A 1,153,433-nucleotide genomic window follows, 5' to 3' on the forward strand; every position below is an offset into this window, starting at 1 on the left:
CATAAAAAAACAGTGGGAGAGTAATATTGCCCTTTCAGCTTGTGTGTCAGTCTTGACTCCTGGGTGTGCCACCTCTCTCCCTCTCATTCAGTGGGCCATAGAAAGCCTATTTATTTTTTTTTTAAATATTATTGGGTTTCTAAAGTCTCCCTTAAAAAACAAAAAATACATAAAAAAACAGTGGGAGAGTAATATTGCCCTTTCAGCTTGTGTGCCAGTCTTGACTCCTGGGTGTGCCACCTCTCTCCCTCTCATTCAGTGGGCCATAGAAAGCCTATTTATTTTTTTTTTTAACCCCTTAAGCCCCGAGGGTGGTTTGCACGTTAATGACCGGGCCAATTTTTACAATTCTGACCACTGTCCCTTTATGAGGTTATAACTCTGGAACGCTTCAACGGATCTTGGCGATTCTGACATTGTTTTCTCGTGACATATTGTACTTCATGATAGTGGTAAAATTTCTTCGATATAACTTGAGTTTATTTGTGAAAAAAATGAATATTTGGCAAAAATTTTGAAAATTTTGCAATTTTCCAACTTTTAATTTTTATGCCCTTAAATCACAGACATATGTCATGCAAAATACTTAATAAGTAACATTTCCCACATGTCTACTTTACATCAGCACAATTTTGGAACCAAAATTTTTTTTTGTGACGGAGTTATAAGGGTTAAAAGTTGACCAGCAATTTCTCATTTTTACAACACCATTTTTTTTTAGGGACCACATCTCATTTGAAGTCATTTTGACGGGTCTATATGATAGAAAATACCCAAGTATGACACCATTCTAAAAACTGCACCCCTCAAGGTACTCAAAACCAATTTCAAGAAGTTTATTAACCCTTCAGGTGTTTCACAGGAATTTTTGGAATGTTTAAATAAAAATGAACATTTAACTTTTTTTCACACAAAATTTATTTCAGATCCAATTTGTTTTATTTTACCAAGGGTAACAGGAGAAAATAGACCCCCCAATTTGTTGTACAATTTGTCCTGAGTACGCTGATACCCCATATGTGGGGGTAATCCACTGTTTGGGCGCATGGCAGAGCTCGGAAGGAAAGGAGCGCCATTTGACTTTTCAATGCAAAATTGACTGGAATTGAGATGGGACGCCAAGTTGCATTTGGAGAGCCCCTGATGTGCCTAAACATTGAAACCCCCCACAAGTGACACCATTTTGGAAAGTAGACCCCCTAAGGAACTTATCTAGATGTGTGGTGAGCACTTTGACCCAACAAGTGCTTCACAGAAGTTTATAATGCAGAGCGGTAAAAATAAAAAATCATATTTTTTCACAAAAATGATCTTTTCGCCCCCAATTTTTTATTTTCCCAAGAGTAAGAGAAGAAATTGGACCTCAAAAATTGTTGTGCAATTTGTCCTGAGTACGCTGATACCCCATATGTGGGTGTAAACCATTGTTTGGGCGCAGGGCAGAGCTCGGAAGGGAAGGAGCGCCATTTGACTTTTCAATGCAAAATTGACTGGAATTGAGATGGGACGCCATGTTGCATTTGGAGAGCCCCTGATGTGCTTAAACATTGAAACCCCCCACAAGTGACACCATTTTGGAAAGTAGACCCCCTAAGGAACTTATCTAGATGTGTGGTGTGCACTTTGACCCAACAAGTGCTTCACAGAAGTTTATAATGCAGAGCCGTAAAAATAAAAAAAATCATATTTTTTCACAAAAATGATCTTTTCGCCCCTATGTTTTTATTTCCCCAAGGGTAAGAGAAGAAATTAGACCACAAAAGTTGTTGTGCAATTTGTCCTGAGTACGACGATACCCCATATGTGGGGGTAAACCACTGTTTGGGCGCATAGAAGAGCTCGGAAGGGAAGGAGCGCTATTTTACTTTTCAATGCAAAATTGACTGGAATTAAGATGGGATGCCATGTTGCGTTTGCAGAGCCCCTGATGTGCCTAAACATTGAAACCCCCCACAAGTGACACCATTTTGGAAAGTAGACCCCCTAAGGAACTTATCTAGATGTGTGGTGAGCACTTTGACCCAACAAGTGCTTCACAGAAGTTTATAATGCAGAGCCGTAAAAATAAAAATTCTTTTTTTTTTCACAAAAATGATTTTTAGCCCCCAGTTTTGTATTTTCACAAGGGTATCAGGATAAATTGGACCTCAAAAGTTGTTGTCCAATTTGTCCTGAGTATGCTGATACCCCATATGTGGGGGGGAACCACTGTTTGGGCGCATGACAGAGCTCAGAAGGGAAGGAGCGCCATTTGGAATGCAGACTTAAATGGATTGGTCTGCAGGCGTCACGTTGCATTTGCAGAGCCCCTGATGTACCCAAACAGTACAAACCCCCCACAAGTGACCCCATATTGGAAACTAGACCCCCCAAGGAACTTATCTAGATGTGTTGTGAGAACTTTGAACCCCCAAGTGTTTCACTACAGTTTGTAACGCAGAGCCGTGAAAATAAAAATTCTTTTTTTTTTTCACAAAAATGATTTTTTAGCCCCCAGTTTTGTATTTTTACAAGGGTATCAGGATAAATTGGACCCCAAAAGTTGTTGTCCAATTTGTCCTGAGTATGCTGATACCCCATATGTGGGGGGGAACCACTGTTTGGGCGCATGACAGAGCTCGGAAGGGAAGGAGCGCCATTTGGAATGCAGACTTAAATGGATTGGTCTGCAGGCGTCACGTTGCATTTGCAGAGCCCCTGATGTACCCAAATAGTACAAACCCCCCACAAGTGACCCCATATCGGAAACTAGACCCCCCAAGGAACTTATCTAGATGTGTTGTGAGAACTTTGAACCCCCAAGTGTTTCACTACAGTTTACAACGCAGAGCCGTGAAAATAAAAAATCTTTTTTTTCCCACAAAACTTATTTTTTGGCCTCCAGTTTTGTATTTTTCCAAGGGTAGCAGGAGAAATTGGACCCCAAAAGTTGTTGTACAATTTGTCCTGAGTACGCTGATACCCCATATGTGGGGGTAAACCACTGTTTGGGCGCATGGGAGAGCTCGGAAAGGAAGTAGCACCGTTTGACTTTTCAATGCAAAATTGACAGGAATTGAGATGGGACGCCATGTTGCGTTTGGAGAGCCACTGATGTGCCTAAACATTGAAACCCCCCACAAGTGACACCATTTTGGAAAGTAGACCCCCTAAGGAACTTATCTAGATGTGTTTTGAGCGCTTTGACCCACCAAGGGCTTCACAGAAGTTAATAATGCAGAGCCGTAAAAATAAAACAAATTTTTTCCCACAAAAATTATTTTTTTAGCCCCCAGTTTTGTATTTTCCCGAGGGTAGCAGGAGAAATTGGACCCCAAAATTTGTTGTCCAAGTTGTCCTGAGTGCGATGATACACCATATGTGGGGAGAACGACTGTTTGGGCGCATGGGAGGGCTCGGAAAGGAAGGAGCGCCATTTGGAATGCAGACTTAGATGGAATGGTCTGCAGGCGTCACATTGCGTTTGCAGAGCCCCTAATGTATCTAAACAGTAGAAACCCCCCACAAGTGACACCATGTTGGAAAGTAGACCGCCTAAGGAACTTATCTAGATGTTTGGTGAGCGCTTTGACCCACCAAGGGCTTCACAGAAGTTTATAATGCAGAGCCGTAAAAATAAAACTAAAAATTTTTCCCACATAAAATATTTTTCAGCCCCCGGTTTTGTATTTTCCCGAGGGTAACAGGAGAAATTGGACCCCAAAAGTTGTTGTCCAATTTGTCCTGAGTGCGCTGATACCACATATGTGGGGGGAACCACCGTTTGGATGCATGGGAGGGCTCGGAAGGGAAGGAGCGCCATTTGGAATGCAGACTTAGATGGAATGGTCTGCAGGCGTCACATTGCGTTTGCAGAGCCCCTAATGTACCTAAACAGTAGAAGCCCCACACAAGTGACCCCATTTTGGAAACTAGACCCCCCAAGGAACTTATCTAGATGTGTTGTAAGAACTTTGAACCCCCAAGTGTTTCACTACAGTTTATAACGCAGAGCCGTGAAAATAAAAAATCTTTGTTTTTCCCACAAAAATTATTTTTTAGCCCCCAGTTTTGTATTTTCCCAGGGGTAACAGGAGAAATTGGACCCCAAAGGTTGTTGTCCTATTTGTCCTGAGTACGCTGATACCCCATATGTTGGGGTAAACCCCTGTTTGGGCACACGGGAGAGCTCGGAAGGGAAGGAGCACTGTTTTACTTTTTCAACGCAGAATTGGCTGGAATTGAGATCGGACGCCATGTTGCGTTTGGAGAGCCCCTGATGTGCCGAAACAGTGGAAACCCCCCAATTATAACTGAAACCCTAATCCAAACACACCCCTAACCCTAATCCCAACAGTAACCCTAACCACACCTCTAACCCTGACACACCCCTAACCCTAATCCCAACCCTATTCCCAACCGTAAATGTAATCCAAACCCTAACCCTAACTTTAGCCCCAACCCTAACTGTAGCCTTAACCCTAGCCCCAACCCTAGCCCTAATGGGAAAATGGAAATAAATACTTTTTTTTTATTTTTCCCTAACTAAGGGGGTGATGAAGGGGGGTTTGATTTACTTTTATAGCGAGTTTTTTAGCGGATTTTTATGATTGGCAGCCGTCACACACTGAAAGACGCTTTTTATTGCAAAAAATATTTTTTGCGTTACCATATTTTGAGAGCTATAATTTTTCCATATTTGAGTCCACAGAGTCATGTGAGATCTTGTTTTTTGCGGGACGAGTTGACGTTTTTATTGGTAACATTTTTGGGCACGTCACATTTTTTGATCGCTTTTTATTCCGATTTTTGTGAGGCAGAATGACCAAAAACCAGCTATTCATGAATTTCTTTTGGGGGAGGCGTTTATACCTTTCCGCGTTTGGTAAAATTGATAAAGCAGTTTTATTCTTCGGGTCAGTACGCTTACAGCGATACCGCATTTATCTCATTTTTTTATGTTTTGGCGCTTTTATACGATAAAAACTATTTTATTGAAAAAATAATTATTTTTGCATCGCTTAATTCTCAGGACTATAACTTTTTTATTTTTTTGCTGATCATGCTGTATGGCGGCTCGTTATTTGCGAGACAAGATGACGCTTTCAGCGGTACCATGGTCATTTATATCAGTCTTTTTGATCGCGTGTTATTCCACTTTTTGTTCGGCGGTATGATAATAAACCGTTGTTTTTTGCCTCGTTTTTTTTTTTTTTTTCTTACGGTGTTTACTGAAGGGGTTAACTAGTGGGCCAGTTTTATAGGTCGGGTCGTTACGGACGCGGCGATACTAAATATGTGTACTTTTATTGTTTTTTTTATATATTTAGATAAAGAAATGTATTTATGGGAATAATATTTATTTTTTTTTTTTCATTATTTTGGAATATTTTTTTTTATTTTTTTTTACACATTTGGAAATTTTTTTTTTAACTTTTTTACTTTGCCCCAGGGGGGGACAATACAGATCGGTGATCTGTCAGTTTGCATAGCACTCTGACAGATCACCGATCTGAGAGAAGTGCAGGCTGCTTCACAGTGCCTGCTCTGAGCAGGCGTCTGTGAAGCCACCTCCCTCCCTGCAGGACCCGGATCCGCGGCCATCTTGGATCCGGGTCTGGAGCAGGCAGGGAGGGAGGTAAGACCCTCGCAGCAACGCGATCACATCGCGTTGCTGCGGGGGGCTCAGGGAAGCCCGCAGGGAGCCCCCTCCCTGCGCGATGCTTCCCTGCACCGCCGGCACATCGCGATCATGTTTGATCGCGGTGTGCCGGGGGTTAATGTGCCGGGGGCGGTCCGTGACCGCTCCTGGCACATAGTGCCGGATGTCAGCTGCGATAGGCAGCTGACACCCGGCCGCGATCGGCCGCGCTCCCCCCGTGAGCGCGGCCGATCGCGTATGACGTACTATCCCGTCACCAGGAATTAAGTCCCAGGTCACCTTGACGGGATAGTACGTCATACGGGATTAAGGGGTTAAATATTATTGGGTTTCTAAAGTCTCCCTTAAAAAACAAAAAATACATAAAAAAACAGTGGGAGAGTAATATTGCCCTTTCAGCTTGTGTGCCAGTCTTGACTCCTGGGTGTGCCACCTCTCTCTCTCATTCAGTGGGCCATAGAAAGGCTATTTATTTTTTTGTTTTTTTTAATATTATTTGGTTTCTAAAGTCTCCCTGAAAAAAAAACAAAACATAAAAAACAGTGGGAGAGTAATATTGCCCTTTCAGCTTGTGCGCCAGTCTTGACTCCTGGGTGTGCCACCTCTCTCTCTCTAATTGTGGGCCATAGAAAGCCTTTTTTTTTTTGTTTTTTTTTTTATATTATTTGGTTTCTAAAGTCTCCCTGAGAAAAAAAAAAAAATAAATTAGGTGGGAGATTAATATTGACATTAGTGCTTGAGTGACAGTCCTGCGTGTGTGTCATCTCTGTGATTTTGTGCCACAGAAAACAGAGTGTGTAACATTGTGCCTGATTTTCCTTGTGGTCTCACCAACCTGTTAAGGGATATTGAAATCATACTGAAGTTATAGCTCACCGTGTAAGTTGTTTGACAGCAACAAATAAAGTTACTTTGGTTAAGATTTTAAAACAATGAGGAAGTCTGGTGCAAGAGGTCGTCGTGGGCGTTCATTGTCAGCTGGTAATGATGGTAGTGGTAGTGGAGCATCAGGTGGTCGTGGGGATAAAAATATTCCACCTAAGTCTGGAGCTGTGGAGCCAGTTTCGTCGTCAGGCTACACAAGGCCTCGAACGCTCTCTTTTCTGGGAGTAGGAAAACCGCTTTTAAAGGCGGAGCAGCAACAGCAAATTTTGGCTTACATTGCAGACTCAGCCTCTAGCTCTTTTGCCTCCTCTTCCGAAACTGGTAAATGTAAAAGCAGCGCGTCGCTTGTGGATGTTCACGGTCAGGGACAAGTCGCTTCCTTGTCCTCCTCAGCAAAAACTACAACAAGAGAGAAGGATGCAGCAGGCGACACAACGGGTCACTCCATGGAGCTCTTTACACATACCGTCCCTGGCTTAGAAAGTGAAACATTTAACAGGCCATGCCCGTTACAAGTAGATTCTGACATGGAGTGCACTGATGCACAGCCACAGCCAGAGTACTATGCTGCTCCTTTGACTCAGACCACCACATTGCCCTCTCAGGGTACAGATCCACAATCAGACCCTGATGAGACTATGTTGCCCCGCCACGAACGCTATACCACCGACCGACACAGTGACACAGACGAAGTTGCACACGAGCTTGAAGAGGAGGTAATAGATGACCCAGTTATTGACCCCGATTGGCAGCCATTGGGGGAACAGGGTGCAGGCGGCAGTAGTTCAGAAGCGGAGGTGGAGGAGGGGCCGCAGCAGGCATCAACATCGCAACAGGTTCCATCTGCCGGGCCCGTATCTGTCCCAAAATGCGTGTCAAAGCCAAAACCTGTTGGAGGACAGCGTGGCCATCCGGTTAAAGCTCAGTCTGCAATCCCTGAAAAGGGATCCGAGTCTAGGAAGAGTGCAGTCTGGCATTTTTTTAAACAACATCCAACTGATCAGCGCAAAGTCATCTGTCAAAAATGTTCAACTAGCTTAAGCAGAGGTCAGAATCTGAAAAGTCTAAATACTAGTTGCATGCATAGACACTTAACCACCATGCATTTTCAAGCCTGGACTAACTACCAAACGTCCCTTAAGGTTGTAGCACCCTCGGCCAATGAAGCTAGTCAGCAACGCAACATCCCTTCCGTCACTGTAAGGCCACCATTTTCCGCACCACCGGCAGTATCTGTGCAGGTTTCTTTGCCAGCCAAAAGCAGTCAGGGTCAGGGAACCACCAGTTTTGTAGGAGGAAATATTGCATCGAGGGCACCGGCGGAAACAATACCGTCTCCAACCGTCTCTCAGTCTGCCATGTACACCGGCACACCCGAAAGTTCCACGATCTCCAGCTCTCCAGTCCAGCTCACCCTACATGAGACTCTGGTTAGAAAAAGGAAGTACTTATCCTCGCATCCGCGTACACAGGGTTTTAACGCCCACATAGCTAGACTAATCTCGTTAGAGATGATGCCCTACCGGTTAGTTGAAAGCGAAGCTTTCAAAGCCCTGATGGAGTACGCTGAACCACGATACGAGCTACCCAGTCGACACTTTTTTTCCAGAAAAGCCATCCCAGCCCTGCACCAGCATGTTAAACAGCGCATCGTCCATGCACTCAGGCAATCTGTGAGTACAAAGGTGCACCTGACTACAGATGCATGGACCAGTAGGCATGGCCAGGGACGTTATGTGTCCATCACGGCACACTGGGTGAATGTGGTGGATGCAGGGTCCACAGGCGACATCAATTTAGGGACAGTTGTGCCTAGCCCACGGTCTAGGAAACAGTTGGCTGTAGGCGTTCGCACCCCCTCCTCCTCCTCCTCCTCGTCCTCCTGCAGAAGCTACAGCTCTTCCACAGAACGCAGTCTGCCAACCACTCCATCGGCAGATGACACTGTTGCACACCAGTTGTCCCATTATGGGCCAGCTACTGCCAAGCGTCAGCAGGCTGTATTGGCTATGAAGTGTTTGGGCGACAACAGACACACCGCGGAAGTTCTGTCCGAGTTCTTGCAACAAGAAACGCAGTCGTGGCTGGGCACAGTAGATCTTGAGGCAGGCAAGGTAGTGAGTGATAACGGAAGGAATTTCATGGCTGCCATCTCCCTTTCCCAACTGAAACACATTCCTTGCCTGGCTCACACCTTAAACCTGGTGGTGCAGTGCTTATTGAAAACTTATCCTGGGTTCTCCGACCTGCTCCTCAAAGTGCGTGCACTTTGCTCACATATCCGACGTTCGCCTGTACACGCCAGCCGTATGCAGACCTATCAGCGGTCTTTGAACCTTCCCCAGCATCGCCTAATCATAGACGTTGCAACAAGGTGGAACTCACCACTGCACATGCTTCAGAGACTGTGCGAACAGAGGCGTGCTGTTATTTATTTGTGGGAGGATACACGGGCAGGCAGTAGGATGGCAGACATGGAGTTGTCAGGTGTGCAGTGGTCTAAGATACAAGACATGTGTCAAGTCCTTCAGTGTTTTGAGGAATGCACACGGCTGGTTAGTGCAGACAACGCCGTAATAAGCATGAGCATCCCCCTAATGCGTCTGCTGATGCAAAGTTTGACGCACATAAAGGAGCAGGCGTCTGCACCAGAGGAAGAGGAAAGCCTTGATGACAGTCAGCCATTGTCTGGTCAGGGCAGTGTACAGGACGAGGTAGCGGGCGAAGAGGAGGTGGAGGACGAGGAGGATGATGGGGATGAGTATATTTTTAATGCCGAACCTTTCCCGGGGGCACAGGAAATTGGTTGCGTGTCACGGCCGGGTTCTGGTTTTTTGAGGGACACAAGTGACGTAGATTTGCCTGCAACTGCCCCTCAACCAATCACAACCGGAGATTTGACAACTGGAACTTTGGCCCACATGGCGGATTATGCCTTACGTATCCTAAAAAGGGACACACGCATTACGAAAATGATGAACGATGACGATTACTGGTTGGCCTGCCTCCTTGATCCACGCTATAAAGGCAAATTGCAAAATATTATGCCACATGAGAACTTGGAACTAATATTAGCAACCAAACAATCAACTCTTGTTGACCGTTTGCTTCAGGCATTCCCAGCACACAGCGCACGTGATCGTTCTCACACGAGCTCCAGGGGGCAGCAGACTAGGAGTGTTAGGGGTGCACACATCAGAAGTGGCGTTGGACAGAGGGGTTTTCTGACCAGGTTGTGGAGTGATTTTGCTATGACCGCAGACAGGACAGGTACTGCTGCATCAATTGAAAGTGACAGGAGACAACATTTGTCCAGTATGGTTACTAACTATTTTTCATCCCTTATCGATGTTCTCCCTCAACCGTCATTCCCATTTGATTACTGGGCCTCCAAATTAGACACCTGGCCAGAATTGGCAGAATATGCATTGCAGGAGCTTGCTTGCCCGGCAGCAAGTGTCCTATCAGAAAGAGTATTCAGTGCTGCAGGTTCAATATTAACCGAAAAAAGGACTCGTCTGGCTACCCAAAATGTTGACGATCTAACATTCATTAAAATGAACCACAACTGGATTTCGAAATCTTTTGCCCCACCTTGCCCGGCCGACACCTAGCTTTCCTATGAAAAGCTCTTGCCTGTGAATTACTTTTCTAATGTCTAATTTGCTGCAGCTGATTGTACAGCATACGACATGTTTACACCTCCCTAAATGGCCAAACTCCCCACACGGGGCCGTGGTATCGCGACTTGGCGCAAGCACCCGTGAGACTGCTGTTTGTCTGAAGAGGTGGGTGTGCTCGCTTTTGGTTGACGGCATTGCTACTGGGTCCCTCATAGTACAATGTAGTGTCTCTGGCGGTGGTGGTGCGCACCCAACGTCAGACACACCGTTGTAACATGAGGGGCCCTGGGGCGGTCCCGCCGGCCTCAAGAGAGTTCCCCCCTACCCCAGCTCAAAATGTGCTCTACCACGTGCAAAATTATGTCGCACAGCTCCACCAATCTTTAGTCTATTCGCTGACATCATTCAATGTCTGGCACTGACAATACAAATTTGTAGACATCTATGATGCAACTTAAAGTAGTCTGTGTCTGTGTCCTATATTGGCACCATTAAATAGTTACTGCCAAATTACTATGTCAGAAACTCAGTAGATGAGCCCACCCCTGTACCTAAGTATGCCACCTTTTTTTTTGTTTTGGTTGTTTTGCGAGACATTAACATCTATTTATATTTTGGGAGTACTGGGACAGACACTCCTTGCACTACTCCTCCACTCACCACCAAGCTGCCTGTGTATCCATGTAACCGCTGTAAAGCTGCCATGAGCCTATTGTTTGTTATTTTAGGCCTTTGATAGCCTGTCTGCGGTCCCTACTTTAAATACTCCTCCACTCACCACCAGCTGCCTGCCCGTGTATCCATGTAACCGCTGTAAAACTGCCATGAGCCTATTGTTTGTTATTTTAGGCCTTTGATAGCCTGTCTGCGGTCCCTACTTTAAATACTCCTCCACTCACCACCAGCTGCCTGCCCGTGTATCCATGTAACCGCTGTAAAACTGCCATGAGCCTATTGTTTGTTATTTTAGGCCTTTGATAGCCTGTCTGCGGTCCCTACTTTAAATACTCCTCCACTCACCACCAGCTGCCTGCCCGTGTATCCATGTAACCGCTGTAAAACTGCCATGAGCCTATTGTTTGTTATTTTAGGCCTTTGGTAGCCTGTCTGCGGTCCCTACTTTAAATACTCCTCCACTCACCACCAGCTGCCTGCCCGTGTATCCATGTAACCGCTGTAAAACTGCCATGAGCCTATTGTTTGTTATTTTAGGCCTTTGATAGCCTGTCTGCGGTCCCTACTTTAAATACTCCTCCACTCACCACCAGCTGCCTGCCCGTGTATCCATGTAACTGCTGTAAAACTGCCATGAGCCTATTGTTTGTTATTTTAGGCCTTTGATAGCCTGTCTGCGGTCCCTACTTTAAATACTCCTCCACTCACCACCAAGCTGCCTGCCCGTGTATCCATGTAACCGCTGTAAAACTGCCATGAGCCTATTGTTTGTTATTTTAGGCCTTTGATAGCCTGTCTGCGGTCCCTACTTTAAATACTCCTCCACTCACCACCAGCTGCCTGCCCGTGTATCCATGTAACCGCTGTAAAACTGCCATGAGCCTATTGTTTGTTATTTTAGGCCTTTGATAGCCTGTCTGCGGTCCCTACTTTAAATACTCCTCCACTCACCACCAGCTGCCTGCCCGTGTATCCATGTAACCGCTGTAAAACTGCCATGAGCCTATTGTTTGTTATTTTAGGCCTTTGATAGCCTGTCTGCGGTCCCTACTTTAAATACTCCTCCACTCACCACCAGCTGCCTGCCCGTGTATCCATGTAACCGCTGTAAAACTGCCATGAGCCTATTGTTTGTTATTTTAGGCCTTTGATAGCCTGTCTGCGGTCCCTACTTTAAATACTCCTCCACTCACCACCAGCTGCCTGCCCGTGTATCCATGTAACCGCTGTAAAACTGCCATGAGCCTATTGTTTGTTATTTTAGGCCTTTGATAGCCTGTCTGCGGTCCCTACTTTAAATACTCCTCCACTCACCACCAAGCTGCCTGTGTATCCATGTAACCGCTGTAAAACTGCCATGAGCCTATTGTTTGTTATTTTAGGCCTTTGATAGCCTGTCTGCGGTCCCTACTTTAAATACTCCTCCACTCACCACCAAGCTGCCTGCCCGTGTATCCATGTAACCGCTGTAAAACTGCCATGAGCCTATTGTTTGTTATTTTAGGCCTTTGATAGCCTGTCTGCGGTCCCTACTTTAAATACTCCTCCACTCACCACCAGCTGCCTGCCCGTGTATCCATGTAACCGCTGTAAAACTGCCATGAGCCTATTGTTTGTTATTTTAGGCCTTTGATAGCCTGTCTGCGGTCCCTACTTTAAATACTCCTCCACTCACCACCAGCTGCCTGCCCGTGTATCCATGTAACCGCTGTAAAACTGCCATGAGCCTATTGTTTGTTATTTTAGGCCTTTGATAGCCTGTCTGCGGTCCCTACTTTAAATACTCCTCCACTCACCACCAGCTGCCTGCCCGTGTATCCATGTAACCGCTGTAAAACTGCCATGAGCCTATTGTTTGTTATTTTAGGCCTTTGATAGCCTGTCTGCGGTCCCTACTTTAAATACTCCTCCACTCACCACCAGCTGCCTGCCCGTGTATCCATGTAACCGCTGTAAAACTGCCATGAGCCTATTGTTTGTTATTTTAGGCCTTTGGTAGCCTGTCTGCGGTCCCTACTTTAAATACTCCTCCACTCACCACCAGCTGCCTGCCCGTGTATCCATGTAACCGCTGTAAAACTGCCATGAGCCTATTGTTTGTTATTTTAGGCCTTTGATAGCCTGTCTGCGGTCCCTACTTTAAATACTCCTCCACTCACCACCAGCTGCCTGCCCGTGTATCCATGTAACCGCTGTAAAACTGCCATGAGCCTATTGTTTGTTATTTTAGGCCTTTGATAGCCTGTCTGCGGTCCCTACTTTAAATACTCCTCCACTCACCACCAGCTGCCTGCCCGTGTATCCATGTAACCGCTGTAAAACTGCCATGAGCCTATTGTTTGTTATTTTAGGCCTTTGATAGCCTGTCTGCGGTCCCTACTTTAAATACTCCTCCACTCACCACCAAGCTGCCTGTGTATCCATGTAACCGCTGTAAAACTGCCATGAGCCTATTGTTTGTTATTTTAGGCCTTTGATAGCCTGTCTGCGGTCCCTACTTTAAATACTCCTCCACTCACCACCAGCTGCCTGCCCGTGTATCCATGTAACCGCTGTAAAACTGCCATGAGCCTATTGTTTGTTATTTTAGGCCTTTGATAGCCTGTCTGCGGTCCCTACTTTAAATACTCCTCCACTCACCACCAGCTGCCTGCCCGTGTATCCATGTAACCGCTGTAAAACTGCCATGAGCCTATTGTTTGTTATTTTAGGCCTTTGATAGCCTGTCTGCGGTCCCTACTTTAAATACTCCTCCACTCACCACCAGCTGCCTGCCCGTGTATCCATGTAACCGCTGTAAAACTGCCATGAGCCTATTGTTTGTTATTTTAGGCCTTTGGTAGCCTGTCTGCGGTCCCTACTTTAAATACTCCTCCACTCACCACCAGCTGCCTGCCCGTGTATCCATGTAACCGCTGTAAAACTGCCATGAGCCTATTGTTTGTTATTTTAGGCCTTTGATAGCCTGTCTGCGGTCCCTACTTTAAATACTCCTCCACTCACCACCAGCTGCCTGCCCGTGTATCCATGTAACCGCTGTAAAACTGCCATGAGCCTATTGTTTGTTATTTTAGGCCTTTGATAGCCTGTCTGCGGTCCCTACTTTAAATACTCCTCCACTCACCACCAAGCTGCCTGCCCGTGTATCCATGTAACCACTGTAAAACTGCCATGAGCCTATTGTTTGTTATTTTAGGCCTTTGATAGCCTGTCTGCGGTCCCTACTTTAAATACTCCTCCACTCACCACCAGCTGCCTGCCCGTGTATCCATGTAACCGCTGTAAAACTGCCATGAGCCTATTGTTTGTTATTTTAGGCCTTTGATAGCCTGTCTGCGGTCCCTACTTTAAATACTCCTCCACTCACCACCAGCTGCCTGCCCGTGTATCCATGTAACCGCTGTAAAACTGCCATGAGCCTATTGTTTGTTATTTTAGGCCTTTGATAGCCTGTCTGCGGTCCCTACTTTAAATACTCCTCCACTCACCACCAAGCTGCCTGTGTATCCATGTAACCGCTGTAAAACTGCCATGAGCCTATTGTTTGTTATTTTAGGCCTTTGATAGCCTGTCTGCGGTCCCTACTTTAAATACTCCTCCACTCACCACCAGCTGCCTGCCCGTGTATCCATGTAACCGCTGTAAAACTGCCATGAGCCTATTGTTTGTTATTTTAGGCCTTTGATAGCCTGTCTGCGGTCCCTACTTTAAATACTCCTCCACTCACCACCAGCTGCCTGCCCGTGTATCCATGTAACCGCTGTAAAACTGCCATGAGCCTATTGTTTGTTATTTTAGGCCTTTGATAGCCTGTCTGCGGTCCCTACTTTAAATACTCCTCCACTCACCACCAGCTGCCTGCCCGTGTATCCATGTAACCGCTGTAAAACTGCCATGAGCCTATTGTTTGTTATTTTAGGCCTTTGGTAGCCTGTCTGCGGTCCCTACTTTAAATACTCCTCCACTCACCACCAGCTGCCTGCCCGTGTATCCATGTAACCGCTGTAAAACTGCCATGAGCCTATTGTTTGTTATTTTAGGCCTTTGATAGCCTGTCTGCGGTCCCTACTTTAAATACTCCTCCACTCACCACCAGCTGCCTGCCCGTGTATCCATGTAACCGCTGTAAAACTGCCATGAGCCTATTGTTTGTTATTTTAGGCCTTTGATAGCCTGTCTGCGGTCCCTACTTTAAATACTCCTCCACTCACCACCAAGCTGCCTGCCCGTGTATCCATGTAACCGCTGTAAAACTGCCATGAGCCTATTGTTTGTTATTTTAGGCCTTTGATAGCCTGTCTGCGGTCCCTACTTTAAATACTCCTCCACTCACCACCAAGCTGCCTGCCCGTGTATCCATGTAACCGCTGTAAAACTGCCATGAGCCTATTGTTTGTTATTTTAGGCCTTTGATAGCCTGTCTGCGGTCCCTACTTTAAATACTCCTCCACTCACCACCAGCTGCCTGCCCGTGTATCCATGTAACCGCTGTAAAACTGCCATGAGCCTATTGTTTGTTATTTTAGGCCTTTGATAGCCTGTCTGCGGTCCCTACTTTAAATACTCCTCCACTCACCACCAGCTGCCTGCCCGTGTATCCATGTAACCGCTGTAAAACTGCCATGAGCCTATTTTTTGTTATTTTAGGCCTTTGATAGCCTGTCTGCGGTCCCTACTTTAAATACTCCTCCACTCACCACCAAGCTGCCTGTGTATCCATGTAACCGCTGTAAAACTGCCATGAGCCTATTGTTTGTTATTTTAGGCCTTTGATAGCCTGTCTGCGGTCCCTACTTTAAATACTCCTCCACTCACCACCAGCTGCCTGCCCGTGTATCCATTTAACCGCTGTAAAACTGCCATGAGCCTATTGTTTGTTATTTTAGGCCTTTGATAGCCTGTCTGCGGTCCCTACTTTAAATACTCCTCCACTCACCACCAGCTGCCTGCCCGTGTATCCATGTAACCGCTGTAAAACTGCCATGAGCCTATTGTTTGTTATTTTAGGCCTTCGAAGCCTGTCTGCGGTCCCTCCTTCCACTAGGCCTACACTGACCAGACCACTGCTGCCCGTGTACCCCTGGAACCAATTTTAAAGTGCCTACAGCCTGCCCATTTTATTGTGTTAGGCCTTCGAAGCCTGTCTGCGGTCCCTCCTTCCACTAGGCCTCCACTGACCAGACCACTGCTGCCCGTGTACCCCTGGAACCAATTTTAAAGTGCCTACAGCCAGCCCATTTTATTGTGTTAGGCCTTCGAAGCCTGTCTGCGGTCCCTCCTTCCACTAGGCCTCCACTGACCAGACCACTGCTGCCCGTGTACCCCTGGAACCAATTTTAAAGTGCCTACAGCCAGCCCATTTTATTGTGTTAGGCCTTCGAAGCCTGTCTGCGGTCCCTCCTTCCAATAGGCCTACACTGACAAAGGTACACCTGACAACAGACACATGGACCTGTAGGCATGGCCACGGAAGGTTACGTGTCCTTTGTGGCTCAATGGGTTAATGTATTGGATGCATGGTCCACACAGGGGACAGCCTGCTAAGTCTGTATGCAGTCCCTAATTCGTGTTGCCCTCAACTGAATAAAGCTGAGCTTCTACCTTCCGGCTCTGATTAACTGCTGTTTTTAAACACATTGGTGGTTCCGGCCTACTAACGGTGTCTGCCCCTGCCTGGTGTTGCCCTCAACTGAATAAAGCTGAGCTTCAACCTTCTGGCTCTCATTAAGTGTTTTTTAAAAAACAAAATGGTGGTTAGGGCCTACTAACGGCTTCTGCCCCTCCCTGGTGTTGCCCTCAACTCACTAAAGCTGAGCTTCTACCTTCCGGCTCTGATTAACTGCTGTTTTTAAACACATTGGTGGTTCCGGCCTACTAACGGTGTCTGCCCCTGCCTGGTGTTGCCCTCAACTGAATAAAGCTGAGCTTCAACCTTCTGGCTCTCATTAAGTGTTTTTTAAAAAACAAAATGGTGGTTAGGGCCTACTAACGGCTTCTGCCCCTCCCTGGTGTTGCCCTCAACTGAATAAAGCTGAGCTTCAACCTTCTGGCTCTCATTAAGTGTTTTTTAAAAAACAAAATGGTGGTTAGGGCCTACTAACGGCTTCTGCCCCTCCCTGGTGTTGCCCTCAACTCACTAAAGCTGAGCTTCTACCTTCCGGCTCTGATTAACTGCTGTTTTTAAACACATTGGTGGTTCCGGCCTACTAACGGTGTCTGCCCCTGCCTGGTGTTGCCCTCAACTGAATAAAGCTGAGCTTCAACCTTCTGGCTCTCATTAAGTGTTTTTTAAAAAACAAAATGGTGGTTAGGGCCTACTAACGGCTTCTGCCCCTCCCTGGTGTTGCCCTCAACTCACTAAAGCTGAGCTTCTACCTTCCGGCTCTGATTAACTGCTGTTTTTAAACACATTGGTGGTTCCGGCCTACTAACGGTGTCTGCCCCTCCCTGGTGTTGCCCTCAACTGAATAAAGCTGAGCTTCAACCTTCTGGCTCTCATTAAGTGTTTTTTAAAAAACAAAATGGTGGTTAGGGCCTACTAACGGCTTCTGCCCCTCCCTGGTGTTGCCCTCAACTCACTAAAGCTGAGCTTCTACCTTCCGGCTCTGATTAACTGCTGTTTTTAAACACATTGGTGGTTAGGGCCTACTAACGGCTTCTGCCCCTCCCTGGTGTTGCCCTCAACTGAATAAAGCTGAGCTTCAACCTTCTGGCTCTCATTAAGTGTTTTTTAAAAAACAAAATGGTGTTTAGGGCCTACTAACGGTGTCTGCCCCTCCCTGGTGTTGCCCTCAACTGAATAAAGCTGAGCTTCAACCTTCTGGCTCTCATTAAGTGTTTTTTAAAAAACAAAATGGTGGTTAGGGCCTACTAACGGTGTCTGCCCCTCCCTGGTGTTGTCCTCAACTGAACAAAGCTGAGCTTCCACATTCTGGCTTTTGGCCTATACTATCAGATATTAAACTGCATTTGGCCTACTAGTGTGGTTAGGCCCTTGAAACAGTGTCTGCTGCTCTTGGGTTTGCTACTCCACTGAACAAAGCAATGCCGCCTGTTTAGTCCTGTTACCAATTTTGATTTGCATTTAGCCTACTTTATTCTTTGGCCCTATATCTGTTTCCTCATCATCCTGCCCATTGCCCAGCCACTGCTAGATGAGTCTGCTGGTACATTGACCTAGACCACTACATTCCCCTTGTACTCTACACAGCCAGAATCTGACCCTGCTGAAAGTAAGGTTCCCCATTCGCACATATTATACCACCTTACACAGGGACAAAGAGGAAGGTGCAGATGAAAGTGCAGGTTCCTTCATCAGGTGGGGGGGCATACTCGTTGGCGACGTCACTGGCACAGGGCCACTCAGAGTACGCAAAAGTGTCGCTGCTGGTGGGAGGCGCCCCCGCCATGCAAACACACCGTCGTACTTTGAGGGGCCCTGTGCCAGTGCCAATGCGAACGAGTGGGCCCCCCCTGCTTGCTCAGGATCACAGCATTTGCAACGTTGAAATACTTACCTCTCCCTGCTCCACCGCCATGACGTAGTCCATGTTTCCTGGGCCCACTAAAACCTTGAACCAGCCCTACCCCCACAACTTTTGCCAAATGACCCCCAATTTCCAGTGCCCAACTATTATTATAAAGTTAATTAAGATTGACAAGCTTCAGAAAACAAGAATGGATGTTTTTGGCAGTAAAATGTGCACTGTAGGTGTTTTCCTGGCCTCCACTCACTGCCGGCTATGCTTCCCCATTGACTTGCATTGGGTTTCGTGTTTCGGTCGATCCCCGACTTTTAGCGATAATCGGCCGACTTCACTCGACTCGACTCTGGACTAAATCGGGTTTCACAAAACCAGACTCGATCTTAAAAAAATGAAAGTCGCTCAACCCTAATTATACATAATATGTCCAGAATATACTGTGCTTGTCTGAAAGTTTCACACTGGTCGCTAGCAGTATTGCTCTGGTTGCAGAATGCACTCTCAGCACAAATACATATAGAAGCACTATTCACTATATGTGAACACTGTGTATAAAATACACTGCTCTGATTACAGAGGCAAGTTCATTTCAGCTGCCTTAGTAAATATCACGCCTGTCTGATACATACTTTAATAAAGTCTATTGCCTTGTATTGTATATCTACCCTTGATTATTGTCGAGTTATGTGTAAGCCGGTCACTGTTGGTGAATTGGCATATTATATCTGTATTTTATCTATTAACCACATGAGCATGTAGCCCCTTATCACACATAACACGACCTCTTAAAACTCATCAAAATGAGAAACTGCGTTATAAGCTGAAAAATATGCTGTTTCATTCTAAATGTGCAGTGGCCAGTTGTTTCTAAAATACATGTTACAGAGGCACAAACAAATGTTTTAATTTCGCAGCTCCATATAATGTTGTTATAAAAGAAATACGACACATCAATGCCTCCTCACTACCTACTTCCTTTAATTCTCTAAATGCTTTCTTTTTGTCACTTATTGCGCCCCTTACAGCTCTATTTAGCCATATTGGTTTCCTCCTACTTCTAGTATGTTTATTCCCATGCGGTATATACTGTGCACAGGTCCTATCCAGGATGCTAATAAACGTCTCCCATTTTCTTTGTGTATTTTTATGTCTCAGGATATCGTCCCAGTTAATTGCACCAAGATCCTCTCTCATCCGTTGGAAATTTGCCCTCCTGAAGTTTAGTGTTCTTGTAACCCCTCTACTACACATCTTATTAAAGGATACACGAAAACTTATTATTTTGTGATCACTATTCCCCAAGTGACCCCCAACCCTTATATTTGCTATGTGGTCTGGCCTGTTGGTTAATATTAGGTCTAGCAGTGCCCCCCTCCTTGTTGGGTCCTGAACCAGTTGTGAAAGGTAATTGTCTCTCATAGTTGTCAAAAACCGATTACCTTTGCTGGAACTGCAGGTTTCTGTTCCCCAATCTATTTCAGGGTAGTTGAAGTCCCCCATAATAATGACTTCTCCTTGAGTCGCAGCTTCATCTATTTGCTTTACGAGGATATTCTCCATTGATTCCATTATTTTTGGAGATTTATAACAAACCCCTATCAGTAATTTATTATTTTTTCCCCCTCCCCTTATCTCCACCCACAGGGACTCTACATTTTCATTAAATTCACCTATATTATCACGCCGGATGGGTTTTAAGGACAATTTTACATACAGACACACCCCTCCCCCTCGCTTATCTGTATGGTCATTTCTGAAAAGGCTATAGCCCTGCAAGTTAACAGCCCAGTCATGGCTCTCATCCAGCCATGTTTCAGATATCCCCACCATGTCATAATTATGCTCCAACAACATTAATTCTAATTCGTCCATTTTGTTGGCGAGGCTTCTGGCATTAGTATACATGCACTTGATGTTCCTCTCTGTACCTCTATTCTTTCTTAAATTATTAACCCCACCCCCCATGCCACCGCCACCCCCCAACTTCCTTATTTGTGCCCAGGTCTCTATCTGCCCTATCTTCCCCTCCTATAAATTGAATACCCTCCCCGCCAATCCCTAGTTTAAACACTCCTCCAACCTTCTAGCCATTTTCTCCCCCAGCACAGCTGCACCTTCCCCATTGAGGTGCAGCCCGTCCCTAGCGTAAAGCCTGTAGCCCACTGAGAAGTTGGCCCAGTTCTGCAGGAACCCAAACCCCTCCTTCCTACACCACTTCTTGAGCCACTTATTAACCTCCCTAATCTCCCGTTGCCTCTCTGGCGTGGCACGTGGTACAGGCAGTATTTCGGAAAATACCACGTTGGAGGTCCTTGCTTTCAGCTTGCAGCCTAATTCCCTGAAATCATCTTTAAGGACCTTCCATCTACCTATAACTTTGTCATTTGTGCCAATGTGCACCATGACCACTGGGTCCTCACCAGCCCCTCCCAGTAATCTGTCCACCCGATCAGCGATGTGTTGGACTCGAGCGCCAGGCAGGCAGCACACCGTCCGATGATCCCTGTCTTTGTGACAGATTGCCCTATCTGTTACCCTAATAATTGAGTCCCCCACTACCAGCACCTGTCTGGCCTGTACTGCTCTCCTATTTCCCTCCTTACTGCAGCAGTCACTCCGGCGTTCAGAGGACATGCCTGGCTGCAGCAGTGCTACCCCTGTACTGGCACCCCCCTCATCTGCCAACTTAGCAAACTTATTGGGTTGTGCCAGATCAGGACTAGCCTCCCTGGCACTCTTCCCTCTACCCTGCTTTCTGAATGTCACCCAGGTAGCTACTTCACTGTCCTGCAGCTCCATCCTACTATCCCCCCCTCATCTATCCCATTGAGCGTCTGCTCAGTGAGCAGAAGACTCCTCTCCATATTGTCTATGTATCTCAGTGTTGCCAGCTGCATATTTAGATCCAGAATCTGGGCTTCCAAATGCTCAATGTGCTCACATCTCGCACAGCAGTATGCACCCTCGACCGGCTGATCAAGGATTGCATACATGTGGCAAGATGTGCACTGGATGGCATTAACAATAGTGGAGCACATTGGGGATTGCACCACACAGAAATGTTAAATAAAAAATAGATACAAAGTATTAATAAAAAACAGACAGCAATTCCTCCTTTGGAAACTCCCTGATTCCAAAGTCACTGAATCACAAGTCACACTTACCGCCGTCCACACTTAGGCTCAGGTCACACTCAGCTTGTTCACACTCGCTAAGCTGAAGATTTAAAGATTTGTTTTTTTGTTTTTTTTCCCCCCTCAGCAACAATCCACCTTGCTGTTCAATGCTCTACCAAAAAGGTATGTTGCTTGTCACTTGTCACATGTGGTATGTTGCATGGCACATGTCATATGTTGCATGTCGCATGTTGCATGTAGTATGTCTCATGTCGTATGTCACATGTTGTATGTCACATGTCATATGTTGCCTGTCGCAAGTTGTAGGTTGAATGCCACATGACACATGTGGTATGCAGCATGTCGCATGTGGCATGTCGCATGTAGTGTGTCTCATGCTGCATGTAGCGTGTCCCATGTAGCGTGTCGCATGTGGTATGTTGCATGCAGCATGTCGTATGTCGCCTGTCACATGTGGTATGTTGCATGTGGTATGTTGCATGTCGCATGTCGCATGTCACATGTCATATGTCGCATGTGGTATGTTGCATGTCATATGTCGCATGTCATATGTCGCATGGTGTAAGTCGCATGGTGTATGTCGCATGGTGTATGTCACATGGTGTATGTCGCATGGTGTATGTTGTATGGTGCATGGTGTATGTTGCATGGTGTATGTTGTATGGTGCATGGTGCATGTTGCATGGTGTATGTTGTATGGTGCATGGTGTATGTTGTATGGTGCATGGTGTATGTTGTAGGGTGTATGTTGTAGGGTGTATGTTGGATGTACTCTACTCTTAGATAGATGAGTTAGATAAATAGATAGAAGGAAGGAATCAGAAAGTTAGAAGGAATAACAGATATAATGAGATAGACAGATGTAAAGAAATAGAGAGATAGATAAATGAAAAGAGATAGAAAGATAGAAAAATAGATAGATAGATAGAAATTGTCACAAAACTTACGCTAGCAGTGGGTTACGGCGTTATGTCCTTGATGGGAAAAGTTTTACTGTGTCTAGGACAACACAATTTGCATATACAGACTTCCGGGGCACAGAGTTTAGCGTCAAAAGCCGGTGCATGCGCAATAATGTGTTGCATGCTTTGCCCACAGTTGGTCAAAGCATACTGCGCAGGCGCGAGATGACACTTGAATGCGCAGGCTCAAAATACAACGCCGGGAAGAAGATTCGTAGTGAAAAGCCGGAGGTGGGGAGAATCGGCGATTAGGCCCCACCCATCGGATCGGACCGGACCGGGGTGATTGACAGACGAAAACGGTGAGATTTCTAAGGTATTTTCTCTGCAATGGTGGGGAATCGGGGGATATAAAAGGTACTAATGTAAAGCAGAGCTCAGGCCCTATTGAATGATATTTTTATCTAATATCGAAAAAATGGGGTGACAGGTTCCCTTTAACCATTTTGTGTAGTATGACAATCTGCTTTTAATGATATACTCATTTGCAATTAAGTTCTCATAAAATTTTCATTATGCAAATTTTCTCTTCAGAGAGGAAGAGAACTAGAACTCTAGTGCCACCTATACTTCATAAAATTTTAGTAATTTTCCCCCAAAACTAAAAGCTTTTCAACCTAAATTTACCACTAACAAAATATAATGTATCATGAAAAAACAACTATTAATAATACATAGAAACATTCCAGAGTTATTGCCACATAAAATGACTGGTCAGATTTTAAAACTAGCACTTGGTCATTAAGCTAAAAAATGGGCTTTATCACTCAGAGTTTAAGGCACCGTTGCTGTTATATATCACAGATATAGTAATTCAGAGTCACAGTGGTGATGGTGAGACCCTATAACAGTTCACTGTATATCACTTAAATCTTGGAATTCTATTCACAGAATGAGACTATCACTCACATTTTCAATCTAGTACATCAACCCTGAGGTATTATAACATGATTGATTTAGGCATTTTTCTGTTCCTCAGGTTTTAATAACATTTTAGTATTTTTGATCAGTATTTCATCAGTATTTGTAAAACTAAACCAGGAGTGTCTCTAAAACACAGAACAGGTTTTCATTTTCAGCTATAGTTTTTCTCTGTAAGTTCGACTCCTTGTTTTGGCATACCAACACGTGACAAAAAACTGACCAGATGCTGACGTGTGAATTTGGCCTTATGCTGTGTACTCTGTGAGCTCCTACCCCTATACATTGCAAGTATAAAATGTCATTCCTTGGTCGACCCCTATGTTTTATACTATCTGTGAAAAGCACTCTGATTGGCTGTGCTATACCACGTGATCGGATTGGGGAATAATGTATTGTTATGCTTGATGCTATTAGCCCTCTCTCTGAGTGTAGCCTGTATAGAATGTCATTGGGCAATTTTTTTTGCCCCTCCTCGCAAATCAAATTGCAGATTGTTCGAATTCACGTGGAACTCTGGTTTTTTAGGATATTCGAGTCAAATTTGATTCTCTGTTGATCGATCCGCTCATCTCTACTGCTATGCAATGTAGGCTAGGACATTATGCTGAGGTTGTATGTGTGAAGCTGAGGGAGGAGTAAGAGGGGTTAAGGTAGATTCACAGGGGCTGTAGTCACTGCTGGCTTGTAGCCCAGCACAAGCGATAATGGGACATGTAGTTAGGTGAGAGCAGAGGATCCTGATGAAGAAGTGATGGCTGTGAGTATCAGAGCTGGTTACAGGTGACAGGAAGTGAAGCTAAAAAGGTATAAACCAATATGAAAATTGGCAGAAAAAGTATATGAGGATCTTTGGGACATTATCCTTAGGCATTTTTTGGCAAATACAGTTACTGAGTTAGGGTAGTTGAGAACCTCTTTAAGTCTTCCTCATCTTTTCTTTCTAGTCAGAACTTTTGAGGAATTATCAAACTTATCAATGAGAAACTATCAACTAACTATGAGGTAAAACTAGAATGTGAACCTGAGCTAGGCCTCCACCTTTAAATGTAACCATGACCCCTTCCTATATAATAAGTACACCATTGGTTATATTTTCATTTCTTCTCAGTTTTTTATTATCTTATCTATTAGTATGCTTCACAACAACCTAGTGGCCTCAATTATAGGATTCCAAATTCAAGATGTGAAGTAGAATAGAAAATAATTGGATTTTTTACTAGTAAAATTAACAAATGTATGTAAGGAGCAAATCTATCTGGCTCTTGACTATATGTTCTGGAGGATGAACATCATGTGTATTGTGAGCAACAGTCATGTCCCAAGCATCAACCACAGCAACAGGAAGATTTCTGAAGACATCTTTCAAAATCAGGTTGTGGATATACCCATGGAAGTCACTGAATCTCTCTGAATTAAGATCATCATTTCTTGTATTTTCAGTTTTGATGATGACTTTGGTATCGGGACTCCTCAAAAAGAGACGAATCAAAGATTTTTGCACCAGAATAACTCTTCTAATAAAAAGTTGGACCGGGAAAGGCCTGAAGTGCTGACCCAAACAAATGACAATCACATAATTGGAACCTCCAGCTAGTCGATCTATCTGCTCATGGACATAAGCATCATCTTTGACCATGTAAATGCGACTTGCAACAATTGGATGACTGTGCTTTTTCCACTGTAAATTAATATTTCTTTTTTGATCTACTGCTACCATCAAAGTATCCATTCCGGCTCTATGCAGATCAAATGTCTTGAGACCTGTTCAAAAAGACAAAGAAAAACATATACTTTAAAAACATCAAGACTACGTAATGCTACAATCAAAATCATGGGGCTATTGCAATGGTTCTGCTACAGCCTATGGATCATGACACATGCAAATAGGTAATTACCTTGGGCCCTTAAACACTTATAGGCCGTTTATATGCTTGATGCTTACATTACAGAGCTGGCTGTGTTATTATTTAGTAGCTTCATAGTGTTTTTGGATACTACAATATTGTATCTGCATTTACCTCTGGAGTGATTAAATATTCCATTGGATGGTGTATGTATTGAGATATTTTCCCTTAGAGGGATTGGTTTGAGAGTTTCCATTTAAATCCTACTAACCTTTCACCATTACAAAGCACATAACTCTGGGTCATTCATATTACCCTACCAATAATATATTGTTTGTAGAGCAAATACGATTTGACCAATTTAGAAAATATGTCAGTGGCACTTAGTGTTGGACTTGGAATTAAGGATTTGGGTTTAGAAACTGCTAGTATCAAAAAGACAAGGTTGACAAAACTTTCACTTTTCAAAAGTGTAAAAGCTTTTATATAATAGTAAAATTAATATTTAATAAAACTTAAAATTAATGTTCCACTAATCATCAATAGAAACAAATCTTATCACTGTACTGTTAATGCTTAAAATAACCTAGACTAAGGTGAAATATTAAATGAAAATGACCTGATATTCAACAGAAAGAAAGAACAGGTATAGTATTCACAAAAATAGAAAGTATTACTTGGATTTTATCAACAAAGAAATGATGACAAAATAGATTGTAATATATACATTATAGTGAACTTATGGTCAGCTACTGTGATATAAACTACTGTATTGCCAGCATGGTCGGTGTTAGAATTTGGGGCCCCACTTTATCTAACATATTACATCATTATATGGAAACATTTAGGGTACATTTATACAAGCTGATTTCTGACTATTAAGCGAGAATGATGGGTGTAGATCAATCACTAATAAATCATTCTGTCCCCATATAGTATCATGCTTTCAGCAACATGTATCCTGCTTCCAACAATCAATGTGCTGCCTAGAACAATTTTTTTTCCAGCATAAATAATACACTTACCCGATATATGATCATCCTTCTGTTCGATGGGGTGATTATTGACATATTTACATCTATGAACTCACATCTGGGCTGCTGGCATTTAGAAATGTACTACTGAATACTATGCATATCACAAGTGACACAAACATTATATATTATACATACATCAGTATTAAATAAAAAAAACAATACAGGCAACAAATGTAAATGCAAATTGATCTAAGACTTATTTTTAATTAATAAAAAGAACATCATAATATAAAATTAGGAGAAACATGAAGGAAACCACTAAAGGGTTGTATAGGATAAATAGTGCAAATGTAGAAGTTTACATTACATTGCAAATCATTACTAACTACCTGATAACATTATGTGCATGCATAAGCAAGATGGTGGAAGACTGGTAAAGCTGACAAATAACCATCCTAATGCTCAATAACATAATTAATTATCAAACCCGCTCTTATCAGATACTAAACAGTATACAAAATCTTACAAGCACATAAGATGGTCAAAGCGATAGCAAAATAAATCAGAAATATATCACACATATGTATACAAAGAACACATACATATGCACATATATGCTGAACACATGTGGAGCGCCCCCATTGGGCCGTGGGGTACTCGGTACCGGGTCCTTCGGTTCACAGTGGGATGTCACTGTGGCAGACCCGGTCCGTGGCCCTGGGACGTCCGTGTAAAAGGGAAAGGTCTTTAAAGGGATATGTTCTACATTCTACATTTGCACTATTTATCCTATACAACCCTTTAGTGGTTTCCTTCATGTTTCTCCTAATTTTATATTATGATGTTCTTTTTATTAATTAAAAATAAGTCTTAGATCAATTTGCATTTACATTTGTTGCCTGTATTGTTTTTTTTATTTAATACTGATGTATGTATAATATATAATGTTTGTGTCACTTGTGATATGCATAGTATTCAGTAGTACATTTCTAAATGCCAGCAGCCCAGATGTGAGTTCATAGATGTAAATATGTCAATAATCACCCCATCGAACAGAAGGATGATCATATATCGGGTAAGTGTATTATTTATGCTGGAAAAAAAATTGTTCTAGGCAGCCATGGGCCATGTGTAAGGAGGAAGACCAAGCTGAGTCCGGAACTGTCAAGGCTGCGTTCCAGGTTGTCCGGGGAAAAGAATAGTGAACCGGATAGCCCCGGTGATTTGGAAGCAGGTGGTGTGGCAAAGGAGAAGCGCGTGTGGAAGCACTCAGTTTTGGCACGAACAAGCAGCGCACAGCAGGGTGAGAAGCGTACTCTGTCCCCTGAGTACCGGCTCTGCATCGGGCTGTATTTGCTGGCTCCCATCACCACAAGCGGGACCATAAGGGAGAGGGGTGCTGTGCACTCAGTAACCATGAGTACCACGCTAGGATGGAGAAGGGAAAGCCGAGAACCAGACATATGCTTGCAGCCCTCCCTGCCAGTTGCTGTACACCAGCCCACGTTTGATTCTATAAGTGCTGCAGCCTTGTTTGATTTGGCTGCACAGGTTTATGGACAAGGGGCTCAGCAGACATACCGACTGACTGCTGCTGCCAGAAGATGGACCCTTGAAGATGGACTCTTGAAGGACCCCATTTGTTGACATCTTCCTGGCCGCCGACACTGCAACTTATGTGGGATCATCTCTGCGGTGGAGGAACATAAAGGATATGATTAGTTTGATAATTTGACTGCTGTTATTCTGCATTTGTTGCTCATTTCATTTCCTTTTTAACCATTCATCTCCCTACGAGGAGTTCACTATCCTGTTAGATTAAACTGTTAAATTTGTTAACTCTTGCTCTGCCTATAGTCCGTCACTGCATCCCGCAACCTGCTTACACTTGGCTTAGTCAGCAAGATGTAGTCCACGGGTGCAGAGATGGCAGACCAAGTGGCCATAGGTGTCCCAAGGGCTAGCTTGCCACTGGGGGCTATGCTCATCAATCTCCAAAAGTTTGCAGAGCCCAATTCACTGCTATGAGACTGGTCCGAGTGGGTTAAAGGCATGCTAAGAATGCACCCCATGACCCCCGCCATGCAGACAGAGATTGCTGCGATGGCCCTGAACAGGGAAAGCTACGTGCTCTGTCATGTTCCGGCCCCTGTATGAGCAGAGCACTTTCACCAAGGTGTTGCAGATCTTGCAAGAGATACATGGGGACCCCATGGATATTGGAGTATTGCAGATATGCTTGTTGAGCCGTGTCCAAAGGGAGGGGGAGTGTGTGACCCAATATATGAACGCACTGCAGGAGATCAACACCGCGATCGCTAAGCAGGATGGTGTGGACATCGTACCTTCTGATGTAATTTTGAGAGACCAACTACAGTAGTGGCAGGCCTCAGGGATGCGCTGCTTAAACAGGCCTTGCAGAAGAGCTTGCGGGTGAATCCGCACATGTCTTTTCTGGAAATCGGGGCAAAAGCGCACGAGCAGGAAATTCAGTTGACCTGAGTATGTAGCTGAGTTGGTCTCCATCTGGTGGGTTGCCTGTGAAAGTAGGGCTTACAGACAGACAGGCCTGCACTTACTTTCTGCCAACTACCTGTGGTACTTCCCTTACATTTTTCTACCAATATTACTGTATGAAACTGATGTTTGTGCCATCGGAGTGTGGCTGGAGTAAAAAATTTTGAAATTGGAAGTGTTGCATGAGGTTTCAGGTCTCCCAGCTAAGAAGGCTTACACTGCTCCTTTAGCCACCAGGTCCTCATTGAAACTTCAATTCCAAGCTGTAAATTCTGGGCCATACTCTGATGCCTCATGCATGTGTAAGCAGGTTGTGGGATGCAGTGACAGACAGGAGGCAAAGCAAGAGTTAATAAATTTAACAGTTTAATCTAATAGAGCAGTAAACTCCTCACAGGGAAATTAAATGAGGAACAAATGCAGAATAACAGCAGTCCAATTATCAAACTTAACATGTCCTTCATGTTCCTCCTCTGCAGATGATCCCGCAGGGGTTGCAGTGCTGGCAGCGGCTGGGAATATGTCCACAAATGGTGCCCTTTAAATTAGGGGCCATGTTCTGGCGGCTCGGTCATTCTCCGGTACCTTCTGCTGAGCTCCTAGTCCATAAACCTGTACGGCCAGAGGCAAACGTGGGCTGGCGTACAGCAACTGGCATGGAGGGCTGCAAACATATGTCTCTCCTCCACGCACTCCTCTCTCTTACAGTCCCTCTTGTGGTGATGGGAGCCAGCAAATACAGCCCGACGCAGTGCAGGTGCTCAGGGGACAGAGCATGCCTCTCACCTTGCTGCGCGCTGCTATTCGTGCCAAAACTGACTGCCACCTTGCACGCTTCTCCTTTGCTACACCCCCTGCTTCTGGATCACCAGGTCTGTCCAGTTAACTATTCTTTCCCCTGAACAACCTGGGATGCAGCCTCGACAGCTCCGGATCCAGCTCAGCACAGGCACCCGCGGCCCGGTCTTCCTCCTTACACACCCCCTCACCTTTAGCTCACCATTCCACGGACGAGAGTTCTTTCAGTAGGCGTTATCTTCCTCCATATCTTGTGTAATCCACTGCCAAATAAATTGGTTTTGTTCATAACGATTGGGAGGTTTTCCAGCTGTCGTTCATTCTGTGCGGAATAGGTCAGGTTGAGTGGTCGAGTCAGGCTGGGTAGTCGAGGACGGGGATGCATCATAGTCAAATGGAGCAGCCATTTTAGGAGTCTCAGGTCCTGACTCTTCCCCTGGGCTGATGGGTAGCAGACTCTCCAGGTCAGAGGATGAGGCAGATGATTTTTCTTCATCACATTCGAAAGTCACTGTATTGGGCATTTCGGGGACACTCGACACTCTCTCTTCCTTCTTGGGATCTCGTGACAGGCAAGGACACAGCATACTCTGGAGAACTACTCGGGTAGGGGCCCCTTCTTCCCCTTCAGCCTGAACTTCATAGATGGGACCATTGGATCCGATTCGGTGTTTCACAAAATAGAGAGTTTTTCCCATCGAAGCTCTAACTTGCCTTGTTGTCGCTTGTCTTCGAAAAATCAAGAAACAACCCTTATGAATTTTATGATAACATAGATAAAAACTACATTTATTTATATTAATTTTAAAACCATGAAACAGCCACAAACAGTTCGCTTCTCTCAGACCAGCACCCAGTCTCCAGCCTTGAGAGCTGTCCCTCACAGAGGCGTTGCCTCATGGTCCTCAAGTTCTTGAAACTTAGTCTACACCAATCGATGTAGAGTCTGCAAATGATGCTGATGTTCATGGACCCAGGTTGACATCCCCGTCCATCAGTAGTCCTCCTCTGGGTCCAACTCCAGCTCGGTAATCTCTCGTCCCTTTTGCTTGAACAGCAGGGTGTATGGCGTGTATCCTGTTGTACGGTCTGTGTGCCCTGCAGCTGCGCTCAGGGACGAGACAACCAATCAGAAGTGGTTTGGGGCTGTAATCCACAACTCAGTCAATGTGACTGTTTACTTATACTCAGGTTAAATGTTACAGAATTTTATTATATGCCAGCATTCGGTGGTGTAACCCAAGGACGTGCTATCTGGGGGGGAATGTGGCACCCTGTGTCTGCGTCACCACAAAATAGTCACATATGTACTTTTTTATATGTGTATTGCAAATGATGGGAGTTATGCTTTCTCTGCTGGGGACAACTGCAAACACAATTTACCTTACCCTGCTCCCTTACTCTGCCTGAAGCTTAGAGCTTTGCACAGATACCCTAACTGGGAGTGGAGGGGCGTAGTTAGTCTGTGAAGGGATAGTAGAAAAAGAAAATGGAGAATGTTCAGGGAGGAGAGACATGTGCTTCATCCAGGGACCGTGCTGAGGAGGATCAGGGTATCAGCTCCTAGTCCATACAGACTTCTAGAGTTGGGTGGTAAGCTGAGATGCTGTGTGGTTTTCATAACCAGCAGTGAAGTGTTTTTCCCAGGAGCTCTGTAGCAACAGAGAATCAGTGAGAGATTGTGCAAGAACAAACACGTTCTTCACATAGGATTCTCTCTGCACGTTGCTGGGGGAGAAAACGCCGTGAGTACTTGGCTGTACTGGAAGTTTCAGACTCCAGGAAACCTGTGTCCCAGAAAGTATTAGAGCAGCAGGGTGTTTATACTGAATCACTGCAGAGAGAGATAATTCCCATCGTGCAGAGGAGACTGGATGCCTGGTGAGAGTTGTATTCCATCCTCTGAAACTGTATTTGAACTTCAGTAAATGGTAAAGTGACTTTCCTTGTTTCCTGACTTATTACTCTGCACCATCTACTTTTATCACCATCCCTGGGGGCCAGCCCTAGTTGGAGGGGAGTTAAACACCTGCACAGCCATCATCACCTACCCCCCAGGGATCATTTGCAGTGCTGGCCATATTACAGCCAAACACTCCAACCTGCATCACAAACTCTTTTTTTTCTAATTTTTGCTTTCCTTTTTCTTTTTAATCCCTGTTTCACTGTCCCCAGAGCACAGGCAATGGGAACGGCCACCATCCATATGACCCCCAGAATCCAATGTTGCCCAGCGATCTGAATACCCCGCTCTCAGTGATAAACATAACCCTACATTTATCGACATTGAACCTCATCTGCCAAGTGAATACCAAAACACTCATTTTATCTAAGTCAGTCTGCAATTTATGAACATTTTCCATACACTACACCATGGTGCAAAATTAAAAAAAAAACCTCTATTAATCCTGTTTTACACATCATTAATAAATAAGTTAAATAACAGCAGACTCATGGCTGAATCATGGACATGCAGTGAGAAAAAAAAGTATTTAGTCAGCCACGAATTGTGCAAGTTCTACCACTTAAAAAGATGAGAGAGGCCTGTAATTGACATCATAGGTAGACCACAACTATTGAGTAAAGATGAGAAAACAAATCCAGAAAATTACCTTGTCTGATTTAGCAAGATTTATTTTGCAAATTATGTTGGAAAATAAGTATTTGGTCACCTAAAAACATGCAAGAATTCTGGCTCTATCAGACCTGTAACTTCTTCTTGATGAGACTCCTATGTCCTCTACTCATGACATGTAGTAATGGCACCTGTTGAACGTGCTATCAGTATAAAAGACACCTATCCACAACCTCAAACAGTCACACTCCAAACTCCACTATGGTGAAGACCAAAGAGCTGTCAAAGGACACCAGAAACAAAATTGTAGCCCTGCACCAGGCTGAGAAGATTGAATCTGCAATAGGCAAGCAGCTTGATATGATGAAATCAACTGTGGAAGCAATAATAACAAAATGGAAGACATACAACACCACTGATAATATCCCTCGATCTGGGACTCCACGCAAGATCTCATCCCATGGGGTCAAAATAATCAGAAGGATGGTGAGAAAACATCCCAGAACCACACAGGGGGACCTAGTGAATGACCTGCATAGAGCTGGGGCCACTGTAACAAAGGCTGCCATCAGTAACACACTACGCCGCCAGGGACTCAGATCCTGCAGTGCCAGACATGTCCCCCTACTTAAGCCAGTACATGTCCGGGCCTGTCTGAAGTTTGTTAGAGAGCATTTGAATTATCCAGAAGAGCATTGGGAGGATGTCATATGGTCTGATGAAACCAAAGTATAACTGTTTTTGTAGAAACAAAACTCGTCGTGTTTGGAGGAGACAGAATGCTGAGTTGCATACAAAGAACACCATACCTACTGTGAAACATGAGGGTGACAACATCATGCATTGGGGCTGTTTCTCTGCAAAGGGACCAGGATGACTGATCCATGTACATGAAAGAATGAATGGGGCCATTTATCGTGAGATTTTGAGTGCAAACCTCCTTCCATCAGCAAGGGCATTGAAGATGAAACGTGGATGGGTCTTTCATAGTGTTGAGCATTCCAATACCGCAAGTATCGGGTATCGGCCGATACTTGCGGGTATCGGAATTCCGATACTGAGATCCAATAGTTTTGTGATATCGGGAATCGGTATCGGGATTAATATCAATGTGTAAAAGAAAGAATTAAAATAAAAAATAGGGATATACTCACCTCTCCGACGCAGCCTGCATTGGTCGCGTGCCGCCCATGTGACCGTGACGCGACCAATCACAACAAGCCGTGACGTAATTTTCAGGTCCTAAATGCCTAATTCTAGGCATTCAGGACCTGAAAATTACGTCACGGCTTCTGATTGGTCGCGTGCCGCCCATGTGACCGCGACGCGACCAATCACAACAAGCCGTGACGTAATTTTCAGGTCCTGAATGCCTAATTCTAGAATTAGGCATTCAGGACCTGAAAATTACGTCACGGCTTGTTGTGATTGGTCGCGTCGCGGTCACATGGGCGGCACGCGACCAAACAGAAGCCATGACGTCACGGAAGGCAGTAAACGCGCGCATTTTAAGCAAAGAAGGCTGCCGGTTCCCTCGATAAGGTGCAGGCTGCGTCGGAGAGGTGAGTATATCAATATTTTTTAATTCTTTATTTTACACATTAATATGGATCCCAGGGCCTGAAGGAGAGTTTCCTCTCCTTCAGACCCTGGGAACCATCAGGGATACCGTCCGATACTTGAGTCCCATTGACTTGTATTGGTATCGGGTATCGGTATCGGATTAGATCCGATACTTTGCCGGTATCGGCCGATACTTTCCGATACCGATACTTTCAAGTATCGGACGGTATCGTTCAACACTAGTCTTTCAGCATGATAATGATCCCAAGCACACCGCCAGGGCAATGAAGGAGTGGCTTCATAAGAAGCATATGAAGTTACTGGAGTGGCCTAGCCAGTCTCCAGATCTCAGCCCTATAAAAAACCTTTGGAGGGAGTTGAAAGTCTGTGTTGCCCACCGACAGGCTGCTCTAGAGATCTGCATGGAAGAATGGACCAAAATATTACCAACAGTGTGTGCTAACCTTGAGAAGACTTACAGAAGAAGTTTGACCTCTGTCATTGCCAAACAAAGGATATATATATATATTTATATATATATATATATATATATATATATATATATATATATATATATATATATATATATATATATATATATATATATATCTTGCCAAATCAGACAAGGTGATTTTCTGGATTTGTTTTCTCATTTTGACTCTCATAGCTGTGGTCTACTTATGATGTCAATTACAGGCCACTCTCATCTTTTTAAGTTGGAGATCTTGCCCAATTGGTGGCTGACTAAATACTTTTTTCCCCACTGTATAACTTATAACTGAAGGCCATTCAGATTAGCAGTCATTCAGCAAAACTTTCTGGATGTGGTCTTTGAACCAGTTTTCACTCCAATTGCAAACCTTACTTTCTAATCATATTGGCTTTAATTTACCCATTAGGTATCTATGTGGGACAATGTCAAATATGTTTCTAAAGTCCTAATTTACCATATCCACATCTACCCCTCTGTCCAAGATTACACTCACCTCTTCATAAATATTAATTAGGTTGGCTTACAAACCCCTCAAGATTATTTCTCATAACTGATTTGAAGCTTACTGGTGTATTAACTGTGAAAGAACTAAAGAAATATTGATAGGGAATTTAGATTGCGAGCCCCATTGGGGACAGTGTTGATAATATCTGTAAAGTCCTGCTTAATAAGATAGCTCTGTATAAGCAAAGAATATTTTTTTTAAAATGGGCACCATATTAACTTTGTGCCTGTCACTTGGCACCGTTCTAATCACTAGAAAGTCTCTAAAATTTATACGTACAGGGCAAAGAAATAACTGAGCTAAGTTCCTTGAAAATGAGGTTGGAGTGGGGGCGGTGCTGTCACAAGGCTCATCTTTGGGCGAGTTGCGTCCATGCACCTACTTTTCCAAGAAGCTGTCGCCCGCCGAACGTAACTACGATATCGGCAACAGGGAATTGTTGGCTATCAAGTTGGCTTTTGAGGAATAGCGACACTTCTTGGAGGGGTCGGTCCACCAGGTTACAGTTATCACCGAGCATAAAAACCTGCTTTATCTGGAGTCAGCCAAGCGTCTGTCCCCCGGGCAGGCTCGCTAGGCATTGTTTTTCACGCGGTTTAACTTTTTTGTTACTTACCGACCGGGGTCCAAGAACACTAAAGCGGATGCTTTATCCAGGTGTTTTCCGGGGGGAGAGTCTCGGGAAGATCCGGTAAGCAACCTCTAAAAAGGTGTAGTGGTCTCGGCTCTCACGACAGAGGTTGAGGCTGAGATTGCCTAGGCTCAGGACGAAGTACCACCAGAGCTTCCCATTAACAAATCGTTTGTACCACTCCATCTTTGCCTAAAGGTGTTGGGTGAGCATCATGATGCTGTCCCGGCTGGCCATCCAGGGGTTAGAGGTACCTTGGATTTGTTTTGGTGGCCCAAAATCCGACAGGATGTGGTCTCGTACGTGTGAGCATGTAGCACGTGTGCTAGGCATAAGACACCCCGTCCTCGCTCCCGTCCTGCTGGCACTTTACATCCGCTAGGGGTACCCAGTAGGCCATGGACGGAGATCTCCATGGATTTTATTACAGATTTGCCCTCTTCAGCTGGGAACACGGTCATCTTGGTGGTTGTTGATCGATTCTCAAAAATGTCTCACTTTGTGTCCTTACCTTCGTTGCCTAACGCTAAGACTCTGGCTCAGGTATTTGTACAGGAGGTGGTCAGACTTCACGGGGTTCCGTCTGACATCGTGTCTGATAGAGGTACTCAGTTTGTGGCAAAATTTTGGAAAGCATTTTGCTCACGGCTTGGGATCAAGTTATCACATTCTTCGGTGTTTCATCCTCAGTCAAATGGTCAGACCGAGCGTATGAACCAGAATTTAGAGCAATATTTACGCTGCTTTGTTTCTGACAATCAGGAGGAGTGGTCGAAGTTCCTTCCTTTGGCGGAGTTTGCGATAAATAATCACCGCCAGGAATCGTCTGGGGAGTCCCCGTTCTTTTGTGTTTACGGGCATCATCCTAAATTTTCTACTCTGCGTCAGGGGGGCTCTGCTGGCATCCCGGAGGAGGACCAGCTAGGAGCACAACTGTCATCTGTCTGGAGGAGAGTGTTGGTGCTAGGTACAAACGTGTGGCTGACAGTAGACGAGTGCCTGGTCCGGACCTGAGTGTGGGTGACTGGGTGTGGTTGTCCACAAAAAACATCAAACTCAAAATACCATCCCTGAAATTAGGTCCTGGGTTTATTGGTCCATTTAGGGTCGCCGCCATCATTAACCCAGTAGCCTACCGATTGGAGCTTCCTACGGTTTATAAGATACACAACGTGTTCCACAGATCGTTGTTAAAAAAGGTGGTGGGTTCCGTGGACACGATGCCGACGCCATCTCCAGTTTTGGTGGATGGCAATTTGGAATTTGAAGTCTCCAAGGTGGTTGACTCTCGAGTAGTGCGCCGCACATTACATTATGGGCCAGAGCAGAGGTCTTGGGTACCAGCCTCGGACATTCATGCAGACCGGCTGGTCAGTATGTTTCACCGCCGCCATCCGGACAAGCTGGGTCCTATAAGTCGTGAGGGCCCTTTGGTCCCTCGTAGAAGGCGGGGTACTGTCATGTCGGATGCTATTCACACTAGGGCGTCCGACAGACAGCGGTAATTCCGTATTCGTCCACTATGCGCTCAGTGGCGCTGGCTAGATTTCTTCTAGGTTGTCCAGGGTTAATCTAGCTGGTACTCGGATTGGAGGCTGGGTCTCGCCCACTGCCTTTAAATAGTTCTGCTGAACTTTGGGCGTTGCCGATTATAGCTTGTGTCTTGTGCCTGGTGATCTCGGTCTGGAGTGGTGGTCTAGGAGAGGAAATATCGTATCTGGCGGTGTATTATCCTTCGTCATATTTCTCCTTCCTATATTTATACTTGTTTTGCCCTGTGCACATTATAGTGTTTTCCTGTGTGTCTGCGGCGTGGTGCATTTTTAGTTTTCCCTTTCTGTGCTTTCTGTAGGGGTTGGTGTGAGGTTTTATCACTGGGTGGCGGGTGGAGGTTTCAGCTTAGTACTGAAACAGGAGTCAGGGTCAGGCCTGGCGGCCCAGACATGCACACCTTCAGTGTAAACTCTGGGAGAGGGACAGACAGGGTTTCCCTAGTCTGAGGGATATTGCAGGGGCCCGGGTAATCAGCTGTAGTCTACCCAGTACCTCCGTGACGGCCAAATGCAGTTTAATATCTGATATAGGCTGAAAGCCTGAAAATTGAAGCTCAGCTTTGTTCAGTGGAGGAGAAAAGCAAGGAGCAGCAGACACCGTTAGTAGGCCCAACCAAACAAATAGGCCAAATGCAGTTTAAAATTTCCTATAGGCTGAAAGCCTGAAAATCTAAGCTCAGCATTGTTCAGTGGAGGACAACTGTACTGAGTGGCGCAGACAGACACAGGTAGTAGGCCTAAAATAAAACAGTTGGCTCAATGCAGTGCAAAATTGGTTACAGGGGTACACAGGCGGCATTGGTTTGTTCAGCGGAGGACGATTGTAAGGACTCGGAGTGACGCAGACAGACTTTGTAGGTCTAAAATAAAAAAGTAGGCTCTATGCAGTGTAAAATAAGTTATAGGGGTACACAGGTGGCATTGGTTTGTTCAGCGGAGGACGATTGAAAGGAGTGACACAGACAGACTTTGTAGGCCTAAAATAAAAAAGTAGGCTCAATGCAGTTCAAAACTGGTAACAGGAGTAAACTGGCGGCATAGGTTTTGTTCAGTGTAGGACAACTGTAAGGAGTGGATGACTGTTATGAACTGGTGGCCTAGGAGCAGCATGGACGGCCGGAGGACTAATTACCCCTAAAGAAAGAAACAGGAATACTATCTTGCCTCAGAGAAAATTCCCAAAAGAAAGGCAGCCCCCAACAAATAATGACTGTGAGAGGAGAGGGAAATTACAAACGCAGACTGAAAACAGAATTTAGCAAAGGAGGCCACGCTACCTAGAAAGGAAAGACAGGACAGAGTACTGTGCGGTCAGTATAAAAAATACTACAAAATCCACCACAGAGAATACAAAAATCTCCACACCTAACTAAAGGCATGGAGAGTAACTCTGTGACTCCAGAGCTTCCAACTTGGCTGAATAAATCTTTACACAGACAAAGCTGGACAAGAAAAAACATAGCAATTCACAGAACTATTAAGTCCACCGCATGTGGACTGCAAAAACTGAGCCAGGACTTATCTTTGATGATTTGGACAATCCAGAAGGAGAAACCAAGCAGAGATGTGGATCCCTAGAAAACAATGGACAACTGGCACTTACTAAAGGAAGGAGCCAGACTAAATAGCCCCGTCCAAAGTGGAAGCAGCTGATGACTGTTGTGAAGGACAAACAGCAGCTCTACCACTTATAACCACCGGAGGGAGCCCAAGAGCAGAACCCACAACAGAATTCACAACAGTACCCCCCCCTTGAGGAGGGGTCACCGAACCCTCACCAGAGCCCCCTGGCCGATCCGGACAAGCCAAATGGAAGGCACAAACCAAATCGTCAGCATGAACATCGGAGGCAACAACCCAAGAATTATCCTCCTGGCCATAACCCTTCCACTTGACAAGATACTGAAGCCTCCGTCTAGAAAAACGAGAATCCAAGATCTTCTCCACAACATACTCCAACTCCCCATCAATCAACACCGGGGCAGGAGGATCAACAGAGGGAACCACGGGCACCACATATTTCCGCAACAAAGATCTATGAAAAACATTATGGATGGAAAAAGAGGCTGGAAGGGCCAAACGAAAAGACACTGGATTGATAATCTCAGAAATCCTATAAGGACCAATGAACCGAGGCTTGAACTTCGGGGAAGAAACCTTCATAGGAACATGACGAGAAGACAACCAGACCAAATCCCCAACCCAAAGCCGGGAACCCACACGCCGACGACGGTTGGCAAAACGCTGAGCCTCCTCCTGAGACAACACCAAATTGTCCACAATATGAGCCCAAATCTGCTGCAACCTGTCAACCACAGAGTCCACCCCAGGACAATCAGAAGACTCAACCTGCCCTGAAGAAAAACGAGGATGAAACCCAGAATTACAAAAGAATGGTGACACCAAGGTAGCATAACTAGCCCGATTATTAAGGGCAAACTCGGCCAATGGCAAGAAAGCCACCCAATCATCCTGATCGGCAGACACAAAGCATCTCAAATAGGTTTCCAAAGTCTGGTTAGTTCGCTCGGTTTGGCCGTTTGTCTGAGGATGAAATGCGGAAGAAAAAGACAAATCAATGCCCAGCTTAGCACAAAAGGACCGCCAAAACCTAGAAACAAACTGGGAACCTCTATCGGACACAATATTCTCCGGAATGCCATGCAAAGGAACCACATGCTGAACAGACATCCTCTGGGAAACAGGAAGATCCGAAATAAAATCCATAGAAATATGCGTCCAAGGCCTCTCAGGGACCGGCAAAGCAAAAGCAACCCACTGGCGCGGGAGCAGCAAGGTTTGGCCCGCGCACAAGTCCCACAGGACTGCACAAAAGAACGCACATCCCATGACAAAGAAGGTCACCAAAAGGACCTACTAACCAAATCTCTGGTACCAAAAATCCCAGGATGGCCAGCCAGCACCGAACAGTGAACCTCAGAAATCACTTTACTAGTCCATCTGTCAGGAACAAACAGTTTCCCCGCTGGACAGCGATCAGGTTTATCAGACTGAAACTCCTGAAGAGCCCGTCGCAAATCAGGGGAGATGGCAGAAAGAATCACCCCCTCCTTAAGAATACCAACCGGCTCAAGAATCCCAGGGGAATCAGGCAAGAAACTCCTAGAGAGGGCATAAGCCTTAACATTCTTAGAACCTGGAAGATACGAGACAACAAAATCAAAACAGGAGAAAAACAGGGACCATCGGGCCTGTCTAGGATTCAGCTGTTTGGCAGACTCGAGGTAAATCAGATTCTTATGATCAGTCAAGACCACAATACGGTGCTTGGCCCCCTCAAGCCAATGTCGCCACTCCTCAAATGCCCACTTCATAGCCAACAACTCACAATTGCCGACATCATAATTGCGTTCCGCAGGCGAAAACTTTCGAGAAAAGAAGGCACACGGTTTCATCAAGGAACCATCAGAATTCCTCTGAGACAAAACGGCCCCTGCCCCAATCTCAGAAGCGTCAACCTCAACCTGAAAAGGAAGAGAAACATCCGGCTGACGCAACACAGGGGCAGAAGTAAATCGGCGCTTAAGCTCCTGAAAGGCAGAAACGGCCTTAGAGGACCAATTAGCTACATCAGCGCCCTTCCTCGTCAAATCGGTCAGGGGTTTAACCACACTGGAGAAGTTGGCAATGAAACGGCGATAAAAATTAGCAAAGCCCCAAAATTTCTGAAGGCTCTTCACGGATGTGGGCTGGATCCAATCATGAATGGCCTGAACCTTAGCCGGATCCATTTCTATAGATGATGGAGAAAAAATGAAGCCCAAAAAATAAACTTTCTGTACTCCAAAGAGGCACTTAGACCCCTTCACAAACAAGGCATTGTCACGAAGGATCTGAAATACCATCCTAACTTGTTTCACATGAGACTCCCAATCATCTGAAAAAATCAAAATATCATCCAAATATACAATCATGAATTTATCAAGATAATTCCGAAAAATATCATGCATGAAGGACTGAAACACAGATGGGGCATTAGAGAGTCCGAATGGCATCACAAGATACTCAAAATGGCCCTCGGGCGTATTAAACGCAGTTTTCCATTCGTCACCCTGCTTAATACGAACCAGATTATATGCCCCTCGAAGGTCAATCTTAGTAAACCAATTAGCCCCCTTAATTCTGGCAAACAAATCAGAAAGCAAAGGCAAAGGGTATTGGAAATTGACCGTGATCTTATTCAAGAGGCGATAATCAATACAGGGTCTCAAGGAGCCATCCTTCTTGGCAACAAAAAAGAAACCTGCTCCCAATGGAGAAGAAGATGGCCGAATATGCCCCTTCTCCAAAGACTCCTTTACATAGCTCCGCATGGTGGCATGTTCAGGCACAGACAGATTGAAAAGTCGGCCCTTAGGAAACTTACAGCCTGGAATCAAATCAATAGCACAATCACAGTCCCTATGCGGTGGAAGGGAACTGGACTTGGGCTCATCGAAAACATCCTGGAAATCTGACAGAAACTCAGGAATTTCAGAAGAGGGGGAGGAGGAAATTGACATCAGAGGAACGTCATCGTGAACCCCCTGACAACCCCAACTAGTCACAGACATAGATTTCCAATCCAACACCGGATTATGTACCTGTAACCATGGAAACCCCAGCACAACAGCATCATGCAAATTATGTAACACCAGGAAGTGACAATCTTCCTGATGGGCTGGCGCCATGCACATGGTTAACTGTGTCCAAAACTGAGGTTTATTTTTAGCCAATGGTGTAGTATCAATCCCCCTCAAAGGGATAGGATGCCGCAAAGGCTGTAAGGAAAAACCACAACGTCTGGCAAATTCTATGTCCATTAAATTTAAAGTGGCGCCTGAATCCACAAATGCCATGACAGAGAATGACGATAATGAGCAGATCAGGGTCACAGATAACAGAAATTTAGGTTGTACAGTACTGATTGTAACGGAATTAGCAATTCTCTTGGCACGCTTAGGGCAATCAGAAATAACATGAGCAGAATCGCCGCAGTAAAAGCACAACCCATTCTGACATCTGAATCCTTGGCGTTCCGCTCTAGACACAATCCTATCACACTGCATAGGCTCAGGACTCCGCTCGGAAGACAACGCCATAGTGTGCACAACTCTGCGCGCACGCAAGCGCCGATCAATTTGAATGGCCAGAGACATAGAATCACTCAGACCTGCAGGTGTGGGGAACCCCACCATAACATCTTTAACAGATTCAGAAAGACCCTTTCTGAAAATTGCCGCCAAAGCATCCTCATTCCACTTAGTAAGCACAGACCATTTTCTGAATTTCTGGCAATATGACTCTGCCGCTTCTTGACCCTGACACAAGGCCAAAAGTGTTTTCTCAGCATGCTCTACAGAGTTAGGTTCATCATAAAATAACCCAAGCGCCTGAAAGAAGGTGTCTACATTAAGCAAGGCCTGTCACTCCCTAGACACCTCGTCACGGCCGGAGGACTAATTACCCCTAAAGAAACAGGAATACTATCTTGCCTCAGAGAAAATTCCCAAAGGAAAGGCAGCCCCCAACAAATAATGACTGTGAGAGGAGAGGGAAATTACAAACGCAGACTGAAAACAGAATTTAGCAAAGGAGGCCACGCTACCTAGAAAGGAAAGACAAGACAGAGTACTGTGCGGTCAGTATAAAAAATACTACAAAATCCACCACAGAGAATACAAAAATCTCCACACCTAACTAAAGGCATGGAGAGTAACTCTGTGACTCCAGAGCTTCCAACTTGGCTGAATAAATCTTTACACAGACAAAGCTGGACAAGAAAAAACATAGCAATTCACAGAACTATTAAGTCCACCGCATGTGGACTGCAAAAACTGAGCCAGGACTTATCTTTGATGATTTGGACAATCCAGAAGGAGAAACCAAGCAGAGATGTGGATCCCTAGAAAACAATGGACAACTGGCACTTACTAAAGGAAGGAGCCAGACTAAATAGCCCCGTCCAAAGTGGAAGCAGCTGATGACTGTTGTGAAGGACAAACAGCCGCTCTACCACTTATAACCACCGGAGGGAGCCCAAGAGCAGAACCCACAACAGAATCCACAACAGATGACACAATTAGTAGGCCAAAATCATAAAGTGAGGTAAATGTCTGCCAAACAAATTTTCATAAATAAACAGGTGGCCTAGCTATGTACAGGGGTGGGCTCCTCTGCTGAGTAGCAGACATTGGTAGTTGGCGCAAAGTATTAACTGGTCTAAATGGAGGCCACGGCCCCTGTATATTTTTACAATCATCTCAACACATTTTTATTGGCAGTGCCATTGAAGGATTTAACAGCACAGACTACACAATGGTGGAGCCGGGAGAGGTAAGTTTTGCAAGTGGTAGAGCGCTGTTCGAGCTTGGGGGGACACTCTCTCGTGGGCAGCGACACTGGCCCAGGGCCCCTCAAATTACGACGGTGTGTCTGACGTTGGTTGTGCACCACCACTGTCAGAGACACTTCATTGTATTATGAGGGACCCTGTGCCAGTGCCGTCGCCCAAGAGTGGGCACACCCACCTGTCCAGGCAAACGGCACTCACACAGGTGCTTGCGCTAGGTGGTGACCACGGCCCTGTGGAGGTAAAAAAATGGCCTATGGTGGACATTCAGCAGCTGCAAATGGAGGAATTGGAGCAGTCAGTAAGAGGAGGCCAAAAGCAAGACATTTTTCAGGCAAGCTACGTGTCAGCAGGGGAAGGTGGGACAAAATAATTAGAAATCCATGATTGGTTCATTTTAATGAAGGTTAGATCATCAACATTTTGGGTAGCCAGATGAGTCCTTTTTTTGGTCAGTATTGAACCAGCAGCACTGAAGACTCTTTCTGATAGCACACTAGCAGCTGGGCAAGCAAGCTCCTGTAATGCATATTCTGCCAATTCAGGCCAGGTGTCTATTTTAGATGCCCAGTAATCAAAGGGGAATGATGTGTGAGGGAGAACATCGATAAAGGAGGAAAAATAGTTCGTAACCATACTGGACAAATGTTGTCTCCTGTCACTTTGAATTGATGCAGCAGTACCTGTCGTGTCTGCGGTCATTGCAAAATCACTCCACAACCTGGTCATAAAACCCCTCTGTCCAATGCCACTTCTGATTTGTGCACCTCTAACACCTCTGCCATGTTGCCCCCTGCAGGTTGTGTGAGAACCATCACTGCTGCTGTGTGCTGGGAATGCCTGAACCAAACGGTCTACAAGAGTTGCTTGTTTGGTAGCCAATATTTGCTCAAGGTTCTCATGTGGAATGATATTTTGCAATTTCCCTTTATAGCGTGGATCCAGGAGGGAGGCCAACCAGTAATCGTCACCGGTCATCATTTTGATAATGCGGGGGTCCCTTTATAAGATACGCAAGGCATAAACAGCCATGTGGGCCAATGTTCCAGGTGTCAATTCACTGCTTGTGCTGGGTTGAGGAGCACTTTCTGGCAAAACAACATCACTTGTCTCCCGCAAAAACCCTGTACCTGAACTTGCAACGCCACCAGTTTCTATTGCCCCTTGAGAAGCATCCTCCTCCCATAAATATTCATCCCCATCATCCTCCTCCTCCTCTTCGTCCGCCACCTCGTCCAGGAGAGTTCCCTGAGCAGACAATGGCTGACTGTCATCAAGGCTTCCCTCCTCCTCGGCTGCAGACGCCTGCTCCTTAATGTGCGTCAAACTTTGCATCAGCAGATGCATTAGTGGGATGCTCATGCTTATGATGGCGTCGTCTGCACTTACCAGCCGTGTGCATTCCTAAAAACACTGAAGGACTTGACAGAGGTCTAGTAGCTTTGACCACTGCACACCTGACAACTCCATGTCTGCCATCCAACTGCCTGCCCGTGTATGTGTATCCTCCCACAAATACATTACAGCACGCCTCTGTTCGCACAGCCTCTGAAGCATGTGCAGTGTGGAGTTCCACCTTGTTGCAACGTTGATTATTAGGTGGTGCTGGGGAAGCTTCAACAATCGCTGATGGTTCTGCATACGGCTGGAGTGTACGGGCGACCGGCGGATGTGCGAGCAAAGTCTTTGCACCTTCAGGAGCAGGGCTGGTAACCCCGGATAACTTTTCAGGAAGCACTGAATCACCAGGTTCAAGGTGTGAGCCAGGCAAGGTATGTGTTTCAGTTCTGAAAGGGCTATGGCAGCCATAAAATTCCTTCCGTTATCACTGACTACCTTGCCTGCCTCAAGATCTACAATGCCCAGCCATGACTGGGTTTCTTGCTGTAAGAACTCGGCCAGAACTTCCGCGGTGTGTCTGTTGTCGCCCAAACACTTCATTTCCAACACAGCCTGCTGATGCTTACCACTAGCTGTTCCATAATGGGACACCTCGTGTGCAACACTGGCAGCTGCGGATGGAGTGGTCGTGCGACCGCGCTCTGTGGACGAGCTTTCGCTTCTGCTGGAGGAGGAGGAGGGGTGGCGAACGATTACAGCCAACTGTTTCCTAGACCGTGGGCTAGGCAGAACTGTCCCACTATGGCTGTCCCCTGTGGACCCTGCATCCACCACATTAACCCAGTGTGCCGTGATGGACACGTAACGTCCCTGGCCATGCCTACTGGTCCATGCATCTGTTGTGAGGTGCACCTTTCTGCTGACTGATTGCCTGAGTGCATGGACAATGTGGTCTTTGACATTCTGGTGGAGGGCTGGGATGGCTTTTCTCACAAAGAAGTGTCGACTGGGTAGGTCATAGTGTGGTACTGCATAGGCCATCAGGGCTTCGAAAGCTTCGCTTTCAACCAACCGGTAGGGAATCATCTCTAATGAGATTAGTCTAGCAATGTGGGCGTTCAAACCCTGTGTACGCGGATGAGAGGATGAGTACTTCCTTTTCCTAACGAGAGTCTCTTGTAGGGCGAGCTGGACTGGAGAGCTGCATATGGTGGAACTAGCGGGGGTGGTGGTGGACATGGCAGATTGAGAGAGGGTTGGTGATGGTATTCTGGATGTTGGCCTACATACAGTGTTTCCTACCAAGAACCTGGTGATTCCCTGACTGCTTTGGCCTTGCCACGATATCTCCACATTTGCTGCAGGTGGTGTCCTAAACGGTGGGCTTACATTGAGGGAAGCAATGTAGCGTTGCTGACTACCTTCATTCTGAGCGGGTGCACCAACATTACGGGACGTTTAGTAGTTAGTGCAGGCTTGCAAGTGCATGCTGGTTAAATGTCTACGCATGCACGTTGTATTTAAATTTAGTGCATTCTTCCCTCTGCTAAAGGTCTTTAATAGTGTTGAGCATTCCGATACCGCAAGTATCGGGTATCGGCCGATACTTGCGGTATCGGAATTCCGATACCGGGATTCCGATACTTGTCGCGTATCAGATACCGGAATCGGAAGTTCACAGATTCAATCTGCACAAATTCATCCAATGAGAATGATTCCAAGTGTGGGCACATCCTGTTCAGCATGGAGGGCATGAAACTACTGGCATGGCTGTGATTGGCTGCTGAAATGATGTCATGATGCAGTTTAAAAGTCGCTGGCGCCATTTTGCGCTCACTCTGCTGTGAATTCAGTTAGTGACAGGACGCTGTTTGCTGACTGAGGGCCAGTTTAGAGATAGCGATTTGCTTCCTTGTGCTTTCCAAAGGCTAATTTAGCAACCGCTGTGTTCACCTACTATTCACCTTGCTTTTGCCTTGTAGCGCTGTTTTCACAGCGATCTGCAAGGTCGAAAAAAAAGTGTGTGTGTGTGTGTGAGTGCAGCCCACTCTCTAGTCTGAGTGCAGCCACATAGGCCATCCATAGCTGGTTGTATTCAGTTCAGGGAGGGTGGTTCATTGCCTCATACTGTTCTTTTTTTTTTTTTTCTAAGTAGTGTAGTCTGCTGCTAATTTTTTCAAAAAAATCCTATTAGTGTCTTTCCACCCGTCTCCAGCTAATTTGTGGAAAAACACTACATAGGATAACGTAGAGGAGGGTTTTTGGGCCTTGCAGCGCCGTTTACGGCTGTCTGCACGGTCTCCGTGTGACTGCAGCTCGCCCTGTAGTCTGTGAGCAGCCATAGCCTGGTTGTCTCCAGCTCAGGGTTCTTCACTGCGTCATACCGCAAAATCAATTTTCATTTTGTTTTAAGTAGTGCAGGCTGCTGCACATTTTTTCAAAAAATTCCTATTAGTGTCTTTCCACCCGTCTCCAGCTAATTTGTGGAAAAACACTACATAGGATAACGTAGAGGAGGGTTTTTTGGCCTTGCAGCGCCGTTTACGGCTGTCTGCACGGTCTCCGTGTGACTGCAGCTCGCCCTGTAGTCTGTGAGCAGCCATAGCCTGGTTGTCTCCAGCTCAGGGTTCTTCACTGCGTCATACCGCAAAATCAATTTTCATTTTGTTTTAAGTAGTGCAGGCTGCTGCACATTTTTTCAAAAAATTCCTATTAGTGTCTTTCCACCCGTCTCCAGCTAACTTGTGGAAAAACACTACATAGGATAACGTAGAGGAGGGTTTTTGGGCCTTGCAGCGCCGTTTACGGCTGTCTGTACGGTCTCCGTGTGACTGCAGCTCTATCTGTTGTCAGTTCAGCCCCCAAAAAATAAATAAATAATAAAGTTCACCAAACACACCAGTGACACCACTTTACATTTGTGTAGGCCACATTAGCTCATATTAAAGTCTAGTCCACACTTTAGAAAATTAGTGTTTCTTATACCTGTTAGGAGGAGTTGTTCAGGAATAAGCACACAAATCCGTTAGTACTTTTCTGCTTATCTTTATCAGTCAACCAAGATGAAGAAGGCAGTGAGTAAGGGTACTGTCACACAGTGCCATTTTGATCGCTACGACGGCACGATCCGTGACGTCGCAGCGATCGTATGATTATCGCTCCAGCGTCGTAGACTGCGGTCACACGTTGCAATCACGGCGCTGGAGCGATGCCGAAGTCCCCGGGTAACCAGGGTAAACATCGGGTTACTAAGCGCAGGGCCGCATTTAGTAACCCGATGTTTACCCTGGTTACCAGCGTAAACGTAAAAAAACCAAACAGTACATACTCACATTCCGGTGTCTGTCCCCCGGCGTTCTGCTTCTCTCCACTGTGTAAGCACAGCGGCCGGAAAGCAGAGCGGTGACGTCAGACGTCACCGCTGTGATCGCTTTCTGGCTGGCCGGCGCTCACAGTGCAGAGAAGCTGAGACGCCGGAGGACAGACACCGGAATGTGAGTATGTAGTGTTTGTTTTTTTTACGTTTACGCTGGTAACCAGGGTAAACATCGGGTTACTAAGCGCGGCCCTGCGCATAGTAACCCGATGTTTACCCTGGTTACAAGCGAACGCATCGTTGGATCGGTGTCACACACACCGATCCAACGATGACAGCGAGAGATCCAGCGACCAGGGCCGGTTTTAGGCAAAGTGGGGCCCTAGGCAAAAGTTTAAAATGGGGCCCCAAATGCTAACATATTGCACCAACAGAAACATTTTGGTTGTAGCTACATGCGCTGATTTCAGGCCACTAAACGAGCGTGATCAACAATATTGAAGTCATTCGCCACTTGTTTCCAGCATCTTTACACTGGCTGGGGACAGAATGATCACTAGTAAATCAATCTGTCCCCATACAGTATCATCTTAGCAGAATATCTGCAGTTTTAACTGGGCGATGTGCTGATGAGAATAATGATTTTTGTTCCGGCATATACTGTACATACACCGTACATACACACAGATACACATACCGTACATACACAGACATACACCTTACATGCATACACACATACAGTTATATACACAGATAGTATACACATACCGTACATACATATACCATACATACACACAAATACATACATACACCGTACGTACACACAGATACACATACAAATACAATATATGCAAACACATACATATACCATACATACACACAGATACACATACATATACCGTCATACATACACATACCGTACATACACACATGCATATACCGTACACTCACACAAATGCCGTACACACATATACCGTACATACACACAGATACACACACATATACCGTACATACACAGATACAGTTATATACATATAGTACACACATACCGTACATACATATAAAATACACCCAAATGCACATACCGTACATACATACATATACCGTACATGCATACACACACATATACCGAACATACAGATACACATACACGTACCGTACATACACACATACAGTATATACACATACCGTACACACATATACATACACATATACTGTATGTACATGCACATAAACATACATATATACCATATAGCCATACAAATTTATTTCACATACACAGATACACACATACTGTACATGCATACACACACAGCCATACAACTATACCATACATACACACATATACTGTACATACACAGATACACACACACACACACACACACACACACACACACACACAGAAACATACACATAGATACACACAGATGCACACATACATATACAAGCATATACATACATACATACTAATCTTGTACAGGTGATCAGATGAGCCCTGCAGGTCAGCTCAGCTGGAGAGGGCTGCAGACCCCACTGTGGGGGATGGGGCACAGAGCAGACAGCACCTGATGATAAATTCCCAGTAAGGGAGGAAAAGACTCAACTTCAAAAAGTTCCATGACTAAAATTATAAAGAGATAAGTTATAAAGAGCACTATAACTGCACATTACTTTTCAGGTCACTTCACAGCATACATTTTGCTGCCGTGCTGCCCCTGCAGTGAGCTCCTCCCCCATCTCTTCTCTGTGAGGAGACGCTGCAGCCTGCTCTGAACAGAACAGTGGAGGGAGCAGAAGACCTCCTGTAAGTCCTGCTCTTCCTCCACTGCTGTCCCTATTTGCTGTGCAGCCGGGGCCCCTAACTGTAGGCGAGCACTCACCATTGGGACGCTCCATGCAGCAGGACAGATGGCAGCCAGTGAACGCTCTCCTCAGTCTGGTCACTGTGAGGTAAGGAAAGCGTTCATTGGCCAGCGTCTCTCCCTGCATGACACGCCCCTTTTTGATCTCCTGCACTTCGCGCCCCGCTCTCTCCCCGACACTTGGTGTTCCATGATTACAGGAGGGAGTGAGAGGGGCCCGATCCTGCATGATACCGGGCCTGCCTGCAGGGGCCCCCGTCCACCTCTGGGCCCTGGAGCAGTGCCATCAACAGTATGTCTGCCCCTGGCTGGGGGCCCCTAGGGCAGCGGGGGCCCCAGGCAGCTGCCTAGTCTGCCTGCCCCTAACGCCGGCCCTGCCAGCGACGAAAGAAAGTTCCAAACGATCTGCTACAACGTACGATTCTCAGCAGGGTAACTGATCGCTGCTGCGTGTCAGACACAGCGATATCGTATGGATAACGCTGGAACGTCACGGATCGTACCGTCGTAGCGACAAAAGTGCCACTGTGAGACGGTACCCTTAGGAATACTTGCTCTCAATAATTTGTGTATATTCAGCCTAAGACTTACATTAGATACCATTTCTTAAAGTCGAAAACCTTAACCTACTATAAAGTCAGTGAAGTATTGGGATTTATCAGGGATCTACCTTAATAAAGCTCTGACATGGGCAGAACATACTGTATATGGGTGATAAAGGACCTGAGTAAGATTTAGCGCTGAGTGAACATTTTGTTGAATCTCAGTGGACAAGCTATCTGGACAGTGGCATTTACCAATTTTAATTTATCATCTGGGTAAATGAAGTTTTACAATACAAATACAATTTATTGACACCAAACATACTTCTAGAAGCAACCAGAAATGGATATAAAAAAGCACTAGAGAGTTCTGAAGTGGCCATTGTATCCCATTGAACACTTGTGGAGAGATCTTATAATTGCTGTTGGGAGAAGGCACACTGGAGCAGTGGTCCAGACTTCCAATTGAAAGGTATAAGAAGCTTGTTGATGGTTATAGGAAGCGATTGCAGTTATTTATTCCAAAGTGTGTGCAACCAAATATTAAGTTGATGATGTCAACAATTGTGTCCGCCCTATTTTTGTGGTATTATGTGAAATTATGTCCAATTTGCCTTTTTACTCTGTTTTTTTGGTGATGTTCGTATACACACTGTTAGGGCTGGCGGAACGCACCGAGTAAATAGTGAGATGATATTTGGTGCACTCCCAACCCGGGGTCCACCGTGCAGGAAAGAACCTGCTGCTGGCAAATGGCAGCACTATATGGAGGTGGAAGTGAACTCTGTTACTTCACAGAGTCGCCTATAAAGAAAGCACTGTGTCCTGTTTAGCTCACAGGAGTACACGGCAACTGCCGAGCAGATAGCAGTTTGTGGTCACGCAGTCAGAGAGGCAATCATACAATCTCCTCACCGGAGGAGCCGGTATTCTAGTGGCTTATTTCAGCCGAGGCCCTGAATGCATACACACAATCTCCTCACCGGTGGTGCCGGTATTCTAGTGGCTTATTTCAGCCAGGGCCCTGAATACACAAATGAATGAACACATTGGCGCAAAACTCATGACATGAATTGATACTAGCGCATGGCCGTGCGGTCATGCGAACCTTTTATAGCTGCAGGAAGTACAGGACCTTCCCAGAAGGACCAATGGGAGGCTGCCGCAGAAGTTGAGCACCTTCAGGACCTTCCTAGAGGACAAATGGGATTTGCTTCAGTATCTAAGCTTGTGACCCTTGATCTCCAACGAGAGATCTTACCCTGGGCATGCTCAGAAGGGGAAAAGTAGGACTTAGTCCCAAAAACGTCTGCTCGCCGCTGCCCAGTACTGGCTACAATGGCAGAAGCTGGAAAGGCAGCAGTAACCCTTTGCACAGTCAGACTGAGCGAGACGCTGGGACCGATGTCTCTGCTGAGCAGACTCCACTGTGGCAGGAGAAGAATGGGAGACCACAGCGGAGATGGCCCGAGATTCCCCCTGTGCAGAGGTGGGAACTCGACCCCTAACACACACAAAGGAAACAAACATGTGCATAACAAAACATGTGTAATTGGAATAATTTTTTGGGAGAAGTGCTTCATTTTCTGGAGCAACACTTACGGCCATAACTGTATGGAGATCCTGGTGGGGCAGGATTAGCTTTGCTGTATGGCTAAATCTATAAACTCTGTGCTAGAACTGCTGCACCCAGTAAACTAAGTGATACATTATAGGATTCAGAATCTCTTTTCCTACATTATGCTGCTTTCAGATGAGGTAGCAAAAATCTGCTGACAGATTCCCTTTAACTAGATGTAGAAATAATTTGTTAGTCTTACAATCACATATACATTTTATTTTAAATATAATACTGACATTAATCTAGGATATCATTCTTTTATGCAATCACTTTTGCATGTCCATTTTTATGTCTTGTATTTTCCAGTTTCTGTTTAGTATTATTTATATGAAAATTTCTTAAGTAATATCAAATAAAATGTTTTTTGACATTTAAAGTGTGACCCATCTTTTATAGGGATATTACACATGCAAAAAGAATCTGCAAAAACCCTAGTCCATGCCCTCATCATCTCTCGCCTTGACTACTGCAACCTCCTGCTCTGTGGCCTCCCCTCAAACACTCTCGCACCCCTCCAATCTATTCTAAACTCTGCTGCCCGACTAATCCACCTGTCCCCCTGCTATTCCCTGGCCTCTCCCCTCTGTCAATACCTTCACTGGCTCCCCATTGCCCAGAGACTCCAGTACAAAACCCTAACCATGACGTACAAAGCCATCCACAACCTGTCTCCACCATACATCTGTGACCTCGTCTCCCGGTACTTACCTACACGCAACCTCCGATCCTCACAAGATCTCCTTCTCTACTCCCCTCTTATCTCCTCTTCCCACAATCGTATACAAGATTTCTCTCGCGTATCGCCTCTACTCTGGAACTCTCTACCGCAACATATCAGACTCTCACCTACCATCGAAACCTTCAAAAAGAACCTGAAGACCCACCTCTTCCGACAAGCCTACAACCTGTAGTAACCACCGATCGACCAAACCGCTGCATGACCAGCTCTATCCTCACCTACTGAATCCTCACCCATCCCTTGTAGATTGTGAGCCTTCACGGGCAGGGTCCTCTCTCCTACTGTACCAGTTATGACTTGTATTGTTCAAGATTATTGTACTTGTTTTTATTATGTATACCCCTCCTCACTTGTAAAGCGCCATGGAATAAATGGCGCTATAACAATAAATAATAATAATAATAATAATAATATCAAACTCTCTAACGCTCTAAGGAAATGAGGGATAAATGAACTTATATATTGTGTGATCCAGTTACAAAAAGTTCAACACTATAATGTAATAAACTTCATCCACGCTGAAGATTCCAGTGGACATTGTAGTCATTTAGCTAAGACCCTTTTAGATTGTGGACACTTCAAAATATACCTTTATTTGACAATTTGGTTTACTATGCAAACCGATAGCCCTCCACATCATCTTACCTTTAAAAGTGTGCACTAGATATGTAAACCATTGTCGTACGGTTGAGTCTCCCATGAAGAAGATCATTTTGTCATTTAAACAATTGTACCTCTGCTCTTGGTTCGTGAAATTGGAAATGCTACAAAACACAGGTTTCCAGCTATTTTCTAGCACAAAACCACTGGGAAATGGAGACTCCATTCCAATCTTACATTGTTCCAAAGTCAACAGAGAGGAAGCTGAAGGAGACAAGGAAAAACATCAATTGACAATCACCCTTGGAGGTCCATGACATACATTCTTTAGGGCATAGATGATATATCTGTGTGATTGACAGAGCGAGCTCTGTAATTATTATTATTATTATTATTTATTGTTATAGCACCATTTATTCCATGGCGCTTTACATGTGAGGAGGGGTACGCATAATAAAAACAAGTACAATATTCTTAAACAATACAAGTCATAACTGGTACAGGAGGAGAGAGGACCCTGCCCGCGAAGGCTCACAATCTACAATGTTTGCAATGTGTGACAGAGCGAGCTCTGTTATTTTTGCAATGTTTGTTTTCAGATCTCTGGCATCTAACCCCTTACATGTTTCAGTCAACACCAACAGGGACATCTGAGTTTGACAGAAGGAGTGGGGTATTGCTGAGTTAAAAATTTCACAGTAAAATCCACCTAATATAATCATATTATTTATTAGATATGCATTCAAAGGGATCAATTAATAATAATTCAAACACACAAAAAAGTGTGGGTAAAAAAAGCCCTGAATAATTATAACACACCTTTGTTAAAATGCCATGTTTTTGTCATGTAAAAAAATCATACCAAGAAGAATAATTTCTAAACTTTTTCCACTTTTACAGTCACCTATAAACTACGCAATTCAATTAAAAAAATTAGAATCTATTTCAGACGAAAAAGGAAAATAGAGGTGGGAGAGAGAGAAGAATTGTGGCAGAAGAGGCATGTAAATACACTTGGAGCGCCCCCACCGCCGCAGGGCCGAGGGGCTCCTGGTACCGGGCCTCTGTGTCTCGGTTCTGGGATTGTCACGGTGGCTAGGCCCGGTCCGTGACCCTGCTGAGGGGCGTCCAGTGAAAGTGTAGAGTAATGATGGTGTGGTGCAGATCGCGAGGAATAACGAGGACACCAGGTTGCAGTCTCTTTACCTCTTTACTGAAGGCTTCAGGATCCTCAGTCCGGAATATGGTCAACCGGGCTACCTGAGTCCGGCCGGTCTGATGGCAATGGCACCTCCAGAGTTCCCTTTGCAGGTGGAAATCTGTGCCTACCTTCTAGCGCTTGTGTGTTGCAGTCCTTCCCTGCTGTGCTTACGGGATAGTCCTCACAACTGTTGTGTCTGTTTCTGAAGTTCCCTCACAACTCGATTATGATGTTCTTATTCGCCCCCCAGATGCTATGGCTAGGACGCACCCGTATGACGGGTAGGCTCGGAGGTCTTCCGGGACCCTAGAGTCACCCCTCTCCAAATGTTGCCCCCTGTGTCTGCTTAGGTGATGTTGGGTGAGACAGCCTGCCTATAACTGACTGTCCTGCCGTAGGTTCGAAGTAAGGCCTGGAGCTCAATACTTCCTCGGCGTTTCCGGCCACCGGCTGCGCGCCTCAGTAGGATGTTGCCTCGTCTTACAGCACGACTCCTACTGGTGTTTCTCCTTGTTGCGTTGATCTTGTTTCTCACTCAGCACAATAAACCTCGCTTCTTGTCTTTTCTTGGCGTACTGCCGCGATGAAGTGCAGGCGCGGTCCCGTAACGTTCTTTCTGTTCGCTAGGTCTCTGTAAGGATCCCACCCCTGACAGGGACCCCCCTGAATCTTCCCCTGCAACACCCTCTGCCACAGGATGTTGCCTGGTTCCAACCCAGTCAGCTTCTGTCTAACCTCCTATCTAACCCCCAGTTTTACCAGACTGTGAGGAGTGGCCTAATACATAGCACCCTTAGCTCCCCCTGGAGGCCAGACTGTGAAGTGTATTGGTGTCTGTGATACCTGGTCAGGTGAACTCCTTTAGTGCCATCAGACGTACCATAGCACCCCTTAGCAGCGGAGCATCAGTACTGCAACAACCAGGACTCTGGGGCGCTGCACTACCCCCCGGTTAAATCCAGTACTCCTGGACTGGGAAGAAAACAACAATACATGTCAGCAAAAAGACATACAATTTTTGAAATTCAATAACAAGTAAACTTTAACAAGGCTTCCCTTTATGGGAGGTGAGGACACTTGAACGTTACAAACATGGCTAAATATTTTAAATAACATACTATAAATAACTTCTCTTACCCAACCGGGTATTCTACTTAGTGCAATTTCTGAACAGTAATTTAACGTTGCCTTTAAGGACGTACACACTGAATCCACTAAAGACCTTCTTATAAAACACTATAAGGCTGATCAACTTTTCTTCATTTTCCATCTTTACATCTGCAGGACCGTCTGTCTATCTGCCCCAGGCCTACTGCCTCTCGCTCTGTTGCAGGACCGCCCCATCTCTCATCCGGGCCTACTGCCTTTCTGCTACTATACACAGTATAGAACTTATCATCCTTCTCTTAGTTCAAGATCACTGAGCCATCTGTCATGGTTCCCAATGGCAAGGGAACGTAAAAAACATATAAGTAACGAACGAGCTCTCGGGTGATGGAAACTCGAGTTGACCGTGAGCTAAATCTACCACACAACTAACAGTAGCCAGGGAGCATACCTACGGCTACCTATATGCCACGCGCCAGCCGGAGGACTAACTACACCTGGTAGAGGAAGAAACAGACCTGGCTTACCTCTAGGGAAATACCCCAAAAGATGATAGCAGCCCCCCACATGTAATAACGGTGAATTAAGAGGAAAAGACATACACAGTATGAAAGTAGATTTAGCAAAGAGAGGTCCACTTACTAGATAGCAGAAGGATACAAAAGAGGACTTCACGGTCAACTGAAAACCCTTTCAAAAACCATCCTGAAATTACTTTAAGACTCCTGTGTCAACTCATGACACAGGAGTGGCAATTTCAGCCCGGAAGAGCTTCCAGCTACAGAGAAATACAAAAACTGCAAACTGGACAAAAGGTACAAAACAAAAGGACAAAGTCCACTTAGCTGATCAGCAGACTAGTAGCAGGAACATGCAACCGAAGGCTCTGGTTACAATGATGACCGGCAAGGAAATGACTGGAGAGCAAGGCTAAATAGGAAACTCCCAAACACTGATGGAAGCAGGTGAACAGAAGCAGCAAAGTGCAAACAAGTCACCAGTACCACCAGCAACCACCAGGGGAGCCCAAAAAGCGGATACACAACAGTACCCTCCCCTTAAGGAGGGGGCACCGAACCCTCACAAGAACCGCCAGGGCGATCTGGATGAGCCCTATGAAAGGCACGAACCAAATCCGAGGCATGAACATCAGAGGCAGTTACCCAAGAATTATCTTCCTGACCATAGCCTTTCCATTTAACCAGATATTGAAGTCTCCGTCTGGAAATACGGGAGTCCAAGATCTTCTCTACGACGTACTCCAATTCACCCTCCACCAGCACAGGAGCAGGAGGTTCAGTAGAAGGAACCACCGGTACCTCATATCTCCGCAACAACGACCGATGGAACACATTATGGATAGCGAAAGATGCCGGAGGTCCAAACGAAAGGAAACAGGGTTAAGAATCTCCAAAATCCTATAAGGACCGATGAACCGAGGCTTAAATTTGGGAGAAGAAACCCTCATAGGGACAAAACGGGAAGACAACCACACCAAGTCCCCAACGCGAAGGTGGGGACCAACACGACGACGACGGTTAGCAAACTGCTGAGTCCTCTCCTGGGACAATTCCAAATTATCCACCACTTGTCCCCAAATCCGATGCAACCGATCCACCACCGCATCCACTCCAGGACAATCCGAAGATTCAACCTGACCAGATGAAAAACGCGGATGAAACCCTGAATTGCAAAAGAAAGGAGAAACCAAAGTGGCAGAACTAGCCCGATTATTAAGAGCAAACTCCGCCAACGGCAGAAAGGCAACCCAATCATCCTGATCCGCAGACAGAAAACACCTCAAATAAGTCTCCAAAGTTTGATTAGTTCGCTCCGTCTGGCCATTGGTCTGAGGATGGAATGCAGACGAAAAGGACAAATCAATGCCCAACCTGGCACAGACTGCCCGCCAAAATCTAGACACGAACTGGGTACCCCTGTCAGAAACGATGTTTTCCGGAATACCATGCAAGCGAACCACATTTTGAAAAAACAGAGGGACCAACTCAGATGAGGAAGGCAACTTAGGCAATGGCACCAAATGAACCATTTTAGAAAAACGGTCACACACCACCCAGATGACAGACATCTTCTGAGAAACAGGGAGATCCGAGATAAAGTCCATAGAGATGTGCGTCCAAGGCCTCTTCGGAATAGGCAAGGGCAACAACAACCCACTAGCCCTAGAACAACAAGGCTTGGCCCGAGCACACACATCGCAAGACTGCACAAAAACACGCACATCTCGAGACAGGGAAGGCCACCAGAAGGATCTAGCCACCAAATCTCTGGTGCCAAAAATTCCCGGATGACCTGCCAGAGTAGAAGAATGAACTTCCGAGATGACTCTAGTGGTCCACTCGTCAGGAACAAACAGTCTACCAGACGGACAACGATCAGGTCTATCCGCCTGAAATTCTTGCAAAGCACGTCGCAAATCTGGAGAGACAGCAGACAAAACCACTCCATCCTTAAGGACACCAGCAGGTTCAGAATTCCCAGGAGAGTCAGGCTCAAAACTCCTAGAAAGAGCATCTGCTTTCACATTCCTAGAACCCGGTAAGTACAAGACCACAAAATTAAACCGGGAAAAGAACAACGACCAACGTGCCTGTCTAGGATTCAGGCGCCTGGCAGACTCCAAATAAATTAAATTCTTGTGATCAGTCAAAACTACCACCTGATGCCTGGCACCCTCAAGCCAATGACGCCACTCCTCAAATGCCCACTTCATGGCCAAAAGCTCCCGATTACCAACATCATAGTTTCGCTCGGCGGCCGAAAATTTTCGCGAAAAGAACGCACAAGGTCTCATCACTGAGCAGTCGGAACTTTTCTGCAACAAAACCGCCCCCGCTCCGATCTCGGAAGCATCGACCTCAACCTGAAAGGGAAGAGAAACATCAGGCTGGCGCAACACAGGGGCAGACAAAAAGCGGCGCTTAAGCTCCCGAAAGGCCTCCACGGCAGCAGGGGACCAATTGGCAACATCAGCACCCTTTTTAGTCAAATCCGTCAGAGGTTTAGCAACGCCAGAAAAACCAGCTATAAATCGACGATAAAAATTAGCAAAGCCCAAGAATTTCTGGAGACTCTTCAGAGAAGTAGGCTGCGTCCAGTCGTAAATAGCCCGAACCTTGACAGGGTCCATCTCAATAGAAGAAGGGGAAAAAATATACCTCAAAAATGAAATTTTTTGAACCCCAAAAACACACTTTGAACCCTTTACACACAAAGAATTCTCCCGCAAAACCTGAAAAACCCTCCTGACCTGCTGAACATGAGACTCCCAGTCATCAGAAAAAATCAAAATATCATCCAAGTACACAATCATAAATTTATCCAAATATTCACGGAAAATATCATGCATTAAGGACTGAAAGACAGAAGGTGCATTAGAAAGGCCGAAAGGCATTACCAAATACTCAAAATGGCCCTCAGGCGTATTAAATGCGGTCTTCCACTCATCCCCCTGCTTAATTCGCACCAAATTATACGCCCCACGAAGATCAATCTTAGAGAACCACTTAGCCCCCCTTATGCGAGCAAACAAATCAGTCAGCAAAGGCAACGGATACTGATATTTGACTGTAATTTTATTCAGGAGACGATAATCAATACAAGGCCTCAGAGAGCCATCCTTTTTAGAGACAAAGAAAAAACCGGCTCCTAAAGGTGATGAAGAAGGACAAATATGTCCCTTTTCCAGGGACTCCTTAATATACTCGCGCATAGCAGCATGTTCAGGTACAGATAGGTTAAACAAACGACCCTTTGGAAATTTACTGCCAGGAATCAGATCTATGGCGCAATCACAATCCCTGTGAGGAGGGAGTGAACCAATCTTAGGCTCTTCAAAAATATCACGATAATCAGACAAAAATGCCGGAATCTCAGATGGAATAGATGACGAAATGGACACCATAGGAGTGTCCCCATGAGCCCCCCGACATCCCCAGCTTAACACAGACATAGCCTTCCAGTCAAGGACTGGGTTATGAGACTGTAACCATGGTAATCCAAGCACCAAAACATCATGTAAATTGTACAACACAAGGAAGCGAATCACCTCCTGATGGTCTGGAGTCATACGCATAGTCACTTGCGTCCAGAACTGTGGTTTATTACAAGCCAAAGGTGTAGAATCAATACCCTTCAGAGGTATAGGGACTTCCAGAGGCTCTAAATCAAACCCACAGCACCTGGCAAAGGACCAGTCCATAAGACTCAGAGCGGCGCCAGAGTCCACATAGGCATCCACGGTAATAACTGATAATGAACAAATCAAGGTTACAGACAAAATAAATTTGGACTGTAAAGTGCCAATTGAAATGGACTTGTCAACCTTCCTAGTACGCTTAGAGCATGCTGATATAACATGAGCAGAATCACCACAATAGAAGCATAACCCATTTTTACGCCTATAATTCTGCCGCTCGCTTCTGGACATAACTCTGTCACATTGCATTTTCTCTGGCGTCTCTTCAGAAGATACCGCCAAATGGTGCACGGGTTTGCGCTCCCGCAAACGCCGATCAATCTGAATTGCCATTGTCATGGACTCATTCAGACCTGTAGGCGCAGGGAATCCGACCATAACATCTTTAACGGCATCAGTAAGGCCCTCTCTGAAATTTGCCGCTAAGGCGCACTCATTCCACTGAGTAAGCACAGACCACCTACGAAATTTTTGGCAGTATATCTCCGCTTCATCTTGCCCTTGAGATAGGGCTATCAAAGCTTTTTCAGCTTGAATCTCCAAATTAGGTTCCTCATAAAGCAACCCTAAAGCCAGGAAAAACGCATCCACATTGAGCAACGCAGGATCCCCTGGTGCCAATGAAAATGCCCAATTTTGAGGGTCACCTCGCAGCAAAGAGATTACAATCTTAACCTGCTGGACAGGATCTCCTGAGGAGTGAGGTCTGAGAGAAAGGAATAACTTACAATTATATTTGAAATTCAAAAACCGAGATCTATCTCCGGAAAACACCTCTGGTGTAGGGATTTTAGGTTCAGAAATAGGAGCATGTATAACAAAATCTTGTAAATTTTGAACCTTCGTAGCAAGATTATTTAAACCTGCAGCCAAACTCTGAGGATCCATCTTTAAACCGGTGAGCTCAGAGCCATTCAAGGATTATAAGGAGAGAAAGGCAAAGGCTGTAATTAAAGCTGAAATACAACTGATCCAACTATGGAGCAAGCATAGAGGAAAAAGGGGAAAAAAAAAAAATTTACAGACTTCTCTTTTCTCTCTTTTCTTCTGCCAATAAGTTTAACACTGGCCGGTCATACTGTCATGGTTCCCAATGGCAAGGGAACGTAAAAAACATATAAGTAACGAACGAGCTCTCGGGTGATGGAAACTCGAGTTGACCGTGAGCTAAATCTACCACACAACTAACAGTAGCCAGGGAGCATACCTACGGCTTCCTATATGCCACGCGCCAGCCGGAGGACTAACTACGCCTGGTAGAGGAAGAAACAGACCTGGCTTACCTCTAGGGAAATACCCCAAAAGATGATAGCAGCCCCCCACATGTAATAACGGTGAATTAAGAGGAAAAGACATACACAGTATGAAAGTAGATTTAGCAAAGAGAGATCCACTTACTAGATAGCAGAAGGATACAAAAGAGGACTTCACGGTCAACTGAAAACCCTTTCAAAAACCATCCTGAAATTACTTTAAGACTCCTGTGTCAACTCATGACACAGGAGTGGCAATTTCAGCCCGCAAGAGCTTCCAGCTACAGAGAAATACAAAAACTGCAAACTGGACAAAAGGTACAAAACAAAAGGACAAAGTCCACTTAGCTGATCAGCAGACTAGTAGCAGGAACATGCAACCGAAGGCTCTGGTTACAATGATGACCGGCAAGGAAATGACTGGAGAGCAAGGCTAAATAGGAAACTCCCAAAAACTGATGGAAGCAGGTGAACAGAAGCAGCAAAGTGCAAACAAGTCACCAGTACCACCAGCAACCACCAGGGGAGCCCAAAAAGCGGATACACAACAGCCATCTCTGTATGGCTCCTAGGAGGACTCACCAACTAACCCCATACGGGTTCACTTCCTGTCCTCATTCTCTAACATATTATTAAACATTTCTTACAACTAACTAGCTGTCTACATATAACTCTGACATATAAGCATTATTCGACTTTAAGTGCTATTGGTGAACGTCCCCTTTAAGAAGGGACCAAGTCTCTCGGAGGTAGTGCAACTTATCAAGCTGCAAGTTCGTATACAGCAAGGACTCTGGTGCTGTTTCCAAGAACAGTTTCTTCGCAAAGAGTCCTTTTCTTTGTAAAACCAGTAGAGGGCACCTTTAAGAAGGTGCAAACTATTTACAATAAGTTTGTAATCATGCAGTGTTCATGATCCAGCAGTTCTTTTCAACAGTGATGAACGAGGAACAAAAACAAAAGCAAAAAGGCAAAAATAGGGATCCCGGGTAAACTAAGGGATCTCTTTAAGAGTTAACCCTAGTCGGGTTGTAGCAGCAGAAAGACACATAGAAAGACAAACAGTTAACTATATACAGATGAAGCTTTCTTTCTTACTCAGTTTCTGGCTGAGCAGGAGGCGGCCTCCTGCCGGGTCTCACCTGGCAAACGGGTCGTGGTGGCTCTCCAATTTCTTGTATAACTCCCCGTCCTTGCCGGGAGTTGAAGAACACCACCACACCCCAGTGTGACGGGGGAACCTACTCAGCATCCGTCAGGTCGATCTGGACCGCAGGCTGAGGTCTATTCCTCCACGCCATCATCAGGCGCCGCAGATGTTCTGCCTCCGGCAGGATACTCAGGCCCTGTGCCTGCAGCTCGCACTCTACCGTGGACGGGATAGAGGAAGCAGGGGACACCGGAGTTAGGCGGACCTCCGTAGGCTGGCCCAGCCGAGCGGTTACACGAGCATCAGCCTCCCGGCGTCGTGCTATCTGCCGGGCCTCGGCTGCGGCCACACACTCCTCAGACGGTGACCAGTTGGGTCTGCCCATCGGTAGCTCCATAAGGGCCAGTCCCTGCAATGATGGCACATCTGGGGCTGTGTCGGGTGGTGCAGCCTCATGCTGGGTCGGGTCGTCCCCACGCGGTGCTCCCGGCGTCGCCATCTTTGCTTCCTTCCCAGTGTCTTCTTCCCGCGGTCTCTTTCGTGGTCGGCCCCGTCTCCATGGTCTCCACCCTCCAAAGAGGATCAGAAGGCAGACCTCGACTGCTGATGGACATGTCCTCAGGATGCAAAAATGTTTAGACTGGGTGGCCATTGTCTTTCGCGCCCTTCAGCTTGTCTACGCCCACTTCCACGCCCTTCTTCTTCTCCTGCGCTCTCCTTAGCGCTGTAATGGCGGCGGTTCTTGGCGGGAACTTTTGGCGGCAAGTGGCAATGCACAGTCCTTGCAATAAGTCACAGTCCAAGCACAATGCATCACAGTTCCAAGGCACACATGACCTGATTCTTCAGGCTTAAGTAGATCCTGTTCGTGACGCCAAGTTGGAGCGCCCCCACCGCCGCAGGCCAGAGGGGCACCCGGTACCGGGCCTCTGTGTCTCGGTTCTGGGATTGTCACGGTGGCTAGGCCCGGTCCGTGACCCTGCTGAGGGGCGTCCAGTGAAAGTGTAGAGTGATGATGGTGTGATGCAGATCGCAAGGAATGACGAGGACACCAGGTTGCAGTCTCTTTACCTCTTTACTGAAGGCTTCAGGATCCTCAGTCCGGAATATGGTCAACCGGGCTACCTGAGTCCGGCCGGTCCGATGGCACCTCCAGAGTTCCCTTTGCAGGTGGAAATTTGTGCCTACCTTCCAGCGCTTGTGTGTTGCAGTCCTTTCCTGCTGTGCTTATGGGATAGTACTCACAACTGTTGTGTCTGTTTCTGAAGTTCCCTCACAACTCGATTATGATGTTCTTATTCGTCCCCCCAGATGCTATGGCTAGGACGCACCCGTATGACGGGTAGGCTCGGAGGTCTTCCGGGACCCTAGAGTCGCCCCTCTCCAAATGTTGCCCCCTGTGTCTGCTTAGGTGATGTTGGGTGAGACAGCCCGCCTATAACTGACTGTCCTGCCATAGGTTTGAAGTAAGGCCTGGAGCTCAATACTTCCTCGGCGTTTCCGGCCATCAGCTGCGCGCCTCAGTAGGATGTTGCCTCGTCTTACAGCACAACTTCTAGAGGTGTTTCTCCTTGTTGCGTTGATCTCCTTTCTCACTCAGCACAATAAACCTCGCTTCTTGTCCTTTCTTGGGGTACCGCCGCGATGAAGTGCAGGCGCGGTCCCGTAATGTTCTTTCTGTTCGCTAGGCCTCTGTCAGGATCTCACCCCTGACAGGGACCCCCCTGAATTTTCCCCTGCAACACCCTCTGCCACAGGATGTTGCCTGGTTCCAACCCAGTCAGCTTCTGTCTAACTTCCTATCTAACCCCCAGTTTTACCAGACTGTGAGGAGTGGCCTAATACATAGCACCCTTAGCTCCCCCTGGAGGCCAGACTGTGAAGTGTATTGGTGTCTGTGATACCTGGTCAGGTGAACTCCTTTAGTGCCATCAGACGTACCATAGCCCCCCTTAGCGGCGGAGCATCAGTACTGCAATGACCAGGACTCTGGGGCGCTGCACACTGTGTTCCAAATTATTATGCAAATTGGATTTAAGTGTCTTAAAGGTTTAATTGTTTTGTTTTTCAAATAAACTTGTGCATGGTATTGTGTCTCGGGGCTCAATGAATCACTGAAATCAATCTTAAACACATGTGATAATTAGTTTTCCAGGTAATTCTAATTAAAGGAAAACTACTCAAAAATGATGTTCCACATTATTATGCAGGTCACAGGTTTCAAGCAATATGGGAAATAAAAAGGATCTCTCTGCTGCTGAAAAGCGTTAAATAGTGCAATGCCTTGGACAAGGTATGAAAAAATTAGATATTTCACGAAAACTTAAGAGTGATCATCATACTCTGATGAGATTTGTGACTGAAACAGAGCACAGACAGAGTTCATGCAAATAAAGGCATAATGAGGAAGTTTTCTGCCAGACAAATTCATTGGATCAAGAGAGCAGCTGCCAAAATACCATTACAAAGCAGCAAACAGTTATTTGAAGCTGCTGGTGCATCTGGAGTCCCTCGAACCTCAAGGTGTAGGATCCTTCAAAGGATTGCTGTGGTGCATAAACCTACTATTTGGCCACCCTTAAACAGTGTTCACAAGCAGAAATGGTTGCATTGGTCCCAGACATACATGAAGACTAATTTTCAAACAGTCTTGTTTACTGATGAGTAGTGTTGAGCATTCCGATACCGCAAGTATCGGGTATCGGCCGATACTTGCGGGTATCGGAATTCCGATACCGAGATCCGATACTTTTGTGGTATCGGGTATCGGTATCGAAACAACATTAATGTAAAAATGTGTAAAAGAGAGAATTAAAATAAAAAATATTGCTATACTCACCTCTCCGACGCAGCCTGCACCTTACCGACGGAAGCGGCAGCGTTCTTTGTTTAAAATTCGCGCTTTTCTTTCCTTACGTGAAGTCCCGGCTTGTGATTGGTCACTGTCATGAATCCCCAATGGCTAGGGATAGCACAGGACAAGCAAAGTATAACAAATATCGGACGAGCTCTAGGGTGATGGAACCTGGGCTGACCGCTGCCCTAAGCCTGACAAACGCAACTAGAGATAGCCAGGGAGCGTGCCTACGTTGGTTCTAGACGCCACGCACCAGCCTAAGAGCTAACTAGTACTGCAGAGAAAAGAAAGACCTCACTTGCCTCCAGAGGAATTAACCCCAAAAGGTATAGTTGCCCCCCACATGTATTGACGGTGAAATGAGAGGAAGGCACACACATAGAGATGATGTATATAGCTTTAGCAAATAGAGGCCCGCTGAAAACTAGAAAGCAGAATGACACAAAAGGGGACTGAGCGGTCAGCAAAAAACCCTAATCAAAAAACCATCCTGAGATTACAAGAACCCATGTGCCAACTCATGGCACATGGGGAGAACCTCAGTCCACTAGAGCAACCAGCTAGCATAGAGACATTCTAAGCAAGCTGGACCAAAAACCAAACAACTGAAAATCAGCACTTAGCTTATCCTGAAAGATCTGGGAGCAGGTAGGCAGGAACCAAACAGAGCACATCTGAACACATTGATAGCCGGCAAGGGAAATGACAGAAAGGCCAGGTAAAATAGGAAACACCCAGCCTCTGATGGACAGGTGGAAACCAAAGGCCGCAACCCACCAAAGTCACCCAGTACCAGCAGTAACCACCAGAGGGAGCCCACAAACAGAATCCACAACAGTACCCCCCCCTTGAGGAGGGGTCACCGAACCCTCACGAGAACCCCCAGGGCGATCAGGGTGAGCTCTATGGAAGGCGCGGACCAAATCAGTCGCATGAACATCGGAGGCGACCACCCAGGAATTATCCTCCTGACCATAACCCTTCCACTTAACCAAATACTGGAGTTTGCGTCTGGAAACACGAGAATCCAAGATCTTTTCAACAACATACTCCAATTCTCCCTCCACCAGCACCGGAGCAGGAGGCTCGACCGAAGGAACAACGGGCACCTCATACCTCCGCAACAACGACCGATGGAACACATTATGAATAGCAAACGATGCTGGGAGATCCAAACGAAAAGATACAGGGTTAAGAATCTCCGAGATCCTATAAGGACCGATGAACCGAGGCTTGAACTTAGGAGAAGAGACCTTCATAGGGACAAAACGAGAAGACAACCACACCAAGTCCCCAACAAGAAGTCGGGGACCCACGCGGCGACGGCGATTAGCAAACTGCTGAGTCTTCTCCTGAGATAACTTCAAATTGTCCACCACCTGATTCCAAATCTGATGTAGCCTGTCCACCACCACGTCCACTCCAGGACAATCCGAAGATTCCCCCTGACCAGAGGAAAAACGAGGATGAAACCCCGAATTACAAAAAAAAGGAGAGACCAACGTGGCAGAACTAGCCCGATTATTAAGAGCAAATTCGGCCAGTGGCAAAAAAGCAACCCAGTCATCCTGATCAGCAGAAACAAAACACCTCAAATAAGTTTCCAAGGTCTGATTAGTTCGCTCCGTCTGGCCATTCGTCTGAGGATGGAATGCAGATGAGAAAGACAAATCAATGCCCATCTTGGCACAAAACGTCCGCCAAAATCTAGACACAAACTGGGATCCCCTGTCAGAAACGATATTCTCCGGAATCCCATGCAAACGAACCACGTTCTGAAAAAACAAAGGAACCAACTCAGAGGAGGAGGGCAACTTAGGCAAGGGCGCCAAATGAACCATCTTAGAAAAGCGGTCACACACAACCCAGATAACGGACATTGTCTGTGAAACCGGGAGATCAGAAATAAAATCCATGGAAATGTGCATCCAAGGCCTCTTCGGGATGGGCAATGATAACAACAACCCACTAGCCCGTGAACAGCAAGGCTTAGCTCGAGCACACACTTCACAAGACTGCACAAAGGTACGCACATCCCTAGACAAGGAAGGCCACCAAAAAGACCTGGCCACCAAGTCTCTTGTACCAAATATTCCAGGATGACCAGCCAACACAGAAGAATGGACCTCGGAGATGACTCTACTGGTCCAATCATCCGGAACAAACAGTCTTTCTGGTGGACATCGATCCGGTTTATCCACCTGAAACTCCTGCAATGCGCGTCGCAAGTCTGGGGATACGACGGACAATATTACCCCATCCCTAAGGATACCAGCAGGCCCAGTGTCTCCAGGAGAGTCAGGCACAAAACTCCTGGAAAGAGCATCTGCCTTCACATTCTTTGAACCTGGCAGGTATGAAACCACGAAATTGAAACGAGAAATAAATAACGACCAACGAGCCTGTCTAGGATTCAAACGCCTGGCAGACTCAAGGTAAATGAGATTCTTGTGATCAGTCAAGACCACCACGCGATGTTTAGCACCCTCAAGCCAATGATGCCACTCCTCAAATGCCCACTTCATGGCCAAAAGCTCCCGATTACCCACATCATAATTGCGCTCGGCGGGCGAGAATTTTCTAGAGAAGAAAGCACATGGCTTCATCACCGAGCCATTAGAACTTCTCTGTGACAAAACCGCCCCCGCTCCAATCTCGGAAGCATCAACCTCCACCTGAAAAGGAAGTGAAACATCTGGTTGACACAACACAGGAGCAGAAGAAAACCGGCGCTTAAGTTCCCGAAAGGCCTCCACGGCCGCAGGAGACCAATCAGCAACATCAGCACCCTTTTTAGTCAAATCAGTCAAAGGTTTAACAATACTGGAAAAATTAGCAATGAACCGACGATAAAAATTAGCAAACCCCAAGAACTTCTGAAGGCTCTTAACAGATGTAGGTTGTGTCCAGTCACAAATAGCCTGAACCTTAACGGGATCCATCTCAATAGTAGAAGGAGAAAAAATGTACCCCAAAAAAGAAATCTTCTGGACTCCGAAGAGACACTTTGAGCCCTTCACAAACAGAGAATTGGCCCGCAAAACCTGAAACACCTTCCTGACCTGTAGAACATGAGACTCCCAGTCATCAGAAAACACCAAAATATCATCCAAATACACAATCATAAACTTATCCAGATATTCACGGAAAATATTGTGCATAAAGGACTGAAAGACTGACGGAGCATTGGAGAGTCCAAAAGGCATTACCAAATACTCAAAATGGCCCTCAGGCGTATTAAATGCGGTTTTCCACTCATCACCCTGTTTTATCCGCACCAGATTATACGCACCACGAAGATCTATTTTAGTGAACCACCTAGCCCCCTTAATGCGAGCAAACAAATCAGTAAATAATGGCAATGGATACTGGTATTTGACTGTAATCTTATTCAGAAGGCGATAATCTATACAAGGCCTCAGGGAACCATCTTTTTTTGGCACGAAAAAAAAACCTGCTCCCAGAGGGGACGAAGATGGACGAATATGTCCCTTTTCCAAGGACTCCTTAATATAATTCCGCATAGCAGTATGCTCTGGCAGTGACAGATTAAATAAACGACCCTTAGGGAACTTACTGCCAGGAATCAATTCTATAGCACAGTCACACTCTCTATGAGGAGGGAGCGAATTGAGCTTAGGCTCCTCAAAAACATCCCTATAATCCGACAAAAACGCAGGGATCTCCGAAGGAGTAGATGAAGCGATAGAAATCGGAGGTGCATCATTATGAACCCCCTGACATCCCCAGCTTAGCACAGACATTGTTTTCCAGTCCAGGACAGGATTATGAGTTTGTAACCATGGCAGACCAAGCACTAGTACATCATGTAAATTATACAGTACAAGGAAGCGAATCACCTCCTGATGAACGGGAGTCATGCGCATGGTCACTTGTGTCCAATACTGCGGTTTATTCATAGCCAATGGTGTAGAATCAATTCCCTTCAGAGGAATAGGAACTTCCAGAGGCTCTAGACTAAAACCGCAGCGTTTAGCAAATGACCAATCCATAAGACTCAGGGCAGCGCCTGAATCCACATAGGCATCGACGGAAATGGAAGACAGTGAAAAAATCAGAGTCACAGACAAAATGAACTTAGACTGCAGAGTATCAATGGCAAAAGATTTATCAACCCTTTTTGTGCGTTTAGAGCATGCTGATATAACATGAGCTGAATCACCACAATAAAAACACAAACCATTTTTCCGCCTATAATTTTGCCGTTCACTTCTGGACTGAATTCTATCACATTGCATAGTCTCAGGTGCCTGTTCAGAAGACACCGCCAACTGGTGCACGGGTTTGCGCTCCCGTAAACTCATTCAGACCTGTAGGTGCAGGGAACCCCACCATAATATCCTTAATGGCCTCAGAAAGACCATTTCTGAAATTTGCAGCCAGGGCGCACTCATTCCACTGAGTAAGCACCGACCATTTCCGAAATTTCTGACAATATATTTCCGCTTCATCATGCCCCTGAGAGAGGGCTAATAAAGCCTTTTCAGCCTGAATCTCTAGGTTAGGTTCCTCATAGAGCAATCCCAATGCCAGAAAAAACGCATCCACACTGAGCAATGCAGGATCCCCTGGTGCCAATGCAAATGCCCAATTCTGAGGGTCGCCCCGTAGGAACGATATAACAATCTTGACCTGTTGAGCAGGGTCTCCAGAGGAGCGAGATTTCAAAGAGAGAAACAATTTACAATTGTTCCTGAAATTCAGGAAGGTAGATCTATCTCCAGAAAAAACCTCTGGAATAGGAATTCTAGGTTCAGACATGGGAGAGTGAACAACGAAATCCTGTATGTTTTGAACCTTTGCCGCGAGATTACTCAGGCTGGAAGCCAAACTCTGGACATCCATGATAAACAGCTAAGATCAGAGCCATTCAAGGGTTAAGAGGAGGTAAGAAGCAGCTAGACAGCAATTAAGGGCTAGGCAGCAAAACTCTGAAGGAACAAAAAAAAAAAATTTCCCTTGAACACTTCTTTTTCTCCTGCTTCAGCCCAAACAATTAACACTTTGAGGCCGGCTATACTGTCATGAATCCCCAATGGCTAGGGATAGCACAGGACAAGCAAAGTATAACAAATATCGGACGAGCTCTAGGGTGATGGAACCTGGGCTGACCGCTGCCCTAAGCCTGACAAACGCAACTAGAGATAGCCAGGGAGCGTGCCTACGTTGGTTCTAGACGCCACGCACCAGCCTAAGAGCTAACTAGTACTGCAGAGAAAAGAAAGACCTCACTTGCCTCCAGAGGAATTAACCCCAAAAGGTATAGTTGGCCCCCACATGTATTGACGGTGAAATGAGAGGAAGGCACACACATAGAGATGATGTATATAGCTTTAGCAAATAGAGGCCCGCTGAAAACTAGAAAGCAGAATGACACAAAAGGGGACTGAGCGGTCAGCAAAAAACCCTAATCAAAAAAACCATCCTGAGATTACAAGAACCCATGTGCCAACTCATGGCACATGGGGAGAACCTCAGTCCACTAGAGCAACCAGCTAGCATAGAGACATTCTAAGCAAGCTGGACCAAAAACCAAACAACTGAAAATCAGCACTTAGCTTATCCTGAAAGATCTGGGAGCAGGTAGGCAGGAACCAAACAGAGCACATCTGAACACATTGATAGCCGGCAAGGGAAATGACAGAAAGGCCAGGTAAAATAGGAAACACCCAGCCTCTGATGGACAGGTGGAAACCAAAGGCCGCAACCCACCAAAGTCACCCAGTACCAGCAGTAACCACCAGAGGGAGCCCACAAACAGAATCCACAACAGGTCGCATGCGGCCCATGTGGCGGCGACGCAACCAATCACAGCAAGCCGTGACGTAATTTCAGGTCATTCAGTATTTTAAAATTACGCTCCGGCTTTGTGATTGGTTGCGTCGCAGTCACATGGGTGACGCAACCAATCACAGCAAGCCGTGACGTAATTTCAGGTCCTTAAGGATTTTAAAATTACGTCCCGGCTTTGTGATTGGTTGCGTCGCAGTCACATGGGCGCCGCAACCAATCACAAGCCGTGACGTCACGGGAATCTGGACACGCGCGCATTTTAAAATGGGCGCGTGTCCAGCCTCCCGGCTTGTGATTGGTTGACCGCGCCGCAACCAATCACAAGCCGGGACGTCACGGGAGGCTGGACACGCGCCCATTTTAAAATGCGCGCGTGTCCAGCCTCCCGGCTTGTGATTGGTTGACCGCGCCGCAACCAATCACAAGCCGGGACGTCACGGGAGGCTGGACACGCGCCCATTTTAAAATGCGCGCGTGTCCAGCCTCCCGGCTTGTGATTGGTTGACCGCGCCGCAACCAATCACAAGCCGGGACGTCACGGGAGGCTGGACACGCGCCCATTTTAAAATGCGCGCGTGTCCAGCCTCCAGGCTTGTGATTGGTTGACCGCGCCGCAACCAATCACAAGCCGGGACGTCACGGGAGGCTGGACACGCGCCCATTTTTAAAATCACGGCTTGTGATTGGTTGCGGCGCCCATGTGACTGCGACGCAACCAATCACAAAGCCGGGACGTAATTTTAAAATCCTTAAGGACCTGAAATTACGTCACGGCTTGCTGTGATTGGCTGCGTCGCCCATGTGACTGCGACGCAACCAATCACAAAGCCGGAGCGTAATTTTAAAATACTGAATGACCTGAAATTACGTCACGGCTTGCTGTGATTGGTTGCGTCGCCGCCACATGGGCGGCATGCGACCAATCACAAGCCGGGACTTCACGTAAGGAAAGAAAAGCGCAAATTTTAAACAAAGAACGCTGCCGCTTCCCTCGGTAAGGTGCAGGCTGCGTCGGAGAGGTGAGTATAGCAATATTTTTTATTTTAATTCTTTCTTTTACACATTAATATGGATCCCAGGGCCTGAAGGAGAGTTTCCTCTCCTTCAGACCCTGAGAACCATCAGGAATACCGTCCGATACTTGAGTCCCATTGACTTGTATTGGTATCGGGTATCGGTATCGGATTGGATCCGATACTTTGCCGGTATCGGCCGATACTTTCCGATACCAATACTTTCAAGTATCGGACGGTATCGCTCAACACTACTGATGAGTGTTGAGCAACCCTGGATGGTCCAGATGGATGGAGTAGTGGATGGTTGGTGGATGGCCACCATGTCCCAACAAGGCTGCGACGTCAGCAAGGAGGTGGAGGAGTCATGTTTTGGGCTGGAATCATGGGGAACCAGCTGGTAGGGCCCATTAAGGTTCTTGAAGGTGTGAAAATGACCACAGCAAAGTAAATAGAGTTTCTGACTGACAACTTTCTTTCATGGTCTAAAAAGCAGAATCGTGCCTTCAGGAACAAAATCATCTTCATGCATGACAATGAATACCTCTGAGTAATTGGCTGCTATGGGCATAAAAGGAGATAAACTCATGGTGTGGCCACCATCTTCCCCTGACCTCAACCCTATGGAGAACCTTTGGAGTATCATCAAACAAAAGATCTATGAGGGTGGGAGGCAGATCACATCAAAACAGCAGCTCTGGGAGGCAAAGAAATACAAGCAGAAACTCTCCATAAACTCACAAGATCAATGGATGCAAGAATTGTGAAGGTGATATCAAAGAAGGGTTCCTATGTTAACATGTATCTTGGCCTGTTAGGAGGTTTTGGAGTTAAATAGCTTTTTTGTTCAGTGAATGCTGACCTCCTAATGCTGCAAATTCCACAAATGAGAATTTTCAGTTCTTTAAAACATGTCAAATGTTTAGAAATTCTACTGTGCCTAATAATTTGGAACAGTGCATTTTGAGTTTTTATTCATTTTGGAGATTATACTGTTATCATTGGGAGGTTTCTTCAATAAAATTCGATGTATACTCTAACGGGTGATGACTTTTATTAGACTGTCATTTGCACCGACCATTCAGGAAAATCCGAGAAAAATGTCATTTGCATAATAATTTGGAACATAGTGTAGAGTGAATCAGGGGATTGAGAGGTAAATAGTGAGGGGCATTGAGGATGCAGTGACTGGTAATGAATTAGGGAAAAGTACAGGGGTTAATTAATTTATATATATTTATTAGGTATATATTTATTAGGTGGGAAAAGGGACTATTTATAGTTGTTGGGACAACAGTAGCGGATTATAATTTTATATTTCTAATGGTGGGTTGCATAATAACTAATGATAAATTAATGGTTTGTGCAAGTCTGTATTCACCTGTGCAGTGTAGAAGAAAGGAAAAAAGTGGGGAAAGTGCTTTGGAAGCGGTGCTCTAATTGACTATGTTATTTTATACAGAAAAGAGTCCTGGCTGGAGTAATTGATGGAGGTCTGCACTGGATGAAGAAGACAAGAAGAATCAAGGACCTCAACTAGAGATTTCACTGGTAAGTCAGTGTATTCCCTGTACACTTACACTATATACTGTATACTATGTACAGAACTCCTGTGTGTAATTTGACCGGAGATCACTGTATTACCTGAACAATGATGCTATGTACAGAACTCCTTAGTATAATGTCAATGGTGATCACTGTATTACCTGTACGCTAACACTATATGCAGAGCTTCTGTGTATAATGCCACCGGTGATCACTCTATCGCCTGTGCACCATACACTCTATACAGAGCTCCTGTGTATAATGTCACTTGTGATCACTCTATTATCTGTACACTGACAGTATATACAGAGCTGTGTATAATGGCACTTAGTATTGTGTACTTTTAATTATTGATCATTATTGTAGTATTTGGTCACTATGTGGTGGTAATATGTGGTCTGGTCATGGTGTAGTGGTATTTGTACCTTGCATGTTGTATTATTCGATCACTATGTGGTTGTAATATGTGGTCCAAGCATGGTGTGGTGGTATTTGTCCCTAGTATGTGGTATTATTTGGTCACTACGTAGTGGTAATATGTGGTCTGGTCATGGTGTGGTGGTATTTGTGCCTTGTATTTGGTATTAGATGGGTAGTGTGGCGAGCACTCTAGCCTGGAGAGTTCCGAGGTGCTGGTGAAGTGGGATGGCAATCCCCATAGTAGACTAATGTTCAATCACCGCACACTCTTGATAGATGCTGGTATGAATTTTGTTGTACAGATACAGATGCAGCAATAACACAATTCAGGTGCAGGGATACAGAAAATGGTGAGGCGACAAGAACATAACCTTTTGACCCTCACAGGGTCTTATTCATATAGTCTCTGTTGGCAAGGTTCACTGAACAGTCTAAAGGATATTCTAATTGCAAAGGACACCTGGGTCCAGGGGAGCACCTGCATCTTCTACTATATATTTGTCTAAGGGTCACTTCCGTCTGTCTGTCCTTCTGTCTTTCTGTCTGTCACGGGTATTCATTGGTCGCGGCCTCTGTCTGTCATGGAATCCAAGTCGCTGATTGGTCTCGGCAGCTGCCTGTCATGGCTGCCGCGACCAATCAGCGATGGGCACAGTCCGATTAGTCCCTCCCCTACAGTCACTGCCCGGTGCCTGCTCCATAAACCCCTTCCCCTCCAGTCACCGCTCACACAGGGTTAATGGCAACGGTAACAGGCCATGGTGTAACGCACTCCATTACCATTGCTATTAACCCTGTGTGTCCCCAACTATTTACTATTGAGGCTGCCTATGCAGAATCAATAGTAAAAATGTCATGTTAAAAATAATAATAAAAAAAAAACCTGCTATACTCACCATCTGCTGCCTTTTGCGCTCCTAGCGATGCTACGGTGACCGCTCCATGCAAGCGGCAGGTTCCGGTCCCAAGGATGGTCTGCCAGAAGGCCCTTCCATGACGTCATGGTCATGTGACCGTGACGTGATCACAGGCCCTGCGAGAAGGACCTTCCATGACGTCGCTGTCACATGACCGTGACGCCATGGAAGGTCCTTCTCGCAGGGCCTGTGATCACATCGCGGTCACATGACCGTGACGTCATGGAAGGTCCTTCTGGCATACCATCCTGGGACTGGAATCTGCCGCCTGCGGTCGTCACGGTCATGTGACCGTGACGTCATCACAGGTCCTGCGCGAGAAGGACCTGCCACGACGTCATGGTCATGTGACCGCGACGTCATCACACCCTGGGACTGGAAGCTGATGCCTGCACCACGCACAGGGCCAGGACTTCAACAGGCCTTCGGAGGGTGAGTATATGTTTATTTTTTATTTTAACTCTGTATACTACATGGCTCTGTGCTGTATACTCCATCGCTGTGCAATATACTACGTGGCTGGGCAATATACTACGTACGTGGCTGGCCAATATACTACGTGGCTGGGCAATATACTACATCACTGGGCAATATACTACGTGACTGGGCAATATACTACGTGACTGGGCAATATACTACATCACTGGCCAATATACTACGTCACTGGGCAATATACTACGTGGCTGTGCAATATACTGCGTGGCTGGGCAATATACTACGTGGCTGGGCAATATACTACGTCACCAGGCAATATACTATGTGGGCTGTGCAATATACTACGTCACTGGGCAATATACTACGTGGGCTGTGCAATATACTACGTGGCTGGGCAATATACTACATGGCTGGGCAATATACTACGTAGCTGGGCAATATACTACGTGGACATGCATATTCTAGAATACCCGGTGCGTTAGAATCGGGCCACCATCTAGTAGATTATAGGCTGCAATGAACCTTGCCAACAGCGACTATATGAATAAGATCCTGTGAGGGTCGAAACATTATGTTCTTGTCGACTGACCATTTTCTCTATCCCTGCACCTGAATTGTGTTATTGCTGCATCTGAACAATAAAATTCTCACAAGCATCTATCAAGAGTGTGCGCGATGATTGAACATTACTCTTGTATTTGGTATTATTCGGTAACTATGTGTAATAATTATAGGGGATAATTCAGGAGACTCTTTGCGTGGAACAAGACAACAGGACACAGTTTTATAAGTGGTAAAGTTTATATTATCACACGGTGATTCAAACAGGTGCAGAGAGAAACTCAAGTCCACAACACTTGGTACAAATAATAAATGCAGCTTAGCAGTCAATAGGAAACTTCAGAGGTAGATGCAAACAAACAGAAAGTCTATGAGGCACAGTTATACTTGAGGAAACTTGACACGAATAGATCCTTGACTTAGTCCAGACACAGATAGATATGCTATTAGGCAGTTCAAATCATATCTTAGCTCAACCAGGGAGGCCTGGTTAATAGTTTCTGGTTTTGCAGAGCAGAAACAGCTTACATGTCCAGCAAATGCAGATGGGAGTAACACGAGCAGCAGATGAAGGAGGATTACTGAACACTGGTGTATGCAGCAGGAACTCAGAGCAGAGTGGCAGGATCTCCAACACAGGTTCACAGGAGCAGGTGCAGGTGCAAGGCCAGGGAGTAATCAGGAGCTGGATGCAAAGCAGAATAATCTAGCACAGACTGAAGGCTGGGGTGGAGTTTTATAGCAGGAAGACAAGTGCACATGAGACCAAAGATGCCATGTTGGAAAAGGGCAGTAATGCACAAAAGGTAAAAAATGTTCAGAGTCCTGACACTATGTGGTGGTAATATGTGGTCTGATCATGGTTTGACAGTATTTGTGCCTTGTATGTGGTATTAATGGGCATTTTAAAATTTTTTTAATGTGAACCATTCCCTTAAAGGAAAATAAATAAAAATATAACTTAAAAGAGTGTAGGATATTTTAAGACATGTTTAATAAGTTACAGTAGAGTAGGGCATGGCCAAAAGAGTCTTCCTTGCCATGGTGTGGCTGTTAGAATCTGTTTTGTTTTTGACCATCCGCCATCTTGAAGTGGTTTTCTGGCTGCTGGTCTTTTTCCCTGGTGCTGGGTTGTCTTAAGTCAGGTGATTGTATCCCCCTTTATTACACAGCACCTGCCTCCCATTCCTTGCTGGACAACAGTGTTAATCTGCTAGAGTTTTGGCTATGTGCTCAAAAGTGTAAGTGTGTAAGTGGTAAGTGTGCTCAAAATTCTGCCATTTCTGGCCTCCATTTAAATTTTGTTGCAGTGTGTTAGCGACATTATTAACACCAGTTTGCTGTTAAAAATAGTTACCTACAGGCCAGCTATTTAAAACTGTGGTTTGTCCGTCACATGGATCACATGTAAGTGCGCTCAAAACTCAGCCATTTGTACTGAAAGTAGAAAATATTGTCATCCATTTAAAATGGGCAAGGCGTGTGGCAAGGGATGGGGAACTGGATGTGATGGTGTATGCAGAGTCCAAGGCCGAGGCCGTGGGCAAGCTAAAATTGTTGCCACAACAAACACCCACATATTCTCACCCAACCTTCCTGTCCCAATTACTAGGGGACCACAGCACTACTACTACTACTATTGAACCCAGAGCAGTGTTAAAAGGTTGTTGGTTGGATAGCGGATAATGCTTCCAGTCACTTTGCCACCACCACCACCCTGTCTTCCACACAGTCAAGTATCAGTAGCTGTGAGTCTGGATCGCATATTTCTCACCTTGATCCTCCTTCCTCCCACCATGCCAAGTGCCCAGAGACAACTCATCCCACACTTGGACACTCTAAAGAGCTGTTCACTTTTCCATTCATAGATTCGGGCCTCTTGAAGTGGGGCAAGAGGAGATCACATGTTGCGATGTCCAAATATTTGAGCAGCCACGGTCGCAGGAAGGCAACGGTGGGAAAGTGTCACAAGAGGAAGATGATGATGAGACATAATTTCCAGAAAGTCAGAAGGAGGATCAGGGTGCAGAAGTGGAAGACAAGGAGGTGGATAATATAGTACCTGACCCAATATGGCAAGAGGACATGCAAAACAAGAACAGCAGCACACAGGGGGAGGAAGGTGTAGCACCCCAACAGGCATTATAAAGCAGTGTGGTGGCCTCAGACAGAAGGCAGGCAACCATTCCCTGTAACACCAACATGACGGAAGTTGCCAGTCCAACTGTTAGATCTTCCCGAGTCTGTTTTTTAAAGGCTCTGCAGATAACCCAAAAAAAAGGACATTTGCACCACGTGTGAGGCCAGCATCAGGAGGGGCAGCAAAACTACCAACCTGACCACCACCCACATAATCAGGCACATGGCAGCAAAGCACCCGACTTTGGGGGCCGAACCCGAGTCCAGGAAAAGTGTCTTTGGGTGACACCACTGCTTCTTCCGCTGTTGTGCGTACAAGCCAATCCCCTGTCCATGGTGCATGCAAAGATGCCTCCTGCCATGCACCTGTCATTGCAAACACTCAACTAGCACCCTCAGAAAGCACATTCTTGTCCATGTCCCAGTGCAGCATTCAGTTGTCCATACCCTAGTGCTTGGAATGCAAGCACAAATACACAGCCAATGCCCCACAAGCCACACTACTAAAATCCCATATTTTGCGACTGCTTGGACTCAAAATCTTGCCTTTAGGCTCATGGAGATGGAAGCTTTCTGCAACCTTATGTTGGCTGCTGTCCCTTAGTACTCAGTCCCCAGCCGCCACTATTTCTCCCAGTGTGCCGCCCCCACATTACACAAGCACATGTCCCACAGCATTAGCCATGCCCTAAAACAATGCAGTTACTAAGAAAGTCCACCTAACAATGGACACATGGACAAGTGCATGTGGGCAGGGACAGTTCATCTTGCTGATGGCACACTGGGTTAACATAGTGGAGGACAGGACCCAGTCGGGCCTTGGGATGGAGCATGTCCTCCCGATGCCGAGGATTGCGGGCTCTAGGTCAATCAGGGTTGCCTTCACAGTCTACCGCTCCTGCACCTCATCCTCCTCTTCCTTCTCCTCTTCTTCAGTCTCCATCTCTGAAATGACCACATCAGTCACAAGCTAGAAGGACTGAACACTGCCTCAGCCAAGAGGCAACAGGCTGTGCTGAAGCTAATATGCTTAGGTGACAAACTGCACAATGCTGAACAGTTGTGGACAGCTCTGAAAGAGCCGGCAGATCTGCGGATGACACCGCTGAACCTACAGCCAGGCATGGTTATGTGTGACAATGGCCAGAAGCTGGTGGTGGCTCTGAGGCGAGGCGAGCTCACACACGTACCATGCCTGGCCCATGTGCTTAACCTCATGGTTCGGAGGCCTAATTAATGAAGATGTAGTCATATGCAGCGATGCTCTGTGCATTAGAGTGCGAACATCCAAGTGCGATCCCACTGGTAGGGGCACATGGGTCACTCTGCAGATGACACCAGTATGCCTGCTAAAAATGCTAGACATGCGGGCAGATTTTTTTCTCACTCATACAGACGGGTCCCCTCTGACCAGGTACCAATTACAGGCAATTTTAAAGCTATGCTTGGAAGAAAACGGCACTAATCCAAAGGACTACAGATCACATTCGTTCCGAAGCAGCTAGGGCAGGAGTATCGGAGGCTGAGGTGCAGGAAATGGGTCATTGGAAATCTGCATGCTTCACCAGATACATAAAACCTTATTTGCTGAATTAATATATGTTATCTCTTACAGGAGTATAAGTTTGTGTTGTAGGACATTCCTATGTCTAATGGGTGGAAAAAAGGGCCAAGCTGCAGCCGAGAGGAAGAAATCTAGGCTTCCCTGGTCTAGAAGTCAACTGGATGGGTATTAGAGGCCTCCAATGGCAACAGGTGTTCAAAAAGATAGTTGACTTCTCAAGGAGGGTGAAACGCCCGGTGATAACAATGTTACACGTGGGTGGCAATGATCTCAGCAAGAGAAAGGTCGCTGATCTGTGTAAATGGATGACAACAGACATGGAACGTTTCAGTTGTTTATTCTCGAATATGGCACTGGTGTGGCCAGACATTATACCATGGGCAGTCTGGCATGGCGCAAGGGATACAAAAGCCATAGAGTGCACAAGGAAAAAATTCAATGCTTGGATTGGAAAATTTATGAGAAGAAAATGAGGTATCAGAGTTCATCACCGCCAGCTGGAAGGGGATAACACAGCACTATTAAGACTGGACAGAGTTCACCTGACAGACATTGGCCTCTGGCTTAGAGGATGGAGTTGAACAGGCCCTAATGTTGATGGGTTGGGGGTTGGAGTCCCGTGTAGGTCGTACACAGGATCCTTCATGGCTGAAGAAGTGGAGGAGGGCAAAGGTTCTTAACCGCTCATTGGCTAAAATGCCTGTCAATTGCGGACAGGAGCTCGGCGATGAGCCACCCGTTACGAAATGCAATTGCCTTTCTCTGCTGATGTAATTATTAAACTGTGACCGAACTGTTCAAGCCATCTAGTACTGTCTGTGTTTCATTGCAGGATTGGTTGGAGGGGGAATGCACTGTTTACGACACACAGGTCTCCACAGTTTGGCAGGCACGGAATTGCATAAGGAACGTGCCTCTGACTGTGGAGCCCATGTGACTAAAGCCAATAAAATACCATCAGTGCCCAATTCCCCCGTTGCACCACTCCCATTGTTGATGCACTAATTGGGATACCTCTGCTGGTCAATGGTTCTTAAAGGGGAAGGCTCCTACCGCCACACCTACAAGGGTTAAATCCAGGTGTATGGGTCAGTAACTTCCCCTTTCCCCCTTGGCGGACACCTGGAAGCATTTTTCCCACTTTCCCTCCCTTATAGATGTCAATGAGGTATGAATTGCTATACTAACTGGCGGATAGATGTAAATGTGTAAAAAAAATGATTATGTATATATAACTAACCATTGTTAGCGATACTAAGTCACAGCAGAAGAAGCAGAGGAGGGCAAAGGTTCGTAACCCCTCATTGGCCAAATTGTCTGTCAATTGCGGACAGGAGCTCAGTGATGAGCCGCCCATTATGAAACGTAATTGCCTTTCTCTGCTGATGTAATTAACCCCTTAATCCCATTGGACGTACTATCCCAACAAGGTGACCAGGGACTTAATTCCCAGTGATGGGATAGTACGTCCAGTGCGATCAGCCACGCTCACGGGGGGAGCGTGACCAATCGCGGCTGGGTGTCAGCTGACTATCGCAGCTGACATCTGGCACTATGTGCCAGGAGCGGTCACAGACCGCCCCCGGCACATTATCCCCCGGCACACTGCGATCAAACATGATCGCAGTGTTCCAGCGGTATAGGGAAGCATCGCACAGGGAGGGGGCTCCCTGTGTGCTTCCATGAGACCCTCGGAGCAACGCGATGTGATCTCGTTGCTCCGAGGGTCTCTTACCTCCTCCTCCCTGCAAGCCCGGATTCAAAATGGCCACGGAGCTACATCCAGGTCCTGCAGGGAGGTGGCTTACCAGCTCCTGCTCAGAGCAGGCGCCAGGAAGCCTCCCTGCTGTGCCTGTGTGATCGCTGATCTGACACAGTGCACAGCAAAGTGTCAGATTAGCGATCTGTCAATATAATGTGATATATATATATATTGTTCCAATAAATACATTCCATTATCTAAATTAAAAAAAACAATAAAAGTACACATATTTAGTATCGCTGCATCCGTAACGACTCGACCTATAAAACTGTCCCACTAGTTAACCCCTTCAGTGAACACCGTAAAAAAAAAATAAAAAACACGAGGCAAAAAAACCCTTTATTATCATACCGCCAAACAAAAAGTGGAATAGCACACGATCAAAAAGACAGATATAAATAACCATGGTACTGCTGATAACGTCATCTTGTCCCGCAAAAAACGAGCCGCCATACAGCATCGTCAGTGAAAAAATAAAAAAGTTATAGTCCTCAGAATAAAGCGATGCAAAAATAATTCTTTTTTCTATAAAATAGTTTTTATCGTATAAAAGCGCAAAAAATAAAAAAATGTAAATGAGTTATGGCTGTAATGGTATTGACCCAAAGAATAAAACTGCTTTATCCATTTTACCAAACGCGGAACGGTATAAACATCCCCCCCAAAAGAAATTAATGAATAGCTGGTTTTTGGTCATACTGCCTCACAAAAATCGGAATAAAAAGCGATCAAAAAATGTCACATGCCCAAAAATGTTACCAATAAAAACATCAACTTGTCCCGCAAAAAACAAGACCTCACGTGACTCTGTGGACCAAAATATGGAAAAATTATAGCTCTCAAAATATTTTTTGCGATGAAAAGCGTCTTTTAGTGTGTGACAGCTGCCAATCATAAAAATCAGCTAAAAAACCCGCTATAAAAGTAAATCAAACCCCTCTTCATCACCCCCTTAGGGAAAAATAAAAAAAAATAAAAAATGTATTTATTTCCATTTTCCCATTAGGGTTAGGGCTAGGGTTAGGGCTATGGTTAGGGCTAGGGTTAGGGCTAGGATTAGGGTTAGGGCTAGGGTTAGGGTTGGGGTTAGGGTTGGGGTTAGGGTTAGGGTTTGGATTACATTTACGGTTGGGATTAGGGTTAGGGGTGTGTCAGGGTTAAGGGTGTGGTCAGGGTTATGGTTTTGATTAGGGTTAGGGGTGAGTTGGAGTTAGGGGTGTAGTTAGGGTTGGGGTTAGGGGTGTGGTTGGGATTAGGGGTGTGTTTGGGTTAGAGTTTCAGTTAGAATTGGGGGTTTCCATTGTTTAGGCACATCAGGGGCTCTCCAAACGCGACATGGAGTCCGATCTCAATTCCAGCCAATTCTGCATTGAAAAAGTAAAACACTGCTCCTTCCGAACTCTCCCGTGCACCCAAACAGGGGTTTACCCCAACATATGGTGTATCAGCATACTCAGAACAAATTGGACAACAACTTCTGTGGTCTAATTTCTCTTGTTACCCTTGGGAAAATACAAATTTGGGGAGCTAAAAAACATTTTTGTGGGACAAAAATTATTTTTTATTTTCACAGCTCTGCGTTAAAAACTGTAGTGAAATACTTGGGGGTTCAAAGTTCTCACAACACATCTAGATAAGTTCCTTGGGGGGTCTAGGTTCCAATATGGGGTCACTTGTGGGGGGTTTCCACTGTTTAGGTACACCAGGGGCTCTGCAAATGCAACGTGACGCCTGCAGACCAATCCATCGAAGTCTGCATTCCAAATGGCACTCCATCCCTTCTGAGCTCAGCCATTCACCTAAACGGTGGTTCCCCCACACATATGGGGTATCCCCATACTCAGGACAAATTGGACAACAACTTTTGGGGTCCAATTTCTCTTGTTACCCTTGGGAAAATTAAAATTTGGGGGGCTAAAAAACCATTTTTGTAGGAAAAAAATGATTTTTTATTTTCACGGCTCTGCGTTATAAACTGTAGTGAAATACTTGGGGGTTCAAAGTTCTCACAACACATCTAGATAAGTTCCTTGGGAGGTCTAGGTTCCAAAATGGTGTTACTTGTGGTGAGTTTCAATGTTTAGGCACATCAGGGGCTCACCAACGCAACTTGGCATCCCATCACAATTCCAGCCAATTTTGCATTGAAATGTCAAACGGCGCTCCTTCCCTTCCGAGCTCTGCCATGCACCCAAACAGTGGTTTACCCCCACATATGGGGTATCGTCGTACTCAGGACAAATTGCACAACAAAGTTAGGGGTACAATTTCTTCTGGTACACTTGGGAAAATAACAAATTGGGGGCAAAAATTTCATTTTTGTGAAAAAATATATATATTTTTTTACGGCTCTACATTATAAACTTTGGTGAAGCACTTGGTGGGTCAAAGTGCTCACCACACTAAGTTCCTTAGGGGGTCTACTTTCCAAAATGGTGTCACTTGTGGGGGGTTTCAATGTTTAGGCACATTAGTGGCTCTCTAAAGCAACATGGAATCCCATCTCAATTCCAGCCAATTTCGCATTGAAAAGTCAAATGGCGCTCCTTCCCTTCCGAGCTCTGCCATGCGCCCAAACAGTGGTTTACCCCCACATATGGGGTATCGGGGTACTCAGGATAAATTGGACAACAACTTTTGTTGTCCACTTTCTCCTGTTACCCTTTGTAAAATTAAACAAATTGGAGCTGAAGTAAATTTTTTGTGAAAAAAAATTAAATGTTCATTTTTTTTAAACATTCCAAAAATTCCTGTAAAGCACCAGAAGGGTTAATAAACTTCTTGAATGTGGTTTTGAGCACCTTGAGGGGTGCAGTTTTTAGAATGGTGTCACACTTGGTTATTTTCTATCATATAGACCCCGCAAAATGACTTCAAATATGATGTGGTCCCTAAATAAAAATGGTGTTGTAAAAATGAGAAATTTCTGGTCAAATTTTAACCCTTATAACTCCCTAACAAAAAAAAAATTGTTTCCAAAATTGTGCTGATGTAAAGTAGACATGTGGGAAATGTTACTTATTAAGTATTTTGTGTGACATATCTCTGTGATTTAAGGGCATAAAAATTCAAAGTTGGAAAATTGCAAAATCTTCTCCAAATTTCCGTTTTTTTCACAAATAAGGGCAGGTAATATCAAAGAAATTTTACCACGATCAAGAAGTACAATATGTCTTGAGAAAATATTGTCAGAATCACCGGGATCCGTTGAAGAGTTCCAGAGTTATAACCTCAAAAAGGGACAGTGGTCAGAATTGTAAAAATTGGCCCGGTCATTAACGTGCAAACCACCCTCGGGGCTTAAGGGGTTAATAAACTGAGACCGACCTGTTCAATTCACATAGGACTGTCTGTGTTTCATTGTGGGATTGGTGTGAGGGGGGAAGGAACTGTATACGACACACAGGTCTCCACAGTCTTGTGATAGCAGCTGTCCGTAGGCTAAATGCAGGATGTATCACATAGATACAGCAAAGCGCAAGGTTAACCCTTTGAAGGATTTTTAGTATGGTGGTTCAGCAACTGTATCATCTCTAGAGGACTCTGATTGCTAGACTGGTCACACATACCTGGGCAACTACTCTCTCCCTCCAATCAGATCTGACACTGAGTTATGTAATGGCATCAGTGTGCCTAGCGTGGCGGCGCAAGTCTTTTTATAACCTCTGATGAATTAATGCAGCCAACCAATCAAAGTAATGCTACTACCGAGATGGCTGGCAGGCAATCCCTACATGTTTATTGACTGTATAACAGGCGCCAGCCAAACATGCGGGGAAGGAATTCGAGCATTACATCTAAGCAGCAGACAATGTACACCAAATGCCAAGCACATCATAGCACCCAGATACTCAAGTGATATCCGAGTATCACCGATCACATTCACTCATCACTATTGAACACCAACTCAATAGTTTTAATATTTACCTATGAAATTAAAGAACAAAAACTGTCTTTTCTGGATCTTTTGTTCACTAAAACAAAGAATGAGGCACTACAAACAACCATATTCTGAAAACCAACTGCCACAAATGCACTCCTCAAATGGGATAACTATCATCTGCTTCCGCTAAAAAAGCTACCCCAAGTGACAATATTATGATTAAGATGTAATCGTTCAGAAAAGGGTGAGGGTAGTGTTTCAACAATCTCTTTGTTCTAAAAGTAAGCACCTTCTTCCAGCAGCAGGAGAAAAATTGAGGACAAAACTGTTCGTCTAATAACCACCTTTGACCTTTGACAATGGGGCACTACTGTAGATGTGAGGAATATCCTAATTAAACACTAGATATAAAGATGGATAAGGATATAGTAAGCCCCTACCCAGAATTAAGTGCTGAAAGAATCGATCTATTGGTGACCGTATAGTACATTTTCCCTTTCCTGTTTTACCAACTACTGAAACCTGGCTCCCCAATAGACCGAAAGACTGTTATTTATGTCAGGGATATGTAGCGTGTCCTTTTATAGAGACAGGTAACACTTTTACAAGTAAGATTGCACAAAGAAATTATCAATGACTTAATATCCTGTTAAAAAGGCACCTGTAGTTGTGGCAAAGAATACATTGAAAGATTATCTATTATTTCAGGAGGAGAATGGGGGAACACATCAGTGATATTTCCAACTGCCGAGATATATCTTTGGCTATGCACATAAATGTGGTGTGTGGTCGAGAGTGGCACCGGGTCTGAAATTTATGGACTGGGTGAGAATGGAACCTTTAATACTTCCATCTAGCACTTTATTATCATTATTTTATTTCTTGCATATACTTTTGTTGTGGGTGTTTTATATAAGTTAGAGCTCTTGTAATGAATCCTATTAAAAGTTAGATTTTAAATCTTTTCTTCTGCATACCTATTAGACTACTTTGAGGAGTACTACAGTGTGTCCGTAAAGTCATGGTGCACTTTTATAGTTCACATTTTGGCGCCCTTTCTCTGGCCCAATCATATCAGACCTGTTCATGAGGAGAGATAACAAGAACCTATCAAACAATACAAACTCATTTAACTGTTGCTGAGCCCCCAGTCAGATTAACCCCTGATAAACTGAACTCTGATTAACACATTGCCAGGTCTGTGACATCATGCAACCACAAGCTTATGCTATCGTTTGGATGTGTGTAGGGCAATAAAATGGAGCCCAAATCAAACTGCAATTAATAGGTATGAAACTGGGAGAGTTTTTCTTTTATTTGGAACAGATTTCACATTTCTATCATTTTTTGCTGCTTTCCATTGACTGGTCAAAAGTGCACCATGACTTTACGGGCACACTGTATTTAGCCATCCTCATTGGATGCCTTGCTTGCTTGAATACTTACTGTGGACACCTCCATGATGTATCTCTAATTGTCAGTGATTTATATTGAACAGATACCATGAATTCTGGGGACTTTATAAAGGCCACCATAGGAAAATCAAAAGTCATCGTTCATTATTCATTAAAATTAAAAAAAAAAGATAAGATGTTCCTTCAAAAAATATATAAAACATTTGTAAAGAAAAAAAATGGGGCATGATATATCTGAAATTATTTAACTAGAATAAAGCAAAATGAAAAGAAAACAATGAGGCTTTACAACTTTTTTTTTTACTATTATGTGATGAGAAATTCCCTGTAGATCAGAAGGGGTCTGCTAAAAATATTTTTCCCATGTGCTGGAAGGAGTGCTCTACTTCTGCATGAGCTCACAAATATATTGCACCAATTTGCAGGTTAATACTGAACACCCTCTGTCCTAGATCAATATATTTTCATAGTGTGGGCGTAGACTGTCTAGTCATCTGATTAGATAGTAACATCAGGGTAACAATATATGATCACCAGAAAATTAAAAATGATGTAAAAATAATTTTTTTGTTACAAATTTTCAAAATATAAGCCTAACATTTCTAAAAACCTGTAAACTATGTGTTAAAAAATGATGCCTGCATTAGCAACTAAAACAAAACATATTCTTATCCCAACAAACAAAATTAAAGTCATTAAAGCATTATGCGCATGAATTAATTGAAACCACATATAGCAATTGACGGAATTTACAAAACGCTAAATACTTACTGTTACATTTCTCTACATCAACATATTCAGGGTTTTTGGGAATTTCTATTGCAATGTTCTCTCTGAGAAGAAAATGATAAAGCAAGGGTATTAAAAATATTGCTGAACTACTGGACAAAGAAAAGTAAAAAAAGCCTTTTTTTAATACTATGTTCCAATCCGAGCTATAATGAAGGCATTCTTATGGAATTACAATACCAAAGTTCCCACAACAAAAATCGTAACAGTGACAATAAAATTAAAACGCAACACAAAAAAGCATGCAATCCAATACTGACATTTATGCCTCTAAAATGTCCAGATGCACAACTGCAAAGATGTTGCAAAACACAGGTGCAAAATACTAAATAGACAGCAACTCACAACCTATCAGTTCATGGATGGGGTGACTGCTTAGTATACATTTGCACAATAGAGGCCTGCAGATAGTGATGGGCAAGCACTAAAATGCTCGGGTGCTCGTTGATCGGGTCGGGCAAATTGGAATACTCGGGTACTCGGCCAGAACAACAAGCCCAATGTAAGTCTTTGGGAGACCTGAGTATTTTTACCGCGGTCCGCGATCCTCCCAGGGGTCCTTTTAAGGTCTAAAAAGTCTGAAAATCATGGAATCACTGCTCAAATGACACAGGGATCGCCCCTGGAAGCATTCCTGACTCCTAGTTCACAGACTTAAACATTTTTATTCGAGATTCATGCCATTTTTCCAGGTGCCACAAAAAACACATGAAAACGAAACCAAAATGGGTTTTGCTTGGAAATATGTCAAGATACATCCTTTGCAGGTTAATGACTTGCCTGTAAGGCCAAATATTTAACCCCAGACCGAAAACTTCCTCCCCCACTTAGTCTTAGTTCAGACGCTACGTTTTTTAAGCGTTTTTCAACTTTAACATTGCTTTCAACCACTACAAATGCATTCACTGAGAAAATGTCATTGTAACATTTAACAACCCTAGCTGGCCATGTGGTGTGTGACACATAAGCAGATCCATTTTGTTTCATTTACGAAGGAGGGACTCTTAATGTCACAGAGCCTATTTTTACTGGTGCATCAGGTGTCATTAATATTCTTAAAGGGCCATTATTAAACAGTGGGTCTCCTAAGCTGTTGCAGCTGCGAGTGGATGTGCTGCCAACAATTATGACGCACCACAATACCCCTGTCATAAGATGTCCAGGGGGGACTCCAGGAAAAGTGTTCTATTGAATTCAAGAGGTGCCTTGCTACCAATTCATATGCATCCCAATAAGCCTTTGAACCCACATACTGGATGGGCCCAGGAAAATCCACTTCACAATATGCATTTTGTGCTCCATACTCCTTTGTTTTATACATTGGCAGGAAGGTGAGCCCTGCTGCATAGTCATATGCACCCCATTAGGCTTTGGAACCCACATAGTAGATGGGCCCAGGAAAATCCACTTCACAATATGCATTTTATACTGAGTACTCCTTTGTTTTATATATTGGCAGGAAGGTGAGCCCTGCTGCATAGTCATATGCACCCCATTAGGCCTTGGAACCTACATACTGGATGGGCCCAGGAAAATTCACTCATATTTTTTAATGGTATGATGGTTCCCTCTTTGCACAATTATTTACTGGAGAATTTTGCTATTTCATTTGACATGTTTTTAACACTAAAGTTCAGATACGGCTTTAAAAAAGGCAAATACTTGCAATACAAGGCAATTGTATTGCAAACTACAAAATTCAAGGATTAGTATGATTGAATAGGGGGCGTGGCCTGAGCAGCAAAGAGGCAAGATGTCTGATCTGTGAGCTCCAAGGCCCCAACTCACTAATCTGCTAACATCAGACCAGGATCGCTTTTTTTTTACTCAGCTGATAGCAGCAATCATATTTAAGAGACATTAGACCCCATATGAGACCAAAATCACCCGGATTAAACTCCCTCTTCTTCTCCACTGAGTCGGGCCGCATGGTCTGGGCCTAGACGCAGGCCCCAAGCCGCAGACGCCATTACACCTGGACTATTAACTAGGCGCCTTCATCCAAGATACCGGCGGCCGCTTAACCCAGCCTGCGGGTGTTTACCGCTGCTCATACCCTCCTTGCCGACGCTAAATCCCAGGGGTCGGAGCGGTGAGCTGAGTGCCCGTTCCTCCCCCTCAGAGATCCGGTCGGCGATAAGAGACGCGCCCCCCCCACCCACGGCAGCTGCAGTGAAGGAGCTGGAGGAGATACCAGAGAACGCCGAACGACAAGACCTGAGACGCCTCTATGTCAGATCTTACCCCCGCTGCAGCTGGACCTCAGGGGTAACGAACGGAGCAGCGACACCCTCTTCTCTCCAGCGTGGTGGAGGAGCGGCGAGACCCGGGGACGCACCGGAGGACCGGATCACCTGGGCAGCGTCTGGAGTTGCAGAGGAAGGATTGTGGAGGTGCACCACAGGGGTTTCCTTCACATCGGAGGTAAGAGACCCTGTGACCAGCGCTTGAGAAACTGTCTCCCTGCTGCAGAGAGTATAGAGAGGTGCGCCTGGGGCTGCGGCTTGGCCCCTCCATGCTTCGGCTCCTCTCTCCCAGGCCATCACTTGGTCTCATTTGGGGCCCCCACACTTCCCTAGAAGAGGCAACTGAGATTACATTGAAGCATCTAACCCCACTTAACCTCATTGTGCCATATTACTGTTGTGAATAGAGACAGTGGTGCCTCCCACATAAGGAGAACAGAGGTTAATCACACTTACCCCACTAGGCTGAGATCTAGAGGAGCCCTTTTATCCTCTGAGTAAAGTTTCCCTCCAGAAACAGAGAAATAAACTTACAAAGCTTTGATAGAAGCTGTCAACACCAAGAAACTGCTCACATCTATTACTTTCAGCCCCTTCAACAATCCAACCCAGAACCAGTAGTATTAATAAACAAGAAATTTAGGAGACCTTATCACAAACAAAGAAGTGCCGTCTTATATCCTATACTTTATAGGGCCTTCGCAAGTCTCGCAGAACGAAGGGATATCAACCTACCCTGTACAACAGAAACCCAGAAATCCATAGATTCCAACCTCAAGAGAATTAGATCCATCCACAGAGTTTAGATGGTCCTATACTGACATCTAGTGGCCACACAAAAGACTACCTGCTCAATGTATATTTCAACTCACAATTCTAAAACACCCCCAATACCCTCCAAACCTTCAACTAGCTAATTTTTAAATCAAAACGAACCTTGTTGATATTTCATAATTAACAAAATGCTTATTTAGTAACCTATTCCTGCAAATAGGAGGAGGAAACAGCAGCTTATTTTACTCTTATTAACATATCACACAATGGTGAGATCCAACACAAAAACACCTAAGCAGATCAAAGTAAGTGGTTTAAACACCCAATCAGACCTGGATAAATACTTAAAGAAACGCCTCATTACCCCAGGTGCGACCAAAACAAATTACGCACCCAACACAGCACAAGAAGGAGAAACAGACACAGAAATGGAGAGCGACTCGGACATTGGTTCTAGTGGCAAAGACCAAATGGTGACACGCTCCTTTATCAAACGCATTCTATCTGAAGCCCTGGGTCCCATAGGTAAAGAACTATCAGACATTAAACAGGAAATAACTCAGCAAGGACATAGATTAGAGACCTTGGAAAATACACAGACCAACTACACTGAGCACTCCAACGCTATTCTAGCATGCATTAAAACTCAAGAAGAACAAATGCACATCATACACTCCACCCTTGAGGACCACGAGAACAGAGAACGCAGGAACAACATTAGAATAAAAGGATTGCCTGAGACAGTAGCTTTTGAAGCTTTGAATAAGGCTGCAACTGAAACGTTCCGCTCTCTCCTCCTAGACCAAGACCCTCAAGACATGGAAATTGTTAGAATACATAGGGCGCTGCGCCCTAAACCCAAACAAGGAGACCCGCCTCGTGACGTTTTATGTCGATTCCTCGATTTCCGCGTTAAGGACTTGATATTAAAGCGCGCTAGAGAAGCACAAGAGATCACCTTTGAGGGATCACACCTAAAACTATTTCAAGATCTATCATCTATCACTCTCAGGAAACGACAGCTCCTTAAACCACTCACTGAGGCTCTTCTTCAGAAAAAACTCCAATACCGATGGCTCTTTCCATTCGGTATACAAGTTATCACAGAGGGGAAAAGACTACAGGCTAGGTCCTCAGCTGAGATACGATCATTATGCAAAGACCTAAACATATCCTTGAGCCAGTTTCCTGATATTGAGACTTTTCACGCAGCCTCCGCTATACAACCTCTCCTCCCACCTCCCCTGTGGCAACAGGTCTCCACTCCAAGGTCTCAAAAAACAAAACGTAAAGGCTCAAGACTGACTCCCTCTAAAGATCCAGACTCATGAGGAAGGCTCCGGCCATTTAATGTGATATTCTACATGGATCTACTTGATCATATTCCTTCTGTTCGACATGGTTATTACTTCCAGAAAGCCTGAGTTTATACTAGAAACTTCTCTAGAAACAATATTGTTGGATGTTCACTTGTGTGCTTAATGCTCAAGTATTTGACTGTTTAAATATTTTTCCTTATTCTATTCTCTTTTCTCAACAAGAGTAATGTAATGTCTAATAAGAATTAACTTACCTCCTCCATTGCAGGTAATGCCTGACCTTTTCCAGGTATTTGATTCAATACAAAATGTATTCAGTTCAAAGAATGCTATGTTTTTGTTTTTGTTTTTTTTTCTACTTGTTAACTCATATTCCTAACGCTTCTATACCCTTTCCTTTTACCCCTATCACCCTTGCTTCCTCTCCCTCCTTTCTCCCCCTCCAGGCACCTTGGTGGGATTGTCACAAATGGACCAAACCTCCAGATGACTAATACACAAAAGGTATTTAAATTACTCACCTACAACACAAATGGGTTCAATTCCCCGATCCCCAGAGGCCAAACCCTTTCAAGATTTAAAAAAAATAACTATGACCTATTACTCCTTCAAGAGACCCACTTCACTAAGAACAAACTCCCCTCCTTTGACAAAGCTCATTATAACAGATGGTACCACGCTACGTCACCCCAAGTTAAATCAAAGGGAGTGTCTATAGCAATAGCTAGAGACATCCCTTTCCTTCTACACGACCAATTGATAGATGAGAATGGCCGTTATATTCTAATTAAGGGTATTCTAGCAGGTGAAGCGGTTACCATTTGTAACATCTATGCGCCAAATAAAAAACATCTAAAGTGGCTGCGATCTATATTTAAGAAAATAAGAGAATTCAGGGAAGGTATACTCATAATGGGAGGAGACTTTAATCTAGCTCTTGAACCATCAATAGACACGTCCAAAGGGACAAGTACAATTTCCAAGAGAGATTTGACAAGAATTAAGTCTGCCCTACATTCTCTCAACCTCATAGATCTTTGGCGCTATTTTAACCCGTCCAAACGTGATTACACATTCTTCTCACATCCACACAATTCGTATCACCGAATTGATTACTTTCTTGCCCCTAGATCATTACTACCAAATGTCCAACAAGTAGACATAGTTCCCTCAATATTCTCGGACCACTCGTTCGTGTCAATTGAATTAATCCTCTCTAAACAGTATGCACCGTGCAGATCGTGGCAACTAAATGATACACTCTTAGATGACCCTACCTTAAAAACTCGCATTAACAAAGCCATCCGAACATATTTTGACCTCAACGATAACTCGGAAACCTCTCCTTTAATATTATGGGAAGCCCACAAATCAGTGTTAAGAGGTGAACTTATTTCATTAGCTTCCTACCTTAATAAAACAAAAAATAAAGAAATTGAACTCCTTCATAAGAAAATAATCCTATTAGAAAAACAACATAAGTCAACACTTCTCCCACAAACGCTTATTGAACTCATAGCCGAAAGACAAAAACTAAAGGACTTACTTAGAGAGCAATCGTCCAAATTATATATGTCTTGGAAAAATCGTATATTTGTCCACGGGGACAAAGCCTCAAAATTAACGATGTCATTGTTAAAAAAAAGACAGGCCCGCACTTTTATACATACCATTAAAACCAGGGAAGGTACTAGAACCCAAAACTATTCTCAGATAGAAAAGGAATTTTTGCATTACTACAAATCTCTATATCAATTACGTCCAAGAGAGGAGGAGAGTGAGGTAGAAAAAAGAAGACAAGATATTCAAACCTTCTTGAGAGATCTGAACCTTCCATCCCTAAATGACACACAACAACGCCTACTATCCAAACCGTTCACACTCTCAGAGCTCCGGTCCGCCCTGTCGAGTTGCCCCAAAGGTAAAGCACCAGGACCAGATGGTTTTTCAACCTACTACTATAAATCTAACTCTGAAGTATTGCTTCCCCATCTCCTTAACATGTGCAACTTTCTTCAAACAGGTGGCGACGTCCCCCGCCAATTTCTAGAAGCCAGAATTTCTTTGATTCATAAAGAGGGGAAAGATCCAGAACAATGTGGGAGTTATCGCCCCATATCTTTGTTAAACACGGATCTTAAATTATATGCAAGAATGCTGGCTGATAGAGTGGCCAAGGTTCTACCATCCTTAATCTCACCAAACCAAACTGGTTTTGTAAAAGGACGAGAGGGGAAGGATAATACTCACAAAATACTACATCTCATGCAATATGCGAAAATAAGAGGTACACCACTGGCACTAATGAGTATGGATGCAGAAAAGGCATTCGACAGGGTGGACTGGCTCTTTTTACGGGAAACTTTAGTAAAATTTGGCCTCCCTCCCTCAACAATTACAGCAATTATGAGCATGTATACCTCCCCCACAGCACGAATTAAACTAAACGGCTCACTCACAGACTCATTCCAAATACTTAATGGAACGAGGCAGGGGTGCCCCCTCTCCCCACTACTTTTCGTCATGACTATCGAACCCTTAATACAGGCTATACAACAAAACCCAGAAATTATAGGCATACAAATTCGAGATATTCACTACAAGACTGCTGCATTTGCGGATGATCTTTTGCTGGTGATCTCTCAGCCCTTAAGAAGTATCCCTGCAATAATAAAAACCGTGGAGAGTTACAGTAAACTATCTAACTTCAAAATAAATGAGGCTAAATCGGAAATGTTAAATCTAGGTATACCAAACGATATAATGAGGAAACTTAAATCTACATTCCCCTTCCCGTGGCAACCCAAAAGTTTAACCTACCTAGGAATTCAAATAAGTGCGTCTCACAAAGATTTATTTGAACTCAATCTTAATAAACTATACCAAGCTACAGCCACTAATCTCAGATCTTGGAAGGACCCCTTTCTTTCCTGGATTGGAAGGAAAAATATACTAAAAAGCCTTATTCTCCCCAAATTTATATACGTCTTCAATATGCTTCCAATCCATATACCCATCTCCTTTCTAACCAAAGTCCACTCATTATTTTTTAAATATATATGGCAAAAATGTAAACCTCGCATTAATTCCCGAACCCTCACCCTACCGAAAGACAAAGGTGGCATGGGTGCCCCAGACATTGTCAAGTACTATCAAGCCTCTCACCTAGCTAGAACGATCCACTGGATCAGAAATGAAGGAAAACAACAATGGCTTCAAGTGGAAGAAGCAATGTCTACCGTGCCACTGCGCTCTATCTTATTAAACCGCAATAAAATACCTAATCTTAAGGACCATAAAAATAATTTTACGCTAGCTACCTTAAAAATATGGAAGAAATGGGGTGAAACCCTGGCTCCATCCTTCTCCCCATTGACCAGAGTCTCCGATTTGATAGACACCCTCCCTCCATCCGCTGCCCGTATATCAATCGAGCAATTGTTTGAAGACGGGTCACTTCTCCCATTACACGACCTACGTAAAATCCCGGGCCTATCGCACCTCACCTTTCTTCAACATGGGAAATTAGCCCATCTTTTCTCCCCACCAAACCGGCCAATTGATTTGAACAGAATACTAACTCCCTTTGAGGTCCTCTGTGCCAGATTCGAACCCCCTCGAAAAATTCTTTCAACGATTTACCAAACCTTACTAACTCTAAATACACCCCTGAAACGAGCGTACTTAGCCCACTGGGAAAAGGACATAGGGATTCCTTTAACTGAGCAACACATCAAGTATATCTATAAAAACTCCCATGGTCCCTCAAATTGTGTCCGCATACAAGAGAACTCTTATAAAATTATCACAAGATGGTATATCACGCCCAAACAGATACATAATTGGCACAGAGCCTCATCTAATAACTGCTGGAGATGTGGGACCAATGAAGGAAACTATTTTCATATCTGGTGGACATGCCCACAGATCTGTCCTTTCTGGAAAGAAGTATCCCAAGTCATATTCACACTGTTAGGTAAACATGTAACACTGAAGCCAGAGAACCTTTTCTTGAATCTTCCGATTTGGCCTCAAGACAGCAAAGCTTCAAAACTAGCTCAATTTGTTCTAGCAGCCGGGAAAACGCTAATCCCATCTAAATGGAACTCAACTATTATGCCCACCACCCAACAACTTTACCTTAAAATAGATCAACTATACTACGTTGAGAAATTAGCGGCAAGAGTCAATAATACTTATAGAAGATTTCTTACCATCTGGTCTCCATGGGCTCAATTCAGAACTCAATTATCCTTCTTAAGTTCAATATCAACTAAATGAACTCACCCTTGGTGCTCTCCCTCCTATTCCACTCCCTCCACCCCTCCTTGCTCTACACCCATTTCCTCCCCCCACCTTTCATCCTCTTAGCCTACGTCATCTTTCTGTCATTTACTAGACACAGTTCTTCTTTTAATGTCTGTTATTCTTATGATGTCCGTGAATGGATGTACTCATAATCCTTGTTATGTCAATTTTTCTATTCGCTCAAAAGTACATTTGTAATATTGCATACTATTTAATAAAAAGATCATTGAAAAGAAAAAGTATGATTGAATAGTGTGAGTGCGTACACTTTTGTATGTGTTAACATACACAGGTTAATAAGTACATATAAAGATTAAATAAATATAGTGATTACGTATATATGAAGATTGACTACAGACATTATAGTTAGATCATCACCAAGAGGCTTTTAAACATCATTCATCTGGAATATCAGAAAAGCAACACCAAGACACAGGATCCCTGGGAGATTGCCTACACTGCATGGGCATCCCCAATTATGCCGTTATCAGCACACTGTTCATGTACAGGTACCCCAGTTTTGGCATCTGTCTTAGTCATGTTTCTCTGGTCTTATACAGTGAATAGCACTATGTAGTAACTCTAGTTTCACCCGTACCTTCAAGTGGCCACTTTTCAAGGTCAAGGCTCACAAGGAGAGAAACAAATATAGTGGACAAAGGTATATTTTTAATGAACCACTGAGGCAAAGTAACAGCATTGCTTTATCAAATTTATATGAAGTGTATTGTGTCCAATGTTAGCAACCAGGCAACACAAAAAGGAGCTTTTCAAGTGAGCTCTTTAAGGTACACATATGTTATGATTATGAAGTGTTTGCCAACAAGGATGTGGTTTCACCAATGGGGGGTATCTTTTGTAAAAATAGACTAGTGCCATCACAACCCCCTTGACCAAACTTCACCGGCCTATAACAGTACAAAGCACGTTCAGCCTGGTGATCTAGTGGCAGTTAAACAAGAGACATTGCAGGAGACAGAATTAAGAAGTAGGCCCAATGGAATACCATCCCCAATTCCCCAATGTGGTGTCCTTTTTGAACTGATTAAAGTAGTGCCATTACAGCCCCCTTGGCCAAAATGAACCGTACAGAGCACGTTCACCCTGGTGATCTAGTGGCAGGTACAGGACAGATTGCAGGAGACCGAGTTAAGAAGTAGGCCCAAAGAAATGTCATGCCCAATTCCCCAATGTGTTGTCCTTTTTGGACATAAAAATATAGTGCCATCACAGCCCCTGTGCCCAAAAATTACCGGCCTATAACAGTACTGAGCACATGCACCCTGGTCATCTAGTGGCAGTTAAAGGACACATTGCAGGAGACAGACTTAAGAAGTAGGCCCAATGTAATGTAATACCCAATTCCCCAATGTAGGGCCCTGTTTTTACAAAATGAAATAGTGCCTTCACAGCCCCCGTGACAAAAAATCACCGGCCTATAACAGTACTGAGCACGTGCACCCTGGTCATCTAGTGGCAGTTAAAGGACACATTGCAGGAGACAGACTTATGAAGTAGGCCCAATGTAATGTAATGCCCAATTCCCCAATGTGGGGTCCTGTTTTTACAAAATGAAATAGTGCCTTCACAGCCCCCGTGCCCAAAAATCACCGGCCTATAACATTACTGAGCACGTGCACCCAGGTCATCTAGTGGCAGTTAAAGGACACATTGCAGGAGACAGAGTTATGAAGTCAGCCCAATAGAATGTCATGCCCAATTCCCCAATGTAAAATCCTTTTTTTTTTAAAGAAAAGAGTGCCATCACAGACCCCTTGGCTAACATGCACCCTACAGAGCACATTCACCCTGGTGATCTACTGGCAGGTACAGGACAGATTGCAGGTGACAGAGTTAAAAAGTAGGCCCAATGTAATGTCGTGCCCAATTCCCCAATGTAAAATCCTTTTTTTTTTTAAAGGAAAGAGTGCCATCACAGACCCCTTTGCCAACATGCACCCTACAGAGCACGTTCACCCTGGTGATCTAGTGACAGGTACAGAACAGATTGCAGGAGACCGAGTTAAGAAGTAGGCCCAAAGAAATATCATGCCCAATTCCCCAATGTGTTGTCCTTTTTAAAAAATAAAAGAGTGCCATCACAGCGCCCTTGGCCAAAATGCACCGTACAGACCACGTTCACCCTGGTGATATAGTGGTTCTGGATGAGGAGGATGAGGATAAGGATAAAAACAAACAGACCAAATCTGGAAGCGTACACCCATGTGTGGTTGTGAAGAGGTGCAGGAGAATACACCTCCCCAAAACAGAGAATGTATTTGAGGTTATGTTTCGCTGGTTTCACTTGGTGGTGTACAGAAGTCTTTCCCAATCCAGGACTTGTTCATTTTGATAAAAGTCAGCCTGTCAGCATTTTCAGTTGACAGGCGGATGCGCTTTCTGTTATAATTCCACCAGCGGCACTAAAAACCCTCTCTGACAGAACGCTAGCAGCAGGGCAGGCTAGGACCTCCATGGCGTAGAGAGCCAGTTCATGCCACGTGTCCAGCTTGGATACCCAATAATTAAAAGGCACAGGGGAATCACGGAGGATGTTTGTACAATCTGCAAGGTACTCCCTCACCATCTTCCCAAACATTGCACTTCTTGTAACAGCACCCCTTGCCTCTGTGCCACCACGATGAGAGGGTCTGAGAAAACTATCCCAGAACTTGCCCATTGTTCCACTGCTTGAGCTGGATTGTACTTCTGTCTCTCTCCCTTGGAGTCCTTGGTTGTACAACAAGCTCTGATGTCTGCTGCCAGCATTCTCACATGGGAATTGTATAACTAATTCTGCTACAAGGGCCTTGTGGTACTGCAACATTTTTGTACACCTCTCTGCCTCAGGCAGAAGAGATTAAAAGTTCTCCTTGTAGCATGGGTCTAGAAGTGTCACCAACCAGTAATGAGTGTCACCCAAAATTTTGATAATCCGAGGATCATTTGAAATGCAGAGCAACATAAAGTCAGCCATGCGTGCCAAACTGCTAACAGGCAAGACTTCTGTGTCCTCACCAAGAAGATGACTGACCATGCTGTCGTCCTCCTCCTCATCCTCCTCCTCCCCCCTGTCCTCAGGCCATCCCTGCTAAACAGAAGCTAATACAGATGTGTTTGTAGTACCATCTATAGCACATGAAAGTAGCTCCTGTTCTTCTTCCTCCTCTTCTTCATTGCCTACCAATCCATGTTGAGAAGACATAAGGCTGGGCTGAGTGTAATCCACCTGTATGTTTCCTTGTTCCATGTCCTTGTGCTCTGCCTTCAATGCATCCTCTTTGATTGTGAGCAGAGAGTTTTTCAGAATGCTGAGAAGCGGGATGTTGATGCTAATTATGGCGTCATTGACGCTCACCATCTTGGTGCAGTCCTCAAAGTTTTGGAGGATGTTACATATGTCTGACATCCATGTCCACTCCCGAGGTCTTATGTGTGGGGTTTGACCTGAAATTCGATGGCCTTCTTGATGTTGGAATTCAACAACGGCAATCTTCTGCTCACAAATCCTTTCCAACATACTGTATGCAGCATAGAGTTCCAACGCGTGGGGACATCACACAACAGTCGGTGAGCTGAAAGCTGAAACCGCTGCTGAAGCACGGCAAGGGCAGCTGAAGTGGTAGCTGACTTTCTGAAATGAGCAGACAGACAGCGTACTTGTACTAGCAGATCCGGCAGCTCCGGGTAGCTTTTCAGAAAACGATGAACCACGAGGATAAGCACATGGGCCAAGCAAGTTACGTGTGTGAGCTCACCTTGCCTCAGAGCCGCCACCAGGTTATGGCCATTGTCACACACGACCATGCCTGGCTTTAGGTTCAGCCGTGTCATCCAAACATCTGACTGCTCTTTCAGCACTGTCCACAACTCTTCTGCATTGTGCGGTTTGTCACCTATGCAGATTAGCTTCAGAACAGCCTGTAGCCGCTTGGCTGAGGCAGTGCTGCAGTGCTTCCAGGTTCTGACTGATGTGTTGATTTCAGACATGGAGGATGAAGAGGAGGAGGAGGAGGTGCAGGAGCTGTAGACTGTGGGGGCAACCCTGATTGACATAGGGCCAGCAATCCTCAGCGTGGGGAAGATGTGTTCCATCCCTAGGTCCGACTGGGTCCCGGCTTCCACTATGTTAACCCAGTGTGCCATCAGCGAGATGTACCGTCCCTGCCCTCAAGCACTTGTCCACTTGTCCGTGGTTAGGTGGACTTTCCCGGTAACAGCATTGTTGAGGGCTCAGGTAATGTTGTGGAACACATGCTGGTGTAATGTCGGTACGGCACACCGGGAGAAATAGTGGCGACTGGGGCCCAAGTACCTTGGGACGGCCGCCGCCACCAGGTTGCGGAAAGCTTCCATCTCAACAAGCCTAAAAGGCAGCATTTCTAGCGCAAGCAGAAGAGAAATATTAGAATTGAGGACTGTGGCCTGTCGGGTGTTGGCTGGGTATTTCCGCTTGCGTTCCAAAGACTGGGTTATAGATAACTGAACGCTGTGCTGGGTGTTGTGAACTCTGTTTTTGGGCTCCCTCTTGTGGTCACAAGTAGGGTTGAGCGACCTTTACTTTTATAGGATCGGGTCGGGTTTCACGAAACCCGACTTTTTCAAAAGTCGGGTCGAGTGAAATCGGCCGATCCTATAAAAAAGTCGGGGTCGGGGTCGGCCGAAACTCGAAACCCAATGCAGTGCATTGGGTTTCCAATGGTTCCCAGGGTCTGAAGGAGCGGAAACTCTCCTTCAGGCCCTGGGATCCATATTTAAGTGTAAAATAAAGAATTAAAATAAAAAATATCGCCATACTTACCATCTGACGGGCCCTGGTACTAACCGGGAACCTTCCTTCCTTAGAATCAGTCTTCCAGGACCTCGCGGTGACGTCGCGGTGACGTCGCGGCTTGTGATTGGTCGCGCGGCCGCCCATGTGACCGCTCGCGCGACCAATTAGAAGCCGCGACGTCACCGTGACGTCACCGAAGGTCCTGGAAGGGCTGATTCTTAGGAAGGAAGGCTGCCGGAAAGAAGCAGGGCATGTCCGAGGGTGAGTATATACCTAATAGGAATATACTCACCCTCGGCTTCGTTCCGGCAGCCTTCCTTCCTAAGAATCAACCCTTCCAGGACCTTCGGTGACGTCACAGTGACGTCGCAGCTTCTGATTGGTCGCGCGAGCGGTCACATGGGCGGCCGCGCGACCAATCACAAGCCGCGACGTCACCGCGACGTCACCGCGAGGTCCTGGAAGGCTGATTCTAAGGAAGGAAGGTTCCCGGTTAGTACCAGGGCCCGTCAGATGGTAAGTATAGCGATATTTTTTATTTTAATTCTTTATTTTACACTTAAATCTGAATTCCGATACCAATTCCCGATATCTTAAACATATCGGAAATCGGTATCGGAATTCCGATTCCAGATTCAGAAGATCGCCGACTTCATGGCCGACCCCACACAGGGGTCGGGTTTCATGAAACCCGACTTTGCCAAAAGTCGGCGACTTCTGAAAATTGCCGACCCGTTTCGCTCAACCCTAGTCACAAGTAGTGTTGAGCGATACCTTCCGATATCGGAAAGTATCGGTATTCGAAAGTATCGGCCGATACCGTCAAAGTATCGGATCTAATCCGATACCGATACCCGATCCCAATGCAAGTCAATGGGACGAAAATATCGGAATTAAAAAAAACCCTTTCTTTCCTTGTAGGTTCATTCAACATGAAGGAAAACAACTAAGAATAATGTTGGATGTATTGGGGTAGGTGGCGGAGACATTTAAGGCACAGAGGTTTATCCCAATCAAATAGAATAGCAGGATTTTGTTTTTTTTTATGACGTTCGGCGTTAGAAAGATTTTGACTATGTTATTTTTTTTTAAAATTTTGTCAGATATTGATGTTTCACTACTTCCACGCCCTTCACCTTCTTTTTTACATCTCCCACACTTTCTTCTTCATTATCCTCATCATCAGCTTCTTTGACATCAACTATCTTCACCTTATTCATCTTCTTCTTCATCTTCTACCTATAATTTTTTTTTTTACATTGTTCATATTCTTTTTATTTAACTATTATCTTCTTCATATTCAACTTCTTCATCATATTCTTATTTGTGACAGGCATTCCCGTAGTTGTTATCTATAAAAGTTTGAAGATTACACCTTCTGTTCTGCCTGTCACAAAAGAGTTACATTTGTCCGTGTTCAGTTTGGCCTGCAGCATCAGGCTTTATCCAGGGGCACCACGAGGAGGAACGGACTCACCCCCATACACTGCTTAGTCTTCTTCTGCTTATAATTTAGATAATATATTTTGCTCTGATATTTAGTGTTATGCTTAATGTTCTTCTGCTCTTTGTTCTGCAGCCTCTTGTTCTTCTGCTTCTCGGTCTCCCATGTCGTCGTCGTCTCCAGGGTCGTCGTCTCCAGGGTCGTCGTCTCCGGGGTTGTCGTCATCGGGGTGGTCTTCAGGGTCATCGTCTCCAGGGTCGTCGTCATCTCAGTGGTTGTCGTCTCTGGTGTCGTCGTCATCTTAGGGGTGGTCTTCCGGGTCGTCGTCTTTAGGGTCTTGAACTTGGAACTGTAGCAGAAGGTACAAGAAGGCTGAGAAAATGCCGAGAAACAGCTGATGGAACTGGAACTCGGATGGCTACCCAAAGGTCCAAGAGCCAATGGAACTACCGAGGACCAGCTGACGTTACTGGAACCCGGTTACTAAGCAGGAGGTACCCGTGCCTGAAAGCACTACCAAGGACCACCTGACGTTGGTGGAACTCGGATACCCAGAGGGAGGCACCTAAGCCAAAGGCTCTGCCCGGAACCAGCTGACGGTACTGGAACCAGGATGGGGAGCAGAAGGTACAAGAGCAAAAGACACTGCCGAGAACCAGCTGACGGTACTGGAACCCGGATGGGTAGCCGAAGGTCCAAGAGCCAATGGAACTACCGAGGACCAGCTGACGTAACTGGAACCCGGTTACTAAGCAGGAGGTACCCGTGCCTGAAAGCACTACCAAGGACCACCTGACGTTGGTGGAACTCGGATACCCAGAGGGAGGCACCTAAGCCAAAGGATCTGCCTGGAACCAGCTGACGGTACAGGAACCAGGATGGGGAGCAGAAGGTACAAGAGCAAAAGACACTGCCGAGAACCAGCTGACGGTACTGGAACCCGGATGGGTAGCCGAAGGTCCAAAAGCCAATGGAACTACCGAGGACCAGCTGATGTTACTGGAACCCGGTTACTAAGCAGGAGGTACCCGTGCCTGAAAGCACTACCAAGGACCACCTGACGTTGGTGGAACTCGGATACCCAGAAGGAGGCACCTAAGCCAAAGGCTCTGCCCGGAACCAGCTGACGGTGCTGGAACCAGGATGGGGACCTATTCAAGCTTGTCTTCCTAGAGCCCCAACTAGCGGTGTTGGAGCAAAGGGTCAGCAGGGGGAGCAGAGTGTAGGCCGAAGCCTGCACTGGCGGCAGCTTTGTGTCTGTGTGGCTGTTGCAGGACATGTTGCCGGCTACATAGCAGGGGAACAGCTGGCGGTGCTGAACCCCACTGACACATTGGCGAGGTGTTTTTCTCTGTGCAGCTAGCAGTACCGGGCACCAACTGGCGGTGTTAGAGCCCAGGCTCTGCAGGGGGAGCAGAGTGTAGGCCGAAGCCTAATTGAACCAATTTTAAAGGTAACCTTTAACCCCCCCTCAGGTGTTACAAACTAGAAGAGCCACGCCTTATGCAGCAGTAGTGCTGCACAAGTCAAAGGTTGCTCTTTTAATTTTGTTCCTTGCACAAGCTGAATGAAACACGTACAACATTTTGGCCCTTATACAGTCAATCTGTCTTGGAGGCGGGAGTTCCCTTCGTAATGAGACGCAGCACAGCTGGCAAAAATACCACCTTGGTGCTTGGCGCGGCCTCCTGAGCATCGCATTTTGATGTACAGGAGTCTGCGTTGTTGCGTTATCCCTTGGCCATGCGCTGCCCGTCTTCTGACATCATTTGATGTTGGCTGGTGCGGTTCGCGATGCCCATGAATCCCAGCCCCGCAGTGTCTTTACAGTGTTTCACACTGCGGGGCTGGGATTCATGGCCTGGCGAAGTACATATGTTCGCCTCTCGCTCGTGTCCTTACACCTGCTACAGACTGTGCGGCGTCAGCTGATCCCTTATCGCATGCCATGGCCATGAAGCCGCACAGTCTGAAGAAGGCGGAAGGAGCTGAGTGACAGCCTGGCGAAGATATGCACTGCTCATGCCCGTCAATCACACCCTCGCAGTCAAAATAAATGAGACACCGAGGGGCGTTGTGTGGGGCAGGGCGGCCGCAGAGGCGCAGCCAGCCAAACAATGATGTCAGAAGAAGGGCTGTGCTACCAAGGGGGTCGTTGTGTGTCATTACAAAGGAAAGTCACACCTCAGGGACGTTTTAATGGTCTCAGGGGACACATTGTAGACGTGTTCTGTTCCACGGGTGCAAGGAGAATAAGTTTATGAGCCACCTTGCACACATGCAGCATTACTGCTGTACAAGGTGGCTGTAAAACATACAAACACCTGGGGGTGGGGCAACAGGATCCCTTCAATTTCAGTTCTTGTGTCTGCGTGGCTTTTGCAGGACACGATGCCGGCTACACAGCAGGGGAACAGCTGGCGGTGCTGAACCCCACTGACACATTGGCTGGTGTTTTTCTCTGTGCAGCTAGCAGTACCGGGCACCAACTGGCGGTGTTAGAGCCCAGGGTCAGCAGGAGGAGGAGAGGGAGCAGAGTGTAGGCCGAAGCCTGCACTGGCGGCAGCTTTGTGTCTGCGTGGCTGTTGCAGGACACGTTGCCGGCTACACAGCAGGGGAACAGCTGGCGGTGCTGAACCCCACTGACACATTGGCTGGTGTTTTTCTCTGTGCAGCTAGCAGTACCGGGCACCAACTGGCGGTGTTAGAGCCCAGGCTCTGCAGGGGGAGCAGAGTTTAGGCCGAAGCCTAATTGAACCAATTTTAAAGGTAACCTTTAACCCCCCCTCAGGTGTTACAAACTAGAAGAGCCACGCCTTATGCAGCAGTAGTGCTGCACAAGTCAAAGGTTGCTCTTTTAATTTTGTTCCTTGCACAAGCTGAATGAAACACGTACAACATTTTGGCCCTTATACAGTCAATCTGTCTTGGAGGCGGGAGTTCCCTTCGTAATGAGACGCAGCACAGCTGGCAAAAATACCACCTTGGTGCTTGGCGCGGCCTCCTGAGCATCGCATTTTGATGTACAGGAGTCTGCATTGTTGCGTTATCCCTTGGCCATGCGCTGCCCGTCTTCTGACATCATTTCATGTCGGCTGGTGCGGTTCGCGATGCCCATGAATCCCAGCCCCGCAGTGTCTTTACAGTGTTTCACACTGCGGGGCTGGGATTCATGGCCTGGTGCAGTACATATGTTCGCCTCTCGCTCGTGTCCTTACACCTGCTACAGACTGTGCGACGTCAGCTGATCCCTTATCGCATGCCACGGCCATGAAGCCGCACAGTCTAAAGAAGGCAGAAGGAGCTGAGTGACAGCCTGGCGAAGATATGCACTGCTCATGCCCGTCAATCACACCCTCGCAGTCAAAATAAATAAGACACCGAGGGGCGTTGTGTGGGTCAGGGCGGCCGCAGAGGCGCAGCCAGCCAAACAATGATGTCAGAAGAAGGGCTGTGCTACCAAGGGGGTCGTTGTGTGTCATTACAAAGGAAAGTCACACCTCAGGGACATTTTAATGGTCTCAGGGGACACATTGTAGACGTGTTCTGTTCCACGGGTGCAAGGAGAATAAGTTTATGAGCCACCTTGCACACATGCAGCATTACTGCTGTACAAGGTGGCTGTAAAACATACAAACACCTGGGGGTGGGGCGACAGGATCCCTTCAATTTCAGTTCTTGTGTCTGCGTGGCTTTTGCAGGACACGATGCCGGCTACACAGCAGGGGATCAGCTGGCGGTGCTGAACCCCACTGACACATTGGCTGGTGTTTTACTCTGTGCAGCCAGCACTTCCGGACAGCAACTAGCGGTGTTGGAGCCCGGGCTCTGCAGGTGGAGCAGAGTGTAGGCCGAAGCCTAATTGAACCGATTTTAAAGTTAACCTTTAACCCCCCCTCAGGTGTTACAAACTACAAGAGCCACAGCTTGGGCAGCAGTAATGCTGCACAAGTCAAAGGTTGCTCTTTTAATTTTGCTCCTTGCACACGCAGAAAGAAACACGTATAACATTTAGGCCCTTAAGCAGTCAAACTGTTTTGGAGGCGTGAGTTCCCTTCGTAATGAGACGCAGCACAGCTGTCAAAAATCCCACCTTGGTGCTGGGTGTGGCCTCCTGAGCATCGTTATTTGCTGCACAGGAGTCTGCGCTGTCGTGTTATCCCTTGGCCTTGCGCTGTTAGCGCTGCCCATCTTCTGACATCATTTAATGTTGGCCGGTGCGGTTTGCGATGACCATGAATCCCAGCCCCGCAGTGTCTTTACATTGTTAAAACACTGCGGGGCTGGGATTCATGGCCTGGCGCAGTACATATGTTCGCCTCTCACACTCGGGTCCTTACACCTGCTTCAGACTGTGCGGCGTCAGCTGATCCCTTGTCGCATGCCACGGCCATGAAGCCGCACAGTCTGAAGAAGGCCGAAGGAGATGAGGGACAGGTGAACATATGCACTGCTCATGCCCATCAATCACACCCTCGCAGTCAAAATAAATAAGACACCGAGGGGCGTTGTGTGGGTCAGGGCGGCCGCAGAGGCGCAGCCAGCCAAACAATGACGCCAGAAGATGGGCAGCGCTACCAAGGGGGTTGCAGCGTGTAATTACAAAGGAAAGTCACACCTCTGGGACGGTTTAATGGTCACAGAGGACACATTTTAGACGTGTTCAGTTCCAAGTGTGCAAAGTTTCTGAGCCACCTTGCACACATGCAGCATTACTGCTGTACAAGGTGGCTGTGAAACATACAAACGCCTGGGGGAGGGGGGACAAGTTCCCTTCAATTTCAGTTCTTGTGTCTGCGTGGCTGTTGCAGGACACGATGCCGGCTACACAGCAGGGGAACAGCTGGCGGTGCTGAACCCCACTGACACATTGGCTGGTGTTTTTCTCTGTGCAGCTAGCAGTACCGGGCCCCAACTGGCGTTGTTAGAGCCCAGGGTCAGCAGGAGGAGAGGGAGCAGAGTGTAGGCCGAAGCCTGCACTGGCGGCAGCTTTGTGTCTGCGTGGCTGTTGCAGGACACGTTGCCGGCTACACAGCAGGGGTATAGCTGGCGTTGCTGAACCCCACTGACACATTGGCTGGTGTTTTTCTCTGTGCAGCTAGCACATCTGGGCGCCAACTGGCGGTGTTAGAGCCCAGGGTCAGCAGGAGGAGCATAGTGTAGGCCGAAGCCTGCACTGGAGCAAGTTGAAAGGGAACCTTTAACCCCCCCCCCCAGGGGTTTGTAGCTGAAAGAGCCATATTGTACAGCACTAATGCTGGAAAAGGTAAACTTAGCTCTTTTAATTATGGTCCTTGCAAACGCTGAACTTGACACTTATGAAATGTGTCCCCTCACACCGTTAAACCGTCAGGTCGGAGGGACTTTCCTTTGTCATGTGACGCAGCACAGCTGTCATTCTTACCCCCTTGACACCGTGTGCCGCCTCCTCAGTGTTGTTTGAATCTGTCCCGGAGCCTGCGCTGTTATGTTAGCCCTTGTCAATGCACACATTTTGCACTGCCCATCTTCTGACATCATTTGGTGTCAGGCTGGCTGCGCCTGTGCGGCTGCGCTGGCCAAGATCCCGCCTCGCTGTGTCATCTAATGTAATCACTCTGCGGACCTGTGATCCATGGGCATGCACAGTGCATATCCTTGCCTCTCACTCCCCTCCTTCCAGCTTCTTCAGACTTTGCGGCGTCATGGCCGTGGCATGCTATTAGGGATCAGCTGACGGCGCACAGTCTGAAGAAGGCTGAGGGAGATGAGAGAGAGGCGGATGTTAAGATATGCACTGCGCATGTCCATGGATCACAGGCCCGCAGTGGGATTAAATCAGAAGACACTAGGAGGCGGGATCTCATCCAGCGCGGCCGCACAGGCGCAGCCAGCCTGACACCAAATGATGTCAGAAGATGGGCAGCGCAAAATGTGTGCATGTACAAGGGCTAACATAACAGCGCAGGCTCCGGGACAGATTCAAACAACGCTGAGGAGGCGGCGCACGGCGCCAAGGGGGTAAGAATGACAGCTGTGCTGCGTCACATGACAAAGGAAAGTCCCTCCAACCGGACGGTTTAACGGTGTGAGGGGACACATTTCATAAGTGTCAAGTTCAGCGTGTGCAAGGAGCACCACAAAAAGAGCCACTTTTTCCTTTTGCATCATTACTGCTGCAGAAGGTGGCTCTTTCAGTAACAAATGCCTGGGGGGGGGGACAGGTTCCCTTAAATTTAAGTTGTTGTGCCTGCGTGGCGGTCGCATGACACGTTGCCGTATACACAGCAGGGGAGCAGCAGGCATTACTGAACCCCACTAACACATTGGCGAGGTGTTTGGCTCTGTGCAGACAGCACTTCTGGACAACAACTAGTGGTGTTGTAGCCCAGGGACATCCGGAGGAGGAGGTGGAGGAGATAGGAGGGATTGCCACACACACAGCTGGGGAACAGCTGACTTTACTGAACCCCAATAACAGAGGAGCGACTGTTGACTGTGCGTACAGCACTACCAGGCAACAAATAGCGGTGTTGGAGCCCAGGGACGGCAGGAGGAGGAGGTGGAGGAGATAGGAGGGATTGCCACACACACAGCTGGGGAACAGCTGACGATACTGAACCCCAATAACAGAGGAGCGACTGTTGACTGTGCGTACAGCACTACCAGGCAACAAATAGCGGTTTTGGAGCCCAGGGACGGCAGGAGGAGGAGGTGGAGGAGATAGGAGGGATTGCCACACACACAGCTGGGGAACAGCTGACGTTACTGAACCCCAATAACAGAGGAGCGACTGTTGACTGTGCGTACAGCACTACCAGGCAACAAATAGCGGTGTTGGAGCCCAGGGACGGCAGGAGGAGGAGGTGGAGGAGATAGGAGGGATTGCCACACACACAGCTGGGGAACAGCTGACGTTACTGAACCCCAATAACAGAGGAGCAACTGTTGACTGTGCGTACAGCACTACCAGGCAACAACTAGCGGTGTTGGAGCCCAGGGACGGCAGGAGGAGGAGGTGGAGGAGATAGGAGGGATTGCCACACACACAGCTGGGGAACAGCTGACGTTACTGAACCCCAATAACAGAGGAGCGACTGTTGACTGTGCGTACAGCACTACCAGGCAACAAATAGCGGTGTTGGAGCCCAGGGACGGCAGGAGGAGGAGGTGGAGGAGATAGGAGGGATTGCCACTCACACAGCTGGGGAACAGCTGACGTTACTGAACCCCAATAACAGAGGAGCGACTGTTGACTGTGCGTACAGCACTACCAGGCAACAACTAGCGGTGTTGGAGCCCAGGGACGGCAGGAGGAGGAGGTGGAGGAGATAGGAGGGATTGCCACACACACAGCTAGGGAACAGCTGACGTTACTGAACCCCAATAACAGAGGAGCGACTGTTGACTGTGCGTACAGCACTACCAGGCAACAAATAGCGGTGTTGGAGCCCAGGGACGGCAGGAGGAGGAGGAGATAGGAGGGATTGCCACACACACAGCTGGGGAACAGCTGACGTTACTGAACCCCAATAACAGAGGAGCGACTGTTGACTGTGCGTACAGCACTACCAGGCAACAAATAGCGGTGTTGGAGCCCAGGGACAGCAGGAGGAGCAGAGGAACACAGTGTAGGCCGAAGCCTGTTTGGAGTAAGTCGAAAGGGAACCTTTAACCCCCCCCCAAGGCGTTTGTAGCTGAAAGAGCCAGCTTGTGCAGCACAAAGGATGCAATAGGAAAAGGTGGCTCTTTTCATTATGCTCCTTGCAAACACAGAACTAAACACTTATAAAATGTGTCCCCTGATACCGTGAGACCGTCCCGGAGGTGGGACTTTCCTTCGTAATATGACGCAGCACAGCTGTCATTCCTACCCCCTTGGCGCCATGCCCCGGCTCCTTAGCGTTGTTTGATTCCGTCCCGGAGCCTGCGCTGTTATGTTATCCCTTGGCCATGTCAGAAGAGGGGCAGCGCTAAGTGTGCCTGGCCAAGGGATAACATAACAGCACAGGCTCCGGGACGGAATCAAACAACGCTGAGGAGCCGGGGCACGGTTCCAAGGGGGTAGGAATGACAGCTGTGCTGCGTCATATTACGAAGGAAATTCCCACCTCCGGGACGGTTTTACGGTATCAGTGGACACATTTTATAAGTGTTAAGTTCTGCATGTGCAAGGAGCTAAACAAAAATAGCTACCTTTTCCTTGTGCAGTATTACTGCTGCACAAGGTGGCTCTTTCAGTAACAAACGCCTTGTGGGGGGGACAGGTTCCCTTACATTTCAGTTGTTGTGTCAGCGTGGCGGTCGCAGGACACATTGCCGGCTACACAGCTGGGGATCAGCTGACGTTACTGAAACCCAATAACACTGGGTCGTATGTTTTGACTGTGCAGACGGCACTTCTGAGCCTCAACTGGCAGTGTTGGAGCCCAGGAATTAAAGTTCAGGTGGTAGAAAGATGAACACAACAGGAGACCTGGATACTGTAGACAGTCACCCAATTATTTAATCAGGAAGAGGAGTGGCAAATTCCTGCGAGATCCAGGCCTTGTTCATTTTCAGGAAAGTAAGCCGGTCAACGTTATCGGAGGATAGTCGCATGCGACAGTCAGTTAGTACACCACCTGCAGCACTAAAGACGCGTTCCGATAATACACTAGCCGCAGGGCAAGCCAGCACCTCCAATGCATACTGGCTTAGCTCTGGCCATGTATCCAGCTTTGAGACCCAAAACTTGAAAGGGGAAGAGCCGTCTGGGAGTACAGCAAGAGGGCAAGACATGTAGTCTGTCACCATCTGACGGAACCGTTGCCTCCTGCTGACTGGAGCCGTCTGTGATGGTGTAGACTTTTGTGGCAGGCACAAAAAACTGTGCCACAGTTGGGCCATACTTGTTGTGAATTTGGATTCTGGGCTCCCCCGGTGGCTACTGGTGGAATTGAACTTGTGACATCATCTTCCCTGTTCACCTGTTCTGATTAGATCTGGGTGTCGCTATATAACCTGGCTTCTCTGTTAGATGCTTGCCGGTCAACAATGTTATCAGAAGCCCCTCTGTGCTTGTTCCTGCTCCCAGACATCTACTAGATAAGTTGGACATTCGTTCATGTTTTGTTTTTGTATTTTGGTTCCAGTTCACAGCTGCAGTTTCGTTACTGTGTCTGGAAAGCTCTTGTTGATCAGGAATTGCCACTCTGGTATTATGAGTTAATGCCAGAGTCCTAAAGTAATTTCTGGATGTGTTTTGTTAGGGTTTTCTACTGACCATGAAAGTATGCTTTCTGTCTTCTGCTATCTAGAAAGCAGACCTCAAATTTGCTAAAACTATTTTCCTGCTGCGTTTGTTGTTTCATCTCATATCACCGCCAATATATGTGGGGGGCTTCTGTCTCCTTTTGGGCATTTCTCTAGAGGTGAGTCAGGTCTTATATTTCCCTCTGCTAGCATTATTTAGTTCTCCGGCCGGCGCTGGGCATATAGGGATAAAAAGTAGGACATGCTACCTGGCTACTTCTAGATGATGCGGTAGGTTTAGTTCATGGTCAGTACAGTTACATCTTCCAAGAGCTTGTTCCTATAGAGGCTTATGCTAGTTCTCTGGCCATGGAGATCATGACAGTTTGACCGGCCCACTAAAGGGTTAAAATCCTTGGCTGAGAAAGGAGAGAAATAAGAAGTCTGCTGAGAGTTTTTTTTTTTTTTTTTTCCTCTGTGCTCTTAATTGGATCACTTGCCAGTCTGTCTATGCTGCAGTCTTTCTTTTTTTTCTCTCTCCTTATAATCTTTGAATGGCTTTGTGTTCACCTGTTAATAATGGATCTTCAGAGTGTAACTGCAGGTTTGAATAATCTCACCACGAAAGTACAAAATTTGCAAGATTTTATTATTCATGCTCCGGTATCTGAGCCGAGAATTCCTTTGCCGGAATTCTTCTCAGGGAATAGATCTAGCTTTCAGAATTTTAGAAATAATTGTAAGCTATTTTTGTCCCTGAAATCTCGTTCTGCTGGAGACTCTGCACAGCAGGTTGGGATTGTGATTTCCTTGCTCCGCGGCGACCCTCAAGACTGGGCTTTTGCATTGGCACCAGGGGATCCTGCGTTGCGCAATGTGGATGCGTTTTTTTTGGCCTTGGGCTTGCTGTATGAGGAACCTCATTTGGAACTTCAGGCAGAAAAAACTTTGATGTCCCTATCGCAGGGGCAAGATGAAGCTGAAATTTACTGCCAAAGATTCCGTAAATGGTCTGTGCTTACTCAGTGGAATGAGTGTGCCTTGGCGGCTACTTTCAGAGAGGGTCTCTCTGATGCCATTAAGGATGTTATGGTGGGGTTCCCTGTGCCTGCGGGTCTGAATGAGTCCATGACAATGGCCATTCAGATCGATAGGCGTCTGCGGGAGCGCAAACCTGTGCACCATCTGGCGGTGTCCACTGAGAAGACGCCAGAAAGCATGCAGTGTGATAGAATTCTGTCCAGAAGCGAGCGGCAGAATTTTAGACGGAAAAATGGGTTGTGTTTCTATTGTGGGGATTCTACTCATGTTATATCAGCGTGCTCTAAGCGTACTAAAAAGCTTGATAAATCCGTTTCCATTGGCACTTTACAGTCTAAATTTATTTTGTCTGTGACCCTGATTTGCTCTTTGTCATCTATTACTACTGACGCCTATATCGACTCTGGCGCCGCTTTGAGTCTTATGGATTGGTCCTTTGCCAATCGTTGTGGGTATGATTTAGAGCCTTTGGAAACTCTTATTCCTCTGAAGGGGATTGACTCCACCCCATTGGCTAATAATAAACCACAATACTGGACACAAGTGACTATGTGTATTAATCCGGATCACCAGGAGACTATTCGTTTTCTAGTGCTGTATAATCTACATGAGGATTTGGTGCTGGGATTGCCATGGCTGCAGTCTCACAACCCAGTCCTTGACTGGAGAGCTATGTCTGTGTTGAGCTGGGGATGTAAGGGGACTCATGGGGACGTACCTTTGGTGTCCATTTCATCATCTATTCCCTCTGAAATCCCTGAGTTCCTGTCTGATTATCGTGACGTCTTTGAAGAACCCAAGCTGGGTTCACTACCTCCGCACCGTGAGTGCGATTGTGCTATAGATTTAATTCCGGGTAGTAAATACCCAAAGGGTCGTTTATTTAATCTGTCTGTGCCTGAACATACTGCTATGCGAGAATATATAAAGGAGTCCTTGGAAAAGGGACATATTCGTCCATCGTCATCTCCCTTAGGAGCCGGTTTTTTCTTTGTGTCAAAAAAAGACGGCTCTTTGAGACCATGTATTGATTATCGGCTTTTGAATAAAATCACGGTTAAATATCAATACCCATTGCCGTTGCTGACTGATTTGTTTGCTCGCATAAAGGGGGCCAAGTGGTTCTCTAAGATTGATCTCCGTGGGGCGTATAATTTGGTGCGGATCAGGCAGGGGGATGAGTGGAAAACCGCATTTAATACGCCCGAGGGCCACTTTGAGTATTTGGTGATGCCTTTTGGTCTTTCTAATGCCCCTTCAGTCTTCCAGTCCTTTATGCATGATATTTTCCGCGATTTTTTGGATAAATTTATGATAGTGTATCTGGATGATATTCTGATTTTTTCGGATGACTGGGACTCTCATGTCCGGCAAGTTAAGAGGGTTTTTCAGGTTTTGCGGTCTAATTCTCTGTGTGTCAAGGGTTCTAAGTGCGTTTTTGGGGTTCAGAGAATTTCCTTTTTGGGATATATTTTTTCTCCCTCTTCCATTGAGATGGATCCTGTCAAGGTTCAAGCTATTTGTGATTGGACGCAGCCCTCTTCTCTTAAAAGTCTTCAGAAATTTTTGGGCTTTGCCAACTTTTATCGTCGATTTATTTCTGGTTTTTCGGATGTCGTTAAGCCATTGACCGATTTGACTAGACAGGGTGCTGATGTTGCTAATTGGTCCCCTGATGCTGTGGAGGCCTTTCAGGAGCTTAAGCGCCGTTTTTCTTCTGCCCCTGTGTTGCGTCAGCCTGATGTGACTCTTCCTTTTCAGGTTGAGGTCGACGCTTCTGAGATCGGAGCTGGGGCAGTGTTGTCGCAGAAAAGTTCTGACTGCGCCGTGATGAGGCCTTGTGCCTTCTTTTCCCGTAAATTTTCGCCCGCTGAGCGGAATTATGATGTTGGGAATCGGGAGCTTTTGGCCATGAAGTGGGCGTTTGAGGAGTGGCGCCATTGGCTCGAGGGGGCCAGACATCAGGTGGTGGTATTGACTGACCACAAAAATTTGATTTATCTTGAGACCGCCAGGCGCCTGAATCCTAGACAGGCGCGCTGGTCATTATTTTTTTCTCGGTTTAATTTTGTGGTATCGTACCTACCAGGTTCTAAGAATGTTAAGGCGGATGCCCTTTCTAGGAGTTTTGAGCCTGATTCACCTGGCAACTCTGACCCCACAGGTATTCTTAAGGAGGGAGTTATCTTGTCAGCTGTTTCTCCAGACCTGCGGCGGGCCTTGCAGGAGTTTCAGGCGGATAGACCGGATCGTTGTCCGCCTGATAGGCTGTTTGTTCCTGATGATTGGACCAGTAAAGTCATCTCTGAGGTGCATTCTTCTGCGTTGGCAGGTCATCCTGGAATTTTTGGTACCAGGGATTTGGTGGCAAGATCCTTCTGGTGGCCTTCCCTGTCACGAGATGTGCGAGGCTTTGTGCAGTCTTGTGACGTTTGTGCTCGGGCCAAGCCTTGTTGTTCTCGGGCTAGTGGATTATTGTTGCCCTTGCCTATTCCTAAGAGGCCTTGGACACACATCTCGATGGATTTTATTTCAGATCTGCCTGTTTCTCAGAAGATGTCTGTCATCTGGGTGGTGTGTGACCGTTTTTCTAAGATGGTTCATTTGGTTCCCCTGCCCAAATTGCCTTCTTCTTCCGAGTTGGTGCCCCTGTTTTTTCAAAATGTTGTTCGTTTGCATGGTATTCCTGAGAATATCGTTTCTGACAGAGGAACCCAATTTGTGTCTAGATTTTGGCGGGCATTTTGTGCTAGGATGGGCATAGATTTGTCTTTTTCGTCTGCTTTTCACCCTCAGACTAATGGCCAGACCGAGCGGACTAATCAGACCCTGGAGACATATCTGAGGTGTTTTGTGTCTGCTGACCAGGATGATTGGGTTGCTTTTTTGCCACTGGCGGAGTTCGCCCTCAATAATCGGGCCAGCTCTGCCACCTTGGTTTCCCCGTTTTTCTGTAATTCGGGGTTCCATCCTCGATTTTCCTCCGGTCAGATGGAATCCTCGGATTGTCCTGGAGTGGATGCGGTGGTGGAGAGATTGCATCATATCTGGGGGCAGGTGATGGACAATTTAAAGTTGTCCCAGGAGAAGACTCAGCTTTTTGCCAACCGTCACCGTCGTGTTGGTCCTCGGCTTTGTGTTGGAGATTTGGTGTGGTTGTCTTCTCGTTTTGTCCCTATGAGGGTCTCATCTCCTAAGTTTAAGCCTCGGTTCATCGGTCCGTATAAAATATTGGAGATTCTTAACCCTGTTTCCTTCCGTTTGGACCTCCCTGCATCCTTTTCTATTCATAACGTTTTTCATCGGTCGTTATTGCGCAGGTATGAGGCACCGGTTGTGCCTTCCGTTGAGCCTCCTGCTCCGGTGTTGGTTGAGGGTGAGTTGGAGTACGTTGTGGAAAGAATCCTGGACTCCCGTGTTTCCAGACGGAGACTCCAGTATCTGGTCAAGTGGAAGGGATACGGCCAGGAGGATAATTCTTGGGTCACTGCATCTGATGTTCATGCCTCTGATCTGGTTCGTGCCTTTCATAGGGCCCATTCTGATCGCCCTGGTGGTTCTGGTGAGGGTTCGGTGCCCCCTCCTTGAGGGGGGGGTACTGTTGTGAATTTGGATTCTGGGCTCCCCCGGTGGCTACTGGTGGAATTGAACTTGTGACATCATCTTCCCTGTTCACCTGTTCTGATTAGATCTGGGTGTCGCTATATAACCTGGCTTCTCTGTTAGATGCTTGCCGGTCAACAATGTTATCAGAAGCCCCTCTGTGCTTGTTCCTGCTCCCAGACATCTACTAGATAAGTTGGACATTCGTTCATGTTTTGTTTTTGTATTTTGGTTCCAGTTCACAGCTGCAGTTTCGTTACTGTGTCTGGAAAGCTCTTGTTGATCAGGAATTGCCACTCTGGTATTATGAGTTAATGCCAGAGTCCTAAAGTAATTTCTGGATGTGTTTTGTTAGGGTTTTCTACTGACCATGAAAGTATGCTTTCTGTCTTCTGCTATCTAGAAAGCGGACCTCAAATTTGCTAAAACTATTTTCCTGCTGCGTTTGTTGTTTCATCTCATATCACCGCCAATATATGTGGGGGGCTTCTGTCTCCTTTTGGGCATTTCTCTAGAGGTGAGTCAGGTCTTATATTTCCCTCTGCTAGCATTATTTAGTTCTCCGGCCGGCGCTGGGCATATAGGGATAAAAAGTAGGACATGCTACCTGGCTACTTCTAGATGATGCGGTAGGTTTAGTTCATGGTCAGTACAGTTACATCTTCCAAGAGCTTGTTCCTATAGAGGCTTATGCTAGTTCTCTGGCCATGGAGATCATGACACATACTGGTCTTGCCTTGGGCAGAGGCACTGCTTCTGCTCCCTCTTTGTGCAGAGCCTCCTCCACTGCCTGGACGCACTGAGCTGCTTTGTAATGCACTAGCAGCACTTCTCTCAGTTGGAATGGAGAAGATGATGGAATTCACCAGTGTGTCTTGGTACTCCCGCATTTTTCGCTCCTGGTTCAACGGTGTGATGAGGCTTTCTACGTTGTCCCGGTAGCGAGGATCGAGGAGGGTGAACACCCAATAATCAGACATGTTGAGAATGTGGGCGATGCGGCGGTTGTTTCTCAGGCACTGCAGCATGTAATCCACCATGTGCTGCAGACTGCCAACTGGCCAAGAAACGCTGTCCCCTGCTGGAGGTGTGATCTCTGCCTGCTCGTCATCACCCCACCCTCGCTGTACACACTGAGTACTGGACAATTGTGTAACTCCCTCCTCTGGACGGATGTCTTCCTCCTCCATTGACTCCTCCTCATCCTCCTCACAAAGTGTCCCCTGCCTACGCGTTTGTGAGGAACCACGTGGCGCTGACTGTCCAGAAGATGATGGAAATGGTGAATCCTCATCCTCCACCTCTTGGAATTACAGTGGGTCTCTGGACAACAGGGCCAGAGGTTCTTCCACGGCGATCCTGGGAGGAAGCCGAACCAGCTGCGTGTGAGCTGGAGGAAGAGGCAACACGAGCTGAAGGGGTGGTAGCTGCTGCTGTTGGTTGGCCTGGCTCTTCAGTGTGTTTTTCTAACTCCGCCACGTGCCTGTTGCGCGCATGTTTCCACATGTTGGAGGTATTGAGGTTGCTGACATTTCAACCTCTTTTGACTTTGTGATGACACACCTTGCAATTGACATAGCAAATGTCATCTGCAACTGTGTCAAAAAAGGGCCAGACACTGCAAGTCTTGGGAGCGCCCTTTTTGGCTTTTGGAACAGACATTCTCCTAACGGGTGCCAAAGTGGAGGCTACAGGCTGCGCAGTCTCTCCCTCTACCTCTTTGGCCCGTTCTAGGAAACTCTTCCTCGGAGCTGCTCCCACCACCTTCCTGTCCCTCACGCCACGATGGGTCAAGGACCTCATCATCTACACTACCCTCTGCCACCAACTGCTCCTCCTGGGTAGTCTCAGCAGCAGAGCACGCACCAGAAATTGGCACCTGAGTGTCATCATCAGCGGATGCGGCCTGCGATGTGGTGACCGGAGGCACTGGCCCATCCGCCTCTTCAGACTCAGAGAGAAAAAGCTGTTGGGCATCACTGCACCCTGCCTCTTCTTCCATTTCTCCAATGCTGCTTGGCTGGCCCCCTGTTTCCAAGCCAAGAGATTCAGAGAACAGAAGTAGAGATGGCTCCTGTCCTGGGCTCTCTGTTTGCCTGGCCAATTTGGCAGGTGGTGAAGAGACAGATGGCTGCTCTCCAGTGCTCTGTGTGTGAGAGGATGTGGCACTAATTGAAGTCGAAGCGTTAGCTGCCATCCATCCGACAACGGCTTCAATTTGGTCTTCACTCAGCAGCGGTGTACGGCGCTCTGCGACAAAGCTGCGCATGAAGGACTGTTCCCTGGTGAAACTGGGTGCTGAGGAGTCACCGGTGCCCGCAGCAGGCACAGAATCCCCACGTCCTCTCCCTGCTCCGTGCCCACGTGCCTTACTCACTGCCTTCTTCATCTTGGTTGACTGATAAAGATAAGCAGAAAAGTACTAACGGCTTTGTGTGCTTATTCCTGAAAAGCTCCGAGTCCTAACATGTATAGGAAACACTAATTTTCTAAAGTGTGGACTAGACTTTAATATGAGCTAATGTGGCCTACACAAATGTAAAGTGGTGTGTTTGGTGAACTTTATTATTTATTTATTTTTGGGGGGGCTGAACTGACAACAGAGAGAGCTGCAATCACACGGAGACCGTGCAGACAGCCGTAAACGGCGCTGCAAGGCCCAAAAAACCTCCTCTACTTTATCCTATGTAGTGTTTTTCCACAAGTTAGCTGGATACGGGTGGAAAAACACTAATAGGAATTTTTTTAAAAAATGTGCAGCAGCCTGCACTACTTAAAACAAAAGGAAAATTGATTTTACGGTATGACGCAGTGAAGAACCCTGAGCTGGATACAACCAGGCTATGGCTGCTCACAGACTACAGGGCAAGCTGCATTCACACGGAGACCGTGCAGACAGCCGTTAACGGCGCTGCAAGGCCCAAAAAACCTCCTCTACTTTATCCTATGTAGTGTTTTTCCACAAGTTAGCTGGATACGGGTGGAAAGACACTAATAGGAATTTTTTGAAAAAATGTGCAGCAGCCTGCACTACTTAAAACAAAAGGAAAATTGATTTTACGGTATGACGCAGTGAACAACCCTGAGCTGGAGACAACCAGGCTATGGCTGCTCACAGACTACAGGGCGAGCTGCAGTCACACGGAGACCGTGCAGACAGCCGTAAACGGCGCTGCAAGGCCCAAAAAACCTCCTCTACTTTATCCTATGTAGTGTTTTTCCACAAGTTAGCTGGATACGGGTGGAAAGTCACTAATAGGAATTATTAGAAAAAATGAGCAGCAGACTACACTACTTGAAAAAAAAAAAGAACAGTATGAGGCAATGAACCACCCTCCCTGAACTGAATACAACCAGCTATGGATGGCCTATGCCTGCACACAGACTAGAGAGTGGGCTGCACTAACACACACACACACACAGACCTTGCAGATCGCTGTGAAAACAGCGCTGCAAGGCAAAAGCAAGGTGATTAGTAGGTGAACACAGCGGTTGCTAAATTAGCCTTGGAAAAGCACAAAGAAGCAAATCGCTATCTCTAAACTGGCCCTCAGTCAGCAAACAGCGTCCTGTCACTAACTGAATTCACAGCAGAGTGAGCGAAAAATGGCACCAGCGACTTTTAAACTGCATCATGACATCATTTCAGCAGCCAATCACAGCCTTGCCAGTAGTTTCATGCCCTCCATGCTGAACAGGATGTGCCCACACTTGGAATCATTCTCATTGGCTGAATTCGTGCAGTTTGAATCTGGGAACTTCCGATTCCGGTATTCGATACGCGGCAAGTATCGGAATCCCGGTATCGGAATTCCGATACCGCAAGTATCGGCCGATACCCGATACTTGCGGTATCGGAATGCTCAACACTAGTCACAAGTGGGCTGGCTTCAGCTGTCTCGTTATCTGTTAGCTGGTTTCCTATTTAGCTCACCTGGACTTTCAGTTGTCGCCTGCTGTCGATGTATTCAGTGCTATTATGATCGCTCCTGAATTCCTTTGTTATCAGTCTCTCCAAGAGAAGCTAAGTTTCTGTTTGGTTATTTTTTGCTCATCAGTGTTCAATATGTTTCTTGGTTATTTATTTGTCCTTGTCCAGCTTGCTAATATGTGATTTCCTTGCTTGCTGGTAGCTCTAGGGGGCTGAGTTTCTCCCCTCACACCATTAGTTGGTGTGGGGGTTCTTGAATTCTCAGCGTGGATATTTTGTATAGGGTTTTTTACTGACCGCACAGTTCCCTGCCTGTCTTCTGCTATCTAGTATTAGTGGGCCTCATTTGCTGAATCTGTTTTCATTTCTACGTTTTGTATTTTCCCCTTACCTCACCGTTATTATTTGTTGGGGGCTTCCTATATCTTTGGGGTCATTTCTCTGAGGCAAGTGAGGTCTTACTTTCTCTATAGGGGTAGCAAGTTTCTCAGGCTTCGTCGAGACGTCCAGGAATTTAGGCACGTTCACCGGCTGCCTTTAGTGTGTTTGGTTAGGATCAGGTTTTGCGGTCAGTCCAGTTACCACTTCCCTAGAGCTCGTTCTATGTTCAGTAACTAAGCTAGTCCATTCTGTGATCCTCAGCCACTAAGGATCATAACAGTACAGCAGGCCCAAAAGTGTTTAATGCATCGCAGAAGTGGAATAAGAGAAGTCCTGAGTACAATTTTTTTTTTTTTCCTCTCCCTTTGCTGCAGTCTGTCCAGCTTCTCTCATCCCCTTAATCTCTGGGTGGCTTTGAGTTCAGCTGCAGACATGGATATTCAGAGTCTGACTTCTAGTGTGGATCATCTTGCTGCAAGGGTGCAAAGCATTCAGGATTTTGTTGTTCACAGTCCTATGTCTGAGCCAAAAGTACCTATTCCTGAGTTTTTTTTCTGGAGATAGATCTAGGTTTCTGAATTTTAAGAATAATTGTAAATTGTTTCTTTCTTTGAGACCTCGTTCCTCTGGTGATTCCGCTAAGCAAGTTAGAATTGTTATCTCCCTGTTACGTGGCGACCCTCAAGATTGGGCTTTCTCCCTGGCGCCAGGAGATCCTGCATTGCTGAATGTGGATGCGTTTTTTCTGGCGCTTGGATTGCTTTATGAGGAACCTAATCTTGAGAACCAGGCAGAAAAAGGCCTTGTTGGCTCTCTTTCAGGGTCAGGATGAAGCTGAGGTGTATTGTCAAAAATTTCGGAAATGGTCGGTGCTTACTCAATGGAATGAGTGTGCCCTGGCTGCAAATTTCAGAGAAGGTCTTTCTGAAGCCATTAAGAATGTTATGATGGGGTTCCCCACGTCTGCAAGTCTGAATGACTCAATGGCTTTGGCCATTCAGATTGATCGGCGTTTGCGGGAGCGCAAATCTGCGCACCATCTGGCGGTGTATTCTGAACAGAGACCTGAGTCTATGCAATGTGACCGAATTCTGATCAGAATTGAGCGGCAAGGTCATAGACGTCAAAATGGGTTGTGCTTTTACTGTGGTGATTCAACTCATGTTATCTCAGCATGCTCTAAGCGCTTAAAAAAAATCGCTAAAACTGTCACCGTTGGTACTCTACAGCCTAAATTCATTTTGTCTGTTACTTTAATTTGTTCTTTGTCATCCTACTCGGTTAAGGCTTTTGTGGATTCAGGTGCTGCCCTGAACCTGATGGATTTGTCGTTTGCCAGGCGCTGTGGTTTGGTCCTGGAGCCGTTAGAATTCCCTATTCCACTGAGGGGAATTGATGCTACACCATTGGCTGAGAATAAGCCTCAGTATTGGACTCAAGTGACCATGTGCATGACTCCTGTACATCAGGAGGTGATTTGCTTTCTTGTGCTGCATAATTTGCATGATGTTGTCGTTTTGGGTCTGCCATGGTTGCAGGCCCATAATCCAGTACTGGATTGGAAAGCTATGTCTGTTTCAAGTTGGGGTTGCCAGGGAATTCATGGCGATGCTCCTTTGGTGTCAATTGCTTCTTCCACTCTTTCTGAGGTCCCTGAGTTTTTGTCGGACTACCAGGATGTATTTGATGAGCCCAGATCCGGTGCCCTGCCTCCTCACAGGGATTGTGATTGTGCCATAAATTTGATTCCTGGTAGTAAGTTCCCTAAGGGACGACTTTTTAATTTGTCTGTACCAGAACATGCCGCGATGCGGAGTTATATAAAGGAGTCTTTAGAGAAGGGACATATTCGCCCGTCCTCCTCCCCTCTTGGTGCAGGATTCTTTTTTGTGGCCAAGAAGGATGGTTCTCTGAGACCTTGTATAGATTATCGTCTTCTAAATAAAATCACGGTCAAATTTCAGTATCCTTTGCCATTATTATCTGATCTGTTTGCTCGGATTAAGGGGTCCAGTTGGTTCACCAAGATAGATCTTTGTGGTGCGTATAACCTTGTGCGTATTAAGCAGGGGGATGAATGGAAAACAGCATTTAATACGCCCGAAGGCCATTTTGAGTACTTGGTGATGCCTTTTGGACTCTCTAATGCTCCTTCTGTGTTCCAGTCCTTCATGCATGACATTTTCCGAGAATATCTGGATAAATTTATGATTGTGTATCTGGATGACATTTTGGTCTTTTTTGAGGATTGGGAGTCCCATGTGAAGCAGGTCAGGATGGTATTTCAGGTCCTGCGTGCTAATGCCTTATTTGTGAAGGGCTCAAAATGTCTCTTCGGAGTACAGAAGGTTTCCTTTTTGGGTTTTATTTTTTCCCCTTCTACTATTGAGATGGACCCAGTCAAGGTCCAGGCTATTCATGACTGGACTCAGCCTACATCTGTTAAGAGTCTTCAGAAGTTCTTGGGTTTTGCTAATTTTTACCGTCGCTTCATTGCTAATTTTTCTGGCGTTGTTAAACCCTTGACGGATTTGACCAAGAAGGGTTCTGATGTGACTAATTGGTCTCCTGCGGCCATGGAAGCCTTTCGGGAGCTGAAGCGCCGGTTTTCTTCGGCTCCAGTTTTGTGTCAGCCTGATGTCTCTCTTCCTTTCCAGGTCGAGGTTGATGCTTCTGAGATTGGAGCAGGGGCTGTTTTGTCGCAGAGAAGCTCTGATTGCTCTGTGATGAAGAATTGTGCTTTCTTTTCAAGAAGGTTTTCGCCTGCCGAGCGGAATTATGATGTTGGTAATCGGGAGTTGTTGGCTATGAAGTGGGCATTTGAGGAGTGGTGACATTGGCTCGAGGGAGCTAAGCATCGTGTGGTGGTCTTGACTGATCACAAAAATCTGATTTATCTCGAGTCTGCCAAGCGGCTGAATCCTAGACAGGCTTGTTGGTCGTTGTTTTTCTCCCGTTTCGATTTCGTGGTCTCGTACCTGCCTGGGTCGAAGAATGTGAAGGCTGATGCTCTTTCTAGGAGTTTTGTGCCTGACTCTCCGGGAGTTTCAGAGCCGGCTGGTATCCTCAGAGAGGGAGTGATTTTGTCTGCCATTTCCCCAGATTTGCGACGAGTGCTGCAGAAATTTCAGGCGGATAGACCTGACCGTTGCCCACCAGAGAGACTGTTTGTCCCAGATAGATGGACAGAATAAGCAATGTAATCACCCAGAAGATCTACTCTGAATGTCTCTGACTAAATATCAAACAATTAACAGCAAAGTCAGCCCTTTAAATCCTAGTAAAACTTAGCATTTATTAATACACCTAAAAATAAAAACATAATTCAAAATTGTATACATAAAGTGCTCATGATTAACAGTGCACTAGATAAAAAATGGCACAATCTCACCCAAATTGTTAGCTGGCCCTCAGATACTGCTCCATATACCAAGAGACCAGATGATGGGGAGAAAGGACATCAAGACCAAATAAACGACATAGGGGGGGGGAGTGGGGAACACGGGGGCCTCTTTTACCCTGTCGTGCCCTCTGCAATCAGCTCCCGCCCTTACAAGGGCAGTACCGAAGTGTGAGCCTATTTTTCAGTGCCCCTGGTCAGATATAGCCTCCCTGAATAAAAGTGTGTATCTTCCCTACACGTTTCCCCACCCGTTTGGGGGGTTCATCAGGGGAAGTTTAACCGGGCTAAAGAAAACCGAACGAAGTCACCTGCAGTGGCAGGGTATGACCTCTCTGTATGCCGAGATACTGTGTATAAGAAAAAATGGTCTCAGACCATTTTTTCTTATACACAGTATCTCGGCATACAGAGAGGTCATACCCTGCCACTGCAGGTGACTTCGTTCGGTTTTCTTTAGCCCGGTTAAACTTCCCCTGATGAACCCCCCAAACGGGTGGGGAAACGCGTAGGGAAGATACACACTTTTATTCAGGGAGGCTATATCTGACCAGGGGCACTGAAAAATAGGCTCACACTTGGGTACTGCCCTTGTAAGGGCGGGAGCTGATTGCAGAGGGCACGACAGGGTAAAAGAGGCCCCTGTGTTCCCCACTCCCCCCCCCTATGTCGTTTATTTGGTCTTGATGTCCTTTCTCCCCATCATCTGGTCTCTTGGTATATGGAGCAGTATCTGAGGGCCAGCTAACAATTTGGGTGAGATTGTGCCATTTTTTATCTAGTGCACTGTTAATCATGAGCACTTTATGTATACAATTTTGAATTATGTTTTTATTTTTAGGTGTATTAATAAATGCTAAGCATTCCCAGATAGATGGACCAGCAGAGTTATTTCCGAGATTCATTCTTCGGTGTTGGCAGGCCATCCTGGGATTTTTGGTACCAGAGGTTTGGTTGCTATGTCCTTCTGGTGGCCTTCCTTGTCGCGGGATGTGCGGTCATTTGTGCAGTCCTGTGGGATTTGTGCTCGGGCTAAGCCTTGCTGTTCTCGTGCCAGCGGTTTGCTTTTGCCTTTGCCTGTCCCGAAGAGGCCTTGGACGCACATTTCCATGGATTTTATTTCGGATCTTCCAGTCTCTCAGAGAATGTCTGTCATCTGGGTGGTGTGTGATCGTTTTTCCAAAATGGTCCATTTGGTGCCCTTGCCTAAGTTGCCTTCCTCCTCCGATTTGGTTCCTCTATTTTTTCAGAATGTGGTTCGCTTGCACGGCATCCCTGAGAATATTGTGTCTGACAGAGGATCCCAGTTTGTGTCCAGATTTTGGTGGATCTTTTGTGCTAAGATGGGCATTGATTTGTCTTTTTCGTCGGCCTTCCATCCTCAGACGAATGGCCAAACCGAGCGAACTAATCAGACCTTGGAAACTTATTTAAGATGTTTTGTTTCTGCTGATCAGGATGATTGGGTGACTTTTTTGCCATTGGCCGAGTTTGCCCTTAATAATCGGGCTAGTTCTGCTACTTTGGTTTCGCCTTTTTTCTGCAATTCTGGTTTTCATCCTCGATTTTCCTCGGGTCAGGTTGAGCTTTCTGACTGTCCTGGGGTGGATTCTGTGGTGGATAGGTTGCAGCAGATTTGGAACCATGTGGTGGACAATTTGAAGTTGTCACAGGAGAAGGCTCAGCGCTTTGCCAACCTCCGTCGCGGTGTGGGTCCCCGACTTCGTGTTGGGGATTTGGTATGGCTGTCTTCTCGGTAAGTTCCTATGAAGGTCTCCTCTCCTAAATTCAAGCCTCGCTTCATTGGTCCTTATAAGATTTTGGAAATCCTTAACCCGGTGTCATTTCGTTTGGACCTCCCAGCGTCGTTTGCCATTCATAACGTGTTCCATAGGTCTTTGTTGCGGAGGTATGTGGTGCCTGTGGTTCCTTCTGTTGAGCCCCCTGCCCCGGTGCTGGTTGAGGGCGAATTGGAGTACGTGGTGGAGAAGATCTTGGATTCTCGTATTTCTAGACGGAGGCTTCAGTGTTTGGTTAAGTGGAAGGGCTATGACCAGGAGGATAATTCCTGGGTTGTCGCCTCTGATGTTCATGCGGCCGATCTGGTTCATGCCTTCCTTGTGGCTCATCCTGATCGCCCTGGGGTTTTTGATGAGGATTCGGTGACCCCTCCTCAAGATGGGGGGTACTGTTGTGAACTCTGTTTTTGGGCTCCCTCTTGTGGTCACAAGTGGTACTGTGTGAGTGCTGTCTTTGGGCTCCCTCTGGTGGTTCCTTGTGTCATTCTGCAGGTCTGGGGCTGGCTTCAGCTGTCTCGTTATCTGTTAGCTGGTTTCCTATTTAGCTCACCTGGACTTTCAGTGGTTGCCTGCAGTCGATGTATTCAGTGCTATTTTGATCGCTCCTGAATTCCTTTGTTATCAGTCTCTCCAAGAGAAGCTTAGTTTCTGTTTGGTTATTTTTTGCTCATCAGTGTTCAATATGTTTCTTGGTTATTTATTTGTCCTTGTCCAGCTTGCTAATATGTGATTTCCTTGCTTGCTGGTAGCTCTAGGGGGCTGAGTTTCTCCCCTCACACCGTTAGTTGGTGTGGGGGTTCTTGAATTCTCAGCGTGGATATTTTGTATAGGGTTTTTTACTGACCGCACAGTTCCCTGCCTGTCTTCTGCTATCTAGTATTAGTGGGCCTCATTTGCTGAATCTGTTTTCATTTCTACGTTTTGTATTTTCCCCTTACCTCACCGTTATTATTTGTTGGGGGCTTCCTATATCTTTGGGGTCATTTCTCTGAGGCAAGTGAGGTCTTACTTTCTCTATAGGGGTAGCAAGTTTCTCAGGCTGCGTCGAGACGTCCAGGAATTTAGGCACGTTCACCGGCTGCCTTTAGTGTGTTTGGTTAGGATCAGGTTTTGCGGTCAGTCCAGTTACCACTTCCCTAGAGCTCGTTCTATGTTCAGTAACTAAGCTAGTCCATTCTGTGATCCTCAGCCACTAAGGATCATAACAGCTGGGACAAGGACGTGGACAGGCTTGCTGATCATGCTGTTTGACTGTGGGCCACAACAGGTGCAGGGCTAGAGGCATCTTCACATGCACGGTGTACTGGGGATTGGCTTCTATGCAAAACAGTGGAAGAAGCAGTGGTGTGACCAGCAGGCAGTGGTCCTGGAGCCTGGGGTTTGGCCCACAAAGTCAGGTGCTTTTCTTGCATGTGCCTGATCATGCTGGTGAGGTCAGAGTGGTTGTTTTGCTACCCCTGCTGATGCGGGCATGGCAGGTGCTGCAAATGGCCTGTTTGGGGTTATCGGCAGAGTCTTGAAAAAATAGCTAGACTCGGGAAGATCTCACAGGTGGAATGGCAACTTCACTCATGTTGGTGTTACGGGGAACGGATGCACGCCTTCTGTCTGTGGCCACCACACTGCTTCATCCTGCCTGTTGGGGGGGGGGATATGCCTCTTCCCCATATGTGCTGCTGCCCTCGCTCTGCATGTCCTCCTGTCAGGTTGGGTCAGTCACTATGTCATCCACCACCTTGTCTTCCACATCCGCACCCTGCTCCTCCTCCTGACTTTCTGGCAATTGTGTCTCTTCATCGCCTTCGTGTGACCGGGGATAGACAAAGCTTTGGGCAGCTCTACATGTGATATCATCTGTCCCCACTTCAAGTTGACCAGCCGAGAGTTCAGAATCTTGAAATGGAAAACTGAACAGCTCTTCAGAGTGTCCAAGTGTGTGATCAGTTGTCTCAGGGCACTCGGCATGGTAAGAGGAAGGAGGATCAGGGTGAGGAATATCCTGGCCACACTCACGGCTACTCAGACTTGACCATTTGGAAGACAAGGTGGTGGTGGTGGCTAAGTGACTTGAAGCATTATCCGCTATCCAACCAACAACCATTTCACACTGCTCTGGCTTCTGGCTTTAATAATGGTGTGGTGCGGTCCCCTAGAAACTGGGACAGGAAGGTCGAGCAAGAAGATGTGGGTCTTTGTTGTTGCCCATCTTCACCTTGCCCCTGCCTCGTCCTTTGGATGCACCATCAGCATCACGTCCACTTCCCCATCCCTTGCCCCTTGCCTTAACCATTTTAACCCCTTCCCGACATTTGACGTACTATCCCGTCGAGGTGGGGTGGGCCCGTATGACCGCCGACGGGATAGTACGTCATCACCGATCAGCGGCGCTCACGGGGGGAGCGCGGCCGATCGCGGCCGGGTGTCAGCTGCATATCGCAGCTGACATCCGGCACTATGTGCCAGGAGTGGTCATGGACCGCCCCCGGCACATTAACCCCCGGCACACCGCGATCAAACATGATCGCAGTATACCGGCGGTATAGGGAAGCATCGCGCAGGGAGGGGGCTCCCTGCGGGCTTCCCTGAGACCCCCGGAGCAACGCGATGTGATCGCGTTGCTGCGAGGTTCTCCTACCTCCTTCCTGGCTGCAGGTCCCGGATCCAAGATGGCTGCGGCATCCGGGTCCTGCAGGGAAGGAGGTGGCTTACCGAGTGTCTGCTCAGAGCAGACACTTGGTAAGCCTGCAGCCCTGCACAGCAGATCGTCGATCTGGCAGAGTGCTGTGCACACTGCCAGATCAATGATCTGTGATGTCCCCCCCTGGGACAAAGTAAAAAAGTAAAAAAAAAAATTTTCCACATGTGTAAAAAAAAAAAAAAAAAAATCCTAAATAAATAATAAAAAAATATATATATTATTCCCATAAATACATTTCTTTATCTAAATAAAAAAAACAAAACAATAAAAGTACACATATTTAGTATCGCCGCGTCCGTAACGACCCGACCTATAAAACTGCCCCACTAGTTAACCCCTTCAGTAAACACCGTAAGAAAAAAAAAAAAAAAACGAGGCAAAAAACAACGCTTTATTACCATACCGCCGAACAAAAAGTGGAATAACACGCGATCAAAAAGACTGATATAAATATCCATGGTACCGCTGAAAACGTCGTCTTGTCCCGCAAAAAAAAAGCCGCCATACAGCATCATCAGCAAAAAAATAAAAAAGTTATAGTCCTGAGAATAAAGCGATACCAAAATAATTATTTTTTCTATATTTTAGTTTTTATCGTATAAAAGCGCCAAAACATAAAAAAATGATATAAATGAGATATCGCTGTAATCGTACTGACCCGAAGAATAAAACTGCTTTATCAATTTTACCAAACGCCGAACGGTATAAACGCCTCCCCCAAAAGAAATTCATGAATAGCTGGTTTTTGGTCATTCTGCCTCACAAAAATCGGAATAAAAAGCGATCAAAAATGGTCACGTGTCCGAAAATGTTACCAATAAAAACGTCAACTCGTCCCGCAAAAAACAAGACCTCACATGACTCTGTGGAGCAAAATGTGGAAAAATTATAGGTCTCAAAATGTGGAGACGCAAAAACTTTTTTGCTATAAAAAGCGTCGCTGGTTTGACACTTGCGTTTTTGTCTGCAGCGTTTTTTGCACAAAAAAACGCATGCGTTTTTTCCCTATATTTAACATTGAAAATGCATGCGGTTTTTTTGTACGCATTTGGTCGCGTTTTCAAACGCATGCGTTTTTTTTCTGCATGCGTTCATTTTCAGAAATACAACCTGCAGTATTTTCTTGCTTTTTTAAGCACATGCGTTTGTTTGCGTTAAAAACGCATGCATTTTTTCGAAAAAAAACAGAAAACACACTGAAAAGCCACCCACCACCATCAACGTGATAAAGGGATCCAAACCCTAACCCTAACTCTACCCCTAACCTCACCCCTAACCGTTTAATGAACATTTTCTGACAGTCATAGTGCCACGTATTTCAGTGCCACGTATTTCAGTGCCACGTATTTCAGTGCCACGTATTTCAGTGCCACGTGTTTCAATGCCACGTATTTCAGTGCCACGTATCACGTATTTCAGTGCCACGTATCACGTATTTCAGTGCCACGTATCACGTATTTCAGTGCCACATATTTTAGTACCACGTAATTCAGTTGCACGTATTTCAGTTGCACGTATTTCAGTGACACGTATTTCAGTGCCACGTATTTCAGTGCCACGTATCACGTATTTCAGTGCCACGTATTTCAGTGCCACGTATTTCAGTGCCACGTATTTCAGTGCCACGTATTTCAGTGCCACGTATCACATATTTCAGTGCCACGTATTTAAGTGCCACGTATCACTTATTTCAGTGCCACGTATTTCAGTGCCACGTATTTCAGTGCCACGTATTTCAGTCACGTTTAGGGTTAGGGTTAGGGTTAGGGCTAGGGTTGGAGGTAAAGTTAGGGTTGGGGCTAAAGTTAGGGTTGGGGCTAAAGTTAGGGTTAGGGTTTGGATTACATTTATGTTTGGATTAGGGTTGGGATTAGAATTATGGGTGTGTCAGGGCTAGGGGTGTGGTTAGGGTTACCGTTGGGATTAGGGTTAGGGGTGTGTTTGGGTTAGGGTTTCAGGTAGAATTGGGGAGTTTCCACTGTCCAGGCACATCAGGGGCTCTCCAAGCGCGACATGGCATCCAATCTCAATTCCAGCCAATTCTGCGTTGAAAAAGTAAAACAGTGCTCCTTCCCTTCCGAGCTCTCCCGTGCGCCCAAAAAGGGGTTTACCCCAACATATGTGTTATCAGCGTACTCGGGACAAATTGAACAACAACTTCTGGGGTCCAAGTTCTCTTGTTATCCTTAGGAAAATAAAAATTTGTGGGGCTAAAAATCATTTTTGTGGGAAAAAAAAGATGTTTTATTTTCACGGCTCTGCGTTATAAACTGTAGTGAAACACTTGGGGGTTCAAAGTTCTCACAACACATCTAGATAAGTTCCTTGGGAGGTCTAGTTTCCAATATGGGGTCACTTGTGGGGGGTTTGTACTGTTTGGGTACATCAGGGGCTCTGCAAATGCAACGTGACGCCTGCAGACCAATCCATTTAAGGCTGCATTCCAAATGGCGCTCCTTCCCTTCCGAGCTCTGTCATGCACCCAAACAGTGGTTCCCCCCCACATATGGGGTATCAGCGTACTCAGGACAAATTGGACAACAACTTTTGGGGTCTAATTTATCCTGTTACCCTTGTGAAAATACAAAACTGGGGGCTAAAAAATCATTTTTGTGAAAAAAAAAAGGAATTTTTATTTTCACGGCTTTGCGCTATAAACTTTAGTGAAACACTTGGGGGTTCAAAGTTCTCAAAACACATCTAGATAAGTTCCTTGGGAGGTCTAGTTTCCAATATGGGGTCACTTGTGGGGGGTTTGTACTGTTTGGGTACATCAGGGGCTCTGCAAATGCAACGTGACGGCTGCTGACCAATCCATTTAAGTCTGCATTCCAAATGGCGCTCCTTCCCTTCCGAGCTCTGTCATGCGCCCAAACAGTGGTTCCCCCCCACATATGGGGTATCAGCGTACTGAGGACAAATTGGAAAACAAATTTTGGGGTCCAATTTATTCTGTTACCCTTGTAAAAATACAAAGCTGGGTGCTAAAAAATCATTTTTGAGAAAAAAAATAAAAATTATTTTCACGGCTCTGCGCTATAATCTGTAGTGAAACACTTGGGGGTTCAAAGCTCTCAAAACACATCTAGATAAGTTCCTTAGGGGGTCTACTTTCCAAAATGGTGTCACTTGTAGGGAGTTTCAATGTTTAGGCACATCAGGGGCTCTCCAAACGCAACATGGCGTCCCATCTCAATTCCAGTCAATTTTGCATTGAAAAGTCAAATGGCGCTCCTTCCCTTCCAAGCTCTGCCATGCGCCCAAACAATGGTTTACACCCACATATGGGGTATCAGCGTACTCAGGACAAATTGCAGAACATTTTTTGGGGTCCAATTTCTTCTCTTACCCTTGGGAAAATAAAAAATTGGGGGCAAAAAGATAATTTTTGTGAAAAAATATGATTTTTTATTTTTACGGCTCTGCATTATAAACTTCTGTGAAGCACTTGGTGGGTCAAAGTGCTCACCACACATCTAGATAAGTTCCTTAGGGGGTCTACTTTCCAAAATGGTGTCACTTGTAGGGAGTTTCAATGTTTAGGCACATCAGGGGCTCTCCAAACGCAACATGGCGTCCCATCTCAATTCCAGTCAATTTTGCATTGAAAAGTCAAATGGCGCTCCTTCCCTTCCAAGCTCTGCCATGCGCCCAAACAATGGTTTACACCCACATATGGGGTATCAGCGTACTCAGGACAAATTGCACAACATTTTTTGGGGTCCAATTTCTTCTCTTACCCTTGGGAAAATAAAAAATTGGGGGCAAAAAGATCATTTTTGTGAAAAAATATGATTTTTTATTTTTACGGCTCTGCATTATAAACTTCTGTGAAGCACTTGGTGGGTCAAAGTGCTCACCACACATCTAGATAAGTTCCTTAGGGGGTCTACTTTCCAAAATGGTGTCACTTGTAGGGAGTTTCAATGTTTAGGCACATCAGGGGCTCTCCAAACGCAACATGGCGTCCCATCTCAATTCCAGTCAATTTTGCATTGAAAAGTCAAATGGCGCTCCTTCCCTTCCAAGCTCTGCCATGCGCCCAAACAATGGTTTACACCCACATATGGGGTATCAGCGTACTCAGGACAAATTGCACAACATTTTTTGGTGTCCAATTTCTTCTCTTACCCTTGGGAAAATAAAAAATTGGGGGCGAAAAGATCATTTTTGTGAAAAAATATGATTTTTTATTTTTACGGCTCTGCATTATAAACTTCTGTGAAGCACTTGGTGGGTCAAAGTGCTCACCACACATCAAGATAAGTTCCTTAGGGGGTCTACTTTCCAAAATGGTGTCACTTGTAGGGGGTTTCAGTGTTTAGGCACATCAGGGGCTCTCCAAACGCAACATGGCGTCCCATCTCAATTCCAGTCAATTTTGCATTGAAAAGTCAAATGGCGCTCCTTTCATTCCGAGCTCTGCCATACGCCCAAACAGTGGTTTACCCTCACATATGGGGTATCAGCGTACTCAGGACAAATTGTACAACAACTTTGGGGGTCCATTTTCTCCTGTTACCCTTGGTAAAATAAAACAAATTGGAGCTGAAATAAATTGTGTGTGAAAAAAAGTTAAATGTTCATTTTTATTTAAACATTCCAAAAATTCCTGTGAAACACCTGAAGGGTTAATAAACTTCTTGAATGTGGTTTTGAGCACCTTGAGGGGTGCAGTTTTTAGAATGGTGTCACACTTGAGTATTTTCTATCATATAGACCCCTCAAAATGACTTCAAATGAGATGTGGTCCCTAAAAAAAAATGGTGTTGTAAAAATGAGAAATTGCTGGTCAACTTTTAACCCTTATAACTCCGTCACAAAAAAAAATGTTGGTTCCAAAATTGTACTGATGTAAAGTAGACATGTGGGAAATGTTACTTATTAAGTATTTTCCGTGACATATGTCTGTGATTTAAGGGCATAAAAATTCAAAGTTGGAAAATTGCAAAATTTTCAAATTTTTCGCCAAATTTCCATTTTTTTCACAAATAAACGCAAGTTATATCGAATAAATTTTACCACTACCATGAAGTACAATATGTCACGAGAAAACAATGTCAGAATCGCCAAGATCCGTCAAAGCGTTCCAGAGTTATAGCCTCATAAAGGGACAGTGGTCAGAATTGTAAAAATTGGCCCGGTCATTAACGTGCAAACCACCCTTGGGGGTGAAGGGGTTAAATCAACTACTGCACTATTTCAAATGCTCAACACAAATGTCTTTATTAGTAACTAAATAATATGTGATCAGTATACCGGCAAATCTACAATTTTTCAAACCCAAACACGAGGCAAGCCTCAGCCTGACCTAACAGACTGTATTCAATTTTTTATATATATTTTTTAAAGTTAATTTATGCGAAATAGCGATGTATAGGATTTGAGTATCTCACAGCCAAAAAATAAGTACACAAGCCTCCAATGGCAAAACTTGGAGCAGAGATATATGATGGCTGTAACGGAAATACCACACTGGCAAATCTGTGGCCTTTTAATTTTTTTTATGCTAAATAGCGCTGTATAGAATTTGAGTATCACACAACCGGCCTCCAATGACCAAACTTGGAGCTCAGAGATATATGAGGCCTTTTTCGGTGAATTTAAAACACAAAAAAGGTACACAAGGGTAGCACACACAACTTTGCTCTGTATGCCTGACAAACTATCACTTTTCAACAGGCCTCAGTCTGACAGAATAAACTGTATATTTTTTTTTGAGGGGGGTGGAATTTGTGGAAAAAAAAGGTATATAGACAGTAAATAAGCTACAGCAGCAGGCAGTTATGGAGCTTTGGGAAGGATGCAGTGGGAGCTATATACGCACATAGGCTGTGTGAACACGATGCGGATTTAGTGCGGATCCGCAGCGGAATTTTCCGTGCAGAAACGCTGCAGTCTCGCACTGTAATTTACAGTACAATGTAAATCAATTGGAAAAAAAGGCTGTGCTAATGGTACGGAAAAATCCGCTGCGGATCAAAAGAAGTAGCATGTCACTTCTTTTGTGTGGAACTGCAGCATTTCTGAAACCTTCCATTATATAAATCTGCAGGGGTAAAAAAAAGCAGAAAATCCGCACAAAATCCGCATAAATTCCGCATCAAAAATGCACAAAATCCGCATAAAATTCGCAGCGAATCCGCACCTGTGTTTTCTGCCAGGAGATGCGGATTTTGTGCGGAAAATTCTACACCCCAATCTGCAACGTGTGCACATAGCCATACAGTGCCTTCAGCCCTTGCTCTGATGTGGATATGCTGTGCCCTGCCTGCCTAGCGGTGCAATATCGGGACCCATGAATTAGCCCTAAAAAAGGACTGTTGGTTTCTCAGGAGTTGTGGATGTAAGAGTTGCAGACCTACACTAACTCTAAAACCACGATTCTGACCCTATCTCAGCACCAGCTTTCCCTACTCTTGCTGAAACAGGAACAGAATGCGGCGAGCAGGGCGGCGCCAGGTCTCTTGTACTCGGGATGATGCTGTATGGTCCAGCCAATCACTGCATGACTACAACAAAGATGGCTGCAGCATTTCATGGCATGGCAGACAATCCCTGCACCTTGATTGTGTCTCTAAAGTCCGCCAATAACGCGGGGTGGAGACTGCAGTTACCGCCGAATAATCCCGGAAATGCTCACTGCTCGGTGAGTACCCCGAGTACCCCGATACTCGGGAGAGTACGTTCGCTCAGCACTACATGTAGGTAATGCATAGTGTCTGGTTCTCAGCCTATTAGTCATGCCCATACTATTCGATTAGGCGGGCTGGCCAGAACTCTCTTAATGCATCCCATGTGAACACCACTGTATACAAGACCCAACGTGCTGGGCTTGGCTGCACCTTGAAAAATAATGTGCACAAAATACATATAAATATGCATTGGTGGATTGGATTTTATTTTATATTCTATTTTGCAATGTTAAAATTAACAAACCCTTAAAATCATAGACTATTCATGTCTTTGTCAGTGGGCAAACTTACAAAATCAGCAAGGGATCAAATAATTATTTCCTTCACTGTATGTACCATAATTTCTAATAATGGTTCATACCAGTATGAATTTCATCCACTGTTTCATATGAATTGTCCATAGATTTATTTTTCTCTCTTCTATCTGTATTATACCTATGTGATTGAGTATCATTTAGTTTATCAATATAAAACATGTCATCTCTCATCCACAGCTTTATATGAATTGTCTATAAATGTATTTTATGTCGTCTATCTGCATTATACCTATGTGATTATCATTTAGTTTATCAATATAAGGAATTTCATCTCTCGTGAACTTGGACAATTTTTCCCCCTAATTTCTTGCTCTTTATTATACAAACGTTTCTGAATATTCATAGATAATGCATTCACCTGTAGATGATTTTTATGGTCCTTAATTGATTAAAAATTTTCAACAATTTCATCATTTAGTCTTTTCAATGTTTGCTGCCTTTTGCTAATGATAAATTGAACTGCTTGTTTGAGAATTTGTGAAGCATAAGGGTGCGTGTCCACGGTCAGGATGGCCGGCGGTATCTAAGCCGGTCTAAGCCCCACCCCCTTTCTGGGACGCGATGATGCCGGATGTGTACTGTACACTGTTGTGTATCCACTTTTTGGGCTCTCCTGGTGGTTGCTGGTGGTACTGGTGACTTGTTTGCACTTTGCTGCTTCTGTTCACCTGCTTCCATCAGCGTTTGGGAGTTTCCTATTTAGCCTTGCTCTCCAGTCATTTCCTTGCCGGTCATCATTGTAACCAGAGCCTTCGGTTGCATGTTCCTGCTACTAGTCTGCTGATCAGCTAAGTGGACTTTGTCCTTTTGTTTTGTATCTTTTGTCCAGTTTGCAGTTTTTGTTATTCTCTGTAGCTGGAAGCTCTTGCGGGCTGAAATTGCCACTCCTGTGTCATGAGTTGACTCAGGAGTCTTAAAGTAATTTCAGGATGGTTTTTGAAAGGGTTTTCAGTTGACCGTGAAGTCCTCTTTTGTATCTTTCTGCTATCTAGTAAGTGGACCTCTCTTTGCTAAATCTACTTTCATACTGTGTATGTCTTTTCCTCTTAACTCACCGTTATTACATGTGGGGGGCTGCTATCATCTTTCGGGGTATTTCCCTAGAGGTAAGCCAGGTCTGTTCCTTCCTCTACCAGGCGTAGTTAGTCCTCCGGCTGGCGCGTGGCATTTAGGAAGCCGTAGGTATGCTCCCTGGCTACTGTTAGTTGTGTGGTAGATTTAGCTCACGGTCAGCTCTAGATTCCATCACCCAGAGCTCATCCGTTATTTTTGTGTTCTGATGTTTCCCTGCCATTGGGAACCATGACAGTATGACCGGCCTGTGTTAAACTTATTGGCAGAAGAAAGGAGAGAAAAAAGAAGTCTGTAAATTTTTTTTTTTCTTTTTCCCCTATGCTTGCTCCATAGTTGGATCAGTTGTATTTCAGCTTTAATTACAGCCTTTGCCTTTCTCTCCTTATAATCCTTGAATGGCTCTGAGCTCACCTGTTTAAAGATGGATCCTCAGAGTTTGGCTGCAGGTTTAAATAATCTTGCTACGAAGGTTCAAAATTTACAAGATTTTGTTATACATGCTCCTATTTCTGAACCTAAAATCCCTACACCAGAGGTGTTTTCCGGAGATAGATCTCGGTTTTTGAATTTCAAATATAATTGTAAATTATTCCTTTCTCTCAGACCTCACTCCTCAGGAGATCCTGTCCAGCAGGTTAAGATTGTAATCTCTTTGCTGCGAGGTGACCCTCAAAATTGGGCATTTTCATTGGCACCAGGGGATCCTGCGTTGCTCAATGTGGATGCGTTTTTCCTGGCTTTAGGGTTGCTTTATGAGGAACCTAATTTGGAGATTCAAGCTGAAAAAGCTTTGATAGCCCTATCTCAAGGGCAAGATGAAGCGGAGATATACTGCCAAAAATTTCGTAGGTGGTCTGTGCTTACTCAGTGGAATGAGTGCGCCTTAGCGGCAAATTTCAGAGAGGGCCATTCTGATGCCGTTAAAGATGTTATGGTCGGGTTCCCTGCGCCTACAGGTCTGAATGAGTCCATGACAATGGCAATTCAGATTGATCGGCGTTTGCGGGAGCGCAAACCCGTGCACCATTTGGCGGTATCTTCTGAAGAGACGCCAGAGAAAATGCAATGTGACAGAGTTATGTCCAGAAGCGAGCGGCAGAATTATAGGCGTAAAAATGGGTTATGCTTCTATTGTGGTGATTCTGCTCATGTTATATCGGCATGCTCTAAGCGTACTAGGAAGGTTGACAAGTCCATTTCAATTGGCACTTTACAGTCCAAATTTATTTTGTCTGTAACCTTGATTTGTTCATTATCAGTTATTACCGTGGATGCCTATGTGGACTCTGGCGCCGCTCTGAGTCTTATGGACTGGTCCTTTGCCAGGCGCTGTGGGTTTGATTTAGAGCCTCTGGAAGTCCCTATACCTCTGAAGGGTATTGACACCTTTGGCTTGTAATAAACCACAGTTCTGGACGCAAGTGACTATGCGTATGACTCCAGACCATCAGGAGGTGATTCGCTTCCTTGTGTTGTACAATTTACATGATGTTTTGGTGCTTGGATTACCATGGTTACAGTCTCATAACCCAGTCCTTGACTGGAAAGCTATGTCTGTGTTAAGCTGGAGATGTCGGGGGGCTCATGGGGACACTCCTATGGTGTCCATTTCGTCATCTATTCCATCTGAGATTCCGGCATTTTTGTCTGATTATCGTGATATTTTTGAAGAGCCTAAGATTGGTTCACTCCCTCCTCACAGGGATTGTGATTGCACCATAGATCTGATTCCTGGCAGTAAATTTCCAAAGGGTCGTTTGTTTAACCTATCTGTACCTGAACATGCTGCTATGCGCGAGTATATTAAGGAGTCCCTGGAAAAGGGACATATTCGTCCTTCTTCATCACCTTTAGGAGCCGGTTTTTTCTTTGTCTCTAAAAAGGATGGCTCTCTGAGGCCTTGTATTGATTATCGACTCCTGAATAAAATTACAGTCAAATATCAGTATCCGTTGCCTTTGCTGACTGATTTGTTTGCTCGCATAATGGGGGCTAAGTGGTTCTCTAAGATTGATCTTCGTGGGGCGTATAATTTGGTGCGAATTAAGCAGGGGGATGAGTGGAAGACCGCATTTAATACGCCTGAGGGCCATTTTGAGTATTTGGTAATGCCTTTCGGCCTTTCTAATGCACCTTCTGTCTTTCAGTCCTTAATGCATGATATTTTCCGTGAATATTTGGATAAATTTATGATTGTGTACTTGGATGATATTTTGATTTTTTCTGATGACTGGGAGTCTCATGTTCAGCAGGTCAGGAGGGTTTTTTCAGGTTTTGCGGGAGAATTCTTTGTGTGTAAAGGGTTCAAAGTGTGTTTTTGGGGTTCAAAAATTTTCATTTTTGGGGTATATTTTTTCCCCTTCTTCTACTGAGATGGACCCTGTCAAGGTTCGGGCTATTTACGACTGGACGCAGCCTACTTCTCTGAAGAGTCTCCAGAAATTCTTGGGCTTTGCTAATTTTCATCGTCGATTTATAGCTGGTTTTTCTGGCGTTGCTAAACCTCTGACGGATTTGACTAAAAAGGGTGCTGATGTTGCCAATTGGTCCCCTGCTGCCGTGAAGGCCTTTCGGGAGCTTAAGCGCCGCTTTTTGTCTGCCCCTGTGTTGCGCTAGCCTGATGTTTCTCTTCCCTTTCAGGTTGAGGTCGATGCTTCCGAGATCGGAGCGGGGGCGGTTTTGTCGCAGAAAAGTTCCGACTGCTCAGTGATGAGACCTTGTGCGTTCTATTCGCGAAAATTTTCGGCCGCCGAGCAAAACTATGATGTTGGTAATCGGGAGCTTTTGGCCATGAAGTGGGCATTTGAGGAGTGGCGTCATTGGCTTGAGGGTGCCAGACATCAGGTGGTAGTTTTGACTGATCACAAGAATTTAATTTATTTGAAGTCTGCCAGGCGCCTGAATCCTAGACAGGCACGTTGGTCGTTGTTCTTTTCCCGGTTTAATTTTGTGGTCTCGTACTTACCGGGTTCTAGGAATGTGAAAGCAGATGCTCTTTCTAGGAGTTTTGAGCCTGCCTCTCCTGGGAATTCTGAACCTGCTGGTGTCCTTAAGGATGGAGTGGTTTTGTCTGCTGTCTCTCCAGATTTGCGACGTGCTTTGCAAGAATTTCAGGCGGATAGACCTGATCGTTGTCCGTCTGGTAGACTGTTTGTTCCTGACGAGTGGACCACTAGAGTCATCTCGGAAGTTCATTCTTCTACTCTGGCAGGTCATCCGGGAATTTTTGGCACCAGAGATTTGGTGGCTAGATTCTTCTGGTGGCCTTCCCTGTCTCGAGATGTGCGTGTTTTTGTGCAGTCTTGCGATGTGTGTGCTCGGGCCAAGCCTTGTTGTTCTAGGGCTAGTGGGTTGTTGTTGCCCTTGCCTATTCCGAAGAGGCCTTGGACGCACATCTCTATGGACTTTATCTCGGACCTCCCTGTTTCTCAGAAGATGTCTGTCATCTGGGTGGTGTGTGAACGTTTTTCTAAAATGGTTCATTTGGTGCCATTGCCTAAGTTGCCTTCCTCATCTGAGTTGGTCCCTCTGTTTTTTCAAAATGTGGTTCGCTTGCATGGTATTCCGGAAAACATCGTTTCTGACAGGGGTACCCAGTTCGTGTCTAGATTTTGGCGGGCAGTCTGTGCCAGGTTGGGCATTGATTTGTCTTTTTCGTCTGCATTCCATCCTCAGACCAATGGCCAGACGGAACGAACTAATCAAACTTTGGAGACTTATTTGAGGTGTTTTGTGTCTGCGGATCAGGATGATTGGGTTGCCTTTCTGCCGTTGGCGGAGTTTGCTCTTAATAATCGGGCTAGTTCTGCCACTTTGGTTTCTCCTTTCTTTTGCAATTCAGGGTTTCATCCGCGTTTTTCATCTGGTCAGGTTGAATCTTCGGATTGTCCTGGAGTGGATGCGGTAGTGGATCGGTTGCATCAGATTTGGGGACAAGTGGTGGATAATTTGGAATTGTCCCAGGAGAGGACTCAGCAGTTTGCTAACCGCCGTCGTCGTGTTGGCCCCCACCTTCGTGTTGGGGACTTGGTGTGGTTGTCTTCCCGTTTTGTCCCTATGAGGGTTTCTTCTCCTAAATTTAAGCCTCGGTTCATCGGTCCTTATAGGATTTTGGAGATTCTTAACCCTGTCTCCTTTCGTTTGGACCTCCCGGCATCTTTTGCTATCCATAATGTGTTCCATCGGTCGTTGTTGCGGAGATATGAGGTACCGGTGGTTCCTTCTACTGAACCTCCTGCTCCTGTGCTGGTGGAGGGTGAATTGGAGTACGTGGTAGAAAAGATCTTGGACTCCCGTATTTCCAGACGGAGACTTCAATATCTGGTTAAATGGAAGGGCTATGGTCAGGAAGATAATTCTTGGGTAACTGCCTCTGATGTTCATGCCTCGGATTTGGTTCGTGCCTTTCATAGGGCTCATCCAGATCGCCCTGGCGGTTCTTGTGAGGGTTCGGTGCCCCCTCCTTAAGGGGAGGGTACTGTTGTGTATCCACTTTTTGGGCTCTCCTGGTGGTTGCTGGTGGTACTGGTGACTTGTTTGCACTTTGCTGCTTCTGTTCACCTGCTTCCATCAGCGTTTGGGAGTTTCCTATTTAGCCTTGCTCTCCAGTCATTTCCTTGCCGGTCATCATTGTAACCAGAGCCTTCGGTTGCATGTTCCTGCTACTAGTCTGCTGATCAGCTAAGTGGACTTTGTCCTTTTGTTTTGTATCTTTTGTCCAGTTTGCAGTTTTTGTTATTCTCTGTAGCTGGAAGCTCTTGCGGGCTGAAATTGCCACTCCTGTGTCATGAGTTGACTCAGGAGTCTTAAAGTAATTTCAGGATGGTTTTTGAAAGGGTTTTCAGTTGACCGTGAAGTCCTCTTTTGTATCTTTCTGCTATCTAGTAAGTGGACCTCTCTTTGCTAAATCTACTTTCATACTGTGTATGTCTTTTCCTCTTAACTCACCGTTATTACATGTGGGGGGCTGCTATCATCTTTCGGGGTATTTCCCTAGAGGTAAGCCAGGTCTGTTCCTTCCTCTACCAGGCGTAGTTAGTCCTCCGGCTGGCGCGTGGCATTTAGGAAGCCGTAGGTATGCTCCCTGGCTACTGTTAGTTGTGTGGTAGATTTAGCTCACGGTCAGCTCTAGATTCCATCACCCAGAGCTCGTCTGTTATTTTTGTGTTCTGATGTTTCCCTGCCATTGGGAACCATGACAGTACACATCCGGGATCATCGCACCCCTCGCCATAGGGCCCTGTGATATTACTTGCGGCGACGCAGCGTCGCCGCAGGTAGCACGGACATGCTGCGATCTGAAAAGATGCGCAGCATGTCCGGATTCGCAGGGCCGCCGCGTGCGGGTTTCCACGGATAGTGGACACGGGATTTCAAAAAATCCCCTCCACTATGCTGGAACATCTGGACGCTGCGTGTTTGACGCTGTAGCTCTGCGCAGCGTCAAACACGCAGCGTTTACTTACCGTGGACACTCACCCTAAGGTTCCATTCCTTAACCCCTTCATGACCTTGGGATTTTCCATTTTTCCGTGTTCGTTTTTCGCTCCCCTCCTTCCCAGAGCCATAACTTTTTTATTTTTCTGTCAATATGGCCATGTGAGGGCTTATTTTTTGCGAAATAAGTTGTACTTTTGAACGACATCATTGGTTTTAGCATGTCGTGTACTAAAAAACAGGAAAAAAATTCTAAGTGCGGTGAAATTGCAAAAAAAGTGCTGTCCCACACTTGTTTTTTGTTTGGCTTTTTTGCTAGGTTCACTAAATGCTAAAACTGACCTACCATTATGATTCTCCAGGTCAGTACGAGATCATAGACACCAAACATGACTAGGTTGGGGTGTAAAGTTAGTCCGCCTCCACGTGGTGCACCCTGGGTAACGCTAAAGGACTAACAACCTTGACGACCAAACAATCAAACTACATCTAGATCTCCTGGTCAATATATTTTACATCATATTTGATGACTAGGTTATTTTTTATCTAAGTGGTGAAAAAAAATTCTAAACTTTGCAAAAAAAAAAAAAATGTGCCATTTTCCGATACTCGTAGCGTCTCCATTTCTCATGATCTGGGGTCGGTTGAGGGCTTATTTTTTGCGTGCCAAGCTGGCGTTTTTAATGATACCATTTTGGTGCAGATACGTTCTTTTGGTCGCCCGTTATTGCATTTTAATGCAATGTTCAAGGCGACCAAAAAAAGTAATTCTAGCGTTTAGAATTTTTTTCTCGCTACGCCGTTTAGCGATCAGGTTAATGCTTTGTTTTGTTGATAGATCGGGCGATTCTGAATGCAGTGATACCAAATATGTGTAGGTTTGATTTTTTTTTATTGATTTATTTTGAATGGGGTCAAAGGGGGGTGATTTAAACTTTTATGTTTTTTTTTTATTTTTTCAAATTTTTTTTAACTTTTTTTTTACTTTTGCCATGCTTCAATAGCCTCCATAGGAGGCTAGAAGCTGGCACCACTCGATCGCCTTTGCTACATAGCAGCGATCATCAGATCGCTGCTATGCAGCAGAAATGCAGGTGTGCTATGAGTGCCGACCACAGGGTGGCACTCACAGCTACCGGCGATCAGTAATCATAGAGGTCTCAAGAACCTCTATGGTTACTCTGCAGAAGCATCGCCGACCCCCGATCATGTGACGGGGGTCGGCGATGCGCTCATTTCAGGCCGCCCAGCCGGAAGCGCCGGTTAAATGCCACTGTCTACGTTTGACAGCGGCATTTAACTAGTTAATAGCGGCTGGTGAATCGCGATTTCACCTGCCGCTATTGCGGGCACATGTCAGCTGTTCAAAACAGCTGACATGTCCCAGCTTTGATGCGGGCTCACCGCCGGAGCCCTGCATCAAAGTGGGGGATCTGACCTCAGATGTACTATCCCGTCCGAGGTCAGAAAGGGGTTAATGCATTCAGAATCCTCCATATCACTGGCTAAGGTCTTATTTATTTGTAATCCTTTGGGGATATTGTTATGGGCAAGATACCTCTCCAACGACATCACCTGTCCTCCCATAATCCTTTTATTTGTTTTGTTAACAAATGTTGTTATCTTTTTAATACCTGTGTAGCATGAAGATATCTTCTTCTAGTGTTAATCAATTATATTGATAATACTGGGAATGAGACAGCATGTGAGTGAGTCTTTGCTTTCATACCATAGATTGGTCATGTTTAAAAAAAGGAGAAGGGGTATAAAATGTGTAAGGCTAGTTTCACATTTGCGTTTAAATCTGCAGCATTAAAACGCATCCGCAAGTGGTGGAAAAAACGCATGTAAACGGGTACAAACACAGCGTTTTTTTGACGCATGCGTTGACGCATGCGGTTAAAAAAACGCCGCGTTTGTACGCGTTTACATGCGTTTTTTTCCTGCGTTTGAGTTTTTGGTGCGCATGATGAGAAATTTCACAAGAGAAGAATCAAGATAACCAGACACCGCCAATGGGACTACAGAGGACGTGTATTATGGGATCTCTATATATAGACCCTAGGGCTACTGTATCATGTGTCATGATGGATCTTCGCATGGAGAGCTTTTATTTCAACCTGGATTTCAGCTTCAAGCTGTTTCTTGCCTGTGCTTTCGCTTGGGAGCAAGACAGAAATCGCCAAAGATGGAGAAGGAGACAATGTAGACATTTTTGGAGGCACCCCATTATCAAACTACGTGAGAGCCGTGGAGCCTACCACACGCTCTATGCCGAGCTTAATGCCAACCTGGAGAAATTCCAGGAATACACACCAATGTCGCAAGATTCATTCCTGGATTTGCTGTCTCATGTCCAAGGAGCCATACGGTGACAGGACACCCAGCTCCGTAAGCGATTCCACCCGAGGAACGTCTGCTGGTTACATTAAGGTACGTTCCAAATCTAAACCAATGATAGTCCAAATTTACTGTTTTCTGACATGTATTTTTGGGGTATTTTCCTTTTGTTTCTTTAGCGTAACCACACCATAAAAAGAATAGATTGTAATGGTTTTTGTGTTTGTTTTTCTTACAGATTTCTGGCCACCGGAGAGAGTTTATCATCACTCCACTTCCAATACCGGCTTGAAATATCCACCCTGTCCAGAATAGTTGCAGACACCTGCCGGGCTTTGTGGAATGTACTCCGGGATGAGTTTATACCCCTACCCACCTTGGACATGTGCCTAGAAATTGCGGAGAAATTCTGGAGTGTGTGTGATTTCCCCAACTGTTTAGGAGCGGTGGATGGAAAGCACATTCGCATTATCAAACCAGCCAGAACAGGTTCGGAGTACTTCAATTACAAAAAATATTTTTCTGTTGTGCTCATGGCAATGATTCGCAGACTTTCAAGAACTCGGATATGGGCCGCCATGTGTATGGCAAAAAATTCAATTTTCCCCCGCCACAACCTCTTCCCAACACTCAAGGACCACCGATGCCATTTGTTATGGTTGGGGATGGGGCCTTTTAGATGTGTGAAAACCTACTGAAGCCCTATTCCAGTCGGGACTTGAACCACACTAGAAGGATCTTTAACTACAGACTGACCAGGGCCCGAAGAACTGTAGAGTGTACCTTTGGCATTCTGGTCACTAAATGGCGCATTCTTGCATCAGCCATAAATCTAACAGTGGAAACAGTCGACGAGGTGGTCAAAGCCTGTGTGGTTCTGCATAATTATATAATGGTTAAGGAGCAACCCAACATTGAACTGGATGAACCAGTTGCATACCCACTGCCCGATTTCCAGCATCACCCGCTGTGGTCAACTGCAGCAGTTGGCCACATGCGGGACCAATTTGTGGTCTTTTTTGATTCAGATATTGGACGTGTGTCATGGCAGGACAATGTTGTGTAAATGTCCTGTTGTAATTCGATATGTACCAGTTATTTTCTAAATATATAGAAATATTATACAAGGCAGTTCTCTACTCAACAGGTCAGGTGTCATAACTAGTGTTGAGCATTCCGATACCGCAAGTATCGGGTATCGGCCGATACTTGCGGGTATCGGAATTCCGATACCGAGATCCGATACTTTTGTGGTATCGGGTATCGGTATCGAAACAACATTAATGTAAAAATGTGTAAAAGAGAGAATTAAAATAAAAAATATTGCTATACTCACCTCTCCGACGCAGCCTGCACCTTACCGAGGGAAGCGGCAGCGTTCTTTGTTTAAAATTCGCGCTTTTCTTTCCTTTACGTGAAGTCCCGGCTTGTGATTGGTTGCGTCGCAGTCACATGGGCGACGCAACCAATCACAGCAAGCCGTGACGTAATTTCAGGTCCTTAAGGATTTTAAAATTACGTCCCGGCTTTGTGATTGGTTGCGTCGCAGTCACATGGGCGACGCAACCAATCACAGCAAGCCGTGACGTAATTTCAGGCCCTTAAGGATTTTAAAATTACGTCCCGGCTTTGTGATTGGTTGCGTCGCAGTCACATGGGCGACGCAACCAATCACAAGCCGTGACGTCACGGGAGGCTGGACACGCGCGCATTTTAAAATGCGCGCTTGTCCAGCCTCCCGTGACATCCCGGCTTGTGATTGGTTGCGTCGCGGTCAACCAATCACAAGCCGGGAGGCTGGACACGCGCGCATTTTAAAATGCGCGCTTGTCCAGCCTCCCATGACGTCCCGGCTTGTGATTGGTTGCGTCGCGGTCAACCAATCACAAGCCGGGAGGCTGGACACGCGCGCATTTTAAAATGCGCGCTTGTCCAGCCTCCCGCGACGTCCCGGCTTGTGATTGGTTGCGTCGCGGTCAACCAATCACAAGCCGGGAGGCTGGACACGCGCGCATTTTAAAAATTTTAAAATGCGCGCGTGTCCAGCCTCCCAGCTTGTGATTGGTTGACCGCGACGCAACCAATCACAAGCCGGGACGTCACGGGAGGCTGGACAAGCGCGCATTTTAAAATGCGCGCGTGTCCAGCCTCCCGTGACGTCACGGCTTATGATTGGTTGCGTCGCCCATGTGACTGCGACGCAACCAATCACAAAGCCGGGACGTAATTTTAAAATCCTTAAGGGCCTGAAATTACGTCACGGCTTGCTGTGATTGGTTGCGTCGCCCATGTGACTGCGACGCAACCAATCACAAAGCCGGGACGTAATTTTAAAATCCTTAAGGACCTGAAATTACGTCACGGCTTGCTGTGATTGGTTGCTTCACCCATGTGACTGCGACGCAACCAATCACAAAGCCGGGACTTCACGTAAGGAAAGAAAAGCGCGAATTTTAAGCAAACAACGCTGCCAGTTCCCTCGGAGAGGTGAGTATAGCAATATTTTTTTATTTTAATTCTTTCTTTTACACATTAATATGGTTCCCAGGGCCTGAAGGAGAGTTTCCTCTCCTTCAGACCCTGGGAACCATCAGGAATACCGTCCGATACTTGAGTCCCATTGACTTGTATTGGTATCGGGTATCGGTATCGGATTGGATCCGATACTTTGCCGGTATCGGCCGATACTTTCCGATACCGATACTTTCAAGTATCGGACGGTATCGCTCAACACTAGTCATAACTAATGAGTTTTTTGACACCTGACCTGTTCAGTAGAGGTCTGCACTGTATTTCCACCATTTTGTCTTCAGACTGGCACACTAAGCACAGACCAAAAGAGATTCTGGAGATACATGTAATATTTTTTGTGTCACCTCATATCTGTATACTAAAGACACATAAAGCTGTCGTCTTTTTATTTTTAACTAGAGGAGATATGATGTGGCCCAAAAAATTAGTGTGTGGCGAAGTTTCATGGAGCACGGTGTGTGTTGCCGGCGGCAGAAGACACAATAAACCAAACATAATTGTGGCAAATCAAACTTTTTTTATTTTGTTAACAACTGGAAAAAATTATTTTTTACTGCGCTGGCTTGGGGTAGAGTGATGTAAATGGGGGGTGTGAAGTACTGAGGCCTGGCTAACTGTGGACAACGCAGAGGTGGCAGGAGAAGGGGCAATGAAACTAGAAGGGTCTGGAAGTTCGGGGATGGGGCTTGACACATGAGAGGCTTCAGACGCACTGGAAGGGTGAGACAAACCTGACATTACAGACACATTGGGAGGTGAAGGGGGAAGAATGCTAAGAGTCCTCGTTTTTTTTGTTTTTTGCAATTTTTTTTGTTTGCCTGGTTGTGGGAGGTCTTGGTGGGCTCATATGGCGTGGCGCGGTGGCGGGTGACCTGTCAGGGTCTGGCTGCACTGTGCCAGAGTCCATAGTGGTCGTAGAGCATGCAGCCATGCCAGAGTCCATAGTGCTCGTAGAGCATGCAGCCATGCCAGAGTCCATAGCGCTGGTAGAGCGTGCAGCCATGCCAGAGTCCTGCTGCATCGTGGAGGTGGCGGTACGGAAGGCCATGCCAGGGTCCTGCTGCATCGTGGAGGTGGCGGCACGGAAGGCCATGCCAGGGTCCTGCTGCATCGTGGAGGAGGCGGTATGGAAGGCCATGCCAGGGTCCTGCTGCATCGTGGAGGAGGTGGTATGGAAGGCCATGCCAGGGTCCTACTGCCTCGTGGAGGAGGCGGTATGGAAGGCCATGCCAGGGTCCTGCTGCATCATGGAGAAGGCGGTACGAAAGGCCATGCCAGGGTCCTGCTGCATCGTCGAGGAGGCTGCACTGTGCCAGAGTCCATAGTGGTCGTAGCGCATGCAGCCATGCCAGAGTCCATAGTGCTCGTAGAACATGCAGCCATGCCAGAGTCCATAGCGCTGGTAGAGCGTGCAGCCATGCCAGAGTCCTGCTGCATCGTGGAGGTGGCGGTACGGAAGGCCATGCCAGGGTCCTGCTGCATCGTGGAAGTGGCGGTATGGAAGGCCATGCCAGGGTCCTGCTGCATCGTGGAGGAGGCGGTACGGAAGGCCATGCCAGGGTCCTGCTGCATCGTGGAGGAGGCGGTATGGAAGGCCATGCCAGGGTCCTGCTGCATTGTGGTGTCAGTGGAGGAGGTCCAAGCAGGAGCAGCGGATGTCATGGTGGTGGCAGTGGGATGTCCAACTGCACTCGGCATGGTGGTGGTACTGTAGTGGTGTCCGGCTGTGGAAGGAATTGAGGTGGTCGTGCAGTGGGATGCAGCAGAGGTCGACATCAAGCGTGACAGTGAAGGCACAGGTGGATATGCCCCCACTGTCTGCTGAAAATACCGACTCTGCTGCATAGCCTGCACATAAGCAGCATTGCAGGCCTGCATGACACTCAGCTGGAGATCAGGAGTAAGGTGTTCCGACATGCCCTGCTCAATTTGATAAAAAAAATGATGTGCTGGCCTCTTAAGATCGGCTTTCACTTGATCAAGGCTTTTGCTGACCTCCTGGATACATGCATTTAAGAGGTTATGCGAAGCATCCATTTGGTCACCCAAAGCCTTGATCGCATCGTGTAAAACTGAGCTCAAGTGCAAAAACTCGGGCATGAGTGACCTGTCCAAAGCCCTTTGCCGCTGCCGGGATGAACCCAAAAAAAAGGGGGCAGTGGAAGAAGACTGCGAAAGGGGAAGACCTGATGGACCAGCTCCCTGGTCTCCAGTTAGTGTGGAAGGCCCACTTGCTGCTGCGCTGCTGGATGGCTGGGATGGGTCCGTGGCTGTCGGATGAAGGACCGCTCCAGAACCTGGGTCGACAGTCGTGCTGTATGTGCTGTAAAAAAAGGAAAAAGAAAATTAATATCAAAAATTTACCAGACGCAAAATCCTGTGGAATTTAAAAATACAGATTAGGCAATACAATTGCACCTAATGCAAGTGATAAATACTTACGCTCTCTGGGCAAGGACCGGTCTTAAGAATAACAGTACTCGATGGTATTTGTAGCGTCAGATCCTTGCTCCTGAACCACTGGGAACACGGCTCTCTTGACGCAGGTCCTTGTTGAAGCGGTCCTTCATCGAACGCCAACGTGTATTGACTTTGGATACTGTTAAAAAAAAAATTGTGGTCAGAAAAAGGACCTTTGGCCGTGCTCACACAACTGTGTGTGATGAGAGAAACTCCTGAGAGTTTCTTTCATCACACACAGTCGAGTGAGCACGACCAAAGTCTCTGCTGCTTCACACTGCAGTGCAATACTTACCAAATGCAGCTCGGACCCGTGTCGGGGCGTTGTCCCAGCCATCCCACATCGCTTGGGCCACCTCATTCCATAACCGCCGGATCATGATGTTGTTCGAGTGCAGTGGATCCCGGGTGTCCCACAACGGGACTCGCTCCTGGACCAGGGTGATAAGGAGGTCATTTTCGATTAGGTCATCCTCCCGTTGTGAAACCTAAAAATTAAAGAAGGTCATTAAAGTTTGCTCAATTTACATAAGGAAAAGAAAGAAAAAAGATGCTGAGAAATGGCATGAATAGGAAAGTCAACATACAAAAGGATTCCAGAAGAAAAAAGTAAAGAAATTTGAGTGTAAAGAAAGGAAGATTCAAGAATAATACACGGAGGACAGACAGCCTTGTACACATACCCGCTGCCGCCTTTCCACCGGACCTTGACTCCGCTGCTCCTGCCCTGTCTCAGCCGCACTAGAAGAGCTCTAAAAAACAGAAAAAATCAAATTGTCACATGTGTCGATGTGACAGTCAATACTTACCAATCTGACGAGGCAAGTATTCACCTCACTGAGGACATGCTCCACTTCCGACTGTCCTGGCCGAAACTCCTCACCAGATGAAGAATCCGAAGAAGACATTCTGATGCATGTAGAAAGAAAGAAATGGCAGAAATTAGAACATGTAGAGACAGAAAATAGAAAACAAAGGCATTGGCTAGGATATACTCACATTGTTCAGGGTCTTATTTTCCTCCAAGATGTAGCCTGTCTGTGTCTCGTCGCCAAGCCGCAAACGTGTTTTGGCTTAAATATAGGAAAACACAACGCATACGTTTATATGCGGTACAAACGCTGTGGCAACAAACGCAAATGTGAAACCAGCCTAAAGGTATGCTGCTAATGCACTAGGCAAAAGTAAATTAACTTTGTTGAAATGCTAAATTATGTGCATGAGCACAACCTTTCTTAAATTGTTAAAATAAATGCTTACAAACGGACTTTTTCCACCATGTGTTACATAAACCAATAAAGTAAAAAAAGAGGGTATGTATGCACTACAATTAACTAGCGCTGAAGGAAGCCTACTTTTGCTTCTGTGAATCCAAGATCTGACGTAACCTCCTTGGTTTTTCCTTTGTATGGGGTGGGAGATAGTTTGGCTTATCCTGAATCCACCCAAGGTAGTGTATCAGCTATCCTGGGTTTGTACTTGATCCTCCACCGATAGTGTAGACAGCGAGCCGGCCATTCACATCTGTCCTCACACTGGCTTACCTGGTTTCTATACACAAAGCTAGGTTTTGCTAGAATAAGTTCTCCTAAGTTCCAAGAGAATCATTATTAATGGCTCCCACAAAAAAGAGTGGAATGGATAGAACGGATAGATATTTCATCTGAATTAAAAATCCCCATAACTTAATATAATCAGGAATGTGTCATAAGCTGCATGTAGGTAGAACATACCGTGAATTGAGATGTGAGAATGAAGAAACACCTTTATAACATCAAACAACAGTTAAGTAGACATCGATTGTCTTATCATATAAAACAGCACATAATGGACAACTAACAGGGTGTGAATTTTGGGGTACAGAATATGTTATAGAACATTGGAGAGGGGGACATTTCATTTCTAGCTTGTTAAGACGAGAAAGCAGATAGATTTTTCTACTAAACTCATTAAGACTATATGGTCTAAACAGTGAAATTGAACTCTTTGCCTTCTAATTGCATTGCTTGTTTTTCCACCAATAACTGGATATACGGACCTATAAAATATCTGTCTGCTCCTCTGCATCTAATCCATGATGAAGGTGGTTGCAACCTCTGAAACGCATTGGATAATTAGCTGCACTCTTCTCTTCCTATGTAAAGGAAAGCTTGCGTCTTGAGTGACATCACCCAGGCACAGGACGGCAGACTCCAACAAAGCAGTGTGAGGACAGATGTTAATGGCCGGCTCACTGTCTGCACAATCGGTGGAGGATCAAGCAAGAAACCAGGAATACTGATACCTTGGGTGGATCCAGGATAAGCCAAACTATTTCCTCTTCCTATGCGTAGGAAAAACTAAAGAAGGCACATAAGATCTTGGATACACAGAAACAAAGGTAGGTTTTTTTTAGCATTAGTTAATTGTAGTGCATATAATACCCTTTTTTAGATTATGATATTTTTCAAATATTTTGATAAAGCATACTTTTATGAATGCAGTGATAACACATAAGAGTATCTTCTTATTGTTGCTCTTTTTAATGGGTGAAAAGGGGATTAATTTGAAATTTTACGTATTTTATTTCATTTTTATTTTACTTTTTGCTGTATTTATTATTCCCCTTAGGGGGCTTGAGACTGCATTAATTTAATAAGCAGAAAAAAGTGAAAAAATGTCAGCTCACCTGGCAGAAATATAGATTCCTGAAGTCCAGAACTCACACGGATAGTTGCTGAGCAACCGACGTATTAACATGCAAGTCGAAACGCGTTGGTCCTAACACTGCAATGTTCCATTCTGTGGAGCACTAGTGGTGATGTTCTTATTTTAAATGGCTCATTAAAAGCTATATTTTATTACCAAGCCACAGTCTCTCACTAGATTCTACTTACCTTCCATTGCATTAATTTGATCTCTTGTACATTACACAGCTAAACCACAGTTTTGCTGCATATAGTAGAAATCATGGCCCTCTTTTCAAAGGAATAATGATGACAGGCACAGAGGTCTACAACAGACCGTCGGTTCTTGTTGGAATAAGTTTAAATGCAACAACTCCATTCCTGTTGTAGTCTGCATTGAATGTCTATGAGTGTTCATTTGTCAGCTATGCTGTGATTGTTAAAGTTTATAAAAAAAAAAAAAAAAGGTCACAGGACACTCACTGATTGCATCATTCTGCTGCTGTTTCCTTCACAGAGAGACATGTGTTACATGGACTAGATTATATCGGTAGTTACTGTCAAAGCTTTCTTATTTTGTTCCAGTTCAAGCTGCATATATTAAACACAGTTTGCCTTACGTTGGATTCTGCTGCTTATATGAAGTAACACGCGCTGCTGTGGTAATACTCCGGCTAACAGGTTATGGGCCCAGCCACCGGAAAGTAAATGGTAAAAAGCCCAGTCACCGGAATAAGCAGCGAGCCAAGCGCAGACAGCACAGAGGAACCCCCGGAATACAAGGACACCGGAACGCAAAGGTACCGCAGTGTACAGAGCACCGGACAGCGCAGCTTAAAGGGCCAGTAACAAACAAAAAAAGAGGTACAAGAGACAAGAATGTCTACAGAAAGGAATGCAGTGAAGTACACAGTGCCAAGTCTCACAAATCACAATTACAGCTCCTGGAAATTCAAGGTAAAGATGTTACTTATAAGAGAGGGTACATGGAAATGTATTGAACAGCCTGTGCCTGACCCAGTACCGGGTGATTGGCTAGAGACTGATCAGAAAGCACAAAGCACTATTTCCCTCAGCATAGATGATAACCAGATTGTACATGTATGCAAATGTGATACTGCAAAGAAAATGTGGGAAGAATTACAGAAAGTGCATGAAAGGTCAAATCTCAGCAATAAGCTATATCTTATGAGAAAGCTGTATCAGTCTAAATTAAGTGATGGCCAGCATATGCAGGACTATATCAGAAACACCCTAGAGATTGTGGAGCGCCTAAGGGGTATTGGTGAAGAAATTAAAGATTTTCATGTTGCTGCATTACTATTAAGTGGTCTTCCAGAAAGTTATGACACGCTTGTGACTGCATTAGATGCCAGACCAGATGATGAACTCACACTAGAATATGTGAAAGGGAAACTTGCAGATGAATACAAGAGAAAGTCAGAGACTATTAGCAATAATATATGCAAAGCAGAAACAGCATTAAAGACACAGTACTTTTCTAAAGCTCAGAGTCATTTAAAGGAAACTCGTGAATGTTTTGTCTGTAAAAAGCCTGGTCACCTTAAAGCAGACTGCAGAGTGTGGAAAGCAAGAATGAATCAGTTTAAAAAGCAGGACAGTCATCAAAAGGTTAAAACAGCTGTAAAGAAGGAAGATGCATGTATTGCGACTGCATTTGGGGTCAGCACAAGCCCATATGCAAACCATGTTTGGTGTATTGACTCTGGAGCGACTGCTCACATGACACGTGATAAGGATTTCTTCATTAATCTAGATGAAAGCAAGTCTGAAAAGGTAATTTTAGCTAATGGTCACTATATGACATCAGAAGGAATAGGAGATGGTTATTTCCATTGTCAAGTTCAATCCTCAGCACAAGTCAGAAAAATCCCAGTTAAAGACGTGCTGTATGTTCCCAAACTTGAAAGTAACCTTTTATCTGTAAAGAAGCTTGCACAACAAGGAAATATAGTTACATTTAAGGATGACAGATGCATCATTTCAAAGAAGGGTCATACCCTTGCCGAAGGAAAAATCAAAGATGAACTTTATCAGCTGAAATGCAATGAAACTGTTTACAGTGCTAGACAAGATTTTCATAAGGACTGTATTCATGTGTGGCATAGACGCCTAGGCCACAGAGATCCAGAAGCAGTAAAGAAACTAGCTCAACTTGCAAATGGTATTGCAATCAACCAGTGTAATCAAACAATGAAGTGCACAAGTTGCCTAAAAGGGAAAATGTCCAGAAAATCGTTTCCTAAAGTAAGCACTACTAAATCTGCACAGATACTGGATTTGATACATACAGATGTGTGTGGTCCAATGAGTGTTCTTACTCCCAGCAAGAAGAGATATTTTCTCACATTCATTGATGATTATTCCAGATATACTGTTACTTACCTACTTCAAAGTAAAGATGAAGTTCCACAGAAACTTGAAGAATATCTTGCTGCAGTTCTTAACAAATTTGGAAGAATACCAAAGGTACTGCGAGCAGATAATGGAACTGAATATACAAGTGGTAAAGTGCAAACCATCCTGAAAAAGAATGGAATCGTGTTCCAGACAACCGTTCCATACAACCCAGAGCAGAATGGCACAGCAGAGAGAAAGAACCGAACTCTTTGTGAAAGTGGAAGAAGTATGCTATTTGATGGAAACCTACCTACAACATATTGGGGAGAAGCCATCATGACTGCTACCTATCTTCAAAATCGACTGCCAAGTAAAGCTACAAGTAAAACTCCATATGAGTTATGGAACTGTGAGAAGCCCAACCTGAAGCATCTCAGGATATTCGGAAGCAAAACTTTTGTGCATGTTCCCAAAGAAAAACGTTCTAAGTGGGAATCTCATGCAAAGGAAGGAGTTCTTGTGGGGTACAGTGAAACTCAGAAAGGATACAGAATCCTGCATCCACAGACCAACACAGTAACAATCAGCAGAGATGTAGTGATTGATGAAAACTCAGTATCGCTCAAATTTCATGAGGTTACGCAAATAATTCAACCTAAGGAACAAGAATTTCAGTCAGTGATTCCAGACATTGAAGAGAATCTCAAAGAAAATACTGAAGTCTGGATATGCTCTGAAAGTACTGAAAAAGAAACAGAAGAACCAAGCCAACCTCAGGAGATCAGAAGATCAGAAAGATCAAATAAAGGAATTCCAGCTAAACGCCTTTCTTATATGGTCAGATCAATTCCAGAAGAAGAGCCACAGTCATGGCAGGAAATGCAAAAACTGCCTATTCATAAGAAGCAAAAATGGATAAAAGCTGCTGATGAAGAAATGGAATCCCTTCATAAGCTCAAAACATGGGAGCTCACAGAGCTACCTCAAGGCAAGAAAGCAATTGGATGTAAGTGGGTCTTTAAGAACAAATATGACTCCGAAGGTAATATTCACCGTTTTAAAGCAAGATTGGTCGCAAAAGGATATTCACAAAAATATGGTGAAGATTATGATGCTACTTTTGCTCCAGTTGCCAAGCAAACTACATTCAGAACTTTATTATCCATAGCTGCTGTTCAGCAGATGAAAGTAAGACATTTTGACATCAAAACAGCCTTTCTACATGGAGACATTGAAGAAGAGCTGTACATGACTCAACCAGAAGGCTATGTTAAAAGGGGTAAAGAGAACCTTGTTTGCAGAATGCAAAAATCTCTCTACGGCCTTAAGCAATCAGCAAGAGCATGGAACACTAAGATGAACAAAGTGTTAATCGACGAAGGATTTAAAAGGTCTCAAGCGGATCCATGTTTGTATACAAAAGGTGTATCACAAGATTGGATGTATGTTATTCTATATGTGGATGATGTAATAATAGCGCATCAAGAAGAGAGAGAAATTTCAAAACTAGGTCAAATTCTGAACAAGCATTTCGAGACCAAGGACCTTGGAGATGTGACATACTATTTGGGAATCCAAATCCAGAGAGAGGAAGATGGAAGTTTTCTTCTTAATCAAAATTCTAAAATCTCCACAGTTCTAAACCAGTTTGGAATGTCAGAAGCCAAAGGCATATCAACTCCAATGGATCCATCTTACCTAAAATTGGAAGGAGAAGAAGATCTGCTACCCACAAATGACAGTTACAGACAAGCAGTGGGGGCACTTCTATACATAGCAACCACAACCCGTCCAGATATCTCAGCCACAGTGGGAATTCTCTGCCGACGTGTAAGCAAGCCACGCCAAAGAGATTGGAATGCAATTAAGAGACTTCTTCAGTATCTTAAGGCAACCCAAGAGTTAAGTCTAAAGATTTCTGCATCAGGAGATCTAATTCTCAGAGGATATGTAGATGCAGATTGGGCTGGAGACTCAAGTGATCGAAGATCAACAAGTGGTTACTTGTTCAAGTTAGGACACACTTCAATCTCATGGTCGAGTAGAAAACAAGTGTCAGTTGCATTGTCTTCTACAGAAGCAGAATATACATCAGCTGCTCATGCAAGTCAAGAGTTAATTTGGTTGAAGCAACTTTTGGAAGAATTCGGCAAACCACTAGCTGAACCAACTGTTATCTATGAGGACAACCAAGGATGTATCAAGCTCGCCAGCAGTGAAAGGATAAGTGCAAGAACAAAGCACATTGATGTTAAACATCATCACTTGCGTGACTTAGTAGAGCGTGAAGTTCTAAAGTTTGTTTACTGTGAATCTGACAAGATGTTAGCAGATGTTTTGACAAAGCCATTGTCAAGAGCCAAGTTTGAAGAATTCAGAACTGCAATGGGACTAACAGGATAAGCAGTTGTTGAGTGGGGGTGTTGGAATAAGTTTAAATGCAACAACTCCATTCCTGTTGTAGTCTGCATTGAATGTCTATGAGTGTTCATTTGTCAGCTATGCTGTGATTGTTAAAGTTTATAAAAAAAAAAAAAAAAGGTCACAGGACACTCACTGATTGCATCATTCTGCTGCTGTTTCCTTCACAGAGAGACATGTGTTACATGGACTAGATTATATCGGTAGTTACTGTCAAAGCTTTCTTATTTTGTTCCAGTTCAAGCTGCATATATTAAACACAGTTTGCCTTACGTTGGATTCTGCTGCTTATATGAAGTAACACGCGCTGCTGTGGTAATACTCCGGCTAACAGTTCTCATAGCTACCCCTTCATGTCATACAATCGCCTCAAGGGGTGCCAATGGAAAGTAGAATGATGTACACCCATGCAGTCGTCCTGTTAGTGCTACTGTCAAAGTTTGCTAACAGCATTTATCATGTAAATATTCACAAGTGAAGCTATCCTCTACTTGTGGCTGTTAGAGGCAGGTCCTTGCTGTGTGTCACAGTCATTATCCTGATGAGTATAGGTCCATACATCCGCTACCGACTTGCACCATACATTTACGGCCGATGACAGCAAGTAGATATAAACTTGCCGAATCTATAATCGCAGTAGGGAAATTCTTGATACCTGGTCACTGGCAGACATCTGTTGTACCTACGACACAGCAACTTTATCGCAAAATAGACCAAATCTATCATATTGCGGAATTAGTGGCTAGAGTAAACCATGGTGTTAATAAATTCTATGAGACCTGGCAGCCTTGGATTCTTTTTTGATCCAAACCATTGTATTACATTACAATCTCATCTTAACTAAACAATATCCACATCACCCGAGATGCTCCACATCTCCCCCCCTTCCTCCTACCCCAGGCCCTTCCCCCATTCCTCACCCTCTCCACCTCTCTAAACCTTCCCTTCCTTTGGTTTGTTACTTCCTCTCCCTTAGCGAATCCTCTTTAATTTCTAAATTTAAGTTTGTAAAAGGGAACATAACTTTGATAAAATTTAATTCTACTTAATTATAAAAAATAATTCTAAAGTAACACTACTTTAATAGATTTTGCCATGTTAGGTTAATTTGCTACATTAAGTTATACTATGTAAAGCGAATATCTCCAAGGGTTTACCCGCTTTATATTATTGTAATAATTTTCTTTACCTGTTTATATTCTTCTATATGCTTTGCAATACATATATGGTCATAATAATTTTTTTTTTGATCGTATGTTCCATTTCGAAACATGGATTATTGTTCATGATATGTTTATCATTCATTGTATATTCTACTACCGTTAAAGAAAAAGAACATTGAAAGAAAGACAGCAAGTAGTTATAGGGAAGATTGTTTTTCTCCAGTTTACTTAATAAGCTGTTAGTCTAACAACGTGTTTGGGAGAACCAGATCAATACAGTGCCTTGCGAAAGTATTCGGCCCCCTGGAACTTTTCAACCTTTTCCCACATATCATGCTTCAAACATAAAGATGTAAAATGTAAATTTTTGGTGAAGAATTAACAACAAGTGGAACACAATTGTGAAGTTGAACGAAATTTATTGGTTATTTAAAATTTTTGTGGAAATTCAAAAACTGAAAAGTGATTCCCATCTCTGCTGCGGTCTCCTATTCTCCTCCAGCCACAGTGGAGCCTGCTTAGCAGAGATGTCGGTCCCAGCGTCTGGCTCAAGCTGATACTGTGCGGCTGATTACTGCTGTCCTTCCAGGCTCAGCCTTTGTGACCAGTACTGATCAGCGGCGAGCAGGCGTCGCTGGGACTAAGTCCTGCTTTTCTTCTTCTGAGCTTGCCCAAGGGATGACCTCTCATTGGAGGTCGGGGGTCACATGCTCAGGTCCTGTAGCAACTTCTATTGGACCACTAGGAAGGTCCTGGAGAGCTTCCGCTATAAAAGGTTCCCATGGCCGCACGGCCATGCGCAAGTATAAACTTATTATTATGTGTGTGGATTTACGCCTGTCAATGGATGAAAGCTCCGAATCATTCCCATCCCTGGTGTTGTTGACTGTTCGCGAATGGTGGAAGCTACCTAGCGCCTGACAGTGCTATCCCGCACAGCTAGCACACGATACAGCGTCTGATAGCAGTGACCGCCAGTGCGGCGCCGTGTGCTAATAGAGTGCTTTCCTGACCCAAGTCTGGGTGGTTAGTGGCGTCCGCCAGAGTGGCACTGCACGCACTCTTGTGCAATAAATTATTAGTTCTGTTAATCTCTGACACCCCAGTAGCAGTGTCAAGCACAAGAGGTCTAGAGGAACTCTTTCCCTGAGTCTTGGGACAGAGTTCTGTGACTCTTTGCTTGCACTCTTTGTGCGGTACTGTGGCCCTGTGACGCAACAGGGTTCGCTTCCTTCATACCTGGTGAAGCTAACCCGTGTGTCCACATTATACCGCCATATAGTCCGTCATTACTCAGCAACAGATTCCATCTCTGTACGGTGGACCCCGGGCTGCGAACGCCTTTTATACCATCCTTTTAATTATTTGGTGCGTTCCACTGGCCCTAACATTATACTAGCACCAGGGTTTGGCTAGTAATGTCGGACGAACAGCGACTGCAGTGGTACATCCAGCAGCTGGAGGGCAGGTTGGCGGCTGTCGAGCGCACAACTTCATCTGTGGATGTTACCGCAGAGCTGTTCAGGCTGCTAGCGTGGCTGCAGCTAGTTTGTCCACTACCACCCCTGTTCTGACCTTATCCCACCTCCCGCTGCCAGATAAGTACTCTGGCAATAGCAGGTCATGCAGGGGATTCGTGAACCAGTGTGCGATACATCTTGAGCTTCTGGCTGCACGTTTCCCTTCAGAGCGGGCTAAAGTGGGATTCATAATATCTCTCTTGTCGGACAGGGCGTTGGAGTGGGCTACACCGCTGTGGGAGCGTGACGATCATGTGGTGCAGAGTGCTCTGCGGTTCCTGAGCACTCTGAAACAGGTCTTTTGGGGACCTCAAGTCACCCATGATACAGCGCTCCAACTGCTGGCACTGACACAGGGCTCATCCTTGGTCAGCCATTTTTCCATCCACTTCTGGACTTTAGCATCTGAGCTGGAGTGGCCGGATAAAGCCCTCATCCCTGCATTTTGGAAGGGGCTGGCTGACCATGTGAAGGACGCTTTGGCCACTAGGGAGTTCCCGCCACACTGGAGGAGTAAATAGATGTATCAACTTGCATCGACCTTCGTTTTAATGAGCGAAGGTTGGAGAGAGCCCAGTGTAGGCAGAGGTTTCGGCTGATTCCCACCTTTGCCATACCTCTGGAATCTCCGGTCCAGGCGTCCGAGCCACATGAGGCAATGGAGATGTCACGAGCGGGATCTAAGTCTCGGATCGCTCGTGCACTCAAGGTCTGTCTTGTCTGCTGGCGGTCAGGACATTTTGCCTCCAGATGTTCCCAGCAGTCGGGAAAACGTCAGCATCTAATGGATATAGGAGGAGGTACACTAGACACGGCGACGTTTTCCTCCAAACTGTCCTTCAAAGGGACAATCACCTTTGGCCTGTTCACTCTTACAGTCGAGTTGTGTGTGGATTCCGGGGCAGAGGGGAATTTTATGTCCTCTGCCTTCGCCCAACGCCACGCAATACCCCTGGGGATGACTGTACGATTGGTGAATGGGTCAACTCTGCCCTCACAAATAACACACCAGACCATCCCATTTACTTTATCCATGTCTCTATCCCATCAGGAGATTTTCTCCCTGCTAGTCATTCCCGAGTGAATTGATGAGTTTCTTTTAAGGATACCATGGCTACTCTAGCACTCTCGTCATATAAAGTGGTCTTCTCTGAGAATTCTGGGATGGAGTGAATCTTGAGAGGGTAGATGTCTGAGGGAGTGCATTCAGGTTGCTACTACTGAAGTACCCGCAGATCTTTCTTCTCTCCCCAAGCACTATTGGCCCTATGCGGATGTGTTCTCCAAGAACCCCACCGCCCCATGACTGTCCTATTGACCTCTTGCCTGGTGCAGAGCCTCCCCGGGGTCGAGTCTATCCCCTATCTCTCCCGGAGATGAGGCGATGACCCAATATATTCAGGAGAATCTGGCAAGAGGATTCATTAGGAAGTCAGTGTCACCTGCAGGGGCGGGGTTATTCTTCGTGCAAAAGAAGAACAGAGAACTACGTCCATGCATAGATTACAGGGGTCTTAACGCAATCAGCGTAAGGAACAAATACCCTCTGCCTCTGATATCTCAACTCTTCGATATGTTGCGGGGAGCGAGGGTATTTACTAAGCTTGATCTGCGGGGTGCTTACAACCTGATTCGCATCCATGAAGGGGACAAATAGAAGATGGCATTTAACACCAGGGACGGGCACTATGAATACCTGGTGATGCCCTTCGGGCTCTGTAATGCTCCTGCCGTTTTCCAAGACTTTGTGAATGATATCTTCCAGGATATGCTCACCACCTCAGTCGTAGTCTATCTGGATGATATTCTCATCTACTCTCTAGATATAGACTCCCACCGGAGAGATGTTTGCAACGTCTTCAACCTCCTACGGGCAAACTCCCTCTATGTCAAGTTGGAGAAGTGTGTGTTTGAGCAGGAGTCCTTGTATTTCCTTGGCTATATCATCTCAGCCCAGGGATTGGCTATGGATCCTGAAAAGCTACAGGCTGTGATGGACTGGCAGGAACCCCATTCTCTCAAAGCAGTGCAGCGCTTTATGGGGTTCATTAACTATAATCGCCAGTTCATTCACCACTTCTCAACTTTGGTAGCTCCCTTGGTAGCCCTCACCAAGAAGGGAGCAAATCCCAAATTGTGGTCGGAGGAGGTCTCCAAGGCTTTCCTCTCTATTAAGTCTCATTTTGCTAGCGCTCCTATCCTACATCGCCCCGATGTAAATAAACCATTTATAATGGAGTTGGATGCCTCATCCATCGGTGCTGGAGCAGTCCTCTTCCAAAAGGATGCTCAAGGTCGGAAGCATCCTTGATTCTTTTTCTTCAAGACCTTCACACCAGTGGAGAGGAATTATTCCACCGGGGAAAGGGAGTTTCTAGCTATGAAGTTGGCCTTCTCGGAGTGGAGACACCTCCTGGAGGGGGCTCATTTTCCCTTCCAAATGTATACCGACCACAAAAATTTGCTTTATTTACAGACTGTCCAGCGGCTAAACTCTCGCCTGGCTAGATGGTCCTTGTTCTTCTCCCACTTCCACTTCACCCTCCATTATCTTTCTGTGGAGAAGAACATCCATGCCAATTCTCTCTCCCGCTCAGTAGGGTCATCAGTAGGGGAGGAGGAGCCTCAGTTAATTGTCCCTTCAGAGAGCCTGAGGACCATGGCCCCTGTTTCACTAGAGTCTCTGCCCCCGGGCAAGACCTTTGTGCCATCTAATTTGGGACTGGAGGTTGCCTCTTGGGCTCACTCATCCAGGGTGGTTGGACATTTTGGGACCAAGAGGACATCTGTTATGATCCTTAGTGGCTGAGGATCATAGAATGAACAAGCTAAGTTACTGAACATAGAACGAGCTCTAGGGAGGTGGTAACTGGACTGACCGCAAACCTGATCCTAACCAAACACACTGAAGGTAGCCGGTGAACGTGCCTAAATTCCTGGACGTCTCGACGAAGCCTGAGAAACTTGCTACCGCTACAGAGAAAGTAAGACCTCACTTGCCTCAGAGAAATGACCCCAAAGATATAGGAAGCCCCCAACAAATAATAAAGGTGACAACTTCAAATTGTCCACCACATGGTTCCAAATCTGCTGCAACCTATCCACCACAGAATCCACCCCAGGACAGTCAGAAGGCTCAACCTGACCCGAGGAAAAACGAGGATGAAAACCAGAATTGCAGAAAAAAGGCGAAACCAAAGTAGCAGAACTAGCCCGATTATTAAGGGCAAACTCGGCCAATGGCAAAAAAGTCACCCAATCATCCTGATCAGCAGAAACAAAACATCTTAAATAAGTTTCCAAGGTCTGATTAGTTCGCTCGGTTTGGCCATTCATCTAAGGATGGAAGGCCGACGAAAAAGACAAATCAATGCCCATCTTAGCACAAAAGATCCGCCAAAATCTGGACACAAACTGGGATCCTCTGTCAGACACAATATTTTCAGGGATGCCGTGCAAGCGAACCACATTCTGAAAAAATAGAGGAACCAAATCGGAGGAGGAAGGCAACGTAGGCAAGGGCACCAAATGGACCATTTTGGAAAAATGATCACACACCACCCAGATGACAGACATTCTCTGAGAGACTGGAAGATCTGAAATAAAATCAATGGAAATGTGCGTCCAAGGCCTCTTTGGGACAGGCAAAGGCAAAAGCAAACCGCTGGCACGAGAACAGCAAGGCTTAGCCCGAGCACAAATCCCACAGGACTGCACAAAGGAACGCACATCCCGCGACAAGGAAGGCCACCAGAAGGACATAGCCACCAAATCTCTGGTACCAAAAATCCCAGGATGGCCTGCCAACACCGAAGAATGAACCTTGGAAATAACTCTGCTGGTCCATCTATCTGGGACAAACAGTCTCTCTGGTGGGCAACGGTCAGGTCTATCTGCCTGAAATTTCTGCAGCACTCGTCGCAAATCTGGGGAAATGGCAGACAAAATCACTCCCTCCCTGAGGATACCAGCTGGCTCTGAAACTCCCGGAGAGTCAGGCACAAAACTCCTAGAAAGAGCATCAGCCTTCACGTTCTTCGAACCAGGCAGGTACGAGACCACAAAATCGAAACGGGAGAAAAACAACGACCAACGAGCCTGTCTAGGATTCAGCCGCTTGGCAGACTCGAGATAAATCAGATTTTTGTGATCAGTCAAGACCACCACACGATGCTTAGCTCCCTCGAGCCAATGTCGCCACTCCTCAAATGCCCACTTCATAGCCAACAACTCCCGATTACCAACATCATAATTCCGCTCGGCAGGCGAAATCTTTCTTGAAAAGAAAGCACAAGGTTTCATCACAGAGCAATCAGAGCTTCTCTGTGACAAAACAGCCCCTGCTCCAATCTCAGAAGCATCAACCTCGACCTGGAAAGGAAGAGAGACATCAGGCTGACACAAAACTGGAGCCGAAGAAAACCGGCGTTTCAGCTCCCGAAAGGCTTCCACGGCCGCAGGAGACCAATTAGTCACATCAGAACCCTTCTTGGTCAAATCCGTCAAGGGTTTAACCACGCCAGAAAAATTAGCAATGAAGCGACGGTAAAAATTAGCAAAACCCAAGAACTTCTGAAGAATCTTAACAGATGTAGGCTGAGTCCAGTCATGAATAGCCTGGACCTTGATTGGGTCCATCTCAATAGTAGAAGGAGAAAAAATAAAACCCAAAAAGGAAACCTTCTGTACTCCGAAGAGACATATTGAGCCCTTCACAAATAAGGCATTAGCACGCAGGACCTGAAACACCATCCTGACCTGCTTCACATGGGACTCCCAGTCCTCAGAAAAGACCAAAATGTCATCCAGATACACAATCATAAATTTATCCAGATATTCGCGGAAGATGTCATGCATGAAGGACTGGAACACAGAAGGAGCATTAGAGAGTCCAAAAGGCATCACCAAGTACTCAAAATGGCCTTCGGGCGTATTAAATGCTGTTTTCCATTCACCCCCCTGCTTAATACGCACCAGGTTATACGCACCACGAAGATCTATCTTGGTGAACCAACTGGACCCCTTAATCCGAGCAAACAGATCAGATAATAATGGCAAAGGATACTGAAATTCGACCGTAATTTTATTTAGAAGACGATAATCTATACAAGGTCTCAGAGAACCATCCTTTTTGGCCACAAAAAAGAATCCTGCACCAAGAGGGGAGGAGGACGGGCGAATATGTCCCTTCTCTAAAGACTCCTTTATATAACTCCGCATCACGGCATGTTCTGGTACAGACAAATTAAAAAGTCGTCCCTTAGGGAACTTACTACCAGGAATCAAATTTATAGCGCAATCACAATCCCTGTAAGGAGGCAGGGCACCGGATCTGGGCTCATCAAATACATCCTGGTAGTCCGACAAAAACTCAGGGACCTCAGAAGGAGTGGAAGAAGCAATTGACACCAAAGGAGCATCGCCATGAATTCCCTGGCAACCCCAACTTGAAACAGACATAGCTTTCCAATCCAGAACTGGATTATGAGCCTGCAGCCATGGCAGACCCAAAACGACAACATCATGCAAATTATGCAGCACAAGAAAGCGAATCACCTCCTGATGTACAGGAGTCATGCACATGGTCACTTGAGTCCAATACTGAGGCTTATTCTCAGCCAATGGTGTAGCATCAATTCCCCTCAGTGGAATAGGAAATTCTAACGGCTCCAGAACAAAACCACAGCGCCTGGCAAACGACAAATCCATCAGGTTCAGGGCAGCACCTGAATCCACAAAAGCCATAACCGAGTAGGATGACAAAGAACAAATTAAAGTAACAGACAAAATGAATTTAGGCTGTATAGTACCAACGGTGACAGATTTAGCGATTTTTGTAACGTGCTTAGAGCATGCTGAGATAACATGAGTTGAATCACCACAGTAAAAGCACAACCCATTTTGACGTCTATGATTTTGCCGCTCAGTTCTGGTCAGAATTCGGTCACATTGCATCGACTCAGGTTTCTGTTCAGAAAACACCGCCAGATGGTGCGCAGATTTGCGCTCCCGCAAACGCCGATCAATCTGAATGGCCAAAGCCATTGAGTCATTCAGAACCCCACCATAACATTCTTAATGGCTTCAGAAAGACCTTCTCTGAAATTTGCAGCCAGGGCACACTCATTCCATTGAGTAAGCACCGACCATTTCCGAAATTTTTGAAAATACACCTCAGCTTCATCCTGGCCCTGAGAGAGAGCCAGCAAGGCCTTTTCTGCCTGGTTCTCAAGATTAGGTTCCTCATAAAGCAATCCAAGCGCCAGAAAAAACGCATCCACATTCAGCAATGCAGGATCTCCTGGCACCAGGGAGAAAGCCCCATCCTGAGGGTCGCCACTTAACAGGGAGATAACAATTCTAACTTGCTGATCGGAATCACCAGAGGAACGAGGTCTCAAAGAAAGAAATAATTTACAATTATTCTTAAAATTCAGAAATCTAGATCTATCTCCAGAAAACAACTCAGGAATAGATACTTTTGGCTCAGACATAGGACTGTGAACAACAAAATCCTGAATGCTTTGCACCCTTGCAGCAAGATGATCCACACTAGAAGTCAGACTCTGAATATCCATGTCTGCAGCTGAACTCAAAGCCATCCAGAGATTAAGGGGATGAGAGAAGCTGGACAGACTGCAGCAAAGGGAGAGGAAAAAAAAAATTGTACTCAGGACTTCTCTTATCCCACTTCTGCGAAGCATTAAACACTTTTATGGCCTGCTGTACTGTTATGATCCTTAGTGGCTGAGGATCACAGAATGAACTAGCTAAGTTACTGAACATAGAACGAGCTCTAGGGAGGTGGTAACTGGACTGACCTCAAACCTGATCCTAACCAAACACACTGAAGGTAGCCGGTGAACGTGCCTAAATTCCTGGACGTCTCAGAGCAGCCTGAGAAACTTGCTACCCCTATAGAGAAAGTAAGACCTCACTTGCCTCAGAGAAATGACCCCAAAGATATAGGAAGCCCCCAACAAATAATAACGGTGAGGTAAGGGGAAAATACAAAATGTAGAAATGAAAACAGATTCAGCAAATGAGGCCCACTAATACTAGATAGCAGAAGACAGGCAGGGAACTGTGCGGTCAGTAAAAAACCCTATACAAAATATCCACACTGAGAATTCAAGAACCCCCACACCAACTAACGGTGTGAGTTGAGAAACTCAGCCCCCTAGAGCTACCAGCAAGCAAGGAAATCACATATTAGCAAGCTGGACAAGGACAAGTAAATAACCAAGAAACATAATGAACACTGATGAGCAAAAAATAACCAAACAGAAAACTTCGCTTCTCTTGGAGAGACTGATAGTGAAGGAATTCAGGAGAGATCAAAATAGCACTGAATACATCGACAGCAGGCGACAACTGAAAGTCCAGGTGAGCTAAATAGGAAACCAGCTAACAGATAACGAGACAGCTGAAGCCAGCCCCAGACCTGCAGAATGACACAAAGAGCCACCAGAGGGAGCCCAAAGACAGCACTCACACAGTACCACTTGTGACCACAAGAGGGAGCCCAAAAACAGAGTTCACAACAGACATCTGAGCTTCTGGTGAGGACGTACTGGTGGCCGCGTAAGGCCCATGACTATATTCGGGCGTGTATCTCCTGCGCCAAGAATAAGTCTCCTCGACAACGGCCTGCTGGGCTACTTTACCTCCTGACGATGGCAGACAGGCCCTGAGAAATGGTCTGGATGGACTTTGTGGTTGGCTTACCCAAGTCCCATAGCTGCACCAATATTTGGGTAGTCACCGACCATTTTTCCAAAATGGTGCACTTGGTGCCTCTTCCACGACTACCTTCTGCACGGGCCTTGGCGGCGTTGTTTATTAAGCACGTTTTCCACCTACACGGTGTGCCAGACAAAATTGTCAGTGACCGGGGTCCCCTTTTTGCATCTCAGTTCTGGAGAGAGCTTTGTCGTCTTTTCAGCATCAAGCTGAATCTCTCTTCAGCATACCATCCCGAGACGAATGGGTTGGTAGAGAGGGCCAACCAAACCCTGGTCACATACCTGCGACACTTTGTCTCAGGCAGGATGATTGGGCATCCTTGCTACCATGGGCGGAGTTTGCGCTGAACAACGCCGTAGCCGACTCTACTGGGCAGACCCCATTTCTCCTTAATTACGGCCATCATCCGTGGGTTCCTGTACACATGCCTGTGTCTTCCGCTGACTCGAGGGTGGCAGACTGGGCTTTTGAGGCACGTGACATTTGGGACTGCACACAGGATGCTATCCGGGCCTCCAAGGAGAGAATGAGGGTCTCTGCCGATGCACATCGGCGCCCCACTCCGACCTTTGCTCCTGACGAATTAGTGTGGCTTACCGCCCATAACATCAGGCTGCAAGTTGAGTCCACTAAGTTTGCACCTCACTACCTAGGTCCCTTCAAGGTCCTGGAACAGGTTAATCGTGTGGTCTACTGTCTAGCCCTTCCTCCTTACCCAGGCATCACCGACACCTTTCATGTGTCCCTCCTAAAGCCCATCCACATGTCCCGGTTTTCTGAGTCATCTGCCGGCACATCGGGCTCATCCACGGACGAATACAAGGTGAATGTCATCATGGGGTGTAAGGTGGTACATGGCAAAAAATTCTATTTGGTGGATTGGAAGGGTCATGCCTGAGAGGACAGGTCCTGGGAGCCTGTTGAGCACATTCGGGCTCTGCAGCTCATTGCTGTCTTCAAGTGTAGCAAGGTCCAAGGAGGGGGGCCCTAGGAGGGTTGTAATGTTAGGTGTCGAGTTCCCACCGCTGCACAGGGGAATCTTGAACCGTCTCCGCTACGGTCTCCCATTCTCCACCAGCCGCAGTGGAGCCTGCTCAGCAGAGATGTCAGTCCCAGCGTCTGGCTCAAGCTGATACTGTGTGGTTGGTTACTGCCGTCCTTCTAGGCTCAGCCATTGTAACCAGTACTGATCAGCAGCGAGCAGGCATCCCTGGGACTAAGTCCTGCTTTTCTTCTTCTGAGCATGCCCAAGGGACGACCTCTCATTGGAGGTTGGGGATCACATGCTCAGGTCCTGTAGCAGCTCCTATTGGACCACTAGGAAGGTCCTGGAGAGCTTCCGCTTTAAAAGGTTTGCATGGCTGCACGGCCATGTGCTAGTATAAACTTATAATTGAGTGTGTGGATGTATGTCTGTTGATGGATGAAAGCTCTGAATCATTCCCATCCCTAGTGTTGTTGACTGTTGCAAATGGTAGAAGCTACCTAGCACCTGATACTGCTATCCCTCACAGCTAGCACACGATACAGCGTCTGATAGCAGTGACCGCCAGTGCAGCGCTTTCCTGACCCAAGTCTGGGTGGTTAGTGGCATCCTCCAGAGCGGCACTGCACGCACACTTGTGCAATAAAATATTAGTTCTGTTAATCTCTGACACCCCAGCAGCAGTGTCGAGCGCAAGAGGTCTAGAGGAACTCTTTCCCTGAGTCTTGAGACAGAGTTCTGTGACTCTTTGTGTGCGCTCTTTGTGCGGTACCACGGCCCTGTGACGCAACAAGGTTCACTTCCTTCATACCGGGTGAAGCTAACCCGTGTGTGTATCCACAGTATACCACCATATAGTCCATCATTAGTCAGCAGCAGGCTCCATCTCTGCACGGTGGACCCCGGGCTGTGAACGCACCTTATACCATCCTTATAATTATTTGGGGCGTTCCGCTAGCCCTAACAAACAATACTTTCGCAAGGCACTGTAGTTCCCCTAGAAACAGGTCACGCTTCTCCTCCAATGATGCAGAAACCACCATCTTCAGCAAAATATAATCTAATGCATACAAGGCTAGCTGTATTCCAAATAGATTAAAAATAAAAATGAGGAAAAAGCATATTACATCCGTACCTTTTTAATAACTTGTTTCCAAGTGGATTTAGGAATGAGAGATCCCTATTGAAGGATTGGAGGAAGGCTATTGACCCACAGCTCAGAGATTCTGGTTTATAGCAATAAAATACTTCATTGCTTTCCTCATTTCCATATTCACAAATGTTTTTATCAGAGTCCAGCTGGAATCCACATTCACTTTTAATTTGTTGATCACCATTCACAAAGGTTCCTATGAAGTATACAAGACCATAATTCTTGTTCCTTGCTCTCCATAGAGCTGTAACTGCTTCACTTGGGTGGTAGAGTACAATAGAAATATAAACTCTCCCCTCCCATAACAAGGAGAAATGAACATTATAAGTTCCATTATTGAAATCTACAACTTTACCAGATGCCGCTGCCTTGAGATCAGGTGTGGAGATTCTTACTTTCATGAAGTCTCCTCCATAAGTTTTCTTTTTACCTAAGTTGTCAAACATGTCAATTCGGACAATTAAGTTGTCTCCGACACAGTATCTCTGTTTGGGATAGACTATGGTGGCTCTGCTCCTCCTCGCATTTGATGTTTTGTCAAGGTCAGACAAAGTAAGGTTTGGCATCATGGCGGATATCATGTTGTACATTTCAGTACTTTTAAGTTCATCTTCTGACGGTGTTGGGACAGCAACTGACAGATGTCTCACTTCATCTCTTTCAGTTTTTTTCTTTTGAGTAAATTTGGTTTTCAGCTGAAAAAAGGTAATTCAAAATAATTAGAAAGATCATGAGTCATATGGAATAATTCAAAGTTACTATTCACTATTGTATTACTGTGCATAAACTCCAAATGTAATTAGCTGTGAACACCCATACATATTTATTGGCCTCTTCTGAATGTGTCTGAGAAAAAAATTCTAAGAATGAAACAAAATGAACAAATACCCTGCTATAAGTAGGTAAAAAGCAGGTATATAAGCTGCTCATTCAGTAATTTGGGGCAAAGGGATTCCATCCAAAATATCCAATGTGTTTTTCACTGGATTATATTTCTGTCCCAATCCACCATGACTGATGGATGGTTGTATAGTCTCAATTACACAAAAGGAGATACAACTACAATCCCCCCATGTTTAAGGTTCACATGACGTGCCAATGGAATGCAAGTACAAAAATAAATTACACCAGAAGTTTTACAATTTGCAAAGCATTTTACTTGGTAAGTACTGTTGGTTACAGCTCTTACAATGCTTTTTGAGGGGGGAATATATTGGCAAAAGCTGCCTATAGAAGGTGCCAATAGATCTATTTTTTTCAGCCAGGCCACTTCCTTTTTGGGTGGATTAAAATTGCTTTGCACCACATGGTCTTTTATTTATTTACCCCTTCTGTATGTAATCAATAGTTTAGGGGAGATATCCTGTTGTGCTTTAAGTATACCCCAGTGCTTTTTTAAGACTTCAATTATTTTATTCTACTGATAATCGTATGTTCCTATCAGTATATACTCTCCCCTGATGACTCCCAAAAAATCCAAAAATCTTGGTAGCTTACTGGTTAGGAGCCACTACGTTCCGGCTCTGTGCAATCCCTTTGGCACTAGTGGTCCTCAGGTTGGATCTTTTTCATACGGGCACTGTCTTGCCTGCGCCAATGTTCTACGCTGCTCTTCCTTTGTCTCATCAGATGGGTCGAAGGAATTTAAAATCAGACAACGTATTTCTTGTGGTACTTCTAATGTTGTATATTACGCCACTTGTTCGTGCCCCGAGATATACGTGGGTCTTACCACAAGAGGACTGAGAATACGGGTGCGTGAGCATGTGCGGGACATTGACGCGGCCAAGACAGTGTCCTATATTTCGGAGTTGAAAACAATCCTCCGTCACTTTAAGTTATATCACAATAGTGACGCAAGAATTTTGAAGGTGAGGGGGATCGATGCCCCTCACTTGGGCATAAGAGGAGGTGACAATAAAAAACTCCTCGCCCAAATTGAGACAAGGTGGATCGTCCAACTAGATACCATGACACCAAAAGGTCTCAATGAATCTTTGAGTTTTTCCCTTTTTTTTATAGTGTTCCCAATACATATCTCTTGGCTCTTCAGCCTCCTGTTCCCACATGCCCCCATGTTTATTAACCCCTTTCTGCCAGCTGACGGAATAGTACGTCAGCTGGCAGATCCCCTGCTTTAAGGTGGGCTCCGGCGGTGAATCCACCTTAAAGCCGCGACATGTCAGCTGTTTTGTACGGCTGACATGTGCGCGCAATGAGCGCGAGTGGAATCGCGATCCACCCGCGCCCATTAACTAGTTAAATGCCGCCATCAAGCGCTGACAGCGGCATTTAACTAGCGCTCCCGGCCGCGCGGCCGGAAGTGCTCGCACCGCTGACCCCCGTCACATGATCGGGGGTCAGCGGTGCATTGCCATAACAACCAGAGGTCTCCTTGAGACCTCTATGGTTGTTGATGGCCGATTGCTTTGAGCGCTACCCTGTGGTCGGCGCTCAAAGTACACCTGCATTTCTGCTACATAGAGGTGATCTGTACTTCACCTCTATGTAGCAGAGCCGATCGTGTAGTGCATGCTTCTAGCCTCCTATGGAGGCTATTGAAGCATGCCAAAATTTAAAAAAAAAAGTGTTTAAAACTATAAAAAAAATAAAAAGAATATAAAAGTTCAAATCACCCCCCTTTCGCCCTAATCAAAATAAAACAATTTAAAAAAAATTAAACATACACATATTTGGTATCGCCGTGTTCAGAATCGCCCGATTTATCAATAAAAACAAAGGATTAACCTGAACGCTAAATGGCGTAGCGAGAAAAAAAATCAAAACGCCAAAATTACGTTTTTTTGGTCACTGCAACATTGCATTAAAATGCAATAACGGGCAATCAAAAGAATGTATCTACATTAAAATGGTATCATTAAAAACGCCAGCTCGGCACGCAAAAAATAAGCTCTCACCCGACCCCAGATCATGAAAATTGGAGACGCTACGGGTATCGGAAAATCGCGCAATTTTTTTTTTTTTTTTTTTTTTAGCAAACTTTGGAATTTTTTTCACCACTTAGATAAAAAATAACTTAGACATGTTAGGTGTCTATGAACTCGTAATGACCTGGAGAATCATAATGGCAGGTTATTTTAGCATTTAGTGAACCTAGCAAAAAAGCCAAACAAAAAATTGCAAATTGCACTTTTTTTGCAATTTCATCACACTTGGAATTTTTTTCCCGTTTTCTGTTACATGGCATGGTAAAACCAATGGTATAATTCAAAAGTACATCTCGTCCTGCAAAAAATAAGCCCTCACATGGCCATATTGATGGAAAAATAAAAAAGTTATGGCTCTGGGAAGGAGGGGAGCGAAAAACGAAAACGAAAAAACGGAAAAAGCTCTGGTGGTGAAGGGGTTAACCCCGCGGATGTGTTTTCGTGTTTTTATTTTATTTTAATATGATTCTTTTTTTTATCTAGTGGTTGTGACTCTGCTGATCTATAGCGCTTTCTTATACTTCTTTATCCGGCCCTTCCTTTGGACCAGAAAATGATCCTGGACTTCCATTACGTTATATGGGAAAAGCACAGCCACCACAGCGATTGCGAATGAACTGAATATTTGCCATCTGTTAACCCCTTCCTGACATCAGACGTACTATCCCGTCGAGGTGGGGTGGGCCCGTATGACCGCCGACGGGATAGTACGTCATCATCCATCAGCGGCGCTCACGGGGGGAGCGCGGCCGATCGCGGCCGGGTGTCAGCTGCATATCGCAGCTGACATCCGGCACTATGTGCCAGGAGGGGTCACGGACCGCCCCCGGCACATTAACCCCCGGCACACCGCGATCAAACATGATCGCAGTGTACCGGCGGTATAGGGAAGCATCGCGCAGGGAGGGGGCTCCCTGCAGGCTTCCCTGAGACCCCCGGAGCAACGCGATGTGATCGCGTTGCTCTGAGGGTCTCCTACCTCCCTCCTCGCCGCAGGTCCCGGATCCAAGATGGCCGCGGCATCCGGGTCCTGCAGGGAGGGAGGTGGCTTACCGAGTGTCTGCTCAGAGCAGACACTTCGTAAGCCTGCAGCCCTGCACAGCAGATCGTCGATCTGGCAGAGTGCTGTGCACACTGCCAGATCAATGATCTGTGATGTCCCCCCCTGGGACAAAGTAAAAAAGTAAAAAAAAAAATTTTCCACATGTGTAAAAAAAAAAAAAAAAAAAAAAATTCCTAAATAAATAATAATAAAAAAAAATATATTATTCCCATAAATACATTTCTTTATCTAAATAAAAAAAACAAAACAATAAAAGTACACATATTTAGTATCGCCGCGTCCGTAACGACCCAACCTATAAAACTGCCCCACTAGTTAACCCCTTCAGTAAACACCGTAAGAAAAAAAAAAAAAACGAGGCAAAAAACAACGCTTTATTACCATACCGCCGAACAAAAAGTGGAATAACACGCGATCAAAAAGACTGATATAAATAACCATGGCACCGCTGAAAACGTCATCTTGTCCCGCAAAAAACAAGCTGCCATACAGCATCATCAGCAAAAAATAAAAAAGTTATAGTCCTGAGAATAAAGCGATACCAAAATAATTATTTTTTCTATATTTTAGTTTTTATCGTATAAAAGCGCCAAAACATAAAAAAATGATATAAATGAGATATCGCTGTAATCATACTGACCCGACGAATAAAACTGCTTTATCAATTTTACCAAACGCGGAACGGTATAAACGCCTCTCCCAAAAGAAATTCATGAATAGCAGGTTTTTGGTCATTCTGCCTCACAAAAATCGGAATAAAAAGCGATCAAAAATGGTCACGTGTCCGAAAATGTTACCAATAAAAACGTCAACTCGTCCCGCAAAAAACAAGACCTCACATGACTCTGTGGAGCAAAATGTGGAAAAATTATAGGTCTCAAAATGTGGAGACGCAAAAACTTTTTTGCTATAAAAAGCGTCGCTGGTTTCACACTTGCGTTTTTGTCTGCAGCGTTTTTTGCACAAAAAAACGCATGCGTTTTTTCCCTATATTTAACATTGAAAACGCATGCGGTTTTTTTGTACGCGTTTGGTCGCGTTTTCAAACGCATGCGTTTTTTTTCTGCATGCGTTCATTTTCAGAAATACAACCTGCAGTATTTTCTTGCGTTTTTAAGCACATGCGTTTGCGTTAAAAACGCATGCATTTTTATTGAAAAAAAACAGAAAACACACTGAAAAGCCACCCACCACCATCAAGGTGATAAAGGGATCCAAACCCTAACCCTAACTCTACCCCTAACCTCACCCCTAACCGTTTAATGAACATTTTCTGACAGTCATAGTGCCACGTATTTCAGTGCCACGTATTTCAGTGCCACGTATTTCAGTGCCACGTATTTCAGTGCCACGTATCACGTATTTCAGTGCCACGTGTTTCAGTGCCACGTATTTCAGTGCCACGTATCACGTATTTCAGTGCCACGTATTTCAGTGCCACGTATTTCAGTGCCACGTGTTTCAGTGCCACGTATTTAAGTGCCACGTATCACATATTTCAGTGCCACGTATTTAAGTGCCACGTATTTAAGTGCCACGTATTTAAGTGCCTCGTATTTCAGTGCCACGTATTTCAGTGCCACGTATTTAAGTGCCACGTATCACATATTTCAGTGCCACGTATTTAAGTGCCACGTATTTCAGTGCCACGTATTTCAGTGCCACGTATTTCAGTGCCACGTATTTCAGTGCCACGTATTTCAGTGCCACGTATCACATATTTCAGTGCCACGTATTTCAGTGCCACGTATCACGTATTTCAGTGCCACGTGTTTCAGTGCCACGTATTTAAGTGCCACGTATCACGTATTTCAGTGCCACGTATTTCAGTGCCACGTATTTCAGTGCCACGTATTTCAGTGCCACGTATTTCAGTGCCACGTATTTCAGTCACGTTTAGGGTTAGGGGTAGGGTTAGGGTTAGGGTTAGGGTTGGAGGTAAAGTTAGGGTTAGGGTTTGGATTACATTTACGTTTGGATTAGGGTTGGGATTAGAATTATGGGTGTGTCAGGGCTAGGGGTGTGGTTAGGGTTACCGTTGGGATTAGGGTTAGGGGTGTGTTTGGGTTAGGGTTTCAGGTAGAATTGGGAAGTTTCCACTGTCCAGGCACATCAGGGGCTCTCCAAGCGCGACATGGCGTCCAATCTCAATTCCAGCCAATTCTGCGTTGAAAAAGTAAAACAGTGCTCCTTCCCTTCCGAGCTCTCCCGTGCGCCCAAAAAGGGGTTTACCCCAACATATGTGTTATCAGCGTACTCGGGACAAATTGAACAACAACTTCTGGGGTCCAAGTTCTCTTGTTATCCTTAGGAAAATAAAAATTTGTGGGGCTAAAAATCATTTTTGTGGGAAAAAAAAGATGTTTTATTTTCACGGCTCTGCGTTATAAACTGTAGTGAAACACTTGGGGGTTCAAAGTTCTCACAACACATCTAGATAAGTTCCTTGGGAGGTCTAGTTTCCAATATGGGGTCACTTGTGGGGGGTTTGTACTGTTTGGGTACATCAGGGGCTCTGCAAATGCAACGTGACGCCTGCAGACCAATCCATTTAAGGCTGCATTCCAAATGGCGCTCCTTCCCTTCCGAGCTCTGTCATGCACCCAAACAGTGGTTCCCCCCCACATATGGGGTATCAGCGTACTCAGGACAAATTGGACAACAACTTTTGGGGTCTAATTTATCCTGTTACCCTTGTGAAAATACAAAACTGGGGGCTAAAAAATCATTTTTGTGAAAAAAAAAGAATTTTTATTTTCACGGCTTTGCGCTATAAACTTTAGTGAAACACTTGGGGGTTCAAAGTTCTCAAAACACATCTAGATAAGTTCCTTGGGAGGTCTAGTTTCCAATATGGGGTCACTTGTGGGGGGTTTGTACTGTTTGGGTACATCAGGGGCTCTGCAAATGCAACGTGACGGCTGCTGACCAATCCATTTAAGTCTGCATTCCAAATGGCGCTCCTTCCCTTCCGAGCTCTGTCATGCGCCCAAACAGTGGTTCCCCCCCACATATGGGGTATCAGCGTACTCAAGACAAATTGGACAACAACTTTTGGGGTCTAATTTATCCTGTTACCCTTGTGAAAATACAAAACTGGGGGCTAAAAAATCATTTTTGTGAAAAAAAAAAAGAATTTTTATTTTCACGGCTTTGCGCTATAAACTTTAGTGAAACACTTGGGGGTTCAAAGTTCTCAAAACACATCTAGATAAGTTCCTTTGGAGGTCTAGTTTCCAATATGGGGTCACTTGTGGGGGGTTTGTACTGTTTGGGTACATCAGGGGCTCTGCAAATGCAACGTGACGGCTGCTGACCAATCCATTTAAGTCTGCATTCCAAATGGCGCTCCTTCCCTTCCGAGCTCTGTCATGCGCCCAAACAGTGGTTCCCCCCCACATATGGGGTATCAGCGTACTCAGGACAAATTGGAAAACAAATTTTGGGGTCCAATTTATTCTGTTACCCTTGTAAAAATACAAAGCTGGGTGCTAAAAAATCATTTTTGAGAAAAAAAATAAAAATTATTTTCACGGCTCTGCGTTATAATCTGTAGTGAAACACTTGGGGGTTCAAAGCTCTCAAAACACATCTAGATAAGTTCCTTAGGGGGTCTACTTTCCAAAATGGTGTCACTTGTAGGGAGTTTCAATGTTTAGGCACATCAGGGGCTCTCCAAACGCAACATGGCGTCCCATCTCAATTCCAGTCAATTTTGCATTGAAAAGTCAAATGGCGCTCCTTCCCTTCCAAGCTCTGCCATGCGCCCAAACAATGGTTTACACCCACATATGGGGTATCAGCGTACTCAGGACAAATTGGCCAACATTTTTTGGGGTCTAATTTCTTCTCTTACCCTTGGGAAAATAAAAAATTGGGGGCGAAAAGATCATTTTTGTGAAAAAATATGATTTTTTATTTTTACGGCTCTGCATTATAAACTTCTGTGAAGCACTTGGTGGGTCAAAGTGCTCACCACACATCAAGATAAGTTCCTTAGGGGGTCTACTTTCCAAAATGGTGTCACTTGTAGGGGGTTTCAGTGTTTAGGCACATCAGGGGCTCTCCAAACGCAACATGGCGTCCCATCTCAATTCCAGTCAATTTTGCATTGAAAAGTCAAATGGCGCTCCTTCCCTTCCAAGCTCTGCCATGCGCCCAAACAATGGTTTACACCCACATATGGGGTATCATCGTACTCAGGACAAATTGCACAACATTTTTTGGGGTCCAATTTCTTCTCTTACCCTTGGGAAAATAAAAAATTGGGGGCGAAAAGATCATTTTTGTGAAAAAATATGATTTTTTATTTTTACGGCTCTGCATTATAAACTTCTGTGAAGCACTTGGTGGGTCAAAGTGCTCACCACACATCAAGATAAGTTCCTTAGGGGGTCTACTTTCCAAAATGGTGTCACTTGTAGGGGGTTTCAGTGTTTAGGCACATCAGGGGCTCTCCAAACGCAACATGGCGTCCCATCTCAATTCCAGTCAATTTTGCATTGAAAAGTCAAATGGCGCTCCTTTCCTTCCGAGCTCTGCCATACGCCCAAACAGTGGTTTACCCCCACATATGGGGTATCAGCGTACTCAGGACAAATTGTACAACAACTTTGGGGGTCCATTTTCTCCTGTTACCCTTGGTAAAATAAAACAAATTGGAGCTGAAATAAATTTTGTGTGAAAAAAAGTTAAATGTTCATTTTTATTTAAACATTCCAAAAATTCCTGTGAAACACCTGAAGGGTTAATAAACTTCTTGAATGTGGTTTTGAGCACCTTGAGGGGTGCAGTTTTTAGAATGGTGTCACACTTGAGTATTTTCTATCATATAGACCCCTCAAAATGACTTCAAATGAGATGTGGTCCCTAAAAAAAAATGGTGCTGTAAAAATGAGAAATTGCTGGTCAACTTTTAACCCTTATAACTCCGTCACAAAAAAAAATTTTGGTTCCAAAATTGTACTGATGTAAAGTAGACATGTGGGAAATGTTACTTATTAAGTATTTTGCGTGACATATGTCTGTGATTTAAGGGCATAAAAATTCAAAGTTGGAAAATTGCAAAATTTTCAAAATTTTCGCCAAATTTCCATTTTTTTCACAAATAAACGCAAGTTATATCGAATAAATTTTACCACTAACATGAAGTACAATATGTCACGAGAAAACAGTGTCATAATCGCCAAGATCCGTCAAAGCGTTCCAGAGTTATAGCCTCATAAAGGGACAGTGGTCAGAATTGTAAAAATTGGCCCGGTCATTAACGTGCAAACCACCCTTGGGGGTGAAGGGGTTAATGTTATCTGTGATGCCATATTATGTGTGGTGGTTCCTCTGTTTGCTATTCTGGCTGTTGCTCACTTGCATGCTTGGATGGTTGTGCGCATCGCGCTGTGACCTGCCGCTTCCTGTCTGCAGGTGGGCGTCTTTATGGTGTGCGCATCACTCCGTGGATCTTTCCCCGGTGCGTGCGCACTTTCCATGACACCTTACCCGCACTCCAGGACCTGGCGGCCGCAGTGCGCATGTGTCGACGAAAGCCATCCTGATAGGCCACATTTGGTCATGTGACCAAGTTCACCAGGTTATTTGAAGGTCCTGTAAGGGCCTGAGGTATACTCCATTGAGAAAGCGGCCCCAAGTAGACGCGAAACGTGCGTCGGGACCATCCATCCGACCTCCTTGTTCCCACTCATCTGCTGGTAAGCATTGCACCTTTTGCTAGTTACTTCCGCACTTTATATGAAAGATAGACATGTGTTACTTTATCCTTAGTCACTTTATGGATGCATGCTGACCTCCAGGTGTCCACTTTTGGATGCACTGCTCCCTCAGGGTTATGGTCTTTGGACCTTTATGTTATTTTTTCAGGGACTCATGTGCAATGTGAGGTGGTGATAGGTGGGGGGTGGGGTATATAGCAATCTGCATTGTTTATGGCTCTTTATGTACTGTTGAGATGTTTTATCTTTTCTACGAATTAATAAAGTTATATGACTATTTTTACCTGATGTAATCAGTTTGCTCCTTTTTCTCCTATTTTTGTCTGTGTTCCTTCCTTTGTCTGACTGATTCAGAACTGTTTTGCTGTTACTGTTTAAACCATCAAGAGCTCTCTCTTCCATAACAGATAGGTTAGGTCAGATAGGCTCATGTCTAGGATTGATATTACATATTTCCTCTGTGATTAATTTAAGAGCGATGTCAATACTTCCTATGTCACCAGTGGGGGTCATCATTGTGCTTTATAGTTTTAGATCTGAAAAGGGACCTTCTCCACTTCCTCTTTGACCTTCCTTTGAGAGTTCTGTGAACAGCATAACATCCGGAAGGTCATTTGAGGAGATGCCCAGTTGCTGACATTTCAGCCTATCATTGTGCATAAAGAATCTTTGTAATTTTATTTTTCTTGTGAACAAATTAATATCCTTAATCCATGTAAATGGATCAAACCTGGATGTGTGGATAAATCATAATCCTTTCATCAACACAGATATTTCTGAATCCGATAGTAAATGTAAGGACAGATTGATTATTTGTATTCTTCTCCTGGCATGAATCATCATTATCTCTACTTACTGTTTGTTGTCCCATAGGGTGGTACAATCCCGTAGCTTGTATGGGACCATACCCCTTGCTTCAAGCAAAGAAGAAGAATTAGAGGGTGAAGCTGAACCAAAGGATGATGCTTGATTATTTGAATGAAACTTTTGCATCATCCAATCAGCTCCTTGTCCCTGCCATAGAATCATAGAATCATAGAATGGTAGAGTTGGAAGGGACCTCCTTCGTCATCTGGTCCAACCCCCTGATCAAAGCAGGATTCACTAAATTATCCCAGACATATGTCTATCCAGCCTCTGTTTGAAGACTTCCATGGAAGGAGAACTCACCACCTCTCGTGGCAGCCTGCTCCACTCATTGATCACCTTAACTGTCAAAAAGTTTATTCTAATATTTAATCTGTGTCTCCTCCCATTCAGTTTCATCCCATTGTTTCTAGTCTTTCCTTGTTCAAATGAGAATAAAGATGGTCCTTCTACATTGTGACAGCCCTTGAGATATTTGTAGACAGCTATTAAGTCTTCTCTCAGTCTTAGTTACATAGTTACATAGTTAGTAAGGCCGAAAAAAGACATTTGTCCATCCAGTTCAGCCTATATTCCATCATAATAAATCCCCAGATCTACGTCCTTCTACAGAACCTAATAATTGTATGATACAATATTGTTCTGCTCCAGGAAGACATCCAGGCCTCTCTTGAACCCCGTCTTCTTTTTAGCAAGCTAAACATTCCCAAATCCTGTAATCGTTCCTCATGAGACATGGTTTGCCGACCTGACACCATTTTGGTCCCTCTTCTCTGAACTTGCTCCAGTTTGCTGATGTATTTTTTAAAATGTGGTGCCCAAAACTGGACTCAGTATTCCAGATGAAGTCTGAACAAAGAGGAGTAGAGGGCAATAATGACTTCTCGTGATCTAGACTTTGTGCTTCCGTTAATAGGAGTGAGTAGGTCATCCCTACTTAACCCCAATCAAAAATCTGACTCTGGTTACCTGACAAGACTGATAGTGGCATATAATGATCAGTGGAATAAAATCAGGGATGTCTTAAAAAGGCACCGGAATAAACTTAAAGCAGACCCGGATATTTGTAGGTTAATTTCCCTAAACTGCCGATTACATACTGAAGGGGAAAATCAATAAAAGACCACATGCTGCATAGCAATTTTATTCCACTAAAAAAGAAAGGGAATTGGCAGCAAAATAGATCTATTATGCACCTTTAGATTTGGCCACTGCAGCTTTTGCCAATACATTTCCTTTCAAAAAGCTTTGTAATCATTGTAACCAACAGCACTTACCAAATAAAATGCCTTGCCAATTGTAAAACCTTGAGGGTAGTTTATCTTTGTACTTTCACATGCCCTATGGATTACATTGGGAAAACCAAACGGAAATTGCATATGCGCATAAGTGAACATCTTGGGGCATGGCAGGGACACCCCAATGTCATTTTGCATGTCATGTTAACCTTAAACATGGAGGTGATTGTAGTTATATCTCCTTTCGTGTAATTGAGAATATATATAACCATCCATCAGACATGATGATTGGGACAGAAAAAAAATCCAGCGAGAAACACACTTGATATATTGGATGGAATCCTTTAGCCCAAAAGGACTGACTGAACAGCTGAGCTTCTCAAGTTTCATCTGACAGATACAGAAAAAATTATGGTCATATAGGACCAGCCTTTTTCTTTACATGCCTTCTGTTTGGCCACGTTTTCAAATAAACATGATGAATTTGGTTGACTTCATCTAATTTACATTTTATCATTTTGGGTGTTTTGTTTATAAATATTGTATAGGACATCTGTATCAATCTGCCATAAGACCCAAATTGAGCACAATAATTTATACTATACTGTAGGCAGTAAGAAGCAGTGTGGTGGCCGCAGACAGAAAACGTGCATTCGTTCCCCGTAAAACCAACATGGCGGAAGTTGCCATTCCAAATGTTAGATCTTCCCGAGTCTGGTTATTTTTTAATGACTCTGCTGATAACCCCAAACAGGGCATTTGCAGCACCTGCCATGCTCGCATCAGCAGGGGTAGCACAACTACCAGCTTTACCACCACCAGCATGATTAGGCACATGGCAGAAAAGCACCCGACTTTGTGGGCCGAACCCCAGGCTCCAGAAACACTGTCTGCAGGTGACAACGCTGCTTCTTCCACTGTTTGCGTATGAGCCAATCCCCAGTTCACCTTGCCTGTGAAGATGCCTCTGGCCCTTCACCTGTTGTTGCCCACAGTCAACCAGCACCATCATCAAGCCCATCCACATCCTTGTCCCAGCCCAGCCTTTAGTGGTCTATACCCCAGTCATTGGAACGCAAGCGGAAATACCCAGCCAGTGCCCCACAGGCGACAGTACTAAATTCTAACATTTCTTGCCTGCTTGCGCTCGAAATGTTGCCTTTCAGGCTCATTGAGATGCAAGCTTTCCACAACCTGATGGCTGCGGCCGTCCCAAGTTACTCGGTCCCCAGTTGCCACTATTTCTCCCGGTGTACCATACCGGCAATACTCCAGCATGCATCCCACAACATTACCCTTGCCCTCAACAATGCTGTTACTGGGAAAGTCAACCTAACCACGGACAAGTGGACAAGTGCTTGTGGGCAGGGACAGTACATCTCACTGATGGTACATCTCACTGGGTTAACATAATGGAAGCCAGGACCCAGTCGGACCTTGGGATGGAACACATCATCCCCACGCAGAGAGTTGCTGGCCCTACTGTTGTGAACTCTATTTTTGGGCTCCCTCTAGTGGTCACGAGCGGTACTGTGTAGTGTTGTCTTTCTGCAGGTTGGCAGCATCAGCTGGTTCGTTATCCTTGGCTGGTTTCCTATTTGGCTCACCTGGATACTCAGTTCCTTGCCTGCTATCAATGTATTCAGTGCTCTTCAGATTCCTTGTTACTACCTTGCTCCCAGTCTCTCCAAGACAAGCTAAGTTTTTGTTTGTTCATTTTTTGATTATCAGCATTCATCATGTTTCTTGTCCAGCTTGCTAAAATGTGATTTCCTCGCTTGCTGGTTGCTCTAGGGGACTGAGGTTCTCCCCCCACACTGTTAGTTGGTGCGGGGGTTCTTGAAATCTCAGTGTGGATATTTTGTAAGGGTTTTTTACTGACCGCACAGACCCCTTTTCTATTTTCTGCTATCTAGTATTAGTGGGCCTCATTTGCTGAATCTGCTTTCACCCCTGTGTATGTGCCTTCCTCTTACCTCACCGTTATTATTTGTTGGGGGCTTCTATATCTTTGGGGATTATTTCTCTGGAGGCAAGTGAGGTCTTTCTCTCTCTCTAGGGGTAGTTAGTTCCTCAGGCTGGCTCGAGACGTCTAGGATTTTAGACACGTTCACCGGCTACTTCTAGTGTGTTTGGATAGGTTCAGATTTGCGGTCAGTCCAGTTTGCCACCTCCCTAGAGCTTGTCCTATGTTTGTTACTTAGCTGGAGTAATTTGTGATCCTCAACCACTAAGGATCATAACAGTATAGCAGGCCAAAAAGTGTTTAATGCATCGCAGAAGTGGGATAAAAAGAAGACCTGAGTACATTTTTTTTTTTCCTCCCGCTTTTCCTTTGCTGCAGTCTGTTTAGCTTCTTTCATCCCCTTGAACTCTGGGTGGTTTTGAGCTCAGCTGCAGACATGAATGTTCAGACTCTGACTTCTAGTGTGGATCATCTTACTGCACGGGTGCAAAGTATTCAGGATTTTGTTATTCATAGCCCTATGTCAGAACCAAAGATACCCATTCCTGAGTTCTTTTCTGGAGATAGATCTAGGTTTCTAAATTTTAAGAATAATTGTAAGTTATTTCTATCTCTGAGACCTCGTTCCTCTGGTGATTCCGCTCAGCAAGTTAAAATTGTTATCTCCTTGTTGCGTGGTGACCCTCAAGATTGGGCTTTCTCTCTGGCGCCAGGAGATCCTGCATTGCTTAATGTAGATGCATTTTTTCTGGCTCTTGGACTGCTTTATGAGGAGCCGAATCTTGAGAATAAGGCAGAAAAAGCGTTGCTGTCTATCTCTCAAGGTCAGGATGAAGCAGAGGTGTATTGTTAAAAATTTTGGAAATGGTCGGTGCTTACTCAATGGAATGAGTGTGCCCTGGCTGCAAATTTCAGAGAAGGTCTTTCTGAGGTCGTTAAGAATGTTATGGTGGGGTTTCCCACCCCTACAAGTCTGAGTGATTCTATGGCTTTAGCCATTCAGGTTGATCGGCGTTTGCGGGAGCGCAAATCTGCTCATCCTTTGGCGGTATTTTCTGAACAGAGACCTGAGTCTATGCAATGTGACCGAACTCTGACCAGAATTGAGCGACAAAGTCATAGACGTCAAAATGGGTTGTGGTGATTCTACTCATGTTATCTCAGCATGCTCTAAACGCTTAAAAAAATTCGCTAAACCTGTCACCATTTGTACTATACAGCCTAAATTTATTTTGTCTGTTACTTTGATTTGTTCTTTGTCGTCCTACCCGGTTATGGCTTTTGTGGATTCGGGTGCTGCCCTGAATCTGATGGATTTGTCGTTTGCCAGGCGCTGTGGTTTTGTCCTGGAGCCTTTGGAATTTCCTATTCCTCTGAGGGGAATTGGTGCTACGCCATTGGCTGAGAATAAGCCTCAGTATTGGATGCAAATGACCATGTGCATGACTCCCATACATCAGGAGGTGATTCGCTTTCTTGTTTTGTATAATTTGCATGATGTTGTCGTTTTGGGTCTGCCATGGCTGCAGGCTCATAATCCAGTTTTTGATTGGAAAGCTATGTCTGTGTCAAGTTGGGGTTGTCAGGGAATTCATGGCGATACTCCGTTGGTGTCTATTGCTTCTTCCACTCCTTCTGAGGTCCCTGAGTTTTTGTCTGACTACCAGGATGTATTTGATGAGCCCGGGTCCAGTGCCCTGCCCCCTCATAGGGATTGTGACTGTGCTCTAAATTTAATTCCTGGTAGTAAATTTCCTAAGGGACGACTTTTTAATTTGTCTATACCAGAGCATGCCGCGATGCGGAGTTATATAAAGGAGTCTTTGGAGAAGGGACATATTCGCCCATCCTCTTCCCCTCTTGGTGCAGGATTTTTTTGGGGGGCCAAGAAGGACGGTTCTTTGAGACCTTGTATAGATTATCGTCTTCTGAATAAAATCACAGTCAAATTTCAGTATCCTTTGCCACTATTGTCTGATTTGTTTGCTCGGATTAAGGGTGCCAGTTGGTTCACCAAGATAGATCTCCGTGGTGCGTATAATCTTGTGCGCATTAAGCAGGGAGATGAATGGAAAACAGCATTTCATACGCCCGAAGGCCATTTTGAGTATTTGGTGATGCCTTTTGGACTTTCTAATGCTCCTTCTGTGTTTCAGTCCTTCATGCATGACATCTTCCGAGAATATCTGGATAAATTTATGATTGTTTATCTGGATGACATTTTGGTCTTTTCTGATGATTGGGAGTCCCATGTGAAGCAGGTCAGGATGGTGTTTCAGGTCTTGCGTGCTAATGCTTTATTTGTGAAGGGCTCAAAATGTCTCTTCGGAGTACAGAAGGTCTCCTTTTTGGGTTTTATTTTTTCTCCTTCTACTGTGGATATGGACCCAGTCAAGGTCCAGGCTATTCATGACTGGACTCAACCCACGTCTGTTAAGAGTCTTCAGAAGTTCTTGGGTTTTGCTAATTTTTACTGTCGTTTCATCGCTAATTTTTCTAGCGTGGTTAAACCTTTGACGGATTTGACCAAGAAGGGTTCTGATGTGACTAATTGGTCTCCTGCGGCCGTGGAGGCCTTTCGGGAGCTGAAGCACCGGTTTTCTTCAGCTCCAGTCTTATGTCAGCCAGATGTCTCTCTCCCCTTCCAGGTCGAGGTTGATGCTTCTGAGATTGGAGCAGGGGCTGTTTTGTCGCAGAGAAGCTCTGATGGCTCTGTGATGAAGCCATGTGCTTTCTTTTCAAGAAAGTTTTCGCCTGCCGAGCGAAATTATGATGTTGGTAATCGGGAGTTGTTGGCTATGAAGTGGGCATTTGAGGAGTGGCGACATTGGCTCGAAGGAGCTAAACATCGTGTGGTGGTCTTGACTGATCACAAAAATCTGATTTATCTTCAATCTGCCAAGCGCCTGAATCCTAGACAGGCTCGTTGGTCGTTGTTTTTCTCCCGTTTCAACTTCGTGGTCTCATACCTGCCTGGTTCGAAGAACGTGAAAGCTGATGCACTTTCTAGGAGTTTTGTGCCTGACTCTCTGGGAGTTTCTGAGCCGGCTGGTATTCTCAGAGAGGGAGTGATTTTGTCTGCCATTTCCCCAGATTTGCGACAAGTGCTGCAGAAATTTCAGGCGGATAGACCTGACCGTTGTCCACCAGAGAGACTGTTTGTCCCGGATAGATGGACCAGCAGAGTTATTTCCGAGGTCCATTCTTCGGTGTTGGTGGGTCATCCTGGGATTTTTGGTACCAGAGATTTGGTGGCTAGGTCCTTCTGGTGGCCTTCCTTGTCACGGGATGTGCGTTCCTTTGTGCAGTCTTGTGGGATTTGTGCTCGGGCAAAGCCTTGCTGTTCTCGTGCCAGCGGTTTGCTTTTGCCTTTGCCTGTTCCGAAAAGGCCTTGGACGCACATTTCCATGGATTTTATTTCGGATCTTCCAGTATCTCAGAAAATGTCTGTCATCTGGGTGGTGTGTGATCGTTTTTCCAAGATGGTCCATTTGGTGCCCTTGCCTAAGTTGCCTTCTTCCTCCGATTTGGTTCCTCTATTTTTTCAGAATGTGGTTCGCTTGCACGGCATTCCTGAAAATATTGTGTCTGATAGAGGATCCCAGTTTGTGTCCAGGTTTTGGCGGACTTTTTGTGCTAAGATGGGCATTGATTTGTCTTTTTCGTCGGCCTTAAATCCTCAGACTAATGGCCAAACCGAGCGAACTAATTAGACATTGGAAACTTATTTGAGATGTTTTGTTTCTGCTGATCAGGATGATTGGGTGACTTTTTTGCCATTGGCCGAGTTTGCCCTTAATAATCGGGCTAGTTCTGCTACTTTGGTTTCGCCTTTTTTCTGCAATTCTGGTTTCCATCCTCGTTTTTCCTCGGGTCAGGTTGAGTCTTCTGACTGTCCTGGGGTGGATTCTGTGGTGGATAGGTTGCAGCAGATTTGGAACCATGTGGTGGACAATTTGAGGTTGTCACAGGAGAAGGCTCAGCGCTTTGCCAACCGCCGCCACGGTGTGGGTCCCCGACTTCGTGTTGGGGATTTGGTGTGGCTGTCTTCTCGGTATGTTCCTATGAAGGTCTCCTCTCCTAAATTCAAGCCTCGCTTCATCGGTCCTTATAAGATCTTGGAAATCCTTAACCCGGTGTCTTTTCGTTTGGATCTCCCAGCATCGTTTGCCGTTCATAATGTGTTCCATAGGTCTTTGTTGCGGAGGTATGTGGTACCTGTGGTTCCTTCTGTTGAGCCTCCTGCTCCGGTGCTGGTCGAGGGCGAATTGGAGTACGTGGTGGAGAAGATTTTGGATTCTCGTATCTCTAGACGGAGGCTTCAGTATTTGGTTAAGTGGAAGGGCTATGGTCAGGAAGATAATTCCTGGGTTGTCACCTCTGATGTTCATGCGGCCGATTTGGTTCGTGCCTTCCACGCGGCTCATCCTGATCGCCCTGGGGGTCTTGATGAGGGTTCGGTGACCCCTCCTCAAGGGGGGGGTACTGTTGTGAGCTCTATTTTTGGGCTCCCTCTAGTGGTCACGAGCGGTACTGTGTAGTGTTGTCTTTCTGCAGGTTGGCAGCATCAGCTGGTTCGTTATCCTTGGCTGGTTTCCTATTTAGCTCACCTGGATACTCAGTTCCTTGCCTGCTATCAATGTATTCAGTGCTCTTCAGATTCCTTGTGACTACCTTGCTCCCAGTCTCTCCAAGACAAGCTAAGTTTTTGTTTGTTCATTTTTTGATTATCAGCATTCATCATGTTTCTTGTCCAGCTTGCTAAAATGTGATTTCCTCGCTTGCTGGTTGCTCTAGGGGACTGAGGTTCTCCCCCCACACCGTTAGTTGGTGCGGGGGTTCTTGAAATCTCAGTGTGGATATTTTGTAAGGGTTTTTTACTGACCGCACAGACCCCTTTTCTATTTTCTGCTATCTAGTATTAGTGGGCCTCATTTGCTGAATCTGCTTTCACCCCTGTGTATGTGCCTTCCTCTTACCTCACCGTTATTATTTGTTGGGGGCTTCTATATCTTTGGGGATTATTTCTCTGGAGGCAAGTGAGGTCTTTCTCTCTCTCTAGGGGTAGTTAGTTCCTCAGGCTGGCTCAAGACGTCTAGGATTTTAGACACGTTCACCGGCTACTTCTAGTGTGTTTGGATAGGTTCAGATTTGCGGTCAGTCCAGTTTGCCACCTCCCTAGAGCTTGTCCTATGTTTGTTACTTAGCTGGAGTAATTTGTGATCCTCAACCACTAAGGATCAAAACACCCTACGTAAATCAGGGTTGCCTGTTGTGAAATTGGATTTTGGGCTCCCCCTGTGGCCACTGGTGGAATTGAACTGGTGTGCATCATCCTCTCTGTTCACCTGTTTCCATCAGGATGTGGGAGTCGCTATTTAGCCTTGCTCCTCTGTCACTTCCATGCCGGTCAACATTGTAATCAGAAGCCTTTCTGTGCATGTTCCTGCTGCTAGACAACTCCCAGCTAAGTTGGACTTTAGTCCTTGTTTGTTTTTGCATTTTGTTCCAGTTCACAGCTGTAGTTTTGTTTCTGTGTCTGGAAAGCTCTTGTGATCTGAAATTGCCACTCTGATGTTATGAGTTAATACTAGAGTCTTAAAGTAATTTCAGGATGGTGTTTTGATAGGGTTTTCAGCTGACCATGAAAGTGCCCTTTCTGTCTTCCTGCTATCTAGTAAGCGGACCTCAATTTTGCTAAACCTATTTTCATACTACGTTTGTCATTTCATCTAAAATCACCGCCAATATTTGTGGGGGCCTCTGTCTGCCTTTCAGGGAAATTTCTCTAGAGGTGAGCCAGGACTATATTTTCCTCTGCCAGGATTAGTTAGTCCTCCGGCCGGCGCTGGGCGTCTAGGGATAAAACGCAGGCTACGCTACCCGGCTACTGTTAGTTGTGCGGCAGGTTTAGTTCATGGTCAGTTTAGTTTCCATCCTTCCAAGAGCTAGTTCTTATGTTTGCTGGGGCTATGTTCTCTTGCCATTGAGAACCATAACAGTTTGACCGGACCTAAAAGGGTTAAATTAATTAACAGAGAAAGGAGAGAAAAGAGAAGTCTGCTGAAGATTTTTTTTTTTTTTTTCCTCAGTTCTGAGTGTGCTTGTAATTGAATCTCTTGCAAGTCTGCCTATATTGCAGCCTTTCTCTCTCTCTCTCCTTCTAATCCTGGAATGGCTCTGTGTTCACCTGTTTAAAATGGATATTCAGAGTTTAGCTGCAGGTTTGAATAATCTCACCATGAAAGTTCAAAATTTACAAGATTTTGTTGTTCATGTTCCTATATCTGAACCTAGAATTCCTTTGCCTGAATTTTACTCAGTGGAATGAGTGCGCCCTGGCGGCGAATTTCAGAGAGGGTCTCTCTGATGCCATTAAGGATGTTATGGTGGGGTTCCCTGTGCCTGCGGGTCTGAATGAGTCCATGACAATGGCTATCCAGATCGATAGGCGTCTGCGGGAGCGCAAACCTGTGCACCATTTGGCGGTATCTACTGAGAAGACGCCAGAGAATATGCAATGTGATAGAATTCTGTCCAGAAGTGAACGGCAGAATTTTAGACGAAAAAATGGGTTGTGCTTCTATTGCGGTGATTCAACTCATGTTATATCAGCATGCTCTAAGCGTACTAAGAAGCTTGATAAGTCTGTTTCAATTGGCACTTTACAGTCTAAGTTTATTCTTTCTGTGACCCTGATTTGTTCTTTATCATCTATTACCGCGGACGCATATGTCGACTCTGGCGCCGCTTTGAGTCTTATGGATTGGTCCTTTGCCAAACGCTGTGGGTATGATTTGGAGCCTCTTGAAACTCCTATACCCCTGAAGGGGATTGACTCCACCCCATTGGCTAGCAATAAACCACAATACTGGACACAAGTAACTATGCGGATTAATCCGGATCACCAGGAGATTATTCGCTTTCTTGTGCTGTATAACCTACATGATGTGTTGGTGCTTGGATTGCCATGGCTGCAATCTCATAACCCAGTCCTTGACTGGAAAGCTATGTCTGTGTTAAGCTGGGGATGTAAGGGGACGCATGGGGACGTACCTGTGGTTTCCATTTCATCATCTATTCCCTCTGAGATTCCTGAATTCTTGACTGAATATCGTGACGTTTTTGAAGAACCTAAGCTTGGTTCATTACCTCCGCACCGGGAGTGCGATTGTGCCATAGATTTGATTCCGGGTAGTAAATACCCTAAGGGTCGTTTATTTAATCTGTCTGTGCCTGAGCATGCTGCTATGCGAGAATATATAAAGGAGTCCTTGGAAAAGGGACATATTCGTCCTTCGTCATCTCCCTTAGGAGCCGTTTTTTTCTTTGTGGCTAAGAAAGATGGCTCTTTGAGGCCGTGCATTGATTATCGGCTTTTGAATAAAATCACGGTTAAATATCAATATCCGTTGCCACTGCTGACTGATTTGTTTGCTCGCATAAAGGGGGCCAAGTGGTTCTCTAAGATAGATCTCCGTGGGGCGTATAATTTGGTGCGAATTAAGCAGGGGGATGAGTGGAAAACCGCATTTAATACGCCCGAGGGCCACTTTGAGTATTTGGTGATGCCTTTTGGTCTTTCAAATGCCCCTTCAGTCTTTCAGTCCTTTATGCATGACATTTTCCGTGATTATTTGGATAAATTTATGATTGTGTATCTGGATGATATTTTGATTTTTTCGGATGACTGGGACTCTCATGTCCAGCAGGTCAGGAGGGTTTTTCAGGTTTTGCGGTCTAATTCCTTGTGTGTGAAGGGTTCTAAGTGTGTTTTTGGGGTTCAAAGGATTTCCTTTTTGGGATATATTTTTTCCCCCTCTTCCATCGAGATGGATCCTGTCAAGGTTCAGGCTATTTGTGATTGGACGCAACCCTCTTCTCTTAAGAGTCTTCAGAAATGTTTGGGCTTTGCTAACTTTTATCGTCGATTTATTGCTGGTTTTTCTGATGTTGTTAAGCCATTGACTGATTTGACTAAGAAGGGTGCTGATGTTGCTGATTGGTCCCCTGCTGCTGTGGGGGCCTTTCGGGAGCTTAAGCGCCGCTTTTCTTCCGCCCCTGTGTTGCGTCAGCCTGATGTTGCTCTTCCTTTTCAGGTTGAGGTCGACGCTTCTGAAATCGGAGCTGGGGTGGTTTTGTCGCAGAGAAGTTCCGATTGCTCCGTGATGAGACCTTGTGCTTTTTTCTCGCGTAAATTTTCGCCCGCCGAGCGGAATTATGATGTAGGGAATCGGGAGCTTTTGGCCATGAAGTGGGCTTTTGAGGAGTGGCGTCATTGGCTTGAGGGGGCTAGACATCAGGTGGTGGTATTGACTGACCACAAAAATCTAATTTATCTTGAGTCCGCCAGACGCCTGAATCCTAGACAGGCGCGCTGGTCGTTGTTTTTCTCTCGGTTTAATTTTGTGGTGTCCTACCTGCCGGGTTCTAAGAATGTTAAGGCGGATGCCCTTTCTAGGAGTTTTGAGCCTGACTCCCCTGGTAATTCTGAGCCTACAGGTATCCTTAAGGATGGAGTGATATTGTCTGCCGTTTCTCCAGACCTGCGGCGGGCCTTGCAGGAGTTTCAGGCGGATAGACCTGATCGTTGCCCACCTGGTAGACTGTTTGTTCCTGATGATTGGACCAGTAAAGTCATTTCTGAGGTTCATTCTTCTGCGTTGGCAGGTCATCCTGGAATCTTTGGTACCAGGGATTTGGTGGCAAGGTCCTTCTGGTGGCCTTCCCTGTCTCGAGATGTGCGAGGCTTCGTGCAGTCTTGTGACGTTTGCGCTCGGGCCAAGCCTTGTTGTTCTCGGGCTAGTGGATTGTTGTTGCCCTTGCCTATCCCGAAGAGGCCCTGGACGCACATCTCGATGGATTTTATTTCGGATCTTCCTGTTTCTCAGAAGATGTCTGTCATCTGGGTGGTGTGTGATCGTTTCTCTAAGATGGTCCATTTGGTTCCCCTGCCTAAGTTGCCTTCTTCTTCCGAGTTGGTTCCTCTGTTTTTTCAAAATGTGGTCCGTTTGCATGGTATTCCGGAGAATATCGTTTCTGACAGAGGTACCCAATTCGTGTCTAGATTTTGGCGAGCATTCTGTGCTAGGATGGGCATAGACTTGTCTTTCTCGTCTGCTTTCCATCCTCAGACTAATGGCCAGACCGAGCGGACGAATCAGACCTTGGAGACATATTTGAGGTGTTTTGTGTCTGCAGATCAGGATGATTGGGTTGCTTTTTTGCCTTTAGCGGAGTTTGCCCTCAATAATCGGGCCAGCTCTGCCACCTTGGTGTCTCCCTTTTTCTGTAATTCGGGGTTTCATCCTCGATTTTCTTCTGGTCAGGTGGAATCTTCGGATTGTCCTGGAGTGGATGCTGTGGTGGAGAGGTTGCATCAGATTTGGGGGCAGGTAGTGGACAATTTGAAGTTGTCCCAGGAGAAGACTCAGCTTTTTGCCAACCGCCGGCGTCGGGTTGGTCCTCGGCTTTGTGTTGGGGACTTGGTGTGGTTGTCTTCTCGTTTTGTCCCTATGAGGGTTTCTTCTCCCAAGTTTAAGCCTCGGTTCATCGGCCCGTACAAGATATTGGAGATTCTTAACCCTGTGTCCTTCCGTTTGGACCTCCCTGCATCTTTTTCTATTCATAATGTTTTTCATCGGTCGTTATTGCGCAGGTATGAGGTACCGGTTGTGCCTTCCGTTGAGCCTCCTGCTCCGGTGTTGGTTGAGGGCGAGTTGGAGTACGTTGTGGAAAAAATCTTGGACTCCCGTGTTTCCAGACGGAAACTCCAGTATCTGGTCAAATGGAAGGGATACGGTCAGGAGGATAATTCTTGGGTGACTGCCTCTGATGTTCATGCCTCCGATTTGGTCCGTGCCTTTCATAGGGCTCATCCTGATCGCCCTGGTGGTTCTGGTGAGGGTTCGGTGACCCCTCCTTGAGGGGGGGGTACTGTTGTGAAATTGGATTTTGGGCTCCCCCTGTGGCCACTGGTGGAATTGAACTGGTGTGCATCATCCTCTCTGTTCACCTGTTTCCATCAGGATGTGGGAGTCGCTATTTAGCCTTGCTCCTCTGTCACTTCCATGCCGGTCAACATTGTAATCAGAAGCCTTTCTGTGCATGTTCCTGCTGCTAGACAACTCCCAGCTAAGTTGGACTTTAGTCCTTGTTTGTTTTTGCATTTTGTTCCAGTTCACAGCTGTAGTTTTGTTTCTGTGTCTGGAAAGCTCTTGTGATCTGAAATTGCCACTCTGATGTTATGAGTTAATACTAGAGTCTTAAAGTAATTTCAGGATGGTGTTTTGATAGGGTTTTCAGCTGACCATGAAAGTGCCCTTTCTGTCTTCCTGCTATCTAGTAAGCGGACCTCAATTTTGCTAAACCTATTTTCATACTACGTTTGTCATTTCATCTAAAATCACCGCCAATATTTGTGGGGGCCTCTGTCTGCCTTTCGGGGAAATTTCTCTAGAGGTGAGCCAGGACTATATTTTCCTCTGCCAGGATTAGTTAGTCCTCCGGCCGGCGCTGGGCGTCTAGGGATAAAACGCAGGCTACGCTACCCGGCTACTGTTAGTTGTGCGGCAGGTTTAGTTCATGGTCAGTTTAGTTTCCATCCTTCCAAGAGCTAGTTCTTATGTTTGCTGGGGCTATGTTCTCTTGCCATTGAGAACCATAACAGTTGCCCCACAGTCTACAGCTTCTGCACCTCCTCCTCTTCAGTCTCCATCTCTGAAATGAACACATCAGTCAAAAGCTGGAAGCACTGCAACACTGCGTCAGCCAAAAGGTAACAGGCTGCTGAAGCTAATCTGCTTAGGTGACAAACTACACAATGCTGAAGAGTTGTGGACAGTGCTGAAAGAGCAGTCAGTTATTTTGATGACGCTGCTGACCTACAGCCAGGCATGGTCATGTGTGACAATGGCCAGAACCTGGTGGTGGCTCTGATGCAAGGTGAGCTCACACACGTACCTTGCCCGGCCCATATGCTTAACCTTGTGGTTTTCTAAAAAGCTACCCGGAGCTGCCGGATCTGCTAGTGAAAGTACGCCATCTGTCTGCCCATTTTAGAAAGTCAGCTACAGCTTCAGCCGCCCTTGCTGTGCTTCAGCAATGTTTGCAGCTTCCGGCTCATCGACTCGTGTGTGATGTCCCCATGCATTGGAACTCTAAACTGCCTATGTTGGAAAGGATTTGTGAGCTAACTACCAGCATCAACAAGGCCATTGATATTCAGTTCAGACTGTACACATAAGACCTCAGCAGTGGACATGGATGTCAGACATATGTAGCATCCTTCAAAATTTTGAGGACTGCACCAAGATGGTGAGCAGCTATGACGCCATAATTAGCATCACCATCACACTTCTCTGCATTCTGAAAACATCTCTGCTCACAATTGAAGAGGATGCATTGCAGGGAGAGCACAAGGACATGAAGCAAGCAACCTTACAGGGTGATTACACTGAGCACAGTCTCATGTCGTCCCAAGGTGGATTGGTACACAATGAGGAGGAGGAGGAAGAACAGGAGCTACTTTTATGTGCTATAGATGGTACAACAAGCACAGCTGTCATACCGTCTGTTCAGCGGGGATGGCCTAAGGACAGGAAGGAGGATGGCACCATGGTCAGTCATCCTGTTGGTGAGGACATGGAAGTCTTGCCTGTTAGCAGTCTGTCATGCAAGGCTGACTTTATGTTGTGCTGTGATTCCCGTGACCCTCGCATTATTAAAATTTTCAGTGACACTTATTACTGGTTGGTTACACTTCTAGACCCACGCTACAAGGAGAACTTTCAATGTCTTCTTCCGGAGGCAGACAGGTGTAATAAAATGTTGCTGTACCAGAGGGCCCTTGTAGCGGAATTACTTAAAAAATTCCCATGTGAGAACGCTGGCAGCAGATGTCAGAGTTTGTTGAACAACAAGGAGTCCAAGCGAGAGAGATAGAAATACAATCCAGCTCAGGCAGGGGAACAATGACAAAGTTCTGGGACAGTTTTCTCAGACCCTCCCATTGTGCCAGCACACAGGCAAGGGGTTCTGTCACAAGAAGTGCAATGTTTGGGAAGATGCTGAGGGAGTACCTTGCAGATTGTACAAATGTCCTCGGGGATTCCTGTGTGCCTTTTAATTATTCAGTATCCAAGCTGGACACGTGGCATGAACTGGCTCTCTATGCCTTGGAGGTACTGGCCTGCCATGCTGCTAGCGTTCTGTCAGAGCGGGTTTTTAGTGGCGCTGGTGGAATTATAACAGATAGGTGCATTTGCCTGTCAACTGACAATGCTGACAGGCTGACTCTTACAAAATGAACAAGGGCTGGATTGGGCAAGACTTCTGTACACCACCGAATAAAAACAGCAAAACATAAAAATATTGAAATACCATTATATTATACTTTTATTTATATCCTTGTCTCTGAGTTGTTTCTAGGGACCAACATATCTTGGACACATTCTGGCTTCATATTTATGAACCTGTGATAGCCCCTCCCTTTTGTTATTTTATTGAAACAGTCTGTTATCTCAGTCACACGTTTGGTCTTTCTGTGGTCTACAAATCTTGGCTTTTCAGCCATACATTGCAGTTTTTGGTCTGACACCCTTGGTGTATACAGTATTTTGTTTAAAAAATTTGTAAAAATACAGCCGCATATTGAAACAATCTGTTATCTCCGTCCCACGCCCGTTCTATGTGTTGTCTAAAAATGGTTGTTTTTCATGCATACATTCCAATTTTTGGTCTGTCTAATACCCTAGGTCTACACACTATCTTGCTTAAAAAACAAAAAAAAACAAACATATATTACAGTACGGTAGTTCCGTGACACACCTCATCTATCTGTGGGCTACAACGCGTGCTTTTGAGGCCTCCATTCTCCTTTTTTTGCGGTGTGTTACTCTAGCTCTAAACACTGTTTTGCATTAAAAAATATATACAGGCCACTTATTGAAGAGTCTGGTATCTCAGTCAAGTGCCAGATATATCTGTGGCCTACAAATTGTGGTATTTCAGGGCTACATTCCACGGTATTTGATGTCTTTGACCTGATTTCTATATAGTATTTGTGGGGCAAAAATAAAAATGTGCTGCTACAGTCAGGGTGTCTATGATCCCCATAAAACATTGTTTAAAAATGTACCCCCCATGGGGAAATGTTTATCAGCCCACACACTTAGTGTATGGGCATTACGAGTCTAGGAGACCAGCTCCTTTGTAATGGGACATTTTTTTTATGAGGCCTTTCTCCATGTTTCTTCCAAAAGGGGATTGGGGTGCATGCAAATTTGGGTCAAGACGGCCCTTGCATTCAATGCATAAGGAAACTGTATGGAAGGACCAACTGAAGACTGTGAAGTGGGTTTTCCTGTGGCCATCCAGTAGCTGGGTTCAAAAGGCTTATTGGGGTGCATATGACTTGATAGCAGGGCAGGCCTTGCATTCAATTCAACATTTTTTCAGGAAGACCTCCTGTACCTCTCGTGAAAGGAGTATTGGGGTGCATTGTAATTCTTGGTAGCTCAGCCACTCACTGCATAGGCAATAACAGCATAGGAGACCCACTGTTTAATAATGGCCCTTTAAGAATATTAATGCCACCTGATGCCCCTCTAAAAATAGGCTTTGTGACTTTAAGAGTCCCTCCTTCATAAATGAAACAAGATGTGTCTCCTTATGTGTCACACACCACATGACCAGCTAGGTTTGTTAAATGTTACAATGACATTTCCCAGTGAATGCATTTGCATTGGTTGAAAGCAATGTTAAGTTGAAAAACGTATAAAAAATGCTGCGTGCGAATATAGCTCAAGTGGTGGAGGAACATTTTGGTCGGGGCTAAATTCCATTTTTTTTTTGTTTTTGGGTGTACCTGTAACAATAGCGTGAAACTCTGACAACATTGCTTACAGCTGTGACCTAGGAGTCAGAAATGCTTCCAGGGGCGATGCCCATGATGTTCCTGTGTCATGTGAGCAGTGTTCCCATCATTTTCAGATGTTTTTAGACCTTAAAAGAACCCTCGGGGGGATCGCGGTAGAAATTCTCGGGTTTCCCATAGACTTACATTGGGGTTGTTGCTCGGGTCGAGTACCCGAGTATTCCAATTTGCTTGACCCGAGCAATGAGTACCCGAGCATTTTAGTGCTCGCTCATCACTAGCTTTGATGTCTGTGCCCTCTTTTTTCTGAGGTTTTCCATTGTGGATATGTTATTATAACATACTAGATGGCAGCCCGATTCTAAAGAATCGGGAGTCTAGAATCCATATATACTTTATTTATTCAAATGTAAGAATAATACAATTAATAAATAATAGTAAGAAAGAACAAAAAATGGCTGCACTCACCAGCTCTTGACAATTCTTGACAGTACGGCACATTTCTGATTGGTCGCTCGCGGCAGGCGGCAACCAATCAGAAAAGTGCCGCGCACCACGAAGGCAAATATCTTTGTCCACCCTGAGCGGGTGTAGGACGCTGGTGACGTCACTTATCTCCGGACATTATCTCCGGACAAAGCCACGGAAGTTGGCACAAATTGCCGGAAGTAGTATTCTAGGCAATTATATATTAGATTTTAATGTTATCAGTGTTTACCTTTGAACGTTTATATTGTATTGTCCTGTCACCAGCCATGTGTACGATTATCGGCCGAAAGCCTCTCTGGAACCAATAATCACCCCATGTAAAGGTATCTTTATAAGTTAAAGATTCCGAATACTATGACTTTTATCATATCCTGAACAGTCAAGTTTTTTATGAACCGTTAAGGTTTTCTGGTTGAAGTAAAAAAAACTCTGAGTGTTTACAGTTTGAAACCATAAAATGTTGAAAAATTATGTCATTCTTGAGTATATCACTCAATGGTGCTCATAAACGTGTCAAATTTGATCTATAATATACTTTAATATACGTTACTTTAATCTTTAATATACTTAAGAACAGGGCCCCAGACATCACACAGGGGGTCTGAAACACCGCACAGTGGTCCAAAATATCCCTGTGCTCTGCCTGGGGCCCCTGTGCTCTGCCTGGGGCCCCTGTGCTCTGCCTGGGGCCACTGTGCTCTGCCTGGGGCCCCATATGCTGCCTGGGGCCCCTGTGCTCTGCCTGGGGCCCCATAGGCTGCCTGGGGCCCCTGTGCTCTACCTGGGACCACTGTGCTCTGCCTGGGGCCCCATATGCTGCCTGGGGCCCCTGTGCTCTGCCTGGGGCCCCTGTGCTCTGCCTGGGGCCCCATGTTCTGCCTGGGGCCACTGTGCTCTGCCTGGGGCCCCATAGGCTGCCTGGGGCCCCTGTGCTCTGCCTGGGACCACTGTGCTCTGCCTGGGGCCCCATATGCTGCCTGGGGCCCCTGTGCTCTGCCTGGGGCCACTGTGTTCTGCCTGGGGCCCCATATGCTGCCTGGGGCCCCTGTGCTCTGCCTGGGGCCCCATATGCTGCCTGGGGCCCCTGTGCTCTGCCTGGAGCCCCTGTGCTCTGCCTGGGGCCCCATGTTCTGCCTGGGGCCCCTGTGCTCTGCCTGGGGCCACTGTGCTCTGCCTGGGGCCCCATGCTCTGCCTGGGACCACTGTGCTCTGCCTGGGGCCCCATATGCTGCCTGGGGCCCCTGTGCTCTGCCTGAAGCCACTGTGCTCTGCCTGGGGCCCCATATGCTGCCTGGGGCCACTGTGCTCTGCCTGGGGCCCCATATGCTGCCTGGGGCCCCTGTGCTCTGCCTGGGGCCCCATATGCTGCCTGGGGCCCCTGTGCTCTGCCTGGGGCCCCTGTGCTCTGCCTGGGGCCCCATGTTCTGCCTGGGGCCCCTGTGCTCTGCCTGGGGCCACTGTGCTCTGCCTGGGGCCCCATATGCTGCCTGGGGCCCCTGTGCTCTGCCTGGGGCCCCATATGCTGCCTGGGGCCCCTGTGCTCTGCCTGGGGCCCCTGTGCTCTGCCTGGGGCCCCTGTGCTCTGCCTGGGGCCCCATATGCTGCCTGGGGCCCCTGTGCTCTGCCTGGGGCCCCTGTGCTCTGCCTGGGGCCCCTGTGCTCTGCCTGGGGCCACTGTGCTCTGCCTGGGGCCCCATATGCTGCCTTGGGCCCCTGTGCTCTGCCTGGGGCCCATATGCTGCCTGGGGCCCCTGTGCTCTGCCTGGGGCCACTGTGCTCTGCCTGGGGCCCCATATGCTGCCTGGGGCCCCTGTGCTCTGCCTGGGTGTAGGACACTGGTGACGTCACTTATCTCCGGACATTAGCTCCGGACATTAGCTCCGGACATTAGCTCCGGACATTAGCTCCGGACATTATCTCCGGACATTAGCTCCGGACAAAACCACGGAAGTTGGCACAAATTGCAGGAAGTAGTATTCTAGGCAATTATAAATTAGATGGGCATTTCCTGAAGGAAATACATGGTGCTTGAACAGCGCTACCAGCTTTACAGCAGCACTTTTCACACACGGGACTGGGGGGCGCGCTTACTTTTTCACCCGGGGCGCGCTTACTTTTGCACCTGGGGGCGCACTTACTTTTGCACCCGGAGGCGCACTTACTTTTGCACCCGGGGGCGCACTTACTTTTGCACCCGGGGGCGCACTTACTTTTGCACCCGGGGGCGCACTTACTTTTGCACCCGGGGGCGCACTTACTTTTGCACCCGGGGGCGCACTTACTTTTGGGGCCGCACTTACTTTTGGTGGGCGGGGCTCCTCGGCCTCCGATTTGGTTGGTGGGGCCCCTCGTCCTCTGATTTGGTGGGTGGGGACCCTCGGCCTCCGATTTGGTGGGTGGGGACCCTCGGCCTCCGATTTGGTGGGCGGGGACCCTCGGCCTCCGATTTGGTGGGCGGGGACCCTCGACCTCCGATTTGGTGGGCGGGGACCCTCGGCCTCCGCTTTGGTGGGCGGGGACCCTCGGCCTCCAATTTGGTGGGCGGGGACCCTCGGCCTCCGATTTGGTGGGCGGGGACCCTCGGCCTCCGATTTGGTGGGCGGGGCCCCTCGGCCTCCGATTTGGTGGGCGGGGCCCCTCGGCCTCCGATGTGGTGGTCGGGGCCCCTCGGCCTCCGCTTTGGTGGGCGGGGCCCCTCGGCCTCCGCTTTGGTGGGCGGGGCCGCTCGGCCTTCGATTTGTTGGGCGGGGCTCCTCGGCCTTCGATTTGGTTGGCGGGGCCCCTCGGCCTCCGATTTGGTTGGTGGGGCCCCTTATCCTCCGATTTGGTGGGCGGGGACTCTCGGCCTCCGATTTGGTGGGCGGGGACCCTCGGCCTCCGATTTGGTGGGCGGGGCCCCTCGGCCTCCGATTTGGTTGGCGGGGCCCCTCGGCCTCCGATTTGGTGGGCAGGGACCCTCGGCCTCCGATTTGGTGGGCGGGGCCCCTCGGCCTCCGATTTGGTGGGCGGGGCCCCTCGGCCTCCGATTTGGTGGGCGGGGCCCCTCGGCCTCCGATTTGGTGGGCGGGGCCCCTCGGCCTCCGATTTGGTGTGTGCTCTGCCTGGGGCCACTGTGCTCTGCCTGGGGCCCCATATGCTGCCTGGGGCCCCTGTGCTCTGCCTGGGGCCCCATATGCTGCCTGGGGCCCCTGTGCTCTGCCTGGGGCCCCTGTGCTCTGCCTGGGGCCCCATGTTCTGCCTGGGGCCCCTGTGCTCTGCCTGGGGCCACTGTGCTCTGCCTGGGTGTAGGACACTGGTGACGTCACTTAGCTCCGGACATTAGCTCCGGACATTAGCTCCGGACATTAGCTCCGGACATTAGCTCCGGACAAAGCCACGGAAGTTGGCACAAATTGCAGGAAGTAGTATTCTAGGCAATTATATATTAGATTTTCTTTGGAAGGTTATGGTGAGCCACTGTGGCGTTGCTATTCTCTGGTTTCTGCACAGCTCCCTCTTTTGAGATATGTCTTGCATGTTTATTCAGTAAGATAGGGTTTCCCTTTATTTCTTGAAAAGTGTTCTTATGCCCTGAGATACTATGTCTATGTGTCAAACTCATGTGCGCTCCATGTCCTCGCTTGGCAGACATAATTTCCGGTGCATCATTTTGGAATGCAGAATGCGTTCCACGCATCTTTGTTGGTGATTCATGCCTTGTTTTGAAATCGGAACTGTCCGCGGATAACCTCTATAAGATGGCAGCACCCATAGGTGAATGACGCACACAGCATCCTTGTGGTCTGCTGGAGGGATATTTCTACGTTCCACGAGTCTCCTAAGGAATGCTGACAATCAAGGGGGGAAATGCAGTGGGACAAGGGATAAAGACCCTTATGTCATCATGGTTGATAAGTATCAGTATATTTTTTAACTGACTTTCTGTGATTCTCATATGGATGGGTTCTCTGCTATACGTTAATGACTATGGGGTGTGGAGGGTTGTGTTTACTATTTGAATCAGGCAGAAAACAGTGTATATATCTGCATGCTGATTGTGTCATTGAGGATTAGTTTAGGGAATATGCTATAAGAAATATCTTGTTGCTTGGGTTGTAAGTTAGTGTAACAATTTATGCTAATAAATCTGCATACCTTGAAGAAAGGTCGAGTAAAAGAGTAAACCTCTACATTTTGGGGATATAATATTTTCCCTAGTTGATAGATTCATGTATTTTCTCTCTCTTTATGCACATGTTTATGCTATCTTATCAAGATTTTTTCATTAGTCTTAATATAGTGTAGATGTTTAATTGGACATTCAGGGACACAATTGTTGAGCGGGGGCACCATATCACCAACATTAGTGTGCCAACCTCCGCAGTCAAGTAGGGTGACTAGCAACGATTATTAGGGATTCAATAGCCCCTTGCATGCTCTATTTCAATATTCCTGTACCTTATGTTTCCACCTGAATGTTTTTCACTGAACACACCTAACACATTATCTATTTTCAGAGTGTGTTTTCTATTCTTTTTGAGAGTGTTTAATAATATTAATAAAAGGTATTTTTTAGGGGGTCTATATTCTTACGGTTCCTATGACCATTGCAACCAACTGTCAGAGACATGTTGAAATCGCTGATGCAACCGATGTGGTCACAGGCTAAGATATGGGCGCATGTTATAGTTTAGCTCAACACTCAAAGATATGATTTTTCTACAGACCATATGGCTATATTAAAAGGGACACTGAAGGGCAAGTTTTAGACTGAAACACTAAACATTAATTCTAAATGTGGTTGTGCTAGAGTTGTGAGAAGCTGGCCTAAAGTTGGGTAGAAAATGTACCCCACCCACTTAAAAACAAGACTGGATATAAAACTCTGAATGTGAAAAAAAGCAAAATAGTTCTGTGAAATTATGCAGAATATAACTAATCACTAGAGATAAGTGAATAAATTGGATTGTAACATAGTTCTACTCTAATTCACAAAAATCTGCATTAGCCAAGATGTGGATTTATTTTGTAATTCGCCGGTTCCTATTTTTTTCTGAAACATAAAGAGCAATCAAAAGGTTAAAAAACCTAAAAAATTCTAAAATCACCTTACTGCTCACCTCTCTGGTCCCTCTGCTCCTCATCATCACCTTTCCAGTCATTTGTCACATCTTCTAATCCCAGGCGTTCCAGCAGAAACCCCCCCCCCCCAGGTCTCTCACACTGAGAAAAAAAATTCTAGCTCCCAGAAAGACCGGGGTGGTTCTGCACATGCACGTGCAAGGTCGCAGTGCGCATTGTGACATTATGACGTTGTGAGCTTTTGCTCACTTGCTATTTACCCTAGGTTGGGCCCTCCAGCTGGGCTCAGGTCCCAGAGGTCACTGCACATTGCATGTCTGTCAAGCCATGATGTGTGGCACACAGTAACCTTAGATTCCTGGTCACAGCCACAGATGCAATTTGCGACAGGGAAAGAAGAGACGGCTTTGAGAATCAAATGGTGTGCGGCAAGCAATGGAGCTGACGGACAGGTTAGCAGTGAGTATAACTTTTTTGCCATTTAAACTGTTGCCAACCAACTATGTTTGTGCATATTGGTGGTTTGCAATATGACTGCAAGATTTAATCAACATATCTGATTACAGAAGCATTTTAACACCTTTGAACATAATTTTGCAGTTTGTCAATGTGTAATTAATATACATTTATTCTAGGAATCTAAATACATTAATACTAAACAGCAGAACAAAAATAATAAGCACTATCTACTAAGAATACATTTAAAAACCTGAAATATTAAACTAAATGAATTTTTTTAAGGCATGCACAAATCTTTGAACATGTCAGTCCTTTTTCTAGTAAGAAGAATGATTGTCCTTATAATTTTTTTTCTAATAAAATATCCAAAAAGACTAACCTTTTCTAAATGTATCTTTGTCCAAAAAAAAGTAACACATACATTAATATAATTAACAGATGTAAGAAAGAAACAGATTGATTTGATTTTTAATGACTATTTCTGATGGGTGGACATTATATGATCCATAGGCTATGGTCATGTCCCAAGCATCAATTAAACCTATGTTAAGTCCCCTGAAGATGTCCTTCACCAAGAGATATTGAATGTATCCATGAAAATCACTAAATCGTTCAACATCATTATTTATATCTCTGGTGTTTCCTGTCTTTACGATGACTTTTGTATCCGGGCTTCTTACAAATAAATTTTCAATTGCTTTGCGAATATTAAGAACTCTCCTGATAAACAGGTCAAGAGGAAAAGGTCGGAAATGATGTCCTATAGAAATGACTATTATAATGTTAGCACCTCCACCAATTCTGTCTATTTCATTAGTGATATAGGCATGGTCCTTCATTGAAAAGAAGCTCCGAGTAACGAAGGGGTGTCCATGCTTCTTCCACTGGATGAAAATATGATTGGTCAAATCGAATTCTAAATATGTCTTATGCCAACCAATTCCATGATTATTAAACAACTTAAGTGCTGAAAACAAGAGAAAAAAAATGAATTGCTTTTAAAGCCAAAATAGTTCATTAAACTACATTTTATTAAACATTGAATAAAATTTAAAGTAGTTTGCGTAGATTGATATTAACATAATTAAGTAAAATATTGCATATAAAATGTTATAAAACAGATATCAAATGAATTACAATTCCAAAACTCATTTTATTATATAGTCATGTTCATATTATATCATTTATATAGAGAATGTCTATCTAGTTGTGTCAATTTCAATTTAATTGGACTTACTTAACTTGCAGAGTTGGGATAATCCTTATATTATCTGATCCCAAGATAAGCAATTACTTGTTAATCTTTGGGGGTCTAACCAGGAGCGTAAGGAGCGCGGGTGCAGAGGGTGCGACTGTGACCAGGTCAATGCAAGAGGGGAGCCAGCTATTTAAAGCTGGATGTTCAACCAGGGATAGAAAAATATTTAGAATTGAGAGAGTCCTCAGTGGTTGATACCTTTTAATGGCTAATTGAAAAGATGGTAACAAATTGCAAGCTTTCGAGACTAGGGTTGAGCTAAACGGATCGGACAAATTCAAAAATCTCCGACTTTCGGCAAAGTTGGGTTTCATGAAACCCGACCCGATCCTAGTGTGGGATCGGCCATGAGGTCAGCGATCTGCGCACAAAAGTCGCGTCGTATGACGCTTTCAGCGCCATTTTTCAGCCAATGAAGGAGGACACAGAGTGTGGGCAGCGTGATGACACAGGTCTCGGTCCCCACCATCTTAGAGAAGGGCATGACAGTGATTGGCTTGCTTTCTGCGGCGTCACAGGGGCTATAAAGGGGCATGCAGGCCGACGGCCATCTTACTTCTGCCGATCTTAGCATAGGGAGAGTTTGCTGCAGCTTCATCAGAAGAAGGGATATAGTTAGGGAGGGAAGATTAACCCCCAAACTGCTTGTTCTGTAGCGATTTCCACTGTCCAACACCACCTTTTCTTTGCAGGGACAGTGGAGGCTATATTTTTGTGCATCAGCTCTGTAGCTTATTAGGCTGCCTTATAAGGCTCCCTGATAGCTGCATTGCTGTTTGCACGCTGCTGTGCAAACCAACTGCTTTTTTAAAAGCAAAAATCCTGTTGCTCCTTTCTGCACAGTTATTTTGTGTATTTGTCCACACTTTTGTGTGCAGCAGTCCTTTTTATTGCTGGCTGCCATACTTGTCCTGAGATCATTGTAGGGAGATTGAAATTGTACTACAATCCTTGTATTTTTTCATATATTTTCCAGCCACTTTCTGCCACTTACATTGTGTTGTTTTATACACTGGGCCTGAGTTTTGGTTCAGTCTCCCCCCAAAAAAGTGAGATTCAAATTCTCACAAAGTGGATATACTTCAGTCCTGTTAGTTTGTCGTATAGCAGGCAGCCACTTTCTGCCACTTACATTGTGTTGTTTTATGCACTGGGCCTGAGTTTTGGTTCAGTCTCCCCCCCAAAAAAGTGAGATTCAAATTCTCACAAAGTGGATATACTTCAGTCCTGTTAGTTTGTCGTATAGCAGCCAGCCACTTTCTGCCACTTAGATTGTGTTGTTTTATGCACAGGGCCTGAGTTTTGGTTCAGTCTCCCAAAAAAAAGGGAGATTTAAATTCTCAACAAGTTTATATACACCTCCTACCTTGTTTTACAGTACCATTTACAAGTACTAGTGTGCCATCAGAAAGAGTCTTCAGTGCTGCTGGTTCAATACTGACCGAAAAAAGGACACGTCTAGCTACCCAAAAAAAAAAAGCCAGTGCCAACGAGTGGGCCCCCCCTGCTTGCTAAGGATCACAGCACTTGCAAAGTTGAAATACTTACCTCTCCCTGCTCCACCGCCATGACATATTTCACGTTTCCTGGGCCTATGAAAATCTTGAGCCAGCCCTACCCCCCACAACTTTAGCCAAATGACCCCTAGTTTTCAATGCCTAACTATTATTAAAATGTAAATTAATATTGTCAAGCTTAAGTAATAAGAATTGATGTTTTTGGCATTAAAATGGGCACTGTAGGTGTTATCCTGTCCTCCACTCACTGCTGACTTTGATTCCCCATTGACTTTCATTGGGTTTCGTGTTTCAGGAGGCCCCCGACTTTTTGCAATAATCGTCCGATTTCACCCGACCTGACTCTTGACAAAGTCTTGTTTCGCGAAACCCGACTCGATCCAAAAAAAGTAAAAGTCGTTCAACTCTATTCGAGACTACTGAGGTCTCTTCATCAGGCATAGACTAAAAGAAATTCTGGAGAATTACATATTTATGCACATCACATCACAGAAAAAAAACCCTGGATAAGACAGGTAACATGAAGCAGAATTACCATGAGTGATAAACAGTTATGTCCATAAATATTGGACCAGTTCTATGATAAGGAATGTTTTATTGTCCTCTGATTTGGGTCTGGTTCTGTTGTGATGACCCCACATAGTCTGAGGGGCAAATTCCTTAGTTGATGTAAAAAGACATAAATCCATGCGATACATTCATTCCTGCACTAAGACTGTCAACGGTCATTATCAGTTTATATTTCCATATTCTTCTGTCTCTTTGAGATTTGAACTTACCTTTTAATACAAGTAATTCCATGTCCATAATGTTATGATTGGGGAGACAAAAATGTATTGCCACAGGTAGATCCATTCTTTTTTCTCTTATTGTATGGTGATGAGAGTTCATTCTTGTTCTCAGTTTCTGCCCTGTCTCCCCTACATACAGACCCCCAGTTGAACATTTTGTGCAAATAATTAGGTACACCACATTAGAAGTGACGCAGCTGAAAGTACCTGGTATCTTGTAGTCCTGATGTGAATTGGGGATCTTTATCTTGTCCGTAGTCATTATAAATGGACAGGTTTTAAATTTTTTCTGATTGCAAGGAAAGGTACCTGCAGCTGTTGGAGAGGACAGGGAGCTTTTGACAATGATGCATCTTAGATTTGGGGGCTGCCTAAAACACAGTAGTGGGGGTTCTGGGAAAATGGATTGTAAGTGGGCATCTTTTTGCAGTAAAGGATGTAATTTCTGTGCAGCTCCCCTTAGCACCTCCAGACTTGGATTGTAGGTAACTACTAGAGATACTCGGTTATTTTCTTCTTTAGCTTTGTAATGTAGCAGGTGATTCTTTAAAGGGAACGGCCATCTTCCTGTGGCCGAGATGCGAACTCTGCTTCAGGAAAATGGCCGCCGCGATCTCCATCTGTGCACGTGCGGCAGCTCGCGGCCATTTTCCTGAAGCCCCGGGCAGCAGAGCGCTCCAACTGCGCACGCGCGGCCACAGGAAGATGGCCGCCCCCACCGATCACCAGGGATATAGCACAGATCGCGCTGTTTTTCGTCACCTGCGCAGTCGCAAACCACTACGCCACCAACGGAAACCTAAGCAAGATCTGGGGGAAGAAACAGCTTTGTCACCACGCCCATCAGACCAGACCAGCATGATTGACAAGCGAAAATGGCGACTTTGGTAAGTAATTTCGGCAGCTTAGGTGGGGAATCAGGGTAGAAAAAAAACACTTTTGTAAAGCACAGCTCATGCCCTATGTAGCGGTATTTTTATCTCCGAGTGAAAAATCGGGGTGACAGGTTCCCTTTAATATTCTTGTGGCTCTCATTTTGTCCTACTAAGGCCCTGGAAAAAACTGAACTCTGCAGTGATATGGAACATTTTTTCAGGAGACTGCGCCTGAGGGAATATTTGAATGATACAGAAGATTCAAAACCCACCTGGACTGAAGGAAAAGGGATCCTAACAACAAAGAAGAGGTCAGACTGGACAGCTCCACCTGGACGCAACCCCCATTTGGATAAATATATAGACTCCTTCAGACATTTGGTCAAATCCACCATCATAGATACTAACAGGAGACAAGCATCCAACATCAGTGCCCAGGAAAGAAAGGCCATACAGTCTCTAAAAAACAAACAAAGAAATCATCATCAAACCTGCTGACAAGGGAGGTGCAATAGTCATGATGAACACATCAGACTATATGAAGGAAGCAAACAGACAACTTATGGACATACACTACTACAAAAAATTGAAGTCGGATCCTACACAGGACTATTACAAGGATCTAAACAAGTTATTATCTTGTCCACAAGAGCCGATGACATGATACCAAAAAGTCCAAGAACAGGGATATACTACATGCTTCCCAAAATCCACAAATCTTGAAATCCAGGAAGACCAATTATTTCATGTGTGGCCACCCTTACTGAGCAGGTATCTGGATGGGTAGAGGGTATTCTTAAACTCCTGGTAAAGGACACCCAGCTACATTCAGGACACAACTGACCTATTGAATAAACGATCAGCAATAGGTCCTCTACCAGAAGGAATCATCCTGGCCAACATGGATGGGGAATCTTTGTACTCTAATATCCCACACCAGGATGGATTTAATGCCTGCAAATTCTTCCTGAAAAACACAGGGACTGATGTGGATTCTGTGGTGAAACTTATAAAATTCATCCTCCCCCACAATTACTTTGAATTTGACAACAAGATCTATCTACAGGAGACTGGCACAGCAATGGGAAGTAAAATGGCTCACAGTATGCAAATCTTTTCAATGCCAAGCTTGAAAGTGACACTTTGCTCTCATGTCCCATCAGGCCTCTGGCCAACTACCGTTACATTGATGACATTTTAATAATCTGGACGGGGTCTGAGCCACAGCTAAAGACGTTCCATGAACACTTTAATCAATTTCATCCCACCATCAACTTGACACTCAACTACTCCTGTACTGAAATTAACTTTTTGGACACCATCATTAAGCTGCAGATCAATAAAATAGAGACATCCCTGTATCAGAAGCCAATCGACCATCCAACATACCTTAAATAGGACAGTTTCCATCCATCCAAAACACCTTAAAAAAACTATTGTCTACAGCCAAGCCATCAGATACAATCGTATATGTTCCAACCCCATGGATAGGGATGAACACCTTGGTCACCTCAGAAAGACCTTTTTGTATCAGGGCTACCATAAAAGAACAATTGAAAACCAGATTACAAGAGCCACCAGAATATCAAGGAATCACCTGCTACATTACAAAGCTAAAGAAGAAAAAAACCGGGTACCTCTAGTAGTTACCTACAATCCAAATCTGGAGGTGCTAAGGGGAGCTGCAGATGCCCACTTACAATCCATTTTCCCAGACCCCCCACTACTGTGTTTTAGGCAGCCCCCAAATCTAAGATGCATCATTGTCAAAAGCTCCCTGTCCTCTCCAACAGCTGCAGGTACCTTTCCTTGCAATCTGAAAAAAATGTAAAACCTGTCTATTTATAATGATCATGGACAAGATAAAGAACCCTAATTCACATCAGGACTACAAGATACCAGGTACTTTCAGCTGCGTCACTTCTAATGTGGTGTACCTAATTATTTGTACTAAATGTCCAACTGGGGTCTGTATGTAGGGGAGACAGGGCAAAAGCTTAGAACAAGAATGAATTCTCACCGCCACACAATAAGAGAAAAAAGAATGGATCTACCTGTGGCAATACATTTTTGTCTCCCAAATCATAACATTATGGACATGAAATTACTTATATTAAGAGGTAAGTTCAAATCTCAAAGAGACAGAAGAATATGGGAATATAAACTGATGATGACCTTTGACAGTCTTAGTGCAGGAATGAATGTGTCACATGGATTTATGTCTTTTTACATCAACTAAGGAACTAAGGAATTTGCCCGTCAGACCATGTGGGGTCATCACAACAGAACCAGACCCCAATCAGAGGACAATAAAACATTCCTTATCTAAAAACTGGTCCAATATTTATGGACATAACTGTTTATCACTCATGGTAATTGTCACGATACCCGGGTATTAATGCTGCAGGGGAAACTGCACCCACCAGCAATGGAGCTGGATCAGAAATCAGGTAACTAACATGAACACCAACGGGACCTTTCACATGAGGCAGAGTGACCAGGTAAAGCAAAAGGACCTACAATCATGTGACAGAGTGGGAGGCGGTCAGGGGCGGAGCCAGATGCCAGGAAAACAGGGAAGGGACAAGCATAAAAGAATAGTGAAACAAACAGAGGTCTTAGCCAGGAGATAACAAGATACCAACAGGGAGAGTCAGAGAATAGTCAGAAGCCAAACCAGAAGTCAGTTATCCAGGAAAACGAATAAAGCAGGTGACAGCAAGACAATATGTAAGCCAGCACACACTTCAGAGGTCAAGCATACAGACTGCAGAAAACCTATAGCTGACAAGGTTACCAGGTTAGGAGCGAGTATAAATAGCCCTCCCATCTTGAAAGAGAGGCTAAAACATTAACCCTAGAGAACACAGGACAACCTTGTCCTAACCATGACAGTAATTCTGCTACATGTCACCTGTCTTATCCAGGGTTTTTTTTTCTGTGATGTGTTGTGCATAAATATGTGATTCTCCAGAATTTATTTTAGTCTATGCCTGATGAAGAGACCTGAGTAGTCTCGAAAGCTTGCAATTTGTTACCATCTTTTCAGTTAGCCATTAAACTGTATTAACCACTGAAGACCTCAATTCTAAATATTTTTCTATCTACTGGCTAACATGGTACCAAGATGTACATCTTTCCTGTATCCAGGGATAGACTTCAGGCTGATATGTATCACCGGGTCTCTGCACTGCAATACATGTGTGACGCCCGGGAGACCGAGGTACCCAGCACCAGATCAATGAAGTCCATCTCTTGAGGGGGATGTCACTAGTGGCTTGACCCGGTGCTGTGGCCTCAGGCGATGCACAATGTAAGGGATATCATGAAGGAACAGACACTTACTTGATCAGCAGCAGGTCCTCTCAGCTGTGATGACCCCGATCCTGGATCGATGGCCAAATGAAAGACTGAGGCGCTGAAACGTTTAACCAGTTTACTTCAACCAAAAAGGGATTTGCCACCAATACTGTCACCGGAGTCTGTTTAAGAACTCTGAATTACTTTGACCCTGTCAGGATTTCCACCTCTTATTATGCGCAGTTTCTGTATGGCCCTGCTGCTGTTTGTGAACTGGCTGCCGACCCAATCTGTCTCTTCTGTGCTCTGGTTTGACGGACAACCCGAGTCCTTTTTGTCGGCTTACCCCCTCTGGGAGTACCGCTGAACTCTGTGTCTGTTGCTGCGTCTTACCCTGGTGAAGCTGATATCACCTCACTTCCTTCCGGTTGCTGTATTATATATAATGAATATAGCCACGGATCCGGTATCCGTCTCTGCGCCTATTCTGGGTAGAGGTTATTGCTACCCGGTTCTCACAATGTCCTTTTTCTCTATTCCTCTTTTCCTACTATGGGTATTACGGGCCTATAATCCGTCATAGGGCTGTTAGGAGTTCAGTTATACGACCTCTCACTTTCAGCTCCTCAACCCAACTGCCAGTCCTTTTCTCAGACCAGAATAGATCAAGGGGAGTCTCTGGAGCTCCCCCTTCTGGCCGGAGATGATAGTGCAGTCTTGCTATTTTAGTATTTGTATTTATTTGGTGTCAATAACTATTTTTGTGGCAAATACCCCTAGGGGCGCCACAAATGCTGACTATGGTCAGAGGCCAACAGCTGACATTGGAAGGCAGCACATGGCAGTGACATCAAACGTTGCCCTCAGCAGGCACGCCGATGTCATCTGTTGGCCTCTATGCCAGCTACAGTCAAGGACACTGTGTGACAGGAGCCAGGAATGGCAGTAGAATGTGTTTTTCATGTGTTAGAGAAGAGTGGAAGAACAAGGACATACAGTGGGGAATATAAATATAAAATACACTGCCGATTTTGCAAGTTTTCCGACCTACAAATAATGGAGAGGTCTTGTAATTTTTATTGTAGGTACACTTCAATTGTTAAAGACAGAATTTAAAAATAAGAAAACAGAAAATGATTTTTACATAATTAATTTGCATTATATTGCATGAAATAAGTATTTTCTCACTTAAAAACCAGCAAGAATTCTAGCTCTCACAGACCTGTTAATTTTTCTTAAAGAAGCACCCCTACTCTGCACTCATTACCTGTATTAATTGCACCTATTTAAACTCGTTACCTGTATAAAAGATACCTGTCCACACACTCAATCATACTCCAACCTCTCCCCCATAGAAATATAGAATGTTAAGAGTTAGAAAGGACCTCAAGCATCATCGTGTCCAACCCATACTATGTGCAGGATTCACTAAACCATCTCTGACAGATGTCTGTTCAGCCTCTCTTTGAAGACTTCCATTGAAGGAGAATTCACCACCTCTTGTGGCAGCAAATGAGAATAATGATGATCCCTCTACACTGTGACATGCCTTCAGATATTTGAAGAGAGTATGTCCCCTCTTCACCTTTTTTTTGCAAGCTAAACATTCCCAAATCCTTTAACCATTCCTTATAGGACATATTTTGCAGTAAGCTCACCATCCTGGTAGCTCGTCTCTGAACTTGTTCCAGTTTTTCAATGTATTTTTTAAAATGTGATGCTCAGAACTGCACACAGTATTCCAAGTGAGGCCTGACCAAGGAGAAGTAGAGAGGAAAAATTACTTCACGTAGGACTTTATTTGCCTTTTTTGCTGCTGCATCACACTGCTAACTCATGTGCAGTCTGTGATCTATTAGTGTACCCAAGTCTTTTTCACATGTGCAGTTGCCCATATCTGAGCTCTCGGCAGGAGTCCAAGAAGGCCGGGTCATATATATGGGTTTCAACAAAGACACATGGAAGGTGTCGGTGATGTTCAGATGTGGTAGAAGACTGAGGCAGCAGACTACAGGGTTCACCTGTTCTAGGACAATGAAAAGACCTAGATAGCAGGGAGCAAATTTAGTGAACTCTACACACAGCCTGATGTTACGAGCCAAGAGCCACACTAAATCGCCAGGAGCAAAGAACAGAGCAGGACGATGATGTGTGTCAGTGGAGATCCTCATTCTCTCCTTAGAAGCCCTAACAGCATCCTGCATGCGGTCCTAGATGTGACGAGCCTCCACTGCCCAGTCCACCACCCTAAGGTTGGAAGATGAGACAGGCATGGGCATGGGAACGTGCAGATGCTGACTGTAGTTAAGGAGAAACGGCATCTGCCCTGTGGAATTGGAGACATTGTTATTTAGAGCAATCTACACCCAAGGCAGTAAGGATGCCCAGTCCTCATGCCTGGCAGAGACAAAATGCCATAGGTATGTGACCAGAGTATGCATAGCCCTCTCCATGAGCTCATTTGTCTCAGGATGATACGCAGAAGAGAGATTGAGCTCAATACCTGGCAACCAACAAAGCTGTCTCCAGAACCGAAAGGTGAACTAGGGACCCCGGTTACTGACAATCTTGTCAGGCATGCCGTGAAGGTGGAAAATATGCTTCACAAAAAGTACTGCCAAGGCCTGTGCTGATGGTACACGCGCAAGGGGAACCACATATACAGTACCATCTTGGAGAAATGGTTGGTGACTACCCAAATGACTGTGTTGTTACGGGACTTGGGCAAGTCCACAATAAAATCCATCCTGACCATCTCCCAGGACCCATCCGCCACCGGCAAGTGATGAAGCTAGCCCATGAGTCTAAGCCAGGAAGGCTGATTCCTGGCACAAGAGACACAAGCTTGAACGTAGTCACTCACGTCACGTGCCATCCACGGCCACCAATAAGTCCTCATCAAAAGCTCAATGGTCCTCTTGATGCTTAAATGCCCATCTAACTTGGAAGTGTGAGCCAAAAAGAGGACCTCCGGCTGTAGGTTAGATGGTACATAAGATTTTCCCGGAGGCACCTGCTTGAGTGAGACTGGAGCCACTGTTCGAAGACTCTCTGAAGGGACAATTAGCCATGGCTCGTCCCCCTCCTCGGATGAGACTATGGAACAAGATAGGGCGTCAGCATGTAAATTATTCTCCTCAGAGAGAAAATGAATAGTGAGATTAAATCAGGAGAAGAATAAAGACCACCTGGCCTGCCTAGCGAGAATTCAGCCTTTGGGCCGTCTGCAGATAGAGCAGATTTTTGTGGTCTGTAAATACTTGGAAGGGATGCCGAGCTCTCTATAGGCGATATCTCCACTCTGAGATGGCCAACTTCATAGCCAGTAACTCCCTGTCCCCAATAGAATAATTCCTCTCCAATGGTGAGAAAAAGAAATAAGGATGTTTCTGACCTTGAGCATCCTTCCGATATAGGACAGCTCCCGCACTGACGGAAAAGGCATCCACCTCCAGGATGAAGGGCTTATCCACATCTGGCCAATGTAGTGCAGGAGCCCTAGCGAAGTGGGACTTCAAGGAAGCAAAGGCCTTAGAAACATCCTCAGTCCATTGCTTAGGGTTAGCTCCCTTCTTGGTGAGGGCTACCAAGGGAGCTCCCAAAGGAGAGAAGTGGGGGATGAACTGAGGTAGCAGTTAATAAATCCCAAAAAGCGCTGCCTTTAAGGGAATGTGGCTCCTACCAGTTCAACACCAATTCCACCTTGTCAGGATCCATTGCCAAACCCTTGGCTGAAATGATGTACCCAAGGAATGGTAGGGACTCCTGCTCAAACACACACTTCTCTAGTTTGGCATAGAGAAAGTTGGCATGCAAGAGATGAAAGACTCTTGCCACCTTTCTATGATGAGTATCCAGATCGGGAGAAAAAATAAGTATGTCATCCATGTAGATGACTCCCAGAAAATGTCATTGACGAAGCCTGGAGCGTTACAGAGACCGAAAGGCATTACCAAGTACTCATAATGACTGCCCCGAGTATTAACCCCTTCGCCACATGTGCCGTACTAGTACGGCGCTGCCGGCACTGCATTAGTGCCAGCCGCAGTACTAGTGCGGCGCATCGATCACCGCGGTCTCGCGCTGAGCGCCACGGTGATCGGGTGCGGGTGTCAGCTGTATATGACAGCTGACACCCCGCAGCAATGCCCACGATCGGCGCTATCGCCGATCGCGGGCATTTAACCCCTCTGATGCCGCTGTCAATAGTGACAGCGGCATAGAGGGGGATCGCGCAGGGACGGGGGCTCCCTGCGCTCTCCCACCGGAGCAACGCGATGAGATCGCGCTGCTCTGGTGACCTGGAAGGAGTCCCTGGATCCAAGATGGCCGCGGGACTCCTTCCGGGTCATGAGATGACCCTGCTTGCCGGCGTCTGCTGAGAATTGCTCATAGCAGGCGCCGGCAAGCCTCTGCAATGTGCCTGTCACATCGGTGATCTGACAGAGTGCTGTGCACACTGTCAGATCATCGATCTGTGATGTCCCCCCCTGGAACAAAGTAAAAAAGTAAAAAAAAAAATTTTCCACATGTGTAAAAAAAAAAAAAAAAAAAAATTCCTAAATAAAGAAAAAAAAATATTCCCATAAATACATTTCTTTATCTAAATTAAAAAAAATCACACAATAAAAGTACACATATTTAGTATCGCCGCGTCCGTAACGACCCCACCTATAAAACTATATCACTAGTTAACCCCTTCAGTGAACACCGTAAAAAAAAAAAAAACGAGGCAAAAAACAACGCTTTATTCTCATACCGCCAAACAAAAAGTGGAATAACACGCGATCAAAAAGATGGATATAAATAACCATGGTACCACTGAAAACGTCATCTTGTCCCGCATAAAAAAAGCCACCATACAGCATTATCAGTAGAAAAATAAAAAAGTTATAGTCCTCAGAATAAAGCGATGCAAAAACAATTATTTTTTTATATAAAATAGTTTTTATTGTGTAAAAGCGCCAAAACATAAAAAAATTACATAAATGAGGTATCGCTGTAATCGTACTGACCCGAAGAATAAAACTGCTTTATCCTTTTTACCAAACGCGGAACGGTACAAACGCCCCCCCTAAAAGAATTTCAGGAATTGCTGGTTTTTGTTCATTCCGCCTCCCAAAAATCGGAATAAAAAGCGATCAAAAAATGTCATGTACCCGAAAATGGTACCAATAAAAACTTCAACTCGTCTCGCAAAAAACAAGATCTCACATGACTCTGTGGACCAAAATATGGAAAAATTATAGCTCTCAAAATGTGGTGATGCAAAAACTATTTTTTGCAATAAAAAGCGTCTTTTAGTGTGTGATGGCTGCCAGTGCCAACCATAAAAATCCGCCCAAAAAACGCTATAAAAGTAAATCAAATCCCCCTTCATCACCCCCTTAGTTAGGGAAAAATAATAAAATGTAAAAAAATATATTTATTTCCATTTTCCCGTTAGGCTACTTTCACACTAGCGTCGGTACGGGGCCGTCGCGCTGCGTCGGCCCGACATACCGACGCATACTGTGCAAGCGCCGCACAACGGGGGCAGCGGATGCTGTTTTTCCACGCATCCGCTGCCCCATTGTGAGGTGCGGGGAGGTGGGGGCGGAGTTCCAGCCGCGCATGCGCGGTCGGAAATTGTGGACCGTCGGCACAAAAAAAGTTACATGTAACGTTTTTTGCTGCCGGCGGTCCACCACAACACAACGCAACCGTCGCACGACGCTTGCGACGTGTGTCAATACGTCGCTAATGTTAGTCTATGGGGAACAAACGCATCCTGCAGATGACTTTGCAGGATGCGTTTTTTCACCAAAACGACGCATTGCGACGTATGCAAAAAAAACGCTAGTGTGAAAGTAGCGCTAGGGTTAGGACTAGGGTTAGGGCTAGGGTTAGGGTTGGGGTTAGGGCTAGGGTTAGGGCTGGGGTTAGGGCTAGGGTTAGGGCTGGGGTTAGGGTTGGGGTTAGGGTTTCAGTTAGAATTGGGGAGTTTTCACTGTTTAGGCACATCAGGGGCTCTCCAAACACGACATGGCGTCCGATCTCAATTCCAGCCAATTCTGCTTTGAAAAACTAAAACAGTGCTCCTTCCCTTCCGAGTTCTCCTGTGCGCCCAAACAGTGGTTCCCCCCAACATATGGGGTATCAGCGTTCTCAGGACAAGTTGGACAACAACTTTTGGGGTCCAATTTGTCCTGTTACCCTTGGGAAAATAAAAACGTGGGGGCTAAAATATAATTTTCGTGGAAAAAAATATATTTTTTATTTTCGCGGCTCTGCGTTATAAACTGTAGTGAAACACTTGGGGGTTCAAAGTTCTCACAACACATCTAGATAAGTTCCGTGGGGGGTCTAGTTTCCAACATGGGGTCACTTGTGGGGGGTTTCTACTGTTTAGGTGCATCAGGGGCTCTGCAAATGCAACATGACACCTGCAGACCAATCCATCTAAGTCTGCATTTCAAACGGCGCTCCTTCCCTTCCGAGCTCTGCCGTGCGCCCAAACAGTGGTTCCCCCCAATGTATGGGGTATCAGCGTACTCAGGACAAATTGGACAATAACCTTTGTGGTCCAATTTCTCCTGTTACCCTTGGGGAAAAAAAATTGCGGGCTAAAACATCATTTTGTGGAAAGAAAAAATGATTTTTTAATTTTCACAGCGCTACATTCTAAACTTTAGTGAAACAATTGGGGGTTAAAAGTGCTCACCACACATCTAGATAAGTTCCTTAGGGGGTCTTCTTTCCAAAATGCTGTCACTTGTGGGGGTTTCCACTGTTTAGGCACGTCAGGGGCTCTCCAAACACGACATGGGTTCCGATCTCAATTCCAGCCAATTTTGCATTGAAAAGTCAAATGGCGCTCCTTCCCTTCCGAGCTCTGCCATGTGCCCAATCAATGGTTTACTCCAACATGTGGGGTATCGGCGTACTCAGGACAAATTGTACAACGACTTTTGTGGTCCAATTTCTCCTGTTACCCTTGGTAAAATAAAACAAATTAGATCTGAAGTAAAAATTTTGTGAAAAAAAAGTTAAATGTTCAATTTTTTTTAAACATTCCAAAAATTCCTGTGAAGCAGCTGAGGAGTTAATAAACTTTTTGAATGTGGTTTTGAGTACCTTGAGGGGTGCAGTTTTTAGAATGGTGTCACTTTTTGGCATTTTCTGTCATATAGACCCCTCAAAGTCACTTCAAGTGTGAGGTGGTCCGTAAAAAAAATGGTTTTGCAAATTTTGTTGCAAAAATGAGAAATCGCTGGTCAACTTTTAACCCTTATAACTCCCTAACAAAAAAAAATTATGTTTCCAAAATTGTGCTGATGTAAAGCAGACATGTGGGAAATGTTGTTTATTAACTATATTATGTGATATAGCTCTCTAATTTAAGGGCATAAAAATGAAAAATTTGAGAATTGCTAAATTTTCATAATTTTCGACAAATTTCTGTTTTTTTCACAAATAAATGCAAGTCATATCGAAGAAGTTTTACCACTATCATAAAGTACAATATGTCACGAGAAAACAATCTCAGAATCACCAGGATCCGTTGAAGCGTTTCAGAGTTATGACCTCATAAAGTGACAGTGGTCAGAATTGTAAAAATTGGCCGTGTCACTTAGGTGAAAACAGGCTTTGGGGTGAAGGGGTTAAACACAGTATTCCATTCGTCGCCTTCTCAAATGCGAATTAAGTTATAGGCGCCACAAAGATGCAATTTAGAAAATATTCTAGCACCCCACAGTCTGTCAAAGAGCTCAGAGATGAGTGGCAAAGGGTATTTGTTCTTAATGGTCATGGCATTCAAACCCCCGTAATCAATGCAAGGACGAAATTCCCCACTCTTATTCTGGACAAAGAAGAACCCAGCAGGAGACACTGACTTCCTAATAAACCCTCTTGCCAGATTTTCCTTGACATACTCTGCCATGGCCTCAGTCGGGTAGACAAACCCACGAGGAGACTCTGCCCAAGAATAAGGTCTATAGGGAAATCATAAGGGCAATGAGGAGGTTGTCTCCACAACCCTTTTTTGAAAACACGTCCGCATATTGCCAGTAGTGCTTAGGAAGAGAGGTTAGATCTGAAATGACCTCAGACAACACAACCTGGACTTGGGCCCTAAGACACTGTCCCTCATATGACCTACTCCATCCCAGTATTCTCGCAGTAGACCAATCAATGTGAGGTGAGTGGTGAAGCAACCAAGGTATGCCTAGCAGTAACTCATCAATACCCTCGGGGATGACCAACAAAGAGATTATTTCCTGTTGTCTTGGAGAAAATATGAGAGTAAGCGAAATGTTCTGATGAGTGATTTGAGAGGATAGTGTGGAACCATTAACCACCCGGATGGTAACTGGCATAGAGAGCATCACTAGGGGTATTGTGTGCCATTGAGCGAATGTGGAAGACATAAAATTACCCTCAGCCCCGGAATCCACGCATGCCTCTGTTGTGTGAGAGGTCAACTCATCGGACAGAGTTACCTTAAAGGTTAATTTGGAGGACACTTCTGCTGTGTCTAGTCTGCATCCTCCGATAGCCACTAGACATGGTTGTTTCCCTGATGCCTGGGACACTTATTAGCGTAATGACCTGCCTGCCTACAAACATAAGCAGGTCGGGTGTGGACAAATGGAACAAGACCTAGTTTCCGCTCGAGATACCTCAATCTACTTCACAGGCTTGCTAGTCTGAGCCGGAAACTCCAAAGGATTGGAAAAATTTGGGGCCAGCCGAATCCTTTGTCTACACTGAGCTCGCTCCAAACTTTGTTCGACATGCAGAAGATTGATGCAAGTGGACAGCGATATTAAGTTCTCCAATGTAGCAGGAATCTCCCTAGTCGCCAGAGCATCTTTTTTTGGTCAGCAAGACACCTCCAAAATACAGGGATCAGTACCTTATCGGGCCTCTCCAGCTCGGTTGCTATAGTTCAAAACTGGATGGTGAACTGGCTGACCATGGAAGAGCCCAGGGTTAAAGCCAAGAGTTGGAGCACGGCGTCATGGGTAACTCAAGGTCCTAAAAAGACCTGTTTCAAAGCGCTCAGAAAGCTAGAGGTGCTATGAACCACCTGGTCATTAGAATCCCACAGTGGCGTGGCCCACTCCAACGCCCTGTCCTTCAATAGAGAGACCACAAATCCCACTTTGGCTTGCTCAGATGAGAATCATGAAGCCAGTAGCTCCAACTGAATAACGCACTGATTCATGAATCCCCTGCAAACCTTGCTGTCCCCTAAGAACTTATTGGGTAGTGGGAAATGCGAGAAAGATGGAACAGGGGTTGCAGCAGAAACCCTGGTGGAAACCTCACTGACTCCTTGTGATGCTTCTGCTGCAGCATCCACTGTTGCAGTCGCCCGCTCAAGAGCAGACAACCTGCCCTCCAGCTGCTGGATGTTTCTCTGTAGATGTTGCTCATATGCCATTGCCAGCCAGACCCTGGCGCTAGTATACAGTTAGGGTTGGCAGATTGCACCACATAAGTTTAATAGTAAAGTGCAATCGCAACCCGGGGTCCACCATGCAGAGATGTTAAACTGCTGCTAATGTGAACAATGATGGAACACACAGCAAGCGATTTCTTGCACACACTGAATTAAAAGGCACTCAGTGTGAACAGCACATGAACTGCACTCGCAAGCTGAAATAAAACAAGCTCTGCAAAAGAGCTGTGTCACTCGCACAAAGAAGCGGAACGGATGTTTTGCAACTGAGCTGTGTCACTCAGACACAGAAACAGAACAGGTATGGCGCTAGACACGACCCCTGTTAACCATGAGAGGCTGCATTAGCAGGCTCCTGGTTATAAATGTATTTAACCCCTTCAGATGGATTTACAGCGTGGGACATGACTGTACGGCGGACAGGCATGGGATATTGTTGCTCTTTTATTTTCCTTTTTTTCAGAAGAACGAGGTTCTTTAGGTGGATTGAGCGTACAATAAAGATATTAAAAACCCATGTGTTTATTTCATTAAAATACTGTACTTTATTCATAATGTGTGTGCATCTTACAGATGTGTCTTTTCTGGGGTGGCTGGGGGAAGATGTTTAGCCAGGGGGGGCAATAGTCATGGTCCCTCTCTAGGCTATTAATATCTGCCCTCAGTCACTGGCTTTCCCACTCTGGTAGAGAAAATTGCGAAGAAGCACATGCCAGATTTTTCTATAATTTAACTCTTTATTTTAACACCTAGAGCTCCCAACATTTTTAGTGAGTAGTGTTGAGCATTCCGATACCGCAAGTATCGGGTATCGGCCGATATTTGAGGTATCGGAAGTCCGATACCGAGATCCGATACTTGCCGCATATCGAATACCGGAATCGGAAGTTCTCAATTCAAACAGCACGAATTCAGCCAATGAGGAATGATTACAAGTGTGGGCACATCCTGTTCAGCATGGTGGGCATGAAACTACTGGCAAGGCTGTGATTGGCTGCTGAAATGATATCATGCTGCAGTTTAAAAGTCGCTGGCGCCATTTTGGGCTCACTCTGCTGTGAATTCAGTTAGTGACAGGACGCTGTGTTCTGACTGAGGGCCAGTTGAGATAGCGATTTGCTTCTTTGTGCTTTTCCCAGGCTAATTTAGCAACCGCTGTGTGTTCACCTTGCTTTTGCCTTGCAGCGCTGTTTTCACGGCGATCTGCAAGGTTTCTGTGTGTGTGTGTGTGTGTGACTGCAGCCCACTCTCTAGTCTGTGTGCAGCCATAGCTGGTTGTATTCAGGTCAGGGTGGTTCACTGCCTCATACTGTTCTATCCATTCCATTGTCCTTTTTTGCAAGTAGTGCAGGCTGCTGCACATTTTTTTCAAATAATTCCTATTAGTGACTTTCCACCCGTATCCAGCTAAATTGTGGAAAAACACTACATAGGATAACCTAGAGTAGTTTTTTTGGGCCTTGCAGCGCCGTTTACGGCTGTCTGCACGGTCTCCGTGTGAGTGCAGCTCACCCTGTAGTCTGTGTGCAGCCACAGCCGGTTGTATCCAGCTCAGGGGGGTTCACTGACTCATACAGTTCTATCCATTCCATTGTCCTTTTTTGCAAATAGTGCAGCCCGCTGCACATTTTTTCAAATAATTCCTATTAGTGGCTTTCCACCCGTATCCAGCTAAATTGTGGAAAAACACTACATAGGATAACGTAGAGGAGGTTTTTGGGGCATTGCAGCGCCGTTTACGGCTGTCTGCACGGTCTCCGTGTGAGTGCAGCACTCCTGTCATGATCTCCATGGCTAGAGAACATAGCATAAGCCTATATAGGAACAAGCTCTTGGAAGATGGGAACTGTACTGACCATGAACTAAACCTACCGCACAACTAGAAGTAGCCAGGTAGCATGTCCTACTTTTTATCCCTATATGCCCAGCGCCGGCCGGAGAACTAAATAATGCTAGCAGAGGGAAATATAAGACCTGGCTCACCTCTAGAGAAATGCCCAAAAAGGAGACAGAGGCCCCCCACATATATTGGCGGTGATTTCAGATGAAATAACAAACACAGCAGGAAAATAGTTTTAGCAAATTTGAGGTCCGCTTTCTAGATAGCAGAAGACAGAAAGAACACTTTCATGGTCAGCAGAAAACCCTAACAAAACACCATCCAGAAATTACTTTAGGACTCTGGCATTAACTCATAATACCAGAGTGGCAATTCCTGATCAACAAGAGCTTTCCAGACACAGTAACGAAACTGCAGCTGTGAACTGGAACCAAAAAGCAAAAACAAACATGGACGAAAGTCCAACTTATCTAGTAGATGTCTGGGAGCAGGAACAAGCACAGAGAGGCTTCTGATAACATTGTTGACCGGCAAGCAACTAACAGAGAAGCCAGATTATATAGCGACACCCAGATCTGATGAGAACAGGTGAACAGGAAAGATGATGACACAAGTTCAATTCCACCAGTGGCCACCGGGGGAGCCCAAAATCCAAATTCACAACAGTACCCCCCCCTCAAGGAGGGGGCACCGAACCCTCACCAGAACCACCAGGGCGATCAGGATGGGCCCTATGAAAGGCACGAACCAGATCGGAGGCATGAACATCAGATGCAGTGACCCAAGAATTATCCTCCTGGCCGTATCCCTTCCACTTGACCAGATACTGGAGTCTCCGTCTGGAAACACGGGAGTCTAGGATTTTCTCCACAACGTACTCCAACTCACCCTCAACCAACACCGGAGCAGGAGGCTCAACGGAAGGCACAACAGGTACCTCATACCTGCGCAATAACGACCGATGAAAAACGTTATGAATGGAAAAGGATGCAGGGAGGTCTAAACGGAAGGAAACAGGGTTAAGAATCTCCAATATTTTATACGGACCGATGAACCGAGGCTTAAACTTAGGAGAAGAGACCCTCATAGGGACAAAACGAGAAGACAACCACACCAAATCTCCAACACAAAGCCGAGGACCAACACGACGGTAACGGTTGGCAAAAAGCTGAGTCTTCTCCTGGGACAACTTCAAATTGTCCATCACCTGCCCCCAAATATGATGCAATCTCTCCACCACCGCATCCACTCCAGGACAATCCGAGGACTCCACCTGACCGGAGGAAAATCGAGGATGGAACCCCGAATTACAGAAAAACGGGGACACCAAGGTGGCAGAGCTGGCCCGATTATTGAGGGCGAACTCCGCCAATGGCAAAAAAGCAACCCAATCATCCTGGTCAGCAGACACAAAACACCTCAGATATGTCTCCAGGGTCTGATTAGTCCGCTCGGTCTGGCCATTAGTCTGAGGGTGAAAAGCAGACGAAAAAGACAAATCTATGCCCATCCTAGCACAGAATGCCCGCCAAAATCTAGACACAAATTGGGTTCCTCTGTCAGAAACGATATTCTCAGGAATACCATGCAAACGAACAACATTTTGAAAAAACAGGGGAACCAACTCGGAAGAAGAAGGCAATTTGGGCAGGGGAACCAAATGGACCATCTTAGAAAAACGGTCACACACCACCCAGATGACAGACATTTTCTGGGAAACAGGCAGATCTGAAATAAAATCCATCGAGATGTGCGTCCAAGGCCTCTTAGGAATAGGCAAGGGCAACAATAATCCACTAGCCCGAGAACAACAAGGCTTGGCCCGAGCACAAACGTCACAAGACTGCACAAAGCCTCGCACATCTCGTGACAGGGAAGGCCACCAGAAGGATCTTGCCACCAAATCCCTGGTACCGAAAATTCCAGGATGACCTGCCAATGCAGAAGAATGCACCTCAGAGATGACTCTACTGGTCCAATCATCAGGAACAAACAGCCTATCAGGCGGACAACGATCCGGTCTATCCGCCTGAAACTCCTGCAAGGCCCGCCGCAGGTCTGGAGAAACGGCTGACAAAATAACTCCATCCTTAAGGATACCTGTGGGCTCAGAGTTGCCGGGTGAATCAGGCTCAAAACTCCTAGAAAGGGCATCCGCCTTAACATTCTTAGAACCCGGTAGGTATGACACCACAAAATTAAACCGAGAAAAAAATAATGACCAGCGCGCCTGTCTAGGATTCAGGCGCCTGGCGGTCTCAAGATAAATCAAATTTTTGTGGTCAGTCAATACCACCACCTGATGTCTGGACCCCTCAAGCCAATGGCGCCACTCCTCAAACGCCCACTTCATGGCCAAAAGCTCCCGATTCCCAACATCATAATTCCGCTCAGCGGGCGAAAATTTACGGGAAAAGAAGGCACAAGGCCTCATCACGGAGCAGTCAGAACTTTTCTGCGACAACACTGCCCCAGCTCCGATCTCAGAAGCGTCGACCTCAACCTGAAAAGGAAGAGCCACATCAGGCTGACGCAACACAGGGGCAGAAGAAAAACGGCGCTTAAGCTCCTGAAAAGCCTCCACAGCATCAGGGGACCAATTAGCAACATCAGCACCCTGTCTAGTCAAATCGGTCAATGGCTTAACGACATCCGAAAAACCAGCAATAAATCGACGATAAAAGTTGGCAAAGCCCAAAAATTTCTGAAGACTTTTAAGAGAAGAGGGCTGCGTCCAATCACAAATAGCTTGAACCTTGACAGGATCCATCTCAATGGAAGAGGGAGAAAAAATATATCCCAAAAAGGAAATTCTCTGAACCCCAAAAACGCACTTAGAACCCTTGACACACAGAGAATTAGACCGCAAAACCTGAAAAACCCTCTTGACTTGCTGGACATGAGAGTCCCAGTCATCCGAAAAAATCAGAATATCATCCAGATACACTATCATAAATTTATCCAAAAAATCGCGGAAAATATCATGCATAAAGGACTGGAAGACTGAAGGGGCATTAGAAAGACCAAAAGGCATCACCAAATACTCAAAGTGGCCCTCGGGCGTATTAAATGCGGTTTTCCACTCATCCCCCTGCCTGATCCGCACCAAATTATACGCCCCACGGAGATCAATCTTAGAGAACCACTTGGCCCCCTTTATGCGAGCAAACAAATCAGTCAGCAACGGCAATGGGTATTGATATTTAACCGTGATTTTATTCAAAAGCCGATAATCAATACATGGTCTCAAAGAGCCGTCTTTCTTTGACACAAAGAAAAAGCCGGCTCCTAAGGGAGATGACGATGGACGAATATGTCCCTTTTCCAAGGACTCCTTTATATATTCTCGCATAGCAGCATGTTCAGGCACAGACAGATTAAATAAACGACCCTTTGGGTATTTACTACCCGGAATTAAATCTATAGCACAATCGCACTCACGGTGCGGAGGTAGTGAACCCAGCTTGGGTTCTTCAAAGACGTCACGATAATCAGACAGGAACTCAGGGATTTCAGAGGGAATAGATGATGAAATGGAAACCAAAGGTACGTCCCCATGAGTCCCCTTACATCCCCAGCTCAACACAGACATAGCTCTCCAGTCAAGGACTGGGTTGTGAGACTGCAGCCATGGCAATCCTAGCACCAAATCATCATGTAGATTATACAGCACCAGAAAACGAATAATCTCCTGGTGATCCGGATTAATACGCATAGTTACTTGTGTCCAGTATTGTGGTTTATTATTAGCCAATGGGGTGGAGTCAATCCCCTTCAGAGGAATAAGAGTCTCCAAAGGCTCTAAATCATACCCACAACGATTGGCAAAGGACCAATCCATAAGACTCAAAGCGGCGCCAGAGTCGATATAGGCGTCCGTGGTAATAGATGACAAAGAGCAAATCAGGGTCACAGACAAAATAAACTTAGACTGTAAAATGGAAACAGACTTATCAAGCTTTTTAGTACGCTTAGAGCATGCTGATATAACATGAGTAGAATCCCCACAATAGAAACACAACCCATTTTTCCGTCTAAAATTCTGCCGCTCGCTTCTGGACAGAATTCTATCACACTGCATACTTTCTGGCGTCTTCTCAGTGGACACCGCCAGATGGTGCACTGGTTTGCGCTCCCGCAGACGCCTATCGATCTGAATAGCCATTGTCATGGACTCATTCAGACCCGCAGGCACAGGGAACCCCACCATAACATCCTTAATGGCATCAGAGAGACCCTCTCTGAAAGTAGCCGCCAAGGCACACTCATTCCACTGAGTAAGCACAGACCATTTACGGAATCTCTGGCAGTAAATTTCAGCTTCATCTTGCCCCTGAGATAGGGACATCAAAGTTTTTTCTGCCTGAAGTTCCAAATGAGGTTCGTCATAAAGCAACCCCAAGGCCAGAAAAAACGCATCTACATTGCGCAACGCAGGATCCCCTGGTGCCAATGAAAAAGCCCAGTCTTGAGGGTCGCCACGGAGCAGAGAAATCACAATCCGAACCTGCTGTGCAGGGTCCCCGGCAGAACGAGATTTCAGGGACAAAAATAACTTGCAATTATTTCTAAAATTCTGAAAACCAGATCTATTCCCCGAGAAAAATTCCGGCAGAGGAATTCTCGGTTCAGATACCGGAGCATAAACAACAAAATCTTGCAAATTTTGTACTTTCGTGGTGAGATTATTCAAACCTGCAGTTACACTCTGAAGATCCATAATAAACAGGTGAACACAGAGCCATTCAAAGATTAGAAGGAGAGAGAAAAAAAAGAAAGACTGCAGCATAGACAGACTAGCAAATGATCCAATTAAGAGCACAAAAAAAAAAAAAAAAAACTCTCAGCAGACTTCTTATTTCACTCCTTTCTCAGCCTAGGAATTAACCCTTTAGTAGGCCGGTCAAACTGTCATGATCTCCATGGCTAGAGAACATAGCATAAGCCTATATAGGAACAAGCTCTTGGAAGATGGGAACTGTACTGACCATGAACTAAACCTACCGCACAACTAGAAGTAGCCAGGTAGCATGTCCTACTTTTTATCCCTATATGCCCAGCGCCGGCCGGAGAACTAAATAATGCTAGCAGAGGGAAATATAAGACCTGGCTCACCTCTAGAGAAATGCCCAAAAAGGAGACAGAGGCCCCCCACATATATTGGCGGTGATTTCAGATGAAATAACAAACACAGCAGGAAAATAGTTTTAGCAAATTTGAGGTCCGCTTTCTAGATAGCAGAAGACAGAAAGAACACTTTCATGGTCAGCAGAAAACCCTAACAAAACACCATCCAGAAATTACTTTAGGACTCTGGCATTAACTCATAATACCAGAGTGGCAATTCCTGATCAACAAGAGCTTTCCAGACACAGTAACGAAACTGCAGCTGTGAACTGGAACCAAAAAGCAAAAACAAACATGGACGAAAGTCCAACTTATCTAGTAGATGTCTGGGAGCAGGAACAAGCACAGAGAGGCTTCTGATAACATTGTTGACCGGCAAGCAACTAACAGAGAAGCCAGATTATATAGCGACACCCAGATCTGATGAGAACAGGTGAACAGGAAAGATGATGACACAAGTTCAATTCCACCAGTGGCCACCGGGGGAGCCCAAAATCCAAATTCACAACACACTCCCTGTTGTCAGTTCAGCCCCCAAAAAATAAATAAGTTCACCAAACACACCACTTTACAGTTGTGTAGGCCACATTAGCTCATATTAAAGTCTAGTCCACACTTTAGAAAATTAGTGTTTCTTATACCTGTTAGGAGCTGTTCAGGAATAAGCACACTAAGCCGTTAGTACTTTTCTGCTTATCTTTATCAGTCAACCAAGATGAAGAAGGCAGGAAGTAAGGCACGTGGACGTGGGCGCTGAGCAGGGAGAGGACGTGGGGATTCTGTGCCTGCTGTGGGCACCGGTGACTCATCATCACCCAGTTTCAGCAGGGAACAGTCCTTCATGCGCAGCTTTGTCGGAGAGCGCCGTACACCGCTGCTGCGTGAAGACCAAATTGAAGCCGTTGTCGGATGGATGGCAGCTAACACATCGACTTCAATTAGTGCCACATCCTCTCAGACACAGAGCACTGGAGAGCACCCATCTGTCTCTTCACCACCTGCCAAATTGCCCAGGCAGACAGAGAGCCCAGGACAGGAGCCGTCTCTACTTCTGTTCTCTGAATCTCTTGGCTTGGAAACAGGGGGCCAGCCAAGCAGCATTGGAGAAATGGAAGAAGAGGCAGTGTGCAGTGATGCCCAACTGCTTTTTCTCTCTGAGTCTGAAGAGGCGGGTGGACCAGTGCCTCCGGTCACCACACCGCAGAGCGCATCCGCTGATGACACTCAGGTGCCACTTTCTGGTGTGTGCTCTGCTGCTGAGACTACCCAGGAGGAGCAGTTGGTGGCAGAGGGTAGTGTAGATGATGAGGTCCTTGACCCATCGTGGCGTGAGGGACAGGAAGGTGGTGGGAGCAGCTCTGAGGAAGAGATTCCCTGAATGGGCCAAAGAGGGAGAGGGAGGGGGAAGACTGCGGATCCTGTAGCCTCCACTTTGGCACCCGTTAGCAGCATGTCTCTTACAAAAGCCAAAAAGGGCACTCCCAAGACTTGCAGTGCCTGGTCCTTTTTTGACACAGTTGCAGATTACATTTGCTATGTCAAATGCAAGGTGTGTCATCACAAAGTTAAAAGAGGGAGAAATGTCAGCAACCTCAATACCTCCAACATGTGGAAACATGTGCGGACCAGGCACGCGGCGGAGTTACAAAAACACACTGAAGAGCTAGGCCAACCAACAGCGGCAGCTACCACCGCTTCAGCTCGTGTTGCCTCTTCCTCCAGCTCACACACAGCTGGTTCAGCTTCCTCCCAGGATCGCCATGGAAGAACCTCTGGCACTGTTGTCCAGAGACCCACTGTAATTCCACCCGCAGCACCACGTTCCCAGTCATCCTCACACTCCCAGACCAGTCTACAGTCATCGGTAGTACAGGCATGGGAGAAAAGGTGGCCTTTCTCGGCAAACCACCCACGAGCACAGGCTCTGACTGCAGGCATTGCCAAACTTCTGTCACTGGAAATGCTGTCATTCAGGCTGGTGGAGACTGACAGCTTCCGTGACTTGATGTCATTGGCAGTCCCACAGTACAATGTGCCCAGCCGCTTTTATTTCAGCAGGCAAGCCGTCCCTGCCCTGCAGAAGCATGTGGAGGGACACATAAAACACGCGCTACTGAACGCCGTCAGTAGCAAGGTCCACCTCACCACCGATGCGTGGACCAGACAACATGGACAGGGGCAATAACTTTCCCTCACTGCCCATTGGGTTAATGTTGTTGAGCAGGGTACAGATCGTGCGAGTGGCGCAGGACGTGTCCTGCCCACTCCAAGGATTGCAGGAATCCAGTCTGTACGCATTGACTCCTCCTCTTACACAAGTTTCTCAGAATCATCGCTGCAGGAGCCATCACAGTCCACCTCCACATGGACCCGTGAACGTTTACCTGTTATGACCGACATGAGCACAGCCGTGGAAAAACGTCAACAGGCCGTCTTGAAATTAATTTCTTTGGGGAATCGAAGCCACACAGCGCAGGGGCTCTGGAATGCCATCAAGCAGGAGAGCGATGTGTGGTTTGTGGCAGCGAATCTCCAGCCAGGCATGGTAGTGTGTGATAATGGCCGAAATCTGGTGGCAGCTCTGGCCCTTGGCAACCTCACTCACATCCCATGTCTGGCACATGTGCTCAAATTGGTCGTGCAGAGTTTTTTGAGGGACTATCCGGATCTTGATGCACTGCTGCACAAGGTCCGCCTAGAGTGTGCTCACTTGCGGCGTTCCAGCAAGGCAAAATCGCGCATTGCGGCTCTGCAGCGCCGATTCCACCTTCGGGAACATCGCATCATATGTGACCTACCTACCAGGTGGAATTCCACGTTACATATGTTGGAGCGGTTGTGTGAGCAGCAGCAAGCAGTAATGGAGTACCAGCTGCATCAGGCGCAAAGAAGTCGCACTCCGCGCCGTTCAGACTTCACAACCACAGAGTGGGCCACTATGAAGGACGTCTGCCAGGTTTTGCGTTCCTTCGATTATTCCACGCGGATGGCGAGTGCAGATGATGCATTAGTCAGCATGACTGTCCCCCTTATCTGCCTGCTTGAAAAATCACTGCAAGCGCTAAGGGATGATGTTGTGGAAGACGTGGAGGATGAGGATTCACCATTTCCATCATCTTCTGGACAGTCAGCACCACGTGGTTCCTCACAAACACGTAGGCAGGGGACACTTTGTGAGGAGGATGAGGAGGAGTCAATGGAGGAGGAAGGCATCTGTCCAGAGGAGGGAGTTACACAATTGTCCAGTAGTCAATGTGTACAGCGAGGGTGGGGTGATGACGAGCGGGCAGAGATCATGCCTCAAGCAGGGGACAGCGTTTCTTGGCCAGTTGGCAGTCTGCAGCACATGGTTGATTACATGCTGCAGTGCCTGAGAAACGACCGCCGCATCGCCCACATTCTCAACATGTCTGATTATTGGGTGTTCACCCTCCTCGATCCTCGCTACCGGGACAACGTACAAAGCCTCATCACACCGTTTAAACGGGAGCGTAAAATGCGGGAGTACCAAGACACACTGGTGAATTCCATCATCTTCTCCAGTCCAACTGAGAGAAGTGCTGCTAGTGGTTTACAAAGCAGCTCAGTGCGTCCAGGCAGTGGAGGAGGCTCTGCACAAAGAGGGAGCAGAAGCAGTGCCTCTGCCCAAGGCAAGACCAGTATGGCCCAACTGTGGCACAGTTTTATGTGCCCGCCACAAATGTCTACACCATCACTGACGGCTCCAGTCAGCAGGAGGCAACGGTTCCGTCAGATGGTGACAGACTACATGTCTTGCCCTCTTGCTGTACTCCTAGACGGCTCTTCGCCTTTCAAGTTTTGGGTCTCTAAGCTGGATACATGGCCAGAGCTAAGCCAGTATGCATTGGAGGTGCTGGCTTGCCCTGCGGCTAGTGTATTATCGGAACGCGTCTTTAGTGCTGCAGGTGGTGTACTAAATGACCGTCACATGCGACTATCCTCCGATAACGTTGACCGGCTTACTTTCCTGAAAATGAACCAGGCCTGGATCTCGCAGGAATTTGCCACTCCTCTTCCTGATTAAATAATTGGGTGACTGTCTACAGTATCCAGGTCTCCTGTTGTGTTCATCTTTCTACCACCTGTACTGTAATTCCTGGGCTCCAACACCACCAGTTGAGGCTCAGAAGTGCCGTCTGCACAGTCAAAACATACGACCCAGTGTTATTGGGTGTCAGTAACGTCAGCTGATCCCCAGCTGTGTAGCCGGCAATGTGTCCTGTGACCGCCACACTGACATAACAACTGAAATGTTAGCGAACCTGTCCCCCCCCCAGGCGTTTGTTATTGAAATAGCCACCCTGTGCAGCAGTAGTGCTGCACAAGGAAAAGGTAACTATTTTTGTTTAGCTCCTTGCACACGCAGAACTTAACACTTTTAAAGTGTGTCCACTGATACCGTAAAACCATCCCGGAGGTGGGACTTTCCTTTGTAATGTGACGCAGCACAGCCGTCATTCCTACCCCCTTGGCGACGTGCGCCGCCTCCTCCGCGTTGTTTAATTCTGTCCCGGAGCCAGCGCTGTTATGTTATCCCTTGGCCAGGCACACTTTGCGGTGCCTGTCTTCTGACATCATTTGGTGTCAGGCTGGCTGCGCCTGTGCAGCCGCACTGGACGAGATCCCACCTCGCAGTGTCTTCTGATTTAATCACACTGCGGGCCTGGGATCCATGGGCATGCGCAGTGCATATCTTCACCTCAGGCTGTCACTCATCTCCCTCCACCTTCTTCAGACTGTGCGCCGTCAGCTGATCCCTAATAGCATGCCACGGCCATGACACCGCACAGTCTGAAGAAGCCGGAGGGAGGGGAGTGAGAGGCGAGGATATGCACTGCGCATGGCCACGGATCCCAGGCCAGCGGTGGGATTACATTAGAAGACACTCGGCCAGCGCAACCGCACAGGCGCAGCCAGCCTGACACCAAATGATGTCAGAAGATGGGCAGCGCTAAGTTTGCCTGGCCAAGGGATAACATAACAGCGCAGGCTCCGGGACAGAATCAAACAACGCTGAGGAGGCGGCGCACGGCGCCAAGGGGGTAGGAATGATGGCTGTGCTGCGTCACATTACAAAGGAAAGTCCCACCTCCGGGATGGTTTAACGGTGTGAGGGGACACATTTCATAAGTGTCTAGTTCAGCCTTTGAAAGGAGCATAATTAAAAGAGCCACCTTTTCCTTCTGCATCATTAGTGCTGTACAAGATGGCTCTTTCAGCAACAAACGCCTGGGGTGGGGGTTAAAGATTCCCTTTCAACTTGCTCCAGTGCAGGCTTCAGCCTACACTCTGCTCCTTATGCTGACCCCGGGCTCTAACACCGCCAGTTGGTGCCTGGAAGTGCTGGCTGCACAGAGCCAAACACCTCGCCAATGTGTCAGTGGGGTTCAGCAATGCCAGCTGTGCCCCTGCTGTGTAGCCGGCAACGTGTCCTGCAAAAGCCACGCAGACACAAGAACTGAAATTGAAGGGAACCTGTCCCCCCCAGGCGTTTGTATGTATTACAGCCACCTTGTACAGCAGTCATGCTGCATTTGTGCAAGGTGGCTCATAAACTTATTCTCCTTACACACGTGGAACTGAACACGTCTAAAATGTGTCCCCTGAGACCATTAACACGTCCCTCAGGTGTGACTTTCCTTTGTAATGACACGCAGCAACCCCGTTGGTAGCGCTACCCGTCTTCTCACATCATTGTTTGGCTGGCTGCGCCTCTGCGGCAGCCCTGCCCGACACAACGCCCCTCGGTGTCTAATTTCTTAAGACTGCGAGGGTGTGATTGATGGGCATGAGCAGTGCCTATCTTCGCCTGGCACTTATCTCCTTCCGCCTTCTTCACACTGTGCGGCTTCATGGCCGTTGCATGCCATAAGGGATCAGCTGGCGCCGCACAGTCTGAAGCAGGTGTAAGGACCCAAGTGAGAGGCGAACATATGTACTGCGCAAGGCCATTAATCCCAGCCCCGCAGTGTGAAACAATGTAAAGACACTGCGGGGCTGGGATTCATGGGCATCGAGAACCGCACCGGCCGACATCAAATGATGTCAGAAGACAGACAGCGCATGGCCAAGGGATAACGCAACATCGCAGACTCCTGTACAGCAAAATGCGATGCTCAGGAGGCCGCGCCAAGCACCAAGGTGGTATTTTTGCCAGCTGTGCTGCGTCTCATTACGAAGGGAACTCCCGCCTCCAAGACAGTTTGACTGTATAAGGGCCTAAATGTTGTACGTGTTTCATTCAGCGTGTGCAAGGAACAAAATTAAAAGAGCAACCTTTGACTTGGGCAGCATTACTGCTGCCCAAGGTGTGGCTCTTCTAGTTTGTAACACCTGAGGAGGGGTTAAAGGTTACCTTTAAAATTGGTTCAATTAGGCTTCAGTCTACACTCTGCTCCTCCCGCAGAGCCTGGGCTCTAACACCGCCAGTTGGTGCCCGGAAGTGCTGGCTGCACAGAGAAAAACACCCGCCAATGTGTCAGTGGGGTTCAGCAACACCAGCTGTTCCCCTGCTGTGTAGCTGGCAACGTGTCCTGCAAAAGACACGCAGACACAAAGCTGCCACCAGTGCAGGCTTTGGCCTACACTCCGCTCCCTCTGCTCCTCCTGCTGACCCTGGGCTCTAACACCGCCAGTTGGTGCCCGGAAGTGCTGGCTGCACAGAGAAAAACACCCGCCACTCTGTCAGTGGGGTTCAGCACCGCCAGCTGTTCCCCTGCTGTGTAGCTGGCAACATGTCCTGCAAAAGCCACGCAGACACAAAGCTGCCGCCAGTGCAGGCTTCGGCCTACGCTCTGCTCCCTCTGCTCCTCCTGCTGACCCTGGGCTCTAACACCGCCAGTTGGCGCCCGGAAGTGCTAGCTGCACAGAGAAAAACACCAGCCAATGTGTCAGTGGGGTTTAGTAACGCAAGCTGTTCCCCTGCTGTGTAGCTGGCATCGTGTCCTGCAAATGCCACGCAGACACAACAGACCTCCAAATGCCTCCAGTGCAGGCTTCGGCCTACACTCTGCTCCCCCTGCTGACCCTTTGCTCCAACACCACTAGTTGGGGCTCTAAGAAGACAAGCTTGAATAGGTCCCCATCCTGGTTCCAGTACCGTCAGCTGGTTCCGGGCAGAGCCTTTGGCTTAGGTGCCTCCCACTGGGTATCCGAGTTCCACCAACATCAGGTGGTCCTTGGTAGTGCTTTCAGGCATGGGTACCTCCTGCTTAGTAACCGGGTTCCAGTACCATCATCTGGTTCTCGGCAGTGTCTTTTGCTCTCGTACCTTCTGCTCCCCATCCTGGTTCCAGTACCGTCAGCTGGTTCCGGGCAGAGCCTTTGGCTTAGGTGCCTCCCTCTGGGTATCCGAGTTCCACCAACGTCAGGTGGTCCTTGGTAGTGCTTACAGGCACGGGTACCTCCTGCTTAGTAACCGGGTTCCAGTAACATCAGCTGGTCCTCGGTAGTTCCATTGGCTCTTGGACCTTCGGGTAGCCATCCGAGTTCCAGTTCCATCAGCTGTTTCTCGGCATTTTCTCAGCCTTCTTTTACCTTCTGCTACATTTCCAAGTTCAAGACCCTAAAGACGATGACCCGGAAGACCACCCCTAAGATGACAATGACACCAGAGACGACAACCACTGAGATGACGACGACCCTGGAGACGATGACCCTGAAGACCACCCCGATGACGACGACCCTGGAGACGACGATGACATGGGAGACCGAGAAGCAGAAGAACAAGAGGCTGCACAACAAAGGGCAGAAGAACATTAAGCATAACACTAAATATCAGAGCAAAAGATATTATCTAAATTATAAGCAGAAGAAGACTAAGCAGTGTATGGGGGTGAGTCCGTTCCTCCTCGTGGTGCTTCTGGATAAAGCCTGATGCTGCAGGCTAAACTGAACGCGGACAAATGTAACTCTTTTGTGACAGGCAGAATGGAAGGTGTAATCTTCAAACTTTTATAGATAACAACTACGGGAATGCCTGTCACAAATAAGAATATGATGAAGAAGTTGAATATGAAGAAGAATAATAGTTAAATAAAAAGAATATGAACAATGTAACAAAAAAAATAATAGGTAGAAGATGAAGAAGAAGATGAATAAGGTGAAGAAGAAGTTGATGTCAAAGATGCTGATGATGATGAAGAAGAAAGTGTGGGAGAAGTAAAAAAAAAAGGTGAAGGGCGTGGAAGTAGTGAAACATCAATATCTGACAAAATAAAAAAAATCTTAACATAGTCAATATCTTTGTAACTCCGAACGTCTTAAAAAAAAATTTAAATTCCTGCTATTCTATTTGATTGGGCTAAACCTCTATGCCTTTAATGTCTCCGCCACCTCCCCCAATACATACTACATTATTCTTAGTTGTTTTCCTTCATGTAGAATGAACCTACAAGGAAAGAAAGGGTTTATTTTAATTCCGATATTTTCGTCCCATTGACTTGCATTGGTATCGGGTATCGGGTATCGGTATCGGCGAGATCTGATATTTTGCCGGTATCGGCCGATACTTTGCAATACCGATACTTTCCGATATCGGAAGGTATCGCTCAACACTATTAGTGAGGAATATGTAAAAAAATAACGGATATGAAATGGTTTACTGTATGTAAACCATGTCTCATATCCTGTCGGGTTTGGTAAGGAGTTATCAAAAGCTGGCAATTGAATTACCGGCTTTTATGCAATCTAGCTCTGTATTAAATATATATATATATCTCAATGACATATATACAGTATATATACAATATATATTAGTGATGAGAGAATATACTCGTTACTCGAGATTTCCCGAGCACACTCGGGTGTCCTCTGAGTATTTTTTAGTGCTCGGAGTTTTAGTTTTTAGCGCCGCAGTTGAATGATTTACATCTGTTAGCCAGCATAAGTACATGTGGGGATTTCCTAGCAATCAGGTAATCACCACATGTAATTATGCTGGCTAACAGATGTAAATCATTCAGCTGCAGCGCTAAAAACTAAAACTCCGAGCACTAAAAAATACTCGGAGGACACCCAAGCGTGCTTGGGAAATCTCGAGTAACGAATATATTCGCTCATCACTAATATATATATACTAATATATATATATACAGTATATATATATATATATATATATATATACACCTATTCTATGTGTAGACATTTATTTTATCTATTCTAACCTGTCAGTGTGATTTTACTGTACACTGCACTGAATTACCAGCTTTTCTATAGCACACACGTGTGGTCCGTGTGTAATACGTATTTTTATCGCCCCCATAGACTTTCATTGGTGTATTTTTGGAGGAATACGCTGTCAATCATAGCATGCTGCGATTTTCTCAGCCCGTAAAATACAGCAGAGAAATATATGGCTGATGGAAGCTTCCCCATAGAGAAACATTGGTCCGTGTGCAATGCGTTGTTTTTTCTCCCTCGTCCGTATTTCTCTCTAGTGTGACGCCAGCCTAAAAGGCAAACAGTGGTCACACAATACATATATACACATACAATGCATAGATAAATAGATGTCAGTGACATGTGATATATATATATATATATATATATATATATATATATATATATATATATATATATATATACAGTGGGGCAAAAAAGTATTTAGTCATTCAGCAATAGTGCAAGTTCCACCACTTAAAAAGATGAGAGGCGTCTGTAATTTACATCATAGGTAGACCTCAACTATGGGAGACAAACTGAGAAAAAAAAATCCAGAAAATCACATTGTCTGTTTTTTTATCATTTTATTTGCATATTATGGTGGAAAATAAGTATTTGGTCAGAAACAAAATTTCATCTCAATACTTTGTAATATATCCTTTGTTGGCAATGACAGAGGTCAAACGTTTTCTGTAAGTCTTCACAAGGTTGCCACACACAGTTGTTGGTATGTTGGCCCATTCCTCCATGCAGATCTCCTCTAGAGCAGTGATGTTTTTGGCTTTTCGCTTGGCAACACGGACTTTCAACTCCCTCCAAAGGTTTTCTATAGGGTTGAGATCTGGAGACTGGCTAGGCCACTCCAGGACCTTGAAATGCTTCTTACGAAGCCACTCCTTCGTTGCCCTGGCGGTGTGCTTTGGATCATTGTCATGTTGAAAGACCCAGCCACGTTTCATCTTCAATGCCCTTGCTGATGGAAGGAGGTTTGCACTCAAAATCTCACGATACATGGCCCCATTCATTCTTTCATGTACCCGGATCAGTCGTCCTGGCCCCTTTGCAGAGAAACAGCCCCAAAGCATGATGTTTCCACCACCATGCTTTACAGTAGGTATGGTGTTTGATGGATGCAACTCAGTATTCTTTTTCCTCCAAACACGGCAAGTTGTGTTTCTACCAAACAGTTCCAGTTTGGTTTCATCAGACCATAGGACATTCTCCCAAAACTCCTCTGGATCATCCAAATGCTCTCTAGCAAACTTCAGACGGGCCCGGACATGTACTGGCTTAAGCAGTGGGACACGTCTGGCACTGCAGGATCTGAGTCCATGGTGGCGTAGTGTGTTACTTATGGTAGGCCTTGTTACATTGGTCCCAGCTCTCTGCAGTTCATTCACTAGGTCCCCCCGCGTGGTTCTGGGATTTTTGCTCACCGTTCTTGTGATCATTCTGACCCCACGGGGTGGGATTTTGCGTGGAGACCCAGATCGAGGGAGATTATCAGTGGTCTTGAATGTCTTCCATTTTCTAATTATTGCTCCCACTGTTGATTTCTTCACTCCAAGCTGGTTGGCTATTGCAGATTCAGTCTTCCCAGCCTGGTGCAGGGCTACAATTTTGTTTCTGGTGTCCTTTGACAGCTCTTTGGTCTTCACCATAGTGGAGTTTGGAGTCAGACTGTTTGAGGGTGTGCACAGGTGTCTTTTTATACTGATAACAAGTTTAAACAGGTGCCATTACTACAGGTAATAGTGGAGGAAAGAGGAGACTCTTAAAGAAGAAATTACAGGTCTGTGAGAGCCAGAAATCTTGATTGTTTGTTTCTGACCAAATACTTATTTTCCACCATAATATGCAAATAAAATGATAAAAAAACAGACAATGTGATTTTCTGGATTTTTTTTTCTCAGTTTGTCTCCCATAGTTGAGGTCTACCTATGATTTAAATTACAGACGCCTCTCATCTTTTTAAGTGGTGGAACTTGCACTATTGCTGAATGACTAAATACTTTTTTGCCCCACTGTATATATACACATGCATATATATGTATATATACAGTTAGGTCCATATATATTTGGACAGAGACAACATTTTTCTAATTTTGAGAAACCCAGATAACGGTGCAGCTGCGGGACTTAGGTAAGCCAACCAAAAATTCCATCCTGACCATTTCCCAGGGCCTATCTGCCACCGGCAGGGGGTAAAGTAGCCCAGCAGGTCGTTGACGGGGAGACCAGTTCTTGGCGCAGGAGACACGCCTGGATATAGTCTCTGACATCACGGGCCATATGCGGCCACCAGTACGTTCTCGCTAGGAGCTCAGGTGTCGTCTTGGTTCCAAATTGTCAACCCACACTGGATGAGTGAGTGCAAGAGAGAACCTCTGGTCACAAATTAGGTGGTACAAAAGTCTTGCCCGTAGGCATGGACTCAATTGAGCCAGGGCCACAGTTCTCAGGCTCTCTGAGGGGATAATTAGCCAAGGCTCTTCCTCCTCTATGGATGACACTACAGAGTGAGAGAGTGTGTTGGCACGGATGTTCTTCTCCCCAGAAAGATAATGGAGGGTGAAGTGGAAGTGGGAGAAGAACAAAGAACATCTAGGCTGGCGACAGTTTAGCCGCTGGGCAGTCTGTAAATAACCCAAATTTTTGAGGCTGGTATACAATTGGAAGGGAAAACGAGCCCCCTCCAGGAGGTGTCTCCACTCCGAGAAGGCCATTTTTATAGCTAGCAACTCCCTGTCCCCGATGGAATAATTCCTCTCCGCCAGTGTGAAGGTCTTGTAGAAAAAGAAGCAAGTATGCTTCTGACCTTGAGCATCCTTTTGGAAGAGGACTGCTCCAGCACCAATGGATGAGGCATCCACCTCCATTATAAATGGTTTATTTACATCGGGGCGATGTAGGATGGGAGCACTAGTTAAATGAGACTTAATAGAGAGGAAGGCCTTGGAGACCTCCTCCGACCACAATTTGGGATTTGCTCCCTTTTTGGTGAGGGCTACTAAGGGAACTACCAAAGTTGAGAAGTGGAGAATGAACAGGCGATAATAGTTAATGAACCCTATAAAGTGCTGCACCACTTTGAGAAAATAGGGTTCCTGCCAGTCCATAACAGCCTGTAGCTTGGCAGGATCATTTCAAATCCCTGGGCAGAGATGATATAGCCCAGGAAAGGCAAAGACTCCTGATCAAACACAAACTTCTCCATCTTGGCATAGAGGGAGTTTGTGTCATGGTTAGGACAAGGTTAATGTCCTGTGCTCTCAGGGTTAATGTTCTTAGCCTCTCTTTCAAGATGGGAAGGCTATTTATACTCGCTCCTAACCTGGTATCCTTGTCAGCTATAGGTTTTTCTGCAGTCTATATCGACCTCTGAAGTGTGTGCTGGCTTGCTTAGTGTCTTGCTATCATGTGCTTAATTCATTTTCCTGGATTACTGACCCCTGGCTTGGCTTCTGACTATTCACCGAATCTCCCTGTTGGTATCTTGTAATCTCCGGGCTAAGACCTCTGCTTGTTTCACTTTTCTTTTATGTTTGTTCCTTCTCTGTTTCCCTGGCGTCTGGCTCCGCCCCCTGACCGTCTCCCACTCTGTCACATGATCTAAGGTCCTATTGCTTTACCTTATCACTCTGTCTCATATGGAAGGTCCTGTTGGTGTTCTTGCTAGTTACCCGGTTTCTGGTCCTGCTCCGGTGCTGCTGGGTGCAGTTTCCCCTGCAGCATTAATACCCGGGTATCGTGACAGTTTGCCCGTAGGAGTCAAAGACTTTGCAAACATCTCTCCTGTGGGAGCCTATATCTAGAGAGTAGATGAGAATATCATCCAGATAGACTATGAGTGAGGTGGAGAGTATGTCCCAGAAGATGTCATTTACAAAGTTCTGGAAAACAGCAGGGGCCCTACAGAGCTCGAAGGGCATCACCAGGTACTCGTAATGGCCGTCTCTGGTTCTAGTATAGTGTTAGATGGTGATGTATAATCTGTAGATGGTGCGAGACATGATGTCCCAGATGTGTTCAGCCGGCTTCAGGTCTGGGGAACGGGCGGGCCAGTCCATAGCTTCAATGCCTTCATCTTGCAGGTACTGCTGACACATTCCAGCCACATGAGGTCTGGCATTGTCCTGTATTAGGAGGAACCCAGGGCAAATCGCACCAGCATATTGTCTCACAAGGTGTCTGAGGATCTCATCTCGGTACCTAATGGCAGCCAGACTACCTCTGGCGAGCACATGGAGGGCTGTGCGACCCTCCAAAGAAATGCCACCCCACACCATTACTGACCTAGTGCCAAACTGGTCATGCTGAAGGATATTGAAGGCAGCAGATCGCTTTCCATGGTGTCTCCAGTCTCTGTCATGTCTGTCACATGTGCTCTGTATGAACCTGCTTTCATCTGTGAAGAGCACAGTGTGCCAGTGGCGAATTTGCAAATCCTGGTGTTCTGTGGCAAATGCCAAGCTTCCTGCACATTGTTGGGCTGTGAGCACAACCCCCATCTGTGGATGTCGGGCACTCATACCATCCTCATGGAGTCAGTTTCTAACCATTTGTGCAGATACATGCACATTTGTGGCCTGCTGGAGGTCATTTTGCAGGGCTCTGGCAGTGCTCCTCCTGTTCCTCCTTGCACAAAGGCTGAGGTAGCTGTCCTGCTGCTGGGTTGTTGCCCTCCTACGGCCCCCTTCACATCTCTTGGTGTATTTCCCTTTCTCCTGGTAGCGCCTCCAGCCTCTGGACACTACGCTGACAGACACAGCAAACCTTCTTGCCACAGCTCGCATTGATGCGCCATCTTTGATGAACTGCATTACCTGAGACACTTGTGTGGGTTGTAGAGTCCATCTCATGCTACCACTAGTGCGAAAGCACAACCAACATTCAAAAGTGACCAAAACATCAGCCAGAAAGCATTTGTACTGATGTTGTCTGTAGTCCCCACCTGCAGAACCACTCCTTTACTGAGTGTGTCTTGATAATTGCCAATAATTTCCATCTGTTATCTATTCCATTTGCACAATAGCATGTGAAATTGATTGTCAAACAGTGTTGCTTCTTCAGTGGACAGTTTGAGCTCGGGTGCTTGTTGCTCGGGTCAAACAAATTGGAATACTCGGGTACTCAACCCGAGCAACAAGCCCAATGTAAGTCTATAGGAAACTAGAGTATTTTTACCGCAATCCCCCCAGGGGTCCTTTTCAGGTCTAAAAATGTCTGAAAATGATGGAAACACTGCTCAAATGACATGGTAACATCACGGGGATTGACCTTGGAAGCATTTCTGACTCTAAGGTCACAGCTGTAAGCAATGTTGTCAGAGTTTCATGCCATTTTTACAGGTGCACCACAAAACATACAAAAAGGAAACCAAAATGAATTTTGCTGGGAAATACAGTATGTTAAGGTACATCCTTTCCAGGGTAATGACTTGTATAGAAGGCAAAATAATTAACCCCAGACCAAAATATTCCTTCATCACTTGGGCTATGTTCACATGCAGCATTTTTGATGCGTTTTTCAACTTTTACATTGCTTTCAACCAATAGAATGCATTCACTGGGAAATGTCATTGTAAGATTTAACAACCCTAGTTGGCTATGTGGTGTGTGACACATAAGGAGACACATCTTGTTTCATTTATGAAAGATGGACTCAGTCTTAAAGTCTCAAAGCCTATTTTTAGAGGGGCATCAGGCGACATTAATATTGTTAAAGGGACATTATTAAACAGTGGGTCTCCTTTGCTGTTATTGCCTATGTAGTGAGTGGCTGGGCTGCCAACAATTATAATGCACCCCACTACCTTTTTCACAAGAGGTACAGGAGGCTTCCTGACAAAATATTGCATTGAATTCAAGGCCTTCCCTGCTATCAAGTTATATGCACCCCAATAAGCCTTTGAAACCAGGTACTGGATGGCCACAGGAAAACCCACTTCACATTCTTCAATTGGTCCTGCCATACTGTTTTCTTATGTATTAACTGCAAGGCCTGCCCTGCTATCACGTCATATGCACCCCGCTAAGCCTTTGAACTCAGGTACTGGATGGCCACAGAAAAACCCACTTCACATTCTTCAGTTGGTCCTGCCATAGTGTTTTCTTATGTATTACCTGCAAGGCCTGCCCTGTTATCAAGTCATATGCACCCCAATAAGCCTTTGAAACCAGGTATAGGATGGCCACAGAAAAACCCACTTCAGATTCTTCAGTTGGCCCTGCCATACTGTTTCCTTATGCATTGAATGCAAGTTCCGCCTTGACCCAAATTTGCACGCACCCCAATCCATCTTGGAAGAAACATGGAGGAGGGCCTCATAAAAAAAACTGTCCCATTACAAAGGAGCGTGTCTCATAGACTTGCAATGCCCATAGACTAAGTGCATGAGCTAACAAAAATTTCCCCAGGGGGGTTACATTTTTAAAACATTGTTTATGGGGATCATAAACGCCCTTGGTCAAAAATTGAATGGCTGTAGCAGCACAGAAAATGTTCACCATGGTGTTCTAGTGGCGGAGAATAATGATATGTGGAGGAAGTCATTATTAAAAACTAGGCCCAATGTTAAGGGCCTCATAAAAAAACTGTCCCATTACAAAGGAGCATGTCTCCTAGACTTGTAATGCCCATAAACTAAGTGCATGGGCCGACAAACATTTCCCCATGGGGGTTACATTTTTAAAAAATTATTCGTAGGGATCATAGACGCCCTTAGCCAAAAATTGAATGGCTGTAGCAGCAGAGAACACGTTCACCATGATCTTCTAGTAGTGGAGAATGATGACATGTGGAGGAAGGTATTATTAAAAACTAGGCCCAATCTTAATGAGAATGTCTCCTAGACTTGCAATGCCCATACATTAAGTGCATGGGCTGACAAACATTTCCCCATGGGGGGTACATTTAAAAAAAATATTTTATGGGCATCGTAGACACCCTTGCCAAAAATTGGACTGGCTGTAACAGCACAGAATACGTTAACCCTGGTGATCTAGTGGTGGAGAATGATGAGACGTTGATGAAGACCTCATTAAAAAGTAGGCCCAATGTAAAGGAGCGGGTCTCCTAGACTTGTAATGCCCATACATTAAGTTCATGGGCTGAAAAACATTTCCCCATTGGGGGGGTCAATTTTTTTTTTAATTGTTTACTGGCATCATAAACACCTTTCAAAACTGTAAAGTGGTTTCCTACACAGTTGCTGCTGGGAAGGTGTAGGTTTTTAGTAAAAATATGGTGGACAAATCGTTGGATGAAGTGATCAGGAAAAGGGGCATGTTGATGACAGGAATGGGAATGTACATGATTAATAACAGCGGTGGCAATGGGAGGTATGAGATCCAGGATACAGCCTACAATGATTAGTCGTTTAGCCACCACCAATTACCAGAATGTGTTTCATGCCCGTCAGAAGATTGGTGTAACAGATGCGCGTGGTAGACTCAGCCTAAAAAATGCCTGTCAAAATTATGTTGCCAAAGACGTACGTGTCTGTCTAAAGGGCACAGTGCAACATGTTCGTGATATGCTGAATTAGAGAAAGCAGATCAGTGTTGGAGGAAAACCAAACAAACTGATGGATGCTTGTGAAAAACTAAATTTAAAGAGGAGTGCACCGTCCAAAAATATAAACACACCCCTGGCACAAGCTTCTTCATCTTCACCCATGCATATTACCAATAATATCCAAATGTCACAGTCGAAAATGATTTGTTCTAGTGTAACGAACACTGTTGCAGGAATGCAACTAAACGTAGATAACCACGACCCTGGGAAACACCAGATTTCCTCTTTACAAGATATGGACGATGATGGTATTGATGATGACTTTGAAATTTACCATATCCACACCAAGAAGATGCAGATCACACCTGCAAAAAATGTGCAAAAAAGGCTGTGAATGTCTGTAAAATCATTTTCTCTTGGGCAAACTTTCCCTGTTACTAAAGTGGTACCGAATGATGCATACACAGCTCTCATGTCTATTTAGCGTGAGATGGTTGAAAGATGATGTATTCTGTTTTGTCCATATCCACTTTTTGAAAGCGAGCAGAAAAGAAGGATGAAATAGCGGGAAGACGTGTGATTTTGGTCAGTAAGGAGGTGATGTCAGGTACAGATAGGTAGATCTGCATGTCATCGGCGTACTGATGATATTGCAAACCATGCCATTACATTAGCTGTCCCAGGCCGAAGGTGTAGCTGGAGAAGAGTAGGAGTCCTAGAACTGAGCTTTGAGGAACACCAAAAAACCGGAGTCGAGATGAGGAGGTGGTGTGGTAGAGGGAGACACTGAATGTCCCCATAACAGTGTGGTTGTTTTTTAAAGACTCTGCTGATAACCCCAAAAAGGCCATTTGTACCACCGGCCATTCCCGCATCAGCAGGGGTAGCAAAACTCCCATCCTAAACACCACAAGTATGATCAGGCACATGACAGCAAAGCACCCGAGTTTGTTGGTTGAACACAATGCTCCATGAACAGTGTCTGCGGGTGATACCACTACTTCTTCCGATGTTGTGCGTGCAAGCCAATCCCCTGTCCATGGTGCATGCAAAGATGCCTCATGCCCTGCATCTTCAGTTGCACACAAACTCAACTAACACTATCAACAAGCACGTCCACATTCTTGTCCCAGTGCAGCGTTCAGTTGTCCATACTCTAGTCCTTGGAACGCAAGCAGACATATGCATCCAACGCCACGTACTAAATTCACACATTTCTCATCTGCTTGCGCTTGAAATGTTGCATTTTAGGCCCATTGGAGACGTAAGCTTTCTGCAACCTGATGGCGGTGACATCACAAGGTACTCGTTACCCAGCCACCACAATTTTTCCCGGTCTGCCTTCACGAGATTACACAAGAAAGCACGTGTTCCACAACATTACCTGGGAGCTCAACAGTGCTGTTACAGGGAAAGTGCACCTAACCATGGACACGTGGACAAATGCTTGTGGTCACTAACGGCACACTGGGATAACATTGTAGAAGCTGGGACCCAGTCCACCCTTGGGATGGTGCACTTCCTCCCAACCCCGAGTATTGCGGGCCTTACATAATATAACAAACTTGGCACTCGGTATGTGAACAATAGGAGTTCCTTTTATTATGCATCCAGACACAAAATTGTTTTTGAAAATTTTTGGTCCATCACTAGTGTTGAGCATTCCGATACTGCAAGTATCGGGTATCGGCCGATACTTGCTGTATCGGAATTCCGATACCGAGATCCGATATTTTTGTGATATCGGGTATCGGTATCGAAACAACATTAATGTAAAAATGTGTAAAAGAGAGAATCAAAATAAAAAATATTGCTATACTCACCTCTCCGACGCAGCCTGCACCTTACCGAGGGAAGCGGCAGCGTTCTTTGTTTAAAATTCGCGCTTTTCTTTCCTTTACGTGAGTCCCGGCTTGTGATTGGTTGCGTGCCGCCCATGTGACCGGGACGCAACCAATCACAGCAAGCCGTGACGTAATTTCAGGTCCTTCAGGATTTTAAAATTACGTTCCGGCATTGTGATTAGTTGCGTCGCAGTCACATGGGCGACGCAACCAATCACAGCAAGCCGTGACGTAATTTCAGGTCCTTAAGGATTTTAAAATTACGTCCCGTGTTGTGAATTTGGATTCTGGGCTCCCCCGGTGGCCGCTTGTGGAATTGGACTTGTCATCCTCTTTCCTGTTTCACCTGATTCCATCAGTAGTGGGTGTCGCTATTTAAGCTCATTTCTCTGGTGGTTTCTTGCCGGTCAACAATGTTATCTGATGCCTCTCAGTGCTTGTTCCTGCTTCTAGACAACTACTAGATAAGTTGGACTTTTGTCCATGTTTTGTTTTGCCTATTTGTTCCAGTTCACAGCTGAAGTTTTGTTACTGTGTCTGGAAAGCTCTCGTTGATCAGGGATTGCTACTCTGGCGTTATGAGTTAATGCCAGAGTTTAAGGTAATCTCTGGATGGCGTTTTGTTAGTGTTTTTCTGCTGACCATGAAAGTATACTATCTGTCTTCTGCTATCTAGTAAGCGGACCTCAAATTTGCTAAGACTATTTTCCTGCTGCGTTTGTTGTTTCATCTGAACTCACCGTCATTATACGTGGGGGGCTACTGTCTTCTTTGGAATATTTCTCTAGAGGTGAGCCAGGTCTTATATTTCCCTCTGCTAGCTATTTAGGTCTTAGGCCAGAGCTGGGCATCTAGCGATAAATAGGAAATGCTACCTGGCTATTTCTAGTTGCGCGGCAGGCTTAGTTCATGGTCAGTATAGTTCCATCTTCCGAGAGCTTGTCCCTCTATAGGCTTGCTATGATCTCTGCCTGCAGAGATCATGACAGTTTGACCGGCCAATAAAGTGTTAAAGACCCAGGTTGAGAAAGGAGAGTTATAAGTAGTCTGCTGGAATTTTTTTTTTTTTTTTTCCCTCCAGTCTGCCTTGCTGCAGTCTTTTTTCTCTCTCTCCTCCTAATCTCTGTATGCTCTGTGTGCACCTGACAATAATGGATCTCCAGAGTGTAACTGCGGGTTTGAATAATCTCATCACGAAAGTACAAAATTTACAAGATTTTGTGGTACATGCTCCGGTATCTGAGCCGAGAATTCCTTTGCCTGAGTTCTTCACAGGGAATAGAGCTAGCTTCCAGAATTTCCAAAATAATTGTAAGCTTTATTTGTCCCTGAAGTCTCGTTCAGCTGGAGACCCTGCTCAGCAGGTTAGGATTGTGATTTCCTTGCTCAGGGGTGACCCTCAAGATTGGGCCTTCTCATTGCCAGCAGGGGATCCTGCGTTACGCGATGTGGATGCGTTTTTTCTGGCCTTGGGCTTGCTTTATGAGGAACCTCATTTGGAACTTCAGGCAGAAAAAACTTTGATGGCACTATCTCAGGGGCAAGACGAAGCTGAAGTTTTCTGCCAAAAATTCCGTAAATGGTCTGTGCTTACTCAGTGGAATGAGTGCGCCTTGGCGGCAACTTTCAGAGAAGGTCTCTCTGATGCCGTTAAGGATGTTATGGTGGGGTTCCCTTTGCCTGCAGGTCTGAATGAGTCCATGACAATGGCTATTCAGATTGATAGGCGTCTGCGGGAGCGCAAACCGGTGCACCATCTGGCGGTGTCTATGGAAAAGACGCCAGAAAGTATGCAGTGTGATAGAATTCTGTCCAGGAGCGAGCGACAGAATTTTAGACGGAAGAATGGATTGTGTTTCTATTGTGGGGATTCTACTCATGTTATATCGGCATGCTCTAGGCGTACAAAGAAGCTTGATAAGTCTGTTTCCATTGGCACCATTCAGTCTAAGTTTATTTTGTCTGTAACCCTGATTTGCTCTTTGTCATCCATTGCCACGGACGCCTATGTTGACTCTGGCGCCGCTCTGAGTCTTATGGATTGGTCCTTTGCCACTCGTTGTGGTTTTGATTTAGAGCCTTTGGAGACTCTTATTCCTCTGAAGGGGATTGACTCCACCCCATTGGCTAATAATAAACCACAATACTGGACACAAGTAACCATGCGTATCAATCCGGATCACCAGGAGATTATTCGTTTCCTGGTGCTGTATAATTTACATGACGATTTGGTACTGGGATTGCCATGGTTGCAGTCTCACAACCCAGTCTTGGACTGGAGAGCAATGTCTGTGTTGAGCTGGGGATGTAAGGGTATTCATGGGGACGTACCTTTGGTTTCTATTTCGTCGTCCATTCCCTCTGAAGTCCCTGAGTTCCTCTCTGATTATCAAGACGTCTTTGACGAACCCAAGCTTGGGTCGTTACCTCCGCACCGTGAGTGCGATTGTGCCATAGATTTGATACCGGGTTGTAAATATCCAAAGGGTCGTCTGTTTAATTTGTCGGTGCCGGAACATGCTGCTATGCGGGAATATATAAAGGAGTCTTTGGAAAAGGGACATATTCGTCCATCTTCTTCTCCCTTGGGAGCTGGGTTTTTCTTTGTCTCAAAAAAAGACGGCTCTTTGAGACCATGTATTGATTATCGGCTTCTGAATAAGATCACTGTTAAGTATCAATACCCATTGCCATTGCTTACTGATTTGTTTGCTCGTATAGAGGGTGCTAAGTGGTTCTCTAAAATTGATCTTCGTGGGGCGTATAATTTGGTGCGGATCAGGCAGGGGGATGAGTGGAAGACCGCATTTAATACGCCCGAGGGCCACTTTGAGTATTTGGTCATGCCTTTTGGTCTTTCTAATGCCCCTTCAGTTTTCCAGTCTTTCATGCATGATATTTTCCGCGATTTTCTGGATAAATTTATGATAATATATCTGGATGATATTCTGATTTTTTCTGATGACTGGGACTCTCATGTCCAGCAGGTCAGGAGAGTTTTTCAGGTTCTGCGGTCTAATTCTTTATGTGTGAAGGGGTCTAAGTGCGTTTTTGGGGTCCAGAAAGTTTCCTTTTTGGGGTATATTTTTTCTCCCTCTTCCATTGAGATGGATCCCGTCAAGGTGCAAGCTATTTGTGACTGGACTCAGCCCTCCTCTCTTAAGGGTCTTCAGAGATTTTTGGGCTTTGCCAACTTTTACCGCCGATTTATTGCTGGTTTTTCGGATGTCGTTAAACCACTGACTGATTTGACCAGACAAGGCGCTGATGTTGCTAATTGGTCCCCTCATGCTGTAGAGGCCTTTCAGGAGCTTAAGCGCCGTTTTGCCTCTGCCCCTGTGTTGCGTCAGCCTGATGTGAATCTGCCTTTTCAGGTTGAGGTTGACGCTTCGGAGATCGGAGCTGGGGCAGTGTTGTCGCAGAAAGGTTCCGACTGCTCCGTCATTAGGCCTTGTGCCTTCTTTTCTCGCAAATTTTCGCCCGCAGAGCGGAATTATGATGTTGGGAATCGGGAGCTTTTGGCCATGAAGTGGGCGTTTGAGGAGTGGCGCCATTGGCTCGAGGGGGCTAGGCATCAGGTGGTGGTATTGACTGACCACAAAAATTTGATTTATCTTGAGACTGCCAGACGCCTGAATCCTAGACAGGCGCGCTGGTCTTTATTTTTTTCTCGCTTTAATTTTGTGGTGTCATACCTACCGGGTTCTAAGAATGTTAAGGCAGATGCCCTTTCTAGGAGTTTTGACCCGGACTCTCCTGGTAATTCTGAACCCACAGGTATCCTTAGGGAGGGAGTAATTTTGTCGGCCGTTTCTCCTGATCTGCGGCGGTCCTTGCAAGAGTTTCAGGCGGATAGACCGGATCGTTGTCCGCCTGATAGACTGTTTGTTCCGGATGATTGGACCAGCAGAGTCATCTCTGAGGTACATTCTTCTGCATTGGCAGGTCATCCCGGAATTTTTGGTACCAGGGATTTGGTGGCAAGATCCTTCTGGTGGCCTTCTCTGTCACGAGATGTGCGAGTCTTTGTGCAGTCATGTGACGTTTGTGCTCGGGCCAAGTCTTGTAGTTCTCGGGCTAGCGGACTGCTGTTGCCCTTGCCTATTCCTAAGAGGCCTTGGACACACATCTCGATGGATTTTATTTCAGATCTGCCTGTTTCCCAGAAGATGTCTGTCATCTGGGTGGTCTGTGACCGTTTCTCTAAAATGGTCCATTTGGTTCCTCTGCCCAAGTTGCCTTCTTCTTCTGAGTTGGTTCCTCTGTTTTTTCAGAATGTTGTCCGATTGCACGGTATTCCTGAGAATATTGTTTCTGACAGAGGTACCCAATTTGTGTCTAGATTTTGGCGGGCATTCTGTGCTAGGATGGGCATAGATTTGTCTTTTTCATCTGCTTTTCACCCTCAGACTAATGGCCAGACCGAGCGGACTAATCAGACCCTTGAGACATATCTGAGGTGTTTTGTCTCTGCTGACCAGGATGATTGGGTTGCTTTTTTGCCATTGGCAGAGTTCGCCCTCAATAATCGGGCCAGTTCTTCCACCTTGGTGTCCCCGTTTTTCTGTAATTCGGGGTTTCACCCTCGATTTTCCTCCGGTCAGGTGGAATCCTCGGATTGTCCTGGAGTGGATGCGGTGGTGGAGAGATTGCATCACATCTGGGGGCAGGTTATGGACAATTTGAAGTTGTCCCAGGAGAAGACTCAGCGTTTTGCCAACCGTCATCGTCGTGTTGGTTCTCGGCTTTGTGTTGGAGATTTAGTGTGGTTGTCTTCTCGTTTTGTCCCTATGAGGGTCTCTTCTCCTAAGTTTAAACCTCGGTTCATCGGCCCTTATAGTATATTGGAGATTCTTAATCCTGTTTCTTTCCGTTTGGACCTCCCTGCGTCCTTTTCCATTCATAACGTTTTTCATCGGTCGTTATTGCGCAGGTATGAGGTACCTGTTGTACCTTCAGTTGAGCCTCCTGCTCCGGTGTTGGTTGAGGGTGAGTTGGAGTACGTTGTGGAGAAAATTTTGGACTCTCGTGTTTCCAGACGGAAACTCCAGTATCTGGTCAACTGGAAGGGTTACGGCCAGGAGGATAATTCTTGGGTCAATGCATCTGATGTTCATGCTTCTGATCTTGTTCGTGCCTTCCATAGGGCTCATCCTGGTCGCCCTGGTGGATCTGGTGAGGGTTCGGTGCCCCCTCCTTGAGGGGGGGGTACTGTTGTGAATTTGGATTCTGGGCTCCCCCGGTGGCCGCTTGTGGAATTGGACTTGTCATCCTCTTTCCTGTTTCACCTGATTCCATCAGTAGTGGGTGTCGCTATTTAAGCTCATTTCTCTGGTGGTTTCTTGCCGGTCAACAATGTTATCTGATGCCTCTCAGTGCTTGTTCCTGCTTCTAGACAACTACTAGATAAGTTGGACTTTTGTCCATGTTTTGTTTTGCCTATTTGTTCCAGTTCACAGCTGAAGTTTTGTTACTGTGTCTGGAAAGCTCTCGTTGATCAGGGATTGCTACTCTGGCGTTATGAGTTAATGCCAGAGTTTAAGGTAATCTCTGGATGGCGTTTTGTTAGTGTTTTTCTGCTGACCATGAAAGTATACTATCTGTCTTCTGCTATCTAGTAAGCGGACCTCAAATTTGCTAAGACTATTTTCCTGCTGCGTTTGTTGTTTCATCTGAACTCACCGTCATTATATGTGGGGGGCTACTGTCTTCTTTGGAATATTTCTCTAGAGGTGAGCCAGGTCTTATATTTCCCTCTGCTAGCTATTTAGGTCTTAGGCCAGAGCTGGGCATCTAGCGATAAATAGGAAATGCTACCTGGCTATTTCTAGTTGCGCGGCAGGCTTAGTTCATGGTCAGTATAGTTCCATCTTCCGAGAGCTTGTCCCTCTATAGGCTTGCTATGATCTCTGCCTGCAGAGATCATGACAGTCCCGGCTTTGTGATTGGTTGCGTCGCAGTCACATGGGAGACGCAACCAATCACAAGCCGTGACGTCACGGGAGGCTGGACACGCGCGCATTTTAAAATGGGCGCGTGTCCAGCCTCCCGTGACGTCCCGGCTTGTGATTGGTTGCGCCGCGATCAACCAATCACAAGCCGGGAGGCTGGACACGCGCGCATTTTAAAATTTTAAAATGCGCGCGTGTCCAGCCTCCCGGCTTGTGATTGGTTGACCGCGGCGCAACCAATCACAAGCCGGGACGTCACGGGAGGCTGGACACGCGCCCATTTTAAAAAGCGCGCGTGTCCAGCCTCCCGTGACGTCACGGCTTGTGATTGGTTAATGGCGGCCATGTTGCCGGGACGCGGACCAATCACAGCAAGCCGTGACGTAATTTCGTCACGGCTTGCTGTGATTGGTCCGCGTCCCGGCAACATGGCGCCGTGACCAATCATAAGCCGGGACGTCACTGGAGGCTGGACACGCGCCCATTTTAAAAAGCGCGCGTGTCCAGCCTCCCGTGACGTCACAGCTTGTGATTGGTTAATGGCGGCCATGTTGCCGGGACGCGGACCAATCACAGCAAGCCGTGACGTAATTTCGTCACGGCTTGCTGTGATTGGTCCGCGTCCCGGCAACATGGCCGCCCTGACCAATCACAAGCCGGGACTTCACGTAACCAAGTAAAAGCGCGAATTTTTAACAAACAACGCTGCCGGTTCCCTCGCTGAGGTCCAGGCTGCGTCGGACAGGTGAGTATAGCGATATTTTTTATTTTAATTCTTTCTTTTACACATTTATATGGATCCCAGGGCCTGAAGGAGAGTTTCCTCTCCTTCAGACCCTGGGAACCATCAGGAATACCGTCCGATACTTGAGTCCATTGACTTGTATTGGTATCGGGTATCGGTATCGGATTGGATCCGATACTTTGCCGGTATCGGCCGATACTTTCCGATACCGATACTTTCAAGTATCGGACGGTATCGCTCAACACTATCCATCACAGGACCTTCATCAGAACATTCTTTAACATTAACTGGATTTGAAGGAACACTAATATACGCAAAAAGTGCTTCCGAATAGTGAGCCTGTTGTAACGGGTATAAGCTGAATGGCTGCTGGGTACCATGAGGCGGGAAAAAGCGCATAGGATTGGAGCAACTTAGTTGCAAATGGAAGGCGCTGACTGCCACGGTCAGTGGTACAGAGAAGGAGGTGTGGGAACACTCAGCGGACCGTGGCTGTCAGCGCCTTCCATTTGCAACTAAGTTGCCCCAATCCTATGCGCTTTTCCCTGCCTCACAGCACCCAGCAGCCATTCAGCTTATACCCATTACAACAGGCTCACTATTCGGACGCACTTTTTGAAGTGTTCCTTCAAATCCAGTTCATGTTAAAGAATGTTCTGATGAAGGTCCTGTGACGGACCGAACACATTCAACAACAATTTTGTGTCTGGTGCATAATAAAAGGAACTCCTATTGTTCAGATGCCGAGTGCCAAGTTTGTTATATTATATACTGAAAGGTCGGATACCTGACTTGGGCACCTACAGCGGCAAAGACCAAGAGTGCTATGTTCCTCTTAACTATTGTGGGCTCTACGTCAATCTGGGTTGCCCCCACAGTCTACAGCTCCTGCACCTACTCCTTCTTCGCGTCTTCTTCAGCCTCCATCTCTGAAAGTAACACATCAGTCACAAGCTGGAAGCACTGAAGCACTGCCTTAGCCAAGTGGCAACAGGCTCTACTGAACCTAATACGCTTAGGTGACAAACCGCACAATGATGAGTTGTGGACAGCTCTGAAAGAGCAGGCAGATGTGTGGCTGATACCGCTGAACCTACAGCCATGCATGGTCATGTGTGGCAAGGGTTGGAACCTGGTTGCTGCTCTGTGTCGAGGGGAGCTCACACATGTGCTATGCCTGGCCCATGTGCTTAACCTCATTGTTCAACGTTTTCTGAAAAGCGACACAGAGGTGCCAGATCTGCTAGGAAAAGTACGAGACTCTGCGTACCCAATTTTAGAAAGTCAGCTAGAGCTTCATCCGCCCTTGCCATGCTTCTGCAGCAGTTGCAGCTTCTGGCTCACTGACTGGTGTGTGATGTCCTCCCCATGCATTGAAACTCTACACTGCACTTTTTTGGAAAGAATTTGTGAGCAGAAGAGGGCAGTTTTTGACTACCAGCATCAACAAGGTCGACAGTATTCAGTTCTGACTTTACACATAAGATCTCAGGAGTGGACAAGGATGTCAGACATATGTACCATCCTCTAAAACTTTGAGGAATTCACCAAGATGGTGAGCGGCAATGACGCAAAAATTAACATCTCCATCCTGCTTCTCTGTGTTCTAATATTAATATTTATAGTTATTTATATAGCGTCAACATATTTACAGTTTCAAACACAACAGTCCTAAGTAACAACATTAACAATAATACAATTAAACTGAAATAAAACTACCCTGCTCATGACAGCTTACAATCTACACTAAGTAACAACGATAATAATTAACCCAAAAAAAAGATCCTGCTCGTGACAACTTACAATCTACAATGAGGTGGGGGAGATAAAAACTACAGGTGAATGGAGTTACAATGATGTATTTACAATAATATTACTGAGGTTTGTCGAAAAGTGTGGAGGCCTGAGGACAAGGAGGAGGAGGAGACCATGGTCAGTTGTCCTCTTGGTGAGGACACGGAAGTATCGACTGTTAGCAGTCTTGTACGCTAACCCTTACATTCTCAAAATTTTGGGTGACAGGCAATACTGATTGGTGACACTTCTAGACCCGCACTACAAGGAGAACTTTATATGTCTTATTCCAGAGGCAGACAGGTATGCTACAATGTTGGAGGACCATAGGGCCCTTCTTGCTGAGTTTTTTAAAAAATTCCCATCTGAAAATGCTGGCAGAAGAGGTCACAGTTTGTTGGCCAAGCAAGGAGTACAGGTTAGAGACACACAACTCCAATCCAGCAGAGGCAGTGGAATACTGGCCAAGTTCGGGGAGAGTTTTCTCAGACCCTCCCATCGGCCTTGCCCTGAGGCATTGGGGACTCTCGCAAGGAGTGCAAAGTTTGGGAAAATGCTGAGGGGTACCTTGCTGACCGTACCAACATCCTCTGTCATTCCTCTGTGCCCTTTAATTATTGTTTAGCAAAGCTGAGCACGGAGCATGAACTGGCTCTCTACTGTGCACGTGCGCTGTACTCACTGTCAGCATCAAACACGCAGCGTTTCCTGAACGTGGAAACATACCCTTATTGAGTTTCTTTGGCAAGAAAACAACAGCTCCATCAATACCACAGGCTTTTACTATTAATTCATCATGCTGGTAAAGAAGAGGTGAGATTAGGGATCTAGATAACATCTGTGGACTGTAGTCAACATGACACTGTGACAAGATCCACTGGGATCTAGCTACCAATTTGACATAGTATGTGCACAGCTGAACAGAGTTGTCAGAAAAACAAGATTTTGATTCAATAACATGTTGGATGGATTGTCTGGTGGAAACACCCATATAGTATTATTATTATTATGATGTATTTATATAGCGCCATTTATTCCATGGTGCTGTACATGAGAAGGGGTTACATACAAAGTAATAGATATCGTTTACATTAAAAAAAATGTGCAATTACAGATTGTTACAGAGGGGAGAGGACCCTATCCTTGTGGACTTGCATTCTTCTGCTCTGGCTCTTCCAGTCATGATTTAATCTAGAAGATTTTGCCTTCGTAATGCAGAGTACAACACCGCCCAAGCGTTCACTCTCTGTTCCTCAGACTTTCTATGTGCGCAGTGACCGCCTCTAGGCAGAAGATGATGATGGTGGTAGTGATAGTTGGATCATTTAAGACAGTCATGAAGCAGCCATAACATCTTGAAACAGAAGTATTTTTACCGAGATACCACACTGTTTGATATGTAGCCTGTATTTTTTAATTTTTTAAACTAAAATAGTGTACTGAACTAGGGTAACAGACAGAAAATACAGCAGAATGTGGGCCTGAATTTCCACAATTTGTAGGCCACAAATACATCAGACGTCTGACAGCGATACCACACTGCCAAATATGTGGCCTGAATTTTTTCTTTTTTTCAATGCAAAATAGTGCTGTATATAAGTAGAGTAACAGACAGGAAAAAAATGGGAATACCGGCCTAAAATGCCCAAACTTGGAGAACGCAGATATAAGAGGCCTGTCATGGAAAGACCACACTGCCAAATATGTGGCCTGTGTTTTTTGGGGTTCTGCAAAATAGTGCTGTATATAACAAGAGTATCAGACAGCAAAAACAGTGGAAAACCAGCCTAAAATGCCCAAACTTGGAGCACGCAGATATATGAGGCCTGTCACAGAAATACCACACTGCCAAATATGTGGCCTGTATTTTTTATTCTTTTCAATGTAAAATAGTGCTGTATATAGGTAGAATACCACACTGTTTCTTCCTGCCTGTTGGGGTGATATGCCTCCTTCCCCATGTATGCTGCTGTCCTCGCTCTGCATGTCCTCCTGCCAGGTTGGGTCAGTCACTATGTCATCCACCACCTCGTCTTCCACATCTGCACCCTGCTCCTCATCCTGACTTTCTGGCAATTGTGTCTCATCATCGTCCACCTCTTGTGACAGTTTCCCACCATCGCCTTCATGTGACCGTGGCTGTTCAAATGTTTGGGCATCGCTACATGCAATCTCATCTGGCCCCACTTCAAGTTGACCAGCCGAGTGTCCAGAATCTTTAAACAGAAAACTAAACAGCTCTTCGGAGTGTCCAAGTGTGGGATCAGTTGTCTCATGGCACTCGGCATGGTGGGAGGAAGGAGAATCAGGGTGAGTAATATTCGGTCCACAATCACGGCTACTCAGACTTGACCATGTGGAAGACATGGTGGTGGTGATAGTGGCTAAGTGACTGGAAGCATTATCCGCTATCCAACCAACAACCGTTTTACACTGGTCTGGCTTCAATAGTGGTGTGCTGCGGTCCCCTAGAAACTGGGACAGGAAGGTCAAGCACGAACATGTAGGTCTTTGCTGTGGACCACTTTCAGCTTGGCCACGGCCTTGTCCTCTGCATGCACCATCAGCTTCACATCCACTTCCCCATCCCTTGCCCATTTTAAATGGACTACTGAACTATTTCAAAAGCTCAACAGAAATGCATTTATTTGGGGAAAAATTATATCTGATCAGTATGCCTTCAAAGCTATGATTTTTCCACCACAGATAAAACAGGCATCAGTCTGACATAACAGACCGTATACATTTTTTTTGTTTTTTAAGAGATTTAAAAAAAGAAAGATTTGGAACAAGGCTAGCAGACCGAACAATGAAACTTATGCCTGCAAAGCTTCAATTTTTCCACCACAGATACACAAGGCCTCAGCCTGACATAACAGACTATCATTTTTTTTGGGGGGGTTGGAAAATTAAAAAAAAAAAATAAGAGGGGAACAAAGCTAGCAGACAGAACTATGAAACTTATGCCTGCGAAGCTTTGATTTTTCCACCACCGATACACCAAGCCGCAGGCACAGATAGCAGACTGTATAACTTTTTTTTCTCTTGTATGTGAAATTTGGCAAAAAATTAAAAACGAGTACAACAAGGTTAGCAGACAGAACTATGAAACTTGTGCCTGCGAGGCTACGATTTTTCCAACACAGATAAACCAGGCCTCAGCCTGACATAACAGGCTGTATAAAATATAATTTTTTGGGAGGTGAATTTTTGAAAATAAAAAAAAAGAACAAGGCAAGCAGACAGAACTATGATGCATATGCCTGGGAAGCTTCGATTTTTCCACCACAGATACAACAGGCCTCAGCCTGATATAACAGACTGTATAAAATATTTTTTTTGGGGGGGTGGGTGAATTGTTGAAAAAAAACAACAACAAAAAACAACAAGGCTAGCACACAGAACTATGAAAGGTATGCCTGAAAAGCTAGGATTTTTCCACCACAGATACACCAGAAGTCAGCCTCAGATAACAGACTGATCTAAATGTGGCCTTGATTTATTTGGGCACAACTAAATTGTGTGAACAAGTTGGTTATGACACAAAATATATATATATATATATATATATATATATATATATATATATATATACTGTATATATATATATATATATATATATATATATATATATATATACAGTATATATATATATATATATATATTTTGGTGCACTCACATCTGGTGTCTGGGACAAAAAATAATTGCTGTAAATAAAATGAGCAGGTATGGGCTGAAAAAAAAATTGCCGCCGATAACTGCAGTTATATATAAAACTAGCTGAAGAGCCCGGCGTTGCCTGGGCATAGTAAATATCTGTGGTTAGTTATAGCACCTCACTTCTCTTATTTTCCCATCACGCCTCTCATTTTCCCCATCACATCTTTCATTTTCCCCCTCACATCTCTCATTTTCTCCCTCACACCTCTCATTTTCCCCCTCACTCCTCTTATTTTCCCCCTCACTCCTCTCATTCCCCCCTAACACTTGTCATTTCGACCTCACATCTGTCATTTTCCGATCACTCCACTATTTTCCCTCACTCCTCTCATTTTGCACTCACACCTTTTCATTTTCACCTCACACCTCTCATTTTCACCTCAGTATATACATGTTTGTCATCTCCCTTATATATAGTATACACCTGTATGTCATCTCCTGTATATAGTATATACCTGTATGTCATCTCCCCTGTATATAGTATATACCTGCTGTGTGTCATGTCCCCTGTATATAGTATATACCTGTATGTCATCTCCTCCTATATATAGTATATACCTGTATGTAATCTCCTCCTGTATATAGTATATACCTGTGTGTCATCTCACCTATATACAGTATATATCTGTGTGTCATCTCCTCCTGTATATAGTATATACCTGTATGTCATCTCCTCCTGTATATACTATATACCTGTAGGTAATCTGCTACTGTATATAGTATATACCTGTGTGTCATCTCCTCCTGTATATAGTATATACCTGTATGTCATCTCCTGCTGTATGTAGTATGTACCTGTATGTCATCTCCTCCTCTATATAGTATATACCTGTGTGTCATCTCTCCTGTATATAGTATATATCTGTGTATCATCTCCTCCTGTATATAGTATATACCTGTGTGTCATCTCCCCTGTAAATAGTATATACCTGTGTGTCATCTCCTGTATATAGTATATATCTGTATGTCATCTCCTCCTGTATTAGACCTCGTTCACACGTTATTTGGTCAGTATTTTTACCTCAGTATTTGTAAGTTAAATTGGCAGCCTGATAAATCCCCAGCCAACAGTAAGCCCACCCCCTGGCAGTATATATTAGCTCACACATACACATAATAGACAATGGTCATGTGACTGACAGCTGCCGGATTCCTATATGGTACATTTGTTGCTCTTGTAGTTTGTCTGCTTATTAATCAGATTTTTATTTTTGAAGGATAATACCAGACTTGTGTGTGTTTTAGGGCGAGTTTCGTGTGTCAAGTTGTGTGTGTTGAGTTGCGTGTGGCGACATGAATGTAGCGACTTTTGTGAGATGAGTTTTGTGTGGCGACATGCGTGTAGCAACTTTTTGTGTGTCGAGTTGCATGTGATAGGTTAGTATAGCAAATTGTGTGCAGCAAGTTTTGCTCATGGCGAGTTTTGCGCATGGCGAGTTTTATGTGTGGTGCCTTTTGAGTATGTGCAAGTTTTGTGTGGGGCAACTTTTGCATGTGTTGCAACTTTTGTGCATGTGGCAATTTTTCCGCGTGTGCAAGTTTTGCGTGTGGCGAGTTTTCCATGAGGTGAGTTTTGCACGTGTGGCGAGTTTTGCATGTGGAGAGTTTTGCGCGTGGCGAGTTTTGAGCGGCGACTTTTGTGTTTCGACTTTTATGTGGCGAGGTTGGTGTATGTGTGGTGAAATGTGCGCTGAGGGTGGTATATGTATTCGAGCACGTGGTAGTGTGTGGCGCATTTTGTGTGTGTGTTCATATCCCCGTGGTGGTGTGGTGATTATCCCATGTCGAGGCCCCACCTTAGCAACTGTACAGTATATACTCTTTGGCGCCATCGCTCTCATTCTTTAAGTCCCCCTTGTTCACATCTGGCAGCTGTTAATTTGCCTCCAACACTTTTCTTTTTATTTTTTCCCCATTATGTAGATAGGTGCAAAATTGTTTGGTGAATTGGAAAGCGCGGGGTTAAAATTTCACCTCACAACATAGCCTATGACGCTCTCGGGGTCCAGACGTGTGACTGTGCAAAATGTTGTGCCTGTAGCTGCGACGGTTCAGATGCCAATCCCGGACATACACACATACACACATACACACTTTCAGCTTTATATATTAGATAAGCTGCAGCAGCATACAGTAATGCAGCTTTTTGAGGTATTCATTGAGAGCTATGTGCACACATACAGTGCCTGCAGGTCTTGCACTGATGTGGACATGCGCACATAGATTTTCCTGCCTACCTAGCGTTGCAATCTCAGGACCCCCGAATTAGCCCTAAAATGGACTGTTGGTTTCACAGGAGCTGTGGACTGAGCAGTTGCAGACCTACACTAACTATTAAAAGCACGAATCTGATCCTATGTCAGCAGCAGCTCTCGCTACACTCGCTAAGTCCGGAGCAGAATGCAGAATGATGATGATATGCAGCCAGCCAATCACTGTAATACCACAACAAAGATGGCTGCGGCATTACGGTGCATGGCTGATGATCCCTGCACTGTTATTAGCACCAGAATTGCAGGGACCCAAACTGCCACCGAATAATCCCGGAAATACCCCGTGCTCGCCAAGTACTCCAAGCAAAGTGATACTCGGGCGAGTGCCGAGTAGTGGCGAGCACGTTCGCTCATCACTAGTTATATTCTGTTTAAGTGTTCCCTTTATTTTTTTGAGCAGTGTATATGTATATATAAATATATGTGTGTGTTTTGATGAATATTTCCTTTGAAAGCAATATGCAAATGACATAGGGAATTGATCCATGTGAACGCTAATGTTAAAATTGCATTGCAATCGGATAACAATCGCACTAGTGCTAGTTGAGAAAAATCGGATTGTACTCGCATGACACTCGCATTACACTTGTGCGACTCTCAGCAGGTAAACTCGGACCGATTTTCCATACGTTTAGTGTGACGCCGGCCTTAAATGTGTGCTGAATTGTCACTGTTATATGTGCTGCTTCATAGAATTTTATGAACATTTCTGTATTCGCTTAATGTTATTATATAGTGATTAAATGTCATTTATGCATAGTGATTAGGGAAAGATATAAAGGATAAGATAAGGGGTAGCTATAAATTAGGATTGGTTTTAGTATAGTGGGGCACAACAGAGTCAGGAAACTAGGGTGCCAGTATAAGAATGGGTAAAATTGGGGATTTCCAAGTTGGGAGGGGCAAAAGTGAGTGAGTGAGTGAGTTTTTCTAGGGCAGACTTCCTAATTCTCAGTCAGTGAGTGGGAGCAGTGTACAGTAGTGTAATATAGTTGTAATGTTAAGAAAGTGCTGGAGAGCGATTCAGGAGAAGGCAGAACAGTCCAGAGGGCCACACAGTATGGAAAGGCACAGAACGCTTGGGAAAGCAGAAAGCCATCAGCCGCCACTTGGTACGATGGTATCCCTTAGAGAGTCCGGGGCCTATGGCTCGAATAAGGACAGAGGAACCTTTTTCATGTTCTAGTGAAGGAGAGTTGGAGTGGGAAACAGTACAGGAAAGAGGGCACAAGAATATGGAGACCCCAGAGCCAGGACGAGCAACTCAGAGGCTAGAGGAGCCAGCATTGAGAAGTAAAGCTCAGGCTGAAAACATGAACTTGTGCTGTACTGAAACTGCCATGGATTGTTTGTTGTCAAGTAAATTTGCACTGTTAAGGTAGAATACATCATCTGTTCCTGAGTGTGTGATATCGTCCGGAGACAGGACTATGGGATCAGCAGGATCTGCAAACGTGAATTTTGTGCAATACTCCCACACCACACATTAAGCAGGACATTGTTTTCTTTGAGGGGTGTCTGTTGTGAATTCCGTTCTCGGACTCCCTCCTGTGGTCATGAATGGTACTTTGGTGAGTTCTGTTCTTGGACTCCCTCTGGTGGCTTTGAGTGGTACTGCTGGTCCTTGAGGTTGGCTTTCTCAGCTGCCCTCGTTTATTGCTATGCTGGCTTCCCTGTTGTGAATTCCGTTCTCGGGCTCCCTCCTGTGGTCATGAGTGGTACTTTGTGAGTTCAGTTCATGGGCTCCCTCTGGTGGCTTTGGCTTTGAGTGTTACGGCTGGTCTTAGCTGGGCCCCAGCTGCCTCGTTTTCTGCTATGCTGGCTGACTATTTAACTCCACCTGGACCTTTACTTGTTGCCTGCTGTCGTTGTATTCAGTACTGGTTCTTATCTCTCTGGGACTTCCCTTGTGACCTGTCTCCTCTTGGAGAAGCTAAGTTCATGCTAGTTCATTTTTGCTCATTGCTTTTTTGAATATGTTTCTCAGTATATGATGTTTTCAGTCCAGCTTGCTTATATGCTATTTTCCTGCTAGCTGGAAGCTCTGGGTTGCAGAGTTACGCCCCTCACATCGTGAGTCGGTGTGGGGGTCTTTTGTATTCTCTGCGTGGATAATTTTTGTAGTATTTTATACTGACCGCACAGATTCCTTGCTATCTTCTGACTATTTAGTAATTAGCGGTAGGGTTGAGCGACTTTCATTTTTTTAAGGTCGAGTCGGGTTTTGTGAAACCCGACTTTGTCCAGTGTCGAGTCGAGTGCAGTCGGCCGATTATCGCTAAAAGTCGGGGATCGACCGAAACACGAAACCCAATGCAAGTCAATGGGGAAGCATAGTCGGCAGTGAGTGGAGGCCAGGAAAACACCTACAGTGCCCATTTTAATGCCAAAAACATCCACTCTTGTTTCTGAAGCTTGTCAATCTTAATTAACTTTATAATAATAGTTGGGCATTGGAACTTGGGGGTCATTTTGCAAAAGTTGTGGAGGGTAGGGCTGGTTCAAGCTTTTAGTGGGCCCAGGAAACGTGGACTACGTCACGGCGGTGGAGCAGTGAGAGGTATGTCAAGTTTGCAAGTGCTGTGATCCTAAGCAAGCAGGGAGGCCCCCTCGTTGGCATTGGCACTGGCACAGGGCCCCTCAAAGTACAGCGGTGTGTTTGCACGGCGGGGGCGCCTCCCACCAGCAGCGACACTTTTGTGTACTCTGAGGGGCCCTGTGCCAGTGACATCGCCAATGAGTATGCCCCCCCACCTGATGAAGGAACCTGCACTTTCATCTGCACCTTCCTCTTTGTCCCTGTGTAAGGTGGTATAACATGCGGGAAGGGGAACCTTACTTTCAGCAGGGTCAGATTCTGGCTGTGTAGAGTGCAAGGGGAATGTAGTGGTCTAGGTCAATGTACCAGCAGACTCATCTAGCAGTGGCTGGGGAATGGGCAGGATGAGGAGGAAACAGATATAAGGCCAAAGAATAAAGTAGGCTAAATGCAGTTCAAAATTGGTAACAGGACTAAACAGGCGGCATTGCTTTGTTGAGTGGAGTAGCAAACCCAGGAGCAGCAGACACTGTTTTAAGTGCCCAAACACACTAATAGGCCAAATGCAGTTTAATATTTGCTACTGTAGGCCAAAAGCCAGAAGGTAGAAGCTCAGCTTTATTCAGTTGAGGACAACACCAGGCAGGGGCAGACACCGTTAGTAGGCCGGAACCACCAATCTTTTAAAAAACAGCACTTAATGAGAGCCAGAAGGTAGAAGCTCAGCTTTATTCAGTTGAGGACAACACCAGGCAGGGGCAGACACCGTTAGTAGGCCGGAACCACCAACCTTTTAAAAAACAGCACTTAATGAGAGCCAGAAGGTAGAAGCTCAGCTTTATTCAGTTGAGGACAACACCAGGCAGGGGCAGACACCGTTAGTAGGCCGGAACCACCAATCTTTTAAAAAACAGCACTTAATGAGAGCCAGAAGGTGGGAGCTCAGATTTATTCATTTGAGGACAACTTGAATTAGGGACTGCAGACAGACTTACCAGGCTGTCCCCTGTGTGAACCATGCATCCAATACATTAACCCATTGCGCCACAAAGGACACGTAACCTTCCGTGGCCATGCCTACCGCTCCATGTGTCTGTTGTCAGGTGTACCTTTGGACTCACAGATTGACAGAATGAAAGGACAATGTGGTCTTTAACATGCTGGTGGAGGGGTGGGATGGCTTTTCTCGCAAAAGAATTGTCAACTGGGTAGCTCATAGCGTGGTACAGCGTAGTCCATCATGGCTTTATTAATATTAAATAAAATAAAAAAATAGGCTCTATGCACTGTAAAATAGGTTCCAGGGGTACACGGGCAGCATGTTGTGAAATTGGATTCTGGGCTCCCCCGGTGGCCACTTGTGGAATTGAACTTGTGTGCATCATCCCCTCTGTTCACCTGCTCCTATCAGGATGTGGGAGTCACTATATAATCTTGCTCCTCTGTCAGTTTCTTGCCGGTCAACAATGTAATCAGAAGCCTTCTGTGCTTGTTCCTGCTACTAGACAACTCCCAGCTAAGTTGGACTTTTGTCCTTGTGTGTTTTTGCATTTTGTTCCTGTTCACAGCTGCTGTTTCGTTACTGTGTCTGGAAAGCTCTAGTGATCGGAAATTGCCACTCTGGTGTTATGAGTTAATGCTAGAGTCTTAAAGGAATTTCTGGATGGTGTTTTGATAGGGTTTTCTGCTGACCATGAAAGTGTCCTTTCTGTATTCCTGCTATCTAGAAAGCGGACCTCGATTTTGCTAAACCTATTTTCATACTACGTTTGTCATTTCATCTAAAATCACCGCCAATATATGTGGGGGCCTCTGTCTGCCTTTTGGGAAAATTTCTCTAGAGGTGAGCCAGGACTGTCTTTTCCTCTGCTAGGATTAGGTAGTTCTCCGGCTGGCGCTGGGCATCTAGGGTTAAAAAACGTAGGCATGCTACCCGGCTACTTCTAGTTGTGCGGCAGGTTTAGTTCATGGTCAGTATAGTTTCCATCTTCCAAGAGCTAGTTCTCATATATGCTGGGCTATGTTCTCTCGCCATTGAGAATCATGACAGTTTGACCGGCCTGAAAAAGGGTTAAATTACTGGCTGAGAAAGGAGAGAAAAAAAGAAGTCTGCTACAATTTTTTTTTTTTTTTTTTTTTTCCCTCTAGTTCTGAGTGTGCTCTTAATTGAATCACTTGCTAGTCTGCCTATACTGCAGCCTTCCTCTCTTTCTCTCCTTCTAATCCTTGAATGGCTCTGTGTTCACCTGTTTCAAATGGATCTTCAGAGTGTAGCTACAGGTTTGAATAATCTCGCCACAAAGGTACAAAATTTGCAAGATTTTGTTGTTCATGCACCTGTGTCTGAGCCTAGAATTCCTTTGCCTGAATTCTTCTCGGGGAATAGATCTCACTTTCAAAATTTTAAAAATAATTGCAAATTGTTTTTGTCCCTGAAGTCTCGCTCTGCCGGAGACCCTGCACAGCAGGTCAGGATTGTAATTTCCTTGCTCCGGGGCGACCCTCAAGACTGGGCTTTTGCATTGGCACCAGGGGATCCTGCGTTGCTCAATGTGGATGCGTTTTTTCTGGCCTTGGGGTTGCTTTATGAGGAACCTCATTTAGAGCTTCAGGCGGAAAAGGCCTTGATGTCCTTGTCTCAGGGGCAAGATGAAGCTGAAATATACTGCCAAAAATTCCGCAAATGGTCTGTGCTTACTCAGTGGAATGAGTGCGCCCTGGCGGCGATTTTCAGAGAAGGTCTCTCTGATGCCATTAAGGATGTTATGGTGGGGTTCCCTGTGCCTGCGAGTCTGAATGAGTCCATGACAATGGCTATTCAGATCGATAGGCGTCTGCGGGAGCGCAAACCTGTGCACCATTTGGCGGTGTCTACTGAGAAAACGCCAGAAAATATGCAATGTGATAGAATTCTGTCCAGAAGCGAGCGGCAGAATTTTAGACAAAAAAATGGGTTGTGCTTCTATTGTGGTGATTCAACTCATGTTATATCAGCATGCTTTAAGCGTACTAAGAAGCCTGACAAGTCTGTTTCAATTAGCACTTTACAGTCTAAGTTTATTCTATCTGTGACCCTGATTTGTTCTTTGTCATCTATTACCGCGGACGCCTATGTCGACTCTGGCGCTGCTTTGAGTCTTATGGATTGGTCCTTTGCCAAACGCTGTGGGTATGATTTGGAGCCACTGGAGGCTCCGATACCTCTGAAAGGGATTGACTCCACCCCATTGGCTAGTAATAAACCACAATACTGGACACAAGTGACTATGCGTGTTAATCCGGATCACCAGGAGGTTATTCGCTTTCTGGTGCTGTATAATCTACATGATGTTTTGGTGCTGGGATTGCCATGGCTGCAATCTCATAACCCAGTCCTCGACTGGAGAGCTATGTCTGTGTTAAGCTGGGGATGTAAAGGAACTCATGGGGACGTACCTTTGGTTTCCATTTCATCATCTATTCCCTCTTAGATTCCTGAATTCTTGTCTGACTTTCGTGACGTTTTTGAAGAACCCAAGGTTGGTTCACTACCTCCGCACCGGGAGTGCGATTGTGCCATAGACTTGATTCCGGGTAGTAAATACCCTAAGGGTCGTTTATTTAATCTGTCTGTGCCTGAACACGCTGCTATGTGAGAATATATAAAGGAGTCCTTGGAAAAGGGACATATTCGTCCTTCGTCATCTCCCTTAGGAGCCGGTTTTTTCTTTGTGTCTAAGAAAGACGGCTCTTTGAGGCCGTGTATTGATTATCGACTTTTGAATAAAATCACGGTTAAATATCAATATCCGTTACCACTGCTTACTGATTTGTTTGCTCGTATAAAGGGGGCCAAGTGGTTCTCTAAGATTGATCTCCGTGGGGCGTATAATTTGGTGCGAATCAAGCAGGGGGATGAGTGGAAAACCGCATTTAATACGCCCGAGGGCCATTTTGAGTATTTGGTGATGCCTTTTGGTCTTTCAAATGCCCCTTCAGTCTTCCAGTCCTTTATGCATGACATTTTCCGCGATTATTTGGATAAATTTATGATTGTGTATCTGGATGATATTCTGATTTTTTCGGATGACTGGGACTCTCATGTCCAGCAGGTCAGGAGGGTTTTTCAGGTTTTGCGGTCTAATTCCTTGTGTGTGAAGGGTTCTAAGTGTGTTTTTGGGGTTCAAAAGATTTCTTTCTTGGGATACATTTTTTCCCCCTCTTCCATCGAGATGGATCCTGTCAAGGTTCAGGCTATTGGTGATTGGACGCAACCCTCTTCTCTTAAGAGTCTTCAGAAATTTTTGGGCTTTGCTAACTTTTATCGTCGATTTATTGCTGGTTTTTCTGATGTTGTAAAACCATTGACTGATTTGACTAAGAAGGGTGCTGATGTTGCTGATTGGTCCCCTGATGCTGTGGAGGCCTTTCGGGAGCTCAAGCGCCGCTTTTCTTCCGCCCCAGTGTTGCGTCAGCCTGATGTTGCTCTTCCTTTTCAGGTTGAGGTCGACGCTTCTGAAATCGGAGCTGGGGCGGTGTTGTCGCAGAGAAGTTCCGACTGCTCCGTGATGAGACCTTGTGCTTTTTTTTCCCGTAAATTTTCGCCCGCCGAGCGGAATTATGATATTGGGAATCGGGAGCTTTTGGCCATGAAGTGGGCTTTTGAGGAGTGGCGTCACTGGCTTGAGGGGGCCAGACATCAGGTGGTGGTATTGACTGACCACAAAAATTTAATTTACCTTGAGTCTGCCAGGCGCCTGAATCCTAGACAGGCGCGCTGGTCGTTGTTTTTCTCTCGGTTTAATTTTGTGGTGTCGTACCTACCGGGTTCTAAGAATGTTAAGGCGGATGCCCTTTCTAGGAGTTTTGAGCCTGACTCCCCTGGTAATTCTGAGCCCACAGGTATCCTTAAAGATGGAGTGATATTGTCTGCCGTTTCTCCAGACCTGCGGCGGGCCTTGCAGGAGTTTCAGGCGGATAGACCTGATCGTTGCCCACCTGGTAGACTGTTTGTTCCTGATGATTGGACCAGTAGAGTCATCTCTGAGGTTCATTCTTCTGCGTTGGCAGGTCATCCTGGAATCTTTGGTACCAGGGATTTGGTGGCAAGGTCCTTCTGGTGGCCTTCCCTGTCACGAGATGTGCGAGGCTTTGTGCAGTCTTGTGACGTTTGTGCTCGGGCAAAGCCTTGTTGTTCTCGGGCTAGTGGATTGTTGTTGCCCTTGCCTATCCCAAAGAGGCCTTGGACGCACATCTCGATGGATTTTATTTCGGATCTGCCTGTTTCTCAGAAGATGTCTGTCATCTGGGTGGTGTGTGACCGTTTCTCTAAGATGGTCCATCTGGTTCCCTTGCCTAAGTTGCCTTCTTCTTCCGAGTTGGTTCCTCTGTTTTTTCAAAATGTTGTTCGTTTGCATGGTATTCCTGAGAATATCGTTTCTGACAGAGGGACCCAATTCGTGTCTAGATTTTGGCGGGCATTCTGTGCTAGGATGGGCATAGATTTGTCTTTTTCGTCTGCTTTCCATCCTCAGACTAATGGCCAGACCGAGCGGACTAATCAGACCTTGGAGACATATTTGAGGTGTTTTGTGTCTGCGGATCAGGATGATTGGGTTGCTTTTTTGCCTTTGGCGGAGTTCGCCCTCAATAATCGGGCCAGCTCTGCCACCTTGGTGTCCCCGTTTTTCTGTAATTTGGGGTTTCATCCTCGATTTTCCTCCGGTCAAGTGGAATCTTCGGATTGTCCTGGAGTGGATGCTGTGGTGGAGAGGTTGCATCAGATTTGGGGGCAGGTGGTGGACAATTTGAAGTTGTCCCAGGAGAAGACTCAGCTTTTTGCCAACCGCCGTCGTCGTGTTGGTCCTCGGCTTTGTGTTGGGGACTTGGTGTGGTTGTCTTCTCGTTTTGTCCCTATGAGGGTTTCTTCTCCTAAGTTTAAGCCTCGGTTCATCGGCCCGTACAAGATATTGGAGATTCTTAACCCTGTGTCCTTCCGTTTGGACCTCCCTGCATCCTTTTCGATTCATAATGTTTTTCATCGGTCATTGTTGTGCAGGTATGAGGTACCGGTTGTGCCTTCCGTTGAGCCTCCTGCTCCGGTGTTGGTTGAGGGTGAGTTGGAGTACGTTGTGGAAAAGATCTTAGACTCTCGTGTTTCCAGACGGAGACTCCAGTATCTGGTCAAATGGAAGGGATACGGTCAGGAGGATAATTCTTGGGTCACTGCCTCTGATGTTCATGCCTCCGATCTTGTCCGTGCCTTTCATAGGGCTCATCCTGATCGCCCTGGTGGTTCTGGTGAGGGTTCGGTGCCCCCTCCTTGAGGGGGGGGTACTGTTGTGAAATTGGATTCTGGGCTCCCCCGGTGGCCACTTGTGGAATTGAACTTGTGTGCATCATCCCCTCTGTTCACCTGCTCCTATCAGGATGTGGGAGTCGCTATATAATCTTGCTCCTCTGTCAGTTTCTTGCCGGTCAACAATGTAATCAGAAGCCTTCTGTGCTTGTTCCTGCTACTAGACAACTCCCAGCTAAGTTGGACTTTTGTCCTTGTGTGTTTTTGCATTTTGTTCCTGTTCACAGCTGCTGTTTCGTTACTGTGTCTGGAAAGCTCTAGTGATCGGAAATTGCCACTCTGGTGTTATGAGTTAATGCTAGAGTCTTAAAGGAATTTCTGGATGGTGTTTTGATAGGGTTTTCTGCTGACCATGAAAGTGTCCTTTCTGTCTTCCTGCTATCTAGAAAGCGGACCTCGATTTTGCTAAACCTATTTTCATACTACGTTTGTCATTTCATCTAAAATCACCGCCAATATATGTGGGGGCCTCTGTCTGCCTTTTGGGAAAATTTCTCTAGAGGTGAGCCAGGACTGTCTTTTCCTCTGCTAGGATTAGGTAGTTCTCCGGCTGGCGCTGGGCATCTAGGGTTAAAAAACGTAGGCATGCTACCCGGCTACTTCTAGTTGTGCGGCAGGTTTAGTTCATGGTCAGTATAGTTTCCATCTTCCAAGAGCTAGTTCTCATATATGCTGGGCTATGTTCTCTCGCCATTGAGAATCATGACAGCAGCAGTGGTCAGGTCAGTGGAGGCCTAGTGGAAGGAGGGACCGCAGACAGGCTTCCAAGGCCTAACATAATAAAATGGGCTGGCTGTAGGCACTTTATAATTGGTTCCAGGGGTACACGGGCAGCAGTGGTCTGGTCAGTGGAGGCCTAGTGGAAGGAGGGACCGCAGACAGGCTTCGAAGGCCTAACATAATAAAATGGGCTGGCTGTAGGCACTGTAAAATATATTCCAGGGGTACACGGGCAGCAGTGGTCTGGTCAGTGGAGGCCTAGTGGAAGGAGGGACCGCAGACAGGCTTCGAAGGCCTAACATAATAAAATGGGCTGGCTGTAGGCACTGTAAAATATGTTCCAGGGGTACACGGGCAGCAGTGGTCTGGTCAACGGAGGCCGATTGTAATGAGTGTCTGCCAGTTAGTAGTCAAAAACAACAAATAAATGTGAATGTCTCGCATTAAAACAAAACAAAAACACTAAAGGGTGCAATCATTAGGTTCAGGGGTGGGATCCTCTGCGTTGTTTCAGACCTACTAATTTAGCGCAAAGTATTTACTGTGGTAAATAGAGGACACTGCCCCTGACTATGTTAAGTACCATCATACATGTCAACACAATGGTATTGTCAGTGGCAGGTATGGAAGGATGTCAGCGCATAGACTAAACATTGGTGGAAGTGTGAGAGATAACTGTGGAAGTGGTAGAGCAATGTTTGACCTGGGGGTGGGTGAACTCTCTTGTGGCCGGCGGTACAGGCCCAGGGCCCCTCATGTTACAACAGTGTGTCTGACGTTGGGTGCGCACCACCACCGCCAGAGACACTTTATTGTACTATGAGGGACCCAGTAGCAATGCCGTCGACCAAAAGCGAGCACACCCACCTCTTCAGACAAACAGCAGTCTCACGGGTGCTTGCGCCAAGTCGCGATACCACGGCCCCGTGTGGGGAGTTTGGCCATTTAGGGAGGTGTAAACATGTCGTATGCTGGACAATCAGCTGCAGCAAATTAGACATTAGAAAAGTAATTCACAGTAGTCCACAGGCAAGAGCTTTTCATAGGAAAGCTACGTGTCGGCCGGGCAAGGTGGGGCAAAAGATTTTGAAATCCAGTTGTGGTTCATTTTAATGAATGTTAGATCATCAACATTTTGGGTAGCCAGACGAGTCCTTTTTTCGGTTAATATTGAACCTGCAGCACTGAATACTCTTTCTGATAGGACACTTGCTGCCGGGCAAGCAAGCTCCTGCAATGCATATTCTGCCAATTCTGACCAGGTGTCTAATTTTGATGCCCAGTAATCAAATGGGAATGACGGTTGAGGGAGAACATCGATAAGGGATGAAAAATAGTTAGTAACCATACTGGGCAAATGTTGTCTCCTGTCACTTTCAATTGATGCAGCAGTACCTGTCCTGTCTGCGGTCATAGCAAAATCACTCCACAACCTGGTCAGAAAACCCCTCTGTCCAACACCACTTCTGATGTGTGCACCCCTAACACTCCTAGTCTGCTGCCCCCTGGAGCTCGTGTGAGAACGATCACGTACGCTGTGTGCTGGGAATGCCTGAAGCAAACGGTCAACAAGAGTTGATTGTTTGGTTGCTAATATTAGTTCCAAGTTCTCATGTGGCATAATATTTTGCAATTTGCCTTTATAGCGTGGATCAAGGAGGCAGGCCAACCAGTAATCGTCATCGTTCATCATTTTCGTAATGCGTGTGTCCCTTTTTAGGATACGTAAGGCATAATCCGCCATGTGGGCCAAAGTTCCAGTTGTCAAATCTCCGGTTGTGATTGGTGGAGGGGCAGTTTCAGGCAAATCTACATCACTTGTGTCCCTCAAAAAACCAGAACCCGGCCTTGCCACGCAACCAATTTCCAGTGCCCCCGGGAAAGCTTCTGCATTCAAAATATACTCATCCCCATCATCCTCCTCGTCCTCCACCTCCTCTTCGCCCGCTACCTCGTCCTGTACACTGCCCTGACCAGACAATGGCTGACTGTCATCAAGGCTTTCCTCTTCATCTGGTGCAGACGCCTGATCCTTTACGTGCGTCAAACTTTGCATCAGCAGACACATTAGGGGGATGCTCATGCTTATTATGGCGTTGTCTGCACTAACCAGCCGTGTGCATTCCTCAAAACACTGAAGGACTTGACACATGTCTTGTATCTTCGACCACTGCACACCTGACAACTCCATGTCTGCCATCCTACTGCCTGCCCGTGTATGTGTATCCTCCCACAAAAACATAACAGCCCACCTCTGTTGGCACAGTCTCTGAAGCATGTGCAGTGTTGAGTTCCACCTTGTTGCAACGTCTATGATTAGGCGATGCTGGGGAAGGTTCAAAGACCGCTGATAGGTCTGCATACGGCTGGAGTGTACAGGCGAACGTCGGATATGTGAGCAAAGTCCACGCACTTTGAGGAGCAGGTCGGAGAACCCAGGATAAGTTTTCAATAAGCACTGCACCACCAGGTTTAAGGTGTGAGCCAGGCAAGGAATGTGTTTCAGTTGGGAAAGGGAGATGGCAGCCATGAAATTCCTTCCGTTATCACTCACTACCTTGCCTGCCTCAAGATCTACTGTGTCCAGCCACGACTGCGTTTCTTGTTGCAAGAACTTGGACAGAACTTCCGCGGTGTGTCTGTTGTCGCCCAAACACTTCATAGCCAATACAGCCTGCTGACGCTTGCCAGTAGCTGGCCCATAATGGGACAACTGGTGTGCAACAGTGTCATCTGCCGATGGAGTGGTTGGCCGACTGCGGTCTGTGGAAGAGCTGTAGCTTCTGCAGGAGGACGAGGAGGAGGAGGAGGGGGTGCGAACGCCTACAGCCAACTGTTTCCTAGACCGTGGGCTAGGCACAACTGTCCCGAAATTTATGTCCCCTGTGGACCCTGCATCCAACACATTCACCCAGTGTGCCGTGATGGACACATAACGTCCCTGGCCATGCCTACTGGTCCATGCATCTGTAGTCAGGTGCACCTTTGTACTCACAGATTGCCTGAGTGCATGGACGATGCGCTGTTTAACATGCTGGTGCAGGGCTGGGATGGCTTTTCTGGAAAAAAAGTGTCGACTGGGTAGCTCGTATCGTGGTTCAGCATACTCCATCAGGGCTTTGAAAGCTTCGCTTTCAACTAACCGGTAGGGCATCATCTCTAACGAGATTAGTCTAGCTATGTGGGCGTTAAAACCCTGTGTACGCGGATGCGAGGATAAGTACTTCCTTTTTCTAACCAGAGTATCATGTAGTGTGAGCTGGACTGGAGAGCTGGAGATCGTGGAACTTTCGGGTGTGCCGGTGGACATGGCAGACTGAGAGACGGTTGGAGACGGTATTGTTTCCGCCGGTGCCCTAGATGCAATATTTCCTCCTACAAAACTGGTGATTCCCTGACCCTGACTGCTTTTGGCTGGCAAAGAAACCTGCACAGATACTGCCGGTGGTGCGGAAAATGGTGGCCTTACAGTGACGGAAGGGATGTTGCGTTGCTGACTAGCTTCATTGGCCGAGGGTGCTACAACCTTAAGGGACGTTTGGTAGTTAGTCCAGGCTTGAAAATGCATGGTGGTTAAGTGTCTATGCATGCAACTAGTATTTAGACTTTTCAGATTCTGACCTCTGCTTAAGCTAGTTGAACATTTTTGACAGATGACTTTGCGCTGATCAATTGGATGTTGTTTAAAAAAATGCCAGAATGCACTCTTCCTAGCATCGGATCCCTTTTCAGGATTGCAGACTGAGCTTTAACTGGATGGCCACGCTGTCCTCCAACAGGTTTTGGCTTTGACACGCGTTTTGGGCCAGATACGGGCCCGGCAGATGGAACCGGTTGCGATGTTGATGACTGCTGCGGCCCCTCCTCCACCTCCGCTTCTGAACTACTGCCGCCTGCACCCTGTTCCCCCAATGGCTGCCAATCGGGGTCAACAACTGGGTCATCTATTACCTCCTCTTCGAGCTCGTGTGCAACTTTGTCTGTGTCACCGTGTCGGTCGGTGGTATAGCATTCGTGGTGGGGCAACATAGTCTCATCAGGGTCTGATTGTGGATCAGTACCCTGAGAGGGCAATGTTGTGGTCTGAGTCAAAGGAGCAGCATAGTACTCTGGCTGTGGCTGTGCATCAGTGCACTCCATGTCAGAATCTACTTGTAATGGGCATGGCCTGTTAAGTGTTTCACTTTCTAAGCCAGGGACGGTATGTGTAAAGAGCTCCATGGAGTAACCCGTTGTGTCGCCTGCTGCATCCTTCTCTCTTGTTGTAGTTTTTGCTGAAGAGGACAAGGAAGCGACTTGTCCCTGACCGTGAACATCCACAAGCGACGCGCTGCTTTTACATTTACCAGTTTCAGAAGAGGAGGCAAAAGAGCTAGAGGCTGAGTCTGCAATGTAAGCCAAAACTTGCTGTTGCTGCTCCGGCTTTAAAAGCGGTTTTCCTACTCCCAGAAAAGAGAGCGTTCGAGGCCTTGTGTAGCCAGACGACGAAACTGGCTCCACAGCTCCAGACTTAGGTGGAATATTTTTATCCCCACGACCACCTGATGCTCCCCTACCACTACCATCATTACCAGCTGACAATGAACGCCCACGGCCACGACCTCTTGCACCAGACTTCCTCATTGTTTTAAAAACTTAACCAAAGTAACTTTATTTGTTGCTGTCAAACAACTTACACGGTGAGCTATAACTTCAGTATGATTTCAATATCCCTTAACAGGTTGGTGAGACCACAAGGAAAATCAGGCACAATGTTACACACTCTGTTTTATGTGGCACCAAATCACAGAGATGCCACACACGCAGGACTGTCACTCAAGCACAAATGTCAATATTAATCTCCCACCTATTTTTTTTTTTTCTCAGGGAGACTTTAGAAACCGAATAAGATAAAATGATTTTTTCAGGGACAATTTAGAAACCAATTAATAAAAAAAAAAAGGCTTTCTATGGCCCACTGAGTGAGAGATGGCACACACAGGAGTCAGGAGTGGCACACAAGCCCTGAGGCCAATATTTTTCTCCCACTGATTGATGTAGTGATTTTTTTTCAGGTAGATTTTAGAACCCAAATCAAGCAAAAAAATAAATAGGCTTTCTATGGCCCACTGAGTGAGAGATGGCACACACAGGAGTCAGGAGTGGCACACAAGCCCTGAGGCCAATATTTTTCTCCCACTGATTGATGTAGTGATTTTTTTTCAGGTAGATTTTAGAACCCAAATCAAGCAAAAAAATAAATAGGCTTTCTATGGCCCACTGAGTGAGAGATGGCACACACAGAGATGGCACTCTAGCAGAAATGCCAATCTTAATCTCCCACAAAAAAAAAAAAAAAAACAGGGACTGTCCTACAATTACTATCTCCCTGCAGTAATCTCAGCCAGGTATGGCAGGCAGCAATAAGGAGTGGACTGATGCACAAATTAAATAAAAAGTGAGGACAAACAAAAAAGATAGCTGTGCAGAAAGGAAGGAACAAGAGGATTTGTGCTTTGAAAAAAGCAGTTGGTTTGCACAGTGGCGTACACACAGCAATGCAGCTATCAGAGAGCCTTCTAGGGCAGCCCAATGAGCTACAGCGCTGAGGAAAAAAAAAAAAAACGTAGCTTCCACTGTCCCTGCACACCGAAGGTGGTGTTGGACAGTGGAAATCGCTACAGCACAAGCGGTTTGGTGGTTAATGGACCCTGCCTAACGCTATCCCTGCTTCTGACGAAGCGGCAGCAACCTCTCCCTAAGCTCAGATCAGCAGCAGTGAGATGGCGGTCGGCGGGAACGCCCCTTTATAGCCCCTGTGACGCCGCAGACAGCAAGCCAATCACTGCAATGCCCTTCTCTAAGATGGTGGGGACCAGGACCTATGTCATCACGCTGCCCACACTCTGCGTTCACCTTCATTGGCTGAGAAATGGCGCTTTTCGCGTCATTGAAAGTCGCGTACCGCATGGCCGACCCCGCACAGGGGTCGGATCGGGTTTCATGAAACTCGACTTTGCCAAAAGTCGGCGACTTTTGAAAATGAACGACCCATTTCGCTCAACCCTAATTAGCGGGCCTCATTTGCTAAAACCTGTTTTCATTTCTATGTTTGTGTTTTCCCCTTAACTCACCGTTAGTATTTGTGGGGGGCTGTCTACACTTTTGGGGAAATTACTCTGAGGCAAGTGAGGCTTTGTTTCTCTCTAGGGATAGCTAGTTCTCAGGCTGTGATGAGGCATCTAGGCAGAGTCAGGAACGCTCCACAGCTGCCTATAGTGGGTGTTGATAGGATCAGTGTTGCGGTCAGTAAAGTTCCCACATTCCCAGAGCTTGTCCTTTATTTATAGTTTACCTATCAGGTCATTTCATGTGTCCTAACCACCAGGACCATAACACTTCCCTATTTAACTCCACTCAGATCGTTACTTCATGCCAGCTGTCAATGTTTCAGTATTGGTTCAGATCTCTCTTGGACTTCTCTGATGACCTGTCTACTCTAGCAGAAGCTAAGTCCCTGATAGTTCATTTGTTGTTACTGCTTTCTGAATATATTTCTTAGTACTGATATATTCTAGTCCAGCTTGCTATCATGATATTTCCTTGCTAGCTGGAAGCTCTGGGGGTGCAGAGTTGCACCTCCACACCGTGAGTCGGTGTGGAGGTCTTTTTGCATACTCTGCATGGCTTTTGTAGTTTTTTGTGCTGACCGCATAGTTCCCTTTTCTATCCTCTCACTATTTAGTGAAGACTGGCCTCCTTTGCTTAAACCTGTTTCATTCCTGTGTTTGTGACTTTCCTCTTAACTCACAGTCAATATATGTGGGGGGCTGCCTTTTCCTTTGGGGAATTTCTCTGAGGCAAGGTAAGGCTTCTATTTCTATCTTTAGGGGTAGTTAGCTCTTAGGCTGTGAAGAGGCGTCTAGGGAGAGTTAGGTACGCTCCACGGCTATTTCTAGTGTGTGTGATAGGAGTAGGGTTTGCGGTCAGCAGAGTTCCCACTTCCCCAGAGCTTGTCCCTATTTCTAGTTAAATCATCAGGTCATTCCGGGTGCTCCTAACCACCAGGTCCATAACAGGTGTCAAGGTGTGGGAAGACAACAGGCCTTCTCCATGACTACCACCCTGATCACTTCACAAAATTGGCAAAGTCGGCAAGATTTAGAGTTCTCGCTTTTGAAAAACGGAGGAACCCTTGGGATGACAATGATGGCGGCCATTAGAGACACTAAAATGGCAAGTTATGGCTCCGATGCAGGTGAAAATTCTACCCATTATGGGCTTCCCTCAAGAAAAACGGCGTGAAAATCTGCCTGGCAGAGGCAATGGCATTACCCCAGGTCACATGCCCTTGTAAGTGGTGCCCGCACGCAGTGAGCATGGCAAAGAAAGAAGCCCCGTCCCCTGCAGCAGATTCCTGAAGAATGAGAGGAGTCAGAAGCTGAACGGGCTGAGCAACCGGAACTGGCTCCACCAATGGAAGGGCAGTGCTTGAAAGAAGGCATCTGCATGGAGGACTGCGTGGCGCCATTGCTGAGCACGCGGTCTACACGAATGCAGCAAAAGGAGGAAAAAGCGGTCGGGATATACGGATCGAGTGGCCATGTAGCGGTCACAGCTGTGGCCCCTGAATCACCTCTATGGAGAATAGGATCATCCCGGTCAGACGCATCATGGGTGATGAGTCCAACATCCGCCTTAGCCCCTGCTCTTGACCCACTACCCATCAGATACCCAGGAGAGTCCCAGATCCCCACGGCTGAGGAAGCTAAGTGGATATCGGGGATTATGGAAGGGAAGAAGCGGCAGGAGCATCACATTAGACAAGAGCTGTAGCATCCTGGAGGTGGAGCCATGGCCGGCTGGATGACATGTAGCCTGATAAAATACTTCAACTCCTCTAAAGGATATGGATTAATCCAAGAGGCCAGGACCGGTGAAAAGGTTTATGTGAATGCAGAGTCCATTTGGTTTGAAGGTCCGCTGCAGGAGTGAGACAGGGTGGGCTTTATAAGTCCCTATGGACTTATAGGAGTCCCAATACCATCGCGGTCACAATGATGTCCAGCCTAGAAGAGAGATGGGAATGAGAGACCAGGCATATTGTGTGGCCACCTAATACGGTTGTGGCTCCAGTGACAATACAGGTAGCAGAGGATCTCACAATCCCAAGAGCGGTGATGCCTCAAAAAGTAACGGTGACCGCAGTCAGGCCACAAGAGTGATGGCTCCAGGCTCGCAGAGTGAACTGTCTGCTGGAGTGAGGAGTAGCAGAAGGTCTTCCTCCAGCAGATCCTTGGGCAACACCTTTATATATGTGCAGTGGCACGGAGATGCTCAATATGCCAGCTGCAAGGACAATGCTGGGTAAAGGCGGCCCCTTTTAAAGTTTACAATATACAGTATATGATGTGCTACTTGAACTTGGAAAATATGTGAGAGACTGTTCTGCATCTCTTAAAGAGGAAGGAAACCTGAATGCGCCAGAATAATTCAGGTGCAGGCCATTGTGGTCAAAGCTTCCTTAAAAGGTTTTATATTGTTTCCCCCCCTCCAAGTTCTTTAGCACACATTTGTGCATTCCCCCTGCAGGATTACGGGACCCTAACAGGATCAATCATCCTTTGAGAAAAAGGACTGAGTGTAGCTGCTCTCTAGACTGTGCTCTGTGATTGTGAACTTTCTTCCCAGGAGTCATGCACTTGTTTTGAAGGAGTCGTACTCTGTGAAAAGGAGGAAGGGGAAAACCTAAACAGGAAGACCCCAGGAGTGAGCCGGGTCAGGACCACATGGACTGTGAACACACCTGGACTGTCAGAGCAGTTTTAAAATGACTTTCTGTGCTTGGTTACCTGGCCAACTGGCCTGGTATGTTTTCATGTTGGCACGATGTGTCTGGGTCTCAGGAGCAAGGGGACTAGGGTTCAGTCGGATCCAGGTTTAAGGAAAGAAATTCGGACGCTCTGAGTCGAGGTCCCTATGGAAAGGGACCAGGATCAGTTGGACACATGTTTAAACAATAACTCGGACACTCTGTGTTGGTGTCCCTAGGAAAAGAGATCGGGGACATGTGGGCCAGTGTTTCCAAAGGTACTTAAACATGCTGTGTTGGGGTCTCCATGGTGGTGGGACCAGGATCAAGCAGATCCGTAGTACTAAATGGACAACCCGAGGGTCATGCCGGGTTATAAGGGACTTTTCCCATGTGTCTTCGGGCAAATATGTATTGTTGGCCAAAGGGCCGGGTTAATATAGAGACTTAGACTCTATGTTCCAGGGGTCCAACTGAGCGGAACCAGGGTCATGGTTGACCGACAAAAAGAACTGGATGAAAAGTGTATTAAATTTTATGTGTTTTAAAAGTAGATAAGTATGGTAAATGTTTTAAGTGTAAATTGGTGTCTCACAGGTGCTATTATGGTCCAGGATGACCATATTTTAGGAGGGAGGTATGTAAGGGTGTGAAAGAGGCTGTCATGTGCCTTTCCCTCTCTAAAGATTGTTGGAATTAAATGGGTGCTGAATTGCCACTGTTACAGTGCCTTGCAAAAGTATTCGGCTCCCTGGAACTTTTCAACCTTTTCCCACATATCATGCTTCAAACATAAAGATACCAAATGTAAATTTTTGTTGAAGAATCAACAACAGGTGGAACACAATTGTGAAGTTGAATGAAATTTATTGGTCATTTTAAATTTTTGTGGAAATTCAAAAACTGAAAAGTGCGGCGTGCAATATTATTCAGCCCCTTTACTTTCAGTGCAGTTCATTGTGGATCTCTGAATGATTCAATGTGGTCCTAAATGCCTAATGGAGATAAATATAATTCACCTGTGTGAAATCAAGTCTCTGTATAAAGGGACCTGCTCTGTGATAGTCTCAGGGTTCTGTTTGAAGCATCATGACGACCAAGGAATGCAACAGGCAGGTCCATGATACTGTTGTGGAGAAGATTAAAGCCGGATTTGGATACAAAATGATTTCCAAAACTTTAAACGTCCCAAGGAGCACTGTGCAAGTGATCATATTGAAATGGAAGGAGTATCATGCCACTGCAAATCTACCAAAACTCGGCCATCCCTCTAAACTTTCATCTCAAACAAGGAGAAGGCTGATCAGAGATGCAACCAAGAGGCCCATGATCACTATGGATGAACTGCAGAGATCTACAGCTGAGGTGGGTGTTGTGAATTCTCCTCTTGGGCTCCCTCCGGTGGTTGTAAGTGGTAGTGCTGCCTTGGATCGCAGCATGTCATCAGGTGTGTCCGCTGAGTGCAAGCCTGACTGGGCTATTTAGTCTCGCTTGATTCTCTAGTCAGTGCCAGTTGTCCATTGTTTTTGGAGGATTCACATCTCTGCCTGTTTTCTCCTGCTATGCAGTCCAAATCATCAAAGATAAGTCCTGGCTTTGTTTCTGCAGTCCACATGCTGTGGGCCTAATAGTTCAGTGCATTTCTATGTTTTTTCTTGTCCAGCTTTGTCTGTGTAAGGATTTATTCAGCCAAACTGGAATCTCTGGAGATGCAGATTTACCCCTCCATATCTTTAGTAGATGTGGAGATTTTGGTATTTTCTGTGGTGGATATTTTCTAGTATTTTAATACTGACCGCACAGTACTCTGTCCTGTCGTTTCTATTTAGCTAGAAGTGGCCTCCTTTGCTAAATCCTGTTTTCAGTCTGCGTATGTTATTTCCCTCTCCTCTCACAGTCAATATTTGTGGGGGGCTGTCTATACTTTGGGGATTTTCTCTGAGGCAAGATAGTTTTCCCGTTTCTATCTTTAGGGTACTTTAGTCCCCCGGCTGTGTCGAGATTTCTAGGCCGTGTTAGGTACATTCCACGGCTACTTCTAGTTGCGGTGTCAAGTTCAGGGTCTGCGGTCAGTACAGGTACCACCTTCTCCAGAGTACGTCTCACGCTGCTCCTAGGCCACCAGATCATAACAGTACAACTGGCCAACAATGAGTTAATTGCTTCTCAAAAGAAGGGAAGGAAAGTGCTGAGCCATTTTTTTTTCTGTAGTCTGTTGTGTCTTTTTTTCCCTCTTTACCTCTGGGTGGCTCAGGAGTTTGGCGCTGGCATGGATGTTCAGGGTTTGGCTTCTCGTGTGGATCAGCTTGCTGCTAGAGTACAGGGTATTTCCGATTATATCGTTCAGACTCCGGTTTTAGAGCCTAGAATTCCAACTCCTGATTTGTTTTTTGGGGACAGGTCCAAATTTTTGAGCTTTAAAAATAACTGTAAACTATTGTTTGCTCTGAAACCACGTTCCTCTGGTGATCCCATACAGCAGGTTAAAATTGTCATTGCTCTGCTGCGCGGTGATCCTCAGGATTGGGCATTTTCCCTGGAATCTGGGAATCCGGCTTTGCTTAATGTAGACACCTTTTTTCAGGCGCTAGGGTTATTGTATGATGAACCTAATTCAGTGGATCATGCTGAAAAGACCTTGTTGGCCCTGTGTCAGGGTCAAGAAGCGGCAGAATCTTATTGCCAGAAATTTAGAAAATGGTCTGTGCTGACTAAAAGGAATGAGGATGCCTTGGTGGCAATTTTCAGAAAGGGTCTTTCTGAGTCGGTTAAAGATGTTATGGTGGGGTTCCCCACGCCTGCTGGCCTGAGTGATTCTATGTCTCTGGCCATTCAGATTGATTGGCACTTGCGCAGGCGCAGAGTTGCGCACACTATGGCGTTATCCTCCGAGTGGAATACTGAGCCTATGCAGTGTGATAGGATTTTGTCTAGAGCTGAACGACAAGGATTCAGACGTCAGAATAGGTTGTGTTTTTACTGCAGCGATTCTGCTCATGTTATTTCTGATTGCCCTAAGCGTACAAAGAGAATCGCTAGTTCCGTTACCATCAGTACTGTACAACCTAAATTTCTGTTATCTGTGACCCTGATCTGCTCATTATCATCATTTTCTGTCATGGCATTTGTGGATTCTGGCGCCGCTTTTAACTTAATGGACTTGGAATTTGCCAAACGTTGTGTTTTCCCCGTGCAGCCTTTACAGAACCCTATTCCTTTGAGGGGTATTGATGCTACACCGTTGGCTAAAAATAAACCTCAGTTTTGGACACAGCTGACCATGTGCATGGCGCCAGCCCATCAGGAAGATTGTCGCTTTCTGGTGTTGCAGAATTTGCATGATGCTATTGTGCTGGGTTTCCCATGGTTACAGGTACATAATCCGGTGTTAGATTGGAAATCTATGTCTGTGACTAGTTGGGGTTGTCAGGGGGTTCATGGTGACATTCCTTTGATGTCAATTTCCTCTTCCCCTTCTTCTGAAATTCCTGAGTTTTTGTGAGATTTCCAGGATGTATTCGATGAACCCAAATCCAGTTCCCTTCCACTGCATAGGGACTGTGATTGTGCTATTGACTTGGTTCCAGGCTGTAAGTTCCCTAAAGGCCGACTTTTTAGCCTGTCTGTGCCAGAACATGCCGCCATGCGGAGTTATGTTAAGGAGTCTTTGGAGAAGGGGCATATTTGGCCATCTTCTTCACCATTTGGAGCAGGTTTCTTTTTTGTTGCCAAGAAGGATGGCTCCTTGAGACCCTGTATTGATTATCGCCTCTTGAATAAGATCACGGTCAAATTCCAATACCCTTTGCCTTTGCTTTCTGATTTGTTTGCTAGGATTAAGGGGGCTAGTTGGTTTACTAAGATTGATCTTCGTATTAAGCAGGGTGACGAATGGAAAACTGCGTTTAATACGCCCGAAGGCCATTTTGAATACCTTGTGATGCCATTCGGGCTCTCTAATGCTCCATCTGTGTTTCAGTCCTTCATGCATGATATCTTTCGGAGTTATCTTGATAAATTCATGATTGTATATTTGGATGATATTTTGATTTTTTCCGATGATTGGGAGTCTCATGTGAAACAGGTCAGGATGGTATTTCAGATCCTTCGTAATAATGCTTTATTTGTGAAGGGGTCTAAGTGCCTCTTTGGAGTGCAGAAGGTTTCTTTTTTGGGCTTCATTTTTTCTCCATCATCTATAGAAATTGATCCAGTTAAGGTTCAGGCCATTCATGATTGGATTCAGCTCACATCCATGAAGAGCCTTCAGAAATTTTTGGGCTTTGCTAATTTTTATCGCCGTTTCATTGCCAACTTCTCCAGTGTGGTTAAACCCCTGACCGATTTGACGAAGAAAGGCGCAGATGTGACGAATTGGTCCTCTGCGGCTGTTTCTGCCTTTCAGGATCTTAAACGCCGATTTACTTCTGCCCCTGTGTTATGTCAGCCGGATGTTTCTCTTCCTTTTCAGGTTGAGGTTGACGCTTCTGAGATTGGGGCAGGGGCTGTTTTGTCTCAGAGGAATTCTGATGGTTCCTTGATGAAACCGTGTGCCTTCTTCTCTCAAAAGTTTTTGTCTGCAGAACGCAATTATGATGTCGGCAATCGTGAGTTGTTGGCTATGAAGTGGGCATTTGAGGAGTGGTGACATTGGCTCGAGGGGGCCAAGCACCGTATTGTGGTCTTGACCGATCATAAGAATCTGATTTACCTCGAGTCTGCCAAGCGGCTGAATCCTAGACAGGCTCGATGGTCCCTGTTTTTCTCCCCTTTTGATTCTGTGGTCTCGTATCTTCCGGGTTCTAAGAATGTTAAGGCGAATGCCCTCTCTAGGAGCTTTTTGCCCGATTCTCCTGCAGTCCTTGAGCCGGTCGGTATTCTGAAGGAAGGGGTGATTCTTTCTGCCATCTCCCCTGATTTACGATGGGTTCTTCAGGAATTTCAGGCTGATAAACCTGACCGCTGTCCAGCGGGGAAACTTTTTGTTCCTGATAGATGGACTAGTAAGGTGATTTCTGAGGTTCATTGTTCTGTGTTGGCTGGCCATCCTGGGATTTTTGGAACCAGAGATTTGGTTGGTAGGTCCTTTTGGTGGCCTTCTTTGTCACGGGATGTGCATTCTTTTGTGCAGTCCTGTAGGACTTGTGCACGGGCTAAGCCCTGCTGTTCCCACGCTAGTGGGTTGCTTTTGCCTTTGCGGTCCCTGAGAGGCCTTGGACGCATATTTCTATGGATTTTATTTCAGATCTTCCGGTTTCCAAGAAGATGTCGGTTATCTGGGTGGTTTGTGATCGGTTTTCTAAGATGGTTCATTTGGTACCTTTGCCTAAGTTGCCTTCCTCTTCTGATTTGGTTCCCTTGTTTTTTCAGCATGTGGTTCGTTTGCATGGCATTCCTGAGAATATTGGGTCTGACAGAGGTTCCCAGTTTGTTTCTAGGTTTTGGCGGGCCTTTTGTGCTAGGCTGGGCATTGATTTGTCTTTTTCTTCCGCGTTTCATCCTCAGACAAATGGCCAGACTGAGCGAACTAATCAGACCTTGGAGACTTATTTGAGATGCTTTGTGTCTGCTGATCAGGATGATTGGGTGACCTTTTTGCCATTGGCCGAGTTTGCCCTTAATAATCGGGCTAGTTCGGCTACTTTGGTTTCGCCTTTTTTTTGCAATTTTGGTTTTCATCCTCGTTTTTCTTCTGGGCAGGTTGAGCCTTCTGACTGTCCTGGTGTGGATTCTGTGGTTGACAGGTTGCAGCAGATTTGGACCCATGTGGTGGACAATTTGGTGTTGTCTCAGGAGAGGGCTCAGCGTTTTGCTAACCGTCGTTGGGGTGTTGGTTCCCGGCTTCAGGTCGGGGATTTGGTCTGGTTGTCTTCCCGTCATGTTCCTATGAAGGTTTCTTCCCCTAAGTTCAAGCCTCGGTTTATTGGTCCCTATAAGGTTTCTGAGATTATTAATCCAGTGTCTTTTCGTTTGGCCCTTCCAGCCTCCTTTTCCATCCATAATGTTTTCCATAGATCTTTGTTGCGGAAATATGTGGTGCCCGTTGTTCCCTCTGTTGAGCCTCCTGCCCCGGTGTTGGTTGATGGGGAGTTGGAATATGTGGTTGAGAAGATTTTGGATTCTCGTTTTTCGAGGCGGAGGCTTCAGTATCTTGTCAAGTGGAAGGGTTATGGCCAGGAGGATAATTCTTGGGTTGCTGCCTCTGATGTTCATGCTGACAATTTGGTTCGTGCTTTTCATTTGGCTCGTCCTGATCGGCCTGGGGGCTCTGGTGAGGGTTCGGTGACCCCTCCTCAAGGGGGGGTACTGTTGTGAATTCTGCTCTTGGGCTCCCTCCGGTGGTTGTAAGTGGTAGTGCTGCCTTGGATTGCAGCATGTCATCAGGTGTGTCCGCTGAGTGCAAGCCTGACTGGGCTATTTAGTCTCTCTTGATTCTCTAGTCAGTGCCAGTTGTCCATTGTTTTTGGAGGATTCACATCTCTGCCTGTTTTCTCCTGCTATGCAGTCCAAATCATCAAAAATAAGACCTGGCTTTGTTTCTGCAGTCCACATGCTGTGGGCCTAATAGTTCAGTGCATTTCTATGTTTGTCTTGTCCAGCTTTGTCTGTGTAAGGATTTATTCAGCCAAACTGGTATCTCTGGAGATGCAGATTTACCCCTCCATATCTTTAGTAGATATGGAGATTTTGGTATTTTCTGTGGTGGATATTTTCTAGTATTTTAATACTGACCACACAGTACTCTGTCCTGTCCTTTCTATTTAGCTAGAAGTGGCCTCCTTTGCTAAATCCTGTTTTCAGTCTGCGTATGTTATTTCCCTCTCCTCTCACAGTCAATATTTGTGGGGGGCTGTCTATACTTTGGGGATTTTCTCTGAGGCAAGATAGTTTTCCCGTTTCTATCTTTAGGGTAATTTAGTCCTCCGGCTGTGTCGAGATGTCTAGGCCGTGTTAGGTACATTCCACGGCTACTTCTAGTTGCGGTGTCAAGTTCAGGGTCTGCGGTCAGTACAGGTACCACCTTCTCCAGAGTACGTCTCATGCTGCTCCTAGGCCACCAGATCATAACAGGTGGGACAATCTGTCCATAGGGCAACAATTAGTTGTACACTGCACAAATCTGGCCTTTATGGAAGAGTGGCAAGAAGAAAGCCATTTCTCAAAGATATCCATAAAAGTGTCGTTTAAAGCTGGCAACAAGCCACCTGGGAGACACACCAAACATGTGGAAGAATGTTCTCTGGTCAGATTAAACCAAAATCAAACTTTTTGGCAACAATGCCAAATGATATGTTTGATGTAAAGGCAAGACAGCTCATCACCCTGAACACACCATCCCTACTGTCAAACATGGTGGTGGCAGCATCATGGTTTGGGCCTGTATTTCTTCAGCAGGGACAGGGAAGATGGTTAAAATTGATGGGAAGATGGATGGAGCCAAATACAGGACCATTCTTGAAGAAAACCTGTTGGAATCTGCAAAAGACCTAAGACTGTTACAGAGATTTGTCTTCCAACAGGACAATGATCCCAAACATAAAGCAAAATCTACAATGAAATGGTTCACAAATAAATGTATCTAGGTGTTAGAAAGGCCAAGTCAAAGTCCAGACCTCAATCCAATTGAATCTGTGGAAAGAGCTGAAAACTGCCATTCACAAACGATCTCCATCAGACCTCACTGAGCTCGAGCTGTTTGCCAAGGAAGAATGGGCAAGAATTTCAGTCTCTCGATGTACAAAACTGTTAGAGACATACCCCAAGTGACTTGCAGCTGTAATCGCAGCAAAAGGTAGCGCAACAAAGTATTAAGTTAAAGGGGCCGAATAAGATTGCACGCCCCACTTTTCAGTTTTTGAATTTCCACAAAAATTTAAAATAACCAATAAATTTTGATCAACTTCACAATTGTGTTCCACTTGTTGTTGATTCTTCACCAAAAATTTACATTTGGTATCTTTTTGTTTGAAGCATGATATGTGGGAAAAGGTTGAAAAGTTCAAGGGAGCCGAATACTTTCGCAAGGCACTGTATATGTGCTGCTTGATAGAATTTTATGAACATTACTGTATTCACTTAATGTTTTTATATAGTGATAAAATTAAATGTATGCATAGTGATTAGGGGAATATAAAAATGATAAGATAAGAGGGTATATATAAATTAGAATAGGATTGGGTGTAGTAGAGTCGTCAGGAATTAGGGTGCCCGTATAAGAATAGTTAAAATAGGGGATTTCCAAGTTGGGATGGGCAGGAGTGAGTGAGTTTTTCTATGGCAGACTTCCTGATTCTCAGTCAGTCAGCGGGATCAGTGTACAGTAGTGAATTATAGTTCACACGGGACACATTACAGTTAGCAGTGGGCAGCCCGCCACAGGGCGTTACTAATAGGCTATGATCAAGATGCTTTGCAATCCCTGATTGTAGGCTGACTGTTTCATTTGGTATTACTGCACCTGTGCAGTCGCCATCTTTACTTGGGCCCGCTGCACCATGATAGTGCATTTGATTTGAGGCCTGGACAGGTAAGCACCTTTCCTGTTTTTTCTGTGGTGTTTTCTCTAGAATAGTGGAGTTTTTTTTCCTCCTTTTTTCCTCCTGTTGTGGTTTTTGTTGTTAGAGTAGGACTGGCAAGCATTAGGACCCGTGTCGTGGGTTGCCAGCTTACATATTGTGGCCATAATATTAACTAATACCTTAAATATTTTGAAATGTTCTTGTGCACTTTTTTATTTTTACTTTTTGAGGTGCAGTTGGGCCCTGATGGCTTTGTAAATTGCGGCCTCTGTTCACACGGGATACATTACAGTTAGCACTGGGCAGCCCACCACAGGGCATTACTAATAGGCTATGCATACTCTGTGTGAACACTGCTGCGGATTATTTATTTGCACTGGTGTGCCAAGTGGCTAATCCCTGATTGTAGGCTGTCTGTTTCATTTGGTATTACCGCACCTGTGCAGTCGCCATCTTTACTTGGTCCGGCTGTACCATGATAGTACATTTGATGTGAGGCTCTGGCGTTTACCCTAGATCTATACAGTATTTTGGGGTAAAAAAAAAAATGTTAAAACTCAAGGCCACACATTGAAACAGTCTGTTATTTCAGTCAGACACCCGGTCTATCTCTGCTCTGCAAAAACTTACTTTTCAGGCATACATTCCATTTTTTTGGCATTGTGTTAGCCTACTTTGTGAAAGTAAGTTTCTTTTCAAAAAATAAAAAAAGGCCACATATTGAACATGGTGGATTCTCTGTCAGACGCCTCCTCTCACTGTGGGTTAAAAATTGTTGCATTTGAGTGCGCCTTTGAACTTATTTTGGTGTGTCTTACCCTAGTTAGTAATAAAATTTGTTAAAAGCAAAATCAAAAAGTTACCAACATTCCATTAAATTAACAGTGTGTTTTTTCAGCACACTGATCCCATATAAGTTTTTTCAAAATTGATAAATTTGTATTGAACTTTTAAAATATTTCAGCAGTCCATTTAAAATGGGCAAAGCAATGGGCAAGGGACAGGGAAGTGGACGTGATGCTGATGGTGCATGCGGAGGACGAGACCGTGGCCAAGCTGAAAGCGGGCCACAACAAAGACCTACATCTTCTCGCTCAACCTTCCAGTTCCAGTTCTAGGGGTCCGCAGCACACCACTATTGAAGCCAGAGCAGTGTGAAACGGTTATTGGTTGGATAGCGGATAATGCTTCTAGCCACTTTACAACCACCACGTCTTTCACATGGTTAAGTCTGAGTAGCCGTGAGTCTAGACCGCATATTACTCACCCTGACTCTCCTTCCTCCCACCATGCCAAGTGCCCTGAGACAACTGAACACACACTTAGACACTTGGACACTCCGAAGAGCTGTTCACTTTTCCTTTTAAAGATTCCAGACTCTTCTCCAGTCAACTTGAAGTGGGGCAAGACGAGATCACATGTAGTGATGCCCAAAGATTTGAGCTGCCGCGGTCACACAAAGGTGATGGTGGGAAAGTTTCGTAAGAGGTGGATGATGATGAGGCACAATTGCCAGAAAGTCAGGAAGAGGAGCAGGGTGCGGATATGGAAGATGAGGTGGTGGATGATATAGTAACTGACCCAACCTGGCAGGAGGACATGCAGAGTGAGGACAGCAGCACACATGGGGAAGGAGGCATAGCACCCCAACAAGCAGGAAGAAGCAGTGTGTTGGCCGCAGACAGAAGACGTGCGTCCATTCCCCATAACAGCACCATGACCGAAGTTGCCATTCCAACTGTTAGATCTTCCCGAATCTGATTATTTTTTTAAAGACTCTGATGATAACCCCAAACAGGCCATTTGCAGCACCTGCCATGCTCACATCATCAGGGTTAGCAAAACTACCATCCTGGCCACCACCAGCATGATTAGATACATGGCAGAAAAGCACCCAACTTTGTGAGCCGATCCCCAGGCTCCCGGAACACTTTTCTTCAGTTGACACCACTGCTTCTTCCACTGTTTTGCGTAGAAGCCAATCTCCAGGGCACCGTGCATGTGAAGATGCCACTGGCCCTGCACCTGTTGTTGCCCACAGTCAAGCAGCACCATCATCAAGCCCGTCCACATCCTTGTCCCAGCACAGCCTTCAGTTGTCTATACCCCAGTCATTGGAACACAAGGGAAATACCCAGCCAACGCCCCACAGGCCACAGTACTAAATTCTAACATCTCTCATCTGCTTGCACTCAAAATGTTGCCTTTTGGGCTCATTGAGATGGAAGCTTTCTTCAACCTGATGGCGGCAGCCGTCCAAAGGTACTTGGTCCCCAGTTGCCACTATTTCTTCCGGTATGCCGTACCGGCATTACACCAGCACATGTCCCACAACATTACCCGTGCCCTCAACAATGCTGTTACTGGGAAAGTCCAACTAACCATGGACTAGTGGACAAGTACTTGTGGGCAGGGATGGTACATCTCACTGATGGCACACTGGGTTAACATGGTAGAAGTTGGGATGGTGCACGCCCCCACGACTCCGAGGATTGCGGGCCCTATGACAATCAGGTTTGCCCCCACAGTCTACAGCTCCTGCACCTCCTCCTCTTCAGCCTCCATCTCTGAAATATGCACATCATTCAGAAGCTGGAAGCACTGCAGCACTTCATCAGCTAAGCGGCAACAGGCTTTGCTGAAGCTAATCTGCTTAGGTGACAAACCACAAAATGCTGAAGAGTTGTGGACAGCGCTTAAAGAGCCAGTAGTAGAAAAGACAGTGCCTCAAATGTTGGTGAAAAAAAATCACATTTTATTCCGCCTCCTGTGGCAACATTTCGATCCAAAAGATCTTTCTCAAGATCTTTTGGATTGAACAATTTGGTATGGACTTTTTTCCAAGATGAACTCCCTGGTTCTGACGTGCTTCTTAAATAGTGTACTGTTGGACCCTTGATATATGAGGTGCGGTTTAACTTATAATTTTTAATTAGCACTGAAAGAGCAGTCAGATTTTTGGCTGACACCACTGAACCTACATCCAGGCATAGTCATGTGTGACAATGCCTGGAACCTGATGCCGGCTCTGAGGCAAGGTGAGCTCACACACGTACCTTGCCTGGCCCATATGCTTAACCTCGTCATTGAATGTTTTCTCAAAACCTACACGGAGCTGCCAGATCTGCTCTAGTGAGAGTAGGCCATCTGTCTGCCCATTTTAAAAAGTCAGCTACAGCTTCAGCCACACTTGCCATGCTTCAGCAGCATTTGCAGCTTCTGGCATTGGAACTCTACAATGCATATGTTTGAAAGAATTTATGAGCAGAAGAGGGCAGTTTTTGACTACGAGCATCAACAAGGCCGTCATTATTCAGTTCAAACTCCACACATAAGACCTCAGGAGTGGACATGGATGTCAGACATATGTACCATCCTCCAAAACGTTGAGGACTGCACCAAGATGGTGAGCGGCGATGACGCGATAATTAGCGTCATCATCCCCCTTCTCTGCATTCTGAAAACCTCTCTGCTCACAATTAAAAAGAATGCATTGCAGGCGGAGCAAGGAACCATACAGGGTGATTACACGCAGCCTAGCCTCATGTTGTCCCAATGTGGATCGGTAGACAATAAGGAAGAAGAGGAGGAGGAAGAACAGGAGCTACTTTCATGCACTATAGATGGTACTACAAGCACAACTGTCATACCTTCTGTTCAGCAAGGATAGCCTGAGGACAGGGAGGAGGAGGAGGAGGAGGACAGCATGGTCATTCGTCCTGTTGGTGAGGACACAGAAGTCTTGCCAATTAGCAATCTGGCACGCATGGCTGACTTTATGTTGAGCTGCGTTTCCCATAACCCTGGCATTATTAAAAATTTTTGTGACACTTATTACTGGTTGGTGACACTTCTAGACCCACGCTACAAGGAGAACTTTCAAGCTCTTCTACCAGAGGCAGACATTTGTACTAAAATGGTGCAGTACCAGAGGGTCCTTCTAGCAAAATTACTATAAAAATTCCCATGTGAGAACGCTGGCAGCAGATGTCAGTTTGTTGTACAGGTGAGAGAGAGACAGAAGTACAATCCAGCTCAGGCAGGGAAACAATGGCAAAGTTCTGGGATAGTTTTCTCAGACCCTCCCATCGCGCCGGCACACAGGCAAGGGGTGCTGTCACAAGAAGTCCAATGTTTGGGAAGATGCTGAGGGAGTATCTTGCTGATTGTACAAACGTCCTTTGTGATTCCCCTGTGACTTTTAATTATTGGTTATCCAAGCTGGACACATGGCATGAACTGGCTCTCTACACCTTGGAGGTCCTGGCCTGCCCTGCTGCTAGCGTTCTGTCAGCGCAGGTTTTTAGTGCCACTGGTGGAATTATAACTGGTAAGCGCATCCACCTGCCAAATGAAAATGCTGACAGGCTGACTCTTATAACAATGAACAAGGGCTGGATTGGGCAAGACTTGTGTACACCACCGAATGAAAACAGCAAAACATAACCTCAAATACATTGTCTTTTTTGGGGAGGTGTATTGTCACGCACTTCTTCACAACCACACATGGGTATATGCTTCCTGATTTTGTCTATTTGGTGTTATACTCCTCCACATCCTCATCCTCATCATCCCTAAACACTAGAATACCAGAGTGAACTTATTCCGTGATGCAAAAGTCATTCAATTTTTGTGCAAGGGTGTTTCTATGATGCCTGTTACTAATTTGATACCAAAAAATGTTTACTCCCCTTGGGGGAAATGTTTGTCAGCTCATACACTTAGTGTATGGGCATTCAAAATGTAGGAGACCAGCTCCTTTATATTGGGAATAGAGACATATTAGGATATCCTCCTTGTCTCTTCAGGCACCACCACTAGAACACGAGGCTGACGGTATTCCGTGATGCAACAGTCACTCAACTTTTGGGCAAGGGTATTATGATGCCCCGTAAATACTTACCAAAAATAAAAAATTTGTACCCCCCAAGTATAGGTGAAGCGCTCCTTTTTAATGTGACAATTTTTTTATGAGAGCCTCCTCCATGTTTCTTCCAAGGGGGATTGTGGTGCATGCAAATTACGGAAAGGCCTTGCATTCACTTGACATTCACTTCATGGACAAAATATATGGCAATAAAAAAAATAATAATAATAATGTGAACTTTTGTTTCATGTGTCCATCCAGTATGTGGGTTCAAAGGGTTATTGGAGTACATGTAACATTGGTGCAGGGCAGACCTTGCATTCAGTGCATAAGTAAACAATATGGGAGACAATCTTTCTTCTAATGGGAACAATTTTGTCCTGAGGCCCCCAAGTACGTCTGTTGAAACAGTTATTGGGGTGCATATAACTTTGGGGCAGGCCAAGAATGCAGTCAATGCATAAGAAAACAGTATGGGACACACTTTCTTCTATTGGGAACAATTTTGTCATGAGTCGGTAAAGTACAACTGCTGAAAGGCTTATTGGGGTGCATATAACTTCGGGACAGGCAAGGCCTTGCATTCAATGCATAAGAAAACAGTATGGGAGATACACTTTCTTCTAATGGGAACAATTTTGACATGAGGCCCTTAAGTACATCTGCAGAAACAAATATTGGGGTGCATGTAACTTTGGGGCAGGCCAGGTCTTGCATTCAATGCAACATTTTTTCAGGAGGCCCTTCTGTACATCTCGGAAAGGGGCATTGGAGTGCGTCATAATTTTTGGCAGCCCAGCCACTCACTGCATGGGCAATAGCAGCATAGGAGACCAACTGTTTAATGGCTTTAAGAACATTAATGCCATCTGATGCCCCTCGAAAAATAGGCTCTGTGACTTTAAGAGTTCCTCCTTTATAAATTCATAAATGAAACAAGATGTGTCTGCTTATGTGTCACACAACACATGGCCAGTTAGGGTTGTTAACCCCTTTCTGAGATATGACGTACTATCCCGTCGAGGTGGTATGGGCCCGTATGACCACCAATGGGATAGTACGTCATTACCGATCAGCTGCGCTCACGGGGGAGCACGGCCGATCGGGGCAGGGTGTCAGCTGACTATCACAGCTGACATCCAGCACTATGTGCCAGGATCAGTCACGGACCGCTCCCTGCACATTAACCCCCGGCATACTGCAATCAAACATGATCGCAGTGTTCCAGCGGCATAGGGAAGCATCACGCAGGGAGCCCTGCGTGCTTCCCTGAGACCCTCGGAGCAACACGATGTGATCGTGTTGCTCCGAGGGTCTCCTACCTCCTCCTCCCTGCTCAGAGCAGGCGCCGGGAAGCCTCCCTGCTGTTCCTGTGTGATCGCTCATCTGACACAGTGCACAGCAAAGTGTCAGATCAGCGATCTGATAATATATACTGATGTTCCCCCTGGGGCAAAGTAAAAGAGTAAAAAAAATAAAATATTTACATGTGCAAAAAAAAAATTCCTAAATAAAGAAAAAAAAATTGTTCCAATAAATACATTTCTTTATCTAAATAAAAAAAAAACAATAAAAGTACACATGTTTACTATCGCTGCGTCCGTAACGACCCAACCTATAAAACTGTCCCACTAGTTAACCCCTTCAGTGAACACTGTAAAAAAAAAAAACGAGGCAAAAAAAGCCGGATTACTTACCGGTAATGCTCTTTTAATGAGTCCACGACAGCACCCCACATGAGAGAGAGGGATCCGCCCCATAGGAACAGGAAACCTACAGAATAAAAGGAGGCGGTCCCCTCTCCTCCTCAGTTTAGTTTACAGAGTACAAAAAGGGAACCGCAAAAGCTTTAGAATTAATTCTTATTCAGCAACATAAATATCTTTAAACTCTATACAACCATTATTTGTGAACTTAAAAGAAAGAGCTGTGCATAATTTTAGGGAGGGTAGTAAATGGGTGCTGTCGTGGACTCATTAAAAGAGCATTGCCGGTAAGTAATCCAGCCTTTTACCCTTCGCCACGACAGCACCCCACATGAGAGATTTTCAGAGACTCATTGTTTGGGTGGGATTACTGTACTAAGAACAGCTCTACCAAAGGTCTGATCAGAAGATGTAGATAGATCGAGTCTATGATGGTTGTAAAAGGTAGAAGGTGTAGACCAAGTTGCGGCCTTACATATTAAATGGATCGGTACATCTGCTTGTTCCGCCCAGGAGGAAGCCATGGCTCGTGTTGAGTGCGCTTTAATACCCACTGGAGGAATCTCGCCTCTTGACGCATAGGCCAAGCAGATAGCATCTCTGATCCATCGAGATATGGTAGCTCTCGTGACCCCATGTCCTTTCTTGTGGCCCTGAAAGGAAATAAACAGAGCCCTACTCTCCCTCCATGTCTGAGACCTTTCTATATAAGTCAGGATGGCTCTTCTGACATCTAAGGTGTGGAACTTTTGTTGTTCTGGAGTTATAGGTGAATCAAAAAAGGAAGGGAGAAATATCTCTTGTGACCTGTGGTAGGTGGACGCTACCTTAGGGAGGTATGAGGGGTCTGGTTTTAGGACTATCCGATCATGAAATATCAGTAAGAAGGGTGGGTCTACTGATAGGGCCTGGATGTCACTAACCCTTCTAGCTGAGGTTAGAGCTACCAATAGGGCTACTTTATATGTCAGGACTTTTAAAGGTATTGAATCTAGTGGCTCAAATGGGGAGCTGGTTAAGGCCTCTAGTACTAGATTTAAATCCCACGGAGGTAGACGGGGAATATGGACTGGTTTACTACGTTCACAAGATTTTATAAATCTGGAGATCCACCTATTAGCTGCTATATTGCATCCATATAGGGCTCCTAATGCCGAGACCTGAACTCTTAAGGTATATACAGATAATCCTAACTCTCTGCCTTTTTGCAAGAACTCTAGAATAGGTGTGACTGGAACTTGCTTAGTGAACTTTACCGTGTAAAAGTCTAAAAATTTATTCCATATCCTACTATATATTAGGGTGGTAGATCTTTTTCTGCTCAATAAGAGGGTGTTTACTAGTTCTACTGAGAACCCTCTTGAACTTAATAGTTGCCTCTCAAATTCCACGCCGTCAAGTGAAGACCTTTCACTTGCGGGTGGAAAAAGGGGCCTTGGGACAGCAGCTCCTTGTCTGATGGGAGAATCCATGGATCGCATAGGCACATGGTCTGGAGACAAGAGAACCATGGTCTTTTCGGCCAGAATGGTGCAATGAGGATCACTCTTGCTTGTTCCCTCCTGATTTTTCTGATCACCAGTGGAATCAGAGACATCGGAGGAAAGGCGTATGCCAGTTTAAACCTCCAAGGATGGTGGAGAGAGTCCAACATATCTGGGTGATCCATGACGTTCAGGGAAGCGAACCTTTTTACTTGCCGGTTGTCTCTTGTGGCAAATAGGTCTATTTGTGGCATCCCCCATGATTCTGTTATCATTCTGAATATGGATTTGTTTAAGGTCCATTCCCCTTGACGTAACTCGTTTCGGCTGAGGTAGTCTGCCCTGATGTTCTCTACACCTCTGATGTGCAGGGCTGTTAGGGATGTTAGATGAGTCTCTGCCAGCTGGAAGATGTCTGCTGCTATGGTCATTAGACTTTCTGACCTTGTACCACCCTGACGGTTCACATATGCCACTGTGGTGGAATTGTCCGAGTAAACTCTTACATTTGCTCCTTAAATCTGCGGAAGAAAATGATTTAAGGCATATTCTACCGCTTTTACCTCCTTCCAATTGGAGGAACACGTCAATTCTGCCTGGTCCCAAGTATCTTGGGCCAGACTGTCTTCCATATGTGCTCCCCACCCAATAGGGCTGGCGTCGGTGGTAATTATTTTAGACGGGTCTATTATCCATGGCACACCCCCTGAGAGGTGGTCCATGTCTAGCCACCAGGATAGAGATTCTAAGACATCTTTGGAAAGAGTTATTTTACTTTCTAGATATCCATCTTTTCCCTGAGCCGACAATACTTCATACTGTAATTGACGAGTATGAAATTGTGCCCATGGTACAGCTGGGATACATGATGATAAAGACATGGCTTTTCTTAGTGTCATGTGGGGGTTGCTTATTGCCTCTGATACCCTTGATTGTATAGTCAGTCTTTTTGACTGAGGAAGGAAGCATCTCTGACTTACGAAGTCTAGCTGGATTCGTAGAAATGTCTGAACGGTTTCTGGATTCAGCCGGGATTTTTCGAAGTTGACGATCCAACCTAACTCCTGTAGGGACGAGATCGTATTAGATAAACGAGTTTTACACTGAAGTATAGAGTTTCCTACTACTAGAAAATCATCTAGGTAGGGTATTATCCAAGTATCCCGTTGGCGTAGATGAGCCATCACTTCTAATATCACCTTAGTGAAGATGCGGGGAGCCATAGAAAGCCCAAATGGCATTGCTACATTCTGAAAGTGACAAACCTGTCCCTCCAGGGTGACTGCTACCCTTAGGTACTGCTGATGTTCGGCATGTATGGGAAGATGATAATAGGTATAAACATCCAAGAAAAATAAGCACCAAATGGGAAATCAAAACGTGTAACATATAATCCCCTTAAAAAACATAAATTTTTATTAGATATATTAAAAATACCACTTCCCAGTGAAAACAGAAAAAATATTTAGGAATACAAATCAGAGTGCACCTGTCCTGATAAATTGCCCTACGCTGACCTGCTGTCCCTGCCTGACAGTGGAGGTTGGCACCCTGATAGATTATTTGGCGCCCCCACTCCGCGACGGCTATATCCTGCTGGCCCTATTAAGTAACTTGCCAACTAAAGGAGGGAAAACAATGAGCAATAAAAAGAGATGAAGCAAGGGCAAAAAAAACAAAAACTAAGGTGCACACTAGATATATGCTAACAACCTCCCTAATTGAGGTCCCAATATGGACAGTATGCTAGGAGCATATAAAATGACTAATAGAATTATAGTGTAGTTGTCCTTGTATACACTCACAAAAAGATATACTAAAGTGCATAAATAATGAGACCTCGGTAGGAGGAAGAACATAGATACAAATGACCTGGTTCAGTCCGGATAAAAAACTGTGCATAGCCACACCGCCTGGCAATATTCAGAAGAGATTATAATAAATGCACACAAAAAGTGTCTAGACAATATTATACCACCACTGCACATAAGATAGAATAACATGCAACTACCTGGCAATATTCAAAAATGATTATAGTAAATACATACACAGATGTCTAGACAGTGTTGTACCACCACTGCACATAAGATAAAATAACATGCAGATGCCAATAGTTGATAATAACCAGTAATCAGTGTCTATACTCATGCATATTACGATGGACCAAAAAATGAATGCTATCAAAGGCAGCCAGTGAGGGGGGTATTCTCCCCAAGACAAAACACTTAGCTGTCAGTATAACGCCCCATATACATATACTGACAGCTAAGTGTTTTGTCTTGGGGAGAATACCCCCCTCACTGGCTGCCTTTGATAGCATTCATTTTTTGGTCCATCGTACTATGCATGAGTATAGACACTGATTACTGGTTATTATCAACTATTGGCATCTGCATGTTATTTTATCTTATGTGCAGTGGTGGTACAACACTGTCTAGACATCTTTGTATGTATTTACTATAATCATTTTTGAATATTGCCAGGTAGTTGCATGTTATTCTATCTTATGTGCAGTGGTGGTATAATATTGTCTAGACACTTTTTGTGTGCATTTATTATAATCTCTTCTGAATATTGCCAGGCAGTGTGGCTATGCACAGTTTTTTATCCGGACTGAACCAGGTCATTTGTATCTATGTTCTTCCTCCTACCGAGGTCTCATTATTTATGCACTTTAGTATATCTTTTTGTGAGTGTATACAAGGACAACTACACTATAATTCTATTAGTCATTTTATATGCTCCTAGCATACTGTCCATATTGGGACCTCAATTAGGGAGGTTGTTAGCATATATCTAGTGTGCACCTTAGTTTTTGTTTTTTTTGCCCTTGCTTCATCTCTTTTTATTGCTCATTGTTTTCCCTCCTTTAGTTGGCAAGTTACTTAATAGGGCCAGCAGGATATAGCCGTCGCGGAGTGGGGGCGCCAAATAATCTATCAGGGTGCCAACCTCCACTGTCAGGCAGGGACAGCAGGTCAGCGTAGGGCAATTTATCAGGACAGGTGCACTCTGATTTGTATTCCTAAATATTTTTTCTGTTTTCACTGGGAAGTGGTATTTTTAATATATCTAATAAAAATTTATGTTTTTTAAGGGGATTATATGTTACACGAAGATGATAATAGGCATCTTTTAAGTCTATTCTGGCCATGACACACCTAGGAAATAAGAGTTTTATGGTAGAACTAATGGATTCCATTTTGAAGTTATGATTACGCAGGAAGGAATTTAATCTTTTGAGATTTATGATGGTTCTAAATGAACCATCTGGCTTATTGATCAAGAATAAAGGGGAATAGAACCCTTTCCCTTCTTGATCCTGGGGAACTTCTATCAGGACTTTCTTAGATAGAAGAGATAGGATCTCTGATTCCAGAGCCCTTTGTTGATCTCGTCCTTTTGGTGATGTTACTATAAAAGAATCCCAAGGGATTCGATCAAATTCCAATTTTAGGCCGTATTGCACAATGTCCAGAATCCATTGACTAGATGTAATTTGTTCCCATTTGGGAAGAAAAATTTTTAATCTGCCGCCCACTTTCTGGTTAGCGGTATTTGCGTTTTGGATTATGGGACCCGCTAAAAAAGGCACCTTTTTGCTTCGGGTCTTTCGTCTCCCATCGCTCCCTTTGTTCGAACTGTTTGTTCCTGGTAAAGGGGCGTCTTCTGAAGGCTCTCCTGTAAGACGGAAGATATTGGTTAGGGAAGCCTTTCTTCCTTTCTCCTGCTTTATTCAGGAGTTCATCCAGCGTCTTTCCAAAAAGGAACTCACCCTGGCAGGGGATCGCACAAAGTTTTGCTTTGGCCTGTGCGTCCCCTTTCCAGTTTTTTAGCCAGAGTGCTCGCCGGGCTGTGTTCACTAGGCCGGCTGACCTGGCTGCTAGGCGGAGCGAATCCACGGAGGCATCAGCCAGGAATGCTACAGCTTCTTTAATTAGAGGGAATTTCTGCAGGATTGACTCTCTCGAAGTTCTACCTCTAATCTGTTCCTCCAGTTGCTCCATCCACACTAGTAGCGACCTTGCCGTGCAGGTACTAGATATGGCGGGCCTGAACGCCCCCGTGTTGGCTTCCCACGATCTTTTTAGGAAAGCTTCTGCTTTACGGTCCAGCGGGTCTGTCAGGACCCCTGAATCCTCCACTGGTAAGACCGACTGCTTGGTTGTGGAGGCTACTGCGGTATCAACCTTCGGCACCTTTGACCAGGAATTCAGCTCCTCATCACTGAAGGGATAGCGTCTCTTAGAGGATGATGGTAGGAAACCTCTTGTGTTTTGCTTATCCCATTCTTTTTTAATAAGTTCTTTAATAGTTGGTATGACGGGGAAGGATCTACATTTTCTCTGTCCTAACCCCGCAAACATTATGTCCTGAGCCGATTTCTTTTCCTTCTCATCTGAGCACCCCATCGTGCTCCTGACAGATTTCACTAAGTTATCCACACTGCTATTGGGTAGACAAAGCCCCCCTTCAGTTTCGGATGAGCTCGGCTGAGATCCCGCTTCGCCCAAGGATATATGTACATCCTCTGACTCTGAACTAACTGGAGACCGGGACCTGCTAGGCTGACGGGTACTGGTGCTACTTGTCTGCGCCAAACCCTGCATTTCTTCCCGGATTATGGCTCTGACATCTGATGGAGTCATTATATTCTCCTGCCGCAAGGTTTGTATGATACATTCTGCACAGTTTTTTAGCATAATCATCCGGGAGGGGCTGCGTGCATAAAGCACATTCCTTGTGCTTGGACTTGTGTGTCCTTTTCTTAGTCTAAAGGAAGGGAGGAGGAACATATATCAGCATATAGGAAGAGATTCTTTCAAAAACTCACCCAGTGAAGCTGACAGGTAGTGTTGAGCATTCCGATACCGCAAGTATTGGGTATCGGCCGATACTTGCCGTATCGGAATTCCGATACCGAGATCCGATACTTTTGTGGTATCGGGAATCGGTATCGGGATTAATATCAATGTGTAAAAGAAAGAATTAAAATAAAAAATAGGGATATACTCACCTCTCCGGCGGCCCCTGGACTTTACCGCCGTAACCGGGAGCCGTTGTACCTAAGAATGCGCGCTTGAAGGGCCTTAGATGATGTCACGGCGCTCTGATTGGTCGCGTAGCGGTCGCGTGACCGCTACGCGACCAATCACAAAGCCGTGACGTCACCTAAGGTCTTTCAAGCGCTTGAAAGACCTTAGGTGACGTCACGGCTTTGTGATTGGTCGCGTAGCGGTCATGCGACCGCTACGCGACCAATCAGAGCGCCGTGACGTCATCTAAGGCCCTTCAAGCGCGCATTCTTAGGTACAACGGCTCCCGGTTATGGCAGTAAAGTCCAGGGGCCGCCGGAGAGGTGAGTATATCCCTATTTTTTATTTTAATTCTTTCTTTTACACATTGATATGGATCCCAGGGCCTGAAGGAGAGTTTCCTCTCCTTCAGACCCTGGGAACCATCAGGGATACCTTCCGATACTTGGTGTCCCATTGACTTGTATGGGTATCGGGTATCGGTATCGGATTAGATCCGATACTTTCCGATACCGATACTTTCAAGTATCGGACGGTACCGCTCAACACTACTGACAGGTACCGGTTCTGGAGGAGGATTTCGTTTGGTGGTAGATCCCTTTTCTGGAGGTCGACCACCACTTTTTGTGCTGCTCCTAGCGCTTCTCTCCTTGCTGGGAGAACGCTGTTCTGCTGCGGGCAGGTGCACTTCCTCGGCCGGTGAAGCCATCTTACACACACTGGTCCGACGCCAGCGCTGCTTTTTTAAATCTGCCGCCAAATCTCCTGCCTCCCCGGACCAACCCGGAAGTGCTCCAGCGACTTCCGGGTTAGACGCGCCGCTCTCACTCACCATGCGGCGGCTAGAAGTATTAAGCCGGCCGCTGCAGCGCGCGCGTCCTCATGGTGCCGGGCGGACCCATGGTGACCGGAACGGACCATGGATGTTCGGCCAGACAAGGGGGGAGGCTGCAATCAGGGGCTCCCCCGCCGCTGCTTCTGGAACCGCAGCCCCTGCCATTCCCTCGGACACCGGCGCAGGCGGGTGCATGGCCCAGGGATCCTCTTCATCTGTAGGTAAGCCGGGTCCCTATAGGAACAGGAAACCTAAACTGAGGAGGAGAGGGGACCGCCTCCTTTTATTCTGTAGGTTTCCTGTTCCTATGGGGCGGATCCCTCTCTCTCATGTGGGGTGCTGTTGTGGCGAAGGGTAAAACTACGCTTTATTATCATACCGCCAAACAAAAAGTGGAATAACATGCGATCAAAAAGACATATAAATAACCATGGTACTGCTAAAAAGTCATCTTGTCCCGCAAAATACGAGCCGCCATACAGCATCATCAATGAAAAAATTAAAAATTTGTAGTCCTCAGAATAAAGCGATGCAAAAATAATTATTTTTTTATATAAAATAGCTTTTATCGTATAAAAGCGCCAAAACATAAAAAATTATATAAAGGATGTATCACTGTAATTGTGCTGACCTGAAGAATAAAACTAATTTATCAATTTTACCAAACGTGAAATGGTATAAGCGCCCCCCCCAAAGGAAATTCATGAATAGCTGGTTTATGTTGGTTTATGTTCATTCTACCTCACAAAAATCAGAATAAAAAGCGATAAAAAAAGTAATGTGCCCAAAAATTGTACCAATAAAAACGTCAACTCGTCCCGCAAAAAAAAAAGACCTCACATGACTCTGTGAACCAAAATATGGAGAAATTATAGCTCTCAAAATGTGGAGACGCAAAAACTATTTTTTGCAATAAAAAGCATCTTTTAGTGTGTGACGGCTGCCAATCATAAAAATCTGCAAAAAAACACGCTAAAAAAGTAAAACAAACCCCCCTCATCACCCCATTAGTTAGGGAAAATAATAAAATTTTTAAAAATGTATTTATTTCCATTTTCCCATTAGGGTTAAGGATAGGGTTGGGGCTAAAGTTAGGGTTAGGTTTGGGGCTAAAGTTAGGGTTGGGGCCAAAGTTAGGGTTAGAGTTGGGGCTAAAGTTTGGGTTAGTGTTGGGGCTAAAGTTTGGGTTAGTGTTGGGGCTAAAGTTAGGGTTTGGATTACATTTACGGTTGGGATTAGGGTTGGGATTAGGGTTAGGGGTGTGGTTAGGGTTATGGTTGGGATTAGGGTTAGGGGTGTGTTTGGGTTAGGGTTTCAGTTAGAATTGGGGGGTTTCCACTGTTTGGGTACATCAGGGGCTCTTCAAACGCGACATGGCGTCCAATCTCAATTCCAGCCAATTCTGCGTTGAAAAAGTAAAACAGTGCTCCTTCCCTTCCGAGCTCTCCCGTGCGCCCAAAAAGGGGTTTACCCCAACATATGGGGTATCAGCGTACTCAGGACAAATTGGACAACAATTTTTATTTTCACGGCTCTGCGTTATAAACTGTACTGAAACACTTGGGGGTGCAAAATTCTCACAACATATCTAGATAAGTTTCTTGGGGGGTCTAGTTTCCAATATGGGGTCACTTGCGGGGATTTCTACTGTTTAGGTACATCAGGGGCTCTGCAAATGCAACGTGATGCCTGCAGACCAATCCATCTAAGTCTGCATTCTAAAAGTCGCGCCTTCCCTTCCGAGCTCTGACATGCACTCAAACGGTGGTTCCCCCCACATATGGGGTATCAGCGTACTCAGGACAAATTGGACAACAACTTTTGGGGTCTAATTTCTTCTGATACTCTTGGGAAAATACAAAACTGGGGGCTAAAAAATAATTTTGTGGAAAAAAAAAGAATTTTTATTTTCAAGGCTCTGCGTTATAAACTGTAGTGAAACACTTGGAGGTTCAAAGTTTTCGCAACACATCTAGATAAGTTCCTTAGGGGGTCTACTTTCCAAAATGGTGTCACTTGTGGGGGGTTTCAATATTTAGGCACATCAGGGGCTCTCCAAAGGCAACATGGAATCCCATCTCAATTCCAGCCAATTTTGCATTGAAAAGTCAAATGGCGCTCCTTCCCTTCTGAGCTCTGCCATGTGCCCAAACAGTGCTTTATCCCCACATATGTGGTATCAGCGTACTCAGAACAAATTGCTCATCAACTTTTTGCATCCAGTTTCTTCTGTTACCCTTAGGAAAATAAAAAAATGGCGGCGAAAGATAATTTTTGTGAAAAAATATGATTTTTTATTTTTATGGCTCTACATTATAAACTTCTGTGAAGCACTTGGTGGGTCAAGGTGCTCACCACACACCTAGATAAGTTCCTTAGGGGGTCTACTTTCCAAAATGGTGTCAATTGTGGGGGGTTTCAATGTTTAGGCACATCAGGGGCTCTCCAAATGCAACATGGCGTCCCATCTCAATTCCAGTCAATTTTGCATTGAAAAGTCAAATGGCGCTCTTTCCCTTCCGAGCTCTGCCATGCGCCCAAACAGTGGTTTACCCCCACATATGGGGTATCGGCGTACTCAAGACAAATTGAGCAACAACTTTTGTGGTCCAGATTCTTCTGTTACCCTTGGTAAAATAAAACAAAATTGGAGCCGAATTAATTTCTTTGTGACAAAAAGTTAAATGTTCATTTTTTTTAAACATTCCCAAAATTCCTGTGAAATACTTGAAGGGTTAATAAACTTATTGAATGTGGTTTTGAGTACCTTGAGATGTGCAGTTTTTAGAATTGTGTCACTTTTGGGCATTTGCTATCATATAGAACCCTCAAAGTGACTTCAAATGTGATGTGGTCCCTAAAAAAAAAAATGGTGTTGTAAAAATTAGAAATTGCTGGTCAACTTTTAACCCTTATAACTCCCTAACAAAAAAAAATTGGTTCCATAATTGTGCTGATGTAAAGTAGACATGTGGGAAATGTTACATATTAAGTATTTTGTGTGACATACTGTATCTCTGTGATTTAAGGGCATAAAAATTCAGCGGCACCCCTCCCCATGTAGTAAAATCAGTACAAATAAATCTGGTTTACTCTTTACTCGCCTAACCTGACGCACGTGTAAAATATATTACTATATACATTTGAATGTATTTGAAACATCGATCTTTACACTTGTTACATTTCTGATTATGTAGTAATGCAAGTTGCATGTTGTCGCATGTCATCGCAGCTTGTTGCATGTTGCATGTTGTTGCATGGTGTATGGTGTATGTGCACACAGTGTAGATAGACGAGTCTGGCTCTGCTACATCTGGATGCCTGACGTGACATCTAGATGTAGCAGAGCCAGTAGATGATCGCCAGAGAACTCTCCAGCGATCACCTACACTCAGGGCCGGACTGAGCATCGGGCACTTCGGGCAAATGCCAGAAGGGGCGATGCGTGTAGTGGGCCGCTCGATCGGCGCATGCTGGCTGAGTGGCAAGTACCAGCGTCAGAGAACAGTGGCAGAGAACAGCAACATGCGAGCTGAAAGGTAATAACTGCCTGCGAAACTGCTTCCCTAGCTCTCACTGGAAGCACGCAGTCAACGCGGTGACATTATCTCCTGCTCTGATCTCTCTGCTTTCATTCCCGGCAGAGAAGGAGAGACCGGGGGAGGTGCCGGGACAGAGCTGCTGTAAGCGGGAGAACCTGAAGAGCTGCGCATGGATATCGGCCTGCTCTGCACCACAGAAGTGTGTGTGTAGTCTGTGAGTGTGTAAAACATGAGTGTATGGTATCTGTAGTGTGTGTGTAATGTGTGCGGTATCTGTAGTGTGTGTAATGTGTGTGCGGTATCTGTAGCGTAATGCTTGTGTGTGCAGTATCTGTAGTGTGTGTGTGTGTGGTATCTGTAGTGTGTGTGAGTTATCTGTAGTGTGTTAGTGTGTAATGTGTGTGCGGTATCTGTAGTGTGTGTGTGTGTGTGTGTGGTATCTGTAGTGTGTGTGCGGTATCTAGTGTGTGTGAGTTATCTGTAGTGTGTAATATGTGTGTGGTATCTGTAGTGTGTGTGCGGTATCTAGTGTGTGTGAGTGTGTAATGTGTGTGTGGTATCTGTAGTGTGTGTGTGTGTGGTAGTGTGTGTGCAGTATCTAGTGTGTGTGTGTGTGTAATGGGTGTGCGGTATCTGTAGTGTGTGTGCGGTATCTAGTGTGTGTGAGTGTGTAATGTGTGTGCGGTATCTGTAGTGTGTGTGTGTGTGGTAGTGTGTGTGCGGTATCTAGTGTGTGTGTGTGTGTGTGTGTGTAATGTGTGTGCGGTATCTGTAGTGTGTGTGTGTGTGTGTGGTATCTGTAGTGTGTGTGCGGTATCTAGTGTGTGTGTGTGTAATGTGTGTGCGGTATCTGTAGTGTGTGTGTGGTAGTGTGTGTGCGGTATCTAGTGTGTGTGTGTGTAATGTGTGTGCGGTATCTGTAGTGTGTGTGTGTGTGTGTGGTATCTGTAGTGTGTGTGCGGTATCTAGTGTGTGAGTGTAATGTGTGTGCGGTATCTGTAGTGTGTGTGTGTGGTATCTGTAGTGTGTGTGCGGTATCTAGTGTGTGTGTGTGTGTAATGTGTGTGCGGTATCTGTAGTGTGTGTGTGCGGTATCTAGTGTGTGTGTGTGTGTGTGTGTAAGGTATCTGTAGTGTGTGTGTGTGGTATCTGTAGTGTGTGCGGTATCTAGTGTGTGTGAGTGTGTAATGTGTGTGCGGTATCTGTAGTGTGTGTGTGTAATGTGTGCGGTATCTGTAGTATAATACTTGTGTGTGCAGTATCTGTAGTGTGTGTGTGTAATGTGTGCGGTATCTGTAGTGTGTGTAATGTGTGTGAGTTATCTGTAGTGTGTAATGTGTGTGTGGTATCTGTAGTGTGTGTGCGCTATCTGTAGTGTGTGTGTGTGTGTGTGTGTGTGTGTGTAATGTGTGTGCGGTATCTAGTGTAATACTTGTGTGTGCAGTATCTGTAGTGTGTGTGTAATGCGTGCGGTATCTGTAGTGTGTATGTGTAATGTGTGCGGTATCTGTAGTGTGTGTAATGTGTGTGTTATCTGTAGTGTGTTAGTGTGTAATGTGTGTGCGGTATCTAGTGTGTGTGGTATCTGTAGTGTGTGTGTGAGTGTAATGTGTGTGCGGCATCTGTAGTGTAATACTTGTGTGTGCGGTATCTGTAGTGTGTGTGCGCTATCTGTAGTGTGTGAGTGTGTAATGTGTGTGCGGTATCTAGTGTAATACTTGTGTGTGCAGTATCTGTAGTGTGTGTGTAATGCGTGCGGTATCTGTAGTGTGTATGTGTAATGTGTGCGGTATCTGTAGTGTGTGTGTGAGTGTAATGTGTGTGCAGCATCTGTAGTGTAATACTTGTGTGTGCGGTATCTGTAGTGTGTGTGTGTAATGTGTGTGCGTTATCTGTAGTGTGTGTAATGTGTGTGCGGTATCTGTAGTGTGTGTGTGTAATGTGTGTGCGGTATCTAGTGTGTGTAATGTGTGTGCGGTATCTGTAGTGTGTGTGTAATGTGTGTGGTATCTGTAGTGTTAGCGTGTGTGTAATACTTGTGTGTGTGTGTGTGTGTGTGTGTGTAATACTTGCGTGTGTGTGTAATAATGAGTAATGGGTACGTAATGAGCCTGTGTTGTCCACCATGTGTGCTGTGTACATGTATGTGTGTGTCTGTGTGACTATTTGATGTGTATATAATGAGGTTGTGTTGTCCAGCATGTGTGCGGTGTACTTCATATATGAAGTGTATGTAACTCATTGTATGTGGGCTGGTGAATTTTTTTTGTGCCAGGGCTGCTTTTTGGTCCCAGTCCGGCCCTGCCTACACTGCAGCGTTCTCACAATCAGCTGATCAGCTGTTTGCGAGAACCAGACTAGTGACCGGAGATAAGTCCTGGTCACGTGCACGGCAGTTCTCACAAAAAGTTATTGCAAGAACTGCAGTGGACGAGTGACTTCCGGCGGCGGGACAGGTGAGCTGGCAGGCATGCGTAGTAAGCTGCATTTATGCAGTATCTACGCATGTGACTAATCATTAGATGCGATTTTATCGCATCTAATGATAGTCTATGGTACTTTTATTCCTCGGCGATGGAGCGTCGCCGCATTGTAAACAGACATGCTGCGTTCTGAAAAGACGCGCCGCATGTCCGTTTACGTGGGTCTGCCGCCTGCGTGTTTTACCGCATAGTGGAGACGGGATGTCATGAAATCCCCTCCACTATGCTGCAACATGTGGACATTGCGTGTTTTACGCTGCGGCTCTAACGCAGCGTCAAACACGCAGCGTTTCCTGAACGTGGAAAACATATCCTAATGCTTGCAGTCTGTGGGCACTTAAGGGTTAACAATAGGAAGCATTTACTTTCTTTTCCCATCCACCCTGTCCTGTCCTGTCCTTGTCTGCACCATTTCTCCAGACAGTGCTCACAAACAGTCCACAGCTACTTCTCTCCTTCCACATGAGTCACAGAGTCTGACAAGCTGCAAGCACGAGCACCAGAAAGGAAAAAAAAAAAAACTCGGCTCACTCACGCTGCAGAGCCGACTCCTTTGATTCACAGCAGCAGTGAGCCGGCTCTATCAGCTCGTTCATGGAACGACACTCACTAGCATGTGGGGGGAGGGGGTGGGGAATGATGTTTTTTATAGTTATTACTAGCCTGCCTGCCGCCGGTTACTGCTACAAGTACAGCAGCCAGCAGCTCAGGAGACAGGGCACCGCTTCTGACTGCACCTCAGCCCGACCAGGTGGTAACAGTGAGTCACCTCACCTGCCGCTAGGCAAGCCGCACCGCACATTACCTTGTTTCAGTTGTTTGTGACACTGCACTGTCAGCAAGTGTCAGAGAGCGCAGGGATTGCATTTGCAGGGAGAGTCGGCACCACCTGTTCTAACTTCTGACTGCCGCTCTGCCGCCCCCTGTCTTTAGGAATACTCTGCCGCTTGAGGCAAAGTATTTAACTCGCCTCATGATAGCAGCGTCGGTGGGTTAAAGATTACAATTGCATTACCCAGTGAATGCATTTGTTTTGGTTGAAAGCAATGCTAAAGTTAAAAAATGCCTCAAAACGCTGCGGGTGAACATAGCTAAAGTGGTGGAAGAACATTTTTGGTTGAGGTTAGTTATTTTGCTTTATATAATTCATTACCCTGGAAAAGATGTTTCTTAATAATATTTCCCAGCAAAATCCATTTTGCTTTAGTTTTGGTATGTTTTTTGGTGTGCCTGTAAAAATGGCGTGAGACTCTGACAGCATTGTTTACAGCTGTGAAATAATAGTCAGACATGCTTCCAGGGGCGATCCCATGATGATCCCGTGTCATTTGAGCAGTGTTTCCATCATTTTCAGACATTTTTCAGACCTTAAAAGGACCCCCGGGGGGATCGCGGTAAAAATGCTCTGGCTTCCCATAGACATACATTGGGCTCGGTGCTCGGGTTGAGTACCCGAGCATTCCAATTTGCTCGACCCAAGCAACGAGCACCCGAGCATTTTAGTGCTCACTCATCACTAATAGTCACCTTTATAAAACACTCCTGTTCACAGACTCAATTGATCAGTCAGACTCTAATGTCTACAACATGGACAAGACCAAAGAGCTTTATAAGGATTTCAGAGACAAGATCATAGACCTGCACAAAGCTGGAATTTGCTACAAAACCATAACTAAGATGCTGAGTGAGAAGGAGACTACTGATGGTGCAATAGTAATAAAATGGAAGAAATACAAAAAGACTATCAATCGACATCGATCTGCGGCACAATGCAAAATTTCACCTCATGAGGTATCCTTGATCATAAGAAAGGTGAGAGATCAGCCTAAAACTACACGGGGGGAACTTTTTAATGTTCTCAAGGCAGCTAAGACTACAGTCACCAAGAAAACAATTGGTAGCACATTACGCCGTAAAAGTTTAAAATCCTGCAGTGCCAGCAAGGTCCCCGTGCTCAATTAGGCACATGTGCAGGCCCGACTGAAGTTTGCCAATGAACACCTGCATGATTCTGTGAGTGATTGGGAGAATTGTGGTCAAATGAGAAAAAAATTGTGTTCTTTGGCATTATCTCAAAACGCTGTGTTTGAAGGAAGAGAAATGCTGCCTATGACCCAAAGAACACAGTCTCCTGTTAGGGCTGGCGGAAAGCACCAAATAATATAAAGAAAGAAATATGGTGCGTTCGCAGCCCGGGGTCTACTGTGCAGAGATGACACCTGCTGCTCGGTAATGGCGGACTATATGGCGGTATAATGTGATCACACATGGGTTAACAACTTCACCAGGTATGTTGGAGGCGAACCCTGTTGCGTCACAGGACGGCAATACCGCGGAGTGAACGCTAGTGTTTTGGTCACAGGAACCTTCCCCAAGGTCACGGGGTTAAAGTCCCTCTAGACCCACTAGCGTTCGGAGCCGCAACTGCGGTGCCAGGGAAGAAACTAAATAAAGATTTACTGCACTATGTGCATACAGCGCCTCTCTGGTGGATGCCACTAACCACCCTAACTAGGGCTTGGAAAGCGCACTAGTTGTGCATGGCTCCCTACTGGCATGATGCAGTATTATTGTGCCTTGTGCAGGATGGCACAGACTGGCGCTAGTCAGCTCCAAACACCCAACCACATACAACAACACTAGGGAAGGGGATCATTAGGAGCTTTCACCAGATTGTATACACACATTCACACATACACGATTTAGTTTTATACTAACGCATGGCTGAGCAGCCATGCAAACCTTTTATAGTGGTGTCCTTCTGGGATCTTCTCAGTGGTCCACTCAGGGCTGCTTCAGGATCTGGGCATTGACCCTTGACCTCCAATGGGAGGTCGTCCCACAGGCATGCTCAGTTGAGAAAAAGCAGGACTTAGTCCCAGGAACATCAGTTCGCCGCTGACCACTGTTGGTTATAATAGCAGAACCAGGAATAACAATGGTAACCAGATGTACAGCATCACCCTGCGGGAACTTAACAAAGGCTAAGTGCACACATTGCAGATTTTGCTGCAGATCTGCAGCAGTTTCCCATGAGTTTACAGTACAATGTAAACCTATGGAATACAGAAAATGCTGTGCCCATGCTGTGGAAGAAAGCGCGTGGAAACGCAAGGGTTTACATTCCTCAGCATGTCAATTTTTTTGTGCTGATTCCGCAGCGGTTTACACCTGCTCCACAATAGAAATCCACAGGTGTAAAACCGCAGGGGAATCCGCATAAAAACCGCTGTAAATCCACAGGTAAAACGCAGTGCCATTTACCTGTGGATTTCTAAAATCCGCTGCGAAAAAATCCACAGAGATTCATTCTACGTGTGCACATAGCCTAACAGTTTACACTATCAAGCATGGAGGTGGAACCTGTTGTGAATTCCGTTCTCGGGCTCCCTCCTGTGGTCATGAGTGGTACTTTGTGAGTTCTGTTCATGGGCTCCCTCTGGTGGCTTTGAGTGTTACGGCTGGTCTGTAGCTGGACCCCAGCTGCCTCGTTTCCTGCTAGGCTTGCTGCCTATTTAACTCCATCTGGACCTTTACTTGTTGCCTGCTGTCGTTGTATTCAGTACTGGTTCAGATCTCTCTGGAACTTCCCTTGTGACCTGTCTCTTCGTGGAGAAGCTAAGTTCATGCTAGTCCATTTTTGCTCATTGCTTTCTGAAAATGTTTCTCAGTATATGATTAGTTCAGTCCAGCTTGCTTATATGCTATTTGATTGCTAGCTGGAAGCTCTGGGGTGCGGAGTTGCGCCCCTCACATCGTGAGTCGGTGTGGGGGTTGTTGTGAATCCGCTTTTTGGGCTCCCCTGGTGGTTGCTGGTGGTACTGGTGACTTGTGTGTGCTTTGCTGTCTCAGTTCACCTGCTCCCATCAGTGTTTGGGAGTTTCCTATTTAGCCTTGCTCTCCAGTCATTTCCTTGCCGGTCATCATTGTAACCAGAGCCTTCGGTTGCATGTTCCTGCTACTAGTCTGCTGATCAGCTAAGTGGACTTTGTCCTTTTGTTTTGTATCTTTTGTCCAGTTTGCAGTTTTTGTTATTCTCTGTAGCTGGAAGCTCTTGCGGGCTGAAATTGCCACTCCTGTGTCATGAGTTGACACAGGAGTCTTAAAGTAATTTCAGGATGGTTTTTTGAAAGGGTTTTCAGTTGACCGTGAAGTCCTCTTTTGTATCCTTCTGCTATCTAGTAAGTGGACCTCTCTTTGCTAAATCTACTTTCATACTGTGTATGTCTTTTCCTCTTAAACTCACCGTTATTACATGTGGGGGGCTGCTATCATCTTTTGGGGTATTTCCCTAGAGGTAAGCCAGGTCTGTTCCTTCCTCTACCAGGCGTAGTTAGTCCTCCGGCTGGCGCGTGGCATTTAGGAAGTCGTAGGTATGCTCCCTGGCTACTATTAGTTGTGTGGTAGATTTAGCTCACGGTCAGCTCGAGATTCCATCACCCAGAGCTCATCCGTTATTTTTGTGTATTGATGTTTCCCTGCCATTGGGAATCATGACAGTATGACCGGCCCATTTTAAAGTTATTGGCAGAAGAAAGGAGAGAAAAAAGAAGTCTGTAGAATTTTTTTTTTTTTTCCCCTATGCTTGCTCCATAGTTGGATCAGTTGCATTTCAGCTCTTATTACAGCCTTTGCCTTTCTCTCCTTCTAATCCTTGAATGGCTCTGATCTCACCTGTTTAAAGATGGACCCTCAGAGTTTGGCTGTAGGTTTAAATAATCTTGCTACCAAGGTTAAAAATTTACAAGATTTTGTTATACATACTCCGATGTCTGAACCTAAAATTCCTACACCAGAGGTGTTTTCCGGAGATAGATCTCGGTTCCTGAATTTCAAATATAATTGTAAATTGTTCCTTTCTCTCAGACCTCTCTCCTCTGGAGATCCTGTCCAGCAGGTTAAGATTGTAATCTCTTTGCTGCGAGGTGACCCTCAAAATTGGGCATTTTCATTGACACCAGGGGATCCTGCGTTGCTCAATGTGGATGCGTTTTTTCTGGCTTTAGGGTTGCTTTATGAGGAACCTAATTTGGAGATTCAAGCTGAAAAAGCTTTGATAGCCCTATCTCAAGGGCAAGATGAAGCTGAGATATACTGCCAAAAATTTCGTAGATGGTCTGTGCTTACTCAGTGGAATGAGTGCGCCCTAGCGGCAAATTTCAGAGAGGGCCTTTCTGATGCCGTTAAAGATGTTATGGTCGGGTTCCCTGAGCCCTCAGGTCTGAATGAGTCCATGACAATGGCTATTCAGATTGATCGGCGTTTGCGGGAGCGCAAACCCGTGCACCATTTGGCGGTATCTTCTGAAGAGACGCCAGAGAAAATGCAATGTGACAGAATTCTGTCCAGAAGCGAGCGGCAGAATTATAGGCGTAAAAATGGGTTATGCTTCTATTGTGGTGATTCTGCTCATGTTATATCAGCATGCTCTAAACGTACAAGGAAGGTTGACAAGTCTATTTCAATTGGCACTTTACAGTCTAAATTTATTCTGTCTGTAACCTTGATTTGTTCATTATCAGTTATTACCGTGGATGCCTATGTGGACTCTGGCGCCGCTCTGAGTCTTATGGATTGGTCCTTTGCCAGGCGCTGTGGGTTTGATTTAGAGCCTCTGGAAGTCCCTATACCTTTGAAGGGTATTGATTCTACGCCTTTGGCTTGTAATAAACCACAATTCTGGACGCAAGTGACTATGTGTATGACTCCAGACCATCAGGAGGTGATTCGCTTCCTTGTGTTGTACAATTTGCATGATGTTTTGGTGCTTGGATTACCATGGTTACAATCTCATAACCCAGTCCTTGACTGGAAAACAATGTCTGTGTTAAGCTGGGGATGTCGGGGGGCTCATGGGGACATACCTTTGGTTTCCATTTCGTCATCTATTCCCTCTGAGATTCCGGCATTTTTGTCTGATTATCGTGATATTTTTGAGGAGCCAAAAATTGGTTCACTCCCTCCCCACAGAGATTGTGATTGCGCCATAGATCTGATTCCTGGCAGTAAATTTCCAAAGGGTCGTTTGTTTAACTTATCTGTACCTGAACATGCTGCTATGCGAGAGTATATTAAGGAGTCCCTGGAAAAGGGACATATTCGTCCTTCTTCATCTGCTTTAGGAGCTGGTTTTTTCTTTGTATCTAAAAAGGATGGCTCTCTGAGGCCTTGTATTGATTATCGACTCCTGAATAAAATTACAGTCAAATATCAGTATCCGTTGCCTTTGCTGACTGATTTGTTTGCTCGCATAAGGGGGGCTAAGTGGTTCTCTAAGATTGATCTTCGTGGGGCGTATAATTTGGTGCGAATTAAGCAGGGGGATGAGTGGAAAACCGCATTTAATACGCCTGAGGGCCATTTTGAGTATTTAGTAATGCCTTTCGGCCTTTCTAATGCACCTTCAGTCTTTCAGTCCTTAATGCATGATATTTTCCGTGAATATTTGGATAAATTTATGATTGTGTATTTGGATGATATTTTGATTTTTTCTGATGACTGGGAGTCTCATGTTCAACAGGTCAGGAGGGTTTTTCAGGTTTTGCGGGAGAATTCTTTGTGTGTAAAGGGTTCAAAGTGTGTTTTTGGGGTTCAAAAGATTTCCTTTTTGGGGTACATTTTTCCCCTTCTTCTATTGAGATGGACCCTGTCAAGGTTCGGGCTATTTGTGACTGGACGCAACCTACTTCTCTTAAGAGTCTTCAGAAATTCTTGGGCTTTGCTAATTTTTATCGTCGATTTATAACTGGTTTTTCTGGCATTGCTAAACCTCTGACGGATTTGACCAAGAAGGGTGCTGATGTTGCCAATTGGTCCCCTGCTGCTGTGGAGGCCTTTCGGGAGCTTAAGCGCCGCTTTTTGTCTGCCCCTGTGTTGCGCCGGCCTGATGTTTCTCTTCCCTTTCAGGTTGAGGTCGATGCTTCCGAGATCGGAGCGGGGGCGGTTTTGTCGCAGAAAATGTTAAGGCAGATGCTCTTTCTAGGAGTTTTGAGCCTGACTCTCCTGGGGATTCTGAACCTGCTGGTGTCCTTAAGGATGGGGTTGTTTTGTCTGCTGTCTCCCCAGATCTGCGACGTGCTTTGCAAGAATTTCAGGCGGATAGACCTGATCGTTGTCCGCCTGGTAGACTGTTTGTTCCTGATGATTGGACCAGTAGAGTCGTCTTGGAAGTTCATTCTTTTTTGCTGGCAGGTCATCCTGGAATTTTTGGTACCAGAGATTTGGTGGCTAGATCCTTCTGGTGGCCTTCCCTGTCTCGGGATGTGCGTGTTTTTGTGCAGTCTTGTGATGTGTGTGCTCGGGCCAAGCCTTGTTGTTCTAGGGCTAGTGGGTTATTGTTGCCCTTGCCTGTTCCGAAGAGGCCTTGGACGCACATCTCTATGGACTTTATTTCTGATCTCCCTGTTTCTCAGAAGATGTCTGTCATCTGGGTGGTGTGTGACCGTTTTTCTAAAATGGTTCATTTGGTACCATTGCCTAAGTTGCCTTCCTCATCTGAGTTGGTTCCTTTATTTTTTCAAAATGTGGTTCGCTTGCATGGTATTCCGGAAAACATCGTTTCTGACAGGGGAACCCAGTTCGTGTCTAGATTTTGGCGGGCATTCTGTGCCAGGTTGGGCATTGATTTGTCTTTTTCGTCTGCATTCCATCCTCAGACTAATGGCCAGACGGAGCGAACTAATCAAACTTTGGAGACTTATTTGAGGTGTTTTGTGTCTGCGGATCAGGATGACTGGGTTGCCTTTTTGCCGTTGGCAGAATTTGCTCTTAATAATCGGGCTAGTTCTGCCACTTTGGTTTCTCCTTTCTTTTGCAATTCAGGGTTTCATCCTCGTTTTTCATCTGGTCAGGTGGAATCTTCGGATTGTCCTGGAGTGGATGCGGTGGTGAATCGGTTGCATCGGATTTGGGGACAGGTGGTGGCCAATTTGAAGTTGTCCCAGGAGAGGACTCAGCAGTTTGCTAACCGCCGTCGTCGTGTTGGTCCTTGTCTTCGTGTTGGGGACTTGGTGTGGTTGTCTTCCCGTTTTGTCCCTATGAGGGTTTCTTCTCCTAAGTTTAAGCCTCGGTTCATCGGTCCTTATAGGATTTTGGAGATACTTAACCCTGTGTCCTTTCGTTTGGACCTCCCGGCATCTTTCGCTATCCATAATGTATTCCATCGGTCGTTGTTGCGGAGATATGAGGTACCGGTGGTTCCTTCTACTGAACCTCCTGCTCCTGTGCTGGTGGAGGGTGAATTGGAGTACGTTGTAGAGAAGATCTTGGATTCCCGTATTTCCAGACGGAGACTTCAATATCTGGTTAAATGGAAGGGCTATGGTCAGGAAGATAATTCTTGGGTAACTGCCTCTGATGTTCATGCCTCGGATTTGGTTCGTGCCTTTCATAGGGCTCATCCAGATCGCCCTGGCGGTTCTCGTGAGGGTTCGGTGCCCCCTCCTTAAGGGGGGGGTACTGTTGTGAATCCGCTTTTTGGGCTCCCCTGGTGGTTGCTGGTGGTACTGGTGACTTGTGTGTGCTTTGCTGTCTCAGTTCACCTGCTCCCATCAGTGTTTGGGAGTTTCCTATTTAGCCTTGCTCTCCAGTCATTTCCTTGCCAGTCATCATTGTAACCAGAGCCTTCGGTTGCATGTTCCTGCTACTAGTCTGCTGATCAGCTAAGTGGACTTTGTCCTTTTGTTTTGTATCTTTTGTCCAGTTTGCAGTTTTTGTTATTCTCTGTAGCTGGAAGCTCTTGCGGGCTGAAATTGCCACTCCTGTGTTATGAGCTGACACAGGAGTCTTAAAGTAATTTCAGGATGGTTTTTTGAAAGGGTTTTCAGTTGACCGTGAAGTCCTCTTTTGTATCCTTCTGCTATCTAGTAAGTGGACCTCTCTTTGCTAAATCTACTTTCATACTGTGTATGTCTTTTCCTCTTAAACTCACCGTTATTACATGTGGGGGGCTGCTATCATCTTTTGGGGTATTTCCCTAGAGGTAAGCCAGGTCTGTTCCTTCCTCTACCAGGCGTAGTTAGTCCTCCGGCTGGCGCGTGGCATTTAGGAAGTCGTAGGTATGCTCCCTGGCTACTATTAGTTGTGTGGTAGATTTAGCTCACGGTCAGCTCGAGATTCCATCACCCAGAGCTCGTCCGTTATTTTTGTGTATTGATGTTTCCCTGCCATTGGGAATCATGACAGGGGGTCTTTTGTATTCTCTGTGTGGATAATTTTTGTAGTATTTTATACTGACCGCACAGATTCCTTGCTATCTTCTGACTAGTAAGTTATTAGCGGGCCTCATTTGCTAAAACCTTTTTCATTTCTATGTATGTGTTTTCCCCTTACCTCACTGTTATTATTTGTGGGGGGCTGCTCTCACTTTGGGGAAAATTTCTCTGAGGCAAGTGAGGCTTTGTTTCTCTCTAGGGGTAGCTAGTTTCTCAGGCTGTGAAGAGGCGTCTAGGCCGAGTCAGGTACTCTCCACGGCTGCCTATAGTGTGTGTTTGATAGGATCAGGATTGCGGTCAGTAAATTTCCCACATTCCCAGAGCTTGTCCTTATTTTTGGTTTACTTATCTGGTCAGTTCATGTGTTCCTAACCACCAGAACCATAACAGTACAGCAGGCCCGTAAAGTGTTAATGCATCGCAAAAATGGACTAGCATGAACTTAGCTTCTCCACGAGGAGACAGGTCACAAGGGAAGTCCCCGAGAGATCTGAACCAGTACTGAATACAACGACAGCAGGCAACAAGTAAAGGTCCAGATGGAGTTAAATAGGCAGCAAGCCTAGCAGGAAACGAGGCAGCTGGGGTCCAGCTACAGACCAGCCGTAACACTCAAAGCCACCAGAGGGAGCCCATGAACAGAACTCACAAAGTACCACTCATGACCACAGGAGGGAGCTCGAGAACGGAATTCACAACAGGAACCATTATGTTTTGGGAGTGTTTCTCTGCTAAGGGCACAGAACTACTTCACTGAATCAATGGGAGAATTGATGGAGCCATGTACAATAAAATCCTCAGTGACAACCTCCTTCCCTCTGCCAGGACATTAAAAATGGGCCATGGCTGGGTTTTCCAGCAAGACAATTACTCAAAACATACAGCCAAGACAACAAAGAAGTAGCTCAAAAAGAAGCACATTACGGTCATTGAGTTGCCTAGCCAGTCTGAAAACCTTAATCCCATTGAAAACTTATAGAGGGAGGTGAAAATCCGAGTTGCCAAGCAACAGCCTCTAAATCTTAATGATTTAGAGATGATCTGCAAGAGGAGTGGACCAAAATTCCTCCTGTCATGTGCGCAAACCTTGTCTTCAACTACAATAATTATCTGACTGCTGTGCTTGCCAACAAGGGTTTTGCCACCAAGTATCAAGTCTTGTTTGACAAAGGGATCAAATACTTATTTCACACTGCAAAATGCAAATAAATTTATATAACTTATACAACATGATTTTCTGGATTTTATTTTTCATATTTTATCTCTGAATGTTAAAATTACCCTACCCTTAAAATTATAGACTGTTCATGTCTTTGTCAGTGGGCAAACTTACAAAATCATCAAGGAATCAAATAGTTATTTCCCCACTGTATGTACCAGGATGGGGGACAAATTTTGCAGCGGGACCCATCAAACTCAAATTACACCACTGGTTCTGACTACTGGAAGCTCACTGATTCTATAAACAGGTTTCAAAAAAGGCCCCATTAGAATGTAGTAATGTCCTCAGAGGCACATCAAACATTCTATTCATTATCTATTGGACTGAAAGAGATAATCAAGTGCTCCACTTGGCTATTTATTTGGGATCATTGGTGGTGGTGGGTTTGTCCTAATGGCTGGTTCTCCAGCAAACAACAAGTTATTATGAATGTTATTATGAATGTTCAAGAAAAAATAAATAAAAATATTGAACATATTTTGGGATGATTACAAAAATTAATAAATCATGAAAACACATACACCTGTGGTCAAAATTGTTGGTACCCCTTGTTTAATGACAGAAAAACCGACAAAGGTCACATAAATAACTTGAATCTGACAAAAGTAATAATAAATAAAAGATCTATGAAAATGAACAAATGAAAGTCAGACATTGATTTTCAACCATGCTTCCACAGAATTAATAAAAATAAATAAATAACATTCATGAAATAGGCGTGGACAGAAATTATGGTACCCTTAACCCCTTAATCCCATTGGACGTACTATCCCGTCAAGGCGACCTGGGACTTAATTCCCAGTGATGGGACATCCAGCGTGATCAGCTGCGCTCAAGGGGGGAGCGCAGCCGATCGCGGCCGGGTGTCAGCTGACTATCGCAGCTGACATCCGGCACTATGTGCCAGGAGCGGTCCCGGACCGACCCTGGCACATTAACCCCCGGCACACTGCGATCAAACATGATCGCAGTGTTCCGGCGGCATAGGGAAGCATCGTGCAGGGAGGGGGCTCCCTGCGAGCTTCCCTGAGACCCTCGGTACAGGACGATTTGCTCGCCTTGTACCGAGCATCTCCTCCCTGCAGGGCCCGGATCCAAAATGGCCACGGAGCTGCATCCTAGTCCTGCAGGGAGTTGGCTTACCAGTGCCTGCTCAGAGCAAGCGCTGGTAAGCCTGCAGCCCTGCTTGTCAGATCGCAGTGCTCTGCAAAGTGTCAGATCAGCAATCTGATCCTATAACATGATGCCCCCCTGGGGCAATGTTATGAAGTAAAAAAAAATATTCACCTGTGTAAAAAAAAACAACATTCCTAAGTAAGGAAAAAAAATATTGTTCCCATAAATACATTCCTTTAAATAAAATAAAAAAACAATAAAAGTACACTTATTTAGTATCGCCGCGTCCGTAACGACCTAACCTGTAAAACTGTCCCACTAGTTAACTCCTTCAGTGAACACTGTTTAAAAAAAACTAAAAAAACGAGGCAAAAAACAACCCTTTATTATACTGCCGAACAAAAAGTAGAATAGCACGCGATCAAAAAGACAGATATAAATAACCATGGTACCGCTGAAAACGTCATCTTGTATCGCAAAAATTGAGCTGCCATACAGCATTATCAGTGAAAAAATAAAAAACTTATAGTCCTCAGAATAAAGCGATGCAAAAATAATGATTTTTTCTATAAAATAGTATTTATCGTATAAAAGCGCCAAAACATACGTGGAATGGTATAAGCGCCCCCCCCCCCCCAATGGAAATTAATGAATAGCTGGTTTTTGTTCATTCTACCTCACAAAAATCAGAATAAAAAGCGATAAAAAAAATCACGTCACGTGCCCAAAAATGGTACCAATAAAAACGTCAACTCATCCCGCAAAAAACAAGACCTCACATGACTCTGTGAACCAAAATATGGAGAAATTATAGCTCTCAAAATGTGGAGACGCAAAAACTATTTTTTGCAATAAAAAGCATCTTTTAGTGTGTGACGGCTGCCAATCATAAAAATCTGCAAAAAAACACGCTAAAAAAGTAAAACAAACCCCCCTCATCACCCCATTAGTTAGGGAAAATAATAAAATTTTTAAAAATGTATTTATTTCCATTTTCCCATTAGGGTTAAGGATAGGGTTGGGGCTAAAGTTAGGGTTAGGTTTGGGGCTAAAGTTAGGGTTGGGGCCAAAGTTAGGGTTAGAGTGGACCAAAATATGGGAAAATTATAGCTCTCAAAATGTGGTAATGCAAAAAAATATATTTTTTGCAATAAAAAGCGTCTTTAATGTGTGAGAGCTGCCAACCATAAAAATCATCCGCTAAAAAACCCGCTATAAAAGTAAATCAAACCCCCTTTCATCACCCCCTTAGTTAGGGAAAAATAAAAGAATAAAAAAATGTATTTATTTCCATTTCCCATTAGGGTTAGGGCTAGGGTTAGGGCTAGGGTTAGGATTAGGGATAGGTTTAGGGTTAGGGCTAGGGTTAGGGTTAGGGCTATGGTTGGGGCTAGGGTTGGGGCTAGGGTTAGGGCTAGGGTTAGGGTTGGGACTAGGGTTGGGGATAGGGTTGGGGCTAGGGTTAGGGTTAGGGTTGGAGTTAGATTTAAGGTTACAGTTGTGGCTAGGGTTATGGTTGGGGCTAGGGTTAGGGTTTGGATTACATTTATGGTTGGGATTACGGTTAGGGGTGTGGTTAGGGTTATGGTTACCATTGGGGTTAAGGGTGTGTTGGAGTTAGGGGTGTGGTTAGAGGGGTGTGGTTAGGGTTGGGCTTAGGGGTGTGGTTGGAATTAGGGGTGTGTTTGGATTAGGATTTCAGTTAGAAATGGGGGTTTCCACTATTTAGGCATATCAGGCACATGGCATCCGATCTCAATTCCAGCCAATTCTGCGTTGAAAAAGTAAAACAGTGCTCCTTCCCTTCCGAGCTCTCCCGTGTGCCCAAACAGGGGTTTACCCCAACATATGGGGTATCAGCGTACTCAGGACAAATTGGACAACAACTTCTGGGGTCCAATTTCTCTTGCTACCCTTGGGAAAATAAAAATTTGGGGGGCTAAAAAAACATTTTTGTCATCAATTTTCCTCCTGTGGCCATGTCCAGGTAGGTTGGCTACAGTCCCATGGATCTTAAATTTCTGAATAATATGTGAAATGGAACATCAAGCTGCTTGGATAAGGTCTTATGACTTTTACCTTTAACATGTTTGTGTATAATTTCCTTTCTAATCTCCTGAGTCAACTCTTTCCTTCGCTTCCTCTGGTTCATGTTGCGTGTGATACACACCATGTCACCAAACAGCATAGTGAGAATCTATAGCCCTACATACAGGCCCACTGACTGATTCCAAGATTGTAGACACCTGTGATGCTAGTTAGTGGACACACCTTGATTTAACATGTCCCTTTTGTCACATTATTTTCAGGGGTACCATTATTTCTGTCCAGGTCTATTTCATGAGTTTTATTTTTTTTAAATTCCGTGGAAGCATGGTTGAAAAGCAATGTCTGACTTTAATTTGTTCATTTTCATAGATCTTTTATTATTACTGTTGTCAGATTCAAGTTATTTCTGTGACTATTGTGTGTTTTTCTGTCATTAAACGAGGGGTGCCAACAATTTTGACCATGTGTGCATACTAAATTGATTACTCATTAAAACTGTCAGAAAAGCAGGCATAGCAACTTTGACTTTAAAATCAAAATGACTCAATAATGAAGTTTATGTATCACTAATAATTACAAGACATTTCCTTGAGGCAAGGCAATGTCCATCTCTGTCATTGAAGGTAAGTGCAAACTTGTTTTCAGAAGTACTAGGAACCCTGATAAAGCAGTAGAGTCTTACACATCTCATTTATAATATTTAATTGACTGGACATAGGAAGATTTTCTTGTAAAACCCTATTGCTTTCTAAACTTCATCTGGATGTACAGTATATAAAGGATAAACAGGAGATGAAAGAATATAGTAACACCATACATACTCTTTATGAATTTTGGGATATATTCTATCCACTGACGAATAGTTGAATCTCCCATTAGATGTATCATTTTGTTAGCCAGACACGATCTCATATGATTGAAAGGTTCATACGTTGATAAGTTACAGTATATCGGAAACCACTGATTTTTAAGAACATATCCACTGGGAAAAGAAGGATGCATCCCAACTTGGCATTTTGTTAACATTTTCCTTGGGCGGTCTGTAAAATGCATTTACCAGAAATAAGATTTAGCATTATTTCCTAAAATTCCATTCTCAAAAATAAAAATGTATCCACTGTAACATTACTTCAAGTAGATTAAATGTTTAACTTGATGGACCCAGGTCTTATTTCAACCTATGTAACTATATGCAATTACCAAATATAAGAATGAGTATAATAAAGGTCTGGTTTTGTAGTCAAGACAATAATTTACTAGAGTGACCAGTGGGTAATTCCTATGACTAACAGACTTCTTTCGTAATAGGTAAGTACTGTAATAGATGCTACTGTTCAGGTGCAGCCAGAACCATCTAAGTGGAGAACATTTTTTTTCTCTAGCAAGATGGCATCTGTGCAGCAGCAGCTATCAGATTGCTGATAGCTGCTACTGCGCAGGTTGAGTCTGGTGTTATTTTCAAACTGATTTTTTATTTTTAATGAATTTATGGATACCATCAAAGAAAAGTATTAAATACACATCATAGATGCGATCATGCTGCAGGGCAGGCACAGCTGCCGACTGACTGCAGAAGGTGATTTATTTTTTCAATATACAGCTCTGGCAAAAATTAAGAGACCACCACATCAAAACCCTGTCATGGGCAGCACTACCTCCAGACCTGAACCCCATTGAAAACCCCTGGAATGTAATCAAGAGGATGATGGATAGTCACAAGCCATCAAATAAGAAGAACTGCTTACATTTTTGCACCAGAAGCAGTGTGAAAGACTGGTGGAAAGCATGCCAAGACGCATGAAAGCTGTGATTAAAAATCATGGTTATTCCTGAGTCAAAAACATTAGTATTGTTGTTTGTAAATGATTATGAACTTGATTTCTTTGCATTATTTGGGGTCTGTAAGCACTGTTGTTTTGTTTTGTTTTTTATAATTTTTCTGTGTCAGAAAAAAATACTAAATTTATTGCTTGGAAATTCAGAGACATGTTGTCAGAAGTTTATAGAATAATAGAATAATTTACATTTAACTAATATACCTATAAAGAGAAACATCAGTCAAACCGAACATTTTGCAGTGGTCTCTTAATTTTACCAGAGCTGTATATATATTATTCACTATGTAAAATAGGGGGCAGGTTACTAAGGGACTAAAGACCTGTTTGAAATCATATTGATGAATATCTAATGAGAGCACCACATGAAAACCCCCCCAGAGACCCACCCCGGAGCATGAGTATATCACTTACTCAAAACTGAAAATAAACATTATACAACAACCACAAGATGGATTTCATCAACCAAGGTATCATTTTAACCAGTATAATGGTGCCAGCCTGGCACTGTCTGTAGGTTACTCAGCACAATCATGCTGACAGGTTCCCTTTAAACACATTAACAAATTTCTAAGCAAATACATTTCTAAAAGTGCAATTGACATAAAATTCTCACCAGATGTCAGTAGCAACCAATCAAGTTCAGAAAGGAAAATAAAAATTCATATATTAATCTGTGCATAATAATGAGAAATGACAGGGAAAAAGTATTGAAACCATGAGGAAAGAAAGGCACAAAAAGCCATGGAAAGTCATGACACAAGCTGAAATCAATCATTAATTAGAAAACAATCATGCCACATAGTAAAAAATAATATCAGCTAGTTCAACTGATGGCCTATGAAAAGGTGTCTCATCAACAAGGAGCCAAACAAGAAACATCTCATGATGGGTAAAACCAGTGAGCTGTCTCAAGACCTTTGCAACATTATTGTAAAACATACTAATTGCATTTGTTACAGAAGAATCTTTACACTACAGTGAGTCCTGTTGGGGTCATAAACCGGAGGAAAGAACATAATTTCACCATAAACCAGCCATGACCAGATACTCCCCACAAGATTTTAGACAGAGGAATTAAAAGAATTATCAGAAGTCTTGTCAAAGAGCAAAGGACCACGTGTGGAGAGTTACAGACCCAGAATCAGCAAGTACAATTGTTTAAAAGAAAACAATATGTAATGCAATCAACCTCCATGGTCTGTATTCTCTTTCACCATGCAAGGCTCCATTACTGAACAAAAAGCATGTTCAAGAACGTTTACAGTTTGCTCAACAAAATTTATACTTGAAATGCTGGGAGAAAATAGTATCATTAGATGAGGCTAAAATTGAACTCTTTGGATGCCATAAAACATACCAAGTTTTGTTAAAAGACACTGCACGTCATCTCCTAAACACCATACCATAAATGAAGTTTGGAGGAGGGAACATCATGGTGAGAGGCTATTTTTCAATACTCGGCACTGGCAAACTCCATGTGATTGAAGGAAGGATGAATGGGCAAATGTGCGAAGACATTTTTGATGAATATCTGCTGCCATCTACCAGGATGACGAAGTGAGGGTGGACATTTCAACAATAATCGTAAGCACATAGTCAATTAAACTGTCAACTGGCTTCAAAGAAAGAAAATAAAGCTGCAAGAACGGCCTGTATCTGACAGAAAGTTTATGGAATGGACAGAGTTCATAGAAAGAGCCCACGGAACCTTAAAGATTTGTAGAGTGTTCAGGTGGAAGAATGGCCATATCACACCTGAGCAATGCACATGACTTGTTCCTCCATACAGGAGGTGTTTTGAAGCTGTCATCACTAACACAGGTTTTTGTACAATATATTAATTAGATTTCAGTAAGTACATTCAATACTTTTTACCTGTTTTATTTCTCATTATTACAGATAACTTAATTTTTGGACATCTATGGTTTGATCTCTTTGCCCGTGTGGATTTGATGGGATGTTATCAACATTTGGCAAGAATTTCATGTCTATGTCACCTTTAGAAATATATTTACCAGAACACGTCACCAGAAAACTGGTGACATGTTCAACACTTACTTCACCCGGTGTATATAAGTAATATGTAATAAAGCTGGTATGTACAGTACGTGTGGAATGGTTTCAACTCTTGATCCCCACTTGCACTCCCCTGACCAGGACATTTATTAACATCCTAATGTGTAAAGGGGTTAATAATATTCTCCTTATATACAGTTTTGTACTTGGTTATTAGAAACTAGCCAGAAATTCAATAGTAATGAAAAAGAATAATAAGTAGATGAAAGCACTTACTTGAACACTTCTGAACTTCAATATTTTCTACTATTTTGGAAATCTCTGCTCCAAAGTTAAATAGTCTTTCATGATAAAAAAAAAGTGAAAGAAAACATTAACCAATTTAAGGATGCAGCTAAATTTTCTATTTTTGGTTTCATTTTCTCCTCCTTTTCTTAAAAGCGCCTTAACTTCATTTTTCAATCAATGTAGCTGTATGAAGGCTTCCTTTTTGTTGCACAAATTTTCATTTTGATTGATACCATTCAATTTACTATATAACATACTGAAAAACGATTTAGTGAAATTGTGAAAAAAAAATGGAATTTTTCCATTTTTTTTTTCTTAGTTTAGCTTCTCCATTATTCAATGTGCAGTAAAATGACATGGCAACATAAGTTTTCAGGTCAGTACAATTAATTTAATTCCAAACATGTATATGTTTTTCCAGTTTTAGTGGTTTAAAAAAAATTGGTTTGGTTCGCCAATTTCCACGATCCATAATTTCCATGTTTCTATCGAAAGTCCTGCGTGATTGTTTTTTTTCCCAAGCTATAGTTGTTAATAGTGATGAGCAAGCACTAAAATGCTTGGTTAAATGGTAAAAGAAAAAACGGTATGCACTCACCAAGCCCGGTGAAAACACTCCTTTATTGGGACATGTGCGGTTCCACAGGTCCTGTGGAAGCGCATTCAGCGCGAAACAGCTGTCGTCCATTTCATTCACACGTTCTCCCTGTCTGAACCGCACATGTCCCAATAAAGGAGTGTTTTTACCGGGCTTGGGGAATGCATACCGTTTTTTCTTTTACCATTGAACTTTGAATATATCTATTGCTGTTGCACCCGAATCGCCCGATTTTTATGAGGCATTATAAGCATCAAACAGCACTGTATGGCACAGGAACAGGGGGTCGCAGTGAAACAGCAGTGCGGATAAATTTGTCTTTCCTCTTTCTTGGACACTAAAATGCTCAGGTCAAGCAAATTGAAATGCTCGGGTGCTCAACCCAAGCAATGAGCTGAATGTAAGTATATGGGAAACCCGAGCATTTTTGCCGGCACCTTCCCCCCGGGGTCTTTTAAGGGTATAAAAACGTCGGAAATCGATGGGAACAGTACTCAATGACATGGGAACATCATGGGGAAGACCCCTGGTAGCATTCCTGACTCCTAGTTCACAGTTGTAAACAATGTTGTCACAGTCTTTTCCAGGCGTACAATAAAACATACAAAAAGAAAACCAAAATTGATTTTCCTGGAAAATATGTTAAGGTACATCCTTTGCAGGGTAATGATTTGTATGTAAGGCAAAATAAATAACCCAAAAGAAACTGTTCCTCCATCACTTGGACTATGTTCACATGTAGCGTTTTTGATGCGTTTTTCAACTTTAGCATTGCTTTCAACCAAAACAAATGCATTCACTGGGAAATGTCATTTAACATTTTACAACCTTATCTGGCCATGTGATGTGTGACACATCATTAAACACATCCTGTTTCATTTATGAAGGAGGGACTGTTAAAGGAGGCGGGCCATCAGGCAGACTTTAATATTCTTAAAGGAACAGCAATTGGTCCTCACTATTCTTAGAGACCAATTGTGCAAGTTCTCCCACTTAAAAGATGAAAGAGGCCGGTAATTAACATCATAGTTAGACCACAACCAAGGCCGTATTTGTCACTAGGCACTTGGGGGCAGCTGCCTGGGGCCACGGGTTGCGGGGGGCGGCACCTGAGGAAGGTTTTTTATTTTTTTATTATAAGAACCGGTGTCACCGCCAGCCACCCGCCTACCTCCTCGCCTCCTTGAACTCATCATACTCACCCTCCTCAGCTCCAGCGGTGCTTGCAACTCCAATGGTCTCAGCGCAGGCAGCTTCTTCCTCTGCTGAGCAGTCACATGGTACCGCTCATTAAGGTCATGAATATGAATGCATATTCATGACCTTCATGAGCGATACCATGTGACCGCTCACTCAGGGAGAAGATGCAGCGCTGGGACCAAGATGCAGGGACTTTCGGCGTGATGCGCAGGTGTGAGAAAGGTGAGTATGACAGGGAAGGAGGATGAGGAAGGATGGGGGCTGCAGAGGCACGCATACAAGATGGGAGAGGGGGGGCTGCAGAGCCACGCATACAAGATGGGATGGGGGCTGCAGAGGCATGTATGCAAGATGGGAGAGGGGGGCTGTAGAGCCACGCATACAAGATGGGAGAGGGGGGCTGCAGAGGCATGCATGCAAGATGGGAGATGGGGGGCTGCAGAGCCACGCATACAAGATGGGAGAAGGGTGGCTGCAGAGGCATGCATACAAGATGGGAGAGGGTGGCTGTAGAGCCAAGCATACAAGATGGGAGAGGGGGGCTGCAGAGCCACGCATACAAGATGGGAGAGGGGGGCTGCAGAGACATGCATACAAGATGGGAGAGGGTGGCTGCAGAGCCAAGCATACAAGATGGGAGAGGGGGGCTGCAGAGGCATGCATAGAAGATGGGAGAGGGGGCTGCAGAGCCACGCATACAAGATTGGAGAGGGGGGCTGCAGAGGCACGCATACAAGATGAGAGAGGGGGGCTGCAGAGTCACGCATACAAGATGGGAGAGGAGGGGCTGCAGAGCCACGCATACAAGATGGGAGAGGGGGGCTGCAGAGCCACATATACAAGATGGGAGAGTGGGGCTGCAGAGGCACGCATACAAGATGGGAGAGGGGGGCTGCAGAGGCACACATACAAGATGGGAGAGGGGAGGCTGCAAAGGCACACATGCAAGATGGGAGGGGGGCTGCAGAGGCACGCATACAAGATGGGAGAGGAGGGGCTGCAGAGGACGCATACAAGATGGGAGAGGGGGGCTGCAGAGGCATGCATACAAGATGGGAGAGGGGGGCTGCAGAGGCATGCATACAAGATGGGAGAGGGGGGCTGCAGAGGCATGCATACAAGATGGGAGAGGGGGGCTGCAGAGGCACGCATACAAGATGGGAGAGGGGGGCTGCAGAGGCCCGCATACGAGATGGGAGAGGGGGGCTGCAGAGCGACGCATACAAGATGGGAGGGGGGAGCAGAACCACGCATACAAGATGGGAGGGGGGAGCAGAGTCACGCATACAAGATGGGAGAGGGGGGGCTGAAGAGCCACGCATACAAGATGGGAGGGGGGAGCAGAGCCATGCATACAAGATGGGAGGGGGGAGCAGAGCCAGTGTCCCCTGTTATGACCCCAATGGCAGAGGGTCTCAGGAATAAAAACCAAGTCTGCAAGCACAAAAAACCAGCTCATAGGGCAGTGGTATCTGGGCTGACCATATATCTAATCCTAGCACCACAAATAGAAGTAGCCGGGGAACGTGCCTACGTTGGTTCTAGACGTCTCGCGCCAGCCGGAGAACTAACTAACCCTAGAAGGGAAAAGAAAGACCTTTCTTGCCTCCAGAGAAAAGACCCCAAAAGTTGGATACAAGCCCCCAACAAATAATAACGATGAGGTAAGAGGAAAAGACAAACATAAGAATGAGCTAGGTATTTAGCAAAGAGAGGCCCACTAGCTAATAGCAGAATATAGTAAGATGACTTATATGGTCAGCAAAAACCCTATTAAAATATCCACGCTGGATATTCAAGAACCCCCGAACCGACTAACGGCCGGGGGGAGAACACAAGCCCCCTAGAGCTTCCAGCAAGGTCAGAAATCACATTTAGTACAAGCTGGACAAAAATAGGAGCAAAGCAAATAACTCAAAATACAAAGAAGCAGGACTTAGCTTAATTTTGCAAGAGCCAGGACCAGTAGACAGGAGCAACAGCAGGATCTGAATACAACGATGCCAGGCACTGGACTAAGGATCCAGGAAGTTTATATAGCGACACCCCTGGACTAATGGCCCAGGTGAGTGCCAAACTGAAGAAAGAAAATCCCAGAGTCATATCACTAGTGACCACAAGAGGGAGCCAAAAAAGTCTAATTCACAACAGTACCCCCCCCTTAAGGAGGGGTCACCGAACCCTCACCAAGACCACCAGGGCGATCAGGATGAGCAGCGTGAAAGGCACGAACTAAATCGGCCGCATGCACATCAGAGGCAACCACCCAGGAATTATCCTCCTGACCATAGCCCTTCCACTTGACCAGATACTGAAGCCTCCGCCTGGAGAGACGAGAATCCAAGATCTTCTCCACCACGTACTCCAACTCGCCCTCAACCAACACCGGAGCAGGAGGCTCAACAGAAGGAACCACAGGTACAACGTACCGCCGCAACAAAGACCTATGGAACACGTTGTGAATGGCAAACGACACCGGAAGATCCAAGCGAAAGGACACAGGATTAAGGATTTCCAATATCCTGTAAGGACCGATGAAGCGAGGCTTAAATTCAGGAGAGGAGACCTTCATAGGAACAAATCGAGAAGACAGCCACACCAAATCCCCAACACGAAGTCGGGGACCCACACCGCGGCGGCGGTTGGCAAAACGCTGAGCCTTCTCCTGTGACAACTTTAAGTTGTCCACCACATGATTCCAGATCTGCCGCAACCTATCCACCACAGAATCTACCCCAGAACAGTCAGAAGGCTCCACATGTCCCGAGGAAAAACGAGGATGGAAACCAGAGTTGCAGAAAAATGGCGAAACCAATGTAGCGGAACTAGCCCGATTATTAAGGGCAAATTCAGCCAACGGCAAGAAGGTCACCCAATCATCCTGATCCGCAGAAACAAAACATCTCAAATAAGCCTCCAGTGTCTGATTAGTTCGCTCCGTTTGTCCATTAGTCTGAGGATGAAAGGCAGATGAAAACGACAGATCAATGCCCATCCTAGCACAAAAAGATCGCCAGAACCTGGAAACAAACTGGGATCCTCTGTCAGACACAATATTCTCAGGAATGCCGTGTAAACGAACCACATTCTGAAAGAACACAGGAACCAGATCGGAAGAGGAAGGCAGCTTAGGCAAGGGTACCAAATGGACCATCTTAGAAAAGCGATCACATACCACCCAGATGACAGACATGCCCTGAGACACCGGGAGATCTGAAATGAAATCCATGGAAATGTGCGTCCAAGGCCTCTTCGGGACAGGCAAGGGCAAGAGCAACCCGCTGGCACGAGAACAGCAAGGCTTAGCTCGAGCACAAGTCCCACAGGACTGCACAAACGACCGCACATCCCGTGACAAGGAAGGCCACCAAAAGGACCTAGCCACCAGATCTCTGGTGCCAAAAATTCCCGGATGCCCTGCCAACACCGAGGAATGAACCTCGGAAATGACTCTGCTGGTCCACTTATCAGGAACAAACAGTCTGTCAGGTGGACAAGAGTCAGGTCTACCAGCCTGAAATCTCTTCAACACACGTCGCAAATCCGGAGAAATGTCTGACAAGATAACTCCCTCTTTAAGAATACCAACTGGTTCTGCGACTCCCGGAGAGTCAGGCACAAAGCTTCTTGAAAGAGCATCAGCCTTCACATTCTTTGAACCTGGTAAATACGAGACCACAAAGTCAAAACGGGAGAAAAATAATGACCAGCGGGCCTGTCTAGGATTCAGGCGTTTAGCAGACTCGAGATACATCAAATTTTTGTGATCAGTCAAGACCACCACACGATGCTGAGCACCCTCGAGCCAATGACGCCACTCCTCAAATGCCCACTTCATGGCCAACAACTCTCGATTTCCAACAGCATAATTCCGCTCAGCAGGCAAAAACTTCCTAGAGAAAAAGGCACAAGGTCTCATCACAGAGCAACCAGGGCCTCTCTGCGACAAAACGGCCCCTGCCCCAATCTCAGAAGCATCCACTTCAACCTGAAAGGGAAGTGAGACATCAGGCTGGCACAAAACAGGCGCTGAAGTAAACCGGCGCTTCAACTCCTGGAAAGCCTCCACGGCTGCAGGAGCCCAGTTAGCAACATCAGAACCTTTCTTGGTCATATCCGTCAAAGGTTTAACAATGCTAGAAAAATTAGCAATAAAACGACGGTAGAAGTTAGCAAAACCCAAGAACTTCTGAAGACTCTTAACTGACGTGGGTTGAGTCCAATCATGAATAGCTCGGACCTTGACTGGGTCCATCTCCACCGCAGAAGGGGAAAAAATAAACCCCAAAAAGGGATCTTTCTGTACTCCAAAGAGACACTTTGAGCCCTTAACAAACAAAGCGTTCTCACGCAAAACCTGAAACACCATCCTGACCTGCTCTACATGCGAGTCCCAGTCATCAGAAAAAAAACAGAATATCATCCAGATAAACGATCATAAATTTATCCAGATACTTCCGGAAAATATCATGCATAAAGGACTGAAACACTGAAGGAGCATTAGAGAGCCCAAAAGGCATCACCAAATACTCAAAATGACCTTCGGGCGTATTAAACGCGGTTTTCCATTCATCTCCTCGCTTAATGCGCACAAGGTTGTACGCACCACGAAGATCTATCTTGGTGAACCACTTGGCACCTTTAATTTGGGCAAACAAGTCTGACAACAGAGGCAAAGGATACTGAAATTTAACAGTGATTTTATTCAAAAGCCGATAGTCAATACAAGGTCTCAAAGATCCGTCCTTCTTGGCCACAAAAAAGAATCCCGCACCAAGAGGGGAAGAGGATGGACGAATATGCCCCTTCTCCAGAGATTCCTTGATATACGAACGCATTGCGGTATGCTCAGGTACAGACAGATTAAATAGTCTTCCCTTAGGAAATTTGCTACCTGGAATCAAATCTATGGCACAGTCACAGTCCCTATGAGGAGGAAGAGCACTGGACCTGGACTCGCTGAACACGTCCTGATAATCAGACAAATACTCCGGAACTTCCGAAGGAGTAGAGGAAGCAATAGACACCGGTGGGGAGTCACCATGAATACCCTGACAGCCCCAACTTGACACAGACATTGCCTTCCAATCCAAGACTGGATTATGAGTCTGTAACCATGGCAAACCCAAAACGACCAAATCATGCATTTTATGCAGAACAAGAAAACGAATCACCTCCCGATGTTCAGGAGTCATGCACATGGTTACCTGTGTCCAAAACTGCGGTTTATTTTCCGCCAATGGCGTAGCATCAATAACCCTCAGAGGGATAGGATTTACCAACGGCTCAAGAACAAAACCACAGCGCTTGGCAAATGACAGATCCATAAGACTCAGGGCAGCACCTGAATCCACAAACGCCATAACAGGGTAAGAGGACAATGAGCAAATTAAAGTCACAGACAAAATAAATTTAGGTTGCAAATTACCAATGGCGACAGGACTAACAACCCTTGTTAGGCGTTTAGAGCATGCTGATATAACATGTGTAGAATCACCACAGTAAAAACACAACCCATTCTGACGTCTATGATTTTTCCGCTCATTTCTGGTCTGAATTCTATCACATTGCATCAAATCAGGTGCTTGTTTAGACAACACCACCAGAGGATTAGCGGTTTTGCGCTCCTGCAAACGCCAGTCAAATAGTCAAATAGCCAGCGCCATGGAATCATTCAGACTTGTAGGAATGGAGAAACCCACCATCACATTCTTAATGGCTTCAGAAAGGCCATTTCTGAAATTTGCGGCCAGAGCACACTCATTCCACTGAGTCAGCACGGACCATTTCTGAAATTTTTGGCAATACACTTCAGCTTCATCCGGGCCCTGAGAAATAGCTAGCAAGGCTTTTTCTGCCTGAACCTCAAGATTGGGTTCCTCGTAAAGCAATCCGAGCGCCAGAAAAAACGCATCAATATTTGCCAATGCCGGATCTCCTGGCGCTAGCGAGAAGGCCCAATCCTGAGGGTCGCCCCGTAAAAAAGAGATAACAATTTTAACTTGCTGAGATGAGTCTCCAGATGAACGGGGTCTCAGAGATAGAAACAATTTACAATTATTCCTGAAATTTCTAAACTTAAATCGATCTCCAGAAAACAGTTCAGGAATAGGTATTTTAGGTTCAGACATAGGACTACTGGTAACAAAATTTTGTATGCCTTGCACACGAGCAGCAAGCTGGTCCACACTTGTAATCAAGGTCTGGACATCCATGTCTGCAGCAAGCTCAAGCCACTCAGAGGTAAAGGGGAGGAAGAGAGGAAAAAAAAAAAAAAAAAACTCAGAATTTCCTTTCTTATAATCCCACTTCTGCAATGCATTAAACATTCAATGTTGGCCTGGCATACTGTTATGACCCCAATGGCAGAGGGTCTCAGGAATAAAAACCAAGTCTGCAAACACAAAAAACCAGCTCATAGGGCAGTGGTAACTGGGCTGACCATATATCTAATCCTAGCACCACAAATAGAAGTAGCCGGGGAACGTGCCTACGTTGGTTCTAGACGTCTAGCGCCAGCCGGAGAACTAACTAACCCTAGAAGGGAAAAGAAAGACCTTTCTTGCCTCCAGAGAAAAGACCCCAAAAGTTGGATACAAGCCCCCAACAAATAATAACGGTGAGGTAAGAGGAAAAGACAAACATAAGAATGAGCTAGGTATTTAGCAAAGAGAGGCCCACTAGCTAATAGCAGAATATAGTAAGATGACTTATATGGTCAGCAAAAACCCTATTAAAATATCCACGCTGGATATTCAAGAACCCCCGAACCGACTAACGGCCGGGGGGAGAACACAAGCCCCCTAGAGCTTCCAGCAAGGTCAGAAATCACATTTAGTACAAGCTGGACAAAAATAGGAGCAAAGCAAGTAACTCAAAAACAAAGAAGAAGGACTTAGCTTAATTTTGCAAGAGCCAGGACCAGTAGACAGGAGCAACAGCAGGATCTGAATACAACGATGCCAGGCACTGGACTAAGGATCCAGGAAGTTTATATAGCGACACCCCTGGACTAATGGCCCAGGTGAGTGCCAAACTGAAGAAAGAAAATCCCAGAGTCATATCACTAGTGACCACAAGAGGGAGCCAAAAAAGTCTAATTCACAACAGTCCCCCCCTGCCCAGGGATCAATTGTACTCGCATCTTACAGAAGTGAGTACAATTGAGGCTCTGACTGCCGGGTCAGATCGACGTGAGCAGCATGATCAGATCATGTGATCACGCTGCCGACGTCGCTCACTCGCACTGCAGAGGTGAACACTGGTGGTAAGTGCTCCACTAGAGCTGAAGACACCGAAGATTAAGTGCACGGGGGGATAATTGGAGTGGGGATGGAGGGATTTATTGTGTGTGGGGACAATTTGAGTGAGGATAGGGGGATTTATTATGTGTGGGGAGAATTGGAGTGGGGATGGGGGAGTTAATGTGTGTGGGGAAATTTGTAGCGGGGATGGGGGGATTTAATGTGTGCGGGAGATTTGAAGAGTAAAGGGGGAGATGGGGAAACAATACAGGGGAATGAGGGCCATGTATGAGGAAACAGTACTGGGGAATGAGGGGCATGTATGAGGAAACTGTACAGGGAATGGGGGGTATGTATGAGGAAACAGTATGGGGGAATGGGGGCATGTATGAGGAAACAGTACTGGGGAATGGGGGGTATGTATGAGGAAACAGTATGGGGGAATGGGGGGCATGTATGAGGAAACAGTATGGGGGATGGGTGCAGACAGTATGAGGAGCGAACGGGGGAATGTATGTTGACACAGTATGAGTAGAGATGTGAAAAATGTATGTAAATAGAGTATGGGGAGTGAAGGTGATGGGATGTGGGCAGACACAGTATGTGGTGTCAGATGAGCAGGCAGTATAGAAAGTGAGGGGGTAAATATATGAGGAGACATTATGGTGAACAGGAGTGATGTGAGAGGAGACAGTATGAGGAGGGAGGGGAATAGTGTGATGAGATAGTATGGGGGGAGTGAGTGGGCACAGAATGGAAACTGGATAGTGGGGGCATAGCATGCAGGGACAGTGTAAGGGCACAGCCAGGAGGGGACAGTATACCCACGAAGTTGAGTGTGATGAGAGAGTACAGTATAAATACTGGGCCCTATAGAGGGGACACAGTGTGAGAGGACAGTGTGAAGAGGCCAGGTATGGAAAGGAGAAGTCAGTGTAAAGAACATGAATCACAAGAGGGACCGTGTGGGGGTCATATTTTGTGCAGAAAATATAGTGAGGGGCAATTTTTTATTCAGGAGCATTATAATGACACTTGTATGTTTAAGAGCATCATGTGGAAATTTTCTGCAAAAAAGCGGAGAAGATGGAAGTCTGCAGAGACGGCTATGGATGAGAAAACTCATCATGGGGTCTGGACAAGATGAAGAAAAGAAGGAGAAGGACTCCAGAGACGACATCATCTATAAGGTACCTGGATGTAAATGTTACTTGTGATACTGTCTAACTCTCATGTTTTTGTTTATGTTAGGAGCTTTAAAGGGGATGTCCAGGTTTGTAATGAGTCTGCAGTCATTCTTTGTGACTGCAGACTTCTGAGTTCTCACAGTGTGCACTGCACGCTGTCAGAATTCACTCATGCTGGCGATTTACATACATGCATTCACGTGCTGACTAGACTAGTGAGGCCAGGCACGTCTACTCGGAATGTGGCCACAGGTATACAAATCACATGCTTGTGCTGACATGACTGTCCACCGGCAAGGGAGAATCCTAAAAATGTGCAGTGCATGAGTTGTGAGAATTCAGAAGCTGCGATGTCAGGATTCAGCTCTGTAGGTTCCAGTAGTCGTCACATGGACACCTCACTCATATGTGACTTTCATACTTATGGTCCTGTGACAACGAGCTTCTCTTCCTGCTTCTCTCAGTTTTTCACTGAACATTAAGAGCATTAGGAAGAGGAACTCATGGGCACATGACTAAGTGTGCAAATCACATATGTCCTTGGTGGGGGGGGGGGCGCCAAAATGAATTCTTGCCCCTGGTGCCAGAAATCCCAGATACACCTCTGCCATTAGGCTACTGTGAGCTGCGATTACCGGGTCCGGTGGAGGGATGTCTGTGCACAGGCAGTGAGGCAGGGACTGAGGGTGTGCCCTGAGAGAATGGAGACCCGGGGACTGCCCGTCCCTGTCTACACCATAGCCTGGAGCCCTCATTATCGTAGGAATATGTCAGGCAATAAATTGTTTTTCTAAAGCTTTATAGTGTAGTTTTAGGTCAAAGGGATGGTTAGGGATGAGCTAGCAAGGTGCAGGGACAGGTAGTGATGGCAACTTGCAGACATGTGCGGCAGTTGCAGTTTTGCACTTGCGGTGAGACAAAAAAAACACTGCTATTTTTTCTATTTCTGCAAGTACCGCATTTGCCGGATCGCCACAAAACCGCAAGTGCCGCACATGTTTGCAAGTCCTATAAGGAATGAATGAGGCCGTAAGTGTTCCGTTACACAGTAGATGCAGAAAATCTGCTGCAAAAGGCTACTTTCACATCAGCGATTTCCGCCAAAGTCACTGCCAATAGTGTCATATTCACCAAAGGGGGAGGCAGCACTAAGGCTATGTGCACACTTTGCGGTGTGCTCGGCGGGTTCTCCCGCAGCGGATTTGATAAATCTGCAGGGCAAAACCGCTGCGGTCATCCCTGCAGATTTATTGAGGTTTGTCTTCCAGTTTCCGCTGCGGGTTTTACTCCTATACTATTGATGCTGCATATGCAGCAATATCCAGCATCAATAGTAATGTTAAAAATAATAAAAAATGGTTTATACTCACCCTCTGACGTCCCGATCTCCTCGGCGCTGCACGCGGCGATCCGGTTCCAAAGATGCTGTGCGAGAAGGACCTTCGTGACGTCACGGTCATGTGACGGCGGCGTCATCACGGTCATGTGACCACGACGTCACCGCAGGTCCTGCTCGCACAGCAACCCTGAGACCGGACAGCCGCGTGCAGCGCTGAGAGGTGAGTATATCATTATTTTTTATTTTAATTCTTTTTTTTTTACACTAATATGGTTCCCAGGGCCTGGAAGAGAGTCTCCTCTCCTCCACCCCGGGTACCATCTGCACATTAACCGCTTACTTCCCGCATCGTGGGCACAGCCCCATGCGGGAAGTAAGCGGATCAATGCATTCCAGAGTGCGCAGAAAGAAGTGACATGCTGCGGAATGTAAACCACTGCGTTTCTGCGCGGTTTTTCCCGCAGCATGTGCACAGCGGATTGCTGTTTCCATAGGGTTTACATGTAAATGTAAATGCAATGGAAACTGCTGCGGACCCGCAGCTGCAAAAACGCTGCGGATCCGTGGTAAAACCCGCAAAGTGTGAACATGGCCTAAAAGTGCCTAGGGCAGCAGAAGCTCTAAATACGGCCCTGACCACAACTATGAGAGTCAAAATTGAGAAAACAAATCCAGAAAATCACCTTGTCTAATTTGGCAAGATTTATTTTGCAAAATATAGTGGAAAATAAGTATGTGGTCACCTAAAAACTTGCAAGATTTCAGGCTCTCACAGACCTGTAACTTCTTCTTTAAGAGGCTACTCTGTCCTCCACTCATTTCCTGTATCAATGGCTTCTGTTTGAACTTGTCAGCATAAAAGACACCTGTCCACAACCTCAAACAGTCACACTCCAAACTCCACTATGGTGAAGACCAAAGAGCTGTCAAAGGACACCAGAAACAAAATTGTATCCCTGCACCAGGCTGTGAAGACTGAATCTGCAATAGGCAAGCAGCTTGGTGTGGTGAAATCAACTGTGGGAGCAATAGTAAGAAAATGGAAAATATACAAGACCACTGATAATATCCCTCGATCTGGGGCTCCACACAAGATCTCACACCGTGGGGTCAAAATGATCACAAGAACGGTGAGCAAAAATCCCAGAACCACACAGGGGGACCTAGTGAATTACCTGCATAGAGCTGGGACCACCATAACAAAGGCTATCATCAGTAACACACTACGCTGCCAGGGACTCATATCCTGCAGTGTCAGACATGTCCCCCTGCTTAAACCACTATATGTCAGGGCCCGTCTGAAGTTTGCTAGAGAGCATTTGGATTATCCAGAATAGTATTGGGAGAATGTCATATGGTTTGATGAAACCAAAGTAGAACTGTTTGGTAGAAACAAAACTCCTTGTGTTTGGAGGAGACAGAATGCTGAGTTGCATCCAAAGAGCACCATACCTACTGTGAAGCATGGGGGTGGCAACATTATGCTTTGGGGCTGTTTCTCTGCATAGGGACCAGGACAACTGATCCATGTACATGAAAGAATGAATGGGGCCATGTATCGTGAAATTTTGAGTGCAAACCTCCTTCTATCAGCAAGGGCATTGAAGGTGAAATGGTTAAATAACCAAGCACATGTGTAAGATGCTGGGACTCCACCTAGTGGTTATGAAGAACAATAGCATGCTATTAAAGAGATATCCCGAAATTTGCCCTAGTGGATCAATATAATCTTGATATATATGCACAACAATCAGTACGCTATATTCGTGGAAGACAAGGTAAGTAAAATAATAATTAATAATGGGCATAAAGTACATATTAGTGCTAAATAGAGTGTTCAATAAATGATGTGCAACTGGTGGTTGGCATCAATGTGTTGTGTATTCAATGGAAAGACACAGAGCAAAAAAACAATATAAATTCCTATTCAAAATAATGGACAAATACCACAGTTAATAGAAAGGCACATATATCAGATGCTAAGGTTCTACCTAGAGGTTGTGGAGAGAAATAGCATTCTAATAAAGGGGATATCAATATAATCAAAATAGATATACAAAACAACCAGTACACCGTATTCATGAAGACAAGGTAAGTAGAATACTACTTAATGAAGGATATAAAGTGCAAACACGTGCTTCCTTTCTGAGGAAGCCATTTGGCGAAATGCACGTAAGAAGGAATCGTGGTAACTCTCTGTTTTCAATCTACATGCATCTGATATGATTGTGTTAGTATTATACTCAGTCTGGAGCTCAAGTTAAGTGTTTAACTCTTTATTGCACCACCAGTTGCACAGCATTTATTGAACACTCCATTTAGCACTAATTTGCATTTTATACCCTTCATTAACTATTACTTTACTTACCTTGTCTACCATTAATATAGTGTACTGGTTGTTGTGCATACAGTTGTGCTTAAATGTTTACATACCCAGGTAGAATTTTTGCTTTCTTGGCCTTTTTTGAAAGAATATGAATGATAACACCAAAACATTTTCTCCACTCATGGTTAGTGGTTGGGTGAAGCCATTTATTGTCAAACTACTGTGTTTTCGCTTTGTAAATCATAATGACAACCCAAAACATCCAAATGACCCTGATCAAAAGTTCACATATCCTGGTGATTTTGGCCTGACTCAAATGACTTTGTATGGCTACTAAAGGTGACATCCTCACCTGTGACTTGTTTTCTTGTAATCAGTGTGGGCATAAAAGCTGAGTAAGTTTCTTGGATACAGACAGACTCTTGCATCTTTTATCCAGCCACTGACATTTCTGGATTGTGAGTCATGGGAAAAACAAAATGATTGTCAACAGATCTACTGGAAAAGTTAGTTGAACTGTATGAACCAGATACAAAAATATATCCAAGGAATTGATAATGCCTGTAAGCAGCATTCAAACTGTGATTAACAAATGGAAAACCAGGGGTTTTGTAAAAACAAAACCACGGTCAGGTAGACCAACAAAAATGTCATCCACAACTGACAGGAAATTTTTTGGGGATGCAAAGAAAAACCCACAAATAACATCAGCTGAAATACAGTACTCTCTGAAAACTAGCGGTGTGGCTGTTTCAAGAAGCAAAGTAAGGAGGCACAGGAAGGAAAATGGGTTGCATGGTTGAGACACCAGAAGAAAGCCAGTACTGCACAAATGCCACAAAGTATCTCACGTACAACATGCAAAACAGCACAGAGACAAGCCTCAAAACTTCTGGAACAACGTAATTTGGAATGATGAGACCAAAATTGTATTTTATGGCCTCAACCGTAAACGTTACATTTGGAGAGATGTCAACAAGGCATATGATGAATGAAACATCATTCCTACTATAAAGCATGGAGGTGGATCGCTGATGTTTTGGGGGGATGTGTCAGCTACAAACGCACAGGAAGCTTGGTCAAAGTTGAAGGAAAGATGAACGCACCATGTTATCAGTAGGGTTGATCTAATAGCTTTGGATAAGTACTTATCCGAATAGCTATAGCACTTCCCGAATAGTTGCCTCGGCAACCTGGATATCTGGAGTTCTAACGATAATCAGGTGTCCGGCGCCACAGCTGCATGTGTCATGGTTGTGTGACAGTCACAGCAAGCAAGCTGTCCATGCATGTGTCATGACTGTCATACAGCCGCGACACATGCAGCTGTGGCACCGAACAGCTGATTTTTGGGAGAGCTCTAGGTATCTGGGTTCCCGATGCTGCTATTCAGGAAGCGCTATAGCTATTTGGATAAGTACTTATCCAAAGCTATTTGATCATCACTAGTTATCAGCAAATGCTGGAGGCAAATTTGCAATTATCAGCCCAGAAGCTGTGCATGGGATGTACTTGGAAGTTCCAACATGACAATGATCCAAAGCACAAGGCCAAGTCGAACTGTCATTAGCTACAGCAGAACACAGTAAAGGTTCTGGATTGGCCATCTCAGTCTTCTGACCTCAATATCATTGAGCCACTCTGGGGAGATCTCAAGCACTCAGTTCATGCTAGACAGCCAGGAATTTACAAAAACTGGAGGCTTTTTCCCTAGAAGAGTGGGCAGCTTTACCATCTGAGAAAATAAAGAACCTCATCCAAAACTACCACAAAAGACTTTAAGCTGTCATTGATGTTAGAAGGGGCAATACACAATACTAAGAAATGTGGTATGTGAACTTTTGATCAGGGTCATTTGGATGTTTCAGAGTGTCATTACGATAAAAAGGAGAAAACACAGTGGTTTGGAAATAAATGGCTTCACTCCACCACTACCAATGAGTGGAGAAAAAGTTTTGGCATTATTATTCATATTCTCTGATAAAAAGGCCAAGAAAGCAAAAATTCTGCAGGGGTATGTAAACTATTGACCACAACTGTTTATACAGTGGGGCAAAAAAGTATTTAGTCAGTCAGCAATAGTGCAAGTTCCACCACTTAAAAATATGAGAGGCGTCTGTAATTTACATCATAGTTAGACCTCAACTATGGGAGACAAACTGAGAAAAAAAAATCCAGAAAATCACATTGTCTGTTTTTTTATCATTTTATTTGTATATTATGGTGGAAAATAAGTATTTGGTCAGAAACAAACAATCAAGATTTCTGGCTCTCACAGACCTGTAACTTCTTCTTTAAGAGTCTCCTCTTTCCTCCACTCATTACCTGTAGTAATTGCACCTGTTTAAACTTGTTATCAGTATAAAAAGACACCTGTGCACACCCTCAAACAGTCTGACTCCAAACTCCACTATGGTGAAGACCAAAGAGCTGTCAAAGGACACCAGAAACAAAATTGTAGCCCTGCACCAGGCTGGGAAGACTGAATCTGCAATAGCCAACCAGCTTGGAGTGAAGAAATCAACAGTGGGAGCAATAATTAGAAAATGGAAGACATTCAAGACCACTGATAATCTCCCTCGATCTGGGGCTCCACGCAAAATCCCACCCCGTGGGGTCAGAATGATCACAAGAACGGTGAGCAAAAATCCCAGAACCACGCGGGGGGACCTAGTGAATGAACCGCAGAGAGCTGGGACCAATGTAACAAGGCCTACCATAAGTAACACACTACGCCACCATGGACTCAGATCCTGCAGTGCCAGACGTGTCCCACTGCTTAAGCCAGTACATGTCCGGGCCCGTCTGAAGTTTGCTAGAGAGCATTTGGATGATCCAGAGGAGTTTTGGGAGAATGTCCTATGGTCTAACGAAACCAAACTGGAACTGTTTGGTAGAAACACAACTTGTCGTGTTTGGAGGAAAAAGAATACTGAGTTGCATCCATCAAACACCATACCTACTGTAAAGCATGGTGGTGGAAACATCATGCTTTGGGGCTGTTTCTCTGCAAAGGGGCCAGGACGACTGATCCGGGTACATGAAAGAATGAATGGGGCCATGTATCGTGAGATTTTGAGTGCAAACCTCCTTCCATCAGCAAGGGCATTGAAGATGAAACGTGGCTGGGTCTTTCAACATGACAATGATCCAAAGCACACCGCCAGGGCAACGAAGGAGTGGCTTCGTAAGAAGCATTTCAAGGTCCTGGAGTGGCCTAGCCAGTCTCCAGATCTCAACCCTATAGAAAACCTTTGGAGGGAGTTGAAAGTCCGTGTTGCCAAGCGAAAAGCCAAAAACATCACTGCTCTAGAGGAGATCTGCATGGAGGAATGGGCCAACATACCAACAACAGTGTGTGGCAACCTTGTGAAGACTTACAGAAAACGTTTGTAATATATCCTTTGTTGGCAATGACAGAGGTCAAAGTATTGAGATGAAATTTTGTTTCTGACCAAATACTTATTTTCCACCATAATATACAAATAAAATGATAAAAAAACAGACAATGTGATTTTCTGGATTTTGTTTTCTCAGTTTGTCTCCCATAGTTGAGGTCTACCTATGATGTAAATTACAGACGCCTCTCATCTTTTTAAGTGGTGGAACTTGCACTATTGCTGAATGACTAAATACTTTTTTGCCCCACTGTATCTAGATTATGTTGATCTTACTAGGGCACATTTTGGGATATCTCTTTAATAGCATGCTATTGTTCTCCAACACCACTAGGTGGAGTCCCAGCATCTTAGGCTAAGTTCACACTAGCGTTGTGCGCCGCTGCGTCGGCGACGCAACGCACAACGCACGCAAAAACGCGGCAAAACGCACGCAAAAACGCTGCGTTTTGCGACGCATGCGTCGGTTTTTGCCGAAAATCGGACGCAAGAAAAATGCAACTTGCTGCGTTTTCTTGGTCCGACGCTTGCGGCAAAAAAGACGCAAGTGTCGCACAACGCAACACAAAAAAACGCATGCGTCCCCCATGTTAAGTATAGGGGCGCATGACGCATGCGTCGCCGCTGCGTCGCCGACGCAAACCCGACGCAAATTAGCTTAACGCTAATGTGAACGTAGCCTTACACATGTGCTTGGTTATTTAACCGTTTATTAATTATTCTGTACATGAATTTTTATTCTCTTTTTTGCACTGTGTTTCTTCATGGAAAACACAACACTTTGATACTAATTTTTGTGATGTATTGTATCCATTGAAATGTAAATATGATTGATTACCACTTCTCTGTAAAAATATTTCCCCTTAATTCTAGTTTTTAACTGTATGTTTTATCATGTTATACCTAATAAAAATTTGTTTTTTAATTGATTATTTGGGTAGTTTATTTCTTGTTGGTATTTTGTATGCATTTTCTTAAACACATTTTTAGTTTATCTTTCTCTTTATTTTTTTTGTCCCTGTTGGGAACTTGAACCTGCTATTGTCCGTTCCCTAGTACTATATACTGCAATGCCACAGTACTGCAATATATAGCACAGGTCAACAAAAAAAAATTTTTTTTCTGGTGTCCAAAATATTTTAATGAATTTGGGGTATTTTTGGGGTGCTGATTCTGAATATGCTATCAGTTTTGCCAGATTGGCTCAAGTTTTTGACATTTTTGGTATCTTATTTATAGCACTTGTTGGTAAATGCGACGCATCATCTCATTAATTTCTTTGGATTAGTACTTGAACTGAGCAGTTCTCAATATAGTTTTGTGTTAATTAGTGTTCTAAAAGTTTGTTCATAGCTTGATTTTTGCACTAACTTTATGTTGTTGTCTGTTTTCCAGTGAAAAGCATGAACTCATCAAGAAGAAGTTGTCTTAACGATCCAGACTCATTCTGTTACATTTGTGGTGAATACACACTGCCAAAACATAGAAGAAACATAACAGACTTCGTAAAAAAAGTGTATTTTGCCTATTTTGGGGTTATGCTTGGGGACCAAGACAAGTTTTGGGCACCACACATAGTGTGCAAAGCATGTATCGAATTATTACGAAAATGGAGCAAAGGACAAAGAAAAAGCTTCAAATTTGGTGTTCCAATGGTGTGGAGAGAGCCAAAAAATCATCATGATGACTGTTATTTATGGTAAACACAGGTACAGGCACATCTTCACAATGAGGGACAGGCCTTCTTGCAGATTCCATGTTACTCCCATTTTCGTTTCTTATGCTTATTGAATCCTTGCACTTGCACTGCACAGAAATAACAGTCATCATGATGATTTTTTGGCTCTCTCCACACCATTGGAACACCAAATTTGAAGCTTTTTCTTTGTCCTTTGCTCCATTTTCGTAATAATTCGATACATGCTTTGCACACTATGTGTGGTGCCCAAAACTTGTCTTGGTCCCCAAGCATAACCCCCAAATAGGCAAAATACACTTTTTTTACGAAGTCTGTTATGTTTCTTCTATGTTTTGGCAGTGTGTATTCACCACAAATGTAACAGAATGAGTCTGGATCGTTAAGACAACTTCTTCTTGATGAGTTCATGCTTTTCACTGGAAAACAGACAACAACATAAAGTTAGTGCAAAAATCAAGCTATGAACAAACTTTTAGAACACTAATTAACACAAAACTATATTGAGAACTGCTCAGTTCAAGTACTAATCCAAAGAAATTAATGAGATGATGCGTCGCATTTACCAACAAGTGCTATAAATAAGATACCAAAAATCTCAAAAACTTGAGCCAATCTGGCAAAACTGATGACATATTCAGAATCAGCACCCCAAAAATACCCTAAATTCGATGAAATATCTTTGGCACCAAAAATGCTGTTGACCAGTGTAGTCATTGGCAAAAGTTTTAAGACTGACACAAATTTTGATTTTGACAAAGCTTGCTGCTTCTGTGCTTTTAGACTTTTTAGTCAGATGCTTGTATGTTATGCGTAGAGAAGAAGGACTAGGTCTAATATCTTACTGTTACCGTTAAGGTAAGATATAATTCACATTAGGCTGGTTTCACACGTCCATTTACTTCCAGTACTGGAAAAAACGGTACAGGAGATGTCCGTGTGTCCGTGTGGGTACTACGTGTGGCACACGTGAGGCAACTGTGTACCACCTGTGTGCTGCATCAGTACCACACAGACAGCTGCTGGGGAAGAAGCGCTACAGTGAGCGCTGTTCACCGGTGGCAGGTGCTGAAGCCGGCTCTCATTATTTTCCCCTGCTCTGCCGAACATCAGGTGGGTGCTTTTGGGACTCTTAATATACTGTATACGCTTATCCTCATTTGAATGGTCAGAATCATAGAAAACAGAACTGCATAATGTGAATGTGCACATGCGACATCTCAGTAAACCACATTTAGGGCTCCTTTTCACTTGCAAGAAAAACGTCCGTGTCTCGCATGTGAAAACCAAGCTCTGGCGCCGGCACTCCAGAGTGGAGAGTGCGGCTGCATAGCAACAAATGCAGCCGCACGCTCCGCTCTAAAGTGCCGGCGCCAGTGCTTGGTTTTCACATGCGAGAGACGGACGTTTATCTCGCAATTGGAAAGGAGCCCTATATGTGTGCTTTTGTCTGCAGCCAAGTGCTTTTCTTTGTTTGTGTATCAGAAAAAAAAGTTGGAGAAAATGAGTTAATGAAGGTGCCTTTTTTGCTACAACATTGCAGCCTTTTTTCAAAAAGTATGCTAATGTCTCATCCTCAAAAAGTATTGGTAGATATTTATTAAAAATTTATTTATTTCTGAAAATTGTGCACTATATTGGAGAGAAATTACAGATTTCTTTTTCAAAAAATCCTTTTTCGCTTTAGGACGCAACAGATCTATTTGTTTATGTCAGAAATGATTTTCTTGCCCCTGTCCAATACCCATTGGGGATAACCCCGTTCTTTAGGGTATGTGCACACGTCAGGATTTCTTGCAGAAATTTCCTGACAAAAACCGGACATTTCTGGCTGAAATCCGCATGTATTTTTTTTTTCGCTTTTTTTGTGTTTTTTGAGCGTTTTTTGTGCGCTTTTTGTGCGTTTTTTGCATTTTTTTCCCAATGCATAGAATAGCGGGAAAAACGCAAAAAATCTGCAAAATTAATGAACATCTTCATTTTTTTACCGCGATGCGTTTTGTTCATGGAAAAAAACGCATCATGTGCACAAAAATTGCGGAATGCATTCTAAATGATAGGATGCATATGTATGCATTTTTATAGTGTTTTTATCGTGAAAAAAACGCGAAAATTCCTGAACGTGTGCACATACCCTCAATCTTTTTGAGGTTGAAATTATTTCATTTTCAACCACTGCGGGATGTGAACAATTTCTGACAATCCTTGTGAACTCACCTACTGGTATAGCCTTAGTCACATGCTGCGGTTGGCTGCTGGAAAAATGCATACTGGAATTACCTGCAGACGGTTTGCAATAGATAGCAGTAGATGTAATTTTACCTGGAGTACCCATAAGAATCAAATCTAAAAACACCAAAGTTTTAGAATCATAGGAAACAGTAAAGCGCAAATTAACCCCTCTCTGACCTTAGACGTACTATCCCATCGAGGTGACCTGGGCCTATCTGACCCTCGACGGGATAGTATGTCATAGCGATCGGCCGCGCTCTCGGGGGGAGCGTGGCCGATCGCGGCCAGGTGTCAGCTGGCTATCGCAGCTGACATCCGGGACTATGTGCCAGGAGCGGTCACGGACTGCCCCCGGCACATTAACCCCCGGCACACTGCGATCAAACATGATCGCAGTGTTCCAGTGGTATAGGGAAGCATCGTGCAGGGAGGGGGCTCCCTGCGGGCTTCCCTGAGACCCTCGGAGCAATGCGATGTGATCGCGTTGCTCCGAGGGTCTCTTACCTCCTCCTCCCTGCAGCAAGCCCGGATCCAAGATGGCCGTGGCATCCGGGTCCTGTAGGGAGGTGGCTCAGAGCAGGCGCCGTGAAGCTTCCAGGAGCTGTGCACGTCAGATCGCCGATCTGACACAGTGCACAGCAAAGTGTCAGATCGGCAATCTTACACTATAACATGATGCCCCCCCTGGGGCAATGTTATAGTGTAAAAAAAAAAAAAAAATGTTCACATGTGTAAAAAAAATTACCAAAAAAATAAATAAATATATATATATATATATATATATATGTGTATATATATATATATATATATATATATATATATATATATATATATAGTTCCTATAAATACATTTCTTTATCTGAATTAAAAAAAACAATAAAAGTACACATATTTAGTATCGCCGCGTCTGTAGCGGCCCGACCTATAAAACTGTCCCACTAGTTAACCCCTTCAGTGAACACCATAAAAAAAAAAACGAGGCAAAAAACAACACTTTATTATCATACTGCCAAACAAAAAGTGGAATAACACGCGATCAAAAAGACGCATATAAATAACCATGGTACCGCTGAAAACATAATCTTGTCCTGCAAAAAATGAGCTGCCATACAGCATCATCAAAGGAAAAATAAAAAAGTTATAGTCCTCAGAATAAAGCGATGCAAAAATAATTATTTTTTCTATAAAATAGTTTTTATCGTATAAAAGCGCCAAAACATAAATAAATGATATAAATGAGGTATCGCTGTAATCGTTCTGACCCAAAGAATAAAACTCCTTTATCCATTTTACCAAGTACGGAACGGTATAAACGCCTCCCCCAAAAGAAATTCATGAATTGCTGGTTTTGGGTCATTCTGCCTAACAAAAATCGGAATAAAAAGCGATCAAAAAATGTCACGTGCTCGAAAATCTTACCAACAAAAATGTCAACTCGTCCCGCAAAAAACAAGACCTCACATGACTCTGTGGACCAAAATATGGAAAAATTATAGCTCTCAAAATGTGGTTACGCAAAAAATATTTTTTGCAATAAAAAGCGTCTTTCAGTGTGTGACAGCTGCCAATCATAAAAATCTGCTAAAAAAACTGCTATAAAAGTAAATCAAACCCCCCTTCATCACACCCTTAGTTAGCGAAAAATAAAAAAATTAAAAAAAATGTATTTATTTCCATTTTCCCTTTAGGGTTAGGGCTAGGGTTAGGGCTAGGGTTAGGGCTAAGGTTAGGGTGAGGGCTAGGGTTAGGGCTAGGGTTAGGGCTAGGGTTAGGGTTAGGGCTAGGGTTAGGGTCAGGGCTAGGGTTAGGGCTAGAGTTAGGGCTAGGTTTAGGGCTAGGGTTAGGGCAAGGGTTAGGGATAGGGTTGGGGCTAGGGTTAAGTCTACAGTTAGGGTTGGGGCTAAAGTTAGGGTTAGGTTTGGGGCTAAAGTTAGGGTTAGGGTGTGGATGACAGTTACGGTTGGGAATAGGGTTGGGATTAGGGTTAGGGGTGTGTCAGGGTTAGGGGTGTGGCTAGGGTTATCGTTGGGATTAGGGTTAGGGATGTGTTTGGATTAGGGTTTCAGTTACAATTGGGGGGTTTCCACTGTTTAGGCACATCAAGGCCTCTCCAAACGCGACATGGCATCCGATCTCAATTCCAGCCAATTCTGCATTGAAAAAGTAAAACAGTGCTCCTTCCCTTCCGAGCTCTCCCGTGCGCACAAACAGGGGTTTACCCCAACATATGGGGTATCAGCGTACTCAGGACACATTGGACAACAACTTTTGGCATCCAATTTCTACTGTTACCCTTGGAAAAATACAAAACTGGGGGCTAAAAAATAATTTTTGTGGAAAAAAAATGAATTTTTATTTTCACGGCTCTGCGTTATAAACTGTAGTGAAACACTTGGGGGTTCAAAGTTCTCACAACACATCTAGATAAGTTCCTTGGGGGGGTCTAGTTTCCAATATGGGGTCACTTGTGGGGGGGTTTCTACTGTTTAGGTACATTAGGGGCTCTGCAAACACAATGTGATTCCTGAAAGCCAATCCATCTAAGTCTGCATTCCAAATGACGCTTCTTCCCTTCCGAGCTCTGCCATGCACTCAAACGGTGGTTCCCCCCAAATATGGGGTATCAGCATACTCAGGACAAATTGGAAAACAACTTTTGGGGTCTAATTTCAACTGTTACCCTTGGGAAAATACAAAACTGGGGGCTAAAAAATAATTTTTGTAGAAAAAAAATGAATTTTTACTTTCAGGGCTCTGCGTTATGAACTGTAGTGAAACTCTTGGGGGTTCAAAGCTCTCACAACACATCTAGATGAGTTCCTTGGGGGGTCTCCTTTCCAAAATGGTGTCACTTGTGGGGGGTTTCAATGTTTAGGCACATCAGTGGCTCTCCAAACGCAACCTGGCGTCCCATCTCAATTCCTGTCAATTTTGCATTGAAAAGTCAAACGGCGCTCCTTCCCTTCCGAGCTCTCCCATGCGCCCAAACAGTGGTTTACCCCTACATATGGGGTATCAGCGTACTCAGGACAAATTGTACAACAACTTTTGGTGTCCAATTTCTTTTCTTACCCTTGGGAAAATAAAAAATTGGGGGCAAAAAGATCATTTTTGTGAAAAAATATGATTTTTTATTTTTACAGCTCTGCATTATAAATTTCTGTGAATGACTTAATGGGTCAAAGTGCTCACCACACATCTATATAAGTTCCTTAGGGGGTCTAATTTCCAAAATGGTGTCACTTGTGGGGGGTTTCAATGTTTAGGCACATCAGGGGCTCTCCAAACGCAACATGGCGTCCCATCTCAATTCCAGTCAATTTTGCATTGAAAAGTCAAATGGCGCTCCATCGCTTCCGAGCTCTTCCATGCGCCCAAACAGTGGTTCACCCCCACATATGGGGTATCAGCATACTCAGGAGAAATTGTACAACAATTGTTACCCTTGGTAAAATAAAACAAATTGGAGCTGAAGTAAATTTTTTGTGAAAAAAAGTTAAATGTTCATTTTTATTTCAACATTCCAAAAATTCCTGTGAAACACCTGAAGGGTTAATATACTTCTTGAATGTGGTTTTGAGCACCTTGTGGGGGGAAGTTTTTAGAATGTTGTCACAATTGGTTATTTTCTATCATATAGACCCCTCAAAATGACTTCAAATGAGATGTGGTCCCTAAAAAAAAATTGTGTTGTAAAAATGAGAAATTGCTTGTCAACTTTTAACCCTTATAACTCCCTAACAAAAAAAAAAAATTGGTTCCAAAATTGTGCTGATGTAAAGTAGACATGTGGAAAATGTTACTTATTAAGTATTTTGTGTGACATATCTCTGTGATTTAATTGCATAAACATTCAACGTTGGAAAATTGCACAATTTTCAAAATTTTCGTCAAATTTCTGTTTTTTTTCACAAATAAACGCAGGTAATATCAAAGAAATTTTATCACTATCGTGAAGTACAATATGTCACGAGAAAACAATGTCAGAATCACTGGGTTTCGTTGAAGCGTTTCAGAGTTATAACCTCATAAAGGACAGTGGTCAGAATTGTAAAAGTTGACCCGGTCATGAACGTGCAAACCACCCTTGGGAGTAAAGGGGTTAAATGAATTATTAAAAAATATGACAAATCCTGGTATGGCAGATTCATCTCCTTGCCAAATGAATACCATACCATCTATGAATCTATTATACCATGATAAATTGGAGATGTAAAGATTACTGTCTGAAAGCAAAAGACAATGTTCCCAATATGACATGGTCAAATTTGCAAGCCAAGGTGAAAAACGAGCACCCACCAAAACTCCTTGGATTTGTAAATAAAAAATTCTGTCAAAACCTAAATAATTATGATTTAATAAAAAATTGGTTACATCTAATACACAGCTCTGGCAAAAATTAAGAGACCACTGCAAAATGTTCAGTTTGTCTGATTTTTCTCTTTATAGATATATTTTGGAGTAAAACATAAATTGTTCTTTTATTCTATAAACTTCTGACAACATGTCTCTGAATTTCCAAGCAATAAATGTTGTATTTTTTTTCTGGAAAGGAGAAATGGTCAAAATAAAAAAACAGGGCTTTCAGACCTCAAATAATGCAAAGAAAACAAGTTCATAATCATTTAGAAACAACAATACTAATGTTTTATCTCAGGAAGAGTTCGGAAATCAGTTTCTTGTGGAATAACCATGATTTTTAATCACAGCTTTCATGCCTCTTGGCATGCTTTCCACCAGTCTATCACACTGCTCCTGGCACAAAAATATAAGCAGTTCTTCTTTGTTTGATGGCTTGTGACTATCCATCATCCTCTTGATCACATTCCAGAGGTTTTCAATGGGGTTCAGGTCTGGAGATTGGGCTGCCCATAACAGGGTTTTGATGTTGTGGTCTCTTAATTTTGGAAACTTGTGTATGCAGCAGCAACTCAGAGCAGAGTAGCCGGATCACCACACAGGTTCACAGGAGCAGGTGTATAGCCAGGGAGTAATCAGAGGTCAGGAGCTGGATGCAAGGCAGAATAATCTAGCACAGACTGAAGGCTGGGGTGGAGTTTTATAGCAGAAAGACAAGTGCACATGAGACCAAAGACGCCATGTTGGAAAAGGGCAGTAATGCACAAAAGGTAAAAAATGTTCAGAGTCCTGACTTCAACGATACTACAAGTTCAAATTCTTGAAAACAACCTATGAAGGGGTATGTCTGTGGTGTCCAAATCTTCGCTTTGCAGGCATACGTTGTATTTTTGTGTATGCTAGCCTTGGTCTACTTAATATTTTTGTTTAAAAAATATTTTTTAAAAATACATATATTTAATTTAACCATCTGTTATCTCCCTCAGACGCTTGGTGTATCTGTGGTCTCCAAATACTTGCTTTTCAGGCTTACTGATCACATATAATTTTTCTCCAAATAAATCCATTTGTATTGAGCTTTTGAAATATTTCACTAGTCCATTTAAAATGGGCAAAGCATGTGGCAAGGGATGGGGAAGTGGACATGATGCTGATGGTGCATGCAGAGGACGAGGCCGTGGCCAAGCTGAAAGTGGGCCACAACAAAGACTCACATCTTCGTGCTCGACCTTCCTGTCCCAGTTTCTAGGGGACCGCAGCACATCACTATTGAAGCCAGAGCAGTGTGAAATGGCTGTTGGTTGGATAGTGGATAATGCTTCGAGTCACTTAGCCACCACCACCATGTCTTCAAAACGGGCAAGTCTGAGTAACCGTGGGTGTGGACCGGATATTGCTCACCCTGATCCTCCTTCCTCCCACCATGCCAAGTGCCCTGAGACAACTGATCACATATTTGGACACTTCGAAGAGCTGTTCAGTTTTCCCTTCAAAGATTCAGGACTTTCGGCCGGTCAACTTGAAAGGGGGCCAGATGAGATCGCATGTAGCGATGCCCAGAGATGTGAACAGCCATGGTCATCTCACCCCAACAGGCAGAAAGAAGCAGTGTGGTGGCCACAGACAGGAGACATGCATCCATTCCCCATAACACTAACATGACGGAAGTTGCCATTCCAACTGTTAGATCTTCACGAGTCTGGTTATTTTTTAAAGACTCTGCCAACAAGCCCAAACAGGCCATTTGCAGCATTTGCCATGTGTAGCAAAACTACCAGCCTGACCACCACCAGCATGATTAGGCACATGGTAGCAAAGCATCTGACTTTGTGGGTCGAACCCCAGGCTCCAGGAACACTGTCTGCAGGTGACACCACTGCTTCTTCTCCTGTTTTGCATACATGCCAATCCCCATTTCACCATGTCTGTGAAGATGTCTCCGGCCCTTCACCTGTTGTTGCCCAGTCAACCAGCACCATCATCAAGCCCATCCACATCTTTGTCCCAGCGCAGCCTTCAGTTGTCTATACCCCAGTCATTGGAACACAAGCGGAAATACCCAGCCAATGCCCCACAGGCCACAGTACCAAATTCTAACATTTCTCATCTGCTTGCGCTTGAATTGTTGCCTCTTAGGCTCATGGAGATGGAAGCTTTCCACAACCTGATGGTGGTGGCCTTCTCAAGGTACTCGGTCCACAGTCGCCACTATTTCTCCCGGTGTGCCGTACCGCCATTACATCAGCATGTGTCCCTCATCATTACCCATGACCTCAACAATGCTGATACTGGGAAAGTCCACCTAACCTCGGACACGTGGACAAGTGCTTGTGGCTAGGGACGGTACATCTCACTGATGGCACACTGGGTTAACATAGTGGAAGCCAGGACTCAGTTGGACCTTTGGATGGAACACATCCTCCTCATGCTGAGGATTGCAGGTCCTACATCAATCAGGGTTGCCCCCACAGTCTACAGCTCCTGCACCTCCTGCTCTTCAGCCTCCATCTCTGAAATGAATGCATGAGTCAGAAGCTGGAAGCACTGAAGCACTGCCTCAGTCAAGTGGCAACAGGCTGTGCTGAAGCTAATCTGCTTAGGTGACAGACCGCACATTACGCATTACGAGTCTAGGAGACCCGCTCCTTTGCAATGGGACAGTTTTTTTTAGGAGGCCCTCCTCCATGTTTCTACCAAGGGGGATTGGGGTGCGTGAAAATTTGGTCCAAGGTGGCCCTTGCATTCAATGCATAAGGAAACTGTATGGCAGGACCGACTGAAGTGGGTTTTCTTGATGCCATCCAGTATTTGGGTTCAAGGGGGTGCATATGACTTGGTAGCAGGGCAGGCCTTGCATTCAATGCAACATTTTTTCAGGTGGCCCTCCTGTACCTCTCGTGAATGGGGTATTGGGGTGCTTTGTAATTCTTGGCAGTCCAGCTACTCACTGCATAGGCAATAACAGCTTAGGAGACCCATTGTTTAATAATGGCTTTTTAAGAATATCAATGCCACCTGATGCTTCTCTAAAAATAGGCTTTGTGACTTTAAGAGTTCCTCCATCATATATGAAACAAGATGTGTCTCCTTATGTGTCACACACCTCATGGCCAGCAAGGGTTGTTAAAAGTTACAATGACATTTCCCAATGAATGCATTTGTATCGGTTGAAAGCAATGTTAAAGTTGAAAAATGCATCAAAAACGCTGCGTATGAACATAACCAAAGGAGGAACATTTTGGTCTGGGGTAAATTATATATGTCATTACCCTGAAAAGGATGTACCTTAACATATTTCCCAGCAAAATCCATTTTGGTTTCGGTTTTGTATGTTTGTTGGTGCACCTGTAAAAATTGCGTGAAATTCTGACAACATTGCTTACAGCTGTGACCTTAGAGTCAGGAATGCTTCCAGGGGGCGATCCCTATGATGTTCCTGTGTCATTTGAGCAGTGCTTCCATCATTTTCAGACATTTTAGACCTTAAAAGGACCCCTAGTGGGATAGCTTTAAAAATACTCGGGTCTCCCATAGACTTACATTGGGCTCGTTGCTTGGGTCGAGTACCCGAGTATTCCAATTTGCTCGACCTGAGCAACGAGCACCCGAGCATTTTAGTGCTCGCTCATCACTAATTATTATCAAAAACACTGGCTGCTTTTTCTTCCCGTGTTTTAAACATAATGGACATTTTTAAATTGTGTACTAGGGAGTCAAGGCTAAGAATCTAATAAATTCACATATATTAAAGAGAAAGCCAGCTCACCTAATACTTGAAATCCAGCTTGCACGAAACCAGATGGATCCACACCAGATAATATACTCAAGGAATAAAAAGGCTGTTGTTCCAGCGTCTGGTAAAATAGTTCTTTCTTTATTTTAAGTCCATTAAAAATTTACAAAAATTGCAAAGGTTGCATAGACACGGCAAGGGAGCAAGATGCGTTTCAAACGCTCACTTGCATTCTTTATCACAGCTTGGCTACACAATCAAAAGTATTTACTAAAATGCTAAAAAGGTGCCAATGAAAACAGTTGGAACAAGTCACATGACACAATTTCATGAATATCAATAATAAGAAACAAAGGAGATGCTACAAATGGTGGTCGTGTAACAGTAGTATTTGATAAGTCACTGGCCTATGGCCTTACAAAAGAATTATATCAAGCCCTCCACAGGAAAGCAGGACTATAGTGACACATTGTGGACAGTCGGAAGCACCACAGAAACACAACAGCTAAGGAAAAAGAAAACCGACCTTATAGTCCACTCATATAAATAATTTTTATTATAATTCAGGCTAAAAACAACGGGACAAAATAGTAAAGAATAAAATACAGCAAAGGGACGCACACCCAAGAATATAATTAATTCAAGATAAACTGTAATATACATTAGTACCTAAAATATCCACAAAATACCCAAAATACATTACCAATACTGCAGAATATATAATGTAAGAAACTATATAGTGAAGATAAAGTGACATATGCAAATGCTAAAAAAATAATCAAATCTTCTGATATCAACATAAGAAAATGTGTATATAAAACAATTATAAATACAGTGGGAGAAAGATAATAGAAATCCTGGCGTGGATAAGAAAAAAAAAAGCTAAGTGATAATATTAGTACTCATTAGAGCAGCAGTGAATGGAAGTGTCAGAAAGACGTGTGAAAAAATTACATTAAAAGTGACAAAGTAATTAGACAAAAATGTCAGTAAACTCACTAGGTAGTGTGGTCCCGGATGGCGTCCACCCCACCGTCATCCGGGAGCAGACATGCCACACTACCTAGTGACATTTTGTCTAATAGTTTTTCTGCAGCGAAAAGGACACTTTAAATGTGGTTCACTGAGATGTCACATATGCTCATTCACATTATGCAGTTCTGTTTTCTATGATTCCGACCATTCAAATGAGTTTAAAATTAAACAGTATATTAATTGTGACTCAGAAAACGTGGTATGCATAATGAATTGTACCGTATGTGATAATTTCTACATAGGAAAACTAGGTTTAATGAATATTACAATGATATAAATAATGCAAACAACACCAGTAGAAATGTTGTGGGATGTCTTCTTTACAAGTTTTGGGTATAGAAAAACTATTTCCACAAGAAGAGGAGGAGATATTAAATGCATATTATTAACAAAAGAAGCGTATTGGATATGTAATCTCGATTCAAGAAGCCCTAAAGATTTTAATTTAAAGAAAGAAACCATGTATCACTATTGACGTTTTTCATACATCCGTTGCTTAAGGAATGTAATCATTGATGTAATTGCGTCATGTGTTTCACAGGGATGTCGCATGTGCTCATTCACACTATGCAATTTTGTTTTCTATGATTTCTACCATTCAAATAAGTATAAAATTAAACAGTATTTTAATTGTGACTTAGATAACGTGGTATACAAAATGAATTGCATCATATATGATACATTCTACATAGGATGCACTACACATAAATTAAAAACCTATAAACGTTATAATGATATACTCAATGCAAACACTATCAGTAAAAACGTTTCTGCTATTGCAAAGCATTTTTTTTTTTAGCAAAATTGTGACGTCTTCTTTGCAAGTTTTAACCCCTTAATGACAGCCAATACATCTTTTAACTGACCTGAGATATAAGAGAATAGCCTCACCATACATTTGCCATGGCAATTCACGACCAAATAGTGGCCTTATAGTCTGTCGGCTGTAGTAATCTGTTTAGAAGTTAGGGCCATTTAGGTGGTAATAATACACATTTTCATTCCTGTCATGCCACTTTGCATTAATTCCTGTAAAGCACCTGAAGGGTTAATTAACTACCTGACAGCAGTTTTCAATATGTCAGGGGGTGCTGTTTTTAAAATGGTATCACTATTGGGGGTTTGCAATATATAGGACCCCTAAAGTCACTTCAAACATGGATAAGTCCCTAAAAAAATTTTTTTTGTAAATTTCCTTGAAAAAATGAAAAATTGATGCTACATTTTTAAACCCACTAAAATGCTAACAAAATAAAATAATATTTTACAAATGGTGCTGATGTAAAGCCGACACGTGGGAAATGTTATTTATTAATGGTTTGCTGTGGTATGACCATCTGGATTAAAGGGATAATCATTAAAATTTTGAAAATTGCTAATTTTTTAACATTTTTCTCAAATGTTTGATATTTTTTATAAATAAACACAAAACATATTGACCTAAATTTATCATTATTATAAAGTATAATGTGTCACGAAAAAACAATCTCAAAATCACTGGGATTTGTTGAAGCATTGCAGAGTTAGTACCACATAAATTGACACTAGTCAGATTTCAAAAATTAGGCTCCGTCACTAAGGGGTTAAGTATAAAAAATTATTTCCACATACAAGACACGGAGATATCAAATGTAAACTATTAATAAAAGAAGCGTATTGGATATTTAATCTGGATTCAAGAAGCCCTAAAGGTTTTAATCTTAAGAGAGAATCTGTGTATCACTATTGACTGTTTTCATACACCTGTTGCTTAAGGAATATATTCATTGATGTAATTGTGTCATGTGACTTGTTCCAACTGTTTTCATTGGCACCTTTTTAGTATTTTAGTAAATCCTTTTGATTGTGTAGCGAAGCTGTGTTAAAGGAGGCAAGTGAGCAGTCGAAACACATCTTGCTCCCTTTGCCCTGTTTATACAACCTTTGTAATTTTTGTAAATTTTTAATGGACTTAAAATAAAGAAATAACTATTTTACCAGATTCTGAAGCAATAACCTTTTTTTCCTTGAGTATATTATCTGGTGTGGATCCACCTGGTTCCATGCAAGCTGGACTTCAAGTACTAGGTGAGCTGTCTTTCTCTTTACTATATGTGATGGTATATGGTTGGTTTATTATTTTACTATTATTACAGGAGTTCGAGGGCATCGGGGAATTAGGTGTTGCAGTAAGTATGGTTTAATTTAGAATATTAAATGACTCTGTGCAATTGTTTCAAATAAAGGTTTTTATTCTGGTCCGCGCCTTTATTCATCATGTAACTATAGGATTAGAAATGGATAGGTGTCTTATAGACGCCTCTCCATTACTAAGGCGTGGGCGTGATGTCATCTGAAAGGTAACATCAAGCCCACAAATATTACCCCACTTGCCACCACTACAGGGCAAGTGGAAGGAGCTGGACAAAGCACCAGAAAAGGCGCATCTAATAGATACGCTTTTTCTGGGCAGCTGCGGGCTGCTGCTTTTAAGCTGGGGGGCCTATATCAATGGCCCCTTACCAGCTTTAGAATAGCAGCCCCCAGCTGTTAGCTTTAGCAAGGCTGTGTTAGGGTGTTATGATCCCAATAGCAGAGGATCTCAGAGATTTCAGCAAAGTCTGCAAACACAAAAAACCAGCTCATAGGGAAGTGGTAACTAGGCTGACCGTATACCTGATCCTAACACAAACAACTAGCAGTAGCCGGGGAACGTACCTACGTTGATTCTAGACGTCTCGCGCCAGCCGGAGAACTAACTAACCCTATAAGGGAAAATAAGACCTTTCTTGCCTCCAGAGAAAAGACCCCAAAGATAAATACAAGCCCCCAACAAATAATAACGGTGAGGTAAGAAGAAAAGACAAACGTAAGAATGAACTAGATTATAGCAAAGAGAGGCCCACTGACTAATAGCAGAAAATAGGAAGATGACTTATACGGTCAGCAAAAAACCCTATCAAAATATCCACGCTGAATATTCAAGAACCCCCAAACCGACTAACGGTGTGGGGGGAGAATCTCAGCCCCCTAGAGCTTCCAGCAATATCAGGAATCACATTTTACACAAGCTGGACAAAAATTAGAACAAAGCAAATAAAAAATAAGAAAGCAGGACTTAGCTTATCTTGCAAAGAACCAGGACCAGCAGACAGGAGCAAACAGAAATGAACTGATTACAACGATGCCAGGCACCAGACTAAGAATCCAGGAAGTTTAAATAGAAACACCCCTGGCCTAACGAACCAGGTGAGTACCAACCTGGGGAAAAAATATCCAAGTGCCATACCACTAGTGACCACAAGAGGGAGCCAAGAAGTATAGTTCACAACATAGGGCTGGCGGAACGCACCAAGTATAAGGTGTAATAATATTAGGTGCGTTAGCAGACCGGGGTCTGTTATGATCCTTAGTGGTTGAGGATCACGAATTACTCCAGCTAAGTAACAAACATAGGACAAGCTCTAGGCAGGTGGCAAACTGGACTGACCGCAAATCTGAACCTATCCAAACACACTAGAAGTAGCCGGTGAACGTGCCTAAAAAATTCCTAGACGTCTCGAGCCAGCCTGAGGAACTAACTACCCCTGGAGAGAAAGAAAGACCTCTCTTGCCTCCGGAGAAATAATTCCCAAAGATATAGAAGCCCCCAACAAATATTAACGGCGAGGTAAGAGGAAGGCACATACACAGGGGTGAAAACAGATTCAGCAAATGAGGCCCACTAATTCTAGATAGCAGAAAATAGTAAAGGGGTCTGTGCGGTCAGTAAAAAACCCTTACAAAATATCCACACTGAGATTCAAGAACCCCCGCACCAACTAACGGTGTGGGGGGAGAAACTCAGTCCCCTAGAGCAACCAGCAAGCGAGGAGATCCCATCCTAGCAAGCTGGACAAGAAACATGATGAATGCTGATAATTAAAAAATGAACGGACAAAAACTTAGCTTGTCTTGGAGAGGCTGGGAGCAAGGTAATCACAAGGAATCTGAAGAGCACTGAATACATTGATAGCAGGCAAGGAACTGAGTATCCAGGTGGGCTAAATAGGAAACCAACCAAGGATAACGAACCAGCTGATGAAGCAACCTGCAGAAAGACAACACTGCCCAAAAATAGAGTTCACAACAGGGGTCCACCGTGCAGGAGAAACCTGCTGCTAGTAAATGGCTGCGCTATATGGAGGTGGAAGCGAACCCTGTTACTTCACAGGGCCGCAATACCGCGCTAAAGAGCGCAAGCAAGGAGTCGCTGAACTCAGTCCCTAGACTCGGGATTGAAGTCCGTACAGACTACTTGCGCACAACACCGCAACTGGGTGTAATAGGTAACTAAACATAAATAGTATAAAGCACAAGAGTGCGAGCTATGCCGTGCAGGCTGACACCACTAATCACCCAGACGTGGGTTAGGAAGTGCTCTCCTGGCGCGTGGCGCTGCACTGGCGGTCACAGCAATAGACGCTGTATCGTGTGTAACACGTTGTGAGTTGGTCGAGCGCTAGATAGCAGCCATACACCATACGCGAGCAGTCATACTTTAGGGATGGGATATTTAAGGAACGACTCGCACTCATCAACAAACACACATATACAATTGTACACTAGCGCATGGCCGTGCGGTCATGTGAAGCTTATATAGCTGCAGCACGAACAGGACCTTCCAAAAAAGGACCAATGGGAAGCTGCCACAGAAGTTCAGCACCTTCAGGACCTTCCTGGAGGACCAATGGGATCCGCTGCAGTATCTGAGCATGTGACCCTTGATCTCCAATGGGAGATCTCACCCTGGGCATGCTTAGAAGGGAAAAAGCAGGACTTAGTCCCAAAAGTGTCTGCTCGCCGCTGCCCAGCACTGACTTTAAAGGTAGAAGCTGAAAAAGCACCAGCAACCCTAAGCACAGAGTGAGACTTAGCCAGACGCTGGGACCGACGTCTCCGCTGAGCAGGCTCCACTGCGGCAGAAGAAGAATGGGAGACCGCAGCAGAAACGGCCCGAGATTCCCCCTGTGCAGAAGCGGGAACTCAGACCCTAACATTAACCCCTCTCCTTGGACCTCGCTACGCTCGAAGGCAGCAATGAGCTGCGGAGCCCAAATGTGCTCAGCCTGCTCCCAAGACCTGTTCTCAGGACCACAGCCCTTCCAGTCCACCAGATAAAATTTTTTACCACGTACCACCTTGTACCCCAGAATAGCGTTCACCTCGTAATCATCCGTAGACGAACCCGATGTCCCAGCAGATGACTCGGAAAACCGGGACATGTACACGGGCTTCAAAAGGGATACCTAGACGAGGCGGAAGGGCTAAATGGTAGACCACAGGGTTGACCTGTTCGAGAATCTTGAAAGGACCCAAGTAGCGAGGTGCAAACTTAGAAGACTCAACTCACAGCCTGATGTTACGGGCGGAGAGCCACACTAAGTCACCAGGAGCAAAGGTCGGAGCGGGGGGGCCAATGTGCATAGGCGGAGGACCTCATTCTCTCCTTGGAAGCCCAAATAGCATCCTGAGTGTGGTCCCAAATGTCCCGTGCCTCCACAGCCCAGTCTGCCACCCTGGAATCGGCGGAAGACACAGGCATGGGCACAGGTACCCGCGGATGCTGACCATAGTTAAGGAGGAAAGGTGTCTGTCCAGTGGAGTCGGCTACAGCGTTGTTCAGAGCAAACTCTGCCCACAATAGCAAAGATGCCCAGTCATCCTGCCTAGCTGAGACAAAATGTCGCAGATATGTGACCAAGGTCTTGTTGGCTCTTTCTACCAACCCATTCGTCTCGGGATGATAGGCAGAAGAGAGATTTAACTCGATACTGAGAAGATGACAAAGCTCTCTCCAGAACCGAGACGCAAACTGGGGATCCCGGTCACTGACAATTTTGTCCGGCATACCGTGTAGGCGGAAGATATGTTTTATAAACAACGCTGCAAAGGCCCGTGCAGAAGGTAGCCGTGGAAGCGGCACCAAATGCACCATTTTAGAGAAATGATCGGTGATTACCCAAATGACGGTACAGCCACGAGACTTGGGCAAAACCACCACAAAGTCCATCCCGACCATCTCCCAGGGCCTGTCTGCTACCGGCAGGGGATATAACAACCCAGCTGGCCATTGTCGAGAAGACTTATTTTTGGCACAGGAGACACACGCCCGAACATAGTCTCCGACGTCACGGACCATATGTGGCCACCAGTACATTCTCGCCAGCAACTCAGATGTCCTATTTGCCCCAAAGTGTCCACCCACTCGTCGTAAATTAATGGGAACAAAAGTCTTGCCCGGAGGCACAGACTCTAACGAAACCGGAGCTATGGTTCTCAGGCTCTCAGAAGGGACAATAAGACGAGGCTCCCCTTCCTCCTCCTCAGTTGACACAACGGAGTGAGAGAGAGCATCAGCAGAAATGTTCTTCCCCCCGGCGAGATAATGGAGAGTGAAGTGGAACCAGGAGAAGAACAAGGACCATCTGGCCTGACGAGAATTCAGCCTCTGACCTGTACATAAATAGACCTAATTTTTGTGGTCTGTGAAGACTTGGAAGGGAAACCGAACTCCCTCCAAAAGATGTCTCCACTCCAAAAAGGCCAACTTCATTGCTAGCAACTCCCTATCCCCGATGGAGTAATTTCTCTCCGCTGGTGTGAAGGTCTTAGAGAAGAAGAAGCAAGGATGTTTCCGAACCTGAGCATCCTTTTGAAAGAGGACTGCTCCAGCACCAACGGATGAGGCATCCACCTCCATTATGAATGGCTTATCCACATCGGGACGATATAAGATGGGAGCACTAGCAAAATGAGACTTTATAGAAGTGAAGGCCTTGGAGACCTCTTCCGACCACAATTTGGGATTCACTCCCTTCTTGGTGAGGGATACCAAGGGAGCTACCAAAGTTGAGAAGTGGGGAATGAACTGGCGGTAGTAATTTATGAACCCCATAAAGCTCTGCACCGCTTTAAGAGAATGGGGTTCTTGCCAGTCCATCACAGCCTGTAGTTTGGCAGGATCCATAGCCAATCCCTGGGCGGAGATGATATAGCCCAGGAAAGGTAAAGACTCCTGCTCAAACACACACTTCTCCAACTTTGCATAAAGGGAATTCGCCCGTAAGAGAGTTTGGAAACTCTGCCAACATCTCTGCGGTGGGAGTCAATATCTGGAGAGAAGATGAGAATATCATCCAGATAGACTACAACTGAGGTGGAAAGCATATCCCAGAAGATATCATTGACAAAGTCCTGAAAAATGGCTGGGGCATTACAGAGCCCGAAGGGCATCACCAGATACTCATAGTGGCCATCCCTGGTATTAAAAGCCGTTTTCCATTCGTCCCCCTCACGGATGCGAGCCAGGTTGTAAGGACCCCGCAGATCTAGTTTGGTGAATACCCTTGCTCCTCTTAGCCTGTCAAAAAGCTCCGAAATCAGGGGCAACGGGTACTTATTTTTAATGGTGATGGCATTAAGACCCCTGTAATCGATGCAAGGACGTAATTCCCCATTCTTCTTCTGCACGAAGAAGAACCCCACCCCTGCAGGAGACACTGACTTCCTAATGAACCCTCTTGCCAAATTCTCCTGGATGTATTGAGACATAGTCTCCGTCTCAGGGAGAGAGAGGGGATAAACCCTTCCCCAAGGAGGTTCAGCTCCAGGCAAGAGGTCAATAGGACAGTCATAGGGGCGATGAGGTGGAACAGTTTCTGCAGCCTTTTTGGAGAAAACGTTTGCATAGCTCCAATAGCATTTGGGAAGAGAAGAAAGATCTGCGGGTATCTTGGTAGTGGAAAGCTGTACACACTCACTCACACACCTGCCCATACAAGACTCACTCCAACCCAATATTCTCCCTGAGGACCACTCTATATGTGGGGAGTGGAAACGGAGCCAGGGTATTCCCAGCAGAATCTCAACCATTCCCTCGGGAAGGACAAAAAGGGAAATAATCTCCTGGTGGGAAGGAGACATGGACAACGAGAAAGGAACGGTCTGGTGTGTGATTTGCAGTGCAAGTGTCGACCCATTCACAACTCTAACAGTTACAGGTTTGGCGAGCATTACCAGTGATATAGCATGGCGCAGAGCAAAAGTAGAGGACATAAAATTTCCCTCTGCTCCTGAATCCACACAAAGCTCGACTGGAAGAGTGGATGAGCCTATCAGGATTATCCCTTTAAAGGACAGTTTGGAGGAATATTCCGCTGTGTCTTGTGAACCTCCCCCAATGGTTACTAGACAAGATCGTTTCCCGATCGCCGTGGGCATTTATTGGCGTAATGTCCTGGTTGATGGCAATTTTTACAATCCACGGGTACTCGAGCGGTCAGAGACTTAGGCCCCGCTCGAGAAACCTCCATGGCCTCATGGGAGTCGGACGCCAGATCAGGAGATTCAAGAGGTCTGGCAAAGGTGGGAGCCAGCCGAAACCTCTGCCTACACTGGGACCGCTCTAACCTCTGCTCGTTAAAACGGAGGTCAATGCGGGTAGAAACAGAGATAAGCTCCTCCAGTGTGGCAGGAATCTCCCTGGTGGCCAAGGCGTCCTTCACGTGGTCTGCCAGTCCTTTCCAGTATACCGGAATAAGAACTTTATCTGGCCACTCTAACTCTGAGGCTAGAGTCCGGAACTGGATGGCAAACTGGCTGACCATGGACGAGCCCTGAGTGATTGTCAACAACTGGAGCGCGGTATCGTGGGTAACACGAGGTCCAAAAAAGACCAGCTTCAGAGCGTCCAGAAAGAGAGGAGCACTCTGTACCACACGATCATCACGCTCCCAAAGCGGCGTTGCCCACTCTAACGCCCTGCCCGACAAGAGAGATAGAATAAATCCCACTTTCGCCTGTTCCGTAGGGAAACGTGCCGCCAAGAGCTCGAGGTGTATGGAGCACTGGCTCACGAATCCGCGACATTGCTTACTGTCACCAGCAAACTTGTCAGGAAGTGGGAGATGGGATAAAGTCGGAGCAGGGGTGGCAGCAGACAAACTGGCTGCAGCTGCACTTGCAGCCTGAACAGCGACAGCAGTGACATCCACAGCTGAGGTTGTACGCTCAAGAGCCGCCAACCTTCCCTCCAGCTGCTGGATGTACCGCTGAAGACGCTAATCGTCCGCCATTTACTAGCCAGACCCTGGTGCTAGTGTTCTGTTAGGGCTGGCAGAACGCACCAAGTATAAGGTGTAATAATATTAGGTGCGTTCGCAGACCGGGGTCCACCGTGCAGGAGAAACCTGCTGCTAGTAAATGTCTGCGCTATAGAGCGGTGGAAGTGAACCCTGTTACTTCACAGGGCCGCAATACCGCACTAAAGAGCGCAAGCAAGGAGTCGCTGAACTCAGTCCCTAGACTCGGGAATGAAGTCCATACAGACTACTTGCGCACAACACCACAACTGGGTGTAATAGGTAACTAAACATAAATAGTATAAAGCACAAGAGTGCGAGCTGTGCCGTGCAGGCTGACACCACTAATCACCCAGACGTGGGTTAGGAAGCGCTCTCCTGGCACGTGGCACCGCACTGGCGGTCACAGCAATAGATGCTGTATCATGTGTAACACGTTGTGAGTTAGTCGAGCGCTAGATAGCAGCCATACACCATACGCGAGCAGTGATACTTTAGGGATGGGATATTTAAGGAACGACTTGCACTCATCAACAAACACACGTATACAATTGTACACTAGCACATGGCCGTGCGGTCATGCGAAGCTTATATAGCTGCAGCACGAATAGGACCTTCCAAAAAAGGACCAATGGGAAGCTGCCACAGAAGTTCAGCACCTTCAGGACCTTCCTGGAGGACCAATGGGATCCGCTGCAGTATCTGAGCATGTGACCCTCGATCTCCAACGGGAGATCTCACCCTGGGCATGCTCAGAAGGGAAAAAGCAGGACTTAGTCCCAAAAGCGTCTGCTCGCCGCTGCCCAGCACTGACTTTAAATGTAGAAGCTGGAAAAGCACCAGCAACCCTAAGCACAGAGTGAGACTGAGCCAGATGCTGGGACCGACGTCTCCACTGCGGCAGAAGAAGAATGGGAGACTGCAGCAGAAACGGCCCGAGATTCCCCCTGTGCAGAAGCGGGAACTCGGCCCCTAACAGGCTGTTTGTCAAAAATGGGTGAACCTTACGACATTTTTTAAAATTATTTATTTAAATAATTTAAAAAACAGCATGAGAACCCCTCTATTCTTGATTACCAACCTTGCAGAAGCTGACTGACAGCTGAGGATTGCAGCCCTAAGCTGTGAGTTTTGTCTGGTTGGTTCAAGAAAATAGGAAGGAACCCACGTCGAGTTTTTCATTCATTTATTTCCTTAGATCGAAGCTGGCGGATGTGGAATACCCCTGTAAGCTGCACCTACTGTCACTGTTATTAGCGGTAGCAGGTGTCGGATGATGGGGTAAGAGTCCCAAAAGCCCCCACCTGCTGTTGTTCGTACTTTAATATAATGCTCCTCAATCTCTTCTGCTCGCCAGCAGAGCAGGGGAGAATGATGAGAGCCGGCTTCAGCATCTGCTGCCAGGGAACAACGCTTGCTGTAGCGCTTCTTCCCCAGTGCTGATGCGTGTCACATGGAGGACATCAATGTGTGTTCACCATGTGCACATGTGCGTGATGTTTTGCCGTCCATACTGGCGGTAAAAAATGGACATATCAGCATGTTTTTCCCACGGACACACGGTCAGTGGAAACACACTGACATGTGCACAGACCAATTCATTTGAATGAATCTACGTGTTTACGTGTCTCCGATACGTGTGAAAACTGTCACCACACATACCGGAGACTTGGACGTGTGAAAGAGGCCTTATATTAGAAATTTTTTTTAAAAACAAAAAAATGAAAAGAAAATGGTAGCATGTGGGACACAGAGTCAGTAGGTATGAAATAAGGAAATACCCACATAATGAGGAGGAAAGTAAGGGTGGTATAAAGGAAAATAAAATAGACATAGTTTAGAAGCATAATGTCAATGAAAACGTGAATATAAATTCATGAGGTCAATTGAACATTAAATCTGAAATTCAAGTGTAAATGTGGATTTTTTAAAATATATTTGCATACACCTCATTTCGAACCACTAAATGTAAATAGTATATACAAAAAATGAACATTCACATATTACAATGTCAGTAACATATACATGAAAACTTTCATTAGCTGAAACACAAACCATGTTGTCTATATGATTGATAATCAATGACTGCTTGTTGTACTGCCTGCAAACTTAAAGCTAGAGATGAGCAAATATTTCAATGTTCGGTTTGGATTAAGATTGTGGAATTTGCAATATTTGCTGATTTATTCGTCAAATATTTGCTGAACATAGCCGAACACCATTCAAGTCAATGGGAGACAAAAACAAATGCATGCACAGCTCCTTCAAACGTGCCCAAAAACTGACAAAACACATCAAATTAGGGGCAGACACCAGGAAAGTGGCTTAAATTCACCTATAGTATTTCAAATTTCAAATTTTAGATTGGCATGGCAGCAATCAGCCATACATGAGGTATCAGGGTCTGGGCCAGCATTTACAGCCTTGAATTGAACTTCAAATTAAGATTAAGTGGGTGAGGGTCGGTATAGGCTTGCTATGCTGGGAGCCCTGATACCACATGCAACAGCTCAACCTGCTTTGATAATCACTCAGCCACAAATAGATGGCACAAATATCAGTTTCGCAGACTACTAATGTCCAAAAAATCCAACGATAGTAACACGGGTAGTTGACTCAAAGATAGTGGAGGCATGTTGGTCTTAGAGGCCTATCGCTACAGGCAACACATATGAAGAAGACCCAATCAGGAATTTTCACATTTACAAAAATTAGTGGCAGACACCACCAAAGTGGTATCAATTTCGCAATAATAGAAATAGTATAATAGGGACCAATACATCTTCCACTTCAGCCAACCCGGCAGATGGAGAGATCCAATCAGGAGTGTTCACATGTTAAAAAATTACTAGCAGACACCACCAAAGTGGCATCAATTTTACCAGAGTAGAAATAGTATAATGGAGACGGACACGTCTTCCACTACAGCCAACCCAGCAGATAGAGACCAACTATGACTCTTCACATTTCTACAAATTTGTGTTAACATCTGCAGCAGCAGCAACAGCATGGACAGAAGCCACACTAAAGATATCACAGATTGCAATTATGCAAGATCAATGCAGCACACTAAAAACTTCTATATGGCCTGGTCTGTACAGTCTGCGATTAGGGTGCAAAAGTGCTTGGAGATCCATGACTTGTTCATCATGATCATGATAAAAGTTTGGCGGTCCACACTTTTAGGGGACAGCAGGCTGAGCTTATCAGTCAACACACTAACAGCAGGGCTGAAGACACTTTCTGAGAGTAGACTGGCTGCCAGGCATGATAAAACCTGCAAGGCATGAGAGGTGAGCTCAGGCCACTCATCCATTTTTGAAGTCCAAAATGTGAAAGGGTCCAAACCCTTCCTGATTGTATTGATATTAAGTTTTAGATACTCCTGCACCATCATCTCCATTCATTCATCCCATGTCAGACTTGGACTATGTTGTGCTGCTGTATGAGCTGGTCTTAAAAAACTATCAAATGACTCACAGAAATTGACTCTTCCACTAACACTACTGCTGCTGCTAATGTTTTGGGGATAACAAATTGACGTCCCAGAGATTGGAAGTCTAGAGCTGTGATGCACACTTTCTCTTTTTAAATCATAATGACAACCCAAAACATCCAAAGGACCCTGATCAAAATTTTACATACCCTGGTGATTTTGGCCTGATAACATGCACAGAAGTTGACACAAATGGGTTTAAATGGCTGCTAAAGGTATCATATTCACCTGTGACCTATGACAAGCACCAGAAAAATTGTTCGGGATGCAAAGAACAACCCACAAATAACATCAGCTGAAGTACTGGACTCTCTGAAAACTAGCAGTGTGGCTGTTTCAAGATGCACAATATGGAGGCACTTGAAGGAAAATGGGCTACATGGTCCAGGGTATGTAAACTTTTAATCAGGGTCATTTGGATGTTTTGGGTTGTCATTATGAGTTAAAAAGAGAAAACATGGTAGTTTGACAATAAATGGCTTCACCCAACCTCTACCCATGAGTGGTGAAAAAGTTTTGGTGTTATCATTCATATTCTCTGAAAAAAGGCAAGAAAGCAATAATCCTGCCGGGGTATGTAAACTTTTGAGCACAACTGTAGATATACAGTGCCTTGTGAAAGTATTCGGCCCCCTGAAACTTTTCAACCTCTTCCCATATATCATGCTTCAAACATAAAGATACCAAATGTAAATTTTTGGTGAAGAATCAACAACAAGTGGAACACAATTGTGAAGTTGAACAAAATTTATTGGTTATTTTAAATTTTTGTGGAAATTCAAAAACTGAAAAGTGGGGTGTGCAATATTATTCGGCCCCTTTACTTTCAGTGCAGCAAACTCACTCCAGAAGTTCATTGTGGATCTCTGAATGATCCAATGTTGTCCTAAATGCCTAATGATGATAAATATAATCCACCTGTGTGTAATCAAGTCTCCGTATAAATGCACCTGCAAATAAATGATCTCCAAAACTTTAAACATCCCAAGGAGCACTGTGCAAGCGATCATATTAAACTGGAAGGAGGCACTGGTACTGTATGTATATATATACACCTTCCATCCTAGTATATGAGTCCCTTATCCTGGGCCTCATTCTGTTATTTATATCACCCATCGTGGTTTATGTTTATGTTCCCAATTCTACCGCTGTTCTTTAATCTACAGAAAAAAAATAAACTATTAAGTGAGGGATTTAATGACAGAAAAACGCACAATGGTCACAGAAATAACTTGAATCTGTCAAAAGTAATAATAAATAAAAAATCTATGAAAATGAACAAATGAAAGTCAGACTTTGCTTTTCAACCATGCTTCCACAGAATATAAAAAAAAAAAACTCATGAAATAGGCCTGGACAGAAATGAAGGTACCCTTAACTTAATATTGTGTTGGACAACCTTTTGAGACTATCACTGCAATTAAACAATTCATGTAACTGTCAATGAGACTTCTGCACCTCTCGACAAGTATTTTGGCCCACTCCTCAAGAGAAAACTGCTCCAGTTGTCTCGTGTTTGAAGGTTGCCTTTTCCAGACGGCATGTTTCAGCTCTTTCCATAGATGTCATTTTTCCATCTGTGAACATAGAGCTGATAAGTGTTACGGAACTTCCACCCAGAACCAGGATAGAAGGGGGAAAACTGACTCTGCACTGAGACTAAGCTGATATACTATGATGGAGTGGGTGACCCATTCCTTGCGAATAGACCCACCGACGATCCTAGGTTAAACTCCAGCGAAGAGTTTGCACAGCATGCATTTTGTAGCACTGGGCAGCCCGCCTGTATGTGCGTTAGTAATAGGCTGTAAGCCAGATGCTCTGCATGGCCTGTGTGAATAATGCCACATACAGACTAGTATCCTTTATCTTTTTGTGCACTTAAATACCAAACAGCCAATACTAGATTGAAAGTGGCTGTTTCATCGGTATTGTTGCACCTGTGTTTCTGCCATCATTAATCTGGTCCTCTGAACCTCTCTACTTCTTTCTCTGTGACTTTTTGAAAAATTTTTTGGAGGATTTTTTAAGTCCTCTTTTTGTGTCGGTGAGCCTTAAACTTCAGCGAAGACCTATAGACATGGGGAAGGAGGTCCCTGAAAGATCTAAGGACTGGGTATAAAAACAGGTCACCTCCTAATAGAAAACACAGAGACGGTTGCAGAAACCAACTGAAAACAGAAACTAAGGATAGCAGAACCAGAGATCCCAGAACGGCACAATTTCAAACACAGAAAGCTATCAAAGCACCTAGCCAGAACTCTAGCGGTTTAACACTGTTGTCCAGCAAGGAATGGGAGGCAGATGCTGGGTAATAAAGAGTGATACAATCACCTGACCTAAGACAACCCAACGCCAGGGAAAAAAGACCAGCAGCCTGAAAACCACAACAAGATGGCGGATGGTCAAAAAACAAAACTGATTCTTACAATAAGCCTTGCCAAAAGGTTCCATTTTTGTCTCATCTGTCCAAAAGACATTCACCCAGAAGCTTTGTAGCTTGTCATCATGTAGTTTGGCAAACTGCAGTCTGGTATTTTTATGATTTTTTTTCAACAATGGTGTCCCTATTGTTCGTCTCCCATGAAGTCCTCTTTGGCTCATACAACGATGGATGGTAAGATCTGAGACTGATGTTCCTTAAGCTTGAAGTTTACCTTTAATCTGTTTAGAAGATTTTCTGGGCTCTTTTGTTACCATTCGTATTATCCTTCTCTTTGATTTTTCATCAATTTTCCTCCTGCGGCCACATCCAGGGAGGTTGGCTACAGTCCCATGGATCTTATATTTCTGAATAATATGTGCAACTGGAACATTAAGCTGATTGGAGATGGTCTGATAACTTTTACCATTAACATGTTTATCTATAATTTTCTTTCTAATCTCCTGAGACAACTCTTTCCTTTGCTTCCTCTGGTCCATGTTGAGTGTGATACATGTGAGCAGGTTGCGAGATGCAATATCGTGTTGGAGGCAGGGCAAGGGTCAATGTGGGGTTTACTTTAACAGGTATACTCCTCACAGGGAGAAAATAAGGACAACAGTATAATTGAACAAGATGTTTGGAACTCAGGGAAAATGGGTGTAGTAGATAAGATAGAAAGTTCAGGAATAACAAACTTATCAGTTCGATGAAGTCAAATAGCGGTTTCCGGGATGTGAGTGTTGGCACCAATGCAATGACGCGTAAGAGGTCCTGTGTAGTCCTGGAGAAGATAGCGTCTTGGATCCTGGCGGCAGCGGTGATTCCTCATAATCCAGTCAATGATTGGAGAGTTGAGAAATGACGAACAGGGAAGAACACAGTCTTTTTACTTGTTAGTGTCCAGAGACCATAAACAATTGAAAGCAGGTATAATGGGAAACCACTCACGGCGGGTGACCCGGCTTCTGTGTCGATGCGTGCACGCGTCTAAGTCCTGACTGCGGGATATGTCACTCACGGTCAGCTATGTTAGCGTGGACCGGATGCATCTTTGTCAGCAGTCTCCGATCGCGGCTCTCAGACCCTTTGGGCTTGGGCCTGCTCTGTCCGAATGCTCTACAGCAGGAGCCTTGACATTGCCCTCCTGCACATTGCACTTTCCCGCTAAGACTGCCTGAATTCCTGTGTGCTGCAGCACTTTTAAGTTAGCCACATCCCCTACTCTTGTGTGCAAAGGACGGTCCGGGTCCCCATGCAACCTGGGTGTCAGCCCCGACAGTTCCGGATCCGTCATGGAGTAGGTATGCCTGATTCAGGTCTTCTATTTACATTTCCTCTCTTTGTGCTCACCATTCCATGGGCGAGAGTTCTTGCAAAGTGCGTTGACATTCTCCCACTCCTTGAGCGATTTTTTACCAAACAAAATGATACTGATCAAACCGTTTAGGGTGTTTTCCTGCTGTCGGACGTTCAGAACGTCATAAACTAGGAGTTTCCATCGTATCCAGTTGGGTAGTTGAATCAGGTTGGACTGACAGGGGCAGGGACACACCTAGTTTTGGTGAAACAGCCATTTCAGGAATCTCAGGAATCCCAGGGGTCCCAGATATTTGCTCTCCTTGTGGCTCCACTTGTGATAGCTCTGGACAATCTTCCTGTACACAATATCTATTGACTAAGGGAAGGTTCTCAGCAATGCTGGATTTTTCCTCTCTCTCTAAGACAGGGTCTCTGGATATGCAGGGGTGGAGCATGTTTCTGTATACTATACGAGTAGAGGCATCTTCTTCTCTCTCAGGCTGTACTTCATAGATGGGTCCTTCAGGGTTGACTCGCCACCTTACCCGGTATGGTGTTTTCTCCCTTCGATCATCAAGTTTATCTCGCGGGCATTTCTCTCATACTAACACCTGTTTTACGGCCTGTAGAGCTGTTTCTCATAGAGGAGTCACCTCGGAATGCTCCATCTCTTGAAACAGGGTCTGCACCAGGCGATGTAGCATCTGCAGCCGATAGCGATGTTCTCGTATCCAGGTTGACACCCTTGTCTGTGGGTAGTCCCCTTCTGGGTCCAGCTACAGCTCTGTGATCTATTTGCTTGGTCTGCCGAAGAGCAGGGTGTAAGGGGTGTACCCTGTGGTTTGATGTACTTGGTTGCTGTATATCCACACCAGTTCTGCTATGAATTCAGGCCAGCGCACTTTACGATCTTCCTCCAATGTTCAGACCACTTCAGAATAGTCCAATGTTTTCCTCTTAGCCATTCTTGAGTGTTTTCAGCTGTGTGTTTTGGGTCATTATTCTGTTGCAAAACCCATGATATGTGACTGAGACCAAGCTTTCTGACACTGGGTAGCACATTTCTCTCTAGAATCTCTTCATAGTCTTGAGATTTCATTGTACCCTGCAAAGATTCTAGACACCCTGTGCAAGATGCAGCAAATTTCTCACGGTTCAATCGTTCATACGCTCCATTACCCTGAGGGTGGTAGGGTGTCATCTGAGACTTCCCAATTTGTTACACACGATGCAGCTTCTCCCTTACTCGTCCCAAAAAATAGGCCCCCTGGTCCAAGTGCATCCTCTTCGGACATCCGTACACCTGGATAAAGTTCTTACAGAAGGCATGGGCCATGGATTCTGCAGTTTGTTCTCGGGTTGGAGTCACAACTGCAAATTTGGTGAAATGATCTATCATTACCAAGCAGTGTTCATATGCTTGATGGGCTGGACTAATTGTTAAATAGTCAATCATCAAGACCTCCAGTGGGGCCAAGGTTACAATAATTTGCATGGGGGCCCTCTGCTCTGGAGGTTTGGACAATTTGCAGCTCCTACAATGTCGACATACTTCTTCAGCCTCCATCTTCAGTAAGGGGTGGTAAACTAATTTCTGTAGCCACTGAAAGGTTTTCTCCTGGCTGAAATGAACTCCTTTGCTCCTTTGTCAGTATTCTGGGTTTTCTAAATCACCTTGTGAATTATCTCGCCCTTTGTTAAGATGGAGTTTGCTGTTTTTGTCTGCCCTACTTCCTGTTCATTTGTTTAAAACCCGGTTCAGGTGTCAGCTTCCTTGCTGGAGTATTCTGCTTCTGTTCCCCTTCAGCTCAGCTGCTTGTTCTGAGTGTGCCTCTACCTCTGGCTCTGGCCATTCTCTGCATATGTATGCTACACTCTATGTTATCGTTAGTCTGTTGACTTTGGAAATAAACCCTTGGTTCACTCCTCCTGGTAAGAACTGTGTTTTTGAACTATGTTTCTGCACTATGTTTCTGGACTGTGTGTTGCTACTTAATCCTTCATTTACTCCCCCCGGAGGGAGCTGTTGGAAACAACACCAGTATAATACTTTAATGTGAACCTGTTTCTGGACTTACCTGTGTTTATGCCACATCTGGGATCAATTTGTGAATTAGTTTCTGGACTTATCCGTGTTCATGCCACACCTGGGATAAACTTGTGGACTTGTTATGGACTTCCATGTGTTTACTTCATACCTGGATTTGACTCTTTCTGCACCGACAGTGTTTTGGATCTGCACCACGTCACTTGTCACACTCACCTTTTGATCACCTTGCTGAGGACTCTGCCTTAAGAACTCTGCCGATTTGTTGTGTATGTTTCAAGGACTTGTTTCATTGCAGGTCACTGCGGGTTATCAGTATATTGTTTTGGGTGTTATTGCTGTTGTACAAATACACTATTTGCACTAAAAAGAAACCCGTCTCTGTCTGTTCATTGCCCCACGCTATCAGAATCCTTGAGTTCCTACAATAGTATTACATCCTTTCTCGTGCACCTCTATGGCCACTTTGTGCAATAGTGCTTCAGAAATCACCAATTGCCAAGTGATGGATAGGGCTCATTGTAGCTGAATATTCTGATACTACAGTCCATTCTTTAGGTGCAATTTCTTTCATTGCTGAAGAATTTGTAGGGCCACAGGAGACAGGGCTTCTCTCTCATTCCTGCTAGGCAGATGTTTGAGTGCTACCCACTGTCAAATTTGTGCAAGCTCTTCATCCTCCTGTTGTACCCGCACCCACTCGTCACGAGGCTGTCCCAACACATTTTTTCTGGGGCTCCACTTGTACCTGTTCCTGCACAGCTGCCAATGTCCTGGCAGGACTCCAGAACTCAGAAACGTCTTCAGTAGGGTTGAGCGACTTTCATTTTTTTAAGATCGAGTCGGGTTTTGTGAAACCCGACTTTGTCCAGAGTCGAGTCGAGTGCAGTCGGCCGATTATCGCTAAAAGTCGGGGATCGACCGAAACACGAAACCCAATGCAAGTCAATGGGGAAGCATAGTCGGCAGTGAGTGGAGGCCAGGAAAACACCTACAGTGCCCACTTTAATGCCAAAAAACATCCATTATTGTTTCTGAAGCTTGTCAATCTTAATTAACTTTATAATAATAGTTGTTCAATGGAACTTGGGGGTCATTTGGCAAATTTGTGGGGGGTAGGGCTGGTTCAAGGTTTTAGTGGGCCCAGGAATCGTGGACTACGTCATGGCGGTGGAGCAGGGAGAGGAAAGTATTTCAACGTTGCAAGTGCTGTGATCCTGAGCAAGCAGGGGGGCACACTTGTTCGCATTGGCACTGGCACAGAGCCCCTCAAAGTACAGCGGTGTGTTTGCACGGCGGGGGCGCCTCCCACCAGCAGCGACACTTTTGCGTACTCTGAGGGGCCCTGTGCCAGTGACGTCGCCAACGAGTATGCCCCCCCACCTGATGAAGGAACCTGCACTTTCATCTGCACCTTCCTCTTTGTCCCTGAGTAAGGTGGTATAACATGCGGGAAGGGGAACCTTACTTTCAGCAGGGTCAGATTCTGGCTGTGTAGAGTGCAAGGGGAATGTAGTGGTCTAGGTCAATGTACCAGCAGACTCATCTAGCAGTGGCTGGGCAATGGGCAGGATGAGGAGGAAACAGATATAGGGCCAAAGAATAAAGTAGGCTAAATGCAGTTCAAAATTGGTAACAGGACAGGACTAAACAGGCGGCATTGCTTTGTTCAGTGGAGTAGCAAACCCAGGAGCAGCAGACACTGTTTTAAGGGCCCAACCACACTAGTAGGCCAAATGCAGTTTAATATCTGATACTATAGGCCCAAAGCCAGAAGGTTGAAGCTCAGCTTTATTCAGTTGAGGGCAAACACCAGGGAGGGGCAGACACCGTTAGTAGGCCCTAACCACCAATTTTTAAAATAATAGCACTTAATGAGAGCCAGAAGGTTGAAGCTCAGCTTTATTCAGTTGAGGAAAAACACCAGACAGGGGCAGACACCGTTAGTAGGCCGTAACCAAAGTTGAAGGCCAAATGCAGTTTAATTTCTGATACTATAGGCCGAAAGCCAGAAGGTTGAATCTCAGCTTTATTCAGTTGAGGAAAAACACCAGGGAGGAGCAGACACCGTTAGTAGGCCGTAACCAAAGTTGAAGGCCAAATGCAGTTTAATATCTGATACTATAGGCCCAAAGCCAGAAGGTTGAAGCTCAGCTTTATTCAGTTGAGGGCAAACACCAGGGAGGGGCAGACACCGTTAGTAGGCCCTAACCACCAATTTTTAAAATAACAGCACTTAATGAGAGCCAGAAGGTTGAAGCTCAGCTTTATTCAGTTGAGGAAAAACACCAGGGAGGGGCAGACACCGTTAGTAGGCCCTAACCACCAATTTTTAAAAACACAGCACTTAATGAGAGCCAGAAGGATGAAGCTCAGCTTTATTCAGTTGATGACAAACACCAGGGAGGGGCAGACACCGTTAGTAGGCCCTAACCACCAATTTTTAAAAACACTGCACTTAATGAGAGCCAGAAGGTTGAAGCTCAGCTTTATTCAGTTGAGGAAAAACACCAGGGAGGGGCAGACACCGTTAGTAGGCCCTAACCACCATTTTTTAAAAACACAGCACTTAATGAGAGCCAGAATGATGAAGCTCAGCTTTATTCAGTTGAGGACAAACACCAGGCAGGGGCAGACACCGTTAGTAGGCCGTAACCAAAGTTGAAGGCCAAATGCAGTTTAATATCTGATACTATAGGCCCAAAGCCAGAAGGTTGATGCTCAGCTTTATTCAGTTGAGGGCAAACACCAGGGAGGGGCAGACACCGTTAGTAGGCCCTAACCACCAATTTTTGAAAACACAGCACTTAATGAGAGCCAGAAGGATGAAGCTCAGCATTATTCAGTTGAGGACAAACACCAGGGAGGGGCAGACACCGTTAGTAGTCCCTAACCACCAATTTTTTAAAAACACAGCACTTAATGAGAGCCAGAAGGTTGAAGCTCAGCTTTATTCAGTTGAGGAAAAACACCAGGGAGGGGCAGACACCGTTAGTAGGCCCTAACCACCATTTTTTAAAAACACAGCACTTAATGAGAGCCAGTAGGATGAAGCTCAGCTTTATTCAGTTGAGGACAAACACCAGGCAGGGGCAGACACCGTTAGTAGGCCGTAACCAAAGTTGAAGGCCAAATGCAGTTTAATATCTGATACTATAGGCCCAAAGCCAGAAGGTTGAAGCTCAGCTTTATTCAGTTGAGGGCAAACACCAGGGAGGGGCAGACACCGTTAGTAGGCCCTAACCACCAATTTTTGAAAACACAGCACTTAATGAGAGCCAGAAGGATGAAGCTCAGCTTTATTCAGTTGAGGACAAACACCAGGGAGGGGCAGACACCATTTGTAGGCCCTAACCACCAATTTTTGAAAACACAGCACTTAATGAGAGCCAGAAGGATGAAGCTCAGCTTTATTCAGTTGAGGACAAACACCAGGGAGGGGCAGACACCGTTAGTAGGCCGTAACCAAAGTTGAAGGCCAAATGCAGTTTAATTTCTGATACTATAGGCCGAAAGCCAGAAGGTGGAAGCTCCGATTTAGACAGTGGAGGACAATTTGAATTAGGGACTGCAGACAGACTTAGTAGGCTGTCCCCTGTGGACCATGCATCCAACACATTAACCCATTGCGCCGTAATGGACACGTAATCTTCCGTGGCCATGCCTACAGGTCCATGCGTCTGTTGTCAGGTGCACCTTTGTACTCACAGATTGCCAGAGTGCATGGACAATGCGGTCTTTTACATGCTGGTGGAGGGTTGGGATGGCTTTTCTCGCAAAAGAAGTGTCGACTGGTTAGCTTGTAGCGTGGTACAGCGTAGTCCATCATGGCCTTATTAATAGTAAATAAAATATATAACTAGGCTCTATGAACTTCTAAATAGGTTCCAGGGGTACACGGGCAGCATTGGTGTGGTCAGTGGAGGAGTATTGCAAGTAGGGGCCGCAGACAGGCTCACAAAGGCCTAAAATAACAAACAGTAGGCAGTCATGGCAGTTTTACATCGGTTACATGGATACACAGGCAGGCACTCCAGGCAGCATTGTGGTCAGTGGAGGAGTATTGCAAGTAGGGGCCGCAGACAGGCTCACAAAGGCCTAAAATAACAAACAGTAGGCAGTCATGGCAGTTTTACATCGGTTACATGGATACACAGGCAGGCAGCATTGTGGTCAGTGGAGGAGTATTGCAAGTAGGGGCCGCAGACAGGCTCACAAAGGCCTAAAATAACAAACAGTAGGCAGTCATGGCAGTTTCACATCGGTTACATGGATACACAGGCAGGCACTCCAGGCAGCATTGTGGTCAGTGGAGGAGTATTGCAAGTAGGGGCCGCAGACAGGCTCACAAAGGCCTAAAATAACAAACAGTAGGCAGTCATGGCAGTTTTACATCGGTTACATGGATACACAGGCAGGCACTCCAGGCAGCATTGTGGTCAGTGGAGGAGTATTGCAAGTAGGGACAGCAGACAGGCTATCAAAGGCCTAAAATAACCAACAATAGGCTCATGGCAGTTTTACATCGGTTACATGGATACACAGGCAGGCAGCATTGTGGTCAGTGGAGGAGTAATGAAGGTGAGATCATCCACATTTTGGGTAGCCAGACGAGTCCTTTTTTCGGTTAATATTGAACCAGCAGCACTGAATACTCTTTCTGATAGCACACTAGCTGCTGGGCAAGCAAGCTCCTGCAACGCATATTCTGCCAATTCAGGCCAGGTGTTTAATTTTGATGCCCAGTAATCAAATGGGAATGACGGTTGAGGGAGAACATCGATAAGGGAAGAAAAATAGTTAGTAACCATACTGGACAAATGTTGTCTCCTGTCACTTTGAATAGATGCTGCAGTACCTGTCCTGTCTGCGGTCATTGCGAAATCACTCCACAACCTGGTCAGAAAACCCCTCTGTCCAATGCCACTTCTGATCTGTGCACCTCTAACACCTCTGCCATGTAGCCCCCTGCAGCTTGTGTGAGAACCATCACCGGCGCTGTGTGCTGGGAATGCCTGAATCAAACAGTCTACAAGAGTAGCTTGTTTGGTTGCTAAGATTTGTTCGAGGTTCTCATGTGGCATAATATTTTGCAATTTGCCTTTATAGCGAGGGTCAAGGATGCAGGCCAACCAATAATCGTCATCGCTCATCATTTTAGTAATGCGTGGGTCCTTTTTGAGGATACGTAAGGCATAATCCGCCATGTGGGCCAAAGTTCCTGTTGGCAAATCTGCGGTTGTGCTGGTTTGAGGGGCAGTTTCAGGCAAATCTACGTCACTTGTCTCCCTTAAAAAAACAGAACCCGGCCTTGCAACGCCACTAATTCCTGTTGGCCAAGGAGAAGCTTCCTCATTAAAAAAAGTACTCATCCCCATCATCCTCCTCGTCCTCCTCTTCGCCCGCTACCGCGTCCTCTACACGGCCCTGACCAGACAATTGCTGACTGTCATCAAGGCTTTCCTCTTCCTCGGCTGCAGACGCCTGCTCCTTTATGTGCGTCAAACTTTGCATCAGCAGACGCATTAGGGGGATGCTCATGCTTATTATGGCGTTGTCTGCACTAACCAGCCATGTGCATTCCTCAAAACACTGAAGGACTTGACACAGGTCTTGTAGCTTCGACCACTGCACACCTGACAACTCCATGTCTGCCATCCAACTGCCTGCCCGTGTATGTGTATCCTCCCACAAAAACATAACAGCACGCCTCTGTTCGCACAGTCTCTGAAGCATGTGCAGTGTGGAGTTCCACCTTGTTGAAATGTCGATGATTAGGTGATGCTGGGGAAGGTTCAAAGACCGCTGATAGTTCTGCATACGGCTGGAGTGTACGGGCGAACGGCGGATATGCGAGCAAAGTCTGCGCACTTTGAGGAGCAGGTCGGGTAACCCCGGATAACTTTTCAGGAAGCACTGCACCACCAGGTTTAAGGTGTGAGCCAGGCAAGGAATGTGTTTCAGTTGGGAAAGGGCTATGGCAGCCATGAAATTCCTTCCGTTATCACTCACTACCTTGCCTGCCTCAAGATGTACAGTGCCCAGCCATGACTGAGTTTCTTGGTGCAAGAACTCGGACAGAACTTCCGCGGTGTGTCTGTTGTCGCCCAAATACTTCATTGCCAATACAGCCTGCTGACGCTTGCCACTAGCTGTCCCATAATGGCACACCTGGTGTGCAACAGTGGCAGCTGCGGATGGAGTGGATGTGCGACTGCAGTGTGTGGATGAGCTCTCGCTTCTGCATGAGGAGGAGGAAGAGGAGGAGGGGGGGCGAACACCTACAGCCAACTCTTTCCTTGACCGTGGACTAGGCAAAACTGTCCCAATATTGCTGTCCCCTGTGGACCCTGCATCCACCACATTCACCCAGTGTGCCGTGATGGACACGTAACGTCCCTGGCCATGCCTACTGGTCCAGGCATCTGTTGTCAGGTGCACCTTTGTAGTCACAGACTGCCTGAGTGCATGGATGATGCGGTCTTTAACATGCTGTTGGAGGGCTGGGATGGCTTTTCTAGAAAAGAAGTGCCGACTGGGTAGTTCGTAGCGTGGTACAGCGTAGTCCATCAGCACTTTGAAAGCTCCGCTTTCAACTAACCGGTAGGGCATCATCTCTAATGAGATTAGTCTAGCAATGTGGGCCTTCAAACCCTGTGTGCGCGGATGCGAGGATGAGTACTTCCTTTTCCTAACAAGAGTCTCATGTAGGGTGAGCTGGACTGGAGAGCTGGAGATCGTGGAACTAGTGGTGGTGCCGGTGGACATGGGTGACTGAGAGACGGTTGGAGATGGTATTCTTGCCGGTGCCCTACATGCAGTGTTTCCTACTACTAACCTGGTGATTCCCTGACTGCTTTGGCCCGGCGACGAAAGCTGCACAGATACTGCAGGTGGTGTGGGAAATGGTCGGCTTACAGGAAGGGAAGGGATGTAGCGTTGCTGACTAGCTTCATTGGCCGAGGGTGCTGCAACCTTTAGGGACGTTTGGTAGTTAGTCCAGGCTTGCAAATGCATGGTGGATAAATGTCTATGCATGCAACTTGTATTTAGACTTTTAAGATTCTGACCTCTGCTTAAGGTTGTTGAACATTTTTGACAGATGACTTTGCGCTGATCATTTGGATGTTGTTTAAAAAAATGCCAGACTGCACTCTTTCTACTATCGGATACCTTTTCAGGCATTGCAGACTGAGCTTCTTTAACTGGATGGCCACGCTGTCCTCCAACTGGTTTTGGTTTTGCCACGCGTTTTTGGCCAGATACGGGCCCGGTAGATGGAACCTGTTGTGATGTTGATGCCTGCTGCGGCTCCTCCTCCTCCGCTTCAGAACTACTGCCGCCTGCACCCTGTTCCCCCAATGGCTGCCAATCGGGGTCCACAACTGGGTCATCTATGACCTCCTCTTCTATGTCGTGTGCGATTTCGTCTGTGTCACCGTGTAAGCCGGTGGTATAGCATCCGTGACGGGGCACCATAGTCTCCGCTGGGTTTGATTCTGCCTCAGTACACTGCGAGGGCAATGTTCTGGTCTGAGTTAAAGGAACAGCATAGTAATCTGGCTGTGGCTGTGCATCTGTGCACTCCATGTCCGATTCAACTTCTAATGGACATGGCCTGTTAACTGTTTCACTGTCTAACCCAGGAACGGTATGTGTAAAGAGCTCCATGGAGTAACCCGTTGTGTCTCCTGACGCATCCTTTTCTATTGTTCTGGGTGAAGAAGACAAGGAAGCGACTTGTCCCTGACCGGGAGCATCCACTGACGATGCACTGCTCTGACATTTGGCACTTTCCGAAGAGGAGGCGAAAGAGCTAGAGGCAGAGTCAGCAATGAAAGCCAATACTTGTTCCTGCTGCTCCGGCTTCAAAAGTGGTTTTCCTACTCCCAGAAAAGAGAGCGTTCGAGGCCTTGTGTAGCCAGACAACGAACCTGGCTCAACAACTCGAGATTTAGGTGCTGTACTGCTTTTACCACGACCACCTGATGCTCCACCACCACTACCATCATTACCAGCTGACAATGACCGCCCACGGCCACGACCTCTTCCACAAGACTTCCTCATTGCTTGCAAAACGTAACCAAAGTAACACTATTTGTTACTGTAAAACAACTTATAAGGTGAACTCAAACTTCTGTAGGATTTATATATACCTTTATAGGTGCCTGACACTGAAAGGAAAATCAGGCCCAATGTTACACACTAGGTCTTCTGTGGCCCAATAATTTGAGACAGATGGCACACACAGGCCCAGCACTCAAGCAGAAATGCCAATCTTAATCTCCCACTATTTTTTTTTTTCTGGGAGAATTTACCCTAAAAAAAAAAAAAAGGCCCAGTATTACACAGTGTTTTCAGTGGCACACAATGAGAGAGAGATGCCACACACAGCAATGGCACGGAGGCAGACTTGACAATATTTATCTCCCACTAATTTTTTTTAGGGAAAAGGGAGAATTTAGAAAAAAAAAAAGAGGCGAAGTATTACACAGTGTTTTCGGTGCCACACAATGAGAGAGAGATGCCACACACAGCAATGGCACGGAGGCAGACTTGACAATATTTATCTCCCACTAATTTTTTTTTTGGAAAAGGGAGAATTTAGAAAAAAAAAAAAAAAAGGCCAAGTATTACACAGTGTTTTCGGTGCCACACAATGAGAGAGAGATGCCACACACAGCAATGGCACGGAGGCAGACTTGCCAATATTTATCTCCCAATAATTTTTTTTTTTTTTAAAAGGGAGAATGTACCCCCCCAAAAAAAATGGCCAACTATTACACAGTGTTTTCAGTGGCACACAATGAGAGAGAGATGCCACACACAGCAATGGCACGGAGGCAGACTTGACAATATTTATCTCCCACTAATTTTTTTTTTTGGAAAAGGGAGAATTTAGAAAAAAAAAAAAAAGGCCAAGTATTACACAGTGTTTTCGGTGCCACACAATGAGAGAGAGATGCCACACACAGCAATGGCACGGAGGCAGACTTGCCAATATTTATCTCCCAATAATTTTTTTTTTTTTAAAAGGGAGAATGTACCCCCCCCAAAAAAATGGCCAACTATTACAGTCTTTTCAGTGCCACACAATGAGAGAGAGATGCCACACACAGCAATGGCACGGAGGCAGACTTGACAATATTTATCTCCCACTAATTTTTTTTTTGGAAAAGGGAGAATTTAGAAAAAAAAAAAAAAAAGGACATGTATTACACAGTGTTTTCGGTGCCACACAATGAGAGAGAGATGCCACACACAGCAATGGCACGGAGTCAGACTTGACAATATTTATCTCCCACTAATTTTTTTTTGGAAAAGGGAGAATTATAAAAAAAAAAAAAAAAAAAAGGCCAAGTATTACACAGTGTTTTCGGTGCCACACAATGAGAGAGAGATGCCACACACAGCAATGGCACGGAGGCAGACTTGCCAATATTTATCTCCCTGCAGTTATCTCAGAAAAGTATGGCAGGCAGCTGTAAAAGGACTGCTGCACACAAAAGTGTGGACAAACACACAAGATAGCTGTGCAGAAAGGAAGGAAAAACAGGATTTGTGCTTTGAAAAAAGCAGTTGGTTTACACAGCGGCGTACACACAAAGCAACGCAGCTATCAGGGAGCCTTCTAGGGCAGCCCAATGAGCTACAGCGCTGAGGAAAAAAAAATGTAGCTTCCACTGTCCTGCAAACAAAAGGTGGTATTGGACATTGGAAATCGCTACAGCACAAGCGGTTTGTGGCTTTATGTACCCTGCCTATCACTATCCCTGCTTCCGAAGAAGCTGCAGCAACCTCTCCCTACGCTCAGATCAGCAGCAGTAAGATGGCGGTCGGCGGGAACGCCCCTTTATAACCCCTGTGACGCCGCAGAAAGCAAGCCAATCACTGCAATGCCCTTCTCTAAGATGGTGGGGACTGAGATCTATGTCATCACGCTGCCCACACTCTGCGTCCACCTTCATTGGCTGAGAAATGGCACTTTTAGCGTCATTGAAACGCGACTTTGGCGCGAAAGTCGCGTACCGCATGGCAGACCCCACACAGGGATCGGCTCGGTTTCATGAGACGCCGACTTTGCCAAAAGTCGGCGACTTATGAAAATGAACGATCCGTTTCGCTCAACCCTAGTCTTCAGCCTCAAGTTCTTCATCTCGGTTTGAACCAGGCTTCTCGTGTGTTACTCTGGATAACGCATCTGCTTGTGTGTTTTCGGCTCTCCTTCTGTAGGCAATCTTATACTGGTATTTAGCCATTCTAGCCACACATCATTGTTCCAGGGCCCATAATTTTGCATTCTCTAGGTGGGCCAGTGGGTTGTTGTCAGTGCGCACCAGCACTTCAGACTCCAACAGGTATTCCTCGAACTTCTCCGTCATAGCCCACACTAATGCCAGCAGCTGCAACTTGAACTAACTGTAGTTGTCCAGATTCTGTTCGAAGTCATGGAGAGAATAACTCACATGAGCAATCACCCGCTCTTTCCCATCCTAAATCTGCGACAGCACAGCTCTGAGTCCATGCAAGCTCACATCATTATGTAGGATGGGAGGTTGAGAGAAGTTAACATAGGCCAGGAATGGTGCTTCTGTCAAATCCACTTTCAGGGCTTGAAATGCTTTCTCCTGGCATTCTCCCCACTGAATTTCCCAGTTTTTGGCTCCAGATGGGACTCCTCTCAGCAGCTCTAGTAACGGGTACACGATGTGGGTGAAGTCTTTCACGAATCGCCGATAATAGCCGGTTAATTCCAGAAAGGTCTGAACATCCTTCACAGTCTTCAGGGTAGGCCAATCTTGCACTGCTGCAATCTTTTCTTGGGACAGCCGTACTCCTTCCGCAGAAACCACATGTCCTAGGTATGTCCCAGGTGGGATAAGGACTCCTCAGTATGGGGTAACGGGTATGAATCTCGCATAATGCAGGCATTTAACTTGCAATAGTTCATGCAGAATCTTAGAGCACTGCCTTTCTTCCATACTAGGACTATGGGCGCAGCCCATGGGCTTTGGCTTTCCCAGATGACACCATTCTGTAACATATGTGTCTTTCACCTCCTGGTACAGCTGTGGAAAAATTTGACGGTAGCGTTCTCTTATGGGTGCAGCATTGCAGCTGGGATCTCGTGAGTGATTGCAGTGGTACAGCCGAAATCATCCTCATGACGTGCGAATACATCTTCATAGCGTCCGAATACATCTTCCACCTGCTGTTTCTGTCGCGGTGTGAGCTCTGTTAGCTCAGCCTGCATTTGTTCTAAGATTTTTTGCCCTTTTTTGCTTTAGGGATTCTGACACCGAATGGGCTTCTACAGCTACGTTCCAAGGGTCTCCTTTTTTTGCCGTCAATTGGATGGACTGTGGTTGTATGAGCTCCTCCGGCATGCTGACAACTTGCGCTATCTCGCTCCTGGAGGACAGTGTCAGTGTGTTCTCTCTCAAATTTACTCATCGCCTGGGTACTTTCCCATCACGTACTGTAGCCAATGTCTGGCAACTAGGAGTCCTGATGGTAGGTTCTCCATAGCAGCTGGCTCTAGTTGTACTTCAACTCCTTCCAGAGGGGTGCAGGCCTGGTCAGAGATGGAAAGCAAGGTCTACCACGGAGGTATTTCCAGAATGATTACTTTTCCCAGCACGTTTCCATAGCAGGAGACCTCTTGAGCTATTCAAATCAACTGTTGAAATATTTTCCATTGAGGCGTTTGTGGGCTCCGTTGTCTCAGAAACATGTCCGGAGACTCATTGATAAGCAAACTTCCGAACTCCTTAAGCACATTCATCCCCAGGGTAACATCATATCCACGCTCAGTGACACCCGAAGTCAGTACTACACCTTTGCGGCCAAGTCTTTGCCGCAGATCCTAATTTGCATCCATGCCACCCCTGCGAACAGGATGGGGAGCTGATTGGCTGCGGTCAACTTTATCACCTGTCCCCACTCAGGCCTATCGCTTCAGGGAAATGATTTCTGAAATACTTCTCAGCCATAGTAGTTACATGGGAGCCAGTATCCACCAGGCAGCGTATGGCCCGTTCAGCCAATTTGGCCCAGACTAAAGGACACACTGCAACTAAATTGGTGGGACTTCTGGTTCTTTTTACTGGCTGTTCTGGTTCCAGCCTGTGTCCCCAAGCCTAAGAGCCTCCTAGTTTAACAGATGACGCTGGAGATGCTGCTCCCGTTGTGGCCACACTTGGGCCACATGCGCCAGCTCTCCACAGAGGAAGCAGGTAGGAAGTTCCTCCCGTCTAGATGCTCTTCTGCCCCATAGCGGATCTGAGAAAGCTCTGTTCCCAGATGCGCTCAGCGAGGTCACCTTCTTTTTAGTTTCTGTCAAGTCTTCCCTCATCACTTGAATTTATTTCCACAAATCTTCCACCAATCCTGGTGCCGCAACTATATTCATGGCTACTTCTTCACTCGGAACTTCGCCACCAGAACTTTCACCCCCTTTTCTTGCTCATGGGCGCGCCTCACTTCCAAGTTCTGCAAACGTCACGTGTGGGTTCACACGCAAGCACTCCCACAGGGCCTGTTTCAGCAGCGCATCTCTCAACCCGGTCACTAACTGGTCACGCAGCACTACCTAAATCGACCCTATTCCCTTGCCGTCTTTTTTGGATATAGCAGTGTGAATCTGCTGCAATACATTTATGCACTGTGTTAACATCTCCCCCTCTCTTTGAACCTGGCTAAACAGCTGCATGCGCGCTCCCCTATGTCTGTGGGGTCCCCATGTGTTTCCTCCAGTATACATAATACTTCGTCAAATGTATCCCGCTGTTGGGGGGGTCATAACATCACTTAATCCTTAGCCTCTCCTTCCAGGGCCATTGTTGCCATCTCCGCCTGTAGGCCAGGTATAATAGGGTGCATCCTCATCATCCCTCTAATACACTCAATCCAGCTCCACAGCATGGTATTGTTCCCATTAAATTTTGGTAAGTTGTTCAACATTGCCCCCAGAGATATACTGGACCTTGGGCTCTCCTCAGGTGCTTGGTCTGCCCCCTCAGTGCAGGTAGACTGCATCTTGCCGATTACGCCAAGTGTGAGCAGGTTGCAACATGCAGTAACGGGTCGGAGGCAGAACAAGGGTTAACGTGGGGTTTACTTTAACAGGTATACTCCTCGCAGGGAGAAAATGAGGAAAACAGTATAACTGAACAAGAGGTTTGGAACTCAGGGAAAATGGGTGTAGTAGAGATAGAAAGTTCAGGAATAACAAACTTATCAGTTTGACGACGACTAGTGTTGAGCGATACCTTCCGATATTTGAAAGTATAGGTATCGGATTGTATCGGCCGATATCCGAAAAATATCGGATATCGCCGAGACCGATACCCGATACCAATACCAGTCAATGGGACACAAATATCGGAAGTGATCCTGGATGGTTCCCAGGGTCTGAAGGAGAGGAAACTCTCCTTCAGGCCCTGGGATCCATATTCATGTGTAAAATAAAGAATAAAAATAAAAAATAGGGAATATACTCACCCTCGGACGCGCCCTAGTTGTAACCGCTGCAACCGGCAGCCTCCGTTGCTAAGAATGAGCGAGTGAAGGACCTTCGATGACGTCACAGTCACGTGAGAAGGGTTAATTTGGTGTGCACTCAGCCTGAGTACAGGTGAGGTGCTGGTGCAATGGACCGGTGGTCTCAATAGCAGAATTGTTGAAATTCACCGCACACTCATATGAATTATACAAGGATTCTATTAGTTTATTGGGAGCGTAACAGAAGCACAGCGCGGGAGCGCAGCTCTCATACAGGATTAACACAGGTCCACACTATTAGAAGGGAACTTCTATAGATATAGACGTACCTAATACAGTGCTAAAGCGAATACGTGACAAAGGCTCTGGTTGAGCCGAAACGTTGTTTATCGCATATACTGTAATATTCTGTTACGCTCCCAATAAACTAATAGAATCCTTGTATAATTCATATGAGTGTGCGGTGAATTTCAACAATTCTGTCACAGTCACGTGAGCGGTCAAGTGAGCGGTTACGCGACCAATCACAAGACCGCGACGTCATCGCAGGTCCTTCACTCGCTCATTCTTAGGAACGGAGGCTGCCGGTTGCAGCGGTTACAACCAGGGCGCGTCCGAGGGTGAGTATATCCCTATTTTTTATTTTTATTCTTTATTTTACACATGAATATGCATCCCGATCCCGATTCCCAATATCGCAAAAATATCGGAACTCGGTATTGGAATTCCGATACCGCAAATATCGGCCGATACTCGATACTTGCAGTATCGGAATGCTCAACACTAACGACGACAGAATGCGGTTTTCGGGATGTGAGCATTGGTGCCAATGCCGTGGTGCGTAGGGTTGAGCGAAACGGGTCGGCCATTTTCAGAAGTCGCCGACTTTTGGCAAAGTCGGGTTTCATGAAACCCGACCCGACCCCTGTGTGGGGTCAGCCATGAGGTCGGCGATCTTCTGAATCTGGTATCGGAATTTCGATACCGAGTTCCGATATGTTTGCGATATCGGAAATCGGTATCAGAATCCACATTTAAGTGTAAAATAAAGAATTAAAATAAAAAATATTGATATACTCACCTCTCCGGAGGCCCCTGGACATCGCCGCTGGTAACCGGCAGCCTTCTTTGCTTAAAATGACGTCACGGCTTCTGATTGGTCTCGTGCCGCTCATGTGACCGCCACGCGACCAATCACAAGCCGTGAAGTAATTCTCAGGTCCTAAATTCCTCATTCTAGGCTTGTGATTGGTCGCGTGAGCGATCACATGGGCGGCCGCGTCACAAGCCGTGACGTCATCTAAGGCCCTTCACACGCTCATTCTTAAGAAGGAAGGCTGCCGGAAAGAAGCAGGGCGCGTCCGAGGGTGAGTATATACCTAATAGGAAAATACTCACCCTCGGCTTCTTTCTGGCAGCCTTCCTTCCTAAGAATGAGCGCGTGAAGGGCCTTAGATGACGTCATGGCTTCTGATTGGTCGCGGCCGCCCATGTGACCGCTCACGCGACCAATCACAAGCCGTGACATCACCGCAGGTCATTCACGCACTCATTCTTAGGAAGGAAGTCTGCCGGTTAGTACCAGGGCTCGTCCGAGGGTGAGTATATCAATATTTTTTATTTTGATTCTTTATTTTACACTTAAATATGGATCCCAGGGCCTGAAGGAGAGTTTCCTCTCCTTCAGACCCTGGGAACCATAGTATCCCATTGCACTGCATTGGGTTTCGTGTTTTGGCTGACCCCGACCCCGACTTTTTTATAGGATCGGCCGATTTCACTCGACCCGACTTTTGAGAAAGTCGGGTTTCGTGAAACCCGACCCGATCCTATAAAAATAAAAGTCGCTCAACCCTAGTGGTGCGTAAGAGGTCCAGAGTAGTCCTGGAGAAGATGATGTCCTGGATCCTGGCGGCAGCGGTGATTCCTCGTGGTCCCCTTCAGAGCATGCGCGCATCTATGTCCTGACTATGGGAATTGTCACTCACAGCCAGCGATGTCAGCGGGGACCGGATGCATCTTTGTCAGCATTCTCTGGTCGAGGCTCTCAGATCCTTAAGCTTTCCCCAGTGAAACCTGGGTGACAGCCCTGACAGTTCCGGATCCGTCACGGAGTAGGTATGCCTGATCTGGGTCTTCTCCTTACATACACACCAAGTCACCAAACAGCACAGTGAGTATCTGTAGATACCTGTGATGCTATTTAGTGGACACATCTTGATTTAACATATCCCTTTTGTCACATTATTTTCAGGGGTACCATCATTTCAGTCCAGGCCTATTTCATGAGTTTTATTTATTTTTTTTTTTATTCTGTGGAAGAATGGTTGAAAAGCAATGTCTGACTTTCATTTTCTAATTTTCATAGATCTTTTATTTATGATTACTTCTTCTTAAAATAGATTGTAGCTTCTCGTATGTTATAGAGGCCTGATCTAGAGGCCACAAAAATTCTTCTATTCCTAGTGTCATACAGTAGCAGACCTGACTTTAAAATCGTGTGCAGCATCTAGTGTGTTATAGAGGCCTGATAGAGAGGCCATAAAAATTCTTCTATTCCTAGTGCCATACAGTAGGGATCCTGACTTTAAAATAGTTTGTAGCATCTAGTGTGATATAGAGGCCTGATCTAGAGGCCACAAAAAGTTCTTCTGTTATTAAAGTCATGCAGTAAGGGACCGGACTTTAAAATAGTTTGTAACGTCTAGTGTGCTATAGAGGCCTGATCCATAGGCCACAAAGAAGTCTTCTGTTATTAAAGTCATACAGTAAGGGACCGGACTTTAAAATGGTTCGTAGCATCTAGTGTGTTATAGAGGCCTGATCTAGAGGCCACAAAAATGATTCTGTTCCTAGTGTCATACAGTAGTAGATCTGACTTTAAAATACTTTGTAGCATATAGTGTGTTATAGAGTCATGATTTATAGGCCACAACAATTTTTCTGTACCTAGTATCATACAGTAAGGGACCTGACTAGTGATGAGCGAGCACAAAAATGCTTGGGTGCTCGTTGCTCTGTTCAAGCAAATTGGAATGCTCGGGTGCTTGACCCGAGCAACGAGCCCAATGTAGGTCTCTGGGAAACTTGATCATTTTTACTGCACCCCCCGGAGGTCTGTAAAGGGTCTAAAAACAGTGGAAATCATTGGGAACATTGCTCAAATGACATGAGAACATCATGGGGAAGACCTCTGGAAGCATTTGTGACTCCCAGGTCACTGATGTGAATAATGTTGTCTGAATCTTACACCACTTTTACAGACTCAACAAAAAACATGCACAAACGAAAGTAAAATTGATTTTCCTTGGAAATATGTTAGGAAAAATCCTTTCCAGGGCAACTGACTTGTATATAAGGCAAAATATATAACCAAAAGCAAAAATGCTCCTCCAGACCTTTGGCTATGTTCACATGTAGCGTTTTTGATGCGTTTTTCAACTTTAGCATTGCTTTCAACCAAGTCAAAAGCATTCACTGGGAAATGTCATTTTAGCAACCTTAGCTGGCCATGTGGTGTGTGACACATCCTGTTTCAGTTATGAATTAGGGACTCAAAGTTACAAAGCCTATTTTTATATGGCCATCAGGCGGACTGTAATAATCTTAAAGGTACAGCTGTTTGTCCTCACTATTCTTAAAGAGCCATCAGTGGGCTATGCTGTGTTGTTCCAATTATTAAACAGTGGGTCTCCTATCATGTTATTGACTATGCAGTGAGTGGCAGGGCTGCCCAAAATTTGGACGCAACCCAATACCCCTTTGACGAATCTTACAGGAGGGCCACCTGAAAGCAATGTTCCCATTAATAGGAAGTTGGATCTCCCATAGTGTTTGTCTATGCAGTGAATGCAAGGCCTGCCCCAAATTTAGATGCACCCAATATCCCTTAGAATAGCCACTCCAATACCCCTTAGAACAGCCACCAAAATACCTCATTGAAGAGCCATACAGGATGGCCACCTGAAAGCAATGTTCCCATTATTATGAAGCTGGTACTCACATACTGTTTGCTTATGCACTGCATGCAAGGCCTGCCTTGCATCAAGTTTAGATGCACCCCAATATCCCTTTGAAGAGACGTCCTGGATGGCCACATGAAACCTAGGTTCATATTATCATGAATTTTTTACTTCCGTAATGTTTGCCCATAAAGTGAATGCAAGGCCTGCTCCAAATTTGGACGCACCCCAATAACCCTTTGAACAGACATAATGGATGGCCTCCTGAAAACATTGTTCCCAATATTAGAAATTTGGTACTCCAATACTTTTTGCCTATGCAATTAATGCAAGGCCTGCCCTGCCCTGCCCTGCCCCAAAGTTAAACGCACCCCAAAAACCCTTTGTCCTTGATGGCCACATGAAACCAAAGTTCCTATTAATACACTGTGTGCAGAATTATTAGGCAAGTTGTATTTTGATCACTTGATACTTTTTATACATGTTATCCTACTCCAAGCTGTTCAGGCTTGAGAGCCAACTACCAATTAAGTAAATCAGGTGATGTGCATCTCTGTGATGATGAGGGGTGCTGTCTAATGACATCAAAATCCTATATAAGGTGTGCTTAATTATTAGGCAACTTCCTTTCCTTTGGCAAAATGGGTCAGAAGAGAGATTTGACGGCCTCTGAAAAGTCCAAAATTGTGACATGTCTTGCAGACGGATGCAGCAGTCTTGAAATTGCTAAACTTTTGAAGCGTGATTGCAGCGCTCCAGAGTCCTGGTCGTTGCAGTACTGACGCTCCGCCACTAAGGGGAGTGATGGTACGTCTGATGGCACTTAAGGAGTTCACCTGACCAGGTATCACAGTCACACAATACACTTCACATTCTGGCCACCAGGGGGAGCAAAGGGTTCTATGTATTAGGCCACTCCTCATAATATCTGGTAAAACTGGGGGCTGGATAGGAAGTTAGTCAGAAGCTGACTGGGTTGGAACCAGGCAACATCCTGTGGCAGAGGGCGTTGCAGGGGGAAGATTCAGGGGGGTCTCTGTCAGGGGTGGGATCCTGACAGTGGCCTAGCGAACAGAACAGAACGTTACAGAGCTGCGCCTGCACTCGAATGCGGTGGCATCCTAAAAAAAGAAAAGAAGCGAGGTTTATTGTGGAGAAGTGAGAAACTAGATCGCAGCAAAAAGGAGATAAAGCCAGTAGGAGTCGTGTCGTAAGATTGAGGCAACGTCCTACTGAGGTGCGTAGCCGGTGGCCGGAATGCCGAGGAGGTATTAGGCTCCAAGCAATACTTCAAACAGTGGCAGGATAGTTAATTTTAGGTTGGCTGACTCACCTAAATCATCTAAGCAGACATAGGGGGCAATTGTGGGAGAGGGGCGATGCTAGGGTCCCGGAAGAACTCCAGGCCTACCCGTCATACGGGTGCGTCCTATCCATATCATCTGGGGGGACGGAGAAGAACATCAGAACAGATACGAGTTGTGAGAGAAGAACATCAGAAACTGACACAACAGTTGTGAGGACTATCCCGTGGTGCTCAGCAGGGAGGTACTACAACACACAGGTGCTAGAAGGTAGGCACTGATTTCCACCTGCAAAGGGAACTCTGGATGTGCCTTCGGACCGGCCGGTCTCAGCCAGCCATGTTAGCAGTGCTCTGGATTGAAGATCCTGAAGCCTTCAGTAAAGAGGTAAAGAGACTGCAACCCTGTGTCCTCATTATTCATCGCGACCTGCACCACGCACCATCATCACATCTTTCATTGGACGCCCCTTAGCAGGGTCACGGACTGGGTCTAGCCACCGTGACAACCCCAGAACTGAGACCGAGAGGCCCGGTACCGAGTACCCCGCGGCATTGCGTCTGGGGGCGCTCCAAGATCACCGAACAATCAAGCGTTTCATGGAACATAGCCAACAGGGTTGCAAGAAGCATGTTGGGCAAAAAAAGGTGCAAAATAACTGCCTATGATTTGAGGAAAATCAAGCGTAAAGCTGCCAAGATGTCATTTGCCACCAGTTTTGCCATATTTCAGAGCTGCAACGTTACTGGAGTAACAAAAAGCACAAGGTGTGCGATACTCAGGAACATGGCCAAGGTAAGGAAGGCTGAAAAATGACCACCTTTGAACAAGAAACATAAGATAAAATGTCAAGACTGGGCCAAGAAATATCTTAAGACTTACTTTTCTAAGGTTTTATGGACTGATGAAATGAGAGTGACTCTTGATGGGCTAGATGGATGGACCAGAGGCTGGATCAGTAAAGGGCAGAGAGCTCCACTCCGACTCAGACCCCAGCAAGGTGGAGGTGGGGTACTGGCATGGGCTGGTATCATCAAAGATGAACTTGTGGGACCTTTTTGGGTTGAGGATGGAGTGAAGCTCAACTCCCAGACCTACTGCCAGTTTCTGGACGACAATTTCTTCAAGCAGTGGTACAGGAAGAAGTCGGTATCGTTCAAGAAAAACATGATTTTCAGCAGGACAATGCTCCATCACATGTCTCCAACTACTCCACAGCGTGGCTGGCCAGTAAAGGTCTCAAAGAAGAAAAAATAATGACATGGCCCCCTTGTTCACCTGATCTGAACACCATAGAGAACCTGTGGTCCCTCATAAAATGTGAGATCTACATGGAGGGAAAACAGTACACCTCTTGGAACAGTGTCTGGGAGGCTGTGGTGGCTACTGCACGTAATGTTGATCGTAAACAGAACAGATCAAGCAACTGACAGAATCTATGGATGGAAGGCTGTTGAGTGTCATCATAAAGAAAGGTGGCTATATTGGTCACTAATTTTGGGGGGTTTTGTTTTAGCATGTCAGAAATGTTTAATTCTAAATTTTGTGCAGTTATATTGGTTTGCCTGGTGAAAATAAACAAGTGAGATGGAATATATTTGGTTTTTATTAAGTTGCCTAATAATTCTGCACAGTAATAGTTACCTGCACAAACAGATATACTCCTAAGATAGCCAAATCTAAAAAAAAAAACCACTCCAACTTCCAAAAATATTAAGCTTTGATATTTATGAGTCTTTTGGGTTGATTGAGAACATAGTTGTTGATCAATAATAAAAATAATCCTCTAAAATACAACTTGCCTAATAATTCTGCACACAGTGTATGAATTTTGTACTCCCATAGTGTTTGCCCATGAGGTGAATGCAAGGCCTGCTCCAAATTTGGACGCACCCCAATAACCCTTTAAACAGACGTCCTGGATGGCCACCTGAAAGCATTGTTCCCATTATTAGAAATTTGGTACTCCCATACTGTTTGCCAATGCATTTATTGCAAGGCCTGACCTGCCCCAAAGTTAAACACACCCCAAAAACCAGAACAGATGTCCTGGATGGCCACATGAAACCAAAGTTTTCATCATTATGAATTTTGCACTCACAAAGTGTTTGCCCATGAAGTGAATGTAAGGCCTGCGCCAAATTTGGACGCACCCCAATAACACTTTGAACAGACATTCTGGATGGCCACCTGAAAGCGCTGTTCCCATTATTAGAAATTTAGCACTCTCATACTATTTGGCTATGCAGTGAATTGTTGTGCCAGATGAACCTGCATTGGAGAATGTCAGTGTTGAGGATGAAGACCCGACATTGGAGCATTGCAGTATTGAAGCTGAACACCCAGCAGTGGAGTATTTAAGTGTTGAGCCCAAAGAACCAGCAGTGGAGAATTGCATCGTTGAGGCTGAACAACCAGCAGTGGAGCATTGCGGTGTTGAGGCTGAACATCCAGCAGTGGGGCATTGCAGTGTTGAGCCCAAAGAACCAGCAGTGGAGAATTGTAGTACTGAGGCTGAAAAAACTGCAGTGGAGAATTGCAGTGTTGAGGCTGAACACCCGAGAGTGGAGCATTTCAGTGTTGAAACTAAAGAAGAACCAGCAGATGAGAATTGCAGTTTTGAGGCTGAACACCCAGCAGTGGAGCATTGCAGTGTTGAGCCCAAAGAACCAGCAGTGGAGAATTGTAGTTTTGAGGCTGAACACCCAGCAGTGGAGCATTGCAGTGTTGAACCCGAAGAACCTGCATTGTAGCATTGCAGTGTTGAGGCTGAACATCTGGCAGTGGAGCATTTAAGTGTTGAGCCCAGAGAACCAGCAGTGGAGAATTGCAGTGTTGAGGATGAAGAACTGGCAGTGGAGAATTGCATTTTTGAAGCTGACCAACCAACAAAGTTCACAATATTAGGAAGTGGGTCTCCCATACTATTTGACTATGCGGTGAATGCAATGCCTGCAACAAATTTGGATGCACCCCAATACCCCTTGGAAGAGTCGTGGAGGAAGGCCTACTAAAAAAACTCTTCCCGTTATAAAGGAGCGGGTCTCCAATACTAGTAATGCCCATGCAGTAAGTTTATGGACTGGCAAACATTTCCCCCTGGGGGGAATACAGCAGCATACTGTCAAAAAAATTGGTTTACAGGCATCATAAACACCCTTAAAAACAATAACGTGGGAGTTGCATCACTGACCACGGTCACCCTGGTGATCTAGTGGTGGATGAAGAGACGTGGAGGATGGCCTACTAAAAATCTATTCCTATTACAAAGGAGCAGGACTCCTATACTTGTAGTGCCCATGCAGTAAGAGTATGGGCTGACAAATATTTCCCCCTGGGGATGTATACAGCAACATACTGTCAAAAAATTTGGTTTACAGGCATCAAAAACACTCTTAAAAACAACAACGTTGGTGTTGCATCACAGACCATCATCACCATGGTGATCTACTGGTGGTGGATCATGAGGATGAGGAGAAGGAAGAGGACGAAAACAGCAAATAGGCCAAATCAGGAAGCGTACACCCATGTGTGGGTGTGAAGAGATGCATGGGAATAGAGTTCCCAAAAAAGACACTGGATTTGAGTTTATGTTTTGCTGCTAGCATTCGGTGGTGTAGAGAAGTCTGGCCCAATCCAGCCCTTGTTCATTTTTATAAGAGTCAGACTGTCAGCATTTTCAGTTGACAGGCGGATGTGATTATTAGTTATAATTCCTCCAGCGGCACTAAATACCCGCTCTGACAAAACGCTTGCGGCAGGGCAGGCCAGGACCTCCAACGCGTTGAGAGCCAGTTCATGTCACATGTCCAGCTTGGATACCCAATAATTATAAGGCACAGAGGAATCATGGAGGACGTTGGTATTGTCTGAAAGGTACTCCCTCAGCATCTTCCAAAACTTTGCACTCCTTGTGAGAGTATTCCGTGCCTCAGGGCCAGTGCGATGGGATAGTCTGAGAAAAGTCTCCCAGAATTTCGCCATTGTTCCCCTGCCTCTGCTGAATTGGAGTTGTGTCTCTCTCTCCTGTACTCCTTGGTTGTCCAACAAACTGTAACCGCTGCCAACGGTTTCAGATGGGAATTTTTTAAATAATTACACAAGGGCCCTCTTGTACAGCACCATTTTATTACACCTGTCTGTCTCTTGAGTAAGAGATAGAAAGTTCTACTTTTAGCATGGGTCTAGAAGTGTCACCATCCAGTAATGACTGTCACCCAAAATTTTGAGAACACTAGGGTCATGGGAAAGGCAGCAGAACTTAAACTCAGCCATGCGTGGCAGACTGCTAACAGGCAAGACTTCTGTGTTCTCACCAAGAGGATGACTTACCATGCTCTTTTCCTCCTCCTCCTTGTCCTCAGGCCATGCATGCTGAACAGACGGTGTGACAGTTGTGCTTGCAGTACCATCTATAGGGCATAAAACTAGCTCCTGTTCTTCCTCCTCCTCATCTTCCTCATTGTTACCAAATACGCATTAGGATGAGATGAGGCTGGGCTGTGTGTAATCACCCTGTATGGTTCCTTGCTCCATCTCATTGTGCTCTGCCTGCAATGCATTGAGAGCGGAGAGCTTTTCAGAACACCTAGAAGCGGGATGGTGATGCTAATTATGGAATCATCGCTGTACACCATCTTGGTGGAGTCCTCAAAGTTTTGGAGCATGGTACATATGTCTGACATCCATGTCCACTCCTGAGGTCTTGTTTGTGGAGTCTGAACTGAATCCTGACGGCCTTGATGATGCTCACAAATCCTTTCCAGCATCTGCAGTGTAGAGTTCCAACGCGTGAGGATATCACACAGCAGTAACTGAGCCGGAAACTGCAAATGCGGCTGAAGCATGGCAGGGGCGGTGGAAGCTGTGCTGATTTCCAAAATGGGCATACAGGTGGTGTACATTGACAAGCAGATCTGACAGCTCTGGGTAGGTTTTGAGAAACTGCTGAACCACGAGGTTAAGCACATGGGCCAGGCATGGCACGTTTGTGAGCTCACCTCGCCTCAGAGCCGCCACCTGGCTGTAGGTTCATTGATGTCAGCCACAGATCTGCCTGCTCTTTCAGAGTTGTCCATAACTCTTCTGCATTGTGCGGTTTGTCACCTAAGCATATTAGCTTCAGCACAGCTTGCTGCTGGTTACCTGAGACAATGCTGCAGTGCTTCCAGCTTGTGACTGATGTGGTCATTTTGAAGATGGAGGATTAGGAGGAGGAGAAGGTGCAGGAGTTGTAGACTGTCGGGGCAACCCGGATTGACATAGGGCCTGCTATCCTCGGCGTTGGGAGGATGTGTTCAATCCCAAGGTCCGATTGGGTCCCGGCTTTCACTATGTTAACTCAGTGTGCTGTCAATGTGATGTACCGTCCTTGCCCACAAGTGTTGTGAATTCCATTCTCGAACTCCCTCCTGTGGTCATGAATGGTACTTCGGCGAGTTCGGTCCATGGACTCCCTCTGGTGGCTGTGAGTGGAGCTGCTGGTTCTTGAGGCTCCTTCCTCAGCTGACCTCGTTTATTGCTAGGCTGGCTTCTCTATTTAACTCCACTCAGATCGTTACTTCATGCCAGCTGTCAATGTCCTAGTACTGGTTCAGATCTCTCTTGGATCTTTCTGATGACCTGTCTACTCCAGCAGAAGCTAAGTCCATGCTAGTTCATTTGTTGTTCATTGTGTTCTAAATATATTTCTTAGTACTTGCTAAGTTCTAGTCCAGCTTGCTACCATGATATTGCCTTGCTAGCTGGAATCTCTGGGGTGCAGAGTGGCACCTCCGCACCGTGAGTCGGTGCGGGGGTCTTTTTGCACACTCTGCGTGGTTTTTTGTAGTTTTTGGTGCTGACCACAAAGATACCTTTTCTATCCTCTGTCTGTTTAGTGAAGACTGGCCTCCTTTGCTAAAACCTGTTTCATTCCTGTGTTTGTGACTTTCCTCTTAACTCACAGTCAATATTTGTGGGGGGCTGCCTTTTCCTTTGGGGAATTTCTCTGAGGCAAGGTAAGGCTTTATTTCCTATCTTTAGGGGTAGTTAGCTCTTAGGCCATGTGCACACGTTCAGTATTTTTCGCGTTTTTTTCGCTTTTTTTCGCTATAAAAACGTGATAAAAACGCAAAAAAAATGCTTACATATGCCTCCTATTATTTTAAGTGTATTCCGCATTTTTTGTGCAAATGTAGCCTTTTTTTCCGCGAAAAAATCGCATCGCGGAAAAAAAAGCAACATGTTCATTAAAATGCGGAATTGCAGGGGATTCCGCACACCTAGGGGTCCATTGATCTGCTTACTTCCCGCACGGGGCTGTGCACACCATGCGGGAAGTAAGCAGATTATGTGCGGTTGGTACCCAGGGTGGAGGAGAGGAGACTCTCCTCCACGCACTGGGCACCATATAAGTGGTCAAAAAATAAGAATTAAAATAAAAAATAGTCCTATACTCACCCTCGATGTCTTCCCGCCTCCACTGCACGCTGCCGTTCGGTTCCTGTAGCTGGTGTGCGGCGAAAGACCTGCCGATGACGTCACTGTCCTGTGATTGGTCGTGAGCGGTCATGTGACCGCTCACGTGACCGTGACGTCACGGAAGGTCCTGTGCGCACAGACCAGCTATAGGAAGAGGAGCCGGACGCCGGTGAGATGTCTGGGTGAGTATAAGCATTTTTTTTTTTTTTTTTAATTATTTTTAAACATTCTACCTTTTACTATAGATGCTGCATAAGCTGCATCTATAGTGAAAAGTTGGTCACACTTGTCAAACGCTATGTTTGACAAGTGTGACCAACCTGTCAGTCAGTTTTCCAAGCGATGCTACAGATCGCTTGGAAAACTTTAGCATTCTGCAAGCTAATTACGCTTGCAGAATGCTAAAAAAACGGAAAAAAAACGCAAAAAAAAAAATGCGGATTTCTTGCAGAAAATTTCCGGTTTTCTTCAGGAAATTTCTGCAAGAAATCCTGAACGTGTGCACATACCCTTAGGCTGTGAAGAGGCGTCTAGGCAGAGTTAGGCACGTTCCACGGCTATTTCTAGTGTGTGTGATAGGATTAGGGTTTGCGGTCAGCAGAGCTCCCACTTCCCAGAGCTTGTCCTGTCTAATACCTTAACCATCAGGTCATTCCGGGTGCTCCTAACCACCAGGTCCATAACACACAAGCACTTGTCCATGTGTCCGTGGTTAGGTGGAATTTCCCAGTAACTGCATTGCTGAGGGCATGGCTAATTTTGTGAGACATGTGCTTGTGTAATGTGGGGATGGCACACCGGGAGAAATAGTGGCAGCTGGGGACCGAGTACCAAGGGACGGCAGCCATGATCAGGCTACAGAAAGCTTCCATCTCCACGAACCTAAAAGGCAACTTTTCGAGTGCAAGCAGTCGAGAAATGTATGAATTTAGTAGTGTGTCCTGTGGGGCGTTGGCTGCGTATTTATGCTTGCGTTCCAAGGACTTGGGTATGAACAACTGAACACTGCGCTGGGACAAGGACATGGACTTGCTTGATGATGGTGCTAGTTGAGTTTTTGCAACGACAGGTGCAGAGCAGGAGGCATTTTTGCATGCACCATGAACAGGGGATTGGCTTGCATGCACAACAGTGAAAGAAGCAGTGGTGTCACCCAAAGACACTGTTCCTGGACACACAAGTCGGGTGCTTTGCTGCCATGTGCCTGATCATGCTGGTGGTGTTCAGGCTGGTAGTTTTGCTACCCCTGCTGATGCGCCTGGCCTGGCAGGTAGTGCAAATGGCCTTTTTGGGGTTATCAGCAGAGCTTTTAAAAACAACCAGACTCGGGAAGACCTAACAGTTGGACTGGCAGCTTCCGTAGTGTTGGTGTTACGGGGAAAGATTGCCCACCTTCTGTCTGCAGACACCACACTGCTTCTTCCTGCCTGATGGGGTTTCTACGCTCCCCTCCCTCTGTGTGCTGTTGTCCTCAATCTTCATATCCTCCAGCCAGCTTGGGTCAGTTACTATGTCACCACCACCTCCTCCTCCTCCACTTCCGCACCCTGGTCCTCTTCCTCACTTTCTGGCAATTGTGCCTCATCATCGTCCAACTCTTGTGACACTTTCCCACCGTCCACGTCATGTGACCATGGCTGCTCAAATATTTGGGCATTGTTACATGCGATCTCCTCTTGTCCCGCTTCAAGTGGACAGGACAGGGCGTGAGGCCCGAATCTCTAAATGGAAAAGTGAACAGCTCTTCAGAGTGTCCAAGTGTGGGATCAGTTGTCTCCAGGCATTCAGCATGGTGGGAAGAAAGAGGATCAGGGTGAGGAATATGCAGTCCAGACTCAGGTCTACTCACACTTAACCGCGTGGAAGACAGGGTGGTGGTGGTGGCAGCAAAATGACTGGAAGCATTTTTTGCTATCCAACCAACAACGTTTTGAGACTGCTCTGAGTGTGCTGTTGCTGTGGTCACTTAGTAATTGGGGTAGGAAGGTTGGGCGAGAAGATGTGGGTGTTTTTTGTGTCACAATTTCAGCTTGCCCATGGCAAACAGTGCAAAGAGAACTCCCACCACCTCCATACTGTGCAGCCAGGGCTCACCGCAATCAGGCACTCTTAAAATTGATATGCCTTGGAGATTGCAGTCATACAACTGAAGAGATGTGGACAGCTCTCCAGGAAGAGCTTGATCAATGGCTGACTCCGCTGAACCTGAATCCAGGGAAGGCTGTGTCCGATAATGGTGCAAACCTGGTGGTGGCTCTATGGCGAGGCAAGCTCACACACATGCTTTGCATGGCTCACGTCCTCAACCTGATGGTACAATGTTTTCTCAGCCACTATCCTGGCCTGGGTGAGCTGCTCCAGAAAGCACATATGCTGCATGCTCATTTCTGCCATTTGCACCCCTCTGCTCATCGACTTGCATCAATACAGAGTTCTTTGTCCATGCCAGTTAACAGGTTGATATGTGATGTGCCGACATGGTGGAATTCTACTCTGCACATGTTGCAGCAACTGTGGTAGCAGTAATAAACCCTGATGAAGTATGTCAGGTCGTATAGCTTAGGCCAACGCTGTATGGACGTGGCACGTATCACACTTACAGAGTGGGTATACATTAAGGACCTCTGCACCCTTCTGCACAGTTTTGAAATGGCTAATAAGATGGTTACAGCTGACAATGCCATCATCAGCATCACTATTCCATTCATCTATATGATGGAGCAGACTTGAGTAGCCTGTGGGAGTAGATGGTGGTCCCAGAAATAGAGGATGAAGCGGAGGAGGATGCGGAAGGGATAACATTGTCTCTAAGTTCAAGACTGTCATTACACATGTGGGTTCCCAGGGAGGGTGGATTACTACAATTGAGGTTGACTGGTGATAACAGACGAACTGTAATCAAAGGTGCAAGATCCGAGGAACAAATGGAGGAGGAAGAGGTGATGGGCGAGCAACTGTCAGATGAAGAGAATAATCCTCCCCTCTCTGTTGCTCGTGGTTGGCAGGAGGAGATGGAGGAAACGAGCCTCATTGTTACCCAGCCGCCAGCACAGCATGGACTTTGACCTCATGGTAGAGCCCGACATATGAGTGCCTTCTTGTAGCACTATCTGCAGCATGATCCCCGTATAGTTATGATTAGAAATAATGCTGATTACTGGGTTGCTACTTTATTAGGTCCACGTTATAAAACCAAATTTTGCCAGATGATTCCCCCTAGTAATGCTGGAGTATCGAAACACACTTTTACACAACCTTAAGGAGAGTTTTTCCCCAAGACAGCAGGTAATCACACAGTTGGCATCACAGCTGTAAACTTCCCACCTCCGGCACGTCAGTTCGTTAACGCCAAAACATTACCCGCAGCAGCAGTGGTGGAAAAAGCAATTTCTGTGAGTCCTTTGACACTTTTTTTAGACCAACTCGTGCACCAGAGCAACAGAGTCTAAGTCTTACATGTGGTGAACAAATGGAGAGGATGGTACTGGAGCATCTAGAACTAAATATCAATACCATCAGTGAGAGTTTGGACCCTTTCACATTTTGTTCTTCCAAACTTGATGAGTGACCTGAGCTTGCCTCACACGCCTTGGAGGTTTTATCATGCCCGGCAGCCAGTGTTCTCTCAGAATGTGTCTTCCATAAGATGAACAAGTCATGGATCTCCAAGGACTTTTCCACCCCAATCGCAGACTGTACAGACTAGACAATATTACATTTTTTAGTGTGATGCATTAATGTCATGTACCTGTACTCTGTGATATCTTTATTGTCGCTTCTGTGCCTGTTGTGGCTGATGCTGCTGCTGCTGATGCTAACACAAATTTTATGGAAATGTGAACAGTCATGGTAGGTCTACTTCTTTTGGGGTAACTGTAGTTGAAGACGTCTTATTCTCAAGTATACTATTTCTATTTGTGTGACAGTTATTTCACTTTGGTGGTATCAGGCACTTAGTTTTTAAAATGTGAAGACTCCCAGGCAGAATGAACTGTGTCTTTGGCCATTGCCAGGGGCACCTGCCAATATCCTCTGGCCAGACCTAGGGACGAGAGTATTTAGCTTTTCCTAAGGCAGACAAAGATTCTTCAATCCTGGGCAAGGGATATGAATCTCATATCATACAGGCAATCAGCCGCCGGTATTCAACACAGATGAGGAGAGTCCTGTCTTTTTTTCTTACTAGCACGATGGGAGTGGCCCACGGGCTTTGACTCTCCCAAATGACTCTACTCTGCAGCATGTGGGACAACATTTCCTTCACCTCTTGATACATCTGAGGCGGGATCTGGCGGTATCTTTCTTGAATCGGGGCGGTACTTCCTGTGGGCAACTCGTGAGTTATGGCAGTGGTGCAACCTAAGTTATCCTTATGTTGGGCGAAGACATCCTAGTAGTGCTCCAGCATGGCCTACCCCTGTTGCACCTGCTGCGGGGAGAGTACCTACAGTTTGGCCCGTATCGGTTCCAAGATCCAGCACCCACCCCTTTTGCTTACAGGTGGCTGCTCTTCGGCCATGGTAACAGTTATAGTTCACTGATCTCCCAGTTTCACTGCTAATTAGACAGTCTCTTGTGGCACCAGTTCTTCAGGCAGGCCCAGCATCTGCGCCACTTCAATCCAAGACGAAAGAGTCAAACTGTCTTCCCTTAGGTTGACACACCGCACCACTATGTTACCATCACGAACATTGGCCAAGGTCCAAGCAACAGGGTCTCTGGGGGTATCTGGTCTGCTGTGGTTTGCTCAATCTGGACTTCCACACCTTCAAGCGGTGTACAGGCTCGTACAGGCAAGGTGAGCACTGTCTGACCCGGCGGTAAGATGACCTTGACAGAAGCGGGGACTATCACCTTTCCTAGGATCTTTCCGTAGCTTGACATCTCCTAAGCCTGGAATCAATTGCTGGAACACCTTCCTTTTGGGTCCGGGGGTTCCACCGGTCCAGAAAGTCAACTGGTGGCTCACTGATCAGCAGGGTTCCGAGTTCTTTCAACACATTCATCCCCAGGGTCACCTGATGGCCATCATCAAAGTCACCGGCAAGCAACGCTACCACTTTTCAGCCTACATTTTTGCCGCATATGGTCACTTGCATCCAGACCACCCCTGCGACCGGGATGGGCAATTGGTTAGCCACCTTTATCTTAATCACGGGGCTCCATTTTGGCCTTATGGCCCCTGAAAAATGACGTCTGAAGTGTACTTTGGGCATGGTCGTGACCTCTGAACCAGTGTCAACTAAGCAGCAAATGGCCTGGCTGTCCATTTTGGCCCAGATGAGAGAGCTCAGTTAAACTAAACTTTTGGGAGTACCTTCTTTCCTTCTTGGCTGTTCAGGCTCTGGGCATAGCCCCCCAGCCACAGAGCCCACTATTTTAACAGCTGCCAAGTGAGCGGCCTTCCACGCTTCGCACACCCTCAGGCATAATGTCTAATGTCTACACATATGAAACAGATCGTCTGTCTCTCTGTCTTAGGCTGTCTCATGTCCTGATGGGGTGCAGCAGGCAAATGGGACTCGGGGTTGATTATGTCTCTGGATGGATCTGGAGCCACAGGGGGCGTGTCTGAAGTCAGACCACTTTTCCCGGCGCCAACAACGGGCCACCACAGTGCTGTTCCAGTCGGGTCAATGGCGCATCTTCTGGTGGCAGCGGTCGGTCTCTGGTACCATCTGATGAGTCCCTAGTCCATAAGTTGGCACGGCCGGGATGAGAAGGCCCATGGCACTTGCAGGGTCCAACGTGAGGTGATCAGCAGCAATGGGCCAGGTAGGCTACAGAGGTTCGTCTTCTACCTGGCTCCTTTTAGAGGGCCTGTGCACTGTACAGCAGCCTCAGCTGTTCCGGACCCAGCATGGTACAAGTGCCCGCTGTCAGGTGCTTCTCCTTACACCGTCCGGCCTCCACCCCCTTGGACTCAATTACCCATGTTACTATCCTTGAATTTTTAAATCCCGATACCTCATGCCTGGCTGATTGCTGCAGTGCCATGCTAAAATCTGTACTGTGGGTGAATTGAGGCCATTATCCTGGTGGTGTCTGAAATCTGTATTGTGGGTGAATTGAGGCCACTATCCTGGTGGTGTCAGTCCCTCATTTGATGTGTTTTGCCAGTATTTGGGGCCGTTATGAGGTGTTTTGCATGCGTTTGTTTTTGTCCCCCTTTGATGTGAATGGTATTTGGCAAATAACGTAATCCGAACCGAACATTGAAATATTCGCTCATGTCTACATATCACATATAAAAACCCAATAGCAGACATTCAAGTTTGGGGGTATAACGTGAAAAAAATGGAAAAGTTCACTGGATATGAATACTTTTTTAAGGCACCGTACCTTGATGTACTCAGAAAGCAGTTTTGTTTGTTTGCATGAAATGGCACTACGATCAAAAAGTCTGCATCTGACCATTTACTTCATTTTGCTCGGTGGTGCATGTTTGTTGTGATATACTGCAAGCACTTCAAGACTTCAAGTCAGACAGATGATAACAAAATAAATAAAATATTTCTATGTACTTTAATTGAATTGAAACTGGTATTTACCTTACAAAGAGATTTTTCTGAAGTTTGGTAAGATAAGTATAAGGATTGTTTCCACTCTTCAAAGCTATGAAAGCCTCACAAGCTACACCAGGAGGTTTAATGCAGTAGAAAGATTCTCCATATCTTTTGTCCACGTAGTTACATTTATCACCTTTTGTATCTAAAGAAAATCCACATTCTGTCAATACTTCTTGACTTTTATTAAGGAATTTCCCGATATATTTGATATATTTGTATCCAAGGTTCCTTGACTTCCATAAAGCAGAGACTCCTTCACTTGGATGCATTAAGAGAACAGAGATCTTCACATCACCTTCCCAAAATAGAGTAAAATATACATTATAGGTTCCATTTTTAAAATCTTTAATCTCTCCAGAAGCTCCAGCCCCAAGTTTGGGAGAAAAAATACGAGCTCTTAAAAAGTCTCCTCCATAGATTTTTTTTTCTCCCAAGAAGTTGCACATCTCCACCCGAACTGTTATGGTGTCTCCAACACAGTAATTAGGTTTCTTGTCTACGATGGTTGCGGTGCTATTTTTGGCACTGGTTGTTTCATTTAAAAATGAAAAATCCACATTTGGAACAGTACGATCTATAAGAGTCATTAGTTCACTTATTTGTATATCTATGCTGTTTGGTTCATTTGATGGGATTGATGTGTTAGTCTTTTCGAACACAGAGATATAGTGGTTTGATAAGATTTTAAGGTCATTAGGCTGATGAGAAATTGGCAATATTTCTTTGGTTACACAAGTAAAATTATTGCGAAATGCATGATAACTTATCTCATTAAGAACCTACCTTAAGATGAATGATGAAGCTAAGCAAGGTGATGACAAATATTGCAAGGCCCAAGACCATCTTAAACTGTATTGTGTTAGGCTTCGACATTCTATTGGTTCCCCTAAAAAAAAAAATAGATAAAGACAATTCTCACATAATCATTGGACCTGTAAGTTTGGAGGATTAAAATCACAGCAGCTCCATGTTGCTTCAGTCTATTATCTACTCCTTAGCTAATTCTTTAATTTTGGAGGGAAACAGCCGTTTAACTTCCATACTAACCCATTTATGGCTGTGAATTGCTCTTTTTAATATACTCCTCAACATTGAAATAGCAACCCCAAGAAGGACAAGCCATAAGACGTACAAACCGAGGTAGCAGCAGATGACATTAAGATCTACAAATTATCACATTTTCAAGCATCTAACTGAAATATTTGGCATGTAAATGAGTATAAAAGTCAGAATGAAAGCTGATTTCTTTTACCCTAGTAAGCGTGACATCAGAAATCTTCATATTAACGTATTGGGGGTCTTTTAGGCCCCCATGCAAATCATATGGAAAAACACACTTATATAACTTTTACAAGTTTATTTTAAAACTGCTAAATAAAATTTGATTAGTAAACAAAATTTTAATTATAATTTTTCACCGAAAACACCACCTAAATTTTTTTTCAAAATTTCACGCAAACGTGAAAAAACGCACAAAAACGCAGAGAAATCTATACCAAACTAGCTGCAGCTACATTTCTGTTATGTTTCTTTTATAATATATTAGTCTTCCAAACAATTTTGACAAGTTATTTTTTCGGAAGAATGTTCTTTGCAGACATTTTCCTTACAAATTGAACAAAATCTCTCAGTTTTCCTTTCTATGTTTCTCGGACACATGAAACAGCGCTTTCTTTTTCTTTCTCCTAACCCTGGAATCATCTGAAACTGTACGCCACACTGTTTTATTGCTTCTTTAGTTTGCTTTAGCAAGCCTTTCACATCACTTCGCTGTATCATGTGAAGCATTACAAGGTCATGACAAAGGTCCTTCAAAAATAGGAGTCTCCTGTCCTTCCTCCGTGCATGGAATTCTGGATGAGTTTCTGTATAAATGATGAATGAATTTAGGGCTGCTACATCAAACATATTTTAAAAAGTACTACAGGCCATCGTTTTGTTTGCCTCTTGCATGAATATTCTCCCACCATCTCATCCATTTTGTCTACACCCCCTTTTGTTTTATTGTAATGCAGGATTATTTCTGGTTTTAATTTTCTGTCATTGCTGTCAATACTGCAATTGTGATGCATGGTACTGAGTAAAATCACTGATTTCTCCTTCTTCGCTTGGTAAGATACCAAAGTCGCTTTGTTATTGAATCCAAAGACACTCTCATAAAGTGCTCGCTGATGATTGTGTTTGAGTGCTGCTGGAATTTCTTGTTGGTTTGGCTTGATAGTACCAACAAGTGTAATAGCTTTTTGAAACAGAAAATTGCCTATTTCAACATTGGTGAAATAATTGTCCATGGTAATGTTTCTACCTGAATTGAATATTGGAACTACAAGAGTTTTGACCATTTTAGACCCCAGATCCTTCTGTACTAGTGCACCAACCTCTTTGCCACAGTAGATTACGCCATTTATGCCATAATAATTTGCAGAATCACACATCCAGAAGATTTTGATTCCATATTTGGCTGGCTTGCTGGGCATGTATTGTATGAACTTGCAGCGTCCTCTGAACGGTACAAGTTGCTCATTTACTGTAACATTAGTACTAGAATTGTAAAGTTTGGTGCAATTTTTGATAAATATATTCCAGATATAACTGATAGGGGCTAATTTGTCTGTTTCAAACCTCAATGTACGTGTTCGCTTATCATCAAATCGAATGTGTCTTCTAATTTCCTCATATCTGTCCACTGACATTGTTGCCTTATAATGTGGATCAGCAAGTGGGACCAGAAATAATTCTCATATTGGAACATCATACGATTTTTGACTCTCTGCTAGCAGTAAAAGTCCAATGTATGCATAAAGTTCCTCTTTTGAGATATTTTTCCAGGACTTATTTTTTGCAGAAGCGATACTTTCTCCTTCTAGGTTTGAACATAAAAGGACATCTCAACATCTTATCTTATCTCAGGTCCTTCACAATTAGCTCACAGTGTATACTGTCCTTATTAGTCTCTACACAGCTCATTTCTGTGTTCAGAAGGACCTGAGATGATGTCATGGCCTTATCACTCCCTCCAAAACTCACATGACATCCTCACATGTTATTATTCACACCCTGGACCCTCCACCAGCATTACTGAGTACAAATAAAGTAAATTGAGACACAAACACTACTGAGAACATGATAAAAAATACATAGGGTCCTAAAAGGCCCCCAATCCGTACAGATGTGGTTTTCACCAAAAAAGCATTGTTACACCGAAATGCCTATGAAAAAAATTATATGAGCAACTGGATATTACCAACAACGACATACTTGAGGATTACCTGGAGTTTCAAAATTCTAACTTAAGTAATTTTGTAGATAATAGCAAAAAAGTAAGCATGGGGGCCTAAAAGGCCCCCAATATGCATGCTACGGTTTATCCACTTAAAGCCTCAAAAATCGGTTGAAGTCTTGTGCCTCGCCATCTGTTTGTCAGTAGTGATGAGCGAGTGTGCTTGTTACTCGAGTTTTCCGAGCATTCTCAGGTGTTTTCCGAGTATCTTGGGCGTGCTCATAGATTATGTTTTAGTCGCTGCAGCTGCATGATTTGCGGTTGCTAGACAGCCTGGATACATGTGGGGATTCCCTAACAAACAGGCAATCCCTGCATGTGTTCAGGTTGTCTAATAGCTGCAAACAGACCCGGATTGCTGGCAGCTCTGTAATACAAAGTGGGCCTCCGGCCCGAGGGCCACATGCGGCCCACGGGCAGGTACCCAGAGTCCGCAATGTTCCGGTGGCAGCCCTATCCTGCCAGCTGCGGCCGTTTAATCCCAAGTTCACACAGCGTTCATTACAGAATGCTGTGTCATCAGGGTGGGTTAGCACTGGGGTGAGTGGGGTTAGTGCAGGGGTGAGAGGGGTTACCTCCGGGGTGGGCAGGGTTACCTCCTGGTTGGGCGTGGTTAGCTCTGTGGCCCCAGCTTTGTGTCCCCCCATGATCTCTGTGCCCTATAGCTATATGTCCCCCTGTGATCCCTGTGCCCCCAGCTTTGTGCCCCCCTATGATCTGTTCCCCCTATGATCTCTGTGCCCCCCAGCTATATGCTCCCCCTGTGATTTCTGTGCCCTCCAGCTATATGCACCCATGTGATCTCTGCAATTTCCAGCTTTCTGCCCCCTGTGATCCCTGTGCCCCCTGCTATGTACCACCCTGTGATATTCGTACCACTTGTGATCTCTTTGTCCCTCTTTGATTTCTGTCCCCTCCAGCTATGTGCCCCCAGCTATGTGCCCCTGTGTGATCTGTGCCCTCCAGCTATGAGACCTCCTGTGATTTCTGTTCCCACCTGTGATCTTCATGCCATCCCCCGGTGATCTTTGTGTCCCCCCAGTGATCTATGTGCTTCCCTGGTGATGCCTCTGCCCCCAGTGCTGTATATCCCCCTTTTTTTGTTTCCTGCTCTACTCACCGTCCGAGCCAGGGACCCGTTCCTGTGCACGCCCGATGATGGTCGCACCTCAGCTGTTTATCCTCCCCCTATCTCAGCAACCTGGGTGAGTCCCAATATGGAAACTTTTACGTTTATGTATGTACCGCACTTACACTATCACCTGTATACTGTATATAGACTGCTGTGTATACATTATATAGGTGATACTGTGACTCTGCTGTATATACATTATATAGGTGATATTGGCTGCTAAATCTGTGAATAATCACAGAATCACCTATATAATGTATATACAGCAGTCTATATACATCATATTGGTGATACCGTGACTCTGCTGTATGCATTATATAGGTGATACTGTGACTGGTGTGTATAGTCGCAGTATCACCTATGTAACATATACAGCAGTATCACCCATATATAGTATTTATGGCAGTAACAGTATTTTATAATGTATATAGACTGCTGTAAATACATTATATAGGTGATACTGTGACTCTGCTGTATATACATTATCTAGGTGATACTGGCTGCTGAATCTGTGTATAATCACAGTATCACCTAGATAATGTATATACAGCAGTCTATGTACATTATATAGGTGATGCTGTGACTGCATATACATTATATAGGTGACACTGCGACTCTGCTGTATATACATTATATAGGTGATATTGGCTGCTGAATCTGTGTATAATCACAGTATCACCTATAAAATGTATATACAACAGTCTATGTACATTATATAGGTGATACTGTGACTGTATATTGTGATGCAGAGACCCATGTTGCAGGTAAGGGGCGCTGTATGGTCTCCCCAGTATACGCACGGAGGCGTGTGCAAGTTTTGCCTGTGGCGAGTTTTGCGTGAGCCTAGTTTTGCATGTGGCGAATTTTGTGTTTTGACTTTTATGTGGCGAGGTTGGTGTATGTGTGGTGAAATGTGTGCTGAGGGTGGTATATGTGTTCAAGCACATGGTATTGTGTAGCACATTTTGTGTGTGTGTCCATATCCCCTTGTGTAGTGAGTATCCAATGTCGGGGCCCCACCTTAGCAACTGTACGGTATATACTCTTTGGCACCATTGCTCTCATTCTTTAAGTCCCCCTTCTTCACATCTGGCAGCTGTCAATTCGCCTCCAACACTTTTCCTTTCACTTTTTCCCCATTATGTAGATAGGGGCAAAATTGTTTGGTGAATTGGAACGCACGGGGTTAAAATATCGCCTGTAGCTGCGACGGTGCAGATGCCAATCCAGGACACACACACACAAACACACACATGCACGCACGCACGCACACACACACACACACATTCAGCTTTATATATTAGATGTACAGATATTTATATAGTATGTTGCTGTGTATATAATATATAGTATGGAATCCACACTATATACACTGGAACATCATACAATATATACTATATACACAGCTCCATTCTATATTCCTTACCACAGTATATATTGTGGAGCTATGTATGCTGTGTATACTTCTCCTGTCCTGTATACATCGTGTAACTCTCAGTATCTGCTTCTAGTGTGTGTGTGTGTGTGTGTGTGTGTGTGTGTGTGTGTGTGTGTGTGTGTGTGTGTGTGTGTGTGTGTGTGTGTGTGTGTGTGTGTATAGAGAGAGAAAAGTTATGTTATGGATCTTAAACGTTGCCACATGGGCTAAAAGAGAGTCCGATACTTTTTTCACAAGTTATCGGAGTGATATACAGTACAGACCAAAAGTTTGGACACAACTCATTTAAAAAAAAATTCTGTATTTTCATGACTATGGAAATTGTAAATTCACACTGAAGGCATCAAAACTATGAATTAACACATGTGGAATTATATACTTAACAAAAAAGTGTGAAACAACTGAAAATATGTCTTATATTCTAGGTTCTTCAAAGTAGCCACCTTTTGCTTTGATGACTGCTTTGCACACTCTTTAGAATTGAGAGTCCTCAGTGGTCTCTGTTGTGATGACCCCTCATAGTCTGAGGGGCAAGTTCCTTAGTTGATGTAACAAGACACAAATCCATGTGACACATTCATTCCACCACTAAGACTACACAGACACAGACTATGAGGGGTCATCACAACAGAGACCCCAATCAGAGGACAATAAAACATTCCTTACCTAAGAACTGACCCAATATTTATGGACATAACTGTTTATCACTCATGGTAATTCTCTTCATGTCACCTGTCTTATCCATGTTTGTTTGTTTTTTTTCTGTGCTATGTTGTGCATAAATATGTGATACTTCAGAATTTGTATTAGTCTATGCCTGATGAAGAGACCTGTGTAGTCTCAAAATCTTGCAATTTGTTACCATCTTTTCAGTTAGCCATTAAAAAGTATCAACCACTGAGGACTCTCAATTCTAAATATTTTTCTATCTACTGGCTAACACGGTACCAAGATATATATCTTTCCTGTTGCACACTCTTGGCATTCTCTTGATGAGCTTCAAGAGGTTGTTACCGGAAATGGTTTTCACTTCACAGGTATGCCCTGTGAGGTTTAATAAGTGGGATTTCTTGCTTTATAAATGGGGTTGGGACCATCAGTTGTGTTGAGCAGAATTCTGGTGGATACACAGCTGATAGTCCTACTGAATAGACTGTTAGAATTTTTATTATGGCAAGAACAAAGCACTTAAGAAAAGAAAAACGAGTGGCCATCATTACTTTAAGAAATGAAGGTCAGTCAGTCCAAAAAATTGGGAATACTTTTAAAGTGTCCCCAAGTGCAGTTGTAAAAACCATCAAGTGCTACAAAGAAACTGGCTCACATAAGGATCGCACCAGGAAAGGAAGACCAAGAGTCACCACTCACCTCTGCTTCTGAGGATAAGTTTATCCGAGCCAACAGCCTCAGAAATCGCAGGTTAACAGCAGCTCAGATTAGAGACCAGGTCAATGCCACACAGAGTTCTAGCAGCAGACACATCTCTATAACAACTGTTAAGTTAAGACTTTGTGCAACAGGCCTTCATGATAAAATAGCTGCTAGGAAACCACTTCTAAGGACAGGAAACAAGCAGAAGATACTTGTTTTGGGCTAAAGAACACAAGGAATGGACATTAGACCAGTGGAAATCTGTGCTTTGGTTTAATGAGTCTAAATTTGAGATCTTTGGTTCCAACCACCGTGTGTTAGGTGTCAAGTTCCCACCTCTGCACAGGGAGAATCTTGGACCATCTCTGCTGCGGTCTCCCATTCTTCTCCAGCCGCAGTGGAGCCTGCTCAGCAGAGACATCAGTCCCAGCGTTTGGCTCAAGCTGATACTGTGCAACTGGTTACTGCTGCCTTTCCAGGCTCTGCCTTTGTAGCCAGCACTGATCAGCAGTGAGCAGGTCTTTCTGGGACTAAATCCTGCTTTTCCCATACTGAGCATGCCCCCGGGACCCGTAGAAGCGCTCTTTCTCAGCGCGAAACGGCCGTCGTCTCGTCTGTTATATTCCTGCACTCTCCCACACCCCCGTGCCGTGAAGATGCCTTTGTATGCGATCTAATAAAGAAAACTTGAACTGCAAGCCTGGTGAGTGCTGTGGCATTCCTTCTACTGTCAGTTATCTAATTATAGACTTTATATCTTTGCAAGCACCTCCATGTTTGTCTCAGACATCCAGCTGGTTTCACCCATTCCACGATAATTGACAGTTCTAATATCAGAAGCAGTGCGGCTTTCTGTATTCTGGAGGTTAGAGTGAGCCCAATGTAGGCAGAGGTTTCGGCTGGCTCCCACCTTTGCAAAACCTTTGGAATCTCCGATCCAGGCGCCCGAGTCACATGAGGCCATTGAGGTGTCACGAGCGGGATCTAAGTCTTGGACTGCTCATGCACTCAAGGTCTGCCATGTCTGCTGGCCGACAGGACATCTTGCCACCACATGTCCCCAGCGGTCGGGGAAACGTCAGCATCTAGTGGTAGTAGGTGGAGGTGCACTAGACACGGCGACGTTTGCCTCCAAACTGTCCCTTAAGGGGTCAATTACCATAGGCTCATCCACTCATTCGGTAGAGCTTTGCGTGGATTCTGGGGCGGAGGGCAATTTTATGTCATCTGCCTTCGCCCAATGACACGCAATACCCCTGGTGATGCTTGCCAAATCAGTGACTATGCGAGTGGTGAATTGGTCGACACACACCAGACCATCCCATTTACTCTATCTATGTCGCCATCTCATCAGGAGATTATATATCTGCTCGTCATTCCTGAGGGAATTGATGAGGTCCTGTTAGGGATACCTTGGCTATGGTACCACTCCCCTCATATTGAGTGGTTCACAGGCTGAATTTTGGGATGGAGTGAATCTTGTGGGGGTAGATGTCAGAGGGACTGCACGTTGCTACTACTGAGGTACCTGCAGATCTTTCCTGGCCCTATGCAGAAATGTTCTCCAAAAGGGCTGCAATGACCCTTCCGCCTCACTGCCCCTATGACTGTCCTATTGACCTCTTCCCTGGTGCTGAGCCTACCCGGGGTCGAGTCTACCCATTGTCTCTCCCAGAGATGGAGGATATGTCTCAGAACATCCAGGAGAATCTGTCAAAGGGATTCATTAGGAGGTCAGTGTCACCTGCAGGGGCTGGGTTCTTCTTTGTGCAGAAGAAGAACAGAGAATTACGTCCATGCATAGATTACAGGGGTCTTAATGCCATCACCATTAAGAACAAGTACCCATTGCCCCTGATATCTTAGCTTTTTGATAGGTTTCGGGGAGCAAGGGTGTTTACTAAACTAGATCTGCAGGGTGCTTACAACCTGATTCGCATCCGTGTGGGGGAGGAATGGAAGATGGCTTTTAACACCAGAGATGGGCATTATGAATACCTGGTGATGCCCTTCGGGCTCTGTAATGCCCCAGCCATTTTCCAAGACTTTGTGAACGATATCTTCTGGGAAATGCTCTCCACCTCGGTTGTAGTCTACCTGGATGATATTCTCATCTACTCTGCATATGTAGAATCCCACCGGAGAGATGTTTTCAAAGTCTTCGACCTCCTACGGGCAAATTCCCTCTATGCCAAGTTGGAGAAGTGTGTGTTTGAGCGAGAGTCTTTGCCTTTCCTGTGCTATATCATCTTGGCCCCAGGATTGGCTATGGATCCCGCCAAGCTACAGGCTGTGATGGACTGGCAGTAACCCCATTCTCACAAAGCGGTGCAGCGCTTTATGTGGTTCATTAATTACTATCGCCAGTTCATTCCCCACTTCTCAACTTTGGTAGCTCTTCTGGTTGCCCTCACCAAGAAGGGAGCTAATCCCAAATTGTGGTCGGAGGTCTTCCTTTCTATCAAGTCACACTTCACTGGCGCTCTCATTTTACATCGCCCCGATGTTGATAAACCATTTATCATGCAGGTGGATGCCTCTTCCGTCGGTGCTGGAGCAATCCTCTTCCAGAAGGATGCTCAAGGTCGGAAGCATCCTTGCTTCTTCTTCACCAAAACCTTCACACCGGTGGAGAGGAATTATTCCATCAGGGATAGGGAGTTGCTAGACATGAAGTTGGCCTTTTCGGAGTGGAGACACCTCTTGGAGGGGGCTCGTTTTCCCTTCCAAGTTTTCACCGACCACAAAAATTTGGTGTATTTGCAAACCGTCCAGCGTCTAAATTCTTGCCAGGCCAGATGGTCCCTGTTCTACTCCCGGTACTAGTTTACCCTCCATTTTCTCTCTGGGGAGAAGAACATTCGTACCAACGCTCTATCATGCTCTGTGGTGTCATCAGCGGAGGAGGAGGAACCTCGGCTTATTGTCCCTTCTGAGAACCTGAGGTCCGTGGCTCCGTTTCGCTAGAGTCTGTGCCCCCGAGCAAGACTTTTGTGCCATCAAATTTGCGAACAGAGGTTCTCTCTTGGGCTTACTCGTCAAGGGTGGGTGGGCACTTTGGGACCGAAAGGACATCTGAGCTCCTGGCAAGGATGTACTGGTGGCCGCATATTGCCCGTGATGTTGGAGACTATATTCAGGCGTGTGTCTCCTGTGCCAAGAATCAGTCACCTCGACAACGGCCAGATGGGTTCTTTATCCCCTGCCGGTGGCAGACAGGCCCTGGGAGATGGTTGAGATGGACTTTGTGGTAGGCTTCCCAAAGTCCCGAGGCTGCACCATCATTTGGGTAATCACTGACCATTTTTCTAAAATGGTGCACTTGGTGCCGCTTCCACGACTACCTTCTGCACGGGTCTTGGCAGCGTTGTTTATAAAACACATTTTCTGCCTACACGGTATGCCGGACAAAATTGTCAGTTACCGGGGTCCCAGTTTGCATCATTCTGGAGAGAGCTTTGTCGTCTACTCAGCATCGAGTTGAATCTCTCTTCAGCATACCATCCCGAGATAAATGGGTTGGTAGAGAGGGCTAACCAGACCTTGGTCACATATCTGCGACATTTTGTTTCAGCCATGCTGGATGGCTGGGCATCCTTGCTACCGTGGGTGCAGTTTGCGCTGAACAATGCCGTAGCCGACTCTACTGGGCAGACCCCATTCCTCCTTAACTATGGTCAGCATCAGTGGGTTCCCGTACCTATGCCCATGTCTTCGGCCGACTCCAGGGTGGCAGACTGGGCAGTGGAGGCATGGGACATTTGGGACTGTGCTCAGGATGCCATTCGGGCCTCAAAGGAGAGAATGAGGTCCTCCGCTAATGCACATCGGCGCCCCACTCCGACCTTTGCTCCTGGCGATTTAGTGTGGCTCTACGCCCGTAACATCAGGCTGCGAGTTGAGTCCACTAAGTTTCCACCTCACTACTTGGGTCCCTTCAAGGTCCTGGAACAGTTTAACCCTGTGGTCTACCGTCTGGCAATTCCTCCATGCCTAGGTATCACCGACACCTTTCATGTGTAAACCCATTCACATGTCCCGGTTTTCCGAGTCATCTGCCAGGACATCTGGTTAGTCTACGGACGATTACGAGGTGAACTCTATCTTGTAAGGTGGTACAAAAAATTATTTGGTGGATTGGAAGGGTTATGGCTCAGAGGACAGGTCCTGGGAGCCAGCTGAGCACATTTGAGCTCCGCAGCCTTGCAGCATTGCTGCCTTTGAGCATAGTGAGGTCCAAGGAGCGGGAGCCCTAGGAGGGGGGTAATGTTAGGTGTCAAGTTCCCACCTCTGCACAGTGGGAATCTTTACCGATCTCCACTGCGGTCTCCCATTTTTCTTCAGCCGCAGTGGAGCCTGCTCAGTGGAGACGTCGGTCCCAGCGCTTGGCTCAAGCTGATACTGTGCGACTGGTTACTGTTGCCCTTCCAGGCTCGGCCTATGTAGCCAGCACTGATCAGCAGCGAGCAGGTCTTTCTGGGACTAAGTCCTGCTTTTCCCATACTGAGCATGTCCACGGGATGACCTCCCATTGGAGGTCATGGGTCACATGCTCAGGTCCTGTTGCAGCTTCTATTGGACCATCTGGAAGGTCCCATAGCACTGCTGCTATAAAAGGTTCGCATGGCCGCTCGGCCATGCGCTAGTGTATACTTAAAAGTGTGTGTGTTTAGATTTGTGACTGTCGCTCATTAATCATTCCCTTTCCTAGTGTTGTTGACTGCTCGCGAATGGTGGATGCATGCTATCAAGCGCCTGACAGTGCTATCTGCTCACTAAGCACACGTTGCAGTGCCCGTCTCTACGGCACCGTGCGCCATCTGTGCGCTCTCCTGACAACCCTCAGTATAGGGTGGAAATTCCCGCTTGAACTGAGCATCTGACTCAGGCGTGGGCTCAAAAGCCACCAAGAGTCAGAGCCAGTTCAATCACCAGATTAGTGGGGGTGATTCTTAGGGATCCCACTAGTGTCTAGTAACTTCACCTTGTGACTGCTAACAGGGTGCAGTGTATTTTGCGGCTCTGAAGCAACAGAGCTCACTACCATTTCACACGGGGTGAAGTCTAACCCACGTGTGAGCTAAGTGTCCATCCACCATTACATAGCAGCAGGTACCTTCTCTGCACGGTGGACCCCTGGCTGCGAACGCACCTAGTATCAATTCCTTTATTATTTGGTGCGTTCCGCTAGCCCCAACATCGTGTCTTTATGTGATGCAGAAAAGTTGAATGGATGGACTCTACATGCCTGGTTTCCACCCTGAAGCATGGAGGAGGAGGTGTGATGGTGTGGGGGTGCTTTGCTGGTAACACTGTTGGGGATTTTTTAAAAATTTAATACTGAACCAGCATGGCTACCACAGTATCTTGCAGCAGCATGCTATTCCATCCGGTTTGCGTTTAGTTGGACCATCATTTATTTTTCAACAGGACAATGACCCCAAACACACCTCCAAGCTGTGTAAGGGCTATTTGACCAAGAAGGAGAGTGATGGGGTGCTACACCAGATGGCCTGGCCTCCACAGTCACTAGACCTGAACCCAATCGAGATGGTTTGGGGTGAGCTGGACCGCAGAGTGAAGGCAAAAGGGCCAACAAGTGCTAAGCATCTCTGGGAACTCCTTCAAGATTGTTGGAAGACCATTTCCGGTGACTACCTCTTGAAGCTCATCAAGAGAATGCCAAGAGTGTGCAAAGCAGTCAAGAGTGTACAAAGCAGCTTATATTCTAGGTTTGAAGAACCTAGAATATAAGACATATTTTCAGTTGTTTCACACTTTTTTGTTAAGTATAGTGTTGAGCGATACCGTCCAATATCCAGAAGTATCGGTATCGAATTGGATCGGCTGATATCCAAAAAATATCGGAGATCGCTGATACCGATACCCGATACCAATGCAAGTCAATGGGACACAAATATCGGAATGTAAATAAGCCCTTTCTGTGCTTCTACATCCTGTTCCGGAGGGTGGGAGAGTGTGGGCGGTGCGTGGGCGGACACTGACCGTGTCTGTGTGTGCGGGCGGGGTCTGTGCATGCCTGCCGGGGATCTGTACGGGCATCTGGGGGCTCTGTGCGGGCTGCCAGGGCTCTGTGCTGCCTGCCGGGGCTCTGTGCTGCCTGCCGGGGCTCTGTGCAGGGCTCTGTATGGCGTGCCGGGGCTCTGTGCGGGCTGCCGGGGCTTTGTGTGGCGTGCCGGGGCTCTGTGCGGTGTGCCGGGGCTCTGTACAAGCTGCCGGGGCTCTGTGCGGCATGCCAGGGCTCTGTGCTGCCTGCTGGGGCTCTGTGCGGGGCTCTGTGCGGCGTGCCAGGGCTCTGTGCTGCCTGCCGGGGCTCTGTGTGGCGTGCCAGGGCTCTGTGCAGGCTGCCGGGGCTCTGTGTGGCGTGCAGGGCTCTGTGCGTGCTGCCGGGGCTCTGTGTGGTGTGCCGGGGCTCTGTGTGGCGTGCCGGGGCTCTGTGCGGGGCTCTGTGTGGTGTGCCGTGGCTCTTTGTGGGCTGCCTGGGCTCTGTGTGGCGTGCCGGGGCTCTATGCGGGCTTCTGGGGCTCTGTGCGGTGTGCCAGGGCTCTGTGCTGCCTGCTGGGGCCTGCCGGGGCTCTGTGCTGCCTGCCGGGGCTCTGTGCTGCCTGCCGGGGCTCTGTGCGAGGCTCTGTACGGCGTGCCGGGGCTCTGTGAGGCGTGCCAGGGCTCTGTGCGGTGTGCCGGGGCTCTGTACAAGCTGCCGGGGCTCTGTGCTGCCTGCCATGGCTCTGTGCTGCCTGCCGGGGCTCTGTGCGGGGCTCTGTATGGCGTGCCAGGGCTCTGTGAGGCGTGCCAGGGCTCTGTGCGGTGTGCCGGGGCTCTGTACAAGCTGCCGGGGCTCTGTGTGGTGTGTAAGGGCTCTGTGCTGCCTGCTGGGGCTCTGTGCGGGGCTCTGTGCGGCGTGCCAGGGTTCTGTGCTGCCTGCCGGGGCTCTATGTGGCGTGCCAGGGCTCTGTGCGGGCTGCCGGGGCTCTGTGCGGCATGCCGGGGCTCTGTGCATGCTGCCGGGGCTCTGTGTGGCATGCCGGGGCTCTGTATGCCGCCGGGGCTCTGTGTGGCATGCCGGGGCTCTGTATGCCATGCTGGGGCTCTGTGCGGAGCTTTGTGTGGTGTGCCGTGGCTCTTTGTGGGCTGCCGGGGCTCTGTGTGGCGTGCCGGGGCTCTGTGCAGGCTGCCGGGGCTCTGTGTGGCGTGCCGGGGCTCTGTGCGGGCTGCCGGGGCTCTGTGCCTGTGTGCAGGCATCGTCCGAAGGGACTACAAGTCCCATCGGACGATGCGTGCTACAGTGACAGTGATTGACACATTAGCCAATAATGGGACAGTAGTAGTCCCATCATCCGGATAATGTGTTAAATGTAAAAAAAAAACCACTACATACATACTACATACATGCTACATGCATGCTACATACATGCTACATACATGCTACACACATACATACATGCTACATACATGCTACATACATACTACATGCTACATACATGCTACATGCATGCTACATACATACTACATGCTAAATACATGCTACATACATACTACATGCTACATACATGCTACATACATACTACATGCTACATACATGCTACATACATACTACATACATACTACATGCTACATAAATGCTACATACAAGCTACATACATACTACATACATACATGCTACATACATACACGCTATATACATGCTATATACATACTACATACATGCCACATATATACTACATACATGCTACATACATACTACATACATACATACATGCTACATACATACATACTACATACAATACATTCATACATTACATACAATACATACATATAGACATACAGTACATTAAACAAAGAGTTCATACTCACCATCACTTGTCACTTTGTTCCCTGAAGCCAGTGTCATCTGTAAAAATGATTAAAATATTAAACAACCAATATTCTCCCTGTCTGCAGAAATCCACGAGTGTCCCACGACGATTACCCGTGGAGAACGGCAGCATCAGCTGATGCGACCGCTCTCTAGGGGCTACCGGAACACAATGACGGGAGGAAGGTATCCTTCCGCACTGTATTCCTCCGCCGCTGTAAAAAAAAGTCCCTAATCTCACTTTATGCCATTGCTGTGTGAGAAATTTTCCCACGCAGCAATTGACAAAGTACCACTCAGAGGTTACTATAGTTCAGTGATGCACTGCAGGAGCCATTGTCTCCTGTCAGTGTGTCACTGAAGGTCCTATAGAGCAGTGACATCAACCGATGTCACTGTTCTATAGGGGAGATCGTCATGGGACACTCGTTATTAATTGCACTATGGCGGACAGATAGTATACGGTTTATTATTTTACGGTTTTTGCAGGCACTGAAGTATGGTAAGCATGGTGAAATGAAGAATATTAAAATACTTTTTTCCTAATGTGTGTGTTTTATTAACCCTTTACTAGTATTGGATTAATAATGGATAGGCGTCTTATTGACACCTCTCCGTTATTAACCCGGCTTAATGTCACCTTACAATAGCAAGGTGACATTAACCCCTTATCACCCCATATCCCACCGCTACACGGGAGTGGAAAGACAGGGGCTAAGTGCCGGAATTGGCACATCTTACAGATGCGCCATTTCCGGGGCGGCTGCGGACTGGTATTTGTAGCCGGGGGTGGGGCCAATATCCAAGGCCCCTCTCTAGGCTATGAATATCAGCCTGCAGCTGTCTGCATGGCCTTTCTGGCTATAAAATATAGGGGGACCCCACGTCATTTTTTGGGGGGGTCCCCCTATTTTAATAGCCAGTAAAGGCTACGCAGACAATTGCGGGCAGATATTCATAGCCCAGGCTACAAATATTAGCCCCCGGCCATCGGCTTTCCCCCACTGGTGCAGAAAATTGTGCAGGAGCCTACGCAGTTTTTTTCTTTTAATTCAACGCTTATTAAGGCCTCTCTCATACTTGCATCGGTACTAGTGTTGAGCATTCCGATACCGCAAGTATCGGGTATCGGCCGATACTTGCGGGTATCGGAATTCCGATACCGAGATCCGATACTTTAGTGCTATCGGGTATCGGTATCGAAACAACATTAATGTGTAAAATAAAGAATTAAAATAAAAAATAGGGATATACTCACCTCTCCGACGCAGCCTGCACCTTACCAAGGGAACCAACAACGCGACGCGACCAATCACAGCAAGCCGTGACGTAATTTTCAGGTCCTGAATGCAGAATTAGGCATTCAGGACCTGAAATTACGTCACGGCTTGCTGTGATTGGTCGCATCGCGGTCACATGGGCGGCACGCAACCAATCACAAGCCGTGACGTAACTTTAAAATGCGCACGTTTCCTGCCTCCCGTGACGTCACGGCTTGTGATTGGTCGCGTCGCCCATGTGACCGCGACGCGACCAATCACAAGCCGTAACGTAATTTTCAAATCCTGAATGCCTAGAATTAGGCATTCAGGACCTGAAAATTATGTCACGGCTTGCTGTGATTGGTCGCGTTGCGGCCACATGAGCGGCACGCGACCAATCACAAGCCGTGACTGTTGTGAATTTGGTTTCTGGGCTCCCCCGGTGGTTTCTGGTGGTACTGCACTTGTGTGCTTCATCTCCTCTGTTCACCTGTTTCCATCAGGATGTGGGAGTTTTCTATTTAACCTTGCTCCTCAGTCATTTCTATGCCGGCCAACAATGTTACCAGAAGCCTTTCTGTTGCATGTTCCTGCTCCTAGACTACTATCAGCTAAGTTGGACTTGTAGTCCTAAGTTTGTTTTGCATTTTTGTTCCAGTTCTCTGCGATTGATTATTTCTGAGGCTGGAAGCTCTTGTGAGCTGAAATTGCCACTCTGGTGTCATGAGTTGATATTAGAGTCTTAAAGTAATTTCAGGATGGTGTTTTGAAAGGGTTTTCAGCTGACTGTGAAGTTCCCTTTTCTGTCTTCCTGCTATCTAGTAAGCGGACCTCAATTTGCTAAACCTATCTTCATACTTCGTATGTCAATTTCCTCTGAAATCACCGACAATATATGTGGGGGCTACTGTCTGCCTTTTGGGGAAAATTTCTCTAGAGGTAAGCCAGGTCTGTATTTTCCTCTGCTAGGGTCAGTCAGTTCTCCGGCTGGCGCTGGGCGTCTAGGGATAAAACGTAGGCACGCTACCTGGCCACTGTTAGTTGTGCGGTAGGTTTAGCTCACAGTCAGCTCGAGTTCCCATCTTCCAAGAGCTAGTCCTTTTTGTATGCTTTACTATGTTCTCTTGCCATTGAGAACCATGACAGTTTGGCCGGCCCAAGGGTTAAAATAATTGGCAGAAGAAAGGAGAGAAAAGAACTCTGCAGAGAATTTTTTTTTTTTTTTTTCTGAGTTTGCTCATTAGTTGATTCACTTGCATCTCTGCTTACTGCAGCCTTCGTCTCTCTCTCCTTCTAATCCTTGAATGGTTCTGATTTCACCTGATTAATATGGATCCTCAGAGTTTAGCTACAGGTTTGGATAATCTCGCTGTGAAGGTTCAAAGTTTACAGGATTTTGTTATTCATGCTCCTATATCTGAACCTAGAATTCCTTTACCTGAATTTTTCTCCGGGGATAGATCTCGCTTCCAGAATTTCAAACATAATTGTAAATTATTTTTGTCTCTGAGATCTCGCTCCGCTGGAGATCCTGCACAGCAGGTCAGGATTGTAATTTCCTTGCTCCGGGGCGACCCTCAGGACTGGGCATTTGCTTTGGCACCAGGGGATCCTGCGTTGCTCAATGTGGATGCGTTTTTCCTGGCTTTGGGGTTGCTTTATGAGGAACCTCATTTAGAGATTCAGGCTGAAAAAGCCTTAATGGCCCTGTCTCAAGGGCAAGATGAGGCTGAAATATACTGCCAAAAATTTCGTAAGTGGTCTGTGCTTACTCAGTGGAATGAGTGCGCCCTGGCGGCGAATTTCAGAGAGGGTCTCTCTGATGCCATTAAGGATGTTATGGTGGGGTTCCCTGTGCCTACAGGTCTGAATGAGTCCATGACAATGGCTATTCAGATTGATCGGCGTTTGCGGGAGCGCAAACCTGTGCACCATTTGGTGGTGTCTACTGAGAAGGCGCCAGAGATTATGCAATGTGATAGAATTCTGTCCAGAAGCGAACGACAGAATTTTAGGCGAAAAAATGGGTTATGCTTCTATTGTGGTGATTCAACTCATGTTATATCAGCATGCTCTAAACGTACTAAGAAGGTTGATAAGTCTGTTTCAATTGGCACTTTACAGTCTAAGTTTATTCTATCTGTGACCCTGATTTGCTCTTTATCGTCTATTACCGCGGACGCCTATGTCGACTCTGGCGCCGCTTTGAGTCTTATGGATTGGTCCTTTGCCAAACGCTGTGGGTTTGATTTAGAGCCTCTGGAAGTTCCTATACCTCTGAAGGGTATTGACTCCACGCCTTTGGCTAGTAATAAACCACAATACTGGACACAAGTAAATATGCATATTAATCCGGATCACCAGGAGATTATTCGCTTCCTTGTGTTGTATAATCTACATGATGTGTTGGTGCTTGGATTGCCATGGCTGCAATCTCATAACCCAGTCCTCGACTGGAAAGCAATGTCTGTGTTAAGCTGGGGATGTCAGGGGACTCATGGGGGCGTACCTTTGGTTTCCATTTCGTCATCTATTCCCTCTGAGATTCCGGAATTTTTATCTGATTATCGTGACGTTTTTGAGGAGCCTAAAATTGGTTCACTACCTCCGCACAGAGAGTGCGATTGTACTATAGATCTGATTCCGGGCAGTAAGTTTCCAAAGGGTCGTTTATTTAATCTATCTGTGCCTGAACATGCTGCTATGCGGGAATATATTAAGGAGTCCTTGGAAAAGGGACATATTCGTCCTTCGTCATCTCCCTTAGGAGCCGTTTTTTCTTTGTATCTAAAAAAGATGGCTCTTTGAGGCCGTGTATTGATTATCGGCTTTTGAATAAAATCACGGTTAAATATCAGTATCCTTTGCCACTGCTTACTGATTTGTTTGCTCGAATAAAGGGGGCCAAGTGGTTCTCTAAGATTGATCTTCGTGGGGCGTATAATTTAGTGCGAATTAAGCAGGGGGATGAGTGGAAAACCGCATTTAATATGCCTGAGGGCCATTTTGAGTATTTAGTAATGCCTTTTGGTCTTTCAAATGCCCCTTCAGTCTTTCAGTCCTTTATGCATGACATTTTCCGTGAATATTTGGATAAATTTTTGATTGTGTATCTGGATGATATTTTGATTTTTTCGGAGGACTGGGACTCTCATGTCCAACAGGTCAGAAGGGTTTTTCAGGTTTTGCGCTCTAATTCCTTGTGTGTAAAGGGTTCTAAGTGCGTTTTTGGGGTTCAAAAGATTTCGTTTTTGGGGTACATTTTTTCCCCCTCTTCCATTGAGATGGACCCTGTCAAGGTTCAGGCTATTTATGATTGGACGCAACCCTCTTCTCTTAAGAGCCTTCAGAAGTTTTTGGGTTTTGCTAATTTTTATCGTCGATTTATAACTGGTTTTTCTGATGTCGCTAAACCGTTGACTGATTTGACTAAGAAGGGTGCTGATGTTGCTGAGTGGTCCCCTGCTGCTGTGGAGGCCTTTCGGGAGCTTAAGCGCCGCTTTTCTTCCGCCCCTGTATTGCGTCAGCCTGATGTTACTCTTCCTTTTCAGGTTGAGGTCGACGCTTCAGAAATCGGAGCTGGGGCGGTTTTGTCGCAGAAAAGTTCCGACTGCTCCGTGATGAGACCTTGTGCGTTCTTTTCTCGTAAGTTTTCGCCCGCTGAGCGAAATTATGATATTGGTAATCGGGAGCTCTTGGCTATGAAGTGGGCTTTTGAGGAGTGGCGTCATTGGCTTGAGGGGGCTAGACATCAGGTGGTGGTATTGACCGACCACAAGAATTTGATTTATCTTGAGTCCGCCAGGCGCCTGAATCCTAGACAGGCGCGCTGGTCGTTATTTTTCTCTCGGTTTAATTTTGTGGTTTCTTACCTACCGGGTTCTAAAAATGTGAAGGCGGATGCCCTTTCTAGGAGTTTTGAGCCTGATTCCCCTGGTAATTCTGAACCTACAGGTATCCTTAAGGATGGAGTGATATTATCTGCTGTTTCCCCAGAATTGCGACGGGTCTTGCAGGAGTTTCAGGCGGATAGACCTGATCGTTGCCCGCCTGGTAGATTGTTTGTTCCTGATGATTGGACCAGTAGAGTCATCTCGGAGGTCCATTCTTCTGCGTTAGCAGGTCATCCTGGAATCTTTGGTACCAGGGATTTGGTGGCTAGGTCCTTCTGGTGGCCTTCCCTGTCGCGAGATGTGCGAGGTTTTGTGCAGTCTTGTGATGTTTGTGCTCGGGCCAAGCCTTGTTGTTCTCGGGCTAGTGGATTGTTGTTATCCTTGCCTATTCCGAAGAGGCCTTGGACTCACATCTCCATGGATTTTATTTCTGATCTCCCTGTTTCTCAGAAGATGTCTGTCATCTGGGTGGTGTGTGACCGTTTCTCTAAGATGGTCCATTTGGTTCCCTTGCCTAAATTGCCTTCTTCATCCGAGCTGGTTCCTCTGTTTTTTCAAAATGTGGTGCGCTTGCATGGTATTCCGGAGAATATCGTTTCTGACAGGGGAACCCAATTCGTGTCTAGATTTTGGCGAGCATTCTGTGCTAGGATGGGCATTGATTTGTCTTTTTCGTCTGCTTTCCACCCTCAGACTAATGGCCAGACCGAGAGAACTAATCAGACCTTGGAGACTTATTTGAGGTGTTTTGTGTCTGCGGATCAGGATGATTGGGTTGCCTTTTTGCCCTTGGCGGAGTTTGCCCTCAATAATCGGGCTAGTTCTGCCACCTTGGTTTCTCCTTTCTTCTGTAATTCGGGGTTTCATCCTCGTTTCTCTTCCGGTCAGGTGGAGTCTTCGGATTGTCCTGGAGTGGATGCTGTGGTGGAGAGGTTGCATCGGATTTGGGGGCATGTGGTGGACAATTTGGGGTTGTCCCAGGAGAAGACTCAGCATTTTGCCAACCGCCGTCGTCGTGTTGGTCCTCGTCTTTGTGTTGGGGACTTGGTGTGGTTATCTTCTCGTTTTGTCCCTATGAAGGTATCTTCTCCTAAGTTTAAGCCTCGGTTCATTGGCCCGTACAAGATATTGGAGATTCTTAACCCTGTGTCCTTTCGTTTGGACCTCCCTGCATCTTTTTCTATTCATAATGTCTTCCATCGGTCATTGTTGCGCAGGTATGAGGTACCGGTTGTGCCTTCCGTTGAGCCTCCTGCTCCGGTGTTGGTTGAGGGTGAGTTGGAGTACGTTGTCGAGAAGATCTTGGACTCCCGTGTTTCCAGACGGAGACTTCAGTATCTGGTCAAGTGGAAGGGCTACGGTCAGGAGGATAACTCTTGGGTGACAGCCTCTGATGTTCATGCCTCCGATTTGGTCCGTGCCTTTCATAGGGCTCATCCTGATCACCCTGGTGGTTCTGGTGAGGGTTCGGTGCCCCCTCCTTGAGGGGGGGTACTGTTGTGAATTTGGTTTCTGGGCTCCCCCGGTGGTTTCTGGTGGTACTGCACTTGTGTGCTTCATCTCCTCTGTTCACCTGTTTCCATCAGGATGTGGGAGTTTTCTATTTAACCTTGCTCCTCAGTCATTTCTATGCCGGCCAACAATGTTACCAGAAGCCTTTCTGTTGCATGTTCCTGCTCCTAGACTACTATCAGCTAAGTTGGACTTGTAGTCCTAAGTTTGTTTTGCATTTTTGTTCCAGTTCTCTGCGATTGATTATTTCTGAGGCTGGAAGCTCTTGTGAGCTGAAATTGCCACTCTGGTGTCATGAGTTGATATTAGAGTCTTAAAGTAATTTCAGGATGGTGTTTTGAAAGGGTTTTCAGCTGACTGTGAAGTTCCCTTTTCTGTCTTCCTGCTATCTAGTAAGCGGACCTCAATTTGCTAAACCTATCTTCATACTTCGTATGTCAATTTCCTCTGAAATCACCGACAATATATGTGGGGGCTACTGTCTGCCTTTTGGGGAAAATTTCTCTAGAGGTAAGCCAGGTCTGTATTTTCCTCTGCTAGGGTCAGTCAGTTCTCCGGCTGGCGCTGGGCGTCTAGGGATAAAACGTAGGCACGCTACCTGGCCACTGTTAGTTGTGCGGTAGGTTTAGCTCACAGTCAACTCGAGTTCCCATCTTCCAAGAGCTAGTCCTTTTTGTATGCTTTACTATGTTCTCTTGCCATTGAGAACCATGACACGTGACGTCACGGAAGGCAGTAAACGCGCGCATTTTAAGCAAAGAAGGCTGCCGGTTCACTCGGTAAGGTGCAGGCTGCGTCGGAGAGGTGAGTATATCAATATTTTTTTATTTTAATTCTTTCTTTTACACATTAATATGGATCCCAGGGTCTGAAGCAGAGTTTCCTCTCCTTCAGACCCTGGGAACCATCAGAGATACCGTCCGATACTTGAGTCCCATTGACTTGTATAGGAATCGGGTATCGGTATTGGATTAGATCCGATACTTTGCCGGTATCGGCCGATACTTTCCGATACCGATACTTTCAAGTATCGGACGGTATCGCTCAACACTAGTCGGTACGGGACCGTCGCTATGCGTCGGGGAGACGTACCAACGCACATTGTGAAATTTGTGCACGACGTTGGCAGCGGATGCAGTTTTTCAATGCATCCGCTGCCCATTCTGAAGTCTGGGGAGGAGGGGGAGGAGTTTCATCTGCGCATGCGCGGTAGAAAATGGCGGACACGATGGACAAAAAACGTTCACTTGAACTTTTTTTGTGCCGATGGTCTGCCAAAACACAACAGATCCGTTGCACGATGGACACGACGTATGGCCATCCGTCGCGATCCATCGCTAGTACAAGTCTATGAGTAAAATAACGCATCCTGCGAGCACATTTGCAGGATCCGTTTTTTTCCACCGGATGCGTTTTTTTCTCATAGAGTTGTATTAGCGCTGGATTGCGCCTGATGGCCACACGTTTCATCCGTTTTTTGCAGGATCCATCAAAAAAGCTGTTTCCGCCGGACGGAAAATACATAAGAAAAAACGCACAGCGACGGATCCGGCAAAAAACGTATGAAACTGAGTTGTGAAATGATGAATCCGGCCTCCGAATCCGTTTTTTCATGTGTGTTTCCATTCAAATCATGCACATTTTCCGTTTATTTATTTATTTCAAAAACTGCATCAAAACCGCACCAAAAACTGCATCAAAACTGCAACAAAAACTACATCAAAAACCACATCAAAAACCTGCACCAAAAACTGCACCAAAAACTGCATCAAAAACCGCACCAAAACCTGCATCAAAAACTGCATAAAAAACTGCACCAAAAACGCATCTAAGGCCATGTTCACACTTTGCGGTGTGCTCTGCGGGTTTATCCCACAGCAGAATTGATAAATCTGCAGGGCAAAACCGCTGCGGTTATCCCTGCAGATTTATCGCGGTTGGTTCCGCGGTTTCCACTGCGGGATTACTCCTGTACTATTGATGATGCATATGCAGCAATATGCAGCATCAATAGTAATGATAAAAATAATAAAAATTGGTTATACTCACCCTCTGATGTCCAGATCTCCTCGGCGCTGCACTCGGCGGTCCGATTCCAAAGATGCTGTGCCGAGAAGGACCTTCGTGATGTCACAGTCATATGACCGCGGCGTCATCAAGGTCATGTGACCGCGACGTCACCACAGGTCCTGCTCGCACAGCAAGTGAGACCGGACGGCCGCGGGCAGCGCTGTGAGGTGAGTATAGGATCATTTTTTATTTTAATTCTTTTTTGTTTTTACACTATTCATGCTTCCCAGGGCCTGGAGGAGAGTCTCCTCTCCTCCACCCCGGGTAGCAACCGCGCATTATCCGCTTACTTCCCGCAACGTGGGCACAGCCCCATGCGGGAAGTAAGCGGTTCAATGCATTTCTATGGGTGCAGAATCACAGCGATTCTGCACAAAGAAGTGACATGCTGCGGGTTTTAAACCGCTGCGTTTCTGCGCGGTTTTTCCCGCAGCATGTGCACAGCAGTTTGCGGTTTCCATAGGGTTTACATGTTAATGTAAACGCTATGGAAACTGCTGCGGACTCGCAGCATCAAAATCGCCGCGGATCCGCGGTAAAAACCGCAAAGTGTGAACATGGCCTAAACAGCACCAAAAAAACTGCACCAAAAACTGCATCAAAACCTGCATCAAAAACTGGTGCAGTTTTTGGTGCAGGTTTTTGGTGTGGTTTTTGATGCAGTTTTTGGTGCAGGTTTTTTGTGCCGTTTTTGATGTTGTTTTTGGTGCAGGTTTTTGGTGCGGTTTTTGGTGCAGATTTTTATGCAGTTTTTAGTCAAGGTTTTTGGTGCTGTTTTTGATGCTGTTTTTGATGCTGTTTTTGATGCAGGTTTTGGTGCAGATTTTTATGCAGTTTTTGGTGCAGGTTTTTGGTGCTGTTTTTGATGCAGGTTTTGATGCAGGTTTTGGTGCAGTTTTTGATGCAGTTTTTGGTGCAGTTTTGATGCAGTTTTTGGTGTAGTTTTTGGTGCAGTTTTTGGTTCAGTTTTTGATGCAGTTTTTGATTCAGTTTTTGATGCAGTTTTTGGTGCAGTTTTGATGCAGTTTTTGGTGTAGTTATGATGCAGTTTTTGATGCACTTTTGATGCAGTTTTTGGTGCGGTTTTTGCGTGGTTTTGATGCAGTTTTTGGAAATAAATAAATAAATAAATAAATAAATGGAAAATGTGCATGATTTGAATGGAAACATGCATGAAAAAACGGATTCGGAGGCCGGATTCATCATTTCACATCTCAGTTTCATACGTTTTTTTGTCAGATCTGTTGCTTTTTTCGCTGGACAGAAAAACCATTCCTCTGTATGTGTTTTCCGTCTGGTGGAAACAGCTTTTTTGACGGATCCTGCAAAAAAAGGATGAAACGTGTGACCATCAGGCGCAATCTTGTGCTTATACAACTCTATGAGAAAAAAATCAGATCCGGCGGAAAAAAAGGATCCTGCAAATGTGCTTGCAGGATGCATTTTTACCCATAGACTTGTACTAGTGACGGATCACGACGGATGGCCACACGTCGCGTCCGCAGTGCATTGGATCCGTCGTGTTTTGGCGGATCGCCGGCAGGAAAAAACATTCGCCCCCTCCTCCCCGCACTTCAGAATGGGCAGCGGAGTTGTTGAAAAACTGCATCCGCTGCCCACATCGTGCACAAATTTCACAACGTGCGTTGGTACGTCCGCCCGACGCATAGCGACGGACCCGTACCGATGCAAGTATGAAAGAGGTCTTAATGAGCGTTGAATTAAAATAAACGGAAAAAAACAGCATGGGCTCCCGCGCAATTTTCTGCGCCAGAGGGGGAAAGCCGACGGCCGGGGGCCAATATTTGTAGCCTGGCTATGAACATCAGCCCGCTGCTGTCTGTGTAGCCTTTACTGGCTATTAAAATAGGGGTACCCAAAAAAAATGACGTGGGGTCCCCCTATATTTTATAGCCAGAAAGGCTACGCAGACTGCTGCGTGCTGATATTCATAGCCTAGAGAGGGGCCATGGATATTGGCCCCCCCGGCTACAAATACCAGTCCGCAGCCGCCCCGGAAATGGTGCATCTGTGAGATGCGCCAATTCCAGCACTTAGTCCCTCTCTTCCCACTCCCGTGTAGCGGTGGGATATGGGGGTAATACGGGGTTAATGTCACCTTGCTATCGTAAGGTGACATTAAGCTGGGTTAATAACGTAGAGGCGTCAATAAGACGCCTATCCATTATTAATCCAGTAATAATAAAGGGTTAATAAAACACACACACATTAGGAAAAAAGTATTTTAATATTCTTCATTTCACCATACTTACCATACTTCAGGGCCTGCAAAAAACGTAAAACAATAAACCGTATACTACCTGTCTGTCGTAGTCCAATTAATAACGAGTGTCCCACGATGATCTCCCCTATAGAACAGTGACATCTGGTGATGTCACTGCTCTATAGGACCTTCAGTGACACACTGACAGGAGACAATGGCTCCTGCAGTGCATCACTGAGGTTAACTGAGTTCAAAGTCTCACTTTATGGCAATTGCTGCCTGGGAAAATTTCTCACACAGCAATGGCATAAAGTGAGACTAGGGACTTTTTTTTTACAGCAGCGGAGGAATACAGTGCGGAAGGATATCTTCCTACCGTCATTGTGTTCCTGATGCCCCTAGAGAGCGGTCGCATCAGCTGATGCTGCCGTTCTCCATGGGAGATCATCGTGGGACACTCGTGGATTTCTGCAGACAGGGAGTATATTGGTTGTTTGTTATTTTATTCTTTTTTACAGATGACACTGGCTTCGAAGAACAGAGTGACAAGTAATGGTGAGTATGTACTCTATGTTATATGTACTGTATGTCTGTATGTATGTATTGTATGTAATGTATGAATGCATTGTATGTAGTATGTATGTATGTATGTATGTATGTAGTTTGTATGTAGTATGTATGTAGTATGTATGAATGTAGTATGTAGCATGTATGTAGCATGTATGTGGCATGTAGTATGTATGTAGTATGTATTTAGTATGTATGTAGCATGTATGTAGCGTGTAGTATGTATGTAGCTTGTATGTAGCATATATGTGGCAGGTAGTATGCATGTAGTATGTATGTAGCATGTATGTAGCATGTAGTATGTATGTAGTATGTATGTAGCATGTATGTAGCATGTAGTATGTATGTAGCATGTATGTAGCATGTAGTATGTATGTAGTATGTATGTAGTATGTATGTAGAATGTATGAAGTGTTTTCTTTTTACATTCAACACATTAGCCGGATGATGGGACTACTACTGTCCCATCATTGGCTAATGTGTCAATCACTGTCACTGTAGGACTTGTAGTCCCATCGGACGATGCCTGCACACAGGCACAGAGCCCCGGCAGCCCGCACAGAGCCCCGGCACGCCGCACAGAGCCCCGCACAGAGCCCCGACATGCCGCACAGAGCCCCGACAGCCCGCACAGAGCCCCGGCACACCACACAGAGCCCCATCAGCCCACACAGAGCCCCGCACAGAGCCCTGGCAGCCCGAACAGAGCCCTGCACAGAGCCCCGGCAGCCCGCACAGAGCCCCGGCACGCCACACAGAGCCCTGGCAGGCAAGCACAGACCCCCCCACGATCCTGCACAGACCCTGCCCGCACAGAGGCATGCAGTCTCTGCCCACGCATCGCCCACATTCCATTATAGTGCATTATTGCACTACGGGAACTTCCGATTCCAATATCCGATATCGCAAAAATATCGGAACTCGGTATCGGCATTCCGATACAGTGAATATCTGCGATATCCGATATTTGCAGTATCGGAATGCTCAACACTAGTTAAGTATATAATTCCACATGTGTTAATTCATAATTATGATGCCTTCAGTGTGAATGTACAATTTTCATAGTCATGAAAATACAGAAAAATCTTTAAATGAGAAGGTGTGTCCAAACTTTTGGTCTGTACTGTATATCACTCCGATAACTTATGAAAAAAGTATCGGACTCTTTATTAGCCCATGTGGCAACGTTTCAGATCCATAACATAACTTTTCTCTGTGGAAGAAATGAAATGTTGCCACATGGGCTAATAAAGAGTCCATCCCTCACCCACTTGCTCTAGGCCATTTCAGGTCAGCAGGTGCAGTGATGTCACATCTGTGTGCCCTCTGCCTGAACAGTCACAGTGCAGAGAGCCGAAAGACTCCTACGCTGAGGAGTCCAGAGCAGAGCAGCGGCCAGGGAGAAGAGGTGAGGATTTCATTTTTTTTTTTTTGTAAATGTTTTGAGCAATATATGGGGCCCATCATATACTGGAGCGCTATTACAGTCCGGCGGCTACGCCGTGCACACATTACCAAACGTCATCCCTGGTGTGTGAGTCACATCCAGGTCATTTGAAACACCAGAGACCCACAGTCAGGGCGCAAGTGCGCATAGTCCCCGTAGGATACCACGTGGGCTTCGCCCACATTTGAGACCTACCTTATTGCCTGATAATGTGCAATTTTGCATGAAGTTTGAATCAATTACCAATAAATTTGCTTTTGATATCATGTTACTCAACATTGAATTTCTACGTATAGAGATGGACACTGTTGCTAAGGATATTATTGATTTGGAAAATCAAATGAAGATTAAGCTGTCAACAATACCCTATATATATATATATATATATATATATATATATATATATATATATATATATATATATATATATATTCATACCCCTTAATAGTGCCCTGTATTATTTCGCGACCTGGTGGCTATTCCTTTTTTAATTTTGAATTATTTGTCTTTTAAGTATTTTGTCAATAAACATTACATATTTTCTATATATATTGGCTGTGCATCATCTTTTTAGGTTTTGTATATAATCCAGCAAGTAGACAGATTGGAATGATTTTAAGGAAACACTGGGTTTTATTGCATCATGGTGTACCATCTGTTCCAGAATGAAAGAGTCCCTACCGATATTGTCTTTTAGGGCAGTCTCACACGTCCAGATAATTCCGGTACCGGAAAAAAATCGGTACCGGAGTTATCCGTGTCTGTGTGCCCGTGAGCTCACGTAGGCCATACGTGCGGCACACGTGTGCCGCCCGTGTGCCGAGTGGGTACCACACGGAGCGTGCAGGAGACAGCGCTAAAGTTTAGCGCTGTCCCCTGCATCGTGCTGAAGCCACGATTCATATCTTCTGTGCAGCAGCGTTTGCTGCATAGAAGATATGAATAATAGTGTTTAAAAGAAAGATCTATCTGTCCGCCGCCCTCCCACCCCCTGTGCGCCCCCCCGCTGTTCTGAAAATACTCACCCGCTGCCTCGTTGGCTGTCGCTGCTTCCTGTCCTGACCGCACCTTCTACTGTATGCGGTCACGTGGGGCCGCTCATTTACAGTCATGAATAGGCGGCTCCACCCCTATGGGAGGTGGAGCCGCATATTCATGACTGTAATCGGTCAGAAGCAGGGAAATAGTTAGGGAGGGAAGATTAACCCCCAAATCGCTTGTGCTGTAGCGATTTCCACTGTTCAACACCACCTTTGTTTTGCAGGGACAGTGGAAGCTATATCTTTGTGCATCAGCTCTGTAGCTTATTAGGCTGCCTTATAAGGCTCCCTGATAGCTGCATTGCTGTTTGCACCGCTGCTGTGCAAACCAACTGCTTTTTTAAAAGCAAAAATCCTGTTGATCCTTTCTGCAGTTATCTTGTGTATTTGTCCACACTTTTGAGTGCAGCAGTCCTTTTTGTTGCTGCCATACTTGTCCTGAGATCATTGTAGGGAGATAGAAATTATACTACAGTCCTTGGATTTTTTCAGATATCTTCCAGCCACTTGCTGCCACTTACATTGCGTTGTGTTACACACTGAGCCTGAGTTGTGGTGCTGTCTCCCACCCAAAAAAGGAGATTTAAATTCTCACAAAGTGGATATACGTCAGTTCTGTTAGTTTGTCGTACATCAGCCAGCCACGTTCTGCCACTTACATTGCGTTGTAAAATACACTGGGCCTGAGTTTGGGCTCTGTGTCCAAAAAAAAAGTGAGATTAAAATTCTCACAAAGTGGATATACCTCAGTCCTCTTAGTTTGTGGTGTATCAGCCAGCCACTTGCTGCCACTCACATTGCATTGTAAAATACACTGGGCCTGAGTTTGGGTGCAGTCTCACCCCCAAAAAAGGGAGATTTAAATTGCCACTAAAGGTACCGTCACATTTATCGACGCTGCAGCGATCTAGACAACGATGCCGATCGCTGCAGCGTCGCTGTGTGGTCGCTGGAGAGCTGTCACACAGACAGCTCTCCAGCGACCAACGATGCCGAAGTCCCCGGGTAACCAGGGTAAACATCGGGTTACTAAGCGCACGGCCGCGCTTAGTAACCCGATGTTTACCCTGGTTACCAGTGTAAATGTAAAAAAAAAAAACACTACATACCGTATATACTCGAGTATAAGCCGACCCGAGTATAAGCCGACCCCCCTAATTTTGCCACAAAAAACTGGGAAAACTTATTGACTGTAGTATAAGCCTAGGGTGGAAAATACAGCAGCTACCGGTGAATTTCAAAAATAAAAATAGATGCTCCATACCGTTCATTATTGCCCCAAAGGAGGTTCCATATAAAGCTGTGCCATATATAATGCTCCATACCGTTGATTATTGCCCCTTAGATGCTCCATATATAGCTGTGCCAAATAGAATGCTCTGCACCGTTCATTATGGCCCCATAGATGCTCCTTATAAAGCTGTGCCATTGCTCTGCACCATTCATTATGGCCCCATAGATGCCCCATATACAATGCTCTGCACCGTTCATTATGGCCCCATAGATGCTCCATATAAAGCTGTGCCATATACAATGCTCTGCACTGTTCATTATGGCCCCATAGATGCTCCTTATTAAGCTGTGCCATATATGCTCTGCACCGTTCATTATTGCCCCATAAATGCTCCTTATAAAGCTGTGCCATATATGCTCTGCACTGTTCATTATAGCCCCATAGATGCTCCTTATAAAGCTGTGCCATATATGCTCTGCACCGTTCATTATTGCCCCATAGATGCTCCTTATAAAGCTGTGCCATATATGCTCTGCACCGTTCATTATTGCCCCATAAATGCTCCTTATAAAGCTGTGCCATATATGCTCTGCACCGTTCATTATTGCCCCATAGATGCTCCTTATAAAGCTGTGCCATATATGCTCTGCACTGTTCATTATGGCCCCATAGATGCTCCTTATAAAGCAGTGCCATATATGCTCTGCACTGTTCATTATTGCCCCATAGATGCTCCTTATAAAGCTGTGCCATATATGCTCTGCACTGTTCATTATGGACCCATAGATGATCCATATACACTCATTGGCCACTTTATTAGGTACACCTGTCCAACTTCTTGTTAACACTTAATTTCTAATCAGCCAATCACATGGCGGCAACTCAGTGCATTTAGGCATGTAGACATGGTCAAGACAATCTCCTGCAGTTCAAACCGAGCATCAGTATGGGGAAGAAAGGTGATTTGAGTGCCTTTGAACGTGGCATGGTTGTTGGTGCCAGAAGGGCTGGTCTGAGTATTTCAGAAACTGCTGATCTACTGGGATTTTCACGCACAACCATCTCTAGGGTTTACAGAGAATGGTCCGAAAAAGAAAAAAAATCCAGTGAGCGGCAGTTCTGTGGGCGGAAATGCCTTGTTGATGCCAGAGGTCAGAGGAGAATGGGCAGACTGGTTCGAGCTGATAGAAAGGCAACAGTGACTCAAATCGCCACCCGTTACAACCAAGGTAGGCCTAAGAGCATCTCTGAACGCACAGTGCGTCGAACTTTGAGGCAGATGGGCTACAGCAGCAGAAGACCACACCGGGTACCACTCCTTTCAGCTAAGAACAGGAAACTGAGGCTACAATTTGTACAAGCTCATCGAAATTGGACAGTAGAAGATTGGAAAAACGTTGCTTGGTCTGATGAGTCTCGATTTCTGCTGCGACATTCGGATGGTAGGGTCAGAATTTGGCGTAAACAACATGAAAGCATGGATCCATCCTGCCTTGTATGGAGCATCTTTGGGATGTGCTGCCGACAAATCTGCGGCAACTGTGTGATGCCATCATGTCAATATGGACCAAAATCTCTGAGGAATGCTTCCAGCACCTTGTTGAATCTATGCCACGAAGAATTGAGGCAGTTCTGAAGGCAAAAGGGGGTCCAACCCGTTACTAGCATGGTGTACCTAATAAAGTGGCCGGTGAGTGTATAGCTGTGCCATATATGCTCTGCACTGTTCATTATGGCCCCATAGATGCTTCTTATTAAGCTGTGCCTTATATGCTCTGCACTGTTCATTATGGCCCCATAGATGCTCCTTATTAGGCCGGGGACACACACAACGTATAAAAAAACGGTCCGTTTTTCACGGACGAGAATCGCCCAAATGTTTCCAAAACAGTGATCCGTGTGCAGTGCGAGGATGCGATTTCCTCGCATCAAATGATCCGTGTGACATCTGTGTGTCATCCGTATGCCATCCGTATGCCGAGATTTTCTCGCAAGCTTGCAAAATGGACATTTAACGGTTTTGGCACCTGTAAAAATTTAAATCATAACCCAGAACATTATTTAAGGGCCCTAAAACAGGTGGCAGCCACCAATCAAGGCAGCAGAGTCCCTGCTTGTGTTGGTGCACTTCTGCTTGATGAGCAACATGTCAGATCTACTGACTTTTAACACCACTGAGCGTGTGCTTTACAACTGGGTACTTTCCCAACGTTTTGGAGAGCCATACCCAGTAATTGTAGATCCGAGGAGGCAGAGACGGATGTGGGTACATCCACTTATGAAGCAACGGATCAATAAAGGACATTTCAACCGTCTGTATGCTGCTCTGAGGACCAATCCAGACAAGTTCTTCAACTATTGTTGGATGCGGATACAAACGTTTGATATTTTGTTGGAGATTTTGCGACCAGGGATTACCAAGAAGGACACCAGGATGCGAAAATCAATTTCTGCAGAGGAGCGCCTTATCCTTACTTTACGGTATGTATCAATCCTCTGTTTCCAAACAAAGATTTGTGTTTAATGGTATTACCCATTGTGAAAATTAGCTATTTAAATGATTAGTAAACTTCGACATAATTTTGGCTAAATTTAGAATATTTTAGCAAATCGAACATCAAAGCCATCGCATGTCCTTAAAGGGAACCTATCACCCCATTTTTTAAAGATTAGATAAAAATAGTGTGAAATAGGGGCAGAGCTGGGCTTTACATTACTGCTTTTTTGGTGACTTTACACCCCCGTTAGGCTGCCGAAATACCTTTGTGAAGTGGCCGTTTTGTCCTGTCACTCAAGTTGGTCAGGTCGGATGGGCGTGGTCACAGCGCTGTTTGTCCCCCAGGATCCTGCTCATCATTACGTTGGTGGCGTAGTGGTGTGCGCATGTCCAGCAGATGAATCCACTGCCCAGGAGATGAATAACAGCACGGTCTTCGCTATTCAGCCGTTTACCGGTGGGCGCGGCCATCTTTCCTGTGGCCGCACCTGCGCAGATGGAGCGCTCTGCTGCCCGGGGCTTCAGGAAAATGGCCGCGGGATTCCGCACGTGCGCAGATGGAGATCGCGGCGGCCATTTTCCTGAAGCCCCGGGCAGCAGAGCGCTCCATCTGCGCAGGCGCGGCCACAGGAAAGATGGCCGCGCCCACCGGTAAACGGCTGAATAGCGAAGACCGCGCTGTTATTCATCTCCTGGGCAGTGGATTCATCTGCTGGACATGCGCACACCACTACGCCACCAACGTAATGATGAGCAGGATCCTGGGGGACAAACAGCGCTGTGACCACGCCCATCCGACCTGACCAACTTGAGTGACAGGACAAAACGGCCACTTCACAAAGGTATTTCGGCAGCCTAACGGGGGAATAAAGTCACCAAAAAAGCACTAATGTAAAGCCCAGCTCTGCCCCTATTTCACACTATTTTTATCTAATCTTTAAAAAACGGGGTGATAGGTTCCCTTTAATGTTTGAGGAATCATGGCATATTATTTATCTAATTGTAGTTTTGGCACAGAGAACACTGTAATGTTTTAATTTTGTAGGGTAAACAAATTCTCTTGTTTCTTTTAGCTTCCTTGCCACTGGAATATCATATGCGGCACTGCATTTAGAGTTTTTACTTGGCAAATCTACAATTTCGGGAATTGTGCGGGATACATGCACGGAAATATGGCGAAGACTCCATCAAGAGGTGATGCCTGAGCCGAAAATGTCCGATTGGTTACGTATTGCCCAAGGATTTCAGGACACCTGCCAGTTTCCGCACTGTATTGGGGCTCTGGACGGAAAGCACATCCGTGTGCGTAAGCCGCCGGGCTCAGGGACCCAATTCTATAATTATAAACAGTTTTTCTCTGTAGTGCTGTTGGCCCTAGTCGACAGCAACTACAGGTTTATAATTGTAGATATTGGGGCCTATGGGAGAACTGGAGACTCTCGAGTCTTTAGTTCTTCCATTATGGGTCGGCGGCTGCGCAACAATGATTTGGATGTCCCACCCCCAAGTAACCTACCAGGGGCGAATTTGGATGCGTTGCCTTACATGATGGAAGCAGATGAGGCGTTTCAATTATCCAGGAACGTCATGAGGCCATATCCATGGAGAGGCCTGGACTACCGGCATAGAATTTTTAATTTGCGCCTTTCCCGTGCCCGCCGTCTGGTAGAGTGTTCATTTGGCATTCTCACTGCTAAATGGCGGGTACTTCAGTCCGCAATACAACTGAGTGAAGGCAATGTCAATGGTGTAATCAAAGCATGTGTTGTTCTTCACAACTTTACTAGATACCATGATTGCCCATCATCTGCTGCTGTTGAAATTGATTATGCTAATACTGTCTTGACTACTCCACGTGTTCTTCCTTCTCGTCGTCAGCCCTCAGGCCTAAAAGTTCGTGATGTGTTAACAAATTATTTTGTGTCACCAGAGGGAGCGACTGATTGGCAAGACAATGCTGTTGTGCTTTAAAGTTTAGTTCTATTGTTAGTTAATAAATAGCTTAATGTTCATGTTTGAATTGTGTAGTATGTTTCTCCTTTTCCCTTAAAAAAAATTGGTAAGTTGCCACATCATGTTTTTAGTCCTAATAATACATAACACTCATATTTTTAATAAAAACATTTTTACTGCTCAAAGCATATATATATTTGCCCAAAACATATTGACATCATATGTAATTGTAGGCATATTAACCAGAGTCAACCAGAACAAAGAACATGCCAATGGCGCAAATAACTTTTAACAATAAAAAGCATAAATGACCTGCCGAAACGTTTGGAACAGAACTTACAGGTTCTGGTAGGTTGGGGGTGGCGATGGTGATGGCGGGTGTCCAGCATGTGCTGAACTTGGCCTAGGTGGTGGACCAACCAGACTGTCAACCTGTGGTATGGCAGATATATATGAAGGGTGTTGTTGCAAGTTTCTATCCTGAGTGTGAGGTAAAACTGGATGTTGAGGGTAGAAGGGCATAAAGTCCTGTGTACTGTATTGACCCATTTGGTCATACCCCCCAATATGGCCATGTCGAGCAGACACATGTTGGGACCAGCCTCCAAACATGTGTCTGTTCAAGTGGTCAGATTGGGCATTTGCTGGATATTCATTAATTGGCCTGTTTGGTTGTTGTTGGGTGTTTTGGGCAGGCTGTTGTTGTGGAGCTATACGTGGCAAGGGGGGTGCTGCAACTGTTTGGTTGGGTTCCTGTGGAAGGTCTTGCACCGCCAGAACATTTGTAGGTGACATTTGCCACCGTTCTAGGTAGTTGAACACATGAGTGGGGTTGTTTGGGGGTGTGGCCGCATCAATAACAATTTGTAGACAACCTCTGGTCCGCAGCCTGAGCGACCGTGGAATGGGGCGTAAATAGCGTGCAAGACTGCGGAAGTACGCTTCCTCCCCATCGTCATGTGCAGCCCTTGACAAATAGTCCAACACCCCTGTATCCACTTGCCTCCTAGTGCCAGGGTTAGAAGCCACCCTTCTGCGCCGACCACGGTTTGGTCTGGTAGTAGGCTGTGGTGATGTATCCAGAGCCAAGGTTGGACTGCTGCTCTGGCCTCCTTCCTCAACCTCTGGATTGGCCTCCTGTGTGGCAGAAGACGCTGCTGCTGGTTGTGGTTGGTTGCTGCTTGGTGCTTGCCCTGATGGTCCAGCCATTTCGGAACCTTCACCAATGGGGTCAATCACCACCTCCGAGCCAGATGCAGTCTCTCTTTCTGTCAGATTGAACTCTGTTCTGTATTTCACAAATGATTTTAGAGGAAAAAATTAGAAACATATTCACGTTAGAAGATGTGTATAAGATTTTGGGACATGCATGCACTTGTGGTCTGAGCTCCATCACCGGGGCAAGAAAATTCAGCCGATCAAAATAAAGATATTTCCTTTTTTTGGGTGCTGCATCACCACTCTGCCCAGAAACTTGACGTTCCCGCCGGTATTGATCCCGGCAACTCCGCCAGCGTCTAGTGACATCATTCACTGCAAAGAATCAAAAGTTGTTTGGGGAATAACAAATAATAATAAAGAATCTTTATTTTTAGATACCGATAACATATTCGGCAGTTTTTTAAAGACATTATCATTGCTGTCACCAATGTGGCTCCCAATATAAATTCCCTATCAGTATGTCTTTGGATTGTGTGAGGAAAGCGGAGTGGCCAGAGGAAACCCATGCAAACACGGAGAGAACATACAAACTCTTTGCATATTTTGTCCTTGGTGGAATTTGAACCCAGGACTCCTATCCACTGAGCCACCATGCTGGCCAAGCACATAACTCCAACAGGTCCAGGGTTTGCAAGCACACACAGGCCCTGGAGCCTAAGGAGACATAAAACTCCCTTGGTAATATATGAAAGGACTCTAGCTACTATATTGGAACCATATTGGTGTGTCTTGTTAATGTTTTTGTAGCCTCAACCAAGAGCTTTGAACATTTACATCACTCATAAACACACCACATATGATGTGTTCATGCCTATTTTTCTCAAGAACAAAATATAAAAGCCCATTTTTTGGTAAAGGATGGTACTTACAAATTTCTTGCTGAACCTCTTGAGGTCGCTCATTAAAATCGGGGAACATGTGGCGACAGATTGCCCTCCATGCTGTGTCTTTTCGTGCGCGGTCCGCATAATGTGCGTCGCGTTGGTCCCATAACTCTGGTCTATCATGGAACAGAGCAATCAGCATCTCAACATTTATATGCCTGGCCATGCTGCTACACAGTACACTCCGTGGAGGCGTGCTTCCTGGTTTGCAATCCAGTGTGGGCCATAAATTAGCAAGCCAAAGCTTCCTGATGATGGATGATTCAATTTCCTGTCACCTGGAGAAGTCTTCCGTATTTCTCGCAATGCACACGCATGGTCCGTGTGTAATCCAATTTTTTTCTCGCACCCATAGACTTGCATTGGCGAGTCTCAGCCGAGATACGCTGACAATCGCAGCATGCTGCGATTTCACTCGGATCCTGAATACGGTGGAGAAAATATTGGATGATGGGAGCTGCACCATAGATTAACATTGGGCCGAGTGCTATGCGATTTTTTATCGCATAGCACTCGTCCGTATTACGGTCTAGTGTGACCCCGGCCTTAAGCTGTGCCTTATATGCTCTGCACTGTTCATTATTGCCCCATAGATGCTCCTTATAAAGCAGTGCCATATATGCTCTGCACTGTTCATTATGGCCCCATAGATGCTCCTTATTAAGCTGTGCCATATATGCTCTGCACTGTTCATTATTGCCCCATAGATGCTCCTTATAAAGCTGTGCCATATATGCTGTGCACTGTTCATTATTGCCCCATAGATGCTCCTTATTAAGCTGTGCCATATATGCTCTGCACTGTTCATTATTGCCCCATAGATGCTCCTTATTAAGCTGTGCCATATATGCTCTGCACCGTTCATTATGGCCCCATAGATGCTTCTTATTAAGCTGTGCCATATATGCTCTGCACTGTTCATTGTTGCCCCATAGATGTGCCATATAAATCTGTGCCATATATAACGCTGCTGCTGCAATAAAAAAAACAAAACACATACCTCTCTTGCTTGCAGCTCCTCAGCGTCCCGTCTCGGCGTCTCTCCGCACTGACTGTTCAGGCAGAGGGCGGCGCGCACACTAGTACGTCATCGCGCCCTCTGACCTGAACAGTCAGAGCCAGAGGACGGGAACACAGAGCGGCGCCCAGCAGGTGGAACGTGGACCGGTGAATATAAAATACTCACCTAGTCCCGGCGCTCCTGGCACTCCCCCTGCCTGTCACACTGTCTTCGGGTGCCGCAGCTCTTCCTCTGTCAGCAGTCACTGGCACTGCTGATTAGAGAAATGAATATGCGGCTCCACCCCTATGGGAGTGGAGTCCATATTCATAACTTTAATGAGCGGTCCCACGTGACCGCTGAACAGGGGAAGAGCTGCGGCACCCGAAGACAGTGTGACAGGCAGGGGGAGCACCAGGAGCGCCGGGACTAGGTGAGTATGCGACAATCCTCTCGCCCCCTCACCCACTGACCCTGCCGCCGACCGTGACTTGAGTATAAGCCGAGAGGGGCACTTTCAGCCCAAAAATTTGGGCTGAAAATCTCGGCTTATACTCAAGTATATACGGTACTTACATTTCGATGTCTGTCGCGTCCCCCGGCGTTCTGCTTCCCTGCACTGTAAGCGCCGGCCGTAAAGTAGAGCGGTGACGTCACCGCTGTGCCCTGCTTTACGGCCAGCCGGCGCTGACACAGTGCAGGGAAGCAGAACGCCGGGGGACGCGACAGACATCGAAATGTAAGTATGTAGTGTTTGTTTTTTTTTACATTTACACTGGTAACTAGGGTAAATATCGGGTTACTAAGTGCGGCCCTGCGCTTAGTAACCCGATGTTTACCCTGGTTACCAGTGAAGACATCGCTGAATCCGCGTCACACACGCCGATCCAGTGATGTCAGCGGGTGATCCAGCAACGAAATAAGGTGCTGGCCTTCTAGCTCCGACCAGCGATATCACAGCAGGATCCTTATCACTGCTGCGTGTCAAACACAACGATATCGCTATCCAGGACGCTGCAACGTCACGGATCGCTAGCGATATCGTTGTTAAGTTGTTCAGTGTGAAGGTACCTTAAGTAAATCTACGTCAGTTCTGTTTGTCGTATATCTGCCAGCCACGTTCTGCCACTTACATTGTGTAGTGTAATACACTGGGCCTGAGTTTGGATGCAGTCTCACTCCCAAAAAAGGGAGATTTAAATTGCCACTAAGTGGATCTACGTCAGTTCTGTTTGTCGTATATCTGGCAGCCACGTTCTGCCACTTACACTGTGTAGTGTAATACACTGGGCCTGAGTTTGGGTGCTGTCTCCCCCCCAAAAAAGGGAGATTTAAATTCTCAACAAGTTCAGATACACCTTCTACCTTGTTTTACAGTACCATATAATGGTTGTTATTTTGGTTAAATTTTCCCAAAAATGAGAAAGTCTGGTGGAAGAAGCCATGGGTGGTCGTTGGCAGCTGGTAATGGTGGTGGTGGTGGTGGTGGTGGAGCATCTGGTGGTAGTGGGAAAAACAAAATAGCACCTAAGGCTCAAGTTGTTGAGCTAGCATCATCTTCTGGCTACACAAGGCCTCGAAGGCTCCCTTATCTGGGAGTAGGAAAACCGCTTTTAAAGCCGGAGCAGCAGGAACAAGTTTTGGCTTTCTTTGCTGTCTCAGCCTCTAGCTCTTTGGCCTCCTCTTCAGAAAATTCCAAATATAAAAGCAGAGAGTCGTCAGTGGATGCTCCCGGTCAGGAACAAGTCGCTTCCTTGTGTCCTTCACCCAAATCAAAAGTGAAGGATGCGTCAGGTAACACTACAGGTTACTGCATGGAGCTCTTTACATATACCGTGCCTGGGTTAGAAAGGGAAATTGTTAACAGCCCATTACAAGATGAATTGGACATGGAGTGCACTGATGCACAGCCACAGCTAGATTATTATGCTGTTCCATTGTCTCAGATCACTACATTGCCCTCGCAGTGTACTGAGTCAGAAACTGACCCTGATGAGACTATGGTGCCCCGTCCCGAACGCTATAGCACCTTACACGGTGACACAGAGAAAGGTGCACATGACACTGAAGAGGAGGTGATAGATGACCCAGTTGTTGACCCAGATTGGCAGCAATTGGGGGAAGAGGGTGCCACTGACAGTAGCTCAGAAGCAGAGGAGGATGATCCTCAGCAGCCATCAACATCACAACAGCTTTTATCTGGCAGGCCCATCTCAGGTCAAAAACGTTTGTCAAACAAAAAAACAGTTTTAGGACAGAGTGGCCATCCGGTGAAAGTAGCACAGCGTGCAATGCCTGAAAAGGTATTGCATAGTAGGAAGAGTGGATTGTGGCAATTTTTTAACCAAGATCCGAATGATCAGTGCAAAGCTATCTGTAAGAAATGCTCAAAGACCTTTAGCAGAGGGAAGAATCCCCTAAATTTAAATACAACGTGCATGCATAGACATTTAACCAGTATGCACTTGCAAGCCTGGACTAACTACCAAACGTCCAGTACCATTGGTGCACCTGCTCAGAATGAAGGTAGTCAGCAATGCTACATTGCTTCCTTCACTGTAAGCCCACCAGTTAGGACACCACCAGCAGCAAATGTGGAGGTATCGTCGAAAGGCCAAAGCAGTCAGGGAATCACAAGGTTATTGGTAGGAAACACTGTATGTAGGTCAACATCAAGAATACCATCACCAACCCTCTCTCAACCCGCCATGTCCACCACCACCACCGCTAGTTCCACCATATGCACCTCTCCAGTGCAGCTCACCCTACGAGAGACTCTCGTTAGGAAAAGAAACTACTCATCCGCGTAGACAGGGTTTGATCACCCACATTGCTAGACTAATCTCGTTAGGGATGATGCCCTACCGGTTGGTTGAAAGCGAAGCTTTCAAAGCCCTGATGGCCTACGTAGTACCACGCTATGACCTACCCAGTCGACACTTCTTTGCGAGAAAAGCCATCCCAGCCCTCCACCAGCATGTCAAAGACCGTATTGTCCATGCACTGAGGCAATCAGTCCATAGAAAGGTGCACCTCACAATAGATGCATGGGCCAGTAGGTATGGCCAGGGACATTACATGTCCATCACGGCACACTGGGTTAATGTGGATGCAAGGTCCACAGGGGACAGTCATAGTGGGACAGTACTGCCTAGCCCACGGTCTAGGAAACAGTTGGCTGTAGGCGTTCGCCACCCCTCCTCCTCCTCCAGCAGAAGCAAAAGCAAATCCACCGAGCACAGTCGCATGACCACTCCATCCGCAGCTGCCAGTGTTGCACACGAGGTGTCCCATTATGGAACAGCTAGTGGTAAGCGTCAGCAGGCTGTGTTGGAAATGAAGTGTTTGGGCAACAACAGACACAACGCGGAAGTTCTGGCCGAGTTCTTGCAGCAAGAAACTCAGTCATGGCTGGGCAGTGTACATCTTGAGGCAGGCAAGGTAGTCAGTGATAACGGAAGGAATTTTATGGCTGCCATAGCCCTTTCAGAACTGAAAAACATACCTTGCCTGGCTAACACCTTGAACCTGGTGGTGCAGTGCTTCCTGAAAAATTATTCGGGGTTACCAGCCCTGCTCCTGAAGGTGCAAAGACTTTGCTCGCACATCCGCCGGTCACCCGTACACTCTAGCCGTATGCTGAACCATCAGCGATCGCTGAATCTTCCCCAGCACCGCCTAATAATTGACGTTGCAACAAGGTGGAACTCCACACTGCACATGCTTCAGAGTCTTTGTGAACAGAGGTGTGCTGTAATGTATTTGTGGGAGGATACACATACACGGGCAGGCAGTTGGATGGCAGAAATGGAGTTGTCAGGTGTGCAGTGGTCAATAGGGTTGAGCGACTTTCATTTTTTTAAGATCGAGTTGGGTTTTGTGAAACCCGACTTAGTCCAGAGTCGAGTCGAGTGAAGTCGGCCGATTATCGCTAAAAGTCGGGGATCGACCGAAACACGAAACCCAATGCAAGTCAATGGGGAAGCATAGCCGGCAGTGAGTGGAGGCCAGGAAAACACCTACAGTGCCCATTTTAATGCCAAAAACATCCATTCTTGTTTTCTGAAGCTTGTCAATCTAAATTAACTTTATAATAATAGTTGGGCACTGGAAATTGGGGGTGATTTGCCAAAAGTTGTGGGGGGTAGGGCTGGTTCAAGGTTTTAGTGGGCACAGGAAACATGGACTACGTCACGGCGGTGGAGCAGTGAGAGGTAAGTATGTCAAGTTTGCAAGTGCTGTGATCCTAAGCAAGCAGAGGGGCCCACTCGTTGGCATTGGCACTGGCACAGGGCCCCTCAAAGTACAGCGGTGTGTTTGCACGGCGGGGGCGCCTCCCACCAGCAGCGACACTTTTGCGTACTCTGAGGGGCCCTGTGCCAGTGACGTCGCCAATGAGTATGCCCCCCCCACCTGATGAAGGAACCTGTACTTTCATCTGCACCTTCCTCTTTGTCCCTGTGTAAGGTGGTATAACATGCGGGAAGGGGAACCTGACTTTCAGCAGGGTCAGATTCTGGCTGTGTAGAGTGCAAGGGGAATGTAGTGGTCTAGGTCAATGTACCAGCAGACTCATGTAGCAGTGGCTGGGCAGTGGGCAGGATGAGGAGGAAACAGATATAGGGCCAAAGAATAAAGTAGGCTAAATGCAGTTCAAAATTGGTAACAGGACTAAACAGGCGGCATTGCTTTGTTGAGTGGAGTAGCAAACCCAGGAGCAGCAGACACTGTTTTAAGGGCCCAAACACACTAATAGGCCAAATGCAGTTTAATATCTGATACTATAGGCCGAAAGCCATAAGGTTGAAGCTCAGCTTTTTTTAGTTGAGGACAAACACCAGGGAGGAGCAAACAGAGCTATTAGGCCCCATCCAGCAATTTAAAAAAAAAAAAAAAAGAGCCAGAAGGTGGAAACTCAGCTTTGTTCAGTGGAGGACAACACCAGGCAGGGGCAGACACCGTTAGTAGGCCCTAACCACCATTTTGTTTTTTAAAAAACACTTAATGAGAGCCAGAAGGTTGAAGCTCAGCTGTATTCAGTTGAGGACAACACCAGGGAGGGGCAGACACCGTTAGTAGGCCGTAACCAAAGTTGAAGGCCAAATGCAGTTTAATATCTGATACTATAGGCCGAAAGCCACAAGGTTGAAGCACAGCTTTATTCAGTTGAGGGCAACACCAGGGAGGGGCAGACACCGTTAGTAGGCCGTAACCAAAGTTGAAGGCCAAATGCAGTTTAATATCTGATACTATAGGCCGAAAGCCAGAAGGTTGAAGCACAGCTTTATTCAGTTGAGGGCAACACCAGGGAGGGGCAGACACCGTTAGTAGGCCCTAACCACCATTTTGTTTTTTAAAAAACACTTAATGAGAGCCAGAAGGTTGAAGCTCAGCTGTATTCAGTTGAGGACAACACCAGGGAGGGGCAGACACCGTTAGTAGGCCGTAACCAAAGTTGAAGGCCAAATGCAGTTTAATATCTGATACTATAGGCCGAAAGCCACAAGGTTGAAGCACAGCTTTATTCAGTTGAGGGCAACACCAGGGAGGGGCAGACACCGTTAGTAGGCCGTAACCAAAGTTGAAGGCCAAATGCAGTTTAATATCTGATACTATAGGCCGAAAGCCAGAAGGTTGAAGCACAGCTTTATTCAGTTGAGGGCAACACCAGGGAGGGGCAGACACCGTTAGTAGGCCCTAACCACCAATTTTTAAAAACACAGCACTTAATGAGAGCTAGAAGGTTGAAGCTCAGCTTTATTCAGTTGAGGGCAACATCAGGGAGGGGCAGACACCGTTAGTAGGCCCTAACCACCATTTTGTTTTTTAAAAAACACTTAATGAGAGCCAGAAGGTTGAAGCTCAGCTGTATTCAGTGGAGGACAACACCAGGCAGGGGCAGACACCGTTAGTAGGCCCTAACCACCATTTTTTAAAAACACAGCACTTAATGAGAGCAAGAAGGTTGAAGCTCAGCTTTGTTCAGTGGAGGACAACACCAGGCAGGGGCAGACACCGTTAGTAGGCCCTAACCACCATTTTGTTTTTTAAAAAAACACTTAATGAGAGCCAGAAGGTTGAAGCTCAGCTGTATTCAGTTGAGGACAACACCAGGGAGGGGCAGACACCGTTAGTAGGCCGTAACCAAAGTTGAAGGCCAAATGCAGTTTAATATCTGATACTATAGGCCGAAAGCCACAAGGTTGAAGCACAGCTTTATTCAGTTGAGGGCAACACCAGGGAGGGGCAGACACCGTTAGTAGGCCGTAACCAAAGTTGAAGGCCAAATGCAGTTTAATATCTGATACTATAGGCTGAAAGCCAGAAGGTTGAAGCACAGCTTTATTCAGTTGAGGGCAACACCAGGGAGGGGCAGACACCGTTAGTAGGCCCTAACCACCAATTTTTAAAAACACAGCACTTAATGAGAGCTAGAAGGTTGAAGCTCAGCTTTATTCAGTTGAGGGCAACATCAGGGAGGGGCAGACACCGTTAGTAGGCCCTAACCACCATTTTGTTTTTTAAAAAACACTTAATGAGAGCCAGAAGGTTGAAGCTCAGCTGTATTCAGTGGAGGACAACACCAGGCAGGGGCAGACACCGTTAGTAGGCCCTAACCACCATTTTTTAAAAACACAGCACTTAATGAGAGCAAGAAGGTTGAAGCTCAGCTGTATTCAGTTGAGGGCAACACCAGGGAGGGGCAGACACCGTTAGTAGGCCCTAACCACCATTTTGTTTTTTAAAAAACACTTAATGAGAGCCAGAAGGTTGAAGCTCAGCTGTATTCAGTTGAGGACAACACCAGGGAGGGGCAGACACCGTTAGTAGGCCGTAACCAAAGTTGAAGGCCAAATGCAGTTTAATATCTGATACTATAGGCCGAAAGCCATAAGGTTGAAGCTCAGCTTTTTTTAGTTGAGGACAAACACCAGGGAGGAGCAAACAGAGCTATTAGGCCCCATCCAGCAATTTAAAAAAAAAAAAAGAGCCAGAAGGTGGAAACTCAGCTTTGTTCAGTGGAGGACAACACCAGGCAGGGGCAGACACCGTTAGTAGGCCCTAACCACCATTTTGTTTTTTAAAAAACACTTAATGAGAGCCAGAAGGTTGAAGCTCAGCTGTATTCAGTTGAGGACAACACCAGGGAGGGGTAGACACCGTTAGTAGGCCCTAACCACCAATTTTTAAAAACACAGCACTTAATGAGAGCCAGAAGGTTGAAGCTCAGCTTTATTCAGTTGAGGGCAACACCAGGGAGGGGCAGACACCGTTAGTAGGCCCTAACCACCATTTTGTTTTTTAAAAAACACTTAATGAGAGCCAGAAGATTGAAGCTCAGCTGTATTCAGTTGAGGACAACACCAGGGAGGGGCAGACACCGTTAGTAGGCCATAACCAAAGTTGAAGGCCAAATGCAGTTTAATATCTGATACTATAGGCCGAAAGCCACAAGGTTGAAGCACAGCTTTATTCAGTTGAGGGCAACACCAGGGAGGGGCAGACACCGTTAGTAGGCCGTAACCAAAGTTGAAGGCCAAATGCAGTTTAATATCTGATACTATAGGCCGAAAGCCAGAAGGTTGAAGCACAGCTTTATTCAGTTGAGGGCAACACCAGGGAGGGGCAGACACCGTTAGTAGGCCCTAACCACCAATTTTTAAAAACACAGCACTTAATGAGAGCCAGAAGGTTGAAGCTCAGCTTTATTCAGTTGAGGGCAACACCAGGGAGGGGCAGACACCGTTAGTAGGCCCTAACCACCATTTTCTTTTTTAAAAAACACTTAATGAGAGCCAGAAGGTTGAAGCTCAGCTGTATTCAGTGGAGGACAACACCAGGCAGGGGCAGACACCGTTAGTAGGCCCTAACCACCAATTTTTAAAAACACAGCACTTAATGAGAGCCAGAAAGTTGAAGCTCAGCTTTATTCAGTTGAGGGCAACACCAGGGAGGGGCAGACACCGTTAGTAGGCCCTAACCACCAATTTTTAAAAACACAGCACTTAATGAGAGCTAGAAGGTTGAAGCTCAGCTTTATTCAGTTGAAGGCAACATCAGGGAGGGGCAGACACCGTTAGTAGGCCCTAACCACCATTTTGTTTTTTAAAAAACACTTAATGAGAGCCAGAAGGTTGAAGCTCAGCTGTATTCAGTGGAGGACAACACCAGGCAGGGGCAGACACCGTTAGTAGGCCCTAACCACCATTTTTTAAAAACACAGCACTTAATGAGAGCAAGAAGGTTGAAGCTCAGCTTTGTTCAGTGGAGGACAACACCAGGCAGGGGCAGACACCGTTAGTAGGCCCTAACCACCATTTTGTTTTTTAAAAAAACACTTAATGAGAGCCAGAAGGTTGAAGCTCAGCTGTATTCAGTTGAGGACAACACCAGGGAGGGGCAGACACCGTTAGTAGGCCGTAACCAAAGTTGAAGGCCAAATGCAGTTTAATATCTGATACTATAGGCCGAAAGCCACAAGGTTGAAGCACAGCTTTATTCAGTTGAGGGCAACACCAGGGAGGGGCAGACACCGTTAGTAGGCCGTAACCAAAGTTGAAGGCCAAATGCAGTTTAATATCTGATACTATAGGCCGAAAGCCAGAAGGTTGAAGCACAGCTTTATTCAGTTGAGGGCAACACCAGGGAGGGGCAGACACCGTTAGTAGGCCCTAACCACCAATTTTTAAAAACACAGCACTTAATGAGAGCTAGAAGGTTGAAGCTCAGCTTTATTCAGTTGAGGGCAACATCAGGGAGGGGCAGACACCGTTAGTAGGCCCTAACCACCATTTTGTTTTTTAAAAAACACTTAATGAGAGCCAGAAGGTTGAAGCTCAGCTGTATTCAGTGGAGGACAACACCAGGCAGGGGCAGACACCGTTAGTAGGCCCTAACCACCATTTTTTAAAAACACAGCACTTAATGAGAGCAAGAAGGTTGAAGCTCAGCTGTATTCAGTTGAGGGCAACACCAGGGAGGGGCAGACACCGTTAGTAGGCCCTAACCACCATTTTTTAAAAACACAGCACTTAATGAGAGCAAGAAGGTTGAAGCTCAGCTGTATTCAGTTGAGGGCAACACCAGGGAGGGGCAGACACCGTTAGTAGGCCCTAACCACCATTTTGTTTTTTAAAAAACACTTAATGAGAGCCAGAAGGTTGAAGCTCAGCTGTATTCAGTTGAGGACAACACCAGGGAGGGGCAGACACCGTTAGTAGGCCGTAACCAAAGTTGAAGGCCAAATGCAGTTTAATATCTGATACTATAGGCCGAAAGCCATAAGGTTGAAGCTCAGCTTTTTTTAGTTGAGGACAAACACCAGGGAGGAGCAAACAGAGCTATTAGGCCCCATCCAGCAATTTAAAAAAAAAAAAAGAGCCAGAAGGTGGAAACTCAGCTTTGTTCAGTGGAGGACAACACCAGGCAGGGGCAGACACCGTTAGTAGGCCCTAACCACCATTTTGTTTTTTAAAAAACACTTAATGAGAGCCAGAAGGTTGAAGCTCAGCTGTATTCAGTTGAGGACAACACCAGGGAGGGGTAGACACCGTTAGTAGGCCCTAACCACCAATTTTTAAAAACACAGCACTTAATGAGAGCCAGAAGGTTGAAGCTCAGCTTTATTCAGTTGAGGGCAACACCAGGGAGGGGCAGACACCGTTAGTAGGCCCTAACCACCATTTTGTTTTTTAAAAAACACTTAATGAGAGCCAGAAGGTTGAAGCTCAGCTGTATTCAGTTGAGGACAACACCAGGGAGGGGCAGACACCGTTAGTAGGCCGTAACCAAAGTTGAAGGCCAAATGCAGTTTAATATCTGATACTATAGGCCGAAAGCCACAAGGTTGAAGCACAGCTTTATTCAGTTGAGGGCAACACCAGGGAGGGGCAGACACCGTTAGTAGGCCGTAACCAAAGTTGAAGGCCAAATGCAGTTTAATATCTGATACTATAGGCCGAAAGCCAGAAGGTTGAAGCACAGCTTTATTCAGTTGAGGGCAACACCAGGGAGGGGCAGACACCGTTAGTAGGCCCTAACCACCAATTTTTAAAAACACAGCACTTAATGAGAGCCAGAAGGTTGAAGCTCAGCTTTATTCAGTTGAGGGCAACACCAGGGAGGGGCAGACACCGTTAGTAGGCCCTAACCACCATTTTCTTTTTTAAAAAACACTTAATGAGAGCCAGAAGGTTGAAGCTCAGCTGTATTCAGTGGAGGACAACACCAGGCAGGGGCAGACACCGTTAGTAGGCCCTAACCACCAATTTTTAAAAACACAGCACTTAATGAGAGCCAGAAAGTTGAAGCTCAGCTTTATTCAGTTGAGGGCAACACCAGGGAGGGGCAGACACCGTTAGTAGGCCCTAACCACCATTTTGTTTTTTAAAAAACACTTAATGAGAGCCAGAAGGTTGAAGCTCAGCTGTATTCAGTGGAGGACAACACCAGGCAGGGGCAGACACCGTTAGTAGGCCCTAACCACCATTTTTTAAAAACACAGCACTTAATGAGAGCAAGAAGGTTGAAGCTCAGCTGTATTCAGTTGAGGGCAACACCAGGGAGGGGCAGACACCGTTAGTAGGCCCTAACCACCATTTTGTTTTTTAAAAAACACTTATTGAGAGCCAGAAGGTTGAAGCTCAGCTGTATTCAGTTGAGGACAACACCAGGGAGGGGCAGACACCGTTAGTAGGCCGTAACCAAAGTTGAAGGCCAAATGCAGTTTAATATCTGATACTATAGGCCGAAAGCCATAAGGTTGAAGCTCAGCTTTTTTTAGTTGAGGACAAACACCAGGGAGGAGCAAACAGAGCTATTAGGCCCCATCCAGCAATTTAAAAAAAAAAAAAAAAAGAGCCAGAAGGTGGAAACTCAGCTTTGTTCAGTGGAGGACAACACCAGGCAGGGGCAGACACCGTTAGTAGGCCCTAACCACCATTTTGTTTTTTAAAAAAACACTTAATGAGAGCCAGAAGGTTGAAGCTCAGCTGTATTCAGTGGAGGACAACACCAGGCAGGGGCAGACACCGTTAGTAGGCCCTAACCACCAATTTTTAAAAACACAGCACTTAATGAGAGCCAGAAGGTTGAAGCTCAGCTGTATTCAGTTGAGGACAACACCAGGGAGGGGCAGACACCGTTAGTAGGCCGTAACCAAAGTTGAAGGCCAAATGCAGTTTAATATCTGATACTATAGGCCGAAAGCCACAAGGTTGAAGTACAGCTTTATTCAGTTGAGGGCAACACCAGGGAGGGGCAGACACCGTTAGTAGGCCGTAACCAAAGTTGAAGGCCAAATGCAGTTTAATATCTGATACTATAGGCCGAAAGCCAGAAGGTTGAAGCACAGCTTTAATCAGTTGAGGGCAACACCAGGGAGGGGCAGACACCGTTAGTAGGCCCTAACCACCAATTTTTAAAAACACAGCACTTAATGAGAGCCAGAAGGTTGAAGCTCAGCTGTATTCAGTTGAGGGCAACACCAGGGAGGGGCAGACACCGTTAGTAGGCCCTAACCACCATTTTGTTTTTTAAAAAACACTTAATGAGAGCCAGAAGGTTGAAGCTCAGCTGTATTCAGTTGAGGACAACACCAGGGAGGGGCAGACACCGTTAGTAGGCCGTAACCAAAGTTGAAGGCCAAATGCAGTTTAATATCTGATACTATAGGCCGAAAGCCATAAGGTTGAAGCTCAGCTTTTTTTAGTTGAGGACAAACACCAGGGAGGAGCAAACAGAGCTATTAGGCCCCATCCAGCAATTTAAAAAAAAAAAAAAAAGAGCCAGAAGGTGGAAACTCAGCTTTGTTCAGTGGAGGACAACACCAGGCAGGGGCAGACACCGTTAGTAGGCCCTAACCACCATTTTGTTTTTTAAAAAACACTTAATGAGAGCCAGAAGGTTGAAGCTCAGCTGTATTCAGTGGAGGACAACACCAGGCAGGGGCATACACCATTAGTAGGCCCTAACCACCATTTTTTAAAAACACAGCACTTAATGAGAGCAAGAAGGTTGAAGCTCAGCTGTATTCAGTTGAGGGCAACACCAGGGAGGGGTAGACACCGTTAGTAGGCCCTAACCACCAATTTTTAAAAACACAGCACTTAATGAGAGCCAGAAGGTTGAAGCTCAGCTGTATTCAGTTGAGGACAACACCAGGGAGGGGCAGACACCGTTAGTAGGCCGTAACCAAAGTTGAAGGCCAAATGCAGTTTAATATCTGATACTATAGGCCGAAAGCCAGAAGGTTGAAGCACAGCTTTATTCAGTTGAGGGCAACACCAGGGAGGGGTAGACACCGTTAGTAGTCCGTAACCACCAATTTTTAAAAACACAGCACTTAATGAGAGCCAGAAGGTTGAAGCTCAGCTTTATTCAATTGAGGGCAACACCAGGGAGGGGCAGACACCGTTAGTAGGCCCTAACCACCATTTTGTTTTTTAAAAAACACTTAATGAGAGCCAGAAGTTTGAAGCTCAGCTGTATTCAGTGGAGGACAACACCAGGCAAGGGCAGACACCGTTAGTAGGCCCTAACCACCATTTTTTAAAAACACAGCACTTAATGAGAGCCAGAAGGTTGAAGCTCAGCTTTATTCAGTTGAGGGCAACACCAGGGAGGGGCAGATACCGTTAGTAGGCCCTAACCACCATTTTGTTTTTTAAAAAACCCTTTATGAAAGCCAGAAGGTTGAAGCTCAGCTGTATTCAGTTGAGGACAACACCAGGAAGGGGCAGACACCGTTAGTAGGCTGTAACCAAAGTTGAAGGCCAAATGCAGTTTAATATCTGATACTATAGGCCGAAAGCCAGAAGGTTGAAGCACAGCTTTATTCAGTTGCAGCTTCTTTGCAATAATATAAAGAAGACGCGACAGGACAACACTCGGTGGATGCCATATCTGTGTTTTCAATGGAAAAAAACCTTTCAGTTAACTACTTGCAGGAGAAAGTTTTTGTAGTTGGTGGCCAATTTTGGTACTGTACCAGTTTTTGGTTGTATGTGTTTTTGTTTTTAATGTTAAAATGTATGCATTTGATATCTCTCCAGTATTTTCTTTATTATAAGCAAAATACTTATTTTTATATTTTCTGATGTTTTATACCGGAGTGTTCCTCGGGACACGCTTATAAACTTGATAATTGGTTCCAGGGGTACACGGGCAGCAGTGATCTGGTCAGTGGAGGCCTAGTGGAAGGAGGGACCGCAGACAGGCTTCGGAGGCCTAACACAATAAAATGGGCTGGCTGTAGGCAATTTAAAATTGGTTCCAGGGGTACACGGGCAGCAGTGGTCTGGTCAGTGGAGGCCTAGTGGAAGGAGGGACCGCAGACAGGCTTCGAAGGCCTAACATAATAAAATGGGCTGGCTGTAGGCACTTTATAATTGGTTCCAGGGGTACACGGGCAGCAGTGGTCTGGTCAGTGGAGGCCTAGTGGAAGGAGGGACCGCAGACAGGCTTCGAAGGCCTAACATAATAAAATGGGCTGGCTGTAGGCACTTTAAAATAGGTTCCAGGGGTACACGGGCAGCAGTGGTCTGGTCAGTGGAGGCCTAGTGGAAGGAAGGACCGCAGACAGGCTTTGAAGGCCTAACATGATAAAATGGGCTGGCTGTAGGCACTTTATAATTGGTTCCAGGGGTACACGGGCAGCAGTGGTCTGGTCAGTGGAGGCCTAGTGGAAGGAGGGACCGCAGACAGGCTTTGAAGGCCTAACATGATAAAATGGGCTGGCTGTAGGCACTTTATAATTGGTTCCAGGGGTACACGGGCAGCAGTGGTCTGGTCAGTGGAGGCCTAGTGGAAGGAGGGACCGCAGACAGGCTTCGAAGGCCTAACATAATAAAATGGGCTGGCTGTAGGCACTTTAAAATAGGTTCCAGGGGTACACGGGCAGCAGTGGTCTGGTCAGTGGAGGCCTAGTGGAAGGAAGGACCGCAGACAGGCTTCGAAGGCCTAACATGATAAAATGGGCTGGCTGTAGGCACTTTATAATTGGTTCCAGGGGTACACGGGCAGCAGTGGTCTGGTCAGTGGAGGCCTAGTGGAAGGAGGGACCGCAGACAGGCTTCGAAGGCCTAACATAATAAAATGGGCTGGCTGTAGGCACTGTAAAATAGGTTCCAGGGGTACACGGGCAGCAGTGGTGTGGTCAAGGGAGGCCTAGTGGAAGGAGGGACCGCAGACAGGCTTCGGAGGCCTAACACAATAAAATGGGCTGGCTGTAGGCACTTTAAAATTGGTTCCAGGGGTACACGGGCAGCAGTGGTCTGGTCAGTGGAGGCCTAGTGGAAGGAGGGACCGCAGACAGGCTTCGGAGGCCTAACACAATAAAATGGGCTGGCTGTAGGCACTTTAAAATTGGTTCCAGGGGTACACGGGCAGCAGTGGTCTGGTCAGTGGAGGCCTAGTGGAAGGAAGGACCGCAGACAGGCTTCGAAGGCCTAACATGATAAAATGGGCTGGCTGTAGGCACTGTAAAATAGGTTCCAGGGGTACACGGGCAGCAGTGGTGTGGTCAACGGAGGCCGATTGTAATGAGTGTCTGCCAGTTAGTAGTCAAAAAACAACAAATAAATGTGAATGTCTCGCATTAAAACAAAGACACTAAAGGGTGCAATCATTAGGTTCAGGGGTGGGATCCTCTGCGTTGTTTCAGACCTACTAATTTAGCGCAAAGTATTTACTGTGGTAAATAGAGGACACTGCCCCTGACTATGTTATGTACCATCATACATGTCAACACAATGGTATTGTCAGTGGCAGGTATGGAAGGATGTCAGCGCATAGACTAAACATTGGTGGAAGTGTGAGAGATAACTGTGGAAGTGGTAGAGCAATGTTTGACCTGGGGGTGGGTGAACTCTCTTGTGGCCGGCGGTACAGGCCCAGGGCCCCTCATGTTACAACAGTGTGTCTGACGTTGGGTGCGCACCACCACCGCCAGAGACACTTTATTGTACTATGAGGGACCCAGTACCAATGCCGTCGACCAAAAGCGAGCACACCCACCTCTTCAGGCAAACAGCTGTCTCACGGGTGCTTGCGCCAAGTCGCGATACCACGGCCCCGTGTGGGGAGTTTGGCCATTTAGGGAGGTGTAAACATGTCATATGCCGGACAATCAGCTGCAGAAAATTAGACATTAGAAAAGTAATTCACAGTAGTCCACAGGCAAGAGCTTTTCATAGGAAAGCTAGGTGTCGGCCGGGCAAGGTGGGGCAAAAGATTTTGAAATCCAGTTGTGGTTCATTTTAATGAATGTTAGATCGTCAACATTTTGGGTAGCCAGACAAGTCCTTTTTTCGGTTAATATTGAACCTGCAGCACTGAATACTCTTTCTGATAGGACACTTGCTGCCGGGCAAGCAAGCTTCTGCAATGCATATTCTGCCAATTCTGGCCAGGTGTCTAATTTTGAGGCCCAGTAATCAAATGGGAATGACGGTTGAGGGAGAACATCGATAAGGGATGAAAAATAGTTAGTAACCATACTGGACAAATGTTGTCTCCTGTCACTTTCAATTGATGCAGCAGTACCTGTCCTGTCTGCGGTCATAGCAAAATCACTCCACAACCTGGTCAGAAAACCCCTTTGTCCAACGCCACTTCTGATGTGTGCACCCCTAACACTACTAATCTGCTGCCCCCTGGAGCTCGTGTGATAACGATCACGTGCGCTGTGTGCTGGGAATGCCTGAAGCAAACGGTCAACAAGAGTTGATTGTTTGGTTGCTAATATTAGTTCCAAGTTCTCATGTGGCATAATATTTTGCAATTTGCCTTTATAGCGTGGATCAAGGAGGCAGGCCAACCAGTAATCGTCATCGTTCATCATTTTCGTTATGCGTGTGTCCCTTTTTAGGATACGTAAGGCATAATCCGCCATGTGGGCCAAAGTTCCAGTTGTCAAATCTCCGGTTGTGATTGGTTGAGGGGCAGTTTCAGGCAAATCTACGTCACTTGTGCCCCTCAAAAAACCAGAACCCGGCCTTGCCACGCAACCAATTTCCAGTGCCCCCGGGAAAGCTTCCGCATTAAAAATATACTCATCCCCATCATCCTCCTCGTCCTCCACCTCCTCTTCGCCCGCTACCTCGTCCTGTACACTGCCCTGACCAGACAATGGCTGACTGTCATCAAGGCTTTCCTCTTCCTCTGGTGCAGACGCCTGCTCCTTTATGTGCGTCAAACTTTGCATCAGCAGACGCATTAGGGGGATGCTCATGCTTATTACGGCGTTGTCTGCACTAACCAGCCGTGTGCATTCCTCAAAACACTGAAGGACTTGACACATGTCTTGTATCTTGGACCACTGCACACCAGACAACTCCATGTCTGCCATCCTACTGCCTGCCCGTGTATGTGTATCCTCCCACAAAAACATAACAGCCCGCCTCTGTTGGCACAGTCTCTGAAGCATGTGCAGTGTTGAGTTCCACCTTGTTGCAATGTCTATGATTAGGCGATGCTGGGGAAGGTTCAAAGACCGCTGATAGGTCTGCATACGGCTGGAGTGTACAGGCGAACGTCGGATATGTGAGCAAAGTCCACGCACTTTGAGGAGCAGGTCGGAGAACCCAGGATAAGTTTTCAATAAGCACTGCACCACCAGGTTTAAGGTGTGAGCCAGGCAAGGAATGTGTTTCAGTTGGGAAAGGGAGATGGCAGCCATGAAATTCCTTCCGTTATCACTCACTACCTTGCCTGCCTCAAGATCTACTGTGCCCAGCCACGACTGCGTTTCTTGTTGCAAGAACTCGGACAGAACTTCCGCGGTGTGTCTGTTGTCGCCCAAACACTTCATAGCCAATACAGCCTGCTGACGCTTGGCAGTAGCTGGCCCATAATGGGACAACTGGTGTGCAACAGTGTCATCTGCCGATGGAGTGGTTGGCCGACTGTGGTCTGTGGAAGAGCTGTAGCTTCTGCAGGAGGATGAGGAGGAGGAGGAGGAGGTGGTGCGAACGCCTACAGCCAACTGTTTCCTAGACCGTGGGCTAGGCACAACTGTCCCGAAATTGATGTCCCCTGAGGACCCTGCATCCACCACATTCACCCAGTGTGCCGTGATGGACACATAACGTCCCTGGCCATGCCTACTGGTCCATGCATCTGTAGTCAGGTGCACCTTTGTACTCACAGATTGCCTGAGTGCATGGACGATGCGCTGTTTAACATGCTGGTGCAGGGCCGGGATGGCTTTTCTGGAAAAAAAGTGTCGACTGGGTAGCTCGTATCGTGGTTCAGCGTACTCCATCAGGGCTTTGAAAGCTTCGCTTTCAACTAACCGGTAGGGCATCATCTCTAACGATATTAGTCTAGCTATGTGGGCGTTAAAACCCTGTGTACGCGGATGCGAGGATAAGTACTTCCTTTTTCTAACCAGAGTCTCATGTAGTGTGAGCTGAACTGGAGAGATGGAGATCGTGGAACTTGCGGGTGTGCCGGTGGACATGGCAGACTGCGAGACGGTTGGAGATGGTATTGTTTCCGCCGGTGACCTAGATGCAATATTTCCTCCTACAAAACTGGTGATTCCCTGACCCTGAGTGCTTTTGGCTGGCAAAGAAACCTGCACAGATACTGCCGGTGGTGCGGAAAATGGTGGCCTTACAGTGATGGAAGGGATGTTGCGTTGCTGACTAGCTTCATTGGCCGAGGGTGCTACAACCTTAAGGGACGTTTGGTAGTTAGTCCAGGCTTGAAAATGCATGGTGGTTAAGTGTCTATGCATGCAACTAGTATTGAGACATTTCAGATTCTGACCTCTGCTTAAGCTAGTTGAACATTTTTGACAGATGACTTTGCGCTGATCAATTGGATGTTGTTTAAAAAAATGCCAGACTGCACTCTTCCTAGCATCGGATCCCTTTTCAGGTATTGCAGACTGAGCTTTAACCGGATGGCCACGCTGTCCTCCAACAGGTTTTGGCTTTGACACGCGTTTTGGGCCAGATACGGGCCCGGCAGATGGAACCTGTTGCGATGTTGATGCCTGCTGCGGCCCCTCCTCCACCTCCGCTTCTGAACTACTGCCGCCTGCACCCTGTTCCCCCAATGGCTGCCAATCGGGGTCAATAACTGGGTCATCTATTAACTCCTCTTCGAGCTCGTGTGCAACTTCGTCTGTGTCACTGTGTCGGTCGGTAGTATAGCGTTCGTGGCGGGGCAACATAGTCTCATCAGGGTCTGATTGTGGATCAGTACCCTGAGAGGGCAATGTGGTGGTCTGAGTCAAAGGAGCAGCATAGTACTCTGGCTGTGGCTGTGCATCAGTGCACTCCATGTCAGAATCAACTTGTAATGGGCATGGCCTGTTAAGTGTTTCACTTTGTAAGCCAGGGACGGTATGTGTAAAGAGCTCCATGGAGTAACCCGTTGTGTCGCCTGCTGCATCCTTCTCTCTTGTTGTAGTTTTTGCTGAAGAGGACAAGGAAGCGACTTGTCCCTGACCGTGGACATCCACAAGCGACGCGCTGCTTTTACATTTACCAGTTTCAGAAGAGGAGGCAAAAGAGCTAGAGGCTGAGTCTGCAATATAAGCCAAAACTTGCTGTTGCTGCTCCGCCTTTAAAAGCGGTTTTCCTACTCCCAGAAAAGAGAGCGTTCGAGGCCTTGTGTAGCCAGACGACGAAACTGGCTCCACAGCTCCAGACTTACGTGGAATATTTTTATCCCCACGACCACCTGATGCTCCACTACCACTACCATCATTACCAGCTGACAATGAACGCCCACGGCCACGACCTCTTGCACCAGACTTCCTCATTGTTTTAAAAACTTAACCAAAGTAACTTTATTTGTTGCTGTCAAACAACTTACACGGTAAGCTATAACTTCAGTATGATTTCAATATCCCTTAACAGGTTGGTGAGACCACAAGGAAGATCAGGCACAATGTTACACACTCTGTTTTCTCTGGCACAAAATCACAGAGATGCCACACACGCAGGACTGTCACTCAAGCACAAATGTCAATATTAATCTCCCACCTTTTTTTTTTTTTTTTTTTTTTTCCCCTCAGGGAGACTTTAGAAACCAAATAAGATAAATTGTTTTTTTCAGGGACAATTTAGAAACCAAATAATAATAATAAAAAAAAAGCTTTCTATGGCCCAGTGCCCACTGAGTGAGAGATGGCACACACAGGAGTCAGGATCAGGAGTGACACACAAGCCCTGAGGACAGTATTAATCTCCCACTGATGGATGTAGTGATTTTTTTTTCAGTTAGATTTTAGAACCCAAATCAAGCAAAAAAATAAATAGGCTTTCTATGGCCCACTGAGTGAGAGATGGCGCTCACAGGAGTCAGGATCAGGAGTGGCACACAAGCCCTGAGGACAGTATTAATCTCCCACTGATGGATGTAGTGATTTTTTTTTCAGGTAGATTTTAGAACCCAAATCAAGCAAAAAAATAAATAGGCTTTCTATGGCCCACAGAGTGAGAGATGGCGCTCACAGGAGTCAGGATCAGGAGTGGCACACAAGCCCTGAGGACAGTATTAATCTCCCACTGATGGATGTAGTGTTTTTTTTTTCAGGTAGATTTTAGAACCCAAATCAAGCAAAAAAATAAATAGGCTTTCTATGGCCCACTGAGTGAGAGATGGCGCGCACAGGAGTCAGGATCAGGAGTGGCACACAAGCCCTGAGGACAGTATTAATCTCCCACTGATGGATGTAGTGATTTTTTTTTCAGGTAGATTTTAGAACCCAAATCAAGCAAAAAAATAAATAGGCTTTCTATGGCCCACAGAGTGAGAGATGGCGCTCACAGGAGTCAGGATCAGGAGTGGCACACAAGCCCTGAGGACAGTATTAATCTCCCACTGATGGATGTAGTGTTTTTTTTTTCAGGTAGATTTTAGAACCCAAATCAAGCAAAAAAATAAATAGGCTTTCTATGGCCCACTGAGTGAGAGATGGCGCGCACAGGAGTCAGGATCAGGAGTGGCACACAAGCCCTGAGGACAGTATTAATCTCCCACTGATGGATGTAGTGATTTTTTTTTCAGGTAGATTTTAGAACCCAAATCAAGCAAAAAAATAAATAGGCTTTCTATGGCCCACTGAGTGAGAGATGGCGCTCACAGGAGTCAGGATCAGGAGTGGCACACAAGCCCTGAGGACAGTATTAATCTCCCACTGATGGATGTAGTGTTTTTTTTTTTCAGTTAGATTTTAGAACCCAAATCAAGCAAAAAAATAAATAGGCTTTCTATGGCCCACTGAGTGAGAGATGGCGCTCACAGGAGTCAGGATCAGGAGTGGCACACAAGCCCTGAGGACAGTATTAATCTCCCACTGATGGATGTAGTGATTTTTTTTTCAGGTAGATTTTAGAACCCAAATCAAGCAAAAAAATAAATAGGCTTTCTATGGCCCACAGAGTGAGAGATGGCGTTCACAGGAGTCAGGATCAGGAGTGGCACACAAGCCCTGAGGACAGTATTAATCTCCCACTGATGGATGTAGTGTTTTTTTTTTCAGGTAGATTTTAGAACCCAAATCAAGCAAAAAAATAAATAGGCTTTCTATGGCCCACTGAGTGAGAGATGGCGCACACAGGAGTCAGGATCAGGAGTGGCACACAAGCCCTGAGGACAGTATTAATCTCCCACTGATGGATGAAGTGATTTTTTTTTCAGGTAGATTTTAGAACCCAAATCAAGCAAAAAAATAAATAGGCTTTCTATGGCCCACTGAGTGAGAGATGGCGCTCACAGGAGTCAGGATCAGGAGTGGCACACAAGCCCTGAGGACAGTATTAATCTCCCACTGATGGATGTAGGGTTTTTTTTTCAGTTAGATTTTAGAACCCAAATCAAGCAAAAAAATAAATAGGCTTTCTATGGCCCACTGAGTGAGAGATGGCGCTCACAGGAGTCAGGATCAGGAGTGGCACACAAGCCCTGAGGACAGTATTAATCTCCCACTGATGGATGTAGTGTTTTTTTTTTCAGGTAGATTTTAGAACCCAAATCAAGCAAAAAAAATAAATAGGCTTTCTATGGCCCACTGAGTGAGAGATGGCGCGCACAGGAGTCAGGATCAGGAGTGGCACACAAGTCCTGAGGACAGTATTAATCTCCCACTGATGGATGTAGTGATTTTTTTTTCAGTTAGATTTTAGAACCCAAATCAAGCAAAAAAATAAATAGGCTTTCTATGGCCCACAGAGTGAGAGATGGCGCTCACAGGAGTCAGGATCAGGAGTGGCACACAAGCCCTGAGGACAGTATTAATCTCCCACTGATGGATGTAGTGTTTTTTTTTTCAGGTAGATTTTAGAACCCAAATCAAGCAAAAAAATAAATAGGCTTTCTATGGCCCACTGAGTGAGAGATGGCGCTCACAGGAGTCAGGATCAGGAGTGGCACACAAGCCCTGAGGACAGTATTAATCTCCCACTGATGGATGTAGTGATTTTTTTTTCAGGTAGATTTTAGAACCCAAATCAAGCAAAAAAATAAATAGGCTTTCTATGGCCCACTGAGTGAGAGATGGCGCGCACAGGAGTCAGGATCAGGAGTGGCACACAAGCCCTGAGGACAGTATTAATCTCCCACTGATGGATGTAGTGATTTTTTTTTCAGGTAGATTTTAGAACCCAAATCAAGCAAAAAAATAAATAGGCTTTCTATGGCCCACAGAGTGAGAGATGGCGCTCACAGGAGTCAGGATCAGGAGTGGCACACAAGCCCTGAGGACAGTATTAATCTCCCACTGATGGATGTAGTGTTTTTTTTTTCAGGTAGATTTTAGAACCCAAATCAAGCAAAAAAATAAATAGGCTTTCTATGGCCCACTGAGTGAGAGATGGCACTCACAGGAGTCAGGATCAGGAGTGGCACACAAGCCCTGAGGACAGTATTAATCTCCCACTGATGGATGTAGTGATTTTTTTTTCAGGTAGATTTTAGAACCCAAATCAAACAAAAAAATAAATAGGCTTTCTATGGCCCACTGAGTGAGAGATGGCGCTCACAGGAGTCAGGATCAGGAGTGGCACACAAGCCCTGAGGACAGTATTAATCTCCCACTGATGGATGTAGTGTTTTTTTTTTCAGTTAGATTTTAGAACCCAAATCAAGCAAAAAAATAAATAGGCTTTCTATGGCCCACTGAGTGAGAGATGGCGCTCACAGGAGTCAGGATCAGGAGTGGCACACAAGCCCTGAGGACAGTATTAATCTCCCACTGATGGATGTAGTGTTTTTTTTTTCAGTTAGATTTTAGAACCCAAATCAAGCAAAACAATAAATAGGCTTTCTATGGCCCACTGAGTGAGAGATGGTGCGCACAGGAGTCAGGATCAGGAGTGGCACACAAGCCCTGAGGACAGTATTAATCTCCCACTGATGGATGTAGTGATTTTTTTTTCAGTTAGATTTTAGAACCCAAATCAAGCAAAAAAATAAATAGGCTTTCTATGGCCCACAGAGTGAGAGATGGCGCTCACAGGAGTCAGGATCAGGAGTGGCACACAAGCCCTGAGGACAGTATTAATCTCCCACTGATGAATGTAGTGTTTTTTTTTTTTCAGGTAGATTTTAGAACCCAAATCAAGCAAAAAAATAAATAGGCTTTCTATGGCCCACTGAGTGAGAGATGGCGATCACAGGAGTCAGGATCAGGAGTGGCACACAAGCCCTGAGGACAGTATTAATCTCCCACTGATGGATGTAGTGATTTTTTTTTCAGTTAGATTTTAGAACCCAAATCAAGCAAAAAAATAAATAGGCTTTCTATGGCCCACAGAGTGAGAGATGGCGCTCACAGGAGTCAGGATCAGGAGTGGCACACAAGCCCTGAGGACAGTATTAATCTCCCACTGATGGATGTAGTGTTTTTTTTTTCAGGTAGATTTTAGAACCCAAATCAAGCAAAAAAATAAATAGGCTTTCTATGGCCCACTGAGTGAGAGATGGCGCTCACAGGAGTCAGGATCAGGAGTGGCACACAAGCCCTGAGGACAGTATTAATCTCCCACTGATGGATGTAGTGATTTTTTTTTCAGGTAGATTTTAGAACCCAAATCAAGCAAAAAAATAAATAGGCTTTCTATGGCCCACTGAGTGAGAGATGGCGCGCACAGGAGTCAGGATCAGGAGTGGCACACAAGCCCTGAGGACAGTATTAATCTCCCACTGATGGATGTAGTGATTTTTTTTTCAGGTAGATTTTAGAACCCAAATCAAGCAAAAAAATAAATAGGCTTTCTATGGCCCACAGAGTGAGAGATGGCGCTCACAGGAGTCAGGATCAGGAGTGGCACACAAGCCCTGAGGACAGTATTAATCTCCCACTGATGGATGTAGTGTTTTTTTTTTTCAGGTAGATTTTAGAACCCAAATCAAGCAAAAAAATAAATAGGCTTTCTATGGCCCACTGAGTGAGAGATGGCGATCACAGGAGTCAGGATCAGGAGTGGCACACAAGCCCTGAGGACAGTATTAATCTCCCACTGATGGATGTAGTGATTTTTTTTTCAGTTAGATTTTAGAACCCAAATCAAGCAAAAAAATAAATAGGCTTTCTATGGCCCACAGAGTGAGAGATGGCGCTCACAGGAGTCAGGATCAGGAGTGGCACACAAGCCCTGAGGACAGTATTAATCTCCCACTGATGGATGTAGTGTTTTTTTTTCAGTTAGATTTTAGAACCCAAATCAAGCAAAAAAATAAATAGGCTTTCTATGGCCCACTGAGTGAGAGATGGCGCTCACAGGAGTCAGGATCAGGAGTGGCACACAAGCCCTGAGGACAGTACTAATCTCCCACTGATGGATGTAGTGTTTTTTTTTTCAGGTAGATTTTAGAACCCAAATCAAGCAAAAAAATAAATAGGCTTTCTATGGCCCACTGAGTGAGAGATGGCGCGCACAGGAGTCAGGATCAGGAGTGGCACACAAGCCCTGAGGACAGTGTTAATCTCCCACTGATGGATGTAGTGATTTTTTTTCAGGTAGATTTTAGAACCCAAATCAAGCAAAAAAATAAATAGGCTTTCTATAGAGATGGCGCGCACAGGAGCCAGGATCAGGAGTGGCACACAAGCCCTGAGGACAGTATTAATCTCCCACTGATGGATGTAGTGTTTTTTTTTTTCAGGTAGATTTTAGAACCCAAATCAAGCAAAAAAATAAATAGGCTTTCTATGGCCCACTGAGTGAGAGATGGCACACACAGGAGTCAGGAGTGGCACACAAGCCCTGAGGACAGTATTAATCTCCCACTGATGGATGTAGTGTTTTTTTTTTTCAGGTAGATTTTAGAACCCAAATCAAGCAAAAAAATAAATAGGCTTTCTATGGCCCACTGAGTGAGAGATGGCGCGCACAGGAGTCAGGATCAGGAGTGGCACACAAGCCCTGAGGACAGTATTAATCTCCCACTGATGGATGTAGTGGTTTTTTTTTCAGTTAGATTTTAGAACCCAAATCAAGCAAAAAAATAAATAGGCTTTCTATGGCCCACTGAGTGAGAGATGGCGCTCACAGGAGTCAGGATCAGGAGTGGCACACAAGCCCTGAGGACAGTATTAATCTCCCACTGATGGATGTAGTGTTTTTTTTTTCAGGTAGATTTTAGAACCCAAATCAAGCAAAAAAATAAATAGGCTTTCTATGGCCCACTGAGTGAGAGATGGCGCGCACAGGAGTCAGGATCAGGAGTGGCACACAAGCCCTGAGGACAGTATTAATCTCCCACTGATGGATGTAGTGATTTTTTTTTCAGTTAGATTTTAGAACCCAAATCAAGCAAAAAAATAAATAGGCTTTCTATGGCCCACAGAGTGAGAGATGGCGCTCACAGGAGTCAGGATCAGGAGTGGCACACAAGCCCTGAGGACAGTATTAATCTCCCACTGATGGATGTAGTGTTTTTTTTTTTTCAGGTAGATTTTAGAACCCAAATCAAGCAAAAAAATAAATAGGCTTTCTATGGCCCACTGAGTGAGAGATGGCGATCACAGGAGTCAGGATCAGGAGTGGCACACAAGCCCTGAGGACAGTATTAATCTCCCACTGATGGATGTAGTGATTTTTTTTTCAGTTAGATTTTAGAACCCAAATCAAGCAAAAAAATAAATAGGCTTTCTATGGCCCACAGAGTGAGAGATGGCGCTCACAGGAGTCAGGATCAGGAGTGGCACACAAGCCCTGAGGACAGTATTAATCTCCCACTGATGGATGTAGTGTTTTTTTTTTCAGGTAGATTTTAGAACCCAAATCAAGCAAAAAAATAAATAGGCTTTCTATGGCCCACTGAGTGAGAGATGGCGCTCACAGGAGTCAGGATCAGGAGTGGCACACAAGCCCTGAGGACAGTATTAATCTCCCACTGATGGATGTAGTGATTTTTTTTTCAGGTAGATTTTAGAACCCAAATCAAGCAAAAAAATAAATAGGCTTTCTATGGCCCACTGAGTGAGAGATGGCGCGCACAGGAGTCAGGATCAGGAGTGGCACACAAGCCCTGAGGACAGTATTAATCTCCCACTGATGGATGTAGTGATTTTTTTTTCAGGTAGATTTTAGAACCCAAATCAAGCAAAAAAATAAATAGGCTTTCTATGGCCCACAGAGTGAGAGATGGCGCTCACAGGAGTCAGGATCAGGAGTGGCACACAAGCCCTGAGGACAGTATTAATCTCCCACTGATGGATGTAGTGTTTTTTTTTTCAGGTAGATTTTAGAACCCAAATCAAGCAAAAAAATAAATAGGCTTTCTATGGCCCACTGAGTGAGAGATGGCACTCACAGGAGTCAGGATCAGGAGTGGCACACAAGCCCTGAGGACAGTATTAATCTCCCACTGATGGATGTAGTGATTTTTTTTTCAGGTAGATTTTAGAACCCAAATCAAACAAAAAAATAAATAGGCTTTCTATGGCCCACTGAGTGAGAGATGGCGCTCACAGGAGTCAGGATCAGGAGTGGCACACAAGCCCTGAGGACAGTATTAATCTCCCACTGATGGATGTAGTGTTTTTTTTTTCAGTTAGATTTTAGAACCCAAATCAAGCAAAAAAATAAATAGGCTTTCTATGGCCCACTGAGTGAGAGATGGCGCTCACAGGAGTCAGGATCAGGAGTGGCACACAAGCCCTGAGGACAGTATTAATCTCCCACTGATGGATGTAGTGTTTTTTTTTTCAGGTAGATTTTAGAACCCAAATCAAGCAAAACAATAAATAGGCTTTCTATGGCCCACTGAGTGAGAGATGGTGCGCACAGGAGTCAGGATCAGGAGTGGCACACAAGCCCTGAGGACAGTATTAATCTCCCACTGATGGATGTAGTGATTTTTTTTTCAGTTAGATTTTAGAACCCAAATCAAGCAAAAAAATAAATAGGCTTTCTATGGCCCACAGAGTGAGAGATGGCGCTCACAGGAGTCAGGATCAGGAGTGGCACACAAGCCCTGAGGACAGTATTAATCTCCCACTGATGAATGTAGTGTTTTTTTTTTTTCAGGTAGATTTTAGAACCCAAATCAAGCAAAAAAATAAATAGGCTTTCTATGGCCCACTGAGTGAGAGATGGCGATCACAGGAGTCAGGATCAGGAGTGGCACACAAGCCCTGAGGACAGTATTAATCTCCCACTGATGGATGTAGTGATTTTTTTTTCAGTTAGATTTTAGAACCCAAATCAAGCAAAAAAATAAATAGGCTTTCTATGGCCCACAGAGTGAGAGATGGCGCTCACAGGAGTCAGGATCAGGAGTGGCACACAAGCCCTGAGGACAGTATTAATCTCCCACTGATGGATGTAGTGTTTTTTTTTTCAGGTAGATTTTAGAACCCAAATCAAGCAAAAAAATAAATAGGCTTTCTATGGCCCACTGAGTGAGAGATGGCGCTCACAGGAGTCAGGATCAGGAGTGGCACACAAGCCCTGAGGACAGTATTAATCTCCCACTGATGGATGTAGTGATTTTTTTTTCAGGTAGATTTTAGAACCCAAATCAAGCAAAAAAATAAATAGGCTTTCTATGGCCCACTGAGTGAGAGATGGCGCGCACAGGAGTCAGGATCAGGAGTGGCACACAAGCCCTGAGGACAGTATTAATCTCCCACTGATGGATGTAGTGATTTTTTTTTCAGGTAGATTTTAGAACCCAAATCAAGCAAAAAAATAAATAGGCTTTCTATGGCCCACAGAGTGAGAGATGGCGCTCACAGGAGTCAGGATCAGGAGTGGCACACAAGCCCTGAGGACAGTATTAATCTCCCACTGATGGATGTAGTGTTTTTTTTTTTCAGGTAGATTTTAGAACCCAAATCAAGCAAAAAAATAAATAGGCTTTCTATGGCCCACTGAGTGAGAGATGGCGATCACAGGAGTCAGGATCAGGAGTGGCACACAAGCCCTGAGGACAGTATTAATCTCCCACTGATGGATGTAGTGATTTTTTTTTCAGTTAGATTTTAGAACCCAAATCAAGCAAAAAAATAAATAGGCTTTCTATGGCCCACAGAGTGAGAGATGGCGCTCACAGGAGTCAGGATCAGGAGTGGCACACAAGCCCTGAGGACAGTATTAATCTCCCACTGATGGATGTAGTGTTTTTTTTTCAGTTAGATTTTAGAACCCAAATCAAGCAAAAAAATAAATAGGCTTTCTATGGCCCACTGAGTGAGAGATGGCGCTCACAGGAGTCAGGATCAGGAGTGGCACACAAGCCCTGAGGACAGTACTAATCTCCCACTGATGGATGTAGTGTTTTTTTTTTCAGGTAGATTTTAGAACCCAAATCAAGCAAAAAAATAAATAGGCTTTCTATGGCCCACTGAGTGAGAGATGGCGCGCACAGGAGTCAGGATCAGGAGTGGCACACAAGCCCTGAGGACAGTGTTAATCTCCCACTGATGGATGTAGTGATTTTTTTTTCAGGTAGATTTTAGAACCCAAATCAAGCAAAAAAATAAATAGGCTTTCTATAGAGATGGCGCGCACAGGAGCCAGGATCAGGAGTGGCACACAAGCCCTGAGGACAGTATTAATCTCCCACTGATGGATGTAGTGTTTTTTTTTTTCAGGTAGATTTTAGAACCCAAATCAAGCAAAAAAATAAATAGGCTTTCTATGGCCCACTGAGTGAGAGATGGCACACACAGGAGTCAGGAGTGGCACACAAGCCCTGAGGACAGTATTAATCTCCCACTGATGGATGTAGTGTTTTTTTTTTTCAGGTAGATTTTAGAACCCAAATCAAGCAAAAAAATAAATAGGCTTTCTATGGCCCACTGAGTGAGAGATGGCGCGCACAGGAGTCAGGATCAGGAGTGGCACACAAGCCCTGAGGACAGTATTAATCTCCCACTGATGGATGTAGTGTTTTTTTTTTCAGTTAGATTTTAGAACCCAAATCAAGCAAAAAAATAAATAGGCTTTCTATGGCCCACTGAGTGAGAGATGGCGCTCACAGGAGTCAGGATCAGGAGTGGCACACAAGCCCTGAGGACAGTATTAATCTCCCACTGATGGATGTAGTGTTTTTTTTTTTCAGGTAGATTTTAGAACCCAAATCAAGCAAAAAAATAAATAGGCTTTCTATGGCCCACTGAGTGAGAGATGGCGCGCACAGGAGTCAGGATCAGGAGTGGCACACAAGCCCTGAGGACAGTATTAATCTCCCACTGATGGATGTAGTGATTTTTTTTTCAGTTAGATTTTAGAACCCAAATCAAGCAAAAAAATAAATAGGCTTTCTATGGCCCACAGAGTGAGAGATGGCGCTCACAGGAGTCAGGATCAGGAGTGGCACACAAGCCCTGAGGACAGTATTAATCTCCCACTGATGGATGTAGTGTTTTTTTTTTTTCAGGTAGATTTTAGAACCCAAATCAAGCAAAAAAATAAATAGGCTTTCTATGGCCCACTGAGTGAGAGATGGCGATCACAGGAGTCAGGATCAGGAGTGGCACACAAGCCCTGAGGACAGTATTAATCTCCCACTGATGGATGTAGTGATTTTTTTTTCAGTTAGATTTTAGAACCCAAATCAAGCAAAAAAATAAATAGGCTTTCTATGGCCCACAGAGTGAGAGATGGCGCTCACAGGAGTCAGGATCAGGAGTGGCACACAAGCCCTGAGGACAGTATTAATCTCCCACTGATGGATGTAGTGTTTTTTTTTTCAGTTAGATTTTAGAACCCAAATCAAGCAAAAAAATAAATAGGCTTTCTATGGCCCACTGAGTGAGAGATGGCGCTCACAGGAGTCAGGATCAGGAGTGGCACACAAGCCCTGAGGACAGTATTAATCTCCCACTGATGGATGTAGTGTTTTTTTTTTCAGGTAGATTTTAGAACCCAAATCAAGCAAAAAAATAAATAGGCTTTCTATGGCCCACTGAGTGAGAGATGGCGCGCACAGGAGTCAGGATCAGGAGTGGCACACAAGCCCTGAGGACAGTATTAATCTCCCACTGATGGATGTAGTGATTTTTTTTTCAGGTAGATTTTAGAACCCAAATCAAGCAAAAAAATAAATAGGCTTTCTATAGAGATGGCGCGCACAGGAGTCAGGATCAGGAGTGGCACACAAACCCTGAGGACAGTATTAATCTCCCACTGATGGATGTAGTGTTTTTTTTTTTCAGGTAGATTTTAGAACCCAAATCAAGCAAAAAAATAAATAGGCTTTCTATGGCCCACTGAGTGAGAGATGGCGCGCACAGGAGTCAGGATCAGGAGTGGTACACAAGCCCTGAGGACAGTATTAATCTCCCACTGATGGAAGTAGTGATTTTTTTTTCAGTTAGATTTTAGAACCCAAATCAGGCAAAAAAATAAATAGGCTTTCTATGGCCCACTGAGTGAGAGATGGCACACACAGGAGTCAGGAGTGGCACACAAGCCCTGAGGACAGTATTAATCTCCCACTGATGGATGTAGTGTTTTTTTTTTTCAGGTAGATTTTAGAACCCAAATCAAGCAAAAAAATAAATAGGCTTTCTATGGCCCACTGAGTGAGAGATGGCGCGCACAGGAGTCAGGATCAGGAGTGGCACACAAGCCCTGAGGACAGTATTAATCTCCCACTGATGGATGTAGTGTTTTTTTTTTTCAGGTAGATTTTAGAACCCAAATCAAGCAAAAAAATAAATAGGCTTTCTATGGCCCACTGAGTGAGAGATGGCACACACAGGAGTCAGGAGTGGCACACAAGCCCTGAGGACAGTATTAATCTCCCACTGATGGATGTAGTGTTTTTTTTTCAGGTAGATTTTAGAACCCAAATCAAGCAAAAAAATAAATAGGCTTTCTATGGCCCACTGAGTGAGAGATGGCGCACACAGGGATGGCACACACACGGATGGCACTCTAGCAGAAATGCAAATCTTAATCTCCCACAAAAAAAAAAAAAAAAAAAACAGGGACTGTCCTACAATTACTATCTCCCTGCAGTAATCTCAGCCAGGTATGGCAGGCAGCAATACGAGTGGACTGATACACAAATTAAATAAAAAGTGTGGACAAACAAAAAAGATAGCTGTGCAGAAAGGAAGGAACAAGAGGATATGTGCTTTGAAAAAAGCAGTTGGTTTCCACAGTGGCGTACACACAGCAATACAGCTATCACGGAGCCTTCTAGGGCAGCCCAATGAGCTACAGCGCTGAGAGAAAAAAAAAAAATGTAGCTTCCACTGTCCCTGCACACCGAAGGTGGTGTTGGACAGTGGAAATCGCTACAGCACAAGCGGTTTGGTGGTTAGTGGACCCTGCCTAACGCTATCCCTGTGTGATATATGTGATGCAGTAACCCCTGTAACAGGTAGGGGGCGCTGCATGGTCTCCCCGGGATGTGCACGGAGTTGTATTGAAGCCGTGAGAATTGACCTGCAGTGATGTCAGGATCACGTGACCAGTCCATGTGATCCATTACTGTGGGTGTGGTTACAGGTACATAACGTGACCAGAGTGTGGGTCACATGTTCCTGTGTGGTTCCAGTGTTTGGACCTGAAGGGTCCAAGGGCAAAATCCCTGAGGGAGTTCCTGAGGGCTCGGTGTGTTCCTGTGTTGGAAGCCTGGGAGGAGGCTTCCTGGAAAGCACCTGCTGGCCTGGGATCATCCTAGGAATGACTAGGATCCCGGAGCAGTGCACAGTGGAACTGGGGAAGCTACAATCCTTCAGTGGCTCTGGACTGACTAGTGTGTGCCGGCCAGGCAAGTTGGTGATCCCTGTAAGGCAGCTTACCCGGAGGTGCGGACTGGCAAGGAGTCAGCAGGTGGAGCCGGAGCTCCCGTCAGGTACGATACAAGCCGGTAGTGCTTGTGAAGCCCTATGAACTGCGTGGTCTCCCTTGGGAACTGGTTAAGGGAGTACCAGCGTGTTTAGAGACGACAACCCGGAGTCACATGTGCTGTCTGTGACTTGGGACGTTGGTGAAGTGTACGGCGTACGGACACCCTGGTAACTGGGCGAAGTGAGAGGCCCAGCACGTTAGTGTCCGTGAGGCAAAGCCGTACACTGAAGTGTTTGAAGATGCAAGTTAATATCACCAGTTGGTGCCTGTTGTGTTTCATGTTTTGAACTGTGCGTAACCCGGTCTATGAGGCTTAATAAACCGCATGGACTGCTTTGTTTTATAAACCCGTGCCCGTGTGCTTGAATATCGCGGCCAAGTGAGTGTCCCCCAACACTCTCAGTAAGAGAAACCTTACACCCTGCTTCTGACGAAGCGGCAGCAACCTCTCCCTAAGCTCAGATCAGCAGCAGTGAGATGGCGGTCGGCGGGAACGCCCCTTTATAGCCCCTGTGACGCCGCAGACAGCAAGCCAATCACTGCAATGCCCTTCTCTAAGATGGTGGGGACCAGGACCTATGTCATCACGCTGCCCACACTCTGCGTTCACCTTCATTGGCTGAGAAATGGCGCTTTTCGCGTCATTGAAACGCGACTTTGGCGCGAAAGTCGCGTACCGCATGGCCGACAAGCACAGGGGTCGGATCGGGTTTCATGAGACGCCGACTTAGCCAAAAGTCGGCGACTTTTGAAAATGAACGACCCGTTTCGCTCAACCCTAGTGGTCAAAGCTACAGGACCTCTGTCAAGTTCTTCAGTGTTTTGAGGAATGCACATGGCTGGTAAGTAGGAAGAAAATTCCAAAACGCATTATTGGTGGTGCGTATAAATATCTTAATGTCGAATCACAACCATGCACCACCCATGCATGGACAATGAGGACAACTGCCAACACATAATACAAATGAAAAGCAACAATGCAGTCTTAGAATCCATAAAAAACCACTTTTACTAAGAGTAGATTAAAATACATAATAACAAAGAAAACAACCAGACGAGCAGTGTACGGTAGGGCTAGCAGCTGTTAAATATGCCAACCGCAGCATATCAAAAGACAGCCCAAGGGACGGTAGACCCCGCTGGTACTCTTGGTACAACTCATAGGTATAGAAAAAACAATCAATAAATCAAATCACAGAGCTAATAGAAAAGTATAACAACAGTAGTGACATTAGCACATATCTCTATAGCCCATCTGTATAAACTATAATAGTTAGACAACAAACACATAGATAGGTGTAATTACATATTACCTGATATAGTACCAAGGACCCGCGTAGGGGACACCGAACCACCCCGTACACTGCTCGTCTGGTTGTTTTCTTTGTTATTATGTATTTTAATCTACTCTTAATAAAAGTGTTTTTTTATGGATTCTAAGACTGCATTGTTGCTTTTCATTTGTATGGCTGGTAAGTGCAGACGACGCCATCATAAGCATGAGCATCCCACTAATGCATCTGCTGATGCAAAGTTTGACGCACATTAAGGAGCAGGCGTCTGCAGCCGAGGAGGAGGGAAGCCTTGATGACAGTCAGCCATTGTCTGCTCAGGGAACTTTCCTGGACGAGGTGGTGGACGAAGAGGAGGAGGAGGAGGATGATGGGGATGAATATTTATGGGAGGAGGATGCTTCTCAGGGGGCAATTGAAACTGGTGGCGTTGCAAGGTCAGGTACAGGTTTTTTGCGGGAGACAAGTGATGTTGATTTGCAAGACAGTGATCCTCAACCCAGCACAAGCAGTGAATTGACACCTGGAACATTGGCCCACAAGGCTGAGTATGCCTTGTGTATCCTAAAAAGGGACCACCGCATTATCAAAATGATGACCGATGACTAGGGTTGAGCAACTTTTATTTTTATAGGATCGGGTCGGGTTTCACAAAACCCGACTTTCTCAAAAGTCGGGTCGAGTGAAATCGGCCGATCCTATAAAAAAGTTGGGGTCGGGGATACCGAAACACGAAACCCAATGCAGTGCAATGGGATACTTTGGTTCCCAGGGCCTGAAGGAGAGGAAACTCTCCTTCAGGCCCTGGGATCCATATTTAAGTGTAAAATAAAGAATCAAAATAAAAAATATTGATATACTCACCCTCGGACGAGCCCTGGTACTAACCGGCAGCCTTCCTTCCTAAGAATGAGCGCATGAATGACCTGCGGTGACGTCACGGCTTGTGATTGGTCACGTGAGCGGTCACATGGGCGGCCGCGACCAATCACAAGCCGTGACGTCATCTAAGGCCCTTCACGCGCTCATTCTTAGGAAGGAAGGCTGCCAGAAAGAAGCCGAGGGTGAGTATATTCCTATTAGGTATATACTCACCCTCGGACGCGCCCTGCTTCTTTCCGGCAGCTTTCCTTCTTAAGAATGAGCGCGTGAAGGGCCTTAGATGACGTCATGGCTTGTGATTGGTCGCGGCCGCCCATGTGACCGCTCACGCGACCAATCACAAGCCGTGACGTAATTCTCAGGTCCTAAATTCCTAGAATGAGGAATTTAGGACCTGAGAATTACGTCACAGCTTGTGATTGGTCGCGTGGCGGTCACATGAGCGGCACGCGACCAATCAGAAGCCGTGACGTCATGGAAGGCCCTAAACGCGCTCATTTTAAGCAAAGAAGGCTGCCGGTTACCAGCGGCGATGTCCAGGGGCCTCCGGAGAGGTGAGTATATCAATATTTTTTATTTTAATTCTTTATTTTACACTTAAATGTGGATTCCGATACCGATTTCCGATATCGCAAACATATCGGAACTCGGTATCGGAATTCCGATACCAGATTCAGAAGATCGCCGACCTCATGGCCGACCCCACACAGGGGTCAGGTCGGGTTTCATGAAACCCGACTTTGCCAAAAGTCGGCGACTTCTGAAAATGGCCGACCCGTTTCGCTCAACCCTACCCATGACGATTACTGGTTGGCCTGCCTCCTGGATCCACGATATAAAGGAAAATTACAAAATATCATGCCACATGAGAACCTTGAGCAAATATTGGCTACCAAACAAGCAACTCTTGTAGACGGTTTGGTTCAGGCATTCCCAGCACACAGCGGTGGTGATGGTTCTCACACGAGCTGTAGGAGGCAACATGGCAGAGGTGTTAGAGGTGCACAAATCAGAAGTGGAGTTGGACAGAGGGGTTTTATGACCAGGTTGTGGAGTGATTTCGCAATGACCACAGACATGACAGGTACTGCCGCATCAATTCAAAGCGACAGGAGACTGCATTTGTCCAGTATGGTTACGAACTATTTTTCCTCCCTTATCGATGTTCTCCCTCACAAGTCATTCCCCTTTGATTACTGGGCATCTAAAAAACACACCTGGCCTGAATTGGCAGAATATGCATTACAAGAGCTTGCTTGCCCTGCTGCTAGTGTGCTATCAGAAAGAGTCTTCAGTGCTGCTGGTTCCATACTGACCGAAAAAAGGACTCGTCTGGCTACCCGAAATGTTGATGTTCTAACCTTGATTAAAATGAACCAATCATGGATTTCAATTCCTCCATTTGCAGCTGCTGAATGTCCACCATAGGCCATTTTTATACCTCCCTAAATGGGCTGACTCCCCCCACAGGGCCGTGGTCACCACTTGGCGCAAGCACCTGTGGGAGTGCCGTTTGCCTGGACAGGTGGGTATGCCCACTCTTGGGCGATGGCACTGGCACCGGGTCCCTCATAGTACAAAGAAGTGCCTGTGATGGTGGTGGTGCACAACCAATGTCAGACACACCGTCGTAATATGAGAGGCCCTGTGCCAGTACCGCCGCCCATGAGAGAGTGTTCCCCCTGCTCAAACAGTGCTCTACCACTTGCAATACTTACCTCTCCCTGCTCTACCACTGTGTAGTCTGTGCTGTTAAATCCTTCAATGGCACTGCCAATACAAATTTGTTGAAATTATAGACGATAGTTAAAATATACAGGGGCCCTGGCCTCCATTTAGACCAGTTAATACTTTGCGCCTACTACCACTGTCTGCTACACAGCAGAGGAGCCCACCCCTGTACCTAGCTATGCCACCATTTTACTTATGAACAATTTTTTGGCAGACATTTAGCCCACTTTATTATTTGGGACTGCTAACTTTGTCTGCTATTCATTACAATTTTCCGACACTGAAAAAAGCAATGCCGCCAGTTTACTCCAGTTACCAATTTTGAACTGCATTTAGCCTACTTTTTTAATTTAGGCCTACTACTTGTGTCTGTCTGCGCCACTCAATACAGCTGTCCTCCACTGAACAAAGCTATGCCACCTGTTTACTCCTGTTACCATTTTTTAACTGCTTGGAGCCTACTTTTTTAATGTGGGCCTACAAACTGTGTCTGCGCCACTCCTTACAATTGTCCTCCGCTGAACAAAGCTAGGCCGCCTGTGTACTCCTGTAACCAATTTTGAACTGCATTGAGCTTACTTTTTTATTTTAGGCCTACTAAGTCTATCTGCGCCACTCCTTACAATTGTCCTCCGCTGAACAAAGCTGATTCTCAATTTTCTTCCTGTTTTGAATATTAAACTGCATTTGGCCTACTTTTTTGGTTGGGCCTACTAACGGTGTCTGCCGCTCCTTGCTTTTCTCCTCCACTGAACAAAGCTGAGCCGCAATTTTCAACCTGTTTCGAATATTAAACTGCATTTGGCCTACTTGTTCTGTTGGGCCTATTAACGGTGTCTGCCGCTGCTTGTTGTTTTCCCCCACTGAACAAAGCAGTGCCGCCTGTTTACTCCTGTTACCAATTTTGAACTGCTTTTGGCCCACTTTATTACTTAGGCCTACTAACTGTGTCTGCCACTCATTACAGTTTTCCTCCACTGAACAAAGCAATACCGCCTGTTTAGTCCTGTTACCAATTTTGAACTGCATTTAGCCTACTTTATTATTTGGGCATCTATCTCTGTTTTTCATCCTCATCCTGCCCATTGCCCAGCCACTGCTAGATGAGTCTGCTGGTACATTGACCCAGACCACTACATTCCCCTTGCACTCTACACAGCCAGAATTTGACCCTGCTTAGTCAGGTTCCCCTTCCCGCATACTATACCACCTTACACGGGGACAAAGAGGAAGGTGCAGATGAAAGTGCAGGTTCCTTCATCAGGTGGGGGGCATACTCGTTGGCGACGTCACTGGCACATGGCCCTCATAGTACGCAAAAGTGTCTCTGCTGGTGGGAGGCGCCACCACCGTCAAACATACCACCATACTTTGAGGGGCCCTGTGCCAGTGCCAATGCGAACGAGTGGGCCCCCCTGCTTGCTCAGGATCACAGCACTTGCAAAGTTGAAATACTTACCTCTCCCTGCTCCACTACCGTGACTTAGTCAAAGTTTCCTGGGCCCACAAAAAACTTGAACCAGCCCTATCCCCCCACAACTTTAGCCAAATGACCCCCAATTTTCAATTCCTAACTATTATTTTAAGGTAAATTAAGATTGACAAGCTTAAGTAACAAGAATTGATGTTTTTAGAATTAAAATGGGCACCATAGGTATTTTCCTGTCCTCCACTCACTGCCTACTTTGATTCCCCATTGACTTGCATTGGGTTTCGTGTTTCGGTCGGCCCCCGACTTTTCACAATAATCGTCCGATTTCACCCCGCCCGACTTTTGAGAAAGTCGGGTTTCACAAAGCCCGACTCGATCCTAAAAAAGAAAAAGTCGCTCAACTCTATTGTAGACTATCAGCATCAACAGGCTCAGGAGTGGACATGGATGTCAGACATATGTACCATCCTACAAAACTTTGAGGGGCGATGATGCCATAATTATCGTCAACATCCCACTTCTCTGTGTTCTGCAATGCTCTCTGCTCACAATCAAAGAGTATGCATTGCAGGTGGAGATTGATGAGATGGAGCAAGGAACCGGAGGAAGAACAGGAGATACTTTCATGCTCTATAGATGGAACTACAAGCACAACTGTCATGCCTTCTGTTCAGCGTAGATGGCCTGAGGACATGGAGGAGGAGAGCATTGTCAGTTGTCCTCTTGGTGAGGACACTGACGTCTTGCCTGTTAGAAGTCTGGCATGCATGGCTGAGTTTATGTTATGCTGCCTTTCCCGTGACACTGGTGTTCTCTTAATTTTGGGTGACAATCATTACTGGATGGTGACACTTCTAGACCCACGCTACCTGGAGAACTTTCTGTCTCTTATTCCAAAGGCAGACAGGTATACTAAAAAGGTGCAGTACCAGAGGACACTTGTTGCAGAATTAATAAAAAAAAATTCCCATCTGAAAATGCTGGTGGCAGAGGTCACAGTTTGTTGGACAACCAAAGAGTACAGGCGAGAGACACCACTCCAATCCAGCAGAGGCAGGATAACACTGGCAAGGTTCCAGGAGACTTTTTACAGACCCTCCTGTCACACAGGCCATGAGGCGCGCAGTACTCTCACAAGTTTTGCTGAGGGAGTACCTTGCAGTCTGTACCATTGTCCTCTGTGATTCCTCTGTGCTTTATAACTATTGGGTATCCAAGCTGGACATGTGGCATGAACTGGCTCTGTATGCCTTGGAGGTCCTGGCATGCCCTGCCGTTAGCGTCTTGTCAGAGCGGGTATTTAGTGCCACTGGTGGAATTATAACTAGTGTTGAGCATTCCGATGCTGCAAGTATCGGGTATCGGCCGATACTTGCTGTATCGGAATTCCGATACCGGGATTCCGATACTCTTGTGGTATCGGGTATCGGGTATCGGAACAACATTAATGTTAAAATGTGTAAAATAGAGAATTAAAATAAAAAATATCGCTATACTCACCTGTCCGACGCAGCCGGGACCTCAGCGCAGGAACCGGCAGCGTTGTTTGTTTAAAATTCCCGCTTTTACATGGTTACGCGAAGTCCCGGCTTGTGATTGGTCAGGGCGGCCATGTTGCCGGGCCGCGGACCAATCACAGCAAGCCGTGACGAAAATACGTCACGGCTTGCTGTGATTGGTCCGCGTCCCGGCAACATGGCCGCCATTAACCAATCACAAGCCGTGACGTCACGGGAGGCTGGAAACGCGCTCATTTTAAAAAGGGCGCGTGTCCAGCCTCCCGTGACGTCACGGCTTGTGATTGGTTGCGTCGCGGTCAACCAATCACAAGCCGGGAGGCTGGACACGCGCCCATTTCAAAATGAGCGCGTCCAGCCTCCCGGCTTGTGATTGGTTGATCGCGGCGCAACCAATCACAAGCCGTGACGTCACGGGAGGCTGGACACGCGCCCATTTTAAAATGAGCGCGTGTCCAGCCTCCCGTGACGTCCCGGCTTGTGATTGGTCAGGGCGGCCATATTGCCGGGACGCGGACCAATCACAGCAAGCCGTGACGTAATTTCGTCACGGCTTGCTGTGATTGGTCCGCGTCCCGGCAACATGGCCGACCTGACCAATCACAAGCCGGGAATTCACGTAACCAAGTAATAGCGCGATTTTTAAACAAACAACGCTGCCGGTTCCCTCGCTGAAGTCCCGGCTGCGTCGGACAGGTGAGTATAGCGATATTTTTTATTTTAATTCTTTCTTTTACACATTTATATGGTTCCCAGGGCCTGAAGGAGAGTTTCCTCTCCTTCAGACCCTGGGAACCATCAGGGATACCGTCCGATACATGAGTCCCATTGACTTGTATTGGTATCGGGTATCGGTATCGGATTGGATTCCGATACTGTGACGGTATCGGCCGATACTTTCCGATACCGATACTTTCAAGTATCGGACGGTATCGCTCAACACTAATTATAACTGATAAGCTAATCCGCCTGTCAACTGAAAATGCTGACAGGCTGACTCTTATAAAAATGAACACGAGCTGGATAGGGCCAGACTTCTGTACACCACCAAATGATAGCAGTGAAACATAAACTCAAATCCAGTGTCTTTTTTTGGGGGAACTCTATTCCCATGCACCTCTTCACACCCACACATGGGTAAACGCTTCCTGATTTGGCCCATTTTCTGTTGTCGTCCTTCTCCTCATCCTCATCATCCACCACCAGTAGATCACCATGGTGACTGTGTCCGTGATACAACACCCACGTTATTGTTTTTAAGGGTGTTTTTGATGCCCTTAAATACATTTTTGGACAGTATGTTGCTGTATACCCCCCATGTGGAAATGTTTGTCATCCCATACACTTACTGCATTGGCATTACAAGTACAGGAGACCAGATTTTTAGGAAGCCCTCCTCCATGTTTCTTCATCCACAACCACTATATCACCATGGTGACTGTGGTCCGTGATGCAACACCTATGTTATTGTTTTAAAGGGTGCTTGTCAGCCTATACCCTTACTGCATGGGGCATACAAGTATAGAAGACCCACTTCTTTGTAATGGGAACATTTTTCTAGGAGGCCCTCCTACACGTCTCTTCCAAGGGGTATTGGTGTGCATCCAAATTTGGGCCAGGCCTTGCATTCACTGCATGTGTAAACAGAATGGGAGACACACTTCCTAATAATGGGAACTGTAGGGGTTGGTCAGCTTCAACAATGCAATTCTCCACTGCCGGTTCTTCAGCCCCAACACTGAAATTCTCCACTGCAGGTTCTGTTATGACCTGGTGGTTAAGGAGCATCACCGATATGACCTGGTGGTTAAAAGGAAGCATGGGACAAGCTCTGGAGAGGTGGCAACTTTACTGACCGCAGTTCCTAATCCTAACACCAACATTAGTAATAGCCGTGGGATGTTCCTGTCACTCCCTAGACACCTCGTCACAGCCTGAGAACTAACTACCCCTAAAGATGGAAACAGAAAACTATCTTGCCTCAGAGAAATTCCCAAAAGGAAAGATAGCCCCCCACAAATATTGACTGTGAGTGGAGAGGGAAATGACATACACAGAAATGAAAACAGATTTTAGCAAAGGAGGCCAATTCTAATCTAGATAGACAGAAATAGGAAAGGATACTGTGTGGTCAGTATTAAAAACTAAAAATCCACGCAGAGTTTACAAAAATGATCTCCACACCGACTCACGGTGTGGATGGGCAAATCTGCTTCCCCAGAGCTTCCAGCTAGCCTGAATATATCATAATGACAAGCTGGACAAACGACACATATCATGAGCCGAGCAATAAAGTCCAAAGCAAATGGACAACAAAAGAACCAGCAAGAACTTATCTTTTGCTGAAATGGACAGGCCACCAGAGAAATTCAAGGAGAGATCTGAATCCAACCCAGAAAACATTGACAGCTGGCATGAACTAAAGACCAGAGCCAGGTTAAATAGCAAGGCCAGGAGAAACGATAAGTGAGAGCAGCTGCTACAGAAAAACTCAAGGAGCAGCAGTTCCACTTGAAACCACCAGAAGGAGCCCTAGGGCAGAAGTAACAAAAGTACCATTCACAACCACAGGAGGGAGCCCCAGAACGGAATTCACAACAGTACCTCCCCCTTGAGGAGGGGTCACCGAACCCTCACCAGAGCCCCCAGGCCGATCAGGATGAGCCAAGTGAAGAGCACAAACCAAATCGGCAGCATGGACATCGGAGGCAACAACCCAAGAATTATCCTCCTGGCCATAACCCTTCCACTTGACCAGATACTGAAGCTTCCGCCTCGAAAAACGAGAATCCAAAATCTTCTCCACCACATATTCCAATTCCTCCTCAACCAACACCGGAGCAGGAGGATCAACGGAGGGAACCATGGGCACCACATATCTCCGCAACAAAGATCTATGGAACACATTATGAATGGAAAAAGAAGCTGGAAGGGCCAAACGAAAAGACACCGGATTGATAATTTCAGAAATCTTATAAGGACCAATAAAGCGAGGCTTAAACTTAGGAGAAGAAACCTTCATAGGAACATGACGAGAAGACAACCAGACCAAATCCCCAACACGAAGCCGGGGACCAACACACCGACGACGGTTAGCAAAACGTTGAGCCTTTTCCTGAGACAATGTTAAATTGTCCACCACATGAGTCCAAATCTGTTGCAACCTGTCCACCACAGAATCCACACCAGGACAGTCAGAAGGCTCAACCTGCCCCGAAGAAAAACGAGGATGAAAACCAAAGTTACAAAAGAAGGGTGAAACCAAGGTAGCCGAACTAGCCCGATTATTAAGGGCAAACTCGGCCAACGGCAAGAAGGTCACCCAATCATCCTGATCAGCAGACACAAAGCATCTCAAATAGGTTTCCAAAGTCTGATTGGTTCGCTCCGTTTGGCCATTTGTCTGAGGATGAAATGCTGAAGAAAAAGACAAATCAATGCCCGTTCTAGCACAAAAGGACCGCCAAAACCTAGAAACAAACTGGGAACCTCTGTCAGACACAATATTCTATGGAATGCCATGCAAACGAAACACATCCTGAAAAAATAATGGAACCAAATCCGAGGAGGAAGGCAACTTAGGCAAAGGTAACAAATGGACCATCTTAGAAAACCGATCACAAACCACCCAGATGACAGACATCTTCTGAGAAACAGGAAGATCAGAAATAAAATCCATGGAAATAGGCGTCCAGGGCCTCTCAGGGATCGGCAAAGGCAAAAGCAACCCGCTAGCACGGGAACAGCAAGGCTTGGCCCGGGCACAAGTCCCACAGGACTGCACAAAAGAACGCACATCCCGAGACAAGGAAGGCCACCAAAAGGACCTAGCAAACAAACCTCTGGTACCAAAAATCCCAGGATGACCAGCCAACACTGAACAATGAACCTCTGAAATTACCCTGCTAGTCCATCTATCAGGAACAAACAGTTTCCCCACTGGACAGCGGTCAGGTTTATCAGCCTGAAACTCCCGAAGCACCCGCCGCAAATCAGGGGAGATGGCAGAAAGAATCACCCCCTCCTTGAGAATACCAGCCGGCTATAGGACTCCCGGAGAATCAGGCAAAAAACTCCTAGAAAGGGCATCAGCCTTCACATTCTTAGATCCCGGAAGATACGAGACCACAAAATCAAAACGGGAGAAAAACAGAGACCATCGAGCCTGTCTAGGATTCAACCGCTTGGCAGACTCGAGGTAAATCAGATTCTTATGATCGGTCAAGACCACAACGCGATGCTTGGCTCCCTCAAGCCAATGTCGCCACTCCTCAAATGCCCACTTCATAGCCAACAACTCCCGATTGCCGACATCATAATTACGCTCAGCAGGTGAAAACTTTCTGGAGAAGAAAGCACACGGTTTCATCAGAGAGCCATCAGAACTTCTCTGAGACAAAACGGCCCCTGCCCCAATCTCAGAAGCGTCAACCTCAACCTGAAAAGGGAGAGAAACATCTGGCTGACGCAACATAGGGGCAGAAGTAAAACGACGTTTAAGCTCCTGAAAGGCCTCCACAGCCGCAGAGGACCAATTCATCACATCAGCGCCTTTCTTCGTCAAATCGGTCAGAGGTTTAACCACACTGGAAAAATTAGCAATGAAGCGGCGATAAAAATTAGCAAAGCCCAAAAATTTCTGAAGGCTCTTCACAGATGTGGGTTGAGTCCAATCATGGACGGCCTGGACTTTAACAGGGTCCATTTCAATAGCCGAGTGAGAAAAAATGAAACCCAAAAAAGAAACCTTCTGAACTCCAAAGAGGCACTTAGACCCCTTCACAAACAACGCATTAGCAAGAAGGACCTGAAATACTATCCTGACTGTTATGGACCTGGTGGTTAGGAGCACCCAGAAAGACCTGATGGTTAAACTGAAAGACAGGACAAGCTCTGGGAAGTGGGAGCTCTGCTGACCGCAAACCCTAATCCTATCACACACACTAGAAATAGCCGTGGAGCGTACCTAACTCTTCCTAGACGCCTCTTCACAGCCTAAGAGCTAACTACCCCTAAAGATAGGAAAGAAAGCCTTACCTTGCCTCAGAGAAATTCCCCAAAGGAAAAGACATCCCCCACAAATATTGACTGTGAGTTAAGAGGAAAGTCACAAACACAGGAATGAAACAGGTTTTAGCAAAGGAGGCCAGTCTTCACTAAATAGACAGAGGATAGCAAAGGGATCTTTGCGGTCAGCACAAAATACTACAAAAAACCACGCAGAGTGTGCAAAAAGACTCCCGCACCGACTCATGGTGTGGAGGTGCCACTCTGCACCCCAGAGCTTCCAGCTAGCAAGGCAATATCATGATAGCAAGCTGGACTAGAACTTAGCAAGTACTAAGAAATATATTCAGTACACAATGAACAACAAATGAACTAGCAGGGACTTAGCTTCTGCTGGAGTAGACAGGTCATCAGAAAGATCCAAGAGAGATCTGAACCAGTACTGAGACATTGACAGCTGGCATCAAGTAACAATCTGAGTGGAGTTAAATAGAGAAGCCAGCCTAGCCATAAACGAGGGCAGCTGAGGAAGCAACTTCAAGAACCAGCAGCTCCACTTACAGCCACCAGAGGGAGTCCACGGACAGAACTCACAGAAGTACCATTCATGACCACAGGAGGGAGTTCGAGAACGGAATTCACAACACCTGACCTGCTTCACATGAGACTCCCAATCATCGGAAAAAAACAAAATATCATCCAAATATACAATCATGAATTTATTCAGATAATTCCGGAAGATATCATGCATAAAGGACTGAAACACAGACGGAGAATAAGAAAGCCCGAATGGCATCACAAGGTATTCAAAATGGCCCTCGGGCGTTTTAAATGCTGTTTTCCATTCATCACCCTGTTTGATACGAACAAGATTATACGCCCCTCGAAGGTCAATCTTGGTAAACCAACTAGCCCCCTTAATCCGAGCAAAAAAATCAGAAAGCAAAGGTAAGGGGTACTGGAATTTGACCGTGATCTTATTGAGAAGGCGATAATCTACACAGCCGTCCTTCTTGGCAACAAAAAAAAACCCCGCTCCCAATGGTGACGAGGATGGGCGAATATGCCCCGTCTCTAAAGACTCCTTTACATAACTCCGCATAGCGGCATGCTCTGGCACAGACAGATTGAAAAGTCGGCCCTTAGGGAACTTATAGCCAGGAATCAAGTTAATAGCACAATCACAGTCCCTATGAGGAGGTAGTGAACTGGACTTGGGCTCATCAAATATATCCTGGAAATCCGACAAAAATTCAGGAACTTCAGAAGAAGGGGAAGAGGAAATTGACATCAAAGGAATATCACTATGTATCCCTTGACAACCCCAACTAGTCACAGACATAGATTTCCAATCCAGCACTGGATTATGTACCTGTAACCATGGAAAACCCAGCACAACAACATCATGCAAATTATGCAACACCAAAAAGTAAATATTTTCCTGATGTGCTGGAGCCAAGTACTGGTCAACTGTGTCCAGTACTGAGGTTTATTCTTGGCCAATGGCGTAGCATCAATCCCCTTAAGGGAATAGGGCTCTGCAAAGGCTCCAAGGAAAAACCACAGCGTTTGGCAAATTCTAAGTCCATTATGTTCAGGGCAGCGCCAGAATCCACAAATGCCATAACAGAAAAGGACGACAACGAGCAAATCAGGGTAACAGACAAGAGAAATTTAGGCTGTACAGTACTAATGGTAACAGACCTAGTGACCCTCTTAGTACGCTTCGGACAATCAGAAATAGCATGAGTAGAGTCACCACAGTAAAAGCACAGTCCATTCTGACATCTGAATTCCTGCCGTTCTGCTCTAGTCAAAATCCTATCACATTGCATAGGCTCAGGACTCTGCTCAGAAGACACCGCCATATGGTGCACCACCTTGCGCTCGCGCAGGCGCCGATCAATCTGAATGGCCAAAGACATTGATTCGTTCAAACCAGCAGGCGTGGGGAACCCCACCATAACATCTTTAAGGGCTTCAGAAAGACCCTTTCTGAAAATCGCTGCCAGGGCATACTCATTCCATTTTGTGAGCACAGACCACTTTCTAAATTTCTGGCAGTATACTTCTGCTGCTTCCTGACCCTGACACAGAGCCAGCAAGGTTTTTTCGGCCTGATCCACAGAATTAGGCTCGTCATACAGCAATCCGAGCGCTTGAAAAAATGCGTCTACATTGAGCAATGCAGGATTTCCTGGCTCAAGGGAGAATGCCCAGTCCTGCGGGTCGCCACGCAGCAGAGAAATGACAATCTTCACCTGCTGAATGGGGTCACCAGAGGAACGGGGTCTCAGAGCAAAAAACAATCTGCAGTTATTTTTAAAGTTCAAAAATTTAGATCTATCCCCAGAAAACAAATCAGGAATAGGAATTCTAGGCTCTAAAACCGGAGTCTGGACAACATAATCTTGGATACTCTGTACCCTTGCAGCGAGTTGATCCACACGCAAGGACAGACCCTGAACCTCCATATCAGCACCAATCCTGAACCACCCAGAGATTAAGGGGAAAAAAAAGACAAAACAGGCTGCAAAGGAAAAAAAATGGTTCAGAACTTTTCTTTTCCCTCTTTTGAGATGCATTCAACACATTGTAGGCCAGCTGTACTGTTATGACCTGGTGGTTAAAAGGAAGCATGGTACAAGCTCTGGAGAGGTGGCAACTTTACTGACCACAGTTCCTAATCCTAACACCAACACTAGTAATAGCCGTGGGATGTTCCTGTCACTCCATAGACACCTCGTCACAGCCTGAGAACTAACTACCCCTAAAGATGGAAACAGAAAACTATCTTGCCTCAGAGAAATTCCCAAAAGGAAAGATAGCCCCCCACAAATATTGACTGTGAGTGGAGAGGGAAATGACATACACAGAAATGAAAACAGATTTTAGCAAAGGAGGCCAATTCTAATCTAGATAGACAGAAATAGGAAAGGATACTGTGCGGTCAGTATTAAAAACTAAAAATCCACGCAGAGGTTACAAAAATGATCTCCACACCGACTCACGGTGTGGAGGGGCAAATCTGCTTCCCCAGAGCTTCCAGCTAGCCTGAATATATCATAATGACAAGCTGGACAAAAGACACATATCATGAGCAGAGCAATAAAGTCCAAAGCAAATGGACAACAAAAGAACCAGCAAGAACTTATCTTTTGCTGAAATGGACAGGCCACCAGAGAAATTCAAGGAGAGATCTGAATCCAACCCAGAAAACATTGACAGCTGGCATGAACTAAAGACCAGAGCCAGGTTAAATAGCAAGGCCAGGAGAAACGATAAGTGAGAGCACCTGCTACAGCAAAACTCAAGGAGCAGCAGTTCCACTTGAAACCACCAGAGGGAGCCCAAGGGCAGAACTAACAAAAGTACCATTCACAACCACAGGAGGGAGCCCCAGAACGGAATTCACAACAAGGTTCTACAGCCTCGAAACTGCAATTCTCCTCTGCAGGTTCTTCAACCTCAACACTGCAATTTGCAAATGATGGGATTTCAGCCTCAAAACTGCAATGTTCTACCGCCGAGACTTCATCCTCAACACTACTATTCTCCACTGCTGGTACTTCAGCCTCAACATTGCACTTCTCCACTGCAATTTCTTCAGCCTCAACACTGCAGTTTGCAAATGACGGGGTTTCAAGCCTCAACAGTGCAAGATTCCACTGCCAAGTCTTCATCCTCAACCCTGCTATTCTCCACTACTGGTTCTTCAGCCTCAACACTGCAATTCTCCAATGCAGTTTCTTCAGCCTCTAGACTGCTATTCTCCTCTGCAGTTTCTTCAGCCTCAACATTGCAATTCTCCAGTACCGATTCTTCAGCCTCAACACTGCAATTCCCTGCACTGCAGTTTCTTCAGACTCACTATTGCAATTCACCAATGCAGGTTTCTTGGCCATATCACTGCAATTCTCCACTGCAGGTTCTTCTGACTCACCACTGCAATGTCAGGACTCTGAACATTTTTTTACCTTTTGTGCATTACTGCCCTTTTCCAAGATGACGTCTTTGGTCTCATGTGCACTGTGTCTTCCTGCTATAACACTCCACCCCAGCCTTCAGTCTGTGCTAGAGTATTCTGCCTTGCTTCCAGCTCCTGACCTCTGATTACTCCCTGGCTATATACCTGCTCCTGTGAACCTGTGTGGTGATCCTGTTACTCTGCTCTGAGTTCCTGCTGCATACACCAGTTTCCAGTAATCCTCCTTCATCTGCTGCTCGTGTTTACTTCCATCTGCATTTGCTGGACATGTAAGCTGTTGCTGCTCTGCAAAAACCTGAGACTATTAACCAGGCCTCCCTGGTTGAGCTAAGATATGATTTGAACTGCCTTATAAACTTATCTATCTGTGTTTGGACTAAGACAAGGATTTATTCGTGTCAAGTATCCTCAAGAATAACTGTGCTTCATAGACTTTCTGCTTGATTGCATTTTCCTCTGAAGTTTCCTATAGACTGCTAAGCTGCGTTTAATATTTACACCAAGTGTTGTGGACTTGAGTTTCTCTCTGCACCTGTTTGAATCAGCGTGTGATAATATAGACTTTACCACTTATAAAACTGTGTCCTGTAGTTGTCTTGTTCCATGCAAAGAGTCGCCTGAGTTATCCCCTATAATTATTACATGCAATTTAACAATGCAGGTTCTAAAGCCTCAACACTGCAATTAATAAATGCTGCGTCTTCAGCCTCAACATTACAATGCTCCACTGCCAGTTCTTCATCCTCAACACTGCAATGCTCCACTGCTGGTTCTTCAGCCTCAACACTGAAATGCTACACTGCTGGGTGTTTAGCCTCAACAATGCAGTGCTCCAATGCCGTGTCTTCATCCTCAACACTGATATTCTCCAATGCAGGTTCTAATGGCTCAACAATTCACTGCATAGCGAAACAGTATGGGAGTACCAAATTACAGATAATGGGAATAATGCTTTCAATTGGCCATGCAGTACATCTGTTCTAAGGGTTATAGGGATGTGTCCAAATTTGGAGCAGGCATAGGCAAACAGTATGGGAGTACCAAATTTGTAATAATGGGAACTTTGGTTTCATGTGACCATTCAGGACGTCTGTTTTTGGGGTTATTGTGGCACGCCCAAAGTTGGAGCAGACCTTGCATTCATTTCATGAATGGGAGTAAAAAATTCATTATAATGGAAACTTTGGTTTCATGTGGCCAGCCAGGACATTTGTTCAAAGGGTTATTGGGATGTGTCCAAATTTGGAGCAGGCCTTGCATTGACTTCATGGGCAAACTGTATGGAAATACAAAATTAATAATATTGGGAACTTTGGTTTCATGTGGCCATCCAGGATGTCTGTTCAAAGGGTTATTGGTTGTGCGTGTAACTTTGGGGCAGGGTAGGCCTTGCATTAAATGCATAGGCAAACAGTATGGGAGTGCCAAATTTCTAATAATGGGAAGTTTGGTTTTATGTGGCCATCCAGGAAGTCTGTTTTTTGCGTTATTGGGGTGCGTCCAAATTTGGAACATACTTTTGCATTTACATAATGGCCAAACTATATGGGAGTGCAAAATTCATAATAATGGGAACTTTGGTTTCATATGGCCATCCAGGACATCTGTTAAAAGGGTTTTTGGTGGAGCATCCAAATTTGGAGCAAGCCTTGCATTCACTTTATGGGCAAACTGTATGGGAGTAAAATTAATAAGAATAATGGGAACTTTGGTTTCATGTGGCCATCCAGGACGTCTGTTTTTTGGGTTATTGAGGTGCGTCCAAATTTGGAGCAGGCCTTGCATTCACTTCTTGGACAAACTGTATGGGAGTAAAGTAAATAAGAATAATGGGAACTTTGGTTTCATGTGGGCATCCATGACATCTGTTCAAAAAACTGTATGGGAGAAAAAAATAATAACGAGAACTTTGGTGTCATGTGGCTATACAGGGCATCTGGTTTTTTTTGTTATTGGGGTGCCTCTAAATTTGGAGCAGTAATTGCATTCACATCATGGGCAAACTTTCTGGGAGCACAAAATTCATTACAATGGCAATTTTTGTTTCATGTGGCCATCCAGGATGTCTGTTTTTTGGATTATTGGGGTGCATTCAAATTTGGTTCAGGCCTTGCATTCACTTCATGGGCAAACTGTATGGGAGTACAAAATTCATAATAATGAGAACTTTGGTTTCATGTGGCCAACCAGGATGTCTGTTCAAAGGGTTATCGGTGGTGCGTGTAACTTTTGGGCAGGGTAGGCCTTGCATTAAATGCATAGACAAACAGTATGGGAGTGCCAAATTTCTAATAATTGGAAGTTTGGTTTCAAGTGGCCATCCAGGACGTCTGTTTTTTTGGGTTATTGGGGTGCGTCCAAATTTGGAACATACCTTGCATTTACACATTTACATCATGGGCAAACTGTATGGGAGTCCAAAATTCATAATAATGGGAAACTTGGTTTCATGTGGCCATCCAGGACGTCTGTTGAAAGGGTTTTTGGTGGTGCATCCAAATTTGGAGCAAGCCTTGCATTCACTTCATGGGCAAACTGTATGGGAGTAAAATAAATAAGAATAATGGGAACTTTGGTTTCATGTGGCCATCCAGGACATCTGTTTTTTGGGCCATTGGGGTGCATCCAAATTTGGAGCAGGCCTTGCATTCACTTCTTGGACAAACTGTATGGGAGTAAAGCAAATTAGAATAATGGGAACGTTGGTTTCATGTTGGCATCCAGGACATCTGTTCAAAGGGTTACTGGGGTGCGTCTAAATTTGGATAAAGCCTTGAATTCGCTTCATGGGCAAACTGTATGGGAGAAAAAAATAAGAATTCTAAGAACTTTGGTGTCATGTGGCTATACAGGGCATCTGTTTCTTGAGTTATTGGGGTGCATCTAAATTTGGAGCAGGAATTGCATTCACATCATGGGCAAACTTTCTGGGAGTACAAAATTCATTATAATTGCAATTTTTGTTTCATGTGGCCATCCAGGATGTCTGTTCAAAGGGTTATTGGTGGTGCGTGTAACTTTGGGTCAGGGTAGGCCTTGCATTAAATGCATAGGCAAACAGTATGGGAGTGCCACATTTCTAATAATGGGAAGTTTGGTTTCATGTGGCCATCCAGGACTTCTGTTTTTGGGGTGCATCCAAATTTGGAACATACCTTGCATTTACATCATGGGCAAACTGTATGGGAGTACAAAATTCATAATAATGGGAACTTTGGTTTTATGTGGCCATCCAGGACGTCAGTTGAAAGGGTTTTTGGTGGTGCGTCCAAATTTGGATCAAGCCTTGCATTCACTTCATGGGCAAACTGTATGGGAGTAAAATAAATAAGAATAATGAAAATTTTGGTTTCATGTGGCCATCCAGGACGTCTGTTTTGGGGGTTATTGGGGTGTGTCCAAATTTGGAGCAGGAATTGAATTCACTTCATGGGCAAACTGTATGGGAGCAAAAAATATATGAATAATGAGAACTTTGGTGTCATGTGGCTATACAGGGCATTGTTAATGGGTGAATGTATGGCATACGAAGATATACTGGAATCAAACTTATATGGACGCTTTGCTGAATATTAGATTCATGTCACTTTAAGGTTTTTCTGTTTCACTGTTATATAAGACTTAATTCTGTTTATTATTCCATCCCAGGATGTGCCAAGATATGCCAATGTCTAGATGGACTTTGTAATTCACCTAGTCTTATCAAGAGTAAATGCACCTGTTTGTAGGGAGATCATTCCCAAACTGAAGATCAGTAGAGTGCGTGCATAGACAGATGCCAACCTGGCCTAGAACAGGTCATTAGGGTGATAACGGTACAGAATAAGCAACAAACAATATAATCAATCAAAAGTTACTTGTGATTGTGATAATTGTGATAACTGTTATGTTAGAAAATTCCATGATGTAATGAGACTGCCCGATTCCTCCTATAAAAGGAGGCATTCTGCTGCCGAATAAATTAGGCGAGAAGCATTTGACACATGATCTACTGTGTGTTTTGTGTTCTTTCCTCCGTGCACGTATCATCTCTTTCAGAGACCCAATTTGGCCACAGACAATTAAGACGGGTCGCACCCTAGTGTGACAGATTTAACAGCATCAATTTTTTGGGTTATTGGGGTGCGTATAAATTTGGAGCAGGAATTGCATTCACATCATGGGCAAACTTTCTTGGAGTACAAAAATCATTATAATGGCAATTTTTGTTTCATGTGGCCATCCAGGATGTCTGATTTTTGGGTTATTGGGGTGCATCCAAATTTGGAGCAGGCCTTGCATTCACTTCATGGGCAAACTGTATGGGAGTGCAAAATTCATAATAATGGGAACCTTGGTTTAATATGGCCATCCAGTACGTCTGCTGAAAAGATTTTTAGTGGTGCGTCCAAATTTGGAGCAAGCCTTGCATTTATTGATGAGCGAGCACAAAAATGCTCGGGTGCTCATTGGTCAGGTCAAGCCAATTGGAATACTCAGGTGCGCGACCCGAGCAACGAGCCCAATGTACGTCTATGGGAAACCTGAGTATTTTTACCGCGATTCCCCGGTAAAAGTCAGAAAATGATGGAAGCACTGCTCAAATGACACCTGAACATCATGTGGATCGCCCCTGGATGCATTTCTAACTCCTGAGTCACAGCTGTAAGCAATGTTGTCAGAGTTTCACGCCAATTTTAGGCTGGTTTCACACTTGCGTTTTGATCTGCAGCGTTTTTTAAAAAAACGCATGTGGTGAAAAACGCATGTAAACGCGGCAAAACGCTGCATTTTTTTGACGCATGCGTTTTTGCGCCCAAAAAAAAAATTTGCGGCAAAACGCTGCGTTTTCCCGCGTTTACATGCGTTTTTTCCCGCGTTTGCGTTTTTGAAACGCATGATGAGAAGTGTGTGACAGCTGCCAAACATCAAAATCAACTAGAAAACACACTATTAATAGAATTAGCTAGGGTTAGGGTTAGGGTTAGGGTTAGGATCCCTAGGGTTAGGGTTAGGGGTAGCTTTTTATTAGAATGTCCTGGTCACCAGGTCACTGATAAGCCACCCCCCACCATCAAGGTGATAAAGGGATCCTAACCCTAACCCTAACCCTAAGCCACCCCCCACCATCAAGGTGATAAAGGGATCCAAACCCTAACCCTAACCCTAAGCCACCCCCCACCATCAAGGTGATAAAGGGATCCAAACCCTAACCCTAACCCTACCCCTAACCCTAAGCCTAACCCTACCCCTACCCCTAACTCTAACCCTACCCCTAACCCTAACCCTAAGCCACCCCCCACCATCAAGGTGATAAAGGGATCCAAACCCTAACCCTAACCCTACCCATAACCCTAACCCTACCCCTAACCCTAAGCCTAACCCTACTCCTACCCCTAACCCTACCCCTACCCCTAACCCTAACCCTAAGCCACCCCCCACCATCAAGGTGATAAAGGGATCCAAACCCTAACCCTACCCCTAACCCTAACCCTAACCCACATGCACTGAAATACGTGGCACTGAAATACATGGCACTGAAATATCATGGCACTGAAAGACGTGGCACTTAAATACGTGGCACTGAAATATCGTGGCACTGAAAGACGTGGCACTGAAAGACGTGGCACTGAAAGACGTGGCACTGAAATATTGTGGCACTGAAATACGTGGCACTGAAATACGTGGCACTATGACTGTCAGAAAATGTTCATTAAACGGTTAGGGGTGAGGTTAGGGGTAGGGTTAGGGTTTGGATCCCTTTATCACATTGATGGTGATGGGTGACTTTTCAGTGTGTTTTCTGTTTTTTTTCTATAAAAACGCATGCGTTTTTAACGCAAACAAACGCATGTGCTTAAAAACGCATGCGTTTACATAGACATCAATGCATTTTTTTGCCGCGAAAAAACGCATGTGTTTTTTTGCGGCAAAAAAACGCTGCTAGAAATTACTACAGGTTGCATTTCTGCAAATGAACGCACGCGTCAAAAAACGCATGCGTTGCCGAAAACGCATGCATTTTTAATGTTAAGTATAGGGAAAAAAAACGCATGCGTTTTTTAGCGCTAAAACGCAGCTTACAAAAACGCAAGTGTGAAACCACCCTTACAGGTGCACCAAAAAACATTCAAAAACTAAACCAAAATGGATTTTGCTGGGAAATATGTTAAGGCACATCCTTTCCAGGGTAATGACTTGTATATAAGGCAGAATAATTGACCCCAGACCAAAATGTTCCTCCACCACTTTGGCTATGTTCACTTGAAGCGTTTTGATGAGTTTTTCAACTTTAACATTGCTTTCAACCAATATAAATGCATTCACTGGAAAATGTCATTGTAACATTTAACAACCCTAGCTGGCCATGTGATGCTTGACACATAAGGAGACACATCTTGTTTCATTTATGAAGGAAGGACTCTTAAAGTCACAAAGCCTATTTTTAGAGGGGCATCAGGCGGCATTAATATTCTTAAAGGGCCATTATTAAACAGTGGGTCTCCTATGCTGTTATTGCCTTTGCAGTGAGTAGCTGGGCTGCCAAGAATTACAATGCACCCCAATACCCCTTTCACGAGAGGTACAGGAGGGCCTCCTGAAAAAATGTTGCATTGAATGCAAGATCTGCCTGCTATCAAGTCATATGCACCCCAATAAGCATTTGAACGCAGATACTGGATGGCCCCAGGAAAACCCAGTTCAGTCTTCACTTGGTCCTGCCATACAGTTTCCTTATACATCAACTGCAAGGGCCACTTTGACCCAAATTTGCATGCACTCCAATCCCCTTTCGAAGAAACATGGAGGAGAGCCTCCAAAAAAACCTGTCCCATTACAAAGGAGCGGGTCTCCTAGACTCCTAATGCCCATACACTAAGTATATGGGCTGACAAACATTTCCCCATGCAGGGTAAATTAAAAAAAAAAATTCAGCCTCAAATATTGTTTACTGTTTAGAGCTAGGGTAATACAAAGCACAAACAAGGTGAATGGAAGCCTCAAAAGCACACTTTGCAGCCCACAGATAGATGTGGCGTGTCACGGAACTACCACACTGTAATATATGTTGGTTGTTTTTTTTTGTTTTTTTTTTACCAAGATAGTGTATAGACTTAGGGGGTTAGACAGACCAAAAATTGGAATATATGCATGAAAAACAACTATTTTCAGACCACAAATAGAACGGGCGTCGGACGGAGATAACAGACTGTTTCAATATGTGGCCTGTATTTTTTAAAATTTTTCAAACCACAAAATACTGTATACACCAAGGGTATCAGACCAAAAACTCGAATGTATGGCTGAAAAGCCCAGATTTGAAGACCACAGATAGACGAGACGTGTGACTGAGATAACAGACTGTTTCAATATGTGGCCTGTATTTTTAAAAACTTCTAAAACAAACAATTATGTATACAGCAATGGTAGCAGACCAAAAAATGCAATGTATGCCTGCAAAGCAAGGATTTAGACACCACAGGTACACCGTGTGTCTGACAGAGATAACAAAGTGATCAAAATGTGGCCTTGATTTTTTTGGGACCACCAAAACTGTGTCAATAAGTAGGCTATGACGCTAAAATAAAACATTTGGAGTGCTAAAATTGTACAATATTTAGCACAATGATATGCGATTCGTGTGGCAAACAAATCACAGTGCTAAATATAAGAATTGCAGCTAAATATTTTTTGGCCAGCTAAATATTGCTTGATCACCAAAATGTTGTCCAAAAATATTGTAAGACACTCCAAAAAAAAATAGTACACAAAATCAATGGCCAGAATTTTATGCACACTTACATCTGATGCATCTGATGACAAAAACAACCCTTTTAAATTGTTAGATTTTAATTTTAATGCTCTTGTATTAAAATTACCTGGCTGTAATCTGCAGTGCGACCAAGCCAATAAATGTTGTAAAAAATGGGGCCCTGTTTTGCTTTGTACTAAAATTTGCAGGTATAAATTGCCCCCCACCAACAAAAAAAAATCATGGTCACGGATACCTGCAGCTAGGTATATATAAAATATGCAGCAGCAGACAGTAATGGAGCTTTTTGATGTATGCAGGGAGATATATATACTCACATACAGTGCCTGCATGCCTTGCAGTGATGTGGATATGTGCACATAGACTCCCCTGCCTACCTATCCCAATTAAAAACTAGGCCCAATGTAAAGGAGCATGTCTCCTAGACTTGTAATGCCCATACACGAAGTGCATGGGCTGAGAAACATTGGTGCATTTTTTTTTAAATATATTTTGGGCATCATAGACACCCTTGCCAAAAATTGGACTGGCTGTAGAAGCACAGAACACGTTAACTCTGGTGATCTAGTGGCGGAGAATGAGGTGACATAATAATAATCAATCATTCTGAAATCAAACAGATGAATAAAGGATGCGAATTCACCTATGAAAGAAAATAACAAAAGAGAGGGGTGAACACAGGTTCATAGATATGAAGCCAAAAAGTGTCCAACGAGATATGTTAATCCCTAGCAACAGCTCAGAGACAGGGATATAAATAAAAATATAATATACTGGTATTTCAATATTTTTATATTTGAGAGGTATACACTAGGACATAAGAGGATAGTCCTGAGATAGGAAAAATGGAAAATATCAAAATAAATGGGAAGAATATACGTACATCTCATTTTTTCTTGGCTGAGGCAGTGCTGCAGTGCTTCCAGCTTCTGACTGATGTGTTCATTTCAGAGATGGAGGCTGAAGAGGAGAAGGATGAGGTGCAGGAGCTGTAGACTGTAGGGGCAACCCTGATTGATGTGGGGCCCGCAATCCTCGGCGTGAGGAGGATATGTTTTATCCCAAGGTCTGACTGGGTCCCGGCTTCCACTATGTTAACCGAATGTGCCGTCAGTGAGATGTACCATCCCTGCCCACAAGCACTTGTCCACGTGTCCGTGATTAGGTTGACTTTCCCAGTAACAGCATTGTTGAGGGCACGGGTAATGTTGTGGGGCACATGCTGGAGTAATGCCGCTACGGCACACTGGGAGAAATATTGGAGACTTGGGACCGAGTACCTTGGGATAGCCACTGCCATCAGGTTCCGTCTCAACGAGCCTAAAAGGCAACATTTTGAGCCCAAGTAGACGAGAAGTGTTAGAATTTAGTACTGTGGCCATTGGGACATTTGCAGGGTATTTCTGCTTGCGGTCCAATGACTGGTTTATAGACAACTGAAGGCTGGGCTGGGACAAGGATGTGGACGGGCTTGATATTGCTGCTTGACTGTGGGCAACAACAGGTGCAGGGCCTGAGGCATCTTCACAGGCATGGTGAACTGGGGATAGGTTTGTATGCAAAACAGTGGATGGAAGTAGCAGTGGTGTCACCTGCAGACAGTGTTCCTGGAGCCTGGGGTTCGGCCCACAAAGTCGGTGCTTTGCTGCCATGCACCTGATCATGCTGGTGGTGGTCAGGCTGGTAGTTTTGCTACCCCTGCTGATGCGGGCATGGCATGTGCTGCAAGTGGCCTGTTTGGGGTTATCGGTAGAGTCTTTAAAAAATAAACAGGCTGGGGAAGATCTAACAGTTGGAATGGCAACTTCTGTCATGTTGGTGTTATGGGGAACGGATGCACGCTTTCTGTCTGTGGCCACCACACTGCTTCTTCCTGCCTGCTGGGGTGATATGCCTCCTTCCCCATGTGTGCTGCTGTCCTCGCTCTGCATGTTCTCCTGCCAGGTTGGGTCAGTCACTGTGTCATCCACCACCTTGTCTTCCACATCTGCACCATGCTCCTCCTCTGGCAATTGTGTCTCATCTTCGTCCATATCTCTGGTGATACTTTCCCACCATCACCTTTGTGTGACCATGGCTGCTGAAATTTTTGGGCATCGCTACATGTGATCTCATCTGGGCCACTTCAAGTTGACCGTTCAAGATTCTGGAATCTTTAAAGGGAAAACAGAACAGCTCTTTGGAGTGTCCAAGTGTGGGATCAGTTGTCTCAGGGCACTCAGCTTGGGGGAGGAAGGAAGATCAGGGTGAATAATATCCTGTCCACACTCACGGCTGCTCAGACTTGTTCATGTGGAAGATGTGGTTGTGGTGGCTAAGTGACTGGAAGCATTATCCGCTATCCAACCAACAACTGTTTCACACTGCTCTAGCTTCAATAATGGTGTGCTGCAGTCCCCAAGAAAGTGGGACAGGAAGTGGGACAGAAAGTGGGACAGGAAGGTCAAGCACGAAAATGTGGGTCTTTGTTGTGGGCCACTTTCTGCTTGGCCTCGGCCTTGTCCCCTGCATGCACCATCAGCATCACGTCCACTTCCTCCTCCCTTGCCTTGCCCATTTTCAATGGACTACTGAAATATTTGAAAAACTCAATACAAATGGATTTATTTGGAGAAAAATTATGTGTTATCAGTATGCCAGAAAAGCAAGTATTTTGGGACCACAGCTACATCAAGCTTCTGACGGAGATAACAGGCAGTTAACATATTTTCAATTTTTTTGTAATGTATGAAAACACTAAATACTGAGTGGACCAAGGCTAGCAGACAGAACAATGCAACGTATGCCTGTGAAGCAAAGATTTTTACACCACAGATACACCAGGCGTCTGACAGAGATAACAGACTGTATAAATATTTATCAATTTTTTTTGTAATGTTTGAAAACACTAAGGTATGCAGTGAGATGAATGTACTCAGATACAGTGCCTGCAGGCTTTGCACTGATGTGGATATGTGCACACAAACTCCCCTGCCTACTTAGTGCTGCAATCTATTTACCGCCGAATTAGCCCTAAAAAAGACTGACGGTTTATCAGGATTTGTGGACTGAACACTAGCAGACCCACACTAACTATTAAAAGAACGATTCTGACCCTATCTCAGCAGCAGCTCTCCCTACACTAACTGAGTCTGGAGTAGAATGCGGAGAGCAGGGCGGCACCAGGTCTCTTATAGACCTGATGATGCTGTGCGGCCAGACAAGCACTGTAAAAACAACAACAAAGATGGCTGTGGCATTACAGTGCATGGCAGGCAATCCCTGCATGGTCATTGGCACTCTAAAGAGCACCAAAATTGCAGGGCAGAGACCCAAGCTCCCGCCGAATAATCACGGAAATACTCGGTGCTCACCGAGTACACCGAGCATAGTGATATTCAGGTGAGTACCGAGTAGTGGCGAGCATGTTCACTCATCACTACTTGGATTCACTTCATGAGCAAACTGTATGGGAGTAAAAAAAAATAAGAAAAATAGGAAGTTTGGTTTCATGTGGCATTGCAGGACATAGGTTTTAGGGGTTATTGGGGTGCATCCAAATATCCAAATTTGGGGCAGGCCTTGCATTCACTTCATGGACAAACTTTATGGGATTACAAAATTCATTATAAATGGCAACTTTAGTTTCATGTGGCCATCCAGGACGTCTGTTCAAAGAGTTATTGAGGTGCAACCAAATTTGGAGCAGGCATTGCATTCACTTCATGGGCAAACTGTATGGGAGTACAAAACTAATAAAAATTTGGAACTTTGGTTTCATATGGCCATTCAGGACGTCTGTTGAAAGGGTATTTGGTGATGCATCCAAGTTTGGAGCAAGCCTTGCATTCACAACAACATGGGGAAACTGTATGGGAGGAATAAAAATAATAATAATGGGAATTTTGGTTTCATGTGGCCATCCAGGACGTCTGTTTTTTGGGTTATTGGAGTGTGTCCAAAAGTTGAGCATGCCTTGCATTTACTTCATGGGCAAATTTTATGGGAGTACAAAATTCATTATAATGGGAGGTTTGGTTTCATGTGGCCATCCAGGACGTCTGTTTGAAGGGTTATTGAGGTGTGTCTAAATTGGATGCAAGGCAGGCCTTGCATGCAATGCATAAGCCAACAATATGGGTGTACCAACTTCCTAATAATGGGAACATTGCTTTCAGGTGGCCTTCCTGTAAGTCTCGTCAAAGGGGTATTGAGTTGTATCCAAATTTTGGGCAGCCCTGCCACTCACTGCATATGCATGATAGAAGACACACTGTTTAATAATGGAGACTACAAAGCATAGGCGCCTCTTGGCTCTATAAGAATAGTGAGGGCCGACAGCTGGCCCTTTAAGAATAGTAAAGGCCGCCCGAGGACCCTATAAAAATAGGCTTTGTGACTTTCAAAATCCATCCTTCATAAATGAAACAGGATGTGTCTGATAATGTGTCACACACCATGGCAGATAAGGTCGTCAAATGTTAAAATGACATTTCCCAGTGAAAGCATTTGTCTTGGTTGAAAGCAACACAACAAAAACTCTAGGTGTGAACATAACCCAAGGTGTGGAGGAGCATATTTGGTTTTGGTCATTTGTTTTGCCTTATACACTAGTCATTACCCTGGAAACGATGTTCCTTAACATATTTCCCAGAAAAAAAAACATTGCTCACAGCACTGACCTGGGAGTCACAAATGCTTCCAGGCGTCTTCCCCATGTTGTTCCCATGTCATTTGAGCAATGTTCCCAATGATTTCTGCTGTTTTTAGACGCTCTAAAGACCTCCGTGTGGGGAAGTGGCAAAAAAAATGCTCTACTTTCCTCATAGACTTACATTGGGCTCGTTGCTCGAGTCGAGCACCCGAGCATTGCAATATGCCCAAACCAAGCAACAAGCACCCAAGCATTTTAGTGCTCGCCCATCACTATGATAGCTCAGCTTCAGCACCAGTATCAACACTACAGGCCTCTGATTCATTATACTGAGCACACAGGCCTAGATAAGCACACTCTGCCTTCAATATGAAGTGTCACAGCGCTATGCAATGGCGTCAGTGTGCCGAGTCAGGCGGTGCTTGTCCTTTTATAACCTCTGAACATGTCACATGGCCAGCCAATCATAGTAATGCCATAACAAAGCTGTCTACAGCATTATAATGTTTGACAGGCAAACCCAGTATTCTTATTGGCTACGTGGTAGGCACCAAAGTTGCAAGGTGGGGATTTGAGTTTTCATTCGAGCACTGCCCATTGCTCACCAAGTGACAAGCACATTCTAGAACCTTGATACTCGAGTGATGAATGAATATCATCGAGCATGTTCTCTCATCCATAAAAACATGCCAAAAATGTTACTTTTTCATCATATGGACTAACAAAACAGTAAATAAAAAGCAATCAAAAATTTGTATGTAAAGAAAATGGTATAACTGAAAACGCCAAACTGTCCTGCAAAAAGCAAGCTCTACTATGGCTCATTTGACATGAAGTAAAAAAAGTTAGAGCTCTCAGAATATAACGATGCAAAAGCAAACTCATTTTTTTTAAATATTATTTTTAATATGTAAAAATAGCAAAGCTTAAAAAACACACTATAAATCTGGAATCACTGTAATTTTAACGATCCGATGAACAAATTTGTCTGCGAATGACGCAAAAAAAACACCAATAACTAAAATACTGTTTTCTTTTTGTGTTTGAAAATTCTGAATAAAAAGCAATAAAAAATGTGCCCCAAAATAGTACCGAAAAAATCTGCTACTGATCGTGCAAAAAATGAGCCATCATACTGCTCTGGTTGCCAAAAAATATAAAAGTTGCAGCTCTCAGAATATGGCAAAGAAAAATACTACTTTATATAAAAAAGCATTTTTTATTGTGTAACAGCAGCAAAACCTAAAAAAATAAAATAAAATTATAATAAATCTGGTATCACTGTAATCGCACCGACCTGAAGAATAAACCCTTCTTATCAGTTATACTTCACAACAAACCATGGAAAGCTAAAAATAAGTATTATTATTGTACTGCTGTCTATTTGTTCATTCTACCTCCTAAAAATCAGAAAAAGGCTCTCTGCTGAGTGCTTACTTTGTGGTTTCCGTGTAAATTTCCATGTATATTCCCCAAAACCATGATATAGACAAAACCCCCAATGGTACCTCTCACGTATAAAACAGAGTCACTTTGGACTGGTCTGTGTTCTGGCTGTGTACCATCATTTTGGGCATTTTTTAGTGCACAGGTGTGGACGACCACAGATCTGTGCACGCCTAAAAAAATGAATACCACTGGAGCAGATCTCAACGGATTACGATGTGTCTCCATCTGCCTCATTATGGTGAATGGTTCATTTGGGGGTTTCATCTGAATCACATTTTTGTGTCATCTACATGGAAACCCCCGACGTAAGTGCTCAGCGTATAACACAAGAATGTGATCTCAGCCTTATACTGAAAGTAATAAAAATTTTATGTAACACAAAATGTTACCAATAAAAACCCTAGTATATCCCTCTCAAAAACTATAGGTGGTTCCTACATTGCTGGTAGAACAAAAACTTTGCAAAATCAGCATGACCCTGCCCCCTCAAATAAAATCCAGTGGTATCTGCATTCCCAAATTCAAACACTTTCCTCCTTCTGGCCTCCCTTGTGCTTAAAACACCATAAGCGGCCGCTTTTGGCATTTACGAGGTGGGTATCGCCAGAATCACAAACTGGGCACAATGTATGGGGGTGCTACAGTATATGGGGGTTCTACACTGTATGGCTACTAGACTGGCAGATTTGCAATTCTCCAGAAAAAAAAGCCTGGCGTGGATGTTACAATAGTCACTGCAGCTTTAGATGATTTCAGTGAGAAGTGCAATTTCAACAATGGGGTCTCTTTTCTGCTGAGTTTTCTGCTGTTCTGGCACCTTTGGGGCTCTGCAAATGTCACCCTCAAATTATTCTAGCAAAACCTGTGCTCCAAACACCAAATAATGCTTCTTCTGTCTTAGCCCTGACATGTGGCCTATTAGTAATTTCTGACAACATATAGGGCAGCACCGTGTTGGAAAGAAATTGCGCAATAAATTGTGGGATCTAGATTCATCTACTAACCCTTGTGTACCTGACAAATTTGCAACAAATATAAAAATTACATTTTTACAACTAAAATGGCATATTTCCATATCTCAATGTTATAAAATTCTGTGAGGCACCTAATGGTTCAAAGTACTCACTACACCCCTAGATTAATTCCTTGGGGAGTCTAGTTACCAAATTCCGGTCACTCATGTTTTTTTTTGCTGATTTCACATGTCTGGGGCCCTCCAAATGCGACATGGCATTTACAATCTATCCCAGACAAATAGCGCTCTTTCTTTTCCTAGCCCTTTTCCTAGCCCTGGCAAGCAGAAGTTTTTAACTCTATATGAGATATCATTGCATTTGGGACAAATTGCACAACAAATTATGGGGTCCGTTTTCTCCTATTAACTATTGTGGAAATTACAAATTTGGGGTGAAAACAACATTTTCATGAAAAAAAAATTAAAATTTTCAATATGATGACCTAATGTTATCAAATTCTGAGTAGTATCTATGGGTTCAAATGATCACTATAACCTTGGATGAAATCCTTGAGAGATGTAGTTTCCAAAATGTTCTAACTTGTGGGGATTTTCCATTGCTTAGGCAGATCATGGGCTCTCCAAATACGACATGACGCACGTAGACCACTCCATCAAAGTCTGCTTTCCAAAATGTCACTTCTTTCTTTCCAAGTCCTACTGTGCACCCAAACAGTAGTTTATTAATAATAATAATAATAATAATAATAATTTTATTTCTATAGTGCCGACATATTCCGCAGCACTTTACATTATAGAGGGGATTTGTACAGACAATTGTTGTGAATTCCATTCTCGAACTCCCTCCTGTGGTCATGAATGGTACTTCGGCGAGTTCTGTCTGTGAACTCCCTCTGGTGGCTGTGAGTGGAACTGCTGGTTCTTGAGGTTCCTTCCTCACCTGCCCTCGTTTATTACCAGGCTGGCTTCTCTATTTAACTCCACTCAGATCGTTACTCCATGCCAGCTGTCAATGTATCAGTACTGGTTCAGATCTCTCTTGGATCTTTCTGATGACCTGTCTACTCCAGCAGAAGCTAAGTCCCTGCTAGTTCATTTGTTGTTCATTGTGTACTGAATATATTTCATAGTACTTGTTAAGTTCTAGTCCAGCTTGCTATCATGATATTACCTTGCTAGCTGGAAGCTCTGGGGTGCAGAGTGGCACCTCCGCACCGTGAGTCGGTGCGGGGGTCTTTTTGCACACTCTGCGTGGTTTTTGTAGTTTTTTGTGCTGACTGCATAGATCTCTTTCCTATCCTTGGTTTGTTTAGTGAAGTCTGGCCTCCTTTGCTGAAACCTGTTTCATTCCTGTGTTTGTGACTTTCCTCTTAACTCACAGTCAATATTTGTGGGGGGCTGCCTTTTCCTTTGGGGAATTTCTCTGAGGCAAGGTAAGGCTTTATTTCCTATCTTAGGGGTAGTTAGCTCTTAGGCTGTGAAGAGGCGTCTAGGCAGAGTTAGGTACGCTCCACGGCTATTTCTAGTGTGTGTGATAGGATTAGGGTTTGCGGTCAGCAGAGCTCCCACTCCCCAGAGCTTGTACGGTCCTATTGCTTAACCATCAGGTCTATCCGGGCGCTCCTAACCACCAGGTCATAACAGACAATAGACATTACAGCATAACAATAAAAATAGATCAAAATAGATACCAAGAGGAATGAGGGTCCTGCTCACAAGCTTACAATCTATGAGGAAAAGGGGAAACACGAAAGGTGGATGGTGACAACTGGTTTTGTTGTTCGGACGAGTCAAAGTGCAAGAATTGGGTGTTCATGTAATGCAGCATGAACCGGTTATTGGCCTAAGTATGTAACAGTACAGACACAGAGGGCTATTAAATGCATACAGCATGTGAGAATATGATGCGAGGAACCTGGTTATGGTAAAAATTTTGAATGGGCAACACAGTGATAGTTAGGTTAATGCATTGAAACGGTAGGCCAGTCTGTACAAATGCCTTTTTAGTGTGGATTGGGGATTAATCGTATTAATCTGGGTAGTGCATTCCAAAGAATTGGCGCAGCATGTGAAAAGTCTTGGAGACATATGGGGTATCAGCATGCTCTGTAGAAATTACACAACAAATTTTGGGGTCCATTTTCTCCTGTTACCCTTGTGAAAATAAAATTGGTGCTAATGGTAGGTTTTTGTGGGTAAAATGTAATTTTTCAATTTCACAGCTCTACGTTACAAACTTCTGTGAAGCACCTGGGGGTTCAAGATGCTCACCACACATCAAGATACATTCCTTTAATTGTTTAGTTTCCAAAATGGAGTCACTTGTTGGGTGTTTCCACAGTTTAAATAAATCACTGACCTCGGTGAACTCACTAAATTAAAATGTAACTTTTATTCTAAATCTAAATCTATAAAATATACGTTTAATATTTCCACTGTACTAATTAGCAGTCTTATTCAGTCCTACCAATTTAGATCATATATGGATATTGATAGTACACAAAATATAATTAAAGCTAACCATGCATTCTATCAAGACTTTTTATTAATCCTTATATTACCGGTATTATGAAGCTACCAGATATCATTATCCAGCCTACAGCTGTCACTGCAAATATATTGTACTTTGCCTTCTGTATCATCTATATTGCACTATGCCCCATGACACCAGAAGAATTCAGTGCTCATGACACCATAATATTCCTTGTCAATTAGTAGCTCAGTCAGTATAGAACTGCTCTTAGACAATGTCCCAATTTGGAGATTATGTAAGTTACAAAGCAGCTGATACCTGGTCAGAAGGTGCTTGCCTAAAATCCCTACATTAACCCACTAGCTGCTTGTCATGATCTGGGTCTTGATAACATATCCCCTGCATTGATACAGCTATGCTGTACACCTCGACGCATTTCATTGGAGCTGTTTCTCCAAGGCATCAATGCAAGCCGCTTTCCGCATCATAGATGTTAAACATTTATAGAGAACAATTAGCCCTGATGCACCTTCCCTCCAGCCAATCGAAGAGCCTATCGCTCAAAGCCAACCAGACGTGGCCACATCAGTGGGGGATGCCATCGCGTCACAAGACTACTGAAGGTATCTTGGATACCAGACTCTACAGAGTCGTTGTGGTGGAGGTTAATCATACGTTATCCAGTAGCTTTTCTAGGGATATAGTTTTTGCTCCTGTCGTGATTAGTGATGAGCGAGTATACTTGGGTTTTCCCGAGCATGCTCAGGTGGTCTCTGAGTATTTATGAGTGCTCGGAGATTTAGTTTTTGTTGTCGCAGCTGCATGATTTGTGGCTGCAAGATAGCTTGAACGCATGTGGGGACAGGCTGCTGGACAGCCTCAATACATGTGAGAATTCCCTAACAAACAGGCATTCCTCACATGTATTCAGCCTGGCTAGCGGCCTGTAAATCATGCAGCTGAGGCTATGAAAACTAAATCTCCGAGCAGTACAAAATACTTGGAGACCACCCGAGCATGCTCGAAGAGACCCGAGCAACAGTGTTATTCGCTCATCACTAATCAGCAGTGCAGACAACTACTTATATCCTCCCACTACTTGCTCTATATGGTGGGATAGCCTGACCTGAGGGTAAGTAGCAGCTGCTAATCCTTGGTTCCTTGGTTGTGGGATAATGATCCTCAAAAGGTTATAAATTTACTTCTCACCTATACAAATTTGTCTTTCGGATAAGACCCTACTGCTCTTGGTGTTCCCTTGTTTCCAATAAAAACATCAACTCACTGCGCAAATAAAAAGCTATCACACAGCAACGTTGACACAAAAATAGAAATATTTTTTGTCGCAATTTTTCTAGACCAGAAACATTTTAGAAATTTCCATTTTTTTCCACCACTAAAATAATAAAAAAACTGGAAACATAAGAATGTAATTGATCTTTGAAAGTGAAGAACAAATTAAAATGCAAATGCAAAAATAGGCTGAACCAGTAGTGGGGAAGAAACCCAGTAAAATATAATTTTCAATATCATTCTCACACAAGATCTCACTTGTTCAGGCGGCTGCAACTTCCTGCCTGTCCTCCACTATCTTCCTAAGGCACCAAATAAGCTCAAAATTCCTGTTTTTACACTGCCTTATGAACGTCTTGAATGTGCGTTGAGGCCTCCTGAGGAGGAGGCCAGAGATGGTGTCTTTAGAAGACAGCAAAGGACCAGAGGGGTGCTGAGGCTGCAGGTATATTTTTTGTATTCAATACATTCTTAACATTATTTTTAATGGTGATAAAGGCTCATTCGATCTGCATAAAATACAGTGCCTTACGAAAGTATTCAGCTCCCTGGAACTTTTCAACTTTTTCCCACATATCATGCTTAAAGCAAAAAGATACCAAATGTAAATTTTTGGTGAAGAATCAACAACAAGTGGAACGCAATTCTGAAGTTGAACGAAATTTATTGGTTATTTTAAATTTTTGTGGAAATTCAAAAACTGAAAAGTGGGGCATGCAATATTATTCGGCCCCTTTAACTTAATACTTTGTTGCGCCACACTTTGCTGCGATTACAGTTGCAAGTCACTTGGGGTATGTATCAGTTTTGTACATCGAGAGACTGAAATTCTTGCCCATTCTTCCTTGGCAAACAGGTCAAGCTCAGTGAGGTTTGATGGACATCATTTGTGAACAGCAGTTTTCAGCTCTTTCCACAGATTCTCGATTGGATTGAGGTCTGGACTTTGACTTGGCCATTCTAACACCTGGATATGTTTATTTGTGAACCATTCCATTGTAGATTTTGCTTTATGTTTGGGATCATTGTCTTATTGGAAGACAAATATCCATCCCAGTCTCAGGTCTTTTGCAGACTCCAACAGGTTTTCTTCAAGAATGGTCCTGTATTTTGCACCATCCATCTTCCCATCAATATTAACCATCTTCACTGTCCCTGCTGAAGTAAAGCAGGCCAAAACCATGATGCTGCCACCACCATGTTTGACAGTGGGGATGGTGTGTTCAGGGTGATGAGCTGCGTTGCCTTTACACCAAACATATCGTTTGGCATTGTTGCCAAAAAGTTTGATTTTGGTTTCATCTGACCAGAGCACCTTCATCCACATGTTTGGTGTGTCTCCCAGTTGGCTTGTTGCAAACTTTAAACAGCACTTTTTATGGATATCTTTGAGAAATGGCTTTCGTCTTGCCACTCTTCCATGAAGGCCAAATTTGTGCAGTGTACGACTGATTGTTGTCCTATGGACAAACTGTCCCACATCATCTGTAGATCTCTGCAGTTCATCCAGAGTGATCATGGGCCTCTTGGCTGCATCTCTGATCAATCTTCTCCTTGTTTGAGATGAAAGTTTAGAGGGACGGCCGGGTCTTGTAAGATTTGCAGTGGTATGATACTTCTTCCATTTCAATATGATCACTTGCACAGTGCTCCTTGGGATGTTTAAAGTTTTGGAAATCATTTTGTATCCAAATCTGGCTTTAAACTTCTCCACAACAGTATAACGGACCTGCCTGTTGTGTTCCTTGCTCTTCATGATGCTCTCTGTGCTTCAAACAGAACCCTGAGACTATCAAAGAGCAGTTGCATTTATACGGAGACTTGATTACACACAGGTGGATTATATTTATCATCATTAGGCATTTAGGACAACATTGGATCATTCAGAGATCCACAATGAACTTCTGGAGTGAGTTTGCTGCACTGAATGTAAAGGGGCCGAATAATATTGCACGCCCCACTTTTCAGTTTTTGAATTTCCACAAAAATTTAAAATAACCAATAAATTTTGTTCAACTTCACAATTGTGTTCCACTTGTTGTTGATTCTTCACCAAAAATTTTAATTCTGTATGTTTAATGTTTAAAGCATAATATGTGGGAAAAGGTTGAAAAGCTCCAGGGAGACGAATACTTTTACAAGGCACTGTAAATTCATTAAAAAATCTAATTTTCTGACCATATTTGAATGAATCAGCCAAATTTGAATATTTGCAGATTCACTCATCTTCATCAATAAGGTGTAATAATTATTATTATAGCACCATTTATTCCACGGCGCTATACATGTGAGAAAGGGTATACATAGAAAAAACAAGTACAGTAATCTTAAACAATGCAAGTCATGACTGGCACAGAAGGAAAAAGAACCCTGCCCACGAGGGCTCACAATCTACAAAGAATGGGTGAGGTTACAGTAGTTGAGGGTAGAGCTGGTCGTGCAGTGGTTTTCTGGTTCTGTGGTTACTGCAGGTTGTAGGCCTGTGTAATAAGAAATAAACCTTAGTGGCAAGTGATTATCCCAAAGTTGTATACCAATGGACTTCTTACTGCTGAACATTAGAGTCCAGTGAGGCCATTGAAGGGAGGATGACATGACAGGTTTGAGAGGGCCTATAGGGAGTGAACAAGTAGAAGTGGGCGGTGTATTAAGGGTTAAAGGATTTGAATTGTAGGGCCAGGATTGGGCTGTGGGGGGATAGGAAGGTAATGGGGCGGAGATAAGGAGAACAGTATAAGAGGTATTCGACATCTTAATAGGGCAACCATTTTAGATTCCCCGTCTGAGTGAAACAAGCTATTTGTAGGGTACCTGCATTATGGAGATTGAGCGATTTTACAACAGTTGAGGGACGTTGCTGATACCAGAGGCACAGGATGGCTGCAAGCATCGCTACAAGGCCTGCTGTCAGACGGGGAGGCTGGGTAACCTCAGTTCCAACACGACAGGTGTCGGCCTCGGAGATTCAGGTCTCCGGAGCGCCTTAGCCCCGAGGTCACCCCCCCGGCCCGGCGCCGTGTGAGGAGCCCCTCTGGGGACCCTCCAGCTGAGGTCATGTGCTGTAGGCCTAGGGCACGCAGACCTGGAGCTGGAAGGAATCCTTCTTCCTGGCAGGGCCTGCAACAGGGGGAGGTGTCGGCCTTCCCCTCATCCAGAGGGGTGCGGTCGGAAGGGGAGCCGGGGTTAGGTGTGGCCGGTGCCCAGCCCGGAATGGGCCCGGCTCAGCGGCAACAGGAGGCATGCAGGAGCAGGCGAGGGCCTGCACGTCGGGCGCCTTCATCTCTGGCACATCGAGGAGGATCCGCCCCCTCACCGGAGACAGCAGGGGAGATGGATCCGGGTATGGGATCAGCGGGATCCCTGCTTGACCGGGACTCCACTCGGCATGGAACAGGTAACCGTCGGGCAGAGGTGGCGCAGGCCCTGGAGCGCAGGGCGGCTGGTGATGGGCGCCGCCATAGCTCCACCCACTCGCTAGCTGCTGCTGCATTTGAAAATAGCAGCGGGCAGCATGATGCCATCCCATTGCAGCCAGGATGGAGAGACAGCGCTGAGAGGGGGACACAGGGGACTCGCACCTCATTAGTAGTGTTGAGCATTCCGATGCTGCAAGTATCAGGTATCGGCCGATACTTGCTGTATCGGAATTCCGATACCGGGATTCCGATACTCTTGTGGTATCGGGTATCGGGTATCGCAACAACATTAATGTTAAAATGTGTAAAAGAGAGAATTAAAATAAAAAATATCGCTATACTCACCTCTCCGACGCAGCCGGGACTTCAGCGAGGGAACCGGCAGCGTTGTTTGTTTAAAATTCGCGCTATTACTTGGTTACGTGAATTCCCGGCTTGTGATTGGTCAGGTCGGCCACGTTGCCGGGACGCGGACCAATCACAGCAAGCCGTGACGAAATTACGTCACGGCTTGCTGTGATTGGTCCGCGTCCCGGCAATATGGCCGCCCTGACCAATCACAAGCCGTGACGTCACGGGAGGCTGGACACGCGCCCATTTTAAAATGAGCGCGTCCAGCCTCCCGGCTTGTGATTGGTTGACCGCGGCGCAACCAATCACAAGCCGTGACGTCACGGGGAGGCTGGACACGCGCCCATTTTAAAATGAGCGCGTCCAGCCTCCCGGCTTGTGATTGGTTGACCGCGGCGCAACCAATCACAAGCCGTGACGTCACGGGAGGCTGGACACGCGCCCATTTTAAAATGAGCGCGTGTCCAGCCTCCCGTGACGTCACGGCTTGTGATTGGTCAGGGCGGCCATATTGCCGGGACGCGGACCAATCACAGCAAGCCGTGACGTAATTTTGTCACGGCTTGCTGTGATTGGTCCGCGTCCCGGCAACATGGCCGACCTGACCAATCACAAGCCGGGAATTCACGTAACCAAGTAATAGCGCGAATTTTAAACAAACAACGCTGCCGGTTCCCTCGCTGAAGTCCCGGCTGCGTCGGACAGGTGAGTATAGCGATATTTTTTATTTTAATTCTTTCTTTTACACATTTATATGGTTCCCAGGGCCTGAAGGAGAGTTTCCTCTCCTTCAGACCCTGGGAACCATCAGGAATACCGTCCGATACATGAGTCCCATTGACTTGTATTGGTATCGGGTATTGGTATCGGATTGGATCCGATATTTTGCCGGTATCGGCCGATACTTTCCGATACCGATACTTTCAAGTATTGGACGGTATCGCTCAACACTACTCATTAGATGTGGTGGCCAATGCAGCAGTCTGGGGGGAGGCGATCTTAACCCTGGACAGTTGTCCGCGCACCCCAGAATGCCCGCACATCTTGGATTGTTGCTAGGACAACATGCAGCTGTGGATGGCATTCTGGACTCTGGCGATGCAACGGTTTCCCAAGAACGGCCGTATGGGGCTCCCAGACCCACAAATCAACACAACCATGGAGGATCACAAGCATATTGGTCGCTTCAGGATTCTGGATTGGCGACTGCTGGGAACACAGCACCCAGGCAGCAAGGTGAGAGAACCAGTATGGCTCATTTCTTACCGTCACTAGCTTCTAATGTTAATGTGGGTGCAGGGGATTTGTCCATGGGGGGGCTAGTGTTGGCATGGGTATTATAATTCAGGGGTTAAAAGATTTGGTTAGACTATGGGAATTGAGGAATGGTCAGGGTGAATCATCACCATTGTCAGCCTGGGTGGGCAATGTGAAGGGAAGGGGACTGGTGGATTCTGACGGGGTGATAGGCTCAGTTAGGGCAGTACAAAATACAGTGACAGGGGTATCATTAGCTGCTGGGGAAGTGACGGTGGCTGGAAGCGAGGTAACGGGACGGGGATCTTCGGCAATAGACAGTGGAGAAAAGGATAAGGACAAGTCAGTACGGTTAGATGATGCAGCTAAAGGGGAAGTTTACGTCTGCTTCGAGGGGCCTTTGGGGGCACATTTGAAGCAGGAGGTGAAAGAGAATATGGAAAGGGGAATATGTAGAAATATTTTCCTTACTCCCACTGGAACATTTTAATTTGGATAGGGGAGGAAGCGACGAGTCCAAGAGGGAGGACGAGGATAAGAGAAGATTTAGTCTAATCCCCCTCACTTTCTCTAATTGGTTACAAGCATTTGCTATATTAGCCAGTGTCATTGGGGAAAAGACACCTGAAAATTGTTCTCCCTTTTTTGTTATATGGATGCAATTGGGGAGGCTTATAGAGTTTATGGGGGACAAGATTGGCTTCGATACGACGAGCAATTCCTTCAGCGGAAGGCGGTACGTCCGAGCATCCGCTGGGATCATAAAGACATTTCTTTATGGATGAGAGTAACAGTGCCCGGTAGGACAGGACAGGGATTTCAGTCTTTTCCCAGGGGCACCGTGTGTTCGGGACAGTCAGGGCACTTGGTGGCAGCACAAGAAGGACTGTGTTATTCCTTTAACGAGGGGGCTTGCAGGTTCGGTGCCAAATGTAAATTTAAACATGAATGCTCCTCATGCGGAGGCAATCATGGGGCATCAAAATGTTTCAGGGGAGGGACACAGAGAGGGTAAGAGGGGTTTGAAAAATGGAGTGACACCAGTGCATGTGACAGAGATAGAGCAGTTTCTAATAGGTACCCAATTAAAGAAGCAGCAGTACTACGGGATGGTTTTAGAGATGGGTTTTCGATTCCTTTTGTGGATGTTAAGGTGAAGTTATCGACAAAAAATTTGAAGTCAGCCAATGAATTCCCGGAAGTGGTCACGGAAAAATTGAATAAAGAAGTGGCTTTAGGTAGAATGGCTAGCCTGTTTAGCTCAATCCCTATTGAGAATTTGAGGGTTTCACCATTGGGGGTAGTGCCAAAAAAGGAGCCGAATAAATTCAGGTTGAGTCATCACCTTTCGTTTCCAAAAGGTTTATCAGTAAGTGACGGGATTGACCCACAATTGTGTTCAGTTTTGTATACATCTTTTGATATGGCAAAGAGTTGGGTTAGGGATTGTGGACAAGGGGCCTGGTTGCCAAAAACAGACATCGAGTCAGCTTTTCGCTTGCTACCGGTTCACCCGGATAGCATGCATTTGTTAGGATGTTTTTGGAACGGGGGATTTTACGTGGATCGTTGCTTGCCGATGGGGTGTTCATTGTCATGTGAGTATTTTGAGATGTTTAGCACATTTTTGGAATAGACAGTTAAAGATGTGTCTGGGCTTAGCTCATGTATTCATTATTTGGATGACTTCTTGTTTGTTGGTTCGGCGCAGTCTCCAGACTGTTCTGTTTTACTTCATACGATGGAGGGCGTGGCTAAGAAGTTTGGTGTCCCATTGGCAGCAGAAAAAACTGTGGGCCGTGTGACGTCATTGAGTTTTTTGGGTATTGAAATTTATACGGTCGCAATGGAGTGCAGACTGCCAGGACAAGTTGGTGAACATGAGAATGGAGGTGAAACGGGTGATTGGTCTTAAGAAAGTAACTTTGCGCGAGGTTGAATCGTTGCTGGGAAAATTTAATTTTGCATGTCGGATTATGCCAATGGGCAGAGTTTTTTGTCGCAGGCTATCTTTGGCTACGGTGAGGATTCAGGTGCCATCCCATTTCATAAGGCTTAAGAAGGAGTTGAAGGATGATCTAAAGGTATGGGCACTTTTTCTGGATTCCTACAATAATGGGAAATTGCTGTTGATTGCACCAGTGGTACCAGTTGATTCCCTTGGCATTTTGGTAGGCTCTGCTGGTGAGCAAGGTTTCAGTTTGTTTTTCAAAAACATTTGCTCAGTTGGCCAATGGCCGCGAGTTTGGGTGGAGAAGGGATTGTCTGCCAATCAGATGTTATGCGAGGTGTTCCCCATTGTTGTCGCTCTTTCGTTGTGGGGAGGGACAGTTCAGAATAAAAAAAAATTGTTTTGATTGCGGTTCAGTGGGGACGGTGAGGGCAGTAAATTCACTGTCATCCAGCTTTGATGAGAGTTCTACAGCACATGGTGTGGGTAGGATTGAGATGTAACTTATGGGTTACTGCGGAATTCAGACCTAGAACAAATTAAATATTCTTGAAGCTCTTTCTTGTTCGCTGTGGGATCGTGTTCGGGATTTGGCTTCTCAAGCGGAAAACACAGGATTGGCGTGCCCAGAGGACTTATGGAATCTGAGAGATCTGCTATCCAGATCCTTGGTGGCTGGAACACATTCACATTATGTTAGGGCATGGGACATATGGGAGGATTGGAAGGCTAAATTGGGGGTGGGTTTGGAGGATGAGAGCAAGTTGCTTTTATTGATGGAACATAATTGGGAATCAGGATGGTTGGTTCCAAAAATTAACAACTTTTTATCGGGTCTAGCCTTTGGATTTAAGTTCAGGGGGTTACAAGATTTAACAAAGTCTTTTTTGGTTCCTCAAGTGGTGAAGGGGTGGCGTAAAGGTTGGAAGGTGGCGGATGGAAGATGTCCCGTGTCTTATGCAGTACTACTGATTTTAGGTGAGCAATTAATGGATGTTTGTTCCCCTCCAGGGGAAGTAACTCTGTTCAAACTGGCCTTTTCGTTAGCATTTTTTAGTGCATTTTGTTTGGGCGAGTTGGTGTTAGGGCTAGCGGAATGCACCAAATGAATATATAGATTTTATTATGATAGATGCGTTCGCAGCCCGGGGTCCTCTGTGCAGGAGAACCTGCTGCTAGCAAATAGCGGAACTAAACAGCAGTGTTAGCTAACTCTGTTACTTCACAGAGCAGCCGTGAACTCAAAGCACTGCGCCCTGTTAGACTCCACAGAGGCACAGGCTAACTGCCTAAACAAGAGCAGTCAGTGGTCATGCATGCACACGAAACTCCTCGCTGGAGGTGCCAGCATTCTAGGGGCTTATTTCGGCCAGGTCCTTGAATACCCAAGCATACAAACTCCTCGCCGGAGGTGCCAGCATTCTAGGGGCTTATTTCATCCGGGTCCCTGAACACACTCATACAAGACCACACTGGCGCAAAGTACATAAATAAAGAGCAATACTAGCGCATGGCCGTGTGGCCATGCGAGCCTTAAATAGTTGCAGCACGTACAGGACCTTCCTGGAAGGACCAATGAGAGGCGGCCACAGAGCGTGAGCACCTACAGGACCTTAGCTGCAGTGTCTGATCATGTGACCCTCGATCTCCACTGAGAGATCTTACTCTGGGCATGCTCAGAACGAGAAAAGCAGGACTTAGTCCCAGAAGTGTCTGCTCGCCGCTGCCCAGCACTGACTTCAATGGCAGAAGCAGGAAAAGCAGCAGTATCTCTCTGTACAGAGTCAGACTGAGTGAGACGCTGGGACCGACGTCTCCGCTGAGCAGACTACACTGTGGCAGGAGAAGAATGGGAGACCGCAGCAGAGATGGCCCGAGATTCCCCCTGTGCAGAGACAGGAACTCAAGCCCTAACAGTTGGTTAGCCCTTCTAGATATTGAAAAGGGGGTTTGCTTAGACAAGATGTAGATATGTAAATGGACAGTTTGGTGATATTTTTAAGGTCTTCGTTCTTATCTCGTTTTCAATTTGTGACGGTATTTAAACGCTGTTTAGCGAGGCGGGGCATTTCAACAAAGAACTTTAGTGGGCATTCATTCCGTATTGGTGCGGCTAGGCAGATAGAAGAGGTTTGGGAGACGAATTGGTACAGAGGATCGGCCGTTGGGAGTCGGTAAGATTTCGTTCGTACATTCGCCCATCTCTGATATAGGGATTTTGATGTATGGGCCGTGGTTCACAGTTATGTGGCTGAGGTGTTCTTTTTTTATTTTCTTTCTCTTTCAGAGCCGGGACAATTGCTCACATGGATTATTGGTCATTCCTTTGTATATTGGGCAGCATTGAGGGCAGACGTTCGACCGGACAGCAGACAACTGGGTGTGGCAAAGACTCCAGCAGTCTTGAGGTGGATTGGTAAATGGGGAAGCAATTGTTACCCAAATTTCATAGATTTAGTCGATTGGATTGGGCGCCTGACCTGTTGGTGATACATTTAGGGGGTAATGACCTAGGAAAACGACCATGCAGAGAATTAATTAAAGACATTAAATTTGACATGTTGTGGCTGTGATCCATGTTCCCAAAGTTGTTGGTGGTGTGGTCAGACATCTTTCCAAGGAAAGTGTGGAATGGGGCATGGTTGGTACAAGGTTTAAATAGGGCCAGGATTAAAGTGAATAGAGCTGTATCTCGCTTTATGGTAAGAAATGGGGCAATTGTGGTTCGACAAAAATTGATTGATTTGGAATCAGGAAAAGGGTAATTTTGGAGGAACGATGGTATTCACTTGAATGCAATCGCTTTGGATCTGTGGTGCTTGGTGATACAGGAGGGCATTGAGAAAGGCTTGTTGGTGTGGCGTGACATAAATGTTGGAGGGGTCAGAACATTTATGCTGGTGGCGTGGTGGGGAGGTCCTTGAGGTTAGTGGTACTAGTAAATGTCGGTTCGGAGGAGGGGGATCTAAAAGGTCCTGGACTCCCCCTGGTGTGGATTAAATGGAATGGAACGTAATGGTCACATGGATGAGATAACTGGGTCCGTGGGGATTTTTGGCGGATATTGGCCGGGCGAGTCTCTTAGTGTCTCTGAGCTGGTGTGTAGCGGCTAGAGGCAAGATTCGACCTATGGGACCAGGTTTCTGGTCATTGACCTGAGTTGGTTACAGTTTGGAGCTTCGAGGACCACCCTGCCCTTGGTTAAAGTTTAAAAATAATTAAACTGTTATGTTAAATGTTAATAAAGGCTGCTGTGGCCAATTTATCCAAATGAAAGTAAGGTGAGTCGTTATTTTGGGGTTGGGTAGGTTGAACATGGTTACAAAAGGTTAGATGATAGGTGAAACTCACAGGCATCACAAATACCCAATTGTCATGTTGTATTACAAATCTATTATTTCTGTATTGGAGGCCTCTCTCATACTTTATTGGGCAATCTAGACCTTGTGTAAAAGAAAGTCAATGTCCTTGTCACGATATTGTATGAAATATCATATAAGTTTAGTTTCTCTTGCTAGCATGCTGTGGGCTAAGCCCCCCTTCTTGGAGTGATTCTGCAACAGCTTTTATGGCTTATTATACATATATACACATGGCGTGTATAAAGGTTCGCGCTGGAAAAAACAAGTGTATCCACTAGAAGGCTGTCTGTATGAAGAGTCTGTCACACACAAATGAAAGTCTAATATAACAGTCCCAATCAAGCTGCTGCGTGACCATAGAAATACTTGTAACTCACCCACTGCAATAAGGGTAACACACAGCGGCTAGTGATCCTGTCCTGCTGCAGCAGGTGTCCGTCCAAAAGAATCTTCTAGTGTAGTAAGTCCAGTAGTAGATCCCTGATGAAGGAGACAGGTGTCTCCGAAACGCGTAGGATAGAGGTCCTCACCGCATTCCGTACTTATCACCGGACTCTAGCGGCGGTCACGTGAGTGTCACGTCACACAGGTCCTGCACCGTCGCTGTGCGCACTGTTCGCTTCACACGCGGCGTCGGTTTAGCTGGACCACCACCTTGACTCGTTACCCGGTGAACTGTGACTGCTTTCGGCCGGGGCAGTCAGAAGCTTCGATTTACTACTGGATTTACTACTGGACTTACCACACTAGAAGATTCTTTTGGACGGACACCTGCTGCAGCAGGACAGGATCACTAGCCGCTGTGTGTTACCCTTATTGCAGTGGGTGAGTTACAAGTATTTCTATGGTCACGCAGCAGCTTGATTGGGACTGTTATATTAGACTTTCATTTGTGTGTGACAGACTCTTCATACAGACAGCCTTCTAGTGGATACACTTGTTTTTTCCAGCGCGAACCTTTATACACACCATGTGTATATATGTATAATATTTCTTTTATTTTACAATTTTTTTCGTGGGGAATTGTTGGTTTCGCTGCAGGATTTTTTACAATTGTGACACTTTGCGCCACTGTTTTATTATTATTTTAGCTTTTATGGCTTGTAGCTGCAAATTCCTGACTTTCAGCTCCCAAATCCCTCATACCCGTCCCAAAATAATTTTTACGACCGCTAAACGTAGCTGCATAGACAGTTGTACCAGCTTAAACTGGTAGAGAAGCTTCCAGAATCCATGAAAGTCCTTTGTTCTGTTTTTGTAAGATATTAGGCAAAACAATTAAGATAGGAACAGGAAAAGGCATATTCTTAATCTCCCTCGGTGGATCTATCCGCCACGGTAAGCACGGGCTTCTAACTCCATCTGGTAAAGAAGTAGGGATTTCTCTGTAATTATGCATCCCAAATAGGACATATTTGATCTCATTAGAATGCCAACGCTAATACGAGATGAATGCTGGGTTTGTTATGACTATGACATGTTCTGTAGCGGAGTTATAAGCATTAGACCAATTGAGGTGGAATGTCCTAAGACTGAAGATATAGGAGGGACTGTGGAAGCCAGCCCTGGTGGTGATGTCACGGGCTGCGGGTTATAAGTTTCTGGCAGGCTTCCAGCAGGGAGTTGTTAGTTTTTTTTTTCCTGAAGAGCCCTGAGTAAGTCCTAATGCACTGGGACGTATGGGAACTCCACTAGCCTGATTGCCTGCAATGCTATGAGAACATGTGAGTGTTATCTTTTCTCCTTTAATACCTTTATGTTATAATTACCCTTGTACATATTTGCAATTGTCTCCTACTGTAACATCTTTATATAACTTTTTATAAACACTGCCTGAAAATCATTTACGGAGTATAATATTTAATACTAGTTTGTTCTCCTGTTCTAAAACGTACCCTGTCTCCGGAAGGGAATTATGCTACTGTGTTGGGTTAGCTTTGGACCCGTTTAATCGAAGCTGGTGGCAGCAATACCATGCAGGCCGTTGGGTGTTGTTGCAGCGACTGCGGCGTTGATAATTATTGTTCCTGCCTGAGTGGGAGTAGTTTAGCGCGTCGCTGCAGCGTGCCCAATAGCCAGTACGTAGCAGGCAGTCTTTCTGGTGACTAATTACCCTTGGTGCAGTACCTAATCTGACCTGACAGTAAGGGGGCGCCAGAGAGCTGCAAGGTTTAAGTGGAACTGTAAGCGGGATATTCATAGATCCCTGCAGTTCATGGTATATTGAAGAGCAGTGGGATACCTCAAATAAGCCCCTACTGTAAACTAAAGGTACCGTCACACTAAACGATATCGCTAGCGATCCGTGACGTTGCAGCGTCCTCGCTAGCGATATCGTTTAGTTTGACACGCAGCAGCGATCAGGATCCTGCTGTGATGTCGCTGGTTGCTGAATAAAGTCCAGAACTTTATTTGGTCGTCCGATCGCCGTGTATCGTTGTGTTTGACACCAAAAGCAACGATACCAGCGATGTTTTACACTGGTAACCAGGGTAAACATCGGGTTACTAAGCGCAGGGCCGCGCTTAGTAACCCGATGTTTACCCTGGTTACCAGCGTAAAAGTAAAAAAAACAAACAGTACATGCTCACCTGCGCGTCCCCTGCCGTCCGCTTCCTGCTCTGACTGATCGCCGGCCCTAAAGTGAAAGTGAAAGCAGAGCGGTGACGTCACCGCTCTGCTGTTAGGGCCGGAGCTCAGTCAGTGTCAGGAAGCAGACGCCGGGGGACGCATGTAAGTATGTACTGTTTGTTTTTTTTACTTTTACGCTGGTAACCAGGGTAAACATCGGGTTACTAAGCGCGGCACTGCGCTTAGCAACCCGATGTTTACCCTGGTTACCCGGGGGCCTCGGCATCGTTGGTCGCTGGAGAGCGGTCTGTGTGACAGCTCTCCAGCGATCAAACAGCGACGCTGCAGCGATCGCCATCGTTGTCGCTATCGCTGCAGCGTCGCTTAATGTGACGGTACCTTAAGAGGTCAATAGCCTGTGTGTGTTGTTTTTTTTTAATCACATTGTAGCAGTGGAGGGATAACTAAGATAAGCCCCCTGCACATGTGATAGCCGTCTGTTGGCCTAAAGTCACCCTGATCTGCGACGTAGGGGTGACGGTCACGGTGTGAATCCGTGACATATTGGTGGCAGCGGTCAGGGATCGTGACAGTCCTGAACATGAAAGAGACCTTGAAAATTATTTTCTTTCGATGTTAAACAAACTGACATTACTGTGCGCAGAATAAACATTCATAATCTAAGGTTATGATCCCAGATGTTTAATTTATTACAGTAAGTAAATTTATAGTTCCTATTACAGCTCACTTGCCAAATAGTATGCGTTATCTTATATTTGTTCCATTTATCTGACTAGGTCTAGCTTATTTACTCAAGAAGTATGTACATTTAATTAGTGTGAGAATGCTAAAGAGAGAAGCAATAAACCATTCATTTTTATGAGACTTATCAGAGAAGTAATCAGACTCCAATAGCCCCCATTTATCTGACTAGGAGTAGCTTATTTACTCAAGAAGTATGTACATTTAATTAATGTGTGAATGCTGTAGGGAGTAAAGAGAGGAGCAGTAAACCATTCATTTTTATGAGACTTATCAGAGAAGTAAACAGACTCCAATGGGCCCCAAGGTAACTTTTTGACCTGGGCACCTTCCAACACATTCATGTTGCTCAGATCAGATAAGTGGACCCTAGTGGAGTGTTAGGCCGGGGTCACACCTGCGAGTGGAATGCGAGAAACTCGCCCAAGTCTCTTGCATCAGTACCCGGCACTGCCGCTGGCATTTGGGACCGGAGCATTCAACTGCATAGAAATGCATGCAGCTGCACACTCCAGTCACGAGTTCCAGCGGCAGTGTCGGGTATTGATGCAAGAGACTTGTGCGAGTTTCTCGCATTGCACTCGCAAGTGTGACCCCGGCCTTAGTCTGAAAATTACATGTTCCAGCTCCTTCTTGTAGCTGCATAATTATGACAAAGAGTTCAATCTATTTATAACATTCATTATCATGATAGGTGAACTGCAGCATCATCTACATCAATACATTTGTTGAAATTAGGGCTCGCTCACTATACTGTACTAATAAAATGAGCGCTATCCATTTTATTATTGGATAGCACTCGGACTAATGACATGTAGTGAGGCAGTGCTGATCAACATTTTTTTTTCATACCATTTTGTCATAAAAAAAAATCGCAGCATTCTGAGATTTGTCATGTAAATCGGACAAGACTTGTACATTGAAGTATATGCATGCATGAAATTCATCGATTGTTCTTGGGTGACATGTAAGTGCACTTTGATTTCTGCGGACTCACAGAATGGAGAAGATGGCAATATTTGTTCCTTCATCTTCTGCTCACAGGAGTTACACTAAATGACTTACCAACGATCACGACCAGCGATACGACCTGGCCGTGATCGTTGGTAAGCCGTTGTGTGGTCGCTGGGGAGCTGTCACACAGACAGCTCTCTCCAGTGACCAACTATCAGGGGAACGACTTCGGCATCATTGAAACTGTCTTCAACGATGCCAAAGTCCCCCTGCAGCACCCGGGTAACCAGGGTAAACATCGGGTTACTAAGTGCAGGGCCGCGCTTAGTAACCCGATATTTACCCTGGTTACCATTGTAAAAGTAAAAAAAAAAACACTACATACTCACATTCTGATGTCTGTCACGTCCCCCGCCGGCGTCCACAGGGTTAAAACTGCTTTCGGCAGGAGCGCTGCTAATATGCACGCGCTGCTGCCGAGAGCTTCCCTGCACTGAATGTGTCAGCGCCGGCAGTAACAGCGGTGACGTCACCGCTGTGCTCTGCTTTACGGCTGGCGCTGACAGTCAGTGCAGGGAAGCTCTCGGCCGGAGCGCGTGCATATTAGCAGCACTCCTGCCGAAAGCAGTTTTAACCCTGTGGACGCCGGGGGACGTGACAGACATCAGAGTGTGAGTATGTACTGGTTTTTTTTTTACTTTTACAATGGTAACCAGGGTAAATATCGGGTTACTAAGCACGGCCCTGCGCTTAGTAACCCGATATTTACCCTGGTTACAAGTGAACACATCGCTGGATCCAGCGGGTGACAGCGGGTGATCAGCGACCAAAAAATGGTACTGATCATTCCCATCGACCAACGATCTCCCAGCAGGGGCCTGATCGTTGGTCGCTGTCACACATAACGAGATCGTTAGCGGGATCATTGCTACGTCACCAAAAGCGTTATGTGTGACTCAGCCTTTAGTCTCACTATTTGGCTTGACCGCACATTGCAATACTTTTGTATTCCGGTGAATTATGGCTGTTAGTGTTAGGGGTGGGCCATTCCGGAGCTGATACATCACCAGAGCAGAAAGTATCCAAGCACCAACGATAAGGCACCATATCACGGACATGCTCAGTAAGGTGATTTCTGGACTTAGATTCCAGAGAGTGGGGCTGCCTCTGTATACAACTGGTTACCATAGACTTTAGCTGGCGAACAAACAGTATCCACATGTAGAACCAGGCTTTCCCAGGCTCCTACCTGGGAAAGTTGCTGGGACCAATGTCTGTGCTAAGCAGCAGACCCAGTGGCTGGATCTGAATGGGAGACCAGAGCAACAAACAGTTCCTGCAATACAGCCCACATGGCAGGGAAGTCCTGTCCTCTAACAGCAAGTTACTGCATATACTGTAGCTTTGTTGATTGAATGTTCTCTAGGGTGATATGAACCTCTCAAAATGTTCCTGTGTCCTAACTGCATTGACCCTAAATAGAGGTGCCAGACCCTGACCTTTGTTTGCACCCTCCCCCTTGCTGCACTATTTTCTTCTACTGGCTGGCTCTCTGCTTTTTATGCTGATTCATAAATGGAGATTTGACATGGGGTATAGTATAACGTCCTCTGTCAGGAATGGGTTGTTGACTCATGGGGTTGTCCAGCTTGCTTCATTCTTGTTATGCAACTTTCCATTAATTCCTGAAAAGCACCAGAAGGGATTAATAAATTACTTGACGGCAGTTTTGAATATGACAAGGGTGGCTGTTTTTAAAATGATACCACATGTAAGGGTTTTCCAATATATAGGACCCCCAAAGTGACTTCAAAACTGAAGAGGTCAGTAAAAAAAAAGGGTTTTGTAAATTTCAAATAAAAAATAAAAAATACTGCTACAATTTTAAAGCGTCTAAAATCCTAACAAAAATAAAAGAACATTTTACAGAAGGTACTGATGTAAAGCAGACATGAAGCAAATGTTATTTAATAACTAATTTGTGTGCTATGGGAATCTGGATTAGGCCGGGGTCACACTTGCGAGTGCAATGTAAGAATCTTGCGCGAGTCTCTCGCCTCAATACCTGTCATTGCCACCGGCACTCGGGACCGGAGCGTTCGGCTACATTTATTTCTATGCAGCTGAAAAATCTAAAAAGTGTCATGTCTCAGAATATGGTGACACAAACATACTTTTTTTCCGCAAATGTAACAATTTTTTTTTTCAGCACTTAACTAACAAAAAAGTTTCTAGTTTGTATTTTGAAATCTAGTGACAGATCCATGATTACACGGATAACAATATATTTTCAGGTGTAAACGCAGTATGATGTGTGTAATATAAGTGACTCTTTTTTAACCCCTTCATGCCGCAGCCCATTTTCATTTCTTCCTTTCCGTTTTTCTCTCCTCTTCTTCCCAGAGACACTCTTATTTTTCTGTCCACATTGACATATGATGGGCTTGCTTTTGGCGGCAAGAGAATTGTTTTTACACTGTAAATATTGTGGTGAAAATTAGATGTCCCAATACTTTTATTATTTCAGTGGTGAAAAAAAATCTGAAGCAAAAAAAAAACATTGGAGTTGTTTGGCCATTTTCAGAAACCCGTAACAGTTTTATTTTTTATCCGCTAGAGTGATAGCTCATGTTTTGCAGGGCAAACCAATAGTGGTATATACTGTATGTGATTTTTTGACAAGCGTTTTCAGTGGAATTCTGGTGACTAATAAACATAATTTTGGTGTTCTTTCATTTTTTTTCATTTATGGTGTTCACAGATCGAGGTAATTGTTTTTTATATTTTGTTAGATCGGACTTTTCTGAATTCGGCGATACCACATATGTGTATTTTTTTTTTTATATATATATATATATATCTTTATTTTTAATGGAGGGAAAAGAAGATGACTTGAACTTTTAGTTTTTTTTTATATTATCTTAAAACTTTTTTTTTTTTTACTGATTTTATTAGCCCCTTAGGAGGCTTTAAGATGCGATCCAATCCGATCTCTTGTGCTAAATGCAGTGATGCCTTAGCATCCCTGCATATAGCAGAAAACACAGTCTCCTTTGAAGCTCTGCCACTGGCAGGGTTTCAAAGGGGTTCCATAATGACAAGCATGGGGGTCATCAGCTGACTCCTTGCTGTCATGACAACCAATCAACAACTCGCCATAGCTGACTCCTTGCTGTCATGACAACCAATCAACGACCCGCCATAAGGTCATGGGCACGCCAATGGGTGGAAGTAAGGACACACATGCTTGTCGGCGTGAGTTATATGCCACTGTCAGAGATTGCTCCACACACTATTGTTATCTCGATACATGACCCTGCTCCATACACCCGCTTTCAACTTGCACCATATATGTAAAGTGCATGTAGGGAAAGGGCTAACATGGAATTAATGGTATTTGAGAGGTGCTAGATTTTCAAGTATTTTGTAAGCAAAGTGAACTTTAGAAAAATAATCTATAATATTGTTTCTCCCCCAAAATTGTGAAAGAAATATCGGACTAGAATAAATAAAAATAGTGTAAAAAAAATGAAAGAAAAAATACTTCTAAAAAAAATAAATGAAGAAACGCAATTAAAAATATAAATATACAGGTATATCTGTATAATCCTAAACATAAAAACATGCATTGTGATATTCCTGTAGCTTTAATACTTTTGTTATTTATACTTCAAATCTCCTCACAAATAATAAAGAGATCCTGTCATATAAAAAAATGCAACTAACTTGCAGATATGGGGTCAATCTGCATGTTTATAGTGTTCTGAATCTGCACTTAGGGCCCAGCTGCTAGGAGGAAATAAACTTTATCCCCCCCAGGCAGCATTTAGGTTCTAGTCAGGGGGGCGGCACCGGCACAGTTTTAGTCACCACTGTGTGTATACAGAGCGGTGTCTGTAACTGTGCCCCCGGAATTGATTGAAAGCAGGCCCTGATGATGACCGAGCTGTCAGTCAGAGCCAGGGGGCAGTTACAGTCACTCTCTCTACACAGAACTGTGACTGAAGTCAAGTTGCCTATGTCTCATACCAGAATACAGCCAGGGGAATAAAGTTAATTTCCTCCCATCAGCGTGGCTTTAACCCCTTCATGACCTAGCCTATTTTGACCTTAATGACCTGGCCATTTTTTGCAATTCTGACCAGTGTCCCTTTATGAGGTAATAACTCAGGAACGCAACGGATCCTAGCGATTCTGAGATTGTTTTTTCGTGACATATTGGGCTTCATGTTAGTGGTAAATTTAGGTCAATAATTTATGCGTTTATTTGTGAAAAAAATGGAAATTTGGCGAAAATTTAGAAAATTTCGCAATTTTCAAATTTTGAATTTTTATTCTGTTAAATCAGAGAGTTATGTGACACAAAATAGTTAATAAATAACATTTCCCACATGTCTACTTTACATCAGCACAATTTTGGAAACAAAATTTTTTTTTGCTAGGAAGTTATAAAGGTTAAAATTTGACCAGTGATTTCTCATTTTTACAACAAAATTTACAAAATCATTTTTTTTAGGGACTACCTCACATTTGAAGTCAGAGGGGTCTATATGGCTGAAAATACCCAAAAGTGACACCATTCTAAAAACTACACCCCTCAAGGTGCTTAAAACCACATTCAAGAAGTTTGTTAACCCTTCAGGTGTTTCACAGCAGCAGAAGCAACATGGAAGGAAAATATGAACATTTAACTTTTTATTCACAAAAATGATCTTTTAGCAACATTTTTTTTTATGTTCCCAAGGGTAAAAGGAGAAACTGGACCATGAACGTTGTTGTCCAATTTGTCCTGAGTACGCTGATACCTCATATGTGGGGGTAAACCACTGGTTGGGCGCACGGCAGGGCTCGGAAGGGAAGGAGCGCCATTTGACTTTTTGAATGAAAATTTGGCTCCAATCATTAGCGGACACCATGTCGCGTTTGGAGAGCCCCTGTGTGCCTAAACATTGGAGCTCCCCCACAAGTGACCCCATTTTGGAAACTAGACCTCCCAAGGAACTAATCTAGATGTGTGGTTAGCACTTTGAACCCCAAAGTGCTTCACAGAAGTTTATAACGCAGAGCCATGAAAATAAAAAATAATTTTTCTTTTCTCAAAAATGATTTTTTTAGCCCTGAATTTTTTATTTTCCCAAGGGTAACAGGAGAAATTTGACCGCAAAAGTTATTGTACAGTTTCTCCTGAGTACGCTGATACCCCATATGTGGGGGTAAACCACTGTTTGGGCACACGTCGGGGTTCGGAATGGAAGTAGTGACGTTTTGAAATGCAGACTTTGATGGAATGCTCTGCGGGCGTCACGTTGCGTTTGCAGAGCCCCTGATGTGCCTAAACAGTAGACACTCCCCACAAGTAACCCCATTTTGGAAACTAGACCCCCAAAGGAACTTATCTAGATGTGTGGTGAGCACTTTGAACCCCCAATTGCTTCACAGAAGTTTATAACGCAGAGCCCTGAAAATAATAAATACGTTTTCTTTCCTCAAAAATAATTTTTTTGCCCAGAATTTTTTATTTTCCCAAGGGTAACAGGAGAAATTTGACCCCAAAAGTTGTTGTCCAGTATCTCCTGAGTACGCTAATACCCCATATGTGGGGGTAAACCACTGTTTGGGCACATGCCGGGGCTCGGAAGTGAAGTAGTGACATTTTGAAATGCAGACTTTGATGGAATGCTCTGCGGGCGTCACGTTACGTTTGCAGAGCCCCTGATGTCCCTAAACAGTAAACCCCCCCCACAAGTGACCCCATTTTGGAAACTAGACCCCCAAAGGAACTAATCTAGATGTGTGTTGAGCACTTTGAACCACCAAGTGCTTCACAGATGTTTACAACGCAGAGCTGTGAAAATAAAAAATCATTTTTCTTTCCTCAAAAATGATGTTTTAGCAAGAAATTATTTATTTTCACAAGGCTAAAAGGAGAAATTGGACCCCAATAGTTGTTGCCCAGTTTGTCTCGAGTATGCTGGTATCCCATATGTGGGGGTAAACCACTATTTAGGCACACGCCGGGGCTCGGAAAGGGAAGTAGTGACGTTTTGAAATGCAGACTTTGATGGAATGGTCTGCGGGAGTCACGTTGCATTTGTAGAGACCCTGATGTGTCTAAACAGTAGAAACCCCCCACATGTGACCCTATTTTGGAAACTAGACCCCCAAAGGAACTTATCTAGATATGTGGTGAGCACTTTGAACCCCCAAGTGCTTCACAGAAATTTACAACGCAGAGCCGTGAAAATAAAAAATCATTTTTATTTCCTCAAAAATGATGTTTTAGCAAGCAATTTTTTATTTTCACAAGGGTAACAGATGAAATTGGACCCCAATAGTTGTTGCCCAGTTTGTCCCGAGTATGCTGGTACTCCATACGTGGGGGTAAACCACTGTTTGGTTGCACGTTGGGGCTCGGAAGGGAGGGTGCACCATTTGACTTTTGGAACGCAAGATTGGCTGGAATCAATGGTGGCGCCATGTTGCTTTGGAGACCCCTGATGTGCCTAAACAGTGGAAACCTCTCAATTCTAACTCCAACACTAACCCCAACACACCCCTAACCCTAATCCCAACTCTAGCCATAACCCTAACCCCAACACACCCCTAACCACAACCCTAACCCAACACACCCCTAACCCTAATCCCAACCCTAATTTCAACCCTAACCACAACCCTAACCCCAACACACCCCTTACCATAACCCTAACCACAAGCCTAATCTTAAACCTATTTCCAACCCTAGCCCTAATTCCATCCCTAACCCTAAGGCTATGTGCCCACGTTGTGGATTCGTGTGAGATTTTTCCGCACCTTTTTTGAAAAATCCGCAGGTAAAAGGCACTGTGTTTTACCTACGGATTTACCACAGATTTCCAGTGGTTTTTGTGCGGATTTCACCTGCGGATTCCTATTGAGGATCAGGTGTAAAACGCTGCGGAATCCGCACAAAGAATTGATATGCTGCGTAAAATACAACGCAGCGTTTCTGTGCGGTATTTTCCGCACCATGGGCACAGCGGATTTGGTTTTCCAAAGATTTACATGGAACTGTAAACCTGTTGGAAAACTGCTATGAATCCGCAGCAGCCAATCCGCTGCGGATCCGCAGCCAAATCCACACCGTGTGCACATAGCCTAATTCTAAGGCTATGTGCACACGCTGCGGAAAACGCTGCGGATCCGCAGAGTTTCCGCAGCTGCGGGTCCGCAGCAGTTTCCCTTGAGATTAAAGTTCAATGTAAACCTATGGGAAACAAAAAACGCTGTGCACATGCTGCAGAAAAAAACTGCGCGGAAACGCAGCAGTTTACATTCCACAGCATGTCACTTCTTTCTGCGGATTCCGCAGCGGTTTTACAACTGCTCCAATAGAAAACCGCAGTTGTAAAACCGCAGTGAAATCCACAGAAAAACCACGTTGAATCCGCGATAAGTCCGCAGCGGTTTTACACTGCGAATTTATCAAATGCGCTGTGGAAAAATCCACAGAGGACCAGAATACCCTAACCCTAAGGAAAAAGCCACAGAGGACCAGAAAACCCTAACCCTAACCCTGGTTCTGAACCTAGTGGGGGAAAAAAATATATATATATTTTCTTTATTTTATTGTTGTCCCTAGCTATAAGGGTGATAAAGGGGGGGGGGGGTTATTTACATTTTTTTTTATTTTGATCACTGTGATTGGTTTTCACAGTGATCAAAATGTACATGGAATGAATCTGCCGGCCGGCAGATTTGGCGGGCGTACTGCGCATGCGCCCGCCATTTTGGAAGATGGCGGCGCCCAGGGAGGAGACGGACCGACACCGGGAGGCTCGGTAAGTATGAGGGGGTAAGGGGGGGAGCTCGTGGGGTGGATCGGAGCACAGGGGAGGTGGATCGGAGCAAGGAAGGAGCGGGCAGGAGGACGGGGGAGCGGACAGGAGGACGGAGGGGACCGGGCCACATACCGGACGACTGGGGAGGCGATCGGTGGCGGTGGGGGGGGGCAGATCAGGTTTTCCAGCCATGGCCAATGATATTGCAGCATCGGCCATGGCTGGATTGCAATATTTCACCATTTTCATAGGTGAAATATTGCAAATTGCTCTGATTGGCTGTTGCACTTTCAACAGCCAATCAGAGCGATCGTAGCCACGTGGGGCAAAGCCACCCCCCCTGGGCTAAAGTACCACTCCCCCTGTCCCTGCAGATCGGGCGAAATAGGAGTTAACCCTTTCACCCGATCTGCAGGGACGCGATCATTCTGTGACACAGCATATGCGTCACAGGTCGGATTGGCACCGACTTTCATGACGCATACGCTGTGTCACAGGTCGGGAAGGGGTTAAGTGGCGGCATGGGGCAGGTTTAGAACACAAGACAGGTCTTTACACTTGGGGTTATTTAGTTTGAAAAAAGGAAGGCTAAGGGATGATCTTATTACAATGTATAAATACATGAGACCTTTCTAATGACCTTTTTACTCGTAGACCTGAGACAGGGACAAGGGGGCATTCTCTACGTCTGGAGGTTTAATCATAATAACAGATGCGGATTCTTTACTGTAAGAGCAGTGAGACTATGGAACTCTCTGCCGTATAATATTGTAATGAGTGATTCATTACTTAAATTTAAGAGGGGACTGGATGCCTTTCTTGAAAAGTATAATGTTACAGGTTATATAGACTAGATTCCTTGATAGGGCGTTGATCCAGGTGTGATACAAATGAGACAAGAATGTCTGAATGTATGTGTAGATAGTGATTTCATGTATCTATTGCCATTAACTGAGTAAAACAAAATGGAAGCGGGAAAGTGCCCTCTGAGTGACCTATCTGTATTGCATGAGGAGATGTGGCGTAAACAGCTATGTACACACGCGTAGCGGCATTCTTGTAGTGTGAGGAAAATATTCTCAAGGGTGAACAACAAGATAAGCATGGAATTTGTACAAAAACAACTCGTGATCTGTAAAATAACAAGTTTTATGAGAAAAATGCCAGTACGCATAACGAAACTAAATCCAGTTTTAAGTGTATAAAACAGGACGGCACCTAGGAGGGGGTAGGGACATTCCAGGAGACTTTATGGATGCATAACTTCTGTGATGATGTGTTACCGAATATTTCCTTCTCATCAGTCGAGTCCCCCGACAGGGAAGTGATGTTACAATATTTGGTAATTATATAGATGCTTACTTTCTCTATTTCATAGATGATGATTATGATCATGTAATGTTAGGCTAGCGCTGTTATAATTCATGTGCCTGTAGTACATATATCAAATCATAGCTTAAATTGTTGATTATTAAACTTTTATTCATTATTAATAAAATATAAATTTTTTTACCGAAATAAAGACCTAGTAGTCTTCTTGCCTAATTAGTATATTAGTGAGAGCTACGTAAGTAAGGGGTTTTCCCCTCCCGGAGTGAAAACTCGGTAAGACATAAATTGGCGTAGTCGGCAGGATTTTATGAAAGTAAGGTTTTTTTTCCCTTTCCTAAAAAGAATTTTGTGATAGATAATAGATGGATTTTTGTAAGTTTGATTGTCTAGACAAAGGAAATTGTTAAGTTGCTAGAAGATTGTTTCTTTTTGGCACAATAGAAATCCTTATAACTTTTTGTCTGAACATTATTTTGAAATTCTGTTTTTATCAAAGTAATATATTTTGATTGATAATTCTTCGTGCAAAAAAAAAATTAGCATTTGGCATTTTGCCAAGTTTTTGTTACATGTTTAAGAAACGAAAGGAAAAGCAGGAGGATGTTGTGGACGTGCCCGGTTGGACCGAGGCACCGTATAACATATTGGCACATGAATTGAGCAGTTCTGGGCTAGCGGAACAGTGGTTTAGTAAGCTCAAGGGTAGTGAACCCACTGATGTTGTTAATGTACTCAGGGGGGTCCCCGCAAAGGCGGGTGATGCAGTTAACCCCTCGATGTTGTTAAGTTACTCGAGGGTGTCCCTGCCAAGGCAGGTGATGCAGTGTCTCTATTGGGTGTTGGCCACCGCCTATAGAGCAGTTCACAAGAAGAACTCTTTGTTGTTGAAAAAAAATCAAGCTGAACAGAGGTTGATTGAATCTGAAGGAAGACGGGTAGTGCTGGAATGCAGGGGAAAAAAAATTACTAAAAGATAAGTTGGAACACTATCAGGGTGTAGCAGAAAAAGCTGCTATCAAAGCTGCTTAAAATAAATACCGTAAATGAAAAGGAAAAAAAAATAAGGACGGAAAATGAAATAATCCGGGAGCAAGCCCGTGATGCAGCTGGTCACCTTCAATTTGGAGATGACAGACAGCCCATTATGGTGGAACGAGGTGTTCCCCATACTTGAACCAGGATCTCAACTGAGGATTATACTCAAAATGAAGTAGATAGCATCTTAACCCAGTTTAAACAAAAACCTGGAGAAACAGAAATTGCATGGTTGGTTAGGATGCATGATTATGAAGGTCCAGGATGAATGTTTTATAGAGAAATAAGATCTCATCTGTAATATCTGTCAATATATTAATTGGTTGTGTATTTGTATAAGTGTGTAATACAGAGCTGGGATAGGCTCTGTACAGTGTTGTTATTTTGGTCATTTTGAATTGGCAGTACATTATATGAAGCTGTATTTTGTATAAGGCCGTGGTTTTTGTAGTTTGGCCTTGAAGTGCTTTCAAAGTGTCAGTGGACACTGCTGCAGTTTTATTTATATAGAGTTAATGTGTTAATTCCAAAGTGCAAAATAGGCAGGCTGTGTGAGCCTTGTATGTATGTATGTCAATGAGACATTATTCAACTCAGTTTGAGCTGAACTAGGTGGAGTGATTGAGATAAGGGATTTTCTTCTTGTAAAAATCAACTGAAAAGTGAAAGGAGAAAAAAAAAGGAAAAAAAAAATCCCTGAATGAGCATGTATGAATAAGTGATCACTAGGGTTGAGCGACTTTCATTTTTTTCAGATCGAGTAGGGTTTTGGGAAACCCGATTTTGTCCAGAGTCGAGTCGAGTGCATTCGGCCGATTATCGCTAAAAGTCGGGGATCGACCGAAACACGAAACCCAATGCAAGTCAATGGGGAAGCATAGTCGGCAGTGAGTGGAGGCCAGGAAAACACCTACAGTGCCCATTTTAATGCCAAAAACATCCATTCTTGTTTCTGAAGCTTGCCAATCGTAATTAACTTTATAATAATAGTTGGGCATAGGGAATTGGGGGTCATTTGGCAAAAGTTGTGGGGGGAGTAGGGCTGGCTCAATTTTTTCGTGGGCCCAGGAAATGCGGACTACGTCACGGCGGTGTTGCAGGGAAAGGTAAGTATTTAAACGTTGCAAGTGCTGTGATCCTGAGCAAGCAGGGGGGGGCCCACTCGTTCGCATTGGCACTGGCACAGGGCCCCTCAAAGTACGGCGGTGTGTTTGCATGGCGGGGGCGCCTCCCACCAGCAGCGACACTTTTGCGTACTCTGAGGGGCCCTGTGCCAGTGACGTCGCCAACGAGTATGCCCCCCCCACCTGATGAAGGAACCTGCACTTTCATCTGCACCTTCCTCTTTGTCCCTGTGTAAGGTGGTATAACATGCGAGAAGGGGAACCTTACTTTCAGCAGGGTCAGATTCTGGCTGTGTAGAGTACAAGGGGAATGTAGTGGTCTAGGTCAATGTACCAGCAGACTCATTTAGCAGTGGCTGGGCAATGGGCAGGATGAGGAGGAAACAGATATAGGGCCAAAGAATAAAGTAGGCTAAATGCAGTTCAAAATTGGTAACAGGACTAAACAGGCGGCATTGCTTTGTTCAGTGGAGTAGCAAACCCAAGAGCAGCAGACACTGTTTCAAGGGCCTAACCACACTAGTAGGCCAAATGCAGTTTAATATCTGATAGTATAGGGCGAAAGGCAGAATGTGGAAGCTCAGCTTTGTTCAGTTGAGGACAACACCAGGGAGGGGCAGAAGCCGTTAGTAGGCCCTAACCACCATTTTGTTTTTTCAAAACCACTTAATGAGAGCCGGAAGGTTGAAGCTCAGCTTTATTTAGTTGTGGGCAACACCAGGGAGGGGCAGAAGCCGTTAGTAGGCCCTATCCACCATTTTGTTTTTTCAAAACCACTTAATGAGAGCCGGAAGGTTGAAGCTCAGCTTTATTTAGTTGTGGGCAACACCAGGGAGGGGCAGAAGCCGTTAGTAGGCCCTATCCACCATTTTGTTTTTTCAAAACCACTTAATGAGAGCCGGAAGGTTGAAGCTCAGCTTTATTTAGTTGAGGGCAACACCAGGGAGGGGCAGAAGCCGTTAGTAGGCCCTATCCACCATTTTGTTTTTTCAAAACCACTTAATGAGAGCCGGAAGGTTGAAGCTCAGCTTTATTTAGTTGAGGTCAACACCAGGGAGGGGCAGAAGCCGTTAGTAGGCCCTATCCACCATTTTGTTTTTTCAAAACCACTTAATGAGAGCCGGAAGGTTGAAGCTCAGCTTTATTTAGTTGTGGGCAACACCAGGGAGGGGCAGAAGCCGTTAGTAGGCCCTATCCACCATTTTGTTTTTTCAAAACCACTTAATGAGAGCCGGAAGGTTGAAGCTCAGCTTTATTTAGTTGTGGGCAACACCAGGGAGGGGCAGAAGCCGTTAGTAGGCCCTATCCACCATTTTGTTTTTTCAAAACCACTTAATGAGAGCCGGAAGGTTGAAGCTCAGCTTTATTTAGTTGAGGGCAACACCACGGAGGGGCAGAAGCCGTTAGTAGGCCCTATCCACCATTTTGTTTTTTCAAAACCACTTAATGATAGCCGGAAGGTTGAAGCTCAGCTTTATTTAGTTGAGGGCAACACCAGGGAGGGGAAGAAGCCGTTAGTAGGCCCTATCCACCATTTTGTTTTTTCAAAACCACTTAATGATAGCCGGAAGGTTGAAGCTCAGCTTTATTTAGTTGAGGGCAACACCAGGGAGGGGAAGAAGCCGTTAGTAGGCCCTATCCACCATTTTTTTTTTCAAAACCACTTAATGAGAGCCGGAAGGTTGAAGCTCAGCTTTATTTAGTTGAGGGCAACACCAGGGAGGGGCAGAAGCCGTTAGTAGGCCCTATCCACCATTTTGTTTTTTCAAAACCACTTAATGATAGCCGGAAGGTTGAAGCTCAGCTTTATTTAGTTGAGGGCAACACCAGGGAGGGGAAGAAGCCGTTAGTAGGCCCTATCCACCATTTTGTTTTTTCAAAACCACTTAATGAGAGCCGGAAGGTTGAAGCTCAGCTTTATTTAGTTGTGGGCAACACCAGGGAGGGGCAGAAGCCGTTAGTAGGCCCTATCCACCATTTTGTTTTTTCAAAACCACTTAATGAGAGCCGGAAGGTTGAAGCTCAGCTTTATTTAGTTGAGGGCAACACCACGGAGGGGCAGAAGCCGTTAGTAGGCCCTATCCACCATTTTGTTTTTTCAAAACCACTTAATGATAGCCGGAAGGTTGAAGCTCAGCTTTATTTAGTTGAGGGCAACACCAGGGAGGGGAAGAAGCCGTTAGTAGGCCCTATCCACCATTTTGTTTTTTCAAAACCACTTAATGAGAGCCGGAAGGTTGAAGCTCAGCTTTATTTAGTTGTGGGCAACACCAGGGAGGGGCAGAAGCCGTTAGTAGGCCCTATCCACCATTTTGTTTTTTCAAAACCACTTAATGAGAGCCGGAAGGTTGAAGCTCAGCTTTATTTAGTTGTGGGCAACACCAGGGAGGGGCAGAAGCCGTTAGTAGGCCCTATCCACCATTTTGTTTTTTCAAAACCACTTAATGATAGCCGGAAGGTTGAAGCTCAGCTTTATTTAGTTGAGGGCAACACCAGGGAGGGGAAGAAGCCGTTAGTAGGCCCTATCCACCATTTTGTTTTTTCAAAACCACTTAATGATAGCCGGAAGGTTGAAGCTCAGCTTTATTTAGTTGAGGGCAACACCAGGGAGGGGAAGAAGCCGTTAGTAGGCCCTATCCACCATTTTTTTTTTTCAAAACCACTTAATGAGAGCCGGAAGGTTGAAGCTCAGCTTTATTTAGTTGAGGGCAACACCAGGGAGGGGCAGAAGCCGTTAGTAGGCCCTATCCACCATTTTGTTTTTTCAAAACCACTTAATGATAGCCGGAAGGTTGAAGCTCAGCTTTATTTAGTTGAGGGCAACACCAGGGAGGGGAAGAAGCCGTTAGTAGGCCCTATCCACCATTTTGTTTTTTCAAAACCACTTAATGAGAGCCGGAAGGTTGAAGCTCAGCTTTATTTAGTTGTGGGCAACACCAGGGAGGGGCAGAAGCCGTTAGTAGGCCCTATCCACCATTTTGTTTTTTCAAAACCACTTAATGAGAGCCGGAAGGTTGAAGCTCAGCTTTATTTAGTTGTGGGCAACACCAGGGAGGGGCAGAAGCCGTTAGTAGGCCCTATCCACCATTTTGTTTTTTCAAAACCACTTAATGATAGCCGGAAGGTTGAAGCTCAGCTTTATTTAGTTGAGGGCAACACCAGGGAGGGGAAGAAGCCGTTAGTAGGCCCTATCCACCATTTTGTTTTTTCAAAACCACTTAATGATAGCCGGAAGGTTGAAGCTCAGCTTTATTTAGTTGAGGGCAACACCAGGGAGGGGAAGAAGCCGTTAGTAGGCCCTATCCACCATTTTTTTTTTTCAAAACCACTTAATGAGAGCCGGAAGGTTGAAGCTCAGCTTTATTTAGTTGAGGGCAACACCAGGGAGGGGCAGAAGCCGTTAGTAGGCCCTATCCACCATTTTGTTTTTTCAAAACCACTTAATGATAGCCGGAAGGTTGAAGCTCAGCTTTATTTAGTTGAGGGCAACACCAGGGAGGGGCAGAAGCCGTTAGTAGGCCCTATCCACCATTTTGTTTTTTCAAAACCACTTAATGATAGCCGGAAGGTTGAAGCTCAGCTTTATTTAGTTGAGGGCAACACCAGGGAGGGGAAGAAGCCGTTAGTAGGCCCTATCCACCATTTTGTTTTTTCAAAACCACTTAATGATAGCCGGAAGGTTGAAGCTCAGCTTTATTTAGTTGAGGGCAACACCAGGGAGGGGAAGAAGCCGTTAGTAGGCCCTATCCACCATTTTGTTTTTTCAAAACCACTTAATGAGAGCCGGAAGGTTGAAGCTCAGCTTTATTTAGTTGTGGGCAACACCAGGGAGGGGCAGAAGCCGTTAGTAGGCCGTAACCAAAGTTGAAGGCCAAATGCAGTTTAATTTCTGATACTATAGGCCGAAAGCCAGAAGGTGGAAGCTCCGATTTAGACAGTGGAGGACAATTTGAATTTTGGACTGCAGACATACTTAGTAGGCTGTCCTCTGTGGACCATGCATCCAACACATTAACCCATTGTGCCGTAATGGACACGTAATCTTCCGTGGCCATGCCTAGAGGTCCATGCGTCTGTTGTCAGGTGCACCTTTGTACTCACAGATTGCCAGAGTGCATGGACAATGCGGTCTTCTACAAGCTGGTGGAGGGTTGGGATGGCTTTTCTCGCAAAAGAAGTGTCGACTGGTTAGCTTGTAGCGTGGTACAGCGTAGTCCATCATGGCCTTATTAATAGTAAATAAAATATATAACTAGGCTCTATGAACTTTTAAATAGGTTCCAGGGGTACACGGGCAGCATTGGTGTGGTCAGTGGAGGAGTATTGCAAGTAGGGGCCGCAGACAGGCTCACAAAGGCCTAAAATAACAAACAGTAGGCAGTCATGGCAGTTTGAAATCGGTTACATGGATACACAGGCAGGCACTCCAGGCAGCATTGTGGTCAGTGGAGGAGTATTGCAAGTAGGGGCCGCAGACAGGCTCACAAAGGCCTAAAATAACAAACAGTAGGCAGTCATGGCAGTTTGAAATCGGTTACATGGATACACGGGCAGGCAGCTTGGTGGTGAGTGGAGGAGTATTTAAAGTAGGGACCGCAGACAGGCTTCAAAGGCCTAACATAATAAAATGGGCTGGCTGTAGGCACTTTATAATTGGTTCCAGGGGTACACGGGCAGCAGTGGTCTGGTCAGTGGAGGACTAGTGGAAGGAGGGAGCGCAGAAAGGCTTCAAAGGCCTAAAATAACAAACAATAGGCTCATGGCAGTTTTACAGCGGTTACATGGATACACGGGCAGGCAGCTTGGTGGTCAGTGGAGGAGTAGGGACCGCAGACAGGCTATCAAAGGCCTAAAATAACAAACAATAGGCTCATGGCAGTTTTACAGCGGTTACATGGATACACGGGCAGGCAGCTTGGTGGTGAGTGGAGGAGTATTTAAAGTATGGACCGCAGACAGGCTTCGAAGGCCTAACACAATAAAATGGGCTGGCTGTAGGCACTTTAAAATTGGTTCCAGGGGTACACGGGCAGCAGTGGTCTGGTCAGTGGAGGCCTAGTGGAAGGAGGGACCGCAGACAGGCTTCGAAGGCCTAACACAATAAAATGGGCTGGCTGTAGGCACTTTAAAATTGGTTCCAGGGGTACACGGGCAGCAGTGGTCTGGTCAGTGGAGGACTAGTGGAAGGAGGGAGCGCAGAAAGGCTTCAAAGGCCTAAAATAACAAACAATAGGCTCATGGCAGTTTTACAGCGGTTACATGGATACACGGGCAGGCAGCTTGGTGCTGAGTGGAGGAGTAGTGCAAGGAGTGTCTGTCCCAGTACTCCCAAAATATAAATAGATGTTAATGTCTCGCAAAACAACCAAAATAAAAAAAAAGGTGGCATACTTAGGTACAGGGGTGGGCTCATCTGCTGTGTTTCTGACATAGTAATTTGGCAGTAACTATTTAATGGTGCCAATATAGGACACAGACACAGACTACTTTAAGTTGCATCATAGATGTCTACAAATTTGTATTGTCAGTGCCAGACATTGAATGATGTCAGCGAATAGACTAAAGATTGGTGGAGCTGTGCGACATAATTTTGCACGTGGTAGAGCCCAGTTTGAGCTGGGGTAGGGGGGAACTCTCTTGAGGCCGGCGGGACCGCCCCAGGGCCACTCATGTTACAACGGTGTGTCTGACGTTGGGTGCGCACCACCACCGCCAGAGACACTACATTGTACTATGAGGGACCCAGTAGCAATGCCGTCAACCAAAAGCGAGCACACCCACCTCTTCAGACAAACAGCAGTCTCACGGGTGCTTGCGCCAAGTCGCGATACCACGGCCCCGTGTGGGGAGTTTGGCCATTTAGGGAGGTGTAAACATGTCGTATGCTGTACAATCTGCAGCAGCAAATTAGACATTAGAAAAGTAATTCACAGGCAAGAGCTTTTCATAGGAAAGCTAGGTGTCGGCCGGGCAAGGTGGGGCAAAAGATTTTGAAATCCAGTTGTGGTTCATTTTAATGAATGTTAGATCGTCAACATTTTGGGTAGCCAGACGAGTCCTTTTTTCGGTTAATATTGACCCTGCAGCACTGAATACTCTTTCTGATAGGACACTTGCTGCCGGGCAAGCAAGCTCCTGCAATGCATATTCTGCCAATTCTGGCCAGGTGTCTAATTTGGAGGCCCAGTAATCAAATGGGAATGACGGTTGAGGGAGAACATCGATAAGGGATGAAAAATAGTTAGTAACCATACTGGACAAATGTTGTCTCCTGTCACTTTCAATTGATGCAGCAGTACCTGTCCTGTCTGCGGTCATAGCAAAATCACTCCACAACCTGGTCAGAAAACCCCTCTGTCCAACGCCACTTCTGATGTGTGCACCCCTAACACTCCTAGTCTGCTGCCCCCTGGAGCTCGTGTGAGAACGATCACGTGCGCTGTGTGCTGGGAATGCCTGAAGCAAACGGTCAACAAGAGTTGATTGTTTGGTTGCTAATATTAGTTCCAAGTTCTCATGTGGCATAATATTTTGCAATTTGCCTTTATAGCGTGGATCAAGGAGGCAGGCCAACCAGTAATCGTCATCGTTCATCATTTTCGTAATGCGTGTGTCCCTTTTTAGGATACGTAAGGCATAATCCGCCATGTGGGCCAAAGTTCCAGTTGTCAAATCTCCGGTTGTGATTGGTTGAGGGGCAGTTGCAGGCAAATCTACGTCACTTGTGTCCCTCAAAAAACCAGAACCCGGCCGTGACACGCAACCAATTTCCTGTGCCCCCGTGAAAGTTTCCGCATTAAAAATATACTCATCCCCATCATCCTCCTCGTCCTCCACCTCCTCTTCGCCCGCTACCTCGTCCTGTACACTGCCCTGACCAGACAATGGCTGACTGTCATCAAGGCTTCCCTCTTCCTCTGGTGCAGACGCCTGCTCCTTTATGTGCGTCAAACTTTGCATCAGCAGACGCATTAGGGGGATGCTCATGCTTATTACGGCGTTGTCTGCACTAACCAGCCGTGTGCATTCCTCAAAACACTGAAGGACTTGACACATGTCTTGTATCTTCGACCACTGCACACCTGACAACTCCATGTCTGCCATCCTACTGCCTGCCCGTGTATCCTCCCACAAATAAATAACAGCACGCCTCTGTTCGCACAGTCTCTGAAGCATGTGCAGTGTTGAGTTCCACCTTGTTGCAACGTCTATGATTAGGCGATGCTGGGGAAGGTTCAAAGACCGCTGATAGGTCTGCATACGGCTGGCGTGTACAGGCGAACGTCGGATATGTGAGCAAAGTGCACGCACTTTGAGGAGCAGGTCGGAGAACCCAGGATAAGTTTTCAATAAGCACTGCACCACCAGGTTTAAGGTGTGAGCCAGGCAAGGAATGTGTTTCAGTTGGGAAAGGGAGATGGCAGCCATGAAATTCCTTCCGTTATCACTCACTACCTTGCCTGCCTCAAGATCTACTGTGCCCAGCCACGACTGCGTTTCTTGTTGCAAGAACTCGGACAGAACTTCCGCGGTGTGTCTGTTGTCGCCCAAACACTTCATAGCCAATACAGCCTGCTGACGCTTGGCAGTAGCTGGCCCATAATGGGACAACTGGTGTGCAACAGTGTCATCTGCCGATGGAGTGGTTGGCCGACTGCGTTCTGTGGAAGAGCTGTAGCTTCTGCAGGAGGACGAGGAGGAGGAGGAGGGGGTGCGAACGCCTACAGCCAACTGTTTCCTAGACCGTGGGCTAGGCACAACTGTCCCTAAATTGATGTCGCCTGTGGACCCTGCATCCACCACATTCACCCAGTGTGCCGTGATGGACACATAACGTCCCTGGCCATGCCTACTGGTCCATGCATCTGTAGTCAGGTGCACCTTTGTACTCACAGATTGCCTAAGTGCATGGACGATGCGCTGTTTAACATGCTGGTGCAGGGCTGGGATGGCTTTTCTGGAAAAAAAGTGTCGACTAGGTAGCTCGTATCGTGGTTCAGCGTACTCCATCAGGGCTTTAAAAGCTTCGCTTTCAACTAAACGGTAGGGCATCATCTCTAACGAGATTAGTCTAGCTATGTGGGCGTTAAAACCCTGTGTACGCGGATGCGAGGATAAGTACTTCCTTTTTCTAACCAGAGTCTCATGTAGGGTGAGCTGGACTGGAGAGCAGGAGATCGTGGAACTTTCGGGTGTGCCGGTGTACATGGCAGACTGAGAGACGGTTGGAGACGGTATTGTTTCCACCGGTGCCCTAGATGCAATATTTCCTCCTACTAAACTGGTGATTCCCTGACCCTGACTGCTTTTGGCTGGCAAAGAAACCTGCACAGATACTGCCGGTGGTGCGGAAAATGGTGGCCTTACAGTGACGGAAGGGATGTTGCGTTGCTGACTAGCTTCATTGGCCGAGGGTGCTACAACCTTAAGGGACGTTTGGTAGTTAGTCCAGGCTTGAAAATGCATGGTGGTTAAGTGTCTATGCATGCAACTAGTATTTAGACTTTTCAGATTCTGACCTCTGCTTAAGCTAGTTGAACATTTTTGACAGATGACTTTGCGCTGATCATTTGGATGTTGTTTAAAAAAATGCCAGACTGCACTCTTCCTAGACTCGGATCCCTTTTCAGGGATTGCAGACTGAGCTTTAACCGGATGGCCACGCTGTCCTCCAACAGGTTTTGGCTTTGACACGCGTTTTGGGCCAGATACGGGCCCGGCAGATGGAACCTGTTGCGATGTTGATGCCTGCTGCGGCCCCTCCTCCACCTCCGCTTCTGAACTACTGCCGCCTGCACCCTGTTCCCCCAATGGCTGCCAATCGGGGTCAATAACTGGGTCATCTATTACCTCCTCTTCGAGCTCGTGTGCAACTTCGTCTGTGTCACTGTGTCGGTCGGTGGTATAGCGTTCGTGGCGGGGCAACATAGTCTCATCAGGGTCTGATTGTGGATCTGTACCCTGAGAGGGCAATGTGGTGGTCTGAGTCAAAGGAGCAGCATAGTACTCTGGCTGTGGCTGTGCATCAGTGCACTCCATGTCAGAATCTACTTGTAATGGGCATGGCCTGTTAAATGTTTCACTTTCTAAGCCAGGGACGGTATGTGTAAAGAGCTCCATGGAGTGACCCATTGTGTCGCCTGCTGCATCCTTCTCTCTTGTTGTAGTTTTTGCTGAGGAGGACAAGGAAGCGACTTGTCCCTGACCGTGAACATCCACAAGCGACGCGCTGCTTTTACATTTACCAGTTTCGGAAGAGGAGGCAAAAGAGCTAGAGGCTGAGTCTGCAATGTAAGCCAAAACTTGCTGTTGCTGCTCCGCCTTTAAAAGCGGTTTTCCTACTCCCAGAAAAGAGAGCGTTCGAGGCCTTGTGTAGCCTGACGACGAAACTGGCTCCACAGCTCCAGACTTAGGTGGAATATTTTTATCCCCACGACCACCTGATGCTCCACTACCACTACCATCATTACCAGCTGACAATGAACGCCCACGACGACCTCTTGCACCAGACTTCCTCATTGTTTAAAAATCGTAACCAAACTAACTTTATTTGTTGCTGTCAAACAACTTACACGGTGAGCTATAACTTCAGTATGATTTCAATATCCCTTAACAGGTTGGTGAGACCACAAGGAAAATCAGGCACAATGTTACACACTCTGTTTTCTGTGACACCAAATCACAGAGATGACACACACGCAGGACTGTCACTCAAGCACTAATGTCAATATTAATCTCCCACCTAATTTATTTTATTTTTTTTCTCTGTGAGACTTTAGAAACCAAATAATATTTAAAAAAAAACAAAAAAACAAGGCTTTCTATGGCCCACTGAATGAGAGATGGCACGCACAGGAGTGGCACACAAGCCCTGACTGAGGCCAATATTTTTCTCCCACTGATTGATGTAGTGTTTTTGTGTTGAGGTTGATTTTAAAACACAAATGAAGGAAAAAAATAAAAAGGCTTTCTATGGCCCACAATTAGAGAGAGAGGTGGCACACCCAGGAGTCAAGACTGGCACACAAGCTGAAATGGCAATATTACTCTCCCACTGTTTTTTTATGTATTTTTTTTTTTTTTTCAGGGAGACTTTAGAAACCAAATAATATTAAAAAAAAAACAAAAAAACAAGGCTTTCTATGGCCCACTGAATGAGAGGGACAGAGGTGGCACACCCAGGAGTGAAGACTGGCACACAAGCTGAAAGGGCAATATTACTCTCCCACTGTTTTTTTAGGTATTTTTTTTGTTTCAGGGAGACTTTAGAAACCAAATAATATTTAAAAAAAAAAAATAAATAAATAGGCTTTCTATAGCCCACTGAATGAGAGATAGCACACACAGCAGTGGCACACAAGCCCTGACTGAGGCCAATATTTTTCTCCCACTGATTGATGTAGTGTTTTTGTGTTGAGGTAGATTTTAGAACACAAATGAAGGAAAAAATAAATAGGCTTTCTATGGCCCACTGAATGAGAGGGACAGAGGTGGCACACCCAGGAGTGAAGACTGGCACACAAGCTGAAATGGCAATATTACTCTCCCACTGTTTTTTTATGTATTTTTTTTTTTATTTTCAGGGAGACTTTAGAAACCAAATAATATTAAAAAAAAAAAAAAAAACAAGGCTTTCTATGGCCCACTGAATGAGAGGGACAGAGGTGGCACACCCAGGAGTCAAGACTGGCACACAAGCTGAAATGGCAATATTACTCTCCCACTGTTTTTTTATGTATTTTTTTTTTATTTTCAGGGAGACTTTAGAAACCAAATAATATTAAAAAAAAACAAAAAAACAAGGCTTTCTATGGCCCACTGAATGAGAGGGACAGAGGTGGCACACCCAGGAGTCAAGACTGGCACACAAGCTGAAATGGCAATATTACTCTCCCACTGTTTTTTTATGTATTTTTTTTTTTATTTTCAGGGAGACTTTAGAAACCAAATAAATTAAAAAAAAAAACAAAAAAACAAGGCTTTCTATGGCCCACTGAATGAGAGGGACAGAGGTGGCACACCCAGGAGTGAAGACTGGCACACAAGCTGAAAGGGCAATATTACTCTCCCACTGTTTTTTTAGGTATTTTTTTTTTTATTTTCAGGGAGACTTTAGAAACCAAATAATATTAAAAAAAAAAAAAAAAAACAAGGCTTTCTATGGCCCACTGAATGAGAGGGACAGAGGTGGCACACCCAGGAGTGAAGACTGGCACACAAGCTGAAAGGGCAATATTACTCTCCCACTGTTTTTTTATGTATTTTTTTTTTTATTTTCAGGGAGACTTTAGAAACCAAATAATATTAAAAAAAAAAAAAAAAAAACAAGGCTTTCTATGGCCCACTGAATGAGAGATGGCACGCACAGGAGTGGCACACAAGCCCTGACTGAGGCCAATATTTTTCTCCCACTGATTGATGTAGTGTTTTTGTGTTGAGGTTGATTTTAAAACACAAATGAAGGAAAAAAATAAAAAGGCTTTCTATGGCCCACAATTAGAGAGAGAGGTGGCACACCCAGGAGTCAAGACTGGCACACAAGCTGAAATGGCAATATTACTCTCCCACTGTTTTTTTATGTATTTTTTTTTTATTTTCAGGGAGACTTTAGAAACCAAATAATATTAAAAAAAAAACAAAAAAACAAGGCTTTCTATGGCCCACTGAATGAGAGGGACAGAGGTGGCACACCCAGGAGTGAAGACTGGCACACAAGCTGAAAGGGCAATATTACTCTCCCACTGTTTTTTTAGGTATTTTTTTTGTTTCAGGGAGACTTTAGAAACCAAATAATATTTTAAAAAAAAAAATAAATAAATAGGCTTTCTATAGCCCACTGAATGAGAGATAGCACACACAGCAGTGGCACACAAGCCCTGACTGAGGCCAATATTTTTCTCCCACTGATTGATGTAGTGTTTTTGTGTTGAGGTAGATTTTAGAACACAAATGAAGGAAAAAATAAATAGGCTTTCTATGGCCCACTGAATGAGAGGGACAGAGGTGGCACACCCAGGAGTCAAGACTGGCACACAAGCTGAAAGGGCAATATTACTCTCCCACTGTTTTTTTATGTATTTTTTTTTTTATTTTCAGGGAGACTTTAGAAACCAAATAATATTAAAAAAAAAAAAACAAAACAAGGCTTTCTATGGCCCACTGAATGAGAGATGGCACGCACAGGAGTGGCACACAAGCCCTGACTGAGGCCAATATTTTTCTCCCACTGATTGATGTAGTGTTTTTGTGTTGAGGTTGATTTTAAAACACAAATGAAGGAAAAAAATAAAAAGGCTTTCTATGGCCCACAATTAGAGAGAGAGGTGGCACACCCAGGAGTCAAGACTGGCACACAAGCTGAAATGGCAATATTACTCTCCCACTGTTTTTTTATGTATTTTTTTTTTATTTTCAGGGAGACTTTAGAAACCAAATAATATTAAAAAAAAAAAAAAAAAACAAGGCTTTCTATGGCCCACTGAATGAGAGGGACAGAGGTGGCACACCCAGGAGTCAAGACTGGCACACAAGCTGAAATGGCAATATTACTCTCCCACTGTTTTTTTATGTATTTTTTTTTTTATTTTCAGGGAGACTTTAGAAACCAAATAATATTAAAAAAAAAAAAAAAAAAAGGCTTTCTATGGCCCACTGAATGAGAGGGACAGAGGTGGCACACCCAGGAGTCAAGACTGGCACACAAGCTGAAAGGGCAATATTACTCTCCCACTGTTTTTTTAGGTATTTTTTTTGTTTCAGGGAGACTTTAGAAACCAAATAATATTTAAAAAAAAATAATAAATAAATAGGCTTTCTATAGCCCACTGAATGAGAGATAGCACACACAGCAGCGGCACACAAGCCCTGACTGAGGCCAATATTTTTCTCCCACTGATTGATGTAGTGTTTTTGTGTTGAGGTAGATTTTAGAACACAAATGAAGGAAAAAATAAATAGGCTTTCTATGGCCCACTCAGTGAGAGATGGCACACACAGGGATGGCACTGTAGCAGAAATGCCAATCTTAATCTCCCACAAAAAAAAAAAACAGGGACTGTCCTACAATTACTATCTCCCCTGCAGTAATCTCAGCCAGGTATGGCAGGCAGCAATAGGAGTGGACTGATGCACAAATTAAATAAAAAGTGTGGACAAACAAAAAAGATAGCTGTGCAGAAAGGAAGGAACAAGAGGATATGTGCTTTGATAAAAGCAGTTGGTTTCCACAGTGGCGTACACACAGGAATACAGCTATCAGGGAGCCTTCTAGGGCAGCCCAATGAGCTACAGCGCTGAGGGGAAAAAAAAAAAAAAATAGCTTCCACTGTCCCTGCACACCGAAGGTGGTGTTGGACAGTGGAAATCGCTGCAGCACAAGCGGTTTGGTGGTTAGTGGACCCTGCCTAACGCTCTCCCTGATTCTGACGAAGCGGCAGCAACCTCTCCCTAAGCTCAGATCAGCAGCAGTAAGATGGCGGTCGGCGGGAACGCCCCTTTATAGCCCCTGTGACGCCGCAGACAGCAAGCCAATCACTGCAATGCCCTTCTCTAAGATGGTGGGGACCAGGACCTATGTCATCACGCTGCCCACACTCTGCGTTCACCTTCATTGGCTGAGAAATGGCGCTTTTCGCGTCATTGAAACGCGACTTTGGCGCGAAAGTCGCGTACCGCATGGCCGACAAGCACAGGGGTCGGATCGGGTTTCATGAGACGCCGACTTAGCCAAAAGTCGGCGACTTTTGAAAATGATCGACCCGTTTCGCTCAACCCTAGTGATCACATAAGTATCATTACTTATCTAACTGTTGTTGAAGGTCCAAGGACCGGCCCAAGTGGTGAAATTTTTAGGAATTCAATGGAACAAAGGACATAGGAAAATCTTGCCTAAAGCTAGACAGACAATAATCAATTTCCCAGTTCCTAATTGGAAAAACATATAAAAAAATGGAAGGTCATGGTAAGAGCAGTCAATATGCGGAATTATATGCAATTTTCTTAGCTCTGAGTTTTGAGCAAGGACGTGAATGTCACTTGTATACAGACTCTTGGTCAGTAGCAAATGGACTAGCTACCTGGACGATGGGGTGGAAAAAATATGGATGGCTTATCCATGGAAAAGAAGTTTGGGGGAAAGAGGTGTGGGAGAGTATTGAAGAAATAATGCAAACCACGCCTACCACTGTTTTTTATGTTGATGCACATGTACCTGCTGATTCACTTGAACGTTTGTTTAATTCTGAAGCAGATAGAGCAGCTGCCATTCAACAAACAACTGCGGAAACCGATAAAGCAAAAGAAACATGGCTTCACGGTACGGCCGTTTGGGCACATCAGAAAAGTGGACACCTGGGAGAAAAAGCCACTTACAGGTGGGCCCAGGAAAGAGGAGTTCCCCTCACCATGGACATAATGAAACAAATTATTGCACAGTGTCCTGTTTGTCAACATTCCCAAAGGAGAGAGGTGCCACACACAGTAATGGGACACATAGGGAGGGGACAATTACCTGCACAAATTTGGCAAATGGACTTTATAGGGCCACTATCAGAGAGCAGAGGGTGTAAGTATGTCTGTACCGCAGTAGACACATACTCAAGCCTGATGGTAGGTTTCCCATGCAAGGCAGCTACACAATGGAGTACACTGAGAACTTTAGAAATCATAACACAGTATTATGGGGTCCCACTTCAAGTACAGACAGATAATGGGTCACATTTTACTGGACAAGTCAAAGACTATGCTATGGAACACAACATTCAATGGGTATATCACATGCCTTATTACCCTCAAGCAGCAGGGTTAGTAGAGAGAATGAATGGGTTACTAAACGTCACCCTAAAAAAGTTGAACCAATCTGACACTTCATTCGGGCAATGGAGGGATAATCTAAGTGATGCCCTCCAGATAATAAACAATAGGCCCATAACTGATTCCATGACTCCTCTGATGAGGATGTTGACACCCAATCTTACAATACATGAAGCACATGTAGTAGAGACTATTATCTACTGGAAAATACATGAAGAGGCCAGGATCCCTGAAAGGGCAACACCCCTATCAGCTGGACTGGATTTGAGTGCACTAGATGTAACAGTCATTCCTTCAGGTAAGGTGGTTCCGATTTCCACTGGATTGGGTTGTCAAATCCCTAAAAGGTCACTATGGTCAGATTGCTACTCGTTCCAGTTTTGCATTAAAAGGGGCCATAGTGGTGGGAGGAATTATTGATGCAGATTATCAAGGAGAAATTAAAGTATTGATGTTAAATTTGGGAACAGAGCCATTGATCATTGAGAAAAAACAGAAAATGGCTCAGATGTTATTAATACCCGTAAACTTATCTCTGGGGGAAGAAGGTCATGCCCCCACTGAATTAACCGTAAGAGGAGATAAAGGTTTTGGCTCCTCTGAAGTAACTAATGTTGGAGCTCAAATTTGGGTACAAAATGCTCAAGGACCGCCTTCAGAAGCTGAGATAATTGCAGTAGGCAGGGACCGCACCTTGCTGATCATGAGGCCAGGTGTAGAAAAATGGGAGTATATCCCACAGGGGAAAAAAAAAAATGTTATTTGCGGGAATAAAAGTGTTATGTTCTGATTTCTGCAGATTTCCTTCCTAATCGTATGTGGAATCCTTGGAGGCGTATTTTTGGACATCGTTGAAGCATGGACTCCCGGTGTCCAATTAACAAGTGAGCGAGTGCCACCTTTGAGGTCACCTGGTGATTGGAATGTCTACAATGTCACAAAGGATGGAAGGAAAAACTTTCGTGATATACTGGCTACTGTAAATATAACTTTATCTAACACCAGTTCTGTATGGATGTATGGGCCTGTAATTGAAGAACCGACTCCATACAATTATCCAGGAAGGAAGTATTGGCCAAGTACTGTTTTGACCAACGGAACTGGAACTGTAAAGATAACATATGAAGACAATATAGCATGTTGGGAAGCTGAAATGACAGAATTAAATTTAACGACTGGACTAATCGAATCTCGAGTATACGCTAATTATACTTCTAGAAGGTTGAATGATACCAGCTTTATATTTTGTTTAAATGGAACAAAATTGATAGTGTGTTCTAATATGACAGATAAAGTATATTCCACTGATTTTAGGAGGTATTATCCAAATTGGAGGGATTATCTTAGAATAATACAGGTAATGTGTAGGTATGTAGTATTGCCATTGATGTTGGGGCTTCCGGGGAATATATTTTTCTGGATGCCAAAATTCAATGGACTTTATGTTGATAACAATAACAAAACTCATGATTTATTTATCTGTGAAGATACTCTGGAAGGCAAAACTTGTAAATTACACTCAGTTTATGCAAAGTTTGCAAAATCATAACATATAATCACTACTACGATTATAAGTAATACAATGGTTAAAATGGGTTCAGTTATAGCCGATGCCACTTCTCATTATTGGTATGATATTTTTCTTGGGTACTCGCCATCCGCTAAGAAAATGTTGGACTGGGTAATCCACCCACTCCTTGTGGTCATGATAATAGTTATCATAATGTCAATATGGAACTGTTACATGGCTTACAAAGTGTTCTGTAGGAGACCTAAGGTCCTAATGGTCACCTATGGTAATGGCAAATAGTTACATGATATCAAGGACCGTTTGTGATACAAATGAGACAAGAATGTCTGAATGTATGTGTAGATAGTGATTTCATGTATCTATTGCCATTAACTGAGTAAAACAAGACAAAAATGGAAGCGGGAAAGTGCCCTCAGAGTGACCTATTTGTATTGTATGAGGAGATGTGGCATAAACAGCTATGTACGCATGCGCAGCGGCATTCTTGTAGTGTGAGGAAAATATTGTCAAGGGTGAACAACAAGATAAGCATGGAATTTGTACAATAACAGCTCGTGATCTGTAAAATAACAAGTTATATGGGAAAAATGCCAGTACGCATGACGAAACTTAATCCAGTTTTAAGTGTATAAAACAGGACGGCATCTAGGTGGGGGTAGGGACATTCCAGGAGACTTTATGGACGCATAACTTCTGTGATGATGTGTTACCGAATATTTCCTTCTCATCAGTCGAGTCCCCCGACAGGGAAGTGATGTTACAATATTTGGTAATTATATAGATGCTTACTTTCTCTATTATATAGATGATGATTATGATCATGTAATGTTAGGCTAGCGCTGTTATAATTCATGTGCCTGTAGTACATATATCAAATCATAGCTTAAATTGTTGATTATTAAACTTTATTTCATTATTAATAAAATATAAATTGTTTTACCGAAATAAAGACCTAGTAGTCTTCTTGTCAAATTAGTATATTAGTAAGCGCTACGTAAGTAAGGGGTTTTCCCCTCCCGGAGTGAAAACTCGGTAAGACAGTGATCAGTGACCAAAAAAAGGTCCTGATCATTCCCATCGACCAACGATCTCCCAGCAGGGGCCTGATCGTTGGTCGCTGTCACACATAACGAGATCGTTAGCAGGATCGTTGCTACGTCACCAAAAGCGTGACGTTGCAACGATATCGTTAATGATATCGTTATGTGTGACTCAGCCTTTAGACTCACTATTTGGCTTGACCGCACATTGCAATACTTTTGTATTCCGGTGAATTATGGCTGTTAGTGTTAGGGGTGGGCCATTCCGGAGCTGATACATCACCAGAGCAGAAAGTATCCAAGCACCAACGATAAGGCACCATATCACGGACATGCTCAGTAAGGTGATTTCTGGACTTAGATTCCAGAGAGTGGGGCTGCCTCTGTATACAACTGGTTACCATAGACTTTAGCTGGCGAGCAAACAGTAACCACATGTAGAACCAGGCTTTCCCAGGCTCCTGCCTGGGAAAGTTGCTGGGACCAATGTCTGTGCTAAGCAGCAGACCCAGTGGCTGCACCTGAATGGGAGACCAGAGCAACAACCAGTTCCTGCAATACAGCCCACATGGCAGGGAAGTCCTGTCCTCTAACAGCAAGTTACAGCATATAGCTTTGTTGATTGAATGTTCTCTAGGGTGATATGAACCTCTCAAAATGTTCCTGTGTCCTAACTGCATTGACCCTAAATAGAGGTGCCAGACCCTGACCTTTGTTTGCACCCTCCCCCTTGCTGCACTATTTTCTCCTACTGGCTGGCTCTCTGCTTTTTATGCTGATTCATAAATGGAGATTTGACATGGGGTATAGTATAACGTCCTCTGTCAGGAATGGGTTGTTGACTCATGGGTTTGTCCAGCTTGCTTCATTCTTGTTATGCAACTTTCCATTAATTCCTGAAAAGCACCAGAAGGGATTAATAAATTACTTGACGGCAGTTTTGAATATGACAAGGGTGGCTGTTTTCAAAATGATACCACATGTAAGGGTTTTCCAATATATAGGACCCCCAAAGTGACTTCAAAACTGAAGAGGTCAGTAAAAAAAAAAGGTTTTGTAAATTTCAAATAAAAAATAAAAAATACTGCTACAATTTTAAAGCGTCTAAAATCCTAACAAAAATAAAAGAACATTTTACAGAAGGTACTGATGTAAAGCAGACATGAAGCAAATGTTATTTAATAACTAATTTGTGTGCTATGGGAATCTGGATTAGGCCGGGGTCACACTTGCGAGTGCAATGTAAGAAACTTGCGCGAGTCTCTCGCCTCAATACCTGTCATTGCCACCGGCACTCGGGACCGGAGCGTTCGGCTACATTTATTTCTGTGCAGCTGAAAAATCTAAAAAGTGTCATATCTCAGAATATGGTGACACAAACATACTTTTTTCCCGCAAATGTAACAATTTTTTTTCAGCACTTAACTAACAAAAAAGTTTCTAGTTTGTATTTTGAAATCTAGTGACAGATCCATGATTACACGGATAACAATATATTTTCAGGTGTAAACGCAGTATGATGTGTGTAATATAAGTGACTCTTCTTTAACCCCTTCATGCCGCAGCCCATTTTCATTTCTTCCTTTCCGTTTTTCTCTCCTCTTCTTCCCAGAGACACTCTTATTTTTCTGTCCACATTGACATATGATGGGCTTGCTTTTGGCGGCAAGAGAATTGTTTTTACACTGTACATATTGTGGTGAAAATTACATGTCCCAATACTTTTATTATTTCAGTGGTAAGAAAAAATCTGAAGCAAAAAAAAAACATTGGAGTTGTTTGGCCATTTTCAGAGACCCGTAACAGTTTTATTTTTTATCCGCTAGAGTGATAGCTCATGTTTTGCGGGGCAAACCAATAGTGGTATATATGTGACTTTTTGATCGCTTGTTACAGCATTTTTAGTGGAATTGTGGTGACCAAAAAAACATTATTTTGGTGTTCTTTCATTTTTTCCATTTATGGTGTTCACAGATCGAGGTAATTTTTTTTTATATTTTGTTAGATCGGACTTCTCTGAATTCGGTAATAACACATATGTGTATTTTTTTTTTTTTTTTTTTAATATCTTTATTTTTAATGGAAGGAAAGGAAGATGACTTGAACTTTTAGTTTTTAGTTTTTTCACATTATCTTAAAACTTTTTTTTTTTACTGATTTTGTTAGCCACTTAGGAGGCTAACCCCTTACCGACATCGGACGTACTATACCTTCCGATGTCGGCTCCCCTGCTTTGATGCAGGGCTCCGCGGTGAGCCCGCATCAAAGCCGGGACATGTCAGCTGTTTTGAACAGCTGACATGTGCCCGCAATAGGCGCGAGCAGAATCGTGATCTGCCCGCGCCTATTAACTAGTTAAATGCCGCTGTCAAACACAGACAGCGGCATTTAACTACCGCATCCGGCCGGGCGTCCGGAAATGACATGATCACATGATCGGGGGTCGGCGATGCATCAGGTAGGTAACCATAGAGGTCCTTGAGACCTCTATAGTTACTGATCCTCGGTACCTGTGAGCGCCACCCTGTGGACGGCGCTCACAGCACACCTCCATTTCTGCTGCATAGCAGTGATCTGATGATCGCTGTTAAGTAGCAGAGCCGATCGGGTTGTGCCTGCTTCTAGCCTCCTATGAAGGCTATAGAAGCATGGCAAAAGTTAAAAAAAAAAGTTAAAAAAAAATGTGAAAAAAATAAAAAAAACATAAAAGTTTAAATCACCCCCCTTTCGCCCCAATCAAAATAAATCAATTAAAAAAATGTGAAAAAATTAAAAAACAACATAAAAGTTTAATTCACCCCCCTTTGGCCCCATTCAAAATAAATCAATTAAAAAAAAAATCAAACCTACACATATTTGGCATCGCCGCGTTCAGAATCGCCCGATCTATCAATAAAAAAAAGCATTAACCTGATCGCTAAACAGCGTAATGAAAAAAAAAAATCGAAACGCCAGAATTACGTTTTTTTTGTCGCCGCGATATTGCATTAAAATGCAATAACGGGCGATCAAAAGAACATATCTGCACCAAAATGCTATCATTAAAAATGCCAGCTCGGCACGCAAAAAATAAGCCCTCAACCGACCCTAGATCACGAAAAATGGAGACGCTACAAGAAACGGAATATGTCGCAATTTTATTTTATTTTTTTTGCAAAGTTTGGAATTTTTTTCCACCACTTAGGTGAAAAATAACCTAGTCATGTTAGGTGTCTATGAACTCGTAGTGACCTGGAGAATCATAATGGTAGGTCAGTTTTAGCATTTGGTGAACCTAGCAAAAAAGCCAACCCGGGATTGACGTTACCCCTGCAGCGCAGCGCCGTTCCTTTGGAAGTTACAGCACTACCTCCCCTGCGAGTGTCTCGCCCCACAATAGCGCTTATTCCTCATTTCTCCAGGCGTATTAAGGCGCTTACTTTTCCCGGGCATTATCTGACGCTGACACCTGTGTGGGTCCATACAGGTTATTTGTGGCTTCCAGTACTTCGAAAACTGTTTCTGATGAAGGTCTTGTGATTAGACCGAAAACGTTTAATTGTTGAACTGGATGCACTTAATAAACGAATTGTTCACCTTTCATCGTTGCATACAAGATCGCCTGAGTGCCAAGTAATTTATTATTAATGTTTGACGGGTTGGATACCTAACTTGTGCACCTCCAAGAAGCCTTGAGTGCCGTGTTCACTACTTCAGCATTTGTCTTCTAGTCAGGGGGGCGGCACCGGCACAGTTTTAGTCACCACTCTGTGTATACAGAGTGGTGTCTGTAACTGTGCCCCCGGAATTGATTGAAAGCAGGCCCTGATGATGACCGAGCTGTCAGTCAGTGCCAGGGGGCAGTTACAGTCACTCTCTCTACACAGAATTGTGACTCAAGTCAAGCTGCCCATGTCTGATACCAGAATACTGCCGGGGGAATAAAGTTAATTTCCTCCCAGCGGCGTGGCTTTAACTTGGGGTTATTTAGTTTGGAAAAAGGAAGGCTAAGGGGTGATCTTATTACAATGTATAAATACATGAGACCTTTCTAATGACCTTTTTACTTGTAGACCTGAGACGGGGACAAGGGGGCATCCTCTACGTCTGGAGGAAAAAAGGTTTAAGCATAATAACAGACGCGGATTCTTTACTGTAAGAGCAGTGAGACTATGGAACTCTCTGCCGTATAATATTGTAATGAGTGATTCATTACTAAAATTTAAGAAGGGACTGGATGCCTTTCTTGAAAAGTATAATGTTACAGGTTATATAGACTAGATTCCTTGATAGGGCGTTGATCCAGGGAACTAATTTTTTTGCCTTCCTCTGGATCAACATGTTAGGGCATGTTAGGTTAGGATATGGGTTGAATTAGATGGACTTAGTTTTTAAGGTTGAAGTAAAACTTATGTTACTATGTATGTTACTATTAACCTGCAGATTAACACAATATCTGCAGGCTAATAGCTTTTTTTCGCGTGACAGGTTCCCTCCTCATAAAGTTCTGGCAATGTAAAAATAAAGAAGTGCAAACACTGAAGATTCTCTGTTGGCCTTAGTGGCTCAGTTCTTAAAAAGTTAAAGATAATCCTTTTAAAGATTGGATATAGTAACATGTATTTAAGTACCTGTCACCCTTCAAGTAAACCCTTCAGATTTTTCAGTCTTTTGATATCTAAACAAATCAGCTAACAATCTTTTTAGCAGTCAAGGATGTACCTACCATAAAAGCAGCAAATGCACTTTCTATCTGGTTCTTTTAAATAAAGTGCTGAATTCAGATATGGTATATCCATGTTAAAGATCCAACACCAAGAATTTCAAATATAAGAAAAAAGGAGTTATCAGTCTGCCACAACAGCATTTCAACTTTCTCCTTTGAAACTTGTTAAATAATAAAAGAATAAATAATATTTTTACCCATAATGGGCTTTCAAGGTAAATAAACAGATGTAGCAGAGGCAGAGCTGATGGTATCAGATATAGCAATGCTGAAGTTGTCATTTGGTAGAATAGCTTATGGTATTGTTAACTGAAATTTTACATAAGACTATAGGTAAATGTAATACAGTTATTAATATGTGCAAAATATCTCATACATCAGAAATATAAGTACATGACAGGCAATTAATGAAACACTTCACTTACCTATTGGAGCCAGATGTGAAAAATGGCAGATTGGAGTTTTGACGCTGTATGAAAGCAAATAGTAGAATGGCTTACTGATTTATACAGTCAGGGAGGTGTTACTACAATTCAGAAACATTCTTTGTTAGATGATACTATAGAATGTGTTGTAAAATTGCAAACCGTCACATCAAAGCCTTGGAAATTGTTGCAACATCTTAGTTATTATTATATATACTGATAACATATTTATAACTTGAGATAAATAAATTGTGCAAATTGTGAATTTTTGCAGTGTGGAACCAGTGAAGGTAACTTGCTCTGGTCTCTGAGCAGGATGGTGTGCCAGCACAGCTCATCCCAAATTGGGATAGAAAAAAACCTAAATCTGATTGTGATGTACTACTACAGTTCTGGAGCACATTGAAAATAGGAGTGATATCTCAGTCTGTGAATAATAATCCAACGATTGAAGTGATATAGGGAGGTGCTGACCTTCCATTGTTAGTGTGACTTTGAATTTATTGATCTGTTAACTTATCACGCATGTCTTTGGTACATTTTTGCAGATTTGCATTGCTTTCAATGGTGAAAAAACATTCCACAGGAAATGTAATTGTATAATTTTAATATCATATCTGGCCATGTGGTGTGTGAGATATGATCAGACACATTGAACGACTTTTTTTACATGGCCATCAGCCGGCCATCACTATTTGTAGAGGGCCATCAGGCAGCCCTTTCTATTGTTAGAGCGACAGAAGGTGTCTTGCGGACAGATGAGACCAAGATAGCGTTTTTTGCTAAAGGTACCTTCACACTCAGCAACTTTACAATGAGAACGACAACGATCCATGACGTTGCAGCGTCCTGGTTAGCGATCCCGTTGTGTTTGACACGCAGCAGCGATCTGGATCCCGCTGTGATATCGCTGGTCGGAGCTAGGAGTCCAGAACTTTATTTGGTTGTCAGGTCGGCGTGTATCGTCGTGTTTGACAGCAAAAGCAACGATGCCAGCAATGTATTACATGGAGCTAACGACCTGTGAGAACGATAAGTGAGTCACCGTTACGTCACAGGATCGCTCCTGCATTGTTCTGGAGCTGCTGTGTTTGACATCTCTACAGCGACCTAAACAGCGACGCTGCAGCGATCGGCTCGTTGTCTATATCGCTGCAGCATCGCTGAGTGTGACGGTACCTTAAAGCATATCATTCTACTGTTTAGTGTATGAATGAAGCCTACAAATAAAAGAGCACAGTAGTTACAGTCACAGATGGTGGAGGTTCAAAGATATTTTGGGTTGTTTTGCTGCCTGTGGCCCTGGGTGATGGGAAATGTGAAGATTCCAAAATAATTTTGGGTCGCAATGTAGTGCCCGGGGTCAGAAAGATGGGAATGCATCATAGTAGGTCATGGGTCTTCCAGCAGTACAAGGACCCCAAACATACTTAAAGAACCACCTAGAAAACTTTGGAAACAAAGCACTGGAGAGATCAGAAGTGGTAATTCCAGCTTCAGTAGCATAAAGTCTCCAACCACTACCTCCTATATACAGATGCAACAGAGAAACTGCGAATGGACACATTAAATAATATATTTTTTGCTTCCTTTGATGAATTTCTAAGTACATAACACCTTAAAAAACATGAATGAGTACATCAATGAGTACATGGAAAAAAACAGCAGCAAGGCTTGCAATTTTTAAGGCAATAATCCCTGTCATACTCTATACCTGCTGCCACACCTCACCCCACATGAATTGCAGATAAAAGTGGTAATATTATGACAGAATAGAATCTATTTGAATTAGCTTTGAGAAAAGCGATTATTTTTCATGTAGCAGCATCAAGGACTGTTATTTAGTGATGAGCGAGCATGCTCGGAAGTGCTCAGTGCTCGCCTGAGCATCGCAGTGCTTGTGATGCTCGGCGAGCAAAGACCATTTCTGGGGATGCTCGGTGGGAATCATTAGGTCTACATCAGACCTGGCAGCGTCCTGCTCACCACAGTCAACAGCGGACTTAGGCAGTGTAGGGATAGTTGCTGCAGAGATAGGGACAGATTTTGTGCTGTATAAGTTAGTGTAGGTATACCACATTGAATCCGCAAATCCATCTAAACCAACAGTCCTTCTTAGGAATAATTACAGTGTATATAAGTATCAGTGCTAAGAAGGCTAGGCAGGCATTGTATGTGGCATACTTCATTGCATACAGCAAGAGGGTCCATTGCAATACTGTCCATCTTCTGCTGCTGCCTATTAGAGATGTTCACAGTATATATACACTCACTGGCCACTTTATTAGGTACACCTGTCCAACTTCTTGTTAACACTTAATTTCTAATCAGCCAATCACATGGCGGCAACTCAGTGCATTTAGGCATGTAGACATGGTCAAGACAATCTCCTGCAGTTCAAACCGAGCATCAGTATGGGGAAGAAAGGTGATTTGAGTGCCTTTGAACGTGGCATGGTTGTTGGTGCCAGAAGGGCTGGTCTGAGTATTTCAGAAACTGCTGATCTACTAGGATTTTCACGCACAACCATCTCTAGGGTTTACAGAGAATGGCCCGAAAAAGAAAAAAAAATCCAGTGAGCGGCAGTTCTGTGGGCGGAAATGCCTTGTTGATGCCAGAGGTCAGAGGAGAATGGGCAGACTGGTTCGAGCTGATAGAAAGGCAACAGTGACTCAAATCGCCACCCGTTACAACCAAGGTAGGCCTAAGAGCATCTCTGAACTCACAGTGCGTCGAACTTTGAGGCAGATGGGCTACAGCAGCAGAAGACCACACCGGGTACCACTCCTTTCAGCTAAGAACAGGAAACTGAGGCTACAATTTGCACAAGCTCATCGAAATTGGACAGTAGAAGATTGGAAAAACGTTGCTTGGTCTGATGAGTCTCGATTTCTGCTGCGACATTCGGATGGTAGGGTCAGAATTTGGCGTAAACAACATGAAAGCATGGATCCATCCTGCCTTGTATGGAGCATCTTTAGGATGTGCAGCCGACAAATCTGCGGCAACTGTGTGATGCCATCATGTCAATATGGACCAAAATCTCTGAGGAATGCTTCCAGCACCTTGTTGAATCTATGCCACGAAGAATTGAGGCAGTTCTGAAGGCAAAAGGGGTCCAACCCGTTACTAGCATGGTGTACCTAATAAAGTGGCCGGTGAGTGTATATATATATATATATATATATTATATTATATATATTATATATATATAACCCCAGGTATCAGTGGCCAGGAATAATTTTTTTGGCATCTTAATACTGATCATATTCTTCAAAAGCAATAATGAGCACAAGGTTTTTTTTTGCTACATTTGATTGTTGGCAGTGCAAAATACATCCAGATCCTTTCTATATTACAGCATGAAAATTCAGCTATTTTAAAACAGGGGTTTGGCCATCTGAGCGATCACATCTCAGCGTGCTGAAAATTCTGCCATTTCTGGGCTACTGTAAAATTTTGTTGGAGTGTCATATACAAGCTAATGACACCAGTTTACTGAAAAAAAATAGTTACCTACAGGGCATTTATATTAACCCCTTCCTGACATTGGATGGGATAGTACGTCCGACGTCAGGTCCCCTGCTTTGATGCAGGGCTCCGCGGTGAGCCCGCATCAAAGCCGGGACATGTCAGCTGTTTTGAACAGCTGACATGTGCCCGCAATAGCGGCGGGTGAAATCGCGATTCACCCGCCGCTATTAACTAGTTAAATGCCGCTGTCAAACGCAGACAGTGGCATTTAACTACCGCATCCGGCCGAGCGGCCGGAAATGACGTCATCGCCGACCCCCGTCACATGATCGGGGGTCGGCGATGCTTCAGTATTGTAACCATAGAGGTCCTTGAGACCTCTATGGTTACTGATCGCCGGTAGCTGTGAGCGCCACCCTGTGGTCGGCGCTCACAGCACACCTGATTTTCTGCTGCATAGCAGCGATCTCATGATCGCTGTTATGTAGCAGAGGCGATCGAGTTGTGCCTGCTTCTAGCCTCCCATGGAGGCTATTGAAGCATGGCAAAAGTAAAAAAAAAAGTTAAAAAAAATGTGAAAAAATAAAAAAAAACTTTAAATCACCCCCCTTTCGCCCCAATCAAAATAAATCAATAAAAAAAAAATCAAACCTACACATATTTGGTATCGCCGCGTTCAGAATCGCCCGATCTATCAACAAAAAAAAAGCATTAACCTGATCGCTAAACGGCGTAATGAGAAAAAAATCCGAAACGCCAGAATTACGTTTTTTGGTCGCCGTGACATTGCATTAAAATGCAATAACGGGCGATCAAAAGAACGTATCTGCACCAAAATGGTATAATTAAAAACGCCAGCTCGGCACGCAAAAAATAAGCCTGCAACCGACCCCAGATCATGAAAAATGGAGACGCTACGAGTATCGGAAAATGGCGCAATTTTTTTTTTTTTTATAGCAAAGTTTGGAATTTTTTTTGACCACATAGGTAAAAAATAACCTAGTCATGTTAGGTGTCTCTGAACTCGTAATGACCTGGAGAATAATAATGGCAGGTCAGTTTTAGCATTTAGTGAACATAGCAAAAAAGCCAAGCAAAAAACAAGTGTGGGATTGCACTTTTTTGCAATTTCACCGCACTTGGAATTTTTTTCCCGTTTTCTAGTACACGACATGGTAAAACCAATGATGTCGTTCAAAATTACAACTCGTCCCGCAAAAAATAAGCCCTCACATGGCCAAATTGAAGGAAAAGTAAAAAAGTTATGGCTCTGGGAAGGAGGGGAGTGAAAAACGAATACGGAAAAACGGAAAATCCCACGGTCATGAAGGGGTTAAACAGGGGTTTGGCCATCACAGCGATCACATCTGAGTGCCCTGAAAATCCTGCCATTTATGGGCTACTGTAAAATTTTGTTGGAGTGTCTTAGGCTACTTTCACACTAGCGTCGTACTCAGCCCGTCGCAGTGCGTCGGGCCGACGTACCGACGCTAGCAGTGAATGCGCTGCACAACGGGGGCAGTGGATGCTGTTTTTCCACGCATCTGCTGCCCTATTGTGAGGTGCGGGGAGGTGGGGGCGGAGTTCCGGCCGCACATGCGCGGTCGGAAATGGCGGTCCGTCGGCAGCAAAAAACGTTACATGTAATGATTTTTGCAGCCGACGGTCCGCCACAACACGGCGCAACCGTCGCACAGACCAGGTCCGGAGGGGACAAGAACAGGGCACACATTTGTCACTGGGTTGTCAGTTTCCTAGTCTGAAGGTGAAGGAAGTGGTAAATTGGTCTGAGTGTCCATTTTCTCCACAATTCCAGCACTTTACTGTTTCTAAGTCCTTAGGTCCCTCACTACGTCTCTACTGTTTTCCTTGTACTCCAGCATACATGACACGTCTTATTGTCCTAGTTTGTTGAACTCTTTAGCGACTTTCAGGAGATCTTTTGGATCTACATTTCTCCATTCAGGTCTGGCTCTCTGTATTGCGTCTCGTAAGTCTTTGGTCATACCGTCAATGAATGTATTTACCAATACTTTAACATCAAGTGGGTTTACTGGACTGTACCCCATGTCTTCCCATTTCAGCTGTAACCGTCCAAAGTACATCTCTACACTCTCTCCTTTTGTCACATCTGTAAAAGACTTAATTTGCATCCTAGTACATCACCTGCTTTTGTGCTCACTAACTCCCTAGGCCTGCCCAGGTGCACTTATACGTCCATCATATTGTCTTTATCTGAAAAATGGGAAAGGTTGGTTCTCAGGGTCAGCCAATTGTTTTTGCGTAGCTAGCTAGTCAGAGGGCCTCCATGCATGTGTGCTGCAGAAACAAAAACCAGACACTTATCTTTGCTTATTTGGCAGCAGGGCAGGAGGAACCAGACAGAGATGCAAAACCTCCAAGAACAATGGACAACTGGCCAGGACTAATGAATCCTGCACACCTAAATACCCTAGTAAGAACTGCAATCAGCAGGGACACCTGCCCAGGATTGCAACCCAGGGACAACTGCATTACCACCAACAACCACCGGAGGGAACCCAAGAGCAGAATTCACAACAGGGCCCTGACTGCACACAGAATAAGTTACCCATGGCTTCAACTTATCCGCTCAACAACACCGAGCAGGTTACACCACCTACCACTCGGTAAATCAGCTGGCTAGCACAGCTCCATGGAACGGCAAGGTTACACCACCTAATGCCGTTGGCTGACTGTAGCAGGTTACACCACCTATACTACATCAGCTGTGCAGTTGGCTACCTCCTCTGTTGATCCTCAATTTGCTATATCAATCACTCAACTTGAAGCAGGAGAATCTTTTTCCAGTCTTTCAATCACTTACAAGTTTTCCTTCTAAAACAAGGCACAGTTCTTTTCACTTTCAACTTCCAACTTACAATATTGTACTATTGTTTAAACACAAATGATGGAAAACATTGTTCAGATGCCGAGGATTGCAGGCCCTAGGTCAATCAGGGTTGCCCCCATAGTCTACAGCTCCTGCACATCTGTCAGGACTCTGGATTCCCTATTTTCATTTTTGGTACTTTTTGCCCTTTTCCAAGATGGTATCTGCTGCCTCACTTCTGCTCATGTGATCCGCCTTCCCTGTCTTTATAACCCTGGTTCACATCCAACTCCTTGCCTGTGTATTCTGCTAGAATTCCTGGCTTGTGCTACAAGAGACTTTCCTCTTCAGATACTCCGGCTCCGCCTCCTTAGCACACCTGCTCAGCTCTCAGTGGTGTCTGTGCTGCAAGCTGTTTTTGCCTGTGTCTATCTGCAATCTTCTCCTGCCTGTTAGGACACGTAAGCTCTGCCTGCTACAGCCAATCTAGTTTGGTATCCTCTGCCAGTTTGACTGTTTCTGAACTTGAAGCTCTGCACTGCTTCTGGTCTCTTTTCTAGTGACTGCCAAACCCTATTAATGAACTGTGTCTTATTATCTGCTTCTTCACAGAGGGTGCTACACCCATAAGACTTTGCCCGCAGCAGAGCTGCAAATGAACTACTCCTAAGAAGGACCTTGTTTGCTATTTACTTGAACTGTTGTGCACATGCTGCATCCACGTTAGTGCATATAAACACTGACTCTGCCTGCAGCAGAGATGCTAAGGCACTTCTCGTGATATCATCTTGTTTGCTGTGTTTGAACTTGCTCACGCCTTGCACCAGTGTTCATTTGAATAATACAGACTTTACACTGCACTTTGGTTCAGTTGCATTATTTGTCTCAAGCCAAGAGATTCCTGAGTGTACCAATATAACTGTTACAACATCCTCCTCCAAATCCTCCTCTTCTTCAGCCTTCATCTCTGAAATGACCACAACAGTCACAAGCAGGAAGAGGTGCTGGGTACTCTCACAAGGAGTGTAAAGTTTGGAAGATGCTGAGGGAGTACCTTGCTGACCGTACCAATGTCCTACGTGATTCCTCTGTGTGCCTTAAAATTATTGGGTATCCAATCTGGACACTTTGCATGAAGTGGTTCTCTATGTCTTAGATGTTCTGGCCAGCCCTGTTGCTTGCGTTTTGTCAGAGCAGGTATTTAGTGCCGCTGGTGGAATTATAACTGATAATCGCATCCACCTGTCAACTGAAAATGCTGACAGGCTGACTCTTATAAAAATGAACAAGGGCTGGATTGGGCCAGCAGTGACTGATTAAAAAGCCCTGTAGTAGAGGGGGAGGTATGTCAGTATTGGTTTGGAAGCAGACAGAGCAGTTGTCTGCAGAGCTCTTTCTGTGTGGAGCAACACAGGGGCAAGATGAACCAAGTGGACCGACACCCTGCATCCCGGGCTGTCTTGTGTTTGCCAGGCTGCAATCCAGAGGATAGTGTGAGGTGCGCGGCATGAGTAGAGAGACTTGGTACCGGCGCGCGGTTGCCCCAGGGAAACTGGACAAAAGGAAGTCTCGCCTGTGTAGGGACTGAAAACTAAAGCCGTTTACTGTGTATTTCTAATGGACTGTGTGAAGAAGCCATGTACTGTGTATTTTCCATTGGTCTGGATGAAGAAGCCATTTACTGTGTATTGCTAATAGACTGTGTGAAGTAACACAATAAAGTAACATTTTGTTTGAACTTGCTTGGGTCAGTGCCATTCCACTACATATCGTCCTGCCACTGCATCACAAGCCTCAACACTGCAATTTTCCAATGCAGGTTCTTCAGGCTCAACACTTAAATGTTCTACTGCCAGGTGTTCAGCCTCAACAGTGACATTCTCCAATGCAAGTTCTTCAGGCTCAAAACTGAAATGCTCCTCTGTCGGGTGTTCAGTCTAAACACTGCATTGCTCCAATGCCAGGTCTTTATCCTCAACACTGCAATTTTGCAATGCAGGTTCTTCAGGCACAACAATGAAATGCTCCACTGTCGGGTGTTCAGCCTCAACACTGACAGTCTCCAATGCAGGCTCTTCAGACTCAACACTGAAATGCTCCACTGCCAGGTGTCCAGCCTCAAAACTGCAATGTTCCAATGCCAGGTCTTCATCCTCAATACTGCAATTCTCCAATGTAAGTTCTTCAGGCTCAACACTGCAATTCACTACATAGGCAAATAGTATGGGATCACCAACTTCTTAATAATGAGAACTTTAGTTTCATGTGGCCATCCAGAAACCACCGGAGACTAGACGGAGGTGGACATGACTTGGGGATGGGTGGACTGAGAACTCCTGCAGCTTTTGTTTGTATTGTGGTGTAGATTTTAAACAAGAGTGTTGTTGCTTTAAGAGGAAGGAGTTTAGATGTTTGTGCCTGGTGTATTACTGTAAGGAGGGTGGGGCTTATATAGGGAGACAACTCTGGCTCTCCCTCTTTCTCTCACAGGATGGACAGGAGGAAACATGTCTGCAGTTTCAGGGAGTACAATACTGGGGTTATCACCTCACATTATAGCTGATAGGAGTATATTCACCTCACACATCATGTATTAGTGTAGTATCAGCTCCTACATCATATATGGGATCAATTTTACCTCAGAAATTCATGTAGCCACCATGTTCATGGTATGAGCTCGTACATCTTATTTGGGAGCAATATTACCTCAGAGATTCATGTAGCTGCCATGTTCCTTCATGGGTCTGTTACAAGTTGCCTCACACTGCAGAGACAGCTCCTGTGTGACCTCCATACACACATGGCTGTTGTATCACATTTCTGCTGTATTATACAGAGTCTTCATGAGTTTTGGGTATATGTCTGTTTGGTCAGAGCATTAAAACATAGTGTCTGCTATTGCTAGCGTGGAGTTGGGCAGTTACAGGTACTAGTCACTGGTGAGAGGGAGCAGTAACGGGATGGTGTGTGTATATATATATATATATATATATATATATATATATATATATATATATATATATATATATATATATATATACACCGTACATATATGATGGTAAGAGGCTGCACTTCATGTCTGTGCATTGTATGCTGCTGTGTGCTGATTCCCCCCTTCCCATTTATGGAGTCTGGTGACCTGTATGTGACCTCATCTCTGCTACAGTACAGTCTGATGATGCTGGGTGTACAGATCCAGCATAACAGGTTACTCTCACTATATATGTGATATATGAGTAAAGGCTCCATCTCTGCGCAGCGTGCTTGTTATTTATACACATAGCTCCCAACCGTCCCTCATTGTGCGGGACTGTACTGGTTTTGAGCCTTTGCCACGCTGTCCAGCATGGGACGCTCTGCTTCCCGCAGACAGCAGGACCGACACGCCCCCTTGTGTTAAGCCATGCCCCGGGCCCTTACCCTTCCATATGGCTAAAAAAAAAACACAAGAGGAAAGACCTCTACTATTCTAAACAAAAAAGAAACCCAGTATACAGGAGGAGATGCTTACCTGTTCAAGGCCTCCAACAATTGCACTAACCAAGGTACAGCGGACCCAAGTTAAGATGGCAAATACACAGGTGCAATAATACCGATAATGCAGCCACCCTACAATCAGGAATTGGCCGCTTGGTGCACCTGTGCAAGCAAATAGTCTGTATGTGGCGTGTTCACACAGGAATGCAAAGTATATGGCTCAAAGCCTATTAATGAAGCCATGTAGCGGGCTCACCATAATGCATCCTGTGTGAACAGAGGCCACAGTGTACAAAGCCATCTAGGGTCCAGCCGCCCCCTGGAAAAATATACAGTGCACCAAAAACATAACAATGTATGCAAGGTATTGGTCGATATTATGGCCACAATATTTAAGCTGCCAACCCGCGTCAAGGGTCCTTACATATTGGCAGTCCTAATCTAAAAAAACACCATAAGGGTACGTGTCCACGTTCAGGAAACGCTGCGTGTTTGACGCTGCGTGGGGCCGCAGCATCAAACACGCAGTGTCCAGATGTTCCAGCACAGTGGAGGGGATTTTTGAAATCCCGTGTCCACTATGCGTGGAAACACGCATCCGTCGGTCCTGTGACTCTGGACATGCTGCGCGTCTTTTAAGATCGCAGCATGTCTGTGTTCCTTGCAGCGACGCTGCGCCGCCACAAGGAATAACACAGGGCCTTATGCGAGGGGTGCGATGATGCCGGATGTGTGCAATGAACACATCCAGCATCATCACGTCCCAGAAGGGGGCGGGGCTTAGCGCCGAGCGGGTTTGCCGCTCCAATGATACCGCCGGCCATCCTGATTGTGGACACATACCCTAAGAGGAAAGACCTCCACTATTCTAAACAAAAAAAAAAGTATACAGGCAGAGATGCTTACCTGTTCAAGGCCTCCAACAATTGCACTAACCAAGGTACAGCGGACCCAAGTTAAGATGGCAAATACACAGGTGCAATAATACTGATAATGCAGCCACCCTACAATCAGGAATTGGCCGCTTGGTGCACCTGTGCAAACAAATAGTCTGTATGTGACGTGTTCACACAGGAATGCAAAGTATAAGGCTCAAAGCCTATTAACGATGCCATGTAGCAGGCTCACCATAATGCATCCCGTGTGAACAGAGGCCACAGTGTACAGAGCCATCTAGGGCCCAGCCACCCCCTGGAAAAATATACAGTGCACCAAAAACATTACAATGTAAGCAAGGTATTGTCGATATTATGGCCACTATATTTAAGCTGCCAACCCGCGTCAAGGGTCCTTACATATTGGCAGTCCTAGTCTAAAAAAACACCATAAGAGGAAAGACCTCCACTATTCTAAACAAAAAAAAACAGTATACAGGCAGAGATGCTTACCTGTTCAAGACCTCCAACAATTGCACTAACCAAGGTACAGCGGACCCAAGTTAAGATGGCAAATACACAGGTGCAATAATACCGATAATGCAGCCACCCTACAATCAGGAATTGGCCGCTTGGTGCACCTGTGCAAACAAATAGTCTGTGTGTGGCGTGTTCACACAGGAATGCAAAGTATATGGCTCAAAGCCTATTACTGACGCCATGTATCGGGCTCACCATTGTTACCATTGTAACTTGGGTCCGCTGTACCTTGGTTAGTGCAATTGTTGGAGGCCTTGAACAGGTAAGCATCTCTGCCTTCCATATGTCTGCCTGCTTTCTGTGCACAGGACCTGTGATGAGGTCACAGGAGGGGAGGAGTCAGGGGTCACATGATGGGGATCTCCGTGGATTGCAGGACTCGGCTCTGTGCTGGTTGCCAATTTTCCACATGGTACTGCAGGATGAGGTAAGTAATGCCTTGTGTGGGGTCAGGAGGTGTATAGTGTGGATGTAGCAGAGCCATGTGTGTATGAGGTGTATGGAGCGGAGCCATGTGTGTATGAGGTGTATGGAGCGGAGTCATTTGTGTATGAGGTGTATGGAGCAGAACCGTGTGTGCGCGAAGTGAATGGAGCGGAGCCGTGTGTGTATGAGGTGTATGGAGCAGAGCTGTGTGTGTATGGAGCGGAGCCGTGTGTGTATGAGGTGTAAGGAGTGGAGCCATGTGTGTATGAGGTGTATGGAGCGGAGCCGTGTGTGTATGAGGTGTATGGAGCGGAGCCGTGTGTGTATGAGGTGTATGGAGCAGAGCCGTGTATGTATGAGGTGTATGGAGTGGAGATAAATGTGTACGAAGTATATGGAGCAGAGCCATGTGTGTATGATGGGTATGGAGCGGAGCTGTGGGTGTATTAGGTGTACGGAGCGGAACTAAATGTGTACGAGGTGTACGGAGCGGAGCCGCGTGTGTACGAGGTGTATGGAGTGGAGCCCGTGTGTACGGAGCGGAGCTGTGTGTGCAAAGTGTACGGAGTGCAGCCGCATGTGTAGGAGTAGCTATGTGTGGCCATTATATGGTACGAAGTATCATGTGCGGCCAATATACAGTATGGAGCATCATGTGCGGCCAATATACAGTATGGAGCATCATGTGCGGTCATTATACAGTATGGAGCATCATGTGCGGTCATTATACAGTATGGAGCATCATGTGCGGTCATTATACAGTATGGAGCATCATGTGCGGTCATTATACAGTATGGAGCATCATGTGCGGTCATTATACAGTATGGAGAATCATGTGTGGCCATTATACAGTATGGAGCACTGTGTGGCCATATTTTTTGTTTATAATTATTGTATATGAAACAGTGTGATCAGCAGTGCTAAATGGGTGTGGTTAGGACGTGGATATGGGTGTGACTAATTTTGAATGGGTGTGGTCAGAGGCGTGGCCTAAAATTTGCCGCGGCGCGCGCCGCAAACTTTATCCCTCTTTCCCATCTTCAAAAGTTGGGAGGTATGTATGCAGACTTTGAGTACATGTTAGATCCTGGGTCTCCAGGTTACTTTCCTTGCTGCACATATAATCTGTGCATGACTTCCAAATTCGTGCTTTATTTCTGGAGATATGGCAGCCTTTAGTCCTATTATGTTGCATGCTGTCCTGCCTGATATATCCACCCCTTTTTCTGTATATTGTCCCCTTCATATGTTTGCAGGATCGGGTTATACCCACTGAGCACTTATTTATATTACCTAAGATGGTGGATAGCACAAGCCTGAGTGGATTACCTGGAGCCTTACTATATATATTTTATCAGGTGTCAATAATAATTTGGGGAGTAATTCAGCACATGGTGTGGTGGTGAGTGGGGCACTAATAACGCAGCATATGGCAGGCAGTGAGTGGGCACTACTAACGCAGTCATGGCGGGCAGTGAGTGGACACTAATAGCTCAGCACATGGCGGGCAGTGAGTGGGCACTCCTAGTGTGATGCTGCACCTTACGCTGGAGAACACATCATGGGCCCAGTTTTCATCTCTGTGTCTCGTCTATTGTGTGTAGGTAGCGTGACTGACTGGGGACACAGACCTTGCAGTTTTCTGCACATACACTTATGGCTGCAGGCAGCTTATACTAGACCTACATATTATATTTTCTTACAATATATGTGCAGCTGGTGATTAGAGATCCTGTCTGTAACTGCTGTAGAGGAGCAGGCGGCTTCTTTATTGTTACAGCATATAACACAGCATTGCCCATCATTGAATTTATCTGACCTTATGATGGGACATTTTCCAGTATCAACCTGTAATTAGTGTTGAGCATTCCGATACCGCAAGTATCGGGTATCGTCCGATACTTGCGGGTATCGGAATTCCGATACCGAGATCCGATACTTTTGTGGTATCGGGTATCGGTATCGAAACAACATTAATGTGTAAAATTAAGAATTAAAATAAAAAATATTGCTATACTCACCTCTCCGACGCAGCCTGGACCTCACCGAGGGAACCGGCAGCGTTCTTTGCTTAAAATGCGCGCTTTTACTTCCTTCCGTGACGTCACGGCTTGTGATTGGTCGCGTGCCGCCCATGTGGCCGCGACGCGACCAATCACAGCAAGCCGTGACGTAATTTTCAGGTCCTCAATGCCTAATTCTAGGCATTCAGGAATTTAAAATTACGTTCCGGCTTGTGATTGGTCGCGTCGCCCAGGTGACCGCGACGCGACCAATCACAAGCCGTGACGTCACGGGAGGCAGGAGACGCGCGCATTTTTAAAATTACGTCACGGCTTGTGATTGGTTGCGTGCCGCCCATGTGACCGCGACGCGACCAATCACAGCAAGCCGTGACGTAATTTCAGGTCCTCAATGCAGAAATAGGCATCAGGACCTGAAATTACATCACGGCTTGCTGTGATTGGTCGCATCGCGGTCACATGGGCGGCACGCAACCAATCACAAGCCGTGACGTAATTTTAAAAATGCGCGCGTCTCCTGCCTCCCGTGACGTCACGGCTTGTGATTGGTCGCGTCGCCCATGTGACCGCGACACGACCAATCACAAGCCGGAACGTAATTTTAAAAATGCGCGCGTCTCCTGCCTCCCGTGACGTCACGGCTTGTGATTGGTCGCGTCGCCCATGTGACCGCGACACGACCAATCACAAGCCGGAACGTAATTTTAAATTCCTGAATGCCTAGAATTAGGCATTGAGGACCTGAAAATTACGTCACGGCTTGCTGTGATTGGTCGCGTCGCGGCCACATGGGCGGCACGCGACCAATCACAAGCCGTGACGTCACGGAAGGAAGTAAAAGCGCGCATTTTAAGCAAAGAACGCTGCCGGTTCCCTCGGTGAGGTCCAGGCTGCGTCGGAGAGGTGAGTATAGCAATATTTTTTATTTTAATTCTTTATTTTACACATTAATATGGATCCCAGGGCCTGAAGGAGAGTTTCCTCTCCTTCAGACCCTGGGAACCATCAGGGATACCGTCCGATACTTGAGTCCCATTGACTTGTATTGGTATCGGGTATCGGTATCGGATTAGATCCGATACTTTGCCGGTATCGGCCGATACTTTCCGATACCGATACTTTCAAGTATCGGACGGTATCGCTCAACACTACCTGTAATATACCTTGGTTGTAAACTTACATGGTGTTTTCATCTTCACTTATCCCACATCTTGTGCAGTTGGGGGGGTCCTTGAAGTTGGTTATAAATTGGTCTGGGGGATCCATTGGGATATGGATTCCTCGTTTTGGAATTTAATTTGGTTCTTGATCTGGTGAATGGTAGAGGGGATTTTCAGCAAGGGTTTGTTGAATCCTCAGGAAGTTCAAGTGAACATTGGAAACCTGTGGTTGTGGTGCTCCCGAGCTGGTGGTGTAACGACTGGGAGTAATTGTTGGTACATTTTATGTTCACTTTTTGTTTGGTAATCACCAGATCTTATGAGCCTCAAGGGCTCCTCCCAGCATGTTAATGTTCTTTATGCGTTGATGTTTTTTTGTATGTTCTTTTAATTCTTATATTGTCCTCTTCATATATTTGCAGGAATGGTGTATACCCACCGTGTGCTTAATTTTATATTACCTAAGATGGTGGACAGCACAGACTGAGTGGATTACCTGGAGCTGGGCAGTTGGGGGGGTCCTTGAAGTTGCTTACAAATTGGTCTGGGGGATCCATTGGGATATGGATTCCTCCTTTTGGTATTAAGTATGGTTCTGGATCTGGTGCAATGTGGAGGGGAGTTTCGGCAAGGGTTTGTCGGATCCTCAGGAAGTTCAAGTGAACATTGGAACCCTGTGGTTATGGTGCTCCCGAGCCAATGGGGTAACGGCTGGGAGTAATTGGTACATTTTATGTTCACTTAATGTTTGGTAATCGCCAGATCTTATGAGCTTCAAGGACTCCTTCCAGCGAGCTAAGTTTATTTATGCTTTGTTGGGTTATTGTATGTTTGTTTTAATAAAGGTTTGTATTAAAAAAAAACATTAAAAAAACCCTCCTATTTGTTCCTTTTTTAGTGCGTCCTTGAAGCTAATTATAATTTGGTCAGTAGGGGTAACCTTCTCAGGTATGGACCCTCTGTTTTGGGGGGTATTCATCATAGTATGACCCCTTGTGTGGAGGAGTAAACATCTCGGGTATGGCCCCTGGATGGAGGGGTGTATATCATAGTATGACCCCCTGGTATGGAGGGGTAACCTTCTTTGGTATGGCCCCCTGGTGTGGAGGAGTGACCATCGCAGTATGGCCCCCTGGTCTCCAGAAGCATTTATATCTTACAAGACCCTGTTAGGGTAAAGTCCCTATGGTCACGGCAATCATATTTTACATGCCTACAAATTAAATTGGGTCCTATGAGCTAGAAACAATAGCTGGAACACAAAAAAAAATAAAAAGTAGGCATGCATTTCAATACAATCGGTAGCTTCAAGGACACTCTCTTTTTTCATGTGACTTGAGAATGCTGAGGCGCAGATTTTGACTGTTTATATTGACCAACTCCTGTTTCTTTCAAGGTTGTCGTCTGGACAATGCAGTAATATGGGGCATTAAACTGAAGAGCGAGGTACCTAATATGTGTGCCCTGGAGTCAGTGGGAGTGACTAAGGGAAAAATAATAAAGTGCATCCCGATTCCCTTGAGCCAGTGGGAGCGGCTAAGGGTGAAGTAATCAAGCGCATTAACATGAAGGGCAATGTGCCTATTCCCAATGCCTTTGTCCCAGTTGGAGAGGGTTAATGGTATATGTTATCAAGTGCCTGTAAAGAAATTAACAATGGCGTGGCAAGGTTATTAATAATGCCTTTGTAGACTTTTCTGCTATAGGCTTAATTCATTTACTATGCCCAAATATTACAGAAATTATTTAAATTATTTAATGATTGGTTATACTGTCGATATTATATTGTGTATGGCTTTTAATTACTCCTTGTTTATAGTATCTTTCTCTTTATATACACTCATCACTTTTTGGGTAGTAATAGTAAGTGGGTTTAAGAATTGGTTACTGCATCCCAGCTACTGTATGTAATGGTGGTTTCTAGAACTAAAATCTGTGAATTGGTATAATAGTTTTGGAGGCATGACAGATGTCATTATACAGGTGGTCAGACTGTGGCTACCCCTTTATTATGGTATAGTTTCCGCATTCCCCATTGCAGGATGTTTAGTGGCTGTTATTTTGCTGTAGTTACCGTATTATCGATCATAATTTGGTAGTGTTGCATTGTTAAAATTAATCTTTTGTAGCCCTGGAATTTTGTTACTCATATGCACAGTCTTTCCATAGCAAGCAGAACTGGTTGATGACTTTATTAGGCATGGGTGATGGGGGTCGAGTCCATTCAAGGTGTCAAATGGCCTCGCTTTTGGCGGTTTAGGAGTCAGGTGGAAGATGCAGACAAGTTAAGGTGGACTCATTTTAACTAATAGAGGATGTAAAACCTCATGGTGGTGAGCAGGCTCGGCTTTGGTGGCCAGCCTCAAGGACGTAATGGTAACCTCAATCAGCGGCGGGCACAGTGGTTAAGCACAGGAGTGAGGATAATAGGGTCATTGGTGCCCTGAAAGTTTACTGGCTCTGCTTGAATGGCAAGCCAGTGTGTGCCGCCCCTTTATGGTTGTCTGTCCTGGTGCTGTATGTCAGACAGCTGGGGATATCGCAGTACTTGTGAATTCCAATGTACTAGCACTCCACCTGACTCCTACTGTGATTATTTAATCCTGTGATTTGAATAAAAGCTGTGGCCATTTTGACAACCAAAATAATGTGTTTTGTGTATTTATTTTAGTACCTAGGTTTACAGTAGTTATAGTGGTTTTAAGATGGAGTGGGGTCCATCCCATATCCAAAAGTCATGTACGTGTACGTTGAATGAAAGATTGGATATGTCCATTTTCCTGTAATAAGCCAGTTTTATTGTGTTTTTTATTGTTGTCATTTGTTTTCTAAATGCATTTTAATTGTTATGTATAGCTGCTGCACATGTGTTCAAACACTGGGGATGTGGTTTAGCTGCTGTCCCTCTGTTAAGAAGTGATGTCAGTTTCACTCACCTGTGTGACCAGTAGAAGTGCCACTGCAGTGCGAAACGGCTGTTGTCCATTCCACTCCTGCTCCCATCCTCCCGATGCCGATGTTTTAAAGTATTGGAATAAAGAAGTTTTTTTAACCGGTAAGTGCCATCCATTTCTTTCAATTTTTGCATCTATTGTGGCTATTGTCTTTGGAGTGGCACCCCGACTCACAGAGCACTTACTGCTGTATATATGCTTGCAGCATCAGTTCATGCAATTACCTGTGCACTGAGTGGGCTTCCCTGCTGTGCAGATTAATACTTTGTATTTTTAAGACACAATGCATTCAAATTTATGGATACCTAGTTTTTGCAATGCACTGGGACAGCGATGGGAACTCCGGTAGCATGCACTTTTGCAAACCTTTTTCTAGCTTTTTTGGAGGAGGATTGTGTGTACAATATTGGAAATAATTTTGAGGCACATCAGGCTTTTTATGTTCGCTATGTGGATGACATTTTCATGATATGGGACGGACCTCTTGAATCATTTGATGATTTTGTCCAGTATCTCAATGATACAAATGGTACAAATTAACATTATGGATGGTGCAATCCGTACCAGAGAGTCTCGAAAACTGTCTGCTACGAATTCTGTCCTATATTTTGATAGTTTCCATGCGGCTCATGTAAAATGCTCCCTCCCTTATAGCCAATTACCGTATATACTCAAGTATAAGCCGACCCAAGTATAAGCCGACACCCCTAATTTTGCCACAAAACACTGGGAAAACTTATTGACTCGAGTATAAGCCTAGGGTGGAAAATGCAGCAGCTACCGGTGAATTTCAAAATTAAAAATAGATGCTCCATACCGTTCATTATGGCCCCATAGATGCTCCACATAAAGCTGTGCCACATATAATGCTCTGCACCGTTCATTATGGCCCCATAGATGCTCCACATAAAGCTGTGCCATATATAATGCTCTGCACAGTTCATTATGGCCCCATAGATGCTCCATAGAAAGCTGTGCCATATACAATGCTCTGCACCTTTGATTATGGCCCCATAGATAGCTGTGCCATATATAATGCTCTGCACCTTTGATTATAGCCCCATAGATAGCTGTGCCATATATAATGCTCTGCACCTTTGACCTTTGATTATGGCCCCATAGATGCTCCACATAAAGCTGTGCCTTATATATAGTGCTCTGCACCGTTGCCCCATAGATGCTCCACATAAAGCTGTGCCTTATATATAGTGCTCTGCACCGTTGCCCCATAGATGCTCCACATAAAGCTGTGCCTTATATATAGTGCTCTGCACCGTTGCCCCTTAGATGCTCCACATAAAGCTGTGCCTTATATATAGTGCTCTGCACCGTTGCCCCATAGATGCTCCACATAAAGCTGTGCCTTATATATAGTGCTCTGCACCGTTGCCCCATAGATGCTCCACATAAAGCTGTGCCTTATATATAGTGCCCTGCACCGTTGCCCCATAGATGCTCCACATAAAGCTGTGCCTTATATATAGTGCTCTTCACCGTTGCCCCATAGATGCTCCACATAAAGCTGTGCCTTATCTATAATGCTCTGCACCGTTGCCCCATAGATACTCCACATAAATCTGTGCCATTGCTGCTGCTGCTGCTGCAATAAAAAAAAACAAACACATACTCACCTCTCTTGCTTGCAGCTCCTCAGCGTCCCGTCCCGGCGTCTCTCTGCACTGACTGATCAGGCAGAGGGCGGCGCTCACACTATGTGCATCATCGCGCCCTCTGACCTGAACAGTCAGAACAAGAGGACACGAAGACAGAGCGGCGCCCGGCGGGTGGAACGAGGGAAGGTGAATATGTAATACTTACCTGCTCCCAGCGTCCCTGGCTCCTTCCCCGGACAGCTGGTCTTCGGTGCCGCAGCCTCTTCCTCTGTCAGCGGTCACTGGCACCGCTGATTAGAGAAATGAATTATGCGGCTCCGCCCCTATGGGAGGTGGAGCAGCCTATTAATTTCTCTAATGAGCGGTCCCATGTGACCGCTGAACAGGGGAAGAGCTGCGGCACCGAAGACCGTGGGACGGGCAGGGGGAGCGCCAGGAGCGCCGGGACTAGGTGAGTATGCCTCAGCGCCCTCTCCCCCTCACCCGCCGACCGTGACTCGAGTATAAGCCGAGGGGGCACTTTTAGCCCAAAAATTTGGGCTGAAAATCTCGGCTTATACTCGAGTATATACGGTATTAACCCTCTTCAATCTTAATAATACTCAGGAGAGCTGCACTCAGCAGGCAGAAGAGTTGTGTGACAGGTTCCACCATAGGGGTTATCCCAATAAACTTCTGAAAGAGGCTAACAATAGGGCAAGAGATTCTGCCCACAAACGCAATAAAAGATTTGTGTTTTGTTTTAAATTTGTCCCTATGGACGGTATCATACGGTCTACTATTCACAGGAATTGGCACATTCTAGAACGTGATAAAGATATTGCGGAGGTGGCAGCAAGGGGTCCCATTATTTATAATAGATGCAGTACCACCCTGGGTGACATAATAGTAAAAAAACGGATGGTGAAGCAACAAAGCAATTGATTAAGTAAAAGTGTTCCTCATGGTAATTTTAAGTGTGGACATTGTCCTGTTTGTAATTACCATGATGTAAGTCAAACACTGCACATTGGAAGTGTGTCTCATACTGTTATAGATTTCATCACATGCAAAACGACGCATGTGGTTTACGTGGTTTTTAGTGATGAGCGAATATACTCGTTACTCGAGATTTCTTGAGCACGCTCGGGGGTCCTCCGAGTATTTTTTAGTGCTCGGAGTTTTAGTTTTTCTTGCCGCAGCTGAAAGATTTACATCTGTTAGCCAGCATAAGTACATGTGGGGGTTCCCTAGCAACCAGGCAACCCCCACATGTAGTTATGCTGGCTAACAGATGTAAATCATTCAGCTGCTGCAAGAAAAACTAAATCTCCGAGCACTAAAAAATACTCGGAGGACCCCTGAGCATGCTCGAGAAATCTCGAGTAACGGGTATATTCGCTCATCACTAGTGGTTTTATGTTGCTGTAAGTCCTATATTGGCAAGACAATTGGCCACCTCTATGTGAGGTTCTGAGAGCATTACATCTCGATTGGTTCAGACAAGGGGGTTCCACGTTTGATTAAACATGTCAGGGAATTTCATGGAGGAAATCCAGAAGTGCTGTCTTTTGCTGGCTTAGAAAGGGTGCCTCTTCCAGTGCAAGGAGGAGATCTGCATAAGCTTCTACTAAAAAGAGAGGCCATATGGATTATGCTGTATGTGGCTTCAAAGGGGTATTGGGGTGTGTCTAAATTTGATGCAAGTGAGGACGGCATCACACTCAGCATAGGGAAATACGGTCCGTATTTTACATGCGTAATACGCAGAAATGATCCCAAAACAGTGATCCGTATGTCATCCGTAGGCAGGGTGTGGCTGCGTATTTTACGCTTGTTAACCTCCGTACGTAATCCGTATGGCATCCGTAATGCGTTTTTTACACGCAACCAGACAAAATGGACATTTAACGGTTTTGTGGCCTGAAATTAATTTAAATCATCAGCATAATCCTATTTAAGGCCTCTACAACAGGTGGAACCCTCCCATATGGCCATTTTGTTGCTGTGCTTGTGTAGGTGTTTTGGTGGTACTTGGGCAACATGTGTGACCTCCTGCAATTCACACCAACTCAGCGGGTGTTATTTAATTGGGTGTTGTCACATCACTTTGGCCAGCCTTACCCCATGATAGTTGATCCGCGAAGGAGAAGAAGAATGTGGGTGCATCCACTTTTGCGGCAATGCCTCACTAAATGTCATTTTGACAGGCTATATTCAGCTCTGCGGACACATCCTGAAAAATTCTTCCAGTACTGTCACATGACAATACCCACATTTGATATCTTTTTGGAGACAGTACGTCCTGGAATCACATATCAGGATACAAGGATGCGGAAATGCATATCCGCAGAGGAGCGTCTTTTACTTACATTACGGTATGTATTCACCATACTCACACACTGTATGTAGATGATGTTTTAGTTACTATTTTTCTTTTCATACCATCTGATTTAAATTAGATCATTAAATTTTTAATAAAGCATATCTAAATATGTAGTAAATGTTAGTATCCAGTGTAACTTTATGAAGGTACATGTCTCCTGCCTTTTGTTTTCCTCATAATACTTTTGTCTACTAGGGTTTTATAAAGCAATTGTTACTTAGCTAATTTTTTATTTTTGTGTGCTTTCAGATTCCTGTCAACTGGATTATCTTATGCGGAACTACATCTAGAATTTCTCATAGGACGTTCCACTATTTCTGGCATAGTGCGGAATACATGTGTGAAAATATGGGACAAACTACATGAACTTGTGATGCCTGAGCCCGAAATGGAGGATTGGCTGAAAATAGCCCGTGGTTTTTCTGATGGTTGTCAATTTCCACACTGTATTGGAGCCCAGGATGGAAAACATATCAGGGTGCGTAAGCCGCCGAACTCAGGCACCCAATTCTATAATTATAAGCAGTTTTTCTCTGTAGTTCTGTTAGCTGTAGTTGACAGTAACTACAGGTTTATAATTGTAGATATTGGAGCCTATGGGCAAACTGGAGATTCTAGAGTCTTCAATGCGTCCATTATGGGTCGGCGGCTACGTGAAAACCTGTTGGACCTCCCACCACCACGACAACTCCCAGGCTCCAATGCTGAAGCAGTCCCATATGTTCTTGTGGCAGATGAGGCCTTCCAATTGAGCAGGAATTTCATGAGGCCTTATCCCCGGCGCAACCTGGACCACCGGCGGCGTGTATTTAATGTCAGACTTTCCCAGGCACGGCGACTGGTGGAGTGCGCTTTTTGGCATTCTGGCATCCAAATGGCATGTTCTACAGTCTGCCATTCAGCTGAGTGATCAAAATGTAAATTAAGTAATTAAAGCTTGTGTTGTTCTGCACAACTTCACAATTCAATACAAGAATTCATGAGTGTTCCTCAGCTGACTGTCTCTGGTTTCACACTTGCGTTTTTATCTGCATGCGTTTTTTAAAAAACGCATGTGTGAAAAAACGCATGTAAACGCGGTAAAATGCATGCGTTTTTTAGACGCATGCGTTTTTATAGAAAAACACAAGAAAACACAAGAAAACACAAGAAAAAACAAGAAAACCCTAACCCTAACCCTACCCCTAACCCTAACCCTAAACGTGACTGAAATACGTGGCACTGAAATACGTGCAACTGAAATACGTGGTACTTAAATACATGGCACTTAAATACGTGGCACGTGGCACTTAAATACGTGGCATGTGGCACTTAAATACGTGGCACGTGGCACTTAAATACGTGGTACTTAAATACGTGGCACGTGGCACTTAAATACGTGGCACGTGGCACTTAAATACGTGGTACTTAAATACGTGGCACTTAAATACGTGGCATGTGGCACTTAAATACGTGGCACGTGGCACTTAAATACGTGGCATGTGGCACTTAAATACGTGGCACGTGGCACTTAAATACGTGGCACGTGGCACTTAAATACGTGGCACGTGGCACTTAAATATGTGGTACTTAAATACGTGGCACTTAAATACGTGGCACGTGGCACTTAAATACGTGGCACGTGGCACTTAAATATGTGGCACGTGGCACTTAAATACGTGGCACGTGGCATACGTGGCACTGAAATACGTGATACGTGGCACTTAAATACGTGGCAATATGACTGTCAGAAAATGTTCATTAAACGGTTAGGGGTGAGGTTAGGGGTAGAGTTAGGGTTAGGGTTTGGATCCCTTTATCACCTTGATGGTGGTGGGTGGCTTTTCAGTGTTTTCTGGTTTTTTTTCTATAAAAACGCATGCGTTTTAAGCGCAAACAAACGCATGTGCTTAAAAACGCATGCGTTTACATAGACAGCAATGCATTTTTTTGCCGCGAAAAAACGCATGCGTTTTTTCGCGGCAAAAAAACGCGCAAGAAAATACTGCAGGTAGCATTTTTGAAAATGAACGCATGCAGACAAAAAACGCATGCGTTTGAAAACGCGACCAAACACATGTGCAAAAAAACGCATGCGTTTTCAATGTTAAATATAGGAAAAAAAATGCATGCGTTTTTTGTGCAAAAAACGCTGCAGACAAAAACGCAAGTGTGAAACCAGCCTGTGTTGAAGGCATTTTGGATAATGTGGGTAGGCCTACAACACAAGTCCTTCCTCCGTGGCATCCCCTTTCTGGCTTAAAAGTTAGGGATCTTTTTACAAATTATTTTGTTTCTCCTCATGGAGCTACTCCCTGGCAAGATAATGCTGTTTCTTTGTTGTAATGTTTATAATATATATATATATATATATATATATATATATATACACATATACTAGCTGAAGAGCCCGGCGTTGCCTGGGCATAGTAAATATCTGTGGTTAGTTATAGCACCTCACTTCTCTTATTTTCCCATCACGCCTCTCATTTTCCCATCACGCCTCTCATTTTCTCCCTCACACCTCTCATTTTCCCCCTCACTCCTCTTATTTTCCCCCTCACTCCTCTCATTCCCCCCTAACACTTGTCATTTCGACCTCACATCTGTCATTTTCCGATCACTCCACTATTTTTCCTCACTCCTCTCATTTTGCACTCACACCTTTTCATTTTCACCTCACACCTCTCATTTTCACCTCAGTATATACATGTTTGTCATCTCCCTTATATATAGTATACACCTGTATGTCATCTCCCCTGTATATAGTATATACCTGCTGTGTCATGTCCCCTGTATATAGTATATACCTGTATGTCATCTCCTCCTATATATAGTATATACCTGTATGTAATCTCCTCCTGTATATAGTATATACCTGTGTGTCATCTCACCTATATATAGTATATATCTGTGTGTCATCACCTCCTATACATAGCATATACCTGTATGTCATCTCCTCCTGTATATACTATATACCTGTAGGTAATCTGCTCCTGTATATAGTATATACCTGTGTGTCATCTCCTCCTGTATATAGTATATACCTGTATGTCATCTCCTGCTGTATGTAGTATGTACCTGTATGTCATCTCCTCCTCTATATAGTTTATACTTGTGTCATCTCTCCTGTATATAGTATATATCTGTGTGTCATCTCCTCCTATATAGTATATACCTGTGTGTCATCTCCTCCTGTATATAGTATATATCTGTATGTCATCTCCTCCTGTATTAGACCTCGTTCACACGTTATTTGGTCAGTATTTTTACCTCAGTATTTGTAAGCTAAATTGGCAGCCTGATAAATCCCCAGCCAACAGTAAGCCCACCCCCTGGCAGTATATATTAGCTCACACATACACATAATAGACAGGTCATGTGACTGACAGCTGCCGGATTCCTATATGGTACATTTGTTGCTCTTGTAGTTTGCTTATTAATCAGATTTTTATTTTTGAAGGATAATACCAGACTTGTGTGTGTTTTAGGGCGAGTTTCATGTGCCAAGGTGTGTGTGTTGAGTTGCGTGTGGCGACATGCGTGTAGCAACTTTTTGTGTGTCGAGTTGCATGTGACAGGTTAGTGTAGCAAGTTGTGTGCAGCAAGTTTTGCGCATGGCGAGTTTTGCGCGTGGCGAGTTTTATGTGTGGTGCCTTTTGAGTATGTGCAAGTTTTGTGTGAGGCAACTTTTGCATGTGTTGCAACTTTTGTGCATGTGGCAATTTTTCCGCGTGTGCAAGTCTTGCGTGGCGAGTTGTCCATGAGGTGAGTTTTGCACGTGTGGCGAGTTTTGTATGTGGAGAGTTTTGCGCGTGGCGAGTTTTGAGTGGCGACTTTTGTGTTTCGACTTTTATGTGGTGAGGTTGGTGTATGTGTGGTGAAATGTGCGCTGAGGGTGGTATATGTGTTCGAGCACGTGGTAGTGTGTGGCGCATTTTGTGTGTGTGTTCATATCCCCGTGGTGGTGTGGTGATTATCCCATGTCGGGGCTCCACCTTAGCAACTGTACAGTATATACTCTTTGGCGCCATCGCTCTCATTCTTTAAGTCCCCCTTGTTCACATCTGGCAGCTGTTAATTTGCCTCCAACTAGTGTTGAGCATTCCGATACCGCAAGTATCGGGTATCGGCCGATACTTAGCGGTATCGGAATTCCGATACCGAGATCCGATACTTGCTGCGTATCGGATACCGGAATCGGAAGTTCCCAGGATTCAAACTGCACAAATTTGCACGAATTCAGCCAATGAGAATGATTCCAAGTGTGGGCACATCCTGTTCAGCATGGAGGGCATGAAACTACTGGCAAGGCTGTGATTGGCTGCTGAAATGATGTCATGCTGCAGTTTAAAAGTCGCTGGCACCATTTTGCGCTCACTCTGCTGTGAATTCAGTTAGTGACAGGATGCTGTTTGCTGACTAAGGGCCAGTTTAGAGATAGCGATTTGCTTCATTGTTCTTTTCCAAGGCTAATTTAGCAACCGCTGTGTTCACCTACTAATCACCTTGCTTTTGCCTTGCAGCGCTGTTTTCACAGCAATCTGCAAGGTCTGTGTGTGTGTGTGTGTGTGTGTGTGTGTGTGTGTGTGAGTGCAGCCCACTCTCTAGTCTGTGTGCAGCCAATAGGCCATAGCTGGTTGTATTCAGTTCAGGGAGGGTGGTTCATTGCCTCATACTGTTCTATTTTTTTTTTTTTTTCAAGTAGTGTAGTCTGCTGCTTATTTTTTCTAATAATTCCTATTAGTGACTTTCCACCCGTATCCAGCTAAATTGTGGAAAAACACTACATAGGATAAAGTAGAGGAGGTTTTTTGGGCCTTGCAGCGCCGTTTACGGCTGTCTGCACGGTCTCTGTGTGACTGCAGCTCGCCCTGTAGTCTGTGAGCAGCCATAGTCTGGTTGTATCCAGCTCAGGGTTCTTCACTGCGTCATACCGTAAAATCAATTTTCCTTTTGTTTTAAGTAGTGCAGGCTGCTGCACATTTTTAAAAAAAATTCCTATTAGTGTGTTTCCACCCGTATCCAGCTAACTTGTGGAAAAACACTACATAGGATAAAGTAGAGGAGGGTTTTTGGGCCTTGCAGCGCCGTTTACGGCTGTCTGCACGGTCTCCGTGTGAGTGCAGCTCTCTCTGTTGTCAGTTCAGCCCCCCAAAAATAAATAAATAATAAAGTTCACCAAACACACCACTTTACATTTCTGTAGGCCACATTAGCTCATATTAAAGTCTCGTCCACACTTTAGAAAATTAGTGTTTCTTATACCTGTTAGGACTCGGAGCTGTTCAGGAATAAGCACACAAAGCCGTTAGTACTTTTCTGCTTATCTTTATCAGTCAACCAAGATGAAGAAGGCAGGGAGTAAGGCACGTGGGCGTGGGCGCGGAGCAGGGAGAGGACGTGGGGATTCTGTGCCTGCTGCGTGCACCGGTGACTCCTCAGCACCCAGTTTCACCAGGGAACAGTCCTTCATGCGCAGCCTTGTCACAGAGCGCCGTACACCGCTGCTGCGTGAAGAACAAATTGAAGCCGTTGTCGGATGGATGGCAGCTAACGCATCGACTTCAATTAGTGCCACATCCTCTCAGACACAGAGCACTGGAGAGCACCCATCTGTCTCTTCACCACCTGCCAAATTGCCCAGGCAGACAGAGAGCCCAGGACAGGAGCCGTCTCTACTTCTGTTCTCTGAATCTCTTGGCTTGGAAACAGGGGGCCAGCCAAGCAGCATTGGAGAAATGGAAGAAGAGGCAGGGTGCAGTGATGCCCAACAGCTTTTTCTCTCTTCCTCTGAAGAGGCGGGTGGACCAGTGCCTCCGGTCACCACATCGCAGGACGCATCCGCTGATGACACTCAGGTGCCACTTTCTGGTGCGTGCTCTGCTGCTGAGACTACCCAGGAGGAGCAGTTGATGGCAGAGGGTAGTGTAGATGATGAGGTCCTTGACCCATCGTGGCGTGAGGGACAGGAAGGTGGTGGGAGCAGCTCTGAGGAAGAGATTCCCCGAACGGGCCAAAGAGGGAGAGGGAGGGGGAAGACTGCGGATCCTGCAGCCTCCACTTTGGCACCCGTTAGGAGCATGTCTCTTCCAAAAGCCAAAAAGGGCGCTCCCAAGACTTGCAGTGCCTGGTCCTTTTTTGACACAGTTGCAGATGACATTTGCTATGTCAAATGCAAGGTGTGTCATCACAAAGTCAAAAGAGGTAGAAATGTCAGCAACCTCAATACCTCCAACATGTGGAAACATGTGCGCAACAGGCACGCGGCGGAGTTAGAAAAACACACTGAAGAGATAGGCCAACCAACAGTGGCAGCTACCACCTCTTCAGCTCGTGTTGCCTCTTCCTCCAGCTCACACGCAGCTGGTTCGGCTTCCTCCCAGGATCGCTGTGGAAGAACCTCTGGCCCTGTTGTCCAGAGACCCACTGTAATTCCACCCGCAGCACCACGTTCCCAGTCATCTACACACTCCCAGCCCAGTCTACAGCCATCGGTAGTACAGGCATGGGAGAAAAGGCGGCCTTTCTCGTCAAACCACCCACGAGCACAGGCTCTGACTGCAGGCATTGCAAACTTCTGTCACTGGAAATGCTGTCATTCAGGCTGGTGGAGACTGACAGCTTCCGTGACTTGATGTCATTGGCAGTCCCACAGTACAATTTGCCCAGCTGCTTTTACTTCAGCAGGCAAGCTGTCCCTGCCCTGCACAAGCATGTGGAGGGACACATAAAACACGCGCTACTGAACGCCGTCAGTAGCAAGGTCCATCTCACCACCGATGCGTGGACCAGTCAACATGGACAGGGACAATACCTTTCCCTCACTGCCCATTGGGTTAATGTTGTTGAGCCGGGTACAGATCGTGCGAGTGGCACAGGCCGTGTCCTGCCCACTCCAAGGATTGCAAGAATCCATTCTGTACGCATTGACTCCTCCTCTTACACCAGTTCCTCAGAATCATCACTGCAGGAGCCGTCACAGTCCACCTCCACATGGACCCTTGATGAACGTTTACCTGTTACGACCGACATGAGCACAGCCGTGGCCAAACATCAACAGGCCGTCTTGAAATTAATTTCTTTGGGGAATCGAAGCCACACAGCGCAGGAGCTCTGGAATGCCATCAAGCAGGAGAGCGATGTGTGGTTTGTGCCAGCTAATCTCCAGCCAGGCATGGTAGTGTGTGATAATGGCCGAAATCTGGTGGCAGCTCTGGGCCTCGGCAACCTCACTCACATCCCATATCTGGCACATGTGCTCAATTTGGTCGTGCAGAGTTTTTTGAGGGACTATCCGGATCTTGATGCACTGCTGCACAAGGTCTGCCTAGAGTGTGCTCACTTGCGGCGTTCCAGCACGGCAAAATCGTGCATTGCGGCTCTGCAGCGCCGACACCGCCTGCCGGAACATCGCATCATATGTGACCTACCTACCAGGTGGAATTCCACGTTACATATGTTGGAGCGGTTGTGTGAGCAGCAGCAAGCTGTAATGGAGTACCAGCTGCATCAGGCGCAAAGAAATCGCACTCCGCGCCGTTCAGACTTCACAGCCACAGAGTGGGCCACTATGAAGGACGTCTGCCAGGTTTTGCGTCCCTTCAATTATTCCACGCGGATGGCGAGTGCAGATGATGCACTAGTCAGCATGACTGTCCCCCTTATCTGCCTGCTTGAAAAATCACTGCAAGCGCTAAGGGATGATGTTGTGGAAGAGGTGGAGGATGAGGATTCACCATTTCCATCATCTTCTGGACAGTCAGCACCACGTGGTTCCTCACAAACGCGTAGGCAGGGGACACTTTGTGAGGAGGATGAGGAGGAGTCAATGGAGGAGGAAGACATCCGTCCAGAGGAGGGAGTTACACAATTGTCCAGTACTCAGTGTGTACAGCGAGGGTGGGGTGATGACGAGCGGGCAGAGATCACGCCTCCAGCAGGGGACAGCGTTTCTTGGGCAGTTGGCAGTCTGCAGCACATGGTGGATTACATGCTGCAGTGCCTGAGAAACGACCGCCGCATCGCCCACATTCTCAACATGTCTGATTATTGGGTGTTCACCCTCCTCGATCCTCACTACCGGGACAACATAGAAAGCCTCATCACACCGTTGAACCGGGAGCGAAAAATGCAGGAGTACCAAGACACACTGGTGAATTCCATCATCTTCTCCATTCCAACTGAGAGAAGTGCTGCTAGTGCATTACAAAGCAGCTCAGTGCGTCCAGGCAGTGGAGGAGGCTCTGCACAAAGAGGGAGCAGAAGCAGTGCCTCTGCCCAAGGCAAGACCAGTATGGCCCAACTGTGGCACAGTTTTGTGTGCGCCACAAAAGTCTACACCATCACAGACGGCTCCAGTCAGCAGGAGGCAACGGTTCCGTCAGATGGTGACAGACTACATGTCTTGCCCTCTTGCTGTACTCCCAGACGTCTCTTCCCCTTTCAAGTTTTGGGTCTCAAAGCTGGATACATGGCCAGAGCTAAGCCAGTATGCATTGGAAGTGCTGGCTTGCCCTGCGGCTAGTGTATTATCGGAACGCATCTTTAGTGCTGCAGGTGGTGTACTAACTGACTGTCGCATGCGACTATCCTCCGATAACGTTGACCGGCTTACTTTCCTGAAAATGAACAAGGCCTGGATCTTGCAGGAATTTGCCACTCCTCTTCCTGATTAAATAATTAGGTGACTGTCTACAGTATCCAGGTCTCCTGTTGTGTTCATCTTTCTACCACCTGAACTTAAATTCCTGGGCTCCAACACCGCCAGTTGAGGCTCAGAAGTGCCGTCTGCACAGTCAAAACATACGACCCAGTGTTATTGGGTTTCAGTAACGTCAGCTGATCCCCAGCTGTGTAGCCGGCAATGGGTCCTGCGACCGCCATGCTGACACAACAACTTAAATGTAAGGGAACCTGTCCCCCCCCCCCAAGGTGTTTGTTACTGAAAGAGCCACCTTGTGCAGCAGTAATGCTGCACAAGGAAAAGGTAGCTGTTTTTGTTTTGCTCCTTGCACGCGCAGAACTTAACACTTATAAAATGTGTCCACTGATACCGTAAAACCGTCCCGGAGGTGGGACTTTCCTTCGTAATGTGACGCAGCACAGCCGTCATTCTTACCCCCCCGGCGACGTGCGCCGGCTCCTCAGCGTTGTTTGATTCTGTCTCGAAGCCTGCGCTGTTATGTTATCCCTTGGCCAGGCACACTTAGCGCTGCCCATCTTCTGACATCATTTGGTGTCAGGCTGGCTGCACCTGTGCGGCCGCGCTGGCCGAGATCCCGCCTCGCAGTGTCTTCTGATTTAATCCCACTGCAGGCCTGAGAACCATGGACATGCGCAGTGCATATCTGAACCTCCGCCTCTCACTCATCTCCCTACGCCTTCTTCAGACTGTGCGCCGTCAGCTGATCCCTAATAGCATGCCACAGCCGTGACGCCGCACAGTCTGAAGAAGCCGTAGGGAGGGGAGTGAGAGGCAAGGATATGCACTGCGCATGGCCACGGATCCCAGGCCCGCGGTTGGATTACATTAGATGACACTGCGAGGCGGGCTCTCGGCCAGCACGTCCGCACAGGCGCAGCCAGACTGACACCAAATGATGTCAGAAGATGGGCAGCGCTAAGTGTGCCTGGCCAAGGGATAACATAACAGCGCAGGCTCCGGGACGGAATCAATCAACGCTGAGGAGCCGACGCACGGCGCCAAGGGGGTAGGAATGACGGCTGTGCTGCGTCATATTATGAAGGAAAGTCCCACCTCCGGGATGGTCTCACGGTATCAGGGGACACATTTTATAATATGTGTTTAGTTCTGTGTTTGCAAGGAGCATAATGAAAAGAGCCACCTTTTCCTTTTGCATCCTTTGTGCTGCACAAGCTGGCTCTTTCAGCTACAAACGCCTTGGGAGGGGGGGGGGTTAAAGGTTCCCTTTCGACTTTCTCAAATCGGGCTTCGGCCTACACTGTGTTTCTCTGCTCCTCCTGCTGTCCCTGGGCTCCAACACCGCTAGTTGTTGTCTGGAAGTGCTGTCCGCACAGTCAACAGTCGCTCCTCTGTTATTGGGGTTCAGTAACGTCAGCTGTTCCCCAGCTGTGTGTGTGGCAATCCCTCCTATCTCCTCCACCTCCTCCTCCTCATCCTGCTCTCCCTGGGCTCCAACACCGCTAGTTGTTGCCTGGTAGTGCTGTACGCACAGTCAACAGTCGCTCCTCTGTTATTGGGGTTCAGTAACGTCAGCTGTTCCCCAGCTGTGTGTGTGGCAATCCCTCCTATCTCCTCCACCTCCTCCTCCTCATCCTGCTGTCCCTGGGCTACAACACCGCTAGTTGTTGCCTGGTAGTGCTGTACGCACAGTCAACAGTCGCTCCTCTGTTATTGGGGTTCAGTAACGTCAGCTGTTCCCCAGCTGTGTGTGTGGCAATCCCTCCTATCTCCTCCACCTCCTCCTCCTTATCCTGCTGTCCCTGGGCTCCAACACCGTTAGTTGTTGCCTGGTAGTGCTGTACGCACAGTCAACAGTCGCTCCTCTGTTATTGGGGTTCAGTAACGTCAGCTGTTCCCCAGCTGTGTGTGTGGCAATCCCTCCTATCTCCTCCACCTCCTCCTCCTCATCCTGCTGTCCCTGGGCTACAACACCGCTAGTTGTTGCCTGGTAGTGCTGTACGCACAGTCAACAGTCGCTCCTCTGTTATTGGGGTTCAGTAACGTCAGCTGTTCCCCAGCTGTGTGTGTGGCAATCCCTCCTATCTCCTCCTCCTCCTCCTGCTGTCCCTGGGCTCCAACACCGCTAGTTGTCCGGAAGTGCTGTCCGCACAGAGCCAAACACCTCGCCAATGTGTTAGTGGGGTTCAGTAATGCCTGCTGCTCCCCTGCTGTGTAGCCGGCAACGTGTCCTGCAACAGCCACGCAGACACAACAACTTAAATTTAAGGGAACCTGGAAGCCACCCCCCCATCCCAGGCGTTTGTTACTGAAAGAGCCACCTTGTGCAGCAGTAATAATGATGCAAAAGGGAAAAGTGGCTCTTTTTGTGGTGCTCCTTGCACACGCTGAACTTGACACTTATGAAATGTGTCCCCTCACACCGTTAAACCATCGGGTTGGAGGTACTTTCCTTTGTCATGTGACGCAGCACAGCTGTCATTCTTACCCCCTTGGCGCCGTGCGCCGCCTCCTCAGCGTTGTTTGAATCTGTCCCGGAGCCTGCACTGTTATTTTAGCCCTTGGACATGCACACATTTTGCGCTGCCCATCTTCTGACATCATTTGGTGTCAGGCTGGCTGCGCCTGTGCGGCCGCGCTGGACGAGATCCCGCCTCGTAGTGTCTTCTGATTTAATCCCACTGCGGGCCTGTGATCCATGGACATGCGCAGTGCATATCTTAACCTCCGCCTCTCTCTCATCTCCCTCAGCCTTCTTCAGACTGTGCGCCGTCAGCTGATCCCTAATAGCATGCCACGGCCATGACGCCGCACAGTCTGAAGAAGCTGGAAGGAGGGGAGTGAGAGGCAAGGATATGCACTGCGCATGCCCATGGATCACAGGTCCGCAGAGTGATTACATTAGATGACACAGCAAGGCGGGATCTTGGCCAGCGCAGCAGCACAGGCGCAGCCAGCCTGACACCAAATGATGTCAGAAGATGGGCAGCGCAAAATGTGTGCATGGACAAGGGCTAACATAACAGCGCAGGCTCCGGGACAGATTCAAACAATGCTGAGGAGGCGGCGCACGGCGCCAAGGGGGTAAGAATGACAGCTGTGCTGCGTCACATGACAAAGGAAAGTCCCTCCGACCCGACGGTTTAACGGTGTGAGGGGACACATTTCATAAGTGTCATGTTCAGCGTTTGCAAGGTCCATAATTAAAAGAGCTAAGTTTACCTTTTCCAGCATTAGTGCTGTACAATATGGCTCTTTCAGCTACAAACCCCTGAGGTGGGGGGGTTAAAGGTTCCCTTTCAACTTGCTCCAGTGCAGGCTTCGGCCTACACTATGCTCCTCCTGCTGACCCTGGGCTCTAACACCGCCAGTTGGCGCCCAGATGTGCTAGCTGCACAGAGAAAAACACCAGCCAATGTGTCAGTAGGGTTCAGCAACGCCAGCTGTACCCCTGCTGTGTAGCCAACGTGTCCTGCAACAGCCACGCAGACACAACAGACCTAAAGCTGCCGCCAGTGCAGGCTTCAGCCTACACTCTGCTCCCTCTACTCCTCCTGCTGACCCTGGGCTCTAACACCGCCAGTTTGGGCCCAGAAGTGCTGGCTGCACAGAGCCAAACACCTCGCCAATGTGTCAGTGGGGTTCAGCAACGCCAGCTGTTCCCCTGCTGTGTAGCCGGCATCGTGTCCTGCAACAGCCACGCAGACACAAGAACTGAAATTGAAGGGAACCTGTCCCCCCTCCCCCAGGCGTTTGTATGTTTCACAGCCACCTTGTACAGCAGTAATGCTGCATGTGTGCAAGGTGGCTCAGAAACTTATTCCCCTTGCACACGTGAAACTGAACACGTCTAAAATGTGTCCTCTGTGACCATTAAACCGTCCCTGAGGTGTGACTTTCCTTTGTAATGACACGCTGCATCCCCTTGGTAGCGCTGCCCGTCTTCTGGCATCATTGTTTGGCTGGCTGCGCCTCTGCGGCCGCCCTGGCCCACACAACGCCCCTCGGTGTCTTATTTATTGGGACTGCGAGGGTGTGATTGATGGGCATGAGCAGTGCATATGTTCGCCTGTCCCTCATCTCCTTCGACCTTCTTCAGACTGTGCGGCTTCATGGCCGTGGCATGCGACAAGAGATCAGCTGACGCCGCACAGTCTGAAGCGGGTGTAAGGACCCGAGTGTGAGAGGCGAACATATGTACTGCGCCAGGCCATGAATCCCAGCCCCGCAGTGTTTTAACAATGTAAAGACACTGCGGGGCTGGGATTCATGGTCATCGCGAACCGCACCGGCCAACATTAAATGATGTCAGAAGATGGGCAGCGCTAACAGCGCAAGGCCAAGGGATAACACGACAGCGCAGACTCCTGTGCAGCGACGCTCAGGAGGCTGCGCCCAGCACCAAGGTGGTATTTTTGCCAGCTGTGCTGCGTCTCATTACGAAGGGAACTCACGCCTCCAAAACAGTTTGACTGCTTAAGGGCCTAAATGTTATATGTGTTTCTTTCTGCGTGTGCAAGGAGCAAAATTAAAAGAGCAACCTTTGACTTGTGCAGCATTACTGCTGCCCAAGCTGTGGCTCTTGTAGTTTGTAACCCCTGAGGGGGGGTTAAAGGTTAACTTTAAAATCGGTTCAATTAGGCTTCGGCCTACACTCTGCTCCACCTGCAGAGCCCGAGCTCCAACACCGCTAGTTGCTGTCCCGAAGTGCTAGCTGCACAGAGAAAAACACCAACCAATGTGTCAGTGGGGTTCAGCACCGCCAGCTGTTCCCCTGCTGTGTAGCCGGCATCGTGTCCTGCAAAAGCCACGCAGACACAAGAACTGAAATTGAAGGGATCCTGTCGCCCCACCCCCAGGTGTTTGTATGTTTTACTGCCACCTTGTACAGCAGTAATGCTGCATGTGTGCAAGGAGGCTCATAAACTTATTCTCCTTCTCAAGTGGAGCAGAACACGTCTACAATGTGTCCCCTGAGTCCATTAAAACGTCCCTGAGGTGTGAATTTCCTTTGTAATGACACGCAACGACCCCCTTGGTAGCACAGCCCTTATTCTGACATCATTGTTTGGCTGGCTGCGCCTCTGCGGCCGCCCTGCCCGACACAAAGCCCCTCGGTGTCTTATTTATTTTGACTGCGAGGGTGTGATTGACGGGCATGAGCAGCGCATATCTTCGCCAGGCTGTCACTCAGCTCCTTCCGCCTTCTTCAGACTGTGCGGCTTCATGGCAGTGGCATGCGATAAGGGATCAGCTGACGCCGCACAGTCTGTAGAAGGTGTAAGGACACGAGCGAGAGGCGAACATATGTACTGCGCCAGGCCATGAATCCCAGCCCCGCAGTGTGAAACACTGTAAAGACACTGCGGGGCTGGGATTCATGGGCATCGCGAACTGCACCAGCCGACATGAAATGATGTCAGAAGACGGGCAGCGCATGGCCAAAGGATAACGCAACAACGCAGACTCCTGTACATCAAAATGCGATGCTCAGGAGGCCGCGCCAAGCACCAAGGTGGTATTTTTGCCAGCTGTGCTGCGTCTCATTACGAAGGGAACTCCCGCCTCCAAGACAGATTGACTGTATAAGGGCCAAAATTTTGTACGTGTTTCATTCAGCTTGTGCAAGGAACAAAATGAAAAGAGCAACCTTTGACTTGTGCAGCACTACTGCTGCATAAGGCGTGGCTCTTCTAGTTTGTAACACCTGAGGGGGGGTTAAAGGTTACCTTTAAAATTGGTTCAATTAGGCTTCGGCCTACGCTCTGCTCTCCCTGCAGAGCCTGGGCTCTAACACCGCCAGTTGGTGCCCCGAAGTGCTGGCTGCACAGAGAAAAACACCCGCCAATGTGTCAGTGGGGTTCAGCACCACCAGCTGTTCCCCTGCTGTGTAGCCGGCAACGTGTCCTGCAACAGCCACGCAGACACAAAGCTGCCGCCAGTGCAGGCTTTGGCCTACACTCTGCTCCCCCTGCTGACCCTTTGCTCCAACACCGCTAGTTGGGGCTCTGGGAAGATAAGCTTGAATAGGTCCCCATCCTGGTTCCAGCACCGTCAGCTTGTTCCAGGCAGAGCCTTTGGCTTAGGTGCCTCCTTCTGGGTATCCAAGTTCCACCAACATCAGGTGGTCCTTGGTAGTGCTTTCAGGCATGGGTACCTCCTGCTTAGTAACCGGGTTCTAGTAACGTCAGCTGGTCCTCGATAGTTCCATTGGCTCTTGGACCTTCGGCTACCCATTCGGGTTACAGTACCGTCAGCTGGTTCTCGGCAGTGTCTTTTGCTCTTGTACCTTCTGCTCCCCATCCTGGTTCCAGTACCGTCAGCTGGTTCCGGGCAGAGCCTTTGGCTTAAGTGCCTCCTTCTGGGTATCCGAGTTCCACCAACGTCAGGTGGTCCTTGGTAGTGCTTTCAGGCACGGGTACCTCCTGCTTAGTAACCGGGTTCCAGTAACGTCAGCTGGTCCTCGGTAGTTCCATTGGCTCTTGGATCTTCGGCTACCCATCCGGGTTCCAGTACCGTCAGCTGGTTCTCGGCAGTGTCTTTTGCTCTTGTACCTTCTGCTCCCCATCCTGGTTCCAATACCGTCAGCTGGTTCCAGGCAGAGCCTTTGGCTTAGGTGCCTCCCTCTGGGTATCCGAGTTCCACCAACGTCAGGTGGTCCTTGGTAGTGCTTTCAGGCATGGGTACCTCCTGCTTAGTAACCGGGTTCCAGTAACGTCAGCTGGTCCTCGGTAGTTCCATTGGCTCTTGGACCTTCGGGTAGCCATCCGAGTTCCAGTTACATCAGTTGTTTCTCGGCATTTTCTCAGCCTTCTTGTACCTTCTGCTACATTTCCAAGTTCAAGACCCTAAAGACGACGACCCGGAAGACCACCCCTAAGATGACGACGACACCAGAGACAACAACCACTGAGATGACGACGACCCTGGAGACGATGACCATGAAGACCACCCTGATGACGACGACCCTGGAGACGACGACGACATGGGAGACCGAGAAGCAGAAGAACAAGAGGCTGCAGAACAAAGAGCAGAAGAACATTAAGCATAACACTAAATATCAGAGCAAAAGATATTATCTAAATTATAAGCAGAAGAAGACTAAGCAGTGTATGGGGGTGAGTCCGTTCCTCCTCGTGGTGCCCCTGGATAAAGCCTGATGCTGCAGGCCAAACTGAACGCGGACAAATGTAACTCTTTTGTGACAGGCAGAACGGAAGGTGTAATCTTCAAACTATTATAGATAACAACTACGGGAATGCCTGTCACAAATAAGAATATGATGAAGAAGTTGAATATGAAGAAGAATAATAGTTAAATAAAAAGAATATGAACAATGTAACAAAAAATAATTATAGGTAGAAGATGAAGAAGATGAATAAGGTGAAGAAGAACTTGATGTAAAAGATGCTGATGATGATGATGAAGAAGAAAGTGTGGGAGAAGTAAAAAAGAGGGTGAAGGGCGTGGAAGTAGTGAAACATCAATATCTGACAAAATAAAAAAAAACTTAACATAGTCAATATCTTTGTAACTCCGAACGTCTTAAAAAAAATTTAAAATTCCTGCTATTCTATTTGATTGGGCTAAACCTCTGTGCCTTTAATGTCTCCGCCACCTCCCCCAATACATCCTACATTATTCTTAGTTGTTTTCCTTCATGTAGAATGAACCTACAAGGAAAGAAAGGGTTTATTTTAATTCCGATATTTTCGTCCCATTGACTTGCATTGGGATCGGGTATCGGTATCGGATTAGATCCGATACTTTGACGGTATCGGTCGATACTTTCCGATACCGATACTTTCCGATATCGGAAGGTATCGCTCAACACTACCTCCAACACTTTTCCTTTCATTTTCTCCCCATTATGTAGATAGGGGCAAAATTGTTTGGTGAATTGGACAGTGCGGGGTTAAAATTTCACCTCACAACATAGCTTTGACGCTCTTAGGGTCCAGACGTGTGACTGTGCAAAATTTTGTGCCTGTAGCTGCGACGGTTCATATGCCAATCCCGGACATACACACATACACACATTCAGCTTTATATATTAGATATATATTATTTTTTGTATCAAAATGCATAAATCACTCAAATTAGTTAACTATGTCTGTTTCTGTGATTTATTTGCCTGATTATCAACTGAGTAATTGAGTATGATATTGTAATGTTTTGTCCAACAACATAAAATTAACTTTTGAATATATATTTTTACCTACCGTATATACTCGAGTATAAGCCGAGATTTTCAGCCCAAATTTTTGGGCTGAAAGTGCCCCCTCGGCTTATACTCGAGTCATGATCGGTGGTGGGGTCGGCGGGTGAGCACCGTCATATACTTACCTGCTTCCGGGGCTCCTGTCGCCCCCCCTGCACGTCCCACTGTCTCCGGGTGCCGCAGCCTCTTCCCCTGAGCGGTCACGTGGGACCGCTCATTAGAGAAATGAATAGGCTGCTCCACCTCCCATAGGGGCGGAGCCGCCTATTCATTTCTCTAATGAAGCGGTGCCGGTGACCGCTGACAGAGAAAGAGGCTGCGGCACCGAAGACAGACAGGGGGAAGGAGCGGGACGCCGGGAGCAGGTAAGTATCGCATATTCACCTCTCCTCGTTCCACACGCCGGGCGTCGGCGCCATCTTCCCGGCGTCTCTCTGCACTGACTGCAGGCAGAGGGCGCGATGACGCAATAGTGTGCGCGCCGCCCTCTGCCTGATCAGTCAGTGCAGAGAGACGCCGGGAAGATGGCGCCGAGGAGCTGCAAGCAAGACAGGTGAGTATGTGTTTTTGTTTTTTTTATTGCAGCGGCAGCAACAGCACATATTTATGTGGAGCACCTATGGGGCAATGGTGCAGAGCACTATATGGCAGAGCTATGGGGCAACAGTGCAGAACACTATATGGCACAGCTATAGGGCAATGGTGCAGAGCACTATATGGCACAGCTATGGGGCAATGGTGCAGAGCACTATATGGCACAGCTATGGGGCAATGGTGCAGAGCACTATATGGCAGAGCTATGGGGCAATGGTGCAGAGCACTATATGGCACAGCTATGGGGCAATGGTGCAGAGCACTATATGGCAGAGCTATGGGGCAATGGTGCAGAGCACTATATGGCAGAGCTATGGGGCAACGGTGCAGAGCACTATATGGCACAGCTATGGGGCAATGGTGCAGAGCACTATATGGCACAGCTATGGGGCAACGGTGCAGAGCACTATATGGCACAGCTATGGGGCAACGGTGCAGAGCACTATATGGCAGAGCTATGGGGCAACGGTGCAGAGCACTATATGGCACAGCTATAGGGCAATGGTGCAGAGCACTATATGGCACAGCTATGGGGCAATGGTGCAGAGCACTATATGGCACAGCTATGGGGCAACGGTGCAGAGCACTATATGGCACAGCTATGGGGCAATGGTGCAGAGCACTATATGGCACAGCTATGGGGCAATGGTGCAGAGCACTATATGGCACAGCTATGGGGCAATGGTGCAGAGCACTATATGGCACAGCTATGGGGCAATGGTGCAGAGCACTATATGGCAGAGCTATGGGGCAATGGTGCAGAGCATTATATGGCAGAGCTATGGGGCAACGGTGCAGAGCACTATATGGCACAGCTATGGGGCAACGGTGCAGAGCACTATATGGCACAGCTATGGGGCAACGGTGCAGAGCACTATATGGCACAGCTATGGGGCAACGGTGCAGAGCACTATATATATGGCACAGCTATGGGGCAACGGTGCAGAGCACTATATGGCAGAGCTATGGGGCAACGGTGCAGAGCACTATATGGCACAGCTATGGGGCAATGGTGCAGAGCATATATATATATGGCACAGCTATCTATGGGGCAACGGTGCAGAGCATTGTATATATGGCACAGCTTTATGTGGAGCATCTATGGGGCCATAATGAACGGTGCAGAGCATTGTATATATGGCACAGCTTTATGTGGAGCATCTATGGGGCCATAATGAACGGTGCAGAGCATTATATATGGCACAGCTTTATGTGGAGCATCTATGGGGCCATAATGAATGGTATGGAGTATCTATTTCTAATTTTGAAATTCACCGGTACCTGCTGCATTTTCCACCCTAGGCTTATACTCGAGTCAATAAGTTTTCCCAGTTTTTTGTGGCAAAATTAGGGGGGTCGGCTTATACTCGGGTCGGCTTATACTCGAGTATATACGGTATATCAAAAGCTTTTTTTTTTTTTTTTCAGACACCATATTGATATCATATGGTTTTATATCTAAATGTAAGCATAAAAAAACATTTGTAAACAAAAACATACCAAAGTGCTATCACAGCAAAGTAAAATAAAAATTTGTCTTACAGCAAAATATAAAACCAAGCTTCATAAACCAATTTACCTTACAGATTTCTGTAAGTTGGTGGAGGAGATGGCGGGAGCTCAGGGTCCTGGTCAGGTGGCCTTTGTTGGGCCAATTGTACATCATCCTGGGAGTATGATGTCTGACCCTGCTCTAAATGATGCCTGTTATGACCTGGTGGTTAAGGAACCACATGAGTTGTGACCTAGTAGTTAAGGAACCACATGAGTTGTGACCTAGTGGTTAAGGAACCACATGAGACAAGCTCTGGGGAGGTGGGAACTATACAGACCGCAGTCCCTGATCCTAACACCAACACTAGCAGTAGCCGTGGGATGTTCCTGTCACTCCCTAGACACCTCGTCACAGCCGGAGATCTAACTACCCCTAAAGGTAGAAATGGAAAGCTAACTTGCCTCAGAGAATTTCCCCAAAGGAAAGACAGCCCCCCACAAATAATGACTGAGTGGAGAGGGAAATGACATACACAGAAATGAAATCAGAATTCAGCAAAGGAGGCCACGACTAACTAAATAGACAAAACAGAATAGGATACTGTGCGGTCAGTATTAAAAGCTAAAAAGCCACTCAGAGATTGCAAAAACTCCACACCGGACTAACGGTGTGGAGGGCAAATCTGCTTCCCCAGAGCTTCCAGTTAAACTGAATAAATCATACTGATAAGCTGGACAAAAACAAGCACAAAATGAACTGAAGGATTATGTCCACAACCAGTGGACAACAAGAACAAACATGGACTTAGCTTTGCAGAAATGGGCAGACTATCAGAGAAATCCAAGGAGAGATCTGACTCCAACCAAATAACATTGACAGCTGGCACGGACTAAAGACCAGAGCCAGACTAAATACAAATCCAAGAGAGGCGATCAGTTGATACAGCTGCAATGCTAAGTCCAAAGAGCAGCAGTTCCACTTAAGACCACAGGAGGGAGCCCAAGGACCGAATTCACAAAAATACCGTTTACAGCCACCGGAGGGAGCCCAAAAACGGAATTCACAACAGATGCCCTTGCTCATATTGGCCAGTTTTGTGTTGGCTCAAATAATAAGGGTTTTGACTATGGCCCTCATGATGTTGGAAATAAGGCCTTGCCTCATAACCCCCACTTAAAAATGGCCATGTCGTCCAAACCCAGGTTGGGACCAGCCTCCAGCACTGGGTCTGGACAAGTGGCCATATTGGGAAGGTTGATGGTATTATGGCATATGGTAATGTGCTGGCCTTGGTGGGTTTTGGGTGGGAAGGGGTAGAGGTGTATGCACACATGGAGGGGGTGCTTCAAATACTTGTTGAGCATGCACCTGTTGAGATGATGGATGGCGCAGTACGTTACGTAGTGACAGCTGCCATCTCTCAATGAACTCAAACAATTTATAAGGTTCATTTGGTGTGGTACATGCATCAATAAGTATTTGAAAACACCCTCTCACACGTAGCCTCACCTCACGGGGTATGGTACGGAGGTAGCGGGCCAGGCTCCTCGCATAGGCCTCCTCACCATCATCCTGTGCAGCCCTGGCCAAATAATTAAGGACCCCAATGTCCACATTCCTGCGATAGTCTTGCAGCTCTCTCCTTCTGTGGCCACGGCGGGAAATGACAGCAGTCTGTGGGGATGTCTCCAGTGGAACAGTAGGGCTGCTACTGTTTCCTTGATCTTCTTGGCTTACTGGATGTGGTCCTGCTGTGGGTGGTGGAGCAGCTTCTTTGCCAGTTGTTGCGGGATGTTGTGGTGCAACTGAAGTGGATGCAGGAGTGATGTGACTAGAAGGATGAGAAGATGGACCAGCCACCTCTTCTCCTTCCCGAACCGGATCTATCAGGGCCTCCGAGTCTGTGCCGGTCTCCCTCTCAGTGAGGTTGGACTGTGTTCTGTTTGTAAAGTTTATGAATATTTTTGTTAAATTTCCAATTTTACCTTTATTAAAGATAAGTGTTATGTTTTATGATGTTTTTACTTACGGTCTCAGATCCATACTGGGGTCTAAAAAGGAAAGTTGGTCATAATATATATATTTTCTCTTTTTGGAAGGCGCTGCTGACCCACTCCTGGCCCTCCGCTGTCTTTCGCGCCTATATTGGTCGCGTATGCTGCGCCATCATCTCATAACATCTTCCACTGCAATGAAAGGGCAAAAAAAAAATGTATAAGGCCATTGTGCACAGTGGTACCACAATGTGTCATTGATATTACAGATTTTAATGTGGCGTAGTAACCTTCATTTTTCAAAAAAGATAATCAACATAAATATTGTAACCTCCAACAGCACAATATGATATAATGTAAAATACATAGATTTTCCTGCCATAAGGACAGGGTCCTCTCCCCTGTGAGCAGTATGTGATTGAAAATTTGGAAAATGTAAACGACATGAAAACAAATATGAACAGAACCCCTTTCTCATGTCTAGAACCATGTAATTAATGGTGCTATATAAATAAATTAGATTAATCTTAATTTAAAGAACATTATGACCACATTCCGGTTGGTAATGCAGTTTGCAATATTATTCAGAGTGTGAGAAACATGAGTGTACTTACTTATCTGCCTCTGGACCTCATGTGGCCGCTGCTCATATTCTGGGAAAAGGATCCCACATATGCTCCTCCATGCCGCCTCTTTTCTGGCCCGATTGGAGTAATGGGCATCTCTCTGATCCCAAATTTCGGGCCTCTCTTGCACCAGGACCAGCAGCATTTCCACATTTATAATACTGGCCATGATGCTGAAGACTCTGTGGAGGCGTGCGGCAGACTTCCGGGATGTCTGTCTGGCTTTTTCAGCTAATTAGCATGTCTGAGCTTCCTGATTGAGGGCTTGGAAGATTTCCTGTCACCTGCTGTACTCTTGCGTATTTTACGCAAGTCACACTGTTGGTCCGTGTGTAATCCATAGTTTTCTCGCACCCATAGACTTTCATTGGCATATTTTTTGAGCAGCATGCTGCAATTTTGTATGGCCGTAAAATACGATTGCGTAATATATGCCAGATAGAAGCTGCCCAATAGAGAATCACTGGTCCGTGTGCTATGTGTAGTTTTTGCGCCTCTCAAACGTTCGTAAAACTCTCTAGTGTGACCCCGGCCTAATGGTCAACTGACTGAACAGAGATATAGATAAATGGTTGCACTCAATTGTACTAAAGCAAATGAATGTGTGTAATAATTATATGGGTACTACGGAATCTGATAGCATGGGATAGAGCCAGTTTGAGAGCAGAGTTGCAGCAAAGAATGTATTTACTCGAAACAGAAATGTAAACAAAATTAACACAGATATTTCTGCAATTGTAGCGAGGTCATCAGCTCTATATAGTAAATAGCAAACAGAACATAACACAGATAGTCCTACAATAGTAGCACGGTCCTCAGCACAATATAGTAAATCACAGCAAACTGAGAGGTGAACAGATATTTAAACAAGGAAGTCCAATAAGGTTATTAGTGCGACTGCACACAGTACGTAAATGAGGAAGTCCAGCAAAACTTGATCACACGTGCGTACAGTACTTGTTAGTAGGAGTCCAATAATTCGCAGATGATGCATTGTGTGAATACAGTCCTGGGAAAGAGAGGATGAGGGAAAAAGAGGGAGAGCGCTATCTAAGCGTAGCAGATGAGTAAATCTCTCTTGATGAGGCAAGCACAACTTGAATCTTGCTCACCTGGTGTGGTTGTTCAAAGAGGCACAACACTGGGCAAAGTTTTGCAAACAAAGAAGATCCTTCCACTAGTGTGCTGTCCGTCACAGCAGTTCCAGAGGCGAGAGGTAGCTGAATGGGGAAAGGCAGACCACCAAGTAGTGAGCAGCAGAAGCAGGGAGTTCACCAGCAAACAGGCAGAAGCTCAGGAGCCAGCAGCACAAAATACTCAGGCACAGGAGAACACATGACCGAGACTTAAATAATCAGGACAGACAGGAAGTTCCATGACAGGGCGAGATCCAAGACTCCATCTTGGATCAGGGTGAAGAGGCACCAGGAAAGTCCGGAATCCTTAGGCTATGTGCACATGTTGCGGATTTTGCTGCTTATCTGCAGTGGATCCACAGCTGTGGGTCCACAGCAGTTTTCCATGAGTTTACAGTACCATGTAAACCTATGGAAAACAGAAACCGCTGTGCCCATGCTGCGGAAAAAAAACACGCTGAAACGCTGCGGTTTACATTCCGCAGCATGTCAATTCTTTGTGCGGATTCCGCAGCGGTTTACAACTGCTCCTCTATAGGAATCCGCAGGTGTAAAACCGCAGGTAAAATCCGCGGTAAATCTGCAGTAAATCTGCAGTAAATCCGCAGGTAAAACGCAATGCCTTTTACCTGCGGATTTCTCAAATCCGCTGCGGAAAAATCCACAGACCTCAAGAATACGTGTGCACATAGTCTTACAGTGTGATACATGAAATGTTAATAGCATAATGGCTTGTGAAATCTATGAAAAAACACATGAGATGCTTAGCACAAAATTTGGCCAAAAAATGTGAGCCCATCCACCAATGTCAAGGTAATCTCATGAATCGGATGGGTCTTTGACCTAACTGTCTAGTGTGAACACTTGCACAATTTGATGTAGAGCAGGCCTTGCATGCAATGCATAAGCAAATAGTATGGGAGTACCAACCTCCTAATAATAGGAACAATGCCAACAGGTGGCCATCCTGTACATGACTTAAAGAAATATTGGGGTGCATCTAAATTTAATGCAGGGCAGGCCTTGCATGCAATGCATAAGCAAAAAGTATGGGAGTAAAAACTTAATAATAATGGGAACAATGCTTTCAGGTGGCCATCCAGTACGTCTGTTCAAATGATTACTGGGGTACGTGTAACTTTGGGGCTGGGCAGGCCTTGCATTCAATGCACAACAGTATGGGAGTACCAAATTACTAATAATGGGAACATTGCTTTCAGGTGGCCATCCTGTACGCAGCATCAAAGGGGTATTGGGGTCCATCTAAATTTTGGGCAGCCCCGCCACTCACTACATACGCAATAACTTGACAGAAGACCCACTGGTTAATAATGGGAACAACAAAGTATAGCCGGCTGATGGCTTTCTAAGAATAGTGAGGACCGACTGCTGACCCTTTAAGAATAGTAAAGGCTCCTGATGGCCCTATAAAAATAGGCTTTGTGACTTTCAGAGTCCCTCCTTCATAAATTAAACAGGATGTGTCGAGGGTCCAATCTTGCGATGTTTTCCCTACAGGCACTGTCTTGCCTGCGCCAATATCCTCTGCAGCTCTATGTTCTACATGGTAGACGGCCATAAAGAGTATCAGATCAGGCACCACATTTGCTCTAGCAGCACAAATATTATCCATTTTGCAACATATAGCTGCCCACTGATTTACATTGATCTTACATCAAGAGAACTCCGGGTACACGTTTGGGAGCATGTGCGGGATATAGGCGTGGCTAAGACAATGGCCAACCTGTGAGTTAAAATGATGCCCCGGCATTTCAAGACCCACCACGATTGTAACCCCAAATCTTCTATGATTAGGGGTATTGATGAAGTCCATTCAGGCTTCCGGGAAGGGAAATGTAAAAAAAAAACTCCTGGCTCAGTGTGAGAACAAGAAAGACTAAAGATACGTGATGAATATATTCACCTGTCAAGAAGAGATTTCTAACATTTTGAAATAAAAATATATTTTTATTGAACTATAATATTAAAATCATTTAAAACAGGGGAAAAAAATGGGATGGGGAATTTGACCTCCATCCTGACAAGTGTGATCATCTTTGAGGAGGTAATAATGCATTCCATTTTACATCTATACACCTCTGCCACTTCTTAGTAAGGGTAGGGTTTATAGACATAGCTGATACATACTGTAGGTGCTTTTTGTGATTACATGTATCTGGTTGATGAACATTCAGCAGAGCCTTACAAATGAGTGCTTGACATACAGCAAGCACATTTGACTGTCTGCCACCTATCAGCATTTACTTACAATTTCCCCCCATCCTTTTTTCTTAGATTTTTCAGTATTTACCTCCCTCAATTATCAGGTTTATAATTGGCTAAGGCAGTTTTCCCTCCCTTTTTGGAGGTCAAATTTCCCATCCCTTTTTTATTTTCCCCCTGTTTTAAAAAATTTTAATATGTTTCAATAAAAATATATTTTTATTTCAAAATGTTGGGAATCTCTTCTTGACAGGCGAATATATTCATCACATGTCTTTAGTCTTTCATGTGAAGTTCTCTGGAAGTGCCTAATAATTATGTTGTATTCTGGACTTATGATTTAGATTTTTTTCAGTGTGAGACCAAGTGAATTATCACTTTGGTCACATTGAACTGTTTAAACGAGTCTTTCAGCTTTTCCTCATTTTTATAAACAGTGACATTCTTGCTGTCTTGTATTTGTTCCCATTCTACCATGCAGGGCCTTGTGTTGTTTTTAATTCTTTGTTTTCAATATATTTTTCTATATTTTTAGTCACTTTTTGAAATGTCTTCAATTGTGATGTCAGGATTGACATTGGTTAACCCTCCTATTATTCAAAACCCTCTTCAGTGATCTAGATCAGAACATTCTTCTTGGTTCATGCACAATTATGTTAAATCACCATAGCCTATATATGTTTGTATTTTGTAGATTGTGAGCCTTCGCGGGCAGGGTCCTCTCTCCTCCTGTACCAGTTATGATGACTTGTATTGTTTAAGATTATTGTACTTGTTTTTATTATTTATACCCCTCCTCCCATGTAAAGCGCCATGGAATAAATGGTGCTATAACAATAAATAATAATAATAATTATCTGTGATCAGGAGCCATAGCTGTCTTTATGCTGTCTTTATTGCTTATACCACTTAAAAACATTGCAATGTCATTTATGTCTCTGATGTCTTCTGCACCAACCTGCTGGCACAGTGCACCTGGGCGCCATGCTGCTCTGACCCAGCTTCTGTCCAGACATGTCTATGCCTGGTGCACCTGACCGGGAGCTTCATCTAGTATGCGCTGCCGCTCATGCTCACCCTGGTATAACGTCCAAGGTACTCCAGCCGTGTGCAGATTATGCGGTGCGCATGTGCCGATGAAAGTGCTGCTATTTGCTGCCGGATACACACGGTGTGCACGGGACCTGAGGTCAGAGGGTTATTAAGGTCCTTCCTGAGTATCCACATGCATTCCCTTGAGAAAGCCACAAACAACACACGTGAAAGGCGCATTGGGGTCTTTTCATAGCTCTGTACCAGCCTGGTTCCTCCCTCACCCGTTTGGTAAGCGGTGTATTTTCAATAATGCTCACTTGGGCTTGACACAGATCCTTTACACCTTTTGATTGAGGCACTTTTCATTCTTACCTAGCCTTATATATTGGTTCTTTATTGTGTGCGATGGGGAGACTTTATCTATCTTTGCTATTTTGTTCATTATACCGTTTAGATTAACAGGTTTTTTTTACATGTATTTTACATAAAACTTTGAAAATTCACTCACAAACATTTCTTCCTCCAGCTTTTTTCCTATGTTGCAGAACCAGAAGGCCCTAGTTGAAGAATTATTTAAAAAAATTCCTATCTGACAATGCTGGTGGACAGAGGTCACAGTCCCTAGGACAACTATGGAGTGGAGACTAGGGAGACACACATGATGCAGTAGAGGCAGGGGAACACTTTCAAATGTCTGAGACAGTTTTCTCTAACCCTCCAGCGTCCAGGCCCTGATGTGCGAAGTACTCTAACAAGGAGAGAAAAGGTTTATAAGATGCTGAAGGAGTACCTTGATGAAAGTACCAGTGTCCTCTGTAATTCCTCTGTGCGTTACGACTATTGGGTATCCAAGCTAGACACGTGACATGAACTGTCTCTGTATGCCTTGGAGGCTCTGGCCTGCCCTGCGCTAGTGTTTTGTCAGAATGGGTTTTTAGAGCTGCAGGATATTATAACCCATAGCTGCATCCGCCTGACAACTGAAAATGCTAACAGGCTGAATCTTATCAAAATGAACAAGGGCTGGATTGGGAAAGACGTCTGTACACCACTGGATGACAGCAGCAGAACATAAAATATTTTTTTTCTCGTCAATTCGTATGCACCCCTTCCCACCCAAACATGGGTATACACTTCAGGATTTTGTCTTTTTTGTCTTGTCCTTCTCTTCCACCATCATATCAACAGGGTGATCACGTTACCCTCATTATAAATATTTTAAGATAATGATGCTCGCATTGACAATTTTTAGACGCCTTCCTCGAACATTCTTATATATAAATATATACCCCACAGAGGTAAATGTTTTTCAATCCATGCACTCCGTGGGAGTACCCACTCCTTAAGAATTAAACAAAAATATTTTCTGAGGCCCCCAGAGTGGATCTCTTCATCTCTTCTGAAGGGTATTGGAGTGCCTCTTTTTAACTTTTGGCATCTCTTGCACTTAGTGCATATGCTTTACCAGTGTAGGAGACCCACTCCTTAGTAATGGGAAAACATTATTTTCTGTGGATCCACCTTCTAGTTGAGGGAAATATATTTGAAACCAAGGTACCGATGGGTTTTATTATTATATGATTCAGTGCCTTGTTGTGAGCTGTTAGGTGGTCGTCACAAAGGGAGTTCTCACACTGCATATAGGATTTCACAGCCGGGACAGGAGAGTGTGTACAGTGAGTACAGAAGATCCTGATATCCTCCATATCAGGTTGAGTACATGCGAAACGCTCCACTATATTCCCCAGCAGGGTTGATGAAATAGTCCTTGATGCTACTACATTAAAGGGGTTGTCCATTACTAGGACAACCCCTTCTTAAATTAAATGTTCAACCCAGATAAAATAATAAAGCCTATACTCACTTCCTGTGCCGGCACCGTTCCTGTGGTGTCGGCACTCGCCCTCCTTGGGGCTGCTATATGGTGTTGTGACACATGATGCTGGTGCCCAATCAGCGTCATTGTCTCCACTTTCGTACAATCTGAACATGAAGAGGCAACCGGGGATCAACTGCAGCCCTGGCTTCCTCTTCATGTTCAATTTGTCTGAAGGCAGAGACAGTGACACCAGAGCTGATTGGGCACCGGCGTCACGTGTCATAACACATAATCACAGGCCTATGGAGAATGAGTTCTGACATCGTGGGAACGGCACCGGCATGGGAGATTAGTATAGGCTTTATTATTTTATGGGGGGCCAAACATTTGGTGCAAGAGGGGGTTGTCCTAGTAGTAGATAAATGTTTTAAACTCATTTATTTTTTCAAGAATAATTCAAATAGTTTATATTCTGCCATTACAATACTGCTCTTATCTGCAATTCGGGTGCGGTGTGGTAGTAGGTATAGAGTATGACAGGCATCTAGTCAGGGATTTTTGCCTTATAAATTGTAAGCCTTGCTGCTGTTATTTTTCCATGCACTCATTGACAGATTTATGTTTTATACATTAATCTGTATTTAGAAATTAATTTAAACTGGCAGTGTTACTTGCATTACTCCACAGTTTGTTGCTGCCATGTGCAAGAAAAAAAAACATTTCTAGGCAGAATAAAATCCCTTCTATATTCTACAATATTACCCATCTTATCTGCAATTTGTCTAGGTGTTGCAATTGGGATAGTGTATAGGTACCGTCTCACAGTGGCACTTTGGTCGCTACGACGGCACGATCCATGAAGCTCCAGCGTCGCTCCATTATCGCTCCAGCGTCGTAGACTGCGGTCACACTTCGCAATGCACGGCGCTGGAGCGATAATTTCATGACGTATTTGCGATGTAGAAGCCGTTGGTTACTGTGTGCACATCGTATACAATATCGTGCACACCAACACGATGCGATCATGCCGCCACAGCGAGACACTTGACGACGAAAGAAAGTTTCAAACGATCTGCTACGACGTATGATTCTCAGCAGGGTCCCTGATCACAGTAGCATGTCAAACAGCGAGATCGTAAGTATATCGCTGGAACGTCACGGATTGTGCCATCGTAGCGACCAAAGTGCCACTGTGAGACGGTACCCTAAGGGTACCGTTACACAACGATTTACCAACGATCACGACCAGCGATACGACCTGGCCATGATTGTTGGTAAGTCGTTGTGTGGTTGCTGAAGAGCTGTCACAAAGACAGCTCTCCAGCGACCAACGATGCCGAAGTCCCCGGGTAACCAGGGTAAACATCGGGTTACTAAGCGCAGGGCCGCGCTTAGTAACCCGATGTTTACCCTGGTTACCATCGTAAATGTAAAAAAAAAAAAATAGTACATACTCACATTCCGGTGTCCGTCAGGTCCCTCGCCGTCTGCTTCCCGCACTGACTGAGTGCCGACCGTAAAGTGAAAGCAGAGCACAGCGGTGATCACACACACAGATCCAGCGACTAAATAAAGTTCCAAACGATCTGCTACGACATACAATTCTCAGCGGGGTCCCTGATCGCTGCTGCGTGTCAGACACAGCGATATTGTATGGATATCGCTGGAACGTCACGGATCGTACCGTCGTAGCGACAAAAGTGCCACTGTGAGACGGTACCCTAAGACAGGAAACTAATCAGGGTTAATTGCATTATAAATTGTAAGCATTGCTGCTGTTTTTTCCATGCACTCACTGAATGATTCAAACTTTTTGCAATGTGTCCATTCATAGTTTCTCTATTGCATATACTGTATATGTAATTTAGTGGTGGGAAACTTCATGCTGCTGGAGCAGGAATTACCACTTCTGAACTCTCCAGTGCTTTTTTTCCATCTATTTCTGGGGGTTCTTGAAGTGTGTTTGGGGTCATTGTCCTGCTGGAAGACCCTGGGATGCAAACCCAGCTTTCAGATCCTGAGCACTACATTGCAACCAGAAATCTTTTGGTACTCTTCACATTACATGATGCCTTGCACACAGTCAAGCCACACAGGGCCAGAGGCAGCAAAAGAACCCCAAAATTTTCTTTAACCTTCACCATATTTCACAGTAATTACTGTGTTCTTTTATTTGTAGGCCTCATTCCATTTACAGTAAACAGCAGAGTGATGTGTTTTACCAAAAAACTCTATTTTGGTCTCATCTGTCCACAGGACTACTGATGTCCTCTAGCTGTCCTCTCTTTTGTATAAAAGGTCATCTGATGGCCCTCTACAAATAGTGATGGCTGGCTGATGGCCCTAAATAAAAAAAAAAAAAAAAAAAAAAAAATTTGACTTTCAATATGTCTGATCAAGTCTCACACACCACATGGCCAGAAAATGTATTAGAATGGCAAAATTACATTTCCTGTTGAATGTTTTTTCACCTTTGAATTCAATGCAAATGTGCAAAAACATAGTAAAACACTGCATGTGAACATAGCCCAAGCTGTGGAGGATCCTTTTTTTTGCTCTCATTTATTTTGCCTTTTCAACAAGTCAATATCCTGGAAAAACATTTTGTTCAAAAATGAGTTTGCTGGGAAAAAAAAAAGTAAGGTACAGTGTTGTATGTTTTATTGTCAGTCCGTAAAAGTGGTGTAATACTCTGACAACAATGTTCTCAGCACCGACCTGTGATTCAGAGATGCTTCAAGGGGTCTTCCCTATGCTGTTTCCATGCCACTTCAACCCTACTTACATAGTTTTCAGCAATTTTTAGACCAAATCCAAACCTCTGGGGGAGGTGGGAGGAGCCCCTGGAAAAATGCTTCTTTCCCATTGACTTCCATTTTACTCATTAACCGGGTTGAGCACCCGAGTATTACGATTTACTCAACTCGAGTAATGAGTACCCAAGCATTTTAGTGTTCGCTCTTCACTCAGTCTAATATTATAGCCATGTATGCCACCCAAATAAATACAGCGGCCTGTTGCAGGTTCTTGCTTTTGGCGTGTGAACTTACCGTACCTAGCTATTATTATCTTGTCCTTTTTTATGAGAAGTGTAAGATAGCTACAGAGCCACATGTCTGGGAACCCAGCTAAGTTGCTCGCTTCTGCTGAACACCTCTCAGTCATTTGAGAGTTGGATGGAGAATATTGTCTGTAGATTTCTGGTCTTCTCTGGGTCCCATAGTTCCTAATTTGACTACCACTCTTAAAGTTTCTATGTCCTAAAAGTGATTTTACTTAGTTGACATGTAATTAAATTTATAAAATAGTGAAAGGTGTATAGGCAGTCAAAGGAGGCAATTATGGTTAGTTAGGACAGTTGTTTGTGGGGAATAAATGTATGTGATAATCAAATAGCAAAATGGTGAAATAATGTGAAAGAAGTTACCAATTTCACCATCTTATCCTGTCCTTCTTTTTGTATTTCACATACCGTATTTTTCGGACTATAAGACGCACTTTTGCCCCAAAAAATCTTTGGGGAAAATGGGGGTGCATCTTATAGTTGGAATATTAGTATGGCAGTCCCAGTCCGATGCTGCAGGGTGATGATCACACTCCCTTCCCAGGCTGGTGCGGCAATTTCAGCTGTGCTTTGTTGTGCAGGGGTGCACCGCCAGCATTTTGTGAAAGTCCGGAGGCCCCCGTACATCCATTGCTGCGATTCGGTGGCCTCTGGGAAAATGGCCACTGGGGAGGCGTATGCTCAGATTGAGATCTCGGCAATCTGAGCATGCGCCATCCCCAGGATGTGAATGGGCCTCCGGGCTTTCACAAAATGCAGGCAGAGCCCCCTTCACACCACAGAATACCGCTGAGCAAGCCTGGGATGGGATTTCCCAGAGGCCACCGCATCGCAGCAATGGATGGGCGGGGGCCTCCGGGGTTTCACAAAATGCCGGCGCAGCCCCCACACCACAGAGCACCGCCGAACCTGCCACACCAGTCTGGGATGGGAGTCATATCACCGGACCATCGAACATCTGTGACTACGCTCCACCAGCGCTGCCGATCCCCCGATAAGCTGAATTCGGACTGTAAGATGGACCCCCATTTGACACATAAATTTTTTTTCCCCTATTTTACCCCCTGAACATTTGAGGTGCATCTTCTGTTCAGTGTGTCTTATAGTTCGAAAAATACGGTACCGTAATTCAGCTTCTCGAATCAGTATTACAGAAAATATTCCTACAGCATATGCAGTTTTCATAGTTCTGGTCATGTGCTGACTAGCATCTCATCAGCTTCTCTAAAATGTTCTACTGTGCTGGGGATAAAGGGGAAATTGTGATAGTTTGTGCATTACATACTGTGATAAATTGCTAATCTGCAGTCACATATTTTGACTACAGAAAGCTAGCTAGAGCACAGATTGTTTAAAGAGATTTTGTCCAGGACTTGACTTTTAAATACCTATCCATCAGGAATGTCATCAAATAGAGGTTCATCAGGGTCCAACACTTGGCACACATTCACTGGTAAACTGAAATTCATTGTGGCAAAGACCAAAACTAAGCAATTTACAGGATGGAAAACAGTAACCCCATACATTACTTACTGGTTGCTACCAAGTACAGAACTTTACCTCCTATTCATGTCAATGGGAGATAAAGTGCAATTCTCCATTTTTATAAATTTGAAGAAGTGTTTAATTTTTACCATTTTGAGACTCAGCTCTCTTAATATACAATTGATAAATCTTCCCAATAATCCCTCACCTTTTTTAAGTGTAATCCAAAATATTTAAACCTGTTCTTTGACATTCAATGGTCACTAAATGAACAAAATGGAAACATTAATTTTTAAACTAGGCTTTTTACTTTCCCTACATTCATGTATACACTTTTTAGCCACCTTCTTCTATGTTAATCTAAAAGAGATTGTCTCAGCAAATGATAGGCAACTTTGGTAGACATGTAAAAGATTTCTCCTTCAGTGATGTAATATTGTACAATGTCTTCAAAACATAAATTAAAGTTAACTTATAATTTTATTACATCTTTGATAGTTTGAGACTTAGATAGATATGATACACAAGTTTGTCATGTGAAAATATGTCAGTCTTTCACTGTGGTTTGCTGTCTTGTGGTTTGAAAAGGAAATTTTCCACAGTGAAATTTCTGATGATTTACAACTCTTATAGGACCAATCTCCAAACTTTGCTGACTTACAGATAAAAATTTAGTTGGTTAAAATGGAAACAATTGTTTAACAGACAAATAGGCACAGATATGCCATGGTATAATTATATATATTGAAAAGTTATTCTAGAAACAGCATTAGATCATGTAGCAGATCTAAATGTATGGCCCCAAATTATACATTGATTAAATTAAACACAAAACTGGAAAGTAATATGCTGCTCCCCTGGAAAGACATATCAGAATATAGCAGTGTATTTCATAATTCAATGTGTAACTGATTGACGTCAGCCTTCACATACCATGAAGAGTAATAACGGCACTCATTTAAACATTAACTACAAGCTCTACTGATAAACTTGTACCTTGCCCATATTATAAAGGATAATATGCAAACCTAGTAACATGACAAAGTTACAATATTAATAAAGAAAAATTATCTATGCATTTATAAATGTTATGTGTCCACAAAGAGCATAGAGTGTAGCACATATACCTAATAAATGCAATAATTACCTACAAAAAGGAAAAAAAAAAACTAAAAATGCAGTCAGATTCAGGTAAAAAGGGTACATATTTTATTAATACAAAAAAACCCACATTTTATTATTACATAAAATGGGTATACGGGTAGAGGGAAGAACGGATTCAATGAAACTTTAACACATTCTTGATGCGAGCTTCTGTAAAAAAGCTGAAGTTGAAAAGAGCATGGCTTCTACAAATGGATAATGATCCTAAAGACACATGAAAATCCACAATAGACTACCTCAAAAGGTGCAAGCTGAAGGTTTTACGGTGGTCCTCACAGTTCACTGATCTGAACTTCATTGAAAATCTGTGACTGGACTTCAGAATGGCAGTGCATGCAAGACAACCCAGGAAACTCAAAGAACTGGAAGAATTGATGAAAACCCCTGAAACATGAATTTAAAGCCTCTTGGCGTTAGGTGTCAAGTTCCCACCACTGCACAGGGGGAATCTTGAACCATGTCCGCTGCCGTCTCCCATTCTCCTCCAGCCGCAGTGGAGCTTGCTCAGCAGAGTCGTCGGTCCCAGCATCTGTTTCAAGCTGATACTGTGCGGCTGGTTACTGCTGTCCTTCCAGGCTCAGCCATTGTAACCAGTACTGATCAGCGGCAAGCAGGCGTCCCTTGGACTAAGTCCTGCTTCTCTTCTTCTGAGCATGCCCAAGGGACGATCTCTCATTGGAAGTCGGGGGTCACATGCTCAGGTCCTGTAGCAGCTCCTATTGGACAACTGGGAAGGTCCTGGAGAGCTTCCGCTAATAAACGTTCGCATGGCAATGCGCTAGTATAAACTTAGTAATGTGTGTGTGGATGTATGCCTGTCGATGGATGAAAGCTCCGAATCATTCCCATCCCCATGATTGGTTATGAGAGTAGAGGGGTCCCGTCCTGATCAGCCCCCGAGATATGAATAACTGGCTGCTCTTTTACACCCAGCGAAATTAGGATGCAGTGAACGTTCTTCTGCAGAACCTGTTCAAGATCACACAGCAAATGTGCATCAAGATGAACCAGGCGGTGTTGGTTGAAGTCGAGGACTTTTTGGTGGGCTTTTGGAGAATTTTTGAAAAAAAGAGTAGAACAAGGGTAGGAGACAGAACTATGCAACTTATGCCTAAGAAGCTATGATTTTTCCACCACAGATACACCAGTCGTCAGCCTGACATAACAGACTATATACATATTTTTTTTGTCGTTTTTTGAAAAAAGATAAAAATGAGTTGAACAAGGATAACAGACAGAACTATGCAACTTATGCCTGCGAAGCTACGATTTTTCCACCACAGAAAAACCAGGCCTCAGCCTGACATAACAGACTGTATACATTTTTTTTCTGTAAAACAATGAAAACTGAGTACACTAAGGCTAACAGTCAGAACAATGCAATGCATGCCTGCAAACAGAAGATTTTTACTCCACATATACACCAGGCGTGTGACGGAGATAACAGACTGTATAATTTTTAATTTAAAAAAATAAATAAATACTGAGTAGACCAAAGGTAGCAGACAGAAAAATGCAGCGTATGCCTGCAAAGCACCGATTTTGATACCACTGATACACCAGGCATCAGCCCGAGATAACAGACTGATCAAAATGTGGCCTTTTTTTTTGTACACCAACATTTTGTCAAAAAGTTGGCTATGACACCCAAAAATAAAATTAGAGTACTAAAATTGTAAGATACTTAGAGCAATGATATGCGATGCGTGTGGCGTACAACACACAGTGATAAATATAACAACTGTAGCTAATTTTTTTGGGGCCAGCTAAAGTTGTTTGGGGCAGCAAAATGGTGTCCAAAAATGTTATAAGACTCTACAAAATATTAGATAGTGCCCTCCAAAAAAGGACAGATTGTTAGGCCTACTCACATCTGATGCCTGGGCCCCCCAAAAATAGGTAAAAAATTATATTTTCACGCTCTTGTATTGCAATGACCTGGCTGTAGTCTACAGCGTGACCAAGCAAATAAATGTCAACTAAAAGGGGACTATTGCTTTGTAACAAAATGAGCAGGTATAATCTTTAAGAAAAAAAAAATTGCCACGGATAATTGCAGTAAGGTATATATAAAATACGGAGCAGCAAACAGTAATGGAGCCTTTTGATGTATGCAGGGAGATCTATACACTCATACGAGGGGCGATCCAAAAGTAATGATAATCAATACTAAACACAATGAATATAGTAAAAAAAAAATTTTATTTTTCTACATAGTCTCCTAACAAGTCTATACATTTAGTTCATCTCTTTTCTAAACTTAGAATTCCTTTCGAAAAAAATTCTTGATCTTGACCCTCAAAAAAATCCCCAACAGCGGTTATCACGTCGCTATTGTCATCAAATTTCTTGCCCCGGAGGTGTTCCTTGAGCCGAGGAAAGAGAAAGAAGTCACTGGGGGCTAGATCTGGCGAATAGGGGGGGTGTTCCACCAGTTCAAAGCCCGCTTGTTGAATGGTAGCCATGGCAACTGCAGCTTTGTGAGCCGGCGCGTTATCTTGGTGAAACAGCACTCCAGCCCGCAGTTTGCCACGCCTTTTCTTCATGATAGCCTCCCGCAATCTTCTTATTTGTTCTGCATAGTAGGAGCCCGTAATAGTGGCTCCCTTCTCCAAATAGTCCACCATAATAATTCCTTCAGCGTCCCAAAAAACGGACGCCATAACCTTCCCTGCTGAGCTTGACACTTTGAATTTCTTCGGCGTCGGTTCGTCGGCTCGTTTCCATGTCATTGATTGTTGTTTAGTTTCGGAATCAAAGTGGTGGATCCAGGTCTCGTTCATGGTCAAAAAACGTGACAAAAATTTTTCCTTGTCTGCTTGGAACTTTTCGAGATTTGCTATTGAAATGTCAACTCGTTTCTTCTTTTGCTCATCGGTTAACATTTTTGGCACCCAACGCGCGGAGACCTTTCTCATATGCAATTCTTTTGCAAGGATTCTTTGAATACTGCCATATGAGATCCCTGTGACCTCAGCTACATGCCTGATAGTCACTCTTCGATCTGCCAATACAACTTCTTCAACTTTTTTCATGTTTTCTTCATTGAGGGACGTGGATGGGCGTCCTTCACGATGTTCATCTTCCGTCGATGTTCTTCCCAGCTTAAATTCCTTGGCCCAGCGTGCAACTGTGGAATATGGAGGAAAAGAGTCAACCAATGTTTTCACCAAGTCGCTGTGTATGTCTTTGGTAGTCATTTTTTTCAAGCAGAGGTATTTGATGACAGCTCTGAGCTCGTTTTTTTCCATTTTGATGTTCACTCCTCGGCAGTTCATATTCAAATGAATGTAGCTCCCGGGAATCGTGGTCTATTTAAGTGATTTTTTTTTTCTGGACTAATGGGTACCTAAGAGAGAATAAAACATTTTATTTTAATTTCTGTGTGCAATAGAAATAACCGATTATCATTACTTTTGGATCGCCCCTCGTATATAGTGCCTTCAAGTAGGGTTGAGCGAAACGGGTTGGCCATTTTCAGAAGTCGCCGACTCTTGGCAAAGTCGGGTTTCATGAAACCCGATCCCTGTGTGGGGTCGGCCATGAGGTCGGTGATCTTCTGAATCTGGTATCGGAATTCCGATACCGAGTTCCGATATGTTTGCGATATCGGAAATCGGTATTGGAATCCACATTTAAGTGTAAAATAAAGAATTAAAATAAAAAATATTGATATACTCACCTCTCCGACGCAGCCTGGACATCGCCGCTGGTAACCGGCATCTTCTGTTCCTAAGAATGGCGCTTGAAAGACCTTTCGATGACGTCACGGCTTGTGATTGGTTGCGGCGGCCCACGTGACCGCTCAGCGACCAATCACAAGCCGTGACGTAATTCTCAGGTCCTAAATTCCTCATTCTAGGAATTTAGGACATGAGAATTACGTCACGGCTTGTGATTGGTCGCTGAGCGGTCACATGGGCCGCCGCGACCAATCACAAGCCGTGACGTCATCTAAGGCCCTGAACGCGCTCATTCTTAAGAAGGAAGGCTGCCGGAAAGAAGCAGGGCGCGTCCGAGGGTGAGTATATACCTAATAGGAATATACTCACCCTCGGCTTCTTTCCGGCAGCCTTCCTTCTTAAGAATGAGCGCGTGAAGGCCCTTTCAATGACGTCACGGCTTGTGATTGGTCGCGGCCGCCCACGTGACCGCTCAGCGACCAATCACAAGCCGTGACATAATTCTCATGTCCTAAATTCCTAGAATGAGGAATTTAGGACCTGAGAATTACGTCACGGCTTGTGATTGGTCTCTGAGCGGTCACGTGGGCCGCCGTGACCAATCACAAGCTGTGACGTCATCAAAAGGTCTTTCAAGCGCCATTCTTAGGAACGGAAGATGCCGGTTACCAGCGGCGATGTCCAGGCTGCGTCGGAGAGGTGAGTATATCAATATTTTTTATTTTAATTCTTTATTTTACACTTAAATATGTATCCCAGGGCCTGAAGGAGAGTTTCAGACCCTGGGAACCATAGTATCCCATTGCACTGCATTGGGTTTCGTGTTTCGGCCGACCCCGACTTTTTTATAGGATCGGCCGATTTCACTCGACCCGACTTTTGAGAAAGTCGGGTTTCGTGAAACCCGACCCGATCCTGTAAAAATAAAAGTCGCTCAACCCTACCTTCAAACCTTGCAGTTATGTGGATATGTGCACATAGACTCCCTTGCCCAACTAGCACAATTAAAAACTAGGCCCAATGATAAGGAGCGGGTCTACTAGGCTTGTAACAACCATACACTAAGTGCATGGGCTGACAAACATTTCCCCAAGGGGGATACATTTTTTTAAAATATACTATAGGCATCATAGACACCCTTGCTAAAAAATGGACTGCCTGTAGCGACACAGAAGATGTTAAGCCTGGTGATCTAGTGGTGGAGAATTAGGAGACAAAGATAAATCATATTGAAATAAAAAAAAAGGATGTGAATCCACGATGTTAAGTAAATAACAAAAGAGAGCAGCGAACACAGGTTCATATACACTCACTGGCCACTTTATTAGGTACACCATGCTAGTAACGGGTTGGACCCCTTTTGCCTTCAGAACTGCCTCAATTCTTCGTGGCATAGATTCAACAAGGTGCTGGAAGCATTCCTCAGAGATTTTGGTCCATATTGACATGATGGCATCACACAGTTGCCGCAGATTTGTCGGCTGCACATCCCTGATGCGAATCTCCCGTTCCACCACATCCCAAAGATTTCATGTTGTTTACGCCAGATTCTGACCCTACCATCCGAATGTCGCAGCAGAAATCAAGACTCATCAGACCAAGCAACGTTTTTCCAATCTTCTACAGTCCAATTTCGATGAGCTTGTGCAAATTGTAGCCTCAGTTTCCTGTTCTTAGCTGAAAGGAGTGGTACCCGGTGTGGTCTTCTGCTGCTGTAGCCCATCTGCCTCAAAGTTCGACGCACTGTGCGTTCAGAGATGCTCTTAGGCCTACCTTGGTTGTAACGGGTGTCGATTTGAGTCACTGTTGCCTTTCTATCAGCTCGAACCAGTCTGCCCATTCTCCTCTGACCTCTGTCATCAACAAGGCATTTCCGCCCACAGAACTGCCGCTCACTGGATTTTTTTTCTTTTTCGGACCATTCTCTGTAAACCCTAGAGATGGTTGTGCGTGAAAATCCCAGTAGATCAGCAGTTTCTGAAATACTCAGACCAGCCCTTCTGGCACCAACAACCATGCCACGTTCAAAGGCACTCAAATCACCTTTCTTCCCCATACTGATGCTCGGTTTGAACTGCAGGAGATTGTCTTGACCAGGTCTACATGCCTAAATGCACTGAGTTGCCGCCATGTGATTGGCTGATTAGAAATTAAGTGTTAACAAGAAGTTGGACAGGTGTACCTAATAAAGTGGCCAGTGAGTGTATATGATGAGAGATTGTGTGCAACGAGAAAAGTTTGTCCCTAGCAACAGCACAGAGACAGGGATATAAAGAAAATATATGTTTAATAGTATTTCAATATTTTCATATTGTAGAGGCATACACTGGCTCATAAAAGGACAGTGCAGAGATATTAAAACTGGAATATACAAGAATAAATGGGAAAAACATATGTACATCTCATTTTGATGACAGTTCCCCCTGGGGGAGTTTATTTTGGTTTCTAATTAGTAACGGGCATCTGACAAACACCCTTGCACAAAAATTTAGTGACTTTTGCATCACGGAATACGTTCACCCTGGTGTTGTACTGGTTGTGGATGATGAATATAAGGCCGGGGTCACACTAGACCGTAATACGGACGAGTGCTATGCGATAAAAAAATCGCATAGCACTCGGCCCAATGTTAATCTATGGTCCAGCTCCCATCATCCGATATTTTCTCCACCGTATTTCGGATCCGAGGGAACTCGCAGCAGGCTGCGATTGTCAGCGTATCTCGGCCGAGACTCGCCAATGAAAGTCTATGGGGGCGAGAATAAATCGGATTACACACGGACCATGCGTGTGCATTGCGAGAAATACGCAGCGGTGTTCTATTGAAAAGCCGGTAATTCAATTGCCGGCTTTTCATTTCTCCTGCACAAACCCGACAGGATATGAGACATGGTTTACATACAGTAAACCATCTCATATCCCCCTTTTTTTTGCATATTCCACACTACTAATGTTAGTAGTGTGTATGTGCAAAATTTCAGCGCTGTAGCTGCTCAAATAAAGGGTTAAATGGCGGAAAAAATTGGCGTGGGCTCCCGCGCAATTTTCTCCTCCAGAATGGTAAAGCCAGTGACTGAGGGCAGATATTAATAGCCAGGAGAGGGTCCATGGTTATTGGACCCCCCGTGGCTAAAAACATCTGCCCCCAGCCACCCTAGAAAAGGCACATCTGGAAGATGCGCCTATTCTGGCACTTGGCCACTCTCTTCCCACTCCCTGTAGCGGTGGGATATGGGGTAATGAAGGGTTAATGCCACCTTGCTATTGTAAGGTGACATTAAGCCAGATTAATAATGGAGAGGCGTCAATTATGACACCTATCCATTATTAATCCAATTGTAAGAAAGGGTTAAAAAACACACACACAAATGATTAAAAAGTATTTTAATGAAATAAACACACAGGTTGTTTTAATATTTTATTGTTCTCTCAATCCATCATAAGACCCTCGCTTGGCAAAATAATAAACGCACAAGATACATACCCTCTGGTGAACCGTCACGTCCCACGAGGTAATCCGTCTGAAGGGGTTAATTATTTTACAGCCATGAGCTGTGCTAATGCACTCTCTCGTGGTTGTAATCCCCGGGGAATGAAGGAAATCTGAGGGATGCGGTGATGCGCCCTCTGGTGGATGAACTCATGAACTGTAGCCTTCGAAAAGTTCCCACGCTCGAGTTCATATGAGTTCATCCTCCAGAGGGCACATCACCACAACTCAATGTAAGTACAGATCACTCAGATTTCCTTAATTCGAATGCGAAATCGCATCCTCGCACTGCACACGGATCACTGTTTTGGAAACATTTGTGCGATTCTCGGCTGTGAAAAACGGACCGTTTTTTTATATGTTATGTGTGTCCCCGGCCTAAGGAGGAGGATAACACCAAACAGACAAAATCAGGAAGCGGATAGCCATGTGTGGTTGGGGAAAGGTGCATGACAATACACCTCCACAAAAAAGACAATGTATTAGAGTTTATGTTTTGCTGTTTTCACTTGGTGGTGTACAGAAATCTTGCCCAATCCAACCATTGTTCATTTTTATAAGAGTCAGCCTGTCAGCATTTTCAGTTGACGAGCGGATGCACTTATCTGTTATAATTCCACCAGCGGCACTAAAAACCCGCTCTGAAAGAACGCTAGCAGCAGGGCAGGCCATGACCTCCAAGGCATAGAGAGTCAGTTCATGCCACGTGTTCAGCTTGGATGCCCAATAATTAAAAGGCACAGAGGAATCACGGAGGATGATTGTACGATCAGCAAAGTACTCCCTCAGCATCTTCCCAAACATTGCACTTCTTGTGACAGCACCCTTTGCTTCTGTGCTGGCACAATGGGAGGGTCTGAGAAAACTGTCCCTGAACTTTGCCATTGATCCCCTGCCTGAGCTGGATTGTACTTCTGTCTCTCTCGCTTGGACTCCTTGGTTGTACAACAAACTCTGACGTCTGCTGCCAGCGTTCTCGCATGGGGATTTTCTAAGCAACTCCACTACAAGGGCCCTCTGGTACTGCAACATTTTAGCTCACCTCCCTTCCTCTGGCAGAAGAGACTGAAAGTTCTCCTTGTAGCGTGGATCTAGAAGTGTCACCAACCAGTAATGAGTGTCACCAAAATGTTTTATAATGAGAGGGTAACGTGAAACGCAGCGCAACATAAAGTTAGCCATGCATGCCAGACTGCTAACAGGCAAGACTTCCATGTCCTCACCTACAGGACAACTGAACATGCTGTCCTTCTCCTCCTCCTCATTCTCATCCTCCTCCCTGTCCTAAGGCAATCCCTGCTGAACAGATGGTATGACAGCTGTGCTTGTAGTACCGTCTATAGCGCATGAAAGTAGAGTGCATTGCAAAAGTATTCAGCCCCCTGGAACTTTTCAACCTTTTCCCACACATTATGCTTCAAGCATAGATACCAAATGAACATTTTTGGTGAAGAATCAACAACATGTGGAACACAATTGTGAAGTTGAACAAAATTTATTGGTTATTTTAAATTTTTGCGGAAATTCAAAAAGTGAAAAGTGGGGCGTGCAATATTATTCGGCCCCTTTTCTTTCAGTGCAGGAAACTCACTCCAGAAGTTCATTGTGGATCTCTGAATGATCCAATGTTGTCCTAAATGCCTAGTGATGATAAATATAATCCACCTGTGTGTAATCAAGTCTCAGTATAAATGCACCTGCTCTGTGATAGTCTCAGGGTTCTGTATGAAGCACAGAGAGCATCATGAAGACCAAGGAACACAACAGACAGGTCCGTGATACTGTTGTGGAGAAGTTTAATGCTGGATTTGGATACAAAATGATTTCCAAAACTTTAAACATCCCAAGGAGCACTGTGCAAGCGATCATATTGAAATGGAAGGAGTATCATTCCACTGCAAATCTACCAAGACCCGGCTGTCCCTCTAAACTTTTATCTCAAACAAGGAAAAGACTGATCATAGATGCAGCCAAGAGGCCCATGATCACTCTGGATGAACTGAAGAGATCTACAGCTGAGGTGGGACAGTCTGTCCATAGGACAACAATCAGTAGTACACTGCACAAATCTGGCCTTTATGGAAGAGTGGCAAGAAGAAAGCCATTTCTCAAAGATATCCATAAAAAGTGTTGTTTAAAGTTTGCAACAAGCCACTTGGGAGACACACCAAACATGTGGAAGAAGGTATGTTTGGCGTAAAGGCAACACAGCTCATCACCCTGAACACACCATCCCCACTGTCAAACATGGTGGTGGCAGCATCATGGTTTGGGCCTGCTTTTCTTCAGCATGGACAGGGAAGATGGTTAAAATTGATGGGAAGATGGATGGAGCCAAATACAAGACCATTCTTGAATAAAACCTGTTGGAGTCTGCAAAAGACCTGAGACTGGGATGGAGATTTGTCTTTCAACAAGACAATGATCCCAACCATAAAGCAAAATCCACAATGGAATGGTTCACAAATAAACATTGTCACGCTCACGCCCTGACTGGTGGGCGTGAGCTCGGGGGTTTGTAGCCCCACTGTGCCACAAACCAGACTACCCTGGAAGAGGCGTGACTGACAGCTGCCTGGGTTTTCACTGGAGCCTCTGATGGTGAGGTCAGGCTTGTGCAGCAGGCAGCTGCCAGGTGCTACTACAGGGTGGTGTCTGGCTGTGGCTGCTGATCCCACTTGGGAGACAGGAACACCAGGATTGGTGCGGGCATCAGGCAGGACTGGCAGAAGAGCACGGCTGAAACTCAGACGAGTAGGCTGGCACTGCTGAGACAGGGCTGGCAGAGACACGGCAGAGGACACAGGGCTGGCAGAGACATGGCAGAGAACACAAGGCTGGCAGAGACACAGCAGAGAACACAGAGCTGGCAGGAACACAGGACTGGCAGGAACGGCAAGAAACACAGGACTGGCTAGGACAGCAGGAAACACAGGACTGGAAGGCACGGCAGGAACAGCTGGACTGGCAGGAACACTGGATTGGAAGGCACGGCAGAGAACACAGGACTGGTTGATGTGGTTTATGAAGGAATAGGTAGGGACCTATTCACACTGGAGGTGCAGGTATGGATATGTAGTGTGGAGGAACAGGTAGGGACCTGTTCACACAGGTGGTGCGGGAACGGATATGAAATATGAAGGAACAGGTAGGGACCTCTTCACACAGGAGGTGCAGGAAAGGAAAGAAGCAGAAAGGAGTGAGGTATGAAGGAACAGGTTGGGACCTGTTCACACAGGAGATGTAGGTTCGGAAACAAGGCAGAAGGAAGGGAGAATGAAGGAACAGGTTGGGACTACGATTTTTCCACCACATTCACCTGGCCACAGTTAACAGACTGTATAATTTTTTTTCTCTTGTATGTGAAATTTGGCAAACAAAAGGCTAGCAGACAGAACTATGAAACTTATGCCTGCGAAGCTATGATTTTTCCAACAGATACACAAGGCCTCAGCCTGACATAACAAACTATAATTTTTTTATTTATTTTTGGTGATTTTTTGATAAAAAAATGAGTGGAACAAGGCTAGCCGACAGAACTATACAACTTATGCCTGCGAAGCTGCGATTTTTCAAACACAGATACAACAGGCCTCAGCCTGACATAACAGACTGTATAAAAAAATTTTTTTGGTGAATTTTTGAAAAAAAAAAAAAGGAGAACAAGGCTAGCACAGAGAACTATGATTTGTATGCCTGCGAAGCTATGATTTTTCCACCACAGATACACATGGTCTCAGCCTGACATAACAGACTGTATACATTTTTTTTGTTTTTGGAGAATTTAAAAAAAAATAAAAAATAGTGGAACAAGGCTAGCTGACAGAACTATGCAACTTATGCCTGCAAAGCTAGGATTTTTCCATCACATTTACACCAGTCGTCAGCCTCAGATAACTGACTGATCTAAATGTGGCCTTGATTTTTTTGGGCACAACTAAATTGTGTCAACAAGTTAGCTATGATACAAGAAAAGATTTTTTGGCGCACTCACATCTGGTGTCTGGGACAAAAAAAAAGATAAGGGGGCTATGGATTGCTTTAGAATAAAAGAAGCAGGTATCAGGTGAAGAAAAATAAAAGCCACAGAAAACTGCAGCTAGATATATATTAAATAAGCAGCAGCAGCAGACAGTAATGGAGCTTTTGGAGGTATGCAGTGAGAGCTATGTACTCACATACAGTGCCTGCAGGTCTTGCACTAATGTGGTATGTGCACATAGACTCCCCTGCCTACCTAGCGCTGCAATCTTTGGACCCCCTAATTAGCCCTAAAAAAGACTGTTGATTTCTCAGGAGTTGTAGACTGAACAGTTGCAGACCTACACTAACTATTAAAAGTACGATTCTGACCCTATCTCAGCAACAGCTTTCCCTACACTCGCTAAGTCCGGAGCAGAATGCAGCAAGCAGGGTGGCACCAGGTCTCTTATAGACCTGATGATGCTGTTCAGCCAGCTAATCACTGTAAGCAAAGATGGCTGTGGGATTACAGTGCATGGCTGACAATCCCTGCACTGTCGCGAACTCCTGTCGCCGAATAATCCTGGAAATACTTGGTGCTCGCCGAGTACACCAAGCATAGTGATATTCCGGTGAGTAACTAGTAGTGGCGAGCATGTTCGCTCATCACTAGCGAGCACTAAAATGCTCGGGTGCTCGTTGCTCAAGTCAAGCATATTTTAATGCTCTTGTGCTTATTTGGGTGCATGTAACTTTGGTGCAGGGCAGGCCTTGCATTCAATGCATAAGCAACCAGTATGGGAGTACCAAATGAATAATGTGAACTTGGTTTTCATGTGGCCATGCAGTACGTGTGTTGTAAGGCTCTTTGGGGTGCGTGTAACTTTGGTGCAGGGCAGGCCTTGCATTCAATGCATAAGCAACATTATGGGAGTACCAAATGAATAATGTGAACTTGGTTTTTATGTGGCAATCCAATACGTGTTTTCAAAGGCTCGTTGGGGTGCTTGTATCTCTGGTGCAGGGCAGGCCTTACAGTCAATGCATAAGTAAACAGTATGTTAGCACCAAATGTATAATATGAACCTGGTATTCCTGTGGCCATCCAGTACGTGGGTTCAAAGGCTTATTGGGGTGAATGTAACTTTGGTGCAGGGCAGGCCTTGCATTCAATGCATAACCAAAAAGTATGGGAGTACCAAATGAATACTGGGAACTTTGGTTGCATGTGGTCATCCAAGACGTCTGTTGAATGGGTTGTTGGGGTGCGTTCAAATTTTGGCCAGCACGGTCAATCACTGCATATGCAAAAACAGTATAAGGGACCCACTGTTTAATAATGGTAACAAAAAAGCATAGCCGGCTGTTGGCTCTCTAGGAAAAATGAGGGCTGACTGCTGGCCAGATAAAAAAAGGCTTTGTGATTTTCAGAGTCCCTCCTTCATGAATGAAACAGGATGTGTCTGATTATGTGTCACACACCACATGACCAAATAAGGTTGTAAAATGTTAGAATGACATTTCCTAGTGAATGCATCTGTCTTGGTTGAAAGCAATGGTAAAGTTAAAAAATGCCTCAAAAACGCTGCGTGTGAACATAGCCAAGTGGTGGAGGAACATTTTTGCTTTGGGTTATTTATTTTGCCTTACATGCAAATCATTACCCTGGAAAGGATGTTCCTGAAAGGGAACCTGTCACCTGAATTTGGAGGGCCCTTTTATCGGTCCGATGGGCGGTGTTTTCGGGTCTTTTATTCACCCCTTCCTTTCCCGCTGGCTGCACGCTGGCCGCAATATTGTCTTGAAGTTGATTCGCTTTCCTCCGTAAAACGCGTCTGCGCAAGGCAATCTTGCCTTGCGCACGCACAGTATGCTTTGCCCAACTGCGGTCAAAGCCGAAAAGCATTAGTGCACATGTGCTATGTGCCGGCGCGCTATGTCCCGGAAGTATTTAGCTGTGTTCCGGGACATAGTGCACCGGTGCATGCGCACCAATGCTTTTCGGCTTTGCCCGCAGTTGGGCAAAGCATACTGCACGTGTGCAAGGCAAGATTGCCTTGCGCAGGCGTATTCTACAGACGAAAGCGAATCAAGACAATATTGCGGCCAGCTTGCAGCCAGCGGAAAAGGAAGGGGTGAATAAAAGACCCGAAAACACCGCCCATCGGACCGAAAAAAAAAGGACCCGCCAAATTCAGGTGACAGGTTCCCTTTACATATTTCCCAGGAAAATCCATTTTGGTTTCGTTTTTGTATGTTTCACTGTGCGCCTGTAAAAGTGGCGTTTGACTCTGACAGCATTGCTTACAGCTGTGACCTGGGAGTCAGAAATGCTTCCAGGGGCTATCCCATGATGTATCCATGTGATTAGAGCACTGTTTCCATCAATTCCTTACGTTTTTAGACCATAAAAGGACCCCCAGGGGGGTTGCAGAAAAAATGCTCGGTTTTCCCATAAACTTACATTGGGCTCGTTGCTCTGGTCGAGCACCAGAGCATTCCAATTTGCTGGACCCGAGCAACGATCACTCGAGCATTTTAGTGCTTGCCCATCACTAGTGCATATGTTAAGCTGACCAGATGAGGAGGCGGTGGAGGAAGCGGAGTAGGAGAAGGAGGCAATATGGACAGAGAGATATCGGAAAAAAAACATCTAGCAATCCTCAGTGGTGGAAGGATTCAGTCCCAGCCATTACAATATTTATCCAGTGGGCAGTAAGAGAGAAATAACATCCTTGCTCATGCTTACTGGTCCACGCAACAGTGGTTATGTGGATCTTTACACTGATTGCGTTGCGCAGTGCACACATGATTTTGACCGCAACATGTTCGTGCAGGGCAAGGATGGCCCCTCTGGAAAAGTAGTGGCAGCTGGGAAACACATACTCTGGTTTAGGTAATCCTAACGTATTGTTAACTCTTTATAAAACACTTGTGAGACCATGTAGAATATGTGATACAATATTTTGGGGATTTGTATCTAAACACTTCAATTGAATGGTGTGGAGATGCTCAGTGATAGAGATGCGTGAACCTTCAAAGGTTTGGTTTAGTTTGATTTGACAAACATCCAGATGTTCACCGAATGTACCCGAATCCCATTAAGTTCAATAGGAGGCCAAACCAAACATATACACAACACCATAAAGGGTGACAAAAAGCTTCCCATGCAGCTAAAATTAGGGGCAGACACAATGAAAAGTGGCATCAGTTGACCCACAGTAGACATTTGCAAATGACACAGCAGCAGTCAGCAGTTGGCCATGCTTGATGTATCAGGGCTTGGGCCAGCATTTACAACTTTGATTTGAAATTTCAATGAGGACCTGGTTGGTGAGGGACTAATGTAAGCCTTTTTTGCTGGGGAGCTCTGATAACCTCATTCAACAGCTCAAACTGACTTTTTGCTTAGCCACACTCAGGTGGTACAAATATCTGCTTGGTAGACCATTAATGTTAGCAAAATATAAGGATAGTAACACAGGTAGTTGACTGATCACTTCACCCACAGTAGAAATTTTAGAATGGCACAGCAGCAGTCAGCGACTCTGGGAGCCATACTGCAACATGCAACACACATGAAGGAAACCCAACTTGGAGAAAAACATTTCCTCCAAAAATTGCCACAAACCACTAAGGTGTCATCAATTTCCCCTGAGTAGAAATAGTATAATTGCACAGTTTTTTTCAAACTTCTGTTACTTTATGGTCTAACAGACTACTTTTCTTTGGCAGCCGCACAGCAGTATCATTATTGTTTATTGTTATAGCACCATTTATTCCATGTTGCTTTACCTGTGAAAAGGGGTATACATAATAAAAACAAGTACACTAATCTTAAGCAATTCAACATACCGACTGGTATTGGAGGATCGAGAGGACCCTCTTCATGAGGGCTCACAGTCTGCAAGGGATGGGTGGGGATACAATAGGTGAGGTTAGAGCTGCTTGTGCAGCATGTAACAACCCTGCCGGCATCACTGCATGACCTTCCATTCCCCACCTGCCTGTTACATCAACTCACTCACCCAGTGCCATGCTGTGAGATCTGTCTGCTACCGGCTCCATGCCATGTGCTCCATGGCCGCTTACTCTGTGTACACTTCCTGGCTGTGTGCATAGGGGGGCGGTGCCAGCAACTCCAGATTCTTATTGAGACTGTGTGCACCTCCCTAAGGTGTCCCTGGCCAATAGCCTAGAGGCCTCTGATACTTAAGGCATCCTCACCCATTGGAGGATGCCTGAGCAAACTATTTCCCTCAGCATTTGCTGCTGAGCTGCCAGGTCGTGTCTGTTTCCTGTCTATGAGGGCTGCAGTACGCAGGCCTTTATCTGTGTTCTGTTTGTGTCTCTGTGTGCGCCACCCAGTGGGGCATTGTACCCTGGTCTGAATCTGTTTTCCGTTACTTCTGTGTCTGAACTCTGGTCTATGTCCGTTCATGTTCCTTCTTTGTTTGTTTACCATTCTCACTCTGCTAAGTTCATCTCTGCATTACCTCTCTGCTCTGCTTGCCACTATCAGTGGCTGTGCATCTCTGCTCAGTTCTGCCACAACCTGTGGTCCTGTGCTTCTCTGCTTTGCTCGCCACAACCTGTGGCTCTGCACCCTCTGGCTCTTGGCTTTGCCTCCTGTGGTTCTGGCTCTTTGCTCCACCTCCAGCATCTCTGCTCTTAGCTACGCCTCCTCCTCTGCCTTCTCCCTCTCTGCTCTTAGCTCTGCCTTCTCCTTCTCTGCTCTTACTCCGCCTCCTGTGATTCTGCTTTGCATCTGCTCTTGCTCTACCTCTGTTCAGCAACTTGCCATACAGGTCTCTACCTGGTTTTTTTTTATGCTCACCAGTCTGAACAGGTTCTGATCTGATTTCACACACCCGCCTGTATACCAGTTCCTACCAGAGTATCAGCCCTGTCTGCCAGAGTGCCAGCCGTGCCCGCCTGTCTGCCCGTCAGGGCTTCTGCCGTACTTGTCCGTCAGCCAGTGTCACAGCCGTGCCTGCCTGTGTTTTGTCCCCGGTGGGATCAGCATCCACAGGCAGACTCCACCCTGGAGTGGTACCTGGTAGCTTCCTATTGCACAAGTCTGACCTCAACTTCAGAGGCTCCAGCGAACACCTAGGAAGCTACATAGTTATGCCCCTTCCAGGGAAGTTTGGTCTGTGGTCCAGTGGAGCCATGCCCCCAGATGTCCGCGCCAACCAGTCACGGCGTGAGCGTTGCACAGCGGCATGGTGGAGCAATGGTTATTGGAGGTTGTAGACTTGTCAGAAGAGGTGTCTCTTCAGGTTCCTTTTGAATGTTCCCAAGGTAGACAAGAGTATTATATGTTGGGGTACACCGTTTTAGAATAGAGACGGTCTTCTGGATAAATCTACTATATGATTGTGGGAAGAGGAGATAAAAAGGGAGGTTTAGGTAATTAACGGGAGACTACTCAGATGTATGGAGGAGACACGTAGATGGCTTTGTATGCCAAAGTTAGGATTTTGAACAGGAGTCTCTGGGCAATGGGAAGCCAGAGCAGGGATTAACATAGGGGAGAATCTGGGAATAGCAGGGTGACAGGTGTATTATTCGGGCAGCAGAGTTTAACTAAGATTGGATGGGTGCGAGAGTGTTGGAAGAGAGGTCACAGAGCAGGAGGTAACTTGCAGTAGGCAAGTGGGAGATGATGAGAGCATGCACTAGTCTTTTTCCAGATTCATGGTTGAGGAACGTGCAGACCGAGAGATGTTTTGGAGTTGGAGTCAGCAGGAAGTGGAAAGGGCTTGACTCTCACGTTTGAAAGAGAGATCAGAGTCAAGATTGCGAGACAGTGGGCATCCACTGACTTTGATGGATAGGTCAGTTGAATAAGATGGTGGAAAGATGATGAATTTGATTTTATCCAAGTTAAGTTTTAGAAATCTAGGAGAGAAAAAAGATAAAATAGTGAACAGACATTGTGGGATTCTGGTTAGTAAGGAGGTTATATCAGGTCCAGAGAGGTAAATATGTGTGACATATGCACAGAAGTAATACTAAAAGCGGCGCGATCCCATGAGGTGTCCCAGGCCAATGGCGTAGATGGAGAAGAGCAAGGGTCCTAGAACTGAAACTTTGAGGACAGTGACAGATAGGGGGAAAGATGAGGAGGTGGTGTGTGAGTAGAAGACACTGAATCTCCTTAGTGTTAGGTATGAGGAGATCCAAGATAGGGCAAAGTCTGATGCCAAGAGATGAAAGTCTGTAGTAAGAGGGAAAGGTCCACTGTTGAAGGGAGATGACAGGTCCTCCAGGAGGAGGACAAAATAGTGTCACTTGGTTACGGCTTTAAGTAGGTCATTGATGACTGCAGTCAGGGCAGTTTCAGTGGAATGGTGCTGTCGATAGTCAGATTGTAAGCGGTCAAAATGGAGCAGGAGGAGACGTGGGAGGGCAGTTCAAATAGACATGTTGTTCCACTAGTTTTGAGGTATAGGGGAGAAGTGATATGGGACAATAGGTATACAAAAAGGATAGGTCAAGGGAGTGCTTTTTGAGGATCATATGAGTGATGAGAGGTAGGTTAGTTTTGCTGCACTGTATATTTGTGGAGCGCCACGCTAGGGCCTAGGTGTACTCGGTACTGGGTCCGGTCTTCGTTAATAAGGTAGTCTCGGTGGCCCTAGGCATCCAAATTAAAGGGAAGTTCTTTAAAGGGGTTATTTAAATAGTGTTCGTGACGCCACCTGTGGTACTCTGTCAGGGATGACCGACGCTGCTTAAAGGGGTCCACTGGGAATGATGGTACTGCAGCAGGGATGGTATGGCTTCCCACAGGTTAAGCTGAATTTCCAGGGCTCCCGGTGTAATAGGCAAAGATGGTGTGGTGCCATAAAGAATCAGAGGACACAAGGTTGCAGTCTCTTTAACTTTTACTGGTGGTTTTCGGCCACAGTCATAGGTACCTGTAACAGGTGATGGTGAGGTCCGGTTGACCTGGAAGCAATTATGGATCTCCCTTTCAGGTGAGGTTGGAAGCCTTCCTTCCTGCACTGTAAGGCGAGTCCCTTGCTGCCTATGGCTCCACACAAGGTCCTCTCTCTCTCTCTGTCCTAAGACAGTACTCGCGTGGCAGGCAATGCGAGCCTTTTTGCAGGTGTCTCTAATTATGACTCCGGGCTCTATATGTTGCTGTACCTTTGGGTGTGGGTGCGGACAGATGACCTGAAATCTTCTGCCCTCCGGTTTCTGCTATGGGTCATACAGTCCCACACAGCCTCGGACTCCCAGTGTCCGGTTCCTGTGCTTCAGCGTGGGGGGAGCTCAGTCAGAGCTCCCCTCCAGCTCTTTCCTTCTCCTATGCTTCTTCTCTTGCACATCCTACAGACACTCTCTCTGACTCCTCCACTCTGGTTAGGAGCTGCAGCAAAACGTGTCTGCATGGATCCAGCTCTCCTGTTCACTCCACTCTCCTACAACAGACTGTCTAACTCTTCCTCCAAGCCAGAACATATATCTAGGGAAGCTCCCCTGAAACCGGGTTCAGAGCTCCCGTTCTGGCCTGGAATCAGAACATGTTGCATATATATGCTACCTGTTAAAGGGATCCTCCTCGCCTCCAGGCATGGCATCAGCCTCCCCGAAAGGAAGGCAACACCACTGTAACAACCAGCCTCCTGGGGTGTTCAACTTGTGCAGCAGTTTGTCAAGATGTGTTACAGGATGGGCTACTCGACTCCCTTTCTTTGGCAGGAACACCGTGGTATGCCTTGTAGATGAGGTCCAGAAAGAGCATGCACTCCAGCAGATGGCAAACTTTGCATCCAGTGGCTTCTCCTCTTCTTTCACCTCAACATCACCCACAGCACAGTCCTCAGAAGTGGAATTCCAATTACCCTTGTTACCCCCTGGATTACAACTCTCCAACCACCCAAATGACTGGAGAACCACAGATGGGTAAGTGTGCAGAGCTGTTTACAATCCCTTCTATGAATATGAGCAATGCGACAACCCAGAAATTCTATTCTGAATGTCTCTGACTCCAAATGTCAACCAAATGCAGCAAAGTCAGCCCTTTAAATTTCAGATAAATCTTAGCATTTAATTTATACACCTAAAATAAGAAAACATAGATAGAAATAAACATTATATACATAAAGTGCTCGTGATAACCAGTGCACTAGATAAAAAATGGCACAATCTCACCCAAATTGTTAGCTGGCACTCGGAATTCTGCTCCAAATTTCATGAGACCAGACGATGGGGAGAAAGGACATAAAGACCAAACAACAACAGAGGGGGGAGTGGGGAACACGGGGGCCTCTTTACCCTGTCGTGCCCTCTGCAATTAGCTCCCGCCCTTACAAGGGCAGTACCCAAGTGTGAGCCTATTTTTCGGTGCCCCTGGTCAAATATAGCCTCCCTAAAAAAATCATGTGTCTTCCCTACGCGTTTCCCCACCCGTTTGGGGGGTTCATCAGGGGAAGTTTATCCAGGCTAAAGAAAAACGAACGAGGTCACCTGCAGTGGCAGGGTATGACCTCTCTGTATGCCGAGATCCTGTGTGTAAGGAAAAAAAATGGTCTCTCACCTGTTCAATGTTAACCGCCATTATATAGAGAGAGGAGATAGGTTGGAGGGTGGTGCTAAAATTTAGCGTCTGACATCACTTCCTCCTTTATTCCAAGAAGAAATATATTTCTTTCTTTATGCTTAGCCTTATGTTTTCTATACATGAATTTCGTACCCCTTATTTTCACTTACTTCTCTTATACCCCCTAGCGTTCTCTTTATTGTCTGTTTATACACATTTTCCTTTTAAATTTACTAAAGCTTGCGCAGGTGCCATAGCGACCGTACCATGTGACTACAGGTCCTGGTCGGCGCTAGTTTACTTCTGCGCATGCGTTCTGGATAGAATACAGGATCCCGGTCAGCTCATCTGAGGTCCTGAGCGTTATACATTCTTGACGGTTTCCTTCATTATTTGCTGGAACTTGCGCAAGCGCTGTGACGACCATACAGACCATGTGACCTCAGGTCCTGGTCGGCGCTAGTTTGCTTATGCGCGTCCGTTCTAAAATCAATACAGGACACCCGGTCAGCTGATCGCAGGTACTGACCGTGGTACGTTCATTATTTGCTGGAACTTGCGCAAGCGCTGTGACGACCATACAGACCATGTGACCTCAGGTCCTGGTCGGTGCTAGTTTGCTTATGCGCGTATGTTCTAAAATCAATACAGGACACCCGGTCAGCTGATCACAGGTACTGACCGTGGTACGTTCATGACGGTACATGTGCGTGCCCCTATTACCATTTTCCACCTGGTGTATCGTTAAAGTTACCCGGGTGTACTCTATGGATAGTTTCAGCGTTCCCGGTCATATGACCATCAGATCTCAATGTACCACCCATAGATTATTGCGCTTGCGCTCTCTCTGCGTGTTTAGATATAACTCAGCAAGTTTGTGTCCATCTGTATTGAAATAGGGGTACCAAACTAGATTAATAAGCATATTTCCTCTCAGAAACCAATTATTCCGTTTCATATTACCCTTCGCTCCCCTATAATATTAGGTATACTTATACAGAACTTCACTGCTACCAGAAGGCTACGGTTTACACATATATCCAAATGTGTAGCGCCATGATACAGAATACAACAGTGAAAGTATACGCACCTATATATGCTGCTTGATGCAGCCAAGGTTTAATATTCAAGATCATAAATAGACCTATATACAGGTTGCTTCTCTTGGCCCTGTCCAACCACCATCATAGTACAGACACAACATCGCCAAATGAGGAGACACTCTCAATAATAATTAATCAGAGGGGGAGAATTTCTTATAAAAAGCTGCTGTAATTAAGTTGTTCATTTAGTCCTAGGGGCCACTGGGTGTCCAGCCGGTATATCCAGCGGCACTCCCTCTGTAAAATCAGTCTATCATGATTCCCCCCTCTATTGGGTGTTCTCACTTGGTCAATACCCATGAATTTGATAACTCCACAGTTACCGCCATGGCAATTGTTTACATGTTTTGCCAATGGCGTGTCTCTATCATTACGTATGTCCCCTAGGTGTTCTCCCACTCTGCGTCTAAATTCTCTAATTGTTTTTCCCACATACGCTTTTCCACAGATACATGAGGCCTTATAAATTATTCCTGTTGTTTTACAGTTAATAAACTGTCTAATTGTGAAACTCTCCTGAGTGGTATCATTCACAAAACATTTTCCAGTTTGTATGAAATCGCATGCCACGCATTGTCCACACCTATAGCACCCACTAGGTTTTACCGGGAGCCATGTTCCTCTAACCTCGGGTCTCTGTAGGTGACTGTGTACCAGCCTGTCCCTAAGGGATCTACCCCTTTTGTATGTAATTTGGGAGTAGCTCCAATTACTTTCGCCAGGTCCTGATCCATTAGGAGAACATTCCAGTGTTTCCTCAGGACATCACGTACTGCCGATGTCCCATTGTCAAATGTAGTGATTAGACGAATAAGCCCCACATTTTCCTCATTTCTCATTTTGGGTTTCAACAAGGCTTCTCTTGATTGAGTTTGTGCAAATTGAAATGATTGTCTCAGGACCCCATCCGGGTAGCCCCTCCTATGAAATCTCTCTCTTAAATCATCTGCCCAGAATTTGAATTCCTTTTTCTCTGAGCAGTTACGTTTTAGTCTTAGGTATTGCCCCTTCGGTATACCTCTTTTTTGAGCAACCGGATGATGACTCTCCCATCTTAATAGGGAGTTTGTTGATGTGGGTTTACGGTAGATGGAAGTTGTGAGGACACCTTTATTAAGTGCTTTGATGATACAAATATCTAGGAAGGGTAACCTGTCCGTCTCAATCACTGAGGTGAACCGAAGGCCTATTCTATTGATATTAAGGGCTGCCACAAATGCCTCGAACATGTCCCTCGTACCACTCCACAAGACAAAAACGTCGTCAATGAATCTCACCCAGAGATCCACAAATCTGGTGAATTCATTCATAACCTCTGAGAAGACTATTGTATCCTCCCACCAGCCCAGGAACAAATTTGCATAACTTGGCGCTGCCGGATTGCCCATTGCAGTGCCCCTGAGCTGGTGGTAGGTGTCTCCATCGAAGGTGAAAAAGTTGTTTTTGAGAGAGAATTCTAGGAGTTCCACAACAAATTGATTGTGTTTTCTAAATTGGCATCCTCTAGACCCAAGGAAATATTTAACTCCTTGTATCCCCTGATCATGGGGTATAGAGGAGTACAACATTTCTACATCTATGCTAGCCAACAACGTTTCTTGGTCAATAGGGATCCCCTCCAATTTCTGTAACAAATCTGTTGTATCACGAATGTGTGAAGGCAACGCCGTCACAAAAGGTTTTAAAATGTGGTCAACATATGTCCCCAAGTTATTACAGATACTCCCTATTCCAGAGACTATCGGTCTTCCTTTAAGAGGGGTGTACCCTTTGTGTACCTTTGGAAGGCTATAAAATGTGGCCATAATCGGGTACCGGGGCAAGAGAAAAGCCAGTTCATCTTGGCTAATCAATTGATTCTCTTTTGCTCCCAACAACAAATTTTTAAGAGTATCAATGCATTTTGTTAACGGGTTACCCCTAACAATTTCATATGTCATGGTATCCTGGAGAAGAGAAAAGCACATTTCCTTATATCGTTCAATGTCCATTATAACAATATTACCCCCTTTGTCGGAGGGCTTTATTGCTATAGAGTTATCTTGTTCCAAATTTTGGAGGGCTTACATCTGCTCTCTAGAAAGATTGTGTGGTACATGTGCCTTTCCCATCTCCTTAATATCTTTCGTTACCAGATTAAGGAAGACATCAATAACTGACACATCCCCTCCACCAGGGGGCATTTTGGTGCTCGGATTCTTGAGGGGGGTAAACGGACCCAAACCCAATGACATTGGTGGCACCTCATCAAGTTCCGCTAGACACTGTACATCAGATAGCAATTCAAGGGGGATATCATATTCACGACAGATTTTCTGATCCTTATCCTTAAAAAACTTGTGCCACCTAAGTTTTCTAACAAAAAGATTCACGTATTTAATGACATCAAAGGTTACCATATCAGTTGTAGGCACAAATGATAGCCCTTTACTGAGAACCGTCATTTCAACTTCCGTGATGGGTCTCTGGGATAAATTAATGATTTGTAGGTCTATTCCTTGTTTGGGAGGTTGTTCCGATTCCTCAGGGGGTATGCTCGATCTAAAAAACCCCCTCTTGGTGAAGAGGCTGTATACCTCTCTTTCCCGGAATAACCTCTTTGTCTACCTTTCTGTCGCCCCCTGCTGTTTCTCTGTCTAGCGTCTGTATCTGAGAACTTGGTGTCTGTCGATTAAATATCTGTTTCCCTCTCCCTCTCTTGTCTCCCTCCTACATACTGATACACCTTGTTATCCTTGAAGTCCTGTAAATCTCTACAAAATTGTTTATGCTTTCTTTCCTTTAGATGATACTGAAATTTTTCAATTGTATTTTGTAGGGCTACCTCTTTTACACCAAAATCCCCCTCTGTTTTAAACTTCTTAGTGATGTCTATTTGTTCTTTAAGCTTAGTATTTAAGATTTCAAAATTACATTTCTCCTCATTCACCAAAATCTGCATCAATCTTAGAGAACTAGCAGTCGCTTCTTTTTCCCATTTACTCATCAGCTGTGGAGACCGACAACAAGGTGCTGGTAACAAATTGATTCGTAGGCCTCTGGGTACTATGTTATTTTTTATATAGCTCTCCAAACTCTGTATTTCCCACCAGGAGGAAATCTGCTCTTTATACACCTTAGTAAGGTCATTGAAAGCTGCCGCGTATGTGGGAGTGTATTTCTTTTGACAGAAAGTTTTTTCAGAGAAAATATCTTTGGCCTCATTAAGCCATGCTTCTGTGTCAGGACAAGACGAAAGAAAACCGTCCATAACAACCACAGAATTATTACCAGAATATGAGCAATGCGACAACCCAGAAATTCTATTCTGAATGTCTCTGACTCCAAATGTCAACCAAATGCAGCAAAGTCAGCCCTTTAAATTTCAGATAAAACTTAGCATTTAATTTATACACCTAAAATAAGAAAACATAGATAGAAATAAACATTATATACATAAAGTGCTCGTGATAACCAGTGCACTAGATAAAAAATGGCACAATCTCACCCAAATTGTTAGCTGGCACTCGGAATTCTGCTCCAAATATCATGAGACCAGACGATGGGGAGAAAGGACATAAAGACCAAACAACAACAGAGGGGGGAGTGGGGAACATGGGGGCCTCTTTACCCTGTCGTGCCCTCTGCAATTAGCTCCCGCCCTTACAAGGGCAGTACCCAAGTGTGAGCCTATTTTTCGGTGCCCCTGGTCAAATATAGCCTCCCTGAAAAAATCATGTGTCTTCCCTACGCGTTTCCCCACCCGTTTGGGGGGTTCATCAGGGGAAGTTTATCCAGGCTAAAGAAAAACGAACGAGGTCACCTGCAGTGGCAGGGTATGATGTTGTGAATTTGGTTTTTGGGCTCCCCCGGTGGTCGCTGGTGGTACTGGACTTGTGTGCTTCACTTTCTCTGTTCACCTGTTTCCATCAGGATTTGGGAGTATCCTATTTAGCCTTGCTGCTCAGTTATTCTAGTGCCGGCCATCAATGTAACCAGAGCCTTTCTGTTGCATGTTCCTGCTTCTAGACTACTATCAGCTAAGTTGGACTCTTAGTCCTAAGTTTGTTTGCATTTTTGTTCCAGTTCACAGTTATGTTATGTTTCTGTAGCTGGAAGCTTTTGTGGGCCGAAATTACCACTCCGGTGTCATGAGTTGACACATGAGTCTTAAAGTAATTTCTGGATGGTATTTTAATAGGGTTTTCAGCTGACCGTGAAGTTCCCTATTGTATCTTCTTTCTATCTAGTAAGCGGACCTCGCTTTGCTGAACCTACCTTCATACTGTGTATGTCTTTTCCTCTGAACTCACCGTCAATATATGTGGGGGGCTTCTGTCTCCTTTTTGGGGGAATTTCCCTAGAGGTAAGCCAGGTCTGTTTTTTCCTCTATTAGGGTTAGTTAGTTCTCCGGCTGGCGCTGGGCGTCTAGGGATAAAACGTAGGTACGTCACCCGGCCACTGTTAGTTGTGTGGTAGGTTTAGCTCACGGTCAGCTCGAGATTCCATCACCCAAGAGCTAGTCTGTTATTTAAGTTCTCTGACGTTCCTTTTGCCATTGGGAACCATGACAGTATGACCTCTCTGTATGCCGAGATCCTGTGTGTAAGGAAAAAAAATGGTCTCTCACCTGTTCAATGTTAACCGCCATTATATAGAGAGAGGAGATAGGTTGGAGGGTGGTGCTAAAATTTAGCGTCTGACATCACTTCCTCCTTTATTCCAAGAAGAAATATATTTCTTTATGCTTAGTCTTATGTTTTCTATGCATTAATTTCGTACCCCTTATTTTCACTTACTTCTCTCATACCCCCTAGCGTTCTCTTTATTGTCTGTTTATACACATTTTCCTTTTTCATTTACTAAAGCTTGCGCAGGCGCCATAGCGACCGTACCATGTGACCACAGGTCCTGGTCGGCGCTAGTTTACTTCTGCGCATGCGTTCTGGATAGAATACAGGATCCCGGTCAGCTCATCTGAGGTCCTGAGCGTTATACATTCTTGACGGCTTCCTTCATTATTTGCTGGAACTTGCGCAAGCGCTGTGACGACCATACAGACCATGTGACCTCAGGTCCTGGTCGGCGCTAGTTTGCTTATGCGCGTCCGTTCTAAAATCAATACAGGACACCCGGTCAGCTGATCGCAGGTACTGACTGTGGTACGTTCATTATTTGCTGGAACTTGCGCAAGCGCTGTGACGACCATACAGACCATGTGACCTCAGGTCCTGGTCGGTGCTAGTTTGCTTATGCGCGTATGTTCTAAAATCAATACAGGACACCCGGTCAGCTGATCACAGGTACTGACCGTGGTACGTTCATGACGGTACATGTGCGTGCCCCTATTACCATTTTCCACCTGGTGTATCGTTAAAGTTACCCGGGTGTACTCTATGGATAGTTTCAGCGTTCCCGGTCATATGACCATCAGATCTCAATGTACCACCCATAGATTATTGCGCTTGCACTCTCTCTGCGTGTTTTGATATAACTCAGCAAGTTTGTGTCCATCTGTATTGAAATAGGGGTACCAAACTAGATTAATAAGCATATTTCCTCTCAGAAACCAATTATTCCGTTTCATATTACCCTTCGCTCCCCTTTAATATTAGGTATACTTATCATTAATTTATCCCAGAGACCCATCACGGAAGTTGAAATGACGGTTCTCAGTAAAGGGCTATCATTTGTGCCTACAACTGATATGGTAACCTTTGATGTAATTAAAGACGTGAATCTTTTTGTTAGAAAACTTAGGTGGCACAAGTTTTTTAAGGATAAGGATCAGAAAATCTGTCGTGAATATGATATCCCCCCTGAATTGCTATCTGATGTACAGTGTCTAGCGAAACTTGATGAGGTGCCACCAATGTCATTGGGTTTGGGTCCGTTTACCCCCCTCAAGAATCCGAGCACCAAAATGCCCCCTGGTGGAGGGGATGTGTCAGTTATTGATGTCTTCCTTAATCTGGTAACGAAAGATATTAAGGAGATGGGAAAGGCACATGTACCACACAATCTTTCTAGAGAGCAGATGAAAGCCCTCCAAAATTTGGAACAAGATAACTCTATAGCAATAAAGCCCTCCGACAAAGGGGGTAATATTGTTATAATGGACATTGAACGATATAAGGAAATGTGCTTTTCTCTTCTCCAGGATACCATGACATATGAAATTGTTAGGGGTAACCCGTTAACAAAATGCATTGATACTCTTAAAAATTTGTTGTTGGGAGCAAAAGAGAATCAATTGATTAGCCAAGATGAACTGGCTTTTCTCTTGCCCCGGTACCCGATTATGGCCACATTTTATAGCCTTCCAAAGGTACACAAAGGGTACACCCCTCTTAAAGGAAGACCGATAGTCTCTGGAATAGGGAGTATCTGTAATAACTTGGGGACATATGTTGACCACATTTTAAAACCTTTTGTGACGGCGTTGCCTTCACACATTCGTGATACAACAGATTTGTTACAGAAATTGGAGGGGATCCCTATTGACCAAGAAACGTTGTTGGCTAGCATAGATGTAGAAATGTTGTACTCCTCTATACCCCATGATCAGGGGATACAAGGAGTTAAATATTTCCTTGGGTCTAGAGGATGCCAATTTAGAAAACACAATCAATTTGTTGTGGAACTCCTAGAATTCTCTCTCAAAAACAACTTTTTCACCTTCGATGGAGACACCTACCACCAGCTCAGGGGCACTGCAATGGGCAATCCGGCAGCGCTAAGTTATGCAAATTTGTTCCTGGGCTGGTGGGAGGATACAATAGTCTTCTCAGAGGTTATGAATGAATTCACCAGATTTGTGGATCTCTGGGTGAGATTCATTGACGATGTTTTTGTCTTGTGGAGTGGTACGAGGGACATGTTCGAGGCATTTGTGGCAGCCCTTAATATCAATAGAATAGGCCTTCGGTTCACCTCAGTGATTGAGACGGACAGGTTACCCTTCCTAGATATTTGTATCATCAAAGCACTTGATAAAGGTGTCCTCACAACTTCCATCTACCGTAAACCCACATCAACAAACTCCCTATTAAGATGGGAGAGTCATCATCCGGTTGCTCAAAAAAGAGGTATATCGAAGGGGCAATACCTAAGACTAAAATGTAACTGCTCAGAGAAAAAGTTATTCAAATTCTGGGCAGATGATTTAAGAGAGAGATTTCATAGGAGGGGCTACCCGGATGGGGTCCTGAGACAATCATTTCAATTTGCACAAACTCAATCAAGAGAAGCCTTGTTGAAACCCAAAATGAGAAATGAGGAAAATGTGGGGCTTATTCGTCTAATCACTACATTTGACAATGGGACATCGGCAGTACGTGATGTCCTGAGGAAACACTGGAATGTTCTCCTAATGGATCAGGACCTGGCGAAAGTAATTGGAGCTACTCCCCAAATTACATACAAAAGGGGTAGATCCCTTAGGGACAGACTGGTACACAGTCACCTACAGAGACCCGAGGTTAGAGGAACATGGCTCCCGGTAAAACCTAGTGGGTGCTATAGGTGTGGACAATGCGTGGCATGCGATTTCATACAAACTGGAAAATGTTTTGTGAATGATACCACTCAGGAGAGTTTCACAATTAGACAGTTTATTAACTGTAAAACAACAGGAATAATTTATAAGGCCTCATGTATCTGTGGAAAAGCGTATGTGGGAAAAACAATTAGAGAATTTAGACGCAGAGTGGGAGAACACCTAGGGGACATACGTAATGATAGAGACACACCATTGGCAAAACATGTAAACAATTGCCATGGCGGTAACTGTGGAGTTATCAAATTCATGGGTATTGACCAAGTGAGAACACCCAATAGAGGGGGGAATCATGATAGACTGATTTTACAGAGGGAGTGCCGCTGGATATACCGGCTGGACACCCAGTGGCCCCTAGGACTAAATGAACAACTTAATTACAGCTGCTTTTTATAAGAAATTCTCCCCCTCTGATTAATTATTATTGAGAGTGTCTCCTCATTTGGCGATGTTGTGTCTGTACTATGATGGTGGTTGAACAGGGCCAAGAGAAGCAACCTGTATATAGGTCTATTTATGATGTTGAATATTAAACCTTGGCTGCATCAAGCAGCATATATAGGTGCGTATACTTTCACTGTTGTATTCTGTATCATGGCGCTACACATTTGGATATATGTGTAAACCGTAGCCTTCTGGTAGCAGTGAAGTTCTGTATAAGTATACCTAATATTATAGGGGAGCGAAGGGTAATATGAAACGGAATAATTGGTTTCTGAGAGGAAATATGCTTATTAATCTAGTTTGGTACCCCTATTTCAATACAGATGGACACAAACTTGCTGAGTTATATCAAAACACGCAGAGAGAGTGCAAGCGCAATAATCTATGGGTGGTACATTGAGATCTGATGGTCATATGACCGGGAACACTGAAACTATCCATAGAGTACACCCGGGTAACTTTAACGATACACCAGGTGGAAAATGGTAATAGGGGCACGCACATGTACCGTCATGAACGTACCACGGTCAGTACCTGTGATCAGCTGACCGGGTGTCCTGTATTGATTTTAGAACATACGCGCATAAGCAAACTAGCACCGACCAGGACCTGAGGTCACATGGTCTGTATGGTCGTCACAGCGCTTGCGCAAGTTCCAGCAAATAATGATCGTACCACGGTCAGTACCTGCGATCAGCTGACCGGGTGTCCTGTATTGATTTTAGAACGGACGCGCATAAGCAAACTAGCGCCGACCAGGACCTGAGGTCACATGGTCTGTACGGTCATCACAGCGCTTGCGCAAGTTCCAGCAAATAATGAAGGAAACCGTCAAGAATGTATAACGCTCAGGACCTCAGATGAGCTGACCGGGATCCTGTATTCTATCCAGAACGCATGCGCAGAAGTAAACTAGCGCCGACCAGGACCTGTGGTCACATGGTACGGTCGCTATGGCGCCTGCGCAAGCTTTAGTAAATGAAAAAGGAAAATGTGTATAAACAGACAATAAAGAGAACGCTAGGGGGTATGAGAGAAGTAAGTGAAAATAAGGGGTACGAAATTAATGTATAGAAAACATAAGGCTAAGCATAAAGAAAGAAATATATTTCTTCTTGGAATAAAGGAGGAAGTGATGTCAGACGCTAAATTTTAGCACCACCCTCCAACCTATCTCCTCTCTCTATATAATGGCGGTTAACATTGAACAGGTGAGAGACCATTTTTTTTCCTTACACACAGGATCTCGGCATACAGAGAGGTCATACCCTGCCACTGCAGGTGACCTCGTTCGTTTTTCTTTAGCCTGGATAAACTTCCCCTGATGAACCCCCCAAACGGGTGGGGAAACGCGTAGGGAAGACACATGATTTTTTCAGGGAGGCTATATTTGACCAGGGGCACCGAAAAATAGGCTCACACTTGGGTACTGCCCTTGTAAGGGTGGGAGCTAATTGCAGAGGGCACGACAGGGTAAAGAGGCCCCCGTGTTCCCCACTCCCCCCTCTGTTGTTGTTTGGTCTTTATGTCCTTTCTCCCCATCGTCTGGTCTCATGATATTTGGAGCAGAATTCCGAGTGCCAGCTAACAATTTGGGTGAGATTGTGCCATTTTTTATCTAGTGCACTGGTTATCACGAGCACTTTATGTATATAATGTTTATTTCTATCTATGTTTTCTTATTTTAGGTGTATAAATTAAATGCTAAGTTTTATCTGAAATTTAAAGGGCTGACTTTGCTGCATTTGGTCAATCCCTTCTATGGTCATCAAAGCTCCAAAGATTCTCAGACTCAAGAGGAGGAAAGCATCTGCACCAAAGGTCAAAATTTTTTCAGTTGGATCTGGGGCCAGACAAAGTAGTGTCTGATCAGAATCCAAACCCTCGTCACCAAATGTTAACCCCCGTGAGTGGAGGTGATCCTGATGAGACTGTCAGAGCAGGAGGAGGAGGAGGATGAATCTCAGGGCGGGCAGAGTATGACAATAAGGGCTCCTTTTCACTTGCGAGACATACAGCCGTGTCTCGCAGGTTAACACCCTTCTCTGGCACCTGCACTTGGGAGCGGAGCGTGCAGCTCCATGTGTTGCTATGCGGCCACACGCTCCACTCTAGAGTGCCGGTGCCAGAGTAGGGTTTTAAACTGTGAGACACGGCCGTATGTCTCGCATGTGAGGAGGAGACCTAAGGCTGTAGATCCCATTTGGTATGAACACAGAAGCATGCAGCTGAGAAACATATCAGAGAAGGTGGAGGAGGAGAAAGGCGAGTAGATTATATTGCGTCTTTCCACACAAATACTAAGTTATGCAACTCTAGCTCTGGCAACCAGCGATTGTGGGTCTGCAGTTTATACACGGTAGCAAGTATTGGCTAGCCTCGTTCTTTTTTATACTGCAAAGGATGATCCAAATCAGGTTATCTGCCAAATTTGTAAAAAAACAACTGAGTAGAGGAAAAAAATCTAATAAATTGACTATTACATGCATGAACCGACACATGTGCGATTTACATGTGCCAGTCAGGGAATCTCACTACACTAAAATGCAGACTAGTGGGCCTCGCCAACCAGCGGCCATCCCATCAACCACATCTGTTGCTGCTTTCTCCTCCATCAACATGGCAAGTGTTCTCACATAGGTCTCTGTCCGTAAAACCTCCACTTGCTTATCTGCTACAGTCATGGTAAGTGAGAGTCCATCACCTGTTACAGAAGTGAACTTGCATGCTGTTTTTGACTGGTCTCAGACATCAAGCACATCACATCTTTCTCAATCCACCATAACATACCTGCCTGCACCTCACTCACAGTACAGCAGTGTGTTGTGTTCACCCTACTTCACCCTGTGTCGGCACAGCAGCCAGCCCTCATTTGCACAGTTGTGGTCACATAAAAGTTTGTTTCCTCCCACACATGGCAAAGCTAAGAGCTTGAACTTCACCTTTTCTAATCTACTAGTAATAATCTTTATTTATATAGTGCAAGCATATTTCGCAGCACTTAACAAGTCAGCAGTTCATATAAAACAGTCATAAGCTACAAAGTTAACGATAATCCAATAATTAAAGCAAAAATAATGATGACCCTGGTTGTAAGAGCTTACAATCTACAATGAGGTGAAGGTGACACAAATTAGAGGTGCTTACTTAAAATGAAGGTCCAGCCATCTTGAGGAATTTGGAGGTAGATAAAAGCAGTAAAAACCGGATAAATCTGAGCATGATTTTAATGGTGGGGGGTGGCACGATCAAAAGGTCTGGCAGGCCCGTTGGCTTTTAGTATTGTTTGTCCTAGTATTTAATAAAGATTAATAATTGTAGGTATTAGTTTATGTAAGTTTGATTTGGATTCTGTACCTGTGTATCCAGTATATGATTTACAATATTTGTAGTGCTCTGATTGCTCTAAACAGATGTGTTTTTAAGAAGCACATAGAACTGTGTAAGTTGTGGTTAGTACTAATTTCTTGGCATAGAGAGGGGAAGAGGTGAGTTTTCTAGGTAGGAGATTGCACAGAGCTGGACAAAGACCAGATCAAAGCTGTTGTGTCTTTATGTTTATCAGAAGTTGAAAGTTGTGGGATTGCAAGACAAATGGTTAGAGATAAAAGCTGGAATGCAGTTGGGGAGGTAGGGCTGTTTATGGGAATGTTGAAGTCTCCCAGGATAACGGTTGGCAACTCTGAGGACATGAAGTACAGCAGCCAGACAGAAAAGTGGTCAAGGAAGTGGGTAGGTGAGCCTGGGGGATGGTATATGAGTAGTGATGGGTGAGCACTAAAATGCTGGGTGCTCGTTGATCGGGTAGAGCAAATTGGAATACTCGAGTATTTGACCCGAGCACCGAGTCCAATGTAAGTCTATGGGAAACCCGTGCATTTTTACCGCAATCCCCCGGGGGGTCCTTTTAAGGTCTAAAAACGTCTGAACGTGATGTAAACACTGCTCAAATGACATGGGAGCATCATGGGAATCAGCCCTGGAAGCATTTCTGACTCTTAGGTCACAGCTGTAAACAATGTCAGAGTTTCACGCCATTCTTACAGGTGCACCAAAAAAACATACAAAATCGAAACCAAAAGGGATTTTGCTGGGAAATATGTTAAGGTATATCCTTTCCAGGGTAATGACTTGTATATAATGCAAAATAATTAACCCCAGACCAAAATGTTCCTCCACCACTTGGGGTAAGTTCACACGCAATGTTTTTGATCTAATACAAATGCATTCACTGGGAAATGTCATTGTAACATTTAATAACCCTAGCTGGCCATGTGGTGTGTGACACATAAGCAGACACATCTTGTCCCATTTATGAAGGAGGGACTCTAAAAGCCACAAAGCCTATTTTTGGAGGGGCATAAGGCGGACTTAGTCTTCTTAAAGGGCCATTATTAAACAGTGGGTTTCCTATGCTGTTATTGCCTATGCAGTGAGTAGCTGGGCTGCCAAGAATTACAACGCACCCCAATACGCCTTTCATGAGAGATACAGGATGGCTTCCTGAAAAAAATGTTGCATTGAATGCAAGATCTGCCCTGCTTTCAAGTCATATGCACCCCATGAATCCTTTGAACCCAGGTACTGGATGGCCACAGGAAAATCCACTTCACATTATTCATTTTGTACTGCCATACTGTTTTCTTATACATTGACTGCAAGGCCTGCTCTGCTACCAAGTCATATACACTCCAAGAAGCCTTAGAACCCAGATACTGGATGGCCACAGGAAAACTCACTTCACATTCTTCAGTTGGTCCTGCCATACTGTTTCCTTATAGATTGAATGCAAGAGCCGCCTTGAGCCAAATCCCCCCTTGGAAGAAATATGGAGGAGGGCCTCATAAAAAACTGTCCCATTACAAAGGAGCGGGTCTCCTAGAGTCATAATGCCCATACATTACTGTAAGTGTATGGGCTGACAAACATTTCCCGATGGGGGGTACATTTTTTCAAATTTGTTTATGGGGATTATAGACACCCTTGCCAAAAAATAGACTGTCTGTAGCAGCATAGAACAGGTGCACCCTGATGTTCTACTGGTGGTGGATGATGAGACATGGAGGAAGGCCTCATTAAAAAATAGGCCCAATTTAAAGTAGCGGGTTTCCTAGACTTGGAATGCCCATACACTAAGTCCATGTGATAACAAACATTTCCCCATGAGGGGTATATTTAAAAAAAAATCTTTTATGGGGATCATAGACACCCTTGCCAAAAAATAGACTGGCTGTAGCAGCACAGAACAAGTTAACCCTGGTGATCTAGTGGTGGTGGATGATGAGACGTGGAGGAAGGACTTATTAAACAATAGGCCTGATTTAAAGGAGCAGCTCTCCTAGACTCGTAATGCCCATTCACTAAGTGCATGAGCTGACTTTCTAAAATGGGCAGACAGGGGGCGTACTTTCACTAGCAGATCCGGCAGCTCCGGGTAGCTTTTCTGAAAACATTGAACCACGAGGTTAAGCACATGGGCCAGGCAAGGTACATGTGTGAGCTCACCATGCCTCAGAGCCGGCATCAGGTTCCGGCCATTGTCACACATGACCATGCCTGGCTGTAGGTTCAGCGGTGTCAGCCAAAAATCTGACTTCTCTTTCAGTGCTGTTCACAACTCTTCAGCATTGTGCAGTTTGTCACCTAAGCACATTAGCTTCAGAACAGCCTGTTGCCGCTTAGCTGAGGCAGTGCTGCAGTGCTTTCAGCTTCTGACTGATGTGCTCATTTCAGAGATGAAGGCTGAAGAGGAGGAGGTGCAGGAGCTGGAGACTGTGGGGGCAACTCTGATTGACGTAGGGACTGCAATCCTCCGTGTCGGGAGTATGTGTTCCATCCCAGTGTACCATCAGTGAGATGTACCGTCCCTGCCCACAAGCATTTGTCCACATGTTCGTGCTTAGGTGGACATTCCTAGTAACAGCATTGTTGAAGGACACGTGCTGTTGTAATGCCAGTAAGGCACACCGGGAGAAATAGTGGCGATTGGGGACCAAGTACCTTGGGATGGCCACAGCCATCAGGTTGTGGAAAGCTTTCATCTCAATGAGCCTAAAAGGCAACATTTCAAGCGCAAGCAGACAAGAAATGTGAGAATTTAGTAGTGGCCTGTGGGGCATTGGCTGCGTATTTCTGCTTGCATTCCAAGGACTGGGCTTGATGATGGTGCTAGTTGACTGTACTGGCAACAACAGGTGCAGGGCACGAGGCATCTTCACATGCACCGTGGATTGGGGATTGGCTTGCACGCAAAAGAGTTGAAGAAGCAGTGGTGTCACCTGCAGACAGTGTTTGTGGAGCCTGGGGTTCGGCCCACAATTCGGGTGCTTTGCTACTATGTGTCTGATCATTTGGTTAAAACAGAAACATGAGCCGTACACATGGTGAACAAGCCTGTAGGGACACTGTTAACCCCACCAAGAAACTGAAAACACAAAAAAGGCACAGTCAAACCAAACAAAAACTCTGTTGCAAAAAATATCAGTAAACAGCAAGTGCTAGTAAAAAGATGGAAAAACATAGGGTATTTGGTTAATATGTTTTTTGCAAAAAATGTATATCAAGCCGCTACAAGTTTCTACAAGACTATGGAGGTTCCCACCCCTCCTTGTGAGCCGTGCACATTAAAGCTGTTCTATGCAGCGTGTCCACATTGGACTTTACCTTTCTGAATCCTGCTCATACAGGCATTGGATGCTGCCCTTCCGGTGGTTGTTCCTTCCCGGTGAAAGACCTGGCTATTCATTGCTTGCGTTGACAAACATGTGATGGTGTCTCCGCAGCTTTTCTACATGCATTTGCATATTTCTCATAAGGGATGGGGGCAGTGTTCTGGATCACTGCATTGAGAAACACGTGATGGTGTCTCTGCGGTATTGGATGTTTTGATCTCCCCAAGGTCATTCATCCTTATGTTCATAGCCTTTTCACTAGGCATTGCTCCTAATAGGCAGTTTCCTACTCCACACTGATGAGGGGCAAATACCCCAAAACAGCTGTCTGTGGATGGATACAATGTTTTGGCATAGGTGGTTTTCCTTTATTGGATGCTGCCCTTTCTGTGGTTGTTCCTTCCCGGTGAAAGACCTGGCTATTCATTGCTTGCATTGAGAAACACGTGATGGTGTCTCCACGGCATTTCTGCATGCATTTGCATATTTCCCATAAGGGATGGGGGCAGTGTTCTGGATCACTGCGTTGAGAAACACGTGATGGTGTCTCCGCGGTGTTGGATGTTTTGATCTCCCCAAGGTCATTCATCCTTATGTTCATACAGGTACTATACATATGAGCAGATTTTTAAATACATCAGATAGGGATTACACACATTAGTCAGGACTGCTCTAATACGGGTATACCTTGATGTTTGGTAGAGTGGCTTAATATACATTTTTTGCAAAAAACGTATTAGCCAAATACCCTGTGTTTTTCCATCTTTTTACTAGCACTTGCTGTTTACTGATATTTTTTGTTTTTACTGTGCTTTTTTGTGTTTCAGTTTCTTGGTGGTGTGAACAGTGTCCCTACAGGCTTGTTCACAGTGTGCACAGCTCATGTTTCTGTTTTAACCAATTGTTTTCTTGTTTCTACAAGACTAGGGAGGTTCCCACTAGTGATGAGCGAACATGCTCGCCACTACTCCTTTCTCGCCCGAGTACCACTATGCTCATGTACTCAGCGAGCACCGAGCATTTCCGGGATTATTTGGCGGTATCTGGTGTCTCCACCCAGTGTTTTTGGAGGACTTTAGAGACCCAATCGGAGCAGGGATTGTCTGCCAGGCCATGAAACGCCGCAGTCATCTTTGTTGTGGTCATGCAGTGATTGGCTTGGCTGTACAGCATCATCCCGAGTATAAGAGACCTGGCGCACCCCTGCTCGCTGCATTCTGTTCCTGTTTCAGCGAGAGTAGGGAGAGATGGTGCCGAGATAGGGTCAGAATCATGGTTTTTAGAGTTAGTGTAGGTCTGCAACTCTTACATCCACAACTCCTGAGAAACCAACAGTCCTTTTAAGGGCTAATACGTGGGTCCCGATATTGCAGCGCTAGGTAGGCAGGGCACAGCATATCCACACCAGTGCAAGGCCTGCAGGCACTGTATGTGCGTCCATTGCTCACACTGCATCCCTCCCAAAGCTCCATAACTGTCTGCTGCTGCAGCTTCCTTACCATATACCTAGTTGGAATTTGTTTTCAAAAAATTTACCCCAAAAAACAAAAATATACAGTCTGTTCTGTCAGACTGAAGCCTGTTGAGAAATCATAGTTTGTCAGGCATAAGTAGCAAAGTTGTGTGTGCTAGCCTTGTGCCTTTTTTTTGTTTTGTGTGTTTTAAATTCACCTAAAAAGGCCTCATATATCTGCGCGCTCCAACTTTGTGCATTGTAGGCCGGTGGACCCCTTTATTTGCTATCTGAGACTCTAATTCTATATAGCACTATTTTGCATATTAAAAAGGCCACATATTTGCCAGTGCGGTATTTCCGTTACAGCCATCATATATCTGCGTAGTTCAAGTTTGGTCATTGTAGGCCAGTGTACCTCTTTTTTTGCTGTCTGATACTCAAATTCCATACAGCACTATTTTGCATAAATTTACTTCACTAAAAAGCCCCCCAAAATTGAATACAGTCTGTTATATCAGGCTGAAGCCTGCCTGGGATTTGGGTTTTAAAAATCGTAGATTTGCAGGCAAGTTTGCTCATTGTAGGCCGGTGTACTCCTTTTTTTGCTGTCTGATACTCTAATTCTGCTGAAAGAGCAGTCAGATGTTTGGATGACACCGCTGAATCTACAGCCAGGCATGGTCATGTATTACAATGGCCGTAACCTGGTGGCGTCTCAGAGGCAAGGTGAGCTCACACACATACCTTGCCTGGCCCATGTGCTTAACCTCGTGGTTCAACGTTTTCTGAAAAGCTGCCCAGAGCTGCCGGATCTGCTAGTGAAATTACTCCGTCTGTCTGCCCATTTTAGAAAGTCAACTTCAGCTTCAGCCGCCCTTGCCCTGCTTCAGCAGTGTTTGCAGCTTCCAGCTCAACGGCTGGTGTGTGATTTCCCCACACGCTGGAACTCTACGCTGCATCTGTTGGAAAGGATTTGTGAGCAGAAGAGGGCAGTTGTTGAATACCAACATCAACAAGGCCGTCAATATTCAGTTCAAACTCCACACATAAGACCTCAGGAGTGGACATGGATGTCCGACATATGTACCATCCTCCAAAACTTTGAGGACTGCACCAAGATGGTGAGCAGAGATGACGCCATAATTAGTGTCACCATCCCACTTCTCAGCATTCTGAAAACCTCTCTGCTCACAATTAAAGAGGATGCATTGCAGGCAGAGCACGAGGACATGGAGCAAGGAACCATACAGGGGGATTACAATCAGCCCAGGCTCATGTCTTCTCTTTCTTTTAACTTTCTTATTATTAATGAAAAAGAATCACAATTGAACAGGAAAAGAAAAACAGTGGAAATTTAAAAAACATTGAAACAGATATGAGGACAACAATATGAGTTCCAACAATATATGGAGATATGTAGAATTAGACATTCTAAGTAGGATTTCAAGAACCTCAGAAAAGGAGTGAAAACATAGCTAGGACTAGTAAATCTAGAGGAATCAATGGAAACTTAAATAAAATTGTTGACACAGGAATACAGGAACTGTAGAGTTAAGCGGAAAGGGGACAAGGGGGTAGAAAAGGAAGGAAAGGAAAGGAAATAGAAGAGGAAGGGGGAGAGGTGGAGGGGAAAGGAAATGCGATGGAGGAGGAAATCCCGGGAGGTGATAACAAGGGGAGGGAGGTAACCGGATATATGAATATTTATGATCTCGTGTAACATCCGATATTGTTGATAGGAAGTCGGGACTGGAGCGGAATTGGATCCACGGTTCCCAGATAGTCCGGAAAGAAGTGACAGATTCTTGTGTATTAGCTACTAAATCAGCAGTGTGAAATAGAAGATCAATTTTATCTAATACTTGTTTTTTAGTGGGAATGAGGGTAGATTTCCAGAAAGTGAGGATCAGATACTTCCCGGCGGCAATTATGTAACAGGCCAGCTTTGAGGCCGGAGGATTCTCAGGCCACAAAGGCTGGTTGAGCAGGGTAGACTGAGGTTGCAAGAGAGATGCTTGACCTAACACCGTGGAGATCATGTCTGAGACCAATTGCCAAAAGGGAGTAATTTTTGAGCATGACCACCAGATGTGTAAATAGGAACCTTAATCAGTGCAGCATCTCCAGCACATTTCGGAGGTGGAGGAGTGCCATTGATGTAATTGGGTTGGAGTGCGATACCATCTAGATAGCACCTTGTACGTATTTTCCTGTATTTTCACACACTGGGAGGGACCATGTGATTTAATGTAGATAGCAGCAATCTGGTCATCTGTGAAAGAAATATTGAGATCTCTCTCCCAGAGACCTATAAAAGCTCTCTTGACATTGACTCCGTCCACAATCAGAAAGTTGTAAATTTTTGATAAGACTTTTTTAGGAGGATTTTGGTGGGCACAGAGTTGTTCAAAGGGAGTAAGTGGGCGAAGCAAGTCTAATTGTCCTTTGTATTTGCAACAGTAGTCTTTCGCTCTTTTAAGCCATGTGCACACGTAGCGGTTTTTACCGCGGAACCGCAGCGATTTTGATGCTGCGGGTCCGCAGCAGTTTCCATTGCGTTTACAGTTACATGTAAACCCTATGGAAACCGCAAACCGCTGTGCACATGCTGCGGGAAAAACCGCGCAGAAACGCAGCAGTTTACAACCCGCAGCATGTCACTTCTTTGTGCAGAATCGCAGCGATTCTGCACACATAGAAATGCATTGATCCGCTTACTTCCCGCATGTGGCTGTGCCCACGATGCGGGAAGTAAGCGAATAATGTGCGGTTGCTACCCGGGGTGGAGGAGAGGAGACTCTCCTCCAGGCCCTGGGAACCATATTTGTGGTTAAAAAAAAGAATTAAAATAAAAAATAATGATACACTCACCTCTCAGCGCTGCACGCGGCCGTCCGGTCTCAGGTTTGCTATGCGAGCAGGACCTGCGGTGACGTCGCGGTCACATGACCGTGACATCGCGGTCGCATGACCGTGACGTCATGAAGGTCCTTCTCGCACAGCATCTTTGGAACCGGACCGCCGCGTGCAGCGCCGAGGAGATCGGGACGTCAGAGGGTGAATATATAACCATGTTTTATTATTTTTAACATTACTATTGATGCTGCATATTGCTGCATATGCAGCATCAATAGTATAGGAGTAAACCCGCAGCGGAAACCGCAAGACAAAACGTGATAAATCTGCAGGGAAAACCGCAGCGGTTTTGCCCTGCAGATTTATCAAATCCGCTGCGGGAGAACCCGCAGGGACCCGAACCTACGTGTGCACATGGCCTTATAGTGAAGAAAAGAGATATTAAGTTGTGGTCTAGAGGCCTGGAATTCAGTGAGGCTCATTAGGGAGCCGTCAATGAAAAAGTCGTCAATTGGTAATGGTGGATTTGACAAATCACTAATGGGGCTAGAGGGGTCATTGGTAGTGTTGAGCGATACCGTCCAATACTTGAAAGTATCGGTATCGGAAAGTATCGGCCGATACCGGCAAAGTATCGGATCCAATCCGATACCGATACCCGATACCAATACAAGTCAATGGGACTCATGTATCGGACGGTATTCCTGATGGTTCCCATGGTCTGAAGGAGAGGAAACTCTCCTTCAGGCCCTGGGAACCATATTAATGTGTAAAAGAAAGAATTAAAATAAAAAATATTGCTATACTCACCTCTCCGACGCAGCCTGCACCTTACCGAGGGAAGCGGCAGCGTTCTTTGTTTAAAATTTGCGCTTTTCTTTCCTTTACTGAAGTCCCGGCTTGTGATTGGTCGCGTGCCGACCATGTGGCCGGGACGCAACCAATCACAGCAAGCCGTGACATAATTTCAGGTCCTTCAGGATTTTAAAATTACGTTCCGGCGTTGTGATTGGTTGCGTCGCAGTCACATGGGCAACGCAACCAATCACAGCAAGCCGTGACGTAATTTCAGGTCCTTAAGGATTTTAAAATTACGTCCCGGCTTTGTGATTGGTTGCGTCGCAGTCACATGGGAGACGCAACCAATCACAAGCCGTGACGTCACGGGAGGCTGGACACGCGCGCATTTTAAAATGGGCGCGTGTCCAGCCTCCCGTGACGTCCCGGCTTGTGATTGGTTGCGTCGCGATCAACCAATCACAAGCCGGGAGGCTGGACACGCGCGCATTTTAAAATTTTAAAATGCGCGCGTGTCCAGCCTCCCGGCTTGTGATTGGTTGACCGCGACGCAACCAATCACAAGCCGGGACGTCACGGGAGGCTGGACACGCGCCCATTTTAAAATGCGCGCGTGTCCAGCCTCCCGTGACGTCACGGCTTGTGATTGGTTGCGTCTCCCATGTGACTGCGACGCAACCAATCACAAAGCCGGGACGTAATTTTAAAATCCTTAAGGACCTGAAATTACGTCACGGCTTGCTGTGATTGGTTGCGTTGCCCATGTGACTGCGACGCAACCAATCACAACGCCGGAACGTAATTTTAAAATCCTGAAGGACCTGAAATTACGTCACGGCTTGCTGTGATTGGTTGCGTCCCGGCCACATGGTCGGCACGCGACCAATCACAAGCCGGGACTTCAGTAAAGGAAAGAAAAGCGCAAATTTTAAACAAAGAACGCTGCCGCTTCCCTCGGTAAGGTGCAGGCTGCGTCGGAGAGGTGAGTATAGCAATATTTTTTATTTTAATTCTTTCTTTTACACATTTTTACATTAATGTTGTTACCCGATACCACAAAAATACCGGATCTCGGTATCGGAATTCCGATACAGCAAGTATCGGCCGATACCCGATACTTGCAGTATCGGAATGCTCAACACTAGTCATTGGGCAATTTAACTCTAGAGCGCATGACGTTAAAAATATACATATTAACGTATTGGGGGCCTTTTAGGCCCCCATGCACATAATGTAGAAAAACACACTTAAATAACTTTCACAAGTTTATTTCAAAATTGCTCAATAAAATATGAATAGTGGACAAAATTTTAATTATAATTTTTCACAGAAAACACCAGAAAATCTTTTTTTTCCCAAATTTCACACAAAGACATGAAAATACACAAAACGCATAGAAATCTATAGCAAACTAGCTGCAGCTACATTTTTATTCTAACTTTCTTTTCTATTATATTAGTCTTCCAAACAATTCTGACATGTTATTTTTTCAGAAGAGTGTTCTTTGCTAACAGTTTCCTTACAAGTGGAACAATATCGCTCAGTTTTCTTCTCTATGTTTCTTGGACACATGAAACAACGCTTTCGTTTTCTTTCTCCTGGCTCTGGAATAATCTGAAACTGTACGCCACACCGTTTCATTGCTTCTTTAGATTGCTTTGGCAAGCATTTCAAGTCGCTTCGCTCTATCATGTGAGGCATTACAAGTTCATGACAAAGGTCCTTCAAGAATATGCATCTCCTGTCCTTCCTCTGTGCATGAAATTCCGGATGAGTTTCTGTATAAATAATGAATGAATATGCTACATCAAGCATATTTGAAAATAGTACTACAGGCCATCGTTTTGTTTGCCTCTTACATGAATATTCTCCCACCATCTCATCCATTTTATCTACACCTCCTTTTGTTGTATTGTAATGCAGGATGATTTCTGGTTTCAATTTTTTGTCATTGCTGTCAACACTGCAATCGCGATGCATGGTACTGAGTAAAATTACAGATTTCTCCTTCTTCGCCTTGCAAGATACCAAAGTCGCTTTGTTATTGAATGCAAAGACACTCTCATAAAGTGCTCGCTGATGATTGTGTTTCAGTGCTTCTGGAATTTCTCATCTGTTTTGCTTTATAGTACCAACAAGTGTAATAGCTTTTGCAAGCAGAAAGTTGCCTAGTTCAACATTGGTGAAATTATTGTCCATGGTAATGTTTCTACCTGAATTGAATATTGCAACAGCAAGAGTTTTGACTATTTCAGACCCCAGATCCTTCTGTACTGGTGCACCAACCTCTTTGCCACAGTAGATTACGCCATTTATGCCATAATAATTTGCAGAATCACACATCCAGAAGATTTTTATTCCGTACTTTGCTGGCTTGCTGGGCATGTATTGTATGAACTTGCAGCGTCCTCTGAACGGTACAAGTTGCTCATCTACAGTAACATTAGTACTAGGATTGTAAAGTTTTGTGCAATTTTTGATAAATATGTTCCAGATATAACTGATAGGGGCTAATTTGTCTGTTTCAAACCTCGCTGCACGAGTTCGCTTATCATCAAAGCGAATGATTCTTCTAATTTCCTCATATCTGCCCACTGACATTGTCGCCTTATAGTGTGGATCAGAAAGTGGGTCCAGAAATAATTCTCATATTGGGACATCATACGATTTTTGACTCCCTGCCAGCAGTAAAAGTCCAGTATATGCATAAAGTTCCTCTTTTGAGATATTTTTCCAGAACTTATTTTTTGCAGAAGCGATACGTCTTCCTTCTAGGTTTGAACATAATAGGACCTCTTCTGCAATATTGTCAGAAAAATAAGTACAGAATACATCTTTAGGGGTAAAGTAACTGGAACTTCCCACAGCTCCTTGAGCCTGTCTCACAATATTGTGTGTTGGAGTACGTCCGACTTAGGCTACGTTCACATTTGCGGTCAGCGCCGCAGCATCGGGCGCCGCAGCGTCTCCGCATGCATCATGCGCCCCTATATTTAACATGGGGGCGCATGGACATGCGTCGCACTTGCGTTTTGCGCCACATGCGTCACTGCGGCGCATGCGTCCGGGCGCAGAGGATGCAGCAAGTTGCATTTTTGCTGCGTCCAAAATCAATGAAAAAAAGGACGCATGCGGCGCAAAACGTAGCGTTGTGCATGCATTTTGCTGCGTTTTTGTTTGCGTTGTGCGTTGCGGTGCCGACGCTGCAGCGCACAACGCAAATGTGAACATAGCCTAATGTAGGATTACTGTCTCAAAAAACATTCGTTTTGGATGTTCTGCTTATCACTTCTTGAGGATCCACTAGATTCACTTCTTCATCATCAGAAGAATCACTGGATGATGTTTGATTAGCTGGTGGCAGATATTCTTCATCAGACAAAGATAGTTCACTTTCATCATCGCTTTGAAACATAATCGCTTCAATCTCTTGGTCAGTCAGACACTTGGAGGAAGAGTGTGCCATTGCTGACTAGATGTTAGCAAACTAAAAGAAAAAACAATGAACAGAATCAGGGTTGTCCACTCTTTGCTTGTGTGTGACACACTGTAAGTGTAATGTCCCCCCTTCTTCCTCTCACCCTCAGCAGCTCTTACCTTTTATACTTTTAGGTGGTGTACAATTCTCTGGATTTTTGTGGCTCACAAGCTCTAGCCTTTGCAAGCTTCTTAGAAACAGAAACTGAAAATGAATCAGATTTCCTCTCAACAGCTTATCTTATCACAGGTCCTTCAGCAATTAGCTCACAGTGTATACTGTCCTCAGTACTCTATACACAGCTCATTACTGTGTTCCCAAGGACCTGAGGTGATGTCATGGCCTTATCACTCCCTCCAAAAATCACATGACATCCTCACATGTTATTATCCACACCCTGGCCCCTCCACCAGCATTACTGAGTACAAATAAAGTAACTTGAGACACAAACACTACTGAGACCATGATAAAAATAGCGGAGGCCTAAAAGGCCCCCAATTCGTACAGATGTAGTTTTCACCAAACAAACATTGTTACACCATAATGCCTATGAAAAAAATTATATGAACAAGTGGATATTATCAACAACGACATACTTGAGGAATACCTGGAGTTTCAAAATTCTAACTAAAGTAATTTTGCAGATAATAGCAAAAATGTAAGCATTGGGGCCTAAAAGGCCCCCAATATGCGTTCTAGGGTTAAGGGGGATGGGGCCTGCAATGTCTTGTATCGTCAAAATTGGGGAAATAGGTGGAGTTAGTTTAAGGAACTCTGATCTCCAACCTTTGAGGATAGCGGTTGTGATTTCATTGCAAAGTAATTGGTTTAGATTAGAATAGTTATACAAAAGGGACATAGTCCTTAAAGGGATGGGGGCTAGCTGCTCCTCAATAGGTGTCCATAATTTTTCTGGGGGTTTTCTGATCCAGTCTACCACTCTGGTAAGCATAGCTGCTCTGTAATATTTAAAGATATCCGGAACCCCCATTCCTCCCTTCGATTTAGGTAGGGTAAGTGTATTGGTGACGTTTACCATTCCAAATATAATTGATAAAGAAAGAATTGATTCTTGATAAATAGTGCTTTGGAATGTAGATGGGGAGCATCTGAAATAAATATAGAAATTTGGGTAGGATAATGCTTTTCAGGAGATTTTTTCTGCCCATTCAGGATAGGAAGGGGGCTCTCCAGGAGTGTACGGTGGAGATAGCTTGCTTCAGCAAAGGGATGATATTGAGTTCCAGAAGCTCCCCAGTCGACCTCCCAATCTTAATACCTAGATTGGTGATAAACCTAGAGGGCCACTTGAAGGGATACAGTTTTTTTAGTTTATCTACAGCGGGTTTGGAGATGTTTATGCTAATAGCTTCCGATTTTGTGTTGTTAATTTTAAAATTAGATAATTCCCCGTATAGATCTAATATGCGAACGAAAGCAGGGATGCCCTCTTCGGGCTCAGATAGGAACACCAAGAGATCATCAGCGAACGCTGCAGATTTGTGGTGGAATCCTGTTATGGACTGGTGATTTAGGAGCGACATGCGACGAGCTCTGAGCAGGTGGTAACTATACTGACCGCAGTTCCTGATCTTAACACAACACTAGAAGTAGCCGTGGGATGTTCCTGTCACTCCCTAGACACATCATCACAGCCTAAGCGCTAACTACCCCTAAAGGTAGAAACAGGAAAGCTATCTTGCCTCAGAGAAAATCCCCAAAGGATAGACAGCCCCCCACAAATAATGACTGTGAGTGGAGAGGGAAATGACATACGTAGAATGAAACAAGATGTAGCAAAGGAGGACAATTCTAGCTAGACAGATAGTACAGGACAGAACACTGTGCGGTCAGTAATAAAAACTAGAAAAAAGTCCACCGCAGAGAATGCAAAAATCTCCACACCTGACTAAAGGTGTGGAGGGCAAAATCTGCTGCCCAGAGCTTCCAGCTTAGCTGAATAGATCCATACTGATTAGCTGGACTAAGAGAAAAAACATAGAATGTGCTGAACAATCAAGTCCACAACAAGTAGACTGCAAAAGGACAAGCAAGGACTTATCTTTGCTGAACTGGTCAGGGTGTCAGGGAAATCCAAAAGAGCTGTGACTCCAAGCAGGAACAATTGACAACTGGCATTGACTGAGGGATAAGGCCAGACTAAAATAGCCGAGCCAGAAAAACGATCAGTGGAAGCAGCTGCTGATGCTAAATCCAAGAAGAAGCCATTCCACTCAAAACCACAGGAAGGAGCCCAAGAACAGAACTCACAAAAGTGCCACTTACAACCACCGGAGGGAGCCCAAGAGCGGAATTCACAACAGTACCCCCCCCCTTAAGGAGGGGTCACCGAACCCTCACCAGAGCCCCCAGGCCGATCAGGACGAGCCAAGTGAAAAGCACGAACCAAATCGGTGGCATGGACATCGGAGGCAACAACCCAAGAATTATCCTCCTGGCCATAACCCTTCCACTTGACAAGATACTGAAGCCTCCGCCTCGAAAAACGAGAATCCAAAATTTTCTCAACCACATATTCCAACTCCCCCTCAACCAACACCGGGGCAGGAGGATCAACAGAGGGAACAACGGGTACCACATATCTCCGCAACAAATATCTATGGAAAACATTGTGGATGGCAAAAGAGCCTGGAAGGGCCAAACGAAAAGACACTGGATTGATAATCTCAGAAATCTTATAAGGAGCAATAAACTGAGGCTTGAACTTAGGGGAAGAAACCTTCATAGGAACATGACGAGAAGATAACCAGACTAAATCCCCCACCCGAAGCCGAGGACCAACACACCGACGGCGGTTAGCAAAACGTTGAGCCTTTTCCTGAGACAACGTCAAATTGTCTACCACATGAGTCCAAATTTGCTGTAACCTGTCCATCACAGAATCCACACCAGAAACCACATCAGAAGGCTCAACCTGCCCTGAAGAAAAACGAGGATGGAAACCAAAATTACAAAAGAAAGGCGAAACCAAAGTAGCCGAACTGGCCCGATTATTAAGGGCAAACTCGGCCAATGGCAAGAAAGCCACCCAATCATCCTGATCAGCAGACACAAAGCATCTCAAATAGGTTTCCAAGGTTTGATTAGTTCGCTCAGTTTGGCCATTTGTCTGAGGATGGAACGCCGAAGAAAAAGACAAATTAATGCCCATCCTAGCACAAAAGGCCCGCCAAAACCTAGAAACAAACTGGGAACCTCTGTCAGACACAATATTCTCCGGAATGCCATGCAAACGAACCACATGCTGAAAAAGAATGGAACCAAATCAGAGGAGGAAGGCAATTTAGGCAAAGTTACCAAATGGACCATTTTAGAGAACCGGTCACAAACCACCCAGATAACAGACATCTTCTGGGGCACAGGAAGATCCGAAATAAAATCCATGGAAATATGCGTCCAGGGCCTCTCAGGGACAGGCAAAGGCGAAAGCAACCCACTAGCGTGGGAACAGCAAGGCTTAGCCCGGGCACAAGTCCCACAGGACTGCACAAAAGAACGCACATCCCGCGACAAGGAAGGACACCAAAAGGACCTAGCAACCAAATCTCTGGTACCAAAAATCCCAGGATGACCGGCCAACACCGAACAATGGACCTCAGAAATTACTTTACTAGTCCAACGATCAGGAACAAACAGCTTCCCTATAGGACAACGGTCAGGTTTATCAGCCTGAAATTCCTGAAGCACCCGCCGTAAATCAGGGGAGATGGCTGAAAGAATCACCCCTTCCCTAAGAATGCCAACCGGCTCAAGGACTCCAGGAGAATCAGGCAAAAAACTCCTAGAGAGGGCATCCGCTTTGACATTCTTAGATCCCGGAAGATATGAGACCACAAAATCGAAACGGGAGAAAAACAGGGACCATCGAGCCTGTCTAGGGTTCAGCCGCTTGGCCGACTCGAGGTAAATCAGATTCTTATGATCGGTCAAGACCACAACGCGGTGCTTGGCTCCCTCAAGCCAATGTCGCCACTCCTCAAATGCCCACAATAGCCAACAATTCCAGATTGCCGACATCATAATTGCGTTCCGCAGGCGAAAACTTTCAGGAAAAGAAGGCACACGGTTTCATCAAGGAACCATCAGAATTCCTCTATGACAAAACGGCCCCTGCCCCAATCTCAGAAGCGTCAACCTCAACCTGAAAAGGAAGAGAAACATCCGGCTGACGCAGCACAGGGGCAGAAGTAAATCGGCGTTTAAGCTCCTGAAAGGCCTCAACAGCCGCAGAGGACCAATTCGTCACAGCAGCGCCTTTCTTCATCAAATCGGTCAGGGGCTTAACCACACTGGAAAAGTTGGCAAAGAAACGGCGCTAAAAATTAGCAAAGCCCAAAAATTTCTGAAGGCTCTTCACAGATGTGGGTTGAATCCAGTCATGAATGGCTTGGACCTTAACAGGATCCATTTCTATAGACGAAGGAGAAAAAATAAACCCCCAAAAAGAGACCTTCTGAACTCCAAATAGGCACTTAGACCCCTTCACAAATAAGGCATTATCACGAAGGATCTGGAATACCATCCTGACCTGCTTCACATGAGACTCCCAATCATCGAAAAAAATCAAAATATCATCCAAATACACAATCAAGAATTTATCAAGATAATTGCGGAAAATATCATGCATGAAGGACTGAAATACAGAAGGAGCATTAGAAAGCCCGAAAGGCATCACAAGGTATTCAAAATGGCCTTCGGGTGTATTAAATGCAGTTTTCCATTCGTCACCCTGTTTAATACGAACAAGATTATATGCCCCTCGAAGGTCAATCTTGGTAAACCAACTAGCCGCCTTAATCCGAGCAAACAGATTAGAAAGCAAAGGTAAAGGGTATTGGAATTTGACCGTGATCTTATTAAGAAGGCGATAATCAATACAGGGTCTCAAGGAGCCATCCTTCTTGGCAACAAAGAAGAATCCCGCTCCCATTGGTGACGAAGATGGCTGAATATGCCCCTTCTCCAAAGACTCCTTAACATAACTCCACATGGCGGCATGCTCTGGCACAGACAGATTGAAAAGTCGGCCCTTAGGAAACTTACTGCCAGGAATCAAGTCAATAGCACAATCACAGTCCCTATGTGGAGGAAGGGAACTGGACTTGGGCTCATCAAATACATCCTGGAAATCTGACAAAAATTCAGGAACATCAGAAAAGGGGGAAGAGGAAATTGACATCAAAGGAACGTCACTATGTACCCCTTGACAACCCCAACTAGTCACAGTCATAGATTTCCAATCCAGCACTGGATTGTGTACTTGTAACTATGGAAAACCCAGTAGAGCAACATCATGTAAATTATGCAACACCAGAAAACGACAATCTTCCTGATGTACTGGAGCCATGCACATAGTCATAGTCCAATACTGAGGTTTATTCTTGGCCAACGGTGTAGCATCAATACCCCTCAAAGGAATAGGGCTCTGCAAAGGCTGCAAAGAAAAACCACAGCGCCTGGCGAATTCCAAGTCCATTAAGTTCAGGGCAGCGCCTTAATCCACAAATGCCATGACAGAGAAGGATGACAATGAGCAAATCAGGGTCCCAGACAGGAGAAATTTAGGCTGTACAGTACTGATGGTAACAGATCTAGCAACCTTCTTAATACGCTTAGGGCAATCAGAAATAGCATGAGCAGAATCACCACAGTAAAAACACAGCTCATTCTGACGTCTGTATCCCCGCTGTTCTGCTCTAGTCAAAATCCTATCACATTGCATAGGCTCAGGACTCTGTTCAGAGGACACTGCCATATGGTGCACCACTTTGCGCTCGCGCAGGCGCCGATCAATCTGAATGGCTAGAGACATAGATTCGCTCAAACCAACAGGCGTGGGGAACCTGTCATGGTTCTCAATGGCAAGAGAACGTAATAAAGCATACAAAAGGACTAGCTCTTGGAAGATGGGAACTCGAGCTGACCATGAGCTAAACCTACCGCACAACTAACAGTGGCCGGGTAGCGTGCCTACGTTTTATCCCTAGACGCCCAGCGCCAGCCGGAGAACTGACTGACCCTAGCAGAGGAAAATACAGACCTGGCTTACCTCTAGAGAAATTTTCCCCAAAAGGCAGACAGTAGCCCCCACATATATTGGCGGTGATTTTAGAGGAAATTGACATACGAAGTATGAAGATAGGTTTAGCAAATTGAGGTCCGCTTACTAGATAGTAGGAAGACAGAAAAGGGAACTTCACGGTCAGCTGAAAACCCTTTCAAAATACCATCCTGAAATTACTTTAAGACTCTAATATCAACTCATGACACCAGAGTGGCAATTTCAGCTCACAAGAGCTTCCAGCCTCAGAAATATTCAATCACAGAGAACTGGAACAAAAATGCAAAACAAACTTAGGACAACAAGTCCAACTTAGCTGATAGTTGTCTAGGAGCAGGAACATGCAACAGAAAGGCTTCTGGTAACATTGCTGGCCGGCATAGAAATGACTGAGGAGCAAGGCTAAATAGAAAACTCCCACATCCAGATGGAAAACAGGTGAACAGAGGAGATGAAGCACACAAGTGCAGTACCACCAGAAACCACCGGGGGAGCCCAGAAACCAAATTCACAACAGTACCCCCCCCTCAAGGAGGGGGCACCGAACCCTCACCAGAACCACCAGGGCGATCAGGATGAGCCCTATGAAAGGCACGGACCAAATCGGAGGCATGAACATCAGAGGCTGTCACCCAAGAGTTATCCTCCTGACTAGGGTTGAGCGAAACGGGTCGTTCATTTTCATAAGTCGCCGACTTTTGGCAAAGTCGGCGTCTCATGAAACCCGATCCGATCCCAGTGTGGGTCGGCCACGTGGAACGCGAACTTGGCGCCAAAGTCGCGTTTCGAATGACGCCTTCCCCGCCATTTTTTTGAGCCAATTAATTGTGGGCAGCGTGATGACATAGGTTCCGGCTCCTGCGGCATCATAGTGCTATGTTACGTTTTCGGACGTAGTAATTTCCGGAGTCCAAAAATAACATATGCCTTGCACGGAGGGAGGGAGGGAGGGAGGGAGGGAGGGAGGGAGGGAGGGAGGGAGGAGAGAGAGAGAGAGAGAGAGAGAGAGAGAGAGAGAGAGAGAGAGAGAGAGAGAGAGAGAGAGAGAGAGAGAGAGAGAGAGAGAGAGAGAGAGAGAGAGAGAGAGAGAGAGAGAGAGAGAAATAATTTCATTGACATACATTGGGTTTCGTGTTCCGGGTCCGGAACCCGACTTTACAGTAGAATCGGCCGATTCCATACGATCCGACATCCGAGAAGGTCGGGTTTCACAAAACCCACCTCGATCCTAAAAAAGCTAAGGTCGCTCAACCCTACTCCTGACCGTAGCCCTTCCACTTGACCAGATACTGAAGTCTCCGTCTGGAAACACGGGAGTCCAAGATCTTCTCGACAACGTACTCCAACTCACCCTCAACCAACACCGGAGCAGGAGGCTCAACGGAAGGCACAACCGGTACCTCATACCTGCGCAACAACGACCGATGGAAGACATTATGAATAGAAAAAGATGCAGGGAGGTCCAAACGAAAGGACACAGGGTTAAGAATCTCCAATATCTTGTACGGGCCGATGAACCGAGGCTTAAACTTAGGAGAAGAAACCTTCATAGGGACAAAACGAGAAGATAACCACACCAAGTCCCCAACACAAAGACGAGGACCAACACGACGACGGCGGTTGGCAAAATGCTGAGTCTTCTCCTGGGACAACTTCAAATTGTCCACCACATGTCCCCAAATCTGATGCAACCTCTCCACCACAGCATCCACTCCAGGACAATCCGAAGACTCCACCTGACCGGAAGAGAAACGAGGATGAAACCCCGAATTACAGAAGAAAGGAGAAACCAAGGTGGCAGAACTAGCCCGATTATTGAGGGCAAACTCCGCCAAGGGCAAAAAGGCAACCCAATCATCCTGATCCGCAGACACAAAACACCTCAAATAAGTCTCCAAGGTCTGATTAGTTCGCTCGGTCTGGCCATTAGTCTGAGGATGGAAAGCAGACGAAAAAGACAAATCAATGCCCATCCTAGCACAGAACGCTCGCCAAAATCTAGACACGAATTGGGTTCCCCTGTCAGAAACGATATTCTCCGGAATACCATGCAAGCGCACCACATTTTGAAAAAACAGAGGAACCAGCTCGGATGAGGAAGGCAATTTGGGCAAGGGAACCAAATGGACCATCTTAGAGAAACGGTCACACACCACCCAGATGACAGACATCTTCTGAGAAACAGGGAGATCAGAAATAAAATCCATGGAGATGTGAGTCCAAGGCCTCTTCGGAATAGGCAAGGATAACAACAATCCACTAGCCCGAGAACAACAAGGCTTGGCCCGAGCACAAACATCACAAGACTGCACAAAACCTCGCACATCTCGCGACAGGGAAGGCCACCAGAAGGACCTAGCCACCAAATCCCTGGTACCAAAGATTCCAGGATGACCTGCTAACGCAGAAGAATGGACCTCCGAGATGACTCTACTGGTCCAATCATCAGGAACAAACATTCTACCAGGCGGGCAACGATCAGGTCTATTCGCCTGAAACTCCTGCAAGACCCATCGCAAGTCTGGGGAAACAGCAGATAATATCACTCCATCCTTAAGGATACCTGTAGGTTCAGAATTACCAGGGGAATCAGGCTCAAAACTCCTAGAAAGGGCATCCGCCTTCACATTTTTAGAACCTGGTAGGTAAGAAACCACAAAATTAAACCGAGAGAAAAACAACGACCAGCGCGCCTGTCTAGGATTCAGGCGCCTGGCAGACTCAAGATAAATCAAATTCTTGTGGTCGGTCAATACCACCACCTGATGTCTAGCCCCCTCAAGCCAATGACGCCACTCCTCAAAAGCCCACTTCATAGCCAAGAGCTCCCGATTACCAATATCATAATTTCGCTCAGCGGGCGAAAATTTACGAGAAAAGAACGCACAAGGTCTCATCACGGAGCAGTCGGAACTTTTCTGCGACAAAACCACCCCAGCTCCGATTTCTGAAGTGTCAACCTCAACCTGAAAAGGAAGAGTAACATCAGGCTGACGCAATACAGGGGCGGAAGAAAAGCGGCGCTTAAGCTCCCGAAAGGCCTCCACAGCAGCAGGGGACCAATCAGCAACATCAGCACCCTTCTTAGTCAAATCAGTCAACGGTCTAGCAACATCAGAAAAACCAGTTATAAATCGACGATAAAAATTAGCAAAGCCCAAAAACTTCTGAAGGCTCTTAAGAGAAGAGGGTTGCGTCCAATCACAAATAGCCTGAACCTTGACAGGGTCCATCTCAATGGAAGAGGGGGAAAAAATGTACCCCAAAAACGAAATCTTTTGAACCCCAAAAACACACTTAGAACCCTTTACACACAAGGAATTAGAGCGCAAAACCTGAAAAACCCTCCTGACCTGTTGGACATGAGAGTCCCAGTCATCCGAAAAAATCAAAATATCATCAAGATACACAATCAAAAATTTATCCAAATAATCACGGAAAATGTCATGCATAAAGGACTGAAAGACTGAAGGGGCATTTGAAAGACCAAAAGGCATTACTAAATACTCAAAATGGCCCTCAGGCGTATTAAATGCGGTTTTCCACTCATCCCCCTGCTTAATTCGCACCAAATTATACGCCCCACGAAGATCAATCTTAGAGAACCACTTGGCCCCCTTTATTCGAGCAAACAAATCAGTAAGCAGTGGCAAAGGATACTGATATTTAACCGTGATTTTATTCAAAAGCCGATAATCAATACACGGCCTCAAAGAGCCATCTTTTTTAGATACAAAGAAAAAACCGGCTCCTAAGGGAGATGACGAAGGACGAATATGTCCCTTTTCCAAGGACTCCTTAATATATTCCCGCATAGCAGCATGCTCAGGCACAGATAGATTAAATAAACGACCCTTTGGAAACTTACTGCCCGGAATCAGATCTATAGTACAATCGCAATCTCTGTGCGGAGGTAGTGAACCAAGTTTAGGCTCCTCAAAAACGTCACGATAATCAGATAAAAATTCCGGAATCTCAGAGGGAATAGATGACATAATGGAAACCAAAGGTACGTCCCCATGAGTCCCCTGACATCCCCAGCTTAACACAGACATTGCTTTCCAGTCGAGGACTGGGTTATGAGATTGCAGCCATGGCAATCCAAGCAGCAACACATCATGTAGATTATACAACACAAGGAAGCGAATAATCTCCTGGTGATCCGGATTAATACGCATAGTTACTTGTGTCCAGTATTGTGGTTTGTTACTAGCCAATGGCGTGGAGTCAATACCCTTCAGAGGTATAGGAACTTCCAGAGGCTCTAAATCAAACCCACAGCGTTTGGCAAAGGACCAATCCATAAGACTCAAAGCGGCGCCAGAGTCGACATAGGCGTCCGCGGTAATAGACGATAAAGAGCAAATCAGGGTCACAGATAGAATAAACTTAGACTGTAAAGTGCCAATTGAAACAGACTTATCAACCTTCTTAGTACGTTTAGAGCATGCTGATATAACATGAGTTGAATCACCACAATAGAAGCATAACCCATTTTTTCGCCTAAAATTCTGTCGTTCGCTTCTGGACAGAATTCTATCACATTGCATAATCTCTGGCGTCTTCTCAGTAGACACCGCCAAATGGTGCACAGGTTTGCGCTCCCGCAAACGCCGATCAATCTGAATAGCCATTGTCATGGACTCATTCAGACCTGTAGGCACAGGGAACCCCACCATAACATCTTTAATGGCATCAGAGAGACCCTCTCTGAATTTCGCCGCCAGGGCGCACTCATTCCACTGAGTAAGCACAGACCACTTACGAAATTTTTGGCAGTATATTTCAGCCTCATCTTGCCCTTGAGACAGGGCCATTAAGGCTTTTTCAGCCTGAATTTCTAAATGAGGTTCCTCATAAAGCAACCCCAAAGCCAGGAAAAACGCATCCACATTGAGCAACGCAGGATCCCCTGGTGCCAAAGCAAATGCCCAATCCTGAGGGTCGCCCCGGAGCAAGGAAATTACAATCCTGACCTGCTGTGCAGGATCTCCAGCGGAGCGAGATCTCAGAGACAAAAATAATTTACAATTATGTTTGAAATTCTGGAAGCGAGATCTATCCCCAGAGAAAAATTCAGGTAAAGGAATTCTAGGTTCAGATGTAGGAGCATGAATAACGAAATCCTGTAAGCTTTGAACCTTCATAGCGAGATTATTCAAACCTGTAGCTAAACTCTGAGGATCCATATTAATCAGGTGAAATCAGAACCATTCAAGGATTAGAAGGAGAGAGAGACGAAGGCTGCAGTAAGCAGAGATGCTAGTGAATCAACTAATGAGCAAACTCAGGAGAAAAAAAAAAATCTCTGCAGACTTCTTTTCTCTCCTTTCTTCTGCCAATTATTTTAACCCTTGGCCGGCCAAACTGTCATGGTTCTCAATGGCAAGAGAACGTAATAAAGCATACAAAAGGACTAGCTCTTGGAAGATGGGAACTCGAGCTGACCATGAGCTAAACCTACCGCACAACTAACAGTGGCCGGGTAGCGTGCCTACGTTTTATCCCTAGACGCCCAGCGCCAGCCGGAGAAAATACAGACCTGGCTTACCTCTAGAGAAATTTTCCCCAAAAGGCAGACAGTAGCCCCCACATATATTGGCGGTGATTTTAGAGGAAATTGACATACGAAGTATGAAGATAGGTTTAGCAAATTGAGGTCCGCTTACTAGATAGTAGGAAGACAGAAAAGGGAACTTCACGGTCAGCTGAAAACCCTTTCAAAATACCATCCTGAAATTACTTTAAGACTCTAATATCAACTCATGACACCAGAGTGGCAATTTCAGCTCACAAGAGCTTCCAGCCTCAGAAATATTCAATCACAGAGAACTGGAACAAAAATGCAAAACAAACTTAGGACAACAAGTCCAACTTAGCTGATAGTTGTCTAGGAGCAGGAACATGCAACAGAAAGGCTTCTGGTAACATTGCTGGCCGGCATAGAAATGACTGAGGAGCAAGGCTAAATAGAAAACTCCCACATCCAGATGGAAAACAGGTGAACAGAGGAGATGAAGCACACAAGTGCAGTACCACCAGAAACCACCGGGGGAGCCCAGAAACCAAATTCACAACAGGAACCCCACCATAACATCTTTAAGGGCTTCAGAAAGACCCTTTCTGAAAATTGCCGCCAGAGCATCCTCATTCCATTTTGTGAGCACAGACCATTTTCTAAATTTCTGGCAGTATAATTCCGCCACTTCCTGACCCTGACACAGGGCCAACAAGGTTTTTTCTGCATGATCCACAGAGTTAGGTTCATCATACAATAATCCGAGCGATTGAAAAAATGCATCTACATTAAGCAATGCCGGATCCCCTGACTCAAGGGAGAATGCCCAGTCCTGAGGGTCACCACACAGCAGAGAAATGACTATTTTAACTTGCTGAATGGGATCACCAGAGGAACGGGGTTTCAAAGCAAAAAACAATTTGCAGTTATTTTTAAAGTTCAAAAACTTGGACCTATCCCCATAAAACAAATCTGGAGTTGGAATTCTAGGCTCTAAAGCCGGAGTCTGAACAACATAATCCTGGATACTCTGTACTCTTGCAGCAAGCTGATCCGTACGAGAAAACAAATCTTGAACATCCATGCCCGTGCCAAAATCCTGAACCACCCAGAGATTAAGAGGAAGAAAAAAGAAAAAACAGACTAAAAAAAAAAAAATGGCTCAGAACTCTTTTTTTTTCCTTCTTTTGAGATGCATTTAACTCAATTTTGGCCAGTTGTACTGTTATGGACTGGTGATTTAGGAGCGACATGCGACGAGCTCTGAGCAGGTGGTAACTATACTGACCGCAGTTCCTGATCTCAACACAACACTAAAAGTAGCCGTGGGATGTTCCTGTCACTCCCTAGACACCTCGTCACAGCCTGAGAGCTAACTACCCCTAAAGGTAGAAACAGGAAAGCTATCTTGCATCAGAGAAAATCCCCAAAGGATAGACAGCCCCCCACAAATAATGACTGTGAGTGGAGAGGGAAATGACATATATAGAATGAAACAAGATGTAGCAAAAGAGGCCACTTCTAGCTAGATAGATAGTACAGGAAAGAATACTGTGCGGTCAGTAATAAAAACTAGAAAAAGTCCACCGCAGAGAATGCAAAAATCCCCACACCTGACTAAGGGTGTGGAGGGCATAATCTGCTGCCCAGAGCTTCCAGTTTAGCTGAATAGATCCATACTGATAAGCTGGACTAAAGAGAAAAACATAGAAAGTGCTGAACAATAAAGTCCACAACAAGTGAATTGCAAAAGAACAAGCAAGGACTTATCTTTGCTGAACTGGTCAGAGTGTCAAGGAAATCCAAAAGAGCTGTGACTCCAAGCAGGAACAATTGACAACTGGCATTGACTGAGGGATAAGGCCAGACTAAAATAGCCGAGCCAGAAAGACGATCAGTGGAAGCAGCTGCTGATGCTAAATCCAAGAAGCAGCCATACCACTCAAAACCACCGGAGGGAGCCCAAGAGCAGAACTCACAAAAATGCCACTTACAACCACCGGAGGGAGCCCAAGAGCGGAATTCACAACAGGTATTGGCAAGTCCCTGTGGCTGAGAGAGATAAGGAAAAGACGGCATTCACCACACCAATGGGTCTATGCAAATTTAATCGCATGCCGTTCGGACTCTGCAACGCATCCGGTACTTTCCAGCGGCTGATGGAATGCTGCCTCGGACATAAGAACTTCGAGACCATCCTCCTGTACCTAGATGATGTGATCGTCTACTCAAAGACTTACGAACAGCACTTAAAAGACCTGGCAGAGGTGTTTGAAGCCTTATCCAGGTATGGCATGAAAATCAAGCCATCCAAATGTCACCTTCTCAAGCCAAAGGTACAATACCTAGGACACATCGTGAGTTCGGAGGGAGTAGCACCGGATCCCGAGAAAATAACTGCCATAAGGGATTGGCCAAGACCTACCAACGCAAAAGAAGTGAGGCAATTCTTGGGATTAGTGGGTTACTATCGTAGATTTATAAAAGGATTTACCAAATTGGCAGCGCCCTTGCAAGATGCTTTAATAGGGCAGATGAAGAAACCTTCAAACCGAAACCCTCCTTTTCAGTGGGACGACGAAAGAGAAGACTCCTTTGAACAACTAAAGAAGGCACTAACCGGAGAAGAAGTTCTAGCGTACCCGGTTTACCATCAACCTTTCATCCTCTACACCGATGCCAGTAATGTGGAATTGGGAGCGGTGCTGTCACAAAAGCAAGAAGGTTGGGAGAAAGTCATCGCCTTTGCAAGTAGAAAACTCCAGCCTACTGAAAGAAATTCAAAAAATTATAGTTCCTTCAAATTGGAGCTACTGGCAGTAGTTTGGGCTGTGACTGAACATTTCAAACACTATTTGACCGGTGCAGAATTTATTGTCTATACTGACAACAATCCATTGACCCACCTAGACACGGCTAAATTAGGTGCGTTAGAACAGCGATGGATAGCCCGGTTATCTAATTACAACTTCATGATCAAGTATCGAGCAGGTCGCAAGAATGGAAATGCCGATGCCCTATCCCGGATGCCACACTTGAGAGATGTAGAAGAAGAAACGGGGGAGCTTGAAGAAATTGAACTACCAGCCTTCCATCAGCCCAAGGCAAAACATCATCAATCAAGTACCTATCAGAAACAACAAGAAGTGAATTTTAATCCGTTAGCACACCATAGATGGGCTGACACCCAAGATAGCAATCCGGCTGTGAAGTTGGTGAAAGAACTGTTGACTGAGCAAAGTGCATATCCCGATGAGGATGCCCCAGAAGAGACGCATCAACTCTGGAAAGAGAGAGGCAAAATGTTCCTGTATCAAGGGAAACTCTGTAGAAGATACACCAATCCGAAAACACATGAATTGGTTTGGCAGATTATCGTGCCTAAACAAGATGTGAGGATGGTCCTCGAGGCTTACCACAATGGTGCTGGTCACTTTGGTTGGAAAAAAGCTAGAAGTACTGAGAGAAAGATTTTATTGGGTCGGGATGAGAAATTCAATCGAACAGTGGTGTAGAAACTGTGGCCCGTGCAACCTCAGAAGGAACGATCAAAAGAGCCAAAGAGCACCACTGCAGCCCATAATCACCAAACAACCGCTTGAACTTGTAGCCATGGACCACGTGAAGTTGACACCGAGCCGGTCCGGTTATGTTTATGCCTTAACCATCGTGGACCATTATTCACGCTTCTTGGTAGTAGTACCCGTAAAAGATCTGACAGCAAAAACAGCAGCCAAAGCATTCCAAACGTACTTTTGTAGACCCCATGGATATCCGGAACAGGTTCTCACCGATCAGGGTGCAGCCTTTGAATCAAAGATCTTCAGAGAGTTCTGTAATATGTATGGTTGCAAAAAGATCCGGACGACGGCCTATCATCCACAAACAAATGGCTTATGTGAGAAGATGAACCATATTGTGATAGACCTACTAAAGACTTTACCTGAAACGGAAACGAATCAATGGCCAGAGAAATTGCCTGACTTGGTGGATCTATATAATCATGTTCCGGTGAGCTCTACCAACTGTACCCCAGCTTACCTTATGCGTGCAAGACCCGGCCAATTACCAATCGATCTAGAAATGGGAATTCTGAAACCAGACGCAGAAGTTCAAGACTCCAATTGGGATGTCGTACGGCAAAAGCAGTATCGCCAAGTGCAAGAGAGTGTGGAAAGAAGCCTTCAGCAAACCAGAGAAAGACAAGAGCGAACTTTCAACCAGATTGCTCTAGCAACTCCATTAAGACCGGTGACCAAGTACTCAAGAGGAATCGTCGAACCAATAAACTGGATAATCAATGGGAAGCCGTACCCTACACAGTTTTACCAACAAGAATGGTTAATCCTAAAATGTGTCTCATTAGCAAAAACGGAGGTTTAACATCTGTACTAGTGTCAAGAGACAATCTTAAATTATGTCCGGAAATGTTGAAAGAGCCAGAAGTTGTCCAGCCAGAACCAGAAGTTATTCAACCCATACAGGTTCAACCAGTAAAGGAAAAAGAGGAGGAAATGTATCACACCTGTATAGGAGACTTTCCCCAAACCCTACTAATATACCATGGTGCAGTAGTGGTTCCCATGATGGCCTTTTATCCAACACCGAACCCAATATTAGAAGTCCCAAGACAGGAAGAGGCTGACCCCGTACTACAAGAGGTTCCAGGTCAGGAAGAACAGATTCCTGATCAGAGTAATCCCATTCACGGTGGACTTGCCAACCCTATAGTGGTGGAATTATCTTTAGCAGAGAGGGCAGATACTATATCCGCAGTAGACAGTAGTACACCACATAAAGAGACACCGCTATTACGTAGATCCCAGCGTAGTACCCAGGGTCAATTACTGGCCAGGTATGCGGATTACCAACTATAAGACTATAGTCATTGTTATCGTTCTGTAACGTTTAAGCCCAGTACCTACAGAGACTTACCTGTATGAACTTCTTGCATATTCTTTAACTTTTTATCAGCCCGGAAACACTAAATCAAAGCTCCAGAAAGACTGCTTTGTGAACTTTGCTTCCTAGTACCTTCAAGGATAGAACTGTATTAATGGACGCTATTTGAAGTGACTTTTTACAGAATTCCATTTTTTTTTGTTTCTTTGAGTGGTTTTTGTAACTTTTCATTTTTAAGACTCTGTACATATCAATTGTTATTTCAAAATGTTATCGTCCCACAGTCCCGGAGTACTGTTCTTAACTAAGGGAGAATGTGGCGCCCCTAGGGGTATTTGCCACAAAAATAGATATTGACACCAAATACAAATACTAAAATAGCAAGACTGCACTACCATCTCCGGCCAGAAGGGGGAGCTCCAGAGACTCCCCTTGATCTATTCTGGTCTGAGAAAAGGACTGGCAGTTGGGTTGAGGAGCTGAAAGTGAGAGGTCGTATAACTGAACTCCTAGCAGCCCTATGACGGATTATAGGCCCATAGTACCCATAGTAGGAAAAGAGGAATAGAGAAAAAGGACATTGTGAGAACTGGGTAGCAGTAATCACTACCCAGAATAGGAGCAGAGACGGATACCGGATCCGTGGCTATATTCATTATATATAATACAGCAACCGGAAGGACGTGAGGTGATATCAGCCTCACTAGGGTGAGACGCAGCAACAGACACAGAGTTCAGCGGTACTCCCAGAGGGGGTAAGCCGACAAAAAAGACTCGGGTTGTCCGTCGAACCAGAGCACAGAAGGGACATATTGGGTCGGCAGCCAGTTCACATACAGCAGCAGGGCCATACAGAAACTGCGCATAATAAGAGGTGGAAATCCTGACAGGGTCAAAGTAATTCTAAGTTCTTATACAGACTCCGGTGACAGTATTGGTTGCAAATCCCTTTTTGTTGAAGGAAACTGGTTAAATGTTTCAGCGCCTCAGTCTTTCATTTGGACAATAGCCATCGATCCAGGATCGGGATCATCGCCGCTGGGAGGACCTGCTGCTGATCAAGTAAGTGTCTGTTCCTTCATGATATCTCTTTACACTGTGCATCGCCTGAGGCCACAGCACCGGGTCAAGCCACTCGTGACATCCCCCTCAAGAGACAGACCTCATTGATCTGGTGCTGGGTACCTCGGTCTCCTGGGCGTCACACTATTCTGTACTCTTTGCTTGCTCCCGAAAAACCTCATTTTAATTTCTGCAGAGGTGCGAGTGTCAAAAGTGTTTTTTTAGTTTGGCAAGTATTTATATACGGCCAGGATTTTACTTCTCTTAGAGCTGCGCCAATTATTTGGCCAATCAGGATGCTGACCTTTTGATGCTCTGTCAGGGGATATACTTCAAATAGGCTGCAGAGCCTTTCCTTAAAGTCACTTAGTGTATGGAACTCCCCAGAATATTGTGGTAACCAGGCCGCTCCTGGTATATAAGGCATGGATAGTGGCATTATGGGAGTGGTCACTGCGGTGGGGTCCGGCTGGCTGGCAGGAGCTGCGTCCACCGCGGGGCCTGGGGGCATCATGGGGCCTGCGGCTGCAACTGCCGCCAATTCTCCTCCCGGGTCAGACATGTCCCCTTGCTAACCTTATAGAGGCCCATTGTTTCTCTTCCAGAGTCTGTAGTGGTCCCTTCGGTGCACGGACTGCAACAATTCCTCTATGTGCTGGCGGGTGCTTCTCCCAGTCCTCCTTCCAGGGCTGTGCAGGGTCTTCATTTGCGGTGTTGCTGCACGGCGTCCTCACTTGCGACTCTCACTTTAGGCTCCATCCACCATGGCACACCCCACTTTGCCTGCGCTCCTCATGGCGCTCCTTCTGGTAGCTGTTGGCGGTTATTTTTAAAACAAAGTGCGAGCACCATGTGACACAGTGATGGCGGCAGTTATGGTGTGATTGTGACGCAGTTATGGCGATGTTTTGATGGCGATGTTTTAGAAACCCATTAAAGTCTCTGGCACACAACTCAATAAAGGCTCTCTTTTATGCACAGTCTCTTAGGCGCACAATACTTGTTTGCTGGGTCGGTCAATCCTGTTCATGACGCTAAGTTGAGTCGCCCATCAGGACCGTGGGGTACTCGGTACCGGGTCCGGTCGCAATTAAAGGGGTGGTCACGGTGGTAGTGACCCGGTCCGTGGCCCTGGACGCCCAAGTAAAAGGGATGGTCTTTAAAGCGGTTGTGGTAATAAGAAAAGTTTGCGATGCCACCTGTGGTTCTCGGTGAGAGGTGACCGAGGCTGCTTAAAGGGGTCCTCTGGGGGCGATGGTGCTGCAGCAAAGATGGTGTCACTTCCCACAGGTAAAGCGGTGTCCCCAGGGCTCCCGGTGTATTTGGCAGAGATTGTGAATGCCGCAAATAATTGGAGGACACAGGGTTGCAGTCTTTACCTGGCTTACTGGTGTTAGGCAGCCTCAGTCTAAGGCACCAGCAACAGGTATAGATGGAGTACAGGCAGCCTGAAGACAAATTGAAATCCCCTTGACAGGTCAGTTTGGGAGCCTTCCACTATGCTCTGGTCTGCGGTCCCTTGCTACCTGTAGTTGTCTAACAAGGTCCTCTTTCTTTTTCTTCCCCTGTGCAGGGACAGTACCTGCACGGTAAGCAACTTGAGCCGTTTCTCTGGGGTCTCTGTCCACGGTGACTCTGGACTCTGATTGCTGCTGTAAATCAGGTATTATGTGGGCAAGTCCCTCTTAGTTTCCTACCCTCTGGGTCTGCCGTGGGACCTGTAGTTCCTCACGACCTCGGGCTCCATTTAAACTGGTTTCTGCACTCAGCTTAGAGAGGCCCAGTAGCAGTCCTCCTCTAACTCCTAAGTCCTTCTGTGCTCCTTCACGGTCTGCTACCAACTATCAACTGTAACTGCCTAGCAACTGCCTCCTCCTCCGGACCAGAGACAGCAGCTCCCCTCAAGTGGGGTGTAGAGCTCCCCCTTCTGGCCTGGAGTCACAATGGCTTGCATGTAAGGTTACCTGCCAAAGGGATTCCTCCTGTCTCAAGGCTTGGCATTACCCTGCCCGAGAGGAAGGCAATACCACTGTTGTACCTGAACTCCTGGGGTGCTACATTTGCATCTGACACACCCATGACAATTTGACTGATTCTGAGTCCTTGATTGGATACACACCAGAAGCGCAGGTCATCTACTATCTCTCAATTATCATCTGAAAAATGATGCTGACATAGACATATGAGAAATATTTATTAACTATTTTGTGTAGTATGACAATCTGCTTTTAAGGATATACTCATTTGCAAATTTTTCAAAAATTCTCATCAAAATTTAGTCATTTTCCCAAAAAAATTAAAACTTGTCAACCTAAATTTACCACTAACAAAACACAATGTATCATGAAAAACCAGTCGCAGAACTATTAGTATACATAGAAACATTCCAGAGTTATTGCCACATAAAATGACAATGGTCAGATTGTAAAAATAGGCCTTGGTCATTAAGCTAAAAAATTGGCTTTATCACTCAGAGTTTAAACCGCTGTTGCTGTTGTAAATCACAGATATAGTATGGTGAGACCCTATAACGGTTCACTGTATATCACTTAAATCTTGGATTTCTTGGATTTTTATTCATAGACTGAGACTATCACTGTCATGTCGGACGCTGTTCAGACCAGGTCGTCCAACAGAGAGCGGTAATTCCGCTTTTGACCACTATTTACTCATTGGCATCTGCTAGATTTTGTCTAGCTGTTCCGGGGTTAATTTACCTGATCCTCGGATTGGAAGCTGGGCCATTTCCATGGCCTTTAAATAGTTCTCCTGATCATTGGGCGTCGCCGATTATAGCTTCTGTCTTGCGTTGTTATCTCGGTCTGGAGTGGAGAGCTGGTAGTTGGAGATTCGTTGCTGGTGGTGTATATTCCTTTGTCTTATTTACTCCTTCCTATATTTGTGTTTATTTTGCCCTGCACATTTATAGTGTATTCCTGAGTGTCTGCGGCGTGGTGTATATTTTCCTTTATCCTTGTCTGTGCTAACTGTGGGTATTTAAGTATTACCTCTTCACTGGGTGGTGGGTGGAGGTTTCAGCCTAGGGCTGAGCTCAGGAGTTAGGGTGAGGTTCGAGGCCTGAACATGCACACCATCAGTGTAAACTTCAGGTAGAGGGTCAGTCAGGATTTCCCTAGTCTTAGGGAAATTGCAGGAGCCCGGGTTATTAGCTCTCGCTCACCAAGTCTCTCCCTGACATGATAATCGGCTCAACAACAACAAAGAAAAAAAAAAAAGGGGTTTCTTTTTTTTTGTTTGTTTTGTCATGGATCCCATGACTTCCATAACCCGCCAGTTGGAGGCGCTGTCCCTACAGTTCACTAAGTTGAGGGGGGCAGTGCAGCAACAGGGACTAGCAGTGTCCAATGTGCAAGCTGGAGCTACAGGAAGAGTTACTGAGCCTAAATTTCCGTTGCCTGAAAAATTTGCTGGGGAATGCAGTAAATTTGTTTCTTTTCGTGAAGCTTGCAAACTATATTTCCGTATGCGCCCGATATCTTCGGGTAATGAGGCTCAGCGTGTGGGCCTGGTGTTGTCATTGTTAAGTGGGGATCCCCAAGCATGGGCGTTTTCTTTGCCATCTGATTCTGCGGCATTTGTCTCTGTGGAGAGTTTTTTTTCTTCTCTTGGGAAAATCTACGATGAACCTGAGAGAATGGCTCTGGCAGAATCTAAGATACGCTCTATTCGCCAGGGGGAGCGAGTTGCAGAGGATTACTGTTCAGAATTTTGTCGCTGGGCGATCGATACCCAATGGAATGATGCAGCATTGCAGAGTCAGTTTATACATGGGATTTCTGGAAGGGTTAAAAAAGCCCTTCTGATGTACCAGACTCCTACTTCTCTAGATTCTGCTATGAGTCTGGTTTTCTGCATTGATCGCTGTTTGCGTCAGGGGGAGCATGAGACACGGCCTATGGGAGAGGGTTTAGGTTCACGTGAGGTTGCTGCAGGTGAGCCCACTGAGCCTATGCAAATCGCAGGGGTGTTACATGTCAAGCATCGAGCCCCTGAGCTCAGGAAGCAGGGAGCCTGTTTTTACTGTGGTAAAACTGGTCATTTTATTAACATCTGTCCTCTGCTGCCTAAGAAAAACGCAACGGCGGAAAACTTCTGAGCTTAGAGGGTGTGGAGGAGACCAGTCTGAGCTTATGTATATCCTCCATGGTGGTTTCTCAGTGCATGCTCCCTGCTATGGTTTTTGTTGCTGGCAGTGAGCTGCCAATTACTGTTTTTATGGATAGTGGTTCAGCCACAAATCTCATTGATGAGGAGTTTGCGCGCACAGCAGGTTTTAGGATTGAAAAACTGTCTCATCCTATCCGCGTGGTCACCATCAATGCTGCTCCTCTCTCTCAGGGGGAGATTACTGAATTTGTGGCTGAGGTGAAACTCCACATTGAAGTTCTACATTCTGAGCGGGTTACATGTAAGGTGCTCAGGAATCTTCCTGCTCAGGTGGTTTTGGGTTTTCCTTGGTTATCTATGCACAACCCAGTAATTGACTGGAAAACTCAGGACATAATTCGATGGAGTGAGTTCTGCCAGGAGAATTGCCTGGCCACATGTGTGGCTGCGGTGACTTCAAGCGTTCCGGAGTCACTTCAGGATTTTGTGGATGTGTTCTCTAAGAAGGGTTGTTCAGAGTTGCCGCCACATCGTCCTTATGACTGTTCTATCAGGTTTAAACCAGGGGCCAAATTACCTAAAGCAAGGATGTTTAACATCTCCGGTCCGGAGAGACAAGCGTTAAAAGATTACATTGCGGAAAGCTTGAGCAAAGGGCACATCAGGCCGTCATCCTCGCCGGTGGCAGCAGGGTTCTTCTTTGTGAAGAAGAAAGATGGCGGATTACGCCCATGTTTGGATCTCAGGGAGTTGAACCAGATTACGGTTCCTGATCCATACCCTATGCCTCGGATACCAGATTTGTTCAACCAGGTGGCAGGTGCTAAGTGGTTCACCAAGCTTGACCTCAGGGGGGTGTACAACCTCATAAGAGTCCGTCAAGGTGATGAATGGAAGACGGCTTTTAATACCCCTGAGGGTCATTTTGAAAATTTGGTGATGCCGTTTGGGTTGACTAACACACCTGCAGTGTTCCAACATTTCATCAATGATGTGTTCTCGCATGTTTTGGGGAAATTCGTAATCGTGTACCTAGATGACATTCTCATATATTCTTGTGACCGTGAGGCTCATTTAGATCATGTCAGGCAGGTGTTACAGCTTCTCAGAGAGAATAAGCTGTATGCTAAACTTGAGAAATATGTATTTTCTGTTCAAGAGTTGCCTTTCTTGGGTTATATTGTGTCTGCTTCTGGTTTTAAAATGGACGCCGCTAAGGTGCAGGCGGTGCTGCATTGGGAACGTCCTGATAACCTGAAAGCACTTCAGCGGTTCCTTGGGTTTTCTAACTACTATAGGAAATTTATCAAGGATTTTTCCATCATTGCTAAACCGCTAACTGACATGACTAAAAAGGGTACCAATTTCTCTGTTTGACCTGAGGCTGCTGTGCGCGCATTTGAATTTCTTAAGAACAGTTTTGTTTCAACCCCCATTCTTGTGCAGCCAGATGTATCTAAAACATTTGTTGTGGAAGTCGATGCGTCTGAGGTTGGTGTGGGGGCGGTACTATCTCAAGGCTCATCTTTGAGTGGTTTACGTCCATGCGCCTATTTCTCCAAGAAACTGTCATCCGCCGAACGTAACTATGATATCAGCAACAGGGAGTTGTTGGCTATTAAGTTGGCCTTTGAGGAATGGCGACACTCCTTGGAGGGGTCGGTACATCAGGTAACTGTTATTACCGATCATAAGAATCTGCTGTATTTGGAGTCAGCCAAGCGTCTGTCCCCCAGGCAGGCTCGCTGGGCATTGTTTTTCACGCGGTTCAATTTTGTGGTCACTTACAGACCGGGGTCTAAAAACACTAAGGCGGATGCTCTGTCCAGGTGTTTTCTGGGGGGAGAACCTTGGGAGGATCCAGTACCCATCCTCCAAAAGGGTGTTGTGGTTTCGGCTCTCACTACCGAGGTTGAGGCTGAGATTGCCGAGGCTCAGGAGGAGGTACCATCTGAGTTTCCATCAACAAACCTTTTGTTCCGCTTCATCTCCGCCTAAAGGTTTTGGCGGAGCATCATGATGCCGTCCTGGCTGGTCACCCAGGGGTTAGAGGTACCTTGGAGTTGGTGTCATGTCAGTTTTGGTGGCCCAAGATCTGACAGGACGTGGTCTCATACATGTCAGCTTGTACCACGTGCGCTAGGGCTAAGACGCCCCGCTCCTGTCCTGTTGGCACACTACTTCCTCTTGAGGTACCTAGTAAGCCATGGACGGAAATCTCCATGGATTTCATCACTGATTTGCCCTCATCAGCTGGAAACACGGTCATCTTGGTGATTGTTGATCGTTTTTCTAAAATGTCGCACTTTGTGTCTTTGCCTGCATTGCCTAAGGGCCCCTTCACACTGTGCAATCAAAGTCTGAACGAGCGTTCGATTTGTGACGTTTATCCGTCCTCGTTCCGAGGTTGCAAAGTGTGACATGGCGTTACGATTTGCGACGCAGCCCAGCATCGTACGATGTGAAAGAAAGAGCAGAACTTTCTTTCGTCGTAAATGTCCCGCTGTGGCGGTCGAAATCGTAGTATGTGACGGCGGTCATACGAGCTCGTAATGCGACTACGTGGGTTGGGCTTCCGCATACCTGTCTCCTGATTGGGCGTGACGTTTTAGCACGCCCATGCTGGTAATACGTCACGCTCGGAGTCGTAGGACTATGGCGGTGTGAAGGGTAGCGTACGATTGCGACGCGTGACGTTCACATCGCAACTACGTCAGAAAAAGCGTTAACATCGTAGAGTGTGACCGCTGGCTACGAGCTCGTACTGCGATGTCGAATATGACGCAAATGCGTCGTAATCGTAGCAGAATCGACCAGTGTGAAGGGGCCCTAATGCTAAGACTCTGGCTCAGGTATTTGTACAGGAGGTGGTCAGACTTCATGGGGTTCCGTCTGAGATCGTGTCTGATAGGGGTACTCAGTTTGTGGCAAAATATTGGAGAGCGTTTTGCTCACGGCTGGGAATCAAGTTATCTCATTCTTCGGCGTTTCATCCTCAGTCAAATGGTCAGACTGAGCGTATGAACCAAAATTTGGAACAGTACTTACGCTGCTTTGTCTCTGATAACCAGGAGGAGTGGTCTACCTTTCTTCCTTTGGCTGAGTTTGCCATCAATAATCACCGCCAGGAGTCGTCTGGGGAGTCTCCTTTTTTTGTGTTTTCGGGCTACATCCTCAATTTTGTACCTTGAGTCAGAGGGGCTCTTCCGGCGTTCCGGAGGAGGACCAGTTAGGAACACAATTGTCATCAGTCTGGAGGAGAGTTAAACAGCGCCTGTTGAGTATGGGTGCTAGGTACAACCGTGTGGCTGACAGTAGGCGTGTGCCAGGTCCGGACCTGAGTGTGGATGACTGGGTGTGGTTATACACAAAAAACATAAGACTCAAGATACCGTCCCTTAAATTGGGTCCACGGTTTATTGGTCCATTTAGGGTCACCGCCGTCATTAACACAGTTGCGTACCAATTGGAGCTCCCTATGGTGTATAAGATACACAACATGTTCCACAGGTCTCTTCTAAAGAAGGTGGGGGGTTCTGTGGACGCGGCGCCTATGCCACCTCCAGTCTTGGTGGATGGTAATTTGGAGTTTGAAGTCTCCAAGGTGGTTGACTCTCATGTAGTGCATCGCACTTTACAGTACTTGGTGCACTGGCGTGGTTATGGGCCTGAGGAGAGGTCCTGGGTACCAGCCTCGGAAGTTCATGCTGACCAGCTGGTCAGGTTGTTTCACCGCCGTCATCCGGACAAGCCTGGTCCTATAAGCCATGAGGGCCCTGGGGTCCCTCGTAGAAGGCGGGGTACTGTCATGTCGGACGCTGTTCAGACCAGGTCGTCCGACAGAGAGCGGTAATTCCGCTTTTGACCACTATTTACTCATTGGCGTCTGCTAGATTTTGTCTAACTGTTCCGGGATTAATTTTCCTGATCCTCGGTTTGGAAGCTGGGCCATTTCCGTGGCCTTTAAATAGTTCTCCTGATCATTGGGCATCGCCGATTATAGCTTCTGTCTTGCGTTGTTATCTCGGTCTGGAGTGGAGAGCTGGTGGTTGGAGATTCGTTGCTGGTGGTGTATATTCCTTTGTCTTATTTACTCCTTCCTATATTTGTGTTTATTTTGCCCTGCACATTTATAGTGTATTCCTGAGTGTCTGCGGCGTGGTGTATATTTTCCTTTATCCTTGTCTGTGCTAACTGTGGGTATTTAAGTATTACCTCTTCACTGGGTGGTGGGTGGAGGTTTCAGCCTAGGGCTGAGCTCAGGAGTTAGGGTGAGGGTTCGAGGCCTGAACATGCACACCATCAGTGTAAACTTCAGGTAGAGGGTCAGTCAGGATATCCCTAGTCTTAGGGAAATTGCAGGAGCCCGGGTTATTAGCTCTCGCTCACCAAGTCTCTCCCTGACAATCACTCACACTTTCAATCTAGTACATGAACCCTGAGGTACTATAACACAATTCCTTTAGGCCTTTTTCTGTTCCTTAGGTTTTAATTACATGTTAGCATTTTGATCAGTATTTCATCAGTATTTGTATACCAAAATCAGGAGCGTCTCCAAAACATAGAACAGGTTTTAATTTTCAATTACAATTTTTCTCTGTAAGTTCGACTCCTGGTTTTGACTGACGTGTGAATAAGGCCTTATGCTGTGTACTCTGGGAGCTCCTACCCCTACACAGTGCAAGTATTAAATGTCATTCCTTGGTCGACCCCTATATTTTATAGTACCTGTGAAAACCACTCTGATTGGCTGTGCTATACCACTTGATTGGATTTCTGTAGGGCATTAGGGGAATAATTCATTGTTTTGCTTGATGCTATTAGCCCTCTCTCTGTGTGTAGCCTGCGTAGAATAGTGCCAGGCTTTTTTTTTTTGCCCATCTTTGCAAATCACGTGAAACTGTTTTTTTTTTTTAGGAAATTCAAGTCAAATTTGATTCTTTGCTGATCGATCCGCTCATCTCTACTCCTATGCTATGTAGGTCAGGATATTATGCTGAGGTTGTGTGTGTGAATCTGGGGGAGGAGTGAGAGATTTACAGGGGCTGTACTCACTGCTGGCTTGTAGCCTCCCAGCACAAGTGATAATTGGAACATGTAGCTAGGTGTGAGTGGAGGATCCTGATGAAGACGTGATGGCTGCGAGTATCAGAACTGGTTACAGGAGACAGGAAGTGAAGCAAAAAAGGTATAAAACAATATGAAAATTGGCAGAAAAAGTATATGAGGATCTTCAAGACATTATCCTTAGGCATTTATGGCAAAAACAGTTGCTGAGTAAGGGTAGTTGAGAACCTCTTAGAGTCTTCCTCATCTTTTCTTTTCAGTCAGAACTTTTGAGGAATTATCAAACTATCAACTAACTATGAGGTAAAAGAATGTGTACCTGAGCTAGGCCTCCACCTTTAAATGTAACCATGACCCCTTCCTGTATAATAAGTACACCATTGGTTATATTTTCATTTCTTCTCAGTTTTTAATTATCTTATCTATTAGTATGCTTCACAACAACCTAGATGCCTCAATTATAGGATTCCAAATTCAAGATGTGAAGTAGAATAGAATAGAAAATTAAAGGATTTTTTTACTAGAAAAATTAACAAATGTATGTAAGGAGCAAATCTATCTGGCTCTTGACTATATGTTCTGGAGGATGAACATTATGTGTATTGTGAGCAACAGTCATGTCCCAAGCATCAACCACAGCAACAGGAAGATATCTGAAGACATCTTTCAAAATCAGGTTGTGGATATACCCATGGAAGTCACTGAATCTCTCTGAATTAAGATCATCATTACTTGTATTTTCAGTTTTGATGATGACTTTGGTATTGGGACTCCTCAAAAAGAGATGAATCAAAGATTTTTGCACCAGAATAACTCTTCTAATAAAAAGTTGGACCGGGAAAGGCCTGAAGTGCAGACCCAAACAAATGACAATCACATAATTGGAACCTCCAGCTAGTCGATCTATCTGCTCATGGACATAAGCATCATCTTTGACCATGTAAATGCGACTTGCAACAATTGGATGACTGTGCTTTTTCCACTGTAAATTAATATTTCTTTTTTGATCTACTGCTACCATCAAAGTATATACTCCTGCTCTATGCAGATCAAATGTCTTGAGACCTGTTTAAAAAGACAAAGAAAAACACATACTTTAAAAACATCAAGACCATGTAATGCTACAGTCAAAATCATGGGGCTATTGCAATGGTTCTGCTACAGCCTATGGATCATGACAAATGCAAATAGGTAATTACCTTGGGCCCTTAAACACTTGTAGGCAGTTTATATGCTTGAAGATTACGTTATAGAGCTGGCTGTGTTATTATTTATTAGATTCATAGTGTTTTTCGGGTACTACAATATTGTATCTGCATTTACCTCTGGAGTGATTAAATATTCCATTGGATGGTGTATGTATCGAGATATTTTCCCTTAGAGGGATTGGTTTGAGAGTTTCCATTTAAATCCTACTAACCTTTTACCATTACAAAGCACATAACTCTGGGTCATTCATAAAACCATTAATATCTTGTTTGTATAGCAAATAAGGTTTGACCAATTTAGAAAATATGTCAGTGGCACTTAGTGTTGGACTTGGAATTAAGGATTTGGGTTTACAAACTGCTAGTATCAAAAAGAAAATGTTGACCACACTTTCACCTTCCAAAAGAGTAAAAACTTTTATATAATAGTAAAATTAATATTTAATAAAACTTAAAATTAACGTTCCACTAATCAGCAATAGAAACAAATCGTATCACTGTACTGTTAATGCTTAAAATAACCTAGACTAAGGGGAAATATTAAATGAAAATGACCTGATATTCAACAGAAAGAAAGAACAGGTACGGTATTCACAAAAATAGAAAGTATTAGTTGGATTTTATCAACAAAGAAATGATGACAAAATAGATTGTAATATATACATTATAGTGAACTTATGGTCAGTTTCTGTAATATAAACTACCGTATTGCCAGCATGGTCGGTGTAAAGTGGGGCCCCAAATTCTAATATATTACATCATTATTTGGAAACATTTAGGGTGCATTTACGTAAGCTAATTTCTGTCCATTAAGTGAGAATGATGGGTGTAGATCGATCACTAGTAAATCATTCTGTCCTAGAATGATTTTTTTTCCAGCATAAATAATAAACTTACCCAATCATCTTTCTGTTCGCCGAGGTGATTATTGACATATTTACATCTATGAACTCTCGTCTGAGCTGCTGGCATTTAGAAATATACTACTTAACACATACTATGCATATCACAAATGACACAAGCACTATACACCATGTTCCAAATTATTATGCAATTTGGATTTTAGTGTCATAAAGATTTAATTGTTTTGTTTTTCAAATAAACTCGTGGATGGTATTGTGTCTCAGGGCTCAATGGATCACTGAAATCAATTTTAAACACATGGGATAATTAGTTTTCCAGGTGATTTTAAATAAGGCTACTTTCACACTAGCGTTAACTGCAAACCGTCACAAATCGTCTTTTTGCCGAAAAAACGCATCCTGCAAAAGTGTTTGCAGGATGCGTTTTTTCCCCATAGGCTTGTATTGGCGACGTATTGCGACGGATTGTCATACGTCGTGTACGTCGTACGACGTATGCGTCGAAATTTGGCGAGACGTCATCGGCAAAAAACATTGATTGTAACGTTTTTTGTCTCCGCCTAAAAAACGTGTCGCGACGCATCCTGCGGCATGCGTCGTTGGCTACAATGGAAGCCTACGAGCGACGGATGCGTTGGGACATGTCGTACGACGCAATGCAGCGCTGCAATAGTTTTTTTACACTGAGCATGCTCAGAAGCTGGATTTTGTTGCCAATTGGCCAGACACCCCCAAATCTATATAAACCTGGCCTGGGCCTTCAACCCCACATATGCCAGCAAGACACAGAGAAGCAAAGAAGCCTGCCAGCAAGAGCCAGCCTGCCACAAGACCCCAGCCTGCCACAAGACCCCAGCCTGCCACAGGAGCCTGCCACAAGACTCCAGCAAGCCTGCCACAAGACTCCAGCAAGCCTGCCACAAGACTCCAGCCACCATAGAGCCAGTGTGAGTATTGCAATTGTGTGCATCTGTGTGCCTGTGCATTTGTGTGTGTATGAGGTACTGACTACAGCAAGAGCTTAAAACCTGAAGAGAACCAGAGGCCTGCCATCGTCCTGCAACAGCCAGTGCCATGCTAGAGTCCAGATCCACCCTGATGCCAGCCACTGTGAAGACATGCAGCTCCAGCCGGAGGATTGTCAGCCTTTTTTACGTGTGTGTATGTGTGTGTGTGTGTGTATGTGTGTGCGTATGCGTCTTCAGTTTGGGTCCACCTTTGTGCCTTTGTTGTACATATGTGTATGTGTGTGTGTGTGTGTGTGTTTTTGTACGGCTGTGTGCTTTTGTATGTATGTCTTCATGTGCCTGCACCTTATTTATGCCTTCGCCAATCTTATGCCTGTTCATGTGGGAGGGTATGTGTCCACGTTCAGAATTGCATCAGGATTTGGTCAGGATTTTTCATCAGTATTTGTAAGCCAAAACCAGGAGTGGGTGATAAATGCAGAAGTGGTGCATATGTTTCTATTATACTTTTCCTCTAATTGTTACACTCCTGGTTTTGGATTACAAATACTGATGGAAAATCCTTATCAAATTCTGATGCAATCCTGAACGTGGACACATACCAGGCATGTTTGTGTGCATCTTGTTGATTGCATGTGCATTTGTCCATGCCTAATTGGTTAATTGCCTTTTTCTGATGTATTTACTAAGTATAGTGGTCTGTGCAGCATGTGGTTTAAATGTGTGTATTTTTTTTTTTTATCTTATTTATTTATATTTTTTTTTAAATCGGATGTATTTTTGCAAAGTCTAGTCTGCAGCTTGTGGTTTGAATGTGTGAGCGGGCGTTTTTTTTTTTTCTATTTAAAAGTGTTGATTTTCTGTTGAAACCATTCGCAGTTGATGTACTTGTATTTAAAATAAAGAGCATTTCAGCTCCTAATTGTGATGTGAAAAAAAAAAGAGAAAAAAAAAAAAAGAAAATAATAAAATGTTTGTTAAAAAAATGTCCGTAGTATCATTTCAGAAAGGTAAATTTAAAACTGGTGTATGTACCAATGGTTACACATGCAATACAGAGTTGGTTGACATCTCATTTTTTAATAAAGGTTATACTTTAAAGTTTTTTGGGGGAGGTGATTTTTGAAAATAAAATGTGGTAAATATATTTTTACATGGTGGGTTCACATTTAAAAATATTTTTTTTGGGACATGAAAATGAATGGTATAACGTGCACCTGTTTTTGGGTTTGGTGTTCATCTTTAATGAACATTTCTCACATCATTTCAGCAGGGTGTTTATCGTTAAACATTACCTAGTTCAGGGGGTGGTCTAACTATAAATCCATTATACTTATTACAGATACACCAGGGACCAGGACCACAGCCGCCGCCTGTGTTCCCACCAGGAATAACCCACCAGGCCCAGCCCACCAGGACCACAGCCCCAAAGTTTGAAAAGTAAGTTTTGAAGACCCCAAATCTGCTACTTCAATGTGTAGAGCAGATTGCAAGTGTCTTTTAATTTACGGAGACACCAGGACCACAGCCAAGGCCTATGTTCCCCACAGGACCAGCTCACCAGGACCAGCCCACCAGGACCACAGCCCCAAAGTTTGAAAAGTAAGTTTTGAAGACCCCAAATCTGCTACTTCAATGTAAAGAGCAGATTGCAAGTGTCTTTTAACTTACAGAGACACCAGGACCACATCCGCCGCCTGGCTAACACAACAATGTCCTCTTCTGACAGCCCTCCTCAACAGCCACAGCGTGTATCGGTAAGTTAACACAAAAAAATGTTTATTGTTTTTTTTTTTTTTTATTTACATTTTTGTTGATCACTACATGCATAAATTATGTTTAAACAGGAAGCTGAATCAGATGAGGAGCTGTCAGAAGGGGGCGAGACGGGTGGAGAAGTGGAGGAGGAACCAAGTGTAAGTAGTGGTGAAACAGTTTCTTCACACATCACACTGCACCATACACAAAACAGATTTTCATACATAACTAAACACAGAAAACATGCCTACATTACAGAGAATTTGTTTCCTTTATTTCAGTCTCCTGCTGCTGCTGCTGATGCTGCTGAACAGTCAGCAAACCGTGAAGGTTCTCCCAGCCGCTCCCTGAGTCGGCGGAATCATCGCCGCGGTCGGCCATCAGTGAGTTTTTTTTTGGGGGGGGGATTCTATTGGTACTTTTGTGTTTCAGTGTACTAATTTTTTTGTTTTTCTTTTTCTGTTTTTTGCACAAGCTTCACAGCGTGCTCCCGCCGAAGACTTGGATGATGACATTGACATCGACAGTCTCATCGAGGAGGTTCGCGAGCGGGAGCCGCTGTGGAACATGGCTGACCATAGGCATGCTGATACCAGTGTCACCCGTCGGCTCTGGGATGAAGTATGCCAGAACATCTTTCCGAGGTGGGAGGACCTTCATCCACAGCAGCAGAGCAAACTATGTAAGTATTCACTTTTCAGTGATGTTTTGAGTTGAATGTAATGTATTGCATTTACCATTTTTTTTTTTCTTTTCATTCTTGTCTTCACAGGTGGAAAGGTTAGGAAGCGGTGGCGGTCACTGAGGGATCGCTTTAAGAGGGAATTTAACGAGGAGATGCAGGCCCCGAGTGGCTCAGCAGGAAGGAAGAGGAGCAAATATAAACACGGCCCTGCCCTCTCCTTCCTGAGGCGAACCATGCTGAGCAGAGTGTAAGTATTATACAGCCCACTAATAACCATGTTAACCTGTCTAACTTAGTTTGGTTTCAGTCAGGGCTTTTTCCTATCAATATATTAATTGTTTTTGTTTTTTCTTTCACAGCACCTTCTCCAGCCACCGGGCGCCTGCATCTTCCTCTGCGCCCTCTGGAGCGATCCCTCCTGAGTCCGCCACTGAGGGCCACGTCGGTAGGCCCCACACCTCTGACCCCTCCTCTGACCCCTCTGTCCCCTCCACTTCATCTGCCCCAAGCACTGGAGCATTATTGCAGCCTTCATTGCTCGCATCTGATGCTCAACAGATAGCGTTCCCTTTACCCCACCCCTCTGATCCTGCCACCTCTAGACCACCATTAGGTTCGTGGCGGCAGCGACAGAGGGGTCAGGAAAGGAGCTATGCTCCTGAATTCTTACATCTGAATGCATCCTTCCAAAGCTCTTTCAAAATTTTGGGAGAGCAAGTGACTGCTGGTTTCAACATGGTGCAATCCCGCATCAGTGAAACAAGCCATGAAACCAGCAGTCGCTTGGATAGGCTGCATTCAGATGTAAGTCAGTCTCCGGCAAATCTTTTTTTTCAATCCATGCTCAGGAGCATGGAAAAGCTTTCTTTTGAGCAACAGATGCGGGTAATGAATACCTGCCATAATGCTCTACTGAAGGCCCTTAACGAACCCCAATCTACCCACACACCTCCCCACACATCCACTACAATTCCACCCCAGGCCCCACCCCAGGCCCCATTTCCACACCATGCCCCACCCCAGGCCCCATTTCCACACCATACCCCCCATTACCAAACCCAGCCCCAATACCCACACCAGCCCCAATACCAAACCCAGCCCCAATCCCCACACCAGCCCCATTACCAAACCCAGCCCCAATCCTCACACCAGCCCCATTACCAAACCCAGCCCCAAACCCCACGCCAGCCCCATTACCAAACCCAGCCCCAATACCCACGCCAGTCCCAATACCCAACCCAGTCCCGATACCCAACCCAGTCCCAATACCCAACCCAGTCCCCATACCCATCCCGGCCCCCAAACCAAATTCCTTCCCCAATGTTTTCTTCCTTGCCCAGCTTTTCTTCCCCAGTAAGTATTCCCCCTACTCCAACACCACCCCCCTCTGGTCAGCCTCCAGGTTTTACCCCCCCTTCCACTGCACCCCAACCAAGTAGGGTTTCCCCACCTATCGACGTGGTCCAACCTTCCAGCCCCTCCTCCCCTTGTATCTCCACCCCACAGTTTGAAGATTTGTAAAAAGTTTGTTATATTTTATAAAAAAAAAATATAAAATACCAAATATATTTCTAATTTTTTTGCAAAAAAAGTTAAAAAAAAAAAAGTTCAAATAAAATTAAGTATGATTTAAATTCTACTCTTTGTGTGTGTGTGGATTCATTAAGGTAATATGGTAACTAATAAAAAAGGTAAACTAAAAATAAACACCAGACGTGTGAAAGGTACATATTGGTTTTATTAGCCAGAAAACCACGCTTTTGGACTTTTTTTTTTTTTTGGGAGAAACAAATTTTTTACATAAACAAAACACATGGAAAACAGGTCACACAATGATGTCTTGCCATGGGATCCGCCCGACAGGTGACACAAAATAATCTGCAAACTGGTCCCTCATCCTTGTAACAGAACCTGTGGAGCGAACCGAGCTGCTGCGGTAATCCCACTAGGTTGTCTCCAATTCTTCGTCATCCAAGGAAATGGGCTCCTTTGAAAGGACAAAGTTGTGGAGCACCACACAGGCTTTAACAACCTTGTCTATAGTTGTGGTTTTCAGTTTGATAGCCGTCAGCAGAACTCTCCACTTCGCTGTCAATATACCAAAAGAACACTCTACTACTCTTCATGCTCTAGTAAGCTGGTAATTAAATACCCGCTTGGTACGGGTTAAGTTCCGGCTACTATATGGTTTCAGTAGGTGCGGCGAGAGTTGAAACGCTTCATCACTAGGGTTGAGCGACTTTTTATAGGATCGGGTCGGGTTTCACGAAACCCGACTTTCTCAAATGTCGGGTCGAGTGAAATCGGCCGATCCTATAAAAAAGTCGGGGTCGGGGTCGGCCGAAACACGAAACCCAATGCAGTGCAATGGGATACTATGGTTCCCAGGGTCTGAAGGAGAGGAAACTCTCCTTCAGGCCCTGGGATCCATATTTAAGTGTAAAATAAAGAATTAAAATAAAAAATATTGATATACTCACCTCTCCGACGCAGCCTGGACATCGCCGCTGGTAACCGGCATCTTCCGTTCCTAAGAATGGCGCTTGAAAGACCTTTTGATGATGTCACGGCTTGTGATTGGTCGCCGCGGCCCACGTGACCGCTCAGCGACCAATAACAAAGCCGTGACGTAATTCTCAGGTCCTAAATTCCTCATTCTAGGAATTTAGGACATGAGAATTACGTCACGGCTTTGTGATTGGTCGCTGAGCGGTCACGTGGGCCGCCGCGACCAATCACAAGCCGTGACGTCATCGAAAGGTCCTTCACGCGCTCATTCTTAAGAAGGAAGGCTGCCGGAAAGAAGCCAAGGGTGAGTATATTCCTATTAGGTATAAACTCACCCTCGGACGCGCCCTGCTTCTTTCCGGCAGCCTTCCTTCTTAAGATTCACCCATTGCTAGGAAGCTGAAAAAAAAAATGTTAGAAAAAATTGCACAGACCAACAATTTAAGTTTCAATAAATGGCACTGTGAAAATTTTTTTTAGGACGGGACACACAATAAAACCTGCATGAAACCGGTGTAAAATAGTGGAATGGCCGCAAACAAAACAAAAATTACATGCTGCAGAAAATAGTGCGCAATATGTCAGCGCAGTATTGTCTGCAGCATGTAATATAACATTAAATATGAGCAATGATAGAAAAAAAAGCAGTTGCATGTCAACAACCCCCCCCCCCAAAAAAAAACATTCTGCAGAAAATGCATCGCAATGTTTCAGCGCAGTATTTTCTGCAGTCTGTTATAGGACATTCAATATGAGCAACGACATTTGAAAAAAGCAGTGGAATGGCCGCAAACAAAACAAAAATTACATGCTGCAGAAAATAGTGTGCAATATGTCAGCGCAGTATTGTCTGCAGCATGTAATATAACATTAAATATGAGCAATGAAATAAAAAAAAAGAAGCTTACCGCAGGGTCACCATCAGCCGCTCCGCCAGTGTGATGGCAAGCCTCATCCTTGTGTCCTGCCTTCGGATGACATCCTCCAGTTTTTCAAGCAAAAAGTCAAAATTTTCCATCCTCATCCGTATGTAATTGTAGAATTTGTGTGGATTGTGCCGCAACTCCAGGTACAGAGTGGACTGGACACCCCGGGTCATCCGTAGTTCATTAATCGGATGTATCCAGAGTCGTCTCCATCTCCGTTGCTGCAGAAGCATCCTATGTCTTTCCGCTGCCGCCTCCTTCTCCCACACTATGATATCCAGGCGATTCGTCTCAAATATAACGTCAGTAACCAAACTCGCAATCCTCACAAGAACACCTTCCATCTCTGCCACAAAACTAAAACCCTCAAAGATGGGCTGTAAAAACAGTAACTATATAGTTTTCCATATTTTCCAGTAGCCAATCAAATTTGGGAGCCTCCCATTTTAAAAACGGATCTGTCGTAAAAACGGATGCAACGGATGGTAAAAATGGATGCAACAGATGCAACGCATCCAGTATTTCGACGGAAACGTTTTGCGGATTTGCGACGGATCCGTCGAAATGCTGTATGCGTTGCATACGTTTTTCACTTTTTTGACGCATCCGTTTTTTCGGCAAAAAAGACGATTTGTGACGGTTTGCAGTTAACGCTAGTGTGAAAGTAGCCTAAAGGAAAACTACTTAAAAATGATGTTCCACATTATTAAGCAGGTCACAGTTTTCAAGTAACATGGGAAAGAAAAAGGATCTCTCTGCTGCTGAAAAGCATCAAATAGTGCAATGCCTTGGTGAAAGGATGAAAACATTAGAAATTTCCAGAAAACTTAAGCGTGATCATCGTACTGTTCAGTGATTTGTGGCTGTATCTGAGCACAGATGTGTTTGTGCTGATAAAGGCATAATGAGGAAGATTTCTGCCAGGCAAATTCATCGGATTAAGAGATCAGCTGCTAAAAGCCATTACAAAGCAGCAAACAGATATTTGAAGCTGCTGGTGCCTCTGGAGTCCCTCGAACCTCAAGGTGTAGGCTCCTTCAAAGGCTTGCTGTGGTGCATAAACCTACTAATCGGCCACCCTTAGGCTAAGTTCACACGTTGCAGAATTGCCGCGGAAATTTCCGCGGCAATTCTGCGCCTCCTGCCGCGGGTATATCGCATGCAGAATTAGGCATGCATATACCCGCAGAAAACTAGCGTTTTGCAAGCATAATTAGCTTGCAGAATGCTAGAGTTTTCCAAGCGATCTGTAGCATCGCTTGGAAAACTGATTGACAGGTTGGTCACACTTGTCAAACATAGTGTTTGACAAGTGTGACCAACTTTTTACTATAGATGCTGCCTATGCCGCATCTATAGTAAAAGATAGAATGTTTAAAAATAATAAAAAAAATAAAAAACATGGTTATACTCACCTGCAGACCTCAGCGGCGTCCGTTCCTATAGCTGTTGTGCGGTGTAGGGCCTGTGATGACGTCACGGTTTGTGATTGGTCACGTGACCGGTCACATGCGGTCTCGCGACCACTCACAAGACCGTGACGTCATCGCAGGTCCTTCACCGCCCAGCAGCTATAGGAACCGAAGCGGCAGCGTGCAGCTGAGAGGCCGGAAGACTGCGGGGGACATCGAAGGTGAGTAAATCGCTATTTTTTATTTTAATTCTTTTATTTTTTACCAATTATATGGTGCCCAGTCCGTGGAGGAGAGTCTCCTCTCCTCCACCCTGGGTACCAACCGCACATGATCTGCTTGCTTCCCGCATGGTGTGCACAGCCCCGTGCGGGAAGTAAGCAGATCAATGCACTCCTATGGCTGCAGAATCGCCGCGATTCCGCAATTTTAATGAACATGCTGCGTTTTTTTCTGGAATGCGATTCCGCTCAGGAAAAAAATGCAGCATGTGCACAAAAAATGCGGAATGCATTCTGTTACATAGGATGCTTAATGGTAGCATTTTTTTCGCGGTTTTATAGCGTTTTTATAGCGAAAAAACGCGAAAAAAACGCGAAAAATATGCTACGTGTGCACACAGCCTTAAACAGTGTTCACAAGCAGAAATGGTTGCATTGGGCCCACACATACATGAAGACTAATTTCCAAACATTCTTGTTTACTGATAAGTGTTGAGCAACCCTGGATGGTCCAAATGGATGGAGTAGTGGATGGTTGGTGTATGGCCACCATGTCCCAACAAGTCTACGACGTCAGCAAGGAGATGGAGGAGTCATGTTTTTGGCCGGAATCATGGAGAAACAGCTGGTAGGGCCCTTTAAGGTTCCTGAAGGTGTGAAAATGACCTCTGCAAAGTATATAGAGTTTCTGACTGACAACTTTCCTCCATGGTATAAAAAGCAGAAATGTGCCTTCAGGAGCAAAATCATCTTCATGCATGACAATGCACCATCTCATGCTGCAAAGAAAACCTCTGAGTCATTGGCTGCTATGGGCATAAATGGATATAAACTCATGGTGTGGCCACCATCTTCCCTTGACCTCAACCCTATAGAGAACCTTTGGAGTATCATCAAGCAAAATATCTATGAGGGTGGGAGGCAGTTCACATCAAAATAACAGCTCTGGGAGGCTATTCTGATTTCATGAATAGAAATACAAGCAGAAACTCTTTAAAAACTCACAAGTTCAATGGATGCAAGAATTGTCAAGGTGATATCAAAGAATGGTTCCTATGTTAACATGTAACTTGGCCTGTTAGGATGTTTTGGAGTTAAATAGCTTTTTGTTCAGTGAATGCTGACCTCCAAATGTTGCAAATTCCACAAATGAGAATTTTCAGTTCTTTAAAACATATAAAATGTTTAGAAATTTTACTGTGCCTAATAATTTGGAACAGTGCATTTTGAGTTTTTATTCATTTTGGTGATTATACTGTTATCATTGGGAGGTTTCTTCAATAAAATTCGATGTATACTGTAATGGTGATGACTTTTATTAGACTGACTGTCATTTGCACAAACCATTTAGGAAAATCTGAGAAAAATGTCATTTGCATAATAATTTGGAACATGGTGTATGTTATGCATGCATCAGTATTAAATAAAAAAAATACAGGTAACAAATTTATATGCAAATTAATCTAAGACTTCTTGTTACTTAATAAAAAGAACATAATATAAAATTAGGAGAAACATGAAGGCAACCACTAAAGGATTGTATAGAATAAATAGGGTAAATATAGAAGTTTACATTACATTGCAAATCATTACTAACCACCTGGTAACATTATGTGCATGCATAAGCAAGATGGAGGGAGACTTGTAAAGCTGACAAATAACCATCCTAATGCTCTATAGCATAATTATCAAACCCGCTCTTATCAGATACAAAACGGTATACAAAATCTTCGAAGCACATAAGATGGTCAAAGTGATAAAATGAATCAGAAATATATCACACATATGTATACAAAGAACACATACATACACACATATATGCTGAACACATATTTCCTTTTTTTTAATCTCCTCTGTAAAAATATGAGATTCATGACTAAAATCATCATTTGTACAATTTTTATGAATACACCAATATTGCTAGTATGGTTTATTTATAACCCACTTGGGATAAAGGCTACTCGTAAAATCTTGATGACTATTTTACATCTATATTTTAAAAATGGGCAGCAGAATTGTTGCCTTTATCATCTTATGAGATGATGAGGTCTAAAAATTCAATCCGCGTTTTGAAATCTGGAAATGAATAATTCACATCCCAATGATTCATGTTAAATTCAGCAACAAAAATTGTGCTATGTGCCCCTGTACAAATAAGAAAGACATCACCTAGCTGTCCAAATAAAAAAGACATCATCTAGGAATCTTTTGTAACATAAGATGTGTCCCATTTCGCAAGAAGAACCACTTAATAAACAGAGACCCGGAAAGCCCCATGAACAAATTTGCATTCTTTGGGGCAAATTGCATTCCTGTTGTGCAGCACCTCAACTACCGATAGGTCACACCCTCAAATGAAAAAAAAAAATACTGTGGTTTAATATAATGTCAATGCTGTGTAAAAGAAATTGTGTTTGGTTGATGGGAATTGAATTATTCCAAAAAAGAAGAATTCAAATAGATTTTAGCCGTAAATAATGCTCTATATTAGAAAATAATGGGCTTGCATCTAAAAAAAAGACTACTTAGAAGGGACTAGTATTTTATTTATTTTTGCAATGAAATGGGATGAATCACGTGTATGTGATGATGATTATTCATATACATATTGTTGGACAAACAAATCAATATAATGTAATGGAATGTGCTGTAATTAGTGATGAGCGATACCTTCCGATATTGAAAAGTATCGGTATCGGATTGGATCAGCCAATATCCAAAAAATATTGGACATCGCCGATACCGATACCGGATACCAATACAAGTCAATGGGACACAAATATCGGAAGCGATCCTGGATGGTTCCCAGGGTCTGAAGGAGAGGAAACTCTCCTTCAGGCCCTGGGATCCATATTCATGTAAAAAATAAAGAATAAAAATAAAAAATATGGATATACTCACCCCTTTGACGGACCCTGGACCTCAGCGGTGCAAGCGTCTGCCTCCGTTCCTAAGAATGCAGTGAGTGAAGGACCTGCGATGACGTCGCAGTCACATGAGCGGTCACGTGAGCAGTCGCGTGATCGCAACGTCATCGAAGGTCCTTCACTCACTGCATTCTTAGGAACGGAGGCAGACGCTTGCACCGGTGAGAGCCAGGGTCCGTCGGAGGGGTGAGTATATCCATATTTTTTATATTTATTCTTTATTTTTACATGAATATGGATCCCAGGGCCTGAAGGAGAGTCTCCTCTCCTCCAGACTCTGGGAAGCATACGCACCACACACGCCTGGGAACTTATAGGAACTTCCGATTCTGATTTCCGATATCACAAAAATATCGGAACTCGGTATCGGAATTCCGATACAGCGAATATCGGCCGATACCCGATATTTGCAGTATCGGAATGCTCAACACTAGCTGTAATGGATTTGATCCCAAACATGGTAGGATGACCAGGAGGCTGAATTAAACTTTTGGGGATTTTAGGTAAAAAATAAAAATAAGGTAATTGATATTATTTAACAAAAAGAAAATATTTGTTATTATTTAGAAGATTGCTTTTTTTATTGCCTTACCAACTAAATCATTGTACTCTTTGAAATAATGTAAGGAATTATCCCATGATAACGTCTCATAATACTGCACATCAATCAGGCACCGTAGCGCCTCTGTTATGAATTCCGTTCTCGAACTCCCTCCTGTGGTCATGAATGGTACTTTGGCGAGTTCTGTCCATGGACTCCCTCTGGTGGCTGTGAGTGGAGCTGCTGGTTCTGAGATTCCTTCCTCAGCTGCTCTTGTTTAGGGCTAGGCTGGTTTCTCTATTTAACTCCACTCAGATCGTTACTCCATGCCAGCTGTCAATGTCTTAGTACTGGTTCAGATTTCTCCTGGATCTTTCTGATGACCTGTCTACTCCAGCAGAAGCTAAGTCCCTGCTAGTTATTTTGTTGTTCATTGTTTTCCTGTCCAGCTTGCTACCATGATATTGCCTTGCTAGCTGGAAGCTCTGGGATGCAGAGTGGCACCTCCGCACCGTGAGTCGGTGCGGGGGTCTTTTTGCACACTCTGCGTGGTATTTTGTAGTTTTTTGTGCTGACCGCAAAGATATCTTTTCTATCCTCTGTCTGTTTAGTGAAGTCTGGCCTCCTTTGCTAAAACCTGTTTCATTCCTGTGTTTGTGACTTCCATCTTAACTCAGTCAATATTTGTGGGGGGCTGCCTTTTCCTTTGGGGAAATTTCTCTGAGGCAAGGTAAGGCTTAATTTCCTATCTTTAGGAGTAGTTAGCTCTTAGGCTGTGAAGAGGCGTCTAGGCAGAGTTAGGTACGCTCCACGGCTATTTCTAGTGTGTGTGATAGGATCAGGGGTTGCGGTCAGCAGAGCTCCCACTTCCCAGAGCTTGTCCTGTTCTACAGTTTAATCATCAGGTCTTTTCGGGTGCTCCTAACCACCAGGTCCATAATAGTACAGCTGGCCCACAAAGTGTTAATGCATCTCAATAGAGGGATAAGAGAAGTTCTGAGACCATTTTTTTTCTCTGCAGTGTGTTTTGTCTTTCTTTTCCCCTTAACCTCTGGGTGGTTCAGGACACAGGTGCAGATATGGACATTCAGGGTCTGTCCTCTTGTATGGATCAACTCACTGGAAGGGTACAAAGCATTCAGGATTATGTAGTTCAGAATCCGATGTTAGAGCCTAGAATTCCAATTCCTGATTTGTTTTCTGGGGATAGATCTAAGTTCCTGAATTTCAAAAATAATTGTAGACTGTTTCTTGCTTTGAAACCCCGCTCCTCTGGTGACCCCATTCAGCAAGTAAAAATCATTATTTCTTTGTTACGTGGCGACCCTCAAGACTGGGCATTTTCCCTGGCGCCAGGAGACCCTGCATTGCGTAATGTAGATGCGTTTTTTCTGGCGCTTGGATTGCTTTATGATGAACCGAATTCAGTGGATCAGGCAGAGAAAATCTTGCTGGCTTTGTGTCAGGGTCAGGATGAAGCGGAGGTATATTGTCAGAAGTTTAGAAAGTGGTCTGTGCTTACTCAGTGGAATGAGTGTGCCCTGGCGGCAATTTTCAGAAAGGGTCTTTCTGAAGCCCTTAAGGATGTTATGGTGGGGTTCCCCATGCCTGCTGGTCTGAATGAGTCTATGTCCTTGGCCATTCAGATCGATCGGCGCTTGCATGAGCGCAAAGCTGTGCACCATTTGACGGTATCTTCTGAGCAGAGGCCTGAGCCTATGCAATGTGATAGGACTTTGACCAGAGCTGAACGGCAAGAACACAGACGTCAGAATGGACTGTGTTTTTACTGTGGTGACTCCACTCATGCTATCTCTGATTGTCCGAAGTGCACTAAGCGGTTCGCTAGGTCTGTCACCATTGGTACTGTACAGCCTAAATTCCTTTTGTCCGTTACTCTGATTTGCTCTTTATCGTCCTATTCTGTTATGGCATTTGTGGATTCAGGCGCTGCCCTGAATTTGATGGACTTGGAGTTTGCCAGGCGCTGCGGTTTTCCCTTGGAGCCTTTGCAGCATCCTATTCCTTTAAGGGGAATTGATGCTACGCCTCTGGCCAAGAATAAACCTCAGTACTGGACTCAGTTGTCCATGTGCATGGCTCCTGCGCATCAGGAGGATATTCGCTTTTTGGTGTTGCATAATCTGCATGATGTGGTCGTATTGGGTTTGCCATGGCTACAAGTCCATAATCCAGTATTGGATTGGAAATCGATGTCTGTGTCCAGTTGGGGTTGTCAAGGGGTTCATGGTGATGTTCCATTGTTATCAATTTCTTCTTCCACTCCTTCTGAAGTCCCTGAGTTTTTGTCGGATTACCGGGATGTATTTGATGAGCCCAAATCCAGTGCCCTACCTCCTCATAGGGATTGCGATTGTGCTATTAATTTGATTCCTGGTAGTAAGTTTCCTAAGGGCCGACTGTTCAATTTTTCTGTGCCAGAACATGCCGCTATGCGGAGTTATATAAAGGAGTCCTTGGAGAAAGGGCATATTCGCCCGTCGTCGTCACCGTTGGGAGCAGGGTTCTTTTTTCTGGCCAAGAAGGATGGTTCTCTGAGACCCTGTATAGATTACCGCCTTCTTAATAAAATCACGGTCAAATTTCAGTACCCTTTGCCTCTGCTGTCTGATTTGTTTGATCGGATTAAGGGGGCTAGTTGGTTCACCAAGATAGATCTTCGAGGGGCGTATAATCTTGTGCGTATTAAACAGGGCAATGAATGGAAAACAGCATTTAATATGCCCGGGGGCCATTTTGAGTACCTGGTGATGCCATTCGGGCTTTCTAATGCCCCATCTGTGTTTCAGTCCTTTATGCATGACATCTTCCGAAAGTACCTGGATAGATTCATGATTGTATATTTGGATGATATTTTGGTCTTCTCAGATGACTGGGAGTCTCATGTGAAGCAGGTCAGAATGGTGTTCCAGGTCCTTCGTGCTAATTCCTTGTTTGTGAAGGGGTCTAAATGTCTCTTCGGAGTTCAGAAGGTTTCATTTTTGGGCTTCATTTTTTCCCCTTCTACTATCGAGATGGATCCTGTTAAAGTTCAGGCCATTTATGATTGGACTCAGCCTACATCTGTGAAGAGCCTTCAGAAATTCCTGGGCTTTGCTAATTTTTACCGTCGCTTCATCGCTAATTTCTCTAGTGTGGTTAAACCGTTGACTGATTTGACCAAGAAAGGTGCGGATGTGGTGAATTGGTCTTCTGCGGCCGTTGAGGCTTTTCAGGAGTTGATATGTCGTTTCTCTTCGGCCCCTGTGTTGTGTCAGCCAGATGTTTCGCTCCCTTTTCAGGTCGAGGTGGATGCTTCTGAGATTGGAGCAGGGGCTGTTCTATCTCAAAGAAGTTCTGATGGCTCTGTGATGAAGCCATGTGCTTTCTTTTCTAGGAAATTTTCGCCTGCTGAGCGTAATTATGATGTTGGCAATCGGGAGTTGTTGGCTATGAAGTGGGCATTTGAGGAGTGGCGACATTGGCTTGAAGGAGCCAAGCATCGCGTGGTGGTCTTGACGGATCACAAGAATCTGACTTATCTCGAGTCTGCCAAGCGGTTGAATCCTAGACAGGCTTGATGGTCGCTATTTTTCTCCCGTTTCGATTTTGTGGTTTCATACCTTCCGGGTTCTAAGAATGTGAAGGCTGATGCCCTTTCAAGGAGTTTTGTGCCTGATTCTCCGGGAGTTCCTGAGCCGGCTGGTATTCTCAAAGAGGGGGTAATTTTGTCTGCCATCTCCCCTGATTTACGGCGGGTGCTACAGGAGTTTCAGGCTGATAGACCTGACCATTGTCCTGCGGAGAGACTGTTTATCCCTGATAGATGGACAAGTAGAGTTATCTCTGAGGTTCATTGTTCGGTGTTGGCTGGTCATCCTGGAATCTTTGGTACCAAGGATTTGGTGGCTAGGTCCTTTTGGTGGCCGTCCTTGTCATGGGATGTGCGTTCCTTTGTGCAGTCCTGGGACTTGTGCTCGGGCTAAGCCCTGCTGTTCTCGTGCCAGTGGTTTGCTTTTGCCCTTGCCAGTCCCGAAAAGGCCCTGGACGCATGTTTCCATGGATTTTATTTCAGATCTTCCTGTCTCTCAAAGGATGTCGGTCATCTGGGTGGTTTGTGATCGCTTCTCTAAGATGGTCCATTTGGTACCCTTGCCTAAATTGCCTTCCTCTTCTGATTTGGTTCCATTATTTTTCCAGCATGTGGTTCGTTTGCACGGCATTCCGGAGAACATCATGTCGGACAGAGGTTTGTTGTGAACTCTGTTCTCGGACTCCCTCATGTGGTCAGGAATGGTACTTCTGTGAGTTCTGTCCGTGGACTCCCTCTGGTGGCTGAAAGTGGAGCTGCTGTTCTGGAAGTGGCTTCCTCAGCTGCATCGTTTAGGACTGGGCTGGTTCCTCTATTTAACTCTGCTCAGATCATTACTTGATGCCGGCTGTCAATGTATCAGTACTGGTTCAGATCTCTCCTGGATCTTTCTGATGTCCTGTTTACTTCAACTGAAGCTAAGGCCCTGCTAAGCTCATTTGTTGTTCATTTGTGTACTGAATATATTCCTTAGTACCTGTTAAGTTTCTGTCCAGCTGGTTATCATGATTTTGTTTTACTAGCTGGAAGCTCTGGGTGGCAGAGGGGCACCACCGCACCGTGAGTCGGTGCGGGGGTCTTTTTGCTCTCTCTGTGTGGCTTTTGTAGATTTTGGTGCTGACCGCAAAGTCCCCTTTATCTATACTCTGTCTATTTAGTAAGACTGGCCTCTTTTGCTGAAACCTGTTTTTCATCTCTGTGTTTGTACCTTCCTCTTAACTCACAGTTAATATATGTGGGGGCTGCCTTTTCCTTTGGGGAATTTCTCTGAGGCAAGTGAGGCTTTGTTTCTCTTTAGGGGTAGTTACCACTCAGGCTGTGCAGAGTCGTCTAGGCAGAGTCAGGCACGATCCACGGCTAATTCTAGTGTGTGTGATAATAGGATTAGGGTTGCGGTCAGCAGAGCTCCCACTTCCCAGAGCTCATCCTATTTTGCAGTTTGACTATTAGGTCTGTCCAGGTTCTCCTAACCACCAGGTCCATAACAGTACAACCGGACTGAAAGTGTTAATGCATCTCAATAGAGGGATAAGAGAAGTTCTGAGACCATTTTTTTTTCTCTGTAGTGTGCTTTGCCTTTCTTTTCCCCTTAATCTCTGGGTGGTTCAGGTCTCAGGTGTAGATATGGACATTCAAGGTCTGTCCTCTTGTGTGGATCATCTCACTGCACAGGTACAAAGCATTCAGGATTATATAGTTCAGAATCCTATGTTAGAGCCTAGAATACCAATTCCTGATTTGTTTTCTGGGGATAGATCTAAGTTTCTGAATTTCAAGAATAATTGTAAACAGTTTCTTGCTCTGAAACCTCGCTCCTCTGGTGATCCTGGTCAGCAAGTAAAAATCATTATTTCCATGTTGCGGGGCGACCCTCAAGACTGGGCATTCTCCCTTGCACCAGGAGATCCTGCATTGCTTAATGTAGATGCGTTTTTTCTGGCGCTTGGATTGCTCTATGACGAACCAAATTCTGTGGATCAAGCAGAGAAAATCTTGCTGGCTCTATGTCAGGGTCAGGATGATGCTGAAATGTATTGTCAGAAGTTTAGAAAGTGGTCTGTGCTTACTCAGTGGAATGAGTGTGCCCTGGCAGCAATTTTCAGAAAGGGTCTTTCTGAAGCCCTTAAGGATGTTATGGTGGGGTTCCCCACGCCTGCTGGTTTGAATGAATCAATGTCCTTGGCCATTCAGATCGATCGGCGTTTACGGGAGCGTAAAATTGTGCACTATATGGCGGGGTCCTCTAGCAGAGGCCTGAGCCTATGCAATGTGATAGGACTTTGACCAGAGCTGAACGGCAGGAACATAGACGTCAGAATGGGCTGTGTTTTTACTGTGGTGACTCTACTCATACTATCTCAGTTTGTCCTAAGCGCACTAAGCGGTCCGCTAAGTCTGTCACCATTGGTACTATACAGCCTAAATTTCTTTTATCCGTTACTCTGATTTGCTCTTTGTCATCCTATTCTGTTATGGCATTTGTGGATTCAGGCGCAGCCCTGAATTTGATAGACTTGGAGTATGCCAGGCGCTGTGGTTTTTTCTTGGAGCCCTTGCAGCATCCTATTCCATTAAGGGGAATTGATGCCACGCCTTTGGCCAAGAAAAAGCCTCAGCATTGGACCCAGTTGACCATGTGCATGGCTCCTGCACATCGGGAAGATATTCGCTTTTTGGTGTAGCATAATTTGCATGATGTGGTCATGTTGGGTTTGCCATGGCTACAGGTCCATAATCCAGTATTGGACTGGAAATCAATGTCGGTGTCCAGTTGGGGTTGTCAAGGGGTCAATGATGATGTTCCAGTGTTATCTATTTCTTCTTCCACTCCTTCTGAAGTACCTGAGTTTTTGTCAGATTACCAGGATGTATTTGATGAGCCCAAGTCCAGTGCCCTGCCTCCTCATAGGGATTGTGATTGTGCTATTAATTTGATTCCTGGTAGTAAGTTTCCTAAGGGCCGACTTTTCAATTTATCTGTGCCAGAACACGCCGCTATGCGGAGTTATATAAAGGAGTATTTGGAGAAAGGGCATATACGCCCGTCGTCATCACCGTTAGGAGCAGGGTTCTTTTTTGTGGCCAAGAAGGATGGTTCTCTGAGACCTTGTATAGATTACCGCCTTCTTAATAAGATCACGGTCAAATTTCAGTACCCTTTGCCTCTATTGTCTGATTTGTTTGCTCGGATTAAGGGGGCTAGTTGGTTTACCAAGACAGATCTTCGAGGGGCGTATAATCTTGTGCGTATTAAGCGGGGCGATGAATGGAAATCCGCGTTTAATACGCCCGAGGGCCATTTTGAGTATCTGGTGATGCCATTCGGGCTTTCTAATGCGCCATCTGTGTTCCAGTCCTTTATGCATGACATCTTCCGAAAGTATCTGGATAGATTCATGATTGTATATTTGGATGATATTTTGGTCTTTTCGGATGATTGGGAGTCCCATGTGAAACAGGTCAGAATGGTGTTTCAAGTCCTTCGTGCTAATTCCTTGTTTGTAAAGGGGTCTAAATGTCTCTTCGGAGTTCAGAAGGTTTCCTTTTTGGGCTTCATTTTTTCCCCTTCTACTATCGAGATAGACCAAGTTAAAGTCCAGGCCATTTATGATTGGACTCGGCCTATATCTGTAAAGAGCCTTCAGAAATTCCTGGGCTTTGCGAATTTTTACCGTCGCTTTATCGCTAATTTTTCTAGTGTTGTTAAACCACTGACTGATTTGACCAAGAAAGGTGCGGATGTGGTGAACTGGTCCTCTGCGGCCGTTGAGGCGTTTCAGGAACTGAAACGTCGTTTTTCTTCGGCCCCTGTGTTGTGTCAGCCAGATGTTTCGCTCCCTTTTCAGGTTGAGGTTGATGCTTCTGAGATCGGAGCAGGGGCTGTTTTGTCTCAGAGAAGTTCGGATGGCTCTGTGATGAAGCCATGTGCTTTCTTTTCTAGAAAGTTTTCGCCTGCTGAGCGTAATTATGATGTTGGCAATCGGGAGTTGTTGGCTATGAAGTGGGCATTCGAGGAGTGGCGACATTGGCTTGAGGGCGCCAGGCATCGCGTGGTGGTCTTGACGGATCACAAGAATCTGACTTATCTCAAGTCTGCTAAGTGGTTGAATCCTAGACAGGCTCGATGGTCGCTGTTTTTCTCCCGTTTCGATTTCGTGGTTTCATACCTTCCGGGTTCTAAGAATATGAAGGCTGATGCCCTTTCAAGGAGTTTTGTGCCTGACTCTCCGGGAGTTTCTGAGCCGGCTGGTATTCTTAAAGGGGGTGATTTTGTCTGCCATCTCCCCTGATTTGCGGCGGGTTCTACAGTAGTTTCAGGCGGATAGACCTGACCGCTGTCCAGCAGAGAGACTGTTTGTCCCGGATAGATGGACAAGTAGGGTTATCTCGGAGGTTCATTGTTCGGTGTTGGCTGGTCATCCTGGAATTTTTGGTACCAGAGATTTGGTGGCTAGGTCCTTTTGGTGGCCTTCCTTGTCACGGGATATGCGTTCTTTTGTGCAGTCCTGTGGGACTTGTGCTCGGGCGAAGCCCTGCTGTTCTCGTGCCAGTGGGTTACTTTTGCCCTTGCCAGTCCCGAAAAGGCCCTGGACGCATGTTTCCATGGATTTTATTTCAGATCTTCCTGTCTTTCAAAGAATGTCGGTCATCTGGGTGGTTTGTGATCGCTTCTCTAAAATGGTCCATTTGGTGCCCTTGCCTAAATTGCCTTCATCCTCTGATTTGGTTCCGTTGTTTTTCCAGCATGTGGTTCGTTTGCATGGCATTCCGGAGAACATTGTGTCAGACAGAGGTTCCCAGTTTGTTTCGAGGTTTTGGCGGTCCTTTTGTGCTAAGATGGGCATTGATTTGTCTTTTTCTTCGGCTTTCCATCCTCAGACAAATGGCCAAACTGAACGAACCAATCAGACTTTGGAGACCTATCTGAGATGCTTTGTTTCTGCTGATCAGGATGATTGGGTGACCTTCTTGCCATTGGCTGAGTTCGCCCTTAATAATCGGGCCAGTTCGGCTACTTTGGTTTCACCTTTTTATTGTAATTCCGGTTTTTCATTTTTCTTCAGGGCAGGTTGAGCCTTCGGACTGTCCTGGTGTGGATTCTGTGGTGGACAGGTTGCAGCAAATTTGGACTCATGTAGTGGACAATTTGACATTGTCACAGGAGAAGGCTCAACGTTTCGCTAACCGCCGTCGCCGTGTTGGTCCCCGACTTCGTGTTGGGGATCTGGTTTGGTTGTCATCTCGTTATGTTCCTATGAAGGTTTCTTCCCCTAAGTTTAAGCCTCGTTTTGTTGGGCCTTATAAGATTTCTGAAATCCTCAATCCTGTGTCATTTCGTTTGGACCTTCCAGCTTCTTTTGCCATCCATAATGTGTTCCATAGGTCGTTGTTGCGGAGATATGTGGCGCCTATGGTTCCTTCCGTTGACCCTCCTGCACCGGTGTTGGTCGAGGGAGAATTGGAGTATGTGGTGGAGAAGATTTTGGATTCTCGTATCTCGAGACGGAAACTTCAGTATCTGGTCAAGTGGAAGGGCTATGGCCAGGAGGATAATTCCTGGGTTCTTGCCTCCGATGTCCATGCTGCCGATTTAGTTTGTGCCTTTCATTTGGCTCGTCCTGATCGGCCTGGGGGTTCTGGTGAGGGTTCCATGACCCCTCCTCAAGGGGGGATACTGTTGTGAACTCTGTTCTCAGACTCCCTCCTGTGGTCAGGAATGGCTCTTCTGTGAGTTCTGTCCGTGGACTCCCTCTGGTGGCTGAAAGTGGAGCTTCTGGTCTGGAAGTGGCTTCCTCAGCTGCATCGTTTAGGACTGGACTGGTTCCTCTATTTAACTCCGCTCAGATCATTACTTGATGCCGGCTGTCAATGTATCAGTACTGGTTCAGATCTCTCCTGGATCTTTCTGATGTCCTGTTTACTTCAACTGAAGCTAAGTCCCTGCTAAGCTCATTTGTTGTTCATTTGTGTACTGAATATATTCCTTAGTACTTGTTAAGTTTCTGTCCAGCTGGTTATCATGATTTTGTTTTACTAGCTGGAAGCTCTGGGTGGCAGAGGGGCACCACCGCACCGTGAGTCGGTGCGGGGGTCTTTTTGCTCTCTCTGTGTGGCTTTTGTAGATTTTGGTGCTGACCGCAAAGTCCCCTTTATCTATACTCTGTCTATTTAGTAAGACTGGCCTCTTTTGCTGAAACCTGTTTTTCATCTCTATGTTTGTACCTTCCTCTTAACTCACAGTTAATATATGTGGGGGCTGCCTTTTCCTTTGGGGAATTTCTCTGAGGCAAGTGAGGCTTTGTTTCTCTTTAGGGGTAGTTACCTCTCAGGCTGTGCAGAGTCGTCTAGGCAGAGTCAGGCACGATCCACGGCTAATTCTAGTGTGTGTGATAATAGGATTAGGGTTGCGGTCAGCAGAGCTCCCACTTGCCAGAGCTCGTCCTATTTAGCAGTTTGACTATCAGGTCAGTCCAGGTTCTCCTAACCACCAGGTCCATAGCAGAGGTTCCCAGTTTGTTTCAAGGTTTTGGCGGTCCTTTTGTGCTAAGATGGGCATTGATTTGTCTTTTTCTTCGGCTTTCCATCCTCAGACAAATGGCCAAAGCGAACGAACCAATCAGACTTTGGAAACATATCTGAGATGCTTTGTTTCTGCTGATCAGGATGATTGGGTGACCTTCTTGCCTTTGGCTGAGTTCGCCCTTAATAATCGTGCCAGTTCGGCTACTTTGGTTTCGCCTTTTTTCTGTAATTCTGGTTTCCATCCTCATTTTTCTTCAGGGCAGGTTGAGCCTTCGGACTGTCCTGGTGTAAATTCTGTGGTGGACAGGTTGCAGCAGATTTGGAATCACGTAGTGGACAATTTGACATTGTCCCAGGAGAAGGCTCAACGTTTCGCTAACCGCCATCGCTGTGTTAGTCCCCGACTTCGTGTTGGGGATTTGGTTTGGTTGTCATCTCGTTATGTTCCTATGATGGTTTCTTCTCCTAAGTTTAAGCCTCGTTTCATTGGTCCCTATAAGATTTCTGAAATTCTCAATCCTGTGTCATTTTGTTTGGCCCTTCCAGCTTCTTTTGCCATCCATAATGTGTTCCATAGGTCGTTGTTGCGGAGATATCTGGCGCCCATGGTTCCTGTTATGATCCTTAGTGGCTGAGGATCACGAATAGACCAGCAAGTGAATAAACTAGGGACAAGCTCTAGGGAGATGGTAACTGGACTGATCGCAAATCTGAACCTATCCAACACAACTAGAGGTAGCCGGTGAATGTGCCTAAAACATTCCTAGACGTCTCGAGCCAGCCTGAGGAACTAGCTACCCCTAAAGAGAAAGAAAGACCTCGCTTGCCTCCAGAGAAATAATCCCCAAAGATATAGAAGCCCCCAACAAATATTAACGGTGAAGTAAGAAGAAGGCACATACGTAGGGATGAAATCAGATTCAGCAAAAGAGGCCCACTAGTACTAGAAAGCAGAAAATAGAGCAGGGGTCTATGTGATCAATAAAAAACCCTTACAAAATATCCATCCTGAGATTTCAAGAACCCACGCACCAACTAATGGTGTGTGGGGAGAAACTCAGTCCACTAGAGCATCCAGCAAGCGAGGGAATCACATTTTAGCAAGCTGGACAAGAAAACATGATAAACACTGCTGATCAAAAAATGAGCAAACAAAACTTAGCTTTTCCTGGATGGACTGGGAGCAAGGTAGTCAGAAGGAATCTGAGTAGCACTGATTACATCGACAGCCGGCAACAAGTGAAAGCAAAACAGAGCTATATAGGAACCTCCCAGAGGATAACGAACCAGCTGATAGCCAGAGACCAGCAGGATTACAAACAAAGCCACCAGGGGGAGCCCAAAGCAAAAGTCACACCATACCACCAGTGACCACAAGAGGGAGCCTGAAAACAGAGTTCACAACAGGTTCCCTCCGTTGACCCTCCTGCTCCGGTGTTGGTCGAGGGGGAGTTGGAGTATGTGGTGGAGAAAATTTTAGATTCTCGTATTTCGAGACGGAAACTTCAGTACCTGGTCAAATGGAAGGGCTATGGTCAGGAAGATAATTCCTGGGTTGTTGCCTCTGATGTCCATGCTGCCGATCTAGTTCGTGCCTTTCATTTGGCTTGTCCTGATCGGCCTGGGGGCTCTGGTGAGGGTTCGGTGTCCCCTCCTCAAGGGGGGGTACTGTTGTGAATTCCGCTCTCGAACTCCCTCCTGTGGTCATGAATGGTACTTCGGCGAGTTCTGTCCGTGGACTCCCTCTGATGGCTGTGAGTGGAGCTGCTGGTTCTGAGATTCCTTCCTCAGCTGCTCTTGTTTAGGGCTAGGCTGGTTTCTCTATTTAACTCCACTCAGATCGTTACTCCATGCCAGCTGTCAATGTCTTAGTACTGGTTCAGATTTCTCCTGGATCTTTCTGATGACCTGTCTACTCCAGCAGAAGCTAAGTCCCTGCTAGTTATTTTGTTGTTCATTGTTTTCCTGTCCAGCTTGCTACCATGATATTGCCTTGCTAGCTGGAAGCTCTGGGATGCAGAGTGGCACCTCCGCACCGTGAGTCGGTGCGGGGGTCTTTTTGCACACTCTGCGTGGTATTTTGTAGTTTTTTGTGCTGACCGCAAATATATCTTTTCTATCCTCTGTCTGTTTAGTGAAGTCTGGCCTCCTTTGCTAAAACCTGTTTCATTCCTGTGTTTGTGACTTCCATCTTAACTCACAGTCAATATTTGTGGGGGGCTGCCTTTTCCTTTGGGGAAATTTCTCTGAGGCAAGGTAAGGCTTAATTTCCTATCTTTAGGGGTAGTTAGCTCTTAGGCTGTGAAGAGGCGTCTAGGCAGAGTTAGGTACGCTCCCCGGCTATTTCTAGTGTGTGTGATAGGATCAGGGGTTGCGGTCAGCAGAGCTCCCACTTCCCAGAGCTTGTCCTGTTCTACAGTTTAATCATCAGGTCTTTTCGGGTGCTCCTAACCACCAGGTCCATAACACGCCTCATTCACATAGGTGAACCATTGTGATGTAACAATAATGCCTCTTTTCTGTGGCACATATTACAATTAGTGTTGAGCATTCCGATGCTGCAAGTATCGGGTATCGGCCGATACTTGCTGTATCGGAATTCCGATACCGGGATTCCGATACTCTTGTGGTATCGGGTATCGCAACAACATTAATGTTAAAATGTGTAAAAGAGAGAATTAAAATAAAAAATATCGCTATACTCACCTCTCCGACGCAGCCGGGACTTCAGCGAGGGAACCGGCAGCGTTGTTTGTTTAAAATTCGCGCTATTACTTGGTTACGTGAATTCCCGGCTTGTGATTGGTCAGGTCGGCCATGTTGCCGGGACGCGGACCAATCACAGCAAGCCGTGACGAAATTACGTCACGGCTTGCTGTGATTGGTCCGCGTCCCGGCAACATGGCCGACCTGACCAATCACAAGCCGGGAATTCACGTAACCAAGTAATAGCGCGAATTTTAAACAAACAACGCTGCCGGTTCCCTCGCTGAAGTCCCGGCTGCGTCGGACAGGTGAGTATAGCGATATTTTTTATTTTAATTCTTTCTTTTACACATTTATATGGTTCCCAGGGCCTGAAGGAGAGTTTCCTCTCCTTCAGACCCTGGGAACCATCAGGGATACCGTCCGATACATGAGTCCCATTGACTTGTATTGGTATCGGGTATCGGTATCGGATTGGATCCGATATTTTGCCGGTATCGGCCGATACTTTCCGATACCGATACTTTCAAGTATCGGACGGTATCGCTCAACACTAATTACAATCTGATTATTAATTTTAAATGATGTGATGGCTTGGCGCTTTGCTTTGGTGAGATTGTTCCTTTTCCCAAAATGGTGAAAGTTTTGTTTGGCCTTTAGTTTGGAACAGTTAATATAAGAATGATCACACTCCCCATAATACATAGTTACATAATTATATATAGTTACAGTGTTTATACAGCATGAAAAAAATGTCTATCAAGTTCAACTCAAGGATGAGAAAGGATAAAAGTAAGGGGTATATATAAAACCATAATGCCTGATCTGGTCCTCCCCAGAAGAGGTAATCTATCCCTACCGATCCCAATTGGATTAAATGTTCAGAAAAGAACTTTACACATTTGCATAATTATTCATGTTATTTCCTTTAAGAAAAGCATTTAAGCCTTGTTTGAAACCAACAACTGTCCTGATGTGACCAGTAGAGATAAGTAAACCTTTAAAGGCTTAGTATGGTTCAATTCACCGAATGTTTAGATGGCTGCCAAACAGTTAGACGAACATACCCAAGGACCATTAGATTCAATGGCAGGCCAAGGCAAACATATGCACAACACCTTAAAGCATGACAAAAAGCTTCCCAAACAGCTAAAATTAGGGGCAGACATCATGAAAAGAGGCATCAATAGACCCACAGTAGAAATTTACAAATGGCACATCAACAGGCAGCCATGGGCCATGCATGAGACATCAGGGTATGGCCCAGCATTTAAATCTTGGAATTGAATTTTCAATGATGACCTGGTGGCTAAAGGAGCTGTGTAAGCCTTCTTACCTGGGAGACCTGAAACCTCATGCAACACCTCCAATTGTTTTTTTTTTATTCTAGCCACACTCAGATGGCACAAACATCAGTTTCATGTAGCAATATTGGGAGAAAAAATGTAAGGAAAGTAACAGAGGTAGTTGACAGAAATTAAGTGAGAGCCTGCCTGTCTGGAAGCCCTACTTAAAAAGGCAACCCACCAGATGGAGACCCAACTTGGAGTGTACTGTCCACATTTCAAAGAATTGGTTTTCTCATGTCAGATAACTGCTCCTTCACCCACATTCCACTGCCACCCACTGTTACCCTCCCTTCCTTTGAGGTGCACTCTGTGCGCATCTACTCCCCCTCCAACCTCCAACTGGCTGTCATTTACCACCCCCAGGGCCAGCCACCACCTTCTTCAACCACTTCACCACCTGGCTACTTCATTTACTTTCCGCTGACATCCCCACTATCATCTTGGGCGACTTCAACATCCCCATTGACACTTCCCTCTCAGCTGTCAATAAACTTCTATCTCTCACTTCCTCCATCAGCCTCAATCAATGGTCTTCTGCAGCCACTCACAAAGGCCACACACTGTACCTCATCTTCACCCGCCTCTGCTCCCTATCTAACCTCTCTAATTCACCTCTTCCCCTTTCTGAGTACAAACTGCTTACAATCTCTTCCCTCTCCACTCGTTGTCCACAATCACCACTCCACAAACTTGCACACCCTCGCAGAAATCTTAAACACCTCTATCTACACTCACTGTCTGAATCCCTTCTCCCTCTTACAGAAATAAGTTCCATACACACAATGCGGATGCCGCTGCGGCTTTATATAACACCACAATAGCTGCAGTTCTTGTTTCAGTCACCCCTATCAAACATACCAAAGCTTGCAAAATCAACATACAGCCCTGGCACACCAGCCTGACCAAAGAATTGAGATGGGCTACCAGAGTTGCTGAGTGGAGATGGAAAAGATCACACTCCAATGAGGACTTCATTGAATTCAAACAGTCCCTCACTACTTTCAAGGCCACACTCGCTGCAGCAAAACAAACATATTTGTCATATCTCATATCCTCCATGTCTCACAACCCTAAAGTTATTCAACACTTATAATTCTCTCTTCCATCCTCCTGCACCCCCTCTCTCTCCATTCATCTCAGCCGAATACTTTACCTCATTTTTCAAGCAGAAGATTGATAACATCAGAGACAGTTTTAGTCGACAACCCCAGATCCCTTCCTTCTAACTGCTCAGCCCTCCTCCTCCAAAACCAACTTCTCCACCATTATAGAAGACCGACTTTCCACTCTGCCATCAAAATCACATCTCACCACCAGTGCACTTGACCCGATCCCATCCCACTTTATTCCAAACCTCACCACAGTCTTCATCCTAACCCTAACCCATCTCTTCAACCTATTACTAACAATTGGTGTTTTCCCCCACAAGCTATAAACATGCCTCAATGACACCTATCCTCAAAAAGCCCTCTCTTGACACATTCTCTGTATCTAGCTATCTCCACATATCATTTCTCTCCTATGCTCAAAACAACTGGAACATCACGTCCATCTTGAACTGTCCTTCCACCTCCCTTCTTGCTCCCTCTTCGACCGTTTACAATCTGGCTTCCGGCCGCATCACTCCACTGAAAATGCAATAACTGAAGTCACCAATGACCTATTAACGGCAAAGCCATGCAGCACTACTCTGTCCTCCTCCTCCTAGACCTGTCCTCTGCCTTTGATACAATGGACCATCCCCTATTACTACAGACCCTCTCATCTCTTGGCATCACTGACTTGGCCCTATCTTGGATCTCGTCATGCCTAACAGACTGGACATTCAGCGTCTCCCACTCACACACCACCTCCTCACCTCGCCCCCTATCTGTCAGAGTCCCGCAAAGTTCAGTCCTAGGGCCCCTGCTCTTCTCCATTTACACCTTCGGCCTGGGACAGATCATAGAATCTCACGGCTTTCAGTATCACCTCTATGCTGATGACACACAGATTTACATCTCTGGACCAGATATCATTCTTCTTCTCCGCTAGATTTCTAAAACGTAATATTGACAAAACAGAATTCATAATCTTTCCACATGTCGCTCGACCCCCCAACAGACCTATCCATTAAAGTAAATGGCTGCTCACTCTCCCCAGTCCCAGATGCTCGCAGCCTCGGGGTAATCCTTGACACTGATCTCCCCTTCAAACCACATATCCAACCCCTTTCCACTTCCTGCTGACTTCAACTCAAAAATATTTACCAGATCCGTACATTCCTCAACCCAGAATCTGCAAAAACCCTAGTCCATGCCCTCATCATCTGCCGCCTTGACTACTGCAACTCCCTGCTCTGTGGCCTCCCTTCTAATGATCTCGCATCCCTCCAATCTATTCTAATCTCAGCTGCCCAACTTATCTACCTGTCCCTCCGCTATACCCTGGCCTCTTTCCTCTGTCAATCCCTGCACTGACTCCCCATTACCCAAAGGCTCCAGTTCAAAACCCTAACCATGGCATACAAAGCAATCCACAACCTGGGTCCTCCGTACTTCTGTGACCTCGTCTCCTGGTACTTTCCTTCACGCAACCTCCGATCCTCACAAGATCTTCCTCTCTACTCCCCTCTTATCTCCTCTTCCCACAATCACATACAAGAATTCTCCTGCGCATCACCCCTACTCTGGAACTTTCTACCACAACATATCAAATTCTCGCCTACCGTGGAAACCATCAAAAACAACCGGAAGACCTACCTCTTCAGACAAGCCTACAACCTGCAGTAACCACCGATCCACCAATCCACTGCATGACCAGCTCTGCACTCGCTTATTGTATCCTCACCCATCCCTTGTAGATTGTGAGCCTTTGCGGGCATGGCCCTCTTTCCTCCTGTACCAGTCGTGACTTGTATTGTTTAAGATTACTGTACTTGTTTTTATTATGCATATCCCTCCTCACATGTAAAGTGACATGGAATATATGGTGATATAATAATAAATAATAATAATAAAAAAAAATAAGTGTCATACACCACTAAAGTGGCATCAATTTCCACAGAATAGAAACAGTATAATAGACCTCTGATACATATTCCACTACAGGCAACCCACCAGATGGAGACCCAATTTGGAGTCTCCACATTTAAAAAAATAATAAAATGAAAACAAAAGCATTACTGGAAACACGATCATTTACCGATCTGTAACCGAATTTTGCCGACTTTGAGGAAAAATGCTTGGGTAACAAAAGACGAATCTGAATGTGGTACGTTTGTACTGAATTTGAGATTGGCGAACATTATTCAAACAAGTTCGCTCATCTCTATTCCAGATGATGTCATACTAACACTGTGTAACCTGTCTGCTCGATACACTTTTAACATATGACAGTATTCTGTTGGCTTTTGCAGTTGCTAATTGACATTGCAAGCTGTTATTTAGTCTGATCTAAAAGTATATCCTAATCCTTTTCTACAAGTGACTCACCTAGGTTTTTTTTCCCCTATAACATAGGATTCCCACATATTACAAATGCCAATGTGCATATGTGCCGCCCTGTGTCTGCATCGCCTCAAAATGGTCACATATGTAATATTTTACAGGTGTATTGCAAATGATGGGAGTTATGCTTTCTCTGCTGTGGACAACTGCACACACAATTTACCCTACACCCTTACTTTGCCTAAAGCTTAGAGCTTTGCACAGATACCCTAACTGGGAGTGGAGGGGCGTAGTTAGTCTGTGAAGGGAAAGTAGAAAAAGAAAATGGAGAATGTTCAGGGAGACATGTGCTTCCTCCAGGGACCATGCTGAGAAGGATCAGGATATCAGCTCCTAGGCCATCCAGACTTCCAGAGTTGGGTGGTAAGCTGAGATGCTGTGTGGTTTTCATAACCAGAAGTGAAGTGTTTTTCCCAGGAGCTCCGTAGCAACAGAGAATCAGTGAGAGATTTTGCAAGAACAAACACGTGCTTCACATAAGATTCATGCTACAAGTTGCTGGGGGAGAAAACGCCATGAGTACTTGGCTGTACTGGAAGTTTCAGACTCCAGGAAAATTTTATCCCAGAAGGGATTAGAGCAGCAGGGAGTTTATGCTGAATCACAGCAGAGATAGATAACTCTCATTGTGCAGAGCAAACTGTATACCTGGTGAGAGTTGTATTCCATCCTCTGAAACTGTATTTGGACTTCAGTAAATGGTAAAGTGACTTTCCTTGTCTCCTGCCTAGTGTTGAGCATTCCGATACCGCAAGTATCGGGTATCGGCCGATACTTGCGGTATCGGAATTCCGATACCGGGATTCCGATACTTGCCGCGTATCGGATACCGGAATCGGAAGTTCCCAGATTCAAACTGCACAAATTCAGCCAATGAGAATGATTCCAAGTGTGGGCACATCCTGTTCAGCATGGAGGGCATGAAACTACTGGCAAGGCTGTGATTGGCTGCTGAAATGATGTCATGCTGCAGTTTAAAAGTCGCTGGCGCCATTTTGTGCTCACTCTGCTGTGAATTCAGTTAGTGACAGGACGCTGTTTGCTGACTGAGGGCCAGTTTAGAGATAGCGATTTGCTTCATTGTTCTTTTCCATGGCTAATTTAGCAACCGCTGTGTTCACCTACTAATCACCTTGCTTTTGCCTTGCAGCGCTGTTTTCACAGCGATCTGCAAGGTCTCTGTGTGTGTGTGTGTGTGTGTGTGTGTGAGTGCAGCCCACTCTCTAGTCTGTGTGCAGATATAGGCCATCCATAGCTGGTTGTATTCAGTTCAGGGAGGGTGGTTCATTGCCTCATACTGTTCTATTTTTTTTTTTTCAAGTACTGCAGGCTGCTGCACATTTATTCTAATAATTCCTATTAGTGACTTTCCACCTGTATCCAGCTAACTTGTGGAAAAACACTACATAGGATAACGTAGAGGAGTGTTTTTGGGCCTTGCAGCGCCATTTACGGCTGTCTGCACGGTCTCCGTGTGACTGCAGCTCGCCCTGTAGTCTGTGAGCAGCCATAGCCTGGTTGTATCCAGCTCAGGGTTCTTCACTGCGTCATACCGTAAAATCAATTTTCCTTTTGTTTTAAGTAGTGCAGGCTGCTGCACATTTTTTTAAAAAATTCCTATTAGTGTCTTTCCACCCGTATCCAGCTAACTTGTGGAAAAACACTACATAGGATAACGTAGAGGAGTGTTTTTGGGCCTTGCAGCGCCGTTTACGGCTGTCTGCACGGTCTCCGTGTGACTGCAGCTCGCCCTGTAGTCTGTGAGCAGCCATAGCCTGTTGTATCCAGCTCAGGGTTCTTCACTGCGTCATACCGTAAAATCAATTTTCCTTTTGTTTTAAGTAGTGCAGGCTGCTGCACATTTTTTCAAAAAATTCCTATTAGTGTCTTTCCACCCGTATCCAGCTAACTTGTGGAAAAACACTACATAGGATAACGTAGAGGAGTGTTTCTGGGCCTTGCAGCGCCATTTACGGCTGTCTGCACGGTCTCCGTGTGACTGCAGCTCGCCCTGTAGTCTGTGAGCAGCCATAGCCTGGTTGTATCCAGCTCAGGGTTCTTCACTGCGTCATACTGTAAAATCAATTTTCCTTTTGTTTTAAGTAGTGCAGGCTGCTGCAAATTTTTTCAAAAAATTCCTATTAGTGTCTTTCCACCCGTATCCAGCTAACTTGTGGAAAAACACTACATAGGATAACGTAGAGGAGTGTTTTTGGGCCTTGCAGCGCCGTTTACGGCTGTCTGCACGGTCTCCGTGTGACTGCAGCTCTCCCTGTTGTCAGTTCAGCCCCCCAAAAATAAATAAATAATAAAGTTCACCAAACACACCACTTTACATTTGTGTAGGCCACATTAGCTCATATTAAAGTCTAGTCCACACTTTAGAAAATTAGTGTTTCTTATACCTGTTAGGAGCTGTTCAGGAATAAGCACACAAAGCCGTTAGTACTTTTCTGCTTATCTTTATCAGTCAACCAAGATGAAGAAGGCAGGGAGTAAGGCACGTGGGCATGGGCGCGGAGCAGGGAGAGGACGTGGGGATTCTGTGCCTGCTGCGGGCACCGGTGACTCATCAGCACCCACTTTCAGCAGGGAACAGTCATTCATGCGCAGCTTTGTCGGAGAGCGCCGTACACCGCTTCTGCGTGAAGACCAAATTGAAGCCGTTGTCGGATGGATGGCAGCTAATGCATCGACTTCAATTAGTGCCACATCCTCTCAGACACAGAGCACTGGAGAGCACCCATCTGTCTCTTCACCACCTGCCAAATTGCCCAGGCAGACAGAGAGCCCAGGACAGGAGCCATCTCTACTTCTGTTCTCTGAATCTCTTGGCTTGGAAACAGGGGGCCAGCCAAGCAGCATTGGAGAAATGGAAGAAGAGGCAGGGTGCAGTGATGCCCAACAGCTTTTTCTCTCTTCCTCTGAAGAGGCGGGTGGGCCAGTGCCTCCGGTCACCACATCGCAGGACGCATCCGCTGATGACACTCAGGTGCCACTTTCTGGTGCGTGCTCTGCTGCTGAGACTACCCAGGAGGAGCAGTTGGTGGCAGAGGGTAGTGTAGATGATGAGGTCCTTGACCCATCTTGGCGTGAGGGACAGGAAGGTGGTGGGAGCAGCTCTGAGGAAGAGATTCCCCGAACGGGCCAAAGAGGGAGAGGGAGGGGGAAGACTGTGGATCCTGCAGCCTCCACTTTGGCACCCATTAGGAGCATGTCTCTTCCAAAAGCCTAAAAGGGCGCTCCCAAGACTTGCAGTGCCTGGTCCTTTTTTGACACAGTTGCAGATGACATTTGCTATGTCAAATGCAAGGTGTGTCATCACAAAGTCAAAAGAGGTTGAAATGTCAGCAACCTCAATACTTCCAACATGTGGAAACATGTGCGCACCAGGCACGCGGCGGAGTTAGAAAAACACACTGAAGAGCTAGGCCAACCAACAGCGGCAGCTACCAACTCTTCAGCTCGTGTTGCCTCTTCCTCCAGCTCACACCCAGCTGGTTCGGCTTCCTCCCAGGATCGCCGTGGAAGAACCTCTGGCCCTGTTGTCCAGAGACCCACTGTAATTCCACCCGCAGCACCACGTTCCCAGTCATCCTCACACTCCCAGCCCAGTCTACAGCCATCGGTAGTACAGGCATGGGAGAAAAGGCGGCCTTTCTCGTCAAACCACCCACGAGCACAGGCTCTGACTGCAGGCATTGCCAAACTTCTGTCACTGGAAATGCTGTCATTCAGGCTGGTGGAGACTGACAGCTTCCGTGACTTGATGTCATTGGCAGTCCCACAGTACAATGTGCCCAGCCGCTTTTACTTCAGCAGGCAAGCTGTCCCTGCCCTGCACAAGCATGTGGAGGGAGACATAAAACACGCGCTACTGAACGCCGTCAGTAGCAAGGTCCACCTCACCACCGATGCGTGGACCAGTCAACATGGATAGGGGTGATACCTTTCCCTCACAGCCCATTGGGTTAATGTTGTTGAGCCGGGTACAGATCGTGCGAGTGGCGCAGGACGTGTCCTGCCCACTCCAAGGATTGCAGGAATCCAGTCTGTACGCATTGACTCCTCCTCTTACACCAGTTCCTCAGAATCATCGCTGCAGGAGCCGTCACAGTCCACCTCCACATGGACCCGTGATGAACGTTTACCTGTTACGACCGACATGAGCACAGCCGTGGCCAAACGTCAACAGGCCGTCTTGAAATTAATTTCTTTGGGGAATCGAAGCCACACAGCGCAGGAGCTCTGGAATGCCATCAAGCAGGAGAGCGATGTGTGGTTTGTGCCAGCGAATCTCCAGCCAGGCATGGTAGTGTGTGATAATGGCCGATATCTGGTGGCAGCTCTGGGCCTCGGCAACCTCACTCACATCCCATGTCTGGCACATGTGCTCAATTTGGTCGTGCAGAGTTTTTTGAGGGACTATCCGGATCTTGATGCACTGCTGCACAAGGTCCGCCTAGAGTGTGCTCACTTGCTGCGTTCCAGCACGGCAAAATCGCGCATTGCGGCTCTGCAGCGCCGATTCCACCTTCCGGAACATCGCATCATATGTGACCTACCTACCAGGTGGAATTCCACGTTACGTATGTTGGAGCGGTTGTGTGAGCAGCAGCAAGCAGTAATGGAGTACCAGCTGCATCAGGCGCAAAGAAGTCGCACTCCGCGCCGTTCAGACTTCACAACCACAGAGTGGGCCACTATGAAGGACGTCTGCCAGGTTTTGCGTCCCTTTGATTATTCCACGCGGATGGCGAGTGCAGATGATGCACTAGTCAGCATGACTGTCCCCCTTATCTGCCTGCTTGAAAAATCACTGCAAGCGCTAAGGGATGATGTTGTGGAAGAGGTGGAGGATGAGGATTCACCATTTCCATCATCTTCTGTACAGTCAGCGCCACGTGGTTCCTCACAAACGCGTAGGCAGGGGACACTTTGTGAGGAGGATGAGGAGGAGTCAATGGAGGAGGAAGACATCCGTCCAGAGGAGGGAGTTACACAATTGTCCAGTAGTCAGTGTGTACAGCGAGGGTGGGGTGATGAAGAGCGGGCAGAGATCACGCCTCAAGCAGGGGACAGCGTTTCTTGGCCAGTTGTCAGTCTGCAGCACATGGTGGATTACATGCTGCAGTGCCTGAGAAACGACCGCCATATCGCCCACATTCTCAACATGTCTGAATATTGGGTGTTCACCCTCCTTGATCCTCGCTACCGGGACAACGTAGAAAGCCTCATCACACCATTGAACCGGGAGCGAAAAATGCGGGAGTACCAAGAGACACTGGTGAATTCCATCATCTTCTCCATTCCAACTGAGAGAAGTGCTGCTAGTGCATTACAAAGCAGCTCAGTGCGTCCAGGCAGTGGAGGAGGCTCTGCACAAAGAGGGAGCAGAAGCAGTGCCTCTGCCCAAGGCAAGACCAGTATGGCCCAACTGTGGCACAGTTTTCTGTGCCCCCCACAAAAGTCTACACCATCACAGATGGCTCCAGTCAGCAGGAGGCAACGGTTCCGTCAGATGGTAACAAACTACATGTCTTGCCCTCTTGCTGTACTCCCAGACGGCTCTTCTTCTTTCAAGTTTTGGGTCTCAAAGCTGGATACATGGCCAGAGCTAAGCCAGTATGCATTGGAGGTGCTGGCTTGCCCTGCGGCTAGTGTATTATCGGAACGCGTCTTTAGTGCTGCAGGTGGTGTACTAACTGACTGTCACATGCGACTATCCTCCGATAACGTTGACCGGCTTACTTTCCTGAAAATGAACAAGGCCTGGATCTCGCAGGAATTTGCCACTCCTCTTCCTGATTAAATAATTAGGTGACTGTCTACAGTATCCAGGTCTCCTGTTGTGTTCATCTTTCTACCACCTGAACTTAAATTCCTGGGCTCCAACACCGCCAGTTGAGGCTCAGAAGTGCCGTCTGCACAGTCAAAACATACGACCCAGTGTTATTGGGTTTCAGTAACGTCAGCTGATCCCCAGCTGTGTAGCCGACAATGTGTCCTGCGACCGCCACGCTGACACAACAATTTAAATGTAAGGGAACCTGTCCCCCCCAAGGCGTTTGTTACTGAAAGAGCCACCTTGTGCAGCAGTAATGCTGCACAAGGAAAAGGTAGCTATTTTTGCTTAGCTCCTTGCACACACAGAACTTAACACTTATAAAATGTGTCCACTGATACGGTAAAACCGTCCCGGAGGTGGGACTTTCCTTCGTAATGTGACGCAGCACAGCCGTCATTCTTACCCCCCTGGTGCCGTGCGCTGGCTCCTCAGCATTGTTTGATTCCGTCCCGGAGCCTGCGCTGTTATGTTATCCCTTGGCCAGGCACACTTAGCGCTGCCCCTCTTCTGACATCATTTGGTGTCATGCTGACTGCGCCTGTGCGGCCGCGCTGGCCGAGATCCCGCCTCGCAGTGTCTTCTGATTTAATCACACTGCGGGCCTGGGATCCATGGGCATGCGCAGTGCATATCTTCACCTCCGCCTCTCACTCATCTCCCTTCGCCTTGTTCAGACTGTGCGCCGTCAGCTGATCCCTAATAGCATGCCACGGCCGTGACACCGCACAGTCTGAAGAAGCCAGAGGGAGGGGAGTGAGAGGCGAGGATATGCACTGCGCATGGCCACGGATCCCAGGCCCGTGGTGGGATTACATTAGATGACACTGCGAGGCGGGCTCTCGGGCAGCGCGGCCGACAAAGCGCAACCAGCCTGACACCAAATGATGTCAGAAGACGGGCAGCGCTAAGTGTGCCTGGCCAAGGGATAACATAACAGCGCAGGCTCCGGGACGGAATCAAACAACGCTGAGGAGCCGGGGCACAGCGCCAAGGGGGTAGGAATGACGGCTGTGCTGCGTCATATTACGAAGGAAAGTCCCACCTCCGGGACGGTCTCACGGTATCAGGGGACACATTTTATAATATGTGTTTAGTTCTGTGTTTGCAAGGAGCATAATGAAAAGAGCCACCTTTTCCTTTTGCATCCTTTGTGCTGCACAAGCTGGCTCTTTCAGCTACAAACGCCTTGGGGGGGGTTAAAGATTCCTTTTCGACTTTCTCCAATCGGGATTCGGCCTACACTGTGTTCCTCTGCTCCTCCTGCTGTCCCTGGGCTCCAACACCGCTAGTTGTTGTCCAGAAGTGCTGTCCGCACAGTCAACAGTCGCTCCTCTGTTATTGGGGTTCAGTAATGTCAGCTGTTCCCCAGCTGTGTGTGTGGCAATCCCTCCTATCTCCTCCACCTCCTCCTCCTGCTGTCCCTGGGCTCCAACACCGCTAGTTGTTGTCTGGAAGTGCTGTCCGCACAGTCAACAGTCGCTCCTCTGTTATTGGGGTTCAGTAACGTCAGCTGTTCCCCAGCTGTGTGTGTGGCAATCCCTCCTATCTCCTCCACCTCCTCCTGCTGTCCCTGGGCTCCAACACCGCTAGATGTTGTCCAGAAGTGCTGTCCGCACAGAGCCAAACACCTCGCCAATGTGTTAGTGGGGTTCAGTAATGCCTGCTGCTCCCCTGCTGTGTATACGGCAACGTGTCATGCGACCGCCACGCAGGCACAACAACTTAAATTTAAGGGAACTTGTCCCCCCCCTCAGGCGTTTGTTACTGAAAGAGCCACCTTCTGCAGCAGTAATGATGCAAAAGGAAAAAGTGCCTCTTTTCGCGGTGCTCCTTGCACATGCTGAACCTAACACTTATGAAATGTGTCCCCTCACACCGTTAAACCATCCGGTCGGTGGAACTTTCCTTTGTCATGTGATGCAGCACAGCCGTCATTCTTACCCCCTTGGCGCCGTGCACCGCCTCCTCAGCGTTGTTTGAATCTGTCCCGGAGCCTGCGCTGTTAGGTTAGCCCTTGGCCATGCACGCATAGTCTGAAGAAGCCGTAGGGAGGGGAGTGAGAGGCGAGGATATGCACTGCTCATGCCCATGGATCCCAGGTCCGCAGAGTGATTACATTAGATGACACAGCGAGGCGGGATCTTGTCCAGCGCGGCCGCACAGGCGCAGCCAGCCTGACACCAAATGATGTCAGAAGACGGGCAGCGCAAAATGTGTGCATGGCCAAGGGCTAACCTAACAGCGCAGGCTCCGGGACAGATTCAAACAACGCTGAGGAGGCGACGCACGGCGCCAAGGGGGTAAGAATGACGGCTGTGCTGTGTCACATGACAAAGGAAAGTTCCACCGACCGGACGGTTTAACGGTGTGAGGGGACACATTTCATAAGTGTTAGGTTCAGCGTTTGCAAGTGCAGCGCCCCAGAGTCCTGGTCGTTGCAGTACTGTTGCTCCGCCACTAAGGGGGCTATGGTACGTCTGATGGCACTGAAGGAGTTCATCTGACCAGGTATCACATACACCAATACATTTCACAGTCTGGCCTCCAGGGGGAGCTAAGGGTTCTATGTATTAGGCCACTCCTCACAGTCTGGTAAAACTGGGGGTTAGGCAGGAAGTTAGAGAGAAAGCTGACTGGGTTGGAACCAGGCAACACCTTGTGGCAGAGGGTGTTGTAGGGGAAGATTTGGAGGGGTCCCTGTCAGGGGTGGGATCCTGACAGAGGCCTAGCAACCAGAGAGAACGTTACGGGACCGCGCCTGCACGATATAGCGGCGGTACCCCAAGAAAGGACAAGAAGCGAGGTTTATTGTGTTGAGTGAGAAACGAGATCAATGCAGTGAGGAGAATACCAGTAGGAGTTGTGCTGTGAGACCGAGGCAACATCCTATTGAGGCGCAAATAACCGGTGGCCGGAACGCCAAGGAAGTATAGAGCTCTAGGCATTACTTCAAACCTACGGCAGGACAATCAGTTATAGGCTGTCTGTCTCACCCAAATCACCTACGAAGACATAGGGGGCAACATTTGGAGAGGGGCGACTCTAGGGTCCCGGAAGAGCTCCGAGCCTACCCGTCATACGGGTGCGTCCTAGCCATATCATCTGGGGGGACGAAGAAGAAGAACATCAGAATCGAGTTGTGAGGGAACACGAGAAACAGACACAACAGTTGTGGGGACTATCCCGTAAGCGCAGCAGGGGAGGACCACAACACACAAGCGCTAGAAGGTAGGCACAGATTTCCACCTGCAAAGGGAACTCTGGAGGTGCTATCAGACCGGCCATACTTGCGTTGCCTGGTTAACCGTACTTCGGACTGAGGACTGTGAGACCTTCAGTAAAGAGGTAAAGAGACTGCAACCTGGTGTCCTCATTATTTACTGCGACCTGCACTGCACAGCACGATAACACCCTCCTACACCTCTACCTTCATTGTACGCCCCTCAGCAGGGTCACGGGCCGGGTCTAGCCACCGTGACAATCCCAGACCAGAGACACAGAGGCCCGGTACCGGGTACCCCTCGGCCCTGTGGCAGTGGGGATGCTACAAACTTGGCGTCACGAACAGGATCTACTTAAGCCTGAAGAATCAGGTCATGTGTGCCTTGGAACTGTGATTTACTGTGCTTGGACTGTGTTTTATTGCAAGGACTGTGTATTGCCACTTGCCGCCAAAAGTTCCCGCCAAAGATCGCCGCCATTACAGCGCCACAGGGAGCGCAGGGGAAGAAGGAGGGCGTGCCATGGGAGGAGACTACCATAGCGGCGCCAAAAGTAGCAACTGCCCCCTTCGACTCTTGCTGCGAGATGACCACCTGCCCAGCAGCAGAGGAGAACCGCCCCCTGATTTGCAACGGCGGGAACGAGGTGAGGAGAGAGCTCGACCCCGGAGGAATGGTGGAGCCAGGTGCATGCGTTGCCGCCGAATGCCGGACAGCGATGAGGATCAGCAAGTGCCCGAGCGACGACGAAGTGATTCCGGCTTTCCCTCACCCACCAGAGGCGGACCCGCAGCCACCGCAGTGGAAGGATCTGAACTCCCTGGAACCGCCGGCGGAGGAGCTGAGCCTACCTATCCCGACTACGGAGCCATGGAGAGCGGAGCCACATCGAGAAACCACCTTGGAGGAGCCGCGGTCCGGGCTGCAGCCGATTCCAGCGTCCTCGTCAGCGGAACGGATCGACATCGGTGGAATCACATCAGGCGCAGGTATGGAAGATGCCCCTGCTCCCCTGACCGATCCTGCTCCCCCGACCGATCCCGCTCCCGCGACCGCTCCTCATCCCAACAGTAACTGCCTCTTCTCGGTTGAGCGGGTGATCCTCACCCCCGACGCGATGGGGAAGCTGGTACCTCCACTACCGACCAAGATGGGGGAACCAATAGACGTGGGCCCAGATGGGCTGATCCTCCGGTGGGACACCCCCTGGAACTAGCCGGATGGAGCTCGGGGGGAAGGCCTCACCCTTGCTGTGCTCACTTGGGAACAGTATAAACAATGTCTGATCCTACATTGGCAAAACCGAAACGAGGCAGAACAGCCTGATACGCCAAAAATGCAACGCAGAAAGCCTGCGCACGGCAGGAAAGAAGTGGTAAAGCGGGGAACTGTGCTGGCCTTCCACCCGAAGAGGGGTTGGGGCTCCATACAGGAACCGGGGCTACCGACTGACGTCTTCGTTACTAGTTACAACGTGAAAACTCCCTGCTGCAACCAATATGGTGACCCACTGCAAAGGGGGGATCAGGTGACCTACACCCGCCACCGGAGTGCGCAAGGATGGTGCGCTCGGAACGTCCAACGATGTGAGCCTGAGGGAGCGTCACCTGTTGCCCCGATCATGATTGATCCGGACTTGGCAGATCTTGTTACTATCACCACCGTACGCCTCGTAGCGGCTACCGAACTTGCAAGCAGGGTTAGCCTTCAAATCCAGACACCGGGTGATCTGACTGCACCCGAGAGACCAACCGCCGGTACTGACATTGCATCAGCCGGGGACCCAGGACCGAAGCTACCAGAAACTGAGTAAGCAAGAATGCTTTATCGATTGTAAATAGTTAACTATTTCCGCTGTTTTGCTGCTAAAACCCATCTAGGGTTATTCTTAAAGGGATCCCTTTGTTGACCCGGGATCCCTATTGCTTTTTGTTTGTTTCCTACTTTTGCCCCAGTTATCAAGAGACTGCCGAATCATGGACGGTGAATGATTCACAAACTGATGCTGTACATAGTTTGCACCTTCTTAAAGGTGCTCTCTACTGGTTTTACATAAAGAAAGGACTCTTTGCGAAGACACTGGTCTTGGAACCAGCACCGGAGTCCTTACTGCGAACAGACTTGCAGCTTGAGAAGTTGCACTACCTCATAGAGACTTGGTCCCCTCTTAAAGGGAATGTTCACATATTGCACTTACGAACAGTGTTGCCTTAAGATGGTAAAATGGCAATAATGTCTTGAAAGAAGAAGTTAAATGTAGCTAACTAGTTGATTGTAAGAAATGTTTAATGATGTTGATAGAAGAATGAGGACAGAAAGTGAACCCGTACGGGGTTAGTCAGTGAGTCCTCCCAGGAGCTATACAGAGATGGCTCAGTGATCCTGAACTGAAAGATGGATGATAAGTTCTATACTGTGTATAGTAGTGGAAAGGCAGTAGGCCCGGGCGGAAAGGGGCGGTCCTGTAACAGAAAGGAGAGGCAGCAGGCCTGGAGCAGTTAGGACATGCGGTCCTGCAGATGTAAAGAAGGAGAATGCAGAAAAGTTGTTTAGCCTTATAGTGTTTTATAAGAAGGTCTTTAGTGGATTCAGTGTGTACGTCCTTAAAGGCAGCGTTAAATTATTGTTCAGAAATTTGCACTTAGTAGAATACCCGGTTGGGTAAAAGAAGTTATTTATAGTATGTTACTAAAATATTTAACCATGTTTGCAATGTTCAAGTGTCCTCACCTCCCATAAAGGGAAGCTCTGTTAAAGTTTACTTGTTATTGCATTTCAAAATTGTATGTCTTTTTGCTGACATGTATTGTTGTTTTCTTCCCAGTCCAGGAGTACTGGATTTAACCGGGGGGGGGGGGGAGTGCAGCGTCCCAGAGTCCTGGTCATTGCAGTACTGTTGCTCCGCCACTAAGGGGGGCTATGGTACGTCTGATGGCACTGAAGGAGTTCATCTGACCAGGTATCACATACACCAATACATTTCACAGTCTGGCCTCCAGGGGGAGCTAAGGGTTCTATATATTAGGCCACTCCTCACAGTCTGGTAAAACTGGGGGTTAGGCAGGAAGTTAGAGAGAAAGCTGACTGGGTTGGAACCAGGCAACACCTTGTGGCAGAGGGTGTTGTAGGGGAAGATTCGGAGGGGTCCCTGTCAGGGGTAGGATCCTGACAGAGGCCTAGCAACCAGAGAGAACATTACGGGACCGCGCCTGCACGATATAGCGGCGGTACCCCAAGAAAGGACAAGAAGCGAGGTTTATTGTGCTGAGTGAGAAACGAGATCAACGCAACGAGGAGAATACCAGTAGAAGTTGTGCTGTGAGACCGAGGCAACATCCTATTGAGGCGCAACTAACTGGTGGCCGGAACGCCGAGGAAGTATAGAGCTCTAGGCATTACTTCAAACCTATGGCAGGACAATCAGTTATAGGCTGGCTGTCTCACCCAAATCACCTATGAAGACATAGGGGGCAACATTTGGAGAGGGGCGACTCTAGGGTCCCGAAAGAGCTCCGAGCCTACCCGTCATACGGGTGCGTCCTAGCCATATCATCTGGGGGGACGAAGAAGAAGAACATCAGAATCGAGTTGTGAGGGAACACGAGAAACAGACACAACAGTTGTGGGGACTATCCCGTAAGCGCAGCAGAGGAGGACCACAACACACAAGCGCTAGAAGGTAGGCACAGATTTCCACCTGCAAAGGGAACTCTGGAGGTGCTATCGGACCGGCCGGACTTGCGTAGCCTGGTTAACCGTACTTCGGACTGAGGACTGTGAGACCTTCAGTAAAGAGGTAAAGAGACTGCAACCTGGTGTCCTCGTTATTTACTGCGACCTGCACTGCACAGCACGATAACACCCTCCTACACCTGTACCTTCATTGTACGCCCCTCAGCAGGGTCACGGGCCGGGTCTAGCCACCGTGACAATCCCAGACCAGAGACTCAGAGGCCCGGTACTGGGTACGCCTCGGCCCTGCGGCAGTGGGGGTGCTACACAAGGACCATAATTAAAAGAGCTAAGTTTACCTTTTCCAGCATTAGTGCTGTACAATATGGCTCTTTCAGCTACAAACGCCTGGGGGGGGGTTAAAGGTTCCCTTTCAACTTACTCCAGTGCAGGCTTCGGCCTACACTCTGCTCCTGCTGCTGACCCTGGGCTCTAACACCGCCAGTTGGGGCCCGGAAGTGATGGCTGCACAGAGAAAAACACCTCGCCAATGTGTCAGTGGGGTTCAGCAACACCAGCTGTTCCCCTGCTGTGTAGCTGGCAACGTGTCCTGCAAAAGCCACGCAGACACAAGAACTGAAATTGAAGGGAACCTGTCCCCCCTCCCCCAGGCGTTTGTATGTTTTACAGCCACCTTGTACAGCAGTAATGCTGCATGTGTGCAAGGTGGCTCATAAAATTATTCTCCTTGCACATGTGGAACTGAACACATCTCAAATGTGTCCTCTCAGACCATTAAAACGTCCCTGAGGTGTGACTTTCCTTTGTAATGACACGCTGCAACCCCCTTGGTAGCGCTGCCCATCTTCTCACATCATTGTTTGGCTGGCTGCGCCTCTGCGGCCGCCCTGCCCGACACAACGCCCCTCGGTGTCTTATTTATTTTGATTGACGGGCATGAGCAGTGCATATCTTCACCTATTGTCACTCATCTCCTTCCGCCTTCTTCAGACTGTATGGCTTCATGGCCGTGGCATGCGATAAGGGATCAGCTGACGCCACACAGTCTGTAGCAGGTGTAAGGAAATGAGTGAGAGGCGAACATATGTACTGCGCAAGGCCATGAATCCCAGCCCCGCAGTGTGAAACAATGTAAAGACACTGCGGGGCTGGGATTCATGGGCATCACGAACCGCACCGGCCGACATGAAATGATGTCAGAAGACGGGCAGCGCATGGCCAAGGGATAACGCAACAGCGCAGACTCCTGTACAGCTAAATGCGATGCTCAGGAGGCCGCGCCAAGCACCAAGGTGGTATTTTTGCCAGCTGGGCTGCGTCTCATTAAGAAGGGAACTCCCTCCTCCAAGACAGTTTTGACTGTATAAGGGCCTAAATGTGGTACGTGTTTCACTCAGCGTGTGCAAGGAACAAAATTAAAAGAGCAACCTTTGACTTGGGCAGCATTACTGCTGGCCAAGGTGTGGCTCTTCTAGTTTGTAACCCCTGAGGGGGGGTTAAAGGTTACCTTTAAAATTGGTTCAATTAGGCTTCGGCCTACACTCTGCTCCCTCTGCTCCTGCTGACCCTGGGCTCTAACAACGCCAGTTGGTGCCCGGAAGTGCTGGCTGCACAGAGAAAAACACCTCGCCAATGTGTCAGTGGGGTTCAGCAACGCCAGCTGTTCCCCTGCTGTGTAGCTGGCAACGTGTCCTGCAAAAGCCACGCAGACACAACAGACCTAAAGCTGCCGCCAGTGCAGGCTTCGGCCTACACTCTGCTCCCTCTGCTCCTGCTGACCCTGGGCTCTAACAACACCAGTTGGTGCCCGGAAGTGATGGCTGCACAGAGAAAAACACCTCGCCAATGTGTCAGTGGGGTTCAGCAATGCCAGCTGTTCCCCTGCTGTGTAGCTGGCAACGTGTCCTGCAAAAGCCACGCAGACACAACAGACCTAAAGCTGTCGCCAGTGCAGGCTTCGGCCTACACTCTGCTCCCTCTGCTCCTGCTGACCCTGGGCTCTAACAACGCCAGTTGGTGCCCGGAAGTGCTGGCTGCACAGAGAAAAACACCTCGCCAATGTGTCAGTGGGGTTCAGCAACGCCAGCTGTTCCCCTGCTGTGTAGCTGGCAACGTGTCCTGCAAAAGCCACGCAGACACAAGAACTGAAATTGAAGGGAACCTGTCCCCCCTCCCCCAGGCGTTTGTATGTTTTACAGCCACCTTGTACAGCAGTAATGCTGCATGTGTGCAAGGTGGCTCATAGAATTATTCTCCTTGCACATGTGGAACTGAACACGTCTCAAATGTGTCCTCTCAGACCATTAAAACGTCCCTGAGGTGTGACTTTCCTTTGTAATGACACGCTGCAACCCCCTTGGTAGCGCTGCCCGTCTTCTCACATCATTGTTTGGCTGGCTGCGCCTCTGCGGCCGCCCTGCCCGACACAACGCCCGTCGGTGTCTTATTTATTTTGACTGCGAGGGTGTGATTGACGGGCATGAGCAGTGCATATCTTCGCCTGTTGTCACTCATCTCCTTCCTCCTTCTTCAGACTGTACGGCTTCATGGCCGTGGCATGCGATAAGGGATCAGCTGACGCCGCACAGTCTGTAGCAGGTGTAAGGACACGAGTGAGAGGCGAACATATGTACTGCGCAAGGTCATGAATCCCAGCCCCGCAGTGTGAAACAATGTAAAGACACTGCGGGGCTGGGATTCATGGGCATCGCGAACCGCACCGGCCGACATGAAATGATGTCAGAAGACGGGAAGCGCTAACAGCGCATGGCCAAGGGATAACACGACAGCGCAGACTCCTGTATAGCAAATAACGATGCACAGGAGGCTGCGCCCAGCTCCAAGGTGGGATTTTTGACAGCTGTGCTGCGTCTCATTACGAAGGGAACTCCCGCCTCCAAGACAGTTTGACTGTATGAGGGGCTTAATGTCATACGTGTTTCATTCAGCGTGTGCAAGGAACAAAATTTAAAAGAGCAACCTTTGACTTGTGCAGCATTACTGCTGGCCAAGGTGTGTCTCTCCTAGTTTGTAACCCCTGAGGGGGGGTTAAAGGTTACCTTTAAAATTGGTTCAATTAGGCTTCGGCCTACACTCTGCTCCCTCTACTCCTGCTGACCCCGGGCTCTAACAACGCCAGTTGGCGCCCGGAAGTGCTGGCTGCACAGAGCAAAACACCCGCCAATGTGTCAGTGGGGTTCAGCACCGCCAGCTGTTCCCCTGCTGTGTAGCCGGCATCGTGTCCTGCAAATGCCATGCAGACACAACAGACCTCCAAATGCCTCCAGTGCAGGCTTCGGCCTACACTCTGCTCCCCCTGCTGACCCTTTGCTCCAACACCACTAGTTGGGGCTCTAAGAAGACAAGCTTGAATAGGTCCCCATCCTGGTTCCAGTACCGTCAGCTGGTTCCGGGCAGAGCCTTTGGCTTAAGTGCCTGTTATGGACCTGGTGGTTAGGAGCACCTGGAATGACCTGATAGTCAAAACTGCACAATAGAGCGAGCTCTGGGAAGTGGGAGCTCTGCTGACCGCAGCCCTAATCCTATTATCACACACACTAGAATTAGCCGTGGATCGTGCCTGACTGTGCCTAGACGACTCTTCACAGCCTAAGAGGTAACTACCCCTAAAGAGAAATATAGCCTCACCTTGCCTCAGAGAAATTCCCCAAAGGAAAAGGGCAGCCCTCCACATATATTGACTGTGAGTTAAGAGGAAGGCACAAACACAGGAATGAGACAGGTTTCAGCAAAGGAGGCCAGACTTACTAAATAGACAGAAGATAGATAAAGGGATCTTTGCGGTCAACACAAAAAACTACAAAAAGCCACGCAGAGTGAGCAAAAAACCCCCACACCGACTCACGGTGCGGTAGGTGCCACTCTGCAACCCAGAGCTTCCAGCTAGCGAGACAATATCATGGTAGCCAACTGGACAAAACTTAGCAGGTACTCAGAAATATATTCAGCACACAAATGAACAACAAATGAGCTTAGCAGGGACTTAGCTTCTGCTGAAGTAGACAGGTCATCAGGAGATCCAAGTGATATCTGAACCAGTACTGATACATTGACAGCTGGCATCAAGTAACGATCTGAGCAGAGTTAAATAGAGGATCCAGCCCAGTCCTAAACGATGCAGCTGAGGAAGCCACTTCCAGACCAGCAGCTCCACTTTCAGCCACCAGAGGGAACCCATGGACAGAACTCACAGAAATACCATTCCTGACCACAGGAGGGAGTCCGAGAACAGAGTTCACAACAGGTGCCTCCCTCTGGGTATCCGAGTTCCACCAACGTCAGGTGGTCCTTGGTAGTGCTTTCAGGCACGGGTACCTCCTGCTTAGTAACCGGGTTCCAGTAATGTCAGCTGGTCCTCGGTAGTTCCATTGGCTCTTGGACCTTCGGCTACCCATCCGGGTTCCAGTACCGTCAGCTGGTTCTCGGCAGTGTCTTTTGCTCTTGTACCTTCTGCTCCCCATCCTGGTTCCAGTACCGTCAGCTGGTTCCGGGCAGAGCCTTTGGCTTAGGTGCCTCCCTCTGGGTATCCGAGTTCCACCAACGTCAGGTGGTCCTTGGTAGTGCTTTCAGGCACGGGTACCTCCTGCTTAGTAGCCGGGTTCCAGTAACGTCAGCTGGTCTTCGGTAGTTCCATTGGCTCTTGGACCTTCGGGTAGCCATCCGAGTTCCAGTTCCATCAGCTGTTTCTCAGCATTTTCTCAGCCTTCTTGTACCTTCTGCTACATTTCCAAGTTCAAGACCCTAAAGACGATGACCCGGAAGACCACCCCTAAGATGACGACGACACCAGAGACGACAACCACTGAGATGACGACGACCCTGGAGACGAAGACGACGACATGGGAGACCGAGAAGCAGAAGAACAAGAGGCTGCAGAACAATGAGGAGAAGAACATTAAGCATAACACTAAATATCAGAGCAAAAGATATTATCTAAATTATAAGCAGAAGAAGACTAAGCAGTGTATGGGGGTGAGTCCGTTCCTCCTCGTGGTGCCCCTGGATAAAGCCTGATGCTGCAGGCCAAACTGAACGCGGACAAATGTAACTCTTTTGTGACAGGCAGAACGGAAGGTGTAATCTTCAAACTTTTATAGATAACAACTACGGGAATGCCTGTCACAAATAAGAATTTGATGAAGAACTTGAATATGAAGAAGAATAATAGTTAAATAAAAAGAATATGAACAATGTAACAAAAAAAATAAGAGGTAGAAGATGAAGAAGAAGATGAATAAGGTGAAGAAGAAGTTGATGTCAAAGATGCTGCTGCTGAGGATGATAAAGAAGAAAGTGTCGGAGAAGTAAAAAAGAAGGTGAAGGGCATGGAAGTAGTGAAACATCAATATCTGACAAAATAAAAAAAATCTTAACATAGTCAATATCTTTGTAACTCCGAACGTCTTAAAAAAAAATTAAAATTCCTGCTATTCTATTTGATTGGGCTAAACCTCTGTGCCTTTAATGTCTCCGCCACCTCCCACAATACATCCTACATTATTCTTAGTTGTTTTCCTTCATGTAGAATGAACCTACAAGGAAAGAAAGGGTTCATTTTAATTCTGATATTTTCGTCCCATTGACTTGCATTGGGATCGGGTATCGGAATCGGTGAGATCCGATACTTTGCCGGTATCGGTCGATACTTTCCGATATCGGAAGGTATCGCTCAACACTACTCCTGCCTTATTACTCTGCATCATCTACTTCTATCACTATCCCTGGGGCTAGCCCTAATTGGAGGGGAGTTAAACACCTGTACTGCCATCATCACCTACCCCCCAGGGATCATGTGCAGTGCCAGACATAGCACAGCCAAACACTCCAACTGGCGTCACAAACTCATTTTTCTAATTTTTGTTTTCCTTTTTATTTTTTTATTTTTTAATCCCTGTTTCACTGTCCTTGGAGCACAGGCACCGGGCATGACCACCATCACCGTGACCCCCATAATCCAATGCAGCCAGGCAACCTGAGTACCCTGCTCTGGGTGATACACATAACTCTACATTTCTCCACATTGAACCTCATCTGCCAAATGAATACCAAAATACCCATTTTGTCCAAGTCAGTCTGTAATTTATGAACATTTTCCATAGACTATACCACTAGTGTTGAGCAGTCCGATACTGCAAATATCGGGTATCGGCCGATATTCGCTGTATCGGAATTCCGATACCGAGTTCCGATATTTTTGTGATATCGGAAATCAGAAGTTCCTATAAGTTCTCAGGCATGTGCGGTGCATATGGTTCCCAGGGTCTGGAGGAGAGGAGACTCTCTTTCAGGCCCTGGGATCCATATTCATGTAAAAAATAAAGAATAAAAATAAAAAATATGGATATACTCACCCCTCCGACGGACCCGGACCTCAGCCGTGCAACCGGCAGCCTCCGTTCCTAAGAATGCAGTGAGTGTAGGACCTGCGATGACGTCACGGCTTGTGATTGGTCGCGTGAGCGGTCACATGAGCGGTGACGCGACCAATCACAAGCCGCGACATCATCGAAGGTCCTTCACTCTGCATTCTTAAGAACGGAGGCAGACGCTTGCAGCGGTGACAGCCAGGCGCCGTCCGAGGGTGAGTATATCCATATTTTTTATTTTTATTCTTTATTTTTTACATGAATATGGATCCCAGGGCCTGAAGGAGAGTTTCCTCTCCTTCAGACCCTGGGAACCATCCAGGATCACTTCCGATATTTGTGTCCCATTGACTTGTATTGGTATCGGTATCGGCGATATCCGATATTTTTTGGATATCGGCCGATCCAATCCGATACCGATACTTTCAAATATCGGAAGGTATCGCTCAACACTATATACCACACATCATTGTTTGGTGTCATCTGCCAAATTAAAAAAAACTTCTACTAATCCTGTCTTACATATCTATATATATATAATTGTCTAAGGGGTACTTCCGTCTTTCTGTCTGTCTGTCTTTCTGTCGGCAACTTCCGTCACGGAAATCCCGCGTCGCTGATTGGTCGCGCCAGCTGCCTGTCATGGCTGCCACGACCAATCAGCGACGGCCACAGTCCGATTAGTCCCTCCCTACTCCCCTGCAGTCAGTGCCCGGTGCCCGCTCCATACTCCCCGCAGTCAGTGCCCGGCGCCTGCTCCATACTCCCCGTAGTCAGTGCCCGGCGCCCGCTCCATACTCCCCTCACCGCTCACACATGGTTAATCCCAGCGGTAACTTTCCGCGCTATGCTGTGGGTAACGTTACCGCTGCTATTAACCCTGTGTGTCCCCAACTTTTTACTGTTGATGCTGCCTATGCGGCATCAATAGTAAAAATAATATAATGTTAAAAATAATAATTAAAAGAAAAAAAACCTGCTATACTCACCCTCTGTAGTGCAATGATGCGCTCGCGCCTTCCGCCAGCTTCCGGTCCCAGAGATGCATTGCGAAATTACCCAGAAGACTTAGCGGTCTTGCGAGACCGCTAAGTCTTCTGGGTAATTTCACAATGCATCCTGGGAACGGAAGATGGCGGCAGCCGCGCGCACATCGCCAGAGCGCCGTTGGATCCCAGGGGGTGAGTATGTAACTATTTTTTATTTTAATTCTTTTTTTTTTTTTTTTTTAACAGGGATATGGTGCCCACACTGCTAAATACTGCGTGGGCTGCGATATATACTACATGGCTGCTATATACTACGTGGGCAGTACTATATACTACATGGCTGCTATATACTATGTGGACAGTACTATATACAGTAATACATGGCTGCTATATACTACGTGGGCAGCACTATATACTACATGGCTGCTATATACTACGTGGACAGTACTATATACTACATGGCTGCTATATACTATGTGGGCAGTACTACACTGTGTTCCAAATTATTATGCAAATTGGATTTAAGTGTCATAAAGATTTAAATGTTTTGTTTTTCGAATAAACTCGTGGATGGTATTGTGTCTCAGGGCTCAATGCATCACTGAAATCAATCTTAAACACTTGTGATAATTGGTTTTCCAGGTGATTCTAATTAAAGGAAAACTACTTAAAAGTGATGTTCCACATTATTAAGCAGGTCACAGTTTTCAAGTAACATGGGAAAGAAAAAGGATCTCTCTGCTGCTGAAAAGCATCAAATAGTGCAATGCCTTGGTGAAGGGATGAAAACATTAGAAATTTTCCAAAAACATAAGCGTGATTATCGTACTGTTAAGAGATTTGTGGCTGTATCTGAGCACAAATGTGTTTGTGCTGATAAAGGCATAATGAGGAAGATTTCTGCCAGGCAAGTTCATCGGATTAAGAGAGCAGCTGCTAAAAAGCCAATACAAAGCAGCAAACAGATATTTGAAGCTGCTGATGCCTCTGGAGTCCCTCGAACCTCAAGGTGTAGGCTCCTTCAAAGGCTTGCTGTGGTGCATAAACCTACTATTCGGCCACCCTTAAACAGTGTTCACAAGCAGAAATGGTTGTATTGGGCCCACACATACATGAAGACTAATTTCCAAACAGTCTTGTTTACTGATAAGTGTTGAGCAACCCTGGGTGGTCCAGATGGATGGAGTAGTGGATGGTTGGTGGATGGCCACCATGTCCCAACAAGGCTGCAACGTCAGCGAGGAAGTGGAGGAGTCATGTTTTGGGCCAGAATCATGGGAAACAGCTGGTGGGGCCCTTTAAGGTTCGTGAAGGTGTGAAAATGACCTCTGCAAAGTATATAGAGTTTCTGACTGACAACTTTCTTCTATGGTCTAAAAAGCAGAAACGTGCCTTCAGGAGCAAAATCATCTTCATGCTGACAATGCCCCATCTCATGCTGCAAAGAATACCTCTGAGTCATTGGCTGTTATGGGCATAAAAGGAGATAAACTCATGGTGTGGCCATCTTCCCCTGACCTCAACCCTATAGAGAACCTTTAGAGGATCATCAAGCAAAAGATCTATGAGGGTGGGAGGCAGTTCACATCCAAAGAGCAGCTCTGGGAGGCTATTCCAACTTCATGCAAAGAAATACAAGCAGAAACTCTTCAAAAACTCACAAGTTCAATGGATGCAAGAATTGTGAAGGTGATATCAAAGAAGGGTTCCTATGTTAAAATGTAACTTGGCCCGTTAGGATGTTTTGGAGTTAAATAGCTTTTTTGTTCAGTGAATGTGACCTCCTAATGCTGCAAATTCCACAAATGAGCATTTTCAGTTCTTTAAAACACATCAAATGTTTAGAAATTCTACTGTGCATAATAATTTGGAACAGTGCATTTTGAGTTTTTATTCATTTTGGAGATTATACTGTTATCATTGGGAGGTTTCTTCATTAAAATTCGATGTATAATCTAACGGGTGATGACTTTTATTAGACTGACCATTTAGGAAAATCTGATAAAAATGTAATTTGCATAATAATTTGGAACATAGTGTATATACTACATGGCTGCTATATAATACGTGGTCAGTACTATATACTACATGGTTGCTCTATACTACGTGGGCAGTACTATATACTACATGGCTGCTATATACTACGTGGGCAGTACTATATACTACATGGCTGCTATATACTATGTGGGCAGTACTATATACTACATGGCTGCTATATACTACGTGATCAGTGTTACATACTATGTGGCCTGTGTTTTGTACTGTGTGGGCTGTGCTATATATTGCGTGGCCTGTGTTATATACTACGTCGCCTGTGTTATATACTGCGTGGGCTGCTATATACTGCGTGGCCTGTGTTATATAGTACGTGGGCGATGTTATATATTGCGTGGCCTGTATTAACGCATCGGGTATTCTACAATATGTATGTATGTTTATAGCAGCCACATACTATATAGCAAAGGACACGTACTATTTGTCTGCTATATACTACATGGCTCCTATATACTACGTGACCTGTGCTATATACTATGTGGCTGCTATATACATACATATTCTAGAATACCCGATGCATTAGAATCGGGCCACCATCTAGTCATTAATAAATAAGTTAAAAAATACCTGAATCTTGGGTATATAGCTTATAACTGAAGGTCATTCAGATTAGCAGTCATTCAGGAAAACTTTCTGGATGTGGTCTTTGAACCAGTTTTCAATCCAATTACAAACCTTACTTTCTAATCATATCGGCTTCAATTTACCCATTAGGTATCTATGTGGGACAATATCAAATATTTTTGCAAAGTCCAATATTACAACTAGTGTTGAGCATTCCGATACCGCAAGTATCGGGTATCGGCCGATACTTGCGGGTATCGGAATTCCGATACCGAGATCCGATACTTTTGTGGTATCGGGTATCGGTATCGAAACAACATTAATGTGTAAAATACAACATTAATGTGTAAAATAAAGAATTAAAATAAAAAATATTGCTATACTCACCTCTCCGACGCAGCCTGGACCTCACCGAGGGAACCGGCAGCGTTGTTTGCTTAAAATGCGCGCGTTTCCTTCCTTCCGTGATGTCACGGCTTCTGATTGGTCGCGTGCCGCCCATGTGGCCGCGACGCGACCAATCACAGCAAGCCGTGACGTAATTTTGAGGTCCTGGATGCCTAATTCTAGGCATTCAGGATTTTAAAATTACGTTCCGGCTTGTGATTGGTCGCGTCGCGGTCACATGGGCGACGCGACCAATCACAAGCCGTGACGTCACGGGAGGCAGGAGACGCGCGCATTTTTAAAATTACGTCACGGCTTGTGATTGGTTGCGTGCCGCCCATGTGGCCGCGACGCGACCAATCACAGCAAGCCGTGACGTAATTTCAGGTCCTGAATGCAGAAATAGGCATTCAGGACCTGAAATTACGTCACGGCTTGCTGTGATTGGTCGCGTCGCGGCCACATGGGCGGCACGCAACCAATCACAAGCCGTGACGTAATTTTAAAAATGCGCGCGTCTCCTGCCTCCCGTGACGTCACGGCTTGTGATTGGTCGCGTCGCCCATGTGACCGCGACGCGACCAATCACAAGCCGGAACGTAATTTTAAAATCCTGAATGCCTAGAATTAGGCATCCAGGACCTCAAAATTACGTCACGGCTTGCTGTGATTGGTCGCGTCACGGCCACATGGGCGGCACGCGACCAATCAGAAGCCGTGACGTCACGGAAGGAAGGAAACGCGCGCATTTTAAGCAAACAACGCTGCTGGTTCCCTCGGTGAGGTCCAGGCTGCGTCGGAGAGGTGAGTATAGCAATATTTTTTATTTTAATTCTTTCTTTTACACATTAATATGGTTCCCAGGGCCTGAAGGAGAGTTTCCTCTCCTTCAGACCCTGGGAACCATCAGGAATACCGTCCGATACATGAGTCCCATTGACTTGTATTGGTATCGGGTATCGGTATCGGATTAGATCCGATACTTTGCCGGTATCGGCCGATACTTTCCGATACCGATACTTTCAAGTATCGGACGGTATCGCTCAACACTAATTACAACATCCATATCTACCCCTCTAAGTTTACACTCACCTCTTCATAAAAATTTATCAAGTTGGCCCTTCAAGCATATTTCTCACAACTGATTTGAAGCTTACTGGTCTATTATTATGCGTGAAAGTCCTAAAGACATAATGATAGGGAATTTAGATTGTGAGCCCCATTGGGGACAGTGTTGATAATGTCTGTAAAGTGCTGTGGAATGAGATATCTCTGTATAAACAAAGCATATTTTATAAAATGGACACCACATTAACTTTGTGCCGGTCACTTGACACCATTCTAATCACTAGAAAGTCTCTAAAAATTATCTACGGGGCAAAGAAATAACTGAGCTAAGTTCCTTGAGAATCATTGAATGCAGTCCATCTGGGCTTGGGGCCTTGCAAACCTAGTATATTAGATGACATATTAAGAGCAATGGGATGGACTACATCCACCACTGTCTTTTTAGTATATACAGAGCAAAAAAACCTTTTAGTAATTCTGCCTTCTTTTGATCCTCAGTGATCAACTTCTCACTAGCATTATTCAAAGGACCCACGTGTGTTTTCCATGTTTTTGTGTTTATATCTTGGAATTTGTTTTGCTGCTTTTCATTTTCTACTTATGCTGTTTTGATTACATTTTTCCAGCGTACATTCAGCTCTTCATACTATTTAAATGGTAAAGCTGACACTTCAGATTCATATGTGCTAAATTCCATTTTTTGTCATGAATGGCCTTCCTAACGATTGGAGTAAGCCCTGTGGGGAAGCCCAAATGAAACACGCATTGGAGCTGACAGCATTTGGTCCCAGGTGGTCATTATGAGTAAGGGTACCGTCACACAGTGGCATTTTCATCGCTACGACGGCACGATTCGTGATGTTCTAGCGATATAGTTACGATCTCGCAGTGTCTGACACGCTACTGCGATCAGGGACCCTGCTGAGAATCGTACGTCGTAGCAGATCGTTTGAAACTTTCTTTTGTCGCTGGATCTCCCGCTGTCATCGCTGGATCGTTGTGTGTGACAGCGATCCAGCGATGCGATCGCTTGTAACCAGGGTAAACATCGGGTTACTAAGCGCAGGGCCGCGCTTAGTAACCCGATGTTTACCGTGGTTACCAGCGTAAAAGTAAAAAAAAAAAAACCGTACATACTCACCATCTGATGTCCGTCAGGTCCCTTGCCGTCTGCTTCCCGCTCTGACTGTCTGCCGGCCGGAAAGTGAGAGCAGATCACAGCGGTGACGTCGCCGCTGTGATCTGCTTTCACTTTACGGCGGCACTCAGTCAGCGGGAAGCAGACGGCAAGGGACCTGACGGACATCAGATGGTGAGTATGTACGTTTTTTTTTTTTTACTTTTACGCTGGTAACCACGGTAAACATCGGGTTACTAAGCGCGGCCCTGCGCTTAGTAACCCGATGTTTACCCTGGTTACCAGCGAACTTCGGCATCGTTGGTCGCTGGAGAGCGGTCTGTGTGACAGCTCCCCAGCGACCACACAACGACTTACCAACGATCACGGCCAGGTCGTATCGCAGGTCGTGATCGTTGGTAAATCGTATAGTGAGACGGTACCCTAAGAGCAGATGTTAGCCTTATTGCAGTTTTTGTTTCTCTTAAAGTGGTACACACATTATTACCTAACCAGTGAGTAAATACCTTTGATATATATATATATATATATATATATATATATATATATATATATATATATATATATTTTATGATACATAAACGCTCCGTAGATTTGCACTTATAGTAACTTGGGAACAAAACCTGTATGAGCACTAACACTTTACTATATTTTTCTGCTACTTTTTACTCTCCCCCTATCCATTATAAACTACGGGGGCCAATGCATTTTACATCTGTATAAATCATCTATCCACTTTGTTGTTTTATGTGAATTTTCCTTTTTTTTCCGGCATTTTCAATTGTGCTTTCAAAGTTAGTTATTTAATCATTCAATATTTGTAGACCATTTACACAATTTGCACCATCACCATCACGTTCAGTTCCCCGTCCCTTGCCATGTGCCTTGCCCATTTTAAAGGTAGGACAATATTTTGGACAGTCACTACAAATGGCTGAGTTTAGAATAGCTGGCCTGTAGTTAACTATTTTATTTTTCAGCAAACTGGTGTCAATAACTTGTATAAGACACTCCAACAAAATGTAACAGTAGCCCAGAAAATGGCAGAATTTTCTGCGCACTCAGATGTGATCGCTGTGTGTGGCCAAACCCCTGTTTAACCCTGCTGTGGAACCATGGGGTCATACAGACCCCAGCGCTGAATAAATTTAAATATTTCTAAAACTAGTCAATTTCAGACATTGACCTTCTATGTATTTTCAAGTAACATATTTCTGCTTATGTTGATGATATTTTGAATTTGTTTTTCAATTTTGTTTAAAAGTTATTTTCAATTTTCTATGTTTTGGACTCTCCTGACCCCATAGTACCTTTATTGTCTCACATTTTTTTGAATATTTTCTGTTTTTCACAGATTTTGTAATATAAATGTAAATTAGCAATGGCTAGACAAACTGTGATGACTCCTGATGAAATATTGGCAGCTTTGGATGCTTCTAGTGATGGTGATACTGATAATAAAGGTAATTTAGAGGACAATTTGAGCTGGGTCGAAAGTGACGCAGATCTCGATGCCACATCGAATTCAGACGGCCAAACCCCTGTTTAAAATAAATGCTCTATAGGTAACTATTTTTCCAGCAAACTGTGTCAACTGCATTACCAACAAGCAAATGGAGCTAAAAAACAGTGTGCTCCGGATTGCTTTTGAAGAAAATAATCAGGATTAAGATGAAAAAAAAAATAATTCCTGGCCCGTGATGCCTGGAGCTAGGTAAATATCTATAATAGGCAGAAGCAGCAGCAGACAGCACTGGAATAGACCCTCTTGCTATATGAAGTCTGCCACATACACTGCCTGCCTACCTAGCACTGATATCTATGGCTGTATGCACTTTGATTAGTCCCCAGAAGGACTGTTGGTTTAGATGGATTTGTGTAGTAAAGATGGTTTACCCACACTAACTAAAACAACACCAAATCTGTCCCCATCTCTGCAGCAACTCTCCCTACACTGCCTAACTCCAGAGCTGACTATGACAAGCAGGGCAGCGCCAAGTCTGATATAGACCTGAGGACGCTGTGTGGCCAGCCAATCACTGTAATGCCACAACCAACATGGTTGTGGCATTACAGTTTGTGGCACACAATCCCTGCATGTTGATTGGCTCTGTAAAGAGCTCCAAACATGCAGGGCGGGGACCCAAACTCCCACCGAGCAACCCCAGAAATGCTCACTGTTCGACGAGCATCTCGAGCAGTGAGGTCCTGGGTAGAGCACCGAGCACTTCCGAGCATGTTTACTCATCACTCCCAATAATATGTTCACCCCTGAGCTGATGATAATTTTTTTTCAACCCCCGTACACGAGTTCTGGTAGGTAATTCTGGGAGATTTTGAAGATATTCTAGAATGTGGGACATAAAAATCTAGATTATCCCTTGACTATTCTTTTAAAATGCAGGTATACTCAGGTGTCAAGGGAGCATTCCGATACTGCAAATATCGGGTATCGGCCGATATTCGCTGTATCGGAATTCCGATACTGAGTTCCGATATTTTTGTGATATCGGAATCGGAAGTTCCCAGTGTATGGTTCCCAGGGTCTGGAGGAGAGGAGACTCTCCGTCAGGCCCTGGGATCCATATTCATGTAAAAAATAAAGAATAAAAATAAAAAATATGGATATACTCAACCCTCCGACGGTCCCTGGACCTTAGCTGTGCAACCGGCAGCCTCCGTTCCTAAGAATGCAGTGAGTGTACAGGACCTGTGATGACGTTGCGGTCTTGTGATTGGTCGCGTGACCGCTCATGTGACCGCTCACATGACAGCGACGTCATCGAAGGTCCTTCACTCACTGCATTCTTAGGAATGGAGGCTGCCGGTTGCACCGCTAAGGTCCAGGGTCCGTCGGAGGGGTGAGTATATCCATATTTTTTATTTTTATTCTTTATTTTTTACATGAATATGGATCCCAGGGCCTGAAGGAGAGTTTCCTCTCCTTCAGACCCTGGGAACCATCCAGGATACCTTCTGATATTTGTGTCCCATTGACTTGTATTGGTATCGGGTATCGGTATCGACGATATCCAATATTTTTTGGATATCGGCCGATCCAATCCGATACCGATACTTTTGAATATCGGAAGGTATCGCTCAACACTACTCGCGACCTAACTCAAAATTTACAGTGCATTGATTTATAAAGCTGCTACAGGCTCTAAGATCTTTGTGAAGACAGGGAGGAGGAAGCAAATGTGTAGATGTTCCACAAGCAGAATGTCTCAGAAAAATATTAAATTGTGGCAGGTGTTGGGGAATTGGTGAGGAAGTCTGAATTAGTGCCTAGAACCTAGAGATCTTGCACATCCCTGACAAACTCCCATTGGCTCACAGCAAGTTGCAGAACTATTCTTGATAAATCATCTACATCCATGGCAATGGTGTTGTGCCACTTAATCTTTGTAATCTATGGTCTTGGTATTCTGTTAGGCTTACCTAGTGAGGTGAATTTACAAAGTCAAAAGTCATGGTGGACACACCAGGGGTGTTGGGGCAGCAGGCTGAAAAGCATGTGGGACAGTGAAGACTTGGACACATTGGAAGCCACAGAACCAAGAGGGCAGATGAAGACGGAAAAGTCAAGTATGAAGCAGCACATGGAAAAAAAGCACAAAGGAATCACAGGAGTTTTGCAAAGATAAATACAGAATACAGACTGAGCAATCTGTAATAACTAACAAGGAGCACAGCAAAGGGTAGTCACTAAAGGGTAGAGGAAATAAGGACAGGTGCTTTAATAAATACATTGCTTATTGAATTCAATTTACTAAAAAAAGTGTTGGAATTTGAATATGTAAAGACTCCCATACACATAATAGCGGGTTTAGCTGACAGTCTCATATAAGGGCCTCTGAATCTTCATTGAACAGAAAAATTTGGATTAAAAAATGATACATGTGGAATTTCAAAGGACAACAATTTTGTTCAGTGCAGAGATAAACTACTGGTCTAGGAGTCTGGAAAAGATGGGAGCTTTTGATTGAGCTGAACATTCGACGTTTTGCCAATAGCTATCTAAAGTGTATGTGGCTCCTAAATCTAACCATTCATAGTAGATGGCTGTAGGCTATATTATGCCTTTACCGATCGTTCGGCCGAAAGCCACCTTAGCAAAGATTACCATACACAGGAATGCTCATTAAGCAGAGTGCTCCTATGTTCTCTATAAAGCTGCATACTGAGATGCTGGCCTGTGCCTTATCTCAGGTAGAGCCATGGACATAGATATCTGTCCTGACCATCCTTCACATTAGACCATCCGAGGCTGAGACTATCAGTGGATTCAGCCCTAAGGCTATGTGCACACGTTCAGTATATTTCGTTTTCTTTCCTGTTTTTTTGCTATAAAAACGTGAAAAAATGCTTACATATACATCCCACTATTTTTAATGTATTCCGCATATGTTGTGCAAATTTTGCGTTTTTTCGCGCAAAAAAACGCATTGTGGAAAAAAACGCAGCATGTTCATTTATTTTGCGGAATCGCTTATTTTCCGCATCCATAGTCTTGTATTGGAATGCTTGAAATCCACAACCATAAAAATATTTGCGTATTTCAAGCGTATTTGCTGCGGTTTGAAATGCAGCAAACAGGAAATTACATCATGCCCTTCCCATAATGGCCATCCCATCATGCCATGTGCATCCCATAATACAGGAAGACAAGACTCCCACATCATTCCCGTCTTCCTGGATGATGGCTGCCAACATGGAGTGGTATGACCGGATGGACCTGGATATGCCGCTGATGATCAGTATGGTAAGTGTGTGTGTGTGTCTGTGTGTGTGTTGTATTTGCGGTGTATGTGTGTTGTCTGACATAGGCCGATGAGACTACTCCCATCAGCTTATGTCTGTTCCCTACAAGTCGTGGCAGCAGGCTCAGCTCGATTGGAGTAGTATTTCCCATCAAACTGTCCCTGGTGTAAAAAAAATATCACTTTTTATTTATTTTTTATGTCCGTAACCGAATTTAGCGGCTCCCCCCCTCACCCTATTTTCCTAAATACATTTCCTAATATTTCCCATAATGTGTGTGTGTCTTTTTTTATCTAACTATTGTAGGGTTAATAATGGATACATGTCTTACTGACACCTCTCCATTATTAACCCTGCTTAATGTTTACAATAGCAAGGTGACATTAACTCCTTATTACCCTGTTGTGGATTCTGTTTGCGGGCTCCCTCTGGTGGTTACTGCTGGTACTGGGTGACTTTGGTGGGTTGCGGCCTTTGGTTTCCATCTGTCCATCAGAGGCTTGGTGTTTCCTATTTTACCTGGCCTCTCTGTCATTTCCCTTGCCGGCTATCAATGTGTTCAGATGTGCTCTGTTTGGTTCCTGCCTACCTGCTCCCAGATCTTTCAGGATAAGCTAAGTGCTGATTTTCAGTTGTTTGTTTTTTTTGTCCAGCTTGCTTAGAATGTCTCTTTGTTAGCTGGTTGCTCTAGTGGACTGAGGTTCTCCCCATGTGCCATGAGTTGGCACATGGGTTCTTGTAATCTCAGGATGGTTTTTTTGATTAGGGTTTTTTGCTGACCGCTCAGTCCCCTTTTGTGTCATTCTGCTTTCTAGTTTTCAGCGGGCCTCTATTTGCTAAAGCTATATACATCATCTCTATGTATGTGCCTTCCTCTCATTTCACCGTCAATACATGTGGGGGGCAACTATATCTTTGGGGTTAATTCCTCTGGAGGCAAGTGAGGTCTTTGTTTTCTCTGCAGTACTAGTTAGCTCTTAGGCTGGTGCGTGGCGTCTAGAACCAACGTAGGCACGCTCCCTGGCTATCTCTAGTTGCGTTTGTCAGGCGTAGGGCAGCGGTCAGCCCAGGTTCCATCACCCTAGAGCTCGTCCGATATTTATTATACTTTGCTTATCCTGTGCTATCCCTAGCCATTGGGGATTCATGACAGTATAGCCGGCCCACAAAGTGTTAATTGTTTGGGCTGAAGCAGGAGGAAAAGAAGTGTTCAAGGAAAATTTTTATTTTTTTTTTCCTTCAGAGTTTTGCTGCCTAGCCCTTAATTGCTGTCTAGCTGCTTCTTACCTCCTCTTAACCCTTGAATGGCTCTGATCTTAGCTGTTTATCATGGATGTCCAGAGTTTGGCTTCCAGCCTGAGTAATCTCGCGGCAAAGGTTCAAAACATACAGGATTTCGTTGTTCACACTCCCATGTCTGAACCTAGAATTCCTATGCCTGAGTTTTTTTCTGGAGATAGATCTACCTTCCTGAATTTCAGGAACAATTGTAAATTGTTTCTCTCTTTGAAATCTCGCTCCTCTGGAGACCCTGCTCAACAGGTCAAGATTGTTATATCGTTCCTACGGGGCGACCCTCAGAATTGGGCATTTGCATTGGCACCAGGGGATCCTGCATTGCTCAGTGTGGATGCGTTTTTTCTGGCATTGGGATTGCTCTATGAGGAACCTAACCTAGAGATTCAGGCTGAAAAGGCTTTATTGGCCCTCTCTCAGGGGCATGATGAAGCGGAAATATATTGTCAGAAATTTCGGAAATGGTCGGTGCTTACTCAGTGGAATGAGTGCGCCCTGGCTGCAAACTTCAGAAATGGTCTTTCTGAGGCCATTAAGGATATTATGGTGGGGTTCCCTGCGCCTACAGGTCTGAATGAGTCTATGGCTATGGCCATTCAGATTGATCGGCGTTTACGGGAGCGCAAACCCGTGCACCAGTTGGCGGTGTCTTCTGAACAGGCACCTGAGACTATGCAATGTGATAGAATTCAGTCCAGAAGTGAACGGCAAAATTATAGGCGGAAAAATGGTTTGTGTTTTCATTGTGGTGATTCAGCTCATGTTATATCAGCATGCTCTAAACGCACAAAAAGGGTTGATAAATCTTTTGCCATTGATACTCTGCAGTCTAAGTTCATTTTGTCTGTGACTCTGATTTTTTCACTGTCTTCCATTTCCGTCGATGCCTATGTGGATTCAGGCGCTGCCCTGAGTCTTATGGATTGGTCATTTGCTAAACGCTGCGGTTTTAGTCTAGAGCCTCTGGAAGTTCCTATTCCTCTGAAAGGAATTGATTCTACACCATTGGCTATGAATAAACCGCAGTAATGGACACAAGTGACCATGCGCATGACTCCCGTTCATCAGGAGGTGATTCGCTTCCTTGTACTGTATAATTTACATGATGTACTAGTGCTTGGTCTGCCATGGTTACAAACTCATAATCCTGTCCTGGACTGGAAAACAATGTCTGTGCTAAGCTGGGGATGTCACGGGGTTCATGATGATGCACCTCTGATTTCTATAGCTTCATCTACTCCTTCGGAGATCCCTGCGTTTTTGTCGGATTATAGGGATGTTTTTGAGGAGCCTAAGCTCAATTCGCTCCCTCCCCATAGAGAGTGTGACTGTGCTATAGAATTGATTCCTGGCAGTAAGTTCCCTAAGGGTCGTTTATTTAATCTGTCACTGCCAGAGCATACTGCTATGCGGAATTATATTAAGGAGTCCTTGGAAAAGGGACATATTCGTCCATCTTCGTCCCCTCTGGGAGCAGGTTTTTTTTTCGTGGCAAAAAAAGATGGTTCCCTGAGGCCTTGTATAGATTATCGCCTTCTGAATAAGATTACAGTCAAATACCAGTATCCATTGCCATTATTTACTGATTTGTTTGCTCGCATTAAGGGGGCTAGGTGGTTCACTAAAATAGATCTTCGTGGTGCGTATAATCTGGTGCGGATAAAACAGGGTGATGAGTGGAAAACCGCATTTAATACGCCTGAGGGCCATTTTGAGTATTTGGTAATGCCTTTTGGACTCTCCAATGCTCCGTCAGTCTTTCAGTCCTTTATGCACAATATTTTCCGTGAATATCTGGATAAGTTTATGATTGTGTATTTGGATGATATTTTGGTGTTTTCTGATGACTGGGAGTCTCATGTTCTACAGGTCAGGAGGGTGTTTCAGGTTTTGCGGGCCAATTCTCTGTTTGTGAAGGGCTCAAAGTGTCTCTTCGGAGTCCAGAAGATTTCTTTTTTGGGGTACATTTTTTCTCCTTCTACTATTGAGATGGATCCCGTTAAGGTTCAGGCTATTTGTGACTGGACACAACCTACATCTGTTAAGAGCCTTCAGAAGTTCTTGGGGTTTGCTAATTTTTATCGTCGGTTCATTGCTAATTTTTCCAGTATTGTTAAACCTTTGACTGATTTGACTAAAAAGGGTGCTGATGTTGCTGATTGGTCTCCTGCGGCCGTGGAGGCCTTTTGGGAACTTAAGCGCCGGTTTTCTTCTGCTCCTGTGTTGTGTCAACCAGATGTTTCACTTCCTTTCCAGGTGGAGGTTGATGCTTCCGAGATTGGAGCGGGGGCGGTTTTGTCACAGAGAAGTTCTAATGGCTCGGTGATGAAGCCATGTGCTTTCTTCTCTAGAAAATTCTCGCCCGCCGAGCGCAATTATGATGTGGGTAATCGGGAGCTTTTGGCCATGAAGTGGGCATTTGAGGAGTGGCGTCATTGGCTTGAGGGTGCTAAACATCGCGTGGTGGTCTTGACTGATCACAAGAATCTCATTTACCTTGAGTCTGCCAGGCGTTTGAATCCTAGACAGGCTCGTTGGTCGTTATTTTTTTCTCGTTTCAATTTCGTGGTTTCATACCTGCCAGGTTCAAAGAATGTGAAGGCAGATGCTCTTTCCAGGAGTTTTGTGCCTGACTCTCCTGGAGACACTGGGCCTGCTGGTATCCTTAGGGATGGAGTAATATTGTCCGCCGTATCCCCAGACTTGCGACGCGCATTGCAGGAGTTTCAGGTGGATAAACCGGATCGATGTCCACCAGAAAGACTGTTTGTTCCGGATGATTGGACCAGTAGAGTCATCTCCGAGGTCCATTCTTCTGTGTTGGCTGGTCATCCTGGAATATTTGGTACAAGAGACTTGGTGGCCAGGTCTTTTTGGTGGCCTTCCTTGTCTAGGGATGTGCGTACCTTTGTGCAGTCTTGTGAAGTGTGTGCTCGAGCTAAGCCTTGCTGTTCACGGGCTAGTGGGTTGTTGTTATCCTTGCCCATCCCGAAGAGGCCTTGGACGCACATTTCCATGGATTTTATTTCTGATCTCCCGGTTTCACAGAAAATGTCCGTTATCTGGGTTGTGTGTGACCGCTTTTCTAAGATGGTTCATTTGGTGCCCTTGCCTAAGTTGCCCTCCTCCTCTGAGTTGGTTCCTTTGTTTTTTCAGAACGTGGTTCGTTTGCATGGGATTCCGGAGAATATCGTTTCTGACAGGGGATCCCAGTTTGTGTCTAGATTTTGGCGGACGTTTTGTGCCAAGATGGGCATTGATTTGTCTTTCTCGTCTGCATTCCATCCTCAGACGAATGGCCAGACGGAGCGAACTAATCAGACCTTGGAAACTTATTTGAGGTGTTTTGTTTCTGCTGATCAGGATGACTGGGTTGCTTTTTTGCCACTGGCCGAATTTGCTCTTAATAATCGGGCTAGTTCGGCCACGTTGGTCTCTCCTTTTTTTTGTAATTCGGGGTTTCATCCTCGTTTTTCCTCTGGTCAGGTGGAGTCTTCGGATTGTCCTGGAGTGGACGTAGTGGTGGACAGGCTACATCACATTTGGAATCAGGTGGTGGACAATTTTAAGTTATCTCAGGAGAAGACTCAGCAGTTTGCTAATCGCCGTCGCCGCGTGGGTCCCCGACTTCTTGTTGGGGACTTGGTGTGGTTGTCTTCTCGTTTTGTCCCTATGAAGGTCTCTTCTCCTAAGTTCAAGCCTCGGTTCATCGGTCCTTATAGGATCTCGGAGATTCTTAACCCTGTATCTTTCCGTTTGGATCTCCCAGCATCGTTCGCTATTCATAATGTGTTCCATCGGTCGTTGTTGCGGAGGTATGAGGTGCCTGTTGTTCCTTCGGTCGAGCCTCCTGCTCCGTTGCTGGTGGAGGGAGAATTGGAGTATGTTGTTGAAAAGATCTTGGATTCTCGTGTTTCCAGACGCAAACTCCAGTATTTGGTTAAGTGGAAGGGTTATGGTCAGGAGGACAATTCCTGGGTGGTCGCCTCCGATGTTCATGCGACTGATTTGGTCCGCGCCTTCCATAGAGCTCAGCCTGATCGCCCTGGGGGTTCTCGTGAGGGTTCGGTGACCCCTCCTCAAGGGGGGGGTACTGTTGTGGATTCTGTTTGCGGGCTCCCTCTGGTGGTTACTGCTGGTACTGGGTGACTTTGATGGGTTGCGGCCTTTGGTTTCCATCTGTCCATCAGAGGCTGGGTGTTTCCTATTTTACCTGGCCTCTCTGTCATTTCCCTTGCCGGCTATCAATGTGTTCAGATGTGCTCTGTTTGGTTCCTGCCTACCTGCTCCCAGATCTTTCAGGATAAGCTAAGTGCTGATTTTCAGTTGTTTGGTTTTTTTGTCCAGCTTGCTTAGAATGTCTCTTTGTTAGCTGGTTGCTCTAGTGGACTGAGGTTCTCCCCATGTGCCATGAGTTGGCACATGGGTTCTTGTAATCTCAGGATGGTTTTTTTGATTAGGGTTTTTTGCTGACCGCTCAGTCCCCTTTTGTGTCATTCTGCTTTCTAGTTTTCAGCGGGCCTCTATTTGCTAAAGCTATATACATCATCTCTATGTATGTGCCTTCCTCTCATTTCACCGTCAATACATGTGGGGGGCAACTATATCTTTGGGGTTAATTCCTCTGGAGGCAAGTGAGGTCTTTGTTTTCTCTGCAGTACTAGTTAGCTCTTAGGCTGGTGCGTGGCGTCTAGAACCAACGTAGGCACGCTCCCTGGCTATCTCTAGTTGCGTTTGTCAGGCGTAGGGCAGCGGTCAGCCCAGGTTCCATCACCCTAGAGCTCGTCCGATATTTATTATACTTTGCTTATCCTGTGCTATCCCTAGCCATTGGGGATTCATGACATTACCCCATATCCCACCACTACTCAGGAGTGGGAAGACAGAGGCTAAGTGCCAGAATAGGCGCATCTTACAGATGCACCTTTTCTGGGGTGGCTGGGGCAGATGTTTTTAGCCAGGGGGGCCAATAACCATGGTTCCTCTCTAGGCTATTAATATCCACCCTTAGTCACTGGCTTTCCCTCTCTGGCGGAGAAAATTGTGCTGGAGACCACGCCTTTTTTTTCAGGGTTAGAGTTAGGGCTAGGGTTGGGGTTAGGGCTAGGGTGAGGGCTAGGGTTGTGTCTAGGGTTAGGGTTGTGTCTAGGAATAAGGTTGTGTCTAGGGTTAGGGTTGTGTCTAGGGTTAGGGTTGTGTCTAGGGTTAGGGTTATGTCTAGGTTTAGGTTTATGTCTAGGGTTAGGGTTGTGTCTAGGGTTAGGGTTGTGTCTAGGGTTAGGGTTGTGTCTAGGGTTAGGGTTGTGTCTAAGGTTAGGGTTGGGATTAGGGTTGTGTCTAGTGTTAGCAGTGTGTTGGGTTTAGGTTGAGTTTGAATGGGTAGTTTTTCACTGTATCTGTCCGTTGTGTGATGCTTGTGTGTTTCTATATTTCTCCGTTATATTAGGACATTTTCTTCCCGATTTGTACCTTAGATTATGTTGAATGATCCATGTAGGGGGTTTGTGTGTGTGTCTTTGTGCTAGTCTAGATATCGCTATAATATTTTCAATAGTCCACAATTAATTTAAAAAAATATTGTTCCTTGTAATCTGAAACATTTTACATCGAAAAACACCCTGAGGTCTGGGACCATGCCAGTGAGGAGTACAAGGGGTCATCGTCAAAGCATGATGCCTGGCCAGACATAGTTACTGAACTATATCCAAACTGGCCTAACCTACCTAAGCAGGGGAAAAAATATTTGTAAGTATTTATTACTTTGAATTTGGGGAAATTTTAAGAAATAAAGTTTTTTTAATGTATTTTTATTTTATATTGTTTCATTTCAGTGGACGATGTAAAGAAAAGGTGGCAGTCGGTGACCGACCTTTTTATGAGGTCACAAAAGACACCAAGTGGCAGCTCTCCACGAAGGAAGAGGGTGCCATATGCAAACCAGCTGCAGTTCATATGGAGTCGGCGTCCAATGATGCTGCTCCTGCCTCGGGTGCTGCGTCCAGCTCTGCTGGCGGTGTGTCGAGGCACACGGGGATGGGTGCTGCTTCTGCCCGTCCTGTGGCATTGAGAAGGGCAGCACCCAAGAAGGCCAAAAACACTCAAGTTATTGAAAACCTAACAAGTAGAACCCTCAATCTGCTCGACAATTCTGTCAAGCAAGAAGAGCTAGACAAATTTGGCTCACTTTTGACTGACTACCTAAGGTCAATGCCACGGGACCGGCAGAATATACAGTACAGACCAAAAGTTTAGACACACCTTCGCATTTAAAGATTTTTCTGTATTTTCATGACTATGAAAATTGTACATTCACACTGAAGGCATCAAAACTATGAATTAACACATGTGGAATTATATACTTAACAAAAAAGTGTGAAACAACTGAAAATATGTCTAATATTATAGGTTTTTCAAAGTAGCCACCTTTTGCTTTTATGATTGCTTTGCACACTCTTGGCATTCTCTTGATGAGCTTCAAGAGGTAGTCACCGGGAATGGTTTTCACTTCACAGGTGTGCCCTGTCAGGTTTAATAAGTGGGATTTCTTGCCTTATAAATGGAGTTGGTACCATCAGTTGTGTTGTGCAGAAGTCTGGTGTGCAACCAAATAGGTGATGATGTCAACAATTGTGTCCGGTCCATTTTTGTGGTTTTTATTTGAAATTATGTCCAATTTGCCTTTTTTTACTCTGTTTTTTTGTGTTGTTCCTATACACACAAATGAAACAACAAATGCATAATAAAACATGTGTAATTGAAATAATTTTTGGGGAGAATACTTAATTTTCTGGAGCAATGTCAAGGGTGCCAACAATTTTGGCCATAACTGTATGGAGATCCTGGTGGGGCAGAGTCAGCTTTTTTTTAGCTCTGCTGTATGGGTAAATCTATAAACTCTGTGCTAGAACTGCTGCACCCAGTAAACTAAGTGATCCATTATTAGATTCAGAATCTCTTTTCCTACATTATGCTGCTTTCAGATGAGGTAGCAAAAGTCTGCTTACAGATTCCCTTTATCTAGATGCAGAAATCATTTGTTATTCTTACAGTCACATATACATTTTAAATATAACACTGACATTAATCTATGCCATCATTATTTTATGTAATCACTTATGCATGTCCGTTTTTATGTCTTGTATTTTCCTGTTTCTGTTTAATGTCATTTATATGAGACTAGATGGTGGCCCGATTCTAACACATTGGCAATTCTAGAATATGTATGTAGTTTATTTATGAAGATTTCAGAATAATGCAATGAATACACAGGATTCGGCCGGCCGGGCGCGACCAATTAGGGAAGCATGGTTCAAATCCCGTGCCAATTCGCAGCCGGACTGCGCCTGTCACTGATTGTTCGTGGCCGCAACCAATCAGTGAAGCCAGGGCCAGCTGCAGGTTTTTGAGGGCCCCGGGCGAAAGAGTGTTGCAGACAAAGTAGCATATAACACAGCCCACGCAGTATATAGCACAGCCACGTAGTATATAGCATATACCGTATATGCCGACTTCAACTCAAAAATATTGCACGAATCCGTTCATTCCTCAACCAAGAATCTGCAAAAACCCTAGTCCATGCCCTCATCATCTCTCGCCTTGACTACTGCAACCTTCTGCTCTGTGGCCTCCCCTCAAACACTCTCGCACCCCTCCAATCTATTCTAAACTCTGCTGCCCGACTAATCCACCTGTCCCCCCGCTATTCTCCGGCCTCTCCCCTTTGTCAATCCCTTCACTGGCTCCCCATTGCCCAGAGACTCCAGTACAAAACCCTAACCATGACGTACAAAGCCATCCACAACCTGTCTCCTCCTTACATCTGCGACCTCATCTCCCGGTACTTTCCTACACGCAACCTCCGATCCTCACAAGATCTCCTTCTCTACTCCCCTCTTATCTCCTCTTCCCACAATCGCATACAAGATTTCTCTCGCGTATCACCCCTACTCTGGAACCCTCTACCACAACACATCAGACTCTCGCCCACCATCGAAACCTTCAAAAAGAATCTGAAGACCCACCTCTTCCGACAAGCCTACAACCTGCAGTAACCACCGATCGACCAAACCGCTGCATGACCAGCTCTACCCTCACCTACTGTATTCTCACCCATCCCTTGTAGATTGTGAGCCTTCGCGGGCAGGGTCCTCTCTCCTACTGTACCAGTTATGACTTGTATTGTTCAAGATTATTGTACTTGTTATTATGTATACCCCTCCTCACTTGTAAAGCGCCATGGAATAAATGGCGCTATAACAATAAATAATAATAATAATAATAATAATATAGCACAGGCATGTAGTATATAGCACAGCTACGTAGTATATAACACAACCACATAGTACTTAGCAGCCACGTAGTATATAGCACAGCCCACGCAGTATATAACACAGCCACGTAGTATAAAACACAACAAAGTAGTATATTGCACAGCCACATAGTATATAGCACAGGCATGTAGTATATAGCACAGGCACATAGTATGTAACACAGCCACGTAGTATATAGCACAGCCACGTAGTATATAGCACAGCCCACACAGTATATAACACAGCCCACACAGTATATAACACAGCCCACGCAGTATATAACACAGCCCACACAGTATAAAACACAGCCCACGTAGTATAGAGCACAGCCCACGTAGTATATAGCACTGCCCACGCAGTATATAACACAGCCCACGTAGTATATAACACAGCCACATAGCATATAGCACAGCCACGTAGTATATTGCACAGCCACGTAGTATATAGCACGGCCCACGTAGTGAAGAGAACAGCGACGTAGTATATAACACAGCCCATGCAGTATATAGCAATGTGGGTACCATATCCCTGTTATAAAAATAATTAAAATAAAAAATAGTTATATACTCACCTTCCAGCGGCCCCCGGATCCAGCCCATTCCTTTAGCGATGCTCCGTTCCCAGTAATGCCTTGCGGCAATAACCTGTGATGATGTAGCGGTTTCGCGAGACCGCTACGTCATCACGGGTCGTTGCCGCAATGCATTCTTGGGACTGGAGCGTCGTGAGGAGTGGGAAAAGCTGCTGCGGATGCTGGAAGGTGAGGATATAATGTGTTTTTTTTTTTTTTTTATTATTTTTAACATTATATGTTTCTACTATTGATGCTGCATAGGCAGCATCAATAGTAAAAAGTTGGTCACGCTATGTGGACGCTGACTAGAGGGGTGTATGGAGGGGGCACTTACTGGATGGGAGTATGGAGGGGCCAATTCACGGCTGGACTGTGCCTGTCACTGATTGGTCGTGCCCAGCCAGCCGCGACCAATCAGCAAGGTGGGATTTCCGTGACAGAGAAACAGACAGACAGACAAACAGACGGAAGTGGACCTTAGACAATTATATATATAGATTTCTTAAGTAATATCAAATAAAATGTATTTTGACATTTAAAGTGTGACCCATATTTTATAGGGATAATACACATGCAATATCAAACTCTCTAACACTCTAAGGAAATGAGGGATAAATGAACTTATATATTGTGTGATCCAGTTACAAAAAGTTCAGCAGTATAATGTAATAAACTTTATCCGCGTTGAAGATTCCAGTGAACATTGTAGTTATTTAGTTAAGACCCTCTTAGATTATGGACACTTCAAAATATACCTTTATTTGACAATTTGGTTTACTATGCATACCGATAGCCATCCACATCATCTTACCTTTAAAAGTCTGCACTAGATATGTAAACCATTGTCGTACGGTTGAGTCTCCCAAGAAGTAGATCATTTTGTAATTTAAATAATTGTACCTCTGCTCTTGGTTAGTGAAGTTGGAAATGCTGCAAAACACAGGTTTCCAGCTATTTTCTAGCACAAAACCACTGGGAAATGGAGACTCCATTCCAATCTTACATTGTTCCAAAGTCAACAGAGAGGAAGCTGAAGGAAACAAGGAAAAACATCAATTGACAATCACCCTTGGAGGTCCATGACACACATTTCTTTAGGGCATAGAGGATATATCAGTGTGATTGACAGAGGGAGCTCAGTTCTTACAATGGCTGTTATCAGAGCTCTGGCATCTAAGGGTACCGTCTCACAGTGGCACTTTGATCGCTACGATGGTACGATCCGTGACGTTCCAGCGATATCCATACGATCTCGCTGTGTCTGACACGCAGCAGCGATCAGGGACCCCGCTGACAATCGTACGTCGTAGCAGATCGTTTGAAACTTTCTTTCGTCGCTGGATCTCCCGCTGTCATCGCTGGATCGGCGTGTGTGACACCGATCCAGCGATGTGTTCGCTTGTAACCAGGGTAAACATCGGGTTACTAAGCACAGGGCTGCGCTTAGTAACCCGATGTTTACCCTGGTTACCATTGTAAATGTAAAAAAACCCAAAAAACTCCATACTCACATTCCGGTGCCTGTCACGTCCCTCGCCGTCTGCTTCCCGCACTGACTGTGAGTGCCGGCCGTAAAGTAAAAGCAGAGCACAGCGGTGACGTCACCGCTGTGGTGTGCTTTACGGCCGGCACTGACAACAGTCAGTGCGGGAAGCCGCCGGTGGTGGACGTGACAGACATCAGAAGGTGAGTATGTAGTGTTTGTTTTTTTTTACATTTACAATGGTAACCAGGGTAAACATCGGGTTACTAAGCGCGGCCCTGCGCTTAGTAACCTGATGTTTACCCATGTTACCCAGGGACTTCGGCATCGTTGGTCGCTGGAGAGCTGTCTGTGTGACAGCTCTCCAGCGACCACACAACGACTTACCAACGATCACGGCCAGGTCGTATCGCTGGTCGTGATCGTTGGTAAATCGTTTAGTGTAACGGTACCCTAACCCCTTGCATATTTTGGTTAATAGCAACAGGGACATCTGAGTTTGACAGAAGGAGAGGGGTATTGCTGGGTTAAAAATTTCACAGTAAAATCCTCCTAATAAAATCATATTATTTATTAGATATGCATTAAAAGGAATCAATTAATAATAATTTAACCACACAAAAAAGTGTGGGTAAAAAAAAGCCCAGAATAATTATAACACACCTTTGTTAAAATGTTTTTGTCATGTAAAAAAATCATTCCAAGAAGAATTATTTCAGAACTTTTTCCACTTTTACAGTCACCTATAAACTGTACAATTCAATAAAAAAAATTAGAACCTATTTGGGATGAAAGAGGAAAATAAAGAACTAAAACAATGTGGTTACATAAATATGTACACATTTAACTTTGTTGAAGTATCCTTTGAATTTATGACAGTAGTCAGTCTTTTGGGGTAGGAATCTATCAGCATGACAAATTGGCAAATAATGAAGTGAGCTGGGGATGGAGACTGCAAATGGTGAAGTGGGGGATCGGGACTGCAAATGATGAAAGGAGGGGGAGTGCAAATGTTTAAATGGGGAGAGGGTGACTGCAAATGATGAAGGGAGGGGCACTGTAAATGATAAAGTGGAAGGGGGACAGCAAATAATGAAGCGGGAGGGGACTACAAATTATGAAGTGGGGTGTGACTGCAAATGATGAAGTAGGGGGTGAAAATGGGGCAATGGAGGGGCCAATGTAACATGATTAGTACATGAGCATAGACCCTACTAATGAATAAGGGACATGGATATCAGTGTCTCTTGCTGCATAAACCATCTAGACAAAGGAAAACTATCTCTTTTGACACCCCCGTACACTAGAAATATTGACTTGACCTAGTGTTCCTGCAAATGATGAATTGAGTGTGAGGGACAGGGGACTACAAATGTAAACTGAGGGTGGGGGACGAGGGATTGAAAATGCTGAATTGAGGGGGGGGAGAACAAATTATGACTTAGGGATTGGGGAGAGCAAATGATGATTTTTTTAGGGTGGGGGGTAAATAATGATGTATTGAAACTGGGGATGGGGACAGTAAATGATGAATTGAGGGAAGAGGACAGGGGACTGCAAGTGATGAATTGAAGGTGAGGGACAGGGGACTGCAAATGAATTAAGGGTGAGGAGTGATAACTAGGGGACTGGGGAGAGAAAATAATTATGAATTTTGAGCATGGTAGGAGTAAATGATGATGTATTCTGATTGGGTGATGGGGGACAGTAAATGATGAATTGAGGGTGGGGACAACAAATGATGATAAATTGGGGGTAGGGCAGGAAATAATGATAAATTGAGTGAGGGGGATAGCAAATGATGTATTGATTGTAGGAGAGAGAAGTTGATAATGAATAGAGGGTGGGGGGAGGGAGAGAGAGAAGACATGACATAATGAATGGCGGAAGGGGCATGTAAATAAATAGTGGGGCATTGAGGATGCAGTGACTGGTAATGAATTGGGAAGAGTACAGGGGTTAATTATTTTATATATTTATTAGGTGGGAAAAGGGACTATTTATAGTTTGTGGGGGCACAGTGGTGGATTATAATTTTTAATTTGTAATGGTGGGTTGCATAATAACTAAATATAAATTAATGGTTTAGGCATGTCTGTATTCACCTGTGTAGTATAGAAGAAAGGGAAAATGTGGGGAATGTGCTCTGGAAGTAGTGCTCTAAATAACTATGCTATTTTATGCAGAAATGAGTCTTGGCTGGAGGAATTGATGGAGGTCTGCACTGGATGAAGAAGACAAGAAAAATCAAGGACCTCAACTAGAGATGTCACTGGTAAGTCAGTGTATTCCCTGTATACTTACACCATATACTGTATACTATGTACAGAGCTCCTGTGTATAATGTCAATGGTCATTGCTGTATTACCTGTACGCTTATGTGATGCCCCAGGATCCTGTTTGTCACAGTGATAATGCTTTCCTCACGGGGAGAGTGATGTCATGCTTGGAAGCGATGAAGGATTCCATTTGACAGGTAATCAGCACATACAACACCATTCTCACTCCAGGCCAGAAGGAGGAGCTGTACACCCAACTTCAGGGGGAGCTTCTCTCTCTGGTCGGGAGGAGGAGGCAGTTGCTAGGCAGTTGCTAGGCAGTTAGGAAGAATTAGACAGTTGGTGCTAGACAGCAGACGGGAGCTGTCTGAGCTGAAAGGACGAGTGAGGGGCCGTGTAGCCTGAAATTCTGCCACTCCTAGATAGCAAGATACAGAAGGAAGAACAGCTTGTAGCGAACATGCAAGAGAGGGAAGCACAGGAGAGTCACAACAAGGGAGAATAGCAGCGACTGGGCTACCTCCCTGACAGAGTGCAGATACCGGTAACCGGAAGACCGAGGTTGTGTCATACTCTAGGAGGCACAGCAGAAACCAGTAGGACACCTAGACTACATTTAACTTGTCCGCCCTAACACTCAGGAGACACAGTGACACATAGAGCCCGGGGTGTGATAGAGACCCTGTAAAAAGGCTTGAGTCACCTGTCATACGGGTTTGAGTCCTACCTAAAGGGGGACAGAGAGAACGGTGAGGACCTTGCCAGAACCCTTAGGCAGTAAGGGACTACAATACCACCACGCTAAAAGGAAGGATTTTAACTCCATCTGGTTAAAGGGGACTCTGAACTCGCTTCCAAGCTGGTCGGACCCTGCCTGTACCTGTGATCTGGTGCCCTGGACTGAGGCTGCCTGCTACCATCAGTAAACCAGGTTAAGACATTGCAAACCTGTGTCCTCCATTCCTTATCACACCAGGCACCATCTCCATCTACTACATTGGGAGCCCTGGGGACCCAGCTTCACCTGTGGGAAGCTACACCATCCCAGCTGCCAAAACATCACCCCAGTGGACCCCTTAAAGCAGCGTTGGTCATCCCTGACCGAATACCACAGGTGCCGTCACAAACTTTTATTATTTCACACACCCCTTTAAAGACCTTTCCTTTAACATGGGTGCCCAGGGCCACAGACCGGGTCGCCGCCGTAACACATCCCTTTAAGTACCGGACCCGGTACCAAGTGCCCCACGGCCCAGGCGGGCGTTCCACTAATACTATATGCAGAGCTTCTGTGTATAATATCACTTGAAATCACTGTATTGCCTGTACACTGACACTGTGTATAATGCCATTGGTTATCACTCTTTTACCAGTTCACCATACACTCTATACAGAGCTCCTGTGCACAATGTCACTGGTGTTCACTAGTGATGAGCGAGTACTAAAGTGTTCGGGTGCTCGTTGCTCGGGTCGAGCAGATTGGAATACTCGGGTACTCGGCCAGAACAACGAGCCCAATGTAAGTCTATGGGACACCCTAGTATTTTTACCGCGATCCCCCCCGGGGGTCCTTTTAAGGTCTAAAAAGTCTGAAAATGATGGAAACACTGCTCAAATGACACAGGGACATCATGGTGATCGCACCTGGAAGCATTCCTGACTCCTAGTTCACAGCCTTAATCATTTTTTTCCGAGATTCATGACATTTTTCCCGGTGCCACAAAAAACACATGAAACAAAACCAAAACTGGTTTTGCTGGGGAATAAGTCAAGGTACATCCCTTGCAGGTTAATGACTTGCCTGTAAGGCCAAATATTTAACCCTAGACTGAAAATTTCCTCCCCCACTTAGGCTTAGTTCAGACGCAGCGATTTTGAACTTTAAAATTGCTTTCAACCACTAAAAATGCATTCACTGGGAAATGTCATTGTAACATTTAACAACCCTAGCTGGCCATGTGGTGTGTGACATATACGCAGACCCATCTTGTTTCATTTATGAAGGAGGGACTCTTAACATCACAGAGCCTATTTTTACTGGGGCATCAGGCGGCATTAATCTTCTTAAAGGGCCATTATTAAACTGTGGGTCTCCTAAGCTGTTGTAGCCTAGGCTGTGAGTGCATGGGCTGCCAAGAATTACGATGCACCACAATACCCCTTTCATAAGATGTCCAGGGCGGACTCCTGAAAAAGTGTTGCATTGAATTCAAGGCCTGCCCTGCTAGCAATTCATATGCACCCCAATAAGCCTTTGAACCCACATACTGGATGGGCCCCTGAAAATCCACTTCACAATATGCATTTTGTACTCCCGTACTCCTTTGTTTTACACATTGACAGCAAGGCCAGCCCTGCTGTATAGTCAGTCATATGCACCCATTATGCCTTTGAAACCACATAGTGGATGGGCCCATGAAAATCCACTACACAATATGCATTTTGTACTCCCGTACTCCTTTGTTTTTCACATTGGCAGCAAGGCCAGCCCTGCTGCATAGTCATATGCACCCCATTACGCCTTGGAACCCACATACTGGATGGGCCCAGGAAAATCCACTTCACAATATGCATTTTGTACTCCCGTACTCCTTTATTTTGCAAATTGGCAGCAAGGCCAGTTCTGCTGCATAGTCATATGCACCTCATTACACCTTGGAAACCACATACTGGATGGGCCCAGGAAAATCCACTTCACAATATGCATTTTGTACTCCCGTACTCCTTTGTTTTACACATTGGCAGCAAGGCCAGCTCTGCTGCATAGTCAGTCATATGAACCGCATTACGCCTTGGAACCAACATAGTGGATGTGCCCATGAAAATCCACTTCACAATATGCATTTTGTACTCCCGTACTCCTTTGTTTTACACATTGGCAGCAAGGCCAGCCGTGCTGCATAGTCATATGCACCCCATTAGGCCTTGGAACCCACATACTGGATGGGCCCAGGAAAATCCACTTCACAATATGCATTTTGCACACCCGTACTCCTTTGTTTTACACATTGGCAGCAAGGTCAGCCGGGTTGCATAGTCATATGCACACCATTATGCCTTGGAACCAACATACTGGAAGGGCCCATGAAAATCCACTTGTATTTTTTAATGGTATGATGGTTCTCTCTTTGCAGAATTATTTACAGGAGAATTTGGAAATTTTATTTGACATGATTTTAACACTAAGGTTCAGATACGGCTTTAAAAAAGGCTAATACTTGCAATACAATGCAATTTTATTGCAAACTACAAAATTCAAGGAATAGCATGATTGAATAGTGTGAGTGCGTATACTTTTGTATATGTTAACATACAAAGGTTAATAAGTACATATAAGGATTAAATAAATATAGTGATTATGCATATATGAAGATTAACTACATACAGTATACTTAGATCATCACCAAGAGGATTTTTAACATAATCCGTCTGGAATATCAGAGAAGCAACACCAAGACAGAGAAACTCTGGGAGATTACCTACACTGCATGGGAGTCCCCAATTATGCAGGTATCAGCACTCTGTACATGTACAGGTACCCCAGTTTTGGCATCTGTCTTAGTCATGTTTCTCTGGTCTTATTTAGTGATTTACATTATGTAGTAACTCTAGTTTCACCCAGACCTTCAAGTGGTCACTTTTCAAGGTTGGATGAAACTGAGATATCATGGAGTCATCAGACGAGGGTCCATGAACCCCTAGAAAATAAAAGCCACAAGGATTTAGATCCAACCACTACCGGCATAGTTTCAGTAAACCTTAATGTTTTACAATGACAAACAGCAAACATATAGAGGTTTAGAACTGTTTGTGAAGTGAATAAACAAACATTTATCAAGATTGTGTAACTATGAACATTGTATGTCACATCTGTAAAGGTTTTACAAGAAATGCAGCTATGTGATTGCCTGAATGCATTCGGTATACAGTATTTTAAACTTGTTCACAAATCGCCATTTCTATATTCGCCATTTGTACATTTGAGGCAGCCAAAGTTAAGGCTCTCAAGGAGAGAAACTAATATAGTGGACAAAGCTATATTTTTAATGAACTTGTCTTACCGAGTTTTCGCTCAACGAGGGGAAGACCCCTTACTTACGTAGCGCTCACTAATATACTAATTTGACAAGAAGACTACTAGGTCTTTATTTCGGTAAAACAATTTATATTTTATTAATAATGAAATAAAGTTTAATAATCAACAATTTAAGCTATGATTTGATATATGTACTACAGGCACATGAATTATAACAGCGCTAGCCTAACATTACATGATCATAATCATCATCTATATAATAGAGAAAGTAAGAATCTATATAATTACCAAATATTGTAACATCACTTCCCTGTCGGGGGACTCGACTGATGAGAAGGAAATATTCGGTAACACATCATCACAGAAGTTATGCGTCCATAAAGTCTCCTGGAATGTCCCTACCCCCACCTAGATGTCGTCCTGTTTTATACACTTAAAACTGGATTTAGTTTCGTCATGCGTACTGGCATTTTTCTCATATAACTTGTTTTTTTACAGATCACAAGCTGTTATTGTACAAATTCCATGCTTATCTTGTTGTTCACCCTTAAGAATATTTTCCTCACACTACAAGAATGCCGCTGCGCATGTTTACATAGCTGTTTATGCCACATCTCCTCATACAATACAAATAGGTCACTCTGAGGGCACTTTCCCGCTTCCATTTTGTCTTGTTTTACTCAGTTAAATGCAATAGATACATGAAATCACTATCTACACATACATTCAGACATTCTTGTCTCATTTGTATCACAAACGGTCCTTGAAATCATGTAACTATTTGCCATTACCATAGGTGACCATTAGAACCTTAGGTCTCCTACAGAACACTTTGTAAGCCATGTAACAGTTCCATATTGACAATATGATAACTACTATCATGACCACTAAGAGTGGGTGGATTACCCAGTCCAACATTTTCTTAGCGGATGGCGAGTACCCAAGAAAAATATCATACCAATAATGAGAAGTGGCATCGGCTATAACTGAACCCATTTTATAACTTATAATCGTAGTAGTGATTATATGATTTTGCAAACTTTGCATAAACTGAGTGTAATTTACAAGTTTTGCCTTCCAGAGTATCTTCACAGATAGATAAATCATGAGTTTTGTTATTGTTATCAACATAAGGTCCATTGAATTTTGGCATCCAGAAAAATATATTCCCCGGAAGCCCCAACATCAATGGCAATACTACATACCTACACATTACCTGTATTATTCTAAGATAATCCCTCCAATTTGGATAATACCTCCTAAAATCAGTGGAATATACTTTATCTGTCATATTAGAACACACTATCAATTTTGTTCCATTTAAACAAAATATAAAGCTAGTATCATTCAACCTTCTAGAAGTATAATTAGCGTATACTCGAGATTCGATTAGTCCAGTCGTTAAATTTAATTCTGTCATTTCAGCTTCCCAACAACTTCAACAACAACACAATACTAGCAAAAAAAACTCAGTGCAAGTGACTAGAATAGGTCAATGTAAAAATTGAAGATTAAAAAATAGTAATATTTCTGGGTGTGGTTCGAGTAAAGGAAATCACTTTCTACACATCTGGACAGACTAGACCCGGATTTAGGAATTGTTAAGAGGAATAACAGAGGGACAACACAGTGTAGAATGAGGAATGCAAACATTGAGAAACAGACATGTCCTCTTTAAATGATCATGATCTACAGTTTTAAAAATACACCAAAATCATAAATTTACACTTTTTACTCCATAACTGACAACTAAAGTACGGTACACATTACTGAAAGCGAACAGAAGATGGTTTGTTATTGGAAGAAGATAAATGATGGGAGAGGTGTTGACAAATGGCTTTGTGACACTATTATTTCACAAAAGCTTGTTTGTACAGAGATTAATGTAACACTCTTGGCTTTTCTAAAACATTTCGATTTGAAATCACAGCGATAGTGGGGGAAAAAAAAATACTTTCTAAAAAGGCAGATGAATAAAATCACAAAATAAGTTGTTTGTAAGGTCGGTGTACACATCTATGTCATGGATTAGCTGGAGTTACATTTTGAAACCCTTCATGACCGGAAGTATTTTTGGTTTTGCGTTTTCGTTTTTGCTACCCTTCTTCCTAGAGCCATGACTTTTATTTTTCAGTCAATATGGCCATGTGAGGGCTTGTTTTTTGTGGGGCGAGTTGTACATTTGAACGACGCCATTGGTTTTATCATATCGTGTACTGGAAAACAGGAAAAAAAAATTCAAAGTGCAGTGAAATTACAAAAAAGTGCAATCTCCGCTTTTTGGGTATTGCTTTTTTACTAGGTTCACTAAGGCTATGTGCACACGTCCGGAATTGCCACGGAAATTCCGCAACTGTGCCACGGGTAAAATGCATGTGGAATTGGCATGCGTTTTCCCGCTAAACACTAGCCTTTTACAAGTGTAATTAGCTTGCAGAATGCTAACGTTTTCCAAACGATCTGTAGCATCGCTTGGAAAACTATAATTGACAGGTTGGTCACACTTGTCAAACATAGTGTTTGACAAGTGTGACCAACTTTTTACTATTGATGCTGCCTATGCAGCATCAATAATTAAAGATCTAATGTTAAAAATAATTAAAAAAAAAAATTGAAAATCATGATATTCTCACCTTCCGGCATCCCCTGTAGCCTTCCCGCTACTCGCGATGCTCCCGGCAGCTTCCGTTCCCAGTAATGCCTCGCGGCAATGACCCCAGATGATGTGGCATCACACGAGACCGCTACATCATCACAGGTCATTGTCGCAAAGCATCCCTGTGGACGGAAGCATCGCGAGGAGCGGGAAGGCTGCCGCGGCCGCCGGAAAGTGCGAATATCACGATTTTTTATTTAAATTTTTTTTTTTACAGGTATATGGTTCCCAGGAGTGGGAGAAGAGTTCCCTCTCCTCCTACCTGGGTACCATCCGCACATGATCCGCTTACTTCCCGCATGGTGGGCATAGCCACATGCGGAAAGTAAGAGGATCAATGCATTCCTATGTGTGTGAAATCCCCGCGACTCCACACAAAGAATGAACATGCTGTGTTTTTATCTGGAATGCGATTCCGCTGCGGAAAAAAACGCAACATGTGCACAAAAATTGCGGATTGCATTCTAATAAATAGGATGCTTAATGTACGTGTTTTTTTCGCAGCTTTATTGCGTTTTTATAGCGAAAAACCGCAAAAAATCCTGAATGTGTGCACACAGCCTAAATGATAAAACTGACCTGCCACTATGATTCTCCAGGTCATTACGAGTTCATAGACACCAAACATGGTTAGGTTCTTTTTTATCTAAGTGGTGAAAAAAAAATTCCAAACTTTGTTAACCCCTTAAGCCCCGAGGGTGGTTTGCACGTTAATGACCGGGCCAATTTTTACAATTCTGACCACTGTCCCTTTATGAGGCTATAACTCTGGAACGCTTTGACGGATCTTGGCGATTCTAACATTGTTTTCTCGAGACATATTGTACTTCATGTTAGTGGTAAAATTTATTCGATATAACTTGCGTTTATTTGTGAAAAAAATGGAAATTTGGCGAAAATTTTGAAAATTTTGCAATTTTCCAACTTTGAATTTTTATGCCCTTAAATCACAGACATATGTCACGCAAAATACTTAATAAGTAACATTTCCCACATGTCTACTTTACATCAGTACAATTTTGGAACCAACATTTTTTTTTGTGACGGAGTTATAAGGGTTAAAAGTTGACCAGCAATTTCTCATTTTTACAACACCATTTTTTTTTAGGGACCACATCTCATTTGAAGTCATTTTGAGGGGTCTATATGATAGAAAATACTCAAGTGTGACACCATTCTAAAAACTGCACCCCTCAAGGTGCTCAAAACCACATTCAAGAAGTTTATTAACCCTTCAGGTGTTTCACAGGAATTTTTGGAATGTTTAAATAAAAATGAACATTTAACTTTTTTTCACACAAAATTTATTTCAGCTCCAATTTGTTTTATTTTACCAAGGGTAACAGGAGAAAATGGACCCCCAAAGTTGTTGTACAATTTGTCCTGAGTATGCTGATACCCCATATGTGGGGGTAAACCACTGTTTGGGCGTATGGCAGAGCTCGGAAGGAAAGGAGCGCCATTTGACTTTTCAATGCAAAATTGACTGGAATTGAGATGGGACGCCATGTTGCGTTTGGAGAGCCCCTGATGTGCCTAAACACTGAAACCCCCTACAAGTGACACCATTTTGGAAAGCAGACCCCCTAAGGAACTTATCTTGATGTGTGGTGAGCACTTTGACCCACCAAGTGCTTCACAGAAGTTTATAATGCAGAGCCGTAAAAATAAAAAATCATATTTTTTCACAAAAATGATCTTTTTGCCCCCAATTTTTTATTTTCCCAAGGGTAAGAGAAGAAATTGGACCCCAAAAAATGTTGTGCAATTTGTCCTGAGTATGCTGGTACCCCATATGTGGGTGTAAACCATTGTTTGGGCGCATGGCAGAGCTTGGAAGGGAAGGAGCGCCATTTGACTTTTCAATGCAAAATTGACTGGAATTGAGATGGGACGCCATGTTGCGTTTGGAGAGCCCCTGATGTGCCTAAACATTAAAACCCCCAACAAGTGACACCATTTTGGAAAGTAGACCCCCTAAGGAACTTATCTAGATGTGTGGTGAGCACTTTGACCCACCAAGTGCTTCACAGAAGTTTATAATGCAGAGCCGTAAAAATAAAAAATCATATTTTTTCACAAAAATGATCTTTTCGCCCCAAATTTTTTATTTTCCCAAGGGTAAGAGAAGAAATTGGACCACAAAAAATGTTGTGCAATTTGTCCTGAGTACGATGATACCCCATATGTGGGTGTAAACCATTGTTTGGGCGCATGGCAGAGCTTGGAAGGGAAGGAGCGCCATTTGACTTTTCAATGCAAAATTGACTGGAATTGCGATGGGACGCCATGTTGCGTTTGGAGAGCCCCTGATGTGCCTAAACATTGAAACTCCCTACAAGTGACACCATTTTGGAAAGTAGACCCCCTAAGGAACTTATCTAGATGTGTGGTGAGCACTTTGACCCACCAAGTGCTTCACAGAAGTTTATAATGCAGAGCCGTAAAAATAAAAAAATCATTTTTTTTCACAAAAATGATATTTTCGCCCCCAATTTTTTATTTTCCCAAGGGTAAGAGAAGAAATTGGACCACAAAAAATGTTGTGCAATTTGTCCTGAGTACGCTGATACCCCATATGTGGGTGTAAACCATTGTTTGGGCGCATGGCAGAGCTTGGAAGGGAAGGAGCACCATTTGACTTTTCAATGCAAAATTGACTGGAATTGAGATGGGACGCCATGTTGCGTTTGGAGAGCCCCTGATGTGCCTAAACATTGAAACCCCGCACAAGTGACACCATTTTGGAAAGTAGACCCCCAAAGGAACTTATCTAGATGTGTTTTGAGAGCTTTGAACCCCCAAGTGTTTCACTACAGATTATAACGCAGAGCCGTGAAAATAATTTTTTTTTTTTCTCAAAAATGATTTTTTAGCCCCCAGCTTTGTATTTTTACAAGGGTAACAGAATAAATTGGACCCCAAAATTTGTTTTCCAATTTGTCCTGAGTACGCTGATACCCCATATGTGGGGGGGGAACCACTGTTTGGGCGCATGACAGAGCTCGGAAGGGAAGGAGCGCCATTTGGAATGCAGACTTAAATGGATTGGTCAGCAGCCGTCACGTTGCATTTGCAGTGCCCCTGATGTACCCAAACAGTACAAACCCCCCACAAGTGACCCCATATTGGAAACTAGACCTCCCAAGGAACTTATCTAGATGTGTTTTGAGAACTTTGAACCCCCAAGTGTTTCACTAAAGTTTATAGCGCAAAGCCGTGAAAATAAAAATTATTATTTTTTTTTTCACAAAAATGATTTTTTTAGCCCCCAGTTTTGTTTTTACACAAGGGTAACAGGATAAATTAGACCCCAAAAGTTGTTGTCCAATTTGTCCTGAGTACGCTGATAACCCATATGTGGGGGGGAACCACTGTTTGGGTGCATGACAGAGCTCGGAAGGGAAGGAGCGCCATTTGGAATGCAGCCTTAAATGGATTGGTCTGCAGGCGTCACGTTGCATTTGCAGAGCCCCTGATGTACCCAAACAGTACAAACCCCCCACAAGTGACCCCATATTGGAAACTAGACCTCCCAAGGAACTTATCTAGATGTGTTGTGAGAACTTTGAACCCCCAAGTGTTTCACTACAGTTTATAACGCAGAGCCGTGAAAATAAAACATCTTTTTTTCCCACAAAAATGATTTTTAGCCCCCCAAATTTTTATTTTCCTAAGGATAACAAGAGAACTTGGACCCCAGAAGTTGTTGTTCAATTTGTCCCGAGTACGCTGATAACACATATGTTGGGGTAAACCCCTTTTTGGGCGCACGGGAGAGCTCGGAAGGGAAGGAGCACTGTTTTACTTTTTCAACGCAGAATTGGCTGGAATTGAGATTGGACGCCATGTCGCGCTTGGAGAGCCCCTGATGTGCCTGGACAGTGGAAACTCCCCAATTCTACCTGAAACCCTAACCCAAACACACCCCTAACCCTAATCCCAACGGTAACCCTAACCACACCCCTAGCCCTGACACACCCATAATTCTAATCCCAACCCTAATCCAAACCGTAAATGTAATCCAAACCCTAACCCTAACTTTAGCCCCAACCCTAACTTTAGCCCCAACCCTAACTTTACCTCCAACCCTAGCCCTAACCCTAACCCTACCCCTACCCCTAACCCTAAACGTGACTGAAATACGTGGCACTGAAATACGTGGCACTGAAATACGTGGCACTGAAATACGTGGCACTGAAATACGTGGCACTGAAATACGTGATACGTGGCACTGAAAGACGTGGCACTGAAAGACGTGGCACTGAAAGACGTGGCACTGAAATACGTGGCACTGAAATACGTGGCACTGAAATATGTGATACGTGGCACTTAAATACGTGGCACTGAAACACGTGGCACTGAAATACGTGATACGTGGCACTGAAATACGTGGCACTGAAATACGTGGCACTGAAATACGTGGCACTGAAATATGTGGCACTGAAATACGTGGCACTGAAATACGTGGCACTGAAATACATGATACGTGGCACTTAAATACGTGGCACTGAAATACGTGATACGTGGCACTGAAATACGTGGCACTGAAATACGTGGCACTGAAATACGTGGCACTGAAATACGTGGTACTAAAATATGTGGCACTGAAATACGTGATACTGAAATACGTGATACGTGGCACTGAAATACGTGGCACTGAAACACGTGGCACTGAAATACGTGGCACTGAAATACGTGATACGTGGCACTGAAATACGTGGCACTGAAATACGTGGCACTGAAATACGTGGCACTGAAATACGTGGTACTAAAATATGTGGCACTGAAATACGTGATACTGAAATACGTGATACGTGGCACTTAAATACGTGGCACTGAAACACGTGGCACTGAAATACGTGATACGTGGCACTGAAATACGTGGCACTGAAATACGTGGCACTATGACTGTCAGAAAATGTTCATTAATTGGTTAGGGGTGAGGTTAGGGGTAGAGTTAGGGTTTGGATCCCTTTATCACCTTGATGGTGGTGGGTGGCTTTTCAGTGTGTTTTCTGTTTTTTTTTCGATAAAAACGCATGCGTTTTAACGCAAACAAACGCATGTGCTTAAAAACGCAAGAAAATACTGCAGGTTGTATTTCTGAAAATGAACGCATGCAGAAAAAAAACGCATGCGTTTGAAAACGCGACCAAACGCGTACAATAAAACGCATGCGTTTTCAATGTTAAATATAGGGAAAAAACGCATGCGTTTTTTTGTGCAAAAAACGCTTCAGACAAAAACGCAAGTGTGAAACCAGCGACGCTTTTTATAGCAAAAAAGTTTTTGCATCTCCACATTTTGAGACCTATAATTTTTCCACATTTTGCTCCACAGAGTCATGTGAGGTCTTGTTTTTTGCGGGACGAGTTGACGTTTTTATTGGTAACATTTTCGGACACGTGACCGTTTTTGATCACTTTTTATTCCGATTTTTGTGAGGCAGAATGACCAAAAACCTGCTATTCATGAATTTCTTTTGGGAGAGGCGTTTATACCGTTCCGCGTTTGGTAAAATTGATAAAGCAGTTTTATTCGACGGGTCAGTACGATTACAGCGATATCTCATTTATATCATTTTTTTTATGTTTTGGCGCTTTTATACGATAAAAACTATTTTATAGAAAAAATAATTATTTTGGTATCGCTTTATTCTCAGGACTATAACTTTTTTATTTTTTTGCTGATGATGCCGTATGGCGGCTTTTTTTTTGCGGGACAAGATGACGTTTTCAGCGGTACCAGGGTTATTTATATCTGTCTTTTTGATCGCGTTTTATTCCACTTTTTATTATTTAATAAAGCGTTGTTTTTTGCCTCGTTTTTTTTTCTTACGGTGTTTACTGAAGGGGTTAACTAGTGGGGCAGTTTTATAGGTTGGGTCGTTACGGACGCGGCGATACTAAATATGTGTACTTTTATTGTTTTGTTTTTTTTATTTAGATAAAGAAATGTATTTATGGGAATAATATATTTTTTTTCTTTATTATTTATTTAGGAATTTTTTTCTTTTTTTTTAACACATGTGGAAAATTTTTTTTTTAACTTTTTTACTTTGTCCCAGGGGGGGACATCACAGATCGATGATCTGATAGTGTGCACAGCACTCTGTCAGATCACCGATCTCACTGACAGGGCTGCAGGCTTACCAGCGCCTGCTCTGAGCAGACACTCGGTAAGCCACCTCCTTCCCTGCAGGACCCGGATGCCGCGGCCATCTTGGATCCGGGACCTGCAGCCAGGAAGGAGGTAGGAGACCCTCGCAGCAACGCGATCACATCGCGTTGCTCCGGGGGGCTCAGGGAAGCCCGCAGGGAGCCCCCTCCCTGCGCGATGCTTCCCTATACCGCCGGTACACCGTGATCATGTTTGATCGCGGTGTGCCGGGGGTTAATGTGCCGGGGGCGGTCCATGACCGCTCCTGGCACATAGTGCCGGATGTCAGCTGCGATAGGCAGCTGACACCCGGCCGCGATCGGCCGCGCTCCCCCCGTGAGCGCGGCCGATCGCATATGACGTACTATCCCGTCACCGGGAATTAAGTCCCAGGTCACCTTGACGGGATAGTACGTCATACGGGATTAAGGGGTTAAAGAAAAAAAATAAATACATTGCGCCATTTTCCGATACCAGTAGCATCTCCATTTTTCGTGATCTTGGGTTAAGTGAGGGCTTATTTTTTGCACGCCACACTGACATTATTAATACCATTTTGGTGCAGATACGATCTTTTGATCGCCCATTATTGCATTTTAATGCAATGTCGCAGTGATCAAAAAAATGTTAATCTGGCGTTTTGACTTTTTTCCTTGCTACGCCATTTAGTGATCAGGTTAATACTTTTTTTTTATTGATAGATCGGGCGATTCTCAATGTACCAAATAAGTGTATGTTTGATTTTTGCTTGTTTTATTTTAAATGGGGCGAAAAGGGGTGATTTGAAATTTTATTTTAGTTTTTTTCAATATTTATTTTATTTATTTATTTTTTTACTTTTGGCATGCTTCAATAGTCTCCATTGGAGACTAGAAGCTGCCATAACCCGATCGGCTCTGCTACATACAGGTGTAACGGGGGCCAGGGTGGTAGCCATGGCGAGGAGCTGCTGCCGTTCCAACACACCCCAGTGCCCCGCGGCATTAATAAAATGTCCTTTCTCTGGGGTGCTGTGTGCAATGTATTTCACCCAACTGTGGTCAGCATTCTCCTCAGACTGCAAACTCCCGATTTGTCTCAGCAGCACGCAATTACTCTCAAAGTTCAGATTCATTTCCAACACAAATTTAGTTAATTCCTTCAGTTTCATTACAGACACCGTCCAACAGTCTTCACAGGTCACTAGTGTTGAGCATTCCGATACTGCAAGTATCGGGTATCGGCCGATACTTGCTGTATCGGAATTCCGATACCGAGATCCGATATTTTTGTGATATCGGGTATCGGTATCGAAACAACATTAATGTAAAAATGTGTAAAAGAGAGAATTAAAATAAAAAATATTGCTATACTCACCTCTCTGACGCAGCCTGCACCTTACCGAGGGAAGCGGCAGCGTTCTTTGTTTAAAATTCGCGCTTTTCTTTCCTTTACGTGAGTCCCGGCTTGTGATTGGTTGCGTGCCGCCCATGTGACCGGGACGCAACCAATCACAGCAAGCCGTGACGTAATTTCAGGTCCTTCAGGATTTTAAAATTACGGTCCGGCGTTGTGATTGGTTGCGTCGCAGTCACATGGGAGACGCAACCAATCACAGCAAGCCGTGACGTAATTTCAGGTCCTTAAGGATTTTAAAATTACGTCCCGGCTTTGTGATTGGTCCGCGTCCCGGCAACATGGCCGCCATTAACCAATCACAAGCCGTGACGTCACGGGAGGCTGGACACGCGCGCTTTTTAAAATGGGCGCGTGTCCAGCCTCCCGTGACGTCCCGGCTTGTGATTGGTTGCGCCGCGGTCAACCAATCACAAGCCGGGAGGCTGGACACGCGCCCATTTTAAAATTTTAAAATGCGCGCGTGTCCAGCCTCCCGGCTTGTGATTGGTTGACCGCGGCGCAACCAATCACAAGCCGGGACGTCACGGGAGGCTGGACACGCGCCCATTTTAAAAAGCGCGCGTGTCCAGCCTCCCGTGACGTCACGGCTTGTGATTGGTTAATGGCGGCCATGTTGCCGGGACGCGGACCAATCACAGCAAGCCGTGACGTAATTTCGTCACGGCTTGCTGTGATTGGTCCGCGTCCCGGCAACATGGCGCCGTGACCAATCATAAGCCGGGACGTCACTGGAGGCTGGACACGCGCGCTTTTTAAAATGGGCGCGTGTCCAGCCTCCCGTGACGTCCCGGCTTGTGATTGGTTAATGGCGGCCATGTTGCCGGGACGCGGACCAATCACAGCAAGCCGTGACGTAATTTCGTCACGGCTTGCTGTGATTGGTCCGCGTCCCGGCAACATGGCCGCCCTGACCAATCACAAGCCGGGACTTCACGTAACCAAGTAAAAGCGCGAATTTTAAACAAACAACGCTGCCGGTTCCCTCGCTGAGGTGCAGGCTGCGTCGGAGAGGTGAGGATAGCGATATTTTTTATTTTAATTCTTTCTTTTACACATTTATATGGATCCCAGGGCCTGAAGGAGAGTTTCCTCTCCTTCAGACCCTGGGAACCATCAGGAATACCGTCCGATACTTGAGTCCCATTGACTTGTATTGGTATCGGGTATCGGTATCGGATTGGATCCGATACTTTGCCGGTATCGGCCGATACTTTCCGATACCGATACTTTCAAGTATCGGACGGTATCGCTCAACACTACAGGTCACAGATGTTTCGCTTTCTAAGCTGTCCCTGGTCTTTCCTGACAACACATCGTCTGGATTGTCGGCCTAGCTGGTCCCCGCTGCTCCTCATCCACTTTACCCTTCCTTGGGCAAAATTACAGGATTACGCTTCTAATCCTTGTTGGACCGTAGGTCACGGAAGTTCCCAAAGGCCTAACCGCTGACCACTCCAACTTCCCCGATCACACCAGTCATGAAGTTCTTCATGTGTTATCTTTACAGTTCCAGTTCCGTTGGTCAAAACAGTACTTGGCCAATACTTCCTTCCTGGATAATTGTATGGAGCCGGTTCTTCAATTACAGGCCCATATATCCATACAGAACTGGTGTTAGATAAAGTTATATTTACAGTAGCCAGTATATCACTAAAGTTTTTCCTTCCATCCTTTGTGACATTGTAGACATTCCAATCACCAGGTGACCTCAAAGGTGGCACTCGCTCACTTGTTAATTGGACACCGGGAGTCCATGCTTCAACGATGTCCAAAAATACGCCTCCAAGGATTCCACATACGATTAGGAAGGAAATCTGCAGAAATCAGAACATAACACTTTTATTCCCGCAAATAACATTTTTTTTCCTGTGGGATATACTCCCATTTTTCTACACCTGGCCTCATGATCAGCAAGGTGCGGTCCCTGCCTACTGCAATTATCTCAGCTTCTGAAGGCGGTCCTTGAGCATTTTGTACCCAAATTTTAGCTCCAACATTAGTTACTTCAGAGGAGCCAAAACCTTTATCTCCTCTTATGGTTAATTCAGTGGGGGCATGACCTTCTTCCCCCAGAGATAAGTTTACGGGTATTAATAACATCTGAGCCATTTTCTGTTTCTTCTCAATGATCAATGGCTCTGTTCCCAAATTTAACATCAATACTTTAATTTCTCCTTGATAATCTGCATCAATAATTCCTCCCACCACTATGGCCCCTTTTAATGCAAAACTGGAACGAGTAGCAATCTGACCATAGTGACCTTTAGGGATTTGACAACCCAATCCAGTGGAAATTGGAACCACCTTACCTGAAGGAATGACTGTTACATCTAGTGCACTCAAATCCAGTCCAGCTGATAGGGGTGTTGCCCTTTCAGGGATCCTGGCCTCTTCATGTATTTTCCAGTAGATAATAGTCTCTACTACATGTGCTTCATGTATTGTAAGATTGGGTGTCCACATCCTCATCAGAGGAGTCATGGAATCAGTTATGGGCCTATTGTTTATTATCTGGAGGGCATCACTTAGATTATCCCTCCATTGCCCGAATGAAGTGTCAGATTGGTTCAACTTTTTTAGGGTGACCTTTAGTAACCCATTCATTCTCTCTACTAACCCTGCTGCTTGAGGGTAATAAGGCATGTGATATACCCATTGAATGTTGTGTTCCATAGCATAGTCTTTGACTTGTTGTCCAGTAAAATGTGACCCATATCTGTCTGTACTTGAAGTGGGACCCCATAATACTGTGTTATGATTTCTAAAGTTCTCAGTGTACTCCATTGTGTAGCTGCCTTGCATGGGAAACCTACCATCAGGCCTGAGTATGTGTCTACTGTGGTACAGACATACTTACACCTTCTGCTCCCTGGTAGTGGCCCTATAAAGTCCATTTGCCAAATTTGTGCAGGTAATTGTCCCCTCCCTATGTGTCCCATTACTGTGTGTGGCACCTCTCTCCTTTGGGAATGTTGACAAACAGGACACTGTGCAATAATATGTTTATTATGGTGAGGGGAACTCCTCTTTCCTGGGCCCACCTGTAAGTGGCTTTTTCTCCCAGGTGTCCACTTTTCTGATGTGCCCAAACGGCCGTACCGTGAAGCCATGTTTCTTTTGCTTTATCGGTTTCCGCCGTTGTTTGTCGAATGGCAGCTGCTCTATCTGCTTCAGAATGAAACAAACGTTCAAGTGAATCAGCAGGTACATGTGCATCAACATAAAAAACAGTGGTAGGCGTGGTTTGCATTATTTCTTCAATACTCTCCCACACCTCTTTCCCCCAAACTTCTTTTCCATGGATAAGCCATCCATATTTTTTTTCCACCCCATCGTCCAGGTAGCTAGTCCATTTGCTACTGACCAAGAGTCTGTATACAAGTGACATTCACGTCCTTGCTCAAAACTCAGAGCTAAGAAAATTGCATATAATTCCGCATATTGACTGCTCTTACCATGACCTTCCATTTTTATATGTTTTTCCAATTAGGAACTGGGAAATTGATTATTGTCTGTCTAGCTTTAGGCAAGATTTTCCTATGTCCTTTGTTCCATTGAATTCCTAAAAATTTCACCACTTGGGCCGGTCCTTGGACCATCAACAACAGTTAGATAAGTAATGATACTTATGTGATCACTTATTCAAACATGCTCATTCAGTAATTGTTTTTTTTCCTTTTTTTTTTTTTCCTTTCACTTTTCAGTTGATTTTTACAAGAAGAAAATCCCTTATCTCAATCACTCCACCTAGTTCAGCTCAAACTGAGCTGAATAATGTCTCATTGACATACATACATACAAGGCTCACACAGCCTGCCTATTTTGCACTTTGGAATTAACACTTTAACTCTATATAAATAAAACTGCAGCAGTGTCCACTGACACTTTGAAAGCACTTCAAGGCCAAACAACAAAAACCACGGCCTTATACAAAATACAGCTTCATATAATGTCCTGCCAATTCTGCTTAAAACTTGATTTAGTTTCGTCATGTGTACTGGCATTTTTCTCATATAACTTGTTATTTTACAGATCGATTCACGAGCTGTTATTGTACAAATTCCATGCTTATCTTGTTGTTCACCCTTGAGAATATTTTCCTCACACTACAAGAATGCCGCTGCGCATGCGTACATAGCTGTTTATACCACATCTCCTCATACAATACAAATAGGTCACTCTGAGGGCACTTTCCCGCTTCCATTTTGTCTTGTTTTACTCAGTTAATGGCAATAGATACATGAAATCACTATCTACACATACATTCACATTCTTGTCTCATTTGTATCACAGAACTACTGAGCCAAACTAACAGCATTACTTTATCAAATTTATATGAATTGTATTATGTTCAATGTGAGCAACCAGGCAAAACAAAAAGGAGCTTTTCAAGGGAGCTCTTTAAGGTACACAAATGTTATGAAATCTTTGCCAACACGGATGTGGTTTCACCAATGTGGGGTACCTTTTTAAAAAATATACTATTGCCATCACAGCCCCCCTTGCCCAAACTTCACCGGCCTATAAAAGTACAGAGCACATTCACCCTGGTGATCTAGTGGCAGTTAAAGAAGAGACATTACAGGAGACAGAGTTAAGAAGTAAGCCCAATGTAGTGGTGTGTGTTTCTGAGACTTGTAATGAAGTGCATGATCTGCCAACCAATTCCCCAATGAGGTTACCTTTTTTAAAAAATAGACTCGTGCCATCGTAGGCTCCTTGCCCAAAATTCACCAGCCTATAACAGTACTGAGCACATTCACCCTGGTCATCTAGTGGCAGTTAAAGGACATATTGCAGGAGACAGAGTTAAGAAGTAGGCCCAATGTAATGTAATGCCCAATTCCCCAATGTGGGGTCCTGTTTTTACTAAATAAAATAGTGCCTTAACAGCCCCCGTGCCCAAAATTTACAGGCCTATAACAGTACAGAGCACGTTCACCCTGGTCATCTAGTGGTTCTGGATGATGAGGATAAGGAGGAGGATAACAACAAACAGACCAAATCTGGAAGCGTATACCCATGTGTGGTTGTGAAGAGGTGCAAGAGAATACACCTCCCCAAAAGAGAGAATGTATTTGAGGTCAGTTTTCGCTGTTTTCACTTGGTGGTGCACAGAAGTCTTTCCCAATCCAGCCCTTGTTCATTTTTATAAGAGTCAGCCTGTCAGCATTTTCAGTTGACAGGCGGATGCGCTTTCTGTTATAATTCCACCAGCGGCACTAAAAACCCACTCTGACAGAACTCTAGCAGCAGGGCAGGCCAGGACCTCCAAGGCATAGAGAGCCAGTTCATGCCACATGTCCAGCTTGGATACCTAATAAATAAAAAGCACAGAGGAATCACGGAGGATGTTTGTACTATCTGCAAGGTACTCCCTCACCATCTTCACAAACATTGCACTTCTTGTGACAGCACCCCTTGCCTCTGTGCTGTCACGATGGAGGATCTGAGAAAACTGTCCCAGAACTTTACCATTGTTCCCCTGCCTGAGCTGGATTGCACTTCTGTCTCTCTCGCTTGGACTCCTTGGTGGTACAACAAACTCTTATGTCTGCTGCCAGCGTTGTCACATGGGAAATTTCTAAGTAATTCTGTTACAAGGGCCCTCTGGTACTCCAACATTTTGGTACACCTCTCTGCCTCTGGTAGAAGAGTTTGAAAGTTCTCCTTGTAGCGTGGCTCTAGAAGTGTCACCAACCAGTAATGAGTGTCACACAAAATTTTTAGAATGCGAGGGTCATGTGAAACGTAGCGCACCATAAAGTCAGCCATGCGTGCCAGACTGCTAACAGGCAAGACTACCGTGTCCTCACCAACAGGATGACTGACAATGCTGTCCTCCTCATCATCATCCTCCTCCCTGTCCTCAGGCCATCCCCGCTGAACAGACGGTATGACAGCTGTGTTTGTAGTACCGTCTATAGCGCATGAAAGTGAAAGTATCTCCTGTTCTTCCTCCTCCTCCTCATTGACTACCAATCCACGATGATAAGACATGAGGCAGGGCTGAGTGTAATCCCCCTGTATGGTTCCTTACTCCATGTTCTCGTGCTCTGCCTGCAATGCATCCTCTTTAAATGTGAGCAGAGAGCTTTTCAGAATGCTGAGAAGCGGGATGGTGATGGTAATTATGGCATCATCGCCGCTCACCATGTTGGTGCAGTCCTCAAAGTTTTGGAGGATGGTGCATATGTTGGACATCCATGTCCACTCCTGAGGTCTTATGTGTGGAGTCTGAACTGAATATCGACAGCCTTGTTAATGTTGGTAGTCAACAACTGCCCTCTTCTGCTCACAAAGCCTTTCGAATATAAGCAGCATAGAGTTCCAGCGCGTTGGGACATCACACACTAGCCAGTGTCATCCAAACATCTGACTGCTCTTTCAGCGCTGTCCACAACTCTTCTGCATTGTCTGGTTTGTCACCTATGCAGATTATCTTCAGTACATCCTGTTGCCGCTTGGCTGAGGCAGTACTGCAGTGCTTCTAGCTTCTGACTGATGTGTTGATTTCAGAGATGGAGGATGAAGAGGAGGAGGAGGCGCAGGAGCTGTAGACTGTGGGGACATCCCTGATTGACATGGGGCCAGCAATCCTTGGCGTGGGGACGATGTGTTCCATCCCAAGGTCTGACTGGGTCCCGGCTTCCACTATTTTAACCCAGTGTGCCGTCAGTGAGATGTTCCATCCATGCCCACAAGCACTTGTCCACGTGTCCATGGTTAGGTGGACTTTCCCTGTAACAGCATTGCTGAGGGCACAGGTAATGTTGTTGCACACATGCTGGTGTAATGTTGGTATGGTACATCGGGAGAAATAGTGGTAACTGATGACTGAGTACCTTGGAACGGCCACCGCCATCAGGTTGCGGAAAGCTTCTGTCTCATCGAGCCTAAAAGGCAGCATTTCTAGAGCAAAAAGAAGAGAAATATTAGAATTTAGGACTGTGGCTTGTGGGGCGTTGGCGGGGTATTTCCACTTGTGTTCCAAAGACTGGGTTATAGACAACTGAAGGCTGTGCTGGGACAAGGATGTGGACGGTCTTGCTGATAGTGCTGCTTGACTGTGGGCCACAACAGGTGCAGGGCTAGAGGCATCTTCACATGCATGGTGTACTGGGGATTGGCTTCTCCACAAAACAGTCAAAAAAGCAGTGGTGTGACCAGCAGGCAGTGGTCCTGGAGCCTGAGGTTTGGCCCACAAAGTTGGGTGCTTTGCTGCTATGTGCCTGATCATGCTGGTTGTGGTCAGGCTGGTTGTTTTGCTACCCCTGCTGATGCGGGCATGGAAGGTGCTGCAAATGGCCTGTTTGGGGTTATCGGCAGAGTCTTTAAAAAATAACCAGACTCGGGAAGATCTAACAGTTGGAATGGCTACTTCCCTCATGTTGTTATGGGGAATGGATGCATGCCTTCTGTCTGTGGCAGCCACGCTGCTTCTTCCTGCCTGTTGGGCTGATATGCCTCCTTCCCCATATGTGCTGCTGCCCTCGCTCTGCATGTCCTCCTGCCAGGTTGGGTCAGTCACTATGTCATCCACCACCTCGTCTTCCACATCCGCACCCTGCTCCTCCTCCTGACTTTCTGGCAATTGTGTCTTATCATCATCCACCTCTTCTGACACTTTCCCACCATCGCCTTCGCATGACAGGGGTTGGTCAAAGCTTTGGGCATCTGTACATGCGATCTCATCTGTTCCCACTTCAAGTTGGCCGGCCGAGAGTTCAGAATCTTGAAATGGAAGACTGAACAGCTCTTCAGAGTGTCCAAGTGTGGGATCAGTTGTCTCAGGGCACTCGACATGGTGGGAGGAAGGAGGATCAGGGTGAGGAATATCCGGGCCACACTCACGGCTACTGAGACTTGACCATGTGGAAGACAAGGTGGTGGTGGTGCGGCTAAGTGACTGGAAGCATTATCCGCTATACAACCAACAAACATTTCACACTGCTCTGGCTTCAATAGTGGCGTGTTGCGGTCACATATAAACTGGGACAGGAAGGTCGAGCGAGAAGATGTGGGTCTTTGTTGTTGCTCACTTCAACCTTCGCCACGGCCTTGTCCTCTGCATGCACTATCATCATCACGTCAAATTCCTCGTACCTTGCCTTCCCAATTTTAAATAGACTACTGCACTATTTCAAATGCTCAATACAAATATATTTATTAGTAGCGAAACAATATCTGATCAGTATGCCTGCAAATCTATGATTTTTAAAACCCAAACACCATGCAGGCCTCAGCCTGATATAACAGACTGTATTCAATTTTCGGGGGCTTTTTTGTGAAGTACATTTATGCAAAATAGTGCTGTATGGAATTAGAGTATCAGACAGCAAAAAAAGGGGTCCAGCGGCCTACAATGACCAAACTTGGAGCACGCAGATGTATGCGGGCTGTGACAGAAATGCCACACTGGCAAATATGTGAACTTTTTATAATTTTTGAAGCTAAATAGTGCTGTATAGAATTAGAGTATCAGACAGCAAAAAAAGGGGTACACCGGCCTACAATGCCCAAACTTGGAGCATGCAGATATATGAGGGCGGTCACGGAAATACCACACTGGCAAATATGTGGCCTTTTTACATTTTTTTATGCTAAATAGTGCTGTACATAATTACAGTATCAGACAGCAAAAAAAGTGGTCCACTGGCCTACAATGCCCAAGGGCTGTCACAGAAATACCACACTGGCAAATATGTGGTCTGCTTTTTTTTAAATGCCAAATAGTGCTGTATACAATTAGAGTAACAGACAGCAAAAACAGCGGCAAAATGACTTAAAATGCCCAAACTTGGAGCACGCAGATATATGAGGCTTTTTTTGGTGAATTTAAAACACACACAAAAAATTTAGTAGAACAAGGCTAGCACACACAACTATGCTACGTATGCATGAAAAACTATGATTTTTAAACAGCCCTCTGTCTCATAGAACAAAAACATATTTTTTGGGGGGGATTAATTTTGGGGGAAAAAAATTGCAACTAAGTATATAGTAAAGAAGAAGCAGCAGCAGCCAGTAGCGTAGCTACCAAGGGGGGGGGGAGAAGGGCCCGGTGCTCAGAGGGGTCCAACCGGTGCTACACTGGCGCCGACGCTGACAGTAGGCACGATGACGTCACCACCTGCGCCCGCTGTCCGAAGATGAGCGGGAGGTCGGAGTACCGCTGGAACAAGGAGGAAGAGAGGTGAGTATTTATTGTTTTTTATGGGGGCTGCCTTATACTTCAGGATCTGCCTATAAGGGTGCTGACTTATACTTCAGGATCTGCCTGTAGGGGGGCTGCCTTATACTTCAGGATCTGCCTGTAGGGGGGCTGCCTTATACTTCAGGATCTGCCTATAGGGGGGCTGCCTTAAACTTCAGGATCTGCCTATAGGGGGATGCCTTAAACTTCAGGATCTGCCTATAGGGGTACTGCCTTATACTTCAGGATCTGCCTATAGGGGGCTGCCTTATACTTTAAGGTCTGCCTATGGGGGGCTGCCTTATTCTTCAGGATATGCCTATATGGGTGCTGCCTTGTACTTCAGAATCTGCCTATGGGGGTACTGCCTTTTAATACATGGTCTGCCTATGGGGTGCTGTCTTATACTACAGGGTCTGCCTATGGGGTGCTGCCTTTTGCTACAGTCTGCCTATGGGGTGCTGCCTTATACTACAGGGTGAGCCTATGGGGTGCTGCATTTTACTAGAGTCTGCCTATGGGGTGCTGCCTTACACTACAGGGTCTGCCTATGGGGTGCTGTCTTATACTACAGGGTCTACCTATGGGGTGCTGTCTTATACTACAGGGTCTGCCTATGGGGATGCTGTCTTGGGCTATAGAGTCTGCCTATGGGTGCTGTCTTGTGTTATAGAGTAGGCCTATGGGGAGTGCATTATACTATATTTAGGATGATCTGGTGCATTATACTATATGGAAGCCATCTAGTGGGCCATCATACAGTGTGGAGATTACAGTGAAGGGGCCATCATACAGTTTTGGAGCCATCAAACAGTTGGGCTACTAAGGAGTCAGTATACTGTGTGGATGGTACTATACAGTGAGGGAGCCCTATACTGTATAGGGGAGCTGTACAGGGGGAGTCTAGCGATATTAGTAAATGTAAAGTGGGCACTTCTTGTTATAGGGGATCTCAGGTTACTGTGACTATCAAAGGGGCACACATGGAAATATTACTTTCTAGGGAGCAAAATGTGGGCACTGTTTTCTAGGACACTTGCACCCGGCATTACTATATTATAGAGGGGTGCTTTAGAATTTAGAAGGCACAGAGAACCACACAGCAGGTGCAGTAATAGGGCCACATACGGCAGCAGCGGCTCAGTCTTGGGGTATCAGCAGGATGAGGAGTTTGTGTAGGTTGGGAATAGATGATGATGGGGCTGGAATATGAGAAGTGAAATGTGTCTTTGTTGTACTCTCTGCAGACGAGTCCTGGCTGGAAGAAGTTGTCATGTCGGTCTGTGCCAGATGGAAAAGATAGGAAAAGTGAACGATTCCATCAGAGAACATCAGCGGTAAGACATCTGTAATTGTGCTGTGATCTCTTATATGTTCCGTAGGACTGGTATCTACCACTGACCATATGGCGGTAATATCCAGGTTGGTTGTTATATAGAGATTATCTTCAGTAATTGCATGGTCATCTGTTGAGGTTCTCCTCCACTATTAGGGGGCGTCACTGAATTGTAATGAAGGTTACCTGGTTAGGGGCCCACTCAGAAGCTTCACCCCCCCTGAACCAAACCCTAGCTACGTCTCTGGCAGCGGCAGACAGTTATGGAGCTTTGGGAGAGATGCAGTGGAAGCTATGTATGCATATACAGTGCCTGCAGGCCTTGCACTGATGTGGATATGCCGTACCCTGCCTACCTAGCGCTGCAATATCGGGACCCACGAATTAGCCCTAAAAAGGACTGTTGGTTTCTCAAGAGTGGTGGATTTAACAGTTGCAGACCTACACTAACAATAAAAATCACGATTCTGACCCTATCTCGGCAGCAGCTCTCCCTACTCTCACTGAATCCAGGGCTGAATGTGGCGAGCAGGGCGGTGCCAGGTCTCTTATACCCGGGATGATACTGTGCGGCCAAGTCAATCACTGCACGACCACAACAAAGATGGCTGCGGCGTTTCATGGCCTGGCAGACAATCCCTGCAGTGTGATTGAGTCTCTAAAGTCTGCCAAAAATGCTGGGTGGAAACACCAGTCACCTCCGAATAATCCCGGAAATGCTCGGTGCTTGCCGAGTACACCGAGCATAGTGATACTCGGGCGAGTAATGAGTAGTGGCAAGCACATTCGCTCATCACTAATTATTACATCTCCAACACATGCCCGAAACCGCCTGGTACATCATATGTAATTTAACAAGTGTTCTATAACACTATGTCAATATTTTATAGTTCAGCTCCTGAATTTTGCAAGAAACCGACAGCTTATGTGTGAGAGCAAATGATTTAGTCAACATTTTAGCTGTGATTTCTCTATTCAATTCCCTTTGCCACTGGATTGCACATTTTAGTGGCTTATCTCCCATCATACATATATCAAAGATGTAGCATGTGCCAGTCCCTGTGGAAGGAAGAATAATTGTTCAAAAGAGGTAGACACATGAAGCAGCTCCCACTCCAGAGCCTGGGATCTAATGTAACTTTGAAGTTGAAAGTTTTGTAGCCAATATCCCAAAGCTCGTCTCCTGTCTCCCAAGATGTCTTCCATGGATTTGATAACCATCTGACTAGTCACATCTTTAACACGCGGTATGAATCCCTGGATAGCAGGGGGTATTATAGAAGCTGATCCTTGCAACACAGTAGGGAGTTGGAGGTTATCAACTAGAGAAGTCACTGGTCCAGGTATATGTGCTAGCGAAAAACACTTTGCAAAACGCCTCCAAGCAAGTGCTATAATACAGGGTGGGCGATGTATATGGATACACCTGGGTGGGCCATGTATATGAATAAACCTAAATCTAAATAAAATGGGAATGGTTGGTGATATCAACTTCCTGTTTATGGCACATTAGTATATCGGAGGGGAAAAACTTTTCAAGATGGGTGGTGACTAGGGTTGAGCGAAACGGATCGGTCATTTTCAGAAACCGCCGATTTTTAGGCGAAGTCGGGTTTCATGAAACCCGAACCGATCCTAGTGTGGGATCGGCCATGCGGTACACGATCAGAGCGCCAAAGTCGCGTTTCGTATGACGCTGTTACCGCCGTTTTTCATCCAATGAAGGAGGACGCAGAGTGTGGGCAGCGTGATGACATAGGTCTCTGTCCCCACCATCTTAGACAAGGGCATGGCAGTGATTGGCTTGCTGTCTGCGGCGTCACAGGGGCTATAAAGGGGCGTGCACGCCGACCGCCATCTTACTTCTGCCGATCTGAGCATAGGGAGAGTTTGCTGCAGTTAGTCAGAAGCAGGGACAGAGTTAGGGAGGAAATATAAACCCCCAAACCGCTTGTCTTGGAGCGATTTTCACTGTCCCACACCACCTTTTTGTGCAGGGACAGTGGAGGTCGTATTTTAGTGCAGCAGCTGCATAGCTGTGTGCACGGTGCTGTGCAAACCAACTGCTTTTTTCAAAGCAAAAATCCTGTTGCTCCTTTCTGCACAGTTACCTGTCTTGTTTATTTGTCAACACTTTTTTGTTCTGAAGTCCTTTTTATTGCTTCCATACTTGTACTGAGATCATTGTAGGGACTAGGGAGCGTGTTATTGCAGTCATTTTTTTTTTTTATAATAATTACAGCCACTTTCTGCCACGTTCATAGTGTTGTGTTATACCACTGTGCCAGAGTTGTGGTTCAGTGTCTCCCCCCAAAAGTGAGATAGTATTTCTCACACAGTTTATATTCTGCTGTACTACTAGTGTGTCGTATATCAGGCAGCCACTTTCTACCACGTTCATAGTGTTGTGTTATACCACTGGGCCAGAGTTGTGGTTCAGTGTCTCCCCCCAAAAGTGAGATAGTATTTCTCAAACAGTTTATATTCTGCTGTACTGCTAGTGTGTCGTGTATCAGGCAGCCACTTTCTGCCATGTTCATAGTGTTGTGTTATACCACTGGGCCAGAGTTGTGGTGTCTCCCCCCAAAAAATGAGGAAGTCTGGTGGAAGAGGCCGTGGGCGGGGGTTGCCAGCTAGTACTGATGGTGGTGGTGGTGCTGCATCTGGTGGTAGTGGCAAAAGCACAGTAGCACCTAAGGCTGGAGGTGTTGAGCCTGCGTCATCGTCTGGCTACCCAAGGCCTCGAAGGCTCCCTTAACTGGGAGTAGGAAAACAGCTTTTAAAGCCGGAGCAGCAGGAAAAAGTTTTGTCTTTCCTTGCTGACTCAGCCTCTAGCTCTTTCGCCTCCTCTTCCCAAAGTTCATAATCTAAGAGTAGCCAGTCGTCAGTGGATGCTTCCAGTCCGGAAAAAGACGTTTCCTTGTGTCCTTCTCCCAAACCAAAAGTGAAGGATGCGTCAGGCGACACTACAGGTTACTCCATGGAGCTCTTTACCCATACTGTGCCAGGGTTAGAAAGGGAAATTGTAGACTGCCCATTACAAGAAGAATCGGACATGGAGTGCACTGATGCACAGCCACAGCTAGATTGTGATGCTGTTCCATTGACTCAGATCACTACATTGACCTCGCAGTTTCCTGAGCCAGAATCTGACCCTGATGAGACTATTGGTGCCCTGTCCAGAACGCTATAGCACCGGCTTACACGGTGACACTGAGGAAGGTGCACATGACATTGTAGAGGAGGAGGTGATAGATGACCCAGTTCTTGACCCAGATTGGCAGCCATTGGGGGAAGAGGGTGCCGCTGGCACAAGCTCACAAGCGGAGGAGGGTTATCCGCAGCAACACCAATCTACAAAGCAACAGCTGGCATCAGCCAGGCCCGTATCAGGCCCAAAACGTGTGACAAAAACAGTTTTAGGACAGCGTGGCCAACCGCTGAAAGTTGCACAGCATGCAATGCCTGAAAAGGAATTCCATAGTAGGAAGAGTGCAGTGTGGCATTTTTTTGACCAAGATCCCAATGATCAGACTAAAGTGATCTGTAAGAAATGCTCAAAGACCTTTAGCAGAGGGAAGGTTCTTCAAAATTTAAATACAACGTGCATGCATAGACATTTAACCAGCATGCACTTGCAAGCCTGGACTAATTACCAAACGTCCTGTACCGTTGGTGCACCTGTTCAGAATGAAGGTAGTCAGCAACACTACATTGCTTCCCTCACTGTAAGCCCACAGGTTCGGACACCACCAGCAGCAAATGTGGAGGGATCTTCGCAAGGCCAAAGCAGGCAGGGAATCAGAAGGTTATTGGTAGGAAGCACTGTATGTAGGCCAACATCACCAACTATCTCTCAATCCGCCATGTCCACCACCACCACCACCGCTAGTTCCACCATCTGAAGGTCTCCTGTCCAGCTCACCCTAAAAGAGACTCCCGTGAGGAAAAGAAAGTACTCATCCTCTCATCTGCGTACACAGGGTTTGAACGCCCACATTGCCAGATTAATCTTGTTAGAGATGATGCCCTACCAGTTGGTCGAAAGCAAAGCTTTCAAAGACCTGATGGCCTACTCAGTACCATGCTATGACCTACCCAGTCACCACTTCTTTGCGAGAAAAGCCATCCCAGCCCTCCACCAGCATGTCAAACACCGCATTGTCCATGCACTGAGGCAGTCTGTCACTGGAAAGGTGCACCTCACCACAGATGCATGGACCAGTAGGCATGGCCAGGGACGTTACGTGTCCATCACGGCGCACTGGGTTAATGTGGTGGATGCAGGGTCCACAGGGGACAGCCATAGTGGGACAGTTCTGCCTAGCCCACGGTCTAGGAAACAGTTGGCAGTAGGCGTTTGACACCCCTCCTCCTCCAGAAGCGACAGCTCATCCACAAAGCGCAGTCGCTTGGCAACTCCATCCGCAGCTGCCAGTGTTGCACACGAGGTGTCTCATTATGGAACAGCTTGTGGTAAGCCTCAGCAGGCTGTGTTGGAAATGAAGTGTTTGGGCGACAACAGACACACCGCGGAAGTACTGGCCGAGTTCTTGCAGCAAGAAAGTGATTCATAGCTGGGCAGTGTAATTCTCAAGGCAGGCAAGGTAGTCAGTGACAACAGAAGGAATTTTATGGCTGCCATAGCCCTTTCACAACTTAAACACTGTCATGAATTCCCAATGGCTAGGGATAGCACAGGACAAGCAAAGTACAAATAGATAACGGACGAGCTCTAGGGTGATGGAACCTGGGCTGACCGCTGCCCTACGCCTGACAAACGCAACTAGAGATAGCCAGGGAGCGTGCCTACGTTGGTTCTAGACGCCACGCACCAGCCTAAGAGCTAACTAGTACTGCAGAGAAAATAAAGACCTCACTTGCCTCCAGAGGAATGAACCCCAAAAGATATAGTTGCCCCCTCACATGTATTGACGGTGAAATGAGAGGAAGGCACACACATAGAGATGAAATATATAGTTTTAGCAAATTGAGGCCCGCTGTAAACTAGAAAGCAGAACGATACAAAAGGGGACTGAGCGGTCAGCAAAAAACCCTAATCAAAAAAACCATCCTGAGATTATAAGAACCCATGTGCCAACTCATGGCACATGGGGAGAACCTCAGTCCACTAGAGCTACCAGCTAGCATAGAGACATAATAAGCAAGCTGGACAAAAAAAACCCCAAACAACTGAAAATCAGCACTTAGCTTATCCTGAAAGATCTGGGAGCAGGTAGGCAGGAACCAAACAGAGCACATCTGAATACATTGATAGCCGGCAAGGGAATGACAGAAAGGCCAGGTAAAATAGGAAACACCCAGCCTGTGATGGACAGGTGGAAACCAAAGGCCGCAACCCACCAAAGTCACCCAGTACCAGCAGTAACCACCAGAGGGAGCCCACAAACAGAATCCACAACAGTACCCCCCCCTTGAGGAGGGGTCACCGAACCCTCACGAGAACCCCCAGGGCGATCAGGGTGAACTCTATGGAAGGCGCGGACCAAATCAGTCGCATGAACATCGGAGGCGACCACCCAGGAATTATCCTCCTGACCATAACCCTTCCACTTAACCAAATACTGGAGTTTGCGTCTGGAAACACGAGAATCCAAGATCTTCTCAACAACATACTCCAATTCTCCCTCCACCAGCACCGGAGCAGGAGGCTCAACCGAAGGAACAACGGGCACCTCATACCTCCGCAACAATGACCGATGGAACACATTATGAATAGCAAACGATGCTGGGAGATCCAAACGAAAAGATACAGGGTTAAGAATCTCCGAGATCCTATAAGGACCGATGAACCGAGGCTTGAACTTAGGAGAAGAGACCTTCATAGGGACAAAACGAGAAGACAACCACACCAAATCCCCAACAAGAAGTCGGGGACCCACGCGGCGACGGCGATTAGCAAACTGCTGAGTCTTCTCCTGAGATAACTTAAAATTGTCCACCACCTGATTCCAAATCTGATGTAGCCTGTCCACCACCACGTCCACTCCAGGACAATCTGAAGACTCCACCTGACCAGAGGAAAAATGAGGATGAAACCCCGAATTACAAAAAAAAAGGAGAGACCAACGTGGCAGAACTAGCCCGATTATTAAGAGCAAATTCGGCCAGTGGCAAAAAAGCAACCCAGTCATCTTGATCAGCAGAAACAAAACACCTCAAATAAGTTTCCAAGGTCTGATTAGTTCGCTCCGTCTGGCCATTCGTCTGAGGATGGAATGCAGACGAGAAAGACAAATCAATGCCCATCTTGGCACAAAACGTCCGCCAAAATCTAGACACAAACTGGGATCCCCTGTCAGAAACGATATTCTCCGGAATCCCATGCAAACGGACCACGTTCTGAAAAAATAAAGGGACCAACTCAGAGGAGGAGGGCAACTTAGGCAAGGGCACCAAATGAACCATCTTAGAAAAGCGGTCACACACAACCCAGATAACGGACATTTTCTGTGAAACCGGAAGATCAGAAATAAAATCCATGGAAATGTGTGTCCAAGGCCTCTTCGGGATGGGCAAGGATAACAACAACCCACTGGCCCGAGAACAGCAAGGCTTAGCTCGAGCACACACTTCACAAGACTGCACAAAGGTACGCACATCCCTAGACAAGGAAGGCCACCAAAAAGACCTGGCCACCAAGTCTCTAGTACCAAATATTCCAGGATGACCAGCCAACACAGAAGAATGGACCTCGGAGATGACTCTACTGGTCCAATCCTCCGGAACAAACAGTCTTTCTGGTGGACAACGATCCGGTTTATCCACCTGAAACTCCTGCAATGCACGTCGCAAGTCTGGGGATACGGCGGACAATATTACCCCATCCCTAAGGATACCAGTAGGCCCAGAGTCTCCAGGAGAGTCAGGCACAAAACTCCTGGAAAGAGCATCTGCCTTCACATTCTTTGAACCTGGCAGGTATGAAACCACAAAATTGAAACGAGAAAAAAACAACGACCAACGAGCCTGTCTAGGATTCAAACGCCTGGCAGACTCAAGGTAAATGAGATTCTTGTGATCAGTCAAGACCACCACACGATGTTTAGCACCCTCAAGCCAATGATGCCACTCCTCAAATGCCCACTTCATGGCCAAAAGCTCCCGATTACCCACATCATAATTGCGCTCGGCGGGCGAAAATTTTCTAGAGAAGAATACACATGGCTTCATCACCGAGCCATTAGAACTTCTCTGTGACAAAACCGCCCCCGCTCCAATCTCGGAAGCATCAACCTCAACCTGAAAAGGAAGTGAAACATCTGGTTGACACAACACAGGAGCAGAAGAAAACCGGCGCTTAAGTTCCTGAAAGGCCTCCACGGCCGCAGGAGACCAATCAGCAACATCAGCACCCTTTTTAGTCAAATCAGTCAAAGGTTTGACAATACTGGAAAAATTAGCAATGAACCGACGATAAAAATTAGCAAACCCCAAGAACTTCTGAAGGCTTTTAACAGATGTAGGTTGTGTCCAGTCACAAATAGCCTGAACCTTGACGGGATCCATCTCAATAGTAGAAGGAGAAAAAATGTACCCCAAAAAAGAAATCTTCTGGACTCCGAAGAGACACTTTGAACCCTTCACAAACAGAGAATTGGCCCGCAGAACCTGAAACACCTTCCTGACCTGTAGAACATGAGACTCCCAGTCATCAGAAAACACCAAAATATCATCCAAATACACAATCATAAACTTATCCAGATATTCACGGAAAATATTGTGCATAAAGGACTGAAAGACTGACGGAGCATTGGAGAGTCCAAAAGGCATTACCAAATACTCAAAATGGCCCTCAGGCGTATTAAATGCGGTTTTCCACTCATCACCCTGTTTTATCCGCACCAGATTATACGCACCGCGAAGATCTATCTTAGTGAACCACCTAGCCCCCTTAATGCGAGCAAACAAATCAGTTAATAATGGCAATGGATACTGGTATTTGACTGTAATCTTATTCAGAAGGCGATAATCTATACAAGGCCTCAGGGAACCATCTTTTTTTGCCACGAAAAAGAAACCTGCTCCCAGAGGGGACGAAGATGGACGAATATGTCCCTTTTCCAAGGACTCCTTAATATAATTCCGCATAGCAGTATGCTCTGGCAGTGACAGATTAAATAAACGACCCTTAGGGAACTTACTGCCAGGAATCAATTCTATAGCACAGTCACACTCTCTATGAGGAGGGAGCGAATTGAGCTTAGGCTCCTCAAAAACATCCCTATAGTCAGACAAAAACGCAGGGATCTCAGAAGGAGTAGATGAAGCGATTGAAATCGGAGGTGCATCATCATGAACCCCCTGACATCCCCAGCTTAACACAGACATTGTTTTCCAGTCCAGGACAGGATTATGAGTTTGTAACCATGGCAGACCAAGCACTAGTACATCATGTAAATTATACAGTACAAGGAAGCGAATCACCTCCTGATGAACGGGAGTCATGCGCATGGTCACTTGTGTCCAATACTGCGGTTTATTCATAGCCAATGGTGTAGAGTCAATTCCCTTCAGAGGAATAGGAACTTCCAGAGGCTCCAGACTAAAACCGCAGCGTTTAGCAAATGACCAATCCATAAGACTCAGGGCAGCGCCCGAATCCACATAGGCATCGACGGAAATGGAAGACAGTGAAAAAAATCAGAGTCACAGACAAAATGAACTTAGGCTGCAGAGTACCAATGGCAAAAGATTTATCAACCCTTTTTGTGCGTTTAGAGCATGCTGATATAACATGAGCTGAATCACCACAATAAAAACACAATCCATTTTTCCGCCTATAATTTTGCCGTTCACTTCTGGTCTGAATTCTATCACATTGCATAGTCTCAGGTGCCTGTTCAGAAGACACCGCCAACTGGTGCACGGGTTTGCGCTCCCGTAAACGCCGATCAATCTGAATGGCCATAGCCATAGACTCATTCAGACCTGTAGGCGTAGGGAACTCCACCATAATATCCTTAATGGCCTCAGAAAGACCATTTCTGAAGTTTGCAGCCAGGGCGCACTCATTCCACTGAGTAAGCACCGACCATTTCCGAAATTTTTGACAATATATTTCCGCTTCATCATGCCCCTGAGAGAGGGCTAATAAAGCCTTTTCAGCCTGAATCTCTAGGTTAGGTTCCTCATAGAGCAATCCCAATGCCAGAAAAAACGCATCCACACTGAGCAATGCAGGATCCCCTGGTGCCAATGCAAATGCCCAATTCTGAGGGTCGCCCCGCAGGAAAGATATTACAATCTTGACCTGTTGAGCAGGGTCTCCAGAGGAGCGAGATTTTAAAGAAAGAAACAATTTACAATTGTTCCTGAAATTCAGGAAGGTAGATCTATCTCCAGAAAAGAACTCTGGAATAGGAATTCTAGGTTCAGACATGGGAGTGTGAACAACAAAATCCTGTATGTTTTGAACTTTTGCCGCGAGATTACTCAGGCTGGAAGCCAAACTCTGGACATCCATGTTAAACAGCTAAGATCAAAGCCATTCAAGGGTTAAGAGGAGGTAAGAAGCAGCTAGACAGCAATTAAGGGCTAGGCAGCAAAACTCTGAAGGGAAGAAAAAAAAAAAAAAATTCCCTTAAACACTTCTTTTTCTCCTGCTTCAGCCCAAACAATTAACACTTTGTGGGCCGGCTATACTGTCATGAATTCCCAATGGCTAGGGATAGCACAGGACAAGCAAAGTACAAATAGATAACGGACGAGCTCTAGGGTGATGGAACCTGGGCTGACCGCTGCCCTACGCCTGACAAACGCAACTAGAGATAGCCAGGGAGCATGCCTACGTTGGTTCTAGACGCCACGCACCAGCCTAAGAGCTAACTAGTACTGCAGAGAAAATAAAGACCTCACTTGCCTCCAGAGGAATGAACCCCAAAAGATATAGTTGCCCCCTCACATGTATTGACGGTGAAATGAGAGGAAGGCACACACATAGAGATGAAATATATAGTTTTAGCAAATTGAGGCCCGCTGTAAACTAGAAAGCAGAACGATACAAAAGGGGACTGAGCGGTCAGCAAAAAACCCTAATCAAAAAAACCATCCTGAGATTACAAGAACCCATGTGCCAACTCATGGCACATGGGGAGAACCTCAGTCCACTAGAGCTACCAGCTAGCATAGAGACATAATAAGCAAGCTGGACAAAAAAAAAAACAAACAACTGAAAATCAGCACTTAGCTTATCCTGAAAGATCTGGGAGCAGGTAGGCAGGAACCAAACAGAGCACATCTGAATACATTGTTAGCCGGCAAGGGAATGACAGAAAGGCCAGGTAAAATAGGAAACACCCAACCTGTGATGGACAGGTGGAAACCAAAGGCCGCAACCCACCAAAGTCACCCAGTACCAGCAGTAACCACCAGAGGGAGCCCACAAACAGAATCCACAACAAAACACATACCTTGCTTGGCTCACACTTTGAACCTGGTGGTGCAGTGCTTCCTGAAAAATTATCCGGAGTTACCAGACCTGCTCCTGAAGGTGCGAAAACTTTGTTCGCACATCCGCCGGTCGCCCGTACACTCCAGCCGTATGCTGAACCATCAGCAATCGCTGAATCTTCCACAGCAACGCCTAATTATAGATGTTGCAACAAGGTGGAACTCCACACTGCACATGGTTCAGAGGCTGTGTGAACAGAGGCGTGCTGTCATTTATTTGTGGGAGGATACGCATACACGGGCAGGCAGTTGGATGGCAGACATGGAGTTGTCTGGTGTGCAGTGGTTGAAGCTACAAGACCTCTGTCAAGTCCTTCAGTGTTTTGAGGAATGCACACGGCTGGTAAGTGCAGACGACGCCATCATAAGCATGAGTATCCCACTTATGCGTCTGCTGATGCAAAGTTTGACGCACATTAAGGAGCAGGCGTCTGCAGCCAAGGAGGAGGGAAGCCTTGATGACAGTTAGCCATTGTCTGGTCAGGTAACTATCCAGGATGAGGTGGCGGATGAAGAGGATGAGGAGGAGGATGATGGGGCTGAATATGTATGGGAGGAGGGAGCTTCTCAGTGGGAAATAGAAACTGGTGCCGTTGCAAGGTCTGGTACAGGTTTCTTGCGGGACACTTGTGATGTAGATTTGCAAGAAAGTGCTCCTCAACCCAGCAGAAGCAGTGAATTGACACCTGGAACATTGGCCCACATGGCTGAGTATGCCTTGCGTATCCTAAAAAGGGACCCCCACATTGTCAAAATGATGACTGATGACGATTACTGGTTGGCCTGCCTACTGGATCCACGCTACAAAGGGAAATTGCAAAATATCATGCCACATGAGAACCTAGAGCAAATATTGGCTACCAAACAAGCAACTCTTGTAGACCGTTTGGTTCTGGCATTCCCAGCACACAGCGGCGGTGATGGTTCTCACACGAGCCGTAGGGGGAAAAATGGCAGAGGTGCATCAATTCAAAGTGACAGGAGACAGCATTTGTCCAGTATGGTTACAAACTACTTTTCCTCCCTTATCGATGTTCTCCCTCACAGGTCATTCCCCTTTGATTACTGGGCATCTAAACTAGACACCTGGCCTGAATTGGCAGAATATGCATTACAGGAGCTCGCTTGCCCTGCTGCCAGTGTGCTATCAGAAAGAGTCTTCGGTGCTGCTGGTTCAATACTGACCGAAAAAAGGACACGTCTGGCTACCCAAAATGTTGATGAGCTAATCTTCATTAAAATGAACCAATCATGGATTTCAAACTCTTTTGCCCCACCTTCCCCTGCTGACACGTAGCTTTCCTTTAAAAAGGTCTTGCTTTTGGACTCCTCTTACTGACTTCTCCAATTCCTCCATTTGCTGCTGCTGAATGTCCACCATAGGCCATTTTTAACACCTCCCTAAATGGGCTGACTCCCCCCACGGACCCGTGGTCACCACTTGGCGCAAGCACCCGTGCGAGTGCCGTTTGCCTGGACAGGTGGGTGTGCCCACTTTTGGCCGACGGCACTGGCACAGGGTCCCTCTTCGTACAATTAAGTGTCTCTGGCGGTGGGGGTGCACACCCAACATCAGACACTCCGTCGTAATATGAGGGGCCCTGGGCCAGTACCGCCGCCCATGAGAGAGTGTCCCCCCCCAGCTCAAACAGTGCTCCACCGCTGTTTAGTCGGTGCTGTTAAATCCTTCAATGGCACTGCCAATACAAATTGAGAGATGATAGTAAATATATACAGGGACCATGCCCTCCATTTTGACCTGTGAATACTGTGCGCGAACTACCACTATGTGGTACTCAGCAGAGGAACCCACCCCTGTACGTTGCTTTGCCACCTGTTTATTTACGAACATTTTTTTTGCAGACATTTAGCCCGCTTTACTATTTAGGCCAACGTACTGTGTCAGCCACTTATTCCACCGAACAAAGCAGTGCCACCAGTTTACTCCTGTTACCAGTTTAGAACTGCATTGAGCCAACTTTTTTATTTTAGGCCTAGTAAGTCTGTCTGCGCCAGTCCTACTAATCGTCCTCCGCTGACCAAAACAATGCTGCCTGTGTACCCGTTACCCATTTTGAACTGCATTGAGCCTACTTTTTTATTTTAGGCCTAGTAAGTCTGTCTGCGCCACTCCTAGCAATCGTCCTCCGCTGACCAAACCAGTGCTGCCTGTGTACCCCTGTTACCCATTTTAAACTGCATTGAGCCAACTTTTTTATTTTAGGCCTAGTAAGTCTGTCTGCGCCACTCCTAGCAATCGTCCTCCGCTGACCAAACCAGTGCTGCCTGTGTACCCCTGTTACCCATTTTAAACTGCATTGAGCCAACTTTTTTATTTTAGGCCTAGTAAGTCTGTCTGCGCCAGTCCTACTAATCGTCCTCCGCTGAACAAAACAATGCTGCCTGTGTACCCGATACCCATTTTGAACTGCAATGAGCCTACTTTTTTATTTTAGTCCTAGTAAATCTGTCTGCGCCACTCCTAGCAATCGTCCTCCGCTGACCAAACCAGTGCTGCCTGTGTACTCCTGTTACCCATTTTGAACTGCATTGAGCCTACTTTATTGTTTGGGCCTATATCTGTGTTTCCTCCTCATCCTGCCCATTGCCCAGCCACTGCTAGATGAGTCTGCCGGTACACTGACCCAGACCACTACATTCCCCTTGCACTCTACATAGCCAGTATCTGACCCTGCAGAAAGTCTGGTTCCCCTTCCCGCATACTATACCACCTTACACGGGGACAAAGAGGAAGGTGCAGATGAAAGTGCAGGTTCCTTCAACAGGTGGGGGGGGCATACTCATTGGCAACGTCACTGGCACAGGGCCCCTCATAATACGCAAAAGTGTCTCTGCCGGTGGGAGGCGCCCCCGCCGTCAATCACAACCCTGTACTTTGAGGGGCCCTGTGCCAGTGACAATGCGAACGAGTGTGCCCCCCCTGCTTGCTCAGGATCACAGCACTTGCAAAGTTGAAATACTTACCTCTCCCTGCTCCACCGCCGTGACGTAGTCCGCGTTTCCTGGGCCCACGAAAAACTTGAGCCAGCCCTTCTCCCCCCACAACTGTTGCCAAATGACCCCCAAATTTTCAATGGCTAACTATTATTATAAGGTAAATTAAGATTGACAAGCTTAAGTAACAAGAATTGATGAAAGGGCCACTGTCACCCCCCCCCCAGCTGTTATAAACTAAAAGAGCCACCTTGTGCAGCAGTAATGCTGCAGTCTAACAAGGTGGCTCTTTTAGTTTTTGATTCATTTATTACCTCAAAAAAGCGTTTTAAAAATTGGCCACACATACCAGATATTATACCTGGAGGCGGTCCGAAGCGTCCTGTATGAATCCCCCAACTGCCGTCACTCATCTCTTCAGGGCCGATGGTCCCTGCCCCCTGAGCGCTGTTATTGTCTGAAATCCGGCGCCTGCGCTGTGCGTGCCTGCCTGGGGCCTGCGCAGTGTTCATTGTCAGTGCGGCCACACTGTTGCTGAATCCCCCGCCCCGCACTGTTATTCATTATGCACAGTGCGGGGCTGGGGTTCCTGGGCATGCGCACTGCGCTGTTTAGACGCTCCCCAGCTCCGACGCTCCCCAGCTCCCCCGCCTTCCCAGGAACCCCAGCCCCGCACTGTGCATAATGAATAACAGTGCGGGGCGGGGGATTCTGCAACTGTGTGGCCGCACTGACAATGAACACTGCGCAGGCCCCAGGCAGGCACGCACAGCGCAGGCGCCGGATTTCAGATGATAACAGCGCTCAGGGGGCGGGGACCATCGCCCCTGAAGAGAAGAGTGACGGCAGTTGGGTGATTCATACAGGACGCTTCGGACCGCCTCCAGGTATAATATCTGGTATGTGTGGCCAATTTTTAAAACGCTTTTTTGAGGTAATAAATGAATCAAAAACTAAAAGAGCCACCTTGTTAGACTGCAGCATTACTGCTGCACAAGGTGGCTCTTTTAGTTTATAACGGCTGGGGGGGGGTTACAGTGGCCCTTTAAACTTGCTCAATTTACTGAAGCTATCAAATTCTTTCAGCATAGATTGGAGACTAATTCTTGGAGAGTTAACATACATTAAAAGATCATATGCGAACAGAGCTAATTTATGTTATGTACGCCCCACTTTTATCCCCTTTAAAGATTAATTTTGTCTCAGCCATTCGCCAATGATTCTATTACTAAAATATACAAATATGGACATAACAGGCAGCCCTGCCTAGTCCCATTCCTTATTGGAAATGGAGCGGAGAGGCATCCATTTATTCTTACCCTAGCAGAAGACCATAATCCAATTTCTCATTCTTTGCTGCATACCAATCGCCTATAATGTGGCTTCTAAGAAACCCCAATTTACCCTGTCGAATGCCTTCTTGGCATCCACTGAAAGTAAGCACAGTTGGATCTTCTCAATTTGGGACCTCGAGATCAGGGATATGGTTTTCATAGTATTGTCCCTTGCTTCCCTACCCAGTGTAACAGGCCAGATTAACCCCGCCCAGAATACTGTATACCCAGGGTTAAAGTGGCCTAGGCCAGATTATACTCCAGGTATATTTTGGCCTAGGCCAAACTATACCCCGGGTTATAAATTGGTCTAGGCCAGTTTATACCGCTATGGGCCAGAACATACCCAGGGTATATTATGGCCTAGGTGAAACTATACCCCGGGGTATAAATTGGCCTAGGCCAGATTATACCCCTCCAGGGCCAGAATAAACCCCAGCTGCCGTAGGTCAGATTTTTCAGGCTTTTGCGAACCATTGAGTGATATACTCAATAACGGAGCCTCAGTCAGCAAACAGGGCCCCAGGCAGCATAGGGGGACAGAGACAGCAAACGGGGTCCCAGGTAGCACACAGGGGCCAAGACAGCACACAAGGCCCCAGGAAGTACACAGGGGGTCCCAAATTGCGTACAGGGGGCAGAGACAGTGCATAGGGGGCAAAGACAGCACACAGGGGCCCTGTGTGCTTTCTCTTGCCCCCTTGAGCGCTGTCTCTGCCCCCTGTGCGCTGTCTGGGGTCCTGTGCATTGTCTCTGCCCCCTGTGCATTGCCTGGGGCCCTGTGGACTGCCTGAAGCCCCATGTGCTGCCTGTGGCCCTGTTCACTGTCTCTGCCCCCCAGTGTGCTGCCTGGGACCCTGTGTGCAGCCTGGGACCCCGTTCACTGTCTCTGCCCCATGTGCTGCCTGAGGCCTCATTAGCTGTCTCTGCCCCCCTGTCTGCTGCCTGGGGCCCTGTGCACTTCCTGGGGCCCCATGTGCTGCCTGGGGCCCTGTGTGCTGCCTGGGACACCGTTTTCTGACTCTGCATCCTGTGTGCTGCCTGGGTCCCGTGTTCCACCTGGGGCCCCTGTGCGCTGCCTGGGGTCCTGTGCACTGCCTGGGGCCCCTGTGTGCTGCCTGGGGCCCCGTACACTTTCTTGGGCCCCTGTGTGCTGCCTGGGCCCCTATGTGCTACCTGGGACCTCGTTCGCTGTCTCTGCCCCCGTGTGCTGCCTGGAGCCACATTTGCTACCTGGTGCTCCTTTATTGAGTATATCACTCAATGGTTCTCAAAAGCCTGAAAAATTTTATCTACAGCAGCTGGGGTATATTCTGACCCGGAGGGGTATAATCTGACCTAGGCCAATTTATACCCCGTTGTACAGTTTGGCCTTGGTCAGAATATACCTGGGGTATAATCTGGCTAGAATATACCCGGGGTATAATCTGGCCTAGGCCACTTTAACCCCGGGTATATTCTGGGCAGCAGGGGTGGGCTGGGGCGGGTGGCAGGGAGGCAAATGCCCCCCGGGCCGCTCCCCCCAGGCGCACATGTCGGCACCGGGGCCAGGAGCTTTCTCTGAGCTCAGCTGTGTGCACTGCCATCTTACCTTGGTGGCTGCCCAGTTCTGAGTTTCCTACTCCCTTCTCCCTCCCTAGACTTCTGGTCTGGTGACATGGCTGTAGCTAGAATGTATGGGCTCCTTGCAGGTCCTCTCAGCAGCCCATACATTCTAGCTTAGGCATCTTTCACATTTCCGTCGGTACCGACCCGTCGCAATGCGTCGGGCTGATGTACCGACAGACGTTGTGAATTCTCTGCACGACGTGGGCAGCGGATGGACACATTCGCTGCCCATTCTGCAGTCCGGGGAGGAGGGGACGGAGTTTCGGCCACACATGCGCTGTCAAAAATGGCGGACCCGTCGCACAAAAAAACGTTACATTGAACCTTTTTTTATGATGATGGTCCGCCAATTACCGATGCATCCAGTGCACGACGTATGGAACGTGTGTAAATACGTTGCGATGCTTCGGTAATACAAGTCTATGTGCAAAAAACGCATCCTGCGGGCAACTATGCAGGATGCATTTTTTGCACAGAACGACGCATTGCAACGTCTTCAAAAAGACGTAAGTGTGAAAGTAGCCTTATTCACTGCTGAGAATGATACAATGTATGGGCTCTTTCCAGGTACAGCGTCTACCGTGACAAGAAGAGGAGCTGCATCTGCTGGGGATCGCTTGTGAGGTAAGTATGAAAACTATTTTTTCTTTATAAAATGAATTAAATGGGTGAGGGGGGGCTGCCAATGATGGAGGGGGGCTGCCACAAGTGATGGAAGGTGTGCTACAAATGATGGAGGGGGTACTACAAATGATGGGGGGTGCAAATGATGGAGAGGTGCTGCAAATGATGGAGGGGGTGCTATAAATGATGGAGGGTGTGCTACAAATGATGGAGGGGTGCTACAAATGATGGGGGGGTGTGCTACAAATGATGGAGGGGTGTTACAAATGATGGAGGGGGTGCTACAAATGATGGAGGGGTGCTGCAAATGATGGAGGGAGGCTGGAAATGATGGGAGGGGTGCTATAAATGATGGCGGGGGTGCTACAAATGATGGAGGGAGGCTGCAAATGATGGAGGGGTTGCTGCAAATGATGGAGGGAGTGCTATAAATGATGGAGGGTGTGCCACAAATGATGGAGAGGTGCTACAAATGATGGAGAGGGTGTTACAAATGATGGAGGGGTGCTGCAAATGATGGAGGGGGTGCTATAAATGATGGAGGGGTGCTGCAAGTAATGGAGGGGGTGCTATAAATGATGGAGGGAGTGCTACAAATGATGGAGGGAGGCTGCAAATGATGGAGGGAGGCTGCAAATGATGGAGGGAGTGCTACAAATGATGGAGGGAGGCTGCAAATGATGGAGGAAGGCTGCAAATAATGGAGGGGATGCTACAAATGATGGAGGGGGTGCTACAAATGATGGAGGGGGTGCTACAAATGATGGATGGGTGCTGCAAATGATGGAGGGGTGCTGCAAATGAAGGAGGGGTTCTGAAAATGATGGAGAGGGTGCTGCAAATGATTGAGGGAGGCTGCAAATGATGGAAGAGTGCTGTAAATAATGGAGGGGGTGCTACAAATGATGGAAGGGATGCTGAAAATGATAGAGGGAGGCTGCAACTGATGGAGGGTGCTGCAAATGATTGAGGGAGGCTGCAAATGAAGGAGGGGTGCTGCAAATGATGGAGGGGTGCAACAAATATTCGAGGGGTGCTGCAAATGATCGAGGAAGGCTGCAAATGATGGAGAGGGTGCCGCAAATGATGGAGGGGGTGCGCTACAAATGATGGATGGGTGCTGCAAATGATGGAGGGGTGCTGCAAATGAAGGAGGGGTTCTGAAAATGATGGAGGGGGTGCTACAAATGATGGAAGGGGTGCTGCAAATGATGGAAGGGATGCTACAAATGATGGAGGGGTGCTGCAAATGATGGAGGGGGTGCTACAAATGATGGAGGGGGTGCGCTGCAAATGATGGAAGGGGTGCTACAAATGATGGAGGGGATGCTACAAATGATGGAGGGGTGCTGCAAATGATGGAGGGGGTGCTACAAATGATGGAAGGGTCCAACAAATGATGGAAGCGGTGCTAGAAATTGAGGGGGTGCTGCAAATGATAAAGGGGGTGCTGCAAATGATGGAGGGAGGCTGCAAATGATGGTGGGAGGCTGCAAATGATGGAGGGGTGCTATAAATGATGGAGGGGTGCTACAAATGATGGAAGGGATGCTGAAAATGATAGAGGGAGGCTGCAAATGATGGAGGGTGCTGCACATGATTGAGGAAGACTGCAAATGAAGGAGGGGTGCTGCAAATGATGGAGGGGGTGCTACAAATGATCGAGGGGTGCTGCAAATGATCGAGGAAGGCTGCAAATGATGGAGGGGGTGCTATAAATGATAGAGGGGGTGCTATAAATGATGGAGGGGGTGCTACAAATGATGGAAGGGGTGCTGCAAATGATAGAAGGGATGCTACAAATGATGGAGGGGTGCTGCAAATGATTGAGGGAGGCTGCGATGATGGAGGGGTGCTGCAAATGATTGAGGGGGTGCTACAAATGATGGGGTGCTGCAAATGATGGGGGGGTGCTACAAATGATGGAGGGGGTGCAACAAATAATGGAGGGAGTCAAAAAAGAAGAAAGAATCTGCCTAGATCAAATGGCCAAGCTTCCAAAATTACAATAGAACATCAAAAAGAAGAGCAGGAGTATCAAGCCATAAAATAGCATAATTTTATTGAAGCAAATATATAAAAAAATGTTAAAACAACATCATTTGTACAAAAAAGGGGATAAACATATGCAAAAGAGCGCGCAAATAAAAGGCAATGAATAGCTAAAAATACAAGTAGTTCCTTATCATAGGTAAAGAGGCATGAACTATTTTATGCACAATTCAATGAAAAGGGACCAGTGTTGGTCTCCTAAAAAATCAGAGTGCAAAAAAGGAAAAACTAGGAAAAAAGTAAACAGTGTCAACCTATGCTCCTCTAGAAAGAGCTATAATTAGACATGTTTAACTGAACGTGCATGTGCACATAAATGAATATCATAGAACGTGGAAATGAGGTTTTTTTTACCAGTACCCTTTAAATAACTCTATAGTAATACAGGTAAAACCAACCATGGGGATAAGTATAAAAGATCAGTAATCGTTGTGCCCAAATCACTACTGAAGTGTGGATTATAAGTGTTCAGGAAACATGTCCCAGCATTACCTTTTACAGGTGGTGGCACCCCGACACGCATTTCGCGTTTAGCTTCGTCTGAGGGGGAAGTGTATGACTCTTTTGCATATGTTTTTCCCCTTTTTTGTACAAATGATGTTTTAACATTGAGTATTTTTTATATATTTGCTTCAATAAAATTATGCTATTTTATGGCTTATTACTTCTGCTCTTCTTTTTGATGTTCTAAATGATGGAGGGAGGCTGCAAATGATGGAGGGGTGCTGCAAATGATGGAGGGGGTGCTGCAAATGATGGAGGGAGGCTGCAAATGATGGAGGGGGATGCAAAAGATGGAGATGGCTGCAAAAGATGGAGATGGCTGCAAATCATGATGTGAGGGAGGGGACAGAGGACAGCACATGAATGAAAGGGAACTGCACATGATCAAGTAGGGGAGAATGGGGGACTGCAAATGATGAAGTAAGAGGGAAGGGGGACTGCAAATGATGAAGAGAGGGGGAGGAGAACAGCGAATAATGAAATGAGTGGGACTGCAAATGATGAAGTGAGGGACAGGGACAGCAATTGAATTGAAGTTGGGGGATGGGGAGAGCAAATGAGGACCTGGGGGAGAGCAAATAATGATGAATTTTCAGGGTGGTGGGAGTAAATGATGTATTGAATGTGGGGGGGGAGCAGTTGATAATGAATAAGAGGGTGGGGGTGGAAGAGAGAGAAGACATGACAATGAATTTGGGGCGGAAGGGGCATGTAAATTTAATGAATCGGGGGAAAGGGAGGCACATAGTGGGGGATGTTGAGGATGCAGTGACTAGTAATGAATTGGGGGAAGAGTACAGGGACTAATTAATGTATATATTAGGTGGGAAAATGGCTATTTATACACTGTGTTCCAAATTATTATGCAAGTAATATTTCCTCATATTTTCTCTAAATTACCTATCTGAATTACAATCATTGTTATTTTCCAGTCATCTACTATTCTAGTATAATTGCAATGTTTTGGAACAAACTGCATATGAAAACAGTATCTTTTTTAAAAAAAATAAACACTCAAAATGCATGTTCCAAATTATTATGCACAGCAGAGTTTTCAACCTTTTTTTTATTTTGAACAAAAAATGGTCAATTATGAAGTTATAAGCATTATCAGCTTATTACAAAATGAAATCATACAGTTTTCAAGTGAAATTTTTATTCTAGGTGATGTTACATTTGCACATAGGACCCCTTGTTCGAAAGAAGCTTCTGAACTCTCTCGTCCATTGAATTTGTCAGTTTTTGGATGGTTTCTGCTTCAATTGTTTTGCATGTGGACAGAATACCCTCCCAGAGCTGTTGCTTAGATGTGAACTGCCTCCCGCCATCATAGACACTCCTTTTGATGATGCTCCAGAGGTTCTCAATGGGGTTGAGGTCAGGGGAAGATGGTGGCCACACCATAAGTTTGTCCTTTTTTTATGCCCATAACAGCCAGAGATGCAGATGTGTTTTTTGCAGCATGAGACGGTGCATTATCATGCATGAAAATGATCTTGCTGCGGAAAGCACGGTTCTTCCTCTTGAACCATGGCAGGAAGTGTTTTAGAAACTCCACATAGATTATGGAGTTCATCTTTACCCCTTCAGGGATCATAGAGGGGCCGACAATCTCTCTCCCCATGATTCCAGCCCAAAACATTACTCCACCTCCTCCTTATTGGCGCCTTAGCCGTGTTTTCATGGGGTGTCCATCAACCAGCCATTCTCCACTCCATCCATCTGGACCATCGAGCGTTGCACGGCACTCATCGGTGAACAAAACAGTTTGGAAGTCAGTCTTCATGTATCGTTTGGCCCACTGGAGCCGTTTCTGCTTGTGTGCAGTGGATAGAGGTGGTCGACAGGATGGCTTACGCACCTCTGAAGGACCCTGCACCTTGTTGTTCTGGGGACGTTGGAGGCACCAACAGCTTCAAAAACTTGTCTGCTGCTATGACAAGGCATTTTTGCAGCTGCTCTTTTAACCTTACGCAATTGCCTGTTGGAAAGAGTCCTCATTTTTTCCTTATCAGCACGCACACGTGTGTGCTGGGAATCAGCTACATAGCTACATACTTCTTGATTGTGCGATGATCACGATGAAGTGTCTTGGCAATGTTGATTGTAGTCATGCCTTGACCTAAATACTCCACAATTTGTTGCTTCTCAGCAGCCGACACATCCTTTTTCTTTCCCATTTTGGCAAAAAATGTAGGCTGCTTAATAATGTGGAACAGCCTTCTTAAGTAGTCTTGCCTTTATTTGGACACACCTGCCAAACTAATTTGCACAGGTATCCGCAATTGCTTTCAGTGATATAAAGAGCCCTGACACACATCACCATCAATGAGTTTAAATGACAAACAAAAAAATTCTAACCTTATCACTCCTAAACTCTTTGTGCATAATAATTTGGAACACAGTGTAGTTGGTGGGGCGCAGTGGTGAATAATAATTTATATTTGGAATTGTGGATTGCATAATAACCAATTATATATTAATGGTGGGTGCACTTCAGTATTCAGATGTGTAATGTAGAATAAAGGGGAAAAATTGGCGAATGTGCTCAGGAAGCTGGGCTCTAGGTAACTGTGTTATTTTATGCAGAGACGAGTCCTGGCTGGAAGAAATGATGTCGGTCTGCGCTGCATGAAAAAGAAAATCAAAGATGAGGTACTTCAGCTAATGACGTCACTGGTGAGTCAGTGTGTTACCTGTACACTGACACTATACACTCTATTACCTGTTCACTGTACACTATATACAGAGCTCCTGTGTATAATGTCACTGATAGTCACTGTATTACCTGTACATTGACACTATAAACAGACCTCCTATGTATTATATCACTGGTGATCTCCGTATTACCCGTACAGTGACCCTATATACAGTGCTCCGGTGTATGTCACTGGTGATCACTGTATTACCTGTACACTGACACTATATACAGAGCTCCTGTATATAATGTCACTGGTGATCACTGTATTACCAGTACACTGACACTATATACAGAGCTCCTGTGTATAATGTCACTGGTGATCACTGTGTTACCTGTACACTGACACTATATACAGAGCTCCGGTATATAATGTCACTGATGATCACTGTATTACCTGTACAGTGACACTATATACATAGCTCCTGTGTATAATGTAACTGGTGATCACTGTATTACCAGTACACTGACACTATATACAGAGCTCCTGTGTATGATGTCACTGGTGATCACTGTATTACCTGTACTCTATACACTATATACAGAGCTCCTGTGTATAATGGCATTAGTGTTGTGTTTTTTATTAATGATCAGTATTGTAGTAGTCGGTCACTGTGTGGTGGTAGTATGTGATATGGTTATGATGTGGCAGTATTTCTCCCTGTATGTGGTGTTATTTGGTCACTATGTGATGGTAATATGTGATCTGGTCATGGTATTGAGGTATTTGTTCCTTGTATGTGGTATTATTTGGTCACTGTGTGGTTGTGATATATGGTCTGGTTATGGTGTGACGGCTTTTGTCCCTTGTATGTGGTATTAATGGTCATTCTAAAAAATATGTGACTCATTCCCTTAAAGAAAAATAATTATAAATAAACCTAAAAAGAGTATTGGATATTTTAGGAAATGTTTAATAGGCAAGAGTAGAGAAGGGCCCGGTCAAAAGAGTCTACCTTGTCGTGGTGGTGTCTTCAAAATTCTTTTGGCCAAAACAAAAGCTGCTGGTTATGTATGTGATTTGGTGTTTGCTGGGAACTGTTAATATCAGATTGGTGAGGACGTTGTGGAGAAGATGAGGCTTTCCAACAGCGGGCGGTGGAATGGTGGAAGGCTTGAGGTGTGGAGGCAGAAATGGTGTGGAGCCTGGGCGAAGTCTCAAGGGGGCCTGAAAATTTTGCCAGTATGGGGCCACGAAATTCCTAGTGCCAGCCCTGTATGTAATCATGTATGTGTTCTGCAGGACTGGTATCTACCAATATAAGGTTCCTGTAAGGTGGGAATATTGCTCTTTTTAGAAGCTTTTTTTAAATTTATTTAGTAACAGCTTAATGTGTTTCGTTCACTATGTAGTAGCAGATGGTGTCATTAGTCTTTGTATAGAGTGTTTTGTTATGTAGAGGTAATGGTCATTATATTCTGTATTTGCGGTGTGGTGGTGATGGTAGTGCGCATTGTGCAGCCATATTGTTTTGGCCTTTTATAGTAGTAATATTGGTCTTTGCATTGTGTGTTTTTGATTAGCAACAGTGGTATACTGTAATTATATATACATGCTATTTTAAATGGCTAAAGGTTGGTCGTATGGGGAGACATGCACTTTGGGGCTTGGGCCCTTGATCTTTAACCCCTTTCTGTCATTAGACGTACTATTCCGTCCATGTGGGGTGGGCCCTACTTCCCAAGGACGGAATAGTACGTCCAGCGCGATCGGCCGCGCTCACGTGGGGAGCGCGGCCGATCGCGGCCGGGTGTCAGCTGCGTATCGCAGCTGACATCCGGCGCTATGTGCCAGGAGCGGTCACGGACCGCCCCGGCACATTAACCCCCGGCACACCGCGATCAAACATGATCGCGGTGTGCCGGCGGTATAGGGAAGCATCGCGCAGGGAGGGGGCTCTGTTGTGAATTGGACTTTTTGGCTCCCTCTTGTGGTCACTAGCGACATGACACTTTGAGCTTCTTTCTCTAGCTTGGTACCCACCTGGCTCGTTAGTCCAGGGGTGTTGCTATTTAAGCTTCCTGGATTTTCAGTCTGGTGCCTGGCATCGTTGTAATCAGTTCCTTTCTGTTTGCTCCTGTCTGCTGGTCCTGGTTCTTGCAAAATAAGCTAAGTCCTGCTTCCTTATTTTTTGGTTATTTGCATTTGCTCTTATTTCTGTCCAGCTTGTACCAAATGTGATTCCTGATATAGCTGGAAGCTCTAGGGGGCTGATATTCTCCCCCCGTGCCGTTAGACGGTTCGGGGGTTCTTGAATATTCAGCGTGGAAATTTTGATAGGGTTTTTGCTGACCGTATAAGTCATCTTCCTATATTCTGCTATTAGTCAGTGGGCCTCTCTTTTCTAAAAACCTAGTTCATCCTTACATTTGTCTTTTCTTCTTACCTCACCGTTATTATTTGTTGGGGGCTTGTATCCAACTTTTGGGGTCTTTTCTCTGGAGGCAAGAAAGGTCTATCTTTTCCCTTCTAGGGTTAGTTAGTTCTCCGGCTGGCGCGAGACGTCTAGAACCTACGTAGGTACGTTCCCCGGCTGCTGCTATTTGTGGTGCTAGGTTCAGATATATGGTCAGCCTAGTTACCACTGCCCTATGAGCTGGTTTTTTGTGTTTGCAGACTTGGTAATAAATTCTGAGACCCTCTGCCATTGGAGTCATAACAGTATGCCAGGCCTAAGGTGAATGTTTAATGCATTGCAGAAGTGGGATAATAAGAAAGGAAATTCTGAGTTTTTTGTTTTTTTTTCCTCTTTCTTCCTCCCCTTTACCTCAGAGTGGCTTGAGCTTGCTGCAGACATGAATGTCCAGACCTTGATTACTAGTGTGGATCAGCTTGCTGCTCGTGTGCAGGGTATTCCAGATTTTGTTACCAGTAGTCCTATGTCTGAACCTAAAATACCTATTCCTGAACTGTTTTCTGGAGACCGATTTAAGTTTAGGAATTTCAGGAATAATTGTAAATTGTTTCTATCTCTGAGACCCCGTTCGTGTGGAGACTCAGCTCAGCAAGTTAAAATTGTTATCTCTTTCTTGCGGGGCGACCCTCAGGATTGGGCTTTCTCGTTAGCGCCAGGAGATCCGGCATTGGCAAATATTGATGCGTTTTTTCTGGCGCTCGGGTTGCTTTACGAGGAACCCAATCTTGAAATTCAGGCAGAAAAAGCCTTGCTGGCTATCTCTCAGGACCAGGATGAAGCTGAAGTGTATTGCCAAAAATTTCGGAAATGGTCCGTGCTTACTCAGTGGAATGAGTGTGCTCTGGCCGCAAATTTCAGAAATGGCCTTTCTGAAGCCATTAAGAATGTGATGGTGGGTTTCTCCATTCCTACAAGTCTAAATGATTCCATGGCGCTGGCTATTCAGATTGACCGGGGTTTGCGGGAGCGCAAAGCCGCTAATCCTCTGGTGGTGTTGTCTGAACAAACACCTGATTTAATGCAATGTGATAGAATTCAGACTAGAAATGAACGGAAAAATCATAGACGTCTGAATGGTTTGTGTTTTTACTGTGGTGATTCTACACATGTTATATCAGCATGCTCTAAACGCCTAACAAGGGTTGTTAGTCCTGTCGCCATTGGTAATCTGCAACCTAAATTTATTTTGTCTGTGACTTTAATTTGCTCATTGTCTTCCTACCCTGCTATGGCGTTTGTGGATTCAGGTGCTGCCCTGAGTCTTATGGATCTGTCATTTGCCAAGCGCTGTGGTTTTGTACTTGAGCCGTTGGTAAATCCTATCCCTCTTAGAGGTATTGATGCTACGCCATTGGCGGAAAATAAGCCGCAGTTTTGGACACAGGTAACCATGTGCATGACTCCTGAACATCGGGAGGTGATTCGTTTTCTTGTTCTGCATAAAATGCATGATTTGGTCGTTTTGGGTCTGCCATGGTTACAGACTCATAATCCAGTTTTGGATTGGAAGGCAATGTCAGTGTCAAGTTGGGGCTGTCAGGGAATTCATGGTGATTCCCCGCCGGTGTCTATTGCTTCCTCTACTCCTTCGGAAGTTCCTGAGTATTTGTCTGATTATCAGGATGTTTTCAGCGAGTCCAGGTCCAGTGCTCTTCCTCCTCATAGGGATTGTGACTGCGCTATAGATTTGATTCCAGGTAGTAAATTTCCTAAGGGAAGATTATTTAATCTGTCTGTACCTGAGCATACCGCAATGCGTTCGTATATCAAGGAGTCTCTGGAGAAGGGGCATATCCGTCCATCCTCTTCCCCTCTTGGTGCAGGATTCTTTTTTGTGGCCAAGAAGGACGGATCTTTGAGACCTTGTATAGACTATCGGCTTCTGAATAAAATCACTGTTAAATTTCAGTATCCTTTGCCTCTGTTGTCAGACTTGTTTGCCCGGATTAAGGGTGGCAAGTGGTTCACCAAGATAGATCTTCGTGGTGCGTACAACCTTGTGCGCATTAAGCAAGGAGATGAATGGAAAACTGCATTTCATACGCCCGAAGGTCATTTTGAGTACTTGGTGATGCTTTTTGGGCTCTCTAATGCTCCTTCAGTTTTTCAGTCCTTTATGCATGATATCTTCCGGAAGTATCTGGATAAATTTATGATTGTTTATCTAGATGATATTCTGGTTTTTTCTGATGATTGGGACTCCCATGTTAAGCAGGTCAGGATGGTGTTTCAGGTTTTGCGTGAGAATGCTTTGTTCGTTAAGGGCTCAAAGTGTCTCTTTGGAGTACAGAAGGTTCCCTTTTTGGGTTTTATTTTTTCCCCTTCTGCGGTGGAGATGGACCCAGTCAAGGTCCGAGCTATTCATGATTGGACTCAACCCACGTCAGTTAAGAGTCTTCAGAAGTTCTTGGGTTTTGCTAACTTCTACCGTCGTTTTATTGCTAACTTTTCTAGCGTTGTTAAACCTTTGACGGATATGACCAAGAAAGGTTCTGATGTTGCTAACTGGGCTCCTGCAGCCGTGGAAGCTTTCCAAGAGCTGAAGCGCCGGTTTACTTCGGCGCCTGTTTTGTGCCAGCCTGATGTCTCACTTCCCTTTCAGGTTGAAGTGGATGCTTCTGAGATCGGGGCAGGGGCCGTTTTGTCGCAGAGAGGCCCTGGTTGCTCTGTAATGAGACCATGTGCTTTTTTTTCTAGGAAGTTTTCGCCTGCTGAGCGGAACTATGATGTTGGCAATCGGGAGTTGTTGGCCATGAAGTGGGCATTTGAGGAGTGGCGTCATTGGCTCGAGGGTGCTAAGCATCGTGTGGTGGTCTTGACTGATCACAAGAATCTGATGTATCTCGAGTCTGCTAAACGCCTGAATCCTAGACAGGCCCGTTGGTCATTGTTTTTCTCCCGTTTTGACTTTGTGGTCTCGTACCTACCAGGTTCAAAGAATGTGAAGGCTGATGCTCTTTCAAGGAGCTTTGTGCCTGACTCTCCTGGAGTTTCAGAGCCAGCTGGTATTCTTAAAGAGGGAGTAATCTTGTCAGCCATTTCTCCGGATTTGCGACGTGTGTTGCAGAGATTTCAGGCTGGTAGACCTGACTCTTGTCCACCTGACAGACTGTTTGTTCCTGATAAATGGACCAGCAGAGTCATTTCCGAGGTTCATTCCTCGGTGTTGGCAGGGCATCCGGGAATTTTTGGCACCAGAGATTTGGTGGCTAGGTCCTTTTGGTGGCCTTCCTTGTCACGGGATGTGCGGTCATTTGTGCAGTCCTGTGGGACTTGTGCTCGAGCTAAGCCTTGCTGTTCTCGTGCCAGCGGGTTGCTCTTGCCTTTACCTGTCCCAAAGAGGCCTTGGACACACATTTCCATGGATTTCATTTCAGATCTTCCCGTGTCTCAGGGCATGTCTGTCATCTGGGTGGTATGTGATCGCTTTTCCAAGATGGTCCATTTGGTGTCTTTGCCTAAGCTGCCTTCTTCTTCCGATCTGGTTCCTTTATTCTTTTAGAATGTGGTTCGCTTGCACGGCATTCCTGAGAATATCGTGTCTGACAGAGGATCCCAGTTTGTTTCCAGGTTCTGGTGATCCATTTGTGCTAAGATGGGCATTGATTTGTCATTTTCGTCTGCCTTTCATCCTCAGACTAATGGCCAAACGGAGCGAACAAATCAGACTCTAGAGGCTTATTTGAGGTGTTTTGTTTCTGCAGATCAGGATGATTGGGTGACCTTCTTGCCATTGGCTGAGTTTGCCCTTAATAATCGGGCTAGTTCCGCTACTTTGGTTTCGCCATTTTTCTGCAACTCTGGTTTTCATCCTCGTTTTTCCTCGGGACATGTTGAGCCCTCTGACTGTCCTGGGGTAGATTCTGTGGTGGATAGGTTGCAGCGGATCTGGAATCATGTGGTGGACAACCTAAAGTTGTCACAGGAGAAGGCTCAGCGTTTTGCCAACCGCCGCCGCGGTGTGGGTCCCCGACTTCGTGTTGGGGATTTGGTGTGGCTGTCTTCTCGGTTTGTTCCTATGAAGGTCTCCTCTCCTAAATTTAAGCCTCGCTTCATCGGTCCTTATAAGATTTTGGAAATCCTTAATCCAGTGTCCTTTCGCTTGGATCTTCCGGTGTCGTTTGCCATTCACAACGTGTTCCATAGGTCTTTGTTGCGGCGCTACGTTGTGCCTGTGGTTCCTTCTGTTGAGCCTCCTGCTCCGGTGTTGGTTGAGGGCGAGTTGGAGTACGTGGTGGAGAAGATCTTGGATTCTCGTCTCTCCAGACGGAGGCTTCAGTATCTGGTCAAGTGGAAGGGCTATGGTCAGGAGGATAATTCCTGGGTGGTCGCCTCTGATGTTCATGCGGCCGATTTAGTTCGTGCCTTTCACGCTGCTCATCCTGATCATCCTGGTGGTCTTGGTGAGGGTTCGGTGACCCCTCCTTAAGGGGGGGGTACTGTTGTGAATTGGACTTTTTGGCTCCCTCTTGTGGTCACTAGCAACATGACACTTTGAGCTTCTTTCTCTAGCTTGGTACCCACCTGGCTCGTTAGTCCAGGGGTGTTGCTATTTAAGCTTCCTGGATTTTCAGTCTGGTGCCTGGCATCGTTGTAATCAGTTCCTTTCTGTTTGCTCCTGTCTGCTGGTCCTGGTTCTTGCAAAATAAGCTAAGTCCTGCTTCCTTATTTTTTGGTTATTTGCATTTGCTCTTATTTCTGTCCAGCTTGTACCAAATGTGATTCCTGATATAGCTGGAAGCTCTAGGGGGCTGATATTCTCCCCCCGTGCCGTTAGACGGTTCGGGGATTCTTGAATATTCAGCGTGGAAATTTTGATAGGGTTTTTGCTGACCGTATAAGTCATCTTCCTATATTCTGCTATTAGTCAGTGGGCCTCTCTTTGCTAAAAACCTAGTTCATCCTTACGTTTGTCTTTTCTTCTTACCTCACCGTTATTATTTGTTGGGGGCTTGTATCCAACTTTTGGGGTCTTTTCTCTGGAGGCAAGAAAGGTCTATCTTTTCCCTTCTAGGGTTAGTTAGTTCTCCGGCTGGCGCGAGACGTCTAGAACCTACGTAGGTACGTTCCCCGGCTGCTGCTATTTGTGGTGCTAGGTTCAGATATACGGTCAGCCTAGTTACCACTGCCCTATGAGCTGGTTTTTTGTGTTTGCAGACTTGCTAATAAATTCTGAGACCCTCTGCCATTGGGGTCATAACAGGGCTCCCTGCGGGCTTCCCTGAGACCTCCGCAGCAACGCGATGTGATCTCCTACCTCCTTCCTCGCTGCAGGTCCCGGATCCAAGATGGCCGCAGCATCCGGGTCCTGCAGGGAGGGAGGTGGCTTACCGAGTGCCTGCTCAGTGCAGGTACTGGTAAGCCTTCAGTGCTCTAAGTGAGATCGGTGATCTGACAGAGTGCTGTGCAAACTGTCAGATCACCGATCTGTGATGTCCCCCCCAGGGACAAAGTAAAAAAGTTTTAAAAAAAAATTCCACATGTGTAAAAAAAAAAAAAAAAATCCTAAATAAAGAAAAAATATATATATATTATTCCCATAAATACATTTCTTTATCTAAATAAAAACAAACAAACAATAAAAGTACACATATTTAGTATCGCCGCGTCCGTAACGACCCAACCTATAAAACTGTCCCACTAGTTAACCCCTTCAGTAAACACCGTAAGAAAAAAAAAAAAACGAGGCAAAAAACAACGCTTTATTATCATACCGCCGAATAAAAAGTGGAATAAAACGCGATCAAAAAGACAGATATAAATAACCCTGGTACCGCTGAAAGCGTCATTTTGTCCTGCAAAAAAAGAACCACCATACAGCATCATCAGCAAAAAAATAAAAAAGTTTTAGTCCTCAGAATAAAGCGATGCCAAAATAATTATTTTTTCTATAAAATAGTTTTTATCGTATAAAAGCGCCAAAACATAAAAAAGTGATATAAATGAGATATCGCTGTAATCGTACTGACTCGAAGAATAAAACTGCTTTATCAATTTTACCAAACGCGGAACGGTATAAATGCCTCCCCCAAAAGAAATTCATGAACAAAAATCGGAATAAAAAGCGATCAAAAAATGTCACGTGCCCGAAAATGTTACCAATAAAAATGTCAACTTGTCCCGCAAAAAACAAGACCTCACATGACTCTGTGGTCTCAAATATGGAAAAATTATAGCTCTCAAAATGTGGTAATGCAAAAAATATTTTTTGCAATAAAAAGCTTCTTTCAGTGTGTGACGGCTGCCAATCATAAAAATCCGCTAAAAAACCCGCTATAAAAGTAAATCAAACCCCCCTTCATCACCCCCTTAGGGAAAAATTAAATTTTTTTAAAAAACATATTTATTTTTATTTTCCCATTAGGGCTAGGGTTAGGGTTAGGGCTATGGTTATGGCTAGGGTTAGGGCTAGGGTTAGGGTTAGGGCTAGGTTTAGGGTTAGGGCTAGGGTTAGGGCTAGGGTTAGGGCTAGAGTTAGGGCTAGAGTTAGGGTTGGGGCTAGGGTTAAGGCTACAGTTAGGGTTGGGGCTAAAGTTAGGGTTGGGGCTAAAGTTAGGGTTAGGGTTTGGATTACATTTACGGTTGGGAATAGGGTTGGGATTAGGGTTAGGGGTGTGTCTGGGTTAGAGGTGTGGTTAGGGTTACCGTTGGGATTAGGGTTAGGGGTGTGTTTGCATTAGGGTTTCAGTTATAATTGGGGGGTTTCCACTGTTTAGGCACATCAGGGGCTCTCCAAACGTGACATGGTGTCCGATCTCAATTCCAGCCAATTCTGCGTTGAAAAAGTAAAACAGTGCTCCTTCCCTTCCGAGCTCTCCCGTGTGCCCACACAGGGGTTTACCCCCACATATGGGGTATCAGCGTACTCAGGACAAATTGGACAACAACTTTTGTGGTCCAAGTTCTCCTGTTACCCTTGGGAAAATACAAAACTGGGGGCTAAAAAATAATTTTTGTGGGAAAAAAAAGAATTTTTTATTTTCACGGCTCTGCGTTATAAACTGTAGTGAAACACTTGGGGGCTCAAAGTTCTCACAACACATCTAGATAAGTTCCTTGGGGGGTCTAGTTTCCAATATGGGGTCACTTGTGGGGGGTTTCTACTGTTTAGGTACATTAGGGGCTCTGCAAACGCAATGTGACGCCTGCAGACCAATCATTCTAAGCCTGCATTCCAAATAATGCTCCTTCCCTTCCGAGCTCTGCCATGCGCTCAAACGGTGGTTCCCCCCCACATATCAAGTGTCAGCGTACTCAGGACAAATTGTACAACAATATTTAGTGTCCAATTTCTTCTGTTACCCTTGGAAAAATACAAAACTGGAGGCTAAAAAATAATTTTTGTGGAAAAAAAATAATTTTTATTTGCATGGCTCTGCGTTATAAACTGTAGTGAAACACTTGGGGGTTCAAAGCTCTCACAACACATCTAGATGAGTTCCTTAGGGGGTCTACTTTCCAAAATGGTGTCACTTGTGGGGGGTTTCTACTGTTTAGGTACATTAGGGGCTCTGCAAATGCAATGTGAGGCCTGCAGACCAATCCATCTAAGTCTGCATTCCAAATGGCGCTCCTTCCCTTCCGAGCCCTCCCATGCGCCCAAGCGGTGGTCCCCCCCACATATGGGGTATCAGCGCACTCAGGACAAATTGGACAACAACTTTGGGGGTCCAATTTCTCCTGTTACCCTCGGAAAAATACAAAACTGGGGGCTAAAAAATAATTTTTGTGGGAAAAAAATTTTGTTTTATTTTTACGGCTCGGCATTATAAACTTCTGTGAAGCCCTTGGTGGGTCAAAGTGCTCACCACACCTCTAGATAAGTTCCTTAGGAGGTTTACTTTCCAAAATGGTGTCACTTGTGGGGGGTTTCAATGTTTAGGCACATCAGTGGCTCTCCAAAAGCAACATGGTGTCCCATCTCAATTCCTGTCAATTTTGCATTGAAAAGTCAAACGGCGCTCCTTCCATTCTGAGCTCTGCCATGCACCCAAACAGTGGTTTACCCCCCACATATGGGGTATCGGCGTACTCAGGACACATTGTACAACAATGCTTGGGGTCCATTTTCTCCTGTTACCCTTGGCAAAATAAAACAAATTGGAGCTGAAGTAAATTTTGTGTGAAAAAAAGTTAAATTTTCATTTTTATTTAAATATGCAAATTGCCTCTTCTGAGAAAAAGAGGACTTAAACTCTACAGCGCCACCTATTGGAAGTAGCGATCCTACAAGTCACAATCAACCCTTTAACGAGTCGTGCAATATGACTTAGGATAAAAGCCAAATCAGTATCTCAATTCGCAGACACGGTGTTTCGGGCTGTTGGCCCTCGTCAGTGCGAAGCATGAGAACTGATTTGGCTAGGTGAGAGGCTCTGGACATGGGGTCTAAGGGGTATCGTTTCTCCTTATGGAGAGTGACATACCATCTCTGGCTTGTCAAGGTAAGGAGGCTTATTTGCCGTACAATGCTCCTCTGGGAATTTAAATATGCATATTGCCTCTTCTGAGAAAAAGAGGACTTAAACTCTACAGCGCCACCTATTGGAAGTAGCGATCCTACAAGTCACAATCAACCCTTTAACGAGTCGTGCAATATGACTTAGGATAAAAGCCAAATCAGTATCTCAATTCGCAGACACGGTGTTTCGGGCTGTTGGCCCTCGTCAGTGCGAAGCATGAGAACTGATTTGGCTAGGTGAGAGGCTCTGGACATGGGGTCTAAGGGGTATCGTTTCTCCTTATGGAGAGTGACATACCATCTCTGGCTTGTCAAGGTAAGGAAGCTTATTTGCCGTACAATGCTCCTCTGGGAATTTAAATATGCAAATTGCCTCTTCTGAGAAAAAGAGGACTTAAACTCTACAGCGCCACCTATTGGAAACATTTTTATTTAAACATTCCAAAAATTCCTGTGAAACACCTGAAGGGTTAATAAACTTCTTGAATGTCGTTTTGAGCACCTTGAGGGGTGCAGTTTTTAGAATGGTGTCATACTTTTTTTTGCTATTTTCTATCATATAGACCCCTCAAAATGACTTCAAATGAGATGTGGTCCCTAAAAAAAAAATGGTGTTGTAAAAATGAGAAATTGCTGGTCGACTTTTAACCCTTATAACTCCCTAAAAAAAAAAAATTTTGGTTCCAAAATTTTGCTGATGTAAAGTAGACATGTGGGAAATGTTACTTATTAAGTATTTTGTGTGACATATCTCTGTGATTTAATTGCATAAAAATTCAAAGTTGGAAAATTGCGAAATTTTCAAAATTTTTGCCAAATTTCCATTTTTTTCACAAATAAACGCAGGTAATATCAAAGAAATTTTACCACTATAATGAAGTACAATATGTCACGAGAAAACAGTGTCAGAATCACTGGGATCCGTTGAAGCGTTCCAGAGTTATAACCTCATAAATGGACAGTGGTCAGAATTGTAAAAATTGGCCCGGTCCATAACGTGCAAACCACCCTTGGGGGTAAAGGGGTTAAGGACCCTAGCAATGCCCCTGTCATACTGTGTGTTTATATATCTGTGTTTCTGGAGTTGTATGTATGTTTGTAAGGAAGCTCAGTTATGTTACCATATCTAAGCAGTAACCTTGGTTCTGGTATTGTATCAGTGAAGTAATCTAGATTCTGGTACCATGTGTATGCTGTAAGCTTGGTTCTGTTTCCTTATCTTGTAGTAGACAATAGTAAGCTCTGTTCTGCTCCCTTATCTCTGCAGTATTATTATTATTATTATTTATTTATATAGCACATTAATTCCACGGGGCTGTACATGAGAAGGGGTTACATCAAAATACAAATATCACTTACAGGAAACAAAACTAACAATGACAGACTGATACAGAGGGGAGATGACCCTGCCCTTGCGGGCTTAGGGTACTGTCACACAGTGCAATTTTGATCGCTACGACGGTACGATTCATGACGTTCTAGCGATATTGTTACGATATCGCAGTGTCTGACACGCAGCAGCGATCAGGGACCCTGCTGAGAATCGTACGTCGTAGCAGATCGTTTGGAACTTTCTTTCGTCGCTTGATCACCCGCTGACATCGCTGGATCGTTGTGTGTGACAGCGATCCAGCGATGTGTTCGCTTGTAACCAGGGTAAACATCGGGTAACTAATCGCAGGGCCGCGCTTAGTAACCCGATGTTTACCCTGGTTACCAGCGTAAACGTTAAAAAAACAAACAGTACATACTTACATTCCGGTGTCTGTCCTCCGGCGTCTCAGCTTCTCTGCACTGTGTGAGCGCCTGCCGGCCGGAAAGCGAGCGCAGCGGTGACGCGGTGACGTCACCGCTCTGCTTTCCGGCTATGGTGCTTACACAGTGCAGAGAAGCTGAGACGCCGGGGACAGACACCGGAATGTAAGTATGTACTGTTTGTTTTTTTAACGTTTACGCTGGTAACCAGGGTAAACATCGGGTTACTAAGCGCGGCCCTGCGCTTAGTTACCCGATGTTTACCCTGGTTACCCGGGGACTTCGGCATCGCTCCAGCGCCGTGATTGCAAAGTGTGACCGCAGTCTACGACGCTGGAGCGATAATCATACGACGCTGCGACGTCACAGATCGTAGCGACGAAAATTGCACTGTGTGACAGCACCCTTACATTCTACAGGATTGTGGGGAAGGAGACAGTAGGTCGTGGGTTGCAGTAGCGCCAATGGTGTTGAGGTGGTCGTGTGGTCATTATAGCTTCTTTGAAGAGATGCAGTAAGTTCGGTTCTGATCCCTTATCTCTGCAGTAAGCTCAGCTCTGCTCCCATATCTCTGTATTAAGCTTGGTTCTGCTTCCATATATCTGTAGTAAGCTCGGTTCTGCTCCCATATCTCTGTAGTAAGCTCAGTTCTGCTCCTATATCTCTGTGGTAAGCTCGGTTCTGCTCCCATATCTCTGGAGTAAGCTCCGTTCTGTTCCCTTATCTCTGTTGTAAGCTCTGTTCTGCTCCTATATTTCTGTAGTAAGCTCAGTTCTGCTTCCACAGCTCCGTAGTAAGCTCCAGTCAATTTATTTGTCTATGTAGCAATCTTGGTTCCGGTCTTGTGTCCATTTAATCAGCTTGCTTCTGTCAGGGTATGTGCACACGTCTGGATTTCTTGCAGAAATTTCCTGAAGAAAACCGGAAATTTTCTGCAAGAAATCCGCATTTTTTTTTTTGCTTTTTTTTCCGCTTTTTTCGCGTTTTTTTTTAGCATTCTGCAAGCGTAATTAGCTTGCAGAATGCTAAAGTTTTCCAAGCGATCTGTAGCATCGCTTGGAAAACTGATTGACAGGTTGGTCACACTTGTCAAACATAGTGTTTGACAAGTGTGACCAACTTTTTACTATAGATGCTGCCTATGCAGCATCTATAGTAAAAGATAGAATGTTTAAAAATAATAAAAAAAATAAAAAAAATGCTTATACTCACCCAGACATCTCATCAGCGGCGTCCGTTCCTCTTCCTATAGCTGGTGTGTGCGCGCAGGACCTTCCATGACGTCGCGGTCATGTGAGCGGTCACGTGAGCGGTCACATGACCGCTCACGACCAATCACAAGACAGTGACGTCATCGGCAGGTCCTTCACCGCACACCAGCTACAGAAACCGAAGCGGCAGCATGCAGCTGAGAGGCGGGAAGACATCGAGGGTGAGTATAGGACTATTTTTTATTTTAATTCTTTTTTTTTTGACCAATTATATGGTGCCCAGTCCGTGGAGGAGAGTCTCCTCTCCTCCACCCTGGGTACCAACCGCATATAATCTGCTTACTTCCCGCATGGTGTGCACAGCCCCGTGCGGGAAGTAAGCAGATCAATGGACTCCTAGGTGTGCGGAATCCCCGCAATTCCGCATTTTTAATGAACATGTTGCTTTTTTTTCCGCGATGCGATTTTTTCGCGGAAAAAATCGCAACATTTGCACAAAAAATGCGGAATACACTGTAAATAATAGGAGGCATATGTTAGCGTTTTTTTCGCGTTTTTATCACGTTTTTATAGCGAAAAAACGCGAAAAAAACGCTAAAAATCCTGAACGTGTGCACATGGCCTTACAGTATCTATATAGGCAGCAAGCTTGATTCTACTTCCATATATATGCAGCTATCTCCATTCTGTTCCCATATCTATGTACCAGCCTGTTTTAAAGCCTGTTATCTCTGTTGCTTTAATGCAGCGGCCAGAGATAAGCAGGGCATAAGCACCGCAACTGGAGGGCCATTGCCTTGTGATTGCCCCCCAGGCTGAAAAGTGCCAGCCAGCCCCTGCTGGGCAGGGGGGGGGGGGTAATCTGGCCTGTTACACCAGAAGAAACCCCATCTGTTCTCTATGTATCATGTTTGGTATTTGGGGAGTTAATCTTAGGACTATCATTTTAGCATATAGATTAATATCTACATTAATCAAAGATATCGGGCAGAAACTAGAACAAACTGAGGAGTCTTTGCCCTCTTTAGGTATCACTGTAATATGTGCTTGTGTAGAAAGAAGCGGGAAATGACAAAGCTTTTAACATTAACAAGGAGCATAATTCCTGACAGGTCTTATAAAATCTGGGTGTAAACCCATCGGGCCCTGGACTTTTTCCTACCTTCTAATTCTGAATAGCCTCTTTCAATTCTAAATCGAAAAAGTCTTGTTCTAAAGAATGCGTCACCTCCTCTTGAAGAATACCCGGAGAGTATCTCTCCAAGTATTCCACCAGATTCTGTTTTGCGACTGGAGTAGACATATTATTTTGTTGGGTAGATTATACAGACCAGCATAATATGCTCTAAACTCCTCCAGAATTTCAGATGTGGAATGAGCTAAAGTTCCAGAGGAATTTATATTAAGAATTGGGGTCTGTGCAAGCCTATGATTAAACAACCTCGCCAATAAGAGTCCACATTTGTCACCAAATTCAAAGTAATTTTTACGGATCTTGTCTCATACATAAAGTATTTTGTTCAAAAATAGATAGAGCTTGTTTGTCTTAGAGAGGAAATCTCTGTTTAAAGTATGTCATTGGATGACGCTTTATTAGCTGTTTTCTTGGTACCCAGTAAAACAAGAGAATCTTTAAATGTTTGAGCCCATTCTCTCTTTAGCCTAGATCCATGAGTTATGAAGATTCCCCTTATTATACATTTTAAGGCCTCCCACTTGATAGTGTGGGGTCATTAGAGTGATCTATTGGAAAGGTGTTAACAGCTCTTTTAATGTCTGCCATACACAATTCATCTTTCGTGAGGTTATCATTGAGTCTCCATGTGTATCCCCCACCCCCTCCCCTCTCATGTATCTCCAGCCCTCCATATATATGAACATGATCTGACCATAGGATAGTGTCTATAGAGCAACCTGGATTATTGTTTAATAGATCATGTTAGATGAACAAATGATCCAGTCTAGAATAACTGTTATGTGCCAATGAACGATAACTATAATCCCTGACTGATGGATGAAGCACCCGCCACATGTCCACCAGTCCGAGAGCCAGCAGATCCTTCTTTAATTTATGTAGTGCCGGGAGGGAAATAGAGGACCTACCCAAGGACGAATCCAATAGTGGGTCCAGAGCAAGATTAAAGTCTCCACCCAAAATGATGTTGGAACCATCTGCAAAGTCTGTTAGCATTCGCTGGGCCCCAGAACTGAAACTCACTTGACCCGGATTTGAAACATACATATTAGCCAATGTATATATAGAGTTTTAAAAGGTAAGCTTGAGAGAGATAAACCTTTCCTCTGAGTCTATCTTTGTATCAATTACCTTAAGTTGGAACGCCTTGTGAAATGCAATTGAAATCCCACAGACCTTATGGGAAGGGTGAGGGCAGTGGTACCAGACCGGGTAAAATTTAGAGACATGCTTAGGATTATTGGTTGTTACAAAAGGAATCTCTTGGAACACGACTATTTTTATTTTTTTCCTATGAAAGTGATATAACACTTGCCTCCATTTTTCAGGTTTGTTTAGACCCCTAGTCCCAACTGTCCAACCAAATCACAAAGGGGAGTATACTAACAACACCACCAAACAGAAAACTACCCCTAGAACATTAATCTTTATTAATAACCACAGGTAATATCAACAATCAAAAATAGATTAAAAACATCCCACCAGGTATTCTGTTTGGTGGTGTTGTTTAGACCCCTAGCATTATATGTGCAGAATGTTAGCCCCAACATCTAAAGAAATTGTCCAAAGTAATAAGAGAGACAGCAAAACAAAAAGACAAAGAGAAAGAAAAAGAAGAGAAAAGAAAAGGTTATCTTAGAGTGATAACCCCAAAGAATATCTACTAAAGACAATTGTCTAGAACAGCAATTACTCTGTAATCCCTAGGTGAGGTATTGAAGCTGCATATGGCGGGAGGCAAGTTTCCGGTGCCCAGGCAAATGTATATGAGACCCTCCAGGTCCTCTGTATATAGAAATGGAGCGCCCCCCACACCGCCGCAGGGCCTAGGGGTACCCGGAGCCGGGCCTCTGGGTCTCAGTCCTGGGGTTGTCACGGTGGCTGGACCCGGTCCGTGGCCCTGTCCGTCAGTGGGGGACGTCCGGTGCAATAAGTGATGATGATGGTGCAGTAACGGTGGTGTAGCGGTGCAGTCGTGGGGTGCAGGTCGCGGTAAATAACGAGGACACCAGGTTGCAGTCTCTTTACCTCTTTACTGGAGATCTCTCAGTCCGCAGTCTAGAATACGGTTCACCAGGCTGCGCAAGTCCGGTCGGTCCGATGGCACTTCCAGAGTTCTCCTCACAGATGGAAATCAGTGCCCTCCTTCTTAGCGCTATGTGTTGTAGTCCTCCCCTGCTGTGCTCACGGAAAGTACCCCACAACTGTCGTGTCTGTTTCTTAAGTTCCCTCACAACTCGATTCACTGATGTTCTTCTCGTATTCTATCCCTCCCTGTTATTCAGGTTGGAACGGCACCCGTTTGTCAGGTAGGCCTGGAGTTCTTCCGGGACCCTAGAGATGCCCCTCTCCCGCAATTGCCCCCCAAGACTTCATAGGTGATATGTGGTAGACAGCCCGCCTTAAACTGACTGCCCTGCCGCTGTTTGGAGTATGGCTTGAAGCTGTATGCTATTCCACTCCCTCTGCGTTCCGGCCACCGGTAATGCGCCTCAGTAGGATGTTGCTCCGGTCCTACAGCATGACCCCTACTGGTATTCTCCTTTTTGCTTGATCTCGTTTCTCACTCAGCACAATCTATCTCGCTTCTAGTCCTTTCTTGGGCACCGCCGCTATGCTGAGCACGCACGGTCCCGTTACGTTCTTTCCAATGCCAAGCCTCTGTCAGGATCCCACCCCTGACAGAGACCCTACTGTCTCTTCCTCCACAACACCCTCTGCCACAAGGTGTTGCTTCGTTCAATCCAGTCAGCTTTCTCCTCTAACTTCCTGCCTGACCCCCAGTTTACCCACTATGGTGGGGAGTGGCCTAATGAATAGCACCCTTAGCTCCCCCCGGAGGCCCTGCTGTGAAACATATTGGTGTCTGTGATACCTGGTCAGATGAACTCCTTCAGTGCCATCGAACGCACCATGGCTCCCCATAGTGGCGGATCCACAGTACTGCAACGACCAGAACTCTGGGGCGCTGCAGAAACATATAAGAATATGCATATATCGTATAAAAGGCATTGTAACGTTTTGCCTTCCCTTCCTCCTCCATCTTCCTCCCTTCTCCTTGCAAAAAAGAGGAAAAAAGAAAAAAAAAAAACATTATATAGAACAATCATACATTATATTGAAAGTTGTCCTCATAACCCAATCACCAGATGGTTGATAAACGCCAGTCCCCATCCAATTGACAGGATCTTCTGGTGAATTTTATTTTAATATTTCTATGCCTTAATGGTATATCTAATATATAAAGCAGAATGTGTGTGTGTGTGTGTGTGTGTGTGTGTGTGTGTGTGTGTGTGTGTGTGTGTGTGTGTGTGTGTGTGTGTGTGTATGTGTGTATGTCCGGGATTTGCAGCTACAGCCACAAAATTTTGCACAGTCACAAGTCTGGACCCCGAGAGCATCATAGGCTACGTTGTGAGGCAAAATTTTAACCCCGGGCGTTCCAATTCACCAAACAATTTTGCCCCTATGTACATAATGGGGAAAAAGTGAAAGGAAAAGTGTTGGAGGCAAATTGACAGCTGCCAGATGTGAACAAGGGGGACTTAAAGAGTGAGAGCGATGGCGCCAAAGAGTATATACCGTACAGTTGCTAAGGTGGGGCCCCGACATGGGATACTCACCACACACAGGGATATGAACACACACACAAAATGCGCCACACACTACCACATGCTTGAACACATATACCACCCTCAGCACACATTTCACCACACATACACCAACCTCGCCACATAAAAGTCGAAACACAAAAGTCGCCACTCAAAACTCGCGAAGCGCAAAATTTGCCACATGCAAAACTAGACTCACGCAAAACTCGCCACACGTGCAAAACTCACCTCATGGAAAATTCGCCACACCCAAAACTTGCACACGCGGAAAAATTGCCACATGCACAAGAGTTGCAACACATGCAAAAGATGCCTCACACAAAACTTGCACCTACTCAAAACGCACCACACATAAAACTCGCCAAGCGCAAAACTCGCCATGCGCAAAACTTGCTGCACACAACTTGCTACACTAACCTGTTACATGCAACTCAACACACAAAAAGTTGCTACATGCATGTCGCCACACACAACTCAACACACACAACTTGACACATGAAACTCGCCCTAAAACACACACAAGTCTGGTATTATCCTTCAAAAATAAAAATTTGATTAATAAGCAGACAAGCTACAAGAGCAACAAATGTACCATATAGGAAATACGGCAGCTGTCAGTCACATCACCTGTCTATTATGTGTATGTGTGAGCTAATACATACTGCCAGGGGGAGGGCTTCCTGTTGGCTGGGGATTTATCAGGCTGCCAATAGCAACCAATCACAGCTCAGCTTCTATTTTGCTACAGTTAATTAATCTGAGCTCTGATTGGTTAATATAGGCAACAAAGGACATTCTCACATTCTCAGTATAACAAAGCTTGTGTGAGGTAATAGCTTGTCAGTTAGCGTGTGTTGGTGGAAAGGCTGATGTCAGTCACATTACCTCTATGTGAGAGGATATAGAAACTGCCAGTTACAGACTATTTTTACCACAATAATGCCTCATAAGAAAATGAATTCCATGGCACGAATGTCAGCTGATGTGAAAAGAAAAGCTGCATTACGGGCCGATGAAAAATGTGAAGACCGAAAAACAAGGCTGACACACATGAGAACAGCAGCTGCTTCCTCAAGAGCCAATGAACTTTCTGAGGAGAGGGAAGCGAGGCTTGCAGACATGAAAACAACAGCTGCTTCCTCATGGGCCAATGAACTGTCTGAGGAGAGGGAAGCGAAGCTTTCAGACCAGAGAACAAGAACTGCTTCCTCAAGAACAATGAACGTTCTGAGGAGAGGGAAGCAAGGCTTGCAGATAAGAGAAGAAGAGCTGCTTCCCCATGGCCAATGAGTCATCTCAGCAGAGAGAAGGCCGACTTGCCACTAAGAGAATTGCTATTTCTTCCACCAGGGCACAGGAAATGGTTACATAATTGAAACATGCTGCCTTTTGTTATCAGTCAGACATAAACTATCAGGATAACCCTAAAGTTCAGATAGGAAAAACGGATGTGGTCTGCATGTACTGCAGTGCCCTGAAATGGAAAGATGAACCGCCAAGTTTATGCTGTGCAAATGGCAAGATAAAACTTCAACCTCTCTTGTCACCACCAGATCCCCTAAAGTCTCTGATGACAGGTACCAGTACAATTGTGAAATGCTTCTATTAGCTTAGTTTTTGCCTTTTAATAATTACATTTCTATCTATTTGTTTTGTGGTTTTTGTGTGCAGAATAAATTTTTGTTAACACATTCTATTTTGAAAACAGCAGTTATTAACCCAGGCGAAGCTGGGCAGTACAGCTAGTTAACAATAAAAAGAGAAAAGGATAAAAACCAAACCAGAATGTATCAAAATAGTTGAGACTATTTCCATCACCTCAGATCCAACTTTGCTCTGAAAAAAATGCTATCAAGAAGACGAAAGTATCCTGCAAAAGTGAAGCAGATATCTCCTCATGGAACAACTGGGGACCGACGACTGCCTCTTGTCTGTTTTGATCTTGAAGAGGTTGGTTGCCATTGCTCTCTGGGAGGCAAAGGTTTCTGGAAATTTGATGTCGGCCAGTCTGGGCATCTCATCATATGTATTTCAAATGTTCCAAGAAACTTCAGGAGGTCACTCAGATGACGAAAGATTGCTGTCTTTCCACCTTTTTTGGCGATGAGTTGGAAGGGATATTCCCAGCTATATTGAATATCCTTGTCTTTAAGCGAACTCAACAAAGGCTTCAGAGCCCGGCGGAGCTGTAATTTTCTGCGAGCCACATCAAGAAGCACAATGAGAGGGGAATCTTTATATGAGAGGGGACCTCTATCCCCGATTCCCCTCAGAATTGCCTCCTTTTCCTTATAGAAGTGGATTCGGCATATAATGTCCCTGGGTCTAGTTGGATCTGTGGATTTGGGCCCCAAAGCTCTATGTATCCGATCGATTTCAACACTTGTGGTTTATTCTGCAATATATCTGAAGAATGTTTGGGCCCATTTTTCAAGCTCTGCAGGCTCCACATCCTCACTGAGGCCATGAATGTGCGAATTATTATACCTGTGCCTATTTTCAATGTCATCTAGATGAGTGAGGATATCATTTATCTGTATGGAGTGATCCTGTAGCACTTGCTGGTGGGTGTTTAGCGGTTGATAAAACTGCTCCTGTGTATCCCCTATCTCTGCGATGCATTGTCCCACATGCTGTATCTACTTTTTAAGAGTAAATATGTCTTCCTTATGAGAGGCCTCTAGTTTCTGCAGTAAAGAATCCCTCTCTTGCTTAGTTGGGATGGCTTTTATATGTGTCTTACAGTCCCATTCGTTTTCAGCCACCTGCGAAACCGACCTGCGCCATGAGGAAGTGCTGCGGGGGGGATGATGATGGTGACGGGGAACTCCCAGAGTGTCTGGGTGATTTATCCCGACTTGGCAAGGGGGGTGAGGTATCCTTATGAGTGGTGCCTCCCCGTCTGGCTCCAGCTCCCTTCCCCTGCTCGGTATCTATTGATTCTCCGCAGCCCCAAGCCTCCGTCTCACTCTCCTGCTGCGCACGAAGAGTGCTGGCCGGCGCCATCTTAGATGCCATGTCTCCGGTCTGTTGGAAGACAGAGTGCTTGAAAAAGCAGGTAATATCGCCTTTTTCTCTTTCCAAGGGTGTTGTTGCAAATGAGGATCTTGTTTTGCATACCATTCTGGGGTTTCACCTCTAGTTTTATGTCTCTCTAGTAATTTTTTGCTGAAAGCACGCCAGAGCTCTGTTTCTCTGCTTCCTATCTAGCCATAGGCAAGCCATGCCCCCCCTGTGTGCACATTTTAGAAAGTCAGCTACAGCTTCTGCTGCATGTGCCATGCTTCAGCAGCATCTGCAGCTTCCAGCTCACCGACTGGTGTGTGATGTTCCCATGCATAGGAATCCTACACTGCAGATGTTGGAAGGATTTGTGAGCAGAAGAGGACAGTTGTTGACTACCAGCATCAACAAGGCCGTCAGTATTCAGTTCAGACTCCACACATAAGATCTCAGGAGTGGACATGGATGTCAGACATATGTACCATCTTCCAAATCTTTGAGGACTCCACCAAGATGTGAGCGGCGATAACGCCATAGTTAGTGTTACCATCCCACTTCTCTGCTCACAATCAAAGATAATGCATTGCAGGCAGAGCACAATGAGATGGAGCAAGGAACCATTCAGGGTGATAACACACAGCCCAGCCTCATTTCATCCCAATGTGGATTGGGAGACAATGAAGAATAGGAGGAGGAAGAACAGGAACTAGTTCCATGCTCTATAGACAGTACTACAAGCACAACTGTTACACTGTCTCTTCAGCGTAGATGGACTGAGGACAGGGAGGAGGAGGAGGAGGAGGAGAGCATGGTCAGTCATCCTCTTTGTGAGTTCACAGAAGTCTTGCCTGTTAGCAGTCTGGCATTCATGGCTGAGTTTATGTTACGCTGCCTTTCCCGTAACCCTCACATTCTCAAAATTTTGGGTGACAGTCATTACTGGATGGTGACACTTCTAGACCCTCGCTACAAGGAGAACTTTCTATCTCTTATTCCTGAGGCGGACAGGTCTACTAAAATGGGGCAGTACCAGAAGACCCTTGTTGCTAAATTATTAAAAAAATTCCCATCTGACAACACTGGCAGCAGAGGTCACAGTTCGTTGGATAACCAAGGAGTAGGCGAGAGAGACACAACTCCAATCCAGCAGAAGCAAGGGAACACTGTCAAAGTTCTGTGGAGTTTTCTCAGACCCTTCCATCGCACAGGCCGGGATACTTTCACAAGGAGTGCAAAGTTTGGGAAGATGCTAAGGGAGTACCTTGCTGACCGTACCAGCATCCTCCGTGATTGCTCTGTGCCTTATAATTATTGGGTATCCAAACTGGACACGTGGCATAAACTGGTTCTCTGCGCCTTGAAGGTCCTGGCCTGCCCTACCGTTAGCGTTTTGTCAGAGCAGGTTTTTAGTGCCGCTGGTGGAATTATAACTGATAAGCGCATCCGCATGTCAACTGAAAATGCTGACAGGCTGACTCTCATAAAAATGAGCAAGGGCTGGATTGTGCCAGACTTCTCAACACCATCAGTAGTGTAGCATAGGGACCTCTCGTCAAACTCAATTTGACAGGTGGACACGCCCCTATCAAAGTGTATCAAAGTGTGTAACCCCCTCCTCCCCTCCCTGTCAGCCAGCTGTCCTCCCTGTCAGCCAGCTGTCCTCCTTGTCTGGCTGTTTTTGATATAGATTAATATTATTATCACAGTGTTTTAATATTGTTAATACTGTGATTATTATCACAGTAAGTGTTTTTTATATTAGATCTTTCGTTTACTGGTTTGGGATTATTGAGTCTGATACTATATTTGCTAGATTATCCCATCTCGCTGTCTATTCTGAATGAGTCTGTGTACAGGCTGCAGGGCTGCAGTCAGGAAATGTGTGAGTCTCTCACACAAAACAGGTGTGTGTCTGCATGACATACATTCAAGCCAGAGTTTCTGAGTTTAACAAGACATAGTATCACTGATTTTACAAGTGTTCAGAAAGTGGTGATAGAATAATTTTCAACACTGTCAGAGTGTGTGTTAAGAGGTGCTTACCAAATATGTGTTCTGACCAGCAGATAATTAATTAAAATCGCATAAAGCGTGTTAAGTAGACATTACACCAAAATCATGGTGAATCAAAATGTATTAAATTGGTTACTGATACGATTCCAGCAAATTGATAATAAATTGTTATCAAAGCGGCAGCAAAGCATATTAAATAGCTATCGCACCGAAATCATAGTGTATCAAAGTGTATTATTACAATTTATTTGACCACCAGATAATTAATTAAAATCGCATAAAGCGTGTTAAGTAGACATTACACCAAAATCATAGTGAATCAAAATGTATTAAATTGGTTACTGATACGATTCCAGCAAATTGATAATAAATTGTTATCAAAGTGGCAGCAAAGCATATTAAATAGCTATCGCACCGAAATCATAGTGTATCAAAGTGTATTATTACAATTTATTTGACCACCAGATAATTAATTAAAATCGCATAAAGCGTGTTAAGTAGATATTACACCAAAATCATAGTGAATCAAAATGTATGAAATTGGTTAGTGATACGATTCCAGCAAATTGATAATAAATTGTTATCAAAGTGGCAGCAAAGCATATTAAATAGCTATCACACCGAAATCATAGTGTATCAAAGTGTATTATTACAATTTATTTGACCACCAGATAATTAATTAAAATCGCATAAAGCGTGTTAAGTAGACATTACACCAAAATCACAGTGAATCAAAATGTATTAAATTGGTTACTGATACGATTCCAGCAAATTGATAATAAATTGTTATCAAAGTGGCAGCAAAGCATATTAAATAGCTATCGCACCGAAATCATAGTGTATCAAAGTGTATTATTACAACTTATTTGACCACCAGATAATTAATTAAAATCGCATAAAGCGTGTTAAGTAGACATTACACCAAAATCATAGCGAATCAAAATGTATTAAATTGACTACTGATACGCTTCCAACAAATTGATAATAATATCAAAAGTGTACCAATAATATTTATTCTCTTTTATTGACATTTTCATAAACCTATAGTCCCAATAATATTTATTCTCTTTTTATTGACATTTTCATAAACCTATAGACCCAATAATATTTATTTGACCAGCAGGTAATTAATTAAAATCGCATAAAGCGTGTTAAGTAGATATTACACCAAAATCATAGTGAATCAAAATGTATTAAATTGGTTACTGATACGATTCCAGCAAATTGATAATAAATTGTTATCAAAGTGGCAGCAAAACATATTAAATAGCTATCGCACCGAAATCATAGTGTATCAAAGTGTATTATTACAATTTATTTGACCACCAGATAATTAATTAAAATCGCATAAAGCGTGCTAAGTAGACATTACACCAAAATCATAGTGAATCAAAATGTATTAAATTGGTTAGTGATACGATTCCAGCAAATTGATAATAAATTGTTATCAAAGTGGCAGCAAAGCATATTAAATAGCTATCGCACCAAAATCATAGTGTATCAAAGTGTATTATTACAATTTATTTGACCACCAGATAATTAATTAAAATCGCATAAAGCATGCTAAGTAGACATTACACCAAAATCATAGTGAATCAAAATGTATTAAATTGGTTAGTGATACGATTCCAGCAAATTGATAATAAATTGTTATCAAAGTGGCAGCAAAGCATATTAAATAGCTATCGCACCGAAATCATAGTGTATCAAAGTGTATTATTACAATTTATTTGACCACCAGATAATTAATTAAAATCGCATAAAGCGTGTTAAGTAGACATTATACCAAAATCATAGTGAATCAAAATGTATTAAATTGGTTACTGATACGATTCCAGCAAATTGATAATAAATTGTTATCAAAGTGGCAGCAAAGCATATTAAATAGCTATCGCACCGAAATCATAGTGTATCAAAGTGTATTATTACAACTTATTTGACCACCAGATAATTAATTAAAATCGCATAAAGCGTGTTAAGTAGACATTACACCAAAATCATAGCGAATCAAAATGTATTAAATTGACTACTGATACGCTTCCAACAAATTGATAATAATATCAAAAGTGTACCAATAATATTTATTCTCTTTTATTGACATTTTCATAAACCTATAGTCCCAATAATATTTATTCTCTTTTTATTGACATTTTCATAAACCTATAGACCCAATAATATTTATTTGACCAGCAGGTAATTAATTAAAATCGCATAAAGCGTGTTAAGTAGACATTACACCAAAATCATAGCGAATCAAAATGTATTAAATTGATTACTGATACGCTTCCAACAAATTGATAATAATATCATGGGAGAATGAGGCTGTGTTTCTGTAGTATTATTCTGCAGTGAGCTTGAAGTCTGGTACTATAACTGCTAACAGCTGCCAAGAGTTTCTGTGGTGGTGATTCAAACAACCCACTTGCTAGCAGCTGTTAAAATGTATCAGTACTGGCCACTAACTAGATGTCAGGGGTGTGTGTGTTAAGAGTTGTTTACCAAATATGTGAAACTTCTTACAAAATAGAGAACTTTTCAGATAAAAGTAACGTTTATACAAACTTCTTACAAAATAAATATCAATGCTGTATCGTACAAAATAAATAGCACGATGATTACACATCATTACACTTCTTATAATGTGCTAAGGAACCTCTTTTTATTGACATTTCATAAACCTATAGTCCCAATAATGTTTATTTGGCCAGCAGATAATTAATTAAAATCGCATAAAGCGTATTAAATAGATATCATGCCAAAATCATAGTGTATCAAAGTGTATTATTACAACTATTATTACATAGGCCCCTTTATTTATAGTCCCAATAATATTTATTTGACCAGCAGATAATTAATTAAAAGCGCATAAAGTGTGTTAAATAGACATCATACGGATACCGTAGTGAATCAAAATGTATTAGCAGCGCCAGAGCCACGTATATTATTCCATCTTTCTTTAATTCAACATTATTTTATCACATATTAATTTCACAGCTGTCTGTGCCGTCTATTTGCACACAACCATTTGAATCCATGTTTTGCTGACCTTAATCATGTTGTATAACAGATGTGTTTCTCCTGGTTTTTCTAGCGCAGCTCGCTGAGCGTTACCGCTGTACTCATTTCTCTTTGCTGCTTCTGAATGTACACTATTCTCGACCATGGACCGTTTTCCTTTTAAAAATAAGAATATTATTGAATATAATGTTTTACATATGTTGCAGTATTTTATTTTCCTGGTGTTACTTTAATAATAATAATAATAATAATCATACACCGCAAAATTGTGTCAATATTGGGGCTACTATGAAATTTTCCATAAAAATCTTCTCGGTTATCCCAAGACACGTAAGAAACAAATGCATGACTTTTAGCAGCGCCAGAGCCACATATATTATTCCATCTTTCTTTAATTCAACATTATTTTATCACATATTAATTTCACAGCTGTCTGTGCCGTCTATTTGCACACAACCATTTGAATCCATGTTTTGCTGACCTTATTCATGTTGTATAACAGATGTGTTTCTCCTGGTTTTTCTAGCGCAGCTCGCTGAGCGTTACCGCTGTACTCATTTCTCTTTGCTGCTTCTGAATGTACACTATTCTCGACCATGGACCGTTTTCCTTTTAAAAATAAGAATATTATTGAATATAATGTTTTACATATGTTGCAGTATTTTATTTTCCTGGTGTTACTTTAATAATAATAATAATAATAATAATAATAATAAACATACACCGCAAAATTGTGTCAATATTGGGGCTACTATGAAATTTTCCATAAAAATCTTCTCGGTTATCCCAAGACACGTAAGAAACAAATGCATGACTTTTAGCAGCGCCAGAGCCACATATATTATTCCATCTTTCTTTAATTCAACATTATTTTATCACATATTAATTCCACAGCTGTCTGTGCCGTCTATTTGCACACAACCATTTGAATCCATGTTTTGCTGACCTTAATCATTTTGTATAACAGATGTGTTTCTCCTGATTTTTCTAGCGCAGCTCGCTGAACGTTACCGCTGTACTCATTTCTCTCTGCTGCTTCTGAATGTACACTATTCTCACCCACGGACAGTTTTCCCTTAAAAAATATGAATATTATTGAATATAATGTTTTGCACATGTTGCAGTATTTTATTTTTATTAATAGTTACTTTTAACTATTCTTTTAGAGTGTCTAGTAGATTTATATTCTTTGCCTGATATATTTCTACACAAAGCTTCAAAACTATTTTGTAATTTATAATGTATCACAGTAGTTTCATATGAAGTTACATCTTAGGCTCTGTTCAGACTATTGTAATATCTGTAGCTTAAAATAGAGCCAAATAACTACTTACAAATCCGGACATACAGCATTGATTTTAATGTGGTCTAAGGGGGTTCTATCAAGGTCTCCACATAATAGTTATGGAAAGAATAATGCTACAGAATTGGTCGCTCCAGTTATAAAACAAAAATGATGAAAATTATCCATGATGATAATGTGAAAAAGGCTTATGCAGTGGGTTTATGGATCTCTACAATAAACAACATGTGTAGAAATTTGGTTCTAGAACTTGCTGGGTTAGTGAATATAATAACGTTTGTCATATTTTATAACATGCAGCTAATATTTATTGCTTCTACTACACGGCAATTGTCACATTCAGTTATTTTTATTTATTTATTTATTTTTTATTTTTTTTTCTTTCCTTGGAATTTGTTAGTCATTACAATTATTTTTGCTCCCAAGATAGGTTTTTAGAGTCACCAAGTTACATAAATGTGCAGGCTCCTGAATATTACAATTACAAAACATTCAAAGTTTGTTTCTCCACTTTTTGCAGATAATAAATCTTAATTTCTTTATAATTTGACTTTTAGTTATAGTTTGTTTCAGTTCTTTGCCGTTCTATGTATACCGTAAATTTTGCCTCCTTTCACTGAATAATATAAGACAAATTATTTTTATTCAAAAACATCTAACTTACGTATACTTTTAAAGCTTTGTTACATTTCTAGCCACTCTACACCAGGTTGTGTAACATAAATACATGTGGTCTTGTAGTGTTTTAATATAGTGCACCAAACATGATATGGTTTTTGGTTTCTCTGAACTGTCGCAAACAAAACATATAAGGTAGTACGGCACAAGATGTGAGCGTACCCGCAGCTCACTGAGCATTACCACGCTACTCACTTCTCTTTGCAGCTTCTGAATGTACACTACTCTCACCCATGGAGAGTTCTCCTTTAAAATATGAATATTATTGAATATAATGTTTTACTTATGTCGCAGTATTTTATTTTCCTGGTGTTACTTTTGTTCATGTATTACTGGTCTCTGCTGCAGTTGTGATTCGTACCTTTCTATATAAATATGGGTAAATGAATTGTCCATTATAGATTTTGAATCCGTGTTTGTAGACCATAAACATTTTGTATAACAGATGTGTTTCTCCTGATTTTTTTTTTTTTTTTTTTTTCTTGGTTAAGGGATCACAGATGTTTTAATAAACTTTGAATAAATAACTGTGCATACATAAGAAACCTTGCAATATATCTTTATAGAAATAATACTTCTGCACTCATGGCCACTTCTCCTCCGCCTTTGCCTCCTGAACTCATCATTCACTGTGAAACAATGCAAAAATCCATCTTTGGGCTGTATGTTGTGTGTGTGTGTGTGTTGTATGTGTTCTGTATGTTGTGTGTATGTTTGTTGTGTGTTGCATGTGTTGTGTGTGTGTTCTGTATGTTGTGTGTGTATGTTTGTTGTGTGTGTTGCATGTGTTGTGTGTGTTCTGTATGTTGCGTGTGTATGTTTGTTGTGTGTGTTGCATGTGTTGTGTGTGTTCTGTATGTTGCGTGTGTGTGTGTGTTGTATGTGCTCTGTATGTTGTGTGTATGTTTGTTGTGTGTGTTGCATGTGTTGTGTGTGTTCTGTATGTTGTGTGTGTATGTTTGTTGTGTGTTGTATGTGTTGTGTGTGTTCTGTATGTTGTGTGTGTATGTTTGTTGTGTGTGTTGTATGTGTTGTGTGTGCTCTGTATGTTATGTGTGTTTGTTGTGCATGTGTTCTGTGTGTTTGTTGTGCGTGTGTTCTATCCGTTCGACAATTCTCATCTTTCTTTACAGAGCCATAAACTTTTAATGGCAAAATGTTGCTGCCTCCAACAGCCCAAAGATGGATTTTTGCATTGTTTCACAGTGAATGATGAGTTCAGGAGGCAAAGGCGGAGGAGAAGTGGCCATGAGTGCAGAAGTATTATTTCTATAAAGATATATTGCAAGGTTTCTTATGTATGCACAGTTATTTATTCAAAGTTTATTAAAACATCTGTGATCCCTTAACCAAGAAAAAAAAAAAAATCAGGAGAAACACATCTGTTATACAAAATGTTTATGGTCTACAAACACGGATTCAAAATCTATAATGGACAATTCATTTACCCATATTTATATAGAAAGGTACGAATCACAACTGCAGCAGAGACCAGTAATACATGAACAAAAGTAACACCAGGAAAATAAAATACTGCGACATATGTAAAACATTATATTCAATAATATTCATATTTTAAAGGAGAACTCTCCATGGGTGAGAGTAGTGTACATTCAGAAGCTGCAAAGAGAAGTGAGTAGCGTGGTAATGCTCAGTGAGCTGCGGGTACGCTCACATCTTGTGCCGTACTACCTTATATGTTTTGTTTGCGACAGTTCAGAGAAACCAAAAACCATATCATGTTTGGTGCACTATATTAAAACACTACAAGACCACATGTATTTATGTTACACAACCTGGTGTAGAGTGGCTAGAAATGTAACAAAGCTTTAAAAGTATACGTAAGTTAGATGTTTTTGAATAAAAATAATTTGTCTTATATTATTCAGTGAAAGGAGGCAAAATTTACGGTATACATAGAACGGCAAAGAACTGAAACAAACTATAACTAAAAGTCAAATTATAAAGAAATTAAGATTTATTATCTGCAAAAAGTGGAGAAACAAACTTTGAATGTTTAGTAATTGTAATATTCAGGAGCCTGCACATTTATGTAACTTGGTGACTCTAAAAACCTATCTTGGGAGCAAAAATAATTGTAATGACTAACAAATTCCAAGGAAAGAAAAAAAATAAATAAATTAATAAATAAATAAATAAAAATAACTGAATGTGACAATTGCCGTGTAGTAGAAGCAATAAATATTAGCTGCATGTTATAAAATATGACAAATGTTATTATATTCACTAATCCAGCAAGTTCTAGAACCAAATTTCTACACATGTTGTTTATTGTAGAGATCCATAAACCCACTGCATAAGCCTTTTTCACATTATCATCATGGATAATTTTCATCATTTTTGTTTTATAACTGGAGCGACCAATTCTGTAGCATTATTCTTTCCATAACTATTATGTGGAGACCTTGATAGAACCCCCTTAGACCACATTAAAATCAATGCTGTATGTCCGGATTTGTAAGTAGTTATTTGGCTCTATTTTAAGCTACAGATATTACAATAGTCTGAACAGAGCCTAAGATGTAACTTCATATGAAACTACTGTGATACATTATAAATTACAAAATAGTTTTGAAGCTTTGTGTAGAAATATATCAGGCAAAGAATATAAATCTACTAGACACTCTAAAAGAATAGTTAAAAGTAACTATTAATAAAAATAAAATACTGCAACATGTGCAAAACATTATATTCAATAATATTCATATTTTTTAAGGGAAAACTGTCCGTGGGTGAGAATAGTGTACATTCAGAAGCAGCAGAGAGAAATGAGTACAGCGGTAACGTTCAGCGAGCTGCGCTAGAAAAATCAGGAGAAACACATCTGTTATACAAAATGATTAAGGTCAGCAAAACATGGATTCAAATGGTTGTGTGCAAATAGACGGCACAGACAGCTGTGAAATTAATATGTGATAAAATAATGTTGAATTAAAGAAAGATGGAATAATATACGTGGCTCTGGCGCTGCTAAAAGTCATGCATTTGTTTCTTACGTGTCTTGGGATAACCGAGAAGATTTTTATGGAAAATTTCATAGTAGCCCCAATATTGACACAATTTTGCGGTGTATGTTTATTATTATTATTATTATTATTATTATTATTAAAGTAACACCAGGAAAATAAAATACTCCAACATATGTAAAACATTATATTCAATAATATTCTTATTTTTAAAAGGAAAACGGTCCATGGTCGAGAATAGTGTACATTCAGAAGCAGCAAAGAGAAATGAGTACAGCGGTAACGCTCAGCGAGCTGCGCTAGAAAAACCAGGAGAAACACATCTGTTATACAACATGATTAAGGTCAGCAAAACATGGATTCAAATGGTTGTGTGCAAATAGACGGCACAGACAGCTGTGAAATTAATATGTGATAAAATAATGTTGAATTAAAGAAAGATGGAATAATATACGTGGCTCTGGCGCTGTTAATACATTTTGATTCACTACGGTATCCGTATGATGTCTATTTAACACACTTTATGCGCTTTTAATTAATTATCTGCTGGTCAAATAAATATTATTGGGACTATAAATAAAGGGGCCTATGTAATAATAGTTGTAATAATACACTTTGATACACTATGATTTTGGCATGATATCTATTTAATACGCTTTATGCGATTTTAATTAATTATCTGCTGGCCAAACAAACATTATTGGGACTATAGGTTTATGAAATGTCAATAAAAAGAGGTTCCTTAGCACATTATAAGAAGTGTAATGATGTGTAATCATCGTGCTATTTATTTTGTACGATACAGCATTGATATTTATTTTGTAAGAAGTTTGTATAAACGTTATTACTTTTATCTGAAAAGTTCTCTATTTTGTAAGAAGTTTCACATATTTGGTAAACAACTCTTAACACACACACCCCTGACATCTAGTTAGTGGCCAGTACTGATACATTTTAACAGCTGCTAGCAAGTGGGTTGTTTGAATCACCACCACAGAAACTCTTGGCAGCTGTTAGCAGTTATAGTACCAGACTTCAAGCTCACTGCAGAATAATACTACAGAAACACAGCCTCATTCTCCCATGATATTATTATCAATTTGTTGGAAGCGTATCAGTAATCAATTTAATACATTTTGATTCGCTATGATTTTGGTGTAATGTCTACTTAACACGCTTTATGCGATTTTAATTAATTACCTGCTGGTCAAATAAATATTATTGGGTCTATAGGTTTATGAAAATGTCAATAAAAAGAGAATAAATATTATTGGGACTATAGGTTTATGAAAATGTCAATAAAAGAGAATAAATATTATTGGTACACTTTTGATATTATTATCAATTTGTTGGAAGCGTATCAGTAGTCAATTTAATACATTTTGATTCGCTATGATTTTGGTGTAATGTCTACTTAACACGCTTTATGCGATTTTAATTAATTATCTGGTGGTCAAATAAGTTGTAATAATACACTTTGATACACTATGATTTCGGTGCGATAGCTATTTAATATGCTTTGCTGCCACTTTGATAACAATTTATTATCAATTTGCTGGAATCGTATCAGTAACCAATTTAACACATTTTGATTCACTATGATTTTGGTGTAATGTCTACTTAACACGCTTTATGCGATTTTAATTAATTATCTGGTGGTCAAATAAATTGTAATAATACACTTTGATACACTATGATTTCGGTGCGATAGCTATTTAATATGCTTTGCTGCCACTTTGATAACAATTTATTATCAATTTGCTGGAATCGTATCAGTAACCAATTTAATACATTTTGATTCACCATGATTTTGGTGTAATGTCTACTTAACACGCTTTATGCGATTTTAATTAATTATCTGCTGGTCAGAACACATATTTGGTAAGCACCTCTTAACACACACTCTGACAGTGTTGAAAATTATTCTATCACCACTTTCTGAACACTTGTAAAATCAGTGATACTATGTCTTGTTAAACTCAGAAACTCTGGCTTGAATGTATGTCATGCAGACACACACCTGTTTTGTGTGAGAGACTCACACATTTCCTGACTGCAGCCCTGCAGCCTGTACACAGACTCATTCAGAATAGACAGCGAGATGGGATAATCTAGCAAATATAGTATCAGACTCAATAATCCCAAACCAGTAAACGAAAGATCTAATATAAAAAACACTTACTGTGATAATAATCACAGTATTAACAATATTAAAACACTGTGATAATAATATTAATCTATATCAAAAACAGCCAGACAAGGAGGACAGCTGGCTGACAGGGAGGACAGCTGGCTGACAGGGAGGGGAGGAGGGGGTTACACACTTTGATACACTTTGATAGGGGCGTGTCCACCTGTCAAATTGAGTTTGACGAGAGGTCCCTATGCTACACTACTACCATCAAATGATAGCAGCGTAACATAAACTAAAATCCAGTGTCTTTTTTAGGGAGGTCTATTCCCATGCACCTCTTCACATCCACACATGGGTATATGCTTCCTGATTTTGGCTATTTGCTGTTGTCCTCCTCCTTCTCCTCATCCTCATCCTCTACCACCCTATCACCAGGGTGACCGTGGTCTGTGATGCAACACCCACTTAATTTTTTTTAAAGGGTGTTTAAGATGCCCATAAAAAAGAATTGTTATACAGTATGTTCATGTATACCCCCAGGGGTAAATGTTTGTCAGCCCATACACTTAGTGCATGGGCATTATAAGTATAGGAGACCCACTCCTTTCTAATGGGAACTTTTTTTTATGAGGCCCTCCTCAACGTCTCTTCCAAGGGGCATTGGAGTGCCAAGCTGCAGACCATTCTCCTTGGATTCCTGTTGGATCCCCTTTCAATGCTTCAATTTCGCCTTTGACTAGGTGAGTGCAATGATATAAGCATGCAATTTACACCTAGTTTCTACTGCACTTAGATCGTGCATGGCGTTGTTCCCTTTTTTCTTTTCCCTATCCTCAGGGTTGTTTCGATTCAACTAGCAGACAATGTACACCGAATGCCAAGCACATCATAGCACCTAGATACTCAAGTGATATCCGAGTATCACCAATCACGTTCACTCCTCACTATTGACCACCAACTCAATAGGATTAAAATGTACCTATGAAATTCATGAACAAAAACTGTCTTTTCTGGATCTTTTGTTCCCTAAACCAAAGAATAGGGCACTACAAACAAACAACCATATTCTGAAAACCAACTGCCACAAAAGAACTCCTCAAATGGGATAGCTATCATCTGCTTCCCCTAAAATAAGCTACCCTAAGTGACAATATTATGATTAAGATGTAATTGTTCAGAGAAAAGAGTGAGGGTAGTAATGCGCCCTCTGCTGGATGAACTCATATGAACTTGAGCCAGGGAACTTTTCAGAAAAGTTCCCACTGTCTAGTTCATATGAGTTCATCCAGCAGAGGGCGCATCACCGCGACTCGAGGTAACTATAGGACATTCCCCTGCATTCCATTCATTCACCAAATTTTACAGACAGGAGCACAGCTGCATTAGCAGAGCTCCTGGGTGTAAAATGATTTAACCCCTTCAGATGGATTTACAGCGTGGGACATGACTGATCGATGGAAGGTATGGAATATTGTTGTTTGTTTAACTTTATTTCAGATGACAAGTGTCTTCAGGGGTCTTCTTGAGAGTATAATAAAATATTAAAACACCCTGTGTCTTTATTTCATTAAAATACTTTTTAATAATGTGTGTGTGTTTTATTAACCATTTCATACTATTGGATTAATAATGGATAGGTGTCATAATTGATGCCTCTCCATTATTAACCTGGCTTAATGTCACCTTACAATAGCAAGGTGACATTAACCCTTCATTACCCCATATCCCACCGCTACACGGGAGTGGGAAGAGAGAGGCTAATTGGTCCGGAGGGACAATTGAGGGACAGTATGACATTTTTGGTGGACACCCTTGAGTATAATATAATGCCCCTACTATCTCCTATATAAAAAATTCAAAGCATATTATGCTGGTATCATATAGATGTCATGGCTGCAACTCTTTGGTCCGGAGGGACAACTGAGGGGCAGAATGACTCTATTGACTCACGGGGGCTATATAGGAGATATGGTCATCCGTGGAGTCAAGATACATTAAAGCATTACATATTTACATTATTATACCATGCTGGTATCATATAGATATCATGGCTGCAATGCTTTGGTCCGGAGGGACAACTGAGGGGCAGAATGACTCTATTGGCTCACGGGGGCTGTATGGAAGATATGGCCGTCCGTGGGGTCAAGATACGTTAAAGCTTTGCGTATTTATAATAATGAGTAAAACAACAATAACATAAAGGAATTATTTATCTTATAAATGTGATTTGGAGACGGATCCGGTCTGTTTGCGATGTATATATAAAAAATAAAAAAAAAGTATAAAATCTTTTTGTGGCCGGACAGCGGAGTGTATTAGGATTGAAATCAGAAGCTCTTTTATATGTAGCTCCTGTATAGATACAAAATGCACAACAGCACTTGCGCAGGTGGTATGGGACATATAGCGTGCCACTATGCCACTGCGCAGGCGCTGGGAAGAAGCGCTGTGAGTAGTCAGGGAGCCACTACCAATATGGCGGTGATTAGCGCTACTGCGCATGCTCCATACGTGAATTGCCACACAGAGCGCTCTATTGGCTGGTGTGACTTCTCAGTATAATGATGCGCTTTAGACATGCGCAGTAAGCAGCGGAGAACGCCGACTTTTAGATACAACGTCCTCCATGGGCCTGCTATGAGTGGGTGAGTGGACAATAACAGTAGCAGTATGTACATGTAATAACCATTAATAAGAGATTAATTGTCTGTAAGGTTGCGGGTAATTAGGTAGTATACTCTGAGGGGCAGTAGGAAGTTGGAAGTCACATAAGCACGAAGCACTTTATGTATAAGCACTGGACATCAGTATATGATGAATAATGTAAATGTTTTATGGGTAATTAGTAAATGTAAAATATGATTGGATTCAATGTAACACTTGTTGAAACACATATAAATAAGTAACAGGTATGGTTACTCACTGCTTGATAAAGGCTCAGATTGAGCTGAAACGTCGCCCGGCTATGTGGGTCGATTAAACCAACCACATGCTTCACTTTAACAATGGAGTGCTGCCTCTTTTTTGAATCTCTCTCTATATATCTATATCTATATATATATATATATTCTATGTGTACACATTTATTCTACCTATTCTATTCTGTCAGTGTGATTTTACTGTACACTGCGCTGAATTGCCGGCTTTTCTAGAGAACACCGCTGCGTATTTCTCGCAAGTCACACGTATGGGCCGTGTGTAATCCGTAATTTTCTCGCCCCCATAGACTTTCATTGGCGATTTTTTTTTTGCGCAATACGCTGGCAAACGCAGCATGCTGCAATTTTCTACGGCCGTACAAGACCGTATAATATGGATCAGTAAAATACGGCAGATAGGAGCTGGGACATAGAGAATCATTGTACCGTATGCAATCCGTATTTTCTGCGCCTCTCATACGTCCGTAAAACACGCCAGTGTGACGCCGGCCTAATACTGAACACCCTTTGCCCTAGATCAATATATTTTCATAGTGTGGGTGTAGACTGTCTAGTCATCTGATTAGATAGTAACATCAGGGTAACAATAAATGATTGCCAGAAAATTAAACATGATGTAAAAATATTTTTATTGTTACAAATTTTCAAACTATAAGCCTAAAATAAAAAAAACCCTGTAAACTACGTGTTAAAAAATGATGCCTGCATTGGCATCTAAAGCAAAACGTATTCTTATCCCAACAAACAAAATTAAAGTCAATAAAGTAGCATGCACATGAATCAATTGAAACCACATAGAGCAAGCAATGTAATTTACAAAACGCTAAATACTTACTGTTACATTTCTCTACATCAACATATTCAGGGTTTTGGGGAATTTCTATTGCAATGTTCTCTCTGAGAAGAAAATTATAAAGCAAGGGTATTAAAAATATTGTTGAACTATTATTTGCACAAAGAGAAAAGTAAAAAGCTGTTTTTTTATTACTATCTTCCAATCTGAGCTATAATGAAACCATTCATATGGAATTACAATACCAAAGTTCACACAACAAAAATCGTAACAGTGACAATAGAATTAAAAAGCAACACAAAAAAAACTTGAAATCCAGTACTGACATTTATGCCTCTAAAATGTCCAGATGCAGCACTGCACATTAATTATGGATGGTTTGCTTTGTGTGTATTTCACCTAGATTCCTAGATTCCTGTGGCTGAGTCACGCATAACGATATCGTTAACGCTTTTGGTGACGTAGCAACGATCCTGCTAACGATCTCGTTATGTGTGACAGCAACCAACGATCAGGCCCCTGCTGGGAGATCGTTGGTCGATAGGAATGGTCAGGACCTTTTTTTGGTCGCTGCTCACCCGCTGTCATCGCTGGATTGGCGTGTGTGACGCCGATCCAGCGATGTGTTCACTTGTAACCAGGGTAAATATCGGGTTACTAAGCGCAGGGCCACGCTTAGTAACCTGATATTTACCCTGGTTACCATTGTAAAAGTTAAAAAAAAAACAGTACATACTCACATTCTGTTGTCTGTCACGTCCCCCGGTGTCCACAGGGTTAAAACTGCTTTCGGCAAGAGCGCTGCTAATGCACGCGCTGCTGCCGAGAGCTTCCCTGCACTGACTGTGTCAGCACCGGCCGTAAAGCAGAGCACAGTGGTGACGTCACCGCTGTTACTGCCGGCGCTGACACATTCAGTGCAGGGAAGCTCTCGGCAGCAGCCCGTGCATATTAGCAGCGCTCCTGCCGAAAGCAGTTTTAACCCTGTGGACGCCGGCGGGGGACGTGACAGACATCAGAATGTGAGTATGTAGTGTTTTTTTTTTTTTTTTACTTTTACAATGGTAACCAGGCAGGGCCGGACTGGGACTAAAATTCAGCCCTGGCATTTGAAGTTACACAGGCCCACTTATCACATGGTGACTGTATAATATCTTTGTACACTTGTAGGCAGGGCCGTTTTTAGGCAAAGTGGGGCCCTGCGCCTAGGTAAAGTTTAAAATGGGGCCCCAAATGCTAACATATCGCACATCACACAAAAGCATTTCTGTTGAATTTACGTGCACTGAGTTCAGGCCGCTAAATGAGTTTGATCGACAATACTGAAGTTGTTCAACGCTTGTTTCCCGGCCTCTTTACACCAGCTGAGGAATAATGATGGGACAGAACGATCACTAATAGATCACTAACAGATCCCCACACAGTATCATGTTATCAGCAGCACATCTACAGTTTACACTGGCAATGTGCTGCTGAGAACAATGATTTTTGTTCCAGCAAAAACAATCTGAATATGCAGCATTTTACTTGTTTAGTAAAATACACCCCATAGTCCTCCATATATTATAATGTGCTCCACAGTCTTCCATATAGTATAATACACTCCCTATAGTCCTCCATATATTAAAATACACTGCTCAGTCCTCCACATAGTATAATACACTCCTCATAGTCCTCCATATAGCATAATACACTCCTCATAGTGCTCCATATAGTATAATGCACCGCCATAGTCATCCATGTAGTACACTTCCCATAATATACTGCACCCCATAGTTCTTCATATAGTATAACGTATTCCCCATGGTCCTCGATACAGTATAATGCAGCCCACATATAGTATAATGCAGCCACCCCAGAGTATAATGCAGGCACCCCACAGAGTATAATGCAGCCACCCAAGTGTATAATGTAACCCCCATAGAATATAATACAGCCCACCTCCCCATAATATATAATGTAGCCCCCCCATAGAATATAATGCAGCCCCACATAGTAGATAACACAGCCTCCCCCATAGAATATAATATACCCCCACAATAGAATATAACACAGCCACATAGTACATAACATGGCCTCCCCCATAGAATATAATATACTCCCCATAGTATATAGCAAAGCCCGGATATTATATAGCACAAACTGCATAGTATATAGCACAGCCTGCATAATATAACACAGCCCACACAGTAGTATACAGCACAGACCACACAGTAGTATACAGCACAGACCACATAGTAGTATACAGCACATCCCACACAGTAGTATACAGCACAGACCACACAGTAGTATACAGCACAGACCACACAGTACTATATACAGCACAGCCCACAGAGTAATATATACAGCACAGCCCACAGAGTAATATATACAGCACAGCCCACAGAGTAATATATACAGCACAGCCCACACAGTAATATATACAGCACAGCCCACAGAGTAATATATACAGCACTGCCCACAGAGTAATATATACAGCACTGCCCACAGAGTAATATATACAGCACAGCCCACAGAGTAATATATACAGCACAGCCCACAGAGTAATATATATAGCACAGCCCACAGAGTAATATATATATATAGCACAGCCCACAGAGTAATATATATAGCACAGCCCACAGAGTAATATATACAGCACAGCCCACAGAGTAATATATACAGCACAGCCCACAGAGTAATATATATATAGCACAGCCCACAGAGTAATATATATAGCACAGCCCACAGAGTAATATATACAGCACTGCCCACAGAGTAATATATACAGCACAGCCCACAGAGTAATATATACAGCACAGCCCACAGAGTACTAAATACAGCACAGCCCACAGAGTAATATATACAGCACAGCCCACAGAGTACTAAATACAGCACAGCCCACAGAGCACTAAATACAGCACAGCGTTAATATATACAGCACAGCCCACAGAGTACTAAATACAGCACAGCCCACAGAGTAATATATATAGCACAGCCCACAGAATAATATATATAGCACAGCCCACAGAGTACTAAATACAGCACAGCGCACAGAGCACTATATACAGCACAGAGTAATATATACAGCACAGCCCACAGAGCACTATATACAGCACAGCCCACAGAGTAATATATATAGCACAGCCCACAGAGTACTAAATACAGCACAGCCCACAGAGTAATATATACAGCACAGCCCAGAGTAATATATACAGCACAGCCCACAGAGTAATATATACAGCACAGCCCACAGAGTAATATATACAGCACAGAGCACTATATACAGCACAGAGCACAGCCCACAGAGCACAGCCCACAGAGCACTATATACAGCACAGAGCACTATATACAGCACAGAGCACAGCCCACAGAGCACAGCCCACAGAGCACTATATACAGCACAGCCCACAGAGCACTATATACAGCACAGAGCACTATATACAGCACAGAGCACAGCCCACAGAGCACTATATACAGCACAGAGCACAGCCCACAGAGCACTATACACAGCACAGAGCACAGCCCACAGAGCACTATATACAGCACAGAGCACAGCCCACACAGCACTATATACAGCACAGAGCACAGCCCACAGAGCACTATATACAGCACAGAGCACAGCCCGCATTTCTTCTCTTCCTCCAAACCCTCCCCCCCCCGAGAATGGCCCACAGTCTAGTAAAAAAACAACAACACTCTCCTCACCTCTCCTCTTGCCAGCGTTGCTTCCTGCTTCTGTCTCAGCAGCTGCAGTCTGCCCGGGACACAGCAGGTGCGCGATGATATGACGTCATCATGCACCCGCAGTGTCAGAGGCAGAGCGGGGAATGATGGGAGAGGGAGCGTCTGTAGACGCTCTCTCCTCCATCATTGCATTCAACTGTACCGGTGTCTATATGCCGGTATAGTTGAATGCGAGGGGGGGAGTCGGGGGGGGGAGGCGGATCGAGCGGCCCACTACTGGCACCGGCCCTTCTGGCATTTGCCAGAAGTGCCCGATGGCCAGTCCGGCCCTGTAACCAGGGTAAATATCGGGTTACTAGTCTACGTTCACATTTGCGGTCTGCGCCGCAGCGTCGGGCGCCGCAGCGTCGCCGCATGCGTCATGCGCCCCTATATTTAACATGGGGGCGCATGGACATGCGTCGCACTTGCGTTTTGCACCGCATGCGTCACTGCGGCGCATGCGTCCGGGCGCAGAGGACGCAGCAAGTTGCATTTTTGCTGCGTCCAAAATCAATAAAAAAAGGACGCATGCGGCGCAAAACGCAGCGTTGTGCATGCGTTTTGCTGCGTTTTTGTTTGCGTTGTGCGTTGCGTCGCCGATGCTGCGGCGCACAATGCAAATGTGAACGTAGCCTAAGGACGGCCCTGCACTTAGTAACCTGATGTTTACCCTGGTTACTTGGGTGCTGCAGGGGGGCTTTGGCATCGTTGAAGACAGTTTCAACGATGCCGAAGTCGTTCCCCTGATCGTTGGTCGCTGGAGAGAGCTGACTGTGTGACAGCTCCCCAGTGACCACACAACGACTTGCCAACGATCATGGCCAGGTCGTATCGCTGGTCGTGATCGTTGGTAAGTCGTTTAGTGTAACTCCAGCTTAAGGCCAGTTTCACACGTCAGTTTCTCCGGTAGGTGTGGTGACAGTTTTCTCACGTACCGGAGACACTGACACATGTACACCCATTCATTCTACGCACATGTCAGCGTGTTTTGATGGACTGTGTGTCCAAGTGCAAAGCATGCTGACATGTCCATTTTTGAGCGACAGCACAGATCACAAGGTCCATACAAGTCAATGGGTCCGTGTAAACACGTATCACACACGGATGCCTTCCATGTGCCATCCGAGTGCTGTCTGTGTGCGTTTTTAAAGACATAGGGTTAAAATTGAAACAAATTGTTTCAATACACGGACATATGGCCAGCACATGGATGGTACACACGGACACATGGATTGCACATGGATGTGACAAATGGACAAACGGACACACTGACACAGATATCTCCAGTACCGTTTTTTCCGGGACCAGAAATATCAGAACGTGTGAAACTGGCCTTAGGGCAGGTGTAGACGAGCATATTTTAGGTCGGAGTTCAATCTGACGGTGACGAAACATCACACAAAACAATGTTAGTTTATGAGACCATGCACATGACATAGTAGCAAAGCCACAAAGGAAGACTAGAAATGCTCCAAAAATTCAAAAATACAGCTGAAAAAGGGCAGCACCGCTTACCTGCCCAGGTCTCTGAACAAGTGCACTACAGGATGCAGCCAGCCCATATAGCCAAGATGTTGCAAAACACAGGTGCAAAATACTAAATAGACAGCCACTCACAGCCTACCAGTTCATGGAGAGGGTGACTGCTTAGTATACATTTGCACAATAGAGGCCTGTATAGGGCGCTGTTCACATGTAGGTAATGCATAGTGTCTGGTTCTCAGCCTATTAGTCATGCCCATACTATTCGATTAGGCGGGCTGGCCAGCACACTCTCAATGCATCCCATGTGAACACCGCTGCATACAAGACCCAATGTGCCGGGCACGGCTGCACCCTGAAAAATAAAGTGCAAAAAATACATAAAGATATGTGAGGTATTGGCCGATTGGATTTTTTTTTATATCCTTTCTCTCAATGTAAAAATTAACCTACTCTTAAAATTATAGACTGTTCATGTCTTTGTCAGTGGGCAAACTTACAAAATCAGCAAGGGATCACATAATTATTTCCTTCACTGTATGTACCATAATTTCTAATAATGGTTCATACCAGTATGAATTTCATCAACTGTTTCATATGAATTGTCCATAGATTTATTTTTCTCTCTTCTATCTGCATTATACCTATGTGATTGAGTATCATTTAGTTTATCAATATAAGGAACTTCATCTCGTGAACTTGGACAACACTTCCACTGAATTTCTTGCTCTTTATTATACAGATGTTTCTGAATATTCATATATAATGCGTTCACCTGTGGATGATTTTTCTGGTCCTTAATTGATTCAAAATTTTCAACAATTTCGTCATTTAGTCTTTTCAATGTTTGCTGCCTTTTGCTAATGATAAATTGATCTTTTTGTTTTGAGAATTTGTGAAGCATAAGGTTCCATTCCTTAATGCATTCAGAATCCTCCATATCACCGGCTAAGGTCTTATGTATTTGTAAGCCTTAGGGGGTATCACCTTCCATAATCCTTTTATTTCTATTGTTAACAGGTGTTGGTATATTTTTAATACCTGTGTGGTTTTGTGGGTGTCTTCTACAGTAGTTTTAATTCATTATATTGATTATACTGGGAATGAGACAGCATGTGAGTGAGCCTTGTTTGAGATCATACCATAGATTGGTCATGATTAGTGTTGACTCAGCGATACCTTCCGATATTCAAAAGTATCTGTATCAGATTGGATCGGCCGATATGCAAAAAATATCGGATATCGCCGATACCGATACCCGATACCAATACAAGTGAATGGGACACCAATATCGGAACGTAAATCAGCCCTTTCTGTCCTTCTATATGCTGTTCTGCAGGGGGAAGAGTGTGGGCGGTGCGTGGGCAGACACTGTGAGTGTCTGTGTGTGCGGGCGGGGTCTGTGCGGGCCAGCCAGGGATCGAATTCTATGCGGCGCTGTATCCGGGCTGCCCAGGCTCTATGCGGCGTGCCGGGGCTCGATGCGGCGTGGGGGTTGTCTCTGCAGTGTGGGGGGGTCTCTGCGGTGTGGGGGGGTCTCTGCGGCGTGGGGGGTGTCTCTGCGGCGTAGGGGGGTCTCTGCAGCGTGGGGGGGTCTCAGTGTGGCATGCGGGGGTCTCAGTGCGGGCATCGTCCGATGGGACTACAAGTCCCATCGGGCTATGCCTGCTACACTGACAGTGATTGACACATTAGCCAATGATGGGACAGTAGTAGTCCCGTCATCCGGCTAATGTGTTGAATGAAAAAAAAAAAATACTCCATACATGCTACATACATACATACATGCTACATACATACATACATACATACATGCTACATACATACATGCTACATACATACATTCTACATACATACATACATGCTACATACATACATACATGCTACATACATACATTCTACATACATACATACATGCTACATACATACATACATGCTACATACATTCATGCTACATACATACATTCTACATACATACATACATGCTACATACTACATACATACATGCTACATACATACATACATGCTACATACATACATACATGCTACATACATGCTACCTGCTACATAGATACATGCTACATACATACATACATGCTACATACTACATACATGCTACATAATACTACATGCATACATACTGCGTATATACATACAATACATACATAAAGACATACAGTACATTAAACATAGATTACATACTCACCATTACTTGTCATTTTGATCCTCGAAGCCAGTGTCATCTGTAAAAATATGAAAAAAACAAACAACCAATATACTCCTTGTCCGCAGAAATCCACGAGTGTCCCACGACGATCTCCCGTGGAGAGCAGCAGCAACAGCTGTTGCAACCGCTCTCCAGGGGCCCCAGGAACACAATGACGGGAGGAAGGTATCCTTCCACCACTGTATTCCTCCACCGCTGTAAAAAAAAGTCCCTAGTCTCACTTTATGGCATTGCTGGCTAACAAGTTTTCCCAGGCAGCAATTGCCATAAAGTGACACTTTGAACTCAGGTAACTTCTCAGTGATGCACTGCAGGAGCCATTGTCTCCTGTCAGTGTGTCACTGAAGGTCCTATAGAGCAGTGACATCACCCGATGTAACTGTTCTATAGGGGAGATCATCGTGGGACACTCGTTATTAATTGGACTATGGCGGACAGGTAGTATACGGTTTATTATTTTATGTTTTTTGCAGGCGCTGAAGTATGGTAAGTATGGTGAAATGAAGAATATTAAAATACTTTTTCCTAATGTGTGCGTGTTTTATTAACCCTTTTCTTACTATTGGATTAATAACGGATAGGCGTCTTATTGACGCCTCTCCATTATTAACCCGGCTTAATGTCACCTTACGATAGCAAGGTGACATTAACCCCTTATTACCCCATATCCCACCGCTACATGGGAGTGAGAAGAGAGGGGCTAAGTGCCGGAATTGGCGCATCTTACAGATGCGCCATTTCCGAGGCGGCTGCAGACTGGTATTTGTAGCCGAGGGGGGGCAATATCCATGGCACCAAAAAGCTACATCAAAACCGGCACAAAAAACTGCATCAAAAACCGCACCAAAAACTGCATCAAAAACCGCACCAAAAACTGCATCAAAAACCGCATCAAAAATCTGCACCAAAAACTGCACCAAAAACTGCATCAAAAACAGCACCAAAAACTGCATTAAAAACCGCACCAAAAACTGCATCAAAAACAGCATCAAAAACTGCACCGAAACCTGCATCAAAAAAGCACCAAAAACTGCATCAAAAACAGCATCAAAAACCGAACCAAAAAGCTACATCAAAAATGGCACCAAAAACTGCATCAAAAACCGCACCAAAAACTGCATCAAAAACCGCACCAAAAACTGCACCAAAAACCGCATCAAAAACCGCACCAAAAACCTGCATCAAAAAAGCACCAAAAACTGCATCAAAATAAGCATCAAAATCCGCACCAAAAACCTACATCAAAAATGGCACCAAAAACTGCATCAAAAACCGCACCAAAAACTGCATCAAAAACCGCACCAAAACCTGCATCAAAACTGCACCAAAAACTGCATCAAAAACCGCACCAAAACCTGCATAAAAAAGCACCAAAAACTGCATCAAAAAAGCATCAAAAACCGCACCAAAAAGCTACATCAAAACCGGCACCAAAAACTGCATCAAAAACCGCACCAAAAACTGCACCAAAAACTGCACCAAAAACCGCATCAAAAACCGCATCAAAAATCTGCACCAAAAACCTGCACCAAAAACTGCATCAAAAACAGCACCAAAAACTGCATTAAAAACCGCACCAAAAACTGCATCAAAAACCGCATCAAAAACCGCACCAAAAACAGCATCAAAAACCGCACCAAAAAGCTACATCAAAAACAGCACCAAAAACTGCATCAAAAACTGCCCCACAAACCTGCACCAAAAACTGCACCAAAAACTTGCATCAAAAACAGTATAAAAAAACGCATCAAAACTGCACCAGTTTTTTTGCAGGTTTTGATGCAGTTTTTGGTGCAGGTTTTTGGTGCAATTTTTAATGCAGTTTTTTTTTGGTGCTGTTTTTGGTGCTGTTTTTGATGTATGTTTTTGGTGCAGTTTTTGGTGCTTTTTTTGATGCAGGTTTTTGGTGCGTTTTTTGATGCGGTTTTCGATGCAGTTTTGATGCAGTTTTTGGTGCAGTTTTTGGTGCAGGTTTTTGGTGCAGTTTTTGATGCAGCATTTTGTGCAGTTTTTGGTGCTTTTTTTGATGCAGGCTTTTGTCGCTGTTTTTGATGTTGATTTTGATGCGGGTTTTGGATGCAGGTTTTTGGTGCGGTTTTTGATGCAGTTTTTGGTGCAGGTTTGTGGTGCGGTTTTTGATGCAGTTTTGGTGCTGTTTTTGATGCAGTTTTTGGTGCTTTTTTGATGCAGGTTTTTGGTGCGGTTTTTGATGCAGTTTTTGGTGCAGTTTTGATGCAGTTTTTGGTGCAGTTTTGATGCAGGTTTTGATGCGGTTTTTGGAAAAAAAATAAATGGAAAATGTGCATGATTTGAATGGAAACATGCATGAAAAAACAGATTCAGAGGCCGGATTCATCATTTCACATCTCAGTTTCATACGTTTTTTGCCAGATCCGTCGCTGTGCATGTTTTCGACGGACAGAAAAACGTTCCTCTGTATGTGTTATCCGTCAGGCAGAAACAGCTTTTTTGACAGATCCGGCAAAAAAACGGATGAAACGTGTGGCCATCAGGCGCAATCCGGCGCTAATACAACAAGAAAAAACAGATCCGGCAGAAAAAAATGGATCCGGCGGTAAAACACGGATCCGGTGGAAAAAAATGGATCCTGCAAATGTGCTCGCAGGATGCGTTTTTTTACCCATAGACTTGTATTAGCGACGGATCGCGATGGAAGGCCACAAGTCACGTCCGTCGTGCAATGGATCCGTCGTGTTTTGTCGGACCGTCGGCACGAAAAAACGTTCAAGTGAACTTTTTTTGTCCATCGCATCCGCCATTTTCTACAGCGCATGCGCGGCAGAAACTCTGCCCCCTCCTCCCCGGACTTCAGAATGGGCAGCGGATGCGTTGAAAAACTACATCCGCTGCCCACGTCGTGTACAAATTTCACAACGTGCGTCGGTACGTCAGCCCGACGCATAGCGACGGACCTGTACCGACGCAAGTGTGAAAGAGGCCTTTGTGAGCGTTGAAATAAAAAAAACCAGAAAAAAACGGCGTGGTAATAAGGGGTTAATGTCACCTTGCTATCGTAAGGTGACATTAAGCCGGGTTAATAATGGAGAGGCGTCAATAAGACGCCTATCCGTTATTAATCCAATAGTAAGAAAAGGGTTAATAAAACACGCACACAGTAGGAAAAAGTATTTTAATATTCTTCATTTCACCATACTTACCATACTTCAGCGCCTGCAAAAAACGTAAAATAATAAACCGTATACTACCTGTCCGCCATAGTTCAATTAATAACGAGTGTCCCACGACGATCTCCCCTATAGATCAGTAACATCGGGTGATGTCACTGCTCTATAGGACCCTCAGTGACACACTGACAGGAGACAATGGCTCCTGCAGTGCATCACTGAGGTTACCTGAGTTCAAAGTGTCACTTTATGGCAATTGCTGCCTGGGAAAATTTTTCAGCCAGCAATGCCATAAAGTGAGACTAGGGACTTTTTTTTTTTACTGCGGCGGAGGAATACAGTGGCGGAAGGATACCTTACTCCCGTCATTGTGTTCCTGGGGCCCCTGGAGAGCGGTTGCAACAGCTGTTGCTGCTGCTCTCCACGGGAGATCGTCGTGGGACACTCGTGGATTTCTGAGGTCAGGGAGTATATTGGTTGTTTGTTTTTTTCATATTTTTTACAGATGACACTGGCTTCGGGGATCAAAATGACAAGTAATTTTGAGTATGTAATCTATGTTTAATGTACTGTATGTCTATGTGTATGTATTGTGTGTAATGTATGAATGTATTGTATGTAGTATGTATTATGTATGTATTATGTATGTATTGTATGTATGTATGCAGTATGTATGCATGTAGTATTATGTAGCAGGTATGTAGTATGTATGGATGTATGTATGCAGTATGTATGTAGAATGTATGTAGTATGTATGAATGTAGCATCTATGTATGTATGTAGCATGTATGTAGCATGTAGTATGTATGTAGCATGTATGTATGTAGTATGTAGCATGTATATAGCATGTATGTATGCAGTATGTATGTCGTATGTAGAATGTATGTAGCATGCAGTATGTATGTAGCATGTATGTATGTAGCATGTATGTAGTATGTATGTATGTAGTATGTATGTGGTATGTATGTATGTAGCATGTATGAATGTAGTATGTAGCATGTATGCATGTAGCATGTATGTATGTAGCATGTATGTATGTATATAGTATTTATGTAGCACGTATGCAGTATGTATGTAGCATGTATGTATGTAGAATGTATGTATGTAGCATGTATGTATGTAGTATGTGGCATGTATGTAGCATGTATGTATGTAGCATGTTTGTAGCATGTATGTATGTATTTAGCATGTATGTAGCATGTATGTAGCATGTATGTATGTATGTAGCATGTATGTAGCATGTATGTAGCATGTATGTAGCATGTGTGTAGCATGTATGTATGTATGTAGCATGTATGGAGTATTTTTTTTTTTTTTTTTACATTCAACACATTAGCCGCATGATGGGACTACTACTGTCCCATCATTGGCTAATGTGTCAATCACTGTCAGTGTAGCAGGCATCGTCCGATCGGGTGCTCATCATATTGATTCAATTATTTCCCTGATAGTTCTATGAAAGAACCTTTCATCCATGAAGAAAATATTTGAACAGGGGTACTGACATGAACTATGGGCATCTGTTGAATGTTATATAATTTTGGTTCGGGATAATTGTAGTTATATGACCTGTGGGCGGAGATTTTATTTTGTTTATTTCATCCATTCACCATTGGGTTGGTATATATATGTGTATATGTATGTATATGGGTATATTTGGTACACATGGTTTTATTTAAAAAATTCCTTCTTTATTTATTACTTTACGTAGAAATGCTACTCATGGGTATCTATGTTTATATCATAGTATATTTTTATATTTTTATATTGTGTATATATTTTACCCAATGCTAATATATATTTTTGTGTTTTAAATATGCATCTGGGTATGTATTTTGGTGAATACGCAGTATTTGGTGCTGCACGTATGTCACATATTTTCAGGCTCTTGGTGCAGTAATGCACAACCATGAATCACACTTATATTATCTAATGTCCTTCGTGATGTCATTGGTTATCACATAATGGACTAGTTTTATTGTATAATCGCACTTTAGGCTCATTATATGCGGTGTAGCACTAGGGTGATGTTAATTATTAATCATATGCACTTTAGTTCTTCAGCACATTTGCACTTTGGTCACGTCATACATAGCGCAGTATCATCAGACTGCTATGTCATTTATACAGTGTATTCTCCTTATGTTTAGAATAAAATGCCCCGTGTTCACTAGTCGCATGACCTGACTGGGTGTGCGCATGCGTCGCTCGGATCACTCCGGAGCTCCCTGCTCCGGTCTGTTGTGATGATGCCTGACTTCCGCCCTGCGTGCGCCGGGCGAAATGCTGGCGTCTTACTGACCGGAAGTGGGGCATTCCCATTGGAGATCGGCCGAGCACCGGATGCGCCGTCATACCCTAGCCACGTGCGGCTTTCACCTAGCTACTGTTGTCAACCACGCTTGCCATCTATTGGCCCCCGGTCACTTAAATAGAGCACACACCTCCCTAGCCAGACACGCCCCCGGAAGAAGAACAGGCGAAACGCGCGTCGGGGTGGGACAATCGCTCAGGCTTCGGCACGCCACTTGGTAAATATATTTATACTTATTTCTACACATATATACCCGCACTTAGGGGACTCTGATTGGATTTGGAATTTGTAAGAAGGACTCCTTGTATGTCTCCCACTTAGGTATGGCTTACCAGTGGTGGCATGTGATATTACAATAAGGGTTCAGGCCACTATGTACTACTGTCATCATGATTATGAGCATCCATAGCAGTGTGGTATAGTAAGAAGTATATATGTATAGTGCCTCAGACCTGGGTGATGTTTTAGTTGCACTGTGAGGTACCTTGTTTTTATTGTTATGTCTAAATTCTGTTAATAAAGCTGTATATTTTGCATTCCTTGAGCCATGTTATGATTTTATATGGTTCTGTTGTTTCACTGAGTCTTACGGAATGGGACCAAGCATTTATTTGCTATAGGTCATATAGGATTAATATGTATGCATATGTATGTTCTGTTTTCAGACAGAGAATCCGCATTGTGAATATGGATTATAAAGCCAGGGAATCAGCCTGGTGGCAGAAAGCTACTAATATGTTTAAACCTGGTACTTCTAAGGCAAGTGGTGAGACTTCTATATCTGATAAGGAGACTTTTAGACAATATATGAATGCGATGTTTAAAAAGACAAGAATGTGGTGGACTAAGACATCCTTGGAGAATTATGTTTGTCATGAAATAATCCCAAGGGGTCTGAGGATTGAATTATTTCCAACTTTTGAACTGAATGATGAAACATTAATCAAGAGATGGTCAGCGGCAGCATCCAGGTGTTCACTGGAATTTTTGAAAATAATTATTGAGAGTAACTCTCAATCATTAAAAATCATTGAAAGTGAGTTAGAGAAATTAGAAGCATTAATTAAAAAAGATATTAAACAAGACACATTGGAGGTATGGTCGAATGACCTTAATAAAGATATGGAGAAATGGGAAAAGGAGATCTGTGATAAAAAGATGAAGAAATATCAAAGGGATGTGACTGACTATGAGGAAAATAGAATTTTTAGATGGCAATTCAAAAAGGATCCTGCTAAACGACCAAGACCACGAGAATCATCCTTCAGCTCGGCATCCTCTGTGTCTGAACATAATGTATCCAGTAATGAACGTGAAAGTTACCACCCAACTAAATACAACACACGTAATGGGGGGAGTAGGAAACCAGCTGATTTCTTCACCAAGGGGTATAAAAAAGGAAAAAATGACCATCTCAAGGTAATAAATCTGTCAGATTACAACCTATCTGACGTTCAAATCTCTTTCCTTCAAAAGGGTCTAACTTTTTCTCCTTCCACACACCCAGATCCCTTTATAGCTATCAAGGATCTGCACCTTTTTTCAAGGAAAGTGATCTTACAGAAGTTACATTCGAAATCCGGTTCTGAAGTGATATCCTTGTCTGATGTTGAGAGGGAAGCCCTGGAGAATCTTGAGGCACTGGCGGAGGAGAGTGAGTATGAACTGAGAAATCAGAATTTCCCTTTATCTCTCATAAATAAATCAAAGAAATTCCCTTCATTGAGCACCTGCCCGGCGGTAGAAGTGTTCACTAGACTGGTTACGGAAGATATTGAAAAATTGTGCCACAGTGGATATGGGACTAACAACTGCAGTAGGGCTGAACGGGAAGCCATTGTTAGCTTACAAGAAATGAAAGAGGTTGTTTTCAAGCCCTCTGATAAAGGGGGAAACCTAGTAGTGTGGCCCAATGTAATGTATGAGAGGCAAGCATTTAAATTACTAAATGATCAGACTTGTTATCGTAAATTGCCATCCAGCCCTCTTGATACATTTCATCGGGAATTGATAGGGATTTTGGAACAAGCTTTCAAAAAGGGATTATCCCGAAAAAAATGGTGGAAGTGGTGAAGGATATGCACCCCCGCCTTCCAACCTTATATTTGATCCCTAAGGTTCACAAAAATGCCATTGACCCGCCCGGAAGACCCATCGTATCTGGTAATGGGGGCCTCTGCGAGGTCGTCACCATGGTTATTGACTATTACCTGAAACCACTGGTGAGTGATCTGCCCTCTTATATTCAGGATACAAACTCAGCCCTACGTAGATTAGACAATATACATATTGGCAAAGAGGTAACCATGGTGACGGCTGACGTTGAGGCCTTATATACATCTATACGACACCAGGATGGTTTGAAGGCGGTGTCATGGTATTTAAGGACAACCAACCTAGATGGTGATCTGGTGGCACTACTGCTGCAACTATTGGAATTTGTCCTCACCCATAACATCTTTACCTTCAAGGGTGCTGTGTATAAACAATGCCAGGGCACTGCGATGGGGGCTAGTTGTGCCCCATCGTATGCCAACTTGTTTCTCGGTTTATGGGAATGACAGATATTTGTATGTGACCCTATACCTCATGCCAACCTGATTTCAAGTTGGATGAGGTATATTGACAACATCTGGTTCATCTGGGAGGGATCGATTGATGAATTATCGTCCTGTATGGAGGCACTAAATAAAAACAATTTAAACATCAAACTCACCTTTAAGGTTGGCAGAAGTGTCGAATTCCTGGATTTGTCTATTAAAGCAGATGACAATGGCTTTTTGTTTACAGATTTATATAGAAAGCCCACATCCACAAATTCCTTCCTCCACGCCACCTCCTCTCATCCTCCAGGGACAATTAGAGGAATTCCGATAGGACAGTTTTTACGCGCAAAGAGAATATGTACAAAGTCTGAAGATTTCGAACGACAAGCCGCCGACCTCAGCAGGCGATTTTCGGAAAGAGGCTATAGTAACAAGAACATAAGACGTGGATATCAAAGAGCAATGAGGACAGACAGAAATGATCTTCTCTACAGGCCAAAGAAATCTGAACAACCTGAGAAACCGAGTGGGGTACATTTTATCACCACATATCACAATAAATGGCATCAGTTTAAGGAAATTCTTAATAAACATTGGAATGTGTTAAAAACTGACCCTGGATTGAAGAGAATTTTACCTGAGAGACCCATGATAGTGGCCAAAAGAACTAAAAATTTACGGGATATCCTGGTGCACAGTTTATATAATCCAGGGAGAGGTTTAAATACCGCCGACTGTACTGACCCCGGTTTTTATCCTTGCGGTCTATGTAAGGCCTGTGGTAATCATACTAAGGCCAAGACCTTCTCTAATTTCAATAGTACCAGAACATTCACCATTAGAAAAAGAATTACGTGTGCCTCCCGTGGGGTAATCTATCATGCCACCTGTCCATGCAAAAAGGTGTATATTGGATTAACCACACGTGAATTGAAAATTCGGACACGTGAGCATTGTAGAGACATAATGGGTGCCAAAACGGTTGAAGATGAATCAACATTAAAAACTATACCAAGGCATTTAAAAAAACATCATCAGTGTAACCCACACGGTTTGAGGGTGATAGGGATTGATTTGGTATCAATGGGAATTAGAGGGGGCAACCTGGGGAGATTGTTTGCGCAAATAGAAAGTCGATGGATTTACCGGCTGGGCACAATGGCGCCACAGGGTCTCAATGAAAGTTTTGGATTTGGAGCATTCTTGTGAGAAAGTGATACTGTTCTCCATTGTATATAGGAAGTCTTTTTAGGGGGGGTTGTTATTTATTAGAATTGTATTGACATTGTTTTTATTATCTTTTAGATTTATATCCTTGTGGTCGTGGTGATCGGGTGCTCATCATATTGATTCTATTATTTCCCTGATAGTTCTATGAAAGAACCTTTATCTTGGATTACAATTGGTACATGGGGGTGTGGATCTTTCAGATCAGGTCCTCCAACTATACAGTGCCATGCGAAAAGCCAAAGTATGGTACAAAAAAATTGGCCGTGCACATTGTACAGATGGCATTGTACAATGCTTTTGTGCTGTCCCGATCTGCAGGCAATACGGGGACCTTCCTTCAGTTTCAGGAGGTAGTCATCAAGACCCTAATGTTTGGCACTCGGGGAGGTGAGGGCCCCAGTAATTCTGAATCTGATAGTGCCCATACAGTCCCAGGTCAACATTTCCCAGGACAGGTTCCCCAAGCAGCGAGGACAGGCCGATCACTAAAGCGGTGCAGAGTATGTTCCAAGAGGGGAATCCGAGGACACAACTTACCATTGTGAAACCTGCCCTGAGAAACCTGGCCTTTGCATTAAGGATTGTTTCAAAGCGTACCACACGTCCACAAATTAATAAAATTAGTTTATACCCTTTTGACACAACACATCTATAATCTGATGTACCGAGCACATCTTACACATACCGCCACATTATAAATTCATACACTAAAACCAAAAGCATTATTATAGTTATTACTATAAAACTATGCCTCTAGATAACTTCCTTCAGAGGTGTAGTTTCCAAAATGGGGTCAATTGTGGAGGGTTTCCACTGTTAACCCCTTAACGACCGCCGATACGCCTTGTAACGGCGGCCGCTAAGGGTACTTAAACCACAGCGCCGTTAATTAACGGCGCTGTGGAAAAAGTGAATAGCGCCCCCCAGTGTCGGATTTTCTCTGGGGTCTCGGTTGCCGAGGGTAGCCGAGACTCCAGAGAACATGATTCGGGGGTTTTTTACCGACCCCCGAGTTGCGATCGCCGGTAATTAACCGTTTACCGGCGGTCGCAACAAAAAAAAACCAAAAAGCGATTTGCCATTTAATTTCTCTGTCCTCCGATGTGATCGCACATCGGAGGACAGAGAAATGTGGTCCCCGATAGCCCCCCAATACTCACCTACCTCCCCCGGTGCTCCTCGTGGCTCCCGATGGGCGCCGCCATCTTTTTCCGGGGAAATAATGGCGGGCGCTTGCGCAGTGCGCCCGCCGCCCGGCACCCGGATGACCCCAAAGAACATGATCGGGGTCGGTTTTTACCGACCCATGTTTTGCGATCGCCGGTAATTAACTGTTAACCGGCGACCGCAAAAAAAAAAAAAAAAAGCGATGTCATTCTCTGTCCTCTGATGTGATCGCACATCAGAGGACAGAGAAATAGGGGGATTCGGGGACCCTGTTATACTTACCGGTGTCCCTGGGTCCTCCTGCTTCTTCTGCTGGCCGCCGGCTTCTTGCTCCGGTAAGAAAATGGCGGGCGCATGCGCAGTATGCCCGCCATGATCTGCCGGCCGGCAGAAGAAAATTCTTCCTCTTTTTTTATTTTGGTCACTGTGAGATCCTATCACAGTGATCAAAATAAAAAAAAATAGTAAATAACCCCCCCTTTATCACCCCCTTAGTAAGAAAAAAATAATAAAATAAAAAAAATGTATGAATTTCTATTTTCCAAATAGGGTTAGGGGTAGGGTTAGGGGTAGGGTTAGGGGTAGGGTTAGGGTTAGGGGTAGGGTTAGGGGTAGGGTTAGGGTTAGGATATGTGCACACATAGAATGGTTCTCTGCGGATTTTTCCGCAGCATCCGCAGGACCAAAACGCTGCGTTTTTCCTGCGGATTTATCGCGGATGTACCGCGGTTTTTTTGCGGATTCCACTGCGGTTTTACACCTGCGGTTCTCTATTATGGAGCAGGTGTAAAACCGCTGCAGAATCAGCAGAAAGAATTGACATGCTGCGGAATGTAAACCGCTGCGTTTCCGTGTGGTTTTTTCCGCAGCATGGGCACAGCGTTTAATGTTTCCCATAGGTTTACATTGTACTGTAAACTCATGGGAAACTGCTGCGGACCCACAGCTGCGGAAACGCTGCGGATCCGCAGCAAAATCCGCAACATGTGCACATAGCCTTAGGGTTAGGGCTTGGGTTAGGGTTAGAGCTAGGATTAGGGTTAGAGCTAGGGTTAGGGCTAGGGTTGGGGCTAAAGTTAGGGTTAGGGTTGGGGCTAGGTTTAGGGCTAAAGTTAGGGTTTGGGCTAAAGTTAGGGTTAGGGCTAGGGTTGGGGCTAAAGTTAGGGTTAGAGTTGGGATTAGGATTTGGATTAGGGTTGGCATTAGGGTTACATTTGGGATTAGGGTTAGGTTTGGGATTAGGGTTAAAGCTAGGGTTGGGATTAAGGATAGGGGTGTATTGGGATTAGGGTTAGGTTTTGAGGTTAGGGTTGAGATTAGGATTAGGGGGGTGTTGGGTTTAGGGTTTTGATTAGGGTTATGGTTAGCTTTGGGATTAGGGTTAGGGGTGTTTTGGGGGTTAGGGTTGTGATTAGGATTATGGATTGGGTTGGGATTAGGGTTAGGGGTTTGTTGGGGTTAGGGTTGGAGTTAGAATTTGGGGGTTTCCACTGTTTAGGTACATCAGGGGGTCTCTAAACGCCACAGCCAATTTTGTGCTCAAAAAGTAAAATGGTGCTCCCTACCTTCTGAGCTCTGCCGTGCGCCCAAACAGTGGTTTACCCCCACATATGGGGCATCAGCGTACTCGGGATAAATTGGACAACAACTTTTGGGGTCCAATTTCTCATGATACCCTTGTGAAAATAAAAACTTGGGGGCTAAAAAATCTTTTTTTGTGGAAAAAAAAAATATTTTTTATTTTCACGACTCTGCATTATAAACTTCTGTGAAGCACTTGGGCATTCAAAGTTCTCACCACACATCTAGATAAGTTCCTTGGGGGGTCTAGTTTCCAAAATGGGGTCACTTCTGGGGGGTCTCTACTGTTTAGGTATATCTGGGGCTCTGCAAACGCAACATAATGCCTGCAGACCATTCTATCAAAGTCTGCATTCCAAAACGGCACTCCTTCCCTTCCGAGCTCAGCCATGCGCCCAAACAGTGGTCCCCCCCACACATGGGGTATCAGTGTACTCAGGACAAATTGGACAACAACTTTTGGGGTCCAATTTCTCCTGATACCCTTGTGAAAATAAAAATTTGGGGGCTAAAAAAATCTTTTTTGTGAAAAAAATATTTTTTTTTGTTTTCACGACTCTGCATTATAAACTTCTGTGAAGCACTTGGGCATTCAAAGTTCTCACAACACATCTAGATAAGTTCCTTGGGGGGTCTAGTTTCCAAAATGAGGTCACTTGTGGGGGGTTTCTACTGTTTAGGTACATCGGGGGCTCTGCAAACGCAACATAATGCCTGCAGACCATTCTATCAAAGTCTGCATTCCAAAACGGCGCTCCTTCCCTTCCAAGCTCTGCCATGCGCCCAAACAGTGGTTTATCCTCCACATATGGGGTATCAGCCTACTCAGCATAAATTGCACAATAAATTTTGGGGTCCAATTTCTCCTGTTACCCTTGTGAAAGTAAAAATTTGGGGGTGAAAAGATCATTTTTGTGGAAAAAATATGATTTTTTTTATTTTCATGGCTCTACATTATAAACTTCTGTGAAGCAGTTGGGGGTTCCTAGTGCTCACCACACATCTAGATAAGCTCTTTGGGGGGTCTAGTTTCCAAAATGGAGTCACTTGTGGGGGGTTTCTACTGTTTAGGTACATCAGGATCTCTGCAAATGCAACATGACACCTGCAGACCATCCCATCAAAGTCTGCATTCCAAGCGGCGCTCCTTCCCTTCCGAGCCATGATGGGTGCCCAAACAGTGCCCTACCCCCACATATAGGGTATCAGCGTACTCAGGACAAACTGGTCAACAGATTTTGTGGTCCAATGTCTCCTGTTACCCTTGATAAAATAAAAAATTGCAGGCTAAAAAAATCATTTTTGAGTGAAAAAAAAGGATTTTTTATTTTCACGGCTCTACGTTATAAACTTCCGTGAAGCACCTGGGGGTTTAAAGTGCTCACCACACATCTAGATAAGTTCCTTAAGGGGTCTAGTTTCCAAAATGGTGTCATTTGTGGGGGGTTTCCACTGTTTAGGCACATCAGGGGCTCTCCAAATGCGACATGGCATCCGATCTCAATTCCAGCCAATTCTACATTGAAAAAGTAAAACGGCACTCCTTCTCTTCCAAGCTCTGCAGTGAGCCCAAACAGTGGTTTATCCCCACATATTGGGTATCGACGTACTCAGGAGAGGTTGCACAACAACATTTGTTGTCTAATTTCTCCTGTTACCCTTGTGAAAATAAAAATTTGGGGGCAAAAAGATCATTTTTGTAGAAAAAATGCGACTTTTTTATTTTCACGGCTCTACGTTATAAACTTCCGGGAAGCACCTGGGGGTTTAAAGTGCTCACCACACATCTAGATAAGTTCCTTAAGGGGTCTCGTTTCCAAAATGGTGTCATTTGTGGGGGGTTTAAACTGTTTAGGCACATCAGTGGCTCTCCAAACGCAACATGGCATCCGATCTCAATTCCAGCTAATTCTACATTGAAAAAGTAAAACGGCGCTCCTTCTCTTCCAAGCTCTGCAGTGAGCCCAAACAGTGGTTTACCCCCACATATGGGGTATCAAAGTACTCAGGAGAAATTGCACAACAACTTTTGTGGTCTAATTTCTCCTGTTACCCTTGGAAAAATAAACATTTTGGGGCAAAAAAATCATTTTTGTAGAAAAAATGTGATTTTTTTATTTTCACGGCTCTACGTTATAAACTTCCGTGAAGCACCTGGGGGATCAAAGTGCTCACCACACATCTAGTTAAGTTCCTTATGGGGTCTAGTTTCCAAAATGGTGTCACTTGTGGGGGGTTTCCACTGTTTAGGCACATCAGGGGCTCTCCAAACGCGACATGGCGTCCGATCTCAATTCCAGCCAATTCTACATTGAAAAAGTAAACGGCACTCCTCTTCCAAGCTCTGCGGTGCGCCCAAACAGTGGTTTACCCCCACATATGGGGTATCGACGTACTCAGGAGAAATTGCACAACAACTTTTGTGGTCTAATTTCTCCTGTTACCCTTGTGAAAATAAGAATTTGTGGGCGAAAATATCATTTTTGTGTAAACAAATGCAATTTTTTATTTTCACGGCTCTACGTTATAAACTTCTGTGAAGCACTTGGGGGCTCAAAGTGCTCACCACACATCTAGTTAAGTTCCTTAAGGGGTCTAGTTTCCAAAATGGTGTCACTTGTGGGGGGTTTCCACTGTTTAGGCACATCAGGGGCTCTCCAAATGTGACATGGCATCCGATCTCAATTCCAGCCAATTCTGCATTGAAAAAGTCAAACGGCGCTCCTTCTCTTCCAAGCTCTGCGGTGCGCCCAAACAGTGGTTTACCCCCACATATGGGGTATCAGCGTATTCAGGAGAAATTGCACAACAAAATGTATGGTTAAATTTCTGTTTTTACACTTGTGAAAATAAAAAAATATGATTCTGAATTAAAGTGTTTGCAAAAAAAGTTAAATGTTCATTTTTTCCTTCCACATTGTTTGAGTTCCTGTGAAGCACGTAAAGGGTTAATAAACTTCTTGAATGTGCTTTTAAGTACCTTGAGGGGTGCAGTTTTTAGAATGGTGTCACACTTGGTTATTTTCTATCATATAGACCCCTCAAAATGACTTCAAATGTGATGTGGTCCCTAAAAAAAAATGGTGTTGTAAAAATGAGAAATTGCTGGTCAAATTTTAACCCTTATAACTCCCTAACAAAAAAACATTTTGGTTCCAAAATTGTGCTGATGTAAAGTAGACATGTCGGAAATGTTATTTATTAACTATTTTGTGTGACATATTTCTCTGATTTAAGGGCATAAAAATACAAAATTTGAAAATTGCAAAATTTTAAAAATTTTCACCATATTTCCATTTTTTTCATAAATAATCGCAAGTAATATCGAAGAAATGTTACCACTAGCATGAAGTACAACATGTCACGAAAAAACAATCTCAGAATCAGCAGGATCCGTTAAAGCGTTCCAGAGTTATAACCTCATAAAGTGACAGTGGTCAGAATTGTAAGGCCTTGTTCACACGATCCTTTTTTCCCTGCGGATTTTTCAGGTCCTGATTTGTGAAAACCGCAGTGCAAAACCTGCAGTGGTTTTCACTGCGGTTTTCAGTCCTTGTTCTTCTGCGGATTCCACTGCGGGTTTCCAGCTGCTTTTTCCTATTGGTGCAGGTGGAAAACAGCAGCGGAATCCGCAGAAAGAATTGACATGGTACTTCTTTTTTTCCGCAGAAAATCAGCGCGGATTTTCAGGCGGAAAAAAGGATCGTGGGAACAGCGGTTTTTTTTTTCCATTGGGTAACATTGTACTGTACCCTGCATGGAAAAAGGATGCAGATCCGCAGCTGCAAATCCGCTGCGGATCCGCAGTAAAAACCGCATCGTGTGAACATAGCCTAAAAATTGGCTCGGTCATTAAGTACCAAATTGGCTCTGTCACTAAGGGGTTAAGGCACATCAGGGGCTCTGCAAACGCAACATGATGTCCGCAGACCATTCCATCAAAGTCTGAGAGCAATCCAAAACGTCACTCCTTCCATTCTGAACCCTTGCATGCGCACAAACAGTGGTTTTCCCCCACATATGGGGTATTGGCATATTCAGGAGAAAATGTGCAACAACTTTCGTGGTTTATTTTTTCCCGCTACATTTGGGAAAATAAAAAAATTGGGGCTAAAAGATCATTTTTGTGGAAAAAATGTGATTTTTTTTTTTCACAGCTCTACATTATAAACTTCTGTGAAGCACCTGGGGGTTCAAAGTGCTCACCACAAAGCTACATAAGTTCGTTAAAGGGTCTAGTTTCCAAAATAGGGTCACTTGTTGTTGTTTTCCAATGTCTAGGCACATCAGGGGCTCTTCAAACGCAACATGGCTTCAACTCTCAATTCCAGCCAATTTTGCGTTCAAAAACTGAAAAGGCGCTCCTTCCCTTCAAAGCCCTGCTGTGGGCCCAAACAGTGGTTTTCCCCCACATATGGGGTATCTACGTATTCAGGAGAAATTGCTCACCAACTTTAGTGGATTATTTTTTTCCTTTTACCCTTGTGAAAATAAACAAATTGTTGCCGAATGAACATTTTTGTGACTAAAAAGTTAAATGTTCATTTTTTCCTTCCACACCCGAAGGGTTAATAAGCTTCTTGAATGTGGTTCTGAGCATCTTGAGGGGTGCAGTTTTTGGAATGTTGTCATTTTGGGGTATTTTCTGTTATATAGATCACTCAAAGTAACTTAAAGTGTGAGGTAGTACCTAAAAAAAAATGGTTTCCTAAATTTTATTGAAAAAATGAAAAATCGCAGGTCATATTTTAAACCTTATAACTTCCTGACCAAAAAATATTTTGTGCTGATGTATAGTACACATGTGGGAAATGTTATTTATGAACTAATTTTTGTGACATATCTCTTTGATTTAAGGGCATAAAATTTCAAATTTCAAAAATTGCTAAATTTTCAAAATTTTCGCCAAATTTCCGTTTTTTTCACAAGTAAACGCAAGTCAAATCGAAGAAATTTTACCACTTTCATAAAGTACAATGTGTCACGAGAAAACAGTCTCAGAGTCACCAGGATCAGTTGAAGCATTTCAGAGTTATGACCTCATAAAGTACAGTGGTCTGAATTGACAAAAATCGCCTGGTCAGGAAGTTGAAAACAGGCTTCGGGCTGAAGGGGTTAAGTGAATCTGTTTTATAAAATATTTTCCCTTTTGTTTTTTAGGGTATGTGCACACGTCCGGATTTCTTGCAGACATTTCCTGAAGAAAACCGGAAATTTTCTGCAAGAAATCCGCATTTTTTTTTGCGTTTTTTTTCCGTTTTTTTCGCGGTTTTTTTAGCATTCTGCAAGCGTAATTAGCTTGCAGAATGCTAAAGTTTTCCAAGCGATCTGTAGCATCGCTTGGAAAACTGACTGACAGGTTGGTCACACTTGTCAAACATACTGTTTGACAAGTGTGACCAACTTTTTACTATAGATGCAGCCTATGCAGCATCTATAGTAAAAGATAGAATGTTTAAAAATAATAAAAAAATTAAAAAAAATGCTTATACTCACCCAGACGATCTCCTCAGCGGCGTCCGTTCCTCTTCCTATAGCTGGTGTGTGCGCGCAGGACCTTCCATGACGTCGCGGTCATGTGAGCGGTCACGTGAGCGGTCACATGACCGCTCACAACCAATCACAAGACAGTGACATCATCACAGGTCCTTCACCGCACACCAGCTATGAGAACCGAAGCGGCAGCATGCAGCGGTGAGGCGGGAACACTGCGAGGGACATCGAAGGTGAGTATATTACTATTTTTTATTTTAATTCTTTTATTTTTGGCCAATTATATGGTGCCCAGTCTGTGGAGGAGAGTCTCCTCTCCTCCACCCTGGGTACCAACCGCACATAATCTGCTTACTTCCCACATGGTGTGCACAGCCCCGTGCGGGAAGTAAGCAGATCAATGGACTCCTAGGTGTGCGGAATCCCCGCAATTCCGCATTTTTAATGAACATGTTGCTTTTTTTCCGCGATGCGATTTTTTCGCGGAAAAAATCGCAACATTTGCACAAAAAATGCGGAATACACGGTAAATAATAGGAGGCATATGTTAGCTTTTTTTCGCATTTTTATCACGTTTTTATAGCGGAAAAAACGCAAAAAAAACGCAAAAAAATCCTGACCTGTGCACATACCCTTAAGCAACCTGGAAGTAAGTTTACTACCTTTGTTGCCGTGCATATAGATTTTTGTCTACATCCTGCAAACATTTTACTAGTAGAGATGTTTAGTAGGTCTTTAAGTCGACCACGCAGAGAACAAAAGTCAGCTAGTGAACGTTCAGATCTATCTTTTTTATGAAGCCTTTCCATCAGACCAATTTGATGTAAGAGAGAAGAGATTTCCTTATCTCTCTCTCGTTTAATGTGGGCGCTCAATGCTATTAGTTCACCCCTAAGGACTGCCTTGTGGGTTTCCCATATAATGGGAGTAGTGCCGTTCTCCAATACATTTTCTCTAATTAAAACATCTAGTAATAGAGACTTTTAATTGGGATACATGGTTCTTATTGTCTGATAGGGAGTCGTTTAGTCTCCACGTCGGGACCGTTCGTGGAAGAGAGGTGATACATAATTTTAGAAAGATAGGTGCATGGTCTGATATTGTGATAGAACCTATTGATGTGTCTTCAATTAGTGAAATAGATGAAGATTGCAACAATAAATAATCTAGTCTTTGATATGAGTTATCTGGCGTTAAATAAAAAGTAAAGTCCTTTGTAATGGGGTGCAGAAGTCTCCATGGGTCAATCAGATTTAATGAATTTAGGTTGTGTGAAATATTTTTCCTCTCGTTTAATGGTATGGAGGACTTGCCATTTGAAGTATCAAGATGTGGGTTTAATGTTAAGTTAAGATCTACCCCCAGAACCAAAAGACCCTCTTTAAACAAGGCCAGTGTGTCTAGGATTGCAGATAACCAACGCGCTTGTCCCTTGTTAGGGGCATATAGATTCCCAAATGTGATCATGGTATTGGCTAGAAAATCTTTCACAAAGATGTATCTACCCTCTACATCTGCTAGGGAGTCTTTTAAAGTGAAAGGTAGCCATTTTTTTTAAAGCGATGCTAACTTCCTTTGTTGCCTGGAGGAGAAGAATCTGTGCCCCACTTTTCCGAAGTAATGTGAGTATTTGACTACACTTTGCAGGAATGTTAATACCTTTTACATTGAATGAGGCCACAGTGACCGAGTCTCCTTGATTCTTTTCAGCCATTGGTATGAGAAACAGAAGGTCTTAGTGCCAGAAGTGTACACCTGGGGTAGAATAACAAATTAATTAACATGAAACTATATACATAAACATTCTCATCTTTGGAAGTGGGGAGGATTAAAGACGCCAACATTAACCCCTTAAGCCCCGAGGGTGGTTTGCACGTTAATGACCGGGCCAATTTTTACAATTCTGACCAATGTCCCTTTATGAGGTTATGACTCTGGAACGCTTCAACGGATCTTGGCGATTCTGACATTGTTTTCTCGTGAGATATTGTACTTCATGATAATGGTAAAATTTATTCTATATAATTTGCGTTTATTTGTGAAAAAATGGAAATTTGTCAAAATGGCGAAAATTTAGAAAATTTCGCAATTTTCCAAATTTGAATTTTTATGCCCTTAAATCACAGAGATATGTCACGCAAAATACTTAATAAGTAACAATTCCCACATGTCTACTTTACATCAGCAGAATTTTGGAACCAAAATTTTTTTTGTTAGGGAGTTATAAGGGTTAAAAGTTGACCAGAAATTTCTCATTTTTACAACACCATTTTTTTTTAGGGACCACATCTCATTTGAAGTCATTTTGAGGGGTCTATATGATAGAAAATAACCAAGTGTGACACCATTCTAAAAAGTGCACCCCTCAAGGTGCTCAAAACTACATTCAAGAAGTTTATTAACCCTTCAGGTGTTTCACAGGAATTTTTGGAATGTTTAAATAAAAATGAAAAATATTTAGAATTGAGAGTCCTCAGTGGTGATACCTTTTAATGGCTAACTGAAAAGATGGTAACAAATTGCAAGCTTTCGAGACTACATACGTCTCTTCATCAGTCTTTGCCTGATGAAGAGACGTATGTAGTCTCGAAAGCTTGCAATTTGTTACCATCTTTTCAGTTAGCATTAAAAGGTATCAACCACTGAGGACTCTCTATTCTAAGCCAGTCTTTGCCTGATGAAGAGACGTATGTAGTCTCGAAAGCTTGCAATTTGTTACCATCTTTTCAGTTAGCCATTAAAAGGTATCAACCACTGAGGACTCTCAATTCTAAATATTTTTCTATCTACTGGCTAACACGGTACAAAGATATATTTCTTTCCTGTATCTAAATAAAAATGAACATTTAACTTTTTTTCACACAAAATTTATTTCAGCTCCAATTTGTTTTATTTTACTAAGGGTAACAGAAGAAAATGGACCCCAAAAGTTGTTGTACAATTTGTCCTGAGTACGCTGATATCCCATATGTGAGGGTAAACCACTGTTTGGGCACATGGCAGAGCTCGGAAGGAAAGGAGCGCCATTTGACTTTTCATTGCAAAATTGACTGGAACTGAGATGGGATAGATAACATGTTGCGTTTGAAGAGCCCCTGATGTGCCTAAACATTGAAACCCCCCACAAGTGACACCATTTTGGAAATTAGACCCCCTAAGGAACTTATCTACATGTGTGGTGAGCACTTTGACCCACCAAGTGCTTCACAGAAGTTTATAATGCAGAGCCGTAAAAATAAAAAATCATATTTTTTCACAAAAATGATTTTTTGCCCCCAATGTTTTATTTTTCCAAGGGTAAGAGAAGAAATTGGACTGCAAAAATTGTTGTGCAATTTGTCCTGAGTACGCTGATACCCCATATGTGGGTGTAAACCATTGTTTGGGCGCATGGCAGAGCTCGGAAGGTAAGGAGCGCCATTTGACTTTTCAATGCAAAATTGACTGGAATTGAGATGGGACGCCATGTTGTGTTTGGAGAGCCCCTGATGTGCCTAAACATTGAAACCCCCCACAAGTGACACCATTTTGGAAAGTAGACCCCTAAGGAACTTATCTAGATATGTTTTGAGAGCTTTGAACCCCCAAGTGTTTCACTACAGTTTATAACGCAGAGACGTTGTTGTCCAATTTGTCCTGAGTACGCTGATACCCCATATGTGGTGGGGAACCACTGTTTGGGTGCATGGCAGAGCTCGGAAGGGAAGGTGAGCCATTTGGAATGCAGACTTAGATGGATTGGTCTGCAGGCGTCACGTTGCATTTGCAGAGCCCCTGATGTACCTAAACAGTACAAACCCCCCACAAGTGACCCCATATTGGAAACTAGACTTCCCAAGCAACTTATCTAGATGTTTTGTGAGAACTTTGAACCCCCAAGTGTTTCACTACAGTTTATAACGCAGAGCCGTGAAAATAAAAAATCTTTTTTTCCCACAAAAATGATTTTGAGCCCTCCAAATTTTTATTTTCCCAAGGATAACAAGAAAACTTGGACCCCAAAAGTTGTTGTCCAATTTGTCCCGAGTACGCCGATACCCCATATGTTGGGGTAAACCCCTGTTTGGGCGCACGGGAGAGCTCAGAAGGGAAGGAGCACTGTTTTACTTTTTCAACGCAGAATTGGCTGGAATTGAGATCGGACGCTATTACGCGTTTGGAGAGCCCCTGATGTGCCTGAACAGTGGAAACTCCCCAATTCTACCTGAAACCCTAATCCAAACACACCCCTAACCCTAATCCCAATGGTAACCCTAACCACAGCCCTAACCCTGACACACCCCTAACTCTAATCCCAACCCTAATCCCAACCGTAAATGTAATCCAAACCCTAACCCTAACTTTAGCCCCAACCCTAACCCTAACTTTAGCCCCAACCCTAACCCTAACTTTAGCTCCAACCCTAGCCCCAACCCTAAACCTAACCCTAGCCCTAACCCTAGCCTGTCATGTTCCCAATGGCAGGGAATTTAACAACAGAACACGGGCAAAAAACAGGACGAGCTCTAGGGTGATGGAACCTGAGCTGACCGCGATCCTGAACCTCAACACTCAACTAGCAGTAGCCGGGGAGCATACCTGGGGGGACTCTAGACGCCTCGCGCCAGCCGGAGATCTAGCTTCCTCTATCAGAAGAATCACAGACCTCGCTTGCCTCTAGAGAGAAATGTTCCCACAGAAATAGCAGCCCCCCACATATAATGACGGTGAAATGATAGATTCAGCAAAAATGAGGCCCGCTAAAAGCTAGATAGCAGAGGATACAAAAGGTGAACTGCGCGGACAGCTTTAAAACCCCTTCAAAATACCATCCTGAAATTACTTGAACTCATGTGCCAACTCATGGCACATGAGTGGTAATTTCAGCCCACTAGAGCAACCAGCAGCAGAGGATTACATATCTGCAAGGTGGACTAAAAACATGAAAGCAAACAAGAAACAGGGAATTCCAGACTTAGCTTGTCTTGAAGACTTTAGGAGCAGGTAGCAAAGGTAACAGAGACACACTGATACATTGATAGCCGGCGAGGGAATGACAGGAAAGCCAGGTTAAATAGGAAACACCCAGCCACTGATGGACAGGTGGAAACCAGAAACCGCAACCCACCAAAGTCACCCAGTACCAGTTGTAACCACCAGAGGGAGCCCAAAAACAGAATCCACAACACTAGCCCTAACCCTAGCCCTAATGGAAAAATGGAAATACATTTTTTTATTTTATTATTTTTCCCTAACTAAGGGGGTGATGAAGGGGGGTTTGATTTACTTTTATAGCGTTTTTTATATCGGATTTTTATGATTGTCAGCTGTCACACACTGAAAGACGCTTTTTATAGCAAAAAGTTTTTGCGTCTTTACATTTTGAGAGCTATATTTTTCCATATTTTGGTCTACAGACTCATGTGAGGTCTTGTTTTTTGCAGGACGAGTTGATGTTTTTAATGGTAACATGTTCGGACATGTGACAATTTTTGATTGCTTTTTATTCCGATTTTTGTGAGGCAGAATGACCAAAAACCAGCTATTCATGAATTTCTTTTGGGGGAGGCGTTTATACCGTTCCACGTTTGGTAAAATTGATAAAGCAGTTTTATTCTTCGGGCCAGTACAATTACAGCGATACCTCATTTATATCATTTTTTTATGTTTTGGCGCTTTTATACGATAAAAGCTATTTTATAGAAAAAATAATTATTTTGGCATCGCTTTATTCTGAGGACTATAACTTTTTTATTTTTTTGCTTATAATGCTGTATGGTGGCTCGTTTTTTGTGGGACAAGATGACGTTTTCAGCGGTACCATGGGTATTTATATCTGTCTTTTTGATTGCGTGTTATTCCACTTTTTGTTCGGCGGTATGATAATAAAGCGTTTTTTGGCTCATTTTTTTTTTTTCTTACGGTGTTCACTGAAGGGGTTACCTAGTAGGACAGTTTTATAGGTTGGGTCGTTACGGACGCGGCGATACTAAATATGTGTACTTTTATTGTTTTTTTTTTATTTAGATAAATAAATGTATTTATGGGAATAATATATATTTTTTCTTTATTAAGGATTTTTTTTTTTTTTTTTTTTACACATGTGGAATTTTTTTTTTTTACTTTTTAACTTTGTCCCAGGGGGGACATCACAGATCGCTGATCTGACAGTTTGCACAGCACTCTGTCAGATCGGCGATCTGACTTACATCGCTGCAGGCTTACCAGCGCCTGCTCTGGACCCGGAAGTAGTCCCTGCAGGACCCGGATGCAGCCCCGCGGCCATTTTGGAACAGGGCCTGCAGGGACGAGACACTCGGTACAAGGTGAGTACATCGCCTTGTACCGATCGTCTCAGGGAAGCACGCAGGGAGCCCCCTCCCTGTGCCATGCTTCCCTGTACCTCCGGTACATTGCGATCATGTTTGATCGCAGTGTGCCGGGGGTTATTGTGCCGGGGGCGGTCCGTGACCACTCCTGGCACATAGTGCCGCATGTCAGCTGCGATAGTCAGCTGACACCCGGCCGCGATCGGCCGCGCTCCCCTCGTGAGCGCGGCCGATCGGATATGACGTACTATCTCGTCACTGGTAATTAAGTCCCAGGTCATCTCGACGGGATAGTACATCATATGGGATTAAGGGGCTAAAAATGAGACATAGTTGACCCAATCGGTAATCAAAAAAGATGAAACAGAATAAACAACCTGAAAAAACTCTCACGAGAATTTGAGCTCAACAAAAACTGACCTCTTCCTCCTACACCCACCAAACATTGGTAAACAGTAGAAATATTAATGGGGTGGGAATATAGATGAGAGGTCTCCGGAGCTCTGTTTAGATAATTCCTCTACAGCCAGTAGAACTCTATGACAAGTTCAGATCTGACAAAACAAAAAGAAAAAATCATAGAGCAACTCATGTTAGATGTCTTTTAAAGGACTTCTTCTTGACCCTTGGGGAGGTGGATTTCTTTTTTGTGGACCACTCCTGTTGCTTGTTAAGTTTCAGAATGTCCAGCCCAATATCTATAGGCATCCAGGAAGGGACTTGAATTGAGTTGATATTCATTAAATCCTCAGCAGCAAAAAAGCTCCTCTATGTACTCCTATATAGTGTTTTTCCACAATCTGGCAGGATACGGATGGAAAGCCACTAATAGGATAAATTTGAAAAAATGTGCAGCAGGCTGCACTAATTGAAAAAAGGACAGTGGAACAGTATGAGGCAGTGACGCACCCTGAGCTGACTACAACCAGCGGTGGCTGCAGACCAGACTACAGAGCGATGTGCACTCACACACAGACCTTGCAGACAGCCGAGAACAGCGCTGCAAGGCAAAAACAAGGTTCTCACACAGCGGTTGCTAAATTAGCCTGGGAAAAGCACAATGAAGCAAATCGCTATCTCAAAACTGGCCCTCAGTCAGAACACAGCGTCCTGTCCCTAACTGAATACACAGCAGAGTGAGCCCAAAATGGCGGCGGTGGCGACTTTTATAGTGCATCATGACATCATTTCTGCAGCCAATCACAGCCATGCCAGCAGTTACATGCCTAATATGCAGAACAGGATGTGCCTACACTTCTAAGGATTCCTCATTGGCTGAATTCTGTCTCTTTGCATTATTGGAACTTCCGATTCCGATATCTGATATACTGAAAGTATCGGAACTCGGTATTGAAATTCCGATACCGCGAATAGCGTCCGATACCCGATACTTGCGGTATCGGAATGCTCAACACTAGTTGTTGGTGGGCCAATAGGTGTTCTCTCATCATATTAGAGGATTAAATTATGTCAGATTGGGTACTTTCCAGAGCTTTTACTCTGTGGCCAATATGTTTCATGTCAGACCTTAAACCCGCGACCTCATCAATCAGGGGCTTCACACTGGTGGCTAACAGTTTTTTCATGAAGTTTCGTGTAATGGGAACCCGGTTGTCTGTTGTAGATTCACATTCTGACTCATCTGGGCTGACGTCTGAATTTTCAGGCACTACGGGGGATGCATTGTCCCGTTCTTGTGATTTATCTATAGACTGTCTAGCCTCTGATTTTTTCATTAGAAATGTATCCAGTTCCGCGCGTGGGGTAGACTTCAGGCTTACAGAGGAATTTCTGGTTAAACTTTTTGCCCGATCTTTTGTTATCAAGAAAATACGGGCGTGCTGTGATCGCTGATTGGGTTCACAAATATGTTTAGATAGGCATATTTGTGGAGTGGCCGTTATTTATTTGAGATAATTAAGCTATCCAGCAGGTGACGCACCGTGCTCAAAAATCAATTAGAGTAGCCAAAAAAACTATTTGGTAGGCAAGATATAGTATATTTTTGAAATGGCCAGCAGGTGGAGGAATTTACCCACAAGTCTGAAAAATGACCACAAAGCTCAGATGGGCTAATAAAAGTAGCTCCTGCTTTTTTCACTACTAATGGTGTGCTACCTCTGTTTTTTGGATTCCTACATTTGAGGTTTGGTCTATGCCTGGGGGGCTCTGCACTCAACCCTACTTTTCTGTTTTCACTTTTGTGTTTTTTTGTGCTGCTCTAATACTTATATATATATATATACAGTTAGGTCCATATATATTTGGACAGAGACAACATTTTTCTTATTTTGGTTATAGACATTACCACAATGAATTTTAAACAAAACAATTCAGATACAGTTGAAGTTCAGACTTTCAGCTTTCATTTAAGGGTATCCACATTAAAATTGGATGAAGGGTTTAGAAGTTTCAGCTTCTTAACATGTGCCACGCTGTTTTTAAAGGGACCAAAAGTAATTGGACAGATTCAATAATTTTAAATAAAATGTTTATTTTTAGTGCTTGGTTGAAAACCCTTTGTTGGCAATGACTGACTGAAGTCTTGAACTCATGGACATCACCAGACGCTGTTTTTCCTCCTTTTTGATGCTCTGCCAGGCCTTCACTGCGGTGGTTTTCAGTTGCTGTTTGTTTGTGCGCCTTTCTGTCTGAAGTTTAGTCTTTAACAAGTGAAATGCATGCTCAATTGGGTTGAGATCAGGTGACTGACTTGGCCATTCAGGAATATTCCACTTCTTTGCTTTAATAAACTCCTGGGTTTCTTTGGCTTTATGTTTTGGGTCATTGTCCATCTGTAGTATAAAACGACGACCAATCAGTTTGGCTGCATTTGGCTGGATGTGAGCACACAGTATGGCTCTGAATACCTCAGAATTCATTCGGCTGCTTTTGTCCTGTGTCACATCATCAATAAACACTAGTGACCCAGTGCCACTGGCAGCCATGCATGCCCAAGCCATCACACTGCCTCCGCTGTGTTTTACAGATGATGTGGTATGCTTTGGATCATGAGCTGTACCACGCCTTCGCCATACTTTTCTCTTTCCATCATTCTGGTAGAGGTTGATCTTGGTTTCATCTGTCCAAAAAATGTTCTTCCAGAACTGTGCTGGCTTTTTTTGATGCTTATGAGTGGCTTGCACCGTGCAGTGAACCCTCTGTATTTACTTTCATGCAGTCTTCTCTTTATGGTAGATTTGGATATTGATACGCCGACCTCCTGGAGAGTGATGTTTACTTGGTTGGCTGTTGTGAAGGGGTTTCTCTTCACCATGAAGATTATTCTGCGATCATCCACCACTGTTGTCTTCCGTGGGCGCCCAGGTCTTTTTGCATTGATGAGTTCACCAGTGCTTTCTTTCTTTCTCAGGATGTACCAAACTGTAGATTTTGCCACTCCTAATATTGTAGCAATTTCTCGGATGGGTTTTTTCTGTTTTCGCAGCTTAAGGATGGCTTGTTTCACCTGCATGGAGCGCTCCTTTGACCGCATGTTTACTTCACAGCAAAACCTTCCAAATGCAAGCACCACACCTCAAATCAACTCCAGACCTTTTATCTGCTTAATTGAGAATGACATAACGAAGGGATTACCCACACCTGTCCATGAAATAGCCTTGGAGTCAATTGTCCAATTACTTTTGGTCCCTTTAAAAACAGGGTGGCACATGTTAAGGAGCTGAAACTCCTAAACCCTTCATCCAATTTTAATGTGGATACCCTCAAATGAAAGCTGAAAGTCTGAACTTCAACTGCATCTGAATTGTTTTGTTTAAAATTCATTGTTGTAATGTCTATAACCAAAATAAGAAAAATGTTGTCTCTGTCCAAATATATATGGACCTAACTGTATATATATATATATATATACTGTACTGTATATATATATATATATATATATATATATATATATATATATATATAGTAGCGTTTCACCCACTACAGGTCTTGGGGACACTCGCTTGGCAGCAGATTCATCATAGACAGGCACGGTTCCTCACACAAATCAGTCCATATGGTTTATTTTAACTCCGCATAAACCAGATAGGGTACAGTCCATTTCATTACAGCCACGAAACATTACAGGACATCAGACAGTTCATGTAGCAGATAGGCTTCTCTGCTGTATATTATGATTCCCTTGTCCAGGGTTACCTCTCAGTTTCCGCTCCTCACACTGACTTCAGGTCAGTCCCAGGTCCTCAATACAGACCATCCAGGTCTACGGTCTCCAGGTGCTTCCAGGACGACTCCACTCCGAGGAGTCTCCAACACTGACTGTCCAGGTCTACGGTCTCCAGGTGCTTCCAGGACGACTCCACTACCAGGAGTGTCCAACACCGACCGTCCGTGACCTTGCACAGGAACAAACGGCTCCATACACAGGAACCTCACAAGCCCATGTGACCCACACCCTGGTCACATTATCTACCCTTAACCACTCCCATGGGTGGGAGTGGGGTTGTGTGGCTAGATTGTCCCACCCATCTCACACAACTAGCCTAGTAAGTCCCCCATGACTATTATACAACATCACACAAACTCCTGTGGGACTACAGATCCCAGAACAACCACGTTACATCAGACTTACCACTCAGACTCCCTCTGCGACACATATCGGCCATTCACCACACTACCAGTCATTGTTTCATCATAACCCTGCCTCCAAGTGCATCTTGAAGAGCACACACAGCGCCCCCTGGCTGTAACATTGGTCACTACACCACACACCTCCCCCCTTTGTTCAACCCTATCGGGGTGGACACATGACATAAACCTGGGGTTCCGATACCGGGATCCCACGTCACCTTTGATAGGCCTCCCCCGCCCCCAGCGGTCAACATGTAAGCTTTGAGCTTTAGGCCTCAAGTCACAATCCATCTGCGTCAACAGACCTTTAGTCACCACCTTTTTTCTACAAGGCACTCACACGACACTCAGCGGCCTGTCTCCGAAGCTCCTCTTGCTTCAAACGGGTATCCACAGCCTCTTGGAGCATGCTTAGCTCGCTCCCTCCATCCTCTGGATTGGCTGAGCTTTCATCACGTGAGGTGGTATCTACTTCAGGCCCCACTCCTTTGGTGGCCTCCTCCAGCTCTTCACAAGGTGCAACTGGTACCACTTCTTTGCATCCTTTATGTCTCCGGCGACGGGAGGAATTTTCCTTCTGGTGGGGCTCTTCTTTACTGTACTCCCTTACTTCCTCAGAGTCACAGTCACCAGCATAGTCTGTGTCATACCCCACAGTATGGTGAAGCCCCAAGTCACACTCTTTCCGGGTGTCAGCTCCACACGTTCTATCTACCACATCACTATCAGTCATATTGTGGCACACATCAGGTGACATCATGTCCGTAAGTTGGGACCCTTCACCATTTTCCTTGGTCACGCCTGACTTAGGACTGTCAACTATAGTGGGTGCATTCTCTGCATTAACTTTCATACACATCAATTCCACAGACACTTTCCCTTTTATCCACCAGTCCCACTGGGTTTCCAAATCTCGCCCTATTACCATAGTGTACAGTAAGTTCAGGACTACTCTTACATTGTGATACGTGGACTCCTCTGTCATGTCAATGTAGAGGCAGGCTGCCAAATGTCCTTTAACGTCCCCAGCTGTGTCATTCACTCTTGTCCCTAACCCAGGTGACACAGTGTATTCAGAAGGGGTTCTCAGCAAAGTCGCCTTACTCCCTAGGTCTATCAGTCCTATCACACATTCTCCATCCAACAAAAAGGAGCACTGTCGTGAAAAACCATTGGCTGAGCAATCCACAGTATAACATGGACCTGCATAGTACAATTTCCCCTGGGGCCCACCGGTCTGCGCCACCCCTTTAACTTCAGGAGGCTCCGCCCTTTTTTTGGACACTGGCATTCCCCGGGTTACCGCTCCCTTTTGGGACTCCACCCCCTTTAGCGTTACCACCCCTTTTTGGGCAATTACTCTCTTTTGGGATACCACCCTGTTGTGAACTCTGTTCTCGAACTCCCTCCTGTGGTCAGGAATGGTATTTCTGTGAGTTCTGTCCGTGGGTTCCCTCTGGTGGCTGAAAGTGGAGCTGCTGGTCTGGAGGTGGCTTCCTCAGCTGCATCGTTTAAAGACTGGGCTGGTTCCTCTATTTAACTCTGCTCAGATCGTTACCTGATGCCAGTTGTCAATGTATCTGTACTGGTTCAGATCGCACTTGGATCTGCTGATGACCTGTCTACTTCAGCAGAAGCTAAGTCCCTGTTAAGCTCATTTGTTGTTCATTTGTGTGCTGAATATATTTCTCAGTACCTGCTAAGTTTTGTCCAGCTGGCTATCATGATATTGTCTCGCTAGCTGGAAGCTCTGGGTTGCAGAGTGGCACCTACCGCGCCATGAGTCGGCGCGGGGGGTTTCTTGCTCACTCTGCGTGGCTGTTTGTAGTTTTTTGTGCTGACTGCAAAGATCCCTTTATCTATCTTCTGTCTATTTAGTAAGTCGGGCCTCCTTTGCTGAAACCTGTCTCATTCCTATGTTTGTGCCTTCCTCTTAACTCACAGTCAATATATGTGAGGGGCTGCTCTTTTCCTTTGGGGAATTTCTCTGAGGCAAGGTGAGGCTATATTTCTCTTTAGGGGTAGTTACCTTTCAGACTGTGAAGAGTCATCTAGGCAGAGTCAGGTACGATCCACGGCTAATTCTAGTGTGTGTGATAATAGATTAGGGCTGCGGTCAGCAGAGCTCCCACTTCCCAGAGCTCGCTCTATTTTGCAGTTTTGACTATTAGGTCATTCCCGGTGCTCCTAACCAGCAGGTCCAGCCATAACAGTACAACTGGCCAAAAAGTGTTAATGCATCTCAATAGAGGGATAAGAGAAGTTCTGAGACCATTTTTTTTTCTCTGCAGGGTGTTTCATCTTTTTTTTCCCCTAAACCTCTATGTGGTTCAGGACTCAGGTGTAGATATGGACATTCAAGGTCTGTCCTCTTGTGTGGATAATCTCACTGCAAGGGTACAAGGCATTCAGGATTATATAGTTCAGAATTCTATGTTATAGCCTAGAATCACAATTCCTGATTTGTTTTCTGGGGATAGATCAAAGTTTCTGAATTTCAAGAATAATTGTAAACTGTTTCTTGCCCTGAAACCTCGCTCCTCTGGTGACCCTAGTCAGCAAGTAAAAATCATTATTTCCTTGTTGCGTGGTGACCCTCAAGACTGGGCATTCTCCCTTGCGCCAGGAGATCCTGCATTGCTTAATGTAGATGCGTTTTTCTGGCGCTTGGATTGCTCTATGACGAACCAAATTCTGTGGATCAGGCAGAGAAAATCTTGCTAGCTCTATGTCAGGGTCAGGATGATGCTGAAATGTATTGTCAGAAGTTTAGAAAGTGGTCTGTGCTTACTCAATGGAATGAGTGTGCTCTGGCAGCGATTTTCAGAAAGGGTCTTTCTGAGGGCCTTAAGGATGTTATGGTGGGGTTCCCCACGCCTGCTGGTCTGAATGAATCAATGTCCTTGGCTATTCAGATCGATCGGCGTTTGCGGGAGCGGAAAGTTGTGCACCATATGGCGGTGTCCTCTGAGCAGAGACCTGAGCCTATGCAATGTGATAGGACTTTGACCAAAACTGAACGGCAAGAGCACAGACGTCAGAATGGGCTGTGTTTTTACTGTGGTGACTCCACTCATGCTATCTCTGATTGTCCTAAGCGCACTAAGCGGTCCGCTAGGTCTGTCACCATTGGTACTATACAGCCTAAATTTCTTTTGTCCGTTACTTTGATTTGCTCTTTGTCATCCTACTCTGTTATGGCGTTTGTGGATTCAGGCACAGCCCTGAATTTGATGGACTAGAGTATGCCAGGCGCTGTGGTTTTTTCTTGGAGCCCTTGCAGCATCCTATTCCATTAAGGGGAATTGATGCTACGCCTTTGGCCAAGAATAAGCCTCAGTACTGGACCCAGTTGACCATGTGCATGGCTCCTGCACATCGGGAAGATATTCGCTTTTTGGTGTTGCATAATTTGCATGATGTGGTCGTGTTGGGTTTGCCATGGCTACAGGTCCATAATCCAGTATTGGACTGGAAATCTATGTCTGTGTCCAGTTGGGGTTGTCAAGGGGCCCATGGTGATGTTCCAGCATTGTCAATTTCTTCTTCCAATCCTTCTGAAGTACCTGAGTTTTTGTCGGATTACCAGGATGTGTTTGATGAGCCCAAGCCCAGTGCCCTGCCTCCTCATAGGGATTGTGATTGTGCTATTAATTTTATTCCTGGTAGTAAGTTTCCTAAAGGCCGACTTTTCAATTTATCTGTGCCAGAACACGCCGCTATGCGGAGCTATATAAAGGAGTCCTTGGAGAAAGGGCATATTCGCCCGTCGTCGTCACCGTTGGGAGCAGGGTTCTTTTTTGTGGCCAAGAAGGATGGTTCTCTGAGACCTTGTATAGATTACTGCCTTCTTAATAAAATCACGGTCAAATTTCAGTACCCTTTGCCTCTATTGTCTGATTTGTTTTCTCAGATTAAGGGGGCTAGTTGGTTTACCAAGATAGATCTTCGAGGAGCGTATAATCTTGTGCGTATTAAGCGGGGCGATGAATGGAAAACCGCATTTAATACGCCCGAGGGCCATTTTGAGTATCTGGTGATGCCATTCGGGCTTTCTAATGCGCCATCTGTATTCCAGTCCTTTATGCATGACATCTTCCGAAAGTGTCTGGATAGATTCATGATAGTATATTTGGATGATATTTTGGTCTTTTCGGATGATTGGGAGTCTCATGTGAAGCAGGTCAGAATGGTGTTCCAAGTCCTTCGTGCTAATTCCTTGTTTGTGAAGGGGTCTAAGTGTCTCTTCGGAGTTCAGAAGGTTTCCTTTTTGGGCTTCATTTTTTCCCCTTCTACTATCGAGATGGATCCAGTTAAAGTCCAGGCCATTTATGATTGGACTCAGCCTACATCTGTAAAGAGCCTTCAGAAATTCCTGGGCTTTGCGAATTTTTACTGTCGCTTTATCGCTAATTTTTCTAGTGTTGTCAAACCACTGACTGATTTGACCAAGAAAGGTGCGGATGTGGTGAATTGGTCCTCTGCGGCCGTTGAGGCGTTTCAGGAGCTGAAACGTCGTTTTTCTTCGGCTCCTGTGTTGTCAGCCAGATGTTTCACTCCCTTTTCAGGTCGAGGTTCATGCTTCTGAGATTGGAGCAGGGGCTGTTTTGTCTCAGAGAAGTTCTGATGGCTCTGTGATGAAGCCATGTGCTTTCTTTTCTAGAAAGTTTTCGCCTGCTGAGCGTAATTATGATGTTGGCAATCGGGAGTTGTTGGCCATGAAGTGGGCATTCGAGGAGTGGCGACATTGGCTTGAGGGCGCCAAGCATCGCGTGGTGGTCTTGACGGATCACAAGAATTTGACTTATCTCGAGTCTGCCAAGCGGTTGAACCCTAGACAGGCTCGATGGTCACTGTTTTTCTCCCATTTCGATTTCGTGGTTTCATACCTTCCGGGTTCTAAGAATGTGAAGGCTGATGCCCTTTCAACTAGTTTTGTGCCTGATTCTCCGGGAGTTTCTGAGCCGGCTGGTATTCTCAAAGAGGGGGTGATTTTGTCTGCCATCTCCCCTGATTTGCGGCGGGTTCTGCAGGAGTTTCAGGCGGATAGACCTGACCGCTGTCCTGCAGAGAGACTGTTTGTCCCTGATAGATGGACTAGTAGGGTTATCTCGGAGGTTCATTGTTCGGTGTTGGCTGGTCATCCTGGAATTTTTGGTACTAGAGATTTGGTGGCTAGGTCCTTTTGGTGGCCTTCCTTGTCCCGGGATGTGCGTTCTTTTGTGCAGTCCTGTGGGACTTGTGCTCGGGCGAATCCCTGCTGTTCTCGTGCCAGTGGGTTACTTTTGCCCTTGCCGGTCCCGAAGAGGCCCTGGACGCATGTTTCCATGGATTTTATTTCAGATCTCCCTGTCTCTCAAAGGATGTCGGTCATCTGGGTGGTTGGTGATCGCTTTTCTAAGATGGTCCATTTGGTACCCTTGCCTAAGTTGCCTTCATCCTCTGATTTGGTTCCGTTGTTTTTCCAGCATGTGGTTCGTTTGCATGGCATTCCGGAGAACATTGTGTCGGACAGAGGTTCCCAGTTTGTTTCGAGGTTTTGGCGGTCCTTTTGTGCTAAGATGGGCATTGATTTGTCTTTTTCTTCTGCTTTCCATCCTCAGACAAATGGCCAAACTGAGCGAACCAATCAGACTTTGGAGACCTATCTGAGATGCTTTGTTTCTGCTGATCAGGATGATTGGGTGACCTTCTTGCCATTGGCTGAGTTCGCCCTTAATAATCGGGCCAGTTCGGCTACTTTGGTTTCACCTTTTTATTGTAATTCTGGTTTTCATCCTCGTTTCTCTTCAGGGCAGGTTGAGCCTTCGGACTGTCCTGGTGTGGATTCTGTGGTGGACAGGTTGCAGCAAATTTGGACTCATGTAGTGGACAATTTGACATTGTCACAGGAGAAGGCTCAACGTTTCGCTAACCGCCGTCGCCGTGTTGGTCCTCGACTTCGTGTTGGGGATCTGGTTTGGCTGTCATCTCGTTATGTTCCTATGAAGGTTTCTTCTCCTAAGTTTAAGCCTCGTTTTATTGGGCCTTATAAGATTTCTGAAATCCTCAATCCTGTGTCATTTCGTTTGGACCTTCCAGCTTCTTTTGCCATCCATAATGTGTTCCATAGGTCGTTGTTGCAGAGATATGTGGCGCCTATGGTTCCTTCCATTGACCCTCCTGCTCTGGTGTTGGTCGAGGGAGAATTGGAGTATGTGGTGGAGAAGATTTTAGATTCTCGTATCTCAAGACGGAAACTTCAGTATCTGGCCAAATGGAAGGGCTATGGTCAGGGAGATAATTCCTGGGTTCTTGCCTCCGATGTCCATGCTGCCGATTTGGTTCGTGCCTTTCATTTGGCTCGTCCTAATCGGCCGGGGGGTTCTGGTGAGGGTTCGGTGACCCCTCCTCAAGGGGGGGGGTACTGTTGTGAACTCTGTTCTCGAACTCCCTCCTGTGGTCAGGAATGGTATTTCTGTGAGTTCTGTCCGTGGGTTCCCTCTGGTGGCTGAAAGTGGAGCTGCTGGTCTGGAGGTGGCTTCCTCAGCTGCATCGTTTAAAGACTGGGCTGGTTCCTCTATTTAACTCTGCTCAGATCGTTACCTGATGCCAGTTGTCAATGTATCTGTACTGGTTCAGATCTCACTTGGATCTCCTGATGACCTGTCTACTTCAGCAGTAGCTAAGTCCCTGTTAAGCTCATTTGTTGTTCATTTGTGTGCTGAATATATTTCTGAGTACCTGCTAAGTTTTGTCCAGCTGGCTATCATGATATTGTCTCGCTAGCTGGAAGCTCTGGGTTGCAGAGTGGCACCTACCGCGCCGTGAGTCGGCGCGGGGGGTTTCTTGCTCACTCTGCGTGGCTTTTTGTAGTTTTTTGTGCTGACCGCAAAGATCCCTTTATCTATCTTCTGTCTATTTAGTAAGTCAGGCCTCCTTTGCTGAAACCTGTCTCATTCCTATGTTTGTGCCTTCCTCTTAACTCACAGTCAATATATGTGGGGGGCTGCTCTTTTCCTTTGGGGAATTTCTCTGAGGCAAGGTGAGGCTATATTTCTCTTTAGGGGTAGTTACCTCTCAGGCTGTGAAGAGTCATCTAGGCAGAGTCAGGTACGATCCACGGCTAATTCTAGTGTGTGTGATAATAGATTAGGGCTGCGGTCAGCAGAACTCCCACTTCCCAGAGCTCGCTCTATTTTGCAGTTTTGACTATCAGGTCATTCCCGGTGCTCCTAACCACCAGGTCCAGCCATAACACCACCCCCTTTTGGGACTCCGCCCCTTTTTTGGCACCCATCCCTGTTTGGGTTTTCCGCCACATTTTGGAGGATGCTACCCTTTAGGGACACCACTGTTATGATCCGGTGATCTAGGAGCTGCATGAGAGACTTTCTCAGGAGTAGTGGTATCTGTACTGACCGCACACCCTAAACTGACACCGCAACTAGAAGTAGCCGTGGGGTGTGCCTGACCCGTCCTAGACACCTCGACACAACCGGAGGACTAAATACCCCTATAGGTGGAAATGAGAATTCTATCTTGCCTCAGAGCAGAGCCCCAAAGAATAGACAGCCCCCCACAAATATTGACTGTGAGTATAAGAGGAGAGACACACGCAGGCAGAAAAACAGACTTTAGCAAAAGAGGCACTTCTAGCTAAATAGAAAAGGATAGGACAGAATTCTAAACGGTCAGTATTAAAATCCTAAAAATATCCACAGCAGAAAATACAAATATACTACATCTAACTAAAGACATAGCAAGTATATCTGCAACTCCTGAGAATCCAGCATGACTGAAAAATCCAAACAAAGTCTAAGCTGGACAAAAACACAAATGGATTGCACTGAATTACAAGCACACTGCATGTGTGCACAGAGACAAAAAAAACAGACACTTATCTTAGCTGAATTGGCAGCAGAGCATGAGGAACCAGAGAGCAGCAATCCCTCCAAGAACAATGGACAACTGGCACTGACTAATGAATCCAGCAGTCCTAAATACCCCAGTCATTCCTGCAATCAGCAAGGACACCTGAGCAGGATTGCCAGCCAGGAACAGTTGCAATACCACCAACAACCACCAGAGGGAGCCCAAGAACAGAATTCACAACAGTACCCCCCCTTGAGGAGGGGGCACCGAACCCTCACCAGAGCCCCCAGGCCGATCAGGACGAGCCAGATGAAAGGCACGGACCAAATCAATAGCATGGACATCAGAGGCAAAAACCCAAGAATTATCCTCCTGGCCATAACCCTTCCATTTGACAAGGTACTGAAGCCTCCACCTCGAAAGGCGAGAATCCAAAATCTTCTCAACCACATACTCCAACTCCCCATCAACCAACACCGGAGCAGGAGGATCAACAGAGGGAACAACGGGCACCACATATTTCCGCAATAAAGATCTATGGAAAACATTATGGATGGCAAAAGAGGCCGGAAGGGCCAAACGAAAAGACACCGGATTGATGATCTCAGAAATCCTATAAGGACCAATAAACCGAGGCTTAAACTTAGGGGAAGAAACCTTCATAGGAACATGACGGGAAGACAACCAGACCAAATCCCCAACCAGAAGCCGGGAACCAACACACCGACGACGGTTAGCAAAACGCTGAGCCTCCTCCTGAGACAACACCAAGTTGTTCACCACATGAGCCCAAATCTGCTGCAACCTGTCAACCACAGAATCCACACCAGGACAATCAGAAGGCTCAACCTGCCCCGAAGAAAAACGAGGATGAAAACCAAAATTACAAAAGAAGGACGAAACCAAGGTAGCAGAAATAGCCCGATTATTAGGGGCGAACTCGGCCAAAGGCAAAAAGGCCACCCAATCATCCTGATCAGCAGACACAAAGCATCTCAAATAAGTTTCCAAAGTCTGATTAGTTCGCTCGGTCTGGCCATTTGTCTGCGGATGAAATGCGGAAGAAAAAGACAAAACAATACCCAGCCTAGCACAAAAGGCTCGCCAAAACCTAGAAACAAACTGGGAACCTCTGTCGGACACAATATTCTCCGGAATACCATGCAAACGAACCACATGCTGGAAAAACAACGGAATCAAATCAGAAGAGGAAGGCAATTTAGGCAAAGGCACCAAATGAACCATCTTAGAGAACCGGTCACAAACCACCCAGATAACCGACATCCTCTGGGAAACCGGAAGATCTGAAATAAAATCCATAGAAATATGCGTCCAGGGCCTCTCAGGGACCGGCAAAGGCAAAAGCAATCCACTAGCACGGGAACAACAAGGCTTGGCCCGTGCACAAGTCCCACAGGACTGCACAAAAGAATGCACATCAAGCGACAAAGAAGGCCACCAAAAGGACCTACCAACCAAATCTCTGGTGCCAAAAATACCAGGATGGCCAGCCAACACAGAACAATGGACCTCAGAAATCACTCTACTACTCTATCTGTCAGGAACAAACAGTTTGCCCACTGGACAGCGGTCAGGTTTGTCAGCCTGAAATTCCTGCAGAACCCGTCGCAAATCAGGAGAAATGGCAGAAAGGACCACCCCTTCCTTCAGAATGCCGACCGGTTCCAGTACCTCAAGAGAATCAGGCAAAAAACTCCTAGAGAGGGCATCAGCCTCAATATTTTTAGAACCCGGAAGATACGAGACCACGAAATCAAAATGGGAGAAAAACAAGGACCATCGAGCCTGTCTAGGATTCAGCCGTTTGGCAGACTCGAGGTAAATCAGATTTTTATGATCAGTCAAGACCACAATACGGTGATTGGCTCCCTCAAGCCAATGTCACCATTCCTCAAACGCCCACTTCATAGCCAACAACTCCCGATTGCCGACATCATAATTGCGTTCAGTAGGCGAAAACTTACGGGAAAAGAAGGCACACGGTTTCATCAAGGAACCAACAGGATCCCTCTGGGACAAAACGGCCCCTGCGCCAATCTCAGAAGCGTCAACCTCAACCTGAAACGGAAGAGAAACATCCGGCTGACGCAACACCGGGGCAGAAGTAAATCGGCGTTTAAGCTCCTGAAAGGCAGAGACAGCCACAGAGGACCAATTCATTACATCAGCGCCCTTCTTCGTCAAATCGGTCAGGGGTTTAACCATACTGGAGAAATTAGCAATGAAACGGCGATAAAAATTAGCAAAGGCCAAAAATTTCTGAAGACTCTTCACGGATGTGGGCTGAATCCAATCATGAATGGCCTGAACCTTAACCGGATCCATCTCTATAGATGAGGGAGAAAAAATGAAGCCCAAAAAAGAAACCTTCTGCACTCCAAAGAGACACTTAGACCCCTTCACAAACAAAGCATTATCACGAAGGATCTGAAATACCATCCTGACCTGTTTCACATGAGATTCCCAATCATCGGGAAAAATCAAGATGTCATCCAAATATACAATCATGAATTTATCAAGGTAATTCCGGAAGATATCATGCATGAAGGACTGAAAAAACAGATGGAGCATTAGAGAGTCCGAATGGCATCACAAGGTATTCAAAATGGCCTTCGGGCGTATTAAACGCAGTTTTCCATTCATCACCTTGCTTAATACGAACAAGATTATATGCCCCCCGAAGGTCAATCTTAGTAAACCAACTAGCCCCTTAATCCTGGCAAACAAATCAGAAAGCAAGGGTAAAGGGTATTGAAACTTGACCGTGATCTTATTAAGAGGCGATAATCAATACAGGGTCTCAGGGAGCCATCCTTCTTAGCAACAAAAAAAAATCCCGCTCCCAACGATGAAGAAGATGGCCGAATATGCCCTTTCCCCAAAGACTCCTTAACATAACTCCGCATAGCGGTATGTTCAGGCACAGACAGGTTGAAAAGTCGGCCCTTGGGAAACTTACAGCCTGGAATCAAGTCAATAGCACAATCACAGTCCCTATGCGGTGGAAGGGAACTGGACTTGGGCTCATCGAATACATCCTGAAAATCAGACAAAAACTCTGGAACCTCAGAAGAGGTGGAAGAGGAGATTGACATCAAAGGAATGTCATTATGAACCCCCTGACAACCCCAACTAGTCACAGACATAGACTTTCAATCCAACACAGGATTATGTATCTGCAACCATGGAAAGCCCAGCACAATAGCATCATGCAAATTATGCAACACCAGAAAACGACAGTCTTCCTGATGGGCTGGCGCCATACACATGGTCACCTGTGTCCAAAACTGGGGTTTATTTTTAGCCAAAGGTGTAGCATCAATGCCCCTTAAAGGAATAGGATTCTGTAAAGACTGCAAGGGGAAACCACAACGCCTGGCAAATTCAAAGTCCATTAAGTTCAAAGCGGCATCCACAAACGCCATGACAGAAAATGACGACAATGAGCAGATCAAGGTCACAGATAACAGAAATTTAGGTTGTACAGTACTGATGGTAACTGAACTAGCGATTCTCTTTGTGCGCCTAGGGCAGACCGAAATGCCATGAGAGGCATCGCCACAATAAAAACACAACCCATTCTGACGTCCGAATCCCTGTTGTTCCGTTCTAGACAGAATCCCATCACACTGCATAGGCTCAGGCATCTGTTCTGAGGACAACGCCACAGCGTGCACAGTTCTGCGCTCCCGCAAGCGCCGATCAATCTGAATGGCCAGAGACATAGAATCACTCAGACCAACAGTCTGACATAACATCCTTAACAGAGTCAGAAAGACCCTTTCTGAAAATTGCACCTTTCTTCCCTTCTTCTGAGATGCATTTAACTCATTGTGGGCCAGTTGTACTGTTATGATCCGGTGACCTAGGAGCTGCATGAGAGACTTTCTCAGGAGTAGTGGTATCTGTACTGACCGCAAACCCTAAACTGACACCGCAACTAGAAGTAGCCGTGGGGTGTGCCTGACCCGTCCTAGACACCTCGACCCAGCCGGAGGACTAAATACCCCTATAGGTGGAAATGGGAATTCTATCTTGCCTCAGAGCAGAGCCCCAAAGAATAGACAGCCCCCCACAAATATTGACTGTGAGTATAAGAGGAGAGACACACGCAGGCAGAAAAACAGACTTTAGCAAAAGAGGCACTTCTAGCTAAATAGAAAAGGATAGGACAGAATTCTAAGTGGTCAGTATTAAAATCCTAAAAATATCCACAGCAGAAAATACAAATATACTACATCTAACTAAAGACATAGCAAGTATATCTGCAACTCCTGAGAATCCAGCATGACTGAAAAATCCAAACAAAGTCTAAGCTGGACAAAAACACAAATGGATTGCACTGAATTACAAGCACACTGCATGTGTGCACAGAGACAAAAAAACAGACACTTATCTTAGCTGAATTGGCAGCAGAGCATGAGGAACCAGAGAGAGCAGCAATCCCTCCAAGAACAATGGACAACTGGCACTGACTAATGAATCCAGCAGTCCTAAATACCCCAGTCAGGCCTGCAATCAGCAAGGACACCTGAGCAGGATTGCCAGCCAGGAACAGCTGCAATACCACCAACAACCACCGGAGGGAGCCCAAGAACAGAATTCACAACACACCACCCCTTCCCTAGGGTACACCTCGTGGACTTCCCACAGTACTTTCAGGCACCAGTTCGCAACATGCACCAGAATGTCCCTGGGCTTGCACTGGCCCTTTAAGAGTCTGCACAATCTGGAGCACAAATTTTCCCACACACTTCACCAGCTCTTGCTGGCACTGCTACAGCTCCTGCTGCAGTCCCAAATCACTGGCACCTCCAGGTACTGATCACAAGCTGCCACCACCGCCACTGCAGCTCCTGCTGCTGTGGAACCTCTTGCTGCAACCGCGCTGCACGGCTCAACTGCAGACTTCGTGGACCCGCCGATCCACAGCAAGCCGCTTGTCACCTTCGTGGACCCGCCGATCCACAGCAAGCCACTTGTCACCTTCGTGGACCCGCCGATCCACAGCAAGTTGAGTAAGAAAAAAAAACACACAGTCTCTCACTGACCCCGGTCAGAACAACACAGACTCTGGTCTGTTACACACCCGGCTTTACAGCCCAAACACAATTTCTCACTGATCCCGACCAGCATAATACACGGTTTTCAGACCGTTACCCGTTGGCAACTTTCACGGGTTCCTGGACACCCCTCGGCCTCAGAGGTGCCCAGACACAATGTCTCTCTTTTCCTGACCCCGGTCAGTACACCACGGATCTCCATCCGTCACCTGTCATTGCCACACAGGTTCCCGGATCCCTCCTCTCCTCAGAGGTATCCCATAAACAACAATTTTCACTGACCCCGGTCAGTACACCACGGATCTCCATCCGTTACCTGTCATCGCCGCACAGGTTCCTGGGACCCTCTTCTCCTCGAAGGTATCCCACCAACAACAATTCTCACTGACCCCGGTTAGTATTTACTCATGGTTGTCAAGACCGTCCACTCTTCTGGCTCAGACCAGCCAGTGCTGCAACATGTGCTCCTTGGATCGTTGCCCGCATTCGAAACACCAATTGTAGCGCTTCACCTGCTACAGGTCTTGGGGACACTCTCTTGGCAGCAGAATCATCATAGACAGGCACGGTTCCTCACACAAATCAGTCCATATGGTTTATTTTAACTCTGCATAAACCAGATAGGGTACAGTCCGTTTCATTACAGCCACGAAACATTACAGGACATCAGACAGTTCATGTAGCAGATAGGCTTCTCTGTTGTATATTATGATCCCCTTGTCCGGGGTTACCTCTCAGTTTCCACTCCTCACACTGACTACAGGTCAGTCCCAGGTCCTCAATGCAGACCGTCCAGGTCTACGGTCTCCAGGTGCTTCCAGGACGACTCCACTCCCAGGAGTCTCCAACACCGACCGTCCGTGACCTTGCACAGGAACAAACGGCTCCATAAACAGGAACCTCACAAGCCCATGTGACCCACACCCTGGTCACATTATCTACCCTTAACCACTCCCATGGGTGGGAGTGGGGTTGTGTGGCTAGTTTGTCCCGCCCATCTCACACAACTAGCCTAGTAAGTCCCCCATGACTATTATACAACATCACACAAACTCCTGTGGGACTACAGGTCCCAGAACAACCACGTTACATCAGACTTACCACGCAGACTCCCTCTGCGACACATATCGGCCATTCACCACACTACCAGTCTGTCATGTCGGACGCTGTTCAGACCAGGTCGTTTGACAGACAGCGGTAATTCCGCTTTTGACCACTATGTGCTCATTGGCTTCGGCTAGATTTTATCTAGCTGGTCCGGGGTTAATTTACTTGATGCTCGGATTGGAAGCTGGGCCATGCCCATTGCCTTTAAATAGTTCTCCTGAACATTGGGCGTCGCCGATTATAGCTTCTGTCTTGTGCGTTGTTATCTCGGTCTGGAGTGGTGAGCTAGTTGTTGGAGTATCGTTGCTGTTGGTGTATTTCCCTTTGTCTTATTTACTCCTTCCTATATTTGTATTTATTTTGCCCTGCGCATTTATTGTGTATTCCTGAGTGACTGCGGCGTGGTGTATATTTTCCGTTATCCTTGTCTGTTCTAACTGTGGGTATTGGTGTATGATCTTTTCACTGGGTGGTGGGCGGTGGTTTCAGCCTAGGGTAGAAACAGGAGACAGGGCGAGGGTCGAGGCCTAGACATGCACACCATCAGTGTAAACTCTAGGTAGAGGGTCAGTCAGGATTTCCCTAGTCTGAGGGAAATTGCAGAGGCCCGGGTTATTAGCTCTTGCCCACCTAGTATCCCCGTGACAATATAATCGGCCTTTAAAACAAAAAAAAAAGGGGTTTCCTTTTTTTTGTTTTGTCTTGGATCCCATGACTTCCATAACCCGCCAGTTGGAGGCGCTGTCCCTACAGGTCACTGAGTTGAGGGGGGCAGTGCAGCAACAGGGACTAGCAGTATCTAATGTGCAAGCTGGAGCTACAGGTAGAGTTGCTGAGCCTAAGTTTCCTTTGCCTGAAAAATTTGCTGGGGAACGCAGTAAATTTGTTTCTTTTCGTGAAGTTTGCAAACTATATTTCCGTATGCGCCTGATCTCCTCAGGTAATGAGGCTCAGCGTGTGGGCCTGGTGTTGTCATTGTTAAGCGGGGATCCCCAAGCATGGGTGTTTTCTTTGCCATCTGATTCTGCTGCATTTGACTCTGTGGAGAGTTGTTTTTCCTTTCTTGGAAATATTTAAGACGAGCCAGACAGAATAGCTCTGGCAGAATCTAAGATACGCACTATTTGCCAGGGGGAGCGAGTAGCAGAGGATTGCGGTTCTACAATTCGTCGCTGGGCGATCGATACACAGTGGAATGATCCAGCGCTGCGGAGTCAGCTTATTCATGGGTAGGGTTGAGCGACTTTCATTTTTTTAAGATCGAGTAGGGTTTTGGGAAACCCGATTTTGTCCAGAGTCGAGTCGAGTGCAGTCGGCCGATTATCGCTAAAAGTCGGGGATCGACCGAAACACGAAACCCAATGCAAGTCAATGGGGAAACATAGTCGGCAGTGAGTGGAGGCCAGGAAAACACCTACAGTGCCCATTTTAATGCCAAAAACATCCATTCTTGTTTCTGAAGCTTGCCAATCTTAATTAACTGTATAATAATAGTTGGGCATAGGGAATTGGGGGAAAGTTGTGGGGGGAGTAGGGCTGGCTCAAGTTTTTCGTGGGCCCAGGAAATGCGGACTACGTCACGGCGGTGTTGCAGGGAAAGGTAAGTATTTAAACGTTGCAAGTGCTGTGATCCTGAGCAAGCAGGGGGGGGCCCACTCGTTCGCATTGGCACTGGCACAGGGCCCCTCAAAGTACGGCGGTGTGTTTGCATGGCGGGGGCGCCTCCCACCAGCAGCGACACTTTTGCGTACTCTGAGGGGCCCTGTGCCAGTGACGTCGCCAACGAGTATGCCCCCCCACCTGATGAAGGAACCTGCACTTTCATCTGCACCTTCCTCTTTGTCCTTGTGTAAGGTGGTATAACATGCGGGAAGGGGAACCTTACTTTCAGCAGGGTCAGATTCTGGCTGTGTAGAGTACAAGGGGAATGTAGTGGTCTAGGTCAATGTACCAGCAGACTCATTTAGCAGTGGCTGGGCAATGGGCAGGATGAGGAGGAAACAGATATAGGGCCAAAGAATAAAGTAGGCTAAATGCAGTTCAAAATTGGTAACAGGACTAAACAGGCGGCATTGCTTTGTTCAGTGGAGTAGCAAACCCAAGAGCAGCAGACACTGTTTCAAGGGCCTAACCACACTAGTAGGCCAAATGCAGTTTAATATCTGATAGTATAGGGCGAAAGCCAGAATGTGGAAGCTCAGCTTTGTTCAGTTGAGGACAACACCAGGGAGGGGCAGACACCATTAGTAGGCCGGAAAAGCCTATTGCATTTTTTAAAATGGTAATTTGGAGCAGAAGGTTGAAGCTCAGCTTTATTTAGTTGAGGGCAACACCAGGCAGGGGCACACAGACAGACACCTTTAGTAGGCCGGAAAAGCCTATTGCATTTTTTAAAATGGTAATTTGGAGCAGAAGGTTGAAGCTCAGCTTTATTTAGTTGAGGGCAACACCAGGCAGGGGCACACAGACAGACACCTTTAGTAGGCCGGAAAAGCCTATTGCATTTTTTAAAATGGTAATTTGGAGCAGAAGGTTGAAGCTCAGCTTTATTTAGTTGAGGGCAACACCAGGGAGGGGCAGAAGCCGTTAGTAGGCCCTAACCACCAATTTTTTTTTAAAATACCACTTAATGAGAGCCGGAAGGTTGAAGCTCAGCTTTATTTAGTTGAGGACAACACCAGGCAGGGGCACACAGACAGACACCTTTAGTAGGCCGGAAAAGCCTATTGCATTTTTTAAAATGGTAATTTGGAGCAGAAGGTTGAAGCTCAGCTTTATTTAGTTGAGGGCAACACCAGGGAGGGGCAGAAGCCGTTAGTAGGCCCTAACCACCATTTTTTTTTTAAAAAACCACTTAATGAGAGCCGGAAGGTTGAAGCTCAGCTTTATTTAGTTGAGGACAACACCAGGCAGGGGCACACAGACAGACACCTTTAGTAGGCCGGAAAAGCCTATTGCATTTTTTAAAATGGTAATTTGGAGCAGAAGGTTGAAGCTCAGCTTTATTTAGTTGAGGGCAACACCAGGGAGGGGCAGAAGCCGTTAGTAGGCCCTAACCACCATTTTTTTTTTAAAAAACCACTTAATGAGAGCCGGAAGGTTGAAGCTCAGCTTTATTTAGTTGAGGACAACACCAGGCAGGGGCACACAGACAGACACCTTTAGTAGGCCGGAAAAGCCTATTGCATTTTTTAAAATGGTAATTTGGAGCAGAAGGTTGAAGCTCAGCTTTATTTAGTTGAGGGCAACACCAGGGAGGGGCAGAAGCCGTTAGTAGGCCCTAACCACCATTTTTTTTTTTAAAAACCACTTAATGAGAGCCGGAAGGTTGAAGCTCAGCTTTATTTAGTTGAGGGCAACACCAGGGAGGGGCAGAAGCCGTTAGTAGGCCCTAACCAAAGTTGAAGGCCAAATGCAGTTTAATTTCTGATACTATAGGCCGAAAGCCAGAAGGTGGAAGCTCCAATTTAGACAGTGGAGGACAATTTGAATTAGGGACTGCAGACAGACTTAGTAGGCTGTCCCCTGTGGACCATGCATCCACCACATTAACCCATTGCGCCGTAATGGACACGTAATCTTCCGTGGCCATGCCTACAGGTCCATGCGTCTGTTGTCAGGTGCACCTTTGTACTCACAGATTGCCAGAGTGCATGGACAATGCGGTCTTCTACATGCTGGTGGAGGGTTGGGATGGCTTTTCTCGCAAAAGAAGTGTCGACTGGTTAGCTTGTAGCGTGGTACAGCGTAGTCCATCATGGCCTTATTAATAGTAAATAAAATATATAACTAGGCTCTATGAACTTTTAAATAGGTTCCAGGGGTACACGGGCAGCATTGGTGTGGTCAGTGGAGGAGTATTGCAAGTAGGGGCCGCAGACAGGCTATCAAAGGCCTAAAATAACAAACAGTAGGCAGTCATGGCAGTTTTACATCGGTTACATGGATACACAGGCAGGCACTCCAGGCAGCATTGTGGTCAGTGGAGGAGTATTGCAAGTAGGGGCCGCAGACAGGCTATCAAAGGCCTAAAATAACAAACAGTAGGCAGTCATGGCAGTTTTACATCGGTTACATGGATACACAGGCAGCTAGGTGGTGAGTGGAGGAGTATTTAAAGTAAGGACCGCAGACAGGCTATCAAAGGCCTAACATAACAAACAATAGGCTCATGGCAGTTTTACAGCGGTTACATGGATAGACGGGCAGGCAGCTTGGTGGTGAGTGGAGGAGTATTTAAAGTAGGGACCGCAGACAGGCTATCAAAGGCCTAACATAACAAACAATAGGCTCATGGCAGTTTTACAGCGGTTACATGGATACACGGGCAGGCAGCTTGGTGGTGAGTGGAGGAGTATTTAAAGTAGGGACCGCAGACAGGCTTCAAAGGCCTAACATAACAAAATGGGCTGGCTGTAGGCACTTTATAATTGGTTCCAGGGGTACACGGGCAGCAGTGGTCTGGCCAGTGGAGGACTAGTGGAAGGAGGGACCGCAGACAGGCTTCAAAGGCCTAACATAAAAAAATGGGCTGGCTGTAGGCACTTTATAATTGGTTCCAGGGGTACACGGGCAGCAGTGGTCTGGTCAGTGGAGGACTAGTGGAAGGAGGGACCGCAGACAGGCTTCAAAGGCCTAACATAAAAAAATGGGCTGGCTGTAGGCACTTTATAATTGGTTCCAGGGGTACACGGGCAGCAGTGGTCTGGCCAGTGGAGGACTAGTGGAAGGAGGGACCGCAGACAGGCTTCAAAGGCCTAACATAAAAAAATGGGCTGGCTGTAGGCACTTTATAATTGGTTCCAGGGGTACACGGGCAGCAGTGGTCTGGCCAGTGGAGGACTAGTGGAAGGAGGGACCGCAGACAGGCTTCAAAGGCCTAACATAAAAAAATGGGCTGGCTGTAGGCACTTTATAATTGGTTCCAGGGGTACACGGGCAGCAGTGGTCTGGCCAGTGGAGGACTAGTGGAAGGAGGGACCGCAGACAGGCTTCAAAGGCCTAACATAAAAAAATGGGCTGGCTGTAGGCACTTTATAATTGGTTCCAGGGGTACACGGGCAGCAGTGGTCTGGCCAGTGGAGGACTAGTGGAAGGAGGGACCGCAGACAGGCTTCAAAGGCCTAACATAAAAAAATGGGCTGGCTGTAGGCACTTTATAATTGGTTCCAGGGGTACACGGGCAGCAGTGGTCTGGCCAGTGGAGGACTAGTGGAAGGAGGGACCGCAGACAGGCTTCAAAGGCCTAACATAAAAAAATGGGCTGGCTGTAGGCACTTTATAATTGGTTCCAGGGGTACACGGGCAGCAGTGGTCTGGCCAGTGGAGGACTAGTGGAAGGAGGGACCGCAGACAGGCTTCAAAGGCCTAACATAAAAAAATGGGCTGGCTGTAGGCACTTTATAATTGGTTCCAGGGGTACACGGGCAGCAGTGGTCTGGTCAGTGGAGGACTAGTGGAAGGAGGGACCGCAGACAGGCTTCAAAGGCCTAAAATAACAAACAATAGGCTCATGGCAGTTTTACAGCGGTTACATGGATACACGGGCAGCTTGGTGGTGAGTGGAGGAGTAGTGCAAGGAGTGTCTGTCCCAGTACTCCCAAAATATAAATAGATGTTAATGTCTCGCAAAACAACCAAAACAAAAAAAAAGGTGGCATACTTAGGTACAGGGGTGGGCTCATCTGCTGAGTTTCTGACATAGTAATTTGGCAGTAACTATTTAATGGTGCCAATATAGGACACAGACACAGACTACTTTAAGTTGCATCATAGATGTCTACAAATTTGTATTGTCAGTGCCAGACATTGAATGATGTCAGCGAATAGACTAAAGATTGGTGGAGCTGTGCGACATAATTTTGCACGTGGTAGAGCACATTTTGAGCTGGGGTAGGGGGGAACTCTCTTGAGGCCGGCGGGACCGCCCCAGGGCCCCTCATGTTACAACGGTGTGTCTGACGTTGGGTGCGCACCACCACCGCCAGAGACACTACATTGTACTATGAGGGACCCAGTAGCAATGCCGTCAACCAAAAGCGAGCACACCCACCTCTTCAGACAAACAGCAGTCTCACGGGTGCTTGCGCCAAGTCGCGATACCACGGCCCCGTGTGGGGAGTTTTGCCATTTAGGGAGGTGTAAACATGTCGTATGCTGTACAATCAGCTGCAGCAAATTAGACATTAGAAAAGTAATTCACAGGCAAGAGCTTTTCATAGGAAAGCTAGGTGTCGGCCGGGCAAGGTGGGGCAAAAGATTTCGAAATCCAGTTGTGGTTCATTTTAATGAATGTTAGATCGTCAACATTTTGGGTAGCCAGACGAGTCCTTTTTTCGGTTAATATTGAACCTGCAGCACTGAATACTCTTTCTGATAGGACACTTGCTGCCGGGCAAGCAAGCTCCTGCAATGCATATTCTGCCAATTCTGGCCAGGTGTCTAATTTGGAGGCCCAGTAATCAAATGGGAATGACGGTTGAGGGAGAACATCGATAAGGGATGAAAAATAGTTAGTAACCATACTGGACAAATGTTGTCTCCTGTCACTTTCAATTGATGCAGCAGTACCTGTCCTGTCTGCGGTCATAGCAAAATCACTCCACAACCTGGTCAGAAAACCCCTCTGTCCAACGCCACTTCTGATGTGTGCACCCCTAACACTCCTAGTCTGCTGCCCCCTGGAGCTCGTGTGAGAACGATCACGTGCGCTGTGTGCTGGGAATGCCTGAAGCAAACGGTCAACAAGAGTTGATTGTTTGGTTGCTAATATTAGTTCCAAGTTCTCATGTGGCATAATATTTTGCAATTTGCCTTTATAGCGTGGATCAAGGAGGCAGGCCAACCAGTAATCGTCATCGTTCATCATTTTCGTAATGCGTGTGTCCCTTTTTAGGATACGTAAGGCATAATCCGCCATGTGGGCCAAAGTTCCAGTTGTCAAATCTCCGGTTGTGATTGGTTGAGGGGCAGTTGCAGGCAAATCTACGTCACTTGTGTCCCTCAAAAAACCAGAACCCGGCCGTGACACGCAACCAATTTCCTGTGCCCCCGGGAAAGGTTCGGCATTAAAAATATACTCATCCCCATCATCCTCCTCGTCCTCCACCTCCTCTTCGCCCGCTACCTCGTCCTGTACACTGCCCTGCCCAGACAATGGCTGACTGTCATCAAGGCTTTCCTCTTCCTCTGGTGCAGACGCCTGCTCCTTTATGTGCGTCAAACTTTGCATCAGCAGACGCATTAGGGGGATGCTCATGCTTATTACGGCGTTGTCTGCACTAACCAGCCGTGTGCATTCCTCAAAACACTGAAGGACTTGACACATGTCTTGTATCTTAGACCACTGCACACCTGACAACTCCATGTCTGCCATCCTACTGCCTGCCCGTGTATCCTCCCACAAATAAATAACAGCACGCCTCTGTTCGCACAGTCTCTGAAGCATGTGCAGTGTTGAGTTCCACCTTGTTGCAACGTCTATGATTAGGCGATGCTGGGGAAGGTTCAAAGACCGCTGATAGGTCTGCATACGGCTGGCGTGTACAGGCGAACGTCGGATATGTGAGCAAAGTGCACGCACTTTGAGGAGCAGGTCGGAGAACCCAGGATAAGTTTTCAATAAGCACTGCACCACCAGGTTTAAGGTGTGAGCCAGGCAAGGAATGTGTTTCAGTTGGGAAAGGGAGATGGCAGCCATGAAATTCCTTCCGTTATCACTCACTACCTTGCCTGCCTCAAGATCTACTGTGCCCAGCCACGACTGCGTTTCTTGTTGCAAGAACTCGGATAGAACTTCCGCGGTGTGTCTGTTGTCGCCCAAACACTTCATAGCCAATACAGCCTGCTGACGCTTGGCAGTAGCTGGCCCATAATGGGACAACTGGTGTGCAACAGTGTCATCTGCCGATGGAGTGGTTGGCAGACTGCGTTCTGTGGAAGAGCTGTAGCTTCTGCAGGAGGACGAGGAGGAGGAGGAGGAGGGGGTGCGAACGCCTACAGCCAACTGTTTCCTAGACCGTGGGCTAGGCACAACTGTCCCTAAATTGATGTCGCCTGTGGACCCTGCATCCACCACATTCACCCAGTGTGCCGTGATGGACACATAACGTCCCTGGCCATGCCTACTGGTCCATGCATCTGTAGTCAGGTGCACCTTTGTACTCACAGATTGCCTGAGTGCATGGACGATGCGCTGTTTAACATGCTGGTGCAGGGCTGGGATGGCTTTTCTGGAAAAAAAGTGTCGACTGGGTAGCTCGTATCGTGGTTCAGCGTACTCCATCAGGGCTTTGAAAGCTTCGCTTTCAACTAACCGGTAGGGCATCATCTCTAACGAGATTAGTCTAGCTATGTGGGCGTTAAAACCCTGTGTACGCGGATGCGAGGATAAGTACTTCCTTTTTCTAACCAGAGTCTCATGTAGGGTGAGCTGGACTGGAGAGCTGGAGATCGTGGAACTTTCGGGTGTGCCGGTGTACATGGCAGACTGAGAGACGGTTGGAGACGGTATTGTTTCCGCCGGTGCCCTAGATGCAATATTTCCTCCTACAAAACTGGTGGTTCCCTGACCCTGACTGCTTTTGGCTGGCAAAGAAACCTGCACAGATACTGCCGGTGGTGCGGAAAATGGTGGCCTTACAGTGACGGAAGGGATGTTGCGTTGCTGACTAGCTTCATTGGCCGAGGGTGCTACAACCTTAAGGGACGTTTGGTAGTTAGTCCAGGCTTGAAAATGCATGGTGGTTAAGTGTCTATGCATGCAACTAGTATTTAGACTTTTCAGATTCTGACCTCTGCTTAAGCTAGTTGAACATTTTTGACAGATGACTTTGCGCTGATCAGTTGGATGTTGTTTAAAAAAATGCCAGACTGCACTCTTCCTAGACTCGGATCCCTTTTCAGGGATTGCAGACTGAGCTTTAACCGGATGGCCACGCTGTCCTCCAACAGGTTTTGGCTTTGACACGCGTTTTGGGCCAGATACGGGCCCGGCAGATGGAACCTGTTGCGATGTTGATGCCTGCTGCGGCCCCTCCTCCACCTCCGCTTCTGAACTACTGCCGCCTGCACCCTGTTCCCCCAATGGCTGCCAATCGGGGTCAATAACTGGGTCATCTATTACCTCCTCTTCGAGCTCGTGTGCAACTTCGTCTGTGTCACTGTGTCGGTCGGTGGTATAGCGTTCGTGGCGGGGCAACATAGTCTCATCAGGGTCTGATTGTGGATCTGTACCCTGAGAGGGCAATGTGGTGGTCTGAGTCAAAGGAGCAGCATAGTACTCTGGCTGTGGCTGTGCATCAGTGCACTCCATGTCAGAATATACTTGTAATGGGCATGGCCTGTTAAATGTTTCACTTTCTAAGCCAGGGACGGTATGTGTAAAGAGCTCCATGGAGTGACCCGTTGTGTCGCCTGCTGCATCCTTCTCTCTTGTTGTAGTTTTTGCTGAGGAGGACAAGGAAGCGACTTGTCCCTGACCGTGAACATCCACAAGCGACGCGCTGCTTTTACATTTACCAGTTTCGGAAGAGGAGGCAAAAGAGCTAGAGGCTGAGTCTGCAATGTAAGCCAAAACTTGCTGTTGCTGCTCCGCCTTTAAAAGCGGTTTTCCTACTCCCAGAAAAGAGAGCGTTCGAGGCCTTGTGTAGCCTGACGACGAAACTGGCTCCACAGCTCCAGACTTAGGTGGAATATTTTTATCCCCACGACCACCTGATGCTCCACTACCACTACCATCATTACCAGCTGACAATGAACGCCCACGACGACCTCTTGCACCAGACTTCCTCATTGTTTTAATATCTTAACCAAAGTAACTTTATTTGTTGCTGTCAAACAACTTACACGGTGAGCTATAACTTCAGTATGATTTCAATATCCCTTAACAGGTTGGTGACTGGTGAGACCACAAGGAAAATCAGGCACAATGTTACACACTCTGTTTTCTGTGGCACAAAATCACAGAGATGACACACACGCAGGACTGTCACTCAAGCACTAATGTCAATATTAATCTCCCACCTAATTTATTTTTTTTTTTTTCTCAGGGAGACTTTAGAAACCAAATAATATTAAAAAAAAAAAAAAAAGGCTTTCTATGGCCCACAATTAGAGAGAGAGAGGTGGCACACCCAGGAGTCAAGACTGGCGCACAAGCTGAAAGGGCAATATTACTCTCCCACTGTTTTTTTAAGTTTTTTTTTTATTATTTTCAGGGAGACTTTAGAAACCAAATAATAAGAAAAAAAATAAATAAATAAATAGGCTTTCTATAGCCCACTGAATGAGAGGGAGAGAGGTGGCACACCCAGGAGTCAAGACTGGCACACAAGCTGAAAGGGCAATATTACTCTCCCACTGTTTTTTTATGTATTTTTTGTTTTTTAAGGGAGACTTTAGAAACCCAATAATATTTAAAAAAAAAAATAAATAGGCTTTCTATGGCCCACTGAATGAGAGAGGTGGCACACCCAGGAGTCAAGACTGGCACACAAGCTGAAAGGGCAATATTACTCTCCCACTGTTTTTTTATGTATTTTTTGTTTTTTAAGGGAGACTTTAGAAACCCAATAATATTTAAAAAAATAAATAAATAGGCTTTCTATGGCCCACTGAATGAGAGGGAGAGAGGTGGCACACCCAGGAGTCAAGACTGGCACACAAGCTGAAAGGGCAATATTACTCTCCCACTGTTTTTTTATGTATTTTTTGTTTTTTAAGGGAGACTTTAGAAACCCAATAATATTTAAAAAAAAAAAATAAATAGGCTTTCTATGGCCCACTGAATGAGAGGGAGAGAGGTGGCACACCCAGGAGTCAAGACTGGCACACAAGCTGAAAGGGCAATATTACTCTCCCACTGTTTTTTTATGTTTTTTTTGTTTTTTAAGGGAGACTTTAGAAACCCAATAATATTTTAAAAAATAAATAAATAGGCTTTCTATGGCCCACTGAATGAGAGGGAGAGAGGTGGCACACCCAGGAGTCAAGACTGGCACACAAGCTGAAAGGGCAATATTACTCTCCCACTGTTTTTTTAGTTATTTTTTTTTTTTTCAGGGAGACTTTAGAAGCCAAATAATATTAAAAAAAAAAAATAAATAAATAGGCTTTCTATAGCCCACTGAATGAGAGATAGCACACACAGCAGTGGCACACAAGCCCTGACTGAGGCCAATATTTTTCTCCCACTGATTGATGTAGTGTTTTTGTGTTGAGGTAGAATTTAGAACACAAATCACGGAAAAAATAAATAGGCTTTCTATGGCCCACTCAGTGAGAGATGGCACACACAGGGATGGCACTGTAGCAGAAATGCCAATCTTAATCTCCCACAAAAAAAACAAAAAAAAAACAGGGACTGTCCTACAATTACTATCTCCCTGCAGTAATCTAAGCCAGGTATGGCAGGCAGCAATAGGAGTGGACTGATGCACAAATTAAATAAAAAGTGTGGACAAACAAAAAAGATAGCTGTGCAGAAAGGAAGGAACAAGAGGATATGTGCTTTGAAAAAAGCAGTTGGTTTCCACAGTGGCGTACACACAGCAATACAGCTATCACGGAGCCTTCTAGGGCAGCCCAATGAGCTACAGCGCTGAGGGGGAAAAAAAAAAAAAATAGCTTCCACAGTCCCTGCACACCGAAGGTGGTGTTGGACAGTGGAAATCGCTGCAGCACAAGCAGTTTGGTGGTTAGTGGACCCTGCCTAACGCTCTCCCTGCTTCTGACGAAGCGGCAGCAACCTGTCCCTAAGCTCAGATCAGCAGCAGTAAGATGGCGGTCGGCGGGAACGCCCCTTTATAGCCCCTGTGACGCCGCAGACAGCAAGCCAATCACTGCAATGCCCTTCTCTAAGATGGTGGGGACCAGGATCTATGTCATCACGCTGCCCACACTCTGCGTTCACCTTCATTGGCTGAGAAATGGCGCTTTTCGCGTCATTGAAACGCGACTTTGGCGCGAAAGTCGCGTACCGCATGGCCGACAAGCACAGGGGTCGGATCGGGTTTCATGAGACGCCGACTTAGCCAAAAGTGATCGACCCGTTTCGCTCAACCCTATTCATGGGGTTTCTGGAAGGGTTAAAAAAGCCCTTCTAATGTACGAGACCCCTACTTCTCTAGATTCCGCTATGAGTCTGGTTGTCCGCATTGATCGCCGTTTGCGTCAGGGGGAGCATGAGACACCGCCTATGGGAGAGGGTTTAGGTTCACGTGTGGTTGCTGCAGATGAGCCCACGGAGCCTATGCAAATTGCAGGGGTGTCAAATGTGAAGCGTCGAGCCCCTGAGCTCAGGAAGCAGGGAGCCTGTTTTTACTGCGGTAAGACTGGTCATTTTATTAACATCTGTCCTCTACTGTCTAAGAAAAACGCAACGGCGGAAAACTTCTTAGCTCAGAGGGTGTGGAGGAGACCAATCTGAGCTTATGTATATCCTCCATGGTGGTTTCTCAATGCATGCTCCCTGCTAAGGTTATAATTGCTGGCAGTGAGCTGCCAATTACTGTGTTTGTGGATAGTGTTTCAGCCACAAATCTCATTGATGAGGAGTTTGCGCGCACAGCAGGTTTCAGGATTGAAAAACTGCCTCATCCTATCCGCGTGGTCACCATCAATGCTGCTCCTCTCTCACAGGGGGAGATTACTGAATTTGTGGCTGAGGTAAAACTCCACATTGTGGTTCTACATTCCGAGCAGGTTTCATGTAAGGTGCTCAGGAATCTTCCTGCTCAGGTGGTTTTGGGTTTTCCATGGTTGTCTATGCACAACCTGGTAATTGACTGGAAAACTCAGGACATAATTCAGTGGATCGAATTCTGCCAGGAGAATTGCCTGGCCACATTTGTGTCTGCTGTGACTTCAAGCGTTCTGGAGTCACTTCTGGATTTTGTGGATGTGTTCTCTGAGAAGGGTTGTTCAGAGTTGCCGCCACATCGCCCCTATGACTGTACTATCAGATTTAAACCAGGGGCCAAATTGCCTAAAGCAAGGATGTTTAACATCTCCGGTCCGGAGAGACAAGCATTAAAGGATTACATTGCTGAAAGTTTGAGCAAAGGGCACATCAGGCCTTCATCCTCGCCTGTGGCAGCAGGGTTCTTCTTCGTGAAGAAGAAAGATGGCGGATTACGCCCGTGTTTGGATTTCAGGGAATTGAACCAGATTACGGTTCGTGATCCATACCCTATGCCACTAATACCAGATTTGTTCAACCAGGTGGCAGGTGCTAAGTGGTTTACCAAGCTTGACCTCTGGGGGGCGTACAACCTCATAAGAGTCCGTCAAGGTGATGAGTGGAAGATGGCTTTTAATACCCCTGAGGGTCATTTTGAAAATTTGGTGATGCCATTTGGGTTGACTAACGCACCTGCAGTGTTCCAACATTTCATTAATGATCTGTTTTCGCATGTTTTGGGGAAATTCGTAATCGTGTACCTAGATGACATTCTCATATATTCTTGCGACCGTGATACTCATTTAGATCATGTCAGGCAGGTGTTACAGCTTCTCAGAGAGAATAAGCTGTATTCTAAACTTGAGAAATGTGTATTTTCTGTTCAAGAGTTGCCTTTCTTGGGTTATATTGTGTCTGCTTCTGGTTTTAAAATGGACGCCGCTAAGGTGCAAGCGGTGCTGCATTGGGAACGGCCTGATAACCTGAAAGCACTTCAGCGGTTCCTTGGGTTTTCTAACTACTATAGGAAATTTATCAAGGATTTTTCCATCATTGCTAAACCGCTAACTGACATGACTAAAAAGGGTACCAATTTCTCCGTTTTGCCTGAGGCTGCTGTGCGCGCATTTGAATTTCTTAAGAACAGTTTTGTTTCAGCCCCCATTCTTGTGCAGCCAGACGTATCAAAACCTTTTGTTGTGGAAGTCGATGCGTCTGAGGTTGGTGTGGGGGCGGTATTATCACAAGGCTCATCTTTGAGTGATTTGCCTATTTCTCCAAGAAACTGTCGTCCGCCGAACGTAACTACGATATCGGCAACAGGAAGTTGTTGGCAATCAAGCTGGCCTTTGAGGAATGGCGACACTTCTTGGAGGGGTCGGTACATCAGGTTACTGTTCTTACCGATCATAAGAATCTGCTGTATTTGGAGTCAGCCAAGTGTCTGGCCCTCAGGCAGGCTCGCTGGGCATTGTTTTTCACGCGGTTCAATTTTGTTGTCACTTACAGACCGGGGTCTAAAAACACTAAGGCAGCTGCTCTGTCCAGGTGTTTTCCGGGGGAGAACCTCGGGAGGATCCAGTACCCATCCTCCAAAAGGGTGTTGTGGTTTCGGCTCTCACTACCGAGGTTGAGGCTGAGATTGCCGAGGCTCAGGAGGAGGTACCATCTGAGCTTCCCATCAACAAATCTTTTGTACCACTTCATCTCCGCTTAAAGGTTTTGGCAGAGCATCATGATGCTGTCCTAGCTGGCCACCCAGGGGTTAGAGGTACCTTGGAGTTGGTGTCACGTCGGTTTTGGTGGCCCAAGATCTGACAGGAAATGGTCTCATACGTGTCAGCTTGTACCACGTGCGCTAGGGCTAAGACGCCCCGCTCCCGTCCTGTTGGCACACTACTTCCTCTTGAGGTACCTAGTAAGCCATGGACGGAAATCTCCATGGATTTCATCACTGATTTGCCCTCCTCAGCTGGGAACACGGTCATCTTGGTGATTGTTGATCGGTTTTCAAAAATGTCGCACTTTGTGTCTTTGCCTTCGTTGCCTAACGCTAAGACTCTGGCTCAGGTATTTGTGCAGGAGGTGGTCAGACTTCATGGGGTTCCATCTGACATCTTGTCTGATAGGGGTACTCAGTTTGTGGCAAAATTTTGGAAAGCAGTTTGCTCACGGCTGGGGATCAAGTTGTCTCATTCTTCGTCGTTTCATCCTCAGTCAAATGGTCAGACTGAGCGTTTGAACCAAAATTTGGAACAGTACTTACCCTGCTTTGTCTCTGATAACCAGGAGGAGTGGTCTACCTTTCTTCCTTTGGCTGAGTTTGCCATCAATAATCACCGCCAGGAGTCGTCTGGGGAGTCTCCGTTTTTTTGTGTTTACGGGCTACATCCTCAATTTTGTACTTTGAGTCAGAGGGGCTCTTCCGGCGTTCCGGAGGAGGACCAGTTAGGAGCACAATTGTCATCAGTCTGGAGGAGAGTTAAACAGCGCCTGTTGAGTGTGGGTGCTAGGTACAAACGTGTGGCTGACAGTAGGCGTGTGCCAGGTCCGGACCTGAGTGTGGATGATTGGGTGTGGTTATCCACAAAAAACATAAGACTCAAAATACCATCCCTTAAATTGGGTCCACGGTTTATTGGTCCATTTAGGGTCACCGCCGTCATTAACCCAGTAGCGTACCGATTGGAGCTTCCTACGGTGTATAAGATACACAACGTGTTCCACAGGTCTCTTTTAAAGAAGGTGGTGGGTTCTGTGGACGCGGCGCCTATGCCACCTCCAGTCTTGGTGGATGGTAATTTGGAATTTGAAGTCTCCAAGGTGGTTGACTCTCGTGTAGTGCGCTGCACTTTACAGTACTTGGCACACTGGCATGGTTATGGGCCTGAGGAGAGGTCCTGGGTACCAGCCTCGGACATTCATGCGGATCGGCTGGTCAGGTTTTTTCACCATCGCCATCCGGACAAGCCGGGTCCTATAAGCCGTGAGGGCCCTGGGGACCCTCGTAGAAGGTGGGGTACTGTCATTTCGGACGTTGTTCAGACCAGGTCATTCGACAGACAGCGGTAATTCCGCTTTTGACCACTATGTGCTCATTGGCGTTGGCTAGATTTTATCTAGCTGGTCCGGGGTTAATTTACCTGATGCTCGGATTGGAAGCTGGGCCATGCCCATTGCCTTTAAATAGTTCTCCTGAACATTGGGCGTCGCCGATTATAGCTTCTGTCTTGTGCGTTGTTATCTCGGTCTGGAGTGGTGAGCTAGTTGTTGGAGTATCGTTGCTGGTGGTGTATTTCCCTTTGTCTTATTTACTCCTTCCTATATTTGTATTTATTTTGCCCTGCACATTTATTGTTTATTCCTGAGTGACTGCGGCGTGGTGTATATTTTCCGTTATCCATGTCTGTTCTAACTGTGGGTATTGGTGTATGATCTTTTCACTGGGTGGTGGGCGGTGGTTTCAGCCTAGGGTAGAAACAGGAGACAGGGCGAGGGTCGAGGCCTAGACATGCACACCACCAGTGTAAACTCTAGGTAGAGGGTCAGTCAGTATTTCCCTAGTCTGAGGAAAATTGCAGAGGCCCGGGTTATTAGCTCTTGCCCACCTAGTATCCCCGTGACACAGTCATTGTTTCATCATAACCCTGCCTCCAAGTGCATCTTGAAGAGCACACCCCCTGGCTGTAACATTGGTCACTACACCACAATATATATAATTTTTGTATAACAGGAAGCTGCAGCAGAAGAGGTGCTCCCAGAAGGAGACAGACAGGGTGGAAAAATACCCGGAGCGGGCTCGCAATTGGTAAGTTTCTTACATGCATCGTAGAACCACATCATCACAGGCATCACAATACACACAACACAAAAAACAGATCATTATAGACATCACCGTAACACACAACACATAACCTACATCCAAGCACATAATTTTTTTTTTCTTCCAGGGTCGTCTCCCAGGGTCGTCGGCGTGAGCTTCAAGGCGGTCGCCATCGAGTTAGTACCTTTTTTTTTTGTTTACCACGTTATGTTGTTTTGAGTCTAATGTATTTTTATTTTCTGTCTTTTTTGACAGCCTTGACAGCGTGCTCCTGACTCGGACAGTGAGGAGGCCAGGCTAGATATCAACCTCCTCATCGATGGAACATGGGGGCCGCCGCCACGCAGATCTTGGTGTTACCCGTCGGCTCTGGGAGCAAGTGTGCCACAAAGTAGTGGACCACTAGGAGGACCTCAATGTTTGGGCCCAGAATCAAGCGCGTAAGTATTCATAATTCAGTTATGTTGCTGGATGTAATGTATTGTATACTAACCAATTTGTGCTTTCACTTTACAGGTCAAAGAGTTGTCAAGCGGTGGCAGTCAATCAGAGATCGCTTCAAGAAGGAATTCAACAAAGAGATGCAGGCCCCGAATGGATCAGGAGGACACAGGAGCAAATATAAATATGCTAGAGCCCTGTCTTTCCTCTGGTCGACGATGGTGAGCAGAAGGTAAATATTACCCACCCCATTTAAAAAAAAATGTTTACATGTCTAACACTTTTTTGGGGTTTCAGCCAGGGCCAAGCAATATCAATATATTAATTACATTTTTTTTCTTTGTTCCACCGCACCATCTGCAGCACTCGGGAGCCTGCGATCCCCCAGGAGTCCACCACCGAGGGACACTGACAGACCTGACCCTCTGCACCTTCCCAGCCTTCCCTCACATCTGATCCCTCGGTCTCATCCACCAGCGCTGGAGCATCGTGGCCGACTTTGTTACATGAGGCAGCTGGTGAGGATATAGCTTTTCCTTTACCCCACCCCTCTGATGCTGCAACCTCTAGTACACCTGTGGGTTCTGGGCGGCAGTGCCAGAGGGGTCAGGAAAAGAGCTATGCGCCCGAGTTCTTGCATCTGAATGCAGCCTTCCAGGACTGTCATAAAACTGTTGTCTGAGCAAATGACTGCAGGATTTAATTTGCTCAACAACAGTATTCTTGAGTTGCACACACATCTGGATAGGATGCATTCAGATGCAAGTAAATTGCCAAAACACTCCTTTTTCCAGGCAGTACTTGAGCTCATAGACAAGCTATCTCCTGACCAGCGGATGCATGTAATGCAAGCCTGCCAGTTTGCCCTAGTGCATGTTACCTCCCAAGCCCCTCCACCCGCCCTGGGAGTTCCTCTACCACCTGCCCCCCTCCAGCCACTGTCCTTCCCCCTCCTATACAATACCATCATTCTGCCCCATACCAGAAATCTGCCCCATACCAGAAATCTGCCCCGTACAGCATTCTGCCCTGTACCAACATTCTGCCCTGTAACATTTTCCAACCACATCACCTGCGCCTCCACTCCCTGCCCAACCTCTACTTCCACCAGTCTCCTTCCACACCCATCATGCCCCCAACACAACCCTCTTCTCCACCCACCACCTTTTCTGCCTCCCAATCCCTCCACTCCATCCCTCAAACCTACCAAAATACCAACACTACTCCCACTTTTATGTCCACATGTTCTCTTTCTTTCTCCGCCCCATCACCTTCTGTTTTCCCTCCTGATCCATCACCACAACCACAATCCTCTCTCCACCCTCTCACTGTCGAAGTGTCCCAATCTGACAGCCCCTCCAGTATTATCTCCACCCCACACTTTTTAAATTTAAAAAACTTTTGTAAAAAATTTGTAAATAAAACAGTTTTTTGGTTTAAACATTTTGTCTTTCATTTATTGAATTATAAGGTTAAATACTTTGGGTAAAACAAGGTACAAAACTTTAGGTAAAACCCAACCAGGTACAATACTTTGGGTAAAAAAGTACAATACTTTGGGTAAAAACCAAACAGGTACAATACATTGGGTAAAACATGTAAAATACTTTGGGTAAATCCCAACCAGGTACAATACTTTGGGTAAAAAAGGTACAATACTTTGGGTGAAACCCAACCAGGTACAATACTTTGGGAAAATCCCAACCAGGTACAATACTTTGGGCAAAAAAGGTCAAATACTTTGGGTAACAAGGTCCAAGACAATTTTTTCACACTCTCATCCTGCCAGTCTTCTTTTTCTTGAGGTGAAATAAAGTATTCAGCATTATTGTCCCTCATTCTGGAAACTGACACAGAACTTCTATAAGTAATGTTCTGATAATCAGGCAAGGTGGTTTCTTCAATGTGGTCATCAATGGAAATCTGTTCCTTGCATATAACAAAATTGTGCAGGACCACACAAGCTTTAACGACCTCGTCAACAGTGTCAGTCTTCAGGTTGATAGCGGTTAACAGAACTCGCCATTTTGCTGTTAGAATCCCAAAAGCGCACTCCACCATTCTTTGTGCTCATGCTTGGCGGTAATTAAAAATTCTTTTAGTTGGCGTCAATCCACTACTTGAGCAAGTTTTAAGCAGGTATTCCGAGAGTTGGAACACTTCATCTCCAACACAAACAAAAGGCATTGGCGGCCCTGAGGTTTCAGTCAGTGGTCTTGGTGGTGGAAATTGGATTGTGTTTCCATAGAGATAACGCTCCACTTCAGATACTTTGGAATCATTGGAGCTGCCATAGGCCCCAATATCGACTGCTATAAATTTGTATTTTGCATCGGCAATGGCCATGAGCACAATGGAGAAATATTTTTTCAGATCCAGATGCAGCAGGTTTCACAATGCGGATATGTTTCCCATCCACTGCACCCAAGCAATTAGGAAACTGACAAATTTGTTGGAATTTTTCGGCAATCTCCAGTTAACTGTCCGTTGTGGGATGTGGTATAAATTCACCATGTAAAGAGTCCCATAATGCACGGCAGGTGTGCTTCACAATTCCAGATATGGCCGAAATCCCAAGTCTGAACTGGAAATGGAGTGACAAAAGGGATTCTCCAGTTGCAAGGAATCTGTGAAAAAAAGCAAGACAAAAATTAGTACAAAATACCAGCAATAACATTACAGTTATAAGTCAGCTTTAACAATAGGCGATATAATAAAAATAATTATTAAAAAATATCAACAACATTAGTTATAAGTGTACTTTAACAGTAGGAAATATAATACAAATGGGTTACCTAAGAGTCACCATCAGATGCTCTGCCAGTGAAACTGAGAAGCTGCAATATGTATCACTTCACGTGATGAGGTATCCAATCCGCTCCACCAACAAGTCGAAGCTCTCCTCTTTCATCCGTACATTTCTGAAAAACTTCTCAGGGTTTCCTCGTAACTCCATGTGTAAAGTAGAATAAACTCCATGCGTCATTCTCTGTGCTGTTATTGGGTGAATACAAAAGCGCTGTCGCCGCAGATGCATGATGCACTGCTGCCTCTCTCGCTCCTTCTCCAGAACAATCGCTTTCAAATGATTTGCTTCAAAATAAAATCCACTGAAATCTTCAACATTTTGCCAACACACCGTCCATCTTCGCAACTTGCTCTTCTACAACCTGTCAAAGATGAGCTGTAGGTGTTATGGACCTGGTGGTTAGGAGCACCCGGAATGACCTGATGAGTAAACTAGTAATCGGAACAAGCTCTGGGAAAGTGGGAACTCTGCTGACCACAAACCCTACTCCTATCACACACACTAGAAATAACCGTGGAGCGTACCTAACTCTCCCTAGACGCCTCTTCACAGCCTAAGAGCTAACTACCCCTAAAGATAGAAATAGAAGCCTAACCTTGCCTCAGAGAAATTCCCCAAAGGTAAAGGCAGCCCCCCACATATATTGACTGTGAGTTAAGAGGAAAGTCACAAACACAGGAATGAAACAGGTTTTAGCAAAGGAGGCCAGACTTCACTAAATAGTCAGAGGGAAGAAAAGGAAACTATGCGGTCAGCACAAAAAACTACAAAAACCACGCAGAGTATGCAAAAAGACCCCCACACCGACTCACGGTGTGGAGGTGCAACACTGCACCCCCAGAGCTTCCAGCTAGCAAGGAAATATCATGATAGCAAGCTGGACTAGAATTGAGCAGTACTAAGAAATATATTCAGGCAGCAGTAACAACAAACGAACTAGCAGGGACTTAGCTTCTGCTGGAGTAGACAGGTCCTCAGAGAACTCCAAGAGAGATCTGAACCAATACTGAAACATTGACAGCTGGCATGAAGTAACGATCTGAGTAGAGTTAAATAGGGAAGCCAGCATAACAATAAACGAGGGCAGGTGAGGAAACCTCAGAGACCAGCAGTTCCGCTCAAAGCCACCAGAGGGAGTCCAAGAGCAGAACTAACCAAAGTACCATTCATGACCACAGGAGGGAGTCCGAGAAATGGAATTCACAACAGTACCCCCCCTTGAGGAGGGGTCACCGAACCCTCACCAGGGCCCCCAGGCCGATCAGGACGAGCCAAATGAAAGGCACAAACTAAATCGGCAGCATGGACATCGGAGGCAACAACCCAGGAATTATCCTCCTGACCATAGCCCTTCCACTTAACCAGGTACTGGAGCTTCCATCTCGAAATACGAGAATCCCAAATTTTTTCCACCACATACTCCAACTCCCCCTCAACCAACACCGGAGCAGGAGGATCAACGGAGGGAACCATAGGCACCACATACCTCCACAACAATGACCTATGGAACACATTATGGATGGCAAAGGAAGCTGGAAGGACCAAACGAAATGACACAGGGTTGAGAATTTCAGAAATCTTATAAGGACCAATGAAACGAGGCTTAAACTTAGGAGAAGAAACCTTCATAGGAACATAACGAGAAGATAACCAAACCAAATCCCCAACACGAAGTCGAGGACCAACACAACGACGGCGGTTAGCGAAACGTTGAGCCTTCTCAGAATCCACACCAGGACAGTCAGAAGGCTCAACCTGCTCTGAAGAAAAATGAGGATGAAAACCAGAATTGCAAAAAAAAGGCGAAACCAAGGTAGCCGAACTAGCCCGATTATTAAGGGCGAACTCAGCCAATGGCAAAAAAGTCACCCAATCATCCTGATCAGCAGAAACAAAGCATCTCAGATAGGCCTCCAAAGTCTGGTTGGTTCGTTCGGTTTGGCCATTTGTCTGAGGATAGAAAGCCGAAGAAAAAGACAAATCAATGCCCATCTTAGCACAAAAGGACCGCCAAAACCTAGAGACAAACTGGGACCCTCTGTCCGACACAATGTTCTCCGGAATGCCATGCAAACGAACCACATGCTGAAAGAATAATGGCACCAAATCAGAGGAGGAAGGTAATTTAGGCAAGGGTACCAAATGGACCATCTTAGAAAAGCGATCACAAACCACCCAGATGACAGACATCCTTTGAGAGACAGGAAGATCTGAAATAAAATCCATGGAAACATGCATCCAAGGCCTTTTCGGGACCGGCAAGGGCAAAAGCAACCCACTGGCACGAGAACAGCAGGGCTTGGCCCGAGCACAAGTCCCACAAGACTGCACAAAAGAACGCACATCTAGTGTTGAGCATTCCGATACCGCAAGTATCGGGTATCGGCCGATACTTGCGGGTATCGGAATTCCGATAACGAGATCCGATACTTTTGTGGTATCAGGAATCGGTCCATAGCGGTCGCGTGACCGCTACGGACCAATCACAAAACAGTGACGTCACCTAAGGTCTTTCAAGCGATTGAAAGACCTTAGGTAACGTCACTGCTTTGTGATTGGTCGCGTAGCGGTCACGCGACCGCTACGCGACCAATCAGAAGCTGCGGACGTCTTCTAAGGTATTTCAAGCGCTTGAAAGACCTTAGGTGACGTCACGGCTTTGTGATTGGTCGCGTAGCGGTCACGCGACCGCTATGGACCAATCAGAGCGCCGTGACCTCATCTAAGGCCCTTCAAGCGCGCATTCTTAGGTACAACGGCTCCCGGTTACGGCTGTAAAGTCCAGGCTGCGTCGGAGGGTGAGTATATCCCTATTTTTTATTTTAATTCTTTCTTTTACACATTGATATGGATCCCAGGGCCTGAAGGAGAGTTTCCTCTCCTTCAGACCCTGGGAACCATACAGGATACCGTCCGATACTTGGTGTCCCATTGACTTGTATTGGTATCGGGTATCTGTATCGGATTAGATCCGATACTTTGCCGGTATCGGACGATACTTTCCGATACCGATACTTTCAAGTATCGGACGGTATCGCTCAACACTACGCACATCCCGTGACAAGGAAGGCCACCAAAAGGACCTAGCCATCAAATCCCTGGTACCAAAAATCCCAGGATGACCAGCCAACACCGAGCAATGAACCTCAGAAATAACTCTGCTAGTCCATCTATCAGGGACAAACAGTTTCTCCCCTGGACAACGGTCAGGTCTATCAGCCTGAAACTCCTGCAGCACACGCCGCAAATCAGGGGAGATGGCAGACAGAATTACCCCCTCTTTGAGAATACCAGCCGGCTCATGGACTCCCGGAGAATCAGGCACAAAACTCCTAGAAAGGGCATCAGCCTTCACATTCTTAGAACCCGGAAGGTATGAAACCACAAAATCGAAACGGGAGAAAAACAGTGACCATCGAGCCTGTCTAGGATTCAACCGCTTGGCAGACTCGAGATAAGTCAGATTTTTGTGATCCGTTAAGACCACCACGCGGTGCTTGGCTCCCTCAAGCCAATGTCGCCACTCCTCGAATGCCCACTTCATAGCCAGCAGCTCCCGATTGCCAACATCATAATTACGCTCAGCAGGCGAAAATTTTCTAGAAAAGAAGGCACATGGCTTCATCACAGAGCCATCAGAACTTCTTTGAGACAAAACAGCCCCTGCTCCAATCTCAGAAGCATCAACCTCAACCTGAAAAGGGAGCATCTGGCTGACGCAACACAGGGGCCGAAGAAAAACTACGTTTCAGCTCCTGAAAAGCCTCCATGGCCACAGAGGACCAATTCACCACATCAGCACCTTTCTTTGTCAAATCAGTCAACGGTTTAACCACACTAGAAAAATTAGCGATGAAGCGACGGTAAAAATTAGCAAAGCCCAGGAATTTCTGAAGACTCTTCACAGATGTAGGTTGAGTCCAATCATAAATGGCCTGAACTTTAACAGGATCCATCTCGATAGTAGAAGGGGAAAAAATGAAGCCCAAAAAGGAAACCTTCTGAACTCCGAAGAGACATTTAGACCCCTTCACAAACAAGGAATTAGCACGAAGGACCTGGAATACCATTCTGACCTGCTTCACATGAGACTCCCAATCATCTGAAAAGACCAAAATATCATCCAAATATACAATCATGAATCTATCCAGATACTTTCGGAAGATGTCATGCATAAAGGACTGAAACACAGATGGAGCATTAGAAAGCCCGAATGGCATCACCAGGTACTCAAAATGGCCCTCGGGCGTATTAAATGCTGTTTTCCATTCATCGCCCTGTTTAATACGCACAAGGTTATATGCCCCTCGAAGATCTATCTTGGTGAACCAACTAGCCCCCTTAATCCGAGCAAACAAATCAGACAGCAGAGGCAAAGGGTACTGAAATTTGACCGTGATTTTATTGAGAAGGCGGTAGTCTATACAGGGTCTCAGAGAACCATCCTTCTTGGCCACAAAAAAGAACCCTGCTCCCAACAGTGATGAAGATGGGCGAATATGCCCTTTCTCCAAGGACTCCTTTATATAACTCCGCATAGCGGTGTGTTCTGGCACGGATAAATTGAAAAGTCGGCCCTTAGGAAACTTACTACCAGGGATCAAATTTATAGCACAATCACAATCCCTATGAGGGGGTAGGATACTGGATTTGGGCTCATCAAATACATCCCGGTAATCCGACAGAAACTCAGGGACATCAGAAGGAATGGATGAAGAAATTGACATCATCGGAACATCGCCATGTACCCCTTGACAACCCCAACTAGACACAGACATTGATTTACAATCCAAAACTGGTTTATGAACCTGTAGCCATGGCAAACCCAACACGACCACATCATGCAAATTATGCAACACCAAAAAGCGAATATCTTCCTGATGTGCAGGAGCCATGCACATGGTCAACTGAGTCCAGTACTGAGGTTTATTCCTGGCCAAAGGCATAGCATCAATTCCCCTTAATGGAATAGGATACTGCAAAGGCTCCAGGAAAAAACCACAACGCCTGGCAAACTCCAAGTCCATCACATTGCATAAGCTCAGGCCTCTGCTCAGGGGACACCGCCAAATGGTGCACAACTTTGCGCTCGCGCAAACGCCGATCAATTTGAATGGCCAAGGACATTGATTCATTCAGACCAGCAGGCGTGGGGAAGCCCACCATAACATCCTCAAGGGCCTCAGAGAGACCCTTTCTAAAAATTGCTTCCAGGGCACACTCATTCCATTGAGTAAGCACAGACCACTTTCTAAACTTCTGACAATATACCTCCGCCTTATCCTGACCCTGACACAAAGCCAGCAAGGTTTTCTCTGCCTGATCCACTGAATTCGGTTCGTCATAAAGCAATCCAAGCGCCAGAAAAAACGCATCTACATTAAGCAATGCAGGATCTCCTGGCGCAAGGGAGAATGCCCAGTCTTGAGGGTCGCTGTTGTGAATTGAACTTTTTGGCTCCCTCTTGTGGTCACTAGCGACATGACACTTTGATTTTCTTTCCCCAGCTTGGTACCCACCTGGTTCGTTAGTCCAGGGGTGTTGCTATTTAAACTCCCTGGATTCTCAGTCTGGTGCCTGGCATCATTGTAATCAGTTCCTTTCTGTTTGCTCCTGTCTGCTGGTCCTGGTTATTTGCATTGCTCTTATTTTTGTCCAGCTTGTACTAAATGTGATTCCTGATATTGCTGGAAGCTCTAGGGGGCTGATATTCTCCCCCCGTGCCGTTAGACGGTTCGGGGGTTCTTGAATATTCAGCGTGGAAATTTTGATAGGGTTTTTGCTGACCGTATAAGTCATCTTCCTATATTCTGCTATTAGTCAGTGGGCCTCTCTTTGCTAAAACCTAGTTCATTCTTACGTTTGTCTTTTCTTCTTACCTCACCGTTATTATTTGTTGGGGGCTTGTATCCAACTTTTGGGGTCTTTTCTCTGGAGGCAAGAAAGGTCTATTGTTTCCCTTTAGGGTTAGTTAGTTCTCCGGCTGGCGCGAGACGTCTAGAACCAACGTAGGTACGTTCCCCGGCTACTGCTATTTGTTGTGCTAGGATCAGTTATACGGTCAGCCTAGTTACCATTGCCCTATGAGCTGGTTTTTTGTGTGTGCAGACTTGGTAATAACCTCTGAGACCCTCTGCCATTGGGGTCATAACAGTATGCCAGGCCAAAAGTAATACTTAATGCATTGCAGAAGTGGGATTATAAGAAAGGAAATTCTGAGTTTTTTTTTTTTTTTTTCTTCCTCCCCTTTATCTCTGAGTGGCTTGAGCTTGCTGATTTTGTTACTTGTAGTCCTATGTCAGAACCTAAAATACCTATTCCTGAACTGTTCTCTGGAGACCGATTTAAGTTTAGGAATTTCAGGAATAATTGTAAATTGTTTCTATCTCTGAGACCTCGTTTGTCTGGAGACTCAGCTCAGCAAGTAAAAATTGTTATCTCTTTCTTGCGGGGCGACCCTCAGGATTGGGCCTTCTCGTTAGCGCCAGGAGATCCGGCATTGGCAAATATTGATGCGTTTTTTCTGGCGCTCGGGTTGCTTTACGAGGAGCCCAATCTTGAAATTCAGGCAGAAAAAGCTTTGCTGGCTATCTCTCAGGGCCAGGATGAAGCTGAAGTGTATTGCCAAAAATTTCGGAAATGGTCCACGCTTACTCAGTGGAATGAGTGTGCTCTGGCCGCAAATTTCAGAAATGTCCTTTCTGAAGCCATTAAGAATGTGATGGTGGGTTTTTCCATTCCTACAAGTCTGAATGATTCCATGGCGCTGGCTATTCAAATTGACCGGCGTTTGCGGGAGCGCAAAGCCGCTAATCCTCTGGTGGTGTTGTCTGAACAAACACCTGATTTAATGCAATGTGGTAGAATGCAGACTAGAAATGAATGGAAAAATCATAGACGTCAGAATGGGTTGTGTTTTTACTGTGGTGATCCTACACATGTTATATCAGCATGCTCTAAACGCTTAACAAAGGTGGTTAGTCCTGTCGCCATTGGTAATTTGCAACCTAAATTTATTTTGTCTGTGACTTTAATTTGCTCATTGTCTTCCTACCCTGTTATGGCGTTTGTGGATTCAGGTGCTGCCCTGAGTCTTATGGATTTTTCATTTGCCAAACGCTGTGGTTTTGTTCTTGAGCCGTTGGTAAATCCTATCCCTCTTAGAGGTATTGATGCTACGCCATTGGCGGAAAATAAGCTGCAGTTTTGGACACAGGTAACCATGTGTATGACTCCTGAACATCGGGAGGTGATTCGTTTTCTGGTTCTGCATGAAATGCATGATTTGGTCGTTTTGGGTCTACCATGGTTACAGACCCATAATCCAGTTTTGGATTGGAAGGCAATGTCTGTGTCAAGTTGGGGCTGTCAGGGAATTCATGGCGATTCCCCGCCGGTGTCTATTGCTTCCTCTACTCCTTCGGAAGTTCCTGAGTATTTGTCTGATTATCAGGATGTATTCAGCGAGTCCAGGTCCAGTGCTCTTCCTCCTCATAGGGACTGTGACTGCGCTATAGATTTGATTCCGGGTAGTAAATTTCCTAAGGGAAGATTATTTAATCTGTCTGTACCTGAGCATACCGCAATGCGTTCGTATATCAAGGACTCTCTGGAGAAGGGGCATATTCGTCCATCCTCTTCCCCTCTTGGTGCGGGATTCTTTTTTGTGGCCAAGAAGGACGGATCTTTGAGACCTTGTATAGACTATCGGCTTCTGAATAAAATCACTGTTAAATTTCAGTATCCTTTGCCTCTGTTGTCGGACTTGTTTGCCCGGATTAAGGGTGCCAAGTGGTTCACCAAGATAGATCTTCGTGGTGCGTACAACCTTGTGCACATTAAGCAGGGAGATGAATGGAAAACTGCATTTAATACGCCCGAAGGTCATTTTGAGTACTTGGTGATGCCTTTTGGGCTCTCTAATGCCCCTTCAGTGTTTCAGTCCTTTATGCATGATATTTTCCGTAAGTACCTGGATAAATTTATGATCGTTTATCTGGATGATATTCTGTTTTTTTCTGATGATTGGGACTCCCATGTAAAGCAGGTCAGGATGGTGTTTCAGGTTTTGCGTGAGAATGCTTTGTTTGTCAAGGACTCAAAGTGTCTCTTTGGAGTGCAGAAGGTTCCCTTTTTGGGTTTTATTTTCTCCCCTTCTGCGGTGGAGATGGACCCAGTCAAGGTCCGAGCTATTCATGATTGGACTCAACCCACGTCAGTTAAGAGTCTTCAGAAGTTCTTGGGTTTTGCTAACTTCTACCGTCGTTTTATCGCTAACTTTTCTAGCGTTGTTAAACCTTTGACGGATATGACCAAGAAAGGTTCTGATGTTGCTAACTGGGCTCCTGCAGCCGTGGAAGCTTTCCAAGAGCTGAAGCGCTGGTTTACTTCGGCGCCTGTTTTGTGTCAGCCTGATGTCTCACTTCCCTTTCAGGTTGAAGTGGATGCTTCTGAGATTGGGGCAGGGGCCGTTTTGTCGCAGAGAGACCCTGGTTGCTCTATAATGAGACCATGTGCTTTTTTTTCTAGGAAGTTTTCGCCTGCTGAGCGGAACTATGATGTTGGCAATCGGGAGTTGTTGGCCATGAAGTGGGCATTTGAGGAGTGGCGTCATTGGCTCGAGGGTGCTAAGCATCGTGTGGTGGTCTTGACTGATCACAAAAATCTGATGTATCTCGAGTCTGCTAAACACCTGAATCCTAGACAGGCCCGTTGGTCATTGTTTTTCTCCCGTTTTGACTTTGTGGTCTCGTACCTACCGGGTTCAAAGAATGTGAAGGCTGATGCTCTTTCTAGGAGCTTTGTGCCTGACTCTCCTGGAGTCTCAGAGCCAGCTGGTATTCTTAAAGAGGGAGTTATCTTGTCGGCCATTTCTCCGGATTTGCAACGTGTGTTGCAGAGATTTCAGGCTGGTAGACCTGACTCTTGTCCACCTGACAGACTGTTTGTTCCTGATAAATGGACCAGCAGAGTCATTTCCGAGGTTCATTCCTCGGTGTTGGCAGGGCATCCGGGGATTTTTGGCACCAGAGATTTGGTGGCTAGGTCCTTTTGGTGGCCTTCCTTGTCACGGGATGTGCGGTCGTTTGTGCAGTCCTGTGGGACTTGTGCTCGAGCTAAGCCTTGCTGTTCTCGTGCCAGCGGGTTGCTCTTGCCCTTGCCTGTCCCGAAGAGGCCTTGGACACACATTTCCATGGATTTCATTTCAGATCTTCCGGTGTCTCAGGGCATGTCTGTCATCTGGGTGGTATGTGATCGTTTTTCCAAGATGGTCCATTTGGTGTCCTTGCCTAAGCTGCCTTCCTCTTCCGATCTGGTTCCTCTATTCTTTCAGAATGTGGTTCGTTTGCACGGCATTCCTGAGAATATCGTGTCTGACAGAGGATCCCAGTTTGTTTCCAGGTTCTGGCGATCCTTTTGTGCTAAGATGGGCACTGATTTGTCGTTTTCATCTGCCTTTCATCCTCAGACTAATGGCCAAACTGAGCGAACAAATCAGACTCTAGAGGCTTATTTGAGGTGTTTTGTTTCTGCAGATCAGGATGATTGGGTGACCTTCTTGCCATTGGCTGAGTTTGCCCTTAATAATCGGGCTAGTTCCGCTACTTTGGTTTCGCCATTTTTCTGCAACTCTGGTTTTCATCCTCGTTTTTCCTCGGGACATGTTGAGCCCTCTGACTGTCCTGGGGTAGATTCTGTGGTGGATAGGTTGCAGCGGATTTGGAATCATGTGGTGGACAACTTAAAGTTGTCACAGGAGAAGGCTCAGCGTTTTGCCAACCGCCGCCGCGACTTCGCGTTGGGGATTTGGTGTGGCTGTCTTCTCGGTTTGTTCCTATGAAGGTCTCCTCTCCTAAATTTAAGCCTCGCTTCTTCGGTCCTTATAAGATTTTGGAAATCCTTAATCCAGTGTCCTTTCGCTTGGATCTTCCGGTGTCGTTTGCCATTCACAACGTGTTCCATAGGTCTTTGTTGCAGCGGTACGTTGTGCCGGTGGTTCCTTCTGTTGAGCCTCCTGCTCCGGTGTTGGTTGAGGGCGAGTTGGAGTACGTGGTGGAGAAGATCTTGGATTCTCGTCTCTCCAGACGGAGGCTTCAGTATCTGGTCAAGTGGAAGGGCTATGGTCAGGAGGATAATTCATGGGTGATCGCCTCTGATGTTCATGCGGCCGATTTGGTTCGTGCCTTTCACGCTGCTCATCCTGATCGCCCTGGTGGTCTTGGTGAGGGTTCGGTGACCCCTCCTTAAGGGGGGGGTACTGTTGTGAATTGAACTTTTTGGCTCCCTCTTGTGGTCACTAGCGACATGACACTTTGATTTTCTTTCCCCAGCTTGGTACCCACCTGGTTCGTTAGTCCAGGGGTGTTGCTATTTAAACTCCCTGGATTCTCAGTCTGGTGCCTGGCATCGTTGTAATCAGTTCCTTTCTGTTTGCTCCTGTCCGCTGGTTCTGGTTCTTTGCAAAATAAGCTAAGTCCTGCTTCCTTATTTTTTGGTTATTTGCATTGCTCTTATTTTTGTCCAGCTTGTACTAAATGTGATTCCTGATATTGCTGGAAGCTCTAGGGGGCTGATATTCTCCCCCCGTGCCGTTAGACGGTTCGGGGGTTCTTGAATATTCAGCGTGGAAATTTTGATAGGGTTTTTGCTGACCGTATAAGTCATCTTCCTATATTCTGCTATTAGTCAGTGGGCCTCTCTTTGCTAAAACCTAGTTCATTCTTACGTTTGTCTTTTCTTCTTACCTCACCGTTATTATTTGTTGGGGGCTTGTATCCAACTTTTGGGGTCTTTTCTCTGGAGGCAAGAAAGGTATATTGTTTCCCTTTAGGGTTAGTTAGTTCTCCGGCTGGCGCGAGACGTCTAGAACCAACGTAGGTACGTTCCCCGGCTACTGCTATTTGTTGTGCTAGGATCAGTTATACGGTCAGCCTAGTTACCACAGCCCTATGAGCTGGTTTTTTGTGTGTGCAGACTTGGTAATAACCTCTGAGACCCTCTGCCATTGGGGTCATAACAGGTCGCCACATAACAAAGAAATAATAATTTTTACTTGCTGAATGGGGTCACCAGAGGAGCGGGGTTTCAAAGCAAGAAACAGTCTACAATTATTTTTGAAATTCAGAAACTTAGATCTATCCCCAGAAAACAAATCAGGAATTGGAATTCTAGGCTCTAACATCGGATTCTGAACTACATAATCTTGAATGCTTTGGACCCTTGCAGCGAGTTGATCCACCCAAGAGGACAGACCTGGAATATCCATATCTACACCTGAGTCCTGAACCACCCAGAGATTAAGGGGAAAAGAGAGACAAAACACACTGCAAAGAAAAAAAAATGGGTTCAGAGCTTCTCTTATCCCTCTTTTGAGATGCATTAACTCTTTGTGGGCCAGCTGTACTGTTATGGACCTGGTGGTTAGGAGCACCCGGAATGACCTGATGAGTAAACTAGTAATCGGAACAAGCTCTGGGAAAGTGGGAACTCTGCTGACCGCAAACCCTACTCCTATCACACACACTAGAAATAACCGTGGAGCGTACCTAACTCTCCCTAGACGCCTCTTCACAGCCTAAGAGCTAACTACCCCTGAAGATAGAAATAGAAGCCTAACCTTGCCTCAGAGAAATTCCCCAAAGGTAAAGGCAGCCGCCCACATATATTGACTGTGAGTTAAGAGGAAAGTCACAAACACAGGAATGAAACAGGTTTTAGCAAAGGAGGCCAGACTTCACTAAATAGTCAGAGGGAAGAAAAGGAAACTATGCGGTCAGCACAAAAAACTACAAAAACCACGCAGAGTATGCAAAAAGACCCCCACACCGACTCACGGTGTGGAGGTGCAACACTGCACCCCCAGAGCTTCCAGCTAGCAAGGAAATATCATGATAGCAAGCTGGACTAGAATTGAGCAGTACTAAGAAATATATTCAGGCAGCAGTAACAACAAATGAACTAGCAGGGACTTAGCTTCTGCTGGAGTAGACAGGTTCTCAGAGAAGTCCAAGAGAGATCTGAACCAATACTGAAACATTGACAGCTGGCATGAAGTAATGATCTGAGTAGAGTTAAATAGGGAAGCCAGCATAACAATAAACGAGGGCAGGTGAGGAAGCAAACCTCAGAGACCAGCAGTTCCGCTCAAAGCCACCAGAGGGAGTCCAAGAGCAGAACTAACCAAAGTACGATTCATGACCACAGGAGGGAGTCCGAGAAATGGAATTCACAACATGTAGGATCACTGTATATATAGGTTTTCAGTAGCCAGTCATGTTTAGGAGCCTCCCATGGGCGATTTTAAAAACCGGATCTGTCGTAAAACGGATAAAAAAATGGACGAAATGGACGAAACGGATGCAAAACAGATGGGACAGATCCAGTTTTTTGCCGAATCTGCTAGACAGTTCCAGCAAAAAAACAAATCAGGCGCATCATTTTTCCACAATTTATGCCGGATCCGTTGCTCCAGAGCGATGCCAGATTTAGCCTGATGGCAAAAACCTGTGAAAGGGACCTTAACAATCCTTTTAAGGCTGCGGTTATCCCAGTTACTTGTGCACCTTTTTCTACCACACTTTTTCCTTCCATTCAACTTTCCATTAATATGCTTGGATAAAGCACTCTGTGAACAGCCAGCTTTGTTAGCAATGACCTTTTGTGGATTACTCTTCTTGTAGAGTGTGTCAGTGACTGCCTTCTGGCTATCTGTCAAGTCAGCAGTCTTCCCCATGATTTTTAAGCCTACGGAAAAAGACTAAGGGACCTTTTTAAACACTTAGGAAGCCTTTGCAGGTATTTTTTTATTAATTATTCTAATTTACTAAGATAATGACTATTGGGTTTTCATTGGACATAAGCCATAATCATTAGTGATGTGCGAGCACTAAAATGCTCGAGTGCTTGTTACTCGGGTCAAGGCAGATTGGAATACTCAGGTTCTTGACCCGAGCAATGAGTCCAATGTAAGTCTATGGGAGACCCGAGTATTTTTACTGCGATCCCCCCCGGGGGTCCTTTTAAGATCTAAAAACATCTGAAAATGATGGAAACACTGCTCAAATGACACAGGAACCTAATGGGGATCGCCCCTGGAAGCATTCCTGACTCTTAGTTCACAGCTTTAATAATGTTTGTCCGAAATTCATGCCATTTTTCCCAGTGCCACAAAAGACACATTAAAATGAAACCAAAACGGGTTTTGCTTGGAAATATGTCAAGGTACATCCTTTGCAGGTCAATGACTTGCCTGTATGGCCAAATATTTAACCTCAGACAGAAAATTTCCTCTCCGACTTATGCTTAGTCCAGACGCAGCGTTTTTGAAGCATTTTTCAACTTTAACATTGCTTTCAACCACTGCAAATGCATTCACTGGGAAATGTCATTGTAACATTTAACACCCCTAGCTGGCCATGTGGTGTGTGACACATAAGCAGACCCATCTTGTATCATTTACGAAGGAGGGACTCTTAAAGTCACAAAGCCTATTTTTAGAGGGGCATCAGGTGGCATTAATATTCTTAAAGGGCCATTATTAAACAGTGGGTCTCCTATGCTGTTATTGTCTACGCAGTCAGTGGCTGGACTGCAAGAATTACGATGCACCCCAATACCCCTTTCACAAAAGGTACAGGAGGGCTTCCAGAAAATATGTTGCATTGAATGCAAGGCCTGCTCTGCTGTCAAGTCATATGCCACCCAAGAATCCTTTGAACCCAGTTACTGGATGGCAATGGGAAAATCCACTTCACATTAGTCATTGTGTAATCCCATACTGTTTTCTTATGTATTGACTGCAAAGCCTGCCCTGCTACCAAGTCATATGCACCCCAATAAGGCTTTGAACCCAGGTATTGGATGGCCACAGGAAAACCCACTTCATAGTCTTCAGTTGGTCCTGCCATAATGTTTTTTTTTTATTAACAGCAAGGCCTGCCCTGCTACCAAGTCATATGACTTAGATCGCACACCAATACCTCTTTCAGGAGAGGTACAGGAGGGCCTCCTGAAAAAAATGTTGCATTGAATGCAAGGCCTGCCCTGCTATCAAGTCATATGCACAACAATAAGCCTTTGAACCCAGATACCGGAAGGCCACAGGAAAACCCACTTCACAGTCTTCAGTTGGTCCTGCCATTCAGTTTCCTTTTGCATTGAATGCAAGGGCTGCCTTTACCCAAATTTGCATGCAACAAAATCCTCCCTTGGAAGAAACACGGAGGAGGGCATCATGGAAACTATCCCATTAAAAAGGAGCGGGTCTCCTAGACTTGTAATGCCCATACACTAAGTGCATGGGCTGAAAAACATTTCCCCATGGGGGCTACATTTAAGAAAAATATTTTATGGGGATTATAGACACCCTTGCCAAAAATTGGACTGGCTGTAGTAGCACGGAACATGTTAACCCTGTTGATCTAGTGGTGGAGAATGATGAGACGTTCAGGAAGGCCTCATTAAAAACTAGGCCCAATTTGAAGGAGAATGTCTCCTAGACTCGTAATGCCCATACACTAAATGCATAGGCTGACAAACGTTCCCCCCGGGGGAGTGAAATTGTTAAAAATATTTTATGGGCATCATAGACACCCTTGCCAAAAATTGGACTGGCTGTAGCAGCACGGAACACGTTAATCCTGGTGATCTAGTGGTGGTGGATGATGAGACGTTCAGGAAGGCCTCATTAAAAACTAGGCCCAAGTTAAAGGAGCATGTCTCCTAGACTCGTAATGCCCATACACTTGACAAACATTTCCCCCTGGGGGAGTAAAATTGTTAAAAATATTTTATGGGCATCATAGACACCCTTGCCAAAAATTGGACTGGCTGTAGCAGCACGGAACACGTTAACCCTGGTGATCTAGTGGTGGTGGATGATGAGACGTTCAGGAAGGCCTCATTAAAATCTAGGCTCAATTTAAAGGAGCGTGTCTCCTAGACTCGTAACGCCCATACACTTGACAAACATTTTCCCCTGGGGGAGTAAAATTGTTAAAAATATTTTATGGGCATCATAGACACCCTTGCCAAAAATTGGACTGGCTGAAGCAGCACGGAACCCGTTAACCCTGGTGATCTAGTGGTGGAGAATGAGGAGACATAATGAATAACCAATCATACTGAAATAAAAAAAATGAATAAAGAATGTGAATCCACCTATGAAAGAAAATAACAAAAGGGAGCGGCGAATACAGGTTCATACAAATAAATGTAGAAAAAAGGGGGCTATGGATTCCTTTAGAATAAAATAAAATGAATAAAAAAGGCCACAGACAACTGCAGCTAGGTATATATTAAGTAAGCTTTTTAAGTGGAGCTTTTTGAGGTATGCAGTGACATCTATGTACTCACATACAGTGCCTGCAGGTCTTGCACTGATGTGGATAGGTGCACATAGACTCCCCTGCCTACCAAGTGCTGCAATCTCAGTACCCCCGAATTAGCCCTAAAAAGGACTGTTGGTTTTGCAGGATTTGTGGACTGAAAACTAGCAGACCCACACTAACCATTAGGGTATGTGTCCACGTTCAGGAAACGCTGCGTTTTTGACGCAGCGTTGAGCCGCAGCGTCAAAAACGCAGCGTCCAGATGTTACAGCATAGTGGAGGGGATTTAATGAAATCCCGTCTCCACTGTGCATTAAAAAACGCATGCGTTTTTCCTGCGAAAATGCACATGCGGTGCGTTTTTTCAGAACGCACATGTTGCTACAATGAGCAAAACACGCAGGAACACCGCAGGTGACCTGCCAGTGACCTCAGGTGCATTTTTGGTCAGGATTTTACCTGCATAAAATCCTGACCAAAGCCTGAAGCAAACCTGAACGTAGACACATACCTTAAAAAGGACAATTCTGACCCTAGCTCTGCAGCAGCTCTACCTACACTACCCAAGAATGGAACAGAAGGTGGCGAGCAGGGCAGCGCCAGGTCTCTTATAGACCTGATGACACTGTGCGGCCAGCCAATCACTGTAATACCACAACAAAGATGGCTGCGGCATTATGGTGCATGGCAAACTATCCCTGCATTGTCATTGGCACTCTAAAGAGTGCCAGAATTGCAGGGCAAAGACCTGAGCTCCCGCCGAATAATCACGGAAATACTCGGTGCTCACCGAGTACACCGAACACAGTGATAATGGGGTGAGTACCGAGTGGTGGCGAGCACGTTCGCTCATCACTAATGATGAGAATGAGGATAAGGAGGAGGATAACACCAAACAGACCAAATCAGGAAGAGTATATCCATATGTGGTTGTGAAGCGGTGCATGAGAATTCACCTCCACAAAAAATACAATGTATTTGAGGTTATGCTGAGGTTATAAGAGTCAGCCTGTCAGTATTTTCAGTTTACAGGCGGTTGCGCTTACATGTTATATTTCCACCAGCATGTAGAAAAGCTGCAGAGACACCATCACATGTTTCTCAATGCAAGCAATGAATAGCCAGGTCTTTCACTGGGAAGGAACAACCACGGGAAGGGCAGCATCCAATAAAGGAAAACCACCTATGCCAAAACATGGTATCCATCCACAGACAGCTGTTTCTGGGTATTTGCCCCTCATCAGTGTGGAGTAGGAAACTGGCTATTAGGAGCAGTGCCTAGTGAAAAGGCTATGAACATAAGGATGAATGACCTCAGGGAGATCAAAACATCCAACACCGCGGAGACACCATCACGTGTTTCTCAACGCAGTGATAAAGATCACTGCCCCCATCCCTTATGGGAAATATGCAAATGCATGTAGAAAAGCCGCGGAGACACCATCACATGTTTCTCAACGCAAGCAATGAATAGCCAGGTCTTTCACCGGGAAGGAACAACCATGGGAAGGGCAGCATCCAATAAAGGAAAACCACCTATGCCTATTTCCCATAAGGGATGGGGGCAGTGTTCTGGATCACTGGGTTGAGAAACACGTGATGGTGTCTCCGCGGTGTTGTATGTTTTGATCTCCCTGAGGTCATTCATCCTTATGTTCACAAAATATTTCCACCAGTGGCACTAAAAACCCGCTTTGACAGAATGTTAGCAGCAGGGCAGGCCACAACGTCCAAGGCGTAGACAGCCAGTTCATGCCACGTGTCCAGCTTGGATACCCAATAATTAAAAGGCACAGAGGAATTACTGAGGATATTTGTACAATCAGCAAGGTACTCCCTCAGCATCTTCCCAAACATTGCACTTCTTGTGACAGCACCCCTTGCCTCTGTGCCGGCATGATGGGAGGGTCTGAGAAAGCTGTCCCAAAACTTTGCCATTGTTCCCCGGCCTGAGCTGGATTGTACTTCTGTGTCTCTCGCTTGAACTCCTTGGTTGAACAACAAACTCTGACATCTGCTGCCAGCGTTCTCAGATCAGAATTTTTTCAGTAATTCTGCTACAAGAGCCCTTTGGTACAGCAACATTTTTGTACACCTGTCTGCCTCTGGAAGAAGAGATTGAAAGTTCTTCTTGTAGCGCGGGTCTGGAAGTGTCATCACCAGTAATGAGTGTCATCGGAAATTTTAATAATGCGAGCGTCACTGGAAACGCAGCGCAACATAAAGTCAGCCATGCGCGCAAGACTGCTAAAAGGCAAGACTTCCGTGTCCTCACCAACAGGCCAACTGATCATGTTGTCCTCCTCCTCCTCCCCATCCTCAGGCCATACCCGCTGAACAGACGGTATGATAGCTGTGCTTGTAGTAATGTTTATAGCACATGAAAGTAGCTGCTGTTCTTCCTCCCCCGCCTCATTGTCTACCAATCCACATTGCGACAACATGAGGCTGGGCTCAGTGTAATCACCCTGTATGATTCCTTGCTCCATATCCTCGTGCTCTGCCTGCAATGCATCCTCTTTAAATGTGAGCAGAGCGGTTTTCAGAATGCAGTGAGGCAGGATGGTGACGTTAATTATGGCATCATCGCCATTCTCCAACTTGGTGCAGTCGTCAATGTTTTGGAGGATGGTACATATGTTGGACATTCATGTCCACTCCTGAGGTCTTATGTGTGGAGTCTGAACTGAAAAACGATGGCCTTGTTGATGCTGGTAGTTAACTGCCCTCCTCTGCTCACAAATCCTTTCCATCATATGCAGTGTAGAGTTCCAACGCGTGGGGACATCACACACCAGTCGGTGAGTTGGAAGCTGCAAATGCTGCTGAAGCACAGCAAGGGCAGCTGAAGCTGAAGCTGTAGCTGACTTTCTAAAATGGGCACACAGGTGGCATACTTTCACTAGCAGATCTGGCAACTCCGGGTAGCTTTTGAGAAAATGTAGAAACACGAGGTTAAGCACATGGGCCAAGCAAGGTACGTGTGTGAGCTGAACTTGCCTCAGAGCCACCACCAGGTTCCGACCATTGTCACACACGACCATGCCTGGATGTAGGAACAGTGGTGTCAGCCAAAAATCTGACTGCTCTTTCAGAGCTGTCCACAACTCTTCAGCATTGTGCGGTTTGTCAACTAAGCAGATTAGCTTCAGCACAGCCTGTTGCTGCTTTGCTGAGGCAGTGCTGCAGTGCTTCCAGCTTCTGACTGATGTGTTGATTTCAGAGATGGAGGCTGAAGAGGAGGAGGTGCAGGATCTTTAGAATGTGGTGGCAACCCTGATTGACATAGGGCCCACAATCCTCAGCGTGGGGAGGATGTGTCCCATCCCAATGTCTGACTGGGTCTCGGCTTCCAGTATGTTAATCCAGTGAGCCATCAGTGAGATGCACCATCCCTGCCCCAAGCACTTGTCCACGTGTCCATGTTAAGGTGAACTTTCCCAGTAACAGCATTGTAGAGGGCACGGGTAATGATGTGGGACATGTGCTGGTGTAATGCCAGTACAGAACACCAGGAGAACTATTGGTGACTGGGGACCAAGTACCTTGGGATGGCCGCCGCCATCAGGTTGGGTAAAGCTTCCATCTCAACGAGCCTAAAAGGCAACATTTCGAGTGCAAGCAGACGAGAAATGTTAGAATTTAGTACTGTGGCCTGTGGGGCATTGGCTGGGTATTTCCGCTTGCATTCCAATGACTGGGGTATAGACAAATGAAGGCTGCGCTGGGACAATGATGTGGAAGGGCTTGATGATGGTGCTGGTTGACTTTGGGCAACAACAGGTGCAGGGCTAGAGGCTTCTTCACATGCACCGTGGACTGGGAATTGGCTTCTATGCAAAACAGTCAAAGAAGCAGTGGTGTCACCTGCAGACAGTGTTCCTGGAGACTGGGGTTCACCCCAGAAAGTCAGGTGCTTTGCTGCCATGTGCCTGATCATGCTGGTGGTGGTCAGGCTGGTAGTTTTGCTGCACATGGCCTGCTTGGGGTTATCGGCAGAGTTTAAAAAAAAACTAGGGAAGACCTAACAGTTGGAATGGCAACTTCCCTCATGTTGGTGTTATGGGGAACAGATGCACGCCTTCTGTCTGTGGCCACCACACTGCTTCTTCCTGCCTGTTGGCGTCATGTGCCTCCTTCCCCATGTGTGCTGCTGTCCTCACTCTGCATGTCCTCCTGCCAGGTTGGGTCAGTCACTATGTCATCCACCACCTCATCTTCCACATCAGCACCCTGCTCCTCCTCCTGACTTTCTGGCAATTGTGTCTCATCATCGTCCACCTCTTGTGACACTTTCCCACCATCGCCTTCATTTGACTGTGCCTGTTCAAATCTTTGGGCATTGCTACATGCGATCTCATCTGGCCCCACTTCAAGTTGACCAGCCGAGAGTCTGGATTCTTGAAAGGGAAAACTGAACAGCTCCTTGGAGTGTCCAAGTGTGGGATCAGTTGTTTCAGGGCACTCGGCATGGTGGGAGGAAGGAGGATCAGGGTGATGAATATCCGGTCCACACGTACGGCTCCTCAGACTTGACCTGTAGAAGACATGGTGGTGGTGGTGCTGGCTATGTGACTGGAAGCATTATCTACTATCCAACCAACAACCATTTCACACTGATCTGGTTTCAATAGTGGTGTCGTGCGATCCCTTAGAACCTGGGGCAGGAAGTTTTAGCGAGAAGATGTGGGTTTTTGTTGTGGCCCACTTTCAGCTTGGCCACGGCCTTGTCCTCTGCATGCACCATCAGCATCAAGTCCACTTCCCTGTCCCTTGCCCCTTGCCTTGCCCACTTTAAATGGACTACTGAACTATTATAAAAGCTCAACACAAATGTATTTATTTGGAGCAAAATTATATCTGATCAGTATACCAACAAAGCAATGATTTTTTCACCACAGGCCACACCCACAGATATAATTTTTTCTGTTTTTTGGTGAATTTTTGAAAAAAAAAGTATAACAAGGCTAGCACGCAGAACTATGAATCTTAGGCCGGGGACACACTAGGCGTAAGAAAATACGGTCCGTTTTTTACGGCCATAATACGCAGAAATGTTCCCGAAATAGCGTTCTGTATTCAATGTGAGGATGCGATTTTTTTCTCACAAATTTATCTGTGTGTCATCCGTATGGCATCCGTATGGCTTCCGTACGGCGAGATTTTCTCTCAGGCTTGCAAAACTGACATAGAATGGATCCATGGGCTCAAATATTCGTGAAAACATATATACAGTATATATATGTATATGTCATTGAGACACATATATATATATATATATATATATATATATATATATATTTATTTAATACAGCGCTAGATAGCAGAAAAGCCGGTAATTCAAATGCCGGCTTTTGCTATCTCCTTCACGAACCCGATAGGATATGAGACATGGTTTACATACAGTAAACCATCTCATATCCTTTCTTTTTTTACATATTCCTCTTTAATAATGTTAGAAGTGTATGTGTGTTAAATTTGGGGGCTCTAGCTGTTTAAATAAAGGGTTAAATCACGGAAAAAATTGGCGTGGGCTCCCGCACAATTTTCTCTGCCAGAGTGGGAAAGCCAGTGACTGAGGGCAGATATTAATAGCACTCCATTCATTTCCCAACGTTTACAGGCAGGAGCACAGCTGCATTAGCAGAGCTCCTGCTTGTAAAATAATTTAACCCCTTCAGATGGATTTACATAATGGGACTTACTGTAATGACGGAAGGTATGGGATAGTGTTGATTTTTTATTTTAACTTTGTTACAGGTGACAAGGGTCTTCAGTTGGATTGAGAGTATAATAAAATATTACAACACCATGTGTCTTTATTTCATTAAAATACTTTTTCTAATGTATGTGTGTTTTATTAACCATATGCTACTATTGGATTAATAATGGATAGGTGTCTTAATTGACACCTCTCCATTATTAACCTGGCTTAATGTCACCTTACAGTAGCAAGGTGGCATTAACCATTAATTACCCCATATCCCGCTACTCGGCAGTGGGAGGAGACAGGCTAAGTGCCGGAATAGGCGCATCTTACAGATGTGCCTTTTCTGGGGTGGCTGGGGGCAGATGTTTTTAGCCAGGGGGGCCAATAACCATGGTCCCTCTCTAGGCTATTAATATCTGCCCTCAGTCACTGGCTTTCCCACTCTGGCGGAGAAAATAGCGCGGGAGCCCATGCCAATTTTTTCCATGATTTAACCCTTTATTTAAACAGCTAGAGCCCTCCAATTTAACACACATGCACTTCTAACATTAGTAAAGAGGAATATGTAAAAAAAGAAGGGATATGAGATGGCTTACTGTATGTAAACCATGTCTCATATCCTGTTGGGTTTGTGAAGGAAATAGCAAAAGCCGGCAATCGAATTACCGGCTTTTAAGCTATCTTGCGCTGTATTAAATATAAATATATATATATATATATATATATATATACACTCACTGGCCACTTTATTAGGTACACCTGTCCAACTTCTTGTTAACACTTAATTTCTAATCAGCCAATCACATGGCGGCAACTCAGTGCATTTAGGCATGTAGACATGGTCAAGACAATCTCCTGCAGTTCAAACCGAGCATCAGTATGGGGAAGAAAGGTGATTTGAGTGCCTTTGAATGTGGCATGGTTGTTGGTGCCAGAAGGGCTGGTCTGAGTATTTCAGAAACTGCTGATCTACTGGGATTTTCACGCACAACCATCTCTAGGGTTTACAGAGAATGGTCCGAAAAAGAAAAAAAATCCAGTGAGCGGCAGTTCTGTGGGCGGAAATGCCTTGTTGATGCCAGAGGTCAGAGGAGAATGGGCAGACTGGTTCGAGCTGATAGAAAGGCAACAGTGACTCAAATCGCCACCCGTTACAACCAAGGTAGGCCTAAGAGCATCTCTGAACGCACAGTGCGTCGAACTTTGAGGCAGATGGGCTACAGCAGCAGAAGACCACACCGGGTACCACTCCTTTCAGCTAAGAACAGGAAACTGAGGCTACAATTTGTACAAGCTCATCAAAATTGGACAGTAGAAGATTGGAAAAACGTTGCTTGGTCTGATGAGTCTCGATTTCTGCTGCGACATTCGGATGGTAGGGTCAGAATTTGGCGTAAACAACATGAAAGCATGGATCCATCCTGCCTTGTATGGAGCATCTTTGGGATGTGCAGCCGACAAATCTGCGGCAACTGTGTGATGCCATCATGTCAATATGGACCAAAATCTCTGAGGAATGCTTCCAGCACCTTGTTGAATCTATGCCACGAAGAATTGAGGCAGTTCTGAAGGCAAAAGGGGTCCAACCCATTACTAGCATGGTGTACCTAATAAAGTGGCCGGTGAGTGTATATATATATATATATATATATATATATATATATATATATGTGTCTCAATGACATATATATACCTATACTATGTGTAGACATTTATTCTATTTTAACATGTCAGTGTGATTTTACTGTACACAGCACTGAATTACCGGCTTTTCTATAGAACAAATCCGCTGCGGATTTCTCGCAAGTCACATGCATGGTCCGTGTGCTTTCCGTATTTTGCACGCCACCATAGACTTTCATTGGCGTATTTTTTGCGCAATACGCTGACAAACGCAGCATGCTGCGATTGTCTACGGCCATACAAGACCGTAAAATACTGATGCGTAAAATACGCCAGATAGGAGCTGGGCGATAGAGAATCATTGTACCGTGTGCAATGCGTATTTTCTGCGCCTCTCATACGTCCGTAAATCACGATAGTGTGACCCCAGCCTTATGCCTGCAAAGCTACAATTTTTCCAACACAGATATACCAGCCATCAGCCTCAGATAACAGACTGATCTGAATGTGGCCTTGATTTTTTTGGGCACAACTAAATTGTCAACAAGTTGGCTATGACACACAGAAAAAAGATTTTTTGGTGCACTCACATCTGGTGCCTGAGACAAAAAAAAATAGGTAGATTTGCACGTTCTTTGATTTCAATAACCTGGCTGTAGTATGCAGCGTGACTAAGCAAATAAATGTTGAAATAAGGGGTCTATGGATTGTTTTAGAATGAAAGGAGCAGGTATAAGGTGAAGAAAAAAAATGCCGCAGAAAACTGCAGCTAGGTATATATTAAATAAGTAGCAGCAGCAGACAGTAATGGAGCTTTTGGATGTACGCAGTGAGAGCTATGTACTCACATACAGTGCCTGCAGGCCTTGTTCTGATGTGGATATGTGCACATAGACTCCCCTGCCTACCTAGCGCTGCAATCTCTGGACCCCCGAATTAGCCCTAAAAAGGACTGTTGGTTTCTCAGGAGTTGTGGACTGAACAGTTGCAGACCTACACTCACTATTAAAAGGACAATTCTGACCCTATCTCAGCAGCAGCTCTCCCTACACTCGCTAAGTCCGGAGCAGAATGCAGCGAGCAGAGCGGCGCCAAGTCTCTTATAGACCTGATGATGCTGTGCGGCCAGCCAATCACTGTAATACCACAACAAAGATGGCTGCGGCATTTCAGTGCAAGGCAGACAATCCCTGCTTTGTCATTGGTGCTTTAAAGAGCGCCAAAATTGCAGGGCGGAGGCCCGAGCTCCTGCCGAATAATCCTGGAAATACTTGATGCTCGCCAAGTACACCGAGAATAGTGATACTCGGGCGAGTACCGAGTAGTGGCAAGCATGTTCGCTCATCACTACTGAACAGTTCCTCGAAGTGTCCAAGTGTGGGATCAGTTGTCTCGGGGCACTCGGTATAGTGGGAGGAAGGAGGATGAGGGTGAGTAATATGCAGTCCACACTCACAGCTACAACTTGACTATGTGGAAGTCGTGGTGCTGGTGGCTATGTGACTGGCAGCATTATCTGCTATCTAACCAACAATCATTTCACACTGATCTGGCTTCAATAGTGGTGTGCTGCAGTCCCCTAGAAACTAGGACAGGAAGGTCGAACTAGAAGATGTAGGTCTTTGTTGTGGCCCACTTTCAGCTTGGCCACGGCCTCATCCTCTGCATGAACCATCAGCATCACATCCACTTCCCCGTACCTTGTCTTGCCCATTTTAAATGGGCTACTGAAATATTTGAAAAGTTCAATACAAATGGATTAATTTGGAGAAAACTTATATGTGATCAGTATGTCTGAAAAGCAAGTATTTGGAGACTATAGATACACCGGACGTCTGACAGAGATAAGACTGTTTAAATATGTGGCTTCTTTTTTTTTATTTTCTAATACACTAAATACTGAGTACACCAAGGCTAGCAGACAAAAAATACATTGTATGCCTGCAAAGCTAGGATTTTGACACCACAGAAACAGGCATCTGACGGAGATAATAGACTGTTTAAATGTGTGGCCTTTTTTTTTACAATCTTTTTAAACTACTAAATACTGAGTAGACCAAGGCTAGCAGATGTATGCCTGCAAAGCGAGTATTTTGACACCACAGATACACCTGGTGTCTGACGGAGATAACAGACTGCTTAAATGTGTGGCCTTTTTACAAAAATAAATAAATAAACCACAAAATACTGAGTAGACCAAGGTTAGCAGACCAAAAAAATGCAATGTATGCCTGAAAAGCAAGAATTTGGAGACCACAGACAGACCAGGCGTCACACGAAGATAACAGGCTGATCAAAATGTGGCCTTTTTTGGGGGGCCCAAAAAAATTGTGTCAATAAGTAGACTATGACACTAAAAAAAACAAAATTGTAGTACTAAAATTGTAAAATATTTAGCACGATGATATGCGATGCGTGTGGCATACAAATCACAGTGAGGCCGGAGTCACACTACAGCGAGATATGGCCGAGTCTCGCAGGTTAAAACCAAGCTCTGGCACCGGCACTCCGGAGCGGAGCGTGCAGCTCCATGTGTTGCTGTGCGGCAGCACACTCCGCTCCGGAGTGCCGGCGCCAGAGCTGGGTTTTAACCTGCGAGAGTCGGCCGTATCTCACTGTGTGTGATCCCGGTCTGATAAATATAAGAACTGTAGCTAAATATTTTTGGGCCAGCTACAGATTTTTGGGGCAGCAAAATGGTGTCCAAAAATATTGTAAGACACTCCAAAAAAGAATATAGTATCTAAAAAAAGGCCAGATTTTTCTGTGCTCTCATATCTGATGCCTGGGACAATTTTTTTTTTTTAAATTGTTTGATTTTCACGCTCTTGTATTGCAATGACCTGGCTGTAGTTTGCAGCGTGACCAAGCAAAAAAATGTAGAATAAGGGGGCTATGGATTGCTTTCTAATAAAATGAGCAGGTATAAGCTGCAAAAAAAAAATTGCCACAGATACCGTTAGCTAATTATATATAAAATATGCAGCAGCAGACAGTAATGGAGCTTTTTGAGGTATGCAGTGAGATTTATATACTCACATACAGTGCCTGCAGGCCTTGCACTGATGTGGATATGTGCACATAGACTCCCCTGCCTACCTAGCGCTGCAATCTATGTACCCCTGAATTAGCCCTAAAAAGGACTGTTGGTTTATCAGGATTTTTGTATTGAACACTAGAAGACCCACACTAACTAATAAATGTAAGAATCTGACCCTATCTCAGCAGCAGTTCTCCCTACACTAGCTGAGTCCAGAGCAGAATACGGCGAGGAGGGCGGCGCAAGGTCTCTTATAGACTTGATGACGCTGTGCGGCCAGCCAATCACTGTAATACCACAACAAAGATGGCTGCGGTATTACAGTGCATGGCAGACAATCCCTGCATGCTGATTGGAGCTCTGAAAAGCACCAAAACTAAAAGTAGGAGACCCGAGCTCCCACCGAATAATCCCAGAAATACTTGGTGCTCGCCAAGTACACCGAGCATAGTGATACTCAGGTGAGTACCGAGTAGTGGCGAGCACGTTCGCTCACCACTAGTGAGCATGCTTGCTCATCACTAGTTATTGCAGAACAAAATAAAAAATTACACTCCACCGCTTGTCTGACCTAGACACACCCCTTCCCCTCATAAAATATGCCCCCCCCTGCTCATCATACCACCAGTGTCCTAGACAAAGTCAAAACAAAAGTATTAGTGGAAACGAGAACATTTACTGATCTGTGACCGAATTTTGCTGACTTTGAAGAAACATTTCGGGAAACCGAACACGAATCCGAATGTGCTAAAATTTGTGATTGGTGAACCTTTACAGAACAAGTTTGCTCATCTCTAGTAAAGAGCAGCCTGAGCACAATGATGCTTGAGAAAGTAACTAGTAGTGGCGAGCACGCTCACTTATTACTACTAGCTACTCCTCTGGCTTAAAGCAAACCTGTCAGATGATACATCATGAATTTCAAAGGAAATAATACTTTAACAGCAGCCTGCTTTGAAGATTCAGACAGGTGGGTCCTTGGCAGCTTCTCCCGACCCGCCGCCCTGGAGTAGCAAGTCTCTGACTATACACAGCTTTAAAAGTACGCTTTTCTCTGAAATGACAGCATTATATAGTCAAAAATATCTGTGAGAGAGAATACAGCCACTGCCTGATACATGCGGCTGCTGGATTGGGCAGCATGTATCTGCTGTCAGGTTCACTTTAATTCTTTACAAGGCAATTTTCATGCCAAACTTGTTTTATTTAATGATGAGATTTACACTCCTCCTAACCTTCAGTAGGTGTCTGCATGTTAAAGTGGGAAGTATAGTATCATTCTACTTTACTGAATTGCCATACATCTCGCCACACAACTTCCTTCTGTGCTTCCATCCCAAGTTGGCTGGTAAGTTAGATTTACAGCATAAGGCTGCCATCACGCTAGCAGTATTTGGTCAGTATTTTACATCAGTATTTGTAAGCCAAAACCAGGAGTGGAACAAATAGAGGAAAAGTATAACAAAAACATATGCACCACTTCTGCATTTATCACCCACTCCTGGTTTTGGCTTACAAATACTGATGTAAAATACTGACCAAATACTGCTAGTGTGACGGCAGCCTTAATCTTATTAGTGCAACTAGAACAACTAAGCTATTTTAAGCAATTAGTAATTATAGTCTATGGTTGTACCATATATAAAATTTGTAATTTGACTGCAAGCAAAAGTTTTTTTAATATGACTGAATATGCATTAAAGCTTAATTGATAATCAGTAAATGATTATATTGTGTACACATATATACATGTATATATTATATATGTCAGTGTACTTCCTACATTCATATAGGGTATATAACTTCTTGCCGCAATAATATATTTTGAGTTCTTAAAATGTGTTTTTCCATGAATGAAGTACATCTACTATATAATTGTCTAAGGGTCACTTCTGTCTTTCTGTCTGTCCTTCTGTCTTTCTTTCTGTCACAGAAATCCCAAGTCGCTGATTCGTCGCGGCAAAACAGCCACGACCAATCAGCGACGGGCACAGTCCGGCGGCAAAATGGCCGCTCCTTACTCCCCACAGTCAGTGCCCGCTCCATACTCCCCTCCAGTCAGCGCTCACACAGGGTTAATGGCAGTATTAACGGACCGCGTTATGCCGTGGTGTAACGCACTCAGTTAACGCTGCTATTAACCCCGTGTGACCAACTTTTTACTATTGATGCTGCCTATGCAGCATCAATAGTAAAAAGATCTAATGTTAAAAATAAAAAAATAAAAAATAGTTTTATACTCACCGTCCGTCGGCCCCTTGGATCCAGAACAGGCCTTTCCCGCTCCTCGCGACGCTCCGGTGACCGATCCATGCATTGCGATCTCGCGAGTTGATGACGTAGCGGTCTTGTGAGACTGCAACGTCATCATCTTGCGAGACCGCAATGCACTCTTGGGACAGGAGCGCGCGAGGAGCATCGGTAAACGCTTCGCTTGGATCTGGGGGCCAACGGAAAGTGAGCATATATCTATTTTTTATTTTAATTATTTTTTTAAACAGGGATATGATGCCCACATTGCTATATACTACGTGGGCTGTGCAATGTACTACGTGGGCTGTGCAATATACTATGTGGCTGTGAAATATACTACGTGGGCTGTGCTATATACTACGTGACTGTTATACACTACGTGGACTGTTATATACTATGTGGCTGTGCTATATACTAAGTGGGCTGTGCTATATAGTATGTGGGCTGTGTTATACACTATGTGGGCTGTTATATACTATGTGGGCTGTGTTATACACTACGTGGGCAGTGTTATACACTACGTGGGCTGTGTTATATACTGCGTGCATGGGCTGTTATATACTACGTGAGCTGTGTTATATGCTACATGGGCTGTTATACACTCCGTGGGCTGTGCTATATACTACGTGGCTGTGCTATATACTCTGAGGGCTGTGCTATATACTCCATGGGCTGTGCTATATACTCCGTGGGCTGTTCTATATACTATGTGGCTGTGCAATATACTACGTGGCTGTGCTATTTACTACGTGGGCTATTATATACTACGTGGCTGTGCCATATGCTACGCGAATTGGCGTGGGATTTGAACCACGCTTCGCTAATTGGTCGTGGTGCGAATCCTGTGTATTCAACGTATTATTCTAAAATCTTCATAAATAAACTACATACATATTCTAGAATACCCGATGAGTTAGAATCGAGCTACCATCTAGTTTTACATAATTGAACTTGGAATAATAAGGCTATGTGCACACGTTTTCTTGATTTGAGAAATCCGCATGTAAAAGGCACTGCGTTTTACCTGTGGATTTACTGCGGATTTTATGCGGATCTTGTGCGGATTCCACCTGCGGTTTTACACCTGTGGAATCCTATAGAGGAGCAGGTGTAAACCGCTGCAGAATCCGCACAAAGAATTGACATGCTGTGGAATGTAAACCGCAGGGATAACATTTCACTGCCTGTTTTTAAGCAATGCTTTACATCAAAAAAAGAATTAGCTGTGTTCCTATGCTGACCTGTCTGTTTATTCTCTTGCGTCCTGCTCTGCCCAGGAAATAGGGACATGATCTTATCGTACCATGTCCCTGCATGGTCAGACACAGCTATTACACAGTACACAGCAGGGGCACATGTATAAGGCCACGTGCACATGTTGCGGAAAGTGGTGCGGATTTTTCTGGACTGATTTTGGTAACTCTGCAGGTAAACCGCACTACGGATTACCTGCAGAATTACCACGGATTTACCGCAATTTTTTGTGGATTTTGTGCGGATTCCACCTGCGATTTTACACCTGCGGATTCCTATTATGGAGAAGGTGTAAACCGCTGCAGAATCCGCACAAAGAATGACATGCTGCGGAATAAACAATGCTACGTTGCCGTGCTTTTTTTTCCGCAGCATGTGCACTGCAGATTTTGTTTTCCATAGGTTTACATGGTACTGTAAACTCAGGGAAAACTGCTGCGAATCCGCAGTGGCCAATCCGCTGCGGATCTGCAGCAAAATCCGCAACGTGTGCACATACCCTTAGATTATCTCAGCCCAGGAACATAAAAAAAAAACCACATCCAATTGTGGATCTTATTGTTCAAAGATCTATTGATTAAAATATTGACTAAAATCAACTTTGTTCGTGGGAAAACCTCTTTAAGGTGGCTTCATAGTTTATACAAATAAGTCTTATCTATAGGGGCTGTTCCACCAGGATTAACCTTCCCTTGTCCAAATGTCTCAAAAAGGAAAATTTACATAAAATTCAGATAGTCATACCATAACAGAAAAAAAAATATTTTTGAGCAAGCTAATAATGAAAAAAACTTACCAGCGATTTAAAATTGAACACTTTAAGCTAAGGTACCCCAAAGCATTAAAGTTAATTGTGGGGATTGGGGATTAATCGTATTAACCTGGGTAGTACATTCCAAAGAATTGGCGCAGTACGTGAAAAGTCTTGGAGACGGGAGTGGGAGGTTCTGATAATTGTATATATATATACATAATATAGTATATATATATATATATATATATATATATATATATATATATATATATATATAGTATATATAACGTGTCATGCTTAGTATTTATCTGTATATGTGCTGCATATATAGTTCTGTAATTGTAGTGTCGAGATAATAGGAATCAGTAGTTTACCGTATTTTGCGTATTATAAAATGCTCCGGATTATAAGACGCACCCCAAATTTTGAGTAGAAAAAAAAATTATTTTTTTTTAATAAAATAGTGGTGCTTCTTTTAGTCCATGTGTCTTATTGCTTATCGGGGTAGTGGCTGCAGTGAAGCGGGGTCCCAGGGTCGCTGCTGGAGGAGGCAAGAGTGGAGCGTTGCTGCAGGCCGCAGGCTGGGATGAAGGGGTGGTTGGATGTCTGGCGCGCCGCTGCAGGTATTTGGTGCTGCGTGCCGCTGCGGGTGTACGGTGCTGCGGGAGCTCTGTCAACATTTTGTGAAAGACCAGAGCCCCCGTAGTTTATAAATTTATTTTTACTCATTTATATAGCGCTATTAATTCCACAGTGCTTTACAGACATTAGTGGCACTGTCCCCAATGAGACTCACAATTTAAATTCCCTATGTTTGGAATGTAGGAGGAAACCTGAGTACCCGAAGAAAACCCATGCAATCATGGGGAGAACATACAAACTCATTGCAGATGTTGTCCTTGATAGTTTGAACCCAGGACTCCAATGCTGCAAGGCTGCAATGCTAACCACTGAGCCACCGTGCCACCCCAGTTGCATGGCATGGTTTCTTACTCCTGGGAAAATGCAGCCGGGGGCGGCGCATGCACAGATGGAGATCTCGGCACCAAGATCTCGGGAGATGAGATTTCAGTGCTGAAACCTCATTTCCCGAGATCTTGGTGCCGAGATCTCCATCTGCTCATGCACAGCCATTTTCTCAGACTCCACCCCATAGGAAACCATGCAACTGTGGAATCTCTGGCCTTTCACAAAATGTCAGCAGAGCCCCAGCAGCAATGTGCACCCGCAGCACTGAACACCCGCACATGCGATCACCCGTTCATCCCAGCCTGCGGCCTGCAGAGACCCTGGACCCTGCTCCACCGCAGCCGGTAAAGTATATCTGCATGGCCCTACAAGACCGATTTGTATATAATAAATAAATGACACCACACAAAGTATAGTGGATGAAAAATGGCCGTGAGATTTATTATGGGTTACATAAATTAAATAAATAACCAAAGCCAATAAATAATCCAAATAAATACTCATTAAAACTGTACCACTCGACCAATCTGCCCAGGATAAGGGCGATTTTCCCTCAATAAAAACTCACGACAGGAAGTAGAATCCAAACAGGGAGGGAGGGCGAGGAAAACTTCTTTCTTCTCAGGAAACCATTGGGAATGACAAATTCCCTCAGAATTGCTTTATATATTGTGCTAAAAATAACACCACAGAGTTCTTCTAGACCAATCACAGCCCTTAGAAAAGGCACCAACAAAACTGGTATTAACTGGAATGAAATTGCCTGACAGGCTTCAAACAAAATTTAACCCTTCATAAAGCTATTCAGAGGGAAAGAAATCAAACATTAAAATAATTCACTTATAATTCAAAATTGATGGCCTGTATGGCCATGAGACCCCCCCTTTATTACATTTCATGTTCGGGGGAGGGCTGCCATGGCCCTACAAGACCGATTTGTATATAATAAATAAATGACACCACACAAAGTATAGTGGATGAAAAATGGCCGTGAGTTTTATTATGTGTTACATAAATTAAATAAATAATCAAAGCCAATAAATAATCCGAATAAATACTCATTAAAACTGTACCACTCGACCAATCCGCCCAGGATAAGGGCGATTTTCCCACGAGCCAAGCCTCAAAGAGGCATGGCCCCCCCACACAAACTCAGCCATTTTTCAACCATAGTTTGAAGGTTTAAATTAAAAATGTCAAGCCCAATATCCGACAAATGGACCAAGTCCTGTCTGTAAAACCCCAGGAGGAAACCTTCTGAGTCCTCGTGCCTAAATGAAAAGCCGTTAATCAAGGGAAAACACTTGTTTAAACCCCTATTAATCCGAATGCAAATTTTATTTAAAAAACAACAATTATTACTTTTCCAAAGAATTCTCGGGACGATTTCTGAGAAAATGAAAACAACCTGCGGGAAAGACTGCTTTAAAGTAAAAATATCCAACCTCATAATCACTAACAAATCCAGGGTTTTCATTTTCCCGATATCGATGCCGCCTAAATGGATAATAACTAAATTGGGAAATGGGAGCCGATTAATACATTTCTTAAACTCAAAAAACAAATTTGACCATTTCATTCTGCGAAAACTGTGCCAAAATATCTGAACTAAATCAGGATTAAAAGATAAGTTCTCCGTGTAATATCGTCGATTAGCCCTCTTCTGGGCCCAAAATATGAATGAATGACCGATGATCCAAACTACCAAAGGGCCTAAAATCAAGTAGAAAATTAATAATCATATAATTCATGACGAATATACAATTTAAACCTCTTGGATTCCCATCTTCCCAATTGCTTGATTCTGGCATCTGAAAACCCAGCCTTGGAAGCCTCAGTAGCTGCACCGATTCTAAAAGAATGACTGGTTATTTTGAGATTGTCCTTACCCAACAACTTTAAACATTTCTTTAATACAAAATTAAATTGAAAAATTGTAGCAGGATTTTGATGGATAAATAAAGGGCCAGGAACATTGGGTCTAATTTTAAGCCAATTACGTGTATTGAAAACAGGGTAAATAGTCTGATTGGGAAAAGAATTAACCTTAAGCCTAGCACCTCTACCTAATTGATCTGTTTTTTATTTTTTTATAAATAAGATGATATGGGAGTCATAAAGTTCCAAATCAGATAACATAAGGCCAGACGGAACTAATTTCTTAAAAGATAGTAACTCGCCTATGCGAAGGGCCCCGAAAAAAGAAAGCAAAAACGCTACATGAAAAAGCAACTTCTCATAAGAATTTGAGCAAACCTTTGGCAGGGATAGGCAAAGGTCACTTAACAATGACAAAGAAACTGGGCGTCTAGAATCTGGTTTAAATTGCTGCTTCTTAAAACCCTTCAAAAATTGTTTAATGGGAAAAATAGCCGTCAGCGGAGTACTATCGAAGATCTTAAGAAAAAAGGAAACTCCTGCGAGAGACTTAGCCAAACCTGAATATGACAAACCGTTATTACCGTATTTTTCGGACTATAAGACGCACTTTTTCCCCCCCAAAAAAGGGGGGAAAATGGGGGGTGCGTCTTATAGTCGCAATGCAGGCTTACCGTGGCGGCAGAGGTGCGGTGGCAGAGGTGCGGCGGCAGAGGTGTGGCGGCAGAGGTGTGGAGATGAGGAGGCACAGTGAGCGGGGTCCCTTTCCCCGGTGAGGTGATGCAGCAGCCCGGTAATGCAGCAGAGCCGGGTGAATCCTGTTGTTATCGGTGCGCGCGGCCATCTTCCTGAGGCCGCGCGTGCGCAGATTGAGGTCTCTGCTGCCCGGGGCTTCAGGAAAATGGCCGCGGGATGCCGCGCGTGCGCAGATGGGGATCGCGGCGGCCATTTTCCTGAAGCCGAGTTCGCATGCCTCCTGTGACCCTGCTCTGCCACCACCAGCCCTCAGGTAAGATACTGTAAATTCGGACAATAAGACAGACCCCCATCTTATAAAAAATCTTTTTTTCTGCAATTTTCACCCCAAATTTGGGGTGCGTCTTATAGTCCAGTGCGTCTTATATTCCGAAAAATACGGTAACTAAATTTTCAATAAATTTTAAGCCAACTTCAGCATTCCCAATCTTAGGATTGAACTTATGAAGATTACAAAAATTGAGCCATTTAAGCCATGCGGCCGAGTATTCGGCCCATGATCGTTCCGATAATGAATGTTGGATAAAATAGTTAATCATATTGCAATCAGTTACCAAAATTCTCGTGGGCAAGGAGTTGCTTCTCTGTCTGCATTTGGCACCTGTGAATAAAAATTTGACCACTGACACTTACATAAGGAATCGGTAAATGCATTCAAGACATTAGAACCTGAATTGGATTTAATCCAAATGTTAAATTTGAGACATAAAAGCACTAACTGTCTCAAAATAGAGAATGCCCATTTATTTTTGGAAGGTAACGTATTAAGTGCCATGGAAAACCCTTGATTTAAAGAAGGAAAATTGATTCGAGAATTGCATAAAAGGTGACCCCAAAGAAAAATGCCTAACAAAACCGCAAAAAGTTCCAACACCATCTGGTTCTCAATTACTCGGCTGGAAACCCAAGATTGAGGCCAATTTGAAACAATCCAATGAGAGTCAAAAAGAATTGCAAAACCAAAAGAGCTGTGGACAGAAAAACCGAAAAGTAATGCATCCGCCGAAACAAAAGGAGTCTGCCAACACGATCTTTTGTTAAAAGTTGATAAAAACTGAAGCCAAATCCTGGCGTCCTCTTTAAGCTCGGAAAAAATCCTAATGTGTGAATTAGGAGAAGAAAAACCAATTGTAGCATCGTACAATCGTCTTGAAAATGCCCTGCCAATGGGAATAATGCGAAGAGCAAAATTAAGCAATCCTAAAAGAGATTGCAATTCCTTAAGAGTAATTTTATCCTTGCTGATAAAACGCAACAGCGCATTCTGCAACTTTAACACTTTATCAGCAGGAAGGGAACAATCCATCCTAACGGAATCCAAAGTAATGCCTAAAAATTCAATCGAATTACAGGGAAATACCGTCTTGTCATTAGCAATGGGTACCGCAAATGCCGATAAATTTGGAAAGCGTATCAAAACAGGCCGAAGATGAAGAAGACCCTACAAACAAAAAGTCATCCAAGTAATGCAAAATGCCAACATTACTAGAATTAAGAACAAAGAAAAATTTTCAAAATAAAAACATGAGAGAGAAAATCCCATTGGCAGGCATTTGTCAAAGAAAAATTCTTCTTCGAAATAAAAACCAAGGGAATTGAACCCGTCAGGATGAACAGGGAGAAGCCTGAAAGCGGACTTAATATCCGATTTCGCCATAAGGGCCTGATGACCGAATTTTCTCAGAATATCAATGGCTGTATCAAGAGGCATAAGAAACCGAGCAAAGCGATTTGTCGACTTCATCATTAAGGGAAGCACCATGGGGGTAAGATAAATGATGGATCATCTTGAAAGAATCCCGCTCCTTCTTGGGAACAATGCCCAAAGGGGATATTCTGAGATTTGAAAAAGGGAGGAAAGAAAAAGGACCAGCAATCCTGCCCAATTCCAACTCGGACAAAATTTTTTCCCTAGCGACTTCCGCATGAGCATAAATAGATGCCAAATTCCTAACAATCTTGCAGCCCAAACCTTTAAAAGGAGGGATATAAAAACCAGATGTAAATCCATCTAAAATTAAATTACTACTCTCCTTGTTTGGGTATATGCTTAACCAAAAAAGCATGTTTTCCAGTTTCACTGGAGACCGTGCCTTTTGAGTTAATGTCTTTAGCAATTGGTTGTTGTGAAGATAATTTTTTGAAACACTTTGACGCTGGGTGGGGATAGCCGCAAAAGGAACACTCATGCCGAAACCTGCAAGAGTGACTCCATTTGCAAACAGAATCATTGAAGGCAAAACACATGACCTTCTTAATGGGTGTAGAAGAAGGTTGTTTGTTAAAATACTGCTTTTGTGGCAATATCAAATTGATCCACAGCCCAACATCTTTAACCCCCCAGCTGACCTCCGGGTGAACCACCAACTTTTGGCGAAAAGACTCATCATAGTGTAATTAGTGTAGTAGTGTAATGTAATAGTGTGAAATTACGGTAGGCCTCCAGCAAGGGCGTCGCTGTAATGAGGCAAGTTGAGCACTTCGCCTCAAGCGGCATCCAGTCTCTCAAAACAGGGGGCGGCAGCGCGGCGCCGCCCCCTGCAGTCTGATGTGCCGGCGGGAACTAGCCATAAGCATGAAGCTGTTTGTGTCACCAGCAGCAGGAGGTGGCGGGGATGCCGGGCGCGGTGCTGCCTCCTCACACACTAACTTCTCCGGTTATAAGTTAAGTACTGGGATGGGGATGGGGAAGGGGTGAGCAGCACCAGCCAGGGAAGATGAGCTACTTGTGATTGAACAAACTAGAACAGCCTGTGGGCGGGGACTGTGGCTGCCTGCTACACAGTAGTGTAGCTACTACTGAGGGGGGGGAGAGGGGGCCATCGCCCCGGGCCCTGTCATATGAAGGGGCCCACCGGGAGCCAGGGCCACTTCTGTGTGAAGGCAGAACACAGCGTAGGACGAGAGCAGTATAATGTCTTCTCCAGTCTGACGGAGACTCTGCAGGCTGCTAGCATAGTGGCCGGCTGCAGTCTCCCCCCTGCAGTGAATGGTGTCGCCTGTCATGAAGCTTTTCCCCTGGCTGCAATTTTCTTCACTCTGTGCACGCTGGGATTGGCTCAGGCACGCTGGGTCCCAGTGCCCACATCTTGCATTTCACCTAGACACTTCCTGGTCCTGCCTGCAAACTTCATCAGTAAGTGGGGATGGAACATTTTAGGTTTATTAAATTCAGGTATGTCACTGTGAGGTGAATGTGAGACCATTGTGGTGTTGTGGGTGAGGGGGGACAGGGTACTGAGGGGGTGGATGAGAGATGATGGGGGTATTGGGTACTGAAGTGGGGGAGGGGGGACAGGGTACTGAAGGGGTGGATGAGAGATGATGGGGGTATTGGGTACTGAAGTGGGGGAGGGGGGACAGGGTACTGAAGGGGTGGATGAGAGATGATGGGGGTATTGGGTACTGAAGTGGGGGAGGGGAGACAGCACTGGGGGGTAAATGTGAGACCATGGGGGTGTTGTGGGGGCTGAAGGTGGGTGAGGGGGGACAGGGCACTGAAGGGGTGGATGTGAGTTGATGGGGGCATTGGGGCTGAAGTGGGGGAGGGGGGACAGGGCACTGGGGGCTGAATACTATAATGTTTTGTTATGATATTATCTGTGCTCCATCATGTAATATTTGCTGTCTGGGGAGGCTGGAGATGGGGGGTAGGGGGCTTTTGATACGTACCACCTGGGTCTTTTATGAGTATTAGTATAAGGAGCCCGCATACAGTAACCAAGAGTTGCATCACATTTACAGCACCACTCCAGCATTATTTTTTATTTCATTGCTGGAGCGGTGCTGAAAATCCGCGTCCCCTGCCCCCTGTCTGATACTCACCTTCTGGCGTCTTTATGTTTTTGTCGCTGCTCGGCTCCATCTCCTGCAGTTTGTGACCTGTCCGAGGCTCCAGTGTTTTATGGAGCAGCGCAGAGGTCACTAATCAATGTGAGTCTATGGGAGCCTCGTTCTGGCCTCTTTCTCACTCTCAGGCTATGTGCACATGGTGCGCATTCACAGCAGTTTTCCATGCGGTGTACAGTACCATGTAAACCTATGGAAAACCAAATCCGCAGTGCACATGGTGCAGAAAATACAGCACGGAGACGCTGCGTTGTATTTTCCGTAGCATGTCAATTCTTTGTGCGGATTCCGCAGCGTTTTACACCTGGTCCTGTATAGGAATCCACAGGTGTAAAAACGCAGGCGAAATCCTCACAAAAAAATGCAGGAAATCCGCGGTAAATCTGCGTGTAAAACGCAGCACGTTTTACCTGTGGATTTTGCAAAACCGGTGCGGAAAAATCCGCACACGAATCCGCAATGTGGTCACATAGCCTCATAGTCTTACATTGAGCGCTTGTGACATAGCTTCTCACTTCAGGCCAGTCAGAAGCTGCGCTCACAAGTTTGAGCCGTGGGACTGCAGCAGTGCCACAAAATAGTGAATACACCGGAGGATGAGTAAATGACTGGGAATGGGGACCTGCGCTTAAAGCACCACTCCAACGGTGGAAAAAAACCCTGCTAGAGTGGTGCTTTAATAATTTAATAATAAGCAATTTAATACTATAAAGTTGATAAAGGCTTGGAATAAATGTCTACAGTCACTTTATGTGACTGCAGACTGCCAAATCATGACAGGGAGCTGCGGGCCCATCATACTGTGTATAAGGGAGCTGCGGGCCCATCATACTGTGTATACGGGAGCTGCAGGCTCATCATACTGTGTATACGGGAGCTGCGAGCCCATCACACTGTGTATAAGGGAGCTGCGGACACATCATACTGTGTATAAGGGAGCTGCGGGCCCATCATACTGTGTATACGGGAGCTGCAGGCTCATCATACTGTGTATAAGGGAGCTGCGAGCCCATCACACTGTGTATAAGGGAGCTGTGGACACATCATACTGTGTATAAGGGAGCTGCGGGCCCATCATACTGTGTATAGGGGAGCTGCGGTCCCATCATACTGTGTATAGGGGAGCTGCGGGCCCATCATACTGTGTATAAGGGAGCTGCGGGCCCATCATACTGTGTATACGGGAGCTGCGGGCCCATCATACTGTGTATAAGGGAGCTGCGAGCCCATCACACTGTGTATAAGGGAGCTGCGGACACATCATACTGTGTATAAGGGAGCTGCGGGCCCATCATACTGTGTATAAGGGAGCTGCGGACCCACCATACTGTGTATAAGGGAGCTGCGGGCCAATCATACTGTGTATACGGGAGCTGCGGACCCACCATACTGTGTATAAGGGAGCTGCGGGCCCATCATACTGTGTATACGGGAGCTGCGGGCCCATCATACTGTGTATAAGGGAGCTGCGAGCCCATCACACTGTGTATAAGGGAGCTGTGGACCCACCATATTGTGTATAAGGGAGCTGGTTGGTGCACCTGTGCAAACAAATAGTCTGTATGTGGCGGGTTCACACAGGAATGCAAAGTATATGGCTCAAAGCCTATTAATGACGCCATGTAGCGGGCTCACCATAATGCATCCTGTGTGAACAGAGGCCACAGTGTACAGAGCCATCTAGGGCCCAGCCGCACCCTGGAAAAATATACAGTGCACCAAAAACATAACAATGTATGCAAGGTATTGGTCGATATTATGGCCACAATATTTAAGCTGCCAACCCGCGTAAAGGGTCCACTCCTTACATATTGGCAGTCCTAATCTAAAAAAAACACCATAAGAGGAAAAACCTCCACTATTCTAAACAAAAAAAACACCAGTATACAGGCAGAGATGCTTACCTGTTCAAGGCCTCCACCAATTGCACTAACCAAGGTACAGCGGACCCAAGTTAAGATGGCAAATACACAGGTACAATAATACCGATAATGCAGCCACCCTACAATCAGGAATTGGCCGCTTGGTGCACCTGTGCAAACAAATAGTCTGTATGTGGCCTTGCATACATTGTTATGTTTTTGGTGCACTGTATATTTTTCCAGGGTGCGGCTGGGCCCTAGATGGCTCTGTACACTGTGGCCTCTGTTCACACAGGATGCATTATGGTGAGCCCGCTACATGGCGTCATTAACAGGCTTTGAGCCATATACTTTGCATTCCTGTGTGAACACGCCACATACAGACTATTTGTTTGCACAGGTGCACCAAGCGGCCAATTCCTGATTGTAGGGTGGCTGCATTATCGGTATTATTGCACCTGTGTATTTGCCATCTTAACTTGGGTCCGCTGTACCTTGGTTAGAGCAATTGTTGGAGGCCTTGAACAGGTAAGCATCTCTGCCTGTATACTGGTGTTTTGTTTTTTTTTTGTATAAGGGAGCTGCAGGCCAATCATACTGTGTATAAGGCCTCTTTCACACGTCAGTGTCACCGGTACGTGTAGTGACAGTTTTCTCACGTACCGGAGACACTGACACACGTAGACCCATTTAAATTAATGGGTCTATGCACATGTGCGTGTTTTCACACGGACCGTATGTCCGTGCTGAAAACACGTCGACATGTCCGTTTTTTACCGGCAGCACGGACCACAATACGGACAGCACACGTGCACACGGAGAACAGTGTGCACTCTCCTCCGTGTGCACGTACCGCCCGCAGGAGAGACAGTGCTACACTAAGCGCTGTCCCCCCCGCTGTGGTGCTGAAGGCGGAATTCATCTCTCCTCCCCCGCCGGAGAGAAGAGATGAAGATCAAGTTTTTTTTCTTTTTTTGTGAAAAATAAATTTTGCATGTGCCCCCCGCCTCCCCCCTCAGTGCGCCGCCTGGTCCCTTGCCGCAGAAATACTCACCTAGCTCCCGCGATGTCTCCTCTGTCCTCTCCGCGCTGGCAGCTTCTCCTGTGTGAGCGGTCACGTGGGACCGCTCATTACAGTCAGGGAATATTCTGCGGCAAGGGACCAGGCGGCGCACTGAGGGGGGAGGCGGGGGGCACATGCAAAATTTATTTTTCACCCCCCCCCAAAAAAAAAAATAGATCTTTCATCTCTTCTCTCCAACGAACGCTGGGGGAGAAGAGATGAATGCCGCCTTCAGCACCACATGCGGGGGGGACAGCGCTTAGTGTAGCGCTGTCTCTCCTGCACGGTCCGTGTGGTCCTCAGGCGGCACACGGGCGGCACACGGATGCCGCACGTGTGCCACACTGATGTGCCACTTGAGCACACGGACATACGGACACGGATATCTCCAGTACCGGTTTTTCCGGTACCGGAAATATCAGGACGTGTGAAAGAGGCCTAAGGGAGCTGCAGGCCAATCATACTGTGTATAAGGGACTTGCGGGCCCATCATACTGTGTATAAGGGAGCTGCAGGCCAATCATACTGTGTATACGGGAGCTGCGGGTCCATCATACTGTGTATACGGGAGCTGCGGGCCCATCATACTGTGTATAATGGAGCAGTACATGAGGGAACTTAGGGGACATTATTAAATGTAAAGTGGGCGCTTAAGCATTACTGTATTATAGGGGCACTCATAGTATTGCGACCATCAAAGTTGCATATCGTCACAATATGGCAGTAAAATCAATGTTCGTTTTTGTATATACATTTATTTTCAATAACAGTGCGGTCATATTCTGAGGTTCCCCTATATATACACTTAGAGTGCGCAACCATAACTGTAATTTTCTCGTGCCCCGGGTATTATGCGCTTGTCACTGTCACCAGAATATAGCAGTGATGCCAGCAGGGTGAATCCCAAGTCATAAATTCCTTCCTTAATATGACAATGGCACCAGTCACCCCTGGCTGCCTGCTGTGTGCCCTCTTTGGTGTACAACAGGTAAGCACAGGAGTCCCAGGGCACAGGCAGCAGGAGACTGTGCGACCATGAAGGTAAATAGAAGAGGATGTGTTATGTTTGTATTGTATCCTGCCTGGTATTAAAGAGGTTGTCTGAGATGGGGAAAATATACAGTATATACATACTAGTTTATTTAAAATAAATCCTATACAGAGAGGTATTGCCCTCCTGTCACCACTCTCTGGTGGTCGACAGCAGCTTTCGAAGTGATGACTGCACCATCTGGATGTCACAGAACAGATAAAACCTGTGATTAACTGCAGCGGTCAGGTGATTGTGAGGCTATGTGCACAAGTATTTTTGAGGGCTGCAGATTTTTCCGCAGCAGATTTCAGAAATCTGCAGGTAAAAGGCACTGCGTTTTAACGTGGATTTACCATGTTTTTTTTGCATATTTTGTGCGGATTCCCATTATGGAGCAGGTGTAAACCGCTGCGGAAACCGCACAAAGAATTGACATGCTGCGGAATGTAAACCACTGCGTTTCCGCGCGTTTTTTTCCGCAGCATGTGCACAGCGGATTCCGTTTTCCATAGGTTTACATGGTACTGTAAACACACATAGCCTTAGACGTTTCTCTGAAGGGGGCCTGTGCCAGTCACCTGACAGTTGTGGGCTTTAATTTTCTCTTATTTTGCCAAATTTTCAAAAGAGTAAGAGATGGTCTTAAATGGTACCAAAAGTGATGTCGACCTGTGCATTATTTACATGACCACTGCAGCCAATCACTGACCTCACAGTCATTTGCTGTACATAATAGTACAACCGCTGCAGCCTGTGATTAGTGGGTGAAATGGTGAAGGCCCCTGCAATCATTATTATTTATCGTACATCTGAATACGGATCTACAGTACGTAGCAATTAAAGGGGTGTTCAGGGCTGTAGACATATTTCTGCACTCTATGTGACTTCAAACTACTGAATGCATGTAAAGAGTAAATGTAATGTAAATTGAATGTAAGTAAAGAGTAAACCAGATTTATTTATACTGATTTTACTATGGGGGGGGGGCGCCGTTTTGCAGTTCGCCTCAGGCAGCATAGAGGCTAGGTTCACCCCTGGCCTCCAGGATTATATCTACCTACTGGAACAGCTTACTACAGAGCTTTGGGGATTTCTCGCCAAGAACAGACGCATAGATGGAGAATGCTTGGATCCAATTATTAAAGGATTTTAAAGGACCACGCTTAAAATCGTCCAAATCAGACTTATCTTTTTTCTCCAATCTACCCGTCTGCTCCCTGCGAGGAAGCAACGAAAACAAATCCACATACCGTAATTATTGCTCCATATAAGTTCCTTAATAGCAGCACACAAATGAAAACCTAATGGAGAAAGCTCACATGTAAGAGCCTCTTTAAAAGTGTTCTTGGTGCACGCATTAGGCATAGATACAGAATCTAAAATAGGAATAGATTTAGAAATAGGATGAGAGGCTGAGGTAAAAGATTCACCTAGAGCCTCTGTCACCACATTCCTGATAATTAGCTTAAGCTGAGACTGAGAGACAGACAAAGGGACACTGATCATCTCACCCTTACCATTGTTGGTAGTAGTAGTATGGTCATTAGTAGTACAGCCCGCACCTAAGCCTTCCATGTTAGGCAGATGCTGCTGAAGAGAGAAAACAGCTGATTCTTCTTCATCTTCGCTCGAACGAGGAGCAGCAGGAGCAGGTTGCGATGCCTGTGGTAAGGAGGACGCTCCCAAGATGATGGGTGATGAAGGAGCCGAAACCGCCAACACATTGCTGAGCAAAGACGCCGCAGTGCTTGTATGACTGCGACATCCTGTTGATGTGCCGGTGGCCTCGGCAGACATTCCCGCTCTCCTATGCTGAGGAGGATCTCGCGCCGGGCTGCGAGATTTCCTGGAAGACTGGTGACTAGACTTCCTGCTCTTCGACCGGACATGACGGCTCGACCTCTGAGGAGATGTCGATGGAGAGAAGGCTGCTGGAGGTCTCCGGTGTCTAGCGCCAGGAGTAGAAACCGCCGAATCCACCGGAGGTTGCGCCGGAGCCGTAGCTACCGTCTGGGGCTGAGAAATGGGGGCAGAGGTAAGAGGAGTAGAGTCAAGTGTCACTGAAGATGGTTTAGTTGAAAGGCAGCTCTTCAGCCAATACAATCCATCTTCCTCACCGGCCCTCAAAAGCAGCTGCTGAAGGAGGCTATCCATTATGCAGTGAAAACTTCTTTTCTTCTCAGGAAACCGTTGGGAATGACAAATTCCCTCAGAATTGCTTTATATATTGCGCTAAAAATAACACCACAGAGTTCTAGACCAATCACAGCCCTTAGAAAAGGCGCCAACAAAACTGGTATTAACTGGAATGAAATTGCCTGACAGGCTTCAAACAAAATTTAACCCTTCATAAACCTATTCAGAGGGAAAGAAATAAAACATTAAAATAATTCACTTATAATTCAAAATTGACGGCCTGTATGGCCATGAGACCCCCCTTTATTACATTTCATGTTCGGGGGAGGGCTGCCATTATACGATACACCCCCATTTTCCCCAAAAATTTTTGGTAAATAAAGTGCATCTTCTAATCTGAAAAATACGGTATGTCTAATGCCTGTGTTTTAAATTAGGGCCTGTCCACACTGCCTTTCTTTACTGCTCCCGGGGGGTTCTGCCTGAATCCTGTACAGAGCCATAGATTGCAATGACAGGAATGGAGTTCAAATGAATTCCACACGTGATGTTTTTTTGTTCTGAACGTGTCCGTCTGTCCCAACAGCCACAGAAAAGTGAACACTTTTAGACAAAAAAACACAGACTCAGAGGGTAGGTGCTGATCAGTAATCGCTGAGGGTTGGACGCTGTGTACTTGTGCAGCATCCAGATGTTACAGCATAGTAAATGGGATCTCAAGAAATCCCATGCCCACTATACGTTCATAGACGCCCGCGGCTCACCCACAGAGACGGACATGCGGCTCATCTTTCTAGTTCGCAACATGTCTATTTATCTTGTGGAGATGCGATAAATGTCACCCTTACAATGTATTGGACGCAGTGATTCCGCACGGTTCAGTGGTCACATGTGGAGTCACCTGCATTCAATAGCTGGCAGCGGACATGTGCTGCTTCCAAATCGCTATCAATTCCTGATCGTGTGCACTGGGCCTAAGAAAGTAAATCAGTCAATTTCAGAAGAAAAACAAACAAATTAATTTGACCTCTGCTTGTGTCGGTGCAGTCTGTGGCCCCATTGGGGATTTACGTGAATCCTGTTTTAGGGGGATTCAGACAGAGCCCCCGGACACAGTGCAGAATCGCAGTATGAACAGGGCTTAATATCCTATTGTCTGGAATAGTGCAGTCTAATATACCATTCCACGCTTTCCCAGTCACTATACTATTCCGCGCTGTCCCAGTGCAGGAGCAAGACATGGACACAGGCCACAAGACACTTTTTTTTTATAAATTTGTTGCTGTCGTCTTTCAGCATTTCTGCATTTCTTTTTTCTCTATTCAAATGAATGGTAAGCAAAAATGCAAGTGAAAAGGCTACAAAAACGCTGAATATTTCCTGCCAACACCTTTAGATCAATCCGCAGCAAAAATGGTGCGTGTGAACCGACACTACAGGGGTTTTCTGAGAATGTAAAAATAATTAGCATGAAATGATAAATCCCCCACAGCTCCAGCACTGATGCTCCTGGGGTCTCTGCCAGTCTCAGCACTGGGCTGCAGGGGTCTTGTGGCTCCGGGGGTCTCTACCAGTCTTCGCACTGGGCTGCAGGGGTCTTGTGGCTCCGGGGGTCTCTACCAGTCTCCGCACTGGGCTGCAGGGGTCTTGCCGCTTTACCTTATATTATAGCTGCAAAAGCTGCAAAGTGAATGATAACCATCAGGGACCCCGAACCATCGGCCACGGAGCCAGAGGGGATTTAGCAGAGTAGGTTGGGGGACATGTTTTCTATTATGTGACTGTACAGCCCCTTCACACAACCTATCATGTTTTTCACAGATGCCACGTGTACCCTATTTGACCTACGGTGCTGCACTCATATCCATGTTTTCCCAGCAGCACAGATGACAACGGCCAAGACAAGTTTATGAGTCCATGTAAAGATGCCGTCCGTGTCCGTGTGCCGTACGTGTGATGTCTGTGTGCTGTACGTGTTTAGCATGGAAAGTATATGAGAAGCTTTGTAATTTAATTTCCATTATCCATACCGGAAAAGCACGGATGTCACATGGATGGCACACTGATTGAAAACACTGGTGACACTGATATCGGTGTAAAATGTACGTGTTTTATATGGACATGGGGGCCCCACTTTGAATTTTGCCTAGGGCCCCAATTTGTCTAAAACCGGCCCTGAGCTTTATTAATGGTCTATTAAACATCACTGTGTGGACATAAAATTTATTAAAATTAACCTAACTATTGATATACTAGATGGTGGCCCGATTCTAACGCATCGGGTATTCTAGAATATGTATGTCCACATAGTATATAGCACAGCCACGTAGTATATTGCCCAGCCACGTAGTATATTGGCCAGTTAAGTAGTATATTGCCCAGTCACATAGTATATTGCCCAGCCACGTAGTATATTGCCCAGTCACGTAGTATACAGCACAGAGCCACGTAGTATATTGCCCAGCCACTTAGTATATTGCCCAACCACATAGTATATTGCCCAGCCACATAGTATATTGCCCAGCCACGTAGTATACAGCACAGAGCCACGTAGTGTATTGCCCAGCCACGTAGTATGTAGTATATTGCCCAGCCACGTAGTATATTGCCCAGTCATGTAGTATATTGCCCAGCCACGTAGTATATAGCACAGCCCATGTAGTATATAGCACAGCTCATGTAGTATATAGCACAGCCCATGTAGTATATTGCCCAGTCACGTAGTATATAGCACAGCCCATGTAGTATATTGCCCAGCCAAGTAGTATATAGCACAGCCCATGTAGTATATATTCCCCAGCCACGTAGTATATAGCACAGCCCATGTAGTATGTTGCCCAGCCCACATAGTATATAGCAATGTGGCCATCATATCCTTGTTAAAAAAAGAAATAAAATAAAAAATAGTTATATACTCACCTTCCGGAGCCCCCGGAACCAAGCGAAGCGGTTACCGATGCTGCTCGTGCGCTCCGGTCTCAAGAGCGCATTGCGGTCTCACTAGATGATGACATAGCGGTCTCACGAGACCGCTACGTCATCATCTCGCGAGATCGCAGCATGGACCAGTTACCGGAGCGTCGCGAGCGGGAAAGGCCTGTTGTCGATCCGGGGGCCGACGGACGGTGAGTATATAACGATTTTTTATTTTTTTTATTATTTTTAGTTTAGGCAGCATGAATAATAAAAAGTTGGTCACACAGGGTTAATAGCAGCGTTACCCGAGTGAGTTACACCACGGTCAACGCTGCCATTAACCCTGTGTGAGCGCAGACTCGAGGGGAGTACGGAGCGGGCACTGACTGCGGGGAGGAAGGAGCGGCCATTTTTCCGCCAGACTGTGCACGTCGCTGATTGGTCGTGGCTGTTTTGCCACGACCAATCAGCGACTTGGATTACATGACAGACAGAGGCCACGACCAGTGAATAACCGTGACAGACAGACAGAAGGACGGAAGTGACCCTTAGACAATTATATAGTAGATGCTGCCCAACCCATAGACAGCGGGTATGAAACATTGACTGTTTGATCTCAACAGGTTTCAGAGAAAAACGTATAATATTTACTGCGGGGGACTGAGCCCTGCTGTAAACTAGTTGAACAGTTTCCCAGTGGATTCTTCTTGCCCACTGCCCTATTTAGACAGGTATTTCTGCAAAATTGCTATGGTGCCTAGCATTTTTAAATGCAACTAGTTAAACTGTTGCAAAAATTTAACCTCTTATAATTTATATTTCTTTTTTTATTAATGGCATTCAATTAAACCTAAAATTCTAGATTGTGAAGTTGGTACAGATAAGTTTATGACCAACAACAAGGGCAGTATGGTAGTGGGATGTATGGTACCTACAGTAGACAATTAAAACAGGTGTTCCAAAAGTAAAGAGACTTTTTATGTTAAAGTTGAAAATAAACGCCATGTGCCTACAAAATTGGATGGGACCAGAAAATGTAGGTAGAGTCACTTGCCACATGGAACCATGTTCAACTGACCTCTGTATTCAGACGATGTAGGTACACATCTAATATTATGCTAATTGGAGCAATGAAGAGAACTCAACAAATTATTTCAAACAATGCTCACAATTATGTTGTTTCTTTTTCTATTAAAAAAAAAGAAATAAAATATTTTTGAAAAAAAGTTCACATGCTTTTACCAAATAGGATGGGACCGAGAAATCTAGCTAGAATCACATCCCCAAAACTAGCAACTATATTTAGGTATGTGTGTACGCAGCTATTAGACTATCGGAGCAATGAAGCAGGCTGAAAAGAATATTTAAAATAAAAGTGCACACTTTGCTGGGTAAATACTTGTGTTAAATTTCAGGATTTGGGAGGTTTCTCTTTAATAAAAATGTCGGATCATAAAACTCAGGGATCGCACTTTAATTCACAAACAGAAGCAAACCTCAAATTCTGATTTAGGGGTCATACTCACTTGGATGATTCTCGCATCAATACCCGGCACTGCCGCCAGCACTCGGGACCGAGCCTTCATCTGCATAGAAATACATGCAGCTCAACGCTCCGGTCCCGAGTGCCGGGTATTGATGCGAGAGACTCGTGCGAGTTTCTCGCATTGACGTGCAAGTGTGCCCCCGGCTTATCACTTCCATCTGCAAACTGGAACATGAGCACTGAAGTAGTACACCAGAATAGCATTAGTCCTCTATCTATCCCTATCCTGTGTGCTTTTACTGCTCCTGTATCAACCCAGTACATGGATAAAATGGCATTCTTTGGCCTCCCCATATGGTCTATACTGCCTTCAATAGCCCCCTCGATTGGTATGCCAGATAATGGGATCAGATTGCCACATAGCATTATGGGCAACACAAGACAAATGCCATTAGCCCATTTAATGTGATTAAAGATTGTGAGTATGACTCATTTTATCATTTAGAGACCAGCCCTGCTACTTGGAAAACTTTTTTAGAAGTCAAACAATTCCCTTTAATACACAAAACCTAAGAACCCCCCCCAATAGAATATGTCATAAACAATTATCTAACATAACTAGGGATGAGTGAACTCGATCTGTAAAGGTTGCGGTTCATACCGGACACCTAGTGTCCAATACTGAACCCCAAACACGGACTTTTTACACCAGAAGTCCAAATTACTGTTCGGATTTGGAAGCCGAATAAAGTTTGTTGAAAGTCTTCATTGCAGCCAATGAACAAGCTTTTTGGCTGTGAGAACTTGTAGTTGTGCAGACATCACAGTCATGTCAAGTACTGGCATGGTTGTAATTGGCCAGCGCACCACATGACCTGTATATTGATGGGTGCTGCCGTCATTCTACTCTGCTTAGCATAGGGACAAGATGCAGCTTAAGGAACAGTGTTAGGTTTCGTGTGTACACACTCTGCAAAAAAGCATCTGTGTGTACTCTGCACTGTTTGTGTGAGGACTGTTCCAAAAAAAAAATTTTCTAATGTGCACCCGTGCCTGTGAGAGTACTGTGCCTCTAATTTTTTTTATACTGTGCACCTGTCGCGCCCCCTCCACCGCCGCAGGGCCGAGGGGTACCCGGTACCGGGCCTCTGAGTCTCTGCTTCTGGGGTTGTCACGGCGGCTAGGCCCCGGTCCGTGACCCTGCCGTGGGGCGCACAGTAGAATGCAAGGTGTGGGTGTTGGTAGTGATGATAGCGATGTAGCGGTGCAGTTGTGGGGTGCAGGTCGCGATAAATAACGAGGACACCAGGTTGCAGTCTCTTTACCTCTTTACTGGAGATCTCTGAGTCCTCAGTCCAGAACACGGTTCACCAGGCTACGCAAGTCCAGCCGGTCCAATGGCACCTCCAGAGTCCTCCTCTCAGGTGGAAATCTGTGCCTTCCTTCTAGCGCTATGTGTTGTAGTCCTTCCCTGCTGTGCTCACGGAAAGTGACCCCACAACGGTTGTGTCTGTTTCTTAAGTTCCCTCACAACTCGATTTGATGTTCCTCTGTAATCCACCCCTCCCTGTATTCAGGTTGGAATGGCACCCGTTTGTCAGGTAGGCCTGGAGTTCTTCCGGGACCCTAGAGACGCCCCTCTCCCGCAATTGCCCCCCAAGACTTCATAGGTGATATGTGGTAGACAGCCCGCCTGAGACCGACTGTCCTGCCGCTGTTTGGAGTATGGCTTGAAGCTGTATTCTAATCCACTCCCTCGGCGTTCCGGCCACCAGTATTGCGCCTCAGCAGGGTGCTGCCTCTTTCAACAAAACCCCTGCTGGTATTCTCCTTCTGCTTGATCTCGTTTCTCACTCAGCACAATCTGCCTCGCTTCTAGTCCTTTCTTGGGCACCGCCGCTAAGCTGAGCAGGCACGGTCCCGTTACGTTCTCTCAATGCCAAGCCTCTGCCAGGATCCCACCCCTGGCAGAGACACTACAGTCTCTCCCTTCACAACACCCTCTGCCACAGGGTGTTGCTCCGTTCAATCCCGTCAGCGTTCTCTCTCTAACTTCCTGCCTGACCCCCAGTTTATCCACTATGGTGGGGAGTGGCCTAATGAATAGCACCCTTAGCTCCCCCCGGAGGCCCTGCTGTGAAACATATTGGTGTCTGTGATACCTCATTGGAGGAACTCCTTCAGTGCCATCGAACGTACCATGGCTCCCCTTAGTGGCAGAGCCACAGTACTGCAACGACCAGGACTCTGGGGCGCTGCACTCCCCCCTGGTTAAACACAGTACTCCGGGACTGGGAAGAAAAACAACAATACAGATTAGTAAACAGACATACAATTTTGTTGAGTGCAAAACAATAAGTATACTTGAACAGGCTTCCCTTTATGGGAGGTGAGGACACTTTTAACGTTACAAACATAGTCAACATTATAAATTACAGGCTATACATAACTCCTGTTACCCAACCGGGTATTCTACTTAGTGCAAATTCTGGAACAATAAATTAACATTGCCTTTAAGAAACATACACTCTTAGTTTACCAAAGGCCTTCCTATAATCACATTACAGGGTAGGGTAACTTCACATTCTCCTACTTTGAACCTGCAGGACCGCCTGTCCCTATGGCACCAGACCTACTGCCTCTCCTTTCTTTTACAGGACCGCCCCGTTCAGCCAGGGCCTACTGCCTTTCGCTACTATACATAGTATAGACATAACATACCTTTCATTTAAAGAACTCTGAGCCAGCTCTACTCGGCTCCTTTAAGGACTCACTCTCTAACCCCTACGGGTTCGCTTTCTGTCCTTAGTAACAAAGTAACTTTCTATGGGGACGCAGGGTTTACCTTCTATCCTCACCTTCATCATTACTTCTTTACTTTCAACTATGCAGATCTCTTCTTCTACCCCTGCGGGCTCTCTGCATCTTTTCCTTTCACAAAACATTATTTTCAGATTTCACAATTCAAACAATTTAAACACATATAACTTTTCATGTAAAACAGTTACATTCTTTCTCAAAGCATCATCATATTACCGTTCTAAAACAGTATCGCTTTCAAGTTCAATTCCACGCATCCCCTTTCTGAGGTAGCTCGTCTTCTCAGCCTACCAGTCCACGCAAAGGCTCCGGAATGGCATCTTCGCAAAGTGTCTTTTAACTAAAACCAGTAGGAAAGGTATCTTCGCAAAGTGTCTTTTAACTAAAACCAGTAGGAGGCACCCTTAAGAAGGTGCAACTATTTACAAGCAGTTCGTATCATGCACTGTTCATGATTCAGCAGTTTTTATAACATTGTGGAACAAAAAGCAAAAATGAAAGTGAAAGCAAAAATAAAAAGCAATAGGGATCCCGGGTAAACAAAGGGATCCCTTTAAGAATAACCCTAGTCGGGTTTAAGGCAGCAAAACAGCAAGAAAACAAACAGTTAACTATGTACAGTTTCAGGTTTCCGAGGTTTAGTTGGACGGCTTCCAGGGCTGCACCTGGCACTTAACCCTTCCTGGCCTGGGAAAAGTGAGGTCCAGGGCTACACCCAGTGCTGGACACACGCCGTTAATCCGTCTTTCATGTATGGTTAAATCATGCGCAGCGATGGAGGTCTGCGCAGCTTGAGTATGAGCATCTGCTGCAGCAGAGGTAGCGCCCGCTGCAAGATCAGTCACTGGAACGGAGTCAGCAGCTGTGGCACTAGCAGTCGCTGGGGTGGTGTCGGTCGTCAGGGCAGGGTGGCTCTTCCTACCTGCTTCAGATGCGGTTCCTCCGGTGCCGGTCTGCTCCGTCTTTGCTGGGGTCTGGAACGCTGGTTGCAGGGCCTTGTTCTGCGACGCTGTCATCTCTGCTTGCAGCACCTCGCCTTCCGGCAGGGCCTTGCTTTCCAGCTTCGGAGCGCTGGGACTTCTTCCCTGCTCCGGACCAGATGAGGCTGCCGACAGATGTCCGGTGAGGCTCCGGATGATGGCCTTCTTCCACCCGGCCTCGGTGCTCAGCTGCGTCCGCCGGGGTCGGTCGCTGAGCTCGTCCACTCCGGCCTGCAGGAATTCAGTATCAGCGGTGGAGGCCTGGTTGCGGTGCCCCTCCGGGTGGCTGGGGGAGTCCTCTGCTCCGACCCCACGCTCCGGCTCCGGGCGGCTCGCCATGGCGTCCTCCATGTCGCTCGCTCCTTCTTCCTGGTCCTTTTCCCGCTCTCTTCTTCGTGGGCGGTTTCGTTTTCGTTGTCTCTGCCCACCATTAAGGATCAGGAGGCGGATCTCGGCTGCTGACGGACACGTCCTCAAGGGGCCGAGATATTTAGACTGGGCGGCCATTGTCTTTCGCGCTCTTCAGCTTGTTCACGCCCACTTCCACGCCCTTCTTCTTCTCCTGCGCTCTCCTTAGCGCTGTAATGGCGGCGGTTTTGGCAGGAACTTCTGGCGGCAAGTGGCAGCACACAGTCCTTGTAATAAAGCACAGTCCAAGCACGATAAATCACAGTTCCAAGGCACACATGACCTGATTCTTCAGGCTTAAGTAGATCCTGTTCGTGACGCCAAGTTCTGTCGCGCCCCCTCCACCGCCGCAGGGCCGAGGGGTACCCGGTACCGGGCCTCTGAGTCTCTGCTTCTGGGGTTGTCACGGCGGCTAGGCCCCGGTCCGTGACCCTGCCGTGGGGCGCACAGTAGAATGCAAGGTGTGGGTGTTGGTAGTGATGATAGCGATGTAGCGGTGCAGTTGTGGGGTGCAGGTCGCGATAAATAACGAGGACACCAGGTTGCAGTCTCTTTACCTCTTTACTGGAGATCTCTGAGTCCTCAGTCCAGAACACGGTTCACCAGGCTACGCAAGTCCAGCCGGTCCAATGGCACCTCCAGAGTCCTCCTCTCAGGTGGAAATCTGTGCCTTCCTTCTAGCGCTATGTGTTGTAGTCCTTCCCTGCTGTGCTCACGGAAAGTGACCCCACAACGGTTGTGTCTGTTTCTTAAGTTCCCTCACAACTCGATTTGATGTTCCTCTGTAATCCACCCCTCCCTGTATTCAGGTTGGAATGGCACCCGTTTGTCAGGTAGGCCTGGAGTTCTTCCGGGACCCTAGAGACGCCCCTCTCCCGCAATTGCCCCCCAAGACTTCATAGGTGATATGTGGTAGACAGCCCGCCTGAGACCGACTGTCCTGCCGCTGTTTGGAGTATGGCTTGAAGCTGTATTCTAATCCACTCCCTCGGCGTTCCGGCCACCGGTATTGCGCCTCAGCAGGGTGCTGCCTCTTTCAACAAAACCCCTGCTGGTATTCTCCTTCTGCTTGATCTCGTTTCTCACTCAGCACAATCTGCCTCGCTTCTAGTCCTTTCTTGGGCACCGCCGCTAAGCTGAGCAGGCACGGTCCCGTTACGTTCTCTCAATGCCAAGCCTCTGCCAGGATCCCACCCCTGGCAGAGACACTACAGTCTCTCCCTTCACAACACCCTCTGCCACAGGGTGTTGCTCCGTTCAATCCCGTCAGCGTTCTCTCTCTAACTTCCTGCCTGACCCCCAGTTTATCCACTATGGTGGGGAGTGGCCTAATGAATAGCACCCTTAGCTCCCCCCGGAGGCCCTGCTGTGAAACATATTGGTGTCTGTGATACCTGATTGGAGGAACTCCTTCAGTGCCATCGAACGTACCATGGCTCCCCTTAGTGGCAGAGCCACAGTACTGCAACGACCAGGACTCTGGGGCGCTGCACTCCCCCCTGGTTAAACACAGTACTCCGGGACTGGGAAGAAAAACAACAATACAGATTAGTAAACAGACATACAATTTTGTTGAGTGCAAAACAATAAGTATACTTGAACAGGCTTCCCTTTATGGGAGGTGAGGACACTTTTAACGTTACAAACATAGTCAACATTATAAATTACAGGCTATACATAACTCCTGTTACCCAACCGGGTATTCTACTTAGTGCAAATTCTGGAACAATAAATTAACATTGCCTTTAAGAAACATACACTCTTAGTTTACCAAAGGCCTTCCTATAATCACATTACAGGGTAGGGTAACTTCACATTCTCCTACTTTGAACCTGCAGGACCGCCTGTCCCTATGGCACCAGACCTACTGCCTCTCCTTTCTTTTACAGGACCGCCCCGTTCAGCCAGGGCCTACTGCCTTTCGCTACTATACATAGTATAGACATAACATTCCTTTCATTTAAAGAACTCTGAGCCAGCTCTACTCGGCTCCTTTAAGGACTCACTCTCTAACCCCTACGGGTTCGCTTTCTGTCCTTAGTAACAAAGTAACTTTCTATGGGGACGCAGGGTTTACCTTCTATCCTCACCTTCATCATTACTTCTTTACTTTCAACTATGCAGATCTCTTCTTCTACCCCTGCGGGCTCTCTGCATCTTTTCCTTTCACAAAACATTATTTTCAGATTTCACAATTCAAACAATTTAAACACATATAACTTTTCATGTAAAACAGTTACATTCTTTCTCAAAGCATCATCATATTACCGTTCTAAAACAGTATCGCTTTCAAGTTCAATTCCACGCATCCCCTTTAAGAGGGGACCAAGCCTTTCTGAGGTAGCTCGTCTTCTCAGCCTACCAGTCCACGCAAAGGCTCCGGAATGGCATCTTCGCAAAGTGTCTTTTAACTAAAACCAGTAGGAAAGGTATCTTCGCAAAGTGTCTTTTAACTAAAACCAGTAGGAGGCACCCTTAAGAAGGTGCAACTATTTACAAGCAGTTCGTATCATGCACTGTTCATGATTCAGCAGTTTTTATAACATTGTGGAACAAAAAGCAAAAATGAAAGTGAAAGCAAAAATAAAAAGCAATAGGGATCCCGGGTAAACAAAGGGATCCCTTTAAGAATAACCCTAGTCGGGTTTAAGGCAGCAAAACAGCAAGAAAACAAACAGTTAACTATGTACAGTTTCAGGTTTCCGAGGTTTAGTTGGACGGCTTCCAGGGCTGCACCTGGCACTTAACCCTTCCTGGCCTGGGAAAAGTGAGGTCCAGGGCTACACCCAGTGCTGGACACACGCCGTTAATCCGTCTTTCATGTATGGTTAAATCATGCGCAGCGATGGAGGTCTGCGCAGCTTGAGTATGAGCATCTGCTGCAGCAGAGGTAGCGGCCGCTGCAAGATCAGTCACTGGAACGGAGTCAGCAGCTGTGGCACTAGCAGTCGCTGGGGTGGTGTCGGTCGTCAGGGCAGGGTGGCTCTTCCTACCTGCTTCAGATGCGGTTCCTCCGGTGCCGGTCTGCTCCGTCTTTGCTGGGGTCTGGAACGCTGGTTGCAGGGCCTTGTTCTGCGACGCTGTCATCTCTGCTTGCAGCACCTCGCCTTCCAGCAGGGCCTTGCTTTCCAGCTTCGGAGCGCTGGGACTTCTTCCCTGCTCCGGACCAGATGAGGCTGCCGACAGATGTCCGGTGAGGCTCCGGATGATGGCCTTCTTCCACCCGGCCTCGGTGCTCAGCTGCGTCCGCCGGGGTCGGTCGCTGAGCTCGTCCACTCCGGCCTGCAGGAATTCAGTATCAGCGGTGGAGGCCTGGTTGCGGTGCCCCTCCGGGTGGCTGGGGGAGTCCTCTGCTCCGACCCCACGCTCCGGCTCCGGGCGGCTCGCCATGGCGTCCTCCATGTCGCTCGCTCCTTCTTCCTGGTCCTTTTCCCGCTCTCTTCTTCGTGGGCGGTTTCGTTTTCGTTGTCTCTGCCCACCATTAAGGATCAGGAGGCGGATCTCGGCTGCTGACGGACACGTCCTCAAGGGGCCGAGATATTTAGACTGGGCGGCCATTGTCTTTCGCGCTCTTCAGCTTGTTCACGCCCACTTCCACGCCCTTCTTCTTCTCCTGCGCTCTCCTTAGCGCTGTAATGGCGGCGGTTTTGGCGGGAACTTCTGGCGGCAAGTGGCAGCACACAGTCCTTGTAATAAAGCACAGTCCAAGCACGATAAATCACAGTTCCAAGGCACACATGACCTGATTCTTCAGGCTTAAGTAGATCCTGTTCGTGACGCCAAGTTCTGTCGCGCCCCCTCCACCGCCGCAGGGCCTAGGGGTACCCGGTACCGGGCCTCTGAGTCTCTGCTTCTGGGGTTGTCACGGCGGCTAGGCCCCGGTCCGTGACCCTGCCGTGGGGCGCACAGTAGAATGCAAGGTGTGGGTGTTGGTAGTGATGATAGCGATGTAGCGGTGCAGTTGTGGGGTGCAGGTCGCGATAAATAACGAGGACACCAGGTTGCAGTCTCTTTACCTCTTTACTGGAGATCTCTGAGTCCTCAGTCCAGAACACGGTTCACCAGGCTACGCAAGTCCAGCCGGTCCAATGGCACCTCCAGAGTCCTCCTCTCAGGTGGAAATCTGTGCCTTCCTTCTAGCGCTATGTGTTGTAGTCCTTCCCTGCTGTGCTCACGGAAAGTGACCCCACAACGGTTGTGTCTGTTTCTTAAGTTCCCTCACAACTCGATTTGATGTTCCTCTGTAATCCACCCCTCCCTGTATTCAGGTTGGAATGGCACCCGTTTGTCAGGTAGGCCTGGAGTTCTTCCGGGACCCTAGAGACGCCCCTCTCCCGCAATTGCCCCCCAAGACTTCATAGGTGATATGTGGTAGACAGCCCGCCTGAGACCGACTGTCCTGCCGCTGTTTGGAGTATGGCTTGAAGCTGTATTCTAATCCACTCCCTCGGCGTTCCGGCCACCGGTATTGCGCCTCAGCAGGGTGCTGCCTCTTTCAACAAAACCCCTGCTGGTATTCTCCTTCTGCTTGATCTCGTTTCTCACTCAGCACAATCTGCCTCGCTTCTAGTCCTTTCTTGGGCACCGCCGCTAAGCTGAGCAGGCACGGTCCCGTTACGTTCTCTCAATGCCAAGCCTCTGCCAGGATCCCACCCCTGGCAGAGACACTACAGTCTCTCCCTTCACAACACCCTCTGCCACAGGGTGTTGCTCCGTTCAATCCCGTCAGCGTTCTCTCTCTAACTTCCTGCCTGACCCCCAGTTTATCCACTATGGTGGGGAGTGGCCTAATGAATAGCACCCTTAGCTCCCCCCGGAGGCCCTGCTGTGAAACATATTGGTGTCTGTGATACCTGATTGGAGGAACTCCTTCAGTGCCATCGAACGTACCATGGCTCCCCTTAGTGGCAGAGCCACAGTACTGCAACGACCAGGACTCTGGGGCGCTGCACACCCATGTCTGTGTCAGTACTGTGAGTAAAAAACACATTTTTCTCCTCTGCACCCGTGTTTTTGTGAGTACTGTGTTTAAATAAAAAAATTTCTAGTGTGTACCCATGTCAAGTTCTGTGCTTAAAAACAAATTTTTATATTCTGCACCCGTGTGTGAGTAATGTGTAATGTGTGAGTAATCGCCCAGAGACTCCAGTTCAAAACCCTCACAATGACCTACAAAGCCATCCACAACCTATCTCCTCCATACATCTGTGACATGATCTCCCGGTACCTACCAACACGCAACCTCCGATCCTCTCAAGACCTCCTTCTCTACTCCCCTCTCATCTCTTCTTCCCACAACCGCATCCAAGACTTCTCCCGTGCTTCCCCAACACTCTGGAACTCTCTACCCCAGCACATCAGACTCTCGCCTACCATAGAAACTTTCAAAAAGAACCTGAAGACTCACCTCTTCCGACAAGCCTACAGCCTGCAGTGATCCTGAACCTACTGAACCACCGCACAACCAGCTCTACACTCTCCTAGTGTATCATCACCCATCCCCTGCAGACTGTGAGCCCTCGCGGGCAGGGTCCTCCCTCCTTATGTACCCGTGTGCCTTGTTTTTGCTCATGTTTAATGTATTTGTCTATATTTGCCCCGTATTTCACATGTAAAGCGCCATGGAATAAATGGCACTATAAAAATGAATAATAATAATAATAATGTGCGCAAAAACATTTTTTCTAATCTGCACCTGTGTCTGCTGGAGTACTGTGCCAAAAAAAATCGCTTAAAAAAATAAGTAGAGCATCAAATAGGGGACGTGAACATAGCCATGGTGCTGCTGGTGTAGTGTGCCTGTAATACAGCCTGGTGCAGTGTAACCGCAATACAACCTAGTGGAGCATGTCTGTAATACAGCTTGGTGCAGTGTGACCGTAATACAGCCTACTGGAGCACGTCTATAGCACAGCCTGGTGCAGCGTGTCTGTAATACATCTCTTCCACAGTCCAGAACTTGATAGCTTTTTTCCATACACTCATTGACAGATTAGTGCTTTTTATGGTGATCTGTAGACACACAGTAAGTTCATAAAAGCAGACAAAACTAACTCATTTATTGACCATTCGCAGCTTCACTGTACTATCCAGGGATTGAGAAGGGGGTCTGGCTGTCAGGGTCCACTGTCTGCGCCTCTGGCACAAACTGGGTAAATGTAGGGATGGCTGGGCCTTAGGCAGAAAGTGTTTTAGCAAATGTCCTACCACCTGTGTTGCACTGCTTCAAGTACTCGACGAACATGGCAAGAGCTGATGACGCCATCATCATACTTTCCCACTTCTTTGCTTTTTTTCAAAAAAACTTCAGGCAATGATGGATGAGGTGGTGGCACAGGAAGAAGGGAAGGGGAACAAGGACCAATCACACCATTATCACGCCAGTCTCCTGCATATGGCTCAGAGGGTAGGTTCCTTTACCAACAGCCAGGGGACAGTTTTGGAGGATGAGGAGGAATCGTGTTTACAGCAGGGTGGCCCTCAAAGCAGTTCATGGACATCACAAGTGTTGCTGGGGGATCCAGAGAACCTGACCGTGTATGGCCAATCTGGCTCCTTTCTTACCCCCAAAAACCACCACCCACACCCCATGTAGACAAACACCAAAGACTTCAAATAAAAGCGTAACACAATAACTTCTTTGGATAATTATGGCCACAGCGGCCAGTTTATTAACAAACAAAAATAATTTCCTTTAAACATTAGCATAATTTATGCAAAAAATTCGAGGGGAGGGTTCTTGGAGCCCACCGGGAAAATTCTGGCTTAAAATATTTTGGCAAAAACCAAAGAACATAACACAAACACCTCAACTTACCCTCAGCCGTACCACCAGCTCGAGGGCACCATAATTCCCGTTTTGGGAACAATTAACCACCACCAGCTCCCAGGGTAAAAACCCCGTCCAGAGCCTGTAACCAAAATGCCAGAACACCAAACCCGTTTAACTGTCCGGAATTTCCTTCAAATTCCTTCGCCGCTGAATCCGCATCAACTCCAAGAACCCCAGCCCCCGCCACAAACTCACAGCCCTGAACACCTCAGGCCTGTGAGTGCCCCAACGCAACCACCACTTTCTCAATTCCTTCCTGAATGGCCAGGGCCCATAAATCCATGCCAATCTCATTCAGGTGCACCCCGTCCTCCTTCCAAAATTCACCAACACCCGCCTCCAAATCAAAGTGCCGAACACTAATACCCCCATTTCGGGATACGAACTTTGCAACCACCCTATTCAACTTCACACGAGCCCTGTTGATCCCTTTAACAGATCGCGCCAACCTCCACCTCTTACGAGGGACATTGTCCGACCAGACCGTTAACAAGCCGTCCACGAACGGAGAAAATCAGAACGAATATCCCTTATCAAGTCTCTTACCAGTTTGGAACCCAAGTCATTCCCGCCCAAATGAAACACCACAATATCTGGTGCGCTATCCAAGCAGGCAGCTCGAGAAAAATAAGATATCGCCCTGCTCCAAACCATACCCCGAAAACCGACCACGTCCTTTCGGCAAAAAACCCAATTGCCTACCGTCCGGCCTGGCGTCCGCCTGAAGCGCCCCCCCCACAGACAAAGGAATGTCCAAAAATCCAGACAAGGTATGGATCCCAACCTGAAATATAACAATAACAGTAACCGTTAAATCAGGACCCTTACACAACACAACTACCACCGTTAGTGCCGCACATAAGACAAATAACGGCCTGAACTCCAGCGTCCAATCCGCTTGATCACTATCAGCCTCCGACGCCACCCCGATCCGGAATGAATGCGAACCGAACTAATCACGCGAAAAACCCAAGGCCATTAAACTTTTATGAAGAATTGCAATAAACTGAAAATGGGACAAGAAAACCCCGTCTTGATGGCACAACAACGGGCCTGCCCGACCGGCCCATAAACTCCAGTATGCCCTTAAACACTGTTCCGGGCACATCAATGACCCCGTAACTCTGCCCAACACAACCCTTTTTCCCACCGCGGCTTGATCCGTCTTGGAGCGCCGAATCCAAAATACGATACCCCCCGTCCAAAAATCAACATCTTGAGCCAATAAACCACCCACGCTAACCTTGCTACATGACACCAACTCCCCTATTCGTAAAGCCCCGAAAAAGGCCAAAGAAAAAGTCAAACAAAACAATACCGATTCAAAAGGAGAGCAGCACATACCATCCAAAATGCCGCCTAAACATTCAAGTACATTAAACGATATAGGCCTATGCCCGTCAACACTTCTAATACCCCTCCAAAAACAATGCTTGCCGCACCAAAAAAAATTTTGTCACATCAACCAAGCCCTCCAGCTTGAAACCAAAAGCTAATCCAGCCACAAACGTATTCACCTTAGAGATCGACCAACCTGCGTCTGCCGCCCTACCAACCAAACACAAAACGGCCAACAACTTGTCGTCTTCAGACCCTAACGCCCCCCAATGTAACACCGAACTCTGCCAAATATACCATGACGCTTCATACGCCGCCCAGGTCTGACTCGTAACCGAGGCCTGAATCAACCGTCCCGCTCCTCCATAGGAATCAGCCACAAGCGCGAAGGGCATACCGCTCCTGATGCTTCCGCTTCTGGTGCCAGCTCCCGAAAACGCTCCCACTGTAAACGAGATAAGGCATCTGCTAACGAATTTTGCACTCCGGGTACATGCAATGCTGAAATCCATGCATTGATCTCCAGACATCTCAAGACAATTTCTCTCACCAACTTTATCACGGGAGGCGAAGACGCCGACAGCGTGTTGATAACAGACACCACGCTCAAATTATCGCAATTAAATCTAATTCTGCGATTCGCAAACGCATCACCCCAAATGAACACAGCCACCACAATGGGAAACAACTCCAACAAAGCAAGATTCCTTGTATAAAAGCTCCTGTGCCAACTGTCCAGCCACGTTCCAACACTCCACTTTCCTGCGCAATAGACCCCATAACCAATGTTGCCGGCTGCGTCTGTGTAAATCTCGCAATCAAAATTATTAACCAACTGCTGCTGTATCAGAGAGCGACCGTTATATAGCACCGAAAAACTCTGCCATACCAAGAAATCATCTCTCTGCTCCTGACCAAGTCGAATGAAATGATGTGGGCACCCCCGCCGTCACCCTGGACAACCTCCGGCAAAAAATTAATCCCATGGGCATAATTCTACACGCAAAATTCAACCGACCGAGCAAAGACTGCAACTCTTTCAACGTCACCTTCTTGAGCCTAACAACGCGACCAACCTCCTGCTTCAGGGACAACAATTTATCCTCAGGCAACCGGCATTCCATTTTTTCTGAGTCTATCAGAATACCCAGAAAACTTAAAACCGTACAAGGGCCCTCGGTTTTTTCTTTAGCAAGGGGAACACCAAAAAGGTCCGCCACCCACTCCATGGCGGCCAAAATGTTTCTGCACACATTCGAATGGGGAGGACCTATAAACAAAAAATCATCCAAGTAATGAATGAAGAACGGAACACCGGCCACTTCTCTGACAACCCATTCTAGAAAGGTACTAAACATCTCGAACAAGGAACATGAAATGGCACAACCCATCCGTAGACATCTGTCCAAATAATAATAATTTAATAATATTATAATAATAATAACATTCATTCCAAAAACATCACAACAATGGGATACTGTCCGGGTGAATAGGAAGCAATCTAAAGGCAGACTCTACATCCGTCTTTGCCAGCAAAGCTCCCAACCCATAACAATGCACCCAGTGCACCACCATGTCGAATGACGTATAAACAACTGAACACAACTCTTGCGAAATGCCATCATTCACAGACAACCCTTTCGGGTACGACAAATGGTGAATTAAACAAAATTTATTTGGTTCCTTTTTTGGGACCACCCCCAACGGGAAGACGATCATCCCTTCAATCGGCAAACAAGGAAACGGCCCAGCCATTCTCCCTAACTCCACCTCCTTTTTCAACTTGTCACGAACCACTACTGCATGAACCGCAGCCGACCGTAAATTTTTAACCGAAAAAGGAACCACATGTTCAGGAGGAGGGATGTGAAAACCTTCCGCAAAAGCTCTACTAATAACACCGGCCTTCTCCCGATCAGGATACCTACTTAGAAAGGGGGCCATCCTTTCCAACCTCACTGGCATCTCCCCCTTGACCGGTACCCACTGCCGGCTTGCCTCTTGCTTTTTTAAAACATTTTGAAGCCCCATGTGAACCTCCGTTACAGTGGGAGCACACATGTTTAAACTTACAGGTGTTCCCGAATTTGCACTGGCCCTCATTAAATTGCCAGCACGTTCCTGTTTTCTCTTTCGCTCCCTGTGACCCCTGACCACTACTGTCATGTCCCGCCTGCTAGCTGGCACTACTTCCGCTCCCATGAAAGGACTGCCCGTACCTGATTGGCGCCATCACTTTCAACCAAAGTCCTATGTCCTTTTGATCCCAGCGTATCTCAGGCCTGACCGCCTTCCTTTGCCTGAACTGTCATATCGCAACCAGGCCTGCCCACCATAAGTACGGTGCGCTTCCCTAATCGCATCCAGATAACAAAATAAACCAGAACAATTCTCCGGGGACTTCTCACCTATTACGCTCGCTAGGATTGCAAACGCCTGCAACAAATTAACAAACGTCTGTGGTATAAGCCGCCACCTCCTCTTTTCCTCTTCCTCCTTCTTGCTATCATCCTTTTTCCTTATCGAGATTAAACTTCTCTAACGGAAGTAGGGAAAATATCTCCACATAATCGTCGTGCCAAATCTTATCCTTAACCTCCTTCTTCAGATGAGCCCCCAACGGCCCCTTGAAACAAACGTACACCTCACCTTTAGCTCTATCATCCAACGTCACCGTGTCCTCTTTATCCTCCGTTTGCATGGATACGGACACCCCAGACACCGATGGCGACTGCTCGACTACTAACGATTAGTGTTGAGCGATACCGTCCGATACTTGAAAGTATCGGTATCGGATAGTATCGGCCGATACCCGAAAAGTATCGGATATCGCCGATACCGATACCCGATACCAATACAAGTCAATGGGACACCAAGTATCGGAAGGTATCCTGTATGGTTCCCAGGGTCTGAAGGAGAGGAAACTCTCCTTCAGGCCCTGGGATCCATATTAATGTGTAAAATAAAGAATAAAAATAAAAAATATTGATATACTCACCTCTCCGACGCAGCCTGGACCTTACCGATGTAACCGGCAGCTTCCGTTTCTAAGAATGAGCGCTTGAAAGACCTTAGATGACGTCTCGGCTTGTGATTGGTTGCGTGAGCGGTCACGTGACCGCCACACGACCAATCACATGCCGCCACGTCATCTAAGGTCTTTCAAGCGCTTGAACCTCTGCCGAACCTCTACCGACCGACCTTCTCCCGGACCTGGACCGTGCTTGCTCCGTATTCCGCTGCTCCCTTTCCGGCTCTCGCCGTCCATGCCTGCCAGGCAGTGGCGCCCCACTGCCCGCCGCACCTCCCGTCCGCTGCACCACTTCAGCCTCATGCCGCCTGACTGTCGCCTGCACCGCAGTGCCCGCCGGAATCCGTCCACTCGTGCACCCTCTGACGGGCCGTGCTCCTGCGACCATTCTTCTGGTGTCCGCTGCGTTGCCACCTACGCTGCCGTTGTCTGCCTCCGTGGGCGTGCTCCCTCCTGCCCTCGCTGCCGCGACACCGCTCCTGGGCTCCGCTCTACCTCCAGCTGCGCTCCTGGTCCTCGGTGCAGCCTGCCTCGTCGCTGCAGGCCTCACTTCCGGTGCGGCTCTTCCTCCCTGCACATCGCCTCTGGTACCTGCGCCAGCCGGCCGGCAAGGAGGATTCCTGCCGGAGGGGGCACAGCGGGGGGACACCGCACCGCTGCACCCGGCCTCCGCAGGGTCCCAGGAGGGGCTCCTAGGCCTGTGCCTGCCGTGCGTGCTCACCTCAGGTGAGAGTCTCTGCGGGGGCCTCATGCGCCTGCCGCGCCTGCTGCTGGCCTCCGGTGTTCATGATGATCCGAGCAGTGCCGCCAGCTGCTCCTGCAGCCATCCTCCCCTTCGGGACCTGGCTACGTCCCTCAGGCGCCCCACCAATGCGTCCACCGACTCTATTCCTTAATCAGGTACCTCACACTGCTAAGGGGGGGTTGCTCTCTCTGTCCCGGGCTTTCTTGTTGAAAAGTATGGCCTTTTTCCTGCACTTTCCCCCTTTATAGCCCCACGCCTCCCACAAAAAAACCCTCCCACATCTCTCCTATCACCCAATCATCCGAGCCCAGCCCAATTTTTGAATAAAGCCCCATGTCCAAGCACAGTCATGGGGGGCCTCCATCTAGCCGTCCTTATTCCTGCCCCCTCCTTTAAAGATATACCTCCCACCAAGGACAGCTTGTCGCTGCTTTTGGGCAGCCTGGCAAACATGAGCCAATATATGCTGCTGTGACTGCACAACTACCGCCGAGTTACCTATATTGTTACCATTGCTGATTACTGGGTGGCCACAATGCTGGATCTCAGCTACCATTTCTACTTCCATTACTGAAACAGGATTGGAAAATGCGGGAATATAAGCGCACTACTGACGGAGTTCCCACCTGACAGAGGGGGCTCAGTGGAAGCATTGTTATACTCACCGCAGTTTGTTGATTCTATTTGCCATTATCAATGCAAAAAAGCAAAACAGCGTTGGCTTTCTCCTCCGCCTCAATGTCTTCCATCTACACTGCCACCTCCACCTCCTCCTCAACCCCCTCATCCACTTGAACCTCCACCTCCCGGTTCAAAAATACTTTTTATTTTTTTTATTACTTGCTATTTAAAGGGGTTGTTTCCTCCCCTGCTCCAGAGCTGTGGTATGATCAGTCCATATTCCTGGACAGTCAGATACAGCCATTACCAAGTATACAAAAGAGGCACATTTATCTCAGCCCAGGAATATATTTTTAAACACATACAAATGTGGAAATTATTTTTTTTCCAAAATGTATTGATTAAAATCTACTTTAACTAAACTATGTTTGTGGAAAAAACCCTTTAAGTCATTTGCCTCTCCTTATTCTTTGCATCCCAGTGCAGAGTTTTACATATCCTGTATACAGAGAGTGGCTAACAAATTATTACACTGCCTGTATGCACAATGCCCACACGGAGCCTGTTTTCAGAGTACCCCCCGAAAACAAACACAAAATAAGTGTTGGCTATGTAAGGCTGCCAGGTTGGTAGCAGTGGCAACTGTCTGTTCTGTTCCCACACACTGGCACCCCACAGATAAAATACATTGTCGTTTGCAGCAACACACTCATGGTTTTTGTTATGTCGGCGATGCATTCATGAGCTCTGCAAATCACTTCAGAGATGGGATCTTTTTTCAACAGTTGAACTTTACTAAACAGCAGCATATTCATCTCACAGGCAGCACAGTTCAAACACTGAGACATCTTATCTCTCCCTGCCATCCGGGCAGCTCCTATTAGCTCTGTCTCCCTTTTCTTGGCAATCCCTGCTGTATCTCAGGACAGTCCGTATCCCATCAGTATCTTCAGCATCACCAGCTCCCTGTCTGCCCCATGTCCAGTTCCAATAGGGAAAGGTTCCGGGAATGCCATATCAGCTGCTCCCTCCCCAGTCTTAGTCCTTGAATCCTTCTTGGGGATGCTCCTTTTGAGCTGGTGCCCAACTTCACTATTCTCCAGCCTGGGGCCCCTTACTGCTTAGCAGCTTTATCCCCATGGCCTGTGAACCTTCTGCTCTCACTGTTGCATGCATTTCGCCCTGGGCATGACTGCCCGGGCTCTGTTGACTATACAGGAAGTGCTTCATCTATATCCCTGTGGCTCTGCACTGCCCTGCTCTAACTCCTCCCAACTGCTTAACCCCTATGTTGTCTGTATCTCTCAACACCCCTATCTATTCTATGCTATCCCATTTCTATGATGCCGCCTCCATTCTAATCCCCCAATGGTCCTATACTGTCCCAAAGTTTTCACACAGTATATAACAAATGCATCACCTTACAGTACACAAACATCAGTAAACATGTATAAACATTACATTACTCAGTAATACATCATGGGGTGCTGCAGGTAATATGTGAACAGTGACCAGGGGAGAGGAGGCACGTGAGGGTCCCCGCCACATCCTTACAACTAATGTCTCAATTTCTTCAACCTACACCACTTCGTTCACCTCTAACTCAACCTCCTCCTCCACTTGGACCTTCGCCTCCTGATTCAAGACTACTGTTTTTTTTATTCTATGTCATTTTAACCCCTTAGTGACAGAGCCAATTTGGTACTTAATGACCGAGCCAATTTTTACAATTCTGACCAGTGTCACTTTAAGACGTTATAACTCTGGAACGCTTTATCGGATCCCACTGATTCTGAGATTGTTTTTTCGTGACATATTGTACTTCAAGTTAGTGGTAACATTTCTTCGATATTACTTGCGATTATTTATGAAAAAAATGGAAATATGGCGAAAATTTTTAAAATTTTGCAATTTTCAAACTTTGTATTTTTATGCCCTTAAATCAGAGAGATATGTCACAAAAAATAGTTAATAAATAACATTTCCCACATGTCTCCTTTACATTAGCACAATTTTGGAAACAATTTTTTTTTTTGTTAGGGAGTTATAAGGGTTAAAAGTTGACCAGCAATTTCTCATTTTTACAACACCATTTTTTTTTAGGGACCACATCTCATTTGAAGTCATTTTGAGGGGTCTATATGATAGAAAATAACCAAGTGTGACACCATTCTAAAAACTGCACCCCTCAAGCTGCTCAAAACCACATTCAAGAAGTTTATTAACCCTTTACGTACTTCACAGGAACTGAAACAATGTGGAAGAAAAAAATGAACATTTAACTTTTTTTTGCAAACATTTTACTTCAGAACCATTTTTTTTAATTTTCACAAGTGTAAAAACAGAAATTTAACCACAAATTTTGTTGTGCAATTTTTCCTGAGTACGCCGATACCCCATATGTGGAGGTAAACCACTGTTTGGGCGCACCGCAGAGCTTGGAAGTGAAGGAGCACCGTTTGACTGTTTCAATGCAGAATTGGCTGGAATTGAGATCAGACGCCATGTCGCGTTTCGGGAGCCCCTAATGTGCCTAAACAGTGGAAACCCCCCACAAGTGATACTATTTTGGAAACTAGACCCCTTAAGGAACTTATCTAGATGTGTGGTGAGCACTTTGAACCCCCAAGTGCTTCACAGAAGTTTATAACGTAGAGCCGTGAAAATAAAAAATCGCATTTGTTTTCACAAAAATGATTTTTTCGCCCACAAATTCTTATTTTCACAAGGGTAACAGGAGAAATTAGACCACAAAAGTTGTTGTGCAATTTCTCCTGAGTACGTCAATACCCCATATGTGGGGGTAAACCACTGTTTGGGCCAGTGGCGTAACTACAAAGTTATGGGCCCCGGTGCGAACTTCCAAATGGGGCCCCCCCCCCTACCTCCGTGACGCCCCCCCACCCCCTTCCCCTAGATACGCCTCGGACTGTTGCAGGAATCTCCTGCACTGCAACATGGTGTTGGGTGCCAGCACAGCCCGCACAGTGGTATATCCAGCACAGCCCGCACAGTGGTATATCCAGCACAGCCCGCACAGTGGTATATCCAGCACAGCCCGCACAGTGGTATATCCAGCACAGCCCGCACAGTGGTATATCCAGCACAGCCCGCACAGTGGTATATCCAGCACAGCCCGCACAGTGGTATATCCAGCACAGCCCGCACAGTGGTATATACAGCACAGCCCACACAGTGGTATGTACAGCACAGCCCGCACAGTGGTATATACAGCACAGCCCGCACAGGGGTAAATACAGCACAGCCCGCACAGGGGTAAATACAGCACAGCCCGCACAGGGGTATATACAGCACAGCCCGCACAGGGGTATATACAGAACAGCCCGCACAGGGGTATATACAGCACAGCCCGCACAGGGGTATATACAGCACAGCCCGCACAGGGGTATATACAGCACAGCCCGCACAGGGGTATATCCAGCACAGCCCGCACAGGGGTATATACAGCACAGCCCGCACAGGGGTATATACAGCACAGCCCGCACAGGGGTATATACAGCAGAGCCCGCACAGGGGTATATGCAGCACAGCCAGCACAGGGGTATATAGAGCACAGCCAGCACAGGGGTATATAGAGCACAGCCAGCACAGGGGTATATAGAGCACAGCCAGCACAGGGGTATATAGAGCACAGCCGGCACAGGGGTATATAGAGCACAGCCAGCACAGGGGTATATAGAGCACAGCCCGCACAGGGGTATATAGAGCACAGCCCGCACAGGGGTATATACAGCACAGCCCGCACAGGGGTATATACAGCACAGCCCGCACAGGGGTATATACAGCAGAGCCCGCACAGGGGTATATACAGCAGAGCCCGCACAGGGGTATATACAGCAGAGCCCGCACAGGGGTATATAGAGCACAGCCCACACAGGGGTATATAGAGCACAGCCCGCACAGGGGTATATACAGCAGAGCCCGCACAGGGGTATATACAGCACAGCCAGCACAGGGGTATATAGAGCACAGCCCGCACAGGGATATATACAGCAGAGCCCACACAGGGGTATATACAGCAGAGCCCGCACAGGGGTATATGCAGCACAGCCAGCACAGGGGTATATAGAGCACAGCCAGCACAGGGGTATATAGAGCACAGCCAGCACAGGGATATATAGAGCACAGCCAGCACAGGGATATATACAGCACAGCCCGCACAGGGATATATACAGCAGAGCCCGCACAGGGGTATATGCAGCACAGCCAGCACAGGGGTATATAGAGCACAGCCAGCACAGGGGTATATAGAGCACAGCCCGCATCTCATCTCCCCCCCCCCCCCGATAATGGCCCCACAGTCCGGTGAAAAAGAAAAAAAAAAACTCTCCTCACCTTTCCTTTTGCCCGCGCTGCTCCTGGTGGCTGCAGTCTGCCCAGGACACTGCAGGTGCGCGATGATATGACGTCATCGCGCACCCGCAGTGTACTGTCAGAGGCAGAGCGGGGAATGATGGGAGAGGGAGCGTCAGGTGACGCTCTCCTCCATCATTGCATTGAACTATACCGGTGTCATAGACGCCGGTATAGTTAAATGCGGCGGCGGCGGCGGCGGCGGCGGGGGGGGAGGAACAGTGCAGCGGCCCACTACTGGCATCGGCTCTTCTGGCATTTGCCAGAAGTGCCCGATGTCCAGCCCTGACCTGCCGGCCCGGGGCCCCTGACCTGCGGGGCCCGGTCGCAATGGCGACCGCTGCGACCGCGGTCGTTACGCCCCTGGTTTGGGCGCACCGCAGAGCTTGGAAGTGAAGGAGCACCGTTTGACTTTTTCAATGCAGAATTGGCTGGAATTGAGATCGGATGCCATGTCGCGTTTGGAGAGCCCCTGATGTGCCTAAACAGTAGAAACCCCCCAAAAGTGACCCCATTTTGGAAACTAGACCCCCCATGGAACTTATCTAGATGTGTAGTGAGAACTTTGAATGCCCAAGTGCATCACAGAAGTTTATAATGCAGAGTCGTGAAAATAAAAAATATTTTTTTTTTAACAATAAAGATTTTTTAGCCCCCAAGTTTTTATTTTCACAAGGGTAACAAGAGAAATTGGACCCCAAAAGTTGTTGTCCAATTTGTCCTGAGTATGCTGGTACCCCATATGTGGGGGTAAACCACTGCTTAGGCGCACGGCAGAGCTCGGAAGGGAAGGAGCGCCATTTTGGAATGCAGACTTTGATAGAATTGTCTGCGGGCGTTATGTTGAGTTTGCAGACCCCTAATGTACCTAAACAGTAGAAACTCCCAACAAGTGACCCCATTTTGGAAAATAGACCCCCCAAGGAACTTATCTAGATATGTGGTGAGAACTTTGAATGCCCAAGTGCTTCACAGAAGTTTATAATGCATAGTAGTGAAAATAAAAAATATTTTTTTTTCCCACAAAAAAGATTTTTTTAGCCCCCAAATTTTTATTTTCACAAGGGTAACAAGAGAAATTGGACCCCAAAAGTTGTTGTCCAATTTGTCCTGAGTATGCTGGTACCCAATATGTGGGGGTAAACCACTGTTTGGGCGCACGGCAGAGCTCGGAAGAGAAGGAGCGCCATTTTGGAATTCAGACTTTGATAGAATTGTCTGTGGGTGTTATGTTGCGTTTGCAGAGCCCCTGATGTACCTAAACAGTAGAAACCCCCCACAAGTGACCAAATTTTGGAAACTAGACCCCCTAAGGAACTTATCTAGATATGTGGTGAGAACTTTGAATGCTCAAGTGCTTCACAGAAGTTTATAATGCATAGTAGTGAAAATAAAAAAATATTTTTTTTTCCCACAAAAAAGATTTTTAGCCCCCAAGTTTTTATTTTCACAAGGGTAACAGGAGAAATTGGACCCCAAAAGTTGTTGTCCAATTTATCCCGAGTACGCTGATGCCCCATATGTGGGGGTAAACCACTGTTTGGGCGCACGGCAGAGCTCAGAAGGGAGGGAGCACCATTTGACTTTTTTAGCGCAAAATTGGCTGTCGTGTTTGGAGACCCCCCTGATGTACCTAAACAGTGGAAACCCCCAAATTATAACTCCAACCCTAACTCCAACACACCCCTAACCCTAATCTTAACCCGATCCATAATCCTAATCACAACCCTAACGATAATCACAACCCTAACCCCAAAACAGCCCTAATCTCAACCCTAACCATAACCCTAATCAAAACCCTAAATCCAACACACCCCTAACCCTAATCCCAAACGTAACCCTAATCCCAACCCTAATCCAAACCCTAATCCCAACTCTAACCCTAACTTTAGCCCCAACCCTAACCCTAACTTTAGCCCCAACCCTAACCATAACTTTAGCCCCGTCGTCACAAAAAAAGTTCAATGTAACCTTTTTTTTGTACGTCGCGTCCGCCATTTCCATGCATGCGTGGCCGTAACTCTGCCCCCTCCTCCCCAGGACATAGACTGGGCAGCGGATGCGTTGAAAAACTTCATCCGCTGCCCACGTTGTGCACAATTTTCACAACGTGTGTCGGTACGTCGGGCCGACGCATTGCGACCGCCCCGTACCGACGCAAGTGTGATAGAAGCCTAAGGCTACTTTCACACTAGCGTCATACTCGGCCCATCGCAGTGTGCCGGGCCGACGTACCGACGCTAGCGTTGTAAGCGCCGCACAACGGGTGCAGCGGATGCTGTTTTTTCAACGCATCCGCTGCCCCATTGTGAGGGGAGGCGGGGGCGGAGTTCCGGCCGCGCATGCGCGGTCGGAAATGGCGGACACGTCGCACAAAAAAGTTACATGTAGCTTTTTTTGTGCCGACGGTCCGCCAAAGCACGACGCATCCGTCGCACGACAGATGCGACATGTGGCAATCCGTCGCAATGCATCGCTAATGCAAGCCAATGGAGGAAAAACGCATCCTGCAAGCACTTTTGCAGGATGCGTTTTTTCTCCGACGCATTGCGACGGAAGCCAAAAAACGCTACTGTGAAAGTAGCCTAACCCTAACCCTAGCCCTAACCCTAACCCTAAATTTAGCCCCAACCCTAACCCTAGCCCTAACCCTAACCCTAACTCTAGCCCTAACCCTAGCCCTAACCCTAACTCTAACCCTAACCCTAACTCTAACCCTAACCCTAACTTTAGCCCCAACTCGTCTTCTCCTGCCGGCCGGCAGATGGCAGCAGATGGCGGGCGCACTGCGCATGCGCCCGCCATAAGGAAAAAGCCGGCTGGCAGGAGAAGACAGAAGAGGACCCAGGGACACCGGGTGAGTATGTTAGGGTCCCCGAATCCCCCTATTTCTCTGTCCTCTGATGTGCGATCACATCAGAGGACAGAGAAATACAGATCGCTTTTTTTTTTTTTTGCGGTCGCCGGTAAACTGTTAATTACCGGCGATCGCAAAACAGGGGTCGGTGCAAACCGACCCCGATCATGTTCTTTGGGGTCTCGGCTACCCCCGGCAGCCGAGACCCCAAAGATCTTCCGGGTGCCGGGCGGCGGGCGTACTGCGCGTGCGCCCGCCATTTTTTCCCGGAAAAAAGATGGCGGCGCCCATGGGGACCCACGAGGAGCACCGGGGGAGGTAGGTAAGTATCGGGGAGCTATTGGGGGCCATCGGGGACCCTATTTCTCTGTCCTCCGATGTGCAATCACATCGGAGGACAGAGAAATTAAACGGCACATCGCGTTTTTTTTTTTTGTTGCGACCGCCGGTAAACGGTTAATTACCAGCGATCGCAACTCGGGGGTCGGTAAAAACCCCCCGAATCATGTTCTCTGGGGTCTCGGCTACCCTCGGCAACCGAGACCCCAGAGAAAATCCGACTCTGGGGGGCGCTATTCACTTTTTCCACAGCGCCGTTAATTAACGGCGCTGTGGTTTAAGTACCCTTAGCGGCCGCCGTTAAAAGGCGTATCGGCGGTCGTTAAGGGGTTAAGTAATTTCCCTCTCCACATTTGCAGAGCAATTGTCATGCTCTTACCCTCATTTTGTTTCATTTTGCATCCCCCTAGTCCTTACTTCGACCATTTTACAGCCATTTTGAAGCTCTGAAGTTTGGATCCTCATTGACTTCTATTGGGATCGTAACATCCACATGGCCACTTATCCCTAAACATAACACATTTTAAAATAATTATAATTAAACAACACGTTATTTGCAATATTACAATATAGGCAGTATGCCTAATCTTAAACACAGAAAAATACCTTGTGGGCCTCATTGGATTGGGTACCCAACCAAAGAAAATTGTTTAAAAGGGTTATCCAAGAACATTTCTTGAAGAGTGCACTACTTTACAGTTTCCAGATTCCCTTTCTGCATCCAGCCAGCTTCAGTGCAGCACCTGCAGGATATAAACGATGACCGTCCAGAACTTTGAGATATTGTTATTAGTGATGAGGGAAGAGTGAAATATTCGGATTCGGGAAAATCAGCACGAAAAATTTCTAATTTTCGTGTATTCGTACTGAATAAAGAATCCAATGCAAGTCAATGGGAAAGCCAAATATTTTTCTACGGGACCCAAGAAACAGGTCTGAGGGCCTGAGAAAAAGCTGAAATGGACAGGAAATTGCAAAAACTAAATAGTAACAGAATGGAGATGTCGTCTGCATGCCTCTTTGACTCACATATGGTATCTGGGAATAATGTTGTCAGACTATTGCGCTGGTTTTACGGATTTATAAGAAGACCTACCAAAACCAAATCTACATTATTTTTTTTTAAAGAGAAAAATGCTAAGAAACATTTTTTCCTTCATAACTACATGTATATAATGCAAAGTAAAAAAATATATTTAAAAAAATTATAACTCCCCTTTAGCATATATTCACACATTGCGTTTTGGCTTTAGTTTTTCCTTCTATACTGTATTTACAGTGGGGCAAAAAAGTATTTAGTCATTCAGCAATATTGCAAGTTCCACCACTTAAAAAGATGAGAGGCGTCTGTAATTTACATCATAGGTAGACCTCAACTATGGGAGACAAACTGAGAAAAAAAATTCCAGAAAATCACATTGTCTGTTTTTTTTATCATTTTATTTGCATATTATGGTGGAAAATAAGTATTTGGTCAGAAAAAAACAATCAAGATTTCTGGCTCTCACAGACCTGTAACTTCTTCTTTAAGAGTCTCCTCTTTCCTCCACTCATTACCTGTAGTAATGGCACCTGTTTAAACTTGTTATCAGTATAAAAAGACACCTGTGCACACCCTCAAACAGTCTGACTCCAAACTCCACTATGGTGAAGACCAAAGAGCTGTCAAAGGACACCAGAAACAAAATTGTAGCCCTGCACCAGGCTGGGAAGACTGAATCTGCAATAGCCAACCAGCTTGGAGTGAAGAAATCAACAGTGGGAGCAATAATTAGAAAATGGAAGACATTCAAGACCACTGATAATCTCCCTCGATCTGGGGCTCCACGCAAAATCCCACCCCGTGGGGTCAGAATGATCACAAGAACGGTGAGCAAAAATCCCAGAACCACGCGGGGGGACCTAGTGAATGAACTGCAGAGAGCTGGGACCAATGTAACAAGGCCTACCATAAGTAACACACTACGCCACCATGGACTCAGATCCTGCAGTGCCAGACGTGTCCCATTGCTTAAGCCAGTACATGTCCGGGCCCGTCTGAAGTTTGCTAGAGAGCATTTGGATGATCCAGAGGAGTTTTGGGAGAATGTCCTATGGTCTGTTGAAACCAAACTGGAACTGTTTGGTAGAAACACAACTTGTCGTGTTTGGAGGAAAAAGAATACTGAGTTGCATCCATCAAACACCATAACTACTGTAAAGCATGGTGGTGGAAACATCATGCTTTGGGGCTGTTTCTCTGCAAAGGGGCCAGGACGACTGATCCGGGTACATGAAAGAATGAATGGGGCCATGTATCATGAGATTTTGAGTGCAAACCTCCTTCCATCAGCAAGGGCATTGAAGATGAAACGTGGCTGGGTCTTTCAACATGACAATGATCCAAAGCACACCGCCAGGGCAATGAAGGAGTGGCTTCGTAAGAAGCATTTCAAGGTCCTGGAGTGGCCTAGCCAGTCTCCAGATCTCAACCCTATAGAAAACCTTGGGAGGGAGTTGAAAGTCCGTGTTGCCAAGCGAAAAGCCAAAAAACATCACTGCTCTAGAGGAGATCTGCATGGAGGAATGGGCTAACATACCAACAACAGTGTGTGGCAACCTTGTGAAGACTTACAGAAAACGTTTGACCTCTGTCATTGCCAACAAAGGATATTTTACAAAGTATTGAGATGAAATTTTGTTTCTGACCAAATACTTATTTTCCACCATAATATGCAAATAAAATGATAAAAAAACAGACAATGTGATTTTCTGGAATTTTTTTTCTCAGTTTGTCTCCCATTGTTGAGGTCTACCTTTGATGTAAATTACAGACGCCTCTCATCTTTTTAAGTGGTGGAACTTGCACTATTGCTGAATGACTAAATACTTTTTTGCCCCACTGTATGAGGGCTCTCACTCCTACATTTGTGAAATCCTTCCCTCATTCAAAATTATTAGTTAGATAGTCGAATACATAGTCCCCAGCACTTTACAATGCCAACTAAAACAAGCCCATTTGTATTTTGGGCTTTGTCCGACACCACCACCATGTCCACTGCCATGTCATTATGTGGCACTCGCTTCACATTTTCAGTGGGCCAGCAGGTGCCATGAAATCTGAGTTTTGTGAGCTCCACAGTTCATTTTGGCCTCCGGATCCCAATGGAGCCACTGTCATAGCAGGTGAAGACGCTGTAAGGTGAATATAATACAGGAATTGGGGGAGCTGTATGATCAATGTCAGGAAATTGGATTATACGAGACACCAAAAGCATTTGAATTAGTTTGTGAATACAGTGTATGCAAGCGAGGGCCTGTATTGTGCTCAGTCTCAGACCTGAAACCCATGTCAGGAACATATACAAGCCTCAATTTATGTGGAAACAGCCTCCTCAAGGGAAAGAGGCACTGGCCAATCTGCACAAGACTATGCACTTCTGCAAACTACCCAACCAGGCAGAATTTATCTTTTGCATGTTTTTGAGCAACAACAAAGTAATTACAGGATATGTCCCAGAGAGGTTTTGTGCAATGTATTACTCAGGTGACAGGCAGTGCTACAGTGCTCAGGTAAACGCCTTAGCATGGCAATGACCATGTTCCAATATGTGTATGGCCGGGGTCACACTCAGCGTAGGGAAATACGGTCCGTGTTTTACAGATGTAATACGCAGAAATGATCCCAAAACAGTGTTCCGTATGTCATCCGTAGGCAGGGTGTGTCTGCGTATTTTACGCATGTTAACCTCCATATGTAATCCGTATGTCATCCGTACTGCGTTTTTTTCTCGCAACCTTGCAAAATGGACATATAATGGATCCATGGGCTCAAATATTCGTGAAAACATATAATCATATACACAGTATGTCATTGAGACATATATATATATATATATATATATATATATATATTTCATACAGCGCTAGATAGCAAAAGCCGGCAGTTGAATTACCGGCTTTTCTGCTATCTCCTTATCAAACCCGACAGGATATGAGACATGGTTTACATACAGTAAAGCATTTCATATCCCTTTTTTTTTACATATTCCTCACAAATAACGTTAGTAGAGTCTGTGTGCAAAATTTGGGGGCTCTAGCTGTTAAAATAAAGGGATAATTCACGGAAAAAAACTGGCGTGGGCTCCCGCGCAATTTTCTCCGCCAGAGTGGGTAAGTCAGTGACTGAGGGCAGATATTAATAACCTAGAGAGGGCCCATGGTTATAGGACCCCCCTTGGCTAAAAACAACTGCCCCAGCCACCCCAGAAAAGGTGCATCTGTAAGATGCACCTATTCTGGCACTTAGCCTCTCTCTTCCACTCCCGAGTAGCTGTGGGTTATGGGGTAATAAAGGGTTAAAGTCACCTTGCTATTGTAAGGTGACATTAAGCCTGGTTAATAAGGGAGAGGTGTCAATAAGACACCTATCCATTATTAATCCAATAATATTAAAGGGTTAATAATACACACACATTAAGAATAAAGTATTTTACTGAAATAAAAACACACATGGGGTTGTAAAATCTTTATTATACACTTAATCCACCTGAAGACCCTCGTTCTGTAAACAAAAATAAAAAAGCAACAATATCCCATACCTTTCCGGCACTCAGTCTCGTCCCATGCTGTAAATCCGTCTGAAGGGGTTAAATAATTTTACACCCAGAAGCCTGCTAATGCAGCTGTGCTCCTGGCTGTAAAATCAGGGGAATGAATTGAAAGCAGGGGAATGTAGCATCGTAGGCTTGTGGTTCTGCGCCCCCTGCTGGTATAAACTCATATGAACTCTAGCGTGGGAATTTTTCTGACTATTTTCTCACGCTAGAGTACATATGAGCTTATATATATATAAATATAATAAAGATTTTACAACCCCATGTGTGTTTTTATTTCAATAAAATACTTTATTCTTAATGTTTGTGTATTATTAACCCTTTAATATTGTTGGATTAATAATGGATAGGTGTCTTATTGACACCTCTCCATTATTAACCAGGCTTAATGTCACCTTGCAATAGCAAGGTGACATTAACCCTTTATTACCCCATATCCCACCGCTACTCGGGAGTGGGAAGAGAGAGGCTAAGTGCCAGAATAGGCGCATCTTACAGATGTGCCTTTTCTGGGGTGGTTGGGGGCAGATGTTTTTAGCCGGGGGGGCAATAAGCATGGTCCCTCTATAGGCTATTAATATCTACCCTCAGTCACTTGCTTTCCCACTCTGGTGGAGAAAATTGCACGGGAGCCCACACCAGTTGTTTTTTCCGTGATTTACCCCTTTATTTTAACAGCTAGAGCCCCCAAATTTTGCATACAGACTCTACTAATATTATTAGTGAGGAATATGTAAAAAAAAGGGATATGAAATGGTTCACTGTACGTAAACCATGTCTCATATCCTGTCGGGTTTGATAAGGAGATAGCAAAAGCCAGCAATTTAATTACCGGCTTTTCTGCTATCTAGCGCTGTATGAAATATAAATAAATAAATATATATATATATATATATATATATATATATATATATATATATATATATATATATATATGTATGTATGTGTCTCAATGACATATATATATATACAGTATATATACATATACTATGTGTAGACATTTATTTGATCTATTCTATTATAACCTGTCAGTGTGATTTTACTGTACACCGCACTGAAGTGCCGGCTTTTCTCTAGAACACCGGTGCATATTTCTCGCAAGTCACACTGATAGTCCATGTGTAATCCGAATTTTTCTCGCCCCCATAGACTTTCATTGGCGGATTTTTTGCTCAATACGCTGACAAACGTATGTCAATTTATCTTGAGGTGACGCGAGTCTCCACAAGATAAATGTCACCCGTACAATGTATTAGACGTGGTGATTCTGCACAGTTCAATGAACACATGCGGAATCACCTGCGTTCAAAAGCCGGCAGCGCTTTGGACGCAGCCAACATCTGCCGATTACTGACAGTGTGCTTATACCCTTAGACGTGCTTAAAATTTACAGAAGTTGGCCAATGCCCCACCACCCCTTTTTTTTACCAAAATGTTGAAAATTTAAGGGAATCGACAGTTTAATAAAGAAACACAAGTCTCATTTAGGAGCCTGGAAAAGCCAGGACTGGTCTATGAACATCACCGCACAATCTAAAGTGCTAACAAATATGTATACCCTATCTAACTAACAGTTTGTGAACAGACATAAATGCTCATGAGGAACAACTGAACACTGCGCTGGGACAATGAACTGGAAACTGGATGTGGTTGCTGACTGTCATGTCTGTGCCACTGTAGGTTGTGGTCAAGAGGCATCAGCGAATGCTTCCTGGACAGCAGATTGGGAAGGACGTTACACAGGGGAAGTGCCAGTGGTTTCACCCTCAGAAACAGATTATGTACCCAGGAGTTCCACCCACCTACTAGGGTGTTGTGTATGTTAGCAGTATATAGCGTATGCTAACAGAGGTATTATGTCAAATTTCCCTTTATAAAGGGATGTGTGGGTAAGATTTTCAAAGTAGCAGAATATATATAGAACAGGTGATGTACGTATATAAGAAAAAGTACATGGCACTGCTGCTCAGTTCCCCCCAATACGTTTGTTTCAAGCTGCTAAGCCAAATAAGCCTGCAGGTGGACACTCGGGTGCACAATCTGAAAGTCCATAATATTCCAAAACGAAGAAAAAATAGAAGTGCCCTCACCGGTCCTAAATGCAACAGTCCTTTAATCAAAACATGTGCAGGTTACAGAGGGAGAATGTGGAACAGAAGGACGATGGCCGTTTCGTGTTGTTGCGCTTCAACGGGTCCTGATACCAAATGAGAGTGGGAGAGAACTTTTTACCTAGTTCCGTCATAAGGGAACTCCCACCTGACATCACCATAAAAACAGAGATCCACCCACCAAGTGAACATAACCAAAAAGTGACAATAAAATAAAAAACTTTGAACCCAAGACACAAATATCTAGTCTATGACAGAAAACACTAAGAATCTAAACAAACATAATCATAAAAACACTGCCATGTCAATCTTCTCGTTTAGACCAAATGGACCCATAACATTAGCGTGTAGGATCCATTTTCCTTCCCTTCTTAAGAGTAACCTGTGGAGGTTTCCCCCTCGCTGCGGTAATGTTACCTGTTCTATGCCAGCAAAACTCAGTGTGTAACATCTCCTGCATGAACTAGTCTCACGTGATTAATGAGTCTCGGGGCTCCTTTTCCTGTCTGGATAGAATTAAAGTGCACCCTTATTCTAGTGAAGAACGGGCGAATGGTTTTGCCGATGTAAAAAAAGCCACAAGGGCAAGTAATTACATAGACTATATTGGTAGACCTGCAGGAAATAAATTGCCGCATGTAATGGGAAACCACTCCCACTTGCAGCTTATTACCAGTTGTATGAAAGGCGCAGAGATTACAGTGACCACATTTATAGTTCCCCTTTGGGCAATTTTTATTTGACTTTCATCGACATAGAAAGTCTTTACACCAGAATTCCCCATGATTTAGGAGTTGAAGCCATTAGAGAGATTCTTAAAACTACCCCCACAAATGGTCAAATGACAGATTTTATTTGTGAGGGTCTTAGCTTTATTTTAAAACACAACGCGTTCATGTTTGATAAAACCTGGTATGCACAAATAGAGGGTACTGCAATGGGTACGCCCGTTGCATGTACCCTAGCAAATCTCTTTCTGGCGGTCTTTGAAGACAAATTTGTTTACGCAATGAACAATCCATATCTTAAACATATTAAATTATTTTTGAGATATGTGGATGATATATTCATGGTGTGGGAAGGGACCCAGGAGGTCTTCATGGAATTTGTCGACTTTCTGGACCGTTCCAACACCATGAATTTAAAATTTACGTCAAAATTTGGTGGTGACTAGTGTTGAGCGATACCTTCCGATATTTGAAAGTATCGGTATCGGATTGGATCGGCCGATATCCAAAAAATATCGGATATCACCGATACCGATAACCGATACCAATACAAGTCAATGGGACACAAATATCGGAAGTGATCCTGGATGGTTCCCAGGGTCTGAAGGAGAGGAAACTCTCCTTCAGGCCCTGGGATCCATATTCATGTAAAAAATAAAGAATTCAAATAAAAAATATGGATATACTCACCCTTGGACGGGCCCTGGCTGTCACCGCTGCAAGCGTCTGCCTCCGTTCCTAAGAATGCAGAGTGAAGGACCTTCGATGACGTCGCGGCTTGTGATTGGTCGCGTGACCGCTCATGTGACCGCTCACGCGACCAATCACAAGCCGCGACGTCATCGCAGGTCCTACACTCACTGCATTCTTAGGAACGGAGGCTGCCGGTTGCACCGCTGAGGTCCAGGGGCCGTCCGAGGGTGAGTATATCCATATTTTATTTTTATTCTTTATTTTTTACATGAATATGGATCCCTGGGCCTGAAGGAGAGTCTCCTCTCCTCCAGACCCTGGGAACCATACGCAGCGCACACGCCTGGGAGCTTATAGGAACTTCCGATTCCGATTTCCGATATCACAAAAATATCGGAACTCGGTATCGGAATTCCGATACAGCGAATATCGGCCGATACCCGATATTTGCAGTATCGGAATGCTCAACACTAGTGGTGACGTTTTAGAATTTCTTGACATTAAATTAACAGTGCTGGAAGGCAAAATCCATAAGGAAGTTTATCGAAAACCGTTAGCATCTAATGCGCTATTACATTTTGACAGTTCTCATCCCCAGTATATAAAACAGGCTTTACCGTATAGCCAATTTCTGAGAGTGAGGAGAACCAATAGCAACTTCGGCGGCTTTATAAAACAATCGCAAGATTTGTACAAATGATTTGAAGCAAGAGGTTACCGTCGCCCCATTTTAGATACAGCTTTAGAAAGTCGGCCAGTAGTGGTAGTATACCTTCTAGCGATAAAAATAAAAATAAGAGATTTGTTTTTTCTTTTAAATTCGGCCCGATGGACCACACTATTAGATCTATTATACGCAAGAACTGGCACATTTTGGGAAAGGATGCAGATCTCGCAGAAATGACCAAAAATGGTCCTTTATTCGCGTGCCGACGGAGCAAAAACATCAAAGACTTATTAGTTCATAATTGTTTTGTAAGTGATCGAGTAAGTTGGTTAGAAACAGGAGCCCCAAAGGGGAACTATAAATGTGGTCACTGTAATTTCTGCGCCTTTCATACAACTGGTAATAAGCTGCAAGTGGGAGCGGTTTCCCATTACGTGCGGCAATTTATTTCCTGCAGGTCTACCAATATAGTCTATGTAATTACTTGCCCTTGTGGCTTTTTTTACATCGGCAAAACCATTCGCCCGCTCTTCATTAGAATAAGGGAGCACTTTAATTCTATCCAGACAGGAAAAGGAGCCCCGAGACTCATTAATCACGTGGGACTATTTCATGCAGTAGATGTTAACACACTGAGTTTTGCTGGCATAGAACAAGTAACATTACCGCAGCGAGGGGGAAACCTCCACAGGTTACTCTTAAGAAGAGAAGGAAAATGGATCCTACACGCTAATGCTATGGGTCCATTAGGTCTAAACGAGAAGATTGACACGGCAGTGTTTTTATGATTATATTTCTTTAGATTCTTAGTGTTTTCTGTCATAAACTAGATATTTATGTCTTGGGTTCAATGTTTTTTATTTTATTGTCACTTTTTGGTTATGTTCACTTGGTGGGTGGATCTCTGTTTTTATGGTGACGTCAGGTGGGAGTTCCCTTTTGATGGAACTAGGTAAAAAGTTCTCTCCCACTCTCATTTGGTATCAGGACCCGTTGAAGCGCAACAGCGCGAAACGGACGTCGTCCTTCTGTTCCACGTTCTCACTCTGTAACCTGCACATGTTTTGATTAAAGGACTGTTGTATTTAGGACCGGTGAGTGCAGTTCTATTTTTTCTTTATTTTTTCTTTATTTTTTCTTTGTTTTGGAATATATATAGAACAGGTTTCATTACTCATATAAATATTCTGTGTAAGGCAGAAAACTGAAGAAGTGTGTGGAGCATATTAATGCATTAATGTTCCACAATGTCCAAGTGAATTCCCAAAAATCCACATCAGGCTCCAAGATACACACTTAAAAGAGACCGTGAGAAGGGCAACACAATAAAAAAATATATAATAATAGAATATATAGAGATTGAAAGCAGAAATTTGACCATTGTACAATGTGCAAAGGTTTCCAAAAATGTTAAAATATTACCCACGTGGGGTATACATAGATGACCACTAAGTACTTGTTGCAGAAGCAGGAGGAGTAGGACATGATTTCCAGAACAAAATTGGTTTGGATGATAAGGGATGGATGTTAAGACAACTTAAAAAAAGAACATTTGGGCTGCATTTAAATTGAGTTGCTGTCATCTGTAGGGCTTACAAAGTTGGAGGAAATCCAGCCCTTGTTGAAATTTTAAGTATCAGCCTGTCTGCATTTTACGCTGACAGGCGTGTGCACCTATCCATCATGATTGCACCGAATAAAAACCCACTCAGAGAACACACTTGCACAGCACACAGCAGTGCTCACCATCTTGGTGCAGTACTCAAAGTTTTGAAGAACCTCACATATGTTAGGGATCCACACCCACTTAGCAGTTATGTGTGGGGGCTGAGTATAACCCTAAAAGGCATTGAGAAGCTGAAATTCAGCGACTGCCCTCTGCTGCTCACTTAGCCTTGCCAACATATGAAAGGTTGAATTCCAGCGTGTGGGCAGGTTACAAATCAGTTGGTGATGAGATGCTAGGCTGTTAAAACCCTAAGATGACTTTTTGAAATAGGTGCTGGCTCAGCGTACTTTGGCAAGTAGGTCCAGCAAGTCAGGGTATGTTTTTAAAACCAAGTTCAGCACATTGGCCATGCATGGAATGTGTACTAGATTGGGGAACTTTAAAGTCACCTTCAAGATACGCTCCTATTATTGCTCACAACCAAACCTGGTTGAAGGCTGAGCGGTGAGAGCCACTGATCGGTCTGGCCTTTTATCCCTTTTAACAGCTCTGCTGCATTGTGAGCTTTATCACCTAAACAGATGAGCTTCAGCATAACATGCTGACTCTTTGCAAGGCAGTGCTGCAGACCTCCTAGCTGGGGAGTGATGGGGAGGCTAGTTCAGCTGAGGAGCAGGAGAGACAGGAACTGGCATATGAGGAGACTGAAACACTGATTGAAGTTGGGGCACTATTCTTCATGTGGGTAAGATGTGTGATGTTCCAGCAGCCTCTGACTCTATCCCAGACTCCATCAGGTTCACACATTGTGCTATCAGGGAAATGTAACATCCCTGTCCACAGAACTTGTCCAAATGTCTGTGATTAGGTGGACCTTCCCTGTGACTGCGTTGGCCAGAGCACAGCTGATATTGGGTAACACGTGCTTCTGTAACACGAGAACTGCACACTGGGAAAAATAATGGTGGCTGGGAAGCGAGTACCGTGGGGCTGCCACAGCCAAAAGGTCGGGCAAAGACTCAGTTCCCACAAGCTGAAATGGCAACATTTCCAGGGCTAGCAATCTAGCAAAGTGGGTGTTTAGAATTTGTGCTGGTTGATATTTCTGCTTCCTGTGAAACGTCTGGGGCAGGGACAACTGAATGCTGTGATGGGACAGCAAACTGGACGTGGTTGCTGACTGTTGTGTCTGTGCAACCACAGGTTGTGGGCAGGAGGCATCAATGCCTGCTTCCTGGACAGCAGATTGCAAAGGCCATAACACAGGGAATTGGCAGTGGTTTCACCCTTAGACACAGATTTTTTACCCAGGTGTTCCGCCCACCTACTAGGGTGCTTGGCTGCCATGTGCTTCTGCATGTCGGTGGTGCTAAGATTGGCAGTGTTCTTGCTTCTTCTCAACTTGGTATGGCAAATTCTGCAAATTACAGTTGTTTTGTCTGATGGACTTTCAGAAAAATACTGCCATACAGGGGAACAACCCACCCTTGGCCTGTTATTTAGTGTGTGGGGCTCTGTGGAACAGTTGACGAGTTTTCCTTCTGGTCAAACCACTACTTCTTCTTGCCTTTTTTCATGCTACGGATCCATCCCTCTCTGCACTGCTATGCTCGCTATGCATGCCACTGTGACAGGTTGGATCATTGGCCTCATTATCAATGCCGTCATCTTCCAATTCATCAATCTGATCCTCCTTCTGAATTGCGATTTTAGGCTGACCTGATAGCATGATTATCTTCCACCTCTTCAGATATGAATTGACCTTCCCCGATGTGGCTTTCTTCTGGTTGCGTGTGTTCAAATGTTTGTGCATCACTGCACTCCACTTCCTCATGACCCTCTTCAATGGGGCATGTTGACAGGCCAGAATAATTACAAGGAAACGTAAACAGATCCTCCGAATGGCAAGTGTTGGGGTCATATGTCTACTGGGACTCTTGATGGGGGAGAATGAAGGACCAAGTTGAGGATTGTGAGGCCCAGTCTCTTAGATACTGAGACTGGACTGTGTGGAAGACTTAGTGGTGCTGTCTTTTGTCTGCCATCCAACCCACAACATCCTCGCACTTGTCTGGGTTCGACAGTGGTGTAGCGCACAGACCGAATTTTGACAGGAAGCTAGAATGAGATAAAGACACCTTCTGATCTGTCAAACTGCCTTGGCATGCACCACCACATCCAAGTCTCCGTTTCCCATATTGAATGTGATATGAAAAAAATTCCCTAGCTTTATTTTTCACAAGTACCCTCACAGAGGTGTTATGTACAAATTCCCTGTATCTAGCAATGTGTGGGTATTTTTTTTAGCTATCAGTTTTATTACACACTGCAACAGCAGACTTAGGAAAATTACTGGTAAATAGTAATGTTTGCATATCTCAGCAGGCTTTGCGCCAGTCGAACAACTGCTAGATAAATATAAACTATTTATTTAACCAGAAGCAGGGTATTTTTTTCTTTATATCTAAATTAATATATGCTATTTCAGCAATAGGCAGGTACTATTATTTAGCTCTAAAAAAAGATGTTTAGTATATGCTGGCACTGAGGAATATTATTTAGCTGTAAAAAGCTGTTTTGCATACTATGGTACTGGATATGAAACCTTGCCTCTCTCCCTACTCCCACAATCTGTTCCTACACTATGCATAATGCAACCTAGCAGAGATCTTCATCATGTACTTGCAATGCTGACCCCATACCTGCATTTCCCTCTCCCTCATATTCAATCTCTTCGTATGCTATCTCAATCTAACAGAACTAATCTTCACTCTCAGTAGCTCTTAAAAGAGCTTTTTGGAATCAGAAACTCTCCATGTGTGCTGCTTTCACTCTCCCTATGCTCACACTACGATGTTTCCGCATTGCTTAAATATCCCCTATAACGCTGTAAGGCCAGCAAATCACAGTAATGCCACACCAAAGATGGCGCTGGCATTAGTGTGATTGGCAAGCAAGCCCAGCATGTTCATTGGCTGCAAATAAGCTTCAAACATGCTGTGCGGGTCACTCGAATATACCAAGGCAAGCAGCTAATTACTTGACAAGTAACAAATTTCCCGAATAGCGTACTATTAGTCAGAGTAACGAATAGTGGCAAATCTATTCACTCATCACTAGTGTTGAGCATTCCGATACTGCAAGTATCGGGTATCGGCCGATACTTGCTGTATCGGAATTTCCGATACCGAGATCCGATATTTTTGTGATATCGGGTATCGGGTATCGCAACAACATTAATGTAATAATGTGTAAAAAAGAGAATTAAAATAAAAAATATCGCTATACTCACCTGTCCGACGCAGCCGGGACCTCAGCGAGGGAACCGGCAGCGTTGTTTGTTTAAATTTCGCGCTTTTACTTGGTTACGTGAAGTCCCGGCTTGTGATTGGTCAGGGCGGCCATGTTGCCGGGACGCGGACCAATCACAGCAAGCCGTGACGAAATTACGTCACGGCTTGCTGTGATTGGTCCGCGTCCCGGCAACATGGCCGCCATTAACCAATCACAAGCCGGGACGTCACGGGAGGCTGGACATGCGCGTATTTTGAAAAGCGCGCGTGTCCAGCCTCCAGTGACGTCCCGGCAACATGGCCGCCATTAACCAATCACAAGCCGGGACATCACGGGAGGCTGGACATGCGCGTATTTTGAAAAGCGCGCGTGTCCAGCCTCCAGTGACGTCCCGGCAACATGGCCGCCATTAACCAATCACAAGCCGGGACGTCACGGGAGGCTGGACATGCGCGTATTTTGAAAAGCGCGCGTGTCCAGCCTCCCGTGACGTCACGGCTTGTGATTGGTTAATGGCGGCCATGTTGCCGGGACGCGGACCAATCACAGCAAGCCGTGACGTAATTTCGTCACGGCTTGCTGTGATTGGTCCGCGTCCCGGCAACATGGCGCTGTGACCAATCATAAGCCGGGACGTCACTGGAGGCTGGACACGCGCGCTTTTCAAAATACGCGCATGTCCAGCCTCCCGTGACGTCACGGCTTGTGATTGGTTAATGGCGGCCATGTTGCCGGGACGCGGACCAATCACAGCAAGCCGTGACGTAATTTCGTCACGGCTTGCTGTGATTGGTCCGCGTCCCGGCAACATGGCCGCCCTGACCAATCACAAGCCGGGACCTCACGTAACCAAGTAAAAGCGCGAATTTTAAACAAACAACGCTGCCGGTTCCCTCGCTGAGGTCCCGGCTGCGTCGGACAGGTGAGTATAGCGATATTTTTTATTTTAATTCTTTCTTTTACACATTTATATGGATCCCAGGGCCTGAAGGAGAGTTTCCTCTCCTTCAGACCCTGGGAACCATCAGGAATACCGTCCGATACCTGAGTCCCATTGACTTGTATTGGTATCGGGTATCGGTATCGGATTGGATCCGATACTTTGCCGGTATCGGCCGATACTTTCCGATACCGATACTTTCAAGTATCGGACGGTATCGCTCAACACTACTCATCACTAATGAGGATCCTTTAAATGTGGTGACTGCTCAGCCTACAAATTCATTGATAGATCTAATAACTTTGTTCGAGAAGAAACAGTGAAAAAACATTCCAAGAATATAAACAATGGGGAAAATAAGTATTTGATGCACTGCAGATTTTGCAAGTCTTCCCACCTACCAAGAATGGAGAGGTCTGTATTTTTTATCGTATTTGTATCACATACAATCTGCATTTCACCTAGGGAGGGAGAGATAGTTGCAGGAGCAGGGAGAGTGACAGAATACAATCTGTAGACAGGGATTAGGGCTGTGCTTTTCGTTGGCAAATATATAGTTGCAGCAGAGGCATAGCTAGTGGTGATGAGTGAGCACTAAAATGCTCAGGTGCTCGTTGCTCAGGTCAAGCAAATTGGAATACTCGGGTACTTGACCAGAGCAATGAGCCCAATGTAAGTCTATGGAAAGCCCGAGTATTTTTACCGCGATCCCCCGGGGGTCCTTTTAAGGTCTAAAAAACATCTGAAAATGATGGAAACACTGCTCAAATGACACATGAACATCATGGGGATCGCCCTTGGAAGCATTTCTGACTCCTAGGTCACAGCCATTTTTACAGGTGTGAGCTTCATCACCTAAATAGATGAGCTTCAGCAAAGAGTGCTGCTGCTTCGCCAAGGCAGTGCTGCAGATTTCCAAGTTGGGGAGTGATGGGGAAGCTAGTTCTGCTGAGGAGGAGGAGGAGAGACCGTAAAAGGAATATGAGTTGACTGAAACCCTGATGAAAGTTGGGCCGCTATTCTTGGTGTGGGTAAGATATGTGATGTTCCAGCCTCTGACTTTGTCCCAGACTCCACCAGATTAACCCTGTGTGCCATCAGGAAAATGTATCTTCCCTGATCACAAGAACTTGTCCACGTGTTTGTGGTTAGGTAGACCTTCCCTCTGAATGTGTGGCCAGAGCACGGATGATATTTTGGAACATGTGCTTATTAGTGATGAGCGAGCACTAAAATGCTCGGGTGCTCATTGCATGGCTGCAATATTGCCTTGCGCAGGCGTGTACTCCGGAGGACAGAGAATGAACTTCAATCCAATATTGTGGCCAGCATGCAGCCAGCGGGTAAGGAAAGGGTGAATCAAACACCCGAAAACCCCGCCCATATGACCCAAAACTGGTCCCGCCAAATTCAGGTGACAGGTTCCCTTTAAGGAGCGTGTCTCCTAGACTTGTAATGCCCATTTCTGTGTATGGGCTGACAAACATTTCCCTATGGGGGGTACATTTTTAAAAAATATTGCATGGGCAACATAGACACCTTTGCCAAAAATTGCATTGGCTGTAGCAGCACGGAACATGTTAACCCTGGTGATCTAGTGGCGGAGAATGATGACACATTGAGGAAGGCCTCATTAAAAACTAGGCCCAATGTAAAGGAACATGTCTCCTAGACTTGTAATGCCCATACACAAAGTGCATGGGCTGACAAACATTTCCCCATGGGGGTTACATATTTTAAAATGATTTATGGGCATCATAGACACCCTTGCCAAAAATTGGACTGGCTGTAGCAGCACAGAACACTCCAACCTCTCCCTCCCATCCCCCAGGACACACCGGGGGCCCATCCACAGCACCCCAGAACGCCGCAGACGAGCCCCGACGCCGGCAGGCCCAGCCCACCCCTGACCCCGGGGGCAACAGGCCCCCTCCAAGTCCATCTAGTTCAACCCATAATCTAACCTAACATGCCTTAAACATGTTGATCCAGAGGAAGGCAAAAAAAGCCCATGTGGCAAAGAGTAAGCTCCACATTGGGGAAAAACTTCCTTCCCGACTCCACATACGGCAATCAGACTAGTTCCCTGGATCAACGCCCTATCAAGAAATCTAGTATATATAACCTGTAAAATTATACTTTTCAAGAAAGGCATACAGTCCCCTCTTAAATTTTAGTAAGAATCACTCATTACAACATCATACGGCAGAGAGTTCCATAGTCTCACTGCTCTTACAGTAAAGAATCCGCGTCTGTTATTATGCTTAAACCTTCATTCCTCCAGACGAAGTGGATGCCCCCTTGTCCCTGTCTCAGGTCTATGATTAAAAAGATTATCAGAAAGGTCTTTGTACTGTCCCCTCACATATTTATACATAAAAATAAGATCACCCCTTAGCCTTTGTTTTTCCAAACTAAATAGCCCCAAGTGTAATAATCTATCTTGGTATTGCAGACCCCCCAGTCCTCTAATAACCTTGGTCGCTCTTCTCTGCACCTGCTCTAGTTCAGCTATGTCTTTCTTATACACCAAAGACCAGAACTGTAAACAGTATTCTAAGTGTGGTCGAACTAGCGACTTGTATAGAGGTAAAATTATGTTCTCCTCATGAGCATCTATGCCTCTTTTAATGCATCCCATTATTTTATTTGCCTTTGTAGCAGTTGCCTGACACTGGCCACTAAATGTGAGTTTGTCATCCACCCATACTCCCAGGTCTTTTTCATTGACGGTTTTGACCACAGTTTTAGGATTAAGCACATAGTTATAAATCTTATTACTTCTGCATGACCTTAAATTTATCCCCATTAAAGCTCATTTGCCAATTCTCAGCCCAAGCTTCTAGTTTACATAAATCATCCTGTAATAGAAAATTGTCCTCCTCTGTATTGATTACCCTGCAGAGTTTAGTGTCATCTGCAAATATTGAAATTCTGCTCTGTATGCCCCCTACAAGGTCATTAATAAATATGTTAAAAAGATGAGGGCCCAATACTGAACCCTGCGGTACCCCACTGCTAACTGCGACCCAGTCCGAGTGTGCTCCATTAATAACCACCCTTTGTTTCCTATCCCTGAGCCAGCTCTTAACCCAATTACACATATTTTCCCCTATCCTCACTATTCTCATTTTATGTATCAACCTTTTGTGTGGCACCGTATCAAAAGCTTTTGAAAAGTCCATATACAGTACGTCCACTGGGTTCCCTTGGTCCAGTCCGGAACTTACCTCTTCATAGAAATTGATCAGATTTGTCTGACAGGAACGGTCCCTAGTAAATGCATGTCAGTCATATGCACCCCATTAGGCCTTGGAACCCACATACTGGATGGACCCATGAAAATCCACTTCACAATATGTATTTTGTACTCCGTACTCCTTTGTTTTACACATTAGCAGCAAGCCAACCCTGCTGCATAGTCAGCCATATGCACGCCATTACGCATTGGAACCCATATACTGGATGGGACAATGAAAATCCACTTCACAATATGCATTTTGAACTCCCGTACTCCTTTGGTTTACACATTGGCAGCAAGGCCAACCCTGCTCCATAGTCAGTAATATGCACCCCATTACGCCTTGGAACTCACATACTAGATGGGCCCATTAAATCCACTTCACAATATCAATTTTGTACTCCCATACTCCTTTGTTTTACACATTGGCAGCAAGGCCAGCCCTGCTGCATAGTCAGTCATAGGTACCCCATTATGCCTTTGAACCCACATACAGGATGGGCCCATGAAAATCCACTCGTATTTTTTAATGGTATGATGGTTCCCGCTTTGCACAATTATTTTACTCTAAGGTTCAGATACGGCTTTAAAAAAGGCTAACACTTGCAATACAACGCAACGCAGCGGCCTCACATCTGCAGTCGGAGCGGGGAAGCCGGAGAAGATTCGAAGCCCCGCCCACAGCTCCATCCGAGGCTCCGCCCACGGCAAGTGATGGCACAGCTTATGGAGGAAAGAGCCGCAACGCGGCTGAAGAGGGAGACACAGGTGAGCCGGCGCAGCAGGCGGCACTGTCGCTGGAGTCCCCGGGCTCCTCCGGTCCGGGTCACCAGACCGGCACGGCTTTAGGGAAAGCCGCAACTACGCATGAACAGACGAGACAGGGGAGGGGGAGATTAGAGGAGACCCCGTTAATAACCCCGCTCACAGCCTGCAGCGATGCTGCTGCTAGGCTTATGACAGGTCTAAATGCAAGACGCACATTGAGATTTGATGCTCCCACATTTATACTGCAGCCCAGACCCCAGATGAGGGGAAAACATCAGGCCACAAATCCTGCGGTGACACAGTTTGATTCAGAGGGTGCGCCACAGGAAAATCACCGCTCACAGGCTGCCCCACAACAGGGAGATGGCAGTCATGACAACCAGGGGGAGGGAAGCTCCACCTCAGAAATCTCGTACCCATTCCTTGGCACAGAGGAAGCAATAGATGCAGAAGGACCCCCCACTGAACTAGCAATGGATAACTTGCTAAAGAACTTCTGCGACATTGTTAATAAAAAAATGGATGAAGGTTCCCTAGTATTGGATAAATACCTATTCTCCTTTAATGCATTAAACACGAGATCATCATGTACAGAGACAGCGTCCGAGTCCTATGTTAGGGATGCACTGACGTCCATTGCCGAAAGCTTTGGTTCCTCTTCGTCCGTGTCATCCTCAAGGTCATCCCAATGTAGCTACTCTTCACCTGAGTACAACTCGTATGCTTCCTCTGTATGCTCTTCAAACAGCAGCGTGGAAGACTATCCATCTGAAGATTTGGACCTTCCCTATTCAGATAGTTCATTGTCCTCTCCTGTTTCCACAGCTTTGCTAGAGAGTTTACAAAAAGACATTGATTCACTAAAATGTAACCTGGCGAGTCTCGAAGATCACAAACGGAGAAACAATGTGAAAATCAGGGGAGTCCCGGAGACTGTTAAACCCCCCCACCTAAAAAGCTACGTTCACAAAATGATCTCTAAATTTATACCCGATACTGAAGAACCTAACATCATTGAAAATGCCTACCGAATCAAAAGACCTGTGTCCCTCCCGCCAGACATGCCAAGAGACACCATCGTCTCCTTTTTCCCAGCCTGGGTTAGAGGTAAACTATTTGACCTCTCCTCCGAAAAAAACTTCCTGCTCTGCCCATATAGTCACCTAACATTCTTCAGAGATTTGTCTAAAGAGACTTTGAAGAAGCGACGGGATTTTGCATCAATTACGCGGGAGCTCCGGAGATTCCATTTTGCTTATTCATGGTCGCCGTCCTCTACTCTTTTGGTGAAACTCCTGCCCGGAACTGTACACATTACAACCCCTAAAGAGGGTCTATCCTTCCTGAAACAACATGGTCTGAAACCTTCTAGAACCTACAATGGTCCTACCTGAACTGTAGTTTTGTTCTGCACATAATGACATCTATTTCTATTATGCTTAGTATAGGCTATAGATATATCTCTTCCCAATAGTTAGCTTTAATAATGAGCCAGATATTTTTTGCTGCCCACATAGTCGCAGGGTCACCCGAAGATGTTCCCGGACATAATAAGCTACCATATAACTTACTGTAACCTTGAGTCCACAACAGGCCTTCACATTCTATTACATACTGGTTATCTAATACAGTTTTAGATGCTTATATAGCGAACATATACAAAGTATTACTTGTGTCCCTTTAATAGCTTACGGAGTTATTTCATTTCCACTATGTTTATACTAACCTAATATGTGATCGGCTGTTTTCCCTATTGTTATAGGGGTTTATTTTCCTTATTTCCATACCCCATCCTTTCCCCTCCATCCCTTCCTAACCTACCCTTCCCGGTTAAAAGTTAAAATCTTAATAAAAATATTTGAAAGAAAGAGCCATCTTGTACAGCACTAATGCTGCAAAAGGAAAAGGTGGCTCTTTTAATTATGCTCCTTGCAAACGCTGAACTAGACACTTATGAAATGTGTCCCCACACATCGTAAAACTGTCCCGGAGGTGGGACTTTCCTTCGTAATGTGACGGAGCACAGCCGTCATTCCTACCCCCTTGGTGCCGTGTGCCGCCTCCTTAGCGTTGTTTGATTCTGTCCCGGAGCCTGCGCTGTTATGTTATCCCTTGGCCAGGCACACTTAGCGCTGCCCGTCTTCTGACATCATTTGGTGTCAGGCTGGCTGCGCCTGTGCGGCCGCGCTGCCCGAGATCCCGCCTCGCAGTGTCGTCTAATGTAATACCACTGCGGGCCTGGGATCCATGGGCATGCGCAGTGCATATCCTCGCCTCTCACTCCCCTCCCTCCGTCTTCTTCAGACTGTGCGGCGTCCCGGCCGTGGCATGCTCTTAGGGATCAGCTGACGGCGCACAGTCTGAAGAAGGCGGAGGGAGATGAGTGAGAGCCTGAGGTGAAGATATGCACTGCGCATGGCCATGGATCCCAGGCCCGCAGTGTGATTAAATCAGAAGACACTGCGAGGCGGGATCTCGGCCAGCGCAGCCGCACAGGCGCAGTCAGCCTGACACCAAATGATGTCAGAAGACGGGCAGCGCTAAGTGTGCCTGGCCAAGGGATAACATAACAGCGCAGGCTCCGGAACAGAATCAAACAACGCTGCGTCACATTACAAAGGAAAGTCCCACCTCCGGGACGGTTGAACGGTGTGAGAAGACACATTTCATAAGTGTTAGGTTCAGCGTGTGCAAGGAGCACAACAAAAATAGGCACCTTTTCCTTGTGCAGCATTACTGCTGCACAATGTGGCTCTTTCAGTAACAAACGCCTGGGGGGGCAGGTTCCCTTAAATTTTAGTTGTGCCAGCGTGGTGGGCACATGACACATTGCCGGATACACAGCAGGGGAGCAGCTGGCGTTACTGAACCCCACTAACACATTGGCGAGGTGTTTGGCTCTGTGCAAACAGCACTTCCGGGCAGCAACCAGCAGTGTTGGAGCCCAGGGACAGCAGGAGGAGCAGAGTGTAGGCCGAAGCCTGCACTGGAGGCATGTAAATGTCTGTTAGTGTGCCAGCGTCGCGATCGCATGACACGTTGCCGGATACACAGCAGGGGAGCAGCTGACATTACTGAACCCCAATAACAGAGGAGCGACTGTTGACTGTGCGGACAGCACTTCCAGGCACCAACTGGTGGTGTTAGAGCCCAGGGACAGCAGGAGGAGCAGATTGGAGGTATTGCCGCACACACAGCTGGGGAACAGCTGATGTTACTGAACCCCAATAACAGAAGAGCGACTGTTGACTGTGCGGACAGCACTTCCAGGCACCAACTGGCGGTGTTAGAGCCCAGGGACAGCAGGAGGAGCAGATTGGAGGTATTGCCGCACACACAGCTGGGGAACAGCTGACGTTACTGAACCCCAATAACAGAGGAGCGACTGTTGACTGTGCGGAAGCACTTCCAGGCACCAACTGGCGGTGTTGGAGCCCAGGGACAGCAGGAGGAGCAGAGGAACACAGTGTAGGCCGAAGCCTGATTGGAGCAAGTCGAAAGGGAACCTTTAACCCCCCCCCAAGGCCTTTGTAGCTGAAAGAGCCATCTTGTGCAGCACTAAGGATGCAAAAGGAAAAGGTGGCTCTTTTAATTATGCTCCTTGCAAACACAGAACTAAACACTTATAAAATGTGTCCCCTGATACCGTGAGACCGTCCCGGAGGTGGGACTTTCCTTTGTAATGGGATGCAGCACAGCCGTCATTCCTACCCCCATGGTGCCGTGCGCCGCCTCCTCAGCATTGTTTGATTCTGTCCCGGAGCCTGCGCTGTTATGTTATCCCTTGGCCAGGTGCACTTAGCGCTGCCCGTCTTCTGACATCATTTGGTGTCATACATAACCAAAAATCCAATCGTGGACTAGCCACCTCAGAAACCAATTGTAAATACACAAACACCACACCAATTGCAGGTGAAAAAGAGGCATAGGCAAATGTATAAAAATTGCATATATACTTTATTTAAACATACATAAAAAACAAAACTAGGAGACTCATAAAATACCAATGGCATACAGAGCAAGACATATTCATTAGCACTGCTGCAAAACACTGTCCCACATTACTGCTAATTGCAATACATATTCAAAATCTGCAATATGACTCATACAAGGGTCTATAAAGGCAGAACATATTGCTGGGCAGAAACTTTTTCACCATATTCAAATACAAACTACGCCTCAATGATATCTTGCCGCACATATAGTATTTTAATGCAGGCAATAGATAGGGCAATACTCGTATTGGTGTCATATATATAAATTTCAATAGTGGTAACAGAAAAAACAATTGCAGCCAAATATCCTGTTTACTTACATAAGTATGAATCCTGCTCCGAGTAACCATTAGTAACCCCGACAGCGCCGTTTCGCCATAGTGGCTTCCTCAGATAGGGGCATGTATGTACGCTGCATTATTTCATATATTTATACCCGCTCCCACAGCTGGAATTGATGTCGGCGTTCCTGGGTCGTTACTGCGCATGCGCTAACTGACGAACTTCCTTCATTGAAAAGGTGACTTCCTATTCTCCGCGCATGGAACGCAAGCGTGAAACGCTATGGCGTCACCATCTGTGAGCGGAGTAAGGAAGCACAAGGCCGTTCCGGTATGCGCATGCGTCAACCAGGTGCCGAGATCAAACCGCAGGATAATAAAACCCACCGGACAGAGGACATTTTAAAATATATAAGAAGCATAAACACGCAATTAGCAAACCAAATACCAGATTCAGAATATGAAACTAAATATGGGAAGTATCTCAACGTAAAAAATGGAATAAATAACCAGCATATCACTTATACAGTAAACACCAAAGGACCCCTCAAAACACCCATATAACTACCAATAATTATTACCCCAATAAGATATATATATAGCCATTTGCATAACAAGTACTGTTATGCTGATATTAAATAGCGATATCCCCATCTTAAATTACAACTATAATTTACCTATATAAATAAGTGAAATCTAAACAAACATATAAATTAGATAATAAACGCCAAAAGACCCCTGAATACACCCATAAAAATAATTCCTGGTAATATAACCCCAATAATACGTACATAACTACGTGTACAATACATATCGTTATACAAATATTAAATATACAAATCATCATATATAACTATAATTTACATATATAAATAGTGCAATATACAAATATAAATACAGATATTTCATATACAAATCATCATATAAACCTATAATTTACATACACAAATAGTGAAAAAACAATACAATATACTCTTATTAATACAAATATAAAATATATCACCATAATAAATAACACACAGGTGACAATCAGTGTTCCAAAATTACACCTATATAAAAGTTACCACCCTCCTAACAATATAATTCTCCACTGCCTACAAAAAATATTACACGACAAGTGGAGAAAAATGTAAGAGAAGGGGAAAGAAGGGAGGGAAGAAAGGGAAAGGAAGAGGGATGGGAAAGGGGAAGGGAAAAAGAGGGGGAAAAAAGGGGGGGAAAAGGGGGGCCAGAGGCGTACAATACTCATGTCACTATTATTATAATAAGTTAACAAAAATCTTGCTCCCAAGAGCTCTTTGGTTTCCATTTTCTCCCAGTATAAACCTTCCAGGGAACAAGACGAAGAGACACCACCCATAAACGAATCCTCCTAAAAACTAGAAAAATTATTATTATAATACGTTAAGAACAACAAGCAACATACACAACAACATAATTAAAAACAGGAAACCGGAGAAAGTAGTAATGATAGAGACCTTTTTTACAAAAATGCATTAAACCCTAAACTTTCATTAAGGCCTTGAGGGGCCATAGTCCCAAGTAAATAAATCCACCTGCTCTCTTTTTGAGCTAGGATCTTTCCAAGATTGCCTCCTCTAGGGCCTAGTTCATACAGGAAATGAGAGACTGCGTTCAAGCCATCTTCATGTCTTATTGAGGAGTACAAAGCCTCCACGTCTGCCGTAACAAAAACAGCTCCTTCTTCCAACTGCAATGAGTCTAACCTCTGTAGCATCATAGTGGTATCCTTTATATATGAAGGTAAGGCCAAAACAAAAGGTTGCAAATAATGATCTATAACTGCACACACCGTTTCACATAACCCACCTATCCCCGACACAATTGGTCTCCCAGGTGGGTCTACCGCATCTTTATGTACTTTTGGCAAAATATAGAACGTGGCCAATTTAGGTTGTAACTTCTTTATAACGTCAACAAATCTTTTGGGAATGATACCATCCTCGTATGCAGTTTCTAAAATATTGACCAAATCTTGCTGATATTGTGTCAAGGGGTTAAAGCCTAGTTTTTTGTAGCACTCCTTGTTGCTCAAAATCTTGCTAACTTGCTTTTCATACAGCACCTTCGGCCATATTACTGTGTTTCCACCCTTATCAGCCTTTTTAATTACAATGTCCTCCATTGCCTGCAGTTCTCTAAGAGCTTTTCTGTCATCCATACTCATATTCGAAACCCAGTTAGGAATCAGTGGCAGCTTTTCCACCTCCTCTACCACTAACCGTGTGAAAATTTCCACTACCGAACAGGTACTTAGACTCGGGAATGTTTTTGATTTTCCCATTAAATGAGTTGGGAACTTACCCTCTTCATAATTTTCATTCTCTTCCAAAAGTTCTTCCAGATTTTTCAGAGTCTCCAGTTCCAAATCATTGTCATCACCATTGCCCAAATCACTTCTATGGTGTAATCTTTGTAGTATGATTTTGCGCGCGAACAAATGCACATCCTTGACTACCTGGAATTTGTCTATATGTGAGGAGGGAGAAAAAGTCAAACCTTTTTCTAACAAGTTCAATTGTGGCTGACTCAAGATGTGACTAGATAAATTAATTACCTTAGACTTATCAAATTGCCGTTTATTCGTCTTCCTGTTGTTGAAAATATCAGGATATTTTTTTCCTTCTCGTCTCTCCCGAGAGGCAGTCCTTGTACGCATATAGTAGTCATTGGAACCTTCCGCTTCGCTACACGAGGTACTGCTGTCAGAAAAAGAGGCTTGATCTCGTCCTGAACCATTATGCTTGACTCCACCCACATCGGTTTTCTTTTTGGGAAGTTGCCATCTAAATATTTTATCGGCCTCAAAGTCCGCTGTATCTCTTAAAAATTTTTTTACCTTTAATTCACTTATTTCATTCTCCCACTTATCAATATCCTTTTCGATGTTCTTAATAAAACTCTCCATCTTATCCACAGGCAGCTGTTTTTTGATGTTCTTATGTAATTCATCAATATCCGCATCTAAAGCATTGATGCTGATGGTATTTTTATCTATTATGATTTTAATAAATTCTAATGAACACGTGATGGCTGCTTTTTTCCACCTCTGGATTAACTCTGGATCTTCTAATTCGAAAGAAGGATATACTTGTACCCTTAGGCCTCTAGGGACAATATTCTGTACTAAATAATTCTCTAAGGTGGCCTTATTCCACCAAATCTTTGTTTTTCTATGTACTGCATTTTTATAACGTAAAGAAAGGTCTCTATTTTCTACCGTAAAATCCTGCGATACACATGAGGCTCCTTGCTTAAAAAGGTCTGAAACCTTGGACCGCCAGGTGGTCTCCCTGGCTCTCAGGTCCATCACAGCCGTTGTGGATAATCTGTTAGACAACAGAGAAAACGTTTTATACATAACCAAAAATCCAATCGTGGACTAGCCACCTCAGAAACCAATTGTAAATACACAAACACCACACCAATTGCAGGTGAAAAAGAGGCATAGGCAAATGTATAAAAATTGCATATATACTTTATTTAAACATACATAAAAAACAAAACTAGGAGACTCATAAAATACCAATGGCATACAGAGCAAGACATATTCATTAGCACTGCTGCAAAACACTGTCCCACATTACTGCTAATTGCAATACATATTCAAAATCTGCAATATGACTCATACAAGGGTCTATAAAGGCAGAACATATTGCTGGGCAGAAACTTTTTCACCATATTCAAATACAAACTACGCCTCAATGATATCTTGCCGCACATATAGTATTTTAATGCAGGCAATAGATAGGGCAATACTCGTATTGGTGTCATATATATAAATTTCAATAGTGGTAACAGAAAAAACAATTGCAGCCAAATATCCTGTTTACTTACATAAGTATGAATCCTGCTCCGAGTAACCATTAGTAACCCCGACAGCGCCGTTTCGCCATAGTGGCTTCCTCAGATAGGGGCATGTATGTACGCTGCATTATTTCATATATTTATACCCGCTCCCACAGCTGGAATTGATGTCGGCGTTCCTGGGTCGTTACTGCGCATGCGCTAACTGACGAACTTCCTTCATTGAAAAGGTGACTTCCTATTCTCCGCGCATGGAACGCAAGCGTGAAACGCTATGGCGTCACCATCTGTGAGCGGAGTAAGGAAGCACAAGGCCGTTCCGGTATGCGCATGCGTCAACCAGGTGCCGAGATCAAACCGCAGGATAATAAAACCCACCGGACAGAGGACATTTTAAAATATATAAGAAGCATAAACACGCAATTAGCAAACCAAATACCAGATTCAGAATATGAAACTAAATATGGGAAGTATCTCAACGTAAAAAATGGAATAAATAACCAGCATATCACTTATACAGTAAACACCAAAGGACCCCTCAAAACACCCATATAACTACCAATAATTATTACCCCAATAAGATATATATATAGCCATTTGCATAACAAGTACTGTTATGCTGATATTAAATAGCGATATCCCCATCTTAAATTACAACTATAATTTACCTATATAAATAAGTGAAATCTAAACAAACATATAAATTAGATAATAAACGCCAAAAGACCCCTGAATACACCCATAAAAATAATTCCTGGTAATATAACCCCAATAATACGTACATAACTACGTGTACAATACATATCGTTATACAAATATTAAATATACAAATCATCATATATAACTATAATTTACATATATAAATAGTGCAATATACAAATATAAATACAGATATTTCATATACAAATCATCATATAAACCTATAATTTACATACACAAATAGTGAAAAAACAATACAATATACTCTTATTAATACAAATATAAAATATATCACCATAATAAATAACACACAGGTGACAATCAGTGTTCCAAAATTACACCTATATAAAAGTTACCACCCTCCTAACAATATAATTCTCCACTGCCTACAAAAAATATTACACGACAAGTGGAGAAAAATGTAAGAGAAGGGGAAAGAAGGGAGGGAAGAAAGGGAAAGGAAGAGGGATGGGAAAGGGGAAGGGAAAAAGAGGGGGAAAAAAGGGGGGGAAAAGGGGGGCCAGAGGCGTACAATACTCATGTCACTATTATTATAATAAGTTAACAAAAATCTTGCTCCCAAGAGCTCTTTGGTTTCCATTTTCTCCCAGTATAAACCTTCCAGGGAACAAGACGAAGAGACACCACCCATAAACGAATCCTCCTAAAAACTAGAAAAATTATTATTATAATACGTTAAGAACAACAAGCAACATACACAACAACATAATTAAAAACAGGAAACCGGAGAAAGTAGTAATGATAGAGACCTTTTTTACAAAAATGCATTAAACCCTAAACTTTCATTAAGGCCTTGAGGGGCCATAGTCCCAAGTAAATAAATCCACCTGCTCTCTTTTTGAGCTAGGATCTTTCCAAGATTGCCTCCTCTAGGGCCTAGTTCATACAGGAAATGAGAGAGTGCTTCCTTACTCCGCTCACAGATGGTGACGCCATAGCGTTTCACGCTTGCGTTCCATGCGCGGAGAATAGGAAGTCACCTTTTCAATGAAGGAAGTTCGTCAGTTAGCGCATGCGCAGTAACGACCCAGGAACGCCGACATCAATTCCAGCTGTGGGAGCGGGTATAAATATATGAAATAATGCAGCGTACATACATGCCCCTATCTGAGGAAGCCACTATGGCGAAACGGCGCTGTCGGGGTTACTAATGGTTACTCGGAGCAGGATTCATACTTATGTAAGTAAACAGGATATTTGGCTGCAATTGTTTTTTCTGTTACCACTTTCTTCCCTCCCTTCTTTCCCCTTCTCTTACATTTTTCTCCACTTGTCGTGTAATATTTTTTGTAGGCAGTGGAGAATTATATTGTTAGGAGGGTGGTAACTTTTATATAGGTGTAATTTTGGAACACTGATTGTCACCTGTGTGTTATTTATTATGGTGATATATTTTATATTTGTATTAATAAGAGTATATTGTATTGTTTTTTCACTATTTGTGTATGTAAATTATAGGTTTATATGATGATTTGTATATGAAATATCTGTATTTATATTTGTATATTGCACTATTTATATATGTAAATTATAGTTATATATGATGATTTGTATATTTAATATTTGTATAACGATATGTATTGTACACGTAGTTATGTACGTATTATTGGGGTTATATTACCAGGAATTATTTTTATGGGTGTATTCAGGGGTCTTTTGGCGTTTATTATCTAATTTATATGTTTGTTTAGATTTCACTTATTTATATAGGTAAATTATAGTTGTAATTTAAGATGGGGATATCGCTATTTAATATCAGCATAACAGTACTTGTTATGCAAATGGCTATATATATATCTTATTGGGGTAATAATTATTGGTAGTTATATGGGTGTTTTGAGGGGTCCTTTGGTGTTTACTGTATAAGTGATATGCTGGTTATTTATTCCATTTTTTACGTTGAGATACTTCCCATATTTAGTTTCATATTCTGAATCTGGTATTTGGTTTGCTAATTGCGTGTTTATGCTTCTTATATATTTTAAAATGTCCTCTGTCCGGTGGGTTTTATTATCCTGCGGTTTGATCTCGGCACCTGGTTGACGCATGCGCATACCGGAACGGCCTTGTGCTTCCTTACTCCGCTCACAGATGGTGACGCCATAGCGTTTCACGCTTGCGTTCCATGCGCGGAGAATAGGAAGTCACCTTTTCAATGAAGGAAGTTCGTCAGTTAGCGCATGCGCAGTAACGACCCAGGAACGCCGACATCAATTCCAGCTGTGGGAGCGGGTATAAATATATGAAATAATGCAGCGTACATACATGCCCCTATCTGAGGAAGCCACTATGGCGAAACGGCGCTGTCGGGGTTACTAATGGTTACTCGGAGCAGGATTCATACTTATGTAAGTAAACAGGATATTTGGCTGCAATTGTTTTTTCTGTTACCACTATTGAAATTTATATATATGACACCAATACGAGTATTGCCCTATCTATTGCCTGCATTAAAATACTATATGTGCGGCAAGATATCATTGAGGCGTAGTTTGTATTTGAATATGGTGAAAAAGTTTCTGCCCAGCAATATGTTCTGCCTTTATAGACCCTTGTATGAGTCATATTGCAGATTTTGAATATGTATTGCAATTAGCAGTAATGTGGGACAGTGTTTTGCAGCAGTGCTAATGAATATGTCTTGCTCTGTATGCCATTGGTATTTTATGAGTCTCCTAGTTTTGTTTTTTATGTATGTTTAAATAAAGTATATATGCAATTTTTATACATTTGCCTATGCCTCTTTTTCACCTGCAATTGGTGTGGTGTTTGTGTATTTATCATTTGGTGTCAGGCTGGCTGCGCCTGTGCGGCCGCGCTGCACTATTTGCAAAAAAGGACAATGGATAGAAAAGTATGAGGCAGTGAACCACCCTGACCTGAATACAACCGGCTGTGGCTGCACACAGACTACAGAGTGTGCTGCACTCACACACACACACACACACAGAGACCTTGCAGATCGCTGTGAAAACAGCGCTGCAAGGCAAAAGCAAGGTGAACAGACAGCGGTTGCTAAATTAGCCTGGGAAAAGCACAATGAAGGAAATCGCTATCTCAACTGGCCCTCAGTCAGAAGACAGCGTCCTATGCCTAACTGAATTCACAGCAGAGAGAGCCAGAAAGGGCGGCAGCGTTTTTTATAGTGCATGATGACATCATTTCAGCAGCCAATCACAGCCTTGCCAGTAGTTACATGCCCACCATGCTGAACAGGATGTGCCCACACTTGTAATCAGTCCTAATTGGCTGAATTCGTGCAGTTTGAATTCTGGGAACTTCCGATTCCGGTATCCGATATGCGGTAAGTATCGGAACTCGGTATCGGAATTCCGATACCGCAAATATCGGCCGATACCCGATACTTGCGGTATCAGAATGCTCAACACTAGTCATCATACGAGGGGCCATAAACCCCAAGAAAATAAAAGCCACAAGGATTTAGATCAAACCACCACCGACATAGTTTCAGTAAACTTTAATGTTTTACAATGACACACAGCAAACATATAGAAGCTTAGAACTGTTTGTGAAGTGAATAAACAAACATTTATCAAGATTATGTCACTATGAGCATTGTCTGTCACATTTGTAAATGTTTTACAAGAAAAGCAGCTATGTGATTGTCTGAATGCATTGGGTACACAGTATTTAAATCTTGGTTACAAATCGCCATTTGTATATTCGCCATTTGTACATTTGAGGCAGCCAAAGTTATGGCTCTCAAGGAGAGAAACTAATATAGTGGACAAAGCTATATTTTTAATGAACTACTGAGCCAAACTAACAGCATTCCTTTATCAAATTAATATGAAGTGTATTGTGTCCAATGTGAGCAACCAGGCAACACAAAAATGAGCTTTTTAAGGGAGCTTTTTAAGGCACACAAATGTTATGAAGTCTTTGCCAACAAAGATGAGGTTTCACCAATGTGGGGTACCTTTTCTAACAATATACTAGTGCCATCGCAGGCCCCTTGCCCAATATTCACCGGCCTATAAAAGTACAAAGCACATTCACCCTGGTGATCTAGTGTCAGTTAAACAAGAGACATTGCAGGAGACAGAGTTAAGAAGTAAGCCCAATGTAGTGGTGTGGGTCACTGAGACTTGTAATGCAGTGTATGAGCTGCCAAACAATTCCCCAATGGGTGTACCTTTTCTAAAAATAGACTAGTGCCACCGCAGGTCCCTTGCCCAAACTTCACCGGCCTATAACAGTACAAAGCACGTTCACTCTGGTGATCTAGTCGCAGTTAAACAAGAGACATTACAGGAGACAGATTTAAGAAGCAGGCCCAATGTAATGGTGTGTCTCTGAAACTTGTAATGCAGTGCATGAGCTGCCAAACAATTCCCCAATGGGGGTACATTTTTTAAAAATAGACTAGTGCCATCACAGCCCCCTTGCCCAAAATGCACAGTACAGAGCACATTCACCCTGGTGATCTAGTGGCAGGTGAAGGACACACTGCAGGAGACAGAGTTAAGAAGTAGGCCCAATGTAATGTAATGCCCAATTCCCCAATGTGGGGTCCTTTCTTTACAAATTAAAATAGTGCCATGACAGCCCCCTTGCCCAAAATGCACCGTACAGAGCAAGTAAGCCCAATGTAGTGGTGTGTGTTTCTTAGACTTGTAATGAAGTGCATGAGCTGCCAAACAATTCTCCAATGGGGGTACCTTTTTAAAAAATAGACTAGTGCCATCGCAGGCCCCTTGCCCAAAAATCATCGGGCTATAACAGTACTTAGCACGTTCACCCTGGTCATCTCGTGGCAGTTAAAGGACACAGTGCAAGAGACAGACTTAAGAAGTAGGCCCAATGTAATGTAATGCCTAATTCCCCAATGTGGGGTCTTGTTTTTACTAAATAAAATCGTGCCTTCACAGCCCCCGTGCCCAAAATTCACCGGCCTATACCAGTAAAGAGCCCTTTCACCCTGGTCATCTAGTGTTTCTGGATGATGAGGATGAAGATAAGGAGGAGGATAACAACAAACAGACCAAATGTGGAAGAGTATACCCATGTGTGGTTGTGAAGAGGTGCATGAGAATACACCTCCCCAAAAGAGAGAATGTATTTGAGTTTATGTTTCACTGTTTTCACTTGGTGGTGTACAGAAGTCTTTCCCAATCCAGCCCTTGTTCATTTTTATAAGAGTCAGCCTGTCAGCATTTTCAGTTGACAGGTGGATGCGCTTATCTGTTATAATTCCACCAGCGGTACTAAAAACCCGATCTGACAGAACGCTAGCAGCAGGGCAGGCCAGGACCTCCAAGGCGTAGAGAGCCAGTTCATGTCACGTGTCCAGCTTGGACACCCAATAATTAAAAGGCACAGAGGAATCATGGAGGACATTTGTACGATCTGCAAGGTACTCCCTCACCATCTTCACAAACATTGCACTTCTTGTGACAGCACCCCTTGCTTCTGTGCCATCACGATGGGAGCGTCGGAGAAAACTGTCCCAGAACGTTGCCATTGTTCCCCTGACTGAGCTGGATTGCACTTCTGTCTCTCTCGCTTGGACTCCTTGGTTGTACAACAAAATCTGACGTCTGCTGCCAGCGTTCTCACATGGGAATTTTCTAAGTAATTCTGCTACAAGGGCCCTCTGATACTGCAAATATTTTAGTACACCTCTATGCCTCTGGTAGAAGAGATTGAAAGTTCTCCATGTAGCATGGGTCTAGAAGTGTCACCAACCAGTAATGAGTGTCACCCAAAATTTTTATAATGCGACGATCACGTGAAACGCAGCTCAACATAAAGTCAGCCATGCTTTTCAGACTGCTAACAGGCAAGACTTCCGTGTCCTCACCAACAGGACGACTATCCATACTGTCCTCCTCATCCTCATCCTCCTCCTTCCTGTCCTCAGACCATCCTCGCTGAACAGACGATATGACAGCTTTGTTTGTAGTACCGTCTATAGCGCATGAAAGTAGCTCCTGTGCTTCTTCCTCCTCCTCCTCCTCATTGACTACCAATCCACGATAAGAAGACATGAGGCTGGGCTGAGTGTAATCCCCCTGTATGCTTCCTTGCTCCATGTCCTCGTGCTCTGCCTGCAATGCATCCTCTTTAATTTTGAGCTGAGAGGTTTTCAGAATGTTGAGAAGCGGGATGGTGATGCTAATTATGGCGCCATCGCCGCTCACCATCTTGGTGCAGTCCTCAAAGTTTTGGAGGATGGTACATATGTCAGACATCCATGTCCACTCCTGAGTTCTTATGTGTGGAGTCTGAAAGAATATCGATGGCCTTGTTGATATAGGTAGTCAACAACTGCCCTCTTCTGCTAAGAAAGCCTTTCCAACATAAGCAGCGTAGAGTTCCAGCGCGTGGGGACATCACACACCAGTCGGTGATCCGGAAGCTGCAAACGCTGCTGAAGCACGGCAAGGGCGGCTGAAGCAGTAGCTGACTTTCTAAAATGGCAGACAGATGGCGTACATTCACTAGCAGATCCGGCAGCTCCGGGTTGCTTAACCTCGTGGTTCAACATTTTCTGAAAAGCTCATGGGACAAGCAAGGTATGTGTGTGGCTCACCTTGCCTCAGAGCCGCCACCAGGTTATGGCCATTGTCACACACAACGATGACTGGCTGTAATAAATCATGAAATAGAATGCCGCAGCACTCACCGGTCCTGGGGTCAAAAGTTCCTTTATTCAGATGCAAGTATACATATAAATCTTCACGGCACGGGGGAGCAGGGCAGTGAAAGAAGTGCGCAGGAGGAGACGATGGCCGTTTCGCACTTGACACAGCGCTTCTACGGGTTGGACCCGTAGAAGCACTGTGTCAAGCGCGAAACGGTCGTCGTCTCCTCCTGCGCACTCCTTTCACTGCCCTGCTCCCCCGTGCTGTGAAGATTTATATGTATACTTGCATCTGAATAAAGGAACTTTTGACCCCAGGACCGGTGAGTGCTGCGGTATTCTATTTCATGATTTACTACAATTGACTTTGTCTTCCACGCAAGCACCTCCGGTCATGCATTGGATTAACCATTTACTGAAGGTCTTGGTGTAGCGTCTTTTGAGATTCTGCAGCTGTGCAGCTTGCTTTTTTCTTTTGTTTTGTTGGACATGCCTGGCTGTAGGTTCAGCGGTGTCATCCAAACGTCTGACTGCTCTTTCAGCGCTGTCCACAACTCTTCTGCATTGTACGCTTTGTCACCTATGCAGATTAGCTTCAGCACAGCCTGTCGCTGCTTGGCTGAGGCAGTGCTTCCAGCTTCTGACTGATGTGTTGATTTCAGAGATGGAGGATGAAGAGGAGGAGGAGGTGCAAGAGCTGTAGACTGTGGGGGGCAACCCTGATTGACATAGGGCCAGCAATCCTCGGCGTGTGGAGGATGTGTTCCATCCCAAGGTCTGACTGGGTTCACGCTTCCACTATGTTAACCCAGTGTGCCATCAGTGAGATGTACCATCCCTGCCCACAAGCACTTGTCCACGTGTCTGTGGTTAGGAAGACTTTCCCTGAAACAGCATTGGTGAGGGCATGGGTAATGTTGTGGGACACATGCTGATGTAAAGCCGGTACGGCAAACCGGGAGAAACAGTGGCGACTGGGGTCCGAATACCTTGGGATGGCCACCGCCATCAGGTTGCGGAAAGCTTCCGTCTCAATGAGCCTAAAAGGCAGCATTTCTAGAGCAAGCAGAAGAAAAATATTAGAATTTAGGACTTTGGCCTGTGGGGCGTTGGCTGGATATTTCCACTTGCATTCCAAAGATTGGGTTATAGACAACTGAAGGCTGTGCTGGGACAAGGACGTGGACAGGCTTGATGATGGTCCTGCTTGACTGTGGGTAACAACAGGTGCAGGGCTAGAGGCATCTTCACATGCAAGGTGGACTGAGGATTGGCTTTTCAGCAAAACAGTCAAAGAAGCAGTGGTGTGACCTGCAGGCAGTGGTCTTGGAGCCTGGGGTTCGGCCCACAAAGTCGAGTGCTTTGCTGCCATGTGCCTGATGATGCTGGTGGTTGTCAGGCTGGTTGTTTTGCTACCACTGCTGATGCGCACATGGCAGGTGCTGCAAATGGCCTGTTTGGGGTTATCGGCAGAGTCTTTAAAAAATAACCAGCCTCGGGAAGATCTAGCAGTTGGAATGGCTACTTCCCTCATGTTGGTGTTACGGGGAATGGATGCACGCCTTCTGTCGGTGGCCACCACACTGCTTCTTCCTGGCTGTTGTGGTGATGTCTCCTTCCCCATGTGTGCTGCTGCCCTCGCTCTGCATATCCTCCTGCCAGGTTGGGTCATTCACTATGTCATCCACCACCTCATCTTCCACATCCGCACGCTGCTCCTCTTTTCTTTCTGACAATTGTGTCTCATCATCCTCCACCTCTTCTGACACTGTCCCACCATTGCCTTTGTGTGATCAGGGCTGGTCAAAGCTTTGGGCATCTGTACATGTGATCTCATCTGGCCCCGCTTCAAGTTGACCTGCCAAGAGTCTGCAACTTTTAAAGGGAAGACTGAACAGCTCTACAGAGTGTCCAAGTGTGGGATAAGTTGTCTCAGGGCACTCGGCATGGTGGGAGGAAGGAGGATCAGGGTGAGGAATATCCGGGCCACACTCACGGCTACTCAGACTTGACCATGTGTAAGACATGGTGGTGGTGGTGGCTAAGTGACTGGAAGCAATATCCGCTATCCAACCAACAACCGTTTCACACTGCTCTGGCTTCAATAGTGGTGTGCTGCTGTCCCCTAGAAACTGGGACAGGATGGTTGAGTGCGAAGATGTGGGTCTTTGTTGTTGCCCATTTTCAGCATGGCCATGGCCTTGTCATCTGCTTTCACCATCAGCATCACGTCCACTACCCCATCCCTTGCCTTGTCCATTTTAAATGGACTACTAAAATATTTGAAAAGCTCAATACAAATGGATTTGTTTGGAGAAAAATTATATGTGATCAGTATGCCTGAAAAGCAAGTATTTGGAGACCACAGATACACCAAGCGTCTGACAAAGATAACAGACAGTTAAAATATGTTTGTTTGTTTTTTTTTAATATTTTTTGAAACAAAAAATAATAAGTAGACCAAGGTTAGCAGACAGAACAATGCAATGTATCCCTGCTAAGCGAATATTTTTATAGCACAGATACACCAGGCGTCTGAAGGAGATAACAGACTGTATACATTTTTTTAAATATTTTTTGTAATTTTTGAAAACACGAAATACTAAGTAGAGCAAGGCTAGCAGGCAGAGCTTTGCAAAGTATGCCTGCAAAGCGAATATTTTTACACCACATATACACCAGGCGTCTGATGGAGATAACAGACTGCATACATTTTTTTAATGTATTTTTGTGAATACTTTTCAGACCAATGATGACAGAAATATTCTAGGAGTGATACCTTTATTGGCTAACCAGAAAGGACCACAGGGAAGGAAACATTTTGTGAATACAAACTAATGAAGATGTTTAATTCGTTGACACTAGGACTCAATTTAACATCTGGATTTATGAGTCACTACATGGATACAATTCACACCTCCACCAGATGGACTCAGGATAACTAAGAACATTATTCCCGCTGCCTCTCCATTTGTAAGAAAATGCCTAATTTGATTACCTTGGCTTATCTTTAGGAAGCATCACACTTTCCCACCCCCCTGAACAAATGTCCTGCTGTAGTATTCTCTAAATGTTGTGCTTGTTTCTTATTAATCTATATGTACTCTTGCCTGAAGTAGGAGCCACTGTGCTCTGAAAGCTTGCAAACATATTATTTTCTGGTTAGAAAATAAAGGTATCACTCCTAGAATGCTTCTGTCATCATTGTGCAGAAAAGTATTCACATCGATTTTTCTGGCTATCACGGTACCACAATACAATTTGTTATTGTACATCTTAATGTATTTTTGTAATTTTTAAAAACTCAAAATATTGAGTAGAACAAGGCTAGCAGACAGAACTATGCAACGTATGCCCGCAGAGCGAAAATTTTTCCACCACAGATACACCAGGCGTCTGAAGGAGATAACAGACTGTATTAATTTTTTAATGCTTTTTTGTAATGTTTGAAAACACAAAATACTGAGTAGAACAAGGCTAGCAGGCAGAACTATGCAATGTATGTCTATAAAGCAAAGATTTTTCCACCACAGATACAAAAGGCATCTGAAGGAGATAACAGACTGTATCATTTTTTTCATGTTTTTTTGAAAACGCAAAATACCGAGTAGAACAAGGCTAGCAGACAGAGCTATGCAACATATGCCTGCGAAGCGAAGATTTTTCCACCACAGATACACATGGTGTCTGACCAAGATACAGACTGCATACATTTTTTGAATGCTTTTTTGTAATTTTTGAAAACACAAAATACTGAGCAGAACAAGGCTAGCAGACAGAACTATGCAACATATTCCTGCGAAGCAAATATTTTAAACCACAGATACACCAGGCGTCTGACCGAGATAACAGACTTTATAAATTTTTTGCAAATTTTTTGTAATTTTTGAAAACACAAAATACTGAGTAGAAAAAATCTAGCAGACAGAACTATGCAACGTATGCCAGCGAAGCAAACATTTTTCCATCACAGATAGATAGGAGATAGCAGACAGTTAAAATATTTTTTTTTTAAATTATGAGTAGACCAAGGCTAGCAGACAAAAAAATACAATGTATGCCTGCAAGGTGAATATTTGAACACCACACATACACCAGGCATCTGACGGAGATAACAGACTGTATAATTTTTAATTTTTTTTTTTCATTTTATAAAACACTAAATACTGAGTAGACCAAGGCTAGCAGACAGAACATTGCAACGTATGCCTGCAAAGCAAGGATTTTGACACCACAGATAAACTAGGTGTCAGTCAGATATAACAGACTGATCAAAATGTGGCCTTTATTTTTTGGGCATACCAAAATTGTGTCAACAAGCTGGCTATGACACTAAAAAAATTGGAGTACTAAAATGTAAGATATTTTGCACAATGATAAGCGATGGGTGTGGCGAACACCTCACAGTGAAAAATATAAGAACTGAAGCGAAATATTTTTGGCCAGCTACAGATTTTTGGGGCAGCAAAATGGTGTCCAAAAATGTTGTAAGACACTGCAAAATATTAGATAGTACCAAAAAAAGGACAGATTTTTTGGTGCACTCACATGGGATGCCTGGGACCAAAAACAAATTTTTAAATTCTTAGATTTGCACGCTCTTGTATTGCAATGACTTGGCTGTAGTCTGCAGCGTGACCAAGCAAATAAATGTAGAAAAAAGGGGCTATGGATTGCTGTATAATGAAATGAGCAGGTATAAGCTTAAAAAAAAAATTGCCGCTGATAACTGCAGCTAGATATATAAAAAATAAGCAGCAGCAACAGACACTAATGGAGCTTTTTGATGTATGCAGTGAGATGTAAGAAACAGAGAGAGAGAGGGACGCAATAGAGGTACACACTCCAGGTACAGATGTGCTAAAAAGGCTTTATTTGAACAATAATAAGTGCACATACATATATAAAAAACTTTTAAAAACATTTAAAACCATAACAGAACATGACTCAATGGATTCATACTGGCCAGATATGGACTGGAGGTCTACAGGCAAAACAATCGATGCTAATAAGCTATCAAGAAATATATATGTACTGATGTTATGTCACACAATATGATAATGGCTAGATGGGTCACAGAATACATCTAAGTGCAAGAATAATGCACAAATTCACAATAGTGGATAAATAGCCATGCACTCCAAAATAATGATACGGTGCTAATTAGCTGCCATAGATGTATAAGCAATATTCATGCTGTTCGCAAAACACAAACGAATGACTAAAAAATGACAACTAATGATTAGCTTAATACACTATACCCTTACATACGATAATATACTGTGCATTAAATGCTGTTAGCAGGAATCAGCGAACCCATCCACCTAGATGCATGTATATGTAGAACATACTTTCAACGTCCATAAATAGCCATATGAGTCCTAACATGTAGCACAAAGTGAGGCATGCTTATAAGCAAAAGACATACTTGCCAAATAATCAGAGTGTAGTCATGTATAGCGTCCCGTCCCTACGAGTATCGCTACTGAATGTAGCTTCATCAGGGGAAGAACAGTGAGATGTACTCACATACAGTGCCTGCAGGCCTTGCACTGATTTGGATATGTGCACATAGATTTCCCTGCCTACCTAGCACTGCAATCTCTGGACCCCCGATTTATCCCTAAAAAGGACTGTTGGTTTATCAGGATTTGTGGACTGAACACTAGCAGACCCACACTAACTATTAAAAGAATGATTCTGACTCTATCTCAGCAGCAGCTCTCCCAACACTAGCTGATTCCCGAGCAGAATGCGGCAAGCAGGGCGGCGTCCGGTCTCTTAGGCTACGTTCACATTTGCGTTGTGCGCCGCAGCGTCGGCGCCGCAGCGCACAACGCAAACAAAAACGCAGCAAAACGCATGTACAACGCTGCGTTTTGCGCCGCATGCGTCGTTTTTTTCATTGAATTTGGACGCAGCAAAAATGCAACTTGCTGCGTCCTCTGCGCACCGACGCGGGCGCCGCAGCGATGCATGCGGCGCAAAACGCAAGTGCGCCGCATGTCCATGCGCCCCCATGTTAAATATAGGGGCGCATGACGCATGCGGCGCCGCAGCGGCGCCCGACGCTGCGGCGCTGGCCGCAAATGTGAACGTAGCCTTATACCCCTGATGATGCTGTGCGGCCAGCCAGTCACTGCAAGACCACAACAAAGATGGCTGCGGTGTTACAGTGCCTGGCAGACAATCCCTGCTTGTTGATTGGGTCTCTAAGGACTGCCAAAAATGCAGGGTGGAGACCCGAGCTCCCACCGAATAATCCCGGAAATGCTCGGTGCTCGTCGAGTACACCGAGCACAGTGATACTCGGGCGAGTACCGAGTAGTGGTAAGCACGTTCGCTCATCACTAGTAGCTAGGGGTTCAGCTCAGGGGAAGGCGAGACATCTGAGTGTGCCCCTAACCTCTGATTACAACTACGGTGTTGCACTGTAATTATGGGTATAGGAGAACCTCAGCGGATGACCCTGCTGTAACTGAAAAAAAAAACATCTCCACAAAGACCAACACTGATATTAGCGCCATATTGTGACATTATAGTGGTAGATACCAGTCCTACAAAGCATACAAGTGATTACATTACAGTTATAGATGATGACATACAGCTGACATTCTTTCTGATAGAGTCGTTCACTTTTCCCGTCTTTTCTTTCTGACCCAGACCGAAATGAAAACTTCTCCAGCCAGGAGCCGTCTGCCGAGATTACAACAAAGACACATATGACTTCTCACATTTCCAGCAACGTCCCCATCTATTCCCAACATGCACAAACAAACCCCTCATCCTGCTGATACCCCAATACTGAGCCGCTACTGCCATATGTGTCCCTATTACTGCACCTACTGTGTGGTACAAAAGCAATGCTCCTCTTACTGCTTCACATGGAAATGCCACCACTGTGCCCCTACATAATAATGCAACCTCTGTGCTCCTACATAGTAAAATGTCGCCTTTGTGCCCTCCCAGTAGCCCCAAACTCTTTACAGGCCCCCACAGTAGCTCCCACACTGTATGATGGCCTGACAGCAGCCTTTAAACTATATAACGGCCCTTGCATTATCTCCCACACTGTATAATTACCCCCACATTAGCTCCCTTGTTGTGTAATGGACCCCGCAACAGCTCTCACTGCTTAGATTCCGGTCTCTGTCCCTTTCTGTGGGCTGATACTTGCACAGCCTTGATATATATGACAAAGAGCCAAATAGAAGAATATAGAAACAGCTAGTGGGTGCGTATTGAGGCCAGCATAGGGGCACAGCTCCCTGAATGTATCCAGGTAACCCTAAAAAATACTGTTCTCTGGACAAGACCCAAAAGAGGGTAACAGAAACAAAGGAACTAGAAGAAAGAGAGGGAAGTATAATATTACCAATTAGTGTTGAGCATTCCGATACCGCAAGTATCGGGTATCGGCCGATACTTGCGGGTATCGGAATTCTGATACCGAGATCCGATACTTTTGTGGTATCGGGTATCGGTATCGAAACAACATTAATGTGTAAAACAAAGAATTAAAATAAAAAATATTGCTATACTCACCTCTCTGACGCAGCCTGGACCTTACCGAGGGAACCGGGAGCCTTCTTTGCTTAAAATGCGCGCTTTTACTTCCTTCCGTGATGTCACGGCTTGTGATTGGTCGCGTGCCGCCTATGTGGCGGCACGCGACCAATCACAAGCCGTGACATCACGGAAGGAAGTAAAAGCGCGCATTTTAAGCAAAGAAGGCTCCCGGTTCTCTCGGTAAGGTCCAGGCTGCGTCGGAGAGGTGAGTATAGCAATATTTTTTATTTTAATTCTTTATTTTACACATTAATATGGATCCCAGGGCCTGAAGGAGAGTTTCCTCTCCTTCAGACCCTGGGAACCATCAGGAATACCGTCCGATACTTGAGTCCCATTGACTTGTATTGGTATCGGGTATCGGTATCGGATTAGATCCGATACTTTGCCGGTATCGGCCGATACTTTCCGATACCGATACTTTCAAGTATCGGACGGTATCGCTCAACACTATTACCAATCTAAAGAAGAAAATACACCCCCTGGCTCGTCTGTCCCTCTATTTCTTTTCTCTCACTTTGGGGTCTTGTTGTCTAGACTGAGTATGTATTCAGGGACCTGCACCCATATGTGATTTTCTTTACGCACCTATTTGCTGCTTCCATTTTCTTCTATGTGGCTATTTATGACATACAGTACAGACCAAAAGTTTGGACACACCTTCTCATTTAATGATTTTTCTCTATTTTCATAACTATGAAAATTGTAAATTCACACTGAAGGCATCAAAACTATGAACTAACACATGTGGAATTATATACTTAACAAAAAAGTGTGAAACAACTGAAAATATGTCTTATATTCTAGGTTCTTTAAAGTAGCCACCTTTTGCTTTCATGACTGCTTTGCACACTCTTGGCATTCTCTTGATGAGCTTCAAGAGGTAGTCACAGGAAATATTTTTCACTTCACAGGTGTGCCCTGTCAGGTTTAATAAGTGGGATTTCTTGCCTTATAAATGGGGTTGGGACCATCAGTTGTGTTGAGCAGAAGTCTGGTGGATACACAGCTGATAGTCCTACTGAATAGACTGTTAGAATTTGTATTATGGCAAGAAAAAAGCAGCTAAGTAAAGAAAAATGAGTGGCCATCATTACTTTAAGAAATGAAGGTCAGTCAGTCCGAAAAATTGGGAAAACTTTGAAAGTGTCTCCAAGTGCAGTGGAAAAAAACATCAAGCACTACAAAGAAACTGGCTCACATGAGGACCGCTGTTATGACCCCAATGGCGAGGGTCTCAGAGGAACGTGGAAGTCTGCAGAATACAAAAATCCAGCTCATAGGGCAGTGGTAACTGGGTTGACCATATATCTACTCCTAACGCCAACACTAGAAGTAGCCGGGGATCATTCCTACGTTGATTCTAGATGACACGCGCCAGCCGGAGAATCTAGCTACCCCTAGTAGAGGAAAACAAAGACCTTTCTTGCCTCCAGAGAAGGGAACCCCAAAGCTGGATAGAAGCCCCCCACAAATAATGACGGTGAGGTAAGAGGAAATGACAAACACAGAAATGAATCAGGTTTAGCACAGAGAGGCCCGCTTACTGATAGCAGAATAAAGAAAGGTAACTTATATGGTCAACAAAAACCCTATCAAAATCCACACTGGAAATTCAAGAACCCCCGAACCGTCTAACGGTCCGGGGGGAGAACACCAGCTCCCTAGAGCGTCCAGCAAAGGTCAGGATATAGATTTGGAACAAGCTGGACAAAAATACAAAACCAAAACAAATAGCAAAAAGCAAAAGGCAGACTTAGCTGATATAACTGGAACCAGGATCAGTAGACAAGAGCACAGCAGACTAGCTCTGATAACTACGTTGCCAGGCATTGAACTGAAGGTCCAGGGAGCTTATATAGCAACACCCCTAACTAACGACCCAGGTGCGGATAAAAGGAATGACAGAAAAACCAGAGTCAAAAAACTAGTAACCACTAGAGGGAGCAAAAAGCAAATTCACAACAGTACCCCCCCCCTTAGTGAGGGGTCACCGAACCCTCACCACGACCACCAGGGCGATCAGGATGAGCGGCATGAAAGGCACGAACTAAATCGGCCGCATGAACATCAGAGGCGACCACCCAGGAATTATCCTCCTGACCATAGCCCTTCCACTTGACCAGGTACTGAAGCCTCCGCCTGGAGAGGCGAGAATCCAAGATCTTCTCCACCACGTACTCCAACTCGCCCTCAACCAACACCGGAGCAGGAGGCTCAGCAGAAGGAACTACAGGCACAATGTACCGCCGCAACAAGGACCTATGAAATACATTGTGAATAGCAAACGACACAGGAAGATCCAGACGAAAAGATACAGGATTAAGGATTTCCAATATCTTGTAAGGCCCAATAAAACGAGGTTTAAATTTGGGAGAGGAGACCTTCATAGGAACAAAGCGGGAAGAAAGCCATACCAAATACCCAACGCGTAGTCGGGGACCCACACCGCGGCGGCGGTTGGCAAAGCGCTGAGCCTTCTCCTGTGACAACTTCAAGTTGTCCACCACATGATTCCAGATCTGCTGCAACCTATCCACCACAGAATCCACCCCAGGACAGTCAGAAGGCTCCACATGACCCGAAGAAAAGCGAGGATGGAAACCAGAGTTGCAGAAAAAAGGCGAAACCAAGGTGGCGGAACTAGCCCGATTATTAAGGGCAAACTCAGCCAACGGCAAGAATGTCACCCAATCGTCCTGATCAGCAGAGACAAAACACCTCAAATAAGCCTCCAAAGTCTGATTGGTTCGCTCCGTCTGTCCATTAGTCTGAGGATGGAAAGCAGACGAAAACGACAAATCAATGCCCATCCTACTACAAAAGGATCGCCAGAACCTGGAAACGAACTGGGATCCTCTGTCTGACACAATATTCTCAGGGATGCCGTGCAAACGAACCACGTTCTGGAAAAACACAGGAACCAGATCGGAAGAGGAAGGCAGCTTAGGCAAAGGAACCAAATGGACCATCTTGGAGAAGCGATCACATATCACCCAGATAACGGACATGCCCTGAGATAGCGGAAGATCAGAAATGAAATCCATGGAGATATGTGTCCAAGGTCTCTTCGGGACAGGCAAGGGCAAGAGCAAACCGCTGGCACGAGAACAGCAAGGCTTAGCTCGAGCACAAGTCCCACAGGACTGCACAAATGACCGCACATCTCTTGACAAGGAAGGCCACCAAAAGGACCTGGCCACCAGATCTCTGGTGCCAAAAATTCCCGGGTGACCTGCCAACACCGAGGAATGAACCTCGGAAATGACTCTGCTGGTCCACTTATCCGGGACAAACAGTCTGTCAGGTGGACAAGACTCAGGCCTATCAGCCTGAAATCTCTGCAACACACGTCGCAGATCCGGAGAAATAGCTGACAAGATAACTCCATCTTTAAGAATACCAACAGGATCAGCGACTCCAGGAGCATCAGGCACAAAGCTCCTAGAAAGAGCATCGGCCTTCACATTCTTTGAACCTGGTAAATACGAGACAACAAAATCAAAGCGGGAGAAAAACAATGACCAGCGGGCCTGTCTCGGATTAAGGCGTTTAGCAGACTCGAGATACATCAGATTTTTGTGATCAGTCAAGACCACCACACGATGCTTAGCACCCTCGAGCCAATGACGCAACTCCTCAAATGCCCATTTCATGGCCAACAACTCCCGATTGCCCACATCATAATTTCGCTCGGCAGGCGAAAACTTCCTAGAGAAAAAGGCACAAGGTTTCATAACAGAGCAACCAGGGCCTCTCTGCGACAAAATGGCCCCTGCCCCAATCTCCGAAGCATCCACCTCAACCTGAAAGGGAAGTGAGACGTCAGGCTGGCACAAAACAGGCGCCGAAGTAAACCGGCGTTTCAACTCCTGGAAAGCCTCCACGGCAGCAGGAGCCCAGTTAGCTACATCGGAGCCCTTCTTGGTCATATCCGTCAAAGGTTTCACAATGCTAGAAAAATTAGCAATAAAACGACGGTAGAAGTTAGCGAAGCCCAAGAACTTCTGAAGACTCTTAACTGACGAGGGCTGAGTCCAATCAAGAATAGCTCGGACCTTGACTGGGTCCATCTCCACAGCAGAAGGAGAAAAAATGAACCCCAAAAAGGGAACCTTCTGTACACCAAAGAGACACTTTGAGCCCTTGACAAACAAAGAATTTTCACGCAAAATTTTAAAGACCAACCTGACCTGCTCCACATGCGAATCCCAATTATCAGAAAAAACCAAAATATCATCCAGATAAACAATCAAAAATTTATCCAGATACTTCCGGAAAATGTCATGCATAAAGGACTGAAAAACTGAAGGCGCATTGGAGAGCCCAAAAGGCATCACCAAGTACTCAAAATGACCTTCGGGCGTATTGAATGCGGTTTTCCATTCATCACCTTGCTTAATGCGCACAAGGTTGTACGCACCACGAAGGTCTATCTTGGTGAACCACTTGGCACCCTTAATCCGGGCAAACAAGTCAGACAACAGCGGTAAAGGATACTGAAATTTGACAGTGATCTTATTTAAAAGCCGATAATCAATACAAGGTCTCAAAGATCCGTCCTTTTTTGCCACAAAAAAGAATCCCGCACCAAGAGGGGAAGAAGACGGACGAATATGTCCTTTCTCCAGAGACTCCTTGATATATGAACGCATAGCGGTATGTTCAGGTACCGACAGATTAAACAGTCTTCCCTTAGGAAACTTACTGCCTGGGATCAAATCTATAGCACAGTCACAGTCCCTATGAGGAGGCAGTGCACTGGACTCAGACTCACTGAAGACATCCTGATAATCAGACAAATACTCCGGAACTTCCGAAGGCGTAGAAGAAGCAATAGACACAGGCAGGGAATCCCCATGAATACCACGACAGCCCCAACTTGAGACTGACATAGCCTTCCAGTCCAGGACTGGATTATGGGTCTGTAACCATGGCAGCCCTAAAACAACCAAATCATGCATTTTATGTAAAACCAGGAAACGTATCACCTCGCGGTGTTCAGGAGTCATGCACATGGTAACCTGTGTCCAATACTGCGGTTTATTTGCTGCCAATGGTGTAGCATCAATACCCCTAAGAGGAATAGGATTTTCTAATGGTTCAAGAGTAAAACCACAGCGCTTAGCAAATGAGAGATCCATGAGACTCAGGGCAGCACCTGAATCTACAAACGCCATGACAGGATAAGATGACAGTGAGCAAATCAAAGTTACAGACAGAATAAATTTAGGTTGCAAATTACCAACGGTGACAGGACTAACAACCTTAGCTATACGTTTAGAGCATGCTGAGATAACATGTGTAGAATCACCACAGTAGTAGCACAAGCCATTCCGGCGTCTATGAATTTTCCGCTCATTTCTAGTCAGGATTCTATCACATTGCATTAAATCAGGTGTCTGTTCAGACAACACCATGAGGGAATTTGCGGTTTTTCTATCACATTGCACCGAATTAGGTGACTGTTCAGACAACACCATGAGGGAATTTGCGGTTTTGCGCTCCCGCAACCGCCGGTCAATTTGAATAGCCAGTGCCATAGTATCATTCAGACCTGTGGGAATGGGAAAACCCACCATAACATTCTTAATGGCTTCAGAAAGGCCATTTCTAAAATTAGCGGCCAGTGCACACTCGTTCCAATGTGTCAGCACGGACCATTTCCGAAATTTTTGGCAATACACTTCAGCCTCGTCCTGCCCCTGAGACATAGCCAGCAAGGCCTTTTCTGCCTGAATCTCAAGATTGGGTTCCTCATAAAGTAAACCGAGCGCCAGAAAAAACGCATCAAGATCAGCCAATGCCGGATCTCCTGGCGCCAGCGAAAAAGCCCAATCCTGAGGGTCGCCCCGTAAGAACGAAATAACAATTTTTACTTGCTGAGCAGAATCTCCAGATGAACAGGGTCTCAGGGACAAAAACAATTTACAATTATTCACGAAATTCCTAAACTTAAACCTGTCTCCGGAAAATAGTTCAGGAATCGGTATTTTAGGTTCTGACCTAGGATTTCTGATAACATAGTCTTGTATGCCCTGCACACGAGTAGCCAGCTGGTCCACACTTGTAATCAAGGTCTGGACATTCATGTCTGCAGCAAGCATAGCCACTCTGAGGTAAAGGGGAAGAAGAAAAAAAAAAAAAAAAAAAAAAAACTCAGAATCTTCTTTCTTATAATCCCTCTTCTGCAATGCATTAAACATTTAATACTGGCCTGGCAAACTGTTATGACCCCAATGGCGAGGGTCTCAGAGGAACGTGGAAGTCTGCAGAATACAAAAATCCAGCTCATAGGGCAGTGGTAACTGGGTTGACCATATATCTACTCCTAACGCCAACACTAGAAGTAGCCGGGGATCATTCCTACGTTGATTCTAGATGACACGCGCCAGCCGGAGAATCTAGCTACCCCTAGTAGAGGAAAACAAAGACCTTTCTTGCCTCCAGAGAAGGGAACCCCAAAGCTGGATAGAAGCCCCCCACAAATAATGACGGTGAGGTAAGAGGAAATGACAAACACAGAAATGAATCAGGTTTAGCACAGAGAGGCCCGCTTACTGATAGCAGAATAAAGAAAGGTAACTTATATGGTCAACAAAAACCCTATCAAAATCCACACTGGAAATTCAAGAACCCCCGAACCGTCTAACGGTCCGGGGGGAGAACACCAGCTCCCTAGAGCGTCCAGCAAAGGTCAGGATATAGATTTGGAACAAGCTGGACAAAAATACAAAACCAAAACAAATAGCAAAAAGCAAAAGGCAGACTTAGCTGATATAACTGGAACCAGGATCAGTAGACAAGAGCACAGCAGACTAGCTCTGATAACTACGTTGCCAGGCATTGAACTGAAGGTCCAGGGAGCTTATATAGCAACACCCCTAACTAACGACCCAGGTGCGGATAAAAGGAATGACAGAAAAACCAGAGTCAAAAAACTAGTAACCACTAGAGGGAGCAAAAAGCAAATTCACAACAGACCGCCCCAGGAAAGGAAGACCAAGAGTCACCTCTGCTTCTGAGGATAAGTTTATCCAAGTCACCAGCCTCAGAAATCGCAGGTTAACAGCAGCTCAGATTAGAGACCAGGTCAATATCACACAGAGTTCTATCAGCAGACACATCTCTACAACAACTGTTAAGAGGAGACTTTGTGCAGCAGGCCTTCATGGTAAAATAGCTGCTAGGAATCCACTGCTAAGGACAGGCAACAAGCAGAAGACACTTGTTTGGGCTAAAGAACACAAGGAATGGACATTAGATCAGTGGAAATCTGTGCTTTGGTCTGATGAGTCCAAATTTGAGATCTTTGGTTTCAACCACCGTGTCTTTGTGCGACACAGAAAAGGTAAACGGATGGACTCTACATGCCTGGTTCCCACTGTGAAGCATGGAGGAGGAGGTGTGATGGTGTGGGGGTGCTTTGCTAGTGACACTGTTGGGGATTTATTAAAAAGTGAAAGCATACTGAACAAGCATGGCTACCACAGCATCTTGTAGCGGCATACTATTCCATCCTGTTTGCGTTTAGTTGGACCATCATTTATTTTTCAACAGGACAATGACCCCAAACACACCTTCAGGCTGTTTAAGGGCTATTTGACCAAGAAGGAGAGTGATGGGGTGCTATGCCAGATTACCTGGTGTTAGGGTGGGCAGAACGCACCGAGTATATATATGGCTTTTGCCATCTGCTGAGGACTTTGTGCACCCACTGGTAAGCTATGCCTGTAACCTATATCCACCTATTTAGTTAGGGCTTCACCCTCTACTTATTTTTATCTACTAAAGTACTTACTGTAATAGAAAGTCCCCTGTACAGTGACTGATTAGCTATGCCTATATTAGATTTTTTACTGTATAAGTAGGCCAAATTTTGTCACTGGCTAAATATATACTCTGGGGCTTTTTTTCACATGCTGAGGGCCCTAAGTTATAGTTATATTAGTCAGTACTTGCCTTAGATATATTTCAAGTCTTTGTGCACATTACCCTAGACTATGCCATATAGACTGTGTTTCCTGAGTGTTAATGTTACTATGTTTTTTTAAACTTTGTTCTAATAACATTTTTATTATCTTTATATATGAACATCTTGGTACTCTGATTTTTTCTCCCTTTTCTGTGTTATAATAGGTGTGTTCGCAAACTGGAGGGAACCTGCTGCTCTGCTAGCAATTGGCGGCACTATATGGCGGTATAAGCAAACTCTGTTACTTCACAGAATCGCTAAGATAGGAAAACACTGTGCCCTGTTAACCTCATAGAGGATCACAGTTACCTAACAGAGCAGAAAGCAAACAGTTGTCATGCAGTCAGCATAGCACACAAACAGCTCCTCTCCGGTGGATCCAGAATTCTAGTGGCTATACGCCAGCCCTGAATTCACACACACAAAACTCCTTACCGGAGGTGCCGGTATTCTAGGGGCTTATTTCAGCCAATATTGACCACATGCAGACATGTCCACAAAGTAGCAAAGCTCATGACATAGGTTGATAGTAGCGCATAGCCGTGAGGCCATGCAAAGCTTTTATAGCTGCAGCAGACAAGGATCTTCCTAGTGGTCCAATGGGAGCTGCTACAGGACCTGAGCGTGTGACCCCCGACCTCCAATGAGAGGTCCTCCCTTGGGCATGCTGAGAAGAGAAAAAGCAGGAATTTGTCCTAGAGATGTCTGTTTGCCGCAGACCAGTACTGGCTACAATGGCTGAGCCTGGAAGAGCAGCAGTAACCAAGCGCAGAGTATCAGCCTGAGCCAGACGCTGGGACCAACGTCTCCGATGAGCAGACTCCACTGTGGCTGGAGGAGAATGGGAGACCGCAGAGGAGGTGGTTCGAGATTCCCCCCTGTGCAGCGACAGGAACTCAACACCTAACAGTACCCCCCTCCTAGGGCCCCCCTCCTTGAGCCTCGCTACGCTCAAAGGCAGCAATGAGCTGCAGAGCTCGAATGTGTTCAGCAGGCTCCCAGGACCTGTCCTCTGGACCATAACCCTTCCAGTCCACCAAATAAAATTTTTTGCCACATACCACCTAGCACCCTAAGATAGCGCTCACCTCTTGATCATCCGTAGACGAACCCGATGTCCCGGCAGGTAACTCACAAAACCAGGACATGTGTATGGGCTTTAAGAGGGACACATGAAAGGTGTCGGTGATACCTAAGCATGGAGGAAGGGCCAGACAGTAGACTACAGGGTTATCCTGTTCGAGGACCTTGAAGGGACCAAAGTAGCGAGGTGCAAACTTAGTGGACTCAACTCGCAGCCTGATGTTACAGGCGGAGAGCCACACTAAATTGCCAGGAGCAAAGGTCGGAGCGGGGCGCCGGTGTGCATCGGCGGAGAACCTCATTCTCTCCTTGGAAGAAGCAAGGATGCCCAGTCATCCTGCCTGACTGAAACAAAATGTCGCAGATATGTGACCAAGGTCTGGTTGGCCCTCTCTACCAACCTATTCGTCTGGGGATGATATGCAGAAGAGAGATTCAACTCGATACTGAGTAGTCGACAAAACTCTCTCCAGAACCGAGATGCAAACTGGGGACCCCGGTCACTGACAATCTTGTCTGGCATACCGTGTAGGCGGAAAATATGTTTTACAAACAATGCTGCCAAAGCCCGTGCAGAAGGTAGCCATGGAAGAGGCATCAAGTGCACCATTTTAGAGAAATGGTTGGTGATTACCCAAATGATGGTGCAGCCACGAGACTTGGGTAAGCCCACCACAAAATCCATCCCGACCATCTCCCAGGGCCTGTCTGCCATCGGTAGGGGATAAAGTAATCCTGCTGGCCATTGTCGAGGAGACTTATTCTTAGAACAGGAGATACAAGCCCGAATATAGTCCCGGACATCACGAGCCATATGCGGCCACCAGTATGTTCTCACCAACAGCTCAGATGTCCTCTTGGTCCCAAAATGTCCACCCACCCTAGACGAATGAGCCCAAGAGAGAACCTCCGGTCGCAAATGTAAATGGTACAAAAGTCTTGCCCTTGGGCACAGACTCTAGCGAGACCAGGGCCACAGTTCTCAGGCTTTCAGTGGGGGACAATAAGCCAAGGCTCCTCTTCCTCCTCCACAGATGACAGAAAGGAGCGAGAGAGAGCATCGGCACAAATGTTCTTCTCTCCGGAGAGAAAATGGAGAATGAAATGGAACCGGGAGAAGAACAGGGACCATCTGGCCTGGCGAGAATTTAGCCGCTGGGCTGTCTGTAAGTACACTAAATTTTTGTGGTCAGTAAAAACTTGAAAGGGAAAGCGAGCCCCTTCCAGAAGATGTCTCCACTCAGAGAAAGCCAATTTCATGGCAAGCAACTCCCTGTCCCAGATGGAATAATTCCTCTCTGCTGGTGTGAAGGTCTTGGAAAAGAAGAAGCAAGGATGCTTCCGACCTTGAGCATCCTTTTGGAAGAGGACTGCTCCAGCACCAATGGAAGAGGCATCCACCTCCATTATAAACGGCTTATCAACATTGGGGAGATTGAAAAAAGAATCAGGTTGTAAGCACCCCGCAGATCTAATTTGGTGAATACCCTTGCTACCCGTAGCCTATCGAAGAGTTCAGAAATCAGGGGCAAAGGGTACTTATTCTTAATGGTGATGGCGTTATGACCCCTGTAATCTATGCATGGATGTAGTTCTCCGTTCTTCTTCTGCATGAAAAAGAACCCCGCCCCTGCAGGTGACACTGACTTCCTAATGAACCCTCTAGCCAAATTTTCCTGAATATATTAAGTCATAGCCTCCGTCTCCGGGAGGGAGAGAGGATAGACCCGACCCCGGGGAGGCTCTGACCATGCATGAGATCAATAGGACAGTCATAGGGACGGTGAGGCGGAAGGGTCTCCGCAGCCTTCTTGGAGAACACATCTGCATAGGACCAATAACACTTGGGGAGAGAAGATCTGCGGGTACCTCTGTAGTGGCAACCTGAATGCACTCCCTCATATATCTGCCCTTACAAGATTCACTCCAACCCAAAACTCTCCCTGAGGACAACTCTATATGAGGAGAGTGGAAACATAACTAGGGTATCCCTAGCAGTATCTCATTTATTCCCTCAGGAATGACAAGCAGGGAGATAACCTCCTGATGGGAAGGAGACATAGATAACATGAAAGGGAAAGTCTGATGTGTAATTTGTGTGGGCAGTTTTGACCCATTTACCACTCGAACAGTCACTGGCCTGGCGAGCATCACAAGGGGTATAGCGTGGCGTTGGGCGAAGGCAGAGGACATAAAATTCCCCTCCGCCCCAGAGTCCACACAAAGCTCGACTGCAAGAGTGAAAGAGCCTAAAGTGATTGTCCCCTTAAAGGACAGCTTGGAGGAAAATACCGCTGTGTCTAGTGAACCTCCTCCTATGGTTACTAGACGCGATCGTTTCCCGGCCGCTGAGGACATTTATTGGCATAATGCTGGGAGTTATTACAGACCACGGGTACTTGAGCGGCCCGGGACTTAGGTCCCGCTTGAGAAACCTCCATGGCCATATGGGAGTTGGGCACCTGAATAGGAGATTCCAGAGGACTGGCAAAGGTTGGAGCCAAATGGAACCTCTGCCTACACTGGGTCCGCTCTAACCTCCGCTGTTTAAAACGGTGGTCGATGTGGGTAGATATAGCTATGAGGTCCTCCAGTGTGGCGAGAATCTCCCTGGTGGCCAAGGCGTCCTTTACATCATCAGCCAGTCCCTTCCAGTACACAGGAATAAGGACTTTATCCAGCCACTCCAGCTCTGATGCCAAAGTTCGGAAGTGGACGGCAAATTGGCTGACCATGGACAAACCCTGTGTTAATGCCAGCAGTTGGAGCGCTGTATCGTGGGAAACACGAGGTCCCAAAAAGACCTGTCTCAGAGAGTCCAGGAAGCGAGGAGCACTCTGTACCACATGATCATCACGCTCCCACAGCGGCATTGCCCACTCCAACGCCCTGCCCGACCCGACAGAAGGGATATGATAAATCCCACATTAGCCCGTTCCGTAGGAAAATGTGCAGCCAGAAGCTCTAGATGTATGGTGCACTGGCTCACGAATCCCCGACAGAGCTTACAGTCACCAGCAAACTTGTCTGGAAGTGGGAGACGGGATAAGGTCGGAGCAGGGGTGGCAGAGGACAAACTCGCTGCAGCTACACTAGCAGCCTGTACAGCGACTGCAGTGACATCCACAGCCGAGGTTGTGTGCTCAAGAAATGCCAACCTACCCTCCAGCTGCTGGATGTACCACTGTAGACGCTGATCGTCCGTCATTTACTAGCCAGACCCTGGCACTAGTATTATGTTAGGGTTGGTGGAACGCACCGAGTATTTATATGTGCTATAATTGGTGCGTTCGCAACCCGGGGTCCACCATGCAGGAGAGAACCTGCTGCTAGCAATTGGCGGCACTATTTGGTGGTATAAGCGAGCTCTGTTACTTCACAGAATCGCTAAGATAGGAAAACGCTGTGACCTATTAACCTCACAGAGGATCACAGCTACCTAACAGAGCAGAAAGCAAACAGTGGTCATGCAGTCAGCATAGCACACGAACACAACTCCTCTCCGGTGGAGCCGGAATTCTAGTGGCGATACACCAGCCCTGAATTCACACACACAAAACTCCTCACCGGAGGTGCCGGTATTCTAGGGGCTTATTTCAGCCAACCCTGACCACATGCAGACATGACCACAAAGTAGCAAAGCTCATGACATAGGTTGATACTAGCAAATGGCCGTGCGGCCATGCGAACCTTTCATAGCTGCAGCAGGTAAGGACCTTCCTAGTGGTCCAATGGGAGCTGCTACAGTACCTGAGCATGTGACCCCCAACCTCAGGCTGAGCCTGGAAGAGCAGCAGTAACCAAGCGCAGAGTATCAGCCTGAGACCGACGCTGGGACCTACGTCTCCGCTGAGCAGACTCCACTGCGACTGCAGGAGAATGGGAGACCACAGCGGAGGTGGTTCAAGATTCCCCCTGTGCAGCGGCGGGAACTCGACACCTAACACCTGGCCTCCACAGTCACCAGACCTGAACACAATCAAGATGTTTGGGGTGAGCTGTACGGCAGAGTGAAGGCAAAAGGGCCAACAAGTGCTAAGCATCTCTGGGAACTCCTTCAAGATCGTTGGAAGACCGTTTCCGGTGACTACCTCTTGAAGCTCATCAAGAGAATACCAAGAGTGTGGAAAGCAGTTATCAAAGCAAAAGGTGGCTACTTTGAAGAACCTAGAATATAAGACATATTTTCAGTTGTTTCACACTTTTTTGTTAAGTATATAATTCCACATATGTTCATTCATAATTTTGATTCAGTGTGAATTTACAATTTTCATAGTCATGAAAATACAGAAAAATCTTTAAATGAGTAGGTGTGTCCAAACTCTTGGTCTCTACTGTATATTTATCCTCAACTTTTTTTTTTTAATAAAAGGTTTTTTAATGGGGTTTTCATGTTTACCACCTTGGATTTACTGATGAGATCATACAGACATTGAACTGATAGTACCATAACCCTGGCTATAGGACTGCATCACATTAGTCAGGGTCCTATCAGATCAATGTTTGTATGATCTCATATAATTAAATCCAAGGTATATATACAGTATATATATATATATATATATATATATATATATAATAATCTTTTAATAATCTTTTATTTTTATATAGCGCTAACATATTCCGCAGCGCTTTACAGGTTGCATACATTATCATAGCTGTCCCCGTTGGGGCTCACAATCTGAATTCCCTATCAGTATGTCTTTGGATATATATATACACACACAGTATATATATATATATATATATATACACATATATATATATACTAAATGGTGGCCCGATTCTATCGCATTGGGTATATAGTATATAACACAGCCCACATAGTATATAACACAGCCCACGTAGTATATAACACAGCCACATAGTATATAGCACAGCCACATAGTATATTGCCCAGCCACGTAGTATATTGCCCAGCCACGTAGTATATAGCACATCCGACGTAGTATATAACACAGCCCATGCAGTATGTAACTCAGCCCATGCAGTATATAACACAGCCCACGTAGTATATAGCAATGTGGGCACCATATCCCTGTTAAAAAAATAAATTAAAATAAAAAAGGTATATACTCACCTTCTGGCGGCCCCCGGATCCAGCCCAGGCATTTAGCGATGCTCCTCGAGACGCTCCGGTCCCAAGAATGCATTGCAGCAATAACACGTGATGATTAGGGTTGAGCGAAACGGGTCGGCCATTTTCAGAAGTCGACGACTTTTGGCAAAGTCAGGTTTCATGAAACCCGACCCCTGTGTGGGGTGGCCATGAGGTCGGTGATCTTCTGAATCTGGTATCGGAATTCCGATACCGAGTTCCGATATGTTTGCGATATCGGAAATCGGTATCGGAATCCACATTTAAGTGTAAAATAAAGAATTAAAATAAAAAATATTGATATACTCACCTCTCCGACGCAGCCTGGACATCGCCGCTGGTAACCGGCATCTTCCGTTCCTAAGAATGGCGCTTGAAAGACCTTTCGATGACGTCACGGCTTGTGATTGGTCGCGGCCGCCCACGTGACCGCTCAGTGACCAATCAAAAGCCGTGACGTAATTCTCATGTCCTAAATTCCTAGAATGAGGAATTTAGGACCTGAAAATTACGTCACGGCTCTGAAGCCTTTTACATATCGGGTGATGTTCGGGCGATTTGCACTGACAGTGACCCGATCTGTGCAAAAGTTCAAGCAGCCGCCATAAATCTACTGTGCCTCAGATAGTGACTGCAGATAGAGCACAAGGTTAGTCTTATCACGAGGGAGCAGTATCCTGTCACCTCCTCCCTGCACAGTGCAGACACCTCCTGCTGGTACAGGTAGAAGTGTGAGCTGTGGTCCTCAGTTCTCTACAACAGACACAACCACACAGCATGCAATGTTGGCGTGTCTGCTGTATACTGGAGGCAGCCATCACAGGCACAGTGCCGGCACCTAGCATCCTGGGGGGGCATATGCTCCTCTGCCTCTCCCCGGCCACTGCCTGCGGTAGTGCAGGGAGATCGTGTCTTCCAGCTCTACCACGGAGCTTAACTATATCAGCGGCCTGGGCATGCTGATATAATTATGGGTAGTGTAGCTCTGGGTGGGCTCCTGTGAGCGGTGGGTCCAGGGCGACCGCACTCTCTGCCCCCCTGGTAGCTACGCTACTGAGCTGCAGCTTCTTTTGGGGTGCTGAAAAAAGTTAATATATTTTGATCCATCAAGTATTACATGCTTTGAGGTCTTTTTTTTGCATTACATAACACTACAAAAAATCATTGACCCGGCCTATTAAAATGTTGATTTTAGCTACTGTAAGTGTTTTATTTGATTACCTATTTCATTATTAAACTACAGTACAGAGCAAAAGTTTGGAAACACCTTCTCATTTAAAGATTTTTCTGTATTTTCATGACTATGAAAATTGTAAATTCACACTGAAGGCATCAAAACTATGAACTAACACATGTGTAATTATATACTGTACTTAACAAAAAAAGTGAAACAACTGAAAGTATGTCTTATATTCTAGGTTCTTCAAAGTAGCCACCTTTTGCTTTGCTGACTGCTTTGCACACTCTTGGCATTCTCTTGATGAGCTTCAAGAGGTAGTCACCGGAAATGGCTTTCACTTCACAGGTGTGCCCTGTGAAGTTTAATAAGTGGGATTTCTTGCCTTATAAATGGGGTTGGGACTAGGGTTGAGCGAAACGGGTCGATCATTTTCAAAAGTCGCCGACTTTTGGCTAAGTCGGCGTCTCATGAAACCCGATCCGACCCCTGTGCTTGTCGGCCATGCGGTACGCGACTTTCGCGCCAAAGTCGCGTTTCAATGACGCGAAAAGCGCCATTTCTCAGCCAATGAAGGTGAACGCAGAGTGTGGGCAGCGTGATGACATAGATCCTGGTCCCCACCATCTTAGAGAAGGGCATTGCAGTGATTGGCTTGCTGTCTGCGGCGTCACAGGGGCTATAAAGGGGCGTTCCCGCCGACCGCCATCTTACTGCTGCTGATCTGAGCTTAGGGACAGGTTGCTGCCGCTTCGTCAGAAGCAGGGAGAGCGTTAGGCAGGGTCCACTAACCACCAAACCACTTGTGCTGCAGCGATTTCCACTGTCCAACACCACCTTCGGTGTGCAGGGACTGTGGAAGCTATTTTTTTTTTTTTTTCCCCTCAGCGCTGTAGCTCATTGGGCTGCCCTAGAAGGCTTCGTGATAGCTGTATTGCTGTGTGTACGCCACTGTGGAAACCAACTGCTTTTTTCAAAGCACATATCCTCTTGTTCCTTCCTTTCTGCACAGCTATCTTTTTTGTTTGTCCACACTTTTTATTTAATTTGTGCATCAGTCCACTCCTATTGCTGCCTGCCATACCTGGCTTACATTACTGCAGGGAGATAGTAATTGTAGGACAGTTTTTTTTTTTTTTTTTTTTTTTTTTTGTGGGAGATTAAGATTGGCATTTCTGCTACAGTGCCATCCCTGTGTGTGCCATCTCTCACTGAGTGGGCCATAGAAAGCCTATTTATTTTTTCCGTGATTTGTGTTCTAAAATCTACCTCAACACAAAAACACTACATCAATCAGTGGGAGAAAAATATTGGCCTCAGTCAGGGCTTGTGTGCCACTGCTGTGTGTGCTATCTCTCATTCAGTGGGCTATAGCAAGCCTATTTTTTTTTTTTTTTTTTTTTAATATTATTTGGTTTCTAAAGTCTCCCTGAAAAAAAAAACAAAACCTAAAAAAACAGTGGGAGAGTAATATTGCCCTTTCAGCTTGTGTGCCAGTCTTGACTCCTGGGTGTGCCACCTCTCTCCCTCTCATTCAGTGGGCCATAGAAAGCCTATTTATTTTTTTTTTTTAAATATTATTGGGTTTCTAAAGTCTCCCTTAAAAAACAAAAAATACATAAAAAAACAGTGGGAGAGTAATATTGCCCTTTCAGCTTGTGTGCCAGTCTTGACTCCTGGGTGTGCCACCTCTCTCCCTTTCATTCAGTGGGCCATAGAAAGCCTATTTATTTTTTCCGTGATTTGTGTTCTAAATTCTACCTCAACACAAAAACACTACATCAATCAGTGGGAGAAAAATATTGGCCTCAGTCAGGGCTTGTGTGCCACTGCTGTGTGTGCTATCTCTCATTCAGTGGGCTATAGCAAGCCTATTTTTTTTTTTTTTTTTGTAATATTATTTGGTTTCTAAAGTCTCCCTGAAAAAAAAAACAAAACCTAAAAAAACAGTGGGAGAGTAATATTGCCCTTTCAGCTTGTGTGCCAGTCTTGACTCCTGGGTGTGCCACCTCTCTCCCTCTCATTCAGTGGGCCATAGAAAGCCTATTTATTTTTTTTTTAAAATATTATTGGGTTTCTAAAGTCTCCCTTAAAAAACAAAAAATACATAAAAAAACAGTGGGAGAGTAATATTGCCCTTTCAGCTTGTGTGCCAGTCTTGACTCCTGGGTGTGCCACCTCTCTCCCTTTCATTCAGTGGGCCATAGAAAGCCTATTTATTTTTTCCGTGATTTGTGTTCTAAATTCTACCTCAACACAAAAACACTACATCAATCAGTGGGAGAAAAATATTGGCCTCAGTCAGGGCTTGTGTGCCACTGCTGTGTGTGCTATCTCTCATTCAGTGGGCTATAGCAAGCCTATTTTTTTTTTTTTTTTTTAATATTATTTGGTTTCTAAAGTCTCCCTGAAAAAAAAAAAAAAAACTAAAAAAACAGTGGGAGAGTAATATTGCCCTTTCAGCTTGTGTGCCAGTCTTGACTCCTGGGTGTGCCACCTCTCTCCCTCTCATTCAGTGGGCCATAGAAAGCCTATTTATTTTTTTTTTTAAATATTATTGGGTTTCTAAAGTCTCCCTTAAAAAACAAAAAATACATAAAAAAACAGTGGGAGAGTAATATTGCCCTTTCAGCTTGTGTGCCAGTCTTCACTCCTGGGTGTGCCACCTCTCTCTCTCATTCAGTGGGCCATAGAAAGGCTATTTTTTTTTTTTGTTTTTTTAATATTATTTGGTTTCTAAAGTCTCCCTGAAAAAAAAAAAAAAAACCTAAAAAAACAGTGGGAGAGTAATATTGCCCTTTCAGCTTGTGTGCCAGTCTTGACTCCTGGGTGTGCCACCTCTCTCCCTCTCATTCAGTGGGCCATAGAAAGCCTATTTATTTTTTTTTTTAAATATTATTGGGTTTCTAAAGTCTCCCTTAAAAAACAAAAAATACATAAAAAAACAGTGGGAGAGTAATATTGCCCTTTCAGCTTGTGTGCCAGTCTTGACTCCTGGGTGTGCCACCTCTCTCTCTCATTCAGTGGGCCATAGAAAGGCTATTTTTTTTTTGGTTTTTTTAATATTATTTGGTTTCTAAAGTCTCCCTGAAAAAAAAAAAAAAAACCTAAAAAAACAGTGGGAGAGTAATATTGCCCTTTCAGCTTGTGTGCCAGTCTTGACTCCTGGGTGTGCCACCTCTCTCCCTCTCATTCAGTGGGCCATAGAAAGCCTATTTATTTTTTTTTTTAAATATTATTGGGTTTCTAAAGTCTCCCTTAAAAAACAAAAAATACATAAAAAAACAGTGGGAGAGTAATATTGCCCTTTCAGCTTGTGTGCCAGTCTTGACTCCTGGGTGTGCCACCTCTCTCATTCAGTGGGCCATAGAAAGCCTATTTATTTTTTTTTTAAATATTATTTGGTTTCTAAAGTCTCCCTGAAAAAAAAAAAACATAAAAAAACAGTGGGAGAGTAATATTGCCCTTTCAGCTTGTGTGCCAGTCTTGACTCCTGGGTGTGCCACCTCTCTCCCTCTCATTCAGTGGGCCATAGAAAGCCTATTTATTTTTTTTTTTAAATATTATTGGGTTTCTAAAGTCTCCCTTAAAAAACAAAAAATACATAAAAAAACAGTGGGAGAGTAATATTGCCCTTTAAGCTTGTGTGCCAGTCTTGACTCCTGGGTGTGCCACCTCTCTCATTCAGTGGGCCATAGAAAGCCTATTTATTTATTTTTTTAAATATTATTTGGTTTCTAAAGTCTCCCTGAAAAAAAAAAAAACATAAAAAAACAGTGGGAGAGTAATATTGCCCTTTCAGCTTGTGTGCCAGTCTTGACTCCTGGGTGTGCCACCTCTCTCTCTCTAATTGTGGGCCATAGAAAGCCTTTTTTTTTTTTTTTTTTTTAATATTATTTGGTTTCTAAAGTCTCCCTGAAAAAAAAAAAAACATAAATTAGGTGGGAGATTAATATTGACATTAGTGCTTGAGTGACAGTCCTGCGTGTGTGTCATCTCTGTGATTTTGTGCCACAGAAAACAGAGTGTGTAACATTGTGCCTGATTTTCCTTGTGGTCTCACCAACCTGTTAAGGGATATTGAAATCATACTGAAGTTATAGCTCACCGTGTAAGTTGTTTGACAGCAACAAATAAAGTTACTTTGGTTAAGATTTTAAAACAATGAGGAAGTCTGGTGCAAGAGGTCGTCGTGGGCGTTCATTGTCAGCTGGTAATGATGGTAGTGGTAGTGGAGCATCAGGTGGTCGTGGGGATAAAAATATTCCACCTAAGTCTGGAGCTGTGGAGCCAGTTTCGTCGTCAGGCTACACAAGGCCTCGAACGCTCTCTTTTCTGGGAGTAGGAAAACCGCTTTTAAAGGCGGAGCAGCAACAGCAAGTTTTGGCTTACATTGCAGACATTGGGGGAACAGGGTGCAGGCGGCAGTAGTTCAGAAGCGGAGGTGGAGGAGGGGCCGCAGCAGGCATCAACATCGCAACAGGTTCCATCTGCCGGGCCCGTATCTGGCCCAAAACGCGTGTCAAAGCCAAAACCTGTTGGAGCACAGCGTTGCCATCCGGTTAAAGCTCAGTCTGCAATCCCTGAAAAGGGATCCGAGTCTAGGAAGAGTGCAGTCTGGCATTTTTTTAAACAACATCCAACTGATCAGCGCAAAGTCATCTGTCAAAAATGTTCAACTAGCTTAAGCAGAGGTCAGAATCTGAAAAGTCTAAATACTAGTTGCATGCATAGACACTTAACCACCATGCATTTTCAAGCCTGGACTAACTACCAAACGTCCCTCAAGGTTGTAGCACCCTCGGCCAATGAAGCTAGTCAGCAACGCAACATCCCTTCCGTCACTGTAAGGCCACCATTTTCCGCACCACCGGCAGTATCTGTGCAGGTTTCTTTGCCAGCCAAAAGCAGTCAGGGTCAGGGAATCACCAGTTTTGCAGGAGGAAATATTGCATCTAGGGCACCGGCGGAAACAATACCGTCTCCAACCGTCTCTCAGTCTGCCATGTACACCGGCACACCCGAAAGTTCCACGATCTCCAGCTCTCCAGTCCAGCTCACCCTACATGAGACTCTGGTTAGAAAAAGGAAGTACTTATCCTCGCATCCGCGTACACAGGGTTTTAACGCCCACATAGCTAGACTAATCTCGTTAGAGATGATGCCCTACCGGTTAGTTGAAAGCGAAGCTTTCAAAGCCCTGATGGAGTACGCTGAACCACGATACGAGCTACCCAGTCGACACTTTTTTTCCAGAAAAGCCATCCCAGCCCTGCACCAGCATGTTAAACAGCGCATCGTCCATGCACTCAGGCAATCTGTGAGTACAAAGGTGCACCTGACTACAGATGCATGGACCAGTAGGCATGGCCAGGGACGTTATGTGTCTATCACGGCACACTGGGTGAATGTGGTGGATGCAGGGTCCACAGGCGACATCAATTTAGGGACAGTTGTGCCTAGCCCACGGTCTAGGAAACAGTTGGCTGTAGGCGTTCGCACCCCCTCCTCCTCCTCCTCCTCGTCCTCCTGCAGAAGCTACAGCTCTTCCACAGAACGCAGTCTGCCAACCACTCCATCGGCAGATGACACTGTTGCACACCAGTTGTCCCATTATGGGCCAGCTACTGCCAAGCGTCAGCAGGCTGTATTGGCTATGAAGTGCTTGGGCGACAACAGACACACCGCGGAAGTTCTGTCCGAGTTCTTGCAACAAGAAACACAGTCGTGGCTGGGCACAGTAGATCTTGAGGCAGGCAAGGTAGTGAGTGATAACGGAAGGAATTTCATGGCTGCCATCTCCCTTTCCCAACTGAAACACATTCCTTGCCTGGCTCACACCTTAAACCTGGTGGTGCAGTGCTTATTGAAAACTTATCCTGGGTTCTCCGACCTGCTCCTCAAAGTGCGTGCACTTTGCTCACATATCCGACGTTCGCCTGTACACGCCAGCCGTATGCAGACCTATCAGCGGTCTTTGAACCTTCCCCAGCATCGCCTAATCATAGACGTTGCAACAAGGTGGAACTCAACACTGCACATGCTTCAGAGACTGTGCGAACAGAGGCGTGCTGTTATTTATTTGTGGGAGGATACACGGGCAGGCAGTAGGATGGCAGACATGGAGTTGTCAGGTGTGCAGTGGTCTAAGATACAAGACATGTGTCAAGTCCTTCAGTGTTTTGAGGAATGCACACGGCTGGTTAGTGCAGACAACGCCGTAATAAGCATGAGCATCCCCCTAATGCGTCTGCTGATGCAAAGTTTGACGCACATAAAGGAGCAGGCGTCTGCACCAGAGGAAGAGGAAAGCCTTGATGACAGTCAGCCATTGTCTGGTCAGGGCAGTGTACAGGACGAGGTAGCGGGCGAAGAGGAGGTGGAGGACGAGGAGGATGATGGGGATGAGTATATTTTTAATGCCGAACCTTTCCCGGGGGCACAGGAAATTGGTTGCGTGTCACGGCCGGGTTCTGGTTTTTTGAGGGACACAAGTGACGTAGATTTGCCTGCAACTGCCCCTCAACCAATCACAACCGGAGATTTGACAACTGGAACTTTGGCCCACATGGCGGATTATGCCTTACGTATCCTAAAAAGGGACACACGCATTACGAAAATGATGAACGATGACGATTACTGGTTGGCCTGCCTCCTTGATCCACGCTATAAAGGCAAATTGCAAAATATTATGCCACATGAGAACTTGGAACTAATATTAGCAACCAAACAATCAACTCTTGTTGACCGTTTGCTTCAGGCATTCCCAGCACACAGCGCACGTGATCGTTCTCACACGAGCTCCAGGGGGCAGCAGACTAGGAGTGTTAGGGGTGCACACATCAGAAGTGGCGTTGGACAGAGGGGTTTTCTGACCAGGTTGTGGAGTGATTTTGCTATGACCGCAGACAGGACAGGTACTGCTGCATCAATTGAAAGTGACAGGAGACAACATTTGTCCAGTATGGTTACTAACTATTTTTCATCCCTTATCGATGTTCTCCCTCAACCGTCATTCCCATTTGATTACTGGGCCTCCAAATTAGACACCTGGCCAGAATTGGCAGAATATGCATTGCAGGAGCTTGCTTGCCCGGCAGCAAGTGTCCTATCAGAAAGAGTATTCAGTGCTGCAGGTTCAATATTAACCGAAAAAAGGACTCGTCTGGCTACCCAAAATGTTGACGATCTAACATTCATTAAAATGAACCACAACTGGATTTCGAAATCTTTTGCCCCACCTTGCCCGGCCGACACCTAGCTTTCCTATGAAAAGCTCTTGCCTGTGAATTACTTTTCTAATGTCTAATTTGCTGCAGCTGATTGTACAGCATACGACATGTTTACACCTCCCTAAATGGCAAAACTCCCCACACGGGCCCGTGGTATCGCGACTTGGCGCAAGCACCCGTGAGACTGCTGTTTGTCTGAAGACGTGGGTGTGCTCGCTTTTGGTTGACGGCATTGCTACTGGGTCCCTCATAGTACAATGTAGTGTCTCTGGCGGTGGTGGTGCGCACCCAACGTCAGACACACCGTTGTAACATGAGGGGCCCTGGGGCGGTCCCGCCGGCCTCAAGAGAGTTCCCCCCTACCCCAGCTCAAAATGTGCTCTACCACGTCCAAAATTATGTCGCACAGCTCCACCAATCTTTAGTCTATTCGCTGACATCATTCAATGTCTGGCACTGACAATACAAATTTGTAGACATCTATGATGCAACTTAAAGTAGTCTGTGTCTGTGTCCTATATTGGCACCATTAAATAGTTACTGCCAAATTACTATGTCAGAAACTCAGTAGATGAGCCCACCCCTGTACCTAAGTATGCCACCTTTTTTTTTGTTGTGGTTGTTTTGCGAGACATTAACATCTATTTATATTTTGGGAGTACTGGGACAGACACTCCTTGCACTACTCCTCCACTCACCACCAAGCTGCCTGTGTATCCATGTAACCGCTGTAAAGCTGCCATGAGCCTATTGTTTGTTATTTTAGGCCTTTGATAGCCTGTCTGCGGTCCCTACTTTAAATACTCCTCCACTCACCACCAAGCTGCCTGCCCGTCTATCCATGTAACCGCTGTAAAACTGCAATGAGCCTATTGTTTGTTATTTTAGGCCTTTGATAGCCTGTCTGCGGTCCCTACTTTAAATACTCCTCCACTCACCACCAAGCTGCCTGCCCGTCTATCCATGTAACCGCTGTAAAACTGCAATGAGCCTATTGTTTGTTATTTTAGGCCTTTGATAGCCTGTCTGCGGTCCCTACTTTAAATACTCCTCCACTCACCACCACCAAGCTGCCTGCCCGTGTATCCATGTAACCGCTGTAAAACTGCCATGAGCCTATTGTTTGTTATTTTAGGCCTTTGATAGCCTGTCTGCGGTCCCTACTTTAAATACTCCTCCACTGACCAGACCACTGCTGCCCGTGTACCCCTGGAACCAATTATAAAGTGCCTACAGCCAGCCCATTTTCTTATGTTAGGCCTTTGAAGCCTGTCTGCGGTCCCTACTTTAAATACTCCTCCACTGACCACCAAGCTGCCTGCCCGTGTATCCATGTAACCGCTGTAAAACTGCCATGAGCCTATTGTTTGTTATGTTAGGCCTTTGATAGCCTGTCTGCGGTCCCTACTTTAAATACTCCTCCACTGACCACCAAGCTGCCTGCCCGTGTATCCATGTAACCGCTGTAAAACTGCCATAAGCCTATTGTTTGTTATTTTAGGCCTTTGATAGCCTGTCTGCGGTCCCTACTTTAAATACTCCTCCACTGACCACCAAGCTGCCTGCCCGTGTATCCATGTAACCGCTGTAAAACTGCCATAAGCCTATTGTTTGTTATTTTAGGCCTTTGATAGCCTGTCTGCGGTCCCTACTTTAAATACTCCTCCACTGACCACCAAGCTGCCTGCCCGTGTATCCATGTAACCGCTGTAAAACTGCCATAAGCCTATTGTTTGTTATTTTAGGCCTTTGATAGCCTGTCTGCGGTCCCTACTTTAAATACTCCTCCACTCACCACCACCAAGCTGCCTGCCCGTGTATCCATGTAACCGCTGTAAAACTGCCATGAGCCTATTGTTTGTTATTTTAGGCCTTTGAAGCCTGTCTGCGGTCCCTCCTTCCACTAGTCCTCCACTGACCAGACCACTGCTGCCCGTGTACCCCTGGAACCAATTATTAAGTGCCTACAGCCAGCCCATTTTCTTATGTTAGGCCTTTGAAGCCTGTCTGCGGTCCCTACTTTAAATACTCCTCCACTGACCACCAAGCTGCCTGCCCGTGTATCCATGTAACCGCTGTAAAACTGCCATGAGCCTATTGTTTGTTATGTTAGGCCTTTGATAGCCTGTCTGCGGTCCCTACTTTAAATACTCCTCCACTCACCACCAAGCTGCCTGCCCGTCTATCCATGTAACCGCTGTAAAACTGCAATGAGCCTATTGTTTGTTATTTTAGGCCTTTGATAGCCTGTCTGCGGCCCCTACTTGCAATACTCCTCCACTGACCACAATGCTGCCTGGAGTGCCTGCCTGTGTATCCATGTAACCGATGTAAAACTGCCAACACTGCCTACTGTTTGTTATTTTAGGCCTTTGATAGCCTGTCTGCAGCCCCTACTTGCAATACTCCTCCACTGACCACACCAATGCTGCCCGTGTACCCCTGGAACCTATTTAAAAGTTCATAGAGCCTAGTTATATATTTTATTTACTATTAATAAGGCCATGATGGACTACGCTGTACCACGCTACAAGCTAACCAGTCGACACTTCTTTTGCGAGAAAAGCCATCCCAACCCTCCACCAGCATGTAGAAGACCGCATTGTCCATGCACTCTGGCAATCTGTGAGTACAAAGGTGCACCTGACAACAGACGCATGGACCTGTAGGCATGGCCACGGAAGATTACGTGTCCATTACGGCGCAATGGGTTAATGTGGTGGATGCATGGTCCACAGGGGACAGCCTACTAAGTCTGTCTGCAGTCCCTAATTCAAATTGTCCTCCACTGTCTAAATCGGAGCTTCCACCTTCTGGCTTTCGGCCTATAGTATCAGAAATTAAACTGCATTTGGCCTTCAACTTTGGTTAGGGCCTACTAACGGCTTCTGCCCCTCCCTGGTGTTGCCCTCAACTAAATAAAGCTGAGCTTCAACCTTCTGCTCCAAATTACCATTTTGAAAAATGCAATAGGCTTTTCCGGCCTACTAAAGGTGTCTGTCTGTGTGCCCCTGCCTGGTGTTGTCCTCAACTAAATAAAGCTGAGCTTCAACCTTCTGCTCCAAATTACCATTTTAAAAAATGCAATAGGCTTTTCCGGCCTACTAAAGGTGTCTGTCTGTGTGCCCCTGCCTGGTGTTGCCCTCAACTAAATAAAGCTGAGCTTCAACCTTCTGCTCCAAATTACCATTTTGAAAAATGCAATAGGCTTTTCCGGCCTACTAAAGGTGTCTGTCTGTGTGCCCCTGCCTGGTGTTGCCCTCAACTAAATAAAGCTGAGCTTCAACCTTCCGGCTCTCATTAAGTGGTTTTAAAAAAAAAAAATGGTGGTTAGGGCCTACTAACGGCTTCTGCCCCTCCCTGGTGTTGTCCTCAACTAAATAAAGCTGAGCTTCAACCTTCCGGCTCTCATTAAGTGGTTTTAAAAAAAAAATGGTGGTTAGGGCCTACTAACGGCTTCTGCCCCTCCCTGGTGTTGCCCTCAACTAAATAAAGCTGAGCTTCAACCTTCTGCTCCAAATTACCATTTTAAAAAATGCAATAGGCTTTTCCGGCCTACTAAAGGTGTCTGCCCCTCCCTGGTGTTGTCCTCAACTGAACAAAGCTGAGCTTCCACATTCTGGCTTTCGCCCTATACTATCAGATATTAAACTGCATTTGGCCTACTAGTGTGGTTAGGCCCTTGAAACAGTGTCTGCTGCTCTTGGGTTTGCTACTCCACTGAACAAAGCAATGCCGCCTGTTTAGTCCTGTTACCAATTTTGAACTGCATGTAGCCTACTTTATTCTTTGGCCCTATATCTGTTTCCTCCTCATCCTGCCCATTGCCCAGCCACTGCTAAATGAGTCTGCTGGTACATTGACCTAGACCACTACATTCCCCTTGTACTCTACACAGCCAGAATCTGTCCCTGCTGAAAGTAAGGTTCCCCTTCCCGCATGTTATACCACCTTACACAGGGACAAAGAGGAAGGTGCAGATGAAAGTGCAGGTTCCTTCATCAGGTGGGGGGGCATACTCGTTGGCGACGTCACTGGCACAGGGCCCCTCAGAGTACGCAAAAGTGTCGCTGCTGGTGGGAGGCGCCCCCGCCATGCAAACACACCGCCGTACTTTGAGGGGCCCTGTGCCAGTGGCAATGCGAACGAGTGGGCCCCCCCCTGCTTGCTCAGGATCACAGCACTTGCAACTTTTAAATACTTACCTTTCCCTGCAACACTGCCGTGACGTAGTCCGCATTTCCTGGGGCCACGAAAAACTTGAGCCAGCCCTACTCCCCCCACAACTTTCCCCCAATTCCCTATGCCCAACTATTATTATACAGTTAATTAAGATTGGCAAGCTTCAGAAACAAGAATGGATGTTTTTGGCATTAAAATGGGCACTGTAGGTGTTTTCCTGGCCTCCACTCACTGCCGACTATGCTTCCCCATTGACTTGCATTGGGTTTCGTGTTTCGGTCGATCCCCGACTTTTAGCGGTAATCGGCCGACTGCACTCGACTTGACTCTGGACAAAATCGGGTTTCCCAAAACCCTACTCGATCTTAAAAAAATGAAAGTCGCTCAACCCTAGTTGGGACCATCAGTTGTGTTGAGCAGAAGTCTAGTGGATACACAGCTGATAGTCCTACTGAATAGACTGTTAGAATTTGTATTATGGCAAGAAAAAAGCAGCTAAGTAAAGAAAAATGAGAGGCCATCATTACTTTAAGAAATGAAGGTCAGTCAGACGGAAACTTGGGAAAACTTTGAAAGTGTCCCCAAGTGCAGTTGCAAAAACCATCATGTACTACAAAGAAACTGGCTCACATGAGGACCGCCCCAGGAAAGGAAGACCAAGAGTCACCTCTGCTTCTGAGGATAAGTTTATCCGAGTCACCAGCCTCAGAAATCGCAAGTTAACAGCAGCTCAGATTAGAGACCAAGTCAATGCCACACAGAGTTCTAAAAGCTCACCAACACAAAAAGAGGACTTAGAAATCCTCCAAAAAATTGAAAAAAGTCACAGAGAAAAAAGCAGAGATGTTTACCTGATGAAGCCTCCAACCAAATGCACTGGCAGGGTGCAGCGGACCCGATTACAGGCGGGCTGCCCAGTGCTACAAAATGCATGCTGTGCAAACAGAGGCCAACAGTTTACAGACCCATCTTGGTCCGACTGCAACCTGCAAGATAAAGTGCAAAAAAAGCCCACATATCAATGTATGTAAGGTATTAGTTTATATTGGGGCCTCAATACGTAAGCTGGCAGAGAAAAAAGCAGAGATGTTTACCTGCTGATTGGAGGCTTCAGCGGGTAAACATCTCTGCTTTTTTCTCTGTGACTTTTTTCAATTTTTTTGAGGATTTCTAAGTCCTCTTTTTGTGTCGGTGAGCTTTTATTTTATGTTTAGCGTTAGGACTGGCAAAATGTAAGGACCCTTAACTTGGGTTGCCAGCTTACGTATTGAGGTCCCTATATAAACTAATACCTTACATACATTGATATGTGGGTTTTTTTGCACTTTGTCTTGTAGGGTGCAGTCGGACCAAGATGGCTCTGTAAACTGTTGGCCTCTGTTTGCACAGTATGCATTTTGTAGCACTGGGCAGCCCACCTGTATGTGCGTTACTAAAAGGCTGTAAACCAGATGCTCTGCATTGCCTGTGTGAATAATGCCACATACAGACTATTATCTCTTATCTTTTTGTGCACTAATACCAAACAGCCAACACGGGATTGAAAGTGGTTGTTTCATCGGTATTTTTTGCAAATGTGTGTTTGCCATCATTAATCGGGTCCGCTGCACCCTGCCGGTGCATTTGGATGGAGGCTTCAGCAGGTAAACATCTCTGCTTTTTTCTCTGTGACTGTTTTCCACACAGAGTTCTAGCAGCAGACACATCTCTACAAGAACTGTTAAGAGGAGACTTTGTGCAGCAGGCCATCATGGTAAAATAGCTGCTAGGAAACCACTGCTAAGGACAGGCAACAAGCAGAAGAGACTTGTTTGGGCTAAAGAACACAAGGAATGGACATTAGACCAGTGGAAATCTGTGCTTTGGTCTGATGAGTCCAAATTTGAGATCTTTGGTTCCAACCACCGTGTCTTTGTGCGATACAGAAAAGGTGAACGGATGGACTCTACATGCCTGGTTCCCACCGTGAAGCATGGAGGAGGAGGTGTGATGGTGTGGGGGTGCTTTGCTGGTGACACTGTTGGGGATTTATTCAAAATTGAAGGCATACTGAACCAGCATGGCTACCACAGCATCTTGCAGCAGCATGCTATTCAATCCGGTTTGCATTTAGTTGGACCATCATTTATTTTTCAACAGGACAATGACCCCAAACACACCTCCAGGCTGTGTAAGGGCTTTTTGACCAAGAAGGAGAGTGATGGGGTGCTACGCCAGATGACCTGGCCTCCACAATCACCAAGACCTGAACTCAATCAAGATGGTTTGATGTGAGCTGGACCGCAGAGTGAAGGCAAAAGGGCCAACAAGTGCTAAGCATCTCTGGGAACTCCTTCAAGATTGTTGGAAAACTATTTCCAGTGACAACCTCTTGAAGCTCATCAAGAGAATGCCAAGAGTGTGCAAAGCAGTCACCAAAGCAAAAGATGGCTACTTTGAAGAACCTAGAATATAAGACATAATTTCAGTTGTTTCACACTTTTTTGTTAAGTATATAATTCCACATGTGTTAATTCATAGTTTTGATGCCTTCAGTTTGAATTTACAATTTTTATAGTCATGAAAATACAGAAAAATCTTTAAATGAGAAGGTGTGTCCAAATTTTTGCTCTGTACTGTATATGTGAACACGGTTGATCATAAATAAATGAAAAATGAAATTACAACTTAATTTTTATTTATTCTATTCAGAAAAAGGTTACACGGGCTGTTTGTAATTATGTTAGCTTTATAGCATTCTCCACACAAAATAATAAACATGCTTTAGATTTCTATTACTATAGCATGAAATCTAACTAAATATAACTTTGTGTTAACATATTTTATAAAACAACAAATCAAAAACAATGAAAACTTTTGTTTTTCTTTTTTATCTCTAAAAAGGTTGAACAGGTCCTTTACATAGATATTTTGCACACACAGCACATGTCAGATTTGTTTTGTCACAAGAAGATGGACAGAAGCTACATCTCTTCCTTTTTTGTCTGGTAGCTGTGCTGGTGGAGGCCATGGAGCCTCTTTCTTGAGCATGTTGCTGGACACTCTTCACAATGGCTGCTGCTCCTTCACATCTGGGGTTTACTTTTCTGGCTTCGATATATGGCCTTACTAGGGATTTTCCTAATTCTTCAATAAAAATTCTTCTTTTATGCAGCTTATTTCCGTTCCAATTGCAGTCGATTTCTCTCCATAAAACAAATGCGTTTTATGCCGAAACATCCAGAATGTTGTAAAATATTATCATTTGCCAACGATTAGTTTTGCGTTTGCATGTGTATGATGATATTGCTTGATCTAGTGTATTAACTGCCCCTTTTGTGGCATTATGATCTAATATTATGTCTTGCTTTCTGTCTCCTAGATTACTTATTGCATTGCCAATGGTGCATTGTGCTCATTAGAATTACATGTTTATTTTTTGGGGACTGTAAGACACAACTGTTGTATCTCCAGTTAAGTAAAAAGTAGAACTATACACATCTCTTTTACTAAGGACACCTTTCGGCAGTTCTGGCTTGTTTTTCCTTATAGTACCCAGCATGGTAAGTTGTCTTTTTCACAACATCTAGCCCAGTTGGTAGGATGTGAAAAGTTGTCACATGTGGCATTTTGTCCTTTTAGTCCATGAGTCAAATCGAGAACAACTAGCATACCGATTTTTTTTCAGCTCTTTCTCCAGGGTTTCTTCCTGTATACACTGGAGCGTTTACAATGCACACAGGAAAACAAATACATTTTGCAGGCAGAAATAATTAGTGACCAGTTGAACAGTATGTTATCAGGTCATGTTGACCGGAACAGTACAAGTGTAACAATCAGTGTTTAGCAAAAAGTAAACAAAAAAAAAAAAGCAAAACTCACAGTAAGAACCGCTCAAATGAGGAAAACTCAATTAATCACAAGTTTCAGATCCACATAATAAATATTCTGCAGGGTCTCAAATTTCATTTTGGGTCATATGGACCCGAACAGAACAGCAGGGTTAAGCAACTGTAAACGTAACTCAATTGTAGAAGTCGACAGTTTAGTCCAAAAGCCACGTTGTGAATTCAGAATTCAGAGTCTCATCATCTGGAAAATGCTTGCCCTTCAAAAATAACTTCATTATTTGAAAAAGGTGGAAGTCCGATGGTGTGAGGTTGGGTGAATAAGGGGGATGCGGTAGAATTTCAAAGCCACAGGAGAATGCTTCCATTTAAGCAACATATGAGTTGTGAACTGGTGCACTGTCTTGCAGATGGTGGACACCTTTGGTGAGCATGCCACGTCTCTTGGTTTTGATGGCCTACCTCAATTTCCGCAGCAGTGAAGCACAGTATGCCCCAGTGATCATGGTACCCTTTTCTAAGAAAATCCATAAATACTAGTCCATGCTGGTACAAAATAATATGAGCATGACCTTGCCTGCCGAGGGTTGGGCACGTGCCTTCTTGGGAGGTGGTGAGTCATGATGCTTCCATTGCATCGACTGGACTTTAGTCTCTGCATCATAGTGATGGACCCAGCTTCCATTCTGTGTGATCAGTCTGTTGAAAAATTCCTCCTGGTTTCCATGGCACATCATCAATAGAGCCTGAGAGCATTCAACTTGTTCCTGCTTCTGGAAAGGTGTGAGCAGCCAGGGAACCAGAGAGCGGATGCCTTATGCATGTGAAGATGGTCTTGGATGATTTTTTCCACGGAACCCACACTAATCTTGACATTTTGGGCTAGGTGACGAATGGTTACATGGCGATTTTCCAAAATAGTGACCTCCACTTGCTGGATGGTGTGTTCATTAATAGCAGAGTGGGGTCGTCCTGGAATTGGAGCTGTTGCTGTTGAAGTCCAACCAAATTTGAATTGATGATGCCAGTTCTTGACTACATCATATGATGGGAATCATCACCATAAACCTCTTTCATCTCATCGAATGTCTCCTTTGGTGAGCGACCTTTCAAGTAAAGGAACTTGATGACTGCTCTGCATTCCACTGAGTTCATTATCAAACCTCACACTACTTCAGCACCTGTAAAATCAGGACCGTTATCAGTTCTAAGTTGCAAATTGGCATGTAACCTATACAGACTTATACCATTACACATGTGCAGTTTCAGGGTCCTGTGATAAATAGAAGTGGGGCAAGGGAAATCTTTAGTGAACCCCCTCGTAACATTCCAAAAAAGCATTGAAAGATCTTTCTGGATTGAATTTGATTGTCATCCATACACTTAAGTTCTGTTACAGTGGTATTAAACTTCCAAAAATCCACTTTGACTGCTGCAGGAGACCAATTTTTTTTATTAAAAATAAACTTTTTTTCAAGAGACATAGTAATTAAAAAATTTAAAAGGAGTGCGATAAGGGACAGGGAAGTGCAAGTGCTGTTGATAAACCTATTGATAGAGCACAAGAAATGCGCCCATCCACGACACATAGGATCCTGTCCCAGATTTCAGGGAGGCATAGAATACCACTTCTGAAGTCTGAACAGTGCAAACAGGTGGTTGGTTGGATAGTGAATAATGCTTCCAGCAGGCTTGGCAACGCTACCCAGGTTCCACACAGTCCAGTCTCACCAGCCTACAGTCTGTATCACTTAATTCTCACCTTGATCCTCCTCCCACCATGTTGAGTGACAGAAGACTAGTGATCAAACACTAGGACACTCCGAGGAGCTCTTTACAACAACATTTCTTGATTGTGGCCTCTCAACCTGCATGCTCCAAAATAGGGAGGAGAACCTGCTGTTTAGTGATGCACAAAACTTAGAGCAGCCACAGCAACAACAAGATGAAGGTGGGGAATGGTAAATTTTGGCTAAGGAGAAAGATGATGATGAGACACAGTTGCCTCTAAGTCTTGTTGTTGTTAAGTCACAAAGTCAGGAGGACCAGGGCACGGATGTGGAACACGAGGTGGTGGATGATCAAAAATCTGACTCAACCTGGCAAGCTGGCATGCAGAGCGAGGCCAGCAGTGCTGAGGGGAAGGGATCGGCAGCAACAAAAAAGACAGGAAGAGGCAGTGGGGTGATCAGAGAGAGAAAGCTGGCAAGTGTTGCTCAGAGCACCGACACTCCTGAATTACTCTGTCAAAGAGCTAGGTGTATCCCAGTCTGGAACTTTTTTAAAGAGAGTTATGAGACAAACAAAATGGCCATTTGCAACTTATGCCATGCCAAGACCAACAGAGGCCTGACCGCTAGCAACCTAATCACCACCAGCATGATTAAGCACATGTTATTAAAGCACCCGACTCATTGGGCCGAAGGACTAGGTCCACGATTGGTGCCATCGGGTGACATCACTGCTTCTTCTCCTGTGCTTGGTGCTTCCAAGTCCCCTGTCCAGAACACTGGTGCAGATGCCTCCTTACAATCATCAAGCAATTCAAAATCTGTGTCCCAGCACAGCGTTCAGCTGTCCCTAACCCAGGTCTTGGAACAAAAAAAAATGTTTGCAGCCAACCAACCACAGACCCAAAGGCTAAACGGACACATGTCTAGGATGCGTCCTATGGAAATGTTGTCATTTTGGCTTGTGGAAAAGGAGGATCACAACTGACTACTGGCGGCAGCCATCCCTCCGTCAACAGCCATCACTTTTTCTCCTGATGTGGCGTCCTCGCCTTGTACCAGCACGAGTCCAGGAACATTACCCTGGATATCGCCCCTACCAACGCACGTACTGGGTTTGTCCAATTAACGACTGACATGTGGACAAGCGCTTGTGCACTGGGATGGGACAATACATTTCCCTGACAACACACTGGGTGAACATTGTGGAGGCTGAGTCATACCCTTGCATGGCACATGTGCTCCTTATGCTGAGGATTGCTGGCCCTATTTTGAGTGGTGTTTCCTTCGATGAGTTCCTTCACCCCCTTCTGCCCCTCCTCATCCTCAATCACCAATGTACTATATGGAGACACAGCATTGTATCTTAATTAAGCATATGAATATTTTTAGCAAGCCAGAAAGAATAAGCTGTTATCTGTATGTTGACTTTTGAATTTAAGTGTTTCTTTCTGGCTGGTCAAGAAAAAAACCTTTGGTTTGTGTAAGCCTGTAATATTGACTTGGAAGATGATGTTTCAAATAACATATTGTGCTCTTATCCTTGATGACTAGTGATGTTTGCTGATATGCTAAATATGCATTGTGTTATGGAGCCAGTTTGTTGACTTCAAAAGCAGAGGAGGAAAAACTATGCAAATAATCAAGTAATGCTACTTGATCTCATCTCCATTCTTATTCTTTATGCAAATACTGAATGAAGGACACTTGTTAAGTGTAAAAATAGTTGATATGTCTCTTTATAGTTTGACAGAGACAAAGAGAGACAGCCAGAGATTCTGCCAAGACATTCAAACATCCTGGGGAGCCTAAAGGACTGCTACCAATTCATCATGGCTCCATCACAAGGAACACGGATCTATCATTCTACATGAAATAACCTAGTGGACCTCGGTCCTGGTTGGAAGAATACAGATCTGCTGCATTGACCATCACTGAACCATGGATATGTTTGGAGAAATCCAGGATTGAGACCCGCTAGTCGCCTGGCTCCATGGAGATGTTCAGAGAAGCCAGGTTGTGACCCTCGGGTCAACTGGCTTTGTACATTAATGGACTGTCATCTTCCTACACTTGCCGTTACCTCCTCTCTGTGTGCATGCCACAGGTGGGGTAGGCAACCCTGGGACCACTGAAGTGATAGCTGCCATTATCCCAGTAAGTAGAGATGAGTGAATATTTCAATGTTCGGTTCGGATTACAATCGTCGAACTGCAATATTCACCAATTAATTTGTCGAATATTCGCCGAACATAGACGAACGCTATTCACATCAATGGAAGGCAAAAAGAAATGCATGCACCTTTTAACGGCCCCAAATGCTGCCAAAACATCAAAGGAGGGACAGACACAAGGAAAGTGGCATTTCTTCAATCGGGGTCTCGGACTGCATCTACAGGTTTCAATTTAGCGTCTGTAACGCCGCTGGGTTTATACCTTGTTTCTTCGGCGTTACTCTGCATGTCTCTGCTTTAACCCTTGCTCCTCTCCCCCTAATGTGCAGGGATACTGTTGTCTGTTACCTGTATGGACGCTGTTCAGTTCCCTGCCACCGCTGCATAGCTGTACATGTGCTGTGATGTCTTTGCTCTGCTGCATGGCCACTCGCATGTGCGGTCCCTGGCTGCCACTGTGGAAGCAAGCCATGGCTTGCGAGGTCCTCTGCAGCTGGTGCATGACTTTCCACGTGTGTCCAGGCTAGAAGTCGCTGCCAGGTGCCCTAAGCCACAGTTCCTGTGCTGACTGTGCTGTAATGGTTTCTGTTTGTGCTTAGGGTGAACGCGGCCACACCTACCCTGCTTTTATTAGAGTTTGAGGGTGCACCTGTGTTGCTTCCTCAGCCTATTGCTGAGGAGCAGCTCCTGTATAAACTCCCTCATTCCTGTTGGGCAGAGCCAGAGCATTGCATTGTGTTTCTGTGTCTTGCCTAGTGACTTAGGTATGCAGCTCCCATTCTGTCTGCAGTCTGTTCTGGAAGAGCTGATACCTGTCTACCGCCTGTTCAGGGGGCAGAGTACCCAGATCCCACTTGCTCTGCGGGCAGAATACCCAGATCCGTTTGTATCTTGTCTTGTCCGCCTATTCTGGGGGCAGAGTACCCAGATCCCACCTGTTCTGGGGGCAGAGTACCCAGATCCACCTATCCTGGAAGCTGCATATCAAGTCCATTAGTGTTTTGTGTTTTCCGCCTGTTCTGGGGGCAGAGTACCCAGATCCACCTATCCTGAAGACTGTATATCCAGTACCTGATCCTGTCTGAACTGTGTCCTTTGTGTTATATCCTGATGCCCTGGGCTGCTACGCCAGTGTCCCAGATGTCTATCCAGTGTCCAATGTCCTGATGCCCTGGGCTGCCACACCAGTGTCCCAGCCGATGACCTGGGCTGCCACGCTAGTGTCCCAGATGTCTATCCAGTGTCCGATGTCCTGATGTCCTGCCTGTGTCCTGATGTCCTGCCTGTGTCCTGATGTCCTGAGATCCACACTGTGATGACGTCCTTCTGGGATCGGTATCTGATGTTCTCCTGCTGAGCCTGTGGTATGCCTGAGGCCTGAGAGAGAGGCCGTTCTAGTAAGACCGTGCCAGATGACCCTGGACTACCTCAACCCGTGATGACTCCTGCCATCGTCTGACGTCTGTCCAAGGTGTCCTGCCTGTGTCCTGATGTCCTGCCTGTGTCCTGATGTCCAAGGTGTCCTGATGTCCTGCCTGTGTCCTGATGTCCTGAGGTCCACCCTGTGACGACGTCCTTCCGGGATCGGTGTCTGATGTTCTCCTGCTGAGCCTGTGCTACGCCTGAGGTCTGAGAGGGAGGCCGTCCTAGTAAGCCCATGCCAGATGACCCTTGACTGCATCAACCCGTGATGACTACTGCCATCGTCTGACGTCTGAGACGTGTACCCTTCCTAGACGTGTGGAATCGGGATCCTGACATCATTATGTTTTGTTATGTACTGTGCTTTCATTTAAGTAAACTTTGTTTCTTCATACCTGAAGTTGTGCGGTGTAGTCTAGTTCTGCATATCGACATCTTGTTCACATGCTCAGCTGCACAGACCCTGCTCGCTGCCCTTCCCTAGTCTGGGTAGGTCCAGGTTACTCTATGTGGTCCAGTGGGTCCACATTGCGTTCCTTTTTGGGATGCTTGCCCACGTCGTCATGGTCAGGTGACGTGGAGGTGTCGGCTCGGCCACGTCTGCGGTCTCAGCTGTAACAGTGTCACAGTAAGATGAGGCAGGTGAGAGATCGGTATAGGCATCCTGTGCTGGGAGCCCCAATAACACATGCAAAACTGCTACCTGCTTTTATGCTGAGCCTCACTCAGGTGGCACAAATATCATTTTTGTAGACTACCATTGTCAGAAAAATTTAAGGATAGTAACACGAGTAGTTGAGTCCAAGGAAGTGGAGGCCTGACGGTCTCGGAGGCCTGTTGCTACAGGAAAAACACATGAAGGAGACCCAACAAGGCGTGTTCACATTTCCAAAAATTATTGCCAGACACCACCAAAGTAGCATCAATTTCACCACAGTAGAAATAGTATAATAAGGACTGACAGATCTTCCGCTACACCCAATACAGCAGATGGACACCCAACCAGGAGTGTTCAGGTTTCCATAAATTAATGCCAGACGCCACCAAAGTGGCCTCAATTTCATCACATTAGAAATAGTATAATAGGGACTGACAGTCCTTTCATTACACCCAATTCAGTAGATGGACACACAAGGAGTGTTCACATTTAAAGAAATGAGTGCCTGACACCACCGAAGTGGAATAACTGTCACGAGAATAGAAATAGTATAATTGCGACCAAGACGTCTTCCACTACAGCTAACTGAGCAGATGTAGACCAACCATGACTGTTCACATTTCCACAAATTTGTGTTAACATCAGCAGCAGCCATAGCAGGCACAGAAGCCACACTAAAGATATCACAGAGTGCAGTTACGTGACATTGATGCATCACACTAAAAAATGCAATATCACATAGTCTGTACAGTCTGCGATTGGGGTGCAAATGTCCTTGGAGATCCAAGACTTGTTCATCTTAATGAAAGTTAAGCGGTTTACACTTTCAGGGGACAGCTCGCTGTGCTTATCCATCAGGACACCACCAGCATCGCTGAAGACATGTTCTGAGAGAACACTGGCTGCTGGGCACGATAAAACCTCCAAGGCATGTGAGGTAAGCTCAGGCCATTCATCTATTTTGGAAGACCAAAATGTGAAGGGGTCCAAACCCTCCCTAATACTGCATCAGGGCTCGTTGCTGCTGCCACAGTCTCTGAAACATGTGCAGAGTGGAGTTCCACCATGTCGGCACATCAAATATCAACCTGTTAACTGGAATGGACAAAGACCTCTGTATCGATGTTAATGAGCAGAGGGGTGTGAGTGGCGGAAATGAGCACACAGCTTACATGCTTTCTGGAGCAGCTCAACCAGCTAGTGGCTGAGAAAATGCTATACCATCAGTTTCAGGACGTGAGCCATGACAGGCACGTGTGTAAGCTTGCCTCATTGTAGGGCCGCCACCAGGTTCACACCGTTTTTGGACACAGCTTTCCCTGGATGCAGGTACAGCGGAGATAGCCAATGATCAAACTCTGCCTGGAGAGCTGCCCACAACTCTTCAAATGTATGACTGAGATCTCCAAGGCATTTCAATTTTAAGATTGCCCGATTGCAGTGAGCCCTTGCAGTGCAGTACAGAGGTGGTGGGGGATCGCTCTGCACTGATGGAACACGTGTCTCGTTAAGGCAGAAGTTGAGGGCACAAGTTGAGGCCTTAGAGGAGATAGAGGAGGCAGAAGCAGTGGAGGAAGTGTTAAATGTAGAGGTTTGTCCAGCAAGCCTTGGGGATTCCAAGACATGTGGAGCAGCGCCTGTCCCCACAGCCACCAGAATCACCCAGTGCCCAGTCAGCGAGATGTAATGCCTTTGTCCATGCTTACTCATCCAAATGACTGTGGTGAAATGCACCTTGACAGACAGAGATTTTGGAATGGATGATGTTGTCTGAGACATGTTGGTGTAGCGCAGGCACAGATTTCTTAGAAAAGTAATGGCAACTGGGTAATTGGTATTGGGGGACTGCGAAGGCTAACAGCTTTCGAAAACCGTCTGTATCTACCAGGTGGAAAGGCAGCTTTTCCGTGGCCAACAGATTGGAGATGGTAGTGTTCAATCTCTTAGCTTTGTCATGCGTAGGAGGAAACAATCTTTTACATGACCACAACTGCGGAACCGTGGGCTGGCTGCAGTGCTGTGAGAGGGCAGAGTATGGTGAACCGGACAAACTGCTGGACTGTGAGAGTTGTGCAGACGGAGATGTTACAGTGGATTGAAAAACATGTGGTGTGATCGTTCTCTGAGATTAGTCAAAAACAGCAGGCATGTCCGCTTCAATTACAGCTGGAGGCGGCCACTCAGTTAGCGTGACTGGAGTGGGTAAAGAACCCAAGGTTCTGCTGTTGAATACCTGCATCTCAATAGTTGGCACGATAACAGAGGAAGAGGAAGAAGCCACAGATATGATTGATGGGGCTTCTGATGGTTGGTGAGGTCTGTTAGATTTTAAATTCTGCACCACCTCTGCAAACAGCTGTATTTCAGTTACAATTTGAAATATGGCGTGCTGTATCATGTTAGTCACAGAAGAAAGAATTGTTTGAGTGTTGATGAGGCCTGTATGACAAGGAAGTTATGCAAAAAACTATTTTAAAGTCAGGTCCCCTACTGTATGACACTAGGAACAGAAGAATTTTTTGTGGCCTCTAGATCAGGCCTCTATAACACACTAGATGCTACAAACTATTTTAAAGTCAGATCCCCTACTGTATGACACTTAGAGCAGAAGATTTTTTGTGGCCTCTAGATCAGGCCTCTATTACACACTAGATGCTACAAACTATTTTAAAATCATAAAAAGGGCCTCACTGGGTGTAAAAACACAGAAGAGGGCAAAGAGTTATTTAGAACACAATTATAAAGTTTATTATTTAGTCACTGATGAAGACTGTTCGAAACGTGCGTAGGGGCTGCAGGCTGGGATTTACTTTACTAAAGACGTGAGTTCTAACTTGGCTTGGTAATTTCTTATTAATCAAATTTGCACACCATGCACTAGGGCACTTTTTCTATAGGTATATTATACCTCCAGTGTCATCTCATGAAGCACTTTAGCACTTTGTTTACAGGATCTTTGCTTTTTAAGCGCCATCTCACTTAAAGGGAACCTGTCACCCCCAAAATCCAAGATGAACTAAGCCCACCAGCATCAGGGGCTTATCTACAGCATTCTGTAATGCTGTAGATAAGCCCCCAATGTATCCTGAAAGATGAGAAAAAGAGGTTAGATTATACTCACGCAGGGACGGTCCCGCAGCGGTCCGGTCCGATGGGCGTCGCTGTCCGGTCCAGGGCCTCCCATCTTCTTACGATGACGTCCTCTTCTTGTCTTCATGCTGTGGCTCCGGTGCAGGCGTACTTTGCCTGCCCTGTTGAGGGCAGAGCAAAGTACTGCAGTGTGCAGGTGCTGGGAAAGGTCAGAGAGGCCTGGCGCCTGCGCACTGCAGTACTTTGCTCTGCCCTCAACAGGGCAGACAAAGTACGCCTGCGCCAGAGCCGCAGTGTGAAGACAAGAAGAGGACGTCATCCTATGAAGATGTGAGGCCCCGGACCGGACCGCGACGCCCATCGGATCGGACTGCCCGCCCAGGTGAGTATAATCTAACCTCTTTTTCTCATCTTTCAGGATACATCGGGGGCTTATCTACAGCATTACAGAATTCTGTAGATAAGCCCCTGATGCTGGTGGGCTTAGCTCATCTTGGATTTTGGGGGTGACAGGTTCCCTTTAAGTATGATGCCTATATAGGCCTATTGTTGCTTATGCATATTGATCCCTTTGTTTACTAACCTTTTCTGATTATGGTTGTATTTACTTATACATGAGGTGTAGTACTTGTTATATAGTGCTCTCTCTATTTTAAGATTAATTTTGTATGCCCAAGTTTTTTCTTCCATGAGAAGTTTAATGTTATAGATATACATCATTTACTTCCCTTTGCCCTGCTATGGTAGCTTTACTCTGAATTGGTATGAATTTTACAAGTGAGTAAATAATAAACTTTATATTTGTGTTTAAAAAACTCTTTGACCTCTTCGGTGCTTTTACACCCAGTGAGGCCCTTTTTGTGATGTATTAATTTTGAGTTTTCCCATTTATGGTATTGATATCCATTCTGGGAAAATTTTGTGCTTAAACTATTTTAAAGTCAGCTCCCTTACTGTATGACGTTAACAGAAGAATTTTTTGTGGCCTCTAGATCTGGCCTCTATAACACACTAGATGCTACAAACTATTTTAAAATCAGGTCCCTTACTGTATGACGTTAATAACAGAAGACTTTTTTGTGGCCTATGGATCAGACCTCTACGGCTTAATTTCAACCCAACCAAATGACAAAGTGTGATACGGCGGGTTGTCTATCTTTTTGCAACTGAAAAATTCAAATTTTCTTTAAATGTGCCTTAGATCTGAACACAGATTCATATCTCAGCCACAAAATGACATTGTGGGATACAGCAGGCTGTTTCACATTTAGCAACAGAAAAAAATATAACTTTTTTTTAATGTGCCTTAGGTCTGCAGACAGTTTTATATCACCACAGCACTAAATGACAAGGTGGGATACAGTAGGCTGTTTAATATTTTTAATATTACTTTCACAACATGTGCCCTGCTGGCTTTCTTTGTGGCACTCAGTAATGTCTAAAGAAAAATACTAGAAGGTAAATTTAACAGCCACACTGGACAGTAGCTCGCTACACAATCTGACTGATATACAACCACCTATCTAATTAGCTAAAATGTGGGATACAGCAGGCTTTTTAACATTTAGCTACTGAAAAAATATTATTTAGAATGCTATACTTGTGCATGGAGCACCATAGAAGCAGTGCACAACACACTTGTAGGACATGTGCCCTGCTAGCTTTGTCTGTGGACCTCAGTAATGGCCCCAAAAAAAAAATTCCGGAAAGTGAATTTTACAGTCACACTGGACACTATCTAGCTACACTATCTGACTGATATACAACTGCCTAACTAACTAGCTAAAATCTTGCTATTAATTATGGCAGTGCCAGGAGCAGCCTCTCTGCGCTGTTAGGGTATGTTTCCACATGGCGTATTTGCTGCGGATTGGATGCTGCATACAGCCGTAGCGTCCAATCCACAGCGTCCAGATGTTACATCATAGTGGATGGGATTTTATGAAATCCCATCTCCACTATGCATACAAAGACGCAGGTGGCAAACCTGCGTATACGCACATGCGGCTCGTCTTTATAGACTGCAGCATGTCTATTTTGCATCTCCGCAAGATAAATAGCACCGCTCTATGTATAGGATGCGGTGATTCAGCATGTGTTCATTGAACACATGCGGAATCACCGCGAAACAAAAGCCGGCAGCGCTTTGCATGGGGCGGGTTTTCACTGGGTCCAAAGCGCTCGGGATGGGGCAAGGAAGAAAAGGCTACCTGAATATTAGTGCACACTCACAAAATTCATGATGTATAAAAAAATGATTTTATTCAACATCTAACACAAGACAAAATACATCTAAAAACAATTAAAAATATATAAGGAAAAGGTTCCCCAGACCATGGTGTCTGACAGTGCATAAATACATATTATGAAAAATATGTCAATGTCATAACAGGCAAAATATTTGTGTGTCACAGTATAGTGAAAAATTATTGTACCGCTACAAACACCATCAATAGAAGCATATGTCCATGCAATAGATAATGATAATTAGTCTTGCGGCATAAATAATGTGAACCAGCTCATGCAGAGATTATATCTAGAGAAATAAAATAAAGATAATACTCCTGGTAGGGTAAATGTATCAAGAGAAGCAGTTAGAAAAGACTGCGACTGGACACAATAAATATAATGTATGCTCTAACTAGTAGCAGGATAAATGTAGAAGATGTGAATGATCAACAGAGAAGATGCTGAAGGTGCAGGAACCTGTAGATGTGTCCCACGGGGCTAACAAAAATATACCTGCAAAAGCATGGTGTACATGGGTGAAGCAAGCCATCTTTGTTATGTCAGGCTGAGGCCTTGTGTATCTGTGTTGGAAAAATCATAGCTTCACAGGCATAAGTTTCATAGTTCTGTCTGCTAGCCTTGTTGTACTCATTTTTATTTTTTTTTGCAAATTTCACATACAACAGAAAAAATTTTGTACAGTCTGTTATCTGTGGCTTGGTGTATCTTTGGTGGAAAAATCACAGTTTCACAGGCATACGTATCATAGTTCTGCGTGTTAACCTTGTTCTACTTTTTTTTTTCAAAAGTTCACCACCCAAAAAAAATATTTTATACAGTCTGTTATGTTAGGCTGAGGCCTGGTGTATGTGTTGGAAAAACCGTAGCTTCGCAGGCATAAGTTTCATAGTTATGTCTGCTAGCCTTGTTGTACTCATTTATAATTTTTTTGCAAATTTCACATACAACAGAAATAAAAATTATACAGTCTTATCTGTGGCTGCGTCCTGGTGTTTCTGTGGTGGGAAAATCATATCATTGTTCTGTGTGCCAACCTTGTTCTACTTTTTTCTTTTTTCAACAATTCACCCCTCAAAAAATATATATTTTATACAATCTGTTATCTGTGGCTGCGGCCTGTATATCTGTGGTGGAAAAATTGTAGTTTCGCAACAATACGCAGCATAGTTCTGTGTGCTATCCTTGTTCTACTCATTTTTTTTCAAAAATTCACCAAAAAAAAAATTATATAGTCTGTTATGTCAGGCTGAGGCCTGGTGTATCTGTGTTGGAAAAATTGTAGCTTTGCAGGCATAAGTTTCATAGTTCTGGCTGCTAGCCTTGTTGTACTCATTTTTTTGCAGATTTCACATACAACAGAAATAAAAAATTGTACAATCTGTTATCTGTGGCTGCGGCCTGGTATAACTGTGATAGAAAAATCATAGTTTTGCAGGCATACGTATCTTAGTTCTGTGTGCTAGCCTTGTTCTACTATTTTTTTCTCAAAAATTTACCCCCAAACAAAAATATTTTATACAGTCTTATGTCAAGCTGAGGCCTGGTGTATGTGTTGGAAAAATCATAGTTTCGCAGGCATAAGTTTCATAGTTCTGTCTACTAGCCTTTTTGTACTCATTTATAATTTTTTTGCAAATTTCACATACAAGAGAAATAAAAATTATATAGCCTGTTATCTGTGGCTGCGGCCTGGTATATCTGTGGATGAAAAATCGTAGTTTCGCAGGCATACACAGCATAGTTCTGTGTGCTATAATTGTTCTACTCTTTTTTTTCCCAAAAGTTCACCGAAAAAAAAAAATATATAGTCTGTTATGTCAGGCTGAGGCCTGGTGTATCTGTGTTGGAAAAATTGTAGCTTTGCAGGCATAAGTTTCATAGTTCTGGCTGCTAGCCTTGTTGTACTCATTTTTTATTTTTTTGCAAATTTCACATACAACAGAAATAAAAAATTATGCAATCTGTTATCTGTGGCTGCGGCCTGGTGTAACTGTGATGGAAAAATCATAGTTTTGCAGGCATACGTATCTTAGTTCTGTGTGCTAGCCTTGTTCTACTATTTTTTTTCTCAAAAATTCACCCCCAAACAAAAATATTTTATACAGTCTTATGTCAGGCTAAAGCCTGGTGTATGTGTTGGAAAAATCGTAGTTTCGCAGGCATAAGTTTCATAGTTCTGTCTACTAGCCTTTTTGTACTCATTTATAATTTTTTTGCAAATTTCACTTACAGGAGAAAAAAAAATTATTCAGTCTTTTATCTATGGCTGCGGCCTGGTGTATCTGTGGTGGAAAAACCATAGTTTCGCAGGCATACGTATCACAGTTCTGTGTGTTAACCTTGTTCTACTTTTTTTTTTTCAAAAGTTCACCACCCAAAAAAAATATTTTATACAGTCTGTTATGTTAGGCTGAGGCCTGGTGTATGTGTTGGAAAAACCGTAGCTTCGCAAGCATAAGTTTCATAGTTCTGTCTGCTAGCCTTGTTGTACTCATTTATAATTTTTTTGCAAATTTCACATACAACAGAAATAAAAATTATGCAGTCTGTTATATCTGTGGCTGCGTCCTGGTGTTCTGTGGTGGGAAAATCATTATCATTGTTCTGTGTGCTAACCTTGTTCTACTTTTTTCTTTTTTCAACAATTCACCCCTCAAAAAAAATATATTTTATACAATCTGTTATCTGTGGCTGCGGCCTGTATATCTGTGGTGGAAAAATCATAGTTTTGCAACAATACGCAGCATAGTTCTGTGTGCTATCCTTGTTCTACTCATTTTTTTTCAAAAATTCCCCCCCAAAAAAATTATATAGTCTGTTATGTCAGGCTGAGGCCTGGTGTATCTGTGTTGGAAAAATCGTAGCTTTGCAGGCATAAGTTTCATAGTTCTGGCTGCTAGCCCTTGTTGTACTAATTTTTTTGCAGATTTCACATACAACAGAATTAAAAAATTATACAATCTGTTATCTGTGGCTGCGGCCTGGTATAACTGTGATAGAAAAATCATAGTTTTGCAGGCATACGTATCTTAGTTCTGTGTGCTAGCCTTGTTCTACTATTTTTTTCTCAAAAATTCACCCCCAAACAAAAATATTTTATACAGTCTTATGTCAGGCTGAGGCCTGGTGTATGTGTTGGAAAAATCATAGTTTCGCAGGCATAAGTTTCATAGTTCTGTCTACTAGCCTTTTTGTACTCATTTATAATTTTTTGCCAAATTTCACATACAAGAGAAAAAAAATTATACAGTCTGTTATCTGTTGCTGCGGCCTGGTGTATCTGTGGTGGAAAAATCGTAGTTTCGCAGGCTTGCGTAGCATAGTTCTCTGTGCTAGCCTTGTTAAACTCTTTTTTATTTTTTTTTTTCAAAAATTCACAAAAAAACCCCCAAAATTATACAGTCTGTTATGTCAGGCTGAGGCCTGTTGTATCTGTGGTGGAAAAATCGTAGCTTTGCAGGCGTAAGTTGCTAACTATCTGCTAACCTTGTTCCACTCATTTTTTTTTTATCAAGACCCCCCAAAAATGTTTACAGTCTGTTATGTCAGGCTGAGGCCTGGTTTATGTGTTGGAAAAATAATAGCTTCGCAGGCATACACATCATAGTCCTATGTGCTAGCCTTGTTCTACTTTTGTTTTTTCAAAAATTCACCAAAAAAGCAAAAAATATTTTATACAGTCTGTTATGTCAAGCTGAGGCTTGGTGTATCTGTGTTTCAAAAATCATAGCTTAGCAAGCATAAGTTTCATAGTTCTGTCTGCTAACATTTCTCCTCCAGCCGCAGTGGAACCTGCTCAGCAGAGATGTCAGTCCCAGTGTGTGGCTCAGCCTGATACTGTGCGAAAGGTTACTGTTGCCTTTCCAGGCTCTGTCCTTGTAGACAGCACTGGTCAGCGGTGAGCAGGCTTTTCTGGGACTAAGTCCTGCTTTTCATGCACTGATCATGCCCACGGGAGGACCTCTCATTGGAGGTCGGGGGTCACATGCTCAGGCCCTTTTGCAGCTCCTATTGGTACACCAGGAAGGTCCTGTAGAGATGCAACTATAAAAGGTTCGCATGGCCATGTGCTACTATCAAATGTGTTTGGCTTATGCCAGTGGATACTATACCACTCTATACATATGTGGTGTGAAGCTGTAGCTTTGGGACTGTACACTCAGGCAGGCAGCTAGCGTCAATGGGGGCAATTAGCCTTGGCTTAGCATCTGGTTCTTTCATGTGTGACGTTAGCACAGAAGAGTTCCAGAGCAAGCAAAACTCTTAGTTAGGGTAATAGTTTTGTGTACAGCGCGACTCTGTGAGTCAACAGAGATCGCTTCCAGTTCACACGGGATGAAGCTTAACCCACGTGTGAGCTCAGAGGTTATCCGCCGTTACTTTGCAGCAGATATTTCTGCATGGTGGACCCCGGGCTGCGAATACACCTTGTAGCTGCCTATCTATATTCGGTGCGTTCCGCTAGCCCTAACAGTGTGTATCTGTGTTTGAAAAATCATAGCTTAGCAGGCATAAGTTTCATAGTTCTGTCTGCTAGCCTTGTTGCACTCATTTTTAATTTTTTTGCAAACTTCACACAACAGAAAAAAAAAAATTATACTGTCTGTTATCTGTGGCTGTGGCCTGGTGTTTCTGTGGTTGAAAATTCGTAGTTTCACAGGCATACGTATCATAGTTCTGTGTGCTAGCCTTATTCTACTTTTTTTTTTTCAAACATTCACCAAAAAAACAAAAATATTTTATACAGTCTGTTATGTCACGCTGAAGCCTGGTGTATCTGTGGTGGAAAAATCATAGTCTCGCTGTTAGGGCTGGCGGAATGCACCAAATAATTATAAGGATGGTATAAGGTGCTGTTACAGAACCCCCCAGCTGTTATGACCCCAATGGCAGAGGGTCTCAGAGGTTATTACCAAGTCTGCACACACAAAAAACCAGCTCATAGGGCAGTGGTAACTAGGCTGACCGTATAACTGATCCTAGCACAACAAATAGCAGTAGCCGGGGAACGTACCTACGTTGGTTCTAGACGTCTCGCGCCAGCCGGAGAACTAACTGACCCTAGAAGGGAAACAATAGACCTTTCTTGCCTCCAGAGAAAAGACCCCAAAAGTTGGATACAAGCCCCCAACAAATAATAACGGTGAGGTAAGAAGAAAAGACAAACGTAAGAATGAACTAGGTTTTAGCAAAGAGAGGCCCACTGACTAATAGCAGAATATAGGAAGATGACTTATACGGTCAGCAAAAACCCTATCAAAATTTCCACGCTGAATATTCAAGAACCCCCGAACCGTCTAACGGCACGGGGGGAGAATATCAGCCCCCTAGAGCTTCCAGCAATATCAGGAATCACATTTAGTACAAGCTGGACAAAAATAAGAGCAATGCAAATAACCAAAAAATAAGGAAGCAGGACTTAGCTTATTTTGCAAAGAACCAGGACCAGCAGACAGGAGCAAACAGAAAGGAACTGATTACAACGATGCCAGGCACCAGACTGAGAATCCAGGGAGTTTAAATAGCAACACCCCTGGACTAACGAACCAGGTGGGTACCAAGCTGGGGAAAGAAAATCAAAGTGTCATGTCGCTAGTGACCACAAGAGGGAGCCAAAAAGTTCAATTCACAACAGTACCCCCCCCCTTAAGGAGGGGTCACCGAACCCTCACCAAGACCACCAGGGCGATCAGGATGAGCAGCGTGAAAGGCACGAACCAAATCGGCCGCATGAACATCAGAGGCGACCACCCAGGAATTATCCTCATGACCATAGCCCTTCCACTTGACCAGATACTGAAGCCTCCGTCTGGAGAGACGAGAATCCAAGATCTTCTCCACTACGTACTCCAACTCGCCCTCAACCAACACCGGAGCAGGAGGCTCAACAGAAGGAACCACCGGCACAACGTACTGCCGCAACAAAGACCTATGGAACACGTTGTGAATGGCAAACGACACCGGAAGATCCAAGCGAAAGGACACTGGATTAAGGATTTCCAAAATCTTATAAGGACCGATGAAGCGAGGCTTAAATTTAGGAGAGGAGACCTTCATAGGAACAAACCGAGAAGACAGCCACACCAAATCCCCAACGCGAAGTCGGGGACCCACACCGCGGCGGCGGTTGGCAAAACGCTGAGCCTTCTCCTGTGACAACTTTAAGTTGTCCACCACATGATTCCAAATCCGCTGCAACCTATCCACCACAGAATCTACCCCAGGACAGTCAGAGGGCTCAACATGTCCCGAGGAAAAACGAGGATGAAAACCAGAGTTGCAGAAAAATGGCGAAGCCAAAGTAGCAGAACTAGCCCGATTATTAAGGGCAAACTCAGCCAATGGCAAGAAGGTCACCCAATCATCCTGATCTGCAGAAACAAAACACCTCAAATAAGCCTCTAGAGTCTGATTTGTTCGCTCAGTTTGGCCATTAGTCTGAGGATGAAAGGCAGATGAAAACGACAAATCAATGCCCATCTTAGCACAAAAGGATCGCCAGAACCTGGAAACAAACTGGGATCCTCTGTCAGACACGATATTCTCAGGAATGCCATGCAAACTAACCACATTCTGAAAGAATAAAGGAACCAGATCGGAAGAGGAAGGCAGCTTAGGCAAGGACACTGTTGTGATTTTGCTTTTTGCTCCCTCTAGTGGTCATTAGTGATTTGACTCTGGAGCTTCTGTCTTTTTCCTATATCCTCACCTGGGCCGTTAGTTCAGGGGCGTTGCTATATAAGCTCCCTGGACCTTCAGTTCAATGCCTGGCATCGTTGAAATCAGAGCTAATCTGTTGTGCTCTTGTCCTATTATCCTGGTTCCTGTATTTCAAGCTAAGTCTGCTTCCTTGCTTTTTGCTTTTGTTTTGTTTGGTATTTTTGTCCAGCTTGTTCCAATCTGTATCCTGACCTTTGCTGGAAGCTCTAGGGGGCTGGTGTTCTCCCCCCGGACCGTTAGACGGTTCGGGGGTTCTTGAATCTCCAGCGTGGATTTTTATAGGGTTTTTGTTGACCAGATAAGTTATCTTGCTATATTCTGCTATTAGTAAGCTGGCCTCTCTTTGCTGAACCTGGTTCATTTCTGTGTTTGTCATTTCCTCTTACCTCACCGTTATTATTTGTGGGGGGCTTGTATCTTGCTTTGGGGTCCCTTTCTCTGGAGGCAAGAGAGGTCTTTGTTTTCTTCTCCTAGGGGTAGTTAGATTCTCCGGCTGGCGCGAGTCATCTAGCGATCACCGTAGGCATGATCCCCGGCTACTTCTAGTGTTGGCGTTAGGAGTAGCTATTTGGTCAACCCAGTTACCACAGCCCTATGAGCTGGATTTTTGAATCTCGCAGACTTACACGTTCCTCTGAGACCCTGTCCACTGGGGTCATAACAGTATGCCAGGCCAGTATTAAATGTTTAATGCATTGCAGAAGTGGGATTATAAGAAAGAAAATTTTGAGGTTTTTTTTTCCCTCTCTCATTTTTTTTTTTTTTCTTTTCCCGTTTACCTCAGAGTGGCTTAAGGTTGCTGCAGACATGAATGTCCAGACCTTGATTACAAGTGTGGACCAGCTTGCCGCTCGTGTGCAGGGTATACAAGATTATGTTACCAGAAATCCTAGGTCTGAACCCAAAATTCCGATTCCTGAACTGTTTTCAGGAGACCGATTTAAGTTTAGGAATTTCAGGAATAATTGTAAATTGTTTTTGTCCCTGAAACCTTGTTCGTCTGGAGACTCTGCTCAACAAGTAAAAATTGTTATTTCATTCTTACGGGGTGACCCTCAAGATTGGGCTTTTTCGTTGGCGCCAGGAGATCCGGCATTGGCTGATATTGATGCGTTTTTTCTGGCGCTCGGTTTACTTTATGAGGAACCCAATCTTGAGATTCAGGCAGAGAAAGCCTTGCTGGCTATGTCTCAGGGCCAGGACGAGGCTGAGGTGTATTGCCAAAAATTTCGGAAATGGTCCGTGCTGACACATTGGAACGAGTGTGCACTGGCCGCTAATTTTAGAAATGGCCTTTCTGAGGCCATTAAGAATGTTATGGTGGGTTTTCCCATTCCCACAGGTCTGAATGATACCATGTCCCTGGCTATTCAAATTGACCGGCGGTTGCGGGAGCGCAAAACCGCAAATTCCCTCATGTTGTTGTCTGAACAGACACCTGATGTGATGCAATGTGATAGTAAAACCGCAAATTCCCTCATGGTGTTGTCTGAACGGACACCTGATTTGATGCAATGTGATAGAATCCTGACTAGAAATGAGAGGAAAATTCATAGACGCCGGAATGGCTTGTGCTACTACTGTGGTGATTCTACACATGTTATCTCAGCATGCTCTAAACGTATATCTAAGGTTGTTAGTCCTGTCACCGTTGGTAATTTGCATCCTAAGTTTATTCTGTCTGTAACTTTGATTTGCTCACTGTCATCTTATCCTGTCATGGCGTTTGTAGATTCAGGTGCTGCCCTGAGTCTTATGGATCTCTCATTTGCTAAGCGCTGTGGTTTTATTCTTGAACCATTAGAAAATCCTATACCTCTTAGGGGTATTGATGCTACGCCATTAGCAGAAAATAAACCGCAGTATTGGACACAGGTTACCATGTGCATGACTCCTGAACACCGCGAGGTGATACGTTTTCTCGTTCTACATAAAATGCATGATTTGGTTGTTTTGGGCCTGCCATGGTTACAGACCCATAATCCAGTCCTTGACTGGAAGGCTATGTCAGTGTCTAGTTGGGGCTGTCGTGGTATTCATGAGGATTCCCTGCCTGTGTCTATTGCTTCTTCTACGCCTTCGGAAGTTCCGGAGTATTTGTCTGATTATCAGGATGTCTTTAGCGAGTCCAGGTCCAGTGCATTGCCTCCTCATAGGGAATGTGACTGTGCAATAGATTTGATTCCAGGCAGTAAATTTCCTAAGGGAAGACTGTTTAATCTGTCGATACCTGAACATACCGCTATGCGTTCATATATCAAGGAGTCTCTGGAGAAAGGACACATCCGTCCGTCTTCTTCCCCTCTTGGTGCGGGATTCTTTTTTGTGGCTAAAAAGGACGGATCTTTGAGGCCTTGTATTGACTATCGGCTTTTAAATAAGATCACTGTCAAATTTCAGTATCCTTTGCCGCTGTTGTCTGACTTGTTTGCCCGGATTAAAAGTGCCAAGTGGTTTACCAAGATAGACCTTCGTGGTGCGTACAACCTTGTGCGCATTAAGCAAGGGGATGAATGGAAAACCGCATTCAATACGCCCGAAGGTCATTTTGAGTACTTGGTGATGCCTTTTGGGCTCTCTAATGCCCCTTCAGTTTTTCAGTCCTTTATGCATGACATTTTCCGGAACTATCTGGATAAATTTTTGATCGTTTATCTGGATGATATTCTGTTTTTTTCTGATAATTGGGACTCGCATGTGGAGCAGGTCAGGATGGTCTTTAAAATTTTGCGTGAAAATTCTTTGTTTGTCAAGGGCTCAAAGTGTCTTTTTGGTGTACAGAAGGTTCCCTTTTTGGGGTTCATTTTTTCCCCTTCTGCTGTGGAGATGGACCCAGTCAAGGTCCGAGCTATTCTTGATTGGACTCAGCCCTCGTCAGTTAAGAGTCTTCAGAAGTTCTTGGGTTTCGCTAACTTCTACCGTCGTTTTATCGCTAACTTTTCTAGCATTGTGAAACCTTTGACGGATATGACCAAGAAGGGCTCCGATGTGGTTAATTGGGCTCCTGCTGCCGTGGAGGCTTTCCAGGAGTTGAAACGTCGGTTTACTTCGGCGCCTGTTTTGTGCCAGCCTGATGTCTCGCTTCCCTTTCAGGTTGAGGTGGATGCTTCAGAGATTGGAGCAGGGGCCGTTTTGTCGCAGAGAGGCCCTGGTTGCTCTGTTATGAGACCTTGCGCCTTTTTCTCTAGGAAGTTTTCGCCTGCGGAGCGAAATTATGATGTGGGCAATCGGGAGTTGTTGGCCATGAAATGGGCATTTGAGGAGTGGCGTCATTGGCTCGAGGGTGCTAAGCATCGTGTGGTGGTCTTGACTGATCACAAAAATCTGATGTATCTCGAGTCTGCTAAACGCCTGAATCCTAGACAGGCCCACTGGTCATTGTTTTTCTCCCGTTTTGACTTTGTTGTCTCGTATTTACCAGGTTCAAAAAATGTGAAGGCCGATGCTCTTTCCAGGAGCTTTGTGCCTGATGCTCCTGGAGTCGCTGAACCTGTTGGTATTCTTAAGGATGGTATTATCTTGTCAGCTATTTCTCCAGATCTGCGACGTGTGTTGCAGAGATTTCAGGCTGATAGGCCTGATTCTTGTCCACCTGACAGACTGTTTGTGCCTGATAAGTGGACCAGCAGAGTCATTTCCGAGGTTCATTCCTCGGTGTTGGCAGGTCACCCAGGAATTTTTGGCACCAGAGATCTGGTGGCCAGATCCTTTTGGTGGCCTTCCTTGTCTAGGGATGTGCGGTCATTTGTACAGTCCTGTGGGACTTGTGCTCGAGCTAAGCCTTGCTGTTCTCGTGCCAGCGGGTTGCTCTTGCCCTTGCCTGTCCCTAAGAGACCTTGGACACATATCTCCATGGATTTCATTTCTGATCTTCCGGTGTCTTAAGGCATGTCTGTTATCTGGGTGATATGTGATCGCTTCTCCAAGATGGTCCATTTGGTTCCTTTGCCTAAGCTGCCTTCCTCTTCCGATCTGGTTCCTGTGTTTTTCCAGAACGTGGTTCGTTTGCACGGCATCCCTGAGAATATTGTGTCAGACAGAGGATCCCAGTTCGTTTCCAGATTCTGGCGATCCTTTTGTAGTAGGATGGGCATTGACTTGTCGTTTTCGTCTGCTTTCCATCCTCAGACTAATGGACAGATGGAGCGAACTAATCAGACTTTGGAGGCTTATTTGAGGTGTTTTGTCTCTGCTGATCAGGACGATTGGGTGACCTTCTTGCCGTTGGCTGAGTTTGCCCTTAATAATCGGGCTAGTTCCGCCACCTTGGTTTCGCCGTTTTTCTGCAACTCTGGTTTCCACCCTCGTTTTTCTTCGGGTCATGTGGAACCTTCTGACTGCCCTGGGGTGGATTCTGTGGTGGATAGGTTGCAGCGGATCTGGAATCTTGTGGTGGACAACTTGAAGTTGTCACAGGAGAGGGCTCAGCGCTTTGCCAACCGCCGCCGCGGTGTGGGTCCCCGACTACGTGTTGGGGATTTGGTGTGGCTTTCTTCCCGCTTTGTTCCTATGAAGGTTTCCTCTCCCAAATTTAAACCTCGTTTTATTGGTCCTTACAAGATATTGGAAATCCTGAATCCTGTATCCTTTCGCCTGGATCTTCCTGTGTCGTTTGCTATCCACAACGTGTTTCATAGGTCCTTGTTGCGGCGGTACGTTGTGCCTGTGGTTCCTTCTGCTGAGCCTCCTGCTCCGGTGTTGGTTGAGGGCGAGTTGGAGTACGTGGTGGAGAAGATCTTGGATTCTCGTCTCTCCAGGCGGAGGCTTCAGTACCTGGTCAAGTGGAAGGGCTATGGTCAGGAAGATAATTCCTGGGTGGTCGCCTCTGATGTTCATGCGGCCGATTTAGTTCGTGCCTTTCACGCCGCTCGTCCTGATCGCCCTGGTGGTCATGGTGAGGGTTCGGTGACCCCTCACTAAGGGGGGGGGGTACTGTTGTGATTTTGCTTTTTGCTCCCTCTAGTGGTCATTAGTGATTTGACTCTGGAGCTTCTGTCTTTTTCCTATATCCTCACCTGGGCCGTTAGTTCAGGGGCGTTGCTATATAAGCTCCCTGGACCTTCAGTTCAATGCCTGGCATCGTTGAAATCAGAGCTAATCTGTTGTGCTCTTGTCCTATTATCCTGGTTCCTGTATTTCAAGCTAAGTCTGCTTCCTTGCTTTTTGCTTTTGTTTTGTTTGGTATTTTTGTCCAGCTTGTTCCAATCTGTATCCTGACCTTTGCTGGAAGCTCTAGGGGGCTGGTGTTCTCCCCCCGGACCGTTAGACGGTTCGGGGGTTCTTGAATCTCCAGCGTGGATTTTTATAGGGTTTTTGTTGACCAGATAAGTTATCTTGCTATATTCTGCTATTAGTAAGCTGGCCTCTCTTTGCTGAACCTGGTTAATTTCTGTGTTTGTCATTTCCTCTTACCTCACCGTTATTATTTGTGGGGGGCTTGTATCTTGCTTTGGGGTCCCTTTCTCTGGAGGCAAGAGAGGTCTTTGTTTTCTTCTCCTAGGGGTAGTTAGATTCTCCGGCTGGCGCGAGTCATCTAGCGATCACCGTAGGCATGATCCCCGGCTACTTCTAGTGTTGGCGTTAGGAGTAGCTATTTGGTCAACCCAGTTACCACAGCCCTATGAGCTGGATTTTTGAATCTCGCAGACTTACACGTTCCTCTGAGACCCTGTCCACTGGGGTCATAACAGGACACCAAATGGACCATCTTGGAAAAACGATCACATACCACCCAGATGACAGACATGCCCTGAGACACCGGAAGATCTGAAATGAAATCCATGGAAATGTTTGTCCAAGGCCTCTTCGGGACAGGCAAGGGCAAAAGCAACCCGCTGGCACGAGAACAGCAAGGCTTAGCTCGAGCACAAGTCCCACAGGACTGCACAAACGACCGCACATCCCGTGACAAGGAAGGCCACCAAAAGGACCTAGCCACCAAATCTCTGGTGCCAAAAATCCCCGGATGCCCTGCCAACACCGAGGAATGAACCTCGGAAATGACTCTGCTGGTCCATTTATCAGGAACAAACAGTCTGTCAGGTGGACAAGAGTCAGGTCTACCAGCCTGAAATCTCTGCAACACACGTCGCAAATCCGGAGAAATGGCCGACAAGATAACTCCCTCTTTAAGAAAACCAGCTGGCTCTGAGACTCCAGGAGAGTCAGGCACAAAGCTCCTAGAAAGAGCATCAGCCTTCACATTCTTTGAAGCAGAGAAAGGAAAAAGAAACCGCACCGCTGAAGTGCACTTACCCCGTAGGGTGGGAGATATCCTTGCTGAGAGACTCCTTAATTCTCATATAACGGCCTCTGTAGGTGCGTCGTCCAAAAGAAATCAGTCAATGTGTGAAGAAGAGGAAAAAGTTGGTGCGCACTCTTGGGTCCGTTTAAAATCCTTGCTTTATTGGAACATCAATGAAAAGACAAACAGGCGGGAGACTACGTGCGGGATGAACAGGACTACAGCCGTTTCACGCAACACTGCGCTTCTACAGGTCCCAAAGACCATTGGGACCTGTAGAAGCGCAGTGTTGCGTGAAACGGCTGTAGTCCTGTTCATCCCGCACGTAGTCTCCCGCCTGTTTATCTTTTCATTGATGTTCCAATAAAGCAAGGATTTTAAACGGACCCAAGAGTGCGCACCAACTTTTTCCTCTTCTTCACACATTGATCTTCACATTCTTTGAACCCGGTAGGTACGAGACCACAAAGTCAAAACGGGAGAAAAACAATGACCAATGGGCCTGTCTAGGATTCAGGCGTTTAGCAGACTCGAGATACATCAGATTTTTGTGATCAGTCAAGACCACCACACGATGCTTAGCTCCCTCGAGCCAATGACTCCACTCCTCAAATGCCCACTTCATGGCCAACAACTCCCGATTGCCAACATCATAGTTCCGCTCAGCAGGCGAAAACTTCCTAGAAAAAAAAGCACATGGTCTCATTATAGAGCAACCAGGGTCTCTCTGCGACAAAACGGCCCCTGCACCGATCTCAGAAGCATCCACTTCAACCTGAAAGGGAAGTGAGACATCAGGCTGACACAAAACAGGCGCCGAAGTAAACCGGCGCTTCAGCTCTTGGAAAGCTTCCACGGCTGCAGGAGCCCAGTTAGCAACATCAGAACCTTTCTTGGTCATATCCGTCAAAGGTTTAACAACGCTAGAAAAGTTAGCGATAAAACGACGGTAGAAGTTAGCAAAACCCAAGAACTTCTGAAGACTCTTAACTGACGTGGGTTGAGTCCAATCATGAATAGCTCGGACCTTGACTGGGTCCATCTCCACCGCAGAAGGGGAGAAAATAAAACCCAAAAAGGGAACCTTCTGCACGCCAAAGAGACACTTTGAGCCCTTGACAAACAAAGCATTCTCACGCAAAACCTGAAACACCATCCTGACCTGCTTTACATGGGAGTCCCAATCATCAGAAAAAAACAGAATATCATCCAGATAAACGATCATAAATTTATCCAGGTACTTCCGGAAAATATCATGCATAAAGGACTGAAACACTGAAGGGGCATTAGAGAGCCCAAAAGGCATCACCAAGTACTCAAAATGACCTTCGGGCGTATTAAATGCAGTTTTCCATTCATCTCCCTGCTTAATGCGCACAAGGTTGTACGCACCACGAAGATCTATCTTGGTGAACCACTTGGCACCCTTAATCCGGGCAAACAAGTCCGACAACAGAGGCAAAGGATACTGAAATTTAACAGTGATTTTATTCAGAAGCCGATAGTCTATACAAGGTCTCAAAGATCCGTCCTTCTTGGCCACAAAAAAGAATCCCGCACCAAGAGGGGAAGAGGATGGACGAATATGCCCCTTCTCCAGAGACTCCTTGATATACGAACGCATTGCGGTATGCTCAGGTACAGACAGATTAAATAATCTTCCCTTAGGAAATTTACTACCCGGAATCAAATCTAAAGCGCAGTCACAGTCCCTATAAGGAGGAAGAGCACTGGACCTGGACTCGCTGAATACATCCTGATAATCAGACAAATACTCAGGAACTTCCGAAGGAGTAGAGGAAGCAATAGACACCGGCGGGGAATCGCCATGAATTCCCTGACAGCCCCAACTTGACACAGACATTGCCTTCCAATCCAAAACTGGATTATGGGTCTGTAACCATGGTAGACCCAAAACGACCAAATCATGCATTTTATGCAGAACCAGAAAACGAATCACCTCCCGATGTTCAGGAGTCATGCACATGGTTACCTATGTCCAAAACTGCGGCTTATTTTCCGCCAATGGCGTAGCATCAATACCTCTAAGAGGGATAGGATTTACCAACGGCTCAAGAACAAAACCACAGCGTTTGGCAAATGAAAAATCCATAAGACTCAGGGCAGCACCTGAATCCACAAACGCCATAACAGGGTAGGAAGACAATGAGCAAATTAAAGTCACAGACAAAATAAATTTAGGTTGCAAATTACCAATGGCGACAGGACTAACCACCTTTGTTAAGCGTTTAGAGCATGCTGATATAACATGTGTAGGATCACCACAGTAAAAACACAACCCATTCTGACGTCTATGATTTTTCCGTTCATTTCTAGTCTGCATTCTACCACATTGCATTAAATCAGGTGTTTGTTCAGACAACACCACCAGAGGATTAGCGGCTTTGCGCTCCCGCAAACGCCGGTCAATTTGAATAGCCAGCGCCATGGAATCATTCAGACTTGTAGGAATGGAGAAACCCACCATCACATTCTTAATGGCTTCAGAAAGGCCATTTCTGAAATTTGCGGCCAGAGCACACTCATTCCACTGAGTAAGCACGGACCATTTCCGAAATTTTTGGCAATACCCTTCAGCTTCATCCTGGCCCTGAGAGATAGCCAGCAAAGCTTTTTCTGCCTGAATTTCAAGATTGGGCTCCTCGTAAAGCAACCCGAGCGCCAGAAAAAACGCATCAATATTTGCCAATGCCGGATCTCCTGGCGCTAACGAGAAGGCCCAATCCTGAGGGTCGCCCCGCAAGAAAGAGATAACAATTTTTACTTGCTGAGCTGAGTCTCCAGACGAATGAGGTCTCAGAGATAGAAACAATTTACAATTATTCCTGAAATTCCTAAACTTAAATCGGTCTCCAGAGAACAGTTCAGGAATAGGTATTTTAGGTTCTGACATAGGACTACAAGTAACAAAATCTTGAATGCCCTGCACACGAGCAGCAAGCTGATCCACACTAGTAATCAAAGTCTGGACATTCATGTCTGCAGCAAGCTCAAGCCACTCAGAGATAAAGGGGAGGAAGAAAGAAAAAAAAAAAAACAACTCAGAATTTCCTTTCTTATAATCCCACTTCTGCAATGCATTAAGTATTACTTTTGGCCTGGCATACTGTTATGACCCCAATGGCAGAGGGTCTCAGAGGTTATTACCAAGTCTGCACACACAAAAAACCAGCTCATAGGGCAGTGGTAACTAGGCTGACCGTATAACTGATCCTAGCACAACAAATAGCAGTAGCCGGGGAACGTACCTACGTTGGTTCTAGACGTCTCGCGCCAGCCGGAGAACTAACTAACCCTAGAAGGGAAACAATAGACCTTTCTTGCCTCCAGAGAAAAGACCCCAAAAGTTGGATACAAGCCCCCAACAAATAATAACGGTGAGGTAAGAAGAAAAGACAAACGTAAGAATGAACTAGGTTTTAGCAAAGAGAGGCCCACTGACTAATAGCAGAATATAGGAAGATGACTTATACGGTCAGCAAAAACCCTATCAAAATTTCCACGCTGAATATTCAAGAACCCCCAAACCATCTAACGGCACGGGGGGAGAATATCAGCCCCCTAGAGCTTCCAGCAATATCAGGAATCACATTTAGTACAAGCTGGACAAAAATAAGAGCAATGCAAATAACCAAAAAATAAGGAAGCAGGACTTAGCTTATTTTGCAAAGAACCAGGACCAGCAGACAGGAGCAAACAGAAAGGAACTGATTACAACGATGCCAGGCACCAGACTGAGAATCCAGGGAGTTTAAATAGCAACACCCCTGGACTAACGAACCAGGTGGGTACCAAGCTGGGGAAAAAAAATCAAAGTGTCATGTCGCTAGTGACCACAAGAGGGAGCCAAAAAGTTCAATTCACAACACCCAGCACCAAGAATATGTTATGCAGTATATGTATGTATAATAGGTTGCATGTGAAATGCATCAGTCCACAGGCTGCGCCTCTGAACAAGATATTCTCCTTCTGACCTCCCCCACCTTTGTAATTCCCACAGTAAATATCGGCAGGCTCCGGCCCCCTGCGGCTATTGTAATGTATGTCTGGTCTGCTGTTTTTCTATTGGCCTGCCCTCTTTATCTGTGTTATATATTCTGTGTGCTGTGAATAAAGTGTTGTTAGACTGGAAATACGTGGAGAAGCAGTGAGATTTTATATGCACCAATGTAATCAAGGAATTCCAGCCAGCGTCCTTCATTCAGAATCCAGCCAAGGCAGAGTGGACCTCCTGAAACACGGGGTGGTACCTAAAGAGGTACTACAGCACAGTAGACCCCGTTACACTGGTGGCAGACAGCGGGATGTGAGACCCCTTCTACAGGAGGAAAGGATTGAATGGAAAACAACTACCAGAAGTTAAAGAGGACTACATTAAAAGATCTGGTTGAAGCTTGAGGGTTAATTGCCAGCAACAAAACAAAAGTGGATTTGATAGCAGCCATCATGGAACACGACAGTGCAGCGCCCCCAATGTGAACGTGGAGGAGACTGAATTCCAGAGGGAGGTAAAGAACAGACTGGCGTTCTATGGCCCAAACCCTGCAGTAGAGATCATACGAGAGGTGATGGCTGATGTGCGTACTGATCTGAAGGAAAATATGGCAGAGCAGACCAGGATAGAGCTAGCAAAGATGGAGATGGCAGAGCGGACCAAAGTGGAGCTGGCCAAGATGGAGATGGCAGAGCGGAGAGAGGAGAGTCAGCGAACAGGGGGAGCTCTGGCCTCCGCCCAGGTACCTTCAACAGTAAGCCACAAAAAGATCCAGTATAATGCCTTCCGACAGTTGGGGGAGGCAGAGTAAGACATTGATGGCTTTCTGCAGGACTTTAAGCGGCAGTGTGCCCTTCATCAAGTGAAGCCGGATGAACGGGTTCAGATTCTGGCCAGCAAGCTGACAGGCCGGGCAGCGGACGCCTATCGCATGGTACCTGATGAGGACTGTATGGACTATGAGCGGAGCAAAGAAGTGATCTTGGCCCGGTATGCGCTGACACCAGAGGCATACTGCCAAAAGTTCCGCGGACTTATAAAACGAGTAATCGATACCCACGCTGAATGGGCCTGTAAATTATGGCGGTCACTGCTACAGTGGGTACAAGGGAGCCAAGCAACCACTAAGGAGGACATCCTCCAGCTCATCTTGTTAGAACGATTCTTTAATGGACTAACCCCCGAGTCACAGGAATGGCTTCGGGACAGGCGGCCAACGACTCTTGAGGAAGCCGCTCGTCTGGCCGATGAACATCATGATGCCAGGAGGCCTCAGTTGTCCGGATCAAAGATGGTCACTAGGGGTCCACCCATTGACCTGGAGGGCCCCAAACCACTGAAGATTGTACGGGGACCAGCTAGAAACCCGGCCTACCACAGTTCCCCTGGGGCGCGATGCCACACCTGCCATCAGCTGGGCCACCTGCAAAGACAATGTCCCAACCGGACTCAGCATACCCAGTGGCAAAAGGTGGGAACAGCTACCTTCAGCCGGGCCGCTGTACGCATGGCGAAGTTGACCCGACATTGGGGGCTACGACTAACCAAGGGGTGGAAGAGATGGAGGAAGTGCTGCATGAAGTGGACCCTGTGCAGGCAGCCCGGGCAGATAATCGACAACAGCATCGACAGGTTGTGTGGGTTAATGGGAAACGTATGCAGGGACTAAGAGATTCCGGGGCAACTTTGACCCTTGTGAAGCCTCATCTCGTCCGGGACCAAGAGAAGACGGACCGGACAGTGGCAGTCCATGTAGCAGGGGGAGCCATACATCGACTGCCCACTGCCCGGATTCACCTAAACTGGGGAGTCGGGGATGGCCTTGTTGAGGTCGGCTTGATGGAGGATTTGCCCGCAGATGTCTTGCTGGGAAATGACTTGGGGCCCATGTTGTCTGCCTTCTCGGTTGCCCCTCTGGCTGAGACATATCCTGTGACCACCTGGAGACAAGCTCGAGCTGCGGAGGCGAAATCACACTCAGAGGAGGCCCAGGTAAGACATCCCAGCCCTACACGTATTCCCATAGCCAGGCACATTTCTTGGGCCACACCAGATGAATTTAAGAGGGAGTTACTTGAGGATCCTTCATTGGAGGGATATCGTGGGAAGGCACAAGAGGGGAGAGGGGTACTGGAAGGGGAACAGTTTATATGGAAGCAGGGACTCCTCTACCGGATCACAGAGCAGCACCACACAGGGACGAGCCCCACTATAAAATGACAGCTGGTAGTTCCCAAGAAGTACAGGCAGGAGTTACTGCGAATCTCTCATGACATACCCTTGGCCGAGCACTTTGGTGTCAGTCGCACCAGGCATCGTCTGACACAAAACTTCTTTTGGCCGGGGGTAACCTATGATGTTCATCAGTACTGCCAGACCTGTGACAGTTGCCTGCGCATTGGCAAGAGGGGAGATTGATGCAAGGCCAAATTACGCCCCCTCCCCATTGTGGAGGAACCATATAGCCGAGTAGCGGTCGATCTGATAGGGCCATTAGCCAAACCCAGTCCATCAGGGAAAAGGTATATATTGACAGTGGTAGATTATGCCACACGGTATCCAGAGGCGGTTGCGTAACCTAACATACTGGCAGAGACGGTGGCGGCTGCCCTGCTCCAGGTTTTCTCACTGGTTGGATTTCCCCGTGAGATTATCTCGGACCAGGGTACCCAGTTTACAGCAGAGGTGACCAACCAACTGTGGAAGCTGTGTGGCATAAAGTCCATTAGAAGCGCCCCGTACCATCCGCAAACCAATGGCTTGTGTGAACGCTTTAACGGGACGTTAAAACAACTCATTGGGACTTTTACCAGGACCTACAGGGACTGGGAGAAATTCTTGCCTCACCTCCTGTTTGCCTATCGGGAGGTGCCCCAAGAATCCACGGGGTTCTCCCCGTTCGAACTGGTATACAGGAGACGGGTAAGGGGACCCCTAGACTTAGCGAACACTGGGAAGGGGAGGGCATCATAGAAGGGGTACCTATTGTACCCTATGTGCTGGAATTCTGGGACCGCCTACAGGAGCTGACCCAGGCTGTACGTGGGAACATGCAGGAGGCTCAACGGCGCCAGCGTGTGTGGTACGATCGGAGGGCCAGAGAGCGCACCTTGGAAATAGGACAGAAGGTCCTGGTGTTAGAGCCCACTAGGCAGAACAAGTTCCAAGCTGCATGGCAGGGGCCCTACCAGGTAGTGGGGAAAATAGCCGACACCACCTATAATGTCGCCAATTGTGACGACCCCAGGGTTATCCGCATGTTCCACGTGAATATGCTGAAGCCCTACCGGGAGCACCCTGAAGAGGTAGTGGCCATCTGTGCACCTGAAGCAGAGGATTTAGCGGGACTTCCCTTGCCTGATGTTTTAGGGGAAAGGACTCAGTCTAAAACATGGGACCAGGTACACTTGGGTGAAGACCTAGGTCCCCGGGAGAGACAGCAGACGGAGGCGTTGTTGAGGCAGCAACAGAGGATGTTTTCAGGGAGACCAGGGTACACTCACCTGGCACAACACAAGGTTGAGACCCAGGATCAGACCCCCCTGCGACAACCCCCCCTTCCGCGTCCCTGAGTCTGTACGAGAAGGGATGCGACAAGAGATACAAGAGATGTTGCATTTAGGGGTCATTGAAGAGTCAGATAGTCCCTGGGCATCCCCCGTAGTGTTAGTGCCCAAGAAGGATGGGACTACACGGTTTTGTGTAGACTATCGTAAGCTCAATGAGAAAACAGGGATGGATGCGTATCCCATGCCGCGTGTGGATGAGTTGTTAGACCGGCTGGCAGGGGCAAAGTATTTGACCACCATCAATCTATGCAAAGGCTACTGGCAGATTCCCCTTAGTCCTGATGCTATTCCCAAGTCTGCATTTGTCACCCCATTCGGCTTATTCCAGTTTCGAGTTATGCCATTCGGGATGAAGACTGCCCCGGCGACCTTCCAGAGGCTGGCTTACCGGCTTCTGGATGGTCTCTAGGACTATGCTTGTGCCTACCTGGATGACATCGCCATCTACAGCGCGACATGGGAAGAGCATCTAAATCACCTAGAGACAGTATTAGACAGGATCCACAAGGCCGGAATCACCCTGAACCCAAACAAGTGTCACGTGGGCAAAGCAGAGGTTCAGTACTTAGGGCATTGGGTGGGAAGTGGGAAACAGAGACCAGAACCAGCCAAGATTGAGGCCATAGCCAAATGGCCCACCCTACGCACTAAAACCCAGGTCATGGTGTTTCTAGGGACAGCGGGGTATTACAGGAAATTCGTTCCCAATTACAGCAGCGTAGCCAAGCCCCTCACAGATCTGACCCATAAGAACCAACCCCGCCAGGTAACCTGGACCCCAGAGTGTGAGGAAGCCTTCCGACAGCTAAAGGACGCCCTCACCAATACCCATGTATTGGGTATTGGTGGTGCACCCGGGGGGCAGTACTAAGCCAAGTCGGGCCGGACAGCCAAGAACACCTGGTAGTTTACCTGAGTCGGAAACTACTGCCCCGTGAAGTGAGCTATGCGGCCATCGAGAAGGAGTGCCTGGCAATAGTATGGGCACTCAAAAAGTTACAACCATATTTGTATGGACGACAGTTTTCCCTCCTAACGGACCATAATCCCCTAGTCTGGCTTAATCGGGTCTCCGGAGACAACGCCAGATTACTGCGGTGGAGTTTAGCCCTACAACCTCTGGACTTCACCATCCACTACAGACCCAGCAAACAAAATGGTAACGCCGATGGACTAAGTCGACAAACGGAACTTGTACCAACCCCATAAACTTCGGTCATCCCCAAACCGATCCGTTAAGGATCAGACTGTGTATGCCGATCGCGTCGCTGAAAAGGGGAGCCGTGTTACAGAACCCCCCAGCACCAAGAATATGTTATGCAGTATATGTATGTATAATAGGTTCCATGTGAAATGCATCAGTCCACAGGCTGCGCCTCTGGACAAGATATTCTCCTTCTGACCTCCCCCACCTTTGTAATTTCCACAGTAAATATCGTCAGGCTCCGGCCCCCTGCGGCTATTGTAATGTATGTCTGCTCTGCTGTTTTTCTATTGGCCTGCCCTCTGTATCTGTGTTATATATTCTGTGTGCTGTGAATAAAGTGTTGTTAGACTGGAAATACTTGGAGAAGCAGTGAGATTTTATATGCACCCATGTAATCAAGGAATTCCAGCCAGCGTCCTTCATTCAGAATCCAGCCAAGGCCTGAAACACGGGGTGGTACCTAAAGAGGTACTACAGCACAGTAGACCCCGTTACAGGTGCATTCACAGCCTGGGGTCCACCGTGCAGAGATGGAACCTGCTGCTGAGTAATGGTGAAGGGATGCTTGCTCACATGTGGGTTACACATCACCCAGTGTGAATGGAAGCGAACTCTGTTGCTTCACAGAGTCGCCAAATAAACGCTGCACCCTGTAAGGATACTTTTACACTAGTGTCGTACGGCGCACGTCGCAATGCGACGTGGCGACGTACCGACGCAAACTATGATTAGAAAACACAACGGTGGCAGCGGATGCAGTTTTACAACGCATCCCCTGCCCCATTGTGTTGTCTGGGGAGGCGGGGGCGGAGTTACGGCCGCGCTTGCGCAGTCAGAAATGGCGGACAAGACGCACCAAAAAACGTTACATGTAACTTTTTTGTCCCGACGGTCCGACGCAACACAATGCAACCATCGCACGACGGTTGCGACGTGTGCCAATCCGTCGCAATGCATCGCTAATGCAAGTCTATGGAGAAAAAACGCATCCTGCAAGCAATTTTGCAGGATGCGTTTTTTCTACAAAACGATGCATTGCGACGCGCAGTGCACGACGCTAGTGTGAAAGTAGCCTTAGCAGTCACAAGGTGAAGCTGAAAGACGCTGGTGGGATCCCTATGAATCACCCCCACTAAACTTGTGATTGGACTCGCTGTGACCCTCGGTGGCTTTTGAGCCCGGGCCTGAGGACGCCCTGAGTCAGATGCAGAGTCCAAGCGGGAATTCCCACCCTACACTAACCGGTTGTCAGGACAGAACTAAACTAACATTTACCGCACAGGCGGACGCCACTATCCACCCTAACTAGTGTCAGGAAAGCGCACTGGTTGCGCACAGCACCCCACTGTCGGTCGCTCCTGATTTGACGCATTAAAGTTGTGCTTCTGCGCAGGATAGTGTCAGGCGCTAGGTAGCTCCATCATTCATGAACATTCAACATCACTAGGAATGGGTATGAATAAGGAGCATTCACCAGAACAGGCATACATCCACACACACGATAACAGGTTTATACTAGCGCATGGCCATGCGAACCTTTTATAGCGAAAGCTCTCCGGGACATTCCTAGTGGTCCAATAGGAGCTGCTACAGGACCTGAGCATGTGACCCCCGACCTCCAATGGGAGGTCATCCCTTGGGCATGCTCAGAAGAAGAAAAGCAGGACTTAGTCCCAGGAGTGCCTGCTCACTGCTGATCAGTACTGTTTATGATGGCTGAGCCTGGAAGGACAGCAGTAACCAGCCGCACAGTATCAGCTTGAGCCAGAAGCTGGGACTGACATCTCTGCTGAGCAGGCTCCACTGCGGCTGGAGGAGAATGGGAGACAGCAGCAGAGATGGTTCGAGATTCCCCCTGTGCAGTGGCATACATATCATAGTTTTCTGTGTTAACCTTGTTCTACTTTAAAAAAAAAAATAAAATTCACCCCCCAAAAAATATATTTTATACTGTCTGTTACATCAGGCTGAGTCCTGGTGTGTCTGTGTTGGAAAAAAATCATAGCTTCTCAGGCATAAGTTCGATAGTTCTGTCTGCTAGCCTTGTTGTATCAATTTTAATTTTTTAGCAAATTTCACATACAAGAGGGAAAAAAATTATACAGTCTGTTATCTGTGGCTGCGGCCTAGTGTATCTGTGGTGGAAAAATCATAGTTTCGCAGCCATACATATCTATCATAGTTCTGTGGGCTAGCCTTGTTCTACTTTAAAAAAAAAAAAATACACCAAAAAACAAAAAATATTTTATACAGTCTGTTATCTGTGGCTGTGGCCTGGTGTATCTGTGGTGGAAAAATTGTAGCTTTTGAAATAGTGTTGAGCTTTTGAAATGGTTCCGTAGTCCATTTAAAATGGGCAAGGCAAGGGGCAAGGGACGGGGAAGTGGATGTGATGCTGATGGTGCATGAAGAGGATGAGGCTGTGGCCAAGCTGAAAGTGGGCCACAAAAAACACCCACATCTTCTCGCTCGACCTTCCTGTCCTAGTTTCTAACAGTTGTTGGTTGGATAGCGGATAATGCTTCCAGGCACTTAGCCACCACCACCACCATCATGTCTTCCACACGTTCAAGTCCGAGTAGCCATGAGTGTGGACCGGATATTCCTCACCCTGATCCTCCTTCCTCCCACCATGCCAAGCGCCCTGAGACAACTGATCCCACACTTGGACATTCCAAAGAGCTGTACAGTTTTCCCTTTCAAGATTCCGGACTCTTGGCCGGTCAACTTGAAGTGGGGCCAGATGAGTTCGAATGAAACGATGCCCAAAGTTTTGAACAGCCACAGCAACACGAAGGCGATGGTTGGAAAGTGTCACATGAAGTGCACTATGATGAGACACAATTTCCAGAAAATCAGGAGGGGGAGCAGGGTGTGGATGTGGATAACAAGGTGGTGGATGACATAGTGACTGACGCAACCTAGCAGGAGGACATGCAGAGCGAGGACAGCAGCACACAAGGGTAAGGAGGCATATCATCCCAAGAGGCAGGAATAAGCAGTGTGGTGGCCGCTGACAGAAGGCGTGCATTAACACCAACATGAGGGAAGTTGCAATTCCAACTGTTAGATTTTCCCAGGTCTGGTTATTTTTTAAAGACTCTGCTGATAACCCCAAACAGGCCATTTGCAGCACCTGCCATGCCCGTATCAGCAGGGGTGGCAAAACTACCAGCCTTATCACCACCAGCATGATCAGGCACATGGCAGCACAGCATCCGACTTTGTGGGCCAAACCCCAGGCTTCAGGAACACTGTCTGCAGGTGACACCACTGCTTCTTCCACTGTTTTGCGTAAAAGCTAATCTCCAGTCCACCGTGCATGTGAAGATGCCTCTAGCCCTGCACCTGTTGTTGCCCACAGTCAAGCAGCACCATCATCTTCAAGCCCGTCCATGTCCTTGTCCCAGCACAGCCTTTAGTTGACTATACACCAGTCATTGGAAAGCAAGCGGAAATATCCAGCTAATGCCCCACAGGCCACAGTACTAAATTCTAACATTTCTCTTCTGTTTGCGCTCGAAATGTTGCCTTTTAGGCTTTTTGAGACGGAAGCTTTCCGCAACCTGATAACGGCAGCCATCCCAAGGTACTCAGTCCTCACTCGCCACTATTTCTCCGTAATGCCGTAATGGCATTACAGCAGCACGTGTCCCACAACATTACCCGTGCCCTCAACAATGCTGTTACTGGGAAAGTCCACCTAACCACTGACAGCACTGACAGCACACTGGGTTATCATAGTGGAAGACGGGAGTCAGTCGGACCTTGGGATGGAACACATCCTCCCGGCGCCAAGGATTGCGGGCCCTATGTCAATCAGGGTTGCCCCCACAGTCTACAGCTCCTGCACCTCCTCCTCTTCAGCCTCCATCTCTGAAATCAACACATCAGTCCGAAGCTGGAAGCACTGCAGCACTGCCTCAGCCAAGCAGCAACAGGCAAAAACAGGCTGTGCTGAAGCTAATCTGCATAGGTGACAAACCGCACAATGCAGAAGAGATGCAGACAGTGCTGAAAGAGCAGTCAGATATTTGGATGACACCGCTAAATCTACAGTCAGGCATGGTCATGTGTGACAATGGCCGGAACCTGGTGGCAGCTTTGAGGCAAGGTGAGCTCACACACGTACCTTGCCAGTCCAATGTGCTTAACCTCATGGTTCAATGTTTTCTGAAAAGCTACCCGGAGCTGCCGGATCTGCTAGTGAAAGTAAGCCGTCTGTCTGCCCATTTTAGAAAATCAAACAATAAAGTACTTGGCACTCAGAGATTCATTTGCAAGAAAAACGTGAAAGTTTTGTTTATTTGTGCGACCAGTTCAAGATTGTTTAAACGTTTTCGGTCACAAGACCTTCATCAGAAACATCTCTCATGAAACTGGAAGCAGACCAGCGCAATGCATAGGCCTCAAAGACCCACGTGCATGTATGGAAAACCTGGCACAAACACCTCGGGGGTCCTGGAGGGTATATAAGAAGCAGGGCGCACTGGGAGGGCGGAAGACCGCTACAGGAGATGGCGCCAGTGGATCCAGGTCTGGAGTGCCGAGGTGCTGTGGGGCCGGTGTAGCCAGAAGCCGCTCTGAGTGCCAAGTACTTTATTGTTTACATACAGGGTTGGATACCTGACTTGTGCACCACCTAGGAACCTTGAGTGCCGTGGACTACTTGGACATTTTAGAAAATCAGCTACAGCTTCAGCCGCCCTTGCAGCATTTGCAGCTTCCGGATCACCGACTGGTGTGTGATGTCCCCACGCGTTGAATCTCTACACTGCATATGTTGGAAAGGATTTGTGAGCAGACGAGGGCAGTTGTGGGAACTAAAGAAAGAAGGGGTGCACCAATGTCATATGTTGTGAAATTGGATTCTGGGCTCCCCCGGTGGCCACTTGTGGAATTGTACTTGTGTGCATCATCCCCTCTGTTCACCTGCTCCTATCAGGATGTGGGAGTCGCTATATAACCTTGCTCCTCTGTCAGTTTCATGCCGGTCAACAATGTAATCAGAAGCCTTCTGTGCATGTTCCTGCTACTAGACAACTCCTAGCTAAGTTGGACTTTTGTCCTTGTGTGTTTTTGCATTTTGTTCCTGTTCACAGCTGCTGTTTCGTTACTGTGTCTGGAAAGCTCTTGTGAGCGGAAATTGCCACTCTGGTGTTATGAGTTAATGCTAGAGTCTTAAAGTAATTTCTGGATGGTGTTTTGATAGGGTTTTCTGCTGACCATGAAAGTGCCCTTTCTGTCTTCATGCTATCTAGTAAGCGGACCTCGATTTTGCTAAACCTATTTTCATACTACGTTTGTCATTTCATCTAAAATCACCGCCAATATATATGGGGGCCTCTGTCTGCCTTTTGGGAAAATTTCTCTAGAGGTGAGCCAGGACTGTCTTTTCCTCTGCTAGGATTAGGTAGTTCTCCGGCTGGCGCTGGGCATCTAGGGATAAAAAACGTAGGCATGCTACCCGGCCACTTCTAGTTGTGCGGCAGGTTTAGTTCATGGTCAGTATAGTTTCCATCTTCCAAGAGCTAGTTCTCATATATGCTGGGCTATGTTCTCTCGCCATTGAGAATCATGACAGTTTGACCGGCCCAAAAAAGGGTTAAATTACTGGCTGAGAAAGGAGAGAAAAAAGAAGTCTGCTACAATTTTTTTTTTTTTTTTTTTCCCTCTAGTTCTGAGTGTGCTCTTAATTGAATCACTTGCTAGTTTGCCTATACTGCAGCCTTCCTCTCTTTCTCTCCTTCTAATCCTTGAATGGCTCTGTGTTCACCTGTTTCAAATGGATCTTCAGAGTGTAGTTACAGGTTTGAATAATCTCGCCACAAAGGTACAAAATTTGCAAGATTTTGTTGTTCATGCACCTATGTCTGAGCCTAGAATTCCTTTGCCTGAATTCTTCTCGGGGAATAGATCTCACTTTCAAAATTTTAAAAATAATTGCAAATTGTTTTTGTCCCTGAAGTCTCGCTCTGCCGGAGACCCTGCACAGCAGGTCAGGATTGTAATTTCCTTGCTCCGGGGCGACCCTCAGGACTGGGCTTTTGCATTGGCACCAGGGGATCCTGCGTTGCTCAATGTGGATGCGTTTTTTCTGGCCTTGGGGTTGCTTTATGAGGAACCTCATTTAGAGCTTCAGGCGGAAAAGGCCTTGATGTCCTTGTCTCAGGGGCAAGATGAAGCTGAAATATACTGCCAAAAATTCCGCAAATGGTCTGTGCTTACTCAGTGGAATGAGTGCGCCCTGGCGGCGATTTTCAGAGAAGGTCTCTCTGATGCCATTAAGGATGTTATGGTGGGGTTCCCTGTGCCTGCGAGTCTGAATGAGTCCATGACGATGGCTATTCAGATCGATAGGCGTCTGCGGGAGCGCAAACCTGTGCACCATTTGGCGGTGTCTACTGAGAAAACGCCAGAAAATATGCAATGTGATAGAATTCTGTCCAGAAGCGAGCGGCAGAATTTTAGACGAAAAAATGGGTTGTGCTTCTATTGTGGTGATTCAACTCATGTTATATCAGCATGCTTTAAGCGTACTAAGAAGCCTGACAAGTCTGTTTCAATTAGCACTTTACAGTCTAAGTTTATTCTATCTGTGACCCTGATTTGTTCTTTGTCATCTATTACCGCGGACGCCTATGTCGACTCTGGCGCTGCTTTGAGTCTTATGGATTGGTCCTTTGCCAAACGCTGTGGGTATGATTTGGAGCCATTGGAGGCTCCGATACCTCTGAAAGGGATTGACTCCACCCCATTGGCTAGTAATAAACCACAATACTGGACACAAGTGACTATGCGTGTTAATCCGGATCACCAGGAGGTTATTCGCTTTCTGGTGCTGTATAATCTACATGATGTTTTGGTGCTGGGATTGCCATGGCTGCAATCTCATAACCCAGTCCTCGACTGGAGAGCTATGTCTGTGTTAAGCTGGGGATGTAAAGGAACTCATGGGGACGTACCTTTGGTTTCCATTTCATCATCTATTCCCTCTGATATTCCTGAATTCTTGTCTGACTTTCGTGACGTTTTTGAAGAACCCAAGGTTGGTTCACTACCTCCGCACCGGGAGTGCGATTGTGCCATAGACTTGATCCCGGGTAGTAAATACCCTAAGGGTCGTTTATTTAATCTGTCTGTGCCTGGACACGCGGCTATGCGAGAATATATAAAGGAGTCCTTGGAAAAGGGACATATTCGTCCTTCGTCATCTCCCTTAGGAGCCGGTTTTTTCTTTGTGTCTAAGAAAGACGGCTCTTTGAGGCCGTGTATTGATTATCGACTTTTGAATAAAATCACGGTTAAATATCAATATCCGTTACCACTGCTTACTGATTTGTTTGCTCGTATAAAGGGGGCCAAGTGGTTCTCTAAGATTGATCTCCGTGGGGCGTATAATTTGGTGCGAATCAAGCAGGGGGAGGAGTGGAAAACCGCATTTAATACGCCCGAGGGCCATTTTGAGTATTTGGTGATGCCTTTTGGTCTTTCAAATGCCCCTTCAGTCTTCCAGTCCTTTATGCATGACATTTTCCGCGATTATTTGGATAAATTTATGATTGTGTATCTGGATGATATTCTGATTTTTTCGGATGACTGGGACTCTCATGTCCAGCAGGTCAGGAGGGTTTTTCAGGTTTTGCGGTCTAATTCCTTGTGTGTGAAGGGTTCTAAGTGTGTTTTTGGGGTTCAAAAGATTTCCTTCTTGGGATACATTTTTTCCCCCTCTTCCATCGAGATGGATCCTGTCAAGGTTCAGGCTATTGGTGATTGGACGCAACCCTCTTCTCTTAAGAGTCTTCAGAAATTTTTGGGCTTTGCTAACTTTTATCGTCGATTTATTGCTGGTTTTTCTGATGTTGTAAAACCATTGACTGATTTGACTAAGAAGGGTGCTGATGTTGCTGATTGGTCCCCTGATGCTGTGGAGGCCTTTCGGGAGCTCAAGCGCCGCTTTTCTTCCGCCCCAGTGTTGCGTCAGCCTGATGTTGCTCTTCCTTTTCAGGTTGAGGTCGACGCTTCTGAAATCGGAGCTGGGGCGGTGTTGTCGCAGAGAAGTTCCGACTGCTCCGTGATGAGACCTTGTGCCTTTTTTTCCCGTAAATTTTCGCCCGCCGAGCGGAATTATGATATTGGGAATCGGGAGCTTTTGGCCATGAAGTGGGCTTTTGAGGAGTGGCGTCACTGGCTTGAGGGGGCCAGACATCAGGTGGTGGTATTGACTGACCACAAAAATTTAATTTACCTTGAGTCTGCCAGGCGCCTGAATCCTAGACAGGCGCGCTGGTCGTTGTTTTTCTCTAGGTTTAATTTTGTGGTGTCTTACCTACCGGGTTCTAAGAATGTTAAGGCGGATGCTCTTTCTAGGAGTTTTGAGCCTGACTCCCCTGGTAATTCTGAGCCCACAGGTATCCTTAAAGATGGAGTGATATTGTCTGCCGTTTCTCCAGACCTGCGGCGGGCCTTGCAGGAGTTTCAGGCGGATAGACCTGATCGTTGCCCACCTGGTAGACTGTTTGTTCCTGATGATTGGACCAGTAGAGTCATCTATGAGGTTCATTCTTCTGCGTTGGCAGGTCATCCTGGAATCTTTGGTACCAGGGATTTGGTGGCAAGGTCCTTCTGGTGGCCTTCCCTGTCACGAGATGTGCGAGGCTTTGTGCAGTCTTGTGACGTTTGTGCTCGGGCCAAGCCTTGTTGTTCTCGGGCTAGTGGATTGTTGTTACCCTTGCCTATCCCGAAGAGGCCTTGGACGCACATCTCGATGGATTTTATTTCGGATCTGCCTGTTTCTCAGAAGATGTCTGTCATCTGGGTGGTGTGTGACCGTTTCTCTAAGATGGTCCATCTGGTTCCCTTGCCTAAGTTGCCTTCTTCTTCCGAGTTGGTTCCTCTGTTTTTTCAAAATGTTGTTCGTTTGCATGGTATTCCGGAGAATATCGTTTCTGACAGAGGGACCCAATTCGTGTCTAGATTTTGGCGGGCATTCTGTGCTAGGATGGGCATAGATTTGTCTTTTTCGTCTGCTTTCCATCCTCAGACTAATGGCCAGACCGAGCGGACTAATCAGACCTTGGAGACATATTTGAGGTGTTTTGTGTCTGCGGATCAGGATGATTGGGTTGCTTTTTTGCCTTTGGCGGAGTTCGCCCTCAATAATCGGGCCAGCTCTGCCACCTTGGTGTCCCCGTTTTTCTGTAATTCGGGGTTTCATCCTCGATTTTCCTCCGGTCAAGTGGAATCTTCGGATTGTCCTGGAGTGGATGCTGTGGTGGAGAGGTTGCATCAGATTTGGGGGCAGGTGGTGGACAATTTGAAGTTGTCCCAGGAGAAGACTCAGCTTTTTGCCAACCGCCGTCGTCGTGTTGGTCCTCGGCTTTGTGTTGGGGACTTGGTGTGGTTGTCTTCTCGTTTTGCCCCTATGAGGGTTTCTTCTCCTAAGTTTAAGCCTCGGTTCATCGGCCCGTACAAGATATTGGAGATTCTTAACCCTGTGTCCTTCCGTTTGGACCTCCCTGCATCCTTTTCGATTCATAATGTTTTTCATCGGTCATTGTTGCGCAGGTATGAGGTACCGGCTGTGCCTTCCGTTGAGCCTCCTGCTCCGGTGTTGGTTGAGGGTGAGTTGGAGTACGTTGTGGAAAAGATCTTAGACTCTCGTGTTTCCAGACGGAAACTCCAGTATCTGGTCAAATGGAAGGGATACGGTCAGGAGGATAATTCTTGGGTCACTGCCTCTGATGTTCATGCCTCCGATCTTGTCCGTGCCTTTCATAGGGCTCATCCTGATCGCCCTGGTGGTTCTGGTGAGGGTTCGGTGCCCCCTCCTTGAGGGGGGGGTACTGTTGTGAAATTGGATTCTGGGCTCCCCCGGTGGCCACTTGTGGAATTATACTTGTGTGCATCATCCCCTCTGTTCACCTGCTCCTATCAGGATGTGGGAGTCGCTATATAACCTTGCTCCTCTGTCAGTTTTATGCCGGTCAACAATGTAATCAGAAGCCTTCTGTGCATGTTCCTGCTACTAGACAACTCCTAGCTAAGTTGGACTTTTGTCCTTGTGTGTTTTTGCATTTTGTTCCTGTTCACAGCTGCTGTTTCGTTACTGAGTCTGGAAAGCTCTTGTGAGCGGAAATTGCCACTCTGGTGTTATGAGTTAATGCTAGAGTCTTAAAGTAATTTCTGGATGGTGTTTTGATAGGGTTTTCTGCTGACCATGAAAGTGCCCTTTCTGTCTTCATGCTATCTAGTAAGCGGACCTCGATTTTGCTAAACCTATTTTCATACTACGTTTGTCATTTCATCTAAAATCACCGCCAATATATGTGGGGGCCTCTGTCTGCCTTTTGGGAAAATTTCTCTAGAGGTGAGCCAGGACTGTCTTTTCCTCTGCTAGGATTAGGTAGTTCTCCGGCTGGCGCTGGGCATCTAGGGATAAAAAACGTAGGCATGCTACCCGGCCACTTCTAGTTGTGCGGCAGGTTTAGTTCATGGTCAGTATAGTTTCCATCTTCCAAGAGCTAGTTCTCATATATGCTGGGCTATGTTCTCTCGCCATTGAGAATCATGACAGTCATATGTGAATCATCATGTGTGGGTGCAAAAACCTAGTCCATATATGAAGACATGTCAAACAAGAAAAGACGGACTAATGTGGTATGCACTACCACAACTATTGAGACAAAATATATGTATTTATATGTATCAAAAAACACCTTTATTCAACACCTCAAAAAGACACATATTAAAAACATTTAAATCATGGTATCAAAATCAATCCACGCACCATACCCCATAGTAAATACAATCTCATAACGATGCCGACAGTGTCATATAGACACATTTATAGCCCTATCTGCACAAAGTCAATAACCCTGCATAAGATGCCTGTTAGGGCTAAAGCCACGTGACCCATGTGTATATACACCTTGACAATGTACCTAAGGACTGAAGCACCCAAAATTGGTGACCATGCTACAAACAGTCCCCAGGTCAAGATCAGTAACCATAAACTGCACAATGGCAGTGAATACAACCTGTCATCAGTCCAGTCAGACCCGCAGCATATAGAAGGGATTAGTAGCAGAGGGTTTCACGGCAAAGCTTGAATCCCCATGAAACAGGGAGCAAACCGAGCCAAATAGCCCAAAAATGAAGGTGGGTATGGCGGGAGCAGACCCCACGCGTATCGCTGCCGCAGCAGCTTCCTCAGGGGAAGTGGTGAAAGGCGCGCATGAAAGAATTTAATAGCTAGCTAAATAAAGAAAATTGCATACCACTGTGTGGAGCGTCACGTGGGACACAGTAGCGGGGGCCAGAAGGCCCGCACCGCGCCATAGCAACCGCAGAGCGGCCGGAATAACATGGAGTCCATGAGGTAAAGAGCGCATGCGCACACCGCGATACCTGATAGGTATTGGTGCAACCGTCTGGAGATCAAAAACCCACCTAGACTCTGCACGCAGGAGGTGGTTATGCATATCACCACCCCTCCCACCATAGAGGACCTTCTGCAACCCCACAACTTGAAGATTAGTGGAGGAACCTCTGTGCATTAACAAAAAATGCGCCACCACGGGAATAAGAACTTTACCTCTATCTTGATCCATGGCCGCAAAGCGTATGGTGGATATATGTTTCTGTGACCTCTTGCGCAGTTCTTGGGACGTTTGCCCTACGTAAACCAAGTTACAAGGGCATATTAGAGCATAAATTACGTTCCTGGTCTTGCAGTTTATGTAAGTTTTTAAAGGATGTCTACTGGAACTGGTGGGGTGGACAAAAGTATCCCGGGTGGGCACCAGAAAGGGACAGACATTACATCCTCCACAGGGGAATGACCCCTTAAGGACAATACCCCTATTTAACTTGACTGTAGGCCTGGAGAAATGGCTCCTGGTCAATAGCTGTCTCAAGTTAGGGGCTCTTCTAGATGTCAAAAGTGGCCTACTACTGATGATTTGCGTTGTTTGTGTATCTGTTTGCAGTACCGGCCAGTGTCTGGTAAGAATATCTCTTACCTGCCCCCAGTTGTCATTAAAGTCCATAATGAATCTTGTTTGCGGTTCCCGAGAGTGTACCGCAGGGGTCAAAAGCGAAGCTTGGTCCTGTTGTCTTGCTCGCTGAAAGGCTGTGGTGATCACCCGAGTGCAGACGAGGGTGATCAGACGAGGGCAGTTGTTGACTACCAACATTAACAAGGCAATCGATATTCAGTTCAGACTTCACATGTAAGACCTCAAGAGTTGACATGGATGTCAGACATATGCACCATCCTACAAAACTTTGAGGACTGCACCAAGATGGTGAGCGGCGATGACCCAATAATTAGCATCACCATCCCGCTTCTCAGCATTCTGAAAACCTCTCTGCTCACAATTAAAGAGGATGCATTGCAGGCAGAGCATGAGGACATGGAACAAGTAACGATACAGTGGGATTACAATCCATAGACGAGAAGCAGGACAAAGGCACAGCTGTATAACCTTGGGTTGATGAAGTTGCACATACACCAGGGATTACGGGTGCCACTTCCAAAGAATGAGAATCTGCATGTCCATAGAAAAGAAAGCAGATTGGCACATACCGTCCCATGCATCAAAATCCTTTATTGTGGCATCATCATACCAACAGCAGGCAGATAAAACAGTGGAGCAAATACAGACGACCATCGTTTCATGCTTACATTGCGCTTCTACAGGATGACCTGTTTTGATTTCAGTATGATTTATCTTTGTTTCTGTTGGCATATGCAACAGATTAGGACTTATTATAAGTGAAAGGAGGACTTTATACTAACCAGACAGCAGATGGCGATAGTGTGTAAAGTTATATACTTGCTATAATGTGGGGAGGGAAACTCTCAGTTGTTGTTTGTTTTTCTTACTTCCTGATTCTTCCTGTTATTCTTCTTGAATGTGTTATGCCTCAGTGTGCACGTGTGACACTGAATTGTATCTTATGTTTACCAGTATGAAGTAAATACTGTTTACTCAAGATATCTTGCTGATTGAAGCTCTCCTAACTACAGGGTGACTGCAAGAAAACGCACTCTGCAACAGTTTCCTCATTCTCCACCACTAGATCACCAGGCTTAACGTCCGCTACAGTCCAATTTTTGGCAAGGGTGTCTATGATGCCCAAAGTATTTTTTTTTTTAAATGTATCCCCCTTGGGGAAATGTTTGTCGGCCCATGCACTGCGTGTATGGGTATTGCAAGTGTAGGAGACACACTCCTTTACATTGGGCCTAGTTTTGAATGAGGCCTTCAGCAATATATCCTCATTCTCCACCACTAGATCACCAGGCTTAACGTCTTCTGTGCTGTTTCAGGCAGTCCAATTTTTGGCAAGGGTGTCTATGAAGGCCATAGTATATATTTAAAAAATGAATCACCCATGGGGAAATGTTTCTCAGCCCATGCACTTGCGTGTATGAGCATTACAAGTCTAGAAGACACACTCCTTTACATTGGGCCTAGTTTTTAATGAGGTCTTCAGCAATGTCTCCTCATTCTCCACCACTAGATCACCAGGCTTAACGTGTTCTGTGCTGCTACAGGCAGTCCAATTTTTGGCAAGCCTGTCTATGATGTTCCTAAAAGATTTTTAAAAAATGTATCCCCCATGGTGAAATGTTTGTCAGACCATACACTTAGTGTATGGGCATTACAAGTCTAGGAGACCCGCTCCTTTAAATTGGGCCTCGTTTTTAATGAGGCCTTCCTCCACCTCTTATCATTTTCCACCACTAGATCACCAGAGTTCACGTGTTCCATGCTGCTACAGGCAGTCAATTTTTTGGCAAGGGTGTCTATGATCCCCATAAAAAATTGTTTAAAAAATTTACCCACATGGGGAAATGTTTGTCAGGCCATACACTTAGTGTATGGGCATTACAAATCTAGGAGACCCACTCCTTTGTAATGGGAAAGTTTGTTTTAAGAGGCCCTCCTCCATGTTTTCATGTTTGCAAATTTGGGTCAAGGTGGCTCTTGCATTCAATGCATAAGGAAACTGTATGGCAGGACCAACTGAAGACTGTGAAGTGGGTTTTCATGTGGCCATCCTGTACCTGGGTTCAAAGGCTTATTGGGGTGCATATGACTTGGTAGCAGGGCAGGCCTTGCAGATAATACATAAGAAAACAGTATGGCAGGACCAACTGAAGAATGTGAAGTGGGTTTTCCTGTGGCCATCCAGTACCTGGGTTCAAAGGCTTATTGGGGTTCATATGACTTGATAGCAGGGCAAGCTTTGCATTCAATGCAACGTTTTTTCAGGAAGCACTCCTGTACCTCTCGTGAAAGGGGTATTGGGGTGCATTGTAATTCTTGGCAGCCCAGCCACTCACTGCATAGGCAATAACAGCATAGGAGAGCCACTGTTTAATAATGGCCCTTTAAGAATATTAATGCCTCCTGATGCCCCTCTAAAAATAGGCTTTGTGACTTTAAGAGTCCCTCCTTCAGAAATGAAACAAGATGTGTCTCCTTATGTGTCACACACCACATGGCCAGCTAGGGTTGTTAAATGTTACAATGACATTTCCCAGTGAATGCACTTGCATTGGTTGAAAGCAATGTTAAGGTTGAAAAACGCATCAAAAACGCTGCATTTGAACATAGCCCAAGTCGTGGAGGAACATTTTGGTCTGGGGTTAATTATTTTGCCTTACACACAAGTCATTACCCTGGAAAGGAGGTACCTTAACATATTTCCCAGCAAAATCCATTTTGGTTTCGCTTTTCCATGTTTTTTTGTGCACCTATGAAAATGGCGTGAAACTCTGACAACATTGCTTACAGCTTTGACCTTGGAGTCAGAAATGCTTCCAGGGGCAATCCCTATGATGTTCCCATGTCATTTGAGCAGTGTTTCCATCATTTTCAGACGTTGTAGAACTTAATAGGACCCCCAGGGGGATGGCGGTAAAAATACTCGGGTTTCCCATAGACTTTCATTGGGCTCGTTGCTCGGGTCGAGTACCTGAGTATTCCAATTTGCTCGACCCGAGCAACGAGTACCCGAGCATTTTAGTGCTTGCTCATCACTACTCTGCAGCATTGCTTCAGCGAAGTGGCAATGGGCTGATTGAAGCCAACTTGTCTAGGAGACAAACAGCACACTGCGGCAGAGTTACTTAACAGACAACAGACAAGACAGATCTGTGTTTTTGTCCGCTGAACTTCCAACCAGCCATGGTCGTGTGTGATAATGGCCGTAACCTGGTGGCAGCTGTGAAGCTTGACAAGCACATGCACTTAGTATTCTTGGCACATGTGTCATTTCTGAAAACATAGCCAGATTTACCAGAGCTTCTGGTCAAGGTAGGCTGCATCAACACCCACTTAACTCAAGTCGGCTACAGCTGCCGCCACTGTGGTACTGCTGCAATAGCGCATGGAAGTGCCAGCTTGCCATTGGTGGCCCTCACTAAGCATTTTTGTAGGGCCAATAGCTGGCTCTGCTTTACATAGCTGTATATTGCTACTGCAATATAATTTATCCATCTGAGGTGGGCAAATTTTCTTTTTTGTATTAATACTGTAAAGGTTAAAACTTGGAGGGCCAGCAGGCAGCTCCCACAATTTATAGAGGGCTAGTAAGCAGCCCCTCTATTTTTAGAGGGCCATCAGGCATTTTGTGGACTGATGAGATTAAGATAGGGCTTTTTGGTAAAGCACATCATTCTACTATTTACTGTAAATGGAATGAGGTCTGCAAATAAAAGAACACAGTGGTTACAGTCAAATATGGTGAAGGTTTAAATATATTTTGAGGTTGTTTTGCAGCCTCTGGCACTGGGTGGCTTGACTTTCTGCAATGCATAGTGAAATGTGAAGATTCCCAAATGATTTTGAGTCACAATATAGTGTCCAGTGTCAGAAAGCTGGGTTTGCATCCTAGGTCATGGGTCTCACAGCAGAACAATAACCCCAAACATATTTTAAGAAGCACCCAGAAATTGATGGAAACAAAGCACTGGAAATTTCAAAGTGGTAATTCCAGATCCAGTAGCATAAAGTATTCCACCACTACCTCTTACATACAGATGATACAGAGAAACTGTGAATGGACACTTTAAATCGGTTAATTTTGACTGCTTTAATGAATTTCTGAGTACAGATCACCGTTAGTGTTGAGCGATACCTTCCGATATCGGAAAGTATCGGTATCGGAAAGTATCGGCCGATACCGTCAAAGTATCGGATCTAATCCGATACCGATACCCGATCCCAATGCAAGTCAATGGGACGAAAATATCGGAATTAAAATAAACCCTTTCTTTCCTTGTAGGTTCATTCTATATGAAGGAAAACAACTAAGAATAATGTAGGATGTATTGGGGGAGGTGGCGGAGACATTAAAGGCACAGAGGTTTATCCCAATCAAATAGAATAGCAGGATTTTGTTTTTTTTTTATGACGTTCGGCGTTAGAAAGATTTTGACTATGTTATTTTTTTTTTTTTTTTTGTCAGATATTGATGTTTCACTACTTCCACGCCCTTCACCTTCTTTTTTACTTCTCCCACACTTTCTTCTTCATTATCCTCATCATCAGCTTCTTTGACATCAACTATCTTCACCTTATTCATCTTCTTCTTCATCTTCTACCAATAATTTTTTTTTTTTACATTGTTCATACTGTTTTTATTTAACTATTATCTTCTTCATATTCAACTTCTTCATCATATTCTTATTTGTGACAGGCATTCCCGTAGTTGTTATCTATAAAAGTTTGAAGATTACACCTTCCGTTCTGCCTGTCTCAAAAGAGTTACATTTGTCCGCGTTCAGTTTGGCCTGCAGCATCAGGCCTCGCACCACGAGGAGGAACAGACTCACCCCCATACACTGCTTAGTCTTCTTCTGCTCATAATTTAGATATGTTTTGCTCTGATATTTAGTGTTATGCTTAATGTTCTTCTGCTCTTTGTTCTGCAGCCTCTTGTTCTTCTGCTTCTCGGTCTCCCATGTCGTCGTCGTCTCTAGGGTCGTCGTCTACAGGGTCGTCGTCTCCGGGGTCGTCGTCATCGGGGTGGTCTTCAGGGTCATCATCTCCAGGGTCGTCGTCATCTCAGTGGTTGTCGTCTCTGGTGTCGTCGTCATCTTAGGGGTGGTCTTCCGGGTCGTCGTCTTTAGGGTCTTGAACTTGGAAATGTAGCAGAAGGTACAAGAAGGCTGAGAAAATGCCGAGAAACAGCTGATGGAACTGGAACTCGGATGGCTACCCGAAGGTCCAAGAGCCAATGGAACTACCGAGGACCAGCTGACGTTACTGGAACCCGGTTACTAAGCAGGAGGTACCCGTGCCTGAAAGCACTACCAAGGACCACCTGACGTTGGTGGAACTCGGATACCCAGAGGGAGGCACCTAAGCCAAAGGCTCTGCCCGGAACCAGCTGACGGTACTGGAACCAGGATGGGGAGCAGAAGGTACAAGAGCAAAAGACACTGCCGAGAACCAGCTGACGGTACTGGAACCCGGATGGGTAGCCGAAGGTTCAAGAGCCAATGGAACTACCGAGGACCAGCTGACGTTACTGGAACCCGGTTACTAAGCAGGAGGTACCCGTGCCTGAAAGCACTACCAAGGACCACCTGACGTTGGTGGAACTCGGATACCCAGAGGGAGGCACCTAAGCCAAAGGCTCTGCCCGGAACCAGCTGACGGTACTGGAACCAGGATGGGGAGCAGAAGGTACAAGAGCAAAAGACACTGCCGAGAACCAGCTGACGGTACTGGAACCCGGATGGGTAGCCGAATGTCCAAAAGTCAATGGAACTACCGAGGACCAGCTGACGTTACTGGAACCCGGTTACTAAGCAGGAGGTACCCGTGCCTGAAAGCACTACCAAGGACCACCTGACGTTGGTGGAACTCGGATACCCAGAAGGAGACACCTAAGCCAAAGGCTCTGCCCGGAACCAGCTGACGGTGCTGGAACCAGGATGGGGACCTATTCAAGCTTGTCTTCCTAGAGCCCCAACTAGCGGTGTTGGAGCAAAGGGTCAGCAGGGGGAGCAGAGTGCAGGCCGAAGCCTTCACTGGAGGCATTTGTAGGTCTGTTGTGTCTGCGTGGCGTTTGCAGGACACATTGCCGGCTACACAGCAGGGGAACAGCTGGCGGTGCTGAACCCCACTGACACATTGGCTGGTGTTTTTCTCTGTGCAGCTAGCAGTACCGGGCACCAACTGGCGGTGTTAGAGCCCAGGGTCAGCAGGAGGAGGAGAGGGAGCAGAGTGTAGGCCGAAGCGTGCACTGGCGGCAGCTTTGTGTCTGCGTGGCTGTTGCAGGACACGTTGCTGGCTACACAGCAGGGGAACAGCTGGCGGTGCTGAACCCCACTGACACATTGGCGAGGTGTTTTTCTCTGTGCAGCCAGCACTTCGGGGCACCAACTGGCGGTGTTAGAGCCCAGGCTCTGCAGGGGGAGCAGAGTGTAGGCCGAAGCCTAATTGAACCAATTTTAAAGGTAACCTTTAACCCCCCCTCAGGTGTTACAAACTAGAAGAGCCATGCCTTATGCAGCAGTAGTGCTGCACAAGTCAAAGGTTGCTCTTTTAATTTTGTTCCTTGCACAAGCTGAATGAAACACGTACAACATTTTGGCCCTTATACAGTCAATCTGTCTTGGAGGCGGGAGTTCCCTTCGTAATGAGACGCAGCACAGCTGGCAAAAATACCACCTTGGTGCTTGGCGCGGCCTCCTGAGCATCGCATTTTGATGTACAGGAGTCTGCGTTGTTGCGTTATCCCTTGGCCATGCGCTGCCCGTCTTCTGACATCATTTCATGTTGGCTGGTGCGGTTCGCGATGCCCATGAATCCCAGCCCCGCAGTGTCTTTACAGTGTTTCACACTGCGGGGCTGGGATTCATGGCCTGGCGCAGTACATAGGTTCGCCTCTCGCTCGTGTCCTTACACCTGATACAGACTGTGCGGCGTCAGCTGATCCCTTATCGCATGCCACGGCCATGAAGCCGCACAGTCTGAAGAAGGCGGAAGGAGCTGAGTGACAGCCTGGCAAAGATATGCACTGCTCATGCCCGTCAATCACACCCTCGCAGTCAAAATAAATAAGACACCGAGGGGCATTGTGTCGGGCAGGGCGGCCGCAGAGGCGCAGCCAGCCAAACAATGATGTCAAAAGAAGGGCTGTGCTACCAAGGGGGTCGTTGCGTGTCATTACAAAGGAAAGTCACACCTCAGGGACGTTTTAATGGTCTCAGGGGACACATTGTAGACGTGTTCTGTTCCACGGGTGCAAGGAGAATAAGTTTATGAGCCACCTTGCACACATGCAGCATTACTGCTGTACAAGGTGGCTGTAAAACATACAAACACCTGGGGGTGGGGCGACAGGATCCCTTCAATTTCAGTTCTTGTGTCTGCGTGGCTTTTGCAGGACATGATGCCGGCTACACAGCAGGGGAACAGCTGGCGGTGCTGAACCCCACTGACACATTGGCTGGTGTTTTTCTCTGTGCAGCTAGCAGTACCGGGCACCAACTGGCGGTGTTAGAGCCCAGGGTCAGCAGGAGGAGGAGAGGGAGCAGAGTGTAGGCCGAAGCCTGCACTGGCGGCAGCTTTGTGTCTGCGTGGCTGTTGCAGGACACGATGCCGGCTACACAGCAGGGGAACAGCTGGCGGTGCTGAACCCCACTGACACATTGGCGAGGTGTTTTTCTTTGTGCAGCCAGCACTTCGGGGCACCAACTGGCGGTGTTAGAGCCCAGGCTCTGCAGGGGGAGCAGAGTGTAGGCCGAAGCCTAATTGAACCGATTTTAAAGGTAACCTTTAACCCCCCCTCAGGGGTTACAAACTACAAGAGCCACAGCTTGGGCAGCAGTAATGCTGCACAAGACAAAGGTTGCTCTTTTAATTTTGCTCCTTGCACACGCAGAAATAAACACGTATAACATTTAGGCCCTTAAGCATTCAAACTGTTTTGGAGGCGTGAGTTCCCTTTGTAATGAGACGCAGCACAGCTGTCAAAAATCCCACCTTGGTGCTGGGCGCGGCCTCCTGAGCGTCGTAATTTGCTGCACAGGAGTCTGCGCTGTCGTGTTATCCCTTGGCCTTGCGCTGTTAGCGCTGCCCATCTTATGACATCATTTAATGTTGGCCGGTGCGGTTCGGGATGACCATGAATCCCAGCCCCGCAGTGTCTTTACATTGTTAAAACACTGAGGGGCTGGGATTCATGGCCTGGCGCAGTACATATGTTCGCCTCTCACACTCGGGTCCTTACACCTGCTTCAGACTGTGCGGCGTCAGCTGATCCCTTGTCGCATGCAACGGCCATGTAGCCGCACAGTCTGAAGAAGGCCGAAGGAGATGAGGGACAGGCGAACATATGCACTGCTCATGCCCATCAATCACACCCTCGCAGTCAAAATAAATAAGACACCGAGGGGTGTTGTGTGGGCCAGGGCGGCCGCAGAGGCGCAGCCAGCCAAACAATGATGCCAGAAGACGGGCAGCGCTACCAAAAGGGTTGCAGCGTGTCATTACAAAGGAAAGTCACACCTCCGGGACGGTTAAATGGTCACAGAGGACACATTTTAGACGTGTTCAGTTCCACGTGTGCAAGGGGAATAAGTTTCTGAGCCACCTTGCACACATGCAGCATTACTGCTGTACAAGGTGGCTGTGAAACATACAAACGCCTGGGGGAGGGGGGACAAGTTCCCTTCAATTTCAGTTCTTGTGTCTGCGTGCCTGTTGCAGGACACGATGTCGGCTACACAGCAGGGGAACAGCTGGCGGTGCTGAACCCCACTGACACATTGGCTGGTGTTTTTCTCTGTGCAGCTAGCAGTACCGGGCACCAACTGGCGGTGTTAGAGCCCAGGGTCAGCAGGAGGAGGAGAGGGAGCAGAGTGTAGGCCGAAGCCTGCACTGGCGGCAGCTTTGTGTCTGCGTGGCTGTTGCAGGACACGATGCCGGCTACACAGCAGGGGAACAGCTGGCGGTGCTGAACCCCACTGACACATTGGCGAGGTGTTTTTCTTTGTGCAGCCAGCACTTCGGGGCACCAACTGGCGGTGTTAGAGCCCAGGCTCTGCAGGGGGAGCAGAGTGTAGGCCGAAGCCTAATTGAACCGATTTTAAAGGTAACCTTTAACCCCCCCTCAGGGGTTACAAACTACAAGAGCCACAGCTTGGGCAGCAGTAATGCTGCACAAGACAAAGGTTGCTCTTTTAATTTTGCTCCTTGCACACGCAGAAATAAACACGTATAACATTTAGGCCCTTAAGCATTCAAACTGTTTTGGAGGCGTGAGTTCCCTTTGTAATGAGACGCAGCACAGCTGTCAAAAATCCCACCTTGGTGCTGGGCGCGGCCTCCTGAGCGTCGTAATTTGCTGCACAGGAGTCTGCGCTGTCGTGTTATCCCTTGGCCTTGCGCTGTTAGCGCTGCCCATCTTATGACATCATTTAATGTTGGCCGGTGCGGTTCGGGATGACCATGAATCCCAGCCCCGCAGTGTCTTTACATTGTTAAAACACTGAGGGGCTGGGATTCATGGCCTGGCGCAGTACATATGTTCGCCTCTCACACTCGGGTCCTTACACCTGCTTCAGACTGTGCGGCGTCAGCTGATCCCTTGTCGCATGCAACGGCCATGTAGCCGCACAGTCTGAAGAAGGCCGAAGGAGATGAGGGACAGGCGAACATATGCACTGCTCATGCCCATCAATCACACCCTCGCAGTCAAAATAAATAAGACACCGAGGGGCGTTGTGTGGGCCAGGGCGGCCGCAGAGGCGCAGCCAGCCAAACAATGATGCCAGAAGACGGGCAGCGCTACCAAAAGGGTTGCAGCGTGTCATTACAAAGGAAAGTCACACCTCCGGGACGGTTAAATGGTCACAGAGGACACATTTTAGACGTGTTCAGTTCCACGTGTGCAAGGGGAATAAGTTTCTGAGCCACCTTGCACACATGCAGCATTACTGCTGTACAAGGTGGCTGTGAAACATACAAACGCCTGGGGGAGGGGGGACAAGTTCCCTTCAATTTCAGTTCTTGTGTCTGCGTGCCTGTTGCAGGACACGATGTCGGCTACACAGCAGGGGAACAGCTGGCGGTGCTGAACCCCACTGACACATTGGCTGGTGTTTTTCTCTGTGCAGCTAGCACATCTGGGCGCCAACTGGCGGTGTTAGAGCCCAGGGTCAGCAGGAGGAGCATAGTGTAGGCCGAAGCCTGCACTGGAGCAAGTTGAAAGGGAACCTTTAACCCCCCCCCAGGGGTTTGTAGCTGAAAGAGCCATATTGTACAGCACTAATGCTGGAAAAGGTGAACTTAGCTCTTTTAATTATGGTCCTTGCAAACGCTGAACTTGACACTTATGAAATGTGTCCCCTCACACCGTTAAACCGTCCGGTCGGAGGGACTTTCCTTTGTCATGTGACGCAGCACAGCTGTCATTCTTACCCCCTTGGCGCCGTGCGCCGCCTCCTCAGCGTTGTTTGAATCTGTTCCGGAGCCTGCGCTGTTATGTTAGCCCTTGTCCATGCACACATTTTGCGCTGCCCATCTTCTGACATCATTTGGTGTCAGGCTGGCTGCGCCTGTGCGGCTGCGCTGGCCAAGATCCCGCCTCGCTGTGTCATCTAATGTAATCACTCTGCGGACCTGTGATCCATGGGCGTGTGCAGTGCATATCCTTGCCTCTCACTCCCCTCCTTCCAGCTTCTTCAGACTGTGCGGCGTCATGGCCGTGGCATGCCATTAGGGATCAGCTGACGGCGCACAGTCTGAAGAAGGCTGAGGGAGATGAGAGAGAGGCGGATGTTAAGATATGCACTGCACATGTCCATGGATCACAGGCCCGCAGTGGGATTAAATCAGAAGACACTACGAGGCGGGATCTCGTCCAGCGCGGCCGCACAGGCGCAGCCAGCCTGACACCAAATGATATCAGAAGATGGGCAGCGCAAAATGTGTGAATGGACAAGGGCTAACATAACAGCGCAGGCTCCGGGACAAATTCAAACAACGCTGAGGAGGCGGCGCACGGCGCCAAGGGGGTAAGAATGACAGCTGTGCTGCGTCACATGACAAAGGAAAGTCCCTCCGACCGGACGGTTTAACGGTGTGAGGGGACACATTTCATAAGTGTCAAGTTCAGCGTGTGCAAGGAGCACCACAAAAAGAGCCACTTTTTCCTTTTACATCATTATTACTGCAGCACAAGGTGGCTCTTTCAGTAACAAACGCCTTGGGGGGGGGACAGGTTCCCTTAAATTTAAGTTGTTGTGCCTGCATGGCGGTCGCATGACACGTTGCCGTATACACAGCAGGGGAGCAGCAGGCATTACTGAACCCCACTAACACATTGGCGAGGTGTTTGGCTCTGTGCGGACAGCACTTCTGGACAACAACTAGCGGTGTTGTAGCCCAGGGACAGCAGGAGGAGGAGGTGGAGGAGAGAGGAGGGATTGCCACACACACAGCTGGGGAACAGCTGACGTTACTGAACCCCAATAACAGAGGAGCGACTGTTGACTGTGCGTACAGCACTACCAGGCAACAACTAGCGGTGTTGGAGCCCAGGGACAGCAGGAGGATGAGGTGGAGGAGAGAGGAGGGATTGCCACACACACAGCTGGGGAACAGCTGACGTTACTGAACCCCAATAACAGAGGAGCGACTGTTGACTGTGCGTACAGCACTACCAGGCAACAACTAGCGGTGTTGGAGCCCAGGGACAGCAGGAGGAGGAGGTGGAGGAGAGAGGAGGGATTGCCACACACACAGCTGGGGAACAGCTGACTTTACTGAACCCCAATAACAGAGAAGCGACTGTTGACTGTGCTTACAGCACTACCAGGCAACAACTAGCGGTGTTGGAGCCCAGGGACAGCAGGAGGAGGAGGTGGAGGAGAGAGGAGGGATTGCCACACACACAGCTGGGGAACAGCTGACGTTACTGAACCCCAATAACAGAGGAGCGACTGTTGACTGTGCGTACAGCACTACCAGGCAACAACTAGCAGTGTTGGAGCCCAGGGACAGCAGGAGGAGGAGGTGGAGGAGATAGGAGGGATTGCCACACACACAGCTGGGGAACAGCTGACGTTACTGAACCCCAATAACAGAGGAGCGACTGTTGACTGTGCGTACAGCACTACCAGGCAACAACTAGCGGTGTTGGAGCCCAGGGACAGCAGGAGGAGGAGGTGGAGGAGAGAGGAGGGATTGCCACACACATAGCTGGGGAACAGCTGACGTTACTGAACCCCAATAACAGAGGAGCGACTGTTGACTGTGCGTACAGCACTACCAGGCAACAACTAGCGGTGTTGGAGCCCAGGGACAGCAGGAGGAGGAGGTGGAGGAGAGAGGAGGGATTGCCACACACACAGCTGGGGAACAGCTGACGTTACTGAACCCCAATAACAGAGGAGCGACTGTTGACTGTGCGTACAGCACTACCAGGCAACAAATAGCGGTGTTGGAGCCCAGGGACAGCAGGAGGAGCAGAGGAACACAGTGTAGGCCGAAGCCTGATTGGAGTAAGTCGAAAGGGAACCTTTAACCCCCCCCTCAAGGCGTTTGTAGCTGAAAGAGCCAGCTTGTGCAGCACAAAGGATGCAAAAGGAAAAGGTGGCTCTTTTCATTATGCTCCTTGCAAACACAGAACTAAACACTTACAAAATGTGTCCCCTGATACCGTGAGACCGTCCCGGAGGTGGGACTTTCCTTCGTAATATGATGCAGCCCAGCTGTCATTCCTACCCCCTTGGCGTCGTGCACCGGCTCCTCAGCGTTGTTTGATTCCGTCCCGGAGCCTGCGCTGTTATGTTATCCCTTGGCCAGGCACACTTAGCGCAGCCCATCTTCTGACATCATTTGGTGTCAGGCTTGCTGCGCCTGTGCGGCCACGCTGGCCGAGAGCCCGCCTCGCAGTGTCGTCTAATGTAATCCCACCGCGGGCCTGGGATCCGTGGCCATGCGCAGTGCATATCCTCGCCTCTCACTCCCCTCCCTACGGCTTCTTCAGACTGTGCGGCGTCACGGCCGTGGCATGCTATTAGGGATCAGCTGACGGCGCACAGTCTGAAGAAGGCGTAGGGAGATGAGTGAGAGGCGGAGGTTCAGATATGCACTGCGCATGTCCATGGATCTCAGGCCCCCAGTGGGATTAAATCAGAAGAAACTGCGAGGTGGGCTCTTGGCCAGCGCGGCCGCACAGGCGCAGTCAGCCTGACACCAAATGATGTCAGAAGAGGGGCAGCGCTAAGTGTGCCTGGCCAAGGGATAACATAACAGCGCAGGCTCCGGGACGGAATCAAACAACGCTGAGGAGCCGGGGCACGGCGCCAAGGGGGTAGGAATGACAGCTGTGCTGCGTCATATTACGAAGGAAAGTCCCACCTCCGGGACGGTCTCACGGTATCAGTGGACACATTTTATAAGTGTTAAGTTCTGCGTGTGCAAGGAGCTAAACAAAAATAGCTACCTTTTCCTTGTGCAGCATTACTGCTGCACAAGGTGGCTCTTTCAGTAACAAACGCCTTGGGGGGGGGACAGGTTCCCTTACATTTCAGTTGTTGTGTCAGCGTGGCGGTCGCAGGACACATTGCCGGCTACACAGCTGGGGATCAGCTGACGTTACTGAAACCCAATAACACTGGGTCGTATGTTTTGACTGTGCAGACGGCACTTCTGAGCCTCAACTGGCGGTGTTGGAGCCCAGGAATTTAGGTTCAGGTGGTAGAAAGATGAACACAACAGGAGACCTGGATACTGTAGACAGTCACCTAATTATTTAATCAGGAAGAGGAGTGGCAAACTCCTGCGAGATCCAGGCCTTGTTCATTTTCAGGAAAGTAAGCCGGTCAACGTTATCGCGTTCCGATAATACACTAGCCGCAGGGCAAGCCAGCACCTCCAATGCATACTGGCTTAGCTCTGGCCATGTATCCAGCTTTGAGACCCAAAACTTGAAAGGGGAAGAGCCGTCTGGGAGTACAGCAAGAGGGCAAGACATGTAGTCTGTCACCATCTGACAGAACCGTTGCCTCCTGCTGACTGGAGCCGTCTGTGATGGTGTAGACTTTTGTGGCGGGCACAAAAAACTGTGCCACAGTTGGGCCATACTGGTCTTGCCTTGGGCAGAGGCACTGCTTCTGCTCCCTCTTTGTGCAGAGCCTCCTCCACTGCCTGGACGCACTGAGCTGCTTTGTAATGCACTAGCAGCACTTCTCTCAGTTGGAATGGAGAAGATGATGGAATTCACCAGTGTGTCTTGGTACTCCCGCATTTTTCGCTCCCGGTTCAATGGTGTGATGAGGCTTTCTACGTTGTCCCGGTAGCGAGGATCAAGGAGGGTGAACACCCAATAATCAGACATGTTGAGAATGTGGGCGATGTGGCGGTCGTTTCTCAGGCACTGCAGCATGTAATCCACCATGTGCTGCAGACTGCCAACTGGCCAAGAAATGCTGTCCCCTGCTGGAGGCGTGATCTCTGCCCGCTCGTCATCACCCCACCCTCGCTGTACACACTGAGTACTGGACAATTGTGTAACTCCCTCCTCTGGACGGATGTCTTCCTCCTCCATTGACTCCTCCTCATCCTCCTCACAAAGTGTCCCCTGCCTACGCGTTTGTGAGGAACCACGTGGCGCTGACTGTCCAGAAGATGATGGAAATGGTGAATCCTCATCCTCCACCTCTTCCACAACATCATCCCTTAGCGCTTGCAGTGATTTTTCAAGCAGGCAGATAAGGGGGACAGTCATGCTGACTAGTGCATCATCTGCACTCGCCATCCGCGTGGAATAATCGAAGGGACGCAAAACCTGGCAGACGTCCTTCATAGTGGCCCACTCTGTGGTTGTGAAGTCTGAACGGCGCGGAGTGCGACTTCTTTGCGCCTGATGCAGCTGATACTCCATTACAGCTTGCTGCTGCTCACACAACTGCTCCAACATATGTAACGTGGAATTCCACCTGGTAGGTAGGTCACATATGATGCGATGTTCTGGCAGGCGGTGTCGGCGCTGCAGAGCCGCAATGCGCGATTTTGCCGTGCTGGAACGCCGCAAGTGAGCACACTCTAGGCGGACCTTGTGCAGCAGTGCATCAAGATCTGGATAGTCCCTCAAAAAACTCTGCACGACCAAATTGAGCACATGTGCCAGACATGGGATGTGAGTGAGGTTGCCGAGGCCCAGAGCTGCCACCAGATTTCGGCCATTATCACACACTACCATGCCTGGCTGGAGATTTGCTGGCACAAACCACACATCGCTCTCCTGCTTGATGGCATTCCAGAGCTCCTGCGCTGTGTGGCTTCGATTCCCCAAAGAAATTAATTTCAAGACGGCCTGTTGACGTTTGGCCACGGCTGTGCTCATGTCGGTCGTAACAGGTAAACGTTCATCACGGGTCCATGTGGAGGTGGACTGTGACAGCTCCTGCAGCGATGATTCTGAGGAACTGGTGTAAGAGGAGGAGTCAATGCGTACAGAATGGATTCCTGCAATCCTTGGAGTGGGCAGGACACGTCCTGCGCCACTCGCACGATCTGTACCCGGCTCAACGACATTAACCCAATGGGCAGTGAGGGAAAGGTATCGCCCCTGTCCATGTTGACTGGTCCACGCATCGGTAGTGAGGTGGACCTTGCTACTGACGGCGTTCAGTAGCGCGTGTTTTATGTGTCCCTCCACATGCTTGTGCAGGGCAGGGACAGCTTGCCTGCTGAAGTGAAAGCGGCTGGGCACATTGTACTGTGGGACTGCCAATGACATCAAGTCACGGAAGCTGTCAGTCTCCACCAGCCTGAATGACAGCATTTCCAGTGACAGAAGTTTGGCAATGCCTGCAGTCAGAGCCTGTGCTCGTGGGTGGTTTGACGAGAAAGGCCGCCTTTTCTCCCATGCCTGTACTACCGATGGCTGTAGACTGGGCTGGGAGTGTGTGGATGACTGGGAAAGTGGTGCTGCGGGTGGAATTACAGTGGGTCTCTGGACAACAGGGCCAGAGGTTCTTCCACGGCGATCCTGGGAGGAAGCCGAACCAGCTGCGTGTGAGCTGGAGGAAGAGGCAACACGAGCTGAAGAGGTGGTAGCTGCCGCTGTTGGTTGGCCTAGCTCTTCAGTGTGTTTTTCTAACTCCGCCGCGTGCCTGTTGCGCACATGTTTCCACATGTTAAAGGTATTGAGGTTGCTGACATTTTGACCTCTTTTGACTTTGTGATGACACACCTTGCATTTGACATAGCAAATGTCATCTGCAACTGTGTCAAAAAAGGGCCAGACACTGCAAGTCTTGGGAGCGCCCTTTTTGGCTTTTGGAACAGACATGCTCCTAACGGGTGCCAAAGTGGAGGCTACAGGCTGCGCAGTCTTCCCCCTCCCTCTACCTCTTTGGCCCGTTCTAGGAATCTCTTCCTCGGAGCTGCTCCCACCACCTTCCTGTCCCTCACGCCACGATGGGTCAAGGACCTCATCATCTACAGCCGTTAACGGCGCTGCAAGTCCCAAAAAACCTCCTCTACTTTATCCTATGTAGTGTTTTTCCACAAGTTAGCTGGATGCGGGTGGAAAGACACTAATAGGAATTTTTTTAAAAAATGTGCAGCAGCCTACACTACTTAAAACAAAAGGAAAATTGATTTTACGGTATGACGCAGTGAAGAACCCTGAGCTGGATACAACCAGGCTATGGCTGCTCACAGACTACAGGGCGAGCTGCAGTCACACGGAGACCGTGCAGACAGCCGTAAACGGCGCTGCAAGGCCCAAAAAACCTCCTCTACTTTATCCTATGTAGTGTTTTTCCACAAGTTAGCTGGATACGGGTGGAAAGACACTAATAGGAATTTTTTGAAAAAATGTGCAGCAGCCTGCACTACTTAAAACAAAAGGAAAATTGATTTTACGGTATGACGCAGTGAACAACCCTGAGCTGGATACAACCAGGCTATGGCTGCTCACAGACTACAGGGCGAGCTGCAGTCACACGGAGACCGTGCAGACAGCCGTAAACGGCGCTGCAAGGCCCAAAAAACCTCCTCTACTTTATCCTATGTAGTGTTTTTCCACAAGTTAGCTGGATACGGGTGGAAAGTCACTAATAGGAATTATTAGAAAAAATGAGCAGCAGACTACACTACTTGAAAAAAAAAAAAAAAAAAAAAAAAAGAACAGTATGAGGCAATGAACCACCCTCCCTGAACTGAATAGAACCAGCTATGGATGGCCTATGGCTGCACACAGACTAGAGAGTGGGCTGCACTCACACACACACACACACACACACAGACCTTGCAGATCGCTGTGAAAACAGCGCTGCAAGGCAAAAGCAAGGTGATTAGTAGGTGAACACAGCGGTTGCTAAATTAGCCTTGGAAAAGCACAAAGAAGCAAATCGCCATCTCTAAACTGGCCCTCAGTCAGCAAACAGCGTCCTGTCACTAACTGAATTCACAGCAGAGTGAGCGAAAAATGGTGCCAGCGACTTTTAAACTGCATCATGACATCATTTCAGCAGCCAATCACAGCCTTGCCAGTAGTTTCATGCCCTCCATGCTGAACAGGATGTGCCCACACTTGGAATCATTCTCATTGGCTGAATTCGTGCAGTTTGAATCTGGGAACTTCCGATTCCGGTATCCGATACGCGGCAAGTATCGGAATCCCGGTATCGGAATTCCGATACCGCAAGTATCGGCCGATACCCGATACTTGCGGTATCGGAATGCTCAACACTAATCACCGTACAAAACACAAATCTGTCAATGAGTGTATGAAAAAAAGCAAATAAGTTATGTACTGTGTAAGAGATGTATTTGACCGGAATGAACACTAAATGCTTCTAACAGTGATATTAATAGGGAATAGAATAAATGATACCTTGATATTTTTTTTCTTAGGTTGCAGCACCAAGGATTATAATTTATAAGTCAATAATCCATAAGCAGATCTCTGTATCATGCTATCCCTAGACAAATTTCTGATAAGAGCAATATTATGGCAGAATATAGAAGGGATTTGAATCGGTCCTGAAAAGATTTTTTTCTTGTAAGTGGCAGCAACAAATTCTGAAGGAACGCAAGCCACCCTGCCTGCTTTGATGAATTTATTAGTACATATCACAGTAAACAAAAATAATCTGTCAATGAGTGCATGGAAAAAAAACAATCAAGTCATGGACTGTGGAAGAGATGTATGTGACCAGCATGAACACTCATGTCCAGCAGATGATATCTAGCACCTATCCATACACTAGCAAGGGAATAGAATAGATGTTAATTAATTTTTTTAGGTTGCAGCAGCAAGATTTATAATGTATAAGGCTATCCCTGATAAGATGCCTGTAATACGCTATCCCTACTGCAACAACTCACTGCACACTATTTACAGATAAGAGTGGTATTACTAGGCAATAGAATCTATTTGAGTTAGCATTGAAAAAAGCTAATAGCTCAATGAAGCAGCAAGAACTGTTTTTGATCAACCCTGCTGAGTAATATAGTGGAGCGTTTAGCATCTTCTCAGTCTGATATGGACAATACCAGGATCTTCTGTACTTACTGAATAAACCTTCCTGTCCTGGCTGTGAAATCCTGTATGCAGTGTTAGACTTCCCTATGCGATGACCACTTGACAGCCCACAACAAGGCACTGGTTCTTATATTACTAATCAAACCCACCTACTATTTTGGTTTCCAAAAATGTTCCCTCAACTAGAAGATGGAGTCTCAGAAAAGTATTGTTTCCCATTACTAAGGAGTGGGTCTCCTATACTGGTAAAGTGTATACACTAAGAGCAAGGGATGCCAAAAATTAGAGGGAGGCACTCCAATACCACTTTAAAGAGACATATTGGAGGGCCTCATTTTTTCCCATTATTAAGGAGTGGGTATTCTAGACTGGTAATGCGCACGCACTAAGTCCATGGGCTGAAAAACAGTTACCCCTGGGGAGTATACATACAGTGCCTTGCGAAAGTATTTGGCTACCTGGAACTTTTCAACTTTTTCCCACATATCATGCTTCAAACATAAAGATACCAAATGTACATTTTTGGTGAAGAATCAACAAGTGGAACACAATTGTGAAGTTGAATGAAATTTGTTGGTTATTTTACATTTTTGTGAAAATTCAAAAACTGAAAAGTGGGACGTTCAATATTATTCGGCGCCTTTACTTTCAATGCAGCAAACTCACTCCAGAAGTTCATTGTGGATCTCTGAATGATCCAATGTTGTCCTAAATGCCTAATGATGATAAATATAATCCACCTGTGTGTAATCAAGTCTCCGTATAAATGCACCTGCTCTGTGACAGTCTCAGGGTTCTGTTTGAAGCACAGAGAGTATCATGAAGACCAAGGAACAAAACAGGCAGGTCCGTGATACTGTTGTGGAGAAGTTTAAAGCCGGATTTGAATACAAAATGATTTCCAAAACTTAAACTTCCCAAGGAGCACTGTGCAAGTGATCATATTGAAATGGAAGGAGAATCATACCACTGCAAATTTACCAAGACCGGGCCGTCCCTCTAAACTTTCATCTCAAACAAGGAGAAGACTGATCAGAGATGCAGCCAAGAGGCCCATGATCACTCTGGATGAACTGCAGAGATCTACAGCTGAGAAGGGACAGTCTGTCCATAGGACAACAATCAGTCGTACACAGCACAAATCTGGCCTTTATGGAAGAGGGGCAAGAAGAAAGCCATTTCTCAAAGATATCCATAAAAAGTGTTGTTTAAAGTTTAGAACAAGCCACCTGGGAGACACACCAAGCATGTGGAAAAAGGTGCTCTGGTCAGATGAAACCAAAATTGAACTTTTTGGCAACAATTCCAATGTTTGCCATAAAGGCAGCACAGCTTATCACCCTGAACACACCATCCCCACTGTCAAACATGGTGGTGGCAGCATCAGGTTTGGGCCTGCTTTTCTTCAGCAGGGACAGGGAAGATGGTTAAAATTGATGGGAAGATGGATGGAGCTAAATACCAGACAATTCTTGAAGAAAACCTGTTGGAGTCTGCAAAAGACCTGAGACTGGGATGGAGATTTGTCTTCCAACAAGACAATGATCCCAAACATATAGCAAAATCCACAATGGAATGGTTCACAAATAAACGTATCCAGGTATTAGAATGGCCAAGTCAAAGTCCAGACCTTAATCCAATCGAGAATCTGTGGAAAAAGCTGAAAACTGCTGTTCACATACGATCTCCATCAAACCTCACTGAGCTCGAGCTGTTTGCCAAGGAAGAATGAGCAAGAATTTCAGTCTCTCGATGTACAAAACTGATAGAGACACACCCCAACAACTTGCAGCTGTAATTGCAGCAAAAGGTGGCGCAACAAAGTATTACATTAAAGGGGCTGAATAATATTGCACGCCCCACTTTTCAGTTTTTGAATTTCCACAAAAATTTAAAATAACCAATACATTTTGTTAAACTTCACAATTGTGTTCCACGTGTTGTTGTGATTCTTCACTAAAAAAATTACATTTAGTATCTTTATGTTTAAAGCATGATATGTGGGAAAAGGTTGAAAAGTTCCAGGGGGCCGAATACTTTCGCAGGGCACTGTATATAATAAACGACAACACCATATATAACTAGAGAGGATGGTACGTAATAAGGGATGGTGTCATACATAATACAAGAGAAAACTATGCAACTAAGGATGGCACCGTACATAATAAGTGAGTACACCATATACTAAGTGACTGTGCTATTCATAATAAGTGAGTAACTTTATACTAAGGGACTGTGCTCTACATGAGTAGACTATATACTAAAGGACTGTTCAATACATAAGTGAGTACACTATATACTAAGGAACTGTGCTAAACATAATACGTGAGTACACTATATACTAAGGGACGGTGCCATACATAAGTGAGTACACTATGTACTAAGGGATTGTGCTATACATAATAAGTGACTACACTATATCCTAAGGGACTCTGCTATACATAAGTGAGTACACTATGGACTAAAGGACTGTGCTATACATAATAAGTGAGTACACTATATCCTAAGGGACTGTGCTATACATAATAAGTGAGTTCAATAATACTAAGGGACTGTGCTATACATAAGAATTGAGTACACTATATTCCAAAGGTCTGTGCAATACATAAGTGAGTACACTATATACTAAGGGACTGTGCTATACATAATAAGTGAGTACTAAGGGACTGTGCTATAGATAAGTGAGTACACTATATGCTAAAGGACTATGCAATACATGATAAGTGAGTACACTATATACTAAAGGACTGTGCTATACATATGTGAGTCCACTATGTACCAAAGGACTGTGCTATACATAATAAGTGAGTACACTATATCCTAAGGGAGTGTGCTATACATAATAAGTGAGTTTAATACATGCTAAGGGACTGTTCTATACATTATAATTGAGTACACTATATATTAAAGGACTGTGCAATACATAAGTTAGTACACTATAATCTAAGGAACTGTGCAATACATAATAAGTGAGTACTCTATATACAAGGGCCGGACTGGGACTAAAATTCAGTCCTGGCATTTGAAGTTACACAGGCCCACTTGTCCCATGGTGACTGTATAATATCTTTGTACACTTGTAGGTTACCAGAAGTGAGGGGAGTGTAACATGACTGTATAACATATAATTACAGCTGTATCCAGCATTAAAGCTCAGTCCTATTTATTGCTTTTAGTTGCAGTACCAAGAAATGCCGCTACTTTACCTACATAACTGGATCTTGTAGATAATGAAGGGATTGAGACAACCAAAGGCTATGGAACCTCCTCATTCTGATGCTCCATATACTTTGATAAAGCCACTTTTGGTTCCACTGTGCAGCACGAGACCCGGTGACTCTGAAGAGCGGTGACATCAGTAACGTCACTGCTCTTCAGATATTCCGGATCTTGCGCTGAGCTCGGCGACTGTGAAGAGCGGTATTGTTACTACTGTCACCGCTCTTCAGAGTCGCTGGATCTCGCCAGGTCTGGGCTAGTACTGGGGGTGTCTGATAGACACCTCTCCATTACTTACACCAGGGATTGATAGCAGCTGACATTATGCAGCTGACATCAACCCTAAAAATTATTACACATACCAGAATTAAATGATCTGGCGGCTGGGAAAAGCAGTAGAGTTAGCGCTATTCCCAGGTGCCGGGTGCTAACTACAACTGTCATCATCCTTGCCTGGTCTCCCTGCGAAGCATTTCTGTTGTATTTACATGCGCTGATCTCAGGCGCTAAACGAGTGTGATCGACAATAGAGAAGTCATTCACTTGTTTCCCAGCCTCTTTACACCAACTGAGAAAGAATGAAGGGAACAGAACAATCACAATTACTGTAGATCAATCTGTCCTCATACAGTATCACATTAGCAGCACATCTACAGTTTACACCGGCGATTTCCTGATGAGAACAAGGATTTCTGTTCCCACATAAACAATCCAATCACTCGATGAATAGGCAGTATTTTGCTTGTTTAGTATAATACACCCCATAGTCCTCCATAGATTATAATGTGCACCTCAGTCCTCCATATAGTATAATACACTCCTCCATATAATATAATATACTTCTCATAGTCCTTCATGTAGTATAATACACTCCTCAGTCCTCCATATAGTATAATACACTCCTCAGTCCTCCATATAGTATAATACACTCCTCATAGTCCTCCACATATTAAAATACACTGCAATACCTCCATATAGTATAACACACTCATCAGTCCTCCATATAGTATAATGTACTGCCACAGTCCTCCAAATAGTATAATACATTCCCCATAGTGCTCCATATAGTATAATGCCCCGCTATTGTCATCCATGTAGTACAATTCACTTCCCATAGTATAATGCACCCCATAGCTCTTCATATAGTATAATGCATTCCCCAAAGTCCTCGATACAGTATAATGCAGCCCACATATAGTATAATGATGCCACCCCAGAGTATAATGCAGCCACCCCACAGAATATATTGTAGCCCCGAGTATAATGTAACCCCCCAGAGAACCAGAGAATATAATGCTGCCCCCTCATATAGTATAATGCAGCCCCTGCATATATAATATATGGTAGCCTCCTCATAGAGCATAATGCAGCCCCCCATAGAATATAATGTAGCCCCTCCATAGAATACAATGCAGCGCTCCTAATATAGTATAATGCAGCTCCCCATAGAATATATTGTAGCCCCCTCAGAGAATGTAATACAGCCCCCCATAGAATATAATACAGCACCCCATAGAATGTAATACAGCCCACCTCCCCATAGAATATAATGCAGCCCCCCATAGAATAAAATGTAGCCCCCAGAGAATGTAATACAGCCCCCCATAGAATGTAATGCAGCCAGCCCTCATAGAATGTAATGCAGCCAGCTCCCATAGAATGTAATGCAGCTAGCCCCCATAGAATGTAATCCAGCCAGCCCCCATAGAATATAATGTAGCCCACAGAGAATGTAATACATCCCCCCATAGAATATAATACAGCACCCCATAGAATGTAATACAGCCCACCTCCCCATAGAATATAATGCAGCCCCCCATTGAATAAAATGTAGCCCCCAGAGAATGTAATGCAGCCCCCCATAGAATGTAATGTAGCCAGTCCTCATAGAATGTAATGCAGCTAGCCCCCATAGAATGTAATCCAGCCAGCCCCCATAGAATGTAATGCAGCCAACCCCATAGAATGTAATGCAGCCAGCCCCCAGAGAATGTAATGCAGCTAGCCCCCATAGAATGTAATCCAGCCAGCCCCATGGAATGTAATCCAGCCAGCCTCCATAGAATGTAATCCAGCCAGCCCCCATAGAATGTAATACAGCACAGCCCCCATAGAATGCAATGCAGCCAGCCCCCATAGAATGTAATACAGCACAGCCCTCATAGAATGTAATACAGCCCCCCCCCATAGAATGTAATGCAGCTAGCCCCCATAGAATGTAATCCAGCCAGCCCCCATAAAATGTAATGCAGCCAGTCCCCATAGAATGTAATCCAGCCATCCACATAGAATGCAATGCAGCTAGCCCCCATAGAATGTAATCCAGCCAGCCCCCATAGACTGTAATGCAGCAGCTCCCATAGAATGTATGCAGCTAGCCCCATAGTATGTAAGGCTGGTTTCACACTTGCGTTTTTGTCTGCAGCGTTTTTTGCACAAAAAACGCATGCGTTTTTTCCCCCTATATTTAACATTGAAAACGCATGCGTTTTTTTGTACGCGTTTGGTCGCGTTTTCAAACGCATGCGTTTTTTTCTGCATGCGTTCTTTTTAAAAAATGCAACCTGTAGTATTTTTTTGCGCGTTTTTTTTGCCGCGAAAAAACGCATGCTTTTTTTCGCGGCAAAAAAATGCATTGCTGTCTATGTAAACGCATGCGTTTTTAAGCACATGCGTTTGTTTGCGTTAAAAATGCATGCGTTTTTATAGAAAAAACCCAGAAAACAGACTGAAAAGCCACCCACCAACATCAAGGTGATAAAGGGATCCAAACCCTAACCCTAAGGGTATGTTTCCACGGTCAGGAAACGCTGCTTTTTTGACGCTGCGCAGAGCTGCAGCGTCAAACAAGCAGCGTCCAGATGTTCCAGCATAGTGGAGGGGATTTTATGAAATCCCGTCTCCACTATGCGTGGAAACCCGCACGCGGCGGCCCTGCGACTACGGACATGCTGCGCGTCTTTTCAGATCGCAGCATGTCCGTTCACCTTGCGGGGACGCAAGGCATATCACAGGGCGCTATGGGAGAGAGCGATCATCCCGGATGTGAAGAGTTAACACATCCGGCATGATCGCGTCCCAGAAAGGGGGCGGGCCTTAGCGCCGAGCGGCTTCGCCGCTGCGGCGATACCGCCGGCCATCCTGACAGTGGAAACATACCCTAACTCTACCCCTAACCTCACCCCTAACCGTTTAATGAACATTTTCTGAGTCATAGTGCCACGTATTTAAGTGCCACGTATCACTTATTTCAGTGCCACATATTTCAGTGCCAAGTATTTCAGTGCCACGTATTTCAGTGCCACGTACCACGTATTCAGTGCCACGTACCACGTATTCAGTGCCACGTACCATGTATTTCAGTGCCACGTACCACGTATTCAGTGCCACGTACCACGTATTTCAGTGCCACGTACCACGTATTTCAGTGCCACGTATTTCAGTGCCACGTATCACGTATTGAGTGCCACGTATTTCAGTGCCACGTACCACGTATTCAGTGCCACGTACCACGTATTCAGTGCCACGTACCACGTATTTCAGTGCCACGTACCACGTATTTCAGTGCCACGTACCACGTATTTCAGTGCCACGTATTTCAGTGCCACGTATCACGTATTCAGTGCCACGTATTTCAGTGCCACGTACCACGTATTCAGTGCCACGTACCACGTATTCAGTGCCACATACCACGTATTTCAGTGCCACGTACCACGTATTCAGTGCCACGTACCACGTATTTCAGTGCCATGTATTTCAGTGCCACGTATCACTTATTTCAGTGCCACGTATTTCAGTGCCACGTATTTCAGTGCCACGTATTTCAGTACCACGTATTTCAGTTACGTTTAGGGGTTAGGGGTAGGGTTAGGGTGACCAGGACATTCTTCTAATAAAAAGCTACCCCTAACCCTAACCCTAGCTAATTCTACTATTAGTGGATTTTCTAGTTGATTTTTTCATGGGGGGAAAAAAAAAAAAAAAAACCGCATGCGTCTAAAAAACGCGGCGTTTTGCCGCGATTACATGCGTTTTTTCACCACATGCGTTTTTTCAAAAACGCATGCAGATCAAAACGCAAGTGTGAAACCAGCCTAATGCAGCTACCCCCATAGAATGTAATTCAGCCAGCCCCCATAGAATGTAATTCAGCCAGCCCCCATAAAATGTAATGCAGCCAGCCCCCATAGAATGTAATGCAGCCAGCCCCAATAGAATGTAATGCAGCTAGCCCCCATAAAATATAATCCAGCCAGCCCACATAGAATGTAATCCAGCCAGCCCCCATAGAATGTAATCCAGCCAGCCCCCATAAAATGTAATACAGCACAGCCCCCATAGAATGTAATGCAGCCAGCCCCCATAGAATGTAATGCAGCCAGCCCCCATAGAATGTAATCCAGCCAGCCCTCATAGAATGTAATCCAGCCAGCCCCATTGAATGTAATACAGCACAGCCCCCATAGAATGTAATGCAGCCAGCCCCCATACAATGTAATGCAGCCAGCCCTCATAGAATGTAATGCAGCCAGCCCCCATAAAAAGTAATGCAGCCAGCCCGCATAGAATGTAATGCAGCCAGCCCCCATAGAATAACTAAACTCCTAAACCCATAAGAAATGTCCAAGGCACAAAAAACCACTTATATCATAAGTAACCACAAAGAGAGAAAAACTGGTATAAAGTGCCAATATGCACAGAAATTTTTTTTATTAAATAAACATGAAATAACAACAGCAGCAAAAAACAACAATAAATGCAAAGTGACTGCTAAGAGGCAGGGACAGCCACAATTAATTGTACATGCTACATATAATCCCCACTAATGCCTGCATACATATATATAAGTCCATCCACTACATAGTATAGGGATAAAATACCCTGTGAAAATACATAATGGTAATGTGATGGAGCAAAATGAATTATAAAGTAAACAGCGGCACTTACATGGAAGAGTGTTTAGCAATATGTGGCGTCCCCGCCGCCCCAACGCACGTTTCGCTTCTTCGCCAGGAGGCGTCTCCAGGCATAGAATGTAATGCAGCCATCCCCCATAAAATGTAATCCAGCCAGCCCCCATATAATGTAATGCAGCCAGCCCCCATAGAATGGAATGCAGCACAGCCCCCATAGAATGTAATGCAGCCAGCCCCCCATAGAATGTAATGCAGCCAGCCCCAATAGAATGTAATAAATCCCCCCCATAGAATGTAATACAGCTCAGCCCCCATAGAATGTAATACAGCCTCCGCAATCCAGTTATCACTCATTGATATATTTTAAAAAAACACTCTTCTCACCTCTCCTCATGCCCCGCGCTGCTCCCAGCTCCGGTTTCAGCAGCTGCAGTCTGCCCATCCGACACACAGCAGGCATGCGATGATATGATGTAATCGAGCACTCACAGTGTCAGAGGCAGTGCGGGGAAAGATGGGAGAGGGAGCATCATCAGATGCTCTCTCCTCCATCCTTGCATTCAACTGTACCGGCATCATAGACGCCGGTATAGTTGAATGCGGCGGCGCTGGCGGGGGGTGAGTCAGTGCTGGGGGGAGGAGTCGGCGCTGGCGAGTGGCCCACTACTGCAACCGTCCCTTCTGGCATTTGCCAGAAGTGCCCGATGACCAGTCCGGCCCTGCTATATACTAAGGGATTGTGCTATAGATAAATGAGTACACTATATACTAAGGGACTGTGTTATACATAAGTGAGTACACCATATACTAAGCGACTGTGCTATGCATAATAAGTGAGTACACTATATCCTAAGGGACTATTCATGAGTACACTATATGCTAAAGGACTTTACAATACATAAGTGAGTACATTATATACTAAGGGACTGTGCTATACATAATAAGTGAGTACACTATACGGCTCTGGCAAAAATTAAGAGACCACTGCAAAATGTTCAATTTGTGTTATTTTTCTCTTTCTATGTATATTTTTGAGTAAAATGTAAATTGCTTATTCTATAAAGTTCTAGCAACAAGTCTCCCAATTTCGAAGCAATAAATTTAGATTTTTTTTCTGAAAAGGAAAAATCATCCTCTTGATTACATTCCAGAGGTCTTAAAGTGGGTTCAGGTCTGGAGATTGGGCTGCCCATGACAGGCTGTTGATGCGGTAGTCTCTTAATTTTTGCCAGAGGGACTGTGCTATACATAAGTGAGTATACTATGGACACTAAGGCACTTACTGCTGATATCTCGTCTGATTACAGCAGCTTTCTGCTGTTTCTTCTCCATCTGGTCAGACCTTCAGGTCGACATCTCCCAGCCATGACTCGTCTTGTCACGATGATCTTCGCAGCCCTGAAAATAACAAGGTCACTTACATTGTATACATACATGTATCTCCCCCTGAATACAGATATCTACCCCACCATTAATATACTATTAGCCACCCATCAATATGAATATAAAGTGATAAGTAGCACTGTGCCCCCCATTAAAGGGAACCTGTCACCCCCCCCAGGCGTTTGAAACTAGAAGAGCCACCTTGTGCAGCAGTAATGCTGCATTCTGACAAGGTGGCCCTTTTAGTTATTAGTGCTGTAAGTGCAGAAATAATCCGTTTTGTAATTTGTCCCAAATACCTTTCTTCAGTCAAGGAGGCAGGCCTTTCCCCCCCCCCGCTGCAGACGCCACACAGCCGTCACTTAAATCTTCCTGTGAATCCCAGCCCCGCAATGTGAATAAATCAGAAGACACTGCGGGGCAGGGATTCACAGGCAGGGCGGCCGCACAGGCACAGTCAGCTAGACTGCATATGAGGAAAGACGGCCAGCGCTCACTGCGCCTGCCCAAGGCAGGAGAAAAGAGCGCAGGCGCTGGCTCATTTCAAAACAGCGCTGAGGAGGCGGTGCCCGGCACCAAGAAGATTTGAGTGACGGCTGTGTGGCGTCTGCAGCAGGGGGGGAAAGGCCTGCCTCCTTGACTGAAGAAAGGTATTTGGGACAAATTACAAAACGGATTATTTCTGCACTTACAGCACCAATAACTAAAAGAGCCACCTTGTCAGAATGCAGCATTACTGCTGCACAAAATGGCTCTTTTAGTTTCAAACACCTGGGGGGGGGGGTGACAGGTTCCCTTTAACTAAAATCTCTGACTCGCAATAATATAAATGATTCAGTCTGCTACTCTCCCCAATTACCTGTAAGGCTATGTGCACAGTACAGGAAAAGTGAATGAGATCCCTGAATTCTCATGCACACGCTGCTTATTTTTCCTTGCAGATTTGCAGCAGATTAAAATCTGCATAATCTCATTTCTTGCAGCGTATATCTCCCGTACTGATGGGGAAAAATGTGTAACAAAAGCATGCCAAAAATTACGGAAATTTTTTTTATGCAACTCTTTTCCTGCCAACACATTAGGATATGCAGCAGAATATTCTCCTGCAAATCCTGAACGTGTGCACATCTTAATCCCTATCCTGTGCTCCCATCATTCATTATAAGTACTTGATAGCGTCTTCTCCCACATCCAAATTCAATATGATGCTGTCAGGTACTGAGCATCCTCCACCAACTCCCAATTCATTACAAGTCCATGAAAGCATCTTCTCCCACCTTTCAGTTCATTATAAAGTGTCCTATGCACCTTACCCCCTCCTCTCCCACTCCCCAATAAATATTAAGTCACCGATAGGATCACGATGAATTGTGAGATGGAGGAGGATGCTATCAGGGGCTTAGCACCTTCCTGCACCACTCAATTAATTTTACATCCATATTTAACATCTTCCTCCACCTTCACCTTTTTGGTATGTAAGTACATTATAAGTCCCCCTTCCTCCCATCCCAATCCCCAACATCCCTCATTGTCCACCCCTCTCCTCCATCATTGCTCTCCATCACTTTAATGATTGCCAGCATGATCTCCAGCAGCCCCATCATTGCTCTCTCCACCACCCCCATGTTTGCCCTCTCCACCACCCCCATCATTGCCCTCTCCGCCACCTCAAACTTTGCCCTCTCCACCATCCCAATTATTGTCCCCTCCAACACTTCCATCATTACCCTCTCAACCACCTCCATCATTGTCCTCCCCATCCACCCCATCATTGCACTTTCCACCACCTCCATCTTTGCCTTCTCAACCACACCCACCATTGCCCTTTCTACCACCTTCATCATTGCCTTCTACCCATCATCACTATTATTACCCTTTCCACCACCTCCATCATTGTCCTTTCCATCACCTGTACCATGGCTTTCTCGATCACCACCCCTATCATTGCCCTCTCATTCACCATCATCATTACCTTCCCCCCCACCACCCCATCATTTCCCATTCCACCATCTTTATCACTGGCTTCTCCCCTACCACCCTCATCATTGTCCTTTCCACCACCTCCTTAATTACCCTCTTCATGACCTCCATCATTGCTCTCCCTCTCCACCCCCATCATTACCCTCTCCACTAGAGTTGAGCGACGTTTACTTTTTTAGGATCGAGTCGGATTTCGTGAAACCCGACTTTGTCAAATGTCGGGTCGGGTGAAATCGACCAATTATTGCGTGAAGTCAGGGGCCGACTGAAACACGAAACCCAAGGCAAGTCAATGGGCAATCAAAGTCGGCAGAGAGTGGAGGACAGGAAAACACCTACAGTGCCCATTTTAGTGCCAAAAACATCAATTCTTATTACTGTAGCTTGTCAATCTTAATTTACTTTATAATAATAGTTAGGCATTGAAAACTTGGGGTCATTTGGCTAAAGTTGTGGGGGGGTAGGGCTGGCTCAAGTTTTTCGTGGGCCCAGGAAATGCGGCATACGTCACGGCGGTGGAGCAGGGAGAGGTAAGTATTTCAACTTTGGAAGTGCTGTGATCCTGAGCAAGCAGGGGGGGCCCACTCGTTGGCATTGGCACTGGCACAGGGCCCCTCATAGTACGGCGGTGTGTTAGACTGTGGGTTGCGCCTCCCACCGGCAGAGACACTTTTGTGTACTATGAGGGGCCCTGTGCCAGTGACGTCGCCAACGAGTATGCCCCCCCCACCTGATGAAGGAACCTGCACTTTCATCTGCACCTTCCTCTTTGTCCCCGTGTAAGGTGGTATAGTATGCGGGAAGGGGAACCTGACTTTCAGCAGGGTCAGATTCTGGCTGTATAGAGTGCAAAGGGAATGTAGTGGTCTGGGTCAATGTACCATCAGACTCATATAGCAGTGGCAGGGCAATGGGCAGGATGAGGAGGAAACACAGTTAAAATAATAAAGTAGGCTAAATGCAGTTCAAAATTGGTAACAGAACTGAACTGCCGGCGTTGCTTTGTTCAGCGGAGGACAATTGTAAGGAGAGGCTGACACAGTGAGTAGGCCCAAATAAGCAAGTTGGCTAAAAGCAGTTCAAAATTGGTAACAGAACTAAACTGGCGGCATTGCTTTGTTCAGCGGAGGACAATTGTAAGAAGTGGCTGACACAGTGAGTAGGCCCAAATAAGCAATTAGGCTAAAAGCAGTTAAAAATTGGTAACAGGACTAAACTGGTGGCGTTGCTTTGTTCAGTGGAGGACAATTGTAAGGAGTGGCTGACACACTTAGTAGACCCAAATAAGTAAGTAGGCTAAAAGCAGTTCAAAATTGGTAACAGGACTAAACTGGCGGCGTTGCTTTGTTCAGCGGAGGACAATTGTAAGGAGTGGCTGACACACTTAGTAGGCCCAAATAAGCAAGTAGGCTAAAAGCAGTTCAAAATTGGTAACAGGACTAAACTGGCGGCGTTGCTTTGTTCAGTGGAGGACAATTGTAAGGAGTGGCTGACACAGTGAGTAGGCCCAAATAAGTAAGTAGGCTAAAAGCAGTTCAAAATTGGTAACAGGACTAACCTGGCGGTATTGCTTTGCTCTGCAGAGGACAACTGTAAGGAGAGGCAGACACAGTGAGTAGGCCCAAATAAGTAAGTAGGCTAAAAGCAGTTCAAAATTGGTAACAGGACTAAACTGGTGGCATTGCTTTGTTCAGCGGAGGACAACTGTAAGGAGAGGTAGACACAGTGAGTAGGCCCAAATAAGTAAGTAGACTAAATGCAGTTCAAAAATGGTAACAGGACTAACCAGGCTGCATTGCTTTGTTCAGCGGAGGACAATTGTAAGGAGTGGCTGACACAGTGAGTAGGCCCAAATAAGAAAGTATGAACATACAAAAAAACCAGCAATATATCAATGAATACATATACTAAACTCAAATTAATCATAAATAAATTAAGAGAATCAGAGTTTTTTTCATATATAAAAAATTGTAATTTTTATTGTTACATATAGTATTAACAATTAATCATTATATTACGTACAAAAGACAATCTGTCCATATGGAAAGGAAGATGATCCAACTAGGTGATAAATCCAGTGAAAAATGCTACAACACAGGACTGACTATATATGCGGCTTCTAGCTAATTACCAACAGCCCTATAGGCATAATCTAAACCAGTCTTTTCTGAATAAGAGCGATAGCACCTGATATGTGTCAATAATAATTGCGTTATAAAAATAATTGCACTAATTCAATGACTTATAGGTGTCGCATCATATTCAGAGTGAGATTACACATATAGATATGAAAAAAATAGGGGTTAATTACCCATAATATCACAATGTCAGATCTGGGAGCGTTTGATAAAAGCGCTACAACACAAAACTGACTATATGTTATCACTTCTAGCAAATTGCCAAAGAAGTCCTATCAACATATATATGGTAATCCTAAATAAATCCTCTCTGAATGAGAGCGACAGAACATGGTATATATCGGTAATGGTCACACTATTAAGGTGACTGCACTGGTTCAATGACCTATGAGCGTCGCATCTCATTTAGAAGTAAACCGCATGTAAACATCTAACAAAATATAAAGGTTAATTACCCATTTTATCAGATAGTCAGACCTGGGAGCGTTCACTGTTCCCCTAGAACAGTGAACGCTCCCAGGTCTGACTATCTGATAAAATGGGTAATTAACCTTTATATTTTGTTAGATGTTTACATGCGGCTTACTTCTAAATGAGATGCGACGCTCATGGGTCATTGAACCAGTGCAGTCACCTTAATAGTGTGACCATTACCGATATATACCATTTTCTGTCGCTCTCATTCAGAGAGGATTTATTTAGGATTACCTTATATATGTTGATAGGACTTCTTTGGCAATTTGCTAGAAGTGATAACATATAGTCAGTTTTGTGTTGTAGCGCTTTTATCAAACGCTCCCAGATCTGACATTGTGATATTATGGGTAATTAACCCCTATTTTTTTCATATCTATATGTGTAATCTCACTCTGAATATGATGCGACACCTATAAGTCATTGAATTAGTGCAATTATTTTTATAACGCAATTATTATTGACACATATCAGGTGCTATCGCTCTTATTCAGAAAAGACTGGTTTAGATTATGCCTATAGGGCTGTTGGTAATTAGCTAGAAGCCGCATATATAGTCAGTCCTGTGTTGTAGCATTTTTCACTGGATTTATCACCTAGTTGGATCATCTTCCTTTCCATATGGACAGATTGTCTTTTGTACGTAATATAATGATTAATTGTTAATACTATATGTAACAATAAAAATTACAATTTTTTATATATGAAAAAAACTCTGATTCTCTTAATTTATTTATCCAAATAAGAAAGTAGTAGGACAATTGTAAGGAGAGGCAGGCACAGTGAGTAGGCCCAAATAAGTAAGTAGGCTAAATGTCTGGCAAAAAAATTTTCATAAATAAACAGGTGCCATAGCTAGGTACAGGGGTGGGCTCCTCTGCTGAGTAGCAGACAGTGGTAGTAGAAGCAAAGTATTAACTGGTGTAAATGGAGGCCAGGGCCCCTGTATATTTTAACTATCATATATCATTTCAACAAATTTGTATTGGCAGTGCCATTGAAGGATTTAACAGCACAGACTACACAGTGGTGGAGCAGGGAGAGGTAAGTATTGCAAGTGGTAGAGCACTGTTCGAGCTGGGGGGGAACACTCTCTCGTGGGCGGCGGTACTGGCACAGGGCCCCTCATATTACGACGGTGTGTCTGACATTGGTTGTGCACCACCACCGTCAGAGACACTTCATTGTACTATGAGGGACCCTGTGCCAGTGCCGTCGCCCAAGAGTGGGCACACCCACCTGTCCAGGCAAACGGCACGGGTGCTTGCACCAGGTGGTGAACACGGCCTTGTGGGGGGAATCAGCCCATTTAGAGAGGTATAAAAATGGCCTATGGTGGACATTCAGTAGCTGCAAATGGAGGAATTGGAGAAGTAAGAGGAGGCCAAAAGCAAGACATTTTTCAGGCTAGCTATCTGTCAGCAGGGGAAGGTGGGGCCAAATAATTTGAAATCCTGCCCATACTGTGTGTCCTCCTTCATTGGCTGAGAAATTGCACTGAACGCGTCATATGAAAATCGACTTTGGCGCGAAGATTGCCGACCTCGTGGCCGATCCCATACTAGGATCGGGTCAGGTTTTATGAAACCCAACTTTGCCGAAAGTCGGCGATTTTTGAATTTGTCCGATCCGTTTCGCTCAACCCTACTCTCCACCACCTCCATCATTGCCTTCTCCACCACCTACATCATTGTTCTCCTCCTCCACACCCATCATTGTCCTCTCCACCACTTACATCAATGCCTTCTTCCTCACCACCCCCATCATTGACTTCTTCCCCACCATCACCATAATTGACTTTTCCCCACCACGACCATCACTGCCCTTTCCACCACTTCTATCCTGGCTTTCTCCTCCATCACCCCATCATTGTCCTTTCCACCACCTCCACCACTGCCATCTCCCTCACCACGCCTATCATTGTCCTTTCCATCACCTTTATCATTACTTTCGCCCCCACCACCCCATCACTGCCCTTTCCATCACCTCTATCATTGCCTTCTCCCCCACCACCCCATCATTGCCCTTTCCACCACCTCTATCATTGCCCTTTCCACCAATTCAATAATAGCTTTCTCCCCCACCACCCCCATCATTGCCCTTTCCACCACCTCCATCACTGACATCTCCCTCACCACCCCTATCATTGCCCTTTCCACCACCTCTATCATTACTTTCGCCCCCACCACCCCATCACTGCCTTCTCCATCACCTCTATCATTGCCTTCTCCCCCACCCCCCATCCTTGCCCTTTTTACCACCTCTATCATTGCTTTCGCCCCACCACCCCCATCATTGCCCTCTCTATCACCTCCATCACTGCCTTCACCCCCACCACCCCATCATTGCCCTTTCCACCTCCTCCATCATTGCCTTCTCCCTACCACCCCACCGTTGTCCTTTCCACCACCTGTCAATGCTTTCTCCCCCACCACCCCATCATTGTCCTTTCCACCATCTCCATCATTGCTCTCTCCCCCACCACCCCATCATTGTCCTCCCCACCATCTTCATCATTACCTTCTCCACCAGCCCCGTCATTGATATCCCCCTCCACCCCATCATTTCCCTCTCCACCACCTCTATCATTGCCTTCTCCACCTCGTCCGTCATTACCATCTTCACCACCTCCATCACTACCCTCTCCACTACCTCCATCATTTTTCTCCCCTCCACACCGCTCATTGTCCTCTCCACCATCACCATCAATGCCTTCTTCCTCACCACCCCATCATTGATTTCTACCCCATCACCACCATCATTGACTTTTCCCCCACCACACACATCACTAGGGTTGAGCGAAACGGGTCGATCATTTTCAAAAGTCGCCGACTTTTGGCTAAGTCGGCGTCTCATGAAACCCGATCCGACCCCTGTGCTTGTCGGCCATGCGATACGCGACTTTCGCGCCAAAGTCGCGTTTCAATGACGCGAAAAGCGCCATTTCTCAGCCAATGAAGGTGAACGCAGAGTGTGGGCAGCGTGATGACATAGATCCTGGTCCCCACCATCTTAGAGAAGGGCATTGCAGTGATTGGCTTGCTGTCTGCGGCGTCACAGGGGCTATAAAGGGGCGTTCCCGCCGACCGCCATCTTACTGCTGCTGATCTGAGCTTAGGGACAGGTTGCTGCCGCTTCGTCAGAAGCAGGGAGAGCGTTAGGCAGGGTCCACTAACCACCAAACCACTTGTGCTGCAGCGATTTCCACTGTCCAACACCACCTTCGGTGTGCAGGGACTGTGGAAGCTATTTTTTTTTTTTTCCCCTCAGCGCTGTAGCTCATTGGGCTGCCCTAGAAGGCTCCGTGATAGCTGTATTGCTGTGTGTACGCCACTGTGGAAACCAACTGCTTTTTTCAAAGCACATATCCTCTTGTTCCTTCCTTTCTGCACAGCTATCTTTTTTGTTTGTCCACACTTTTTATTTAATTTGTGCATCAGTCCACTTCTATTGCTGCCTGCCATACCTGGCTTAGATTACTGCAGGGAGATAGTAATTGTAGGACAGTCCCTGTTTTTTTTTTGTTTTTTTTGTGGGAGATTAAGATTGGCATTTCTGCTACAGTGCCATCCCTGTGTGTGCCATCTCTCACTGAGTGGGCCATAGAAAGCCTATTTATTTTTTCCGTGATTTGTGTTCTAAATTCTACCTCAACACAAAAACACTACATCAATCAGTGGGAGAAAAATATTGGCCTCAGTCAGGGCTTGTGTGCCACTGCTGTGTGTGCTATCTCTCATTCAGTGGGCTATAGAAAGCCTATTTTTTTTTTTTTTTTTAATATTATTTGGTTTCTAAAGTCTCCCTGAAAAAAAAAAAAATACCTAAAAAAACAGTGGGAGAGTAATATTGCCCTTTCAGCTTGTGTGCCAGTCTTGACTCCTGGGTGTGCCACCTCTCTCTCTCATTCAGTGGGCCATAGAAAGGCTATTTTTTTTTTTGGTTTTTTTAATATTATTTGGTTTCTAAAAAAACATAAAAAAACAGTGGGAGAGTAATATTGCCCTTTCAGCTTGTGTGCCAGTCTTGACTCCTGGGTGTGCCACCTCTCTCCCTCTCATTCAGTGGGCCATAGAAAGCCTATTTATTTTTTTTTTAAATATTATTGGGTTTCTAAAGTCTCCCTTAAAAAACAAAAAATACATAAAAAAACAGTGGGAGAGTAATATTGCCCTTTCAGCTTGTGTGCCAGTCTTGACTCCTGGGTGTGCCACCTCTCTCCCTCTCATTCAGTGGGCCATAGAAAGCCTATTTATTTTTGTTTTAAATATTATTGGGTTTCTAAAGTCTCCCTTAAAAAACAAAAAATACATAAAAAAACAGTGGGAGAGTAATATTGCCCTTTCAGCTTGTGTGCCAGGCTTGACTCCTGGGTGTGCCACCTCTCTCCCTCTCATTCAGTGGGCCATAGAAAGCCTATTTATTTTTTTTAAAATATTATTGGGTTTCTAAAGTCTCCCTTAAAAAACAAAAAATACATAAAAAAACAGTGGGAGAGTAATATTGCCCTTTCAGCTTGTGTGCCAGTCTTGACTCCTGGGTGTGCCACCTCTCTCTCTCATTCAGTGGGTCATAGAAAGGCTATTTTTTTTTTGGTTTTTTTAATATTATTTGGTTTCTAAAGTATCCCTGAAAAAAAAAAAAAACATAAAAAAACAGTGGGAGAGTAATATTGCCCTTTCAGCTTGTGTGCCAGTCTTGACTCCTGGGTGTGCCACCTCTCTCCCTTTCATTCAGTGGGCCATAGAAAGCCTATTTATTTTTTTTTTTAAATATTATTGGGTTTCTAAAGTCTCCCTTAAAAAACAAAAAATACATAAAAAAACAGTGGGAGAGTAATATTGCCCTTTCAGCTTGTGTGCCAGTCTTGACTCCTGGGTGTGCCACCTCTCTCCCTCTCATTCAGTGGGCCATAGAAAGCCTATTTATTTTTTTAAAAAAATATTATTGGGTTTCTAAAGTCTCCCTTAAAAAACAAAAAATACATAAAAAAACAGTGGGAGAGTAATATTGCCCTTTCAGCTTGTGTGCCAGTCTTGACTCCTGGGTGTGCCACCTCTCTCTCATTCAGTGGGCCATAGAAAGCATTTTTTTTTTTTCCTTGATTTGTGTTCTAAAATCTACCTCAACACAAAAACACTACATCAATCAGTGGGAGAAAAATATTGGCCTCAGTCAGGGCTTGTGTGCCACTGCTGTGTGTGCTATCTCTCATTCAGTGGGCTATAGAAAGCCTATTTATTTATTTATTTTTTTTCTTATTATTTGGTTTCTAAAGTCTCCCTGAAAAAAAAAAAACATAAAAAAACAGTGGGAGAGTAATATTGCCCTTTCAGCTTGTGTGCCAGTCTTGACTCCTTGGTGTGCCACCTCTCTCCCTCTCATTCAGTGGGCCATAGAAAGCCTATTTATTTTTTTTTTTAAATATTATTGGGTTTCTAAAGTCTCCCTTAAAAAACCAAAAATACATAAAAAAACAGTGGGAGAGTAATATTGCCCTTTCAGCTTGTGTGCCAGTCTTGACTCCTGGGTGTGCCACCTCTCTCTCTCATTTAGTGGGCCATAGAAAGGCTATTTTTTTTTTGGTTTTTTTAATATTATTTGGTTTCTAAAGTCTCCCTGAAAAAAAAAAAAAAACATAAAAAAACAGTGGGAGAGTAATATTGCCCTTTCAGCTTGTGTGCCAGTCTTGACTCCTGGGTGTGCCACCTCTCTCCCTCTCATTCAGTGGGCCATAGAAAGCCTATTTATTTATTTTTTTTAAATATTATTGGGTTTCTAAAGTCTCCCTTAAAAAACAAAAAATACATAAAAAAACAGTGGGAGAGTAATATTGCCCTTTCAGCTTGTGTGCCAGTCTTGACTCCTGGGTGTGCCACCTCTCTCCCTCTCATTCAGTGGGCCATAGAAAGCCTATTTATTTATTTTTTTTAAATATTATTGGGTTTCTAAAGTCTCCCTTAAAAAACCAAAAATACATAAAAAAACAGTGGGAGAGTAATATTGCCCTTTCAGCTTGTGTGCCAGTCTTGACTCCTGGGTGTGCCACCTCTCTCTCTCATTTAGTGGGCCATAGAAAGGCTATTTTTTTTTTGGTTTTTTTAATATTATTTGGTTTCTAAAGTCTCCCTGAAAAAAAAAAAAAAAACATAAAAAAACAGTGGGAGAGTAATATTGCCCTTTCAGCTTGTGTGCCAGTCTTGACTCCTGGGTGTGCCACCTCTCTCCCTCTCATTCAGTGGGCCATAGAAAGCCTATTTATTTATTTTTTTTAAATATTATTGGGTTTCTAAAGTCTCCCTTAAAAAACAAAAAATACATAAAAAAACAGTGGGAGAGTAATATTGCCCTTTCAGCTTGTGTGCCAGTCTTGACTCCTGGGTGTGCCACCTCTCTCCCTCTCATTCAGTGGGCCATAGAAAGCCTATTTATTTATTTTTTTTAAATATTATTGGGTTTCTAAAGTCTCCCTTAAAAAACAAAAAATACATAAAAAAACAGTGGGAGAGTAATATTGCCCTTTCAGCTTGTGTGCCAGGCTTGACTCCTGGGTGTGCCACCTCTCTCCCTCTCATTCAGTGGGCCATAGAAAGCCTATTTATTTTTGTTTTAAATATTATTGGGTTTCTAAAGTCTCCCTTAAAAAACAAAAAATACATAAAAAAACAGTGGGAGAGTAATATTGCCCTTTCAGCTTGTGTGCCAGGCTTGACTCCTGGGTGTGCCACCTCTCTCCCTCTCATTCAGTGGGCCATAGAAAGCCTATTTATTTTTTTTTAAAATATTATTGGGTTTCTAAAGTCTCCCTTAAAAAACAAAAAATACATAAAAAAACAGTGGGAGAGTAATATTGCCCTTTCAGCTTGTGTGCCAGTCTTGACTCCTGGGTGTGCCACCTCTCTCTCTCATTCAGTGGGCCATAGAAAGGCTATTTTTTTTTTGGTTTTTTTAATATTATTTGGTTTCTAAAGTATCCCTGAAAAAAAAAAAAAACATAAAAAAACAGTGGGAGAGTAATATTGCCCTTTCAGCTTGTGTGCCAGTCTTGACTCCTGGGTGTGCCACCTCTCTCCCTTTCATTCAGTGGGCCATAGAAAGCCTATTTATTTTTTTTTTTAAATATTATTGGGTTTCTAAAGTCTCCCTTAAAAAACAAAAAATACATAAAAAAACAGTGGGAGAGTAATATTGCCCTTTCAGCTTGTGTGCCAGTCTTGACTCCTGGGTGTGCCACCTCTCTCCCTCTCATTCAGTGGGCCATAGATAGCCTATTTATTTTTTAAAAAAAATATTATTGGGTTTCTAAAGTCTCCCTTAAAAAACAAAAAATACATAAAAAAACAGTGGGAGAGTAATATTGCCCTTTCAGCTTGTGTGCCAGTCTTGACTCCTGGGTGTGCCACCTCTCTCTCATTCAGTGGGCCATAGAAAGCATTTTTTTTTTTTCCTTGATTTGTGTTCTAAAATCTACCTCAACACAAAAACACTACATCAATCAGTGGGAGAAAAATATTGGCCTCAGTCAGGGCTTGTGTGCCACTGCTGTGTGTGCTATCTCTCATTCAGTGGGCTATAGAAAGCCTATTTATTTATTTATTTTTTTTCTTATTATTTGGTTTCTAAAGTCTCCCTGAAAAAAAAAAAACATAAAAAAAACAGTGGGAGAGTAATATTGCCCTTTCAGCTTGTGTGCCAGTCTTGACTCCTTGGTGTGCCACCTCTCTCCCTCTCATTCAGTGGGCCATAGAAAGCCTATTTATTTTTTTTTTTAAATATTATTGGGTTTCTAAAGTCTCCCTTAAAAAACCAAAAATACATAAAAAAACAGTGGGAGAGTAATATTGCCCTTTCAGCTTGTGTGCCAGTCTTGACTCCTGGGTGTGCCACCTCTCTCTCTCATTTAGTGGGCCATAGAAAGGCTATTTTTTTTTTGGTTTTTTTAATATTATTTGGTTTCTAAAGTCTCCCTGAAAAAAAAAAAAAAAACATAAAAAAACAGTGGGAGAGTAATATTGCCCTTTCAGCTTGTGTGCCAGTCTTGACTCCTGGGTGTGCCACCTCTCTCCCTCTCATTCAGTGGGCCATAGAAAGCCTATTTATTTATTTTTTTTAAATATTATTGGGTTTCTAAAGTCTCCCTTAAAAAACAAAAAATACATAAAAAAACAGTGGGAGAGTAATATTGCCCTTTCAGCTTGTGTGCCAGTCTTGACTCCTGGGTGTGCCACCTCTCTCTCATTCAGTGGGCCATAGAAAGCATTTTTTTTTTTTCCTTGATTTGTGTTCTAAAATCTACCTCAACACAAAAACACTACATCAATCAGTGGGAGAAAAATATTGGCCTCAGTCAGGGCTTGTGTGCCACTGCTGTGTGTGCTATCTCTCATTCAGTGGGCTATAGAAAGCCTATTTATTTATTTATTTTTTTTCTTATTATTTGGTTTCTAAAGTCTCCCTGAAAAAAAAAAAACATAAAAAAACAGTGGGAGAGTAATATTGCCCTTTCAGCTTGTGTGCCAGTCTTGACTCCTTGGTGTGCCACCTCTCTCCCTCTCATTCAGTGGGCCATAAAAAGCCTATTTATTTTTTTTTTTAAATATTATTGGGTTTCTAAAGTCTCCCTTAAAAAAACAAAAATACATAAAAAAACAGTGGGAGAGTAATATTGCCCTTTCAGCTTGTGTGCCAGTCTTGACTCCTGGGTGTGCCACCTCTCTCTCTCATTTAGTGGGCCATAGAAAGGCTATTTTTTTTTTGTTTTTTTTAATATTATTTGGTTTCTAAAGTCTCCCTGAAAAAAAAAAAAAAAACATAAAAAAACAGTGGGAGAGTAATATTGCCCTTTCAGCTTGTGTGCCAGTCTTGACTCCTGGGTGTGCCACCTCTCTCCCTCTCATTCAGTGGGCCATAGAAAGCCTATTTATTTATTTTTTTTAAATATTATTGGGTTTCTAAAGTCTCCCTTAAAAAACAAAAAATACATAAAAAAACAGTGGGAGAGTAATATTGCCCTTTCAGCTTGTGTGCCAGTCTTGACTCCTGGGTGTGCCACCTCTCTCTCATTCAGTGGGCCATAGAAAGCATTTTTTTTTTTTTTTCCTTGATTTGTGTTCTAAAATCTACCTCAACACAAAAACACTACATCAATCAGTGGGAGAAAAATATTGGCCTCAGTCAGGGCTTGTGTGCCACTGCTGTGTGTGCTATCTCTCATTCAGTGGGCTATAGAAAGCCTATTTATTTATTTATTTTTTTTCTTATTATTTGGTTTCTAAAGTCTCCCTGAAAAAAAAAAAAAAAACATAAAAAAACAGTGGGAGAGTAATATTGCCCTTTCAGCTTGTGTGCCAGTCTTGACTCCTGGGTGTGCCACCTCTCTCCCTCTCATTCAGTGGGCCATAGAAAGCCTATTTATTTATTTTTTTAAATATTATTGGGTTTCTAAAGTCTCCCTTAAAAAACCAAAAATACATAAAAAAACAGTGGGAGAGTAATATTGCCCTTTCAGCTTGTGTGCCAGTCTTGACTCCTGGGTGTGCCACCTCTCTCATTCAGTGGGCCATAGAAAGCATTTTTTTTTTTTCCTTGATTTGTGTTCTAAAATCTACCTCAACACAAAAACACTACATCAATCAGTGGGAGAAAAATATTGGCCTCAGTCAGGGCTTGTGTGCCACTGCTGTGTGTGCTATCTCTCATTCAGTGGGCTATAGAAAGCCTATTTATTTATTTATTTTTTTTCTTATTATTTGGTTTCTAAAGTCTCCCTGAAATAAAAAAAAAACTTAAAAAAACAGTGGGAGAGTAATATTGCCCTTTCAGCTTGTGCGCCAGTCTTGACTCCTGGGTGTGCCACCTCTCTCTCTCTAATTGTGGGCCATAGAAAGACTTTTTTTTTTTTTTTTTTTTTTAATATTATTTGGTTTCTAAAGTCTCCCTGAGAAAAAAAAAAAAATAAATTAGGTGGGAGATTAATATTGACATTAGTGCTTGAGTGACAGTCCTGCGTGTGTGTCATCTCTGTGATTTTGTGCCACAGAAAACAGAGTGTGTAACATTGTGCCTGATTTTCCTTGTGGTCTCACCAACCTGTTAAGGGATATTGAAATCATACTGAAGTTATAGCTCACCGTGTAAGTTGTTTGACAGCAACAAATAAAGTTACTTTGGTTAAGATTTTAAAACAATGAGGAAGTCTGGTGCAAGAGGTCGTCGTGGGCGTTCATTGTCAGCTGGTAATGATGGTAGTGGTAGTGGAGCATCAGGTGGTCGTGGGGATAAAAATATTCCACCTAAGTCTGGAGCTGTGGAGCCAGTTTCGTCGTCAGGCTACACAAGGCCTCGAACGCTCTCTTTTCTGGGAGTAGGAAAACCGCTTTTAAAGGCGGAGCAGCAACAGCAAGTTTTGGCTTACATTGCAGACTCAGCCTCTAGCTCTTTTGCCTCCTCTTCCGAAACTGGTAAATGTAAAAGCAGCGCGTCGCTTGTGGATGTTCACGGTCAGGGACAAGTCGCTTCCTTGTCCTCCTCAGCAAAAACTACAACAAGAGAGAAGGATGCAGCAGGCGACACAACGGGTCACTCCATGGAGCTCTTTACACATACCGTCCCTGGCTTAGAAAGTGAAACATTTAACAGGCCATGCCCATTACAAGTATATTCTGACATGGAGTGCACTGATGCACAGCCACAGCCAGAGTACTATGCTGCTCCTTTGACTCAGACCACCACATTGCCCTCTCAGGGTACAGATCCACAATCAGACCCTGATGAGACTATGTTGCCCCGCCACGAACGCTATACCACCGACCGACACAGTGACACAGACGAAGTTGCACACGAGCTCGAAGAGGAGGTAATAGATGACCAAGTTATTGACCCCGATTGGCAGCCATTGGGGGAACAGGGTGCAGGCGGCAGTAGTTCAGAAGCGGAGGTGGAGGAGGGGCCGCAGCAGGCATCAACATCGCAACAGGTTCCATCTGCCGGGCCCGTATCTGGCCCAAAACGCGTGTCAAAGCCAAAACCTGTTGGAGGACAGCGTGGCCATCCGGTTAAAGCTCAGTCTGCAATCCCTGAAAAGGGATCCGAGTCTAGGAAGAGTGCAGTCTGGCATTTTTTTAAACAACATCCAACTGATCAGCGCAAAGTCATCTGTCAAAAATGTTCAACTAGCTTAAGCAGAGGTCAGAATCTGAAAAGTCTAAATACTAGTTGCATGCATAGACACTTAACCACCATGCATTTTCAAGCCTGGACTAACTACCAAACGTCCCTCAAGGTTGTAGCACCCTCGGCCAATGAAGCTAGTCAGCAACGCAACATCCCTTCCGTCACTGTAAGGCCACCATTTTCCGCACCACCGGCAGTATCTGTGCAGGTTTCTTTGCCAGCCAAAAGCAGTCAGGGTCAGGGAACCACCAGTTTTGTAGGAGGAAATATTGCATCTAGGGCACCGGCGGAAACAATACCGTCTCCAACCGTCTCTCAGTCTGCCATGTACACCGGCACACCCGAAAGTTCCACGATCTCCAGCTCTCCAGTCCAGCTCACCCTACATGAGACTCTGGTTAGAAAAAGGAAGTACTTATCCTCGCATCCGCGTACACAGGGTTTTAACGCCCACATAGCTAGACTAATCTCGTTAGAGATGATGCCCTACCGGTTAGTTGAAAGCGAAGCTTTCAAAGCCCTGATGGAGTACGCTGAACCACGATACGAGCTACCCAGTCGACACTTTTTTTCCAGAAAAGCCATCCCAGCCCTGCACCAGCATGTTAAACAGCGCATCGTCCATGCACTCAGGCAATCTGTGAGTACAAAGGTGCACCTGACTACAGATGCATGGACCAGTAGGCATGGCCAGGGACGTTATGTGTCCATCACGGCACACTGGGTGAATGTGGTGGATGCAGGGTCCACAGGCGACATCAATTTAGGGACAGTTGTGCCTAGCCCACGGTCTAGGAAACAGTTGGCTGTAGGCGTTCGCACCCCCTCCTCCTCCTCGTCCTCCTGCAGAAGCTACAGCTCTTCCACAGAACGCAGTCTGCCAACCACTCCATCGGCAGATGACACTGTTGCACACCAGTTGTCCCATTATGGGCCAGCTACTGCCAAGCGTCAGCAGGCTGTATTGGCTATGAAGTGCTTGGGCGACAACAGACACACCGCGGAAGTTCTGTCCGAGTTCTTGCAACAAGAAACGCAGTCGTGGCTGGGCACAGTAGATCTTGAGGCAGGCAAGGTAGTGAGTGATAACGGAAGGAATTTCATGGCTGCCATCTCCCTTTCCCAACTGAAACACATTCCTTGCCTGGCTCACACCTTAAAACTGGTGGTGCAGTGCTTATTGAAAACTTATCCTGGGTTCTCCGACCTGCTCCTCAAAGTGCGTGCACTTTGCTCACATATCCGACGTTCGCCTGTACACGCCAGCCATATGCAGACCTATCAGCGGTCTTTGAACCTTCCCCAGCATCGCCTAATCATAGACGTTGCAACAAGGTGGAACTCAACACTGCACATGCTTCAGAGACTGTGCGAACAGAGGCGTGCTGTTATTTATTTGTGGGAGGATACACGGGCAGGCAGTAGGATGGCAGACATGGAGTTGTCAGGTGTGCAGTGGTCTAAGATACAAGACATGTGTCAAGTCCTTCAGTGTTTTGAGGAATGCACACGGCTGGTTAGTGCAGACAACGCCGTAATAAGCATGAGCATCCCCCTAATGCGTCTGCTGATGCAAAGTTTGACACATAAAGGAGCAGGCGTCTGCACCAGAGGAAGAGGAAAGCCTTGATGACAGTCAGCCATTGTCTGGTCAGGGCAGTGTACAGGACGAGGTAGCGGGCGAAGAGGAGGTGGAGGACGAGGAGGATGATGGGGATGAGTATATTTTTAATGCCGAACCTTTCCCGGGGGCACAGGAAATTGGTTGCGTGTCACGGCCGGGTTCTGGTTTTTTGAGGGACACAAGTGACGTAGATTTGCCTGCAACTGCCCCTCAACCAATCACAACCGGAGATTTGACAACTGGAACTTTGGCCCACATGGCGGATTATGCCTTACGTATCCTAAAAAGGGACACACGCATTACGAAAATGATGAACGATGACGATTACTGGTTGGCCTGCCTCCTTGATCCACGCTATAAAGGCAAATTGCAAAATATTATGCCACATGAGAACTTGGAACTAATATTAGCAACCAAACAATCAACTCTTGTTGACCGTTTGCTTCAGGCATTCCCAGCACACAGCGCACGTGATCGTTCTCACACGAGCTCCAGGGGGCAGCAGACTAGGAGTGTTAGGGGTGCACACATCAGAAGTGGCATTGGACAGAGGGGTTTTCTGACCAGGTTGTGGAGTGATTTTGCTATGACCGCAGACAGGACAGGTACTGCTGCATCAATTGAAAGTGACAGGAGACAACATTTGTCCAGTATGGTTACTAACTATTTTTCATCCCTTATCGATGTTCTCCCTCAACCGTCATTCCCATTTGATTACTGGGCCTCCAAATTAGACACCTGGCCAGAATTGGCAGAATATGCATTGCAGGAGCTTGCTTGCCCGGCAGCAAGTGTCCTATCAGAAAGAGTATTCAGTGCTGCAGGTTCAATATTAACCGAAAAAAGGACTCGTCTGGCTACCCAAAATGTTGACGATCTAACATTCATTAAAATGAACCACAACTGGATTTCGAAATCTTTTGCCCCACCTTGCTCGGCCGACACCTAGCTTTCCTATGAAAGGCTCTTGCCTGTGAATTACTTTTCTAATGTCTAATTTGCTGCAGCTGATTGTACAGCATACGACATGTTTACACCTCCCTAAATGGCCAAACTCCCCACACGGGGCCGTGGTATCGCGACTTGGCGCAAGCACCCGTGAGACTGCTGTTTGTCTGAAGAGGTGGGTGTGCTCGCTTTTGGTTGACGGCATTGCTACTGGGTCCCTCATAGTACAATGTAGTGTCTCTGGCGGTGGTGGTGCGCACCCAACGTCAGACACACCGTTGTAACATGAGGGGCCCTGGGGCGGTCCCGCCGGCCTCTAGAGAGTTCCCCCCTACCCCAGCTCAAAATGTGCTCTACCACATGCAAAATTATGTCGCACAGCTCCACCAATCTTTAGTCTATTCGCTGACATCATTCAATGTCTGGCACTGACAATACAAATTTGTAGACATCTATGATGCAACTTAAAGTAGTCTGTGTCTGATATTGGCACCATTAAATAGTTACTGCCAAATTACTATGTCAGAAACTCAGCAGATGAGCCCACCCCTGTACCTAAGTATGCCACCTTTTTTTTTGTTTTGGTTGTTTTGCGAGACATTAACATCTATTTATATTTTGGGAGTACTGGGACAGACACTCCTTGCACTACTCCTCCACTCACCACCAAGCTGCCCGTGTATCCATGTAACCGCTGTAAAACTGCCATGAGCCTATTGTTTGTTATTTTAGGCCTTTGAAGCCTGTCTGCGGTCCCTCCTTCCACTAGTCCTCCACTGACCAGACCACTGCTGCCCGTGTACCCCTGGAACCAATTATAAAGTGCCTACAGCCAGCCCATTTTTTTATGTTAGGCCTTTGAAGCCTGTCTGAAGGTCCCTCCTTCCACTAGTCCTCCACTGACCAGACCACTGCTGCCCGTGTACCCCTGGAACCAATTATAAAGTGCCTACAGCCAGCCCATTTTTTTATGTTAGGCCTTTGAAGCCTGTCTGCGGTCCCTCCTTCCACTAGTCCTCCACTGACCAGACCACTGCTGCCCGTGTACCCCTGGAACCAATTATAAAGTGCCTACAGCCAGCCCATTTTTTTATGTTAGGCCTTTGAAGCCTGTCTGCGGTCCCTCCTTCCACTAGTCCTCCACTGGCCAGACCACTGCTGCCCGTGTACCCCTGGAACCAATTATAAAGTGCCTACAGCCAGCCCATTTTTTTATGTTAGGCCTTTGAAGCCTGTCTGCGGTCCCTCCTTCCACTAGTCCTCCACTGACCAGACCACTGCTGCCCGTGTACCCCTGGAACCAATTATAAAGTGCCTACAGCCAGCCCATTTTTTTATGTTAGGCCTTTGAAGCCTGTCTGCGGTCCCTCCTTCCACTAGTCCTCCACTGACCAGACCACTGCTGCCCGTGTACCCCTGGAACCAATTATAAAGTGCCTACAGCCAGCCCATTTTTTTATGTTAGGCCTTTGAAGCCTGTCTGCGGTCCCTCCTTCCACTAGTCCTCCACTGACCAGACCACTGCTGCCCGTGTACCCCTGGAACCAATTATAAAGTGCCTACAGCCAGCCCATTTCTTTATGTTAGGCCTTTGAAGCCTGTCTGCGGTCCCTCCTTCCACTAGTCCTCCACTGGCCAGACCACTGCTGCCCGTGTACCCCTGGAACCAATTATAAAGTGCCTACAGCCAGCCCATTTTCTTATGTTAGGCCTTTGAAGCCTGTCTGCGGTCCCTACTTTAAATACTCCTCCACTGACCACCAAGCTGCCTGCCCGTCTATCCATGTAACCGCTGTAAAACTGCAATGAGCCTATTGTTTGTTATTTTAGGCCTTTGATAGCCTGTCTGCGGCCCCTACTTGCTATACTCCTCCACTGACCACAATGCTGCCTGGAGTGCCTGCCTGTGTATCCATGTAACCGATGTAAAACTGCCATGACTGCCTACTGTTTGTTATTTTAGGCCTTTGATAGCCTGTCTGCGGCCCCTACTTGCAATACTCCTCCACTGACCACAATGCTGCCTGGAGTGCCTGCCTGTGTATCCATGTAACCGATGTAAAACTGCCATGACTGCCTACTGTTTGTTATTTTAGGCCTTTGATAGCCTGTCTGCGGCCCCTACTTGCAATACTCCTCCACTGACCACAATGCTGCCTGGAGTGCCTGCCTGTGTATCCATGTAACCGATGTAAAACTGCCATGACTGCCTACTGTTTGTTATTTTAGGCCTTTGATAGCCTGTCTGCGGCCCCTACTTGCAATACTCCTCCACTGACCACAATGCTGCCTGGAGTGCCTGCCTGTGTATCCATGTAACCGATGTAAAACTGCCATGACTGCCTACTGTTTGTTATTTTAGGCCTTTGATAGCCTGTCTGCGGCCCCTACTTGCAATACTCCTCCACTGACCACAATGCTGCCTGGAGTGCCTGCCTGTGTATCCATGTAACCGATGTAAAACTGCCATGACTGCCTACTGTTTGTTATTTTAGGCCTTTGATAGCCTGTCTGCAGCCCCTACTTGCAATACTCCTCCACTGACCACAATGCTGCCTGGAGTGCCTGCCTGTGTATCCATGTAACCGATGTAAAACTGCCATGACTGCCTACTGTTTGTTATTTTAGGCCTTTGATAGCCTGTCTGCAGCCCCTACTTGCAATACTCCTCCACTGACCACACCAATGCTGCCCGTGTACCCCTGGAACCTATTTAAAAGTTCATAGAGCCTAGTTATATATTTTATTTACTATTAATAAGGCCATGATGGACTACGCTGTACCACGCTACAAGCTAACCAGTCGACACTTCTTTTGCGAGAAAAGCCATCCCAACCCTCCACCAGCATGTAGAAGACCGCATTGTCCATGCACTCTGGCAATCTGTGAGTACAAAGGTGCACCTGACAACAGACGCATGGACCTGTAGGCATGGCCACGGAAGATTACGTGTCCATTACGGCGCAATGGGTTAATGTGGTGGATGCATGGTCCACAGGGGACAGCCTACTAAGTCTGTCTGCAGTCCCTAATTCAAATTGTCCTCCACTGTCTAAATCGGAGCTTCCACCTTCTGGCTTTCGGCCTATAGTATCAGAAATTAAACTGCATTTGGCCTTCAACTTTGGTTAGGGCCTACTAACGGCTTCTGCCCCTCCCTGGTGTTGCCCTCAACTAAATAAAGCTGAGCTTCAACCTTCTGCTCCAAATTACCATTTTAAAAAATGCAATAGGCTTTTCCGGCCTACTAAAGGTGTCTGTCTGTGTGCCCCTGCCTGGTGTTGTCCTCAACTAAATAAAGCTGAGCTTCAACCTTCTGCTCCAAATTACCATTTTAAAAAATGCAATAGGCTTTTCCGGCCTACTAAAGGTGTCTGTCTGTGTGCCCCTGCCTGGTGTTGTCCTCAACTAAATAAAGCTGAGCTTCAACCTTCCGGCTCTCATTAAGTGGTTTTAAAAAAAAAAAATGGTGGTTAGGGCCTACTAACGGCTTCTGCCCCTCCCTGGTGTTGCCCTCAACTAAATAAAGCTGAGCTTCAACCTTCTGCTCCAAATTACCATTTTAAAAAATGCAATAGGCTTTTCCGGCCTACTAAAGGTGTCTGTCTGTGTGCCCCTGCCTGGTGTTGTCCTCAACTAAATAAAGCTGAGCTTCAACCTTCCGGCTCTCATTAAGTGGTTTTAAAAAAAAAAAATGGTGGTTAGGGCCTACTAACGGCTTCTGCCCCTCCCTGGTGTTGCCCTCAACTAAATAAAGCTGAGCTTCAACCTTCTGCTCCAAATTACCATTTTAAAAAATGCAATAGGCTTTTCCGGCCTACTAAAGGTGTCTGTCTGTCTGTGTGCCCCTGCCTGGTGTTGTCCTCAACTAAATAAAGCTGAGCTTCAACCTTCTGCTCCAAATTACCATTTTAAAAAATGCAATAGGCTTTTCCGGCCTACTAAAGGTGTCTGTCTGTGTGCCCCTGCCTGGTGTTGTCCTCAACTAAATAAAGCTGAGCTTCAACCTTCTGCTCCAAATTACCATTTTAAAAAATGCAATAGGCTTTTCCGGCCTACTAAAGGTGTCTGTCTGTGTGCCCCTGCCTGGTGTTGTCCTCAACTAAATAAAGCTGAGCTTCAACCTTCTGCTCCAAATTACCATTTTAAAAAATGCAATAGGCTTTTCCGGCCTACTAAAGGTGTCTGTCTGTGTGCCCCTGCCTGGTGTTGTCCTCAACTAAATAAAGCTGAGCTTCAACCTTCCGGCTCTCATTAAGTGGTTTTAAAAAAAAAAAATGGTGGTTAGGGCCTACTAACGGCTTCTGCCCCTCCCTGGTGTTGCCCTCAACTAAATAAAGCTGAGCTTCAACCTTCTGCTCCAAATTACCATTTTAAAAAATGCAATAGGCTTTTCCGGCCTACTAAAGGTGTCTGTCTGTGTGCCCCTGCCTGGTGTTGTCCTCAACTAAATAAAGCTGAG

The 1,153,433-nt window shown here is 45.3% G+C and overlaps 3 protein-coding genes and 1 long non-coding RNA gene across 6 annotated transcripts; 1 reads left to right on the forward strand and 3 right to left on the reverse strand.

Annotated features, from left to right (window-relative positions):
- Positions 1-22,896: 22,896 nt before the first annotated feature.
- On the reverse strand, positions 22,897-321,295 carry LOC143765633 (NXPE family member 4-like). The gene is made up of 5 exons (XM_077252481.1): positions 321,161-321,295; positions 168,987-169,699; positions 87,187-87,248; positions 53,206-53,424; positions 22,897-25,092 (listed from the first exon to the last, which is right to left on the reverse strand). The coding sequence occupies exons 2-5, from the start codon at positions 169,592-169,594 to the stop codon at positions 24,557-24,559; spliced, it is 1,425 nt and encodes a 474-aa protein (XP_077108596.1). The 5' UTR covers positions 169,595-169,699; positions 321,161-321,295; the 3' UTR covers positions 22,897-24,556.
- Positions 202,444-557,126, reverse strand: LOC143765631 (NXPE family member 2-like). Its single transcript, XM_077252479.1, has 6 exons — positions 557,042-557,126; positions 405,780-405,882; positions 404,979-405,694; positions 324,470-324,534; positions 321,161-321,379; positions 202,444-203,664 (listed from the first exon to the last, which is right to left on the reverse strand). Exons 2-6 carry the CDS (start codon positions 405,867-405,869, stop codon positions 203,129-203,131), a joined length of 1,626 nt encoding a protein of 541 aa, XP_077108594.1. The 5' UTR covers positions 405,870-405,882; positions 557,042-557,126; the 3' UTR covers positions 202,444-203,128.
- On the forward strand, positions 532,271-551,820 carry LOC143765630 (uncharacterized). 3 transcript variants are annotated; one of them, XR_013213437.1, is made up of 3 exons: positions 532,271-532,380; positions 548,778-548,901; positions 550,140-551,820. It is a non-coding gene; the product is annotated as an uncharacterized LOC143765630 (long non-coding RNA). The 3 variants fall into 3 exon arrangements; XR_013213436.1 differs by having other exon boundaries at positions 532,296-532,380; positions 548,775-548,901; XR_013213435.1 differs by lacking the exon at positions 532,271-532,380 and having other exon boundaries at positions 548,310-548,901.
- A 125,441-nt stretch (positions 557,127-682,567) lies between the features above and the next one.
- LOC143769135 (NXPE family member 2-like) lies at positions 682,568-843,491 on the reverse strand. The gene is made up of 3 exons (XM_077257716.1): positions 843,413-843,491; positions 755,870-756,088; positions 682,568-684,157 (listed from the first exon to the last, which is right to left on the reverse strand). Exons 2-3 carry the CDS (start codon positions 756,048-756,050, stop codon positions 683,622-683,624), a joined length of 717 nt encoding a protein of 238 aa, XP_077113831.1. The 5' UTR covers positions 756,051-756,088; positions 843,413-843,491; the 3' UTR covers positions 682,568-683,621.
- Between the last annotated feature and the right edge of the window lie 309,942 nt (positions 843,492-1,153,433).

Source organism: Ranitomeya variabilis, chromosome 4 (assembly GCF_051348905.1).
Source record: "Ranitomeya variabilis isolate aRanVar5 chromosome 4, aRanVar5.hap1, whole genome shotgun sequence".
Classification (NCBI taxonomy): Eukaryota; Metazoa; Chordata; class Amphibia; order Anura; family Dendrobatidae; genus Ranitomeya; species Ranitomeya variabilis.

Coding starts and splice junctions, on each gene's coding strand:
- LOC143765631 (XM_077252479.1), bottom strand. CDS start 405,869: ATGTCGAAGCCTAACACAATACAGTTTAAGATGGTCTTGGGCCTTGCA. Junction 405,695..405,779: donor GCTTCATCATTCATCTTAAG/GTAGGTTCTTAA, acceptor ATTTCTCATCAG/CCTAATGACCTTAAAATCTT. Junction 321,380..324,469: donor TGAAGTTCAGAAGTGTTCAA/GTAAGTGCTTTC, acceptor TGCATTTTACAG/ACCGCCCAAGGAAAATGTTA.
- LOC143765633 (XM_077252481.1), bottom strand. CDS start 169,594: ATGTACAACATGATATCCGCCATGATGCCAAACCTTACTTTGTCTGAC. Junction 53,425..87,186: donor TGATGTAGAGAAATGTAACA/GTAAGTATTTAG, acceptor TGTCTCCTTCAG/CTTCCTCTCTGTTGACTTTG. Junction 25,093..53,205: donor TCTAGTGCACACTTTTAAAG/GTAAGATGATGT, acceptor CTTTTTGAACAG/GTCTCAAGACATTTGATCTG.
- LOC143769135 (XM_077257716.1), bottom strand. CDS start 756,050: ATGGAGTCTCCATTTCCCAGTGGTTTTGTGCTAGAAAATAGCTGGAAA. Junction 684,158..755,869: donor TCTAGTGCAGACTTTTAAAG/GTAAGATGATGT, acceptor CTTTTTAAACAG/GTCTCAAGACATTTGATCTG.